Raw genomic sequence first — 1,153,433 nt, 5'->3', positions numbered from 1 at the left:
GTTCCCCATTTTCACACCAGGCAAATGCTGGGGCTGTACCTTAATTAAGGCCATGGCCGCTTCCTTCCAACTCCTAGGCCCTTCCTATCCCATCGTCGCCATAAGACCTATCTGTGTCGGTGCGACGTAAAGCCCCTAGCAAAAAAAAGGAATAAGAATAAAATGCTATAGATTGCTCTGTATTTCAAAATGTTTTGGAGAGCCCAATATAGTTGTGAAAATTGATTCTTTAACAAATTACTAAATCTACTAATACGATATTTTTTTGCAAGTAACCACTATGAAATATCAGTCGATTACGCCGACATTTGATCCCTCAGCCTTTCATATTAAACACCAGATAAAATCAATTATGCCACCCAGTCGAGTTAATAATAATAATAATAATAATAATAATAATAATAATAATAATAATAATAATAATAATAATAATAATAATAATAATAAAGGACTCTGTAGTTCACGCGGTGGGGTGCTGGCCTCCTGAGCTCATATTGGCGGATTCGATTATTGCTTATTTCGGTAGTATTTGAAGGTGCTCAAATACGTCAGCCTGGTATTAGTAAATTCACAGGCACAGAAAAGAACTCTTGGGGGACAAACCTCCGGCATCTGGGCGTCTCCGGAAACCGTAAAAGTGGTTAGTGGGACGTAGAACAAATAATAATAATAATAATAATAATAATAATAATAATAATAATAATAATAGTCCGCCTCTGTGGTGTAGTGGTTAGCGTGATTAGCTGCCACCCCCGGAGGCCCGGGTTCGATTCCCGGCTCTGCCACGAAATTTGAAAAGTGGCACGAGGGCTGGAACGGGGTCCACTCAGCCTCGGGCGGTCAACTAACTAGAGGTGGGTTCGATTCCCACCTCAGCCATCCTGGAAGTGGTTTTCCGTGGTTTCCCACTTCTCCTCCAGGCGAATGCCGGGATGGTACCTACCTTAAGGCCACGGCCGCTTCCTTCCCTCTTCCTTGCCTATCCCTTCCAATCTTCCCATCCCTCCACAAGGCCCCTGTTCAGCATAGCAGTTGAGGCCGCCTGGGCGAGGTACTGGTCATACTCCCCAGTTGTATCCCCCGACCAAGGGTCTGAAGCTCCAGGACACTGCCCTTGAGGCGGTAGAGGTGGGATCCCTCGCTAAGTCCGAGGGAAAAACCGAACCTGGAGGGTAAACAGATGATGATGATAATAATAATAATAATAATAATAATAATAATAATAATAATAATAATAATAATAATAATAATAATAATAGCAAAATCGGTGCTCCCATTCATCAAATATTGTAGAGTAAAACCTTTTCCTTCCTGGTTTCCGAGATACTTATTTGATATTTTTCTTATCGATTAATATTTACTCATTCAGTGCTTGATATTGCTGGGGCATGACCTTGAGCACTCGGTATAGTGGATCCAGGCCTGATGGTTCTTTAGTGTCAAGGTCATGATATCCCCAGATTATGAATGTAACTCAGCTGGTGGATTCCATAGGTGTACCGACATCGTGGTGATCGAAAGAAAACGGAACATTGGTTATGTCATTGATCCAACAATCACATTAGAGGAAAATAATATAGAAGGCAAAGAAGGTGGCTGAAAAGAGAATTTTTCTTCCCATGCATTTTTATGGAATTTGAAAAGAATAGTAACCGTCATTGTGGATAACTCCACAGTATGTGGGGAAGAAAATACGACGGTAAGGGCATAAGTCATGGCAACTACCTTTTTCTTCACGTTTTCTCGGTGCTACCGTGCAATGGTCATGTGTCCTTCAAAGCATAATACTCATAGTACATGAACAGAGCACGAGACACCGGGCGAGTTGGCCGTGCTGTTAGAAGCGCACAACTGTGATCTTGTCTGGGAGATTGGGGGGAGGGGGGTTCGAACCACACTTTCGGCAGCCCTATAAATCAATATTTCCCATAATCTCTCCTCTTGAATTCCAACTTTATCTTCATATTATGATTTTTCCTACTTTTAAAAACTCCACTACCGAGCTCGATAGCTGCAGTCGCTTAATTGCGGCCAGTATCCAGTATTCGGGAGATCGTGGGTTCGAACCCCACTGTCGGCAGCCCTGAAGATGGTTTTTCCGTGATTTACCATTTTCACACCAGGCAAATGCTGGGACTGTACCTTAATTGAGGCCCCGACCACTTCCTTTACCACTCCTAGGCCTTTCCTATCGTCGCCACAAGACCTCCCTGTGTCGGTGTAACGTAAACTCAATTGCATAAATAATAAATAAACACGAAACTGGGTCATTCACACATGGTGAGGCGACTGGAATCTGACGTCTCCCGCATCGTTGGCAACGTGTTGTGGACAATCTAGAGGAGTACACTGAGGATTTACTGTACTCTCTGAGAATAAACTATGCAACACAAGGATTTCATGGTAAATCTACTCAGCATTATTCACACATTCCACAGCACCTCACGCTCATTACTCTCGTCTGTATATTTCTCTGATAGATTCCGCATTCGTGCATAAAAATGTAGCTGCCAAGAGTTATGGCCCAACCCTCGTAGGAGGCTGTGAGCTTATAATTGAAAAATATGTAAACTCACCTGTTCCTGTCGTTGACGGGTTAATTTCAGTAATTTCAGTAATGGCATCTAGCGAAGATAAGTGGCAATGCAAAAGACTCAACTAAATCACTCACTTTTGAACAGGTTTTAGGAGCTAACAAATTTTATTTTCTTCCGTGTCGGCGATATTAGGGCACCATCAATAGTTCGTTGCCACGGTGACTGTATAATACTTCTACGTCAGTGATGCTCTCCAGTGATGGACTTTGCAAATAAAATTTAAATTCGTGAATATTTCCATTTTATAGCAGGAATGGTAGCAATATGTCATTGCATTATTATTATTATTATTATTATTATTATTATTATTATTATTATTATTATTATTATTATTATTATTATTATTATTATTATTATTATGTACACATAGGGTTGCGTCAGTAAGGGCATCCGTCTGTAAAACAGGGACACATTCACATGTGTGACTCTATGGATGGAGGAAAAATGGTAGAAAAAGAAGACTGTTTAGATGGAAGTAATATTTCAAACTCAAGAGATATTTGGGAGTTTGTGAAAAATGTAATGATCACGAAAATCTCCGCTGCTCGTTGTAGACTAAAATCGCATGAAACATAAGAGTTCGGCAATTTTAGTTTGAACAGTTGTATTATGTATAATTTTTGGTACAGCTTTATTTCCTGTTTTGGCCCCATTAATAAGTTATTGCTAAAGCACCATGCGCTCATCAAGCATTACAAAGTGTGAACATGTTCCTGACTTTTTGACTACCTTTACAAACATATTAAACTGGATTTAACTTGAAAAATCTGAATATCTGCATTTAAAATTGAGAATCTGAAAATTAATATTCATTAAATAAAATACACACTCGTCGAACCCTGTACTCACACTTACTTGTTACCTGCTTACTTACACATACGTTATTTGAAGGGCGCCAGCTGTCACTCAGTACAGCAATAATAGAATGAGACTCTTGACTATCTCTAGGGTGTGGGGTAATAAGGTTACTTTTGACAACATACCATACAAGTTCTGGGAAAAGGAGCTTGGCGTTCGGTTTCCCCATTAATTTTGAGGTTAAGATATTTTACTGTCAATGAAATGAAACTATGAATTCGTTTGATAGAACAATATATATTCTTTAAATAATATATCAAAAAATAGTGAGTCTTGTTGCGATAAAACAGATGAGAATATGAAATTATGACATTGCAAATGAAAGAAACTAGGCATGAATTTGAATTCTTCTTGACCGGACATTTAACAATTTATACGAAATATTTCCCTCACTGATTCACTTGACTGTACCTTTAACACTTTGAGTGTAATTACGACGTATTCCTCTGCTCTGGTGTTTACTGTAGATGTGTCACGCCTAACGTGGTGATACATCCTTGCGACTGCTTCTTCTCCATATCATCTGACTTCTTTGTAAGTCAATATGGTATGACCTCTTGGCAGGTCCAGGGTTGCCCTCTCTGACTCCTTGGTAAGCCTTGCGTCCGCGTCTTCCACTAAGTGACGGACCAACCATTTGGTCTCACTCTCTCAATGACCAATAATGGCTCACTGAGTCTTCACCATCTCTCGTTCACTGGCCAACTAAGGCCTCTTGATCTAGTAGACTACTTCACTGTACTGCATCCGTATAAGTAATGACTGACGCTACAATGTGCACCCACCTTATATAGACGTTGGCTGACACAGCTACGTAATCTCCAGAAATAACAATGACATACTCCCACCTACGCGACAGATATTACGCACAGTGGTGAAATAGCCCCGCGGCGATGACACCGTGCGCGCATATTCTAAATAAATACGATGACGTAGCCATGGCCTGGCGATGACTTGGCAGAATCGCCAACAATATTGCACAATGCACCAACGTCACATCCCATCCCTGATATATACAACAATTCTCACTGTACAGGTATTGAATGTTATACTACACATACGTATATATGTATACATCTAAGTGCAATCTTGCAAGCAACAGGCAATTGCAAAATTGAATAAAACGGATAATTACAATAATAGTACAATATCACAGATAAAATAATAATAATACTGACATAATAATAATAATAATAATAATAATAATAATAATAATAATAATAATAATAATAAAATACAGATAAAATCATACAATAATAAAAATACAGATATCATCTTGTAACGGGATTTGAACCGTTACAATTCGCCTCCCTCATAAATAAATCGAAGAACAAAGAATCGATTGATTTATGAACAAAATTATATATATATAACACTGACACAGATAAACACTGTAAATGAGTATACAACAATAATTTTCTTTTTCAACATCCATACATTTTATAAAATACCACAAATATGAGAATTCTTCTCGCACATTGCCATCGTAGATAACTGTCCAGTGTCCCATTCTCTCTTTCTCTCATACAAATCACAAGAGTATAGCACTTGATTTAACACACACAAATAATTTTCAATCAATATACAACATTCTTCTCCTTTTTTTTAACATATCAAAATATTTTGTGAAATATCACTTATATGAGAACTTTTCTCGCATATGGTTATCGTAGATAACTGTCCAATGTCCTGTTCTCCGTTTTTTGTCACACAGTACATGACAATGTAGCACTTATTCTTCCAATACACCAATACGACACTTGGTTCACACGCATATCGCAGATGTTAATTTTATTTTGCCAGTTTCTCACAAAATTAATCATCTTATTCTTACCTTAACAAAACTCACGTGACGTACTTCTTTACATATATAATACTACAAATACCGACAATATCCCCTTCCTGAATTTAAGGAATATGCACACTTCCCAATACGGTTCACAATAGTGAAATACCCCTGATACAAAAGAAAGAATTTAGACATATTTCCCGCCTCTGCAGATGATGAAATGGAACTCTGAGTAGCACTCTGTCACTCAACTGAATCAATTTTGCCCTTATTAACTTACATATCTCAATAGATCACATCCTACTTGGCAACAAAAATTAAAGAATCAACACTATGGCTACAAGATGGTTCAATTATTCCGTAATCCAGCATAATGTTTATTTGTTCTTAGACGTCACTAGCATTTTTAAGTTGAATAGGGTACTTACCTCCCACAAATAATGAATGGTCATTTACTACAAATTTATGTTCATATACGTGTTCTTCCTCACTTACCACTAAATACATCTCGATGCTTACCTAACATCGACCACAATTACTCCTCCTGTAATTCACTCAAATTACCTCACGTCACTGCCTCATACCGACTATCCCTCGGATACTGGTCGTATAGACACGTAACACACCCAACAACACATTTCCTCTCACTAGGAACAACTTCACTTACCTCTCATATATTTCAAAGAACACACGTCACCAACACACTTACCTCAGACCATCATAATTAACACGTACTTCTTTGCTAGTTTCCTCATAGAACAAACACACACTACCTAAATCAAAGTCTACTCTACTTCCATGATTTGCAACCAAGTCAGCTCCTAAAACAACTGAATACACAAGTTCTGGTACAACAAGGCATGGCTGAAACTTACAATTATCTTCAATTATGATTGGTACCGCTATCATTTTATTTACTCACTTTGACTCACCCAACGGCTGTTATAAGATCTGATAGTACCTTCACTTCACAATTTCCATCATTGGAGTTACTACCTCACTACTTACATCACATTCTCGGCATTACAAGTACTTCCATCACTTACCAGAACACTTCTTACATCTACCTTACTTCTACCATTAATTACTGCATGATCTACGAATACGTCATTACTTAAATATATCACTTAACATTACTTAGGTCACACTCACACTACTCTTAAATCTACTTTCACTAGACAACTACTTATACTACATCCCTGTTCAACTTCTACCTTCAGCCTGTCCACTTAACTTACCCGATTCCCTGTGAATCTGAAATACTCTGGCTTGATAACGACACCTTGATAACATTCATATTGAGACTATCATAGTCTCTCTGATAACTCAAACCCGTACGCCTCCCATCTTCCGATTCTCTCTGATTACTCTTCCGACCTTCTCTCTCATAACTCAAATACATACGCCTACCATCTTCCGATTCTCTCTGGTTATTCCTCTGACCCTCTCTCTCACAACTTAATTCCATACGCCTCCCATCTTCCAATTCTCTCTGGTTATTCCTCTGACCCTCTCTCTCACAACTCAAGTACATACGCCTCCCATCTTCCGATTCTCTCTGGTTATTCCTCTGACCCTCTCTCTCACAACTTAATTCCATACGCCTCCCATCTTCCAATTCTCTCTGATTACTCTTCCGACCACTATCACCATCAACACAACTATTAATCCTCTGCGGATCATGATCACCCCCTCTCCTCTGATACACGGCTAACATTTCCCCCCTTCTCTCTAAAATATTACTTTCCCTAGACATCATGCGCTCTCTCTCGCGCGCGCGTAAACATTCTTCCCAAAGCCTGTCAATGAGCACTTTAATCTCTCCTAAATTAGACATATTATTCCAGTATACTCGAAAACATATTTTACTTTCACCGATAAAAACATTCGACAGAATCTCCAACACATATTCCCATTCATTAATATTATTCCTCGACTTACTGAACCCTTGAACTTACCATTCCATCGTTGGTCGGCCACGGCTGCTACAGTAGAACAATTTAGAACTCTAAAATCTTGGGTCGTTGCGGGAATAAATTCGGTCACGATCTTAACCAAACGATGGGGTTCAGAAGAGAGCCTAACTACTTGAAATGAGGAGCAAAAATGTGCTTACTAACTTTTATTAAACTGAAAGAGCACGATAACATCGTTAATTTAATATGCATTCTTGCCACAAAAATATAAAAAAATTTAATTATTGATTTTTGAAAAGTTCCAAACACAGTCACATTACATAACGTCACTTCGTTTCTTCCAATGTCGAAGAGTTGCTTCGGAGAAGCTAATATGTTAGTGGACAGCGAAACCGAAAAAAACTGAAAAAGGGAAGACCTGAAAACCGGGCACCTATTATTCCAAACAAGAACTGAGAGTTAATCCACACGATCCGTGGAAAATCTGACTTTCAACAATTAGAACGCCTGATTTTCTCTTAATTAAGGTTATCCACCAGTCAAATACCCTTCACGGATACGGAACATCCGCCGAATGGACCCTTAATCGAACCAAACTGACTATCAGTTGCTTTGGATAGGTCGCGAAATATTATGGGAAAGCATGGTGTTCACTACAAGTTAATGGCATCATTCACAATTGAAATAAAATTCCACCATGTATTTGTCATTCATGACACCCTTAAGTGATAAGGTAATCCCGATGCTAAACGTGCATCACCCCAAACAGCTGTTCGGAAGGAACCAACAACAACAGGATCCGGGAGGATCTTACGTTAGATCGTTCTAAAGGAACAAAACTGCGAAATGCAGGAAACAATTATTAATCATGCATTTAGAAGAAATGCCAAACACTGAAATTAATCAAAAAAGTGAAAAGTCACTTGAAAATATTATTATTGAACCGATTTTCAGGTTAGAAATGGGTTTGTTATGCTTAATAAATTTACCAGTCCACGCTAAAATTTACTACAATTTTAAGGAATTCTTTCCCTTGACAACAATGCTACCAGTACAGATCTCTCTATTTACTGTCTGTCCCAACACACTACTGGTAGAGTGATTACTTACTTACTCTAACCATGAATAAGAATGAAAATACGACAAGATGAAAATAATATAAATTACTGGCTGACGAATCGAAACCGCATTCGCAACTCAAGTCTCATTCTAAAACACAGAGTGTCAATATGCACACTATCAACGAAAACGGACGTCAAGACGAGGAAACAATAAAGTCCGTAAAAATAAATTAACATCTCGAAGTCATTAACGCTTAGCACGCACGAAGAAACCCAGTAAAAATATTTAATCTAGATCGGGTCGATGTCCCACACTTGGACAGCCCTCAACTCGTCTGATAGCATTCCCGTTATCTCAATGGAGAGCTTCGCATAGACCCTCTACAATAAATCATCTCGTACTGTAACCGCTACCTTCCTCCAGGCCACTTCACAAAAGAAACAAAAGAAACACATCTAAACTGAGACTTGAGTGTGTACAGCTACCATCCCAGACCTATCGTCGGGCTCACTTGAAATCTGTACACCCTAAACCTAATCATTATGTACATGATGCCTTCCAAATTCTATCGTCGGGCGTGACCTAGGACGTCTCATCATCAATGACTCCAAGAATAACATCTGACGTCCTAATCCTATCGTCGGGCGTCAAAGTGGGTCGCACTACGTCTCCCTTAACATATCAGGCGAAATGCAATTCTCAAACAACTCTGATATTTACACAAATTTGGTCAGACAAAATACGCACGACGGAACTACGTCTCTATTATCAAAGGAATGCAAGTCGAAATACAGCAAGTGTCTACCTCTCGAAAAATACAGTAAGTGTCTACCTCATTATAATATGTGAACTCAAAAATAAATAGACGTGACGAACGGTTCTCCACCTCGAACACAATCTCAGCCTGTGCACTGACGTGTTAGGGAAGCAAATGAAAATTCCCAACACACGTGTACCCTTTTAGTGGATGCCTTCAAAATAATAATCATCACCATCGCATTCGAAATTCTCAGATCGCCTATCATCAATTCCAACCATCTTATCCATGACCTCTCCAGTGAACAAATTAAATATAACCCAACCGTGTGTCCAAAGTACTCTTTGATCCTGGAGATCGTTCATTCTCTTATCATCCATGCGAGCTTTACGTAACATAGATCACTGGATGTGTACTACCCAGCCTTTAACATTTTACAAGAGTCGTTTTCACTTGGAATCTTTCTATAAATTTCACAATGCTTCACATCATAGTCATCTCAAATTCGGATTGATTGCGGAAAACAATACAGCCTGCCTCACACAGCCTGTTCCTAAATACTTCCTCTACAAAAATACAGCTTGTCTCAACACTCTTTCTCCTCGCTTTCCAGCGGTATTACTTCCGTCTATCTCGTCTCCACATACATATCAATTCATCGCTCTCAATTCCTTTTCCTTTAAGATCCTTTTTCATACATCGATCCCCTGGTGAAAACGACAACCATTATTAAACACATCTCTTACCTTACTATTATTAAGACTTTCGGACCTCAAGAATCCAAGAGCACACATCGACCTTTCGCAATTCAAGTATACACGATGTCTCAAAAATTTCCTTCCCATTAACGACTGTGACTCTAACAAATTTTATTGACATTATCTAAATATGCTTACGATCCTTGTAAAAATAACTGGTTAAATGTAATTTAACAGAGAGGAATTTCCTTATCCCGCGGTAAACATTATTATTATTATTATTATTATTATTATTATTATTATTATTATTATTATTATTATTATTATTATTATTATTATTATTGACCAACATTTCTGAATGCAACTGACACCTGAAATTACGATATTCGCCACGACAAATTTACACTTATAACGTTCACAAATCCGCACTTTGAATGATATCTCATCTCAACACAAAATTTTAAGCGTCGCATGTTACCGTTCTTGACATGAACTTTACACACTGAAATTTTCACACGCTGACCAAAATTTACAACGCCTTTCGCCTGATAATTACGAATATCACCCGACAATCATCTGGAAATTTTGTTTAGGACAGACAGTAACTAACTAACTAACTACAACATAATATAAAATAGACAGACCTGCACATTGGTGACATTCTCAGCATTCTGATTACATCATCACCAGCAACCTCGTACTTAGCCACTCATTTTCACAGATAACATTTTCATTTTCAAAAACTCACTCATCCAAACACTACCCTTCACACACACGAGATTAAAATTACCATATAAATAACGCACTTTCTCTGTAACTTGCACCACGAACTTCCCTCGTTCTGCAGTCGACTATAACTGTCTGATGCGTTTCCCAGAGTGGTTTCTCTCCCCGTTGTTTCAATAAGAACAGGTGTTCGGCCGATAAGGGAGTAGAACTATTTTGAATCGCTTCCCCCAGACCTTCTTCACTTACAAGAGTACACGAAATGATAAAAATAAAATCTGCTGTGTATTTTTCAACCAGCCTACACCTTCCCAGTTCATCTGCAAACGTTCAGAACTTATCCAATCACTTTTCTTCTTAACTAAGTATATGGACCTTAGCCACGAACATGTATTGAATTATTGTCGGTCAATCTGGCGCGAAATTCTAATGACGACGGGCACAAGCTCCCGCGGCTCCAAGTTCCAGATCGACACTGAAAAATCTACGGTGGGGGGTTTCTTTTATAATTTCCGGAAGGACGCTATCCCCTCTATGAGGCTTGGTTGTGAAATCTGCCAAATTTGTTTCTAATAAACCGATTTTGATAAGACTTGTCCCAGAACTCCGGACAGACTTGCACTTATATTCGATGTTAATTTTATAATTCTTCTACACTCACAACAGGAGAAATAAATTGTTTCTGCCCGTGCGTTTCGCGCGTTTTCTTCCTTCCATGACCTTGGCACGTGTAACTAGCTCGCTGATCTCACGCTAACATGTACTTGGGCTTAACTGCACTTAAAATTTTCCCTGGTGTCTCTACCTTCACAGAGGGTGTATGAATAATTTTGCTTATTAATTTCATTATTTACTATATTATCAAAATCCCTCGTTGTGCAGAATTCCATGGATTAAAAGAATTGTCGGGCACTCGAGCTCCACCGAGGTGTCCCGGCAATTCACGAGCTCGCCGGGAAGGAAGAACCTCCCCACGCAACATCGGGCTCTTGGGAGCGCAAAATGGCTGCCCTCAAACATACAGTAGTTTCTGAATGCCAAATAAATATTTGAGAAAAATAAAAATTTTTCTCACCGTAGAATTATGGGTTCATAATCCACCTACAACGACGAAATGTTTACCCAGAAAGGGGAAATATTTGAACAGACATATTCCTTCAAAATTCTGAATTGTACATGGAAATTTTGATACAAATGAACCATGATTCTACGTAAAATTTCCCAGCCGATCTCACTCTTGACGTAGGGCTCTGTTACTTTCACGTATTTCCCTGTTTTCTTCTTCCAACAATAGGATTGCGTTACAGATGTCATCAACAAAGTCTTCTCTTAAGAATGAACATTGTAAACATTCAGCGTCTTCCTCTTCTTTACTCCCACTGCTTGCCTGTCCTTGGAGTGGTGCCTCGACCTGTCTTTCTCTCGACGTGACGATCATATTTACGGGTTGTACTTCTTCTTCTTCTCCTTCGGTGACCATTTCCCCAGCTGGTAAGGCTGCGTCATCCTGTAATGGGATTCTTTCTTCTGCTCTATGATAGACCTTTAAGTTGGCTGCATTGAATATAGCTTCGCTGCTGCCATCTAGACTCTGAATTCTGTAGGAATTATTCCTGAAACTTTTGACCACCTTGAAAGGCCCAACATATAAGGGAGCAAATTTAGCATAGATGTTTTCCTGCGGTTTTGACATCATGGGTCTCCTAACAAGCACCAATTCGCCTTCCTCTAAGGGACGGTGGAATCTCCGGTTCCTCACCCTGCGCAACCTGCGGTCTGCCTGCCGACGTAGATGTTCTGCCGTACTTTGAATGCATAATTCCTGTGACGGGCGGGGATCGATGGGACACTGGATGACACCATGCCAGGATCCCACAGGATACCTATTGAAGTGCACGATAGATGGAATCCTCCCAATAGATTCGTGTATGGTGTTATTTACACAAGTTACTATCAGGGGTAGCACATCGACCCACTTGAAATGCTCTTGGGCGCAATAAATTCTACAGAATTTTGCAATTACTTGCATTACCCTTTCGCTAGGATTTCCCTCAGGATGTCTCACGCTGCTCAGGATGTGGTGAATTTCCATATTCTGAAGGGCAGTTTTGAACTGTGCAGAGGTGAACTGGGGACCATGATCTGTCAGGAGGAATTTCGGTGTGCCCATTTCCGGAATGATATTTCGGGAAATACACCTCAAGACTAGCTTGGTGTTAGCTTTTTGCATGGGAAATAGAGTCGTATACTTGGAGAAAACATCGATGGTTACCAGCACGAACTTGTTCCCACGCTTTCCTTTCACGAGCGGCCCATAGATATCCATCGCGAATAGCTCTTTAGGTTGTGAAGGTAAGAGAGGAATAGGCGCCTGCCTGATCAGATAAGGGTTTGCCTTAACCCGTTGGCATGTATCACAGGTGATGATGATGTCTCTGACATTTTCCCTCAAATTTACCCAGGTAAACGTTTCTTGGATGGTTGACACAACCTTATCAATCCCTCCATGACCAATAACCCTGTGTACGTGCCAGATTAATCCCTTTCGAAGCTGCGGTGGTACCAAAATTCGGGATTTCACGTGATCGCTGTCCACGAATTTTACCAACATGTTATTCACGTACAAGTAGTTATTTGACAATTTCTGGATGGCAAAGTACCGTGGATCGTCAGCCGGAAGTGTCCCTCGGAGGAAAGAAATCATTTTTCCGCAGAAAGGATCTCTCAATTGCAAGTCTCCCAGTTGTCTCAACTCTGATAGGAAATCGTGGTCTTCCTGGACTAAGTCCAAATGATTCACGGCGTGTTCTTCCTCATTAGGGTTTCGGCTTAACAGGTCTGCCAAGATGTTCGATTTTCCGGAACAGTGCTCAATTTCGAAGTCAAATTGTTGTATGAACAGGGCCCACCTAGCCACTCGTTCACTAGCGACAGCTGTTTTCATTATAAAGGTCAGCGCCTTGTGGTCGGTTTTAATGATTATGTGAAAACCATAAATCATTTTCCACCAATGTTGCAATGCCTGAACAATAGCCAACATTTCCAATTCGGTCACGCTGTATTTGACTTCGTGTGATCTCAACTTTCGGCTATAGAAGGATAAGTAATTCCTATTATGAGGCTGGTCCAAACATTCCTGATATAGGAGTGCCCCGATTCCTACGGTCGATGCATCAGTCTGTACGATAAAGGGTTTCTCGAAATCCGGATACCCTAGCTTAACGCTGTTTAGCAAGAGCTCTTTGGTCTTCCTGAAGGCCTCTTCGTGCTCGGGACTCCATTTCCACCTGTTATTCTTGTGAAGCAAGCTCTGAAGTGGGGCTACAACCTCCGTGTAATTCATGCAATGGTCCGAAAAAAAATTGCACATTCCAAGGAATTGCCTGACATTCTTAATTTTGAGCGGTCTTGGGAACTTGTCTATGGCTTGGAGCTTCACCGGGTTGGGCGAACTCCCTCACCATCAATGACATGGCCGAGAAATAGGACTTCCTTTTGACAAAAATGTGATTTCTTCAAGTTGATTTTGAAACCTGATGCCCTCAAATTCTCCAAGAGTTTCCTCAAATCCCTGATATTTTCCTCAAAACTGGATGAAGCTAGCAAGATGTCATCGACATACCGAGTTGTAGCGGCTTTAACTTCATCAGTTAGACATCGATCTAGGGCGCGTATGAGAGCTGCACCGGCGGTTTTCAACCCGAATGGGAGACGATTGAAGACATACGTCTGTTGGTCAAAAAGGAAGCCAGTAAACAATTTAGACTTGAGTTCCAAACCGATGTGATGATACGAGGATGTCAAATCTACGCTAATAAAACGTGATTTTCCTCTAAAACGTTTAATAACCTCTTTAATAGGAGGGGCATGGTCATGCTCGGGGACTAGGCGTTCGTTGAGGGCACGAGCGTCCAAACACACGCGCAGAGACCCGTCCGGTTTTTGAACCCCAACCAACGGATTCAAATATGGAGTGGGCTGCTTCGAAATTAGCCCGTTCTCCTCCATTTCCTTAATAATTTTTGCAGCTTGAGCATAATACTTGTCCGGTATAGGGTACGGTCTCCTCTTAAACGGTGTCCAATCCGTAACAGCTAGTGCATATGTGAAATTAGGGATTAGACCCGGTTTGGAATCGAACACAGATATATATTCCATTAAGAGAGCTCTAAGTTTTTCCTTCTCTTCTACAGTACCAGGGCATTCCGCGACCTTTAACCCAATTAAGGCCTCGTAATCAGTGTCAACCTCAGCTTCCAAGACGTCATGTAACTCTTCATGATGAATCCCTTCGTCATCTACACTGTCAATTTCACCAGCGACTCCCTCTAATGAATTTACAAAGTCTACACATTGGGCCTCCTCTTCGCCATATTCTAATGTTCTACCTTCTCCCAATTCCTCGTTTAGTGTAATGACTTCTGCTCCCTCTTCTTTCCTGAACTTTATCTGGTTCCTGCTCAAATCAATGACTGCGTTGGTCTCACGGATAAAATCAGCCCCTAAAATTACATTGTAGTGCATTTTGGACATGACTACGAATGCATGAGCGAAAGTGGAATTTCCAATTTGTACGTCCAAATAAGTTTGTACCTTACAAACAGCAATTTTGTCAGGAATGACCCCTCGAATTTTTACATTTGACACCGGAATAATTGGCAATTTATTTCGTTGTCTCAAATCGTCGAAAAGAGCTTGGGAGATGATGCTGATACTGGCCCCGGTATCTACCAAACTTTTGACATGAAAATTACAGATGCGGACATTTATTAAAGGCAGTTTCTTTACTTGATTGCTCTCCTGTTTTAAGTGGTCTTCCACCAAGTCATCAGAGGTAATGATCCACGAATCTATCTGTGCGACCACCCACTCATCTGACGTCTCTCCTTCAGAATCTGGGATGAGAGAGACTGAAAAATCTCCTACTGGGAATTTGAAGTTTTTTTTTCTATCAAGAGTCGACATTGACTCTTGCTCGAAATTCGGCGCAAACGGGTTCAGACCGGAGTTTCGCTGGTCTTGCCTATGTGCCTTCTGGAATTCCAGACTTTCAGCCCCGAAACAATCGGTGTTGACGTCCTGGCGCTGTATAGCCCCCTGCCATTTTTTCCTTTCGTGGTCCTTCCTTAACCCGTCGGTGTACTGAACACGTTCACGGTACCGTTCATCCTCATCACGGTGGAAGTTCTGGGTTCGATTATTTCCCCAGTCCCTGCGGTTATTAAGTCCATTCCTGAAATTCCTCTGGTTTTCTCTGTCCCCATCGTATCGCCTCCAGTAAGGGTTCCTCCTTTGTGGATAATTCCAATTACCCCTACGCCTTTTCCAATCCTCATTTCGTGGATGCGAGGGTTCCCAGTTATTGCGAAACTCACGCCTCCGCTCAGTCGACTGTGGTTTCCCCTGCTCAGGTGCCTCTGGACTTCCCTCTGGAACCTGGCTAACAGTGTTTACATGTTGCTCGTGCGATCGTCCCCCTCTGGGTGCTATTTGATTATGGGTATGATCCAATTGCCTAAGGATCATTTCTGCCTGCATGGGGGTCTCTACCTTTGATGCAATGAGCATCCTTTGTACTTCGGGAGGTAACTGCTTCTGGATGGCCTGTACCAACTCTTGCTCCGAGGGCGGCGCCTCAAATTCTCTGAACTTTACCATTTGTGCAATAAAGTATTCACTGAACTTTGTAGGGCCTATTGCAGTATAGCGACGTGAGTATAGCTCTAATCTAAGACTCTGCTGAATTTCCGTACTCCAAAATTTATTGAGAAACGCCCTCTGGAATTCATCAAAGGTATCAAAGTGGTATCGGAAGCCTTTAAACCATAAAAGTGGTGCCCCCTCTAAATATCTTTCAGCTACCCTCAACTGACGTTCCTCAGGAATCATGGCGTCCCGGATGTACTCCCTGAGATCCTTAAGAAATCCCTTCGGCGTGGTATGTGGACCTCCATTAAATTTCTTAGGCTGGTCCTCATGTAATTTGATCATGTTAATAACGTTGGTGACCCCTGAGCTTTGAAATCGACTGGTATCTACATTCGAGCTCTGACCGTTATTATTCACATGATTAATATTTGGCAATTGACCACTGAGGTCAGAGTTAACAGCTGTCGAGGTTTGACTTAATACTTTGTCCACCTTGGACTGCATATCTACCACGCTGCTAATCCAACTGCTCACTTCGCTCTTAATGAACCCAACTTTCTTGTCTGTCTCTTCCTGGGCTGACGTGATTTCCCTTAAATCCTGTTCTATACTAATTTGCCTGTCATTGAATTCCCTGGTATGTTCATTTTTCATTTCAACTAACTCCTCTTGAATTTCTTTAATTAAAACTTCGGAGTCCTCATTAGCCACTTGGAGTTTACTAATTGCTTCCTCATTAACTTGCAACAGTTTCTTCTCCATGGTTTCGGTTTTTGACAATACCTGACTCTCCAATTCCACACTAATTTTATCTACCTTGTTGTTCAGTGACTGAATGTCCGCAGATAATATTTGACGTTGTTCCTCTATTATGGTTAGCGTTTTTCCCTTTTCCTTATCACTGGAGATCCGCATCTCTACGACCTGTTGTGTAATGTCGTCCTTAAATTCAACCTGGCTGTCGATCAGCTGCTTATGCGCCGCCTGGCTTTCCAGTAAATGCTTGTCAAGTTCCTTTCCCATCTCATCCTGACTATCGCATAACCTACTGTACATGTCGTGGCTTTCGTCAAAACGCTTGTCCATATCGGTTTTTAAACTGTCATGGATTTTGGAAAACTGTTTGTCGAAATCGTTCTTTAAACTGACCTGCACTTCCGCAAATTGTTTGTCAATTTCATCCCTAATTTCCACTCGGCTATCATCAAAACGCTGGTTGAGTTTACCTATCTCGCCCCTAACTTCCTCTTTAAGTTCGGTGCACATAGTGTGTGTCTCCTGAACTACGTTCTTCAATCCAGCCTTCAACTCATCACTAGACTCTTTACACCTAGCCTGGGTATCCTCAATACTACTCTTTAACTCGTCACTAGTGTCTTTCAAACTAGACTGTAACTCCTCCATTTTACTATTTAAATTCTCATTCTGGACTTTCGTGTCCTCCATCTTACTATCCAAACTATCTATCTTACTATTCAAGTTCTCATTTGTCTTACTATTTAAACTCTCATTGTGAACTTTCATGTCCTCCATCATCTGCTTTAGCAGATCCACGGTCACCTGACCTTCCATCTCACAATACCACAAAGAATACAATAATGAGTACGCTGGCTGTTGATGCAACCAGAATACTCCAAACTACTAAGGAAAGAATTCACTATCTACTGCGTTTTCACATACAAACGCTATTATACTTTAATACCGAAACTGACAACATTCCAACAGTTGTCTTATAAAATTTTGTTTACATGGCTGGTATCACAAAATTGTTTAATAAAAAAGTAAATTCTGAAGTTAATAAGTTACTCTGGATAAATATCCCAAATAGTTTCGCTTCCGTAAATTAAGTAAATAACGAACATGTTAACGCATAAACTTTGAATGTAATTCAGCATTACCACTTCCAAAATTTATATTGGCAACATGACATAAGCTTCAATACAGCTTTAAATACTGATTTCCTAAAATGCATTGTGACTGTTATTATTATTATTATTATTATCTACCAAGTAGTTACGCTCCTCGTTAAACGTGTTAATATCTAGCACTCTCATTGGGCATAATTCGTTTAACTGTGGCTCAGCCATAATTTTCACCCGCTTGTATTATTTATAATGTGGCTTAAGCCTCAACATTATTTTATATTTTTCTAACATTTATTTTCAATGGATAATTTCATTATCGTTATCGTGGCATCGTATCGTTATCGTGACTTTGGGCTCCTCATCGTTATCGTGACATTAAGCCCCACAGTTGGTGCGTCACTTCTACTGAACCCTTGAACTTACCATTCCATCGTTGGTCGGCCACGGCTGCTACAGTAGAACAATTTAGAACTCTAAAATCTTGGGTCGTTGCGGGAATAAATTCGGTCACGATCTTAACCAAACGATGGGGTTCAGAAGAGAGCCTAACTACTTGAAATGAGGAGCAAAAATGTGCTTACTAACTTTTATTAAACTGAAAGAGCACGATAACATCGTTAATTTAATATGCATTCTTGCCACAAAAATATAAAAAAATTTAATTATTGATTTTTGAAAAGTTCCAAACACAATCACATTACATAACGTCACTTCGTTTCTTCCAATGTCGAAGAGTTGCTTCGGAGAAGCTAATATGTTAGTGGACAGCGAAACCGAAAAAAACTGAAAAAGGGAAGACCTGAAAACCGGGCACCTATTATTCCAAACAAGAACTGAGAGTTAATCCACACGATCCGTGGAAAATCTGACTTTCAACAATTAGAACGCCTGATTTTCTCTTAATTAAGGTTATCCACCAGTCAAATACCCTTCACGGATACGGAACATCCGCCGAATGGACCCTTAATCGAACCAAACTGACTATCAGTTGCTTTGGAAAGGTCGCGAAATATTATGGGAAAGCATGGTGTTCACTACAAGTTAATGGCATCATTCACAATTGAAATAAAATTCCACCATGTATTTGTCATTCATGACACCCTTAAGTGATAAGGTAATCCCGATGCTAAACGTGCATCACCCCAAACAGCTGTTCGGAAGGAACCAACAACAACAGGATCCGGGAGGATCTTACGTTAGATCGTTCTAAAGGAACAAAACTGCGAAATGCAGGAAACAATTATTAATCATGCATTTAGAAGAAATGCCAAACACTGAAATTAATCAAAAAAGTGAAAAGTCACTTGAAAATATTATTATTGAACCGATTTTCAGGTTAGAAATGGGTTTGTTATGCTTAATAAATTTACCAGTCCACGCTAAAATTTACTACAATTTTAAGGAATTCTTTCCCTTGACAACAATGCTACCAGTACAGATCTCTCTATTTACTGTCTGTCCCAACACACTACTGGTAGAGTGATTACTTACTTACTCTAACCATGAATAAGAATGAAAATACGACAAGATGAAAATAATATAAATTACTGGCTGACGAATCGAAACCGCATTCGCAACTCAAGTCTCATTCTAAAACACAGAGTGTCAATATGCACACTATCAACGAAAACGGACGTCAAGACGAGGAAACAATAAAGTCCGTAAAAATAAATTAACATCTCGAAGTCATTAACGCTTAGCACGCACGAAGAAACCCAGTAAAAATATTTAATCTAGATCGGGTCGATGTCCCACACTTGGACAGCCCTCAACTCGTCTGATAGCATTCCCGTTATCTCAATGGAGAGCTTCGCATAGACCCTCTACAATAAATCATCTCGTACTGTAACTGCTACCTTCCTCCAGGCCACTTCACAAAAGAAACAAAAGAAACACATCTAAACTGAGACTTGAGTGTGTACAGCTACCATCCCAGACCTATCGTCGGGCTCACTTGAAATCTGTACACCCTAAACCTAATCATTATGTACATGATGCCTTCCAAATTCTATCGTCGGGCGTGACCTAGGACGTCTCATCATCAATGACTCCAAGAATAACATCTGACGTCCTAATCCTATCGTCGGGCGTCAAAGTGGGTCGCACTACGTCTCCCTTAACATATCAGGCGAAATGCAATTCTCAAACAACTCTGATATTTACACAAATTTGGTCAGACAAAATACGCACGACGGAACTACGTCTCTATTATCAAAGGAATGCAAGTCGAAATACAGCAAGTGTCTACCTCTCGAAAAATACAGTAAGTGTCTACCTCATTATAATATGTGAACTCAAAAATAAATAGACGTGACGAACGGTTCTCCACCTCGAACACAATCTCAGCCTGTGCACTGACGTGTTAGGGAAGCAAATGAAAATTCCCAACACACGTGTACCCTTTTAGTGGATGCCTTCAAAATAATAATCATCACCATCGCATTCGAAATTCTCAGATCGCCTATCATCAATTCCAACCATCTTATCCATGACCTCTCCAGTGAACAAATTAAATATAACCCAACCGTGTGTCCAAAGTACTCTTTGATCCTGGAGATCGTTCATTCTCTTATCATCCATGCGAGCTTTACGTAACATAGATCACTGGATGTGTACTACCCAGCCTTTAACATTTTACAAGAGTCGTTTTCACTTGGAATCTTTCTATAAATTTCACAATGCTTCACATCATAGTCATCTCAAATTCGGATTGATTGCGGAAAACAATACAGCCTGCCTCACACAGCCTGTTCCTAAATACTTCCTCTACAAAAATACAGCTTGTCTCAACACTCTTTCTCCTCGCTTTCCAGCGGTATTACTTCCGTCTATCTCGTCTCCACATACATATCAATTCATCGCTCTCAATTCCTTTTCCTTTAAGATCCTTTTTCATACATCGATCCCCTGGTGAAAACGACAACCATTATTAAACACATCTCTTACCTTACTATTATTAAGACTTTCGGACCTCAAGAATCCAAGAGCACACATCGACCTTTCGCAATTCAAGTATACACGATGTCTCAAAAATTTCCTTCCCATTAACGACTGCGACTCTAACAAATTTTATTGACATTATCTAAATATGCTTACGATCCTTGTAAAAATAACTGGTTAAATGTAATTTAACAGAGAGGAATTTCCTTATCCCGCGGTAAACATTATTATTATTATTATTATTATTATTATTATTATTATTATTATTATTATTATTATTATTATTATTATTATTGACCAACATTTCTGAATGCAACTGACACCTGAAATTACGATATTCGCCACGACAAATTTACACTTATAACGTTCACAAATCCGCACTTTGAATGATATCTCATCTCAACACAAAATTTTAAGCGTCGCATGTTACCGTTCTTGACATGAACTTTACACACTGAAATTTTCACACGCTGACCAAAATTTACAACGCCTTTCGCCTGATAATTACGAATATCACCCGACAATCATCTGGAAATTTTGTTTAGGACAGACAGTAACTAACTAACTAACTACAACATAATATAAAATAGACAGACCTGCACATTGGTGACATTCTCAGCATTCTGATTACATCATCACCAGCAACCTCGTACTTAGCCACTCATTTTCACAGATAACATTTTCATTTTCAAAAACTCACTCATCCAAACACTACCCTTCACACACACGAGATTAAAATTACCATATAAATAACGCACTTTCTCTGTAACTTGCACCACGAACTTCCCTCGTTCTGCAGTCGACTATAACTGTCTGATGCGTTTCCCAGAGTGGTTTCTCTCCCCGTTGTTTCAATAAGAACAGGTGTTCGGCCGATAAGGGAGTAGAACTATTTTGAATCGCTTCCCCCAGACCTTCTTCACTTACAAGAGTACACGAAATGATAAAAATAAAATCTGCTGTGTATTTTTCAACCAGCCTACACCTTCCCAGTTCATCTGCAAACGTTCAGAACTTCTCCAATCACTTTTCTTCTTAACTAAGTATATGGACCTTAGCCACGAACATGTATTGAATTATTGTCGGTCAATCTGGCGCGAAATTCTAATGACGACGGGCACAAGCTCCCGCGGCTCCAAGTTCCAGATCGACACTGAAAAATCTACGGTGGGGGGTTTCTTTTATAATTTCCGGAAGGACGCTATCCCCTCTATGAGGCTTGGTTGTGAAATCTGCCAAATTTGTTTCTAATAAACCGATTTTGATAAGACTTGTCCCAGAACTCCGGACAGACTTGCACTTATATTCGATGTTAATTTTATAATTCTTCTACACTCACAACAGGAGAAATAAATTGTTTCTGCCCGTGCGTTTCGCGCGTTTTCTTCCTTCCATGACCTTGGCACGTGTAACTAGCTCGCTGATCTCACGCTAACATGTACTTGGGCTTAACTGCACTTAAAATTTTCCCTGGTGTCTCTACCTTCACAGAGGGTGTATGAATAATTTTGCTTATTAATTTCATTATTTACTATATTATCAAAATCCCTCGTTGTGCAGAATTCCATGGATTAAAAGAATTGTCGGGCACTCGAGCTCCACCGAGGTGTCCCGGCAATTCACGAGCTCGCCGGGAAGGAAGAACCTCCCCACGCAACATCGGGCTCTTGGGAGCGCAAAATGGCTGCCCTCAAACATACAGTAGTTTCTGAATGCCAAATAAATATTTGAGAAAAATAAAAATTTTTCTCACCGTAGAATTATGGGTTCATTACTTGTAAATCTTTTCTCAACTACTTTTACAAATTCTGTAGTACTGAACTGTTTTCCAGAAAACTTGGTTAAATCACGATCCCTACTGAACAAACCACTCGCTATTACCACTTCTCTCGCCATCTCACCTGTACCTTCTTGCCGTATTACTTCCTGGCAACTCAAAATTTCTTCTTCTTCTTCTTCTTCTTCTTCTTCTTCTTCCGCTGCTCTCTCAGAATTCTCTTCCACTATTCTCACGTCTTCCTGCAATTCTTCCTCTCTCTCTCTCACCTGCTGTGATAGCATTTCCTGTTCGTTCCGTAGTTCAGTGACCTCCACAAGTTTGCTTTCAATTTGTTCAATTCTACTAATCTGTTCCCCCGTATCTTCCCTAACTGCATTGTAAATTTTGTCCAATCTTTTCTCGACTACCTCATGAATTTCTTCCCGATTACTCGAAATTTTATTACTTAACAGTACGATCTTGTTCGTACATGTTCCTTTGACATGCTCAATTTGAGTATGAAGCTCGCTCCGACTCGACTCCATTTCTTCCCTAAGGTCAACACACTCTTCATTTGACTTACTTTCTAACTTACATGTTGACTTAGATGTTTGATTATTTATCTCTAATATCTTAGAATCTATTTTACTAATGATCGCATTACAATTTTCGTTATTACTGCTAATAAACTGATCCATTTTGCTACACAGAGAGTTACACAGTTTATTAAAATTTTCATTACTACTATCAATTAATTCTTTCATCTCTTTCTTATTATTTTCACTCATCTTTTCCATTCGTTTATTACTATTTTCACTACTACTACTACTACTAAATAATTCTTTCATCTCTATCATCTCTTTCTTATTATTTTCACTACTAGTATCAATCTTTTCTTCCATCTTACTGCAGCTACCAATCACTTCTTCCATTTGTTTCTTATCATTTTCACCAGTACTACTAATAAAAAATTCTTTAATTTCTTTATTATCATTATCAGTCTTTTCCTTACACTTTTCGAAACTACTATTCTTTATTTCTTCTGTCCCTTTCTTACAGTCTTCAATCATCTCGGTTATTTTGGCCATCAGCAAATTAAATTGTTGTAAATTCATTACCCCGGAGAATTTCTTTTGAGTTTCAGTGTGCTTTCCAACTTCTGCACTTTCCTGAATTATCTCAGAAGCTTCCATCGTATTCACCTGTTATCTACTCTGAATTTCAACTTGGATGTCCGCAGAAGCAATGACCTCGTCCTCACATGACTTGTTATTGTCTTCCTTGTCCATCTTTGGTTCACTAGTGATAGTACGCGATCTCAAATTAATTTCCCTCTTCAAATCCCTTGACATATCCCCAAAATACAAATATATATCGCAAAATTATACTCCTGACATTTACCGGTAATAATTTCCGTTGGCTTAAATGCGCACACTCCTCCCAAAATGAACCTATGATATGCTGTCATTCAGAACAAATTCTGAATTTATTCGAGTCCCACGTTGCGTCGACACGTTGTGAACATGTTCCTGACTTTTTGACTACCTTTACAAACATATTAAACTGGATTTAACTTGAAAAATCTGAATATCTGCATTTAAAATTGAGAATCTGAAAATTAATATTCATTAAATATAATACACACTCGTCGAACCCTGTACTCACACTTACTTGTTACCTGCTTACTTACACATACGTTATTTGAAGGGCGCCAGCTGTCACTCAGTACAGCAATAATAGAATGAGACTCTTGACTATCTCTAGGGTGTGGGGTAATAAGCTTACTTTTGACAACATACCATACAAGTTCTGGGAAAAGGAGCTTGGCGTTCGGTTTCCCCATTAATTTTGAGGTTAAGATATTTTACTGTCAATGAAATGAAACTATGAATTCGTTTGATAGAACAATATATATTCTTTAAATAATATATCAAAAAATAGTGAGTCTTGTTGCGATAAAACAGATGAGAATATGAAATTATGACATTGCAAATGAAAGAAACTAGGCATGAATTTGAATTCTTCTTGACCGGACATTTAACAATTTATACGAAATATTTCCCTCACTGATTCACTTGACTGTACCTTTAACACTTTGAGTGTAATTACGACGTATTCCTCTGCTCTGGTGTTTACTGTAGATGTGTCACGCCTAACGTGGTGATACATCCTTGCGACTGCTTCTTCTCCATATCATCTGACTTCTTTGTAAGTCAATATGGTATGACCTCTTGGCAGGTCCAGGGTTGCCCTCTCTGACTCCTTGGTAAGCCTTGCGTCCGCGTCTTCCACTAAGTGACGGACCAACCATTTGGTCTCACTCTCTCAATGACCAATAATGGCTCACTGAGTCTTCACCATCTCTCGTTCACTGGCCAACTAAGGCCTCTTGATCTAGTAGACTACTTCACTGTACTGCATCCGTATAAGTAATGACTGACGCTACAATGTGCACCCACCTTATATAGACGTTGGCTGACACAGCTACGTAATCTCCAGAAATAACAATGACATACTCCCACCTACGCGACAGATATTACGCACAGTGGTGAAATAGCCCCGCGGCGATGACACCGTGCGCGCATATTCTAAATAAATACGATGACGTAGCCATGGCCTGGCGATGACTTGGCAGAATCGCCAACAATATTGCACAATGCACCAACGTCACATCCCATCCCTGATATATACAACAATTCTCACTGTACAGGTATTGAATGTTATACTACACATACGTATATATGTATACATCTAAGTGCAATCTTGCAAGCAACAGGCAATTGCAAAATTGAATAAAACGGATAATTACAATAATAGTACAATATCACAGATAAAATAATAATAATACTGACATAATAATAATAATAATAATAATAATAATAATAATAATAATAATAATAATAATAATAATAATAAAATACAGATAAAATCATACAATAATAAAAATACAGATATCATCTTGTAACGGGATTTGAACCGTTACAAAAGAATAATAATTCATCCGTTAGTTGTGTTTAAACCTTTCATTAAAAGAAAAATAAGGCATTAATAGCTCATATAGTTTTTTTTACAAAAATTGCTTGAATTTATTTTATTTTGAATTATATTTAATGCTTAAGATACCGGATTGGTGGGTGGCACAAATAATATTAAAACAACATAAAAGACCATATTATATAAAAACAAAGTAATATTTCCTTACAGAGATTCTCGATAAACCATAATTAAGTGTCCTTCCATTTGAAATTAAGATGTAGGGCGTAGCCTCCGTGGCTCAGGCGGCAGCGCGCCGGCCTCTCACCGCTGGATACCGTGGTTCAAATCCCGGTCATTCCATGTGAGATTTGAGCTCTACAAAGCGGAGGCAGGACAGGTTTTTCTCCGGGTACTCCGGTTTTCCCTGTCATCTTTCATTCCAGCAACACTCTCCATTATCATTTCATTCCATTAATCATTCATAATCATTGCCCCAGGGGAGTGCGACAGGCTTCGGCAGCCGGCACATTTCCTATCCTCGCCGCTAAATGGAGGTTTCATTCATTCCATTCCTGACCCGGTCGAATGACTGGAAGCAGGCTATGGATTATCATTTTCATGCAGAGCGTATAGAGTGTTTGCATTTCCAGCTCCTGAAAAAGACACGTTCTCTTCACAATGGATGAAGCACCGTTTCCGAAGATCGAGTTATACAGCTTTGAACGATTGTCCTTGAGCCTCATTGATGCACATATTTAAACTCAAACGAACGGGGAGCCGCCTCTGTGGTGTAGTGGTTAGCGTGATTAGCTGCCATCCCCGGAGGCCCGGATTCGATTCCAGGCTCTGCCACGAAATTTGAAAAGTGGCATGAGGGCTGGAACGGGGTCCACTCAGCCTCGGGAGGTCAACTGAGTAGAGGTGGGTTCGATTCCCACCTCAGCCATCCTGGAAGTGGTTTTCCGTGGTTTCCCACTTCTCCTCCAGGCGATTGCCGGGATGGTACCTAACTTAAGGCCACGGCCGTATCCTTCCCTCTTCCTTGCCTATCCCTTCCAGACATCCCATCCCTCCACAAGGCCCCTGTTCAGCATAGCAGGTGAGGCCGCCTGGGCGAGGTACTGGTCATTCTCCCCAGTTGTATCCCCAACCAAGAGTCTGAAGCTCCAGGACACTGCCCTTCAGGCGGTAGAGGTGGGATCCCTCGCTGAGTCCGAGGGAGAAGCCGAACCTGGAGGGTAAACAGATGATGATGATGATGATGATGACGACGACGAACGGGGAACTGCAGAAATCTGTAATGAAACAGCATATCCGAAAGAATGATTTGAATCCGAGGAATGAATACTACGTCACCCATGGCATGTCCAGTCATGATGGATAATAATGTTATTTGTTTTACGTCCCACTAACTAGGCTACCCTTTTACTGTTTTCGGAGACGCCGAGGTGCCAGAATTTAGTCCTGCAGGAGTTCTTTTTACGTGCCAGTAAATCTACCGACAGGAGGCTGACGTATTTGAGCACCTTCAAATACCACCGGACTGAGCCAGGATCGAACCTGCCAAGTTGGGGTCAGAAGGCCAGCGCCTTAACCGTCTGAGCCACTCAGCCCGGCAGTCATGATGGTGGCTTCAATAATATTCGGCATCAGTTTCTTGACTGAGAGTGGTAGTGTTCCATTACAAAGGGAAGGAGGATGTATGTACCTGAGAAGGATAATCGCTGCCACAATAGTCCGCTGCAAGATGTTGTTCAAAAGGGTTGTTTTTTTTTTTTTTTTTTTTTTTTTTTTTTTTGCTACTTGCTTTACGTCGCACCGACACAGATAGGTCTTATGGCAACGATGGGACAGGGAAGGGCCAGGAATGGGTAGGAAGCGGCCGTGGCCTTAATTAAGGTACAGCCCCAGCATTTGCCTGGTGTGAAAATAGGAATCCACGGAAAACCATTTTCAGGGCTGCCGACAGTGGGGTTCGAACCTACTATCTCCCGAATACTGGATACTGACCGCACTTAAGCGACTGCAGCTATCGAGCTCCGAGTTCAAAAGCTTTGTCGTGTAGTTGACAGCCTCACTGTACTACATGTCGTGTCGATAGATATGTAAATTTGTAGAACATCGGGTAATCCTCGTAAAAGTTGCTTCATGATGACGTTCATTTCTTGGAGCAAGAGGTGGTCTTTGATACAGCCATACGTTCGTTCGTTCGTTCGTAATCTGTTTACCCTCCAGGGCCGGTTTTTCCCTCGGACTCAGCGAAGGATCCCACCTCTACCGCCTCAAGGGCAGTGTCCTGAAAATTCAGACTTTGGGTCGGGGATAGTGACCAGTACCCCGCCCAGGCGGCCTCACCTGTTATGCTGAACAGGGGCCTAGTGGAAGGATGGGAAGATTGGATGGGACAGGCAAGGAAGAGGGAAGGAAGCGGCCGTGGCCTTCAGTTACGCACCATCCCGGCATTTGCCTGGAGGAGAATTGGGAAACCACGGAAAACCACTTCCAGAATGGCTGAGGTGGGAATCGAACCCACCTCTACTCAGTTGACCTCCCGAGGCTGAGTGGACCCCGTTCCAGTCCTCATATCACTTTTCAAATTTCGTGGCAGAGCCGGGAATCGAACCCGGACCTTTGGGGGTGGCAGCTAATCACGCTAACCACTACACCACAGAGGCGGACCACAGCCATACGTGATCGGCAAAATGCTGTGCCAACGTATGTTAAACATTTCATATCTCTGTGTGCCGTACATATAGCTGGACATCACTCTCTCTCTCTCTCTCTCTCTCTCTCTCTCTCTCTCTCTCTCTCTCTTCCTTTTAGTACTGAGTTTGATGCGCTCACATCCCGTAATTGTAGACGTGATAATAGGCTTCTGTGCTTTTACGTTTCACATAGAGCTTTGTTTCGTGACTGCAGAAAAAAATTCTCGTGTCTTCACGAGCATATTCAATACCAGGTGTATGCATAAGTTTTTGCCGGTTTTTGTAGCAAAGAAACACATAATTTTCAAGAGAAATTTTATTTCTGTTTATTCAAAATATTGGCCATCGGCTTCTATAAATCTCGCCCATGTTTCATGTAAGTTAATAATACCATACCAGAAAAACTGCTTGTCTTTTGCGAAAAACCATTCATCGAGCCATTTTCGAACTTCCTCCAAATTGCTGAAGTGCTGCTCTGCGAGCGCGTGCCCTTTTGATGTAAAGAGGTGATAGTCAGATGGCGCCAGGTCGGGGTAGTACGGCGGAAGAATGTCCCATCCAAGCGATTTCAAGGTGTCTTTTCACTGGTTTTGTTGTGTGAGACGGCGCATTGTCGTGTAACAAAATCACTTTCCATGTCTTCTGGCCCATTCCGGTCGTCTTTCGATCAAAGCGTGATTTAAATTAATCACTTGTTGGCGACAACGTTGTGCATTAACGATTTCGCAGGGCTTCAAGAGTTAATAATACACAATACCGCTCTGGTCCCACAAGACACAAAGCATGGTTTTCTTAACGAAGCGATTTGGCCTTGATGTTGAAGGATTGGCTATGCCAGATGACAGCCACGATTTTCTCCACTTCGGGTTTCCAAAATAAATCCATTATACTTCAGCCGTCACAATTCGGTACAGAAATAATTTTCTTTCGTGGCGTTGAAGCAGCATTTCACAAGTGACTTCGCGATTTTCCATTTACCGTTGATGCAAATCGTATGGGACACATTTACTAAGTCTACTGATCTTCCCCATTTCTCGTAAAAGTCTGCTGATTGTTTCTTGTGTCACATTTAATGCTTGTATGATAAAAAATTTGAAGTCTACAGACAAAATTATAATGCTATTTATATAAATAGACAACGTTAATTCAATATTGTTAATTAATTTATATATGCTAGGTACACAAGGCCGGTCTAGAAAGCCAAGAATAACGGCCGAGAGGTTTCGTCGTGCTGACCACACGACACCTCGTAATCTGCAGGCCTACGGGCTGAGTAGCACTCGCTTGGTAGGCCAAGGCCCTTCAAGGGCTGTAGTGCCATGGGGTTTGGTTTGGTTTTATGTACATAAGGCTGTAACCGCCCGGTAATCCTTCTTCTTGGTCAACAATTCCGTGCGGTTCTGGAGTTGACGTATATGAATTCTCAACTATATCTGCAGTGCAGGTCTAAATAGTACACGCCATTTATAGGAAGGATGTAAAAATTCTTTAATACTGATGACCTTCCGAAGAATGCTATCCACTACCTTCACCTTGACCACTATGATCACTGACGTCCTCCACGCTCCAGTTGTTCTATACGCTCTGATGGCCGCACTACCGGAACCGTAATGTCACCAAGGTGAAAAAGTGTCACTTCTTGTAGGTGCTCGGGATATGAAGAAACAAGAAAAGAAATTTCATTATCTTTGTATCTGTAGACATGATCACGGTGGAAGCAATTCGAATGTAGGGGCTAAAGGGTGAAGTAAAAGGAGCTTCATCACATATAATTCCACCCACCTGCGGCGTACGATAAAGTCATCATTTCTATCACATTGTATTGCCTCGTGCCTGACGATCGGACATGAAACCAAACAGGAGCAGTGTGTTGTCCTTCACCAGATTTGGCCTCAGTTCTCGCAAATAATGTTTCTCATCGAAGATGGTATTCCTTCTGATTTCACAAATCTTCGATGGGTTACAAGTTAGGTAGGTCAATGAAGTGTCGACGAATGACCTAAATATTATTAGGAAACCCGGTCTGTCTGCAGCCGAGTGTTATCTTTTGGGAAAGTGGCTACTGAGCACTCAGTTAAGGACGATAGTACATTAGGATGCAGGTTTTCTTCAACCTACCACTGAGCGGTCAAGAACCATCTTATTCCTTCTAACAAACGGCGATGATATTTAATAGCTTGCCAGACCACCACGTGTGAAGTAGAAGACACGAATAAATATAGAATGTGGTAGACAAGGTTCACCCGCAGTCCTCCGAACTTTAACATTGTGGTTATCCGCCCCAAAAGCGTAATTCATAACCTGTATATAACCTATTTCATCATTGCAAACGAAGGTGACAATATCGAGGTATTTACAATGGAACGTAAAGATCCATAGCAGTTTGCGCTGTGGTAAGCGTTCGAAAATGATCATCGAAATTAGCAAGGTACCATACGCCTTTGGATGCCGGAGATGTACTCCTCGTGGTGATCTGTTAGGGTCATCTAGAATCGATCATGCATGCGTAAGTCATATCACACGTCCTTTACAGAGGCTTTTTTGTGTTAACCTCATAAATCGTGACGGAAACGCTCTCTTACAATGTATGCACGTGCGTCATCACACGGTACTTTATTTGCATAATATCTTCCATTGTTGTAGTTATTTATAATCAAATAGCAATGGTAGGAATTGGGGAACATAAAGAACAGAAAGGAAGAAACAATCAAACAAACAAACGAATAAACAAACAGACAAGGAAAGGAAGGCCCCAGGAACCCACAAGTATTCAGACATTTGTGATACCCTGATGCCGTACCGAAATCTGGCATAATATACATCTGCCTACAGAAGGTATCTTTTTTTTAACCTTTCCTTTTTTGTCTTCCCTAGATCAACTCCTGTTTTCTTGTTTTGTGTATACTTAAAGTCATGTTATCACAGCAGCCCGTATCGATATGATTACCACCACCATCACTGTTATTATTATTCTGATGAATACTATATTGTTTAGTATGTATATCTTTATATTGTATTTGTTATATTTTCTAAACTTGTATTTCCTTATCTTACTAGAGAAAATCTGTGGATCAGTGGTAGAGTTTCGGTCTCCGGATCCCAAGATAGCGGGTTCAAACCCGGCAGAGGTAGTCGGAGTTTTGAAGGGAAGAAAAAACTCCATTCGACACTCCATGTCGTACGATGACGACATGTAAAAGATCTCTGGTGACACATTTGGTGTTTACCGACGAAATTCATTAAATCTCAGTCATAGACGCCCAAGAGAGTTTCGGTTTACTCGGTCTGCCATCTAGTGGGCCTAGAGTAAAACGGAACGTCGAAATTGACGAGCAGACAGCCAGATGGCGTCAAATTGAAATGTCTCCAAACGGTAGCTGAGACCATACTAGTATTATTTATTATTGATATCTAAACCCTGATTAATTTCTGATAAAGTACAGTTTTTACAGTGCAGTATGACATCTGGTTCGTTCGTTCGTAATCTGTTTTCCCTCTAGAGGCGGTTTTTCCCTCGCACTCAGCGAAGGGTCCCCACCTCTACCGCCTCAAGGGCAGTGTCCTGGAGCTTCAGACTCTGGGTCTGGGGATACAACTGGGGAGGATGACCAGTACCTCGCCCAGGCGGCCTCACCTGCTATGCTGAACAGGGGCCTTGTGGGGGGATGGAAAGTTTGGAAGGGATGGACAAGGAATAGGGAAGGAAGCGGCCGTGGCCTTAAGTTAGGTACCATCTCGACATTTGCCTCGAGGAGAAGTGGGAAACCACGGAAAAACACTTCCAGGATAGCGGAGGAGGGAATCGAACCCCCCTCTACTCAGTTGACCTCCCGAGGCTGAGTGGATCCCGTTCCAGCCCTCGTACCACTTTTCAAATTTCGTGGCAGAGCCGGGAATCGAACCCGGGCCTCTGGGGGTGGCAGCTAATCACACTAACCACTACACCACAGAAGCGGACATGTCATCTGGTACGGGCTACAATAAAAGTAGTTACTTTCATTTTTCTGTCTCTGTGTGATGTTTTATTTTGACATTATGAAATTTACCGAGATATGAGCAATGCTAGTAATGCCATAACTTGCGTAGTCGCTGTCCATTATAATATTATGTAATCTAATTTCTTCTTATCCTTATGTCATTAGGTTTGTGAAGTCTATCGTAAGACGTTTTCAAGCCCAGCAGCATGTTCAAAATTCGTCTATACATCTGTATGTAGTATTTGTAGGCCTATATATTTCCAAAGTACTTTCATTGTAATAATAATAATAATAATAATAATAATAATAATAATAATAATTTTGTGTGGCTATTTCTATCCGAGTGCAGCCCTTGTAAAGCAGACCCTCCGACGAGGGTGGGTGGCATCTGCCATGTGTAGGTAACTGCGTGTTCTTGTGGTGGAGGATAGTGTTATGTGTGGTGTGTGGGTTGCAGGGATGTTCGGAACATCACAAACACCCAGCACCCTAGCCATCGGAATTAACCAATGAAGGTTAAAATCCCAGACCCGGCCGGGAATCGAACCCGGGACCCTCTGAACCGAAAGCCAGTACGCTGATCATTCAGCCTACGAGTCGGACACTTTTATTGTGACTGCGCTTGATAATCTGAAGATGCCAACGTGTTTGGGCTAAACGTATTACAGTGAGCTCAATAACAATTTTCTTTCAATTTTTATTATTTACTTTCTTGTTTATGTTGTAAATTGTGTTCGGCCTACTCGAATTTTAGTAATCTTTTCAATTATTCTGTGTCTGACGTAGCTTTGATTTACACGCACTAGACTAGTCGCTTTTATATTTGATGTCTTTTTCGTCCCCCTTAATCACCCCTTTTTTCTTATTCTATACCCATGGTAGATTTGCATGTCTTTACCACCGTCCCCCTTCATTCATCATCATCATCATCTGTTTACCCTCCAGGGTCGGCTTTTCCCTCGGACACAGCGAGGGATCCCACCTCTACCACCTCAAGGGCAGTGTCCTGGAGCTTCAGACTCGTGGTCGGGGATACAACTGGGGAGAATGACCAGTACCTCGCCCAGGCGGCCTCACCTGCTATGCTGAACAGGGGCCTTGCGGAGGGATGGAAAGATTGGAAGGGATAGTAAGGAACAGGGAAGGAAGCGGCCGTGGCCTTATGTTAGGTACCATCCCGGCATTCGCCTGGAGGAGAAGTGGGAAACCACGGAAAACCACTTCCAGGATGGCTGAGGTGGGAATCGAACCCACCTCTACTCAGTTGACCTCCCGAGGCTGAGTGGACCCCGTACCAGCCCTCATACCACTTTTCAAATTTCGTGGCAGAGCCGGGAATCGAACCCGGGCCTCCGGGGGTGGCAGCTAATCACGCTAACCACTACACCACAGAGGCGGACCCCCCTTCATTACAAGACTAAAATGGCGTCATCAGGGAAGAAACCTAAGACGATTGTATGTCAAGTCGAGAATACACAACTGGAACAGGTGAATCATTTCAAGTACTTCGAACGTGTAGTCTCCCAGGATGGTAGTATAATAAGTGAAATTGTATCACGGTCCAGCAAAGCTGATGCAATGAGCTCGCATTTATGTTGAACGGTATTCTGTTTGAAAGAAGTGAATTCTCGAATGAAGTAATCTCTATACTGCTCTTTTTTCAGACCGCTTTTGCTGTGCAAGAGTGAAAGCAGGGTGGACCTGGATGTGGTATTCATAACCTGGAAGTGATGATGATGATGATGATGATGATGTTTGTTGTTTAAAGGGGCCTGACATCTAAGGTCATCGGCCCTAACCTGGAAGTAACAAATATGAAAGTAACAGGAATGGTTGCTGACACAAACATATGGGAACAATAGTAGGAGCATCCTCAATGAAGATATGAAGGCTAATTTAGGAATGAATTCGATTGATGAAGCTGTGCTTATAAATAGGCGATGGTGGGGGTCATGTGAGACGAATGGAGGAGGAAAGGTTACCTAGGAGTATATTTGAAGTCGGCCATGGGGAGTAAGACAAGGTAACAACAGACTGTGCTGACTGTAGTAACCGAGAGAATAAGACCGAACAGAATTTGCTTTACATCGCACCGACACAGATAGGTGTTATGGCGACGACGGGTTAGGAAAGGCCAAGGAGTGAGAGCATAAGAAAGACAAGAAGAAACCCACAACGATTGTTAAACTTGATATTTAATTGATTAAAGACGAGAGATGTGGAACAAAACGAGGTCACAGAGATAATTTTAACTAGTTCACAGAGGCTTGCAGACTGAACACAAAAAGACATACTTGTGAAGCCTGGAGGATGGTTGGATTCTCAAATAGTACTACCAGATGTTATGCGGTTATTAGAAAGCAGCAAAAACTGATGATGATTCTATAGTGAGGCGTACAATGCATGATGAGGAGCGACGTAATTTGCCATTGCTTTCCTCACTGGGGCCATAAGTGCTTTGCAGCACTACCGACCCTGTGATTAGCAACTTTCACGAAGCTCGGACCCACTAGTCTTGATCCGAATGTTATTACTAGAGCCTGTATTTTCAACCGCTAATAGACTATGTTAGAATACAAACTTATTTAAGGCGACACTCCGGAGATAAAATTATATTTTTAACTAATGCATGGATTTTCACAAAACTTTGCGGGAATGTCATCTATATAAAAGTAGAGATATCACGAACATTTCTTTCATACAGAATTAATAGCTTTCCAAAATATTTTTGACATTTTAAATTCCAATTTTTCATGAAATTTAATTAACATGTTAATGTCAATTCGTAATTAGGTAGATAATTCTTCTTTTAAAAGCACAACGTATCGATTTTTCTGTACATAATTTATATGAGGAGATATATCGTACTAAATTTTGGGCTTAAAAATCCCTACTACTTGAAAAACGTCTGCAATCAAAAATTCCACACGAAGATTTCTTAATATAGCTGTTACATATACCATACAAATTTTGTTACATTTGGCAGAATATTATGGGACAAAAATGGGATTTTAAAATTTAAAATTACAATTGGCAAACGAAGCATTATTGCAGTAATAAATTGTTTGAATTCAGCGGAATAACTTCGTGACAAAAAGAAAACTCAATCGTTTCGATTTCAGTCATAAAAAATGTATCCAAAATGACCAATATATCGATTTTTAACTCCGGAGTGTCGCCTTAAGCGAGTAGCAAGTCTCTTCTATCTCGCACAACGGTTCTGCAGTGGCATTTGCATATCCATTAGGGGTAAGGTCAATTAGAGCCCCTAACATTAATGCAGCTCATCTACATAACTGTAGAGTGGGTTGGACATCACTTGCTACTTGGCAAAAAGGCTACGTGCGCATTCTAAATCCTGGACAGAGAGAGAGAGAGAGAGAGAGAGAGAGAGAGAGAGAGGGAGGGGTAATCTTTAGGTGGCCCACCTCACCCCTTTAGGGTGTATGTATGCATTCTAGTGCTCAAACATCTGGGCTCTACAAGCACCACCGAAAATTCAGCAACTTCTAAACTGTCAGAGCTATCGCCAGTAGAAGCCACATTTCGCTCTGGCCTGCTTCAAGAAACATGTCGGGCCTGAGGATTGCATCCATCAAGGAATAGTAATAGACGGCTGAAAGGCATAGCAATGTAAATAAAGATATTTGGTGTATGAGAGTGTTTAAGTTCCTATTCTTCCACACATTTTTTTTCTGGAAGCCTAGTTTCATCTTGCACTAGTACTGATTCTGAGTAAGCTGGCGGCTAGTGTTAATAGCCAATCTTCTCGTCTGAAGTATACTCTTCTGGAATAAGCTAATCCCTTAGCACATAATGCTATGGTGCTGAAGTGTGTAAATTCGTCGTAAACGCTATATTAAATGGACGGAAATGTTATATAATAGTGTGAAAGAACTGCAGCAAAGAAATCAACAAGGTTCGTTATACCTACCTCTATTGCAAGAAGTTTTCATCGGCTATAAGCTACGTTTCTCTAAAGCATTACCTGTCATTTTTTTAAATCTAAAGAGCATATAATTGCAGCTGCCATGGTCTAAAGGTTAGTACTAGGGTGGTTAGATAGTCAGAAGCATATAAAACACAATTTAGTAGTTCGCGTGTGTGTGTGTGAGAGAGAGAGAGAGAGAGAGAGAGAGAGAGAGAGAGAGAGAGAATGGTTGGTCAAAGGGTATCGTGATAGTTCCGTTCACACGTTGTCCCTAAAGTTCTACTCACCAAAATATCAGCTCATTGAAATATCCGTTCACGCGTTGTCCCGAAAGTTCCACTCAGCAAAATATCAGCTCAGTGAAATATCCGTTCACACGTTGTCCCGAAAGTTCCACTCAGCAAAATATCAGCTCAGTGAAATATCCATTCACACGTTGTCCCGAAAGTTCTACTCAGCAAAATATTAGCTCAGTGAAATATCCATTCACACGTTGTCCCGAAAGTTCCACTCAGCAAAATATCAGCTCAGTGAAATATCCATCCACACGTTGTCCCGAAAGTTCCACTCAGCAAAATATCAGCTCAATAAAATATCCATTCACACGTTGTCCCGAAAGTTCCACTCAGCAAAATATCAGCTCAATAAAATATCCATTCACACGTTGTCCCGAAAGTTCCACTCAGCAAAATATCAGCTCAATGAAATATCCATTCACAAGCTGTCCCGCATACATTCCGGTCGTTTAGCTGACCGTATGAAGGTTATGGAGTTAAGGGCTTATGACCCGGTCGACTGATTGGAAAGTAGGCTGTCGGGTCGGGGGCTGGAGGGAGGGGTGTACATTTTCAGTATTTACTCACAGCAAAATCTTCTAAATATTAACTTTTAGGCACAAGTAAAGATATTCCCTAACACAAACAAATTAATGTAAATGTTGACCGTGGCAGTAACATAAATGGATATGAATATTTTACTCAATCACATATGCAGGGCGGTCAGAAACAACGTGAATCGGGTATATGAGGGTTAGAGAGTTCCTCATACTGATGAATAATTTGAAAAATATAATTCGATATCTCGCTCCATTCTTGATACGAGGTCGGGAATGAGGTGGAATGAATGATACGGCATGTTTTACGGCTGGATGCCCTTCCTTACCCAACCTCAAATGAGGAGCTAATTAAGATGAAATGAATGACGGTGAGTGAAATTGGGTAAGGAGATGGAAAGAATCGTCTGTGACCTGTCCCAGTATTTGCCTGGAAGGAAAAATGGGAGCCACAGAAAATCTCAGGACAGCCGACGGTGGGGTTCGAACCCACGCGTCTCCCGAATGCAGAGGTTGGCTCCATAGCCGTAGCGCGTTAATTCGCGCAACTAGTCCTCTTGGTGGTGTCTAAAAACAGACGAAACTGTTCAACACAGTACATACTTTGTGAATGAGAAACCTTAGCCATGGCTTATTGAGAATCACTTGATTGATTTAAGTGAAGTCTCTGACATCTCCCTTAGTAGCCTCACAAAAAAATTCTCTAAATGAAGAGTACTATAAGGTGACTAAAGTAGAGAACAAAAAGTAGATCTGATTGGTCATTTTTAAGGTAAGAACGAAGCCAGAGGTGGCCTCATTCCTTAGAGAACTTCCATTCTCTTAATTTTCAAAACAGAGCAGCTGGATAAAGTTTGAATGCTCGCCATGGACTGGTTAAAATATTGCTTGAACTAATGAAACCTGATGCAAACTATGTTATGAAAATGTTATGAGTAAAGAACTTTGAATAATGTTGAAAAGCTTCATTTGGTCTTGTCGATTTTCAAAATCTAATTAAATAAAATCTGCTGCGTTCGTTTAATTTCGATGCTTTTATTTTCCCTTTTCATAATTGTCATGAATTTCCATGACATCAGAAATCATAGATGCACTACTTGAGACATTACTAATACTGTCATTGGTTTTTACGTCCTACTAACTTACTTCTACGGTTTTCGAGAAGTCAAGCATCCTTTCTTCTTCTTCCTCTTCTTCTTATTCTTCTTAAGACGCCGTCTCCGAGCGGAGGTTGGCGATCCACGTAACTAGCTCTGATCTTGACAGCGCAGAATGAAATGCCACTTCTGAAGTACAGCAGTGCCATCTTCGAAGGTCTTTCAACCATGATTTTTTTCTTCTTCCAACAGATCTCTTCCCCTGTAGAGGATGGTTGCCTAGTTGTACTTCCTCTTAAAACAATAATCACCACCACCACCATCTTCCCCTGTATCTTTCCTTCGATAATAAGCTTTAATAACTGATACCTCTCACCTCTCGTGATATGTCCATGGTATTGTGTTTTCCTCTGTTTTATGGTGAGCAGTAGTTCTTTTTGCTTTTTCATCCGACAAAGGACCTCAGCAATTGAGATTTTCATTACCCAGGATATCCACAAGAGACGGAGACTCAGGAACATTTCGAAGGCATCAATAGGTTTTTTCTATTGGATCCAGAGTCCAGCTTCCACATTCATATAGGAGAACAGAAAATATATAGCAGCTAATGATAAGAGTTCGTAGTTGGAGACTGAGATCTGACCTCACAAAGAATTTCTTCATGGTAATGAATTGTTTCCTGGCCTGCTCAATTCTAGATGTTATCTCCCGTTTGGAGTTACATTGGTCATCCAAGATGGTACCCAGATATTTGAGAGAAGACACTTGCTCAACTATTTTATATTTTATTGTGAGATTTGTCCGAATTGTCTTCTTAGAGAACACCATCAGTTTCGTCTTTGAGGGGTTAACATATAATCCAATCTATTCACTGTGCTGAACTAAGGAATTTATCATGCACTGAAGGGCAGGCATGTCATCAGCTATGACAACAGTATCATCTGCATATGTGATGTTGATGATTTTCCCGTTAATTTTGATCCCACCATAGTCTGCCAAGATTTCTTTAAAGATTGCCTCTGGGTAAATCTTAAACAACAGAGGTGACAGTACACACCCTTGCGAACGCCTATGCTGATCGAAGAAGTTTCTGAAGTTCTTTGATCAGTTTTGACACTTGCAAACTGATTTCAGTACAGGTTACTGATTATACGTAAGTCACCGGAGTCAACACCTGTTGATCTCAGAATCTCTATCAGCTTATTGTGCCTGGCACAATCAAAAGCTTTCTTATTGTCTATAAAACATGCATAGACATCAACATTCATATCTCTGCACCTCTGTAACAAAACATTTAACGAAAAGATTGCCTCACGTGTACCAACGCCATTTCGGAAACCGAACTGATTCTGATCCATGAGGGATTCACATTTTTTGTATATTCTAGTGTGAATGATTCGCAAGAATATTTTGAGCACGTGAGACATCAAACTTATCATACGATAATCATCGCACTGAGACGAGTTATGCCTCTTCGGTAGTGGTATGAAGGTTGATTTCAGCCAGTCTGATGGTATTTCTCCTGATACATATATTTGCTTGAATAATGATGTTAAGATATTGAGGCCGGTAGATTCCTGTTCTGTTATTACTTTGAGAACTTCAGCGTACACACCGTCAGGTCCAGTTGCTTTAACATTCTTTTGAAGTTTCACGGCATGTACAACTTCTCTTTTTGTTATTTCAGGGCTATTTTCAATTATTCTCTCGCCAGGTGAGGGAGGATCATTACTGTCATTTTTGAAGAAATTTTCTATATGTTCCTTCCATCGTTTGAGTTTCCTTTCCACACCCAAGATGATTTCATCATTGGCATCTCTCAAAATTTCACCGTATCGTCTCCGTTGCAACCACCAAGGTCTTTCACTTTCTTATGCAACTTGAACTATTCGTGCTTCTCTTGAAGGATCTCAATTTCTTTACACCTGTCTGTCATCCAATTCTCGGGCTTCCCTACACTTTCTGCGTACAGATTTGTTTAGAGTTTTGTATTGAGTGTGATCTGTATTTTTGTGTTTTCACCTTTCATCCATTAGTTCTAGAATTTCATCTGTCACCCAGCTCTGTCTTTTGATGCTGTTGCAGTGTCCAATTTCAGTTTCCTGGATTTCAGTCACACTATCTTTAATGGCGTTCTACCTCTGATGATTCAGTGTAACTTATTAATTCCATCTTCTTTTCCAAGTATCCCTGGTGTGGGTCATATACATTGGAACGATACTCTAATTGCGCTCTTATCAGAAACGTATATTCCCTCTCCTTTCCATCCTTATTACAACACCTAAATAACCTCATAGCAATGTAAAGAGGCCTGTAATTTTTCTTTATAACCTCGTTAATGTGATTACCCCAATGCAGATCTCCCCAATAACACCAAAGGGAATGCTCAAGGATTAACGTCCCCATGCGACGGACGAATCAGCTTAAACAGCATCAAATACCCTCAATTTAAATTAACACTGCGGAAATATTTGGGACTGAACCCAAGCATTTGGCACATAATCTAGTGATTTGGAATTGTATACCATCTTCTCTTCTACCCTGTAGGCCAACATCCTGATGGCGACCTCTTGTCCCCATAAACGGGACACGAACATGTTAACCATGGTGTCAGACTTTAAATTCTTGACCCTTAACTTTCGTGGCCACCTACTGGGCTAGCAATAAAACTTAACACGAATTATGCCAATCTTCGTGTAGTACCCCGTGTTAGCAAAGAGTCAACCCTTTGTCACAGATGTGGCAGGGAGACAGAAACCTCTTCTCATGCCATCGGCGGCTGGTTACTGGTGAATTCACGACACCACAAGGTTATAGGCTAAAAGGCTTGATAGCCAAGAAAGGTTCTGACTGCTACGAAGAACTGTTTGCTATTAGTAATGATGATTCAGTGACATCCTGGCATTTAACACGAATGATTCCCAACCATTATTGCTGACTCGACCATCCGGTTTCCAGACAATGATTTCCTTTACTGTCTGTTCTACGAGGGCGAGTCAAAAAGTAAGTTACACTAGCTCGCCGTGAGAGCACGGTGTATGTCGTGACCGTGGCCAATGCGGAGCAAGCTACAGTAACTGCTGACACGTCCGAGAGGAATGGTGGTGTGGTACACCGTCGTGTTGTGTGTGCAAGGCTAGGCGCAATGGCGCGTCAACTGGACGTTCACTCCAAATTGGAGGTGCGTTCAACGATCAGATTTCTATGGGCTAAACGGCTCAATTGTACGGACATTCATCGTGAAATCACTGCTGCATATGGCGAGCGTGCAATTTCTCGCCCAGATATTGTAAAGTGGTGTAAGTAATTTGACGCCGGACGCACGGATGTCAGGACGAATATCCCGAAGGCAAGCCTGCAAAGTCCAGTGCCGTTTCAAATGTTGACCGTGTGGATGGGATCATTAGAGACAATCGGCGCATAACACTGCAAGCATGCTGAACATTTCGTACAGCAGTGTGTTCTCCATTGTTCACCAGCATTTGGATATTATAAACTGTGTCAAAGATGGGTCCCAAGTCTGCCCACCAAATTTCACAAGGGGCAACATTTCCAATCGTTTTTTGCAACGATATTCTGTGGAGTACAACGAGTTTCTGCGGCGAATCATCACAGGGGATGAAACGTGTGTCCACAACCTCAGCCCCGAAACAAAAAGAACATCGATTGAATGGGTGCACACCACACCACCACCACGAAGGTAGGCCAAGGCCAAGGTCCAACGTTCATCAGGAAAGGTAATGGCGACAGTGTTCTTTGACATGGAAGGTGTGGTGCACATGGAATTTATGCCGAAAATCACGACAATCAACTCGGCTTCGTATTGTCAAACGTTGAACCGGTTGAGTAAGGCAATTAAAGAAAAGCGGTGGGGAAAAATGAGCGCCGGTGTGATTTTGTTGCATGCTATTGCAACACCTCACACGGCCCGTGAAACGTCCGAACTGCTGCAGCGATTCAAGTGGGAGGTATGGCAACATACTCCATACAGTCCAGACTTAACGCCATGCGATTATCATGTGTTCGGTAAGCTGAAAAAGGATCTCGGTGGGCGACGATTTTGAGCGATGAGGAGGTAGTAATAATAATAATAATAATAATAATAATAATAATAATAATAATAATAATAATAATAATAATAATAATAATAATAATAATAATAATAATAATAATAATTTCGTGTGGCCATGTCCAGCCGAGTTCAAACATGTAAGGTAGACCCTCCGATGAGGTGGGTGGCATCTGCCATGTGTAGGTAACTGCGTGTTATTGTAGTGGAGGATAATGTTATGTGTGGTGTGTGAGTTGCAGGGATGTTGGGGACAGCACAAGTACAAAGCCCCCGAGCCATTGAAATTAACCAATGAAAGTTAAAATCCCCGACCCGGCCAGGAATCGACAACGCGACCCTCTGAACCGACGATGAGGTCTCCAGATGCTTGCATAGTGCTGGAGATAATTTCTACGCATCCGGAATCGAAAAGTTGGTTGACCGTTCCGAGAAATGTTCACAGTCTCTTTGGGACTATGTGGAAAAGTGAACTTACATTGTATGTTGTCAAAGCCGTGTTGCCTATGTGTAGGTGTTTACATAAATGGCCATAACTTGGAAGTATAACTGACGTTTTGACTCGCCCTCGTATATAACGTTGAAAGAGAGGGGACAAACAGCCGTCTTACATCAATTCTTTCTGTATTGCTGCTTATTCCTCATAGCACTCGATTCTTATCACTGCATATAGTACATTTTTTTATAGATTGTAGAAAAACGTCCTTCTCGGTATCTGGTTCCTATACCTTCATAATCTCAAATAGCTAGTCAACATTATCGAATTATCGAGTGCCTCTGGAGTAGCATCCATAAATCCAGAAAAATTCTGTAGCAGAAAGACAGGGTTTCCACAAACAATATATTTGATGGTTTGTCAGGGAAATCCGCATTTTCATGTTAAACTCAGGACTTTTCTCTACTTCCCAATAGATCTGTCATGATTTGCTCTGAGCCCATTCAGCGCCGACCACGTTCTGTGAGACAAACTTGGATTAACAGGTTTAAAAGAGTAGATGAGAAAATTATGCAGTTGCAGTGGAGAGCTACTAAATTACTCTTATTTCCATACCAGTCTGATGTGGAAGTTATTGTCTGCCAGGTTTTTAGCTTTCGTGATTGGAAGTTCAATCGTCAATCAGCAATCACTACTGATCTGCATTTAGGTCACTCGCCCAGGTGGCAGATTCCCTATAGGTTGTTTTCATGGCCTTTTCTTAAATAATTTCAAAGAAATTGGAAATGTATTAAACATTTCCCTTGGTAAGTTATTCCAATCCCTAACTTCCCTTCCTATAAACTAATATTTGCTCAATTTGTCCTCTTGAATTCCACTTTATCTTCATATTGTGATCTCTCCTACTTTTAAATACACCACTCAAACGTATTCGTCTACTAATGTCATTCCACTCCATATCTCCACTGAAAGCTCGGAACATACCACTTAGTCCAGCAGCTCTTCTTCTTTCTCCCAAGTCTTCCCAGCCGAAACTTTTCAACATTTTTGTAACGCTACTCTTTTGTCGGAACCGAGCGAGTTGGCCGTGCGGTGAGCAGCGCGCAGCTGTGAGCTTGCATCCGGAACATAGTAGGTTCAGTGGGTTCAAACCCCACTGTTGGCAGCCCTGAAGATGGTTTTCCATGTTTTCGCATTTTCACACCAGGCAAGTGCTGGGGCTGTACCTTAAGTAAGGCTACGGCCGCTTCCTTCCAACTCCTAGGCTTTTCCTATCCCATCGTCGCCATAAGACCTATCTGTGTCGGTGCGACGTAAAGTCACTGGCAATAAAATAAACTTTCACGCCATCAACGTAGTAATTAAAACTGAGAGGACTTTTCCTATTTGTGAAACTCTCAACCTGACTTTTAAGCCCGTTTATCATCATACCATTGCCTACTGTCCATCTCACAACATTATCGAGGTCATTTTGCAGTTGCTCACAATCTTGTAACTTATGTATTACCCTATACAGAATAACATCATCTGAAAAAAGCCTTATCTCTGATTCCACTCCTTTACTCACATGATTTATATATAAGAAAACATAAAGGTCCAATAATACTGCCTTGAGGAGTTCCCCGCTTAATTATTACAGGGTCAGGGTCGCCTACTCTAATTCTCTGAAATCTATTTTCTACAAATATAGCAACCCATTCAGTCACTCCTTTGTCTAGTCAAATTGCACTCATTTTTGCCAAAAGTCTCCCATGATCCACCCTATCAAATGCTTTAGACAGTTCAATCGCGATACAGTCCATTTGATCTCCTGAATCCAAGATATCTGCTATATCTTGCTGGAATCCTACAAGTTGAGCTTCAGTGGAATAACTTTTCCTAAACCAGAACTGCTTTCTTTCGAATCAGTTAATAATTTCGCAAACATGTCTAATATAATAAGAAAGAATGCTTTCCCAAAGCTTACATGCAATGCATACCTGGTTGCAAACCATTAAGGATTTACGTAGGTAGTTCCCTTTCTGTGTCCCTTCACTATTGTTATTTTGTTTCGGTGTTTTCCAAATTCATACGTTCCTCATCGTTAGATGTTTCATTCCAGACTTGTGTCAATGTCATACCTTCATATGTGCGTACTGCTGTACTGCAGACTGATTTTGGTGGTTCCGTCGATTTTCTTTTGATGGCGCAGAGCGTAGTTCTCTGCGAAACGTAAAGAATTTCACCTTATTTTCATGACACGGCATAAGCCAAAAAGCTTATATCATGTCTTACTGGCCTGTAATTTGCAGCGTTATGTCTCTCACACTTTTCTTTATACACAGGGGCAAATATAGCAACTGTCCATTCATTTGGTATAGTTCCTTCATGCAAACAACTTTTGTATCTTATTGTAAATGTCATTGTTATCATAGGTAAATTTAATACTTCTTTAGCATTGCTCACCTCGTCTATCTGTACATTATCCTTGTAACCAACTTAAGCAAGAATAAAATAAGATACAAAACATAAATAAATGTACATTTCCCACTGAGTTGCAACAATTGAGTAATTACTGACAGAACAGTCCTATTTTTAAGTTGTTTTTTTTTTTTTTTTGCTAGGGGCTTTACGTCGCTCCGACACAGATAGGTCTTATGGCGACGATGGGACAGGAAAGGCCTAGGAGTTGGAAGGAAGCGGCCGTGGTCTTAATTAAGGTACAGCCCCAGCATTTGCCTGGTGTGAAAATGGGAAACCACGGAACACCATCTTCAGGGCTGCCGATAGTGGGATTCGAACCTACTATCTCCCGGATGCATGCTCACAGCCGCGCGCCTCAACGCGCACGGCTAACTCGCCCGGTATTTTTTAGTTTATATTAGTCTTTACAATTCTCTGTCTGTAACTGTGTGCATATCCTTCCAAAATATTGTTGTTGTTGTTGTTGTTGTTTTTTGGCAAAGTTACCCGGAGTGAAGCGTGTTTATTTCAGTGCCCGCAATGTCCTCATGGATAACCATTTAGGATGGGCAGTTACCTTCTTGTACTCCCTGACTAGAGTTTTTCCTTCACATGGCACCAAGCTACTTTAAGAGGGATACGTTCGTTCTTCCTGCTGTCTCCGGGATGTGGGGAAACAAAAGCTAGCACCACATTTCAAAGGCATCAATTCGTTTTACACCAGATGCCTTCAATGTCCAGGATTCTGCACCGTACAAAAATATAGAGAAACACTAGAGTTTCCACATGCTTCTTCTTTGTGTTTTCTGTTATCTGTCAAACCACATCTGCGTTAGGTTGACGACTGCAATGCGAGCCATTGCTGTGCGCCTTCTGACTTCTTTTCCGCAGGCACCCCGAATATAAGCCAATGAATCGACACAGATAAATTCATTAATCACTTCATTGTGTGGTGGAAAGTCCTGCAGTTGGCGAATGTGACCTTCATAGGCAAGCACTAGTTTTGTTTTTCAAACTGGTCTCCAATCCCAGGGATTGGTGTTCGGCAGTGGTGTACTGCAGCATGTCTAGAAGTTCAGGGATGTCCTAGTCTGGTTCTACGTCCCTCAAAAGTCAAACGGCGGTAATTGCACCAGCGACTGTTCGTTTATAGGAAGGGGAGTTAGGGATTGGAATAATTTACCAAGGGAGATGTTCAAAAAATTACCAATTTCTTAGCAATCATTTAAGAAAAGGCTAGGAAAACAACACGTAGGTAATCTGACACCGGGGTGACTGCCCTAAATGCAGACCAGGATTGATTGATTGATTGATTGATTGATTGATTGATTGATTGATTGATTGATTGATTGATTGATTGATTGATTGATTGATTGATTGATTGATTGATTGATTGATTGATTGATTGATTGATTGATTGATTGATTGATTGATTGATTGATTGATTGATTGATTGATTGATTGATTGATTGATTGATTGATTGATACTATTTTATTCTGCCGGGCTGAGTGGCTCAGACGTTTGAGGCGCTGGCCCTCTCAACCCAACTTGGCAGATTCGATTCTGGCTCAGTCCGGTAGTATTTGAAGGTGCTCAAATACGCCAGCCTTGTGTCGGTAGATTTACTGGCATGTAAAAGAACTCCTGCTGGACTAAATTCCTGCACCTCGGCTTCTCCGAAAACCTTAAAAGTAGTTAATGGAACATAACGCCAATAACATTATTTATTATTTTCTAATTATTATTATTATTATTATTATTATTATTATTATTATTATTATTATTATTATTATTATTATTATTATTATTATTATTACTACTACAGGATAATTACGGTTTTCCACTGGTGAAACATCATGAATTGTCTGGTGGTGCATCAGTGAAAGACTTGGGACTGCTCAAGGCTACCGTCTGAAGGCCGAACTTTCGTTTCATGGGCTGCTTGAGTAATTCATACATAATGAGTTCCATTTAGGGTGAGAGTAGACAGATCACGTATTATCTAATTATACTGGAGAAGAAAGATTAATGAAAATCTCGCTGTGGGCGCTGCATGCGCCTATAGATGGCGAAGTTAAGGCGTGAGTGAGAGTGAATTACACTCTTTTCATATAACGTGGAACACATCAAAATGTAAACAAATATTGCGTGATCTGAAACTTTCAGATCTTACTGTAGATTAAATTACTCCCTAGACTACCGTTGAATTTGCAAATTAAAATATGGGTTACTGTATTTTACTTCTGCTTCTTCTCAGCAATTTTCCCGTAGGGCCTACTACAGCAGGGTCGATTCATCGACTTAATGTCCGACTCGTTGGCTGAATGGTCAGCGTACTGGCCTTCGGTTCAGAGGGTCCCGGGTTCGATTCCCGGCCGGGTCGGGGATCTTAACCTTCATTGGTTAATTCTAATGGCCCGGGGGCTGGGTGTTTGTGCTATCCCCAACATCCCTGCAACTCACACACCACACATAACACTATCCTCCACCACAATAACACGCAGTTACCTACACATGGCAGATGCCGCCCACCTTCATCGGAGGGTCTGCCTTACAAGGGCTGCACTCGGCTAGAAATAGCCACACGAAATTATATTATATCGACTTAATATTCGCAAGGAACATCTTTCTCACTATGGTTCTTCTTCTACCGTCTTTTCTCACAACACCGAGCGAGTTGGCCGTGCTGTTAGTATCGCAGAGCTGTGAGCTTGCATTCGGGAGATAGTGGATTCGAACCCCGCTGTCGGCAGCCCTGAAGATGGTTTTCCGTGGTTCCCCATTTTCACACCAAACTGAATTAAGGCCACGGCCGCTTCCTTCCCACTCCTAGCCATTTCCTATCCCAACGTCGTCATAACACCTATCTGTGTCGCAAAGCAAATTGTAAACAAACAAAAGGACACCTGTGGGGTCGCGTGTGGGAACGGAGATGCACGTGTGGATTTTGCTGTTTTACGTCCAGTTACCCTTCCAGACACAAACCTAATGTAGAAGGATGTAATCACTATTGCATGCATCTGTGGTGATTGGTAGTGTGGTGTGTTGTCTGAATATGAAGAGGGAACAGCCAGTCCCAGGACCAGAATAATTAATCACACGCAATTAAAATTCCATACCCGGCCGGGAATCGAACCCGGGACCCTCTGAACCGAAAGCTGACCATTCGGCCAAAGAGTCGGACCTTTCTAACAATGGTGCTATTCGTCTCTTAATGCAATAATCACCGGCCACTTTTAAGTTCCACCTGTTGCTCTTTATGACGGATAAAGTGGCTAAATGGTTAGCATGCTGGCCTTTAGTCACAGGGGTCTCGGGTTCGATTCCCGGCATTGTCGGGAATTTTAACCATAATTGGTTAATTCCCCTGGCACAGTAACTGGGTGTATGTGTCGTCTTCATCATCATTTCAAGCTCATCACGACGCGCAGGTCGCCGACGAGCGTCAAATCAAAAGACCTGCACCTAGCAAACCGCTGTCCTCGGACACATCCCGGCACAAAAAGCCATACGCCGTTTCATGAAATACGAATAAAGTATTTTTTTCATATGTCTCCTGGCACAGCCCAGAGAAAAATGCAGCTTCCACTGAAGTCTCATTCGTGGCTGTCACAATATGGAAACTGCTGATATATGGGTAGTGCTGGGTGGTGACATTTGGGGCACAACGAATGCGGCTTAATGTTGTGAAAATTGCTGTGCATAGGGTCAGTCGTCCTGCAATACCACTTTCGGCCAGTGAGGAAAGGATGTTTTTTTTTTACGCCCCACCGGCACAGATAGTTCTTACGGCGACGATGGGATAGAAAAGTGCCAGGAGAGGAAAGGAAGTGACCTTGGCCTTAATTAAGGTACAACTCCAGCATTTACCTGGTGTGAAAATAGGAAAACTGGCTTCAGTGCGGCCGACAGTGGGGTTCGAACCTCCTATCTCCCGAATGCAAGTTCATAGCTATGTGACCCTAACAGTACGGCCATCTCTTTCGGTCAGTGAGTAAGTAATGGCAAACTACATAACTCCTAATCTTGCCTAGTACGCCTCATTTTGGCGTTGCTATCGATTTATGCGGGTTCCCTATAAGTGAATAACTTTTGGTGGTGATATTTGAGGATGCAATCTCCTTTCGGGCTAATGACCTAACAGGCAGATAAATAGAAATGTATTGATTCGGCTATTAATATATGTTCCATTTACCACAGTCAGCCGATCGATCTGGGCATGCGGTTAATGTCGCGTAGCTGTGAGTTGCATTCGGGATATAGTGAATTCGAATCCCACCGTCGGCAGACCTGAAAATGGTTTTCCGTGGTTTTCTATCTTCACACGAGGCAAATGCTGGAGACAGCTCCTGTGCCTTAAATAAGGCCACAGTCGCTACCATCCCAATCATTCGGTCCACTCAGCCTACACAAAATATGCAATTCTGTCAGCAAAGGCGGTCAGACATGCCCCACTTAGTGCTGAAGTTATGGATAGTGGAAGCCTGTACATCCCACTCCTCGTAGGACCTTCATTACCTGTACGGATATGGCTGTATTTGCTTCGCTTTACGTATAACATACAGTTGACAATTGTTTTTTGAGTTGCGATTACAAAAATTACCAAACGATGTTTGAAGAAAGTGTTTTTTCTAGAAAGAGAAAATAAGGTCACAGGGGAGATCAGACATCAAGACTGCCCAAGCATCTATAGCAGTTTCCAGTCCACTTGAGTGACATAATGATTCAGTGACAACTGATTTGTCTCCAGATCATGCTATCACTTGAACGTTTCACTTGCCAGTTTGTGGTAGAGACATGTAAAGAGATGAGTTTCTTGGCACCTTTCTGTGCATCTCAATACAAACAGTGCAGCTCTCCCAGGTACAAAACGAAGAAACTGGCTTAATTAGAGAAAACAGAACACCTTGTCACTAGTCATATTAAAACCTTCTAAGGCCTGGTGTCCCTTTAAAAGGGCGCTGTTTAAAAATGGAATATCCCGCAAAAAGTATTTTAAAATTAAATACAAAATTAGGATATGATTGGGTTCCTATTGTTTTTGGAAATTCATTTACAATGGTGTGGTATGCTTCTCACTTCACTGTCTCCCACCAAGATACTGTTGGAGAATTACACACTTTTATTATGAGATTTGACCAAAAGAGAAAAGTTCTGGGCCTCAGGAGGTTAAAGAATTGAAACGTTGTGAAACATACAAAATGTAGGATTTTGACGGGTAACGTGAGTACGTCCAGTAGAGTCCTGATAATCCGAACCCTGATAATGCGTAAACTCGGTTAATCCGAACTATACGGATAGCGTGCTTGCCTCTTACTCGGAGGCCCTGTGTTCGATTCCCGGCCAGGTCAGGGATTTTTGCCTGAATCTGAGAGCTGGTTCGAGGTCCACTCAGCCTACGTGATTATAATTGAGGAGCTATCTGACGGTGAGATATCAGTCCCGGTCTAGAAAGCCAAGAATAACGGCCGAGAGGATTCGTCGTACTGTCCACACGACACCTCGTAATCTGCAGGCCTTCGGGCTTGGTAGGATAAGGCCCTTCAGGGATGTAGTGCCATGGGGTTAGTTGGTTGTAATAAAACGAAACAATGCCTTCCAGAACGAAACATCTTCGGTTTTTTTTTCTTTTTTTTTTTTTTTTTGCTAGTGGCTTTACATCGCTAAGGGACAGATAGGTCTTATGGCGACGATGGGATAGGAAAAGCCTGGGAGTGTGAAGGAAGAGGCCGTGGCCTTAATTAAGGTACAGCCCCAGCATGTGTCTGGTGTGAAAATGGAAAACCACGGAAAACCATCTTCAGGGCTGCCGACAGTGGGATTCGAACCCATTATCTCTCGGATGCAAGCTCCCAGCTGCACGCCCCTAACCGCACGGCCAACTCGACCGGTAAAAAAATCTTTGTATTGTTATTATTCATTGTTATACGGTAGAGCCGTGGCCACCGCTCCTCTGCACGGTTGTTCGGTCTGAGTGCAGAGCTGTCGGACCACGGACCAGCGGTGACGACTTGTGTGCCGAAACGCACTCTGCATACGCCGACTCTACTTTTGAAAATCTGTTTTCTTCTTTAACCAATTATCTTTGAATGCGACATTCAACAAAAAGTAGTTTAGTATTTTGGGGAACATCAGCACTATTTACATATATTGAACTGTTCTTATTTAATTTCGGTAATTTATTGATAAGCTCACATGATAAATTATTGAAAGTGAAAATCCAAAGCCTGTTTTCAGTTATTCGACCGGGTGAGGAATGGAAAGAATGAAGCCCCCATCTAACGGCCAGGATAGGAATTGTGCCAGCTGTAGGAACCTGTATGGTATTGGAGAGTGTTGCTCAAATGAAAGATGACAGGGAAATCCGGAGTACCCGGAGAAAAATTTGTCCAGCCTCCGCTTTGTCCAGCACAAGTCTCACATGAAGTGACCGGAGGTTCCTCTCATGGTAAATTATTCCAATCCCTAATTCCTCTTTCTATGAACTAAAATTTTCCCGAATTTCTGTTCTTGAATTCCAACTTTATCTTCATATTATATTTTCTACTATTAAAAGCTCTATTCAAGCTCATTCGTCTACTAATGTCATTTCACGCCATCTCTCCACTGACGGTGACTGAATTTCCTTTCGTCTTTCATTAGGAGACTGTTAATAAAGACGGCATTTAATCCCTCTTCATTTCTTTATTTGAACATATCATCCCAATTCTATATCAGATAAAACATTTCAGCGTGTACCTCCTGGTTATTCAGGAACATTTGTTACAAACGCATCTTATGCCGCATTTACACCGAATGATACCAGCGAACTTCTCACGAAGCTACAGTATTTTCTCGTACTCTCTGGCCGGCTGTGACTGGTGGGCGTTGAGTGATCGTGTGGTAGGCAGAAGAGAGAGCAGGGGAAATCTTGCTAACATCGAAAATATAAGTCGCACCGGTATTCTGTGAGCAATATTTCTTGGCAACATCTGTTACTAAAACGTGTCGTTAGCAAAAAATATCGTACATATTTTGCCGATGACATTCGATGTAAACACAGCTTAAGGAACGTGCAATCCTTACAGCGGCTGCGATTTGTGTCCTGTAGCGGAATCGTACAACTCTAATCACTTCTTGCGAATTACTGCTTTAAATGGAGGGGAGTCCACCTCTGTGGTGTAGAGGTTAGTGTGATTCGCAACCACCCCCGGAGGTCCGGGGGTTAGATTTTCCCTCGGACTTAGCGAAGAATCCCACCTCTACCGCCTCAAGGGCAGTGTCCTAGAGCGTGAGGATTTGGGTCGGGGAGGATACAACTAGGGAGGAGGCAGAGACGGGAATCGAACCCGTGCCTCCGGGGGTGGCAGGTAATCACACTAACCACTGCACCACAGGGGTGGACATATTATTATTATTATTATTATTATTATTATTATTATTATTATTATTATTATTATTATTATTAAAGTGATACAGCCAGCTATGAGTTACGAGTGCACAGTCTACCAGCCTTTCCTAGACCTTAGGCTAACATATCGTTTTCTTTACATTCCCGCCAGAGGTTTTTTCAACTGACGCTCTTCATCGGATATTTCCCAAGGTTTAGTAGGTTTTTCAGGACTTTTTCTCAAATCAGCAATCTTTTGCCAAAAAAATTCTGTCGTGACTTTCAGCTGCTGTTATGCTTCCTTCCTGTATAACTTTGTGCACCTCTCTCAGCCAACGTTTCCATTTCTCCTGAAGCGGAAGTATTTTTTATGCAAATATTTACGTTTTATTCTGTTAAAATGTTCGGCACCATGGCTAAATTGTTAACATGCTGATATTTCGTAGAAGGTGTCCAGGGTTCGATTACCGGATGGGTTGGGATATTAATTTTCCTTAGTTAATTAATTCCTCTGACTCGGATGCTGGTGTTTGTGCCGTCTTCAGCTTTAGAATTCATCTTAGGCAGGGGCCAGTACTTTCAGACTTGTGGGTCGCCTATACGGTCTCAAATCGAAAGGCCTGTGCTAAGCCACTCCGGAGACCCCACGCACACAATCTTCAGATGTCCTTAAAATGTCACTCACCCCTCTTTCCCACTATGGTGGATATATTTTCTATATTTACATACAGCTCTTTGTTGGACCTCAGATGTAACGCAAACACTTCTGACACTTTCTTGAGCCCTATTATCCTCCCAACGAACCTCCTTTCCTTCGTCTCATTAAGGGGATAAATTTTGGCAAGGTTTTCGACGGCGTATAGGCACTCTGGTCTGACAAAAGTACTGTTTCAATTTTGTTTTCAAAAAGCTGGATCTGGATTTGCAGGTACCGTGGCACAGTTTAAATGTAATTTCCATTTTTCTTGCTCTTCATTATCATATTTCATTGTTATAAGGACCTTACCTCAGTATTTACATTTTTCAGTTCTCGAACAGTTCCATGAAAATGAAAATCCACAGCCTGTTTCCAGTCATTCGACCGGGCCAGTAATGGTATGAATGATGATGCTTGTTATTTTAAGGGGAATGAATGAAGCCCCATCTAGCGGCGAGGCTACGAAATGTGCCGGCTGCCGAAGCCTGTCGCACTCCTCTGGGGCAATGATAAATGGCTGACGGATAAAATGTTAATGGAGAGTGTTCCTGGAATGAAAGATGACAGGGAAAACTGGAGTACCCGGAGAAAAACTGGACAGTTCCATACGTTCTAAAAATCTCGCGGGTTGATTCTTCTAGTCCATATATTTGTCTTTTCAAAGGAGAATTTTGGTCCGGTCTTTGCAGCAAACTGTTTGCGAATTATTATTATTATTATTATTATTATTATTATTATTATTATTATTATAACCGTTCAACTATTGTGTAATACTAATAATAATATTAATAATAATACAGTCGAACCTCCATTACTTGCATTTTCAGTATCTCGAAGTAACTTGAATTTCCCGGCCGTTTGTCCTGTTATTCGCGTGTATTTATTTCTCTATTACTCAAAATTCGGTTACACGAATTTCTCGATTTCTCGAAGCAAATATTTCCTCCCTTGAAGCAAAAAAAAAAAAAAAAAAAAAAAAAAAAAAAAAAAAAAAAAAAAACACCTGTAACTCGAATTCTATGCAAAATTAACTGTGCAATACGGCATTTGTGGTGTGTGAGGAACAGTTAACAAGTAAAGAAAGAGTTAGGCCGACAGTGATGCTGGAGCTAACATGACGGGAACCGAAAAACGAAGACTTCTAATGATTAAAAAAAAACAACGAAGTCAAGCCTCGCTGTTTCTAGGGTGTGAATTAATTACCAGTCACGTACGAATGCAACCCCCCCCCCCCCCCGCCTCCCCCCCCCACCCCACACCACCGAAGTCACGGATGACAAGCTTCATCTACGAATCTCGACTGCGTGGTATTAACGAGAAGTTTCAACGTGAAGGGAGTAAAGGTTAACCGTAACAAACAGAAGAGACTAACGGAGTTTATCCAAAGGTGTTAAATGAGGTATGTTTCTTGTTTCACTATTGTATGTGCTTATCTTGTATTCTAAAAAGTAGTTAAGGGTTATAATTAAAGTGATTCCGTAAAATTGTTTGTATGTTTCTAAATACTGTTAAAAATAATTGGGTATTCAGTACAAACCCATAGATATGATTCAATGATGTGCTATACATGTTCAAAAACGATATTATCTATATCTCGAAAGTTCGATAACTCGAAGTAGAATTTAGCTCCCGGGGTGATTCGAGCTATCGAGGTTCCACTGTATTAATAATCATCATCATCATCATCATCATCATCATCAACTGTTTACCCTCCAGGTTCGGTTTTTCCTTCGGACTTAGCGAGGGATCCCACCTCTACCGCCTCAAGGGCAGTGTCCTGGAGCTTCAGACTCTTGGTCGGGGAATACAACTGGGGAGTATGACCAGTACCTCGCCCAGGCGGCCTCACCTGCTATGCTGAACAGAGGCCTTGTGGAGGGATGGGAAGATTGGAAGGGATAGGCAAGGAAGAGGGAAGGAAGCGGCCGTGGCCTTAAGTTAGGTACCATCCCGGCATTCGCCTGAAGGAGAAGTGGGAAACCACGGAAAACCACTTCCAGGATGGCTGAGGTGGGAATCGAACCCACCTCTACTCAGTTGACCTCCCGAGGCTGAGTGGACCCCGTTCCAGCCCTCGTACCACTTTTCAAATTTCATGGCAGAGCCGGGAATCGAACCCGGGCCTCCGTGGGTGGCAGCTAATCACGCTAACCACTACACCACAGAGGCGGCACAATATTAATAATAATAATAATAATAATAATAATAATAATAATAATAATAATAATAATACAGTGACGAATGAGACCAAATGAGGATTTGTACAGCAAGACAGAACCTCTCACAGCGTCAATTAAGAAGAGACGGCTATTATTTTACGGTCATCTCTTGAGGATGACTGATGGTCGGCTAACAAAAAGAATATGGAATTTTATTCAATCTAAGGCAACAAGGCCGAGATGGTTCCAGGAATGCGAAAAAGATCTGATGCAGATTGGTATTTCAGACCAAGAAATTCATGACAGGAGCACATTCAGAAGATTGGTGAACAACTATCAAGGTTTCCAAATGGCATCAACTTCCAGAAGACGGAAAGGACCTTTGTCTGAAGAGCATAAACAGGCTCTCGTCGCTGGGCTCAGAAGATACTGGCAGGAAGTCAAAGCCGGAACAAGAACAAGACCTAGACACTGAAATGAAGTTGGTTGTTACCACGCAGTCCATAGAGGCTCAACTCGATGTATATTATAATAATAATAATAATAATAATAATAATAATAATAATAATAATAATAATAATAATAATAATAATTCGACCAGTTCCTACCTACCTCATATTTATCAAATTCCAAATTCTTAGAATATATCTCTTCATATGATGATGAGTGTATTCAGTGATTGTAATAAGGCTGTAATAGAGAGGGCGTATAATTCACTGGTAAGACACCTATTAGAGTATGGTTCTAGTGTATGGGACCCTCACTAGGATTACAGTACTTGATTAGACAACTGGAAAATATTGAAAGCGGCACGACTTGCTCCGATGAGAGGATACTGTTACAATAATGGGAAGACTTGGGAGTAAGCTGACGAACAGTTCAACTAAGCGGTACGTTCTGAGCTGTCAGAGGGGAGATAGCTTGAAATGACATTAGTTGGCTAGTAAGCTTGAGTGGAGTTTCTAAAAGTAGGAAAGATCATGCATAACAATACGAAAATAAAATTGGAATTCAAAAGAAGAAACGGAGACAAATACTCATTTATAGGAAGAGGAATGGTCCGCCTCCGTGGTGTAGTAGTTAGTGTGATTAGCTGCCACTCCTGGAAACATGGGTTCGATTCCACGATATGACACGAAATTTCAAAAGTGGTACAAGGGCTGGAACGGAGTACACTAAACCTCAGGAAGTCAACTGAGTAAAGTGGGGTTTGATTCCCACCTCAGCCATTATCGAAGTGGTTTTCCGTGGTTTCCCACTTCTCCTCCTTGTCGATTTTCCCTTCCAATTTTCCCATCCTCCACAAGGCCCCTGTTCAGCATAGCAGGTGAGACCACCTAGGCGAGGTATTAGTCCTCTTCCCCAGTTGTCTTCAGCTGCCCGAAGTCTCACGCTCCAGAGCAGTGCCCTTGAGGCGGTAGAGATGGGATCCCTCTCACGGTCCGTAGTAAAAACCAACCCTGAATGGTAAACGGATTAAGAAAGAAAGAAAGGAAGGAAGGAAGGAAGGAAGGAAGGAAAAGAAATTACGGATTGAAATAATTTACCAAGGGAAATTTTGGACCAATTTCCAGATTTTTTTAATATCATTTAAGGGAAGACTTCCGACACAGATCGGTCTTACAGCGACGATGGGATAGGAAAGGCCTAGGAGTGTGAAGAAATCGGCTGTGGCCTTAATTAAGGTACAGCCCCAGCATTTGCCTTGTGTGAAAATGGAAAACCACGGAAAACCATATTCATGGCTGCTGACAGTGGGGTTCGAACGTACTATCTCGCTGATGAAAGTTCACAATTGCGCGGCCGTAACCGCACGGCCAACTCACCCGGTTGAAGAAAGACTAGGTAATCAACAAATAGGCAATGTGCCACGTGCGACAGTCCTAAATGTAGATTGATTGATTGATTGATTGATTGATTGATTGATTGATTGATTGATTGATTGATTGATTGATTGATTGATTGATTGATTGATTGATTGATTGATTGATTGATTGATTGATTGATTGATTGATTGATTGATTGATTGATTGATTGATTGATTGATTGATTGATTGATTGATTGATTGATTGATTGATTGATTGATTGATTGATTGATTGATTGATTGATTGATTGATTGATTGATTGATTGATTGATTGATTGATTGATTGATTGATTGTGAGAACAAGCTGTTCTATTATAATTATTATGTCATCACTCATCAATAAAGTAGAAGGAATGTTGTTGTGTTTTTGTGTATGGCAAGCCTTTCTAATTACATCATTTTCCCAGAGTGGTCGGCAACCTCATCTCTTCTCTTTAGTGGAGGATGTTCGTCTCGCCCATTATACGATACATGATGTTCTTTGACCAGCTACTTTCTCGCGGGCTATCCGTAGACTGCGAGAGACCTTCTCGCGGAAGTTAACCTGTTGCTTCCTCATCCAAGGCGAGATGAGGCAGGTTACCTTTCATTTCGAGCACTCGTGGTTTACTGCACTGTGACCTGCGGTAGAAAGCAGACTCCAATCTTCACTTTATGACCAATTAGCAGAGAGGTAGGGTGGCATGCAGAATTAGCTCTGGGTTCTCCACCGGGAAGATCTGGCCCGGAGGCCACTTTAAGCACGCAGGATGCTGCTTTCTACTCGATATTGATGCTTCCTTAACGGACGAAAATTAACTTCCATACCCTCCGGGCCATCAGTTGAAAGTATTCAGTATATAAGGAATGTTACCTTAAGTGTGTGCCCGGCATGCCCCCACGGTCTAGACAGGCCTGCGTACGTGAGAAATGAACTGAAGCAGGTGAAAAACGTGTATTCCCATATAAGGAAGTGGGATGAATCGCATTATCACCGGGCAGAAAGAAAGCGATGCGCAATTATACTTTTTCATATTTTCGAGATCATATATGCATCTTCATTATACCGTATTACCTCTCTGTATTCAGTCTGCAAGCCTTTGTGAATTAACTAAGCGCCTCCACAATTCTCTATTTGCAACTAGCCCCGTGGTCTCGTTTATATCAACTCTTATCTATGCTAATATTATAAAGAGGAAACGTTTGTATATTTGTTTGTAACGGATAGATTCAAAAACTACTGAACATATTTTAAAAATTGCATCACCTATAGAAAGCTACAATACCAGTGAGTAACACGGGCTGTATTTTATTTTCAAAACAATTCGAGATGGGGGGCACGAGGGGAGATATAAAAATAATAGTCTAATATAGGAAAAATATCGAATTTGTCGTACAAGGATGAGACAAAGCTCAATTTAAGCCCCTTGACGCAAAGAACAAAACTCGGTATACCCTACGGGCCCGAAAGCCATGTTTTAAGGCCCTAAAACCTACCGTTATGGATATATTGGCAACACACCACCCCTGCTATAGGAATCGGGTATAGAAATGAGCTGCCATAACTATGGCAACGTCAGTTTCTTTTTTCCTTTTTTTTTTTTTTTTGTTAATAAAGAAGCCATATTTTCCAGTGTCGACTTAGTTAAATGCAATAAAAACTTTCCATTCTGTCAAACACACAGCAATTACAATATAAATTATAACACTATAAACATACCTGTAAAATACACACGAATATACAAAGAATGACATGTTTTGTTCTACAAGAACATCCTCAGATTCTATCAAATCACTTAAAACATGCTTATATATGTACAGTATTGTTTACGCCGTGTAAACTATAGTGTTTGGTGACAACGGACTTAGCATCGGCAGTCTAGATAAGTAAGTTTTCCATTATATTAATACTTGTACAATTTTTAATGTCATTACTGGTTCATGTTATCACTAAACTCTCTATCATTAACAAGTTTACACAGTGGGCTTGGCAGATAGATAGGTAATAGCAACTTCTGGCTCGGTGAGGAAAGAAACGGGAAACTACCTCACTCCTCATTTCCCCCAGTACGCCTCTTCAATGATGCCTAGGCCATCTATGACAGCTGATTGCGGAGCTGTTGAGGATCCAACCAGCCTTCGGGCTGATGACTAAACAAACAGCAAAACAATGTCTACACCAAGATCGTGTCCAACTACCTCCTAAATAGAATGCAGCCCTTGGGAGAATCAGTAATCTGTGAATACCAAGGAGGTTTCCGGTAAGGGCGATCGACAGTAGATCACATCTTCGTTCTCCGACAGCTCACTTAAAAACTGAGAGAATACAGCGAAGAATTGCATGTGCTATTTGTAGATTTCAAGAATACTTGCGATTGCATATACCGTGAGAGCCTGTTCAGAGCCTGGGGGAATTCGGGATGGCTAAAAGCTCTTCAGCCTGGTAAGGATCTGTCTGAGCGAAACACGCGCTAAGGTGGAGATGGGAAACACAGAAACAGTGAGCTTTGAAATTGTGATGGGTCTCAAGAGAAGGAGACGGGTTATCTCCTACCTTGTTCAATTTTCCCCTTGAGAAAATGATGCGTGAGTTTCCGAGAGAACTTCGAAAGGATCGTAGTAGAAGGGAAGAACCTGATGCACTTATCCACGCAGACGGTATCTGTTTACACACCAGCTCTGAGGAAGAGTTGATACAAATGGCCAGAGCACTGGAGATGGCCTCCAGCATATTCGGGCTCCTCATAAACGAGGCGCGAGGGTAAGGTCAAGTTGCTCTACAGCTAAAGTCACTGCGGGTGGGAGATCGATCGTACAGGTGAGTCCGCGAATTAAACTACATGGGAGCACTTTTCACTGAGGACTCGTCATGCGAAGCGGAAATCAACGCCAGAATGCAGGCAGGAAACCGATCTTTCTACAGCTTAACAAAACTGTTCCGTTCCAAAAGTCTCGCGAAACAGCTCAAGATTCGGCTGTACAAAACCCTGATCCAGTTGTGAGACATGGAGTATCCAAAAGATCTTCGGTCCGGTGTTGGACGCAAACACGGATAAATGGAGGATGAGACAAAACCGTGAGGTAGTGGAACTGTACCAAGATTCCAACGTAGCAAGGACCGTCAGAAGCAAGCGACTGCAGTGGGCTGGGCATGTGGCTAGGATGGAAGACAACAAATGGCCTCGGAAGCTCCTGAATTTGATCCCTACATGAAAGAGACCCCTGGGTGGGCCAAGGAAGAGATGGGGTGATGGCGTACATAAGGACATGCAATAGTCAGCGATGGCGACTGACCGCGATGGTTTGAACTTGATGGAGGAGACCTGTAGCGGCACGCGGCCCAATGGGCCTGATCGTGTAATATGTATTATTATTATTATTATTATTATTATTATTATTATTATTATTATTATTATTATTATTATTATTATTATTAGGGGCTGCCTGGCCGGGGCGGTAAAGGCGTGCTCGGTTCACCCGGAAGGACGTGGGTTCGATTCCTTCTCAGGAAGTCGTAAAATGTAATAAACAAGATTTCCACTTCCGGAGGTGCACATCGCCCTGAGGTTCACTCAGCCTACACCGAAATTGAGTACCAGGTTAATTCCTGGGGGCAAAGGCGGCCGGGCGTAGAGTTAACCACTCTACCCCACCAAGTGTTGAGGTTATGGATAATGGAAGCCTTTACCTTCCACCCCTCCAGGGGCCTTCATGGTCTGTCTTCTTCTTCTTATTCTTCTTCTTAATCTGTTTACCCACCAGGGTCGGTTTTTCCCTCGGACTCAGTGAGGGATCCCACCTCTACCGCCTCAAGGGCAGTGTTCTGGAGCGTGACACATTGGGTCGGGGATACAACTGGGAGGATGACCAGTACCTCGCCAAGGCGACCTCATCTGCTATGCTGAACAGGGGTCTTGCGGGGGGGAGGAGAGGAATTGGAAGATGGGAAGAGATAGACAAGGAAGAGGGAAGGAAGCGGCCGTGGCCTTAAGTTAGGTACCATCCCGGCATTTGCCTGGAGGAGAAGTGGGAAACCACGGAAAACCACTTCCAGAATGGCTGAGGATGGAATCGCACCCCCCCCCCCCCACACTTCTCTACTCAGTTGACCTCCCGAGGCTGAGTGGACCCCGTTCCAGCCCTCATACCACTTTTCAAATTTCGTGGCGGAGCCGGGAATCGAACCTGGTCCTCCGGGGGTGGAAGCATATCACACTAACCACTACACCACATAGGCGGACTTCATGGCCTATACGGAGATGAACAACAACAAATTATTATTATTATTATTATTATTATTATTATTATTATTATTATTATTATTATTATTATTATTATTATTATTATTGAAAATTTAAATTAAAATCTGCAGCCTGTTTCCAGTCATTCGAGAATGGACCACGAATAAAATGAACGAAGCCCTCATCTAGCGGCTAGGATAGGAATTGTGCCGGCTGCTGAAACCTGTTGCACTCCTCTGGAGCGATGATTAATGACTGACAGATAAAATGAAATGACATTGGAGAGTGTCACCGGAATGAAAGATGACTGGGAAAACCGGAGTACCCGGAGAAAAACATGTCTTCCCTCCGCTTTCTCCAGCACAAATCTCACATGGTGTGAGTGAGATTTGAACCACGGAACCCAGCTGTAACAGGCCTGCACGCTGTCACCTGAGCCATGGTGGTTCACCATGTTTCATATTTTTTTACTATTATTATGATTATTAATCATTATCATCATCATCATCATTTTCATAATGTTCATTAGCCAAACCGTCAGTCTGAACAATTACTCTGGCCATTCATTCCTAACAATGGCACTTTCATTATTTATCTTGCAAGAGAGGTGGAGCAATATTCTATACGTTAAAAACCTTTCACTCTCTAATGGATGTCAAGCAAAACAATACCGGAGCCCCAAGGAACATCCGCTGCTTATTGAAATCGGCTGAAGGCGAGAAATGTTTCCGGGAAGTTCATTGAAACTCTCCTTCACCAATCATCACCACAGGTGGAATTAATCTTTATGTAGAGGAATCACGGATCGGTAACTGCGAAGAGCAGTTGTATATGTCTCAGACAGATTGCTTCCATCTAGCTGTCGAACACATTATACACCATGACGGTATTTCTTAACACATGCAATGGAGATTATAGCAGCTGTGATTATTATTATTATTATTATTATTATTATTATTATTATTATTAATAGCGTATTCTCCCAATAATAGAAGACGTTAAGCAAACAACTCAATCAAGCTTTCTTTGGGTTCTTCTCGTTCTTCCAATAGGCTTTCATTCTCTCTGAGAAGGCTTGTTTACGTTCTTCCGACCATTTCGGTCTGCACTGTTTTTGCTTTGGTTGCTTTGATGTAACTTCCCACTTGTTGACTTTGTGTCTGAAGGTGTCTCTTTCTAAAATGTCTGTTGCACATATGTTTGCGTTCTTGAGGTCCTTTCGAAGTTCGTCCAGCCAAGGTGTTGAATTCTTAAGTGAGCTAACATAATTTAATATTCTTTTTGACAGTCGATTTTCTGGTAATCTTGTGAGGTGTCCAAAGAATTTCATTCGTCTTTTCTTAATGTCAATTTCAATATTTGAAACTTTTTCTGTTGTTTTGATTGATTGTAGCCTGTAACCATCTTGGGTATATCTTGCTCCTAGGATTTTCCTGATGATCTTCCTCTCTTGCTTTTTTATTTCTTCTAATTCTTGTTTACTGTTAAGTGACAATGTTTCACTTGCGTAAAGGACTGTCGGTTTTACGGCTGTGTTGTAATGCAGAATTTTTGTCTGTCTTGACATGCATTTATTATTATCATTATTATTATTATTATTATTATTATTATTATTATTATTATTATTTATTTATTTATTTATTTATTTATTTATTTATTTATTTAATGCCGGTTACCCTCCAAGATTGGTTTTCCCCCGGAATCAGCGAGGGATCCCACCTCTGCCGCCTCAAAGGCAGTGTCCTGGAGCGTGAGACATTTGGTCGGGGATACAACTGGGGTATAGGACCAGTACCTCGCCCAGGTGGCCTCACCTGCTATGCTGAACAGGGGCCTTGTGAGGGATAAGAAAAATTGGAAGGGGTAGGTAAGGAAGCGGCCGTGGCTTTAAGTTAGGTACAATTTGCCTTGAGAAGAAGTGAGAAACCACGAAAAACCACTACGAGGATGGCTTAGGCGGGAATTGAACTCCCTCTACTCAGTTGACCTCCCGGGGCTCAGTGGACCCCGTTCCAGTCTTCTTACAACTTTACAAATTTTGTGGTAGAGCCGGGAATTGAGCCCGGGCCTCCGACTGTGGCAGCTAATCACTAATCACTACACCACAAAGGCGAACTCTTGTTATTTCTGGTGGAAAATCGACAGGTTCATTGGTAGAGTGTCACCTCCAGATTCCAAGAAGATCGTGGGCTGTAATCTGGCAGAAATAGTCGGAAGTTTAAAGGTCAGGTATATTCGGCACTCCATGTCGTACGGCAGGTCAGTCCACCTCTGTGTTTGAGGGCCAGGGAGCCCTAACTCTACGCTGTGTCTGCTCAGGGCTGACTCCCCACTGCTGCAGTTTGGTTTAAGACCTTGCCTTCTTAGTCGACAGCAGAAACCACGTGAGTGATTTAAACGTGGTTAAGATTATAACATGAAGATCAAGTGTGAATTCAAGAGGATAAATTGGAGAAAATATTCATTTATAGAACGAGGTGTAAGGGACTGGAATAAATTATCAAGGGAAAATTCAATAAATTTCCAACTTCGTTGAAAACGTTTAAGAAAAAGCTACGTAAATAATTGATAGTAAATATGACATCTGGGCGACAACACTAAATGCAGATCGTTGATTGATTGATTGATTGATTGATTGATTGATTGATTGATTGATTGATTGATTGATTGATTGATTGATTGATTGATTGATTGATTGATTGATTGATTGATTGATTGATTGATTGATTGATTGATTGATTGATTCTCTTGACTATCCTTGATAATTAATGCTCATTGCCCCTTTGCAAAAAACAAGTTTTTAAAATTTGTCACTTTCACATCACATCATTAAAACTATGTAACTTGTCCCATTGTAATACTGATAGTTAAATCCCTTAAACAATTCGACAATGTCACCAGTATTAAACATTTTTGAGACGCCCTATCCTGTAAATTTTGCTTAGGCTCCAGTCAAATTCCACAGTTAAAACTGACAGTCTGATAGGGCTACAAAGTAATATAATCATAAAAGATAGATATAACAATATTCCACACGCCTCCTTACATTTTTTTTTTTTGCTAGGGGCTTTACGTCGCGCCGACACAGATAGGTCTTATGGCGACGATGGGATAGGAAAGGCCTAGGAGTTGGAAGGAAGCGGTCGTGGCCTTAATTAAGGTACAGCCCCAGCATTTGCCTGGTGTGAAAATGGGAAACCACGGAAAACCATTTTCAGGGCTGCCGATAGTGGGATTCGAACCTACTATCTCCCGGATGCAAGCTCACAGCCGCGCGCCTCTACGCGCACGGCCAACTCGCCCGGTTCCTTACATTTTGACTAGAACTTCAAACAAAACAGTTTCCATGTATCCACGCACTGGCATGCAAATATCAGTCTGTGATTGGCTCTACATACCGTTTCAAAAACATATCGTAGCCGAGCGAGCAAAATGTCGTATCCAACAATGCCCTCCCCATCCATTATTCTCCTTAAGACTGATCACGCCTCCCAGACACATATGGATACGCAGTTCATCAGTAAAAATTTTCGTTGTGTTCATTTCCCTATGCCAATGTGTAAAGGAAAATGAAACTTAAATGCATTATACTGTAGCAGAACGCAAGTAGGTCATGCAAACATACATTCCTACAACACGGTACAGTAAGGTGGGATGAACTAAAGAAAAAAAAAATTAATAATAATAATAATAATAATAATAATAATAATAATAATAATAATAATAATAATAATAATAAGCCTCCGTGGCTCCGACGGCAGCGCGTCGGCCTCTCACCGCTGGATACCGTGGTTCAAATACTGGTCACTCCCTGTGAGATTTGTGCTGGACAAAGCGGAGGCGGGACAGGTTTTTCTCCGGGTACTCCAGTTTTCCCTGTCATCTTTCATTCCAGCAACACTCTCCATTCTCATTTCATAGCATTTATCAGTCATTAATATATCACTTTGGGAGTGGCGACCCCATCGTACTAATAGCCTATATCTGCTTCATTCATCACATCCCTGACCCGGTCAATGACTGGAAAACAGGTGGTAGGTTTTCATTCATTTTCAATAATAATAATAATAATAATAATAATAATAATAATAATAATAAATTGTTTTGAAAATTGGTACGAGGGCTGTCACGGGGTCCACTCAGCTTCGGCGGTCAACAGAGTAGCGGGGGGTGGGGGTTCGATTCCCTTCTCAGCCATCCTCGAAGTGGTTTCCATGGTTTTCCACTTCCTCACCAGGCAAATGGCGGAATGGTACGTAACTTACGGCCACTGCCACTTCCTTCCCTCTTCCTTGCCTGTTCCTTCCAACCTTCCCATCCCCCACAAGGCCCCTGTTCAGCATGGCAGGTGAGGCCACTTGGGCGAGCTACTGGTCCTCCATCCCAGCTGTACCACCGACCAAATTTTTCACGCTCCAGAACACTGCCCTTAAGGCAGTGGAGGTGGGATCCATTGCTGGGTCTGAGGAAAAAAACCAACCCTGGAATGTAAACAGATTAAATAATAATAATAATAATAATAATAATAATAATAATAATAATAATAATAATAATAATAATAATAATAATAATAATAATTGGAATGTGATTAGTTCTTTGTCTTAGCTGTTTCCTTCCCACCCGGAAGGCTGAGGTTCGAATTCAGGTCTATTTTCGGTCAATATTTCCATCTCAAGGATCACGTGGCGTCGGGAAGGGCATCCGATCTTAAATCACGAGGTAAAACCAAAATGACCCTGGGTGGCTCCAGCGACCCCGGAAATAACTGGGATAAGCCTTTGCTGGCAGGACGTAGTGTTTACAGTGCACTATGTCTTCTGGTATGGGCTAGAGCAATATTGTTTCTTTCATTGATCTGTCTCAGCTTTATCCTTGGCTTTGAGAAGATGAAAGTGACTGAGGTATGAGTGATGCTAGTAATGCCATTCCTTATGCAGCCAGCCCCTGCTATGAATGGTGTGAAAATGTTGCTCATAGGGTCAGTTGGTGCATGCATTTCAGTGAGCTTGGCAGACTGATATGTAATAGCAACTTCTGGCTCAGTGAGGAAAGCAACGGGAAACTACCTCACTCCTCATTTCCCTAGTACACCTCTTCAGTGATGCCTAGGCCATTTATGACAGCTGATGGCGGAGCTGTTGAGGATCCAACCAGCCTTCGGGCTGAGGACTAAACATACAAGCTGAAGAAAATAATAATAATAATAATAATAATAATAATAATAATAATAATGTTATCTCAACCGCCGTATGAAGACAGTTTGATTTTCTGTCATTTGGGCTGCATGTGCGTCAATTTCGACGTTTTGTCTCACTCTACATGACAGAGAAACCAGAACCCTGTCAGATGACCTAGGATTGAGATGTTGGGATGTGTCACCAGAGATCTTTGACATGTCGACATTTTACGACATGTGCGGAATGGACTTTTCAAAAATACAATTCCATGTACCGAGGTTTGAAACCTCGATTTTCGTATCCAGTGGCCACTCTACTACCGACCCACAGAGGGAGCTGTTTGGTCGGTCGAAAGCAGTGTTCTTGGTGTGTGAATTTGTTCCTAATTTGTTTTTCAAGATCTTTTAGTTAATGAAGTAATTGTGTTGGCTGTTTTAACACGTTTATCGTGTCACTTCCGCAAGTACATTATGTTGCCACACAGAGGCTAATCGTATGCAAGGTCTAACAAAGGGCCAACAAGAATCCAGTCCTCAGTTTCAACATTCTGGTGTCATCACCAACATGTTAGAACTAACTCTGACGTAAGAGGCTCACGCACCGCTTCACTGAGTGGCAGGTGGACGTGAAGTGCAAGTAACTCTGTAGAGCAGGGGTTTCCAACCTGTAACAGCTTGAGCTTTTTTTTTTTTTTTTTTTTTTTTTTTTTGCTAGGGGCTTTACGTCGCACTGACACAGATAGGTCTTACGGCGACGATGGGATAGGAAAGGCCTAGGTGTTGGAAGGAAGCGGCCGTGGCCTTAATTAAGGTACAGCCCCAGCATCTGCCTGGTGTGAAAATGGGAAACCACGGAAAACCATCTTCAGGGCTGCCGATAGTGGGATTCGAACCTACTATCTCCCGGATGCAAGCTCACAGCCGCGCGCTTCTACGCGCACGGCCAACTCGCCCGGTAACAGCTTGAGGGCCGCATTGGAAACCTTAGGCATGATCGCAGGCTGCACTTTAATATAGGCCTAGTTTAGTAAATGTCTGCAAATAGAACAGAGATCATCATCATCATCATCTGTTTACCCTCCAGGTTCGGCTTCTCCCTCGGACTCAGCGAGGGATCCCACCTCTACCGCCTCAAGGGCAGTGTCCTGGAGTTTCAGACACTTGGTCGGGGATACAACTGGGGAGAATGACCGGTACCTCGCCCAGGCGGCCTCACCTGCTATGCTGAACAGGGGCCTTGTGGAGGGATGGGGTGACTGGAAGGGATAGGCAAGGAAGAGGGAAGGAAGCGGCCGTGGCCTTAAGTTAGGTACCATCCCGGCATTCGCCTGGAGGAGAAGTGGGAAACCACGGAAAACCACTTCGAGGATGGCTGAGGTGGGAATCGAACCCACCTCTACTCAGTTGACCTCCCGAGGCTGAGTGGACCCCGTTCCAGCCCTCGTACCACTTTTCAAATTTTCGTGGCAGAGCCGGGAATCGAACCCGGACCTCCGGGGGTGGCAGCTAATCACGCTAACCACTACACCACAGAGGCGGACCATAGAACAGAGATACCAGTATGAAATAATACGCATAGTTCAACTACATTTTAATTTCTTAAAACACTATTTTAATTTTGCATAAAAGTGTGAAATTAAAAAAAATACCTACGGTATTAGGCCTATACTTGGAACAATTGAATTTTGTACAAGAGCACTCAACAACGTCAATTTAGTTGAATTCATTTGACAAATGGCCAAAAAAACTGAAGAAAACTGAAATTAATAATGTAGTCAAATTAAAGTCCGCCTCCGTGGTGTAGTGATTAGTGTGTAGCTGTCACCCGCAAAGGCCCGGGTTCGATTACCGGATCTGCTACGAAATTTCAAAAGTGGTACGAGTGCTGGAACGGGGTCCACTCAGCCTCGGGAGGTCAACTGAGTAGAGAGGAGTTCGATTCACACCTTAGCCGTACTCGAAGTAATTTTCCGTGGTTTCCCACTTCTCCTCGAGATAAATGCTGGGATGGTGCCTAACTTAAGGCCACATCCTCTTCCTTCCCTCTTCCTTGTCTTTCCCTTCCGATATTCCCATCCCCCCGCAAGGCCCTTGTTTAGCATAGCAGGTGAAGCTGCCTGGACGAGGCACTGGTCTTCTTGCCCAGTTGTATCCCCCCGACCCAAAGTCTCACGCTCCAGGACACTGCCCTTGTGGCGGTAGAGGTTGGATCCCTCGCTGAGTCCGAGGGAAGAACCAACCCTGGGGGGGTAAACGGATTAAGAAAGAAGAGTCAAAACAATACTTCAAAATGGAAAATTTTGCGTGATTCTATGATCAATCAATGAACGAATGACCACCTCTAGCTCTGTTGGTGCTGATCTCATAAGGTGGAGCAAAGAAGAATCTGCAAGTTGACTTCTCTACTGATTTTGAATGTATTTTATGGAAGGAAAAGATGAAACGCGTTCACATTATGTACGCGCTTCCAAACGCTGAGCTCAATTTTAATCCAAATTGGCTTAAGTCTGGGTATTTTTTGCTGGATAGCGGATTTTTAAAAAACTGATACCTTTTCTTGTCTGGCCCGAATCCAAAGACATCCCTTGTGAAGGGAACATTGGCATTCAGTTGTAAGAAACTGAGATCCCAGAACCAAGCTCGATGGCTGCAGTCGGTTAAGTGCGGCCAGTGTCCAGTACTGTATTCGGGAGATAGTGGGTTCGAGCCTCACTGTCGGCAGCCCTGAAAATGGTTTTCCATGGTTTCCCATTTTCACACCAGGCAAATGCTGGGGATGCACCTTAATTAAGGCCACGGTCGATTCTTTCCTACGCCTAGCCCTTTCCTGTCCCATCGTCGCCATAAGCCCTATCTGTGTCGGTGCGACGTAAAGCAATTTGAAAAAAAAATGAGATCCCAGCAATGAATTGCTAAGAGTACTTCCCTGAAAAAGAATTCAAAGTGCAGCGCTGTGTACCAGCTAGTATTACCAACAAGAGAAGAACAGAAACAAACTCCTACATCAATGGAAATGATAGTGCATTTTGGTTTTCATTGTAAGATTGGTTACATCAAATTTCCATGGTTGAAGTTAGCATGGAAAACGGATCCCACAGTGATATTTGTAATGATGATGACATAACACTGACTCTACTGAAATCAAGTGAATAAATAAAAACAGGAAACAATGTTAAATAATGAATTAGTTCTCATTTGGGTCTGTGATGGGTATGAAAATTAATAACTTATTTGAACGAGCTATGAAATATTTTTCGTAAGTATTTTCGTATTTCTTACATTTTAAAAAAGCTTCCGCAGGCCTTTTCCACTTGGAAACCCCTGTTATAAATGCTTTGGACATCTGTCCGTATTTTTTAACATTAATCTCATATTTGGCTTTCATTTATATGCCAAGGAAGACATCAAATCAAATCAAGAGCAGCAATAATGTGAGAAATTATGAAAGTGCAAGGGACCACAGAGAGTAAGGAAGCACACTAATGTGCCTCAAAATCTGGGCAACAATATGAGGGTTGGACAAAAATGTAACCAGTACATGTTAAGTGATTGTGTCCCATCAATGACGGGTACTAGAGCTAGAATGAAGGTAAAGTCGTTTATAGGAAGAGGAGTCAGGGATTGGAATAATTTACCAAAAGATCAATTTCCAGTATCTTTAAAATCATTTAAGAATAGAGTAGATAAACAACTAATAGGCAATCTGCCACTTGGGCGATAGGCCTAAATGAAGATCAGTGGAAATTGATTGAATTATTGATATCAAAGTAGTAAGGATCACAATATGAAGAGTTGGAATTCAAGAGGATAAATCGGAGCAAAACTCATTTATAGGAGGAGAAATTAGAGATTAGAATAATTTATCAACGGAGATGTTTGGTAAATTTTCAAGTTCTTTGAAATCATTTAAAAGATTAAGTAAACAACTGATAGGGAATCTGCCACCTGGGTGACTTCCCTACATGCAGATCAGTGGTTACTGATCGTATGCCGATATGGAGCTCTTTGTGGAAATCGTTCAGCGAATGTCTCGGCAGTAGCACGAGCATCCGAGATAAAGTGGCTTCGATCGCCACTGTCGGCAGCTCTCAAGATGGTTTTCCGTGGTTTCCCATTTTCACACCAGGCGAATGCTGGGGCTGTACTTTAATTGAGGCCACAGCTGTTTCCTTCTTATTCCTGGGCCTTTCCTGTCCCATCGTCGCCACAAGAGAATAACACAAACCAAGTCCTACATTCATGTCGGTGCGACATAAAGCGAGTAGTAAAAAAAATGATGTCCAAATATTCCCTCGATGTGAGCTGTGCCATGGCTGAGTGGTATGTATTCACTTGCTACACACTAGTCGTCCGGATTGTAAACATTACATCACAGGCCACTCCTCAACTCCCAACGAGGTGCCCACCTCATGTTTCGTTCGTTTCATCGCAGCTACGTTGCCGCTTGTCCTTTGCTACCATTCAAGTCACAACTTTTTAATTTTCCACCGCTAAACCCATCGAGATACAGGGCAAATAACCAACAAGCATTTGTTCAGACGCTTATTCCTACGTGTCTGTACAGTCCATTGTCTTTTGTTTAACCCTTTGTATATCACTGATTTCATTGTGATATTATAGCGTAACGGTGCAAACTATAGACCTCGAACTTGTGGTATTGTGATCCTATCCCCAACATCTATTACTTGTATTAATTGGGTGTATCAGTTACCTTCTACCCGGTTGTGTTGTTTTCGCCATCAGTCCTTAGACTAGTTTGATGCAGCCGTCCATGCCATCCTATCCTGTTCTAACCTTTTTACTTCTACGTGACTACTACATTCTACATATGTTCTAATCTGCTTTTCATATTCATAACTTGGTCTACCCCTACCGTTCTTACCACATATACTTCCTCAAAAACCAACTCAAGAGGTCCTGGGCATCTTAAGATTTAATAACATTCTGTTTCTTCTCATCAAATTTAGCCAAATTGTTCTCGTCCCATCAATTCTATTCAGTATCTCTTCATTCGTGATTCAATTTACCCAGAGCATTCTTCTATAACACCACATTTCAAAAGCTTCTATTCTCTAATTTTTATGTTTCACTTGCATACAATGCCACGCTCCAGACGAAAGTCTTCAAAAACATCTTTCTAATTCCTATATCAATGTTCCAATTGAGAAAATGTATTTTCTTAAGAAGGGCCTTCCTTGCTTGTGCTAATCTGTGTTTTATGTCCTCCTTACTTCTACCATCGTTAGCTATTTTACAACCCAAGTAATGATATCCATCTACTTCCTTTAAGACTTCCTTTATTTCCTAAAATAATAATAATAATAATAATAATAATAATAATAATAATAATAATAATTGTTACGGAGTATAGTGGATGTGCAGAGGTGAAAGAAGGTGCGGGGGTGAACAGGTCTCAAAATACGAAATTAAAGTTAAGATAAAATTTAACAAGGTTATATTTTCTTTGCAAAATCAAGAAATAACAAGAATGGCAGGTACAGAGTAGCAAAGCCACTAATTCGAAAGTGTACAGTTACAGTGTTACAAGATTTGGGCTCCGAGAGCCGGACACATAATTCTTGAGCAATGAGCCCAACTTTACTATATACAAGATTCAACAAAGGGGCAGAAGACCCCAATCATGCCCAGGAGCTCTTGCTCCCAATTACACAGTAAAGCCTCCTTGAGGCACCCAGAAACAAATTTCAAGAAAGAGCGACCCGCCCTTAAGTTCAAGCCTATCAAATGCCACACCAAACTCCACGTTCAAGCTGTCCTCCAAGGACATATACACAGGGGTAAAAATAAACAACCTACTGAGGCCTATTAAGAAAATAAACAGGTCAATTACCTGGCCTCTAAAATACCAACTTGAGAGGAGGCGTTCTTGCACGCCTAATACTTTTTATATAAAACCTACTTGGCACTAGGCCGTTACTGCAAGGGCTAATCCCATACTAGAGAGGTGACTTATAGAAAGAGACAATTTACATTACATTAAGGAAGAAGCGGTTGAGAAAATAAGTTCACCTCAGCGCAATATGAGTGGGAGCTCGAGAGGGTTAAGCACTCTCTATCCCAATATGTAGTTTAAAAGATAGAATAGATACTAGGTGTCTTTACATTTTAGGGGAAAAGTTACATGGTAGAAAGGCTTCGGACCTGCCCCGAGAGTTAAACTGCTGAGCTAGCAGGAAAAGAAGTTATTAAACGGCCATTACCTGGTGGCTGAGCTGCTGCCCGAAGAAAGAGGCGCTTCCCGCCCCCTGCTACGTACTTTACACACTGATAGATGTTACTGAAGTGGCGCGGAGACCCGAAAATCAGCAGTTTATATACCCTCGTGGAAAGTTCGAGGCGTTTCAGGAATGAGAACACCCTCCCACAAGAATTTTATTGGCTACCCACGAAAACCCCTACACAAGATGAAGAAGAAACATATTATTGGTGGAAAATTAATCACAGAAAATTATGATTGGCCAGTTTCAAAACTGGCACAAAGAAAGGGTTAATATTGCCAACTTAAACAATAACTGAAAGAAATTTAACAAAGAACAAACTTATGAACACAAAATTTCTCCAAAAACATAGTTCTTTCACTTCGCACTAGGGTGCACAATTGTAGTTCTTCAGTAGTGCCATCTGGAAGAGAATGTCCACACTTCTTACTACAGGCAAAACAAAAATACATCGAAAACGACCCAGGTCAGAAACTTCAAAATTTACTAGTAGGGACATCTTCTGAGAAACCTGAGAATTAACACAGTCGATAAAGTTCAGACTTCCTCCAGTAGAAGAGTTTCAACTGGCGCAAAGTTTGAATTAGCGGCGTGGAGGTGTACCACCCGGTACAGACCTCCGCCCCCAAAAGTCCCTCCAAGGGGTAACACAGAAGAACATAAACTTTTGTTTCAAAATAAGGTCCAAGTTATGATGTTGATATAGAAATTAATTGCAGAAGTATTTATAAAAATTTTCTAAATTTGGTTTGTGTCAGTTTCAGAATTCTTTATAGTAACTTTAGATGTAAAGTCTTTATGCTTGTAGAGGTTGAATTCAGAAGGAAACTTTTAGTTTTTAAGGTTGAGGAAAAATTTTCTAAGTCCGCCAGATGTTGCAGTTGGATTCAAAACTGTCGTAATGTTGATATTACTGTAAATATCCATGTAGCTGATTACATATATCCAAGGTTGATTAAGTTAGACGGCCAGACCGGCCGCTGCTGCTTGTGTCCAGAGGAGGCCGCACGGACCCCTCAAGTACCCTGAGATACCGCTCGCCCGCACTATGAGAGGAGTAGTGGAGTTGAAGCACGCCGCGCCCGCGGCGAACATGCGGGTCGCGGGCCAGTTACAGGTTGTGCGCCGCACATCAGCCTTGGCCGGGAGGAGGACTCCGGCTCGCCGTACACTGGTTGGCCTCACTGGAGAATGGCGGGCCCTTACCCTGCCTCAGTCGCAGTACGGCGCCGCGCTGCTGCGGGAGCACTGAAACATTATAGCTCGGCGGCAGAATTTTGCTTGACCAGAATGATTTTAGGATACATTCATTGTGGTGGAACTGAGGGGCCAGCGGCGTAGAAATATTTATTTCACTTGAAAGCCACTGTGTGTTGTTGGGCAGGAGACGGGAGCATGGTAATAGCCGTGGTAAGGACAGGATGGCAGTTTAACTGGTCGGGGAAGGTTTACAATAAATGGTTACACACAAAGGAAACAGGTTACAAGGGCAGAAGGCCTTAAAAGTGAAAACCCTCAAACAAAAATATAACCTTCATATTTCTTTCAAAATTATATGAAGTAAGTTAGCACAGAAATTACACCGGTTTCACCTGTGACAGGTGAACCCTAAATATCCTCTCGGTGGCTGGATTGTTTAGCAATAAGAATAAGGTAACGGGAGTAAGGAAATCGAGAATAGTACACGGCCCATGAAATCTGAGGGCAAGCTTGCCCGCGGGAACAAAATTCTTGACCATCACCTGGTCGCCTACCTTCAAATTGGTGGGTCTCCGTCCACGATCATATCTTTCCCTAACCTTTTCATGAGACACTTTAAGATTGGCTTTAGCCTTCTTCCAAAGATCTTTAATGTTATCGGGATATATTGTCTCAGGTAGAATGTCACTCAGAGACCAGAGGTTAGAGAGCGGCGTGTTGGGAACAAACTTGAACATCAACGAAGCTGGAGTAAATTTATGTGATTCATGAACAGCCGAGTTCAAAGCAAAAGCTAACCAATGCATGGACGTGTCCCACCTAGAATGATCTTCATGATGATAGGCAATAAGCGCGGACCTGAGATTACGATTAACCCGTTCAGCCAGAGATGGTTGAGGGTAATAAGCAGAAGTAGTTACATGAGAGATAGACAAGTCAAAACAGAATTTACGAAATAGATTAGATGTGAAAGCCTTAGCATTATCAGACACAATATATTGACACGGACCAAAAGAAGCAAAGATTGAATTTAGACAAGTAATGGTGGACTGAGCGGTAGCCAGCTTAGTCGGAAATAACCAGGAAAATCTTGTAAAACCATCTACACATACAAAGATGAACTTGTTGGAATTTCCCTTTGACTGGGGGAAGGGTCCTACATAATCAATATACAAGCGTTCCATTGAGCGCGAAGCCTGATGAGAAGACAAAAGGCCTACCTTGGTGAACATAGTGGGTTTAATAAGCAAGCAGGATTTACAAGCCTTTATTAGTTCACGGATTTCACCGTCCATACCCTTCCAGATGAACCTTTCACGAATCTTTTCACGAGTTTTAAAGATGCCTAGATGCCCCCCCCCCCAATGGGGTCTCATGATAGTACTTAAAGATCATAGGTACAAGAACAGCTGGAACTACAACCTTCATCATCTTATCATGCCTCGAAGGGCAACATAAAACACCATTCCTCAGTACATAAGGGACAAGATGCTCCCCAGAAGAAAGGGTTTCCATTATCGGAGCCAGCATCGGATCTTCACGTTGATATTTCTCAATGTCCCTAAAGAGCATGGGAGCATCTGTTAAGATGGCATTAACCTCAGATAGTACGGACTCGGGAGGTGATGAACTATCTACCGGTTCATGGGTCTCAACGTCGTTGGAAAACATACGGCTGAGTCCGTCTGCGACAACATTTTCGGTACCTCTGATATGCCTAACATCAAATTGGAAGGCAGAAATTCGGATGGCCCAACGGGCTATACGACCAGTACGACACGGCCTACCTAAGACCCAGCTTAAGGCTTGATTATCCGTCTCCAGGTCGAATTTGACATGTTCCAGATAGAGACGGAACATTTCTAAGGCAAATAAGACTGCCAAACCTTCGAGCTCATAAATGGAATACTTGGCTTCTTGAGCCGATAGAGTCCTAGATGCATAGGCGATGGGTCGCCTCCCTAGTTCAGTCTCTTAAAGAAGGACTGCAGCTACCGCCGACGACGACGCGTCGGTTTGGACGATTAATTTCTTCGAGAAATCGGGCATAGCCAGAACAGGGGCATTACACAGAGCTAATTTAAGATCTTCAAAAGCGGCTTGTTGAGAAGGTCCCCACTCAAATTTGATGCCTTTCCTACGAAGAAGGTTCAAGGGCGCCGCTCTATTAGCGAAGTTAGGAATAAACTTCCTGAAGAAATTCACCATACCAATGAATCTGGCGATACCTTTGATGTCCTTGGAGGTTTAAAATCACGGATGGCCTGTGTTCTAGAATGATCGACTGCAACACCATCAGGTGACACAATATGCCCTAGGAATGACATGGAGGGCTTAGCAAAGGCAACCTTGGACAACTTCACAGTTAACCCAGCCTTACGAAGGCGATTGAGAACTTCTCGCAGATGATCTAGATGTTCTTCAAAAGTCTCCGAAAATACGACGACATCATCAAGATAGTGATACAAGTACTCGAATTTGATGTCGGAGAAGACCCTATCTAGCAGTCTAGTGAGTACAGCTGCTCCCGTGGGGAGCCCGAAAGGCACGCGGTTGTATTCGTATAAATTCCAGTCCGTGGCAAACGCTGTAAGGTGTTTAGACTCTTCAGCTAGGGGAATTTGATTATAGGCCTGATTCAAATCCAAGATGGTGAAGAACTTGGCCTTACGAAACCATGAAAAACAAGAATGAAGGTCAGGAAGGGGCACAGATTGCAACACCACCTTCCGATTGAGAGCCATATAATCAATGACAGGCCTGAAGCCACCTTGGGGTTTCGGGACTAGAAAAATAGGCGAAGAATACGCCGACTTAGAGGGCCTAATAATACCATCCTTCAACATTTGATCAATGATTTCTTTCAGAGCCTTCATTTTGGGTGGAGATAGCCTATAAGGTGGAAAACGGACAGGAATCGAATCCGTGACCTCAATTTTGTATTCGATCAGGTCAGTAACACCAAGAGCATCAGAGAACACCTCTGCAAACGACTGACACAACTTACGAATACTATCAGCCTGCTCCTCAGGTAGATGTCTAAGATCTAACAACATCTCATCCTGGGTAGGCGAAATAGATGAACATGATACAGAACTACTCTTTAACAAAGGGATTTTACAATTAGAGGCAAATTTGTGCACGACTTACTATGAAGGTCGAGCACTAGACCGGTGTGAGAAATGAAGTCAGCTCCCAATAGAATGGGGCAAGACAAGTGCTTGGCCACAAATAATTTAACTTTCCAAGTAAATTTAAAAATACGAATTTTGACATATAAGGAGCCTAAAATTTCTAATGGAGAAGAATTAGCCTAAACATATTGAACAGAAGATGAACAATAGTCAGGAAGTTTACAAATAGGTTTCAATTTCGAATACCATTCAGCCGAAATAATTGAACAAACACTGCCTGAATCTAAAAGAGCTGTTACAGGTTCATTATTTAACTCAATTTTGAGAAAAGGTACGGGTGCGGGGGAGTCCGCCGCAATCCTAAGACATTCTTTGGGGCATTCAAAAAATGAATTTGAAGACTGAATTTTCCCTGAATTCTCGACCTGTTTACCAGGGGCTGAGCCTTGGGAAGCTGAATTAGTCGACTCAGCCGAAGCCACTAGTCACTTATTATTAGTGCCATTGGTGGAAGTTGCACCAGAAGTTGAGCAGGAGGGGGTACTATTCGAATTTGGGCAATTCTTGGCGATATGTGAGAAAGCCCCACATTTAAAACAGCCTTGTGATGAGCCAGCTCCATTATTTGCCCTACTAGATTTGACCAATGGATATTTATTGCGAAGATGGTCAGGCGACCCGCAAGCATAACATTTACGGGGTGTGACTGGTCGGCGAGGTGGAGGCCGAGGATTACTAAACGAAGGAGGGGGTTCTTTCGCGACACGCAAGGAATCGGCGTATCTAACTCCTTCCGCTGAGACGGCCAATGCTTCAAGTTCAGAGAAGGTTTGCGGGCACGCCGCGAAACAGAAATATGACCTATAAGATGGTGAAATGCCTTCCACAATAGCCTGTACAATCTGATCTTCAGGGAAGTGAAGAGCAAACACCCTAGTATAGAACTTAATATCTTGGATGAAATCTGCCAAGTTTTCATCCAACCGCTGTACACGATAATAGTACTTCTGAATAAGTGAGGACCTTGCCCTAGCCGGAATGAAGTTAGCTAGCAAGTGGGCGTGGAAGTCTTCAATAGATGATTCTTCGGCAATGGCTCTTATAATTTTGTCTGAGAGAACACCAATTGCATAAGGATAAATTATCTGCAAAATTTGACATGGAGAAAGAGAAAAAACAAGAGCATGGTCCTGAAACTCAACTAAAAACCTTAATAATGAAATTACTTCACTGGTGGTATTAACAGAAAACTTAGAGATACCTCTGAGCAACATTGCTAATGGATGAGGCAAGCTGCTGAAGCCAGGTGACATAGTAGGTAAAGGTTTAAGTGGCAAAGAAGCTAATTCAGAACGTACATAATTCAACGAGGTACGGCGTTCAGACACGTTGTCCAATGGGGCAGAGATTTGTTGAGCTCCAACGGTTTTCCTATTGACTTCTCCCTTAGGTGGTTCTTCCTCGCTACCTACATTCACCGTAGTGGGTTGATCAGTTTTGGGAGGAACTTCCCCAGTTAACAATTGGGTAACCTTACTTGACAATTCAGAAAGATTTTCAAGAACCACACTAGCTTCCTTCCTCTGAACGTCATTCAACTTCAGAGACAACAGATCGTTAACTCTATTAGAAAAATGAAATAACCTAGCTTGCACACGTTTAATTTGATTAGGCGACGGGTCATTTTCTTCAAAAAAGGTAATTACAGATGCCAGCTCAGTAGTATTGTCCGTGATCGTGGAGAGAGAGTCGTCAATTTCAATTCTCTCCCAAAGTGGGGATGGAAATGGGCAAATCAAGGGACTCTCCAAGCTTATTTGTGTCTACCGCAACCGTGCCTCCAGATTGCACGTTTCTAATAGTTAATTCAAAGATCAACTCCTCCTTGCGCAAATAGTTAAGATGGAGAACATCGCGAGGACCGGGCATGATGACAAAGCAATTTTGAAAACAACCGGAAAAATCTAAAAAAATTCCAGCAACTGAGAAAATTGTTAGAGTTCGAAACCAAGGCAATGTTTAGCCGTCAAAAGGGGCTAAATTGAGACCCATTCAACCACGCTTTGCTACAACTTGTTACGGAGTATAGTGGATGTGCAGAGGTGAAAGAAAGTGCGGGGGTGAACAGGTCTCAAAATACGAAATTAAAGTTAAGATAAAATTTAACAAGGGTATATTTTATTTGCAAAATCAAGAAATAACAAGAATGGCAGGTACAGAGTAGCAAAGCCACTAATTCGAAAGTGTACAGTTACAGTGTTACAAGATTTGGGCTCCGAGAGCCGGACACATAATTCTTGAGCAATGAGCCCAACTTTACTATATACAAGATTCAACAAAGGGGCAGAAGACCCCAATCATGCCCAGGAGCTCTTGCTCCCAATTACACAGTAAAGCCTCCTTGAGGCACGCAGAAACAAATTTCAAGAAAGAGCGACCCGCCCTTAAGTTCAAGCCTATCAAATGCCACACCAAACTCCACGTTCAAGCTGTCCTCCAAGGACATATACACAGGGGTAAAAATACCCAACCTACTGAGGCCTATTAAGAAAATAAACAGGTCAATTACCTGGCCTCTAAAATACCAACTTGAGAGGAGGCGTTCTTACACTCCTAATACGTTTTATATAAAACCTACTTGGCACTAGGCCGTTACTGCAAGGGCTAATCCCATACTAGAGAGGTGACTTATAGAAAGAGACAATTTACATTATATTAAGGAAGAAGCGGTTGAGAAAATAAGTTCACCTCAACGCAATATGAGTGGGAGCTCGAGAGGGTTAAGCACTCTCTATCCCAATATGTAGTTTAAAAGATAGAATAGATACTAGGTGTCTTTACATTTTAGGGGAAAAGTTACATGGTAGAAAGGCTTCGGACCTGCCCCGAGAGTTAAACTGCTGAGCTAGCAAGAAAAGAAGTTATTAAACAGCCATTACCTGGTGGCTGAGCTGCTGCCCGAAGAAAGAGGCGCTTCCTGCCCCCTGCTACGTACTTTACACACTGATAGATGTTACTGAAGTGGCGCGGAGACCCGAAAATCATCAGTTTATATAACCTCGTGGAAAGTTCGAGGCGTTTCATGAATGAGAACACCCTCCCACAAGAATTTTATTGGCTACCCACGAAAACCCCTACACAAGATGAAGAAGAAACACATTATGGATGGAATATTAATCACAGAAAATTATGATTGGCCAGTTTCAAAACTGGCAGAAAGAAAGGGTTAATATTGCCAACTTAAACAATAACTGAAAGAAATTTAACAAAGAATAAACTTATGAACACAAAATTTCTCCAAAAACATAGTTCTTTCGCTTCGCACTAGGGTGCACAATTGTAGTTCTTCAGTAGTGCCATCTGGAAGAGAATGTCCACACTTCTTACTACAGGCAAAACAAAAATACATCGAAAACGACCCAGTTCAGAAACTTCAAAAAACTTCTGAGAAACTTGAGAATTAACACAGTCGATAAAGTTCAGACTTCCTCCAGTAGAGGAGTTTCAACTGGCGCAAAGTTTGAATTAGCGGAGTGGAGGTGTACCACCCGGTACAATAATAATAATAATAATAATAATAATAATAATAATAATAATAATAATAATAATAATAATAATAATAATAATAATTGTACCGCGAGTCTATACCCGCCCCGTTCATTTAAATCAAGCACTTTGTGAAATGACATCTTACACTTAAAGCTTGAAACAACTAGAGCAAGAAGTTTGGACTTTGGTCAACAGATGTCACTACTAAAGTGATAAAGTAATTTTGTGTTTTAAAGTTTACTGCACTGAATTGATTGTCTTTCGTTTTTAGTATTTTTTAAGTTGTCAACATTTCGACCTCCTTCCGCCAACTTCAAAAGTGGACAATGAAGAATATCCTGTATTTCATTTTCAACCAATCAGCGTTTTCTTCTACATATTTAATTATCCAATAAAAAACTGAGGGTGTGTCGGTCATTAGCCCATATCTCTCTCGAACCTTCCTCTCGAGTATAAGAGCTGACAACTTTTCCAGCTACCTTGTCTTCTTGAACGTCCAGTGTACTGAGTGTGTGCTTATAGTGGAGGCGGGAGCGTTTCGCCCTTCATCGAGCAGTCAAGCGCAATAAGGTAATGGCAGCCATGTGCTATCTAAGGGATAGACTGAAAACTAACCCGAGAGGAAGGTTTCCTGCCTTTAAGAATGTAACTTTAATTTCCAATCTTCAATAATATAGTCTGGCTCCACGGCTAAATGGTTAGCGTGCTGGCCTTTGGTCACAGGCGTCCTGGGTGTATGTGTCGTCTTCATCATCATTTCATTCTCATCTCGACGCGCAGGTCGCCTACGGGAGTGAAATCAAAAGACCTGCATCTGGAGAGCCGAACTTGTCCTCGGACACTCCCGGCGCTAAAAGCCATACGCCATTTCATTTCAATAATATAAACTGCTTCTTCAAATGTAAATCTCAGACTATCCTAAAAACTTAGCCGAAATTCGGGAATAGAGAGTGCGACACGCTCTCGACTTCCCTATCAACTTGTATTTTGAGGTGACTATGTTTTGTAACCATTTCTTATCTGTAACCTTGTAACTTAAATTTTATCTATCTAGTCACCTCAGTAGAATAGGATTAGCCTCTGTAACTTCGGGCCAGAAGCTCAAATAGGGTTTTAATCTTGTGTGCACATTTCAAGGAGAGCAAATGTCTGCCTCCACATCATTTTGATTTTGGGCCAGCAACTTTAACCTGTGTTTCTTTCTTCCCACCTAGGCCCGGTAGAATGAGTACCGGTATTCGATACTCCTGTAAAACCTAGTTATTTCTGTTAAGTGGTTAAACTGTTGAGTGTTGAAGACAGTGAAATTTGTTTGAACTATTAAATGTAGGTTGTGCCTCGAGAGGCTTGGAAACAGTAAATTTTCAGTGAGCAAAGATACTCGGGTTGTAATGGTATTAGGTTCGGATCTCAGTCTCTTTGACTATTCATAGAGCATAGATGCTCTCCCTATTATTGTAGATATACTCTGTAAATGAAATGGGGAGAACTGTCTCCTTAACCTTTGGGTGTATGGAGCAATGGTGCTCAAATAACACTTGTAAAATTGGAGCTTCAAGCTCAGATGATTAATTGACCTATTTTGTTGAGTTTATGACTTCTCCTACTTGGTATTTAAACTACTGTACCTGAAATTTTGTTCTGTCGCTGAGCGACTTGTTTGTTAATATTTTTTGCAGTTGAAAGAAAAAAGAGGAGAAAAGAAATATAATTTTGATTTTAAAGCTTTTAATTAATCTTTAGATTGTAGTAGATAGACCCATGCATACCCACCTCAGTCCTTCATCTCTGTCCACCACAAAACACCGTAATAATAATAATAATAATAATAATAATAATAATAATAATAATAATAATAATAATAATAATAATAATAATCATAATGTTATTTTCTAACCACTCTACAGTTTTCGGAGACACTGAGGTGCCAGAATTTCCCGCAGGATTTCTTTTACCTCTCAGTAAATCTACCGACTCGAGACTGACGTACTTGAGCACCTTCAAATACCACCAGACTGAGCCAGGATCGAACCTGCCAAGTTGGAGTCAGATGGGCAGCGCCTCAACCGTCTGAGATACTCAGCCCGGCAACCTAATATTTCCTGTATCACCTGACTTCATTCGACTGCACTCCATTACTTTATTTTCATCTTGTACTCCAAGGTTGTGTCCATACCATTCAGCAATTTCTCCAGATCTTCTGCAGACTCTGAAAAAATAACAATATTATCGGAAAATCTCAGGGTTTTGATTTCCCCTCCTTATTTTTCGATTTACTTTCCAAATTCGCCTTTGATTTCCTTTACCGCCTATTATATATAAACATTGAAAAGAAGGAGGGACAAACTGCAGCCTTATCTGACTCCTTTCCAGATAGTTGCTTCTTTTTCATGCATACAAAGGAAAACAACAGGGAGCTATGTAACAGAAACAAGACGCGCCAAAACATACATTTGGTAATCTACCATTTTGAACACAAAATTATTGTCCATTGTTTGGACGATCAGTTCCGCCATCCCGAACCCTCAGGCAAGTTTGAACACGGCGATGAATACTCATCACCAAAGAATCCATTTGTTTTGGGGCAGATTACCCCAATCTTGGGGAGAAGCTTCAGTCAGCTGCTGAATGTAAGCATGAGGATTAGGACGGTGGGCAATTGTTCTCCTCAGTTCCCGCCATGCATGTTGACCACATTTTATGTCCACAGAATATGCAAGCCACATCATTCGCTGTTTGTCATGCACGTCAAGGAACTGAGCCCCTAGCCTGGCTCGATGGGCACGGGCAATATCGTCCACTAATGTACAGCCCTCTCCCTCAGCGGCAGCAAATTTCTTACTAAAGATTGGAGGATGTTGTCTCTGTATACCAGTCTAGTCATATTATCCCGGATAGGAATTAGAGGCGTACGTCGAGCAAACATGATCCCACCCCAAGACTTGCGGGAAACCCTTGCTGCTCAGGACACTGAGGATGAAGAATTCGTTCCGTCTCACCGGCTCGTTAAAGACTCTAATACTCCTGTTGTATGGGTGAAGGTTATGGTGACATCAGAAATGGGCGTACGCTTCCACTGATTCTGATGATAATGTTCACTCCATTGACCTTCCCAAGATCCTGGCGGACCCGAGGCGGCTGTAGTTGTGGGTTTACGTCGTGCTGAAACCAAAAAATACTAATTATCCCCGCGAGTTGCTTTTCACGGACATCCCGTTCGTTGTCGATCAGGAACAGTTTATATCTCCCTGAACTTTTTCCAAACTCTGGAGACATCACTCTGACTCCAACACGAGCGGCAACATCCACTAGTCGCCATCCTTGAAGCGGTGTCATAATTTGGATGCGGTTAGTAGCAAAAATGGCTACTGTACACACATGCACAGAAATGGTGTCCCAACATAAACAATCAACACTTTCCCACTCCAGTACTGAAAAATAGGGGAGGGAGTGGAGGGGTTGTGTTGAAGACCATTCTTTCTTTCTTTCTTTCTTTCTTTCTTTCTTTCTTTCTTTCTTTCTTTCATTCATTCTTTCTTTCCTAATGTATTTATTTATTTACAAGAAGGATTCAGTTCCCGTTTCATCCTCTTCACCTCTTCCTTTAAGTGGATTTTTTAAAAATAAAAACATACGTGATTCTTTATTTTAAAAGGAGATTTCATATACGAATTTTCACGTCTGTAACATCTTTAGTTTTTGAGATATAACTATCGTTATTAAAAGGTTTCAACCCCTTATTCACTTCTTTTTACCCCCTTAATTGGGTTTTCCGAAAACATAAAATGCGTGTTCCTTTATTTTTAAAAGAGACTATATATACCAATTTTCATGCCTGTAAACTGTTTAGTGTTTGAGATATAGACATACTCATTTAAATATTCACCCCCACCCCTTTTCACCCCCTTACCGACGGAATATCCAAGAGCCCTTCCTTAGTGTGCACGTACGCTGTAACATAAATCTATCCCCAAAATTTCATTTCTTTATGTGCAGTAGTTTTGGCTCGGCAATGATGAATCAGTCAGACAATCAGTCAGGAGATGTTATTTTATTTATATATAGATGTATTTCGTTTTTAGTCCATTTGCAATCCAGAGTTGGTTTCTCCTCGTACTCAGCGAGGGATGCCTCAAGGGCAGTGTCCTGGAGCGTTACTTATTTGTTCAGCGATACAACTGGGAAGGAGGCCGAGTAGCTTGCCCAGGTGGCCTCACCTGCTATGGTGAACAGGGGCCTTGTGGGGGATGGGAAGATTGGAAGGGATTTAAAATTTCGTGGCAGAGCCGCGAATCGAACCCAGGCCTCCGGGGGTGGTAGCTGATTACACTAACGTCTGCACCACAGAGGTGATCTGAAGGCCACTCCAGTACCGAAAAGGAGGGGAAAGGAGTGAAGGGGTAGTGCACAGTGTGTGTATTACTATACATCCACCACTGTGCCCATTTCAATCAGCAACAGTCATGTAGCGGGCTATCTACCTGCAGCAATGCGTTAAGCGAGGAGGTGGGGAGACGTCATGCTTTGTTTATGTCGGGACACCATGTCAGTGCATGCGTGTACCATGTTGACTTCAGTCTTACACTTGCTGCTCTTTAACTGATTGACACGACAAATACCTCTGGTCATTAACAATTGACAACTCGCACGAACACAGATAGGTTTTACGGCGATGGTGGGATAGGAAAGTGGGAACGAAAGGAAGCGGCCGTGACCTTAATTATGTTACAGCTCCAGACTTTGTCAGCTGAAAATGGGAAAACACGAATAAACCATCTTCAGAGCTGAACGAAAGTGGGGTTCGAACACACTATATCCCGAATGTAAGTTCACAGCTGTGCGACCCTAACCGTTTGGCCAACTTGCTTGGTGGTCATTAACAATCAAATATATTGAATAATTAGCTTTCATAATCAAATCGCACTTGTAGATCGTACTGTAGATGTCATTAGAGATTTCCAAGAATCTTAGCTTTTAAAGTGGGGTGAAGTGAACCCGGCCTCCCAAAGGACAAAATTCCAAATAGAGTAATAACAGCAGGGAAGAAGCCAAAAGCTGTAGATTTGGCAATGTTTGTACTAGATTACTTAGATAGAACGCCTCTCTATGGGGTTATATCTTAAAGGGATTTCCGATAATATTAAACCTAATTGGCATTTCTGTTGAGAAATTTTTGTTCTTTCTCTGAATAAAAGTTCCCCCTCGTCATCGTGAGTGAATTTCTCTGTAATCTCACGCTTAGTACAAAATAAGTAAATTTCATTTCAAATTGACCTTATCGCTGTAATTTAATACAAAGTTACCATTTTTTAACCAATGAATTCGCTGTGCATCTCAAAATCGGGAGCCTCCGTGGCTCAGGCGGCCTCTCAACGCTTGGTTCCGTGGTTCAAATCACGGTTACTCCATGTGGGATTTGTGTTGGACAATGCGGAGACGGTACAGGTTTTTCTCCGGGTGGTCCGGTTCTTCTTGTCACCTTTCATTCCAACAACACCCTCCGATATCATTTCATCAGTCAGTCATTAATCATTGCTCCAGAGGAGTGCGACAGGCTTTGGCAGCCGGCACAATTCCTATCCTCGCCGCTAGATGGCGCCTTAATTCATTCCATTTCTGACCCGGTTGAAACTGGAAACAGGCTGTGAATTTTAATTTTGAATGATATTGTAAAGAACAGCAAACACTGAGAGTTTTTGCCCAACTAAATACAATTAATTTCGCAATCGAGCACGTCAAAGCAATGTCATCACTTGAAGCTAATACGTTGTGTTGTGTCGTGCCAGCGGTTGCAGAATAGGCTTCGGCCTACAGGTGGCCGCGGCTGCTCCTTGGTCCGACAGCTCTGCACTCCGACCAACCAACCGAGCAGGGGAGGGGTGGCCGCGGCTGCTCCTTGGTCCGACAGAGAGTTAGAGTAGGCGAAGCTTTGTCTGACCCTGTAATAGTTGAGAGGGGAGTTCCTCAGGGCAGTGTTATCGGACCTTTATGTTTTCTTATATATATAAATGATATGAGTAAAGGAGTGGAATCCGAGGTAAGGCTTTTTGCGGATGATGTTATTCTCTATAGAGTGATAAATAAGTTACAAGATTGTGAGCAACTGCAACGTGACCTCGAAAATGTTGTGAGATGGACGGCAGGCAATGGTATGTTGATAAACGGGGCTAAAAGTCAGGTTGTGAGTTTTACAAATAGGAAAAGTCCTCTCAGTTTTAATTACTGCGTTGATGGGGTGAAAGTTCCTTTTGGGGATGATTGTAAGTATCTAGGTGTTAATATAAGGAAAGATCTTCACTGGGGTAATCACATAAATGGGATTGTAAATAAAGGGTACCGATCTCTGCACATGGTTATGAGGGTGTTCAGGGGTTGTAGTAAGGATGTAAAGGAGAGTGCATATAAGTCTCTGGTAAGACCCCAACTAGAGTATGGTTCCAGTGTATGGGACCCTCACCAGGATTACCTGATTCAAGAACTGGAAAAAATCCAAAGAAAAGCAGCTCGATTTGTTCTGGGTGATTTCCGACAAAAGAGTAGCGTTACAAAAATGTTGCAATGTTTGGGTTGGGAAGAACTGAGAGAAAGAAGAAGAGCTGCTCGACTAAGTGGTATGTTCCGAGCTGTCAGCGGAGAGATGGCGTGGAATGACATTAGTAGACGAATAGGTTTGAATGGCGTTTATAAAAGTAGGAAAGATCACAATATGAAGATAAAGTTGGAATTCAAGAGGACAAACTGGGGCAAATATTCATTTATAGGAAGGGGAGTTAGGGATTGGAATAACTTACCAAGGGAGATGTTCAATAAATTTCCAATTTCTTTGAAATCATTTCGGAAAGGGCTAGGAAAGCAACAGATAGGGAATATGCCACCTGGGCGACTGCCCTAAATGCAGATCAGTATTGATTGATTGATTGATTGATTGATTGATTGATTGATTGATTGATTGATTGATTGATTGATTGATTGATTGATTGATTGATTGATTGATTGATTGATTGATTGATTGATTGATTGATTGATTGATTGATTGATTGATTGATTGATTGATTGATTGCACTCCGACCGACCAACCGAGCAGGGGAGGGGTGGGCGCGGCTCTACCATGGCTCTACGCCTCTGCGTTCGGGAGACTGAGAGGGTATGGTCCCCACCTTCGGCTGTCCTGAGAATGGTTTCCCGTAGTTTTGCACTCTCCTGCACCAAGGTGAATGTCGGGAGAGTTCTTAGTATAGGCCACGGCCACCAACCCCTTTCACATTCTCCAAACATCTCCTTCACCGCATCAAATCTCCCTGGCCTGGGAGACGACGTTACCGTCTACTACTACTACTACTAAAATGTTTTCATTCCTCCCCTGAAGGGGGGAGGCGGGCCTCTTAGATGGTGACGTCGTCTCTCAGATCGGGAAATTGGTTACGGTGAAGGAGATGCTCGGAGAAGGTGAGGGGCTTGGCGGCCGTGGCCTATACTAAGAACTGTCCCGCCATTCGCCTTAGTGCAGGAGAATGGAAAACCACGGAAAACCATTCTCAGGACAGCCGACGGTTGGTGCCAGCCGTGAGGTCCAGTCCTGTCCCGTCTCCCGAATGCAGAGGCGTAGAGTCACCCTCCTCTGCTCGGTTGGCCGGTCAGGGTGCAGAGCTGTTGGACCACGGACCAGCTGTGGCCACTTAAGGGCCGAAACCCACTCTGCATCTACCGACGTTACCGCCTAGGATACCCACCGTCCTCTTCAAGGACAGAATGAAAACTATTTTAGTAGTAGTAGTGGTAGCAGTAGTGTGTTGTGTTGTGTTGTGTTGTGTTGTGTTGTGTTGTGTTGTGTTGTGTTGTGTTGTGTTGTGTTGTGTTGTGTTGTGTTGTGTTGACACGTCATAACACGTGTTAAGATGAAACTTCAGCGTAGTCTGTTGTCGCCTTAATACTGCAGCAATCCAGTATTATGTGTTGAGTGAATCTACAGATGAATCTGCGTTTATATATTTCAGGAATAGTGCTTCGCTATTTCAGTGACAAGTAAAATTACACTATCGACATCTCTTGGAATAACTACCTTAGAAAGTGCAATTAATTATAGGAGTACTGCGGCTGTATTAATTTCTCTGATTCAGCACAAAGGAATTAAAGTAGCGACTATGATTGGTATCGGTATAGACAATGCAGCAGCGAAGTGCACCATGAACAATGGCATATCATGATTCATGATTCTAAAAGAGAATTATGCGCTACCATATGCAGTACTTAATAACTAACTGATGTTGGTGTTTATTGTTTTCCTTTAACACCATCCAGTACAGGTTTATGACGTCCTTCGGATAGGACAGGATCCGGACTGGGAAGAAGGCGACCACTGACTTAAAGTATAAAGTAAATTCGTGTTCTCAAACCGAGGTAGTGCGGCTCTTTTCAGGCACACTCTCAATGGAGGTGATAAACATTTTAGTTACATACCAACCAGTGGCGACTCCTGACTTCTGGTTTAGAGGATATAACTGAAAAAAATTGTAAATAGTCCGCCTCTGTTGTGCAGTGGTTTGAGTGATTAGCTGCCACCCCCGGAGGCCCGGGTTCGATTCCCGGCTCTGCCACGAAATTTTAAAAGTGGTACAAGGGCTGGAACGGTGTCCACTTAGCCTCGGAAGGTCAACTGAGTAGAGGTGGGTTCGATTCCCACCACAGCCATCCTGGAAGTGGTTTTCCGTGGTTTCCCACTTCTCCTCCAGGCAAAGGCCGAGATGGTACCTAACTTAAGGCCACGGCCGTTTCCTTCCCTCTTCCTTGTCTATCCCTTCCAATCTTCCCATCCCCCCGCAAGGCCCCTGTTCAGCATAGCAGGTGAGGCCGCCTGGGCGGGGTACTGGTCATTCTCTCCAGATGTATCCCCCGACCCAATGTCTCACGCTCCAGGACACTGCCCTTGAGGTGGTAGAGGTGGGTTCCCTCGCTGAGTCCGAGGGAAAAACCAACCCTGGAGGGTAAAAAAATTTAGAAAGAAAGAAAATTGCAAACATCAACGAAAAGGGACTGCCATTCCAAACACATTTTTCAAGAGTAAACAACAAACAAGACCAAAGAAGAAGTTTATTTAAGACCTCACATCCACTAATCCAATGGCCTGTTTCATAAATATTTCTACTGAAATGACGAACACACGACTTAAATTGTGTAGATACATTCAGAGTTGGACGCGGTTGTCCTTCAATTACAATTCTGCTTTTCTCAGTAAAAAAAAAGTATACTAAATGGTTCTCTTAATAATCGTTCGATTACACAATGGTTAGAATTCAATTCGGATTGCGCAGTAGAAACCTGAGACACTGGCGCTCCTATATCCCTGCCTGCTGAACTACTCTGATCGGTGTGATGTCATTTCAAAATCGCATTATTCCCGCATTTTCTTTGTTTGATATTTACACTACAAGCACACGAAACTGAATCATTTATATTACCACACACATTTGCCATATATAATCATTTATAGCACAAGAAAAGAACACTCACAGGCAAGAAATGCAGTATTTGACGGAATAGCAAGTAAACCGCGGCCACACGCGATAACATACAGGATTCCACCTTGCACCGCCCTCTTGACGGATGTGGCTGCTCGTTCCGCATTCCATCACCATGAAGGAGATCAACAACCAACAAAGGTCTAACGCGCGTTCTGCCATCTGTGGAGTAGTTCGGCAATGAGTAGCTGCCACTATCCAGCCGCGCTCGTTTCATCCATCTCTTAGTATCGATAACTGTGCGTTTGAGTTTTATATAAATAACTTCCATTAAAATATGAACAATGCATGTTTATTTTCTCGTTGAAAATAGAAGGGATATAAAAATTTCCGACAGGGACGTTCTACAAGAACTTCGTGCAGCGGGAATTCCGGTCCGACGTGCTATCCGGATTCGGAACGCCCATGGCCCAACATTTCTGGTTCGGCTCCAACTGTCTACATCTGAGGCCGTCCTCCAGCTCATCACCACCGGTGCTAGTGTCCACGGCCAACATTATCTAGTGGAACCCTCTCATTCCCCACCCTCACCCGGTCGCCAACCCCCTGATCAAACGTCTCGTCGCCCCCAGCCAGTTCCTCTTCCTGTTTACCTATCTCCACCAGTGTGTCCACCCCTTCCTCCAACTGGTTTCATTCCTCCACCCCTCCCAACATTTGAACTCCTTCGTCTTCTCATCGCTTCCCTCAATCATATGACAGCCACCCTCCATCTCCTCACCTTGCACCTTTACCCCGGCACTTCTTTCCAAACTTCATCTCTCCCCCTTGCACAATACCTTTTCCCTCACACCCTTCCGTAAATCATCTATGTGCTTTACTATGTACTTATGAATTAAATAAAGCGTTTGTTCAATCCCTAGGCATAGACATAATTCCTATCACATCTCCTACTTCTTCACATCCTTTACCCACCTCCTTCTTCCATCACATCTCCCCAACCTGCCCGCATCTCTTGGCCAGAGAGAGGGCGTTAACCTCTAGGTGGCCCGCCACACCCCTTCAGGGTGGGGAATGAAAGCATTGTTAGTAGTAGTAGGGATATAACACGGCAAGGACATATATGGGAAATTCGCAACTGGTACCAGCCCTCATGACAATCTTAAATCTCTAACAGTGCCGAGAATCAAAACTGGACCTACCAGGACGACAGCAAATAGCGCTAACCGTTAAGCTACGGAGGCGGAGTTAACCGCAGCATTTGCCTAATATAGGAATGAGAAACCACATAATGCATCTTGAGGGCTGCCAACAGCGCGACCCACCTTTTCTAGAATATGCACGGCGCGCACCAAGAACCGGCTACACACTAGAGATCCATTTCGCTTGAGTCAACTTAGATCAAGTTCATTTGGCAGCGGTCAAAATTAGGTAGACACACACGAATGCTACGCACCACACCCTGCTCCAGATCTTTATCGGTAAGGCAGTGAGCAGTGTAAGTTATTTCCTTAATAATAATAATAATAATAATAATAATAATAATAATAATAATAATAATAATAAAGGCAGGAAGATCTTGAGGAGGATACTAGGACCCATAAAAGAGGAGGATGGCACCTACATGATTAGGCACACCAACGAGCTACCAGCAGACGTCATTTTGAACTTGAGGTGATTGAGAGATATCGCGATCTTCCCCTCCTTTGGTAACTAGTTCCAGACATTTTATGGGAGCTACACGGTTCAAAAATTAGGGGAACATGTTTTTGAACTTATGTCATGCTCACAAAACAATACCTCACACCCAGGTATATTACCAACAAAACATTTGTCCTTTACCGTTGAAGTATACATCGATGGATTCGCGTTCATTTTCAGAACACAAACGGAAATGTCCAAATAGGGGCGAAAACAAAGTGACAACAGTCCTCCAGAGTGGATATTTATCACAGTTGGAGAGCTTCAGTATGGTGTATGTCCTCCACGAGCATTTATCATAGCTTGCCACGTATAAGTCGACAGAGGTCACGTTGCGATATCAGGTCACATTCTTCAATGAGAACCGTTCGAGGTCTTGGAGAGTCTGTGGTGGAACAGGACGCCCACGAACACTTTTGTCAAGCCTATCCCACACATACTCGATGGGATTAAGTTCGGGACCCACCGCTGGCCATTCCACCTCTTGAATGTCCAGTTCTCGAATGACAGCTCTGGAGATGCGCGCTGCATGAGCCCTGGCATTGTCGTGCATGAGTAAGAATTCAGGGCCAACACCGTATGCTGTAACCAACACATGCACTAGCAGTATCTTCTCGATGTACCCCGCAGCGGTAAGATTATCACGCACGACGACAAGATCCGTACGGCCATCAATACTGATGCCATCCCGCACCATCACAGAACCTTGTCCGAATCGGTCGCCTTCCTGGACAATGGTTGGCATGTACTGCTCACTACGGCGACTCCATACATGTTGAAGTGCATCATGCTGTGTCGGGGGGGGAAATCTGGACTCGTCGGTGAACAACACAGGTCTCCATTGGCGAAGCTGCCAGTTGACGTGGGTACGGGCAAACAGAAGGCGAGCTGCGCGATGTTGCTGCGTTAAACGGGTAACTCGAACAAGACGTCTGGGTCGTAAGGACACTTCTCTTAACCTGTTCCTTACTCTCTGGTCAGACACCGTGACTCCAGAGACCCTCCTGTAGTCTTGTAGCAGTTCTCTGGCAGTTGCTGAACGACACCGTAACGCACAAATGGTCAGATATCGATCAACCCTCCTTGTGAACTGGCCTGTCTCACTGTAGCGATTCCACAAGCGGTGAATAACTGACGGAGAGACATTGAGATCCACAGCAACACGACGAAAAGTCCATCCTTCCTGGATCAAAGTGACGGCCCTTGTGACTTGAACATCATGGGATGTGCTGGTTTACGTACAGTATGCTCAAATGACCGCAGTAGTTTGTGTACCTCACAACGACACACGGACGCACCGCTATTCACTCTGTTTTGAGGGGTCATCTGACAGCTTAATGCATCGCTACGCCTACAGATGGAGTCTGTCTGTCTGTTAGGTCATCAGCCCAGAGGCTGGTTGGATCCTCAAATAGCACCACCAAAGGTTATGCGGTTATAAGGAAACCGCAAAAACCAATGGCAGCACCAAAATGAGGCGTACTAGGCAAGGTGAGGAGTGAGGTAGTTTGCCATTGCTTTCCTCACTGGGTCAGAAAGTGCTATTGCAGCACAACCAACCCTATGAGCAACACCTTTCATAACACTCAGATGCACTAGTCGTGCTCTGAATGTCATTACTCAGCACCACCCATTCCCCAGCAACTTCCATATTGTCACAGCCATGGATGAGACTGGGACTTCGGGAGTATAACTTCGATTTGACATACCCTGAGTAGCTATGATCTCAAGGTATGCTGTACGCCCATGGGAACCCATCTACCAAACTAACCTTCACATACCAGACGTTACAAAATATGTTCCCCTAATGTTTTCAACTGTGTATGTTGACGACCGGTGGTGGTGATTGCTCTTGTAGGAGGAAGTACAACTTGATAACCACCCTATCTGAACAAATTCAGTTGAGACAAAAGTGAAAGTGAAAATAAATTTAAAACTACAGTATTTATTAAACAGAAGAATTTCAAAATGAATTTTTACAAATAAAACACAAATTATTTTACTAAGCTGAAAAGGACACTGGAAACCTTTAAATTGAATACGCTCTTGATTAACCTACTCTCACACTTAAAGTGAATGACGAGATCAGCAGGAGCAATCGTCCGCCATTATGAGTTCGAGTGTCTCCTGAAGGCCGCGGTTCCGTCTTAGGTCAGGGAAATTAGCACACTCTATCAAGATGTGGGCCACAGTGGATTCTGCACCATAAGAACACATTGGGAGGGGGGGCCTTCCATATTTAGGAGGTAAGAGTGACTAGATCTTCCTTGACTTGTCCTCTGCGTAAAGGCAGGACGGATGGATCGCTCAGGTGTGACTGGCTCAAATAGAGATCAGAAACAGAGCGAGTACGAGGTTGGCGGATAAAGAGTGGGTCTCGGCTCCAAAGTGGCCACGGCTGATTCGTGGTCCGACAGTTCTGCACTCCGACCGGCCAACGGAGCAGAGGAAAGGTGGCCGTGGGTCTACCGTGGCTCTACGGCTCTGTATTTCGGAGATGGAGAGGGCTGGTCACCACCGTCGACTGTCCTGAGGATGGTTTTCTGTGGTTTTCTATTTTCCAAGTTTTTTACAGGTTATTTTACGTCGCACCGACACAGATAGGTCTTTCGGCAATGATGCGACAGGAACGAGATAGGAGTGGGAAAGAAGCGGCCGTGACCTCAATTAAGGTGCAGTCCCAGCATTTGCCTGGTGTGGAAATGGGAAACCACGGAAAACCATCTTCAGAGCTGCCGACAGTGGGGTTTGAACCCATTATCTCCCGAATACTGGATACCGGCTCGGTTTTCTATTTTCCTGCACAAAGGCAAATGCTGGGACAGTTCCTAGTGTAGGTCACGACCGCCAACCCCGCCATCTTCTCGGCACATCTCCTTCCACAATACCAATCTCTTGTCCTGAGAGACAGCGTCATCGTGTTTTATTGCCGTGCTGAGTGGCAGGTCCGATCCTGGCTCAGCCCGGTGGTATTTGAAGGTGCTCAAATACGTCAGCCTCGTGTCGGCAGATTTACTGGCACGTAACAGAACTCCTGCGGTACAAAATTCCGGAACCTCTGCGTCTCCGGAAACCGTAAAAGTAGTTAGTGGAACGTAAAGCAAATAACATTATTATTATTATTATTATTATTATTATTATTATTATTATTATTATTATTATTATTATTATTATTATTATTATTATTATTATTATACTCCTTCATGCGTTCGCTGGCCTGCTTCCGTTGTTCATCTTTCCAGGCTCTTCCGGTCTTCTTAGTTCTTCCTGCTGCTTGAACACCTTCCAAATTCTTCAGTGTGTTCCTAAACGTATTCCTTTCTAACAGGTGGTCTTCCAAGTTGCTTAACCTTTCCATATCCCTTTCTTTTCCTTAATCCATGTTGTAGTGGACTTTTTTCTCCAGAAGTAATCAAATATCTGTTTGGTAAGTCTGTTTTCATTCATTTTGTACAGATGTCCAAGAAAGGCCAGCCTCCTTTCCTTCATGGTCTCTGAGATTCTTTCCACCTTCTAGTAAATTTCTTTGTTGCCCCGAGGTTTCCGTCTGTTTTCAGTTTGGGCAGCTTCCATAATTTTTCTGAGGATTCTTCTTTCCAGAACCTCTGGCTTCTCCAGCTTGTAGTTCATAGAGGGGCATTCACTGGCATACAGGTATTCTGTTTTGACCACGGTGTTGTAATGTTTTAGTTCGGAATTCCAGGATAAGCACTTCTTATTGTAGATATTTTTCTGTCAAGCCGTATGCTCTCTCCATTTTTGAGATCCGATCTTCCACTGCAGCTTTTCCTAGTCCATTCTCCTGTATCGTCTCACCAAAGGTACTTGAACATCTTGACCCTTTCTATCCGTCCTATCTCTGTTTCCAGGAATTTGGGCCCATCTTTGATGTTCTTCATGAATTTGGTCTTTTCTGCTGAGATCCTCAGTCCTGTTTGCCTGGAGATTCTTTCCAAGCGGTTGATCTGGGTGGTTGCGACCTCTGGACTTTCTGATAGTATAGCAAAGTCGTCAGCAAAAGGCAAGCAGTTGACTTTAATCCCTCCTGATTTTCTCCCTAGACAGATCGTGATTATCCCTTGATGTTCAAGTTCTGAGTTCCATATTCTCACTATATTTTCTAGGACACAGATGAATAAGAGTGGGGATAGTCCATCCCCTTGCCTCACGCCTGTCTTGATTTCAAATGATTGTGAGAGATGCTCTAAGAATTTTACCTTGGAGGGTCTGTGCCTGTTAGGGTCTCTTAAATTATATTTGGCAGTTTGGTTTTGATTCAAATAATAATAATTATTATTATTATTATTATTATTAACCCCACTCTCGACAGCACTGAATATTGTTTTCCGTGGTTTCCCATTTTCAAACCAGACAAAAGCTGGGGCTGTACGTTAATTAAGACCATGGCCGCTTCCTTCTCACTCTTAGACCTTCCCTACCCCATCGTCACCATAGGATCTACCGTAGTTTAAACCACATACCAGTCCTCTTCAATCTTTGGCACTGGCGCAGACGGTTAAGGCGCTGGCCTTCTAGCCCCAACTTGGCAGGTTCGATCCTGGCTCAGTCCGGTGGTATTTGAAGGTGCTCAAATACGACAGCCCCGTGTCGGTAGATTTACTGGCACGTAAAAGAACTCCTGCGGGACTAAATTCCGGCACCTCGGCGTCTCCGAAGACCTTAAAAAGTAGTTAGTGGGACGTAATACAAATAACATTATTATTAATCTTTGGCACTACCAGAAATTGAACTCGGGCCTCCGCGGACTGTAGTTAATACTGCTGTTACGCTACGAAATATAATGTGCCCTATTGACTGAACCACGAACGGCTGCTTTAACAAAACCTCACATTCTAATTTTAAAACCTCGTTGTTGAGTTCATCATCGTTGTTCACAGTTCCGAGACGTGCTGTAACTGTTTCAGTGAATTCTTATCGCACTTTCTTATTACTCCATATGTGTGCCCTTTTGTTTTCAGATTCACTGTTCCATGTAGCCGTAAATGCTGTGTATCAAGGAAGAAGTCTGTTTCTCAAAACAATGGATCCAGTTATAACAAGCAAGGCCGTCTGCGAGTCTCCACTTCCTGACTGGCACACTTCATGGTGTGTGAACTTCACAGTGCCAAGTAGCGTGACTCGCTTGGAGAGTGTCCCACCTCAACCAAGTCTCACTTCGATTACATATACTTCCCAGGAATTACATTCTTGACGGTAATTATTGTTGTTTAATGGCTGAAATGTTTATCGACTTGGTCATATTCGGCTTTTAATTTATTAACAAAACGGCGGACTTCTTTATTTATCAGAAACCCAAATATGTCTTAATTCCATTGTAATTTGTATTTATTTGAAAGTTTAATTTTATCTAGCCCCTCAGGTGAATGGTCAGTTTCGAGGCCTTTGATACAGAGGGTGCCGGGTTGAGTTTCTGTCAGATCGCGGGTTTCAATCTAGCCTGGTAAATTCCTCTGACTCTGAGACTAGGTGTTTGTGCTCATCTCAACACATTACTCTTCATACACACATGAGACAAAACATTACTAACCACCACAGAAGCACGCAATAGCGAATACGTCCATTTATATAGGGTTGTATTCAGGAAGGGCATCCGTCCGTAAAACAGGCCAAATCAACTCAGCTCTCATCCATGTCTCCACCAGTGTGGGGGAAATTGACAGTAAAATAAGAAAATGATTTTTAATATAGACCAAAATATGTTATATTCATTTTTCTTTGTTTCTTTCTTAATCTGTTTACCCTCCAGGGTTGGTTTTTTTCCTCGGACTCAGCGAGGGATCCCACCTCTACTGCCTCAAGGGCAGTGACCTAGAGCGTGAGATTTTAGGTCGGGGATACAACTGGGGAGGAGGACCAATACCTCGCACATGCTGCCTCACCTGCTATGCTGAACAGGGATCTTGCGGAAGAATGGAAAGATTGGAAGGGATAGGCAAGGAAGAGGGAAGGAAGGGGTCATGGTCTTAAGTTGGGTACCATCCAGGCATTTGCCTGGAGGAGAAGTGGGAAACGACTTCGAGTATGGCTGAGGAGGGAATCGAACACCCTTCCTACTCACTTGATCTCCCGAGGCTGAGTGGACCCCGTTCCACCTTTCAAATTTCATGGCAGAGTCTGGAATCGAGCCCCGGCCTCGGAGAGGGGAGGGAGGTGGTGGCAGCTAATCACACTAACCACTACACCACAGAGGCGGAGATTTTCATTTTTAATTTAGATTTGATTTTACTTTTTAATGTTATTTTTAGTTATTTTATGTTTATCTTCTTCTCTTTCTCGAAACGTCTTATGCTGTTAGGCACTGGAGTCCTCCAGCAACCGTGCAGATGCTTTCCTGTCCTGAGCGTGGCGACGCATCTGGAAATATTTTTTTTTATCTAATCGCCAGCGTTTGCTCATCTCTATTATACAGCGTATCGTCCAACTCGTTGGTTGAATGGTCAGCATACTGGCCTTCGGTTCAGATGGTCACGGGTTCGATTCCAGGCCGGGTCGGAGATTTTAACCTTCAATGGTTAATTCCAATGGCCCGGGGGCTGGGTGTTTGTGTTGTTCCCAACATCCTTGCAACTCACACATCACACATAACACTATCCTCCACTACAATAGCACGCAGTTACTCAACCATGGCAGATGCCGCCCACCCTCATCGGAGGGTCTGCCTTACAAGGGCTGCCCTCTGTTAGAAATAGCCACAAGAAATTATTATTATTATTATTATTATTATTATTATTATTATTATTATTATTATTATTATTATTATTATTATTATTATTATTATTATTATTATACAGCGTATCCATAAAGAATTCCGGGGTTTTGAAGTTGAATATTTTTAAGAACTCAAAAATTGAGGATCGGTGGAAAACTGGTTTGAAAGGGATTTTTCTTTTGTTTTGTTGTTTTTTTACAAGTAAGTGCAGTTCAATATGTGCTTGATTTATGGCATGGGTTCCATTCAAATGGTAATCGACCTCATACCACATCTTGCTCAGCATGTCTGGGGGGTAGTGGTTGCTACAGAAGGGGTGATCATAGGGAACAAGTGCCTTAGTTAACTCAGATTGATTATAACAACAACAATTAACAATCATAACAATTAAATCCGTGAGCTCTGCGGAGCGTTGACCATTTGGATGTAGGCCTATGCCGTGCGACAAATAGGGCACACATTGAACTGGACTAAATTACAACAAAAAACTTGGCAATATTACCTTCCAGTCCATGTATAACACAGTATCACTAAGTTTGTTATTTCATCAAAATATTTAAGTTTAAAACACCGGAGTTCTTTTATGGATACTCTATATTATATAACATGGGTGAAATATATTTCTATTCTCAGAAAAGCTCTTCGCCGTTTCTGCAGAATACTGTCTATTTTTGGCTGAATGGTCAGCGTTGAGTTCTTCGGTTCAGAGGGTCCTGGGATCGATTCCTGGCCGGATCGAGGATTTAATCGCATCTGGTTATTTCTTCTGGCTCGGGGACTGGGTATTCGTGTTTGTCCCAACACTTTTATCTTCATATTCATACAACACACTACACTACCAACAACCACAGAAACAAGCAATAGTAATTAAGTTCTCCATATAGGTTTGGCGTCAGGAAGGACATCCAACCGTAAAACAGGGCCCAATCCATATGTGCGACACAGTTCGCACCCGCGACCCCACCGATGTGGGGAAAGCGGTAGAATAATATTACACTGTTACGTTCTCATCATCCTCGCTCTTTTTTGCCTAGTTTTTACTGCCCTTACTCTTTCCTAAAGTTACGTTTTTAATAATCGGACATCTCAGATTTTTTTAGTGAACCCAAGCCCACCCGCTGAAAGTGCTACTGGACTGAAAAATGAAGAGTGGGAGATGTGAATGGTACAGTCCTATAACAACTCAACAAGCGGTCCACAACACTTCCTTTTGTCTGGACTGACGAGTGTGCGTGTACGCACTTCCTGTCGTGGTATCGCATGCCCCGAGCCGAAGTAATAGCCTGTTCTCGATTGTCAGATCAAGAACTGCCTCCCACCGGTCCGCTATATTCCTCACGGACTTTCTCTAGCTCGTGGTACAGGTGTGTACCTCATGTGTTTGCTTACATGCTACCACTGCCGAGTAAAACATAATTATATCGAACAGAAAATGACAGTATTATGTAAGATACCAGATGATCTTCTTCGGAAGCTCCTTTTTTTTTTCCTTTCCTTCTTAGCATTCTAGTCTTTGGTCCTAGAGGTCCCAGGTTCGATTCCCGCCGGAGCCTGGATTTTAAAAATTGGCTAATTTATCTGATCAATCAATCAATACTGATCTGCATTTAGGGCAGTCGCCCAGGTGGCAGATTCCCTATCTGTTGTTTTCCTAGCATTTTCCGAAATGATTTCAAAGAAATTGGAAGTTTATTGAACATCTCCCTTGGTAAGTTATTCCAATCCCTAACTCCCCTTCCGATAAATGAATATTTGCCCCAGTTTGTCCTCTTGAATTCCAACTTTATCTTCATATTGTGATCTTTCCTACTTTTATAAACGCCATTCAAACCTATTCGTCTACTAATGTCATTCCACGCCATCTCTCCGCTGACAGCTCGGAACATACCACTTAGTCGAGCAGCTCTTCTTCTTTCTCTCAATTCTTCCCAACCCAAACATTGCAAAATTTTTGTAACGCTACTCTTTTGTCGGAAATCACCCAGAACAAATCGAGCTGCTTTTCTTTGGATTTTTTCCAGTTCTTGAATCAAGTAATCCTGGTGAGGGTCCCATACACTGGAACCATACTCTAGTTGGGGTCTTACCAGAGACTTATATGCACTCTCCTTTACATCCTTACTACAACCCCTAAACACCCTCATAACCATGTGCAGAGATCGGTACCATTTATTTACAATCCCATTTATGTGATTACTCCAGTGAAGATCTTTCCTTATATTAACACCTAGATACTTACAATCATCCCCAAAAGGAACTTTCACCCCATCAACGCAATAATTAAAACTGAGAGGACTTTTCCTATTTGTGAAACTCACAACCTGACTTTTAGCCCCGTTTATCAACATACCATTGCCTGCTGTCCATCTCACAACATTTTCGAGGTCACGTTGCAGTTGCTCACAATCTTGTAACTTATTTATCACTCTATAGAGAATAACATCATCCGCAAAAAGCCTTACCTCCGATTCCACTCCTTTACTCATATCATTTTTATATATAAAAAACATAAAGGTCCGATAACACTGCCCTGAGGAACTCCCCTCTCAACTATTACAGGGTCAGACAAAGCTTCACCTACTCTAACTCTCTGAGATCTATTTTCTAGAAATATAGCAACCCATTCAGTCACTCTTTTGTCTAGTCCAATTGCACTCATTTTTGCCAGTAGTCTCCCATGATCCACCCTATCAAATGCTTTAGACATGTCAATCACGATACAGTCCATTTGACCTCCAGAATCCAAGATATCTGCTATATCTTGCTGGAATCCTACAAGTTGAGCTTCAGTGGAATAACCTTTTCTAAAACCGAATTGCCTTCTATCGGGGACTTGGTTTTTTCCGTCTTCAACGTTAGCATTCATCATAGCATTCATCCTCACAGACGCGGAGTTTGCCTACAGTATAGGCGTCAGTTTGAAAGACCTGCATCTGGTTTCTCTGGAGGGCATACGTCTTAAACAGTAAATAATTATATTTATATACTACATGGTATGTCTACCCTTAAGTCTCGTTTTTCTGATACGTGATTCGGGATGAGGTGAGATGAATTTATGCGGCAAGTCTTTACAGGCAGATGCCCCTCCTGACGCTAATCTCAGTTGAAGAGCTAATGACGGTGAATGATGGTGAACGAAATTGGGTTAGGAGGTGGAATGGGCTGTGGCCTATGAATAGGAACTGTCCCGGCATTTGCCTGGAAGTGAAAATGGGAAACAACAAATAAAACCATTCTCAGGACAGTCGACGGCAGGATTCGAACCCAGTCATCTCCCGAATTCAGAGCTTGATCCCACAGCCGCAGCGTGATAACGCGCGCGATCACTAATTATTATTATTATTATTATTATTATTATTATTATTATTATTATTATTATTATTATTATCATGTGAAACTGTCGTTGTCCGCCTCTGTGGTGTAGTGGTTAGCGTGATTAGCTGCCACCCCCGGAGGCCCGGGTTCGATTCCCGGCTCTGCCACGAAAATTTGAAAAGTGGTACGAGGGCTGGAACGGGGTCCACTCAGCCTCGGGAGGTCAACTGAGTAGAGGTGGGTTCGATTGCCACCTCAGCCATCCTGGAAGTGGTTTTCCGTGGTTTCCTACTTCTCCTCCAGGCGAATGCCGGGATGGTACCTAACTTAAGGCCACGGCCGCTTCCTTCCCTCTTCCTTGCCTATCCCTTCCAATCTTCCCCTCCCTCCACAAGGCCCCTGTTCAGCATAACAGGTGAGGCCGCCTGGGCGAGGTACTGGTCATACTCCCCAGTTGTATCCCTGACCAATAGTCTGAAGCTCCAGGACACTGCCCTTGAGGCGGTAGAGGTGGGATCCCTCGCTCAGTCCGAGGGAAAAACTGAACCTGGAGGGTAAACAGATGATGATGATGAAACTGTCGTTCATAGAAAATACTATTACAATCTATGAATGGAAAATGAATAGTAAAGAATTTTTGGGTAGTGAATTATACATTTCAGGGATTTAATTCAGGCGATAAAAACTCACAACACAGGAAAAAAGACCATATTATGTAAAATATTATTCTTCTAGTGTAATTGTAATATAATAAGTTTCAAAATAAATAGGTAGGATTACAAAAATAAGTTATATAACATTCTATCGCCAACGGCCGTAGCCGTGCTGAAACACCGGATCCCGTGAGATCTCCGAAGTTAAGCAACATTGGGCGTGGTCAGGAGTTGGATGGGTTGCCACGCGCTGTTGGTGGGGGGTAAGGGAATGGAGGAGCGGAAAGGAACTGGCCACCCTACCGCACGTAAACTCCGGCTCAGGAACACCTCTGCGGAGGTTCGGACCTGCCTTCGGGCAGAATAACCCTTACCTTACCTTAACATTCTATCGTCGTTGCGCCTCCAAATAGTGGAAATGTTGAGGGGAGAAATACTGACCCGCAGCACATGTGGCACTTAGAACGAAAATAATATTCATTGATGCTGCTCATGCAAAACTGAACCTTAGATGACAGAACTTTTCTGGTCAGAGTTCTAAGCTAAAATATAATCACATAGCGGGTTTTCTAGGCGCAACGACAATATAACAACTTCACCGGCAGATCAGGTATAAATGATTGCAAATATTATGTGTAATACCTACAAACCTTTGAAACGTTTTTTAGATAAGTTAATAAATCATATCAATTTATTATTATTCTTTCTTTCTTTCTCCGCTAGGGTCTCCTGGGGATTACCAGACAATTTCCATGCTTCATCGTTTGTTGCTCCTTCTTCCTCCATTACTCCTCCATCTGCTCACTATGTCTCCTTTTCTTTTCTTCTCCTCAGGCCATTTTGAGCCTGTTTTCTTCCCCTCGCGACCTTGGAATCCTTCCATTTTTAACACTTTCTTTCTAAAACATCTTTCTCTCGCTGTTGCCTCTTCTTCCCTTATGTTTTTCCTTACCAAATCTTTCTTGACTTCATGAATCCAGGTTGTTGTTGACTTGTTGTTCAAAAGATATTTGAAAACCTATTTGGTTAACCTGTTGTCATCCAGTCTGTGTATATGTCCAAAAAATATCAATCGCTCTTCCTCATTGTATCGGTCATGTTTTCTACGTTCTGGTATATTTCATAATTACTTCTTGATTTCCAGAGTTCTGTAGTTCTTAGCGGGCCGAGTATTTTCCGTATAATTTTTCTTTCGAGTACTTCTAATTTATTCAGCTTGCAATTAAGTACTAGACATTCACTCGCGTATAGGCATTCCGGTTTGACTAATGTGTTGTAGTGTTGTATTTTGACCTTTTTTTAAATATATAAACACTTTTTTGTTCTAGATGGTCCTAGTTATACCGTACGCTCTTTCCATCTTGTGTATCCTTTCTTCTGTAGCGGATTTTTCCAAACCATTTTCTTAAATTGTTTAATTTTTTACCTTGTTTATTGGACCATTTTCTGTTACTAGAAATTCTGGAGCTTTTTTAAAATATTTGTCATAATTTCTTTTTCTACAGAAGTTCTTAACCCTGTTCTGTTGGCTACTTCTTCCATTTTTCAGGTTGCCCGAAAGACCGAGCTCGATAGCTGCAGTCGCTTAATTGCGGCCAGTACCAGTATTCGGGATATAGTAGGTTCGAACCCCACTGTCGACAGCCCTGAAAATGGTTTTCCGTTATTTTCCATTTTCACACCAGGCAAATTCTGGGGCTGTACCTTAATTAAGGCCATGGCCGCTTCCTTCCCACTCCTAGCCCTTCCCTATCCCATCGTCGCCATAAGACCTATCTGTGTCGGTGCGACGTAAAACAACTAGCAAAAAAAAGTTTTCTGAAAGTATGGCAAAATAATCTGCAAATGCTAGACAGTTCATTCCAACACCTCTGTTCTATATTCACAGTGTTATTCGTGATAGCTTGTGTTCTTTCAGTATTTCGTTCCACATTCTATTATTATTATTATTATTATTATTATTATTATTATTATTATTATTATTATTATTATTATTAAATGGCGTATGGCTTTTAGTGCCGGGAGTATCCGAGGACAAATTCGGCTCGCCAGATGCAGGTCTTTTGATTTGACTCCCGTGGGCGACCTGCTTGTCGTGATGAGGATGAGATGATGATGAAGGCGACACATACACCCAGCCCCCGTGCCAGCGAAATTAACCAATTATGGTTAAAATTCTCGACCCTACCGGGAATCGAATCCGGGACCCTGTGACCAAAGGCCAGCACGCTAACTATTTAGCCATGGAGCCGGACATTATTATTATTATTATTATTATTATTATTATTATTATTATTATTATTATTATTATTATTATTATTATTTATAGCCTCTTAGGTAGGAAATTCCTTTAGGGATTTGCTATCCTTACTTGCACAGAAGAGAATGGCGCTCACAAAAACTACAAGCATAGAATAGCTCTGAAAAAAAAAAAGTGGTAGTGGAATAGAAGGCACAGTAGCTTATTGCAACAGAGAGGCTTCTCTGCCGGGTAGAGCATTCCACACAAAGCCGTGCATTTCTCCATTGTGCTGTAGCATGCGAACAATAATTGTAAGTTTCTATTTCCCACGTAAGAATACAATATTCATAGTGACTTTCATTCCCGGATGTTAAACTGGGGAATAAGGAAACTAAAGCTATTAATGACTGCGCTCGGGAATTAATCGCAGCCCTGAGAACGAGATGCACATCTTCTGCAAGAGGTACAGTAGGAAGAAATGATATTTTATTCACTCAGCGATCTCACGGCGCGAGGCTGATCATTGTCATTCCATACGGAGCGTCCCAAGACAATACATCAGTACTTTCGGCAGTGATACTGCCCGTCATTCTCCAGGAACGTTGTATATACACGTGTTGTTTCGATCCATCCAGATGGACGTGGATTCGATTCCGCATTGGAATGTCGAGAAATTTAGAAAGTTAGTTCTATTTCTGGAGAGACTCGTGGTGCTGGGTCTCACTCAACCTACACCAAAAATGAGTGCCAGGTTAATACCTGGGGGTAAAGCCTGATCAAGGTAACCAGTCTATCCCAATTCACACCGAGGCTACGAATAGTGGAAGCCTTATTGTTCATTCCTATAAGGCTATAAGGGCTTTCTTGAACTGCATAAATGTCTTTACTATGCTTTGCTCTATATGTTAAAAGTATTTATTTATTTATTTATTTATTTATTTATTTATTTATTTATTTATTTATTTATTTATTTATTTATTTATTTATTTATTTATTTATTTATTTATTTATTTATTTATTTATTTATTTATTTATTGCATACGAATTCAGGCAACTATAGACCGCACAGAACCTACGTCTAACTTTTCAATCTCTTCTTCTCCTTCTCCCAGCACCCCTTCATTCTTTTAATTCTCGGATATTATCTGTGGGCCTATATTTTGATGGTTTCTCTGCAAATGTCTTGATGTTGTTTGATGAGGCAATTTGCGGATGATGTTATATTGTATACAGTAGTAAATGAGTTTCAAGATTGTTAGCGACTGCAGGGGCACCTGGAAAATGTTAGAGAATAGCCAGCGGATAATAGTATGATAGTAAATGGGATGAAAAGTCAGGTTGTAAGTTTCAGCAAGGGGAAAAGTCCTCTCACTTTTTAATTACTGTGTTGATGGTGTGATAGTACATCATAGGGAACATTGTAAGTACGTAGGTGTTGATATCAGGAATGAACTTCATTGGGGAAATCATATTAACGAGGTTGCAGATCTCTTCACATGCTTATGGGAGTATTTAGGGCTTGTAGTAAGGATGTAAAGAAGAGGGCGTATAAGTCTCTGGTAAGACCCCAATTAGAATGTGGTTGCAGTGTATGGGATCCACACCAGGACTACGTGATACGAGAACTGGAAAAGATCCAAAGGTAAGCAGCACGATTTGTTCTGGGTGATTTCCGACAAAGGAGTAGTATTACGAAAATGTTTCCAACTTTGGACTGGGAAGACTTGAAAATAAGGAGACGGGATGCTCGACTGTGTAGTATGTTCCAAGCTGTCAATGGAGAGATGGGTGCAATGTCATTAGTAAATGAATAAGCTTGAGCGGAGCTTTTAAAAGTAGAACAGTTCATAATATGAATATAAAGTTGGAATTCAAGAGAACAAATTGGGGAAAATATTCATTTATAGGACGAGGAGTAAGGAACTGGAGTAAATTATGAAGGGAAATGTTCGATAAACTTCCAAGTTCTTTAAGAAAAAGTTAGGTAAACAACTGATAGGGAATCTGCCACCTGCCACAGATTTACCGTGGCTCTATGCCTCTGTATCCGGGAAACGGAGAAGGGCTGTTGGCTGTCCTGAGAATGGATTCATGTGGTTTTCCATTCTCCTGCACTAAGGTGAATGCCGGGACAGTTACGGCCTCCAACCCTCACCTTCTCCACACATCTCCTTCTCCGATACAAATTTCCTGGCCTGAGAGACGGAGTCACCGTCTAGAAGGAATGAAAACATTTAGTAACAGTAGTAGCCACCTGGGCAACAGACCTAAATGTAGATAATTGATGATTGATTAATTGATTCGGCTTCTAAATTCCTTTTTCTTGATGATCACATCTGCTGTAATTCCAATTTCCTCAGTAAACTTCTTGACCTCTTCCACCCACTTCGTTGTAGTCTTCAGTCCCATGTTGTACTTCTTCTTCCTCTTATTCGTCAATTCTCGTCCATTCTCACCAGATGCAAACGCTTGGTGCTGTACCTTAATTAAGGCACGGCCGTTTCCTTCCCACTCCTAAGCCCTCCCTATCCCATCGCCGCCATAAGACCTGTCTGTAAGGCAAATTGTAAAAAAAATGTTTCACTTACCTTTCTCCTTGGTTCCTGTATTCCACATACTTTTTCTTCTCGTGAAAGACGTTACCATCGGCTTTCTCAGCAGTTTAATGAAGACTATCAAGATTTTTTTTTATTTTTGTATCTTCTCGGTTATTGTTCAAGATGGCAAGATCATCAGCAAAAGCTCACCATTTAACTTCCAGATTATATCCTTTCCTCCCAACGTTTATTCCCTCCAATTCCAAAACTATCCACCAGGTTCTCACGATTTTATTTAGAATGATGTTGAAGAGGATCGGTGACAGGCCGTCTCCTTGTCTGACTCCGGTCCTTATTTCAAAAGGACCAGAGATTTCTCAGAAAATACTGACCTTCGAGATGGTGTCGGTCAAGGTTTGGTTTATTATTCCTCTCGTCTACCTGTCAATCCCGAACTCTTCTAGGGTGTTGTATAAAGTAATTCTGTCAACTGCGTTGTTTATTACTTACTATTATTTATTTATCATTTTATTTTTACTTTTAATACGGTCCCTATCAGTGCGAAATTAGAGGAGCGGCAGTTGCGCTGGTACGGACACGTAAAACGTCGAGACGAAGATCATCCCATTAAGAGACCTCCTTCAATCGAGGAACCGAGGAGAGGACCCGGGCGTCAGAGAGCAACACTGCGGCGTGCGGGGCTTGAATAGAAACGGCATTCCAGTGGCGGAGACATCCAGCCGCGGACAGCACTCTCTAAGGACCAGAAGAGCCGACCCTGAGTGATTCTTGGGAGTGTCCATTGTGGGCACACATACGGCCAGGAAAGAAGAAGAATTCATTTTATTTTTACTAGCATTTGTTTTACATCGCACCGACACAAAGAGGTCTTAATGGTGACGAGGTATAGAACAAGGCTAAGACTGAGAACCAAGTGAACTTGGCCTTAATTAGCATACAGCCTCAGCACTTTCATGGCGTGAAAATGGGAAAACCACAGAAAGACATGCTCAGGTATGCCGACAGTGGGGTTCGAATCTACGATCTCCAGAATGTGAGCTCACAGCTACGTCACTCAAACCTCCTAGTCAACTCGCTTGGTAATTTCGAATCTGTTGACAAGAAAGATATAGTGGGTATAACCTGTGTTCAAGAACAAGCATAATGAGCAATGCATTCTAAAAAATGTTCATCGTCAACATCGTTTTCATACTGGCTGAGTGGACAGTAGGTTAGACCTTTGCTGAAGTTTGTGGTTCGAATTCCATATACTAGTTGTCATTTATAAGTCTAAGCGAGAAAGGGTCTCACGTATAGATATAATGGCAAGTAAAAAACTCAAAACTGTCCATCTATACTCCAACGTCGCTATGTAAAGTGATATGTGTATGGAAATGGCCGGAAGATTTCAAAGGAATAATACTGATACATATTAAAAATAATAAAATAGAAAAAATGTGAATAACACATAACATTAAGTTTGATATCCCATTCTGGAAAAATAACACTAAGAACTATCAATAGAAGATTGTACGGGAAACTAAATGATTATATTAGAGAAGAACAATACGGTTATAGAAAAGGAGTAGGCTACTAAGAGCTGTAGGAGAAAGATACATGCAGAAGAAAAGAGAGTGCACGCAGTATTCATAGAAAAAAGGGAAAGGCATTTTTTTGATCGTGGGAAATGGTTTAATTTTCATTTTTAATGTCGCATTGACACATCCGGCGATGTAAGAATAGGAAAGGGCTAAGATTGGGAAGGTAGTGATCGTGGCCTTAATTAGGCTATAGTCCCAGCATTTGCCTTGCGTGAAAATGTAAACCACGGAAAACTATCTTCAGGACTGCCAACGGTAGGATTCGAAGCCACAATCTCCCGAATTAATAATTTTAAACATAAAAAGCACAAGTCAGGTCATAATTAAGAGTTTTTGATGGCCATGGAAAATGGTTTTTAATGCAGGTACCACGTAAGTATTTGTTTCTGCACTTAACAGCCCATACATCGAAGAAGTAGAAAACCTGCTTGAAGTAGTGATCCCAGATTGTTTGTATAATAGACTCTAAGTGTTGGTGGCAAAGATATTACAGAAAAACTCTGACAAAGCGTGAGCATGAGGAAGAGAAGTTCCAGTTCATAATAAGGTAATATGTGCACTTCAGACACTCTGCAAGTAATGACGGTGTAGTTATTATTGATGGCCTACAGTGTCATCTGTCCCATACAAAAACTGTTTGTCAGTTCATTTTTCCTACCTGAAGGGCTTCTTCCAAGAAAAAAAAGAAAGGAGTTGATGACATTCCCAAGCTAATGGAGTATATTCCTCGAGAGGAAGGAGCTACATGAAGAAATATTACACAGCTGGATGGCGTGTAAGTAATTTCATTTTTATACTGTTCCCAGGGACTGGAACAATCAATTTGTAGAGAATAATACGTAAGTTTTGCATGCACATTTAGGGGGTTCTATGTTTAAGTTTATTCCAAAATAAATGGTTTGTATAAATGTTAAGGGATGATTCAGAAATGTGCCTTTTATTTAAACAAGAAGACAAGCCCACCTTAAATATGACATAGAACCCGTAACAAAATGTTTTAAGTTTGTTTATGACAACTAGCATTTATATACTGTATAAATCGCCAATATAAGCATGCAACTATGCTGCAAAGAGAGGTGAAATACGCGCTTAACTATGCTTTTATTTTGATGATTTTAAACACTTTTATGAAACAGAAACGTAATATTTATTTACTAGACTCACGCGCTTCACCCACACCAATACACAAAATCATGATCAAGAACAAACTACTAAGAACCGTATTCACCAAAGTGAGTTGCTTTTACTGTTATCTTAGATTTCCAAAACTCTGACATTATCATTATCTCGGATAACACTCGGTGGTGTATTCACCACAGAATTTATTACCTCGGTTTACGAAAAATAAGTTTTAGTTTCATTCTGAATTTAAACCTTAATTTTTCCATACAAATGAATACGTGCTGCCGCCGCTATCTAAATATAAACAAGTTGTGCTTTGATTCGGGGTTTGCAAATAATTGATAATAAATTATGCCCACTATTAAACGGAAACGAAGGAAGAAGCCTAATGTGACGTTCCAAGTGAAGGAATTGTCACCGGCATTGAATTTGATGACAGAAAGCATTAACATCATCGAGAATAAAAAAGCAAATTGTATCCTACACATTGTACATTTCACTCAAAAATTAAGGCATTATTCCTTAATTCTTCATTATAAGTCGTTACCGTGCAAGATATAAGGTATAATCGAGAATTCATCTTAGGCCTACCTACTGTTTGTGTTGGGGATGTTCTATCATTGATAACACTGATATTGTAGAAGCTTTAGGTAACGTAAAATGTGTAGTCTTCAAAGTGTAGTGCATTCTGTTTATCCACATAGGACGTTTTATTTCATAATCTTGGTTATATTCTTCGTCGTTTTGATTTTCTCTCTCAGTTAAATATTCCAGCAGTCTACGGGTTGCCATCTTGAAAGGCTATTATCTTATATTTCCTGTTTTACCGGCCAACCCTATCTCCCATAAAATTTTAAACCGAGATAATTTTGTGGGTGAATAAAAATGTAACTGTTATCACGATTTTCTTACCTTTAAAGGAAGATAAAAGCTTTTACTCGCACTGGTGAATATGGGTCTAAATGAAAAAACAAAATATCACACTCTTCTTACAGCTGTTGCACTGGAACATAGTACATACAGTAGTTTGTGAGACGTATTAATCTATCAGTGTTCACTTTTAAAACACGTGCACTCGTCCCCTAGATAAGACACTGTGTTATTAAATACACATGATAAATCACAATTGGTAAGAATGTAAGAAAACCGAGTAAAAAGTCAAACGTGAAGAAACACACGTGCATACACATTTCCCTTTCATTTTACACTGCACACCCTAATTTTTCATTCCCACCATTTACTATGCAGTGCAATACAACCATCTTCTCCAAGGTTTCTGGTATAAATCTGTGGCGTTTGTCTGTTAAAATGAGCTTCAATGCAGGGAATGAATGATCTCTCTACATTTACGGAGGTGATAGAACAGTACTTGAATTCGGGAGCAAGAGTAGGAGTTAGTCCGCCTCTGTGGTGTAGTGTGATTAGCTGCCACCCCCCGGAGACCCGGGTTCGATTCCCAGCTCTGCCACGAAATTTGAAAAGTGGTACGAGGGCTGGAACGGGGTCCACTCAGTCTCGGGAGGTCAACTGAGTAGAGGTGGGTTCGATTCCCACCTCAGTCATCCTGGAAGTGGTTTTCCGTGGTTTCCCACTTCTCATCCAGGCAAATGCCGGGAAGGTACCTAACTTAAGGCCACGGCCGCTTCATTCTCTCTTCCTTATCTCTTGTCTATCCCTTCCAATCTTTCCATCCCCCCGCAAGGCCCCTGTTCAGCATAGCATGTGAGGCCGCCTGGGCGAGGTACTGGTCATCCTCCCCAGTTGTATCTTGCTACCCAGAGTCTGAAGCTCCAGGACACTGCCCTTGAGGCGGTAGAGGTGGGATCCCTCGCTGAGTCTGAGAGAAAAACCTACCTTGGCGGGTAAACAGATAAAGAAGAAAAAGAGTAGGAATTTAAAACATTTTGAGAGATCCACGTTATCAGTAACATCCAAATACTTGTTAATAGCTATCAAGATGTCGTAGATGGGATTTCGTTCGAGGGCATCATGATATTTTGTTTGCAGGTTTCCTGGGATACCTCCCAGTTCACTCTTTACTTTCTCCATAATCTCCACCGAATCACCAAGATGCAACTCAAGTGTTTCTAGCTTCTTGATATTTCCTTCAAACCTTACCACAGCTGTAATGTTCATTTAGAACAACACCACTTATTCAGAAAGTGTTCACGGCATTAATTACATTTTCTTGAAGAATGCTTGTAAAACATATTGAAATAGGCATCATAAAAGTCGAAAAGCGCAGTAAATCCTAAATTTGAAATTAATCTAAAATATATGCAAATTTGCGTATATATGCACTATTAAAATAATTCGTCCATTTTCTCCTTCATACACACATTCTTGTCGGTTTAGAGGTCTACATACCGGCAAACTAAATATGCGTTTGCATACAATTCCCATGTCTTATTATAAAAATATCCGAGTATGAAGTTCTTTATAATTACTGAAAATTCACTGTGCACTGTCGTATTTAGTTTTTGAAATAAACTATTCAACTGTGATCTGAGTCCGCCTCTGCGGTGTAGTGGTTAGCGTGATTATCTGCCACCCCCGGAGGTCCGGGTTCGATTCCCGGCTCTGCCACAAAATTCGAAAAGTGGTACCAGGTCTGGAACGGGGTCCACATAGCCTCGGGAGGTCAAGCGAGTAGAGGTGGTTTCGATTCCCACCTCAACCATCCTCGAAGTGGTTTTCCGTGATTTCCCAATTCTCCTCCAGGCAAATGCCGGGATGGTAACTAACTTGCGGCCACGGCCGCTTCCTCCCCTCTTCCTTGTCTATCCCTTCCAATCTTCCCATCCCCCGACAAGGCCTCTGTTCAGCATAGCAGGTGAGGCCACCTGGGCGAGGTACTGGTCCTCCTCCCACGTTGTATCCCGCGACCCGATGTCTGACGCTCCAGGACACTGCCGTTGAGGTGGTAGAGGTGGGATCCCTCGCTGAGTCCGAGGGAAAATCCAACCCTGGAAGGTAAAAATGTTAAGAAATAAACTGAATTGTTCGTCTTACCTTGAAATCATTAAAAACTGAGTCCGTCATCGACATAGTCTTCTAATTCTCTTACCCAGCATAACAGTTACTTTCTGTTTTTGATATCATACACTTCCCCATTCGCTTAACATGTCCCACCACTTACAGCTGTCCGGCTCCATGGCTATATGGTTAGCCTAATGGTTAGCTCCGGCCGGGTCGGAGATTTTAACCTGAAATGATTATTTCCCTTGGCTCGGGGACTGGGTGTTTGTGCTGTCCCCAACATCCCTGCATCTCACACACAACACTATCCTCCACCACAATAACGCGCAGTTACCTACACATGATAGACGCCGCCCAACCTCATGGGAGGGTCTGCCTTACAAGGGCTGCGCCCGGCTAGAAATAGTCACACGAAATTATTATTATTATTATTATTATTATTATTATTATTATTATTATTATTATTATTATTATTATTATTATTATTATTATTATTACCTTCAGCTTATGAATACGATATCCTGCGTTCACACCATCTTGATCCCTGCACAGCAAAGTCGACTTGAAAATAGAGTGACGTTCAGATGCTTCTGAACACTTTATGTTTCTTACAGGACAGCGTTGATTACATCTACGAGCTTACAACACCCGCTTTCTTTCCATTCCGCTGCCACCCTGGAAGAGATAGAATACATGAGTGACACACTTCGTATTTACTCGACAAAATTCTTCAGAACTCAGCCATAGACGCCCAAGAGAATTCCTGTTTACTTTGCCATCTGGTAGAGTAAAACAGAACGTCGATGCCTAGATGGCATCATTAAATGCCTGTTCGATTATTATTACCCCCGAGGAACTAATTCAGGCTCTGCGGCATCTCTCAAATTCCATATCAATTGGAGATACGTTGAACAATTTTTTAATAATATTATGTGGTTCGAAAAGTTGCATCCGTGTTCTCATATGAGCATCACCAGAAAGCTTGTTTTTATTTTAGAATAACCTGGTGTAAAAACGTATTCCTTCCTGACGTCTGTTAAGGCTTCAGCATGGAAGGTGGTTCGACTTTTCTTTTAGAATTTGCTTTACGTCACACCAAAACATAGGTCTTATGGCGAAGATGGGATTTGAAAAGGCTAGGACTGGGAAGGAAGAGACCGTCGCCTTAATAATTAAGGTACAGCCCCAGCATTTTCCTGGTGTGAAATGGGAAAGCACGGAAAACCATCTTCAGGGCTGCCAATAGTGGGGTTCGAACCCACTATCTCCCGAGTGCAAGCTGACAGTTATGTGACCCAAACCGGACAGCCACTCGCTCGGTTCTAACATCTCCCTTGGTAAATTATTCCACCGAGCTCGATAGCTGCAGTCGCTTAAGTGCGGCCAGTATCCAGTATTGGGAGATAGTAGGTTCGAACCCCACTGTCGGCAGCTCTGAAAATGGTTTTCCGTGGTTTCCCATTTTCATACCAGGCAAATGCTGGGGCTGTACCTTAATTAAGGCCACGGCCGCTTCCTTCCCACTCCTAACCCTTTCGTGTCCTATCGTCGCCGTAAGACCTATCTGTGTCGGTGCGACGTAAAACAACTAGCAAAAAAAAAAATTATTCCAGTCCTTAACTCCTCTTCCTATAAACGAATATCTTCCCCAATTTTTCCTCTTTAATTCCAAGTTTACCTTTCCTATAAAACTACATTCAAACTTATTTGAATACTAATGTCATTCCACTTCATCTCTCAGTCGGTCGAACCCATTTCTACTTTCACTTCCCAAACTTCTCAATGTTAAAATTGGGAGTTGACGTCGACCACATTGTCTCCAAGTGACCTGACCTTTACTTTCTTCTGGAAAGTTCGCAGCTGTTCCATTTTATTGAAGACATTCACAATCTTATCTTTTCACTTGTCCTGGTGGAGTGTAGTCCATAATTAGTTATGCCACTGAGAAGCGGTATAGTATTCGTGTTTAAACACCGAGGCTGTTGGCCGTGCATTTAGGGGCGCGCAGCTGTGAGCTTGCATTTGTGAGGTAGTGGGGGTTCAAACCGCACTGCCGGCAGTCCTGAAGATGGTTTTACGTTATTTCTCATGTTCACACCCTTCAAATGCTGGGACTGTACCTTAATTAAGGCCACGGCCGCCACACTTTTTTTTTTTTTTTTTTTTTTTTTAGAATTTGTTTTACGTCGTACCGATACACGCAGATCTTATGGCGAGGACGGGATAGGAAAGGGCTAGGAGTGGGAAGGACGTGGCCGTGGCCTTAATTAAGGTACAGGCCCAAAATTGACATGGGCCTGGTGCGAAAATGGGAAACCACGGAAAACCATCTTCACGGCTGCCGACACTGGGATTCAAACTCATCATCTCCTGAATGCAAGCTGACAGCTGCGTGACCCAAACGACGCGGCCACTCGCTCGATCCTTATTATTATCATGGTTACTTTTATGTTTAATTTATTATTAAAATTAGTGGTAGGCCTAGTATCAACTTCCTAAAATCATTATCATTTAATAGATAAGAATTTTTTAATATTGCCTAGCAAATTGTGTTAGTTTCAAGTATTTGTTAACCTTAGTTTAGTGTAAGAGAAGGCTTCAACTACGCCAAACAAAAGAAGGCAAATAGAAATAAATACATTAGACGCTAATCAGCCTACCAAGGTGGATGGGGAAAAGAAGAGAACACACGAACCGACTATCCAGTTCTATCGTCGAGAATGCATATCTCAAAATATTACTGTCATTGGCCTGCTGATCGGAGCAAGGGGATCAGTTTCCTAGATGTTCGATAAATTCCCTGAAAGGTTCGGTCTGCCCACAATCACTGACAAAGAATGTCGTCTTGTCAGCCTTGGAAGACTCTACTTCTATTATGAGACAACATCTCTGCACCAAAGGATATAATTATCCGAAGTATACTTTGTCATCGTGGGCTGACTTCTTTTAAGCGTTCATTCGTTAAGGAGCTAGGCTGAGTGGCTCAGATCACTGGCGTATGCTAGGATCAAGACGTGGACTACCACTAGACTTAAGTTACCCCTTTTCGATGGTAGGTTTAGTGAACGTCAAGCTTTAAGCCTTTTTGAGCTGCAGCCAATAGCCAACGGAGTAGCCTGCTGTGTTGTTAAGGCTGCTCCACGAGCTACTGCCCTGGCCTCTGCTACTGTCAATATTCAACACCTGACCAGTGGAGATGATAGCCTCAGCTTTACCAAATTAAAGTCCGGCTTTATGGCTAAATGGATAGAATGCTTGCTTTTGGTCCGATGGGCCCGGTTCAATTCTCAGAATCAACCCCTTCATACTGTTAATTCTCTTGGCTTGGGGACTTGGTTTTTATGACGTCTTCGGCATTCATTTTGTTCTCATTGGGTCACCACCAAGCCTATACGCCATGCACCAATAATTATTATCATTATTATTATTATTATTATTATTATTATTATTATTATTATTATTATTATTATTATTATTATTATTAAATAAAAATTGAATTTTACAGCGGTCGTACCCATCGTTCACTGGATTGTTAGCTTCCTAGGGAGATCATTGGTGGTGTCCAACCCATGATCACGAGTTCTATTCCAACCACCAAAAAAGAGGACACTAAACCTGAAAGATTGCATTTCATTTTAGCAGATCTTCTACCTAGATATAAAGAAAACTGTATTACTCCTATAATAGCAGCCCTACAGTGTCTTCCTACAAGTATGTAGAAGTAAACGGGAGTGAAATATCAGCATTCTGTTATCTATATAATTCAGAAGTATGCTATTCTTTTTTTTCTTTTTTTTTCTAGTGGCTTTACATCGAACCGACACAGATAGGTCTAATTGCGACGATGGGATAGGAAAGGGCTAGGAGTTGTAAGGAAGCGGCCGTGGCCTTAATTAAGATAAAGCCCCAGCATTTGCCTGGCGTGAACATGCAAAACTACGGAAAACCATCTTCAGGGCTGCCGACCGTGGGATTCGAACCCACTATCTCCCGGATGCAAGCTCACAGCTGCGCGCCACTAATGAAACGGCCAACTCGCCCGGTAGTCAGAAGTATAAGGTGAGGAAGTAGGTATTTACTATTATCAGTAGTGCACCATTCCCGCGTCCAGGTGAGGATACATGAGTTCCAGACTAGCTCTTGGTAAACGATTCTATTTGTTCAACATTGCTGGGTTGTGGGTTCCGCGTGAGAAAGTACGCCGACGGCCTATGGTAAATCTCAACCTACGCAGAAGGACGTCTCCAACACGCTATCAGTCGGATACCATACTCGCATGTCGCATAAATTTATCGCAAAATCCAGTTTATTACGGCATTTCAAGAAATTCGTGCACGTTGCCACCGAAATCGCAATCAGAAAATTAGTCATTATAGCCTTATATCTAGCTCTTATTCTAAGTAGGCATTAAAAGAATTTTATGGTTTCACTACTTAGCTTTTATTAGCAAATCAGTCTAAGTATCATTTAAGTATTCTGTAAAATTTCGTTAGAAATCTCCTCATATAACGTAGACAGTCTTATAATACAATCTGCATCTGTATGCGTTGTGATTATGTTGTAATGAAAGAAACAGGTTTTGAAAACCTTTTTCAAGTAACTGGAAACCAGGCCTCAATCGTCGACACACTAATTCTGGCCTGTCAAACTAGTAGGTTGTAATTAGGTAATGTCCGTAAAAATTAAATGAAAAGAAAAATTAAAGTATATATAATCAAGTGAAAAATCTCTATATATATAAAAGTCATTGTATGTATGTGGGTGGGTGGGTGGGTGGGTGGGTGGGTGGGTTTGTACCACATCTCCTCCCAAACCATTGGAGCGATTTCAACCAAATTTGATACACTTATGACTTGGTATCAGGAGACAAACCGCGTGGGGGTAAGACATCCCAAACACCCCTGGGGGCGGGGGGGGGCGAGGGGGGTCATATATAAAAATAAATGAAAATAGTGTCGAATCCATACTTTTCGGGGTCGCTGAGATGAATAGTGACACTCCAAATTTTTTTAAAGTCCAAGTTCAGCCCCCCTTTGGGGTGGGGGCGAGGGGGGAGTGATATATACAAATAATCGAAAATAGTGTCAAATACATAGTTTTCGGGGTCGCCAAAGTGAATAGCGACACTCCGGATTTTCAGCATCAGAAGACAAACCACGTGGGGGTAAGACACGCCAGGAACCCTTAGGGGCGGGGGGCGAGGGGGGTCTTAAATAAAAATAAACGAAAATAGTGTCGAATCCACACTTTTCAGGGTCGCTGAGATGAATAGTGACACTCCGATATTTGTAAAAGTCCAAGTTCAGCCCCCTTTGGGGTGGGGGCGAGGGGGGAGTGATATATACAAATAATCGAAAATAGTGTCAAATACATAGTTTTCGGGGTCGCCAAAGTGAATAGCGACACTCCGGATTTTTGGTATCAGGAGACAAACCACGTGGGGGTAAGACACCCCAGGAACCCTTAGCGGCGGGGGGCGAGGGGTGTCATATATAAAAATAAATGAAAATAATGTCGAATCCATACTTTTCGGGGTCGCTGAGATGAATAGTGACACTCCAATTTTTTTTAAAGTCCAAGTTCAGCCCCTTTGGGGTGGGGGCGAGGGGGGAGTGATATATACAAATAATCGAAAATAATGTCGAATACATAGTTTTCGGGGTCGCCAAATTGAATAGCGACACTCCGGATTTTCGGTATCAGGAGACAAACCACGTGGGGGTAAGACATCTCAGGAACCCTTAGGGGTGGGGGCGAGGGGTGTCATATATAAAAATAAATGAAAATACTGTCAAATCCATACTTTTCGGGGTCGCTGAGATGAATAGTGACATTCCAATTTTTTTAAAGTCCAAGTTCAGCCCCCTTTGAGGTGGAGGCGAGGGGGGAGTGATATATACAAATAATCGAAAATAATGTCGAATACATAGTTTTCGGGGTCGCCAAAGTGAATAGCGGCAATCCGGATTTTCAGTATCAGGAGACAAACCACGTGGGGGTAAGACACGCCAGGAACCCTTAGGGGCGGGGGGCGAGGGGGGTCATAAATAAAAATAAAGGAAAATAGTGTCGAATCCACACTTTTCGGGGTCGCTGAGATGAATAGTGACACTCCGATGTTTTTAAAAGTCCAAGTTCAGCCCCCTTTGGGGTGGGGGCGAGGGGGGAGTGATATATACAAATAATCGAAAATAGTGTCAAATACATAGTTTTCGGGGTCGCCAAAGTGAATAGCGACACTCCTCCGGATTTTTGGTATCAGGAGACAAACCACGTAAGGTAAGACACCCCAGGAACCCTTAGGGGCGGGGGGCGAGGGGGTCATATATAAAAATAAACGAAAATAGTGTCGAATCCATACTTTTCGGGGTTGCTGAGATGAATAGTTACACTCCGAATTTTTTAAAAGTCCAAGTTCAGCCCCCTTTGGGGTGGGGGACAAGGGGGGAGTGATGTATAAAAATAATCGAAAAGAATGTCGAGTACTCTTCGGGGTCGATGAGATGAATACCGACACTCCGGATTTTTACTATCAGGAGACAAACCACGTGGGGGTAGGGAACCCCATGAACCCATAGGCGGGGGGGCGAAGGGGTGAGATATAAAAATCATCGAAAGTAGTGTCGAATGCATACTTTTGGGGTCAGTTAGATGAATAGTGACACCCCGGGATTTTTAAAGTCCAAGTTCGTCCCCCTTTGGGGCGGGGAGCAAGGGGGGTGAGATATAAAAGTAATAGTATTTAGTGTCAAATATACAGTTTTCGGGGTCGCCGAGGTGAATAGTAACACTCCGGAATTTTAATATCGGGAGGCAAACCACGTGGGAGTAAGACACCCCAGGAACCATTAGGGGGGGGGGGGCCTTGAGATATGAAAGTCATCAAAGTAGTGTCGAATACATACTTTTTGGGGTTGCTGAGATGAATAGTGACACTCCAATTTTTTTAAGTCCAAGTTCAGACCCTTTGGCGTGGGGGCGAGGGGGAAGTGATATATACATGTAATCGAAAATTGTGTCGAATACGTAGTTTTCGGGGTCGCCAAAGTGAATAGCGACACTCCGGATTTTTAGTATCAGGAGACAAACCACGTGGGGATAAGACACCCCAGGAACCATTAGGGGCGGGGGGCAAGGGGGGTCATATATAAAAATAAACGAAAATTGTGTCGAATCCATACTTTTCGGGGTCGCTTAGATGAACAGTGACATCCCGGGAAATTCTTAATTTCAAGTTCAGCCCCCTTTAGGGTGGGGGGCAAGGGGGAGTGATATATAAAAATAATCGTAATTAGTGTCGAATCCACAGTTTTTAGGGTCGCTGAGGTGAATAGTGGCACTCTGGACTTTTAAAGTCCAAATTAAGGCCCCTTTTGTGGTGAGTGGTTAGGAAGGGAGTTAGATATAAAATAATCGAAAATAATGTCACATCCATGGTTTTAGGTGTCGCTTAAATGAGGAGTGACACTCCGGTTGTCGTTTAAGTCCAAGTTGATCCCCAATTGCCAGGCGGGTGAGAAGGAGTCAAGAACAGAAAATATCCAAATGACCGAGATTAAGGATGTTTTTTGTACGTTCCAGTATAACTGTCAGCAGAACTTAATACAAATATTACCTACTACCTGAAAAAAATACTAAGGGGGAAAGACACCCCTTGAAGCCTTAGATAAGGGTACGAAATGTAATTAAGACTGAAAATGACCGATATTAGTTTTGAATCCATACGTTTCGGGACTACGGGATCAATTTCAAACAAACTTGGTCACTTACGACTTATTATCAGGAGACAAAGTGCGTGGAGGTATGACAACCCTAGCACACCTACGACGGGATGAGATGTAGAAATAATCGAAAATAGTGTCGAATCCATTCTTTTCGGGGTCGCTGAGATGAATAGTAACGCTCCAATTCTTTTAGAAGTCAAATTCCTGCCTCCTTTCGCATAGCGGTGAGAAAAAGTGAAAAACAAAATTTCGAAAATGACCGAGAGAATGGACGCATGTGTGTATACTGGACCTACTGTCTGGAGAAATATACGCTAGGGGTAAGAGACTCCTAGCCTCTAAAGTAGGGGCGAAATGTAAATATTAACCGAACATGACCGAAATTTGTGTCTAATCCATAGTTTTCGGGGTCGCTGAGATGAACTGTAACACTCTGGATGCCGTTTAAGATAAAGCTCAGTCCTACTCGGCAGGCGGATGCAAACTGGCAAAAAATTGCAAACGTCCAAAGGGACAGAGTTTAAGGATGTGTGTATGTTTTAGCATATCTCTCAATGAAACTTGGTATACACATGACTTACTATATAGAAAACATTACTGTGGGGGTCAGATACACTTAGCCTCCGCTGGTGTTGGAGAATGAGAGGGGCTGACTTGCAAAAATAAGGAAAATAACCAACATTAATGTCGAAATCCATTGTTTATGTGTCGCTGATACGAACTGTGACGCTGTGGATAGCGTTTAAGTCCACGTTCAGCCTCCATCGAGGCAGGAGCTGAGAAGGGCTTAAAAGTAAATAGTATAAAATGACCGAGATTAGTGTCTACTCGAAAATTAAATAATCTAAAACTTGAAATCAGATACATCTAAATAACTATAAAACTACGTGATAAGTCGTAAAATCAACATCTCAAAAAGAATTCTATAAGTATTCACTTCACACTCAACTAACTGGCAATACAAATATTAAAGGTAAACATTCAAAAACTATCCGGGCAACGCCGGGTACTACATCTAGTATTAAATATAGTTGAAATAATTAGATGCATCCAATGGGTTTAAGTGAAAACAAAATCATACTCCCTACTATGTACAACATTTCAAATTATGGTTTCAATTAAGAATGTAAAAACGCAGTGAAAATAACCAATAATTAATTAATTAATTAATTAATTAATTAAGATCTAGAATCTTTTCTTAGTGAGCTGGATTGCTCCTCAAAGTCACCAAAAATATATTATTTAATCTTTAATTCACATGTGACTAGTGAAATGAAAATCACTTTGCTGAAAACTTAACATCCGTGTCCATGCACAGTAGAAAATCGCGTGAGAAAGCAATGTTTGTTTTCTTAAGAGTTAAATTAATTCATAAGCTTGAAAATTTCCATATTCGTTTCATATTTCATGATGTCTGATCTCCATATAAGCAAATTCAAGTCCACTTTAAGTCGTAATCAATCTCAAATTAATTCTATCAGAAGGCTTATGTGGCTAACTCACTCAATTATTATTTTAATTCATGGTTGAAATTCAATTTAAGTGCGTATCTGGCTGAATGTAGCATTACCAAGTGTACTTAACTAACTTTCCAACAAATTATACCATAAGTGGAAAAATTGTCATATTAGAAGACTCTACCTTCATCTAAAAGTCCATATATGAATGACTAAGTTACCAGTGATGTGTCAAACTGATCCCATAAATTCATAAATTAAATTACCGTGTGTGAGAGTACTTAAAAATGATCGTAGATAAGTCAGTGAAGGCCTAAATATTAACGTTATTGGCCTCTCGGCTCCTCTGATGATCCTACATACTCAAATGACTCTGTATTGATGGCATTGAGATCGTATCCTAACCTATTTTTGTATATCAGGGAAATAAAAATAGCAATTGAAAACAGTACGTCTCAATATATACCTTAGCATGTGCCATTTACACATACTATCATCTCTCGGAAGAATACTATGACCAACTTTTCAAATAACAATAACTATCACCATCACAACTTAACATCAACTCATATTATTACTTCACTCACCATTCATCACTTCAAATATCACGTACCATTCATATTAGTGCGTCTCAGGCACTAATTTCATCAAATACGCTGCATATGCGCCATAACCTACACATTTAAAAGGATTATCCTTACCGTCATAGTATGAAATAAAAGTGTATCACAATGCTAAACTGTGTTACTATACTTCGTCGTAAACATTCCCTAAATACGATCTCCAAGCTTATTACTCTGTTAAGGCCATCACACATGTATATTAACCTTCATATAATACTCTAACACTTCACTGACAACGACTTAAAAAAAATATCAATTACTTTCTCTAACACCACATTGATAAATTTACGAACGGCATTCACTGGTATTTTACGCCTATATATGAGATTAACGGTAACTTCAGATGAATACCTACTTCCTTGTAACTACACTTGAATATCATTTACGCACGCACAATGTCACAAATCATATCACACATAACCCAAAAAAAAATAAAGGTTTCTACTTACGAAACGACTCATAGGGGACTTAACTTTGCTTATTGGGTAGTGTCTCCCATCTCGCTGTTGTTCATCGGGAATGGTAGGCCTCGCTCCATGGTTCGGCTTAGGTAATCGGGTCCATCTCGTCCTCTCAGCTGATTACCAACCCTCCTGGGTCATCAATCTCGTGAAGCGCCACCATAGTCGGAGTAGTCTCTGCCTCAGTCTCTTAGAACATCATCATAGTGGTCTCTAGTACGTCGGAAACAGAATAATACAATGCATTAGTTGATATTGACATGCTGTAATCCGTTTCGTACTGCCAATGATATAGGAATATATGTGCTCTGGGTCGTCTAATTTAGCTATAACAGCTCTAAATGTGCTATTATTTGTCAATTCTCTTGCTTGTTGGACGAAAGTAATCTTCCGTATTTTTTTTAGGAATTGCACTTTACAGCTGATTGAATTCTGCTCCTTTCGATGTGCAATATCGAATAAAATATAACGCTTCCAAAGTCCAACTGTGACGTAGTAGCTGAATAAGACTTGACGTTTCCTTATCGCTGGTCTTATATTTCGCGTATATATGTCAATCTATACAGTTGACGTCGAGCGGGCTGTCGCGGATTTAAATTTCCTCCAATAATTGATTATAAAATCAGATAACCGGCTTGATTCTTTACTCGATTCCGTCCTTTTTGCTGCAGTGCTGGATTGAGTTTAGTGTTCTAATGGAAGTCTCTTTTTTTTAATAATCAGTTTAAATAATCCACTTCTGTCATTCTTTTCTCACAGCCTTCTAAAAATGGTTCTTTTGGTGACTGCCGGTTTAAAGTATTACCTTTTCGGCTCGTACTGACGTTAATTGCTTTCATATTGATCTTTTAATGGTTGAAACGCCATTTTTGTTCCTAATACTGCAACTATAGAACGGTGAAATGGCACAGTAGCGATCTGACGGAGCGTAGCCTAGCAAACCTATTCCAACCTCCCCCCGGGGTCACCGCCCCTATCGGACATAGAGCAGCAAGCCACGAAAGGGTGATGGTGGGGTCGAGGAGAGTGGGACGCAGAGCCTGGGCTGCAAGAGCAGTCTCCAATGTCTTGCTCTCAGAAATACGAGCGACGTTTTATCTCATTGCTTTCGAGTTTTGTAAATGGAACAATGTGCCAGATCTTACATTATAATGAGCTTTAGATTTCCATCGTTCTCATTTGACGTTTGGTTTTCACCGATAGCCTTGGTAGCCGTCAAAATACGCCACTGGCTAAGACGGTTAAGACGCTGGCTTTCAGAGCCCAAGTTGGTAGGTTCGATCCTGGCCCAGCCCAGTGGTATCTGAAGGTACTCAAATATATGCCCCGTGTCAATAGATTTACCGGCACGTAAAAGAATTCCCGAGAGACAAACTTCTGGCACCCCGGCGTCTCCGCAAAAATTAAAGCGCATTTACGGGCGCGCATAACACTATTATTAGTATTATTATTATTATTATTATTATTATTATTATTATTATTATTTAGACTGATTTTTTTTTGCTAGTTGCTTTACGTCGCACCGACACAGATAGGTCTTATGGCGACGATGGAACAGGGAAGGGCTAGGAGTGGAAAGGAAGCGGCCGTGGCCTTAATTAAGGTACAGCCCCAGCATTTGCCTGGTGTGAAAATGGGAAACCACGGAAAACCATTTTCAGGGCTGCCGACAGTGGGGTTCGAACCTACTCTCTCCCGAATACTGGATACTGGCCGCACTTAAGCGACTGCAGCTATCGACCTCGGTGACTGATGTATTCAAGGCCTGTAATTGTAGACATGAAAAATAAGCTTTTTTGGGCTTTGAAGAGCGGGATTTTCTCTGAAGACGTGGAGCAAAGTTCTCTGCAAAACGTAAAGAATTTCACCTTGTTTTAAGACACGACAGACTTTCAAAAGCTTATTATTATTATTATTATTATTATTATTATTATTATTATTATTATTATTATTATTATTATTATTATTATTATTATTATTCGTTAAGGAACACATTGTTGTTGTTTAATACTCTTCAAGGAAGGGCATTTAATCTTACAACTTACAAAATGTATTATCAGAAACAGTACCATTTCTTTCTTCTTTTTTTTTTCAAAATGATGTCCAAGAAAGAGTGTCAGTTAAAAGCCAAACACTTCTTCAAATGAAAAATTATGTTGACTGACAGTTCAATGCGGTATTTGGCTTCTCCCTGGAAAAAATAATTTTGGTCTTCACCACAATTCTCAGAGCCTATCTCGTCAAACACTCTTTGATAAATAATACCTGTGCCTTGTTTAAACTTTTAACGTACTAAATACTTTTGATGAATTGGGAGGGGCAGTACTCAACTGAGGATACACTCGGCAGCCTCCTAGAACTGATATTTTGAACTTTTCCGCGGAATCAAGGCTAAGAATCCATATAGCAACCAGTGAACATTCGTCGAGATGACAGACCGAAGGAAACATTAGTATAAATAACATAATTGTAAAATATTTACGGAATAATATTAAAACGTTGTTATTTTATAGTCATTTTATGAATATTCGGTAACACTAGAGATGAAATTCTGTACTGGAAGGTTTGATTTACAAATGTCCTCAGCTGTGCACACTATGGCCGTATTCATCAAAACAGTTGATAACAATCTTGAAATTGTCGTATGTTACGTTCTTTCTTGCTATGTTCTCATAATAAAGATTAGTAGGTTAGGCAATTTGGTTAATTTGATTTCACAGACGAAACATAATATGCTCTTAGAAAACTCTTTTAAATGTTGGAGAAAAGGAATAACTGAATTATGTGTTGATCGAAAGAGGCAAGGAACACCTAAGGTGTAATATTTAATTCTCTTTAATTCAGAAATATTCATGCAGAAGAACTGATGTGCCATGCCGAACAATCATCAGAAGAAGAGTAAGGTAATTCCTATGAAGAAGAAGATGATGAACAGATCAGAAATATTAGGAAGCCCCTCTGCGGCGAAGGGAGTTTTCTGGCCTAATGACTGTTCCTGAAAGAGTAGAAGTGTACAAGTCATCATCACATAGAAGGGTGTTCAGAAAAAAGCCGCATCATATGAGTAAAATGTGATATGTTCTTGTTCCTAACAGAGGACAGATATTTTTCTCTTGGTTTAACGCCACACTTCACTTTAATCTTACAACTTACAAAATGTATTATTATCAGAACAGTTTTCTTTAAGAAATGGTGAGGTTTTTGGCTATGAAAGAATAGGAAAGGGCTACGATTTGGAAGGTAGCGGCCGTGGCCTTAATTAAGGCACATCCCCCAAGATTTGCCTGGTGTGAAACTGGGAAAACCACGGACAACAATCTTCGGGGTTGCCGGACAGTAGGGTTTGAACCACTATCTCCCGAATGCAAGCTGATAGCTAAGTGACCCAAACCGCGGAGCCACTTGCTTGGTAGACTCATTGTGCATATATTTTTTCTAGAATATATTTTGCGAGGTGTTTAGAAATAAAATATCAACAATACAATTCAAACTCATAATAACTAGACACTGTATTTCGAAAATATATCCCGTGGTACCTACGGCCGTGACTTCAGCACAAATCGGTGAGATTTTTAAAAACTCAGTACCCATGTTTTTGAAAATTATTCACAATATTATCCCTATTAGAAAAATAATTTTAACAGTTGTAAGTGATGAATATAAGAGTGTACGGTATTCGAATTAAATAGTTTCAGTAGAACATTTTACGTAAGGGAAACAAAATTCTAAATATCAAAGTTGATTCTAGCGGTTGGGCCTCTTCTTTATTTTATTTTTTATTCTTACAAAATTTATCAGAACGTGGTGCAATGTCAGAAACGGACACTCTTAACGTTCTTTTGCAACATTTTAACTTGAATGGATATTTTGATTTAATTTTTGCCTAAGATGAAGAACTTATCTTCCACAAGTACGTTTATGCGAAAGGAATAAATATCTTCAGTGATTTTTGGCTCAATATTAGAAATTACATCCCAGTATGTATCCAGAACTCCAACGAAAACAATCAGTGGCGTAACGTTAGGCCCCGATACTTAAGGGGCCCGCAAACCTGCCAATGAAAAATAAATAAATTCATAAATAACTTTACCTGAATGCCACTCAACATGGAAAAGGTGACATTGTGATTTATTTGTAGAATGGGCCTAAACAGTTTGTTTTTACAGTGCGTATGTAGAGTAATTGTCGAATGGTTGCATATACCTGCAAATTATTCTTCCTGTGTTTACGTAGTCCATGACTCGTAACACGAGCAGCATTCCCTCTCGCAAGTTATTATCAAAGAAATAGTGAAAAACCGGTACCAAAATATCAAATATTAGATCTAATTATTCCTGTTCCGAGATATCTGTGGAACAGCAGAGGTGAAAGAAGGTGCGGGGGTGAACAGGTCTCAGGCTACGAAATTAAAGTTAATTTAAAATTTAACAAGGTTATATTTTCTTTTCAAAATCAAGAAATAACAAGCATGGCAGGTACAGAGTAGCAAGGCAACACAGTACAATTACAGTATTTACAGGATTTGGGCTTCGAGCCCCGAACTCACAATTCTTGAGCAATTAGCCCAACTTTACCCCAAAACACGTTTTAACAGAGGGGCAGAAAACCCCATTCATGCCCAGGAGCACTTGCTCCAAATTACACAGTAAAGCCTCCTTGAGGCGCGCAGAAAACAAAATTTTCAAGAAAGAGCAACTCGCTCTCAAAATTTAAGCCTGTCAAAGGCCACACCAAATGCCACCTTCAAGCTGTCCTCTAAGGACATAAACACAGGGGTAAAATACCCAACCTACTGAGGCCTATTAAGTGAGAAAAGGTTAATTACATGGCCTCTAAAATACCAACTTGAGAGGAGGCGATCCGCACTCCTAATACATTTTGTTTAAAACCTACTTGGCACTAGGCCGTTAATGCAAGGGCTAATCCCATACTAAAGAGGTGACTTATTGAAGGAAACAATTTACATTACGTTAAGGAAGAAAGGTTATGAAAATAAGTTCACCTCAATGCAATATGAGTGGGAGCTCGAGAGGGTTAAGCACTCTCTATCCCAATATGTAGTTAAACAGAAAGAATTGACACCGAGTGTCTTTACATTATTAAAGGAAAGTTACATGGAAAAGGCTTCGGACCTGCCCCGAGAGTTAAACTGCTGAGCTAGCAAGAAAAGAAGTTATTAAAAGGCCATTACCTTATGGATGAACTGCTGCCCGAAGAAAGAGGCGCTTCCCGCCCCCTGCTACATACTTTACACACAGAAAGATGTTACTGAAGTGGCCCGGAAACCCGAAAATCAGCAGTTTATATACTCTCGCGGAAAGTTCGAGGCGTTTCAGGAATGAGAACACCCGCCCACAAAAACTTTATTGGCTAGGGTTAAGTAAGATATTCAAGTTGGAGAAGATACACCTGATTGGTCATAAATTAATTAAAGAAATTCGGGATTGGCTAAATTCAAAACCAGGGGAAAGAAAGGGTTATACAGCCAACTTAAACAATAACAGAAAGGAACAAACTTTTGAAATAAAAAATTCTCCAAAAAAACAGTTCTTTCACTTCGCACTAGGGTGCACCATTGTAGTTCTTCAGTAGTGTCCTCTAGAAGAGAAAGTTCACACTTCTTACTACAGGTAAAACAAAAATACATCGAAAACGACCCAGTTCAGAAACTCCAAAATTTCCAAGTAGTGACATCTTCTGAGAAACTTGAAAATTAACACCTTAGATAAAGTTCAGACTTCCTCCAGTAGGGGAGTTTCAACTGGCGCAAGGTTTGAATTAGCGGCGTGGAGGTGTACCGCCCGGTACAATTCCTGTTGATGTTTCTTCCGCAAAACGATTATTTTTGAACTGAAACTTATAAGGAACTACCTACGGAATATTATGACCCAAGACAGATTCTGTGAACTCAGCCTCTTCAGCAACGAATGTGTCATCCATGGATATTGAAATTGTCAATACTCTTGCATCCCAGAATGTACGCTATTTGGTTCAGTTTATTTAGAATGAAATGTGAGTACAGTCAAGTTTTAAAGATGTAAAAACAAAAGATTCAAGATTCACGTTGTATTTCAATCCCTACAAAATGTTGAACTTACAGGATAAAATCTACTAATAAATTAGTTTTGTAATCTTATAGCAAATCCTTTATATCGGTATATATTAAATTATTATAGATTGCATTAAAGTATCTGCTGTAGTTGAATTCGTGGGTTTTTTCCACAATAATTTTCGGCCGTCTATGGACCACGTAAGAAACTCTTCATGATATCAGTTTTCTTTGGCACCAATATTCCTTCATTCTCTTGCCTACAGATTATTTATTTTCAGCCATCCAATCTCGTTTCTTCTTGGTCGTTGTTTCTGGATATAGGAACGTCTCAAATGTGTGCATCTTGTTTTCAAAAGTGTTTCTGTTGTGAATGTCTTGACCCATGATTTTCATTTCTTGCAGATCATTCTTGGTGTTAACAAATCATTTGTCATACGAGTTGCCCTTCCTATTGGGCTTGTTGAAATGGTTAAAAGAATTCTTAGTGAGTCTATCGTCGCGCATTCTTGAAATATGTCTAAAGAATTTAACCCTTCGATTTCGAATGGTATCTGAAATCCTGCTGCATGTTTTCTATACTTCTCTGTTACTGCATAATCAGAATGTGTCAGCACATATTTTTGGTCCGAAAATTGATCTTAAAATATTTCTTTCCTTCCTCACAATTTCTTCAATTCCTTTTCTGGTTGTTAATCTTAGGCATTCTGAAGCATACAGGCATTTTGGTTGGATTACTGCCTGATAGTGTCGTAGTTTAGTCCTAACAGAAATTGCTTCCTTGTTGTAGGTGTCTTTCGTAAGGTGGAATACAAGCTCCGTTTTTCTGGCTCTCTCGCGGTTTCCTTCTTTATCGAGCCCGTTAGGCTGTATTATTTCACCAAGGTAATTGAATTTAACAACTTTACTTCTCCTCCTTTGTTACCGGGCGAGTTGGCCGTGCGCGTAGAGGCGCGCGGCTGTGAGCTTGCATCCGGGAGATAGTAGGTTCGAATCCCACTATCGGCAGCCCTGAAGATGGTTTTCCGTGGTTTCCCATTTTCACACCAGGCAAATGCTGGGGCTGTACCTTAATTAAGGCCACGGCCGCTTCCTTCCAACTCCTAGGCCTTTCCTATCCCATCGTCGCCATAAGACCTATCTGTGTCGGTGCGACGTAAAGCCCCTAGCAAAAACCCCCTCCTTTGTTGTCATTATGTATCTCGGGACTTCGTTAATGTTGGGCATAAAATGGGTCTTTTCAAAGGATATCTCCAGGCCGGTTTTCACTGCTATCTCTTCCAAAGTGTGAACGTGCATTATAGAAGATTCGATGTTTTCTGACAGCAGCAAAATATCATCAGCGAATGCTTAACAGTTGATAGCGATGTTTCTTTCTTGTACCCTATCGTATACTTTGTCCTCAATGCCTTTTGCTGCGAGTATGTTTTCCCATTCTTTGATGACCTTATACAGAACACAAGTGAACAGAAGTGGGGATAGGCAATCTCCTTCTCTTACGCCCGTCTTGACTTCAAAGGCTTCGGGTATCTCATCCTGTGTTACCTCACCAAGGTACTTGAATTTAATAACTTTACCTGTCTTATTCTCCTTAGCTGCTTATCCAGGACACAATTGAACAGAAGTGGAGATTGGCAATCTCCTTGTCTTACGCCTGTCTTGACTTCAAAGGGTTCAGATATCTCAGTGTATTATCTCACCGAGGTACTTGAATTTAACAACTTTCCTTATCCTCTTTTGTTGACATTATGTATCTCGGAGCTTCTTTAATGTTGGAATTGAAACGGGTCTTTTCAAACGCTACCTGCAGGCCGGTTTTCACTGATATCTCGTTCTCTGAGTATGTGTTGTTTTTTTTTTTACAAGTTGCTTTACGTCGCACCGACACCGACTCCTTGGCGACGATGGGACAGGAAAGGGCTAGGAGTGGGAAGGAAGCGGCCGTGGCCTTAATTAAGGTACAACCCCAGGATTTGCCTGGTGTGACAATGGAAAACCACGGAAAACCACCTTCCGGGCTGCCGACAGTGGAGTTCGAACCCACTATCTCCCGAACACTGGATACTGGCCGCACTTAAGCGACTGCAGCTATCTTACTCGGTATGTGTTTGTTAGGATCTCCTTTATTAATTGTAATGTCTTGTTGTTATCTGTGCCCATTTATTTAAGGACGTCATACAGTGTGCTACTATAGATTGAGTCATATGCTTTCCGAAAGTCGAATTCGTGTTATTGATAGGCTTTACACAACTTCTCTTAGGGGCCCCTTTTTATTTCCTGCAGCCAGGCCCTATCGAATTCGTTACGCCTCTGAAGAAAATCACTGATTATTGTTTTTTAGAGAATCAGACTCCTTGGATGAATAGTTAGTGGCACAGGTGTCGGTTCAGATGGTCGCAGGTCAGGGATTTTCATCGCAAATTCTTAGCCTAATTCCTCTCAATGAGGAACTGGGTTGTTTCAATACACACCTCTTCACGTACAAGTAACAAACAGCATTAACAATATCCAAAGAAACCCGCTATAGTGAATGCATCTCTCGATATAGGGTCGATGTCAAGAAGACCATTCAACCGTGAAAAAGAGATAAGTTGACATCCGCAACACAGTTTTCACTCGCAGTCCCACCGGAGGCAAAAGAAGAAGAAGAAGAAGAAGAAGAAGGATCACTAACAAGGCCCATAAGTTGTTCTGACCCATTTACAATTAGGGATGATGGCTCAAGAGCATTTCAATAATAAATAAAGATAATAATAATAATAATAATAATAATAATAATAATAATAATAATAATAATAATAATATTGAATTATGTCTTTACGTCCCAGTAACTACTTTTAGAGTTTTCGGAGACTCCCAGGAGGCAGAATTTAGTCCCGCAGGAGTTCTTTTACGTGCCAGTAAATCTACCGACACGAGGCTGACGTATTTGAGCACCACCAAATACCACCGGACTGAGCCAGGATCGAACCTGCCAAGTTGGGGTCAGAAGGCCAGCTCCTTAACCGTCTGAGCCACTCAGTCCGATATTTACGTTTAGACATGATGGCCCAGGAGCGTTTAAAAATGGATGTTTAATTCAATTACATTTCTAAGAATAATGTATTGCCATACTGTATATATTTTTTGTTTATTCCTAATTTGTAGAAAAATACGCGGCGCCTCGAATTTTAGCATCCCACGTCTTCCTTGGGGGCTTACGTCCCTTAGTTTAAGAACCGCTCGCCTAGGAGATATTTTTCGCCCGATTGACGTGGATTTGACTCGTAGCTTTGCCAGAAATGTAACTCTGTCTTCATTGACTGGAAGTAGGTGGAACAGTCAAAGGGAATATTTCGGGTGGCGCACCTAAAAACCTGGTGACCCAGCAAAGCAAGCCGTCCCGTATTTGACGTCTACTCAAGAAGTGTTTCAAGTGTTCCAAGAACTCTCTGAGGCCTGTCTGATAAATCCACTTGCGAAATGGGCGAAAGTTTTCTTAATGAAGTGCGGTACACAAAACACATGTCCGCATTTAAACAACAGATTGGAAACCCAGTTTGTTCCGAAAATCAGTTAAATGCTGACAAAATGGATAGCTCATACTTAAGGTTTATCATCTGCTGATACTAGCATTACACGTCTAAGTACCGTACATCGGTCAAGAGAGAAGAACTGTGGTTGCGTCAGGTATACTAACTGTCACCTTGTCGGCCTTAAAATGTTCTAATGAAATTACCGATTCCCTTCACTGACAAGCTCACACTGACCTAATAAAGAGGTGGTTCTCGCAGTAGTTGTACATCATTAGCACTAGCCCATTAGGACGCGGGTTCTAAACACTGAACAACAGTTTCCAACATGGCCAGTAATCACTTGTACAACAAGATGGGTGGTTGCAGAATGTAACTGTTCTGTTAAAGTAAATACTGCTGCACTTTAGCCTAAGTGCATAGTCGAACCTTGGAGAGTACAACTAAGAAGGAATAAAGGAAACCCTTCCATCTGCAAGTCCCCATTCTCATTAAGATTTGGTATAACGACATCGTTAGGAATGCTTTATTCAGTCATATCATAATTAGATGCCCAGTCGTATATTTAGCTCCTGTTTTGGGTGTCAAAGATTACTCATTTAAACACCGCATTGACATGAGTGAACGGCGGAAAGCAGGTAGAGGTAGCTCGGCCGGCCAGTTCATGTGTCATGCTCTATTTCTCTCTCGCACAACCCCTGTGGGCTGGGGTGGTAGAATAACACCCGCGGTATCCCCTGCCTGTCGTAAGAGGCGACTACAAGGGGCTCCAAAGGCTCTCAACTTGGGAGCGTAGGTTGGCGTTCACGGGGCTCTTAGCTGAGACATCTCATTGCTTCCACTTACTTGTGCCAGGCTCCTCACTTTCATCTATTCTATCCGACCTCCCTTGGTGAACTCTTGTTCTTTCCTCCGACCCCGACGGTATTAGGTTTCCGAGGCCTACGGAGTCTTTTCATTTTCACGCCCTTCGTGGCCCTTGCCTTCCTTTGGTCGTTGCCTTCATTTTTCGAAGTGTCGAATCTCTTCCATTTTTCACTCTGATTAGTGTTCTATGGAGGATGGTTGGCTCTTAAAATAATAATCACACCACCGCCACCATCTCTCTCATACACATTACTTCCCCATCTTATGGCTGGGAGTTCATCTGAGCATTTGTGTTACGGAAGTTAGCGTGACTGAAGTGTACCCTAGAAGCCGTGCAGGCTATGTCTTATAGCTGGTGTTCATCTGAACTTAGCAACCGTTGATAGATTGTCATGACTCATGAGTCATGACCAAGAGACAAATTTATGATCATCTGATTTTCGCAAAGGGGTTTTTTTTTTTTTTTAATTTTAAGATTTGCTTTATGTCGCACCGACGCAGATAGGTCGTATGGTGACAATGGGCCAGGAATGATCAAAGAATGGGAAGGAAGTGGCCGTGGCCGTGGCCTTAATTAAGGTGTGAGAAATGGAAACCGCAGAAAACCATCTTCAGGGCTGCCGACAGCAGGGTTCGAAATCACTATCTCCCGAATGCAATCGCACAGCTGCGCACTCCTAACCGTAGGCCAAATCACTCGGTCCAGTGATAATTGCTAGCCTCTAAATAGGAAGTTTCATCACTAGTGAAGAGTCAGATATTGATTATCCAAGTAAAACACTGTAAATGCTATAACCAGAAGATATACAGCATGCCTTCAAATAAATAACCTAACTAATGTTATTCCCGGTAAACGTGAGTGGATTGTTCATGACTGTACCCGATCATTTAAACTCAAACTAATGCATATCCTTCTTAATATGACGGTGAAGATCGCAATTCGTTACAAAGAGTACGAAAATAGTTTGTGTTCCCGGTAAAATCTTTCTTGTATCCGGTCAATATATGCAAACAGAACAGAAATAAATAATTCCTTAGAGCGTAATTTATTTTTAAAATAACCTGAATGTCCACCTCTATGGTGTAGTGGTAAAGCGTGATTAGCTGCCACCCCCGGAGACGCGGGTTCGATTCCCGCCTCTGCCACGAAATTTTGAAAAGTTGTACGAGGGCTGGAACGGTTCCACTCAGTCTCGGGAGGTCAAATGAGTTGAGGTAGGTTCGATTCCCACCTCAGCCATCCTGGAAGTGGTTTTCCGTGGTTTCCCACTTCTCCAGGCGAATATCGGGATGGTACCTCACTTGAGGCCACGGCCGCTTCCTTCCCTCTTCCTTGTCTATCACTTCCATTCTTCCCATCCCTCCACAAGGTCCCTGTTCAGCATAGCAGGCGAGACCACCTGGGCGAGGTACTGATCATTCCCCCCAGTTGTATCCCCAACCCAAAGTCTGAAGCTCCAGGACACTGCCCTTGAGGCGGTAGAGGTGGAATCCCTCGCTGAGTCCGAGGGAAAACCGACCCTGGAGGGTAAACAGATTAAGAAAGAAAGAAAGAAATAACTTGAATTTCTACCCACTGGAAATAAAAAATAACACTATTCCCTTAATCCTAAAATGAACGCACCCCGTTCATTGACCTTCACGGTCTGTGACGTAACCACAACATCGCTGTCGCTGAAGCGTACACACTGATCGCTCGCTCGCCCACTTATGTGCTGTGTGCCTGCTGGACATAAAGTCCAGCGTGAGCACCGCTGGGCTAAATAAGTGAATCACGGTAGCGAATAGGTGTTGGCCAATGGAGGTCGGATTTCGTAGACACCTAGCACAAGCAAGTGGAGGAAATGCTAGAAACTTCTAGGTTCCCCGTGGTTGCCACGCAATGCTTCCAAGTTGAAGATCTGCACTGGTATGGACAGTAAAGAGCCACGGAATTCGTGGTTTTAACGAAAGCTTGGACTTTAACCGAGCAGGGTGCCCGCGCGTGTTAATGTCTACGGCTATGAGGCTAGGCTCTACAAGCGGAAGAAGCGTGGTGGTTTCCAACCCCACCATCCGCTGTCCTGAGAATGGTCTTCTGTGGTTTCCCACTTTTCACTTCCAGGCAAATGCAGGGGCAGTTCCAGTTCATAGGCCACAGCCGATCCCCTCTACGTCTTAAGCCAATTTCACTCACCGTCATTCATTTAATCTCCATTAGCTCCTCAACTAAGGTTGGCGTCAGGAAGGGCATTCGGCCGTAAAACATGCCAAATAAAATCATCTCACCGTATTCATTCCTGACCCCGTATCAAGGAACGGGAACGTAATACTGCTATTTACAGAAAAAGAACAGTTGATGCTCTGTTAACGTTTTTACTTGTATCCGGTACTGGTCCGCTTCTGTGGTTTAGTGGTTAGTGTGATTAGCTGCCACCCCGGAGGCCTGGGTTCGATTCCCGGCTTTGCCACGAAATTTGAAAAGTGGTACGAGGACCTGAACGGGGTTCACTCATCCTCGGGAGATCAACTGAGTACATGGGGTTTCGATTCCCACCTCAGCCATCCTCGAAGTGGTTTTCCATGGTTTTCCCTCTTTTCTCCAGACGAATGTCGGGATGGTACATAATGCACGGCCACTTTCTTCGCTCTTCCTTGTCTATCTCTTCCGATCTTCCCATCCCCCGCAAGGCCCCGGTTCAGCATAGAAGGGGAGGCCACCTGAGAGAGGTACTGGTCACCCTGCCCAGTTGTATCTTTGACCAAAAGTCTCACGCGCCAGGCGGTAGTGGTGGGCTCCCTCCTTGAGTCCAAGAGAAAGCCAACCCTGAAAGGTAAATGAATTAAATTATAATCTAATATTGTCATTAAACCAAGAAAGGAGGAATTGGGACTGCACTGCAAGGCACTGAACACAATATTTTAAAATCGCAAGAAATACTGGAATGCCATGTAGTCAACAAGATATCAGCTGTAATAATTAATATTACATTTGATAACTAAAACTTTTTAACTGATGAAATGCAGAACGTCAAAGATCTCTTGCTACCATTTCTTTTCAGAACTCTTCTTTGATGTAGTAGTTACATACTTGGAAATGATTCTCCAGCACAGATGGAATATTCCTCTGTTCTGAATCTGGAAACGGTCATAGTGGATTATGCAACACCTTAGATCACTTATGTCTCACAGATTTAATGAAAGGAAGAAGACTCCTGTATTCAAGCTCCTCCCATACACTGGCCGAGTGAATGTGTTTGACCATCTGTCCGGTCCGAAGCAGGTCAAGGCAGAAGGGATACGTATTTAAATACTAGCTGTGTTATATCTCCTTGGCTGAATGCTCTGTGTTGTGGCCTTCGATTCGTAGGGGGTTCCGTTCGATTCCCGGCCAGGCTAGGGATTTTATTCGCCTCTAGTTAATATCTCTAGCTCAGGAGCTGGGTGTTTGTGATCGAGTTAACAGCCATTTTCGTCTACACACCCAACACATCCCACTACTAATCAAGATAGAAACATGCAATAGTGAATACAGCCTTTCACAAGGGGTTGGCGCAAGGAAGGGCATCCGGTTCAACACAGCTTACACCAGAGACCCCACTAGCATTTGGGATAAGTGGTAGAAGAATGGTACCACAAAATGTCATACCGAGGCGTAAATTGAAAAAATCATGTTGCATTTTTATTTTATTTTGTTGTTGTTCAAGACTTATGTTTAAAATCTCCTATTACAGAAGGGAACATCGGAAAATCATATTTTTTTTGCTAGGGGCTTTACGTCGCACCGACACAGATAGGTCTTACGGCGACGATGGGATAGGAAAGGCCTAGCAGTTGGAAGGAAGCGGCCGTGGCCTTAATTAAGGTACAGCCCCAGCACTTGCCTGGTGTGAAAATGGGAAACCACGGAAAACCATCTTCAGGGCTGCCGATAGTGGGATTCGAACCTACTATCTCCCGGATGCAAGAAAATCATGTGCATTTTCCATAGCTTGATATTTATACGTAATTGTGTTTTCTTCAAGCTTACGTTTTTATTTTCATGTCTGTATGTACATTGTTCTTTCTTTCTTCTTTCTTTATCTGTTTATCCTCCAGGGTTGGCTTTTCCCTCGGACTCAGCGAGGGATCCCACCTCTACCGCCTCAAAGGCAATGTCCTGGAGCTTCAGACTCTGGGTCGGGAGATACAACTGGGGAGGATGACCAGTACCTCACCCAGGCGGCCTCACCTGCTAGGCTGAACAGGGGTCATGCGGGGGGGGGGATGGGAAGATTGGACGTGATAGACAAGGAAAAGGGAAGGAAGCGGCCGTGGTCTTAAGTTAGGTACCATCCCGTCATTTGCCTGGAGGAGAAGTGGGACACCACGGAAAACCACTTCCAGGATGGCTGAGGTTGGAATCGAACCCACCTCTACTCAATTTATCTCCCGAGGCTGAGTGGACCCCGTTCCAGCCCTCGTACCACTTTTCAAATTTCGTGGCAGAGCCGGGAATCGAACCCGGACCTCCGGGGGGTGGCAGCTAATCGCACTAACCACTACACCACAGAGGCGGACATGTACATTGTTATAAAGTATAATTTCCCTAATTCTCTCAGTAGTTTGAAAGGACACTTTATTTGTTTAGGGCATATTGTGGTCGGTCACGATAAACATAGCAAAAGTCGTCTACACAGCATAATAATCGATGGAATAAAATTTCCTTGGGGATCCAACGTCTCCTCAACGTCATCAAAAAAACCTATTTCGGCACCGTGACTGACTGACATTGCGCGCGCAATGCTACGCACACCTCCTCGCAGTCCAGTCAGATGCTTTGGAGATACTGGTGAAGTTACAAGTGAACTTTGGTAGTGAAACAGTAATACGGGAAACCGCCAACAGAAAGCCATTCAAGGAGTAACATGAGATTCTGGCAGCTCATTGGAATAATAAACAGGTCTCCGTGTTTACTGTATTTGCTTAGTTTAGAAGAGAGGATAAAAATGAAGTCCAGTAAAAGTAATTTGCTCTCGTGTCAGACAAATATCCAGTCAATGGTTTTCTAAGATCATTGTTTTTAAAAGTGTTGGAGATTGTCCCGAACCCTGAAGTAGTAAAATTGTTTTCTGATGGAGCAGCGAGCAATTTTAATCAAAAGTATACCCCGAGCAATTTCACGTTACTTTCTTCCACATTTGAATTTATAATTCAATGGAAATGTTTCGTTTCATACTATGGACAAGGGGCAGTAGATGCAATTGAAGGCTAAGTAAAACCAATGTCGTTGGTGGCTGTGAAATCTGGGAAGAAGGTGCAGAGTGCTGAAGATTTTGTTAACGTTTTGAGCAATAATTCCAAGCAAATTACTGTTCAGGAGGTACCGCAGGTTGAAATAGAAGAGGTGAAACAATATCTTGAAAAACGATTTCAACATTCTTCAGCTAATCCGGCCACATATAAAGTCCATTATATAGGAGTATTGGCCGAATAGGTTATAGAATATGCACATCTTTCCTGTAAATACTCAGTGAGAAGGATACCGGCTCCATGGCTAAATGGTTAGCGTGCTGGCCTTTGGCCACAGGAGTCCCGGGTTGGATTCCCGGCGGGTTCGGGAATTTTAACCATAATTGGTTAATTCCGCTGGCACGGGGGCTGGGTATATGTGTCGACTTCATCATCATTTCATCCTCATCACGACGCGCAGGCCGCCTACGGGAGTCAAATCAAAAGACCTGCATCTGGCGAGTCGAACATGTCTTCGGAGACTCCTGGCACTAAAAGCCATACGCAATTCCATTTTTTTATTTCAGTGATAAGTATTCAGAAGTTTCGCGATTGAAAGAAGAACTGTCGGACAATACGTTGAAGATTGCACTAGGCAGCGTTTCTCGCAGCAGTGTGAGTCACATGTGCCTGGATGTTGCGATATGTGTTCTACCCATACGTACAGATTGTGAAGGTGGTTATGATGTAAATTACTGGGCGAGCTGGCCGTTCGGTTAGGGCCGCGTAGCTGTGAGCTTCCATCTGGGAGATAGTGGGTTCCTTCCCACTCCTAGACCTTTCCTATCCCATCGTCACCAAAAGACCTATCTGTGTCGGAGCGATGTAAAGCCAATTGTAAATATGATGTAAATTACAAACTAGGAATAGAACACAGTATTATGCTCGTCTGACTGTCAATGCCAGATTACCTCTAGTCAGCTACATTATGTGTTGATATTAAAACTATTATTTTATATTACTCATTAGATTTTCGTTTGTTTTAAAGTGAGAAAACTGCATTTATCTTATTGACAGTGTTTTGATAATGTATTGTTTTGCAAAAAGCCGATGCATATAAAATTGTACGGGAGTAAAATAATGTGATTACAGAATTATAATCAGTAAACTAACTCAGTATGAAATGTATCATTTCAGAGATGTCAATAAGTTACATAACGAGGTAAGTCAGTCACATACCACCTTTCTACCTATAACAGCCGTATAAATTGAATGTTAGATATGTTCTTTTTTTTATGAAGGAGCACTTTAAACCCAAAACAACATTCAAAATAAGCTTTCAGATAAATATACGAGGAAACATGTTCACGCGAATAGAGAATTGACATTTATGTCAGTCAGTCACGGAAACTTTGGAAGCAAGTATTTAGTATAATTTTTAAGACATGTTTTATATAGCATTGTAATTCTCCATTGTTCCTTTATCCTATCATGTTATAAGAATTTTCAATTTACACCCACCACAACGTTTATATAGACATTGTATTGTAAATGTCAGTCACATATGGAATTGCTCAAAAGAAGATTTGCCATACTGTAGTAACAACCAGTGGACAATGAAATTCACAAAATGCGCTGCTCTACTTTCCAAAAGTCAATTATTCTTGATTATGTCTAAACCAGATTTTAACCTCTTGAATCAAATTTAGTTTCTAGGAGATACCATGTGACAACATTATCGTTTACTTTGAAGTTCTACTTAAATATCTGATTTGAATCACTGAAGCAGCTCTACAAATGGCTTAATAGGAAACTGTTCGGGTTTAGGAAAGGTTATTCAAGTGAGGCTCAACTTGGGGGATTCTAGCAAGATATTTTTGATTCAGAAATGTTTCGTTTCACTCCACCCATAGGGAGGTAAAGTGTGCCGATAAATCGAAAGAAAAAATAATGTTCTCTTCCTGCCGCAATGTTCAGAATTTTAAAAATTATTTTCCCGTTAAAATTATTCACCATTGCTTTGTGTACATCCTTTCGTTATAGGTCGAATACGTCCAACATCAACATCTTCTAAAAACATGCCTTTCCGTCCACTAAAATGGTGTCGTTCTTCCATCCATATGACGAACACATTTTTTACAGTTGGCTTTACGTCGCACCGACGCGGATAGGTCTTATGGCGGCGATGGGATAGGAAAGACCTGGGAGTGGGAAGGAAACAGCCGTGGCCTTACTTAAGGTACAGCCCCAGCGTGACGTACACCGGTTGCCCGGTTACGGTGTCGGGTTCTTTTTTCGACGCTAAATTGTTTACGCTAATTCGAGATTGAACCTCAGCCCTAAAACATATCGATGTGAAGATAGTATATCTTCCGAACTCAGAAAGTAAAGTAAGTAAGTGTATTTTCTTTATTCATTCTTCGAAGGGGAGTGAACTTCCTCAATTGATTATGAAACGAACTAAAGTGCCGTACTCTTGGTTAAATTAAACTTAGTAACAGTGCTTACTATATTACGAGTACATTATATAATGTCAGGAAGGTTTACTTAATACCACACAACACTACGCAATATCACGCCTGAATCATTCTCACTTACAACTTAATATCTTCTATTAGATCTCTGGGTTAATTAAGTGAACTTCACGCATTTTTTTTTAATTTCATGCTTAAATCAAGTCCAAAGAAACACAATTTGATGCCCCTGACATAAAATACATCAATGTTAAGGACATAAATAAGGAACTCAGTTAACTATCCGTGTCTGATTCCGGAGTCACAGTCATTGAACTGTTTGTTGGTAAGTCAGGTGTTTATTGACAGCACTCCCTGAATGGATTCTCTTCGTACCCGGCCGAGGTACGCAATATCTGAAGGTCGGTAAAAAAAGTTAGCACGACGAGACATTTTTATTGGCATGTCAAAATTATCTAGTGGCGCACTTAGCCTAATCCGACAAAATTAAATTAACTAAGCCATAGGAACCGTTCAGTAGAATCCTACTTTCGTTGCTAAATACCAGCACATTCGGACTGTCGAAACTAATATGCAGGTCACCCAGATTGCACCTCTTCGGAACGTCTGTAACCTTGTAATTGAGACCATACTATTATTATTATTATTATTATTATTATTATTATTATTATTATTATTATTATTATTTATAATCAGAAAAGTACATCCATTGCATTTTACACCTACCCATTTGTACGACCAAGTGCAACAAGAATGTCAATGGCCGCGTAGCTGGGCCGGTCGTGAAGACGAGTCTAGTCCATTAGCACTGAAGTTTCTCCTGCCAGTCAAGCCTGCAGTGTTGCAATATTAACAGTTACCGTGTTTACTTCACAAAGAGCTGCATTATCTGAAAAACGTTTCCTTTACATGAAGAGAAAAACGCTACGTGAAGAAAACCAAGAAAAATAAATGTAATTAATTATATTTACGGCTTTAAAAGGGTAGACATTTAATTTTAGGTTGTAAGCGTATTGTTCCGAAACACTCCTTAACTGAATGGTCAGCGTACTGGTCTTCGGTTTAGATGGACCAAGGCTCGAATCCCGGCTGGACCCAAAATTTTAACTATGTACGGTTAATCCCTCTGGCTCGAGGATTTGGTGTGTGTGTTTATCTTCGTACATTTATCTTCCTCTGCGTACAACACAGCATAAGACCAACCACTTCAAAACACGCAGTAGTGAAAACATCTCCACAGAGGATTGGCTTCAGGAAGGGCATCCGACCGTAAAATTTCTTTCTTTGAATATCGTGATGTCTATTAGCTGAGCATCCAAGTTAACACAAAACACAATCCTAAAATATAGGTCGAGTATAATGAAAGTTTATTTTTAGTTTTAGTTTTCAATTTGCTTTATGTCGCACCGAGACAGAGAGGTCTTACGCAGATGACGGGATAGGAAAGGGCTAGGATTGAAAAGGAAGCAACCGTAGTCTTAAGATACATCCCCAGCATTTGCCTGGTGTGAGAATGAGAATATATGGAAAATCGTATTCAGGGCCATTGACAGTGGGGTTCGAACCCACTATCTCACGAATGCAAACAGACATTTACGTGACCCAAACCGCGCAGTAGCTCGCTCGGTTTTAATAAAAGTATGTCCTGACGTTTTCACATGATACTTGAGCATACCATACTGTATATACATACATACTGTATAGTGAGACAGCCAGAATCTATACTGGTGGTCTCTAGAGTCATTACATGACATGTAAAGGCATTTTAGTTGAAGAAAATGATCTCTTTTTTACAATATACATACAAAACATTCAATATTAGTTCGTTAACATCAAAGTACTCATTATACATTTTTACTTTACTTCTCTTAGGACAAAGATAATCGACTTGCTTTGTACTGTCATAACGACAACATTCCACTAGGGACTGATGACCTCGGTGTTCGGACACCTATAAAACAATGAACAAAAATTGAAAAGACTCATAACACAACAACAATGAATACACTGTGCTGTAAATATCTTCCAGCAAGAATAAAAACCAAATACAACAAAAGTAGTTAAAATTAATTAATTGTAATGTAATTTGATAGGATAGATAAACATTTTAAAATAATAATAATAATAATAATAATAATAATAATAATAATAATAATAATAATAATAGTCCACCTCCGTGGTGTAATGGTTAGTGTGACTAGATGCCACCCTCGGAGGCCCGGGTTCGATTGACGGCTCTGCCACGAAATTTCAAAAGTGGTACGAGGGCTGGAACGGGGTTCACTCAGCCTCAGGAGGTCAACTGACACAAGCGGGGGTTTGATTCCCTCGTCAGCCATCATCGAAGTTTGTTTCCGTGGTTTCCCACCTCTCCTCCAGGCAAATGACGGGATGGCACCTAACTTAAGCCCACGGCCGCTTCTTTGACTATTCCTTGTCTATCCCATCCGATCCTCCCATCCCCCAACAAGGCCCCTGTTCAGCAAAGCAGGTGAGGCCGCCTGGGCGAGGTACTAGTCCTCCTCCCCAGTTTCATCACCACGACCCAAAGTCTCACGCTCCAGGACACTACCCCTGAGACGATAGAGGTGGGATCCCTCTCTGAGTCCGAGGGAAATACCTACCCTGGAGCTTAAACCGATTAATAATAATAATCATAATAATAATAATAATAATAATAATAATAATGCATGCATACATACATACATACATACATTATCATTATAGACTGTTATGCCTTTCAGCGTTCAGTCTGCAAGCCTCTGTGAATTTACTAAACGTCGCCGCAAGCCTCGATTTGCAACTAGTGTTGTGACCTCATTTGGTTCTATACCTCTTATCTTTAAATCGTTAGAAACCGAGTCCAACCATCGTCGTCTTGGTCTACCTCTACTTCTCTTACCCTCCAGAACAGAGTCCATTATTCTCCTAGGTAACCTATCCTCCTCCATTCGCCTCACATGACCCCACCACCGAAGGCGGCTTATGCATACAGCTTCATCCATTGAGTTCATTCCTAAATTAGCCTTTATCTCCTCATTCCGAGTACCATCCTGTCATTGTTCCCACCTGTTTGTACCAGCAATCATTCTCACTACTTTCATGTATGTTACTTCTAACTTATGAATAACATACCATGAGTCCACAAAGCTTTCGCTCTCGTAAAGCAAAGTTGGTCTGAAAACAGACCTATGTAAAGATAGTTTCGCCTGGGAGCTGGCTTCCTTCTTACAGAATACTGTTGATCGCAACTGCGAGCTTACTGCATTAGCTTTACGACACCTTGATTCAATCTCACTTAATATATTACCACCCTGGGAGAACACACAACCTAAATACTTGAAATTATCGACCTGTTCTAGCTTTGTATCACCAATCTGACATTCAATTCTGTTGAATTTCTTACCTACTGACATCAATTTAGTCTTCGAGAGGCTAATTATCATACCATACTCATTGCACTTATTTTCAAGTTCCAAGATATTAGACTGCAGGCTTTCGGCACAATCTCCATTAAGACCAAGTCGTCAGCATAGGCCAGACTGCTTACAACATTTCCACCTAATTGAATCCCTCCCTGCCATTTTATATCTTTCAGCAGATGATCCATGTAAACTACGAACAGCAAAGGTGAAAAATTGCAGCCTTGTGTAACCCCTGTAAGTACCCTGAACCAAGAACTCATTCTACCACCAATTCTCACTGAAGCCCAATTGTCAACAAAAATGCCTTTGACTCAATTTAATAATCTACCTTTAATTCCATAGTCCCCCAGTACAGCGAACATCTTTTCCCTCGGTACCCTGTCATATGCTTTCTCTAGATCTAAGAAACATAAACACAACTGCCTATTCCTCTCGTAGTATTTTTCAATTATCTGGCGCATACTGAAAATATGATCCTGACAGCCTCTGTGTGGTCTGAAACCACACTGGTTATCATCCAACTTCCTCTCAATGACTGATCGCACCCTCCCTTCCAAGATACCAGTGAATACTTTGCCTGGTATACTAATCAATGAGATACCTCGATAGCTGTTGCAATCCTTCCTGTTCCCTTGCTTATAGATAGGTGCAATCACTGCTTTTGTCCAATCTGAAGGTACCTTACCAATATTCCATGCTCATTTTACTACTCTATGAAGCCATTTCATCCCTGTCTTCCCACTATACTTCACCATTTCAGGTCTAATTTCATCTATGCCTGCTGCTTTACGACAATGGAGTTTATTAACCTCCTTTCCACTTCCTCAAGCATAATTTCACCAACCCATAATTTTCCTCCTCCCCATGAGCTTGGCTCTTTGCAACATCACCAGGATGATTTCCTTTTACATTGAGAAGATGTTCAAAATATTCCCTCTACCTCTCCTGTGATTGCCTGGAATCTATTATGAGTTCAGCTGAATTACTCAAAACACTGTTCATTTACGTTTTCCCTCCCTTCCTTCTTCTTCTTCTTTATTGTTGTCCAGAAAGGTTTCCCCGCTGATTTACATAGCCTTTCCAAGTTATTACCAAAATCTTCCCACGACTTATTTTTGGATTCAACAACTATTTGTTTCGCTCTGTTTCTTTCATCTACGTACAAATCCCTGTCTGCCTCGGCCCTTGTTTGGAGCCATTTCTGATAAGCCTTCTTTTTATGTTTACAAGCTGCTGTCACTTCATCATTCCACCAAGATGTCCACTTCTTCCCATCTTTACACACAGTTGTTCCTAGACATTCCCTTGCTGTTTCTACTACAGCATCCCTGTATGCCACCCATTCACTTTCTATATCCTGAACCTGCTTACTGTCCACTGTTTGAAATTTCTCACTAATCATATTGTGACCGTTCGTGGGACGCCTAGTTCGAAGATGATAATAAATTTCATAATACGCTCGACTAGAATTCAGTGGTTTACATGATCCTCCACTCAGGGCATGGCCCTTCGGAAAGAAAGCGGTCACATCCTATCAATAATTAACCTGGTAATGATCCAACATCAGTCTCGAAATAATGAGTTCACATAAATTAGGCATAAATGAAAGTTGCAATGAGAAATTGGAAATATAATAATTTTAATAAAACGAAATTAACTGACTACAATTGAACAACTGAATATGCAACATAAAATAAATTATCCTTGTGCATCTCTTATCGTACCGCATTAAAAGAATCAAGTCCATCTTGAAAAATAATTGTCAGTCATTAAATTAAAATCTCATCATTACACAACACTGATTCACTTAAATAAATGTAAATTAATATAATGGAAAATCAGCAATTTCAGTTTCTATTCATTCATCTTGTTTGTTCATTCGCTGACGCATAGACGAACCTGTCCTCCCTGCTCTACTTTTCCTATTACTTCATTATAACCTTCTAACTAACTGAATAATAACTTGAATTTTCTAACGGCGCATGATAAACACAAGAAAAATCCTTCAAATACATAATAATAGTATCATTGCTCCATAAATAAATAACTGCATGTCTCCATCCAACCAACAGCATCATATGGCTGCTCCTGAAAATAAGTACTAACTACTGTTATAAATAAGTGAACGATCAAATGCCAGACGATCTGCGTTGCATCGGCTCGACTCCATCCTGCTGGAAAATACTTCTACAGCGCCAACTTACTACATCTAGCAATGCTACAAGTTGATCTACAGTACAGGTGACAATACTCCCACAATCTAATTATCGTTCGAGTAGCTTGTCGAAGATCCTACTCGTGTGTTCGTAAAATACATTCCGCTATCCATGTGATACCAAATTAAACTCAAGTCAGCTCGTATGCCTAACCAATCTCTTAGAAAAGCATTCAATCAACGCTACGAAACTCGCTCATCTAGTAAACTCAAACATACGCGGCGGAAATACCTCTCAATAACACTATCCTAACCATTGGCCATCTCAAAGAATTAAATTACTACCGCAATTCACCACTCAATAAATCATTCTCTAATTATACCGTCAACTATACCTTTAGATGACCCTACATATTTTACGCCACACAATGTCCACCACATAACGAAAATACTCATCATTTCCTACATAAATGAGCTAAAATATCTTTGAAGAGCTTCACTATTATTCATACAACCATCACTGAATCGATCCACAAAACATATCACAACACTCCGCAGAATTATTCATATTATAAGATCACCACATCAAATATCTCACACATCGGTATTTCAAACTTACCTGTAACATTCAAGATCACACTCGCTTCACAGTTGTTCCACTAACACGGAAAACAACGCAGGAAAGATCGCCTAACCCTAATATTCACCGACGGAAAACATTATTCTAATATACGCAGTAGCATTATATGACGTTAAACCAACACCGTTAGCACGTTAGAACATTCAAGTTATTTCACTTTATATCACCTGTGTGACATTTAAAAAGATCTACTTCTACTATAAGCATCTACAAGTAAACAAGAAGGGCAAGGTTCGACTACTCATCTGACTTCCTCGCTTCTCCACAGGTATTGGTCGTCAGGTTATTTTTTCAGCCATCTCATTCATCTCGGCAGAGTTGCGGATCCACCAGGATCCTACTGGTTTACTCGAACATCTCCTCTATATGGACTTTCTTATTCACAAATATAGGCAACATCTTGGGTTCAATCTGAAACTCGAACAAAATAATTAGAGCGAATTCATACAGATTTACAAGTCCACTGTTATCGATTAATACTGGCCTGTATAAATTAGTGTCGCTCAATGCTATATTTAGCTTATCAAACGTTATTTAGGCCTCAACTTCTTAAATTTTAAAGACTTTAACTTGTATACAAGAGCCGTGCTCACTATTTGCTTTCCGATCTTTTTTGCTATTCAAGAATTAACATTGAAACAAATTCTAACTTCATTATTTACAATAATAATAAAGAGGCTGCTTTCCATGAACCACATAACTATGATCCTGACTTCTTTACATATGATTTTGACATTTGAGGAAACGTTATCACGGAGATTCACAAAGGAACACACGCTACTATTGTTTATTTTTCTCCACTTGAAGTACGTCACACCACACGCCTGTTAGATGATTAACTGTATGTAATTCCGGCTCAATCCATGGCCTCCTTGACGTCTGTAATACTAGATGTAATGTCTGGACTTTCTTCTTCTCAGCTGTTACTGCAAATATTTATTGATACCCGCTTGCGACTACACTGTTTTCATGCGGTCCGATGTATACCACGGGGTTCTGAGCTTGATCTACCGATTCTCTTCCATAAGATCTACCATCAATTCGCGAGTTGTGTCGGCTCATATATTACGAATATATATAAATTCACCGTGCATCAACAGTTTATCTTACATCTATGCCGTCCATATGCATTTATCATAATTATGACCTTCAATGACTCCCTGACATGTAATTACACGTCATTGGAAGGTCATAATATCCATGTACTTCTGTCTAATTTCCTCGTCTTGGAGATTTTCTACCCTTATTCGTTCGCAGACAGATTTCACTTTCTCTACCCTAGACCTAGAGATACTTAGTTCACTACAGATTAGATAGTGGTCTGTATCATCGAAAAAACCCGGAAACTCGTACATTCCTAACAGATTTCCTGAATTGAAAGTCGGTTAAAATATAGTCTATTATGGATCTGGTACCTCTAGCCTCCCCTGTGTAGCGGTGAATAGCCTTATGCTTGAAGAATGTATTCGTAACAGCTAAACCCATACTAGCACAGAAGTCCAGCAAACGTTTCCCATTGCCATTAGCTTCCATATCTTCCCCACATTTACCAATCACCTTCTCGTATCCTTCAGTTCTATTCCCAACTCTCGCATTGAAATCGCCCATTAGCACTATTCTATCCTTGCTGTTGACCCTGACCACGATGTCACTCAATGCTTCATAAAACTTGTCAGCTTCATCCTCATCTGCACCCTCACATGCTGAACACACGGACACATTTCTAGTCCTAATTCCTCCAACTGACAAATCTACCCACATCATTCGCTCATTTACGTGCCTAACAGAAACTATGTTGCGTGCAATGGTATTCCTGATAAAGAGCCCTATCCCAGACTCTGCCCTTCCCTTTCTAACACCCGTCAAGTACACTTTATAATCTCCTATCTCTTCCTCGTTATCCCCCCTTACCCGAATATCACTTACTCCTAGCACATCCAGATGCATCCTCTTTGCTGACTCAGCCAGTTCTACTTTCTTCCATAAGCCCCATTAATATTGATAGCTCCCCATCGAATTCCACGTCGTTCGCCAAGTTGTTTCCAAGGAGTGGCAGACGACGATAAAAACACAGCTAGAACACAAGCACCGTGGTCCACAGATGGCCTAAATGCAAAGAAAAAAATAAATAATAATAATAATAATAATAATAATAATAATAATAATAATAATAAATGCCTTTGCTGGCAGAACCTAGTGTTTACAGTGCACTATGTCTTCTGGTACAGGCTAGAGCAATTTTGTTACTTTCATAGATCTGTTTCTGTCTCATCCTTGACTTTGACAATATGAAAGTGACTGAGGTATAAGTGATGCCAGTAATGCCAATCCTTATGCAGCTAGTCCCTGCTATGAATGGTGTGAAAATGTTGCTCATAGGGTCGGTTGGTCTATGCATTTCAGTGGGCTTGGCAGACTGATATGTAACAGCAAGTCTGGCTCAGTGAGGAAAGCAACGGGATACTACCTCAATCCTCATTTCCCTAGTACGCCTCTCCAGTGATGCCTACGCCATCTATGACAGCTGATGGCAAAGCTGTTGAGGATATCATCAGCGGTATCACTGATGGACTGTTTACGGGTTTACGGCTCTGTAACTACTTTGACGGCTTCCGGAGTCGCTGAGGTCCCGGAATGTTTTGGCAGGAATTATTTTACGTGTCAGTGAATCTACCGACACGAGGCTGGCGTATTTGAATATCTTCAGGCAATACTGGACTGAGCTGGGATTGAACCCTCCAACTTGCACTCAGAAAGCCAGCCCTTGTACACAGCCCGATAAAGGATTAGTTTCTCATTATCATTACCATCACGATATTACCACTGAAGCTAGTCCCCGCAATTCAGAGTACCCCTGAGTGTGGGGACGGTGGAGTAAAATATGTCTGCCGTAAGAGCGGCTGAAAGATGGCCCAGGAGCTCTTGGCTCATTCAAGGGTCTCCTAGCTGAATCTGGCATTGCTTCCACTTAATTCTACTCTCCTTAATCTTTCCTATCTGACCTCTGTTGGTCAACTCTTGTTCTCTTCCGACCTCTACGGTATTATGTTGTCAAGGTCTAGGGAGTATTTCATTATCACGCCTTTTGTGGCTTTTTCCTTTCTTTTATCCATTCCTCTATTCCTCGAAGTATCGGACCTCTTCCTCTTTCCTTTCTGATTAGCGTTTATACAGTTGCCCAGTTATACTTACTCTTAAAACAATAATCACCACCATCATTCTTTTCTGAAGGGCTCCGGTTCGATTGCCAGCTTGTCGAAGGACTTCAATCCTAGACTGAAGTTCGGAATGAGATTTTCTCAGCCCCTTGAGAGCAACTGAGGAACTCTCTGCTTTTTGAAGTACCGATCACCCCCTGCCGGGCGAGCTGGCCGTGCGGGCAGGAGCGCGCAGCTGTGAGCTTGCATCCGGGAGATAGTGTGTTCAAATCCCACTGTCGGCGGCCCTGAGGATGGTTTTCCGTGGTTTCCCATTTCCACACCAGGCAAATGCTGGGGCTGTACCTTAATTAAGGCCACGGCCGATTTCTTTCCACTCCTAGCCCTTTCCTATCCCATCGTTGCCATAAGACCTAAAGCAACGTAAAGCAACTAGCAAAATAGTAGTGATCCCAGTCAGGAAATCCATGCAAGACGACTGAGGATGACGTAATGCGAACGACGTGGCACTCCAGAATCTCCAGAGCGTCTTGTTCGGCAACAGTCGTCTTGGCAGGTGAATGTTCTTAATTAGCTGAATAGGAATAACGTAAGATTTTGTTTGAACCGAGCGAATGGTTGCGCGGTTTGGTCACATTCCTATCAGCTTGCATTTAAGAGATAGTGGGTTCTAACCTCACTATCGGCAGTCTGAAGATAGTTTTCCGTGGTTTTCCATTTTCACACCAGGCAAATGCAGGGTATGTATGTTTAGTCATCAGCCCGAAGGCTGGTTGGATCATCAACAGTTCCGCCATGAGTTGTCACAGATGGCCTAGGCATCACTGAAGAGGCGTACTAGGGAAATGAGGAGTGAGGTTTCCCGTTGCTTTCCTCACCGAGCCAGAAGTTGCTATTACATATCAGTCTGCCAAGCCCACTGAAATGCATGCACCAACCGACCCTATGAGCAATATTTTCACACCATTCATAGCAAAGACTGGCTGAGTAAGGAATGGCATTACTAGCATCGCTCATACCTCAGTCACTTTCATTTTGTCAAAGCCAAGGATAAGACAGAGACAGATCAATGAAAGTAACAAAATTGCTCTAGCCCATACCAGAAGACAGTGCACTGCAAATACTAGGTCCCGCCAGCAAAGGCATCAAATGCAGGGGCTGTGCCTTAATTAAGGCCATGGTCGCTTCCTTCCCTTTTCCCAGCCTTTTTTTATCCCACCGTGACCATAAGAATGATCTGTGTCGGTGCGACGTAAAGTAAATTGAAACAAAAGGTTTTGTTTGTTGTTCACTATTTGTTTCCCTGTACATGCCCACGGAGGAAAATATACAGGGCATTTCTTTAAGATAAGTGTGTGTTTGTCGTTTAATGTCCGACTAACTCAAATAGGTTTTCGGTGTCGATATTACAGGAAAAGGCTTCGAGTGACAAGGACACACCTTACTCTATTTAAGTTACAGCCCCGGCATTTTTCTGGTGTGAAAATGAGAAACTACAGAAAATATCATCAGGGTTGCCGATGGTGGGGTTCGAACTCACCATCTCCCGTATACAGGCTGACAGCTACGTATCAGACTACTAGCTTGCTATACAAGACAGATAATGCCTAGGCTGAGTAGCTCAGAGTTAAGAGTGCTGGCTTTCTGACTTCAAGTTGGCGGGGTCGATCCTGACTCAGGCCGGTGGTATGTGAAGGTGTTCAAATGCTCAACTCCCCCCCTTCCCCGTCGGTAGATTTACTGGTACGTTAAAGAACTCACGTGGGGAAATATCGGGGTCTCGGTAAAACGTAAAGGTAGTTACATGGACATAAAATATTACTAAGACGAGAAGAATGATGTTCAATTAATAATATGTTGTATGTTGGGCTGGTTTGATCTTCGACAGCTACACTAATAACTGTAATAGATGCCCTTGATGTCACTGAAGAGGCATACTAGGGAAACGAGGAGTAAGTTAGTTTCCCGTTGTTTTCCTCGCCGAGCAAGAAGTTGCTATTACATACCAGTATGCCAAGCCAACTGAAATGTCCGCACCACCCAAATATATGAGGCATTTTCACACCAGTCATAGCAGGGACAAGCTGCATATGGAATGGTATTACTAGCATCACTCATTCCTCAGTCACTTTCATATTAACAAAGACAAGGATGATACTGAGACAGATCAATGAAAGTAACAAATTTGTTCTAGTCCATACTAGAAGACATAGTGTGCTGTAAATACTAGGTCTCGCCAGCAAAGTCATCAATTAATAAAATAAAGTTTAAAGGGAAGTTACTGCTTTTAATAGATGTAACGAAAAATATGTTATATAAAGTTTTTAGAGCCTGTTTCCAAATATTAGAATCTATTTCGTATTTTTAGTGAGCGAATTTTGGGCGTCTGGGTAGATAAAGCCAACGCGATCCACTGGACGGCCAACACAAGCTACTTTGCAGTCTCAATACTGTTACTTCCAGTTATTCTTCTACTTTAATTTCTTCTTCTTCTTCTACTTCTTCTTTTTCGAGGATTCCTACTCCAAGGATAATGGATTGTACTGCAGTGAAATGCTTTCCACCCGTGTTACAACATTCTCCATAGTCAGACCTTTCGCTGTACGTTTGTTGCTTCACTACAGGAAGAAAGTCTTTATATGGAAGTTGAATGTGGAGTCGATAGTCATTTATAGTGGCTTCTTTCATGACCTGCCTCTAAGATCGTGTTCTTCGCTTTATCAGTGTGGCCATTAATGCACAAAGGATGGACTTCCTGGACAGCTCTGGGGCCGAAAGTGTATGTTTCAAGTTCTAAAATATACTTCGTGAATCGGAAAGATTAGGGACCTAATGAAAGCGTACCCTAGCAAATGATTGTACGGATAGCTAAAATGTCTGCTACCGGACGAGTTGGCCGTGCGGCTAGGATCGCGCAGCTGTGAGCTTGCATCTGGGAGATATTGGGTTCGAACCCCACTGTCGGCAGCCCTGAAGATGGTTTTCCGTGGTTTCCCATTTTCACACCAGGCAAATGCTGGGGCTGTACTTTAATTAAGGCCACGGCCGCTTCCTTCCGAGTCCTAGGCCTTTCCTATCCCATCGTCGCCATAAGATCTATCTGTGTCGGTGTGACGTAAAGCCTCTATCAAAAAGCAAAAAAAAAATGCCTGTTGTATTAATAGACTGCTTTTGGGATAAGGAGAACCTTTGTTTGATACCCCAGAAGCAGGACAGAAGAATACGCTACTTACATTTGATGAAGTTTTGGGTCCGTCACTAGGCTACGTGGTAGCGTGTACTACGATGTTGAACGATGACGTCCGGAGTAGGGAGCGCTATCAAAGAACATAGTAAGAACTGGATGAAAGTATATGCCCACAAATAAACAAATGTAAAATCTATATTTGAAAGAAAATTAGAAAAAAAACGTTTGCACAATCCATCTAATCCACACTAGATCTAGATCAAAAAAGTATTCTCACTCAATACACTCAAAGAGCAGAAGACGTGGACTAGGCAACTCATATCATCTTGCTCTGTGAAATGCAGCAACTCCTCGTGGCAGCGATTCAACAAGTGTGTAGAAAGTCTCTGGACTGATACCGGCTACGCCATTTCTATAACTGCCTAGAAATGCTTGGTATTTGTCGGTGGCGGATCATTGGCAAGAACATGCCTCGGTACGTCTCGTAAATGCTCGACCGTGTTCATACTGGGTGACAATGGCGGTCACTTCAGTGTTTGGAACTCTATAAAGTTCAGCAAACCAGTCTCGGGCAAAGACTGCCCTATGTACGAGTGCATTACCCTACTGAAATAGCTCGTCGTTTTGGGAGTACCTGAAAAGATGCGATGTAAATGACCACCAAGCACAGCGTTCAACATTCTATGACCCGTCTACGGAGACAAATGGACCCAGTCCATGGCTCGAGAGAGCATACCACACATGTACAGATGCATCATGGCTGCACTACTTCTTGTTGACAACAGGGATACATTGTCTCAAATGGTTTGAGCTCTACTCGAAGCTGACCATCAGCTCGAAGCAATAATTGATACTGCAATACTCACTTGATCGCGTCACTTGTTTCCATTCATCTGTGTTCCACGTAGCGACGACTCGAACCCAGGAGAGGCGCTGCATTCTGCTCACAACCTCCTTTCTGAAGAGCACGTTCAAATAAATAGAAATGCTGAGATCGGAGGGGTTATGAACGAGGTAACTTCCTGCGCTAAATGTGATACATAAACATAGATGTTATAGTTCGGATGTATGAAGAATTTGGCTAAGAAAACCTTATTTCTCAGCAATACAACGCTTCCACCCATTCGTCTGCCATGTCGAAGCAGTCGATCACACAGAAGCTAACAACACTTCTCAACGAAGTCCAGATGTAAAGTAAATTGAGGAATTATGGGGTATCCTGGCAAGCGGACGGCAATTGCAGATTCTGGATGAGCTGAAAAATGCAATTCAGTAAGTGCATGTGCTGCAATATCAGCGGTAGAGACAACATCCCTTTCCAGAACATACCTAAGCCAATGAATGTTCAACTAAATACTAAACATTTGTTGGGGAATTTTAACTGAATGGTGTTAGTCTATTCTTTGAAAATACCAAGGACTGGGCGAGTTGGCCGTGCGGTTAGGGCCGCGCAGCTGTGAACTTGCATCCGGGAGATAGTGGGTTCGAACCTCACTATCGGCAGCCCTGAAGATGTTTTTCCGTGGATTCCCATTTTCACACCAGGCAAATGCTGGGACTGTACCTTCATTAAGTCCACGGCCGCTTCCTTTCCACTCCGAGACCTTTCCTATCCCATCGTCGCCATAAGACCTATCTGTGTCCGTGCGACGTAAAGCCAATTGTAAAAAAATACAAAAGTGGTTTTACACCAACTTCCATTCCAAGAACAGTGATTTTCACTTTTCATGTAATTGTACTGAAAGTATAATGGCAACTAAAGTATAAATATGCTTCTAAAACAATGATTAAACTTTTTCACAATAAAAAGCAAGTGCCTTCATACCAATTTCCTCCACCGTATGACCCAAGCTGGTAAATTCCTTATAGTTGGCACCATTATATCAAGTATCGTTTGCCATTTTGGGCGACCTTGAGAAGATAATTGGAAGTTCCTGCAAAGAAATCCTGTTTCCTCCGGCTGATATCAAAATTGCACGTGTATCCGAGCGAGTGTTAAAATACTGAACTTATTCGAGTAACTTGGGAGACATTTCTGGAACGCTGCGCTGAGTGTATTTCTTTGATTACTACTAACAATGTGTATATTAATATACTGAGACCTGTGCCAGAGGAACTAAAGTAGTCACATGACAAACTCCACCTTCCGTTGTCTGCAAAGCTGACGACGTTGTGTGACAAACTGCACCTTTCATTGTCCACAAAGCTGACAAAGTCGACAGTGAAGAATGTCTGAGCGAAAAGAGCTTCGTCACAGAGAATTTAATTTAATTTATCGAAAGCTACAGGATTTTCATCCTAACTACAGCAGCAATCTTTGTGATACAAATTAAAATGACAAATAATTATTACTTAATATTGCCTACCCCAAAGTAATTAAATCTAATCTAAACTAATCTAATCAAATTTTTCCTGTTACTATGGGCTTGGGCTTACAAGTCATTGCTTCAAAATAGTTGAATATACTATAAATACACTCGTTTTGCTAGTTGCTTTTTAGGTCGCACCGATGCAGATAGGTCTTATGGCGACCTACATACATACACTTTTGTATCATACTTATTATCGGTCAATGCTAGCCGTGTATCTTTTTAGAATATTGTCATGTTTGTATCGTAATCTAAAGTATAATTTTTCCCAGATGGACTGTTACAGATACTACAGCACAGTCTATAGAGTGGTGAATTTCGACGGGACATATCTGAACACTTTCAAATACCACTGAAATGAGCCAAGATTAAACCACCAACTTCAGCTCAGAAGGCGAGATACTCAAATAACACACTTCTTTCCTTTGATAATAATCACTGAAAAAAAAGCGAGCAAATATTTTGAGTGATGTAGTTTCGAGTGCAAAAGGCATATCTAACAGCCCTCATTTACGTATGTGTCTGTGTGTTTCACCCCTTCCCCTCCTTCTCTTTTGGCTGCTCAAACCAGTGTGTGCGAATGCATATAATTTATAACTGAAAACACCAGTTAAATGCCCAAAGAGTAAAGGCCAAAATTTATGATGCTGTAAATTTCTGCCTTGCGAATGGAAACAATCTGTAAAAATTGCACTAATTTCTAATCACCATTACAGTCCGAATATGTTGCAAAGCAAATTCATCTCCGTACAAGCCACGAATGCCTTTGGATGAGTGGAGGGTAAAAAGCGTTCACTATCCGTAACCTAGGTACTAAATGGAAAAGAGTAGTTAGCTATGTGTCAGGCAACCTTTGACCTCAGAAATTAACCTGGTATTCATTTCTGGTGCATCTCTAGATGTAGAAATCTCGTTTTTTTTTAATTTTTCGACTGCCTCAGCTGGAATTAAACCCATGTCCTTCCGGATGAACCGAGCACCCCTTTACTGCCTCATTTAGGCAGTCCCTTCAAGTATGAAGAACATACTTTAAATGAAATAGTCTGACGCCCGGCAACACAGGCAAACCACCAAACGTTTCTGTGAAGCGGTATTGTTACTATAAACGAGTGTCAAATATGGCCTTCAGGTGCCATCCAAGTTACCATCCAAACTAAAGAAAAGAGTAGTTCAGTTACAAACAGGTAACTTGACTGGTATAGAAGCAAATACGGAACGGTCCGCGTCGATCCGACTTAGAAGAGTGGTTAGGCAAGATGCGCCACTTTCACCAGCTCTATACAACTTAGCTACAGACTTCATATTGGATTAACCTTTGGAGAAGTCGGACTCCTTTGAGTATGGTTATCAGCTTGTTCCAGGACTTCGGAAGCTAACTTGCATGGGGTTTGCAGATGACACCGTTATAATAGGCAATAGCCAAGAACACGCCGCTGTACTAACTGGCATGGCCCGTTCAGAGAAATTGGGCTTCAACTAACTCCAACTAAATCAGCGGCTATAAATATTGTAAAGTAAACGTTTTCGTACTGCCCTTTGATAAGTGAAGAGGGCATTTTTACTATTCGACACCTTGAACCGGACGAAAATATTCGGTATTTGGGAGTCAACGTTCATAAAAAAAATTATTTTCGATCTGCAAAAGATTATAAATGCAATTTCGACAATGTAGCAAAGAGTCCTCTGTTAAAAACAAAGCAGAAGTTCTTGGTTGTAAATCAGTTCATATGGCCTACTCTTACATACCCTCTGCAGAACGCTAATAGCACTGAAGTTCAGCAGTCCTTCTAAATTAATGTCGACAAGATCGTGAGAATCACAATCAAAAAAATTCTACAGTTACCTGCAGGTATTCCAGACAGCTCTCTAAATTCTGCAAGAAAAATGAAGGGGCATGGGCTGTATAAGGCAGAATGGGAGGCACCACTTCAACATCTTAACATCTGTCACTTACTAGAGAAGACTGGTAATTAGTAGGCCTACATAACATCATTACGCAATCTGGTAGAGGAGAGAAAACTGTGTGTTCAGAGGCTTGACCTAAGAAATGCAGATAACACTCAACTGGAAGAACTTAGCGCAAGAAAGTTAAGAGAAATGCTAAGGAAAAAAGAGTATAGTAAATTGTGCGCATTAAGAGCTCACGGTTAAGGAGCCATCCTCTATCAGGAATACACACTGACTAATCGATGAATCGACACCCTAAATGGGCTATCCGTGTCAGAGAGGAAAGACACGCTGAAAATGCAAAATAACGTGGTTCCTATACGGGCCCTCCCTGGACGTAGCCGGGATGGAGTACACTGCAGACTCTGCAGTGAGTCTGAAACCCTAGCTCATGTTCTTGGTTAGTGCCCACAGGGGGATTTGTTTAGGAACGTTAGGCACAACAGAATAAGATCTAGAATTGTAGCAGCATTCTCCCAGAAAGGTTACGAGGTACACGAAGTGGTGCCATGTGTTGCACACAGTGGAAGCAACCGGAGAAATAATCGCAATTGACCGAGAAAAGAACTTTGCATATATTCTGGACCCCACCATAAGATGTGAGATCGACTCTAGTTAGCCAGCAGGGACAGAAGCGGAGAAACGAGCCATCCATGAGCCAACCATAAACTACTTCAAAGAATCGTACATCTCCTGTATAACAGTTGTAGGGCATCCCATCGGAGCAAGAGGAAACATATAAACATTTTTAGTTGTGTTTTTCTAAAATGTTGGCATTCCCCAGAATCTATACCATGATTTAACCATCTTGCCCATTAAAGGCTCCGTCCAAATTGTTAGATTTTTTTTGTTTGTTTTTGCTATGGGCTTTACGTCGCACCGACACAGATAGGTCTTATGGCGACGATGGGATTGGAAAGGCCTAGGAGTTGGAAGGAAGCGGCCGTGGCCTTAATTAAGGTACAGCCCCAGCATTTGCCTGGTGTGAAAATGGGGAACCACGGAAAACCATTTTCAGGGCTGCCGATAGTGGGATTCGAACCTACTATCTCCCGGATGCAAGCTCATAGCCGCGCGCCTCTACGCGCACGGCTAACTCGCCCGGTAATTGTTAGAAATTACCTCTATAGTACTCCATACAAAGAAAATTAAATCCACAAAACTCTTCATGGTTAAACGTACATTCAATACTTAAGTGTTATGGTAAACTTCGTCAGATATAGGCAGTCTGTAGGAAGTACAAACAAATAACCTTTATTTGCTATACAATCGTACAGCCACCATCACCAGCATCAACACAATAGTCATACGGTATGATGTTACTTTCAGTTTTAATTTCTATTATGAGTGAGTAAATAATTGTATATCAATTATTATAACTTGTCACAACCGTATTCGTACCAATTATTTTGATAAGGTACGTGTGTATTGCTACAATTTACTTTATTTTTTATTGGCTTTACGTCGCACCGAGACAGACAGGCCCTATGGCGACGATGGGATAGGAAAGGACTAAAAGGACTAAAACCATCTTCAGGATTGCGGACAGTGGGGTTCGAACCTCCCATCTCCTGAATACATGCTCACAGCTGCGCCACCCTAACCGCACGGCCAACATGCTCGGTATATTATTTATTATACTACTGCTTGGCCGACCCCGCGGTCTAGGGGTAGCATGCCTGTCTCCCACCCGAAGGTCCCGGGTTCGATTCCCGGCTAAATCAGCTATTTAACCTGGACCTAAGGGTTGGTTCGAGGTTTGCACAGCCTACGTCATTACAATTGAAGAGCTATCTGACAGTGAGTTAGCGGCCGCGATTTATAAAACCAAGAATAACGGCCGAGAGGATTCATAGCATTGACCATGCGTCACCTCGCAATCTGCAGGGATTCGGGATTAGCAACGGTCGCTTGGTTGGCCAAGGTCCTTCAGGGCTGTAGTGCCAGGGTATTTGTTTGTTTATACTACTGCCTAGAGGTTGCCTTTCTCTTCGATCCTATTGTTATCTTTCTTCCCATCGGACTCGGCGAGGCATCCGACCTCTACCGCCTCAGGAACAGTGTCCTTGAGCGTGAGACTCTGAGTCGGGGGATACAACATGGGAGGAAGACCACTACCTCACCCAGGTGTACTCACCTGCTATGCTTAACAGGGGCCTTGTGTCGGGAGGGGGGGGGGGTGATTGGAAGGGGTAGACAAGGAACGGGCAAGGAAGTAGCCGTGACCCTAAGTTAGGAACCTTCGCGGCATTTGCCTGGAGAAGAAGTGAAAAACCACGGAAAACCACTTCGACAATGGCTGAGGAGGGAATCCAACCCCCCTCTACTCAGTTGACCTGCGGTTGAACGGAACCCATTCCAATCCTCGTACCAAGTTTCAAATTTCGTGGCAGAGACGGGAATCTAACCCGAGCACCCAGGTTAGCAACTAATCACATTAACCACTACACCTCACAGGAGGACTACTATTGTTATACTAATAATAAATGTAGTGTTTAGAGTCTAAACTTTACACAGATAATAAACGAAATCTATACTATACAGTTCAGTGGCATGCCGCTTGCGAGTGAGCACTCAGATGGTAAAAATAAAATCTAAGGAGCGTAATTGTGCTCATCCAGCCTCTCGCTAAAATTGCCAGGAGCGCGACTGCGTTTTTCTTTAGCTTGCAATTTGGTTGTAAAGCGGGTGGCATTCTTAGTATACCCACTGCAAATAGCACTAAGAAGGTGTTAATGGCGCCGGGCCCGCAGTCCCCGAGTTCGATTCTCGGCCTGGTCAGGAATTTTTACCTGGATCTGATGGCTGGTTCGAGGTCCACTCAGCCCACTTGATTACAATAGGAGGTATCTGCCGGTACGATGGCGAACCCGCTCTAAAACATTAAACGACCGATAGGACTCATAGTACTGATCATGCATCAGCTCGGAAACTGCAAGCCTTCGAGTTGAGCAGCAGTCGCTTGGAAGGCCACGGCCCATCAGGGCTGTAGTGCCATGGAGTTTCATTGTTTTGTCATTAATGAATAACATTTGCTAAACCAAAGAGAGGGGCCAATGACCTAGATGTTAGGCATCAGATCCAGGTAAAAATTCCTGACCAGGCCGAGAATCGAACTCGACAAGCATCATCAAACCAAAGAGAAAACAAAGTGTGCATTATTAAATCATAGAATAGATCCTCCCTGGTTAGAACATTAATTTTACATTTACGATTTGTCAATGGCGAATACCGATTAATACAATCTATATCGTAGGTTAAGAACTAGTATCACGTAAGTACATAACGCAAATTTTATACCAGAAGGAGAACTGCAAAACTGGTCTCTTGAAACGAAATAGCGCAACTAATTTCTAATCAGGAGAAGAATAATCATTTATCTGCGTATTTATCCATGTTAGTTATACAATATCGAACCACCACATTTGATTGTATTCTGGGAGCTACAAGCCTCCATGGCTCGTGCGGCAACGCGCCGGCCTCTTACTGCTAGGTTCCGTAGTTCAAATCCCGGTCACTCTGTGTGATATTTGTGCTGAACAAAGCGGAGGCGAGATAGGTTTTCCTCCGGGTACTCCGGTTTTCCCTGGCATCTTTCATTCCAGCAAAACTTTCCAGTAAAATCTCATTTCGTCTGTCAGTTATTAATCATTGCCCCAGAGGAGTGCGACAGGCTCCGGCAGCCGGCACAATTGCTCTCCTCCTGACCCGATCGAATGACTGGAAACAGGCTGTGGATTTGGATTTTCTGGGAGCTACATGGTGTTGTTCCTTAAGAGATGGTGCGGGCAAGTAGTAAACAATGGGCAAGAACGGTCGGTTCTCTATAAAACGTTTAGCCGAGTCCAATCAGTTTGTTCACTGGCCGACCGAATTCGAAACTAGGCTGAACCAGTTTATGCAGGACTCTAACCGCTGTACCTCCTGTGAAACTGGAGGAGATACGTTATTGCCGTGTGCCCGTTTATTTTGGCCCAGATTCTTGTCGACAACATCGACGCTAAAACTTAGATAACAAAGGAAAAAGAACTACATAATAGGAAAATTTGGGGCAAGTTAGTTTTTTAGGAAGAGATATTAGGGACTGGAATAATTTACCAAAGGAAATTTTCGATAAATTTGCAATTTTTTAAAAATAATTTAATAAAAATCTAGGTATGAAATGAAATGGCGTATGGCTTTTTGTGCCGGGAATGTCCGAGGACAAGTTCGGCTCACCAGATTCAGGTCTTTTGATTTGACATCCGTAGGTGACCTGCGCGTCGTGATGAAGACGAAATGATGACAAAGACGACACACACACCCAGTCCCGTACCAGCGAAATTAACCAATTATGCTTAAAATTCCCGACCCTGCCTGGAATCGAACCCGGGACTCCTGTGACCAAAGGCCAACACGCTAGCCATTTAGCCATGGAGTCGGCAAAAATATAGGTAAACAACTGATAGGGAATATGCTACCTGGTCGATTACATCTGTGATGACTGAGAATAACAATAGTGATGGTGACATGATTGACTATGAATTCTTCTTCTACCTGTGGAGGTCGCGGGTGTGAACTTGTGGATTTTTCCCCGTTTTACGGCCGGATACCCTTCCTGACGCCAACCCTTCATGGAGGGATGCCATCACTATTACGTCCGGCTCCATAGCTAAATGGTTAGCGTGCTGGCCTTTGGTCACAGAGTCCCCGGTTTCGATTCTTGGCAGGGTCGGGAATTTTGACCATCATTGGTTAATTTCCCTGGCGAGGGGGCTTGGTGTATGTGTCGTCTTCATCATCATTTCATCCTCATCACGACGCGCAGGTCGCCTACGGCAGTCAAATCAAAAGACCTGCATCTGGCGAGCCGAACTTGTTCTCGGACACTCCCGGCTCTAAAAGCCATACGCCATTTCGTCACTATTGTGTGTTCCTATGGTGGTTGTCTGGAAAAAACGCAAACGTGCGGTCCTCGAGCCAGAAGAATTAATCAGACGCGATTGAAATCCCCGATCCGGCCGGGAATCGAACCTGGGAACCGCTGAACTGAATGCCTCAGCGCAGACCATTCAGCCAAGCAGTCGGACGCATGGTTTACTAAGACTAACTGACATAATATCACAGAATACGATTTGTTTGGAGGAAATCTCTGATCTAGCGTACTAATTTGCTCATTAGAGATACTTTGGTCCGCCTCTGTGGTGTAGTGGTTAGTGTGATTAGCTGCCACCACCGGAGGCCCGGGTTCGATTCCCGGCTCTGCCACGAAATTTGAAAAGTGGTACGAGGGTTGGGACGGGGTCTACTCAGCCTCGGGAGGTCAACTGAGTAAAGATGGGTTCGATTCCCTCCTCAGCCATCCTCGAAGTGGTTTTCCGTGTTTTCCCACTTCTCCTTCAGGCAAATGCCGGGATGGTACCTAACTTAAGGCCACGGCTGCTTCCTTCCCTCTTCCTTGTCTATCCCTTCCAATCTTCCCATCCCCCACCGAGGCCCCTGTTCAGCATAGCAGGTGAAGACTCCTGGGCGAGGTGCTGTCATTCTCCCCAGTTGTACCGCCCGACCCAATGTCTCACGCTCCAGGACACTGCCTTTGAGGCGGTAGAGGTGGGATCCCTCGCTGAGTCCGAGGGATAAACCGACCCTGAATGGTAAACAGATTAAGAAAGAAAGAAAGAGATACTTTGTCCATGAAAAAAAAAACTTCTCATTCGTTCATTTTCTCCGCTACTCGGAAAAACATAGATTCATGGATATGTTTCTGGTCTTAGAAGACGAGAGGGAGAGAGAATACATATCATTTGGTTGTTCATCTCTTAGAAGCCTCTTACGACATGCAGCGGGTGCGGATAATCCATCCTTTAACTCCGTTCAAAGGGGAGATAAAGAGCTCCGATAAATCGAAAGAAAAATGAGTGTATCCACACAAAGAAATGTTAGGGTTCATTTAGTGTGAGTAAAAGAAAGACTTTCTAGAACTCTTGGTGTAGTGGTTAGTGTGATTAGCTGCCACCCTCGGAGGCCCGGGGTGCGATTGCCGGCTCTGCCACGAAATTTGAAAAGTGGTACGAGAGCTGGAACGGGGTCCACTCAGCCTCGGGAGTTCAACTGAGTAGAGGGGGTTCCTCAGCCATCCTCGAAGTGGTTTTCCGTGGTTTCCCACTTCTCCTCCAGGCAAATGCCGGGATGGTAGCTAACTTAAGGCAACGACCGCTTCCTTCGCTCTTCTTTGTTTAACCCTTCCAATCTTCCCATCCACTCAACAGGTAGCTCTGTGGATCAGAGGTAGAGTGTCCACCTCCGGATCCAAGATAGCGGGTTCAAACCCGGCAGAGGTAGTCGGGTTTTTGAAGGGCGGAAAAAAGTCCATTCGACACTCCATGTCGTACGATGTTGGCATGTAAAAGATCTCTGGTGATACATTTGGTATTTACCCGACAAAATTCAATGAATCTCAGCCATAGACGCCCAAGATAGATCCGGTTTACTCTGTCTGCCATCTAGTGGGCCTAGAGTAAAACAGAACGTCGAAATTGACGAGCAGTCAGACAGATGGCGTCAAATTGAAATTTCTGCACACGGTAGCTGAGGCCATACGATTATTATTATTATTATTAGTAGTAGTAGTAGTAGTAGTAGTAGTATCCCCCAACAAGGCTCCTGTTCTGCATAGCAGGTAAGGCCGCCTGGGCGAGGTACTGGCCCTCCCTCAGTTGTATTCACCGACCCAAAGTCTCACGTTCTACGACACTGCCTTGAGGGGGGTAGAGGTGAGATCCCTCGCTGAGTCCGAGGGAACAACCAACCCTGGAGGTTAAACGGATTAAGAAAGAAAGAAAGAAAGAAAGAAAGAATGTAAATACTAATCTGAAATGAAAATCTACAGCCTGTTTCCAGTCATTTGACCGGGTCAGGAATAGAATGAATGAAGCCCCCTTCTAGCGGCGGGGATGGGGATTGTGCCGGCTGCCGAGGCCTGCCGCACTCCCCTGGGGCAGTGATTAATGAATGATTAATGAAATGAAATGAGATTGGGGAGTGTTGCTGGAATGAAAGATGACAGGGAAAACCGGAATGCCCGGAGAAAAACCTGTACCGCCTTCGCTTTGTCCAGCACAAATCTTACAAGGAGTGACCGGGATTTGAACCACGGAACCCAGCGGTGAGAGGCCGGCGCGCTGCCGCCTGAGCCACGGAGGCTTCAATGTAAATACTAATCTTATTATTATTATTATTATTATTATTATTATTATTATTATTATTATTATTATTATTATTATTATTATTATTATTATTATTATTATTATTATTATTATTAGCCAGCCCTGTGGTGTAGAGGTAAGTGGCTGTCTCTTATTCCAAGGTCCGCAGCTCGTTTTCCGGCAATTTCAATTTTTCAAATCTCGACCACTGAGGGGTAGAACGGGGTTCACTTGATAAGATATTTTCTCAAGTTCTTAGTTACAGGAAGAAAGCGCACATTGAGAAGATGATAATAAATAATAATGTTATTTGCTTTACGTCCCACTAACTGCTTTTACGGTCTTCGGAGACGCCGAGGTGCCGGAATTTAGTCCCGCAGGAGTTCTTTTACGTGCCAGTAAATCTACCGACACGAGGCTGTCGTGTTTGAGCACTTTCAAATACCATCGGAGTGAGCCAGGATCGAACCGGCCAAGTTGGGATTAGAAGGCCAGCGCCTTAACCGTCTGAGCCACTCAGCCCGGCTTGAGAAGATGACGCTACTGGCCTAGTATACGTGTGTTTGACAGACTGAAAAGTTTTTATGTCTGATTTGACAAAGTAGACACTGGAAAGTATGGCTTCCTTCTTAACAAACTAGTATACGTAGAGGAACACTGGGTGCCATATTTACAAAGGTGTCGGAATTTCCTGATAGATCCCGTCCAAAAACATATCCGCGCTAAAATAGAAAAGGTTTCAATTGTACGTGTCAGTTCCCATGGCAAAATGGTTAGCATGCTGGCCTTTGGTCACAGGCATCCCCGGTTTGATTCCCCGGAGGTTTTAACATTATTGGTTAATTCCGCTGGCAGGGTGCTGGGTGTATGTGTCGTCTTCATCATCTCATCCTCATCACGACGCGCGGGTCGCCTACGGGAGTCAAATCAAAAGACTTGCATCTGGCGAGCCGAACTTTGTCCCCGGACACTCCCGGCACTCCCGACCATATGACTTGTTTTTTTGCTATTTTGTTTTACGTCGCACCGGCACAGATAGGTCTTATGGCGACGATGGGATAGGAAAAGCATAGGAATGGGAAGGAAGCGGCCGTGGCCTTAATTAAGGTACAGCCCCAGTATTTGTCTGGTGTGAAAATGGGAAACCACTGAAAAGCATCTTCAAGGCTGCCGATAGTGTTGTTCGAACCCACTATCCCCCGGATGCGAGCTTACAGCTGCGCGCTCCTAACCGCACGGCCAACTCGCCCGGTATTTCATTTTCAAATGTACGTTTGCCGAATAAATAGTTTATGTAAAAATAGCACAAAATATTATTTTGTAAACCATTCTTTGTAGAATTCACCGGAATGAAATCATTTCAAATGTTTCCTTTTTCTTTCTTCAAAACATTCATTTGTTCAGTTCGTTCGTGGTTTCCCATTTTCACACCAGGCAAATGCTGGGCCTGTACCTTAATTAAGCCCACGGCCGCTTCCTTCCAACTCCTAGGCCTTTCCCATCCCATCGTCGCCATAAGACCTATCTGTGTCGGTGCGACGTAAAGCAACTAGCAAAAAAAAAAAATGTTCGTTCGTTCGTTGTCTGCGCAACACCTCATTATGTCGACAACTAGACTGCCAGTGTAGAAGGCTGGCCATTGCTGCTACACGCAGACCATCCGGTTATACAAGAGTGGCTCTTCGCTACACAGAAGAGAGAGGCGGTCGGCAGTTCGAAAGTGAGAGTATTGGTGCCATACTTCCCTGAGTGGCCGGTGAGAGGAACGTAAGAAAAATACAGTATATTGAAATCCATTAGCTCAGGGTTCGTGACACAGGAAGACGGTGAGAGTCGATAAACAGCCAGTCTTTGGAAAAATTGACCTGAGGAAACTAACTTATTGACCATATCTTCTGACAGAGGAGCATAGTTCAAAACTTTCTCGTTGTCACTGTGATGAAAGAAATAATAGGCCTAACCTCTCTTCAGATATCTCGATGGACCGCGTTAGCAATTAGAAACAACGAACTAACATTCGTATGTCAGAGTTCTCAAAGGGAAATCATAACATCGGCCTGTACGGGAGTGAATGCTGAGTGTAGTCAGGATACCTTATTCATAAGTTGGAAGGAATATAAATTTTCATTATATTGGTTTTACATCGCGCTAACTACTTTTGTGGTTTTTGGAGACGCCAAAGTAGAGGAATTTTCTCCCACAGGAGTTATTTTATATGCCAGTAAGTCTACCGGCACGAGCAGTATTTTTTTTTTGCTAGTGGCTTTACGTCGCACCGACACAGATAGGTCTTATGGCTTCGATGGGATAGGAAAGGCCTAGAAGCTGGAAGGAAGCGGCCGTGGCCTTAATTATGGTACAGCCCCAGCATTTGCCTGGTGTGAAAATGGGAAACGGAAAACCATCTTCAGGGCTGCCAACAGTCGGATTCGAATCCACTATCTCCCAGATGCAAGCTCACAGCCACGCGTCTCTAACCGCACGGCCAACTCGCCCGGTACGAGCAGTATTTGAGCCAGGATTAAATCCGCTAAGCTGGTCCCAGAACAACACTGCTCCACCGTCTGAACTACTCAGCACGGCGAAGTTGGAAATAACAGACAAACTAGCGAAAATGACTGTTAGTACAAACGGATGGAAACAATGGCCGAGGGGTACTCGGAATGAGGAGATGAAGTAGGGAATAAACTAAATCGATGAATATATATGTATGTCCGTCTCTGTGGCTGAATGGTCAGCGCTGAGGCCTTCAGTTCAGAGGGTCCCGTGTTCGATTCCCAGCCGGGTCGGGAATTGTAATCGCGTCTGATTAATTATTCTGGCTCAGGGACTGGATGTTTGTTTGTCCCAACATTGTCCTCTTCATATTCAGACAACACATAACACTACCAACCACCACAGAAACATGCAATAGTGATTACATCCCTCCATGTAGGATTGCGTCGGGAAGATCATCCGGCCGTAAAACAGGGTCAAATCCAAATGTGCGACACAGTTCGCACCCGTGACCACACAGGTATGAGAAAAGAGATGTATAAACCGGCTTCGGAGGTGGAATCATATGAGGCGAATAGAGAACGATATGTTACCTAGGAGAATAATAGACTTAGCCATTGAAGGTAAGAGCAGTAGAGGGAGCAACGATGATTAGACTCGGTTTTTAATCATTTAATTTTAAGAGAATTGGAACTAAACGAAATCACAGAGGCAGTGTAGTTCGAAATAGCGGGTTGTGCAGGCAGTTAATCCACAGAGGCTTGTAGACAGAACCCTGGAAAGCATAACAGTGTATAATGAAGCTGTATGCGATCTCTCTGTGTTAGTCTTCACTGATACCGATATGCTGATTTTGGTACAAGGACTTTCGCTGTTTGTCAAATGAATATATTGTTAGGAGTTCATGTGACTGCCAGCCATCTGGAAGCACACGTCGGTATTTCCTGGAAGGGATGAGTGAGTCAGGGTGGAAAGCTCCTGGCCGACCTGAGGGCATTTGACGGCCTCTTTTTTTCTTTTTTTCTTTTTTTTTTCTGGTGTCACCGTGGTAGGTGAAACTAGAACGTTCCTATTCTAGGTGCACCCCGAAGATACTAGAATTCGATCACCGGATATATAAAAGCAGACTCGCTGCCAACAAGAGGAGTTGTTGAAGTGGAGAGTTGGTCAAGAATTTAGTTCAAACCTGCCTGCTTGTAGCTGCTGAGTGAAGTGACTGATACGTGTGAAGCCAAGTGAGGGGTAGGACATGTCAATTATGATTATGGAAGGATCGCCCGTTCCGAGTAAATACCTGCCAGCCGGAGACCTGCTGTGGGGACAAGACACTTTTGTAAACAGCCATAATTAGTGAAGTGTTGTCATTCATTGTGAAGTAGAATTACGTGCGTATGTGTGAACACTGATTGGGTCATCCTAAATTAAATTAGATAAAAACAAGGCAGCGATTTTGATAACAATATGTATCTCACATTATTTATTTATTTATTTATTTATTTATTTATTTATTTATTTATTTATTTATTTATTTATTTATTTATTTATTTATTTATTTATTTATTTATTTATTTATTGCCGGACTGAGACGGTAGAGCGTTGACCTTCTGAGCCCAGCTTGGCAAGTTCGATTCTAGTTTAATCCGGTATTATTTGAAGGTGCTCAAATACGTCAGCCTCTTGTTCATAGATTTACTGACATGTAAAATAACTCTTGCGAGACAACACTTCGGCACCTCGGAATCTCCACAATCCATAAAAGTAGTCAGTAGGACGTAAAACCAATTACATCATTTATTTATTTATTTATTTATTTATTTATTTATTTATTTATTTATTTATTTATTTATTTATTTATTTATTGCGCTTCGCTACACGATAATTCGCAATGGCTTTTAAAAAATATTTTCAATTCAATGGGCCACTTTTCATCATAATACTTTAGACTGTCCCTTCCGACAATAGGCTATTGTGTCAAGAATTCTATTTTAGTCGTGGCACACACATTGCTGCAGATTTCCTGCAGCTTGATATTGGCCGGCGTCCACTAGCTTCTCTTTCTTCTTCCACAAGTTGCATCACTGCCATAAAATTTACTGTCGCAGCACGGGAATACCAATTACGAACACAGTTTGTTGACTGGATGATTCTGAAGGAGGCCAACAGCTTAGTACGTCAGGCTCGTTATCACGTTCACGAAAAGTACTGTAGTAACTAAACTGCTGAAGGAATGCCAACAACGTATCAATGATCTATTTGTATGGATAAACAAACAGGTGAGCCTGTTACTGGAACAGAGGATTAGGCAAGATGAGTGAGGTACACGCATGCACAGAAATGGTGCCCCGACATAAACAATCACTCCAGTACTGAAAAGGAGGGGAGGGATTGAACGGGCAGTGTTGGAGGTCGCTCCAGAACCGAAAAAGAGGGAAGAGAGTGAACGGGTAGTGCTGAAGGCACAGTATATACATTCACCATTGTGCCCATTTCAGTCACAAGTCTTGTAGTGGGCTGCCTACCTGCAGCAGTGCGTTGAGTGAGCAGGTGGGGAAGGGAACACCATGCTTTTTTTCATATCGGAGCACCATTTCTGTGCATTCATGTACATGATGAATGCTGGCACAACACGGCCATCCTCCTCTATTACCACAGTGTATAGAAATTGGATACTCAAACATGTAAGGATGGTATAAGAAAGAAAAAGATGTATTACTTTTTTAAGTAGACATCGCTTGGAAATCAGTAGTTTAAGTATATTTTGAGGTAACTGAGAATAAATATCAGTCAATTTTACAAAAAATGCTGTGTGTCCTTCAGCTTCAACACACGCTTTGCAATGACGTGCCACTGTCTGCCGTACACGTTCACAGACCGCAGGTTTGTGCAATAATGAGTATGCATCTGCAAGCACCGGAACGACGAGCTCTTGGTCGGTTTAAATTGGAGTCTCATACACTTCCCCGCTCCACTCTAAGCGAACGAAAACGGACTACGTCTTGTCCAACATAGGTATTACATCCTGGACCTCATGGCTTGTTTAACAGAATACTGTATGTCATATTGATGGCTTTGAAGAACGAGAATATCTGGAGAAATTACTGAATTGTATGGGCACTGTCTTGAAGAAGGAGTACAAGATGAAGATACCTGTAACACTTCGCCACTTAATCCCAACTTCAGCCTTAGCCAATACTTATTATCTTTTTAACAATATCACCGTGTAGACATACATCACTGTACATCACTCTCAGTCCGCAGTTTGCTGTACAACTGGGTAATCCCGTAATTATTTTAGCAAATTTACTTGTAGTTTCATTAAACTTTTCCTTCAACTCCCCAGATCTCTGCTCTGTACAATACTATCCTTGATTTAAGTAATGCATTAGGTAGAATTGTATACACTCTGTAATCAGTGTTGGACATCCTTTTATCCAAAATATTAATAGCTGATACTGCACTCATAACCATTAGTTTTAGTCTTTCTATTTGTTCTGGCCATTTTCCATTTACACATAATATCAAACCAAAATTATTTTCTTGACAATTTCTAATTTTGTCCCACCCATCCACCATTTATCATTCATTGATAATTATATCCCTTTTACCTTGACTTTCTGTGTAATTATTTTTAAATTCCAATCTTTACAGTAATTTACCACTTCATTCATACCACCCTGCATGCTGTCGGGAGTCAATGTGAGCAGATGGATGCCATCCGTAAAAAACGAGACCCGGAATATCCTGATTCTCAAGACTTGGGTAAACCCCAGACTCGAAGCCTTTCGATTGAAAAATGTTATTTATGAACAGTGAAAACAATATAAGGGACAACTTACAACCCTGCTTCAACCCTATGTTGGAGAATATTCCCCCAATTACGATACCCTCCTTAATTTTAATTGAGCACATAACTTCTGAAAATATGTTTTCAACCGCGTTTTCATCTTATAAGACATCCCTGTTCTTGAAAGCTTTGAAAAACTGGGGTAAATATTCGTTCATAGGAAGAGGATTTAAGGATTGGAATAATTTACCAACGGAGATGTTCAATAAATTTCCGAATTCTTTCCAATTATTTAAGAAAATACTAGGTAAACAACAAGTAGGGAATCTGCCACTTGGGCGACTGCCCTTCATGCAGATCAGTGATGATGACGATTTGCCACGACAGCCCTTCTACTCACAGAATCAAATGCTTTTTTCCAAGTCAATAGCTGTGATGTACAACTTTCCACCTTTATTTTTTATATATTTATCAATTGTTGTTCTTGCCAAAAACATATTGTCAGTTGTTTTCCTCCTTTCTCTGAAGCCGAATGGAATCTCTCCACGATCTATCCCCCGCCCCCTCCGCCTACTTCATAATTCTTTTTGCAAACACACCTTAAATTATCTAATAACGTTATGCCTCTATAAGTATTGGGGTTGACTTCTTACCTTTCTTCTTATAGACTGGGCAAAACGTTCCCTCTACAAAATGAAGATACATAAATCCAAAACAAAAGTCATGAAATGCAGTTGATACAGATGATGAAGTCCTAACGTAAGTAGACACATATGATTACTTGAATAAGTCAATCAATCAATCAATCAATCAATCAATCAATCAATCAATCAATCAATCAATCAATCAATCAATCGATCAATCAATCAATCAATCACCACTGATCTTCATTCAGGACTGTCGCCCAGATGAAAGCGTCCATAAATGATTCTTCTTCTCCTTCTTTTTCATCCATTCCCTTTTCCAGATTCTCTCTGGATAGGATAGTGTACCAAAGCCCTCCACCTTACTCGATCTTTCCACCATTCCTCTTCCAGTACTTTATTGCTATCGACTCCTCTATTTGTAATACAGTCCACAACAGAGCTCCTCCATTTCATTCTAGGCCGTCTCCTAGGCCTCTTTGCGGTCTCTGTATCAATGAATGTTCTCTTTGATATTCTCCCTCCTGTCATTCTCATCATGTGTCCAAATCATTTTAGCTTTGCTATATAAATCTCTTCTTGACGTTTACACACTCCCACGCTTCTCCTTATTTCCTCATTTCGTATTCTACCTCGTCGTGTCTTTCCCTGTATGCTTCTCAAGAACCTCATTTCAGCTGCTTGTACCTTACTTTGGTTCCACTTAGTCAACGTCCAGGCTGCTGAAGCATAGGTCAGTATAAGTTTATAATAGGAAGAGTATAAAAGCATTCTGCACTTCATTGGCACATCTTTGTTCCCTACAATGCTTCTCACACACTGGTAGAAACTTGCAGACTGCTGTATTCTTAAATCAATTTTTCCATCCAGATTTCCATCTTGTGACATCATGCTGCCCAAATATTTAAAACATTTCACTACGTCAAGAGGTTCATTTCCTAATTTTCATCACTCCTCTGGATTTTCCGTTACCTCTCGTCATGATCAAAGTCTTGCTTTTCGCAGTACTAATCTTCATTCCAAAATTTCTTATCTCCTCATTCCATAAATCAACTTATATCTGTACTTCCTTATCATTATCTCCCCAAACTACAATGTCAGCAGCAAAGAGCGTAGACTTTACTTGCTCGCCCATCATCTTCTACTTGAAATTGTGTAAGTTCTATCCATTATGATAATGAAGAGTAAGGGAGACAGTACACTTCCCTGTCTTAAGCCTGTCTCAACTCTGAACCATTCAATTTGACCAACTTTGGTTCCAACACAACTTTCGCAATTTTGATAACAATGCTATTACCATGTGCATTGTTTCGTCCCCAACATGTGCCTCTATCAATGTTTCCCATACCAAATTCCTTGGGACATTGTCATATGCCTTTTCAATACAGTAGAATCTCGATTATACGTTCCCGAAAACTAAGTTTTCCCGTATTATTCGTTAAAATTACGTGGTCCCGCAAACATCCTAATTAAATTACGTTGTAAAAATCCCGCATTATCCGTTCCTCGAAGAAACGATTTCCCGGATCAACCGTCCAGAAATTTCAGTCCCATCAACGCTAAATCCTCGATCACGCGTTTTTCACGAAACTGTATCTTACGAAAGGACGGCTATGGCATACTTAAGGATCTTGGTCTTGACGTCCCGTCATTGCGGTAATTTGAAGAAGTACTGTAGTGGAAAAGCGATCGGCGGTGAACTTGCATAAGGGATCATCTTAGCAATGCATTGTTTAGAGAATCCTCGGAAATCATAAAACAGAGAGTGCCCACGATAATTGAAAGGAGACAGAGCGCATTTCGACAGTTCTATTTGAAGACGGAACGAGTTTCGTCAAATGTTCGTACTTGCAAAACGTCTACATTATGTCCAGGGTTAGATGTCTATTTTTTTAATTTTTTCGAGTCTATCGCCGAACAGGTTTTCGGCATTTCCCTCAGGGCACTGTATAGTCACTGCGCTTTCAGGCAGGAATCGAAACTGCTCCTCCTTAAGTAACACACATTTAATATTTTAATACAGTATTATCGTATACGATTACTTTATTGAGACCAGAACAGATGTTGCACCTTACATATGGTACATAAAACCATGGTAGGTTTTGGGACTACCTATTATTGTTTTCGTCCTAATATAAGACTGGGAATTCATTTTTTGTGTGTGTTAAAATGTTATAAAGGCCGCAGTCGTTTTATCTGCGTTCGTTATATTTACAAATTTTGTATCATTTCGCACTCGTACCGACTTGTACAGCGAGCGCGCTTTCCAGCTGAGCTCAAGGTCGCGAATAATTGTAATGTCGGAAGTGTTAATGATATTTTTTCTCTTTCCAATTTGATTGTGTTTAGTGATGGGCAGAACTAAATATAATGCATTCGAGAACTTGAGGATTGATACTTTTGAAACCATATTCTCGAGTTCAACATAACCTTTAAAAGTCGATGTAGGCCTAATTTACGCGGTAGAAGATTTCCATAAACTGACTAGGAACAGTGTACCGGTGACTAAATTACAATGGAAGATTTTAAAAAAAGAAGATTTTGCCATCATGTTGGATGCTTTTCTATCTAATGTGCTTTATTTTATTAGATTAGAGAATGAAAAACTACTTGTGGTCGATTGTTGTTTGGCTTGGCGGTACGGGTAGCAGATTTTTCGAAGAGTTTGGCTGATCAAAGTTGCTGAACTGAAAGAAGTTTTCAAAGGAATATGACGAAGTTTTCAGAGGAAACTGACCAAGTTTCCCCGGTAAACCTGAATGTAAAGTTTGGAGATTTTTAAGTCACGTACCGGTAATAAACATTTGAAGCAAGCCCCGCGGTCTAACTTGCCTGCTTCTCGCCTGGAGGGCCCGGGTTCGATTACTGGCCAGGTAAGGCATTTTTACCTGAATATGAGAGCTGGTTCCAGATTCAGTCATTCTACGATTACGGTACCTTTAATTGAGGAGCTATTTAATAGTTATATGGCAACCCCGGTCTAGAGAGCCAGGAATAACGGCCGAGAGGATTCGTTACACTGACCTTGCGCACCTCGTAATCTGCAGGCCTTCGGACCGAGGGCGGTCGCTTGGTAGGCGGAAGGCCCATTGGGGCTGTAGTTTTGTTTGGTTTAGGGGCGTTTGTATGATTATAAGTATACATATTTCATTTTTGTGATATTTAGCCAAATTGTTGATGGCACATTCGTTCCCGGATTTTTCGTTTTCCCGTATTGTACGTTTTTTTTTTTCGTGGTCCCTTCAAAAACGGAGAATCGAGGTTCCACTGTATCTAGAAACGTTACTACCATGTCCTTTCCATCTTCCCAAAACCTTTCCATCATTTGATGCAATGTAAATATTGGGTCAATTGTGCACCTGCCTCTTCAGAATCCATTCTGGTGTTCTGCCAACTTTCCCTCTACTCTGTCTCATATTCGTTCATCCAAGATTCTTTCAAGGATCTTAGCTGTATGAGGTATCCTGGCCAATTAAATCTGCTATGGTAATATTGAGTAAACCATACAGCCAGTGTCTCCACACCGAGTGTTGGGCGGCGGTAAATAGTCTGACTATAAGGACCAACGGCTATGGGCGGAGTAGTCATAGAAAGGATATGGGCCCTCAGTGGAGGGAAGGCCACTGAAACCCCATATCAACTGTAGCGTCTGTACTCCAAAGGAGCGGCTACAAAAGGCGTCTCTTCTCCATGTTAGGAGTGGCCTACAAGTTTCGGCCGGCATTAGCTCTAAAATGCCTTTGGGAGTAGCGAACCCATCGTTACAAAAGCCTATATGATGACAAGTATACTGAAGCCTTAAATAATTACAAAGTTCATTTATTTATTTCATCATCATCATCATCATCATCTGTTTACCCTCCACGTTCGGTTTTTCCCTCGGACTTAGCGAGGGATCCCACCTCTACCGCCTCAAGGGCAGTGTCCTGGAGCTTCAGACTCTTGGTCAGGGGATACAACTGGGGAGTATGACCAGTACCTCACCCAGGCGGCCTCACCTGCTATGCTGAACAGGGGCCTTGTGGAAGGATGGGAAGATTGGAAGGGATAGGCAAGGAAGAGGGAAGGAAGCGGCCGTGGCCTTAAGTGAGGTACCATCCCAGCATTCGCCTGGAGGAGAAGTGGGAAACCACGGAAAACCACTTCCAGGATGGCTGAGGTGGGAATCGAACCCACCTCTACTCAGTTGACCTCCCGAGGCTGAGTGGACCCCGTTCCAGCCCTCGTACCAATTTTCAAATTTCGTGGCAGAGCCGGGAATCGAACCCGGGCCTCCGGGGGTGGCAGCTAATCACGCTAACCACTACACCACAGAGGCGGACCATTTATTTATTTATTTATTTATTTATTTATTTATTTATTTATTTATTTATTTATTTATTTATTTATTTATTTATTTACTGTCAACGGCCGTAGACGTGTTGAAACACCGGATCCCGTGAGATCTCCGAAACTAAGCAACATTGGGCGTGGTTAAGATTTGGATGGGTTGCCACGAGCTGTTGGTGGGAGGTAACGGAATGGAGGAGGGGAAAGGAACTGGCCACACTACCGCACGTAAACTCCGGCTCAGGCACACCTCTGCGGAGGTTCGGACCTGCCTTCGGACAGAATAACCCTTACCTTTTACTTTTGTTTATTTATTTATTTATTTATTTATTTATTTATTTATTTATTTATTTATTTATTTATTTATTTATCAGTAGTTAGATACAGGTAAGAAGTACATCATTTTACACTGACTGTATTACAATACAAACTATTAACAGTAAGAAAACAAACAATAAAATTTAACAAAGAAGGGAATTAATGTTATTAAGTTCTTTAGAACTTCTTCTTCTTCTCCTTCTCCTTCTTCTTCTTCTTCGCCTCACCTGTCAACGTTATTGTGACAGCGTACTCCTTCCCTATGTGCGTCTTTTCAGGGCAGCTGTGAGCTAGAATCCGGGAGATGGTGGGTTCGGCTGCCCTGAAGATGGTTTTCCGTAGTTTCCCATTTTAACACCTGCAAATGCTGGGGCTCTTCCTTAATTAAGGCCACGGTTGCTTCCTTCCTACTCCTAGGCCTTTCCAATCCCATCGTCGGCATAAGACCTATATGTGTCGACGTGACGTAGCGAAGTTCTAAAAATAAAAAATCAGCTCTTCCCGCACTCATATCTATGCTGTAGTCTTCCGAATCAAGTTTATTAAAATTAAGGTTGAAACTTTTCAAAAAGCCCACTCACAGCACTCTCCGGATATCCCTGAAATTAAATAATGAGTTTCAAGAAATTCTGCCGAGCCGTTTTCTCGTAATGTTCAGATAAACAGCCTGACAGACAGGCAAAAATTTAACTGAACATATTTTCGACTTTTGTGTATGTACTCCGAGATAAATGCGAAGTATCAGACCAAAATTTAAATGCACAGACAAAATTATAATTGTATTTATAAATTGTATTATCTCTGCTAAAGCAAACTGTTTCAAAAGAGTTGGCACCGAGCAAGGGGCTCCGCGGATTGGCCCACGTAGCTGTGAGATTGCATTCAGGAGATAATGAGTTCAAACCCCACTGTCGGCCGCCCTGAAGATGGTTTTCTGTGGTTTCCCATTTTCACACCAGGCAAATGCAATGGTTGTACCCTAAACATGGACACGGCCGCTTCCTTCCCACTCCTAGCCCTTTCCTGTTCCATCGTCGCCATAAGACCTGTTTGGTCGGCGCGACATAAAGTAAATTGTAAGAAGAGATGGCCCCGCAAATTCGCGCATCTGTAGAAACTCACTACTCTGGTACGGTGCGATCCTATCGTAAAATCATTCATTCGATTAAATTCATTCATTCACTTTCTTCTTCTTTATCTGTTTATCCTCCTGGGTCGGTTTTTCCTGCTGACTCAGCCAGGGATCCCAACTCTAACGCCTCAAGGGAAGTGTCCTGGAGCTTCAGACTCTGGGTTGGGGATACAACCGGGAAGGATGACCAGTACCTCGCCCAGGCGGCCTCACCTGCTATGCTAAACAGAGGCCTTGCGGGGGAATGCGAAGATTGGAAGGGATAGACAAGAAGGAAGGAAGCGGTACCACCCCAGCATTTGCCTGGAGGAGAGGTGGGAAACCACGGAAAACCACATCCAGAATGACTGAGGTGGGAATCGAACCCACCTCTACTCAGATGACCTCCGGTTGCTGAGTCGACCCCGTTCCAGCCCTCGTACCACTTTTCAAATTTCGTGGCAGAGCCGGGAATCGAACCCGGGCCTCCGGGAGTGGTAGCTAATCACACTAACCACCACACCACAGAGGCGGACTCGTTCACTCATTAATTAAATTAAATTCATCCATTCATTCATGAAACTCTCTCCCCAGTTGGTGGCTATCCGTGACTGAGTGAGAAGAGTGTTTATTCATCCATTCATACACAAGCAAATGATTCACTCGCCAATTCATAATAGTCACGCATTCATTCATTCATTCAAAATGTATGTTGTAATTGTAGGATAACTCTATAAAGACTGATGACACAGAAATAAGCAGTAATACAACTTAGGGAGGCTAAGATACTTATTGCCTGCCTCTGTGGTGTAGTGGTTAGTGTGATTAGCTGCCACCTCCGGAAGCACGGGTTCGATTCCCGGCTCTGCCACGAAATTTGCAAAGGTGGTACGAGGACTGGAACGGGGTCCACTCAGCCTCCAGTGGTCAAATGAGTAGAGGTGGGTTCGATTCCCATCTCAGCCATCCTGGAAGTGGTTTTCCGTGGTTTCCCACTTCTCCTCTAGGCAAATGCCGGGGTGGTACCGCTTCCTTCCTTCTTGTCTATCCCTTCTAATCTTCCCTAACTTAAGGCCATGGCCGCTTCCTTCCCTCTTCCTCGTCTATCCCTTCCAATCTTCCCATCCCCCAGCAAGGCCCCTGTTCAGCATAGCAGATGAGGCCGCCTGGGCGAGGTACTGGTCATCCTCCCTAGTTGTATCCCCCAACCCAGAGTCTGAAGCTCTAGGACACTGCCTTTGAGGTGGTAGAGGTGGGATGCCTCGCTAAACCCGAGGGAAAAACCAACCCTGGAGGGTAAACAGATGAAGAAGAAGAAAGATAAGGTAAGGGTTATTCTGCCCGAAGGCAGGTCCGAACCTCCGCAGAGGTGCTCCTGAGCCGGAGTTTACGTGCGGTAGGGTGGCCAGTTCCTTTCCGCTCCTCCATTCTATTCTATTCTATTCTAACAGCGCGTAGCAACCCATCCAACTCCTGACCACGCCCAATGTTGCTTAACTTCGGAGATCTCACGGGATCCGGTGTTTCAACACGGCTACGGCCGTTGGCAGAAGAAGAAAAATACCGGCAAATAAATAAATAAATAAATAAATAAATAAATATAATATTTAAGGTAAAACCACAATTTAGAAACTGGATTGAAATAGTTGATAAATTTAATTCTAATATTTAATGTAATAATAGATAAATAGTAAAGAATCATGCAACAAAACATATTTTGGATTACAAAGCAAAGTCATCTCCGTACAGGCCGTGATGGCCCTTGGAGGGGTGGAAGGTAAGGGCTTCCACTATCCGTAACCTCTGCACCTAATGGGGTAGAGTGGTTAGTTCCACATCCGGCCATCTTTGCCCACAGAGATTAACCTGGTACTCATTTTTGGTGCAGGCTCAGGGCCATGTGCATCTCCGGAAGTGGAAATCTCATTTCTAAAATTTTACGACTTCCTGACAGGGATTCGAACCCACGTCCTTCTTGGTGAACCGAGCATGCTTTTACTGCCTCCTCAGTTTCAGGTGATCCGATTCTGGTGATTCTTATTCTATTCTTCTTCTGTGTCGTGGTGAGAGGGCAGACATTGGAGCTCTGAGCACAAAAAGCTATGCCCACGGGCTTGTGGCAAAACAGGAGCAAAACCACTACAGACCGCTTATGACAACGCTGAGCTACACGCTCAATATGCACCATGTAATCATCTTGCTCTGAGGTGAGGGAAATTCCTATCTGTGGAGTGTGCGTGATCATACTCTTGATGTAACCTGTATAAAACACGAAATTAATAACCCTCTTGTCGTATTGTCGATGTGAAAGTTGCACTGTATGAGACCTTAACCTGACCCTGGCTGATCGTTGTGAAAGTTACTGTTCGGCTCTAATTACATATTGCACCTCATCACTATTTCTGTCATTGTAATGGAAAGTCGCTCACTTAGCACTTTCTTTCCAATATAAATAACTTATCATCCATTTTTCACGATCGTGGCAAGTAGCAAGCCACTGGCATTACCTTGGATGGGAAGACTCAGACCCCTTGGACCCTAGCCTCTCACAATAAACTATAGCGTTGCCTTCACTTGCTTGCGGTCCCGTGGTGTACGGGTAGCGCACCTGCCTCTTACCCGGAGACCCCGGGATCGATTCCCGGCTAGGCCAAGAATTTTTACCTGGACCTGAGGGCTAGTTCGATGTCCACTCAGCCTACATGATTAGAATTGAGGAACTACCTAACGGTCAGGTAGCGGTCCCGGTTTAGAAAGCCAAGAATAACGACCGAGAGGATTCGTCGTGCTGACCACACGTCACCTTGTAATCTGCAGGCCTTCGGGCTGAGCAGCGGTTACATAGTAGGCCCATGACCCTTCAGGGCTGTTAACGCTATGTATTTTCTTTCTAGGGTGGACGGTATTGTAGTCAATGCTAAATTGATGATGAAAACAATCTTCACGCCTGCCGACAGTGGGATCTCCCGGATGCAAGTTTACAACCGCGCGCCTCTAACCGCACGACCAACTCGCCAGGTTGATATTCGGTTTACTCTGCAATCTAGTGGGCCTAGAGTAAATTGAGAACGTCGAAATTGTCGAGCAGACAGGTAGATGGCGTCAAATTAAAGTAATAATAATAATAATAATAATAATAATAATAATAATAATAATAATAATAATAATAATAATAATAATTGTGTTATATCCCACTATCTACTTGTGCGCTATTCCGAGACACCGAGGTGCCGTAAGTTTGTCCCGCAGGAGTTCTTTTACGTCCCGGTAAATCTACCGATACGCAGCTGACGTATTTGAGCACATTCAAATAACACTGAACTGAGCCAGGATGGAACCTGCCAAGTTGAGGTCAGAAAGCCAGTGCCTCAACCGTGTGAGTCGCTGGAAGTAGCCCGACTGGTAGCAGTAAGAGGAATAGTAGGTGTAGTCTAGTTGTAGTTATTATTATTATTATTATTATTATTATTATTATTATTATTATCAACAAATACACTGCAGTTGAGAAATATCCCGGTGGCAATGTGATAATAAAGTGAAGTAAAAATATAATTACCCAACAACAACAACAAAACAACAACAACAAAAGTACAACAAGCTATTCAATGGAAAGAAAGTATTACAAGAAATACTACTAGGGACTTGGGAAAGGCTAGATCAAGCACCAGGGAAACCTTTCTGGACAGTAATAAAGAATCTTAGGAAGGAGGCAAAAGGGAAATTAACAGTATTTTGGGTAATTCAAATGAACTCATACTAGATCCCAGGGAATCACTGGAGAGGTGGAGGGAATATATTGAAAATCTTCTTAATGTGAAAGGAAATCATCGTAGTGGTGTTGTGAACAACCAAGCTCATGGGGAGGAGGAAAATGATGTTTGTGAAATTACGCTTGAGGAAGTGGAAAGGATGGTAAATAAACTCCATTGTCATAAAGTAGCAGGAGTAGATGAAATTAGACCTGAAATGGTGAAGTATAGCGAGAAGGCAGGGATGAAATGGCTTCATGGGGGGGGAGGGGTGGTAAGGTACCTTCAGATTGGTCAAAAGCAGTAATTGCACCTATCTATAAGCAAGGGAACGGGAAGGATTGCAAGAACTATCGAGGTATCTCATTGATTAGTATACCAGGCAAAGTATTCACTGACATCTTGGAAGGGAGGATGCGATCAGTGGTTGACAGGAAGCTGGATGGAAACCAGTGTGGTTTCTGACCACAGGGAGGCTGTCAGGATCAGATTTTCAGTATGCGCCAGATAACTGAAAAATGCTACGAGAGGAATAGGCAGTTGTGTTTATGTTTCGTAGATCTAGAGAAAGCATATGACAGGGTACCGAGGGAAAAGATTTTCGCTATACTGGGGGACTATGGAATTAAACGTAGATTATTAAATTCAATCAAAGGTATGTATGTTGAGAATTGGGCTTCAGTGAGAATTGATGGTAGAATGAGTTCTTGGTTCAGGGTACTTACAGGAGGTAGACAAGGCTGCAATCTTTCACCTTTTCTGTTCGTATTTTACATGGATCATCTGCTGAAAGATATAAAATGGCAGGGAGGGATTCAGTTAGGTGGAAATGTAGTAGGCAATCTGGCCTATGCTGACGACTTGGTCTTAATGGCAGATTGTGCCGAAAACCTGCAGTCTAATATCTTGGAACATGAAAATAGGTGCAATGAGTATGGTATGAAAATTAGCCTCTCGAAGACTAAATTGGTGTCAGTAGGTAAGAAATTCAACAGAATTGAATGTCAGATTGGTGATACATAGCTGGAACAGGTAGACAATTGTAAGTATTTAGGTTGTGTGTTCTCCCAGGATGGTAATATATTAAGTGAGATTGAATCAAGGTGTAGTAAAGCTAATGCAGTGAGCTCGCAGTTGCGATCAACAGTATTCTGTAAGAAGAGAGTCAGCTCCCAGACGAAACTATCTTTACATCGGTCTGTTTTCAGACCAACTTTGCTTTACGGGAGCGAAAGCTGGCTGGACTCAGGATATCTTATTCATAAGTTAGAAGTAACAGACATGAAAGTAGCGAGAATGATTGCTGGTACAAACAGGTGGAAACAATGGCAGGAGGGTACTCGGAATGAGGAGATAAAGGCTAATTTAGGAATGAACTCGATGGATGAAACTGTACGCATAAACCGGCTTCGGTGGTGGGATCATGCGAGGCGGATGGAGGAGGATAGGTTACCTAGAAGAAGAATAATGGACTCTCTAATGGAGGGTAAGAGAAGTAGAGGGAGGCCAAGATGATGACGGTTAGACTCAGTTTCAAACGATTTAAAGATAAGAGATATAGAATTAAATGAGGCCATAGCAGTAGTTGCAAATAGAGGATTGTAGCAACGTTTAGTAAATTCACAGAGGCTTGCAAACTGAACGCTGAAATGCATAACGGTCTATAATGATATTTATGTATGTAACATTCAAAATCGAGCATCATCATATACAATTTCACATACATCTTAAATATTTCCAGTGCTTAACACTACGGCTTACAATACTGTAGGTTGAGCTTACTACTAGTTTAACACTAGAAGTGCTAATAAAATTAAAACATAACTAACCGACAACAACCACAACAACAACTACAACAACAAGAGTACAAAAATCAATTCCATGGAAACAAAATATTACAAGAAATACTAATAGTTTAACATTCCTAATTCAGCCTTATCATACACCATTTACAATATACGTTACAGTAGTCTAGTTGTAGTAGAAGTAGGAAACCAGTAAATTCGGTTTGAATAACAGGTCTTAAAACTGACTATCCTACTTGGCGAAATACTGCGTACACCACTGGGTGAATATTAAGCCCATGAATATATTTTACTGCCGGATGCCCTTCCTGACGCCAGCCCTATGTGAAGGGATGTCTCCACTGTTATGTGTGTCTTTGGATGTCGGTAGTGTGATATGTTGTACCTAAATGAAGACGTGCATTAAGGCGAACACAACCACCCATCCCTGATGCTAAAGGAACTAATGAGATACAATTAAAATATCTGACTCGGCCAGGAATCGATCCCGGGGCTCCCAGAACCGAAGATCACTACGCTGAGGAGCCGAACGGCAATATCACATCCTAACTACAAATATTCCAAAACGAACCTAAAATGAGTGAGGAAGAGAATGGGTATTTAAAGGATTATTCCTTAGTCTAGATATAATTACAGCTACTGTAATTCCAACGTTATTATTGCAACAGCGCTGGGTAATTAGACATGCTTTTACCGTCGTGGGAGTGACATGGAACTCCCATTGCATCGTAATAACACGGTGGCTTATGAGGTAAACATTCAAGCTAAAGAATTCCATTAAAGCAATTTCCGTTTCATAATGCATTGTTGATTAACATTCTTTATTGGGCTTCCAGAATTCGTGAGCAAGTCAGTGATATTTGTCTCTCAACTCATGGAGCTCGATGTGCATCAATCAATATTAATCGGTATTGCGATGGAACAACATCATAAAGGTGGAGTGTATTGCTTGTTGGCTAGCCTCGTCTTGCTGGTCTTAATAAGGAAGTTCGAGTTGTCCGATCTAAAACGAGATATTCCACGTTGGAACCAAAAAAATATAAGACATGAACTCAGGTCCTTTAAAGATTACGAAACTTTTGAAATAGTTATAGAAAAGTATCAACCCATTAGAGGAGAGATCCTCACTTGGACTATGTAAAAGTAGGGTAGCATCCTGCTTCATGAATTTACCGAGCTCAACACTTTTTAAGCAAGCCTCGGACCTATGGGAGTAACGGAGTCCCACTCCCATATGACAGGCGAAGGACTCCTTGGAAACAACTTGGCGAACGAAATGGAATTCGATGGAGAGCTGTTAATATAAATGGGGCTTATTGAAGAAAGAAAGTAGAACTGGCTGAGTCAGCAAAGAGGATGCATCTGGATGTATTAGGAGTAAGTGATATTCGGGTAAGGGAAAACAACGAGGAAGAGATAGGAGATTATAAAGTGTACTTAGCGGGTTTTAAAAAGGAAAGGGCAGAGTATGGGGTAGGACTGTTTATTAGGAATACTATTGCACGCAACATAGTTTATGTTAGACTCGTAAATGGGCGAATGATGTGGATAGAGTAGGACGAGAATTGTCTCAGTGTATTCACTATGTGAGGGTGCAGATCGGGATGAAGTTGACAAGTTTTATGAAGCATTGAGTGACATCGTAGTCAGGGTCAACAGCAAGGATAGAATAGTGCTAATGGGCGATTTCAATGCGAGAGTTGAAAACAGAACTGAAGGATACGAAAGGGTGGTGGTAAATGTGGGGAAGATATGGAAGCTAATGGGAATGGGAAGCGTTTGCTGGACTTCTGTTTTAGTATGGGTTTAGCAGTTACGAATACATTCTTCAAGCATAAGGCTATTCACCGCTACACATGGGAAGCTAGGGGTACCAGATCCATAATAGAACCGACTTCGAATTCAGGAAGTCTGTTAGTAATGAACGGGTTTTTCGGGGATTTTTCGATGATACAGACCACTATCTGATCTGTAGTGAACTAAGTATCTCTAGGCCTAGGATAGAGAAAGTGAAATCTGTCTGCAAACGAATAAGAGTAAAAAATCTCCGGGACGAGGAAATTAGACAGAAATACATGGATATGATTAGTGAGAAGTTTCGAACAGTGGACAGTAAGAAGGATCAGTATATATGAAGAGAATGGGTAGTATAAAGCTATGCTGTAGTAGAAACAGCAAGGGAATACCTAGGAACGACTGTGTGTAAATATAGGGGAAAGCTAACATCTTGGTGGAATGATGAAGTGAGAGCAGCTTGTAAACGTAAAAAAAAGGCTTATCAGAAATGGCTCCAAACAAGGGCCGATGCAGACAGGGTATTGTACGTAGATGAAAGAAACAGAGCGAAACAAATAGTAGTTGAATCCAAAAAGAAGTCGTGGGAAGATTTTGGTAATAACCTGGAAAGGCTAGGTCAAGTAGCAGGGAACCCCTTCTGGACAGTAATAAGTATCATAGGAAGGGAGGGAAAAAGAAAATGAACAGTGTTTTGAGTAATTCAGGTGAACTCGTAATAGATCCCAGGGAATCACTGGATAGGTGAAGGGAATATTTTGAAAATCTTCTCAGCGTGAAAGGAAATCTTCCTACTGGTGTCGCGAACAACCAAGCTCATGGGGAGGAAGAAAATGATGTTGGTGAAATTGCGCTTGAGGAAGTGAAAAGGATGGTAAATAAACTCCATTGTCAGAAAGCAGCAGGAATAGATGAAATTAGACCTGAAACAGTGAAGTATAGTGGGAAGGTGGGGATGAAATGGCATCATAGAGTAGGATGGAGTAGGGATGGGCTTGAGCGCAGCTCGAGCAGCTCGAGCTGATGACGTCACAGCTCGATGCAGGTCGAGCAGTACTCGAGCAGGAGTATGCCCGCCATCTATGAGTGATATCCTTGTACTAAATCAATTGCATGGCAATCCTCTTTGCTGTTTGATGTCAAATACTGCATGCTCGTCGTAACAAAATAAGTTTATATCGAAATATGTTGAATTATTAATGACTAATCCACTGGAATTACAAGAACAAAATACCAGCCCTATGTGTCCAGTGATGCATTTTCGGAACATGCAATATCTACGGAATGTGAGATGTAATTTTAAAAAATCCTGAGTATTCAGTTATATCCCATCGGACTCAGGACTTCAGTTCTGTTCAAATTTTCTTATTATTGTTGTTATTACTATTCTCTCTCCTTTCCATTGTCCTAATTAGCATATGCGGCAGCAAAATTATACATCGAATGGATGCAAATTTAATATCGAAGGTCCCGTCGTACCAATGGTGTATTGTATATAAACGAATCTTTGTGTAGGAGAAATATGTTATTAAAATGATACACCCAATGATCAGAAGAACCGAAAATGGAAGTAGCGACCAAGTAACGACAGGAAAACCACAGAAATATTATCACTATGCAGAGCTCATCTTCATGTCGAGCAGTCAGTTGTGATAGTACATATATCACACCCCCGAATTATATGTAGAAGTTAGAGATATTATTGTCAGTATTCGATTTATTATTATTATTATTATTATTATTATTATTATTATTATTATTATTATTATTATTATTATTATTATTATTATTATTATTATTATTATTACCATTATTATTATCAGTATTTCATTTGTATATTTTGCCATTTATATTGGTAAGCTGGAAGATATCCACATATGTAGGTATGAGTAATTTGTTTTGCACGAGTGGGAAAACATTGCTTTAATAACTCTGGTAATTTGAATGAGTCATCTGGCTACCCCAGTGTGTGTTGTGATGTACTTGTGTCAGGAAATTCCATTAGTTATGTATATATCCCCGCCTGATAAGATGAGCTTGTTGTTGTACCAGGGAAATTCGATGATTCATGTAAAACTCCCCAGAGTTTGTTATTGTCTTGGGAGGAAGAAGTAGTTCAGGGCTTGGGCTTGAGAAGAGGACCACCCATGATTGGCTGGCAAGCACCAATCCAGACGTATCATCTGAGAGGAGGGGGATGTTGATGTCTATAAAGGTGGATCATACGGCGGCAACCAGAGACATTGTAAGGAACATTGTAAGGGTGATTGTAGAGGTGATTGTAAAGGAACGAGAAGGAAGATAACTACAACTACAACTGACGCACTGTACGGGAAGGAAGTGGTGCTGATACACGGTACTGGAGTGACACGGCTGCAATGGACTGGACTTAAAACGTTCGTGGAGCGTAGTCTTGTATGTTCGTGGAAAGTGGCTGATTGTGGAGAGTGTTTGCGCATTAAGTATGGTAGCACTTGTGGCGGCCTAGCATTATATGTTGGTGAAAGCTATCTCAGACTTTCCATAAATTTATGTTGAGGATCGACCGACGTGTGTATATATCTTTACAACAAGTGTTAAAATATGTGAACACAGTAGTACAAGGTACAGTATCTGTGTGATGTGATAACTGCCGATTATGAGAATCGGTAAGTCGAATTGATATAGAGACAGTGAAGGGTATTTATCTTCATACATGTACATTGTTCATCGGACTATTTACAAATGGTAACTTAGTTCTCGCTTTCGTTTTCCCACGATTTTCATTATTATTGTTGTTGTTGTAAATATGGAGTCTTCCAGCAATATTTTATGTGTGTATTATATGTATAATGTTGTATGTTGATGAGGTGCTCATGCACGGAATTTGTTAAGAATATAGTTAGCTATTTTAGAATCAGCGTTATTGATGAACCTACCTAATTAGTCGTTTTCAGGAGGTTAGGTAAGGCCTGCAGCAGATGTACCAGTACGCAGCATTATGTACACGCCCTGGGATATAAAGTCTATCATGCTCTTATCTAAATTCGAGGGATCCATTCTGGTGAACTCTGGCGCCCATACTACGGACATTTCGGTTAATTATGCTTATTAATTTTATTAAGATTTTGAGTAATTTTATTTATATATATTTTTATTCATGATTTTATTTATTATTATCATCAAAAAGTTACACAGTTCAATTTGATAACAAAATGTTATTCTGGGCATACATGGGTTTAATAAACTGATGCGTCCACTATGACTTATGGTACGTCTGTACTTCTTTAGAATGATCACTAATTACTCTGCTACAATGTAGTGCCAGAATGTGAAGACCAAAGTGAATGCGTGAAGACGGAAGTGGTTCGAGTCACAACACACACGCTCTGCTTAGAGCGCATGCAAGCCTACGAGGGAATCCTGTACTGCTCGATCTTGCTCGACCAAGCTCGACACACCAGTTCGTGACGTCAGCACTCGAGCCTGCTCGAGCAAGCGATCGAGTGGCACATCCCTAGCATGGAGTGTTGATACGGTACCTTCAGATTGGACAAAAGCAGTAATTGTACCTATCTATAAGCAAGGGAACAGGAAGGATTGCAACAACTATCGAGGTATCTCATTGATTATTATTAGGGAGCGGATTTTTATGTGCTAAAAATGTGAAAAATATTTATTTTTTATGTGCTGAAAAACTTTAAAGTATGTGATAAAAATTGAAATTATTTTCCTTTAAATATCACATAACTAGTCGCGCTCAAGAAGTAAATAAGTATAATGTTTTGTATTAGAATATGGTGCTACCAAACGTGCTCCTTAAGGCAAAATGATGTCTGTGTATGGAAACGTGCTGTATGGTATATTAATTTTTGATATGCCAGAGTAGATATTATGAATGGTTATTTTTTAAGGTAATGTTTTGTTTAAATATGGCAAAAGGAACCTATCATCTTTGAAAAAATAGTACCAGTTCGTACTCACCCATCACACGCTGGAATATTAGTTGCTAGAAGTAGTCTCAGAATTGCAGTGAACAACAAAGGTCATCTCCAAATTGTCCATCACAAATGCATGCCGATTATCTCTAAAGAACGCCGTATACTGCGAAAACGATCGCTCCACATCACAGGAAGTCAGACGAGCATAGTTAAAGAGAGGAATGTCACCAACAATAACGCCATCAATTTCGCCAACATGAGCAGCCTCTAAAACATTAGAAATTTGGCACATTGTTTGAAATCCTCTGTTTTTCCTGAACAAATTTTGATATTTGACCTTTAACAGTCCCTGTACCTGCGAAGCCGGGAGTGAATCTAATTTATTTTCAACAGCGCGCACTTCCTTCACTGTTTCGGACAACAGGTTAGTGGATTTTTCAAGTATGTCTATAGTTTTACAGTAGAAGCTTAGATTGGCAGATATAAACGCCAAATCGTTTTTCAAAGAGCTGTCTTTTAGTATCTCTTGAAGAATCTCAATTGACGACGCGTCGTTTTTATCTAGCACGTTCACAACGGATGCAAAACTTTCGAAATTGTCTGCGTAGTATACCACAGCGCTAAGCCAGGTACCCCACCGCGTAACAATAGGCAGACGAGGAAGCGCAAGATCCGGGTTTTTCTCTTTAAAGAGATCGATTCTTGAGGGTGCTTTTACGAAGACATTTTTGCCATTAGATACTAATTTATCCACTTGAGGATACTGAGCCCGCACAGTTTCACATAACCTGTGTAGAGCATGAACAACGCAAGTTACGTGTATCATTTTCGGAAAGCTCACAGAAAGGCCTTCGGCTGCCTTTTTCATGTAAGCTGCACTGTCAGTAAGGAAAAGCAATACATGGTCGTATTTTATACCTTTTTGCCAAAGTAAGTGTATGGCTTCATTGAATAACCTAGCTACAGTGACATGGTTTGCGGAAGCATTTCTTTACACGCTAGCAAATAAGAATGTTCGCAAGCAGTTTTGTCATTCTTCAACACACCAATTACAACATTTCCTACTTTTCTGCCACTTGAATCAGTGGTTTCGTCAATGCTCACCCAGTTATTCGCTATCACATACTGCCCGAATTCTCTGTAAAGTTTCTTCGTAACATTTTTGGAGATAGTTTTTCCTTAATGTGGATTCGTCTGGAGGATCAAAATGAATGTACTTTGTTAGGAAATTTCTCAGTCCCGGATCATTTATTTTACCAAGAGGAATGTCGGCGCAAACCAATGCTCTGCACACATCTAAATAATACTGGGAATATTTTAATGGGCCTGCATTTGAAGTAGCTTGTTCAGCTATTAGTAATTGTCGCGAACGCACAGGCGAAGCAGCCGCAGTATGCTTATTTCCAGACAAATGCTGGATTACTTGAGAACGTTGGATCTGCATGTACTGTTTTACCACACGGTTCCATCGGTAGTGAAAATGCTTTTAAATTCCACTACATATTGTTGAAGACGCGACCTTGTACTCTACTTCTCTTTTGGCATTATTTTGCAGGTTACGACACTGTTACAATAAAAAGAATAGCAGCGGACACTGAAGGAAATATTTCTTATAAATCCATACAAAATCACACGACCACGGGAATGATATATGGACCCGAAAAGCTAACCTTACTCTTAGGAGTGATGAAATTCCACTACCTAATGGTGGGCAATATTCTTCCGAGTCTCCCATGTCGTAACGGAATTACGTCACCTTATCTCCCCGTGATTGCCTTTCGCTGATATTCTATAAACAAAACCCGAGAGGGCTGACTCATAAAGAGTTGGAATGACATCATGCAAAGAAACATCTTGTTCAGCAAATCAAATCGCTGTCTAAATGTAACTACGTAGCCAGCGACCAGCAAGTTTCAGAACTTATGGAGGGAAGTCCACAAACAGCCGAAACATTCAAATACATTATGTTAAATACACTGTTAAAAACAATACCTTAATCGTAAAATGAAAATATGAGCATTGTTTTATAACACAGAAGCATTTAAAATTTTATTTATCAACAAATATTGCCGATTTATGTGCTTATTTTAGATTTTCTTAAAATATGTATTTACATTTTAAAAATGTGAAAATATGTGTTTTTATGTGAAATAAGATTCAGTTTTTACACTTGGGGATGCACAATAGGAATAACGAACTTCGTAACTTGCGTTAAAACTTACGCAAAAAAATACGTAATTACATAAAAATCCGCTCTCTAATTATTATACCAGGCAAAGTATTCACTGGCATCTTGGAAGAAAGGTTGCGATCAGTGGTTGAGAGGAAGTCGGATGAAAACCAATGTGGTTTCAGACCACAGAAGGACTGTCAGGATCAGATTTTCATTATGCGCTTGGTAATTGAAAAATGTTACGAGAGGAATAGACAGTTGTGTTTATGTTTCGAAGATCTAGAGAAAGCATATGACAGGGTACAGAGGGAAAAGATGTTCGCCATACTGGGGGATTATGAAATTAAGTGTAGATTATTAAAATCAATCAAAGGTATTTATGTTGACAATTGGGCTGCAGTGAGAGTTGGTGGTAGAATAAGTTCTTGGTTGAGGGCATTTACAGGGGTCAGACAAGGCTGTATTCTTTCACCTTTGCTGTTCGTAGTTTACATGGATCATCTGCTGAAAGGTATAAAGTGGCAGGGAGGGATTAACTTAGATGCAAATGTAGTAAGCAGTTTGGCCTATGCTGACGACTTGGTCTTAATGGCAGATTGTGCTGAAAGTCTAATATCTTGCAACTTTAAAATAGGTGCACTGAGTATGGTATAAAAATTAGCCCCTCGAAGACTAAATTGGTGACAGTAGGTAATAAATTCAACAGAATTGAATGTCCGAATGGTGATACATAGCTGGAACAGGTAGATAATTTTTAGTATTTCGGTTAAATGTTCTCCCAGGATGGTAATATAGTGAGATTGAATCAAGGTGTAGTGAAGCTAATGCAGTGAGCTCGCATTTGTGATCAGCAGTGTTGTGTAAGAAGGAAGTCAGCTCCCGGACGAAACTATCTTTACATCGGTCTGTTTTCAGGCCATCCTTGCTCTACGGGAGCGAAAGCTGGGTGGAATCAGGATGTCTTATTCATAAGTTAGAAGTAACAGACATGGAAGTAGCGAGAACGATTGCTGGTACAAACAGGTAGGACCAATGGCAGGAGGGTACTCGGAACGAGGAAATAAAGGTAAAGTTATGAATGAATCTGATGGATGAAGCTGTACGCATAAACCGGCTTCGGTGGTGGGGACATGTGAAACGAATGGAGGTGGATAGGTTACCTAGGAGAATAATGTACTCTGTTGTGAAGGGAAAGAGGAGGGAGATCAATACGACGATGGTTAGAATCAGTTGCTAATGGTTTAAAGATAAGATGTATATAACTCAATGAGGCCACAGCACTATTTGCAAATAGAGGATTATGGCGATATTTAGTAAATTCACAGAGGCTTGCAGACTGAACGCAATATATTTGTCGTAACATATTTAATTGATTAAAGGTGCAAGACTACAGGTTAATATCCGCGCGAATTTTCCATGCTGGTCCATTAATAACCGGTGTAATCGCCAGACTGTTGAATGCAGTCATGCAGATGTGTATGCATTGTGTCATACAGGTGCCAGATGTCAGCTTGTGGGATGGAGTTCCATGCCTGATACACTTAATCGGTCAATACGGGGACGGTTAATACCTGTTGTAGATGACGCTGGAGTTGTCGTCCAACGATGTCCCATACGTGCTTGATTGGGGATAGATCAGAGGATCGAGCAGGCCAAGGTAACATGTCGACAATCTGCAGAGCATGCTGGATGACAACACCGTCATGCGGGCATGTATTATCCTGTTGTAAAACACACCCGGGAAAGCTGTTCATGAATGGCAGCACAACAGGTCAAATTACGGGACGGGTGTTCACATCTGCAGTCAGGGTACGTGGGATAACCACGAGAGTGTTCCTGCTGTCATAGGAAATTGCGCCCCAGACCAGAACTTCCGGTGTAGGTCCAGTGTGTCGATGTCGCAGACAGGCGGAATGCAGGCGCTTACCAGGCCTCCTTCTAGCCAACATACGGCCATCACTGGCACCCAGGCAGAACTGGCTTTCATCAGAAAATACAACGGGCCTCCACGGCATCCTTCAATGTGCTCTCGCTTGACACCACTGAATTCGCAGACGGTGGTGGTTTGGGGTAATTGGAATGCACGCCGCAAGGCATATATCTCGGAGCTGTCCTTCATATAACCGATTTTGAATAGTTCGTTGTGTCGCTGTGGTGCCAACTGCCACAAGAATTGCTGCTGCAGACGCAGTCCGCTGCGCCACAGCCATACGCAGAATACGGCAGTCCTCCCTCTCGGTGGTGCTACGGAGACGTACGGAGCCCGGTCTTTTGGCGAACGTACCTTCTCGTGACCACTGCTGCGGAATGAAAGCCACCTTCACGTAGCCCTACTATACGGCCTCGTTCAACCGCAGTGAGCTGTTGATACTGGCCTCTTCGTCGTCGTAAAGGCATTCTTGACCCGCTCACAGTCACTCCGTCCAATCCCACAGGTAACTAACGCTCTCGCACAGCACAGCCCGTATTTAAAGCAAACCTGATGTGCAAGGTCATGGGCCGCTACTAGAGCCACGCTAATGCGATTAGCGCGAAATTTGAATCAACGTCATCTTTCCGATTTATAAATACGCCTACCAAAGTTCGTTAATCTAGCACAACCCTTTCTTGGTGTTTGGATACTTGTTCTTCCAGTGTAATAATAATAATAATAATAATAATAATAAAAAAGTTTTTACGTCCCAATAACTACAATTACGGATTTTGGAGACGCTGAAGTGCCGGAATTTTGCCCCGAAGGAGTTCTTTCACGTGCTTTTAAATCTACCGACACGAGAATGACGTAATGGAGACCTTCAAATACCACCGGAATGAGCCGGGATCATACCTGCCAACTTGGAGTGAGAAGACAAGTGCTCTACTGTCTGAACTACTCAGCCCGGTGAATGAACACAATGAATATTTACAAAACGAAGTAAAGTAACAAAGTGAAAGAAAAAACAATATAAAATATAATACAGAAAGGAGAAAAGTACAATAAAATAGAAACGAATCAAAATATTACATAAATTAACGGATGAAATACATGGACTAAACTAAGATGTCTACTTGTTGCAGCCATTGAACAGCTGTTGTTGACGCTGTCAGGAGGTCGTACCGGAGAAGGCTCTATGTGAGTGTCTGAAGGTGTCGTGTCACATAATCTGGAACTCTTCTCAGAAGCCACAGTTTGGGAAAGGTTGCAGGTCCCCAGAATGCATCGCAGAACCACTTCTTTCGTCCCCGGTGCGCACTTTGTTCAGTAGGACCCATACACTCCCCATAAAGTGAAATCAGAGCGGGAGACCAAAGTGACGATGAGATTTATTCATTTATTTATTTATTTATTCTTTTTCTTTCTTAATCTGCTTACCCTCCAGGGTTGGTTTCTCCCTCGGGCACAGCGAGGGATCCCAACTCTACCGCCTCAAGGGCATGTCCTGGAGCGTGAGATTTTGGGTCGGGGGATACAACAGGGGAGAATGACCAGTACTACACCCAGGCGGCCTCACCTGCTATGCTGAACAGGGGCCTCATCGGGGGATGGGAAGATTGAAAGGGATAGACAAAGAAGAAGGAGGAAGCGGCCGTGGCCTTAAGTTAGGTACCATACCGGCATTTTCCTGGAGGAGAAGTGGGAAACCACAGAAAAACCACTTCCAGGATGGCTGAGGTGGGAATCGAACCCACCTCTACTCAGCTGAACACACGAGGCTGAGTGGACCCCGTTCCAGCCCTCGTACCACTTTTCAAACTTCGTGGCAGAGCCAGGAATCGAACCCTGGCCTCCGGGGGTGGCAACTAATCACACTAACCACTACACCACAGAGGTGGACTATTTATTTATTTATTTATTTATTTATTTATTTATTTATTTATTTATTTATTTATTTATTTATTTATTTATTTATTTATTTATTTATTTATTTATTTATTTATTTATTTACATTTGACAGTAAAAGATGTGGAACTAGACAAGACCATAGAACTACCGATTGTTGCAATTAGAGTTTTGTGGAAGATGTTAGGCCGTGACCCAAAGCTCAAATCATAACTTCTTACTAGCAGCTAACAAATCAGCTGACTACTTAACTACACACTACATATTTAGGCTTGCATCACGGCCTTCTGCATGGGCAATTGTTCTAGAAACCATGACATGAAGATGCAGCACTCAATTAAGGAGGCGGTGCCCAAATGCTGGCAACTGCCGAAGAGGTATCCATGTTTGTTTGTGTACTAGTCATCAAACAAGCAAGCAGTTTTGTTGACTAGCACCGAGCGAGATGGCCGTGCGGTTAGAGTCGCGTAGCTGTGAGGTTGCATTCGGGATATGGTGGGTTCGAATCCCACCGCCGGCAGCCCTGAAGATGGTTTTCCGTTCTTTCCGAAATTCACACCAAGCAAATGCTGCGGCTGTACCTTTATTAAGGCCACGGCCACTACCTTCTCAATTCTAGCCCTTTAACCATCCTTCCGTAGCCGAGAACCTTCGATGTATTAATGCGACGTTAAACAAAACACGTAGTAGCTTTGGATTATGACTTCAGACGTCATATTCGGCTGCTTAGTCAACTATTTAGTTCACTTCAGCTGTAAATATAGCTTTCGGACATAGCCTTAATTCATTCGCAGAAAATTACAGGCTAACACTGGTAGTGATCGTAGTAGTAGTATTAGTAGTAGTAGTAGTAATAGTAATATTCCTGATCACACTCTAAATATACTCAGCTAATATCTTTGGTCACAGATAATCTACCTATTCAATCTACCCATTCCGGTGTGTGCCCCTTAAAAACCTGACAAAGAAATTTCTTGGTGAGTTCGATGAAATCATAAGTTCCGTCAAAGAAATTATTGGATTAACTACTGATGCCCCAGATGTAATTATTTACGTACCTCGGAGTCTTAGAGGACTTGGAATTTTTAAAGCTCAATGAGAGGCTTTCATTCAGCATATAGGCTAAATACTGTATTTGCAAGAGAAGCCGATACATCGAAGCCACTAGAGAGCACCGTACTGTATTTCCTTGAACCCTTGCCACTCAGCAAGGAGCAACTTGAACGTCTCGAAAACCCACTTCGCAAGCTCATCCGGAAAGTACCACATGAAGATTCCTTTGGAAGTTAGCGCACATTATCATCCAAGGGTAAGGTAGTATTTTTTCCCATTAGAGGAAAGGAAATACTTAGATCAGTAATAAGAGTGATATGTTATGCGGACAACGGACAGAAGATATTAAAATGAACTCTAATATCATCCCAGTTCGATATCCGTCTAGAAGGAGCCTTAATACGTAGAAACGCAGAGAATGCGATGAGTTCGAAAACTTACCTCACGCATTAGGGTTCTATTGTAAGGGCAAACTGATGAGAATCAATCGGCACAATACAGTTCACACATTGATTGCTGGAACCTCCGTAAACAACACCACTTGGAGGTCTATGAAGAAGTAGGATGTCCTTCCACAAATTGATCCACAGGACGAGTTGTTATTGATGTAAATGATCGGGCAAACGGTATCTGTACGGTGATTTATCCCACTATAAGATTTGAGGAAAATGAACACAGTCTCGATAGGTATGGGGAAGAAAATGCCATATATGGAGCATGCACTGAGAATCCCAGAAAGAAGTATGAGGTTAAAAACTGGGAAGTCATTGAACTTATGATTGGCGCTAGAGAGACAATTCCAATAAAATACGAAAGAGAAAGTCCGCATGATGGTTGAAAATTTTAATTCAGAGTTAATTCAAAGCCTACTTACACACAAACAACAGATTTAAAAAATATTGTTCATATGAAGTGATCAAGAGGTCGATCATTTCGATTTCCCTAATAGGGCTGGCTATCAGGTGGATTATGTCTTATTATTATTATTATTATTATTATTATTATTATTATTATTATTATTATTATTATTATTATTATTATTATTATTATTGAAGCCTCCGCTGCTCAGAGGGCAGCGCACCGGCTTCTCACCCCTGGCTTCAAGTTCCGATCACTCCATGTGAGATTTGCGCTGGACAAAGCGGAGGCGGGACAGGTTTTTCTCCGGGTACTCCGGTTTTCCATGTCATCTTTCATTTCAGGAACACTCTCAAATATAATTTAATTATATCAGTCAGTCTTAATCATTGTTCCAGAGGAGTGTGACAGGCTTCGGCAGCTGGCACAATTCCTATCCTAACCGCTAGATCGAGGCTTCATTCATTCCATTTCTAACCCTGTCGAATAACTAGAAATAGGCTGAGTATTATTATTATTAATAATATTATTGTACAGGGTGGTACACCTCCACGCCGCTAATTCAAACTTTGCGCCAGTTGAAACTCCTCTACTGGAGGAAGCCTGAACTTTAACTACTGGATTAATTCTCAAGTTATCAGAAGAAGTCATTACTATAAATTTGAAGTGTTCTGAACTGTGTCTTTTTCGATTCATATTTGTTTTCTCTGTAGCAAGAAGTGTGAACATTCTCTCCTAGATGGCACCACTTAAGAACTACTATTGTGCACCCTAGTGCAAAGTGTACGAACTTTTCTTTGAAGAAATTTAGTATTTATAAGTTTGTTCTTTATTAAATTTCGTTCTGCCATTGTTTAAGTTGGCAACGTTAACCCTTTCTTTCCGCCAGTTTTGAAATTGGCCAATCATAAATTTCTGTAATTAATTTTCCACCAATCCGGGTTTTCTTCTTCAGTTTTGACATGTAATCTTTTGGCCGTCCAATAAAAAGCTTATGGGCGGGTGTTCTTATTCTTGAAAGGTCTCGAATGTTCCACGAGGGTATATAAACTGCTGTTTTTCTGGTATCGATGCCACTTCATTAACATCTATCATTGTGTAAATTATGTAGCAGGGGGCGGGTGGCGCCTCTTTCTTCGGGCAGCAGTTCATCAATAAGGTACTGGCCTTTTAATAACTTCTTTTCTTGCTAGCTCAGCAGTTTAACTCTCGGGGCAGGTTCGAAACCTTTACCATGTAACTTTCCTCTAAAATGTAAAAGACACTTGGTATAAATTCTATCTCTTTAAACTACATAATGGGATAGAGAGTGCTTAACCCTCTCGAGCTCCCACTCCTATTGCTTTGAGGTGACCTTGTTTTCTCAACCGTTTCGTCCCTTCCTAATGTAATGTAAATCTTTTTTATATAAGTCACCTCTTTAGTATGGGATTAGCCCTTGCATAAGCGGCCTAGTACCAAATAGGTTTTAAAGAAATGTATTAGGAGTGCAGTTTCGCCTCCTCTCAAGTTGGTATTTTGGAGGCCATGTAATTGTCCTGCTTCTTTACTGAATAGGCCTCAGTAGGTCGGGTATTTTTACTCCTGTTTTCATGTGCTTGGAGGTCAGCTTGAAAGTCGAGTTTGGTGTGGCCTATGATAGGCTTGAACTTTAAGAGCGGGTTGCTCTTTCTTAAAATTTTGGTTTCTGTGTGCCTCGAGGAGGCTTTACTGAGTAATAGGGAGCAAGTGCTCCTGGGCATGATTGGGGTTTTCTGCCGCTTGTCAAACCGTGTATTTGGGTAAAGTTGGGCTAATTGCTCAAGCATTGTGTGTCTGGGTCTCGGAGCCCAAATCCTGTAACTACTGTAATTGTACATTCTCGATTTGTTGCTAGGCTACTGTGTACCTGTTATATTTGTTATTTCTTGATTTTGAAAAGAAAATATAACCTTGTTAAATTTTAAATTAACTTTAATTTCGTATATTGAGACCTATTCATCCCAGCACCTTCTTTCACCTCTGCTGATCCACCAAACCACGGTCACAATTATTATTATTATTATTATTATTATTATTATTATTATTATTATTATTATTATTATTATTATTATTATTATTATTATTATTGCTCTGAAATGGAAAACAAATATGTATGAGAAGAAGATACCGAAGTACGATTAGAGTCTTAACGAACTTTTATCGAATCGTCATATTAACATCCATCACTTGCCAAATGCGGTAAAATGTAAACTTCTATGTCTCAATACACATATAAGGTTACATTATACCAGTAAGCTATAGAGATTATCCACCATGAACTTGCACGTAATGCCGAAGATAATTTGATTACAGCATGAAATAGTGTTTCATTGCCTTGGTAGCTAAATATTTATTATATCTACAGTATGTCCGACTCGTTGGCTGAATGGTCAGCGTACTGGCCTTCGGTTCAGAGGGTCCCGGGTTCGATTCCCGGCCGGGTCGGGGATTTTAACCGTAATTTGTTAATTCCAGTGGCCCGGGGGCTGGGTGTTTGTGCTGTCCCCAACATCCCTGCAACTCACACACCACACATAACACTATCCTCCATCACAATAACACGCAGTTACCTACACATGGCAGATGTCGCCCACCCTCATCGGAGGGTCTGCCTTACAAGGGCTGCACTCGGCTAGAAATAGCCACACGAAATTATTATTATTATTATTATTATTATTATTATTATTATTATTATTATTATTATTATCTACAGTATGTCCTTCTATGTCCTTCAACGAATGCAGTAACAACAATATTTCAATTCTCAAATTATTAATTACTACTAACACGCAGTCGAAGTAATTTTTGGATCAATTTTGAGACTTGCGGCAGCCTGGCGAATGCTCTACAGATGTGAGAATTGATTCTTTCGTTCTAATTCTTATCAGTATATTTGTAACTAGCTGTTATGTATGGGTTAGTTCTTGTAATCGCAGCAGTAATACTGGGGAGACGAGTGGTAGCAGAAGAGGCAAAAGACAGCTAATAACAATAGTCAGTAAGTGTTATGTTATTTTTTGATACCTTTTACGGGCTTATGGCAGTGTTGGCCTTAGCTTTTTATTTCTATAAAAAGTATCTTTACGTCGCACCGACACAGATAGGTCTTATGGCGACGATGGGATAGGAAAGAGCTAGAAGTGGGAAGGAAGCGGCTTTGGCCTTAATTCTGGTACACCGAGCTCGATAGCTGAAGTCGCTTAAGTGCGGCCAGTATCCAGTAATCGGGAGATAGTGGGTTCGAAGCCCACTGTCGGCAGCTCTGAAGATGGTTTTCCGTGGTTTCCCATTTTCACACCAGGAAAATGCCGGGACTGTACCTTAATTAAGGCCACAACTGCTTACTTCCCACTCCTAAGTCTTTCCTATCCCATCGTCGCCATAAGACATATCTGTGTCGGTGCGACGTAAAGCAAATAGCAAAAAAAAAATCTGGTACATTTCCCTGGTGTAAAAATGGCAAACCACGAAAAACCATCTTAAGTGCTGCCGACAGTAGGGTTCTAACCCACTATCCCCCGAATGCAAGCTCAGAGCTGCTCGCCCCTAACCGCACAGCCAGCTCACTCGGTACGGTTTGTTTCCTATTGGCTCGGCGATGTTAAAGCATTCAAAACTTAAAAGTAAGGAGAGCTGCCCGACTAAGCGGTATGCTCCGAGCTGTCAGTGGAGAGACGGCGTGGAATGATACTAGTAGACGAATATGCTTGAATGAGTGGAGCTTTTAAAAGTAGGAAAGAACATAATATGAAGATAAAATTGGAAATCAATACATAAAATTACAATTTTGTCTGCCCATCAGATTCTTATCTCATACCTCCTTAAGTATACACAGGAAGCCGCGAAGTAAGGGGCAAACGTTTAATAAGGGATAAAATGCCCAAAAAACGTCACCGGTATATCAAACAAAAAATATCATATTAAATGAAATAATATGTAAACCAGTCCCGTGCCAGTAACAGTGGACCAACATCATTTAACAGCAGTTCCTGGTACATAACATTTGTGGTATTCTACTGGAACAAGAAAGGCCCAATTAATTAATCCCTGCTAAGATAGAATATCGCAGACGCGGGAAACTACGAAAAAATAACTTCTAGGATATCTTCTTATCGTAGCTGTGGTACCGAGTTGTACCGGGTGATTTGGCGGTGTGGTTAAGGCCACGCAGCTCTGAGCTTGCATCCGGGAGATAGTGGGTTCGAACCCCACTGTCGGCAGCCCAGAAGATGCTTTTCCGTGGTTTCCCATTTTCACACCAGGCAAATGCTGGGGCTGTACCTTAATTAAAGCCACAACCGCTTCCTTCCCACTCCTAGGCCTTTCCTATCCCATTGTCGCCAAAAGACCTACAGTATCTGTGTCGGTGCGACGTAAAGCAAATTGCAGCACTGTGGTACCGAACGTTGAGTTTAATGCTTACATCATTCTAGAGATTAGCAGGACAGTTTTTGCCCAGTTGATCTGAATTCGATTCTTCGTTCTGCTTGGAAAGATTATTATTATTATTTATATATAATTCGCTGGGGCCATCTAGGACCACGTTAAGTCTTGTTGCATTTGACACTGAACTTGGCCTCCTTTAGAGCCCAAATTTCCCTCATTCTTTGTGAGTGGGCCTGCTTACGCTCCTCTGTCCAAGGGGCACCGTGTCTTCTCTTCGGTTGCTCGTCTCGGTTTAGCCCGTTCGTCAATATTTTCTTGCGGAAGAGATCTCTGTTAAAGGCGTCTTCAGCTGAGATATGTAGCATTTGCAGGTCTTCTTTGGTATTTCTAAACCAGGGAATTGTGGTTTTGGGGTTTGAATCAAAAAAGTGAAAGATTTCTTTAGTTAACTTTCTTCTGTCCATTCTTTTCAGATGACCGTAAAATCGTGCCCGTCTTTTTCTGATTGTGTCGGTAATTTTCTCTATTTTGCTGTAGACTTCCTTGTTGGATCTCTTTTGATGGATTCCATTTCTGTACTTTGATCCCAAAATTCCTCTCACAATTTTGCGTTCTCTTTTCTCCAGTTCTTCAAGGGGTCCTTTGTTGGCATTTAGAGACAGGGTTTCGGCTGCATATAGAACTACTGGCTTCAGAACTGTTTCAGAGTGACGTATCTTGGTGTTTTGGGAAAGGCATTTTTTGTTGTAGATTGTGCGGGATGTTTGGTAGGCTATTTCCAGTTTGCGTACTCTCTCCTGAAGTGCTTCTTTGTCCAGTCCATTTTTCATGATGATCTCACCCAGGTATTTGAATTTGTCTACTCGGGTGATGTCCCCGTATTTTGTATGGAGTTTTGGTGGAGCCTCTTTGATGTTAGTCATTACTTCTGTTTTCTCAAACGATATCTGCAAACCAGTTTTTTCGGCAATTTCCTTTAAAATTTCAACTTGAGCTCCAGCGGTTTCTATGTCCGTTGAGAGAACGGCAATATCATCGGCAAATGCTAAGCAGTCTGTTGCGATCCCCTTGGATTTGGTTCCTATTCTCAATGGACTGTAGTTGGTTTCCTGTAATCTCACCCGCCAGGTTCTGATGATCTTTTCAAGAACACAGTTGAAGAGTATCGGGGATAGCCCATCACCTTGTCGGACTCCTGTTTTGATGTCAAAGGAATGCGAGAGACATCCGTGGTACTTCACCTTGGATTTTGTATCGGTCAGGGTGGCTCTAATTAATGCCAACAGTTTTAAATCAACTCCAAATTCATTTAAGATGTTTAGCAGGACTTCCTGGTCAATGGAGCCGTACGCTTTCTTAAAGTCCACAAAGACAGACACATACTGCTTGGACCTTAGTGTACAATATCTGATGATCGTTTTCAGATTTTGGATCTGTTCAGCTGTTGAGCGACCTTTTCTGAACCCTCCTTGGTATTCACCTATTTGATGTTCGACTTGTGCTTCCAAACGCTCCAGGATGGCAAGTGATAGAATTTTGTAAGTCACGGGTAGCAAAGATATTCCTCTGTAGTTGTTGACGTTCTTCATGCTGCCTTTTTTGTGTAATGGATGGATCAAAGCTATTTTCCAATCTTCGGGTAGGGTCTCCTTGTTCCAAATTTCTTCTATTTGCTTTTGCAAGATATCAAGTGATCCCTCTGGGGCATATTTCCATAGTTCTGCTACTACTGAGTCTTCCCCCGGCGCTTTGTTATTTTTGAGACGGGCAATGTGGCGCTTGATTTCATCTCTGTCGGGTGGTCTGGAAACTGGGTACCTGAGTAAGGGTTCCTTGGTCTCAATGGCGCTTTGCGGTTTAGAGCAATTAAGTAAATTCTTGAAGTAATCTGCCAGAATGCTGCAATTTTCTCCATTTGACGTCGCCAGTGTGCCGTCCGTTCGGTCAAAGCATAGAGATGGTGGTTTATAGCCAGTGAGTTTGCGTTTGAAGGCTCTGTAGTACTCTCTGCTTTCATTCTTCCTAAGGTTTTGTTCTATTTTTTCAATGAGAGATTTTTCGTATTTACGTTTCTCAGTTCTGAACACCCTAGCTGCTCGGGCACGTTGGGTTTTGTAGGTTTCCCAATCATTTTCTGATTTCGTAGAGTTGTACTGTTTCCACGCATTGAGTCTTTCCTGGAGGACTAATTCGCAGGAACTATTCCACCAGGCATGCTTTTTGCTTCTCTTGATTTCTGCAACTTCTTTGGCGGCCTCAACGAGGAGACTTTTGGCGTTGTTAAAGTCACAGTCATTTGGTCTAGCTTTCTCCTGGAACTCCTCGACCCTTTGCCGAAGTTTATCATTGTCGAAGCGTGTGATCTCTTTGGTTGTCTTCCTTGTGTTTGCGGGAATTGGTTTGAATTTGATAAGAGACATACACAGACTGACAGAGCAAATGCAACACCAAGAAGGAGTGGTTCGAAAGGGATGAAAATTGGGGAAAAAACAGAGACGGCACGGACGAATAATTGATGTTTATTTCAAACCGATATGCAGGTTACACAATGCGCACGGCATCGACTCAGTAGGGTGTAGGACCACCACGAGCGGCGATGCACGCAGAAACACGTCGAGGTACAGAGTCAATAAGAGTGCGGATGGTGTCCTGAGGGATGGTTCTCCATTCTCTGTCAACCATTTGCCACAGTTGGTCGTCCGTACGAGGCTGGGGCAGAGTTTGCAAACGGCGTCCAATGAGATCCCACACGTGTTCGATTGGTGAGAGATCCGGAGAGTACGCTGGCCACGGAAGCATCTGTACACCTCGTAGAGCCTATTGGGAGATGCGAGCAGTGTGTGGGCGGACATTATCCTGCTGAAACAGAGCATTGGGTAGCCCCTGAAGGTACGGGAGTGCCACCGGCCGCAGCACATGCTGCACGTAGCAGTGGGCATTTAACGTGCCTTGAATACGCACTAGAGGTGACGTGGAATCATACGCAATAGCGCCCCAAACCATGATGCCGCGTTGTCTAGCGGTAGGGCGCTCCACAGTTACTGCCGGATTTGACCTTTCTCCACGCCGATGCCACACTCGTCTGCGGTGACTATCACTGACAGAACAGAAGCGTGACTCATCGGAGAACACGACGTTCCGCTATTCCCTCATCCAAGTCGCTCTAGCCCGGCACCATGCCAGGCGTGCACGTCTATGCTGTGGAGTCAATGGTAGTCTTCTGAGCGGAGGCCGGGAGTGAAGGCCTCCTTCAACCAATCGACGGGAAATTGTTCTGGTCGATATTGGAACAGCCAGGGTATCTTGCACATGCTGAAGAATGGCGGTTGACGTGGCGTGCGGGGCTGCCACCGCTTGGCGGCGGATGCGCCGATCCTCGCGTGCTGACGTCACTCGGGCTGCGCCTGGACCCCTCGCACGTGCCACATGTCCCTGCGCCAGCCATCTTCGCCACAGGCGCTGCACCGTGGACACATCCCTATGGGTATCGGCTGCGATTTGACGAAGCGACCAACCTGCCCTTCTCAGCCCGATCACCGTACCCCTCGTAAAGTCGTCTGTCTGCTGGAAATGCCTCCGTTGACGGCGGCCTGGCATTCTTAGCTATACACGTGTCCTGTGGCACACGACAACACGTTCTACAATGACTGTCGGCTGAGAAATCACGGTACGAAGTGGGCCATTCGCCAACGCCGTGTCCCATTTATCGTTCGCTACGTGCGCAGCACAGCGGCGCATTTCACATCATGAGCATACCTCAGTGACGTCAGTCTACCCTGCAATTGGCATAAAGTTCTGACCACTCCTTCTTGGTGTTGCATTTGCTCTGTCAGTCAGTGTATAATGATCTGAGGCCAGATTGATGCCTTTCTTTACCTTCACATTCATAATCTCAGGGCTGTTTCTCCTGGAGATCGCAACATTATCAATTTGGAACTCTCCGAGAGCTTGGACGGGAGAACGCCAAGTCATTTGCTTTCTGGGTAGATGGCGAAAGTGGGTCGACATGACCTGCAGGTTGTGATTTTCGCACATGGTCACCAGTCTTTTTCCGTTGGGAATGGTTCTTTTGTGAGCAGGGTAATTTCCTATAACTTTCTTGTACTTCTGCTCACGACCTAGTTGGGCATTGAAGTCACCCAAAAGAAGCTTGACATGGTGTTTGGGGATTTTGTTTAATTTTTCATCTAGTAGGTCCCAGAAATTATCAACTTCGTCTGGATCAGACTTGTTCATGTCGTTTGTAGGAGCATGTGCGTTAACTAGGGCGTAGGTTTTGTTCGCGCATTTAATTGTGTGTATAGACAATCTGTCATTCACAGGTTCGAAATTTGCAACCGATTTAAGGATCTTGGTTCTAACAGTAAACGCGGTTCCAAGCATCACAGCTCCATTGAGGATTCCTCTTTGCGCTTTGCTCTTGAAAAATCGGTAGCCTTCAGATTCAAAAATCTCTTCATCTGGGTACCTTGTTTCCTGTAGGGCCATTATGGATATCTGATTTTCGTGAAGAGCTTTGGTGAGGGTTTTCAGCTTGCCAGTTTGTGTAAGTGAATTTATGTTGAAAGTTGCTAGAAAGGTTTTAGATTTTGGCCTGAGTTTTTGACTCTTCGGGGTACACCGAGACGCTCCGACTCCTCTCTTGCATGATGTCGAGTCTCCCCCAGAATCCGAACGAGACTCGTGCGCCGTGGCGTTCACGACGAGGGATTTATCCGAAGATTTACCCCTGGGGGATGTTTCTTGAAATGTTGTGCCATCATGCTTTTTGACTTGACTTTGCTTTCGACGGGTACCCATCCTTTTACAACTAGGGTTGTTAGCCCTAGAGGTTGCCTCAAGATGTTTTCTGGCTTCTGGTCATTTACCAGTCTTCGCCGTAACCCTGGCAAGGGACCAGTTTTTTTTCACGGTGGTATTTTATTTCCCTACTACCCTCTGACTCTGCTGGCGGCAGAGCCAGCGAGCTTCCCCAATTCCAATGGGACGCGCCCGATTGAGGTAACCGTTAAATCCCCACACGGGTTATTATTATTATTATTATTATTATTATTATTATTATTATTATTATTATTATTATTATTATTATTATTATTATTATTATTATTATTATTATTATTATTATTATTATTGAAAGTAACATACAAAAGGTAGCGAGGATTGTTGGTACTAATGGGAAGGAACAATGCCTCAATCGACAGTCAATCAATCAATCAATCAATCAATCAATCAATCAATCATCATTGATCACTGTCACCCAGGTGGCAAATTTCCTGTTAATAATAGTTCACTTAGTCTTTTCTCAAATTGCTTCATAGAACATGTAAATTAATTGAACACTTTCCTTTCTAAATTATTCCATTTCCTCATAATTCCTCTTCCTATAAATGAAAAATTGCTGCAATTTATCCTCATAAACTTCAAATTTATCTTCATACTGTGATCTCTCTTACTTTTAAAAGAGACCGGGCGAGTTCGCCGTGCGGTTAGGGTCGCGCAGCTGTGAACTTGCATAAGGGAGATTGTGGGTTCGAACCCCACTGTCGGCAGCCCTGAAGATGGTTTTCCGTGGTTTCCCATTTTCACATCAAGCTGGGGCTGTACCTTAATTAAGACCACGACCGATTCCTTCCCACTCCTAGGCCTTTCCTGTCCCATCGTCGCCATAAGACCTATCTGTGTCGGTGCGATGTTAAGCAAATTTAAAAAAAAACTTTTAAAAGTTCCACTCGAGCGTATTCGCCAACTAATGACATTCCACGCCGTCTCTCCACTAACAGCTCGGAACATCCCGTTTAGTCGAGCAGCTCGTCTCCTTACTCCCAAGTCTTCCCAGCACAAAGACTGCAACATTTTTTGTAACACTACTGTTTTGTCGGGAATCATCCAGAAGAAGTCGTGCTGCTTTGTTTTGGATCTTTTCCAGTTCTCGTATCAAGTAATCTTGGCGGGTAGGTATTCGGAATGAGAAGGTAACGGATAAGTTAAGCCAGGGCCTCTCAAACGCCCAAAATCTCACGCGTGCAGAGCGAGGCGCAAGAGCTCCGTGCACTGTGCTTCGGTGCCGCTCGGTATGGCTCGGATCAACGCTTCGTCTCTGGGCTACTCGGCTAAGCTCGGCTCTACTCGGCTATACTCGGCTCAACTCAGCCCGGATTTGGAGCGCTACGGCGCAAGTGGGGCAGAGGGAGACAGGCGGAGCGAGCGAGAGAGGTGTGAGGAAAGAGAGAGTTAGCGCTATTGCTCCAAATCGAGGAGTGGGGGGTCTGCACTCTGGTCAACCAAGCCAAGTCGTCTTTTGCACCGTGCACAGTGCATGCACCACGCGCATGCACCCTGAGAGGCCCTGAGTTAAGCTGACCGTATAAACCGGCTTCAACGGTAAGGTTATATGATACAAATGGAGGAGGATTGGTTACCTGGGAGAATAATGGACTCGATCCTAAAGGGAGACCCAGACGGACAGCGGCGTTTAAACTGGTGTTCCGTTTCCTTATTTGCTGTTGTAATAGTAACTTTGGCTCACTTCTTGGAAACACTATATTCCTGTCTAAGATGCTCACCATCGATGCCATTTGTCTTCCTTCACCAGGCTTGAAAAGCCAATTTCTTGGGCTTCAGCGCTTCCTCGCCGTTATCTATCCATCAACAAGTCATCTTATCGATTCTCAGTGTTACCCTCGATACATCAGGCAGGTAAAACGTAGCCTAAAATAACAGATCGAGTTAGCTTTGTAGTGTGAGTCACATGGCTATGAGCTTGTTTTCGGAAGGTGTTGGGTTTGAACCCAACTGTCGGCAGACCTGAAGACGGTTTTCCGTTGTTCTCCATGGTTTATTTTTTTGTTGCAATTTGCTCTACGATGCACCGACACAGCTAGGTCTTATGGTGACGATGGGATAGGAAAGGGCTAGGTGTGATAAGGAATCGATCGTAGCCTTAATTAAGGTGACATTTGCCTAATGTGAAAATGGAAAAGAGCTGCGTGACCCAAACCTCGTAGCCGTTCGTTTGGTGTTTCCCATTTCCACACCAGCCAAATGCTGAGGCTGTACCTTAGTTAAGGTTACGGTCACTTCCTTCCAGTCCTAGTCCTGTCCTACCCCGTCGTCGCTATAAGACCTGTCTGTGTCGGTGCGACGTAAAGCAAATAGTAAACAAAACTCAAATATATTAAGGGGCCGGTTTAATTAGCAGATGAAATGAGATAATCTCCTGAAATATGGTTGAAATTTCCATAGCTGTTCCTAATAAGTTAAGTAACGTGTAATAATATATTTTACCGCGCATTATTTCCGCTAATTATATAATTATTTCTTGTTAATAAAACACAAAAATATTCGCTTTCAGCAATTGTGAATGAGCCCGCCTAAGAACATGGATCACTCTGGCTTAAATTTAAATCTGTGCTGAGTTACGCATTTAAACAAAGTATGATACTTAAATGTTTGGTAGAAGTATTTACTTTTCGTTTCCGGATTACACGATGCGCGTCCAGAACATAGCCATGCCGACCGTCCTCTCACTTGTAAGCAGAAGATCTTCCTTTGTGTAGGACTGGGCCGAGATGTACTCAAGTCAGCAATTACTGGGAGTCTTGCAATTATCCACGGGAACACACGATGCTTTTTTATGAAATAATAAAAACTGCTACCAGTCACAAGTTTTATTCAATTATTTACTCCACTATGCGTTTCAGGGACGTTGCTCCATCGTCAGGTATTGAAATGGTGACTTAGTTGTTTCTCCACTTGATACAGTGTTTTCTTCTTTTAAGAGCATCCTCTATCGTTCTATATTAGTTTTCCATTTTAAAAACCCCTGTGCGGAGCCGTTTAAAAGGGAAAGTCAATTCGTGTAGCTCTGTTGTGGAACAATGGGAAACTAGTTCCGGGCTTTCCATTTCGGAAGCCGTGTATCTTCATCACTTCCTTTTACAGCAAGCGTGGCGAAAATATGACTTGCTATGCATTTGTCTTGCTTCCGAAGCGTCCAGTACCCTTCTCTCTCTGGCCGGCAGTCAATCTCGTTTCCATTTATGTTTGACTTGCTACTCGTAGCACAGACTGTTGCTTCACTTCACCTTCCGGATTTCTCTCCGATAGATAGGTGCTATGCATGTTGCCCACCAGGACACATAGTTACAGTAGGTTATAGATATGCTATGTTCTATGCACATTTCATACCTGGGCACACAGTTACAATAGGCTATAGATGTGCTATGTGTTATGCATTTTGCATACTTGGGCACACAGTTACAATAGGCTATAGATGTGCTATGTGCCATGCACTTTGCATACTTGGGCACACAGTTACAATCTTATAAATAAAGTTGTAGGGGGTCCGCTGTCTGTAATTCCTTTTGTTTTGCCAAATTTTCAAATATTTATCCGTTTTAGGTCAACTCAAGACCGAATCCGTGGCTTTTACTTGTCGTGTCTGTTTGTGTGTTTGTCTGTTTGTCCGTTTGTCTGTTCAACCATCACGTCGAAACGGCTGGAGAGATCTCAAAAAAACTTCATATTTAGAGTATACTCATCCCGGGGAAGGTCTCGATATGCATATCATTTTAAAATCCTTGAAAAGACAGGGGTTTTATAGAAAAACCACAACGGTTTTCCTCCATTTTCTCTTATACTATTGATTTTCTGTAAACTCTGGACCGTATGTGAAAGGTCTCTTCATTATAAACAACTTTCGTTATGTTCATAATTTACCTTACTATTCAAATGACGGAGAAATTTACTTTTTTCTGTCGATACCATGCTCTGCATTGAGTGACCGACAGACCGACAACGAATATATGGGATACCATGGCAACGTCTCTGACTGCTTGCCAGCAGGGAAGTAACGTATTGCCATTTTCCTCATCGTTCCTTTAAATTCGTGGTTGTTCCTTGGGTAGAAAGCAAGAGAGTCGTCAATCGGCCATTCTGCGGGATATTGGCGGAATATCATTGGAGGTTATAACCGTCCTCGAATAGCTTAAGTAATAACACAAATATTCATCTTCTTATCTGATTACCTAAGAAACCCTACGCCTAAATTTCTCTCCGATTACCGCTTTCTTATATCCATAACTCACACCGGCATAATTTATTGAGGAGCATTTGATTTTCCAATACATTCACTTGGTATTTACATATTTGTCGTCATCCGGATGTCCTCAGTTATAATCCATTTTACATTAATTTCAACTTATTAAACTGTATTATTTTCTTCCTTAATTACCACGTATGTATGCGAGTGCCAATCCCGAATGCTGGACACACTTTTCTTTGAGGAAATATTCTAAGCTATGCAAATGTATAAATTTGGCCCAGGAAAATTCCGAAATATGGATGAAATTTTAACGACGGTGCAGACCTTCGTTTCGGGGTAATTGGTGACTAATCAGTAAGTCGTATCACCAGTCAGAAAGCAAATGGCGTTTCATTTTGGAGAGATCTATAACTTTTGTCCTATGACTTTTCGTCGTATTTCTATTCCTAATACGTTAAATACAGCTGTATTTCTCGATTTCAAGTTGATTTTGTACTTTTACACGTATATGTTATCATTTGGCACACTTATAGGAAAGGTAGTATCATGACATTCGGTACGCATATTGACATGACCATTGGCCATGTTATAGCCAAATTTTATGATTCTAGCTGTCACATGAGTATCAAAAATATAAAGTAGCATGTGAAAAATGTACAAAATTTCACCCCATTCAATGACTCTAACTCAATCTAACCCATAAATATAGAAGATACGAGAAGATGTCATAGGAGCAACCATGTAGAGCAATGACAGGGGCGTCTGATGGTGAAGTCCGTTTGTAGATACGTCGTACAGTTTCAAAGCAGTAACTATCGAAATAAAGGTCTGCACTTCTAGAGTGTGTCTGTACATTGACAATTTTGGCGAAATGTCCGTACAGTTATCCGTTTCAGGTGTAATAATGACCATCTGCATATATTCAGTTTTGGTGTTTGTTTGTTTGTTTGTTTGTTTGTTTGTTTGTTTGTTTGTTTGTTTGTTTGTTTGTTTGTTTGTTTGTTTGTTTGTTTGTTTGTTTGTTTGTTTGTTTGTTTGTTTGTTTGTTTGTTTGTTTGTTTGTTTGTTTGTTTGTTTGTTTGTTTGTTTGTTTGTTTGTCTATAACTTGGAAACTACCGGATATATTTCCACCAAACTTTATATTTAGAATCCACCTGTCCTTTGGTAGGTTTTAGGGCAAATATTGTTTCTAAATCCCTGAACTGACTGGGGGATTATACGAAACCGAAACTGTGATTTTGCATTCCCACAAAATATACACAACCAAACTTAATGTAAATTTACCTGCCTACATGGAAATTAATTTCTAAACCTTTTTCCTCATGTGCATCATTTCAATACGAGGATTAATAAGGGAGATATCATTAACGGACCGTTTTCCAGTACAAGTCCCACCGGACATAATTCAACAGCGGGTGCGTGTAAAGCGTATTTTTTACAACTTGAAAACTACTGAAGATATTTGAGTCAAACTTTACATTAACAACCACCTGTCCAACGGTAGGTGTTAATCGTCAATAACATTTCATGTTCCCGGAATGGACTGGCGGTTTATAGGGAACCGAAATGCTGATTTTACTCTTACACAATATATACAGTACAAGACCAACCTGACTGGAAATCGACCAAACGTGATGGAATTCCACCTGTAAAACTTTTTTTCATGTGCATTTTTTCGACAGGAGGATTAATAAGGGAGATATCATAAACGGTCCGTTTTTCAGGTTAAGTCCAGCGGATATAGCCCAAAAGGTGTTGTACGTGGAGCAGGTTCCTTATCTATCTATGTAAATAAAATCGTAACGACTGTGTGCCTGTACATTGACTATTTTGGCGGAATTTTCCTACAGCTACACGTTGAAGGGGTAATAATGACCATCTGCATATTTTTTGGTTTAGTTTCTTGGAAGTCCTAATTTTTACACTCCTCACCGAAAACCCAGATTGCGGCATAATCTGCCAGTCGAAGAAGGATATTGAAATTTGGCAAAATTATACGTTTTAGCCTGTAACGGACGGAAAACTTCCAGGATCTTTAAATTTTTCCCTTTTTATCCCGAAGAATATCGAAATATGGAGGCAATTTTAATGATGGTGCAGACCTTCGGGAAGTATTATCACATAACGGATGGCACAATCCCCGTTCAATTTGGAGTGATCTGCAACCTTAGTCTTACGACTTTTTGTCGTATTTCTATCCCTTTTACGTTTGATTTTTCTCTATTTCTCGATGTTAAGTAAATTTGGACTTTTCACATACATAATTCATACCTTTCATCATTTACAGGAAAGATAGAATCATCAAATTCTACACGAAAATTGGTCCACCCAGTAGCCATATGTGAGCCAAATGCTATGTATGTAGCTGTCACTTAATTATCCGAAAAGCAATGCAATGTGAGATAATCTTACACAAATTTTACCCTATTCCACGTTTCTAACTCAATCTGACCTATGAATAGATGAGATAGCACAAGACCAGCAATTTAGGCCGCTAAGTCCGGCGTCTTATGGTACAATCCTTTCTCGATATGATGTATCGTTCAGCAGCAGTTAATCTGTAAATGAAGGTCTGCAATATTGTAAACAAGCACATACTTTCGTATGTTGAACTATATATATTCACTGATGATTTTGTAGCGATCGAGAAAGGGTGTGTATGCTATTGTAATCAGTACTCCCCACACCGACTTTGACTGGCAGTAGGAATGGGGTCCTTCTCCAATTCCTGTGTAGCTGGCATTAATAAGGCAGGCCTACCATTGTAATGAATAATTCACTTCTCTTGCAGATGGCAAGGGAGCATGCAGTTTTGTTCAAAACTCCCCTTACCCGATTGTGTTTGGCTGTAGGCAAGCGTTCCCGCAGTTATAAACAGATGTATACATCTAAAATGTGACTGGCATTAGGCATACTGCTATTTTTTTTTTTGCTAGCTGCTTTACGTCGCACCGACACAGACAGGTCTTATGGCGACGATGGGACAGGAAAGGGCTAGGAGTGGGAAGGAAGCGGCCGTGGCCTTAATTAAGGTACAGCCCCAGCATTTTCCTGGTGTGAAAATGGGAAACCACGGAAAACCATCTTCAGGGCTGCCGACAGTGGGATTCGAACCCACTATCTCCCGATTACTGGATACTGGCCTCACTTAAGCGACTGTAGCTATCGAGCTCGGTTTAGGCATATTGGCCTGCTATTTTGATGGAAACTCACCAACTTGTGTGACTGGCAGTAAGCTGGCTGGCAGTTGGAAAAGGGGCCTGTCATTATAATGATAACTGCACAACTCAATTTTGACTGGTTGTAGGGAAGTTTCCTGCCATTATAATAAAAACTCCTCAATTTGTAATATGTCTGGAAGTAGGAAAGGGGGGCTGCCATTGTAACGGATACTCCCCAAATCAATTGTGACCGCGCAGTAGGCAATGGGGCCTGCAATTATAATGTAAACTTCCCAACTCGATTGTGAATGGCAGTAGGCAAGCGAGCCCGTCGTTATCATCACAAATCCGTAACAAGCACTTTACATTGGAAACAACGTATGGGGACCTCTCCATGCTGTTTCTCGGATAACGCTAAGAGACATGCTATTTTAAAACAATCGTATTTACTGCATGTACAGTATTTACTTCAATATTCGTATACAATGCAGAATACCGTAGCGAAGCACGGGTACATTTGCTAGTAGGCTATAAATGTGCTATGTGCTGTGTACGTTGCATACCTGGGCACACAGTTACAATAGGCCATAGAAGTGCTATGTGCTATGCATGTTGCATACCTGGGCATCAGTTACAGTAGGCTATAGATGTGCTATGTACTATGAACGTTGCATACCTGGGCACACAGTTACAGTAGGCTATAGATGTGCTGTGTGCGTTGCATACCTGGGTACACAGTTACCGTGGAGAAGAGAATTTCCTGCACAGACAAAAAGGAAGAAGCAATAGATCGACACTAGGCGCCCACTATATGGCTATCGGCAGCCAGGCTTCGATCCCGTCATAGATTCCTGGCAAGAATAACATCTATAGCCTACCGTAACTGTGTGCCCAGGTATGAAAAGTGCATACCACATAGCACTTTATAGCCTACGGTGACTGTGTGCCCAGGTATGCAACGTGCATAGCACATCTTTAGGCTACTGTAACTGTGTGCCCAGGTATGCAACGTGCATAGCACATCCCACATCTGTAGCGTACTGTAACTGATGCCCAGGTATGAAACGTTCATAGTACATAGCACATCTATAGCCTACTGTAACTGATGCCCAGGTATGCAACGTGCATAGAACATAGCATATAATAATAATAATAATAATAATAATAATAATAATAATAATAATAATAATAATAATAATATGTCGTCTAGCCCGCTCTAACGTAATGTAGTGGGAGTAATATAAATTCTAGGGGTTCTAATGGGACGAACCCTTAATGTTTATGCAAACCTCATAGCATTACCGTCGTGCGGGTAGACTCTACTTACTCGCTTCCGTAAGTTTGCATTCTATTACTGCATAAACATCCGGGCCCTAGTGATAAATAAACCATACTAATACTAATGCATGTTACTTCTTTCATGTGGAGAGAATACCATAGCGTCCGTATCTCTTGATAAACATTACTTACAATTCTTAATATATTCTGACAATGAGTTATACAATTAAATGGAACATCAATGATGTTCCATTCTTATCGGGGACCTGAACGTCTTAGTATCACGGTGTAAGCATATACAATGTGCAATTACCACAAAGTAGCATTGACCCAACCTTATTCTCTTTGTTACTTATAATACTTGTAATTAACCTACCGTACGTACATAATATCTAGTCTCCAGATCTGGGGTGTCCAATCATCTGCAGTAAGACAAACCATTCACCTGTAAAGCAAGTATTCTAACGCGAGGGAAAACTCCAATGCGATGAATGATTTCTCCTCACAAGAGAAGCTTGACTCAAATCACATAGCAACTTAACTGAGATTTCGCTGATATAATCATCGTACCATGGAATGGTCATTTGCTCAAAATTAGCTGCGAGTTTCAACCGGAAGATTCCGAATTTGACGTCAACATATGTGGAAAAATGCAAGGTAAGAAGTACCTTTTGTAGCAATCGGTTTGGGCAGCCCCAGCAAGGCCTGGGCGGTGTGCAGTAGTTCATGCGCACACGACAAACAAGCCGCTTGAATCACCGTATTCGTCAGCTTTTTGTCCTCTCACCTTTGAAGAAGCAACGGAGAGCGAACAGCAGAACTCAGCTGACTGCCGCACCGTCCAGTCTAGTGGCGGTTTCTCAGGGTGTGTAAGTTGCGTGTCAACGCCAAAATAAAATCGAAACAAAAATAATAATTTTATGTCATTTGTTTAAATGTAATGTTACATTTTAGTGTGTTTCCCTTCACTATTGCTCGTTGCTTCGTTTCTTATATTGTAGTTACTCTCAGCACCTGCCTGCTGTCATTTCCTGATGGATACAGTACTTTTGCATCCATCTCTTGGCACAGGCCAGAGTAAAGTGTAGCTTCCACAGAAGTCCCAGTCAACATCCATGGCTGTGGCAATATGGAAGCTGCTGGGGTGTGGGTAGTGCTGAGTAATTATATTCAGAGCATGACTAGTACATCTGAGTGTTATGAAAGGTGCTGCTCGTAGAGTCAGTCGTGCTGCAATAGTACATTCTAACCCAGTGAGAAAAGCAATGGCAAACTACAGTACCTCACTCCTCATCTTGCCTAGTACGCCTCATTTTGGTGCTGCCATTGGTTTTTGGGGTTTCCTTATAACCGCATAACCTTTGGTGGTGCTATTTGAGGATCCAACCAGCCCCTGGGCTGATGACCTAACGGACAGACAGACTCCCAGCACCGTCTGCCAGTCTGCCACGTCGCCAAGGCGTTGGTTCTGTTTCGAGCGACTCGGCAGTTTCACTCCTTGAAACCGCGCATGCGCGCATAAACTCTCACTCCCTTTGCCTCGTGCTTCATAAACCTGACCAAGGCTTTGCTTCAGTTTCCAACGCTTTGTGATTATTATTATTATTATTATTTTAGAAACAATACGCCCAATGGTTTGATTACAGTAAATATTCAATATGCACCCCCCCCCCCTCCTCCTACTTCGATGCACGTTCACAACGGTATAGTAGCGGCCTTTGGACTCCGTTCAGGATGTGTGGTGTGTCGCGCATTACCTCTGTCTCTCATTACCTACCCTCCCTTCCTTTCCCTCCTCTGAATCGAACACGCGGAAGTAACAAAGTAACCTGTCAACGGCCATACCATGCAGAATACGCCAGTTCTCGTCCGATCACCGCAATTAAGCAACATTGGCCGTGGTCAGTACTTGGATGGGTGACCGCTTGGCAACACCACGTGCCGTTGGCTCAATTCCCCGGACCGGCCAAGCAGTGTAGGGGGGCAACGAGTCCGCCTGTCACCCGGCGGCCCCGGGTTCGATTCTCGGTTGGGTCAGGGGGTTTTTAATTGTAAATGATTAATATCCTTGGCCTGAGAACTGGGTGTTTGTGTCGTCCTTAACGTTCCTTTCCTCACATTCAACACTCTACACTTCCACCATTCCAATTACACGCAGGTTCATATCACATGGTGCAAGTAGGGACAAAAGATCTCTATAGGTCGACGCCATGCCATGCCATGCCATTCCCATGTTCGATGCATTGAGCCGTAGGCTCAATGCGTGAACTTTTGGCCCATCGACCTTATTGGTCTTGAGTGCCATGTCATTGAAATGATCCCATTTCGTTAGTTTGGTTGTGGGATTGGGATACGTGAGATCTTGTGCTCAATCATTGGCCAGAATATGACCGGGCGCACTTACAATCATGTGCGCTGTGAGTGCTTTGAGCAATTAGATGACGGTGCGGAGTAGGCGAAACAAACATACGGGTGGCGGTCACCCATCCAATGAGTGGCCAAGCCCGATGTTGCTTAACTGTCTGTAACAGCTTCTGTTCCAGTGCTTTTGAGGGAGAGAAAGCAGAGGTGTTCTTTGCTTATAGAAGAAGTATTTAGTCAATAGCAAGAGGAGTTGCAAGGCAATTGCCCGGGAGAAAGGAACGTACTGGGATGTGCTGGGTTTAGTACGTGGTTGGCTGGGCTGGCCGATTCTGGGTAGTGAGGAGTAGTAACAATAGCTGGAGTAAGTTGTTGGGATCTTGGGTTAGATTAGGTGGAGGTGGGGGTCGGGGTACTGGGTTTGCCATGGGTGCTTGTCTGAGGTGGCGCTGCTGTCGGTAATGCTTCTTGATGGCCTCCTTTAGATAGGGACAGCCGGGATACGAAGCCGCATGCTTGCCTTGGCAGTTAGCGCATTTAGGCTGTTCTCGTGGCACCTTGCAGACGGAGTGATGATGAAAACCACCACATCTGTTGCAGCGTGTCGATCCTGTGCAGCTAGCTGCAGAATGGTATAGGTGGAGGCAGTTAAAGCATTGGGTGACCAGGGTGGACCGGGGAGGTAACTGGGTGTTTGGTGCTGAGTCGGGTATGTGGGTAGGTGGTGATCGTAACTGAGGCCGCGGAGGATGGTTTCTCCGCCTCCTCCTGGTCTGAGTGAATATGTCTTGCGTAGCTGGAGCCTGGTTTGGTGACGGCGGTAGTTCGGCTTCAATCCTGGCTTCATTCTCTGCTGGGCTGTTTGCCAGTATGAGGGGGGTGGGGGGAGGGGTAGGAGTGACAGAAGAGGGTGGCAGTGGGTTGGATTGATCTGTGGCGGTTGAGATATTAGGGGTGGTTTGAACATTCTGGTTGCGGGTTTTAGGTTTTGAAGTAGGCTTGGTTTGGGTATATTTTGTTGTTCTTGGATCGTTGGTTAGGGGCCTGGTTTGGGTGCCAGTTGCTACGGTTGAGATGGTTGAGGGTGACTGTTCACGTTGATTGGATGAGTTGGTAACAGGGTTGATTTTGATTGGGGAGGGGATGCCGGTATGCAGGAGTTTGTTAAGGATGGTGGGTATGGATTTATTTCCTACTGGAGTGATGATCAGGTGGTGGTTGTGAGTTTCTTCTATAACGGCTATATGTCGGCTGATTATTGGCTGGATTGCTTCGATGACCATTTTGCGAGTGAGCGGGATGGGTCCTGGGTTCGAGAGCGGTATGATTAGGAAGTTGCATTTCTGGGCTATGGGAAATTGGGTGTTTTTCCTGGTGTAGTGGAAGGGATGTTCAAACGAACACTCTTCTTCTTCACGCTGTACTTCATCCACTTCCTTTGGCGTAGCAGGTGAGTGGGATACTTCTTCTTCTACTTCTTCTGCCTCTTTGTTTTCAGGTGTTGTTGGAATGGAACTGAACGGAAGAGTGGAAGGGTAGCTGGGAGAGGTTTGCATGAGAATGTGAGATATTTTATGTTTCTGTAGGATTTTGAGGAGTGATTGGTTGTCAGAAGGGCTATTGGGTATGAGGTAAATGCAATGGTTTGGCGTTTCGACTACACTATGAATTAGGTGGGTTAGCTGGTACAGGGATGAGGCTATTTGTTGTCTGTGGCGCTGTAGTAGAATTTGAACCGACTGTCGCTGACTGTAGCGCAGGCGCAGCCTTAGGGCTTCACGTACTTTGATTGGCGGAGGGATACGGATATAGTTATATTCATTGTAGGGGTCGGTCAGGTTGAAAGTAGCGGTGAGGGGAGAGCTGAAGGTGGTATTAGAGTATGGGCCCCAGCTACTCGGTCCACTGGGGTTGTCCATATTCCTGGGTGGTAGGTCTGTCATGGTTCAGGAGGTGTGGGGTAAGGAGAAAAAACACTGGAACGGTCAAACTCTTTTTGAGGACCGGCTGGTTACTTGGCGCGACTCAGTGAGTTCTGTCGGCTCAGGTATAGATAACGTATCTCAACGTGACAAGAGCCGAGCAGGGGACTACACTGAGCGCTACTGACAAATTGCTATCTTCTCTGTTTGCCCGCACAGTGGCAGGCTGACGGCTGGACTGGACTTCCGGACGGCCGAGCTACTGGTTTGAATATGCGGGACCGCAGAATGGTGGCTCCAGGACGGTATCAAAGAAGTCGGACCGCCCTGGAAACCGCAAGATGGCGGCCGTTGCCGGGCGACTCTGGAGTAGCTGGCGGAGAGCGAGCCGGGGCTCGTACTGGCAGGCAGTCCGGCGAAGCGCTCCTAGCGGCTGGGTGCGATACTGAGGTACCGCAGTTAGGCGAGATGACGGGAGTCGAGGTCGAGCTAGCGGCTGGCTGGGTGCTTGCTCGGTCCGTCTACGCCTCGAACAAATGGCATTTTAAAGAAGTAACCTCATTTTCTCGAAATGTTTCCTCCACCAATACGATTGCAACATAACACGAAGAACATCCCTTATATTTTTGTCGTTATAGTTATGATACACTGTATAATCATCATCATCTGTTTACCCACCAGGTTCGGTTTTTCCCTCGGACTCAGCGAGGGACACCACCTCTACCGCCTCAATTACAGTGTCCTGGAGCTTCAGACTCTTGGTCGGGGATACAACTGGGGAGAATGACCAGTACCTCGCCCAGGTGGCCTCACCTGCTATGCTGAACAGGGGCCTGGTGGAGGGATGGGAAGTCTGGAAGGGATAGACAAGGAAGAGGGAAGGAAGCGACCGTGGACTTTAGTTAGGTACCATCCCGGCATTTGCCTGGAGGAGAAGTGGGAAACCACGGAAAACCACTTCCAGGATGGCTGAGGTGGGAATCGAACCCACCTCTACTCAGTTGACCTCCCGAGGCTGAGTGTACCCCGCTCCAGCCCTCGTACCACTTTTCAAATTTCGTGGCAGAGCCGAGAATCGAACCCGGACCTCCGAGGGTGGCAGCTAATCACGCTAACCACTACACTCTTTTATTTATATGTGCTGGTTCATTAATTCATAATATGAAGGATTCTCAAGATATTCGGTGCTTAGTAAGCCCACCTTGTCCACTAAGCTTGGGCTATTGCCATAGCATCAACCGTCTCGACCCATGGAATGCCTATGGACTATGTCGGACCAGTATAATAATTTGAAATATTGTGAACACTCAGTGTTGTGTCAATTTCTGTAGTTATGGTTCTCACAACAGAAAATGTGTTTATCGAGGAATATTATTTCCGGTCATTCGGAATAGGCCGAGTTTGCACCACGTTAAAGAACAGTACGAGAGAGTGATTTAAGCAGGAGGCACAATGTTAGCTGTTGTTGAGAAGTACCGTCATACGAGATCAGTCTCACTTCAACAAAATAGGACAACAGGGCGCCCAAGAACCGACACCGCAAACGAGAATCATGGATGTCTTCCCCAGAGAGTAGTCTACGGCCCATCGTCCACCGGTGCAACGCAACTGCAAACCGACTCAAAAAATTTCACATGAGAGTTGGATGGGAGTCGTTTCACAATCGTACCCCTGTTAACAGCACAGTTCTCGTCTACTTGCGCGACTGCAACGCACTCTTCGATGAACTCGCAAACGACCAACTCACAAACGATTGGTTTGTCAGATGTGTGGTCCGACTGCAGTCAGGCGCTCCTGCCATTTTTCTTAATTAGCCACTCGTATAATTCAATTGTACTATGCCAGATCGTGATCAGGAGTATTTTGCTATTTGCTTTATTTTACGTCGCACCGACACAGATAGGCCCAGCATTCGCCTGGTGTGAAAATGGGAAACCACGGAAAACCATCTTCAGGGCTGCCGATGGTGTCGTTCGAACCCACTATCTCCTCGAGGCAAGCTCACGGCTGCGCGATCCTAACCGCACGGACATCTCACCCGATATGTGATTAGGAATTGTGTATACAACTCGTAGAAGCAGTGGAAAAGCACCCTTGTTTATTCAACTGTAGTTTGTCAGAATACTCAAACAAGAACGCTCAGGTAAAGACACTGGAACCTGTACCAAAGAAGTTGATACGAGTGGTGAGTACGTTATATTGCAAGTGCAAATGTTTACTATCCTTCTGCTATTGGGTGTTTGAACGTAGAGCGTATCCATATATACAAAAATAAGATATTTTTCTGTACATTGCTGAGAATTCAATAAGACAGGTATTTGTGTATCGGTGAAATGGTAGTTTAGTGGAAGGCCTAAGGTGCGTTTCTCAGATATCTGTGTTATTAGTGGCCCTAGCGATAAATATAACATAACAAAAGTTATAGATAAAAAACACGCCGGAATTTTTCAATTTACGTCTTCTTCTTCTCTTCTTTATGTTTACTCTCCAGGGTCGGTTTTTCCTAGGACTCTGCCGCCTCAAGGGCAGTGTCCTGGAGCTTCAGACTCTGGGTCGGGGATACAACTGGGGAGGATAACCAGTACCTCGCCCAGGCGGCCTCACCTGCTATGCTGAACAGGGGACTTGCGGGGTGATGGGGAGATTGGAAGGGATAGACAAGGAAAAGGGAAGGAAGTGGCCGTGGCCGTAAGTTAGGTACCATCCCGGCATTTGCCTGGAGGAGAAGTGGGAAACCACAGAAAACCACATCCAGGATGGCTGAGGTGGGAATCGAGTCCACCTCTACTCAGTAGACCTCCTGAGGCTGAGTGGACCCCATTCCAGCCCTCGTACCACTTTTCAAATTTCGTGGCTGAGCCGAGAATAGGACCCGGTCCTCCGGAGGTGATAGCTAATCACACTAACCACTACACCACAGAGGCGGACTTCCAATTTACTAGAGTCGTTTATATCAGGAAAAAAGCAGATGTATGACATAGTTCCTAGCTACTTTATTAAATGAGGCGATCAGAGTAATAACGGCAGATTCCAACTGCTACTGAATTTGTGGATAAGAGTAGAACTGGACACTCTTGTAGCAGACTGACAAACTTTTAATTTGACCGTCGGAGGAGAGTTGCGTCAGTAGATAATAATAATTTCGTGTGGCTATTTCTAGCCGAGTGCAGCCCTTGTAAGGCAGACCCTCCGATGAGGGTGGGCGGCATCTGCCATGTGCAGGTAACTGCGTGTTATTGTGGTGGAGGTTAGTGTTATGTGTGGTGTGTGAGTTGCAGGGATGTTGGGAACTGCACAAACACCCACCCCTGGGCCATTGGAATTCGCCAATGAAGGTTAAAATCTCCGACCCAGCCGGGAATCGAACCCGGAACCCTCTGAACCGAAGGCCAGTACACTGACCATTCAGCCAACGAGTCGGGCGCGTCAGTAGATGAAGAACATGCAAGCCAACTCTCGTACAACTGTCCGAAACAAGTTGGGTTGCGTTGCGTTGCACCGGTGGACGAAGGGCCTACGACGAACATCGCTGAAACTCCGTTTAAGAAATAGAGCTGTTTTGCGGATGTTTATAAACAGGTGGGTGGATCTGCATACCCCATTCTGGTTGTTCAGCGTCTAACAGAAAGGGTTGAGCGAACCCGATTACACGAAGTACGAGGATCCAGCTTTCTTCCGCAACATATGGTTTTCAAGTGAAAGCCGTATTCATCTTGATGGCTGCATCAACTGACAAATAACTGATTGTTTAGGCCAGTTTCAGACGAAGCGACTTGTGACGCGCTACACATGTTGCGCTACACCCCCATTCAACAGTCGAAGATGGCGAGATACACACGATGTACAGTAGTGCTACTCGTCAAGTCGCGCGCTATCGTCGATCATGCGCGACTCGTGAGCTTCTCGATATGTCGCACTGCAACAGCCAGTCAACAAAATCCATACTGTCCTGTCACACGTGGAGAGCAGTCACAGCTACTTACCCATGGATCGGTCCGACTCGTTGGCTGAATGGTCAGCGTACTGCCCTACGGTTCAGAGGGTCCAGGGTTCGATTCCCGGCTGGGTCGGGGATTTTAACCTTCATTGGTTAATTCCAATGGCCCGGGGGCTGGGTGTTTGTGCTCTCCCCAACATCCCTGCAACTCACACACCACACATAACACTATCCTCCACCACACTAACACGCAGTTACCTACAAATGGCAAAATGCCGACCACCCTCATCGGAGGGTCTGCCTTACAAGGGCTGCACTCGGCTAGAAATAGCCACACGAAATTATTAAATTATTATTACCCATGGATCGGACTGAAACTGACACAGAGAAGTTTATTATTGAAATAGAAAAACGACCAGCGATATGGGACATGTCTACTGATGAATATGGAGACCGGGAGAAGAATACACAGGACTGGGAAGAGTTAGATACTCTATTCATGGAGAAGGAAAATCCAACATTTACAGTAATAATAATAATAATAATAATAATTAAAGAATTTCACTGCATCTGCTCTGAGACGGGGTTACATTGTATAAAATATCCTCGTTCATGTTCGCTCTTGTATGATAGGGTGAATCCAGAACCTTCTCTTCCCTTTCTGCAAAAAGGACAAACGCACTACTTCTTCCATTTCCTCGACTGTGAAAGACTGTGTCGCTATTGGAAATCGCAAGTCAAGTCGCTGTACAATGAAGTGGTGCGACACCGCTGACGCTTCATACCGTACCCTAGTGTTTGAATGGGCTGATGTCGTACAGAAACCACTACACAGTACGCGATTTACGATTTGGTGTGCGATGTCCGGTCGAGGATGCTGCACAGACTCCAAAAACAGTGGACCAGGTAGTTTACCCCCATTCGTGAGGGATTTGCGCCGTTTTTGTCACGCCAACGACAATGGATACAGCATGATGGAGCTATAGGCCGCATCGCGGCGGAGTCACTCACCCTTCTGCAACGACACTTTGCAGATCGCCCAATTTCTCGCGGAACTCCATCCCTGTACTATACCTGCTCCACGCATCTTACTGCCCCACATTCCTGCATATGGGGCATGTTGAAAAGTCAGTTGTATTCCCAAATTACGCGAGAATGCCATTTGTCTGTCCTGACAGCAACATTTCTTCAACAACATGTTCAATGATCGAAGTTATGAACAATGTGTGGCACGTAATGGTACATATTTTGAGCACACACTCTACTAACGTAATTGTCTGTCTCCTTGGCTAAATCGTTAGCGTGCTGGCGTTTAGTCCAGAGGGTTCCGGGTTCGATTCCCGGCCGGGTCGGGGATTTTAATATTCATTGGTTTAATCCGACGGTTCGGGGGCTGACTTCATCATTAGAAGTCATCATAGGTAGGGCCTCATCCCTATAGACACGCAGGTCGCCTACAGGGCGTCAGCTTGAAAGACCTGCACGAGGCCTCTTCGGTGGCCACACGCCATTATTATAGTATACCATTGCAATTAAATAATCCAGTGTTGTATGTTTTGCGGCGTACGATAGAAGACAAGTTCGAAGGGAAGTGTGGATGTAGGCGGAGAAGTTTATCCTGGATGCGGAACCTATGACAATGGCCCGTCATACGATACGGCAGCTCTCATGTGAGACACGCGAAACAGGGGGGAGGAGGGAAAACTTCCAAAAACCACAAAAAACCAAACCGCATGGCACTAAAGCCCTTGAAGGACCTTGACCTACCAAGCGACCGCTGCTCAGCCCGAAGACCTGCAGATTACGAGGTGTCGTGTGGTCAGCACGACGAATCCCCTCGGCCGTTATTCTTGGCTTTCTAGACCGGGGCCGCTAACTCACCGTCAGATAGCTCCTCAATTCTAATCGCGTAGGCTGAGTGGACCTCAAACATGCCCTCAGGTCCAGGTAATGATTCCTGACCTGGCCGGGAATCGAACCCGGGGCCTTCGGGTAAGAAGCAGGCATGCTACCCCTACACCACGGGGCCGGCGGAAAAACTTCCAGTATGGTCGAACCTTGTGATAGGATACGGCACAAGAAGAAGTTTCTGTGGTTTCCTATTTTCACACTAGGCCAGTGCTGTGGCTGCACCTTAACGACGTAAGGCAACTTGGAAAGCAGTTAACAAAATACGACTTATTAATTTAGAGCACTCTCGAAAGCGCACATTAGTATTATAAGATCAAAATGACGTTCTTCCAACGCCTTCATTCAGTTCAAAGTCTCCTTTAAGTTGCTCTCAACACCACTATCAAGCTATTTCTGTAGATCAGTGGTAGAGCGTCCGCCTCTGGATCCCAAGGTGGTGCGAGTTCAAACCCGGCAGAGGTAATCGAGTTTTCGAAGGGCGGAAAAATGTCCTTTCGACACTCCATGTCGTACGACCTCAGTATGTAAAACATTTCCAGTGACACATTTGGTGTTGACCGACAAAATTAATTGAAACTCAGCCATAGACGCCCAAGAGAGATTTAGTTTACTCTGCTACTTAGAAGGCCTAGGGTAACACGGAACGTCTAAATTGACGAGCAGGCTGCCAGATGGAATCAAATTAAAATAAAAAACATTGAGGTCATATTATTATACCCTATCAACGTATGATTCTCGTAATACGGCCTTGCTTATTTGAAGCGATTGTTACATCATCTGCAACAAATCTGCCCAGGCATTCTAAACACGTCGGATGCCACACATTTATATACTATCCAGTACGCTCATGATTTTTTTAAAAGCGATATGGCATGGACGAAGCTGGAGGTTAAAGCTAGTCAATCGTTTCTTATTCTTCTCTTATTCTTCTTCTACCGCATTTTCCCACACAGTGGTGTCCGATTTTACGGCCGGATGCCCTTCCTGAGAACGACCATGTGTACCCACTATTGCGTGTTTCTGTGATGAGTGGTTGGGAGTGTGAATATACTGTACATACAAATTCGGACACCCAGACTCCAAGCCGTAGGAATTAATTATCCGCATTAAAAATCACTGGCCCAGCCGGTTATCGAACTCTGAGCCCTCTGAAAAGGCTAATACGCTGACCACTCAGCCAGGGAGCTGGAAAAGTTAGTTAATAATACACTAAATAATATTCGTATGGCTTCCGCTATCTGTTTGTAGGCCTTCTGAAGAAGCACACACAGGCGACTTGCCTAGCAATTTCGACGTTCTGATGGTTTGCACAGTTCCTATGGCTGAACGTTAATTTTGTCAAGTAACGCCCAGGAAGATACCAACAACCGTGACATACAGATCCTACTCCGACATTCAAAAATTGACCACCGTGGCCATAAACAACCCACGACCTTGTTATTATGACCTAGACACTACCATTCATCGACTGGCTTCCTTCGTAGATCAGTGGTAGAATGTAGATCTCAGAATCCCAGATCGATTGGTTGAACAATCAATAATTACCATGGGAACCTTAGCTGACTTCTCGCTCTGCTTCACTTCCTTGTGTCAGCTTCCTCACTTTCATTTATGCTATCCGACCTCACTTGGTCAACTCTTGTTCTTTTCCGAACCCGATGGCATTAAGTGTCGAGGCCTAGGGAGTCTTTCATTTTCACCCTCTTTGACGGCTTCATGGCTAACTGGTTAGCGTGCTGGCTTTTGGTCACAGGGGTCCCTGGTTCGATACCCGGCAGGTTCGGGAAGTTTAACCATAATTGGTTAATTCCTCTGGCACGGAGACTGGGTGTATGTGTAGCCTTTACCATCATTTCATCCTCATCAAGACGCGCAGGTCGCCTACGGGTGTCAAATCAAAGAAGACCTTCATCTGATGTGCCTAACTTGTCCTCGGACACTCCCGGACTAAAAGCCATACGCCGTTTCATACCCCCTTTCTCTTTCTCCATTTTTCGAAGTGTCAGACATCTCCCATTCTTCCCCTCTGATTAGAGTTAATAGAGGACGGTTGTTTAGTTGTACTTCCCCTTAAAAAATAATCACCACTACTAAAACAATCTATCAATCAATCAATCAATCTGCATTTAGGACTCTCGCCTTGATGGCAGATTACCTATCAATTGTTTACCTAGTTGGAAATTTATCGAACTTTTCCACTGATAAATTATTCCATTCACTAATTCCTCTTCCTATAAATGAATATTTGCCCCAATTGGTCCTCTTGAATTACAACTTTATCTTCATAGTATGATTTTTCTTACGGTACCTTCAAGAACAGACGGCGTGGTCGATGCTGCGAATTAAAGATAGTCAATCTCCTTCTTCTTCGTCTTCTTCTTTTACCGCATTTTTTCCCACGCTGGCGAGATTATCCAGAATCGTAGTGTACGGATAGCGTGTCTGGCTCTTACGTGACAACCCTAGGTTTCATTCCATGTACGTCCAACGACTTTAGTACTAAACTGAAGGCTGGAACTGGTTTATTCAGCCCCTTGATATCAGCTAAGGGGCTGTCTTATATGTGAAGCCGCGAACGCAGTCAAAGAAGCCATGCCATATGACTAAGAATGCCGTCACCTGCAAGCTAATTGGATGGACGGCAGTTGTTTTGGCACCCCCAAGACCTTCAATATATGGCACAGGATTTTAACTATTATTATGATTATTATGATTATTATTATTATTATTATTATTATTATTATTATTATTATTATTATTATTTACACCTCCCTAGCGTAACGGTTACCGCTATTAGCTGTCGTTCTCGGAGGACCGGGTTCGGTTCCCGGTACAACCGGAGTTTTCGGAATGGAACGAGGACAGGTATGTGGTTAAAATGGTACATGTAACTCACCTCCATTGGGGGTGTGCCTAAAAAGAGCCGCACCACCTCGGAACGAGACACGAGTTCATTATTATTATTATTATTATTATTATTATTATTATTATTATTATTATTATCTTCTTAATCGATTTACCTCCAGGGTCGGTTTTTCCCTCGGACTCAGCGAGGGATCCCACCTCTACCGCCTGAAGGGCAGTGTCCTGGAGCTTCAGACTTTGGGACGGAGGATACAACTGGGGAGAATAACAAGTACCTCGCCCAGGTGGCCTCGCCTGCTATGTTGAACAGGAGCCTTGTGGAGGGATGGGAAGATTGGATGCGACAGACAAGGAAGAGGGAAGGAAGCGGCCGTGGCCTTAAGTTAGGTACCACCCCGGCATTTGCCTGGAAGAGAAGTGGGAAACCACGGAAAACTACTTCCAGGATGGCTGAGGTGGGAATCAAACCCACTTCCGAGGCTGAGTGGACCCCGTTCCAGCCCTCGTACCACTTTTCAAATTTCGTGGCAGAGCCGGGAATCGAACCCGGACCTCCGGGGGTGGCAGCTAATCACACTAACCACTACACCACAGAGGCGGATTATTATTATTATTATTATTATTATTATTATTATTATTATTATTATTATTATTAGTCCAGCTCCTTGACTGAATAGTCACTATGGAGGACATTCGGTTCAGAGGGTTCCGACTTCAATTCCTGGCTGTGTCGGTGGTTTTATTCGCGTTTGATTAACTCCTCTGGGGACTAAGATTTGTGTTTGTCCCAACACTCCTCTTCACACACACTCAAACCTCAACACATAACGCACAACACACAATACACAACATACTAGGCTACCAAGAGCCTCCGTGGCTCAGACGGTAGCGCGTCGGCCTCTCACGCCTGGATACCGCGGTTCAAATCCCGGTCACCATGTGAGATTTGTGCTGGACAAAGCGGAGCCGGGACAGGTCTTTCTCCGGGTAATCCGGTTTTCCCTGTCATCTTTCATTCCAGCAACACTCTCCATTCTCATTTCATAGCATCTATCAGTCATTAAAAAATCACTTTGGGAGTGGCGACCCTATCGTACTAATAGCCTAAATATGATTCGTTCATTACATCCCTAACCCGATCAAAGACTGGAAAACAGGTTGTAGGTTTCCATTTTCACTACGCAACCAACCACCGCAGGAATACGCAACTGTGAATAGAATACATCTCTCCACATTGGGTTGGTTTCAGGAAGTGCATCCGGCCGTAAAACAGGGATAAATCCCCATGTGTGCGACACAGTTTACACCCACGACCCCACTAGGATGTTGGAAAAGAGTTAGAAGATTAGTATTATTGTCATCATCATATGCCTTTGCTGGCGAGATGTCGTGTTTACAGTGCACTATATCTTCTGCTACGGGCTAGAATAAATTTGTTACTTTCATTGACCTGTCTCAGTCTCATTGTTCGCTTTGACAATATGAGAGTGACCGAGGTATGTGCGATGCTAATAATACCATTCCTTATGCAGCCAATCCCTGTTATGAATAATATGAAAATATCGCTCATAGGGTCAGTTGGTGCATGCATTTCAGTGGGCTTGGCAGACTGCTATGTAATAGCAACTTCTGGCTCGGTGAGGAAAGCAACGGGAAACTAACACACTCCTCATTTCCTAGTATGCCTCTTCAGTGAACCGTAGGCTATCTATGACAGCTGTTGGCGGAGATGTGGAAGATCAAACCAGCCTTCGGGCTGAATACCCAACATACATTATTATTATTATTATTATTATTATTATTATTATTATTATTATTATTATTATTATTATTATTATTATTATGAGGAGAGATATTCGTGACACTAAATATTAAAGGCAAAATTTGACTGTGCGGTATCTCTTATGAGCGAAAGTACATCGTTATAGAAGCGTGAAGTAAGTTAAAGTACGAAGACTTACCTTTGACAGATACAAGTATCTACCTTCTCTAACTGCCTTGACGATACAACTAATTATCTAGCACCTGCCAAAAAGTACAGTACATTGGTATTTAAAAACTGCGTTATGGCTCGAAGTTTAGTAAATATATTATCCACGACTTAATTGAAACTGGATGATCCAGGAAGCATCAAGCACTTAGATAAATTTAGATTGCATCTTTTATTGCAGCATTCACTCTATTAAATTTTTTAGAGCTGGGCAGAGTAGCCCAGACAGTAGAACGCTACAATTCTCAGCAAGGACTGGCGGGTCCGATCACAGCTCAAATCGACGGTATTTTAGGATGATTACATACGCCAGCCTCATGTCAGTAGATTTATAGGCACATAAAGGAACTCCCGTGGGAAACATTTCCGGTACCTCGGCGTCGCCGAAAATCGTAAAATTAGTTAGCTGTACATATAATCGATAAAATTAAAATTATTATTATTATTATTATTATTATTATTATTATTATTATTATTATTATTATTATTACCGAGAGATTGGACTGCATGCTATGGGCCACACAGCTGCAATAATAATAATAATAATAATAATAATAATAATAATAATAATAATAATAATAATAATAATAATAATAATAATAATAATAATAATAATAATAATAATAATAATGTTATTTGCTGTACGTCCTACTAACTACGTTTACGGTTTTCGGAGACGCTGAGGTGCCGGAATTTAGTCCCGTAGGAGTTCTTTTACGTGCCAGTAAATCTACCGACACGTGGCTGACTTGTTTGAGCACCGTCCGGCTCCATGGCTAAATGGTTAGCGTGTTGGGCTTTGGTCACAGGCGTCCCGGGTTCGATTCCCAGCAGGGTCTGGAGTTTTAACCATAAACGGTTAATTTTGCTAGCACGGGGACTGGGTGTATGTGTCATCTTCATCATAATTTCATCCTCATCACGACGCGCAAGGTCACGTACAGGTATCAAATCACAAGACCTGCATCTGGCGAGCCGAATTTGTCCTCGGACACTCTTGACACTAAAAGCCATACGACATTTCAATTTCATTTTATTTGAGCACCTTGCCATGTTGGGTCGAATCACACCATCGGCTACCGTGGAGATGGTTTCCCGTGGTTTCCTTTTCCTATTTTTGCACCAGGCGGAGGCTGAGATTGTACCTTAATTAAGGCTATGACTGCTTCCTTCCCTGACCTAGCCCTTTCCTATTCCATCGTCGCATAAATCTCTGAGTTGCGACGTTTAATGCTCTGGCAAATCCCTTTTTATTATTATTATTATTATTATTATTATTATTATTATTATTATTATTATACATACACACATACATTATCATTATAGACTGTTTTGCCTTTCAGCGTTCAGTCTGCAAGCCTCTGTGAATTTACTAAACGTCGCCACATTCCTCTATTTGCAATTAGTACTATGGCCTCATTTAGTTCTTTACCTCATATCTTTAAATCGTTAGAAACTCAGTCTAACCATCGTCGTCTTGGTCTCCCTCTACTTCTCTTACCCTCCATAACAGAATCCATTATTCTCCTAGGTAACCTATCCTCCTCCATTCGCCTCACATGACCCCACCACCGATGCCGGTTTAAGCGTACAGCTTCATCCATCGACTTCTTCCTAAATTAGCCTTTATCTCCTCATTCCGAGTACTCTCCTGCCATTGTTCCCACCTGTTTGTACTAGCAACAATTCTCGCTACTTTCATGTCTTTTACTTCTAAGATATCCTGAGTCCACCCAGCTTTCGCTCCCGTAAAGCAAAGTTGGTCTGAAAACAGACCAATGTAAAGATAGTTTCGTCTGGAAGCTGACTTCCTTCTTACAGAATACTGTTGATCGCAACTGCGAGCTCACTGCATTAGCTTTACTACACTTTGATTCAATCTCATTTATTATATTACCATCCTGGGAGAACATACAACCTAAATACTTGAATTTTACGAACTGTTCTAGCTTTGTATCACCAATCGGACATTCAATTCTGTTGAATTTCTTACCTACTGACATCAACTTAGTCTTCCAAAGGCTAATTTCATATCATACTCATTGCACCTATTTTCATGTTCCAAGATATTAGACTGCAGGCTTTCGGCACAATCTGCCATTAAGACCAAGTCGTCAGCATAGGCCAGACTGCTTACTGCGTTTCCACCTAACTAAATCCCTCCCTGCCATTTTATACCTGTCATCAGATGATCCATGTAAACTACGAACAGCAAAGGTGAAACATTACAGCCTTGTCTAACCCCTGTAAGTACCCTGAAACAAGAACTCATTCTACCATCAATTCTCACTGAAGCCCAATTGTCAACATAAATGCCTGTGATTGATTTTAATAATCTACCTTTAATTCATTAGTCCCCCAGTATGGCGAACATCTTTTACCTCGGTACCCTGTCATATACTTTCTCTAGCTCTACGAAACAAACTGCCTATTCCTCTCGTATCATTTTTCAATTACCTGGCGCATACTGAAAATCTGATCCTGACAGCTTCTCTGTGGTCTGAAACCACACTGGCTTTCATCCATCTTCCTCTCAACGATTGATCGCACCCTCCTTTCCAAGATGCCAGTATTGTTGTTATTATTATTATTATTATTATTATTATTATTATTATTATTGCTGCCTAACAAAGGTGGCAAAGGCGTGCTTTTTCACCCGGAAATACATGGGTTCGATTCCCATCAGAAAGTCGAAAAATGTAATAAACGAGATTTCCAGTTCTAGAGGTGCACATGGCCCAGAGGTTCACTCATCCTACACAAAAAATGAGTACCAGGTTCATTCCTTGGGGGCGGGAGCAAAAGCGGCCGGACTAACTGCTAACCATTCTATCCCACAAAGTAGTGAGGTTAAGGATATTGGAAACGCTTTACCTTCCACCCCTCCAAGGGCCTTCAAGCCTGTATGGAGACAGCCTTTATTATTATTATTATTATTATTATTATTATTATTATTATTATTATTATCCGACTCGTTGGATGAATGATCAGCGTACTGCCCTTCGGTTCAGAGGGTCCCGGGTTCAATTCCTGACCGGGTCAGGGATTTTAACCTTCATTGGTTAATTCGAATGGCCCGGGGACGGGGTGTTTGTGCTGTCCCCAACATCCCTGCAACTCACACACCACACATAACACTAACCTCCACCACAATAACACGCAGTTACCTACACATGGCAGATGCCGCCCACCCTCATCGGAGGGTCTGCCTTACAAGGGCTGCACTCGGCTAGAAATAGCCACACGAAATTAAATTATATTATTATTATTATTATTATTATTATTATTATTATTATTATTATTATTATTATTATTATTATTATTATTATTATTCAACGTCTTACATTGTTCTTACTATTCATAGTGTAAGAAAATCAAATTAATGTTACATTATTAATGACGTAGAACTGTTTGTGCATGTGAATTGCTATGGCACGTTTAAAAGTTTGGTTAACTCCGTATTAATTGTCTTGATCCCATTTAACACACCGCGTGTATCTTGGAAGGTATATGTACGGTACTAGTCTCGTACATACCATAAATACAACCTCAAAATGTCAGAGGTAATTTTATCAAAGATGAAACGTAATTTTTCGGTAAATGCCAACTTCGAAGATATCATCTTTAAGTTATATCATTGCACCATTTGCTCTCCAAAAATTAAAAGTACTGCTACCGGGCGAGTTGGCCGTGCGCGTAGAGGCGCGCGGCTGTGAGCTTGCATCCGGGAGATCGTGGGTTCGAGCCCCAATGCCGGCAGCCCTGAAAATGGTTTTCCGTGGTTTCCCATTTTCACACCAGGCAAATGCTGGGGCTGTACCTTAATTAAGGCCACGGCCGCTTCCTTCCAACTCCTAGGTCTTTCCCATCCCATCGTCGCCATAAGACCTATCTGTGTCGGTGCGACGTAAAGCAAAAAAAAAAGTACTGCTAATGCTTTCCTTAAAATATTCAAAAGTAGGAATGATCTAGTTACAGAAGATCACTTTCTAACCGCCATACCTTACAATACGATAGACCATGGCTGTGTCGTAAGTACTAACTTTGAGGGAGACTGCTCCTTTCCTCAGCTGACCTAACTTCTTTAGCGTATCCACTTTCCGAAAGCATCGCTATACCTAACAATAACTATAGTAGATTTATCACGATGTAATATTTTCTCAATAATTTACGAAAACACTTCGCGTTTCTTCAGGAAGAAAGTCTGAAGAAATAAGTCGTTTAAAGTATACAATCCATCACGCATAGACTCTGCCTACTTAAGCAATTCTTTGGAACCGGGCGAGTTGAGCCTGCGGTTAGGAGCGCGCAGCTGTGAGCTTGCATCTGGGAGATAGTGTATTCGAATCCCACCGTCGCCAGCCCTGAAGATGGTTTTCGCATGTTTCCCATTTTCACACCAGGCTGTACCTTAATTAAGGCCACGGCCACTTCTTTCCCACTCCTAAGCCTTTTCTATCCCATCGTCGCCATAAGACGTATCTGATGGTAATTGCAATGATGATTTAACAATATTTTGCGAAAACATCTCTTGGTTGTTCAGGAAGGAAATCTGAAGTAATCAGTCGTTTGAAGCGAATAATCCACTGCGGCTAGCTCCTGCCTATGTACAGCAACTTCTTCAGCGTACACATTTCTATTTGAAATAATAAATACAACGATACATTAAATTATCATCACGTAACACCTTCTCAAGACTTTACGAAAACACCTCTTGATTGTTCAGAAAAGAGATCTAAAGAAATTAGATGCTTGAAAAGTGTGTAATCTACGGTACCTATCCCCTGTCTACCTAAATTCTTCAGCGTAGATTTTTTTATCTGAAATCATTAAATTCCTATGCCTGATAATAACTACAATTATATATACATTAGAATCTTCTCATGACCACGAAAACATCTCTTGGTTGTTCAGCAACTAAAATCTGAAGAAACCCGTCGTTTGAAATGAATAAATCAGTGCACCTAGCTTCTGCCTACCTAATTTAATCAGCGTAGTTATTTTTTCTGAAATCATTAAAGTCTGTAGTGACTAAAATGACGTATTAATTTATCTTCCTGTAACATTTAACCAGTACTTTATGAAAACACCTCTGAATTGTTCAGGAAAAAAATCTGAAGTTCAGTCGCTTGAAGTGTATAATCCACCGATAGAAACCGCACTGAGAATTAGCAGAAAGAACAGAGATGGCACCTGTCGTATTGGCAGGTGAAGATCGAACACACTACTGTCTGACCACCTGCACAACACTGTGTCCTTGGGCTGCCTTGTGCTGAGTTTCGAGCCGTGACCTTTGTGGCGTGCGAGCCACAAGTTGCGCCGCAGTGCAGCTATCTACTCTCATCGCATATGGAGAGAAGTCTCCTACTTTCCATGCACACGAGTTCCACTTTTTCTTTCAGTCTTTCCCCTTCCCTCCCACCTCGTTTTTTTCCTTTCTACAGCGTCTTTCTCACTCGCTGCTAGTAAGTTCGGAGTAGGAAACGAACACCAACCCCCCACTCTCCGCCATCTCTCCCCTCAATAGTTAACTCTTTTCAAACTCTTAGTGCACACATTTCCCTTAGCCTGACGTCACACAAACAGATTCTGATATAAAAGGCCAGTGAGGAATCCAGAAAGCATCAGTTGGACTCTCAACTTCCCATAGCATCCATCAGGAGCTACCCCCAAGCGTCATGAACACCTTTACACTGGTAAGGATATTAAGTGTGGATTTTCAACGGTGTTGTAACATTTTGACATAAAACAGTGAACAGTGTCAGGCGCTAGATACAGTTCGGTACTGACAGTTTTCGGGGATAAGGAACACGTCCGAAAGATCTGCGTTGGAATCTGAAGAATAGTGCGCGTTCAGATATTATGTAAGATATTACTGGGCACTTTTCGTGAGGATATTTTAGTTTTCTTGTCAGATAACATAGCATGCATATTATTTTCCAGGTGACTAAGTATTTCAGAATTCAAAATGAATTTTCTTTCAAAATATCACTTCGTACACTTTAAAATAATTTATTTTTGAATATTGAAGAAGTATTTTGAAGAAGTCCAAATCTTGTTCAGTTTCTTCTAGGATCGATAATATTTCTCACGCAGTCAACTTGCTAAACAGGACTTAGGTTTTAATAATAATGTTATTGGTATTACATCCAATCTACTGTTCTTTAAGGTTTTACGGAGACGCTGAGGGGGCCGAAATATTGTCCCGCAGGAGTTCTTTTCCGTGTCGATAAATCTACCTACATAAGGCTGACGTATCTAACTGATTCAGATCTCAGAATATCAGCTCTCAACCATTTCTGGAATTATTACAAATATGTGAAATATTTTCTGTTGAATTATTTAAAATCTCGCTCATTTTCTCTAGAAGCAGAGAGATGTTAATTTTACGTTCTCTTTCTTCAACCTGCCTTAATGATCATCGATTTTATTTCTTAACCACGGTGTACATTTATAAACAAAAACTTTACCATTCATTCTGCGATTGTACATTCAATATCGTTCGATCTGGAACAGTCCGGCAGAGAAGATGAGACAAAGATCATAATATTTCCGAAATGAAGTTTCCAGTCATTTGTTAAGGGAGTGTGTTACAGAATACATTGCATGTCCCGAGGAATAGGAGAAACTTACGACAAAGTAGTATGTCTTATCTCAGAGTTTTTTTTTTTGCTAGGGGCTTTACGTCGCACCGACACAGATAGGTCTTATGGCGACGATGGGATAAGAAAGGCCTAGGAGTTGGAAGGAAGCGGCCGTGGCCTTAATTAAGGTGCAGCCCCAGCATTTGCCTGGTGTGAAAATGGGAAACCACGGAAAACCATTTTCAGGGCTGCCGATAGTGGGATTCGAACCTACTATCTCCCGGATGCAAGCTCACAGCCGCGCGCCTCTACGCGCACGGCCAACTCGCCCGGTCTTATCTCAGATTATCTTAAACTTTCTCTATACTCAATAAATGGGAACGTGTAATGATAATTCCGCCTTTCCACCTGGCATAGTCACGATATCAAACTATAACAATAGAAAATATTTACGTGCAGTGGTAAACGAGATATTTATGCTCAGGATCTGGTAAGTAGGAAATCGTGGTTCGCACAAGAACTAGATATTATGTTCTAACTTAAAACGAGGTAATTATATTATTGTACGAAGTCTGAAATCGCTGTTTGTTAAGCTTTCCGATTAGCATACACATAAATGCAGTTTTCAAAGTAAAATCTCACGGTCAATATGATTCTCAAGACAAGTTTCAATTTTAGACTTATACACTGTCATCAGAAGAACAAAAATTAAGTAAAGAAAATAATATTCCTTGCGTGAAATTAGGAGCTACTTACAGGCAATTTCATAAAATTTTCTTATATAAGGGACAATTCAATGGTTCTTAGCAATGAATTCATTTCAATATAATAATAATTGTGAGTTATCAGTAAACTTCAGATTCTCTAGCATTTCTCAGGCATCCAAGGCGTCCGTGGTTCGAAAAACGGTCAATGCATGTTGAATTTTGAGAATGAAAAGTCATCTCGCTGTGATTTGGCATTCTGATAAGAGAGTAGGACCCGTAGCTCAAGATGAGTGTATTTTAACTAGTATAAGAATCCAAGTTTGCTTTTGGCAGTTTCTGAACGCTACAGAAGCAATTTGATATCCACCGGATCAGAGCCACAGTATTCATTCTTGATCATCTACAGCAAAGAAAAACACTGTCCGTTAGCTAAAAATTCCGTCTGACGTAGCCAGGTCTCCCTAGGGAATATATTCACGTCAGGTGGTCGTTCTGGAATTAGATAAATCTTAGATTATTGCAAAGCGTTTATTTAGTTTTAGTCCATAGCAGCAGAAGAGGAAATCTCCGCTGATCAGCTGCTTGCTGTTGGAAAAAATAAATTTCAAATCATTATCATCAGCATCATTATCATGGTTAGGGCCCAGATTATCAGGCTGTAATAGGTTGCAAGGAGCAAGTATCATCTAGCCCTCTCAATGGACATGCAATACGTTTGGCATAAATATAAGGGATACGGTCCATTAGAAGCCGTACAATTTATGCAGCTTTCCGTACTTAACCATAGAATGGGCTAGACTATACTTCCTACTTCAGGAAGTTTACAGCCTAAAAATCCGGACTCTAATTACCATCATCATCATCATCATCATCATCATCTCAGTCGGAAACCCTTCCGTGGAATTCTACTTTGCCATTGCTGAAAGGTGTTTTTCTTGTTACAGTGCCTGGTGGTCGTCCTGGCAGTGTCTGCCTATGCCGAACCCCCCAGTGGATACAGCTATGCCCGTCCCAGCGGAGGCGGTGGAGGAGGATACATTGGAGGAGGTGGTAACTTCCTTGGGGGCGGTGGTGGCGGCGGCGGCGGTGGTTACATCCAGGAAAGCGTCGGCTACTCCACCAGCGAGGGCGCTTCAGTCGACTCCGACCTGCTCAACAAGATCCGCCTGATCCTGCTCCGTGAGGAAGCTAACGCAGCCGCTCGCGGAGGTGGTGGTCATGGAGGTGGAAGCATCTCCTCCAGCTACGGCGTACCTTCCACACAATACGGCGTCCCATCCAGCCAGTACGGTGCACCACAGTACGTGAGCCGCGTAGTGGGTATCGATCTTGAAGGCATCCGACAGGCCATTCAGGTGGCACAGTACAGGCAGACGACTTACGGCGCTGGCGGCTACAACTACCCATCCGGAGGTGGCTCCTACAGCGCCCCCTCCAGCTCGTACGGAGCTCCTTCCTCCTACTAAGCCACAGTAGCCAATGGAGTACGGGAGCTGATCGCTAGGACTGTAGATACCACTTCCTTGTCTCAATCGGACAAGTATCTGGGCGATCAGCTGCCATATTCCCACCAACTGATGATGATGCTCTTCACGTTGAAGAGAAATCCTAGTCTCTGTCTACACAACATCTGAACGGAGACAAAAAGCACAGTCTTTCCTCACTAACATCAAATAAGAGGGAAGAGGAAAAAAAAAAAAAGCATTTTTGGATCAAACGGGTCAGAGAATGTTTATCATTTTTATACATTTATATTATAACGTTCAACAATACTTATTTTTTCTTTGTGTTGTTGTCGCCGTGATTTTTTATACCTGTAAAAAGCTTTTTATAGTAAAACTATAGAAAAAATAAAAAAATACATGAGCCACCGTAGCCACAATCCTATTATTTCAAAAATGTATTCCTGCTTTAGCATAGTTATCCTGTCTCTTCCCTAGTATCGTTACAACCCACAACAGAAATATTTCCCTCCGATACCATAATCACAATCCAAAGAAAAGAAAGTATTCTCTCTAATTACATAAAAAAAGAGTATCATCTCACATCACCGCCCGACGATCCTTGAGCCAGAAAAGAAAGGCAGCAGCAGTTAAAAAAGTGGTACTTGCTATTGCTTAAGAGTTCACGTAAACTACTTTTACTTTCCCATGATGGGTAACGCTCCAACAACCTACATCCTACTCGTCCCCGACATAAAAATGACCAGCCATTCTGCATTTCGAAACTATGTTAGAAAGGAGTTTCTATCCTTTCCCTTTGGCCTGTAGTGACCTGTAGCCAATAAGTACCCGGTCACTGGCATCCACTTAAAGCAAGAAGTGTGTTAGAATAGAAAGGACTCTTGTGACATGTATGTAGGAAACAGCTCATCTCAGAGCCTAAAGCAATCAACTTTCAAATTCATCTTCATTACAAACAAGTAGTGTGATGTGTTAAAGGTTGAGTGGCAGGTAAGTACGCGAAATGCTGAGGTGAAAGTAAAGAAGAAACAGGAAGGTCCACACACATTAAACAGGTTACGCAATATTGCATGTGGCATACTACACAGTGAAGAGTAGGACCGGCTGGTCACTGAATGTGGGTTAATGACAGACAACAACGCAGCCCACAAGTTTTCACTTTTCTCTCCAAGAAGACTTCTTCGTGCCTTGCTCTTTTTCTCCTCATTATTACAATCATGTGAGGGAGAGAGAGTAGATTAGTGGGGAGCAGAGGCGATGGAGGGGACTTGGTTACCAAGGTGATTAACTCATTGACCATTCCTCACCAACACACTAACCTCCTTCACTTCTTGCAAGAATAATAAGAATAAGATGTAAATTGTTGGTGCTGTCAATCAGTGAGCCGTAACTTGTCATTGGCACACTCGCTCACATTCTGTTCCAGACAAGAAACCGTCGTGACCCGTCATTTGCCTCAACTCTTGGCTTCAGGCCACAGTTGGGTTTCTCTTCTACAAGAGGATGCCACTTCCTTCCGCGCTTTTACTTACAGAGTCCAACATAGTCGAAGAACTCGTACTGCGTAGCGGAACACCGATCTGGCAGTCGAATGTTTTTTCAGCAAATAAGCTAAATGGCAAAGAAGACACAATGAATTTCTTTAAAATAAAAATTAATTAAATTGGAATGAGGTGAGATGAATCTGTCGTGTTTGGTTTTCATGACCGGATGCCCTACCTGACGTCAACCTCATCAGAGGAGATAATGAGATGAAATGAATTACATGATATATGATAGTAGGATGGGAGAGGGTGAAACCTGGTGCCAGCACATAATCTACTTCTATCGAAAAGCACCAAGAGGTCTGTTCAAGGCTTAACGTCTCCATCCGACGGACGAATCACCATCAACAGCGTCATATGCCCTCACTCCATATGAGCATTGCGGAGAGGTTTCGCATTTAATCCAGGCTTTTGGCACGCAATCTAGTGATTAGAAAGTGTATACCACCACCTCCCCTACCCTGCCGGCCAACATCCTGATGTGTGGACTTTTTTCGACCAACGGGACTGGAACCGACTAACCACGGTGTCAGACAGTTTATACTTCAACGCCTTAACGATAATGACCACCAGGCGGCCTTGAAAGCTTAACTGCGATACTCACATATATTTTATTTCAACTAAAGTATCAAGAATAGTGTATATCTCAAGAGCCTCCTTAAATAAAATTCCAGGTATACGTCTTTTAAATGCCGACTTTGAATTCTTTCACAGCATTCCTTTAAGTGCTTGGATTGTGACACCGAAGTCCAATGATTATATTCTCTCCGATGTTAATTAACAATTCATTAAAAGTGACAATTTTTTCCCGTGTTAGTTTCCTTTAACTAAAACTTGAGAGAGTCGTGAAAGCAGTGACTGGCTTAGGCTGTTGAAGGTGTTTATCCTTCGATACATTCATTAATAGAGAGTAACCGTATTTTTTCCTAAACAGAAAAAGCACTAGCTTTCCGTCTGTGTGGAAGCTTCTCCCAGCCCACTGTAGGCGTTCTCCATCTGGCATGTACTTTAATTGATGGATATCAGTCATATTGAGATCTCCAGCCGTTTCTCTGGTTTTAGTAAAAAAAAAGGATTTGAGATTAGCTTTTTCTTTCAAAAATTAAGTTCCCCGAAGGAAATCATAATTAAATAATAATAATAATCGTATGGCCTCAGCTACCGTGTGCAGACATTTCAATTTGACGCCATTTGGCTATCTGCTCGTCAATTTCGACGTTCCTACTCTAAGCCCACTAGATGGCAAACCGAGTAAACCGAAACTGTCTTGGGCGTCTATGGCTGAGATTTAATCAGTTTGTCGGGTAAACACCAAATGTGTCCCCAGAGATCTTTTACATGCCGACATCGTACGACATGGAGTGTCGAATGGACTTTTTTCCGCCCTTCAAAAATTTGACTACCTCTGCCGTGTTTGAACCCGCTACCTTGGGATCCGGAGGCCGACACTCTACCACTGATCCACAGAGGCAGCATAATTTAATTTCATCGATAGCAAATGTAGAAAACATTTAAGCTCTTTAAGCTTTTTCAATCGTAAAATTACCAGCGTTTCGCGCCAGTGTAGCAGTGGGCTCATCAGTTGGATTGCTGCACCTTTCCATGACGCTGGCGGCTAGTGCGTCCTTGAGACACCACTGCAAGCCTCTTATGTAGGACATGCAGTCCAGCTTTTACTAATTCATGAAAAATGTGAAATCAACTTTTCTGACATTATTAGGCTATTTTGGCCTCGCTTGACGGATTCTAACAATATGGTGAAAAAGGGCATTGGTAGCCGGCTTCAAATAATGTTCCAAAGTTACATGAATGTTGTCCAAAAACAAATCATCATCATCATCATCATCATCATCTGTTTACCCTCCAGGTTCGGTTTTCCCCTCGGACTTAGCGAGGGATCCCACCTCTACCGCCTCAAGGGCAGTGTCCTGGAGCTTCAGACTCTTGGTCGGGGGATACAACTGGGGAGTATGACCAGTACCTCGCCCAGGCGGCCTCACCTGCTATGCTGAACAGGGGCCTTGTGGAGGGATGGGAAGAGTGGAAGGAATAGGCAAGGAAGAGGGAAGGAAGCGGCCGTGGCCTTAAGTTAGGTACCATCCCGGCATTCACCTGGAGGAGAAGTGGGAAACCACGGAAAAACACTTCCAGGATGGCTGAGGTGGGAATCGAACCCACCTCTACTCAGTTGACCTCCAGAGGCTGAGTAGACCCCGTTCCAGCCCTCGTACCACTTTTCAAATTTCGTGGCAGAGCCGGGAATCGAACCCGGGCCTCCGGGGGTGGCAACTAATCACGCTAACCACTACACCACAGAGGCGGACCCAAAAACAAATCACGTGCTCTTAACTGGAGAAAACATAGTTGACACATGAGAAGTTTTTATTTTTTATTTTTTTATTTTATCAGGTTACTGTCCAGTGTTGATTTCTCCTCCGGACTCAGCGAGAGATCCCACCTCTACCGTCTCAAGTAGGCTACAGTGTCCTGGAGCGTGAGATATTTGGTCGAAGATACAAATGGGGAGGAGTACCTGGCACAGGTGGGCTCACCTACTACGTTGAACAGGATCCTTGTAGGGGAAGGGATGACTGAAGGGATAGACAAGGAAGATGGAAAGAAGCGGACGTGACTTTAAGTTAGTTACCATCCCAGTATTTGCCTGGAGAAGTGGGAAAGCACAGAAAAAACTTCGAGGATCTCAGAGGTGGGAATCGAAGCCCGTCTACTCATTTGACCTCCCGAGGCTAAGTAGACCCGGTTCCAATCTTCGTACCACATTTCAATTTTCGTGGCAGAGCCGGGAATCGAATCCGGGTCTCCGGAGAGATGGCAGCTAATCACACTAAACACTACACCACAAAGGTGGGCAATGTATTTATACTACATGCATTCTCTGGCACATAGGCGCATTTGCTCAGTGATGCATGTGAAGCAGACGTGATATTTTAAATTTATTTTTAACCAATGGTTCATGGTATGAATTCCTGTAGTCACGCCATAGTTCGTGGACCATGCACACTAATAAGTGGTCCTGAGAGCCGGGATATCAGCTGCTATGGAATATGAGATACGAATGGACATCTCGGATACGTTCTGAGTCGTGGTCTTTTTTGTGATCAGGCGGTTAGGATTATACAATCCACTGCTGGTTACTAAACCGTTATAGGAGAGGTCCTCAATAGATCTGCGAGTCAGTAAGGCTTGCATCCTACTTCACAGAAATTTGCGGAGCACGCTGACAATGTTTCAAGAAAGGCTCAGACTTACGGGAGTGATGGAGTCCCATTTCCATTTGACAGGCCTATAACTTGGCGATCGAAAAAGAATTCGATGGGGCGCTATCAATATGGCAAGACTCAGCTTTTAATTATTCAAAGGGTAAGAAGTGTGGAATCAAACGAGGTCACTGACCTAGTTGCAAATAGTGGACTGTGCAGGCACTTAACTAATTCACAGAGGCAAGCAGACTGAACACTTAAAGGAATAAAAGTACAAATTATATGGATGCATGTATGAATGTTTGTTTTTACCACATCTCATTTTCGTCCACGGAAAATCATGAGTTATAAGCAATGGCGAAGTACATTTTTGCTAGGGGCTTTACGTCGCACCGACACAGATAGGTCTTATGGCGACGATGGGATAGGAAAGGCCTAGGAGTTGGAAGGAAGCGGCCGTGGCCTTAATTAAGGTACAGCCCCGGCATTTGCCTGGTGTGAAAATGGGAAACCACGGAAAACCATCTTCAGGGCTGCCGATAGTGGGATTCGAACCTACTATCTCCCGGATGCAAGCTCACAGCCGCGCGCCTCTACGCGCACGGCCAACTCGCCCGGTGGCGAAGTACAAAGGCAACGTCAATATATATATACAATCCCTAGTCAGTCTATTATCCACAGTATTAGTGAGAAAATAAGAGCCTTTAAAGAACTGAAACTGGTCCCAGTTACATATTATGATGTCTTTTTAACAAGAAAAATGCCATGAACCTCTCATGAGCGCGACATTTGTACTTTTTAAAGAAAAATACGTTTCCTTCAGCGAAGTATCAGTCTCACATTCATCATGATGGCAGCCACATCTATCGGCATGAGTTCAAACCACCGGTTCAAACCACCGCCGTCTCCGTTCAAACTATACATCCTGACACGGCCGACTTGATGCGCCGCTCTAGCTAGCTCCAGTGCAGCGAGGGATCCAGTCGGCCGTGATCCTGACTTATATTGCCTTCCACAGAGATAATGATAAAAAGGGAAAGACTGAATCTGGCACCAGATATAGATTACAAGAACAGTGCAATTACGACCACCATATTTGAACTATTAAGTGATAAATATTATTTTCCAGTGAGGCGAATGGATCATTTTCACTATTCTGGCGTGTTCAACCACGTTTTCTCTATCAATAACGAGATAAAAACCCATCTACTGAGTTTAGGAAGTGACTTCTATCACATTTTTATCGTGGTTGCTTCGTTGTAGAAGTTTCCATGGTAGAGATATGATTCGGGTGAGATGGAATTTCGTATGATTGCCTCTCAATAAAAAGTCTTTCATTCAGCGAGGTGAGATTGTCATTTTGCTGCATGTAATGGTATTAACATCATCTATTGGCGTAAAACTTAACCAAATCCTACTGCCTGGGCTCAATCAATCAATCAATCAATCAATCAATCAATCAATCAATCAATCAATCAATCAATCAATCAATCAATCAATCAGTGGCAGATTCTTATCTGTTGTTTGTCCGACTCGTTGGCTGAATGGTCAGCGTAGTGATCTCCGGTTCAGAGGGTCCTGGATTAGCAGCATGGTCGGGGATTTTAACCTTCATTGGTTAATTCCAGTGGCCCGGAGGCTGCGTGCTTGTGCTGTCCCCAATATCCCTGCAACCCACACACCACATATAATACTATCCTCCACCACAATAACACGCAGTTACCTACACATGACAGATGCCGCCCACCCGCATCGGAGGGTCTGCCTTACGAGAGCTACACTCGGCTAGAAACAGCCACATGAAATATTATTATTATTATTATTATTATTATTATTATTATTATTATTATTATTATTATTATTATTATTATCTGTTGTTTACCTAGTCTTTTCTTAAATAATTGTAAAGAATTTAGAAATGTATCGAACATCCCTCTTGGTAAATTATTCCAATCCCTAACTCCTCTTCCTATAAACGAATATTTGGCCCGAATAGTCCTCTTGAATTCCAACTTTATCTTCATATTATGATATTTCCTACCATTAAAAACACCATTCAAACGTATTTACCTAATGATGACACCCCACGCCATCTCTCCACTGACAGCTCGGAACATACCACTTAGTCGAGGAGCTCGTCTCCTTTCTCCCAAGTCTTCCCAGCCCAAACCTCGCAACATTTTCGTAACGCTACTCTTTTGTCTGCAATCACCCAGAACAAAGGGAGCTGCTTTTCTTTGGACTTTTTGCATTTCTCGAATCAAGTAATCCTGGTGAGAGTCCCATACACTGGAACCATAATCTAGTTGGGGTGATACCAGAGACTTACATTCCCTCTCCTTTACATCTTTACTACAACCCCCAAATACCGTCATAACCATGTGCAGAGATCTGTACCTTTTCAATCCCGTTTGTGTGATTACCCCAATAAGCTGTTTTTGCACCAATTGTTCATTATATGACAATTTTAAGAAAGTCTCTTCATTGTTCTTTCCAACCAGGGAAAGATCATCTAAAAAAGCCAGACGTCGTCTGATGTTAGTGTTGTATTTATTATTATTATTATTAGTAGTAGTAGTAGTAGTATACCGGGCGAGTTGACCGTGCGGTTATGGACGCGCAACTGTGAGCTTGCACCCGGGTGATAGTTGGATCGAACCCCACTCTCGGCAACACTGAAAATGGTTTTCCGTGGTTTCCCATTTTCACACCAGGCAAATGTTGGAGCTGTTCCTTAAGTAAGGCCATGGCCGCTTTCTTCCCAATCCTGGGCCTTTCTTATCCCATCGTCGCCATCGTCGGTGCGACGTAAAACAAGTAGCAAAAATGTTATTATTATTATTATTATTATTATTATTATTATTATTATTATTATTATTATTATTATTATTATTGTGATTATTATTTATATATTATCTTAATCCGTTTACTCTCCAGGGTTGGTTTCTCCTCCAGAACCTGCCGCCTCAAGGGCATGAAATATTTGGTTGGGTTACAACTGGGGAGGAGGCCTAGTACCTCGGCCAGATGGCCTCACCTGCTATGCTGAACAAGGGCTTTGTGGGGATGGGAAGATTGGAAGGGATAGGCAAGGATGAAGGAAGGAAGCGCCTGTGGCCTTAAGTTAGATACCATCCTGGCATTTGCCTGGACGTCAAGTGGGAAACCACGGAAAACCACTTCGAAAATGGCTGAGGTGGGAATCGAACAATCCCCTACTCAGTTGACCTCCCGAGGCTGAGTGGACCCCGTTCTAGCCCTCGTACCACCTTTCAAATTTTCGTGGCAGATGTGGGAATCGAACTCGGACTTACGGGGGTGGCAACTAATTATACTAACCACTACACCACAGAGACGGATTTTATATTATTATTATTATTATTATTATTATTATTATTATTATTATTATTATTATTATTATTATTATTATTATTATTATTATTATTATTATTATTATTATTCCAGGTATTCTGTGGAACGCAAAGGTGAAAGAAGGTGCGGGTTGGAATGGGTCTACCTACGATAGTCAAAGATGAATTTAAATCTTTAAAATAAAGTTTATATTTCTTTTCAGATGTTAAATTTTAACAAAACTATTCACTTGGTGAAAGAACAATATTTCCGGTACATAGTTAGTTTGGTACAAAATCAATAAACAGAAAAACCAAGAATTGAGCTTCAAGCTCATAATTTACAAAGGTCCCAACATCACTAATGTTGCGTTTACAGTACCGGTCAAATGTTTAGGACCACATAAAGAAATCACGAAATGTCATCTAGAACCTAAAATTGTGCCACTAAACCTCTGTAATTTTCTTTCTGATATCTCACATCTAATAGGATATATGTCGCCTAATTTCATTGAATTAGTTGAAGTACTGTAGAAGTTATGAATTTTTAACTCTTGGAAGGTCATAACAAAAAATCAATTTTTTTGTAATATAATGTACTGAATTCTCTAATTGGTTGCAAGTATCACCAACAAGATTTTTCTATAGACTTAGGAATTGGTGGGGGCCATTTTAGAATAAATATAAAAATTCCGAAAATATGCGGCACAGGTTTTTTTCGTGTTTTCTTTTCTTTTGAACCAGGGCCAAAATTGTTGATTTTTCTTTGCCTTTTTCATGTATGGCCCAAGGTCTCAGTGTGAGCTATCGGCGTCAAACTTATCTGCCCTGATAGTTTCATTTGCACTCTGTGGATGGCATCCAAGAATACGTTTCTGATGCCTTAGTTCACACTGAGACCTATGACAAGAACAACGAAAAATTGACTATTTTAGCACTGGTTTGAAAAAAAAGTAAACCCACAAAAATGGGTGCCGCTTTTTTTCGGAATTTTCATATTTATACTAAAATGCCCCCTAACTATTGCTAAGTCTCTACAAGAATCTTGGCGGTGATACTTGAAACCAATTAGAGGATACAGTACATAATGTTTCCAAAAGTGTTGCCTTTCTGATGTGACCTTATAACATTTAAAATTGTATAACTTATACAATACTTGGCGTAAATCACTGAAATCAGGCGATGTATATCATATTAGATGCAAAAGCTCAGGAAAAACGATACAGAGGTCTAGTAGCAAAACTGTAGGTTCTAGATGGAACTTCATGATTTTTCAATGTGGTCCTAAACTTTTGACCGGTACTGTAGTTAGGTAGACAAGGAGAGAAATCTTCCAAAATACAATTTTCAAGAACACTTTGCTCCAACGGTTACAAGTTACGGCCTTCCACAGGCACCACTCAGTATTACACAAATATCTAGTACATTACAAGGAAAGAGCTTACATGCTCTGCAAATTCTACCAAGGAGACTGTGCTCCGAAACACTAACGGCCTACTCAAGGCAACTTTTACCTTTTCCCTTTGCACAATAAACTTTACAATTTCTGGCCTCTCTAGGCCCAATCTACATTTGATAAGACTGTATCATTTGGATTTAAGAAACAATACAGGGTTACCGAGTACCCACACTGCCAGGCCTTCGTAAAAAAGAACAGGTTAAATTACTGGCCCAAACTCAAAAATGTATGGAGACGTACACTTGCGCTCCTTGAAATCAAAGGTTAAACCCCTTGGGGCCCGAGGATGCAGAGGCTAATCCCAAACTACTGAGGTGACTAGATGGACAAGTTAATTTACAATTTACAAGTGAAAAACAGTCACAAAATCGTAGTCACCTCAAGATTAATTGAAGGGGAATTCGAGAGGGTAACGCACTCTCTATCCCCGGTTTACAGTTAAGTACTTCTGACTTACTTGAACTATTACATGAGCAGAAAGAAAGGTTTATATTTTGGAAAATTTTCGGTTACATTACTTAAGATAGGGAACCTTCACCTCGGGTCGGCTTGCGGAGATAACTACAAAGATAGAAAAAAGGTAGCCATTACCTTAGCTGATGTTCTGCCTGCCGAAGAAGGAGGCCCCACCTCCTCTCTTAACACACACACTCAATAATGCGACGATCAATAAGACAAGTTAGCTCGAAAAGGCGTCAGCTTTTCTACCCGAGAGGAAGGTTCGAGACGGCTCTGAACTAAATCCGGACACACCCTCTCATTTTTATTGGACAGCCGGAAAAGTTACTAGAAGCCTTTGATTGGCTGAAAAATAAATACACGAATTTTCCCATTGGTTAAAATCCCAAGTTGGCGGGATAAGTAAGAAGCGTTGCAAACCTTGAAGTGTAAAAAATAAGGAAAGTCAATTCATTTCAGAAAACTCATGAACACAAAATTTCATCAAATTTCTAGTTATTCCACTTTGCACCGGAGTACATGGCATCAGTTCTTAAGTAGAGACATCTATGGAGAAAAGTCCACACTTCTTGAAATAGTTATTCCAAACCGTTGCCTACGTTACAATACAAGGCCTGGAAATAAGAGCCCGTAAAACGCTATCGAAGGGGTCACACTGAAGTTCAGTGCCGGGCCGCTAGTGTCGCTTTCTTGCCCCCTGTCTACCAGGTTCGCGCCTTTAAACGTGTTTATTAACTGAGTTGGTTGTGAATGTATTATGCATTCGTCTGATGTTAAGCATTCGCAGTTCCAGTCATGGTTTATTCACGAGAAATTAAAGGTAGTGGAATTTCGTTTCACAAGTTTCCAGTGAATGTTCAATGTTCGAAACATTATACAGAGGAAGTATTACGCATGAGATACGACTTCCACCTGATGAAATTAGGTTCCTAAGTTTTGATCCGAGTTACGTCATAAGAATCGGGCGATCCCAAAATTTGTATTTTATTTCCCTCCCCGGAACAATCTCTTGTTTGAAAAGTATGAAGGTGGTTTGTCCCGAGAGCATTAAATACAGTTTAAAATAAATCATTTGTTTTATGGAGCATTTTATGAAATGATGATGTCTGCAACACCTCACGTGGGACATATTCCAGGAATGAGAACAAACGAGCATCTTTTAGTACTGAAGATGAACGCCTCAGTTGGTTAATTACTGATTTCCTGTCATATATTAAGGAGCCGTCTCCGTGGTGTAGGGGTAGTGTGCCTGCCTCTTACCCGGAGGACCCGGGTTCGATTCCCGGCCAGGTCAGGGATTTTTACTTGGACCTGAGGGCTGGTTCGAGGTCCACTCATCCTATCTGATATGAATTGAGGAGCTATCTGACGGTGAAATGGCGGCCCCCGTCTAGAAAGCCCAGAATAACGGCAGAGAGGATTCGTCGTGTTGACCACGCGCCACCTCGTAATCTGCAGGCCTTCGGGCTGAGCAGCGGTCGCTTGGTAGGCCAAGGCCCTTCAACGGCTGTAGTGCCATGGGGTTTGGTTTTTGGTTTGTCATTATATTAAGAAAATTCAAATGCATTCAGAGAAAATAAAAAAGATTCATGAGGGAAATGTATCAGGCATAGATCTTGACTACCCAATCCACTGTGGCCTGCGTAAAATACCTCATAAGTATACATTTGCATTAAGTATTGACGAGGAACCTAACAAGCGATGACATCGAGCTCTTCTTCAACTACCTAAGACGCCAAGCGGAATACAATGACATTATGGTTCGTGTGGCGAAAGAACAAACAGACTGTAAACGCTGTTTAGAACATATCTCTTCTCCAGCTATTCAAAGTCCATCATTGGGTCTTATTCGTTTTCAAGATCGAGGAGCCCTCAGATACCGAAAATCATCGTCTGTGGCACTTCTGCAGTGGAACGACGGCATTTCTCACCTCCGCTACACAGTACTTGCCCCGAAGAGAGTTACTAAAAAGTGTACGTTTTTTTTTTTTTTCGAAAGACATTTTCAACAGTGAAATTAAGTGCAGAAAGTGTAAACACGACAAACCAGCTGTTTTTCTACAATGAAAATTTCTGAGACCTCTATTAGACAACATTGCTTCGAGCCGCTCAAGTAGAAGAAGGAAAGTTTTGAAACTTCAGTGACATATCCAAGCCAATGCAGCACCGCTCTATAAATAAAGTACTGTCAATACTCGCAAAAACATTCAGCTCTTTTTAAATAGGATATAATTTACTTATTGACATATAAGGCCATGCGAATACAAGGGGGCAAGAACGCGATCCTAGCGGCTGAATGGTGAATTAGGATGCTACCCGTTTCCATGAGTGCATTTCAAGGCCTTGTATTATAGCGTAGGCAACGTTGCAAACTGCGATACACTCCCCCACCCCCACTCCCCACCCCCCTAATAAAAAGAAACCCAGTCAGTTTAGGAAACCTTAAAATAACACATTACTCTATCACTTCAGTAGTGACAGCTGTTGATCAACGCCCCAACTTCCTGCACTAGGTGTTTCAAGTTTTGTATGTTAGATAGCGTTCTTCAAGGCGCTTCATTTAAACGCATGGAGTTGCGGTGTACCTCCCGGTACAATTATTATTATTATCATCATCATCATCATCATCATCTGTTTACCCTCCAGGTTCGGTTTTTCCCTCGGACTTAGCGAGGGATCCCACCTCTACCGCCTCAAGGGCAGTGTCCTGGAGCTTCAGACTCTTGGTCGGGGGATACAACTGGGGGGTATGACCAGTACCTCGCCCAGGCGGCCTCACCTGCTATGCTGAACAGGGGCCTTGTGGAGGGATGGGAAGATTGGAAGGGATAGGCAAGGAAGAGGGAAGGAAGCGGCCGTGGCCTTAAGTTAGGTACCATCCCAGCATTCGCCTGGAGGAGAAGTGGAAAACCACTTCCAGGATGGCTGAGGTGGGAATCGAACCCACCTCTACTCAGTTGACCTCCCGAGGCTGAGTGGACCCCGTTCCAGCCCTCGTACCACTTTTCAAATTTCGTGGCAGAGCCGGGAATCGAACCCGGGCCTCCGGGGGTGGCAGCTAATCACGCTAACCACTACACCACAGAGGCGGTCTATTATTATTATTATTATTATTATTATTATTATTATTATTATTATTATTGTTGTTGTTGTTGTTGTTGTTGTTGTTGTTGTTGTTGTTGTTGTTGTTGTTGTTGTTGTTAGCAAATGTACCCGCGCTTCGCTACGGTATTGTCCATTGTATACGGATACCGAAATAAATTACTGTACATGCTGTGAGTAAATTTTTTTCAAATTGCATGTCTCTTAGCGTTATCCGAGATACAGTATGGCCAGATCCCCATACGTTGTTTCCAATGTAAAGTGGGAGTTGCAAAGTTGTGATGATAAAGGCAGCTCACTTGCCTATTGCCATTCACAATCGATATAATAAAAATCTTCCGGGCTGTTATGCCGTGGTCCACTCCTCTCGCGGAAAATTTTTATTATATTGACACCGGCCGTGAAAGCCTTCATACTTTAATTCACAATCGAGTTGGGAAGTTTACATTATAATGGCAGGCCCCAATGCCTACTGCGTGTTCACCATTGATTTGGGAAGTTTTCGTTACAATGGCGGTTACCCTTTCCTACTTCCAGACAGATTACACATGAGGAGCTTTTATTATAATGGGCGCAACTTCCCTAATGCCAGTCGAAATTGAGTTGTGCTGTTACCATAATGGCAGACCCCTTTTCCTACTTACAGCCAGCTTACTGCCAGTCACACCGAGTTGGTGAGTTTACATTAAAACAGTAGGCCACTATGCCTAATGCCAGTCACATTTTAGATGGATACATTTGTTTATAATAGCAGGCACCCTCGCCTATAACCAAACACAATCAGGTAGGAGAGTTTTGAACAAAAGTGCATGCTCCCTTGCCTCCTGCAAGTCAAATCCAGAAGGGAATTATTCATTACAATGGGCTGAGCTGCGGTCGCTTGGTAGGCCAAGGCCCTTCAAGGGCTGTAGTGCCATGGGGTTTGGTTTGGTTTGGTAGTCTCTCTTTACTAATGTCACTTATACAGGAGTTGGAGAAGGAACACATTCCTACTGTACCGTACCATAGGGGTAAGGACCACCTAGGACGATTCCTCCACTTCCTGTCTAAAACATCCGACTAAGCTCATACGGGTAGAGAGTGGAATAGGTAGTCGTGGGTAGAAATATAGCCGAAATTCAAACTTATCTTTAAGTATTATGACAAGAAGAATGGAGGTTAGTCAAATGAGAAATACGTAGGGGCGTAAGACGGATTTATTACAAAAAATAACACGATCCAAACTAATTATCAAAATCAAAAAAATCAAATAATAGTTTCAAACCGGCTCCAAAATGAAACTGATTCGCACAAAATATCATAATAATATTAATCAAAACAATTACACCGCAAAGTAATGCAAAATGTTAACACAAATTACAAAATTAATCAATTAAAACATCATATCAAATCAATCGTTGTAGATCAAAGTTCTTGTTTACATGGAGTTACGACGCAGAACATACTTAGCTTACGGGGTCATGAGATTGGGAGGACTGCTTCCGTCAAGGGCGAGTACGAGTGGTCTAATACGATTGAATGCACTACATGAATTTATGAAATACTAGTGACGTTCATCTACTATATACATACAACCGCTCTTACGGTCTAATAAACAATTTACTTACAGTGGAGCAGGTTGGTAAAGTACAGCTTACAACTTCACTGACTCTATATGTGAATTCTGGTTCATCACAAAGATCTAGACAGAACTAGAATAACCTCCAATCATCAAATCAGCATACGAGCTGTCTCACAATTTAACAACAAGACATCTAAAATTACAACATGTCACTCAAGTCCACAATCCTGAAAATAAAACAAGTCAAAATATCACAAAATACACTGAGAAAACAACGGGAAACAGTCCCGTTTCATCACGCTGCATTTGAGCGTAGGCCAACGCCCACCGTCGTCTTTCCACTCCATGCTACCTGCTTGGCAAACAGCTGTAAATATTAAGAAACAAAACTACTCTCTAGACTTGGTTACTTTTTGGCAATGATCGGTTTCGCACGGAAGCTACTTTTCACTTCACAACTGGGCCAATATTTCTCTGAGCTGATTACTTGACTTTGATAGCGAACTCGTTTATCAACAACTACTCTCGTGGGCTCACATTGATACACACACTGCAGACAGGCTAACTTCTTTCTCAACACACACAGTAATCTTTTGGCCTGACAATTCATTTGCGGCTTCTTCTGCACCTCAATAATAACTCTCCATTTCAAAATACTGGGCCGATTCTAGCCTCCAATATTCAACATAACATTGTCAGACGTGCACTCTACACGTGCCCTTGATTTCACTTATAATTCAGCATTCATTTAATTCTCATTTAACATGCACTATTATCAGCTATTCAATAACAATTCACGGTTCGATCCCCTGCTTGACCTTTTCCCAAACATTCTCCAATCTATTTCAAAGATCCTACTTAAGTTCAACGATGTACATGCAACTTCATATATCTTTCAGCTCCTGAAAATTCATGCAAACCAAGCAGCCTATCTGAATCTAACTTCTGTGAAACTTAAATAAATTTAAGCTCGACGCTGTGAGTGCATTACTCTTAATATTGATGATTGCGGCTATCTAACCCTTCTCTTAAAGAAAACACAGGAATAACACTAGAATAAAATACACATCATTCACAAATACACACACAAAAACACAAAATGAACCTACAAATCTCCTCAGTTCCCCAACTATCTAGCTATATAACAATAAAAAATCAAGATAACATGCATCCCAATCCTGTCCATATTTACAGTTACAACAATTCACAATGAAATAATGCCATCTGGCTGAAAATTCTACTAAAAATCCCTAACCTAATCCTCACTAGCATTTAATGTATTGCATAAATCATGCCTTTAGAATAACCACATGCCACTTAAATTTGCAGCTCCCATGACGTCTTTAGCGATTCACATGATCGCTCCCACTGTTCCTTAATCCATGGCTAACACATGTTGCACACGTTGGTTAATTCTGCTTTCTTCTCCGGGGGATGCAATCCTCTTGAAACACGTTGTTGTAGAACTGCAAAACATATATGTACAGTTAGTCTTTCTTCACCGCTACACGTGCTCTCTGCACAGCATTGAATATTACAGGCTGTAACTTATGAAGCCTATGTGCATAAATTAATGTAAGCACATTCTTCACTTTATGAGGTAAGTATCTCGGATTCAATGCTTGTCCATAATAGCGGCACAACGGACATGAAACGTACACGAACAGTTTCTTTCGCGTTCGCGACCCAACCGACGGTAATATACGTAAGCGTCCTTCGCTTTATTACCAGTATGCTGCGAAATAGTTAAGTTTGCACAGTTACTGCAAGAAATATTGCCATCCCGCACTTGGTAATTAGAAGTAATTGTTTTAGATAACACACTGTTCACTAATACAAATAAAACTGATATATGTCTGTGTGACGAGATAAAGTAAAACTCTGCCCACGTGGCAGCTGCTCCGCGTGTCGAGTACACTTCTCACAGCACAGACAAGTAGCAAAAGGAGGACGCTCCACCGAGTAGTGAGTTTAAATATGTTTCCAGCCGTCGTTAGCACTAGGGGAGTCCCCGGGCGTTTAAACAATCAACCAATCAGAGTTATTGTCTTGCTTAACGTCTCTATATTTCACTGAAATAATGATTGAACAAACGCATATATACCAAATATTGACTGATTTGAATTTCATAATTTGCTCCCAATTTTAATACTCAGACCTGTGGAATAGCTACAAATAACGGCTTTAACTACAATCTCAGTACAAAGTTGGTCATTCTGGATTCATCACTTCGTGCTTCCCGGTATTCAAATTAGCCACGCCCCTAATTTCTCATTGGCTCAACTCAACTAGTTAGTGTAACACTCCTTACACGTGCGTTCGATGCTGACTTGCTTCAAAATTTGTAACTTCTCACGGTCGGTGGAAAATTACTGCCTAGTATCTCAGGCCAGACTGTCTCCTTTACTTCCGGTCCCAATTCTAGCTCACTACTCATGCACCATAGACTACAGTCAACGTTAATAAAATAATTAAATATGCCAAATGAGCCGTCAGGATACGGCGCACTACTGCCACTCAAAGTCGATATGGGGAGTACTGATTACAAAGCAGACAAACCCTTTCTCGATCGCTACAAATCGACATGAACGAATATACAAAGGATGTAGATCAACATACGAAAGTCTATGCATGTTTACAATATTGCAGCCCTTCACAGATTAACTGCTGCTAAACGGCACTTCTTATCGACAAGCGGATTGTACCATAAGACGCCGTATTTAGCGGTCTAAATTGTTGGAATTACGATGTTTTCTTCTATCTCATTATATTCATAGGCGAGATTGAGTTATAAACGTTGAATAGGGTGAAATTTGGTAAGATTGTCTCACAGTGCATTACTTTTCGGATAATTATGTGACAGCTATAAACAAAGCATTTGGCTCCCATGGCTACTGGGTGGACCAATATCCGCGTAGAATTTGATGATTCTATCTTTCTGATAAGTGACTCAAAGTATGAATTAAGTGTGTAAAATTCGCAAAACGAACCTATAATCGAGAAACAGAGACAAAACTAACGTATAAGGGATAGAGATATGACAAAAAGTCGTAGGGCTAAAGTTGTAGATCACTCCAAACTGAACGAAGACTGTGCCATCCGTTTTGTGATACGACTTACCACTTAGTCACAAAATACCTCGAACGAAGGTCTGCACTGTCATTAAAATTGCTTCCATATTTCGATATTCTTCTGGGATAAGAAGTGAAAAAGTTACATATCTTGGAAACTTCCCGTCGGTTACAGGCTAAAACGTATAATTTTGCCAAATTTAAATTTTCTACCTCGTCTGGTAGATTGCGCCGTAATCTTGATTTTGAAAGAGGAGGTGAAAATTAGGAGTTTCAGGAAACTATAGCTACGAAATAAGCAGATGGTCATTAATACCCCTTAAACGGATAGCTGTACGAAAATTTCGCAAAAAATAGTCAATGTACAGACACACGGATGTTACGATTTTATTTATATAGATAGTTAAGGAATCTGCTCCACATACAACACCTTTTGGGCTAAACCGAAAAACCGACCGTTCATGACATCTCTCTTATTAATCCTCCTGTCGAATAAATACACATGAGAAAAAAATTAGAAATGGATTTCTATCAAGATTGGTCGATTTCCAGTCAGGTTGGTCTTCTATACATTAGGGAAGAGAAAAATCACTGTTTCGATTTCCTATAAACCCCCAGTCCATTCCGGGAATTTGAAATGGTATGGACCTTAAAACCTACCTTTGGACAGGTGGATGCTAAATATTAGGTTTGGTTGAAATATCTCCAGTAGTTTTCAAGTTATAAGAAATACGCTTTACACGCACCGGTTCTTGAGTTAAGTCCGGTAGGACTTTTGCCGAAAAACGGTCCGTTAATGATATCTCCCTTATTAATGCTCGTATCAAAATGATGCACATAAGAAAATAAAGTTTAGAAATTGATTTACATTAAGGCAGGTAGATTTCCATTAAGTTTGGTTGTATATATTTTTGAGAGTGGAAAATCACGGTTTCGGTTTCGTATAAACCCCAGTCACTTCAGGGACTTAGAAACAATATTGGTCGTAAAACCTACCCAAGGACAGGTGGATTCTAAATATGAAGTTTGGTAGAAATATATCCAGTAGTTTTCAAGTTGTAGACAAACAGACAAACAGACACCAAAGCTAAAAAGTATGTAGATGGTCATTATTACACCTGAAACGGATAACTGTACGGAAATTTCGCCAAAATATTCAATTTACAGACACACGGTCGTTACGATTTTATTTATATAGACTATTATAAATATTATTATAGTAAGTATTCAACCTACTTAAGACCACCGTTCCCTTCCCTTCCCTTCCTTTCCCTTCCCTTCGTCTTGCCAGTAAGTATCTTTTACTTGTCTAAGAATGAAGCCATCAGTTTGTCAAACACGAATATAACACTTAGGATAACATGTTGTTGTTTGAGTCATCATTCCATACACTGGTTTGATGCAACTTTGCGTACCACCCTAATCTGCTTGTCATATTCATGCCTTGGTCTAACTCTGCCGTTCTTACCCACTACACTTCCCTCAAAAAACAATTGAACAAGTCCTGGGTGTCTTAAGATGTGTTCTATAATTCTATCTCTTCTTCTCCTCAAATTTAGCCACAAAAATCTCCTCTCACCAATTCGATTCAGTATCTCTTCATTCGTGATTCGATCTGTCCATCTCACCTTCTCGCATTCTTCTGTAACACCACATTTCAAAATTTATATTCTATTTCTTTCGGAGCTAGTAGTTATTGTCCATGTTTCACTTGCATACAATGCCACGCTCCAGACGAAAGTCTTCAAAAATATTCTCCTAATTCCTATATAAATATTCGAAGTGAGCAAATTTATTTTCTTAAGAAAGGCCTTCCTTGCTTTACTAGCCTGCATTTTACGTCCTCCTTACTTCTGCCATCGTTAGTTATTTTACTACCCAAGTAACAATATGCATATACTTCCTTTAAGACTTCGTTTCCTAATCTAATATTACCTGCAACACCTGACTTCGTACGACTGCAATCCATTACTTTTGTTTTGGACTTATATATTTTCATCTTGTACTCCTTACCCAAGACTCCGTCCATACTATTCAGCAACTTCTCCAGATTTTCTGTAGTCTCAGATAAAATAACAATATCATCCACATATCTCAGGGTTTTGATTTCCTCTCCTTTCCAAATCCCTCTTTGATTTCCTTTACTGCTGCTTCTTTCTCTTAGCCCTAGTTTCTTATCACTGGAGGCACATAATTGTGTATAATAGAGTTCTATGTCTGTCTGTTAGGTCATCAGCCCAGAGGCTGGTTGGATCCTCAGATAGCACCACCAGAGGTTATGCGGTTATAAGGAAACCCCAAAAACCAATGGCAGCACCAAAATGAGGCGTACTAGGCAAGATGAGGAGTGAGGTAGTTTGCCATTGCTTTCCTCACTGGGTCAGAAAGTACTATTGCAGCACGACTGACCCTATGAGCAGCACCTTTCATTACACTCAGATGCAAAAGTCATGCTCTGAATGCCATTACTCAGCACTACCCATACCCCAGCAGCTTCCATATTGTCACAGCCATGGATGTTGACTGGGACTTCGGTGGAAGCTACACTTTACTCTGGCCTGTGCCAAGAGATGGATGCAAAAGTACTGTATCCATCAAGAAATGACAGCAGGCAGCAATAGAGTGCTATATGTTATATTTAAGATTGTTCGTGCACTGCCTTATTTGCTGTCTTCGTTCGGCAGACAACTTCTTCTTCTTCTCCTTTATAGTGTTCCGTGTACAGCGAGATTGTTTTAAGGCTTCCCTGATTCTGTCAGTGTATCTGGTGTATGTGGACGGAGTTTCTCGTAGTATATCAAGATCATGCTCGTCAGTCTGGCTCAATCCATACGCGTTGTATGTCCTTTTCCTTATGATATCTGTGAGTGGTTCAGATGTATTGATTACATAATGGGCCAAAAGTCACCTATCGTGAAGGTACCTAACTGAATACAAAACAAATAAGTTTAATTTTGAAACAACTGAGCAGTTTATTGAAGCTACGGGATTATTTATTACATTATTTATCGAATTGTTTTCCATATTTGTTGATACATTTCGTCACACGACCTGGAACGCTTAAACATACTTGTTTACACAGTTGTTTATTAGAATCAAAAGCGTTGTAAATAGCTCCTTTCAAGTCCTCGATTGTATGCGGTTTTGTAACATACACTTTATCTTTAACAAAACCCCAAAAGAAGAAATGCATTGGTGTGAGGTCAGAAAAGCTGGGTGGCGTTCCTATTGCCCCTCGCCGTCCAATAACTTTCCCACCAAATACCTTATTAACGTAGTTTCGCACAGCTCTCGCGTAATGCGGTGGAGCTCCATCATGTTGAACGTAAAGTGAGTTGAAGTTGCCGTAGGTTATTTGAAGCCCCTGAATGGCATAGGTTGTCAACATTTCCAGGTAGTTCTCTTAGTTGCTGTTCCATCAAAGAACCAAGGCAAAATTACCCCACGACATGAGATACTACCCCAAACACCAGGTTGATTTAACTGTCTCTCAAAAACAATTATATAGTTCTCTGTATACCGATAGGTATTGTGTCTGTTAAAATGACCTGGTCATTTGAAAGTTGCCTCAGCACTCCAAATGATCTTAGAAAACAACTCATTGTCACCTTCTCTTAATTCATTTAACATTGCCTCAATGGGTAGCGACTTTTGGCCCACCCTGCATTTCCATATTTTTTTCTGATTCTTCACTATCTTCCGTATTATTATTATTATTATTATTATTATTATTATTATTATTATTATTATTATTATTATTATTATTATTATTATTATTATTATTATTATTATTATTATTATTATTATTGTCTGACTCCTTGGCTGAATGGTCAGCGTCGAGATCTTCGGTTCAGAGGGTCTCGGGTTCGATTCCCGGTTGTGTCAGGCTTGACGACAAAGCGACCACCCAGTATGAAACAAACAATGTATGTGCGAATCATGCTCCGGTATACTCGCTCACAAACACCTGGCAGTTGAACATCCGTCACTGTCATAACTCGCGAAAACAGATCTTTCTCGGACTCTACAGGGGTCTAGTCAATCCGAATCTTGTTGTAAGTTCTAGTAAGTGGACGCAGAAGCATTGTAACAACAACGTAAGTACTCCGCTCCACTCATTGAGCACAGCTAGACACTCGAATTCTGCAACTGTCCCAAAACCGTCCCCTGAACAAACGCACGAATTCGCCAACTTAGAAATCCAACATGGCGCGGCTCATACGACGTCACAGGGCGCTACACGAGGCTGCCAACTTACGAACTTAGGTCCGGCTAGTGACAGGACCACTGTTTGGATGGGTTAGGTCCGGCTAGAAACACGACCATTGGTCTAGATTTGATAGGTCCGGCTTGTAACAAAACCATTGGACTAGGGGCAAGCAAAGGGGGCGTTAGAGTCGCGAAGCTTTCTAGACCCCTGACAGATCGATTAATAATAATAATGTTATTTGCTTTACGTCTCACTAACTACTCTTTCGGTTTTCGGAGACGCCCAGGTGCCGGATTTTAGTCCCGCAGGAGTTCTTTTACGTACCAGTAAATCTACCGACACGAGGCTGACGTATTTGAGCACCTTCAAATACCACCGGACTGAGCCACGATCGAACCCTCCAAGTTGGGGTCAGAAGACCAGCACCTCAACCGTCTGAGCCACTCAGCCCGGCGACAGATCGATTTCTAGACCCAAAAAAAACCTAGTCTGTGATTTCCATCTTAATTGTTAGAGCCGTATTCGAGAAAGCTAGTAAAGAACTGCTCATTTAATAACAGAGGACTAAAGCATGTGTCTGAATGAAGTTGTATATTTAAATAGATTATAATATACATATCAGCAGTTTAATAAGGTGCTATCTGTATTCTGCATTCTCAGCCTACTCATAATCGCTAATGTTGCTTTAAAGTGTGTGTAACAGTACATGTTCCCGCGCCTGTGCAATACATACCAACAAACAACATCTGCGCGCTCGTTCACTAGCGGTAAAGACTGATCAAACAAGTGCCAAGCCTGGTTTACATTAGGCTAGTATCAAGGGTAGTCACTAGACTAAATAGTTAGCTCGTTTACTGTCCTGTCCCACAAAAAAGGACAGAATCTATTTACACATAAAAGACATAGTATCAAGTGAAGTGGCAACAGTGTGACAAATATTAAGTCATTTTGAGTCTTGGTCGCAATCTCTCACAAAAACAAATGTGTATTTCGTGCGTGCATTGCTTTGTGAGCCGAGCTAAACAGTGTGATCGAGGATGAACCGAAAATGGATTGGATAAAAACCAATCTATATATATATAAAACTAGCTGATGTACCCGTGCTTCGCTACGGAATTCTACATTGTATACAGAATTCTAGGCTAAGTAGTGTACACGTTGTGAGCAAGATTGTATTAAATTGCATAGCTCTTAACGTTACCCTAGAAACGCGACGGGGAAGTAACCAAACGTCTTTTCTCATATGAAGACTGGATTAGGGAATTTTCATTGTAATGATAGGCCCGCTTGCCTACCATCAGTCACAATCAGCTTGGGGAGTTTTCATTATAATGGTAGACACTCACTCTCCACCAGCCATTTTACATCCTCAGAAAGACTGTCTTAGTGGTTTTTCCCAACTGAAATAAACATAGAATATTGCAATGACGTCAGTAGGAATGGCGCAATTAAAAGCAATGCTTTCATATGAAATACTCGATCAAATGAAAGACCACACACTTTCTCATTTTTAACGAACAGTACTATGCTGGAATTCCGGAGCTGGAATGACCAAGCCGCAGACAGCTGTGATCCGTGAAAATTCTTCGTTTTTTCCGGCGGTGGGGCGGGGGGGGAGGCGAAAAGTGGAGAGTCCCAGGGCAAAAACTATGCCCTTTTACCAATCTGTTTCCTAGGAGTACCCGATGAGTCGGAAAATCTCAATTCACTACACTGGCAACGGAAAAATCTATCTGACTTGGAGGCAATTTTTTCCTCCAAGCCAGAGGAGAATCCCCCTCTTCACTGTTGATTTGGAATTAAATGAATGTAGAATTTAATAAAAGTGAAGAGGAAGAAGCTTTTCTTAAGAAACGGCTCTTTTCAGGGTTGACTTTTTTCAGTTATTTAGTGAATTGTGGTGCTATAATTTGAAATAGGTTTAAATTGTAATTCTCGACCAGGTCCTACTACTACTACTACTACTACTACTACTACTACTACTAAGTGAGCCTCTGCCGTAAGTGCGCATACAGCTCATTCAAAACAGCGCTTCAGAGAAGGGATCGAGTAGCTGGATTACTATGAAGAACCAGTGTGTTACGTAACTGCAGTATCAGAAAATGTATGAACCAGAGGAATGGCATGCTAAAGAAGAAAATTTTCCAACTCCCCAGCTATTTCCCGCCAATGTTCAGTCAGGCAGTTATACTCGGTATGCAGTAGTAATCCCATCTATCGGAGTTGAGCGGCACCATAAGAAACAAAGAACATCACAACAAACAGTGGTCAGTGTAAAGTTATTGTTGATCAGTGTTATGCGTTTTCGATATTGTAGGCCTTCTGAAATACCACTCTTATCATAGTCAGTACAGTAAAACTGAATGAAACATAAATGATCGGAAATTGTATTGTCTGTAACTTTTGTTATGTAGTACTTTTCGATAGCATAGGTACCGTTATTTAAAAATCAAATTTTAGGCGCCTTCCACTAAACTACCATTTCATCTCGGGCGAATAAAATTATTTATAGCCTAGACTGTAGTTTCTTATTCCCCGATTCTATATAGCGGTTTTCATTCAATTCTGTTAACCCATTTCCTCGTGGCTCGGCGTTGATGTGGACTTAGCAACAAAAATACAAATTAATTAATTAATATCTGTGTTATCAGAGCCGGTACGGTAAAAATGTATAAGACATATTTGATTGGAAATTTAACTCTATATAACTTTATTTATATAGTATTTATCGATTGGACTGCTAATAATATAAATATTCGATAATTACATTTAAGGCCTTCCCCTAAACTACCATTTCACTAAGCGTATATACAATTATTTATAGCCTAGATTGTAGCGGCTCATCCCCCGACGTTATATACCGATTTTCATTAAATTCTCTTCAGCCGTTTTCTCGTGATGCGTGTACATACATACATACATACATACATACATACATACATACAGACAGACAGACAGACAGACAGACAGTCAGCCAGACAGAAATTACGGAAAAGTAAAAAGTACATTTTCTTGTTACTATGGGCATGATCGATACAGAAATACCATTATTTTCAAATCCTGAGCAATGTACAGACAAAACTATTATTTTATATATACACAGTAGATAAGAGTTTTGTCTGTACATTGCTCAGATTTGAAAAGAATGGTATTTCTGTATCGGTCATGTCCATAGTAACAAGGAAATGCAATTTTTACTTTTCCTTAATGTCTGTCTGTCTGTCTGTCTGTCTGTCTGTCTGTCTGTCTGTCTGTCTGTCTGTCTGTCTGTCTGTCTGTCTGTCTGTCTGTCTGTCTGTCTGTCTGTCTGTCTGTCTGTCTGTCTGTCTGTCTGTCTGTCTGTCTGTCTGTCTGTCTGTCTGTCTGTACACGCATCACGAGAAAACGGCTGAAGAGAATTCAATGAAAATCAGTATGTGAAGTCGGGGGATGAGCCACCACGATCTAGGCTATAAATAATTTTGCTCACGCTGAGTGAAATGGTAGTTTGGTGAAGGTCTAAAATGTAATTCTCATATATTTATATTATTAGTGGTCCTATCGATAAATACTATATACAGAATTACATTTCCGATCATTTATGACATACATTGTCACCGTACCGGCTTTGATAACACTGGTATTCATGAATTTTTATTTTTGTTGCCAAGTCCATATCAACGCCGAGCCACAAGAAAATGGGTTAACAGAATTTAGTGAAAGTCGGTATATAGAGTCGGGGAATAAGAAACTACAGTCTAAGTTATAAACAATTTTATTAACCCTGGATAAAATTGTAGTTTAGGGGAGAGCGCCTAAAATTTAATTTTTAAGTACCTGTGTTATTGGTCCTATCGAAAAGTACTACATAACAAAAGTTATAGAGAATACAATTTCCGACTATTTATGTTTTATTCACTTTTACCGTACCGACAATGATAAGAGTGATATTTCAGAGTCGGAAGAAAACTAAATGTGAAGGCCTGCAATATTGAAAGCGCATAACATTGATCAACAATAACATTACACTGACCATTGTTTGTTGTGATGTTCTTTGTCTCTTATGCTGCCGCTCAACTCAGATAGATAGGATTACTGCTGCGTACTGAGTATAACCGCCTGACTGAATTTTGGCGGGAAATAGCTGTCGTAACAGACTGGTTCATCATAGTATTCCAGCTATTCGATCCCTACTCTGACACACTGATTTGAATGAGCAGTGTGCATACTTAAGGCAGAGGCTCACTTAGTAGTAGTAGTAGTAGTAGTAATAGTAGTAGTAGTATGGCCTAGTCTAGAATTACAATTTAGGTCTATTCCAAATTATAACACCACAATTCACTAAATAACTCAAAATTCAAGCCTGAAAAGAGCCGTTTCTTAAGAAAAGCTTCTTCCTATTCATTTTTATTAAATTCTACATTCATTTTATACCAAATTGGCAGTGAAGAGGGACTTTCACCTCTGGCTTCAAGGAAAAATTTACGTCCAAGTCAGATAGATTTTTCCGCTGCCTGTGTAGTAAACTGAGATTTTCCGACTCATCGGGTACTCCTAGGAAACAGATTAGTAAAAGGGAATAGTTTTTGCCCTGGGAGTCTCCACTATTCGACACCCCCACCCAGCCGAAATAAGACGAAGTGTGTTCATGAATCACGGCTGTCTGCGGCTTGGTCATTCCAGCTCTGGAACTTTGGACTGTTAGATCGGTAGCGTAATACCGTTCGTTAAAAGTGAGAAAATGTGTGGTTTTTCATTTCATATGAAAACATTGCTTTTAATCGCGCCATTCCCACTGACGTCATTGTAATGACCTATGTCCATTTCAGTTGTAAAAACTACTAAGACGGTCTTTCTGAGGATGTAAGAAGGCAGGTGGAGAGTGAATGTCTGCCATTATAATGAAAACTCCCCAACCTGATTGTGACTGATGGCAGGCAATGGCCTAACTTCTCTAACCCAGTCTTCATATGAGAAAAGGTGTTTGGTGACTTCCCCGTCGCGTTTATAGGGTAACGTTAAGTGCTATGCAATTTAATACAATCTTGCTCACAACGTGTTCACTACCTAACCTAGAATTTTGTATACAATGTAGAATTCGTAGCGAAGCACGGGTACATCCGCTAGTCAATCAATATAAATCAATCAAAGGGACGCTTTCATTTTTCACCATGAAGGGCAACACCCTTTCTCTAGCCAGAATAAACCAGGGTTGGAAGGAGAGGAAAGCTAGAAGGTGGTGAAGGTGTCCTCGGTTCACCCGCAATTACATGGGTTCGAATTCCTGTCAGGAAGTCAAGAAATAAATAGTAACGAGACCCACTTCTGATGCGGGATATGGTAATGGGGTTCCTTCAACCTACACCAAAAACTAGCACCAGGTTAATTCCTGGGGAAAACAGTAGGAGGCTGGGGGCTGGGTATGACGCTAACCACCCTATCCCACGTATTCAATCAATCAATCAATCAATCAATCAATCAATCAATATTGATCTGCATTTAGGGCAGTCGCCCAGGTGGCAGATTCCCTATCTGTTGCTTTCCTAGCCTTTTCCTAAATAATTTCAAAGAAATGGGAAATTTATTGAACGTCTCCCTTGGTAAGTTATTCCAATCACTAACTCCCCTTCCTATAAATGAATATTTGCCCCAGTTTGTCCTCTTGAATTCCAACTTTATCTTCATATTGTGATCTTTCCTACTTTTATCAACGCCACTCAAACTTATTCGTCTACTAATGTCATTCCACGCCATCTCTCCGCTGACAGCTCGAAACATACCACTTAGTCGAGCAGCTTTTCTTCTTTCTCTCAGTTCTTCCCAACCCAAACTTTGCAACATTTTTGTAACGCTACTCTTTTGTCAGAAATCACCCAGAACAAATCGAGCTGCTTTTCTTTGGATTTTTTCCAGTTCTTGAATCAGGTAATCCTGGTGAGGGTCCCATACACTGGAATCATACTCTAGTCGTGGTCTTACCAGAGACTTATATGCCCTCTCCTTTACATCCTTACTACAATTCCCCGAGTTACGATTAGTGTTTTGCTTCACACTCTAAATTTCGGGAAATTCCTCAAGAGTCAAGACATCTGTTGACCTTACACGACCTCCAGCCGTACACTGTAAGCAGATTGTCAATCGTCGGGACAATGGCCCTAGTCTGAAGACACGTTTGCTTACTCAGACTACCGGGCGAGTTGGCCGTGCGTGTAGAGGCGCGCGGCTGTGAGCTTGCATCCGGGAGATAGTAGGTTCGAATCCCACTATCGGCAGCCCTGAAAATGGTTTTCCGTGGTTTCCCATTTTCACACCAGGCAAATGCTGGGGCTGTACCTTAATTAAGGCCACGGCCGCTTCCTTCCAACTCCTAGGCCTTTCCTATCCCATCGTCGCCATAAGACCTATCTGTGTCGGTGCGACGTAAACCCCTAGCAAAAAAAGCTTACTCAGACTACCACCACAGCAGCAGGATAGGAGAAGCATTATGAAAGATGTAACTAGAAAGCCCCTCCACTCACTCTAGAAACTGGAGCAGCATCGTGCATATTCATACTTACAGTGTACGTAACGTGAGTGATGAAATAGCGTAAATGATCTTGGAGTAATCTAATTTACGGCGGTGCATTCGGGAGCCAGTAAGTTAGAATTTCACTGCCGTCTGCCCTGAATATATTTTCCGTGGTTTCCCATTTTACACCAGACAAATAAGAAGCTTATTTCCAAAAGATACCACATCAAAAATAATCGAATTTGTATTATGGAAAACATATGCTGGTGGAAGCTCCATAACATGAAATATAAAGAAAATGGCAAAGCGGCCCAAATTCATGTCAAACAGGGCGTTGAGAATCACATTTGATGCCGATAAGTATCAAATCCCATGAGGTGAATTGACCAAAACAACGTATCAATACAGGCAATGAGGAGCACGAGACCAGCAACAACAGAACACGCTGTTTAAATGACATTGTTGTGTTCGATGATTTCATTGAATATTATGGTCAACGTACTGGCCGTCGGTTCAGAGAGCCCCTGGTTCGATTCACAGCCGGGCCGACGATTTTAACTGCATGCGGTTAATTCTTCTGACTCTGGAACGGTGTTTTTAATGCACTTCTCTTCATTACATGGCTAAATGGTTAGCGTGCTGGTCTTTGGCTCAGGGGTTCGACTCCTGCCCGAGTCGGTGATTTTAACCTTAATTCGTTAATTCTAACGGCTGAGGGGCTGTGTGTGTGTGTGTGTGTGTGTGTGTGTGTGTGTGTGTGTGTGTGTGTGTGCCGTCTTCAGCATTAGAATGCATCATAGGTAGGGCACCATCCTCACAATCGCGCAGCTCGCCTATACGGCGTAAACTCGAAAGACACGCCATTATTATTAGAGTATTATAATGATTTTAATAATGTTATTGGAACATTAACTACTTTTACGGTTTTCGGAGAAGCCGAGGTGCCGGAATTTAGTCCCATAGGAGTTCTTTTACGTGCCAGACACGGGGCTGACGTATCACCTTCAAATACCACCGAACTGTGCCAGGATCGAACATGCCAAGTTGGGGTCAGAAGGCCAGCTCTTCAACCGTCTGAGCCACTCAACCCGGCTATTATTATTATTATTATTATTATTATTATTATTATTATTATTATTATTATTATTATTATTATTATTATTATTATTATTATTATGTTATTATGTCCGACTCGTTGGCTGAATGGTCAGCGTACTGGCCTTTGGTTCAGAGGGTCCCGGGTTCGATTCCCGGCTGGGTCGGGGATTTTAACCTTAATTGGTTAATTCCAATGGCACGGGGGCTGGGTGTATGTGTTGTCTTCATCATCATTTCATCCTCAGCACGACGCGCGGGTCGCCTACGGGAGTCAAATAGAAAGACCTGCACCTGGCGAGCCGAATCCGTCCTGGGATATCCCGGCACTAAAAGCCTACGCCCTTTCATTTTTCATTATTATTATTATTATTATTATTATTATTATTATTATTATTATTATTATTATTATTATTGTTTCGTTTCGGCCAACTAAGGACCACGTCATTTCCACTGTTTCCCTTGAGCTTTAATGTTGGTCCAGTATTCCTTCATTTGTATACAGTGTTGCTCCTTTCGCTCTTTCGTCCATGCCTTTCCAGTTTTAATCTTTGGTTTTGGTAGGAAACTCTGATGTTCTTGGAGCTTTTTCTTAAGTGGGACATGCTCCTGAATATCTTCAAATGAGATCCCAATCTCCTGCAGATCTTTCTGTACCTCACTGAACCATGCACCCTTTGCCTTTTTCTCTTGGAGGTAAGTGAAAATGCGGTTCGTTAACCGGGTTGAATTCATTCGGGCCATGTGTCCATACAAAGTAATCCTCCTTTTTCGCATCACATCGGTTATTTTCTCCACATGCGAGTACAACTCCTGATTGTGCCGTCTCCTAAACTCGCCGTTGTCTTTGACTGGGCCTAATATTTTTCTCAAAATCTTTCTCTCCTTGGCCTCCAATTTCTCCATCGCCTTTTTTGTTCGTGGCGAGACATTCCGCTGCATATAGAGCCTCTGGCCGGATGACAGTGCAATAGTGTTTGATTTTTGCATTCAGAGATATATATCTTTTGTTATAGACATTTTTAGTCAGATAGTAAGCCATTTCCATTTTATTCATGCATGAAGAAAAGGCTTCTTTTTCGGACATGTTAGGTTCTATCCATTCACCAAGATACTTAAATTTTTCAACTCGCTTGACTTTTTCGTGAGTCCCTTCTAGCTCACTTGGCGCCAGTTTGATGTTTGTAATGAATTTCGTTTTCGCAAAGGAGATTTGGAGGCCCGCCTTTGCAGCTTGTGTTTGAAACTGGTTGATCTGCTTCGTGGCCACATCCAAGGAATTAGCGAAAACCGCGAGATCGTCTGCAAATACTAGACAGTCAATTGAAAGGTTCTTGTTCTTGTGGCCTAATCTGACTGCGCTTTCGACTCCTTCATAACTCATTTCTCTGCGCCATTCACGGATCACTTTCTCAAGAACGCGGTTGAACAACAGAGGTGAGAGACCATCTCCCCGCCAAACTCCTGTCCGTATTTCAAAGGCCTCTGAAATCTCTCCTCTAAACTTCACTTTTGAGATGGTGTTGGTGAGAGTCTGTTGGATGATCACTCTTGTTTTACCGTCCAAGCCAAATTCCTTTAAGATCTGAAGTAGGGTAGTTCTAACAATTGAATCATAGGCCTTCTTAAAGTCGATGAACGTTACTACAAAAGGCTTGCTCCTTAGTTTAAGATATGAAGGGACAGATTTCAGATTCATAATCTGCTCCACACATGACCGTCCTTTCCTGAAACCTCCTTGGTAATCACCCAGCTCTGGATCTAGCTGTTCTTCTGCCCTGATTTGAAGAGCTTTCGAGAGAATTTTGTAGGTTATAAGTAGGAGGGAGATGCCGCGGTAGTTGTTAACATCCGACTTGTCGCCTTTCTTATGAAGTGGGTGGATTAGGGCAGAAGTCTTTCAGTATTCCAGATTTCATGTATGATGTCCGTTAATTTCTCCACTGCATTGTCACTAGCAAACTTCCACGATTCAGCTATTATCAAATCTTCACCCGGCGCTTTATTATTCTTCAAGGATTGGATAATCTGTCTGACTTCATCTTTCGTAGGTGGAGATGAATCTCGGTGGACTGTTGTTTTATCTTCAAATGTGAATCTGGACATTGGGGACTCGCAGTTAAGAAGGGATTCGAAGTATTTTGCAAGGATCCGGCAGTTTTCCTTGTCGTTATGGGCTAGTTTTCCATTGGAATCTCTGAACTGTAGGCTCGGTGGGTCGTATTTCCTCAAGTTACTTTTAAATGTTTTATAAAAGTAGCGTGTATTGTTCTTCTTGAAATCCTGCTCAATTTGAGCCAGCTGGTGTTTATCAAAAGCACATTTAACGCTGCGGATGGTTTTTGCTGCACACTTTCTCTCATTCAAGGAGTTTGTCCAGTTGACTTGGTTCTTTAGCGAGTTCCATTTCTGCCAGGCGAAATGTCTTTGCCTTATCGCTGCATCGTATTCACTATTCCACCAAGCATGCTTCCTGGGCTTAGTAAGCTGAACCGTCTGACCAGGGCCTCGCGCAGTTGTTCCCAGTTCTCTGCACCCACCGATTGTAGTTTCTGAGTGAACTCATGGTTAGATCCTAGTTTTTCTCTATCAAATCTTTCAATCCTTTTGGCTCGAACTCTCCTTGTGTTTCTCGGAAGCAGTTTGATTGTTATCTTGGATAGATAGTGATCTGAGTCCAGTTTTGCTTGTCTTAGAACTTTCACATTCTGAATTTCTCTTTGAGCTTCCGTGCGATCGCGACGTGATCAATCTGGAATTCACCAAGGTGGTGATTTGGGGATTTTCAGGTCTTCTGTTTCTTGGGCAGGTGTTTCATTACGAGGTTAAATGCCTTACACAGCTCTATTAGCCTTTCTCCATTACGATTTGTTCTCTGGTGAGCAGGATAGTTTCCAACGATGTTTCGGAACTTTCTTTGCCTACCTGGGCATTGAAATCTCCAAGCACGATTCTTCCCAGAATCTATCAGTTCCCTCTGGGTCTCTCTTGTTCGCTTGGTTGATCGGCGCATGAACGTTCACAATAGTATACATTTTGTTTGTGCTTCAAAAGGTCAGAGTCGAGACTCTGCTATTCACAGAGGTAAAATTTGTTATTGAGTCCAGAATAATTTTGTTGACTACAAATCCTGTGCCAAGGTGGAGGACAGTTTGTATGACACGTTTACCAGGTTTACCCTTGAAGGTCCTGTAACCTTCAGATTCAAAGGCCTGCTCATCTGTAAATCTAGTTTCCTGAATTGCTGCAATCAAAATTTGCTCTTCCGATAGGATATCTGTGAGCTGTTTCAGTTTTCCTACCTTCTGGAGAGAATTAGCATTAAAGGTAGCAAAGAAATTCTTGGCTCTATGTTTGAACTTTCGTGGAGTCTCCGATACGTCCGAGCATGTCGGTGCAGGCTCCCCAGAATCCGAAGGCCCGCTAACGTCGTACAAGACGACGGTGGATTGGTTACCACCTGGGGTAGTAGCTTTAGCTGAAATTTCCTCCATGCTTTTTTCACAGTTGAAAAACTGTAGACTGGGGTCGGTGATATTTCGCACCGACCAAGGTACTACCAAGGTTGTGAGCCTTGGAGCCCCCAGCACTGATCGGTTCACCGACCCAGTTTACCGCTGGGATTGGTTACCCAACCTTCCACCGGGTTGCTCGGCTTAACAGGGGCACCTCTTGTAGGTTACGTGCTGGAGTTGGAGTGAAAGAGGCTAGTTGGATTCTCTTGCTGAATCCAATAGTTTATTGTTGCAGATGGTCACAACGACGCATTTCACTCCCATTTGCCAGGGCCGTGAAGACCCCTCCTAGGTTGACCCCTAGGACCCATTATTATTATTATTATTATTATTATTATTATTATTATTATTATTATTATTATTATTATTATTATTATCAGTCTACATACAACAGACAGCATTACCAACCACCACAGAAACAAGCAATAGAGAATATATCCCTCCACTTAGGGTTACTGTCGGAAAAAGCATCTGGCCGTAAAAATTGGTCAAATCCACATCAATTGCCGATCCCAAGAAACTGAGAAAAGGCCAAGAGGAATGGCATTGTTTCATTAATATAAATTCCTTGTTCTACGCATGTTTTCTTGAAGATTATTTACTTTTTAATTTTTTTTATTTAAACATAGGAATTTCATTTTGTCCGTATTGAACTGAGAAAGGATGTTAGGAAAAACGTAAAACGGTCCACCTTTTCAATACAAAAATGATATATTTATTTATAACATGTATTTGCACTTGGAACTAGTTTCGACGCTGTGTTTGCGTCATCATCAGCCAAAATGTGGGAAATAGGCAAGATGTAGGCATTTATATTACACAAGGCGTTACATTAAACAATACACATCTTATAAGGAGATAAAAACAGGGACGAATATAGAAACAAATGAATCGTTGAGAAAACAAAAGTTATACATATTAAAAATAACCTTAACCACATATCTTGCAGTGCGAAAGTGTTCTTCTTGAATGATTCCTGAATATAAAAAAATTTAAAAAAATAATAAAAAAAGTTGCCGAGCCATGATGTCCTACTTCTCCCCGGACCACGTTTTCCATTAATTTTCCCTTGGAGTATTACTTGCAGAAGGTGGTATTTACAGTTCCGCATCATATGACCAAAGTATTCTAGCTTCCTTCTCTTGATGGTAGTGAGAATTTCTTTTTTTTATATATATATATATTCAGGAATCATTCAAGAAGAACACTTTCGCACTGCAAGATATGTGGTTAAGGTTATTTTTAATATGTATAACTTTTGTTTTCTCAACGATTCATTTGTTTCTATATTCGTGCCTGTTTTTATCTCCTTATAAGATGTGTATTGTTTAATGTAACGCCTTGTGTAATATAAATGCCTACATCTTGCCTATTTCCCACATTTTGGCTGATGATGACGCAAACACAGCGTCGAAACTAGTTCCAAGTGCAAATACATGTTATAAATAAATATAACATTTTTGTATTGAATTTCCTAATATCCTTTTAATTTTTTATCACTCATTTTCGTTTTGCATGTAAACGTTTTAAGTAGTTTTGACAATAATGTTGATGATGATAGTAATAATGTAAATAATAGTTTGTACCTTCCCCGGCATTTTCTATGTTAGAAAAACTAATGGTTCTTTGTTTCTCCCTCTGCAACCGTGGCTGTGCAATGTCATCCTTTCAGTTCATTTCTTTATGAGGAAGGAAGAACATACGAAGCACTTTCTTGGTCACTCCTTCAGTAAGCTCTTGGTTACAGAGTGCAGCTCTGGCCAATTACGCTACGTGCTTCCAGAACAATAGGGGGGAGCAGCGTCTTACGTCACTGATAGGACGTGCGGCAATGTTAATTTCACAGCATTCGGTGAGGAACGTTCGTTATCTTATGCAACAGATACGTGCGAAAGGAATTGGAAGGGGAGGGGAGAGACAAAGTGTTTACTGATACCTCAAAACAGGTTAAATACAAAGGAAAGCATAATACATATTATCATAATCGACCGACAGGGCAGATCAGATGATTAGGCACTTGCGTTCTGTACTGAAGTTTGCTGTACCGAATCCAGCCATAGTCAGTTGGGATTTATTATCTTCTTCTTCATGTGCCATGTCCTCGCAGAACGTTGGCGATCAGTAGCATGATCTGTTGTTTGTTCATAGCTGTTCTGAACAGAGTAAGCTTTGTCACCCCAAACCACTGGCTCAAGTTGCCGAGCCATGATGTCCTACTTCTCCCTGGACCACGTTTTCCATTAATTTTCCCTTGGAGTATTACTTGCAGAAGGTGGTATTTACAGTTCCGCATCATATGACCAAAGTATTCTAGCTTCCTTCTCTTGATGGTAGTGAGAATTTCTGGTTCTTTGTTCATACGGTGCAAAACGTCTAGCATCCTTCGGTACGTCCACATTTCAAATGCTTGCAACTTCTTGTACATGGTCTCAGTGACCATGCCTCAACGCCGTATAACAGGATGCTGAAAACGTAGCACCGGAGTAGTCGTGTCTGTAGTGAAATGGAAAGGTCACTGCTTGTCAAAAGTTTTCTAAGTCTCTGAAAAGAAGTTCTGGCTTGCTCAATTCTGCATCGGATCTCGTGAGTAAGGTCCTAGTCATCATTGATGTGACATCCCAGGTATTTAAATGTTGCCACTCATTTATTATTAGCAGAGTTGAAAAGTAATTAATTACTTGTAACGATTACTTCGTTGGTAATTATTACTTTTCACAAAACTATATTATTACTCGAAATTTACTTCTGAGTCCATCTCTGTGGTGTAGTAGTTTAGTCTCATTAAAACAACGCGCGTGCTCGGACAGCTCGCAGCATGGTAGTTACAGTTGGCAGTAACTATGGCAACCAGTACACGCTTCCCGTTTAAGCCCATCCCAGGTAGTCACGAACTCTCCCTAACCTCCCTGCCTTAAAGCTCCCTGAGACGGCCGATCCGAGTTCCACGTTGCCAATTCATAGGCCTTGGCTAACAGGCCGCTTTCGAGTGATAACATTACCTGTTTTAGATATTTTTCAAATCAGTGTAAAAGTGTATCGTTATCAAGACTGTGTATACCATTTTGGAGTAGTGCAGTATAGCGTAATATTTAAATTAATTCCTTGTTATTTATTGAACTACAATATGCCGCAAACAGTCCAAAGCGCCGCTAAACGACAAGGGCGTCCAAGAATTCATTCAGCCTGATAAAGAAAAACAAGCATAAAGGAAAGGCATGGCTTTGATATTCGTGGTCAAGCTCGCTATATGATGTGTGCCTTACGGAACTTTTTGAGGCTGAAAGCGAAAACAGAGGCCTACCGATAGATGTTAGTAATGTTGTAGAACGAGCAGCAGCAGCTTTGAAGATAGTCAAGCTACAGTAATTAGAATAGGGGGAGGGGAGGAAAGAAAGAAAGAAAGAAAGAAAGAAAGAAAGAAAAGAAGCCATGAGAAGAGAAGAAGAAGAAGAAGAGGGCAAGAGAGGGAGAGAATGTAACTAGACCATCACATGGCGGGTTATCAACACCAGGGAAAGCTCGTCATATGATTCGGATTTCAGTAGATAACTTATGATTGCGAGATTTAAAAGGCATGTAAAATGACAAGTTGAAGGACGGACTTTTATCGATCACAACTCTCATCTTAAATTGTGCCGACACCTATGGCAGGGTCCGACGATTTCATCTTTTATCCATTAAAAAACATGTTCTTAGATAGGTACTTCTTCCATCCACACCCGGATTTGAACCCGGAATATTGAGCAGGCCAGTCAATTATTGGCGATGATGCCAAACGATTTTTCCACGATAGCATAAGGTAAATATAACAAATATAAAGAGAGGTCGTATTTTTAAATGTGCCTTTCCGCTGCTGAAATATACCTAAAAATGGAAACATATCATCCGGAGATAGGCTGATAAAGACCTGAGGGGAATGAGGGGTATGTCTTATGATATTCTGAGCCGATAAAATTACCGGTGAGCCACCTTGGAATAACGTTAACAATCTATATAAATACAGTTGTAGGGGTTCCGCTGTCTGTAATTTCATTTGTTTTGCCAATTTTTCAGATATTTATCCGTTTTAGGTCAACTCAAGACTGAATCGGTGATTTTTATTTTTCTTGTCTGTCCGTTTGTCTGTTTGTGTGTTCCACCATCAAGACGAAACGGCTGGATAAATCTCGACCAAATCTCATATTTAGTGTTTATTCGTCCCGGGGAAGGTTTTTATATGCATATCATTTTAGAATCTTTGATTGAAAAGAGACGGGAATTTATAGGAAAGCCAGAAGGTTTTCCTCCATTTCTCTTATACTATTGATTTTCTGTAAACTCCGCGGACTGTATGTGAAACGTCTCTTCATTATAAACAACTTTTTGTTATGTTCATAATTTACCTTACTCTTCAAATGACAGAGAAAATTACTATTTCCTGCGGGTATCATGCTCTGCATTAAGTGATCGACAGACCGACAACGAACCTACAGGTTACCATGGCAACGTCTCTGGCTGCTTGTCAGCAGGGAAGTAACGTATTGCCATGTTCGTCATCATTCCTGTAAATTCGTGGTTGTTCCTTGGGTAGAAAGCAAGAGAGGCGTCAATTGGCCATTCTGCGGGATATTGGCGGAATATCGTTGGAGGTTATAATCGTCCTCGAATAGCTTAAGTAATAACACCATTAGTCATCTCCTTATCTGTTTACCTAAGAATCCCTGCGCCTAAATTTCTCCTCTGTTACCACTTTCTTATATCCATAACTCATACCAGCATCATTTATTGAGGGGCATTTGATTTTCCAATACATTCACTTGGTATTTACATATTTCTGCTCATCCCACTGTCCTCAGTTATAATCCTATTTTCTATTAATTTCAACTTTCTTAACTCTATTATTTTCTTCCTTAAATACTCCGTATGTATGCGAGTGCTAATCCCGAAACCAGGACACTCTTTTCTTTGAGGAAATATTCTCAGCTATGCAAATGTATAATTTTGGCCCCCGATAATATCGAAATATGGAGGCAATATGGAGACCTTCGTTTCGGGATAACTGGTGGCTAAACGGTAAGTCGTATCACAAAACAGAAAGCACAATCGTAATTCATTTTGGAGGGAGCTACAACTTAAGTCCTATGACGTTTTGTCGTATTGCTATCTCTTATACGTTACATAGAGCTGTAATTCTCGATTTCAAGTTAATTTTATAATTTTTACACGTATATGTTATCGTTTGGCACACTTATAAAAAAAAGATGCAATCATGACATTGGGCACGCACGCACATTGGCATGACCAGTGGCCATATGTTCGCCAAATTTCATGATTCCAGTGTCACATGAGTATCAGAAAAAAAAAGTAGTATGCGAAAACTGTATCAAATTTCACACCATTCAGTGACTAACTGAATGTATACCATAAATATAGGAGATACGAGAAAATGTCACAGGACCAACCATGGAGAACACTGAACGAGGAGTCTGATGGTGAAGTCCGTTTGTAGGTGCAATGTAATATAATCTTACTCACTGCCTTTACAGTAATATATGGAGAAATCCGTATAAAATGTAGAATACCGTAGCGAAGCACGGGTACATTTGCTAGTATTTAATATTTAGTATTTAATATTAAATTCCAAACCACTCCGTCAGATGAGAACATCACACCTTGAGCAGACCCCGTGGTACTATTCGACAAGCGTTATGTAGACGAAAGGTATCTGCGAAATGTTACTGTAATATTTGTCCCAAATGGAATATAATAATTGATTTTACTTTAATAAACTGTACCGAGCTCGATAGCTGCAGTCGCTTAAGTGCGGCCAGTATCCAGTATTCGGGAGATAGTGGGTTCGAATCCCGCTGTCGGCAGCCCTGAAAATGGTTTTCCGTGGTTTCCCATTTTCACACCAGGCAAATGCTGGGGCTGTACCTTAATTAAAGCCACGGCCGCTTCCTTCCCATTCCTAGCCCCTTCCTGTCCCATCGTCGCCATAAGACCTATCTGTGTTGGTGCAACGTAAAGCAACTTGAAAAAAAAAACTGTAAAATTTGCTGTAAATTAAGAAATAGTACGAAATATTTTACTTGCAGAAATAATATGGATTCATACTTAACTACCTTACATTTTTTATGCTACGTCGCAGCGTTTTCGTATGCGTTTTGTTTGTCTTAGGCCGCGTGCACACCAAGCGCACTTCGCAGTCTGTCGCGTGAAATGCTATGCATAGCGCCAGGCGTGCTTGCTGTTCACACCGAAAACTCTACGCCGTGCTCTTAGCTTAGTTTGGCGCGAGGCGTTTTAGTGTGGTCATAAACTAATGCCATTATCCAAGTACACTAGAAACAGTTTACTGATGAATAACAGTTACCTAAAATTGAAAATGAGAAAGAAGAATCGAAAGTGGGTTCATGAATTTAATGAAGGACGAATAACTTTCGGAGAATTCCATCGTTTGTACAGAGATGCAAGACTTTATCGCGTTAAGAAAGAAAAAAACGTACCTTTGACCTTTCAAGCTCTGCAACTGAAATGCGGCGACAAGTAGCAGAGAAGTAGTGGGAGAAATGCAATTTTCCCAATTGTCTAGAAGCACCGGGCAGCAAACACGTGGAAATTATTTTTATATAATGATTATAAATAGTATTTTGCAATATCGTTACAATTAGCATACAAAATTTATCATCATAACAAAAGTGGAGTAAATGTGTGACAAATATAATTCATAAACAGAAATATTTACTTCCAAGCCCACTACTAGCCTGAAGAGTGAAATTGTTCATGTTATCACCCTCCTTTGGCAAAATTATAAACCGATATGACAGAGTCTGGGAGATTCTATGCACTTTGTCACAAAGTGTCCGGCTACATGGCTAAGTGGTTATCGTACTGGCCTTTGGTCATATGAGTCCCGGGTTCGATTCCCGGCGAGTCGGGAATTGTAATAACAATTAGTAAATTCCATTGGCACGGGGGCTGGGTGTATGTGTGTATTCATAATAATTTCATCCTCATCACGACGCAGGTTACCTACGGGAGTCAATTCAAAAGACCTGCACCTGGCAAGCCGAACTTCTCCTCGGACACTTACGTCACTAAAATCCATACCCAATTTCATCCTGTCACAATGTTAAGCCTAGTAAAGTGCGACCGTAGAAGTAATATTACTGTATATGTTTAGTGTAGGAATGCGATAAAAGTGTTGGAGATACTTAAGTCTACTTATTTTGCAAACCAGTTACATTTTTATAGTTTTTGTCTTGGGTTCCATAGTTCTTCTCTTTGAAACACTGCATGAATGTTTTCTTCTTCCACAGCTTCAGAACCAGTTAGGTAACGCTAAGCAATTAACCAACACTGCGCGTTGTCTGGCGCTTCGCTTAGCTGTAACGTAGGCGTTCAGCGCAGCAGAGCGCGGACGGTGTGAACACCTGACTTGGGAACAAAGCACTGGTTATGCTAGCGTGACCTCACCGGAGTTGTTTGAATTAATTAGGTATCGTTTTATTCATGTTGCTCATTCATTCTGTGCCCCAAACTCATTCATTAAATGATATATTTATTGGTCCAGGGATCATGATATTTTCCTTTCAATAAAAAAAGTAATATATTTATTGCTCCAAGGATCATACTATTTTGCTGTTTGAATTGCCCGCGCTATGTATATGGGCAAAGATAATGAGAATTAACAGACATAGCACTCCCATTCGTCGGTGCTAGCCCTGGACCTCAAGAAAGAAACAAAAGACGGCACGAGCAGCGGAATACAACATAAGGGAGTCCTGTCTACAGCCCGTGAGTGCGTATACATATTTCTCGAGATATTTCTCTAGTGACGACGGTATTTATTAATTTACCGTACATTTTTCACTTTATTTGTGTAAAACTAATTATCATGTTCCATTTGGGATAAATATTAGTGACATTTCGTAGATACCTTTCGTGTACATAACCTTCGACAAGAGTAGACTATAAGCCGGCACCGGATTTCACCCCATGCCTTTCTACTATCAGATATCACACCATTCAATGTTATCTCATTAACTCCTCAGATGTCCGCCTCTATGGTGTAGTGGTTAGTGTGATTAGCTGCCACCCCCTGGAGGCCCAAGTTCGATTCCCGGCTCTGCCACGAAATTTGAAAAGTGATACGAGGGCTGGAACGGGGTCCACTCAGCCTCCGGAGGTCAACTGAGTAGAGGTAGGTCCGATTTCCACTTCAACCATCCTGGAAGTGGTTTTCCGTAGTTTCCTACTTCTCCAGGCAAATGCCGGGATGGTACCTAACTTAAGGACACGGCCACTTCCTTTCCTCTTCCTTGTCTACCCCTTACAACCTTGCCATCCCTCACAAGGCCGCTGTTCAGCATAGCAGGTGAGGCCACCTGAGCGAGGTACTGGTCATCCTCCCCAGTTGTATACCCCGACCCAGAGTCTGAAGCTCCAGGACAATGCCCTTGAGGCGGTAGAGGTGGGATCTCTCGCTGGGTCTGAGGGAAAAACCGACCCTGGAGGACAAACAGATAATGAAGAAGAAGAAGAAGAACTCCTCTGATGAGGTTGACGTCAGGAAGGACAGCCGGTTGTAAAATCTCGCTACGAAGATTCATCTCACTTCATACCCGACCTCATGTAGAAACGGGACACACACTCCGCGATATACAGAGCATAACATTCTTTTTACATATCTGAAGTTTTTGTTATACCCTTAATTTGTTTACATTTAATAAATAACTATAGGCTACTTCTTTCTTTCTTTCTTTCTTTCTTTCTTTCTTTCTTTCTTTCTTAATTTGTTCACCTTCCAGGATCGGTTTCTCCCTCGGACTCGGCGAGGATCCCACCTCTACCTCCTCAAGGGCAGTGCCCAGGAGCGCGAGACTTTTCGATCGGGGATACAACTGGAGAGGAGGACCAGTACCTGGCCCAGACGGCCTCACCTGCTATGCTGAACAGGGGCATTGTGGAGGGATGGGATGATTGGAAGGGACAGACAAGGAAGAGGGAATAAAGCGGGCGTGACCTTATGTTTGGTACCATCCCGGTATTTGCCTGGAGGAGAAGTGGGAAACCACTTCGAGGATGACTGAGGTAGGAATCGAACCCACCTCTACTCAGTTGACCTCCTGAGGTTGAGTGGACCCCATTCCAGCCTTCGTACCACTTTTCGAATTTCGTGGCAGAGCCGGGAATCGAACCCGTGTCTCCGGGGGTGGCAGCTAATCACGCTAACCACTACACCACAGTAACTATACTTCCTGTCAAAATTAGAAAACAATAGACTATGTAAATTATCTAAAGCAACAACGATAGGTTACCGTTGTCCTAAAATACGGAGGTATCTCTCTCATATCATAATCATAAGTCATAATAAAAGAAATACACGAACATTTTTGTAAACTGAATGAATTAAAACTACTACATGTTTCGTGAATATTATCTATTTAATTACATATTTCTGTGAAAGGTACAGTATTACATTCTATGTAGCCTACGTATTCCACAGTTTGATATTACATAAATATCCGGGCCCTACTAATCAGAGAGGGAGAAGACGAAAAAGTCCGGCCAAAGGAACACAGCGGCCACGTAGGGCGTAAAAATGAGACTCCCTTGGCCTCGCAACCTAATACCGTCGCGGTCGGAAAAGAATAAGTGTTTACCAAGAGACGTTGGATGGGATAGATGAAAATTAGGAGCCTGGCACAAGTGGAAGCAATGTCAGGACTCAACTAAGGGACCCATGGTCGCCAATCCACGCTCCCAAGTTGAGAGCTGATGGGGCCACTTTTAGTCTCCTCTTATGACAGACAGGGGATACCATGGGTTTTATTCTACCTTCCCTACCCACAGTGACAGATTGTTTTAATACGCAACAAAACGGCTCTATCATTAGCCGCTATTGATTAGGATTTTTTAATTTCTTGTGGCTATTTCTAGCCGGGTACACCCCATGTAATGCAGACCCTCCAGTGAGAGTGGGCGGCATATGCCATGTGTAGATAACTGCGCGTTGTTGTGGTGGAGGATAGTGTTATGTGTGGTGTGTGAGTTGCAGGGGTGTTGGGGACAGCACAAACACCCAGCCCCCGAGCCACCGGAATTAACCAATGAAGGTTAAAATCCCCGACCCGCCCGGAAATCAAACCCGGGACCCTCTAAACTGAAGGGCAGTGCGCTGACCATTCAGTCAACGAGTCGGACATAGATTAGGATGATAATGAAGATGGCTATCGAAATGAAAAAATAAACGCAATCACTCTAAGAATGAGGGAAAAGGGAATCATAAGGGAGGCGGTTGCTTTTGTATCATCGAGCTCGAAGAAAAAATGTGATGACCTACAATTTCTTACGTACGTAAAACTTATCAATTATAACATTGTAAATTAACTCACTATTGCTAGTCGACGTGTTCTGCCACTTTACTGTCTCAATTATACCCACAGTAACCCGTCAACGACGAGTACGACAACTAGTATACAGAGTGAAGCCGAACTCCAGCCACAAACTTTCGGAGATTGTTCAGGGATATCTTCTAAGTATGTTGGTATACGGGACCCGTGGTCTCCGGTGGCTCGTTACAGAGTAATTGCATTTCATTTGGTTTGTTGCTCAAGTTAGCTTTGTACATGTATTGCAATGAAAATAATAAATGCTAGTTCTTGACAAACACCTGGGTGTCAGAATGTTGTCCTGCAGGAGTTCTTTAACGTGCCGGAAGCCAACAGTGTCGTGATCATGGTGGTCGACATTTTGAACAATACCTTTTAGGGAACAGTTCTACATTTGTTACGTACTGTACTGTACGCTGGCATTGAAAACATTGTGGCAAAAGTGTACGTGTTTCGTCTGAGGGTTGTCGCATTATTCTGTGTTTTGTGTTGTACGTTTTGATTATTTCATATTAAAGGCTTTGCATTACACTATGTTTCAAGTTTTACGATTTGATTATTACATAAAAATGAAATGGCGTATGGCTTTTAGTGCCAGGAGTGTCCGAGGACAAGTTCGGCTGCCCAGGTGCAGGTCTTCTGATTAGATACCCGTAGGCGACCTGCGCGTCGTGATGAGGATAAAATGACGATGAAGACGACACATACACCCAGCCCCCGCCCCAGCGAAATTAACCAATGATGGTTAAAATTTCCGACCCTGCCGGAAATCGAATCCGGGCCCCTGTGACCAAAGGCCAGCACACTAACCATTTAGCCCTGGAGCCGGACGGTTATTGCATATTACAGGCTTTTATCCCTCATATGAATGTTTACTTTTACAGAAACAAGGAAGATTGAGGTAACAAACCGAATAAATCGTAATTACATTATTATATATATCACAAGAATGAAACTGACTGAAAGAAACGGAGAAGTAGCTAATTAAAATGTAATGAGCCGGGCTGAGTGGCTCAGAGGGTTGAGGTTCTGGCCTTCCGACCCCAACTTGGCAGGATCGATCGTAGCTCAGTCCGGTGGTATTCGAAGGTGCTCAAGTATGTCAGCCTCGTGTCGATAGATTTACTGGCACGTGAAAGAAATCCTGCGGGACAAAATTCCGGCACCTCGGCGTCTTCGAAAACCGTCAAAAGTAGTTAGTGGGACGTAAAAACAGCATCATTAAAATGTAAAGATGTTGTAATAAGTGTCTTAGGAATATGATAATCTTCCAGTACATCTCTTCACTCCTCCCAAAATCATTTTTATGAGGGCAAATGTCAATCCTTAGAACAAGTTCATCATAAAAATCCTCAGAATAGTTTATCATAAAACTTTCTATATGAATCACCACGTTGAACTTCTCATCATCATGTTTCTAGTCACATGGTGGACATGAGCCGCAATCCAGAAGTGAATGTGCGGTGTGCTGTGATGACACAATCGGTAAGCCAAAGAGAGAAATTACGCATTTTGTAACCCAGAGAGCACGCAACATCAGACAGACATGTGCGCGTGTTGCTCTTGCTTATACAACTGGAACGTTTCCAGATAACTGGACTAACACTGCTTGCTTTTTCATGAATATTCTAACATTTACCATTCATTAAGCGACGGAATATTCTGTTTAAGCAAGGAAACCTCCAGTTAGGTAGACAGTGATGGGAGGAGTACAAGAAAGAGTTATTTGGGCTGAATTACAGTTGCCTGACAAATATTTTACTCGGTTAAACTTACAAATTACTTCTCCAACAAGTAATCAGTAAAATTACAATTACTTCACAGGACGCTAGCCTTAAGGAAATCACTGACATTTTATCGCATGGGGCAGGAATAACACAGGTTTGCATGGAAAAGATATTACCTCTTCTTCTTTATCTGTTTACCCTCCAGGGTCGGTTTTTTCCTTGGACTCAGCGAGGGGTCCCACCTCTACCGCCTCAAGGGCAGTGTCCTGGAGCTTCAAACTCTACGTCGGGGATACAACTGCGGAGAATGACCAGTACCTCACCCAGACGGCCTCACCTGCTATGCTGAACAGGGGCCTTGTGGAGGGATGGGAAGATTTGATGGGACAGGCAAGGAAGGGGGAAGGAACCGGCCGTGGCCTTAAGTTAGGTACCATCCCGGCATTTGCCTGGAGGAGAAGTGGGAAACCACGGAAAACCACTTCCAGGATGGCTGAGGTGGGAATCGGACCCACCTCTACTCAGTTGACCTCCCGAGGCTGAGTGGACCCCGTTCCAGCCCTCGTACCACTTTTCAAATTTCGTGGCAGAGCCGGGAATCGAACCCGGACCTCCGGGGGTGGCAGCTAATCACGCTAACCACTACACCACAGAGGCGGCCTATCAATAATTCAACTAGTGAATATTTAACAGTCCGCCTCTGTGGTGTAGTGGTTAGCGTGATTAGCTGCCACCCCCGGAGGTCCGGGTTCGTTTCCCGGCTCTGTCACGAAATTTGAAAAGTGGTACGAGGGCTGGAACGGGGTCCACTCAGCCTCGGGAGGTCAACTGAGTAGAGGTGGGTCCGATTCCCACCTCAGCCACCCTGGAAGTGGTTTTCCGTGGTTTCCCACTTCTCCTCCAGGCGAATGCCGGGATGGTACCTAACTTAAGGCCACGGCCGCTTCCTTCCCTCTTCCTTGCCTATCCCTTCCAATCTTCCCATCCCTCCACAAGGCCCCTGTTCAGCATAGCAGGTGAGGCCGCCTGGGCGAGGTACTGGTCATACTCCCCAGTTGTATCCCCCGACCAAGAGTCTGAAGCTCCAGGACACTGCCCTTGAGGCGGTAGAGGTGGGATCCCTCGCTAAGTCCGAGGGAAAAACCGAACCTGGAGATGATGATGATGATGATGATGATGATGATGATGATGAATTATTGATTATCCCTTCTCGAAAAAGACTAACAAGGGGGCATTCCCTACTCGTCACCACCGATTTCGCTCAAATTTTTAGAACTTGCAGGGCTTGGCTAGAAATGAAAGTACCCGAAGTGGGAACTCCAGATGGCCAGGCGTGTAGAAAATAAACAGAAAAAGAAAAATGTTGACGCGGCTCTCGCATCGTATGAGCCGCGTACGTTAGTGCGCACGCCGAGCAGTAGTTGGTGTAGCGGTAAGAGCTAGAACTATTAATTTGGTGGGCGTGGGTTCGACTCCCCGTGTGGAGACCTTTTTCTCAAGTTTTAAATTATTCATTTTCCAACTAAGCAAAGCGGTGAATAATTGATTTATTTATGTACAAATGGCGCATAGTACGTCATTTTTAATGAGCGCATAATTGTAGAAATTGTACAAAGTATTTTAGTAGGCGCTTTAATTACAATCCCTTGTTGAAAAGTCTGACAATGAAATCCCTTTTTTTTTTTTTTTTTTTTTTTTTTTACCTTTTCTATGCCTTTTGCGTACAAATAAATAAATAAATAAAATGAATTATTCACCTCTTTACTTAATTGGAAAACGAATAATATAAAAGTTGAGAGACAAACAAAAAGGCTCCGCACGGAGAGTCTAACCCACGACCATCGAATTACTAGACGGAGCTCTTACCGCTACCCCAGCTATTGCTCGGCGTGCAAGCTAACGTAAGTGGCTTATACGGTCCGAGAGCCGCGTCAACATTTCTATTTTTATTTTTATTTTCTATACGCTTGGCCATCTGGAGTTCCCACTTGGGGTACTTTCATTTCTAGCCAAGCCCTGCATGTTCTATAAATTTGAGCGAAATCGGCGGTGACGAGTAGGGAATGCCCCCTTGTAAGTACACCTCCTGTCACATGCTACGCTGGGAGCTATGGCGTCCCGGCTAACCCGATGAGCGAGGAGCCAGCCAGTCTGGCCTTTTAATTCACAGCACTATGTAAGCACAATGATTTGAGTATTCTTCGTTAAATGTTACATTAATATTGTCCGGCTCCATGGCTAAGATTAGCGTGCTGGCCTTTGGTCAGAGGGGTCCCGGGTTCGATTCCCGGCAGGGTCGGGAATTTTAACCATCATTTGGCTAATTTCGCTGGCACGGGGGCTGGGTGTATGTGTCGTCTTCATCATCATTTCATCCTCATCACGACGCGCAGGTCGCCTACGGGAGTCAAATCAAAAGACCTGCACCTGGCGAGCCGAACATGTGCTCGGACACTCCCGGCACTAAAAGCCATACGCCATTTTATTTCACATTAAAATTCGCTCCGAAAACCGCAAAAGTAGTTAGTGGGACGTAAAGCAAATAACAGCGTTATAATTCGAAAGTTCCCTCCCAAAAATATCGTTGAAAAACTCATACTTTTGCATTAAAATGTAAATTTCATATAAGACACAATATTTCCCATTATTTCATCATCATCATCATCTGTTTACCCTCCAGGTTCGGTTTTTCCCTCGGACTTAGCGAGGGATCCCACCTCTACCGCCTCAAGGGCAGTGTCCTGGAGCCTCAGACTCTTGGTCGGGGGATACAACTGGGGAGTATGACCAGTACCTCGCCCAGGCGGCCTCACCTGCTATGCTGAACAGGGGCCTTGTGGAGGGATGGGACGATTGGAAGGGATAGGCAAGGAAGAGGGAAGGAAGCGGCCGTGGCCGTAAGTTAGGTACCATCCCGGCATTCGCCTGGAGGAGAAGTGGGAAACCACGGAAAACCACTTCCAGGATGGCTGAGGTGGGAATCGAACCCACCTCTACTCAGTTGACCTCCCGAGGCTGAGTGTACCCCGTTCCAGCCCTCGTACCACTTTTCAAATTTCGTGGCAGAGCCGGGAATCGAACCCGGGCCTCTGGGGGTGGCAGCTAATCACGCGAACCACTACACCACAGAGGCGGACTTCCCATTATTTCGTGAGTGTAAAATGATAAAAGTTTTGACCCAGGAATGTCTGAAACAAACTGTATTTGCTTTATGTACATACGATAGACCTATAACCATATTTAACAAATCCGTCATTCGCAAATACTAGATATCGCTATATATTCTTATTACACAGTCATCAACAAAAAATATATTGTACTTCAGAATACGATTAATAATTATTTAATTGTTTTTCTCATTTTCTATAGAATTTAAGTACTGGCGTTACCTAAAAGAACTGGAATTGAAGAGGTCGTAGGGCCTACTTCAGAGAAAGGGTCGTGAAACACTGTTGTATAATTTAAAAAAATATTTTTTATAACAAATATAACCGTGGCTTGGAGTTGATGTTACTGATTGTGAAGTAGACATTGTTGTAGATTATTTATCCTTCTGTGCATTGATCGAATACACTAGACAAAATCAACTTGGCTGGTTATAAATTTACGTTGCTGTACGTTTAGTTAGCATTGAGTGAAAATTACTTATTAATTGAAACAACATGTGATGCAGTCCAGGAAACAATGCTGCATGTCACAAGACTCATGTTTTCTGATTTTTGGTCCTTCCAATAGGGAACTCTGCTCTGAACATTTTTTAAAAATCTTTTACCTCTCTACCTGTAAAATAACACGCCTCAACATAAGTCAAACTTTTACATACAATTTTACTAATTTGTCGAAAAAGCAATCAAAGTTCAAAAGAAGAAGAAGATCTGTTCGATTATATCTTTCGATTTCAGTTTACCTATTTCGGGCTTACCTTGCATAATTATACAAATCGATTTTGGAGCTTACGTTGGGCTGTAGCAATCAGTTAAAGACTTCAGAATATGTAGTGTACGATTCTCCACATCCCGTAGACCAAATTCCAGCACTGGTGCAGCCATCTAGACGGTATAATGTGGAACTACTTCATGTTGAACACGGCCGGCTTGATGCGTCGCTTTAACTAAGGAGCGCTGCGAGGGATCCAGTCGGCCGTGTGTTGAAGAACGCAATGGCTGGTCATCGAACAGCTCGTCAAGGAAGGGTAGAAATATTGTTAATTTTGTAACAAATTAAACCGTGTAGTTTGGAGTTGATACTACTGATTGTGAAGTAAAACTTTATGGTATCTGTTGTGTACATATGTATCACGAAATATAATACCAAAACTTCTCCTGTGCCGGTTATCCCACATCCTCGAGGGCTCGCGGGAGCGAACTGCATTGCACATTGTTATACTGCTGGATGCCCTTCCTGACGCCAATCCTATGTGGAGGGAGAATGTGTTGGGACAAACACAAATACCCAGTCCCCGACTCAGAGGAATAAACCAATCTCGATTAAACTTCCCACCACGACCGGGAACCAATCCGGATAGAAAAGCAGAAGAAGAATTATGAACATCAACATTTTCAATTTTCCATATCATTTATTCAGAAAACCATTAGGCCTATTTTATAACATTCTGAATGAATGAATGAATGAATGAATGAATGAATGAATGAATGAATGAATGGAACACCCATCTTTCTCAGTCGCGGATGGCTACCAACTGCGGAGAAAGTATTCATGTATTATAGTCATAACCACACAATATTAAAGATATCCAAACAAGAGTGTGTCACAAGATTATGTAAGTATAACTTGCTAATATTCCTAAGCAGACGAGTTGGTCCTAATGGCAGATTGTGCTGAAAGCCTGCAGTCTAATATATTGGAACCTGAGAATAGGTGCAATGATACGAAAATTAGACTTTCCAAAACTGAAGTGGTGTCAGTAGGGAAGAAACCTAAGAGAATTGAATGTCAGTTTGGGAATACAAAGCTGGAATAGGCATCTCATTTCAAATATTTAGGTTGTGTATTCCCGCAGTTCGATAGTACAGTATGTGAGATTTAATAAAGGTGCAGCAAAGCTAATGCAATGAGCTCGCAGCTGCGAGTCTGCAAGAAGGAAGTCAGCTCCCGGATGAAGTTATCTTCACACCGGTCTGCTTTCAGACCAATTTTGCTTTACGGGAGTGAAAGATGGGTGGACGCAGGATATCTTATTCATAAGTCAGAAGTAACTGACGTGAAAGTATGGAGAATTATTGTTGATAATATATAGGTAGGAACAATGGCAGGAGGGTACTCGGAATGAGGAGATGAAGTTAGGAATGAACTCGATAGATGAAACTGCACGCATAAACCGATTTCGGTGGTGGGGTCATGTCGGGTGAATGGAAGAAGATAGGTTACCTAGGAGAATACTAGACTCTGTCATAGAGGGTAAGAAAAGTAGTGAGAGACCCAGACGATAATGGTTAGACTCAGTTTCTAATGATTTAAAGATAAGAGGTATAGAACTAAACGAAGCCAGAGAGCTAGTTTACAAATAGAGGATTGTGGCGGCGTTTAGTAAATTCACAGAGACTTGCAGACTGAAACGTGAAAGACATACCAGTATATACTGGAAATGAAAACCTACAACCTGTTTTCCAATCATTGACCGGGTCAGGGATGTAGTGACTGAATCGTATATAGGCTAGTAGTACGATAGGGTCGCCACTCCCGAAGTGATTTATTAATGACTGATAGATGCTATGAAATGAGAATGGAGATCCACAGCCTGTTTTCGGTTATTCGACCGGGTCAGGACTGGAATGAATGAAGCCCCCATCTAGCGGCGAGGATAGGAATTGTGTCGGCTGCCGAAGCCTGTCGCACTCCTCTGGGGCAATGATGAGTGAGAGATGAAATGAAATTATATTGGAGAGTGTTGCTGGAATGAAAGATGACAGGGAAAACCGGAGTACCCGGAGAAAAACCTGTCCCGCCTCCGCTTTGTCCAGCACAAATCTCACATGGAGTGAGCGGGATTTGAACTACGGTATCCAGCGATGGGAGGCCGACGCGCTGCCGTCTGAGCCGCGGAGGGTACCAGTCTGTACTAAGTAAGTAAATTCCTGTTCTCATCCCGAGGTGGTGAAGCTCTTTTCAGGCACATCTCCAGAGGAGGTGAGCTGCATGTACCATTTCAACCACATACCAGCCCTCTTGCCATTCTTCAATTTCTGGCAGTAAAGGGAATCGAACACCGGCCCCAGAGGACAACAGCTAATAACACTAACCGTTACGCTACAGAGGCGGACACCAGTCTATAATGATGTACGGTATGTATTATTAATATGCTGTACATCCCATAAGTACGTCTTGGACTTCTAATTAATTAGCCTTTGAGGCGCTTCTTAGACTTCAACGACGTCATAGAGTCTAGGATACCTCCACACACATATTGTTACTACTAGGTACATGCATCTTCTGGTTTCACCTTCTTTGGATTTATTTTCCCACATTCATGTTATTGTATTTTTTTTCTTTTCTCCCTGTTTTATTCCACTACCTGTTTAATAACTTAACAAGAGTTTAAAGTTCAGGCTCATTTCTTTGATATTTGCCAAAATCATCATCATCATCATCATCATCATCTGTTTACCCTCCAGGTTCGGTTTTTCCCTCGGACTTCGCGAGGGATCCCACCACTACCGCCTCAAGGGCAGTGTCCTGGAGCTTCAGACTCTTGGTCGGGGGTTACAACTGGGGAGTATGACCAGTACCTCGCCCAGGCGGCCTCACCTGCTATGCTGAACAGGGGCCTTGTGGAGGGATGGGAAGATTGGAAGGGATAGGCAAGGAAGAGGGAAGGAAGCGGCCGTGGCCTTAAGTTAGGTACCATCCCGGCATTCGCCTCGAGGAGAAGTGGGAAACCACGGAAAACCACTTCCAGGATGGCTGAGGTGGGAATCGAACCCACCTCTACTCAGTTGACCTCCCGAGGCTGAGTGGACCCCGTTTCAGCCCTCGTACCACTTTTCAAATTTCGTGGCAGAGCCGGGAATCGAACCCGGACCTCCGGGGGTGGCAGCTAATCACGCTAACCACTACACCACAGAGGCGGACATTTGCCAAAATAATGTCCTGAAATGAAACTGCTGAGAGGTGAAGTAGTCCAGATGGCGTTCTGATATCGACTCTGATTGCCAGTTTATCTTGATTTGGGGAATAAAGGAGTATGTTACATTGACTAATACTGTTAAAATGATTAATCCTAAAGGCTACTTTCACTAATATGTGCCAAAATAACGTCGTGAAATGAAACTGCGGAGAGATGGAGTAATCCAACTGACGTTCCTTAACTAAGAGGAATAATAGTAATCGCTTTTATTATCATGGCATTTAGATACATAGCAGAACTTACCACAATACTGATGTTAATCTTGAGATTAAAGGTCATTGTTCAATTAGAGTTTTAAAATTCTTCAAGTGCTGCTCGGTCCGCCTCTGTGGTGTAGTGGTTAGCGTGATTAGCTGCCACCCCCGGAGGCCCGGGTTCGATTCCCGGCTCTGCCACGAAATTTGAAAAGTGGTATGAGGGCTGGAACGGGGTCCACTCAGCCTCGGGAGGTCAACTGAGTAGAGGTGGGTTCGATTCCCACCTCAGCCATCCTGGAAGTGGTTTTCCGTGGTTTCCCACTTCTCCGCCAGGCGAATGCCGGGATGGTACCTAACATAAAGCCACGGCCGCTTCCTTCCCTCTTCCTTGCCTATCCCTTCCAATCTTCCCATCCCTCCATAAGGCCCCTGTTCAGCATAGCAGGTGAGGCCGCCTGGGCGAGGTACTGGTCATTCTCCCCAGTTGTATCCCCGACCAAGAGTCTGAAGCTCCAGGACACTGCCCTTGAGGCGGTAGAGGTTGGATCCCTCGCTGTGTCCGAGGGAAAAAGCCGACCCTGGAGGGTAAACAGATGATGATGATGATGATGAAGTGCTGCTCTCAGAAAGGGAGCTGGAAAAAACATAAAAGTATTTTTTTCTATATCCCTTGTTAGGGATAACATAAATATTTTGACTCAAACATGTTTCAATTTTAATGTCAATATATATAGTTTCAGATTACGCTTCATTCATACCTTGTACTAGAATTTTAAATACCGGTCGAATTGCCCGTGCGGATAGGAGCATGCAACTGTGAGCCTGCATCCGGCAGATAGTGGGTTCGAACCACACTGCCGTCAGCACTGAAGATGGATTTCGGTGGTTTCCCATTTTCACATCAGGCTGTACATTAATTAAGGTCACGGTCGATTCCTCCCCACTCCTAGCCCTTTCTTATCCCACCATCGCCATAAGACCTATCTGTGTCGGTGGGACGTAAAACACAAACATACATACATACATTATCATTATAGACTCTTATGCCTTTCAGCGTTCAGTCTGCAAGCCTCTGTAAATTTACTAAACGTCGCCACAATCCTCGATTTGCAACTAGTGTTGTGGCCTCATTTAGTTCTATACCTCTTATCTTTTAATTGTTAGAAACTGAGTCTAACCATCGTCGTCTTGATCTCTCTCCACTTCTCTTACCCTCTATAACAAAGTAGATTATTCTCCTAGGTAACCTATCCTCCTCCATTTGCCTCACATGACCCCACGATCGAAGCCGGTTTACCCGTACAACTTCATCCATTGAGTTCATTCTTAACTTATCCTGTACTCCTCATTTCTAGTATCCTCCTGCCACTGTACCTACCTGTTTGTACCAGCAATAATTCTCACCACTTTCATGTCTGCAGAGCTGAGTGGCTCAGGCGGTTAAGGCGCTGACCTTCTGACCCCAACTTGGCAGGTTCGATCCTGGCTCAGTCCGGTGGTATTTGAAGGTGCTCAAATACGTCAGCCTCGTGTCGATAGATTTACTGGCACGTAATAGAACTCCTGCGAGACTAAACTCTGGCACCTCGGCGTCTCTGAAAACCGTAAAAGTAAAGTGGGACGTAAAAAATATTATATATATATAATTCGCTGGGGCCATCAAAATCTTGTTGCATTTGACACTGAACCTTGCCTTCTTTAGAGCCCAAATTCCCCTCATTCTTTGTGAGTGGGCCTGCTTATGCTCCTTTGTCAAAGGGGCACCGTGTCTTCTCTTCGGTTGCTCGTCTCAGTTTAGCTCGTTCATCAATATTTTCTTGCGGAAGCGATCTCTGTTAAGGGCGTCTGCAGCTGAGATATGTAGCATTTGCAGGTCTACTTTGGTATGCCTAAACCGGGGAATTGTGGTTTTGGGGTTTGAATAAAAAAGTGAAAGATCTCTTTAGTTAACTTTCTTTCGTCCATTCTTTTCAGACGACCTTAAAATCGTGTTCGTCTCTTTCGGATTGTGTCGGTAATTTTCTCTATTTTGCTGTAGACTTCCTCGTTGGATCTCTTTTGATGGATTCCATTTCTGTACTTTGATCCCAAGATTCCTCTCACAGTTTTCCGCTCTTTCTTCTCCAGTTCTTCAAGGAATCCTTTGTTGGCATTTAGAGCTTAATAGAAACTGTATGCTTAATAGAAAATTGTTAGCGTAAATTGTATAATATTGTGTTCTAAGAAAATTTTCTTCTTCTCTTGTTAATTTAAAATTTAGTGCTTGACAATAATGTACTTCAGTGTACCATTTGCCACCGAGGTAGACCTCATTTTCAAATAAAGAGATTTTGATTTGATTTGATTTGATTTGATTTGATTTGATTTGATTTGATTTGATTTGATTTGATTTGATTTGATTTGATTTGATTTGATTTGATTTGATTTGATTTGATTTGATTTGATTTGATTTGATTTGATTTGATTTGATTTGATTTGATTTGATTTGATTTGATTTGATTTGATTTGATTTGATTTGATTTGATTTGATTTGATTTGATTTGATTTGATTTGATTTGATTTGATTTGATTTGATTTGATTTGATTTGATTTGATTTGATTTGATTTGATTTGATTTGATTTGATTTGATTTGATTTGATTTGATTTGATTTGATTTGATTTGATTTGATTTGATTTGATTTGATTTGATTTGATTTGATTTGATTTGATTTGATTTGATTTGATTTGATTTGATTTGATTTGATTTGATTTGATTTGATTTGATTTGATTTGATTTGATTTGATTTGATTTGATTTGATTTGATTTGATTTGATTTGATTTGATTTGATTTGATTTGATTTGATTTGATTTGATTTGATTTGATTTGATTTGATTTGATTTGATTTGATTTGATTTGATTTGATTTGATTTGATTTGATTTGATTTGATTTGATTTGATTTGATTTGATTTGATTGACAGGGTTTCGGCTGGATTCAGAACTGTTTCATAGTTTTGGGAATGGCAATTTTTTATTTATTTCTTTTTTCTAGATTGTGCGGGATGCTTCTTTGTCCAGTCCATTTTTCATGATGATCTCACCCAGGTATTTAAATTTGTCTACTCGAATGATGTCCCCTATTTTGCGGGGAACTTCATCCTGGAGTTTTGGTGGGGCCTCTTTGATGTTAGTCATTACTTCTGTTTTCTCAAACGATATCTGCAGACCAGTTTGTTCGGCAATTTCCTTTACACTTCAACTCGAGCTCTAGAGGTTTCTACGTCGTTTGAGAGAATGGCAATACCATCGGCAAATGCTAAGCAGTCTGTTCTGATCCCCTTGGATTTGGTTCCTATTCTTAGTGGACTGTAGTTGGTTTCCTGTAATCTCACCCGCCAGGTTCTGATGATCTTTTCAATAACGCAGTTGAAGAGTATCGGGGATAGCCCATTACCTTGTCGGACTCCTATTTTGATGTCAAAGGAATGCGAGAGACAACCGGGGAACTTCATCCTGGTTTTTGCATCGGTCAGGGTGGCTCTAATTAATGTCAACAGTTTCAAACCAACTCCAAATTCATTTAGGATGTTCAGCAGGATTTCCCGGACAATGGAGTCGTACGCTTTTTTGAAGTCCACAAAGACAGACACATACTGCTTGGACCTTAGTGTACAATATCTGATGATCGTTTTGAGATTTTGGATCTGTTCGGCTGTTGAATGACTTTTTCTGAACCCTCCTATTCACCTATTTAATGTTCGACTTGTGCTTCTAAACGCTCCAGGATGGCAAGTGATAGAATTTTGTAAGTCACGGGTAGCAAAGATATTCCTCTGTAGTTTTTGATGTTCTTCATGCTGCCTATTTTGTGTAATGGATGGATCAAAGCTATTTTCCAATTTTTGGGTAGGGTCTCCTTGCTCCAAATCTCTTCTATTTGCTTTTTCAAGATATCAAGTGATTCCTCTGGGGCATATTTCCATAGTTCTGCTACTACTGAGTCTTCCCCCGGAGCTTTGTTATTTTTGAGACGGGCAACGTGGCGCTTGATTTCATCTTTGTCGGATGGTCTGGAATCTGGGTACCTGAGTAAGGGTTCCTAGGTCTCAATGGGGCTTTGCGGTTTAGGGCAATTAAGTAAATTCTTAAAGTAATCTGCCAGAATGCTGCAGTTTTCTTCATTTGACGTCGCCAGTGTGCCGTCCTTTCGCTCAAAGCATAGATATGGTGGTTTAAAGCCAGTGAGTTTGCGTTTGAAGGCTCTGTAGTACTCTCTGCTTTCATTCTTCCTAAAGTTTTGTTCTATCTTTTCAATGAGAGATTTTTCGTATTTACGTTTCTCAGTTCTGAACACCCTAGCTACCGGGCGAGTTGGCCGTGCGCGTAGAGGCGCGCGGCTGTGAGCTTGCATCCGGGAGATAGTAGGTTCGAATCCCACTATCGGCAGCCCTGAAGATGGTTTTCCGTGGTTTCCCATTTTCACGCCAGGCAAATGCTGGGGCTGTACCTTAATTAAGGCCACAGCCGCTTCCTTCCAACTCCTAGGCCTTTCCTATCCCATCGTCGCCATAAGACCTATCTGTGTCGGTGCGACGTAAAGCCCCTAGAAAAAAAACCACCCTAGCTGCTTGGGCACGTTGGGTTTTGTAGGTTTCCCAATCATTTTCTGATTTCGTAGAGTAGTACTGTTTCCACGCATTGAGACTGGTTCGCAGGTACCATTCCACCAGGCATGCTTTTTGCTTCTCTTGATTTCTGCAATGTCTTTGGCGGCCTCAACAAAGAGACTTTTGGTGTTGTTAAAGTCACAGTCATTTGTTCTAACCTTCTCCTGGAACTCCTCGTCGACCCTTTGCCGAAGTTTATCGTTGTCGAAGGGTGTGATCTGTTTGGTTGTCTTCCTTGTGTTTGGAGGAATTGGTTTGAATTTGATCAGAGATATAGTGATCTGAGTCCACATTGATGCCTTTCTTTACTTTGACATCCATAATCTCAGGGCTGTTTCTCCTGGAGATTGCAACATGGTATTTGGAACTCTCCGAGAGTTTGGACGGGAGAATGCCAAGCCATTTGTTTTCTGGGCAGATGGCGAAAGTGTGTCGACATGACCTGCAGGTTGTGATTTTCGCAAATGGACAGTCTTTTTCCGTTGGGATTGGTTCTTTTGTGAGCAGGGTAATATTCTATAACTTAATTGTACTTCTGCTCACGACCTAGTTGGACACTGAAGTCACCCAAATGAAGCTTGACATGGTGTTCGAGAATTTTGTTTAATTTTTCATCCAGTAGGTCCCAGAAATTATCAACTTCGTCTGGATCAGACTTGTCCTTATAGTTTGTAGGAACATGTGCATAAACTAGGCCTAGGTTTTATTCGCGCATTTAATTGTTAGTATAGACAATCTGTCATACACAGGTTCGAAATTTGCAACCGATTTAAGGATCTTTGTTCTAACAGCAAACGCTGTTCCAAGCATCACAGCTCCATTGAGGATTCCTCTCTGAGCCTTGCTCTTGAAAAATCGGTAGCCTACGGATTCAAACCTCTCTTCATCTGGGTACCTTGTTTCTTGCAGGGCCATTATAGATACCTGATTTTCGTGAAGAGCTTTGGTGAGGGTTTTCAGCTTGCCAGTTTGTGTAAGTGAATTTATGTTGAAAGTTGCTAGAAAGGTTTTGGATTTTGGCCTGAGTTTTTGACTCTTCGGGGAACACCGAGACGGTCCAACTCCCCTCTTGCATGATGTCGAGTCTCCCCCAGAATCCGAGCGAGACTCGTACGCCATGGCATTCACGACGAGGGATTTATCCGAAGACTTACCCTCTGGGGTATGTTTCTTGAAACGTTGTGCCATCATGATTCTTGACTTTGTTTTGGACGGGTACCCATCCTTTTAAAACTAGGGTTGTTAGCCCTAGAGGTTGCCTCAAGATGTTTTCTGGCTTCTGGTCATTTACCAGTCTTCGCCGTAACCCTAGCAAGGGACCAGTTTTCTTTTCTTTTCGCGGTGGTATTTTATTTCGCTACTACCCTCTGACTCTGCTGGCGGCAGAGCCAGCTAGCTACCCCAATTCCAATGGGACGCGCCCGATGGAGGTAACTGGTAAATCTCCACACGGGTATTATTATTACTATTATTATTATTATTATTATTATTATTATTAATTTCATGTCTGTTACTTCTAACTTATGAATAATAAATCCTGAGACCACCCAGCTTTCACTCCCGTAAAGCAAAGTTGGTCTGAAAACAGACTGATGTTTTTTTTGCTAGGGGCTTTACGTCGCACCCACACAGATAGGTCTTATGGCGACGATGGGATAGGAAAGGCCTAGGAGTTGGAAGGAAGTGGCCGTGGCCTTAATTAAGGTACAGCCCCAGCATTTGCCTGGTGTGAACATGGGAAACCACGGAAAACCATCTTCAGGGCTGCCGACAGTGGGATTCGAACCTACTATCTCCCGGATGCAAGCTCACAGCCGCGCGCCTCTATGCGCACGGCCAACTCGCCCGGTCCACAGACTGATGTAAAGATAGTTTCGTCCGGGAGCTGACTTCCTTCTTGCAGAATACCGTTGATCGCAATTGCGAGCTCCCTGCATTAGTTTTACTGCACCTTGATTCAATCTCACTTACTACATTACCATACTGGGAGAACACAGATCCCAAATACATACTTGAAATTATCTACCTGTTCCATTTTTGTATCCCCAATCTGACAATCAGTTCTCTTGGGTTTCTTATCTACTGACATCAAGTTAGTCTTGGACAGGCTAATTTTCATACCATATTCATTACCCTATTTTCAAGTTAAAAGAAATTAGATTGCAGGCTTTAGGCATAATCTGCCATTAAGACCAAGTCATCAGCGTAGGCCAGACTGCTTACTACTACAACATTTTCCCCTAAATGAATCCCTCCCTGCCACTTTATAACTTTCAGCAGATGATCCACGAACTACGAACTACGAACTACGAACTACAAAGATGAAAGATAACAGACTTGTCTAACTCCTGTAAGTACTCTGAACCAAGAACTCATTCTACCACCAGTCCTCATTGTAGCCCAATTGTCAACATAAATGCCGTTGATTGATTTTAACATTTTAATAACCTACCCTTGATAACATAGTCCCCCAGTATGGTGAACATCTTTTCCCTCGGTACCCTGTCATGTGCTTTCTCTAGATCTACGGAACATAAACATAACTGTCTATTCCTCTCGTAGCATTTTTCATTTACCTGGCACATAGGGCCTACTGAAAATATGATACTGGAAGCCCCTCTGTGGTGTGAAACCACAGCGGTTTTCATCCAGCTTCCTCTCAAACACTGTTAGCACCCTCCCTTCCAAGCTGCAGTGAACATCTTGCCTGGAATATTGATCAATGAGATACCTTGATAGTTGTTGCATTTTTGTTTACTAGCTATTTTCCCACACTTGTGGGGTCGCGGGTGCAAATTGTGTAGCACATGATGATTTGGCCCCGTTTTACGGTCGGATGCCATTCCTGACGCCAAAGCTATGTGGAGGGATGTGATCACAATTGTTTGTTTCTGTAGTGCGATATCCTACGTTGTCTGAATATGAAGAGGAAAGTGTTGAGACTAATACAAACACCCAATCTCCGAGCCAGAAGAATTCATCAATCGAGATTAAAATTCCCAATCCGACCGGAAATCGAAGGCCTCAACGCTGACCATTCAGCCAAGGAGTCAGACTAAATTAAAGAAACAACTAAATTATACGAGTCCAGATTAAACGAATATAAAACCTAACAAATGTTAATTCTTTCTTTTTCTTGCTATTTCTTTGCTGTGAGCACTGGTGACACACACCGTGTTCTTTGCGGTCTCGCTCACTACGATAGACGAACCTCACCTAACCTTCACCCTGTGTCGAGCGGGTAGTATTCACAATATGCCATTAATTTGTGGCGTTTTGTGACCACTAAATTAGCATGACAGACCCAATAGAATTATTGGAATGAGATACCGTTGTCATTTAATCTGGCACGCACCGGGTCTGCCCGGCATTCAACCCACGTGCCCCAGCGACCGAGCTGCTCACTCGACCGGCAATTCATTCGCCTCCCTGCCAGCGCAATTATTCAAATGAGAAGACAGTGTTTCTAGGGTTCTCACAATGCTGCTGGCACGAAACGGAGCACAAACTCCAGGCTCTAGTCTGCGTGCGATTATTTTATTAAAGTGAACGGCTTTCAGTGCCGGGAGTATCCAAGGATATGTTCTGTTCGCCTGGTTCAGGTTTCCACTATTTGACGCTCATGAGCAACCTGCACATCTGGATGTGACATCATGATGTTGATGGTGATAAGGTAGGGAGAGGGTGAAACTCAGTCACTCTTTTGTCAAGTCCAATTGCACTCATTTTGCCAGTAGTCTCCCATGATCTACCCTATCAAATGCCTTAGATAGGTCAATCGAGATACAGTCCAATTGAGCTCCTGAATCCAAGATTTCTGCTATATCTTGCTGGAATCCTACGAGTTGGGCTTCAGTGGAATAACCTTTCCTAAACCCAAACTGCCTTCTATCAAACCAGTTATTAATTTCGCAAACATATGTTACTGTATATAATCAGAAAGACTGCTTTCCCAAAGCTTACATGCAATGCATGTCAAACTGACATTTTCAGCTATATGTCTATCACCCTTTCCTTTATATACAGGGGCTACTATAGCAACTCTCCATTCATTTGGTAAAGTTCCTTCATGCAAACAATAATCAAGTACTTCAGTTATGGTACTATATCCTAACCCATTGTCTTTAGTATATCCCACAAAACCTTATCAATTCCATCTGCTTTTCTAGTTTTCAACGTTTGTATCTTACTGTAAATGTCATTGCTGTCATAGGTAAATTTTAATACTTCTTTAGTACGGTATTAGTCACCTCCTCTATCTGGACATTATCCTTGTAACCAACAATCTTTACATACGGTACTGCTGACTGAATACTTCTGCCTTTTAAAGATCCTCGCATACACACTCCCCTTGTTCATTAATGCTTCCTGGAATATCCTTCTTCGAACCTGTTTCTGCCTTAAAGTACCTATACATGAGGTGCCTAATATCAAACACGGACATGCACCACCCATATAAAAATTGAGTTAAGAATATAAAATTATAGTATTTTTAAGGCTCTCTCTGAATTAGTGGCCCATGTCTTTCATAAACGAATATTTGTACTTTATTTTTAACAAAGAAATATGCAGTTTCTTTCATAATCGGACACCTCCAAACAGAGTTTCTATCAAAAACGGACATGACCGTTTCAGCCAATCAGATTGCTACAAGTGACATCAAACTGGCATGGCGACCATTTGTTTACATTCTCTTGTCGCTGCGTGCTTGGAAGTTTAGTGCTCATGTTTTTTCAGTGTTTTACTTATAACATAAGTATTTGGGAAAATATTTTCGTTTAATATGGAAGGTAACGTTTCGGAGTGTCCACCATAAGTGGAATTGCAAGTAAAGGGAGCTTACTTTAGGGACATTTTTAATACCAGCTTAAATTTCGGGTGTTCTTCTCCATGCACAGATGAGTGCACTACATGCTTGGAACTAGAGCAATGTTTTAAGTTTGAAAAGTATGAAGAGGAAAGAACAACCTTAATTTTGAAGAGAACTATCCACAAAAAACAAGCAGAGAATTTTTATCGACAACTGAAGAAAAATGAAGAGGGCTGTCTTTTAATGTCCTATGATTGCCAGAAGAACCTTGCTTTGCCAAAATTAACTGATCAGTCGGCTTATTATTCCAGACAACTTTACTGTTACAAACTGTCCATTGTAACATGCACATCTCAAAGCAAGCTGCGCCCTGACAATTTGTCTGTTTATAAGTGGCTGGGGAATGAGGCAAAGAAATGAGAACTGATATTTCCAATTATTGGAAACTCATATTTGCCGTCAGATAGAACTTTTAGACTCATTGAGAAAAATCTGAAGAAGACGACGACCACAATAAGTTCAGATGAATATCATGTTAGTTGTTAACAAAGTATAAGATTAAACTTATTTCTTTCATATTTTCATTACATTTCTTTTAAAACAGAAGTTTACTATCATGCCATCCCGCACCTTTGTTTCAAAATATTGGGATAGTTTGTTTCAAAAGTGGACAATTACATGGATGTTTGTATCAAAATCGGACAAAAGTCAATCTTAGTTTCAAAAATGGACATCGTCATATTTGAACGTATTTTACATTGCCTTAGAATGAAATTCTTAAGTGTCGACAATGGTTTTCTTGTTCATAGGGCTGGCAATATGGCACACAAAAAGTTTCACACTCGTATCAGGAGGTTAACGTAGAGAAACAAAAATGAAATGGCGTATGGCTTTTAGTGCCGGGAGTGTCCGAGGACATGTTCGGCTCGCTAGGTGCAGGTCTTTTGATTTGACTCCCGTAGGCGACCTGCGTGTCGTGATGAGGATGAAATGATGATGAAGACAACACATACACCCAGCCCCTGTGCCAGCGAAATTAACCAATGATGGTTAAAATTCCCGACCCTGCCGGGAATTGAACCCGGGACCCCTGTGGCCAAAGGCCAGCACGCTAAGCATTTAGCCATGGAGCCGGACAGAGAAACAAAAATGTGGCTCTACTGAAAAATTAACAAAATGGCTTTTGTCCATGTTTGATACTAGGCACCTCACATACTCTTCCATTTTTCACTAAAATTTGTATGGGCGCCAATTATGATTGCCATCATGTTATCCTTAGCTGACTTCTTTGCTAGATTCAATTTCCTAGTAAGTTCCTTCAATTTCTCCTTACTTCCACTGCCATTTCTAACTCTGTTTCTTTCCAACCCGCACCTCCTTCTTAGTCTCTGTTCCGAGTTGTCAGCGGAGAGTTGGCGTGGAGTGACATTAGTATTAATAGACGAATAAGTTTGGGTGGCGTCTTTAAAAGTAGGAAGATCATAATATGAAGATAGAATTCAAGAGGAAAAATAGAGGCAAGTATTCATTTACAGGAAGAGAATTTAGGGATTGGAATAACTTACCAAGGGAGATGTTCAATAAATTTCCAATTTCTTTGAAATCATTTAAGAAAAGGCTAGGAACACAACAGATAGGGAATCTGCCACCTCGGCGACTACTCTAAATGCAGATCAGTATTGATTGATTGATTTCCGATTTACGCCACATTTTGCCTTCAGCACTTTAAGGGCAAACTCGCCCATCCTCACAGTGCGCAATAGTCCCGATCTGACTGGACGTAACTTGGCCGGTCCTGCTCTAAAGCGATTTCTAAATTAAGTTCTTGTTCCCTCCTCACATTGCACGCTTGGTGCACACGGCCAACAATATATGATTTTCCTTTAACACTAGAACAGATGCCACACATTGATAATGAACACATAGTAGTTAATTCTCACCTGAAGGTTGTGAAGTTTCCCACATCCAAGTAATAAAGCGCTATGAGTTACTGGAGAAAGCGTGATCTTCATCTTAACGGATCATAAGTGCATGAATATTTAATGCTGCAGGATGTCAGTGCTGCGGTTAACTGAATACAAGTATGACAAAAGCCTCATTACCTGTAACAATGGATACACCGGAGGGGTGTGAAGAAATAACTTCTCTTAGAGCTAGATCCTGTTACAGTGAGGAAATCCGCGCGAAATCGCGAGTTACTGTATGTGATTACCATTATTCAATAAGGATGTCTAAAAGGCGAGCAAGTCGATATGATGGATACAAATTATTTTTGCGATATTCTTTAGCACTTGGCCAGTATTAATTTTAACGGAGGAGGCCTATAGGCCTGCAGATTACGAGGTATCGTGTAAAAGATCACCATCATCAGCCAGAAAAGGCCTAAGGAGAAAAGTTTAGAATATACCAACCCACCATCCCTTACTATCTGGAAAACTATCACCTCGCATCCATTCAGATGATAGGTTTGATGGTGGGGGTGAGAGGAACAATACCTCGCCCTGTCGTAGATTTCTCAAGAATACAGCCAATGATTTTCCTAGAAACTGGCACCTTGCTATGTTCTCCAAAGCTAAACATCTGCGCATCCGAGATTCAGTACGACGGCGAGTTGATGCATGTATATATAAGAAAGAGTTTCATGTGGTATGCTGGTACGTTCTGTCCTTTGCATGTTTCCCATGATTAATGCACTTTGTAGAGTTGTACAGGGTGATCACAAAGTCCCATTACCCCATATGTACTGTATTATGTAGATGGTAATGAATTGTTGTGTCTTTTTGTTGTAGGATCATGGCAGAGGACAACTTTGATGTAGTGTGACTATTCGTTATTATTTATTCCAGGGAGTCTGTGTGTACACCATCGTTTTCATAACAGAGTATGATTTTCCTCCATGTACGATGTGAAATTCTCCTCAACATTGCTGGCGTTTAAAACCTTTAACTTCAAATCCATCTTCATATGTTTTTGTAATGTCGTGTATGGAACTCCCAGCTCCTGTGACCGCTTACGAATGGACATTTTTGGCGAACATTCGATAGACGCTGCAGCCTCCACACACGTGTCCAGTAGTGTTGAAGGTTGTCCTGAGCGAGGCTTATCTTTTATGGAACCAGTTGCTAAGGGCTTTCTCTCCCACCGTAAAAATGTCGGTTTTGGTGGGGAAGGTTTCTGAAACCTTACAGTGAAATCATGCTGAATATCTCTCATTGACTTTCCTGTGTGCGGTCGTTCGTGAGCCCACGTGCTCATTAGATCCATTCCTCCATGGTGTAAGAGGACTCATCCGCCATGATTTAGATGTATATCAACACCTACAACAATAAGAAACAACAATTCATTAACATCAGTGTAATACATAGGAAACACGATCTATGCAATACATAGAGGGTAATGGGACTTTGTTATCACCCTGTAGAAAATGAGCTCTAACATGGAAATAAAGCGTTTTCTGGCCCATGTCCATATAACATGTTTTCTTCATCTACGTGTGAGCAATGTGTATTGAAAGTTTGACCGGTACCTTATTTTTGTATCAGAACTACACCGACAAAAATCAGGGAGGCTCTTCGTGTTATGTTAAGGATGATGGTACAATCGAATTGGTGGAGAAAATGTTTCTTTTCCAGAAAATGAGGTAAGCTCGTTATTTCCTGGCGCGGGATTCAAATTTGACGAACTCGCTGTATTTGCTATGCCAGAGCACAAGCTGCTGCCGTGTCCGAGGGAAGAAAGGGGAAGGGAGGGGAAGTGGGGTGTATGATGGAGGCAGAGATAATGCTCCGAGTGTATGCACAAGTTTCCTCGTTCGATTCGCATAGGAGTGTCTTCGTCACTTACAGGCAATATCCGCAGTTCGTTGCTAAGAACAAGAACACACTGTAATTACGACACAGTTGTTAGTAAAGTAATGCACCAGATCGATTCTCCTCTCGTCTGTTAGTCGCAGTAAGGTTCTTTGTTATTTAGCGTGCTCGAAGATGCAACGCTGCCCCCCCCCCCCACCACTGCATATTCCTTCACTCGCAATATTGAAAATGGAGTGAAATACTGAACGAAAGACACATTACGCCCAATGGTTCGATTACTGTAGATGTTCAATATGCCACCCTTTTACTTCGATGCACAGATCACTACGGTGTAGTAGTGACCTTTGGGCTCTATTCAAGATGTACCTTGTGTCGCGAACGACCTGGAAAGCTGCCTGTATTCGTGGTACAAGTTCATCTTTTCTTTCTACGCGGTTCGCATAGTAGTCAATTTGTGCAGAACAACTGTACACTGCCTACTGTGGCTGCAAAGCGACTATGCGGAACGAACGAGAAACTTGTGCGTTCGCATCGAGCATTACCTCGGTCTCCCACTTCCCATTTCCCCTCCCATTCCTTCCCTCCTCTGGTGCACAACAGGCAGCGGTGGGTTCTCTGGCATAGCAAATACGGCAAGTTCGTCAATTCCAATCGCGCGCCCGGCAGTAACCTCATTCTCTCGTCTGGCTCCATCGCTAATGATTAGCGTGCTGACCTTTGGTCACAAGGGTCGCGGGTTCGATTCCCGACAGGGTCGGGAAATTTAACCATAATTGGTTAATTCCACTGGCATGGGGACTGGGTGTATGTGCCGTCTTCATCATCATTTCATCCTCATCACGACGCGCAGGTCGCCTACGGGTGTCAAATCAAAAGACCTGCACCAGACCTTTCCGGAGGCCACGCCATTATTATTATTATTATTATTATTATTATTATTACCTCATTTTCTCGAAATTATGGTGTGGTTTTTTTTTTTTTTTTTTCGCCAATCCGATTGTACTATCGTTCTTAACACGAAGAGCATCCCTGATTTATTTTGTTGGTATAGTTCTGATACTCTCTGTATATGCATTCTGCTCAACGTTTTCAGAACGGCATGCTGTATTTTCCTCACTGACCTTAAAAGATAAAAGCAGTATATAAGTAATTATCCACGGTCTGTGCTGACCAGTTGGTTGACGGAATGAACTCCACTTAAGGAGGTAATAGATCCACGTCTGTTGAAGAGATGAGCGGCAAAGTGAACCAAATTGTACGGACGTGATACACGGAGAAAGCCATTAGAACAGTATGGGAATCAGGAATCATGGAATTGGTGATACATGTAAATTGTTTATTCAGTCAGCAGAACAAATTCCTCCACCTTTCTACGGGCATCTAAAAGTGGAAAAACATGCTACGACTCGATCTCACAGATCAAGTTTACAGCAAAACAACAGTAGTGATCCCTTCAGAAGTTGCAAATGAAGGAAGTGAATATCCCAGAAGGCTGGAGGCTTAAAGCTAAATTACTCCATCGTCGTGTTATAGACCTACGTGTGGAACCCTGCGAAGGCAGGGCTCACCCATTCTTTATCTATCTATCTATCCATCGTCGTGTTCTTAGTAGCCTCCCGCCAAATTGGCCTCGTTTGATTCCAGACTATCGAAACTGTAATATTAATTTGAGAAGTTGAGATGGTAATCGACAACCGTTCATATTTATTACATACATTCCTTTAAGCGTTCAGTCCCCAAGCCTCCGTGAATTAACTAATTGCCACTAGGTCTGTAGCCTCGTTTCGATTTGACCTTTAAAAGTCTGGCTCTATGGTTAAATGATTAACATACTAGTCTTTGGTCCAAGGGAACCCGAGTTCGATTCCTGGTTGTGTCGGGGAATTTAACCTTAGGGCACTTCTTCTGACTCGGGGACCAGGTGTGCGAGCCATCTTCAGCATTAGAATGTAGGCCTATTATTGATTAGGGTCCCATGTTCATAGACATGCAGGTAGCCTATAAGTGTCAATACGAAAGAAGTTAATTAGGCCTAGGCTTTTCCGGAGGCCATTCGTTATTATTGTTATTAGTAGTAGTATCTACATACATTATCATTATAGACTGTTATGCCTTTCAGCGTTCCGTCTGCAAGCCTCTGAGAATTTACTAAACGTCGCCACAATCCTCGATTTGCAACTAGTGTTGTGGCCTCATTTACTTCTATACCTCTTATCTTTAAATTGCTAGAAACCGAGTCTAACCATCGTCGTCTTGGTCTCCCTCTACTTATCTTACCCTCCATAGCAGAGTCCATTATTCTCCTAGGTAACCTAACCTCGTCCATTCGCCTCACATGACCCCACCACCGAAGCCAGTTTATGCGTACAGCTTCATCCATCGAGTTCATTCCTAAATTAGCCTTTATCTCCTCATTCCGAGTACCCTCCTCCCATTGTTCCCACCTGTTTGTACCAGCAATCATTCTTGCTACTTTCATATCTGTTACTTCTAACTTATGAATAAGATATCCTGAGTCCATGCAGCTTTTGCTCCCGTAAAGCAAAGTTGGTCTGAAAACAGACCGATGTAAAGTTAGTTTCGTCTGGGAGCTGACTTCCTTCTTACAGGATACTGCTGATCGCAACTGCGAGCTCACTGCATTAGCTTTACTACACCTTGATTCAATCCCACCTACTATATTACCATCCTGGTAGAACACACAACCTAAATACTTGAAATTATCGACCTGTTCTAGCTTTGTATCACCAATCTGACATTCAATTCTGTTGAATTTCTTACCTACTGACATCAATTTAGTCTTTGAGAGGCTAATTTTCATACCATACTCATTGCACCTACAGTATTTTCAAGTTCCAAGATATTAGACTGCAGGCTTTCGGCACAGTCTGCCATTAAGACCAAGTCGTCAGCATAGGCCAGACTGTTTACTACATTTCCACCTAATTGAATCCCTCCCTGCCATTTTATACCTTTCAGCAGATGATCCATGTAAACTACAAACAACAAAGGTGAAAGATTACAGCCTTGTCTAACCCCTGTAATTACCCTGAACCAAGAACTCATTCTACCATCAATTTTCACTGAAGCCCAATTGTCAACATAAATGCCTTTGATTGATTTTAATAATCTACGTTTAATTCCATAGTCCCTCAGTATGGCGAACACCTTTTCCCTTGGTACCCTGTCATATGCTTTCTCTAAATCTACGAAACATAAACACAACTGCCTATTCCTCTCGTAGCATTTTTCAATTACCTGGCGCATACTGAAAATCTGATCCTGACAGCCTCTCTGTGGTCTGAAACCACACTGGTTTTCATCCAACTTCCTCTCAACGACTGATCGCACCCTACCTTCCAAGATGCCAGTGAATACTTTGCTTGGTATACTAATCAATGAGATACCTCGATAGTTGTTGCAATCCTTCCTATTCCCTTGCTTATAGATAGGTGCAATCACTGCTTTTGTCCAATCTAAAAGTACTTTACCAACACTCCATGCTAATTTTACTACTCTATGAAGCCATTTCATCCCTGCCTTCCCACTATACACCATTTCAGGTCTAATTTCATCTATTCCTGCTGCCTTTTGACAATGGAGTTTATTTACCATCCTTTCCACTTCCTCAAGCATAATTTCACCAACATCATTTTCCTCCTCCCCATGAGTTTGGCTGTTTGCAACACCACCAGGATGATTTCCTTTTACATTGAGAAGGTGTTCAAAATAATCTCTCCACCTCTCCAGTGTTTCCCTGGGATCTATTATGAGTTCACCTGAATTACTCAAAACACTGTTCATTTCCTTTTTGCCTCCCTTCCTAAGATTCTTTATTACTGTCCAGAAAGGTTTCACTGCTGCTTGACCTAGCCTTTCCAGGTTATTACCAAAATATTCACATTACTTCTTTTTGGATTCAACAACTATTTGTTTCACTCTGTTTCTTTCATTTACGTACAAATCCCTGTCAGCCTTGGCCCTTGTTTGGAGCCATTTCTGATAAGCCTTCTTTTTATGTTTACAGGCTGCTCTCAATTCATAATTCCACCAAGATGTCCGCCTTTTCCCATCTTTACAAACAGTTGTTCCTAGGCATTCCCTTGCTGTTTCTACTACAGCATCCCTGTATCCCACCCATTCACTTTCTATATCCTGAACCTGCTTACTGTCTACTGTTCGAAACTTCTCACTAATCATATCCATGTACTTCTGTCTAATTTCCTCATCCTCATTTCCTCATTTTCTACCCTTATTCGTTTGCAGACAAATTTCATTTTCTCTACCCTAGGCCTAGAGATACTTAGTTCACTACAGATCAGACTGTGGTCTGTATCATCGAAAAATCCCCGGAAAACTCATACATTCCTAACAGATTTTCTGAATTTGAAGTCAGTTAAGAAATAGTCCATTATGGATCTGGTACCCCTAGCCTCCCATGTGTAGCGGTGAATAGCCTTATGCTTGAAGAATGTATTCGTAACAGCTACACCCACACTAGCACTGAAGTCCAGCAAATGCTTCCCATTCCCATTAGCTTCCATATCTTCCCCACATTTATCAATCATCCCTTCGTATTCTTCAGTTCTATTCCCAACTCTCGCATTGAATTCGCCCATTAGCACTATTCTATCCTTGCTGTTGACCCTGACCATGATGTCACTCAATGCTTCATAAAACTTGTCAACTTCATCCTCATCTGCACACCCTCACATGCTGAATACACGGACACAATTCTAGTCCTAATTCCCCCATCTGACAAATCTACCCACATCCTTCGCTCATTTACGTGCCTAACAGAAACTATGTTGCGTGCAATGGTATTCCTGACAAAGAGCCCTACCTCAGACTCTGCCCTTCCCTTTCTAACACCCGTCAAGTACACTTTATAATCTCCTATCTCTTCCTCATTATCTCCCCTTACCCGAATATCACTTACTCCTAGCACATCCAGATGCATCCTCTTTGCTGACTCAGCCAGTTCTACCTTCTTTCTTCCATAAGCCCCATTAATATTGGTAGCTCCCCATCGAATTCCATTTCGTTCGCCAAGTTGTTTCCAAGGAGTCCCTCGCCTGTCAAATGGGAGTGGGACTCCATTACTCCCATAGGTCCGAGGCTTGCTTAAAATGTTCTGAGCTCGGTAAATTCATGAAGCAGGATGCTACCCTACTTGCACATAGTCCAGGTGAGGATCTCTCCTCTAACGGGTTATGGACCACCGGTGAATTTTATAATCCTAGCCGCCTGAGCACAAGGAGGGCCATGACTCAGAATATGTCCAAGATGCGCACTCCCATTCCATAGCAACTGGTATCCCGACTCTCAGGACCACTTACTAGGCCACTCAGCCGTTGCCCATGGTTCACGAACTAGGGCATGACTACAGTAACCCACAAACATGAACCAGAAAATTAAAATCAGCCTGAAAACATTGTCATTTTAGTCTCTCTGCGTTTCTTACCCTCCAGTGGAAGTATCACACCTTTCATGGCAAAATCTACCCTGAAATTCCAATGGTAGTAACAATAGGCCTATACCATAAGATGGCCATAGCAAAGAAATTAACTGCCAGTTTAAACTACATGGACCGAGCTTGATAACTGCAGTTGCCTAAAATAATAATAATAATAATAATAATAATAATAATAATAATAATAATAATAATAATAATAATAATAATAATCGAATGGCCTCAGCTACCGTGTGCAGAGATTTCATTTTGATGCTAGATGGCTATCTGCTCCTCAATTTCGACTTTCTGTTGTACTCTAGGCCTACTAGATGGTAGACAGAGTAATTCGGATCTCTCTTGGGTGTCTGTGGCTGAGATTTTAACGAATTTTGTCGGGTAAATACCAAATGTGTCACCAGAGATCTTTTACTTGCCGACATTGTACGACATGGAGTGTCGATAGGTTTTTTTTCCTGCCCTTCAAAAATCCGACTACCTCTGCCGGGTTTGAACCCGCTATCTTGGGATCCGGAGCTGCCATTCGCTATTAGTAGTAGAAGCAGTAGTAGAAGTAGTAGTACGGCCAGTATTCAGTGTTTGGGAGATAGTGGGTTCGAACCCCACTGTCGGCAGCCCTTACTCATTGGACTGGAGGCCCCTCACTGTTTACCTAAAAGTCGTGAAGAAAATTGAAACAGGGAGAAGAGACTGGACGTGCTGGGAGGAAGGAAGTTGAGTTAGGTGTGTTGACATAGAGATCAGCAGTTTGTTAACATTCAATTTATTGTTTGCAAAATAATTATAATACAGATTGTGAGAGTAACAGATAGGGAATCTGCCACTGGGCGACTGCCCTAAATGCAGATCAGGATTGATTGATTGATTGATTGATTGATTGATTGATTGATTGATTGATTGATTGATTGATTGATTGATTGATTGATTGATTGATTGAACTTGGCTGTTTTTTGATAGAACTGATTGATGATAATTATCTAGGAGATGACCGAACTGAGGGGGCAGCTCTCGAGGTACATGAGGAAGACAACTGAAATGATTCGATACCGACCACGAAGAAAATTCTGTGATCGCAGTTGATATCGTGGGTTCGAGTGACAGATCCAATTATTAATCATCAGTATTGGGTTCGTATTGACTTAATCACAGTAAATAGAGAGAATATAGTGCATGTTACCTATATAGCTGAAGACGAGAATTAACATATTCTAAAGTGTGAAATGTAAATAAATTTTAATACATAATATTGACTAGGCAGATTACCCATCTCTCTATTTACTGTGACATAACCAAGGCAGAGTTGGCATCCCAGGAATCTAGTGATTCATTTTCTACTGGGTCATACAATTATCCTGAAACCGGAGCGGTGGCTAGGAGTGACTAAGCCGACACATGCGTGGGAGGGAGGGGAGCCTGCAGGGACTATCAGTTCTGGCTTTGTCTCGCAACACAGTTTGTTTCGTGTTTCAGTGAGAACAAATGCCTGTGTGTAAAATGAAATGAGAATAAATGGATAATAATAGTAATAATAATAATAATAATAATAATAATAATAATAATTCAGCATGGCAAATGGCCATAATTATCTAAACAGATTAATAGTGCAGCAAAGGAAGGATTTGGATCAGTTAAAACAAAAGAAAGTATGGTGGAATAACATATGTGAGGAAGCATTAATCGAAAGAACGAAAAAGTGAAAAAATTGGAAATGTTCCGGAAAGAATGAACACTATGAGCTATTTAAAGTACAAAGAAAAGAAACAACAAGCATAATAAGGCAGTTTAAAAGATCTTTTGAAAAATCACAGCAAATAGAAATTGAGAATAATTTTGTAAAAATAACTCCCAAAATTTCTATCAGACCTTTAAGAATAACCTGAAAGGTTATCAATCCCCAAGTATTTGCTTCAGGGGGGAGACCTAGCTCAACACAGGAAAAAACAGGCCAATATTCATTCGATTGTTAAATAAGCTACAAACGTTGTTGAAAAATTCTGCACATATCCCAGTATTGGCATGCTTCCTAGCAATCAGAAGCAACTGCAATAATGTCAAAATTCTAATTATAACATTGTAAATTAAATTTCCGGCCTTTTTAACAAAATATCACTGTTTCCCTTATAAGTTCCAAGTTTACAAGAATTTTCGTACTTTTCCTTTTTTAAAGTGTATATCAAACCCCCACCTACAAAATGAACCTCAATCACTAACATAGATTGTGATTTAGATATTTTTGTCGAGTTTTTATTCCGAGCACCTGAAAATACTAAAAATAAATATTTTATATAAAATCTAATATAAATCCCATTGACCTGAATGAGGTACAGATTGTAGTACAACACTATGGGAGGAAACCCTGAAAAAATCGTTATTATCCGTGAAATAGTAAGACAGTTATGAAGGAAACCGTGATATTTTGTTAAAAAAGCGGGAAATTTTATTTTAAAATGTTCTAATTAGAATTTTGACATTATTGCAGTTGCTTCTGATTGCTAGGAAGCATGCCGATACTGGGATATGTGCAGAATTTTTCAACAACGTTTGTAGCATATTTAACAATCGAATGAATATTGGCCTGTTTTTTCCCGTGTTGAGCTAGGTATCCCCCCTTCAGAGATGCAAATGGTAAAATTGGCCTTAACAATGCCTAGAATTATGAGATTCTGGCAAAACATTTCAAACACCTGCTGAACTGCCCTGAGCCAAATCATAAATTAACATTTTCAGAAATTCACAAAAATCTAGAAGTTGATTCACCTCCAACACGGAAGAAATTAAGGAAGCATTAAAATATCTTAAAAATAACAAAGCTAGTGGGGAAGACACCATAACAGCTGAACTTTTAAAATGGGCTGAACCAAAAATTATAGAAGATCTACAAATAATCTTTGAAGAAATTTGGGAAACAGAAAAGATCCCAGAGGATTGGAAAGTGGCTCTAATACACCCATTACAGAAGAAGGGTAACAAGCAAGATGTCAACAACTACAGAGGTATATCTCTCTTGCCAGTTGCTTACAAGATATTCTCAACAATACTACTAAACAGAGTAAAATCAACACTGGACAGTCAATTGGGTGAATATCAAGGTGGATTTAGAGAGGGAAGATCTTGCTCCGAACAGATTTTCAACCTGAAATCTATAATTCGACACAGATTAATAAACTCCAAAGACATGGTTGTAACATTTATTGACCTTAAAAGAGCTTTTGACTCTGTTGAAAGGGAAATCCTAGAAAAAGTAATCCGTGAATTTGGAGTTAAAACTAAATTGGCAAACTTAATTTGTGGAACCTTTACAGACACTATCTCGAAACTAAAATTTATGGTTGAAATATCTCGACCTTTCAAAATAAATACAGGTGTCAGGCAGGGCAATGATTTATCTCCACTCCTTTTCAATTGTGTCATGGAAAAAATTGTAAGACTTTGGAAAAAAAACCCTGAAAGAATCCAAAATATTGCCACTCGTGCTGGGGAAAAAGAACAAAGATGTTGCAATAAATTGCGTAGCATTTGCAGATGACTTTGCCATACTTTCAGAAAGCCTTACAGATGCAGCAATGCAAGACAATCTCCTTGAACAGACAGCTAACATGACAGGCTTGAGAATCTCTGCCAAGAAAACAAAATTTTTGACGAATATAAAAAGTGCCCCGAAGTTTTTAGTAACGGATATTGGTCAAATAGAAAAGGTAAAGAAATTCAAATATTTGGGTGAGACAATTCAAGAAAATTGTTTAGAAAAATCTGCTATAGAGGAGAGGATACAAAAGATGGAAAGAGCTTACGGTATAACTAAGAATACTTACAACAAAAAGTGCTTATCAACAAAACTTAAAATAAAGCACTACAACACAGTAGTGAAACCAGAATGCCTGTATGCCAGCAAATATCTAGCACTGAACTACAAGCTTGATAAATTAGAAATATTAGAAAGAAGAATTATAAGGAAAATATTAGGTCCTCTAAGAATTGCAGAGTTTTGGAAATTAAGAAGTAACAATGAAATTTACCAGAACATAGAAAACATATCAGAAAAGATAAGAAAATAGAAGATTGCTATTTCTTGGACACATTTATAGAATGGATGACAATAGACTAACTAAATGAATCTTCAAGTACCTTTGGGAAAAGAAATCAACCAGCACCTAGATTCAAGAAGTCAAGAAAGACCTGGAAAGGAACAACATACAAGAAGAAGAATTATTGGAAAGAAAGATTTTTAGGAAGAAAGTCCTACAAATGGAAGGATTCCAAGGGAAGAAGGAAAAGAAAACAGGCACAAAGTGGACGAAGACAGGAAAAAGAAGCACAGTGAAACAATGAAAGAATACTGGAAGAAAAGGAAAGAACAACTAATGAGGAAGAATTGAAATTGTAACATGGTCCTTAGAAGGCTGGAATGCAAGAATAATAATAATAATAATAATAATAATAATAATAATAATAATAATAATAATAATAATAATAATAATAATAATAATAATACTGTGCTCTAGAGTTGAAACTGGTGAGTTCTGCTCACTGTGCTTAAATATTAAATGTCTTTCCTTTTTTTTTAATTTTCATACTTATTCTAGCAATGCTTACATCTTAGGAAGATTAATTATTCGTGCTTTTGAAAATGAATTCTGTGGACGTTATTTTCAAGAGCGGGCGTCTTTCTTTTGATAGTAGATTAGAACTGAAAAGGCTGGGACCTCCAAAACCCGATTTAAATATTACACAGGTTCAGAATCCTTGCAAAAGTAAATCGCACATATTACAAGCATGCAGACTGGTTGTGTGGATGTGACAAAAGAAATGCGTTCTTTTGCTATGCGGGTTTGGCTATGAATTCTCATGATCTTGCATGGACATTAACTGGTGTAACGGACCTAAAACTCTTGAACGAGTTTAAAGGTAAAAACATGCATCTAGTGAAAAGCATATAAACAATAGTATTCAGTTTGTGATGCTTGGTAAGGTAGACATTAGGTGCCAGTTAGATAGTGCGTTTAGGTTGAAAATTAAACAGTTCAATGAGATCGAAAAATCATTACATACTCAGAAAACTGATTGACTGCATTAAGTTTTGTGGAAAATCTGAGTTTGCACTGCGAGGACAAAATGAAACCAATTAATCCAATAATCCTGGATTTTTTTAAATTTTTTTTTTTGCTATTGGCTTTACGTCGCACCGACACAGATAGGTCTTATGGCGATGGGACAGGAAAGGGCTAGGACTGGGAAGGAAGTGGCTGTGGCCTTAATTAAGGTACAGCCCCAGCATTTGCCTGGTGTGAAAATGCGAAACCACGGAAAACCATCTTCAGGGCTGCCAACAGTGGGTTTGGTAATTTAATGATCGAGCTAGACTCTACTTTAAAGGGGCACATTTTAAAAAGCTAACAGTCATGTTTTTATGGGAATATCTAAATCTATATAGCAGTGGCGGTGGGCTCTCAGGAGCACAGGAGCACGTGAACACCCAGTTTTATTACAGATTTACGCATTCATTCTTTTCTTTCGACCTGATTTCGACAATCGATCGAAAGCATTCGACAATCGACTTATATCGTAGCTCCGTTACACCGACAGTTGTTCGTTTTGACTGACAGTGCAGCGAGCACACTGGATAATGCGCTATTGTGCTGAAGACTATACGCATGCGCAAAGCATATGACGTCATGGTTTTCTGCACTGATATTCCCATTAGCGAGGAGCACGGTAAGGTACGTGCCTTGTCGTCTAGAGCCACCCTCAACCCAGTGGCAGTATTACAGTTGACCACAAGGGTCCGCCACCTCCCCTTTAGCCACAGCCTCCCAGGAGCTACTATTGCATTACATTACCGGCAGATTTCGCTAGTACCCTAATTCTGAATAGGCATTTTGGTGTCTATTCAGACTCTTTTCCAGAAAGAGAACTGAATGCAGTGGCGCATATGTATCCCTGCCTAAATAAGACACAGCTGAAGACTGAACTAGAAGTATTGTATATGAGAAATGGCTTTCAGAAAGATGATGGGGCCATTTTCATGTTGCAGTTTCTGCTTGACAATGAACTAGATAGGGACACATTTCCACAAGTATGCGAATTACTCCGAATTGTTGTCACAACCCCAATTACGACAGCGGAGCCCGAGAGGTGTTTTTCTACTTTGAATACGAATTAAAACGTTCCTGAGGAACACCATGACTGGAGAACGACTGTCAGCGCTGGCTATGCTTGCTATTGAGAAGAGATTTGTCAACATCATCAGTGACTTCAATCGTAAAGTGATAGAGAAATTTGCGCGATTGAAGGACAGAAGGATTGCTTTCCTGTACAAATAATCAGTATTTACGTGAGTTGCTAATCTAAATCCTATCATTTAAATAAGCATGATCTAGTATTGTCCCCGTGAAAATTGGCAATCTTACGAATATTTTAACAAGTGGAAAGCAAAAATTTTATTGTCTGCTTGAAGCCGCAACACATCACTTGGGAAGTCGTGGCGAGCCGAGAACGAGTTTTTTTTGTCATGCAGAGGGGTGCGATACGTCACCAGCGAGACTGTGCCAAGGTTATAGCAAACCACGTGACTACCTTCGCACGCGCGACCCAGCTTGTTTCTGGAATAGTCTGCGCAAATTAAAGGGGATCATCAGCCAATTACCGTTCTCGCTGAAGAACACACCTCCCCTGGGCTAATTAGATAAAAGGCCTTGCTTCGAGTGAATCGTTCTCTTAAGCTCTTAATGCTTAATGCTCTTTATGCTCTTCTTAATGCTTGTTCGCTGCGGGAGACATCACATTACCGGACCACGAGGAAGGAAAATTTTCAAGTCAAGTCGACGCCCGTTCTACCAGAATTTAGTCTGATAATTAGTGAATTCTGTGGAATAAAACGCCTAGGAGCCAAGTTAAGTGTGACAGTGTAGACGAGCTGTTTATATTCTGCGTGTGCTTGTGCAAAATACTTAATTTTGTCATCTCAGTTACAGCTTGTGACCAGCAATCAACGGAAGACGTCTTGGAATTGAACGTCTCAAGATGAAGAATTCCGCAATCACCAACATCATTTCATCGAGGGACATCCATTGCAGAGCCTCCATGGAGCTGTAAAAATGTAAGGCGTCTCTGGTAATGGGAAGGAGACTGGCCGGAGTATGCTGAAATAACTGACTGTCGACGGGAATCGAACTCTACAAAAACTTGAGTACCTTTTTAATTTAATTTATCTGTCTTATCTTTTGTACAACTAGAGGTCTTTCTTCTTAAGTCGTAGATCTATCAGTTTGCTGTAGTTAGAAATGTTTCATTTTCCTACTTCTTAAGGTGTCGTGGTAGACTAGGTACGTGTGAATGAAATTTTGGAATCTATTAGAGTAGACATGTAGGTTGTCTTTGAGTGACTTCCCATGCTTAAGGAGCTTAAGTTTAATAATCACTGACCACACGATAAATCTGCTTTCTTTGTAATATTGAAAGTTACCGGACGGAAAATTTGCGTGTACATTTTGAGTGAATAGGGTCGAACCTAGTGTCTTTTAAAATCACTTGTTGTTTTTTATGATGAAGTCATCTAATTTTACGACATTCCAGGAGAATCAGTAGATGTAATAATCACTTAAATAATAATAATATTGACTAAAGATCGGGTAAAACAGATGTAAACGCTCGTGAGCCATAAAACTACTGTAGAGTTCCTAAATGTGAGATGGAATGTGCTCTGTTCATGAAGGGTCTGGAATATGGCCTATCCTGAGGGATATTCGTTGCATAATTGAGTAAATGATGAATTAGTGGTGATATTGATTTATTCTTGTGTATTTGGAGCGCAAGATAGATTATAATTAGTGGAGCACGTGTTTGCGAGTATATTTCACAGGTAGGAAGTAAAAATAATGCGAGTAAGGCTCACGCTTGCGGTAAATTCAACCTGTAGCCCACATGATGGTAGTGCTTATGGATTTTACTAGAATCTTCCATTATAATCTCATGAATTAGATGAACTTGCGCTGATATGTGAAATGTGTTTCTACCAAGTGATACTCATGACTTCAATCACTAGCCACCATAAATGTAGGAGAATTTCTGTACACGGATTATTCTGCTAGACATTACGCGTCCCGACCATCGATAAAAATCATAAATAAATTTGCCAAATCAGGATTCGATGTAAATAGTGTACATAAAAACGTGTTTCCCTAAGTGTGAATGTGTGTGTGTAAATGTGTATATTTCTCTTGTGCCATGTTGATTTCATTTAATTTTGATCTGGTCGCGCACTCGCTGTGACGCGGATCACATTCATCGTTGTGTGTTGCCTTAAGAAATAATTTCATGCCCTTAAGGGAAAGTTTAATTAAATTAAGTCAAGGAAGACTAGGAAGGAATTTAATTTTTTTTAATTAGCGAGATTTAAAAGGAAAGATCATCTCGTTACTTTGGGAAGGCACTCGATTTGTAAGAAAATTTATTTAACTAGCTCACACGTTGGTAATGTAAATTTCTAAAAATCTGAAACACTTTAAGATTAATTTGAATAGAAACGAAATGCAAAGATCAAAGGTAGAAATTTGTCAGCCGCATAATTGCTTTGAAACATTGTGAAAATAAGTCATTAATAATTAATTAAAAATCATTACTCTGAAATGCTAATGATGAACATTAGGTAAATGATGCGGAGGAGAATTAATAAGAACACGATCGTGTGACAATGAAACAGGTTAATTGAATGATAAGAAAATAATAATAATAATAATAATAATCAAGATAATAATTAATTAATTTTGAGAATTTTGGAAACAGTTTTTCTTTGCTACTGAAGTTCATGTTAGTGTCATTGATCAACATTAAATACTGTAAATGACTAATTCAGTTGTGTACGTCGTAAGAAAAACCACGTGTTGAGAATACTTTAAATTGGTGAAACTTTGAACACATGTTTATTTAATTCTTTCAGTCAAATGTTTGGTTTAAAAAGGCAAGTGGCCTAATTACTTCTTTGGTTTCATTTACAGCACAGTAGAGCTGGAGATATGAACACGTGTCACTCTAAATCGAGGAAGAAATCCGATATTATGAAAGCTCTGTTATGTAAAAAGGAAAATATCATCAAGAATATTTTGTTATTTATCTGCTTATGTGAATAAATGTCAGAGTGTTGTTTTAATATTTCTTTTTATCCTGCTTGGTCATCAATCCTTAACAACCCTTAAATGCCTCTAGAAAGCGATAGCCAACGATCGAACGGTCCACCTTGGGATCTCTCGCTCGAATGGCTGGGCTTAGCTCGGGAAAAATGGGGGCAGTATTGTTGGTTGTACTGCATGCTAAATTGTTTAGAGTAGTGGCTATAATTTGCAAAATGAGAATAATTACCATGTGAAACAGTAGAACCTGACTAACCGAGATAATGTGGAGACTATTGGGGTCAATTCGGAAATAATTATTTTAAAAAATTTACAGGTAAATGCGGTACACATTCCTTCTATGCTTCTCGTCATATCCAGGTGAACTTCGTGCTGTTTAAAAACCAGGAATAGTGCTCGCATCCTTCAGTGTTCGCAGTGCAGTAAAGCTATTATGAATTTTGCTACTGTTCTACACTAAGACAGCCTGCCCGCGGTGTAGGGGTAGCGTGCCTTCCTCTTACCCGGAGGCCCCGGGTTCGATTCCCGGCCAGACCAGGGATTTTAACCTGGATCTGAGGGCTGGTTCGAGGTCCACTCAGTCTACGTGATTACAATTGAGGAGCTATCTGACGGTGAGATGGCGGTCAAAAAAGCCAAGAATAACGGCCGAGAGGATTCGTCGTGCTAACCACACGACACCTCGTAATCTGCAGACCACCGGGCTGAGCAGCAGTCGCTTGGTAGGCCATGAGGTTTGGTTTGGTTCTACACTAACACCCAGGTGAAATTCGTGCTGTTTGAAAACCAAGAATAGTACTCGCATCCTTCAATAATCTCAGTGTAGTACAGTTATTGTGAATTTTACTTTTGTTCTACACTAACAAATTAGTCTCGTATAAAATTTATCCTCGGTTACAGGGGTTCTACCAAAGTATTTGTGAAGAAGGAACCGTACAAGGAACTGTTAGTGAAATGATTTATGTACCTATGTTACTTTTTTGCTGATTTGAGACATGAACAAAAATGTTGTGAACCCCCTAAAAATTTTGTCACGAGCTGCCACTGCTATACAGAACTTTATAGAACAAGCTTTTAGACTCAATCTATTCCGCGCACTTTCAGTTGTATGTGACGAGATTTCTCTGAGGCAACCAGAATAACCATTACAGTCATCTAAAATCTTTCCTTTTTGGAGACAAAAACAGTTCTTATGCATCCTGCCCTAAAATTCCATCTAGTTGCAGAAAATTTCAGGACTCGTTTCTAAACGATCTCATCTAGTACGGCTGTCCTTTTGGAAGATTTAGAGAAAAACGTGCAAAATCCTTCTAAATTGCTATTTTAAGCACCTTTCACTTGCTTGTTGGATTGCACAATGCTCAATAATCAACTTGAATTCATGGGCGTAACAATGAACAAAGTGCGCATTTTTATACACAGCCTTCTTTCTTGCCTGTACACCTGTGTGTTGCCCGCTTATCACATTCGAACCATCATAGCTCTGAGCTATTACTTTTCCAGAGGACTTATTTACCTCCAGCTAATCTAGTTCGGCAAATAAAGCTTGACTAATTCCATATATAGGTAATTTTTACATCAGATCCTCAGTTATGGTATCATTTAAATGTAATCATCATTGTATATCCAAATGGCAGAAACAGCTGATAAGGGCAGCCTTAAGATCTTGATTTGCTCTTCTCTTTTCTGTCAATGTTGTCAAGAAAGAGGTGTGTGAAAAAGTACTGTGGCTGCCTCCCCGACCTGATGATGATAACAAACACTCGTAATCGAGTAGGTTTGTCTTCCAGACAAGATGCCTCTTCATCTATGCGTTCAGAGGTGACTATTCAGTCCAATGCAGGAGTTACACTATTTGCCACAGTGATGACAGGTAGTCCCAGGTAGAGCAGTCAAGTTGTTTCTATTTCTCCTAAGCACTTCTCTTTTTTTTCTACGTTGCCTCTTCTCATTCGCTGTACGTCGGCGGTTTTCTTCAAAAGATAGTGTGCCATAATGGAATAGTGATCTCCAGGATGAACAGTCAAGGGCTACGTTCTCCCAGTTATCAACATCATTGTTACATCTCTTCAAGTTAGCCTTGATTACATCTTTAAATCGCTTCCTCTGACCGCCTACACAGCGTTTACCTACTGATGGCTCAGAGTAAAACACTTGTTTGGGAATGCGATTATTGGGCATGCGAACTACGTGCCCTGTTCATTGTAGCTGGGGTCTTAAAACCATCAATTCTATACTGGTGGTGTGTGCCTCTTCAAGAACACTGATATTTGTGTGCCTGTCTTGCCAAGTTATTTGCAATATTCCCCTCAAGCAATCTTCCAGCTTCTTAAAATGTTAACTGTAGCATGTCCAGGAATCAGATCCATAGAGTAAGGTTGGAACTACAACAGAATTGTACACAAGAATTTTTGTTGCGATACTGACATCATGATTGTCAGAAACTCGAGATCTTAACTTAGCAAAGGACGCTCCTGCACGGTTAATTCTGTGTTGGATTTCTGAATCTATATTTGAGCTTGATTAGAGGGTGCTGCCAAGGTATGGGAAAGTGTTTACAACTTGAAGGCTCATTCCATCAATTGTGACAATGATACCACTTTGACCTTCTCCAGGCACTGGTTGGTATTGGATCTGTGTTTTGATGGTTTTCAGTTTGAGTCTGATCTTGTTGTATGCAGCGGAAAAAAGAATCAGGATTATCGCAAGCTCTTCTCGTGCCTGAGCTACGACATCATTATCATTGGTGTACTGTAACTCAACTAATGCTGCAGAGAATGTCCGAGTTCCTGCCTGTAAAAGGCTCAAATTAAAAAGTTTACCATCCATCATATAAGTTATGTGTATTCCTGGACGGAGATCATCTCTGACAAGTTCCATGACAGTGGCAACATACAAGGAAAACAAAGTGGGGGCTATCACACAGCCTTGCTTAACACCAGTATTGATATGGAATGGCTCTCCAATAGAACCGTTGCCAATTACAGCTGCCATCATACAAGTGTAGAGCAATTTCAAGATAGCAATACATTTCTGTAGAAAACCATATAGAGCTAGAATTTTCCACAAAGCTTCTTGGTTCAGAGAGTCAAATGCCTTAATAAGATCAATAAAGGCAATATAAAGAGGTCTATTTTATTCTCTACATTTTTCCTGAAGTTGACGAGCTGTGCTTCCTCAAAGGCCTGAAGCCACACTGACTCTCTGGAAGTATTTTCTCCACCAAGGGTACAATACGATATGCCAAGATTCGAGCAATAAGTTTTCCCAGGCAAGACAGTAAGGATATTCCCCGATAGTTATTGCAATTTGTTCGATCCCTTTCTTTTCTTCTTCTTCTTTGCGAGAGTTGGGAATAGAACTGAAGGATACGAAAGGTGATTAGTAAATGTGGGGAAGATATGGAAGCTAATGGGAATGGGAAGCGTTTGCTGGACTTCTGTGCTAGTATGGGTTTAGCTGTTACGAATACATTCTTCAAGCATAAGGCTATTCACCACTACACATGGGAGGCTAGAAGTACCAGATCTATAATAGACTATATCTTAACAGACTTTGAATTCAGGAAATCTGTTAGGAATATACGAGTTTTTCGCGGATTTTTCGATGATACAGACCACTATCTGATCTGTAGTGAACTAAGTATCTCTAGACCTAGGGTAGAGAATGTGAAATCTGTCTGCAAACGAATAAGGGTAGAAAATCTCCAGGATGAGGAAATTAGACAGAAGTACATGGATATGATTAGTGAGAAGTTTCGAACAGTAGACAGTAAGCAGGTTCAGGATATAGAAAGTGAATGGGTGGCATACACGGATGCTGTAGTAGAAACAGCAAGGGAATGCCTAGGAACAACTGTGTGTAAAGATGGGAAAAGGCGAACATCTTGGTGGAATGATGAAGTGAGAGCAGCCTGTAAACGTAAAAAGAAGGCTTATCAGAAATGGCTCCAAACAAGGGCCGAGGCAGACAGGGATTTGTACGTAGATGAAAGAAACAGAGCGAAACAAATAGTTGTTGAATCCAAAAAGAAGTCATGGGAAGATTTTGGTAATAACCTGGAAAGGCTAGGTCAAGCAGCAGGGAAACCTTTCTGGACAGTAATAAAGAATCTTAGGAAGGGAGGGAAAAAGGAAATGAACAGCATTTTGAGTAATTCAGGTGAAGTCATAATAGATCCCAGGGAATCACTGGAGAGCTGGAGGAAATATTTTGAACATCTTCTCAATGTAAAAGGAAATCATCCTGGTGGTGTTGCAAACAGCCAAGCTCATGGGGAGGAGGAAAATGATGTTGGTGAAATTATGCTTGAGGAAGTGGAAAGGATGGTAAATAAACTCCATTGTCATAAGGCAGCAGGAATAGACGAAATTAGACCTGAAATGGTGAAGTATAGTGGGAAGGCAGGAATGAAATGGCTTCATAGAGTAGTAAAATTAGCGTAGAGTGTTGGTAAGGTACCTTCAGATTGGACAAAAGCAGTGATTGCACCTATCTATAAGCAAGGGAATAGGAAGGATTGCAACAATTATCGAGGTATCTCATTGATTAGTATACCAGGCAATGTATTCACTGGCATCTTGGAAGGGAGGGTGCGATCAGTCATTGAGAGGAAGTTGGATGAAAACCAGTGTGGTTTCAGACCACAGAGAGGCTGTCAGGATCAGATTTTCAATATGCGCCAGGTAATTGAAAAATGCTACGAGAGGAATAGGCAGTTGTGTTTATGTTTCGTAGATCTAGAGAAAGCATATGACAGGGTACCAAGGGAAAAGATGTTCACTATACTGGGGGACTATGAAATTAAAGGTAGATTATTAAAATCAATCAAAGGCATTTATGTTGACAATTGGGCTTCAGTGAGAATTGATGGTAGAATAAGCTCTTGGTTCAGGGTAATTACAGGGGTTAGACAAGGCTGTAATCTTTCACCTTTGTTGTTTGTAGTTTACATGGATCATCTGCTGAAAGGTATAAAATGGCAGGGAGGGATTCAGTTAGGTGGAAATGTAGTAAGCAGTTTGGCCTATGCTGATGACTTGGTCTTAATGGCAGACTGTGCTGAAAGCCTGCAGTCTAATATCTTGGAACTTGAAAATACTGTAGGTGCAATGAGTATGGTATGAAAATTAGCCTCTCGAAGACTAAACTGATGTCAGTAGATAAGAAATTCAACAGAATTGAATGTCAGATTTTTGATACAAAGCTAGAACAGGTCAATAATTTCAAGTATTTAGGCTGTGTGTTCTCCCAGGATGGTAATATAGTAAGTGAGATATATCAAGATGTAGTAAAGCTAATGCAGTGAGCTCGCAGTTGCGATCAGTAGTATTCTGTAAGAAGGAAGTCAGCTCCCAAATGAAACTATCTTTACATCGGTCTGTTTTCAGACCAACTTTGCTTTACGGGAGCAAAATCTGGGTGGACTCAGGATATCTTATTCATAAGTTAGAAGTAACAGACATGAAGGTAGCAAGAATGATTGTTGGTACAAACAGGTGGGAACAATGGAAGGAGGGTACTCGGAATGAGGAGATAAAGGCTAATTTAGGAATGAACTCGATGGATGAAGCTGTACACATAAATCGGCTTCGGTGGTGAGGTCATGTGAGGCAAATGGGGGAGGATAGGTTACCTAGGAGAATAATGGAGGGTAAGATAAGTAGAGGGAGACCAAGACGACGATGGTTAGACTCGGTTTCTGACGATTTAAAGTTAAGATGTATAGTACTAAATGAGGCCACAACACTAGTTGCAAATCGAGGATTGTGGCGACGTTTAGTAAATTCTCAGAGGTTTGCAGACTGAACACTGAAAGGCATAACAGTCTATAATGATAATGTATGTATGTATTTATGTATGTATGTATGTATGTATGTATGTTTTTACAATTGGCTTTATGTCGCACCGACACAGATAGGTCTTACGGCGACGATGGGATAGGAAATGGCTAGGAGTGGGAGGGAAGCGGCCATGGCCTTAATTAAGGTACAGTCCCAGCATTTGCCTGGTGTGAAAATGGGAAACCACGGAAAACCATCTTCAGGACTGCCGACAGTGGGGCTCAAACCTACTATCTCCCGAATAGTGGCCGCACTTAAGCGACTGCACCTATCGAGCTCAGTGATCCCCTTTCTTAAATGTGGGAACTACCAAGACCGTCTCTGAAATCAGGAGACATTTCTTCAGTGCTCTAAATTTTGACAATCAGTTCATGTATGTGTCTTATGAGTTCCTCAACTCCTTCTTTGAGAGCTTCCGCTGGTATACCATCAGGACCAGAGGCTTTGTGATGCTTTACTTGATTGACAGCATGCTTAACTTCAAGTTCTTCATTGATGGCAGCTTGTTTTAATATATCATACACCTGTTCATCAATAATTGATTCCTGGTTCAAGAGGTATTCAAAATGCTCTTTCCACCTATTCACGATGGAGTACTACTCATATCACTGGACCAAAGGGGATTCCTCCCAAGGGTGGTGGGACTATAAACTGCTTTTGTCGCTTGGAAGAACTGTCGTAATCTTTATCTGCTAGATATTGCAACACTTTTGCCTTTGCTGTTCACCAAGCATTCTTGAGCTCACTGGTTTTTCTTTGGACATTTGCTTTGACAATACTTACGGCTTGTTTCTTAGAGTGGGAGATCTTGTCCCTTCGCCTTGTTTGCAAGGCTTTTCTCTTCTCTGAGATCAATGCTTCAATTTCTTCATCATTTTCATCAAACGAGTCCTGATGTTTTCTGGTCTTATATCCTACTGTTTCTTTGCAAGCATCTTGAATAGAGGTCTTCAGACTCTCTCAGTGCTGTGTTACATCAGGTTGATATTCCTTCCACAAAGTCCGATGAAGAAGCTCTCTGTATTTTGAAGTAATTTCTGTATTGCCAAACTTCACAGTGTCAAAAGTATGTCTGGAGCTCTTCTGTTGTTTCCTCCTCTGGGTGGACAGTGACAAAAGCATCACTGATCTAATAAGTCAGTGATCTGTCCAACAGTCATCAGCTCCCATCATTGCTTTGGTGATGAGAACATCGCGTTGATCTTGCTTGCAGATGATTACATAGTCAATAAGGTGCCAGTGTTTCGATCTAGGATGCTGCCATGATGATTTGAAGTGATCCCTTTGGCGAAAGATGGTGTTGGTGATTATCAATCCATGTTCAGCACATTTTGAGAAGAGTCTAATACATTGGAGTTTTCACTGCCAACTCCTTCCTTGCCAATGACACCATTCCATACTTTGTGGCCCTTTCCCATTCTGGCATTAAAATCACCAAGCAAGATGATTTTGTCTAGGTAATTGATGTTTGATAGGATGTCATCCAGATCTGAATAGAATGTTTCTTTGATGTCATCATCAGAGTCTAATGTGGGGGCATATGCGCAAATTACTATGGCATGTTAGTCGCCATTTAATCAAAGTCTTAATGTTATGATCGGTTCATTATGTCCAGTTGGAAGCTCCTGCAGGTCTCTGAGAAGCTTATTCTTGATGGCAAAGCCTACTCCATGTATTCGGTGTTCGTTGGTAGGTTTACAGTCCACCGGCCACCACTGCTGCACACAGTGTTCAATCAACAGCAGTAGTTAAGATAAAACTAAATTGCCTCTTTAGAGAGAGCCAGAAATAACAACTATAACATAAAATAGTGCATGATAAGCTTTAAATAAAGATTTTATTGCAGCCAATGGCCATTAAAATATGTTTATATGTCTAATAACATTAAACAGAATTTGGTTAGTCTAATCTGTCTTTTAGTACACATTACAACATGATATAAGTCGCAAGTCTTCTCGCACAATACATAATGTATGCATTCCTCTCTCGGGGTGTGAAAAGTTTTGTTAGTACACACGTGGTGATGAAAACCGTGTGTTGTTAATCTAGTCACTGTGTGCCTAAGTTCATAGTCATGGGAAACATTTTTACACCACAGAGGCTATGATTAGTATAGATTGGATGAAGGCATTATAAGCTTGAAGATTTTGATAATTATGCTGATGAATCCACTCCATTTTTCTTTCGGGGCTAAGCCCCGTAAGCCCCAAAGGACAAGACATCATTGCTATGAAGCCATTTTATTCATGCCATCCCATTATATTTCACCATTTCTGATCAAGCTTTGACTGTTCTTACTGCCTTATGCACTGCAGTTTATTTACCATTGTCTTATTTTTGTTCTCATTCAAATGATTTCTGTTGTTCAAAACTTTATCAGAAAAATTTCCTTTGAATAGAGTGAGTATATTTTGAAATGTTTTTTCTATCTGTTTGGGATTATCTGTGATCTATAAAACACATGATTTACACCAGAATTCAATTAATTCCCTTTTCCTTTTTTTTTTTTTTTTAATTTACTGTACTTTCAGGTTACAGTAGTTCAAAAGTCTTTTATGACTTCTCTGCAATTGTTTGCTTAGTTCTACATCTACATGATTAGAAAAAAACTAGGTAAGTTTTAAAAAGGGAGTTTTACAGGAAAAACTAGTAAAAGTTCAATATTACACCAAAACCCAGGCAATCATTTCCTCTACTAGCTGTCAATATTGCTAAGCTCACCGAATGTCATGCATGGTGCGACATAGTAATATGTTTGATCAACACTACAAATTAATGAACTCCTAAAAATGTATAATTTAGATTATTAAACCATATAAGTGGCACTTTCAGATTATACTAGTACAAATTAGGAATATCTAACGTTTTGGGCTAAAAACAGTAACTTATCTGCTAAAAAACAGCAACTTACCTACTTTTTCCTAAATATTATTTGCATTAATGATGAACTTGCACTTCTTTGAACTTTATTAATTTTAGTATTATTAAGGCAACTTAAACAACAAATTGACTAAACAACTGCTATTATTCAGTTTGTATTGTTAGCTGGTTCAGAAAAGTAATCTTTTTCTCTACTAGCTGTTGGTATTGCTAAGCTCACTAGTAATATGACATTGACATTGTAATATGTTTGATGAACACTATACATTAATGAACTCCTAAAATGTATTATTTCCAAACTACATTATTATGGTTATGAACAGCAGCTTTATTGTCAGAATATCATTGTCACTTTCATGGTCTTAGAATACCATCAAAAGAATACTGATTTAAACAAGTCAGCATATTACAGGTCATGTGTATGTTGTTCTGTGGCATAGACTAGACCAGAGATGCTCACACTGCGTATTCCAACCAGTGTGCACCCAGCACTGCAAGTGGGCGGGCTGGCAGGCAATGAGTGCAACGTACGCTATTCAACTACAGTGACACTGTGGCAGCTATGTCACAGGCCGTAAAGGTTGGGTGAAGTTCTCCCAGTCACTCTCGATCGCTGCGGCGATAACCGAATTTGAAATGGTGGCAGAAAATAATGAAAGAAAGAGGGCGGAAATCCACATAATTTTCAATTTACGTTGTAAGAAATAAGTTATTTACATTCATAACAGTTTATGTATTTTCACTGGATACAATAAAGAGTGAAGCTTGCAACCTCGAATATTTTTATAATGTACGTAATGAATTACAATTTTCACTATTAAATTTTAGAGGTGCTTTAGAAAAATTTCTAATATAATACAGAGTCAAGGTGGATAAGCTGCGGCTTGTGGTTCTTTGGGTTTAAATTATCGGATAAACTCACCAATAATCCAATATTGCTTACTGGGATTAAAATCAGCGAGCCTGTTTATTTGTACTTCTATCTGGTAGATACATTTACATTGTTGTTGCAGTTTAATTTTGGATAGTAAATGTCTATGTCCTCACTCGTGATGAAACTCCCTCTCGGCATTTAGAAGCTAGCTATTATTATTGGACGCCTGTTAATTTTAAATACTATTTTCAGAAATTCATTGAACAGAGAAAGTCATACAACAGTACAACACTGTGCAAAATAAAGCAGTAAACTTGTTGAATTATGTAATTATATTACATTTTGCTTAATGAATAACAGGAATTTTACTTTTTGTTAAAATGGAAATATTGTCATGTCCATCCAAGGAATTGTAAATCGTAGCTTGTACACTTAAACCCTGTACCTTTGAAGATTGAAATTATAATGTGTCACTTTTCTTTGAATGAATACATATAAGAAAATAAACTGACTATTTGTTTTGAGTGCAGTAGCCTATAAATCAATCCAGAATATCTTGAAGAGGTTTTCTTCTTTTTTTTTTTCTTTCTCGATTATAGCACTTTCAAGGTTATAAACTTCTTTATTGGTTCCATATTGAATTAAGATTACATATAATATACAAAGTTTATTCCACCTACTCCATACTGTACAGTAACTGCAATGTTTAAAAATACATTACAATATTTACAATATATTATCGAGGTGCCTAAGACAGAATTACATTGTGGAAATAAGATTTAAAAGAAAGAACTGTGTATGTGATGCGATAATGTACATATAAAATGGTGGATTGATGAACTGTTATAGGTAAAGTTTTACTTAATCAGTGACAAAATTTTAGGATTTACGTCAATTACATTGTAATCTTGCTTCACTGTGACGTGTGTTACGTAAGCTGCCCGCATTTACGTCTTGCCAGCCCGGCCACACTGGGTTAGCATGCACACGCGCCCAGCTGAGCACCTCTGAACTAGACTAAGATAAGTCAGTACTTCCTCACTTTGCCGTACAAAATCAGTCAGTGAATAGAGGAAATAGACTTGCTTGGTTTTTCCCAAGTGCAAACTACAATCATCAGCAGCTGCAAATAATGTAAGTAGTGTTATCATCTTTTACTATCACATAAATTAATGAAATCATGTAATTAAAATTATCTGAAACTGCACAGTTAAAGAGACTTACACCATTATGTCAACGAGTTATAACTCAGCCATTATTAAGTTTCTGGCTTAGAGTACATTCACACAACCAAGAATCCAGATTTGTAAAATCCCACTTTTCAAGCAAAAATGGATTTACCCAGTGTTTCCCTGATCATGTAGATATACAAATTGCTCCTATCAGTTCTTGGTCCTTCAGATGGTAAATACACTGAGGCAATCCTAATTCTAAATCCTTCAACCACCTAATTTACTCATATTATTTGTTCATTTATGGAGCCTCTGTGGCTCAGGCGGCAGCATGTCGGGCATCTCACCGCTGGGTTCCGTGGTTCAAATCCCGATCACTCCATGTGAGATGTGTGCTGAAAAAAAAGCAGAGGTGGGACAGGTTTTTCTCTGGGTACTCCAGTTTTCCCTGTCATCTTCCATTCCAGCAACACTCTCCAATATCATTTCATTTCATCTGTCAGTCATTAATCATTGCCCCAGAGGAGTGCGAGAGGCCTCGGCAGCTGGCACAATTTCCATCGTCGCCAAAAGATGGGAGCTTCATTCATTCTATCCCTGACTGGAAAACAGGTTGTAGGTTTTCATTTTCATTTGTTCATTTATATGCCTAATAAAAACCATGCTGCATGTTATAATATTTGTAATGAACAATCCCACTTCAGACTCTATATTTAATGCCACGCTGACCTGCCATTGTGTTCATTCTATTATACGTGTTCCTTTTTTATTCCCTTTTCTCTTTCTCTCTGACTTTGACCACCGGTTGCAGAGTAGATTTTGGCCCGTAAGTGGCCATGGCTGGTCCATAGACTGACAGCCCTGCACTCTGACTGAACAACCGAGCAGAGGAAGGGTGGCCGCGGCTCTGTTGTGGCTCTACATCTCTGCATTCAGGAGATGGAGAGGATCCAGTCCTTCTCCATCTCCCGAATACAGAGGCGAAGAGCCACGATAAAGCCGGTTGACCGGTCGAAGTTCAGAGATGTTGGACCATGGACCAACCCTGACCACTTGTGGACCGAGATCCACTCTGCATCCACCGACACAATAAACATTTCACGTCATCGCTGTATGTAAAATCCTCACCTGTGGTCTATTGTCGTAAAATATTATAATGGACTTCTGCAAAGATGAATCTAACAAAATACAAACAGGTTACAAAATAAATAGAAATAAGCCAATCAACTTAACTTACCATTGTTTTCACTCGCCTCTGGTTTGATGTTGGCTGCTAGCAGGTAATCCCCAATGTCAGCTGTCATGGGGATGATTTTCCATTCTACTGCAGTACGGTGAATGCTGGGACAGTTCCTAGTACAGGCCACGGCCACCAAGCCCCTCATATTCTCTGAACATCTCTTTCACCTTATCACATCTCCCTGGCATGAAAGACGATGTTACCGTCTTGGAGGCCCTCAATCCCCTTTTAGTAGTAGTCTCTGACTTGATTTGACACTTGTTTGTTCCTTTCCTATACTTTTCTTGTTTTGTATTTGTCCTGTATTTCTATTCCTTTATCACCTGTATTTATCTTTGTGTTATGTTTCTTCCCTTTTCCTGTTCTTATCTGCCTTTCTTCTAATCCTACACTTATCCCACATGAAGACTGAAGACCTGACAAGGTAGCACCTCAATGAGTGTTGATGCCCACCCTCCTGATGAAGCTGGGAAGAGAAACAAGCTTGTCGGGGGCTGAGAAGAGATTGATGTAGAAGAGCCAGGATTCATGAGGACAGAGCCTACCTATTTGAAGACAACAGTGTATGAAGATGGGGAGATTGTTCTTTTGTGTTTCCATATTTGTCCTCGTCTCCTATTCTGTTGTTTCCTCTTCCCACACTGATCGATCGATCGATCAATCAATCAATCAATCAATCAATCAATCAATGGTTAGGGCTGTCACCCAGGTGGCAGATTCCCTATCAATTGTTTACCTAGTTTTTTCTTAAACATTTTCAAATAACTTGGAAATTTATCAAACATTTCCCTTGATAATTTATTCTAATCCCTTACTCCTCATCCTATAAATGTTTGCCTCAATCTGTCTTCTTGAATTCCAACGTTATCTTCACATTTAGATCTTTCCTACTTTTACAGCTGGGCTGAGTAGCTTGGACAGTAGAGCGCTGGCCTTGTGAACCCAACTAGGCAGGTTCCACCCTGGCTCGATCTGGTGGTATTTGAAGGTGCTCAAATACGTCAGCCTTGTGTCAGTAGATTTACTGGCATGTAAAAGAACTCCTGTGGAACAAAATTCCGGCACTTCAGCAACTCCAAAAATGGTAAAAGTAGTTTGTGGAACATTGAAACCGATAATAATATTATTATTTTCTACTTTTAAAAGCTTCACTCAAGCTTATTCGTCTATTAATGTCATTCCACATCAACTCTCCACTGACAGCTCGAAATATACCACATACCATACCATACAGTCGAGCATCTCATCTCCTTACTCCCACGTCTCCACAGCCCAAAGTTTGCAACATTTTCGCAACACTAATAATTTGTCGGAAATCAAATCATACTGCTTTCCTTAGGAATGTTTCCAGTTCTCGTATTAAGTAGTCCTGGTGGGAGTCCCATACACTGGAACCATACTCTAAGTGTGGTCTTACCAGAGACTTATATATCCTCTCCTTTACATCCTATTACAACCCTTAAATACTCTCCTAATCATGTGAAGAGATTCGTGACCTTTTTTAACAACTTTTACAATAATATAAACATTTATATGAACAAAAAGTTTAACCATCAATACGGAAATGTTCATAACCTGTAATAATTTCTTAAGAACCTCATTAATATGATTACCCCGATGAAAATCACTCCTTATATTAACACCTAAGTACTTACAGTGTTCCACATGAGGTACTTTCACCCCATCAACACAATTATTAAAACTGAGAGGACTTTTCCTATTGGTGAAACTTGACTTGACTTTTCATCCCATTTACATTCATACCATTGTCTGCTATCCATCTTACAACACTGTTTAAGGCCCCCTGCAGTTGCTTACAATCCTGCAACTCATTTACTACTCTATACAGTATAAGTAGCCTTATCTGTGAGTCCAGTTCTTTACTCATACCATTTATACATATATGAAAACATAAACGTTCCAATAATGCTGCCTCCAGGACCCCCTCTTAATCATTACAGATAGCGCTTCACCTACTCTAATTCTCTGAGTTCTGTTTTCTAGAAATGTAGCCACCCATTCAACCACAATTTTGTATAGTCCAATAGCCCTCATTTTTGTCAGTATTCTCCCACGACCTACCGTATCTAAAGCCTACAGTAGGTCAATAGTGATACAGTCCATTTGACCTCCTAAATGTGAAATATCCTATATCTTGCTGGAATCCTACAGTTGAGCTTCATTAGAATAACCTTTCCTAAACCTGAACTGCCTTTTATCAAACCAGTTAGTAATTTTGCAAATGTGTCAAACATAATCAGAAAGATTGCTTTCCCACAGCTTACAAACAACACATGTCAAGCTGACTGGCCTGTAATTATCTGGTTTATGTTTGTCATCATTTCCCTTGTACAATGGGGATACTATTGCACTCTCCATTCATTTGGTATCATTCCTTCATGATCAGCCTACTAGGAAAAATGCTTGTCTAGACAACACAATCACAAATATTCATAAAAATAATCTAAAGTATGGGGTCATAGAGCCTCTGTTGTCTGATCATAAAGGTCTCTGACTTAAATTTCCATTTGCAACTAATGAAACATATAATATCAAGCAGATTTAAGTGTTTTAGGTCCTTAAATGGGGGAAATATCACAAGGTTGGGGTACAAATGAATGGTAACAGACCGTCAGAATGAAATTCAATCAATCAATCAATCAATCACTACTGATCTGCATTTAGGGCAGTCGCCCAGGTGGCAGATTCCCTATCTGTTGTTTTCCTAGCCTTTTCTTAAATGATTGCAAAGAAATAGGAAATTTATTGAACATCTCCCTTGGTAAGTTGTTCCAATATCTAACTCCCCTACCTATAAACAAATTTGCCCCAGTTTGTCCTCTTGAATTCCACCTTTATCTTCATATTGTGATCTTTCCTAATTTTAAACACAATACTCAAACTTATTCGTCTGCTGATGTCATTCCACGCCATCTCTCCACTGACAGCTTATTATTATCATTTATCAATAATTGTTATCATTTTATTAAATACCACCTATTCAATACATTTTTAAAAATCATTTTGTTATTTTTACATGTTTTGCTTTTTTTTGTGAGCATCATCAGCCAATTAACATTTACCCAAGGTTTAATAAGATCGTGAACATATTCTATTGAGCTAAAACATGCTTTGTAAGCATGAGTGACTAATCTTATAATATTTTACAGATCACGTTACAATAAAAGTTGTCTTTAAGTTAAAACACATCTGTCTAAAATCTTAGTATTTACATTGCCCTTTAAACTTATGGGCGAAACTCATCTGTTGAACATCTTTTAAACCATTTTAAAAACCATTTGAGATCTGGCTAATTATATTGATTCAGTATTTCTTGACTTGTGTAACTGTCCTTGAACCTTCTTCGTATATATTAACGATTTTATGAAGTTAATGATTGCCTATATTATGAACCATTGTCTTATTCTTGATGTTACTAGAGTAACACTAGTACAATATGTATTGGCATAAATCCAATATTGTCAGTACATCAGTCTTGTTTTGAATGAACTTGTTAATAAAATGCAAACGTTATAATGAGAAGTAGAATTTTAATGAAAAACTTAAGTTTCCAAATTGAGCTTGTTGATATATCTGTAATAAAATAAAAAATATGTTTAAGGCTTCGACTACAATTCTGTATACACTCCTTATTGAAAGAATTATCACTTACCCTTCCTTCTGCTGTGTAATTGTCTAGTGTTACTCACAACCTAGTGACAACTACTTATTGTACCATTTGCACTCCTTGTATTATATGAGTGGGTGTGAATGAGTTTGTGTTTTGGCGGGCAGTGGGAAGGGGAAGTGAAGGGAGGCGGTGCATTGACAGCTACAGTAGATGGTGGAGGGGGCTGCCTAGGAGCAGTAAGGGGAGGAGTTGAGTTTGTGTCAATAAGCTACTAACATTTGTTGGATTAAAATGATTATAGAATTTATTTATATCAGATTTAAGCATTTGTATTAATTTTGGTAATTATACTGAAAGGGGTTCTTTATTTCAATTTCATCATTTAGGTTTTTATTTTGTTATATTCCTGATCTAAATGAATGTATACATTTTCCAATTCTGTCATTACTTTTCTCTTTTTTGCTCTTTTTAAAATTCTTAAATCCTTTTCAATAGTTGTAAAACATTGTCCAGTTTCTTGCAAGTGAGCGCTCATTGTAAAATGTTTCCTATGTTTTGCTGCATTTATATGTTCAAGATATCAGATATCAAGATATCAGCACATCCAAGCCTATAAATTCCTGATCTTTGATATTGATTGCTATTTATATTAACATTATTGTGATTGAAAAGTATATTTCGGTTTGTGTTTTGCGTTTTGAAGGCAATGTTAACATCTCATTTTTTGATGATGTAAGTGACTTGGTGTATGGCTGGGTTAGTAAATGTAAAAGTTGCAAACTTGGATTTCTCATTCTTATCTGGTATGAGATTTGTTGCCGGTTTTATTTTCACTTTGTTAATGATCTTGTTAGCATCTCTATTTTATAACCCTTATTGAGTGCTAGGTCCCTTATAAAATTACGTTCTTTCTTTAAACTCTTCTTAACTAGTGGAAATTTTAGGGCTCTGTAAAAGAAATTTTAAAATGCTGCATGTTTGTGATAATTGGGGTGGAGTGACTCGTTCTTGATCATTACTGGAGTAAACGTCAGTTTAATATAAATTTGGAAGTCAAATTTATTTCATACTCTCTAGAAAATTTAACGAATTGTTGTTTTCTTCCTCTTTAGTGAATTTTATGTTATTGTCTAAATTATCTTAAAAATTAAAATTTATTTATGTATTGAATAGGTGGTATTTAATAAAATTATGATAAGTTGTATCACACATAGATCTTCAATATGGAAAAAAAATGAAATTTGTAACCTGCAACATACCACTCAATCGAGCAGCTCGTCTCCTTTCACCCAAGTCTTTCAGCCCAAACTTTGCAACATTTCTGTAACGCTACTCTTTTGTCGGAAATCACCCAGAATAAATCAAGCTGCTTTTCTTTGGATTTTTCCCAGTTCTTGAATCAAGTAATCCTAGTGAGGGTCCCATACACTGGAACCATACTCTAGTTGAGGTTTTACCAGAGACTTTTATGCCCTCTCCTTTACATCCTTACTACAACCCCTAAATACCCGCATAAACCATGTGCAGAGATCTGTACCTTTTATTTACAATCAAACTTATGTGATTACTCCAAAGAAGATCTTTCCTGATATTGAGACGTAGGTACTTACAACGATCCGATCCCCAAAGGGAACTTTCACCCCATCAACGCAGTAATTAAAACTGAGAGGACTTTCCCTATTTGTGAAACTCAACAACCTGACTTTTAACCCCGTTTATCATCATACCATTGCCTACTGTCCATCTCACAACATTATCAAGGTCATTTTGCAGTTGCTCACAATCTTGTAACTTATTTATTACTCTGTACAGAATAACATCATCTGCAAACAGCCTTATCTCTGATTCCACTTCTTTACACATATCATTGATATATATAAGAAAACATAAAGGTCCAATAATACTGCCTTGAGGAATTCCCCTCTTAATTAATACAGGGTCAGATAAAGCTTCCAAAACCAAACCAAACCAAACCAAACCAAACCCCATGGCACTACAGCCCTTGAAGGGCCTTGGCCTACCAAGCGACCGCTGTTCAGCCCGAAGGCCTGCAGATTACGAGGTGTCGTGTGGTCAGTATGACAAATCCTCTCAGCCGTTATTCTTGGCTTTCTAGACCGGGGCCGCTATCTCACCGTCAGATAGCTCCTCAATTCTAATCACGTAGGCTGAGTGGACCTCGAACCAGCCCTCAGGTCCAGGTAAAAATCCCTGACCTGGCCGGGAATCGAACCCGGGGCCTCCGGGTAAGAGGCAGGTACGCTACCCCTACACCACGGGGCTGGCTTCAGATAAAGCTTCACCTACTCTAATTCTCTGAGTTCTATTTTCTAGAAATATAGCCACCCATTCAGTCACTCTTTTTTCTAATCCAATAGCACTCATTTGTGCCAGTAGTCTTCCATGATATACCCTACCAAATGCCTTAGATAGGTGAATCACAATGCAGTCCATTTGGCCTCCTGAATCCAGGATATCTGCTATATCTTGCTGAAATCCTACAAGCTGAGCTTCAATGGAATAACCTTTCCTAAACCCAAACTGCCTTCTGTCAAACCAGTTATTAATTTCGCAAACATGTCTAATATAATCAGAAAGAATGCTTTCCCAAAGCTTACATGCAATGCATGTCAAACTGACTGGCCTGTAATTTTCAGCTTTATGTCTATCACCCTTTCCTTTATACACAGGGGCTACTATCAGAGTCCTTCAACCAGACCCACCGCGCAGCACTTCAAACCCACGGGCTCCGGCAGCCCAGCCCGTGCAGTGCCGTTCTCTTCTGACGCGGCAGCGTACTGGCCCACAGCACTGAGCTCATACGGCCCGCCGCAGTCCACTGCACTGGGCGGGCTCAGTGGAGTAACCTTGAGTACTCCACAATAACATGTGCGCCGTGCACAACGAAATGTTCACGTCACACCACTATTCGGATCATTCACTCTACGAATTCCCGTGCGCTAATAACATATTTTAAAGTAGGCTAATCGCATTTGGAAATTAAACGATAGAGATTTCTCCTGCACTGTAATAATAATAATAATAATAATAATAATAATAATAATAATAATAATAATAATAATAATTGAAAACACAGAAACTTTATTATGAACTAATAATCGTTTGCAATTGACACCAAGTTAACTGAAAATGAATCTAAATAACACGAAGCATATTCATAGGACTTCATTCGCGTTTACTTCAAAATAAAATACAAACAGAAATGACGTGCAATATGCCAACAATAAAAACAAATCTGAACATAGCTTTTACTTAGTGTGCGTAGTTTATTGGTCATTGTTAATGGTGGTGGAATGGAATTACTGTGAATGAAAAGAAGAGCATCAGCAATTGTCTGGTTGTAGAAGAGAATGAAGCCCGCTGAACTGAAATTTCTCTCTGAAGCTGAACTTGATGCTTGCATACATATTACTTTCTTACTGATCTGGTGAAATTTTGAATAGTTTTGTCTGTTTGTTCTCCAATAGGACACTATATCCATCTTCTTCCATTCCACAATTTTGCTTTAAATATATTTCCAGCACATCTGTTGGAATAGGAGCATCATGAACGTCAAACCACAAAGAAAACTTCATTACTTTGGCAGGTTGTGGCATAGTCATGGAGTCTGATGACATAGAAACATCAGAATGCTCGTCATTCAAGCACACCTTGTTCATCGTAAGTTCTATATCTAATCATAAAAAGACAAAATCAGTCCGACTCCTATAATTTATACTAATATAATAAAGAGAGAGCACGAATTGTGTTAGTTTGTGTATATCTAGAGGGTAATCTCAGAAACTACTGGAACGATTCTAAAAATCCTGTTCCTAATGTAAATATACATTATCCCTGAGAGACATGGGCTGTATTTTATTTTCAAAACAATTCGAGGTGGGGGGAGACGTGGGAGATATAAAAATAGTAGGCTAATATAGGCGAAATATCGAATTTGTCTTGCAAGGACGAGACTAAGCTCGTTTTAAGCCCCTTGACCCAAAGAACAAATCTTGGTAAGAAATAACTCAGTAATAAATAATTTACTGTTATTATTCCAAGCCCTATGGGCCCGAAAACCATGTTTTAAGGCCCTAAAACCGACCGTTATGGAGATATTGGCGCCACACTACCCCTGCTCTCAGAATCGGATAAGGAAATAAACTGCCGTAACCATGGCAACACCAGCTCCAGGATTCTACAGCAACGAGATTATGCGTGTACGTTTGGGCATAGCTGCCAACCAAAATTTGTACACATAATCCCTGACCATATATCTCGAAAACTTAACATGTTACAGACGTGAAGTGGTATTTATAATATCTTTTAAAACTAAAGAGACATGTATTATTTTGTTTTCGGAAAAGACACTTAAGGAGGGGGGGCGGGGGAAGGGACTGAATTGTGGGCTGGCGAGAATTCTTAAGGTGAGCATATCTACAGTATATCTCAAACACTTAACACGTTACAGATGTGAAAATTAATATTTTTAATATTTTAAAAATTAAAAAAACAGGTATTATTTTGTTTTTTGAAAACCACTTAACGTGGGGGGGACTGAAAAGGGGGTTGAATTAATTTTATTAGGGTACTGATATCTCAAAAACTGAAGTTGTTACAGACGTAAAAATTGGTATTTAGAGTTTCCTTTAAGAGGAAAGAAATACGTATTCTTTTGGTTTTGGAAAATCCAGTTTAGGGGGGATGAAAGGACTGAAATATTAGTTGAATTATTTGTATGAAGATACTTATATCTAAAAACCTAAAGATGTTGCAGACGTGAAAATGGGTATTTGAAATCACCTTTAAAAATTAAAAAACACTCATTTTTGGGGGTAAAATTAACTTCGGAGTGCGGTGGGGGAGCGTTGAAATAGGTTTTGAATTCTCTTAATGAGGATACAAATATCTCAATTGGTATTTGGGCAGTTCCTTTATTAAAAACACGTATTTTTTGGGGTTTTCGGAAAAACCACTTAAGGGACTGAAAAGAATTGAAAAAGCAGGTGAATTTTTAAAATGAGTACCGGTATATCTACAGTGTATGTCAAAAGCTTTACATATTACAGACATGGAACTTGGTACATAGAATGTCCTTTAAAAATAAATAAACACGTCACTCGTTTTTGTTTTCGGAAAATCCACGTAGGTGGGGGTGGAGGAAAGGCTGTTGAAGGGGTTGAATTCTTTTTATGCGGATACATATATCTCAAAACCTGAAGATGTTACAGATGTGGAAATATGTATTTGTAATCTCCTTTAAAAATAAAGAAACCCTTTATTTTTTTTTCTTGAGAGAAGACGTTCTCAAGTGTACAGTTCTATGTCACATGGTCATCTCAGCCCCAAAGGGCAATACCACACACTTGGTTTACAACGATTTTCTGGGATAAATGAAACTCAGTTTTTCAGTGAGGTTTTATACTTCAGGGATTTTCAGATAATCAGTTTTTCAGTGAGGTTTTATACTTCAGGGATTTTCAGATAATGTCTTAGTACAGTACCGAGGAACGATTACTTTTATCAAATTACGAAATCCACGTGAGAAGCCGCGGGTAACTGCTAGTGTGTACATAAAGTTCACTGCAGATGGTACAGCACACAAAATTAACGTCCTTCCCATCACCGTCAACTGCAGGCTTGAATACCAACCAAATATGACTTTTAAGTGTAGGATCCGGTTCAGAAGTCTTGTATCGTGCGGTTTTTAGTTTGTTTGTTCCTTCCTTTTTTTTTTTTACTTCACAGGATAGACAGAGAAGTCAAACTGAAAACCACAGCAAATTTGATCGGCTCCACTCGACCATAATGCAACGCACTCCGCTGACACGCAGTACACTGTACACATTGAAGCAGTCAGCCCATAGAACTACCACAGCGCTGTCCTTGGCTCACCATGTACGAATGACAGAGCGCTGGCCCAGACCGGCCCGTGCGATGATGTCACAGGCTTCTTATGTTCTAGCCTTTCAAAGCCCATCACAGCCTACTGCCGAAGCAGCTCATGGGCTGGGCCTGTCTGCAGGACTCTGGCTACTATAGCAACTCTCCATTCATTTGGTATAGCTCCTTTACCCAAACAATAATCAAATAAGTATTTCAGATATGGTACTATATCCCAACCCATTGCCTTTAGTATATCTCCAGAAATCTTAACAATTCCAGCTGCTTTTCTAGTTTTCAAATTTGTATCTTACTGTAAATGTCATTGTTATCATAGGTAAATTTTAATACCTCTTTAGTATTACTCACTTCCCCTATCTGGACATTATCCTAGTAACCAACAATCTTTAGATACTGCTGACTGAATACTGCTGCCTTTTGAAGATCCTCGCGTACACACTCCCTTTGTTCATTAATGATTCCTGGAATATCCTTCTTGGAACCTGTTTCTGCCTTAAAGTACCTATACATACCCTTTCATTTTTCACTAAAATTTGTATGACTGCCAATTATGCTTGCCATCAAGTTATCATTAGCTGACTTCTTTGCTAGATTCAATTTCCTAGTAAGTTCCTTAAATTTCTCCTTACTTCCACAGCCATTTCTAACTCTATTTCTTTCCAATCTGCACCTCCTTCTTAGTCTCTACCATTCCTTACCACTTTTAAAGGTACAAACCTATTTTCACACTCCTCAACAACAGCTTTAAACCCATTCCAGAGTCTGTTTACATTTTTATTTATTGCTTTCCACTGATCATAGTTACTTTATAAAAACTCTCCCTCATGCCTGTTTTATCAGCCATATGGTACTGCCGAATAGTCCTAATTTTAATATCTTCCTTTCTTTCACATTTATATTTAACTATCACAAAAACAGCTTCATGATCACCAATACCATCTATTACTGCCGTTTCTCTATAGAGCTCATCTGGTTTTACCAGCACCACATCCAGAATATTCTTCCCTCTAGTTGGTTCCATCACTTTCTGAATCAGATGCCTTTCCCATATTAACTTATTTGCTATTTGTTGGTCATGCTTCCTGTCATTCGCATTACCTTCCCAATTGACATTTGGTAATTTGAGATCACCCGCTACAATCACGTTCCTTTCCTTATTGTTTCCCACATAGCTGATTATCTTATCAAATAATTCTGAATCAGTGTCTGTGCTACCTTTTCCGGTCTGTACACTCCAAAGACAAGTTGCCTATTATCTTGAGAGATGAGCCTTACACCTAGCATTTCATGTTTGTCATCTTTAACATTTTCGTAGCTTACAAATTCTTATTTCACCAGAATGAATACTCCCCCTCCTACCATTCCTATCCTATCCTATCTCTATGATACACACTCCAGTTCCGTGAGAAAATTTCTGCATCCATTATATTATTTCTCAGCCATGATTGAACTTCCATTACAATACTGTATCTGGTAAGTACTGTATATGTCTATTAAATTAGTTAATACTATTCCTTTCTTTACAATACTTCTACAGTTCAGCGCTAACATTTTTATGTCATTCCTACTTGACTTCCAGTTCCCCATACCCTTAGCACCGCTCCCTAGGCCACCCCGTTTCCCTGAATGTACCTCCCTATAACCTGTCTAAACAAATTTCCTAACTTATATGTACCACTGTCGTTTAAGTGAAGGCGCAGATCCATATCTCCTACCCACCCATTAGGATCTAGAAATCTCACTCCCATTTTTCCACATATCCACTCCATAGTCTCATTTAAATCCCCAATCACCCTCCAGTCAGTATCCCTCCTACAAAGTATTCTACTGATAACAATCTCTGCTTCCTTAAAATTCACCCGTGCTGCATTTACCAGGTCTCACACATCCCCAGCTATAGTGGTACCTATACTTACTTGTTTTACGTTGTTAGTACCAACGTGAAACACTACCACCTTCTCTTTTCCCCCCTCCTCCTCTTCTACTTTCCCCAACATCTGCCTTAACCTAATTTCTGGATCACACTCTACCCAAGTACCCTTTCCTCCACACACTTTCCCAACATGTCTGACAATGGAATCCCCCATGACCAGAGCCTTAACCCTACCCCACCTCATTTGATCCCCTCTCCTGGTCAGTCCTATCTTTCCTCACAGCTGCAGAAGCTACTTCCTCCTCCCTTTTCTCCATCCCATGACCCTGTTCCACCTGTCTTTTCCTATCCATTACTCCAGATTTCCCTTTCCTACATTTTCCCTTTCTCCTACTTCCACACTTCTCAGCAACAGTTCCCTGTTCCTCATCTTTCCTTGGTTGTTCTACCTGCAGTGACTCGTACTGATTTCTCAAATACACCTGTCCTGATTGGAGCCCTTAGCCTGCAATCTCCTTCCCCTTAAATATTAGACCACCTGTTTTCTACAATTCCCCCCTTTCCTTCCCATCCCTCTTTTACATCTACTGTATCCTGTACATTGTTTGAGGGAGGCCTACTTTCCTTCCTGTCCTCCGAGAGAATCCTAATTATCTCCCTCAAACTCTCCAACTCCTCCCTCATACTCCTGCCTGGCCACACCCACAGTTTCTACACTTGCACTCCTCAGTCATTCTTTACTGAATAATGAAAAGATAACTTATTCGTGCAAAATGAAAATGAAAGGAAAGAAATATTGTCTCGGATATTTCACAAAGATCACACAACAATAAGGTATTAGCTACTACTACACTACAATACTACTTAATTTTATGATTTTTTCTACAACACCCTAACAGGATGAAAATTGCTGTTAATTACTGGAAACAGAGAAGAATACACAAGAACTATACAATTTTAGACTCCTGTGTTACTAACAGCAACACAGTACTGGAATTTCTCAACTCCATTGACCCACATATAAAATTCACCATAGAGTCAGAAAACAATAAAGCCCTCAATTACCAGGGCAACTGCAACAGCACTTTATCCTTAAATATATACCAGAAACCCACCCACACCATCAATACCATCCAACAAACTTCTGTGCACCCAGACATACATAAGAAAGCAGCTTACAGTAGCATGATACTCAGAGCATTAACTGTCCCTTTATACCTACCACAAGAATTACAAAAGAGAAATTAATACTATTTACAATACAGTATTGCATAACACAACGGTTTCAGTAGAACCTTCATCAGCAGAATCATCAATAGATATAACAGCAGACCCAAAACTACCCTAGAAAAAGATTCCGCTCCTAATGAAAAGTTTTCCACATTCACTTTCAATAATAGTAGCATTTACCAAATTTTTATTATATTTTTAAAAAACACAACATCAAAATAGTGTTGAAATGAAATGTCGTACGGCTTTTAGTGCCGGGATATCCCAGGACGGGTTCGGTTCGCCAGGTGCAGGTCTTTCTATTTGACACCCGTAGGCAACCTGCGCGTCGTGATGAGGATGAAATGATAATGAAGACAAGACATACACCCAGCCCCCGTGCCATTGGAATTAACCAATTAAGGTTAAAATCCCCGACCCGGCCGGGAATTGAACCCGGGACCCTCTGAATCGAAGGCCAGTACGCTGACCGTTCAGCCAACAAGTCGGACAAAATACTGTTTAGAACCTCATACACCACTCCAAACTCATTTTCAATCCACACACTGCCAACAAAAACATTAATAATAGATATTTGAACTCCAGTGTTTACACATTAGAATACCAATTCTGTAATTCCAGCTATGTACGTCAAACAGGCCGCAATTTTCCTACAAGATATGCCGAATATCGCAACGCTCTCAAATATAATCGTTTTTCAGCTATGAGTGAACATCATAAAGCATCCAGCCACGAATACACATCAACAGATAAATATCTTAAGATCTTACATTATGAGCAAAAAGGCACCTTACTCAACGTTCTCAAGATCATCCACATCGATTTAGATGAGTTTATGAACCCCTCTCACAATTTAAATGAAATCAAAGAAAAAAAGAACATTCTACTTGAAACATTCATTCTATACATTTGTCAGAACTTCTATAATAAAAACAAACCCCGCCTCCATCTCTCCAACTCACCACCCCTCCCCCCTCCCCACCCTTTTCCCACCAGCCCTGTATCCCCCTTCCCCTTCCGCTCCTGCCATCCTCGCAAACACAGCTCAGCCAACAAAAGACTCGATCGTACGAACGGGACCATTAACTTTGAGAGGGCCAGGCCGGTTCGAGAGGACAACCACCTTTTAAGTACCATAAATTTAAAGATTTCTTCACACCCATTTCACATTTTGTACTTATCAGCCCTAGTTTCTCACACAACCTCGTTTTCTCCATTATACATTGGAACTTCATTGATGGTTTCCACTGTGGTCACTTACAGTTTACCATGCACCTGTTACTTCTCTAACACAGCTTCTCAATTTTGTCGCTGCCCTCCCGACCATATAAAATAAGGCAAATACAACTAGCCAACATTGGGAACAACTTTCGAGAATGGGATCGCTAAATTGAGAATGCTGATATTCTAAAATTTTAAATTCATCGGCGTTTTTCCATCACTTATCATGTTAACACATTGTCTCCTCTCAAACTTGGTTTCTCAAGCTTTTTTGATTCCCTCCTAGCCATTCGTGGTGATGGTGTTTTTACAAAGACAGACTGTCAACCTGAATTTTCAACACAGCGATTTTGTCTAGTTTATGAATTGTTATCAAAATAAAATTTTTAGACTAAGAGGTCTGCAACCACACCATTAGCACTTACTGTTTCATTTCCGTCTGTATCATGTATTTTATTTTATTTTTAGTTTTAGCATGCTTTTTGGATTCAATTATGTTTTATATTAACTTTCTCACTGAATTTGTCTCAGCGAGTTATTTATAGCTCCTTCTAGTGATGTAAATATTGTATATTGTTATTGAGCCATGTATTTGATTCCCCCCCCCCCCCCCCTATACAATTTGCTATGTGTATTTTAATGGGTTTTCAACTCATTCGTATGTACTACTGTGTTATTTCGCCCCTTTGAGTTATGCCCTTGGGCAAATTGTAATAAAGCATTCCCAAATTATGGCCCCAGGGTAAAGGAGTTTTCCGCCCTGGGAGCGGCCTGACCTGTACTTGTCTCCCTTTGCTTTCCCCTCCCTTGCCCCTGCGGTTCATCACGTGGCCTTGCGTCATCGCTACTCTTGGCGAGGCCATGCGGGCTCACTGCGAGTAGGCATTCTTTCCTTGCTCTGTCACCTGAGCACTTCACGGCTCCGTCTTCGAACCTAGGACCGCTAGGGGTATGGGGGGTAAGCATCTAAGACTTTATTAAACTTACGGATAATGGGAGGACATTCCTTCGCTTGTAAGCCCCTGGATGGGCGCTAAATGTTGTTTTAAGGCATTATAAATGCCAAGCTTCTTGAAACCTAACATGTTTAAATATGAATTTGTAAAGTTATGAGTGAACCATTGGGTCTGTTTACTGCAGCTTAAAGGAAGTTATTGGGAGTTTGTGCCCTTGGTAGATGTAAATATAGATGTTGAGCAATGTATTCAACTTCTCTAGAAGTCTTAGGCACCTAGAGGTGGTTTTCAATGAAAGTTATACGGTACTTAAAACCATTGTATGTTATGTTAGGGGTATTTTGCGCTCCCCCTTGAGTCGTTTGAAGTGGCGTATTATTGCTAAGCTGTATCTACAATTATCTATTGCATTTTAGTTCTCTGGTGTTAAATTGTGAACAGGGCTGGTCCCCTGTGAATTAGTATAGGGCACGCGTCAACGTAACCTTACTGATGTTGATATTTAAATCTTCTTTACTCCTTTCGGTGTTTATCTATCTTGTTCAATAAACTTTGTTAAGCTGATTTCCTACGGGTATCAGTGTTTTCGCCCTCTGGGTGGTTTCCTATCCTCGTATAGTCCAGATCCTACGAGGGCTGCACCTTCTTATGGTTTCGCCAGTGATAATTTATGGTACAGTTATTATTTCCGTCATGTATCTTTTGTTCCCTCATTATGTTTTTAGCACATTTTTAGCTTGTATTATGTAGATTACTTTAACTCCCCTTATTTCACTGAAGATGGCTCAAATGAATCGAAACAAGTTTGAATTTTATTGCTCCATCTAATGATGGAATTATGTTTTGTATTAAATTAGGAGGATACATTTAATTTTTCCTTTGTAAAGTGAAAACCGTTAATACGGAATGATTCTAATATCTTGTAATGGAAGAGAATTTAATGAAAATCAGTATGTAAAGTCGGGGAATAAGTTGCTACAATCCAGGCTGTAAATGATGTTATTCACACTGAGTGAAATGGAAATTTAGGGGAAGGCCTAAAATTTAATTCTCAAATATTTATGTTATTAGTGGTCCTATCGATAAATACTACATAACCAAAGTTATATAATATTAAATGCCCCACCTGTCACCTGGCGGCCCCAGGTTCGATTTGCGGTCGGGTCAGGGGTTTTTGATTGTACATGATTAATATCCCTGGCCTGGGGACTGGGTGTTTGTGTCGTCCTTAATGTGCCCTTCCTCACATTGAACCCTTTATACTTCCGCAACTTCCAAATACATGCAGGTTCATAACATATGGTGCAAAGTAGGGGCAAAAGATCGTCTTAGGTTGATGCCCCGAATAAATAGCTTTTCTTTTTTTAATGCTATCATTTATGTCTTACATTTTTACCATACCGGCTATGATAACAGAGATATTCATTAATTTGAAATTTTGTTGCTAAGTCCACATCAACACAGAGTCAAAAGAAAATGGGTAAACAGAATATAATGAAAATCTGTATGTAAAATCGGGGAAATAGGAACTACAGCCTACGCTATAAATAATTTTATAAGATGTCCTAATATCACAGAGTCAGAAGAAAACTAAATGTGAAGGCTTACAATAAAGCAAGTTCAGAAAACTGATCAATAATGATATTACATTGACCATTGTTTGTTATGATGTACTTTGTGTTTTCTGCTGCCACTCATCTTCGATAGATGGGATTACTGCTTCGTAACCATTATAACAGCCTACCAGAATACTGATGGGAAGTAGCTGGGGAGTTAGATCTCTCTCTTCTCTAGCATGCCATTTCTCTGGTTCACAAATTTTCTGATACTACTGGAACGTAACACACGTAGCGTTCCAGCTATTCAATCCCTACTTTGAGGCACTGATTGGAATGAGCAGTGCGCATATTTAAAGGAATAATGGCAGAGGAGTGTTTGTGGCTGTCTGCTGTCTGGTCATTGCAGCACTGAAACTTTGGACTGTTAGATCGCCAGTGTAGTACTGTTCGTTAAAAGTGAGAAAATGTGTGGGTTTTTTGTTTGATCGAGTATTTTATATGATAGCATTGCTTTTAATCGCTACATTCCTACTGACTTCATTGTAATGACCTATGTTGGCGTCAATTGGGAAAATCCTTCTGAGAAATCCATAGTGAAGCACGGGTACATCAGCTAGTATACAGTATATCAGCTCAGATACTGTACTACTGAAAAATATTAACAACAGAGCTTTACAACTGGGCCTGATAATAAATGTAAAGTATCTTACTGACTCTAAACGGTGAACCTGTTGAACAAGTAGACAGCTTCAAGTATGTGGGTACTCTAATCTCATCCTCAAGTGATATGACTGCCCAGAATAGCAATCTCCAGACAGCATTTACCAGCTTAAAGTGGTGCTTGTGAAAATAAAAAATCATCTGTCTGAAGACCAAAACTATGGTTTTAGTGGTACTCTTCTTCTGTTTCTTTTGTATGGTTCCGAAACCTGGAACCTGTTTGCTACAGACCTGCATTAACTGGAGGTTTTTCAAACGTGATTTTTCCCTAGAATTACTGGCATCTCGCTTTTAGACTTTTGGTCAAAATCACAGATTAGAAAGGTAAGTTCTAATTAATCCATCATCAAGAATAAAATTAAAGTGTTGTGACTCTGTTGGTTTGGACACATCTGCAGGATGGCAGAAACTAGACTTTAAAAAAGACCTATTGCATTACTATCATCCTCCTGTTGGAAAGTTATATGCTGTGCTTCAGTTGGGAAAAACACAAAGACACTCTTGCTGAGGAATCTGTAGCGAAACAGCCAAGTAGAAGCAAAGGCCAAGTGTTTGAGGTCAATAATGGAACAACTGAAGAAAGTAGCCCAAACTAGGTAATGATTGGAAGAAGACCAGGCGTGGTGTTGGGTGCCTTGACCAGTTTAGATGCTACCTCATCTGGTAGGATGTCATCAATGGTGAAGAAGTCTTTGATCCATGGTTGCCAAAGAAACAGGAGGGGGGGGATTCCCTACCAGCTTAGGTCATGATTTTCTGCTGGTTCTAGAGTGAATGACTGACTTATATAACACCTATAGTTCAGAAAGTACTTACAGTAATCCCCATGAGATACTTACACCCCATCAACACAGTGATTAAAACTGGCCTTTCCTCCTGGTGAAACTTAGACAACCTGTCTTTTCACACCATTTACCAACATATCAATGTCTACTGTCCATCTCGTAACATTGTTGGTTTTTTTTTTTTTTCAGTCACTTACAATCCTCTAACTTTAACATCTAATGATAAGGGCATGTGACCTCTGGAGAGGCTCGCTACAGATTTTTTTTTGTGTTGATCCCATATAGGCGATCTGCATGTCGGTGAAGATGAAGTCCTACCTAAGATGAATTATAATGCTGAAAATGGCATAAACACCCGTAGGTGATCTGCGTGTCTGTGAAAATGAGGCCCTAGCTAAGATGAATTCTAACGCTGAAAACAGCACAAACACCCATGTAGGCGATCTGCGTGTCTGTGAAGATGAGGCCCTAGCTAAGATGAATTCTAATGCTGACAATGACACAAACACCCAGCCCTCAAGCTTGAAGAATTAACTAATGACAGTTAAAATCCCCAACCTAGCCGGGAATCAAATCCAGGACAGCTGAACTGAAGTCCAGCATGCTAAGCATTTAGCCGTGGAGCCAGACATATTACCTGCAAACAGCCTTATTTGTGATTCCAGTTTTTTACTCATATCAGGTCCAGTAATACTGCCTTATAGCATTATCTTCTGTCTACAAGAGCAAAGCCATGTCTTAAGGCTGGTGTCATACACAGATGAGACTGAACAGTAATGTAATCACTGAAATTGGCACACATACAGATAAGCTTGAAATATATGTATCAATTCTCATGTTTTTAAATCACATACTTACATTCAGTAACATTATTTGAACAAACTATTTATTTCAAATTCCAAAATCACTTCTTTACAATTATTCAGTAATAGCAGACTAGCATACTAGACTAGCACAGTATACTAGCAGACCTATAGAATATGACTGAGAATAATGAAACTTGCATCACAATGTCTTGATCTCTAGAAGAAATTGCTTGGTGTTGCAGTACATGGTCACTGCCATGGTTTACAGGGATGAGGCACAAATTAATTTTTGATGAAACTTAAGCAACATAACTGTAGCAGAGGCAATTAAATGCTTTTAGTACAGTTTTCATTTTCTTTCTTACAAACACTCACAGAAAAATATGAAAAATACTCTCTCTTCATTTCTGATATTCAGAGTTCAGTTTAAGGTAACTTCTATTTACAATATCTTCAGTTTTCAATACGATCTCAATACTTATGATATTCTGTCAGCAAGAGGAAAGCCACACCTCAAGGCTGGTGTCATCCCAAGATGAGTTTGAACAGTATTGTCAAAATATTGAAGAATATAAGTGGAACTGGAACAAAAGATGAAAACTAGATTAGAACAGTGAACAACAAATAGAACAAAACATAGACATTTATATGACTGTACCAACAGAAGGTCTAAAAGACTACACTACTGTTCTGAAGTATTGCACACTCTTGATGGCTCATATTACCTACATATATATTTATTTATCATAGGGGATATCTTACGACAGTGCTTAATAACAATGTGAACTTACACGGCATATTATTGCCTCAGAAAGTGATCTGTGTTAACTGAATTGTGATGTGTTCGCTAGTTCTGGTCTGCAAGTATTGCTGGATTTTTAAATTTTCTTCCAACTGTGCATATGTGTAGTTACTGTCATAGTGAAAACTCACAAACTAACCCCTAAAAAGAACAAGTGTGCCAAGGTATTACACAATGAAGGTCTAAACAAAACTGAAATTAGGAAACTGAACTGCTCTAGGTCAGCTATGAGTTGCAATCTACAGAAGCTGATGACCAGAGCAAAAATATGGAAACTTTGCAACAGAGTGAACAGTGATCAATATGAAGTTGTTATCTAGCACCCTCTGATGAACACATTTTTTCAGCCCGGGAGGACAGAATACTTCGTCAACCAAGCTAGAGCAACATGAGTGCTACTTCAACAGAGCTGGCAAAAGCATGGTAAGAGTCAATAGAAGTCTGCGATGGGAATGAAGCCTAGATTTACCAAGAAGCCATTTTTAACTGCTACAATGAGGGAAAAGAAGTTGACAGAGCCAGAGAGCATGCAAATTGGGTGAAAGAGCTGTGGAGAAGAATTTTCAGATGAAAGCAGATTTTCCATGATGACTGATAGATCACAACTCATCATCAGATGTGAACTCAGTGAAAGGATGGATCCTGACTGTCTTTTGTAAAACATGAAACATGCCGCATCGGTTATGGTGTGAAGAGCAATGATGTATCAGGGAACAATGAACAGTGATCAATATGAAGTTGTGATATGGCACCCTCTAACAACAAACAATGATCAATATGAAGTTGTGGTCTGGCACTCTCTGATGAACACTACATACATAATGCTTTCCAAGATGGACAGTAGATTTTCCAACAGACTTTGACTCCATGCCACACATCAAAACAGATGAGTTTTGGTTATTTTATCTCGTACAATTTCTGATGTTACTGTTGCTACACAACATCCAAATTCTCAGTTTCAGATTTGAGACCCGCTCACACCTAGCGGAAGGGAGACGCGGAGAGCAGAAGTTCCGAGAAGAATTTCTCTTGTATGCACTCATATCTACCGGAAGCGAGCCTCGCCATTTGGACAGCTGTTATCATCTGTCACAGTGGTGTGTGAAGCGTGACTCCGTCGAACGCAACTAAAATGGATCACTTGTTAGCTCTTGCTCTGTTGGCTGAAGATGCTGAAAGGGAAGAACAAAGGCAAAATCGAAAATTTTGGGTTCACGACATAAATTTATCCAGGAATTTAAATGGTGAATTTTGTACATTGTTTCAATCGCTGTTGTGCGATGAAGAGAAATTCAAAGTGTATTTTCGAATGAGCATTGTGAAATTTCAACAGCTATTTCAGCTTGTTGAAGAACATTTAAATAAGCATTTTACGAGATTTCGTGAACCTATATCAGCGATCCTACGACTGGTTGTATGTTTAAGGTGAGTTAATTATGTTGAATATTTTAATAGTTCTTAATGTTCCATTTATTACAAAACTCTAGTGGCATACATACAATAAACACAACTAGAACTACATAACAATAGATATTAAATATTAAAATCAGCGATGTACTAGTACTCAAGTGGTTCTGTTAATACAAATAATTTTAAATAATTACGAATAACAATGTAATTTATTACTAAAAGCAGTAACTTGAAGAGAACTAAAGCTATTGCAACTGGACTGAATTTAATTCCAATGATACAGTGGCCTGTGTCATTCCAATTACCTGCATTTCGCAGTCTGTAACAGTATCTAACACTTTTTTTTTACCTCAACTTGAATTTCGGGGGGGGGGGGAGGATTTCACGGTTTCAGCCATGCTTTGAAAGAAACTAGAAATGGGATCTTGCACTGCCGAACTAATATTAGTCTTTTCCAAGTGCTCTTTGAACACTTTAGCTACAGAGAGACTCTGATCTTTCTTCCTCTTACAACTCTCGTAAGTAGGCCTGTTAATTAGGGATGACGATGCTGAAAGAGGACAATCCTCACACACACTAGTAAAGGCTTGTACTTCGGTGGCATCACTTTCCTCTTGTGTTTTTAGTGTCTCAATATTTGGTACCTGACTTTGCTGACATATGAAGGGTTTGAGAAAATATAATTCCTCCTCATATTTCCAGGGTTTTTTCACTTTCCCCTCTTTACTGCCACTCTTTTCTCTTGAAGCCATCGCTTTCTATAGCATTCCCTAATACTTTTCCATTTTTCCTTACATTCGTTTCCTGAAAGAAAGATATACTTGAAATGAATTATAATAAAACAAGACCATGGGCAACAAAACATGCTGCTATGTGTAATTTATAGTCTCAAAAATCAGACAGGTAGACTATTGTACTCTCATTTGTTTTCAGATTTCTTGCTACTGGTGACAGTTTCAAAACAATTGCATTCAGCTTCCGGCTTGGCCATTCAACAGTAGTCACTATTGTTCATGAAACATGCCGGATTTTGTGGGAAGTACTGTCCGCACACTTTATCTTGATGCATTTGTGTACGGGGGTGAGGAGTAAGGAGGGAGCTGTCCCGGTATCGATAGTGCTGCCTGGTGCTGCCAACTGAATGAAAATGAAATCTGAATTGAATCGAAAATATGATTGATCGATATGAAATTTCTAAACCTTTATCATCTTAAGCCAACAACTATGTCACATACACATTATATAACATTATAAAACATATCTCTCGATGCGAATCTTGTTCGTAGCATGAATTCTATACTTTGGCTTTGATGTGTAAACAACAACAGTACCAGCACGTAAAGTTTACGCCAGATGTCGCACAACGATGCTTAAGCGATTCATAGTTTGTGTTTCAATGGTTGCCAGTACGAATCTCGAAGATCGCCGTGGTCGACCGATTCAGCACTAGGATGTAAATGCACCAAGATAAAGTGTGCGGACAGTACTTCAGCCAATAGTAATGCCTCAACCGACATCGGAAGTGTGGGAAAGGATTGAAGCAGGCTTTAGAGACAGATGGCAGTTTCCAAACTGCATTGGTGCAATAGATGGCAAACATGTATCAATTCAAGCACCTGCTGAGAGCGGATCTACATTCTATAATTATAAACGCTTCTTTTCAATTGTTCTCCTTGCATTAGTGGATGCTGGCAACAAATTCATTTGCACGGATGACGGTTCGTATGGCTCTAACAGTGACGGTGGCGTTTCTCGGAATTCTAATCTCGGAAAAGGATTGGAAAACAACAGTCTTAATGTACCAAATGGGAACCCATTGCCAGGGACTGGAGTTGCAATAGCACGTGTTGTGATCGGGGATGAAGCATGTCCTCTCCGAAAGTAGTACTAAGGCCCTACGCAAGAGCCCAGTTAGAAAATAACTATGAGAAAAAGGTTTTCAACTATCGTTTAAGTTGAGCTCGCAACGTCGCAGAAAATACATTTGGTGTAATAACTCAGAAATTTAGGGTGTACCAGCGATGGTTGCAATTAACACAAGCACACGTTACAGACACTGTGTTAGCAACGTGTGTTATCCACAACTTTTTGAAAGATGATATTACTAGCCTTCCGGAGGAGCCAACATCTGCCACGGGACGTATAGCTTTTCAGCCGCTAGAAAATATCGGAGGAAATGCTTCGGTAGAGGCAATGGCAATTAGAGACAATTTTAAAGACTATTTCAATATCATAGGAGCACTTGAATGGCAAAAGAACATTGTGAATCGTGGACGTCAACCAGTTTCTATGGCAATATTAGTAAATATATAATAGTTTACTGTTCTGCACAAATGAAATTACTGAAGAACAAAGCATAACAATGATCTGATTTTATGATAACAACAGAACTATTTAATTTCCACCGTATTCTGAAATACACATAATTATAAATAATATTTATTACCTTCTCTAAAATAGTTACATAAGATACAATATGCTGGATACGCGAGTAACTATATTTAAATATCGTATTCTGTTACCTTAAATGGAGATTGTGATTTTAATTGATGCCTTGTGGATAAACAGCCTTTTCTTGAACATTGTTATGCTAAAATATCAACATTATTATTGAATTTTCAATTTTAAAAGTACCTTACCTGTTGCATTTCCCAGTTCCTTGCTTATCTCATCCCACGCATTATCTCTTGCAATGGTATTGCTATATAACTTACGACATTTATCATATAGAAACATGTACTTTTCAACTAATTGAATAAGTTTCTCGCAATCCATTTTCAGCACAGCCCAGTTTAAGTGTCTCTCAGGTATGTGAATATCCGCAGACGAAGCAGGCACTGTGCTGTGTATGTGTGTATCGCCAGTGTACCGCATGGACTCGACGAAAACACCCGACTACTTTACGAATTGATGGTTATGAATTTCATGTTTTTGGTCCGTATTGAACTGAGAATAATATATAAGTAATAATAATAATAATGTAAATGTTTCCACCTTTTCAATACAATATATTCACAAAATTACAAAATTATACGGTACTAGTTTCGACCCATCTAGGGGTCATCATCAGCCGTATTGGAGCAAAGATCATTTGTGGCGAAATCCTAAGACAATATTATTTTAAAGAATAACAAGTGAAATGAGATGTTATGGTAATAGTTAATAATACAAGGAATATACATACTAAGAGGTTTTTAACAAAGAATAAAGTATAAATGGGGTGTTGTAAAAATTATAATCATGGAAATCAGTAAGTTCTTGTATTGAAATGAAATATGGCTTAGGAAGAGGGCTTAAGGTGGGGCTGAAGGGTGCGGGAGAAAGTGTAATTGTCTTGGAAAAGTACCTTTGATTAAATTTAGGATTGAGTTTAGGTTGGCTGCATTATTGTTTCTGAGGAAAGTGATAAATAGATCGAAGAGTATGTTGGGTTTCTCTGAGATTTCATTGAGATTGTGACTGGCATTAAAGTATTGGTCTAGGTGTATGTAGTAATTTTCCATTATGTTCAGTAAAGGGCCCTTGTTTGCTAATACGAGGATGTCCATGTCTTGTTCAATAAACACAAACATCGCCCAAAAACTACCCTCAAAAAAGAAATAACCAAACCTCTAACATTTTCCACCTTCACGTTCAACAATGATATCTACAAGTTAACCAACATCTTTAAGAAACAAGGCGTTAAAATAGCCTCCAAAACCAACAATAAGAACATGAATGTTTTATACAATACTTCACACATCAACAAGACCAGCAGTTTTTTAAAATCAGGAGTTTATAGGATCAAATGTACCACCTGTAAAAAACCCTACATCGGGCAAACCGGGAGAAACTTCATTATCAGATACCACGAGCACACTAACGCAATAAAATACAACAAGTTTTCAGCCATCGGCCAACACATGCAAGATTATAACCATAATTTCACCAATATTGAACAAGACATGGACATCCTCGTATTAGCAAACAAGGGCCCTTTACTGAACATAATGGAAAATTACTACATACACCTAGACCAATACTTTAATGCCAGTCACAATCTCAATGAAATCTCAGAGAAACCCAACATACTCTTCGATCTATTTATCACTTTCCTCAGAAACAATAATGCAGCCAACCTAAACTCAATCCTAAATTTAATCAAAGGTACTTTTCCAAGACAATTACACTTTCTCCCGCACCCTTCAGCCCCACCTTAAGCCCTCTTCCTAAGCCATATTTCATTTCAATACAAGAACTTACTGATTTCCATGATTATAATTTTTACAACACCCCATTTATACTTTATTCTTTGTTAAAAACCTCTTAGTATGTATATTCCTTGTATTATTAACTATTACCATAACATCTCATTTCACTTGTTATTCTTTAAAATAATATTGTCTTAGGATTTCGCCACAAATGATCTTTGCTCCAATACGGCTGATGATGACCCCTAGATGGGTCGAAACTAGTACCGTATAATTTTGTAATTTTGTGAATATATTGTATTGAAAAGGTGGAAACATTTACGTTATTATTATTATTACTTATATATTACTTTACGAATGTTACCAATGTTATATTCCGGTGGGAGGAGCGGAAGAAATATTCTCGCCAAGCAACTTCCTCCTCTTCGGCACGGCGCGTTTCCCCTCCAGTCTGTGTAAGTGTGAGCCACTGCATCTAATACGCAGTAAAAGGATATTTTCCGGCCTTCGCGCCGCATCTCGCTTCCGCTAAGTGTGAGCGGGCCTTTGTTCTGTCATGTCTAAATTGGGTATCAGAGAGAACTTCCATGGTCAGGAAATTTGCCATACCTTAAGCCAATTGAGAATTTATGACAACTGTTAGGGAAAGGGTTTCAGAAGAAGAGGCCTGCAACAAGACAGGAGCTGTTGGAGGTGATTATGAAAGTGTGGAACCATGAAATTAACATCAATCTAGATAGTTAAAATTGAAATAATTGATAAAGAGATTCAACCTATTCAATACAAAAGAATAAGAAATGTAGTGAATTACATTCCCATTTAATAACTGGTAGAAATGGTACCGGTTTCGACCCTAGTCCAGGTCATCATCAGTCGATTAAGACGAAAAACAATGCATAGGATCAGTAGAAGAGGCGATATAAAAATGAAATGGGGGTAGACACTGTAAAACTTAGAAGAAGTAAAATGCAAATCACTCAAAAGAAAACAGTGCGCAATTCTCTGAGCGGTAGCATAGCACACTATAATTGAATATAATTGAATAGGTAATTGTGCTCCTATAGAATTCTTAGAATAGTTGAATTGTATTATATTTATCTATATACTTACTTTCCCGCGACCGAGGAAAATTACTGGACCGTCAAGCTATTCTCCATTTTACTTTGGGCATTTGAAACCACAGTGCCTGATATTGAATGCATCACGCTGATCACCGGGAGCTGGCAAGTTGCTTCAATGGATCTACTCATCTTCAACTCCTGCACGATTATGGATCTTCGTACGTGTTCGATTGTGATGTGACTTTATGTCTGACAGTATTTAAAAATTGGCTCATTTAACCTTTCTCCGCTATTTGTAAACATTGTGGGACTTTGCCTGGTGCTGCGTGTGCTATGCTACCGCTCAGAATATTGCGCACTGTTTTCTTTTGAGTGATTTGAATTTTACTTCTTCTAAGTTTTACAGTGTCTACCCCCATTTCATTTTTATATCGCATCTTCTACTGATCCTATGCATTGTTTTTTGTCTTAATCAGCTGATGATGACCTGGACTAGGGTCGAAACCGGTACCATTTCTACCAATTATTAAATGGGAATGTACACTACATTTCTTATTCTTTTGTATTGAATAGGTTGAATCTCTTTATCAATTATTTCAATTTTAACTGTGATATTCTTCAATATGGAACAATGAAATTTTTAACTTTAAATCAATCTAGATATTTAAAAAGTTTAGTAAAAACAGCTTTGTCTAGTCCGCCCACCTGTTCTCCTAGACCAATTTGCTTCCTTCATTCTTTATTCTCTCCGGAATTACCTGCTGGTAAAGCATCAGTCAACTCTGAGTAATCCTAAAATCAAATCACTAAAATAACCACTCCAATAATTGCAGGCGAAGGCTTACCCTAGCACGCAACACATTCTGTTCATAGCAGGTTGCTAAGCGACTAACACTTTCTTTAATATTCTGATATACAGTACACGTGATTTTCACTGTTAGTAATGTGACTGCATGTGGCCATGTCTTTTAACACTGAAGGCATAGCATCTTGTAAAGAAGAGTTGCTGAGCCAAGTTTGTAGAGAGCAAAACATTGACGTTGCATGCATCCAAGAATTCCACAGAGATATTAACCAGGTGCGAGCCAGAATTCATGGCATGCAACTTATTGCTGAAATACCTCATAGCAAATATGGAAGTGCCATATTTACAAAACATGAAACCTTGATTCTGTCAATGGCATTTACAATAAAGAATGAGATTGAAATTATACCTGAACATTCCAACAGTACAGTTACATCAATCTACAAGCCTCCAGACTCAAATTTCTCCTTCAAAGAACCAGTGGACTTTAGAAACCAGAAAGTGAATTTTTATGGTGGGATATTTTAATTGCCACAGTACCAAATGGGGATATGAACACAGTAATGACAGTGGTAAGCTACTACAACAATGGGCAGATGCTAAAGAACTCTCTCTTATTCATGATTGTAACCTGTCACAGTGACCGTTGGTGAAGAGGATATAATCCAGATTTGATCATCGTCACTAATAACATAGCATAACAATGCAGCAAGGGTGTACACAACCCAGTCCCCAAGTCTCAACACAGACCAATCGTATGTCAGTTTCACTCCGCTATCTGACCTCAGTATGTTCCCTTTTGTCCCAAAATACAATTTCATAAAAGCAGACTGGTCAAAATTCTCTGCTGTTCTGGATGATATATCCCAAAACATCAAACCAGTTCCTGAAGCATATGAACAGTTCACTGAGGCTGCTAAGAAAAGTTCTCATAAATCTATTCCCCGTGGATGTCACACCAGTTACATTGAAGGCCTTAATCTGGATGCAGTCTCGCAACTAGAGGATTACTATAAGATATTCGAACAGAACCCAATGGGTGAGGAAACTATTAAAGCAGCATATGCCAAGTAACACACATTCTTCTGTTACAGCCAATATTTACATCATGATGTGATTGGAGAATATTACAATAAAAATTAAATCAAATTCCTTATTGGCTAATATCATTAAAATTAATCATTATAAAATTTAGTTTAAAACTGAACATCCTATCAGATGAAACCGAACATAGAACTTGCAGAAGGCTTAGTGTCACTCATAAAATTATTCCACTGTCATCAATTGTCCACCCGTTGCATAAAATAAAATGAAAATCTTAAATGTCTCACTTATTTTTATCATTCATCGATCCAAGATTTCATCTTTTAATACCCTATCATTCTTATCATTCATCTCATAAATTGCCTAAGTGCTTATCAACTTGAGTTTCGTAATAGTGACCTATCCTCAATGTGGTCATCCTTAAATAAGCGATCATAGAGTATTTAAAGGCATTATAACTGGATTTTGTAACAATTCAATCAAATGGAACAGCATCTCCCAGGAACTCACGTCCGTCACCTAAAAAATGCACAATGTCTAGCTAATATCATCATAACCAACAAGATTGATTAACAGCATCTGGTCTCGCCGGAACTGTCCTCCTGAAAGAAAATCGTGAAGATTTACTATCTACAAAGATCCATGCTACAAAGCAACTACACAATGAATACAACTTACACTACGCCAGGTGATAAGAACTTGCTTAATATGACATTTCACTACATTCATGTCAGTGTTATTAATGTCGAAGACCTCCTATCAATGATCATCTGTTCAAAATTATCAGTATGCGTACCGCATTATGCCGCAAAATTAATGTCTTGATGAACGTACATCAATCTACACTCATGACCTTCAGACATGTTAAATGAAAAACATTAATGACAACCTTACTGCTTGACTATCTCCGGATTCTTTAAATTATATGATGAACGCGTATGGCTGCTGCAATTTCATCCGTCCATCATGGGACCTGTTTCCGGCGACGAATATTGGATGAGGAAGGAATTGTTTCCTCCACAGCAGCCAAAATTCCAGTAGTAATGGAAGAAACATGGTCATCAACAGACTCCAGCATATCATCAGCCATCACTGTGCATTTCGAAAATTCTGGCCAATTTTCCCGTCGAATTAACCAGTGTTTGGGTACTTCGGACTGTCTTTGATTCAAGAGAGAGAGAATTATCGGGAAGTGGTCAATATCATTATCACCTCAAAAAGTATATCACAGAGGTTGTTGTGTACTTGCCACAGTAGCAGGTCGTAATCCGATGGAATGTACACATTGCATAATCATCTCATAATCAAAAAGAGGTAAATTATTGGAAGGGAATTACACAGGGTAGTATAATCGGTCCGTTACTTTTCTTAATATACGCAAATGATTTAGGGAACAATATAACATCAAAAATAAGATTGTATGCAGATGACATAATTGTTTATATGGAAATAAATAACACTGAGGATTGTTCAGAATTCCAAAGGGACCTTGAGAGTATCCAACAATGGGTTGAAGAAAATAATATGAAGGTTAATGGAGGCAAATCAACTGTTACAACATTTACAAACAGGAGCTTTAAAACTGAATTTAAATATACTTTGGATGAGGTAGTTATCCCAAAAGATGGCAAGTGCAAATACATAGGTGTGAAATTTGAAAGTAATTTGCACTGGAAGGGTCATGTTGATGACACTGTTGGGAAAGCATACAGATCGTTACATGTCATAATGAGGCTACTTAAAGGATGCAACAAAGAATTAAAAGAGAAAAGTTACTTGAGTATGGTTCGTCCATTATTGGAATATGTAAACAGTGTTCGAGATCCTAACCAAGAATACCTAATAGAAGAAATAGATAAGTGTGCAGAGGAAAGCAGCAAGTTTTGTAACAGGGGATTTCAGGAGAAAAAGTAGTGTATCAGAAATGTTAGAGGAACTTGAGTGGGAAATTTTAAGTAAGAGAAGGGAGAAAACTAGACTTATACGATTATATAGAGCCTATACAGGAGAAGAAGCATGGGGAGAAATCCGTGAGAGGCTTCAGTTGGGAAATAATTATATTGGCAGGACTGATCACAAGTATAAAATTAGAAGGAATTTTAGCAGAAGCGATTGGGGTAATTTTTCATTCATTGGGAAGGGCGTGAAGGAGTGGAACAGTTTACCAGTGGTAGTGTTTGATCCTTTTCCAAAATCTGTACAGATATTCGAGAAGAGAATAAACAGCAACAGAGAAAATAAATGAATTGTTACAGGGCATTCGACCAGTGCAGGTTATTGTAAATAAAAAATGTGTGTGAATAAATTAATTCCACCCCTGGTCTATGGAGATTGGACAGCTGAAGTAGGGGACTGACTGTAGGGGTGAAGTATAGTATGCGCACTTTTTAGTGACAGATTTTTGTACTCGTTGGAGAAGTAAGAAGGGTTCCGTTAATACTGCCAACTGAATGGAAATGAAATCTGAATTGAATCGATAATATGATCGATCGATATGAATTTTATAAACCTTTATTATTTTAAGCAAACAACTGTGTTACACACACAATATATAATACTATATAACATTTCCCATTGCGAAACGTGTTCCTAGCATGAATTCTATAGTTTGGCTTTGCTGTGTAAACAACAGTACGAGTACTTAAAGTGTACGCCAGATGTCGCACAGCGATGATAAGCGATTCCTAGTTTGTGTTTCAAAGGTTGCCAATACGAATCTCGAAGATAACCGAAGTCGACCACTGCAGCACTAGGGTGTAAATCTATCACTAAAAAGTGCGCAGATAGTACAGTGGGGACTTTGAGGGCCCTGGGACCGCTATGGTAGCTGTGAAGGCCCTTCGGGAACTCTGAAAAGCAGTGGCAAAAGGGGCTCTGGCTAAGACGCAGCAGGTTGTTATGCTACTTAGGTTTCAAAATGGGTAAAAAATAAATAAATAAATAAATAAATAAATAAATGCAATGTAAATTTTAATCTTATACCAGTTGTATAATATTATTTGAAGTAATTCCACATACTGTATATGAGTTGACTATGTTTGTACGCACAGGAGATATTATAAGTAGAATTTTGTAAATTAATTAAGGATGAGCTGTGTGTTTAATAGAAAAAAATGTTGGTGTAAATTGTATAATATTGTATTCTAGGGAAATGTCTTCTTCTCGTGTTCATTTAAAATTTAGTGCTTGACAATAATGTATTTTAGTGTACCATTTGCCACCGAGGTAGACACCTCATTTGCAAATAAAGTGGATTTGATTTGATTTTATCTAAGATTTCACAAACAAGTTTATAGAGGAAAGTGGAGAAGCTTGACTCATACGTATCTATTTTCTGAATATTTTCAGATATCAGCAATAGACACTGAGGGAATGAGGGAGACTTTCAATATTACCGGAGTAAGAAATAATTTTAGCAGTAAGTTACTGCATAAATGGTGTTTAGGATGTGTAGGTAGGTGTTATTAGCAAAGCAGACTGTCATGGTACAGTATAACAGACTAAAGATCATTGACCTGTTATGCAAGTGTACTTACTTCTTGTTACCATTCTTATAGATCTCATTAAGGTTAAAATTTGTGATCTGATAGTAGGCTGTTCTCCAAATCCTTGTATATTCTGATTGGCACTCCAACCCACTGAAATTATAAACATGTAAGATAGTGACTCAAAATCCATTGCTATAAAATTACATAAGCACACTGTAAAATACATAATTATGTATTACTACTACTAGAGAAGGGAATGGGGACCTAAGGGTTTGTGGAAGATTAAGAGGTTTCACAAACATGTACAGCAAAACGAAATTTTCAAAAGTCACTTAGAGTAAGTTACAGCAGTTAAAAAACAAAAACTAACCTACCAACAGGGGGGCAAGTGTCTCAATCATAGAAAGATGCTGTTATATCACAGATGCAAGGAGGAGGTAGAATAGCTTAAATGTATACAATTCAGTCAATGACCATTAAGATACAGAAACACTACTATTATTCTACCTACACATGGTGAAAACACCTGTCAAGTTTGAGGTTAGAGAGACAAGTTGTAATGATTCATTATGTGTCACTGACAATCCTAGTATTAAAAAAACCTGAATTATGAAAGAAACTCACTTTTAGCCAAGAATCTTTCCTCATGAAGGATACAAATAGCATTTAAACATAATAGGGTGGCTTCAAATAAATTCCACAATGTTATTGCCATGTTGTCATCGATGTCATATATCGCAAAGAAATTCACAACAAATCGATCTCACTTACAAATGAAGAGAATTGTATATATCGGAATTTATATCGATTACTGCCGCAACTCGCTCTGCTTGTAAGAAGTTGGTTACGCCTCGATAGCTAACCGCGTTTTACAATTTATATATAGGGTTAACTATGATTTAAAATGTATTAGGAATTGTAGGATATTAAATAAGTTTAGTATGCAGAGTTCGACAATTTTATACTTAAATTTGAAATGAATATTGTTTTATTAAGTACTACTTTTTTAAATGAAATTCAGTAAAAAATGCTAATCGACATTTTCTGCTTTGTAAAAGAGCTGGAGGCCGGCAGTTGCGTACCGCTTCCCGTGGACAGCCAGGGAATTAACGGTTTCATATCGATTCTGTGTGTGGCCTGTGCTGGAAGTGTTGTCTAGCGGTGAAGTCGATGTGAATACTTTAGATGGCCATAAACCGTGGCCAAGCGAGGTTGGGTTGTCGTTTGTTCGGTTGCGGCCTGGGCGTGTTGTGCACGTGTTAATTTCTGTCGTGTATAATATATTACGTTTGAGAGGCAAAAATGCCTTCAGATAAAGATAATAAAGGTTCTGATGGAAGTCGACGCAGTTCTTGGGGTGTAGAACTTGGTGAAATGGACAAGAGAACGAGATTTCAAGTAAATCGTGTGGATGCCGGTTCATCAAAGGATGATGGAGAAGAATTCGGCGAGGCAGATCCTTTGCAGGGAGAATCTGGATCTAGAAGAGGTTCAGTGGATGATCTTCGGGGAACATCGCCGACTATGCTTTTATCACATACATCGGATACATCTGGATATGATACCAGATATGCTAAAAGTTTCCGTCATTTCACCCGTGAAGCTCTTCCCCGCCTTGACAACTACCGGAACATCATGTCTATTCAGGCTGCTTACCGGCCAACTTTAGATGAACTCCACAATGCTACGTTACAAGGAAAGGTGAGTAATTTTGATAAAGCAACTTTTAGAACTTAATTGTTCCTGCTTATTTTCTACAAGACTTTTTATGGTGGCAGATACGAAGGAGGTTATAGTATTTCCTAAATTTCTTATCCTTGTTCATTATTGAAGAGAGCAATTTACATTGTATGTACCGTATTATTTTGTTGTTCTTCCAGAAATAACAAGTTTGAAGTACTCACGTATTTAAGAATGTTGTTTAATGTTTAAAGAGAAGAAGATTCCTAACCGGAGTGTAATAAGTCTATTGCTACGGCTTGGCTATTCGTACTGTCGTTGTTTTCTATAGAATGTATCTCCTGGTAAGCGTTAGAGCTGATATCAAGGAGGGATGTCAGCACACTTAGTACGCCTATGCATTTCTGTATCTGGATTGTTAATTTTGATAGTGGTAGCCATTTATGTTACTCCATGCTTTTAATGCTGTCAGTTTTTCATTCGTAGCCTGCTCTTCATGGATTGGGGTCGCGTTTAAGCGTATACGCACCGGCTTTGTTTATAGTGTTCGAGTTACCGTATACACACAACCGTCCTTGATCACGCGCTTTTTGTTATGATAGTAAAACACGTTTGTAGCATATCGAGTCGGAGAAAAAAAATAAAGCTCTTCGTTCAGTCGCGCATATTTTCGCTTTAGTTTTGGAGTTAGGTTGGTGTTACGGCCACTATGATAAAAGAAGCCCGTGGGGTAATATTGGTGAGAGTGCATTGGAAGGAATTTGCAATACGCTTTTCATTTACAAAGTTCGAAACCAGCGTTGGTAGCCAAGTGTTTGTCGCTTATACTATAGCATACAATAGTCAAGGGTTCTCTTCTGGCAGAATCAGTGTATTTTTGAATACGGTTCGGCAAACTTAATGGCACGTTATTCACATAAGATTGTATGGCGATTTAAGATACCGATTGTAAGACGGTGATATTGAGTAGGCTGCTAATTTACTTTTAGGTAACGTATAACTAGGAAAAGGAGGAAGCATTTTAGTCCATTTATCATCTTTTAAACAGCGCAATAAATTGCTTTCTTGCAGACAGGTACTTCGTTTCCAAGAAAACTTAATTTAGAGAGATAAGCCTACACATCCTTTACCAGCTCCGTTTGTGGACCTGACTATTGTGATCGGCTGAAAATGGCAAGTCCCCAAGCATAACTATGACCGAAAGGATGGAGCACGTTATCGTACAGATGTCTTGACTAGTTAACTTACAATACATTGATTTATTTACACTCTACCAAAAACTGGGTGCAGGGTGCTGTTTATACATTTAGAACGAGGGGTAACATTCGCTACAAATTGCCTTGAACGCTACATCTCACTTTACTTTACTTTAACCTAATACATAGAACTACGCAAGTTTGAACAATATTCACCAGATAGTTACGAGGGGCCATCCCCTTGTGGGTGGGGGCGGTAGAATAACATCCACGGTATCCCCTGCCTGTCGTAAGAGGCGACTAAAAGAGGCCCCAGGGGCTCTGAACTTTGGAGTGTGGGTTGGCGACCACGGGGCCCTCAGCTGAGTCCTGGCATTGCTTCCACTTACTTGTGCCAGGCTCCTCACATTAATCTATCCTATCCGACCTCCCTTGGTCAACTCTGGTTCTTTTCCGACCCCGACGCTATTAGGTTTGCGAGGGCTAGGGAGTCTTTCATTTTCACGCCCTTCGTGGCCCTTGTCATCCTTTGGCCGATATCTTCATCTTTCGAAGTGTCGGATCCCTTCCATTTTTTTCTCTCTGATTAGTGTTATAGAGAGGATGGTTGCCCAGTTGTACTTCCTCTTAAAACAATAATCACCACCACCACCACCTTACGAGGGACCACAGCATGAGACGATGAATCTTCCGTTCTAGAGTCCACTCAGTTTTGGGGTCTAGAAGTGTACTTTCTCTTCGTAACTATGTTCTCTATTATTTATTTTTGGTCTCACTCTCAAGAAAATCCCACTGTTTGGGTGGAGGTGGTAGAATGCGTCCAAAACAACCCTTGTCTGTCATAGGAGGTGAGTAAGAGGGGCTCTCACTTGGGAGTGTGGGTTTGTACCACGATGTTCCTAGCTGAGTTTGGCATTGCTTCCATTTACTTGTACTAGGCGGCTCATCACTTTCAACTTTCATATCTGCCCTCTCTTGGTTAACTCTTGTTTTCTTCCGAACCGACGGAGGCCTCAAGTGTTTTCCATGCCCTTCGTAGCTCTTCCCTTTCTTTTGTCGATACCGTTATTGGACCTGTTCTGTTTTTCCACTTATTAGTTTTGGAGGATGTTTGGCCAGTTCCACTTCCTCTTTCAAGCAATCACCCTACCACTACTCAAAAAAATTGCTTCGACAAACACGGCCCACAAGCTGTGTGTGGTCCGCGATATTATTCCTCAGTTTTTTTTGCGAGTTATTTAATTATACAGAACCAAATTGTCAGGCAGCTCTATGATCACGTTCGAACCCTTCAAACCAAACTTAGACTGTGAAAGAATTAGGTTTCTATGTAGTAATAGCTCTGTTCACTTCCCAACTTCACACTATGAGAATATGTCCCGTATCAACTGTTAATGTAGAGATAAAACTATTTCGAGTGCTTGGCATGCAACAGTGTAGTTCAGGAAGCATTTTAAAATGTGCCCTTACCAGAATTGTACTCAAAATGCATAGGTGAAAAGTATCGCACTATAAAAAAGAAAACTGATAAACTGAAATTATAGTTCTCTCAATCTCCTCGTTAACGACCGGCGACTCAAACATTAAACAGTACCACCCCCCGACAGTAACCAGGTTTATGAATGACTGTCGTCGCATCTGCTGTGCTTGTTGGATTATATGGCCTGCACACCGGTATGAATTTAACGCCCTTTGGGAGAGGAAAGGCTACGTTTGGCAAAGAAGTGGCCGTGACCTTAATTGAGTACAGCTCCAGAAATTTCGCGGTGTGAAAATGGGAAACCGCTAAAACACATCTTCAGAACTACCGACGGGAGGGTTCTATCCCACCATCTCCGGAATGCAGTCTTTCAGCTACGCAGCCATGTCGCGAACAGATTTTGCAACACATTCACATGCTCATACAGAATAGGAGTAAACAGTTCGAACCTGGGGTAAAGAATGAAATTGCCCGGGCTGAGAGGCTCAGACGGTTGAGGCGCTGGCCTTCTGACCCCCAATACGTCAGCCTCGTGTCGGTAGATTTACTGGCACGTAAAAGAACTCCAGTCGGACAAAATTTCGGCACCTCGCCGTCTGCAAAAACCGTAAAAGTAGTTAGTGGGACGTAGATTAAATGACATTATTATTATTATTATTATTATTATTATTATTAAAGATTTAATTCGGCATGACAGTCTGAATAACGATTTAAGCATGTGAATATAAGAGTAGTTAATAAATACTCAATAGCAAGTGAATAAAATTCATAATACTGTGTAAAGATGCATAGTGGTGAATGAACTAGTTTCGTAAAGGAGAATCACTGCTATTCCTTAAGGCCCCTTTCACATGCACCGTTTTTAACGGACCGGTTGCAACCGGGTGAAGTTAAGGTAGGTTACACGTGGAGGCAAGTGGAAAACAGTGTATTATGTGTTCAAAATATGGGCAAGTTCGTTGTAGGCTGTGGGCATTCCGTGTTGTCCTATTTTGACTGTTCCTCAATTAAGGCCACGACTGCTATCTTCCAGTGTTCGGCCCTCTTTTCTTAGTGTCGCTGAAAACCTTAAGGAGTTGGATGCAACATTAAACAATTGGTAATAAAAACAGTAAAAAATGAATTCCGAGGTGATCATTTTACATCCCAACCAAGTTAAAACAAAGAAGGCCTATTAGCCGAAAATCGGAAATGTACTGCAGGAAGATAATTCTATCCATATGTCTCCTTGATCTCCCTCTGCTTCTCGTATACATTCTAAGAACCAGTCCACCGTGTTGGCCGTGTGGTTAGGGGCGCGCAGCTGTGAGCTTGCATCAGGGAGATAGCGGATTCTAACTCCACTGTCGGCATACTGAAGATGGTTTTCCGTGGTTTCCCATTTTCACATGAGGCAAATACTGGGGCTGTACATCAATTAAGGCCACGGTCGCTTCCTTCCCACTCCTAGGCTTTTCCTATGCCATCGTCGCCGTAAGACCTATCTGTGTCGGTGCGACGTAAAGCAAAATTGTAAAAATAATAATTAAAAAGTTCATTATTGTCCAAGGTAAAATCTCCATTCGCCTGACAGACCCAACCACCGGAACTGGCGTATATGCACAGCTTCATCCAATAAGTTCGTTTTTAGCTTTTATCTCCTGTGTGCGATTGCGTTTCTGCCATTATTCCAACCTGTTTGCACCAGAAATCATTCTCGCCGCTTCCATATTGTCTGTTACTTTTTTATTTTGTTTTTCTGGTAATGTGGGATCGGCACTAATCTGGGTTAAGATCATTTTTACGGCCGGTTGCCTACTCTACGTGGAGGATGTATTCATTATTGCGTGCTTCTTTATTGATTGGTAGTGTGATGTGAGGCGATCACAGACACCCAGCTCCCGAGCAAGAGGTAATCAAATGCGGTTAAAATCTCTCGACCGGCCGGGATTTACAGAGTGGTAGAGTGATCGTTCAAGATAATCAAGTTGTGCTTCAATTACTTGTAGCAAATCAAATTGTCTGAATGCAAACATCCCCAGGGAGAGCTGTAAGCGGTGAAATGTTCGCATATGAAGTAAGGTGGAGTTAACTTGTTGAAAATGGTGTTCCATACTTCCGGCAGGACATGTATACCAAGCGACCGCTGCTCATCCGGAAGGCCTGTAGATTTTGAGGTGTGTGGTGGCACGACGAATCATCTCGGCCTTTATTCTTAGCTTTCTAGACCGGGATCGCTATCTCACCGTCAGATATCTCTTCAATTGTAATAACTAGAGCCCGGATTATATATAATACTAGCAAGATACCCGTGTTTTGCTACGGTATTATACTGAAACTTATAATTGAATGCTTATCGTTTTATATATAACCCGCCGATATTCGCGATCTGACTCATTTTCTGAGAGATTGCGGCAACGTTCCTCCCATTTTTCAATCTTTTTTCCAGCAATCGATTTCGTACTTCCCGGGCTAGGTCCAGGTATTCCACCCGGTCAATTGGGTCCCTAAATCTTAGCTATGTTTTCCTGTAAGCATTTTTAATGTGGATCAAATCCTTGAGGAGATCCGGCGTGGTGTCCTCTTGGGTGCCTTGGCGGTACTGAACCGGCGGCCGGACTGCAATCGTAGTCATTACCCGTCCAGGACCCGTTTCCAGCACGGTCCGCACATTTTGACGGCGGTCCAGAACATTATTATTATTATTATTATTATTATTATTATTATTGATGTTCTGGACCCCACAGCAAGATGCAAGACCTCTACTTGTCGGTAAATTACATCTGCTGCCATTGTCATTGATGACAGTATGACCAGCACCATTGTCGCCCGTAGGCAAGTGCGCAGGACTTCTGGCGATACGAATGACATACTTCCGTGCATTATTGACCTTATTATAGAAGTGAACAATTGCACGGTCAATCTTATAGCTATCGTTTATTTCAAATGTGTTTAAATGTTTATTTATATGCCAGAAGAATCTACTGTAATCTAAGAAGGTTCTCCAAAGGAAAATATGGCTCTTGAAAACGAACCCAGGAAAGATTTAAAATGATCGGTTTATGATCAGAATAAATACATTGAAAATCCACAGGCTGTTTCCAGTCATTCAACCGGGTCAGGAATGGATTGAATAAGCCCCCAGCTAGCGGTGAGGATAGGAATTGTGCCGGCTGCCGAAGCCTGTCGCACTCCTCTGGGGCAATGATTAATGAATGACAAATGAAATGAAATGATATTGGAGAGTGTTGCTGGAATGAATGATGACGGGGAAAACCGGAGTACCCGGAGAAATACCTGTCTCGCCTCCGCTTTGTCCAGCACAAATCTCACATGGAGTGACCGGGATTTGAACCATGAAACCCAGCGGTGAGAGGCCAGTGCGCTGCCGCCTGAGAGACGGAGGCTCTTTATAAGGTAAGAACATTAGGAACAGTAAAATCAATTGGTCTCGCCTCCGTTTTCCCCCCACTGCGGTTAAGTTGATTTACCACCCCCCCCCCCCCACCCCAAGAAAAAAGAAGGCGTGTTTCTTTCTGTTTAAAGGAGATTCCAAATACCAATGTTCACGTGTGTTACCTTCAGTTTTGAGATATAAGTATTCCCATAAAAATAATTCACTTTTATCACATACTTTCACACTCCCCCCTCCCCTAAGTGAATTTTCAGGCAGAAAATATTTGTTTTTTAATAGTAAAAAATCTTCTAAATAACGATTATCTTCAGTTTTGATGTGTGTCCTCACAAAACGAATTCAACTCCTTTCCACACCCGCCCCCAAAGATTCTCCCCCCCCCCCCCCCAAATGCGTCGTTTTATTTTTAAAGAAGATCTAAATGCCAATTTTCACGTCTGTAAAATAGTTTGTATTAGATGTAAGTATCCTCATACAATTGATTCAATTAATTTTTCAATTTTTCACCCCCCTCCCCCCGGACCATTTATTGGATTTTCCGAGAATACCTGCTTCTTTGCTTTAACAGGAGATTCCAAATACCAGTTTTTACGTCTGTAACATTTTACGTTTCTGAGATATACTGTAGATATAGTCATTCTAAAAATTCACCCCAATTTGTCACTCCTCTTTAACCCCCATTAATTAGATTTTCCAAAAACAACAAAAATAAATGTTTCTGTATTTTTAAAGGAGATTCCATATACTAACTATTTGGTCTGTAATATCTTCAGTTTCTGAGATATACGTATCCTCATTAAAGACATTCAACACCTTATTCACACTTTTCACCCCCCCCCCCCAATTGGGATTTACAGAAAACAAAAAATACGTGTTCTTTTATTTTGAAAAGAGATTCAAAATATCAGTTTTTTTACATCTGCAAACTTTTGATGTTTTGAGATATAGATACACTAATTTTTAAAATACACCCCCCTTTCAGCCCCCCACTACTTGTATTTTCTAAAAACAAAATGCGTGTTTCTTTATTTATAAAGGAGATCCCAAATACCGATCTTCAGGTCTGTAACATCTTCAGTATTCTTATTAAAGGCATTCAACCATTTTTCACCCCTTTTCACCCCCCCCCCCCCACCTATTGGGATTTTCCGAAAACAAAAAATACGTGTTTCTTCATCTTGAAAGTAGATTCTAAGTACAATTTTTACATCTGTAAAGTTTGAAAGTTTTGAGATATAGATACACTCATTTTAATAATTCGCCCCCCCCCCCCTTTCAACCCACCACTATTTGGATTTTCCAAAAACAAAAAGTACATGTTTCTTTATTTTTAAAGGAGATCCCAAATATCTTTTTTCAGGCTGTAATATCTTCAGTTTCTGAGATATAAGTATCCTCATTAAAGGCATTCAACCCACTTTTCACTCCTTTTCACCCCTCCTATTGGGATTTTCCGAAAACAAAAAATACGTGTTTCTTTATGTTGAAGGGAGATTCTAAATACCAATTTCTACGTCTGTAAACTTTTACAGTTTCGAGATATAGATACACTCATTTTTAAAAATCACCCCCCCCCCGTTATTTGGATTTTCCAAAAACAAAAAATTATGTGTTCCTGTATTTTTATAGGAGTTTCCAAATTTAAATTTTCATGACTAACATCTTCAGTTTCTGAGATTTAAGTATCCTCATTAAAGGCATTCAACCCCTGTTTCACCCCTCCTATAGGGATTTTCCGAAAAACATACTCGTTTCTTTATTTTTAAAAAGAGATTCTAAATACCAATTTTTACATCTGTAAACTTTTAAAGTTTTAAGATGTAGATACACTCATTTTAAAAATTCACCCCCCTTTTCACCCCCATTATTTGAATTTTCCAAAAACGAAAAAAATACCTGTTTCTTTATTTTTAAAGCAGATCCAAAATACCAATTTTCAGTTCTGTAATATCTTCAGGTTCTGAGATATAAGAATCCTAATTTAAGGCATTCAACCATTGCTTCACCCCTTTTCACCCCTCCTATTGGGATTTTCCAAAAACAAACAAATACGTGTTTCTTTATTTTTAAAGGAGATTCTAAATACCAATTTTTTACATCTATAAACTTTAACTTTTGAGATATAGATACACTCATTTTAAAAATTCACCCCCCCCCATAATTGGATTTTCCAAAAACAAAAAATACGTGTTTCTTTATTTTTATAGGAGATCCCAGACACCATTTTTCAGGTCTGTAATCTCTTCAGTTTCTGAGATATAAGATTCCTAATTTAAGGCATTCAGCCATTGCTTCACCCCTTTTCACCCCTCCTATTGGGATTTTCCAAAAACAAAAAAATACGTGTTTCCTTATTTTTAAAGAAGATTCTAAAAACCAATTTTTACATCTGTAAACTTTTAAAGTTTTGAGATATAGATACATTCATTTTAAAATTTCACCCCCCCTTTTCACCCCCTTAGCGACGGAATATCCAAAAATCGTCTCTTAGCGAGCACCTACATCTTAATATGAATGTATCCTCAAAATTTCATTTCTTTATGTCCAGTAGTTTTGGCTCGGCGATGATGAATCAGTCAGTCAGTCAGGACAAGTTATTTTATATATATATAGATAAAAATAAGAAATATGTACATAATTATGTAGCTAAAATGATTGATAAAATATGTAGTTAAATAGGTAGACTAATAAATAAAAAATATGTAAACTAATATCTAAGCTTTATTTGATGAGTTATTGTATACAGAAAAAGAAACAAAACCGAAAAAAGTTAAAAGTGAAGATGTTATTCAACCTTTAATTTTAATTTGGAGTTGCAATTAATAACTTTTTTTTCCTTCCAAATTTTCTGCGGGCAACGAATGCCTTCCGTCTGTGGGTTGTTTTACCGTACCGGCTATGGTAAGAGTGGTATTTCATAGTCTGAAGAAAACTATATAAATGTGAAGGGCTACAATATCGAAAGCGCATAACATTGATCAACAATAACATTACATTGACCACTGTTTGTTGTGATGTTCTTTGTCTCCTATGCTGCCGCTCAACTCCGATAAATGGGATTACTGCTGCGTACCGACTATAACAGCTGACTGAATATTGGCGGGAAATATCTGGTAGGTTAGGAAACTTTCTTCTTTAGCACGCCATTCCTCTGGTTCATACATTTCCTGATACTGCTGGTACGCAACACACCGGTTCATCATAGTATTCCAGCTATTCCATCCTTACTCTGAAGCGCTGTTTTGAATGAGCAGTGTGCATACTTACGGCAGAGGCTCACTTAGTAGTAGTAGTAGTAGTAGTAGAAGTAGAAGTGGTAGGCCTATGACCTGGTCAAGAATTACAGTTTAGTCCTATTCCATATTACAGCACCACAATTCACTAAACTCAAAATTCAAACATGAAAAGAGCCGTTTCTTAAGAAAAGCTTCTTCCTCTTCACGTTTATTAAATTCTACATTCATTTTATTCCAAATGAGCAGAGAAGAGGGGGTTTCTCCTCTGACTTGCAGGTAAAAATTACCTCCAAGTCAAATAGTTTCTTTCGCCGCCAGTGTAGTGAATTGAGATTTTTCGACTCATCAGGTACTCCTAGGAAACAGATTGGGATAGTATTTGCCCTGGGACTCTCCACTATTCGACGCCCCCGCCAAAAGAAAACGAGGAATATTCACGGATCACGGCTGTCTGCGAATCGGTCATTCCAGCTCTGGAACTTTGGATTGTTAGATCGGTAGCGTAGTACTGTTCTTTAAAATTGAGAAAATGTGTGGTTTTTCATTTGATCGAGTATTTCATTTAAAAGCATTGCGTTTAATCGCGCCATTCCCACTGCCGTCATTGTAATGACCTATGTTCATTTCAGTTGGGAAAACTATTATAACAGTCTTTCTGAGGTTATAAAACGGCAGCTGGAGAGTTAGTAGGCTATATGCCATTATAATGAAAACTCCTCAACCTGATTGTGACTGATGGTAGGCAAGCGGGCCTACCATTACAATGGCAATTCTCTAAATCTTATGAGAAAAGACGTTTGGTGATTTCCCCGTCGCGTTTCTAGGGTAAAGTTAAGAGCGATGCAATTGAATACAATCTTGCTCACAACATATACACTACCTAACCTACTGTAGAATTCTGTATACAGTGTAGAATTCTGTAGCGGGGTACATCAGTTAGTTATTCATATAGAGACATTTCGTTCTTAGAGTGCATGCTCGAGACTTCCCTTGTTGGCAGTAATCGATCTAGCACCCAAAAGAAAATAGCCTCGGTGGGATATCGAACGTTATATTTAGCAACAATCATTAGCTGATGAAAAGTGTGAACACAAAGTCGGGTATAACAAATGTGCTTTAACGTTGTCTATTCCATAGATACAGATTGTGAACTTAAGAGATTGGTAATAATAATAATAATAATAATAATAATAATAATAATAATAATAATAATAATAATAATAATAATAATATGGCCTCTGCTACCGCGTGCAAGCATTTAGGAGACTGGCGATCATGTGAGGAAATGGATCAGGCTGCAGAGCGTCTGGAGGAGAAGCTCAGAATTCACAGATCATATTAAAAACACGTTCGCTGATTTTCTCAATCATTTGTTTATCAATCAATCAGTCAATACTGATCTGCATTTAGGGCAGTCGCCCAGGTGGCAGATTCCCTATCTGTTGCTTTCCTAGCCTTTTTCTAAATGATTTCAAAGAAATTGGAAATTTATTGAACATCTCCCTTGGTAAATTATTCCAATCCCTAACTCCCCTTCCTGTAAATGAATATTTGCCTCAGTTTGTCCTCTTGAATTCCAACTTTATCTTCATATTGTGATCTTTCCTACTTTTATAAACGCCATTCAAACTTATTCGTCTACTAATGTCATTCCACGCCATCTCTCCGCTGACAGCTCGGAACATACCACTTAGTCGAGCAGCTCTTCTTCTTTCTCTCAATTCTTCCCAACCCAAACATTGCAACATTTTTGTAACGCTACTCTTTTGTCGGAAATCACCCAGAACAAATCGAGCTGCTTTTCTTTGGATTTTTTCCAGTTCTTGAATCAGGTAATCCTGGTGAGGGTCCCATACACTGGAACCATACTCCAGTTGGGGTCTTACCAGAGACTTATATGCCCTCTCCTTTACATCCTTACTACAACCCCTAAACACCCTCATAACCATGTGCAAAGATCTGTACCCTTTATTTACAATCCCATTTATGTGATTAACCCAATGAAGATCTTTCCTTATATTAACACCTAGATACTTACAATGATCCCCAAAAGGAACTTTCACCCCATCAACGCAGTAATTAAAACTGAGACGACTTTTCCTATTTGTGAAACTCACAACCTGTCTTTTAACCCCGTTTATCAAGATACCATTGACTGCTGTCCATCTCACAACATTTTCGAGGTCACGTTGCAGTTGTTCACAATCTTGTAACTTATTTATCACTCTATAGAGAATAACATCATCCGCAAAAAGCCTTACCTCCGATTCCACTCCTTTACTCATATCATTTATATATATAAGAAAACATAAAGGTCCGATAACACTGCCTTGAGGAATTCCCCTCTTAATTATTACAGGGTCAGATAAAGCTTCACCTACTCTAATTTTCTGAGATCTATTTTCTAGAAATATAGCAACCCATTCAGTCACTCTTTTGTCTAGTCCAGTTGCACTCATTTTTGCCAGTAGTCTCCTATGATCCACCCTATCAAATGCTTTAGACAGGTCAATTGCGATACAGTCCATTTGACCTCCAGAATCCAAGATATCTGCTATATCTTGCTGAAATCCTACAAGTTGAGCTTCAGTGGAATAACCTTTTCTAAAACCGAATTGCCTTCTATCGAACCAGTTATTAATTTCACAAACATGTCTAATATAATCAGAAAGAATGCCTTTCCCAAAGCTTACATACAATGCATGTCAAACTTACTGGCCTGTAATTTTCAGCTTTATGTCTATCACCCTTTCCTTTATACACAGGGGCTACTATAGCAACTCTCCATTCATCTGGTATAGTTCCTCCGACCAAACAATTATCAAATAAGTACTTTAGATATGGTACTATATCCCAACCCCTTGTTTTAGTATATCGCCAGAAATCTGATCAATTCCAGCCGCTTTTCTAGTTTTCAACTCTTGTATCTTATTGTAAATGTCATTGTTATCATATGTAAATTTTATTACTTCTTTGGCCTTAGTCTCCTCCTCTATCTCGACATTATCCTTGTAACCAACAATCTTTACATACTGCTGACTGAATACTTCTGCCTTTTGAAGATCCTCACATACACACTCCCCTTGTTCATTAATTATTCCTGGAATGTCCTTCTTGGAACCTGTTTCTGCCTTAAAATACCTATACTTACCCTTCCATTTTTCACTAAAATTTGTATGACTGCCAATTATGCTTGCCATCATGTTATCCTTAGCTGCCTTCTTTGCTAGATTCAATTTTCTAGTAAGTTCCTTCAATTTCTCCTTACTTCCACAGCCATTTCTAACTCTATTTCTTTCCAGTCTCTACCTCCTTCTTAGTCTCTTTATTTCTTTATTATAATAAGGTGGGTCTTTACCATTCCTTACCACCCTTAATGTACAAACCTGTTTTCGCATTCCTCAACAATTTCTTTAAACCCATCCCAGAGTCTGTTTACATTTTTATTTACCGTTTTCCACCGATCATAATTACTTTTTAGAAACTGCCTCATGCCTGCTTTATCAGCCATATGGTACTGTCTAACAGTCCTACTTTTAAGACCTTCCTTTCTATCACATTTATTTTTAACTACCACAAAAACAGCTTCATGATCACTAATACCATCTGTTACTTCAGTTTCCCTATACAGCTCATCTGGTTTTATCAGCACGACATCCAGGATATTTTTACCTCTGGTTGGTTCCTTCACTTTCTGAATCAGCTGTCCTTCCCATATTAACTTATTTGCCATTTGATGGTCATGCTTCCGGTCGTTCGCATTTCCTTCCCAATTGAGATCTGGCAAATTCAGATCTCCCGCTACAATCACATTTCTTTCCATGTCGTTTACCACATAGCTGACTATCCTAACAAATAATTCCGAATCCGCGTCAGTGCTACCCTTTCCCGATCTGTACACTCCAAATATATCAAGTTGCCTATTATCTTTAGAAATGAGCCTTACACCTAGAATTTCATGTGTCTTATTTTTAACTTTTTCGTAGCTTACAAATTCTTCTTTCACCAGAATGAACACTCCCCCTCCGAGACTTCCTATCCTATCTCTGCGATACACACTTCGGTGCCGTGAGAAAATTTCTGCATCCATTATATCATTTCTCAGCCATGATTCAACTCCTATTACAATATATGGTAAATATATATGTATTAAATTACTTAATTCTATTCCTTTCCTTACAATACTTCTACAGTTCAACACTAACAATTTTATGTCATCCCTACTTGATTTCCAGTTCTCTGTTCCCTTATCACCGCTCCCTAGGCCATCCCGTTTCCCTGAATGTACCTCCCTATTACCCTTCTAAACAAATTTCCTAACTTATACGTACCACTGCGGTTTAAATGAAGGCCATCTGAGTGCAGATCCCTATCTCCTACCCACCCATTAGGATCTAGAAATTTCACTCCCAGTTTCCCACATACCCACTCCATAGTCTCATTTAAATCCCCAATCACCCTCCAGTCGGTATCCCTTCTACACAGTATTCCACTAAACAATCTCCGCTTTCTTAAATTTCACCCGTGCTGCATTTACCAGATCCCACACATCTCCAACTATGTTGGTACTTTTATCAGCTTGCCTTACGTTGTTGGTACCAACGTGAAACACTACCACCTTCTCATTCCCCTCCTCCCTCTCTTCTACTTTCCTCAACATCTGCCTCAACCTAATTCCTGGATAACATTCTACCCTGGTACCCTTTCCTCCACACACTTTCCCCCGCGTGTCTAACGATGGAATCCCCCATGACCAGAGCCTCAACCCTACCCACCTCATTTGATCCCCTCCCCTCCTGGTCAGCCCTATCTTTCCTGATAGCTGCAGAAGCTACTTCCTCCTCCCTTTTCTCCTTCCAATGACCCTGTTCCATCTGTCTTTTCCTATCCCCTACTCTACATTTTCCTTTCCTACCTTTTCCCTTCCTCCTACTTCTACACATCTCAGCAACAGTTCCCTGTCCCTCATCTTCCCTCTGTTGTTTTACCTGGAGTGACTCGTACCGATTTCGCACAGACACCTGTCCTGAATTCTGATCCTGAATAGAGCCCTTAGCCTGCAATCTCCTTCCCCTTAGAACAGGGATGACGAACCTTTTCCAACTAGTGTGCCATTTTAAGTCTGGTTTATTATTCTCATCTGTTGACTGTGCCACTTGTTGTTTTCCACTAAGGGATGTCTACAATCTACAAATCCCCCTCCCCGGCGACTTCCTTTATAAATTCCCGATTATGTTTCATAATATGTTATTTATTTATTTATTCATTCATTCATTCACTGATTCATTTATTTATTTATTATACATATATCTTGTAAATTCATTTGATTGCATGTTCCGTGGGTCTGTACCTCAATTATGGCCAAGGCGGTTTCCTTCCCACTCGTAAGCCTGTCCCATCGTCGCCACAAGACGTATCTGTGTCGGTGTGACGTAAAACAATTGTAAAAGAAATATTAGATATAAAAATCAAAATTACTAATATTGCGAATGGACTTCACTTTCTCCATTCCAGGTTGTAGTTTATACGCTCACAATTATACTAATTTCTCCCTCATCACACTTCCATGAGCATACATACATACATACATTCATACATTATCATTATAGACTGTTATGCCTTTCAGCGTTCAGTCTGCAAGCCTCTGTGAATTTACTAAACGTCGCCACAATCCTCAATTTGCAACTAGTGTTGTGGCCTCATTTAGTTGTATACCTCTTATCTTTAAATCGTTAGAAACCGAGTCTAACCATCGTCGTCTTGGTCTACCTCTACTTCTCTTATCCTCCATAGCAGAGTCCATTATTCTCCTAGGTAACCTATCCTCCCCCATTCGCCTCACATGACCCTACCACCGAAGCCGGTTTATGCGTACAGCTTCATCCATCGAGTTCATTCCTAAATTAGCCTTTATCTCCTCATTCCGAGTACCATCCTGCCATTGTTCCCACCTGTTTGTACCAGCAATAATTCTTGCTACTTTCATGTCTGTTACTTCTAACTTATGAATAAGATATCCTGAGTCCACCCAGCTTTCGCTCCCGTAAAGCAAAGTTGGTCTGAAAACAGACCGATGTAACGATAGTTTCGTCTGGGAGCTCACTTCTTTCTTACAGAATACTGTTGATTGCAACTGCGAGCTCACTGCATTAGCTTTACGACACCTTGATTCAATCTCACTTACTATATTACCATCCTGGGAGAACACACAACCTAAATACTTGAAATTATCAACCTGTTCTAGCTTTGTATCACCAATCTGACATTCAATTCTGTTGAGTTTCTTACCTACTGACATCAATTTAGTCTTCGGGAGGCTAATTTTCATACCATACTCATTGCACCTATTTTCAAGTTCCAAGATATTACACTGCAGGCTTTCGGTACAATCTGCCATTAAGACCAAGTCGTCAGCATAGGCCAGACTGCTTATTACATTTCCATCTAACTGAATCCCTCCCTGCCATTTTATACCTTTCAGCAGATGATCCATGTAAACTACGAACAGCAAAGGTGAAAGATTACAGCCTTGTCTAACCCCTGTAAGTACCCTGAACCAAGAACTCATTCTACCATCAATTCTCACTGAAGCCCAATTGTCAACATAAATACCTTTGATTGATTTTAATAATCTACCATTAATTCCATAGTCCCCCAGTATAGCGAACATCTTCTCCCTCGGTACCCTGTCGTATGCTTTCTCTAGATCTACGAAACATAAACACAACTGCCTATTCCTCTCGTAGCATTTTTCAGTTACCTGGCGCATACTGAAAATCTGATCCTGACAGCCTCTCTGTGGTCTGAAACCACACTGGGTTTTTCGTCCAACTTCCTCTCAACTACTGATCGCACCCTACCTTCCAAGATGCCAGTGAATGCTTTACCTGGTATACTAATCAATGAGATACCTCGATAGTTGTTGCATTCCTTCCTGTTCCCTTGCTTATAGATAGGTGTAATTACTGCTTTTGTCCAATCTGAAGGTACCTTACCAACACTCCACGCTAATTTTACTACTCTATGAAGCCATTTCATCCCTGCCTTCCCACTATACTTCACCATTTCAGGTCTAATTTCATCTATTCCTGCTGCTTTATGACAATGGAGTTTATTGACCATCCTTTCCACTTCCTCTATCATAATTTTCCCATCATCATTTTCCACCTCCTCATGAGCTTGGCTGTTCGCAACACCACAAGGATGATTTCCTTTTACATTGAGAAGATGTTCAAAATATACCCTCCACCTCTCCAGTGATTCCCTGGGATCTATTATGAGTTCACTTTATTACTCAAAACACTGTTCATTTCCTTTTTCCCTTCCTTCCTAAGATTCTTTATTACTGTCCAGAAAGGTTTCCCTGCTGCTTGACCTAGCCTTTCCAGGTTGTTACCAAAATCCTCCCATGACTTCTTTTTGATTTCAACAACTATTTCTTTCGCTCTGTTTCTTTCATCTACGTACAAATCCCTGTCTGCCTCGGCCCTTGTTTGGAGCCATTTCTGATAAGCCTTCTTTTTACGTTTACAAGCTGCTCTCACTTCGTCATTCCACCAAGATGTTCGCCTTTTCCCATCTTTACACACAGTTGTTCCTAGGCATTCCCTTGTTGTTTCTACTACAGCATCCCTGTATGCCACCCATTCACTTTCTATATCCTGAACCTGCTTACTGTCTACTGTTCGAAACTTCTCACTAATCATATCCATGTACTTCTGTCTAATTTCCTCGTCCTGGAGATTTTCTACCCTTATTCGTTTGCAGACATATTTCACTTTCTCTACCCTCGGCCTAGAGATACTTAGTTCACTACAGATCAGATAGTGGTCTGTATCATCGAAAAATCCGCGGAAAACTCGTACATTCCTAACAGATTTCCTGAATTCGAAGTCTGTTAAGATATAGTCTATTATGGATCTGGTACCCCTAGCCTCCCATGTGTAGCGGTGAATAGCCTTATGCTTGAAGATTGTATTCGTAACAGCTAAACCCATACTAGCACAGAATTCCAGCAAACGCTTCCCATTCCCATTAGCTTCCATATCTTCCCCACATTTACCAATCACCCTTTCGTATCCTTCAGTTCTATTCCCAACTCTCGCATTGAAATCGCCCATTAGCACTATTCTATCCTTGCTGTTGACCCTGACCACGATGTCACTCAATGCTTCATAAAACTTGTCCACTTCATACTCATCTGCACCCTCACATGGTGAATACACGGACACAATTCTAGTCCTAATTCCTCCAACTGACAAATCTACCCACATCATTCGCTCATTTACGTGCCTAACAGAAACTATGTTGCGTGCAATGGTATTCCTGATAAGGAGCCCTACCCCAGACTCTGCCCTTCCCTTTCTAACACCCGTCAGGTACACTTTATAATCTCCTATCTCTTCCTCATTATCTCCCCTTACCCGAATATCACTTACTCCTAGCACATCCAAATGCATCCTCTTTGCTGACTCAGCCAATTCTACTTTCTTTCTTCCATAAGCCCCATTAATATTGATAGCTCCCCATCGAATTCCATTTCGTTCGCCAAGTTGTTTCCAAGGAGTCCCTAGCCTGTCAAATGGGAGTGGGACTCCGATACTCCCATAGGTCCGAGGCTTGCTTAAAGTGTTCTGAGCTCGGTAAATTCATGAAGCAGGATGCTACCCTACTTGCACATAGTCCAAGTGAGGATCTCTCCTCTAACGGGTTATGGACCACCGGTGAATTGTATAGTCCTAGCCGCCTGAGCACAAGGAGGGCCACGACTCAGAACATGTCCGAGATGCCCACTCCCATTCCATAGCACTTTTATCCCGACTATCAGGACCACTTACTAGGCCACTCAGCCGTTGCCCATGGTTCACGAACTAGGACGTGACTACAGTAATCCACAAACATGAACCACTCCATGAGGATATCTAAAAAAGAAAAAATGCTATCCTTGTTTGTAAGGTCACATTCATTATTTCATCAAAACATACTGCATACCTGTGGGAGTTAACCAAATTACCTTTCAACTGCTCCGAAACTTCTTCACTCATTTTTATTTTTCTATCCTTGACAGCAGTTCAGCTAGCTGGCATTCCTTTATTTCTGTTAATTATTAGTTGTTTGTTAGGGAAGTTTTCAAATAATGTGTCGGACGTCAATAAGAAACTTTCTTTCAACAACTCACCATCAGAAATCGGTTTCCCATGCATGCTGTACTATGCAGTGAGACAGCCGCACTGATATTATTCCTTGGCCGGAAAGATGATACAAAAGAACTAGTTTGTTTTGTATAATGTTCGATATTTTGTGAAACGAACTCTCTTCTTTCTTCATTTGAAATGCAACAAACATTTGAATGACCAGTCTCGAAATTGCGCTTTACATTAAATGTGGGGGATACATATCTCTTTAACCGGCCGAATTCTCTTGGCCAGAGTTCTTGAAATATACGGTCACCACCTTTGTTAAGTTTCTGTTCTTTTCGGCACCGAAAACATGTTTGCGATGTCCGTATACAAAACCACCAGAAAACGACACCACCTCACTTGACTTTCGGACCTATCAGTGTCCGTGTTGCCATATTGCACGTCCGAATGGAGCTAGGATTTAGATTTTCGATATTTATTTCTTACACGTGAAACACTATAAGATATGCATTGTCTGTAGTACAAGACGTATATATAAAATATTATGTTCATGTGGCGTGCCACCGAAATCGTGTTCGCGTGTCACCTAGTGACACGCGTGGCATAGGTTCGCCATCCCTGCCTTAGAACATTAGACCACCTGTCTTCTACAACTCCTCCCTTTCCTTCCCCTCCCTCTTGTACACCTACTGTAACCTGTACATTGTTTGAGGGAGTCCTATCTTCCTTCCTGTCTTCTGTGAGAATCCTAATTATCTCCCTCAAACTTTCCAACTCCTCCCTCATAGCCCTCAATGCCTCGCCACACCCACAGTAAGTACACTCGCGCTCCTTAGCCATTCTTTACGGGGGGGAAAATGAAATTAAAAATAAAATAACTTATTTGCAAAAAATAAATGAACGGAGGGATATATTGTCTGGGATAGTACACAACAATAAGGTAATTAATATACTACTACACTACAATACTACTTAGTCGTGCTCTATTTTTTTATCCTACAACCCCTGATAGGATAAAAACTGCTGTTAATTACTGAATATCGAACTACACAATTGCCTACTATATGTTCCTGAGCCTCGCAGAGCGACTGCTGCCGCTCGAAGCGGTGTATTTTAATGAGATCCCCGACCGCATTGGGTCCTTTATCTCAATTTTAACATGGAGCCCTTTTGGGCGTAGACTGTTCGGTAAGTTTTTGGTAAAAATTCCAGTATTTCGGAGGGTAAGGAGAGACGATAGTGGAGCAATTGAAATATGGTGTTGGCTTAGTATGAGACTTCGGCATGGAGGGTGGGAGGGTGCTAACGATGAGGGATGCTTCAATTGGTGTTGGGCATGCAGTGTTTCTGGGGGGGGGGGGTTAAGTGGTACTGGTTAGTAGTGTGAGAAGGGTTTAGAGCAGTTCAATGGTGGGGATAGTTTGTGAATTTGATTGGTGTACGGAAGGAGGGGTGAGGATGAGCGCTAACAGCGATGGGATTTGTTGTTGTGATTGTCGTGGAGGTCGGAGGTGCTTGCTTGCATTATAGTGGGCTTTGATAGCTTTTTTGATGAATGGACAACCGGGATATGATGCAGCGTGTTGGCCTTTACAGTTGGCGCATTTGGGTTGATCTTTGGGAACAGGGCAGACAGAGTGATGGTGATGATCACCACATCTGTTACATCTGGTTTGATTGGGACAATTTGCTGCTGAATGATTTAGCTGTAGGCAGTTGTAACACACGAATATGAGTGAAGTATGTGGGCGAACTTTGTTTCGTTTGGCACGGGTTCGGTTCTGGGCAGTGGTAGTAGTTTAATTGGGTATGGGAGGAGGTGGTTATAATGGTGCTGTGGATAGTGCTGATAAAGGGGTATTTGTAGGTTCAGGTTGGGAATGTGTTGGGTCAGTTTGTATTTCCTGCTCAGTAGTGTTGGGAGTAGTTTGGGAGCCGCATTCACAGTAGATAGGACCATCCTCGGATGTTTCATCCTCTTCTTCGATGTCTTCTAAGTCTTCCTCTTCTCTTACTGGTAGTTCTTCGGGTTGGCGGTCTTTGTGTGGGTCTGGTGGTATATAGGTTGTTAGTACAGGAATGCTGTCAAGAGTGCGAATTCGGTCTATGAGGTCCTGGGCGTGGTATGGTTGAAGTGTGGTGATCAGTAGAATATTGTTGAAAGTTTCTTCAATTATGGCAACGTGGGTAGGAATGAGATCTTTTATGGCATGGAGAATGCTGTATCGATTTAAGGGTATAGGTCCAGGTACGCAGAGAGGAATGATAAGAACTCTGGATTGCAGAGTGACGGTTTGCGGCGTACAATCTAGGGCGTATGTGTATGGATCTTCAAAATTATATTCATCAATATTATGATTTATGGTTGGCTGGGTATCGGATTTTCTGGTAGGTATGGGTGATGGGGATCGAGAGGGAGGGGATACCTGGGTTGTTTTCTTGAAATTTGCATTACTGCGGGTTTGGTTGTTCCTTGCTGGGGTGGAACAGAGGCCCGGCTACTCGATCCGCCGGTCTTGTTCCTAGTTCTTGACTTTCGTGGCATGTCGGGATTTACTTGGCTGGAGATTAGTTAAGGGGGGTTGGGAAAGGTGGGGATGAAATACTGGAAGGTCAAACGCACTGGCGGACCACAATATTAATTCTCAACTTGTTGCCGGGGTTCGAGTGGATTACGCCACAGGCAAAACACGAGCTCAGGACACCAAGCTGATAGACAAATGCTCTGGTGCTACCCTTGGTGCTAGCTACAGTTTTCTTGATTGGTGGGGCTAGCGTGTGGTAGCGACGACTCTGCGGCGGGCCTGGCAAGGAGCGCCATGCCATCCCCCTGTTCATAGCATGAACGTTTTAGCCCGTCGACCGATACCGGTCTTGAGTGCTATGGCTATGGTAATCTAATCCCATGGCTGTAATTTTGCTGGTGAGTGGGTTAGGGTGAGAATCTAGTTAATCTTTGGCCAGAGTGTGGCCGGCCGCATGAGCGCTATGTGAGATGAATGGTGTATAGTAATGGCGCTAGGCGCTTTGTGAAAGAAAGTAAAATGCGCTAGGTGCGCGGAGAGATTTACATTATGAGTACCCGCGGCCTCTTGTGCTTTAGGCCGTGTGTCTCATAGGAGCCTAGTGTATTAATGAGGGAGTTACCACTCAGTGGGGCCCTCCTGTAAATTGTCTTGGCTAGTTTGACCATTCTCACCCTAACATCGTCTATCTGACACAGATCGTGGAGGTGGGTGATACGTGTGTACCGATCGCAACCCGTTATAAGCCGCAGGGTCCGGTTCTGAACGGACTGCAGCCTACGCAAGTGGCAATCGGCGGCAACGCCCTTTATAGGACAGGCATACTCAAGTAGCGGCCTAACCATCGTCGTGTACAGGAGGAGCCTGTTTTCTTGTGTGAGACTGTTTTCAGCGTAGATCATTGGGAATAATTTTGATACTCTTGCGTGGGCGGAGCCAGAAATAGTGTTTACATGTACATGCTGACGGTAGGTCAGTTCGCGGTCCAGGGTGACCCCCAGGTACTTGGCACTGTCGGACCATCTGATTACTTCACCAAAGAAACTCAGACCGCCCGACAGTCTGCCGCGTCTCTTCGTGAAGAGCGTAGCCTGGCATTTACCTACATTAATTTTGATGCGCGATTTCTCGAGCCAGGGCTCGATAGTGGTCAGTGCGGCCTGGAGGTGTCGTTCTACTCTGGGGGCCTACCACGAGACCGCGGACAGAGCTGTGTCGTCAGCATATATGTAAATATAGTTTGACATTCGCAGGTTTCGGCATGTCGGAGGTATATATTTTGAACAGCACCGGGGAAATTACCCCGCCCTGTGGTACTCCAGCTGTAATGGGGCGTGCTGTCGATAGCTCCTTGTTTACGGAGATTTGGAAGCTACGGTCGCTGAGATAACTTGCGATTATTGCTGTAAGATACCCTGGGAAGCCAAGCGTTCTTAACTTGTATACTAGTCCGTCATGCTAGACCTTGTCGAATGCCCTAGCGACGTCAAGAAAACAGACTCCTGTGTACCTGTTGTCGTTAAAGTTTTTCGTAATGTCCTCAGTCAGTCGTAGTAGTTGGTGAGCTGTGGAGTGGCCTTTCCTAAAGCCGAACTGTTCATTCGGCTCTAAATTGAGGTCGTCAATTACAGTCTGTAGGCGGGAGAGGAGAATAGCCTCAGACAGTTTGGAGATAACTGAGAGCAGGCTAATAGGTCTGTAGTTCTGTGGGAAAGTCGGGTTAGCTGTTACTTTTCGCAGCATTATAACCTTAGCCACCTTCCAGCAGGCTGCGAAGTGAGCAAAGCGAAATATTGCGTTGAAAAGTTTAGTCAGAAAAGTAATGGCCTTAGGGAGATTCTTGAGGAAGGTAGGAGAAATCCCATCCAGGCCGAGCTTTTCCTGTTTTTCAGACGCTGGATGTGACGTACTACCTCTCTAGTTGGAACAAATTTGAAGTCCCTAGGAAGGTCATTATCGTCATGTTCGAGGAGGCTATCCTTGGAGCGCAGGCGGTCCTGGTGGAGTATATATGGGAGGTCGGACTGCGCTGAAAATCCGTTGCAGTTGGCCTACTTGGTAGGCGGCGGCGAGTCGGGACTGATGAAGCTTCACTTGTCGGGCGACGAGCTGGTAGTCTGGGTTACCAATGCAGGCCTTCGGGGTTAGGTCTCCGAGGTGCTCACTTGCTGGGCTGCTGTGCGAATGTGTGCGCACTGTACGTTCCTTGAATGCTGGACAGTTCTTATGTCTCGGATTGCATGGGGCACGTGTTAGCTGCATCTGCGAACGTTAGAAGAACGACATTGCTGAGTTCGATGTGCAAAAAGTAAACCTTTTTCGCAGATTGTGACAGGCTGAGCATATGCATGTACTGCACAATGGGTGTCGAGTATGAGACGGAAAGTGCTGCATTTGCAATGAGATCAAGTGCGCTGGAATTGGTATTTTCCAATCGCGGTTGGTGTGACTCAACTTAGTGAAGCGTTTCACGGAGACGATTGGAAAGTCACTCTGATATTCTGACTGTATTTCTTCTTCAGTTAATGTCGTATCTGCGTTGCGAATGGTGGTGACTTGTCTGTGAATCAGGGAATTGGGGATGTATGCTTCGAGATTCGTGTCCGTAAAAACAGCTGACGTTACCAAAAAATTAGCAGATGCAGCTTAGTTTCCATGTTTAGTCTCTTGCAGCCTATTATTGTAATATTTACAATGCCATTATTATAAACTAGATTAGTGACATAAAGCATTTTTTTTACCTGTTGCCATAGGATGAATTGTACTTTTTTAATCAGTGCTCTCCAGAAATATGTACTAGGGCTTACATCCGTACGACTATATACACACTGACTGACAGAGCAAATGCAACACCAAGAAGGAGTGGTTCGAAAGGGATGAAAGTTGGGGAAAAAACAGACGGCACGGACGAATAATTGATGTTTATTTCAAACCGATATGCAGGTTACACAATGCGGATGGTGTCCTGAGGGATGGTTCTCCATTCTCTGTCAACCATTTGCCACAGTTGGTCGTCCGTACGAGGCTGGGGCAGAGTTTGCAAACGGCGTCCAATGAGATCCCACACGTGTTCGATTGGTGAGAGATCCGGAGAGTACGCAGGCCACGGAAGCATCTGTACACCTCGTAGAGCCTGTTGGGAGATGGGAGCAGTGTGTGGGCGGGCATTATCCTGCTGAAACAGAGCATTGGACAGCCCCTGAAGGTACGGGAGTGCCACCGGCCGCAGCACATGCTGCACATGCTGCACGTAGCGGTGGGCATTTAACGTGCCTTGAATACGCACTAGAGGTGACGTGGAATCATACGCAAAAGCGCCCCAAACCATGATGCCGCGTTGTCTAGCGGTAGGGCGCTCCACAGTTACTGCCGGATTTGACCTTTCTCCACGCCGACGCCACACTCGTCTGCGGTGACTATCACTGACAGAACAGAAGCGTGACTCATCGGAGAACACGACGTTCCGCCATTCCCTCATCCAAGTCGCTCTAGCCCGGCACCATGCCAGGCGTGCACGTCTATGCTGTGGAGTCAATGGTAGTCTTCTGAGCGGACGCCGGGAGTGCAGGCCTCCTTCAACCAATCGACGGGAAATTGTTCTGGTCGATATTGGAACAGCCAGGGTGTCTTGCACATGCTGAAGAACGGCGGTGCGGTTGACGTGGCGTGCGGGGCTGCCACCGCTTGGCGACGGATGCGCCGATCCTCGCGTGCTGACGTCACTCGGGCTGCGCCTGGACCCCTCGCACGTGCCACATGTCCCTGCGCCAACCATCTTCGCCACAGGCGCTGCACCGTGGACACATCCCTATGGGTATCGGCTGCGATTTGACGAAGCGACCAACCTGCCCTTCTCAGCCCGATCACCATACCCCTCGTAAAGTCGTCTGTCTGCTGGAAATGCCTCCGTTGACGGCGGCCTGGCATTCTTAGCTATACACGTGTCCTGTGGCACACGACAACACGTTCTACAATGACTGTCGGCTGAGAAATCACGGTACGAAGTGGGCCATTCGCCAACGCCGTGTCCCATTTATCTTTCGCTACGTGCGCAGCACAGCGGCGCATTTCACATCATGAGCATACCCCAGTGACGTCAGTCTACCCTGCAATTGGCATAAAGTTCTGACCACTCCTTCTTGGTGTTGCATTTGCTCTGTCAGTCAGTGTATGTATTGGAGATTCTAGGAACTCCGGGAAAATGTGTCATACGTTTCTAGAAGCATGGCCAGACAATGTAGCCTACATTGGGAGTTGGAGTTGCGTTGTTAGCGAGAGTTGTTAGTGAAAGTCGTGAACTCATGTTGTGATTTTGTTGTGTTGGTAATCGGTTGACACGCTGATGTAGCAGTCATATGTTTGTCAAGATGGCGGTTCATTAATGTGTGTATATAATTTGTAATTAAAATAGTGTACATAATTGACAGCAGCACGTGTGTGTGTCTTTGTGACTATAATATAATGACTTTTTCAAAAAATGATAATCCATGCCATAACACTGTAGGAAATGACAATACAGGACCTCAGCTTCAATCGTTGCTGATTGTTTCGTCTTTCACAAATTTCCCTGTGTTGCTCCGTGTAGTCAGAGTTATTCCAAATCTGAGGTACCTTCCCTCCCCCCTTCCCCCAGTTACCTCGGATTATCGAGACTACTGTACTCTCATCTTGGTTACCGTATGCTCTCGCACAGTTTGATTACGTGTGCATTATGGTATGAAATCTCCCTATACTCAGATAATAATGTTTCAGATTAGTATGTAATAAATCTGTGTTTTGTGGTTGTGGTGTAGATAATACATTTATTTTATTTATACGTTACTGCTGCACTTGAATCTTGCTGCCTCCCAATTCTTCTGAGAATAAATTATTAGTAAGAGTTTGTTAATCATGACCTTCCGGTATTGACATGAATGACGTATTTATGACGCATATATTGGTTCCTTTGTGTTTGAAAATGGATCGTGACGCAATTTACTAATAACGCTGACGTTTGAACAAATCATATTGGTTGTGATTCAAATTCGTTATAGTACTCAACTTGAAATGTTGTTATGAATATGCTCTGATTCTTACTATTGTGTATTTTTCGTTGCACCCTTATTAGGAATTTTCAGCGAGTGTTTGTTTATTATGCCCGTAAGATTCTAGAGTCATATGAGAAATTGAACCTAAATAGGGTAAATACAAAGGCCAAAACGTCCCTTTGCTAAATTCATTAGGAAAATCTTATTACCACCGAGCAAGTTGGCCGTGCGGTTAGGGGCGCGCAGCTGCCAACTTGCATTCGGCAGATAGTGGTTTCGAACCGCACTGTCGGCAGCTCTCGAGATGGTTTTCCGTGGTTTCCCATTTTCATACCAAGTAAATGCTAGAGCTGCTCCTTCATTAATGCCATGGTCACTTCCTTCCCTATCCCATCGTCGCCATAAGACCTATCTGTGTCGGTGCGACGTAAAGAAAGTTGTAGAAAATAAAAAATCTTATTATCGAGCGAGTTGGCCGTTAAGGGCGCGCAGCTGTGAGCTTGCATTCGAGAGATAGTGGGATCGAACCCCACTGTCGGTAGCCCTGAATATGGTTTTCTGTGATTTCCCATTTTCACATCAGGCAAATTAATTAATTAAGGCCACGGCTTCTTCCTTCCTACACGCAAGCCTTTCCTATCCCATTGTCGCTATAACACCTGTCTGTGTCGGTACGATATAAAGCAAATTGTAGAAAAGATTTTTTCTCGAATCCATGTGGAGCCACTAGTTATTTTTTATTTTTACACAGAGTGCATATCGTCGTTGCCGGGACAAAACCTCCTATGTGATATACGGACCCGCATCACACACATTACGAAGAGCGAGAATGCCGTCCAATGTTCTAAGCTAAAAATATTTCACATAAGAGGTCTTGTCCCGGCAACGACGATATGTTACATGAAAGCTGTAGAATTTTTCACAACTTTCTCCGGAGCTGCTGACAGAATACAAAGAAATGGAATGCAGTATTCCCTGAAAAGAGAATGGGGGTACAGGCCATTGATGTGGCCTCAACCAACAACGTACTGAAAAGCAAATTTCACTTTTGAGGCTTGGCTAGCGTTCCTCGTACCGTCGCATACCCGTCTCTAGTGAGTATTTGGCGAAGTTGCTTTATGAGGTTGTGTGCCGTATTCAGTTCATTTTCTTTCAGGTAGTGCGTGTGGAGTTTATAGTACATTTTCGACATGCCAAAACCGAATCTCTTAGGCAGTGAATTGGAAAAGATGCTAATTTCACTACCGTACTGATGAAAAAACTCTTTTTTCTTTTTCTTTTTTTCAAACAGAAGTAAATCTAAACAGTGTTGGATTTTTGCCCCTATGATCTTATATAATGGACAGCTGCAGCATGATACATTTATTTGATTTGTCTTTCTACATGCAGTTCAAATAAATATAGTAAATTATCTCATGATGCAAATCCTCCCCATTCTTTTGTTTTTATATGTCTCACTTGTAAACTTGTCATAACATTTCTATAAAAGACTAAAATAACGTTTAAAAATATAATCCGTGATAATAAAAGGCTTTTGTACACACCTACATATCCGGGCCTTAGTTGTGATACATTAAAAGTAAGGTTTACCTTAATTTTAATTATTTGTTTTAACTGTGAGAATGGACATCGACTGGAGCAGTCTCCACTTCACTTTTGCACTGAATGGCGAAGTCCTTGCGGAAAACGAAGATTCGAATCCTGGCGGCGACATAGAGTACCTGAGTATGATTCTACCTCCTCCCTCGTGTTTTTTCCACAATTAACTCTAGGGCGATCCAAAAGGAAGTGTTACAAAGGGAGTGAAAATGGAAGGCTCTCTTTACCTAGTAAGCCTTATAGCGACGAGATGAGTGGGCTGTTCGTTTGTCGAGAACAAGTTCAGGCAGAAATGAAAGGGAGGCAATTGCTTGACGAGGGAATTTCCTGAGTGTTGCTGGTTCAAAACTGATAAAGTCCAGGAGAGGATAATTTTTTTCCGAGCGTTCTACTAACGTTTTAGCTTTTAGTTCAAGTACAACATCCAGCGTATTGAGATGTACGAAGAATAATAGAATTATAAGAAAATTAATTACAAATGTGCAATGAATTACCTGAGATTGCCTTTGCTGGCAGGACGTAGTGTTTATAGTGCTAGTGGTATTGGCTAGAATACATTTGTTACTTTCATTGACCTGTCTCATCCTTGGATTTGATAATTAGGTATGAGCGATTCTAGTAATACCGTTCCTTATGCAGCCAGTCCCTGTTATGAATAATATGAAAATATCGCTCATAAGGTCGGTTGATATGTAATAGCAACGTCTGTCTCAGTGAGGAAAGCAACGGGAAACTACCTCACTCATTTCCCTAGGATGTCTCTTCAGTGACACCTAGGCTATCTATGCCAGCTGTTGGTGGAGCTGTAGAGGATCAAACCAGCCTTCGGGCTGAATAACCCAACATACATACATACTGCATTTGAAGATCCACCAGAAGGTTTTTTTTCTGCCTACTTGTACATCAGTTCGTCGAACCCTTCCCACACGTCAGTACAGTGTTGCCAGATATTTACAATTGAAATTCCCATCACATTGGTTTTTTTTACAAGCTGTTTTACGTCGCACCGACACAGATAGGTCTCTTATGGCGACGATGGGATAGAAAAGGGCTAGGAGTGGGAAGGAAGCGTTCATGGCCTTAATTTAGGTACAATCCCAGCATTTTCCTGGTGTAAAAATGGGGAAACCACGGAAAACCATTTTCAGGACTGCCGACAGTGGTTTTCGAACCCTCTAACTTCCGAATACTGGATACTGGCCGCACTTAAGCGACTGCAGCTATCGAGCTCGGTCATCACATTGTTAAAATTTCCCTTATGCACCACCTGATTTTTCTCATATGTCTGATGAAACTAAGATTCTCGCTGCTATTACAAAACTAAATAAACATTAATTGCTACAATATATGCCAGATGTTCTACTCATTTAGTCGATAATTCGTTACGGAAATCTACCTTTTCTTCTAGACGGGTAATGTTATTCACAAATAATAATAATAATAATAATAATAATAATAATAATAATAATAATAATAATAATAATAATAATAAAGAATCACTCTTACTATTTCTGTTGCTACAATGGGCTCTAAAAATTACTAGCTGCCGAACCGGAGGTGCACTCCAGCAGACGTGAGCAGTCCCGACGATATCTACCATAATACCAAAATTTACCAGCAGAGTGCACTATTAAAATGATTAAAATCTGATATATATGAATGTTCGTTTGTATGTATGTCGTCAATGGACTCAAACTACTGGAGCGATCTGGTTGAAATTTTCACAGTTTGTTCTTATTACTCCTGGTAGGGTTTAGGAAGTGGTTTGAACGAAATCTGATGGGTAGTTCAGCACAGGGGGTGAGAAGGTTGAAAAAAAAATTAAAAATTGGGGAAGGTAAGTAAATCGCATGACAAGTCTGATCGGTGGGTTGCCTAACCAACAGTATGTGAAGATTATGATGTGTTTCTTAAAAAAAACTTCCTCTCCTTCTATAAACGGTATATAAAAATGAAAGTCCAAGTTCAGTCCCTATTACACAGGGGGTGAGAGGGAGTGAAGAAAGAAAATGTCGAAAATGACATCATGGGTGAATGTGTGTGTGTATGTTTCAACATAGCTCTCAACCAAACTAGATACACATAAAACTTATGGTATCTGGAAAAATTACTGTAGGGGCAAGGAACCCCTAGCACCCCTAAAGAAAGGGGTAATGTAAAAATCCTAAAAATGACCGATATTAGTGGCGAGGTCATAGTCTTTGGGGTAGCTGACATGAACTGTGACACTCTTGATGCCGTTTGAGCCAAAGTTCTTTCCCAATCGGGATGGGGGTTAGAAGGGGTGAAAGGAATGTCCAAACATGACCGAGATCTTGGATGTACGTGTGCATGTTCCAGCATAGCTCTCAGTATGACTTGCTGTTTGGGAAAGAAAACTGTAGGGTAAGACACCCCTACGGGCGGGGGTGAAATATTAAAATAATAGAAAACGAGCAATATTAAAAGTGAAAACAATGTATGTTAATAAATATAGTTTTTCTTTTGCATTTATTACATGGTTTAAAAACATATAACGCGGGCGAAGCCGCGGGCACATGCTAGTCTGAAATATTTTTGTCATGAAGGATTTATTATCGCTCACATTTAGTGCAGTATCTTTCTACATGCTTCTTTTACACCTTCATTCAAAATACGTAGGTCGATTCATAAGTCATGGCAACTGGTTTTTTTCTCGCGAACAGGAGACAACACGGAAAATCTAAGATATGCATTTGGAAACGTACGGTATGTACTTGCGTATGATACCACTAGATGATGTATGTAAACAACAGTGTGGGTCTAAGCATGCCCCCAATTTCAGTGTGTGAGTGAGAGCGTAACTCAATGGAAGTCAACAACAGTGGGGATGGGAGGTTGTTCCACACCCGCCTTATTCGCCTAATCTGAGCCCATGTGACTATGATCTAATCCCCAAAGTCAAGAAGCCATTACGTGGACAACGATTTGCTAACAAAGAGGACATCGTAACAGCATTTCGGATTGGTATTCAGCGCCTGCCCCACCGCTGGCAACGCACAGTGAAAGCCTTGGGTGATTATTTCGAAGGTCTGTAACCAGTGGAGACCTGTCCTTTGTACGTAGTCTTGTGTATTTGCTGTCTATACCATAATGAAACAGTGTTTAACAATGGCCTGTGTTCTGTCACAAGAATCTCCTGAAGTCAGAATTTGTCTTCATGCACTGTGCATAAGTACATGCCCTATATTTCCAAATGCATATCATAGATTTTCCGTGTTGTCTCCTGATCGCGAGAAAAAAATAGTTGCCATGACTTATGACTTGACCCTCGTATTATTGATAAGTTACATAAAATTCAAAACTTAAACCAGTTAATTATACAACCGATTGCTGAGTGACTAGTACACTATCACGGACAGTTTCGAGGTTTGAGCAATAATACTGTGCATCAGCATATACTATACTAGTCTATATGTAAGGAAAATATTGCTCTCATTTTAAGAGGACAGTTCATTTGTTCAAACATGAAAATTGACAGTAAATATTTTATGTAACTAGGGGAGACGATGATAAAATCCCCACGTTTACTGGACATTCTTAACACCTTTCCCCTTTTCCCACTGTTCCAAAACCACGTCCATTTTTCCCTCGTTCGTGGGAAATTTTCCTCAATCTGGCAACAATGCGTCAATAACAGCGTCTTCAAATGATAGGTGTTTCTGAAGTTCCCGAAGCAGTACTTTTTCCACTGATAGGCGAGAGCAGTTAGCCATTTCTGACCTTGGATATTGTGTCGATTGGTATGAATTCTCCGGAGAGCTGAAAACGAACGTTCTGCTGAAGCGATAGTCGCAGAAATCGTCAAAATCATTTCACTGAGCATTTTCACTTGTGGCAAAGTATCTGCAAGTCCCATCTTATACAACTGTTGAAGAAACTCGTAAATCTGTTTATTTTGAAATGCAGGACACGAATATGCATAACGCAGTTCACTTTTTAAGCGCATTCATTCTCTGTCTCGGATTTGTTTCTCTTGCTGTTCGTCAGATTCGATCTTCGAGCATATTGCCTCATCAAAATGTTCATGCAACGAACTAAGGTGATTTTTGAAGTCATCTTTCTTCTTCTTGCAGAAACCAATATCATAATTTTTTCTGCAAAATATTGAATAAAGAATACGACTGTGGGATCATAGACGTAAATACCAAAAGCAAAAATCTAATATCAAAGCTCATACGAATATGATAATACCCCGTGGCGCATATTCTCGTTTCACCATTCCACATTTCTTTATCTTTTATTTGACTGACAGAGCTAGACAAGTTCAGTTTTGAGATGAAAAATGACATAATTTTGCTTCTATAGTTCCATCTCGTGGCCGATACTGTTGAGAGGCGGTTTTTACTTCACCATCCAGAGCTGTTATTCTTTTTTGATGATTTTGTTTAAAAAATTGAAGACCATCTTGTAATCGTCTGAAAATATATTCTGCATTGTTTAATATGACCGCTTGATTGTTGCAAAGCTGAATTAAGCTTGTGAGCGTAGCAGTGGACAAACATTGCCAGTTTGTATTTTTCCAAACCGTTGTAGTCTACTCACCATCTATCACGGCGGCCCCATCATAAGTTTGTGCCACAAGTTTATCACCACATTTAAAAGCTTCCATGAAATCCAATAAAACCTTGGTCAGACTAACTGCCCTGGGGTCACTACTTACGTCACAAACACCTATAAATCTTTCTTGAACATTTCCATCACTTGTGACAGCGAAAAATTGATAACTGTGTCTTATTGGAGGATTCGAAAGGCCGCTGGAATCTCTTGACTTGCCCGTGCATAACATCTTCATAGGGGAAAACACTGGAAATGGATCCCAACTGTCACGTGCAAATTGGTCCAGACAGGATCAGGACAGGTCATGGAAGGTGCAGAGATTCTCTCTACAACTGGAACTTTGTACCATCTCCAGAATGTGACTGTGGATCCCCTCGCCAGACTATTCCCCACATCCAGGTAGATTGGAAGACTTCCTATCGCTAAAAGCGGAAGCACTACAGTGGATTGAAAAGTTGGACTTTCAGATATAAGAGATAACACTAATGCCTGAAGTGAATAAATGTGTTTTGTTATTGTGTATATATTGTATATTATGTATATAATTTCCTTGCCATACGCTGATAATAATAATAACTTTTTGGACGCGTCTGTCGATTCCATGATAACAACAATAAAAACTCGTTTCACTAATTTCCTTTTTAATTTCGTTAATCTAAACGCGAAAAAGCACATCAGTTGTCATTCTGGTCGTCGTTTGATATTCCACAAAACACAGTTGCAGTCTGAAGATGATGGTCTAATTTGTCATCAGTTTGAGCAAGAAGGAGTAAAAGTTTCACATAATTGCCCCTACTGAGACAGCCATCGAACTCATCCCTTCATCTGAACGGAGTCCGGCTTCATGGCTAAATGGTTAGCGTGCTGGCCTTTGGTCCAGAGAGTTCCGGGTTCGATTCCCAGCCGGGACGGGAATTTTAACCTTAAACGTTTAATTCCGATGGCTCGTGGGCTGGGTGTGTGTGTGTGCCGTCCTCATCATTATAATTAATCATAGGTAAGGCCCCATCCTCAGAGACGCGCAGGTCGCTTATACGGCGTCATCTCGAAAGACCTGCACCAGGCCGCCTCGGAGGCAACACGCCATTATTATCATTATCTGAACGGAAGTTCTTGCTGGGCCAAGTAGCACGCTGCACGTATTAAACAAGACGTTACATATGTGTTTCTTTTTACAGCTTCATTGTATTCTTTTGCCGGTTTTTTTAATGGCACGCTTAATGAGAAGTTTATTCTCGTTTTGCCAAAATACGCAAGAGAAACAATGGATGCAACACGATTTTTAGAACTTTATGCGCGTAGAACATAAAAACTATCCATATTCTTGATAGCATTTTTTTATTTTTTTATTTTTCTATTATTATTATTATTATTATTATTATTATTATTATTATTATTATTATTATTATTATTATTATTATTTCTGCTCGGCCAGCAAAAGAGTCTTGATAATTTTTCACTACCTCACGGCCACTCTTACCATTTGCTGGCTATTTGCAAATTGTTCTTCCTTATGACAAAGCAGGCCGCTAGGCCCGTTGCTATTACCTGGGTACGGCTAATCCTTACTTTCACTTCCCCAAGTCCGGTCACTCATACAGCAGCTGTATGTAGACCACTGGATTTGAGCACAGGGCTACGGGCTACACAACACACGTTGGCTATTGGCTCGACTCCGAAGACTGTCCAGTAATTCACAGAGTTACATGCATTGAATAACTAAACAGCTCAACAGTATTCCAACAACACCACGAAACTCACAACAGCGAATAGTAACACAGGTCCATTTACCCTCACATTCACGATAGCAACTTCCCGCGCTGACTCACTGCGATCGTCAATCCACAGAAATACACAAACACACAGTACTCTACGGCAGTGCACAGTCTTCTGTCACGTCGTCTTCAGCCCGGCTACTCGCTGGACATTCCACACAACCACCACAACAGATCCTCGTTCAGACCTCGGTGGGACAGCCAACCCTTTTGTCGCCCGTAGCCCAGCCACCGATCCCCAACACATTGAGTCTCGCACTGACTCCATCACGGAGTCCTACACTGACCCAGACTCCAGCACCATTACTGACTCCACCACGGAGCCCAACACTGACTGATTGTCCGCGGCTAGCCTCCCTTTTTATAGCTCGGGTGATGTGAACCACAATATTCACGAGGTGGCTAGAGGCGGAACATTCTCCTGGAATCTCCAAGAAACTCACAGGTAAGCCAACCGACGAGAACAACACACGGAAATGCCCTCCAGGCCGGCTATGATCTTTCCGGTCGGTTGATTCACTAGTCCCTTCCAGGAAGTACCGAAAGGGGCTACCACAGGCCTGGCACGTAACAGTATATTAAAATGTCTTTCAAAGCCTCCATGTAATTTTGTCTTCCAGTCTTTTGATTCAGGAACTGATCTGTCTTTCGAAATAACATTACTTTTCTCACTAAAAGTACGCGATGCTAAGGAACGATTTAAAAGGCTCTCTATAAACACAGTCACGTTCATAGTAGAATACTTCATCAGTCATTTTAGAAGCCATGCTCGGGGAGTGTAGATAAAGGAAGAAAAACACAGTTTGACACTTGCCTTTGTGTCTAACCGAAAAATAAAGCGTGACAGCTAGCGCGATACACACTCGTCATAGCACTAAAGAACACTGTCACCCAGTCTGGGCGAGTTTACCGTTGAAACGTTGCAGGCAACACGTTGCATAAATCGGAAACATTGAAGACGTTTCGTGTATCAGAGTCTTATTCTTTGGCTCTAGATGGCTTTTAGACTTTTAATTTAACTGTGCTTTTTATTTGCTAATTAAGGCCACATGTGTTTTCAGCTAATCTCGTGGTCAGTCCACCTGTATAGTGACCTTCGTCTCGTTCTCCTGCCTTCTGTTTTTCCTTGAAAAGATGGTCTTTTCAAAGTTTACTCCTCTCTTGATTATGTGACCAAAGAACTTCATAATTCTTTCTTCGCGCGGGATAACGATGAGTCATTGATGTTCAGCTTTTTTTAAATGTAGGTATTTGTTCTTTCAGTCCGTGGAAAGCGTAGTACTTTTCATCAACCAACTGCATTTGTGCGGTTCTTGTCGGACACTATGCAAGTCCATGTCTCACATTCGTAAAGGAACACTGGAAACAAAAGTGTTTCCACCAGTCGGTCATTTGTGGTTTTCATTCTGTCCTTTAATGTCTTCATTATCCTTTTCATGGCAACTCTTCCAAGGGTAACCCTCCATTTTATATCCTCCTCACAGTTCCCCGTGTTGCTGCTGCTGTTAAGCGAGACTTGTACAAGATATCCAAACTTAGTTATTGTAGAGTGCCTGTGAATTCAAGTTGTTCTGTTCGATCAATTATCATTAGCTCCGGCTTTTTGAGACTTATCTTTAATCTGTACTCCAAACTTACCGTTTTACTCTCTGCTAGTTCTTGTTCATTTGCTAGCAAGAAGAGTAATGTCATCAGTGAAATTCAGGTTGTTAGTTTTCCTTCCTCCAATCGAGTTACCTCCAGTATGACTGCCGAGGGCTTTCCAAAGGCGTATTCACCTTGTTAAGTAACCCCTATCTCCACTCTAAAGATTGTTAGTAAAGTTGTCACCCAGTTTTACCGAACTGCGATTGTGGTGGTTCTAAGCAGATCATCAAACATATTATCACACAGTTTCCAAAAAGAAAGTACAGTGGCGACATCAGTGATTTTGCTCGTGCGTTTCCAGAGACAGCTACATAAACAGTCTGGACATAAAGATATAGTTTGCTTTCCAAAATCATGTGTGTGTGTATGTATGTATTGTATCTGTAAAGCCATACGCTAAATAAACCGATGAATTGTTGTTCTTGTGCAAACCTTCCGTCAAAGAGATGCGATGCGATGGAACAGTAGTCTCTCTCAGAATCTGCTTGCTTCATGAAGCGCGGTCAAAATCTTTTTATAATCCAAAGAGAAAATTAGATCCGGGGTGCACTATTCTTGTGATATTTCAGTTATTTGTCTGAGGATGAGGATCTGCTCCCGTGTCCTTTTTTCTTTTAACAAATCCAGCCTTATCCTCTAATAACTGAGGCTATGTGTAGGATGTTAGACGTTGGTTTTTATATTATACCGTCGGGAGCCGATGACCTAGAAGTTTTGTCCCTTAAAACAGCAATCATCATCGCCATCATTACCACAACTGTCTGATAGTTACGATGGAGCCCTGGGAAGTGGGAACTTCCGTTCTCATCAAAGATAGGTACGCGTTTCTGCCGGCGTCAATGTAGGGGACCAGTCATGATGATACTACAAAGCTCATTTAGAGTTGTGTTAATGATAACTTATGCCCTTGATTGTTGACACTCTTGACACGAAACCCTAAGAACAGAGTGAATTGGCTGTGCAGTTCCGTACGGCTCTTAGCTTGCGTTCAGGAGAACCCCACTGTCAGCAACCCTGAATGTTTTTCCGTGATTTCCCATTTTCAAATCAGAAAAATGCCGGGACTGAACCTTAATTAAGGCCACGGCTGCTTCCCCCCCAGACCTAGCCCAGTCATAAGATCTGTTTGCGTCGGTGTGACGTAAACCGTTAGGAAGACGAGAATCATCATGTTGACAGAATCCGCCTAAACACACGCATCTCAAGTGTCTGGAAAGTTGAGCTACCGTCTTTGCATGCTTGCAAGACCAAGAAATCTGTCAGACGTTGTGTAATTGGAGATTTCGATTGCCATTTACACAAGTCAAGCTTGTGATTTTAGATGGCTGTTGATATCGCGATCATAACCACCTTCAGTTTTACATGAAATTTAATATAAACCACTGGGATATAGCTTTTAATTTCAAAATCCCATATGCATTGGCCGAGATTTGAATCACGGCCGCCTTGATGAGAAGTCAGTGGCAATGCTACTCAGCTATCACGATCCTCAAATACTAGTTATTAACGGCTATGGGCAGATACAAGAACTTGTAAAAGTATCGAGGTCAGAATGTTGACTACGCCGTCTTGAAATGTGTCGCCACTCCCATTTGCAGACACTTGACAGTGAAGTTGTAATAATTTACTTACATTACTATATTACTATTCAGTGTATGACATTTTACTTCATATATATTGTGCGCTCAAGGTGGTTTTTTTTTTTTTTTTTTTTTTTTTTTTGCGTATTCTGTCCGGCATTAGACTTACAAAGCTCCCTACGTTTCATGGGAAAACAGTGCCCATCCTAAGTTGTTACGTTTATTTGTTTGATGAAAAAGTTGACGGCCATCACGTTGTAAATTACAGTTACAGACTTTACTATGCTCTCCCTCTTTGTGAAAAAAAAAGTTTGGAGCGCATTTAGCAACTTCATGAACACTCCCAATAAACAGGCTTTAAGATTCCATGTAGTTTATAGCCAAAATTCTACAAAAATGCATTTTTCCAATCCAATCTAAATTGGCGAGAACTCGTAATATGTTAAAAATAAGCACGCAATTCCGCAGTTTTTATTGTGACTGTCGATATTATTATAGCCACAGTTCTTCCATTTTTACAGCGATGTGACTTTTCATTTCAAAAATCTCACCTGCACTGGCTGGGATTCGAATTACGTCCACCTTGGTGAGAAGCTAGGGACGATTTCATTCGGCGGCTATCACTCTCCAGTTTTGCGAAGACGTTAATCTTCCTGTTATTCTTGGTTCTTATAAGTATTTCTGTAACCAGTGCATTTATTCTTCGTTTCTCTTTCTCTTAAACCGAGCAATTGGCTGTGCGGTGTTGGTCACGTAGCTATCAGCTTGCATTCGGGAGATAGTGGTTCGAACTCCACTGTCGGCAGCCCTGAAGATGGTTTTCCGTGCTTTCCCATTTTCACACCAGTCAGATGCTGGTCTGTACCTTACTTAAGGACACAGTCGCTTCCTTCCCACTCCTAGCCCTTTCCTAGCCAATCGTCGCCATAAGAGCTGTCTGTGTTGGTGCGACGAAAAGCAAATTGTAAAAAGAATCTTTTAAGTAGTGTTAAGAGGTGATTGTAATCCCGTTGTTTTCATCTCGAAACAGTTACTACCACCACCACCACAACAACAACAACAACAGTAGGCAGTAATTCACTAGTCCCTGTTCTATCTTTCGTGGTTGTTAAAAGCAATTGATTTAGTAAATTTTGATGAAGCTAATCGAAGATCCTGTTAGTCCTGGATATAATCCAATACTCATGAGTTTTTTAATTGACCAGAGTAGAGATTTATTATCGGATACAAGCAAAAAAGCGTACATTTTTATTTCACGGTTACGAAAGGACATTGATGTGGTTTGATTTACTGTAATACTTGTTGATTAATCGGATTTATTTTGTTCTACAACGTTACATAATTGATATTGAGTTTCCTTCGATCACGGTAGATAGACAAAGTTCAGAAAAATGGAACGCTGCCTTGTTCAAGCTCATGTAACCCCATATAAAACACTTATACACAAGTGAAACTACAAAGAACCATCAACTTGCTGAATTTACAGGTTGCCACTATGGACAAAGTGAACTATTTAGACTATAATACAATATAGAATACAAGGTCTGCATTGCTGTAAATATCATAGTCTTTGTTTAGTACATTGTATAGTGCTGTGTGTTACTAGGCCTAACTGTAGAGGTGGGATTTTACAATTCCCAATGAATTACAGATTACATTAAGTACAATATCTTCTGTTCCATTCTCTGGCAAGCCAAACTTCTACCAGAAGTTCATGAAGAATGCTGGTACCGTACCGCGTGTTCCAAGCATCAGCTCACTTCAATCTCATACGCATGCATCTGGGTCTGTTGAGCACGATGCCCCAGAAAATAACATTTGACTAGGAAATATTTTCGCAGGAGATACGAAAGTTAAGATAACATTGAACTAGTACCAGTTTTCAAATACCTAGGAAGCATTAGAACAGATGATATGAGAAGTCATAAGGAAGTAAGATCTCTCATTGCTGTTACAGAACATTGTACATGAGGTTAAGGAAGAGGTTGGCGAATTGCTTATAGCTTATAGTGTATGGCGTTGTATCGACCCGAGACCTGAACACTAAGAAATGAAGATGAAAGAAGAGTAGAAGCATTTGAGATGTGGTAACTGAGAAGGATGGGACGGATATCCTGGATAGAAAGGGTAAGGAATGAGCAGATGTTGGAAATAATTTGAGAAAAAGGAAATTAATAAATGCCATAAATATAAGGAAAAGGGGGTGGCTTGGGCATTGGCTGTGAAGAGGTGGTTTGCTGATGGACATTTTAGAAGGATTAGTAAACGGAAGGAATGGAAGAGGATGGAGAAGATACCAGTCAGAGAGCAAGAAACTGTCAACAAACAGCTGAAGACAGGAATGCATGGAGAGATGATGTGTGAAGACCTGCCTAAGGGCAGAACACGTTATATAAAGAAGATTAATTATAATAATATAGACTCGGCTACCGTGTGCAGACGTGCTATGATGCTATTTAGTGTGGCTTCGTGTCGATTTCGATGCTATGAAGGTAAATGCGTATTATGTACTGAAAATTACGTCCTTATTCTAAGATTGTGTTATTTCTTTACTGCTTTACTTCTTTCGGGTATGGTGCAGTCGGTACAATAGTTGGGGGTTCCGATTACGTATGCCATAAGGAGTGTTGGTATTCTGAAAGAAGGCACCGGACTTTGAACTCTGTGATGGAAAGTCAGCGATCCAGCAAGTACGCATCGCGATTACGTCATTAGGCGGCAGTGTACTCTCATTATGGTCTGTCTATTTGGCACTTTTTCTCTTGCCTAGCCCGGTCTTTGAACTCTTGATTGCAGGGATGAGAGGAGAGCTTCCGTCTCACGGACACGTTAGTCTGTGAAATGCTTATCAACAAGCCATCTGTTTGGTACTTGCTACAGACGGCTGATTTATGTGATGATAGTTGACCTGAAATATAATGCCCCTATCTCATGACAAGAAATTCCCAAAGTCAAGAGACGGCTTTCCCTCATGGTCTGCAACTGTAAGACAGGTCTGAACACGGAGTTCCAATCTGGATCTTGTATTCCTTCAATTTGCTTGTACCAAGTTCCTCTTTCATCATTTCGCACCAGCCTCTATAGACCGACTCTTGTTTTCTTCCCATATTTGAAGACTTAGATGCCTTTGATTTTCACATTTAGCTTTCATGATCCTTCGTCCTGTGCACTCTTGACGTTCTCATTCGTGGACGATAAACTCTTCTTAATTCTTCTGCGAGCAGGTTCCCCTTCCTCCATCATGTCGATATTGTGCATCACGAAAGAGAATCTCTGCCAAAGTGGCTGTTGAGTTAGATCAGGGGTTTCCAATTTGTTAGGGCTCGAGGGCCACGTTGGAAACCTTAGGCATGATCGCGTGCCGCACTTCAATAATAGGCCAATTTTCGTAAAACTCCGCGAATAGAACAGAGGTACCAGTATGAGATAATTTGCATAGTTCAATTGAAATGGAAGTTTAATAATTTCAGTTACTTTAAAACATTATTTTACAATTGCATAAAAGAGTGAAATTAAACATAAACACTATTATACCCAGAACAATTACTGAATTGGGAAGAAGAGCACCCAACAATGCCAGTTCATTTGGATATACAGGGTCCTTTTTTTTAGCTTGTTCCGCAGCACCACTCAAGAGCACGGCACGGCTGGCGCAATGACACTCCGTCGCTAGTCGGTATAATGCGTGCTTTTCCTCCCCACTACATCTCGGCAATTCACATTATAGAAAGCCTTTTCTGGTGAAACTGTTAGTCTAAAACCTACGTGTTTGATGTTCAAATGTTGCCTCTCAGCTGTCAAACACGCCTGACATCTCGTAAACAGGTTTGCAGACACTCGGTGAATCTCAGCCCGTGTGATGTCCGACCCGTTGGCTGAATGGTCAGCGTACTGGCCTTCGGTTCAGAAGGGCCCGGGTTCGATGCCCGGCAGGGCCGGAAATTTTAATCTTCATTGGTTAATTCCAGTGGTCCGGGGGCTGGGTGTTTGTTCTGTCCTCAACATCCCTGCAACTCACACACCACACATAACACTATCCTCCACCACAATAACACGCAGTTACCTACACATGGCAGATGCCGCCCACCCTCATCGGAGGGTCTTTCTTACAAGGGCTGCACTCGGCTAGAAATAGCCACACGAAATTAATTATTAGCCCGTGTGATGTTCGAAATAACTTGTGTAATGTTCTCTTGTAGTTCTTCTCTTGTGTGAGGGTTGTTCACATACACTTTTCCCTTCAGCATCCCCCACAGGTAATAACCACAGGAATTTAAATCAGGAGATCTAGGGGGATAGTTAACCACACGATCTTCGAAAACTTCCCGTATTCCCTCCATAGACCGATTAACAGTGTGTGCCGTCGCATTATCTTGCATGAAGTAACCATTACGCCTTTCTTCTTCCGCCAGCTCCTGAAATAATGCCCTGAGAATGAGGTCTATATATCGATCAGCATTTATTGTTTCACCGAAAAATATAGGCCCTATAATTCTGCGAGCATTTATTGCGTACCAAACTTCTATTTTTACATCATGAAGTGGACGGACATGCAGCTGGTGGGGATTTTTTGCACACCAGTAGCGATTGTTTTGACTATTCACATAGCCATTTAAATGTAGCCATGCCTCATCACTACAAAATAAAAGTTCTGGGTCAACATACCCATCGTGAACTGACTGAGGCAACCAGTTACAATACCGAACCCTAACGAAACTGCCAGGTCCTCTTTAAATGTTGGGCAGGGGTGGGTTTGTACGGTTTGGCTTTTAACAGTTTTGTTGCTTTGTGGGCAGAAGGTAATGACACATTAGTTTGTACGGCGAGACGTGACAGGGATTTTGTTGGAGTTCTTTCCAAGAGAGCTCCTAATTCGTCAAGCTTTTCCTCTGTTACAACGGTTCGTCTCCTGCGTGATTTCTTGTTAAGAATGGGCCCGGTGATGCGGAACTTCTTTACTAATTTACGTGCCGTACACCTATGGGAAGGGAGGATGCCAGGAAATCTGCGAATGAATCGAAAGCGGCACTCTTCGCATAGCACAACACAATGAATACACGCTGTTCTACTGTATACATCACTCGACAAACACACGATAACATTTGTATTCCTACAGAACACATTGAATGCGCTCCTAATACCACAGATGTTAAACTAAACTATTGCTGTGAAGCAATGGTTATCGCTACCGTACTGCATTAGATCATCTTAGCCGGTCACGAAGCGATATACTGTATCTCTCGTCAAATGAGTCACCCAGCCGCGCTATAGCCTTCCATGCATGTTCCCCTGACACTCGGAGCGAGCTAAAGAAAAGACTATCTGAAGACAAACTGGAATTAATAATGTAGTCAAAATAAAGGACAATTTAGTGGGACTAGTATGAAGGGAACAATTATACAGGGTTATTCACCTAAATGTATCGGTATTCTGTTTTCATATTCGTAAATGATACCCAGGGGCTTGTAAAACAATGTGCTACTTATTCTCAAGGTGTGATTAATAACCGAGATATTGATTATAACTCCATATTTTAAATGGAACGGCACGAATACATACAGCTGGCCTAAAAGTTCAACTGTGTACGAGTTCAAATATGTATGTTCAAAATCGGACAGTTACTTTTTGAGATATCAATGAAAACCGTATTTGGGCTTTTGCGTGCCGCATTAGACAGCCTGGGGTCGGCCGAGAACGTATTGACGCGCAAGCTGTTTCCTGGCATTGATTCCAGCCACAGAACGGATACGGATGTACCGTAACATACCCTGGGTGTGCAACGTTATTGTATGACTGGCGAACACACAACGGAGAAGGTAGATTAAAGTTGTTGTTTTTTTTTTTTTTGCTTGAAACCTATGTGTAACAGGTCAGCGTTATAACAGTTACACTGACGAGACGTTATGTTTCCATGCCCACGCCCTTAGGATCATTTCCAGTGAAGTCTACCTCGGATATAATTAATTTGCTTTTCTAGAAGGAGCTCTTCAGGTGTCCTGTGTTATGTTTATTTCTCGATTCATACAGTAGCATGTACCATGTACTCAACCAGTGACAATTATAGTTTTCGTTATATTCCTTTGAAGTAAAAGTCCTGCCATGAGTTTGTCTGTCATACACACTTTGCAAACTCATCGTATGAGTACGATATGCTTACATGTCTGGTATCCATTCTGTGGCTGGAATCACACCCAGGAAACTGCTTGCGCGTCAATATGTCCTTGCCCGACTGTACGCTGTCTGGTGCGGCATGCAAAACCGCGTATGCTGTTCTTATTGATATCTCAAAAAGTAACTGTTCGATTTTGAAAATACTTACATATTTGAACTTGTGCTCATTTGAACTTTTAGGCCAGCTGTATGAATTTCTGCCGTTCCATTTAAAATATGGAGTTAAAATCAATATCTAGGTTATTAATTACCCCATGAGAATATGTACCACATCATTTTACAAGGCCTTATGTATCATTTACAAATGTGAAAACAGAATACCGATATCTTTAGTGGTTTGGGCGTTATGTCCGTGTAACATCTTAGGTTAATAACCCTGTATACAGTTGTAAGAGCCTAAAATCCCAGCAGTGAACTTCCCTGAACATTTCTTCGAGTGTGTACCAATGAGAGAAGGACGAATTGAAACAGCTTCTTACACCAATGGCAAAGTATTTCCTGGTATACATTGCATGCTACGTTGCGTAACATGTCCACTGTGAGGTTGACATGGAGTTCAAGAATTGGTATGGATCCCATACCATTTTCATAATGGTTAAGACCCAACACTGGCATTTGTGAGGGCTCATTTTCCACCGAAGTTTAGATTTTAATTTTTTAAATAAAAATCTATCAGACCAAGTGAATACTTAAAAACAGGAAGTAATATTAAGGAATGAATTAGATCTGACTTGCGTCTAAAGGGTATAAAAATTAATAGACTACATTTTTGAACGAGCTATGAAGTATTTTTGTAAATTTTCTTCACATTAAAAAAAATATTTTTAAAGCCCTCGCGGGCCGCAAAATATGGCTTCACGGGCCGGCCCGCCAGTTGGAAACCCCTGAGTTAGATGATTGGTGATCCCGGGGTATGTCGAAGTTGTTTCCGTTTCCACTTCCTGTGATTGTCTGACTCGTCTACCGTTGTGGCATTATTGGTTCAACTTTGCTTCCAGGTCCCGAGATCTTCGTTCGTCGCGAGTAAAGGATATTTCTTCTATTTTCCTTCTTTAAAAAATGTTATTATCCATATTCACCCTCATCATATGTGCCGATGAACACAAGTAAAGATCTGTAAGGCAATTATCATATTGAAAACTACATGTCTCAACAGAAACTATGGAAATAGGAATGAAGATAGGAATTGGATCCGCCTCAGAGCGATAGGGAGAAAACATGGATGGGTATAGACTGCGCGCAAAAATATTTGATTGTCCAACTGCGCGCGAGCGGTGTACCACAAATACAGATGCTTGAGTCTTTTTTCGTGTAACAGTGTGTGGCAGCACTATATAGTAGCAAATAAGGTTAGTCATTTCTTTGCAGAACGGTTGTGGGAGTGGGTATAATAATTGCAGTGCCGTTGACCGCGATGTTAGGCCCCTTTAAACAACAAGCATCAATAATGGTAGCACTGTTAACGACTGTCATTGGTTCCGAGTGTATAATAGTTTGCTGTGTATACGACAACTTAATGGATTCTGACACTATCATATCAGAGAGAACAACCAATGATTTGAGCCATTCGAGAGGGTTTTCTGACTTAACTTTAACAGTGCACATCCAGTACAGTCCTAAGTCTCCAGTAATGAATAGGAAAATTGTGGAACAAGCGTCGCTACTTGCTGTCGGGCGCTTTAAATCGGATTTCAGTTGTATGGTCACGTATGGTATTATGCATCACTTGACTAGGCGCCAAAAATAGATTTCGCGATATTTATACAGACGCAAAGTATTTTGTATTAATTCATCTTTCCTGTGAAATGTAAAGTATCATATACTAAAATGACTGAACTTTCTTGTTAATGAATCAAAATGAGTGGTATTTAACATATCATCGCTTAAGGAACAATACCGCCTCTCTGACAATGCTCTTCTATCCATTATTTTCCTTAAGACTGATCACTTCTCCCAGCCACATATGGATATGCAGTCCATCCATTTCCCTATGCGTGTGTGTAGAGGAAAATAAACCTTACATAGAGTATACTGTAGGAGTGCGTAAATACGACGTGGAAACGTACATTCCAGCAGTACAGTATGGTACGTGTGTAATTCAGACTCAAGAATGGCGGTTAGTTATTTGATGCAAAACTTTAATTTAATGATCGAGGGGTCGGCGTTTAGTCAAAATTAATTTCCAGCGAAACCATATCGAGAACAAAAGTTCTAATAATTACGTATATAAAGTTCCTTTAGCTACCAGATGGATCAATAATTCAGAACATCCATTTTGGCGCTTGGTCAAGTGATGCATAACACCAGCGAGCTAGAATATAATACAGTACCTCAGATGAGTGCCGCTGGGGCCCCTTTTAGACGCCTCTTACATCAGGCAGGGGATACCGTAGATGTTGTTATAACCCCCACCCCCCACCCCCTCACAGGCGGACACCTTTAGACGTTTCTATTGTACTACCATCTAGCAATCAAAGCACAAGAGCGAGTTGGCTGCAGAGTGCGGATCGCGTAGCTGTGAGCTGGCTTCAGGAAATGTCGGGTTTAAATCCCAATGTGGGCAGCCCTGAAGATGGTTTTTCATGGGTTCCCATTTTCACATCAGGCAAATGCTGGAGTTGTACCTTAATGAAGGCCACGGCCGCTTCCTTCTCCGCCCCCGAGCCCTTTCCCATCTTTGCGTCGCCGAAAAACTTCCATGCATTAGTGCGACTTTAAACCGCTAGCAAAAAGAAAAATAAGATGGAGATAGGTGAGGGACTGTCCGGCTGGGGTTTCGTGACAACGTCGCCTGGCGCAAGTACAATTTTATTTACAAGTAGCCGATTATAACTAGAGGATGAGACGGATGGCATTGTAGCGGGCAGTTGTCAAATAAATAATGCCCTTCCTGGCGCCAACCCTATTTGGAGGGATGTAATCACAATTGCGTGTTTCTGTGATGGTTGGTAGTGCAGTATGTTGCCCGAATATTAAGAGGAAAGTGTTGGAACGAACACAAACGTCCAGTCACCGCGCCAGAAGAATGAATCAGACGCGATTTAAGTCTCCGACCCGGCCGGGAATCGAACCCGGGACCATCTGAACCGAAGGCCTCAACGCTGACCATTCAGTCAAGGAGTCAGATATCTTTATTATCTTACAGATAAATAGGAGCTAACGACCGCGTAGAAGAAGAAAATATGTTATATGGACATGGTTTCGGAAACGCTTTATTTCCTGTGAGAACTAATTTTCTACAACGCTACATAGTACATTAATAATGGAAAACACACACAGGAACAGAACGTGCCAACATACCACATGAAACTGTTTCTTACATGGAATATTAAAATTAGGTTCGTACTGGGTTGTTCGTTTTACGTATGTACTAGGTGATGGGTGACGACATAGTTTTTATCACAACCTTACTACATAGTGTGGTAAACAGGCTGTTTTATATCGTACGAAGTGGCACTTGTTTGTACATAAGTAAAGGAGAAACCCAACCATTTGCCGTAATGCAGGAAGTAGGTGCAACCGAGCGTCTCGCAGCACAGGGAAGTGAACGTCTACCTCCAGCAGAGAACGCACGGCTGAAAAACTTCCGTTAAGCTTCACTTCATCAAGGGTCAGTTTGAAGCGGACTGGAAAATAAGAACATACACCATTTTTAATTGATTGACTCGTTAAATACATAATTAGATTTGTGTTACTACTTACTTCTTACAATGGAGATGCCCCTGCCACAACAGACTGTACAAAGGGCACTAGGACAGTTTTGCAATATGAGTGAACGCTTTAGTCTTTTTCAAAATAATTTCCACCACACTCAGTACACTTCTCCATACGTCGAAACCAGTCACTGAACCAACTCTGCCACTTTTCTTCGGTTACATTTTCACACTCTTGATCCCATGCTGCCAGAAGCTTCTCGTCGGATGCAAAACGCCGCCCTTTCACCTTCATCTTCACTTCTGGGAAGAGTGCGAAGTCACATGGGGCAAGATCAGGACTGTATGGAGGGTGATCAAGCACAGTCAACCCTTATCTGGCAAGAAAATCCATTGTTGCATTAGCACGATGTGCTGGAGCATTGTCGTAATGAGAGTACCTTGGACGGAGCTGCTTGAGAGCCTGGCTTACCTGAAGCAGACAAGTCTCACTGTACCACTTCGCAGGAACTGTCTTTTGTGTTTCTAGCACAACCCAAGTCAGGATGCCCCGTTTAGTGAAGAATACTGCAATCATTCTTTTCTTCACTGACATTGACTTTCGCACAGTCACAGGAGTACCCTCATCTTCAAACAGCCACACCTTGTTCTGGGATTTTGTTGGGACATCGTAATAATAAAGCCAGGTTTCGTCACCTGTAACGATGCTATTGACGTTACGCGAAGTTCCATTTTCAAACTATTTTAGCATTTTTCGGCACCATTTCACTCGATGTGCCCTTTGTTCCCCTGAAAGTGAATGGGGCACCCAAAGGGAACAAACCTTTAACATGGGGATGGTTTCCCATTTTCGCACCAGGAAAATGCTGGGGCTGTACCTTAATTAAGGCGACGGCCGCTTCCTTCCCATTTCTAGGCCTTTCCTATCCCGTCGTCGCCATAAGACCTATCTGTGTCGGTGCGACGTTAAGCAAATAGCAAAATCAAAAAAACTGAAAACATGGAGATGGTCGTGTAGAATTGAATGATAGCTGGTGCAGGGATGTGGAGGGTCTCTTCTACCTGCCGATATGTCAACCGCCTCTCTTGCTGCAACGTTTTCCTCACAGCTTCAATGTTTTCCTGTCACTGATTCAGACGGTCGCCCAGAACGAGGATCAACTCCAAAATTTCCCCTCTGGAACTCTTTGTACCCGCGGAAAATTGAAAATTGTTGTCCGATGTAGACAGTCTTTTTCCCAGCGGAGGAGTCATTTTCTCCAGGCACTGGTCAACAGTTAATCCACGAGCAAAATTGTAGCGGATAATTGCGCGATATTCACCTTTAGACCACACTGACATCTCAACTTGCTTTCAATCCCACTGCTTGGTAACAACTGGTGTGAAGGTCGCGCCTTGTTGTCTTCTAGACCGGTTTACACCCCTCTTTTCAGTCCTCACCGTAACAGGGGGGTCCAGCCAACCGTTTTTGCGTATTGCAAAACTTTCCTAGTGCCCTTTGTATGTTGGCCCATTTCATTTAAAAGTTGACACCCTCACCAAGACCCTTTTTAATGATTTCGTACCTATTTTGTTTGTATCACAATGTATGATGGAAAATCTGTCCTTCATATAACATTGTATTCCCTTGTCGCTTAAAATATGTATTGAGTTTATTACCCCCATGAATGGCAGCGTGAAACAGATCGGCTACTCATTGAAACTTTTATCAGATTTAAGACCCCCCAAAACAATGAGTTTGAAGATGGACACAAAAGCCTTTCAGAACTAAAATTAACTATTCACTATGCCAATGCTTGTCTTTTACAGAACTTAAAATATATTTCGCGAAGACTGATATTAAGAGATTATAAAACTTACCTGGAGGAAAAGTTTGACTCGCCTAGTTCCGAAGAAATGTCTGAAACCAGACCTGTCAAGGACTCGGGCCTCTGCAGGAGGGTTGAGGCAAGCATCGCAGTCGTGATAAACGACTGCTGGCGACTACTTGACCCTGGGTCTGTGAGCTGTGCGCGCTATATAAACATATAACCTTGGGATGTTTACGTTCAAATCAACTATGTAAATTCAAAAACAATGTTCGTTAACATTTAAATAGATTTTACGTAATGTGATTACGGATAAACTATGATAATTAACATCCCTACTGCACAAGTTATTTCGCCCCCTAAATAATTACGAATACGTATAAATAATGGATAATTGTCATATTCTTCTAAAAACAGACAATAGAAGGGGACGTTTGTATAAGGATACGTGTTTAATAACTGAAATAATATTGATCAACCAGCAATATCATAAATATACGAGTATTTTCAACGTGTGTTCAGATGAAAATATTTGACATTTCTTGATCTTCCTCTCAGTTCTCATAGAACTTTACGCCCTCCACTAATCATACATACGAGATTTTAATTTTTTTAGTCAGGAAATGGAAAACGTAGGTAAATATTTTTAAAAATACACGAAACTAACTTTTCTCTTCCGCGTATTCGGATTTTACTCATTTTATTTCGACTGTTTTCACTCAGCAGTTCTATGAATATTTGGTTTTATATTGTGTAAACGTGGAGCCACCTCGGCTCAGGCGGAAGCGCGTCGGCCTCTCACCGTTGGATACCGTGGTTCAAATCCCGGTCACTCCATGCGAGATTTGTGCTGGACAAAGTGGAGACAGGACAGGTTTTTCTCCGGGTACTCCGGTCTTCCCTATCATCTTTCATTCCAGCAACACTCTCCATTATCATTTCATAGCATTTATCAGTCGTCAATAAATCACTTTGTTAGTGGCGACCCCATTGTAATAATAGCCTGTATATGGTTCATTCTGAAAATGGTTTTCCGTGGTTTCCCATTTTCACACCAGGCAAACCTTAATTAAGGCCACGGCCGCTTCTTTCCCACTCCTAGCCCTTTCCTCTCCCATCGTCGCCGTAAGACCTATCTGTGTCGGTGCGACGTAAAACAACTAGCAAAAAAAATATGGTTCATTCATTACATCTCTGACCCGGTCAAAGACTGGGAAACAGGTTGTAAGTTTATTGTGTAAACGCAGCCGTCTCAACATGCGCTTTTCTTGTCCTACCTTTTACTGCGTTGTGGGGTCACAGATGTAGTCAATGCCATATATGTATGGTCCAGTTTGCCATGCCTGTTCTAGAAAATTCACTCCGAAGAGTTGAACTCTACCGAACAAAAATCGCTAGTAGGTAGAAGGCCGACAAATTTTCTCTCAACGAATTTTGATTCAACAAAATTTCTTCTAGTTGGGGTCAACTTTCAGTCGTTTGTTATTTTTCACAACAGTTCTGACATTTGTATTTCAACGATAAATACAGGGAAAGATCCTATTTTCTGTAACAGAAAGATCAGTTCTGTTCTTTTGATTGCTTATACCCACATTACGCTAGCAGCTGAATTGTGTAGTGAGGTGAGGAATTGGAGTATTTCTCCTGGTAGGGCCGGGCTGAGTGGCTCAGACTGTAAAGGCGCTGGCCTTCTGACCCCAACTTGGCAGGTTCGATCCTGGCTCAGTCCAGTGGTATTTGAAGGTGCTCATATACGTCAGCCTCGTGTCGGTAGATTTACTGGCACGTAAAAGAACTTCTGCGGGACTAAATTCCGGCACCTTGGCGTCTCTGAATACCGTAAAAGTGTAGTTAGCGGGACGTAAAATAAAGAACATTATTATTATTATTATTATTATTATTATTATTATTATTATTATTATTATTATTATTATTCTGGTAGGATATGCTGTCTCGTAGAATGTTTGTATAGGCCGTACACATGACGGAAATGTGTGGCAGAGTTAAGTTTTATTCCTCTCATTTTTGTTTGGGTTACTTGGGCCAGGTACCTCGTAGAAGAGAGTGGCTTTCAAATCTAAGGCCAGGTACAGTATGTTTCCTTTTTTATTATTTATAAAAATATTTTTTATTTGAAGTCCGATGCCATTCTCTTAAGCCAGTCTGTCATTTCCTCCGAGTAGGCTTTCCTGTGTCAAGATTTTTTATTTCGCGAAGGTGGCCAATACATATAAATATTTAAAAAGTTAATCGCCTTGGTCTCCCTTGCTTCTTATCTTCCATGCCCAAGTCAATTATTATCCTAGTAAGGTTCTCCTCGCCGAGCGAGTTGACCGTGTGGTTAGGGTCGTGTAGCTGGGAGTTTGTATTCGGGAGATGGTGGGATCGAATCTCACCGTCGGTAGCCCTGAAGATGGTTTTCCGTTGTTTCCTTAATTAAGGCCGCGGCCGCTGCCTTCCAAATCCGAGCCCCTTCTCATCCTTGCCTCGTCGAAAACCTTTAATGCGTTAGTGCGACGTTAAACCACTAGCAAATATCTGTATATAGAGGTTTTCCTGAGTCCGTTTTTTTTCCTTCGCGAATGTGGCCTATAAATTTCGAATAAATTATTAATAAGATATCCTTAGTTCACTTAGCTTTCCACTTTTGTGGCTAAGTCGGTGTCTAAAGACAGATCGATAAACAAACAAGCCCCATGTCACTACAGTCCTGATGAACCTTGGCCTACCAAGCGACTGTTGCCGAGCCTGAAAGCCTACAGATTACGAGGTGACACATGGTCAGTACGACGAATCTTGTCGGCCGTCAGTCTTGGTTTTCTAGGCTGGGGTCGCCATCTCACCGTCAGATAATTTCGTCTAGTTGTTCACTGCTTTCTTACAGACTACTGTTGACCGCAACAATGAGATTTGCTACTAAAAGTCTATATCGGTCCCTCAATCCTGAGAATCGTGATCTCTGAAGATATTTCTTTGTACCCGTTTCCATCCTCCACGGTCTTCTGCTATACGGGTAGATTGTATGAACGATGTCTTTGTTGCATGTTTTATGCCATCTGTCCAGCGTATAGGTGCTCGCCCACGCTCCCTCTTTCCAGGCACGTTTCCCAAGATTGTGCTTTTCAAGGCTTCCTTCTCCACGACGCGTAATATGACCAAAGAATTGGAGAATCCTCTGTTGACATTTTGCCGATAACCTGGTACTGATGTTCAGCTCCTTGAAGATGGATTCGTTGGTTCGAAATGCTGTCCAAGGAATGCGAAGCATTCTTCTCCAGCAACACGGCTCAAATGAGTTGATCTTATTCAAATCTGAAGCTCGTAAAGTCCACGTTTCAGCACCATAGAGGAAGATAGAGAGTACCAGTGTCTGTACTAGTCTCATCTTTAGCTTTACAGAAATGGAGCGATCCTTCCAAATATGAGATAAATGAGACTTTATATTCTTGGCCATGGCAATCCTTCTCCTGATCTCTATTTCACAGCTGTTGTTGCTAGTTATAATGGCACCCAGGTACAACATTTCTGAAACCATTTCCATTTCGCTGAAGGCACTGAGTTCGTTCAGCTTGCCAGGCCTATCAACTACCAAAATTTTTGTCTTTTGCATGTTGATCTGCAAACCCAAACTGATGCTCTCAGTTCTGACACGGTCTAAAAGCTCTTGTCATTTCTGCCTCATCCATGGCTACACTTCGTTTCAATTTCGCTTCCTGTACTGGTGTATAAGGGACAGTCAAATGAAAACTGAACACCTTCCATAACACACATTCCGCGCGAAACGTGACAACACCGTTGTTACATATCGATACTGCCATCGCCGTGGTAGAACTGCCTAGTGACAACTCACAGGTGCACGCAGTTGTTGGGTTATGTCTTTGTTGGTGCGGACATCACTGCCCTCATACTTCCAATCCGGCGAAGGCTACACTTCAACTATTTGGTTGGAAAACACTTCATCCTCTGTACATCCCGGATCTTTCACCTTGTGATTTTCACATTTTTGGCGACCTGGAGACAGACTTTCGTGGATGTCGGTTTCATTCGGACTAGGAAGTGCAAGAGTGGGTACGGTTGTGGATCCATCAGCGACCTACCTCGTCTCCTAGTGGGATAAATGTATTAACGCTTTTGGTAATTACTTTTGAATAAGAACATTCCATGGTCACGTTGTAACGGGTGTGCGGATTTCATTTGATTGTCCCTTATATTATTACTAGGAGAATGTTTTATCGATAAAGAGGTGTGGAAGTGAGGCCGCGAGTTACAGTAGTTGCAGAGCTTTCTTGTGCTTTTTTTTTTTTTTTTTTGCTTTTGCTTTCTTTTTTACAATTGGCTTTACGTGACACCGACACAGATAAATCTTATGGCGACGATGGGATAGGAAAGGCCTTGGAATGGAAAAGAAGCGGCCGTGGCCTTAATTGAGGTGCAGCACCAGCATTTGCCTGGTGTGAAAATGGGAAACCATGGAAAACCATATTCAGGGCTGCCGACAGAGGGGTTCGAACCCAACTATTTCCCGGATGCAAGCTCACAACTGCCCGAGTTGCAGAGCTAGGACAGTGGAGGCGCTTAGTTCATTCACAGAGGTAAGCTACGCTGAAAGGCACAACAGTCTATAATGAAGTTTATTATTATTATTATTATTATTATTATTATTTATTGATACGGGGATACCCGTGGAGCAGAAAGAGGTTGAAGAAGGTGCCGGAGTGAATGGGTCCAACTCCAGTATCAAAATTAATTTAAAACTCAAACTTAACACATTTTTTTCATGATAATATTACAGGTACAAGTAGCAGTCATTAAACAAGATTGGGAAAATTCCAAGATTCAGAACCTTAATGCTTTGGACCTTAAGCCACCAGTTTTACAATTCCGGAGATACCGGATTCAGTTTACACAAAAATTGGGAACCCTTAAGTCAAGGGCAGAAATCCCCCAAATCAAGAGCACTTGCTCCCAAAATTACAATATCTAGCCTTCCAAAGGCACTCTTTAATCTTACAAAAACTTTGAAAAAGAGCAAACAGGCTCTCAGTATCTTCTAGCCTATTCAAGGCAATATCAGAAAATTACAATCACTTGCACAACTTACAAATTGAAAGATAATGTTATACAGGGGTATCTAGTACCCAGCCTACAGGGCCTTGACAAAAAAGAACACGTTATATAAACAGCCCGAACACAAACTGAGTGGAGGCGTACACTGCACTCCCAGATAATGAAACATTAAGACCTATAGGGCTCTCGGCCGATGAAGCAGGGGCTATTCCCAAACTACTTGAGGTGGCACGGATGGAAATAACTTTAATACAACACAAAAACGAAAGGTTGTGAAAACGTAGCCACCTCAAACCAAGATGAAAGGGGAGCTCGAGAGGGTACATCACTCTCTATCCCCGGTTTACAGTTAAAGATTTTATGAAGGTTTTTACATTAGCCGGAAGAAAGTTACATTTTAGAAAAGCTTGTTACATCACTAAAGAGTCGGACCTTTCCCTCGGGTTAAACTGCAGAGGTAGCAAGAAAGAAAGGAGTTATGCGGCCATTACCTTGTAATTGTTCTGTTGACCGATGAAAGAGGCCGCCCGCCTCCTGCTTTGACACTTACACTCCGTAAGAAGACGATCAATTGGCCAAGAAACGAGAAAAGCCGCAGTTTATAAACCCTCAGGGAAGGTTCGAGATCATTCAAGAATAAACTAGCCACACCCTCTCAGTTTTATTGGTAGGTTTCTAAAGTAACACTCAGAATCGAACAAGAAGCCGGTGATAGGTTGAAAATTAAATATAGAAATTAGGGATTGGCTAGATTCAAAACTGCAGAAAGGAGGAGGAAATATTTCCAACTCAAAAATAAATGAACATCATTCAGTTACAAAAACCTAGAAATACAAAACTTCTTTAAATTATAAGTTCTTTTCCTTTGCACCAGGGTGCATGATCATAGTTTTTTGTAGTGTCATCTGTGGAAGAATGTCCAAACTTCTTGATGAATGGCAAACAAAACAAGGATAAATTCACTCAGTTTAGGCAACTGCACAATAACAAAATTACATCATAGTTCTGTGGTGACATCTTCTGAGTAAAGATCTAAGTTGGTGTAGTTTCAGTTTCACTGTTTTACCAATAGAGGGGTTCGTTTAGGCGCTGAATTTGAATGCGCGGCGTTCGGGTGTACCTCCCGGTACAATTATTATTATTATTATTATTATTATTATTATTATTATTATTATTATTATTATTATTATTATTACCTCTAATCGGTGTAGCAATACTATTACAAATTACATAGTCTATCACTGATAATTACGAACTCTTAAACACTCACACATACTGTACATAATGTACAGTAGAATCCTTGTTAAGTTCCTGACATTGAATGTTGCAGCAGGCTACAACACACCAATATACATGCGCCGCTACTTGTCCTTAGTGTCCCACCCTCCTCCAATGGTCACCGAGAGTGAAAACCAACGACTCGTTGTCTCACACAGCCTACGGTAGTATTCAAGGTGGAAGTGTTCCACCTTCACTAGGCTCTCAGAGCTCTTGGCAGGCACTTGTCACCAGTGTTCAGAATGATTAGAAAAGAGTAGCCGATAATATACGCGTGTAAATAGCCCCGCTTTTTTAAAGCACATGTAATTTTAGAATTATCGTATTTCTATAAAATGTGCACGGGAGTCATATCATATCCTAAATTTAAATTATTGCACATGTATCGCAGAGGAACTCTGTATTTTGCTTCGGTCCCACTCAAGGTTCTTTAACCCTGGAGTGGTCGCATGCGTTTTGTCATTATTAATGGTCGCACCGGGTCTCTCAGACCCATTTTTTTCGCAGTCATTTACTATTAGATTTTAATACTTTATTTCCAATTACAGAATTATTGGACATTATTTAGTTTATTTTAATGCAGTTTACATGACTATTTAACTATCCTGTTTCTTAACCAAAAAGTGTATTTTTATAATTACACTCAAAAACTGATTGTTTTCTGTTAACTTGTGAAAGGTAAAGTATGGTAAGAGTAAAATGTAATTTAATTTTTTTTTTCACTTTTTCCTGCCTCTACATGCACAAAGCAACAGTTTCATCTATTTTCTACACAGTCTTAATAAAATATATTTTTCAGATTTTCACACTTGAACTATTGGTACAAAAATATGGATTTTTTTAGGTATGTGTGAATTATGTGTCATAATTCATAAAATCAAAATCAAATTAGTTTTAGAAACACATCTAAGTACAGGGAAACATCACTTTAACCAATTTTTATGCACATTCTGTAGCCAAGTTGTCCATGTTCTCCGCAAATGAAATTTTGGCACTTGGGACAGATGAAGGATGTCTTCCTGTCTTTGTTTGTTGTGCAGAAATGACATCTCTTTCTTTTCCTGGGAATTTCTGTGTCTAGTGCTTGCACAGGGTAGTTATACGCAGACTTAGCTTCATCCATTATTACACAGAACAAAAATTGTACTAAAACTAACAATGCAAAGTTTGACAACAAAGACTAACGTTAACAGTCGCACCGGGTCTGTGAGACCCTGAATAGCCTGTACGCTCAAATGTTTCCAAGGCAACTGAGAGAGGGCTACTGTGTTCGGTTGACGGTCGGGAGCCAAGAAGCTACCAGAGAGGCGGAAGCGTTCAGTGCATTCCAACAACAGGAACATCAATAAGTACGGCCGCCCGGGTCTCGTAGACCCATCGCGACCACTCCAGGGTTAACACTACTTCGACCAGTGCGATCTATTGTTATGTGAAGTATCATTGTAGTAGTTCAGAATACGGTATACACAGAAACAATAGAATACGGTTAGTGGTTTAGTTGGACCGGAATGAACAGGATCGTAGTTCCGGAAATTATTTTTTCCTTAGCATATTTTATTACGTGTCTTGCAGTTTGGGAAACAAAAGTTTAAAATTCAATAAGCAATTTTTCAGGAGCCTTGTGAGTAATTTAAATAACAGGCTTGTGGAAAATGTGTTCACATCACCCCATGTAAAGAAGAGTTCCTGTCAGATGCCTGAATGACAAGAAATCATCAGTCATTTAAAGGTGCAGCTGATATTTGGCCTTCCACTTCTACTTTGGATATCCGCTATGGCACCTGTGGTCCACGGACCCCTGGGGGGCCTCGTCGGTAATCCAAGGAGTCCACAATAATAATGTAGGTTTTAAGTATTTGAAGAGTGAAATTTTATTATGCGCACACACACACACACACACACACACACACACACACACACACAATTTATAGACCATTATACTAAATTTAGGAACTATGTCTTCACTGTTGTATAACTTCCATACAGTAGGCTATATGTAACTCGTAACTTGGCTGGTACATGGTACAAGTTAACAACGGATATTGCAAGGCAGTGTAAGTGATACTGATAAGATTGTGAGACACTTCGAATTGCTAGTAGCCACTCTCAGACCATAGTGTCCGCCTCCCAGTGGCGACTCCTGACTTCTGGTTTAGGGGATGTAACCGAAAAAAAAAAAAAAAGGTTGGAAGCATCAACGCAAATAGACCGTCATTCCAAACACATTTTTCAAGAGAAAACAACAAACAGGGCCAACAGAAAAGTTTATTTAAAATCTCACATACACCAGTCCAGTGGTCTGTTTCATAAATATTTCTGTTGAAATGACGAACACACGACTTAAGTTGAGTAGTTACATTCAGAGTTGGACGCGGTTGTCCTTCATTTATAATTCTGCTTTTCTCCTTAAAATAAAGCATACTGAATTTTTCTCTTAATAATCGTTCGATTACACAATGGTTGAAATAATTCAGTTCGGATTGCGTGGTAGAAACGCGTGGCCCTGGTGCTCCTACATCCCTGCCTGCTGAACTACTCTGATCGGTGTGATGTCATTTCAAAATCGCATCATTCCCACATTTTATTTATTTGATATTTACACTACAAGCACACGAAACTAATTTATAATACTACAACACACCTTTGTCATATATCATAATTTATAGCACAAGAAAAGAACCGCTCACAAGCAAGAACTCCAATATTTCATGAAATAACAAATAAATCCCGGCAACGCATGATAACTTACAGGATTCCAGCTTGCACCGCCCTCTTGACGGATGTGGCTTTTCGTTCCGCATTCCAACCCTACAGAAGAGATCAACATCCAACAAGGGTTCAATTCTCGTACTGCCATCTCTGGAGTAGTTTGACAAATAATTAGTAACAGTCACTAACCAGCCACGCTTGTTACTTCCATCTCTTAGTATCGATAACTGTGCGTTTGAATGTTATATAAATAACTTCCTTGAAAAATATGAACAATGCATATTTATTTTTCGTTGAAAATACAAGGGCTATAACACATCAATTGCATGTATGGGAAATTCGCCACTGCCACCTCCGATTGAGAAAATCTCGTGGATGAGAAATTCGTTCTTTGAAAATGAACATGAACTGCCCTTCCTTGAGGAAGATCAACTAGCTAAAGTATCTCGGCAGAGAGAAAGCGAAAAATAAATTGAAGTATGATATGGGTGGAGAATCAGATGGAGTGGCGTGGTTCGCTCCAGGAAGTTCTATGAATGTATCACATCTCCACGTCTCTGCTCGGCGTTGGGGTCCATGACATTCCCTTTACCCTACAATTTCTAGAAAGAAAATACTGCATTGAATGCTTTCATGACAACATACCTCTGTGATTGTACCTTTCCTGCTCTCACACAAATGAAAACGATGTACAGAAACAGAGCTCATGTAGATGATGATCTTCGGTTTGTGAGACGACGCTTTAAAACGTTTGGTCTTTGAAAAACAGCACCATCCGTTCCATTGCCCCAACAACCGCAACAAGCCAATTCTTCCAGTATGTTGTAATAATTAGCCAAGTGTCATATTGTTTTATAATTTATGTGCAATTATAAAGTATCTCTATGTAAATGAAGTTAAACTAAATTTTAAAAGAAAATTAAATATTAATCGAAAATTATACGAATTATCAAACATGGTTTTATTACAAAATTCTGTTTCTGGTGTACTGAATACAGTATTATGTTCTGTGGCTAAAGGGTCCTTCAACATGTATGCGATATGCTCGGGGGCCTCAGAGACAAAAGATTTGGGAAACGCTGCGCTATGGTGATGACGGTGTTGGTAGCTTTTGTAATTGTTTCCACATTTTAGACAATATGGATGTATAAATGCTTTTAGAAAGTATGTAGAGACACAGTCAATTCTGGTGATACCGATGCCTTTAATCAAGACTGTTCAGACAGTTCTCATGTCAACAGCACAGTGACCGAGCGGGTTGGCCGTGCGGTTAGGGTAGCCCAGACGTGAGTTTGCATTCTGGAGATAGTGGGTTTGTGTCCCACCGTCGGAAGCCCTGAAGATAGTTTCTCCGCGGTTTCCCTTTTTCACACCAGGCAAATGCTGGGGCTGTACCTTAATTAAAGCTACGGCCATTACCTTCCCAATCCTAGCACTCTCCTACCCTTCCGTCGCCGAAAACCTTCGATGGGTTAGTGCGACGTTAAAGAAGTTGAAATAAAAGCCAGCGCTGTGAATGAGATACTCACCGAAAAAATACATTGGTGGATGGTCGCAAGAACAAGCGGACATATCTTCATAAGCAGCCTTGGACCTCCAGTGCATATGTTTAACCCGCAACCATAATTATGCGAAGTCATGACTGCAAAAGAGGAGACGTTCAGCTAATGAAACAGCATGTCCGAAACATGAAGACGGTGTTTTTGACACCCAGTACGAGTCCGTTTCGTAACTGCTGAATTAATGAGATGGGTTCCGTTACATTTTTTCAGCTTAATCACTGTATTGGGTAATGGATGAAGTAGAAGTCAATAATTCAATAATAATAATAATAATAATAATAATAATAATAATAATAATAATAATAATAATAATAATAATAATAATAATAATAATAATAATAATAATAATACTGGTTTTTCGTTCCACTAACTACATTTTATGGTTTCCGGACACGCCAAATGCCGGAAGTTTGTCCCGCAGGAGTTCTTTTACGTGCCAGTAAATCTACCTATACCAGGCGGACGTATTTGAGCACCTTTAGATACGATCGGACTGAGCCAGGTTTGAATCTGCGAAGTTGGGCTCAGAAGGCCATCACTCTTACCACCTGAGTTACTCATTCCAGGAGTCAGTAATTCTAAAGATACGCCAATGACTAAAATATTTTCATATAAGACTATGTGAACCTCGCAAGTGCTGTGTATGAGTTGGTCATTTCAAATAATATACAGTGTATCATTGACCTTGATGACGCCGTCGGTTAGTCATTGTCCTTCTGTTCCCAGGATTGCAGGTTGAGTCCAGAGTAAGTTCGTAGGTATTTCAGAGTGTTGCATGTGACATGTCCCGTGTCGTTGCTTCCAGGAGGTCTACGTTAAAGAACTCGTGTAGTTCAACTGAACTTCTATAGCAATAGACGGGACGTTTAACGAATAATATTATTATTGTACAAGGGAATGATCTAGAAATAGAAAGTGCCACTAAGTTACATTATAGCATTACAGCAACAAAGGTAATGAGAGAAAACATAACCAACAGCTTTAACAGAAAGCATAAAAGTCAGCGTTCACTGCCCCCCACCCCCACCCCCCCTCCATGAAAAGCCAATTCTTGAGAAACTAAGAATGGTATTGTGACAGTTCAGACATTGTAAAGTCTGAGCTTTATATAACCATCAGTCATTTCTTGTAGCTGTACCTTTAGATTGGTTTAAAAGGCATAATGAATAAAATCCAACTGGCAATTATGAACATGCCTGGAATAGTAAAGCGCAGGGTGTTTTACACCTTAGAAAGCTTATTGTCGGTAGCGTGAGGAATGGGATGGATAACAGGAAGTAAACGGAAATAGTGAAGATTTTAAATAATCACATTATTTGTGATTCAGAGATTTTATTTCCAGTACTGTCGTTACAAAGAGTGAATAAAGGGCATACACAAGGAATAAATATCCCAAAACAGAATTACATGTTTTGAGTTAAGCTTGTTCCAACCCCACTGTCAGCAGCCCTGAAGTTGGTTTTCCGTGTTTTCCCCTTTTCACACCAGGCAAATGCTGGGGTTATATCTTAATTAAGGCCACGGCCGCTTCTCTCCCTCTCCTAGCCCGTTCCCATCTTATCGTCGCCATGATACCTATCTGTGTCGGTGCGACGTAAAGCAGATTGCAACAACAACAACAACAACAAAGAAATAATTTGCTCCAGCCAACATTTGCTTCCTTGACCAAGGACCTTGTCTTTTATGTTAGATAGCTCACTAAATGTCGTTATGTTTAGCGCAACCCTTTCCCGACTAGTCTTAATTTCGTGATATAACCTGGGATTGATTCTCGAGCCTTTTAATGCGCCGTCTGTTACCGAATATGTGACTTCTGAGATCTTTTTTTTTTTTTTTTATACACCTAACGTCTGAAACTAAGAGACAACTATAACCATCAGTGAATTATGTTGCAGATAAGACTTGACGCGCCTTTCACAAGTGTTCACTTGATAAGATATGAATGCAGTAATTTGGTCTTTTTAACAACATAATACTGTTTTTCGGAAATGTCAACATAAGCATTTCGCTCATTACTATCCGTTTTATTAAAACATTTGAACTTTTCCTATATGTCAGTAAGAAGCATTCTGTGATAAAAGTGCATTAATCTTCCTTATCGTCGTTGAATTTGTCTGGTTCCATGGTTGAGCGGCCAGCGTCTCGGCCTTCGGTCCTCGCGGCCCCGGGCTCTAATTCCCGGCCGTATTGAGGGATTTTAATCGTAAACTGTTAATTCTTATGGCTCGGGGACTTTCTTGTTTGTACTGCCCTCAACATTTCTGCAAATCACACACCTCTTATCTTCCACAATAACACGTTGTTTGCAGTACGTGTCGGACACCAACCACCCTCCTCGGAGGGTCTGCCTTACAAGGACTATACCAGGCTAGCAATGGCCGCTCGAAATGGAAATTATTATTATTATTATTATTATTATTATTATTATTATTATTATTATTATTATTATTATTATTATTTGAATTTTTTGATGACTGCGTGAAAAGCTGAATAATCTGCGTAGTGACCTTCGGTTTATGAGGCTCAGGGTTTGATTCCAAGAAGGACGTGTTTGTTGGGGGCTAGTTGGTAATCTTATTGCACATTCCCATTTATATCCAACACATCCCACTACCAACTACCACAGAAATAGGCAATAGCCCTCTACATAGGCTTAGTGCCCGACCGTAAAATGCTTTTAATCCACATTAGTGCCGTCCCGGATAATTTGGAAAACTGTCAGGAAAGAAGAGAAAACAGAAAAAAGACAATGGAAACAGGCGAAGGTACTGGTGTATCTATCTTATTTAAGGCCCATATTTAGTTGCCGTGTGGTGTCTATATCAAACGGGGTTTATCACTTATCAGTAAACTGGAGGCAGTACAGACAAAGACGGAAAGGTTCGTGCTGCAATTCTAGGCAAGTCGTATCGAGTAAGTGATAGAGAATATCGCCTACTTGGGTGGTAATCGCTGCAGGCTAGAAGGAAGAAAGCCCGCCTGCGTGTTATCTACGATGGTTACAAGAATAAGCCAGCATAAGGAAAGTTGAACAAATGGTGAGAAAAGCATAGGCGTGGTAATTCACTTAAGGTGAATGGAGGGCCAAAGGAAAAGAATACTTGCAGATATTTGTTTGCAAGCCATATGTCTTTCATCATTTTTCCAACCATTACAGGAGATCACCATATAAAACTGCGTGAATAATTGAGTGAATACCTTGAAGTTGTAAGGCAAGAAGCAATCTACGAGGCCTGGGACAGTGGCAACATATGCATGTATACGAAACCACTTATTGTAGAACCATTATACCTCCACAGGCCTTCAATGTAACCTGTGCTACATGTTGCATTCGTTGCCAGTGCAGTGCCAGTAGCAGTGCTGTCTTCGTTGACGTCTGCGTAGGAGCGCCCTATAGCTTAAAATATGGCGTCTCGTGTATGTAAACTTTTCGCCTCGGAGTGGTTCCTTTAGTTTGTGGAACAGATCGAAGTCACAGGGACTCTTGTCCGGAGAATAAATTGGGTGCTCCAGGACCTCCAACCTCCATCCACCATGCCAACAATTCTCTCACAGAAGTAGCATTGTTACAGCGGGCATTAGTATCGTGCAGAACAATCTTCATCCTGCACTACGCAGGAAACGACTCCATTTCCATACGGATCCGAAATATTGTTAATGAGAAACCAAACTACTGTATTCATTACCTTATCAAGTGAATACTTGTGAAAGGCCCGTTGATTCTTATCTGCAACAGAAATCGCTGATGGTTGTGATTGCCTCTTAGTTTCAGAGGTTAGATGTCAAGAAGACCATCACCCAGGTCACATATTCCGTCAGAGATTGCTCATTAGAAGCCCAGAGATTAATCCCGGACTATATCACGAAATTAAGACTAGTCGGGAAAAGGTTTGCACTAAGCATCACGAGATTTAGTGAGCTGTTTAATGTCAAAACACAAGGCCCTTGGTAAAAGAAACAAGTGTTGACGGTAGGATTAATTAATCTGAACTCAAAACATGTAACGCTCCTTTGAGATATTTGTCCCTTGTGTATACACTCATTTCACTCTCTGTAACGGCAGTATTGGAAATGAGAGCATGGAATAAGATCTTTGGATCAAAAGTGAGTTAACATTATTATCTTAACTACGGTATTTCCGTTTACTTCATGTCATCCATCCCATTCCTTACGCTACCGACAGTATGCTTTCTAAAGGGTGTACTGATGCATCATCATTCCAGGCACAGATGATAAATATGATAACTTCTGCAGTGGGATGATGATGATGATGATGATGATGATGATGGGAGAAGGTGAAACACGGTGTCGACACATAACCTGCTCCTAACGATTAACACCAAGGGGTCTGCTCAAGGCTTTTAGGACCCCAATCGACGGACGATTGATTCACAATCAACAGCGGCATATTCCTTTTCTCCATATGAAGACTGCTGAGGGGTTCGGAATTGAATCAAGGAATTTGGCACGCAATCTAGTGAATAGAAATTGTATACGACCACTTTTACAACCTTGCCTTGCCGGCCTATATTCTTATGGCGATTTTTTTTTTCGCCAATGGGACTCGAACCTGTTAACCACAACCACGATGTCAGGCTATACAGACTTGACACCATAACGATCATGGCCGCCAGGTGGGCGTAAAATATTTTAGAGAGAGGGAGTGGACGCATCTCAAAACAGTCTGTAAATGTTTCGGTATCTTCCTTATTATCTTCCTTGATGATAAACGGGGTTAAAAGTCGGGTTGTGAGTTTCACAAATAGGAAAAGTCCTCTCAGTTTTAATTACTGCGTTGATGGGGTGAAAGTTCCTTTGGGGGATCATTGTAAGTATCTAGACCTTCATTGGGGTAATCACATAAATATGATTGATAATAAAGGGTACATATCTCTGCACATGGTTATGGGGGTATTCAGGGGTTGTAGTAAGGATGTAAAGTAGAGGGCATATAAATCTCTGGCAAGACACCAACTAGAGTATGGTTCCAGTGTATGGGACCCTCACCAGGATTACTTGATTCAAGAATTGCCAAAAATCCATAGAAAAGCAACTCGATTTGTTCTGGGTGATTTCCGACAAAAGAGTAGCGTTACAAAAATGTTGCAAAGTTTGGGCCGGGAAGACTTGGGAGAAAGGAGACGAGCTGCTCGATTAAGTGGTATGTTCCGAGCTGTCAGTGGAGAGATGGCGTGCGAGGACATCAGTAGACGAATAAGTTTGAGTGGTGTCTTTAAAAGTAGGAAAGATCACAATATGAAGATAAAGTTGGAATTCAGGAGGACAAATTGGGGCAAATATTCGTTTATAGGAAGGAGAGTTAGGGATTGGAATAGCTTACCAAGGGAAATGTTCAATCATTTTCCAATTTCTTTGCGATCATTTAAGAAAAGGCTAGGAAAACAACTGATAGGGAATCTGCCACCTGGGCGACTGCCCTAAATGCAGATCAGTAGTGATTGATTGATTGATTGATTGATTGATTGATTGATTGATTGATTGATTGATTGATTGATTGATTGATTGATTGATTGATTGATTGATTGATTGATTGATTGTCAGTACTGCGTATAACAGAGCGGGCTCTTTAATAACTTGACTTTGACACGAAGAAGCATAAATCGCAGTTATTTCTGGGGTCGCTGGAGTCGCCCAGGCTCATTTTGGTTTTTGTCCAGCTCCATGGCTAAGTGGTTAGCGTGCTGACCTTTGTTCCACGAGGTCCCGGGCTCGGTTTCCGGCCGGTTCGGGGATTTTTAACCTTCATTTGTTAATTCCGATGGCTCGGGGGCTGGGTGCGTGTGTGTGTGCCGTCGTCATCATTGGAATTTATCATAAACAGGGCCGCATCCTCACAGACGCGCAGGTTGCCTATGAGGTGTCAAATCGAAAGACCTGCGCCAGACCTCTTCCGAGTCCACGCGCCATTATTATTTTTGTTTTGGCCGGGGTTTTAGGCCCGGATACCTTCATTCACTTCGGTGTAATTCAACGTGTTCATTGCTAACGTTAACCTTCATAGCTTCAGTATGAATACCCTCCTGTCATCTTTTCCACTAACTAGCGAGCTAGCAGTCATTCTCACCATTTTCCTGTCTGATAACTGAATCTAATGGAGAAGATAGTTCTATCTTTTGTCCAAGTTTTCACTCCCGTACAGAAAGGTCGGCCTAAAAACAGGATGATATAACGATAATTTGATCCGCAAAACTCACTTATGTTTACGAAATATGCAATTCAGTACATGACCTCTTTATGAATTAAATTATAATTTTGTCTGTACACTTCACAGTTTTGCCTCAAATTCCGTTTTTATCTCGGGTTAGGTATGAAAATCAGAAAGTAGATTTGTTTCATCCCGAGAAAACAGCTTAATATCATTTTTCGAGTTTCGGTATCTCAGTTCAGGGATAGCTGTGTTGTGACTAGGTTACATATTGTTTGATTGGTACCCAGTAACGTAGCAATGTTAAGGGGACCAGGACAGGAAATGTCAAATTTCTCCGTTAATATTAGCTGTATCAAAAACTATATAATAATAATAATAATAATAATAATAATAATAATAATAATAATAATAGACTAGTTGTGCAAAGTAAACATTTTTCCAGTCTTCCAAATTCATTTTTCATCGAACGAGGAAACTTGTCGACTACACAATATTACAATATGTCGACGGCGTGCACTGTCTCTTCTGCTGTCAGTCATCCCCGATAGATGACATTACTGCTGCAATTACAAAAACTAACCCGTCAACGACGGATACAGAGTAGCTAATTGCACATAAATCTCGGGACGATATTATCACATTGCAAGAGTAAACCTTTTGAACGTACCTTGTGTTCTGTAGCCCATCACATAGTATAACTTATCGAAACAGGTCTTTGATATCTAGTCGAGAAAGTTGTTACGCATGTAATAATTGATAATTAATGTTATTTGCTTTACGTCCCACTAACAGCATTCTCGGTTTTCGTAGACGCCGAGGTGCCGGAATTTAGTCCCACAGGAGTTCTTTTACGTGCCCGTAAATCTACCGACATGAGCTGACGTATTTGAGCACCTTCAAATACCACCGGACTGAGCCAGGATCGAACCTGCCAAGTTGGGGTCAGAAGGCCAGCGCCTCAACCGTCTGAGCCACTCAGCCCGGCAGTTACGCATATATATATAAATTGGTATTATATCTGACGAAGCAGTCGACGGCATAATGTGTAGGAATACGGTTGTCTCTTATACGAGTAGTAGGCCTATGTCGTTTTTCTTTGTATTGCTGACTTATCAAACAACGTTACTGGAGGTACGTACGTGAACAAGCCGTATCGTGCTTGAAGACTTGAAAAACAAGCTGCGAGCCGAAGACAGCTGCTATAAACTGACTAACGGTGTCTTCAGGTGGTTATTCTAACCTGCATGTGCCTTGAATTGACGTTTGGTTACTATCGTAATGATTCGCAGCTCTTCTCTAACCATGTTCAAATCTTGTCATGTGAACTCTCAGCATCCTGGCAAATACATTATGTAATGATAATAGTAATTAAATAATAATGATAATCTCCTTCTTTTTCTACCGCTTTTTCCCCACCTGTGGGGTCGCGAGTGCGAACTGCGTTGAACATGTGGATTTGGCTCTGTTTTACGGCCAGATGTCCTTCCTGACGCCAACCCTATATGGAGGGATGTAATCACTATTGCGCGTTTCTGTGGTGTTTGATAGTGTGGTGTGTTGTCTGAATATTAAGAGAAGAGTGTTGGGACATATACAAACACCCAGCCTCCGAGCCAGAAGAATTAATCAGAAGCGATTAAAATCCCCGACCCGGCCTGGAATCGAACCAGGGACCCTCTGAACCGAAGGGCAGTGCGCTGACCATTCAGTCAACGAGTCGGACCAATAACAATGATATGTTCGGCTTCGTAGCTAAGTGGTTAGCATTCTGGTCTTTGGTCCAGTGGGTCCCGGTTTTGGTTCCCGGCCGGGTCGGAGATTTTAATTTTCATCAGTTAATTCCGCTGGTTCGGGGGCTGAGAGTTTGTGCCATCTTCAGCATTAGAATTCATCTTAGGTAGGTCCCCATCTTCACAGGCGCACAGGTTGCCTATACGGTGTCATCTCGAAAGACCTGCACCAGGACTCTTCGGGGGCCACATGACAGTAGATTATCTGGCCTTTTCAGATGACGTAGCACTGATCGCTGAATCTCTGGAAATAGGGGCGATCCAGATCACTTGTCTCTGAAGACAAACGGCCAGATCGGGACTCCCAAGTGTCACCGGAGAAGACCAAGTATCTCAAATCAAAGAGGCTAACGGAGAGATGTTGCTAGAAGAGAGTAAAATCAACCGTGTGGAGAAACGTAAGTACCTCGGCGACTGGATTGAACCCAACTGGCATATCGACTGACTCAAAACTCCTACAACAAGCGATGCCTATCTCGAAATTTGAAGCTGAAACACTACACAACAGTCATCCGCTCGGAAGGCCTGTGTATTATGGAGTGTGTCTCACTAAATAGAAAGCCTTAACAGTTGAACAAGCGTCGTCCCAAGTGGGCCTATTCGAAAATGAAAATAATAATAATAATAATAATAATAATAATAATAATAATAATAATAATAATAATAATAATAATAATAATAATAACGTGGAGGAGGAGAAGAAGAAGATGCTTTTTGACAAGCAGGGTTCTGTAATGTCCCGGGCGTCAATGACATGAAGTTGTCGCACTTAGACAAATAAATGCATGTATTTCGAATATCTGACAAAGCAGTCAGCGGTATAACGTTCAGAATTACCGTTGTCACTTAAGTTATAGTGTGCCGTTAAACACTGTTAAACTTTTTCACTTTCACCACTCGTAGCTATGCTATACAACAACCCTGCAGAAAATGTAATCGTGCGTCGAGTTCTGTGTACCTAGGCAGTAGTACCTATCTAGGGAGGAAGAAACCCGAAGGGGAAGTGAAGCAGCAGTCTGACCACTATTTTACCAGTGAATACCACGTCAAATATAAATGGAAACGAGGTCGACTATCGGTCAGAGAGGGGGATGGGGTTGAAGGGGTTAGGAAGTAAGAGAAATGCATAGCGAGTGTAAGATAGGGCTAAGACTTATAACTGCGCGACTTGTAAAAGCGCAAATACATTAAATGCAATCGCGAGTCACAGTTTCATCGCGGCTGCTATAAGATATTGTCCTTTTTAATTGTTAAGGTCTAGGTAGTACCTCAAGTGCTAAGTTTATATAATGTAATGTAGCAGTACATTATAGTGTAATCATGTGTTGTGGCAGTATTTTGTAAATTTGGAATATTGTATTTTATAACAACTAACAATAATAGTCACATGTGATTGTAATGATTGTGAGGAGCGGATGTTCTCTCCCCCGGTTGGTGGTTATCAGTGACCGGGGGGGGGGGGGGCTGTCTGTTCGTTGTCTTCGTTCGTGCATGTTTGGTATTTTTTAAACTAACAGTAACAGTGATATGTGATTGCGATATTTACAATGGGCGGGTGCTCTCTCCCTTAGTTGGTGGTCATTCGTGACTGGGAGAGAATAGTATTCCATTCATTCATTCATATTGTCATTTTAATGAAAAGCTGTACATGCCTATAACCTCGATGTTTGCATCCTTAAAGGGGACGCGATAGCCGAGTAGCATTTTCACAGGATTCTGACCGAGGTGGTCGTGATTCGAATCCTAGCCGATGAATGTGTAATGTGTGAATTAAAAATGTACGTCCCTGTAGTTCGAAGTCTATGTACAACTGGGGCTTCCATGACTATTGGTTATGATACCAACAGTCTCGAGAAACTACAAGATTGATTGATTGATTGATTGATTGATTGATTGATTGATTGATTGATTGATTGATTGATTGATTGATTGCTTTGGTTCTTTAAAACAGCAAGTAAAGCAAGCTGCTCGACAGGTGTGCGCATTTGTTTGCATTCCATTACATTCAACCAGCTGTCATCACCTATGCATAAATCATTTAGTGTGCATCCTTCAAGAGTGGTTACAGATCTGATTGTCTTGAATGGTTGACCGCACCGATTTTTTTTTCTATTTGCTTTACGTCGCACCGACGCGGATATGTCTTACGGCGATGGTGGGATAGGAAAGGCCTACGAAGTGGAAGGAAGCGGCCGTGGCCTTAATTAAGGTACAGCCCCGGCATTTGCCTGGCGTGAAAATGGGAAACCACGCACCGATTTTGATTGAAGTCTGTGACCCATCCTTCATTCGCTGCTCATGATGCAAATTTGACTCAATAATATGACGTTAAACTGCGTTTTGAGTGACCACCTGGAAGTGGTTGCGCTGTGCGAAGTGCCAACAGCTTCTTCATGGCGTGAATGCCGAGGTAAACGTTTAGGTCACCCTGATGCCTTGAGTGAGAAATCATCCTAAATGCGGGTAAACCAATTCCACGGTCAACGGTATAGGATGCGCAAGGCAAAAGGAAACCAACGTTTTAAAGTTAGTCTGGATTTGCCAAGAACTAGCAGTTCAAAATGATTGTATATAAGACAACTAGTTGAGGACCTGGGCTGCCTATATTACGTTGAGCTGAACGTGACTACTGGAGAAATGCTGTCAACCAATCTTAGGGTTGACAAGTCTGGTGACGGTGACCACTTTGTGGAATGAGACTCTTTTCTGCTATGGATTATCTTCATGTTCAGAAGCAGATGCGTTTTGCACCATGTAAAGGAAAGTAGTATTCCAGTAGCAGGTATAGTTTGCTTATGCGAACTGAACATTCGGTAGGACTTACGACGATGTCAACAATATTTTGTTTTTCAACCTCATATTGTGGTGAGTTGCTCGTTTTAAGATTGTAATCATGGAATATTTCAAGCAGTTTTTTCCTATTTGTTTTACGCCGCACCGACACAGACACACGGCGTCGATGGGATTCGAAAGGGCTAGGATTGGGATGGAGTCAACCGTGACCTTAATTTAAAGTACATTCCCAGCATTTACCTGGTGTAAAATGGGAAACCACGGAATACCATTTTCAGGGCTGCCGACAGTGGGGTTCGAACCCTACAACTCCCGAATGGACTTGGTAGCAGTATTCTTTGAACTGCCGTTGTTAATAATAATAATAATAATAATAATAATAATAATAAGAAGAAGAAGAAGAAGAAGAAGAAGAAGAAGAAGAAGAAAAGCCAGCTTCTGGTTTGCGGTGGTTGTTGATATCGTGATCAAAATGTTTCGCGTGGAATCCAAGCCATTTGAATTTGGTTTCTTGTTTCAAATACCGCACATCCTTTGGCCGGGATTCGAACCGTGGCCGACTTACTGAGAAGCTAATGACTATGTCATACGGATATCACTCCCTCGATGATGATGATGATGATGATGATGATGATGATGAACAGAGGGAGTTGGCTACGTAGTTCGCGTCGCGAAACTGTGAGCTTGCATTCGGGAGATGGTGAGTTCGAACCCTACTGACGACAGCCCGATTATGGTTTTCCGTGGTTTTCTATTTTTACACCAGGCATGTTCTGGGGCTAAGCCACGGTCGCTACCTTCCCCATCCTATTCGTAAACTAAGAATGTGTTAGTGGGACGTTAAACCCCTAGCAAATAATAATAATAATAATAATAATAATAATATGGTCTCAGCTGTAGGTATTTTAATTTGACATTATTTAGGCTGCTTGCGTATCAGTGTCGACATATCGTTTACTAGATGGGAGAGAAATGGGAACTTTATTGTTCGATTTTTAGCTAAATTTGATTAATTTAATCGGCTAAAGACCGGGTGTGTTAGCAAACATCTTTTTGTATGCTGACTTCGTAAAACATGGAGTGCCGAATAGACATTTTCATATCTTTAAAAGTCCAACTATTTCTTCCTTTTTGAACCTGGGATCTTGGGATCAGCAGGCCGACACTCTATAACAGTGATCGACGGATAGAGCTAAACTGATAGTGCAGTGGGAATGCAAGGGCACAAAATCAGGGAAGTAAAGACCAATATTACATCCTTGTAAACATTATTATAAATCCTTGAACTACTAATATTGTAAGGTTCGCATTCATCACGTTCTTCCTGTTGCTTGTACGACGTATTATTGAGAATCAATACCTACTCTGGACGTAAACACACAGCTACGCTCTTAGCTGTGACAAATTATCTTATAAGGTTAAAGCAAGAAGTGTTACTTACAAAATGGTCGAGGTTCCAGTTACTATAGGACTGTTTATATTGATTTTTTGAAGTGCGAAGTTTCATTCAAGATTGTTATTTTTAGTCTGATCCCCTGCTTGTTCCGTATTACTGCATATTCTGTAATTGAGGAATAAATATTCATGTAATATATAATATAATAATTCTTCTAGGATATGGAATAGTGTGTGTCGGTCTACTGGGCGTTGGAGTATATTTTAGTATGAATGAGGTTTCTTCAGCTCGTGCAAAACACACACTTGTTCTTTGAATAGTAAACTAGTGGGCTAAAATTATTACTATGTGTTTCTAAGTAGCCTATGCAAAATATCACGTTCTGTTGTATTGTATGTTAATTTTACGCAGGCATGCCATTCAGTTCGTATACAGCATTATCGTTGACACAGTTAAATCCATTCATTGAAAATGCAACGTTGAAAATTTCACTGGGGGCAGTAATGAGCATGTTTTTACCAATGGAAGTTTTTTGTAATTCCAGTATACTTATTTCCATAAGATGCAAATGTTTTTATTTGGAATAGAGGTGATACATAAACGAAGCTTCTCGAATCTGTGTTAAGAGTCCACGTTGATATTCGTTTGGAGAACCAACCAAGTGCCTTATCCAAATCTGCACGTTGGTGACCTAGTCAGTGCCTTCATCTATGAAGCCAGGTCCAATGATCAGGCATCCTGAGTTGGAGTTCACTTGCAGTAATGTGGGCAGTTCCTCTTCGCTCCTCCTCTAGCCAGTAGGACGTGTCTACTTATTCAGGTGCTGACCACACTCACTGTTGCTTAACTTCGGAGATTTTACAGAATTCGTTGTTTTAACATGGTTACACTGTTGGCTGTGTCGTCTGTGTTTGGAGAAAATATTTCTAAAGGGAAACTCAAATACGGGTACCCCCTGTGGGTGGGGAACGCAGACGAAGAATACACCCACGGTATCCTCTGTCTGTCGTAAGAGGCGACTAAAAGGGGCGACCAAGGGATGATTGAATTAGAACCATGAAACTACTTGTGATTAGTACCACCACGCGGGGAACACAATGGGTCGCTTTTACTTGCGCGTAGTACCGCTATGTTAGGTACCAAATAGGTTTGTGATTAGTAGCAGAAGAGTACGGTGCCGGCTTTTACAGTACGGTACCTGTGATTAGGACCACTATATGAGTGACACCATGGTTCTGGCTTGCCTATGATTAGTACCCACTATATGAGGAACACCACGGGATAACGCGAGTCCCTGTGGTTAGTACATTTATATGAAGAACGCCATAGGTTTGCGTTGCCTGTAAATGGCGCCGCAATGTGCGAAACACCATAGGTCTGTATTACATGTGCGAATGTCATTACCTGTGAGTAGTACCATACTGTGTGGAATACCGCGAGTCTACACTACTTCTGATTAGTACAGCACCATGACAAATACCATGGTTCTACTTTCTTAGCGATAAATACCATTATGAGGGGCCGATGACTTGGATTTTGGACCCCTTTAGACTAAAAGCATCATCGATTCAGTATTTGCTATAGACGCAGTCCCTTGGTCAGTAATACTGTTATTTCACGTAAGTTTCTGTGAATGCGAAACATTGCGGGTCGGATCCACTGATTGTTTAAAATTCATCTTCGTCCTCAAGTTTTGAATTCTGGTCACTGGAGGATTTTGGAACTTTTAATTTGTCATTCCATTTCGTCTCATTTCGTACCATTCAGGGCCGATGACCTAGATGTTAGGCCCCTTTAAACAACAAACATCATCATCGTCATCATCATCATCAAATACTCGCTGTCTTCTATAAGTAAATGAAATTTGGTAACATATGTAGGGTATCCTTTTTCAGCATCCAGGTGTATCACTGGCGGTAGAATCGTAGAGGGGTTGTCAGAGTTAGTTTATCTTTCTGTGTATTGTATTCCTATTGTTAATTCTCCTCTGATTTACTACAGTTTTATGAATTTTCATTACATTTCCCGTATCAAATATGTTTTGAAAGCAAATTAATGTGACTATCAGCCCCTCGAACTTCAATGGGAAAATACGAATCGTACCGATACTTCGAAGATAATAGACTAATATTCTTGATTTTGCATTCCACTGACTACGTTTATAGTTTTCGGAGATGTCGAAGTACCGGAACTTTGTCCTGTAATAGTTATTTTACATGCCGATAAATATATAGACATGAAGCTGAAGTATTTGAGCACCTTCAGGTACCAAAGGATTGAATCAGGATCGAACCCGCCAACTTGAGCTAGGAAGGCTAGCGCTCTACCGTCTGAGCTACTCAGCCCGCTACTCTACGCAGAAGCGTTAGTTGAAACGCTTAAAAGTACCTCAGCCAATTTGGGATTCTGATATAGCCTACCTGTTTTCTCTTGTATTGTTCCGTAATAGGCTGTTTAACTTGCAAACTTCCCTTCAGTAGATAGATTAAGCCTTTAATTATTATCACCGCATTTAATCAATATTGGTCGTGGTCAGTGACCAACACCATGTGCCGTTGGCTCAGTTCCCTTGCACCAGCTTCGTGGTGTAGGCTAACGCGCCTGCCTTTTACCCGAAGACCTGGGTTCGATTACCAGCTAGTCCAGGGATTTTAATTATGGACTGCGTGCTATAACGGGGTTCACTCAGCCTCCTAAGAGGCTGTCGCACTAACCACGTGACTCTCCAAAATTTGAAGGTTATATGTCAGGGCAGCTGCCGTCTTGGCAGGCCACGGCCCATAGGCTTTTGTGCCACTGGTTTTCAGTTGTTTCTTTTTCTTTTCTTTTTCAGCTAATAATTACAAGCTGTGATATTTGAACGTTGGTACGAAAGAAGGGAAAGTTAAGTACTGGTATTTAAAACGTAAAGTGACGTGATTGAAAATCTGTATGCACATGAAATAATAAGTATCTATTAAGTTTTTTGGAATGGCTGAAATGTTCCTATTGTGTAAACATTTGGGAATATCACTTTTAATTACTAACTGAAATAATTGCGAAATGTTTAATCCTCTAAATCCTTGACAATTCAGGAAAAACTAATTGGAGTTTGAGGAGTTAAGGTTACCATGGGAGCATTATTATTGTTCTTTGAGTCATCAGTCAATAGACTGGTTTAATGCAGCTCTCTATGCCACCCTATCCTGTGCTAACCTTTTCATTCCTACTTAACTATTGCATCCTACATCTGCTCTAATCTGGGTGTTATATTCATACCTTGGTCGAACCCTTCTGTTCTTACCGCCTACACCTTCCTCAAAAACCAACTACACAAGTCCTGGGTGTTTTAAGATGTGTCCTGTCATTCTCTCTCTTCTTCTGGTCAGATTTAGCCATATCGATCTCCTCTCACCAACTCGATTCAGTATCTCTTCATTCGTGATTCGATCTGCCCATGTCACCTTCAGCATTCTTCTGTAACATCATATTTCGAAAGCCTCTGTTCTCTTTCTTTCTTTCTTTCTTTCTTTCTTTCTTTATTTCTGAGTTTCACATTCCTCTTTGATTGCCTGTTCTACATAAAAATTGAAAAGTAGTGGGAAGGGGGGGGGGGGACATAAACTGCAACCTTGCTTAACTCCTTTCGTCCATGTTTCACTTCCATACAATGCCACGCTCCAGACGAAAGTCTTCGAAATCATATTTCTAATTCCTATATCAATATTCGAAGTGAGCAAATTTCTTTTCTTTTCTTTGCTTGTGCTAGTCTACATTTTATGTCGTCCTTACTTCTGCTTCTGCCATCGTTAGTTATTTTTACTACCCAAGTAACAGTGTTCGTCTACTCCCTTTAAGACTTCATTTTCTAATTTCCTGCATCACCTCACTTCGCTCGACTGCACTCTATTACTTTCGTTTTGGACTCATTTATTTTCATCTTGTATTCCTTCTCCAAGACTCTGTCCATACCATTCAGCAATTTCTCCAGATCTTCTGCACTCTCATATAAAATAACAGTATCATAAGCAAATCTCAGGTTTCTATTTCCTCTCCTTGGATTATGATTCCCTTCCCACATTCCTCTTTGATTTCCTTTACTGCCTTTTCTACATAAACATTGAAAAGTAGGGGGGACAACTTGCAACCTTGCTTCACTCCTTTCTGGATTGCTGCTTCTTTTTCAATGCCCTCGATTCTTATCACTGCAGACTGATTTTTATACAGATTGTAGATATTTCCTCGTTCTCGGTATCTGATCCAGATTACCTTCAGAATCCCAAATAGCTTGGTCCAATCAACATATCCAAATGCCTTTTCAGGATCTACGAACGCCATGTATGTGGGCTTGTCCTTCTTAATTCGATCCTCTAAGATCAGATGTAAAGTCACGATTGATTCACGTGTTACTACATTTCTTCTGAAGCCAAATTGATCTTCTCCCAAATCAGTTTCAACTTGTCCTTCCATTCGTCTGTAAACAATATGTGTTAAAATTTTACAGGCATGATGTACCAAACTAATGGTGCGGTTTTTTTCACACTTGTGAGCAACAGTTTCTTGGGAATAGGTATAATAACATTTTGCCGAAAATCGGATGGCACTTCTCCTGTCTCATACATCTTACAAACTAATTGGAATAACTTTGCCACGCTGGTTTCTCCTAAGGCAGTCGGTAATTTAGAGGGAGTGTCATCAATTCCAGGTGCCTTGTTCCTGTTTAGGTCTCTCAAAGCTCTGCCAAATTCTGACCTCAAAATTGGACCCCCCATTTCATCAGCATCAACAGCCTCTTCTTGTTCCAGAACCATATCATCTACATCTTTACCTTGATACAACTGTTGGATATGTTCCTGCCATCTTCCTGCCTTGTCTTCTACCGGGCGAGTTGGCTGTGCGGTTAGGAGCGCGCAGCTGTGAGCTTGCATCCGGAAGATAGTGGGTTCGAATCCCACTGTCGGCAGCCCTGAAAATGGTTTTCCGTTGTTTCCCATTTTCACACCAGGCAAATGCTGGGGCTGTACCTTAATTAAAGACACGGCCGCTTCCTTCCCATTCCTAGGCCTTTTCTGTCCCATCGTCTCCGTAAGACCTATCTGTGTCGGTGCGACGTAAAGCAACTAGCAATAGCCTTGTCTTCTTTCCCTAGAAGTGGTTTTCCATCTGATCTCTTAATATTCATACACCTAGTTTTCCTTTCTCCAAAGGTTTCCATGATTTTCCTGTACGCAACATCTACCTTTCCTAGGACCATACAACTTTCAGCATCCTTGCACTTCTCCTACAGCCACTCTTCCTTAGCTGTCCTGCACTTTCTATCTACTTCATTCTTTAATCGCCTGTACTCTTTTCTGCCCTCATCATTTTTTTGCATTCTTATACTTTCGTCGTTCGTCAATCAGGTCTAGTATCTCTTGAGTTATCCATTGTTTCTTAGGTGATCTTTCCTTTCTTCCTATCATTTCTTCAGTAGCCCTAGAGACCTCATTCTTCACGAATGTCCATTCTTCCTCTGTTGTGTTTCCTTCAGCCGTTTCATTTAGTCCTTGTGCAACATGCTCCTTGAAACAGTCCCTCACACTCTTTTCTTTCAACTTGCCTAGATCCCATCTCCTTGCATTCCTTCCTTTCTTTAATTTCTTCAACTTTACGTGGCATTTCATGACTAACAACTTGTGGTCAAGAGTCCACGTCTACTCCTGGGAATGTTTTTCATCCAACACCTGGTTTCTGAATCTCTGCCTTATGATAATGAAGCCTATTTAATATCTTCCAGTGTGTCCAGTTCTCTGTACAGCCGTTGTTTGTGGTGTTTGAACCAATTATTAGCAAGGACTAAATTATGATCGGTGCAGAATTCAACCAGCCGACTTCCTCTTTCTTTCCATTGTCCTTATCCAAATTCTCCTACGGTATTACCTTCTCTTCCTTGGCCTACCACTGCATTTTAGTCTCCCTTCACAATTAGATTCTCGTCACCTTTTACATATTGTATTAAATCTTCTATCTCTTCATATATTCTTTCGATTTCTTCATCTGCTGAACTAGCAGGCATATATACCTGCACTATTGTGGTGGGCATTAGTTTGTTGTCTATCTTGACAACAATAATCCTTATAATATGCTGGTCGTAGTAGCTTACCCGCTGCCCTATTTTCATTATTAGACCAACTCCTGCATTTCCGCTGTTCAATTTTGTGTTGATAATTCTGTACTTGCTTGACCAAAAATCCTGCTCTTCTTGCCAACCTACTTCACTTATACCAATTACATCTAACTTTAGTCTATCCATCTCCCTTTTCAGATTCTCTAACCTACCACAACGATTCAAACTTCTAACATTCCACGCTCCGACTCGCAGAATATCAGTACCCATCTTCCTAATGATTGCCCCCCTCTCGTGTAGTCCCCACTCGGAGATCCGAATGGAGGACTATTCCTTCGGAATATCTTACCCAGGAAGATGCCATCATCAGTACATCATTCATAGAGAGTTGCATGTCCTCGGGAGTTAGTTACGGCTGTAGTTTCCCGTTGCTTTCAGCCGTGTAGCAGCTAAGCCATGTTGAGTAATTACAGTGCATATTAGTCAATCATCTAGACTGCCGCCTTTGCAGCTTCCGAAAAGCTACTACTCCCGTTTCGACGAACCATTCGTTAGTCTGGTTTCTCGATAGATTCCCATCCAATATGGCTGCACCTACGGCTCGGCTTTCTGCTTCATTGGGACTTGCAAGCCTCCCCACCGCAGCAAAGTCACATGGTTCGCAGGGGAGGTGCTCAAATACGTCAGCCTCGTGGCGGTAGATTTAATGCCACATAAAAGAACTCCTGCGGGATTAAATTCCAGCACCTCAGCGTCTCCGAAATCCGTAAAATTAGTGTTGTAAAATCAATAACACTATTATATTATTACCATTGATGCTTGCACAGCCCGTACTTATAGACATGATATAGTCTATATATGCCTTTGCTGGCAAGACCTAGTGTTCTCAGTGCACTATGTCGTCTTGTATGGACTAGAGGAATTTTGTTACTTTCATTAACCTGTCTCAGTCTCATCCTTGGCTTTGAGAACATGAAAGTGACCGAGGCATGGGTGATGCTAGTAATGCCATTCCTTATGCAGCCAGTCCCTGTCAATATTGCTCATGGGGTCAGTTGGTGCGTTCATTTTAGTGGGCTTGGCAGACTGATATGTAATAGCAACTTCTGGCTCAGTAAGGAAAACAACGGGAAAGTACCTCACTTCTCATCTCCCTAGTACGCCTCTTCAGTGACACCTAGGCCACCTATAACAGCTGATGGTGGAACTGTTGAGGATCAAACCAACCTCCGGGCTGAGCACTTAACATACATAGCCTATATCATGTCTTTTATTATATTATTTACTTGGTAAGAAGCTAGCGATGAAATCGCTTAGTTATCACACTCGCGTGTATTTTCACGTGATCTGTGGAGGTAATTTATTTTTCAGTTTAGATAATGATTTGCTTGTAACGTTTCAAACTACCAGCACTTAGTCCGACTCGTTGGCTGAACGGTCAGCGTATTGGCCTTCGGTTCAGAGGGTCCCGGGTTCGATTCCCGGCCGGGTCGGGGATTTTAACCTTAATTGGTTAATTCCAAACCTTAATTGGTTAATTCCAATGGCACGGGGGCTGGGTGTATGTGTTGTCTTCATCATCATTTCATCCTCATCACGACGCGCAGGTCGCCTACGGGTGTCAAATAGAAAGACCTGCACCTTGCGAGCCCAGCTCGTCCTGGGATATCCCGGCACTAAAAGCCAATACGACATTTCATTTCACCAGCACTTAGCAGTGACGCTGGCAAATAATAATTTTATAGTAAAACGTGAAAATAATGATAATAATGCAACTCTGCTATAATAAGCTGTTGCTATTTATTTATGAATGCAATAGTCACACATTCTTTTGGCACAGGCCAGAATAACATTTAGTTTCTACCGAATTCTCAGTCCCATTTATATCTGTGACTGTGGAAACTTCTAAGGTATGGATGGTGCCGAGTAATGACATCTAAAGTGGTTGTAAAAGGTAGCCTATTACCCAGAGTGTCAGTTGTGCTGCAGTAACACTATCTGGGCAATGGGGAAAGCAATGACAAGCTACCTCACTTAACAGAAAGAGGAGAAAAAGTCACACATGAAGTTTGTTCATGCCAAAAATTATAAATAACCGTGATGTTTAGTTGTATTTTAATTTTTTACAGATACATTTTTCAAGCCTCTCTCTTACATTTTAGCCTCTAGGTTTATATTTTGTATCCTGTTTTAGGCTCATGAAGCTTGATTTTTCATGCCTAAAATTCCGAATTTACTAATAGTTGACTATTGTTTAGTGAGTTTAAAGATAATGTTACAATTCTACTCCTGGAATTATTTCTGCAATGTGACGGGGTGAGTTGGCCGTGCGGTTTGGGGCGCGTAGCTGTGAGCTTGCATCCGGGAGATAGTGAGTTCGAGCCCCACTGTCGGCAGCCCTGAAGATGGTTTTCCGTGGTTACCCATTTTCACACCAGGCAAATGCTGGGGCTGTACCTTCATTAAGGCCACGGCCGATTCCCTTCCCACTCCTAGCCCTTTCCTATCCCATCGTCGCAATAAGACCTATCTGTGTCGGTGCGACGTAAAGCAAGTTGTATAAATATATATATATTTCTGCTATGTATGGGGATGGTTTCCGGGACGAATTTACTTATTCTCCACAAACCAGAGTGAATTTGTTTGGTGAAGTCGCCGACACGTGAACCATGTGAACAAGAGCTCTTTCATGGGATGATTCTGTTATTGACCTTCAGACGGGAGTATGACACGGAGCACATTCCGTACCGAGTAGGTCACCCTTCGCGTGCCATCTACTGTGTGTGGCTCACATATCTTATGAGCCATGGATATTCCCATCAAGAAGTGACGACCTATTCTTAGAGCAGGTGGGAGTGGTTGTCCCGAAATAAACCTACTGTCTTCTTCCTCTCCGTCTCTGGATAACCGCCACTGTTCTTTTTATATGTTCTTGTTTAAATATTTACCTGCATTGCACCACGGGTGATTACTGCACTTCAGTGCATTGTAAAGCATTAAAAAAATACCTTTGGAGAAGTTCACGGAAAACTTTCTGCTTGTGAAGTGTTTAATCCATATTGAATGAACGTGCTGTAAGAATATTTAATATGATTAATTAGACGCAAGGGCCGTTGAAGAGATATGTCATGTGATGGACGAACTTTACATAGAAAAATGAATTGACTTCTTTAGTGTTTCGTAGAACACACAACATTGCCACCACAAAATTTCCCGTTTTCACTCTATGAAATTTTGCGAATGTGTGTATGAATTCTCAGTGTCCCAGAAAGTTCATTTGTACACCTTCCGAGAATGCCGAGTTCATCAGAAGCAACGAGAAAATGGTAAGAGACTCGTGAAGGCAGTTAAAGAATCAAAGTCGTCGCGTTTCTTCTTCTGCGAGAGGCATCTACAGAAGTACAACAGGTGATCGGTAAGATGAAGAATGGGAAGGCAATCTGCCTCGACGACATCCCCGCTGAGACCTGGAAAATGTTGGCCGGCATGGTACCGAAGTTCTGACATCCCTGTTCAACAAGATTTTGGAGGAAGGTGCAGTGCCACAATCCTGGACCACCAGCATTTCGGTGCCTATTTGGGAGATCGAGGGTGACGTCATGGAATGTGCCAACTATTGACCCATTCGACCTATAGGTGGTGTTCGTTCTGCCATACAATTAAAAATCTTCCAGCACATCCTCGATAGCCGCCTCAGCAGCATCATCATGATCAATCTTAACCAGTGTCTTCGCGAACGGGAGCGGAACGCCAAATGCTATCCATGCTGTCAGGCTGCTGATGGAGTCACACCAGGAGAACAAGAAGCCAGTCCATGCAGCCTTTTTGGATCTAGAATTCCTCGTGGGCTGTTCCTTCAGTGGCGCGTACGCAAGATAAAATGCGAGAGGCTCGCGTGCGTTGATATGGCCATAGTATACGTAGAAATGTACAGTACAGTCTGTGGCCAGAAGTGTGTTCAAACTCTATCCAGATGTACGCCGACCCAAGAGACACTGGCTTAATCGGCTGAAGGGCGATATGAAACTCTCATTGTCGCCTCCAGCGATGTCCTCGATCTGCACAAGTGACGATTACCTTGAAAAAAGAAAAGGAAAAAGAAGAAAAGCGGACCCTGCATCTAGGTGGGACAGACGTTAGGAAGACAAAAGAATGACAACAGCTCTCATGGACCTTGGCCTACCAAGCGACTGCTGTTCGGCACGAAGACCTGCAGATTACGCGGTCGGCTAATTAGTGTAGATTGAGTAGATGAAGTAGGAGAGTTTTCATAGAAGTTAATCTTTAGTTTGGGGAGGTTTCCATAGTTTCAAACGTGTGAATCGTTTGTTTAGTTACTAATATCATTCAGTTCAAACCCAGTGGACACTCAGGATTCGATATCTAAGTATTTGTGTGTGCTATTGCCTGGATGCTGCATACAGTGGAAGGAACATTAGAAATTACAGTACAACATTTCTTATCCACACCGTTAGCCGTTAAGGTGTACTGTACTAACCGAGCCGGTTGGCTGCACGTCATGAGTCGCGGAGCTATGAGTGTGCGCTCTAGAGAATGTGGGTAGTATTTTTCTAGACCTTTTAGAGTCCTCTGCGAGAAGTCCTTAGTAATTTCAATGTCCGAGTGGCCAGACATGGCATTTAGACGAGAAGAAACATTCCTTCTCTCGTTTTTCATTATTATTAAGCACATACAATTTCTTCGAGTACCGAGCGAGTGATTGAGTGGTTTGGATCACGTAGCTGTCAGCTTGCATTCGGGAGATAGTGGGTTCGAACTCCACTGTCAGCAGCCCTGAATATGTTTTTCCACGCTTTCCCATGTTCACACCAGGCAAATGTCCGGCTCCATGGCTAAATGGTTAGCGTGCTGGCCTTTGGTCACAGGGGGTCCCGGGTTCGATTCCCGGCAGGGTCGGGAATTTTAACCTTAATTGGTTAATTCCCCTGGCACGGGGACTGGGTGTATGTGTTGTCTTCATCATCATTTCATCCTCATCACGACGTGCAGGTCGCCTGCGGGAGTCAAATCAAAAGACCTGCACCTGACGAGCCGAAGTCCTCGGACCCATTCCGGCACTAAAAGCCATACACCATTTCATTTTTACCAGGCCAATGCTGGGGCTGTACCTTAAGTAAAGCAACGGTCGCTTCCTTTCCAGTGACGTAAGATATACTTGTGTTGGTGCGACGTAAAGCAAAATGTTTTAAAAAAGAGAGAGAAATGCCTGAAGAATGTTTAGAACTCTTCATTTTTATATTACGATTAATATTACGAAGGGCCAGTAATCTCGTTTGTCCCTTAAAACTATTTATTATCACCATCGCATGGAGCTACAGCCCCGATGGACCTTGGCCTACCAAGCGACCGCTGCTCAGCCCGAAAGGCTTGTGATTACGATCCTCTTGGCCGTTATCCTTGGCTTTCTAGACCGAGGCCTGTATCTCACCGTCAGATAGCTCCTCAATAATCACTTAGGCTGAGTGGACCTCGATTCAGTCCTCAGGTGCAGGTAAAAATTCCCTGACCTGACCGAGAATCGAGCCCGGGGCCTCCGGTTAAGAAGTAGGGTCGCACCGCTTAGATCGCGGGGCCGGCAGGTGTACCTACCAGCATAAAACACGTGTAATGTATTGACGAACGGTCAAGTTCTATCTTTCTTGTCTTCCTTTGGAAACTTGAAGGACTAGGTACCGTTGTCCATGTCACGGCTTGTCAGAACAGTGTTAGGTTAACAATCTAGCAACTGTATGGGTACTACTGTAATATCCTTGTCGCATGTTCCAGTTGGCGTGTATTGAAGAAGCCTTCACTACCGAAATATATTTATTGTGTGTACAACGAGTAATTATCTGTTAAGGTACAGTTGTTAACACATTACTCCGTTACGTGTTACGCTTGCTACGTAATCTCGAAAGTCCCCTGTAACTGCATGTGCTACTTTCTTTAACAATTTATTTAGTTAGGCGTAATCTTCCCACTTCCGGTTTTTTCACCATTGGTATTGTTTATATACTTCAGTAGCTGATGCACCCGTGCTTCGCTACGGAATTCTGCATTGTATACAGAATTATAGGTTCGGTAGTGTACACGTTGTGAGTAAGATTGCATTAAACTGCATAGCTCTTAACATTACCCATGAAACGCGACGGGGAAGTCACTAAACGGTTCTTCTTATGTGAAGACTGGGTTGGGGAATATTCACTGTAATGGTAGGCCCTCTTGCCTACCTCAGTCACGATCAAGTTGAGGATTTTTCATTATAATGGCAGACACTCTCCACCTGCCTTGTTACATCCTCGGAAAGATTGTCTTAGTGGTTTTCCCAACCGAAATCAACATAGGTCATTACAATGAGGCCAGTAGAAATGTCGCGATTAAAAGCAGTGCTATCGCATAAAATACTCGATTAAATGAGAAACCACACATTTTATCACTTTTAACGAACAGTACTACGTTGCTGATCTAACAATCCAAAATTCCAGAGCTGAAATGACCAGGCCGCAGACAGCTGTGAACCGTGAACACTCCTCTGCTTTTATTCCGTTAAGTGTGGACGCTGCTCATTTCTATCAGCGCCTCGGAGTAGGGATCGAATAACTGGAATATATGATGAACCAGTGTGTTACGTAGGAGCAGTATCAGAAAATGAATGAACCAGAGGAATGACATGCTAGAGAAGAAATTTATCTAACTCCCCAGCTATTTCCCGCCAATATTCAGGCTGTTATACTCGGTACGTAGTAGTAGTTCCATTTATCGGAGTTGCGTGGCAGCATAAGAAACAAAGAACATCACAACAAACAATGGTCAGTGTAATATTATTGTTGATCAATGTTATGCGTTTTCGATATTGTAAGCCTTCACATTTAGTTTCCTTCCGATTCTGAAATACCACTCTTATCATAGTCGGTACTGTAAAACTGAATCGGAAATTGTATTCCCTATAACTTTTGTTATCTAGTACTTTTCGATAGGACCAAAATAATTGGATTTTAAAAATTAAGTTTTAGGCCTCTTCCCCTAAACTACCATTTTATTCAGGGTGAATGAAATTATTTATAGCTTAGACTGTAGTTTCTTATTCCCCGACTCTATATATCGATTTTCATTAAAGTCTGTTTACCCATTTTCTTATGGCTTGGCGTTGGTATGGACATAGCAACAAAAATACAAATTCATAAATATATCTGTTATAGCTGGTACGGTAAAAATGTAGAAGATATACATGATCGGCAATTTAATTCTATATAACTTGTTATGTAGTATTTATCGATAAGACCACTAATAACAAATATTTGAGAACTAAATTTTAGGCCTTCCCCTAGACTATCATTTTACTCAGCGTGATTTTAGTGGCTCATTCCCCGACTTTACATGCCGATTTTCATTAAATTCTCTTCAGCCGTTTTCTCGTGATGCGCAACATACATACATGCATGCATACATACATACATACATACATACATACATACATACATACATACATACATACATACATACATACATACATACATACAGAAATTACGGAAAAGTAAAACGTACATTTCCTTGTTGCTGCGGACATGACCGATACAGAAATAGCAGTGTTTTTAAATCCTGAGCAATGTACAGGTGTTCTTCTGTGATAATATTTTAATCTTACTTGCTTCCTTTGTCACCATTTTCTGGACTGCTGAATTGTGTTACGATACTGCGGACGCCGCTATGATAGAATACAATAGCGAATTATTGCGCGGAACTATGGAACAAGACCTTGTTTTCTGTTTGTTTTCTAAAGCGCTCAGAATCGTGGAAACAACAATGATTCATTACTTTCTCTTACTCTGCTCCGCGTCACACAAATTTTATAGAAAATTGCCCGTTTGAACACAATAACAGTATTTGTTTTTCGTCTCACTACTTGTACGGTTTCTGGAGACACCGATGTGCCGAATTTTGTCTCGGAGTTCTTTTGCGTACAGGTAAATCTACCGGCACGTGGCCGAAGTATTTCAGTACCTTCAAATACAGGCGAACTGAGCTGCTTTCGAACTTGCCCCTGCTTACCGCCCGAGCCTTTCAGCCCGGCATTTGAACACAAAATATGATCGACTATGGCTTTCGAAAGTGGATATAATTTGCTAGGCTTCTCTAGAACATATCTACCGTGTTTAAATTGTTCTTTATTTCTTTGACTTGTTATGAAGAAAGCAATCTTTTTTCAGTGTCAACTCAGTAAAAACAACTTCGAAGGTAATATAATCTATTCAGAAAAGGTCAATATCAGCTGGTTGAAAGAAATTAAACAGGATTTACAAGAAATAAACGCCATAGACGATACCATAAAAATCATAGTCTTTGGAATCCTTCCTTCCTTCCTTCCTTCCTTCCTTCCTTCCTTCCTTCCTTCCTTCCTTCCTTCCTGCCTGCCTTCCTTTTTTTTTGCTTTACGTCGCACTGACACAGATAGGTCTTATGGCGACGATGGGACAGGAAATGCCTAGGAATTGGAAGGAAGCGGCCGTGGCCTCAATTAAGGTACAGCCCCGGCATTTGCCTGGTGTGAAAATGGGAAACACGGAAAACCATCTTCAGGGCTGCCGACAGTGGGACTCGAACCCACTATCTCCCGATTACTGGATACTGGCCGCACTTATGCAGCTATCGAGCTCGGTTTTCTTCCTTTCTTAATCTGTTTACCCTCCAGGGTTGGTTTTCCTTCGGATTCAGTGAGGGAAGTGACCTCTACCGCCTCAAGGGCAGTGTCCTGGAGCGCGAGACTTTGGGTCGGGGATACAACTGGGGAGGAGGACCAGTACAACGCCCAGCCGGTCTGACCTGCTATGCTGAACAGGAGCCTTGTTGGGGATGGGGGGAGATTGAAAGGGATAGACAAGGAAGAGGGAAGGAAGCGGCCGAAGCCTTAAGTTAGGTACCATCCTGGCATTTGCCTAGAGGAGAAGTGGGCAAACAACGGAATACCACTTTTTTTTTCTAGTTGCTTTACGTCTCAGCGACACAGAAAGGTCATATGGGGGAGAGGAAAGGTTTAGGAGTGGGAAGGAAGCGGCCGTGGCCTTAATTAATGTACAGCCCCAGCCAGCATTTGCCCGGTGTGAAAATGGGAAACCACGGAAAACCATTTTCAGTGCTGCCGTCAGTGAGGTTCGGACCCACTATCTCCCGGATGCAAGCTCACAGCTGCGCGCCCCTATCCGCATGGCCAACTCGCCCGATAAAACCACTTCTAGGATGGCTGAGGTGGTAATCGAACCCGCCTCTACTCAGTTGACCTCCAGAGGCTGAGTGGACCTCGTTCCGGCCCTCGTACCACTTTTCAAATTTCGTGCCAGAGCCGGGAATCGAACTCGGGCCTCCGGGGGCGGAAGCTGATCACGCTGACCTATACACTACAGAGGTGGCGACTTTGGAATTCTGGTTGAAAGTCAAAGATTTGTGGAAAAAGCTAAAAAAGATCACTGAAAAACAGTGGTCGGAAGAACGGAAAATACACCACAGCGAATTCATAAAGAGATTTTGGGAGAAGAAGAAGGAGAAGAAGCAGCCCCCAAAGCTAACACGTTTAAACTCGTTCTTTAAATTAGGCATTAGCAAGAAATAATTATAATAATGGTAATAATAATAGTATGGCCGTAGCTACGTTGTGCAGACATGTTGATTTCACGCCATCTAGCTGTCTGCTCGTCAATTCGACGTCCCGTTTTACTCTAAGCCTAATAGATGGCAGAGTAAACCGACTCTCTTGGTGTCTAATTATAACACATAATAAATTAAACATGTCCGCCCCTGTGGTGTAGTGGTTAGTGTGATTTGCTACCACCCCGGAGGCCCGGGTTCGATTTCCGGCTCTGCCACGAAATTTGAAAAGTGGTACGATGGCTGGAACGGGATCCACTCAGCTTCGGGAGGTCAGCTGAGTAGAGCTGGGTTCGATTCCCACCTCAGCCATCCTGGAAGTGGTTTTCCTCCAGGCAAATGCCGGGATGGTACCGAACTTGAGGCCACAGCCGCTTCCTTCCCTCTTCCTTCTCTATCCCTTCTTATCTTTCCATCCTCCCACAAAGCTGTCAGTTCAGCATAGTTGGTGAGGCTGCCTTGGTGAGGTACTGGCACTACTTCCCAGTTGTATATCCCGATCCAAAGTTTTACGCTCCAGGACATTGCTCTTGCGGCAGTAGAGGTGGAATCCCTCGCTGAGTCCGAGGGAGAAACCAACCCTGGAGGATAAACAGATATTTTAAAAGAAAGAAAGAATTAAACTAAACATATCTGTAAAAATAACACACTATTAAACAAAAAATGACATGTTTCGTTCTACAAGAACATTCTCAGATTTTATCAAATTCCTTTTAACCATGTGTAGGTCTATATAGAGTGACTCGCATCATTATTCGGACAGACATGATTTATTACATTTTCCTTTGTATTAGTGATTTCAGTAATAATGAAGCCCTGATATAAATTAAGTACAAATTTTTGTAAGGAGTATACAAACTAAATGTCCATCATTCTTCTAATGGACACTGCCCACGAAAATATAATCATAAAAAACAAAATCAAAACCAATGTTGCACAAAATTATTCGGACACTTGCCCTTCTTACATATGATCCTAAATGTTCAGCGTCTGGTTGGGCTTTCCTTTCATTTTAATTACTTCCCTGAGTCGACTTGGCATGCTCTCCATTAACTTCCGGGTGTAATCGGGAGATATCATCTGCCGCTATTCTTGAAGTGTGTTATTCAGCTGTTCTCTAGATGTGATCGTTGTTTTTCTCATTTCTTTATCAAGTTTGTCCCAAAGATTCTCAATCACATTCAAGTCTGGTGATTAAGTGGGTTGATGGTGCACCTTTGGGAAATTGAACAATAATCACATCCTTACATTTCAGGCCATATGCTTTGGGTCGTTATCTTCGTAAAACTTAAAATGTTCAGCGATCCCCATATTTTCGGCACTCCTTGTCATATTGTCCCTCAGTATTCTAAGGTATTGGAAGTGGTCCATTTTACCATCAATAAAAATAAATTCACCAACTCCATTCGCCAACATGCACCCCCACACTATTATATGTCTACCGCCATCCTTCAGTTGCCTTCAGATTTTTCTCTAGAAGCTCGGTATTAGGACGCCGCCAAACTGTTATCCTCTCATCAGACTGAAATATGTTAAATTTACTCTCATCAACAAATATAACGTCAATCCACCACTCATTGTCTTCTCTAACATGCTCTGTGGCAAACAGCATTCTGTTCAATTTATTTGATTTATGAAGGGCTTCGTTCTTGCAGTACGGCCGTGAAAGTTATCTCTTCTGAGCACTCTCCGTATTGTTGCAGGATGCACTTTCTTTCCGGTGTCTGCGGCAATGTCCGTACGGAGGTTTGGAGCACCTAACTTGGGTTCCTTTTTTGATGATATAACACTCTTCTCTCACAGAAAAGGTTCTTGGACGTCCCGTATGCGGTAGATGTTCAATCCTATCTTTCTCTCGGAATGTTGAGATATCAGAGACTGTACTTTTCTTCATTTGTAACATTTCAGCAATCAGACGGCAACTTGTACCTTCACCATGGTGAAAAATTACTAGCTGCCGCTGTTCGATTGTGTTCTCTCTTCCCCTGCGGCCCATTTTCTCTTAAGTTCTAAACAGTAATCTAACTCACTGAAAATATGCGTTCAAACTGTCCGTGGTTCTTCTACACACGACCTCTCCATGGCAACTGACTTGTGTCCGAATAATTTTGTTGAAGCACTTTAACTGCGTTCTGAGGTTCCTGGGTCACTGGTTCTCCCCCTGTTTTCTAAAAGTACACATTTCAGCGCCATGTTGAATCTGTCAAACTGGGTTCTGTCAGAAACTAGTTTGCATGTACGATATTTTCTCTGAACCATAGGGCCAGTGTGTAGCAAAGGCTATAATTAACGTGTCCGAATAATTATGCGAGTCACTTTTTCATTTCGTGTGGCTATTTCTAGCCGGGTGCAGCCCTTGTAAGACAGACCCTCCGATGAGGGTGGGCGGCATCTGCCGTTTGTACATAACTGCATGTTATTGTGGTGGAGGATAGTGTTATGTGTGGTGTGTGAGTTGCAGGGATGTTGGGGACAGCGCAAGCATCCAGTCCCTGAGCCATTGGAATTAACCAATGAAGGTCAAAATCCCCGATCCGGCCGGGAATCGAACCCGGGACCCTCTAAACCGAAGGCCAGTATGCTTGTCAATGAGTACAATATTGTTTACGTTGTGTAAACTTGTCCATGGTTATGAATTGGTGATGTTATGAACAAGTGAGACAAAATTATGAGTGCAGACATCCTCCAGTGTCACCTTAGCAATTTTGACAAAGTTTTCTGTACTTACCTTAAGCTGCTAACCGCCCGTTACCTCCAGAGACTACGTTTGGACTGAGGCTCGGGTCGAAGTTTGCTATGTAGGGGGTTGAGGAGAAGTCGGTAGTCAATTCTGTTCGGGACGAGTTAAGAGCTTAAGCTATGTACAGAAAACTTTCTCAGAGTGGCTAATAAAGGGACTGTGGAGGAGGACTTATGCATTCTTAATTTTGTTTCGCTTGTTCATAACATCACCAATTCATAATCATTGACAAGTTTACGCAACGTAAACAATATGTTCTTATATACGCTGGGTTAAAAGTGATTTGATAGAATCTGATAATGTTCTTGCAGAACGAAACATGGCATTAACTTCTAATTGGCGTGTTATTTTTTTACAGATATATTTTATGCTAATGTGTTACAATTAATGACTGGGCGAGTTGGCCTTGCAATTAGGGACGCGCAGCTGTGAGCTTGCATCCGGGAGATAGTGGGTTTCTAACGCCATCGGCAGCTCTGAAGATGGTTTTCCGTGGTTTCCCATTTTCACACCAGGCAAATGCTGGAGCTGTACCTTAATTAAGGCCACGGCCGCTTTCTTCCCATTCCTAGCCCTTTCCTATCCCATCGTCACCGTAAGATCTATCTGTGCCGGTGCGACGTAAGTATTATTTATTTATTTATTTATTTATTTATTTATTTATTTATTTATTTATTTATTTATTTATTTATTTATTTATTTATTTATTTATTCCTGACTTACAATTGTGGCGAAGTTAGGGCTCACATCCTTCTCTTGCAAGTAAATAGTTTTTAAAAAAATAATGCCTTGACAAACGGAAAAGCCTCAAAGTTGTATTATTTATTTGGGGCTTCAAATATTTTCGTCGATCACTTGACTTTAGAGGGTGAAAGCAGTTTTTTTTTTTGCAAGTTTCTTTACATCGCACCGTCACAGATACGGTCTTATGGCGACGATGGGACAGGAAAAGGTTAGGAGTGGGAAGGAAGCGGCCATGGCTTTAATTAACGTACAGCCTTATTATTTGCCTGGTGTGAAAATGGGAAGCCACGGAAAGCTACATTCAGGTCTACCGACAGTGGGTTCGAACCCACTATCTCCCGAATACTGGATACTGGACGCACTTAAGCGACTGCAGCTATCGAGCTCGGTAGAAAGAAATAAGAGGAGACCTAGGATATGGTGGTCAGACTCGATTTTTCATTATATCATGATTGAGGCGTAGAAACAAAAAGCCACATGCTACTTACAAATGGAGAACACAGGTCATAGTTCATTCACTAATGCATGCCGACTGAATGCTGAAAGGACCAACATTGTTGTTTAAATATATGTATATATTGTCGCGGATTATCGAGGTCCTTAAAACTAAAATTATTATTCAGAGAGGTCGCAAGTCTTAATGCCGACTAAATTTATTTAATGTATTATTTTTGTCGTATTTTAGATTGTTTTTGAATTTATTGACATTAATTATTTATCCAGAAATGACATCATCATTTACTTTTAACTTAGTTTTTTTTTAGCGTGTTCAAGATTGGGGGTTTATACTGTAATGATTGCAGGGTGATCATCTCATTCAAATCATGTCTTATTAAGGGAATTTCGAGCTGTAGCACTACAATTGTGAAATGAAATGGCGTATGGCTTTTAGTGCCGGGAGTGTCCAAGGACAAGTTCGGCTCGCCAAGTGCAGGTCTTTCGATTTGACTCCCGTAGGCGACCTGCGCGTCGTGATGAGGATGAAATGATGAAGACGACACATACACCCAGCCCCGTGCCAGCGAAATTAACCAATGATGGTTAAAATTCCCGACCCTGCCGGGAATCGAACCCGGGATCCCTGTGACCAAAGGCCAGTACGCTGACCATTTAGCCATGGCGCCGGACACTACAATTGTACTCGAGTGCGAGTTTTCCACTTCTGCAGTTTGTTTGGGAGTGAGATTTTCCTGTTCAGTAAGTGGCACAGTTTTCGTAGACGAGTGTGTGCCGGAATGTAATTCTTGTAATATGAGCATGCCAGATAAGAACGCTTGTCTAGGGCTAACCGGAGGTACATTAGTTTACTGGATTCGCTGAGGATAGTCAGCGTCCGGCCCCTTACGCTCTCGGCCTGCATTGTCACAGAATTAATTAATGTATTTATTTATTTTAGTCATATTACTTTATTAGTGGTGAAGATAGGACTTCATAGTCCCCTATTATACTTAACCACATCACTGTACAGTAAACTAAGGAACTCATTTGTAATGAAAATTCAAAATAAATGTAGCATATGTATGTATGTATGTATGTATGTATGTACTGTACGCGCACTTTTTAGTGATAGATTTTTGTACTCGGCGAGGAGTAAGAAGGGAGCACTGCCGGTTCCGGTAAATACTGCCAACTGAATGGAAATGAAATCTGAATTGAATCGATAATATGATCGATCGATATGAATTTTCTAAACCTTTATTGTCTTAACGCCAACAACTGTGTCACACACACAATATATAATACTATATAATATTTCCCGATGCGAAACGTGTTCCTAGCATAAATTCTATAGTTTGGCTTTGCTGTGTAAAAAACGACAGTTCGAGTACGTAAAGTGTACGCCAGATGTCGCACAGCGATGATAAGCGATTCTTAGTTTGTGTTTCATAGGTTGCCAATACGAATCTCGAAGATAACCGAAGTCGACCGATTCAGCACTAGAGTTTAAATCTATCGCTAAAAAGTGCGCAGATAGTATGCATGTAATGTAATGTAATGTAATGTAATGTAATGTAATGTAATGTAATGTATGTATGTATGTATGTATGTATGTATTTCATTAACAGCTTTAGAAGAGGAGCAAACCGTAATAAAATTACCCTCAAGAAGTTTGGACAGTTTAACATTCGCGTGTTGCATTTAAACATTTCACTAACAAGGGAAAATGTTTGGTTTGGACAAAACCGATTGCAATAAAATTTGGCGGGATGTTCAATTAAGACATAAACTTAACGGTAAAAATCATTCTGGCCCAAAATAATATGTGTGGACTACAGAAAATAATAATTTTTGCTACGGTTTTAAATGAAAATCAGCACATCGTTGCATGCCTGTCGTTACAGAGGCTTTCCACAGCATGACAGCATGAATGATTCTGATCATTTCCTCATTTGTGCTAATAAAAGAATATATATAGCGTGCATGATTATATATAGATGACCAAGATTTCACACTACATAATGTTTATTTTCCGCATAGCGAATACGCTATGGCTTCCGTTATAAACGATACAGAAGTTCTAAAACTATGGTATTTTTTATATATTCCTTTAGTGCACGTCAATAACGTAGCCGGGAATTCAAGAAGAGGTAGGGACATCCGTAACTTACATGCAAGCTTCGGTTGGTAGCATCTAAGAATTCACAAATAACGGGAGAGACGCATAGATTAGGTTCCTGTCGCCGTATTTTCTACTACTGTGTGGCTTTTTGTTTCCTTTTTTAGAAATATTAGACTTTTTTCGTTTTGTTCACTACCAAACTGAACTAAAACCTGTAGTGACTGCGCTCTCAGTAAGCTAGGCATTATTTTTACAGTATAATGGTAGGTGTATAGGCTAGGTGGCGCTGACTACAATATGCTCTTTTAAGAGGCGGCTTTGCTTTAGGATGCCACTTTTTATTAGTAGTACTCGTGTTGCTTTTGACAGCAATAGAATACATTGGCCGAATGGACGTAGGGCAAACGTACTGTAATGTTTATATGCCACCTGAGATATGGATTTAATTTCAGTAAGTTCATTTCCAGAAAGACAACATAGCCACAGGGATCGTTAATAGAGCCTTCAGTGAGGTCATTATCGCTACAACCACCTGACATGGATTGTTTCTTCACGCTTCAAATTTAAACTAACGTATGAAAACATTTCTCTAAGAATGGAGGGGCCACTGCTGTACGTGTTAGTAAAATAATAGGTTTAGAAGTTATGTTTGTGTTGTCAAAATCTAATTTTCGGTATGAAGTGTTTGAAACAGAACTGTCGGTATGTTTCTACAGCGCATACACAAGGTCATTCTAAAATCAGCTAACTACACTGGTGGAAAAACAAATCCTAACATCAAGAAGGGGTTGTGCTATATTAATGAACGTTGGTAGGCTTGTTTATACATCTGAAATACGACGTTAATTCAGATTTCTCGCAAATCGCATTAGGGTGACGCTAGTATCGGCCCCATGACGGTGCACATCAGGTTTGCTTTAAATATGGGCTGTACTGTGCGAGAGCGTTAGTTACCTGTGAGATTGGACGGAGTGACTGTGAATGGGTCAAGAATGTCTTTAGGACGACGAAGAGGCCAGTATCAACAGCTCACTGCTTTCGGTAATGTATATGGTACTGCTACATATGCCCGTAACAGCTTGGAGCAGGTTGAATTCATCTCATCTAGTACAATTTATATTCATACTGTAACAATAAAACTGCAAGATGAAACCATCGTAAATATCTACAAACCTCCAGCCATCTACTGACCAACCCCAGCTCTTCCAGATGCAAGTCATCCAACTATCTATGCTGGCGACTTCAACAGCCACTATGAAACTTGGAAATATGCAAGAAACGATGATTGTGGCATAGCTTTAGTAGAATGGTCAGAAGACCAAAATGCATATCTTATATTTGATGCAAAAGACAAAGGCACGTTTAGATCTGCTGCTTGGAAGCGAGAGTCCAACTCAGACCTGTGTTTCTTCACATGTGACTCTGTAGGCAACCCTCTACCCATGTTGAGAGAAGTTTTGGGGGACTTCCCAAATAGTCAACACCGACCAATCTTCCTTGAGAGGGTCATCTCTGTTTTCTTAATTACATCTTTCCCACGCCAACGCTGGAACTTTAAAAAGGCAAACTGGACGAAATTCTCTGAAGAGCTGGACAAATGCATCAGATGGATTCCTGCAACCAGCGATAATTATCAGAGATTTGTAGGGCTTGTGAAATATGTAGGCAGAAAGCACATCCCAAGAGGTTACAGGAAAGAATACGTTCCTGGATGGAGTGTACAGAGCGATGCCCCATACAAGGATTTTCTTGAAACAGGTGCCCATACGACTGGTGAGGAGCTATTACGGAGTCTGGATGAAAATCGTAGACAGAAATAGACAGAAACAGTTAGTAACTTGGATTTCTCCCATTCCAGTAGAGAAGCCTAGAGCCTACTGAGAAAACTTGGAGGAAGCTCAACAGGAGTTAGAGAGAGGTCAACTATCTCACCAAACAAAATAGCCTCCCATGTTATTTTAACTTCAAGGGTTACTAAAGATTTAAAAAAACATACAAAAACGGTGAAAAAGAACCTAAGGATGCTTAAAGGCCACGGTCACTTCCAGTTTATCCCATGGTCGCTATTAGACTTGTCTTAGTGGGTGCGAAGTAAAACAAATAACAAAATTAATTCACGTCATTATATCAACATATAGCCATAGTTCTTTCCGTTATTTCGTGTTCCGTCTCTTGAGAATTTCTCTCTGTGACGTTTACCATCCCTAGTGTATTTTACATTTGTCGCATACCATTGTTCAGTGCACTAAATCTTAAATAAACTTTTGCTGTCTTTCTCATTTTACACATTGCTTTTGTTGTTGAGAACGCACTTCTTCCATATATGGTTAGTATTATTGAGCAATCCAATTGCTTAAAGCGTACTGCAAACCGTGAGACCGACCGGGCGAGTTGGCCGTGCGCGTAGAGGCGCGTGGCTGTGAGCTTGCATCCGGGAGATAGTAGGTTCGAATCCCATTATCGGCAGCCCTGAAGATGGTTTTCCGTGGTTTCCCATTTTCACACCTGGCAAATGCTGGGGCTGTGCCTTAATTAAGGCCACGGCTGCTTCCTTCCAACTCCTAGGCCTTTCCTATCCCATCGTCGCCATAAGACCTATCTGTGTCGGTGCGACGTAAAGCCCCTAGCAAAAAAAAAAAACAAAAAAACGTGAGACCATAAGTCTCTTTTCAGCTATTTTCGTTTTCGCCATTTTGAGGGATGCACTATGAATCTTAATGCTGCTGAGAAACGGGAGAACGCTTTAGTAGCCTTGTAGGGGTTATTGCTCTGTCGTAACCGAGTTTTCTTCCGTTACGTTAGAGAACGTGTCGAATGTTTTACGTCCCATTTGACATACTTTATCAGTAAGACCTTCGCTTGTCTATCGGTTATTATTGTATGTAGTTTGTAACGAAGTGTTAATAAAGATATCGTTCTATTGTTTTTACATAGATTATGATATTGGTAAGGCGATGATATTAAATATTGATTGGGTAGAAACATGTTTTCTTATGTATTTTTATCAGTAAAATCGGGTACGCCATTTTTTTTACAGATGGAGAACTTCTGAGCCTTTAAAATATAAAAACTTTGTTTGGAACATTACCTCTTGTACAAGATTAGAAGGGCACTAACTGTAAATACCACGAAATCCATCTAAAATAAAAGATCTCTAAAACCAAATGGAATTTTTACCAGCCAACAAGAAACTGGAATTCTGAAATGATTTCTTTACAGACCAGGAAAACACGAAGAATGAGGAGTGCACAATCACAGGAGAAGACCAAAGGGAAGGCCTTGACTCAATGGGAACTTGGGACATTTAAGTGCTAGAAACTGTTAGTTTGTATTAGAAATAAAGTGTGCTACAAATAACACTATACAAACATTATGAACCACGTGAAAGGAGGAAATATCTAAACTTTTACAAACTCTAATATTTTTTTCTATGTGATACAGTTAGTGTCTATATAATCCTATAGCTGCATAAAATTGTGGGTTTTTTCACAAATAATATATTGTTTTAAAAGAAAATAGTACTATAGTTCAACCAAATATATACATGTCCTTCTACGATAGAAATATCAATTTTATAAAAATATTGTGTCACAAAATACATATTTTACATACTTATTTTTGCTTTTCAGAAAAGTTACGAAAATTCACTTAGTACCTTTCTAAAACTCAACCTTTCAATTGATCATAGGTACGGTTTGATCCTCCCAGACAGCCGGGCTGAGTGGCTCAGGTGGTTGAGGCGCTTGCCTTCTGACACCAACTTGGCTGGTTCGATCCTCGCTCAGTCCGGTGTCGTGTCGGTAGATTTACTGGCACGTAAAACAACTCCTGAGGGCCTAACTTCCGGCACCTCAGCGTCTCCGAAAACCGTAAAAGTAGTCAACCAATAACATTATTATCTTTCCCAGACACGAACGCCAAGTCTCTGAAACGCATTGTGAAATAAATCATTTAATAAAACTTGTGGCTGGTAACAGTTTATATTATATCATAAAGAATCAATTCACAGTGTCCGGCTCCATGGCTAAACGGTTAGCGTGCTGGCCTTTGGTCACAGGGGTTCCGGGTTCGATTCCCGGCAAGGCCGGGCATTTTAACCACTATTGGTTCATTTCCCTAGCACGGGGGCTGGGTGTATGTGTTGTCTTCATCATCATTTCATCCTCATCACGACGTGCAGGTCGCCTACGGGTGTCAAATCAAAAGATTCCTAGGATCACCCGGCACTAATAGTCATACGCCATTTCTATTTACAGTCACGAACAAGGCCTTTTTTTTCTATTGGCTTTACGTCGCACTGACACAGATAGGTCTTACGGCGACGATGGGACAGGAAAGGGCTAGGACTGAGAAGGAAGCGGCCGTGGCCTTAATTAAGGTACAGTCCCAGCATTTGCCTGGTGTGAAAATGGGAAACCACGGAAAACCATCTTCAGGGCTGCCAACAGTGGGGTTCGAACCCACTATCTCCCGAATCAATCAATCAATCAATCAATACTGATCTGCATTTAGGGCAGTCGCCCAGGTGGCAGATTCCCTATCTGTTGCTTTCCTAGCCTTTTCCGAAATGATTTCAAAGAAATTGGAAATTTATTGAACATCTCCCTTGGTAAGTTATTCCAATCCCTAACTCCCCTTCCTATAAATGAATATTTGCCCCAGTTTGTCCTCTTGAATTCCAACTTTATCTTCATATTGTGATCTTTCCTACTTTTATAAACGCCATTCAAACCTATTCGTCTACTAATGTCATTCCACGCCATCTCTCCGCTGACAGCTCGGAACATACCACTTAGTCGAGCAGCTCTTCCTCTTTCTCTCAATTCTTCCCAACCCAAACATTGCAACATTTTTGTAACGCTACTCTTTTGTCGGAAATCACCCAGAACAAATCGAGCTGCTTTTCTTTGGATTTTTTCCAGTTCTTGAATTAGGTAATCCTGGTGAGGGTCCCATACACTGGAACCATACTCTAGTTGGGGTCTTACCAGAGACTTATATGCACTCTCCTTTACATCCTTACTACAACCCCTAAACACCCTCATAACCATGTGCAGAGATCGGTACACTTTATTTACAATCCCATTTATGTGATTACCCCAATGAAGATCTTTCCTTATATTAACACCTAGATACTTACAATGATCCCCAAAAGGAACTTTCACCCCATCAACGCAGTAATTAAAACTGAGAGGACTTTTCCTATTTGTAAAACTCACAACCTGACTTTTAGCCCCATTTATCAACATACCATTGCCTGCTGTCCATCTCACAACATTTTCTAGGTCACGTTGCAGTTGCTCACAATCTTGTAACTTATTTATCACTCTATAGAGAATAACATCATCCGCAAAAAGCCTTACCTCCGATTCCACTCCTTTACTCATATCATTTATATATATAAGAAAACATAAAGGTCCGATAATACTGCCTTGAGGAATTCCCCTCTTAATTATTACAGGGTCAGATAAAGCTTCACCTACTCTAATTCTCTGAGATCTATTTTCTAGAAATATAGCAACCCATTCAGTCACTCTTTTGTCTAGTCCAATTGCACTCATTTTTGCCAGTAGTCTCCCATGATCCACCCTATCAAATGCTTTAGACATGTCAATCGCGATACAGTCCATTTGACCTCCAGAATCCAAGATATCTGCTATATCTTGCTGGAATCCTACAAGTTGAGCTTCAGTGGAATAACCTTTCCTAAAACCGAATTGCCTTCTATCGAACCAGTTACTAATTTCACAAACATGTCTAATATAATCAGAAAGAATGCCTTCCAAAGCTTACATACAATGCATGTCAAACTTACTGGCCTGTAATTTTCAGCTTTATGTCTATCACCCTTTCCTTTATACACAGGGGCTACTATAGCAACTCTCCATTCATCTGGTATAGCTCCTTCGGCCAAACAATAATCAAATAAGTACTTCAGATATGGTACTATATCCCAACCCATTGTCTTTAGTATATCCCCAGAAATCTGATCAATTCCAGGCGCTTTTCTAGTTTTCAACTTATGTATCTTATTGTAAATGACATTGTTATCATACGTAAATTTTATTACTTCTTTGGCCTTAGTCTCTTCCTCTATCTCGACATTATCCTTGTAACCAACAATCTTTACATACTGCTGACTGAATACTTCTGCCTTTTGAAGATCCTCACACACACACTCCCCTTGTTCATTAATTATTCCTGGAATGTCCTTCTTGGAACCTGTTTCTGCCTTAAAATACCTATACATACCCTTCCATTTTTCACTAAAATTTGTATGACTGCCAATTATGCTTGCCATCATGTTATCCTTAGCTGCCTTCTTTGCCAGATTCAATTTTCTAGTAAGTTCCTTCAATTTCTCCTTACTTCCACAGCCATTTCTAACTCTATTTCTTTCCAGTCTGCACCTCCTTCTTAGTCTCTTTATTTCTCTATTATAATAAGGTGGGTCTTTACCATTCCTTACCACCCTTAAAGGTACAAACCTGTTTTCGCATTCCTCAACAATTTCTTTAAACCCATCCCAGAGTCTGTTTACATTTTTATTTACCGTTTTCCACCGATCATAGTTACTTTTTAGAAACTGCCTCATACCTGCTTTATCAGCCATATGGTACTGCCTAACAGTCCTACTTTTAAGACCTTCCTTTCTATCACATTTATTTTTAACTACCACAAAAACAGCTTCATGATCACTAATACCATCTATTACTTCAGTTTCCCTATAGAGCTCATCTGGTTTTATCAGCACCACATCCAAAATATTTTTCCCTCTGGTTGGTTCCATCACTTTCTGAATCAGCTGTCCTTCCCATATTAACTTACTTGCCATTTGTTGGTCATGCTTCCTGTCGTTCGCATTTCCTTCCCAATTGACATCTGGCAAATTCAGATCTCCCGCTACAATCACATTTCTTTCCATGTCGTTTCCCACATAGCTGACTATCCTATCAAATAATTCCGAATCCGCATCAGTGCTACCCTTTCCCGATCTGTACACTCCAAATATATCAAGTTGCCTATTATCTTTAGAAATGAGCCTTACACCTAGAATTTCATTTGTCTCATCTTTAACTTTTTCGTAGCTTACAAATTCTTCTTTCACCAGAATGAAAACTCCCCCTCCCACCTTTCCTATCCTATGTCTACGATACACACTCCAGTGCCGTGAGAAAATTTCTGCATCCATTATATCATTTCTCAGCCATGATTCAACTCCTATTACAATATCTGGTAAATATATATCTATTAAATTACTTAATTCCATTCCTTTCTTTACAATACTTCTACAGTTCAACACTAACAATTTTATGTCATCCCTACTTGATTTCCAGTTCCCTGTTCCCTTATCACCGCTCCCTAGGCCATCCCGTTTCCCTGAATGTACCTCCCTATTACCCTTCCAAACAAATTTCCTAACTTATACGTACCACTGCGGTTTAAATGAAGGCCATCCGAGCGCAGATCCCTTTCTCCTACCCACCCATTAGGATCTAGAAATTTCACTCCCAGTTTCCCACATACCCACTCCATAGTCTCATTTAAATCCCCAATCACCCTCCAGTCAGTATCCCTCCTACACAGTATTCCACTAATAACAGCCAGCTATCAAGCTCGGTAAGGCCTTCTTTAAAAACATGGTTTTGTTTTAAGATTTCAGAAATGTTGCTATATATATACTCTTCGTTTTTTTTAATATATGCATTGCATAGGTCTAATATATAATTTGCATATTATTTAATGCAGTTATTATTATAATCTTGTACGGGAAAATTCGTAATTATTACGTCCGGCTCCACGGCTAAATGGTTAGCGTGCTGGCCTTTGGTCACAGGGGTCTCGGGTTCGATTCCCGGCAGGGTCGCGAATGTTAACCTTAATTAGTTAATTTCTCTGGCGCGGGGACTGGGTGTGTGTGTCGTCTTCATCATCATTTCATCCTTATAACGACGCTCAGGTCGCGTACGGTAGTCAAATCAAAATACCTGCACCTGGCAAGCCGAACATGTTCTCGGACACTCCCGGTACTCAAAGCCATACGCCATTTCATTTCATTTCATTTCATTTCATTTCGTAATTATTACATGTTTTCACAAACTTGGAAATATTTCGGAAAAACATTAGTTATGTCGGGTATTCGAAAGCCTGTGCAAAATAAAAGTTGTGTTAAATATAATTTCCAATCTTTTATGTGTTATAAATTTTATAGAACGCGCTCTACGAGTACACTGAAAAGATCACGGACACAATACGTAAACGTAGGCCGAAATTCTACGGACACCTAGTGAGAATGGATGACAAATGAACCTCAGATATATCACCGGATAGAAGGCCACCTCCAGTTGGGTAGAAGAGGTCAAGAGGGATGCAGAAGAAGTTGGAGTTACACTAGAGATTAATTAATGGCGTGTGGCCTCCGAAAAGGCCTGGTGCAGGTCTTTCGAGTTGACGCCGTATAGGCGACCTGCGCGTCTATGAGGATGGGGCCCTATTTGTGATGAATTCTAATGACGTAGACGGCACACACACCCAGCCCGCGAGTCGTCGGAATTAACCAATGAAGGTTACAACCCCCGACCCGCCCGGAATCGAACTCAGGAGCCCTTGGACCAAGGGCCAGCACGCTGACCATTTAGCCATGGAGCCGGGCACACTAGAGATGGTCCACAATAGAAGAGAGTTCAGAAGAAGAGTCGACAGTCTAAAATCATTTGAAGAGAGATCACTAATAAAGAGGCCCAACCTGATCATTTCCGAAGAGGAGAGAAAGATGAGAAGCGAAAGAATGAAGAGGGAAGAAAGGCCAAGAAGCCTTAAGCTCTATGCGGTCCATAGTTGACCAAATTTGGAAATCAGAATAAAATAATAATGTGGTATATAATTGGTGTATTGTGAGGTACGTTGGTGTCCCGAAGAAAACGTATTTCGACCTTTTTAATTGCTAAAATGGCCTGTTGTCAGGTTTGTTTGCTGGTTGAAAATTCTCCTGCTTTGGTCTCTCTTTTCAGTGAATGTGTGGTTATGTTCTTTGTCGCAAATGTCTGAATGGGCGCTTCGTTTCTCGATCGCGTACTTGACCGTCCAGTAGTAAGTGGAGCAATTACGTAACGACCGTGTTTATTTTAATCCGTACCAATCCTTCAGTAGCAGCACGAGGTTGGTATGCACACCGCAATACTACTCCGTGTAGTGGACTCCATACTCCCCACCCCACAGCCTGTAATACCGAGATTCTTCCGAAATAAATGTTTTCGGAAATACGGTGTCCATTATGGAACATTTTAAAAGTACTGTAGCCTCTATCGTCGGATTCAGGTTATCGAATGATGTTTTCTTGTTTGCTGAGAAGACTTGCATTTCCATAGAAGGTTGGGGTTATACACCGTACGCCTTCTTTGAAGCGATTTTCCTCGAGTTTCCCGTTTTATAACAGGTGGGCAGTCAGAAGTCGCGATTCTTTCACAAAACTGATTAAAATTCGAACTCCACTTCCTGCAAGCGTGCAAGTTTTACTGTCTTCTTTCAACCAGAGTGTATATATCATTTTAGCTGAATTCCTCATAAATAGTGACTTTAAAATATAATTTATATTATTGCAACTGTCATTTCTTTCAGGAATCTGTTATATGCGTATATACATGGCTGTAAATGATGAAAGCTTCCTCAAAATAGTTGCTGAATTAACTTGTCATTGTTCTGAGTTCATTGTTAAACCACAATAATCCTTGCGGCAAATAAGTTTAATTGCACAATGAGTACTGTATTTTTTATTTAATGTTATTAATTGCATAAGTTGTATATTAGATATTTCAGTGGTTCTTATTTGAACAATAATGAGTCTCCCTGACACTCAGAAGCTGGATGAGGTAAGACCTACCATCGGAATTGTATTCCCGAATGATCGGGCATGAATGAAGATGATTAACGTCAGTTCTCGATTCCGGGCGTTTTAGGAAAGAAACAGAGACATGGTCCCATTATTTGGACAATAGTTCCACGCAATATTTCTCGATTTTATTCTTCTGTCTTATAGCGTTAGTTGTTAGTTTATATAAGTGTAAGATGTAGCCGATAACAGAGTTCCTTGTCTCACGTCGTCAGACTGTAACTAACCACTAAGTATAATCGATTCATCGGAGAAAATAACAGACATCGTCCACAGTATCGTGACGCGATTCAGTACTTCATAGAATAAGGCAAGCATGATAACGAAGGAAGCATGTAAGGGTAAAACGCATTATACTTAATAATAATAATAATAATAATAATAATAATAATAATAATAATAATAATAATAATAATAATAATAATAATAATAATAATATCATTATTACCGAAAAACTGTCCGCCTCCGTAGCGTAACGGTTAGTGTTATTAGCTGCCGTCCTCGGGGGCCCGGGTTCGATTCCCGGTACTGCCAGAAATTTAAGAATGGCAGGAGGGCTGGTATGTGGTTGAAATGGTACATGCAGCTCACCTCCAATGGGGGTGTGCCTGAAAAGAGCTACACCACCTCGGGATGAGGACACGAGTTTACTATTACTTACCGAAAAACTGTCCTTATGGGAAAATTTTCCCCAGTCCCGTGAATTATAGTTTAATATTAATTCAAGTTTAGTTCTGCCTCCGTAGCTCAGGCGGCAGCGCGTCGGCCTTTCACCGCTGAGTTCCGTAGTTCAAATCCCGGTCACTCCATGTGAGATTTGTGCTGAACAAAACGGAGGCAGGACAGGTTTTTCTCCGGGTACTCCGGTTTTCCTTGTCATCTATCATCCCAGCAACTCTCTCTCCACTATCATTTCATTGCATCTGTCATTCATTGATCATTCCCCAGAGGAGTGCGACAGGCTTCGGCAGCCGGCACAATTCCTATCCTCGCCGCAAGGTGGAGGCTTCATTCTTTCCATCCCTACCGGGCGAGTTGGCCGTGCGCGTAGAGGCGCGCGGCTGTGAGCTTGCATCCGGGAGATAGTAGGTTCGAATCCCACTATCGGCAGCCCTGAAGATGGTTTTTTCCGTGTTTTCCCATTTTCACACCAGGAAAATGCTGGGGCTGTACCTTAATTAAGGCCACGGCCGCTTCCTTCCAACTCCTAGACCTTTCCTATCCCATCGTCGCCATAAGACCTATCTGTGTCGGTGCGACGTAAAGCCCCTAGCAAAAAAAAAAAAAAAAAAAAAAGAAAGAAAAACTTTCCATCCCTGACCCGGTCACTGACTGGACAACAGGTTGCAGCTTTTCATTTTAATTCATTTAAGTTTACCTGTATATAGCGAAACCTCTCTGACGCTGATACAGATGTAAATTTTACTACTATAACGGAAAAAAATAATGTAAATTTCCTTCTTAACCCTTTTCAATACATATGTATTCCAAATGGATCTAAGATGGCCAAGATACTAATTGCTACAACAAATTCTCGAGCCATGTAATTATGGTAATGCCAGTGCAGAAGATTACATAGCCAGTGATAGAAGTTCTGACAAAGGCGGCGGTAGAAAACATCGAATTCGTCACCAATCACATCCTAGAAAAGGAACAAATTGATGGCGATGAAGAAAATGGTTTATGTAACGTGAAGTCCTACCGACATGTCCTATCAGCCGTTTAGAACATTCAGTCTATTTCGTTAACGAAAAATGACGCTGAATTGTTCGACATTATTTGCCGTGCCCGCATTTAAATTGAGAACTGTGATACCAGGGATAGTTGTGTCCAGCGTACAATTCTGGATTACTGGAAGAAGTGAATGACAGTACTGTACAGTATTACTGTGGGTGTTATTTAAAAAAATGTCAATGTATATTAAATAAGTTTATATACTCTACTACTGTGCACTGAGAGGAGGTTGTAAGCAAGAACAGAGCTGATGAACTAGTGTATATAAGTGTGTGGTTAGTCATTATTGTTTCTACTACCGCACAAAATCATATAAATATACTGCTAGACTATCTGACGGAGGTATACACTCATTATTTTTGTTATTTTTAACCACTTTTATGAACCAGAATTCTCTGTATAGCGGAAAAGATTTCCATTCCCTTGGGTTTGTATTATTGTACCGGGCGGTACACCTCCACGCCGCTAGTTTAAAAATGTGCGCCACTTGAAACTCCTCTGCTGGAGGAAGTCTGAACTTTATCTACGGTATTAATTTTCTACTTTATCAGAAGATGTCACTACCTGGAAATTTTGGAGTTTTTGAACTGTCATTTTCGACGTATTTTTGTTTTGCTTGTAGTAAGAAGTGTGAACTTTCTCTTCTAGAGGACACTACTGAAAAACTACAATGGTGCACCCTAGTGCGACGTGAAAGAACTATTTTTTTGGAGAAATTTTTATTTCAAAAGTTTGTTTCTGGTTAAATTTCTTTCTGTTATTGTTTAAGTTGGCTGTATACCCCTCTCTTTCCCCTTGTTTTGTATTTAGCCAATTCCGAATTTCTTTTATTAATTTCTGACCAATCGGATGTATCTTCCCCCAACTTGAATATGTTGCTGTATCCTACCCAATAAAGAGTTTGTGGGAGGGTGTTCTCATTCCCCTAACGCCTCGAACTTTCCGCGAGAGTATATAAACTGCTGATTTTAGGGTCTCCGGGCCACTTCTGTTCCATCTTTTCGTGTGTAAAGTACACAGCAGGGGGCGGGAAGCGCCTCTTTCTTCGGCGGCAGTCAACAACCAGGTAATGGCCGATTAATTACTTCTTTTCTTGCTTGCTCAGCAGTTTAACTCTCGGGGCGGGTCCGAAGTTTTTCCATTATGTAACCTTCCTTAAATGTAAAGGAACTTGTATCTATTCTATCTTTTAAACTACATATTGGGATAGAGAGTGCTTAACCCTCTCGAGCTCCCACTCATATTGTTTTGAGGTGAACTTGTTTTCTCAACCTATTCTTCCTTAACATTATGTAAATTTGTCAATTTCTAAAGTCACCTCTTTAGTATGGGATTAGCCCTTGCATCAGTGGCCTAGAGCCAAATTAGGTTTTGAAACAAATACATTAGGAGTGCAAATCGCCTCCTCTCAAATGGTTGATTTAGAGGTCATGTAATTAACCTTCTTGTCATTTAACAGACCTCAGTAGGTTGGGTATTTTACCCCTGTGTATATGTCCTGAGAGGACAGCTTGAAAGTAGAATTAGGTGTGGCCTTTGACAGGCCTGAATTTTGAGAGCAAGTTGCTCTTTTCCCGAAAATTTTGTTTTCTGCGCGCCTCAAGGAGGCCTTACTGTGTATTTTGGAGCAAGTGCTCCTAGGTATGAATAGGGTTCTCCCCTCTCTGTTGACACTTGTGTTTGGGATAAAACTGAGCTGATTGCTCAAGGATTGTGATCGCGGGGCTCGAAGCCCAAATCCTGTAAATACTGTAATTGTACTGTTGTTGCCTTGCTACTCTGTACCTGCCATATTTGTTATTTCTTGATTTTGAAAAGAAAATATAACCTTGTTAAATTTTAAATTCACTTTAATTTCGTAGCCTGAGACCTATTCACCACCCCGCACCTTCTTTCACCTCTAACTACCACGGAAAACTCCGTAACAATTATTATTATTATTATTATTATTATTATTATTATTATTATTATTATTATTATTATTATTATTATTAGTATTCGTTAGGCCAACTAAGGACCGCGAGATCTCAACTGTTTGTCTTTTTGCGGGACCACCAGGTTTTCATCCTTTCGGAGTGTGCTTTCTTCCATATATCAGAATGGACATGCTTCAGTCTAGTTGATACTTCTGCTTGTTGAACCTGTCTTTGTGTTTGAGTGCTGCTTGAAGTAGAATGTCTGTTTGAAATTCCATACTTCTTTATCGATCACCACCAACCATGGAGGAATCGTTTTGAGACTTCTGAAGTACGATAACAAACGTTTACAGATTCTTTCAGCTGGCAATCTGAAGAGTTGAGCGTAAAATGTTATCTTCTTTTCCGTATTACGCTTGATATCTTTCCAGATTGGGTGTATATTTTTAAGTTGCTCCATCCGAAGTCTGTAAACACCATATTTGAGACTGGGACCAAGAATTTATCGGATAATCCTCCTTTCCTTCATTGTCAGTTTTTAAGCAGGCTGTTTATGTATTGAATTTTATCAGAGAAATTGTATATTTTGTATAAACTATAACCCTAACATACCTTATGGTAAAATAGGGTTCACAGCACTTTGGAGATTAAATAATAATAATAATAATAATAATAATAAGCAGGCTATGTGTGATCAAATATACGATTTCGTTGTCTTCAAGATGAATGATAAGAGCTTCAAAATGAAGAGAGAAGACCATAAAATTAAGTGATTTGAAAAGTGATGTTATGTAAATATCGATACAGTCGTGAAAATTATTATGGCACAACGGACAATTAAGATCTGTTGCTGAGACCCGTGGACTGTTGTTTTCCGAACTCTGCTTTCGATCTTTGTAGCGTGTGTTTCCAGGTTACTTACTCTGTGTATTTGTCGTACTTTTGCAAAAATAATTTTGAAAATACTTCAAGCGATCTAATGCTTAGCAAGGGCCAACGGTTTGCCACTTTTATCAAACGAAGAACTCTGCATAATGGTAGAGACATTTTTACCCTTGATTGTTTCGTCCTCGGGAGAAACGACATGACGCAACTAGTGAGCTGGAATATCGCGCCATTGGTTCGGAAAATGTCGGCACGCATTTTGAAGACGCGCAAGTTAGTCAATGTGACTTCTGCGTTTTAATTAGCCGCTTAGATTATCACCTCTACACATCGCACTGTCGTAAAGCTGTTACCAACGTGCTATATTAGTACGGTAATGGTGAAAAGGAAAACTTCAAATCCACAAATTCACCTGTTTAAAATGAACGCTTCCGTCAAATCATTACCGGTAATCATTCTTAATGCTGTTACTTGATAAATCATCTTTACAGAACGTGTGCACGAACGCGATACAAATTAAAGATATATTTTGTAACTGCAAGTGATGTAATATTCACTTAAAAATTAAAATTGCAATAAACTTCAGTTAACTTTGTAGCTGCTCTGGAATGAAGCTGTATTTTGCTAGTGGCTTTACGTCGCACCGACACAGATAGGTCTTATGGCGACGATGGGATAAGAAAAGCCTAGGAGTTGGAATTAAGCGGCCGTGGCCTTAATTAAGGTACTGCCTCAACATTTGCCTGGTGTGAAAATGGGAAACCACGGAAAACCATCTTCAGGGCTGCCGACAGAGGGATTCGAACCCACTGTCTCCCGGATGCAAGCTCACAGCCGCGCGCCCCTAACCGAACGGCCAACTCGCCCGGTGGAATGAAACAGTACTAAGATTTACGTTTAAGAAGTCCATATAATTTAGGGTATAAAATACAAGTTATAACAATTTATTTTTACATTATCACGACCTGGAATACTATTTATTTATTTGTTTACTTATTTATTTATTTATTTATTTATTTATTTGTAAAGGCTCTTGAAATGAATTAATTAATTCATTCATTCACACACTCTCAGGAAAGATGTATCCGGACACCTAGTACAGTATCTTTCTACCAATGACTGGAAATCTAGAGGAATTGCAGCTCATTCTTCCTGAAGAACTGTAGCCAGAGCAATTATTCACGATGCGGGTCGTTCGGTTCTGGAGCGAAGTCGACGTTCTAATTCATTCATCCTAATTATATTTTATGGCACGGAGCTTTATCATACTGATACAGACAATAGTCATCACCGAGTGGTTTTCTACTGTAGATATATAGTTCGCATGTGGTCAAAAATGTTCTTTTACCGCCGGGCTTAGTGGCTCAGACTGTTGAGGCGCTGGCCTTCTGACCCCAACTTGGCAAGTTCGATCCTGGCTCAGTCCAGTGGTATTGGAAGGTGCTCAAATACGTCAGGCTCGCGTCGGTAGATTTACTGTCACGTAAAAGAACTCCCGCGGGACAAAATTTCGGCACCTCGACGTCTCCGGAAATAGTTAGTGGGACGTTAAAACAATAACATTATTACGTTATTCTACCATACAACATTCAGCACTATTATGGGAGGACCAATCTCAGTCCATGATCGAACTCCCGCACTGTAATGTCACTTCCTCCGAATTTCGTTTCTAGCAGTCCAAATACAGTAACCACCACCATAGCCAGTTAGTTTGCTACTGTGATGGCATAACAATACTTCCTCGTCAGCAATGCTTGGCTGTTGATACACTTCGTAACAAACTCTTGAATATCTCCATTATTACAGCTCGTACGGTAAAAAGGTGTCGGATATAAATGAATGAAAATTATATTTTCTATAATTATTGTTATGTTCTAATAGTCGGGCTGAGTAACAGCTCAGATGATAGAGCGCTGGTCTTCTTAGCACAACTTCGCAGGTTCGATCCTGTCTCAGTCCGGTGGTGTAGGTGTTCAAATACGTAGTTAGTGGGACGTAATACCAATAACATTAACATTATTATGTGCAAACAACTTATATTTCTGAATATATTTTGAAGCTCGTGAAAAATACAGTATCCCTGATCCGATATACAGTAAATACGAAGAGGCAAAAAGGTCGATCGGCCACTTGCTTTCTTGGCTTACGCTGCCTGAACCGTCATAGATAGACCCCAAGCGTACGAATTGTAGAGCACAGAAACTTCTACAAAAAAGTCCGCGATGGTACATACCTATTTCCAACCGGTTGACTCTAGAAGCGATTTTATGTTATAGTCCGCGGTAAAAAAATAACTCCTTAAAATTAAATATTTCGATATTATCCTCGAACTCTTCATCGAAGTAAGTTATTTGACCTCCTCCACTATTTTATAAGGATTACAATAACCTTGTCGGGACATAATTTACATGAATGGTTCAGTTTCAGAAGTTTTTTTTTCACGAGCTTCGAAATATATTCAGAAATATACGTTATTTGCACATAATAATGTTAATGTTATTGGTTTTACGTCCCACTAACTACGTATTTGAGCACCTTCACCACCGGACTGAGACAGGATTGAACCTGCGAAGTTGGGCGAAGGCTAGCGCTCTATCAAATGAGCTGCTACTCAGCCCACTATTAGCACATAACAATAATTATAGAAAATATAATTTTCATTGTCATTTATATCTGACACCTTTTTTTACCGTACGAGCTGTAATAATGGAGATATTCAAGAGTTTGTTACAAAGTGTATCGACAGCCAAGCATTGCTGACGATAAAGTATTGTTATGTCATCACAGTAGCAAACTAACTGGCTATGGTGGTGGTTGTTGTCGTGATTGTCTTTATAATATGCAAAATAATAATAATGATATTTGTGTTACGTCTCACTAACAATATTTACGGTTTTCTGAGACTCGAGGTGCCGTAATTTTGTCCCACGGGTGTCCTTTTACTTGCCGACAATGTTCTAGGCCCATAAAACTTACCAACGGTGACATTTACCTTTCTGAATCCTTAGGAAAACTTACACTAACTATTGTTAATTTAGGTGTGCCATGTCTCTGTTGCTGCCACTCATACCCAGTAGATGACATAACTGCTGGAATTGTACAGGACCTCATCAGGACGGGTTCAGGAGCTTGTGAGCTATATCATATACAATTGTGTTCTGTTTGTTTTGAAGGTGACCAGTTTTTGAACTCTGAGAAGAACTGCTTTGAAACAGATTGGCATACTCATAACCTCGTAACATCATAGATATGGAAGGACTGAAAACATGTTGCCAGTTTCAGAATCAATAGTTTTCTTTATCTAGGACAATATCAGACCGTTTGAAATACACTTATTGCAAATTTAAGCAAACATAATCCAAATGATGTTGACTGCATTTAATCAGTACAACTGTAGTGAACGTACAGCGTTTCCTCTACCTCGCCGCATGGAGCGCTGTAGTCGCTTCGGATGAATTTCATCAGAACTTCGCGACTGGGTTACTAGACTGTGGTAATACCATTCTTTTTAAATTCTGAGCAATGTACAGACAAAACTCTTATTTTATATAGATAGAAGATAGACCAATGCGGGATTTTGGATACAGATTATATAGCTAACTCTCTACTATCTGAGCCACTCAGCGCTGCGAGTAGCAGCGCATCGGTTCTTGACAGGACAACTTACTAAAATAATCCTTAGATTAGCGAGGAGATCGAAGTAATTGTATGGCATTTATAGTCGTTCAAAAATAAGAATGAGCGTGTGGTTATGTATGTTCCTCGCATGTAATATTTTATCAGTCTTAATTTTAATTATTTTCAAAATATAATTCACCTCCCATGAAGATACAATCTCTGTAGTTACTCTCAAAAAACATATCTATAGGTCAGTTATTTTGTTTTAAAAATGTACTTCCAAGGAACTTATACAGTACAATACCATGCACCTATTCTCTTTTGAGCGATTATACATCATTTGACAAATTTCAGCTACACCAAAGCGACTGCACTGAAATAAAATGCGTGTGCGTGATTTATGTCCATCTTTGTGTCCTTGGATAGCAGTGCTTGGTTCCTAAACTTAAGAAATATATATATTTTCTTAAACCGTGCTGCATCCCCCCTCCTGAAAATATTTGCAATGTTGAGTATATAATTATATTGGAATGCAATTTAGATTTCTGACTGCAAGCTACATTTCAGTTTCGTCTAACTTTTAACTAGAAAGAAAAGTGTTTAGTGCAAGTTTGTTGCTGTTCTACCGAGAAAAACAGAGAATAGAAAAAGTAGATTTGATGAGCCTGGGTGAGCAACGAACGTTTCTATTGATGCACATGCAGTCACGGATATAAGTATTGGAACATAAGTGTTGTTGAAGTTCTGATCTTACTGTACATTCACCGCAGATTGAGAGATTTTGGTTCATTTGTTTTGGGAACAGTACCCTACCCTTACTACCCTACAAGTATCAAGAAGCATATTCTAAAACAGAGGTGCTCACGCTTGGCATTTGGTCCCGCGGGTGCCCAGCACTGGATGCAGGCGACAGGTAGCCGATGAGCGTATGCTATTTAGCCACAGTGACGTTGCTTTTACGTCGCAGACCGTGGATGAGCGAAGATCTCCCAGTTAGTCTCGATCACTGCGGCGATATCCGAGTTTGAAATGGAGGCGGGGAAAAAAAAAAGAAAAAAAAAAGAAAGAAATTGGGCAGAAATAGGATGCAGCTTGAAAGGCCATCTACTCTGCACTCTGTATCCAACGCTTATTAAGTTAAAGAGTCGATATAGAAAACTGCTCTCTTGAATTTAGTCTAAAAGCCTTTCGACACATGCTTCAATGACTTGAGTAAAATGACTCTCAGCAAATGTAAAGACAAGGACAGAGAGTTAAATAGTACTTTTATTTCCGTAATATACTATATATTAAGGGTGACAGTATAAAATGAACTAGTCCCATGTACATTGTCACCTAAATCAGCTAAATTTCTGTTGTTAAATCATTGTGAACTAACGAGATTTTGGTCGAGGTGAGGATTTTATTTTTATAGTCAGTATTTAGATTTTAATTTTTTTTTTAGTCATGGCTATGATTGTCCGTTAGCTGCCGTCTTCACCCAGTTAGATGCATAAAGTTTCCTCACGCGCTGGATAGTTTCCTCAACGAGTACCTGACACATCTCCGTTTGGGCAGAAGACTGTGAAGTATGGAGAGTAGTCACCACCTCAACTTTTATGAAACAAAAACGAAAAATATTTGGAAAATTGTCGGACTTGAGGCTTCTATTAATGTGTTGGATTTTGTTTCAGAAATCTTTGCATTCAATATATTCGTAGTTTCAACTGTTCTAAAGTTCACACATTATACATACAAGTCAAGCTTTATTTTTCGTTAAAAGAAACTGCAGTGCAATGCCTCTTTATAACAATAGGAACTACGGGATATTATTCAGATATTAAGGAATCATATATTTTTTATTTTCTTTGTAAATCTCTAAAGATCGGGAAACTTTGATATTGCTTGTCGGAAGCAATTCTGTTATAAAATACTGTATAAGAAATACATTTCGAAATTAGATATCGCTTTTGTTAAAGAAATAACGAACCAGAAGTAATTTCTGTATATTTTGTTTATTAATCTGTATGAAATTACTGGTGACCACAAAGATCCAAATTACTATTTTGAACACAGGAAATTGTATATATACAAAAGTATGTGATTTGCAGCGCATTGAGTGCGTTAAATTGTGGATGAATGCAAATTATATCGCAGCATCCCATGACCATTGTGGGAGCAACGCTATGGATGACATCTTTGCTGATTCCGAGTCTGTTGCAGTAGTCCTGCCTCTGGCTCAGACCGAGTCCCACGGTTTCAAGTTCTTCAGGTGATATCTATTAAGATGGTCATTGTAGTCAAGGCATACAGTACTGTATGTATTGTAATCAAAATATTGTTCCTAAAAGGGAGTGAGGAGAAAGAAGACGACAATACTGTCTTTCCGGTAGTTAAAATGCCTCGTAATTCGACAGTCAACAGAAATGAATAGGAAAAAAAAGAGTAGATCGTCAAGCTTCGAATGGGAGAAGGTTCTTTCTTGAATGCGATTTATTACTTTAGCGTATGGCTTTACAGATACAATAAGTACATGCAAACATGCATACATATATACATGCATGGTTTTGGAAAGCAAACTACATGTTTATGTCCGGGTTGTTTATGTAACTAATTGTCTCTGGGAAACGCACAAGCAAAATCACTGATGTCGCCAATGTACTTTCTTTCTGGACACTCTGTGATAATATGTTTGATGGTCTGCTTAGAGGCACCACAATCGCAGTTAGGTTTAAGAATTCTTTTCCATTTGTAGCGGAAATCTGCGCGGTTTCCATGGTTCGATCGTATCTAGTTAAGAGTAGACCAGGTTTTACGAGGAAGCTCCTCAGGCCTAGTATCTTGTCTTCCCTGCCATTCTTTAGTTGTATTGAAGTTGACATTCTTAAATTCTATTGCAGTTCTTATCGGTGGATTTTGAGACCTTAGATGATTGAAATGGACATCAGCAATATCGCCATGTACTGGTAATTGGGGATTATTCATTCTTGAACTCCCTGAGGAGAGCGTTTTTACGTCGAAGATCTGATGGGGAGATATGGCTGAGGATAGGTAGACAATATGTGGGTGCAGACCTTATTGTGCCGGTGAATGCAATGTTTTTACTTTCTGAAGCCTCAGTGGCTCAGGCGGCAGCGCGCTGACCTCTCACCGCTACATTGTGTAGTTCAAATCCCGGCCACTCCATGTGAGATTTGTGTTGGACAAAACTGAGGCAGGGCAGGTTTTTCTCCGGGTACTCCGGTTTTCCCTGTCATATTTCATTCCATCAACGCTCTTCGATATCATTTCATTTCATCTATCATTCATTGCCCCAGACGAGTGCGACAGGCTTCGGCAGCCGGCACAATTCTTATCCTCGCCTGCAGATGGGGGCTACATTCATTCCATTCCTGACACGGTTGAATGACTGGAAACAGGCTGTGGATTTTAATTTTCATCTCCTTACTTGTTAGAAATATACGTGTTTGATGATGTTTAGGAATATGTATTTCTTCGTCCTGCACCTATGTTAGAGCTGTGCTCATACTTCTGTGAGTTGTTTCCAAGTAGGTGCTCTCATGAATATTTGTGAATTGCTGTCTAGAAGCAGCAGCCCACTGTGGAATGTGACACGGGCTCCTACATTGCTAATGAAAGACCCACCTCTGGCTGTCTTGGTTTTGTAATGAACGTCTTGGAATTAAATTCCTAGGGAGTGCGCCCTCAGAAATATGACCTCACGTCCTTTAAGTGGGCGAAGCTTTTAGCATAGGATAATAGGGAGACTTCGGAAGCAATACGATTGAATGCCATTCACGTTACGTATTTTGGTGATAAGAAACGGTGGGGTCCTTTCAGTTGATGAAACGATTGGAAAGACGATTTTATGCTGCAAGTCAATTTATTATTCTCCACATAGAATATTTAAACCGTTCGCGCGGTTTCAATAAAACAACCATAACTCCTAACCCATACTTGTGAATTACATACAGTAAATGGTACTTGTAACTTATTAACATTATTGAGGTTAATAAACAGCTTATTTTGACAATAATTTCGTGATTAATCTCAGTGTGGTTTTTACTTTAAAGGTTATTGTGATTCTGTAAACTATAACATACAAATGCTACCTTTTACCGATTTGTATATACTGCCGCGAACATGTTTGTGGAGCTTTTTATGTTCAATAGTTCTTCGACATGTACCCTTGCAGTCTGTCGACGGTTTTGGCAGCTTATGTCAAGGAGAGTAGTTTTTACTTTTACTTTGTTCACTAAACACGCCACTGATCGGCTCCCTTTTGTCATGGATTAATCTATATATGTAAAACAAGAGTTTTGTGTGTACATTGCTCAGAATTTGAAAAGATTGGTATTTCTGTATCGGTCATGTCCACAGTAACAAGGAAATGCACGTTTTACTTTTCCGTAATGTCTGTCTGTCTGTCTGTCTGTCTGTCTGTCTGTCTGTCTGTCTGTCTGTCTGTCTGTCTGTCTGTCTGTCTGTCTGTCTGTCTGTCTGTCTGTCTGTCTGTCTGTCTGTCTGTCTGTCTGTCTGTCTGTACACGCATCACTAGCAAACGGCTAAAGAAAATTTAATGAAAATCGGAATGCAAAGTCGGAGAATAAGTCGCTACAATCTAGGACATAACTAATTTTATTTACGCTGATAGAAATGGTAGTTTAGGGGGAGGGGAAGGCCTAAGATGTAATTTTCAAATATTTATGTTATTAGTGGTCCTATCTTATTGAAAATTACCGAGCTCGATAGCTGCAGTCGCTTAAGTGCGGCCAGTATCCAGTATTCGGGAGATAGTGGGTTCGAACCCCGCTGTCGGCAGCCTTGAAAGTGGTTTTCCGTGGATTCCCATTTTCACACCAGGCAAATGCTGGGGCTGTACCTTAATTAAGGCCACGGCCGCTTCCTTCCCACTCCTAACCCTTCCCTGTCCCATCGTCGCCATAAGACCTATCTATGTCGGTGCGACGTAAAGCAACTAGCAAAAAAAAAAAAAAAAAAAAATTGGCATACAGGGTCGGCGAATAAGTCGCTATAATCTAGGCTATAAATAATTTTATTCACCCTGAGTGAAATGGTAGTTTAGGGGAAAGTCAAAAAGTTAATTCTTAAATACCTACGTTTTGAGTGGTCCTATCTCAATGAAAATTGGTATGTATAGTCAGAGAATGAGCCACTATAATCTAGGCGTTGAATAATTTTATTAACGCTGAGTGAAATGCTAGTTTAGGGGAAGGCCTAAAATTTAATTCTCAAATATGTATACTATTAGTGGTCGTATCGATAAATACTACATAACCAAAATTATATACATAAATTTCCGACCATTTATGTCTTATACATTTTTACCGTACCGGCTACCGGCTATGATAACACAGATATTCATGAATTTGTAATTTTGTTGCTAAGTCCATATCAACGCCGAGGCACGAGAAAATGGGTTAACAGAATTTAATGAAAATCGGTATATAGAGACGGGGAATAAGAAACAACAGTCTAAGCTACAAACAAATTTATTCACCCTGGATGAAATTGTAGTTTAGGGGAAGGAGCCTAAAATGGTATTATTAAATACCTATGTTATTGGTCCTATCGAAAACTATTAAATAACAAAAGTTATAGATAATACAATTTCCGATCATTTATGTTTTATTCAGTTTTACCGTACCAACTATGGTAAGAGTGGTATTTCCGAGTCGGAAGAAAACTATATGTGAAGGCCTACAATATCGAAAGCGCATAACATTGATCAACAATAACATTACATTGACCATTGTTTGTTGTGATGTTCTTTGTCTCTTATGCTGCCTCTCGACTCCGATAGATGGGATTATTGCTGCGTACCGAGTATAACAGTCTGACTGAATACTGGCGGGAAATAGCTGGGGAGTTAGAAAACTTTCTTCTTTAGCATGTCATTCCTCTTGTTCATACATTTTCTGATACAGCTGGTACGTAACACACTGGTTCATCATAGTATTCCAGCTATTCGATCCCTACACTGACGCGCTCTTTTGAATGATCAGTGTGCATACCTAAGGCAGAGGTTCACTTAGTAGTAGTAGTAGTAATAGTAGTAGTAGTAGTAGTAGAATAACAATTTAGGCCTATTCCCAATTATAGCACCATAATTCACTAAATAACTCAAACTTAAACCCTGAAAAGAGCCGTTTCTTAAGGGAAGCTTCTTCCTCTTCACTTTTATTAAATTCTACATTCATTTTATTGCAAATTAGCAGTGAAGAGGGGGTTTCTCTTCTGGCTTCGACGAAAAATTCGCCTCAAAGTCAGATAGATTTTTCCGCTGCCAGTGTAGTGAATTAAGATTTTCCGACTCTTCGGGTACTCCTAGGAAACAGATTAGTAAAAGGGCATAGTTTTTGCCCTGGAAGTCTCCACTATTCGATCCCCTCCCTGTCGAAAAAGGATGAAGAATGTTCACGGATCACGGCTGTCTGCGGCTTTGATCATTCCAGCTCTGGAACTTTGGACTGTTAGATCGGCAGCGTAGTCCTGTTCGTTAAAAGTGAGAAAATGTGTGTTTCTTCATTTTATCGAGTATTTCATATGTAGGCATTGCGTTTAGCCTAATCGCGCCATTCCTACTGACGTCATTGTAATGACGCATGTTCATTTCAGTTGGGAAAACCACTAAGACAGTCTTTCTGAGGATTTAAAAATGCAGGTGGAGAGTGAGTGTCTACCATTATAATGAAAACTCCCCAACCTGATTGCCTAACATTACAACGAAAGTTCCCTAACTCGGTCTTCATATGAGAAAATACATTTGGTGACTTCCGCGTCGCATTTCTAGGGTAACTTTAAGAGCTATGCAATTTAATACAATCTTGCTCACTACACGTACACTACCTAACCTAGAATTCTGTCTACAATGTAAAATTCCGTAGTGAAGTACGGGTACATTAGTGTTTTATACACGTAAACCATCGTCGATAACTGTTCTTATACAACGTTAAAAACCGTATCAAACTCCGTTCTCTGATTCTTGAGATGAACCCGCACAGACACACTCATACCGGGGACTTCATTGTATAAAATGTATAGATCAGCTCTATTCGAACTATGGCCGAAGTTTCGTACTAATTTTCTTAAAAAGGTCAACAAATTCATTTATGAAACTGGCACACGTAAAATACATTGAGAACTAATATATAAATAACTTTATCTGCTGGGTTGGGAACCTCCGTGGCTCAGGCGGCAGAGCGCCGGCCTGACACCGCTGGGTTCCGTGGTTCAAATCCCGGTCATTACATATGAGATTTGTGTTGGACAAAGCGGAGGCGGGACAGGTTTTCTCCAGGTACTCCGGATGTCCCTGTCATATTTCATTCCAGCAGCACTCACCCAAATCATTTCATTTCATCTGTCATTCATTAGTCATTGCCCCAGAGGAGTGCGACAGGCTTCGGCAGTCGGCACAGTTCCTATCCTTGCCGCAAGATGGGGACGTAATTCATTCTATTCCTGAGGCGATCGAATAACTGGAAACAGGCTGTGGTTCATTTTTTTTTCATCTGCGGGGTTGAGTGCACAGAGAGTAGATCGCTGGCTTTCTGATCCCACGTTGGCGGATTTGATCCTGGCACAGTCCGATGATATTTGAGGATGCTCAGATACGTCAGCCTCATGCTAAATGATTTACAAGCGCGTAAATTAACGTATGCGGGGGAAAATTCCTACAGCGCAGCATCTCCGAAACCGTTAAAGTAGTTGTAGTTAGACGTAAAACTATTATTATTATTATTATTATTATTATTATTATTATTTTTTTTTAATTCGTTAGGGCCATCTATGGACCACGGTGCTTGTGTTTTAGCTGTTTCTTGAAGTCATCGTCGTTGTTTGCCACAATTGGTGTTCTTAGCGGCTGGTTTGGCAGCTGTTTTCTTGTTGGTACCTCGAGCTTTCCTGATGGCCCAGTAGTCCTTCATTTTCCGGCTAAATTCAATCTTACGTTCCTCAGACCATTTCCTGGTCTCGTCTTTTGGTCTGTGGGTAACTTCTGTGAGGGATGTTACAAAGGATTTAGTTTTAAGAGTTGTATGATAGTTACTCCGATCAGCTATGTCGTTTTGATTTATGTGGAGTTCCGAAAGGTCCTTCTCCACTTGCTTCATCCACACGAACCCAGTAGCTTTGCCCTTGTTAGCAGCCTTGAAGATCCTATGAGATAATCTATTTGAGTCCATTCTGGATAGGTGTCCGTAAAAAGCCAGTCGCCTTCTTCTGATGGCATCTATGAGATTTTCTTGGTGTTTATATAGCTCACGATTTGGTTGATACCATCGGCTTCCATCTGGTAAAATTCTTGGTCCCACTATCCGTCTCAGGAACTTTCTTTCTTGTACCTCGAGGGCTCTTAGTGGGGTCTTCTTAGTTAAATATAGACACTCTGCTGCATAGAGGACTGACGGTCTGATTACTGCATTGTAGTGTCTTAGTTTGACATTCATCGACAGATTTTTTGAAGCATACAGCTTTCTACAGGCATGGTAAGCCTTATCTAGTTTGAGTCTCCTGTGTTCAAGAGCCATTGTTTCGCTGAGGTCCTCTGAGAACCATTCCCCAAGGTACTTTACACTTTTGACTCTCTTGATGTAGATATTATCACTGACTCTCATCTTTCCAGGGGCATCTTTGATGTTAGTAACAAACTCGGTCTTTCCTATGTTGATCAAAAGACCCGTTTTAGCCGCTATTGAGTGCAGTGTTTGGAGCTGAGTAGTAGCCTCCTGTATGTCATTTGCCAATAAAGTCAGATCGTCTGCAAAGGCTAGGCATGGTATCCTCAGGTTGTCTGCTTTAATCCCCATCCGTAATCCAGTGTTCTCTGGAAGGAATCTCATCCACTCTCTAATTATCTTTTCCAGAACGCAGTTAAATAATATACATGAGATGCCATCTCCTTGTCTCACCCCTGTTTTAATGGCGAAACTCTCCGAGAGTTGTCCTCTAAACTTTACTCTGGCTGTGGTATTGTGCAAGGTTGCTTGCACCAGCCTGTTGATCTTGTCGTTAAGTCCTAGTTCTCTTAATGTATTGTAAAGAGTAATTCTATCTACTGAGTCGTATGCTTTCTGGAAGTCGACAAATATAGCTACCCATTGTCGAGCTCTTGATTTGCTGTATTGAAGGATGGTCTTCAGATTTTGTATCTGCTCGGTACAGGACCTCGATGCTCTGAACCCTGCTTGATATTCTCCTAACTCTTTATCCAACTGTCTTGTGACATGGCGTTCCAGAATCTTGGAAAATATCTTATAGGTAACAGCAAGGAGTGATATTCCTCTGTAGTTACTGGGATCTGTTTTGCTTCCCTTCTTGTGGATTGGATGGATAATGGCTGACGTCCAATCATCTGGGAGCCTCTCACTAGTCCATATGTCCAGAATTACTTTATGTATGCTCCTGAAGGTGTGTTCTCCGGCATGTTTTAGCATTTCTGCTACTATCCCGTCTTCTCCAGAAGCTTTATTGTTCTTGAGTAATTTAATTACATCTCTGACTTCTTCATACGTTGGAGGAGGGATAAACTCAGTATTGGGGTTAGTTGGTTCTGTAACTTGGAGACGTTCAATAGGTTCTTCTGCATTTAAGAGTCCTTTGAAGTAGTTAGCTAGGGTCTTGGTACAATCGCTGTCATTAAGACACAGCAATCCATCTGGTCTCTGGAGATGTAAAGCAGGGGAAGCGAATTGGGTTGTTTGTTGCTTGAGGCCCTTGTATAGATCTCTGGAGTTGTTCCTTACAAAATCCTCCTCTGCTTGCTTAATCAGTTCCTGGTTGTGCTTCCTCTTGGCCCCTCTTATGATGCTCGACGTAGTTTTCCTCTGTGCAATGAAGGCTTGTAAATTAGCTTCGTTCTTATGTACATTCCATTTGATCCACGCTAGCCGCCTAGCTTCTATAGCTTTATCACATTCGCTGGACCACCACGGATGCTTGTTCCCTTTAGGTCTATTGGGGATTGTTTCCTGAGCCGCTACTGTTATGGCATCCCTAAGTTGATCCCATTTTGTAGATGTGTTAATCCTGTTGGTATTATGAATCAGCCTCTCTTGGTAACTAGTGCTGTCTTCTTTGAGTTTGGTGATATCAAACCTAGGGATCTTCGTGTTTTTTGCTAACATACCCGTGGTCTTTATTAGTGGTTTCAGGTTCGTTTTAACCAGAGACAGGTAGTGATCAGAGTCAATGTTGGCTCCTCGTATCACTTTGACATTCATAATATCCCTGTGGTGCAGCTTGTCTATTGCTACGTGGTCAATTTGGAATTCACCCATCATGCTATTTGGGCATCGCCATGTCATTGCCTTTCTGGGAAGGTGTTTGAAAGCTGTAGACATCAAAAGTAATCCATACTTGGTGCAGACACTGATTAAGCGTTCCCCATTTTTGTTGGTTCTCTTATGGGCAGGATATCTTCCGACAATCTTCCGGTATTTCTGTTCTCTACCGATCTGGGCATTGAAATCTCCTAACAATATAGTCGTATGATGATTTGGTACTTTATCAAGGGTTTCTTCAAGGGCATCCAAGTACTGGTTTGTCATTTCTGGGTTTTTCCTGTTAGAGTCATTGGTAGGAGCGTGGAAGTTAATCATTGAGTATCCCCTATTCTTGCATCTGAAGGAAAGCACCGATGTTCTATCGTTTGGTGATGAAAAGTCAAGTATGCTTTTAACCAGTAGATGGTGTACTGCGAAACCAGTCCCAAGGAATGGTACATTTTCCATTACTCTATTACCAGGTTTCCCTTTATATATTCTATATCCTTGAGACTCTATGGCTTCTTCGTCCGGAAACCTAGTCTCTTGGAGAGCTGCTATACTGATGTTCTTGTCGTTCAGTACATCAAGTGTATGCTTAAGCTTTCCGGTCTTGATCAAGGAGTTTATATTGATTGTGGCTAGATACGTAATATTTCGTTTCAAGTTTCGTTTAGATCCGACTGGGTCACATGAAGGTGTAGGTCCCCCAGAATCCGATGACCTACTTGTGGATCGTCTACCACCTGAGGTATTATGTTCATTAAGTTTGTACTTCATGTTTGATACAGTCTATCACACAAGTGATTAGGTTAGGTCACCCGAAGGTAACAAGTTTTTAACTATCAGGGTTGTAAGCCCTGAAGCCCCCAGTACTGATCGGTTCACTGACCCAGTTTCCGCTGGGATTGGTTACCCAACCTCCACTGGGTTGCTCAGTTTAGCAGGGACACCTCGTGCAGGTTACGTGCTGGAGTTGGAGTGAAAGAGGCTAGTTGGATTCTCTTGCTGAATCCAATATGTTATGTTGCAGATGGCCGGCAACGACGCATTTCACTCCCTTTTGTCCGGAGTCACATGGACTCCCCCCAGGTTCATTCCCGGAGCCATTATTATTATTATTATTATTATTATTTTGCCCGCTTCCGTAGCGTAACGGTTAGCACTATTAGCTGTGGTCCTCGGAGGCCCGGTTTTGATTCTCTGTTCCGCCAGAAATGTAAGAATGGTAGGAGGGCTTGTATGTAGTTAACGCGATAGATACAACTCACCTCAGTTTAGGGTGTTCCTGAAAAGAGCTGTACCATCTCAGGGCGAGAATACGAGTTTACTTTTCATTTTTATTTTTAGAATTTGCTTTACGTCGTACCGACACAGGTATGTCTTATGGCGACGATGGGAAGGGAAGGACTAGGAGTGGGAAGGAAACAGCCGTAGCCTTAATTAAGGTCCAGCCCCAGGATTTGCCTGGTGTGAAAATGGGAACCCACGGAATACTTTATTATTAATAATGATAATAATAATAAAAATAAAAAATTAACCACAAGACAAAGGATTCCGTTCCGTCTACCAATAATATGTATTGCCGGAAAAGAAATCAGAACATCATATGAGAAGTTTCTCTTTCACTCAGGATTTATTGTAGTACATGAAATAATTATATTTTCAGATCAATAGTTCAAGCGGTTCCAAGATACCAATTATGGACCCATGCTGAAACACCCATACTACAGTAGTACGCGGTATAGACTCCACAGGCGACAATGCAGGCACTGACTCTGGCATGCAGTTGGTCATGCAGGTGCTGAATAATATCTTGGACTACGTTATTCCATGTCAGCTCGACCTGTTGACGTAAGTCTGTAAAAGTTTTGGGTGAACGAGTCGCATGTGTTACTTGTCGTCCAATCATGTCCCCCACGTGCTCGATTGGAAGAAAGTCCGGCGATCGTGCTGGCCAGAAAAGTTGTTGCACGTCTTTCATAGCACGTTGAATTTCATGGGCAGTGTGTGGGCGAGCATTATTATATTGAAACAGCACATCATCTTCCCTTTGCAAGAACGGCAGAAGAATGGGTCGAACAACATTCTGCACGTACCAAGCGCTGGCAAACGTTCCGTCCACAAACACCAAACGTGTTCCCTCTACAAACATCAAACGTGACGGTGAGCCCAGTGTGTCTTGAACGAATGCACTGTGCGAAAAGGCGCTGACTAAATATACCTCGTACGCGCGAACGACCATCACTTTCATGTATACAGAATCTGCTTTCACCGCTGAAGACCACGGCGCAATTCCAATTCCAGAACCAAGTCTACATATGTGTGAATTTTCACTTGTCCGCTGTTACCAGCATCGCTGCACGACAGACGTAGCACGGCCAACTTGTGTGGCAATTCTGCTAAAAGACCATCATGACACTCAAAAGGCCACAATTTAACTCTCTCAAATTCTCTCAGCTGGCTGTAGGAAGCACGAGTGCGTCTTCGTGGCATGGTGCCTCCTTGCTTTACACGTTTACACCACACTGAACCTTATTGCTACCTACCTACTAAACGTTTACATTCCGTACCCTGATGGGCTGCGACGAGCCTCCTGGAGGGTGACGCTCTTATTCAGGCCTGGAGTTGTGTTGCGGTGATTTGAGGTACGAAAAAGGGTGAGGGGGAGCGGCCGTGGCCTATAAAATCAGCTGTCCCGGTATTCGCCCAGTGAGGAGAATGGAAAACCGCGGAAAACCATTCTCGGGGCAGCTGACGGTGGTACTAGCCCACCGCCTCCCGAATGCAGAAATGTAGAGCCGAAGTCACTTTGATCGGTGTCTCAGGCGCAGCGGACATTCTCTTTTAAAGGGTAGGCTCGGACGGTGCTCTGGTAGCTATGACACTACGCCAACTGTTGGCGGACGACGTTGAAACCGTTATCAATATAGGCTAATTAAACTATCCCTTAGATGGCATATGCTGCCATCAGTTCAAATTCGACATCGTCCTTCCAGCTGATTTTTTTTTTTCGGCAGAGTATTTTCGTATGAATTTAATAAGAGCCGGACCCTCAGAAGAAGGATAGTTATGAAATCTTCGGCCATATTACGTTGCCTTGCTGCAGCGAGCTTTTTATGTGCAGATATTGGTATAATTAATTCACACCACCGGGCGAGTTGGCCGTGCGCGTAGAGGCGCGCGGCTGTGAGCTTGCATCCGGGAGATAGTAGGTTCGAATCCCACTATCGGCAGCCCTGAAGATGGTTTTCCGTGGTTTCCCATTTTCACACCAGGCAAATGCTGGGGCTGTACCTTAATTAAGGCCACGGCCGCTTCCTTCCAACTCCTAGGCCTTTCCTATCCTGTCGTCGCCATGAGACCTATCTGTGTCGGTGCGACGTAAAGTCCCTAGCAAAAAAAAAAAAAATTAATTCACACCAGCTAATAGGCTAACATTACTTGTATATGTGTCGATGTACAGTTTTTAGTGATCTTTCTTTCAGGGTCACGTGAATTAATTAATGAATAATATTTCACTTTCTGCGGGGAGAGCGTGTGCGATTTTGTCAACTGAAGGGAACCTCGACATCAAAATTTTGAAATTTTTTAGTAGAGACTGTCATTACCCTCGCTAAGGGTATATATTGGTGAGATGGGGATAATTTGTGTTATTTGCTTTAGCTGGAAACGCCATGGATATTTCGTCAGAAAAATTCAGAAGTGCTTGCATCTATTTAAGTCAATTCAATAATTCAGTCGTAAATCCGAAAGCGGTCCCCGTCAACCAAATATTAATAAAATAGCAGTTAAGTATCGAGCGCTCTGAATACGTATGAACTCTCCTTGCAGCTCCTCTTCCTCAAACTCCAGCAATCTAACAACACTATCCTTAATCGGACGTTCAGGACGCATCCACTCCTCTATCAGTGCTCTCTCTCTCTCTCTCTTTCGATTTATTTATATATATTTATTTAAGGTCCGTTTGTTCTCCACACAGTTCTATAACTTTCCACTGATCACAAGCAAATATTTCATAGCTAAGTTTTAGGACCTTATAAGTATTACCGCTGATCTTACATTTGAAACCTTCACAGATTTCCCTCATTGACGATTTTAGGTTCATGTGTCAAAGTTGTCGGAGAAGCACCGTTCAAGCGTTAGGTTGATTCGGGTTCGTTTAAGGATTCCGAAAACCATGTGTTACGGCCCTCTAATTAAGCTGTTCCCTGCCTCACTCGCGGATTCCCCCCCCCCCCCCGCCGCATTTAAAGCAGTAGTTTTACGTGAAAGTCCAAGAAAAAATGTACTAAAAACAGTTTATGAGCCAGTGAGCATCTGTTTATGACTGCGATATGATAAACAGTGTGGCGTAATGATAATGTGATGAAAGGCTATTTACCATGCTGCATAGTTACCCGTTAAATAGCAGTGTCGACCTACAAAGCACCCACATTTGTTCCGTAGACTGTACAATAAAGCGAATAAGAAGGCGCGTTTGGTTTAGTTGTATTTGTTTGCTTTCTAGTCGGTGTAGGCGGCTTGTCTGTAGCCTCTGTTGAGAGCTCTTTGTATATACTGCATTTCCAGTACTGTGTACCCACAAGGAGGTAATTGGGCGTAGTCGGTATATTTACCGAAGTAACTGATGCGAGAAGGGCGTGTATTGAGTAAAGAAATAATGCTGTGTTTCCGTGGTTCTATGGCCAGCTTTTTAATGTTCAAAACGAGATTAACATTGATATGCTTCATTAAGGGGGACGAGTAAAGTTCAGACTATTCGTAGAATGAAAGTATCGGGTTGATGTGGCGGTAATTCGTTTTGTTGTTGTTGTTGTTGCCGCTGTTATGTTACGGAGTCAAACATCGAGATCATCGATACCATCGCTTTAAGAAAGGGATAAAGGAGAAAAGAGGAAGACCCCCTCCCCCTAAAACCGTGAAAGCTAATAACTGCTGTGGTCGGAAAATAACGAAAATTGTTAAAGAGGAGATCGACTAGGATTTTGGGAGGAGTCTAGGAATCAGTGGAAGTAATGCCGATATCCAACTCCCTACGGTATTATAATGAAATTTATAATTGAATGCTTAACGTTTTATATATAAACCGCCGAAATTCGCGATCTGACTCGTTTTCTGAGGGAATCCGCCAAAATTCGTGATCTGACTCGTATTCTGAGAGATTACGGCAAAGTTCTTCCCATTTTTCAATCTTTTTTCCCAGCAATCAATTTCGTACTTCTCGGGCTAGGTCCATATATTCCACCCGGTCAGTTGGGTCCCTAAATCTTTGCCATCTTTTCCTATAAGTATTTGAATATGGATCAAATCCTTTAGGAGATACGGCGTGGTGTCGTCTTGGGTGCCTTGGTGATACTGAACCCGCGGCCGGACAGCAATCGTAGTCATTACCCGACCAGGACCCGTTTCCAGCGCGGTCCTCACATTTTGACGACGGTCCAGAACATTATTAATATTATTATTATTATTATTATTATTATTATTATTATTATTATTATTATTATTATTATTATTAGTATTATTATTATTATTATTCTTTCGAATGGGCCACCAGAGGACCACGTGCCAATTTCAATTCCTTCTTCTTTGTTCTTTGGTCTGGAACCCACAGCCATCTGCTGCCATTATTGCTGACAATGTGACCAGCACCATCGTCGCACGTAGGCAAGTGCGCGAGATTTCTTGCCACACGAATGATATACTTCCGTGCATTATTGACCTTAAGGTGAACAATTGCACGGTCAATATCATTCCTACCGTTTATTTCAAATGTGTTTAAATGTTTATTTTTATTCCAGGAGAATCTACTGTAATCTAACTTTGTTCTCCAAAGGAAAAGATTGCTCTTGAAAACGAACCCAGGAAATATTTAAAATGATCAGTTTATAATCAGAATATGTACATTATGAACAGTAAAATCAATTGGTCTCAACTCCTTTTTCACCGCACTGCCGTTAAGTTGATTCCCCCCCCCCCCCATAAAAAAGAAGGCATGTTTCTTTACGTTTAAAGGAGATTCCAAATACCAGTGTTCACGTCTGTTGCCTACAGTTCTGACATATAAGTATCCCCACAAAAGGAATTCACTTTTCTCACTTCCTATCACACTCCTTCTCCCTTAAGTGAATTTTCCGGCAAAAAATACTTGTTTCTTTAATAGTAAATTATCTTCTAAACACCAATTATCTCGACTCTTAACATCGTCAGTTTTTGAGATATGTGTCCTCATAAAAGGAATTCAACTCCTTTTCACCTCCGCACCCCAAGCTGATTTCCCCAAAAAAACGCCTTTTTCTTTGTTTTTAAAGGAGATCCAAATACCAATTTTCACGTCTGTAACAACTTTAGTTTTTATTAGATGTAAGTATCATCATACAATTAATTCAATTAATTTTTCAATTCTGTCACCTCCTCCACCTTCATTGGATTTTCCGAGAATACGAGTTTCTTAATTGTAAAGCAGATTCCATATACTAATTTTCACGTCTGAGATAATAGTATCCTCATAGGCCTACAAATAATTCAACTAATTTTTCAATTCCCCCCCCCCCCCTGTAACATCTTCAGATTTTAAGATATCGGTATCCTAATTAAAAGAATTCAACCCCATTTTCAGTCACTTTTACCCCTCCACCCAAGTGTTTTTTCAGAAAATAAAAATGTATGTATCTTTATTTTTAATAGAGATAAAAACACTATTTTTCACTTCGGTAACATGTTAATTTTTTTAGATATATTGTAGAAATGCTCATTTTAAAATTGCACCCCCTTTTCAGTTCTCCTTATGTGGAGTTTCCAAAAACAAATCACCTATGTTTCTTTACATTTACAGGAGATTCCAAATACCAATTTCTACGACTGTAACACTTTACGTTTCTGAGATATACTCTTTCTAAAAATTCACCCCACTTTGTCACTTCTGTTTAACCCCCATTAATTGGTTTTCCAAAACCAAAAAATTGATGTTTCTTTATATTTAAAAGAGATTCCAAATACCAATTTTCAGGTCTGTAATGTTTCTGAAATATAAGTATCCTCATTAAAAGCATTCAACCCGTTTTTCACCCCTTTTCACCCCTCCTATTGGGATTTTCCGAAAACAAAATAATACATGTTTCTTTATTTTTAAAGGATATCCCAAATACCAATTTTCAGGTGTGTAATATCTTCAGTTTCTGGGGATATAAATATCATCATTAACAACATTCAACCCCTTTTTCACCCCTTTTCACCCCTCCTATTGGGATTTTCTGAAAACAAAATAATACGTGTTTCTTTATTCTTAAAGGAGATTCTAAATACTAATTTTTACAAATGTAAACTTTCTAAGTTTTGAGATATAGATACACTCACTTTAAAATTTCACCCCCCTTTTCACCCCGTTAGCGACGGAATATCAAAAAATCCTCCCTTAGCCAGCACCTACGCTGTACTCTTAATGTATCCTCAAAATTTTATTTCATTATGTCCAGTAGTTTTGGCTCAGCGATGATGAATCAGTCAGTCAGTCAGTCAGTCAGTCAGTCAGTCAGTCAGTCAGTCAGTCAGTCAGTCAGTCAGTCAGTCAGTCAGCCAGTCAGGACAAGGTATTTTATATATATAGACTAGCAAAATACCCGTGCTTTTCTACGGTATTATACTGAAATTCATAATTTAATACTTAACGTTTTCTATAAAATCCGCCGAAATTCGCTAGCTGCCTCGTTTTCTGATAGATTACGGCAAAGATCATCCCATTTTTCAAACTTCCTTTCCAGCAATCGATTTCGTACTTCCCGGGCTAGGGCGACGTATTAAATAATACGAATGTTATTGGCTTTGTGTACCACTAACTACTTTTACTCTTTTTGAAGACGCCGAGGTGCCGGAATTTTGTCCCGCAGGAGTTCTTTCACGTGCCAGTAAATCTACCGACACGGGGGTGACGTATTTGAGCGCTTCCAAATACTACCGGACTGAGCCAGGATCGAACCTGCCAGTTGGGGTCAGAAGGCTAGCGCCTCAACCGTCCGAGCCATTCAGCCCGGCAAGGTCCACGTATTCCACCCGGTCTGTTGGGTCCCTAAATCTTTGCCATCTTTTCCTATAAGCCTTTATAATATGGATCAAATCCTTGAGGAGATCCATCGTGGCGTCGTCTTGGGTGTCTTGGCGGTACTGAACCCGAGGCCGAACTGCATTCGTAATCATTACCCGGCCAGGACCCGTTCCAGCGCAGTTCGCACATTTTGACGACGGCCGAGAACATTATTATTATTATTATTATTATTATTATTATTATTATTATTATTATTATTATTATTATTATTATCATTATTGATGTTCTGGGCCCCACAGCAAGATGCAAGACTGCTACTTGGCGGTAAATTACCATTGTCATTGCTGACAATGTGCCCAGCACCATTGTCGCGCGTAGGCATGTGCGCGCTATTTCTGGCGACACGAATGATATTCTTCCGTGCATTATTGACCTTATTATAGAGGTGAACACTTGTACGGTCAATATTATTCCTATCGTTTATTTCAAATGTGTTTAAATTTTCAATTTTATGCCAGGAGAATCTACTGTAATCTAATATTAAGTTCTCCAAAGGAAAAGCTGGTTCTTGAAAACGAACATAGGAAAGATTAAAAATGATCGTTAATCATCAGAATAAGAACATCATGAACAGTAAAATCAATTGGTTTCAACTCCTTTTTCACACCACAGCCGTTAAGATGATTTGCTCGCCCCCCCCCAAAAAAAGGCGTGTTTCTTTATGCTTAAAGGAGGTTCCAAAAACCAATGTTCACGTCTGTTACCTTCAGTTTTGAGATATAAGTATCGCCATAAAAAGAATTAACTTTTTTCAATTCCATTCTCACTTCCCCCCTAAAATGAATTTTCCGGCAAAAAATAATTGTTTTTTTAATAGTAAAGTATTTTCTAAATATATCACGACTCTTAACATCTTCAGTTTTTGAGATGTGTGTCCTCATCAAAGGAATTCAACGTTTTTCATCCTACCCCCCAATATCCTTACCCCCCAAAATCACGTTTTTTGTTTTTAAAGGAGATCCAAATACTAATTTTCACATGTGTGACAACTTTAGCTTTTATTAAATGTAAGTATCCTCTTACAATTAATTAAATTAATTTTTCAAATCATTCACCTCCTCCCCCACCCCTTCATCGATTTTCGGAGAATACGTGTTTCTTTACTTTTAAAGCAGATCCAAATATCAATTTTCACGTCTGCAAAATCTTTCGTTTTTGAGATAATCGTATCTGCATACAAATAATTCAACTCAGTTTTCACCCCTCCCCCCGCCCCTCTAAGTGGATTTCCGAAAACAAAAAACGTATTTCTTTGTTTCTAAAGGAGATCCCAAATACCAATTTTTCAGGTCTGTAATATCTTCAGTATCTGAGATATAATTATCCTCATTAAAGGCATTCAACCCATTTTTCATCCTTTTTCACTCCTACTGAGATTTTCCGAAAACAAAAAAGTACGCGTTTCTTTATTTTTGAGGGAGATTCTAAATACCAATTTCTACATCTGTAAACTTTTAAAGTTTTGAGATATGGATACACTCATTTTAAAAACTCACCCCTCCTTTTCACCCCCATTAATTGGATTTTCTAAAAAAAAGTACGTATTTCTTTATTTTTGAAGGAGTTTCCAAATACCAATTTTCAGGTCTGTAATATCTTTAGTTTCTGAGTTATAAGTATCCTCTTCAAAAGGCATTCAACCCAGTTTCACCCTTTTTCGCCCCCCCCCCCTATTGGGAATTTCCGAAAACAAAAAAACGTGTTTCTTTATTTTTGAAGGAGATTCTAAATACCAATTTTTACATCTGTAAACTGTTAAAGTTTTGCGTTATAGACACTCATTTTAAAATTTCACTCCCCTTTTCACCCCTTTAGCGACGGAATATCCAAATATCCTCCCTTAGCGAGCACCTACATTGTACTATAAATGTATCCTCAAAATTTCATTTCATTATGTCCAGTAGTTTTGGCTCGGCGATGATGAATCAGTCAGTCAGTCAGTCAGTCAGTCAGTCAGAACATGTTCTTTTATATATATAGACTAGCACTTACCCGCGGCTTCGCTCGCGTGGATTTCGTAAAATAATAAATGTAATCGTTCCTCGGTACTGTACTAAGACATTATCTGAAAATCCCTGAAGTATAAACATTCACCTACAAATTGAGTTAATTTACCCAGGAAAGGCTTTGTAAACCACGTTTGTGTTATTGCCTTTTGGGGTTAAAATGACAATGCAATATAGAAATGTACATATGAGAGACAGTCCTCTCTCAAATCGAAAAAAAGAAATGCTTTTTTAAAAAGTAGATTCGAAATATCTATCTCCGCTGCGTAACATTTTCATTTTTTGAGATAGGCTATAAGAATCCCCATGAAAAGGATTTAACTCCTTTATCAGTCCTTCCCATTTTCCGAAAACAAAAAGAAATACATGTTCCTTTACTTTTAAAGAAGATTCCAAATACTAATTTTCGCGTCTGTGACATCATCAGTTTGTGAGATATAAGCATTCTCTTTAAAAATTATTCACTTCTTTTCACCCCCCCCCCCCCCCCGTTAAGTGCCTTTTCCGAAAACAAAAAGTACGTGTTCCTGTATTTTTAAAGGACTTTCCAAATACCAAGTTTCATGTCTGTAACATGTTAAGCTCTTGACATATACTGTAGATATACCAGTACTTATTTTCAAAATCACCCACTTTCTGAATTCTTTTCAACCCCTTAAGTAGATTTTCCGAAAACAAAAAAAGTACGTGTTCCTTTATTTTTGAAGGAGATTCAAAATATAGTACCAAATTTTACGTCTATTACATCTTCAGTTTTTGAGATATAAGTATCCTCATAAAATGAATTCAACTTCTTTGTCTCTTTTTTTTTCCACCCCCTCTTCCTTTAAGTGGACTTTCCGGAAACAAAAAATATGTTTCTTTTTTTAAAGGAGATTCAAAATACCAACTTTCACGTCTGTAAAATCTTCAGTTTCTGAGATATAACTATCCTCTTAAATACAATTCAACTCCTTCTTTACTTATTTTTACCCCTCCCCCGTTTAACGCAGCAACATCACGCAGCTCGCTTCTGTTTGCCCGTACCCACGTCAACTGGCAGCTTCGCCAATGGAGACCTGTGTTGTTCACAGACGAGTCCAGATTTCCCCTGACACAGCGTGATGGACCTCAACGGACGACGTTGTGAGCAGTACATGCCAAATGTCCAGGAAGGCAACCGATTCGGACAAGGTTTTGTGATGTTGTGGGGTGGCATCTGTATTGATGGCCATACGGATCTTGTCGTCGTCCATGGTAATCTTACCGCTGCGGGGTACATTGAGCAGATACTGCTACAGCATGTGTCGGTTGCTGCATACGGTGTTGACCCTGAATTCGTACTCATGCACGACAACGCCAGGGCTCATGTAGCACCCGTCACCAGAGCTGTTTTGCGAGAACTGGACATTCAAGTGATGGAATGGCCAGCAGTGAGTCCCGATCTTAATCTCATCGAGCATGTGTGGGATAGGCTTAACATAAGTGATCGTGGGCGTCCTGTTCCACCACAGACTCTCCAAGACCTCGAACAGGCTCTCATTGAAGAATGGGACCTGATACCGCAACGTGACCTCCGTCAACTTATACGGATGCCACGTACGTGCCAAGGTGTGGTAAATGCTCGTGGAGCACATACACTATACTAAAGCTCTCCAACTGTGATGAAAATCCACCCTGGAGGACTGTTACCACATTGTTTTCGCCCCTATTTGGACATTTCCGTTTGTGTTCTGAAAATGAACGCGAATCTATCGCTGTTCTTTTGTATACTTCAACGGTAATGAATAAAGGTTTAGTTGATAATATACCTGGGTGTGAGGTGTTGTTTTGTGGAGCATGGTATACGTTCAAAAACATGTTCCCCTAATTTTTTTGAACTGTGTAGTATGTTAGTTAAGCATACTTGTGAGATGCGTGTCAGTTGGATTTTTCTAGCAACTTAAAGAACAACTTAATAAGACAAAATTGCGCGGCTCTACGGTATCTCGTGATACCGGTAGTGGCTGGAAGGACATTATTATTATTATTATTATTATTATTATTATTATTATTATTATTATTATTATTATTATTATTATTATTATTACATTGTGGAAGAAAACTTTGTACTTACAAATACTCTATAGAGTCGTGAATGGGGAAGTATTAGGTTTGATTTTGTGTAATTCTCATTGAATAAGTTGTACTTAGAGAGCAGTATAACTCGTGTCCGACTCGTTGGCTGAATGGTCAGCGTACTGGCCTTCGGTTCAGAGGGTCTTGGGTTCGATTCCCGGCCGGGTCGGGGATTTTAACCTTCATTGGTTAATTCCTTGGTTAATTCCATTGGCCCGGGGGCTGGGTGTTTGTGCTGTCCCCAACATCCCTGCAATTCACACATAACACTATCCTCCATTACAATAACACGCAGTTACCTACACATGGCAGGTGCCGCCCACCATCATCGGAGGGTCTGCCTTACAAGGGTTGCACTCAGCTAGAAATAGCCACACGAAATTATTATAGTATAACTCGTTAAGCATGACATAATACAGAACTGTCTGTAACAGTGTAATATCTTCTATTGCGTGGTCTAATCTGCTGCATTAAAGTAATTGATATTGGATTAATAACGAGTTACAGAACTAGAAACATAGATAATTTTTTAATGAGATTCTCCCAACGTTTAATTGAAATCGATAGTTGTGTTTTTCCTTGCGGTGTAACCATTCAAACATTGCAGCGAAAGAAGTAGTTTAGGAGGTTTATATCAGAAATAACCTGCCAGACCCTTTGCAAATTGATTGTTCGCGACATTGGTTTCGTGGAAGACGATTTGAACGTTTCTGGTAGGTGTAATACTCGTAGATTCAGACCAATATTTCCCGCTACACAATCTTAATATTGAGCCCTTTTATTTCCAGAGTACGGTACTTTTTGCCACTTTTGATTCTTTGAAGCTGTAATATATATCTTACTCGTAGAAGTGACTCTTTACGTAAAATGTGTACAGGATCTTGTTAGGTCCGTGGACATGTTTAAAAAGGAATGTATTCCAGCTCTATTGCAGGAGTGTAAAAAAATACACACGGCCTATTATTTTAAGTCTTAAGGTCGTTGGTCCCAAGGGAATGTTGATTACTATATAATTATTTCAGTGGTATTATCCATCACTGTTTGAATGCCTTCTCTTGGGTGTTTTTTAATTTGGAGATTAATAGTGCATTACTTAAAATAAATAGATAAATTACGTAATATTTTTACACTATTTGATACCATGATTCATAATCTAACATTAGTTTTACTAACAAATTAATTCGAAATTTGTCGGTCTTCTTTGAAGGTATCAACATTCAGATAGTGTGAAATTTCTGAATTAGTTACTTACTAGTCCTATACCTACATAGTTAATGTTATGAAATCGTACTTTTTGTAGTAAATGTAAGGAACTGAATTTCGGACAGTGGTTTGACGTAGCACTAGCACACTGGAGGGTTTCGCGACACGAGGATGGGAAAGGACTGGCCTTAATTAAGCTACATTTCCAGCATTTTCCTGATATGAAAATGGCAAACTACGGAAAACCATATTCAGAGCTGCTGACGGTGAGATTCGAATCCATCTCCCGAATGCAAGGTGACAGCTTTGCGACCCGAACCGCGTAGCTAACTCGATCGGTTCGGAAATGAATTAGTTTTCCTTTACTGTATAAATTTTGCAGAAAAGGCCAAGGCAAACTATCGAAAAAATTCAAGATATCGTGTGTGGTTGTAAGATTACCACAAGGTGTGAAGCGATGCCACAGGATAGGCGATATTTACTCTTTTTGTAAGTCGAAACTGTACCATTAAGTACCACTGTTGGCATTGTTGGGTATTACTCAGATTAGTGCTCCATCCGTTTTCATGTTTATTATTGTACGGTTCTCCTTCCGACCTGTGAACCAACAGTGAAAGATCGTCTTAACTCTGTAGACTTTTATAATGTTGCCAGTTCTTTATGAAGTCATAGTTACATTGCTACCAAACGCGTTCAGTACATCATGTAATAGCGTATTAATGGGCTTTCCAAGATATTTGGGTAACCAGCATTCATGGAATATGTCAAAATGGTAATACCAACGCCCCTTTGTAACGGTATCGTATATGTAAGGAATGCATAAACTACGTATAAAAGAGTATTTTGATGACTGGCTCCGTGGCTTGGTGGTCAGTGCCTTGGCTTTCGGACCTCGGGTTCGATTCTCGGCAGTTCGTGGGACTTCAGTAGTGAACGGTTAATTTCCTTTGCGCGGGGATTGGGTTTTTGTGCTTCCCCCAGCATTCCTGTAACACACACACAACACTGCCCTCCACCACACCCAGGACACAGAATACAGAAGGTCGTTCAGTTGATATCCGATCGATTTTCAAGGGTACTCCCCTTACGACGGGCCAGTCCTAGTGGGCAGCCCCGTGCATCGCCCCATGCTCTCAGAGCTCAGAGCGAGAGATACGTGAGTGATAGGGGAGTGAGGTGTATGACCGATATATTGTATGAGATATAGGCAAAAAGAATTCCATTATTACAAAAATCAGCTTTTAAAACATAATATACTACGGGTAATTGTTTGGTTCGCCGTGTCAATACATTATCAGTTTCTAATTTTGTACTCGTACATGTTTCGGGAGCCCCAACTCGCTTCATCAGCGATTTCCACATCATACTCAATATTCCCCATATCTTAAGATCTAACATTATTCAGTTTTACGTGATACATCGTCAGTATATAACACTATTTTTCACACATGCACACAAAATGACCATTTCTTGATAATGTTTGTTGTCATGGAACACTTTAAAACATAATAGAACACTTTAAAAAACTTATAAAATGTGCAACTAGTTATTGTTATGTCGTGTAACACTTTAAAATACCACCAGATGGTTTCCTTAGAAAATCGGCCAAAGATGACATTTTTCTTGCTACTGTTTGTTCTGTTGTAGCCCACTTAAACGTAGGCTTGTTAAAAATCAGCTATTATATTACCAGGGTTAAAATCTTCGCCTTGATATTGTTAGAAACCTTTCTTGGCTGAACTGGCTTGCCATTAAATTATTTCACTCCTTAAGCTCTAAATATGTAATTGATTATATGAGGTCAGGCGAAATCTTACTTTGTTGGTGTTGGGCTTTCGACAGAGCGCATCAAACCTCCAGTCATGTCCTTGAAACAGTATTTGCTCTTCTTATTCTAAAATAAGAGGAAATTATGTTAACGGATTAAAACAAGTATTAAAATGGTGTGTATGTATGAACGCAACTGAACTTGCGTAAAATGTTGAAACGGAGGGAGCCTACTCGCTCATCAGCCAAACACCTATGGTTACAGTAACCTGAGGCTACAAGTGGATAAGGCAGGACTTTGGCACTTAACCTTGACTGCCTGAGAAGAGGGGAGGGGAGGGGTGTGGGCCTAGAGGTTAGAGTTGGTTATCTATCTATCCTTTTCTTTCTTTTTACATATTGTTTGGCCAACTTAAATAACGGATTTTCTTCATTGAAAAGTTCATTTAAATTATTGTCTATATTTTGTTTCTGTGCTAAGTAAATTTCTAATTTCCCCAGGACGTCTATATTTCCCTTTATTTGCCGGATGTATTAATTTCATGTCTTGTTCTATGCTGGTAAATGAATGATTAATTTCGTGCATATGTTCACACATGGCCGAATATTTCCCATACTTTTAGACGTTCATGTGTTCTTTATATCTAATGATATATTTCTTCTTGATTGTCCAATGTATATTTGGTTACAGTTCTGACGTCAGTGCTTATACCCCTGATTTACTGAATTGATTGAGTTAATTTTTACTTGAATTTGCAAAAATATTATTATTATTATTATTATTATTATTATTATTATTATTATTATTATTATTATTTCGGTATGCTGTTTCAATGTTGAATTTCTTGAAAGTGTTACCCAGATCGTACGAATGCCTGTTCCTATATGTGAATTCTACGTATTTTTTTTCTTTTCTTTCTGTTTTGTGAGAAGCGTTTTTGGTTTGTTGTTGATCTTGTTCTTTATTTTATTGACGTAATTTCTTAGCCAAGAAAGGTTTCTAACAATAACAAGGCGAGGATTTTAACTCTGGTTACGTTTAAGTGGCTACAACAGAACAAACAGTAGTAAGACATACTTTATCTTTGGTCGATTTTCTAAGGAAACCATCTGATGTGTTAATACGTATTTTAAAGTGTTATACAACATAACAATAACTAGTTGAACTTTTTATAAGCGTTTTAAAGTGTTCCATTATATTTTAAAGTGTTCCATGACAACAAACATTATCAAGAAATGGTCATTCTGTGTGTATGTGTGAATAACAGTGTTATATATTGACGATGTATCATGTAAAAATAAATAATGTTAGATCTTAGGATATGGGGAATATTGATGTATGATGTACAAATCGCTGATGGAGGGAGTTGGAGCTCCCGAAACATGTACAAGTGAAACATTGTACAAAATTAGAAACTGATAATATACTGACAGGGCGGACCAAACAATCACCAAAAATGGTCAAATTTGTAGAATTTAGATTATAAAACTGTCCTTTTCCTTTATTTAGGACAACGCCTGGCATTTCAATCAATCAATCAATCAATCAGTACTGATCTGCATTTAGGGCAGTCACCCAGGTGGCAGATTCCCTATTTGTTGTTTTCCTAGCCTTTTCCTAAATGATTTCAAAGAAATTGGAAATTTATTGAACATCCCTCTTGGTAAGTTATTCCAATCCCTAACTCCCCTTCCTATAAATGAATATTTGCCCCAGTTTGTCCTCTTGAATTCCAACTTTATCTTCATATTGTGATCTTTCCTACTTTTATAAACGCCATTCAAACTTATTCGTCTACTAATGTCATTCCACGCCATCTCTCCGCTGACAGACCGGAACATACCACTTAGTCGAGCAGCTCTTCTTCTTTCTCTCAATTCTTCCCAACCCAAACATTGCAACATTTTTGTAACGCTACTCTTTTGTCGGAAATCGCCCAGAACAAATCGAGCTGCTTTTCTTTGGATTTTTTCCAGTTCTTGAATTAGGTAATCCTGGTGAGGGTCCCATACACTGGAACCATACTCTAGTTGGGGTCTTACCAGAGACTTATATGCCCTCTCCTTTACATCCTTACTACAACCCCTAAACACCCTCATAACCATGTGCAGAGATCTGTACCCTTTATTTACAATCCCATTTATGTGATTACCCCAATGAAGATCTTTCCTTATATTAACACCTAGATACTTACAATGATCCCCAAAAGGAACTTTCACCCCATCAACGCAGTAATTAAAACTGAGAGGACTTTTCCTACTTGTAAAACTCACAACCTGACTTTTAACCCCGTTTATCAACATACCATTGCCTGCTGTCCATCTCACAACATTTTCGAGGTCACGTTGCAGTTGCTCACAATCTTGTAACTTATTTATCACTCTATAGAGAATAACATCATCCGCAAAAAGCCTTACCTCCGATTCCACTCCTTTACTCATATCATTTATATATATAAGAAAACATAAAGGTCCGATAATACTGCCTTGAGGAATTCCCCTCTTAATTATTACAGGGTCAGATAAAGCTTCACCTACTCTAATTCTCTGAGATCTATTTTCTAGAAATATAGCAACCCATTCAGTCACTCTTTTGTCTAGTCCAATTGCACTCATTTTTGCCAGTAGTCTCCCATGATCCACCCTATCAAATGCTTTAGACATGTCAATCGCGATACAGTCCATTTGACCTCCTGAATCCAAGATATCTGCTATATCTTGCTGGAATCCTACAAGTTGAGCTTCAGTGGAATAACCTTTCCTAAAACCGAATTGCCTTCTATCGAACCAGTTATTAATTTCACAAACATGTCTAATATAATCAGAAAGAATGCCTTCCCAAAGCTTACATACAATGCATGTCAAACTTACTGGCCTGTAATTTTCAGCTTTATGTCTATCACCCTTTCCTTTATACACAGGGGCAACTATAGCAACTCTCCATTCATCTGGTATAGCTCCTCCGACCAAACAATAATCAAATAAGTACTTCAGATATGGTTCTATATCCCAACCCATTGTCTTTAGTATATCCCCAGAAATCTGATCAATTCCAGTCGCTTTTCTAGTTTTTAACTTTTGTATCTTATTGTAAATGTCATTGTTATCATATGTAAATTTTATTTCTTCTTTGGCCTTAGTCTCCTCCTCTGTCTCGACATTATTCTTGTAACCAACAATCTTTACATACTGCTGACTGAATACTTCTGCCTTTTGAAGATCCTCACATACACACTCCCCTTGTTCATTAATTATTCCTGGAATGTCCTTCTTGGAACCTGTTTCTGCCTTAAAATACCTATACATACCCTTCCATTTTTCACTAAAATTCGTATGACTGCCAATTATGCTTGCCATCATATTATCCTTAGCTGCCTTCTTTGCTTGATTCAATTTTCTAGTAAGTTCCTTCAATTTCTCCTTACTTCCACAGCCATTTCTAACTCTATTTCTTTCCAGTCTGCACCTCCTTCTTAGTCTCTTTACTTCTCTATTATAATAAGGTGGGTCTTTACGATTCCTTACCACCCTTAATGGTACAAACCTGTTTTCGCATTCCTCAACAATTTCTTTAAACCCATCCCAGAGTCTGTTTACATTTATATTTACCGTTTTCCACCGATCATAGTTACTTTTTAGAAACTGCCTCATGCCTGCTTTATCAGCCATGTGGTACTGCCTAACAGTCCTACTTTTAAGACCTTCCTTTCTATCACATTTATTTTTAACTACCACAAAAACAGCTTCATGATCACTAATACCATCTATTACTTCAGTTTCCCTATAGAGCTCATCTGGTTTTATCAGCACGACATCCAGGATATTTTTCCCTCTGGTTGGTTCCATCACTTTCTGAATCAGCTGTCCTTCCCATATTAACTTATTTGCCATTTGTTGGTCATGCTTTCTGTCGTTCGCATTTCCTTCCCAATTGACATCTGGCAAATTCAGATCTCCCGCTACAATCACATTTCTTTCCATGTCGTTTCCCACATAGCTGACTATCCTATCAAATAATTCTGAATCCGCGTCAGTGGTACCCTTTCCCGATCTGTACACTCCAAATATATGAAGTTGCCTATTATCTTTAGAAATGAGCCTTACACCTAGAATTTCATGTGTCTCATCTTTAACTTTTTCGTAGCTTACAAATTCTTCTTTCACCAGAATGAACACTCCGCCTCCCACCGTTCCTATCCTATCTCTACGGTACACACTCCAGTGCCGTGGGAAAATTTCTGCATCCATTATATCATTTCTCAGCCATGATTCAACACCTATTACAATATCTGGTGAATATATATCTATTAAATTACTTAATTCTATTCCTTTCCTTACAATACTTCTACAGTTCAACACTAACAATTTTATGTCATCCCTACTTGATTTCCAGTTCCCTGTTCCCTTATCACCGCTCCCTAGGCCATCCCGTTTCCCTGAATGTACCTCCCTATTACCGTACCCTTCCAAACAAATTTCCTAACTTATACGTACCACTGCGGTTTAAATGAAGGCCATCTGAGCGCAGATCCCTATCTCCAACCCACCCATTTGGATCTAGAAATTTCACTCCCAGTTTCCCACATACCCACTCCATAGTCTCATTTAAATCCCCAATCACCCTCCAGTCAGTATCCCTTCTACACAGTATTCCACTAATAACAATCTCCGCTTTCTTAAACTTCACCCGTGCTGCATTTACCAGATCCCACACATCTCCAACTATGTTGGTACTTATATCAGCTTGCCTTACGTTGTTGGTACCAACGTGAAACACTACCACCTTCTCCTTCCCCTCCTCCCTCTCTTCTACTTTCCTCAACATCTGCCTCAACCTAATTCCTGGATAACACTCTACCCTGGTACCCTTTCCTCCACACACTTTCCCCACGTGTCTAACGATGGAATCTCCCATGACCAGAGCCTCAACCCTACCCACCTCGTTTGATCCCCTCCCCTCCTGGTCAGCCCTATCTTTCCTGATAACTGCAGAAGCTATTTCGTCCTCCCTTTTCTCCTTCCCGTGACCCTGTTCCACCTCTTTTCCTATCATCTACTCTACATTTTCCTTTCCTACCTTTTCCCTTCCTCCTACTCCCACACATCTCAGCAACAGTTCCCTGTCCCTCATCTTCCCTCTGTTGTTCTACCTGTAGTGACTCGTACCGATTTCGCACAGACACCTGTCCTGAATTCTGATCCTGAATAGAGCTCTTAGCCTGCAATCTCCTTCCCCTTAGAACATTAGACCACCTGTCTTCTACAACTCCTCCCTTTCCTTCACCTCCCTCTTGTACACCTACTGTAACCTGTACGTTGTTTGAGGGAGTCCTATCTTCCCTCCTGTCTTCTGTGAGAATCCTAATTATCTCCCTCAAACTTTCCAACTCCTCCCTCATACCCCTCAATGCCTCGCCACACCCACAGAAACTACACTCGCGCTCCTTAGCCATTCTTTACGGGGGGGAAATGAAATTAAAAATAAAATAACTTATTTGCAAAAAATAAATGAACGGAGGGATATATTGTCTGGGATAGTACACAACAATAAGGTAATTAATATACGACTACACTACAGTACTACTTAGTCGTGCTCTATTTTTTTTTATCCTACAACCCCTGACAGGATAAAAACTGCTGTTAATTACTGAATATCGAAAGTAATAGCCTACACAAGAACTACACAATTCCAAACTGCAATTAAGCCTATTCTAATTACAACAACAGTATTTTAGTACGAGTTTCTACGGATACCTCTACTACACCAGTACTACACAAATATTTTACAATAATAAAATAATCACACTAAATTCTAATAGGATATTACTCGTATACTACTGTACAGTACACTACAGTACACTCTGATTTCTCTGATTTCACCGACTTAGTGATGTCAGGGAAAATTGTTCGAACATAATGAATGCCTACCCTGCTTCCGATGCAACAACGGGCAAACATGACCTAATGTTTGCATTGATGTTTTCACAGTCCGTACTTGTAGACATGATAGAGGCTTGCGCGATTATGCCGTGTCAAGAAGACAAGTTGAGCAAAGTTCTCTGCGTAAAGAATTTCACCTTGTTTTCTTGACATGGCATAAGCCCAAAACCTATATCATGTCTATATACATGACCTAGTTTTACTCTTATTCATGGCTGACAACATGTGTAGATAGGTAGATAGGTAGAGTCAAACATAGCAACTAATTTGCATGCCAATGCGTGGATACGCGGAAACCCTTTTTGTTCCAAGTTCTTAAAAATGCAAGGAGGCTGCCTCGAATATTGTAATACCTATCTTTCAAAATTGCGTTACGTTGAAGCCTTACCAGCTTTCTTTCTAATTTGACTGAGCCCTCCTCAAAATGTACAGAAAAGGGCGTCATGATACTGTTTTAATTCAGGTGACATTTCCGTGATATTTCTGAACCATTGTTGAATTGTTTAAGGACTTCACAGTTACTATCAGTGTTACAATTCGACAAGTCATGTGGTTTTAAAGACGAGAATTCGTCAAAATCTTTCTTCTATAATTGTTTTTCGAAAAATTAAATTTCCATCTTTAAAGCACGAATTCTGTCTCATATAGCCACAAATCAACACATTTTTGCCTTGCAAAGAAACATTTAAATAACTGAAATGGTTTCTAATGTCAGCTAGGAATGCAAAGTCAGCGCGTGCGTTCTTGCATCACCACAGCCGCAGTGACTGAAAGTAGTGGGGGTTCAGCCCTGGCAGACAGGATACCAGAGTCCTGCAGAGAGGCCCAGCCCATGAGCTGCTTCGGCAATAGGCTGCAATGGGCTTTGAAAGGCTGGAACATGCGAAGCCCGTGACGTCATCGCACGGGCCAGTCTGGGCAGCGGTCCGTCATTCGTACGCGGTGAGCCAAGGACAGCGCTGTGGTAGTTCTATGAGCTGACTATTTCAATGTGTACAGTGTACTGCGTGTCAGCGGAGTGCATTTCATTACGGTCAAGTGGAGTCGATCAAGTTTGCTTTTGGTTTTCAGCCGTTTATCCTGTTATCGGAAACGAATGTGGACTGTAGTTCGAAAAGAACAGAAACCGTGGCAAAAAAATCGCGAAGTAAAAAAAAAGAGAAGGACAAACGAACTAAAAACCGCACAATACAATACTTCTGAATCGGATCCTAAACTTAAAAGTCGTATTTGGTTGGTATTCAAGCCTGCAGTTGACGGTGATCGGAAAGACGTTAATTTTGTGTGCTATACGATCTGCAGTGAACTTTATGTACACACTAGCAGTTACCCGCGGCTTCTCGCGTGGATTTCGTAATTTGATAAAAGTAATCGCTCCTCGGTACTGTACTAAGACATTATCTGATAATATTTTCACCACCAGGATTAAAGTTGCAGACTTGGAAATAGTAAACATTTACAAACCACCATCTCAACCTTGGTGTAATGAAGCCATCAAGAATGTAAATCATCCGGCAGTCATTATGGAAGATTTCAACAGTAGGAGTACTTCCTGGGGGTATGGAGATACTAATTCAGATGGTCTTGGTGTGTTAGAATGGTCTGAAACAGAAGATGTTTTCCTTGTGTACGATGTAAAAGAGAGAGGCTCCTTTCACTCAGAAAGATGGAAGAAGGACACCAACCCAGACCTCTTTTTTGTTTCAAGAGACGAGCACGGAAGACCTTTACAATGCAGCAGGAAAGTACTGAACAATTTTCCCCGAAGTCAGCATAGACCAATTCTTCTAAAAATTGGCATTGAAGTCCCAATAATAAGATCAACACCTGTACCTCGCTGGAATTTTGAAAGAGCAAACTGGGAAGCGTTTACTAAGGAGTAGGATCACAATATCCAGTGGATTCCACCCAAACTGGACAAATATAAGCGATTTGTTGGTTTAACATGCTCCGTAGCAAAGAAACACATTCCCAGAGGATTTAGAAAAGAATATATCCCCGGATGGAATAGAAGATGTGATGATCTGTACAAAGAATACCAAATCAGCAACAGAAAAGAAGTCGCTGATGAACTATTCCAAAGCCTAGATTCTGCCAGAAAAGATAAATGGAACTCAATGACAGCAAGCATGAATTTCCAACACTCAAGCAGAAAAGCATGGACTATTCTTAGAAAACTTGGTAGTTGTACTCCCAAATATATTAATACGAGCTCAGTGGTATCTCCAGTAGATGTAGCTAAAAGAATAATCAAACTGTCCAAAATACCAGAAAATGTCAATAAAGATGAATCAAAAAAAAGAAAGAGCTAAAAACTAGGCTATCCTCGACTGAATCAACCCCCCAGTTCTCAGGGGAATTCACAACTGCAGAAATCTCAACAGCTCTAAAAGAAATAAAACCAGGCAAAGCAGCAGGAGTGGATGGGATATATCCGGAATTCCTGAAACATTGTGGACCTAGAACTCCACACTGGTTACTTATGTTCTTTAATGGCATCTTAAGAAATGGTAGGCTTCCATCTTTGCTTAAGAGAACTAAAATAGTTGCTATTCTAAAGTCCGGAAAAAGTGGAGATAGTCCTGAAGGTTATAGACCAATAGCACTCTTAAGTATTTGCTACAAGTTAATGGAGAGACTGATTTACAACAGAATCTCAACCACAGCCTTCCAACGCATACCAACTGAACAAGCAGGATTCCGACCTAACCGAAGCTGCTGTGACCAGGTCTTGGCACTCACCAACCACATTGAGAACGGATTTCAAGACAAGACGAAGACAATCGCTGTTTTTGTGGACTTGACATCAGTTTATGCACCGTATGGCGACAAGGGATGATTTTGAAATTCTTGAAGATCATTCCCTGTAAGAAGCTTGCAACACTTCTGAACACCATGCTATGCAATAGAGCGTTCGAAATACATTTAAACGGCAATGAGTAAGCCCTATATACTAAATGATTGTTTACCCCAGGGATCAGTTCTTGCTCCTCTACTATTCAGCATCTATACTGCAGATCTTCCAGAAACTACTTCCAGGAAATTCATATATGCAGATGACATAGCTCTGGCTGCCCAATCGAGTGACTTCAAAACAGCAGAAATTACACTCCCAAAGGATCTCCATAACCTGAACAAATATTTCAGTACTTGGCGACTCAAACCTAACTTGAACAAAACTGAAGTAAGCTGCTTCCACCTAGACAACCAAAAAGCCAACTATGTACCTCAAGTCGAATTCAAAGGCCAAAAACTTAAGTATAACCCATATTCAAAGTATCTGGGCGTCACAATGGATCGGACACTTTCATATAAGCAGCATCTCTCTAACACTACAGCCAAGATAAAAACAAGGAACAACATATTACACAAGCTCAGTGGAATAGGATGGGGAGCAAACGCGACAGTACTACGAACATCAACTCTTGCCTTGATCTATCCAGTTGCTGAATACTGCTGCCCTGTGTGGCTTAACAGTGTATGTACTTCAAAAGTTGATACACAACTGAATGATACCATGAGGACAATATCAGGCACCATCAAATCGACACTCCTAAAATGGTTACCCGTTTTATCCAACATCCATCCCCCTCACGTACGAAGAGTACTGGCTCTAGTAAGAGAATGGCAGAAATGTCGCAGTAACCCTCAATTGCCCTTACATCAGGACTGCAACCCTCAGAAACCGAAGAGATTCAAGTCCAGAAACCCATCATGGAAGTTAGGCGAGAAGCTCCTGGAAATACATTTTGATGCTGATGAGATCTGGCACGAAGAATGGACCTTTTCAAATCCTGACCACCTGCGTTTAATCCACCATCCTTGTAGAGCTCCTCCTGGTTTCAACTTACCGAGAAGGGAATGGACATCTCTAAACAGAATCAGAACAAACCATGGAAGGTGTAAATTCTGGCTTCACAAGTGGGGAAATCTGAAGACCCATTCTGTGACTGATAATGTGCCTCAGACCATCCAGCACGTTGTTATGGACTGCCCAAAAAGAAGATTCAATGGATCCATTAAAGAATTACATAGTGCCTCTACAGAAGCAGTGGACTGGCTGTAAAATCTGGACATTAAGTTTTGAATGCTGACTTGTAAATCACATACTTATTTAAGAAATATGTATTTATATGTACTTATAATGTATCCTTGTTTTGCTATACGAAATAATAATAATCTGAAAATCCCTGAAGTATAAAACCTCACTGAAAAATTGAGTTTCATTTACCCCAGAAACTCTTTGTAAACCAAGTGTGTGGTATTACCTTTTGGGGCTGAGATGACCATGCGACATAGAACTGTACACGTGAGAACGTCTTCTCTCAAGTAAAAAAGTCTTTATTTTTAAAGGGGATTATAAATACATATTTCCACATCTGTAACATCTTCAGGTTTTGAGATATAAGTATTCGCATGAAAAGAATTCAACCCCTTTATCACCTCTTCCTCCACCCCCACCTTAAGAGAGTCCCATCTACTCCCGCCGTTTACCCGCCCTCGGGTACTATAAGAGAGTCCAGGCTACTCCCGCCGTTAACCGCTCCTGGCCACATTAAGATAGACTTTGAGCGATTACAGCTGTCGCGTACCTTAAGAGTGTCTACGTAAATTTTCCGAAAACAAAAAAGTGACTTTTTTATTTTTAAAGGACATTCCAGTTACCAAGTTCTATGTCTGCAATATGTAAAGTTTTTGACATACACTGTAGATATACCGGTACTCATTTCAAAAATTCACCTGCTTTTTCAATTCTTTTCATTCCCTTGAGTGGTTTTCCGAAAACAAAACGAAAATACGTGTTTATTGATAGAGGAGCTGCCAAATACCAATTATCACGACTGTAACATCTTCAGTTCTTGAGATATTTGTATCCTCCTGAAAAGAATTCAACACCTATTTCACCTAGTTAATTTTACCCCCCGGAAACGAGTGGGTTCTTTTATTTTTAAAGGTGATTCCAAATACCCATTTTCACGTCTGCAACATCTTTAGGTTTTTTAGATATAAGTATCCTCATACAAATAATTAAACATATTTCAGTCCTTTCCCCTCTTAGGTGGATTTTCCAAAACCAAAAGAATACGTATTTCTTTCTTCTTAAATACCAATTTTTACGTCTGTAACCACTTCAGTTTTTGAGATATCAGTACCCTAATAAAATTAATTCAACCTCCTTTTCAGTCCCTTTTACAATTCTCCCCCCCCCCCCACGTTAAGTGGTTTAAAAAATATAATACCTGCCTTTTATTTTTAAAATATTAAAAATATCAATTTGACATATCTAACGTGTTAAGTGTTTGAGATATACTGTAGATATGCTCATCTTAAGAATTCACGCCTTAAGTGCGGCCAGTATCCAGTAATCGGGAGGTAGTGGGTTCGAGCCCCACTGTCGGCAGCCCTGAAGATGGTTTTCTGTGGTTTCCCATTTTCACATCAGGCAAAAGCCGGGGCTGTACCTTAATTAAGGCCACGGCCGCTTCCTTCCACTTCCTAGGCCTTTCCTGTCCCATCGTCGCCAGAAGACTTACCTGTATAGGGCGACGTAAAACAAATAGCAAAAAAATTCACACCAGCCCACATTTCAGTCCCCCCTCCCTTAAGTGTCTTTTCCGAAAAGAAAATAATACATGTCTCTTTATTTTTAAAAGAGATTATAAATACCACTTCACGTCTGTAACATGTTCAGTTTTCGAGATATATTGTACATATGCTCATGGATTATGTGTGCAAATTTTGTGTGGCAGTTATGCCCAAACGTACACGCATAATCTCGCTGCTTTAGAATCCTGGAGCTGGCGTTGCCAAGGTTACCGCAGTTCATTTCCTTATCCGATTCCGAGAGCAGGGGTAGTGTGACGCCAATATCTCCATAACGGTCGGTTTTATGGTCTTAAAACATAATTTTCAGGCCCGTCGGGCTTACCGAGATTTGTTCTTTGGGTCAAGGGGCTTAAAATGAGCTTAGTCTCGTCCTTGCACTACAAATTCCATAGTTCACCTTTATTAGCCTATTATTTTTATATCTCCTCCGTCGACCTTCACCTCGAATTGTTTTGAAAATAAAATGCAGCCCATGTCCCTCAGGGATAATGTATATTTACATTAGTAAAATTAATTTTAGGATCACTCCAGTATTTTCTGAGATTACCCTCCAGATATACACAAACTAACAAAATTCGCGCTCTCTCTTTATTATATGAGTATAGATTAAAAAAGTCGGACTGATTTTGTCTTTTTATGATTGGATAAAAACTTACGATGGACGAGGTGTGCTTGAATGACGAGCATTCTAATGTTTCCGTGTCATCAGACTCCACGACTATGCCACAACCTGCCAAAGTAATGAAGTTTTCTTCGTGGTCTGACGTTCATGATGCTTCTATTCCAACATATGAGCTGGAAAGATATTTAAAACAAAATTGTGGAATGGAAGAAGGTAGATATAGCGTCCTATTGGAGAACAAATGGACAAAACTATTCAAAATTTCACTAGATCGCTAAGAAAGTAATATGTATGCAAGCATCAAGTTCAGCTTCAGAGAGAAATTTCAGTTCAGCGGGCTTCATTTTCTTCTACAATCAGACAATTGCTGATGCTCTTCTTTTCATTCACAGTAATTCCATTCCACCACATTAACAATGACCAATAAACTACGCACACTAAATAAAAACTATGTTCAGGTTTGTTTTTGTTGTTGGCATATTGCACGTCATTTCAGTTTGTATTTTATTTTGAGGTAAACGCGAATGAATTCCTATGTATATGCTTCGTTTTATTTAGATTCATTTTCAGTTAACTTGATGTCAATTGCAAACGAATATTAGTTTATAATAAAGTTTCTGTTTGTTTACCATTATTATTATTATTATTATTATTATTATTATTATTATTATTATTATTATTATTACAGTTCAGGAGAAATCTCTACCGTTTAATTTCCAAATGCGATTAGCCTATTTTAAAATATATTATTAGCGTATTGGAATTCGTAGAGTGAATGATCCGAATAGTAGTGTGACGTGAATATTTCGTTGTGCACGGCGCACATGTTATTGTGGAGAAATACTCAAGGTTATTCTACTGAGCCCGCCCAGTGCGTTGGACTGCGGTGGGCTGTATGAGCCCAGTGCTGTTGGCCAGTACGCTGCCGGAGCCCGTGGGTTTGAAGTGCTGCGCGGTTGGTCTGACTGCAGGACTCTGCAGGGTAGTAGTAGTAGTAGCAGCAGCAGCCGTCTCATTGGAACAGACAGGGTCTGCTCCGTGACGATTGCAGCCCATCAGCCTGTTGCGGCTTTGAGTGCAGGGTACCGTCAACGCTCGGTAGCACTTAAAGTCTGAAATGGAATGGCCTGCCTTATGAGATACCTTACCGCCACTGGTCGTGTTCTGTTGGACCCCCACGACTCTGGACTATCGCCCGATGTCGAAGTTTGCATTGAAGCATGCTCTGGTGGAGCATAAGCATGGGAATTCTGAGTCATTCCTTTCGCCCTGTGAATGGGGGCGGTAGAATAACATCCACGGTATTACCTGCCTGTCGTACGAGCCGATTAAAAGGGGCTCCAAGGGCTCTTAACTTGGGGGCGTGGATTGGTGACCACGGTACCGCTAGCTGAGTTCTGGCGTTGCTTCCACTTATGTGTGTCAGACTCCTCACTTTCATCTATCCTATCCGATCTCCCTTGGTCACATCTTATTCTTATCCGACGCTCACGGTCTTAGATTTACGAGGCCTATGGAGTCTTTTGTTTCCACGCCCTTCGTGTCCCTTGTCTTCCTTTGGTCGATACCTTCATTTTTAGAAGTGTCGGGTGCCGTCTATTTTTTCCCTCTGATGAGTGTAAATAGAGAATGGTAGTCCAGTTGTACTTCCTCTTAAAACAATAATAATCACTACCACCACCTGTCCCATTTCTCTCTGGAGGCTTTCCATAAACCATCCAAGGTGCACGAACGGCGATGCTGGATTTCAGTAGACCAAATAGACCATTGGGCTGTTCACAGGAATATCTTGAAACGGAATTACATAAACTCCTAATACCCGTTCCATTTCGTGATAAAATCTCAAGAATGTTTTGGCGGTATGACTTATGGCCTTATCCATATGTATCCGCATCTGGTTTGAGTCCCTCCATACAACTGTGGAAGTCTGTCGGTTAACTAGGCGCCACAATGGATTCTTGAAAGTATTTTGCATTCACTTACCACGTTGGGTTGGTGAATTTTCTTGGGATGCTCGAACCCTCTTCCTAGTGCTTTTCGTAGGCGAATGTTTCGGGCCACAAAAGCTTTCGCACTAGTCACTCCCGAGTGTTAACCCATATTTCCGACATTGTTTCACTATGCGTGTGTACGGAAAAAAAAATTACAGAAAAGGACCATAAGATGCTCTTCCCAATAATGGTTGATTTTCGGCGCCATTTCACGACATTTACGAACGACACTCGCACCTTCACACCTACAAAGTCAAACAAAGCTCTGCTCACGACTGCAGGCCTTTAGTTCCAGCGGCCACTCACCAGGTGGCAGTAGCGTTACGCAATCGGGCGGCGGGGGGGGGTTAGTATATAAACTTAACGACCTTCTGTGGAGCTGCCCGCAGTATATAAATAATGCGAACCTTGTAAAAATTGTTTTTGCCACTCCTTATTTCTTTTAGTACATCCTTGGCGTTAACCATGAACAATTCATGATATTTAAATGAGTCTAACAGAAGAACCTCGCTTGATGCTCATAGATGCTCGTATACTTACGTGTGCGGACGGTATTTTTCCCTCGTATGTTTTACAATTTCGTAAATGATTTTTACTGATATATTTGCTTACTCTTAAATAGGCCTAACTTCTTGACCGCTATGTTAGTGTAGAAGGAAACTGCATATTTCAAGTGATTCTTGGAATCGGAACATTTCGAGGGTCCAAGATTTGAGTTCTTGTACTGACCATGGACATCTTGGATAGCTTAATAACGTAATAATAATAATAATAATAATAATAATAATAATAATAATAATAATAATAATAATAATAATAATAATAATAATAATAATGTTATTTGCTTTACGTCCCACTAACTACTTTTACGGTCTTCGGAGACGCCGAGGTGCCGGAATTTAGTCCCGCAGGAGTTCTTTTACGTGCCAGTAAATCTACCGACACGAAGCTGCCGTATTTGAGCACCTTCAAATACCACCGGACTGAGCCAGGATCGAACCTGCCAAGTTTGGGTTAGAAGGCCAGCGCCTTAACCGCCTGAGTCACTCACCCCGGCAAGCTTAATAACGTAAGAGTTCCTTACTTTAAAAACCTGGACAACTGTCCTAACTCCAGAATATTTACAATTCCATGATAACTGTAAAAAAAAAAAAAAAAAAACAAGTGTACCTCTTTGTCTCTAATCGTCAAAATGATCAGTATCTAATTGATGAAATGTTTACTTTTGTGAATTCATCGTATTAACAATATATTTTTCTCTTTTTTAGGTGAGTGTTGGTGCTACATGACTAGAGATCAACGATGGCTGTTGCCCTTTGTGAGTTATTCAAGTATCTTGAAATATTGGCTTTGCTTAGGAAATCAATGAATTAATATGTGTAGATATTTTGAAGTTACTGTTTCCTAATTAATTCTGCTGCTCAACATCGTCATCGCTCCAAATAAAGTAATACTGGACTGGTGGTTCCTCACACTTTTTCATGAAGCATCATACCATTTCTTTGGCTCCCCTTTACTCTTCCTCCTTAAGGACTAGAAATTCACTTACAAGAACTGGCTCACGAAATGATTGTATGTGTTCATTATGAAACAACTTTTCTTATAAACAAATAAAGTTAAGCTACTCCATGCAGGTGATGCAGTAATTACTAGAGCTAGGAATTTTTGGTGCAAAACTTTGGCTCAAAAGGTGAAAAAAGCTGCTTTACATACATTATCATTGTGTTGGGTATTCAGCCCGAAGGGTGGTTTGATCCTCCACAGTTCCACCAACAGCGGTCATAGATAGCCTAGGCGTCACTGAAGAGGCATACTAGGGAAATGAGGAGTGAAGTAGTTTCCCGTTGCTTTCCTCACCGAGCCAGAAGTTGCTATTACATATCAGTCTCCCAAGCCCACTGAAATGCATGCACCAACTGACCCTATGAGCGATATTTTCGCACCATTCATAACAGGGACTGGCTGCATAAGGAATGGTATTACTAGCATCGCTCATACCTCGGTCACTTTCATTTTGTCAAAGCCAAGGATGAGACTGAGACAGGTCAATGAAAGTAACAAATTTATTCTAGCCCGTACCAGAAGACATAGTGCACTGTAAACACTACATCTCGCCAGCAAAGGCATACATTATCATTATAGATCGTTATGCTTTTCAAGCGTTCAGCCTGCAAGCTTCTGTGAATTTACTAAACGTCGCCACAATCCTCTGTTTGCAGCTAGTGCTGTGGCCTCATTTTGTTCTGTACCTCTTATCTTTAAATCGTTAGACCGAGCTCGATAGCTGCAGTCGCTTAAGTGCGGCCAGTATCCAGTATTCGGGAGATGGTGGGTTCGAATCCCCCTGTCGGCAGACCTGAAGATGGTTTTCCGTGGTTTCGTATTTTCACACCAGGCAAATGCTGGGGCTGTTACCTTAATCAAGGCCACGGCCGCTTCCTTCTCACTCCTAGGCCTTTCTTTCTTATCCCCATCGCCCATCGTCGCCATAAGACCTATCTGTGTCAGTGCGACGTAAAGCCACTAGCAAAAATTAGCTTCCTTCTCATTCGTAGGCCTTTCCTATCCGTTCGTCGCCATAAGACCTATCCATGTCTGTGCGACGGAAAACAAATAGCGAAAAAAACAGTGTCCATTGTTCTCCTATGTAACCTATCCTCCTCCATTCGCTTCACATGCCCCCCCACCACCACCACCGAAGCCGGTTTATGCGTAAAGCTTCATCCATCGTGTTCATTCCTAACTTAGCCTTTATCTCCTCATTCCGACTACCCTCCTGCCATTGCTCCCACCTGTTTGTACCAGCAGTCATTCACGCTACTTTCATGTCCGTTACTTCTAACTTGTGAATAAGATATCCTGAGTCCACCCAGCTTTCGCTCCCGTAAAGCAAAATAGGTCTGAAAACAGACCGATGTAAAGATAGTTTCGTCCGGGAGCTGACTTTCGTTTTACAGAACACTGTTGATCGCAACTGCGGACTGACTGCATTAGCTTTACTACACCTTGATTCCATCTCACGTAACTGTATTACCATCGTGTATCACCAATCTGACATTCATTTCTGTTGAATTTCTTATCTCTTGACATCAGTTTAGTCTTCGAAAGGCTAATTTTCATTCATTTCACTAACTGCACCTATTTTCAAGTTACAAGATATTAGACTGCAGGCTTTCGGAACAATCTACCATTAAGACCAAATCGTCAGCTTAGACGAGACTGCTTACTACATTTCCACCTACTTGAATCCTTCCCTGCCACCTTATACCTTTCAGCAGATGATCCATGTAAACTACGAACAGCAATGGTGAAAGATTACAGCCTTGTCTAACCGTCTAATCCCTCTAAGTACCCTGAACCAAGAACTCATTATACCATCAATTCTCACTGCAGTCCCATTGTCAACATAAATGCCTTTGATTTTAATAATCTACTCGTGATCCCATAGTCCCTCAGTATGATGAACATCTTTTCCCTCGGTACCCTGTCATATACTTTCTCTAGATCTACGAAACCTAAACATAACTGTCTATTCCTCTCGTAACATTTTTCAATTACCTGGCACATACTGAAAATCTGATCCTGACAATCCCTCTGTGATCTGAAACCACACTGGTTTTCATCCAACTTCCTCTCAACCACTGATCGCACCCTCCCTTCCAAAATGCCAGTGAATACTTTGCCTGGTATACTAATCAATGAGATACCTCGATAGTTGTTGAAATCCTTCCTGTTCCCTTGCTTATCGATAGGTGCAATTACTGCTTTTGTCAAATCTGAAGATGCCTTACCAACACTCCATACTAATCTTACTACTCTATGAATCCATTTCATCCCCGTCTCCTAACTATACTTCACCATTTCAGGTCTAATTTCATCTATTCCTGCTGCTTTATGACAATGGAGTTTATTTACCATCCTTTCCACTTGCTCAAGCGTAATTTCACAAAAATCATTTTTCTCCTCCCCATGAGCTATTTGTTCGCGACACCACCAGGAAGACTTCCTTTTACGTTGAGAAGATTTTCAAAATATTTGCCTATCCTCCACCTCTCCAGTGGTTCCCTGGGATTTATTATGAGTTCACCTGAAATACCCAAAACATTGTTCATATCATGTACATTAGTCGAAAAACAGGTGCAGGAAAGTGTAAATTTTAAATGTAAGTGTACCGGGCGGTACACCTCTACACCGTTTATTTAAAAGTTGCGCCAGTTGAAACTCCTCTTCTGGAGGAAGGTTGAACTTTATCTATTCTATTAATTCTCTACTTTCTCAGAAGATGTCACCACGTGGAAAATTTTGAGTTTTTGAACTGTGTCACTTTTGATGTGTTTTTGTTTCGCTTGAAGTAAGAAGTGTGAACTTTCTCTTCTAGAGGACACTACTGAAGAATTACAATAGTGCAACCTAGTGCGAAGTCAAAGAACTATTTTGTTGGAGAAATTTTTATTTCAAGAGTTTGTTCTTTGTTAAATTTCCTTCTGTCATTGTTTAAGTTGGCTGTATACCCCTCTTTTTCCCCCTAGTTTGGATCTAGCCAATCCCGAATTTCTTTAATTAATTTTCCACCAATAATGTGTTTCTTTTTCCTCTATGTAGGGGTTTCTTTTCCCGAACCAATAAAGATTTTGTGGGAGGGTGTTTTCTTTCCCCTAACGCCTAGAATCTTCCGCGAGAGGATATAAACTGCTGATTTTGGGGTCTCCGGGCCACTTCTGTTCCATCTTTCAGTGTATTAAGTACATAGCAGGAGGCGGGAAGCGCCTCTTTCTTCTTCAGCCGTTCAACACCAGGTAATGGCCTATTAATAACTTCTTTTCTTGCTAGGTTGGCAGTTTAACACTCGCGGCGGGTTCGAAGCATTTCCATCATGTAACCTTTTCCTAAAATGTAATTACTCTTTTCATCTTTTTCTTGTAAAGCTACATATTGGGATAGAGAGTGCTAACCCTCTCGAGCTCCCACTCACATTTGTTTTGAGGTGAACTTATTTTCCCAAACTATTCTTCGTTTATGTAATGTAAAGCGTTCTTCTCTAAGTCACCTCTGTAGTATGGGATTAGCCCTTGCGTTAGCGGCCCAGAGCCAGATTAGGTTTTAAAAACAAAGTGTATTAGGAGTGCAAGATCGCCTCCTCTCAAATTGTTATTTTAGAGGTCATGTAATCAACCTTCTTTTCATGTAATAGACCTCTGTAGGTTGGGTATTTTACCCCTGTGAATACGTCCTTAGAGGACAGCTTGAAGGTAGAGTTTGGTGTGGCCTTTGAGAGGCTTAAATTTTAAGAGCGGATCGCTCTTTTGATAATGGAGTGTCATATGCCTCGTGGAGGCTTTTCTGTGTAATTCGGAGCCAGGGGCTCCTAGGGATGAATGGGGTTTTCTGCCCCTCTGTTAAAACTTGTGTTTGTGGTAAAACTGAGCTGATCGCTGAAGTCAGGGCGTGAAGCCCAAAACCTGTAAATATTGTAACTCCCCTTGTTTTGCTACATTGTACCTGCCATGTCTGTTATTGCTTTGTTTTTGAAAAGAAAATATAACCTTGTTAAATTTTAAATTAATTTTACATGCACTATAATTTCGTAGCTTGAAACCCATTCACACCCGCACCTTCTTTTACGCATAACTACCGCTAAAACACGGTAACAAGTGGTAGCAGAGCGTGGTTGAATGGGTCTCAATTTAGCCCCTTTTGACGGCTAAACATTGCTTTGATTCGAACTCTAACAATTGTCTCAGTTGCTGGAATTTTTTTGAGTTTTTCAAAATTGTTCTGTCATCATGCCCGGCCCTCGCGATGTTCTCCTCCTTAACTATTTGCGCAAAGAGGAGTTGATATACGAGTTAACTATCAGAAATGTGCAATCTGGAGGCACGGTTGCAATCGACACCAACAAGCTTAGAGAGTCCCTTGATTTGCCCATTTCCATCCCCAATTTGGGAGAGAAAGAAATTGATGACTCTCTTTCCACGATTGTCGAGAATATTACTGGGCTTGCATCGGTAGTCAGCTTTTTTGATGAAAACGATCCATCTCCTAATCAAATTAAGCGTGTGCAAGGCAGGCTATATCACTTTTCAAATAGAGTTAATGATCTGTTGTCTCTGAAGGTGAATGACGTTCAGAGGAAGCAAGCTAATACGCTCCTTGAAACTATCTCTGAATTGTCTAGTAAAGTCACTCAATTGTTAACTGGGGAAGTTCCTCCCAAATCTGATCAGCCCACCGTTGTGAATGTAAGTAGTGAGGAAGAACCTGCTAAGGGAGAAGGCAATAGGATAACCGTTGCTGCTCAAACTATCTCTGCCCCATTGGACAACGAGTCTGAACGCCGCACATCGTTGAACAATGTACGTGCTGAATTAACTTCCTTGCCATTGAAACCTTTACCTACTATGTCGCCCGGGTTTAGCAGCTTGCCTCATCCATTGGCAATGTTGCTCAGAGGTATATCCAAGTTTTCCGTTAATACCACCAGTGACGTAATTTCATTTTTAAGATTTCTAGTGGAATTTCAGGATCATGCCCTTGTGTTTTCTCTTTCCCCATGTCAAATTTTGCAAATTATCTATCCTTATGCTATTGGTGTTCTATCTGACAAAATAGTTAGAGCCATTGCCGAGCAATCATCTATTGAGGATTTCCATGCCCATTTGCTAGCTAACTTCATCCCGGCTAGGGCCAGGTCCTCCCTTATTCAGAAATACTATTATCGGGTACAGCGCTTGGATGAAAACCTGGCAGACTTCATCCAAGATATTAAGTTTTATACTAGGGTGTTTGCTCTTCACTTCCCTGAGGATCAAATTGTACAAGCTATTGTGGAAGGTATTTCACCATCCTATAGGTCATATTTGTGTTTCGCGGCGTGCCCGCAAACGTTCTCGGAACTTGAAGCATTGGCAGTCTCAGCGGAAGGAGTTAGATACGCCGATTCTTTGCGTGTCGCGAAAGAACCCCCGCCTTCCTTTAGTAACACTCGGCCTCCACCTCGCCGACCAGTCAATCCCCGTAAATGTTATGCTTGCGGGTCGCCTGACCATCTGCGGAATAAGTGTCCTCTGATCAAGTCAAGTGGGACAAGGAATGGAGCAGGGTCATCACAAGGCTGTTTTAAGTGTGGGGCCTTCTCACATATCGCCAAGAATTGCCCAAACTCAAATAGCACCCCCTCCAGCTCAACTTCTGGTGCAAATTCCAGCTATGCCAATAATAAAAAGTGACTAGTGGCGTCGGCTGAGCCGACTTATCCATCTTCCCGAGACTCAGCCCCTAGTAAACAGGTTGTAAATGCAGAGAACGACCAGCCTTCAAATTCTTCTTTTGAATGCCCTAAAGAATGTCTTAGGATTGCGGCGGATACCCCCGCACCTGTTCCTTTTCTTAAGATTGAGTTAAATAACGAGCCTATAACAGCTCTCTTAGATTCAGGCAGTGTTTGTTCCATTATTTCGGCTGATTGGTATTCTAAATTGATATCTGTTTGTAAACTCCCTGACTATGTCTCTTCTCCTGTTCAATACGTTTCGGCTAATTCATCTCCATTAGAAATTCTAGGTTCCTTACTGGTCAAAATTCGTGTTTTTAAGTTTACATGGAAAGTTAAATTGTTTGTGGCCAAGCAATTGTCTTGCCCCATTATATTGGGAGCTGACTTTATTTCTCACACTGGTCTTGTGCTCGATCTCCAGTCTAGGTCGTGCACATTCAAATTTGCTTCTAGTTGTAAAATACCACTATTAAAGTGTAATTCTGTGTCATGTTCTTCTATTTCGCCTACCCAGGATGAGATGTTGTTAGACCTTAGACATCTACCTGAGGAGCAGGCTAATAGTATTCGTAAATTATGTCAGTCATTTCCAGAGGTATTCACTGATACTCTTGGTGTTACTGATCTTATTGAATACAAAATTGAGGTTACGGATTCGATTCCTGTCCGTTTTCCACCGTATAGGCTATCTCCACCTAAAATGAAGGCTCTGAAAGAAATCATCGATCAGATGTTGAAGGATGGTATTATTAGGCCCTCTAAGTCAGCGTATTCTTCGCCTATTTTTCTAGTCCCGAAACCCCAAGGAGGCTTCAGGCCTGTCATTGATTACAGGGCTCTCAATCGGAAGGTGGTGTTGCAATCTGTGCCCCTTCCCGACCTTCATTCTTGTTTTTCATGGTTTCGTAAGGCCAAGTTCTTCACGATCTTGGATTTGAATCAGGCCTACAACCAAATTCCTCTAGCCGAAGAGTCTAAACATCTTACAGCGTTTGCCACGGACTGGAATTTATACGAATACAACCGCGTGCCTTTCGGGCTCCCCACGGGGGCAGCTGTGCTCACTAGGCTACTAGATAGGGTCTTCTCCGACATCAAATTTGAGTACTTATATCACTACTTGGATGATGTCGTCGTATTTTCCGAAACCTTTGAAGAACATCTAGATCATCTGCGAGAAGTTCTGAATCGCCTTCGTAAGGCTCGGTTAACTGTCAAGTTGTCCAAGGTTGCCTTTGCTAAGCCCTCTATGTCATTCCTAGGGCATATTGTGTCACCCGATGGAGTAGCAGTCGATCATTCTAGAACACAGGCCATCCGTGATTTTAAACCTCCTAAGGACATCAAAGGTATCGCTAGATTCATTGGTATGGTGAATTTCTTCAGGAAGTTCATTCCTAACTTTGCTAATAGAGCGGCGCCCTTAAACCTTCTTCGTAGGAAAGGCATCAAATTCGAGTGGGGACCTTCTCAACAAGCCGCTTTCGAAGATCTTAAATTAGCTCTCTGTAATGCCCCTGTACTTGCTATGCCGGATTTCTCGAAGAAATTCATCGTCCAAACCGACGCATCGTCGTCAGCAGTAGCTGCAGTTCTTCTTCAAGAGACTGAACTAGGGAGGCGTCCCATCGCCTATGCATCTAGGACTCTATCGGCTCAAGAAGCCAAGTACTCCATATATGAGCTTGAAGGTTTGGCAGTCTTATTCGCCTTAGAAAAGTTCCGTCTCTATCTGGAACACGTCAAATTCGATCTGGAGACAGATAATCAAGCCTTAAGCTGGGTCTTAGGTAGGCCGCGTCGTACAGGTCGTATAGCCCGTTGGGCCATCCGTATTTCTGCCTTCCAATTCGATGTACGGCATATCAGAGGTACTGAAAATGTTGTTGCCGATGGACTCAGCCGTATGTTTCATAACGACGTAGAGACCCACGAACCGGTCGACAGTTCATCACCTTCTGAGTCCATACTATCTGGTGTTAATGCCATCTTAACAGATGCTCCCATGCTTTTTAGGGATATTGAGAAATACCAACGTGAAGATCCGACGCTGGCTCCGATAATGGAAACCCTTTCTTCTGGGGAACATGCTGTCCCTTATGTTCTAAGGAATGGTGTTCTATGTTGCCCTTCGAGGCATGATAAGTTGATGAAAGTTGTTGTTCCAGCGGTTCTTGTACCTATGATCTTCAAATACTATCATGAGACCCCATTGGGGGGGCACCTGGGTATCTTTAAAACTCGTGAAAAGATTCGTGAAATGTTCATATGGAAAGGTATGGACGGTGAAATTCGGGAACTGGTAAAAGCTTGTAAATCTTGTTTGATCAGTAAACCCACCATGTCCACTAAAGTAGGCCTTTTGTCTTCTCATCAAGCGTCGCGCCCCATGGAACGCCTGTATATTGATTATGTGGGACCCTTCCCCCAGTCAAAGGGCAATGCCAACAAGTTCATCTTTGTGTGTGTAGATGGTTTTACAAGATTTTCCTGGTTATTTCCGACTAAGCTGGCTACCGCTCAGTCCACCATTACTTGCCTAAATTCTATTTTTGCTTCTTTTGGTCCGTGCCAATATATTGTATCTGATAATGCTAAGGCGTTCACATCAAATTTATTTCGTAAATTCTGCTTTGACTTGTCCATCTCTCATGTAACTACTTCTGCTTATTACCCTCAACCATCTCTGGCTGAACGGGTTAACCGTAATCTCAGGTCCGCACTCATTGCCTATCATCATGAAGATCCTTCCAGGTGGGACACGTCCCTGCATTGGATTGCTTTTGCTTTGAATTCGGCGGTTCATGAATCTCACAAGTTTACTCCAACTTCTTTGATGTTCAAGTTTGTTCCCAACTCGCCGCTCTCTAACCTCTGGTCTTTGAATGACATTCTCCCCGAGACAATAGATCCGGATAACATTAAAGATCTTTGGAAGAAGGCTAAAGCTAATCTTAAAGTATCTCATGAAAAGGTTAGGGAAAGGTATGATCGTGGACGGAGACCCACCACTTTGAAGGTAGGTGACCAGGTTATGGTCAAAAATTTTGTTCCCGCGGGCAAGCTTGCCCCCAGATTTCATGGGCCTTGTATCATTCTCGATTTTCTTACGCCGGTTACCTTATTGCTAAGTAATCCAGCCACCGAGAGGATATTTAGAGTTCACCTGTCCCAGGTGAAACCGGTGTAATTTCTGTGTTAACTTGCTTCATATTATTTTGAAAGGATATGAAGGTTATATTTTTTTTTTGAGTTTCACTTTTAAGGCATTCTGCCCCTTCTGTAATATTTTGGTTTTAGATGTAAGCCTTGTGTAAAACCTGCCCCGACCCGTTAAACTGCCATCCTGTTCTTGCCACGGCCATTACCACGCTCCCGTCTCCTGCTCCACCTTACACTGTGGCTTCATAATAGTAAATGCCATGGATATCTACACGCCGCTGGCCCCTCAACCTCTCCACAAGCCTGTACCCTCAAAGGAAATGATTGTCCAACACAATTCTGCCGCCTAGCTTTAATGTTTCAGCGCCCCCGCAGCCGCGCAGCGCCGTGCAGCGACTGGGGAGGGGGATGGGCCCCCTCCTCTCCAGCGAGGACGACATGTGCACGGCGAGCCGGAGCTCACCTCCCGGCCAAGGCTGATGTGCGGCGCACGACCTGCTACATGCCCGCAGCCTGTATCTGTTCACCGCGGGCGCGGCGTACTTCAACACCTCTGCTCCCCTCATAGTGCGGGCGAGCGGTATCTCAGGGTACTTGAGGGGTCCGCGCGGCCTCCGTTGGACGCAAGCTGCAACAGCCGGTCCGGCCATTCGACTCCATCTACATCAACTACATGGACAGTCACCATAAGCAATAACTACACTTGGGAATTCAACTACAATATTTGGTGGACATTGCAAAATTTTTCTTCACCTTTAAGTATTAAAAGTTTATCTTCAGAAATTCAAATTCTACAAACATAAAGACTTTCATTCACCTGCAACAACAACATTTTGAAACTGAATTAAGAAATCTTGTAAATGCTTCTGCTATCTATCTTCGTATCAACATCATTACTTGGACTTTGTTTCAAACTGATTTCATGTGTCACCCCTGGAGGAACTTTTGGGGGGGGAGGTCTGTACCGGGCGGTACACCTCTACACCGTTTATTTAAAAGTTGCGCCAGTTGAAACTCCTCTTCTGGAGGAAGGTTGAACTTTATCTATTCTATTAATTCTCTACTTTCTCAGAAGATGTCACCACGTGGAAAATTTTGAGTTTTTGAACTGTGTCACTTTTGATGTGTTTTTGTTTCGCTTGAAGTAAGAAGTGTGAACTTTCTCTTCTAGAGGACACTACTGAAGAATTACAATAGTGCAACCTAGTGCGAAGTCAAAGAACTATTTTGTTGGAGAAATTTTTATTTCAAGAGTTTGTTCTTTGTTAAATTTCCTTCTGTCATTGTTTAAGTTGGCTGTATACCCCTCTTTTTCCCCCTAGTTTGGATCTAGCCAATCCCGAATTTCTTTAATTAATTTTCCACCAATAATGTGTTTCTTTTTCCTCTATGTAGGGGTTTCTTTTCCCGAACCAATAAAGATTTTGTGGGAGGGTGTTTTCTTTCCCCTAACGCCTAGAATCTTCCGCGAGAGGATATAAACTGCTGATTTTGGGGTCTCCGGCCACTTCTGTTCCATCTTTCAGTGTATTAAGTACATAGCAGGAGGCGGGAAGCGCCTCTTTCTTCTTCAGCCGTTCAACACCAGGTAATGGCCTATTAATAACTTCTTTTCTTGCTAGGTTGGCAGTTTAACACTCGCGGCGGGTTCGAAGCATTTCCATCATGTAACCTTTTCCTAAAATGTAATTACTCTTTTCATCTTTTTCTTGTAAAGCTACATATTGGGATAGAGAGTGCTAACCCTCTCGAGCTCCCACTCACATTTGTTTTGAGGTGAACTTATTTTCCCAAACTATTCTTCGTTTATGTAATGTAAAGCGTTCTTCTCTAAGTCACCTCTGTAGTATGGGATTAGCCCTTGCGTTAGCGGCCCAGAGCCAGATTAGGTTTTAAAAACAAAGTGTATTAGGAGTGCAAGATCGCCTCCTCTCAAATTGTTATTTTAGAGGTCATGTAATCAACCTTCTTTTCATGTAATAGACCTCTGTAGGTTGGGTATTTTACCCCTGTGAATACGTCCTTAGAGGACAGCTTGAAGGTAGAGTTTGGTGTGGCCTTTGAGAGGCTTAAATTTTAAGAGCGGATCGCTCTTTTGATAATGGAGTGTCATATGCCTCGTGGAGGCTTTTCTGTGTAATTCGGAGCCAGGGGCTCCTAGGGATGAATGGGGTTTTCTGCCCCTCTGTTAAAACTTGTGTTTGTGGTAAAACTGAGCTGATCGCTGAAGTCAGGGCGTGAAGCCCAAAACCTGTAAATATTGTAACTCCCCTTGTTTTGCTACATTGTACCTGCCATGTCTGTTATTGCTTTGTTTTTGAAAAGAAAATATAACCTTGTTAAATTTTAAATTAATTTTACATGCACTATAATTTCGTAGCTTGAAACCCATTCACACCCGCACCTTCTTTTACGCATAACTACCGCTAAAACACGGTAACAGTAAGTATTCATGAAAACATCATCAAAAACTATTTTACATCATATAAAAGGACACACAATTCACTCATGCTATCATGTGTTAAAAATCTGCTTAAAGCAAGTCCCAGAACACAATGTTATTTAAGGTACATGTCCAGAAAACTGTCAAAACAGATAACATTTCAATGTTACTTTCAGTGAGATTGCATCTCCGGTCACGAAGTAAATACTTGTACATAGAAAAGGAATGTATTACGTCAACAGAAACAAGTGGTGGATAATTTTTTTGTAGTCGATATTAAATGCCTGTTTGTTGCAACATACTTAACATCAGGGCTTTACCGGGCGAGTTGGCCGTGCGGCCAGGGGCGCGCAGCTATGAGCTTGCATCCGGGAGATAGTGGGTTCGAGCCCCACTGTCAGCAGCCCTGAAGATGGTTTTCTGTGGTTTGCCATTTTCACACCAAGCAAATGCTGTTGCTGTACCTTAATTAAGGGTACGGCTGCTTCCTTCCCACTCCTAGCATTTTCCTATCCCATCGTCGCCATATGACCTATATATGTCGGTGCGACGTAAAGCAAATTGTAAAAACCATCAGCGTTTTTGGCTTGCTCTGTTTTATTGTCTGCTCTGCAGTACCGTCCAGTGCTTCCTCCACATTCATCACAATAGCCCCTTTAAGAAATTTCGTATAGCTTCCTTATTCTTCACGTGTTTTGCCCTAGCTATATACTGGATAACATGATTACGTTGGTGGTTTTTTAAATCAATTGTTATAGATATATCACAAACATTGCGCCCCAGACCTGACCCGTCGCTCTGAATACCATCAGCAGTAAACTGTTTAGTAGACTAATATCACGCACTTTCTCGTCGTTCATATTCTGAGAAAAGGTGCAAAAAGGTGCAACTAAACCACAATTAGGGCTGGCTATTTTATGTTTTGTTTGCAAGACAAGCTAATTTGGGTATTTTAATAGCGAAAAAGAATGATGGTGCAGCGCCGAAAATTCCTAGCTCTAGTAATTACACAGCGAACTGATTGGTTATAAAAAAAATTACAATACCGACGTTTTCACATTAAATTTAGCTCTAGGGGTAACAGAGCATTTTTGTTGCACAACATACTTCAGTGCCCATAAATGTGGTGATAGTTGATCTTTAATTAATCCGTCACTGTATCTACAAATCAATTCTCACTCTTTCAGCCGAAATTTCTTGAAAAACTTAAGGCCAGTATCTGAAACTGATCCTCTCGATCTATATTATTCTTATTCTACCGTTTTCCCCACATTGTGGAATGTCACATGTGGATTTGGCCCTGTTTTACAGCCGAATGCCCTTCCTGACGCCAACCCTATATGGAGGGGTGTAATCACGTGTCTGTGGTGGTTGGTAGTGTGGTGTGTTGTCTGTATATGAAGAGAGAGTATTGGGACAAACACAAACACCTAGTTCACGAGCCAGAAGGACTGATCACAAGCTATTAAAATCCCCGACCTGGCATGGAATCAAACCCGGGACCTACTGAACCGAATGCCTCAACGCTGACCATTCAGCCAAGGAGTCGGACCCTCTCCATCTATATGTAAGATCGTATATTTCGATCTTCTTCCGGGACCCATACTGTTCGGAGAATTTGGTGTTATATTATTCTTCACACTTGATTTTTCCTTTGAACTGAAGTAGACTGGTCCGAATCATTGTTTTCAGACCGGATGGTAGGGTCAATTCTTGTTAAATGCCTCAATGTCACTGAACCGGTGGGATCCATCATTACCAATAGCAAACACCTCTTCGCAGCAGTCAACATCTTTCTGTGGTGTCGTGTGTTTATCAGTAATCCGTTATATGGGCATCTGCCGATTACATGAAAAGGGATTTCTGTCTCTTCCACATCTGCGACAAAGGGTTGACTCGCTGCGAACACCGGGTACCCAACATAAGGAATGTATACTTTAGCCCGATGATGCATAATAAAACTATGTACTCGTCAGAGTGGGTGGTAGATTCGGAAGGTCGTGAGGCTGAAATACGTCTTTACTTTATTCCAATCAGTGATACTCTCGGACTAAGACTCTTTATTCTTTTTTTTTGCTAAGGGCTTTACGTCGCACCGACACAGATAGGTCTTATGGCGACGATGGGATAGGAAAGGCCTAGGAGTTGGAAGGAAGCGGCCGTGGCCTTAATTAAGGTACAGCCCCAGCATTTGCCTGGTGTGAAAATGGGAAACCACGGAAAACCATTTTCAGGGCTGCCGATAGTGGGATTCGAACCTACTATCTCCCGGATGCAAGCTCACAGCCGCGCCTCTTTATTCTTGAGCCAAGCCAATTTTTATGGGATTATCTGTGAAGTGTATCATTCTTCCACATGGTATCCATGGACCAAGTCAACTTTTATGGGGATATCTAGGATGTTTGTTATTTTCTTTTTTATATCCGTGGGTATTGTGTTTGTTTTCAGTAGTCTAAATGAATATATTCCATAAAGCGGCTTTTGTTTTTAAAGGTAGGTTAGTAGTTGTCTATATGTATCGTTATTTGTCGCTGAATTGTGTTGAATGGACTTACCATAACGCCGTTGTTTATATATACGCATGTGTACTTTTAAAATAGGAGCATCCGGGAGGTAGTGGGTTCGAACCCCACTGTCAGCAGCCCTGAAGGTGGTTTTCCGTAGTTTCCCATTTTCACACCAGGCAAATGCTGGGGGCTGTACCTTAATTAAGGCCACTGCCCCTTCCTTCCCACTCCTTGCCCTTTCCTATTCCATCGTTGCCATACAATCTATCTGTGTCCGTACGACGTAAAAAAAAAAAAAACAAGGAAATCTTCCTCATGCTTCATGCTGATAAAAGCGCCTGCCGGTTAGTTGACCAGTCGGGCTGTCCTGCACGCCTCTTTCGGTAAGCAACTGTAGCTGTTAGACATGACTCGGGGACAACACGATCAGTTACTCTGCCTAGTACATACCTTCTATAGTCCTGAGAAGTTTTAATAAAATGTAAATGATAAAGATATTTTTTTAATTGATGATACCGAAGTATAATAGTAAATATTATTAGAAAGGTAAACTAAAAAAGAAGTTAATGGGTTCGTACCTCCACTTGCTCGATTGGTGCTACAGATCTGTTGGGTCTTGGCCTTACCACGCAGTGGCTACTCAGCCCGTAGGTCAGCAGATTACAAGATGTCGTGTGGTCAGCGCGGCAAATCCTCTCGGCTGTTATGTTTGGCTTTTTAGACGGGGGCTGCATTCTCATCGTCAGAATTACGTAGGCTTAGTTAGACCTCGAACCAGCTCTCATAACCAGATAGAATTCCTGACCTGGCCGGGAATCGATCTCGGGACCTCCAGGTAAAGAGGCTGGCTTGCTACCCTACATCTCACGGCGGGCTTCATGTGAATCCTTGTAAGCTTTTACTGCCATTAACTGTAATTTTAGGTTCGTTTGTATCTTGGCCAAGTTCAGCACGAATTCATCATTTATACCTTATCAAGATCCAACATTAAAATGTAGACTATTTGAGACAGTCATTGATTGTTGCAGTAGAATGAAGTTGCAGGCAATAAACTGTAAATATGTGCAGGAGTTGTATGCCTTCCACCACGTGATTTAATCCTTCATTAATATATTTCTCGCTGTTTTTCCGTCCGTTGCTGTTCATCTCCATGGCTGAGTGGTCACTGTCGTGGTCTTCGGTCTTCGGGACCCCGGGTTCAATTCCCTAATGGTTCGAGGACATTTAATCTTAAGCTGTTAATTCCGCCGGTTGGGTGACTGGGTGTTTGTGCTCTCCCCGACATTTCTACAGCTCATACAGGACGCGCAACAATATATCCTCCACCAAAATAATACGCAGTTTCCTATACACAGTAAAATGCCCCCTGTGGGTTGTGGCGGTGGAATACATACATGTTATCCCCTGTGTGTCGTAAAAGGTGACACAGGGACTTTCATCTTTTGGAGCGTGAGTTGGCGACCGTGGATCCCTTAGCTGAGCCTGACATCGCTTCTGTGCAACAGTAATCTCATATTTATTGCACAGTGCAGATCGAAATGGTCTCGCCCCTTGGCTGAGTGCTCAGCCTAGTGGCCTTCGGTTCAGTGGTCCCAAGTTCGATTCCCGGCCGGGTCAGAGGTTTTAACCGGGACTGTGTGTGTTAGTGCTCTTCTTAATACATATTATATTTTACATCCAACACAACCGAGCTAGTTCGCCATGATGTTAGGTTCGCGGAGCCTGGGAGCTTGCACTCGGAAGATAGTGGGTTTGAACCCCACTGTCGGCAGCCCTGAAGATGGTTTTCCGTTTTTTCCCATTTTCACACCAGGAAAATGTATGGACCGTACCTTAATTAAGGCGCGCCCGCTTCCTGTCCACTCCTAGCGTACTTTCCTATCCCATCGTTGCCATAAGACCTATCTGTGTCGGTGCGACGTGAAGTAAATACAAAATCCCACACACATCCAACACTACACACTACAAACCACCACAGAAACACGTAATGTTGAATACCTCCCTTCCCGTAGGGTTGGTGTCAGGTAAGGTATCCGGCCGTAAAACTGAGGTAAATCGATACAAAATGCTGACCCCAGGTAATTTAGATAAGAAGAAAAAACGTAATTACAGCTCGTGAGCAATATGCCATCCGTCAAACAGAGCGGGAAACATTAAAAAATGTGCAGTACTTCGTGTATTATACGTCTGTGGCGATGAGAAATTCTTTACCATACTTCATGCCTCTGGCCGTTTTGAGAAGTAGACCCTCAATTACCCGTGGCGGAAAAAGAAATGAGGACATGATATAAAACTATTGCCACATGCGTGATGTCAGAGTGGTGAGTCACAGGGACCCAGGCCAATTGGTCGTACTGCTGGTATCTTTCATTAAAGAAAAAAATCTCATTGTGGCCCAAACGAGTTTATCAGGCTTTATAAGGAACTAGAGTTCACTAACGTAACGTCGGTTACGATACTCATGGTCGACCCTGTCAGCTGGCAGAGACTTGATGGTTGCTGGTTGGCTTTTTGTCAACCCGGCCACCTGGTTCTGCGCCAGTAACTTGATCTTATCTTAAATTATACGGTCCCGGTTTGTTTACTGGAGGTCACTGAACTTTCGACAACCTTACACATTAATCGTAGCACGATAATGCAATAGTGCTTGTGTACGTAACACTGTCTGCGCGGCGTCGGACTGAATGAGGAGAAAGTCCCTCCAAGGCCAACACGGGTATTGAGAATGAATGAGTCGATTTCTCGCCTTTGTACTGTCACTCTGAATGTTCTTAAAATAGGTCTGACAGTTGACGATGTTTTCTTTACAGTTCATATGTCAATTAAACTTCTTCTTCGTCTGCTTCCTGGCCTTTTCCCAATTATTTGGGGTCGGCAGTTGGCATGGATTTGGCCTAGTTTTACGGCCGGTTGCCTTTCCTGACGCCAAATCTATGTGGAGGAATGTACTCACTATTGAGCGTTTCTATAGTTGTTTGTAGTGTGCTGTGTTGTATGTGAATGAACATGTGTATTAAGAACACAAACACTCATCCCCAAAGCTAGAAGATTAACTATACACAGTTAAAATAACCGACCTGTCCAGGAATCGAACCGGCGTCCTTTGAACCGAGGGCGACTACGCTGACCATTCAGCCAAAGAACCAGACACTCAATCTCTAAAGCCATAAAATATTCTGTACTTTCATCTGAAGCGTGGCATTGTATGGACGTGGAACATGGACGATAACTAGCTCAGAAAGAAAGAGAATAGAAGCTTTTGAAAGGTGTGTTATAGAATAATGCATCGAGCTCGATAGCTGCAGTCGCTTAAGTGCGGCCAGTATCCAGTATTCGGGAGATAGTGGGTTCGAACCCCACTGTCGGCAGCCCTGAAGATGGTTTTCCGTAGTTTCCCATTTTCACATCAGGTAAATGGTGGGGCTGTGCCTTAATTAAGGCTACGGTCGCTTCCTTCCCACTCCTATCCCTTTCCTGTCTCATCGTCGCCATAAAACCTATTTGTGTCGGTGCGATGTAAAGCAACTTGTAAAAAAAAAAAAAAAATTAAAAAAAATCTGAAGGTGAAATGGGTAGATAGAATCACGAATGAAGTGATACTGAATCGGATTAGTGAGAGGAGATCGATTTGGCTAAATTTGACGAGGAGAGATAGAATAGACACATTTTAAGACACCCAGGACTCATTCAATTGAGTTTTGAGGGAAGTGTAGGCGATAGGAACGGTAGGGATAGACCAACGTATGAATATAACAAGCAGATTAGAGCAGGTGTTGGATGTAGTAGTTAAATAGAAATGAAAAGGTTAGCACACGATAGGGTAGCATGGAGCGCTGCATCAAGCCAGTCTGTCGACTGATGTCTCAAACAGCAACATTCTATACTAAGGCAGGTCTTCCCGTAGTAGCTCTCCATGCAGTCCTGTATTCTGCCATCATCTTCATTTGCTGGGTAACTTCTTGTTATCCTGACATCAGTGGCGTATGCAGAATTTCGTCAGAGAACGGGGGAAGTGTCATATCTGAGGATGGTTATTCAAATACATTTTTTTACGTCGCACCGACACAGATAGGTCTTCCGGCTACAGTGGGATAGGAGCGGACTAGGAGTGGGAGGGAAGTGACCGTGGCCTTAATGGGAAATCACGGAAAACCATCTTCAGCACTGTCGATAATGGGATTCGAACCCATTATATCCCGAATGCAAACTGATAGCTATGTGACCATACCGCGCAGCCACCTGCTCGGACAAACGCATTTTAATTATGTACACTGACTGACAGAGCAAATGCAACACAAGGAGGAGTGGTTCGAAAGGGATGAAAGTTGGGGAAAAAAACAGAGACGGCACGGACGAATAATTGATGTTTATTTCAAACCGATATGCAGGTTACACAATGCGCACGGCATCGACTCAGTAGGATGTAGGACCACCGCGAGCGGCGATGCACGCAGAAACACGTCGAGGTACAGAGTCAATAAGAGTGCGGATGGTGTCCTGAGGGATGGTTCTCCATTCTCTGTCAACCATTTGCCACAGTTGGTCGTCCGTACGAGGCTGGGGCAGAGTTTGCAAACGGCGTCCAATGAGATCCCACACGTGTTCGATTGGTGAGAGATCCGGAGAGTACGCTGGCCACGGAAGCATCTGTACACCTCGTAGAGCCTGTTGGGAGATGCGAGCAGTGTGTGGGCGGGCATTATCCTGCTGAAACAGAGCATTGGGCAGCCCCTGAAGGTACGGGAGTGCCACCGGCCGCAGCACATGCTGCACGTAGCGGTGGGCATTTAACGTGCCTTGAATACGCACTAGAGGTGACGTGGAATCATACGCAATAGCGCCCCAAACCATGATGCCGCGTTGTCTAGCGGTAGGGCGCTCCACAGTTACGGCCGGATTTGACCTTTCTCCACGCCGACGCCACACGCGTCTGCGGTGACTATCACTGACAGAACAGAAGCGTGACTCATCGGAGTCGCTCTAGCCCGGCACCATGCCAGGCGTGCACGTCTATGCTGTGGAGTCAATGGTAGTCTTCTGAGCGGACGCCGGGAGTGCAGGCCTCCTTCAACCAATCGACGGGAAATTGTTCTGGTCGATATTGGAACAGCCAGGGTGTCTTGCACATGCTGAAGAATGGCGGTTGACGTGGCGTGCGGGGCTGCCACCGCTTGGCGGCGGATGCGCCGATCCTCGGGTGCTGACGTCACTCGGGCTGCGCCTGGACCCCTCGCACGTGCCACATGTCCCTGCGCCAACCATCTTCGCCACAGGCGCTGCACCGTGGACACATCCCTATGGGTATCGGCTGCGATTTGACGAAGCGACCAACCTACCCTTCTCAGCCCGATCACCATACCCCTCGTAAAGTCGTCTGTCTGCTGGAAATGCCTCCGTTGACGGCGGCCTGGCATTCTTAGCTATACACGTGTCCTGTGGCACACGACAACACGTTCTACAATGACTGTCGGCTGAGAAATCACGGTACGAAGTGGGCCATTCGCCAACGCCGTGTCCCATTTATCGTTCGCTACGTGCGCAGCACAGCGGCGCATTTCACATCATGAGCATACCTCAGTGACGTCAGTCTACCCTGCAATTGGCATAAAGTTCTGACCACTCCTTCTTGGTGTTGCATTTGCTCTGTCAGTCAGTGTATGTTACTACTACTACTACTACTACTACTACTACTACTACTACTACTACTACTACTACTACTATGTCCGATACATTAATTAAAATAGGAAATTCACTCGAGATGAGGACAACATGGTATTGAATTCACACTCTATAAAGATTTCTTACATATTGCTCAGTTTCACATAAGTCTATTACTGTGTTGAATATAGCTGTTTACAAGTTCCGGTACCTAATTATGTCAACATAGTTATGTATACTGTACGGGTACACACTTTTATTACTAAATATGAGGAATTTTAGTGCGATGTCTAAATAGCGACTTTTCTTCATTCAGCACATCTTCTGAATCTGTATATTCAGGAGTGCCAATCCATTTAACCTTGTTTTTCCAGTGGAATTATACAAATACATTCATTTAAAAATGCGCGCCATGAAGCAGCCATCGTAGGGGCACGTAAGTAGGTGCAACCACAGTACTTTGTAGTATAAAGGAAACATCAAAACCGAGCGAGTTAGCCATCCGTGAGCTTGCATTCGGGAGATGGTGGGTTCGAAGCCCACCATCAGCAGCTCTAAAGATGGTTTTCTTTGGTTTCCCCATTTTCACACCAGGCAAATGCTGGGACTGTGCCTTAAGGCCACGGTCGCTACCTTCCCAATCCTAGCCATTTGCCATCTTTGCGTCGCCGAAAACCTTCGATAGGTGAGTGCAGCGTTAAACCACTAACAAAAGAATTTACAAACCAAGCATCTACCACTGGGTAACAAATCTTGAAAGTTGCACTTAGTATGGTGCTTGACTACCTGTAGTATGGAGACAAGCGGCGATGCTGTTGGGCGTGGAAGTGTACAAACGTTGGATGTTTCCCTGAAGAAGATTCTGCCACCACTGGCGCAACTGACTCTCCAAATCTGCCGTACTTGCCGCTGGTCGAAGTTGTCGTCCAATCTAGTCCCAAACGTTCTCGATGGGCGAGAGATCTGAAAGAATTTGCTGGCCAAGGAAGCAGTCGACATCACGAAGTTAGACCAGTGATAACCGTGATATGTGGCATTATCCTGCTGGGAAATAGGATTGTCGATCTGCACGGGGAAGGGAAACACATACATGGTCACAGAATTTCCTTGATATATCACCGCGCCGTTAGAGTTCCTTCAATCACTACCAGCCGGAACGAATGGCACACCACATCTTCACACCTCTCGTTGGGGGCAGTGTGCCGCTTCATAGTAAAGCGTGGATCACTGCGCTGGCCAGGACGTCCCCTGCTCCCGTCATATATCTCTGGATGGTGCGCAACGACGGTGGTGAAATACATAGAGCCTGTCACACGATGAAACGATCCTCCCTGTTGATAATCCATCGCTCTTGGAGGAGGCGGGGGTGGGGTCGGTGCGCATGTGTACTATCAGTTGCTGCGTTCAGTTTGGAAGACATTGAGTTGGGGTGCCTTCCATTTTTTCTCTCTGATAATAACCACCACCACATTAACACATGGCATCTTTCCTCTAATGGTTGGCGTCAAGAAAAACATCCAGCCGTAAAAGTCTGCCAAATCTGCTACAAACCTTGACCCGCAGTAAAAAACCGGATAAAGTGGGGAGTAATAGAAACGAGCCCAGTGGTAAACTGTTCGCTTCCCACCAAGGCAGTCCGGATTTGATTCCCTGCCAATAAGTGTGGGATTTACGAAATGAAATGCCACGTCCTATGGGTCGGATTCTACATAAAAATGAAGGTCCTGTGGCTTATGATCACAAAAGTAAAAGTCACGTAAAACTCTAAACGTATTTACTTTTTAATAGAAAAACATTACAACGACAAAGCGTTTATGTACCTTTTAGAGAATACCACACTTGACCAGATTGGCCGTGGGATAATATTTTTTCATTGTTACAGCAGTGTTCGAAAACACCATTGGCGGTAATATATGCTCGGCACCTTCGGAGAAAATTCTGTTGAACCCGCCTCAGTACCTCATTGTTTTGACTGATGTCCTGAGCAGCTTCCAAGACACATTCCCAGAACTCTTGCAGAGTTTCCACTTCTCTGCGATAAACCCTGGATTTCATGCACCCCCAAAAGAAGTAATCTAGGAGTTTTGATCGGGACTTCTTGTCGGCCGATCCATCGCTGCGGATAGGCGGCGTCCAGGTGGACGGCACACTGCGTTGGTAAAGTGCGGGGGTGCTCCATCATGTTGCAGCCACAGATGCCGTCGCGTATGGAGTGGAACATACTCTAGTAGTAGTAGTAGTTTTTTTTGCTAGGGGCTTTACGTCGCACCGACAAGTAGTAGTAGTAGTAGTAGTAGTAGTAGTAAAGTGCCTTCTAGAAACTGTAGATAAGATACGTTAGCCATTCTATGAGGTAATATCACAAATCCTCTGATAATGCTCCCGAAAATCCCTGTCCAAATATTAATGGGAAAACTGAACCTTGTGGTGGGAACGTCTCATAGCATGGGGCTTGTTCTCCGACTACACATGCGTGTTGTCAAAACTAAGGCTGCCATTCCCCATAGACGAGACCTCATTTGTGAACAAAATATGAATCATGAAGTCTTTGTGTTGAGGATGGACCTATTCACAGAAGGCTATCTGCGGTGCATAATTTCTTTCCAATAGTGCTGAACACTGCAAATGATACTGATGTTGCCGGTCTTCCAGTTATGTTCATAGGACGGTCTACTCCTACCACTGCCGCAATTTGGCGAGTATTACTGCTGGGGGCCCTCTGCAGTAAATTCTAATATGCGGTCCTCTGTACGAAAATCAGGCCTAGACCCACCAGCTTCACGCTTGGACATAGCGTTTCCAATGTCAGCTATTGTCTGTAGGGCCTATACCTGCTACAACACTCCTCACTAGAAGACACAACAAATCATTGATTGATTAACATTTTATTTTGTAGCATCTGGCTTTTAGTGCCAGGAGTGTCCGAGGATGTATGTTGTGTGAGGGTGTTGCCTGTGAGTGCAATTGCACGGGCTAGAAATTGGAGGAAGGTGCCATCAAGGCATTTTCCTGAAGATGAAAATGGGAAACCACGAGAAGTCATTTTCGAGGATGGTCAACGGGGTATTCGAACCCAGCAGCCTACCGAAGTAGCTGTAACTAGTCGTGCTGCAACGCACTGACCTAACCTTCTTGGTACCTTCTCTCAGACATGGAAACGCAGCCCCATATTTGGACATATTTTAGGAAAAAACATAAACGCATCAGCATATTTCGTGTTATAAGACGAGTTTCCCCCAGAAGTAGGGGCAGCTTTATAGGAGTTGTTGAAATGACATTGGACTATGTAGTGGTACTTTACAGGAAAGTTCTTGAAAAGCAACTGAAGATGCTGCTCTGTCATATCTGTTTCCCGAAAATCCAGGGACTGGTCTTGATGATTCCCAAGAGTTGTACTTACAGATCAGTTAACTGTAAAACAAATAATCCTTCTTAAAATGTAACCGAACTTGTGTTATTCTAGTATTCAGCAGAAGATTACCTGGTTGTACATTTCCCCCAAATTTTTAGGAATTTGTCCTTGAAATATATCTTGCGTTATGCCTATTTGTGGCCCATCTATGTTCTCTTTGGTGAAAGAATACATCGGTTTATGGCATTCCAAATTATACATTACACTGACATATTTCAACGAGTTCTTGAATTGGGTTTAGACGAAGTAATGCATGTTTTATTTAAACTTTCGTAAGAAATGTACTCATTCATTATTATTTGTGAGCCTTTCATGCAATCGTTCGAATTGTTCTCCGTAAAGAGCTGTATAGGTTGTGTTTCCCTATGACTAATTCAGTGTACATTAATGTTGTGCACAGTTTGCGGTTTAGTAGTTGAACAGAACAAAGACAATTTCATTCCCTACCCCGTAAGCAGTGTTCTCAATTTTTGTCCATTTTTCTACCTTGTTCTGGTTCTGATTTAGCTTACCTTATCTTGGGTGATGACAATTTGCTTGTCAACGCCGGTCGCATCCAGCACGGTTACAGATTATGCGGTCGCTAGTGGCACAGGTCGCATCTGGCACGCCACCACGGTGTATTTACTTTTGATCACTCAGGTTGTCAGGTTGTTTTCCGCTTGGGCAGGACTTCGCTGTCACAGTAGGACGAGTGCAGCGCAACGTGCGCGTCACCAGCTGTTTACTTTTCCGCACGGCTCAAGATCCGGCAGCTTACACTAGCTTCACATTTCCTCTGCATCCATCGGCGCACATTGAAGTCAGGAACGTTCAATCTACCTCTCGTAGCCCGACGATGCGGCCTCACTCAATCTCATCTAGCTGGCCAAAGGCGTGTCGAATGTACCGTCGGGACAAACTGCGTGTTAACTCAATTTAGCTCTGTGCCTCACACTACTCACAAGGCCTTATTCGGCGAGTTTGCATTATGTATGAGGGACGGACATGTACGCCTCCTAGAGGCACTTTCGCGCCAACAATCAGCATATTTGAAAGTTGACACTTGCTCGATGAATTCCTCGACTATCTTGATGTTTGTCCTATTCCCCCTTGCTCTGATCACCATTCCCTTTGTTTTATTCGAGACGAAGGAAGGAAGGAAGGAAGGAAGGAAGGAAGGAAGGAAGGAAGGAAGGTGTTATGAGAAGTAGCAGACCCGGTCACGAAAACTGAGTACAAGGACTGAATGTGCCTTCACGCTGTTGCTAATATAATAATAATAATAATAATAATAATAATAATAATAATAATAATAATAATAATAATAATAATAATAATAATAATAATAATAATAATGGCCTCAGCTACCGTTTGCTGACATTTTAACTTGACAACATTTCGGCTGCCTTCGGGTCAGTTTCGACGTTCCGTTTTACTCTACCAGATGACAGAGTAAACCGGATCTCTGTTGGGCGATGTAGGTATAGCTGAATTTTAATTATTATTTCGGGTAAACAAATGTGTCACCAGAGATCTTTTACATGCCGACATGGGAATGGACCTCTTCCCTCTTTCAAAAATGTGACTACCTCTGCCGGATTTGAACCGGCGATGTTGGAAAATAATATTGATTTCGTGTGGCTGTTGCTAACATGGTGCAGTCCGTTTAAGACATACTCTCCGACGAGGGTGGGTGGATCCTGCAATGTATAAAAAACTGCGTGTTATTGTGGTGGAGAATAGTGTTGTGTGAGTTGCAAGGATGTCGGGGACAGTACAAATACCCACTCTCCAGGCCAAGGGAATAAATAATTTAAGATTAAAATACCCGACCGGGAATAGAACCTGTAACCCTCCGGACCGAAGACCTCTACACTAACCATTCAGCCGGAAGCGAACACTCTATCGCTAATCCACAGAGTATGCCTTCACACTAACTACGTGGCACTCAAAAAACTGCTAAAACTGCTGACCATCTGACTGGGCAACAGTCGACTTCGCAAGCCAAGGCCCAAAGTGGACTGTATATGTCAGGTAGATGGGTCGGGGTGCTGAAAATCTACGGTGGCGGAACGAAGATTATGTCGAAAGGGAACGTAATAATTAGTCTGGATTGTTAAGCACTGTTGTGTCAGGATGTAAACTTATTTTAGGATGCAAACTTATTTTAACGAGTAGCGTATTTCTTTCAGCCAGCAAGATTGTTCTGCGATGATATTTGGATAAATATTAGTGTTTAAAAATCCGCGTACTACTACTATTAAACTGGGGGGCGTAATTAGCTCAGTGGCTTAGCTGCTGGTTTCTCACTCAGAAGGCGGAGGTTTGAATCCCAGTCGATCCTGGGTTGATATTTTCACCTCGAAATTCGCATGGTGTCAGGAAGGGCATGCGGCCTTACCCCTCTCTCCCACCCCCCAGGCAAGACCAAAATGAGCCTGAGTGGCTCCAGTGACCCCAGAAATAACTGGGATAAGCTGAAGAAAGTTTTAATAATAATTGTACCGGGCGGTACACCTCTACTCCGGTCATTTAAAAGTTGCGCCAGTTGAAATTCCTCTTCTGGTGGAAATCTGAACTTTATCTACTCTATTGATTTTCTCGTTTCTCAGAAGATGTCACCACTTGGAAATTTTTGAGTTTGTGAACTGTGTCATTTTTGATGTGTCTTTGTTTCGCTTGAAGTAAGAAGTGTGAACTTTCTCTTCTAGAGGACACTACTGAAGAATTACGATAGTGCAACCTAGTGCGAAATCAAAGAACTATTTTGTTGGAGAAATTTTTATTTCAAGAGTTTGTTCTTTGTTAAATTTCTTTCTGTCATGGTTTAAGTTGGCTGTATACCCCTCTTTTTCCCCTTATTTTGGATCTAGCCAATCCCGAATTTCTTTAATTAATTTTCCACCAATAATGTGTTTCTTCTTCCTCTATGTAGGGGTTTCTTTTCCCTAGCCAATAAAAACTTTGAGGGAGGGTGTTTTATTTCCCCTAACGCCTAGAATCTTCCGCGAGAGGATATAAACTGCTGATTTTAGGGTCTCCAGGCCACTTCTGTTCCATCTTTCAGTGTATTAAGTACATAGCAGGAGGCGGGAAGCGCCTCTTTCTTCTTCAGCCGTTCAACACCAGGTAATGGCCTATTAATAACTTCTTTTCTTGCTAGGTCGGCAGTTTAACACTCGCGGCGGGTTCGAAGCATTTCCATCATGTAACCTTTTCCTAAAATGTAATTACTCTTTTCATCTTTTTCTTGTAAAGCTACATATTGGGATAGAGAGTGCTAACCCTCTCGAGCTCCCACTCACATTTGTTTTGAGGTGAACGTATTTTCTCAAACTATTCTTCGTTTATGTAATGTAAAGTGTTCTTCTCTAAGTCACCTCTGTAGTATGGGATTAGCCCTTGCGTTAGCGGCCCAGAGCCAGATTAGGTTTTAAAAACAAAGTGTATTAGGAGTGCAAGATCGCCTCCTCTCAAATTGTTATTTTAGAGGTCATGTAATCAACCTTCCTTTCATGTAATAGACCTCAGTAGGTTGGGTATTTTACCCCTGTGAATACGTCCTTAGAGGACAGCTTGAAGGTAGAGTTTGGTGTGGCCTTGTGATAGGCTTACAATTTTGAGAGCGGATCGCTCTTTGAAATTTGTTTCTGTATGCCTCGTGCAGGCTTTATGTGTAATGTTTGGAGCCAGTGTTCCTGGGCATGAATGGGGTTTTCTGCCCCTTGGCTAAAATTTTTTTTGGAGTAAGGCGGGGCTGATTGCCCGAGAGTTATGAAGTAAGGGCACTGAGCCCGAATCCAGTAATATTGTACCTACATTTTTGCTACTCTGTACCTGTTATGATGGTTATCTCTTGTTTTTGAAAAGAAAATATAACCTAGTTAAATTTTAAATTAATTTTACATTGCACGTTAATTTCGTAGCTTGAAACCCATTCACACCCGCACCTTCTTTCACCTCTACCTACCACGGATATCTCCGTTACAATAATAATAATAATAATAATAATAATAATAATAATAATAATAATAATAATAATAATAAACTCTATGTAAACTAACGCCTTGAGACAAGCATGGGTGTCGGCATTAGCCCGACAGGAGTTCTTTCGTGCGTATGAAGTCACACTTGAACAACATCAATACTTATATGTCAGCGGGTATCGAACCCGCTATTTTTTTTTCTTTTATTGGAATTTGGTCACAAGGGAGAATGCGAGCAGTAACAAAATTACAAACAGCAGCCACCAAGTAGCTATTTATAATACGCTATTAAAATTTTAGTTGAAATTTGAATATTACTTCTTCTTGTTTCTTGCCTGTTTCAATCCACTGCTGGATGTAGGCCTCTTCCATATGCTTCCATCGTCTTCGGTCTTTGAACCACTTGGAACCAGCGTTTTCCAGCCAACAGCTTTATGTCATCGGGGGTCTTTCAATGACTCTCTTGTGTTCCCATGGTCTCCTTTGAACAGTCCTAGAGGTCCACCTGTTGTAGTCTTGTCGAGCTACGTGTCCTACCCATTGCCATTTTAGTCTTGCTACTCTCTCTAGGATGTCTGTTTCATTCTTCTCCTGATGTCCTCTGAACGGATCTTATCCCTAAGGCTGATCCCTAGCATCTGTTGCTCAATGGCTCGTTGTGTTCGCTGAAGCTTGCGAGCACCTTCCTCCGTCAGTCATCGTTTCCAGACCGTAAGTAGTAACTGGCACCGCGCACTTATTATAAACCTTGATTGATCTTCAGGTTAATTGGAACATCCTTGTTGACCGAGCTCGATAGCTGCAGTCGCTTAAGTGCGGCCAGTATCCAGTATTCTGGAGATAGTAGGTTCGAACCCCACTGTCGGCAGCCCTGAAGATGGTTTTCCGTGGTTTCCCATTTTCACACCAGGCAAATGCTGGGACTGTACCTTAATTAAGGCCACGGCCGCTTCCTTCCACTCCTAGTCCTTCCCTGTCCCATCGTCGCCATAAGACATATCTGTGCCAGTGCGACGTAAGCAACTAGCAAAAAAAAAAACATCCTTGTTGGTCAGGATGAATAGTAGTTTTCGGAATGCTATCCAACTCGTGCTTATTCTGCGAAGAATTTCTGCACGTTGGTTGTCTTCTCCAAGTTTTATCTTTTGTCTAAGATAAATGTACTCATCGACAGCTTCTATATATTGGTTATATAGAGGATGGTTGCCCAGTTGTACTTCCTCATAAAACAATAATCACCACCACCACCACCACCGGTGACCTTCGGTACGGCAGAGTTGTTGGAAGAGGCAGCCCTGTACTTGGGGATTAATACGACTACAACACACAAAGGGTAGGACGGTTCCACATGTCAGTGGCGGTACCCCGACAGCGTCTGCTCCCCATGTTAGGGGCAGCTGAATCACAACTCACCAACACGTCTGGCGAGCGTGGTGTTTTATTGCCGAAACACCTTCCATAAACTTCTATGACTTCGAATATTACTACATGTCCACCAAACTGATTTCCTCCCGGAAATTGTATACCTTCCAGTGAATGATCCTTGTAAACGATCTTCTTCTTTTCCTGCCGCTTTTCCCACACCTGTGGGGTCGCGAGTGCGAACTGTGTCGCACATGTGGATTTGGTCCTGTTTTACGGCCGGATGCCCTTCCTGACGCCAACCCTCTATGGAGGGATGTAAGCACTATTGGGTGTCTCTGTGGTGGTTGGTAGTGTAGTATGTTGTCTGAATATGATGAGGAGAGTGTTGGGACGGACATATACACCCAGTCCCCGAGCCAGAAGAATTAATCAGAAGCGATTAAAATCCCCGACCCGGCCGGGAATCGAACCCGGGACCCTCTGAACCGAAGGTCAGTACGTTGACCATTCAGCCAACGAGTCGGACGATCCTTGTAAACGATGAACCCCTATAATTACTTTGAACCAAGATCTCATTCTAGCATCAGTTTTCACCATGACCCTATTGTCAACATAAATGCCTCTTGTAACAAACATCCAGTCAAGAAGTAATTTCAATTTCGTTCAGTAATATGTCCAACGTATTTACCCTTGATACTCTTATCATGTATACCTCCTCTAGATCTACAAAACATGTACACAGCTGTCTATTCCTCTCGTCGAATTTATCAACTACTTGACAAACAAAAAATACCCACGGAACTTAACGCCCTTGAAAGGGCTTTGGCCTGCCCAGCGACCGCTGTTCAACCCGAAGGCCTGCAGATTACGAGGGGCCGTGTGGTCAGCACGACACATCCTCTCGGCCGTTATTCTGGGCTTTCGAGACCGGGGCCGCCATCTTACCGTCAGATAGCTCCTCAATTCTAATCACGTAGGTTGAGTGGACCTCCAACCAGCCCTCAGGTCGAGAGAAAAATCCCTGACCTGGCCGGGAATCGAACCCGGGGCCTCCGGGCGAGAGGCAGGCACGCTACCCCTACACCACGGGGCCGGCACCAAGTACTTGACACTCGCTGAAAATCTGATTTTGACATCCCCGCTTGTTTGAAACTGCACTGGTTTTCATCCGAATTACTCTCCACCATTGATAATACCCTATTTTCTAAAATGCCTGTGGATACCTTGTCTGGTATACTGATCTCAAAGAAATACCTCGACGTAGTTGTTGCAATCCCTCCTGTTCACTTGCTTATAGATATATAGAATTACTGGTTAGTATACTGTTTTATGCGGTCCATGTTGCTGTGGTGGTGGCATTGACTGTAAAAACTGCCTTCATTGAATTGTTCTATCGAACGGCTCTGTTGAGTTTTAGAAAATCGAGCATTGGAACCTTGGAAATGAAGGCTTGGTGCAAGATGAAGGCAACTTCACTTTACCATATATTTTAGGAGAAGCAAAAAACTGATTTAAAAATCTTGTTAGGCTTGAAGATGTTTTAAAAGCGTAGTTTCGAATTTCCAGCTTTCAACCGGCCTTCTTTAGATATATTTAGAATTTTATCCCTGTTTACGTACGTTATTGATACAAAAACATAAAATGGAGTTACTTTACCCCTTTCTTGCACCAAATCATGAAAGAGATATTTAATCTTATAATTTCATTTATTTTTTATTATTATTATTGAAATTACTTCTTGCAAGGTGAGAAAATGATATTTCTCCTCAAATGTAAGTATCGATAGGCGGTTAGTTTCTCTTACTTTGCTCTGTTTAGCAAGTATCTTGCCTGGTACAACTGTCGCAGTAACTCCTGTGTTATTTTCACTATTTACACGTTTCATCTTCATTTTTCACAACATCGGAATTTATTTACTCCATGAATCCACAAAAGGTTCACTGCCCTCTTGGCCCAAACACAAGAGCTATGCAAGTTTCAGCTGGATTCATGACCATAAGTTTACAGTGGATTTACTCCTTTCTTGCCCCAATGAATTGGCAACATTTTCCCTTTAGGCTATATAACTTGCATTGAATAAGGGAATTTTTATGAGTTTTGGTCCTCTTTCACCAAATTCTTCATTTATACGAGTACACCCCGTTGTTGACGAGTGGACGAGCGGTTCTGTTAGTTCACAAAGTTTGTAAAAACTTCCACCCTTGTGATAGTACATAAATCACACCCATGCATTATTTCCATTATTAGACTATTCTGTGTTAATTTATTCAGTTCATAGTTGTCCATAGTTTTAGCAGATATCGTTTATATTATATTTGCTCGTTTCTCGTCCCGTTTTCTGTTCTGATTTCGTGATGTGTTCCCTCGCGCAGTTTGTGAAAGAACACGAGTTATTTTAAGATAGCCCGCGACATAGATTACTCAACTTTCGCGTGCTTTCTTAATGAACCATTGAAATGAGTAACTGTTGTCGCAGCTAAGATAATCACCATGTCAAATTGAAATTTTATCTGTTGCACAGCATATAATAGATGTGTTACATGCAGCGTGAAGATGAGTCGCCAGACTTCAGAGATTCAGATCGTCCTTCATGGCTAGAGGCAAGAATATTCGCGAAGTTATTGAGCGTATGATTTCCTGGCTTCGTTGTATCTCATCGGGGGTTGTGAAATGTCCGGTATGAAATGGAATTTCATGTTGTTTTCTTGTTGTTATTTTGCTATTTTCTTTACGCCGCACCGACACAGATAGGTCTTATGGCGACGATGGGATAGAAAAGGGTTAGGACTGGAAATGAACCGGCCGTGGCCTTAATTAAGGTACAGCCCCAACATTTGCATGCTATAAAAATTGGAAACCGTGGAAAACCATCTTCAGGCCTGCCGACAGTGGGGCTCGAAACCACTATCTGCCGGATGCAAGCGCACAGTTGTGCGCCCCTAATCGCACGGCCAACTCGCCCTGTTGTTTTTCTTGTTACCTCTTTAGGTAAGCGCGGTAGCACACTCGGTATATTCTGCCTCCCGCAAGATGTTACTAAAAGGGGTACCCCCAAAGGCTCTCAACATCGGAGCATGGGTTGCCGTCACGGATCCCCTCGTTGAATCTGGCATTGCTTCCATTTGTGCCAGGGTCCGCACTTTCAACTTTCCTACCAGCCTTCCCTTAGGCAAGTCTTGTTCTCTTCCAACTCCGATGATACAAGGTTTGCGAGACCGTGGCAGTCCTTCAGTTTTACGCCCTTCGTAACCCTTCGTATTCTTTTGCCAGTACCTTCATCCTTCGAAGGATCGGATCTCTTCCATTTCTTTCCTATGCCGAGTCTGGCACTTGTGCTACGCTCCTCGCCTTCAGCTTCTCTGTCCGGCCTCCCTTTGCCAAGTCTTGTTTCCTTCCAACCCCAACGGTATTAAATTTGCGACATCGAGTCTTTCACTTTCACGCCCTTCGTTACTTTCCAATTTACAGGTACCCTCATTCTTCGAAAGATCAGATTTCTTACATTTTCTCCTTCGATTAATGAAGAGAGGATGGTTGCCTAGTTGTACTTTCTCTTAAAACAATAACCACCACCATTTGTTTTTGTCTGTTTTTTTCTTGTTTTGGATCAGATTTTTGTTGTCCGATTTGGTTTTGAAGATACATGACGAGGTGATAATGGCCTCTATTTGAAGATATTTTAGTGTCATTTGACATCCTGAGGTGAATCCGGTTGCCGAAATTGTAATTCTTTTGCAATCGACCGGAGAAATACAGTAATACATTCAAGCCGACATCGTTCTTAAACTACAGTTATACATGGGTGCGACTAAGATTATACAGTATCTTCATTTCTTCGAAAATCCTTGGTTGGCGAGACTCCAGTGGTAAAACAAAAACATCCTACTTTGCCTTACGAATGGTGCTGCCCTACGCATATTAATTACGTTAGTTTTGAATCTGTGGCTCTTAATTTTTTTTTTTTTTTTTTGGCAAGCTGCTTTACGTCGCACCGACACAGATAGGTCTTATGGCGACGAAGGGATAGGAAAGAGCTAGGAGTGGGAAGGAAGCGTCCGTGGCCTTAATTAAGATACAGCCCCAGCACTTGCCTGGTGTAAAAATGGGAAACCACGGAAAACCATCTTCAGGGTTGCCGACAGTGGGGTTCGAACCCACTATCTCCCGAATACTGGATACTGGCCGCACTTAAGCGACTGCAGCTATCGAGCTCGGTCTTAATTTTCTTCTGATTCATCTTGATTATTTCACTTTTCGAACTTTCCCTTTCATCTAATAAGATTTGAAATGGTTTTCATTCCTAGAGATAGTTCTCAACTTTTTTTGCTAGTTGGTTTACGTCGCACCGACACAGATAGGTCTTATAGCGACGATGGGATAGGAAAGAGCTAGGAGTGAGAAGAAAGCGGCCGTGGCCTTAATTAAGCTCGTAACAAGGTCATCGTGAGCATCAGAAAAACACAAGAAAAATACCTGATTCAGACAGAGAATAAGTAAAGGCACACATTATCAGTTTCGCTGCATTATCCAGCCACTACAACAGAGCTAAAAGTCCACACAGGAAATACCTACTTAGCCTCTGATTTAAATATATCCAAAATGTATGAGGCTTGTTGTGACTGGATTGTTGGAATCATTCCAAAATACATTGAAGCTGTTCTGTCTCCTTTATAAATCCATAATTTCCTCTTGTAAAATTGGATTCCAGAATTTATTTTTGGTGTGGAAAGCGCCTGTTGCATGTCTATGGCAACAGCAGCAAATGTGGGATCCTTGTTATGAGGCATTTGTTTTAACATTTTAAAGGCAGAAGATGCCCTTAAAAAAGGGCGAAACATGTCGCTATAATTTACTTAATAAGTTTTAATTCTGAATTAAAATTACTCTTTGCGTATTGAATAGGTGAAATTTAATAAACATTAATATTTCTTTGACTTGAACCATCCTGAAGGTTTTCCAGTTTCTGCCTCATTTTACCGTCAAATCTTTAACACGGAATTAATCTTGGATTTACTCCTCATGTCTGACACCTACAACTACAAAACAAAGCGACTAGAGACAATGAGACAAGACATAGATTCCAAACAAATAAAAGAATTAAAACAAGAAATGAGTTTGCATGAACGCAGAGGTAAGATGGTGAAAACATTGTTAAAACAAATGGCTCATAACAAGGATCCAACATTTGCTGCTGTTGCCATAGACATGCAACAGGCTCTTCCCACACCAAAAATAAATTCTGGAATCCAATTTTACAAGAGGAAATTATGGATTTATAATTTTGGTATCCACAATATAAAGGACGGAACAGCTTCAATGTATCTTCGGAATGAAGGTACTGGAAAACGAGGCTCTGCTGAAATTTCAGGTTGCCTCATGCACTATATTGAAAGTAAAATACCACCAGAAGTGAAGACATTATATTATATTTTCAGTGATAATTGTAGTGGGCAGAATAAAAACATGAACATGGATTTGACCTGTCTTAGATACAGCTATGCAGACCGTTTCTCAAATTTTGAACACGTCTTCATGATTCCCGGCCACTCTCATCTTCCTTGTGATCGTGATTTTGGGAATATATAATTGTACTTTAGGAGAAGAGAAGTGTTTAATGGGATTCAATATAGCCAACAAATAAGGATTTGCAGAAGGAGGAACCGTTTTGATATGCTGGTAGCAAGGGACCAGTTTAAAGCTGTAGGAATTTTGCAATAGCACATAACGAAACGGCAAGTTCCGGGTGCCACGTTTTCAGAGGGAAGAGTTTTTGCTTTCTCCAAGCAACTACAAAATGAGATTTGACATTAAACCTACTTACAGCGCAGAACCTTATCAAGTGCATCGGCCAAAAGGACGTGTGAAGGGCTACGATCATCATTTCAATCTTTCGACGGTCAGTCTACCGAATAAGTTCACTAAACCTGTAGTCATTTCACCAGATAAACTTGCAGATCTTCCCTCACTTCTTCCGTACATTCCGTACACACGCATGGTTTCTCACATCACAACCCAATCTGGAGCAGCCCTTAGGCATCTTCGGTGCACTACACTTTATACCTAACGAGCTCGATAGCTGCAGTCGCTTAAGTGCGGTCAGTATCCAGTAATCGGGAGATAGTGGGTTCGAGTCCCACTGTCGGCAGCATTGAAGATGGTTTTCCGTGGTTTCCCATTTTCACACCAGGCAAATGGCGGGGCTGTACCATAATTAAGGCCACGGCCGCTTTCTTTCAACTCCTAGGCCTTTCCTATCCCATCGTCGCCATAAGACCTATCTGTGTCAGTGCGACGTAAAGCAAATAGCAAACAAAAAAACCACTTTATACTTTATGGTTACATATTTCTTTATATTAATTAGTTTGTCCATTATGTTTTATTCTGTATTTTTTATTATCTGTATTAATGATTAATATTAGAACAATTCTTGCAACATGTTGACGTTACAGGAAAACAGTTTCAGCTAACACACGCATGAATGCATACATTATTTAAATGAAATTAGCGTTCAGAAACCTTGAATATCTATCATATAGCATTTTACAATCATACTTTACACTATTAATATGTTATGTTTACATCGGAACACTTCTTAATATCTTTATCGATTCTTTTAATAAAGCGCAGTAAACCTTTAAACGCATTGTTCTCCAAACTAACTTTTGGCGCATACGCCTTTGCTATTCTGTGGGCATCATATTAGTCCACTGGAAGGTTAAATGCTATTCATTTTCTAAAGTTTTGCAAATTTTAGGATAGTATGAAATTATACTACCGAGCAAGTGGCCGCGCGGCTTGAGTCACGTAGCTATCAGCTTGCATTCGGGGGATAGTGGGTTCGAACACCACTGTCGGCAGCCCTGAAGATAGTTTTCCGTGGTTTCTCATTTTAACACCTGGCAAATGCTGGGGATGTGTCTTAAGGCCACGGCCGCTTCCTTCCCACTCCTGGTCCTTTCCTATCCCATCGTCGCCATAAGACCTATCTGTGTCGGTGCGACGTGAAGCAAATTGTAAAAAACGAAATTATATTGCTCTACTATCTTCGTCTCAACGCTTACCCGTCCATCCCAAATTCAAGATACGGTCATTTGTAACGCTGCATCATGCACTATATTCAAGTATACGTTCGAAGTATTAATTTAAATCATATTGGAAACGGCAATAATTTTGTCGCGTAAAAGCTTCTGTTAAATGTTTTAGAAGGTTCCTGCGGCCCTTCGGTTGTTTGTAGTAGATTTCTTGGAAATGTTCTTTATTTAAATTTGGAGCATGTAAACCATTTCAATTTCTGAGGATGTGTATTTTATCAGCATAGCAATGTAGTGAGAGAAATCGAATCGAAGTGTTGTAAAAGTAATGTTTCTTGTATACGGATGCGATTTCTGTAAGATGAAGCGAGCCAAATTATCCTTCATTCCCTTTATCTTAAGGTTACTTCAAATAATAATAATAATAATAATAATAATAATAATAATAATAATAATAATAATAATAATAATGTGATGAAGCAGCTATGTCATAAGGTCAACTTTGTTGCACTTGAGTAAAGATTGGATTCATTCTAGATGTCTTATAAATAAGCTGGACGGAATGGCCAAGCAAGACCATGCTCTTACTCTCAGGAGGGTGGTCGCCATGAAGGGACTGAGGGAAGTTAGCAGTGTGTATGAACCTGCCTTGGTGATGAAGGGATGTGAAATGAATGAAGGATAGTAGAATGCCTGAGAAATTGTTGAATTTATCCTTGTAGTATGTATAGTCTATACAGGGTGGTCGGAAACAATGTCAACCGGGTATATGAGCGTTAGAAGGTTCGTCATACTGATAAATAACTTTAAAATAATTCAATATCTCGCGCCGTTGTCATTTTGTCAGGTGCTGAAGTTAGTCAATCCGTTGTTACTAGAGTGCGCCGAACCACCTCTTGCTGTACGTCGACAGTATTTAGCAGACAAATTTGTATTAGTCAGGATGTACAACAATGAACCACCAATCTGCAGCAGTCTGGCTGATTTAGAAACAGTTATGAGAGAGCACGGACACGGAAAATGGTTGAAAAATATATATCCTTCTGAACAGTCTTCAGTTTCTACGCCCCATACTTCCATCGTCAACACCCCACAAGTCTTGCCCTGCTTTTCAGATTCCGTACTCCTACTTATTGTTTTCTGTTCCAATACATCTTTTTACAACAGACTTACTTCCTCTAACCAGAGTTCAGTCTTACTTTGTAGAATATACTCAAAGACAGTGGCCCAATGCTCTTCAGATCTTCACTGATGGCTCAAAAATACCCTCACCGCCTGCAGTGGGATGCGCTTTTCACTGTCCCGCAACTGAAGAATCTCGTTTATTCACTTTACCAAATGACTGGACTATTTTTACTGCAGAAGCTGTCGCTATTTCCGAAGCTCTAGCATACAGTTTAAGAGTTAAACCCTCTGCAGTTCTTATAATTGCTGACTCTCTCAGTGTCTTGAAGACTTTACAGTCACCTATTACATACAAACTAACGGTTCATTAAATTCAGATCATTCAGAGAATTCGACAACTTACACGTCTCAATATTGCTGTGCACTTTCTTTGGATACCTGGCCATAAAGGTATCAAACACAACGAGTATGTTGACCGGCTCGCTAGAGCAGCAACGCATTTGGGCGAACGACTAGATTCACTAGTGTCTATTCGACACTATGTGCCACGTATCAAGCAGCGTTCCTGGACGCAAATTGAAGAAGAATGGTATGTTACAAAAGGTCAACGGGGAAAACAATACGCTGCAGTCCAACCATACCCTCCTCACTCACTTTGGTTCTCCAAATGGAATGCTTGTCGCCGATACATCACTTCTCTTATTCGCATGAGGCGCAATCACGGCAGTTTTGCAAATCATCTCTACCGGATAGGAGTCATAAACTCGCCTTACTGTTCCTGTGACCGCCAAGCAATCACTGACCTCAACCACATCTTCTTCTCGTGCCATCTTTATAATGTACAGCGGGAAAAATTCATAACAACTTTACTTTCATTGGACTTCCAACTACCAGTCAACATCCAGTGCATTGTATCATCCCAACAACCAGAGGTGTATAATGCAATCGCCATATTCTTAAAAGACACCGATTTAAGATTATAAAGTTTGACGTGATACTACTTCAGAAAAACTACGTAAACATACTACAGTTGCAGTATCCCAATTTGTTCTTTTTTCTCTTTGTATGTGTGCGTGCGCATTCTGTACGGACTCAGAACGGCATCCCAGTATAATATTATGGAAGATTCATATGTGTATATGTATTCTCAGTGTATATGTTTTGTATTCTAATGTATTTCTAGCTGGCTGTTTGATCTGGCACCTAAAGCCAATAAAATAATAATAAAAAAAGTTAGCCAGTCGGAACGCTTCGCGGCCGTATGCGAATGGGCTTAAGTGTCTAACAGCCAAGTACCCAACCATCTGACTGCATTTAAAAATGCCACCATGAATGAAGCCTTCTGAATAAGTACAAGAAGACGTGCCTTGTTAATATGTATATACATGGGTATTGGCCAATTCGCCATCATGTGATTATGGAATAACTTAACTGACCATTCAGCATATCCTTGAGTGTCCTATTAGTTCCTTCCCATGAGGATTCGAGCTTCGTCTTACAACTTTAGAAGCTAAAGAATACCTCAAAAATCTGTATAATATACTTCAGTAAAGTATCTGTATCTTAGAATATTCATGTTTTTATGTCATGAAATAAATACGTGAAAAAAAAAGAAATAATTAAATAAGGAACCAAGTTTCAAACTTGCTGTACTCGTCAAAACTGGAAGACATATGAGCAGTACCTGAACGTGAAGTTCAAGAGATCGGTAACCGTAGATTGTACAGTCACATCAAGGGAACATTTTCTGTATATATGTCACTTCACTGCTCACGTAGCCAATGTGAACACGTGTCTTATCCCTGTTCTTGGCACTGGTTCAGTCACTTTCTTCTTTTGATCGCAGTTGGAATATTTAAATACAAGAATTTGCTTGTAGTAGAATATATTATTTGGCTGTATTCTTTGATGAGTATATGCAAGTATAAGCGTTAAATCAGTTGGAAGCCAGGAAAAATACGAAATGTTTCTACTTTCATAGTCTGAACCTGCTGTTGCGCCGGTGACCCAGATGTTAGGTCGCTTTAAACAACAAGCACCATCAAGCAGCATCAAGCGAACCTGCTTGTATCTCATCTGTTTCTATGACATGTTATCTTTAGATTCACTGCTAAAGGTGAAGTTCAAAAGTAGGTTATCGGTGCTACATAATAGTTTCCGTCATTATGCCATAATTGTAATGTAGTGGGAACCTTCGTTTCTCCGGCGACAGCGCGCCAGCCTCTTCTTAATTCATTCCATTACTGACCCAGTCGCATGCCGGGTAATAGGCTGCGGATATGTATGTAATGCTAGTAACTTAGGTTTTAATGAATTGCGTGTTTGCATTAAACATTCTTACTGCAGATCATCTGCATAACCTGTTTAAATAATATCATTGTATAAATTAGTGACTGTATATTTTATTTCCGAGAAGTAAAAAGGCTGCCAAACTGCGTTATATCCAGCAGATAATCCATGACAAAAGATTTAACGTATATTCTGAATTGCAGGGTCAGAGGTCGATGGAAAGGGAAGCTGGTGCCGACCATTCTCATTAAAGAATTTAAAAGTGTGATGCTTGATTATAATGAGATTCACCAAAACTAAAAATGAATTTTAAGTACATAATCTGGTGCGTAGAGAAACTGTTTTGGATTACTCGTAGGCACTTAAATATTTACTATTACAAATATCTCGGAAGTAATTATAATAGTTTTAAAAAATGTTCATTTCAGAAACTTGGTCGCATGCTTGCTGCTGTGCCTCTAGTTTCTCCTTAAGAAGGAATGAAAAAAAAAATGGAGTACTATCACAGATATTTTCATGTATTTAAGAAATTTCGCGTTACGAGAAACTTCTATTACGCTCTCTCACAAGACTCTCCACTCTGCACTGTAATGCATCACGTAGTATTAAACTTGTAAACGCGTAGAGAGGGAGGGAGAGAGAGTGGTGTGGGTGTAATTTTGTAATCGTGCCTTATAACTACAGGTCTAGGTTGTGCTGCGGTGTAACTACATGGCAGTTGAGAAATATATTTCTTCTCATGCACGGTATTGTTTGAATTTATTTACAAAAAAATTCGGAGATTATGTAAAGGCAACTTTAGAGGGTTCGGTAGATTCATCATTATTGCGGTTTACTTCTCTTTGAAAATGATGTATATTTTGTTGGTCATGCGGGATGGTGAAGTATTCTAATATCCTACGTCTGCTCTTTTTGGCTTGTACACTGACTGGCCAATGGTCACGGGAAGTGGTGTCCCATTAGAAAATGTGCAGTGACCCCTGAGCGTTGCGGCTAGCTGCGGCGTAGCTGAGCAGTCTACAGAAATCAGTGTCGTGAAGATGGCAACACGTCGCGAGTTAACTGACTTTGAATTTACTTAGAAATATTTTCGGAGATTATGTAGGTCTAATGCTAACTTCAGAGGGTTCGGTAGATTGATTTTTGCGGTTTACTTCTCTTTGAAGGTAATGTATATTTTACTGGTCGTGCGATATGGTGAAGTATTCTTATCTTCTCTACCTACTCTCGAGGTCTCCTCTAGGCTTGTATATAGGCCTAACTGCAAGTGGATTGCAGCTAGGTCTCAAAACATCTGTGGTATTTATTGGCTTAAAATTATTATTATTATTATTATTATTATTATTATTATTATTATTATTATTATTATTATTATTATTGACCTAAAAGCTGCTTACAATACTGTGTGGAGAGAGGCTTTTATATAAACTGCTACGTGCGATACCTTGCAAAATGATTAGCTCCCCCTGAAATGGAAAGATAAAAAATCTCAAGGTAAACGTTTCAGAAATGGTCAGTGATGGATATGAACCTACTGACTTCCCATGCTGATGGCATTATGTTCGGGAGACTTACGAGGGATTTTTATGTTCTTTCCCTTCATTGTGGCTTTCTTCGTTTTATCGATCATCCTACTGTCATTCTTGGAGTATTTCGAGCGTTTCTTATACCTTCTACGATTATTTATCGTTATAGGAGACACCACCTTCTACTATTATTGTTAAGGGGAGACCCAGGATTTGATTCCCGACCAGTTCAGGGATTTTAATTCTGCAACGAAGGCCTCATGATACCATTCAAATCAATCAATCAATCAATCAATACTGATCTGCATATAGGACAGTCGCCCAGGTGGCAGATTTCCTATTTGTTGTTTTCCTAGCCTTTTCTTAAATGATTTCAAAGAAATTGGACATTTATTGGACATCTCCCTTGGTAAATTGTTCCAATCCCTTACTCCCCTTCTTATAAACGAAGATTTGCCCCAATTTGTCCTCTTGAATTCCAACTTTATCTTCATATTTTAATCTTTTCTACTTTTAAAGACACCGTACAAGCTTATTAGTCTACTAATGACATTCCACGCCATCTTTCCACTGACAGCTCGGAACATTCCACCTGGACGAGCAGCTGGTCTTCTTTCTCCTAAGTCTTCCCGCCCAAACTTTGCAACTTTTTTGTAACGCTACTATTTTGTCGGAAATCATCCAGAACAAATGGAGCTGTTTTTCTTTGGATTTTTTCCAGTTCTTCAATCAAGTAATCTTGGTTTATTTATTTAATCGTGTCAGAAACGTACATTATACTTACAATTATACAGGACAATAACAAATATGGTACTATAATTAATCATTTCTGATGAAAGCAAGTAGCGATGTGATTTAAGTTCTACATAAATACAAAATTAATTAAATGTGGTGTGACCAAGAAGCGGCTAATTTACATGCTTCCTTGGTAGCGTCGATCGCATGAGCGTCTTCCATATTGACCAGGTTTCCTCGCGGCCTGGAAGAAGTTTGTCGGAAGGCGTCATCCATCCTGCAAGGTGGCTGGATCTGGAACGCCATGAATTCACTCTGAAGTTCGATGGTGATTCAGTGAGGCTTTCAGTTGTATGGAGAAAGCTTTTCCTTGATTTGAGCTGTTGGTTTGCTGGATGGTACCCATATAAAGTATGGTTCGTCAGGTTCAGTGCTTTAGATTTCTCCAGTGTGGATGCACACTCACGACGAATATCTGGAGGTGGGATACTTGCTAGAAAATAAACTTTATCAAGTGGTGTAGATCTCAGACATCCTGTAATGAGTCTGCAGGTTACATTTAAGGCGACATTCACTTGATTAGCATGACTAGATCTACACCAGGCAGGGCAGGTGTATTCTACTTCTGAATAACAGAGGGCTATTGCTGGTGTTCTTAAAAGGAGAGGATGCTCCCCCCCCCCCCCAGGTTGAACCCGATAATTTCCGGATAATGTTGTTCCTTGCAAATACCTTCCTTTACCGAGCTCGAAAGCTGCAGTCGCTTAAGTGCGGCCAGTATCCGGTATTCGGGAGATATAGGTTCAAACTGTCGGCAGCCCTGAAAATGGTTTTCCGTGGTTTCCCATTTTCACACCAGGCAAATGCTGGGGCTGTACCTTAATTAAGGCCACGGCCGCTTCTTTCCTACTCCTAGCCGTTTCCTGTCCCATCGTCGCCATATGACCTATCCGTGTCGGTGCGACGAAAAAAGAAACTAGCAACTAGCAATACCTTCCTTTTGGTATTCAGACGGTGTGTTCTATAGCTTAGTGCTCGGTCAAGAGTTACTCCTAGGTATTTGGGAGTGAAGCAGTGTTCTAATATTTTACCTTCCCAAATCACTTGCAATTTTCTCGCTGTCTGTCGATTTTGTAGGTGGAAGGCACAGACTTGTGTTTTTGATAGGTTTGGCTTTAGTTGGTTCTCTTGGTAATAACCACTTAGAATTTGTAGAGCATGGGAGAGCTTCTCTTCAGCTAGTTCAAACGTTTCCTCTTGAGCTGCCAGAGCGACATCGTCTGCATAAATAAAGCTCTTTGTCCCTTGTGGGCGAGAAACAATACAATTCATATAAGATGAGTAATCTTGGTGAGGGTCCCATACACTGGAACCATACTCTAGTTGGGGTTTACCAGAGACTTATATGCCCTCTCCTTTACATCTTTACTACAACCTCTAAACACCCTCATAACCATGTGCAAAGATCTGTACCCTTTATTTACAATTCCATTTATGTGATTAGACCAGTGAAGATCTTTCCTTATATTCACACCTAGTTACAGTTATCCGCAAAAGGAACTTTCACCTCATCAACGCTGTAATTAAAACTGTCCATCTCACAACATTATCGAGTTCATTTTGCAGTTGCTCACATTCTTGTAACTTATTTATTACTATACAGAATAACATCATCTGCAAAAAGCCTTATCTCTGATTCCATTTCTTTACTCATATCATTTATATAGGTCTATATATAAGAAAAAACTGAGGAACCGTCTGATTCGAGAGGCAGTGCACCCGGCACGAAAGCCAAGCAATAAGCTGAAAATGTCGTCACGCTGTGTGACACTCCAACATCTACTGACCATCAGTCGTCGTGGCAAGCCAAATCCCTAACTGGACTGTATGTGTCACGGGTGTATTTGTATCTATAAATGAACTGGCGTCTTTCTTTCTTCCTTTCTTCCGAAACATCACATCTAAGTGCTGGGCGGCATTTAATGAAGTTTTGCGAACTTTATCATAGGGAACAGTCTCGTTAATAACTGTTTTATTTTATTATTACCGAGCAAGTGGCCGCGCGGTTTGGGTCACGAAGCTATCAGTTTGCATTCGGGAGATAGTGGGTTCGAACCCCACTCTCAGCAGCCCTGAAGATGGTTTCCCGTGGTTTCCCATTTTTACACCAGGCTTTACCTTAATTAAGGCCACGGTCGCTTCCTTCCCACTCCTAGCCATTTCCTATGCCATAGTCGCCATAAGACCTATCTGTGTCGGTGCGACGTAAAGCAAATTTTAAAAAAAAATGTTTTATTTCAATATATTGACATGAACATATCATTTGCGAAATTATTTTTTAAGGGTGTAATAGCTTAATTTGAGATGAAATTCGTTTTTCTAAACTACACGACCAATTGACCTGAAATTTGGTATGGATGTATCTCATCTCTTCACTTCAACAGAGTTCGGTTTAGATTTTCCGATAAATAACTACCGTATTTCAAACTGGCTGCCATTAATGCTTAGGTACATACGGAATTTGGACATGTTCTATCCACTAAAATCCAAAATGTTATCAAGTAAATCCCACTGGGGCGTGATTAGCTCATTGGCTTAGCTGCTAGCTTCCCACACAGAAGGCTGAGGTTCGAATTCCGGTCGATTCTGGATTGAGATTTTCATCTCGAAAATCACGTGAGTGTGGGCATCTGGTCTTAAACCCCTGCTGAAAACTAGAATGAGCCTAGGTGGCTCCGGCAACCCCAGAAATAACAGGAATAAGCTGAAGGAAATTAATCCTACCGCATAGAGAAAGGGGACAAGGATTGGCCCAGTATGCGTACTTTTCCTGCCAAAAAGGTTATATGCATTTTCTTTGTAACCAATAGTTCTCCAGGAACGCTTTTACATGTTGAAGCACCCTTTCCCCATCAGTTGCCTTGAGGCTGGGTGGATTAGGGCGAATAGCGCCAAAAATTACTGAACAAATTGAGCCAAATGTTGGTGTAGGTTTATCTGAGATGCTCAATTCACACATAGGCCTATTCTACAATATTACAATGACAACTTACACGTCAGTGATGGGTTCAAACGGAAGTCATTGACATCGTTGACTATAAATTGCTGTTTATAATAGAGGCTTAGTCTTTTGAAACAACATAGTGAGTACCACGGCCTACGAGATGCGTGTCTCATCACGGTACACAAGGAAAGTGACTTTATTAAGAAAGATGCATGCTTTTTTAACATTGACTCGTTCAATTTATCATGCTATTTTTAAATGCCACGACGACGACGACTAGAAGAGTTATAGCTGGAAGAGTGTCAAGACCTTTCAGAGCATAGCTTCAACCTAGCTAATCATTACACTCCATTTGTTTGGATAGTGGCAGGAGCTGAAATACACAACTACCTGTATGCAAATAATTTACTCTACAAGGTTCACGCTACAATGAACTCTGAACTGTATCGCTTCAAAAGTTATGTAACCCAACAGTTGGTCAGATAATGTCTCGACTCATTAATAACATTACCGGATCTATCACGTATTTAAAACTGATATGACCGAGCGAGTTGGCCACTCGGTTCGGGTCGCGAAGTAGTGAGCTTGCATTCTGGAGATGGTGGGTTCGAATCCCACCATTGGCAGCCTGGAAAATGGTTTTCCGTGGTTTCTTCCTTCACACCCACCAAATGCTGGGGCTGTGCCTTAACTAAGGCCACACCCAGTTCTAATATTTCCCAACCATGCGTCGCCGAACACCGTCGATGTGCTTGTGCGACGTTAAACTTCTAAAAAAGGAAAACTGGTATGAGAAATCGGAATGTGGTGGAAAATGAGGAGAGGAATTAATTAAAATCCCAGTCTCGCCCATCGAAATGGTTTTCCGTGGTTTTCTTGGTGATTGCTAAGTTGGTACCAGACATACAGGCCCTAACCACTTATTTCGTAATACTAGCCCCAGTTTATATATCATTGCAGGCACCATAATCGCACAAGTTATCATATTGACTTCACACACAGTAAATACAAGGGGCTGTCGCTCGAGCAACAACAACAACAACAACAAACTTCAGGATTGAATACCGTCGTCTCGCAAGACTATTGTCATTAACGAAACATGTTATTTGAATGAAATTGTATCTATTTAGACCTCTTGATGAATATCTTCCTTATTTCTAGCTACTACTCTCATATAGTCTGGTCCGTAGTATCTAAATTCCCTTATTCTGGTCATCAATTATTCTTTACAGGAGTCCTCATCGCCATGCTCTCAGCATGCGGTGGTTAAAGCTCCTTCCTCTCACCTTTTCTCATACTGTCTCCAAGCTGTGTCTCCTCCATTTGTCTTCTAGCTTATCTGCAACATTCTTCTATTATCTTGAAGTTGTTTTATTGTTGGCTCGCGCTGTCCACGTCGTTCTTCTCACGCCTGATATATTGCGTTAACATTTTCTCTTTTTAAGTTAAGCGTGCATTTTTTAGAAGCTTCACAGTACTCGTAGATTAGAGCTGGCGAAGTTGAAATAATCCATTTGCATAGCCCACACAAGCGACGGCGTACTAGACATGGCGTGATGGTCATGTTTTACTAAAATGCTACGAAACATGGTAGTTTTATTGAGTCACTTGACACATCGCGATTATCAGTCTTTTGCGTGTATTTTTCTATAATCGTTTAAGTAATTTAGACATGCGAAGCTGAGGAGCTTAGACGGTGGAGGCTGACATTCTGAACTCAAATTGGCGGTGTCGAACCCGGCTTAGTCTGGTGGTGTTGAAGGTGCTCAGAGCAGCCTCGTGCTGGTACTTTGCCAAGTAAAATAACTCCTGTAGGACAAAATTCCGGTACCTCGAAGTCTCCAAATCCATAAAAGGGACGTTAAACCATTATTATTATTATTATTATTATTATTATTATTATTATTATTATTATTATTATTATTATTATTATTATTATTATTATTATTATTCACAATATTCAAAATCGTGTTGAAAACCTCTTCGGTACTGTATGCAAGGAAGAAGCACTGTAAATAATTATTTTTAATACCTGGCCGTGCAGTTAGGGACGCGCAGCTGTGAGCTTGCATTTGGAAAATAGTGAATTCGAACCCCACAGTCGGCAGCCCTGAAGATGGTTTTCCGTGGTTTCCCATATTCACACCAGGCAAATGCTGAGGCTGTACCTTAATTAAGGCAACGGCCGCTTTCTCCCCACTCCTAGGCCTTTCCTATCCCATCATCGCTATAAGACGTAAAACAAAGAACATATTTACATACTAACTATTTACAAACCACTGATCATTCATGTGATGGAGTCATGCAATGGGTGTTCCATCTCCAGAAATTTCCGGACGATATGACAGGTGGCTAGTATGACTGCTTTTTGAAGTTCCATTTAGCTGAGGGCGTGCAGAGTGAGAAAGTTGAGGGCGTTACGCAATGTCTTTGGAATAAGACCATTGCAGGCTATGATTATTGGCACTGCGGTTACCTTCTTGGCTCTCCACATTGCTTTAATTTTCCATCGAGTAAACATCTATTTTGATGTTTTATTACCACATAACTCCATATACACGCACTTCTCATAATTTTCACAGCAACACACGCACACAAGAAAACGAAAACGTCACTACAAGAATCATACATGGATGATTTGCGTCGTGACATGTCAAAATTATTTATAATTAAATATTTAATTTAAAATAAGTAAATTCACCATAGTATGAAATAAAATATTGTACGCAACAGCCACTAAAGTCATAAGTTTACGTTACTCTTTTTATTTTACCGAGTGAGTTGACCATGCGGTTAGGGGCGCGCAGTTGTGAGCTTGCATTCGGGAGATAGTGGGTTCGAATCGCACTGCCGGCAGCTCTGACGATTGCTTTCCGTGGTTGCCCATTTTCGTACCAGGCAAATTCTCGGCCTGTACCTTAATTAAGGCCACGGTCGCTACCTTACCAATCCTAGCCCGTTCCCATCCTTCCGTCGCATAAACCTTCGATGTGTTAGTGCAACGTTAAGGATATAGCAATAAATAATAATCATAAATAATTTTGACACATCGCCGCCCAGATATGGCGCGAAGTTCAGAAAATCATTACTGGAGAAGAAATTAGAACCAATCATAGAAGCTATTGGTAAGCGAACTGGAGTTCAGAGACGCTTTTTAAATAAAAGTGCGCGAAAAGTAGCTACTGAAGCGTAAAGTGTCCTTTTCGGTACACTTTTGAGTGTGGAAAGAAATCAAATTCATCATAGTCATCATTTATTGATCTTTACAGGTCTTTAAAACCAACAGCAGAAGAAAAAGATAAAACATATATTTAACACATATTACAAAAATATTGTCAATCACACGGGTGGTAACCAAGTCGCAAATACAGAGTGCAGATGTTAGCCCATTGCTGTCTGTATCTCGCATCTTCTTCCGTTGCCGTCGGTTCCATCTGTTGCAAAGCTGCCATCACGTGATATATTCTGATAGTTCTCGAATATTCCAAAGTCAAGTTTGGCACTACCTGACTACAATGGCAGCGCGTCATCAATGCATTTTCTTAATAAAGGGACTGAAGGATAAGTAACGGGAATGATTATTGAAATGCTGATAACTGCATGGCGTCAGTGCTTTCTCTCGAAAACGTCCCATGCGCATTAGCTGTGATGAATTACCATAGTATTCCAAAACGAAAGTTCTGTGAATGACCAGTTTGCAACGAGTTTGTAATTGTGCCTTCAAAGTTCAGTCATCTCCGTACATACTGTGAAGGCCTTGAGAGAGTTAAATGTCAGCTTCTATAGTTAGACTGCCTCCGCACGATATAGTAGTTAGCTGTCTGTCCGGCCAGCTGTGTTCACTATCAGTCAGTCAATCAATCGATCAATCAATCAATCAATCAATCAATCAGTCAGTCAGTCAATACTGATCTGCATTTAGGGCAGTCGTCCAGGTGGCAGATTCTCTATGTGTTGTTTTTCTAGCCTTTTCTTAAATGATTTCAAAGAAATTGGAAATTTATTGAACATCTCCCTTGGTAAGTTATTCCAATCCCTAATTCCACTTCCTATAAACGATTATTTGCCCCAATTTGTACCCTTGAATTTCACTTTATCTTCTTATTGTAATATTTCCTACTTTTAAAGACACCACGCAAATTTATTCGTCTTCTTTCTTCCTAAGTCTTTCCAGCCCGACTTTGCAACATTTTTGTAACGGTACTCTTTTGTCGGAAATTACCCAGAACAAATCGAGCTGCTTTTCTTCGGATGTTTTTTTCCAGTTCTTGAATCAAGTAATCTTGGTGAGGGTTCCATACACTGGAACCATACTCTAGTAGGGGTCTTATCAGAGACTTAAGGCCCTCTCCTTTACATCCTTACTACAACTCCTAAACACCCTCATAACCATGTGCAGAGATATGTATCCTTTATTTACAATCATATTTATGTGATTACCCCAATGAAGATCTTTCATTACATTATTACCTAGGTATTTATAATCATCCCCAAAGGGAACTTTCACTCCACAAACGCAGTAATTAAAACTGAGAGGACTTTGTGAAACTCACAACCTGACTTTTAACCCCGTTTATCATACCATTGCCTACTGTACATCTCACAACATTATCGAGGTCATTTTGCAGGTGCTCACAATCTTGTAACTTATTTATTACTCTGTACAGAATAACATCATCTGGAAAAAGCCGTATCCCTGATTATTCCACTTCTTTACATACACCATTGATATATAGTATAAGAAAACATAAAGGTCCAATAATACTGCCTTGAGGAATTCCCCTCTTAATTATTACAGGGCCAGACAAAGCTTCGCCGACTCTAATTCTCTGAGATATATTTTCCAGAAATATAGCAGCCCATTCAGTCACTCTTTTGTCTAGGCCAGGTTGCACTCATTTTTGCCAGTAGTCTCCCATGATCCACCCTATCAGGTGCTTTAGACATGTCAGTCGCGATACAATCCATTTGAGGTCCTGAATCCAAGATATCTGCCATATCTTGCTGGAATCCTACAAGTTGAGCTTCAGTGGAATCACCTTTCCTAAACACGAAATGCCTTCTATCGAACCATTTATTCATTTCGCAAACATGTCTAAATAATCAGAAAGAATGCTTTCCCAAGGCTTACATGCAATGCATTTCAAACTTACTGGCCTAGAATTTTCAGCTTTATGTCTATACACCCTTTCCTTTATACACAGGAGCCTACTATAACAATTCCCGATTCATTCTACGTAGCTCATTCATGCAGACTGGTAGCAAATAAGTACTTCAGATATGGTATTATATCCCAACCCACTGTCTTTACTATATCCCCAGAATTCTTATCAATTCCAGCCACTTTTCTAGTTTTCTACTTTTGTATCTTACTGTAAATGTCATTGTTATCATACGTAAATTTTAATACTTCTTTAGCCTTAGTCACCTCCTCTTCTTCTTTACCTACCGCTTTTCCCACACCTGTGGGGTCGCGGGTGCGAATTGCGTCGCACATGTGGATTTGGTCCTGTTTTAGGGCCGGATGCCCTTCCTGTTGCGTGTTTCTGTGGTGGTTTGTAGTGTAGTGTAGTGTAGTGTGTTGTGTTGTATAAATATGAAGAGGAGGGTGTTAGGACGGACACTAACACCCAGTCCCCGAGACACAATAATTAATCAGAAGCGATTAAAATCTCCGACCCGGGCGGGAATCGAACCCTGGACCCTCCGAACCCAAGGCGAATACCCTGACCAATCAGCCAACGAGTCGGACTTTGGTCACTCCTCTATCTGGACATTATCCTTGTAACCAACAATGTTTACATACTGCTGGCTGAGTACTTCTGCCTTTTGATGATCCTCATATATGCACTCCCCTTGTTCATTAATGATTCCTGGAGTGTCCTTGGAACTTGTTTCTGTCTTGAAGTACCTATACATACCCTTCCATTTTTCACTAAAATTTGTATGACTGCCAATTATGCTTGCCATCACGTTATCCTTAGCTGATTTCTTTGCTAGATTTAATTTCCTGGTAAGTTCTTTCAATTTCTACTTACTTCCACAGCCATTTCTAACTTTGTTTCTTTCCAGTCTGCACCTCCTTCAAGTCTCTCTATTTCGCTATTATAGTAAGGTGGGTCTTTACCATTCCTTACCACTTTTAAAGGTACAAAGCTGTTTTCATGTTCCTCAACAATTCCTTTAAACCCATCCCAGGGTCTTTTTACTTTTTTATTTACCGTTTTCCACCGATCATAGTAACTTTTTTTTAACATCCTTATGCCTGCTTTATCAGCCATATGGTACTGCCTAATAGTCCTACATTTAAGACCTTCCTTTCTATCACATTTATTTGAACTACGACAAAAATAGCTTCATGATCGCTAATGCCATCTATTTCTTCGGTTTCTCTATCGAGCTAATCTGGTTTTACCAGCACCACGTCCAGGATATTCTTCCCTCTAGTTGGTTCCACCACTTTCTGAATAAGCCTGTCCTTCCCATATTAACGTATTTGCCATTTGGTAGTCATGCTTTCTGTCGTTCGCATTACCATCCCAATTGACATTTGGTAAATTGAGATCACCTGCTACTATCACATTCCTTTCCATTTCGTTTCCCACAAAGCTGATTATCTGATCAAATAATTCTGAATCAGCGTCAGCGCTACCCTTCCCCGGTCTGTACACTCCAAAGACATCAAGTTGTCTATTATCTTTAGAAATGAGCCTTAGACTTAGAATTTCATGTTTGTCATCTTTAACCTTTTGGTAGCTTACAACTTCTTCTTTCGCCAGAATGAATACTCCCCCTCCCACCATTCCTGCCCTATCTCTAAGATACGCACTCCAGTTCCATGAGAACATTTCTGCACCCATTATATCCTTTCTCAGCTATGATTCAACTCCTATTACAATATCTGGTATGTATCTATTACATTACTTAATTCCATTCCTTTCTTTACAATACTTCTACAATTCATCACTAACATTTATATGTCATCCCTACTTGACTTCCAGATCCCTGTACCCATATCACCGCTCCCTATACCACCCCGTTTCCCTGAATGTACCTCCCTATAACCCGTCCAAACAAATTTCATAACATACATACCACTGCGGTTTAAGTGAAGGCCATCTATGCGCAGATCCGTATCTCCGAACCACTCATTAAGATCTAGAAAGAGCCGATAACCTTAGATGTTAGGCCCCTTTAAACAACAAGCAAGCAAGGATCTAGAAATCTTACTCCCAGTTTCCCTCATAACCACTCCATAGTCTCATTTAAATCCCCAATCACCCTCCAGTCAATATCCCTCCTACACAATATTCCACTAATCACAATCTCCGCTTCCTTAAACTGCACCCGTGCTGCATTTACCAGATCCGACACATCCCCAACTACGTTGGTACTTATACCTGCTTGCCTTACGTTGTTGGAACCAACGTAAAACACTACCACTTTCTCCTTCCCCTCCTCCTTTTCTAAACATCTGCCTCAGCCTAATTCCTGGATAACACTCTACCCTGATTCCCTTTCCTTCACACACTACTGGGCGAGTTGGCCGTGCGGTTAGGGTCGCGCAGCTGTGAGCTTGCAGCCGGGATATAGTGGGTTCGAATCCCATTGTCGGCAGCCCTGAAGATGGTTTTCCGTGGTTTCCCATTTTCACTCCAGGCAAATGCTGGGGCTGTACCTCAATTAAGGCCACAGCCTTTCTTCCAACTCCTAGGTCTTTTCCTGTCCCATCGTCGCCATAAGACCTATCTGTGTCTGTGCGACCTAAAGCAAATAATAACCTTCACACACTTCCCGACATGTCTAACAATGTTATCCCGCATAACCAGAGCCTCAGCTATACCCACCTCATTTGATCCCCTCCCCTTCTGGTCAGCCCTATCTTTCCTTACATCTGCAGAAGCTACTTCCTCCTCCTTTTTCTCCCTACCATGACCTGTTCCACCTGTCTTTTCCTATCCTCTTCTCTTCATTTCCCTTTCCTACCTTTTCCTTTCCTCCTACTTCCACACTTCTCAGCAACAGTTCCCTGTTCCTCATCTTACCTCTGTTGTTCTATCTGCAGTGAATCGTACCGATTTCTTGCAGACACGTGTCCTGCATTCTGATCCTGAATACAGCCCTTAGCGTGCAATCTCCTTCCCCTTAGAACATTAGACCACGTGTCTTCTACAGTTCCCCGCCCCCCTTTTCCTTCCCATCCCTCTTTTACACCTACTGCATCCTGTACATTGTTTGAGGGAGGCCTACTTTCGTTCCTGTCTTTTGAGAGAATCCTAGTTATCTCCTTCAAACTCATACTCCTTAATACCTGGCCACGCCCACAGTTCCTATCCTTGCACACTTTAGCCATTCTTTACGGAGAAATGAAAAAAAATGTATTATGTGCAAATAGAAATGAAAGGAAAGAAATATTGTCTAGGGCAGTACTCAAATGTCACACGACAATTAGGTAATTAATATACTACTACACTACTACAATATACTACTTAGTCGTACTCTATTTTTATCTTACAACACCCAAACAGGATAAAAACTGCCGTTAATTACTAAATACCGAAAGGAATACACAAGAATTTCACAATTCTAAACTGCAGTTAAGCCTATCCTAATTACAACTACAGAATTCTAGTAAGAAAGTTTTTAAAGATACCTCTACTATACTACACAAATATTTTTCAATAATAGAATAAGCACGCTAATTTCTTATAAGATATTACTCGCATACTACAGTACACTACAACAATTTCAAACGACGTTCAGACGTATCGCAATTACGATATGTTACTACTAAGCACAAAAAGTAATGAAAATATCAAGTTTGAAATTTTCAAGAACTACTCAAAGATTACCAACAAAGCTAAATGCGTAGACAGATTATTATTGGTACTATTTTATCCTACTATCCTACCCACGAAAGATACGCACACAAAGAAACACTCGAATATAACAGGCAATATACTATGTAAATATACCGTATCTACACTACAATTCTCGACTGAAATGTGGTTATATGATTTTTACAGCTGTTGGATTACTATAATTTTCCCTACTACGCGTGACGGAGAATAAGTGTCCTTAAATGCTGAAAAATAAGAGGTTGTCTACAATAATTTCTGTCAAAACTACGCCGGGGTCTTGAACTGCAATATTATTGCGATATAGGAATTTGATTATTAACTTTTGGCCATCTTCTCCTAAGGGATTTAGCGTAGTTATCATTTCTGGTAGAAAACTGTGTGCGCCTTTCTGAAAATAGAAGTATGGTATCTAAAAGTTTTGACTTCCTGATTGGAAATTTAATTCGCGTTCTTTCGGGTTGACCAGTCATACTAGACTCCGTGGGTGTGCATTCTTCAGTTCCCGGGCACTCCCTTGTCATCCCAGTTAGCACTGGGAAAGTGCTGTGTTCCGAGATTCGTGAATTAGCGATGACGTCATGAAAAAAAGTTGTGTAGGAATGATCAGTCAGTGAATATTTTTATGTTGAGTTATATAACAGCGATATGCATGAATGCAGAGTGCATTTCAAAGAATTACAGTAGTTTGTTTTCTTTTCGTTAATTTCCTCCTGTACTTTACAGTTAAGATAGCGGCTGTTAAGACATAACTGCCCCCTGTCTGTTATTTAATTCTTTAAAATATCTCACAACTCTTTGGATATTTGGTATTATTTCTTCCGTTACAGTAAAATGAATCACATTTTTGTTTTATTTTAGAGGCTTTTGATTCTTGAGGTCAACAATATGTTGTGTGTGCAAGTACCATCAGATAATCCGTGTTAATGTAGTGTCTGGCTCCTTGGCTAAATGGTCAGCGTTGAGGTGTTCGGTTGAGAGGGTCCCAGTTTCAATTCCCAATGGGATTGGGAATTTTAACCACGTCTAGTTAATTCCTGTGACTTGGAGACTGAGTGTTCGTGTTTATCCCAACATATTACTCTTCATATACATACTACGCGCTACACTATCAGCCATCACAGAAACACGTGATAAATATATTCCTCCACTTAAGATTGGCGTCAGGAAGTGCATCCTGTCGTAACATAGGTTGAAGTCCATATGCACGACACGATTCGCACCTACGACTCCACCAGTATGTGAGAAAAGAGGCACAGGAAGAATAATTCCTGTTAGGGTAGTATCTGAATTTGTTGGCTGAGCCTTTCGGGCCTTGTAGCTATATGCTTGCATTCGGGAGATGGTGGGTTTGAACCCCATTCTCAGCAGCTCTGAAGATGGTTTTCTGTGGTTTCTCTTTTTCACATCTTTATTAAGGTCATGGTCGCTTTCTTTCCAGTTTTTACCCTCTCCTATCCCATCTTTGCAATAAGTCTGAGATGATGATGATGATGATGATGATGATGATGATGATGATGTTTGTTGTTTAAAGGGACCTAACATCTAATGTTATCGGCCCCAAGTAATAAGACTTATGTTCTTGAAGTAAAAATGGAAAACAGAGAGGAAACTATTTCGAGGACGGTCGAAGTGCGCAAAGTAAATGAAAGATACCTTTTCATATTGAAAATTACATTAAATATTACCGTCTAACATCTATCATAGATATCCAAGAATTCGCGATTTCTAAATGTTTCAGTTAAATTAAGAGAGAGTATAAAATGGCGAAACAATGTTGTACTTTAAAGCTTGAAGTGTCTGCACATATCTAGTCCTCTCAGTGACTTTTCGCCGACTGCCTACAGCGACAAACAAGGACTGACATGCAATTACATTTCTATGATTTTACGGAACAGCGAAGCGAAGAGGGGGTTTTCACCTCTGACGTGGCGAACTTGTTTCGTCACGACAGATTGTTTTCTCCCCCGCTACTGTACGTCGTGCTGGTGCTGCGAGTTTTTCGCAGTCTCCGCTGGAACAGATGAGTAGAGAGGCCTTCTGTTCGCCTCGGGGCTCCCAGCTACTAGATATCAACAAAGAAAAGAAAAAAGCACAGTAGTCGAACGCTCTCCAGATATTCACCGATGGATCCAAGCTCCCACCCAAGCTGTCGGCTGCGCATATCGCTGTCCATAAACTTCTGAAACTCAGCAATTCAAGTTGTCTTCTCACTCCTCGATATTTACAGCAGAAGCAGCTACAATATACCAAACACTGTCATATACTGAAAATCTTCAACGTCCAGATGTGTTTTAATAATTTTAGATTCACTCACTGTCCTCACAATGTTACAGACTCCTTGTAGATGTAAGACTCAGTGGCGTATACTGAGGGCTACCAAGGCTATCAGTGAAGCCCAAACCTCAAATGCGGGCGACGGAAATCTAAAGCACATTATATTGTAAGCATCTGGCACATTGTTCCGTTTGCAAACCTTGAAAGCAATGAGAAAAAAACGTCGCACGTATTTCTGAGAACAAGGCTTCGGAGACTGATATTGCAGCCCAGACTCCCGTGCCACTCCATTCGACATGCTTCACGCGGCTTGCTGCCGTTAGCCTACAGGCGCGGGGACCGGCGGAGGATAGGTGTGCTAGTGTTCGGTCCGTCAGATCGCCACTGCTATCAACCATGCGTTACTCATCGTATATACTTTCTCACCTCATCCGTCTGACTTAAATACAGTATATAGATAACGGAGTGCTGGTATTTCACTCCCGTTTACTTCTACATCCTTGTAGGAAGACACTGCAGGCCTGCTGGTATAGGCGTAATATAGTTTTATTTTTATAGGCAGATCTGCTAAAATGAAATGCTTTCAGGTTTAGTGTTCTCTTTTGTTAGTTGGGTCGTACACTACCACTGATCATCCGAGGAAGATAATTAACCAGTGAACGATGGGTACGACCGCTGTAAAATTCAACATTGTTATTTAACGATTATGATGATGTGTTTCATAATAATAATAATAATAATGATGATGATGATGATGATGATGATGATGGTGCATGGCATCTGTATAGGCTTTTTGGTGACCTAATAAGGATAAAATAAATGGCGAAGACGTCATAAACACCCAGTTCCCAAGCCAGGGGAATTAACAGTATGAGGGGGTTCATTCTGAAAATTGAACCGGGGCCGTCGAACCAAAGGCAAGCATTTTATCCATTTAGCCTCAAAGCTGGAATTCAATTTGCTAAACCTTAGGCTACCAACTCGATTGATCAGGTGTTGAGTATTGGCAGTGGCAGAGGCCAGGGCAGTAGCTTGTGAAGCAGCCTTGACAACATAGCAGGCTTCTCCGTTGGCTATTTGGCTGCAGCTCAAAACGCTTAAGGCTTAACTTTCCCTAAACCAACAATCGAAAAGGGGTAACCTAAGTCTAGTGGTAGCCCACGTCTTGATACCAGCATACGCCACTGGTAAGACTCCAAGTAATCACTAGATCAGCATCACCAGAAAACTTATGGATCTCAAACGACATGGAATTACCGTTAACTTTCTGTACATCACATCGCATACGGGAATCAAAAATAATAATGAACATATTGATCAGTTAGCCAAAGAAGCCGCCCGAAATGGATTACGTTTGGATATTCCCATACTCCTTACTGATTATATTCAACTGATTAAACTACGGTTAATACTTGGAACGAGATCTGGATCAGCACAAACCAACACCGAGGACATCAGTATGCTATCATCCAGACACACCTCCTGTAACGCCATGATTCTTCAAGTGGGGCACGGACAGAAGATTTATCGCCTCACTCATACGCATGCGATTCGGTCACGGATCTTTCACTAGTCATTTATTTAGAATTGGTGTCATGAACTCTCCATATTGCTCCTGCGACGGCGAGTCATTTAGCGACCTACATCATTTGTTCTTCGTTTGCTCATTCCATCGAGTCTATCAAACTCATTACTGAAGAGACCAGCAATTACACCAACAACTTCCGATAAATATTCAGCACCTTTTCACTTTAAGACAGAAAAAGCTGTACGAAGCCATAATAAAAATTTTAGCTGATATTAACTTTCAAATATGATATTAAGTGTACTAAATTACTAACCGCACATCTTAATACGGTGTGTGAATAAAATAAACAACCCCCATTATTAAATATTCAGCTCTACAAGAAAACACAAGTTAGTGTTACCCATTCTTTCATCTGTTCATTCAGTCATTCGCTGTTTGTAAAGGGAACTAACTTAACATAACCGTGTTTTTTTTAAAGAAGGCCTTGCCGATTAATAAAACTTGTGACTGGTAACAGTTTTTATTATTTCATAAGGAATAATGAACTAATGATTTAACGTACCTTGTACCGTATAACCTAGTATATAGGTAACTGTATGGTCAATAGTGCCTAAGGGCATTGAATTAACTTAAAAAAAGCTTTATGCCCGGGTTCTTGTGTGCTGAAATCATGCTCCTATAAATTAAAATAGTGCTCTCATATTAACAGTCTGTACGCGTACCACATGTAGTAGATCAAGCTTTCAAAATTAGTAGGAAACATTACACAGTCAAACGTCATGGAATTGTCAGTTTGTACGATTTTATGGAGAACGAGGAATTAAATTCATGGTATGTGATCGTGATTGTGTTAGTGAGCCATTTTATCTTCACTTACAGTGGAAAATATCTCCACTTGCTCTCCGTTGTCAACCACTTGTGATAGTACATATATCACACCCCAGAATTATATGTAGAAGTTAGAGATATTATTGTCAGTATTCGATTTATTATTATTATTATTATTATTATTATTATTATTATTATTATTATTATTATTATTAGTAGTAGTAGTAGTAGTAGTAGTAGTATTTCATTTATATACTTTGCCATTTATATTGGTAAGCTGGAAGATATCCACATATGTAGGTATGAGTAATTTGTTTTGCACGAGTGGGAAAACATTGCTGTAATAACTCTGGTAATTTGAATGAGTCATATGGCTACCCCAGTGTCTGTTGTGATGTACTTGTGTCAGGAAATTCCATTAGTCATGTATATATCCCAGCCTGATGAGATGAGCTTGTTGTTATACCAGGGAAATTTGATGATTCATGTAAAACTCCCGAGTGTTTGTTTATAACTTGGGAGAAAGAAGAGGACCACCCATGATTGGCTGGCAAGCACCAATCCAGACGTATCATCTGAGAGGAGGGGGATGTTGATGTCTATAAAGGTTGATCATACGGCGGCAACCAGGACATTGTAAGGAACATTGTAAGGGTGATTGTAGAGGTGATTGTAAAGGAACGAGAAGGAAGATAACTACAACTACAACTGACGCACTGTACGGGAAGGAAGTGGTGCTGATACACGGTACTGGAGTGACACGGCTGCAATGGACTGGACTTCAAACGTTCGTGGAGCGTAGCCTTGTTATGTTCGTGGAAAGTGGCTGATTGTGGAGAGTGCTTGCGCATTAAGTATTGTAGCACTTGTGGCGGCCTAGCATTATATGTTGGTGAAAGCTATCTTAGACTTTCCATAAATTTATATGTTGAGGATCGACAGACGTGTGTATATATCTTTACAACAAGTGTTAAAATATGTGAACACAGTAGTACAAGGTACAGTATCTGTGTGATGTGATAACTGCCGATTATGAGAATCGGTAAGTCGAATTGATATAGAGACAGTGAAGGGTATTTATCTTCATACATGTACATTGTTCATCGGACCATCTACAAATGGTAGCTTAGTTCTCGCTTTCGTTTTCCCACGATTTTCATTATTGTTGTTGTTGTAAATATGGAGTCTTCCAGCAATATTTTATGTGTGTATTATATGTATAATGTTGTATGTTGATGTGGTGCCCATGCACGGAATTTGTTAAGAATATAGTTAGCTATTTTAGAATCAGTGTTATTGATGAACCTAGGTGCAGTTCCTACCTAATTAGTCGTTTTCAGGAGGTTAGGTAAGGCCTGCAGCAGATGTACCAGTACGCAGCATTATGTACACGCCCTGGGATATAAAGTTTATCATGCTCTTATCTAAATTCGAGGGATCCATTCTGGTGAACTCTGGCGCCCATACTACGGACATTTCGGTTAATTATGCATATTAATTTTATTACGTTTTTGAGTAATTTTATTTATATATTTTTATTCATGATTTTATTAGTATTATAATCATCAAAAAGTTACACACTGGGTAAGTACGAGTGTTGGTAATTTTCATCCAAGAATTGGTGATTCGTATTTCATATCTAAATCCCTGCATTCACCTGCACGTCCATTACATTACACGGAATTTTCCTTAAACGCCGTTGTCATAGCTTAGAGGTTAGCATTGTACTTTTCCCTCAGGTTTGCCCGGGTTCAAGTCTTGCTTTTGGCTCGGATGTATGATGGTTTGAAAGTCTGGAATAGTGACTTAATGCGACTTTCCATGGCTTCCTTATCACATCTCATGGCGTATACCAGGATGATGTCTGTCTGTCTGTTAGGTCATCAGCCCAGAGGCTGGTTGGATCCTCAAATAGCACCACCAAAGGCTATGCAGGTATAGGGAAACCGCAAAAACCAAATGAGCCCAAATGAGGCGTACTAGGCAAGATGAGGAGTGAGGTAGTTTGCCATTGCTTTCCTCACTGGGCCAGCCGGTGCTACTGCAGCACGACTGATCCTATGAGCAACACCTTTCATAATACTCAGACACTAGTTGTGTTCCAAATGTCATTACTCAGCACCACCCATACCCCAGGAGCTTCCATATTGTCACAGCCATGGATGAGACTGGGACTTCGGTGGAAGCTACACTTTGCTCTGGCTTGTGCCAACAGACGGATACAAAAATACTGTGTCCATCAAGAAATGGCAACAGGCGGAACCAGGATGATGCATTGGTGTTTTTTTCCTGCTCTTGGCAGAAGCCGAAATGTTACTGGTAATGTATCGTACTTCCCCTTTTCAACCCTTGGTGAATGCCAGAATGGTACAAATAGCTTTTCCTAGCTTTCCACTATTTTTTGACTGTTATCAAAATGGTACAGGTTGTTTTCCTCTTCAACTCTTGACGAATGCTGGGATGGTACATATGGTTTTCCGTATCTTTCTCCGTCTTCTCTTGACAAATATTGAAATGCTACGTAACATAAAACTTACGGCTGCTGTCCAGCTCCTTGGCTGAATGTTCTGCATAGTGGCCTTCGGTTAAGAAAATCCCAGGTTTGATACTTGGTCGGGCGGGCATTTTAACTGCCTGGTTATTTCCTATGGCTCGCGGACTGAGTGTTTGTGTTCGTCAGAATACACACATCTTTATATGCATATCCCACAGCCAACCACTACAGAAACACGCAGTAGTAAATACGTCCCTCCAAATAGGGTTGGCGGCAAATTTTGGCCAAATCCATATCAAGTGCCCAAGTCTAATTATTGGATTACTTTGTCATACCCTGTTCATATTCATTCAAAGTAATGGCATGGTACGCTTGACTTCTCACGCTATGACTTGATGAGACTGTTGTCCGCGCTTTCTTAAACCGCTATAACGAAGACGGGTCTATAACTAAAATAAGAATCAGGAATTTGTGAGTAGCCATTCGTTCTTTTGAATGGCATAACCTGTTTCTCAACAGTTGTAATCCGTTTGTAATTCTAGCAAGACGATTATGAAATTAGCTTAATTGCGTAGATTGTAAATACTGGTTAGGCTCATTTATTATCTCAGATCTTGAGCTCTCTTAATATATTAAGAAGTTAGAACTTGTTCCTAAGATGGAGGAGAGATCGTTGGATTGCTTTTGCACAAAACGGCAAGGACTTGACCACAAATCTTCTTTTTTTTTCTCCACAATTGAAAATTAGTACAGCTCTCTACCGCTAAACATGACAACTCAGTACCGCAAACAAAACATGTGCAGCAGCTTACCTCTAAAACTGGTAACATAGCACACTGTCCTCCAGTACAGGTCCCGATGAGCCCCCTTGTCCTGGAGAGGGATAGGCAGGCTTAGTTTAGGTTAGGTTACGTTACGATAGGTATCCATTACTGCCTTTGCCTTCAGCCATCTTCCTGTAGTTGGAAACTAAAGATTGCGGAAATGAAAATGTATCTTTTTGCGGCAGTGAAAACGTATTTTTACAGAATGGAACTGAATTATGTTGGCCTGGAGCTTTTGCTTGGTCATTATCCAGCCGAGAAGGTACTGTTGTAACTTTTTTAGTTAGTCTGAACGTTTGCCGTATATTGTGGGTGGGATATTTTGCGTCTATACCAGCATGGTTACGATGAAGCTATAGTCAAATAGTAAGACCGAAATCTAAGAAAGTAAAACTTAATGCACTTTTATGTGTAACTACAGTAGTGTTTCCACACGGCTTCGCACTTGTGAAATTCTCTCCAATTTGAAATGAATTTCAAGCAGTACTAGTCCTTTCCCTTGAAACAATGATAGTTCCTCAAAGTTCCATGCGAACAGTAGGTGAAGTTTGTCAGCTCGAGCTTAGTTGGCGGAATGGATACATTTGATAGTCCCTCAGCCAGACTCACATCGTCAGAGTAATTCGATGAAGTTCAGGCTTTGTGACAGCGGATTACCTTTCCTCAGCCTTAACGTTCTTCGTCTCGCCCACCTTACCTGCACGCAAGCGAGCTGAATCGGCTTGTAGAAGAAGTACGTGTGATATCTTGCACACTTCCTAAGGCGATACTGTTGTTGTTAGGTCATCAGCCCAGAGGCTGGTTGGATCCTCAAATAGCACCACCCAAGGTTATGCGGTTATAAGGAAACCCCAAAAACCAATGGCAGCACCAAAATGAGGCGTACTAGGCAAGATGAGGAGTGAGGTAGTTTGCCATTGCTTTCCTCACTGGGTCAGAAAGCACTACTGCAGCACGACTGACCCTCTGAGCAGCACCTTTCATAACACTCAGATGCACTAGTCATGCTCTGAATGTCATTACTCAGCACTACCCACACCCCAACAACTTCCATATTGTCACAGCCATGGATGTTGACTGGGACTTCGGTGGAAGCTACACTTTACTCTGGCCTGTGCCAAGAGATGGATGCAAAAGTACTGTATCCATCAGGAAATAACAGCAGGCAGACCAACTGATCAAAAATGAATATTATAGCGTATATTATTGATCGTTTTTATATTCCTTACTGTATAGTTAATTTTCAGAAAATCTTGGAGGATCTGTTTATAAAACTACCAATTTACTCGTTATTTTGGTTATCACCGAGCGAGTGGCGCGTGGTTTGGGGCACGTAGCTGTCAGCTTGCATTCCAGAGATAGTGGGTTCAAATCCCACTGTCGGCAGCCTTGAATGTGGTTGTCCGTGGTTTCCCATTTTCACACCAGGCTGTACGTAAACTAAGGCCACGTCCGCTTCCTTCCCACTCTTAGCCCTTTCCTATCCCATTGTCGCCGTAAGACCTCTCAGTGTCGGTGTGACGTAAAGCAAATTCTATTTTGGTTATCATCCGATAAAGCGTGCGCCAAAGCCTAGAAAAGCATTTTTCCTGGAAAAGTGCTAGTGCTAGGAAAAGCATGCATATATTTTTTTCTTGGAGAGTTCTGAGTACACGTGGTATGACTAACCTTTTCTGTCCACTTCCGTCAACTTGCCGGCCACTTCTCGTCCCCACCACATATTTTGCGTCTCGGTTTGAATCTGATCCATGGACGCGAACGTTATCCTTGGGATTTATATTCTTACGAAAAGAAGGTAGAGGTGAAAAAAGAGTACTAAGGTTCGTTGAGTCCATCCATTGAATCCATATCACCTAGAATGAGGAGCTCATCGTTCTTCTAGATGAACGTACCAGTGATCCAGAAATGTTCTTTAATTCCTTTCGTATGAGTGGGAATTTGTATGAATTGTTGTCAATCCTTGAAGCAATTTTACAGCGTCAGGACACCAACATGAGAAAATGTATTCTGCCGATATTTTCAAGCAAAACTTCGAACTTGTGACGCACACAATGTTGACCGTTTGAACAACTGATTTAGTGAGCTACCAGTATGGCTTTGCTACCTTCGGCTAACTTCTGTAAATAAAACACTGGTAGTTCTCACGAATAAGATTGTTTTTTTTACAAGTTGCTGTACGTTGCACCGACACAGATAGGTCTTATTGCGACGATGGGACAGAAAAGGGCTAGGAGTGGGAAGGAAGCGGCCGTGGCCTTAATTAAGGTACAGTCCCAGCATTTGCCTGGTGTGAAAATGGGAAACCAAGGAAAACTATCTTCAGGGCTGCCGACAGTTGGGTTCGAACCCACTATCTCCCGAATACTGGATAATGGCCGCACTTAAGCGACTGCAGCTATCGTGCTCGGTACGAATAAGGAAATGTTATTATGTAAGTTAATTGGAAGCAGTTCTTATGAAATAAAGACTGCTAAAAATCCTTGATTAATTATTTTTCAATGACCTATGTTATTGTAATATCGAATAAATAGTTAACGTATAACACATATAGCCTATTACTGTAGTTACCAACTTCTCTCTCTTTGGAGTACCGGGCGAGTCGGCCGTGCGGTTAGTAGCGCGTATCTGTGAGCTTGCATCCGGGAGATAGTGGATTCGAAGCCCACTGCCGGCAGCCCTGAAGATGGTTTTCCGTGGTTTCCGGTTTTCACACCAGGCAAATGCTGGGGCTGTACCTTAAATAAGGCCACGGCCGCTTCCTCCCTATTCCTAAACCTTTCCTATCCCATCGTCACCATAAGACCTATCTGTGTCGGTGCGACGTAAGCAACTAGCAAATAAATAAATAAATAAATAAATAAATAGTCTGTCGTTCGTTAATCCCACAGGCAAGGGCGATTTTGTATTTCTATTATTAACTTTTCAGTATCTATGAATGGACCGACATTTTGAAACGAAATCTTCGAACTTGTGGCGCATAATAATATGTTGACCGTCTGAACGAGCTAATCTGGTTTAGTGAGCTTCCGGTCGCCCAGAGTACACTTCAGGCCGCTTGAGAGCAGCCTGCTGTTGACAGAGTGGACGCAGTTTGCGCCACACGAAGTGTTTCGTGTGAGTGCTACCGGCCTTTTTCTACGCCTCTGGTGGAGTGGGGTGGAGTGGAAAGCAGTGGATCGTGTGAAAGGGCCCTTAACGTATCTCCTCATTCGGAATACCCTTCTAGCATTGTTCCCACAATCTTCCTTGCTACTTTAATTTCTCTTACGTCCAAATAAAATAACAATAACAGCCGAGCTGAGTGGCTCAGACGGTTGAGGCGCTGGCCTTCTGACCCCACTTGGCAGGTTCGATCCTGACTCAGTCCGGTGGTATTTTAGGTGCTCAAATACGTCAGCCTCGTGTTGGTAGATTTACTGGCACGTAAAATAACTATTGCGGGACTAAATTCCGGCACCTTAGCGTCTCCGAAAACCGTAAAAGTAGTAGTTAGTGGGACGTAAAGCCAATAACATTTAAAAATGTTAATAAGATAACAAGAATCAACCCAGCCTTAACTTCCGTACAGCTAAGTCGGCCTGAAAACAGATCTATCAGTTTCACTTAATATACCACCATCCTGGGAGAATACACATCGTAAATACTTGAAATGATCCACCTGTTCCAGTTTCTTTCTTCCGACCTGACATTCTTAATTCTCATAGTTTTCTTCCCCACTGACAGTCTTATAAATGCTAATTTTGATATCATACTTTCTCTGGCTCTTGTCAATTCCCAATATATTATAAATTCAGGCTTTCAGCACAATTTGCCATTAACAGCAAGACGTCGCAAAGGCCAAACTGCTTACTACATTTTCACCCAACTGAATCCCTATCTGCCATTTTTTTTCCCTAGTAGTTTAATGTCGCACTAACTCTTTAACCACCAGGATATTATTATTATAAAGTTTTTTATTGTTGTGTAGTCATTCATTTAATTCTTCCGTTTCACTCTTCTCTGTGACAGTAATGACGTGTAGCGTACGGAGAGGCCCTGGTACAAGTCCTTCGAGTTGACGCCTTATAGGCGACCTGCGTGTCTGTGAGGATGCGACCCCATCTGTGATAAATTCTAATGCTGAAGACGGCACACTCGCCCAGCCACCGAAATTAAACCAATGAAGGTTAAAATCTGCGACCCGACCGGGAATTGAAACCGGGACCCCCTTGGATCAAAGACCAGCACGCTAACCATTTAGCTATGGAGCCGGATTCCTCTGTGATTAAACTGCGTAACCGAGCTCATTTTCTCATACTTAACGTGAATACGCTGAAAATGTTCTGTTCTGAGATCTGGGGTTGTAAGTTATCATATGGTTTTTTACAGTCAGAAGTTCACGGCTTTTGTTTGTTTTTTAATTCATATTAGAGTTTTTACAAATGTTTGATCATCTGTCCCGCGATCTTTACCACTACGGATACCCGGTAGCCGCCGCGCGTTTCTCCTTGGTTGAAGTCATTGACTGGATGGTTTGTCGCATTTCCTGCCTACCTGGAAAGTTAACGTGGGCAGGTTTCGTTGTTACAGTGACATCTTCATTCAGCGATAACACGATTACGTCATTGTCTGTGTGCAAACAAAGCACTACTCATATGTCGTGGCTCACTGACCTCAAGCAAGTGCGAACTGATTCTACGTTGGTGTCCATGGAAAAGCTTAATTATTTTTTAATACTTGAGTATATTTTCATATCGGTGATGATTTTAGGATATTTATAGACTGAGGATGCTCAAGTATAGAACGAGCTGCATGTATAATCTAGTTAATCGTGAAGTCAGTTCTTACAAGTGCTCCACTTTTTCGATGTATAACAAACCAAGAAAAAATTAAAATGTCTTGTAACTATCGTTAAAAATTACCTCACGGCCATAATAATACGCTCTAGTCTCGCTCAACAATTGTCTGTAAGCTCTAGTCTCAACTCTTTAGTTTTGAACTCAGGGTCGATTTATCTTTCGACGTATTGTTCAAATCTCTCTTTATACGATGCGATATACATTTATAATTTTTGTCTATACACTTCATATTGTTATGCCGGATGAGGTACACTAATGTCGCAAGTTGTTCAGTGTTGTTTGTTTTTGTTACATCACGGGAAAACACCTAAACAGAAGGTTAGTGCCGTGCAGCAGCACTCGTACATTCTACATAAGACGCTCCACCGGCCCGCGAGTCCTATGTGCATAAATATTACGAGGATCTAGTCCCTGACATCTTCTACTACTATGAAGAATAACTTTAAGACATCATTTCAATCCCGTATTGACTAAATACAAGATAACGTCAGTATTACATCAAGATCGTATTTCTGAAACAAAAAGATTTCGGTGGATGGAAGCAACAATTTTTATAAGATGTTCATGTAATTTAATCATATTTTATCATTACTGTCTATAACACATGTTGTACATTAAGTTATTTCACAAGAGACGTAATAGATTTGAAGTATACCAAATCATATTGTCATAAGATATTTTATTCAATAAGTAATGCCCATATTTTATGTCTTTCCAGTGCTGATGATGGCTCATTTGAGCCGAAACATGTACACCAGTCAATATAATGTCAATTAAATAATCTATAATATTCTAATGCGCAGTATTGAATAGTTGGAAATCTTATATTTTACTTATGTTATACTACAATCAATACGGAACTTGAAATATGAATTTTATTTCTTGCAAAATCTAAAGAGAATGTTGTGCAATACTCCTATTTGATTAGTGCAGAGTGGTTTAGCGATATTAAGAGGGCCATAATAGGAAATGTCAGATTCATTCATATTAACTGTATGAAAAAATTACATAATACCAATTGTAGCAAATTCAATTTCTGAGCTTTTATGTCTGATACATTTTTACTCGGGGAGCAGTGAAGAGAACAAGAATTGACCATAGTTGTTGGGAATCTTCTTATATCTCTTCACAGAAATTTGGCGACCATAATTTAATATATTCATATTTCGTTTCTCCCCTCTCAGAGTTGCCATGTCATGGATGCCGAACCACTGTTGTCGGAGGATGCAAAGTAAGTAAATCCGCCATCGCGAGGCTGGCGTATTTGAATACCTGGGCTGAGCCGGGATCCAACTTGTCACCTTGAACTCAAAAAGCCAGCGTTCACTGTCTTAGCGGATCTTCCTAATGAATATACTGCTATAAGAGGAGTCAAGTGAAAACCAAAAAGTATAGTAAAATATTTCGTACCTCAAATGTAATTACTAAAATTGTTGTAAGACATTTGTCCCACTGGGCGAATCCCATCCCTGGAGAGCTGGTGATCTGTCGATGGGAACCACATCCGTACTCAGTCACACACGTGGTGTTCTAATTCAAGCCAACGTCCACGAATACATTTCTTCAGCTCTCCAGAGATGTGAAAATTGCATTGGGGGTGAGGGATCTGGGCTGGAGGGAGTTTGCTACAGAGTTCGCTACCCAAATCTCTGAACCGTATTCCTTGCAGAGTACGCAGTGTGGGGGCGGGCGTTATCATGAGGAAGGATAATGCCGTTCGATAGCATGCCCGGGCGTTTTGACGTCATGGTGCGCCTCATATTTTTTTCAACGTCTCTTCATAGCTCTGTGCATTGTTTGTGGCTCCATGCTCGAGCTAAAGACATTTGTGGCCATTAGTTTGCATCGAACGACGATGTGTGTGGCTGGGTACAGATGTGGTTCCGTCGACAGCCCGCCAACTTCAAGAAAAGGATTGACCGTCTCATACCCAATGAAATATATGTCTTTACAGTTATGGTGATTACTTTTGAGGTTACGAAATGTTCTACTATATCTTTTGGCAGTTGATCGGTTTTCATTTGATTGACCATTGTAGTAGTAGTAGTAGTAGTAGTAGTAGTAGTAGTAGTCTTATGCGTTAGAGGAGGAATCCCAGATATATCATGCCTAACGCATGGAAACAACTTTTTGTTTCTTGAAACCCACTTATCAGTCTAGGGCAGGGTTTCCCAAACTCGATGTCTGAGGCCCCTCAGCATATCGCATGCACGACCATGGGCCCCAGCCACAGAAAATAATACTGGATTCAGTAAACAGAAATATAATTTTGTAATGTTACCGTATTTGATTTTATTCGTATAATATAAGACTATAAATTACTTTCCTTTAATATTTAATGTAAGTTAATTTACGTAAACATACTTTCTAAATTCATAAAAGTGATAAAACAGTGTGACACGTGGCTACGGGTACTAAAAGTCTCGATCTGTAAACTTGAAAAAACTCGCTTGGTGCAGTTCTTGGATTAATGGAACGGATGGTGTTGGTTTCCAAAGACCAAGCGTTTTACAAACGTAGTCAATCGAACCAAATATCAGCTCCTGCATTTGCTCTGTTTCTGTACTTCAATTTCATTTGTGTCAGAGCAGAAAATGTACACTCACGCGGTTATGCTGTCATGAAAGGCAATAAACACAGTATTTCCTTTCTAGAAATTGCGGGATTTAAGGGACGTCATGGATCCAAAAATCAATCAGAGACGTGGAATTGCGATACAGGGTCTTCAAAGGAGAGCCACAAGGTACTTCGGTTAGTTGTTCTTCCTCAAGCGAGGGCAGTTCATGTTCATTTTCCAAGAAGGAATTTCTGAACCACGAGATTTTCTGAACCAGTGGCGGATAAAATTGTCAATGTGGATCCTATCAATTCCAAGTGTTTAACTATTATGTCACTTGCACTGTGTTGTAGTATCTCCATTTTCAGACATAAAATCGTGTGAAGTGTTGGGAGAGACTCGAATTCGCTTTTGCTGATTTGGCGTGCTTATACAGTACACACTATTTTTTTACTTGGTCTGTTTATTTTGTTTAGAACTGTGAAGAGAGTGACTTGCCTTCCTTGCAGACTTAATTTTCATTCAAGTGACTGAATATATCTGCTAAATAAGTATCGCAAGCCACGAAAAATCATTGAAGAAGTCATTGAAGTTGCATATCCCATCGAGAAGAAACAGTCTAACTTCAAATCTCAGTTCAAACAAGCGTGTCAAAAGTTTACCTCTCGACAACCCCTTAACCTCTATCAAATCTCTTTGCATAGCTACAAATGAAATGAATGAATGAATGAATGAATGAATGAATCAATCAATCAATCAATCAGTCACTACTGATCTGCATTTTGGGCAGTCGCCCAGGTGGCAGATTCCCCATCTGTCGTTCTCCTAGCATTCTCCTAAATGATTGCAAAGAAATTGGAAAATTACTGAACATCTCCCTTGGTAAGTTATTCCAATCCCTACATCCCCTTACTATAAAAGAATATTTGCCCCAATTTGTCCTCTTGAATTCTGATCTCTCCTACTTTTAAAGACACCACTCAAACGTATTCGTCTACTGATGTCATTCCCCGCCATCTCTCCACTGAGAGCTTGAAACATACCACTTAGTCGAGCAGCTCGTCTCCTTTCTTCCAAGTCTTCCCAGCCCAAACTTTGCAGCATTTGTGTACGCTACTCTTTTGTCGGAAATCACCCAGAACAAATCGAGCTGCTTTTCTTTCGATTTTTTCCAGTTCTTGAATCAAGTAATCCTGGTGATGCTCCCATACACTGGAACCATACTCTGGTTGGGGTCTTACCAGAGACTTAATGCCCTCTCCTTTACATCCTTACTACAACACCTAAATACCCTCATAACAATGTGCAGAGATCTGTACCCTTTATTTACAATCCCATTTATGTGATTACCCCAATGATCTTTCCTTATATTAACACCTAGACTCTTACAGTGATGCCCATAAGGAACTTTCGCCCCATCAACGCAGTAATTAAAACAAACTTTTCCTATTTGTGAAACTCACAACCTGACGTTTAACACCGTTTATCATCATACCGTTGCCTACTGTCCATCTCACAACATTATCGAGGTCATTTTGCAGTTGCTCACAATCTTGTAAATTTTATTACTCTATACGGAATAACATCATCCTCAAAAAACCTTATCTGTCATTCCGCTTCTTTACTCATATTATATAAGAAAACATAAAGGTCCAGTAATACTGCCTTCAGGAATTGCCCTCTTAATTATTACAGGGTCAGATAAAGCTTCGCCTACTCTAATTCTCTGAGTTATATTTTCTAGAAATATATCCTCCCATTCAGTCACTCTGTTGTCCAGTCCAATCGTACTAATTTTTGCCAGTAGTCTCCCGTGATCCACCCTATCAAATGCCTTAGACAAATAATAACCTACCGAGCGAGTTGGCCTTGCGGTTCGGGACGCGCAGCTGTGAGCTAGCATTTGGGATATGGTGAGTTCGAATCCCACTGTCGGCAGCCCTGAAAATGGTTTTCCGTAGTTTCTCATTTTCACACCAGGCAAATGCTGGGGCTGTACCGTAATTAAGGCCACTGCCGCTTCCTTCGCACTCCTAGCCCTTTCCTATCCCATTGTCGCCATAAGACCTATCTGTGTCGGTGCGACGTAAAGCAAATTGAAAAAAGAACTAGAATTTAGAGGCCTGGCTTTGATGAAATTAATAACTTTCAGAGCCTCCTTCAGCACATCATCCAGTTCTTCAGGCAAGTTACAAGTTGTTAGTGCTTCACAGTGGATGCAACAATGCGTCCACGTTACACGAGGGGCGACAGTCCTCACGTATGCATTTACGCCTTTATATTATCCAAATAAGGCCCTAGCGCCGTCGGTAGTTAATCCAACGTATTACTCCCAGTCTATTTTCAGTCATGAATATGCTGAGAACCGCACAGATACTTTCGACATTCACGTGCGTGGGCAAGATTGGTCAAAACAGCAAATCCTCGTGGATTGTGTTTTTCAAATTCCTATCGAATTTAAATTAATAACTTTTGCATTTTGGAGATACCAGTGCTTTCGTCGAGCTGCAACGCGTAGCATTTACCAGTTTTCGCTCGTTCCAACAATGTATCTCACACATTTGCTGCCATTTCTTCTACTCTTCGCTTGACGGTGTTATCAGACAAGGATAATAGCAACCCAATTGTTTTTTAGTAAGTTACTTTTAACTAACTACAGCATTTACCATCAGTTTTGTTGGAGGTAGCACTAGGTTCTCCCCAATGGTATGTGATTGGCCATGTATTGCAATGTATAGGGAAACTTGATATGATGCTAAGACTGTATTTTTCTCGTCTCCAGTAACACAGTACATGATTACTTTCTTCATTTTGTGAAGTTCAGCGAGTTTATTGTGAAGGTAGTCGATTCGTCTCTCAGCTACACAGCCATACCTGGCTTGGAGATGCTTTAATTTCGATGATTTCATACATCCACACAACACACGCTGAGGCTTCTGATCATATCCAGTATTTATCACATTAAATCCCTGTAGAGGTATTTATCGTCATATTTACGACGTTTTTGCACCTGTTGAACATTTCTCCGGCTGGCGAATCAGGTTTCCAGAACACACTCAGTTGCAGCATTATTCAAAACGAACACTAACTACTCAAATTTTCATTCCGATGGGTCTCTTTCAATGAACCTCTCTTCTGCGAGTACTGTAACACTTACACTTTATTATGTTCGCTTCTCGATTCCTGAAGTTTGAGTACAAGGAAGAGTGAAGACAAAGTCTTTATATTGATATAAAATGATGGCATCAGGCGGTACACTTGACTACGCTGGCGCAACTGGCTGTGTACCAAACCAAACTACCAATGAAGACAATCCATAACCTCTGTCCGCCGCTTTAAGAGTTGTACCGTCTATCGGCCATATTAAGAGCTACATATACCTCTGGTAAGTTATACAACAAAGACATCGCATGTAACGAGCTTTAACAGCTTTATTTTAGATACAAACCCGTACTGACTATAAAATCAAGTAGCGAATATTTAAGAATAAGTTAAATATTATATTTAAGTGGTCCGTCTATTCAGTACATATATAATTTATTACATCTAGTAACTTACATGTTTCTTCCCCTTAGAGACATCATCAGCTAGAATAAATTACAATAATATATCAGAATACAAAAAATACATTATTAGATTGGAAAGACAAATTAAAAACACTTATATGCAAGGACATTTAAAATAAATTGTTAGCAAACTGTGTTAAAGTTGCAAGTCATATTATAGTCAGTAAAATTGGTTGAATTGTACATTAACCTCTTGATGAAAAAGTGCGTGGGAACTAACAGTTGTATTCATAAAATCATAAAATGATCGTTGTTATTTTAAATGTCCTTGCATATAAAAGTGTTTTTAATTTGTCTTTCCAATCTAATAATGTATTTTTTGTATTCTGATACATTATTGTAATTTATTCTAGCTGATGATGTCCCTTAGGGGAAGAAACATGTACTAGATGTAATCAATTATATATGAATTGAATAGGCGGACCACTTAAGTATAATATTTAAGTTATTCTTAAACATTCGCTACTTGAACAAAGACATCGGTCAAAATTTAAAATAATGTTCGATGAATTGTGTGCACATAAAAAATCGCTCTTTAAGTACTTAAAGCTTATTGTGGACCCCTTGGATTATCGTCTATCTAGGGCACTCTTATGGCATACCAAATACCACCTCTGCACCGCGACAGTATGTCGTGAAGCCCTTACATGTCGCCGACCGCCAGGCGTTAACTCACCACATTTAGGCAGAGAGGATCCAAATCAAATAGAAGAAAATTCCACGAAAGATTCCCGGCCCACGTCAACATTCTGAAGTGAATATCGCCGAAGTCAAATGCAGAACTGTATTGTGAATTTGGAAACATCTCACTTTCCGTGAGGAAATATCCTCTAATGTTTCGTGGTCATCTGTCCCGAAAGCCTGACACCAGAATTGTACCACTCCTTGGGCCCTGCAGTGATGGAGAGACTGACCGGTATCTCTGAGGCACTGGTTCAAGAAAAAGAGTACGTTCAGGACGTGGGTACTCGGGTTGAAGGATCTTTTGGAAATGGTGAGAAGAAGAGCTGGCCCAAAGTGATCTGAACCGAAAAAAATAAAAAATAAAGTAGATAGGGGTACTGGAAATCCACAAAGGTTGTAAATGTAATGGCTCATGTCTATCGAGTTGATGCCTGCACGTTTGTAATGATGGCGCACTGCCTAAGAAGAATTCTAATGTTGAAGACGGTCCCTAGCTAGAACCAATGAAGGTTAAACACTCTGACCTGGCCGGGAATCGAACTCGTGACCCCATGGGCCAAAGGCCAGCATGCTACTAACCATTCTGCCTTGGGGCCGTCTTCCTAAGTGGCCGATATAATAATAATAATAATAATAATAATAATAATAATAATAATAATAATAATAATAATAATAATAATAATACCAACATAAAATTATGCACTTCACAAAGAAAGAATAGGGTGCGTATTTATAGTTTTCTTTTGGTCCCCTTAGCTCTAATTGTAATGACTTTAGCTGAGAGTTAAGGCGGATTTCTGTATGTTCGGGGATATAACAACCTAACAAATTCCTGGAGTGACTGTGGGAGAACACGTATTCATGATTGTCGCTGTGGTCCGAAAGCTCTTCATTCAATTTTGGCTTCGGAATCGTATTACGGAACATGCTGTGTTGGGTAGAGAGTTCTTTACGTCACGCTGGTAGTGTGTGTGTGTTTTCAGCTGTAATCGAGCATTGTTATGATACATGTTGTGTTTCAAGGTTATTCGGTCAAGGAAGAACGTGTTATCTATAAACGTTGTAGAGTATCAAGTGCATGTCTGAATTATAGCCTACTTTCTGAACGAGGCAAGCAATTATTTTCTTCCGTAACTTTGAACTCTTGACCGGGAACTGATCATTTGGAAGTATTCCAAGCGTCTGGCATATGTCAGTTGTCATTATTTGTGGAAGACTTAGCAAATTGTGATCAGTGGAAAAATACTTCAGTCGTTCTAAGACAAGTTTGCTTCTTTTCTGTATCACAGGCTAGATTATATTCATGATGTAGATTAAAAAAATGAAAGTTTAACTGTTTTATCTACTAATTCCCAGCTCATGCATATTTTATGTTCCGCCGATTATCCACAACTTTATCTGTGTAGCTCTTCTTCTTCTTCTTCTTCCTCTTCTTCTTTAGCTGTTCACCCTCCACGGTCGGTTTTTCCCTCGGACTCAGCGAGAGATCCCACCTCTACCTCCTCAAGGACAGTGCCCTGAAGCTTCAGGCTCTAGGTCGGGGGATACAACTGGGGAGGACGACCAGTACCTCGCTCAGGCGGCCTCACCTGCTATGCTGAACAGGGGCCTTGCAGGGGGATGGGAATATTGGAAGGGATAGACAAGGAAGAGGGAAAGAAGCCTTAAGTTAGGTACCATCCCCGCATTTGCCTGGAGGAGAAGTGGGAAACCACGGAAAACTACTTCCAGGATGGCTGAGGTGGGAATCGAACCCACCTCTATTCAGTTGACCTCCCGAGGCCGAGTGGACCCCGTTCCAGCCCTCGTACCACTTTTCAAATTTCGTGCCTGAACCGGGAATCGAACCCGGGCCTCCGGGGGTGGCAGCTAATCACACTAACCACTACACCGCAGAGGCGGACATCTGTGTAGCTCGAGTGTGTTTATTTCGCTCTGATGAAGACGTGGGTAAGGAAGACGTTGGTGTGTAACGGAAATCCTTATCTCGTCTTTTACTGTTTGCAGTAGAATGGTGGTGGTGATTGTTCTAAGGTACAAAACAATGCGATTATCGGCCGCTCGGAGCAGAAACACATCTAATCAATGCCTAAAAATACAGACCAACGTAGAACTGAGTGAAATGAACGAGCAGTTGAATATTCCCAAATCCACGGTTTTAGAGTTTCTTGTCCTCAAGTCTCGTAAGTCAAACGCCAGAAACCATATCCGTTTAGGCCATGAAGGCTTTTAGAAGAGTGGAAGGTAATGGCTTCCACTATTATAACCTCGGCACTAAGTGGGATAGAATGGTTACCCCTGTCCCCAGCCAAGGCCGCACTAGATAGACTAGTTGGCCTTGCCCCAGCCCCTTTACTCCCGGGAACCGAGCGAACACCCCCTTGTAGGTGGGGGTGGTTGAATAACACCCTGCCTATCGTAAGAGGCGACTAAAAGAGGCTCTCAACTTGGGAGCGTGGGTTGGCGACCACGGGGCCCTTAGCTGAGTCATTCCATTTCTTCTGCTTACATGTGTCAGGCTTCTCACTTTCAACTATCCTATCCGACCTCCCTAGGTCAACTCTTGTTCCTTTTTCCGACCCCGACGGTATTAGAGCAGTCGAGGCCTAGGGAGTCTTTTCATTTTCACGCCCTTCGTGGCCCTTGACTTTCTTTGACCGATATCTTCCTTCCATTTTCCCCCTGTGGGTGGAGGCGGTAGAATAACACCCACGGTATCCCCTGCCTGTCGTAAGAAGTGACTGAAAGGGGCCTCAAGGGCTCTGAACTTTGGAGCGTGGGTTGGCGACCACTGCTGCCATCTTGACGGGGCTAAACTTCATTGCTGCCACCTTACGCACGTAGTGGCGCGGAATTTAAAATCCACGTTCTTTTTTGACAGCTGTCATCTTGACAGACCCTTACCTTACCTTTATGGACAACAGAGCATCGCTAACCTCAGTGCTGCTATCATAACAGGGCGAAACCTCATTGATGCCACCTTATGCATGTAGAGGCGCGGAATTTAAAATCCACGTGCTTTTGACAGCTGTCAGGTCCTAACCACGTGGGCATGGATTTTAAACAAGTAAACGCGGCTAACCTCATTGCTGCCATCTTGACGGAACTAAACCTCACTATTGCCATCTTATGCACATAGGGGCGCGGAATTTGAAATCCACATGCTTTTTTGACAGCTGACAAGATGACAGCTGCCATCATTAACCACGTGGGCGCGGAATATAAATAAACTTACTGGTGCCATCTTAACAGCGCCAAACCTCACTGCTACCATCGTAACCATGTAGGGAGCGTGGAATTTAAATTTACCTTGACGGGACTTAGCCACGCCGCGGTACTTTTTGAACGATCCTAAAGCCAAGAGGCCTAACTACAGACAAGCTGCCCTTCTCGGCATGTTCTTTCCTGATCTAGCTTTCATGCAAGCTGCCCTTCTCAACAAGACCCTTCCCGGCATAGTTTTAAAGCAAGCTGCCCTTCTCGACAAGACCCTTCCCCGACATAGTTTTATGCAAGCTGTCCTTCTCGACATCTTCCTTCCCGATATAGTTTTAAAGCAAGCTGCCCTTCTCGACGTGATCCCCTCCAGACACTGTTTTGGAGAGAGGATCAAGCAACCTGCCCTTGACGACATAGATCCTTCCCGACAATCCGTATGGCAAAAGGGCACCACCTCCTCATCCATTTAGCAAAAGGGCAAAAGGGCTCCTCCTCCTCATCCGTATGGCAAAAGGGCTTCCCCTCATTTGCCTGGCAAAAGGGCACCTGCTCCTCATCCGTATAACAAAAGGGCAGAAGGGCTCCTCCTCATAGGAAACCATCTTCAAGGATGTGATTTAAAAATGTAGTCCCCGAGCTAAACTTTCGAACCCGAGAGCCCACACCAAAGCAATGAATAAAACTAATCTCTTTAGGTTTAATCGTATTACAGAAGACGTGGAACATACTGTTGTTATCTTTTAGTAAAGATTTTAGTCGACTCTTACATCAGGTGTTTAGAACACTAAATGTCTGATTGTATCATTTGAAGTTTATATTATTAATTGCCTACTGTAATGTTTACATCGAACTGTAAACGTTAAATGAATGGATGCTCTTCCTCAATATTGCGTGTACGAAGAGAGGTGCAAACACCTAGTCTCCGAGCTAAACCTAGAACCCGTAGCCCTCAGACCAAAGTCGCTTCTATACTTATCCCTAGCATTTTGCCAGTGTGCAGATATACTTACGTTATTAAACTGGTGTTGCGTTGTCCTCTTGTTCTCGTTTTTTTTACTTACCCTTTTCGATTGAGGAGGGAGCAGTAGGAGGAGGAGGATGTCGTAAGGAGAAGGTAATACCTTTTTTAGATTGCAATCAGCACAAAAATATATATAATTGATTGTAGAACAAGTTAATGCTGTATGTCTTCATCCGACAAGACAAAACATGTTGACTATTAGTGTTCAGAACAGAAAAACTTATAACGCAAACACAATAGTTACTGTGCTGTATGTCTCCATTCGACAAGACCGAACATGATGACAAGTTCAATCCTGTTACAGTTAGCACACACTGGAATTGATTGTAGATCAGAGAAATGCTGTATGTCTTCATCCGACAAGACAAAATATGTTGAATATCAGTGTTCAGAAAAGAAATACTTATACGCAAAACATAACAGAATAAAAGCATTATGAGATTCGAACTCTCTTCCCTTTTTCTAATGCGTGCATTATGCGATTTAAACATTGATCTCTCTGTTGATACATGATAACAAACGCACTTCTATTCAATCAACACACACACACACACACTTACACAATTTGGAATTGATTGTAGAACATGCAAATGTTGTATGTCTCCATCCGACGTACAGTTGTACTTCCTCTTAAATCGATACCAGTGTGCAGATAAAATGATTTTACTACTCAGTAGGGGATACCAATGAAAAATCTTTATCCTACATCATATTGTGTTAAGGAGAAACATCATGGATTCAAACCGTGTTCTAACACCATAGTTAGAATAAAAAATCATGGGATTCAAACTTTGTTCACTAGGAGAGGAATAGAAGTGTGATTCCTCTTAAATCAATAATCACTACCACCATGCAGATAAAATGTGCTGTGAGAGGGATCGGAAAAGTATATTGGTAACTTACCTTGTTTTTTGGGACGGCTACTCAGGCGACACCCTTTTTAGTCGACACATACAACAGGTGTTTAGAACACTGAATTTTTGATTGTAACATTTTAATCTTATAGAAGTAAAAACTGCCTGCTGTCATTTCTTGATGGATACAGTACTTTTGCATCCATCTCTTGGCACAGGCCAAAGTAAAGTGTAGCTTCCACCGTGGTCCCAATCTCATCCATGGCTGTGGCAATATGGAAGTTGCTGGGGTATGGGTCGTGCTGAGTAATGACATTCAGAGCATGACTAGTGCATCTGAGTGTTATGAAAGGTGCTGCTCATAGGGCCAGTTGTGCTGCAACAGTACTTTCTGACCCAGTGAGGAAAGCAATGGCAAACTACCTCACTCCTCATCTTGCCTAGTACGCCTCATTTTGGTGCTGCCATTGGTTTTGGGGTTTTCTTATAACCGCATAACCTTTGGTGGTGCTATTTGAGGATCCAACCAGCCTCTGGGCTGATGACCTAACAGACAGAAGTAAAAACTAAGACATTTCATTGTCTACTTTCATGTTGACATTACCTGGTAAAACATAGGAAACCACGTAAATCTATCTGACGAACCACATAAATCTACTGATGACATAGGTTCTTCCCCCTCTCTCTTACTTCCAACGCATGCCCTAACCATGTAGCCAATTCGCTTGGTGCTGCAATGGCAATGCAATGGCGTCACCTTCAATCCCGTATCGGTCAGTTCATCAGAATCTTTTATTTTACTTGATAATGAAGCAATGCAGTAGTTTATGAATATCCACAATAATACAGTAGTAACATTATCCATCCTTACGCTCGTCATACACATCGAGCTAGAAATCGTTGCATATTTCTATTGTATTGTTTTGTTTTAGGATTTATACTTAAAAAATCGACTTTCTTATGATAATATTTTCGTAAACATAAGTGATAAGTGTAGTTTAGGCCAGTTATTAGAAATGGTCAGCGTACTGGCTTTCAGTTCAAAAAGCGGGCGATTTTAGTCGCGTCTGGTTAATTCCTCTAGCTTGGGGCTGGATGTTCATGTTCGTCTTAATACACATCTTAAAATACAAACAACACATCACAGCAAACTCGCAGTAATGAATACACCCTTCCACTTAGGGTTAGCGTCAAAAAAGCCATCGATCCAACCGTGAAATTGGGTTTTATCCATTTTAAGGGCCGTCTTGAGGTGACTGGGGGATGAAGAAGAAGAAGAAGAGTTTGAGCGATTTAACTAACATTGGTCACCGAGATTTGAACTAAGCACCCATTGTTTCCGTAGGCAAAGATCAGCTGGCATAAATCTACCTTGTAGTAGTGGACACACTGTGCGATACGTGCACTTTGAAGATCCGTAGAAGGTTCGATAAGAGAGAGACGGATACCTGCAGTAAAACTGGGCTTAATCCACACACACTCTCTCTCTCTCTCTCTCTCTCTCTCTCTCTCTCTCTCTCTCTCTCTTTCGAACAATTTGCTTTACGTCGCACCGACACAAATAAGTCTTACGGCGACGATGGGGTAGGAAAGGGCTAGGAGTGAGAAGGAAGCAACCTAGCCTTAATTAAGGTACAGCCCCAGTATTTTCCTGGTGTGAAAATGGGAAACCATCGATAAACCATCTACAGGGCTGCCAACAATAGGGTTAGAACCCGCTATCTCCCGAATGCAAGCTGATAGCTACGTGACTCAGACCACGCGGCCACTTGCTCGGTGTTTCCCATTTTCACAAAAGGCCAATGCTGGGGCTGTACCTTAATTAAGACCACAGTCGCTTTCTTCCCACTTTCAGCCCTTTCCTGTCTTATCATTGCCGAAAACGTTTGATGCGTTAGTACAACGTTAAATCACTAGCATTAATTCTTCATGGAGACTTCACTAGATCTTTTCGCAGTGAGCACACGTTGTTGGGTTTGCTGCTGCATCCGCCTCCTGTCCATTCTACCACTTCAGGTTTTGTCTGAGTCTGCTGTATGTCCTGAAGCACAGGTTCAGTTTTGTTCGTGAATTTCTTTTATTGCCTTTTGACCTGGCCCCGTGGTGTAGGTGTAGCGTCCATGCCTATTACTCGGAGACCCCGGATACATTCCCAATCCAGGTCAGGGGTTTTTACCTGGAACTGAGAGCTGGTTTGATCCTAGATGAAATGGCGTATGGGGGAGTGTCCGAGGACATGTTCGGCTCCCAGCTGCAGTTCTTTTGATTTGACTCTTGTTTGCGACCTGCGTCTCGTGATGAGGATGAAATGATGATGAAGACGACAATGCACCCATCCCCCGTGCCGGCGAAATTAACCAATAATGGTTAAAATTCCCATCCCTACCGGGAATCGAACCCGGGGCCCCTGTGACCAAAGGCCAGTACGCTAACAATTTAGCCAAGTTAACTAACTTGGGTGAAATTAATTTAGTCATGTAAGGTATGTGTTTAAACTCTTATACCGAACAAGTGGCTGCGCGGTTTGGGTCACGTAGCTGTCAGCTTGCATTCGGGAGAACCGGGCGAGTTGGCCGTGCGCGTAGAGGCGCGCGGCTGTGAGCTTGCATCCGGGAGATAGTAGGTTCGAATCCCACTATCGGCAGCCCTGAAGATGGTTTTCCGTGGTTTCCCATTTTCACACCAGGCAAATGCTGGGGCTGTACCTTAATTAAGGCCACGGCCGCTTCCTTCCAACTCCTAGGCCTTTCATATCCCATCGTCGCCATAAGACCTATCTGTGTCGGTGCGACGTAAAGCCCTTAGCATTCGGGAGATAATGAGTTCAAAACCCATAGTCGGCAGCCCTGAAGATGGTTTTCCGTCCTTTACCATTTTTCACACCAGTTAAATGCTTGGACTGTATCTTAATTAAGGCCACGGTCGCTTCATTACCACTCCAAGCCGTTTCCTGTCCCATCGCCACCATAAGACCTGCCTGTGTCGGCGTGTCGTAAAGCAAAAAATTGTAAATAAAATAAAAAAAGAACTTGTTTAGGCCACACTTTGGATTTGAAGCAGCAGCTTAATATTGACGCTTGTTCTTGTTTTTTGTTAATGTGGGTTGCTTTACTTCTGTGAATTTTGAAATCATCTCATTTCTTCTACGTTATTTTCAAGTATAAGTGTTCTTGAGCGGGGAAAATAATAGTGGTATGGGTTGAATGTACAGAAAGCTTTGGGGGCGGGAGTGGGGGCCAGCTGGAAAAGACTGGGAACAGTAGACCAATAAATTCCATGCTAGGTTGGATCGATGCATTGAGGAAAGACCTCCCAAGATTGATGAAAAGTTTGTTTGTGATTGATAGTTTTATCTTCCAAGGTAACTGTTGATTGATAACATATTTCCTTGACCTTTCTGCAAACAGTACATTGACTACAAAAGCTGATGCAGCTGCAGTCTCTCCTCTGTGGGTGAGTGCGGTAGAATATTCCCTCCCTATGTTTAGGCTAGTAAGCAGTGACTAAAAGGGGGATCAGGAGAGCGTGCGTTGGCGACTACGGTTCTCCTATCTAAATGTGGCATTGCTTCCACTTGTCCTAGTCTCTTCGAAAGTCTCTTCATTTACTCCTTTCCTATCCGACCTTCCTTGGTCAACCCTTGCTCTTTTCCGAACCCTACGGTAGTAGGTTTGTGAAGTATATGTAGTCTTTCATTTTTCACGCCCTTCGTGGCCCGTCCCGTTCTTTTGCCGACGCCTTCTCTCTTCGAAGTGTCGGACCTCTTCCATTTTCCCTATGGTTGGCGTCAATAGAGGATGGTTGCCCAGTTGTATTTCCTCTTGAAACAATCACCACCACAACGACAAAGTCTCCTACAAATCATATCATGCATTTTGTTGGTTTTGATGTTGAGTTTTACGACCTGGTGCCCTTCTTGGCGCCAATCCTTTGTGGAGCGATGTATTCACTATTGCGGGTCTCTGCAGTGATTGGCTGTGTGGTGTGTTGTTTTTAATAAGACGAACACTAAACCCATTCCCCTAGCCAGAGGAATTGACCGGACGCAGCTAAAATTCACGGCCCTACTGAGAATTGAACACGGTACCCTCTGAACCGATGGACACTACGCTGCCTATTCAAACCAAGTAGCCGGTTATAGAAAAAAAACATGAATATTTCACTTGACACCCGGAAGGTAGGTCTCTGAACCTATTATTTTGGATTTCTTGCAATATAGCACCAGGAATTGCTTCGTATGTCAAAAGAGTTGCGTTTAGTAACTCAGACGATAGAACGCCGACCTCCTGAGTTCAAGTCGGCGGTTTCGCTTTCGACTGTATTCAGAGATATTTGAAGATGTCCAGATACGACATCCTCATGTCGGTAGATCTACCGGCACTTGAAAGAACTACTGTGGGACAAAATTCCGAGTATCTGAAAACCGCAAGCCGCAGTAGTTAGTGAGACTCAAGTCTGGCTCCTTGACTGAACGTACTGACCTTTGGTTCAGATTAGATTCCCGGCTGGGCCGAATACATCCGTCCACATAGGGTTGGCGTCAGGAAGAGCATCCGACCGTAAAATTGGGCCAGATCCACATCAGGTGCTGATCGCAATATGAAACAAGAAAAAGTAGAAGTTTGTGGAACATAAAACCTATATTATTGAAGTGCCGTGTCCGTAACCGGAAGTTATCACAAATGTTGGCTACTTCATAGCTTATCTGAAGAGAGAAGGCCGAACCATCGGGCGAAGGATTTGCAGCCACGTAATCCTTCTTCTGCCCGGGCCATATCTTCCACATATCTTTCCATGAAAGATAAGATAGAACAGTTTTTTAGTTAATCTGCCTGAAATGACATGACCACAACTGTCCAGAATACTGCAGCAAAAAGTCACACTGCACACTATTAGTTTGTGTAGACGAATCAAACCACGAATCACAAACATCAGCCTAGGCGAAATACCACCAACCGCTAACAACGCTGCAGTTCATACTAACACAGTTAAGCAACATTGGGCGTGGTAATTCACTGGGAGGGTGGCCAACGTCCGCACTTTTATTACTCGAAGACTTAGCTAATTACTCGATGCTTCAATTAATAACACCCGCCATTACTTATTTAGTTTCAATATCAAATAAGTGGTTCAAATTTCACGGTGCAAGCCGTTGCAACTACAAGCAACAAGGGGAGTAGGCAGTTACTAGATAAGCCACTATACAGTACTCACACAAATTCGCCGTGTCAGCCGTACAATAACAAGCACCGCTGACTCTGGTTCACCACATACAAGACAACATGCACACATACATTTTTACGCATTATATTTTTCAAACACATTATAATTAATAAATTCTTAAATGCAACAGACCAATACATGACCGACAGAAGAGAGCCAGGAGCGCACCGGCATCGGTACCCCTCACACCGCCTATCTCTCCGGAGATAGGTGACACATACGGATAACCAGGGTTGGTTCGGCATATTTAACTACTGTAAACGATACCTAAGTGAAAACATAGTTTACTGTGTTGTACACAGTTGCAAACAGTTCGAAAACATCGAAGGAACATGGTGTAGATTTTCACAGATTCCCGAATCGGGAGAAATCTCTAGAAAGATATCGCGCTTAGCTATTAAAAAAGTTAGTCGCGCTAATTTCTCACCAAACCCGACATAGTTTCGTATGCTCTACACATTTCAGAGAGCAGGACTATGAACTATCGATTATTATTAAATATCAAGCCGAGCTCCGGAGACAGAAAAAGTGTGTTAAAAAGAAAGGTCCTTTGCCGTGCTAAATATTAGGGGAATGAAATCTGTTCCTGTTTGAAAGCATGCATCTACATGTATTACGAAGTAATTTGAAATATACTTTTAAATGTGTTATTAATAAAAGTATTCCGGTTCTTGCTCCTCAGCTGCCTGGAATCCTACTAAGGATATTATTCTCGAATTGCCTTCACTCTCCTCTTTTCTCTTCCTAAAGGAGTCCGTCTCCGGCACCATAGCTAAATGGTTAGCGTGTTGGCCATTAGTAACCGGGGTCCCGGGTTCGATTCCCGGCAGGTCGGCAATTTTAACCATAATTGGTTAATTTCTCTGTCACGGGGGCTGGGTGTATGTGTCGTATGTGTGTGTATCCTCATCGTGACGCGCAGGTCGCCTACGGGAGTCAAATCAAAAGACCTGCATCTGGTGAGCCGAACCTGTCCTCGGACACTCCCGGCATTAAAAGCCATACGCCATTTCATTTCAAGGAGTCCATGAATTGACCCCATACACAAACTGGCGAAAGGCTACTGACCGCCAGTTAGCATTAGTTTTTATAGCCAATCTTTCCCTCACGTAGGAGATATTCGTTTTATCCTTATGAAGACAACATCTGTTGCTTAACACATTGTAATTTAACATGCATATTAGAAACGTCCTCGTGCCAAACAATATACGTCCCACTTTCGTGCATCTCATTATTTTATTGTTTAATTTTTCTGGACATGATTATTCATTCCAAACAACGTGCTAACACAGAGAAACACTCGTAGACAGACGGAAGTGACGCTTGATATCCTGTCGTAAGACAATAGTGACGTCACGCTGCTCCTACAGGATCTTCATATCTCTCAAGCTAAAAATGGAGGTTTTAAAGCTCCGATTTCGGCATTCCACTCTTCTACGCGGAATCTAACTGGATTAATTAAAAACAAAAAGTCAATTTTAATGAGTTGACTGGACTTTGAACATGAGGAGCATGTAGATAATGACTCAGTATCCTGATTGATCTCTTTAATACTATGAGGGCAACTGTGTGGTTGATATATGTTTGATGATTGTGAGTCTGTTGCAGAAATCGACGAAAAATGACGTAATCGTTCCCCTGCTCCGGCCATAAGTCCCACAACTTCAATGTTTACCATACTTCTCAGGATGTTGCATCACATGACCGAAGTAGGCGAGTTTCGGGGTCTTGATGGTGTTTATAATCCCAAGCTACTTTCTCATAAGTGTCAAAACGTCTTCGTTTCGTAATGAAATCAATAACATTACACTAAAAGAAGTAAACTAACCCGTGACACACGGAGGTCATTTAGAGCCTTGGTCTGTAAAGACGATTGCTGTCCAGCTAGATGGTGGTGGTGATTATTGTTTTAAGAGGAAGTACAACTAGGCAACCATCCTCTATATAACACTAATCAGAGGGAAATATAGAAGGGATCCGACACTTCGAAAAATGAAGGTATCGACCAAAGAAAGACAAGGGCCACGAAGGGCGTGAAATTGAAAGACTCCCTAGCCCTCGCAAACGTAATAGCGTCGGGGTCGGAAAAGAACAAGAGTTGACCAAGAGAGGTCGGATAGGATAGATGAAAGTGAGGAGCCAGGCACAAGTAAGTGGAAGTAATGCCGGGACTCAGCTAAGGGCCCCGTGGTCGCCAACCCACGCTCCAGCTAGATAGCCTACAATATTGCAATGACACGTGGTCAGCGTGTCTCATCCGTATTGTACATATGTGAGTATACAGTGTTCTCATTTTACAAGGAAACTCCTTACTCCGCTGAGCAACTACCGGCTCTTTCAACTGCACCGCGGGAAGACAGACGACAAAACATCCCATCAGTTGGTGGCTTCTGAGAATTGTACCGGAACGTGTATGCGACTTTGCCTTGTGTATTATGTATACTGTATATTGCTTGTGTGTAAGTAAATCAATTGGAAAATGAAGTATTCGGTTAAATAGCGATTTTATGTAGTGGAATGTTACGTAAAAATAACTATAGAATGTGCGTTCGGAGAATTACTCCTAAATATTCGGACTCCAGCATTCATACAAAACCTTACGTTTCGAAGTTGATGAAAGAGTGACGTACAACAGGTTCAGTTTGTGAAGTTCAAGGGAGGCGAAAAAGACGCATTTTAATACTTCGGGATAATCATGTGTGGCCGGAAGTAAATCCGAGAAAATTCCTTCTAGTGCAGGAAACGAAATATTCATGAGGTCGGCCTTCAAAACGACCAAACTGATGAAATTAATTTCTATCATATAAAAATAATATTTGCGCAGAAACTTCACCAGACAGATTTCGTCGCAAGTATAAGGTTCTGTAAGGGGTTTCGTGAAAGTGTTTATGATGGAAATTTGGATCCACATTTTATGTTTATGTCTGACGATGGATGGTTCAATCTTTCCGGCCATGTGCATTCTCAAAATGTGCTATTGTGGAGTACTGTGAACCCGTATATTGCACAGGAAGTGCCATTGCATCCCATTAAAATAAGGATATACTGTAATTGGATAATTGCAAAGCAAAGCAAAGTCATCTCCATACAGGTCATGAAGGCCCTGGGAGGGGTTTCCATTGTCCGTAGAGTGGTTAGTTCTATGCCCGGCCGCCTATGCCCCCAGGAATAAACCTGGTACTCATTTTTGGACTAGGCTGAGTGAACCTCAGGGCCATGTGCACCTCCGGGAGTGGAAATCTCGTTTCTTAAAATTTTCGACTTCCTGGCGGGGAATCAAACTTACGTCCTTCCGGGTAAACCGAGCACGCCTTTACGCCTACGTTTGTCGGTGACCGCGTGAATTCAGATGTGTATGTGAGAACAATTTTGCGTTCCTTTTTTAATGAACTGCCACAGGAAGAAAAGGATTATGGATATTTTCAACGACGGTGCCACAGCTCATACAGCTTTTAATAATCCTATAGACAATTTGCGTCCATTGTTTTATGATTGGATAATTAGTAAAGTTTTTATGACCCCTAGATCAGCCGACCTATTTTACTTACCTATTATATTTGGAGAACCCTAAAAGGCAAAGTTTACCGAAATAATCCCCATACTATAGAATGTTTTTTTTTTTTTTTTTTTTACAGTTTGTTTTACGTCGCACCGACACAGACAGGTCTTATGGCGTCGATGGGATAGGAGTGGGAAGGAAGCGGTCTTGACCTTAATTAAGGTACAGCCCCAGCATTTACCTGGTGTGAAAATGGGAAATCACGGAGAACCATCTTCAGGGCTGCCGGCACTGGGGCTCGAATCCACTATCTCCCGGATGCAAACTCACAGCTGCGCGCCCCTAACCGCACGGCCAACTCGCCCGGTACTATAGAAGAACTGAAGGGCAAAATAACACGTGTAATACAATCTTATGGAATTACTCAATGTGGCAAATCATTTGTTTAAATGATGTGAGGCATGTCTTACTGCGGAAGGAAGTCATTTTCAACAGTTTCTTAAATAAACAAACCTGTATTCATCTGTAGTATTTTTATAATACTGTTTAAATTCGTGGGGTTATTTGATTCTTATCTTATTATGTATTTGCTAAATGTATTGATTTGATCGTAGTAACAGGAACCGCTCCTCACGGGAAAGCGTGGGCTGGGTTCCGTTGTAATCTAGTTTCCTCGTTTTGTCATCTGTCTTCCCGCCACACACTTGAGAAAGTTGGTAGTTGGCCATTGCAGAATAATCCGAAGTTTCCTTGTAAATTGAGAGGACTGTATAAACAGAGAGTAACACATCATCTAGTAGTGAAGAGATGGCGAATTTTGAAAAACGAAATGGAGACAAGGAAGGACAAATCTTTTCTGGCTGTTAATAAGATATTGCATAACTGTTTGCCAATAACTCTGGTGAAATTATTGGAATATTTGCGTATTTCCACTGCTTGCCAAATGATCCTAGACTTACTGTATTACGCTTTATACGGGTAAGAGCTCGAACATCTTGGAGCACGTTCTCATGACTCTTGGCCAATATATCTTGCTACGAATACGGAGAATTTCGCACACTCCAGGATGTGCAGCGGTAATGGGGACAATTTATCCTTGTTTATGCCTAAACTATTCTCAGTTTTTGAGACATTGCCGTAAAGCGTTTTTATAGTGCACATTTGACTTTCACTTTTCTCGGTTACCAGTAATTTCTGTGTTATCAAAAGTTGCTGGATGACTTCTACAGCGATAAGTTCACCCATTCTACGTGAACAGAATGTAATTTACCGAGCGAGTTAGTTGCGCGGTACAGGACGCATAGCTGTAAGCTTGGATTCGACAGTTGTTGGGTTCGAATCCAATCATCAGCAGTCCTGTAGATGGTTTTCTGTGGTCTTCCATTTCCAGACCAGGCAAATTAAAGCCACAACTTTTTTCTTAATTTGTTCCTAGTGGTTTAACGTCGCACTAACACATTGAAGGTTTTCAGTGATGCAATGATGGGAAAGGGCTAAAATTGGGAAGGAAGCGGCCATAGTCTTAATTAAGGAGCAGCCCCAGCATTGGCCTGGTATGAAAATGGGAGGTCGGACAGGAAAGGTTAAAGAGAGGAGACTGGCACAAGTGGAAGCAATGCCAAACTCAGCTAGGGGAACGTGGTCGCCAACTCCTTAGTTGAGACCACTGTTCCTCCTTTAGTTGTCTCTTACGACAGGCAGGGGACACCGTCGATGTATTCTACCGCCCCCACCCACAATGGGGGTTAGGCGTATACAGCTAATGAAGTTAAAATGATTACCGAGCAATGAACTGATGATAGTTTTCTAGCTGGTAGATTAGAAGTGACATCGCAAATATTGAAGTTATTAGTATGCAGATGTTCCAGTTAATGATCGTTTCATTTCGTACACCGAAGTGCCTCATCCTTCTGACCGGCAATTTGGGAATAGTTCACTTCACTGCAAACTTCGTCCGCACCACACGATTTTAGTTATTGGCTCCCCTAGCGGCGACTTACATGCTCTTTCTGTAGGTTGTGGTAATGGCTTGTGCTCAGTAAAGTGCACTAGTACAAGCACGGGAAAGAATTGAATGTTAAAGTGTCGTCTCTAGATATTTGTGTAGGTGTTCGAGATGTTTAGTGAGATGCATCGTATTTCAGAGTTTCTGCTTTAAAGAAAGGTGCAAAACTATGTGACAGTCGTCAGTCATCACATACTACAGGCAAGAGAAGTTTAATGAGAAAAAATAACCTGCTTGTGTTTGAGAGAAACAAACATTCTTCAGCCGCCTTATGCTGTTAAGATTAAGTAAGAAATCATATTTTTCCTTCCTGTATAATAACATGGCTTCATATTTGTATCAATTGCAGTTTTAAATTTTTTTGCAGTTAATTTACACTAAATTAATCTTTTTACAGATCGATTGGAGTAGTATGTTAAATCAGCTAAGTACGAATGCAAAGCCAGACTTTCACAATGCTGTAAACATATTGCTGGGTTTTATATTTATAATAATACTAGCAAATGTAGCCGTGCTTCGCTACGGTATTCTACCTTGTATACGGATTTCTATTTAACTTACAGTACATGCAGTGAGTAAGATTATATTAAATTGCCTATCTCTCAGCGCAATCCGAGAACAAAACGGGGAAGACCCAATACGTTGTTTCCGATGTAAGGTGCGTGTTGGATAGTTTTGATGATAATGGCAGGCCACGTTTCCTACTGTCATTCAAAGTCATGTTCGGGAGTTTCCACTATTACGGCAGGCTCACTAGCCAACTGACATTCACAGTAGAGATGGAGAGTTTTCATTATAAAGACAGGCCCCATTTCCTAATGCCAGTCACAATCGAGTTGTAGATTTGATGATAAACGAGCAGTGCAGCTCTATCTAACGTATAAGGAATCGAGATACATCCAAAATTTAAGATCTCCCCAAAATTGAACGGCGATTGTATGATCTGTTTTGTGATATGACCTACCATTTAGCCAGAAGCTACTCCGAAACGAAGGTCTGCACCGTCATAACAATTGCCACCATATTTCAATGTTTTCCGGGACCAAAAAGTTATACATTTGAACAGCCTGGAAATTTTCCTCAAAGGAAAGAGGGTCCAGGTTTCGGAATTAGCATTGGCATACATACGGAGAAATTACGGAAGAAAATAAAATAACAGAGTTAAGAAAGTCGACATTAATTGAAAATAGGATAATAACTGAGGACAGCCGGATAGGACAAATATGTAAATACCAAGTGGATGTATTGGAAAATGAAATGTGCCTCACTAAATTGTGATGATATGTGTTACGGATTTAATAAAGCGGTAACAGAGGAGAAATTTAGGCGCGGGGATTCTTAGGTAAATAGATAAGAAGATGACTTATGGTGTTATTACTTAAGCCTAAGGAGGCAAGGCAGAGGCAAGGAAATAAAGCAGAAAACATAAGTAGAAGAGAAATACAGTAAATATTATAGCAAATGCCCGGAAAACACATTACGGTGTGAAATAATGGGCTACACTCCGCGGTACTGTTCAAATATTAACAGGCCCCCTTAGTGGTATTGGAAGACGATTTTTACCTCCAACGGTATTCCGCAGATATCCCGCAGAATGGCAGCTTGACATCTCTCTCGCCTTCTACCCAACGAACAATCACGTGTTTACAGGAATGATGACGAAAATGCTATAATGTTACTTCCCTGCTGGTAAGCAGCCACAGACGTTGCCATGGTAAACGGTAGGTTCGTTGTCGGTCTGTCGGTCACTCAGTGGAGAGCATGAAACCCGCAGAAAATAGTAATTTTCTCCGTCATTTGAAGAGTAAGCGAAATTACGTACTTAACAATGCTTAAAATGAAGGTACGTTTCTCATATAGTCCATGGATTTTATAGAAAATCCGTAGTATAAGAGAAAATTGAAGACAACTGTTCTGGTTTTCCTATAACCCCCTGTCTATTCAGAGATTTTAAAATCATATGCATATTAAATCTTCCCCTGGATGAGTATACTCCAAGTTTGAAGTTAGGTCGAGATCTATCGAGCCGTTTCGCTGTGATGGAACAGACGGACAAACAGGCAAACAAACACGAAGGCTAAAAACCACTGACACGGTCTTGAGTTGACCTAAAACGATTAAATATCTGAAAAATTGGCAAAACAAACGAAATTACAGACAGCGGACCCCCCTACAACTTTATTCATGTAGATGACTAGCTGATGTACCCGTGCTTCGCTACGGAATTCTACATTTTGTACAGAATTCTGGGTTAGCTAGTGTACACGTTGTGGACAATTGTATTCAATTGTATAGCTCTTAACGTTACCTTACAAATGCGACGAGGAAGTCACCAAACATCTTTTCTCATATGAAGGCTGGGTTAGGGAATTTTCATTGTAATGGCAGGCCCGCTTGCCTACCATCAGTCTCAGTAAGGTTGGAGAGTTTTCATTATAATGTCGGGCACTCATTCTCCACTTGGCTGAACGGTCAGCGTACTGGCCTTCGGTTCAGAGGGTCCCGGGTTCGATTCCCGGCCGGGTCGGTGATTTTTAACCTTAATTGGTTAATTCCAATGGCACGGGTCTGGGTGTATGTGCTGTCATCATCATCATTTCATCCTCATCACGACGCGCAGGTCGCCTACGGGAGTCAAATAGAAAGACCTGCACCTGGCGAGCCGAACCCGTCCTGGGATATCCCGGCACTAAAAGCCATACGACATTTCATTTCATATCATTCTCCACTTGCCTTTTTACATCCTCAGAAAGGCTCTCTTAGTGGTTTTCCCAACTGAAATGGACATAGGTCATTACAATGACGTCAGTAGGAATGGCGCGATTAAAAGTAATGCTTTCATATGAAATACTCGATCAAGTGAAAAACGAAACATTTTCTCACTTTTAACGGACAGTACTACGCTGCCGATCTAACAGTCCAAAGTTCCAGAGCTGGAATGACCAGGCCGCAGACAGCCGTGATTCGTGAACACTCTTCTTTTTTTCTCGGTGGGGGGTAGGGGGAGGTTCGATTAGTGGAGAGTTCCAGAGCAAAAACTATGCTCTTTTACTGATCTGTTTCCTAGGAGTACCAGATGAATCGGAAAATCTCAATTCACTATATTGGCGGGGGAAGAAACTAAGTATCTGACTTGGGAGGCAAGTTTTTCCTCCAAGCCAGAGGAGAAACCCCTTCCTCACTGCTAATTTGGAATAAAATGAATGCAGAATTTAATAAAATTTAATAAGAGGAATAAACTCTTTTTAAGAAACTGCTCTTTTCAGGGTTGAATTTTGAGTTATTTAGTGACTTGTGGTGATATAATTTGTAATAGGCCTAAATTGTAATTCGAGGCCAGGTCATACTACTACTACTACTACTACTACTACTACTACTACTAAGTGAGTCTCTGCCTTAAGTGTGCACACTGTTCATTCAAAACAGGCCGTCAGAGTAGGGATCGAATACCTGGAAAACTATGATGAACCAGTGTGTTACGTACCAGGGTATCAGAAAATGTATGAACCAGAGGAATGGCATGCTAAAGAAGAAAGTTATCTAACTCCCCAGCTATTTCCCACCAGTATTCCGTCAGGCTGTTATACTTGGTACGTAGCATTAATCCCATATATCGGAGATGAGTGGCAGCATAAGAGACAAAGAACATCACAACAAATAATGGTAATGTAATGTTATTGTTGATCAATGTTATGCGCTTTCGATATTGTAGGCCTTCACATTTAGTTTTCTTACAACTCTGAAATACCACTCTTATCATAGTCGATACGGTAAAACTGAATAAAACATAAATGATCGGAAATTGTATTCTCTATAACTTTCGTTATGTAGTACTTTTCGATAGGACCAATAACATACGTATTTAAAAATTAAATTTTAAGCGCCTTCCTCTAAACTACCATTTCATCCAGGATGTATAAATTGTGTATAGCTTAGACTGTAGCTTCTTATTCCCCGACTCTATGCACCGATTTTCATTAAATTCTGTTTACCGATGTTCTCATGGTTCGCCGTTGATATGGACTTAGCAACAAGAATACAAATTCATGAATATGTGTGTTGCCATAGCCGGTACGGTAAAAATGTATAAGACATAAATGATCGGAAATTTAATTCTATAAAACTTTCGTTATGTAGTATTTATCCATAGGATCACTAATGTAAATATTTGAGAATTAAATTTTAGGCTTTCCCCTAAACTACAGTTTCACTCAGCGTGGATAAAATGATTTATAGCCTAGATTGTAGAGGCTCACCCCCCGACTTTACATACCGATTTTAATGAAAATCTCTTCAGCCCTTTTCTCGTGATGCGCGTACATACATACAGATAGACAAAAATTACGGATAAGTTAAAAGTGCATTTCCTTGTTACTGTAGACATGACCGATACAGAAATACCATTCTTTTCAAATTATGTGCAATGTACAGACAAAACTCTCATTTTATATATATATATATATATATATATAGATTGAGATGGACTCTTCCCAGACTTCCTTCCTGCAACAATGGGAAAACCTATTAACATAATTGTAGAGTATTGTAAAGGAGGAAGTGTACAAGAAATATTAAATCATCGATCTATAAACGACTAGTTTATTGAGCGTCAGAAAGTAAAAATGTCGAATCATTCTGTAAAATACGACTGTGTGACAAATTAAGTGCATAGACTCTGCTTTCTCAAAAATGCAGAGTGTGAAGGTGAATCTTTCCTTATTTCCACTTTCATTGTTCAGAACAACTCTTTAAATGCTATGTTATGAATTTTTATCTGGTGGTAAGATAACTCTAGGTTACATAAATTATGAGTGCATGTTACCAAATGATGTACTGAAATTTTATTGTGAAAATGCTACTCATAAATTTACAGAAGCATGCAATTGCAGTTCCAGCAAAGGAAGTTTGCGCACTTCAGCCTGCCTGAGTGTACAGAAGATCAAAACCCTTGGATGGAGATACGAAAAGCTGACATCAATGTTTCTTTTATCTAAGAATATAAACGCTCCTGCAATAAGATATGGCAGAGCTAATGAAAGAAATGTACTTGAGGGTACTGTTTATTAAACGAATGCCGTGTGGTTCAGTTCGGGTTGTTTATAAAAGAACAACTACTATGGCTAAATTGCTGTCCAGATGGGATAGTGGTATATCAGGATTGTCTTAACTCTTCTCGAGATTGAGTGCCCTTATTCCTTTCGAGAAAACCCCATAATTGATGACAAGATGTACAATGTCCCGCATTTATATATAACCTGTGATGGGAACGTAGTAAAGTTGAAGGAAACTCGCGTTTGTTATACTCAGGTACAGGTATCGATGTACATTTTGAACCTTGACTCTTGTGACGTGTTTATATATTCTCCAAAGGAAAGTGTTAAAGTGAACAAATCCAGAAATTATGACTTCCTTTAAAGTACCATTCCTTCAGTAGAGGCATTTTTTAACAACACGCCCCCTGTGGGTGGGGGAATGCAGATAAAGAATACACCCACGATATCCCCTGCCTGCCGTAAGAGGCGACTAAAAGGGGCGATAAGGGGTGATGGATCTTGAACCATATGATTACGCGAGGAACACATCGGGTTGACTTTACTTGTGACTAAGTACCACTATGTGAGGAACACCATGGGCCTGTGATTAGTATTATCGGAGGTGGGTCACTATGGGTTTATATTACCCGTGATTAGTACCACTATACGCGGAACACCATGGGTTAATGTCGCCTGTGATTAGTACCACTATGTGGGGAACACCACGGTCTGCGTTACCTGTGGTTAGTACCATTTTGTGAGAAACACCACGGATCTGGGTTTTGCCTCTCATTAGTACTACTTTGTGAGGAATATCACGGTTTCCCCCTGTGGGTGGGGTTGGTAGAATAACACCCACGGTGTACCCTGCCTGTCGTAAGAGGCGACTGAAAGGGGCACCAGGGGCTCTCAACTTAGGAGCGTGTGCTGGTGACTACGAGGCCCTCAGCTGAGTCCTGGCATTGCTTCCGTTTACTTGTGCCAGGCTCCTCACTTTCATCCATCCTATTCGACCTCCTTTGGTCAAATCTTGTACTTTTCCGACCACGACGGTATTCGGTTTACGAATCCTAGGGAGTAGCTTTCATTTTCACGCTTTTCGTGGCCCTTGTCTTTCTTTGGCCGATATCTTAATTTTTCGATGTGTCGGATCCCTTCCATTTTTTTTCTCTCTGATTAGTATTATCTAGAAGATGGTTGCCTAGTTGTACTTTCTCTTAAAGCAATAATCGCCACCACCACCGCCACACTCAGTCATTGTCCACACAGTGTCAACCTCCACTCACTGCCTGCGTGGTGAGAGGACTGACTTTCGTGCTCGGGTCACGAAGACTTGTGGGTACAGGCTTGTGACAGAACGAGGGTGGATGCAACCAGTGGCCAATTTCGGCTACGCTGTTTTACGGTGTACACTTAGAGTCGCCCTTGTCATGGATCTTATTTTGCTTACGTGATCTGCATAGCTTCGGAATTGTGTGAATTCAGGAATACTTTTTTTTTTATTCAATGCCTCGGGTTTGTCTCTAGGCTTAATTTATGAAGAACACCCCAAGTAATTTTATTGTCATAGTCCATACGAGTGATTCCTAACTGAAGCTCTGCTTTGATTCTAATTGACATTCCCCATTTTTCTAACATATGTATACGCTGAGTTGCAGCTGTTCGACATCTGTGTTTCTTTTCCTTGTTGACTTGATACATCCTTATGACGCTGGTAGTTGCTACTCTATAAGTCAGTATGTTGATCAGAATTGCATAATATGTTTTTCTTGACGTTTTTCGAGAGAAGTGTTTTGAAAACGTACTTATTTACGACCGTGTTGTATAGCGATTATGCACATCGATCCCATAACATACCTATTCATTGTAGACTGCTATACCTTTCAGCGGTATGTGTGCAATCCTTTGTGAATGAGACAAGAGTCTCTACAATTCTCTATTTGCAGCTAGCGATGTAACGTAGAATATAATTTTTTTCACTTCAAAATCAATTTGTAAACATGATATTGGTATTTTGAAATGTTATAGTATTGTTTGCAGTCGTAGGCCTACGTGCAGAAATCAGAGCCATAATCGCCATTGCAAGTAGTGTGTTTCTGAGATTAAAACATCTTATGTGCTACCGTGATCCCTGATTCGAAGTACATTGGCGTGTCGGGAAGTGTTAGGTGTTACAGGAGCTGATTTGCGGTGCAGAATGCTCAAGATTCCGTGGTTAGACTGCGTCGTGAATGTGGAAGTTCTCCGCTGTGCTGGTAAATCTTATGGAGTCATAACCCTCACAAAACGTAGGAAAACAACCTGTTTCGGTCACATCTTCCGAAATCAGCCTGATGCTACTAATTATAGAAAGGTCACTTAACATCTGCAACAGACAAGAATCATTCAGATTCTTGCCGCGGAAGCTAGCGGTCATTCCCATGATGCAATTTTATTAATGCAACATTGGCGTGGTCAGCTCCTGGATGGATGATGACCCAGGTCTGCGACATATCACGTGACTTACACAATCGAATACCGCGTTAGCCATCACCTAGTACGCTGTTTACAGAGAGGTAATTTGAGCCATGAGTTGCAAACTACTTCACTCCTCATTTCCCTAGCACGTCTCTTCTGTGTTGCCTAGGCCATCTATGACAGCTAATGGTGGAGGTGTTGAGGATCCAACCAGCCTTCGGGCTGAGGACTGAACATAAATACAGTTGTAGGGGGTCTGCTGTCTGTAATTTCGTTTGTTTTTCCCATTTTTCAGATATTTATCCGTTTTAGGTCAACTCAAGACGAATCGGTACTTTATATTTTTCGTAGTCCGACTCGTTGGCTGAATGGTCAGCGTACTGGCCTTCAGTTCAGAGGGTCCCGGGTTCGATTCTCGGCCGGGTCGGGGATTTTAACCTTCATTGGTTAATTCTAATGGCCCGGGGGCTGGGTGTTTTTGCTGTCCCAACATCCCTGCAACTCACACACCACACATAACACTATCCTCCACCACAATAACACGCAGTGACCTACACATGGCAGATGCCGCCCACCCTCATCGAAGGGTCTGCCTTACAAGGGCTGCACTCGGCTAGAAATACCCACACGAAATTATTTATTATTTTTCGTAGGCGTGATGAGGATGAAATGATGATGAAGACGACACATACACCCAGCCCCGTGTCAGCGGAATTAACCAATGATGGTAAAAATTCCCGACCCTGCCGGGAATCGAACCCGGGACCCCTGTGACCAAAGGCCAGCACGCTAACCATTTAGCCAGGAAGTCGGACGGCGGATATAAGAATTTGGCTTTGTGCTCATCGCATTGTTGCCAGTGTTGCTTGTTCTCCCCCTCTCCTCCCGGACGAGAGATTCAGTGTGGTTTTATGTACTTTGAAGAATGTGGACGATTTGGTTTTCATTTCTTATATGTACTTTTCGCTGACAATTTGTATTTCTGTATATGTGCTGTGAGTGTTCTTAGTACATGGAGGATGACCAAATGTTATTCCAACAAGGGTCAGTTAAATAAAAATTTAAAAAAGCCAAATGTAGGCAAGTGGAGATAAACATCTCCCCCAGTCCACCATCACTGCATTGTCCTTCGAAGGAGGCTTGCAGTGCTGTATCAAAGGCGTACGTACGTTAGAGTACATTTAGGAAGTTATAGGGTATATCATTAAGTTGTATTACCAGCATTTACGTAAAGCTGAAATGGGAAAAAGTGGAAAATCGACTGCAGGAATCAAAGAATATTGTCCATGCAATCCTTGGATCGTGGGCTGCGTGATCAGATGGAAGAGTACTGAGCTCGCATAGTTTATTATTTCTAGTTAGCGTTGCAAATGAAGAGTAAGACGATCGTCGCTGATCAATGGTTGTGTTGATTAGTTCGTTTCGTTATCAGACCGAATTCTGCGCCGACTCCTACATGATACAGGCAGTGTGAGATGTGTATGACAATGGCGGGGCTTCAGTTAAAGTGTGACATTGCTTCTACTTACTGGTCCGGCGCCTCCTTGGCTGAATGAAATACTGTTCAACGCGTTGTACAGATTCCGACCCCGTGCCTAGCAACGGGACTAACGGGTATGCAACAGACAACAATAACGCGTTGTACAGTATTTGGCTGTATGGTCAGAGTAACTACCTTCGGTTCAGAGACCCCCGGGTTCGATTCCCGGTTGAGTAAGGTATAACCGTGTCTTGTTAAGTCCTTTAACTCGTGGACTGCGAATTTGTGTTAGTCTTAATACACACCTCTTCATCCATTCTACCATTCACACTTAATTCACAGAAACACTTAATAGTGAATGTTATATAGGTTGGCGTCAGAAGGGCATCCAGTCGTAAAACTAGGTCAACTCCACCTGTTCTACACAGTTAGGACTCCGCCAGGGTGTGGGCAAAAACGTTAAGAGACCGAGCTTGGTAGTTGCAGTCGCTTAAGTGCGGCCAGTATCCAATATTTGGGAGATAGTGGGTTCGAACCCCACTGTCGGCAGCCATGCAGATGTTTTTTCGTGGTTTGCCATTTTCACACCAGGCAAATGCTGGGGCTGTATCCTAATTAAGGCCACGGCTCCTTCCTTTCCACTCCTAGCCCTTTTCCATCCCATCGTCGCAATAAGACCTATTTGTGTCGGTGCGACGCAAAGTCACTTGTAAAAAAAAAAGAAAAAAAAAGAGAGCGTTAGAAGAAGAAGAAGAAGAAGAAGAAGAAGAAGAAGAAGAAGAATGCTCTCTTACCTGTGTTCTTGTTGACACTTTTCCTGTTCGACTTCCTCGCTTAATTCATGTTCGTTCCCGATCCTGAAGGTGAAAGATTGTGGGACTTTAGAGAGTCACGCTTTCCTGCCTTTCACGACCTTCTCTTTCTTAACCGATGCTTCGAGGTGGTCAGGCTCTTCCTCTTCGTTCTTCTGTTATAACGAGGGGCTAATATACTTGCTTTGCCTCAAGTGCAACAATCATCACCGTCACCACAAACATTTGCTGTGTTTCGTAATAGTTTTTACAGTCGAACGAGCCGCGGGCTACCATGATTTGGATGTCAGCATCCAGGCCCCGATCCCTGTGCCCGCCACGCATAGATCACGCTTGATACAGCTGGATCCTGGCTGAAGTCCACTCGCATATTAGTCAAAACGAGGTCCACGTTGTATGTTATAAGAGGATTCGCGTCTAGCATAATGTCACTCCGATGACCTCGGCCTGCTTCCAGGTCATTTTTAGACCAGACACCTCTGTTGAGTTACGACCTCTTAAATATATTTCTTTATTAACATTACTTAAGTTTCTGATATTGTTCACAAGAAGTATTAGCTTTATTATCCCCAAAAGCAGTCATAACTCCCCCTTTGTTTACTGCAACTTCATATGAATTTGATTCTAGACAAAAATATGAAACGTAAAATTAACTTCTGCCAGACTCCTTACTTTCACTTCTTCTATCCGACCTCCCTTGTTCAACACTTGTTCTCCTCTGTGACTTTCCTAACTGTCTGACTAAATTTACAAACATGTAAATCTGCATTTTAACTTGATAATCTGAATATCTTCATTTAAAATGGGAAATCTGAAAATTAACATTCATTAAATAAAATACACACTCGTCGAACCCTGTACTCACACTTACTTGTTACCTGCTTACTTACACATACGTTATTTGAAGGGCGCCAGCTGTCACTCAGTACAGCAATAATAGAATGAGACTCTTGACCATCTCTAGGGTGTGGGGTAATAAGCTTACTTTTGACAACATACCATATAAGTTCTGGGAAAAGGAGATTGGCGTTCGGTTTCCCCATTAATTTTGAGGTTAAGATATTTTACTGTCAATGAAATGAAACTATGAATTCGTTTGATAGAACAATATATATTCTTTAAAAAATATATCAAAAATAGTGAGTCTTGTTGCGATAAAACAGATGAGAATATGAAATTATGACATTGCAACTGAAAGAAACTAGGCATGAATTTGAATTCTTCTTGACCGGACATTTAACAATTTATACGAAATATTTCCCTCACTGATTCACTTGACTGTACCTTTAACACTTTGAGTGTAATTACGACGTAATCCATTGTTCTGGTGTTTACTGTAGATGTGTCACGCCTAACGTGGTGATACATCCTTGAGACTGCTTCTTCTCCATATCATCTGACTTCTTTGTAAGTCAATATGGTATGACCTCTTGGCAGGTCCAGGGTTGCCCTCTCTGACTCCTTGGTAAGCCTTGCGTCCGCGTCTTCCACTAAGTGACGGACCAACCATTTGGTCTCACTCTCTCAATGACCAATAATGGCTCACTGAGTCTTCACCATCTCTCGTTCACACTGGTTGACGGACCAACTAAGGCCTCTTGATCTAGTAGACTACTTCACTGTACTGCATCCGTATAAGTAATGACTGACGCTACAATATGGAGCTACCTTATATAGACGTTGGTTGACACAACTACGTAATCCCCAGAAATAACAATGACATACTCCCACCTACGCGACAGATATTACATACAGTGGTGAAATAGCCCCGCGGCGACTAACTCCGTGCGCGCATTGCTAAATAAATACGATGACCTAGCCATGGCGCGGCGATGACTTGGCAGAATCGCCACTAATATTGCACAATGCCCCAACGTCACATCTAATCTCTGATATATACAACAATTCTCACTGTACAGGTATTGAGTGTTATACTACACATACGTATATGTGTATACATCTAAGTGCAATCTTGCAAGCAACAGGCAATTGCAAAATTGAATAAAACGGATAATTACAATAATAGTAACAATATCACAGATAAAATAATAATAATACTAACATAATAATAATAATAATAATAATAATAATAATACAGATAAAATCATACAATAATAAAAATACAGATATCATCTTGTAACGGGATTTGAACCGTTACACCTCTGACCCCGACGGACCTAGGTTTGCAACGCCGAGGAAACCTTTCATTGTCACGCCTTTCATAGCCGTTCCGTATATTTTGCCGATACCTTCGTTCTTCGAAGGGACCTTTTCCCTTTTCCTTTCTGATTAGTGTTGAGTGGTCGCGCATCTAGTGTTAGGAAATACAAACGTGATTGCACAGTTAGTGTACTTAGTTTATTTATTAAAAATGAAATAAACCAAGTAGGCCTACACCAACCGTGCGATCACGTTTGTATTACCTAATATATTCAAATCACATCATGAACTCGTAAGTTACTGTCTTACATGGGACCGCCCTAGAGATGATGATGATGATGATGATGATGGGCTCGGTAGCTCAGGCGGTAGAGCGCTGGCCCTCTGAGCCCAAGTTGGCTGGCTCGATCCCTGCTCAGTCCGGTGACATTTGAATGTGCTCAAATACGTCGGCCTCGCGTCGGTAAATTTACCGTTACGTTACATAACTCCTGCAGTACAAAATTCCATCACCTCAACGTCTCCGAAAACCTAAAAAGTAGTTAGTAGGACGTAAAGCTATTATTATTATTATTATTATTATTATTATTATTATTATTATTATTATTATTATTATTATTATTATTACTATTATTATTATTATTATTATTATTATTATTATACATCATTATAGACCGTTATGCCTTTCAGCGTTCAGTCTGCAAACTTCTGTGAATTTACTAAACGTCGCCACAATCCTCTATTTGCAACTAGTGCTGTGGCATCATTTATTTCTATATCTTTAAATCGTTAGAACGTGAGTTTAACCATCGTCGTCCTGGTCTTCTCTACTTCTCTTACCCTCCACAAGAGTCCATTATTCTCCTAGGTATCCTATCCCGCTCCATTCGCCTCACATGGCCCCACCACCGAAGCCGGCATATGAGTACAGCTTCATCCATCGAGTTCATTCCTAACTTAGCCTTTATGTCATCATTCCGACTACCCTCCTGCCATTGTTCCCACCTGTTTGTACAAGCAATCATTCTTGCTACTTTCATGTCCGTTACTTCTAACTTATGAACAAGATATCCTGAGTCCACCCACCTTCCGCTCCCGTAAAGCAAAATTGGTCTGAAAACAGACCGATGTAAAGTTAGTTTCGTCCGGGAGCTGACTTCCTTCTTACAGAATAATGCTGATCGCAACTGCGAGCTCACTGCATTAGCTTTACTGCACCTTGATTCAATCTCACTTATTGTATTACCACCCTGGGAGAACACATATCCTAAATACCTGAAATTATCTACCTGCTCCAGCTTTGTATCATCAGTCTGACTTTAAATTCTCTTGGATTTCTCACCTACTGACATCAATTTAGTCTTCGAGAGGCTAATTTTCATACCATACTCATACTTATTGCACATATTTTCAACTTCCAAGATATTAGACTGCAGGCTTTCGGCACAATCTGCCATTAAGACCAAATCATCAGCGTAGGCCAGACTGCTTACTACATTTCCACCTACCTGAAAATCTCTCTGCCACTTTATATCTTTCAGCATATGACCCATGTAAACTACGAACAGCAAAGGTGAAAGATTACAGCCTTGTCTAACCCTTGTAATTACCCTGAACCAAGAACTCATTCTACCATCAATTCTCACTGCAGCCCTATTTTCAACATAAATGCATTTGATTCAGTTTAATAATCTACCCTTAATCCCATAGTCTCCTAGAACGGCGAACATCTTTTCCCTCGGTACCCTGTCATATGCTTTCTCTAGATCTACGAAACATAAACATAATTGTCTATTCCTCTCGTAGTATTTTTCAATTACGAGGCCAGATCAGAAAATAAGTTGCACTTCCCAGTTATGGCCATTCATTACACCACCTATACAACAGCAATAAGACTATAACGACATACACTGTAACGTCACTTTTCCACATAGTTTCCAAGAGACTCCAAATATTTCTGCGAACGCACAACCAAATTGTCGATGCCGGATGCATAGAAATTTCCTCCAGCGTTCTGCAACCACTCGGAGAGAGTGGCCTTCACCTCCTCATCGGTTTGGAAACGTCGACCACCGAGCTCCGTTTTGAGCTTACCGAACAGATGAAAGTCACATGGCTCTAGGTCGGGACTGTAGGGTGGGTGTTGCCAGACCTCCCACTTGAAACGCTGCAGCAGTTCTCTCTTTCGGCGGGCCTTGTGAGGTGTTGCGTTATCGTGCAACAAAATCACACCGGCGCTCAATTTCCCCCGCCGCGTCTCTTTAATCGCTTTACGCAACCGGTGCAACGTTTGACAATACGACGCCGCGTTGATCGTCGTTCCTTTCGGCATGAATTCCACGTGCAGCAAACCCTCCATGTCAACACTGTCGCCATAACCTTACCGGCTGAAGGTTGAACCTTGGCCTTCTTTCGTTGTGGTGATGAGGGGTGCACCCATTCCATTGATGTTCGCTTCGTTTCGGGGGTGAAGTGGTGGACCCACGTTTCGTCGCCTGTGACGATTCGCCGCAGAAACCCGTTGCCGTCTGCAGCATAGCGTCGCAAAAAAGCCAGGGAGGATTGGAAACGTTGTCCCTTGTGTTCATCGGTGAGAAGACGTGGGACCCATCTTTGACACAGCTTACGATATCCAAGGTCCTAGTGAACAATGGCGAACACACTGCCATACGACATGCTCAGCTGCGTCGCGATTTATCTCAGTTTAATGCGCCGGTTCTGCCTAATGATCGCATTCACACTGTTGACCTTTGCACGGGTCCTGGACGATGCGGGCCTGCCTTCACGATGGTTGTCCACGATATCCGTGCGTCCCGCTTCGAATTGCTGACACCACTTTACGATACCTTGCCGGGAAATGGCCCGCTCCCCATACACAGCGCTAATTTAACGATGAATGTCCATGCAATTCTTCCTTTTGGCCCATAGGAATCGGATTGTCGCACGCACCTCATATTTCGAGTGAACGTCCAGTTGACGCGCCATTGCATTTGGCTGCTATTCACACAATACTAGACGAGACACCACAGCGACCTGCCTAACAGACGTGTGGGCCGTGTCTGTCCCTTACTCCGCTATGCCCACGTTTGCGACACACACCGCGCTGCTGCGGCGCGTTAGTGCATCTAACCTTTTGATCCACCTACGTATCTGACGCATACTGAAAATCTGATCCTGACAGCCCCTCTGAGGTCTGAAACCACACTGGTTTTCATCCAACTTCTTCTCAACCACTGATCGCACCCTCCCTTCCAAGATGCCAGTGAATGCTTTGCCTAATTATCTCCCTCAAACTTTCGAACTCCTCCCTCATACCCCTCAATGCCTCGCCACATCCACAGTAAGTACACTCGCGCTCTTTAGCCATTCTTTACGGAAAAAATGAATCCTCTTTGCTGACTCAGCCAGTTCTACTTTCTTTCTTCCATAAGCCCCATTAATATTGATAGCTCCCCATCGAATTCCATTTCGTTCCCCAAGTTGTTTCCGAGGAGTCTCTCGCCCGTCAAAAGGAAGTGGGACTCCGTTACTCCCATAGGTCCGAGGCTTGCTTAAAATTTTCTGAGCTCGGTAAATTCATGAAGCAGGATGCTACCCTACTTAAACGTAGTCCAAGTGAGGATCTCTCCTCTAGCGGGTTAGAGACCACCGTTGGATTTATAGTCCTAGCCGCCTGAGCACAAGGAGGGCCGTGACTCGGAATATGTCCGAGATGCCCATTCCCATTCCGTATCAACTGGTATCCCGACACTCAGGACCACTTACTAGGCTGCTCATCTGTTGCCCATGGGTCATGAACTAGGATGTGACTACAGCAACCCACACCATGAACCATGTCCGGCTCCATGGCTAAATGGTTAAGGTGCTGGCCTTTGGTCCAGAGGGTCCCGGGTTCGATTCCTGGCCAGATCGGGGATTTTTAACCTTAATTGGTTAATTCCATTGGCTCGGGGGCTGGGTTTGTGTGCGTCTTAAGCATTAGAATTCATCATATGTAGGGCTCCATCCTCATAGACGCGCAGGTCGCCTATACGGCGTCAAATTGAAAGACCTGCATCAGGCCTCTTCGGAGGCCATACGCCATTATTTACCACGAACCATGATTATTAACATTATTTTTTAAGGGACCCTTCATCTAGGTAATCGGTCCCAGATGGTATGAAATGAATGAATTTAAAATTTACCCCCTGACTAATAATAATAATAATAATATCGTGTGGTCTCAGAAGAGGCCGGATGCAGGTCTTTCACGTAAACTCGTGCCTCCATCCCGATGTGGTGCAGCTCTTTTTAGGCGCACCCCCATTGGAGGTGATATGCATGTACCATTTCACCCACATACCAGCCCTCCTGCCATTCTTAAATTTCTGGCAGTACCGAGAATCGAACCCGGGCCCCCGAGGACGGCAGCTAATAACACTAACCGTTACGCTACGGAGGCGGACACCCCCTGACTGATATGAGTTTGGACATGAATGTTTACAGTGGATCTGTTTGGCAGTGACTTAGTTTCTATAAAATGATTAAAGTGTGTGTAAAACGTAATAAAGTTCAGTGATTGGTGTTGTCCTGATGTACTTCCTCGGAAAATCACCACCACCATATGTGTTAAGAGGAGATGTTTGCCTAGTTGTACTCTCCTTAAAGCAATAAATACTACCATCACCAGTTATGATACTGATGACCTAGATGTTATAACTTCGTAGACTGGGACATCGGTATCAATCATCTCTGCTTTCTCTGTGGCGTGCGCTGGCATCAGATGCTTGTAGGTGACCTGAATTCTGTTTTACGTACGCTCCCATTCATATCCTTGATAGTAATTCAGCGCTCTTGGATGGTATTAGTTATTGTTATTAAATTGTGTGGTTAATGAAACGATTTTATTATATGTACTGTATATACTAGACTTCGTAAATTTCATGCCCTACATCTACAAGCCATGTAGGAACTCCTCATCCGCAAGGAATGCACGAGAAAAGATGATGCCGCTCCGCTCGAAGCTATCATTATTTTTCTTTTGTCAAGCAGCCAGTTTAAACCGGACTCTCGGTTACTTTCGAGACTCTGAAGAAAGGTACCATACCTTCAATAGCGTGTAGTTTGCGGCTGTGCTATAGTGGGCGCGAACTTCAAGAAGGGAATGCACTCTCAGACAATGGACGAGGCCCACATTGGGTGAGAGACTTCCAGTTTGAGAAACAGTTACCCACGTTCTCCATGAAAGCTACATACTCGTGAAGTTCCTTCTTATTAACTCTCGCAGTCTTTTATATGAGAAACGCTCACGTTAAATGCGAAATATTTTGCGTGTTCCGTTCTTTTTCCTCTGTATTGGGAAATGTGAAATCTCTTTCAGTCTGGTTGGCAATCAGAACTGAATTTCAGCCCACATTTCGTAAAGAAAACCTTTAGAATTTGTCTGCAATTTCATATCCAGGGACGTAATAGTTGACTGCAGTTTGAATTCTGATCAACACATCTGGGATTTTTTAAACGAGATGTCACGTCTCTGTGGCTCACAATTCACGTAAAACTATTTTTATTTATTTATTTTATTTCTTTATCGTATGACCTTTACTGCCAGTAATGTCCGAGCAGATGTTCGGTTCGCCTGGCGCAGATCTTTTTTTTTTTGAATCTCATAGGGCGACCTACGCGTCTCGGTGTAAGATGATGATGATGATGATGATGATGATGATGAGAGTGATAACCGATATCGGCACATAGCCGACTCCTGTTCAATAACACCAAGCAGCCCGTTCAAGGCTTAACGTCGCCATCTGACGGACGAATCACCATCAGCGTCATATATCCTCACTCCATATGAACTTTGCGGAGAGGTTTAAAATTCAACCGAGGCTTTTGGCTTGCCATATAGCGATTAGAAATTGTATGCCACAACCTCTTCTTCCCTGCTGGCCAACATTTTGATGGCGATTTTTTTTTCCACCAACGGAGATCGAACTAGCAAACCACGGCGTCAGATCATATAGACTTGACACCTAACTACTTGAAGTTAGTCGCTTGATCAGATGTGCAATTTTACACGGAAATGAACCCTAGAGGCGTTTTCCCCCCAAAATATTTGAGCTTTCCTACCAGTTCTGTGCTGTTTGGAGCGTTCGAACACAAAATTAGTACTTCCCCCGTCATAGGATGGGCTTGCAAGGTTGGAGGGTAGGTATGGACTTGTTTTAAAAACCTCTTTTACACTTATGCTAACTGGGGATCCGTTGGATATGCCAAACCAACTTTAAATGACTTGCACACTGGATTACCTATATGGAGGAACTGACAAGGCTATCCTATCTGCTGAGTTCTGGGCTTCGCGATACATTTAATTTTGCATGTGCTTGTGTCTGCCCTGGTCATTCTCTTTTATGTATTTTATTTACCATTATTATCGTAAGTATTGTCCGCCTCCGTAGTAGCTGCCTTCCTTGGAGGCCCGGGTTCGATTCACGTTACAGTCAGAAATTTAGGAATGACAGGATGGCTGGTGTGTAATTAAAATGTCGCGTGCAGCTCACTTTCATTGTGATGTGCCTGAAAAGAGCTGCACCACCTCGGGATGAGGACATATTTTTTATCGCAACTGTTTAAATTTTAATACATATACTATATATAACTTAATAATTTATTTTCGTGGACCCGTAGAATAAATAAATTAAAATTAATTAATTAATTCATTAAGTGTTACAATATTAATGAATTTCAAGATGTAGGGTATATGAAAACCATAATTTTCAGTGTTGTCTAGCTAGAGTCAAAGGTATAAATTTGATTTTTCTGTCGCTCGTCATGTGATAATTAGATAGATGATTAATGTAGACAATAAAAGAGCAATGAGGATGATAAAATAAAATATAGACGTTTGTTTCAAAACTGACGAGAAACTAAAATGAAGGGCGCAGAAGACTGAGGAAAATACAAACATTATGAATTACCTACAAAAGAAAGACATAATTTTGCCTTACGTCGCACCAACACAAACAGGTCTTATGGCGGCGTTGCGATAGGAAAGGGCCTAGGAGTGGGAAGGAAGCGACTGTGGTCTTAATTAAGGTAGAGCCCCAGCATTTTCCTGGTGTAAAATGGGGAACCATGGAAAAACATGTCCAGGGCTGTCGACAGCAGGGTTCGAACCCACTTTCTCCCAAATGCAAGTTCATAGCTACGCTACCCTAACCGCACGGCCAACTCGCTTGGTGAGAAAGACACATATTGAGGATATGCAACAGCATGTTAACTTACGGATGGTATGTGGATATATTACAGAATGTTTCAAGATCCCATGGATAGACCACATCACAAACGAAATGGTACCCCGCCGTGCCGGGAAATCATGCTATGTCTGAACCCTTGCAAAACGCAGGAAAGCAGCCTATTTCGGTCACATCTTCAGAAATGACAGATTCAACCTGATACGGCTGATGATAGAAGAGGTAAGTTGGAATGGAAACATGGATGTGGGTGGGGGGAAATATCCTACGCGCGGTACCTACGGTAGTGGTTCGATAAGGCAACTCTGAATCGAGATATGTAATATGAAAAATTACTCCATGTTGGTCGCCAACCTTTTGTAAAGAGACGGAAGAAGGAGGTTACTTGGGTTGGTGTTGGAAGGTACGTTTTCATGTTTCGATTGTCAATACTGACCTATTGCACATAAATTTAAGCTTTTTTGTCGTCTGCAAAACCTACACCGTGCACGTTATCACCATAGTAAGGTTAAACGTAGTAATGATTTTTCAGTATTCCACCGTGAGTTGCATCAGTTTTTCATCTTCACTCCACGTAAGACTGAAACTGTAACTGTGTGTCACAAGAAAAAATGCTTGGTTATGTTCAGCCCTGAGCCGAGAGTTCAATCACCGGGCGGCATGCGGCCACGATTGGCAGATGAACGTGCCGTGGAGCTAGTTTTCTGATGGGTGCTTTGATTTCCATTGTCAATATGTGTGTTCACAATGAGAACACTGGAAGAGTTGTATTCGTCTATACTAAGCGTCTTGCAAGATACATATTGGACTTTATCTCGTCTTAAATGAGAATGACCTTAGATGTTTAACGGAGACCGGTTCTGTTCCCCAGAAACAAAGTAGTAACATAGCCTAGAAAAAAAATAAAACACACCAGAGTTCATGGTGTACAAATCAAAGCCTCGTGACGAAATTAGCCACTTTTTGGAAATACAGAACTCTGCATGAAGTACTGTGAATATTAACTTAAATATACCTGCAACGCATCATCGTCCGGCTCCTTGCTGAATGGTCAGCGTTTTGGCCTTTGGTTCATACGGCCCCGGGATTCTGATTCGGGGACTGGTGTTTGTGATCGTCTGAATACACATAATACATACCACACTACTAACCACCACAAAAACGCACAATAGCCACGAAAGGTTGGCGTTGGGAAGGGCATCCGGTCTTAAACCTGGGCTTATCTACATTAGTGCCGAACCCAGATTGGAAAAAAGAGGAAGGAACTCTTCAACATATCTCCTGTACACGAGGAGGTTGTTATTAGAACATCACAAAAAGAAAAAAAAAAGTGAACACCCGGTATGAAATGTGAGCCCAAAGTGCAGTGAGTGGCATTGTGATCAATTGAATTCTTTCTTATTTTTTATTTATTTTTTATTTTATTTATTTATTTATTTCTTTATTTTATTTATTTATTTATTTATTTATTTTATTTTTTATTTATTTATTTATTTTTTAATTTTTTAAATTTTTTAAATTTTATTTGTTTATTTATTTATTTATTTATTTATTTATTTATTTATTTATTTATTTATTTATTTATTTATTTATTTATGTATACGTCCCGTAATCGTTGATTGTCTCTTGTGACAAAATATACAAATTCGTATTTGTCTAGTACAAGATTAAGAAACAGTTCTAATACATCTTTGCATATGGTTCAGACTTATACACGTGAAAATTGATTCAAAATTTAATTCGAAAAGTGGCGTTCATCTAAAAGGGGGGGGGGGGGGATTTAATAATTACCATACGAATGGTCCCTAAGTATTTGAACAGATCCATTAATAGCCAAAATAGCTAAATCTAAACTAATAAATTTTTGTACTTCTACTGACTTTCAGAAATTAGAAAGTGTTGTCAGAGCGCCTGTTAACAGATCTATTACGTTGATATTATTGATGTGGTAAAGATCTTTGAAATATTGTGCTGTAGGCTTATAAATTAATTGATCACTTTTCTAAATCAACCTCTGCTGGACTGAAGGATACCTCAAATCTTACGATAGGGTCTAGTTTGTAACTTTTTTTTATTTTTTTACACACAAACAATGGCTATGATGACAATCCGCCGGTTACTACAACCGTCTCACACATGCGACTTCCTCGTGAACCTCAAAACCCCTTAGTAAAAAAGCGACTGTGACTTTTGATCTAATTTTGTGGTGCCTAGTGTTCCTAAGTGGCCGGCCCCGTGGTGTAGGGGTAGCGTGCCTGCCTGTCACCCGGAGGCCCCGGGTTCGATTCCCGGCCAGGTCAGGGATTTTTACCTGGACCTGAGGGCTGGTTCGAGGTCCACTCAGCCTACGTGATTAGACTTGAGGAGCTATCTGACGGTGAGATAGCGGCCCCGGTCTAGAAAGCCATGAATAACGACCGAGAGGATTCGTCGTGCTGACCACACGACACCTCGTAATCTGCAGGCCTTCGGGCTGAGCAGCGGTCGCTTGGTAGGCCAAGGCCCTTCAAGGGCTGTAGTGCCATGTTTTTTTTTTTTTTTTTTTTTTTTGTGTTCCTGAGTAAGCTCTCTGTTATGAGGCGAGAACATGGGCAAGAGTTTCATGCTCACTGCATTGTCTGCAGCGAACTCCGTCCCGACTACGTCCAGGAAGGGCTCGAACAGGAACAACATTACACTGTGACTGCAGATCGTCTTTCCACTCGGAACTCAATAATCTACTTTGAATTACCAGCCATCTGTTAGCTGACTTGCATTCTTGAAATAGCTCTACTCCTTTACCGTGGGCACCTAATCGACACAATTTGTCATATTCCTGTTTGCTTAGGAAACTCTGTAATTGCTATACGTCAAAATCATGAGGAGCAGTGGAGTCAGTGCGATTTATGTTCAGTCTCAAAATACTCAAATGTTGTAATGGACCTTCCCATTCCGCTTTCCATATGACTAGCTCTGTCATTTTTTTTTTTTCGGTAAGTACATCAGGAACTCCGATGTGTCAGCTGGTAAATGGCATTTATGGCACTTCTTACGATCTGATCAACATTTATCCAAACCTACTGTGGTATTTTGGTTGAATTAATATTCTGCAGTGGGTATATGAGAGATGGCCAAATAAACTGATTAACAACCAGTAATTTTTGTTCAGCTTTCAATAACGGACTGTTTACCGGTAAATTAAGATTAGTTTTTAGATCGTTTGTATCTTTTTGTTGGTAAAAAAGTAACTTTCCATGTACAGTGGAACGTTGGATTGCGAGCATAATTCGTTCCGGCAAGATGCTTGTAATCCAAAGCGCTCGTATATCAAAGCAAGTTTTCCCATAAGAAACAATTGAAACGCGGATGATTCGTCCACAACACAAAACTATTTATTCGCGTACCATTTCTAAAACAAAATATAAAGTAAAACAAATTAAAGTGCACTTTTACTTACAATAGAATCATTGTTGATGTGAGGGAGACGAGAGATGACATGAGAAGAGTTAATGTGTAGCACGAATTTCACTAACGGAATCATTGCTCTCTGTTGGCTCACTGCAATTGTTTTCTTTTCGTGCAACGTTAACGAGGAACCTGTCCAATGACTGTTGCGTTTGCCTCTTGTTGAGGATTTCACGAAAATGTGACATTGCTTTGTCATTGAAATGATTCATCGCTCGCACTGCTATAGCCTTATTCGGGTGGCGTTTTTCTACAAAATTTTTCACCGTTTCCCACATTTTTCACTTCTTCCGAATCTCAGTTGAAGTGAGAGATTCCAATGATTTTTCCTCCTCCTCTTCGCCGGACGAGATCTCCATATCATCCTCCTGTTGTTCGCGATGCTGGTCCATCAGTTCGTTGGTGGTCAATTCCTGGCTATGTTCTTTAACCAGCTCTTGAATGTCCACGTCATTCACCTCCAGCACCAGAGTCTTTTCTAAAGACACAATTTTACCGACAGTCGGTGGCTCATTGTCACCAACAATCTCCTCAAAGTCACGTCCATGAACACAGTCAGGCCACAGCTTTCCTCAAGCGGAAGTGAGAGTTCTCTTGGTGACTCTATCCCAGGCTTCATCGAAGACCTTCAGGCAGTACACGATGGGAAAATGATTTCTCCCAAATTCTCGGAGGGTAAGGTTTGTTTCTTCGGTTACTTCGAATCATCGCTGAAATAGCTTCTTGAAGTTCGAAATGACTTGCTGATCTATAGGCTGGAGTAGTGGAGTAGTGTTGGAAGGAAGCAACTTAACCTTAACGAAATTGAATTCCTCCAGTAAGTCGTCCTCAAGGCCTGGAGGACGAGCAGGAGCATTGTCCATAACCAGCAAGACTTTGAGCGGTAGATTATTTTCTGAAAAGTATTTCTTCACTACAGAACCAAAGACCTCGTTCATCCATTCAACAAACGAAGAGGGGAGGGAAAAAGGTAGTCACGCGTGACGCTCGTATTGCGGAACCTCACTCGCTTATCAAGTTACAATTTATTTAAAATGTTCGCTCGTCTTGAAAAACACTCGTAGACCAAGTTACTCGCATTCCGAGGTTTCACTCCAAGTGTATCTCCTTGTAACGATTTCCTCCCTCTTTTTCCACATGCCTTATATTTTTTTGTTGATCAAAATCAACGTGTCATGGAAGTCTACCCCCAGGTAACGATTCTTTTTCCTCCTTTTCCAAATGCCGTATGATAAAATCGTCTTCAATGCACAGAGGGGAACAACGGATTTTTCCTTTAATAATGCCTAGTGGCACAGATTTCATAGAATTTAATTGTAGTCCAATTTCCTTAAATGGCCGATTAGCGATGCTAGTGAGCAGTGCAGCATGCTCTTCACTGTTTGTGACAATACCTGTATCATCTGCGAATCGCATGCATGTGATCTCCATTATTCTGGAGGAAACTGCTTCCTCAAAATGTTATTCCAGTACGAATTCTGTTGCTAGATTATAGATGGCCGGAGAAAGTGGTGCACTCTGCATTACTCAAAAAACTCAAGATCAAACAGATATGTGCAGAAAACCTTCGTACGCTTGTCAAAAATAATGACGTAATCTGGCCTGTTGGTCCTTCTCCTTCTGGGATTCGGAGGGTAAGATTTTATCATATTATAACCTTCCATTCTGGAGATGACAGCAATTCGTCCGTGCTGCACCTCTTCCAATCTGTACCTGCTGAGGAAATCGATCGACTAGTAGTCTTGTGCTTATCCGGATAGCTGGCTGCGTTGACAAGCAGGCGCTTGGAAGGTGACGGATCGTTCGACCACGGTTCAAACGTCTCCTCTTTCAATTTCCAAACGAACGCCTTAACCATTAAATAATCACTGCTTTCCAAATATACATAGATCTGCTTATTATTTTCCCATTCTTCAATTTCAGATATTTCTAAATTAATATGTTTGTATTTTTAAAAAACAGGTTCCTGTGTCATGATATTCCGTTAACCATACAAATAAATAAATGTCGTTATTTTCGTCTGACAGGGATCAGTCAGTGACATATCTCAGAGCTGTTCAGATTCAGTCAGTGGTTCAAAGTTTGGAACATGCCCCTGATTTAACTTCTGATGATAATGTTTTTCCTTGCTCCTCTAAAATTGTCTTCGACCCACCACACTGAAGGAAATGGAAATACATTATTTCAAACGCCACTAAGTCGTACACCGAGCTCGATAGCTGTAGTCGCTTAAGTGCGGCCAGTATCCAGTATTCGGGAGATAGTAGGTTCGAATCCCACTGTCGGCAGCCCTGAAAATGGTTTTCCGTGGTTTCCCATTTTCACACCAGGCAAATGCTGGGGCTGTACCTTAACTAAGGCCACGGCCGCTTCCTTCCCACTCCTAGCCCTTTCCTGTCCCATCGTCGCCATAAGACCTATCTGTGTCGGTGCGACGTAAAGCAACTAGCAAAAAAAAAACTAAGTCGTACCTCAGACGACATCCGTACACTGTAACGAGAAACCCATCCCATTTCGAAATCGGCGAAGCACAGTGTTGTTGATATCGTTGCAAAACCACACAACGTCTAGTTTGCACGTGCAATGCTCATAATGGAAAGCCTTGTCAACGGGAGAACGATCGGGAACTTACCTTTGGGTAGTGCGAGAACAACTGCCTCTCAACATGAACTTGATCTTTAGGAGCCGGGAGTTACGTTTTACGAAATGGTCAACGTACAGGTAGCGAATGAAGAACCTCATCATCAACAAAGCTTTCATTCCCCACCCTCAGGGGGTGGGACAGGCCACTTACAAAGTAACGCCTTCTCTCTGGCCAGGTAAGAATTTGTCACTGCATTGATCACAAACGCTCACTCCCTCTAAATAAGGACTAAACTTCCTCGGTGTGGTAAAACATTCAAAATGTCATGTTTGTGTACCGCAGTGATTCAGTATGTAATTTTCAGTAGTAGTTTGACATTAGAATGGTTGAATTTTGTAGATGAAGTTAACGTTTTGTCATCACTGCAATGACTCGTTCTTTATTCACTGCCCATGGTGGAAGCTAAAATATATCTGGCTTTATCTTTTTTTGAACTCTGGCGGTCACGACTTTGTAAAATGTAATGTCTATCTCCTGTAAATCATCTTCCTATTTAGAGGCACTCTCTCTTATCGTTCCCGCAATTCTGAGAATCGTTATCTCCGAGCAGGCTATTGGTCATTTGTCTCCATCTCTTGTGGTCCTCAGCCAGACGTGCTGCACCAAAGATGTTCAACCCAGTTATACTCTGGATAATATTGGACGGCGGATGCAGAGTGGGCTTCGGCCTACAGGTTAGGGTTGGGCAGACCGGAACATTCACTTGTTCCGCAACATTAGGAACTTGAGGCGGAGTGCTTCGGTACAGAGTGCCGAGACACGGGACACAGGGCACAGGACTGTAACTGCGCCCTAGAGAGAACTTCGAGAGGCAACAGGACATGCTCCGCTTCAGCTGGAATGTGCCTGAACCGAACGTGCTGTGCCAAGGCCGCACCAGATAGATTAGTTGGCCTTGGCTGTGTCTGCCTGTCGATACCGGCTGTGTGTCGCCCTGTGTTGGAGTGTCAACATTTTTTCATCCAGTTATATCTTTAATTGCAAAGCGATGACCCGTATTTTTCTTGGGCTTAAAAGTTTCCTTAAAGTCCAAATTAATTTTTAACATCAATCCCCGAGAAAGTGTTGAGGGAAATTTTCGAGATATTGAAGAAAGTAAATGGAAGTTGAGAGGGAAGGAATTCGAAGTGCAGAGAGCATAAGGCGGGGCGCACATTGGGACGCAGGCGAAGCAGCTAAAGCAGTGCAGCGCAGAGCAGATTTTTGTAATCCACACAAATCATTGCACCATCGCAAGTTGACAGACATGGCAGGACAGAGCAGAGCAGGCCGGTTCTGCACGTACTTCCGCCTACCACGCGATGTCTTCGAAACACAGTTTCCTGCGCACGTGTCACGCAGTTAAGAAATGGAGGAGAAAATTACCACAGCCATTCAGTCTCGCCATGTTTTGTAGGTACTATGTGAATCATGTGGACTGCAATGCAGTATGTATGTATGTATGTATGTATGTATGTATGTATGTATGTATGTATGTTCGTGAGAAAATGGCTGAACAGAATTTAATTAAAATCGGTATGTAAATTCGGGGAATAAGGCACTACAGTCCAGGCTATAAATCATTTTATTCACGCTGCGTAACAAGGTAGTTTAGAGAAAGGCCTAAAATGTAATCCACCGAGCAAGTGGCCGTGCGGTTAGGGTCGCGCATCTGTGAGCTTGCATTCGGGAGATAGTGGGTTCGAACCCCACTGTCGGCAGCCCTGAAGATGGTTTTCCGTGGTTTCCTATTTTCACACTAGGCAAATGCTGGGGCTGTACCTTAATTAAGGCCACGCCCGCTACCTTCCCAATCTTCCACCCTTCTTCCGTCGCCGAAAACCTTCGATATGTTAGTGGGACGTTAAACAAAAGCATGTAATCCTCATATATCTATGAAACAATCCGTGACCCAAGTTCTCGCAACATATAGAATTTAAGACAAAGATCTAATGCTGATTATGGAGAGCATCATCGCCGACTCCGTCGCCGTCATCCATCATCACATTTATGTGAAGAGATAAATACGGAAAATCATTTATCATGTCTTGTCAAATATAAATGCAAACGCGTTCACAACAGATTGTCAATGTTGATTGATTTTAGTATCTTGTGTCTTGTGACAACTAGATGAAAATCTAGCAGTACATTTGTAAATACATATTTTTCCCTCTCCCCCACTGTGATCCTATTAATGAATTTACCATGCAAGTTGGTCGTGCGGTTAGGATCGCCTTGCTATGAGCTTGCATTCGGGAGATAGGGGGTTCGAACCCCTCTGTCGGCAACCGTGAAGATAGTTTTCCGTGGTTTCCCATTTTCACACCAGGCTAATCCTGGGGGGGGGGGCTGTACCTACCTTAATTAAGGCCTCGGTCGCTTCTTTCCCATTCCTAGCCCTTTCCTATTCCATCGTTGCCATAAGACCTATCTGTGTCGGTGCGACGTAAAAAATATAAAAAATAATCATGAATTAAATTCTTTGCTTAGTCCATATGAACGCCGAATATCGGTAACATAGAAATATTGTTCAGTCTTGTAAACTGGCGAAGGTGGTTGTTTTTATTGCGATTGTCTTAAGCTGAATAACCGCGTTGCCATCAGCACAAGGGAAATTGTGAAGATGACTAACAAAATGAGAAAAATCGCGAATGCTTGAAGAAAAAGAAAAAAGAGCCTCTTTATACTGGATGCCCCAGTATCACAGAGTCTAAAGAAAACATGTTATTTCTGAAAACCGACGAGACCCTGCGTGGCAATGTGCGCTCACGTCCACTTCGCAATTTCGTAAGCTTCGCGGTGTTCTGCTCTGCTCTTCCCTGCTCTGCGGCCAACTGCTTCTCAATGTGCGCCCGGCCTAACAGCAGGAAAGTACAACAATGTATTCATCCAGTTATATTTTTAATTCCAAAGCGACGACCCATATTTTTCTTGGGCTTAAAAGTTTCCTTAAAGTCCAAATTAATGTTTAACGTCAATCCCCGAGAAAGTGTTGAGGGAAATTTTCGAGATATTAATTACTCACTAATTACTCACAATACAGGCCAATACATTCAACTGGTGAAAATATTCTTGAATTGGTTACTTTTAAACACCTGCACTGCCATTGTAACCGTGTTATGAGTATTTTATATTGACCGGAAAAATCTTAACCTAATAGCAGCCTTTAACGTGATTATTGGGCGCGAATTTCAGTGTTCCGACTGTTCGTTCACGTTCCCTGCAGCTTTATGCTGGACCATGGCCATAACTACACACAGGCACACACCACACAGCACGTTCCGTACAGGCACACTCCCAGTTCCCACTGGCGCGGAGCATGTAATGTTGCCTCTCGAAGTTCTCTCTACACTGCGCAGTTGCAGTCCCGCGTCCCGTGCGCCCGCTGCACAGTTCAGCTAGTAGGCGAAGGGCAGTGCATAGCGGCGCTTCTGATGGGACAGCGAGTCAGTATCTCCGGCTCGCTTGAGAATGTTTCGGAACAATTGACACTCGGTGTTCTGGAACAGCGGAACGTAACTGTGCACCGGCACCTTGTGCCGAAACAGGGACATAGTGCCCAACCCTACTACAGGTAGCTATGGCTGGTCTTTAGCCCGACAGCTCTGTACTCCGATCGACCAACCGAGCAGAGGAGGGGTGGCCGCTGCTCTGCCGTGGCTCTACGCCTCTGCATTCGGGAGACATATAGGGGCTGGTCCAAGGCCGCACTAGATAGAATGCCGCGACAGTTCCTAGTATAGGCCACGGCCGCCAACCCTCCTTACCTTCTCCGCCCATCTTCTTCTCCGATACAAATCTCCTGGCCTGAGAGACGCCGTCGCCGTCTAAGAGGCTCGCCTTGCTCTTCAGGGGAGGAAGGAAAACATTTCAGTAGTAGTAGTAGTAGTAGTAGTAGTAGTGGTGGTGGTTCGACCATCGAGAGGAAACTCCTCCACGAGCTCTCTTTCCAGGAACATTTCCAAGTATGGTCAGTTTTGCTATGCTGTCATTCCCACGTAGCAAAGTGTGTCAAAAGAATTGTAAAACTCTTTGAATATTGAATTTTCACGACCGCGTTGTAATCCGGGTGGCTATTTTTGTTCTGTACTTAACATCTCTTCAACGCGTACTACATGTAAGTAACACGACCTAATAGGTTGAAAATCGATTTCGAGTAAAACTCTTTGTTTATATATTGATCATAATCTGATTCTGAGATTGAACCGGTTTATAATGGAATCTCAGCCATGAGTTAAGCCTCCCCGTGTTTAAAACTGCCGCCGATCTTCTTCTGTAATGTTATCTATGCTGTACTGATTGGACTATCATATAGTAGAAGTTTTAATCTGTAGGGACCAGATCTTCCTAGCATCGATTTTCTAGTGCCTCATAATTTTCAGAAACTCTACCATTGGCAATGTTTTTGTTTTGATGTTGGATACTACGTAATCTGCCTTCAGTTGTTTTGCAGTTGTCATCCACGTGATTAAATTGATCCGCCAGTGATAGGGCTTGATATCAAAATCCTATCAGCGTATCAAAATTGAGTTTATTTAATATGATCTAGAACTCTCCCAGTGCCCCCTGTAAAAGGAGTAAGTTTTCTTGAGACTAATGTCTTGCGGCAGTGGATCATTGATTGTGCCACGTGAAGGAGAGATCTCCTAGGAGATGCTGGGGGCGGGGGGACTGGCGGTTCGACATGTGAAGGTTACTTTAATAAGGCATGGCAGAACGTGAATGGTATTCCTTGCCAGAAAGTCGCAAAACTTAGAAGGGATCTTTCCTCTTCCGGAGATCCATATGGCCCTGAGGCTCACTCAGCCTAGGGTCTACACCAAAAATTAGTGCCTGATGAATTCCTGTCGGCAAAGGCGGCCGGGCGTAGAGTTAATTAAGCTAATTAAGCATTCTCTCTCACTTAGTGCCAAGGTCAGGGATAGTGAAATTTACGCATGTTTTGAGGTGGCCTATTGTGCCCTGATCTTCCAAGATGGCAATTCGTATTCACCCTGTATAGGTCTATGTTTTATCTATCGAATTCTTTTGTCGCGAAACATTTCACTCGAAAGATCATAATATGAAGATAAAGTTGGAATTCAAGGGGACAAATTGGAGCAAATATTCATTTTTAAGACAAGGAATAAGGGATTTAAATAATTTATTAAGAAAAATGTTGGATAAATTTCCAAGTACTTTGGAAACATTTAGGAAAATGCTAGGTAAGCAATTGGTAGGGAATCTGCCACCTACCGGGCGAGTTGGCCGTGCGCGTAGAGGCGCGCGGCTGTGAGCTTGCATCCGGGAGATAGTAGGTTCGAATCCCACTATCGGCAGCCCTGAAAATGGTTTTCCGTGGTTTCCCATTTTCACACCAGGCAAATGCTGGGGCTGTACCTTAATTAAGGCCACGGCCGCTTCCTTCCAACTCCTAGACCTTTCCTATCCCATCGTCGCCATAAGACCTATCTGTGTCGGTGCGACGTAAAGCCCCTAGCAAAAAAAAAAAAAAAAATCTGCCACCTGGGCGGCAGCCAATAAATGCACATCATTGATGACTGATTTATTGATTTATCCTAACCGTTTCTTAGCGGAGTTGGTTGGGGCCCTTCTCTTCTGTGCTCGAAGTTACAGGTTCAAATTCCATCACAGTCAATTGTCTGTAAGTGTTTAATTGGGAGAGACTCAAGTCATTAAAGAAGTCGTTTTCAGGACGAAATTCTGGCAGTGCAGAATGTATAGCAATTGAAGGTTGTTAAGAGAAATGACATTGTAATGTGTGTCCACTTACATTTATGTATACTAACAGCCGTTTCATGGAAGGTTTTAAAACTACGTTAATCATTAGTTGTCTAGCTAGTTGCAAATGAAGTGAGAATTTTGAGTCTTTCAAAATGTTACAAGGACCTCGAGGTCCACTGAAAATGTTATTTTAGGATGAATGTGCAATACTAAACAGTAGATGGAGGGACTGTATTAACCGACAAAATGACACACGTTATGTACTGCGTATTATAAACCACTAATATGCGCCGATGACCTAGACGTTAAGTCGCTTTGAACAACAATCACCATCACCACTAATTGATAGTGTTACGAATATTTTAGTCTGAGACGGACGAAAATTTTCAATGACTTGGAGAAATCTACACTGTCTGTATGCATGAGTTGTCAATTTCTGTGAAAAGGAAACCTGATAAATCATCTGATCGTACCCTATCGAACAGTTGGTTTTTGGGATTAATGTGCAGTAAAACGTCCGCATTAATCGTATTTTCGGAGACAAGCTAGGTGATGGAAGTTGTGATTGCACGCCTCTTCATACATCTTTAAATGAGTCTGAGAATTTTCACACTGTTTCTCTCTAAATTATTATTTTCAAAGAAATTGAAGCAACATTCTGTAGAATTGAATCCAGACATGTTCTGTGCTTGAATCTCTAGTATTCACTTACCAATCGTGTACGTGGCCTGCGACTTCCATTCCGGGAACTTCTGGCGACTTAGTCTTACGTGGAAACAGGTAAGCCGTTATTGGTTAATGTCTGATTTAAACAGATTCCAGCAGCGCGGTAAAGGAGTGGTCGCCAAATAAAGAAGCGCCTGAACGTGCGCGGAATTTTATATGAAGAATAATAAAGTAACTTTCATGATTATATAATGAAATTAACACCAACGTTTTAGGTGTACATTGATGCGAAAATGGCATGCGTTTATTGGATTAAGTATAACTGACAACAGAACAGTCAGAATGTACTACGCGTTGGAAATAGTAACTTCCAAACTGTAGATGGATTTACCTGCCTTGGTGTAGTGATATCCAGTAAGAAAAAAAAAAAAAACAATAGAAGAGGAAAAACACAGCTGCCCTGCATGGCTGCACATAATACCACCACAAAACATCAAGGAACCACCACCTTGCTGCACGTGCTGGACAGTGTGTCTGAGACGTGAATCCGACCAGATTGCTTCCAAACACGTTGCCGTCAATCGTCGGGAACAAGGCTTATGCGACACTTACCGGTGAAATGGACTTTGTGCCAATTCTGAAGAGACCATTGAGCACAAAGTTGGGCCCATCTGTACAGCGCACCATGATATCTAGTTTTGTGAGCTGGGCCTCGCCATTGACGCCGAGAGTGAAGTTGTACCTCGTGCAACCTGTTTCTCATAGAGTTGAAAACCGGTGACCTGTGGCATGGTGGAATTGCGTTCAAGGTTCCATCCAGCTGAAATTCGAAGGTAACGGTCGCCGACTGCAGTCGTAGCCCTTGGAGGCGATAATTCTGTTTGACAGGCCACACTTCACTCCACACGCTCAGCCGCTTCACACAGCAACTGCACGCAGACCAGTTCGAGCACACAGTCTGTTAGCAGTCACGGTGCACGACAACTGCTCCTTGGCTCGGCTCGAGAGTAGTCCGTTACTCGCACTCATTTCGCGTGGCCGCTCCACACAGTGAATTACTCAACATTGGCAACTAAATAGCGGTCACATAACAGCAACAACTCAGTAGTGCTAACCAGCACTACAATACTCCTCACTATAACGATAATTTGCACCAACTCTATTCACACCATCGGTTCCACACACTGTTTCCACGTCGGTACACACACAATATTCCACCCCGTCCTCCAACAACACTCCAGCACGACGATTCTCTGATTCTGGTGGGACACCTACCGCATCAACTCTTAACTCGAATGACAGCCAACATTACTGCTTACCAACAACTACTCATCTTATTCGCAGCTAGCCTCTTTCATATCCCCGGCGATGACATTCCGAACTTTCGGGGTGCGGTCGGAATGAGAACTTCCTGGTTACCGCCTTTCAGAAGGTGCACGGGAACCCAGACGAAGAGAGCAATAGAGAGGAGAGGCTCTCGCTATCCTCAGGATGGGAACTCCCAGCTGACTCCCCAGTTCTGTCCAGGACATACCGAAAGGGGCTACGGACAGAGGGCTGGGAGTCTTTCTAATGTAGACCCTCCGATGAGGGTGGTTGGCGTCTGCTGTGTACCTATTATTGTGATGGTGAATAGTGTTGTGTGAGTTGCAGGAATGTTGGGGACTATGCAAACACCGAGCCAAGGGAATTATCAGTATGTTTACAATTAAAATCCCACGACCCAGACAAGAAGTGAAACTAGGGCCCTGCGGCTCGAAGGCAAAGACATTGACCACTTAGGCATGGAGCCGGACGATAAACCACTAATTGATTATGTTAGGAAGTTGGATAAACTGTTGGAAAAACTAGATGGCCAAACATTTTCTACGTCTTGCTACTGTCCAATACAGGCAGTGTGTTATTTGTAAATTTCAGTGGTAAAGCAAATTGAAAACTTAATTGATCCTATCTGACTATTTCGCATTTTATGTCCGGAATATCTTAAGACCATCGCCAGCGATATTTTCACCAGATTTTATCCATGCAGTTACCGGTAGCTCAGTCACCACTGATCTGTATTTATGGCTGTCGTCCACGTGGCAAATTCCCTGTCAGTTGTTAATAACATAGTATTTTCTTAAATATTTCAAAGTTGTTCATTTACTGAAAATCTCACTTATTAAGGTATTCCAATACCTAGTGCCTCTACCTATAAACGAATATCTGCCCCAATTCGCCCTCTTAAATTCAACTTTATCTTTCCTACTTTTAAAACTCCACTCATCGTCTATCAAGTTATTCCACGCCATCTCTCTACTAACAGCTCGGAACATACCACATAGTCTAGCTTTTCGTCTCCTTACTCCCAAATCGTCCTAGACCAAAGTTTGCAACATTTTGGTAACACTACTCTTTTCTCTGAAATACCCAGAACAAATTGTGCTGCTTTCCTTTGTATCTTTTCCAGTTCTTGAATGAATAATTTATTTTACAATTTGGTTTTACGTCGCACAGGTCTTATGGGGACGATGGGATAGGAAAGGTGTAGGAGTGGGAAGGAAGCGGCCGTGACCTTAATGAAGGTACAGCCTCAGCATTTGCCTGCTGAAAAATGGGAAACCACGGGAAACCAACTTCAGGGCTGCCGACAGTGAGGTTCGATATCCACTACAAAGTATTTCTCGAATGCAAGCTCATAGCTGCTCGACCCTAACCGCACGGCCAACTCGCTCGGTCGAATCAAGTAATCCTGGTTGAGGGTTCCAGGCACTTATACGCACTCTCCTTGAGAATTGAAAGCACAGTTTGAATCAGGAAGAGGTTTTCATACTTTGATACGATGTTTCGTCCGTAATACGAGTGATAAACAGCAGTTATACAGCATAATAATCTTGGGCAATAAGTTAGTTATTGAGGCTTTACAAATGTGACCATGATGGCTAAATGATTTTCTCCCTCCTATCGCATTGGCTTATCCAGTATTCTCTCGTGAAGTGACGTTCAAGCTGCAAGTACAGGGCATTGTTCTTCCAGACACGCATTCTGCGACTCCCCCTATTGTAGACCTACCGCAACGACCAGACGGAGAAGGCGGACATGCAGCTCTTTTTGTGTGCGATCAATGAACGTGGGGACAAGTTCTCTCATACCCTCGTACAAGCTTCCCCTGCCTAGGGATTCCTCTCGTTTCAGTCTCTATACGGTTCTTTAGAGCTTGCGGGGTTAATTTTCCACATGTCCACGAGAGAGCAAAGTAGCTTTGAATGCTATATCAAAACATGGAACATTCCTCATTTTCTCCTCGAATAATATTCTGTTAAAACTTCCAATTCATTTCACAATTCAACGAGAACATTAATTTCCTGATGATAGTCCGGCTCCATGGCTAAATGGTTAGCGTGCTGGTCGTTGGTCACAGGGGTCTCGGGTTCGATTCCCGGCAGGGTCGGGAATTTTAACCACCACTGGTTAATTTCGCTGGCGCGGGGGGCTGGGTGTATGTGTCGTCTTCATCATCATTTCATCCTCATCACGGCGCGCAGGTCGCCTACGGGAGTCAAATCAAAAGACTTGCATCTGGCGAGCCGAACTTGCCCTTGGACACTCCCGGCACTAAAAGCCATACGACATTTCATTTCATTTTCCTATTGATTATTAATTTGTTGTTAAGTTCATGGTATATGAACGTTCAGCTCGTTCGTTGGCCTCTTGGCTTACAGTGTATATTTTAAAAACGTGAATTTCATCGGAATGGTTCAAAACTGGCGTAAAAATGTGTAGGAATGTACATGTCATCATATAGAATGCATTAACTTTGGATTATGAATGGTATGATGTCCTGGACTTGAAACGTTCACTTATTTTCTTGTCTACTTCCGTAGTGCAACAGTTCGCTGCTGTCCTCGGAGGCCCGGGCTCGATTCTCGTTTTAAGATTGGGTATGTGGTTAAAAACGTAAATGCAGTTCACCGCCATTTGGTGAGTGTCTGAAAAGAACTGCACCACCTCGAGAACAAGAGTTTCGTTTATTGTTTCTTTGACATCTTTTAAACACTTATTCTCATAATTTCTTCGTTACTAACCGAGCAAGTGTGTCTGCGGTTTGGCTCACAAAGCTGTCAGCTTGCATTCGGGAGATAATGGGTTCGAACCCCACTGTCGGCAGCCCTGAAGATGGCTTTCCGTGGTCTACCATATTCACACCAGGCAAATGCTGGGGCGTATCTTAAGGTCACGGTGCCTTCATTCCCACTCCTAGCCCTTCCCTATCCCATCGTCGCCATAAGACTCATCTGTGTCGGTGCGACGTAAACAGATTGTCTTCACTACTGTTATTTGAAAGTGAATGAATCGGATGTTTAATTGCATTTCTCAGTGTCTAATGAACTTATACGATGCTTGACTATGTATTATTCTTTTGACTGTAGTTCTTGATCCGCAGGTGTCGTACTTGCAATTTTCGTTTTGTTTCATCGGTCTGCATATTGGTGTTCAGTAACAAAAACGTTTCACGGTATTCTGTTTTGAACTGGTGCTCAATATATTCGTGACGACAAGTATGTATATAGTTCAAATAAGATCCCACAGCAGCGGACTTCAGCTGATAATGTGATTGAGTAAAAGCCTGCAAAGTGCTCCTGCTCGTTCTTCCCTCCTTCAGTTTTTATCACGAAGAATGTTATTCCTAGCTTCCACCTTCAGCCTTGCATTCTGGCAATGCTGCTTATAAGCCAGAGTACGATCGAGCGTGAATACCAGCTGTTTTGGATGAGGCCCGATTGTGCTTAAACCGGGCGAGTTGGCCGTGCGGTTAGGGGCGCGCGGCTAGAGCTCGCATCCGGGAGATAGTGGGTTCGAATCCCACTGTCGGCAGCCCTGAAGATGGTTTTCCGTGGTTCCCTATTTTCACACCAGGCAAATGCTGGGGCTGTACCTTAATTAACGCCACGACCGCTTCCTTCCCATTCATAGGCCTTTCCTGTCCCATCGTCGCCATAAGACCTATCTGTGTTGGTGCGACGTAAAGCAAATAGATTGTGCTTAAGATGGAATGCACACACTTGTGTTCTTGCTGGATTTGAACGAAGTTAATTGTTAAAGTAATAGGCATCCATTTTTTTATTTTATATTTTACAAGTTGCTTTACGAGGCACCGACAGGGATAGGTGTTATGGTGACGATGGGGCGGGAAAGGACTAGGAGTGGGAAGAAAGCGGCCGTGGCCTTAATTGAGGTACAATCCCCCACATTTGTCTGGTGTGAAAATGGGGAAACCACGGAAAACCATTTTCAAGGCTACCGGCAGTGGGGTTCGAACCCACTATCTCCCGAATTCAAGCTCACAGCTGCGCTCCCCTAACGGCACGGCCAACTCGCTCCGTCCCTGACTTTTAATATTCACTTGTAACACTTTTCGAAACGAAAAGAGAGCAAATGAACAGGTAAGTGTGGAATACAACATGTGCATTTAGATACCTGTCCATTATTGCCCTGCTACTAATAAGATCCGCTTTCAGCAGATTGAGATTATGGAGGATTATGGAGAACTTTGACATGAATGTGTGTTATCTCAGGTATGAATAAGCATCTTGTTTATAATTACATTTTCCTTGTATCATAAATTATTCATAATTTGTGCTGTAAATAGCCTTTACCAACCTACCCGACATTGTAGAAAAGGAGGGCATTGTCTTGTTGAGGTGTGTTGTCTTTTATTTGGTGTTTTGGAGCTGTAGTAGATTATAAATCCAGTAGTATAAATCATTGTAAGGCTCTTGACTAAGATGCATTTATGTCTTTTCAGGTATGTATGCAGCAGTTTCCGTACGTGTAATGTGGTTTCTTTCGGTTTTGGAAAACCGTCTTCAGCAGTGTAAGTGAACTATGTTTTTTGTGAGCTTACAGTATATTATTTTAATGGGTCGAATGCCGGAGTATGCATGGCTCCTTCTGCCGTATCGCTTAGTGTTGTTGCACTAGAGTAGTACAGTGGTAGTGCATTTTAAGGGGTTTGGAACGTAATTGTGTAGTATGTTTGACGTTAGCCTTCTGTGAAGTTCGTGCGAAATAATCCCGACACTGTCGGTTACCATTTAAAAGTGCACAAATACGAAAGAACAGCGTTGGTAAGTTTACTGTCATGTCAAGGGACATCTTTGGCGGCAAAATTCTGGCAGTCCAATGTCTTATATAATCCGTGGTAATGGAAGGGCTTCGAAATTATTATTATTATTATTATTATTATTATTATTATTATTATTATTATTATTATTATTATTATTATTCCCCTCCGTGGTGTAATAGTTAGCGCTATTAAACTGCCGTCCTAGGTGGCCCGAGTTCGATTCCTGTGCTACCAAGGATTTAAGATTAGCAGGTGAGTTGGTATGTGGTTAAAACGTACATGGAACCTGAAAGGGGCGTGCCTGAAACGAGCTGCAACACCTCGAGAAATGAGAATTGACGTTATTATTATTATTATTATTATTATTATTATTATTATTATTATTATTATTATTATTATTATTATTCTCATGGCGCAGGCCAGAGCAATGTGTAGCTTTCACCCAAGTCCTAGTTTCATCCATGGCTGTGACAATATGAAAGCTGCTGAGATATGGTTGGGGAAAAATGAAATGGCGTATGGCCCTTAGTGCCGGGAGTGTCCGAGGACAATACGAGTGGTGCTGAGTAATGACATTCAGAACACAACCGGTACATCTGAATGTTATTAAAGGTGTTGCCCATAGGGTTAGTCGTGCTGCATTTGCACTTTCTGGCCCATTGAGGAAAGCAATGGCAAACTACCTCACTCCTTATCTTGCCTAGTACCTCATTTTGGTGCTGCCATTGGTTTTTGTGGTTTTCGTATAACTGCATAGCCTTTAGTGGTGCTCTTTGAGGATACAACCAGCCTCTGGGCTGATGACATAACAGGCAGACATTATTATTATTATTATTATTATTATTATTATTATTATTATTATTATTATTATTATTATTATTATTATCATTATTATTATTCGTCTAGAAAGCCGTGAGGATTTCGTCGAGCCGACCACACGCACCTCGTAATCTTCAGGCCTTCTGGCTGAGCCACGATCGCTTGGTAGGCCATGGCCCTTCGGGGCTGTTACGGCATGGGGTTCTTCTTATTACTACTACTACTACTACTACTACTACGTCGCTTTTCCCACACCCTGGTCGTTTCGCGGGTGCGAACTGTTATCGCACATGTGGAATTGGCCCTGTTTTATGGCCAGGTGTCCTTTCTGACGCCAACCCTATATGGAGGGATGTATTCACTGTTTATTATTATTATTATTATTATTATTATTATTATTATTATTATTATTATTATTAGTGATTGCGTGGTGTGTTGTGTGTGTATGAAGATGAATGTATGGGGACAAACACAGACATCCAGTCCCCGAGTCAGAGAAATTAACCTGACGTAGTTTAAATCGGTGGCTCGACCGCGAATCGAACTCAGGGTCCTCTGAACCGAAGCCCTCGACGCTGACTATTTAGCTAAGGATCCGGATTATTATTACTATTATTATTGACAAAATGGGTGCACATACCGTTATTAGCCCTCTTCATTCACGGGTAGAAACATTTATTAACCGCCCTTTTGTGGGTTCTGTAGTAGATCTAATGAACGTAACTGATTATTTGGATATGAGTGAGATGTGTATACATTCCCAAAGACCAAAATTGCTAATATCTCAGCGTGAACCTGGAGTGATTATTGGGAGCCGCTGTGGTTCGAATTTTGACGTTCTACCGCGAGGGGAAAGAGAAGAAGGAAAGAAGAGAAAAAAGAAGACGTTTTCTGACCTCTGGGATATTGGCGCGGCAAAGAAATATACGACCCATATCTAACCTTCCCTTGAGGGAAGAATGCCATCATTATCATGCTGGTGTCTCCTTATCCCGAGTTACGTAATGCTCTGCACTTTGGAGTCACTTCCTTTTCTTCGTCCTACTGTAATTGTTTAGAACTGTAATCTTTTGTACCCCCGTGTGGGTGGGGGGACGCAGACGAAGAATACACCCACGGTATCCCCTGCCTGTTGTAAGAGGCGACTAAAAGAGGTGACAGGGTTGATTGAATTAGAATCATGAAACTACTTGTTATTAGTACCATCCCGCGGGAACACCATGGGTCGCCTTTACTTGCGAGTAGCACCACTATGTTAGGTACGCAATAGGTTTGTGATTAGTAGCAGCTGAGAGTGGTTCACTGTGGGTTTCCAGTACCTGTGATCAGTACCACTGCGGAACATCACGGGCTTACGTTGCCTTGGGTCTGCGTTGCCTGTAATTTGTACCCACTATGTGAGGAACACCACGGGATAGTACGAGTCCTTGTGATCAGTACACCTATGTGAGGTGCACCATGGGTTTGCGTTGCCTACGAATGACGCCATTATGTGAGAAACACCATAGGTCTGCGTTACCTGTGCGATGTACATTACTTGTGAGTAGTACCATACTGTTTGCAACACCGTGAGTTTACGCTACTTTTGATTAGTACCGCAACTTGAGAAATACCATGGTTCTACTTTACTAGCGAGAAGTACCATTATGAAGGGCTGTTGACGTGGATTTTGGACCGCTTTATACAACAAGCATAATCGATTCAGGATTGTGCTTCGGAAGCAGTCCCTTGGTCAGTAATATAGTTTCTGGGAAGGTGAGCCATTGCGGGTCGGATCCACTGATTGTTTTAAATTCGTTTTAAATTCATATTCATCGTCACGTTTTGAATTCTGGTCAGTGGATGAATTTTGGACTTTTAAGTTGTCATTGCATTTCGTCTCATTTCGTACCATTGGGGGTCGATGGCCTAGATGTTAGACCCCTTTAAACAAGCAAAATCATCTGTCTTTTGTTCTTTATTTATGACTTTTCTGTTCTAGTGTTAAATAAGAAACCCCATTTATTTATTTTGAATCGATGTAGTGGCTCGTTTCGGAATAAAATTTAGGTACGTTCCTGGATGAAATATCATCTTCTTCTAAATCAGTGATGGCTAGCAGGTTATAAGGTAACCGGATCCTACGTAAATGTTAACTCACTTGATGAGTATAAAACCTTTTCAATACGCCTTTCGTATACCAATTTTCCAACTCATCAATATATTTTAATAATGGTATAATCAAAACATAGATAATACAATATTAATAAAATATGTTCATAGTTAGTGCATAATTGACTGAGCAAGTTGGCCTGCGGTTAAGGGCGCGCAGCTCTGAGTTTGCATTAGGGAAATAGTGGGTTCAAACCCCACTGTCGGCAGCCCAGAAGAGGGTTTTCCGTGGTTTCCCATTTTCATGCCAAGCAAATGCTGGGGCTGTACTCGAAATAAGGCCACCCCCGCATCCTTGCCACTCCTAACCCTTTCCTATCTCATCGTCTCCATAAGACCTATCTGTGTCTCTGCGACGTAAAGCAGATTGTAATTTTTTTAAAAACGCTACCACTGCCCCAAGGACTGCCCAACCAGGTAGATTTAATCACATAATAACCTATAATTGTGTTTTTCAGTCTGTCGAAACTAATGCACGATGAATAAAATTAGAAAATAAACAAAGGGCACAAACTTTCTTCAGCTTATCCTAGCTATTTCTGGGGTCGATGGAGCTATCCAGGTTCATTTTGGTTTTGGCCGGGAATTTAAGGCCGGATGCCCTTCCTGACGCCATATAAATTTTTAGATGAAAAGCTCAACCCAAGATCGACCAGGATTCATACCGCTGCCTTCCGGGTGGGAAGTCAGCAGCTAAGCCACTGAGGTAAGCACACTCTCCTCAACGTTTTCAAAATATAACATTAAAATATTCTATTACAAGTAGTGTAGGAAAATAATTACGATGTAATCGCGCAGGAATGAATCCATACTCTAATTTAAATGATTCCAGCATCTTAACAATGCGATCTATATCAGACTGACTTACTACTAGTTGAGCACTTTATTAATCAACACAATAATGTAAACAATTACACAAAATTTTCAGGATCTTTTTCTTTTTACCAAGCTCGATAGCTGCAGTCGCTTAAGTGCGGCCAGTATCCAGTATTCGGGAGATATTAGGTTCGAACCCCACTGTCGGCAGCCCTGAAGATGGTTTTCCGTGGTTCCCCATTTTACACCAAGCAAATGTTGGGGCTGTACCTTAATTAAGGCGACGGACGCTTCCTCCCCACTCCTAGCCTTTTCCTGTCCCATCGTCGCCGTAAGACATATCTGTGTCGGTGCGACGTAAAGCAACTTGCAAAAAAAATCTTCTTTTTCGAAAAAAGGCTCCAAGATTGCTGCCGATGTGCACATGAATATTTACCAAACTTTGTTTTCTGCTGCCTTCCTTTTACTTTTACATGAATGATCCGCCCTGCTTACAGGGCTTTACTGGTTGACAGTTCAGCTGTCTCGTAGTGGTGGTCCAGGTGGTCCAAATTTCTTGTCACCATACATAACTATGTAATAGCACAATATAATCCAACTCATCATAAATTATTCCAATAATCCGATATCTGATGGGTTCACTGTCAGGGGAATGCATATTGACTCAACCAGAAGGTCAGTATGAGCACCATTATTTTCGTGGCACGAAATGCTGCGGTACCATGTCCTGTATTGTATTTTACGAATCATACCTCTGTCTATTGCTGTAAAGGCAGCCGTAAGAGGGGCCTTCATTTTTCGTTCGTTTGGTATCGTTGTTGTGATACTCACTCCTTAAAAATACACCATAGAGCGTTATCAAAAGACGAGAGATCAGGACTTCCGGGAGCCCAATCTAGAGGCTCCGAAAAATGTGCCGATCCTCGTACTACATACTTATCACGTTACACTTCATTTAAGTATTCCCTGACAGTGATGGCACATGTGTCCTGTCGTGAGGGTGGTTGTGCTGTCCTCTGTGTGTCTTTGATCCCATCAGGAACAGCTTGTGTTCCCAACGCAGCACTGTCCTTTTAGTAGGGGCTTCTGAGTAGAATGTTCTCATCGCACATCTTATATGCTCTTGCCAGTATTTGGACGTTCGTGTGCCCAAATACTCGCGACAAGTCACTCTACTACATTGTAGGAGCTCGTGTCGGTCATCTGAAAGCAGATGCAATCAATACACTACTTTACTGAAAATTGCGGGGTTATTTTATTTCATCGTATGACTTTTAGTGGTGGGAGGGTCGGAGGATATGTTCGGCTTGCCTGGTGCAGTCTTTCTAGTTGACGCCATAGGCGACCTGCGCGTCTGGATGTGGTATGATGAAGTAGGGAGAGGATGAAACCCAGTGTCGGCACATAACCTACTCATGTCGAATAACACCAACGTCGCCATCCGACGGACGAATCACAATCTACTGCGTCATATGCCCTCACTCCATAAGAACTCTGCGAAGAGGTTTGGAATTGTATCCTGGCTTTTGGCGCCCAATCTAGTGATTAGAAGTTGTGTACCACGACGCCTCTTACCCTGGCGGGCAAGATTCTGATGGTGAACTTTTTTTTCCACCAACGGGACTCGAATTGGCTAACCACAGTGTCAGATCATCAGGTAGAGATTGCGGGGGTGACATAGACATTGGGACCAACCTATACAAGGCACATAATCGTGTTGCTTTCCTTCTTGCCTCCAGCGTCTTTCGCTTGAGTTTCTCTATCATACACCTATACATCTTAAAAACGTTCCCTGTTTGTTATATTCATGAATGTAAATATACTGGCGGGAAGAATATCCAAACACCAAGAAGGGGTTGTGCTAGATTAACGAACGTTGGTAAGCATGTTTATACATATGAAAGATGACGTTGATTCAAATTTCCCGCAAATCGCATTAGCGTGGCGCTAGTAGCGGCCCCATGACATTGCACATCAGGTTTGCTTTAAATATGGGCTGTAGACCTACTGTGCGAGAGCGTTAGTTACCTGTGAGATTGGACGGAATGACTGTGAGTGGGCCAAGAATGCCTCTACGACGACAAAGAGGCCAGTATCACCACCTCACTCCGGTTAAACGAGGCCGTATAATACGGCTACGTGAAGGTGAATTTTCCTTCCGCGCTGTTGCAGAACGACTTGGCAGGAATGTTTTCACTGTTCATGCGTGCTGGCAGCAGTGGTCACGAGAAGGTACGCTCGCAAGAAGACCGGGCTCCGGACGTCCCCGTGGCACCACTGAGAGGGAGGACCGCCGTATTCGGCGTATGGCTGTGGCGCAGCGGACTATGCCTGCAGCAGCAATTCGAGCGGCAGTTGGCACCACAGTGATGCAACGAACTGTTCGAAGTCGGTTACTTGAAGGACAGCTCCGATCCAGACGCCCTGCGGCATGCATTCCGCTTACCTCAAACCACCGCCGTCGGCGACAAGTGGTGTCAAGCGAGAGCTCATTGGAGGATGGAGTGGAGGTCCGTTGTGTTTTCCGATGAAAGCCGGTTCTGCCTTGGTGTCCTTGATGGCCGTGTGTTGGTGAGGACGAGGCCAGGGGAGCACCTGCAGTCCACCTGTCTGCGGCGTGGATACACTGGACCTACATCGGGAGTTCTGGTCTGGGCAGCAATTTCCTATGGCAGCAGGAGCACTCTCGTGGTTATCCCACGCGTCCTGACTGCAGATGCGTACGTCCGTTTGGTTATTGGACCTGTTGTGCTGCCATTCATGAGCAGCATTCCTGGGGGTGTTTTCCAACAGGATGATGATCGAACCCATGCCGCTGTTGTAACCCAGCGTGCTCTACAGAGTGTCGACATGTTGCCTTTGCCTGCTCGATCTCCCGCTCTGTTCCCAATCGAGCACGTATGGGACATCATTGGACGACAACTCCAGCGTAATTCACAACCGGCATTAACCGTCCCTGTATTGACCTACCAAGTGCAACAGGCATGGAAGCCCATCCCACAAGCTGACATCCGGCACCTGTTCACGCGTGCACAGAAATGGTGTCCCGATATAAACAAAACATGGTATGCCTCCACCTCCTCACTTAACACATTGCTGCAGGTAGAACGTCCGCTACAAGACGTGTGACTGTACCACAGTGGTGGTTGTATTGTATAACAATACACACACACTATGCCTTCAGCACTACCTGTTCACTTCCTCACCTTCTTTTCGGTACTAGAGTGGGGCAGTGTTCATTGTTTATGTCGGGACAACATTTCTTTGCATGCGTGTACGACACAATGCATGCACGTTTGCATGCCTGCATTCAACAGTCAGGCGATTACAGCGGACGAGCATGGTACATTTGCGATGGCTTTTCTTGCGCGGATATTAACCAGTAGTCTTGTACCTTTAATCAATTAAATATGTTGCCTTGACAAATATATGCCAAGATTTCCGTATTCTACATGTTGTTTGGATATTTTTTCTGCCAGTGTATTAATGTCGAAAGTAGCATAGTACAACTTCTCCGCGGTCTTACAGTGGCTAGGCATGCAGCGTCTGATGATATCCTTATTTGTAGAGGGAGCCTGCTAGTGCTGATGGAATAGTGTGCGCGCCACATGATGCAGGATATCTCTTTCACAGCTGCGCTTACGCAGTATCTCCTGGAGTGTGCTATGGGATTGTGCCATTTACTTGTAGGACGCGACCCTCAGTAGTTGGAACAGCGCAGAGCGTTCCACTTTCTTCCACAAATGTCAAACTGCCAGGATGTAGAACTATTCTAATACTCGAAAATTATTTTACAGTAGAATGATAGCTCCTTTTCATATTCCAACACTAGCTCTAGCATCTGTCGTTGACAGGACAATCATATAGCATGTGCAAAGTTATCTAACTCTCCAGCTACTTTGCGCCAATATTCAGGCAGGCTGCTTTACTCGGGACGCAGCAGTAATCCCATCTATCGGAGATGAGTGGCAGCAGAAGAGACGAATCATATCACAACAAACAATGGTCAATATAATGTTATTTATCAGTTTTATGAGCTTTCGATATTGTAGGTTTTCATATTTAGTTTTCTTCCGATTCCGTGATATTAGGGCATCTAATATGCGATTCTTTCATTTTTTTAATGACTCCTTCTTGTCTTATCCTTCAAGCGATCGTTCTTTTACGATTTTTTCTGAATATCTATCATGTTCACAGTCCGGCCCCATGGCTAAATCGTTAGCGTACTGGCCTTTGGTCACAAGCATCCCGGTTTACGATTCCCGGCAGGGTCAGGAATTTTAACCATCATTGGTTAATTTCGCTGGCACGGGGGCTAGGTGTATGTGTTGTCTTCATCATTTCATACTCATCACGACGCGCAGGTCGCCTATGGGTGTCAAATCATAAGACCTGCACCTGGCGAGCCGAGCATGTCCTCGGATACTCCCGACACTAAAAGCCATACAACATTTCATTTCATCTTCACAATTTTCCTTTTAGATATGCACCGACGACCATGCGGTTTTACATCTTTAGGCAATCATGACAAAAACCACCGCTGATTAACACGATTGAACAATATTTCCATGTTAGCAATGTTCAGCATTGATATGAACTAAGCAACAAAAATCTAAATTCATCATAATTATCTATTATTACATTCGGTACGCTAAAACTGTATAAGACATAAATGATTGAATATTGTATTCTCTATAACTTAGGACCAATAACGTAGATATTTAACAGTTAAATTGTAGGTGCCTTCCCCTAAACTACCATTTTATCCAGCGTGAATGAAATTATTTGTAGCCTAGGTTGTAATGCCTTATTCCTTGACTTTACATACCGATTTTCATTAAATTCTATTCACCCATTTTCTCTTGGTTCTGTGTTGATGTGGACGTAGCAACAAAAATCGAAATTCATGAAAATCTCGCCTATCATAGCCGGTACGGTGAAAATGTATAAGATATAAATGATGGAAAATTTAATTTTATATAACTTCAGTTATGTAATAATTATCGATAGGGCCACTAGTAACATAGATATTTGAGAATTGAATTTTTGGCCTTCCCCTAAACTACCATTTCACTCAGCGTGAATAAAATTATTTATAGCCTAGATTGTAGTGCCTCATTTTCCTACTTTATATACCGATTTTCATTAAATTCTCTGCTGCCATTTTCTCGTGTTGTGCGTACATACATACAGACAGACAGACAGACAGATGCTTGCATCCGGGAGATAGTGGGTTCGAACCCCACTGCCGGCAGCCCTGAAGATGGTTTGTGTGGTTTCCCAGTTTCACACTAAGCAAATGTTGGGGTTGCACCTTAATTAAGGCCATGGCCTATTCATTCTTACTCGTAGACCTTTCCTATCACGTCTTCATAAGACCTATCTGCGTCGGAGCGACGTAAAGCAAATTGTAAAACAAAATTAAAAACAACAGACAGATGATAAGAGCTGGGAATCAAGTCGGGAATCATGGATGAAAAATCGCCAGACCATCTGATATGCTCGAAAACGAAAGGGCCATGATATGCTGGAATCGTAAGATCAAACAGGCTGGATAGTGTCTTTATTGACAAACATCTCAGGAAGACCGAGTTGCTGGATGTGACGGTCTGTTCAGTTCACATTGTCCGCCAGGCCTTTGTCCAGAAGACTGAAAAGTACACGGACCTCGCAACAGAATTTCGAAAACTTTGGGAAATGGACCTGGCCTTTAGTCATGTCCCCCACGGGACTTTTGCACAGTAAGCTGCAACAATACCTGTAGGATCTGGACATCGCCTATACACTTCCGCAAATGGAGAAGACTATCATTCTGAACACCCAGCGTATAAGGGACGACAGACTTCCTCGAAAAACTTAGTGAACTTAGTTCAGGTAGGAGATCTCGTGGTGCACCTCTGAAGCGCTGTAAGGATTACCTTAAGAAGACGTCGAGGAGCACAAACATTGATCAGTGTACTTGATATGCTATTGCAGTAGATCGTACTCGCTGGCGCACAACCAGTTCAGCTGGCAGCTTTTGCACAGTTTGAACATGGACGTCGAAGACGGGAAGGAGAGAAACATCAGAGGCGTAGACTACGCTAGGCCTAGTCATGTCCTCCACCTCCCATTAAGTGCAATCAGTGTAGCCGCATGTTTCAAGCCAGGATTAGTCTGCTAAGCCATAAGAGATCAGCATAGAGCATGCTGAACATGAAAGAATTGCAGGAGAGAAATGAATACTCTGATACGAGTATTATTATTATTATTATTATTATTATTATTATTATTATTATTATTATTATTATTATTATTCTTGTTACCGTGTTTTTGCGGTAGGTAGAGGTGAAAGAAGGTGCGGGCTTGAACGGGTCTCAAACTACGGAATCAAAGTTAATGTAAAATTTAACAAGGTTATATTTTCTTTTCAAAATTAAGAAATAACAAGTACGGCCGGTACAGAGTAGCAAGGCAACAAAAGATGCAATTACAGTATTTACAGTATTTGGGCTTCGAGCCCCGAATTCACACTTCTAGGGCAATTAGCCCAACTTTACTCCAAAATAAGTTTTACCAGAGGGGCAGAAAACCCCATTCATGTTCAAGAGCACTTGCTCCAAATTACACAGAAAAGCCTCCTCGAGGCATACAACACTTAATTTTCAAGAAAGAGCCCCACGCTCTCAAACTTTAAGCCTCTCAAAGGCCACACCAAACTCCACCTTCAAGTTGTCCTCTCAGGACATAGACACAGGGGTAACATACCCAACCTACTGAGGTCTATTAAATGAAAAAGTGTAATTACATGACCTCTAAAATAACAATTTGAGAGGAGGCGATCTGCACTCCTAATGTATTTGTTTTAAAACCTAATTTGGCTCTAGGCCACTGATGCAAGGGCTAATCCCATACTACAGAGGTGACTTTAGAAAAGAACAATTTACATTACATTAAGGAAGAATCGGTTGTGAGAAATAAGTTCACCTCAAAGCAATATGAGTGGGAGCTCGAGAGGGTTAAGCACTCTCTATCCCGAAATGCAGTTTACATTTTTTACATTTTAAGGAAGGTTACATTATGGAAAAACTTCGGACCCGCCCCGAGAGTTACACTGCTGAGCTAGCAAAGAAAGAAGTTATTAATCGGCCATTACCTTGTTGTTGACCGCTGCCGAAGAAAGAGGCGCTTCCCGCCCCCTGCTATGTACTTTACACACTGAAAGATGGAACAGAAGTGGCGCAGAGACCCAAAAATCAGCAGTTTATATCCTCTCGCGGAAAGTTCGAGGCGTTTTAGGGAAGAAAACACCCGCCCACAATCACTTTATTGGTTAGGGATAAGCAGCATATTCAAGTTGGGGGAAAATACATCAGATTGGTCAGAAATTAATTAAAGAAATTCGGGATTGACTAAATACAAAACAAGGGGAAAGAGAGGGGTATACAGCCAACAGAAAGAAATTTAAAAAGAAACGAACTTTTGAAATAAAAATTTCTCCAAAAAACAGTTCTTTCACATCGCACTAGGGTGCACCATTGTGGTTTTTCAGTAGTGTCCTCTAGAAGAGAAGGTTCACACTTCTTACTACCGGTAAAACAAAAATACATCAAAAGTGGCACAGTTCAAAAACTTCAAACTTTCCACGTAGTGACATCTTCTGAGAAACTTGAAAATTAATACCGTGAATAAAGTTCAGACTTCCTCCAGCAGAGGAGTTTCAACTGGCGCACATTTTAAATTAGCGGCGTGGAGGTGTACCGCCCGGTACAGACCTCCCCCCCCCCCCCAAAAGTTCCTCCAAGGGGTAACACAGAAGAACATAAACTTTTGTTTGAAAATAAGGTTCAAGTTTTGATGTTGATATGGAGATTAATTGCAGAAGTATTTATAAGATTTTCTTAATTTGGTTTGATTCAGTTTCAAAATTTTTGTTGTAACTGGTGAAGTAAAGTCTTTATGTTAGTAGAAGTTGAATTCAGAAGGAAAACTTTAGTTTTTAAAGTTGAGGAAAATTTTCAAAGTCCACCAAATATTGCTGTTGAATTCCCAAGAAAAGGTAGTCAAGTTGAACTTGAATGTCCATATAGCTGGATATGTACTCCAAACGTTGATGATTTTAACGGCCAGACCAGCCGCCACTGCTTGCATTCAGAGGAGGCCGCCCGGGCCCCTCAAGTACCCTGAGATACCGCTCGCCCGCACTATGAGGGGAGCAGAGGTGTAGAAGGACGCCGCGCCCGCGGTGAACATATACAGGCTGCGGGCCAGTAGCAGGTCGTGCGCCGCACATCAGCCTTGGCCGGGAGGAGAGCTCCGGCTCGCCGTGCACATGTCGTCCTCGCTGGGGTCGAGGGGGCCCTTCCTCTATCCCAGACGCGGCGCAGTGCCGCGCGGCTGCGGGGGCACTGAAACATTAAAGTTAGACGGCAGAATTTTTGTTGGACAAGAATGATTTCAGGGTACATTCATTGTGGAGAGGTCGAGGGGCCAGCGGCGTGCAGCAATTCATTTCAGATGCGAGCCACTGTGTGTAGTGGAGCAGGAGGCGGAAGCGTGGTAATGGCCGTGGTAAGGACAGAATGGCCGTTTAACGGTTCGGGGAAGGTTTGACAAAAATGCTTACATATGAAACAAGATATTATAGAAGGGGCAGAATGCCTTAAAAGTGAAAACTCAAAAAAAAAATATAACCTTCATAATCCTTTCAAATTATATAAAGCAAGTTGACACAAAATTTACACTGGTTTCACCTGCGACTTGTGAACCCTAAATATCCTTTCGGTGGCTGGGTTGCTTAATAACAACGTAACCGGTGTAAGGAAATCGAGAATTATGCACGGCCCATGAAATCTGGGGGCAAGCTTGCCCGCGGGAACAAAATTCTTGACCATCACTTGGTCGCCTACCTTCAAATTGGTGGGTCTCCGTCCACGATCATATCTTTCCCTAACCTTTTCATGAGATACTTTAAGATTGGCTTTAGCCATCTTCCAAAGATCTTTAATGTTGTCCGGATCTATTGTCTCAGGTAGAATGTCACTCAGAGACCAGAGGTTAGAGAGCGGCGTGTTGGGAACAAACTTGAACATTAAAGAAGCTGGAGTAAATGTATGTGATTCATGAACCGCCGAATTCAAGGCAAAAGCTAACCAATGCAGGGACGTGTCCCACCTAGAATGATCTTCATGATGATAGGCAATAAGCGCGGACCTGAGATTACGATTAACCCGTTCAGCCAGAGATGGTTGAGGATAATAAGCAGAAGTAGTTACATGAGAGATGGACAAGTCAAAACAGAATTTACGAAAAAGATTTGATGTAAACGCCTTAGCATTATCAGACACAATGAATTGGCACGGACCAAAAGAAGCAAAAATAGAATTTAGGCAAGTAATGGTGGACTGAGCGGTAGCCAGCTTAGTCGGAAATAACCAGGAAAATCTTGTAAAACCATCTACGCATACGAAGATGAACTTGTTGGCATTTCCCTTTGACTGGGGGAAGGGTCCTACATAATCAATATACAGGCGTTCCATGGGGCGCGACGCTTGATGAGAAGACAAAAGGCCTACCTTGGTGGACATGGTTGGTTTACTAAGCAAACAGGATTTACAAGCCTTTACTAGTTCACGGATGTCACCGTCCATACACTTCCAGATGAACATTTCACGAATCTTCTCACGAGTTTTAAAGATTCCAAGATGCCCCCCTAATGGGGTCTCATGATAGTTCTTGAAGATCATAGGTACAAGAACCGCTGGAACGACGACCTTCATCATCTTATCATGCCTTGATGGGCAACATAAAACACCATTCCTCAGAACATAAGGGACGACATGATCCCCAGAAGAAAGGGTTTCCATTATCGGAGCCAGCGTCGGATCTTCACGTTGGTATTTCTCGATATCCCTAAAGAGCATGGGAGCATCAGTTAAGATGGCATTAACATCAGATAGTATGGACTCGGGAGGTGATGAACTGTCGACCGGTTCATGGGTCTCGATGTCGTTGGAAAACATACGGCTGAGTCCATCAGCAACAACATTTTCGGTACCTCGGATATGCCTGACATCGAATTGGAAGGCAGAAATACGGATGGCCCAACGGGCTATACGACCAGTACGACGCGGCCTACCTAAGACCCAGCTTAAGGCTTGATTATCTGTCTCCAGGTCGAATTTGACATGTTCCAGATAGAGACGGAACTTTTCTAAGGCAAATAAGACTGCCAAACCTTCGAGCTCATAGATGGAATACTTGGCTTCTTGAGCCGACAAGGTCCTAGATGCATAGGCGATGGGTCGCCTCCCTAGTTCAGTCTCTTGAAGAAGGACTGCAGCTACTGCTGACGACGACGCGTCGGTTTGGACGATGAATTTCTTTGAGAAATCAGGCATAGCAAGTACAGGGGCATTACAGAGAGCTAATTTAACATCTTCAAAAGCGGCTTGTTGAGAAGGTCCCCACTCGAATTTGATGCCTTTCCTACGAAGAAATTTCAAGGGCGCCGCTCTATTAGCGAAGTTAGGAATGAACTTCCTGAAGAAATTCACCATACCAATAAACCTGGCGATACCTTTAATGTCCTTGGGAGGTTTAAAATCACGGATGGCCTGTGTTCTAGAATGATCGACGGCAACACCATCAGGTGACACAATATGCCCTAGGAAGGACATAGAGGGCTTAGCAAAGGCCACCTTGGACAACTTAACAGTTAACCCAGCCTTACGAAGGCGATTGAGCACTTCTCGCAGATGATCTAGATGTTCTTCAAAGGTCTCCGAAAATACGACGACATCATCCAAGTAGTGATACAAGTACTCAAATTTGATGTCGGAGAAGACCCTATCTAGCAGCCTAGTGAGTACAGCTGCTCCCGTGGGGAGCCCGAAAGGCACGCGGTTGTATTCGTATAAATTCCAGTCCGTGGCAAACGCTGTAAGATTTTTAGACTCTTCCGCTAGGGGAATTTGATTATAGGCCTGATTCAAGTCCAAGATAGTAAAGAACTTGGCGTTACGAAATCATGAAAAACAAGAATGAAGGTCAGGAAGGGGCACAGATTGTAACACCACCTTCCGATTGAGAGCCCTGTAATCAATGACAGGCCTGAAGCGCCCTTTGGGTTTCGGGACTAGAAAAATAGGTGACGAATACGCCGACTTAGAGGGCCTAATAATACCATCCTTCAACATCTGATCGATGATTTCTTTCAGAGCCTTCATTTTAGGTGGAGATAGCCTATAAGGTGGAAAACGGACAGGAATTGAATCCGTGACCTCAATTTTGTATTCAATAAGGTCAGTAACACCAAGAGTATCAGAGAACACCTCTGGAAATGACTGACATAATTTACGAATACTATCAGCCTGCTCCTCAGGTAGATGTCTAAGGTCTAACAACATCTCATCCTGGGTAGGCGAAATAGATGAACATGATACAGAATTACACTTTAACAAGGGAATTTTACAATTGGACGCAAATTTGAATGTGCACGACTTACTCTGAAGATCGAGCACAAGACCAGTGTGAGAAATGAAGTCCGCTCCCAGTATGATGGGGCAAGACAAGTGCTTAGCCACAAACAGTTTGGTTTTCCATGTAAATTTAAAAATACGAATTTTGACCTGTACAGAACCTAGAATTTCTAATGGAGATGAATTAGCCGAAACATATTGAACAGTTGATGAGCCATAGTCAGGTAATTTACAAACAGACTTCAATTTTGAATACCATTGGTCCGAAATAATTGAACAAACACTGCCTGAATCTAATAGAGCGGTTATAGGCTCGTTATTTAACTCAATCTTAAGAAAAGGAACAGGTGCGGGAGTATCTGCCGCAATCCTAAGACACTCTTTGGGGCATTCAAAAGATGGATTTGCAAATTGAACGTTCCCTGAATTTACGACCTTTTTGCCAGGGGCTGAGCCTTGGGAAGCAGAATTAGTCGACTCAGCCGAAGCCGCTAGTCGCATTTTATTATTGGCATTGGTGGAATTTGCACCAGAAGTGGAGCAGGAGGGGGTGCTATTTGAGTTTGGGCAATTCTTGGCCATATGTGAGAAAGCCCCACATTTAAAACAGCCTTGTGATGAACCAGCTCCATTATTTGCCCTACTAGACTTGATCAGTGGACACTTATTGCGAAGATGGTCAGGCGACCCGCAAGCATAACATTTACGAGGTGTGACTGATCGGCGAGGTGGAGGCCGAGTATTACTAAAAGAAGGCTGGGGTTCTTTCGCGACACGCAAGGAATCGGCGTATCTCACTCCTTCCGCTGAGACGGCCAACGCCTCAAGTTCAGAGAAAGTTTGCGGGCACGCCGCGAAACACAAATATGACCTATAGGGTGGTGAAATTCCTTCTACAATAGCCTGTACAATCTGATCTTCAGAAAAATGAAGAGCGAACACCCTAGTATAAAACTTAATGTCTTGTATGAAATCAGCCAGATTTTCATCCAATCTCTGTACTCGATAATAGTACTTCTGAATCAGAGATGACCTCGCGCGGGCGGGAATAAAATTTGCAAGTAAGTGTGCATGAAAATCTTCAATAGATGACTGTTCGGCTATGGCTCTTACTATTTTGTCAGAGAGAATACCAATTGCATAAGGATAGATGATTTGCAAAATTTGACACGGAGAAAGAGAAAAAACAAGGGCATGATCCTGAAATTCAACTAAAAACCTTAAGAAGGAAATAACTTCACTGGTGGTGTTGACAGAAAACTTCGAGATACCTCTGAGCAACATTGCCAATGGATGAGGCAAACTGCTGAACCCAGGTGACATAGTCGGTAAAGGTTTAAGTGGCAAAGAAGTTAATTCAGAACGTACATTATTCAATGAGTTACGGCGTTCAGACTCGTTATCCAATGGGGCAGAGATAGTTTGAGCAGCAACGGTTATCCTATTGACTTCTCCCTTAGGAGGCTCTTCCTCGTTACCTGCATTCAGCGGGGTTGGTTGATCGATTTTGGGAGGAACTTCCCCCGTTAACAATTGGGTAACCTTACTGGATAATTCAGAAATATTTTCAAGCAACATACTAGCTTCCTTCCTCTGAACGTCATTCAATTTCAGAGACAACAGATCGTTAACTCTATTTGAAAAATGATATAGCCTGGCTTGCACACGCTTAATTTGATTAGGAGAAGGATCATTTTCATCAAAAAAACTAACTACCGATGCTAGCCCAGTAGTATTCTCGGTGATCGTGGAAAGAGAGTCGTCAATTTCTTTCTCTCCCAAATTGGGGATGGAAATGGGCAAATCAAGGGACTCTCTAAGCTTGTTGGTGTCTATCGTAACCGTGCCTCCAGATTGCACATTTCTGATAGTTAACTCATAGATCAACTCCTCCTTGCGCAAATAGTTAAGATGGAGAACATCGCGAGGGCCGGGCATGATGACAGAACAATTTTGAAACAGGAAAGATCAAAAATTCCAGCAACTGAGAAAATTGTTAGGGTTTGAATCAAAGCAATGTTTGGCCGTCAAAAGGGGCTAAATTGAGACCCATTCAACCACGCTCTGCTACCACTTGTTACCGTGTTTTTGCGGTAGGTAGAGGTGAAAGAAGGTGCGGGCTTGAACGGGTCTCAAACTACGGAATCAAAGTTAATGTAAAATTTAACAAGGTTATATTTTCTTTTCAAAATTAAGAAATAACAAGTACGGCCGGTACAGAGTAGCAAGGCAACAAAAGGTGCAATTACAGTATTTACAGTATTTGGGCTTCGAGCCCCGAATTCACACTTCTAGGGCAATTAGCCCAACTTTACTCCAAAATAAGTTTTACCAGAGGGGCAGAAAACCCCATTCATGTTCAAGAGCACTTGCTCCAAATTACACAGAAAAGCCTCCTCGAGGCATACAACACTTAATTTTCAAGAAAGAGCCCCACGCTCTCAAACTTTAAGCCTCTCAAAGGCCACACCAAACTCCACCTTCAAGTTGTCCTCTCAGGACATAGACACAGGGGTAACATACCCAACCTACTGAGGTCTATTAAATGAAAAAGTGTAATTACATGACCTCTAAAATAACAATTTGAGAGGAGGCGATCTGCACTCCTAATGTATTTGTTTTAAAACCTAATTTGGCTCTAGGCCACTGATGCAAGGGCTAATCCCATACTACAGAGGTGACTTTAGAAAAGAACAATTTACATTACATTAAGGAAGAATCGGTTGTGAGAAATAAGTTCACCTCAAAGCAATATGAGTGGGAGCTCGATCGGGTTAACCACTCTCTATCCCGAAATGCAGTTTAAAGATAGAATAGATACCAAGGGTCTTTACATTTTAAGGAAGGTTACATTATGGAAAAACTTCGGACCCGCCCCGAGAGTTAAACTGCTGAGCTAGCAAAGAAAGAAGTTATTAATCGGCCATTACCTTGTTGTTGACCGCTGCCGAAGAAAGAGGCGCTTCCCGCCCCCTGCTATGTGCTTTACACACTGAAAGATGGAACAGAAGTGGCGCAGAGACCCAAAAATCAGGTGTTTATATCCTCTCGCGGAAAGTTCGAGGCGTTTTAGGGAAGAAAACACCCGCCCATAATCACTTTATTGGTTAGGGATAAGCAGCATATTCAAGTTGGGGGAAAATACATCAGATTGGTCAGAAATTAATTAAAGAAATTCGGGATTGGCTAAATACAAAACAAGGGGAAAGAGAGGGGTATACAGCCAACTTAAACAATAACAGAAAGAAATTTAACAAGAAACAAACTTTTGAAATAAAAATTTCTCCAAAAAACAGTTCTTTCACATCGCACTAGGGTGCACCATTGTGGTTTTTCAGTAGTGTCCTCTAGAAGAGAAGGTTCACACTTCTTACTACCGGTAAAACAAAAATACATCAAAAGTGGCACAGTTCAAAAACTCCAAAATTTCCACGTAGTGACATCTTCTGAGAAACTTGAAAATTAATACCGTCAATAAAGTTCAGACTTCCTCCAGCAGAGGAGTTTCAACTGGCGCACATTTTAAATTAGCGGCGTGGAGGTGTACCGCCCGGTACAATTATTATTATTATTATTATTATTATTATTATTATTAGTAGTAGTAGTAGTAGTAGTAGTAGTAGTAGTAGTAGTAGTAGTAGTAGTAGTAGTACGCCTGGCCACCCGTGCTCTCAGGAATTAACCTGGTATTCATTGCTGGTGTAGCATGAGTGAACCGCAGGGCCATGTGCACCTCCGAAAGTGTAAATCTCGTTTCTTAAATTTTACGACTTCCTGACGAGGATTTGAACCTATATCCTTCCGGGCGAACCGAGCACGTCTTTACCGCCTCGGCGAGGCAGCCCCTTATTATTATACACTGACTGACAGAGCAAATGCAACACCAAGAAGGAGTGGTCAGAACTTTATGCCAATTGCAGGGTAGACTGACGTCACTGAGGTATGCTCATGATGTGAAATGCGCCGCTGTGCTGCGCACGTAGCGAACGATAAATGGGACACGGCGTTGGCGAATGGCCCACTTCGTACCGTGATTTCTCAGCCGACAGTCATTGTAGAACGTGTTGTTGTGTGCCACAGGACACGTGTATAGCTAAGAATGCCAGGCCGCCGTCAACGGAGGCATTTCCAGCAGACAGACGACTTTACGAGGGGTATGGTGATCGGGCTGAGAAGGGGAGGTTGGTCGCTTCGTCAAATCGCAGCCGATACCCATAGGGATGTGTCCACGGTGCAGCGCCTGTAGCGAAGATGGTTGGCGCAGGGACATGTGGCACGTGCGAGGGGTCCAGGCGCAGCCCGAGTGACGTCAGCACGCGAGGATCGGCGCATCCGCCGCCAAGCGGTGGCAGCCCCGCACGCCACGTCAACCGCCATTCTTCAGCATGTGCAAGACACCCTGGCTGTTCCAATATCGACCAGAACAATTTCCCGTCGATTGGTTGAAGGAGGCCTGCACTCCCGGCGTCCGCTCAGAAGACTACCATTGACTCCACAGCATAGACGTGCACGCCTGGCATGGTGCCGGGCTAGACCGACTTGGATGAGGGAATGGCGGAACGTCGTGTTCTCCGATGAGTCACGCTTCTGTTCTGTCAGTGATAGTCACCGCAGACGAGTGTGGCGTCGGCGTGGAGAAAGGTCAAATCCGGCAGTAACTGTGGAGCGCCCTACCGCTAGACAACGCGGCATCATGGTTTGGGGCACTATTGCGTATGATTCCACGTCACCTCTAGTGCGTATTCAAGGCACGTTAAATGCCCACCGCTACGTGCAGCATGTGCTGCGGCCGGTGAAACTCCCGTACCTTCAGGGGCTGCCCAATGCTCTGTTTCAGCAGGATAATGCCCGCCCACACACTGCTCGCATCTCCCAACAGGCTCTACGAGGTGTACAGATGCTTCCGTGGCCAGCGTACTCTCCGGATCTCTCACCAATCGAACACGTGTGGGATCTCATTGGACGCCGTTTGCAAACTCTGGCCCAGCCTCGTACGGACGAGCAACTGTGGCAAATGGTTGACAGAGAATGGAGAACCATCCCTCAGGACACCATCCGCACTCTTATTGACTCTGTACCTCGACGTGTTTCTGCGTGCATCGCCGCTCGCGGTGGTCCTACATCCTACTGAGTCGATGCCGTGCGCATTGTGTAACCTGCATATCGGTTTAAAATAAACATCAATTATTCGTCCGTGCCGTCTCTGTTTTATCCCCAACTTTCATCCCTTTCGAACCACTCCTTCTTGGTGTTGCATTTGCTCTGTCAGTCAGTGTATTATTAGGTGGCGCACGCTCCAATTTGAACCTTACAACTGTGCTGCCATCTGACAGTCGGGTGGAGCACAGTTGTAAAGTTCCTTGAAAATCCACAACCTGTTTCCAGTCATTTGATCGGGTCAGGAATGGAATGAATGAAGCCCCCTTCTAGTGGCGAGGATGGGAATTGTGCCGACTGCCGAGGCCTATCGCACTCCTCTGAGGCAATGATTAATGAATGATTAATGAAATGAAATGAGATTGGAGAGTGTTGCTGGAATGAAAGATGACAGTGAAAACAGAAGTGCCCGGCGAAAAATCTGTCCCGCCTCCGCTTTGTTCAGCACAAATCTCACATGGAGTGACCGGGATTTGAACCATGGAACCCAGCGGCGAGGGAGAGGCCGGCGCGCTGCCACCTAAGCTACGGAAGCTTCAGTTGTAAGGATCCTTATGTTGAGTTAATTTTGTCGTGTAGGTATACTGTAGAACGCGCCACGCAACAAATATAACGTGGAGTGCTAGGGTTGTATCTGAAACTCTTAACTACCAACTTCTTGTTAGCGTTTGCTCAATATGTTGTTGTGGTTTCTTTATATTGTTTTGGGATAGAGGAATGTCCTTTGTCGTTATGACAGCATTGCGACCTAATTTAATTCATCCCAATTGCCTTGTGACTTCCACTGGAGTCAGAACTCGTGACATCCGCCCGAGCTATGACTAACACTTTCTAGTTCAGCTACCGAAACTGTTGTATGTCCGGCGCTCCCTTTCTCTCTCCGCCAGCCAGCTGCACGCGCGCCTGTGTATCATTCTGCTAGCTTCGACGCGCAGCCCTCAGTGCGCGTGCCTGACCATCGAGTGTACTATAAATAGGAGCTCCCTGCCTGCTTAATTGCCCACTTGCCCCGGTGTCCAGCTCCAGAATACACCCTACGTCGAGCACGGAGGCTACTCCTCTTGAAAATGTGCTTCGACCAGGTGGACTGAATTTCTGGCAGTACGAGGTTTCACCTCTGGTCACCGCTCCCTTACCTGTTTCCGCTGCCTATGTTCCGTAATTCTTTTACAAGCCATTTTCATTCCCTAATTTATGCAAGCTCCCTTAGTTTCGCTAGGTGGAATTTCTTCAATCAATTGAACTTGCTTTTTAGGAATTCAGGCACTTCAACAAACAAGGACTCTCATGAACATTTATGTTAGTGTGCCAGATAGTTCTCGACTATCAACGTGTCAATTCACGAAGACTATCTTTTCAAGATAGAAGTGTATATAAAGACTGCAAACCTGTACATATTGTATAAAGACAGACTTTTCTCAAGATTCAATATTCCTTTTTGCTTCAAAATAAATTTCAGTTATTTGTGTAAATATCATAAAGTGAAGCAATAAAAGTTGCGTTCTGTAGACTTCAACCTTGGTTACAACACAACTCTATGGCGACGAGGTAAAAAAGCGACACTCCAATTCATCGGCCCCAGTCGCCAACTCTATGGCGACGAGGTAAAAAAGCAACAAACTACAATTCTTCGGTCCCAGTTGCCAACTCTATAGCGCCGAGGTACACACGAAACCAACACTACAATTCAACGGGCCCAGTTGTCAACTCTACGGCGACGTGTTAAACAACAACGACACTCCAACCAGTTCTGACACACAGCTTACCTTACTCTTTCTTGCACGCATCTCGCAATGGCTACTGCGGAACAACTCGCTACGATCTTCCAAGCCTTACAGCAGCAACAACAACAGTTTATGCAACAACAACAGGCAGCATTAATTCAGGCTATTCAAGCTATTTCTGTCTCTACACAGCCATCAGCTATTCCTCCGTTCTCTGCTTTTGACCCGGCTAAGGAAGAATGGTCAGTTTATTTAGCCCGCTTGCAACAGCATTTCATCTGCCCTTCTGTCACAGATGATCAACGCCGCCGCGCACTATTTCTTAGTTCGGTTGGCAATGCTACGTGTGAATTACTCCGTAAATTAAGTCCAGAAGAACACTTATCTGAGGTACCCTTCACGCAGCTCTTAGCCCGTCTCACAGAACACTATGCCAAAGCTCCTCACATAGTGGCTGCTCGCTATAAATTTTTTCAGAGCAGAAAGCAACCCCATCAGACACATACTGAATGGATAACTGAATTGCGTGGTCTAGCTAAACCCTGCCAGTTCATCTGCTCCAAGGACGATTGTGGTTCATCCTACACTGATTCTCTCATTCGGGACATGATAATTTTACATACTCCTGAAGACAAAATACGTTTTGACGCTGTCACGCAGAGTAACCCTTCTTTAGAAGACGTCCAGCGTATTGCTACGATTTATGAGCTTACTACCAAGACTGCAGCAGCCATAGCTTCTCCACCCGAAGTTGCACAAGTCTCGCCTCAGGCCCGCAAGTCCTCTGCTACAGTGAACCGTACGGATAAGGCGCTCTCCACCAAGCATTCTCGCCAGGTTCCCTCTCGTAATGCTACACGGAAGCCCAATTCTAAAAGCACCTCGAAACTCCTGCCTTCCTGCCGAGGTTGTTTCAAGTATCATGAACGTCGTGACTGTCGTTTTTTCAAAGCTACTTGTGAACGATGTAATAAACTTGGACACATTCAGACTGTCTGTCAAAGTTCGCTCCGCCCTGCTAAGACTACTGCAGCGCGCCGGAAGCATATACAGCCCCGCCAAGACATGGAAGTTGATCAGATCAATCTTATTCTTCCCACAAAGGATTCTCACAAAATCATCCTTCCTCTCTCATTCTCTGATCGATCTGTCGATTTTCAATTAGACACTGGATCACCTGTCTCTATTATTAACCTGACTACCTACCACGACTTAGGTTCACCTTCATGCTCTCCAGCTGACATCCAGCTCGTGACATTTAACAAGAAGAAAATTGACATCAAAGGTCAAATTAAGCTTCAGGCTAGTTATAAAGGAATTCAGAAGGCCATTCCTCTTCTCGTAGTTAACAACTACACTGCATCAAACATTATGGGCATGGATCTATTTAACTTATTTGGTTTCCAGATACATGACAACATTAACGTCGTATCTACACTGCATCCTACTTCTGACGTTACCGCTCTCCTAGCGCAGTTTCCTGAAGTCTTCGACTCTCAACTCGGAACAGCAAAAGACTATACAGCTCACATACAGTTGAAATCCGGAGCTAAGCCTCGCTTCCTCAAAGCACGTCCAGTACCCCTAGCACTTCAAGACCAGGTCACGAAAGAATTAGAAAGATGGATACAAACTGGAATTGTAGTACCAGTTACTTCTAGTCAATGGGCTACTCCACTCGTGGTAATCAAGAAACCTGATGGTAATGTTCGACTTTGTGGCGATTTTCGATCTACAGTCAACGCACAACTCGACACAGATATCTTTCCTATTCCACGTCCAGAAGACTTATTCCGTCGTCTCTCTGGTGGACAATTCTTCTCTCGAGTTGATCTTAAAGAAGCATATCTCCAGCTACTTTTAGACGAAGAATCTAAGAAATTTCTCACACTCAACACTCCTCTCGGACTGCTCCAGCTCCAGCGGCTCCCATTCGGTGTTTCATCCTCAGCGGCTATTTTTCAGCGCTATTTGGCTCAACTCACCGCCTCCATTCCCGGTTGTGCTAACTACCTGGATGATATTATTGTTACTGGAAAAGATCATCAAGAACATCTAACCAATCTCCGCCTTCTTCTCCAGACATTGAAAGACAATGGCCTACGAGCAAATCTCGCTAAATGTACCTTCTTTCAGCCTCAAGTTCACTACCTTGGACATATACTTGATAAGAATGGAATTCGTCCTAGTATACAGAATGTCTCCGCGATAGTAAACATGCCAGCACCTCAGAACCTCAAGCAGCTTCAGTCCTTCATAGGCAAAGCGAACTATTATAATAAGTTCATTCCACGCTTCGCTACAGTGGCAGCTCCATTAAACGCTCTACGTAAAAAAGGTGTTAAATTTCAGTGGACTCCGCAATGCCAACAGGCATGGAAAACAATCAACAACGCCTTAATTCAAGCTATACAACTCACTCATTTTCAGCCCGACAAGATCATCACGCTAGCTACTGACGCTTCAGACTACGGTGTCGGTGCCGTTCTCTCCCAGAAGGATCATCATGGACAAGAACGCCCCATCGCCTTCGCTTCGAAAACACTCAATGACCATCAACGTCGATACTCACAGATAGAGAAAGAAGCTTTAGCCATCATCTTTGGTATTCGCCGTTTCAATGAATATCTTTATGGCAACCATTTCCTGATCATTACCGATCATAAGCCTCTCGTACACTTATTCCATCCTGGTACTAAGATCCCAGAGAATTCCCTCAGAAAGCTTCAAAGATGGTCCATGTTCCTTTCTGATTATTCCTATCAGATTGTATATCGCGCCACATCCCAGCATTGTAATGCTGATGCCCTTTCCCGCTTACCCGTTGGTCCTGATACTGCCTTCGATTCTCAAGAATCTGAATGTCTTCAGTTGGACATAGAACTTGAAGATACTGTATCCAGTTTTCCTATTGATGCTACCTGCATAGCTAAAGTTACGGATAAGGACAGTACACTTGCTACTGTACGTACTTACATCCGCAACGGTTGGCCTCTTCTGAGCACACTTCCTGCCCACCTGGCACCTTATCATCGTATGCAGCATCGTCTCACGACTCGTGCCGGAGTTGTATTACTAGAAGCAGGCACCATCTTCCGAGTGGTTATCCCACTTAGCCTACAGAAACAAGTTCTCGGATTATTACACCAAAGCCATTGGGGTATCTCCAGAACAAAGCAACTCGCCCGTCAACACTGCTACTGGCCCGGTATTGATGCCGCCATCGAAAAGCTAATACGTCATTGTGAGCAATGTCAAACGAATCAGAACGCCCCGTCTTCTGATCTTGCTTCATGGCCTCCTGCTACTACTCCATGGGAACGAGTTCACATCGATTTCGCAGGTCCTTTCCTCAATTCCATGTGGTTAATAGTCATCGATTCACTGTCAAACTTTCCATATGTCGTGGATATGCATTCGACTACTACAACCGAAGCTACCATTCGTGCTCTCCAGAAAATCTTTACTACAGAAGGTTTACCGCAAGTACTCATTTCAGACAACGGACCTCAATTTACAGCTACTGCTTTTCAGAACTTTTGTACACATAATGGCATTCGTCATATCCTAGCACCACCTTTTCACCCTCAATCTAATGGTGAAGCTGAACGCTTCGTACAAACATTTAAAAGAAGTATGAAGAAAGCTGTCTCTTCAGGCTTAACTAAAGACCAAGCCTTGCTCCAACTCTTAAACAACTACAGAACTCTACCCGGCGCTGATAATATCACTCCTGCACAGAAGCTCCATGGACGACCTCACAGAACTTTACTTTCTCTGTTACAGCCTCTCCCGGCCCAGCATAAGACCTCACCAACGAAGTTCTCCCTCAACGACAAGGTCTACACCAGGACATTCAAATCCAACCCACTCTGGATACCTGGAGTCATCTGCAGATCTTTGGGTCATCGTCTATACGAGATACAGACTACGGAGAAACGTATCTGCCGCCATCAAGATCAGATACGTCTGCGCTACCGCCCCTGTCCAGCTATTGATGCTATTGCTAAACCTGCTAAATCTATTGCTGAACGCGCTTTAGATCATTTAATAACAATGGGTTCCTTTCAGGACGAGACAGCGCCACTCCGCCCAGTTCCAGCTCCGGACAATACAACAGAGTCATCAGCAGCTCCGCCCCAGCATCGCAGTCGCCGCCAGCGCCGCCGCCGTTTCACGCCGTACCGGCGTATTTAGGAGGGGAGGGTGTTGTATGTCCGGCGCTCCCTTTCTCTCTCCGCCAGCCAGCTGCACGCGCGCCTGTGTATCATTCTGCTAGCTTCGACGCGCAGCCCTCAGTGCGCGTGCCTGACCATCGAGTGTACTATAAATAGGAGCTCCCTGCCTGCTTAATTGCCCACTTGCCCCGGTGTCCAGCTCCAGAATACACCCTACGTCGAGCACGGAGGCTACTCCTCTTGAAAATGTGCTTCGACCAGGTGGACTGAATTTCTGGCAGTACGAGGTTTCACCTCTGGTCACCGCTCCCTTACCTGTTTCCGCTGCCTATGTTCCGTAATTCTTTTACAAGCCATTTTCATTCCCTAATTTATGCAAGCTCCCTTAGTTTCGCTAGGTGGAATTTCTTCAATCAATTGAACTTGCTTTTTAGGAATTCAGGCACTTCAACAAACAAGGACTCTCATGAACATTTATGTTAGTGTGCCAGATAGTTCTCGACTATCAACGTGTCAATTCACGAAGACTATCTTTTCAAGATAGAAGTGTATATAAAGACTGCAAACCTGTACATATTGTATAAAGACAGACTTTTCTCAAGATTCAATATTCCTTTTTGCTTCAAAATAAATTTCAGTTATTTGTGTAAATATCATAAAGTGAAGCAATAAAAGTTGTGTTCTGTAGACTTCAACCTTGGTTACAACAGAAACGACCCCTTGGATTGTCGACCTTTCCAGTTCCTTGTTTGTAATTCCACACTTGTTTCGAATGACATACTTAAACCTGCCAGACTTTGAACGGAAATATATTACATTTTACATGGAGGATGCAATACTGATGTTGACTCTCAGAGACGTTATATTTTTGATAGTCACGCACTGACGAAGCGATACGCTGGAGAGACCAAACTGACTTCTTATGCCACTGGAATCTCAGTCTTGACATATTGGACTGTTCTAATGTTTTTCTACTCTCGTTTCAAGAAATCGCTGATTACCGAGCGAGTGGCTGCGCGCTTGAGTCACGTAGCTGTCATCCTGCATTTAGGAGATAGTGGTTTTCGAATTCCACTGTCGGCAGCCCTGAAGATGGATTCCTGTGATTTCCCATAATTAAGGCCGACCGCTTCCTTCCCACTCCTAGCACATTCCTATCCCATCGTCGCCATAAGGTCTATCTGTGTAGGTGCGACGTAAAGCAAGTTGAAAAAGGCCCGAAACAAATATTTTCACTCCTAGTCCCAATAATTAGTTATAATTTCCTTTTTCATTCACGACTCTTTTAATGTAACTAGTAAGCTTTTCAGCCTGTCGAACATGAATGTAACACTTAAAACACTATAAAATGCCTATAATAATTGCAATTGTTCATTTTTTACAGGTGATCTACAATATAGTGTTACTACACTTTGATCTAAACATTGATCTTTCGAAGTGTTATGTTCCGTATTCGACAGACTGACAATCTTACAACATTAACATTAACATTTAACATTACAATTACTCAGGTTGCCTTTTGACGAGCTGTGAATCGAACCCGGTAACCGGGTTTCGTTGGGGTCGCTACTCACAAACCGAAGAGCTGGCTCGAGAGCAATTAACATTCTTGCTTCTTGTCAATGTGATAAAATAGCCTAGAGAATAATTTTACGCAAGGGAGCAAAATATTATACTCAAACTGGTTATGATTTGGGCAACATACTTATCTGGTAACCATCTTCATAGTTGTGTTGAATTATATAAAATATAAAGTGATCTTGGATTAACCTGTGTAAAGTAAACCAATACTACACTCGACTGGTTGATTATTTGTATAGAACAATATGTTTATTCGCAAATATATTTTAAATACAGTATTGTGAAGCTATAAAGTATAGACAGCCATATAGACCACTTTCTTAGTTAAATATACTTTTCTCGACGCGAAGGAATGTAATGATGATGATTAATAATAACTTCGTTTGGCTATTGGTAGCCTGGTGCAGCCCTTTATGGGAGACCCTAAGGCGAGGGTGGGCGGCATCGTCTTTGGGGAAATGCGTGATGGTATGGTGGAAGATAGTATTGCTTTTGGTGCATGAGTTTCATGAATATTGGAGACAGCACACACACCCATCCCGCGAGCCAAGGGAATTACCTGTTTAAGATTAAAATACCTCGACCCAATTGGGACTCGAACCTGGGACTTCAACGACCGAAGGCCAGGACACTGACCACTCAGCCATGGAGCCAGACAGAGTGCACGCTAAGTGGTGCTCACAGGTGGTCTGTGTGCCCTCTAGATTGTTCGAGCGAAAGGCAATGTGAATGTCCAACAGTGACGCACACTCCATTACTAGTTCTCTAATATGCCCACTAGTATTGCAAGTAAAATTATTCCTCTTAAAGCATACCTGACAACTTTCCCGATTTAGGCGGGAGACTCCCGATTTTCAACAGTTTTTTCTGCCTCCCGATTATTCTATTATGTCTCTCAATTTTAGCTTTTTTTTTGTGTGTGTGTGTGTGTGAAATTCAAACATTTATTTTCACATCCCACCATTTCGGTATTGTACGCCAGTGGCCGGAAGTCCTTCGCTCATTGGCCGCTTTCAAATGAAATATCGACGTTTATTAACACGAGAAATGCGTGCGAATGTGCGATGTTTATTGAAACTCTATATATCGCGACGCATATATCGATTGTAAATCTCTCGTTCTCACGTGCTATGTTCGTGTTCGTTCACATCAGTCTAGTCGATTCTAGAGACTAGTCGCTAGATTTGGAGCCTGTTCTAGTAATTTAGTGACAGAGTTTCAGAGATAGCGACTAGCGAATTTTGTACAGATTTTAGGAGCCATTTGGAGACGGTTGTGGCGAATTTTAATTTATTACTTGATTTAATAAAATTGCCCTTGGCATAATCGCGTTGGCGCGTGATGCAATATGCTAATCTATGCATTTGCTAAGTAATAGCATCTAAGTGAATGACTGATTCACACATGTGGAGCACGAGTTCATACTATTTTCGGAAGGCTTATCAGAGACCGATCATCTCACTCACATACTTCCTGTGAGGGGAATAGAGATAGAGATATAGCAACAGTCGGGTTTTGAGACAATACGTGTTATAATATATGCCATAGTACTCCTGTACTGCGCAAGACATAGAATAAGCAGTTTTGACCAATTGTATCTCCTTTTTATCCTGATTTTCATATCGAAATCTCCCGATTTTTTGTTTTGTAAAGTTAGCGGGTATGCTCTTATTCCTGCACAGCAGGTTGATGATGATGATGAATAATGCAAGTCAAGTTCAGTCTCATTGCAAGAGTAAGAATAAATCAGGAGGCCGATGAGGCAAGAAAGTGTGTGGATAGTTTAGGCGGTCTGTTGGAGTGTTGGAATGTTTCCCGTGTCTGGTTAAGCATTGATGAATCACTGATTGGAGTGTTCAGCCTCTTTTCCGAACGCAGCGTCAGATGACATTTCTACATGTCAGTTTCATGGTCTGATGATTGTGGAAAATATTTCTCTTATTTGTTACTTCTTAATTCACCTGTTTGACTTTGTAGTTTTATGCTGCTATAATAACTCATGGTGTGACTTTGACATCTGATTACATAGTTTGTCTCGCTGCCCGCTAAGCGTTTAACTGGCAGTTAACGCTGTACAGTAGAAAGCAATCAGCATGCCCAAAATCGGAAGCAGGAAGCATACTGTCACTTTTATGAAAAAAGAAACGTATAAAGGGACAAATGCCCTCAAACATGAGTTTAAAAATAATAAAAACAAAATTACCAAAATTATGAAGGAAAATGTTTATTTACTCAAAGAATTAAATATATTTTGTCCACATTACCTTTATTTCGTAATGAACTGAATACAATGTATAAATATCGCCAAATAATAATAATAATAATAATACGTGAGAGGAGACTGAAGTTTTATGGGCACCTCACAAGAATGAACGAGAGTTGACTAACAAATAAAAACTTATACTTAATCATCAAATTAAAAGCAACTACTAAGTGGGTTGAAGAAAAGATATGAAGGAAGTTGGCATCAATCCAAAATAAATCTTTAATAGAATGTTTCGAGCTAAAATTGATAAATTCAAGGGGTTGCAGGAAAACCAAAATGAGAAGTCCAAGAACTTGTGGTCAGAGGAAAGGAAGAGGAACCACAGCGAAACGACGAAGTTCTGGGAGAAGGAAAAAGGACTAACCATTAAGTCAATTGTTTGCCGTGGTCCAAAAGTAGGCTAAAATTGAAGTAATAATAATAGTAATAATCCCATGGCACTTTCTTGATGGGCCTTAGGCTTGTTACCAAGTTACCAGTGCCCAAAGGCCTGTAGATTACGACGCGACGCGTCGTGTCAGCGCGTCAAATCCCCTCAGTCGTTTTTCTTGGCTTTCTAGACCGGAAATAATAATAATAATAATAATAATAATAATAATAATAATAATATATACAAAAATATTTAAGTCAGTGTTATTTCAAGCCCTTTTTTACATGCAGATGTTATTACGAGCAGAACAAATGAGTATTTGTATGTCGTCCTTATTAGGACATCATGCAGTTCCTATGGAAAATATGTGGAAAGAATAACAACTTCGCCTTAACTAACCAAATGTGTTTCTGAAAGAGTCTATATCAAAGATAATCTGCATCTGTATGGATTTCAAAAGTAACTTATTCTCTCTTGCAGTAGATGGCGGTGATCTCATGCAGGTTTCCGAATCCAAAACATTAATTGTGTGCCAGCGCGTGTTATTCCATTGCAAAACTCCGAAATGAATATTGAAACTTCTGACGTTTATCCAAAATTCTGATGATATTCAGATGTGTTAACTATTGAACGTAAATGCACGAAAATGGCTACATAATAACGGAGAACAAATAAAAGTGATTTTTAAATAAGAATTAAATGCAATAAACTGCTGAAAATGACAAAATAATAGGTCAATACTGAAAAATTGATCTAATGTATCATGCTACAGGTTAATTGTATTTTCATATAGAGAAAAAGCTCTACTGTTCCTGTTTAAGATACTGTTATGTGTCATTAGTATTCCACGCATTGTAGTGTTTTGATTTAAGCTTTCATGGCCGGCAGACGGGACATGATAGTTTGAAGAGGGGCCAAACGCTATAAAACTTGACGATTCGTGAAGAAATTACTTCACTTCCTCCGCAGAAATAACGGTTGTTCTAATTGTTTGTGCCGTTCCACATAGTATACATTTTGAAGATTATCACATCTATCATTTATTTGCTTTGTTATTCTTGTTTGATGTGGAAGTCTCAGAACATCGTATTTAACAACATGTACTTAAATTGTATGATGTCCTCTTTGGACGCAGTGTTTGTTCTATCTAGCATTATATATTGATAATAATTATATGCGGCTGGAATCAGAAAAGAAGCGGCTGTGACTTTTATATACACTGACTGACAGAGCAAATGCAACACCAAGAAGGAGTGGTCAGAACTTTATGCCAATTGCAGGGTAGACTGACGTCACTGAGGTATGCTCATGATGTGAAATGCGCCGCTGTGCTGCGCACGTAGCGAACGATAAATGGGACACGGCGTTGGCGAATGGCCCACTTCGTACCGTGATTTCTCAGCCGACAGTCATTGTAGAACGTGTTGTCGTGTGCCACAGGACACGTGTATAGCTAAGAATGGCAGGCCGCCGTCAACGGAGGCATTTCCAGCAGACAGACGACTTTACGAGGGGTATGGTGATCGGGCTGAGAAGGGCAGGTTGGTCGCTTCGTCAAATCGCAGCCGATACCCATAGGGATGTGTCCACGGTGCAGCGCCTGTGGCGAAGATGGTTGGCGCAGGGACATGTGGCACGTGCGAGGGATCCAGGCGCAGCCCGAGTGACGTCAGAACGCGAGGATCGGCGCATCCGCCGCCAAGCGGTGGCAGCCCCGCACGCCACGTCAACCGCCATTCTTCAGCATGTGCAAGACACCCTGGCTGTTCCAATATCGACCAGAACAATTTCCCGTCGATTGGTTGAAGGAGGCCTGCACTCCCGGCGTCCGCTCAGAAGACTACCATTGACTCCACAGCATAGACGTGCACGCCTGGCATGGTGCCGGGCTAGAGCGACTTGGATGAGGGAATGGCGGAACGTCGTGTTCTCCGATGAGTCACGCTTCTGTTCTGTCAGTGATAGTCACCGCAGACGAGTGTGGCGTCGGCGTGGAGAAAGGTGAAATCCGGCAGTAACTGTGGAGCGCCCTACCGCTAGACAACGCGGCATCATGGTTTGGGGCGCTATTGCGTATGATTCCACGTCACCTCTAGTGCGTATTCAAGGCACGTTAAATGCCCACCGCTACGTGCAGCATGTGCTGCGGCCGGTGGCACTCCCGTACCTTCAGGGGCTGCCCAATGCTCTGTTTCAGCAGGATAATGCCCGCCCACACACTGCTCGCATCTCCCAACAGGCTCTACGAGGTGTACAGATGTTTCCGTGGCCAGCGTACTCTCCGGATCTCTCACCAATCAAACACGTGTGGGATCTCATTGGACGCCGTTTGCAAACTCTGCCCCAGCCTCGTACGGACGACCAACTGTGGCAAATGGTTGACAGAGAATGGAGAACCATCCCTCAGGACACCATCCGCACTCTTATTGACTCTGTACCTCGACGTGTTTCTGCGTGCATCGCCGCTCGCGGTGGTCCTACATCCTACTGAGTCGATGCCGTGCGCATTGTGTAACCTGCATATCGGTTTGAAATAAACATCAATTATTCGTCCGTGCCGTCTCTGTTTTTTCCCCAACTTTCATCCCTTTCGAACCACTCCTTCTTGGTGTTGCATTTGCTCTGTCAGTCAGTGTATGATACTATCCCGACAGTCAAGACTGTAAGAAACATTTTTAATACACTTGAGAGTAAGGTTCTAAATCTCTCTTGCATCTCGGTTTTATTTTCGAGGGTGAGTGCGTCTCGTTCCAGTCACTTAAGCAGCGTTACAGTTGATGTAACGAGAAATAGACCTATAATAATCCCTACACCATGCTGGTAAACATTTGCCTGTGTACCGTTTGGAAAACCTGACTTGATACTGTGAAATTAATAGACTTATCAGATCAGAGTAAATCACTTTTTACTTTAAATTACGTAACAACGAAATGCCAGAGAGAGAGAGAGAGAGAGAGAGAGGGAGAGAGAGAGAGAATTTAGAATGGAAAGCCGCCCTAGAACAAGGAGTAGTGTACTGTGACATCATCAAAGTGATAATAATGTGCTGTAATGCCATTCAAATTTTCATACAATATTTATTGAATAAAATTAGCTTATATTAGGTATATATTTTAATTCTGAAATTCCCCTGGTGTACAGCTATCCCTGACGAGGAATACTATATTTTTCTTTGCTTATGCCGTGTAAATGGTGATTTACTATTGACATTGAATTACGTAACGGAAGTGATTTTTTCAATTCTTAGGAATCGCTTCCTCTGGAACAATAAGAGCAGTGAAACTCAGCACACTTACTTAAGTACCTACAATACAGCAAACTACACGAAAACAAAATATCGCAAGAAATGGTACTGATATCAAAAGAATACATTTTCTGATAATGAAAGACTAAGAGAGATATACAACAAAGCAAGAAATAAGACATGCATGATTTTTTTTTTTTTTAATGTTTACTAGTAGCGTAACATAATAAACGAAAGCAATCGCAATGAAATTCATACGAATTTTACAGAAAAGTAAACGCAAAATATCCCATTACATATAGCGTAATAATTTCAACGTAGTCTCTCAGAAATGTACTCAAAATTGTCCAGATATTACTTAAAATATTCCATTACAAGTAGTCTAGAATAATAATGACCATACTATTAAATATACAGATACTTATTTTCAATACTTCCAGCACCACGTCTGACAGATTAAGCAGTTCAATGACTTACTGCTTGCTTAATGTTGTAAATACAACACCATCTCTTAGAAATCTATATAAAATGTACAGGATATTGGATTTTATTTAGGCAACTTATATTTTTTTGGGAAAAGGTTCTAACACTGCTGCAGGTACTGCGTTCCAATTATCACTATCAGTTGATAAGTTACACTCTAAAATATCTTGTTTTTCAGGTGGGGTGAGGGAGGACGTGATGATGATGATGATGATGATGATAATAATAATATTTCGTGTAGTTATTGCTAGCCTGGTACAGTTGTTGTCTGTAGTACTGTATATATATATATATATATATATATATATATATATATATATATAAAATAAACGACAGAGTGTTAAAACGCTGCTCGTGCCTGATGAAAGATTCATAACTTCACGTATTGTGAATGTATGAGTTCCATTTCAGTACGAGACAGGCGTGATTGTGAATGTATGTGTCACGTGTCAGCACGCGGCCACTGCCTGTCAGATGCGTATTCTTTATTTACTGACTCGAAAACTTTTGCATTAATCCCTCTGTTGCCACAGAGCAAGTCATTCGCCTTCATAACGTGTTGTAATTGTAACTTTCAAACTGAAATGGTGACATCTTCAAGGTTTCTTTCATCCATACATTTTTTGACATGAGGAAATCATATATTTACGAAATAGATTGAATTAAAAGAACCCCATCTATAACTAGCAATTTGCAGGATTTTAAATATTTATTCATTCAGTGGTCGCCTGAGCTTAAGCTCGTTATGGTGCAGTACATACATTCTGTTACATAGCAGATGTAATCTAAATTACATAGTGTCCGACATGAGGTAATTAACTAGTTTTACGCTTAAAAGTAAACAATGTGCATGCCTCTCATATGTCCAGTATGTGCAGAGTAATTCCACAATGAATTTCTACCAAACTTACAATTATATATTACTATTTGTATAAAATGAATTTTTGAACTTCTGGTGTAGTACGTATGGATAGCTGAATGAACCTTACAAGAGAAGTATTGGAGGTTGTCATGGTTAGCAAGAACATGCTAAGAATAAATATACAATTTAGATGTCATGCTTTGTTTCAAGTCCGTCCATGGTTTCATCTATTTTCTTGCGTGAACTCAAGATTTCATGGGATGTAGTGTTTCAGCCAAAGAGCTGTGCAGCAAAATACTACGAAACGTTGATATTTTGTGTATATATTTTTACGTCACATCAACGCAGGAGATCTTACGGCGAAGGAATCGACCGTGGCCTTGACTGAGGTGCAGCCCTGGCTTATTCTTGTTCTTGTTCTTGTTCTTGTTCTTGTTCTTGTTCTTTTCGTATTTTGTGTTTCTGGTATCGGAGTTGTCGTATTCTGGCTGTTGAGCAACTGTCGGAGGTTCTGCCCGCAGGATAATCTCCGTCTACGTCCACGTTTCCCACCAAGAAAATACCAGCCTTCTAGCCTTGTACCAACCCCACAAACAGATCTAAACCACAACAACCTGCTCAAAAACCACAACGCTCAAAAACCACAATTACATTCCGCTAAACCCACAAAACAATAAATCAAAATCACCATAACCGAAGTACTGGAAACCAACAGGACACCGAGGCGGGACGCCCACAAAGCTGCAAATTACATGCTGTACGTTTTTTCAGAATGTATAATGCCAATAACAGCCGGCGCACGAGAACTAATAATGTTCTCGTGTAAAAACAGCGGCAGGGCTCACTGATGCCGATACCGCTATTCCTGCGGTTAAGCAACATTGGGCATGGTCAGTACACGGATGGGTGACCACCCAGGTCTACCATCTGCCGCTGAAACAAAGCCCATTAAAAAACGAACACACCGTCACGGTGCAACACACAGAGAGTTCAATCATGCCGAATTAATATTTATCAACAAACTACTCATACGAATGCCACATTTCAATTAATATTTATTATTCTTATACCTATTTTCCAAACAGCCCAGGTGAGGATCGCTAAAGCGAAACCGGTATTGGGACTCAATAAAAATTACTGCTCAATTTGGCCTTCTATCTTGTCACTGTGATCTTTGGTATTAGGCTTTTTTTATAATTTCAGATCTAGCCGAAATGAACTGCTTTCCTGCATTTTCCAAGGGTTAATACTTAACATTATTTGTCGGCATAGCGAAGTACGAGGTCTACTCTTGGGATCATCCACATTTTGGAAGTTCATAGACGGACGATTGATGTTTGCCGTATTTCCTCCCTTAGCCGTTACAATAGGTAATCATAAAAACAATGGAACACCTTTGAGTACTCATTACTGCGTATTGGGAAACTCGCTTAGCGCTTCTAGCTACATTTAGAAACGTGAGGACTCGCCTCAGTAGCGTAGGTTACAACGAAATTTGAAGGTGGGATGAGCCATTCGATGATCGTGCTGTGCTTTTTCCCTTATATTTTAGCACTGTAAACAAATGGAACTATCGCATTTCTTGTGGTAGCCAACCAAGCACCTTCTTATCTGAGCGTAATATTAAGTCAGATTCTACGACAGGGCTAGAAAACTGTACCGTTCAGACCGTCTTCATTCTAACTCCAGCGCTGGGAATATGGTTTTCAAATTAATTCCGAAAAATACTGAGATGATATTGCGAATCTTGGGACACCTAACCCAGTTATAGGACCAATTTATATTCAGCTGGATAGTCGACCCGACCCACGGTTATTACAAAACAGTGATTTTAGTCGAAATGCTCTCTTGAATAGAGTAGAGTGGTGTAATTAAATTTTTAGACTAGGTTCTTCTTTGGCCGTCAACTAAGGATGTATGAAGGATGTATAGTCGCTCAAAAAAATGTGCACATGGTGTTGTATGTTCCTCGCATTTAATATTTTATTAGGCTTAATTTTATTTATTATCAAAATAGAATTCACTTTCCATGTAGTTACAAACCCCCTTCAACACCCACAAACATATTTATAGGTTCATTTGTTTCTGCAAGAAACTTATACAATAACATGAGCTCATTCTTATTTTAAGTGACTGTACATTCTCATCAGCCCCTGAAATAGGATAAGGAGAAACTTTGCCCATTCGATCCTGTAGTGACAATGCTGGATGGAAGAGAATATTCTAGCACGGTCATACGAGATAGCAGAGAATGACATTTACAAGGCATACTTGAAAAGAATTATTTATTTTTCGTACATATAGTACTCTATATACTGTGATGGCACATTGTAAAACAAAATGCTTTTATGTAAGGTAATACAATAGGTAATAACACGCGCCTCAGTACAGTGACTTGCTTTTGTATGCTGTGAGTCACTCCCGTCGCAAGGGCAAGCGACTTGTGACAAACACAGCGCACTTGGATGAAGGTCAGAGTGGTAGACGGAGTCGCAACAAGCACTGTAATCGGTTATGTAACTTGATGTTTACAAACACTCGCTGTATATCATAGACACAGATGTTAGTGCCATGGTTGTTTTGTTTTGTGTGACGATCACCCATGTGCAGTGAATACGTATGTGTTTATAAACACTCGCCACAAGTGCGACGTAAAGCAAAACGGAAAATATTGACTTTTGCCCTAGACAGTAATAGGACGTTGACAGCTGTCTTGTAGCAAATACACTTCCTATACTATCTGCGTCTCACGAGAAGTTGCGGCAGCTTGTAGGTACGGCACGAGTAACAGATACTACACTAAGCTACAAACATTAGCCGTGATAAACAGTGCGAGCTCTCTGAAAGAGATGCGTGTTCATTATGCAGTGCTTACAGTAAATGGGTAACTAAAGCGCCATTGCACTACCAATTTGAAACGTCACAGCAGCACCTTAGTTCACAAGAATCAGCGCGGACGGAAGCGATGTTTCTTGTCAGGCCTTGAGACCTGAGATTGGCGCATGCGCAGCAGCCATGCTTACCCTCCGCACCCCTTACCCCGTATGCACGCAACTTCTCGTCAGACGACCATAGTACACTCTGTATATATCCAGGTTGTTGTAAAGCTAATTCTACAAATTGATAAAGGAGATAAAGAGCACATCAAGATGCGTATTTTAGACAGACACCAGGGATCTTTGTGAGAGTGCGGCAGAACTTCATGCGCCGTTGTCATGCATGCATTGATACTGGCGGTCGTCACTTTCAACAATTACTATGAGCTACGTTGTTGTTATGCGCTGTACGCTGTGTGTGCCCATTCCCAATAAATATGCATTTCCGACCATTGGTTTCCTATATCAGTTTAATCTGTTTATTCCAATATAATCGGTTGTGGACTCACTATTGCCTGTTTCAATTTGACCCAAAAAGTTTGAGACATCTTGTATACAGCTTGTAACAGTAAGGTAGGACACATTTCTCACTCGTAGAAGAAGAAAATATGCAGTCGCTTAAGTGCGGCCAGTATCCAGTATTCGGGAGGTAGTAGGTTCGAACCTCACTGTCGGCAGCACTGAAGATGGTTTTCCGTGGTTTCCCATTTTCACACGAGGCAGATGCTGGGGCTGTACCTTAACTAAGGTCACGAACGCTTCCTTCCCATTCCTAGGGCTTTCCTTTCCCATCGTCGCCATAAGACATATCTGTGTCGGTGCGACGTAAAACAAATAGAAAAAAAAAAAGAGGAAGAAAATATGTTATATGGGCATAGATCCGGCGTTTCCAAGTTAGAACTCATTTTCTACAACTCTACACAATACATTAATCATGGAAGAAAACACAGGAACAGGACATACCAGCATATCACATGAAACTCTTCCTTATATGAAATGTTCGAAATACACTCCGTTAGCTTTGATACATACATCAGTGCACCGTGGCAATGAATCCCGGATGTGCTGATGTCCTTTTCACAGGTTCATTTGTCGCTGCAGGAAGCAGGTTCGAATTGGCAAAGTTTCATCACATCCTAGTTAAATGGGTCTAATGACATATACGGGTAATAAAAAAATATTCGAACACGTAACTGTAATAAATTTCAGTCAATATTATGAAACGAATTTCTGTAAAAATGCGACATTAAGCCTTAAATCACATTAATATTGAAGGAATCTATCTATATTTTACATAAAACTTCCTTGTTAATTTAAATATGGTGTGTAAATATAGGTCAAATTTTGTTAAATGACTCAATTTCTTAACGCAGCATAATTATTCGGACACCGTTTCTCTACCGGCTTTGTTCAGCTTTGGAGGATAGTTCCTTGAAGGTGCAGATTCCAGCAACATGTCATTAAGTTTGGTATTGACTGTGCTCTCACTGAAACAGCGGTATGGGGTGGAAGGGAAAGGAGACGACATTTAATCAGTCAAAGAGAGTTTGGCAGTGTGGCATCACGAGACAAGCAAAATATTTAGAAACTTTGCCGAAATACTGCAAATGAAGAGAAGTACAGTGGCCGATATCATCCATAGATATAAGAATGAAGACATGATAGAGCTGAAACAACACACTGAACGTCCCAGACAGAGAAGAATCAATGATTGTGAGACAAATAAAAAATAATTCTAGGATAAATGCTCCTAAGTTGGCTATTGAAGTTCAGTCAGCCACTGCTGGGAGAATTCATGCTCAAACAATTCTGTGGCTTGGTTCTAAAACGGCCAGTGTCAAAAAAAAAAAAAAAAAAAAAAAAAAAAAAAAAAAAAAAAAAAAAAAAAAAAAACACGGGGTTTCGAACTATGAGCATTTGAATTTTTATTTAAATATTTTTTTTGCTAGTTTTACGTCGCACCGACACAGATAGGTCTTACGGCGACGATGGGACAGGAAAGGGCTAGGAGAGGGAAGGAAGTGGCCGTGGCCTTAATTAAGGTACAGCCCCAGCATTTGCCTGGTGCGAAAATGGGAAACCACGGAAAACCATTTTCAGGGCTGCCAACAGTGGGGTTCGAACCTACTATCTCCCGAATACTGGATACTGGCCGCACTTAAGCGACTGCAGCTATCGAGCTCGGTATTTATAATTTTCCAACTATATTTTTCAACATGTAATTTTAAATAAGTTAACAGTTTTTTTGTGGAAATCAAATTAATTACTGCATTTTTATCATATTCTTTAAAACTTCCTAGGTCTGTAATCCTTGTCAGTAATTTAACATTATTGGCAACGGCTTATTTAATTAAACGATAACTGTTCGTTTTATATTTATCAGAGATATTGGCCCTTAAGCATGTTGTGGGCCAGCATAAACCGTTTTTGTGTATGTTACTATCCTAATTTCGATTAAAAAATAACATTCTACCGTAGAACCAAGCCACAGAATTAGGACACTGAAATAAGCCGGCTATGACGGTAGGGTCGTACGATAGAAGCCCTATATTTGCGTGAGAAACAGGCGTGAACGACTGGTGTTCGCAAAAGAGTATGAAGAAATTTGGTGGATGTGTCTGGAGAAAACCTAACTAAGAGCAAGGAACCAGGCATTTCATCTGGGCTGTGAAACACTGTGGTGGTCATGTGATGGTATAGAGCTGTATGTCAGATTCGGGTGTGGATGGGGTGGTGTTTATTGAATAATTCTTGTGAAAGCAAAGTTACCTAAACATTCTTCGCCAACATTTACGAAAAAGAAAAGTGCAGGACAACTTGTAATTGCTGGGAAGTTCATGTTCTATCAAGACAACGACCTCAAGCATAACTCCCATATTGTTCAGATGTACCTGTTCTACAGTTGCCCAGAATTGTTCCATCCTTCAACACAAATTCCATAGATGAATCCTATTGAACACCTGTGTACTGAACTTAACGAACAACAAGGTTCAATCTAGACCATCAACATCAAAAGCACCGAAAAGGAGACCTTGACGAATCGGAAGAGGAGCTCCTCAGAGAAAACAAAACATTTGGTGCACAGTATACCACGACGTTTAAAAGAAGTTATAAAGTGGAAGGGTGACCCAACCAGTTATTAATTAAGAAGTTTACTTTAAAACATTTTCATTCATATCTGTCCGACTAATTTTGTTGTCAGGAAATTATTGGTGTAGGGGGTAGCATGCCTCCCTCTTTCTCAGAGGCCCTGGGTTCGATTCCCGGCCAGGTCAGGAATTTTTACCTGGATCTGAAGGTTGGTTTGAGGTCCACTCGGCCTACGAGATTACAATTGAGGAACTATTTGAAAGCGAGATGGCGGCCCCGGTCTAGAAAGCCAAGAATAACGGCCGAGTGGTTTTGTCGTGCCGACCACACCTGCAGGCCTTCGAGCTGAGCAGCGGTCGCTTGGGGTATAGGGTTCGTTTGTTTTTTATTTTCAGATTTCGATTATTACAGGAAATGTAATTTCTTTTTAGCATGACTGTTAGCCTATAGATGCACAACTATTCGTGAAATAGATTAAATGTTTAGTTAGTTTACAAAATGTATTTGAATATTATGACAATGACATTTATTATAAAATCAAGTGTCCGAGTAATTTTGCTATTACCTGTACATCCAGGTCTCTGTTCTAAAACGAATACCCTAGGCGCTACAGGCCTGCCTTTTGTGAATCCATGGGGGAAGACTTGTCATTTGATCGGAAGAGATTGTTCCTCTGAAATTCATACAAATTTCCGTGACCAGGGTTGCATGCCTCTTCAGATGATACTGCTTTTGTGTTGCTACCGTCACGTGACAACAGAGTGAAGCCCTGTCCAGCCTCTCAGGTGAGACTTAGCTGCTGAGTCAGAGATTGAAGCCGCGACCCACGATTATTCTGTTCGCAGCTTGTAATGCTAGCCACTTGTGGTCTTTCTCTTCACAAAAGGTTGGTTACGATCTCTTTGCACTATTTTGCGCTTCCCGTACCAAGGTTGTTAACCCCCTGGATGTTAACCCACTGTCGAAGATTCCGTGCCCAGAATAATCTCGACCCACATCGCAACCATTCAATGTCCAAAAATCTTTATCTCAGGTATTGCTGGGGTCGCCAGAATCAACCTGGCTCATTTCGGGTTTTGGCAAGAGAAAATTCAAATCTGTAATACTCTGGGAGCCGAAAATCAGCCTTTCCTATTCCGTTATAATAATAATAATAATAATAATAATAATAATAATAATAATAATAATAATAATAATAATAATAATAATAATAATAATGCGACCATCATTGAGCTATTTTCCTACTTCTTAACCACTATCGGAAGCTCCATGTCCAGGATGATCTTCTCCGCCTGCGTTCACGTTTCTCTTCTATCTTGACTTCTGTAATTCCTCGTATCAGGTTGTGTTTGTCATTTCGGAAGGTGCGATTGAAATAGCTGTTTTCACGCGTTTTGCGAGGGGTTAAGATTTCAGATACAGGTACGACAGAGTACCTGCTCGTAGGTGACGTGATGTATCCTTGGGATCTTCAATATTCTGTGGTACATCCACATTTCGAAAGCTTACAGTGGGTTCAGTGAGAAAATCTTAAGTATCCGGCTTTGGACATTAAAAAAAACAGCATCGATAACATATAACAAGAAATTCGAATCCGAGGTTACGGTTGCACACAAGATGTTTTATTTTCAGAAACACGCTTCTTACAATGCCTGTTCTGGTTGTCCTAGACAATTACAAATATCAGTAAATCCACTGCATTTATATAGATTGCTACACAGGACTCCTTCTAACGCTAAGAATTCGGAACTTATGACCGAACTACCGGCATATATTTCGTGAGACTATAGAACTTTATAGACTAATGTTCCGATAAACTCTCAAATATTTGTGGAAGTTCCATGTGTATTGTTCTCGTTCCTTTCAACAATTTTTCCTTGAATAAACTGATTTTCCAAAAATATACTGCGATTTATGTGGACTTCTTGACAAACGAGAGGCCATTTAATATTCTACTTTCGTTTTAGTCGTCAGCTGCCATACATATTTCATTTGGTTCTAAATATTGTTTTCTTCTTCAGTAAAGCTTGAGATAGCTCACCTATAAATTAGATGCTCGTCCTTCTGTCATGAAGATTTAATGTTTATGGTGTCAGTAATCATCCCTTCGCTTAAGGAATGCTAAGGCTAAACTGCATATAACCTTCGACTAGGGGGTAACGTAGTTAATTTATTTGTTAGGGGGTTGTGTGTGTCTTATTGTTTGTTTATCTGGCTTGGTCAGTTTGGTTTCATGAATTCGGGAGACAGGAAGTTCAGAATACCATTGTCGAAATACTCGAACCCAGCGCACCTCTATCGTCTCAGCGAGGCAGATCTCGACTGCTTCCTTGTATTGGTAATTACTAGGACTTGGAAGTTGAAGACCCTTAAATTCCCTAAAAAATATATAAAAAGAGCTAAAATATCCAAAACAAGAACCTAAGAACTGGCAAAAAGGACGTAAAAATGCTATCCAAACTCATTCATAATTTTAGTCTTTTATACATATTTAATGAAAGAATACAGTGTTTGAAAGTGCAACATTCTGGTGGTATGAAACATATAGTGCAAAAATATATAGGCCCTATGAGTGAAATACTTCTTTCAGAGAGTATATATTTTTAGATTAACATAATTTAAAAAGTAATTCCGTGTTTGTTAAAATAAAGTATTTGCAGAATTTATAATAAAATATTTGTTCCACCTAGAATAAATTCAGCAAACCCTCAATGAACATCCTGGAGAGATAAATTGAAATTAGTATAACTGGAATCATATTTGGCTTAACCACAGTAGGGTTACCGAAATTGGAATTCGGAAATCTTACCTCATTTGGCTTTGCAGTATATCACAATAGTCATCTGCAGGTTCTTAGGTGTAAAGGATCGTCAGTTTTCTGATAGCACGTTGCGAAACATCGAAAAACCTCTCCGCGCCAACGAATGTTGAAGGTTCGAGATCTTCCTCTTCAAAAACACTCACATCAAAATTGTCTCCTTTCAATATTTCACTCAATACCCCTGGTTTTCTTAAAGCACTAGTTTTATTTTTCATTTCATGTTCTCTCTTTTCAGGTATGGTTCGAATATTATGTATTTAATATGAAATTAAATGTCGTATGGCTTTTAATGCCGGGATATCCCAGGACGGGTTCGGCTCGCCAGGTGCAGGTCTTTCTATTTGACGCCTGTAGGCGACCTGCGCGTCGTGATGAGGATGAAATGATGCTGAAGACAACACATACACCCAGCCCCGAGCTATTGAAATTAACCAATTAAGGTTAAAATCCCCGACCCGGCCGTTCAGCCAACGAGTCGGACGTGTATTTGCTATAGAAAAGATGGATGAACTAATGATGATTCGGATTGAGAATGGGCAGTAAAAATGTAGTTGAAAAAAAAAAAGCCGTTATGACCTTAAAAGGCTAAAACGGGCCAATAAGTCAAGAAACGCCGAAAAAGGCAAAAAAGAACAAATGAAATCCACTATTTTCTGGGCTACAATGACCCAGAATGAATATACAGTATATGATGTTGGGCCTCGTTTTCGGACACTCCAGATAAAAAGGATTTTTCCTCTACTTCCGAGGCGTAGTAATTACAGACACTCATGTACGAATAGGTCAATGACGCACGTAATTAGCGAATGCACACAAGAGACTGGTGACAAGCGTATGCTAAGCTCATAAACCAATCAACAAGCAAGGCAAGATATTTCAAATGCAGTAAGACTGAGAGTAAATATACCACCATCTTGTGCGTATGTTGAGGTCAGCCTGATGCCTTCCTTCCGTTCTGAAATTATATCACTCAATAAAATGTTGACTTCATCCGGTTTAACTTTAGAACGTCGGTTTGATGTGAACTTCGCGAACGTAGGTGAGAAATATTACATTCGGAAGGTCTCTTCCTTATCTTACATAAACAGGAGATAACGAGCTTAGGGTTCTTTAAATTCAGGTTGGGCTGAGATTACAGGCAGTGTAAAATTTTCGTTGTGAAAACTAGACTATGTACACATTAAACAGGGATTTAACTGTAAATGCAAATTATAGGTATAGAATAGCTGTCTTATCACCACTATTTTATCGTTCTCTGTTACCACTTTAATTGTATCTCACCCGCTTGCACTTGTTTCTATGTAAATCCGTTTTTGTTTCTATGTAAATTCGTTATAACAGCGTACTGAAACAAGTTGATCACAGACCGCACAATCAGTTGGACGTAACTGTGTTATTCTGATGATGAAGCCGACGTATTAGGAGACTGCGGCCCATGGAGTTTAAATACAAATGTACAACAGTATATTTCCGTGCTGTAAGTGTTGTTCTGTGTATAAATTATGAACAGCCATCTATTTGATTTGTTTTACAATCCACTTTAATTTAATTGTGCAGTTATTCACTTAATAGTCAAACTAAATGTGGGTTTTTTTTTTTTTTTTTTTGCTAGTTTTACGTCGCACCGACACAGATAGGTCTAACGGCGACGATGGGACAGGAAAGTGCTAGGAGTGGGAAGGAAGCGGCCGTGACCTTAATTAAGGTACAGCCCGCATTTGCCAGGTGTGAAAATGGGAAACCACGGAAAACCCTTTTCAGGGCTGCCGACAGTGGGGTTCGAACCTACTATCTCCCGAATACTGGATACTGGCCGCACTTAAGCGACTGCAGCTATCGAGCTCGGTCAAAATAAATGTAACTCAAGCTCCAGATTCTCTCTAGGTAAAAATTATTCTGGAGCTCTTGTTATATTGGTACAGGTAATTCTTTGGGTGTATTTACCAGTGGCGTATGCTTGGCTCAAGACGTGGGCTACCACTAGACTTACCCTTTTCGATAGTTGGCTTAGTGAATGTCAAGCCCTAAGCGTTCTGAGCTGCAGCCAGTAGCCGACAGAGTAGCCTGCTGTGTTGTCAGTGCTGTTTCACAAGCTACACCCTTGGCCTCTGCTACTGTCAATAATCAACAGTGGAGATGGTAGCCTAAGGTTTAGCAAATTAAAGTCCGGCTTTGTGGCGAAATGGATAGAATGCTTGCCTTTGGTCCGATGGGTCCGTTTCAATTCTCAGAATCAAACCCCTCGTAAATTTCCGTGGCTTGGGGACTGGGTGTTTATCGCAGATTTACTCTGAATGCTGCAAATCTTCGTTAAGACTAATAATTTAGATCACCTAAGTCATTAAGCAACTGCTTTTCAATAACTTTATAGCACGTCTTTTAGAGCCTTTTGTCTCGCTTTGCACAGTGAACTACTAAATATTTTGAGCTCATGAGCTATAATCTAGTAGGCTTTCTGGAAACCTGCTCGCTGGAGTCGCCGTGATGTTTTAGGTTAGGTGCGGTGCTGTTAATACAGCTGCGTTTGGTAGGTGGGTTTCGAATCCCACTTGAGCCTGTACATTTTTTTCGCATTTTGTACTTCGAGACTCATTTACAGAGCCAATGAATCCGAATGCCCTCACGTCGTGAGTTATTTAATTAATTTATTGATTGATTTATTTAGTTATTTTGGCACTGTTCTAGGCCATTAGGGCTGCTTATGTGGATGTTTTATAAGCAGGGCTGGACGAGGATAGAATGGTTGGGGGTTTGAATCCGCTTGACTGAGCAACAGCCTGTTAGCGCAGTAAGTGTTGGAATAGATGGCCTTCTGCAGTAATGCACGTTTCAGCACGCCGTTGAACTGCCATTTGGGCTCTTTGTAGCATTGTAGGTGTTACGGATACACAGGCTTCTGTAATAAGGTTTCGAAGGCTTTCAGGATTTTCCGGCTACTGGGCGTACACTGCATCCTTCAAATAGCCCCATAGGAAGAAGTCCAGTGGCGTCAAATCGGGCGATCTATCAAGCCAGGTGACAGGTCCTTCCTTTCCTATCCATCGACCGGGATGTGTAACATTGAGGTAGTTGCGAACGTCTGCTGACATGTAAGGGGGAGTTCCGTCGTGTTGATACCACATGGTTACACCCTCACCCAGGGGCACATCCTCTAGCAGTAATGGTACTGTAGTTGGTCTTGAAGAAACTGTAGGTACCGAGCTCCTGTCAAATGGTCCTCAAAGAAATATGATCCAATTAGGTGATCACCCAGTTTACCACACCAGACATTTACTCCCCATCGTGCCTGAAATGCTACCTGCCTTACTCAGTGGGGATTTTCAACACTCCAGTAGTGCATATTATGACGATTCACAGAGCCATTATTATGAAATCGTGCCTTGTCCGAAAAAAAATGTGAGATAGAAACGTTGGATTATTTGCCACTTTCGTCAGTATCCACGCACAGAAATCAACACGAGTTTCGAAATCCCGTCCGTGGAGTTCTTGATGTAGTTGCAGGTGATACGGACGAAAAAAACTGGAATGCAATATCCTTACAACAGACAACTGGTTGATGTTGGCCTGTTGTGCTTCTGCCCGGGTATTCGTGTGAGGATTCTCCCGGGAAGTGTCCAAAACCATCCCAGCAGCTTCACCGGGCGTAACTGGTGCTTCTCTAACAGGACCTGTTCGGGAAAGTGACGAAGTTGTACGCAAACGTCGCTCCACCCTCCTAAGCGTATTTGTGTTTGATTGTTGTCTGTGTGGGAATCTCTTCTGGTACAGGCGCTGTGCTGCCTGTGCGTTCTGTCTTGCTTCACCATAGATGAGGAGCATGTCAACATACTCATCTGTTGAATACATCGCGAAGAAATGGCCGGGACTGCTAGGCTACACCAAGTGTCAGGCCATTACACATTCAGCATGCATGCTATTGGTCGAATGTGGCACGAATGGCCTATTATTTGATGCTCAAAGTTTAAGATGTGAATAAAAATACTTATCGCTCGTGGGATTCGAACCCACCTACCAACGCAACATGCGTTAACACGTCTGTAGTTAGTCCACTACACCTCGGTGACTGTTGCCTCCAGTTTATCAGAAAGCTTACTTGGTGTCAAACTACGTCCCGCTTCACAAACTCACACACGTTTTCTATCAGTATGCAATCGCTTTTAGCGATAATTTTATAACTGATCGAAAGCTCATAATTGGCACGTACATTTTACATAACCGTATGACAGTTTGATGTATTGTGTAACTAGCTGTCGCATACATGTTTTTGCAAAACCATCACCCCACTGACGTTCGTTGGGATGCCTAAAAGTGGTAGTTCTTTTATATCTAGGGGAGGTTGTACCTTGTATACCCACAATGTTAAATTGGTCAGTTTAGATACATTTTTTTCGTGAACTGTTCATGATAATGTTATAACATTTTAATAGCTGGTAGAGGAAAGGTTTCTCTCCCTTGACCTATTTTTGTAGGTAAGTACCTTGTATAATGTAATTTTTAGAGAATTTATTGCAAGTTGTTAAAAAATTCCAAAATATCCAAATATTTCAGATTTTTTAATTTATAATTTCTAAAATATTAAACTTTAACTCCTTACTAAATGCATCAATAATGTTCATCCCAGTATCTGTATGATATTTAAGTTATACTGTTCTGTGATGTTTAGTTCCTGAGAAAAATGAACTTAAAAATTATAAAAATATAAAACCTCAGAAAACAGGTTGCATAGTTGAACATAGTTTGTTACTCACTTTAGAACATCCCTGCACCATATCCTGGATCATCTGCATTTTCTTTATCCTCCCTGGCCCTTTTAGCATTCCTTGAGTGCATTCTTGCCTTCCTAGCTATCATAGTCACTTCATAATCTCTTTCTTGACACGGACAGCATCCAACTCGGAACATGTCTTCGCCATATTTTCCCCAGGTTTTATGCCTAACGTTTGAAGCAGTCTAACTCTACCAACATTGCCATCATTAGATGAAAGGACTGCATAATAAACACCCAAATTCAATATATCCTTAACTACAAATACTGTTTTAGGCATTCTAGACCCTATTACACTATTAAATGATTCATTTGGGTTCTGTGTTTTACCATGCAAACATTTACGCAACAGGTTTTGTTCAGTCAAACTTCTCAAAACTGGCTTTATTACATTGCACACTTCAACAGGCAATGAGTGCCTATGACTGTATTGTTCACCAGCTGCTAGAGCACGGTTGTATTTGCACCATGAGGTTGCTCTTTTTGGGCACAAGACATGACAAGAGTCATTGTCAGTTGATAGTTTATGAAAATAAATTGCCCAGATATCCTGCTTCATTTTAATCTCACTGTCACAGTTCCTTGTAATTGCCATACCATAACAGTTCTGCAAACTGTCTATCTCCTTGTCTGTGAGTCTACCTTTCTCAGGTAGTGGTTTTCCATCTGGTAATTTTATGCCTTTCATATCTTTCCTCAACTTGCGAAGGCTGGTTCCCATTCTTTTCTGGACATGTCCAATACATTCCAGCTTTTCCACACTGACATCTCCATATGGCTTTGCTTCTACCACACTCTTAAAGCTCTTACTGTCTCCATCCTTTAAATATTTTACATACCTTACCCCTAACATATCAAGTGACCTGGAAAAATGTTTACTGCACCTGCAGCTTCCATATTCCCATAGGACCCTTCAAAATTTACACTACATTCAGAACTTTCCTTATGCAATTTAAGTTTTTCATTATCTTTTATAAATCTATACTTATGACAGTACTTGCTCAGTACCTCTACATCTAGCACTTTGTCATTATCCATGCTTGTTACAGTTACTACACCATTCAGACTAGTATGCCCTCTACGCTGCCACGTCTCATCAACAGTCACAGCAAGATATGTAGAAATATCATTAATTTCAATTGCATCACTGACAGCAGCCTTCATAGAGGCAATAGCACAATGCTTAGCAGCTTCACATGATGTACCTGTATACTTCTGGAAGCTTGTTGGGCCACTTGGGAGATTCATGACTGCACATAGTGTCTTACCAGCTAATTCACCTTTACCTATAGTACGCAATCCATACACAAACCTAATATTAGTTTCATACCCACTGTCAGCCTTCCTACTGGTACGAAATGAATACTGATCTTTACAGTTTCTGCATTTCAGAAATAGTTTACTAGCAAGTCCATAACTGTCACTAACGTGGCATACTTTACAAACTGCAAATGAACATATGGCAGATGACAACAATTCAATATCTATGACAACATTGCCACTTGTCTGTTCTTCATTATTAGATTGAGTACTTACAAAGGATCCTATACATGAATCAGTATTCAGCTTTCTTCTGGAAGCACTGGCATTAATATTTTCACTGCTAGAATTATCACTCACAATCACTGATTTTTTTAGTGTGGCTATTTCTAGCCAAGTGCAGTCCTTGTAAGGCAGACCCTCCGATGAGGGTGGGCGGCATCTGCCATGTGTAGGTAACTGCGTGTTTTTGTGGAGGAGGATAGTGTTATGTGTGGTGTGTGAGTTGCAGGGATGTTGGGGACAGCACAAACACCCAGCCCCCGGGCCATTGGTATTAACCAATGAAGGTTAAAATCCCCGACCCGGCCGGGAATCGAACCCGGGACCCTCTGAACCGAAGGCCAGTACGCTGACCATTCAGCCAACGAGTCGGACTAAAATCACTGATGAAGTTGAAGCACATGTTGAATCTAACCTAGAACAGCCTGCAGCACTCCCACGGACAAAATCCCTATTATTTGCACTATTATTATCAATCAATACTGATCTGCATTTAGGGCAGTCGCCCAGGTGGCAGATTCCCTATCTGTTGCTTTCCTAGCCTTTTCCGAAATGATTTCAAAGAAATTGGAAATTTTATTGAACATCTCCCTTGGTAAGTTATTCCAATCCTTAACTCCCCTTCCTATAAATGAATATTTGCCCCAGTTTGTCCTCTTGAATTCCAACTTTATCTTCATATCGTGATCTTTCCTACTTTTATAAACGCCATTCAAACCTATTCGTCTACTAATGCCATTCCACGCCATCTCTCCGCTGACAGCTCGGAACATACCACTTAGTCGAGCAGCTCTTCTTCTTTCTCTCAATTCTTCCCAACCCAAACATTGCAACATTTTTGTAACGCTACTCTTTTGTCGGAAATCACCCAGAACAAATCGAGCTGCTTTTCTTTGGATTTTTTCCAGTTCTTGAATCAGGTAATCCTGGTGAGGGTCCCATACACTGGAACCATACTCTAGTTGGGGTCTTGGCTTGCTTTCGGCTTTCTTCCAGGCCCTCCTTTACATTTCTTGTATACTGTTCCAATTTGAGGCATGTTGTCAAAAAAAAAAAAAAATCTTTCAGATGTAAACATGTGCAGAAGACGCGCCGGAAACACAAGGAACAAATGAAAGTTGTTCCGCGCGAACAGAGGAGCCAACCCTGAGTACGAAATATCTTCATAAATCAACATATCACTAAAATTAAATATTTTAAGTACCGGTACAAAAAGTTGACAGATGGCGAAAGGTGGGCGTGGCAGGTTGTGCTGCCCTTAAAGTAAATTAAAGGCTAGAATGCCATTCGAAAACATATTTATCTAGTAAAGTCCACGCCAAGGAATGTTTATGAGCAAAAAAAGTAATTTTGATATTTTGCCCCTTAATGCAGTTTGCATTAAAGATTTATAACTGGATATTGAAATGGATTGAACTTGCCTGTTATAACCTATAACGAGGTATATATATATTATATGTTCATATTTATGAACATCACTTCCGAATTTGATTTTATCGAATTCCTCCATATAACTTAAGGATTGCATTATAGACATATTTGTTTACAACAATCATGATAGACTTTGTAACAAAGAGATCTGAAGTGGGCAGTCATGGGGAAATTTGTTATAGGCCTAATGCGCAATTCCTTTTTCTGGAGAAGCAGAACTTCAGAAACCCGCTGCAGTTTCCCGTAGAACAGAATTCCATACTGAAGAAATCTGTGAAGGAATACAAAGTAGGCATTTAAAAGGTGAAGCCAAACTCCACTGACAAACTTTCAGAGAGGAGTTCAAGGATGCCTTCTGAGTATATTGGTGTAAGGGGCCTATGGTTTCCGGTGGCTCGTTACAGAGTAATAATGTAATTACGATTTATTCGGTTTGTTATCCCAGTCATCCTTGTTTCTGTGAAAATAATATCATATCAGTGGAAAAGCTGTTCAATAACCAAAAGGTACAGCACAAAACGCAGAATAATGCAACAACCCTCAGACGAAACACGTACACTTTTGTCACAGTGTGTTCAATCTGTTCTGGCAATCTACTTTACAGTACAGTACGTAACAAATGCAGAACTGTTCCCTTACAGGTATTGCTGAAAATGTCCACCACCATGATCACGGCATTGTTGGCTTCCGGCACGTTCAAGAACTGCTGCGGGACAAAATTCCGACACCCCGGCGTTTGCCAAGAACTAGCATTTATTATTTTCAATGCAATACAGTTACAAAACTAACTAACTAAACTCTATAACGAGCCACCGGAGACCACGGGTCCCTTATACCAATATACTCAGATCTCCTTGAACAACCTCCGAAAATTTGTTGGTGGAGATTGGCTTCGCCCTCTATATTTACTGTTTATCTCCGATGGCTTTAAAATGATACTCAATTCGTTGTAATTTTCTTCAAATTAAATCTATGCGAGCATCTCATTTCATTTTCTGTTTCCCATGTGATAGTTATCATTCTAATAATAATAATAATAATAATAATAATAATAATAATAATAATAATAATACGTTGTAATAACGTTATTGGTGTTACATTCCATTAACTACTTTTGCGGTTTTTGGAGACGCCGAGTTGTCGGAATTTTGTCCAGCGGGAGGTCTTTTAACTTACCACTAAATTTACGCGGATGCCGTATTTGAGTACCTTCCAATACCCCCAGACTGAGCCAGGTTGGAATCCATCAACTTGAGGAGGTTAGAAGGCCAGCGCTCTACCGCCTGAGCTGCTGAGCCCGACAGTTAGTGTTCTATCCAGGTAGTGGAATTAAGTTAGTAAGTAATTCGTCTTTATTCATGGCGAACACAACGCGACACTTGAACACAACATTTAAAAAAATTATTTGACAGAAATGTAATAAAAAATACAACAAATCATATTTATAAAAGGCAAATATGGAGATAGTAATAATAGAAATAATCATAGAATGTACAACATGAGAATATAAATGATGATAATATTTATTAAACTTACAATAGTAATAATAAAAGAAGGAAATACATTACAAGCCTATAACTAGCAAATGCATACCTAATTTTTGTGGAAGTATGCTCATACACTCACTAATTCACACTTCACTCATCGTACAAGTCAGTTATTCAGCAAGTGACTTTGGCAATCCATCTTAAATTTCCTAGGAACGCAAATCTCTAATGTTAGCAGCTAGGGTTTTCCACAGCCTAGCGGGAGTGGCTACAAAGCCCTGGAGTGACTGAGAGATGTAGTTAAGGCTGAGACAGATCGTGTATCGTGGTTATGATAGGAGGAGACGTAATTAAAGTTTGATGAAACGTAATTCGGTACACGTGTGTTTAGAACTCCATGCAAAAGGGATAACACGTGGAGACTGCGAACTCATGGACACGAAGCCATGACAATTCCTTATAACAGGGTGAAATGTGAGAATCATATCTCAGCTTAAATATAAATCTGATACAGGTGTTTTTAAACTCCGTTCGAACATCTTATTACTGTCTTGATATATGTCCGTAAGTAAAGTGTCGCAGTAGTCTGGAACAGGAAATATAAGGGTTTTTACCAGTTGTTTTAAGATATTTTGAAAATATAGTAAAGTAGCGTTTGAGAAGGAAAAGGGATTTCTGAACTTGGTCCAATTTAGTGTCTCAGTCATTACAACACCTACGTTTCTTACTGACGCACACTAGGGCACGACAGTATTATTTAACATAATGGGGGAGATGGTACATGTGTACTTTTTAACAAGGTTTCTTATGGTACCAAATATTATAGTCTGTGTTTTGTTAGGATTTATTAACCAGCTGTTATTTTTGGCATAATCATTGAGTCATCGTAAGTCAATGGCTACATGTACGTCTTGTTGATACCAGTGATAATAAATTTGAAGATTATGTGAATAGATGTGGTACTTGCTATATTTCAGTGAGTCCCCTATATCATTCACACTAACAACAAATAAAAGTGGTCCCAAAACTGATTACATGGACTTTGAAACTTGTGCATTATTGGTACTCATGCTAGTTGCATTTGAAAATCTTCCCTGTCTCTATATACCGTTTATTGTTCATCGTGTTCGTGGTATAGAAGTCTAGTATTAGCTCAGATAGTTGTAATGTTCGAAGTATTGACTAGATTTATAACCCGTTTACAACTCTGAGAAGTTTTCATTATTTGAAAATGAATTTGCAGTAGAATAATCTTTTTTCACGATGCCCGAGGAATGCCCTCAAAATAGTTCTGGATTGCAGAACAACACAATCAAAGTCCGCCTACAGCTGGTAATTATATGGTGTCGTGAGTTCGCGTGCAGACGTTCTGATTGCATTAAGTCACGCACGTACGTTTAAGAACGATCACACACAACAGTACAGTTCCTCAAGAGAAAATTAACATGTCCTGTAATGATATTTTTCTATTACGTTGAACTGCTGATATTATACTTCGTTGTATAGCTGAGGGATGTGATGTTAGGAAATAGGTAGAAATAACAATGACGAAGATGCTAAATCAGACAAACTGAGGATCAATATAAATTACGGTACACAGATATGATGTTCATATACCGAGAAATCACTAGAATTTGAAGTTGAATTTGATTAGGAAAAGTCGGAAATGTTCAAATTGAACACGGAAAGTCAAGGAACCTCTTAATAATCGGAAAAGGTTCAAGCCGTTTCCCCAGTTATGCTAATTTAACGTGTATAAGTGCCTAAGATAATTCCTGTTTAGGATGTTGATCATATTTTAAAACGTGATTCATAACATCTGAATTTATTAGGAAAGTTTCTAACTTTTAAGTAGGGTCTCCGATTTAGGCATACGGCTAGTCATAAATACAGGGTGTACCTAAACTCGACGGCAAAAATTTAGGAGTGGATTCCTCACATAGAGAGAAGAAAGAAAAAAAATATGACATCATGGGTCCGCAGACGTATACTTACAGATTTATTCAAACTTTTGTACATTTGCACCGTATGTCTGTAACGGCAGCTGAGACACTTTGAGCATGTATCAGAGGAAATGTTCAAAGTGACGACCTTCAGCTTGAATACAAGCCTCCGTTCGTCGTCGCATGGAGTTACACACGCGATCAAAACTGCCTGGTTTAGTGCGTACCGCCCGAGAGGTTGTCACAATGCGCTGACATAAAGTTGCTTCATCCGGAACAGGAGTCGCATACACGAGAGACTTAATGTGTCCCCACAGGTAGAAGTCCAAGGGATTCAAGTCAGGAGAGCGTGGTGGTGGCCAACCAATCAGTCCTCCTCAACCTATCCAGCGCTCAGGAAAATTGGTATTCAGGTACCTGCGGGCAGCAGACTGAAATGTGCGGGAGCATTATCTTTCATAAAAAAACATTTGTCGACGGGATGCAAGTGGCATGTCTTCCAAGTAATCAGGCAATGCAGTACGCAAGAAATTCGTGTAGTTCTGTCCAATAAGCCTATTGGGAAGAACGTAGGGTCCCAACAAGAAATCGCCAACAATGCCTGCCCAGATGTTAATGACGAACCTCTGTTGATGAGACGATTGGATGATTGCATGAGGACATGTAAATTATTACTATAATTTGTGTCATCAAGTTTGAATAAATATGTAAATATACGTTTCCGGACCCATGTTGTCATAACCACTTTTTCTTCTCTGTATGTGAGGAATCCATTCCTAAATTTTTGCCGTCGAGTTATGGTACACCTTGTATATTGGAATGCTGATGGTAGAATTAGTCTTTTCTTTGTCTTGACGATTTTATTTGAATATCGAAAAGTGTTCCTTTCATCATTGAACATGCTATTAAACAGATCCAAGAGGATTTTCTTTTAATATTAGGAGAGTGCAATGAACACTTCGTTGTGGACGGTGTATTAAACTCGTTGATTAAATTGTCACGAAATTCGAAAAACGAAGCAAACAAAAAGAACACAAAAGCCAATATAATGTACAAGTTCCGTCTTTGATAGAATGATGTATTGAGAGAAATGTTTTGTTGGAAGGGATATTGCATAAATAGAAACGATAAGATATTTCAATACAATTTCATTATTAGAAGGCTGCAGGAGTACCAATTTACTACATTAGAAATCGTACAATACAAGCAAATGTTGCTAAATAAGGCCGGAAATACCGATATTTATGTTCCAGAAATGTAACAGCGGGAAGATATGGTGTAAGGGAGAAAAATTTCTGCTCGTACGCGATAACATGAATCTTTCAGATTGTTTACAAAACATAAATGCACAATCTGTTTAGTAATTAATGTCAGTTTTAGATGTTCTTGTATTCTTGTTTCTCATTGGCATGTTCAAGGGTCCACCACTGAGGGAACGTTATGATCACGAAATCTACATCTAATTGGTTGGATAATGATAGAAACCTAAATTTGTTGTTGACAACGGCGGCCGGTCCAATGAGAATGGGAGGGCTACACACATATATTACGATGCTACACTGCTGAGAATATAAATAGGACTACTCTTTATCAGAAAATGACATTATCAAATCTCAGACGCAGGCCCCGATTTACAAATGGGCGGACTGGGCATTTGCCCAGGGCGCCAGTTTTTGAGGGGCGGCGGCCGGCGGATCGAGTAATTATGGCCTGCGTGAATTACGTCTTAAATTCGTTACACTCAAATTACTTTTACTTTCCACAAATTATTTCAATTCTTTTATTAGCCTATATAAATCAAATTAAACTATTCTAACTTTAAAACCGGAATTTAATCTATATATTTAAATTTTATGAAGAAAAATTAATAACTGCAAACAATAAGAAAGGTATTATTTAACTCGTGCGGGTGCTGGGTGGGCAGTTGTAATTGGTAGCTTCGCAACCCTGTTAGTCTGTCATTGGCTCGTGACGGTTCGTGTGCCTATTATTGTTTACATCCGCTCACCATCAACCTGATAACCTCACCTAACCAACTCATTGTCTCGTGTAATTCTTACATTTTTTCAGTATTTATCCAAGAGTAAAAAGTTAAGAGGTGCTGAATACATAAAAAAACAAAAATAAAACAAACGCGCTGCTAAAAAGCAGAGTGACGAACTTGTACTTAAAGTGCCTAATTCATCTTCTATCGATGATCCTGCTACTTGGAATGTCAAGTTAAATTCATTAGTTGAGAATATTATTAAACATCGTCCAAAACGAAAACGTAATGGTGGACTTTTCGAAATCTCTGCGAACTTACGATGATGGTAAAAGAACAGTGTCTCAAAACATTTTTAAGAGTACTCTTCCGAATTGAGACGTTGTTTTAAGAGATTCGTTATTGTATTCACAGTCAACTGGGAAAGTATTATGTATGGAATTTTTTTTCAAAAACTTTTATGTAAATTAACTGATTAATGTTTATAGCTAAGAACAATGTATTTAAAATAAGTGTGCAAAGTTTCATTATTCTAACTCAAGTAGTGTTAGTTACATAGCGTTTCCTTTGATATTGTTGTAAAACTCATAATCTTGAAAACTTTATTTTTTAAACAATTATTTTTTCATAGGGACAGAAAAACGAGCAGATTGGTGGGGGAGGGGGGGAGGCGTCTAAAGGTTGTTTGCCCAGGGCGCTAACTACTTGAAATCGGGGCCTGCTCAGACGATGTATTTATTCCAACACTCTTCTCTGTTAACTGCAGCCTTCCAGTCTGATAGCGAGCACCCGCCTCTGCCAGAAGATCACCACTGTGCTTTCTTACGTAAGAAAACTTGAGCATATGGAAATCACGATAAACAAATGCTTGCGTTCCAAAAATGTAAACATTTTGCTGAGCAAACCGCAACTAATCAACGTTATCAGTATCACTTTACCGCCAGTCTAGTGCATTGTTAGCAGGTATCGTGCAGCACTGGTTGCGAGGGTTTTTAAAGAACTCGTGCAGCGTAAATGTTTCTGCTTCCTAGATAATGCGTCCTTCTTGCTTAGAACTACTACAGTTGGCAGTTTAAACATCGTACGTTATAAATTGTTATAAATTAAATAACGATTGTAGACTTTTGAAGGACTGCTACACAATGTATAGATTTGGTGAATTTTCGAATAATATTGTTTAATGTAATCAGTAAGATATGGGAGTGTCCTTTAGGAGGCTAGATAGTGAAGAGGTTCTGTTAATTATTCGAAGTGTTCTCAGTTAATTTTCTCTGTCGAAGCACTCTTTGTGGGTATCGCTTTGACCAGAAAGTGTGTTGTAATACATAAATGCGAAGTTTGAAAAGCAAATACAGGACACGGTCTTCCCCCTCGTAGACCACCAAGCGTCAAGAGGCGGTGCCCTGTGGATGCTTTCAGTGAACACCACATGTTCTTCTAGCCTGTGCGAAGGAACAGATGCAAAAAGTACTACATCCATCAAGAATTCATAGTGTTCAATTCATTGTTGAAATGTTATTTACGTTTGTTATTTACACGAGATTTTCACGGAGTTCGATCTGAAAAATAGCGTTCAGAGCCTGCCTAGCACTCCAGTGCCCACGCTGATGACTATTGACATCCAGTGGTACAATTTTCTTCGTATTGTATACATTTTTAAGCAGTTCATTTGAACATCTTGTGTAATCCTCAGAAAATAATTCCTAATGATATCTCTGATGTTTAAGGTTAATTTCTCCAGATACTTCATTATTATGGCATTTCAAATGCAAGTGGATGACAGTAGTCATCCATGCGAGCACTGACGTTACAAGTTCTCGTTTAAGATACCTATAATTTTATCACCTTCAAGAAGTTTTCAGACTGATTATAGTATTCCTGACATGGAACATTACCTACACAGAGGGAGTTCAGCACTCTTCTTGGTATTATTTATTGTACTTCGGTCTCGTTCTACATTCAGCCAGCCACAAGTAAGCACTCGATCCTTCTTCTCTGTGAAACGTGAGCTTACCGCCCAATTCCGCCAACAAAGAGGTTACGCGGTGCATAAGTGTACAAAGCAATAATTTTGCGTTCCAAACTGAAAGTCAGGAAAAACGTATACAGTAGTTGTTGTCTATAACTAACTGACGGTGCTGTCTTGTGATTTGCTTGTGCTTCCTTTCTGTGCAACAAATATTCACTAAACGTACGGTATGTCTTGATCTTTTCTATTTTATCTGAGTTAGTGTTGCAATGGTACACGAGTTATTTGTACAAGTCTAAATGTAGTTTCTTCTGTCGAGTTTACTGCATCGGCATGAAACTGTAAAATTCATTCATTCCTTCGTTCGTTTCCTTTCAGACCATAATTAGTAGAAGTGATATGGCTTCCATATCACCGATAAATATCGACCAAATTCAGCAATGGCTGGATGAGGAAACTTCGGACTGTGATCCAGTCGACGGTTCAGATTTTGAGGGAGAAGAAGATAATGTCGAACTGAGTGAACATGATACGGGCAGAGAGCAAGAAACCGATAGTGAACCAGAACTTCTGTGTAGTGAAGAAGAGCAAACAAACCCAGATAAGAAATATAAGAGAATTTTCTATAGTACAAAAGATGATTTTTAAGTGGTATAAGGAGCCACTTTTAGCTAATTCCCATACGGCGGGCCACAATATTATTCCTCCCCTGCAGTTATCTCATCAAACCCATATATTAAAGTGGATACAACAATAAATGATTCCCAAAGAACTGAAGAGGCGCTGTAAGTTATTTATTGAAATTGAAGATGATGAGAGACCTCCTAACCGTCCGCAAGTAGGAGCGTGAGGACGCTGCTACATGTGCGGAAGAAGTCGCAACAAAACCATCCAGAAATCCCGCAGTACGTGTTCCAAATGGATTTGCCTTGATCACGCAGATACAGTCTGCCTTCGCTGTTCGTGTGAAACAAGAGAGGAGGCATCAGACAATGAAAGTGGTTGAGGACACAGAGAGATGTAAACAGTCATTTCTGGGAAGTTCTGTCATACTCTTCAAAAAAAAAAAAAAAAAAAAAATGTTTGTAGCACGTGATAGTTTCAAAAATAAAAGGTATAATTTTTCGAATGGATAATGCCTTTATTGAATAGATAAAATGACCTGTGAAATACGTATATAAATACTTAAGGTAGAATAAAGGAATTAAGATGGATGACAATTGTCAACCGCTCGAGCACTCGCGTCAGAATTTACAGCGCGAGCAGCGCAGTGCTAGTGTCCCTGGGTGTTGTGACAGACGCCACTTAGTCAGTCGTGCCTGACTCAGTGAGAAAAGTAATGGTATATGTACATTTCTCCTCATCTTGCCTATTATGCCTCATTATGGCAACGCCATCGATTTTTACAGTTTCCTTATAACTGAATAACCGTCGCTGGTACTATTTGAGGATCCAATCTGCCTCCGAGATGATGACTTGACAGACATATCTAAACAAGTTTTTGGTTTTACAGCCTAAACTAATAAATAAAACGTCAGACGGCACGCAATATAAATACTGACGTATTTGTCATATTTATTCGTGGGTTCTTCGATTCGGCACGTCTGGCATAGTTTTTGTTGGACTATAAAATTTTATCTGAGGGCGATATATAGATGAGTTTTCCTGAAACTGTGCGTCGTTGTCCATGTCTTTATTGCAGCTTTTTTTCCGTCCTAGTGGTGTCGTGAATACAGTTCAAATTGTTCCCTTTTTTTCGCAGCTGTCAGCATACTTGATTTCTAAAAATGGGATGAATAGTTCTTCCCCCCCCCCCCCCACTGTCTCGCATCTGTTGTCAACGATCTGTTTTACAGTTTTGGAACATGTTTGATTTTAAGTTTTCGGGGCTGAGTGGCTCAGACGGTTGAGGCACTGGCCTTCTGACCCCATCTTGGCAGGTTCGATCCTGGCTCAGTCCGGTGGTATTTAAAGGTGCTCAAATACGTCAGCCTCGTGTCGGTAGATTTACTGGCACGTAAAAGAACTCCTGCGGGACTAAATTCCGGCACCTCGGCGTCTCCGAAAACCGTAAAAGAGTAGTTAGTGGGACGTAAAGCAAATAGTATTATTATTATTTTAAGTTCCATGCTATTGCAGAGTATGGCAGGGTGTATTAACTGCAAGTATTTGTTCGTAGAATTTATTATTGTGCCTGAAATAAAACTTGCAGACTGAACGCTGAAAGGCATAACGGTCCATAATGATGTATGTATGTATGTATGTATGTATGTAAACAAAACAAACAAAAAAGAACTATTGGGGAAACAAGGGACACCAATATGCAACTGCTGCTGGGAGAAGAAAGGATAGGGTGTGTTTCACATGACAGATATATTGTACGCTACCTAAATGAAACAGTGGGAATGTAGATAAGAAATCGAAATTAGAGATGAACAAGCACAGGGCATATTCGTCAAATTGAAAAAGCTGCTGAGCAACAAGCAACTCATTCGTAATACACAGTTCATAAATTTAGGGGAACATGTTTTTGAACGTATGCCATGCTCCACAAAACAATACCTCACACCCAGATATACTTCCAACTAGACCTTTTTACTTTACCTTTGAAGTATATAAAAGAACATCGATGGATTCGCGTTCATTTTCAGAACACAAACGAAATGCCCGCATAGGGGCGAAAACAATGTGATACCAGTCCTCCAGGGTGGATTTTTATCACAGTTGGAGAGCCTCAGTATGGTGTATGTCCTCCACGAGTATTTATCACAGCTTGGCACTTACGGGGCATGCTCCGTATAAGTCTACGGAGGTCACGTTGCGGTATCAGGTCCCTTTCTTCAGTGAGAGCCTGTTCGTGGTCTTGGAGAGTCTGTGGTGGAACAGGACGCCCACGATCCAAACCAAACCAAACCAAACCAAACCCCATGGCACTACAGCCCTTGAAGGGCCTTGGCCTACCAAGCGACCGCTGCTCAGCCCGAAGGCCTGCAGATTACGAGGTGTCGTGTGGTCAGCACGACGAATCCTCTCGGCCGTTATTCTTGGCTTTCTAGACCGGGGCCGCCATCTCACCGTCAGATAGCTCCTCAATTCTAATCACGTAGGCTGAGTGGACCTCGAACCAGCCCTCAGGTCCAGGTAAAAATCCCTGACCTGGCCGGGAATCGAACCCGGGGCCTCCGGGTAAGAGGCAGGCACGCTACCCCTACACCACGGGGCCGGCTAGGACGCCCACGATCACTTATGTTAAGCCTATCCCACACATGCTCGATGGGATTAAGATCGGGACTCACTGCTGGCCATTCCATCACTTGAATGTCCAGTTCTCGCAAAACAGCTCTGGTGACGGGCGCTACATGAGCCCTGGCGTTGTCGTGCATGAGTACGAATTCAGGGTCAACACCGTATGCAGCAACCGACACATGCTGTAACAGCATCTGCTCGATGTACCCTCGCAGCGGTAAGATTACCACGGACGACGACAAGATCCGTACGGCTATCAATACTGATGCCACCCCACAGCATCACAAAACCTTGTCCGAATCGGTCGCCTTCCTGGACAACATTTGGCATGTACTGCTCACCACGGCGTCTCCATACATGTTGACGTCCATCACGCCGTGTCAGGAGAAATCTGGAGTCTGTGAACAACACAGGTCTCCATTGGAGAAGTTGTCAGTTGACACAGTAGAAATACAGGCAAACAGAAAGCGAGCTGCACGATATTGCTGCGTTAAACAGGGCACTCGAACAGGACGTCTGGGTCGTAAGGACACTTCTCTTAACCTATTCCTTACTGTCTGATCAGACACCGTGACTCCAGTGACCCTCCTGAGGTCTTGTTGCAGTTCTCTGGCAGTTGCTGAACGACGCCGCAACGCACAGATGGTCAGATATCGGTCATTCTGTGGGATTGTCATGCGTCCACGACCTTGTCCAACCCTCCTTGTGAACTGGCTTGTCTCATTGTAGCGATTCCACAAGCGTTCACTAACTGACGGAGAGACATTGAGATCCTCAAACACGACGAAACGTCCATCCTTCCTGGATCAAAGTGACTGCCCTTGCGACTTGAATCTCGTTAAGATGTCTCATGGGGTGTGCTGGTTGACGTCCAACGTGCTCAAATGACCGCAGTAGTCTGTGTACCGCAGGACGACACACGGACGCACCGCTATTCACTTTGTTTTGAGGGGTCACCTGACAGTTAAATGCATGGCTACGCCTACAGATGGAGTATAACTTCGATTTGACGTAATCTGAGTAGCTAAGGTCTCCAGATATGCTGTAGGCTACGACCATTGGAATCCCATCTACAAAATTAACGTTCACATACCAGACGTTACAAAACATGTTCTCCTAATTTTTTTTGAACTGTGTATTAAAGTTTGCTTTATCAAATCGTATATATACTTACAGCATTGCTATACGGAACGGAAGAATGACTGCAAGAAAGAAAAATAATTTTGGTATTACAGTCTTTGCTTTGCATTTTGTGGACTGGAAAGAAGTCAGGAATGTTGTGGTGATGAAAATGTTGAATAAAACAACTGAGGTTTTTCTTTCCCTTCAAGGCTCGTAAACTGGTATATCTCGGTCATATAATTGATATATATACATACTCCATAGTCCCTTTTCCTGATACGGGGTCGGGGATGAGGTAAAATGAAATTATTTATGGTATATTGTACGGCCGGATGCTCTTCCTGACGCCAACCTCAGTTGAGGAGCTGATGAGAATGAAATGAATGAAGGTGAAGGAAATTGGGTAAGGAGGTGGAAAAAATCGGCTGTGGCCTATAAATTGGAACTGTCCCGGCATTTGCATGGAAATGAAAATGGGAAACCACAGAAAAACATTTTCAGGACAGCCGACGGTGGGGATCGAACCCACTCGTCTCCCAAATGCTGAGCTTGGTTCCATAGCCGCAGCGCGTTAACACGCGTGGCCACTCCGCTCGGTATCACGATCATATAATGAGGGGGAGAAAATAAACTCTTGCAGATGATAGGCTACTCCATGATAAGCTTGTATATAAACATGTGGACCTGAGAGCGTGCGCTTGGAAATCTGGTACAGTAGAAATATGAATTCACTCCTGACAGGTGCTAAATCGAACGTTCAAATTTATAAACACCGGTTGCGGATTTCACCGGTGACGAACGTTCTTCAACCACTATGATCTGATTTTAAGTGATCTACCTATTCAATACAAACACATGCGAATACAACTAACTACGAGTATATGTTAGTATCAGTTAAATCCTCATTTTTATTTTGGTACTAGCTTCGATTCGTTTGGTCATCATCGGCCGTCGGACTGTATATAAAAACATTAGACCGAGGAAAAAATGAGGATATAACTGATACTAAGTTGTAGTTGTATTCACATGTGTTTGTATTGAATAGATGGACCACTTAAAACCAAATCACACGTAATTGGTGTCAATATGGATCAAAAATGAAACTTATAGCATATGAGGTTCTTCAACTACGCTACACTGCGGGTCAATTCATAAATATTACAATCAAACCACATTACTATTTCTTTCTCCAGATAGGCTGCTTTTCATTAAAAAAAGAGCACTGAATCACCATTATGTTAGCATGTTTTCCTGTTCTTCCTGTTTCCTCATCTTCCGTCTTCTGCTGGAACAGTAACAACAAAAAGCACTCTACTACAAGAATACAACAGTGACCATAGTTGGCCGTTCTCACTGCATCATGAAAATCCACAGCCTGTTTCCAGTTATTGGACCGGGTCAGGATTGGAATGAATAAAAAGCCCATCTAGCGGCGAGGGTAGAAATTGTGCCGGAACCTATGGCATTCCCCTGGAGCAATGCTTAATGACTGACAGATGAAATGAAATGATATTGGAGAGTGTTGCTGGAATGAAATATGACAGGGAAAACCGGAGTACCCGGAGAAAAACCTATCCCATCTCCGCTTTGTCCAGCACAAATCTCACATGGAGGGACCGGGATTTGAACCACGGAACCCAGCGGTGAGAGGCCGGCGCGCTGCCGCCTGAGGCACGTAGGCTCTCTCACTGCATCATATTCTGTCTGATTTGGCAATGTCCCCCCATCAGCTCTTGTTTCTAACAGATTTCTTTGAAGATATTCACTCAACAGCCAGGTGGAATGTGCATGTTGATTAATGAATACTATGCTAACTGACAGGAAATGTCAAGCGCGATAAGGTTGTTACATAATACCTGATGCATAAATTCACCTCAGTTCACGGAAGCCAGGGAAAGTTCACGGTCTCACGCATGGAAGTCTCTACGGTAATAAGGACACGTCTTCTTTACTTAGTAAAGCACCTTAATTCCATAATAGGATTGGAATGCCGTTCGTTCAGACATTCATAGTTAGAATTCAGACAGCATTAATCATGAATAAGTTTTCCCCAGGTATATGAGTGTTGTCCCATCCTTGGTTATGATGATATGGCTTGAGGTATGGGCGATACTAGTAAAACCATTCCTTATGTAGCCAGTCCCTGTTACGAATGGTGTGAAAATATCGCTCATAGGGTCGGTTGTTGCGTGACTTTCAGTGGGATAGGCAGACTGATACGTAACAGCAACGTCAGGCTCCATGAGGAAAACAATGGGAAACTACCTCATTTCTGTAGTATGTCTCTTCAGTGACGCCTAGGCCATCTATGGCAGCTGACGGCGGAGTTGCTGAGGATCAAACCATCCTTCGGGACGAATACCTAACAAACATTTACTGTGAATGATAAGTCACTGATCCCGTTTAAAGCAGTTGCATGTTGCATATATAAATTCATATGTCGGCCATTTATATTGTTTTGGTCATATTTTGCTTATTTTAGTGATATAAGGTCATAATTGGTAAAATTTTGAGCATTTTTGTTTAAATTGAGACGTCGCTTATAGCATGGTACATGTTATCTGCGTCGAATTTCAAACACAAGAGTTCCATGTACTACAGTAGCGCCGCAATACGAGGTTCAGTGACCATACTCCGCAATCATCTATATAACATCTGACGAACCGTATTGCAAATCTATTCCTGAGCTTTTGGGGAATCTTCTACCTGGCACACTAGCAAAGTCAACAGTAACTTAGAAGACAAAATACTGTGTAGTCGACATACTTTGTCCTTGTGGCAGCCTCCGCATGGGGGAAGTTGTAATAATAATAATAATAAATATCTTCCTTTCTTTCCCCTAATCAGATAGGCGGCATGTCCACAAGACACGATTCCGAGAAACATTGTGTACGAGAGTACGCCGACAGTTACCAGAGTGCTTTTTTTTTTTTTTTTTTTTTAATAGGTAAACAGAATAAGAACTCCGCCTCAGGGCTACGATACTGAATGAATTTATAAGTTCTAATGTACCTAATGTAGCTCTGTCAGTTCGCATATACATGTGTCTGCTGTGGGTATTATCGCTAATCACTTTCTGGCACGTTTAATGAAAGTAATAATCTAATATTTGATACCCATCCAAAAACGCATAAGTCATAGTTTACCTTTTCTTAGGTTTTATTTTTAAGGTATAATTGCTTACATATTTTGTAGTTATATATATATATATATATATATATATATATATATAGTTATATATATATATATATATATGCATTTTTTAGCTACGGAAGTTTTGCCTCTTGTTTTACAATTTTTGTACATTTTTCATTGATTTGGCAGTTTTATAATGCAATTTTGTAGGGGCTGCCTGGCCGAGGCAGTAAAGGCTTGCTCGGCTCACCCGAAAGGACGTGGGTTCGAATCCCCGTCAGGAAGTCGTAAAATTTAAGAAACGAGATTTCCACTTCCGGAGGTGCATATGGCCCTGAGGTTCACTCAGTCTACACCACAAATGAGTACCAGGTTAATTCCAGGGGGCAAAGGCGGCCGGGCGTAAAGCTAACCACTCTACCCCATCACGTGCCGAGGTTAACAATGCTGGAAGCCTTTACCTTCCACTCCTCCAAGGGCCTTCATGGCCTGTACGGAGATGACTTTGGATGTAATTTTGTAATTGAAAACAGTTTTCAGTGTTTTGGGTTTATGTGACTACTGACCAAGGCTGTAAAATATAGCCTAACCACATTTATTTTAATGGGGCATATAAATGTAAGGTACACTCAACCGCACAAAAAATGGCCGTCGCAGAAGATGACATTCTTTCGAAATCCTCTTGTTCGAAATCATCATCATCATCATCATCATCATGTCTGTTTACTCATTGCTGAGCGTCGTGACCTCATTTCTTCACTTCATTAGTAACGGCATCCTTAACGAGATTCTTCCATCCTGGGCGGTCTTCAGCTCTTCTTAAGATATTGTGAAGAGGTAGACCGGTGGTCTTTTTTGCTTGGTCTAACCATCTACTTGTTGTTCTGCCGTTGTTCTGCCGTTGTTCTGCCGTTTGGTCTGGTGCCTTCAGTTTTGCCTTGCAGAATGGTCTTTTCTAAATTGTCTCCTTCTTTCCACAAAATGTGTCCCAGGAACTGGAGGTAACTTTCACTAACGTGGGAAGATAAACGTTTTGTGATGCTCAGTTCCTCCATAATGGAGGCATTTGTTCTTCTTTCTGTCCATGGTATACGGAGCATTCTCCGCCAAAACCACATCTCGAAGGCGTCTATTCGGTTCTTGTCACTAGCCTTCACAGTCCAGGTCTCACAGCCGTACAAGAAAGCAGAAAACACCAGTGATTCCACCAATCGTATTTTCACTGTTTTGGATAATGCCCGACTCTGCCAGATCTGTGTAAGTTTAAGCATTGCGGTACGGCCTAGGACAATCCATCGTTTTATTTCTTTATCACAATGTCCCGTGTTGCTGATTATGGAGCCCAGATATACACAATTATTCACCAACTCCAGGTCTTCAGGCATCCTGTCATTTGGATTGGGATTTGACTTTGTCGGTTGATAACCATTAGTTATGATTTTCACTCTAGAGAGCAATTCATCAAGTTCTTGTCCACTTCCTGCATTGAGTGTAGTATCATCTTCGAAGCTTAAATCGTTGATTTTCTTATCCCTGATTGCAATTCCACTATCCCAGCCATCCAGTGCTCTTCTCATTACATACTCTGCGTAGACGTTGAGTTGGGGTGACAGTATGCAACCTTGCCTGGCTCAATATGCAACCTTGCCTGGATCCATTTGTCACATTGAAAAATTCTGAGCATTCACCATTCACCCTTACGGCTGCATTATGACTATTATAAAGACCTCTCAACGATGACGTTACGTGTTTTGGGACTCCACATTCATTGTGCACTTCCCACAACTTGTCCCACTTGACACAGTCGAAGGCCTTTTTATAATCAAGGAAACAAATATAGGCAGGGACACAGAACTCGCGGAGCCTCCGTGGCTCAGGTGGCAGCGCGCCGGCTCCTCACCGCTGGATACCGTGGTTCAAATCCCGATAACTCCATGTGAGATTTGAGCTGGACAAAGCGGAGGAGGGGCAGGTTTTTCTCCGGGTACTCCGGTTTTCCCTGTCATCTTTCATTCCAGCAACACTCTCCGCTATCATTTCATTTCATCTGTCAGTCATTAATCATTGCCCCAGAGGAGTGCGACAGGCCTCGGTAGCCGGCACAATTAATATCCTCGCCGCAAGTTGGGGGCTTCATTCATCCCATCCCTGACCCGGTCATTGACTGGAAAGCAGGTTGTAGGTTTTCATTTTCATTTTTCAGTTATCTGCCTCATGTTTGTTATTGACTCCCATGTACCTTTACCTGCCACAAAACCTGCTTGTTCAGCAGAAATCTGAGACTGCAAGAAAGTTTTTAGTCGAAATAGGACGAACATATTGTGCAGCGGATGGGATTCCAAGTTCACAGTTTACGAATATCCTCACGTTTCGGAAATGTATGTAAAATTAAACGTTTCCTTGCCGCAACTTTTGTGCTGTTCAGTGCACTTTGATTTCTCGTCGAAAAGCTCCCCTTCGGAGAAAATTAAGTCGTCCCTTCTGTGGTAGGCCTTTGACCTTCTTCAAGTCCCTTCTCTTCTACTCTACTTCAAATTGAAGTATTCTCACTTTAAGCAAAATGTCTTCTCTTTAAACTGACATTAAAATCAGCATAGCTTGATATTTGAGATGCAAGTCCCTGATTACCCAATGCTCATTCTGTTGCTTCAAAATTTTAGCAACTGTAAATTTGCATTAATAAGTGGTAATAAGCAACACCAGACGTAATATATCGAGTCGAAAGAGATTCGATTCGTAATTTCTGTAATCGAGTGTTTATTGCCGACGATGTAAGGTTTTTGGCTATGGTTCGTAATAAAGAGAAGGAAAGGAACGGAACTGTACACGACAAACCTTAAGCTTTGTTACCGTGTTCTTTGATGTGGACATCATATTGTTGCAATAAAAGAGCATGAAGAAAATTTGACCTGGCATTATCTGTGGTTTTAAAGTTCAAATAAATCGGGTTGGAAATTATCCACAGAACAAGTGGAAGGTGCATTTTGAATACCCTCGAAATAAAAAACATCTTCAAGTGGATGATTATAAAATGAAAAGATTTTTGAGTTCTACGTTATACGAAATGAAGCTAATCCAATTCCTGGGCATTTTTTGTGTGCAAAGTATGAACAAAACTGCTTCAACGTAGATGACAGACTTAGTAGATTATTGATTGACTCAGCGATTATTGATTAAGAGACAGCAACATTCACGAAATTCTTGATCAGGAGCTGAGTGTGTTTTTGATATCCGCTTTGAGAGGTACCTTATTTGATGGTCTGCACATATATTTCAGGAGGGTGTTCCATCAAAGAGTACCTAAAAATATTATATGATGTTATCCTGCCAACCTTCAATACAGTCCTGCTTTATGCAACGTAACACTTTTCTGCCTTCGAGAAAGTTGTTTCCCGTGACTTAAGAATTGACATAATAATAAGAATAAGAATAATCTGACATAAAATACAGGTTTGCGGTATCGGCACACAAAATAGCGCACAATCAGTTCTACAAAAAAAAATAATATATACCCTTAAGCTCAAAAACGTTTAAACCTGATCGGTAAGGTTAGATAGATCACGTACTGTGCACCCCATATAGATGCTATCTAAAGTTGCTTTACGTCGCACCGCAGATATTACGGTGACGATGAGACAGAAATGGACTAGAAGCAGGAAGGAAGCAGCCGTGGCCTTAATTAAGGTACAGCCCCAGCATTTGTCTGGTGTGAAAATGGGATACCACGGAAATACCATCTTCAGGGCTGCCGATAGTGGGGTTTGAACCCACTATCTCCCGAATACTGGATACTGGCCGCACTTAAGCGACTGCAGCCGTCGAGCTCGGTAAGGTATCTTAAGTATAGCTACAGAATACTTAATAATGCAGGTGACGATTGTCTTGCAGTTCGTTTTCCAGTTTGTTTTCATCCTGTGTGTTACAAACGTCTTCGGAAAGGTTCTCCTCGCGCCCAGGAAGAGACCTTCAACACAATCTTTTCAGATGGTATGACTGCAGGGGAAAAGAATGAAGGGAAAGTTGGCTCGTATATCCTCTTCTTCTCCAGGTCAACGTATGCTGGCTGAGATACTGAAGATACCATTTATATTACGAGATCTCGGTCTGCACTAGTTTCATAGGCAAGAACCATACAATCAGTTGAGCCTACAATGTTAGATACAAACAGATAATTTTGGAGGAGCTGAGTTGGTTCATGTAGGCTTACAATTAAACGCTGTAAGTCATGACTAGAGCCCGGATTTCCATGCAAATGCATGTTTTTAAATAAGCTGGTTACAGTTCTGAAACTGCACAAATATTCGTTTTGTGGCTTAACAATTCCATATAACCGTTCTTTTTCCGTGCATGTTTGCATGTTTTGGCCTTTTTTAGGAGAAAATTAATGCATAATGCATATTTTGAAGATTTTTTTTTAATAGCGAATATTTGGACTCATATTGCATAATGACTTTTCTTCTGTTTTTGGCGCATTTATAATGTTAGTTTGCATGATGGTGCCTTTTATGAATGTTGGTTTCCAGAATTCGAGACCATTTTTTCACGTTATACAGTATGCCTATTACTGAGAGACACACAAAGAATGTATTCCTGGCATCCTTTGAAACAACCAAAGTTTACTAGGTACATACGGTAGATGTTCTGTAATCCAATTAACCAAGCATTTTCTTATCTGTTGCTTGAGTAAACATTGACGTAGCCGGAAATCCCCACGTCGATCTCTGTAATTCTTAGGAATAAGGTGTTCCAGTTATACATTTCTGTAAATCGAACCGTATATTGCGCATTACTCATTGACGCCTCATTTTTTCGCCTATGTTAGAGGAACAAAACAAAACTTGTATAGCACTTCTGGAACACCACGTTAATGAGATAGCGACTTACAAACCTGAACACTCTTCCCTTGTTGTCCTGGAATTTCCTGCCCGGAACCCTCACTCGTCACACGTCTTTGATATCGCAGCAGGCAATCGTTATTTTTTTTTTTTAACAGTGATTGAGGAAATTCATATGTGTCTGCAGTCATCGCATGCAGAAGTAACTGTGGCAGCTAGGGATACGTCGAACAAAGTGATCCTTTGAAATACTTATTTTGAATTCGTCAACCTTATAAAAGACACACTGTGGTGAAAATGCAAGAGACGTACAATTTGACCTCACTTTGTCCCAAATGTCTTCATTTAAGTATGCACCTCTCACTTCTAGTGGCGTAGAAGGATCATTTTCTGTGCTTAAGAATGTGCTGACAGATAAACGAATGAGCTTAAATCAAGATAATTTGGAGAAATTACGGTAGTTGTACAAAGTTTCAAAAATATCTGAATTTTGATAGTGCATCTTTTTCAGTTTATTGTGCATGTTTTGCCATATTATAGTGCATGAATGCATGCATATTTTGAGATTTGATAGTGCATGGAAATCCGGGCTCTAGTCATGACAATCTATAACTATGTATGTATGATATTTTTTTATTAATTTTTGGGAAGAGGGGAAGGAGGGTAATTAATAAAGGGCCAAGTAGCTTCGAGAACGTGTGTAAAAAATTATGCAAGGCGAGCACCGAAAAATATGCAATTGAATCAGCGATGAACAATATTTGAAGAAAACTTCTGCGTTTTAATTTTATTCATAAGTAGTTGTTATACCCGTTGTTGACGGGAAAGTCATTTTGCATGTGTATAACGTTTTTCTCGTCGTTTATGTTTCCTATTGCATTGAATTGGGTACAAGATTACGTCAAGCTTCCAGCTCCATTAACCCTCAAGCACACGCGCCAAATCTTAGGACGCAGACACACGCGTCGGGGTGCTTTCCACCCCACATATCATTGTATTGTAAAATACGAATTACTGTATTAATTGGAGATTTTAAGATAGATTATGTACGAATGGCTCCTTCTGCAGGGATCCAGCCAGAAATGTACAACAGCGGGGAGAGCACAGAAAAGGTATTTGTTCACCTCACCAAGAAATAAAATGACTTGGGGTGGAGTCCACCCCATACGCGTGTGTTTGAGGGTTAAGCAAACTGCGTAAAAGTACAGTTGTTAAAGAGTAGTACTAGCCAGTACGGGACAATTCAATAAGTAGTAACACAACAGTACTTTTGCATCCATCTCTTGGCACTGGCCAGAGTAAAGTGTAGCTTCCACCCAAGTCCCAGTCAACATCCATGGCTGTGACAATATGGAAGCTGCTGGGGTATGGGTAATGCTGAGTAATGACATTCGGAGCATGACTAGTGCATCTGGGTGTTATGACAGGTGCTGCTCATAGGGTCAGTCGTGCTGCAATAGTACTTTCTGACCCAGTGAGGAAAGCAATGGCAAACTATCTCACTCCTCATCTTGCCTAGTACGCCTCATTTTGGTGCTGCCATTGTTTTTTGAGGTTTCCTTATAACCGCATAACCTTTGGTGGTGCTATTTGAGGATCCAACCAGCCTCTGGGCTGATGACCTAACAGACAGACCCCAAAAATCTCCAGCGGGCTTGCTCAGTTGGAAGTGACCGTAGGCGACGAATTCGATAGTCGGAATGCCTGAGACAGAAAGTCGGACCGGCAGGAAGGAGCATCTTCTGATCCCCACTCCTCCCTTCCCTTCCGATACGATTCGCCCTGTATTAAAGCACTTCATATTGTTATTTTTATATTTCCTATTAAAAGAAAACAATGTGTGGGAGATAAAGCTAAATGCCTTATCTTGGCCTATGCGTTAGCGATCTGCTAGCCATTACCCCCAGATAAGCCTGATTGGACTGATCGGACATCCTGAGCCGGAGTTTACTTGTGGAATGGTGGCCATTTCCTTTCCGCTCCTCTAGCCATGGGCACCAGGCGAGCGTTTTATCAAATACTCTCTTTCTTCGAAAGGTTGGAATTATCACCTCCACTCAAGATGCTAAGAAACTCGTTGTTAATACCCCTGAAACCGAATCATCAATCGTATTGGGACTAAGAGCATTTCGGTCATTATCCTTGGCGACGTTTTCATAATAAACAGTTTGAAATAGAAACAGCTGCGGTTTTGGCAAAATGGCGCTGTGGTCGGCCTGGCGAATGAAATAGTTCGGCTTGGTACATGACTGAGATGTCGTCAGACCTCGTATTGGCCGTGTGAGAGACATGTGAGTATGGGTAAGACGCGAGATCACAGCGCTTTTGATCGCGGCCAAACGCATGGGCTACTCCATCTTCAAAGTCGTGCACCGTGTCCAGAGTATACCATAAGTACGTAGATTCGGGCAAAACCACCATCGCCAAGGTCAACTGCCGGGAATACAACGTGTCGTTGACAAAGTTCACCGTCGACTGACATGCACGGTAAGAGCGGATAGACGGGTTACAGTGCAACAGATTACTCGTGAATTCAGTGTTGAATAACAACGAAATGTGAACAGCCATACCATCCAGGACCATCTCCACGTAATGAGGTACAGAAGCCACCGTCCCACTTTGGTGCTTCTGTTCACCGCACATCGCAAGGCACAGAGAGTAAGTAACATTGGCACAGCAATACTACCATTGGACTCTCAAGGCTTTGAGAAAGATGCTCGGACAAATGAGTCGTGAGTTCGTACACTCCGAAGGCAGGGTACGGGTGCGTCTCCAAGCACTCGAGGCAATGGATTCTTTTGTCAACAGGGTACAGTTCAGGCCGGAGGTCGTTTTTATCATCGTATGGGGACTGTTCACCTGTGATGAAATGGGACCCCTGTTATTTGACAACGTTCCTCACATACGAACGATACAGAAACCTGCTTTTAGTTCATGTCCACCGATTTGTTCACTCCCAGCATTCATGTGATTTGTACTTACAATAAGACAGTGCACTGTTCTTAGATGATGCGGATCTGAATCATGTAGCCTTTTCTTGTTCCAGGTATGAACAACAACGAACAAAGTCATTTGCACAGCTTCGGTCATTACATATCCCATTCCTCACAAAGGTTAACATTCTTCTACAGGACCACGATAGCAAAATCTACAGAGCACTGATCCAGTTTCTACAAGACACCAATCTAACTCTATAAACCCTGATGCAGAAGCCACCAACTGAAATAATTAATAAAGGTAATCTCCTAACTGTTAAACCCCCTTAACTACTACCTTTCTACCATGGCCTTCTCACCCTGTAGCAATGCCATGACTGGCCTCATGGTGAGAAGATATAGCACCATCCTTATCCTTATCACTACCAGCTGGCCAAATGGTGTCTAACCAAAGGCCATTCTTGTAAATAAAAAAATGCACTGTTCAGTTTGTCCAGAATTGTGATTGATTGGTTCGATAAACACTCCATAAACACGAGGATACTTACCTGGTTCCTGAGGTCACCCGACCTTAATCCTATTGAGCACCTGTACAGTAGGATGCTGTCGGGAGAGATATGCGCGCCGCTGATCTTGCACCAAACAATCTCTGTGCACTACGGGGTGCTCTGCAGTGGTCATAGAACAGTATGACTTTCCACACTTCTTTCGGTGTCCTGTGGAGTCCCTGTCACGCCGCATTGCTATACGCAGCTAGCCAGGTATCTCTAATTCAGTTCCTTATAGGCCTACATGTCCATACATACGTACACACACACATCTTCATTATAGACTACCGGCGAGTTGGCCCTGCGGTTAGGGGCGCGCAGCTGTGAGCTTGCATCCTGGAGATAGTGGGTTCGAATCCCACTGTCGGCGGCCTTGAAGTTGGTTTTCCGTGGTTTCCTATTTTCACACCAGGTAAATGCTAGGGCTGTTTCGTAATTAAGGCCACGCCCGTTTCCTTCCCACTGCTAGCCTTTTCCTATCCCATCGTCGCTATAAGACCTATCTGTGTCGGTGCGACGTAAAGCAAATTGTAAAAACGAACAAAAGAAAACAAATCATTACATACTGTTATGCCTTTCAGCGTTCAGTCCACAATCCTCTATTTGCAGTTAGCTCTGTGGCCACGTTTATTTCCACACCTGTTATCTGTGAATCATTAAAAACAGAAACCATCGTTGGCTTGGTCTGCCATTAACACAAAGTCATCAGTAAAGGCCTAACTACTTACTACATTTCCACCCAACGGAATCCCTCCTTGCCGTTTTACGCCTTTCACCGAATGTCCCATGCATACTATGAATAACAGATGCATCTTATTCTATAATACTAATGTTGTTAATAATAATACAATAATAATAATAATAATAATAATAATAATAATAATAATAATAATAATAATCTGTCTTTCCTTGCGTTATTCCTGCACAATCATCAAATTTTCAATTTCGTCGCCATTTATTGCGGTAAATTGCATCTTCAGACGTGGCATTGGCCTTTTTCAAGTCTTCCATATCTCTGTCTAATCAGCGCTTCGTGCGATCTTCCACGTGGCCTTCTTCAAAAACAGTGTAATAAACTGACCGGCAAAATGAATGGATCACTTGAATTTTTAACGGAAAAGTTTGCTAAATTGTGCAACATTTGTTTTGTTATTTACATTGATTATTTTATGAAATAGTTATCTAAGTAAATTTTCTGTCTGTTATTGCTACTCTTAGTTACTTAGATATTTTTTAATGAAGATATAAATCAAAATAAATATTAGAACAAATGTTCCACAATTTAACATGCTTTTTCCTTTTAAATTTCAAGTTTGTTTGTCCAACCCTTGTCCCGTTTCTCTACGGGGTCGGGTATGAGGCGAGATGAATTTGTCTTGGCGGGTTTTTATGACCGGATGCCCTTCCTGACGTCAACCTCATCAGAGGATATAAATATACTGAGGATCAAAAGTGGTTAAATTTGTGGAATCATCAGAGGAGTTGATATGATTAAATGTGTTACGTGATGTATGATGCTGGGAAAGGAGAGGGTGAAACCCGGTGCCGACACATAGCTTACTCCTGTCGAATAGCAGCAAGGGGTCTGCTCGAGGCTTAACGTCTCCATCCGACGGACGAATCACCATCAATAGCGTCATATGCTCTCACTCTATATGAGCACTGCGGAGAGGTTCGGAACTTAATTCGGGTTTTTGCCACGCTAACTAGTGATTAGGAATTGTGTACCAACACCTCCCATACCCTGCCGGCCAACATTCTGATGGTGAGATATTTTTCGACCAACGGAACTCGAACCGGCTAACCACGGTGTCAGACCGTTTAGACTTCAACGCCGTAACGATCATGGCCACCAGGCAGGCTTCCTTTGAAATTTCAAGTGATCCATTAATTTTGCTGGTCAATGTATTTCATATGGTTATTACAGTCGGGTGAGACCGTTTTAAGGTAGACCCTCCGATTAGGGTTGGCGGCGCCTGCTGTATTGTAGGGTTGGGCAGACCGGAACATTCACTTGTTCCGCAACATTAGGAGCTTGAGGCGGAGTGTTTCGGTGCAGAGTGCCGGGACACGGGACACAAGGCACAGGACTGTAACTGCGTCCTAGAGAGAACTTCGAGAGGCAACAGGACATGCTCCGCTTCAGCTGGAATGTGCCTGAATCGAACGTGTTGTGCCAAGGCCGCACTAGATAGATTAGTTGGCCTTGGCTGTGTCTGCCTGTCGATACCGGCTGTGTACCGCCCTATGCTGGAGTGTCAACATTTTCATCCAGTTTTATCTTTAATTCCAAAGGGATGACCCATATTTTTCTTGGGCTTAAAAGTTTCCTTGAAGACCAAATTAATTTTTAACGTCAATCCCCGAGAAAGTGTTGAGGGAAATTTTCGAGATATTGAAGAAAGTAAATGGAAGTTGAGAGGGAAGGAATTCGAAGTGCAGAGAGCATAACAGCACGAAAGTACATCAATGTTTTCATCCAGTTATATTTTTAATTCCAAAGCGACGACCCATATTTTTCTTGGGCTTAAAAGTTTCCTTAAAGTCCAAATTAATTTTAGCGTCAATCCCCGAGAAAGTGTTGAGGGAAATTTTCGAGATATTGAAGAGTATAAATGGAAGTTGAGAGGGAAGGAATTCGAAGTGCAGGGAGCATAACAGCACGAAAGTAATCAATGTTTTCATCCAGTTATATTTTTAATTCCAAAGCGACGACCCATATTTTTCTTGGGCTTAAAAGTTTCCTTAAAGTCTAAATTAATTTTTAACGTCAATCCCCGAGATAGTGTTGAGGGAAATTTTCGAGATATTAATTACTCACTAATTACTCACAATACATTCAACTGGTGAAAATATTCTTGAATTGGTTACTTTGAAACACCTGCACTGCCATTGTAACCGTGTTATGTGTATTTTATATTGACCGGAAAATTCTTTACCTAAAAGCAGCCTTTAAACGTGATTATTGGGCGCGAATTTCAGTGTTCCGACTGTTCGTTCACATTTCCTGCAGCTTTATGCTGGACCATGGCATAACTACACACAGACACACACCACACAGCACGTTCCGTACAGGCACATTCCCAGTTCCCACTGACGCGGAGCATGTAATGTTGCCTCTCGAAGTTCTCTACACTGCGCAGTTACAGTCCCACGTCCCGTGCGCCCGCTGCACAGTTCAGCTAGTATGCGAAGGGCAGTCAGTGCATAGTGGCGCTTCTGACGGGACAGCGAGTCAGTGTCTCCGGCTTGCTTGAGAATGTTTCGGAACAATTGACACTCGGTGTTCTGGAACAGCGGAACATAACTGTGCACCGGCACAGTGTGCCGAAACAGGGACATAGTGTCCAACCCTACTGTATTGGAACTGCGTGTTAATGCTGTAGAGGATAGTCCCCGAGTCAAGAGTTTTAACCGTTTATGGTTAAAATCCCCTGACCCAACCGGGTATCGTGCCCGGGGCCTCGAGATCCATTGACCATTCAGCCATGAGGTCCTGTGACCTGTACTGTTGTGTTGTCTTCAATACTGTAGGCGTGACGGTAATTATTTGGATGTACTGTAGGAATAGGTGCTTCGTGTCTGAATAATACACTGATCCTCACGTAAAGTATTATACTGTATTATCTGAAGACTGCCTAGCCAAAGGGGGGAAGGCGTACTCGGTTCACGAAGAATGACGTACAAATGTGCTTTGTACTCGTAAGTGTGATGATGAATGCTATTTCTGGACCAGGTTATTGGGTTCGGTTTCTTGTAACTATAATTCAAGTAAGAAGAAAAGGTTGTCGGCTCGGCTAAAAAAAGAAAGAACGACACAATGGAAATCAGGCCGAAAAAACAGGAAGTGATCAAGGAAGGGAATAGACACGCATTACGCAGAAGTAATGCTTAACCCAACTGTAGCTCCGTGGTTGTCACACAAGATGAGAGCCCCTGAGGGGGTGATTAACGTTTTGCCTTCGTAATGTTCTGCTCTTGAATACAAATGACTTAAGCTGTAATTATATAATTAATCGTGGAAATAACATATTACACAAACGTGTACATTACAACATTGAGGAACAAGTAAAAGTAGAGTACAGGCTTGGAATAATGCAGAATTAAACTGGTTTTCCCTGCCGTTTAAAGAGAAGGAACTGGTTCTTGCGAGACGATAGAAGATAAGCTCCATCCTTAAGTTACTCCCATGGCACGTCCTTGGATCACTTCCTCCTAACAATACCTCGTATCTCGTGTCATGACATGCTAATGCACACCGCCGGTTTGTCGTTTTCACCTACAACAACAACAACAAAATTCAGAGGCTCTTTATCCTCGTGTGGTGATTGTTACTGTGTTAGGAGGCAATACAGCAACTAATTTATTGCGGGAAGATTTCGAGTGTCCAAATAAAACTGTTGTTTTAGGAGGCTATATAACAGCAGGAATATTTGGAGTGTCCATGTGGAAATACGAACTTAAAAAATTATTTCGCTCGTATAATTTTATCGGGTAACCATGTCTGATTACAGTAATTTCAAACAAGTACAGTAGTTGCGAACTCGTTGCTTAGGTGAAAGCTCATTTGATTACATTTGGCTGCTGGTGGCATGTTATCGCGCCTTTGTCGATTCCTTAGTTGCTCGACATCTACAGTACAACTCTGATACGGGAACAAAACATAGGAAAACTTACTCCATTATGATCGCCAGCCTTCTGTAATAATGTGACACAATAATAATAATAATAATAATAATAATAATAATAATAATAATATATTATATTATATTATTATATTATATATATATATTATATATATTATTATATATTATTATATTATATTATTATATTATAATATAATAATAATAATAATAATAATAATAATAATAATAATTATTATTATTATTATTATTATTATTATTATTATTATTATTATTATTATTATTATTATTGTTGTTGTACCGCGAGGGTACACCCGCCCCGTGCATTCAAATCAAGCGCCTTGTGAACTGACGTCTTACTCCTAAAACTTGAAACAACTAGTGCAAGAAGTTTGGACGTTGGTCAACAGATGTCATTATTAAAGTGATAAAGTAATGTGTTATTTTAAGGTTTCCTAAACTGAGTTGATTTGTTTTTCGTGTATCGCAGTTGTCAACACTTCAGTCTTTTTCCGCTAAGTTGAAAATTAACCAATCAGAAATTTTGGGTATTTAATTTTCATGTACATATTTAATTAGCCAATAAAAATTGGGGGTGTCGGGCATTAGTCCAGATCTCTCTCGAACCTTTCTTTCGGGTATAAAAGCTGGCATTTTTTCGAGCTACCTTGTCTTCTGGATCGTCGAGTGTACTGAGTGTGTGCAAATAGTGGAGGCGGGGGCGTTTCGCCCTTCATCGAGCAGTCCAGCGCAATAAGGTAATGGCAGCCATGTTCTAACTAGGTGATAGCCTCTGAAAGCTAACCCTGTTTTTAAGAATGTAACTTAAATTTCCCATCTTCAGTAATGTAAACTTCATCTTCAAATGTAAAATTTCAAAACTAGCCTAGAAACTCAGCCGAAATTCGGGAATAGAGTGTGACATCCTCTCGAAGTCCCTATCAACTTGCATTTGAGGTGACTATGTTTTTGTAACCGTTTTCTTTGTGGTCTTGTAACTTAAATTTTCTCCATCTAGTCACTTCAGTAGAATGGGATTAGCCCCAGTAACTTCGGGCCAGGAGCCCAAATAGAGTTCTTATCTTGTGTGCAAATTTCAAGGAGTGCAGACGTCTGCCTCCGCAGCATTTTGATTTTGGGCCAGTAACTTTAACCTGTGTTTTCTCCCAACAAGGCCCGGTAGAATGAGTAGAATGAGTATTCGATACTCGTGTAAACATTCTTTAGTTAAGTGGTTAAACTGTTAAGGGTTTAAGACAGTGAATTCTGTTTGTATTGTAAAATGTAGGTTGCGCCGCGAGAGGCCTGGAAAATGTAAATTTCAGTGAGCAAAGATGCTCTGATTGTTGAAGGTTGCCTCGATTAGGCAGTAATGGTATTTGGTTCAGAGCCCTTTCTGTTCTTGTAGATATACTGTGTGACTGAAATTGGGATATCTGTCTCCTTGACTCGTGAATGTACATTATATTTGTAAAATTTGGTGCTCAGGTGATTAATTAACTAAGTTTATGGATTTTCTGATTTCTCCACCTTTGTATCTAAACTACTGTACCTGAAATTTTGTTCCGTCGCCGAGTGACTTGTTTGTTAATTGTTTGCAGTTGAAAAAGGAAAAACAAATATAGGAGAAAAATATAACTTCGAGTTTTAAAGCTTTTAATTAATCTTTTGATGGTAATAGATAGACCCATTCATGCCCACACCTTCTTTCACCTCTGTGATCCACGAAAACTCCGTAATAATAATAATAATAATAATAATAATAATAATAATAATAATAATAATAATAATAATAACAATAATAATTTCGTCTGGCTATTTCTAGCCGGGTGCAGCCCTTGTAAGGCAGACCCTCCGATGAGGGTGGGCGGCATCCGCCACGTGTAGGTAACTGCGTGTTAGTGTGGTGGAGGATAGTGCTATGTGTGGTGTGTGAGTTGCAGGGATGTTGGGGACAGCACAAACACCCAGCCCCCGAGCCATTGGAATTAACCAATTAAGGTTAAAATCCCCGACCCGGCCGGGAATCGAACCCGGGACCCTCTGAACCGAAGGCCAGTACGCTGACCATTCAGCCAGCGAGTTGGATAATAATAATAATAATAATAATAATAATAATAATAATAATAATAATAATAATAATAATAGTTACGAGGATACCCTGGTTTACAGAGGTGAAAGAAGGTGCGGGCATGACTGCGTGGATATAGAAAAGTCAGAAGATTAATTTAAAATTTTAAAATTGGAGCTATATTTCTTTATCTTTTTTTTTTCTATCTTAAACTTTACACTTTGCTAAGCAAATAACAAATCAGGTACAGAACTAGCTCGTTAGCTGGGGTAACAATGTTAGAAAAATCGGAATAATGAACTAACAATTAACAACCTGAGCTTGAAGCTCCCTAATTACAAATTTTACAAGACCACTATTGCTCCCTTCAAGTAGCAGTCAAGGAGACAGACCTCCCAATTTTTTACATAAGTAGGAAGAGCATGATTGCTCTACAAATTTACACTTTCCTGTCCTATCGAAAGCACAACCTACATTTCACAAAATTAGACAGTATTCATTGTCTTATCGGCCCAACAGTCTAACTTGCCGTACACTGAAATGAATCAAGTTGACTTTAACAAGGGCAACAAGTACCCATTATACGTGGCCTTATTTAAAAACAAATGCGTAAAGTTACCGACCGGAAAGAAAAATGGTAGGAGGCGTACTCTTGTGCTCCTTGAAATTTATACGAAATACTTAAAACCCTATTTGGGCTCATGGCCCGACGTTGCAGAGGCTAAGCCTATGTTACGGAGGTGACTAGATGAAAAAAAAAAAAAATACAGAAATAACTAGATAGATTTTAAAGGTTACAAAATTATAAGTCATCTCAATATCAAGTAGAGAGGGAATACAAGAGGGTTTCTCACTCTTTATTCCCTAAGTTAGAGTAAGTTCTTTGGGCTTGTTTGCGAATATGCATTACGAAATAAAAGTTACATTGCGAAAGAAATGTGAAACCTTCCCCTCGAGCTAGCTTTCAAAGACTGTTACGTTGTTAAGCAGAATCTGCCATTACCTTGAGCTGGTGGACCTCCCGAAAATGGACGAGGGAGCCCTTTCCCCCTGCCACCGCTACGAACACACTCTAGATTGGAGCGATCACAAAGACAACATGGACCTGAACTGAACTGAACTGAACTGAACGAAGTTATTTCATTCCTGTCCGTGTTACGACAGCTAAACCGTCAGCTAAACTGGTAGCTCTTAGGCCTTTGATTTGAATTTGTTGATTTGATAGGTGGGTTTGTATGTTTGTACATACGTTGTTTGTATATTATTTAGCTTTTGGCGCAGAGGTTACCGGATTCCCAGGGGACACCCCAAGAGACCCCCCCCCCCCGTCGATAGTTTTCCCAGCTATCCCCCGTTTATTGAAATCTTTTATATACATAGTATTTACAAATTTTACATAGTATTATATACATTGTATGTATGTATTTTTCGTTTCTTTTGCATGCCTCTTGTTTGGCGTTAGTCTTTGAGCCCGAAATGTGCCAGCTTTTATAACGGAGAGGAAGGTTCCAGATTTCTCTAGGTCGAAACCCTGACACACCCACTATTTTCATGGGACAATCAAATAAATATCAAAGACCGTGATTGTCCACTTAAATAAATTTACAATTTTTCTAATTGGCCAACATATTAAGTTGGCGGGAAGAGATAGAAGTGTTGATAACTTTTGAACACCAAAAACAAACTGTAAACAATTCAGTTTAGGAAACCTTGATACACAAAATAAATTCAAAATGTAATTGTTCATTGTCGCACCAGAGGGCGCATCTAAGTAGATAGTAGAGACATCTGTCGAGAAATGTTCAAACTATTTCCAAAATGAGTTTCAGATTTCCTGATCTAGGTGGCCTTCTACAAGGCGCTAGTTTTAAATGCACAATAATAATAAGCTAAAGTACCCATTCTTCAGTCGGATTTATGAGCAACGATTAAAGTGGTTAAAGACGCAAAATTAAATGTGAATCACAAACTCTCTAAATATAAATCCTAAACCTATGTACAGTACGTAATATTAAAAAGGTAGAAACACAGATTATAAATTTAATACGATGAATGTGGGAATGAAAATGGGTGAATAAAATTACATCCCACAGCGGTTCTCAAATGTGCATAAAGGTCTTAGCACTCTGAACAATACAACTGTAGCCTCCGAAAGCTTTCTCCAGAATGGCCCGCTCATCCTTCAGCTGGCCTCTTACCTAAGGAACACCGACTTATAACTAGTGTTGGCTACTGAATGAATGATTCGAAGCGTGCATCGATTCATTCAAGTGTCCGAGTGAATCGATTCACAGGAACGGCGAGCTCACGGCACACGATTCAGCTTACTCCCAGCGGACAGTGCTGAGTGGCGCACTCACTGGACGTTGACGGGGAGCCGAGCTTCCGCTGCAGCGAGACAGTGAATCATGGCACATCGAAAGAATCGTGAACGAACGCGGCTCAGTGAGACACAAGATACACATGGCTCCTTATCGGCTCACTGGACACTGGCGGGTGGCGGAGAGCCGAGCTTCCGCTGCTGTAGCAAGACATACAGTGAGCCATGGTACACTGAAAGAATCGTATGCTATAATGGACTCTCAAGCTCAGCTCATTTGAAAATAATACCCATTTGCATTCACTGTCCTCTTCTTACAGAGAGGTTTAAATAATAGATGGATTTATTTGCAGTGTTAAAAAGGTAGTCAAAACATAATTCTGAAGTAGCTAGTAAGTAGGTAGGCTATTAGGTTATACTATTTATTAGTTTAATGAATCTTAGTATTACAACTTAGTTGACATTTGACCATTAAACTCGACTCTAGCCTGCCCATGACCACTCAGAAGTACCTGTTTTATATTGGGAAGAACTGCTCATTTTGATATGACGCCATTTTGGCTACCTCCGTCACTGTTTCGATGTTCTGACCTCCGTGCCGAGTGGACATTTCCCAAAATCCGCTTCAAAAATCCGCCACTTCTGCCGGGTTTGAAACTCCGATCTCTTCACTGACTGGTAAGACAGCTTTTACCTTCAGGAAGTACGTAATCTGATTCCCACGTAATCTGGCCTGGCAGCGATAACAGTGTTACAGTTCAAGGCGAAAGGATAAGTCAAAAGTTAATCAGTACATAACAGTCACAGATCTTCTTCCTGGCCTCTTTTCCAACTTATTGCGGACGGCAACTGATGTGGATTTGGCCCACTTTCACTGCCGGTATGTTCTTCCTTCCGCCAACCCTATGTGAAGGGTTGTTTTCACTATTCCGAGTTTCTCTTTAAAAAAATATAGATATAATTGGGGCTTTACGTTGCACCGACACAGATTAGTCTTATGGCAGCGATGAGATAGGAAGGCTAGGAGTGCGAGGAAAGCAGCCGTGGCCTTAATTAAGGTACAGCATTTTTTTTGTTTTTTTGTTTTTGCTATTTGTTTTACGTCGCACCGACACAGATAGGTCTTATGGCGACGATGGGACGGGAGAGGGCTGGAAGTGGGAAGGAAGCGGCCGTGGCCTTAATTAAGGTACAGTCCCAGCGGTACAGCATTTGCCTTGTGTGAAAATGAGAAGCTACGGAAAACCATCTTCAGGACTGCCGACTGTGGGATTGGAACCCACTGTCTGCCGAATGCAAGTTCATAGCTTTGCGCCCCTAACCGCACGGCCAACTCGCTCGGTACCGGTTTCTGTAGTGGTTGTTAGTGTAGTGTGTTGTGTGTAGGTGACAATAAATGTATTATGACGAACGCAAACACCCAGTCAGAGGAATTTAACAGACGCGGTTAAAATCCCTAACCACCAAGCTCGATAGCTGCAGTCGCTTAAGTGCGGCCAGTATCCAGTATTCGGGAGATAGTGGGTTCAAACCCCACTGTCAGCAGCCCTGAAGATGGTTTTCCGTGGTTTCCCATTTTCATACCAGGCAAATGCTGGGGCTGTACCTTAATTAAGGTCACGGCTGCGTCCTTCCCACTCCCAGCCCTCTCCTGTCCCATCGTCGCCATAAGACGTATCTGTGTCGGTGCGACGTAAAGACAACAGCAAAAAAAATCCCTAACCGGTTGGGAATTGGACCCAGATCCTCGTGAACCGAAGGCCATGACGCTGATCATTCAGAGAAGAAGCTTCACTCTGAAACTGCAAGCTACCCATCGATTAGACTTCTTCATTTACAAGCCTGATGCCTTCGAGACCATTTTGTCTGGCAGCGATAATATCTGCTTTGGAGATGAAGACGAAAAAATGATTAGTTAATCAGTACTTAACAGTCACAGGTCGTGAAGCGCCTGCTTCTTACCTGAAATCGGCCTTGCCCTTAGGCCACCTCTATAGTAGTATCCTCATACGTCATAGTTCTTACAATGTCCCACGCATCTGGGTTTCGTAGGAGCAGACTGACTTCATTAGCATCAAAATAGTAAATAATATGGGTAACTGTTGACGTAACTGGAAGATATCACGACAAATAGCATAGCGGGCGCCGGCAGTTCAGTAATAAAACTGGAATTACCTGGTGCTTTCTCAATTCTGGGAAATGCCTCATGAAGAGTAAACGAAGAGAAAGAAACATCTTATAAACTTTACCTTAATTGCTTCGCTGTAATGGTTACCTGTTCAAGTCACACTTGAAGTGACTTGAACTTTCTTCCGCGAAATTATATCCGATAATGACAAGTCTGGTAAGTTCAGATAAGCTGGAAATCTCAAATATTAGCCTATTTTTCTAAGAATGATGTTAAGTTGAGGAATAGTTTGCTGTTGCTGTCCTCTGCACTGTCTGACCAGCTTCGACTTTCTGCTCTACCACGAATCCTTCTCTTGGACATCATAAGAGTGTATTTACCCATGGCGATGGAAGGATAGGGAAGGGCTAGGATTGGAAAGGTGATGGCCGTGGCTTTCATTAAGGTACAGCCCCAGCATTTACTGGTGTGAAAGTGGAAAACAACGGAAAAACATCTTTAGGGCTACCGACTGTGGGATTCGAACCCACTATCTCCAGAATGCAAGCTCGCAGCTGCACGACCGTAACCGCACGGTATATGTAATATATTAGTTTGTCAGTTCGGCAACGCGTTTATGCGTGAAGTTGTTGGCATAGCCAATTAATTAGGTTTGATTTGTACTTGTATTTTGTTTATGTTTTGAAGTAGTTAACATGTTCTTATTAACAGTTTTTACGACCTTTGTACGGGTGCATAAATACACAGGTATTTACCGCTAGAAAATGGAGGGCACACCTGGCAACCTTTCACTGTTGCACAGAATAGCTCTGGAATATTTTTATTTCGCACTGTGGATGAATCACGCAGAGTTATATTGATGAAATGCCGAATAGTCGCGTCACCGATTTAGTATGATCGACATTCGGGGCAAACTTATCCCACACGGGCTGAGTTTATAAGAAAAAGAAAAGAAAAGTGTTCAAAATTAAATTTTAAGTAAATTTTGTTGATTTAAAAAATGAAGTCAACAGTTTTAAAATTATGAGGACAATACCATTTCCTAAGTTATTCGCTATTATGTCAAGGTTTTCAATCAGAAGAGCTATCGTGACATACAATGGTCAGCATTAAGTTTTGTTTGAAACCTTTCTAAATAAAGATTATCGTTTTAGATATACCAGCAACTAAGTAAACACAGTTGTAAAATATATACAGAGTTTCATTTTTTAAATGCCCTTCTCTTTTCATGTTACATACCTACATACATTAGGGTTGCCAGACGTCCGGATTTGGCGGGACTTTTCCCGATTTCCAATAAAATTCCCACGTCCCTCTTTGAATCCAGATCGGACGCAAAAAGTCCCGCATTTGGAAAATTAACACACCGTTGTCATCCTCTGTAGCGTAACTTTACTGTGAATTATGTAGTTGAAGTTTGACTGTAATAGACCCGGCAATTAATTACTTTTATGTGTGAGAGACTCTTATGTTATCTAGGGTTGATCTCTCACAAATTGTGCCTGATTTCCAAATTCCTGAGTTGTTTTTGTTTGTCGTCTATGTCTTTAAGTGCCTGGAGTGTCCAGCGAATGTTCGGCTCGACTGGTGCAGGTCTTTTCTGTTTTGATGCCCGTGGACGACCTGGTCGTCTGGATATTAGATGATGATGATGATGATGATGATGGTGATTATGATGAAGTTAGGAAGGTGTGAAACCCCGTGTCCGTACATAGCCTACATCTGTCGAATAACACCAAGGGGCCTCAACAGCGTCATGTGCACTCACTTCACATAAACACTGCGGAGAGGTTTGGAATTGAATCCAGGCTTTTGGCACTCAATATAGTTATTAGAAATGTGTATACCACCACCTCTCCTGCCCCGCCGCCCAACATTTTGACGGTGAAAGTTTTCACCAACGGGACTGGAACCAGCTAATCGCGGAGTTAGACCTTAAAGACTTGCTTCCTTAATGACACGACCAACAGGCGGGCTAATCCCTGGAGTAAAAAAAATAACTTATTTGCAGAATACATAACTTTGAAGTTGAAGATTTTTGTGAGCAGAAAACTGACCAAAAATGGGTGTATTTCTTTTTCTTCAAAAATGAAGCCTTTCGGTCGGAGAAAATGTTTTCTTTTATGCTTTGCATATCTCATAGTGGTGATAATTTTTGAGATTCATGTATTTTTAAATAATGTAAAGGCTTTATTCAGCTGTCAATCTTGCATATGCCTACATCCCTATCTCTTAAGAGTAAACTTAATTAAGCTACCACTATCTTAGAAAATGTGCCCCTCTTCGGCATTTCTAAAATGTGCCAACCGATACGTTCAGACAGACAGACAGACAGACAGACAGACAGACATAAATTAATTGAACCGGTCTTTTCGAAGGTCATTATATGACATGGAATGTTCTTTAACTAAAAAAAAATAACCATCTTCATACTGTACAGACAAAGGATAATTTTATTATTGACTTTATATACAGATACAGAAACTTAACTGTGGTTGATAAGAAACATGTTTCCTCAAAAAAATATACAGCAATTTCTGATGAGAAAGTAGGTTTATTGCATCGCCTGCCGTCGTTAGTATACACTCATAGCTAATTAAGTTTTCTTTCAGACGCTGAGTTGTGCCATAATTCCTAGCTATTAATGAAGCTATGACTGAGTTCGCCTCATTATTAGCCTCTGCTGACTGTGCTTTATTGTTATGATTGCACTCGCTAACTTAGCTGCCTTGCATGGTTACTGTGTGGGCGGCTGTTTCTCGGTATCCACACGCTGGCGTATTTGAGCTCAGCCTCTACAGACACAAGCTTGTGTTGCTTCATGCTGTTGAGTCATTGGCAACTGACAGTAAACCGAAGGATGGCATTGGCTTGTTGAAAGTAGTTTGCTCATAATAATACGTCAACTCACGATGCACAGTCGATGCCAATGTATAGAGCATCAACGCGGAATAAGAAGATGGTACTGACCCCAAAAAATGAGAACGAAGTAGTGAAAAGGAGAAACAAAATCGTTTGAGTTCACTTGAAACCTCTGAAGAAGAGAGGTGTGAGTCAGTTTAGGAATATCTTAACTCATAACGGCAATATCGAGAATAGTTGTGACTGTTGTTCTAAGGGCGAACGCTACAAGATATTGATCCCTTTTTAACGAGAATGAAATAAGGGAGAAAAACAATGTTATCTCCGTATAGGTCATGAAGGCCCTTGAAGATTTAAGGTAAAGGCTTCCACTGTCCGCAACCTCGGAACTGCTGTAAGTGGGACAGAATCGTTAGCCCATTGCCTGGTTGCCTTTGCTTTCAGGAATTAACTTGGTAGTCATTTTTTGTGTTGGCTGAGTGTTGTTGGCAGTCCTGTGCAAAAGTAGAAATCTCGTATCTTCATTTATTAACTTCTTGACGGGGAATTGAACCCACGTCCTGCCAAGTGAAACAAGTACGCCTAATAAAGAAGGGAGACATCTGGCTCGACGAAGGCAAAGGCGACGGGCATACGCTACTACTACGCTACTGATTGATTGGCGGAAAGAAACATCAGCATTGAGGAAAATTTTCTTTGTACTTAAAAAAAGATAGAATATATAATAAAATACCTTTATGTCGTTTTCTCCTAAGGAAGTGAGCACAATGATTTACTAATATGAAAACCTAATTATGTGAATATGCATTGTCACACACGTCTCATCACTAATCTTCTTTAGAAGACGGTACACGGAAATCTACTCATCTTTAATTAGTTTAAAGAGTATTATATTGTGTTATCTCAGAGAAATGTATAACTTATGTGTATAAATAAATATGTTTTTCCTTTAATAAAATGGAGATGCTCGACCACTGTCAGCTGAAATAACAGTGACAAAAACATCGAATGATCACTTAAGTGAAGATATGTTGTCTAAATGAAGGCATCCGCTCAAACCAATGTAGAAACGTTACGATAGTGGGCAATTACATATGCTACTAATCATACAGGGGCTTCCTGGGAGGCGGTGGGTTCGAATCCCCGTCAGGAAGTCGTAAAATTTAAGAAACGAGATTTCCACTTCCGGAGGTGCATATGACCCTGAGGTTCACTCAGCCTACACCAAAAATGAGTACCAGGTTAATTCCTGGGGGCAAAGGCGGCCGGGCGTAGAGCTAACCACTCTACCCCATCACGTACCGGGGTTAACAATGGTGGAAGCCTTTACCTTCAACTCCTCCAAGGGCCTTCATGGCCTGTACGGAGGTGACCTTGCTTTGCTTCCTAATCGTATAAATGAAATTATAGTTTTGTCTGCTTTTCACATTTTTGCTATCTCATACTTCGTTGTTATCTCTGAATAGGAATACAAAACTCGAAAGTAGTTTTAAGATACCAAAACCTAACCATATAGCGCAACAGCTTAGAAAGGCCTTAGCCTACCAAGTGACCGCTGCTCAACCCAAGCCAAGCATAACAACCGAGAATATTCGTAGTGCGGGTCACACGGCACCTCATAATCCCCTTTCAGGTAATACCGAAGGGACCACGACAAGGCTGACGCTTGAGCACGTATCATCGCCCTCCTTCGAGAGCTGATCGTCCCGATCAATTACCTTCCTCAGCCGCTCCCCGGTAAGGCGCCAATCGGTCCAGATGCACCACCTTCATCTTGCTTCTCGGGCTCCGGTATATGCGATAGATGACGTCATTTATTCGCTTGACAACACAGTTAGGGCCTTCCCACGCCGACTGGAGTTTGAGGAACAAACTCTTCTTCCTTATAGGGTTATACACCCATACAAGGTCTTCTTCCTGATAACCGGTAGCCTCCGCTCGTTGGTCGTATAGTGCCTCCATTCGGTCCCTCTGTATTCTCAATCTCTTCCGGACAGCGGCGTGTGCAGCCTCTGGTTTCCTTGCTAGTTCGTGACAGTACTGGTTGGTAGGGGCAGGATGATCGTCAGGTCGATCGAACGCTAAATCCACCGGGAGGCGCAGTTCTCTCCCAAACGACGTCCTTGCTGGTGTGCATCCAGTGGCCCCGTGAACTGCAGACCGGTACGCTAAGAGGAACAGGGGAAGATGACGATCGCAGTATTTCTGATGTTCGCTGACGACTATTCGCAGGTGATTCTCAATGGTCCTATTTAATCGTTCCACCATTCCGTCCGATTGGGGATGTAGAGGCGTGGTCCTGGTCTTCCGGATACCCAACAAGCGGCTCAGATTTTGGGAGACTCGAAGTTCCGTCCCTGATCGGAATGCAGCTCCAATGGTAAGCCGTATCTACTGACGAACTCGTTCGCGAGGATTTCCGCCACCGTAGTTGCCCCCTCGTTCGGAAGTGCATACGCCTTCGGCCACTTCGTGAAGTTGTCAGTGACTACGAGTATATAACGATTTCCCGCGTCACTGGTAGGGAATGGTCCAGCCACATCAATTGCGACTCTCTCGAGGGGTGCGCCCACGTTGTAAGTCTTCATTCGGCCTTTACGTCTCCGTCTTAGTCCCCTAGCTGATAGTACACTCGTTGCATCTAGTGCAGAAGTCTTCCACGCCCGATCGGCACCCTACCTTGTAGAACCTCTCTCAGACCTTTTCTAAGGTCTTCTAGATTCCAAGGTGCCCTCCAGAAGCTCAGTCATGAACTTTCTTCAGGACTTCCGCTGTACCATACTGCGTGGGACAACCACCTGCTCCCGGAAAGCCTTCCCCTCGCTGCTTTCCCAGACGCGCTTTAGCAATCCATCCCTGGTTACCAGCGAGTCCCATTGCGAGCAGTACGACTTAGTTTTGGAGCTGAGGTCACTGAAGTTTATCCATCCCGGCCTCTGTACGCGGGCGATCTTCCATTCGGCCAGCAGTCCGATTTCCTCGTCATCGCTTTGGGCATTAATCCACGCTTCGCGACTCCAGCTTCCCTCGAACTCTATGGTAGTCCTTCGGAAGAGAACGTTGTATTCACCTTCCCTCTTGGAGCAGAACTTGCAGTCTTCGGGACAAGGCCCTCGGGACAGAGCGTCGGCGTTGAAATGTAGGTGACTGTTGCGGTGTTCGATCATATAGTTGTACTGCTGCAGTTCCTCCCGTCATTGTGCCAGCTGTCCTTCCGGGTTCTCGAAATTTAGAAGCCACCTGAGTGGTGCTTGGACAGTTCTGATTAATAATTCTTGGCCATACAGGTACTTATGGAAATGCTCGATGGTCTTCACAATGGCCAGCAACTCTTTCCGTGTGACGCAGTAATGTCTTTCCGTTTTGGAGAGGGCCTTGCTGAAGTATGCCACTACCCGCTCTTCGTTGTCCACGGCCTGAGAGAGGACGCCCCCAATACCAAATTCGCTGGCGTCCGTACTGAGCACAAATTTCACCCCAGCTCTGGGATATACCAGTACCGGTGCTATAAATAGTGCATGCTTTTTGTGGTCAAAAGATTTTTGACATTCCTCTGTCCAGGTGAACCGTTGGTCATTCTCCGTAAGACGATGCATGGGCATGGTAATGGTGGCAAATCCCTTGACGAATTGACGGTAGTAGGTACAGAGGCCCAGGAAGCTTTGAAGCTGAGACTTGTCCTTAGGTAATGGGCACTCCCTCACCGTGAGGATCCGTTCGGACTCCTTCCTCCGAGACGATATGGCCGAGGTACTGTACTTCCTTCCTGGAGAGCTATCTTTTCTTCGGGCTCAACTTTAGCTAGGCTGCTCTCAATTTTCCAAGAATCTCCCTCAAATTCTTCAGGTGCTTATCGAAGGTGCTTCCATGAACGATGACGTCATCCAGGTAAATCAGGCACGTCTTCCCCTGCAGCCCTCTTAGCACAGTCTCCATCAGCGTCTCAGACGTTGCCGGGGCGTTGCACAACCCGAACGGCATTACCTTGAGTTGCCAGAGACCATGTCCAACTGAAAATGCAGTCTTCTCTCTGTCTTCAGGATGAATCACTACTTGCCAGTAGTCACTCTTCAGATCCATTGTAGAGAACCACTTCGACCCTGGTATCGTATCCAGAGTGTCATCAGTCCGGCGTAGCGGGTAGCTGTCTTTCTTCGTGACGCCATTTGCTCTTCTGTAGTTGACACAGAATCGAGTAGAGCCGGCCTTCTTCGCCAGTACTACCGGGTATCTCCAAGGGCTTTCTGAGGGTTCTGTTACTTTATGTTCTTTCATTTCTTCGATCATCTGATCTACTTCGGGTTGCTCCGTGAGCGGAACTCGTCGAAACGAAGCCTTGATTGTCTCCACTCGACCGTAATGCAACACACTCCGCTGACACGCACTACACTGCACACAGTGAAGCAGTCAGCCCATAGAACCACTACAGCGCTGTCCTTGGCTCACCGCGTACGAAGGACATAGCGCTGCCCAGCCCGACCCGTCAATGACGTTACGAGCTTCTTATGTTCAAGTCTTCTAAATCCCATTGCCGTCTATTGCCCAAGCAGCTCATGGGCTGAGCCGCTGTGCAGGACTCTGATCCGTCTACTATTAGGCTGCTACCATCTGATCACAGTCTCGTTACGCGGGCGTGGGCTGCGGGGGCTTGACTTTCCTGAGCCAACCTTCGTCCCTGAGCCAACCTTCGTCCCCTAAGGCTGGCTAATAGTCGTTTCCATTATTGGTGTATTTCTCGGCCGTCGGGACGTCCGATGGAGACTTTCGTCTTCGGCGGTCTTCGCAATTCCGGTTTAGATGGCCCTTGGTGCCACAATTCCAACAGGTGACAGGTCTTCGCAGAACCCGGTGGCTCAAGCGTTGTTCCGTTGCGTCGTCGCTGGGTTCCGCTTGGCTTCATAGAACCTTCCCACGGCTTCGAGGAAATCGGTCAGGGACTTTTCGTGCAGCGACCGCAGAATTTCGTCCACATCCAGGCGACGGACCCTAGTTTGTAGTCCCGACGCCGGTCTCGATCTTCAACGCGTGGCCGAGAGCGTCTCCTAGGGTTTTGTGGCGGGCGAGGCGAAGGGCCTGTTGAGTATCCAGGCCTCGTAATCCATCTATGAAGGTCTGCCTACCCAGCTGTTCGAGGAACTCTTCCGGTGCTGATGGTTAGGCTAGGCGAACGAGACGGGTGACATCTGTCTCGAATTCCTGGAGTGTCTCCGTACTCTTCTTATTTCTGGTTCGAAGCTGGGCCTCGCACGTCTGTTGTAGGTGGCGATCTCCGTAACGGGCGTCCATGTGGGCTACTAGCGTGGTATTAGTTGTTCTGAACGCCTTCTGGTAACGCCTGTAGTACATTGTGGGCTTCTCCTCTCGGAGCCACAACGAGGGCTGTAGCTTTGTCCCCTTCACTCCAGTGGTTAGCAGAAGAGGCCGCCTCGAACTGCCGCAGGTACGTACTCCATGGTACCTTGCCGTCGAACGTCGGTGGCGTCACCTTGGTAGAGCTTGGTACTGCAGACGATGGCCCCTCCACATAGGTCCCCTCTCGTACGTTATCGCGTGGCTGGGCGACTTCTCGCTTCAGGTCCTGGCAAATAGCGTTGAATTTTTGATCGACTGTAGCTATTTTATCGTCAACCGTCCCTATCTTTTTTTCATGTTCGTCCTTCCCTTTAGTTATTTCTGTCTGAATAATATTCTTTATCTCGTGGTGACCCTGCTCGATCTGTCTCTGTACGTATTCTACCTTTTTCTGGCCTTCGTTCATCTTCTCCATTGTCATTTTCTGGCCTTCTTCTGTCCGTCTTCATCCCTTTTCGATTGTTTTCCATCTTCTCCTCCATCTCCTTTTGATTTTCTTTCATTTTCTTCTCCATCTTCTTCATCATATCGAAGAGCGCATTTAACTGTGCCTCCATTTTCGTGTGGCCTCTGGTCTCAGCTGGCATGCAGTAATTAAGAAAAGATGAAAAGATTTATATGAGCGTGCATTCACTATACACTGACCTTCTGGAATGTTCCCAGTGGCTGTCGAAAGCATGCAGTATCTGGTCCGCTGATTAGCGCTGATTACAATTATATTTCAAGCATGGGGTCTATTCTAACTTCTGACACCATTTTGTTACGAATAAAACTCCTTCTACTTCATTACTCTGATTTATTTTAGGATGACCTAATAAATACACACACACACACACACACACACACACACACACACACACACACACACACATTTACACACAATTCTAACCAGTTATGAATGGCCCTCACTCACTAATTACTGTCTATTTACAAATTGCTCTTCCTCATGGCGCAGCACGCGGTCCAGCCCGTTACTCTACCTGGGGACTGGGGACACTTAATCCTTACTTTCACTTCCCCAAGTCCAATCACCTCATACAGCAGCTGTGTGTAGACCGCTGGATCCGAACACCGGGCTATGGGCCATTCGGCACACGACGACCGTTCGTTGGTTCGACTCTACAGACAGTCCAGTAATTCACACACTCACATGCATCGAACAACTGAACAGCTCACCAGTATTCAACAGCAGGACGATACTCACCACAGCGAACATTAACACAGGTCCATTTACCTTCTCACTCGCGATAGTGGCTTCCCTCGCTGAGTCTCAGTCCACAGAAATACACGAACACACAGTACAATCTTCCGTTCTGTCGTCTCCAGCCCATCTACTCACTGGTCTCTCCGACACCACAACAACTCGCTCGCAGGGACGTTGCATTTATACCTCGATGTTGGGCCACTAGAACATGCACGGTTCGGCTGGAGATCGAACTTTCCCGTCGTATCTTCCAAATATCGCATGGAGAAACTGGATGAAGGGAACAATAGAGGAAGTGCCTTGGCATGACCTCGCGCGGGCTGGGTAGTTACCCGAGCTGGCTGAGTCATCCCCTTGCAGTTAATACCGAAGAGGCTGCGACAAGGCTGACGGTCGCTTGAGCTCGAAACAATTTTATTAGTGTACAGTGACCAAGCAATAACGTGCGATATTTTATGTTTAATTCGTTTTCACTTTATATGGAATAATAAATGAGATATTCCCGGTTGTTACATTTTTCTCGAACTTCCGAATATCTAAGGAAATCGAGTTGTAACATGCAATTCACAATGCTTTATGTCGCATACATTTTTACCCTACAAGCTATACTAATAGAGATATTGAAGATTTAGGTTTTTGTTACACGGGGTGCACTCACCATCTGCCGGCACATTGCAGTACCCACTATTCATACTTACACTTGAATTACGCATGTTGCGAATGTTGTTAAGGACTGACAGTTGCTCTGGCGTGATTAGATACAGATCTGGATACAGCTGCAGTTATAAATCTATATACATAAAATTGGATGTTGGTATATTTGTAATTAAAAAGACTCAAAAACTACTGGACCGATTTCGCTGAAATTTTCACAGTTTGTTCTTATGACATCTGAAAGGGATTATGAAGTGGTTTGAACGAAATCAGATAGTTTTATTATTATGAGTAATTTTATGTAATTTTATTAAATTGCAAAGCCGCACCAAGAATGAATCGACTTGATGGACAAATTGTTGCTAGGCGACAGCAGCTTACACTATAATATTCCGATAGTCCGTTAAGAAATGCTGTCTATAGGAGGATGGAAACACGTCATCATGATTTATCAAGTACCATCCCTTGCTAGGAACATCATGAATAACCGTAGTTGTTATTTGAAAATAGCAATCCAACATGCCGTGATCGAGACGAACTTTCAATGTATATAGGACCAACTTTGATAGGTTTGCCCAGTTTGAAAAATGTAGCTCTCTATTAGATGTGTACAATATTTAAGAAACTATGAAACATATAGACTATCAAGAGTGGAATGACACGAGTCTCAACGAATCTTGGTACACATATGACTTACCATCTGGAAGAATAATACTGTGGAGATAAAATATACCAACCCCCGCTGGGGGTGGGGAATGGGAGGAGATGGCATTTGAAAATAATAGAAAATAACCGATATTAAAGTCTAATCCAATGTTTATGTGTCGCTGAGATTAATTGTGACGCTCTGAATACCGTATAAGTCCACTTCTAACGAAGAGCAACTGGGGGTTACCAACGAGCAAAGACGAGTCTATGTAATCTATATATAGATCTATACACGTACATCAGTGTCATTGTATGTGGATATGTATGTATTTTTTTTTTTTGCTAGGGGCTTTACGTCGCACCGACACAGATAGGTCTTATGGCGACGATGGGATAGGAAAGGCCTAGGAGTTGGAAGGAAGCGGCCGTTGCCTTAATTAAGGTACAGCCCCAGCATTTGCCTGGTGTGAAAATGGGAAACCACGGAAAACCATCTTCAGGGCTGCCGATAGTGGGATTCGAACCTACTATCTCCCGGATGCAAGCTCACAGCCGCGCGCCTCTACGCGCACGGCCAACTCGCCCGGTGATATGTATGTATTGCATCACCTAAACCACTGGAGCGATTTCAACCAAACTTAGTACACTTGTAAAAAATAAAAATGGGCTACATATCTTGGTTTTATTATCTCCTCATCAACTCTCGAAATCATCTCGTTTCTTTTTGTCGTAGAGAAGAGACTAATCCTGTATAAACAAATGAATACTTTTCACATGAGCGTGCACTTTTCAGCACTCAATTTTTTAAAGTAACATACTGTATTATAAAAATCACTATAATCGCAGTTTAAATAAATGCAACACTATTTTATTAGGTCTACTGTAGGTATGTTTTTCATCCCTCCATTTAATATTCGTAATAGAGAAAGCTCTATGAATGCATTTGACGAAAGTATGTTTCAAGCAAACAGTGAGATGAGAGTATATGGCATGTTTTTACTGCCGGGTGGTCTTCCTGTCACCAACCTCGGTTGAGGTGCTAGTGAAGAGGAAATGAATGACGGTGAATTAAATTAGCTAAGGAGGTGGCGGGAATGGGCTGTGGCCTATGAATAGGAACTGTCCTGGCATTTGCCTGGAAGTGAAAATGGGAAACCATGGAAAACCATTCTCAGGATAGCCGACGGTGGGGTTCGAACTCGTCTCTTGAATGCAGAGCTTGGCTCTGTAGGCGTAGCTTATCAACACGCGCGGTTACTCCGCGGACAGCGGGGTGACGCTGAAAGTGGTGTGTGTTGATCCCAGTTGATAACAGCACATACAGAAACTACATCGTCAACGCAATAGGTAATTTGCCGCTAGTTTCAAAAAATACAAGTCGTCGTGCAAGTCATTTTGAAAATCGGAACATTAGGCGTACCGTTTACGATTTGCACCTTACACGGAACAAAAAGAGAAAATTCCCCACTGTTTCGGCTAAAACCATACGTCTGGCAAGCCTACTTGCGTATCTTAGCATTTTAGACACTTCAGGTTTTGAATCTTTTTTGAACCTTATGAAGCGACAGCTCTTGACTTCACTCGTAACTCTTGGATGTGTATTATTCCTTCCTCGGACATATTGCCCTCCTACGTCATTGTTTTGTTTCTTTCGCTTGAGTAGTGTTATTTTTAACTTCTTTTCAAACTTCGTCTCTTTTGATTGTCCATTTTAAAATCTAAAGAAGTACAGGACATCCGGTACGTTCGTGTTTAATGGGCCATCATGTTGCGTAGATCTGTGAGTCATTGGTATGGAGTTGCAAAGCCTTGTTAGTCACTGAAGGACTTGGTTCTTCCCTTGCATCTTATAGCCTGTGAGTTATAGCCTGTGAGCCGCAAGATGTCCCACGATTTAATGTACGGGCCAATACCAGCGATGTTATACAAGCCTCTTCCCGCACATGTTGTCTTACATCGGAATCGTGTGTCCGAACAAAGTGTCAAAAATATATTAAAACTGCTGTACCCATCGTTAACAGGAAAATTACTTAGCAGGTGCTCGATTCCATTTATGTGGACTAATTGAGCATTAACATCTTCCAATTCTTCGGAGATAATACACCCAAAATAATGTATAAAAACGGAGGTATTAAGTGCGTTGCTTCTCTTTGTGTTGAGGGCTTCCTCTCTGCCGTCCTTGCCTTTTACACGCATTGCATAATCCCGGTATGAAAACCAAGTATAAAATTATTAATATTCAAAAAGTACAGATATTTGTACAAAGCCTATAAACCGTTGCCGGGATGATCTCCATAGAGTTAGTTTTCGTCTCCACGACGTTCACCACTGACATTTCCGTTATATTCCGTTATATTTAACATTATAAATACATGGATAGAGCTTTAGCCTAAGTTTTGGAACAGCATATACAGTAGCTAGGATCCGATTCAACCTTTTCCTATACATATATACCAAGTTTTATGCGATTTAATCTATCCTTTTTCCGGTTATCCTTTGTGTGGTTTGAACTGAACAGTTGTACATCTAATCCGAGAAAAATACGAAGTATGAGGCAAAAATTTGGAGTGTACAGACAGCACTGAGAATTGATGGTAGAATGGGTTCTTGGTTCAAGGCCCTTACAGGGGTTACAAGGCTGTAATCTTTGTTTTGTTGTTCATAGTTTACATGTACCATCTACTGAAAGGTATAAGATGGCAGGGCGGGACTCAGTTAAGTGGAAATGTAGTAAGCAGTTTGGCGTATGCCGACTACTTGGTCTTATGGCATACTGTGCTGATGACCTGCAATCCAAGATCTTGGATCTTGAAAATGTTGTAAGTGCAGTGAGTTATGATATGAAAATTAGCATTTCTAAGACCAAAGTGATGCCAGTAGGGAAGAAACCTGAGAGAATTGAATATCAGGTTGGGAATACAAAACTGGAACATGCAGATCGTTAGAAATATATACAATGAGAATTCTCCCACTTGCCAATGCAGTGAGCTCGCAGTTGCGATCTGCAGAATTCTGTTAGAAAGAAGTCAGCTTCCAAACGAAACCATCTACACCGGTTGTTTTCAGACTTTGATATACGGGAGTAAAACCTGGGTGGATGTCGTCCATCTCGTTCCATTAGGGGCCAATGACGTTAGATGTTAGGCCCCTTCAAACAACAAGCATTATCATCAAACCTGGATTCAGGATATCTTATTCATACCTTAAGTTATGAGTAACAGGCATGAAATTAGCGAAAATGATCGCTGGTACAAACCCGTGAGAATAGTGACAGGAGGGTATTCGGAATGAGGAGATAAAGACTAACTTACGAATGAACTTATGAACTGGATGGATGAAGTGGTACACATAAACTGACTTCGGTGGTGGGGACATGTGAGGCGAATGGAGGAGGATGGGTTACCTTTGAGAATGATGGACTTGGTCATGGAGGGTAAGAGAAGTAGACGTGGACCAAGACGACTATGATTAAACTCAGTTTGTAATGATGTAAACATACAGTAGGCCTAAAGGTATAGAACTAAACGAGGCTTCAGAACTAGTTACAAATAGAGGATTGTGGAAGCGTTTCGTAAATCCAGAGAGACTTGCAAACTGAAAGTTGGAAGTCATAACACTCTATATTGAAGATGTAAAAAAGTAAAGCAAAGTCATCTCCGTACACGCCATGAAGGCCCCTGGAGGGGTGGAAGTTAAAGGCTTCCACTATCCGTAACCTCGGCAACTTGGTGGGGTAGAGTGGTTGGCTCTACGCTCGGACGCCTTTGCTCCCATGAATTAACCTAGTACTCATTTTTTATGTACGCTCGGACGCCTTTGCTCCCATGAATTAACCTAGTACTCATTTTTGGTATAGGCTGAGTGAACCTCAGGGTCATATGCACCTCCGAAAGTGGAAATCTCGTTTCTAAAATTTTACGACTTCCTGATGGGGAAGCGAACCCATGTCCTTCCGGGTGGACCGAGCACGCCTTTACCGCCTCGGCCATGCAGCCCCTATATTGAAGATGTACGTATATTTAATACAAAAGTCGGAAGCCCTGGTTCTGTTCAGTTTTCGTGCTGACATCACGGGACATCTTGGAAGTCGGTATTTACGGTAAGTTACGGGGTAGCCGGGTTGTGCAATGGGCTATTTTGTTTAGTACAAAATGGTGTAGCAATATTAAGGGGACCAAGACAGGAAATGTCAAATTTCTCCGTTAATGTTACCTGTATCGAGTAACTGTACAGAATTAATTTTTATGCATGATTATTTTTACTGTACGAGATATTCATGAATTTAGATTTGTATTGTCAAGTCCAATGGCGAGCATCGCTGATGTGGAGATATTTTTCAGTCGTCATGGTTACGAAATGGTGATGGTTATTGTGATTGTTTTATAACCTAGAAAACCGCGTGGTTATTAGCTCCCATTGATCAGGAAGATATCTATAGAAATGAGAAGAAAAACGTGAAGGAGCGACCATTCGAATTAATAAGGATGAAAGTAATCTTACAAAGGATGAGGGGTAGCGAAAGCGTAGGCTTCGAATGCGCGAATATCGCTGCGCAGGTAGAAAAAGTTTTTTGCTAGTTGCTTTACGTCGCACCGACACAGATATGTCTTATAGCGACGATGGGACAGGGAAGGGCTAGGAGTGGGAAGGAAGCGGCCATGGCCTTAATTAAGGTACAGCCCCAGCATTTGCCTGGTGTGAAAATGGGAAACCACGGAAAACCATCTTGAGGGCTGCCGACAGTGGTGTTCGAACCTACTATCTCCCGAATTCTGGATACTGGCCGCATTTAAGCGACTGCAGCTATCAAGCTCGGTCAGGTAGAAAACAAGCGTGTGATTGTCTGCTTTGTTCAAAACTCCAATCACGACCGGCTTTTGTTAGTTTTGTTTATTCTGCATATGGGTATTTGTGCGGGGAGTGTCCGAGGACATGTTGGTTCGCCTGGTGCAGGTCTTCCTGTTTGATAATTATGGGCGACTTTCGCGTCGGGGTAGGAGATGATGATGATGATGATGATGATGATGATGATGATGATGATGATAGTGATGTAGGGAGAGGATGAAGCGCGGTGTCGGCACGTAGCCTACTCCTGTCGAATAATATGAAGGGGTCTGCTCAAGGCTTAATGTCTCCATCCGGCGGACGAATCACTATCAACAGCGTCATATGCCTTCATTCCATATGAACATTGTGCTGAGGTTCGAAATTGAAACCAGGCGTTTTATTAGTAACTGTATACCACTACCTCTCCTATCCTGCCGGCTAAGATTCTGATGGTGAACCTTTTTCTGTGAAAGGGTCTCGAACCTGATAACCACGGTGACAAGACTATAGAGACTTGAAGCCATTGTTAGTCGATGTGTGCTCTCTCTTCCGCTGCCACTCTATTCCACTAGATAGCAAGCATTACAGCTGATGTTTCATTACATTACTTAGTTACTTGTGCCTTTTCATTACTTAAACTACTTAAATGGTATATCTTACGATCACTTTACGGCGACTGAAATCGGATTTCAGCCGCTCGGGTTTGTAACACTAGTTTTATAATAATGTTGTTGGGCTCAGAAGGCCAGCGCTCTACCGCTTGAGATACACAACTCTGCGGACCATTAAATACGTTGTCCTCTTCACATTGCGCGAGTCAGTAGCTAAACTACTAAGGGCCCCAGTGACTGACCTTGCAGTAGCTTACTCCTGCCACTCCGGCTACCAGAATACGAGACAGATTCCGCAACCCCGACTGGCGACTGTTGTTTGCTCTGTTGTTTGTTGGGCTCTTCACATTAGGCTACTCCGTACGTAGCTCAGCTGATTGCCTTCAGTTACATTCCAGCAGGGGCGTTCCTCAAATATCATTGCGTATTTCCAGTTTCTTTTGTGCTGTCACTTTTTTTTTATATTGATACACTGGTTTAAATTAAACTATCCAGTATGAACGATGTGTACACTGGTTTAAATTAAACTATCCAGTATGAACGATGTGTCCAGAGAAGTAGATCAATTTAAACTCATACGATTTAATTAATAAAATGTTCAGCCATCTGGAACTTAAATTCTGAAAATATAGCAATACAATTGAGGAGAAAATGCGTGGTCTAAAGTAATTCCCGTAAAAACTTCTTTCACATTTTCGCCGGGTCGGCGATCAAGTAGCGCGGCTGGTTACCGCTCGGCGACACGGCATTCACATGGGTTGTTACCGATTTCGCTCGCCGCTATTAGTCGCCAAATGTGAAGCGGCCGTTAAGAACTTGACGTGATTTAGTCGCGGCTTCTCAGCAGGACAATGGTCACTGAACCCATGTCTCTAAGAAGCCGCTGATTTTCCTGATTATTATTTTCCTAAGGGTAAAATCAGGAAGTATATTGCTATTCCGCCGGGCGGTTCATTCTGCCCTGGGTACAAGTGTTACGAGGTCTAGGGAAAATGTGTGTAAAGAAAAAGTTGAAATCGCCAGAGAATACAGCGCATATACCTCCTTCTCTGCCACAACGTCCGACTCCATGGCTAAATGGTTAGCGTGCTGGCCTTTGGGCAGAGGGGTCCCGGGTTTGATTCCCGGCAGGGTCGGGAATTTTAATCGTCATTGGTTAATTTCTCTGGCATGGGGGCTGGGTGTATATGTCGTCTTCCTCATCATTTCATCCTCATCACGATGTGCAGGTCGCCTACGGGGTCAAATCGAAAGACCTGCATCTGGCGAGCCGAACATGTCTTCGGACACTCCCGGCACTAAAAGCCATATGCCATTTCATATCATTTCATTTCATTTCTCCCACAGCACTACCCTTTCTCTCACACTATCCTTTTCGTACACTCAACCTATCGTCCTATCTTCAATCGTGCGTGGAACAAGCAGAACAAAATCAGGTTTCGTCTCTGGTTTGACAGGGTAAGGTAGGGCGGGTTAGGATTGGCCGATAGATTTCTAAGAAAATTGATCTCACGAGTAGTTACAAGTTTAGTGTAGTTAGTGTAATTTCCTGCGGTGCGTATTTCTATTCTCTCGTGAAAACCGGTGTTAGTGCGAATATGTATTAAGTATTTTTGTAACAGTAACAGCCTATAATGTGTTTGTTATAATGGCGGAAAACAGTGTTAGGATTCCCCTGGAAACTAATTTTTCAAGACTTCCATTAGGGGAAAAAACAAAAAAAATCTTTAAATAAAGGCTTCGGGAGGCCACTTCCGGTTCTGAACACTTCTCAGGACCGACTTTGTGAAAGGTAAATAGTTTTGTAGTGCATTCAAGCCTCAAATCTAGCTTCGCACCGACATTCAGCAGGAACACCATCGACTTGCCCGCTTTTTGACTTAGGCGAGTGTTCATTTTATCTTTATGGTCTGATGTTATATTTATTTTATCTCGGAACGAGTTAATATCCATAGACAAAATGTTATACTAATGTTCTAATTTTTAAAATCGAATATGTGAACTCCATCACTAAACACGAGTCGCCATTGAGGAGGCTGTAAGGTTTTCATTTCCGTAAGCAGGGATGACTTTGATAACTAGTATGGTATATCATTCATCAAACGATTGTGCATCGCTGATTGATGGGTGGCATTAAATTCCTTTCCAAATACCTTGTGATGTAATCTGCCAATGAAATGTACGATAGTAACTTTTATTGCAAGCAATTTGTAACGCTTCAAGCTTGGTGTACTGTACTGTAACGCTTAATTGAAAGATTTTCAGGCGGCTGACCTTCGACTTGGGTGGTGCTTTAAATCAGAACTTTGTTGACACTTGTAATAAAACTAAATGATGATAATGATGCTGATAACGTTATTGGTGTTACGTCCCACTGATTATTTTTACAGTTTTTGGCTTTATTTTACGTGCCTGGAAACCTGCCGTCGCAAGGCTGATAAATTCGAGCAACTTCCAATGGCACGGAATTAAACTGCAATCGAACCCTCCAGCTTTGACTCAGAAGGCTAGCACTATACTGCCTGAGCCTCTCAGTCCGACTATTTTGAGAGAGAGGAGAGAGAGGAAATACGTCTCGGGAGTTCATACAAAGCACAATAAAATTACATCGAGTGAGTTCAAGGGTGTGCTGCGGAGATCTAGAATTGCCATTGTAGCTTCCCGCCTGGTTGTCCGGCTTCGATTTCTGGCCATGAGTCTAAAACTGGACTGAGGGACTGGAACAGTGTTTTGTCAGCTTTAGATAGATTGAAATCCCTTTTTGGGGTTATTTCTTTTTCCTGCCGCCAGTGGCCGACACATATTTGTGGGTGAGAATAGTGTTAGAGATAATTCATTTTAGTTGCCACTCTATTTTGATATACGGTTGAGACACTGGCTTTTTGACCCCAAATGACAGGTTCGATCCTGGCTCAGTCCGTCGGTATTTTAAGGTGCTTAAATACGTCAGCCTCGTGTCGTTCGATTTACTGGCACTTAAAAGAATTCTTGCGTGACCAAATTCCGACACTTCGGCGTCTCCGTAATAGTAGTTAGTGGGACGTGAAGCCAATAACATTATTATTATTATTATTATTATTATTATTATTATTATTATTATTATTATTATTATTATTATTATTATTATTATTATTATTATTATATTGATACATGAAAGAGGCAAGAGAGGAGACACGTGGGCATGGGAGGAGATGATGATTATCCTGGGTGCGGAACCTCTGACAGTGGTTCAACGTCCTCAGTACGGCTAAACTGTGATACGAGAAGTCCAGAGTACAGCATGATGATCGTGTACCTTACGTGAAGAGAATAAACCCCAAGAAGAAGAAGAAGAAGAAGATGAAGAAGTGCCGCCGTCCTCGTCTGTTGACTGCAGTGTCGATTGTACAGGTGGTTCTGGATTCGATTCCTGGCTCTGCCTCTGATTTTTTCTTCGCCTGTAGATCTGGAACTGGGGTCGTGAAGATAATCGAAGGTATATTCTATCATATAGGTAGTAAGCCTGGTCTCAAAACCAGCATTAAAAGCTGGTAATTCACTAACCGTGAGGCATTCAGTCCTGCCATTATAGACAGCTACCGGGCTAGTTGGCCGTGCGGTTAGAGGCGCGCAGCTGTGAGTTTGCATCCGGGTTCCAACCCCAATGTCGGCAGCCCTGAAAATGGTTTTCCGTGGTTTCCCATTTTCACTCCAGGCAAATGCTAAGACTCTACCTTAATTAAGGCCACGGCCGCTTCCTTCCCACTCCTAGGCCTTCTGTATCCCATCGTCGCCATAAAACCCATCTGTGTCGGTGCGACGTAAAGCAAATTTAAATAAAAAATAAAGACAACTATTGGTCGATCGGCTAGCCGCGGTCCCAAAAAAGCTATTATGTCTCGTTCAATTGGATTTTACTTAAGGAGGTGGTGATGATTGTTCAGACAGTTACAACTAGGCAGCCGTCCCTTCTTTACTCAGAAAAATAGAGGAGAGGGAAGAGGCCCTGTCCTTCGAATAATGAAGGTATTAGCAAAATAAAGGGAAGGGCTGAGAAGGGTGTGAAATTGGAAGACTCTAGGCCTCTCAAACCTTTTACCATTGAGGACTGAAGTGAACATGTGTTTAGCTAGGAAGATCAAAGAGGACAGATGAAAGTGAGGACCTATCCACAAGTAATTGGAAATAATAATAGACTCAGCTAGAGGCTTCGTGGTTGCCAGTTCTTGTTCCCTAGTTGAAAGCCCCTGGCTGTAGATGCCAATGTTTGCAGGCAGGTGATTCTGTAGATAGGTCGTATACCTCCATCAACAGGAGGGTCGGATTTAAGAATCAGTACACTTAAGAAAATGGAAATTGCAGCACCATGAAGGCATTGGTCCTTTGTGTTGATTTTCAAGATATGGCACGATGCCTTATAGGTATGTAAACGATAAAAGTTTCAGACCCATTGGATTGTTGCTACAGGTCTCCCCACGTGATTGGTCGCGGAGGAATCAACTCCAGCATACGGACTCTGGTGTAGCGTAGTTGACTTGTAGTAGTCTGTGCAGTGAAGTGTTCACCGTCAAACATGCCTCGACGACAGAGAAGTGCACGCTATCAACAACTGTCGCCGTTTGAGAGGGCTCGGATAATTGGGCTGTGTGAGGCTGGATTATCGCTAAGGACTGTCGCTGCACGTGTTGGCCGACAGGCATCTACGGTACAACTTGTATGGCAGCAGTGGTCAAATGAAGGTATCCACACTCGTAGACCTGGCACAGGCCCAGCGCGACTGACAACTGTGAGAGAGGATCGCCGCATCTTTCGGATGGTCCGGATGGAACCCCATGCAACAGCAGCGCAAATTCGAGCAGCTGTGGCACCCCACGTTACACAACAAACAGTTGGTAATTGCCTGCGTGCAGCTGTCTTACGAGCCCGTGTCCCTGCAGAAGGTGTTCCATTGACCCCACAACAGCGACGTGTAAGGCTGGCCTGGTGTCGAGAAAGATCGACGAATGGCATAGGGTCGTCTTTAGTGATGAATCGCGCTTCTGCCTTGCCCGCAGTGATCGCCGGAATCGTGTGCGCCGACGTACCGTGGAGAGGGGCCGCCAAGATCTTATTGTCGAGAAGCACACGGTGCCAACACCAAGCATTATGGTCTGGGGAGCTATTGGCTTTAATGTGAAATCACAATTAGTGCTTGTTGAGGGCACTATGACTGCTCGACAGTACGTTGCTATGGTACTCAATCCAGTGGTTGTCCCTATGATGGCGAACATTGCTAATGGGATGTTTCAGCAGGACAGTGCCCGGGTTCACACTGCACGCATCTCCAGAGAAGCTCTCCACGACATCACAACCTTAGAATGGCCCGTCAGATCCCCGGACCTCAGTCCTATTGAGCATGTGTGGGACATGATGGGTCGACAACTGGCCAACCGTCCTCAGCCACCCACAACTCTAGAACTGACACATGCAGTGCAGCAAGCATGGGCCACAATTCCTCAGGAAGCGATCCAGGGCCGTATTGACTCCATGCCTCGACGAATTCATCAATGTATTGCAGCTCGTGTTGGGCACATCCAGTATTGATTGTTGTCCAAACTTGCGTTCAGAGGGACCTGAAAGTGTAATCATCGAAGCACAACCGAACACTCGTTCTGCACGTTCAGTTGCAGCAATGTAGCACCACTCCTTCTAAGTGTTGCAGTTTCCATTTTCTTCAGCGTATTTCGATGTATTCAATGATTTTAATTTGTTACAGTGGCTGTGATTTATCTACGGGACGAAGACATGAAACAGTTAGCCCAGCTCGTCGGCTGAAAAGTCAGATGCTACAAGTCATAGGGTCCCAGATTCAGTTCCCTATTGGGCCAGAGATTTTAGTCGATTCTGGTTAATTCCTCAGGCTCGGGGACTGGGTGTTGGTGTCTGTCTTAAATTTACACATAACACATCACATCACACTGCCATTGACCACAGAAACACATAATAGTCGAATACGTCCCTCATCGTAGAGTGGGCGTTGGGAAGGGCATCCGGTCAAAAAACTTAGTAAAAGCCACACAGATCTCACCCCACCATTAGCGGCGTAGAAAGAAAGAAATTATCGAACTATGTCGGTCTTTGAAAGTCCGACTGCTTGGTTTAATGATCAGCATACAGACCTTCGGTTCACAGAGCCCCAGGTTCGATTCCCGACCGGGCCGGCGATTTTCGCTGCGTGTGATTAATTTCTCTAGTTCAAGGGCTGTGTGTTTTTGATTATCGTAATACACATCTTGATTTACATACAGTACATAACACTACAAACCACCACAGAAACACGAAATAGTAAATACATATGGTTAGCGCCAGAAAATACATCTAGACATGAAACTGAGCTTAATCCGACCCCAATAATTGAGAAATGCCAGGAAAAGTAAGAGAATTATGTTGGTATTGCAAAAATTACTTTATACTCTCGTCGCACTATGTTGGTAGACTTAAGTAACAAAAGTGGTGGATGCGCATAATGGAATTCATATTTTATGCCCTCACAGTGTACTTGTTGTACTCCGTCTGGTGGCCATGATCGTTAAGGCGTCAAGTCAAGTGGTTAACTGCTTCGTGTCCCGTTCGTTGAAAATAATTCCACCATCAGAATGTTGGCCAGCAGGGTAGAAGAGATAGTGGTATACAATTTCGAATCATTAAATTGCGCCTGGGTCCAATTCCAAACTTCTCTGCGGTGTTCAGATTGAGTGAGGGCATTTGACGCTGTTGATAAGGATTCATCCAACGGAGAGAGACGTTAAGCCTTGACAGGAGTTATTCGACAGGGGTAGGCTATGTGCCGTCACCGGGTTTCATCCTCTTCTTACCCTATCATCACTACCAAAGCCCAGACGCGTAGGCAATTCATGAACGTCAAATAGAAATATGACCTGCACTAGACCTTTCTGGAGGCCACAATCAATCAATTAATCAGTCAGTCAACCAATCAGTAAATCAGTAGGTAATCAGTGTGTTTATATCATTCATTTTCCTTTCGTGCATGGCCGTTCTCATTCGATTGCTTTCTTTGAAGAGACTTCTCCTTTCTGATAAGGTATGGCGAGAAGAGCTGATGCTTCCCTTGTTTTCTCATTGAAACGATCACCACCATCAAACTTGGTCGAACTTCTGAGCAGACTACTGTGTATCTTATCTTGGTGCCTCTAATTAAGATTGCTTAAGTACCTTGACGCGACGGAATAGTTCGAGGTTGTGGCGGCGGTGGTTGTAGTGTGGAAGGACGGGATGCGTTATAGAAGACGATGGATTGAGCTTAAAATCTGTTCGAGCGGTACACAGTGCTAATGTTGACTTTGAGCCTCGTATTTATTACTTCCGGAAGGAAATTAGATTAGATAACAGGGAGTGTGATAACGCGAAGTTAAACTTTTGTCTGTGCGCGGAGGCTGCTAAAATGTAGTGTTGTTTATCCATATGTCACTGTCTTGACATGCAGACATTTTGTCGGCAAACCGCACTCGACTCATGACGATAGGGTACTAAGCTTCATAAGAGTTATCGGTTGATACAAGACTGTGTGGCCAAGTACTGCGCGGTACAACTAAAATCTGTTTCCATTCTCCAGGAGCTCCCGGTTTGTTAGATGTGAATGCAAGCCATTAGGCCGTTGCTGAGTCTTGCATTGCTTCTCTTGCTTGTAAAAGTATCCATTCTCTGAAATTCCTGACCGACGAACTCTTTTTATTTCTTCTTCTTCTTCTTCTTATTCTGTTTACCCTCCAGGGTTGGTTTTCCCCCACGGACTCAGCGAGGGATCCTACCTCTACCGCCTCAAGGGTAGTGTCCTGGAGCGTGGGATACTACTGGGGAGAATGACCAGTACCTCGCCCAGGCGGCCTCACCTGCTATGCTGAACAGGTGCCTTGTGGGGGATGGGAGGATTGGAAAGGATAGACAAGGAAGAGGGAAGGAAGCGGCCGCGGCCTTAAGTTAGGTACCATCCCGGCATTTGCCTGGAGGAGAAGTGGGAAACTACGGAAAACCACTTCTAGGATGGCTGAGGTGGGAATCGAACCCACCTCTACTCATGTTATCTCCCGAGGCTGATTGGACCCTGTTCCAGCCGTTGTACCACTTTTCAAATTTCGTGGCAGATCCGGGAATCGAACCCGGGCCTCCGGGGGTGGCAGCTAATCACACTACATCACAGAGGCGGACTTGTATTTATTTATTTATTTATTTATTTATTTATTTATTTATTTATTTATTTATTCAGTAATTCATTCGATGCTCTTCCTTCCCAAACCTTCTAAGCCTTAATTAACCAATCGGTTTTATGGATAAAGCAAATGGCTTCACCTACCCTGTTGCAGATATTTTGATTTGATGATCGAGGTTCCTGCGTCTCGGTTTCGATGTTGTGTTTTACTGTACTAGATGGCAAAGAACCCGAGGCCCACTTGGGTGATCCATGGCTGTTTACATTTGTCGGGCAAATACCAGCAATGTCTTTTACATAAAAGAAAGCAAAGTCATCTCTATCCAAGCCATGAAGTCCCTTTTGAGGCGTGAAAGGTAAACGCTTTCACTCTCCGTGACCTCGGCACTATGTGGGGTGGAGTGTGTAGCTCTTTGTCCGTCCGCATTCTTCTTCTTCTTCTACCGTTTTTCCCACGCTTGTGGGATCGCGGGGACGAACTGCGTCGCACATGTGGATTTGGCCCTGTTTTAAGGCTGGAGGCCCTTCTTGACGCCAACCCTATGCGGAGGGATGTAATCACTATTGCGTGTTTCTTTGGGGGTTAGTAGTGTACAGTGTAGTCCGAATATTAAGAGGAGAGTGTTGGGACAAACACGTAACACCCAGTCCCCGAGCCAGAAAAATAATCAGAAGCGATTAAAAGCCCCGACCTGGCCAAAATCGAACCCGAGGCCCTCTGATCCGAAGGCCAGTACGCTGACCATTCAGCCGAGTTCTAATACTACTAAAATGTTTTCATTCCTCCCCTGAAGGGAAAGGCAGGCCTCTTAGACGGTGACGCCGTCGCTCAGCCCGGGAGATTTGTTACGGTGAAGGAGATGCTCGGAGAAGGTGAGGGGGTTGGCGGCCGTGGTCTATACTAGGAACTGTCCCGGCATTCGTTTTATTGCAGGAGAATAGAAAACCACGGAAAACCAGGATAGCCGACGGTTGGGGCCAGCCAGGAGGTCCAGCCCTGTCCCGTCTCCCGAATGCAGAGGCGTAGAGCCACGGTAGAGCCGTGGCCACCCCTCCATTTCAGCCGAGTAGCCGGACACATATGCAATTAGTACAGTGAACGCGAATGTGAGGGAAGTGATTGGAAATTCTCGTGGGAGTTTTACGTTATGACTGTTGTTCACTGTTGTGTGCTGTCTTGTTTATTTGCCAGCATGTATCCCTGCGCCTTCTGTTTGTAAACAAAAAGATCCCCATCCTCCCAAGAAGCTAAATAGCGCACGGTAGTATTCTATCCCAAACCGGAAGAGGACGGCCGTGTAAATATAGTGCTCATTGTAACTGCCTCCTATATTCTGGGAAACTTTGTGATTGTAAAACAACATTCAGATCTTGCAGTTAATTGCCTGCTCATGTTGTCTGCCAACGTCCATGCGTCCTTCACACGGGAACTGACTGTACGTTCTACCGATAGCAGTGTTGCCAACCCAGGAATCTTTTCTCAACCAAGTTTTTGTTCAAAATCAGCTAAATTCCGAATTGGAGCAACTTAGCATGTAGCAGCTTTTATATATATAGAGGAAATTAATTCACCACTCGCCAATTTTAGAACAGGTCGTCATCGTTTTCTCCTTCGTGCACTCCTCTGAAGATCACTGCAACTCGTTTTACTCGTTTCAATCCTGCCCTTATGGTAACCAATGCGTTTATCATAGTGGTAGACAGTCTGTCATGCAGATATTTTTTTACCAAATTTAATTGGCTGAAAGTTCTTTCAACATCAGCATCGGACCAAGGTAACACAAAAAGGGCTAATTTAGGAACTTCCTCCAAGGGATTAAAAGTATGTCCGCCTCTGCTGTGTAGTGGTTAGCGTGATTAGCTGCCAACCCCCGCAGGCCCGAGTTCGATTCCCGACTTTGCCACGAAATTTGAAAAGTGGTACGAGGGCTGGAACGGGGTCTACTCAGCCTCGGGAGGTCAACTGAGTGAGGGGGCTTCGATTTCTACCTCAGCCATCCGTAGTTTCCCACTTCTCCTCCAGGAAAATGCAGAGATGGTACCTAACTTAAGGCCACGGCCACTTCCTTCCCTCTTCCTTTTCTATCCCATCCAATTTTCCCATCCCTCAGCGAGGCCCCTGTTCAGCATAACAGGTGAGGCTGCCTGGGTGAGGTACTGGTTCTCCTTTCCAGTTGTATTCCCAACCCAAAGTCTCCCGCTCCAGAACACTGCCCTTGAGGCGGTAGAGCTTGGATCTCTTGCTGAGTTCTAGGGAAAACCCAACCCTGAAGGGTAAAACAGTTAAAAAAAATAAAGAAGGATTAAAACTATTTGCATCTTTATACACTTATATACATAAAAAGCAGAACACGTTGAAAGACTAGAGATATGAAGTTCATATTCACAGGACATGTGCATTAGTACTGTATGTTCTAAAGAAATGATTACCATTTGAACAATGTCGGCTCTTAGGTCCAAGGTCCGCATCGACATCTCAGCGCACACTCACCGACTGCTAAAATGTGCCTGCGGCTCTCGTTGTCGCTATAAACCGGAGATAATGGATCGATGTGACTTGAGCAGACATGCAGGATGCCTCGCAGACGTATGCGAGAACCGTACCGTCAAATGAGTGAGTTTGTAAGAGGGCGCATTATTGGTATGAGAGAACGTGGTGCATCCATCCGGGAAATTGCTGCTCGTGTGGGACGAAGTGTGTCGGCAGTGCAACGGGTGTGTACACATGCTTTATAACTGGTCCCTTGGTCAGTAATAGTATTATTCATGATCTTCTTTTGCGTCGGATCCACTGTTTTTTGTTTGTTTTTTGATTTTTGTTTTTTGGGTTCATGTCCATCCGTTCATTCTTCATGACATTTTCTTATTTTGGTCAGTGGATGATTTTGAATTTTTTGTTGCCATTTCATTTCGTACCATTAGGGACCGATGACCTTGATGTTAGGCCCCTTTAAACTACAAGCATCATCATCATCATCATCATCATCATCATCAACGGGGTCATTTAAAAACTGAAACTGGTCTGCAAAGTTCGAATGGAATGATTTATTTAGTTTACAACATTCTTCCTAATAGGGTGTCAGAAAACAAGATAAAACTTTGTTAGTGATATCACTAAACATACTGTACAGAATGTTAGCTGAGAAACACTTTCATTTGAGCTTGTTACTTGAAAATGGGTCATTAACTCACGCCATTGGGAAAAGACACGATGTTTTGCGACTTGAAGAAACAACCATCTTGAGTTACTTTGCTGCACGATTTTCAGGAATTCACCACCATCGTTGATTGTATGGAATAACTGTTTCTATAATATTTGTCGCAAAGACTACTTCGAGAACCAGAAAAAAGTCCCCAACAGCAAATCTTCGCCATTTCTGAAGAAGCAGAAGATACTGTTAAAATGACACTCTCACAGGGAATATAAGGGTAAAAAGTTATTTTAATTGCTTGCACACTCCGTTGTGTATGCCAACCATAACTGGAGTAAATATTGTTATTGTTGCTTCTTTGGAGCACATTATTTAGAATCCGTAACGACAGAGAGATGGGAAAGGACTAGGATTACGAACGTAGCAGCCATGGCCTTAATTAATATACAGCCTGGTGTGAAAATGCGAAACCACGGAAAACCATCTTCAGGGCTGCCGACGTTGAGATTCGAACCCACTATCTCCCGAGTGCAAGCTCACAGCTGCGCGGCCATAGCCGCACGGCGAACTTGCTCGGTATTTTCTTTCTATTTTTTGACTAAGTGTCTGTTAGACTTTCCATGATTAAGAATGTCAAACAGTTTCGAATTTATATTGCACTGAAAATATCTGCACCGTCTGTGTTCGGGATCACTGGCAAGCTCAACCAACTAGTCTTTTTAAAGTTTCATTATATAGCCACTAGTGAGAATAGTTGAAGCATGTCTACAGAGGAACATAATCCGAATAAACAACAACGTAGAAATTTCTGAAGACATAATACAGACGAACGGAGTTATGCATGGGGATCCCATGAGTCCCACACTTTTGAACATTTATACAGCAGATGTGAACCGCATAGTAGAGGAAGGATCAAAAGTAGAGCTGATCCTATACGCAGATGACATGCTGATCGGAGCAAAAGAAAAGGAGGACGTGCAAAGGGTAGTCCACAGACTAGAGACCTTGGCGGAGGAAAACAGCCTACAGATAAATGAAGAAAAGACAGTACAAATGACCTTCAGAAAAGGTGGGAAATCAACGCCCAAAGACAACATAACATTACACCAAAAGCCACTACAAAAGGTACGAAATTACAAATATTTGGTAATAACACTACAGACAACGGCGGCGTCCTTTGGTATACATATTCAAGAAAGAACGGCAGCAGCAATCAGAGCCTCATACAGCATCCAAAACATTTCAAACCTATCAATCAGCACGGCGATGAGACTTTTCAAGACGACAGTAGCGCCAGTGGTAACATATGGAATTGAGATAGTGTGGGAAAAGCTAAAGATCGGAGACCTGATGAGAAAAGAAAGAATAAAAGCAATGTTCATGAAGAGGATTACCCGAGTTGGAAAGACAGCGCCATCCCGGATGGTATATGAAATGATGCGGGAGACGTATTTCATAGAAGACATACGATCACAATTCTACTTACAATCAACGGAAGCAAGCAGGGCACTAGTAAACATCAGGGAAAGGAAGAAAAGTGAAATTGACTTCTACACCTCACCAGCGATGACGGACGATAGATGGACTAGAGAGTGCAATACACGGCGCCACGTGATAACACGACTCTCCATACATGGGTTTCCCACAAGATATGCGTAAACCAGAAGTTCCATGAGCCAGACGAAGACTGTAAGTGCACTTTATGTGGGCAGAAGTATAGTAGATACCACAACATAACTTGCACGAAAAGAACCAGGACAATTACAGACTATAGCAAAGACTGAAATGTGAAATGTATTTAATGCTCAAACTTGAGTGTACATTTCTCTACTAAATTAAATATATAGCCACTCTTTCATAAATATATGCCTGTTCCTTTTAACTGTTTCTTTCGACATAATGATGTACAGATCCTAATTTAAAAAAGAAACACGACATTACCAACAAACACTACCCACCTCATCAAGATTACAGTAAAGATTACAACACCAAACAAATGCGGACTTAGGCTGAGGCTGCGGGCTGGAACTGGTGCAGAAAATGATGTGCATCACTAGCCTCACGAGATGAATAATGGAGCAAAGACAAATTGCTGGGTCATCATGTTTTGTTTAGTACAGTATGTGGCATAAGTTGAATTAATAACAGGATTAGTACGTTGCATATTATTTTTTCTCGTTGCAGAATCAGTCTACTGAAAACCATTAACAGAAGATTGAATATCCGCCAAAAATCCGTTGTCCGCTAAATAGAAAATGTATCCAGTGTCCCATTTAAAAATTCACCAAATTTAGCGGAAAATCCGCTGAGTTGCCAACACTAGTTAGTAGCAGTCCTCTTCCCAGCGGATGTTAACCTGACTCACCTCAGATGAGTGAGATAAGGACGTCTGTCGTTGCACATCCCCACCCAGTAAGTCGTCGTATTACGTCAGACACCAGTATGAATGTGATGCGCAGTTCTATTTCTATCCTTTTTTCCGCGGATGTGATATCTGAGCAACGTCAAGACTACTGTTACGGTCTACCTGACTCCCGGTAACTGTAGGATTACTTACCATGTCAGAATTTTCAAATGCGGGGCATTCGTTCAGAAAACACTATGTTTTGATTTTAACAAAGGAGGACAAATTGTTTACCAGGAGGCTAGAATTTAAACATTATTAAAACAGCTTACCTTAAAATTGTGTAGAGCATGTGTGCACAATCCGCGGCCCGGTATTGTGAAGCTTACAATTAAACATTATTTGAACACACTATGCTAATCTCAAAGATGAGTTCAGTAACAGTTTCCAAGATGTTCGAAAATTCCGAAACATCGTTTGAATCATTTGTATTGTCCTTTCATGTTGATGTTGAGACGGTGCTTGGAAATTGATAGATGAAATTAATATTCGTATTCAAAGCAACCCTGAGCTAGAAGCGAAATTTGATTTGTCACTCCTTGATTTTTACAGGCTGTGTTTACCAAAAGAAATGGACCATATCAGTGGTCACACAGTGAAAATGACAATTTAATTTGTTAGCACTTGTGTGCGTGAGCAACCATTTTCTGATGAGAAATTTGAAATTTAAGGGATGATTCCGACTTACTGACACATTTGGAAGGAAGTATTCGAACTGCAATATCGAACATTGAACCTGGCATTGAAAAGTGTTAAAACATAACAAAAGTAGTCCAAGTTTGTAATTGATGGTGATACCTTTAAGATTTATGTTATTGTCAATTAATTAATTATTAATTAATAAGACATTAAAATTCCATGTTGATAGTAAGTAATGTTAACAAATCCTTTATTAGTAAGATGTATATTGCGAGTGGGTGGATAACACTGTAATGAAACCTTTTATATATAACACATTTTGGCCCCTCGGACTTCGTAAAATTGAGTGAGCAACCCTGGTGGAGAGGATGTTGAAGCTGTGTTGGTTACAGGATTATACTAATTCACAGCGCTTACTTTCGAATGAAGAGGTGCATTTTATTCATACGATGGGAATTTGTAAAATTCTTTACAGGTCCTGTGTTTAAAGTCGTATTTTACCACAGTTTTGTCATCAAGTGACTTTTTTCTTTTGTCTGCTGAGCGTTGTTTAGAGAGAACACATTAAGAAATACATTAAAAGATTGTTGATAGTTTTCAACATCCCAACGACTGTTTAATTTTGATATAGCCCAGTAATGCTAATAGGCCTATTCTTTTGAGCACTGAAGAACTGATCAAAAAGTTTAAGCCCTTTATGGTCACATCTTTGCTTTGCAGATACAGTATTCTAGACAACGGAGGGTTTCATTAGAATGTATATCTGTAATGTTTGTAAGTTTAAACCGCAAACACAAATGAATCATGAACCAAGAGATCGAGATGACGATTAGGACCGTTTCGCATTGCAAAAAAGGAAAAAAATAAAAAGGTTCTTTGGTACCACCATAATACCGCATTTTCCTCGACATCCATTTCATCTGGTGTTTTGCATATAACTGAACTGAATACCACATTAGGTGGCCAGACTGGCCATACATCACCCACGTAGCATATCGGCCACGCTGCCACGAGCACGCCGTGTAAAACAGCCCTTTTTAATCCCCGAGCGGGAACCTCTGCTATGCCGCGTAGTTGCCAGTTGGGCGAAGAGTCACAAGTCCGTTTAATAAGTTTTTTTTGCTAGTTTTTTACGTCGCACCGACACAGATAGGTCTTACGGCGACGATGGGACAGGAAAGGGCTAGGAGTGGGAAGGAAGCAGCCGTGGCCTTAATTAAGGTACAGCCCCAGCATTCGCCTGGTGTGAAAATGGGAAACCACGGAAAACCATTTTCAGGGCTGCCGACAGTGGGGTTCGAACCTACTATCTCCCGAATACTGTATACTGGCCGCACTTAAGCGACTGCAGCTATCGAGCTCGGTTTTAATAATTTTTACACTTAATATTTTCATTTTTAACTTTAAAACGTACAGTAAACATACATATTACTATTTAAAGCCGGGCAATTAAAAATACATTTAAATTCTTGTCCGACGTACGGATAAAGAAAAAAAGCAGATGTCCAGAAAACGCCGGACCGATGGCAACCCGAGGTTGGTACAGAAGTGATTTTAGATTGAATCTTATTGTGCTTTCAGAATTAATCTTCTTGTCTCTCTGGTTTAGATACACATTAAACTCTCGGTCTCGTGGCCTATAAGATTAAAGCCCAAATTATTTTCATTTTTGTTAAAACTCGTTGGTATAGCTAAAAAATACGAAAATAAAACAATTTTGTAAAATCATATGCTAATCTTTGGCTGAATGGTTAGCGTTGGAGCCCTCGGTTCAGAGTCCCCCGGGTTCGATTTCGGGCTGGGTTGGGATTTTTAATCGCATCTGATTAATTTTCTAGCTCGGAAACTGAGTGTTTGTGATTGTCCCAACTCTATCCTCTTCATATTCACACAACACACCACCTACCAGGCACCACAGAAACACAGAAATAGTCATTACATCTTTTCACATAGGAATGGTATCAAGAAGGGCATTCGACCGTAAAACAGGGCCCAATGCACATGTCCGACACAGTTCGCACCCTCGACCTCACAGATGTGGGAAATGTGGTAGATGATGATATGTTGAGTTTTGGTGATATAGACCGTTCTTGATATGAGACGCCAGACCTTAAGAGTAGCAATATGGAATATTACTTCATAATTTCTATTAAATAATATTATTGATTTTACTTCTCACTAACTACTTTTACGATTTTTGGAGACGCCGCGGTTTGGGAATTGTGTTCCGCTGGAGTTCTTTAGCGTGCCAGTAAATCCACTGAGCACCTTCAAATACCACCGTACTGAGCCACGATGAACCAGTCAAGTTGGGTTCAGAAGGCTAGCGCTCTACCGTCCGAGCAACTCAACCCGGCAGTTTCTAATAACGACAAACAGTATACTCTCGATTATCCGAGCTAATGGCCAGGGATAATCGGAAAACACGGATAATACAAAAGCTTGTGTTTATTGCAAGAAACATGCCTTCTATCATATTTTTAAATACAGTACCATATAAATGCCTTTGCTGGCAGGACGTAGTGTTTACAGTGCACTATGTCTTCTGGAATGGGCTAGAGCAATATTGTTACTCTTATTGATCTGTCTCAGCTTTATCCTTGGCTTTGGCAAAATGAAAGTGACTGAGGTATGAGTGATACTACTAATGCCATTTCTTATGCAGCCAGTCCCTGCTATGAATGGTGTGAAAATGTTGCTCATAGGGTCAGTTGGTGGATGCATTTCAGTGGGCTTGGCAGACTGATATATAATGGCAACTTCTGGCTCAGTGAGGAAAGCAACGGTGTGAACATGTTCCTGACTGTCTGACTAACTTTTACAAACATATTATAAAACTGCATTTAACTTGAAAAATCTGAATATCTGCATTTAAAATGGAAATTATGAAAATTAACATTCATTAAATAAAATACACACTCGTCGAACCTTGTACTCACACTTACTTGTTACCTGCTTACTTACACATACGTTATTTGAAGGGCGCCAGCTGTCACTCAGTACAGCAATAATAGAATGAGACTCTTGACTATCTCTAGGGTGTGGGGTAATAAGCTTACTTTTGACAACATACCATATAAGTTCTGGGAAAAGGAGATTGGCGTTCGGTTTCCCCATTAATTTTGAGGTTAAAATATATTACTGTTAATGAAATAAAACTATGAATTCGTTAGATAGAACAATATATATTCTTTAAATAATATATCAAAAAATAGTGAGTCTTGTTGCGATAAAACAGATGACAATATGAAATTATGACATTGCAATTGACAGAAACTAGGCATGAATTTGAATTCTTCTTGACCGGACATTTAACAATTTATACGAAATATTTCCCTCACTGATTCACTTGACTGTACCTTCAACACTTTGAGTGTAATTACGACGTAATCCATTGCTCTGGTGTTTACTGTAGATGTGTCACGCCTAACGTGGTGATACATCCTTGCGACTACTTCTTCTCCATATCATCTGACTTCTTTGTAAGTCAATATGGTATGACCTCTTGGCAGGTCCAGGGTTGCCCTCTCTGACTCCTTGGTAAGCCTTGCGTCCGCGTCTTCCACTAAGTGACGGACCAACCATTTGGTCTCACTCTCTCAATGACCAATAATGGCTCACTGAGTCTTCACCATCTCTCGTTCACTGGCCAACTAAGGCCTCTTGATCTAGTAGACTACTTCACTGTACTGCATCCGTATAAGTAATGACTGACGCTACAATGTGCATCCACCTTTTATAGACGTTGGCTGACACAGCTACGTAATCTCCAGAAATAACAATGACATACTCCCACCTACGCGACAGATATTACACGCAGTGGTGAAATAGCCCCGCGGCGATGACACCGTGCGCGCATATTCTAAATAAAAACGATGACATAGCCAAGGCGCGGCGATGACTTGGCAGAATCGCCAACAATATTGCACAATGCACCAACGTCACTTCTAATCTCTGATATATACAACAATTCTCACTGTACAGGTATTGAGTGTTATACTACACATACGTATATATGTATACATCTAAGTGCAATCTTGCAAGCAACAGGCAATTGCAAAATTGAATAAAACGGATAATTACAATAATAGTACAATATCACAGATAACATAATAATAATACTGACATAATAATAATAATAATAATAATAATAATAATAATAATAAAATACAGATAAAATCATACAATAATAAAAATACAGATATCATCTTGTAACGGGATTTGAACCGTTACAATTCGCCTCCCTCATAAATAAATCGAAGAACAAAGAATCGATTGATTTATGAACGAAATTATATATATAACACTGACACAGATAAACACTTTAAATGAGTATACAACAATAATTTTCTTTTTCAACATCCATACATTTTATAAAATATCACAAATATGAGAATTCTTCTCGCACATTGCCATCGTAGATAACTGTCCAGTGTCCCATTCTCTCTCTTTCTCTCACACAAATCACAAGAGTATAGCACTTGATTTAACACACACAAATAATTTTCAATCAATATACAACATTCTTCTCCTTTTTTTTTTTTAACATATCAAAATATTTTGTGAAATATCACTTATATGAGAACTTTTCTCGCATATGGTTATCGCAGATAACTGTCCAATGTCCTGTTCTCAGTTTTGTCACACAGAACATGACAATGTAGCACTTATTCTTCCAATGCACCAATACGACACTTGGTTCACACGCTAATTCATGTATGTTAATTTTATTTTGCCAGTTTCTCACAAAATTTAATCATGTTACTCTTATTTCAACAAATCTCACGTGAAATACTTCTTTACATATATGTATAATACTATAAATACCGACAATATCCCCTTCCTGATCTTTATAAGAAATATGCACACTTCCCGATACGGTTCACAATAGTGAAATACCCCTGATACAAAATAATAACTTCAACATATTTCCCGCCTCTGCAGATGATGAAATGGAACTCTGAGTAGCACTCTGTCACTCAAACTGAATCAATTTTGCCCTTATTAACTTACATATCTCAACAAATCCATCCTTCCTGGCAACAATAATTAAAGAATCAATACTATGGCTACAAAATGGTTCAATTATTCCGTAATCCAGCATAATGTTTATTTGTTCTTAGACTTCACTAGCATTTTTTTAAGTTGAATGGGGTACTTACCTCCCACAAAAGATCAATGGTCATTTACTACAAATTTATGTTCATATACGTGTTCTTCCTCACTTACCACTAAATACATCTCGATGCTTACCTAACATCGAACAAAATTACTCCTCCTGTAATTCACTCAAATTACCTCACGTCACTGCCTCATACCGACGATCCCTCAGATCCTGGTCGTTATAGACACCTGACACACTTCAACCCATTTCCTCTCACTAGGAACAACTTCACTTACCTCTCATATATTTCAAAGAACACACGTCACCAACACACTTACCTCAGACCATCATAATTAACACGTACTTCTTTGCTAGTTTTATCCCAGAACAAACACACACTACCTAAATCAAAGTCTACTCTACTTCCATGATTTGCAACCAAGTCAGCCCCTAAAATAACTGAATACACAAGTTTTGGTACAAGGCATGGTTGAAACTTACAATTATCTTTTATCGTGATTACTACCGCTATCATTTTATTTACTCACTTTGACTTACCCAACGGCTGTTATAATATCTAATAGTGCCTTCACTTACCCTCTTCATATCACAATTTCCATCATCGACTACCTCACTGCTTACAGTATATTCTCAGCATTACAAGTACTTACATCACTTGACAGGACACTTCTTAGGTCTAACTTACTGCTACCATTAATTACTGCCTGATCTACGACTACGTCATTACTTAAATATCTCACTTAACATTACTTAGGTCACAATCACACTATTCTTAAATTTACTTTCACTACATAACTACTTATACTAAATACCAGTTCATCTACTACCTTCAGCCTGTCTACTTAACTTACCCGATTCCCTGTGAATCTGAAATACTCTGGCTCCATAAAGAAACTTCGATAACATTCATATCAAGACTATCATAGTCTCTCTGATAACTCAAACCTGTACGCCTCCCATCTTCCGATTCTCTCTGATTACTCCTCTGACCTTCTCTCTCATAACTCAAATACATACGCCTCCCATCTTCAGATTCTCTCTCGTTACTCTTCTGACCACTATCACCATCAACACAACTATTAATCCTCTGCGGATCATGATCACCCCCTCTCCTCTGATACACGGCTAACATTTTTCCCCTTCTCTCTGCTATACTACTTTCCCCAGACATCATGCGTTCTCTCTCACGCGCGCGCCCTTGCACACATTCTTTCCAAAGCCTATCAATGAATTTGCCTTTAATCTCTCCTAAATTAGACATATTATCCCAGTACACTCGAAACCATATTTTACTTTCACCGATAAAAACATTCGACAAAATCTCCAACACGTATTCCCATTCAATAACATTATTCCTCAACTTACTTGCAAATCTCTTCTCAACTACTTTTACAAATTCTACCGAATTAAACTGTTTTCCAGAAAACTTGTTTAAATCACGATCCCTATTGAACAAACCACTCGCTATTACCACTTCTCTCCCCGTCTCACCTGTACCTTTCTGCCGTATCACTCCCTGGCAACTCAAAATTTCTTCTTCCGCTCCTCTCTCAGCATTTTCCTCCACTATTCTCACTTCTTCCTGCAATTCTTCCTCTCTCTCTCTCACCTGCTGTGATAGCGTTTCCTGTTCGTTCCGTAGTTCACTGACTTCCACAAGTTTGCTTTCAATTTGTTCAATTCTACTAATCTGTTCCCTCGTATCTTCCCTAACTGCATTGTAAATTTTGTCCAATCTTTTCTCGACTACCTCATGAATTTCTTCCCGATTACTCGAAATTTTATTTCTTAATTCTTTGATATTCTCTGTACATATTTCTTTGACTTGCTCGGTCTGAATATGAAGACTGCTCCGATTCAACTTCATTTCATCTTCAATTTCTACGCACTCTTCATTTGACTTACTTTCTAACTTACATGTTGACTTAGATGTTTGATTATTTATCTCTAATATCTTAGAATCTATTTTACTAATGGTCACATTAAAATTTTCTTTATAACTGGAAATTAATTCTTCCATCTGTCTATTCCTATTTTCGATACTTCTATTAATCATTTCTTCCATTTTGCTACAGCTACCAATCAGTTCTTCCATTTGTTTATTATTATTTTCATTACTAGTATCAATCTTTTCTTCCATTTTGCTACAGCTACCAATCACTTCTTCAATTTGTTTCTTATTCTTTTCATTACTAGTATCAATCTTTTCCTCCTTCCGTTTATGACTGCTTTCAGTGCTATTAATTATTTGTTCCATTTCTTTATTATTATTATTTTCACTACTAGTATCAATCTGTTCTTCCATTTTGCTACAGCTACCAATCACTTCTTCCATCTGTTTATTATTATTTTCATTACTAGTATCAATCTTTTTTTCCATCTTACTACAGCTACCAATCACTTCTTCCATTTGTTTATGACTATTTTCAATACTACTAAAAATAATTTCCTTGAACTCGTCCATTTTGGCCATCAGCAAATTAAAAAGATCCTGGCTCATCCCCCCCGCGATTTCCTTTTGAGTTTCAGTGTGCTTCTCAATTTCTGCACTTTTCTGAATTACCTCAGAAGTTTCCATTGTATTCACCTGTTCCCTACTCTGAATATCACCTTGGAAGTCCGCAGAAGCAATGACCTCGTCGTCACATGACTTGTTATTGTCTTCCTTGTCCATCTTTGGTTCACTAGTGATAGTACGCGATCTCAAATTAATTTCCCTCTTCAAATCCCTTGACATATCCCCAAAATACAACTATATATCACAAAATTACACTCCTGAAATTTACCGGTAATACTTTCCGTTGGCTTAAATTGTGCATAATCCTCCCAGAATGAACCTATGATATGCTGTCATTCAGAACAAATTCTGAATTTATTCGAGTCCCACGTTGCGTCGACACTTTGTGAACATGTTCCTGACTGTCTGACTAACTTTTACAAACATATTATAAAACTGCATTTAACTTGAAAAATCTGAATATCTGCATTTAAAATGGAAATTATGAAAATTAACATTCATTAAATAAAATACACACTCGTCGAACCTTGTACTCACACTTACTTGTTACCTGCTTACTTACACATACGTTATTTGAAGGGCGCCAGCTGTCACTCAGTACAGCAATAATAGAATGAGACTCTTGACTATCTCTAGGGTGTGGGGTAATAAGCTTACTTTTGACAACATACCATATAAGTTCTGGGAAAAGGAGATTGGCGTTCGGTTTCCCCATTAATTTTGAGGTTAAAATATATTACTGTTAATGAAATAAAACTATGAATTCGTTTGATAGAACAATATATATTCTTTAAATAATATATCAAAAAATAGTGAGTCTTGTTGCGATAAAACAGATGACAATATGAAATTATGACATTGCAATTGACAGAAACTAGGCATGAATTTGAATTCTTCTTGACCGGACATTTAACAATTTATACGAAATATTTCCCTCACTGATTCACTTGACTGTACCTTCAACACTTTGAGTGTAATTACGACGTAATCCATTGCTCTGGTGTTTACTGTAGATGTGTCACGCCTAACGTGGTGATACATCCTTGCGACTACTTCTTCTCCATATCATCTGACTTCTTTGTAAGTCAATATGGTATGACCTCTTGGCAGGTCCAGGGTTGCCCTCTCTGACTCCTTGGTAAGCCTTGCGTCCGCGTCTTCCACTAAGTGACGGACCAACCATTTGGTCTCACTCTCTCAATGACCAATAATGGCTCACTGAGTCTTCACCATCTCTCGTTCACTGGCCAACTAAGGCCTCTTGATCTAGTAGACTACTTCACTGTACTGCATCCGTATAAGTAATGACTGACGCTACAATGTGCATCCACCTTTTATAGACGTTGGCTGACACAGCTACGTAATCTCCAGAAATAACAATGACATGCTCCCACCTACGCGACAGATATTACACGCAGTGGTGAAATAGCCCCGCGGCGATGACACCGTGCGCGCATATTCTAAATAAAAACGATGACATAGCCAAGGCGCGGCGATGACTTGGCAGAATCGCCAACAATATTGCACAATGCACCAACGTCACTTCTAATCTCTGATATATACAACAATTCTCACTGTACAGGTATTGAGTGTTATACTACACATACGTATATATGTATACATCTAAGTGCAATCTTGCAAGCAACAGGCAATTGCAAAATTGAATAAAACGGATAATTACAATAATAGTACAATATCACAGATAACATAATAATAATACTGACATAATAATAATAATAATAATAATAATAATAATAATAATAATAAAATACAGATAAAATCATACAATAATAAAAATACAGATATCATCTTGTAACGGGATTTGAACCGTTACAACGGGAAACTACCTCACTCCTCATTTCCGTAGTACGCCTCTTCTGTGATGCCTAGGCCATCTATGACAGCTGATGACGAAGCTGTTGAGGATCCATCCAGCCTTCGGGCTGAGGACTAAACATAGTACCATATAAAGTAAGCTATAAAACATTTATAGAGATAACTCACATTATTGTGCTTTGAAGAAATCTGTAATGCTTCTCTGCTTTTGGTTGTTCATCTGCTTCCTTACCTCGAGACGTATTTTGCCTGCGGCAGTAATGTCACCATATTCAAATCGCCCCTTCTCCGATATAATCCAACAGGGTATCTATACACTGTGGAGCCACAGAATGAGAAACACTTTCTTTTTCTTCAACCTCAATTAAACTGTCAAATTCAAATATATTCGATTTCAGTTACAGTATTTTTAATAAGGCGAAAACGTGCACGGTTAATCCGCAAACCGTATAATCTGCGCCCGGATAATCGAGAGTATACTGTAATATCTATAGCAAGGACACTAATATTTATTGTAGAAGGCACAAATCATTTCGTTTATTAAACTACCGTGAAATTAATTTCAAAGGGAAAAATACAACGTGTGCCCGGATTTTTTAAAATCAATCTGCCTGAAATTACAGTACGCCACAAGAATCCGGAATATTAAGTGGCTTACGGCTGAACTATGGACGATTTTGTAGGATAGGCTAGTATGAAGGCAGTAACCTGTTAATGAGTTGACGAAGGATAAATTACGAATAGCAAAGCAAGGTCATCTCTATACAGACCATTAAGATCCTTGGAGGAGTGGAAGAGAAAGGTTTCCTCACTATTCTTAACCTCAGCAGTGGTTATCTCTTTACCAGTTCCTTGAACTCATCTTTGGTATAGGTTGAGTGAACCTCAGGATAGTGCGTCTTTCTGGAAGTGGACATCTCGGTTCTAATATTTATTTCATCTTCCTGACGGGGTATCGAACCTAAGTTCTTCCGGGCGAACCGAGCACATCTTTACCGACTCCGCTAGGCAGCTCCTACCCTTCTTATTAGTGACAAACGAACAAATTTCGTGCAAAAGCATCTCAGATTACAAGACTTAGTATTGAATTCAGTAATTGACTAACATTAAAACACTTGCCTGAATATGGAACGCTGGGCTTTTAGGGGTTAATACCGAGCGAGTTGGCCGTGGGGTTAGAGGCGCGCAGCTGTGATCTTGCATTCGAGAGATAGTGGGTTAAACAAGTAGGGGGAAAAATTATTGGTTAATAAGACCAAAGCCATTTCCGTATAGTCCGCGAAGGTCCCAGGAGAAGTGGAAAATGAAGGCTTAGTAACCTGGACATTAAATAAAACAGAATAATGAACTCTGTGTCGTAGCGCCTTTATCCCCAGGTATTAATTGGTAGACAATTCATTTCAGTAGTAGGATGAGCAACTGTTAAGGCTGTGTGCCTCTTCAGAAGTGGAAATCCCTTTTCTAAATCTGTCGACTTCGTGGCATTCAAAATGTATGATTAATAGAATTCAATAATTATGGACTAATTAGTTATTGCCATGCCCGCACCAGTGTTTTTACATTCCGTGGATTGGAACGTAACTGAGAGTTCATTTGTAAATCATATTAATACAAATACTGGCGAGCAAGTAACTGTGCGGTTTGTGTCACGTAGCTATCGGCTTGCATTCGGGAGATCATGGGTTCGAACCCCACTGACGGCAACTCTGAAGATGGTTTTCTCTGGTTTCACATTTCTACACCAGGAAAATGCTGGTGTTGTACTTTAATTAAGGCCACGATAGCTTCCGTTCCACTCCCATCCCATCGTCGCCATAAGACCTATCTGTCTCGATGCGATGTAAAGCAGACTGTAAAAAAATATATACCAATACTCGTATGCAATGGTACGTTGCTTTCAGAGTAAAGAATGAGCCATTAATGTACGTGACTAGTGTGAGATGTCAAGATATCGAAGAACATTTGTATTATTTGCTTAAGAGAAAATGCAGCGACTAGGTTTAACAATAATATTACCACCTGATAGTATTGTGTGCAATTTCGTTACGGTAATAATAATAATAATAATAATAATAATAATAATAATAATAATAATAATAATAATAGCGCCACATTGCCCGTCTCAAAAATAACAAAGCGCCGGGGGAAGACTCAGTAGCAGCAGAACTATGGAAATATGCCCCAGAGGAATCACTTGATATCTTGCAAAAGCAAACAGAAGAAATTTGGAACAAGGAGACCCTACCCGAAGATTGGAAAATAGCTTTGATCCATCCATTACACAAAAAAGGCAGCATGAACATCAACAACTACAGAGGAATATCTTTGCTACCCGTGACTTACAAAATTCTATCACTTGCCATCCTGGAGCGTTTGGAAGCACAAGTCGAACATCAAATAGGTGAATACCAAGGAGGGTTCAGAAAAGGTCGCTCAACAGCTGAACAGATCCAAAATCTCAAAACGATCATCAGATATTGTACACTAAGGTCCAAGCAGTATGTGTCCGTCTTAGTGGACTTTAAGAAAGCGTACGACTCCATTGACCGGGAAGTCCTGCTAAACATCTTAAATGAATTTGGAGTTGATTTGAAACTGCTGGCATTAATTAGAGCCACCCTGACCGATACAAAATCCAAGGTGAAGTTCCACGGATGTCTCTCGCATTCCTTTGACATCAAAACAGGAGTCAATCAATCAATCAATCAATCAATCAATCAATCAATCAATCAATACTGATCTGCATTTAGGACAGTCGCCCAGGTGGCATATTCCCTATCTGTTGCTTTCCTAGCCTTTTCCGAAATGATTTCAAAGAAATTGGAAATTTATTGAACATCTCCCTTGGTAAGTTATTCCAATCTCTAACTCCCCTTCCTATAAATGAATATTTGCCCCAGTTTGTCCTCTTGAATTCCAACTTTATCTTCATATTGTGATCTTTCCTACTTTTATAGACGCCATTCAAACCTATTCGTCTACTAATGTCATTCCACGCCATCTCTCCGCTGACAGCTCGGAACATACCACTTAGTCGAGCAGCTCTTCTTCTTTCTCTCAATTCTTCCCAACCCAAACATTGCAACATTTTTGTAACGCTACTCTTTTGTCGGAAATCACCCAGAACAAATCGAGCTGCTTTTCTTTGGATTTTTTCCAGTTCTTGAATCAAGTAATCCTGGTGAGGGTCCCATACACTGGAACCATACTCTAGTTGGGGTCTTACCAGAGACTTATATGCACTCTCCTTTACATCCTTACTACAACCCCTAAACACCCTCATAACCATGTGCAGAGATCGGTACCCTTTATTTACAATCCCATTTATGTGATTACCCCAGTGAAGATCTTTCCTTATATTAACACATAGATACTTACAATGATCCCCAAAAGGAAAAGGTGATGGGCTATCCCCGATACTATTCAACTGTGTTCTTGAAAAGATCATCAGAACCTGGCGGGTGAGATTACAGGAAACCAACTACAGTCCATTGAGAATAGGAACCAAATCCAAGGGGATGGCAACAGACTGCTTAGTATTTGCCGATGATATTGCTGTTCTCTCAAACGACATAGAAACCGCTAGAGCTCAAGTTGAAATTTTAAAGAAAATTGCCGAACAAACTGGTTTGCAGATATCGTTTGAGAAAACAGAAGTAATGACTAACATCAAAGAGGCTCCACCAAAACTCCATACAAAATACGGGGACATCACCCGAGTAGACAAATTCAAATACCTGGGTGAGATCATCATGAAAAATGGACTGGACAAAGAAGCACTTCAGGAGCGAGTACGCAAACTGGAAATAGCCTACCAAACATCCCACACAATCTACAACAAAAAATGCCTTTCCCAAAACACCAAGATACGTCACTATGAAACAGTTCTGAAGCCAGTAGTTCTATATGCAGCCGAAGCCCTGTCTCTAAATGCCAACAAAGGACTCCTTGAAGAACTGCAGAAAAGAGAACGCAAAATTGTGAGAGGAATTTTGGGATCAAAGTACAGAAATGGAATCCATCAGAAGAGATCCAACACGGAAGTCTACAGCAAAATAGAGAAAATTACCGACACAATCAGAAAAAGACGGGCACGATTTTACGGTCATCTGAAAAGAATGGACGGAAGAAAGTTAACTAAAGAAATCTTTGACTTTTTTCATTCAAACCCCAAAACCACAATTCCCTGGTTTAGAAATACCAAAGAAGACCTGCAAATGCTACATATCTCAGGTGAAGACGCCCTTAACAGAGATCTCTTCCGCAAGAAAATATTGACGAACGGGCTAAACCGAGACGAGCAACCGAAGAGAAGACACGGTGCCCCTTGGACAGAGGAGCGTAAGCAGGCCCACTCACAAAGAATAAGGGAAATTTGGGCTCTGAAGAAGGCCAAGTTCAGTGTCAAATGCAACAAGACTTAACGTGGTCCTTGATGGCCCCAGCGAATTATATAGTAATAATAATAATAATAATAATAATAATAATAATAATAATAATAATCGTGCAACAACCTCTAATCTAACTCAGGGCCGGGCTGAGTGGCTCAGACGGTTAAGGCGCTGGCCTTCTAACCCCAACTTGGCAGGTTCGATCCTGGCTCAGTCCGGTGGTATTTGAAGGTGCTCAAATACGACAGCCTCGTGTCGTTAGATTTACTGGCACGTAAAAGAACTCCTGCGGGACTAAATTCCGGCACCTCGGCGTCTCCGAAGACCGTAAAAGTAGTTAGTGGGACGTAAAACAAAATAACATTATTATTATTATTATTATTATTATTATTATTATTATTATTAATCTAACTCACAGTCGAATCAATCCTTAATGGGACCGACTAACTCTGTCGATTAAGCGCTCATTTTCCCTTCTCAAGGTTGCTATTTACGAATTTTTAAAGGTGACAGATCTGTGTTGGTAGATTTAATTGCCCTTTCCAGGGCAAAACCTGGCGCCTTTTTAGGAACAGTAGTTTGAACAGTATTATTAATCATTGAATGCGAAGTTATTATTATTATTATTATTATTATTATTATTGTGCCTTTGCTGGCAGGACCTAGTGTTTACAGTGCACTATGTCTTCTGGTATGGGCTAGAGCAATTTTGTTACTTCCATTGACCTGTCTCAGCTTTATCCTTAGCTTTGACAAAATGAAAGTGACTGAGGTATGAGTAATGCTAGTAATGCCATTCCTTCTGCAGCCAGTCCCTGCTATGAATGGTGTGAAAATATTGCTCATAGGGTCAGTTGGTGCATGCATTTCAGTGGGCTTGGCAGACTGATGTGTAATAGCAACTTGTGGCTCGGTGAGGAAAGCAACGGGAAACTACCTCACTCCTCATTTCCCTAGTACGCCTCTTCAGTGATGCCTAGGCCATCTATGACAGCTGATGGCGGAACTGTTGAGGATCCAACCAGCCTTCGGGCTGAGGACTAAACATACATACTGTACCAGGAAAAGTTGTGGGCAAAGGGCATGAGTAGGACCTCAGGGAGTGGAACTGGGTTTTGGAGCCGATACAGAGAAGGATAGTCTCGCAGAGCGAATAATAGATGGTAAATAATTTTTTTTTTTCAAAACAATTTATTAATTTCTCACCCTGCGGTATGATTGTTGACTCAAAATTTATATTGAAATTAAATGTTGAAATTAATCTTCTTGAGAAAAAAATGGCATAAATATCATTGGTTTCAAAGTCTTTCATATGTGTGAATTTCCACCTAAAGTCTTTTTAAACCTAAGCACACTTTTATAATGGTAAATGGATATGAGAAATTATTAAAAGTTTTCAGTTCTCAGTTCGTCAATCTCGTTATACAGCACACTTGAAATCCTACAGTCTTTCTACGAGAAACGAAATTGAAATTAAATTTATCACTTTTGAGAAATTATGGAAATTGTTCACACGCGACACTGAAGTTTCACTGTTCAAAATAAATGAAAAAGTTTAGTCAGTTTGTTACTCACTTATGACAAGAACTGTTGTTACCAAATGTCGAAAGATGGACATCTGGAATGTTCCATGTAGAATCAGGATCGGCGATGTTGACGTTCCCGATGAGGTGATGACAGCTGGAACTGTTGAGTTTCGCACACGAAAATTCATTTAGTGCGACTGGTTATCACTTACACTGTTGAACACTATTTATGGCGTATGAAGAATCACAGTCCTTTCTGTACTAAATACTATTTACAGTCGTTATTGAAACGTTCTTAATCACACAGTTCACACTTGAAGAAAAAAAAAAGAAAGAAAGCAAGTCGATAAGCACAGTCTGTGAACACAGTCATTAAGTTAGATTTTCTGCTAATCCTGTTATATTAACTCAGAAAAGTTCTTACTTTTTCATTCAAAATATAATGCAATACTCGAGAAGAAAAAAAATAAGTTCTGGTGATTCTTAAGTATTAGGCTCTGTAGAAGTTTAATGTTACTTGACGTTGCCTAAGTCCACACGTAATGAAATAGTTAATATTTGTACTCCAATAAGTTCACTCGTGTTACAGTCTTAAATGTCTTTTTAGGATTATATTGTAATCGCGACGCGACATACTAACTGCAGTGCGACGTCCTTTATCGGCGATAGAATTTCGCGTTCTGGAGATACGACGAAAGTACTTCTACTGTGACTGCGCGAACATACTGTACGCGGGCCGGTCTCTTCACTATCTCACTCACACAGTTGTCTGCTTGTCCTTGTACGGTACTGTACTGTACTGCACTGGTTTGCGGGCTATCTGGCCTTGACATATATAGATACCAGCGCAGGGAGGGGTGGCAGCTCTCTCTCGGCCATGTGACCGTAATTACGTAACTTCGTTGAGACTTTAAATTGTTATAACTCAACAACCGTTTGATGAATTAATTTGAAATTTACAGGGATTAACTTTTATGATGTTTGCTATAATTCAGCGTTTGTCCCGTTGAAATTGGTTAAGGTGTTAAAAAGCTGTTAAAAGAAAAATTCTTTCGAGAAATCTCTAGGGGAGGTGAGCTTCGAGCGACAGGTGACGTCACTTGACTCCGCCTAGCGTACTCGTAGGGTCTGGCACATACTGGAACATTCTTTACATGGATGTTCGTACGTCGGTCGGATCTTTAATGCTGGAAATAACATTTCTTTCAATTAATATGGACCAGGACCTAGGCCTTCCTGGTACATCTTCCCCTTGGTTGGACGAAAAGAAAATACGCAGGATTTTCTTTTCCAGGCTTTACTCTTCCTGTGGTACATATTGTTTTAAATTGGCTGAGTTATAAATACCCTCGAAAGTGCCGTCTGATTCTAATACTGCCGTTAGGCTTACGTACTATGGCCAATGGATTCAAGTACTTAGTTACGCAAGGCGAAATTATCCCATCATCTGTCATTTTATGAATTAAGTTACGAACTTCTTCTCGATATTTCTCGGGTACGGGATATGGTTTCTTCTGATAAGGAGACAAGTCATTTACATCAAGATGATATTCATAGTCAGCTATCTCTCCAGGCTTATCATCGAATACACATGCAAATTTCTGTAGAACGTCATTTTTAGCCTCCTCCAATTTTAATTTAATTTCCGGGTCTTCAACCACACTGGCTATTGACATTATATAATCCGGACCTATAATGGAGTTCTCATTGAATATGGACTCTGCATCGTCCTCACTTTGGTCACCCTTTCTACTTTCTGCTACGGCTGGCGCAACCTCGCTCACAGCGGGCTTAATAATGTCACCACCGGCTGCTTCAAAACGGGCTCCCTTCTCTTGAACTTCCAGGTCACCTCGTCCTACCAGCTGTAGTTCTACGGAATTATTCTGTAATCTTACGAGGTTGGCATCATAGTCAATGGTTCCTTTGTATTTGATCATAAAATCTGATCCAAGTATTAAGTTGAAGTTAAGACGTGATACTACCAAAAATATGTGTTCGAACATCTGACTGTTAATTTCAAACTCTAAAAATGCCTGGGATTTACATTTAACAATCTTATCAGGAACTATCCCTCTTACTTTAATTTGAGCTGCAGGTAATAACAAAACATTGTTCTGATCTTTAAGCGAGTCTACAAGCTTATCAGAAATTAAAGAAGCTTGCGCTCCAGAATCGATGAGCGTAATCACCTGTAGGTTGCCTGTGCGTACTGTTATGACAGGTAATGAACGTGTAATAATTGGCCTTAGTGTTTGTGCGTCTTCGAATAGTAATTCGGAATCGTCAATATGCCAGTAATTGATAACAGCAGTACAATAATTTGACGTTTCGACCTCATCGTGTTCTGTAGTCAATCTCCCTATTGCGAGATCGGCGTTTTTTTTTTATAGCGCCTGTTGGGTCAGGATCAGGTGATCTTTGTTTTCTTGGTCCGAATTGACGTTGATATTCCAGGGATGTAGCTCCAGGCTCATCAGGATTACGGTTTCTCTCCCTGATGTATTCCCGTGTGTCCTTCCATCTACTTTCGAGTTCTCGTCGTCTGGCCTCACGGTTTCCTTCAGGAGTGCTTTCGCGCTGTCTCCATGTAGTCCTAGGTTGGTAAGGGTGTCTATCCTGATTCCTCTGACGTCTAAAATTCCGGAATCTGGTTGGGTTAGTAGGGCTTAATCTGCCTTCTTCACGTGTCCTGGGTTCCTCTCTCTCCGGCGGTTTTATTTCCGCAGAATTCGTATTTACTTCTCGACTCCTGTTAGTTTTCGGACTAGATTGGGTATTAGCCGTATCTAACCTACGCAAAGTAGCGTCAAAATGCTCCAATGTTTTAATGTTGGCAGCGACTAGTATTTCTTGCACATGAGGCGGATATTGAAGTGTCAGGATCTGAATAAGTTCAATATCTGGCAAAGGTGGATCTAAAAACTGGAGCTTCTTTAATTGCATTAGGCAGTAATCTGAATATCGGGAAGTATTGACTGAAGTATTGTACTTGCTAGAGTATAGTTGCATTTTTACAAGGTGCTGTCTTTCTGAATCCCAAAAGCGTTTAAGAAGTGCCTGTTTAAAGTCGTCATAGTTTTTAAAGTTGCTCTTAAAAGCTATGAACCATGATAAGGCTCGTCCTTCTAGAAGTTTGGATACTACTCGAAGTTTGCTATCGTCCTCTACCCTATTTTCCTCCAGGTAATCGTCGACATTTAACAAAAATTCTCGAGCAGTGTATTCATCACGTCCTGAAAATTTGACTGGTTTGTCATCTGGTACTTTAATAAGGGTTGTTGTATTGTGTATTTCCCTCGACGAACCAGGAATTGTGACGTCAGTTGTATGTTCTTTAAGTTTAATTTGATTCATTTCTTCGGACAAATTTTTAATTTTAGAATTAATTGAGGTGTCTAACCTTTTTATTTCATTTCTCAAGTCAGTTTTAATGACTTGTACGTCTTTACAGAAAGCAGCTATCTGGGTATGCGTGCTATCTAGCTGTCCTGTAATACGCTTGTCGAGTTCTCCTTGCGTGCTCTTAATTAATCCTATCTCGCTTCGTAATTTACCCACGTCGCTCTTTAATGCATCTCGCAAGGTTTCCTGCACCTGAGCTAACTTTGCTTGAGTTTGTGAGATGTTACCATGGGATTCTTGAAATTCAGTTCGTAAATCTTTGAGTTCAGTAGAAAATGCTTGAACGGAAGGAAGAACATTTCTAAGATCTTTGTCTAAAGACTTGACGACCTCTGTCTTTATTTCTTCCTTAATAGACTCTTAAGTTTTCAACAAACTGATCCCGCATGTTTTTCAATGTAGCTTCGACTTGTGCACTAGAATCAGTAAGTTTCTTTTCGAGGCGAGTTCCAGCTTCACGGAATCGTTGCTCGATAAGGGCACTAGATTCAGTGAGTCTTTTGTTAATGACTTTATCCGCTTCAGCAAACTTAGTATCCAAGGTCTTGTCAACCTTACTATTTGACTCAGTTAACTGCGCCTGTAGTTGAGTATTTTGTGCCTGTATTTGTTGTTGAAGTTGAGCCTGTAGTTGGGAATTAGATTCGATCATTTGAGTCTGCAATTGGTTATTAGACTCTACCATTTGCGTATTAATTCGATCAATCTTGGCATTCTGATCGTTAATGCTAAGCCTAAGAGCTTCGATTGCTGCAAGTAAGTTATCCATGTTTCCGGAATCTTCGAATAAGTCAAATACAACAAATTCTTTGCAGTCAAATCCTGTGCTCAAGATATAATGACTTGAATCGAACCCTGAATGTTGCGATTATTGCAAGTGCATCATTTATTATTATAGCACGGCTTCAAAATCGAGTCTTTGAAATTGCGATGTCATCTATTATTATAGTATGGCTCCAAAATCGTGCCCTTGAAGTTGCGGCGCCATCTATTATTATACTATCCTCTCTGTACCAGGAAAAGTTGTGGGCAAAGGGCATGAGTAGGACCTCAGGGAGTGGAACTGGGTTTTGGAGCCGATACAGAGAAGGATAGTCTCGCAGAGCGAATAATAGATGGTAAATAATTTTTTTTTCAAAACAATTTATTAATTTCTCACCCTGCGGTATGATTGTTGACTCAAAATTTATATTGAAATTAAATGTTGAAATTAATCTTCTTGAGAAAAAAATGGCATAAATATCATTGGTTTCAAAGTCTTTCATATGTGTGAATTTCCACCTAAAGTCTTTTTAAACCTAAGCACACTTTTATAATGGTAAATGGATATGAGAAATTATTAAAAGTTTTCAGTTCTCAGTTCGTCAATCTCGTTATACAGCACACTTGAAATCCTACAGTCTTTCTACGAGAAACGAAATTGAAATTAAATTTATCACTTTTGAGAAATTATGGAAATTGTTCACACGCGACACTGAAGTTTCACTGTTCAAAATAAATGAAAAAGTTTAGTCAGTTTGTTACTCACTTATGACAAGAACTGTTGTTACCAAATGTCGAAAGATGGACATCTGGAATGTTCCATGTAGAATCAGGATCGGCGATGTTGACGTTCCCGATGAGGTGATGACAGCTGGAACTGTTGAGTTTCGCACACGAAAATTCATTTAGTGCGACTGGTTATCACTTACACTGTTGAACACTATTTATGGCGTATGAAGAATCACAGTCCTTTCTGTACTAAATACTATTTACAGTCGTTATTGAAACGTTCTTAATCACACAGTTCACACTTGAAGAAAAAAAAAGAAAGAAAGCAAGTCGATAAGCACAGTCTGTGAACACAGTCATTAAGTTAGATTTTCTGCTAATCCTGTTATATTAACTCAGAAAAGTTCTTACTTTTTCATTCAAAATATAATGCAATACTCGAGAAGAAAAAAAATAAGTTCTGGTGATTCTTAAGTATTAGGCTCTGTAGAAGTTTAATGTTACTTGACGTTGCCTAAGTCCACACGTAATGAAATAGTTAATATTTGTACTCCAATAAGTTCACTCGTGTTACAGTCTTAAATGTCTTTTTAGGATTATATTGTAATCGCGACGCGACATACTAACTGCAGTGCGACGTCCTTTATCGGCGATAGAATTTCGCGTTCTGGAGATACGACGAAAGTACTTCTACTGTGACTGCGCGAACATACTGTACGCGGGCCGGTCTCTTCACTATCTCACTCACACAGTTGTCTGCTTGTCCTTGTACGGTACTGTACTGTACTGCACTGGTTTGCGGGCTATCTGGCCTTGACATATATAGATACCAGCGCAGGGAGGGGTGGCAGCTCTCTCTCGGCCATGTGACCGTAATTACGTAACTTCGTTGAGACTTTAAATTGTTATAACTCAACAACCGTTTGATGAATTAATTTGAAATTTACAGGGATTAACTTTTATGATGTTTGCTATAATTCAGCGTTTGTCCCGTTGAAATTGGTTAAGGTGTTAAAAAGCTGTTAAAAGAAAAATTCTTTCGAGAAATCTCTAGGGGAGGTGAGCTTCGAGCGACAGGTGACGTCACTTGACTCCGCCTAGCGTACTCGTAGGGTCTGGCACATACTGGAACATTCTTTACATGGATGTTCGTACGTCGGTCGGATCTTTAATGCTGGAAATAACATTTCTTTCAATTAATATGGACCAGGACCTAGGCCTTCCTGGTACAATACATTATTATTATTATTATTATTATTATTATTATTATTATTATTATTATTATTATTACATGGATATGATTAGTGAGAAGTTTCAAACAGTAGACAGTAAGCAGGTTCAGGATATAGAAAGTGAATGGGTGGCATACAGGGATGCTGTAGTAGAAACAGCAAGGGAATGTCTAGGAACAACTGTGTGTAAAGATGGGAAACGGCGAACATCTTGGTGGAATGACGAAGTGAGAGCAGCTTGTAAACGTAAAAAGAAGGCTTATCAGAAATGGCTCCAAACAAGGGCCGAGGCAGACAGGGATTTGTACGTGGATGAAAGAAACAGAGCGAAACAAATAGTTGTTGAATCCAAAAAGAAGTCATGGGAAGATTTTGGTAACTACCTGGAAAGGCTAGGTCAAGCAGCAGGGAAACCTTTCTGGACAGTAATAAAGAATCTTAGGAAGGGAGGGAAAAAGGAAATCAACAATGTTTTGAGTAATTCAGGTGAACTCATAATAGATCCCAGGGAATCACTGGAGAGGTGGAGGGAATATTTTGAACACCTTGTGAACATAAAAGGAAATCATCCTTGTGGTGTTGCGAACAGCCAAGCTCATGAGGAGGAGGAAAATGATGTTGGTGAAATTATGCTAGAGGAAGTGGAAAGGATGGTCAATAAACTCCATTGTCATAAAGCAGCAGGAATAGATGAAATTAGACCTGAAATGGTGAAGTGTAGTGGGAAGGCAGGGATGAAATGGCTTCATAGAGTAGTAAAATTAGCATGGGGTGTTGGTAAGGTACCTTCAGATTGGACAAAAGCAGTAATTGCACCTATCTATAAGCAAGGGAACAGGAAGGATTGCAACAACTATCGAGGTATCTCATTGATTAGTATACCAGGCAAAGTATTCACTGGCATCTTGCAAGGGAGGGTGCGATCAGTCGTTGAGAGGAAATTGGATGAAACCCAGTATGGTTTCAGACCACAGAGAGGCTGCCAGGATCAGATTTTCAGTATGCGCCAGGTAATTGAGAAATGGTACGAGAGGAATAGGCAGTTATGTTTATATTTCGTAGATCTAGAGAAAGCGTATGACAAGGTACCGAGGGAAAAGATGTTCGCCATACTGGGAGACTATGGAATTAAAGGTAGATTATTAAAATCAATCAAATGCATTTATATTGACAATTGGGCTTCAGTGAGAATTGATGGTAGAATGAGTTCTTGGTTCAGGGTACTTACAGGGGTTAGACAAGGCTGTAATCTTTCACTTTTGCTGTTCGTAGTTTACATGGATCATCTGCTGAAAGGTATAAAATGGCAGGGAGGGATTCAGTTAAGTGGAAAAGTAATAAGCAGTCTGGCCTATGCTGACGACTTGGTCTTAATGGCAGATTGTGCTGAAAGCCTGCAGTCTAATATCTTGGAACTAGAAAATAGGTGCAATGAGTATGCTATGAAAATTAGCCTCTCGAAAACTAAATTGATGTCAGTAGGTAAGAAATTCAACAGAATTGAATGTCAGATTGGTGATACAAAGCTAGAACAGGCCGATAATTTCAAGTATTTAGGTTGTGTGTTCTCCCAGGATGGTAATATAGTAAGTGAGATTGAATCAAGGTGTCGTAAAGCTACTCGCAGTTGCGATCAACAGTATTCAGTAAGAAGGAAGTCAGCTCCCAGACGAAACTATCTTTACATCGGTCTGTTTTCAGACCAACTTTGCTTTACGGGAGCGAAAGCTGGATGGACTCAGGATATCTTATTCATAAGTTAGAAGTAACAGACATGAAAGTAGCAAGAATGATTGCTGGTACAAACAGGTGGGAACAATGACAGGATGGTACTCGGAATGAGGAGATAAAGGCTACTTTAGGAATGAACTCGACGGATGAAGCTGTACGCATAAACCGGCTTCGGTGGTGGGGTCATGTGAGGCGAATGGAGGAGGATAGGTTACCTAGGAGAATAATGGACTCTGCTATGGAGGGTAAGAGAAGTAGAGGTAGACCAAGACGATGATGGTTAGACTCGGTTTCCAACGATTTATAGATGAGAGGTATAGAACTGAATGAGGCCACAACACTAGTTGCAAATCGAGGATTGTGGCGACGTTTAGTAAATTCACAGAGGCTTGCAGACTGAACGCTGAAAGGCATAACAGTCTATTATGATGATGTATGTATGTTATTATTATTATTATTATTATTATTATTATTATTATTATTATTGTTGTTGTACAATTTTGCTTTACGTCGCACCGACACATATAGGTCTTATGGCGACGATGGAATAGGAAGCGACCGTGGCCTTAAATTAAAGTATAGCCCCAGCATTTGTCTGGTATGAAAATGGGAAACACCTCTTAATTTACACACAACACACCGCACTGCCAACCAATGCGGAGATAGGCCTACATAATATTCCAATACCGGTACATTCTTCCACATAGAGTTGGTGTCAGGAAGGGCATTCGACGAAAAACTGGGACAAGTCCACATTTATTACTACAGAAATCGCAACCGTGAGCCCAGTAGGTGGTGGTGGTGGTGGTAGGGGGATAGTGGTGGAGGAAAGAGAACAACTCAGGTGCTTTCGGTACCATTTTGGGACCGATCATTTCAATTGTTCGGCTTGTAGAGATCGTTTACCTTAGCTTGGTTTAAGCTCTTTCAGTCATGTTGTAGGTCTCGAGTCATGGACAACGGCGACATGATCCAATAAAGAGTCACGAGTTACAGTTTTATGGGTGGCAGGGGAATCTGCCATATTTCTGGTTACGACCTCTATATCCCAACGGTTGGATACACAAGTCACTGGAAGCCAGCGTAAGTAAGGCTGTTCATAGGTTTCTCAAACCCGCTAACAACACTCAAACGTAACATATCATGGGAGTGACTTGAGTGCTTTCTGTTTGGTAGGCGAATGATTCCCCGGAAAGGAATCAGAAGTAAAATAGACTTTTAATTCGAGGTTATTAATTTAGTGTGGACTGTCCTATGAAGATAGGAACAGTTGACTTAGCAAAGAAGATTAAGTTGTATGTGTTAGGCATCACTGATATTGTGATTATACGTGAAACATGAAGAGACGTTTTCTAATTTACCCCTGTGGGTGGTGACAGTAGAATGCACCCACGGTATCCCCTGTCTGTCGTAAGATGGGCTCCAGAAACTCCCAACTTGGGCCACATATAGCCTATTTTAGGGTTTGGCTTGGCAAGACGACTGCTGCCCAGCCATATGACCTGCAGATATTGAAGTGCAATTGGTCAGCAACACGCCATCTTAAACCCCATTGCTTAGTTTTCGTGACCAGGTCCGCTACCTCTCATATCCTGAGTTGGTCTCATGAGGCTGAGTGGACCCCGTTCCAACCCTTCGTGTAGCATTAGAGGATTGGCCGGGAATCGAAACGGGGCGTCTGGACACGTTACTTCTCACCACGATGCTGGTACATGAGAAATAGGCTACATGATTAAATCATGATTTTCAGTTTTTAACATAGAGGTAAGTGGGACGTCCAGGACATTCAAATGGGCTGGTTTAGACATAAAGATCCTGAGCCAGGTTGACTGTGGTCGACGGTATACGAAATTCGCGCGAAATAAGACATATTTTGGATTGTGAACGCAGAGGAGCAAATACTATAATTACTACCTGATTCAAGAACTGGAAAAAATCCAAAGAAAAGCAGTTCGATTTGTTCTGGGTGATTTCCGACAAAAGAGTAGCGTTACAAAAATGTTGCAAAGTTTGGGTTGGGAGGAATTGAGAGAAAGAAGAAGAGCTGCTCGACTAAGTGGTATGTTCCGAGCTGTGAGCGGAGAGATGGCGTGGAATGACATTAGTGGACGAATACGTTTGAGTGGCGTTTATAAAAGTAGGAAAGATCACAATATGAAGATGAAGTTGAAATTCAAGAGGACAAGTTGGGCAAATATTCATTTATAGGAAGGAGAGTTAGGGATTGGAATAACGAAGGGAGACGTTCAATAAATCTCCAATTTCTTTGAAATCATTTAGGAAAAGGCTAGGAAAACAACAGATAGGGAATCTGCCACCTGGGCGACTGCCCTAAATGCAGATCAGTATTGATTGATTGATAAAACAAGAGTTTAAATTGAACTATGTAGGAAGTGGTGTAAAGGAAGATAGTGATAAATATTCATGGGGGTTTGAGCGTATAATTTTTTCTCATTTCAGACAGATATTTCTTGGTCCGCGCGTGTTACAAATACACCTTCTGGTGGCATCTGTGTAAAGGCGTCACAGCATTTATAGGCCATCGTGCTCTCAAACCGAGAATCGAACTACGGTGTGAAAATTTGGTTACATTTAAGATAAACTTATATTTTTTGAAACTTATATTCTCTTGTGTCCCTTAATGAGAGCCATATATATCTGAAATTGAATATCCAGAGTGGACAGTTAATGAGAAAAACGCGTTGTGAACTTGTGAATTGATTTCATTGGTGTGTGGCCGAGTTATTGTGGCCCACGTGCTTCCTGGTGGACACGTGTTGTATTTCGTGCCTGCCCCAATCGATAGTGCTTCTTGCCTCTCTTCGTGACACTACGGTTAGCGCCTGTCTGTGAAGCAGCATATTGGATTTGGAACAGATTAGGATGAAAGCGGAACCAAAGATATGTTCTATCGATGCAAAAATAGAAATACTAGTAATAGTAAGCCATTAGTGATAGTTTAATTTTAGAACCTAAACAGTACCTGATAATCAGTTGTGTTTGTGTATTATCTGTGTCTTTGAGTCAGAACCACAGAAATGTATTTCCGTTTTCAAGTTTTCAAGACAGGCAAAAAAAAAAAAAAAAAGATGAAAACATTTATTTTCTTGGTGCAGTGAAGAGATGTATTCTGATGCCAATTTATTTGTTATGATGTTATGGTCGTTATATATTTCTGTATCTATATTTCTGAATATTTCGGAGACTCGTCCATCAAACGGCATGTCTACCCCTTAGTTTCGTTTCTTGATACGGGGTAGGGGATTAGGTGAGATGAAGTTATATGGTATGTTTTTCGGCCGGATGCCCTTCCTGACGCCTACCTAGTCAAGGAGCTAATAAAGACGAATGGTGGTGAACGACAATGAGCAGGCACAGGAATTCACACCTTTTTTTGGTGCTTCCTTCTAACGGAAACATACATAAATCATCTTCAACTTTGACTGTTATTCCTTTCAGCATTCAGTCTGCAAGCCTCTGTGAATTAACTAAGCGCCTCCGCAGTCCTCAATTTGCAGCTAGTTTTTTTGGCTTCGTCTAGTTCTACACCTCTTATTAAATCATTGAAAACTGAATATAACCATCATCGCCTTCGTCTCTTTCTACTTCTCTTACTCTCCATGGTCGAGCCTAATGGACGCATGCAACATTAAATTCCTGAATAGGCTAATCACAGTACATTTCGTATAAAAAGTACTCAAAATATTTACAGCATTTTCATTAAAGTAACAGTGTGTTCTCACCAAAGAGGTACAACACTTACAATCATCGTCTCGGCTCTTGTCTGTGCCTTTTCTTCCTTCTCCCAAATTCTTGTAGTAGTTATGGTGCCGCTCCTTCACCATACCCATAAGATACAACTCTAGTAAATTTGCCACTTTCGCTTTTATGTTTAAAGATCCAGGATATGCTGATTATAGTTGGAGCAAGTCGGAAGAGCGTCGACTTTTTTTGAACTCCTCATTATGATCATAAGAACAAAAATGACTTGTATCAAATTTGTATGTGCTGTTACGTTGATATGGGTTTCGCGGCCATACCTATAAAATTTGTTCGTTGATATGGGCTTCGCGATCATACGTTTGGTTGGAGACAGAGGAGCGGGTTTGAGGATACGTTTCTACAGCCATGAAAAGAGATGGTTTTTTTTATTTTTTTAAGAACGGAACATTAAAGAGTTCGCTTAGAGATACTTAAATAAACCGAAATTTACAATTTCTGAGTTGCGTCTGTCTAGTTTCTACCCCTCAATATGTTGATGCCTAGTACACGCATGTTGATCAGTCCATTGACTAGGTTTAATGGTTAGTAGCTTCATCCTCGTGGGCCCATATTCGATTGTCAGCTCTGCCATGAAATTCTGACTCGAGGTTCACGAAGTCTAAGGTAAGAATTGAGTATGGAAGGAGTTTAAGATGCCACTTATGACCAGCCTTGAAGTGGGTTAAAGTGGTTTCTCACTTCAGCTCCAGCCGGATGTTGGAGTGGTACACTGCGTGACACAAAATATATCGGCTGAGAATAAACAAGTCCCCCGAGTACAAGCACAATATCAAACATATTTCGTAGCTAGTCGGATCCGATGATCTCGATATTTGGTGGCTTAAAACATTATTTTCATTTTACCGGGTTAATGCAAGGATATTTATCTGGAAATTGGCCAACAGTTAGTGTCTTCAGAGCGAGTTTCATTGATAACATTCGCTACATATCTCCCTAAACGCTTCTTGTTACTTCCTAATGCAATAAAACTACGCAAGTTTATTGGCGATCCGTGTATTGGATAAACAAATAAAAAACATAATTCAGTCTAGTTGAAAACTATATGAAGTGTGCAGTTTTACGTCGAAATTGTCCACGAATTCCTTCTTCGCCGTCGGTAGACGATTTGTTTTTGTTTAGAGACCGAATCATAACTTCAACAACCAAGGAGATTTATCGGTAGTTATTGAGAAATACAATTTATTGTTTAACTCGATCTACATTACTCTAAATGCCCGGCTCCATGGCTAAATGTTTGGTTTGCTGGCCTTTGATTCAGTGGGTCCCGGATTCTGTTCCCGGCTGGGTCGAAGAATTTAGCCTTTATTGGTTAATTCCTCTGGTTCGGGGTTTGGATGTTTGTGCTGTCGTAGACATTAGAAATTATCTGAGGTTGGAGTTCATCTTCACAGCCACGTAGGTCGCCTATGGGGCGTCTACTCGAAAGACTTGCACCAGGCTTTTCCTGAGGCTGTAAAAATACGTATTGACATATCTTTTAATCCATGCTATGAAAGCGAAAATTCAAGTATGTGAATTGTAAGCTGATAAATTTCCCCCGATAGGCACCAAAACTTAAATCACCGTACCGCAAACATTCATATTATTATTATTATTATTGTTATTATTATTATTATTATTATTATTTGCCTTTGCTGGTGGGACCTAGTGTTTACAGTGCACTATGTCTTCTGGTATGGGCTAGAGCAATCTTGTTACTTTCATTGATCTGTCTCAGCTTTATCCTTGGCTTCGACAAAATGAAAGTGACTGAGGTATGAGTGATGCTAGTAATGCCATTCCTTCTGCAGCCAGTCCCTGCTATGAATGGTGTGAAAATATTGCTCATAGGGTCGGTTGGTGCATGCATTTCAGTGGGCTTGGCAGACTGATATGTAATAGCAACTTCTGGCTTGGTGAGGCAAGCAACGGGAAACTACCTCACTCCTCATTTCCCTAGTATGCCTCTTCAGTGATGCCTAGGCCATCTATGACAGCTGATGGCGGAGCTGTTGAGGATCCAACCAGCCTTCGGGGTGAGGACTAAACATACATTATTATTATTATTATTATTATTATTATTATTATTATTATATTCCATTTAGATATAGCCAATATTGAGCTTTGGTTAGGACAGCTTTTTCTAATGCTCAAGTAAAGTGTAGTGCATGTCATTCACGAACCGTGAAACGAATAGACCTATTTCTTCATACTGACAACCAGAAAATATATCTAGAATAGGATAATTGATTGTTTCATTGGTCACATTGAGATGAGACTACGGATTATTTCATATCAGTTCCACTGTTGTCCATCCTGGAATTGTTTTCTTTAATTTCCAGTGATCCATGCTATTTATTACTGTATTTATACTAAGCAGCACAATTTCGAACTTGACAGTAAGTCATACAAGGGAAACCTGCCATTCTCAAACAATACATTTTACAATACCTACGTCCGAATAACTATGTCCAAATTTAAAAAAAATATCATTTTTATATAGTTTTAAATACTTCTGACCACTGCGAACCAGAATACCAACAATGTTTTGCAAAAAATATAAACTACATATAAGAGCGTAGTTTAAACTACAACTTTACTCATTTAAAAGGGAAACTAATTCAAAGAAAAAACTGACATGATCTAAAAATGGGTATTGTGAGTGATGGAAGGTAGTCATTTTTCACATTGAACACCTGCTACGGAAGGCAGTAGAGGAAATCTCTTTTACGCAGTTGATGAAGTCAAGCATGAAGGGCAAGCGGACGGAGAAAAGTAAAGACACGTAGCTTTTTTTCGTTAGTTTTCTTCTTTTGTGTAGAATTGTTGCGACATTTGATACTGTAGTATACATTTTAGGTAAGGCAGTTTTTCTTGTATCAGTTACTTTGTCATGCCACATTGTGCTGTAGACTACATGTAGTAACATAAGCAATACATATAATTTGCTTTTGCACCTTGACACGTCGAGAGCTCAATTAACAGTCGTGCCATTTATTTTCCGATCTACATTTCTGTCTTACCTTGTCTGGAAAGTTGCCATCTGAATACATCTAGTCAGCTGACTGGCAGGGTTTTTTAATATGTATATTTTTGTTTGGGTGGGGAATAGTGCCAATTCATTTGGTACGTCACTGCTTCCTACATGCTGTTAACTCCAAAGGAGTTTAAGAAATATCTAAGAGGAATTTGAATATGTACTCTGCGAAATGTGTTGCCAGTCCCCATGGAGGATGTGACACATACAACCCATTAACGGCCTTGGTACCGAGCTCGATAGCTGCAGTCGCTTAAGTACGGCCAGTATCCAGTATTCGGGAGATAGTGGGCTCGAACCCCACTGTCGGCAGCCCTGAAGATGGTTTTCCGTGGTTTCCCATTTTCACACCAGGCAAATGCTTGGGTTGTACCTTAATTAAGGCCATGTCCGCTTCCTTCCCACTCCTAGCCCTTTCCTGTCCCATTGTCGCTATAAGACCCATCTGTGTCGGTGCGTCGTTAAGCAACTTGCAAAAAAAAAAAAAAAAAAAAAAAAAAAAAAAAAAAAAAAATCTGGGTCAATGAGACGATTTTCTCAGTCATATTATTTGGCTTTTTTGATCAGGTCACTGTAGCTCATTTCTCAGTTGAACTCGTGGCGGTGATTGAACACCTTTCCAGCACTCGCTCCAGAATTTGGATAAGGCGGAAATCTAACGTGGAGCCTCAGGAAAAAGGCCTATAGGCCTGGCTGCAAGGCATCATAGCGGATGTTAATGGATGTGACAGGAAGAAAAGATTCAGTATACGGAAAGTAAAGCTCGTAAAGGTTGCATATAGCTGAATCATTGAACATATGGTAGTGATGATTATTGTTTTAATACGAAGTCCGACCATGCAACCTATCGCTCTAACACTTATCAGAACAAACAAGTTCTGGGCATTCGAATAATGAAATTATCGGAAAAATAAATTGTAGGGCCAAGAAGGGCATGGCAATGAAAGGTTCCCTAGGTCAGGAAACATAATAGAGAGCCTGGCACAAGGAAGCGGTAGCAATTTCAGATTCAACTAGGGTCTCTGAAGTTCCCCTTTCAGTCGCCTCGGCTTCAAGGGCTCTTAACTTTGGAACGTGTATTAGCGACTAAGGGGCCCTTAGCCGAGTCCTGGAATTGCTTCCACTTACTTCTACCAGGCTCCTTACTTTCAAAGATCCCATCCGACCACCCTTGGTCAGCTCCTATTCTTTTTCGACAAGGTCCAGGGTGTCTTTCATTTTCACGCCATTCGTGGCCTTTGTCTTTCTTTGGCCGATACTTTCATTTTTCGAACTGTCGGACCCCTTCCATTTCTTCCCTCTGATCCCCTTATGGAACCCCTGTGGGTGGGGGCGGTAGAATAACACACACGATATTCCCTGCCTGTCGTAAGATGCGCTTAAAAGGGGCCCCAGGGGCTTCTGACTTGGGAGCTTCGGTTGGCGACCACGGGGTCCTTAGCTGAATCTTGGCATTCCTTCAAGTCCAGAGGCAGAGTACGTAATATGCAGGTCTTTACGCCATATGTTTCTGACTGTGGTCATATGTATTCGCGAAATTTAACGAGTGGAAATCCGTCCGTCAAGATCATCATTGTCGTTAAAAGTCCGAGGAACTGCAATAAAATCTTCGCCTAACCTGAAAGTCGGGTTGTGATCGAGGGTCGGTTGCGTATTACAATGCAGTAAACATGCCGAGGCAGATCGATCTCTTAGGCTAAGCGATATCATTTTCTAACATTGTTACCCCCACCTTTTTTTTTTTTTTTTTTTTTTTTTTTACATACCTGAGTTATGCCCGCCAATAATTTGACTCTCCTTCTCATTATTAAGTATACGTATCAACAACATTCGTAGGGATCTACTTATCGTATCTGTCATCGACAGATCGACCCTATTGGTAGTTCACATATAGGGTGGGTGGAAAGTCAATTTACACTATATACACTTGGTGCAGGCAAATCGTTTTTATGAATCTACAACGTCCGTGGGCAACGTCCATGTTCGATGCAAAGGTTTACGACAGCCACGTTCTTTTGTGCATCCCCTGCAGCGTAACAGTGGTGATCATTTGAAATGTTACGCGAGCTCCATCTTTCAGTGCGTATTGTCTTTCGCACTCCCCCCCACTTAAAAGCACATTACGTATAACGGTGCGAGTGTTTGGTCTCCTACTACGTAGCGCATTACGAATACTTCTCGTACCAGTAACGTTTGCTGCAATAACGACGGTTTCCCAAAACTCACGGCGAGTCCCTCATAACGTCTTTCATCGTTTTACGTATCACTGGACGTCGGGGAGCCCACACGCAGGTCACTAAACGCTCCTGAACACTGAATTAACTTGTATCCGCCACCGTGTTACCCTCCCCATTAAACCGAGCGGGAATAATGAAATGTTTGTTTTATTTGTTTGTCCAACCCTTGTCTCGTTTTCTAGGGGGACAGGTATGAGGTGAGATGACTCTGTCGTGGCGGGTTTTTATGACAGGATGCCCTTCCTGACGTCACTCTCATTATAGGAGTTAATGAGATGAAATGACGCAATATACAATAGTAGGGAGGGGGTGAAACCCGGTGCCGGCACATAGCCTACTCCTGTCGAATAGCACAAAGGGATCTGCTCAAGGCTCAACGTCTCTATCTGACGGACGAATCACCATCAACAGCGTCATGTGCCCTTATTCCATATGAGCACTGCAGAGAGGGTTGGAATTTAATCCAGGCTTTTCACACGCAATCTAGTGATTATAAATTGTATACCACCACCTCCCCTACGCTGCCGGCCAACATTCTGATGATGACGTTCTTTTTTCTCTCAGCGGGACTCGAACCGGTTAACCACGGTGTCAGACAGTTTAGACTTCAACGCCTTAACGATCATGGCCACCAGGCGGAGAGCGGGAGTAATGAAATAATGGGTAATAAAATATTGAACGCTGCTTTCGACTTAAGCGCATTGTTGTAAGTTACTGTGTTGAGGCACTGTCTAGAAAATAAATATTTTTAAACTGTCTACACATTACTTTCCATTATGGGCTGGTGTAAAGGATCTTTTCGCCCATCCTGTACCCTAAATGGTGAAAAGGATTCTGATTCGCGACTGGAGTGGCTGCATGATGGAATGTTGTGGTTAAAAGCAATGCTATCATATGAAATGCTCGGTGAAATGTAAACCGACACAGATTCTCAATTTTCAATCTTGTTTTGAACATGGCCGACTCACAAATTCCAATGTTTCGTTTTTTTTTTTTTTTTTTTTTTTTTTTTTTTTTTTTTTTTTCTATTTGCTTTACGTCGCACCGACACAGATAGGTCTTATGATGACGATGAGACAGGAGGGGCCTAGGATCCGGAAGGAAGCGTCCGTTGCCTGTTGTAAAAATGGGAAACCACGGAAAACCATCTTCAGGGTTGCCGACAGTGGGATACGAACCCACTATCTCCCGGATGCAAGCTCACAGCTGCGGGCCCCTAATTTCAAAATCTAGCCTAAGTACAGACAAAACTCTTAATTTATTTGTATAGGTATATGCCAACTTCGTAGAGTCCTTTTTAGTAATTCTGCGGAGTCCCTGATCTGCTCACAGTTTGTTACGTTTGTTGGTTGTCACTCTGTATTTTCCATATTTCTCTTAGGGCCATATTCTCCAAATCGAGTTAAACCTGACCGGGCGAGTTGGCCGTGCGCGTAGAGGCGCGCGGCTGTGAGCTTGCATCCGGGAGATAGTAGGTTCGAATCCCACTATCGGCAGCCTTGAAAATGGTTTTCCGTGGTTTTCCATTTTCACACAAGGCAAATGCTGGGGCTGTACCTTAATTAAGGCCACGGCCGCTTCCTTCCAACTCCTAGGCCTTTCCTATCCCATCGTCGCCATAAGACCTATCTGTGTCGGTGCGACGTAAAGCACGTAGAGTTAAACCTGGTATAAATTAAACCCGTTTAACTTTAGTACCTAGTTTAAACCTGCGTCCATTTTCTCCACCAATTTCTGACACTCGTTTAGTTTAAACGGTAGCTCGCCCGTTTAAACTAATGATGTCAAGTCAGCGCTAGCATTGGCTGCACTAAAAGAATAGTCGAAGGCATGGTCGATTGGAATTGGCCAATCAGAGCCAAGTAATTCAATGACCGACATTTTTGTATTAATATCAGCTGTTTGTGGCGAATTATTGCCATAGTACGTAGTGAATAAAGTAGAAAATCAGCGGGATATTAGGTCTACTGATAAATAAATAGTTTACGTGTGTCCGAAGTGTTGTGTCGTATAATTTTACCCATTGCTGTCTACTTTTTCTTGGGGAAGCAAGTACCGTGGGCCTAATACGTCCTTTTTAATGTCTGTATTGTATTACGGAGCACGTGGGAACGCTGAAATATTGAAATCCTGGTCTTTTAGCAATATTCCTTTCCTCAGAAAATCAACATTTATGTCAATTTCAAGTAAACAAATTCCAAGCATGCTCGAGATTTATCTCTTTTTAAAATCCATCGCCCTCGGCCGGGATCAATCTCGCAAACCTCGGATCAAGCAGACAGACCACTGATGATGTGTTATTTGGAGATGTATTACTTGATGCTATGCTCGTTTATAACATAACCTAGTACCGGCATGTAGTACTGTATGAGTACCAAGGGTTTAGCGTCGCCATCCGACGGACGAATCACCATCAACAGCGTCAATGCCCCCCCCCCACTCCATATAAACACGGCAGAGAGGTTCGGGATTGAATCCAGGCACGCAGTCTAGCCGTTAGAAATCGTATACCACCACCTCTTCTACCATGCCGGCCAGCATTCTGATGGTAAATGTATTCTCGACCAGCTGGATTCGAACCATCTAATTACGGTTTTGGACGATGCTGATCTAACGCTTTAACGACCACAGCCATTAGACACCACACGTCGAATGGACGTATTACACCACTTTTGTAGGAATATTTTTATGCTTCACATTACAGTATTCATGCCACGAACAGTATTTTATATAATATTATAAGGAGACTGCAATTTAAGGTCTGTAGTCCCCGTTGTTAATGAGAAAAATGCCTGCTGCATTGTATCTTAAAGCAACCAGAATTTTTGCTTCTAGCGACGTAGGATTATTTCTTGCAGTTGACGTTTTAAATGAATCCTCCTTTGATACAAGACAATCCTTGCTGTTCGCTTATAAATTATAAATCTGTCAAAAAACTCTCTTTCATCCGATTTTCCACTTTTGTAAACTTTTGTTGTAATGCGGCTTCTTAATCTCGGTTGCACATCAGAATTATTTCCTATTTAATCAAAGACTTCAATAAATTCTTCCATTTTTCTAATGCTAATAATACGTTCTAATTTTAATACGTTTTCTATTTAAGTACTGCAATACTGGTAGTCAAAACTAACCATTCTACTAGGAAAATCACAGATACGTTAATAAAATGTCAAGAAGGCTGAATATAAACAGCAGTTTAAACCTACAATATAGAAGGTTTAACTTTGAACCAAGTATAAACTTGGTACAAGGTTTAAAACAATGTGGGGAAAATGAATGTTAGTTTAAACTCAGACTTAAACCAGATTAAAATAAACTTAGTTCAAACTCATTTGGAGAACACGGCCCTTAGCCTGCTTACTTTACCGATCGCAAGCTTCGTTCACTGAGAAACTTTATTGGCTGAATCAACATTGGCTCTCTCAAAATTCTTTGTCTGCGACCATCGTCGAAAAAAAGAAAGAAAGAAAGAAATAAAGGCGCATGGCGGCATTATACAACATGTATTCAATACCACTCATGTTAATCCAGACCTTTCAGACTGCGTGAGAAAGGACTAATCATTACTTATTCCTAACATAATCAGAAAGCTCCAAGGTTAAAGTACACAAGTTTCTGTTTCTTTTTCATGTTTGTCACATTGACATATATTGTACCATATGGTATGTGGCTGGCTGCGTGGTGGCCTTCGATTCAGACCGTCTTGGGTTCGATTCTCAGCTGGGTTGGAGATTTTAGTTGCATCTGGTTAATTCCTCTGGCTCGGCGACTGGGTGTTTGTTTGCTTTGTTTTTCTTAACATGCACCATTAATATTCAGAGACAAACTGAGCGAGTTTCCTGCACAGTTTGAGTCGCATAGCTGTCAGCTTGCATTCGGGAGATAGTGGGTTCAGACTCCACTGCTGGCAGGCCTGACGATTGTTTTCCATTTTCACACCAGGCAAATGGTGAGGCTGTACATTAAATTAGTCAAAGAGGCTTTATTTCCAGTCCTGGGCCTGTCCTATCGACCTATCCCATCGTCGCCTGTCTGATTCGGTGCGACGTAAAACCGACATCAAATAAAAGTTACAGACAACACACCACGCTGCCAACCATTACATAAACTTGTGACAATAGACTATATCCCTCCACAAAAGGTTGACGTTATGAAGGGCTAAGGCATAATGTGTGACGCCACCAGGGCGCGGGAAAAGCGGCAACGAAAGAAAGCAAATTTAGTCAACCGAGCGAGTTGGCCGTTCGATTAGGGGCGCACAGCTGTGAGCTTGCATTCGGGAAATAATGGGTTCGAACTCCACTGTGGGCAGCCCTGAAGATTTTTTCCATAGTTTCCCATTTTCACACCACGCACATGTTGGGGCTGGCCGTTTCCTTCCCACTCCTAGCCCTTTCCTATCCCATCGTCGTCATAAGACCTGTCTGTGTCGGTGCGACGTAAAGCTACTTAAAAAGAGAATCAAACACGCCTAAAGCCATGGAATCACTTGCAAAGAAGAGAATAAAAATCAGATTATGTAATATACTTTGGCATTAAGATCTCTTTCCAGTAGTGAAAAAGCAAGCGGCTAAGGAGTGAAAAAGTAACCCCACACACATCAGTGAAACGAACGGTATCCTGTCTGTTTCGGACTATCTGATTGATCGCGGTAAATGTTATATTTTTGTATGTTGGTTACTTTCCTGAATTCAACGTAAATTATCCAGTTATTACTTAAAAGCGGAAGTAATACATCATAAAGGAATTACTTCAAAGTAAAATATTTAAAAACTAAGTGAACTTCGTAATAATCCGCAAAGGTAAGTCACACGCCTCAGCAGTAAAGGATGTTTTCCCCAACATCACTCGTTCATAGGAACCGATCTTTTGGGAGACTTTTTGTTACAAATTACTGGATGGATACTTTTATTGCTATTGCTTTTCGCCGATTATTCATTATTATCTATTCACTGAACTGACAACGTCACTTGAATAAACGTACGGAAAATCTGTTCCCAAAGTTAAATTGCCCTTCGGCTTATTGAGGAAAGTAGTGCGATTAATGTTTTTTAATAATGCATAATTTAGATGTTACTAATGCATTTGTTATACAATATAATATATGAAGATTATTAAATTTGTCGGTTGAAAACTACCTATTGTGAGTACAGTATATGTATTGATTGGTTTCTAGTAGTTTTGGAAATAACTTTTGTTACAAAATAATGCAGGTCACTCTGAACAAAAGATATTTTCTGCTTTCATCCGTGAATAATGCGAAGAAAAGACACGGGGATTGGTTCACACCCGTTTTGAACAATCTTCACTGTTGCAATATTAGTATTTTTTAAGCCTGAAATTTTGTTAAATTATGTTTCTCGTGGTGTGGAATCGTAAATTCATCGACGGAGTCTTTTCTAACTTTCCTTAACACTGTAATGCCTCTTTATGGGTGAGAATAATGTTCCGTTAAGATAGCCGTGTGGTTTGTCTGTATACCAGGTAGAGAACCATGCGAAGACCTTGATATGTTCATTACGTTTGTTTATTAAATTTAAGAACAGCGGTAAGGAATGCTGGATTTAAAACTGCAGATTTTACCTTATGCTTATTAACTACAGGGAAATACATGATAAGAGTTAAGATTTAATTGGTTTTACATAATTAAAGTTCTTGTACTGTATTTGCATTCCTAATATCATTTAAAAATGTGACGAATTACTCTGTGTTGATTGTGCGGCGCGTTGTGTAACGCTACGGAAGGTGTAGTGTGACTTGCTAGTCTTCTTCCTCTTCTACCGCTTTTCTCACACCTGTGGGGTCGTGGGTGCGAGTAGTACCGCACATGTTGATTTGGCCTTTTTACGACCGGATGCCCTTCCTGACGCCAACCCTAGTGAAGGTAAGTAATCGCTATTGCAGGTTTTTGTAGTGTGTTGTGGGACAAACACAAACAGCCAGTCCCCGAGCCAGAAGAATTAATCGGACGGGATTCTCTGAACCGACGGCCTCAACGTTGACCATTCAGCCAAGGAGATCGAAGGAAAAGAAATAGTTTTCTGTGAACTCATGGGAATCCATCCAGCAAACTCAGATTTAACCGCTCAAGGTTTATTTATTGTTTTAATTTGTAAACACGGTAAATATGCTGTTCTTTCGATAAATTTATGTTTGAATAATTAATGGTATTGGATACAATGTGTCGGAGAAGGGTTCTGAGAGACTGGGGGTCGAATTCGTTTCTTCCCTAGAATCTACACTTGCTTCTGAAACCGAATTCATGTTACACCCTTTATTGTTCTGGTATTCCGATCTGACGTAAGGCTACTCGAGGCAACAAGCCACCTCCCCACTGAAATGAAATGAAATGAAATGAAATGAAATGGCGTATGGCTTTTAGTGCCGGGAGTGTCCAAGGACAAGTTCGGCTCGCCAGATGCAGGTCTTTTGATTTGACACCCGTAGGTGACCTGCGCGTCGTGATGAGGATGAAATGACGATGAAGACGACACATACACCCAGCCACCGGACCAGCGAAATTAACCAATTATGGTTAAAATTCCCGACCCTGCCGGGAATCGAACCCGGGACCCCTGTGGCCGAAGGCCAGCACGCTAACCATTTAGCCATGGAGGCGGACACCTCCCCACTGATGAGTTTGTATCCTTGTCCTCTGTAGATGGGCATGCGGCCGTAAAACTAGGCCAAATCCAGATCTATAGTTGACCCCAAGTAATTGGAAATTAGGCCAAGAAGAAGAAAAAGAAGTCACTGGTCTATATAGAGCATGGAATTTATTTACTTTTTTCGCGCACGCGATGCACGAGCAAGATAGCAATTAAAAGATCGTTTGCCTCAACTAAACCGTGTGTACTGGTGGGTGTTTTTGATTACAGTCCATTACCTGGGTTGTAAGAGTATTTACTGATAACGAATCCCATCCAAATTTGGAGCTAATTACGGAGCGTGGTTTGCATCGACTAATCTGAATCTCAGGTGGTGTAAAACATCGTGCATGATAGTTCGCTCTGAATCCTGTGCTCTAGTTGCTTACTTTGCATTGCATGCGTTCTCTCGTAGCAATAATACAGGACCTCACATTGGTGTTGGTGGTGGGATTTTTGTGCTTTTGCTGGTGTGTAGCGTCACACTAACACAGCGAATGTTTTCGGCGACGCAAAGATGGGAAAGGACTACGACTAGGAAGGCAGCGACCGTGGCCTTAAGGTACAGCCACACCATTTGCCTGGCGTGAAAATGGGAAACCACGGAAAAAAAATCCTCAGGGTGGCCGACGGTGGGATTCGAACCCACTATCTCCCGAATACAAGCTCACGTAGCCGGTTCATTCGGTGATTATTTTAATGGGATGTACAACATGGCAATCATCCCCTCTTAGTACATAATATAAGGAAAGGGAAGAGGTCTCAGCCTTCGAAGAATAAATGTATTGGCAAAAGAAAAGAAAGGGACCCACAAAGGACGTAAAGTGAATGACTCCCTGGAATACGCAAACCCAATGCCGTCGGGATCAGAAGAGAACAAGAGTTGACCAAGGGAGATCGGGTAGGGAAATGAAACCGAGGAGACAGGCTCAAGTAAATGGAAGCAATGCCACACTCAGCTAGGAAACATGGTTTCTAGCCCACGCTCTCTTTGAGAGCTCCCGAAGGTCCCGTTTTAGTCGCCGTTGATGACAGGCTCTATGACCAAGACACATAAATTGAGTCCGATTTGACTTCCTATCACTTCAGACTCCTTTTAAAAAAATCATATATCACCGGGCGAGTTGGCCGTGCGGTTATAGGCGCGCGACTGTGAGCTTGTATCCGGGAGATAGTGGGTTCGAATCCCACTGTTGGCAGCCCTGAAGATGATTTTCCGTAGTTTCCCATTTTCACACCAGACAAATGCTGGGGCTGTACCTTAATTCAGACCACGGCCGCTTCCTTCCAACTCCTAGGCCTTTCCTATCCCATCGTCGCCATAAGACCTATCTGTGTCGGTGAGACGTAAAGCCACTAGCAAAAGAAAAATAATGTCTTATCCGACCATCTTGGGCAACTCTTTTTCTTCTGAACTTGGCAGTATTCAGTTTGTTAGGCGTTTGGAAACGCTTGGAAGCCTTTGAAATGTGGATCCACCGTAGGATGCTCAGGATTTCGTGGGTTGCACGACTAACGAACCAAGAAGTACTCAGAAGGGCAAGAGCAAGTCGGGAACTCGTTCAAACAATAAAACTCCGGAAGATCTCTTACCTTGCCCACATCCTTAGAACTGACCGTTACCTCATCTTACAGCGGATTGTACAAGGCAAAATACAGGGTCGAAGAGGTGTCGGGAGGAGGCGAACATCATGGCTTAGAAACATCAAAGAATGGACTGGAATTCACAGTGTTGAAAGACTTTTCCACCTAGCAAGAGATCGTACTGCATTCGCCACAGTGATCGCCAACGCCAGGGGGACCTGATACGGTACTGCGAAGAAGAAGAAGGCGTAGAGTATCTTCCATTTTCATTCGTTTCGTGGTCCTCTCGTACCCGTAACCTTTACTTTCATTTTTCAGAGAGTCAGATCTCCTTTCTCCTGCGATTAACTTTAAGGGTTACTGATAGTCATCACAATTACTTTCGTAAACCCTTTTTTCCCAATTTGTTGCGTTCGTCGTGCAGATGGTCAGTTGCATTCGCGTTTCTGTCATTACTACAACCGTCAAGTTTGACTAGATCGCATTGACACAGGAAAGTGATGAAGCTGGTTGTTGTGGGTGTGACTTACGATGTGCCTTGGAAAGTATAAATACGCAAGTAATAATAATAATAATAATAATAATAATAATAATAATAATAATAATAATAATAATAATAATAATAATAATAATAATACATTTAATTGTATGGCCTCAGCTACCGTGTGCAGGTATTTTGATTTGATGCCATTCAAACTGCCTACCTGTCAATTTCTACGCTCCGGTTTGCTCTACTAGTTGGCAGAGAAACTGGATCTCTCTTGGGTGACCCATAGCTGAATTCTGACTTATTTTGTCGGGAAAACACCTAATGTGTCACCAGAGATCCTTTACATGCTGAAATTGCTTGGCATTGAGTGCTGAATGGACTTTTGACCACCCTTCAAAAATCCCACTGCTTTTTGCCAGGTTTGAACCCGCTGTGTGAAGGCTGATCTCTATCCCTCGCCCCCAACGCCCCACTCCTCCCTTCTCGATTTAAAATACCCTATTGAAACATTTCAGGATTCCTCACGTCCAAACCGTTAACTTTCATAATTTGACCTTGTTTTAAATAAGCAGTGTTAATGGTTTTACACAAATACTTTAATATGACAATACCGGTCAGCTTGCGATTTTCAGCGAGAAAGTCGATTGGTACTTCTACCTACATGCCTTGGTGTGACCAGCTCTTCAATAACATATTGCCATGTGTGTGATTCTTGGTGCACTGGCGTGTTGTTTTTATGTATCAGTGTGTGTCACTAAAAAATCTTAGATTGCAGTTATATTCCAAAAAAGTTTTATGTGCTGAACAAATTACCCAGCAAGATAATGGCAGGGGAACTGATAAGGACCATAAGTATTAAAAAAGTAATGACCTCGCACCTGTGTTCAAGTTACATTCTATGCCCCTTATTACCGAGCTCGACAGCTGCAGTCGCTTAAGTGCGGCCAGTATCCAGTAATCGGGAGATAGTGGGTTCGAGCCCCACTGTCGGCAGCCCTGAAGATGGTTTTCCGTGGTTTCCCATTTTCACACCAGGCAAATGCCGGGGCTGTACCTTAATTAAGGCCACGGCTGCTTCCTTCCACTTCCGAGCCCTTTCCTATCCCATCGTCGCCATAAGACCTGTCTGTGTCTGTGCAACGTAAAGCAAATATAGCAAAGCAAAGCTATGCCCCTTATATTAAGAAAATCAATCAAATACTCTACTGGAATGTTAGTGGGACATAAAACCAATAATATTAACAAACATGGAACTCTAGTATACTCAACCTTGAGGGTCCACATTGTTAAACAGTACCATAAATGTCACAATCGAAAACTTGTGGGCCTGTAGCGTAATGGTTTTCACGGTAGTCTTGAAATAGAAAATTGAAGGCCTTGAGTTTCGAATCCAGTCAGCTTTTTTACTGTAAGATAATAATAATAATAATAATAATAATAATAATAATAATAATAATAATAATAATTTTCTTTACGTCCCACTAAGTACTTTTACGGTTTTCGGAGACGTCGAGGTGCTGGAATATAGTCCTGCAGGAATTCTTTTACGTGCCGATAAATCTACCAACACGAGGCTGACTTTTTCATCACCTTCAAATACCACCGGATTGAGCCAGGATCAAACCTGCCAAGTTTGGATCAGAAGGCCAGCGCATCAACCGTCTGAGCCACTCAGCCCGGCGTAAGAAAATTTCAGTGTATTATTGGCATAGGCTTGAGCACTTGTCCAACTAATTTAATACGTGTGTAGGGTAATTCTTCATGCATAAATTTGTGAAAGATACTTTCGGAAATTCTGAACACTTCCTTCTTGTTGGGAAAATCGTAGTTCACTCACGTAACCCCAATATGTGTTATATATATATTATGTATTTATGTCCTTCAGAGGTAAAAGAGAAAATTCAAAGTACAGCAAAAGCGAGATAGCAGCGTGAGGTGAGTTCCCCTGTGGAGTTCGGGAAGATCGGCCGTACCGAAGAACCAGAAGGAGAAGTCAGAATAATGGGCCAAAACTCCTGTTCCTTAATTACAGGTTCTCTTTCCCAAAATCTTAATAAATCATGGATGTTGTTAAGTTATCTTCCAGTATTCGGGAGATAGTAGGTTCGAGCCTCATTGTCGGCAGCCCTGAAGATGGGTTTCCGTGGTTTCCCATTTTCACACCAGGCAAATGCTGGGGCTATACCTTAATTAAGGCCGCTCCTAACCCTTTTCTGTCCCATCGTCGCCATAAGACTTATCTGTCGGTACGACGTAAAGCAACTAGCAAAAAAAAGTTATCTTCCCCCTCTGGCGCTTTGGCTGAATGGTTAGCGCTTCGTGCCCACCCCTCTCTTTTATGATACCTTCATTCTTCGGAGTGTTGGACCTCTTCCATTTCCCTTCTAATTAGTGTTGATAGAGCATGGTTGGCCAGTTGTACTTTCTCATAAAACAATAATCACTACCACGTAATGGTCAGCGTACTGGCCTTCGGTTCAGAGGGCCCTGGTACGATTCCCGGCTGAGTCGAAGATTTTAATCGCGTCTGTTAATTTCTGTAGATCGGGGACTACGGGTTTGTGTTCGTATTCATACGTGTCTTCAAGTATATACAACATATCATACGAAAAACAACGACAGAAACACGCAATAGTGAGTACGATATATATCCCTCCACATATGATTGCTGTTAGGAAAGGTATCCGGCCGAAAAACTAGGCAAAGTCCGTACGAAGTGCTGCGCTCGGTAATTGAGAAAAGGCTAGAAAGAAGAGGAGAGAGTAGTTGTTAAATATTCCTCCCAGAGGCAGGGTGGATCCTCAAACAAATTCTGCTTTATAATTTTTAAGACATAGCGAAAGGCATGGCTAACATATTGCTCGTTTGGAGGTTTATGAAGGAGGCATTTCATATTTTAAAATTTCATTCTTAATTACTATGATTATTCAATTATTTTAACAAACATATTTCCAGTAAGTGTAGTGCATTCCTCTCAACTGTAGCATAAACAAGTATGCAGTTCACACCAACACGCTAGATGTCACCACCGTCGCTGTTCGCACTCAACTCAATGCTGTTGAGATAGAGCTGTCCGGTATTGAAGTATTAAAGTATTTGTTTTACATCCCAATACGTATTTTTAAGGGTTTTGGAGACGTAGAGATGCCGGAACTGCGTACCGCAGGAGTTCTGTTATGTGCCGGTAAATGTACCGACATGAGGCCGGCGTACTGGAGTACCTTCAAACGGGGCCGGATTTAGTAATTAGGTCTAGCGAATACTTCTTTTTTTCGTTGTTCATCGCCCTTTCCCTTTTAAGCTGACACCTTCATTCTTCGAATTATTGGACCCCTTCCTCTTTCGGCTGTTATTAGAGTTATTACAGGATCCTTTTTTTAGATCGCTCCGCAGCACCACTCAGAGCACGGCACGGCTGGCGCAATGACACTCCACCGCAGCCGGTATAAAATGCGTGCTTTTTCTCCCCACTACATGGCGGTAATTCACACTTATAGAAAGCCATTTCTGGTGAAACTGTTAGTCTAAAACGTACCTGGCATTACATTTGATGTTTAAAATGTTGTTCTTCAGCTGTCAAACACGCCTGACACCTCGTAAACAGGTTTGCAGACAATCGATGAATCTCAGCCCGTGTGATGTTCGAAATAACTTGTGTAATGTTCTCTTGTAGTTCTTCTCTTGTGTGAGGATTGTTCACATACATTTTTCCCTTCCGCATCCCCCACAGGTAATAATCACAGGGATTTAAATCAGGAGATCTAGGGGGATAATTAACCACACGATCTTCGAAAACTTCTCGTATTACCTCCATAGACCGATTAGCAGTGTGTGTCGTCGCATTATCTTGCATGAAGTAACCATTACTCCTTTCTTCTTCCGTCAGCTCTTGAAAGAATGGTCTGAGAATAAGGTCTATATATCGATCAGCATTTATTGTTTCACGGAAAAATATAGGCCCTATAACTCTGCGAGCATTTATTGCGTACCAAACTTATATTTTTACATCATGAAGTGGACGGACATGCAGATGGTGAGGATTTTCTGCACACCAGTAGCGATTGTTTTGTCTATTTACATAGCCACTTAAGTGCAGCCATGCCTCCTCACTATAAAATAAAAGTTCTGAGTCAACATAACCATCGTGAATCGACTGAAGCAACTAGTTACAATACCGAACCGTAGCGAAACCGTCAGATCCTCTTAAATGTTGGGCAGGGGTGGGTTTGTACGGTTTGGATTTTAACAGTTTTGTTGCTTTGTGGGCAGAAGGTAATTTCACATTAGCTTGTACGGCAAGACGCGACAGGGATTTTGTTGGAATTCTTTTCAAGAGAGCTCGTATTTCGTCAAACTTTTCCTCTGTTAAAACGGTTCATTTCCCGCGTGATTTCTTGTTTAGAATGGACCCGGTGGTGCGGAACTTCTTCACTAATTTACGTACCATACTCCTATGGGGAGGGAGGATGCCAGGAAATTTGCGAATGAATCGAAAGTGGCACTCTGTGTACGAAGAATGTTTCACATAGCACAACGCAATGAATACGCCTGTTCTACTGTATTCATCACTCGTTAAACACACGATAACTATTGTGCTCCTACGCAAACTACTGTATTTTAAAGCGATCACATTGAACACGCTACCAATACCACAGATGTTAAACTAAACTGTTGCTGTTATCGCTACCGTACTGCATTAGATCATCTTAGGGCCGATATTATAAACTGTTGGTTCAGTTTAAACTTCGGTTTATCTGTTAGTCGTGTATTATAAAACTTAAGATTAAACTAGAGATTAATTTTACTGCCACTCATCTACCGTTTAAACTGAAGTTTAAGAATACATAACCTTACAACAACATGGCAGAACGAATGGATCTCGAAGATATTTGTGAGGTGTTTGAAGAAATACTAAGCGATGAAGAAAAAGTGGTTCAAGTTACTGAACGACCACGGGCACTACGAGCTTTCCGAGCAAAGGGACGTCACTTTCATAAATGGAATTAAAAATAGTTTTTAAAGTAGGTTTAGGCTTACAAAACAGACTGTTATAACCCCATTTCAGCAAATTGGTGCTAGAATAAAACATGCAACGAAAACGTAAGAATGTACAAATGACTTTTTGAACTGTTTGAATATCAAAAGTGTAAATTTTAGAAAATAAAGTAACTTCCTTCTATTTCAGAAATCATGCTGTAGAACCCTTCAGTCAGCTACTAATAGCATTGCGGTTTTATGCCTCCGGTAGTACTATGTTTATTACAATGGGAGATTTCGGAGGAATTCATAAGGCCACTGTTTCACGGGCTATATAAATATTTCTGTACTAATTATTGCACAAACAATTCTATTTCATTACAAGTAAAATTAGGAAAACTATTTTTTCTTTTTTGCTTTTAACCGCCATTTTACCTAAAAGAAGCAATCAAAACTTTATCGATATTCATCTTTTCTTGCAAGTCACTGCAAAACATTATCGACAGTCATCTTTTCTCGCAAGTCACTGCTACCAAGATCGTATATTTCCTTCTTCACCTCAGTTTAACTTAGGCCGGCCATTATAAGACTCAACATAGGTTTAAACTCAAGTTACAGTTTAACTCAAGCTTCAGTTTAAACCCTCATTATAATACCGGCCCTTAGCCGGTCATGAAGCAATATATCTCTCGGCAAATGAGTCACCCGGCCGCGCTATCGCCTTCGGTGCATGTTTCCCTGACATTCGGAGCGAGCTAAAAGAAAGACATTGTATTTACAATTGGCTTTTTCGTCGCACCGACACAGATAAGTCTTACGGCGACAATGAGGTAGGACAGGCCTAGGAGTGTGAAGGAAGCGGCCATGGCCCTAATGAAGGTACAACCCCAGCATTTGCCTGTTGTGAAAATGGAAAACCATGGAAAACCATTTTCAGGGCTGCCGACAGTAGGGATAGAACTCACTATCTCCCGCATGCAAGCTGACAGCTGCGGGCCCCTAAACCCACGGCCTCCTCGTTCGGTGATGATGATTAGAGTTAAGGGGGCTGATAATCCCATGATTTTCCCTTTAAAATAACCACCGCCATCTCGAGTCCAGCGGTCTCTGTTCATCTTTTCTGCCCGTCAGTCCATTCTAACGTTCAGGTCACTTTTCTGTGCTTCTCATATTATTTTCAAAAAATATACTAACACCCAAGGTTAAAAAAGCTAACATATCTGTAAGAAAACTACACTTTTAGAATCTTTTCATTTGAAGTATATGCGGGGTTGATGTTTGGTGGTCCTTAAATGTAAATATTACAGCATAAATCTGCCCGTATCCGATTTTATGTACTGCACATGAAGAAATTAGAATATTTTTTACGGTAACTGAAATCACATCAAACTCTTGTTACATGCATTATTATCGTTGGATGAATATTTTGAAGACATTTCCCTATGTCCCACCCTAGGTGATGAACGTTGCAGAATAAACTAGAACAATGTACCAGAAGTTACAAGGTATTCAATTCCGAGCACTAAAATAATTATGTAATTCATTTTTGGTCGTAAGGGTGCATGCAGTACAGTACTAGGATAGAAAAATGTTACTGCGTTTATTTTTCCGTATTGAAAATCCACAGCCTGTTTCCAGTCATTCGACCGGGTCAGGAATGAAATAAATGAAGCGCCCATCTAGCGACGAGAATAGGGATTGTGCCGGCTGCCGAAGCCTGTCGCACTCCTCTGGGGCAATGATTAATGAATGCCAGATTAAATGAATTGATATTGGAGAGTGTTGCTGGAATGAAAGATGACAGGGAAAACCGGGGTACCCGGAGAAAAACCTTTCCCGCCTCTGCTTTGTCCAGCACAAATTCACGTTGAGTGACCGGAATTTGAACCACGGAACCCAGCGGTGAGGGGCCGGTGCGCTGCCACCTGAGCCACAGAGGCTCTTACTTTTCCGTATTTTAAGTCTAAATACAATTTTTTTTCATAAATGATTTTAATTTTTGAAGAGACTTAATGTATATTGATGTCACGAACTTTCCTTGAGTCTAGGTCTTACATAAGCGCGAGAAATTATTCAGATACCTCAATCCTGCAATAATCTAAGCAGCCTTAAATATTAAAACTAGTGAAGAAAGAATGGTGATTTAATATCACTCGGTTGTACTTGATGGCCTGTTGTGTTACTCGTCGTGTGTGTGACCTTCACGTCGCCACGTGGAAGTACAGTATGTTATTTCAGAGTTGAACTGTTCGCTCCGTATGAAAGACGCACTTGTCTTATGAAATGCACATCTGTTTGATGTAGATATGCTGTGTCTTGTTCATTGCTGCTATCTTTCGCCCGGTATTTTAACCGATAATAATAATAATAATAATAATAATAATAATAATAATAATAATAATAATAATAATAATAATAATTTTTTGCTAGTTGCTTTACGTCGCACCGACACAGATAGGTCTTATGGCGACGGTGGGGCAGGAGAGGGCTAGGAGTGTGAAGGAAGCGGCCGTGGCCTTAATTAAGGTACAGCCCCAGCATTTGCCTGGTGTGAAAATGGGAAACCACGGAAAACCATCTTCAGGGCTGCCGACAGTGGGGTTCGAACCCACTATCTCCCGAATACTGGATACTGGCCGCACTTAAAAGCGACCGAGCTCAGTAATAATAATAATAATAATAATAATAATAATAATAATAATTGTTATGGAGATACCCGTGGTAGTTAGAGGTGAAAGAAGGTGCGGGCTGGAATAGGTCTCAACTACAAAAGTTCGAAAGATGAATTAAAATTTCAACAAGGTTATATTTTCAAAACTTAACAATGGTAACAGAATTTTGAGCGTACAACAAATAACAACAGTTAAATCAGGTACACAGCAACTTTACAAATTCTGGGCTACAAGCCCCAAAGTCTGAGCTCTCAGCTCACACCCACAATTTAACAAAGGGCAGAAAACCCCTTCATTACATGGAGCTCTTGCTCCCGCTTAATAATGTCAGGCCTCCTAGAGGCACCTTCCAAAATACCAGAAAGAGCTGACATGCTCTCGATTTTTACAAGCCTATCAAAGGCCACAACAACCCTTACTACTAACTGCCCTCAAGGCACACAAGGAAGTAGGGGCATTTAATACCCAACCTACAGGGCCTTCACATGAAGAAAACAAATCATCGGGTTAATTAAATGGCCCAAAGTATGAATGGAGGCGAATACATGCACGCCTACACAAAAGTTATTAAAACCTAAGAGGCACTAGGCCGATAATACAGGGGCTAATCCCAATCTATGGAGGTGACTCGTATGAGGAAACTTAACACATTAAGGAAGCGTAGATACGGTTATGAAAACGTAGTCACCTCAATTTCAAGATGAAGGGGAGCTCGAGAGGGTAAAGCACTCTCTATCCCCGCTTTACAGCAAAAGAGATTTGTAGTTTTTACATAGACTGAAAAGGAATTTACATTTTAAAGTGGTAGGTTTGCATATTAAAGGTTTCGAAACTTCCCCTAGAGTTAAACTGCTGAGCTAGCAAGAGATAAAGATGTTAAGAGGCCATTACTTTGATGAAGAACTGGTGCCTGAAGAACGGGGCGCTTCCCGCTCCCTGCTACATATTCACACACTGGGTTAAATATTATACTAGTGGCCCGGAGACAAGAAAATCACCAGTTTTTATACCCTCGTGGAAAATTCGAGACCTTTCAAGAATGAGTAGACACACCCCCTCAACTTTATTGGATAGCTTAGAGCTACACATACATATCGAAGAAGACATACATGATTGGCTGAGAATTAATTAAAGAAATTCGGGATTGGCTAAGTTCAAACCTGGAGGAAGGAAGGATTAATATTGCCAACCCAAAAATAAAAGAACAAAAATTTAGTAAAGACAACTTTTGAATACAAAATTTCTTCAAGAAGGTTCATTCCTTTGCACCAGAGTGCATGATCATAGTTTTCTTTGTAGAGACATCTGGTAGAGAACGTCCACACTTCTTGATCAATGACAAACAAAAACACATCAGAATTCACACAGCCATCTTCGGAGAAAATGTTGAGTTAATACAGTTTTTTAAAGTTCAGGCTTTCTCCTGTAGAGGAGTTTCAATTGGCGCAATATTTGAACTAACGGCGTGGAGGTGTACCGCCCGGTATAATAATAATAATAATAATAATAATAATAATAATAATAATAATAATAATAATAATAATAATAATAATAATAATAATAATAATAATAATAATCCTGTCGGGCTGAGTGGATCAGACGTCGAAGCGCTAGCCTTCTGAGCCCAGGTTGGAGAGTCCAGCTCAGTCTAGTGATATTTTAAGGTGTTCGAATACGCCAGCCTCATGTCGGTATATTTATCGGCACGTAAAACAACTCCTGCAGGACAAAATTCCGGCTCCTCTTTGTCTCTGAAAATCGTAAAAGTAGTAGTTAGTGAGACGTATAACAAATAAGGTTACTGTTTCATAATAAACCTATAAATTTAACAAAACATTTTAACTCAGACTTCTCATGTTTAGACACCCTTTAGATACCGACCCAATCGATATTATTTACAGCAATTTGCTGCAATAGTCGTCCGTCTGGTCATTTTGCTCTACATTAGCTTGGCAGTTATTTTTATTTTGTTGTAAGAAATAATCACATCAGGTTATTAGAGTTCATTTACAAGTAAATAAATTCATTACTGCAGAAATTTTTTTTCAGCTGCATTAGAAAATTACTACAATTTTTGTATTGAATGCTGCTGATAATTGTTAAAAAATTAATTCCATAAATGTTGCTGAAAATCTTATTCTCCTATTACTGAATTTTCATTATCCATTGTTTTGTACTCGCTGCATTTGGAACAGATGGATGAATGGATTGTATGATGATGATGATGATGATGATGATGATGATGATGATGATGATGACAATGGGTCTAACAGCTAGGTTATTGGCCAACCAGGACTGAAAGAACGATAGAATTTTAAGCAACAGGCAGGGACGTAACATATGACCGCCGTTGAGGTTGACACTATCTCATCTCTTTCGATTGAGTTGGAGGAAAGGAGAGGTTAAGAGCAGACGATCGCTCAGATAGTTACAGTTTCATCTTAGAATAAATAAATAAATAAATAAATAAATACATACATACATACATACCATCTTCATTATACTCTGCTCAAGAAAAGAAGTTTGGTCACTTTGTTATACGTTCATACCTCCATGCTACGGATACATATTGAAATGAAAACAGACGCGCAATGAAAACAAACCTCTTTATGTCAGCAATTAAGAATTGAAATGATAAGCGTTCTTTGGACACTTAATATATGATGTCATTGCACAACATGTCATAAACAAAGTGATCCCTAGCCATACACCAAAATGGTTATCTGGTAATTAAGCGTCTTAATAAGGAGTATTGCCACTCCTCGCATGGATACCAGCTTCACGATGCCTTATCGTGCTTCTGACAAGGCGCCGCACGTTCAGTTCAGGCAGACGTCTCGACTCTATCAAAAGAACGTCCTCAAGGGCGTGTGGTGTTTGAGGGGGTGGATTTCTCGCTCGGATGCATTGCTCCAGTTGGTCCCAAACTTGTTCCATCGGATTGAAGTCAGGACTTCTGTATAGCCACTCTATTTGCTGCACGTGGTGCCATCTCCGAACGATGTTGACATCATGCGCTCTATCACTGTCATGCAAGAATACTGCGTTTTCTTTAAGTTGCCCCAAGTGAGGAATCGCATGTGGCACTAAGATCTCGTCAATGTACCGTCGAGCAGTTAAGTATTCATTGCTAATGATCAGGAGATCTGTTTTCGTGCCAAGACTTGTGTCTTCTCGCACCATGACGGATCCACCTCCATAAGCAACAGTAGATTGTGCAGCTGTCGGATGAAATCGCTCCCCGTGTCTTCTCCAGACTCGCAGACGACCATTTGAACGACATAACGCTGAACGAGATTCATCCGAGAGCAGCACAGGACACCAGTGTCTTTGCTGTCAGTTCAGATGACATCTAGCAAACTTTAGTCTCCTGCCACGATGTCGTCTGTCCAGTGCAGGTACTTTAGCGGGCCGTCGGGATCTTAAATTGGCCTCTCGAGGCCTGTTTCTGACTGTGTGGTCAGTAAAGTCGTTCTCCAGAAGCCTGCTGCGGGTCCCCTGTAGTGCTCGTGCTGTAATTTGGTGGTTTGGGAAACCTTATAGACGTACAAAAATGAACCTGCTTTGGGGTTGTTATCCTCTGACGGCCCGTGCCAAGGCGCCTGGAAGAACTTCCAATCCCTGGAAGCGTTTCCATAGATACCAAATCGAATTTGGAGCGACCCCTAGAATTCTTGCAGCGTACCTCTGCGAGTAGACTTACTGAAGCAGTGTAAGTGTCGGAGTGGCTTCATTCTAAAACGACTACTTCTCCTGTTGCCTTCCTCGGTCCGCACGATCAACCATGACGTGTAAACACTACATTCCACACAGATGGTGGTGGTGGTGATTATTGTTTTAAGAGGAAGTATAACTAGGCAACCATCCCCTAAAGATTCCACACAGACCAACCTTCGAACACACTGTGAATTGAGGCTCTCGTATCTTTCAACTGACTCTGACACCTCCCAAACAGGTGAATGACAGTGGAGCCCTTTGCTATGTAAACAAGACATGTTACTGCCATCCAATCCCCATCCCACTATGCATTCATACAATTTAGTTAGGAACATCTAAAAATATGACCCGACTTCTTTTTTGAGCAAGATTGAGTGTAGATTGTTATGTCATTCAGCGTTCAGTCTGCAAGCCTCTACGAATCAGCTAAGCACCTCCACAATCCTCTATTTTCAACAAACTCTGTGACCTCGTTGACTTCTACAATTGCAAACCCATTCTAGTCATCGTAGCCTTGCTCTCCATCTGCCCCTCTTGCCCTCCTTGGTAGAGTACCTAGGTACAGTAACTTATCCTCTTCCATTCGTCTCACATGATCAGCTGTACTTGAAGTAAGGCTATGCCTGCTTTCCTTCCCAGTCCCCGGTCTTTTCCATCCCACCGTCGTCGAAAACCTATCAGACTTGGTGCGACGTTAAAACCGCTTTATATTTTTTGTAAATCTGTCGTTCTTGAAAGACCTTATGGTGTTTGCTGTAATTAAAATTGACCTATGATTGGGGAAGGACCTCGAATCTCCATTGAGGCTCCGTTCAAGTATCTGTTGTTCGGCTCCATGGCTAAATGGTTAGCGTGCTGGCCTGTGGTTCAGGGGGTCCTGAGTTCCATTCCCGTCCGGGCCGAGGAGTTTAACCTTAATTGGTAAATTCCGATAGCTCTGGGGCTGGATATGTGTGCCGTTTTCATCATTAGAATTCATCATAGGTAGGGCCCCATCCTCATGGACGCGCAGGTCGCCTATACCGTGTCAACTCGAAAGACCTGCATCAGGCCGCTTCGAAGGCCACACGCCATTAAAAAAAAAAAAAAAAAAAAAAAAAAGTGTCTGGAGCGTGCAGGAAACTTACCATGGTCTGGATTAGGACCATTCATGTTTGACTCCCTTATCTGTATTCTTCTGTCTGTGGTGGTCACTAACCTAGCTGCATACCGTACACTGACCTACTAGTTACTAAGCTAAACAATTATTTCTCTGTTACAAGATGGCACAAGTTACTGTTATTTCAAAGAGAACGTGAATGAAAGAGTTGGCGCGCCAGGCTCTCAGAAGAGATGTAGCAGGCTAGGTAGCAGCATTCCATTCCCACACGCAGCGGCAGAGTACTGGAGTCTGGAAGTTTCATTGAGTAACCGGCAACAAAGCATAATGTGACTCACTCTATAGTAACCTTTCGTGCAGGTCAGACAATGGCACACCGAGCAAGTTGACGTTGTGGAATCGGGGCGCGTAGCTGTGAACTTGCATTTGGGAGATGACTGGTTCGAATTCCACCAACAACACAAATTTGTAGGCCTACATCAGACAAATGATGGGGTACTTTAATTAAGGTCATTGCGGCTTCCTTCCCATTCCTAACCCTTTCCCATCCTTCCGTCCCCGAAAACTTTTGATGTGTTAGTGTGACTCTAAAAATATGAAGAATAAAATCAATGACACTGGTATTTAGTAAATACTAGAAATACGAGAACATCGCTACATTTATATTATTATTATTATTATTATTATTATTATTATTATTATTATTATTATTATTATTATTATTATTATTATTATATCTTTGAATGCCTATGATGAACGGTTTTAAATGTTGTAGTTTGAGAACGGAGATGTATTCATCAAATATTGTTATTTATTAATATACATTTTGCACTTTTTCATTATGAAAATATTCTTTAGAGTTCTGTCTGTAAGCAAGAACTTCTATTTAGACCCCTTCTGTGGCACCTGGCGCTTCCACTCCCCCTACCTTAAAAATCCATTATTTGCAATCTAACCATCGCATCTTATGTCTCTATACCTGGTTCTTTTACCCTCGAAAGCTAAACCCATTATTCTCTTATGTGTTTCTGTTCGCCCCACAAAACCGGATACTGAAACCAAGTTAAACTTCTTCATTCGTATTAGTCCTTATCTTGGGCTTTATATCTTAATTATCTCATATTATTCTTCCCACCTTGCCACTAGCCATTTTCGTTATTGTTATGCCTGTTGGTTTTAGTTCATGAATAACTACTCGGGCCGACGCAGCTATCGCTAGTACATCAATGTTGGTCTACAGTTGAGAGGTCATTTTGTCGAGGAACTTGCTGCTTTCTTACAAACTACCGTAGATACCTGCAAGCTCCTAGCTTTAGATTTCCTAACAGTTTTGTTTGATTTGGTTGTAGACGACCAACGCTTGTGTTGTTACTGTGTGAACTCTCTCCTCGCCTTGTCTCGGCAGTTAGTCTCGTAACTTTCTAAGAAGTTTATGTAAATTGCCTCCAAGAGGGCTGTTTACCTTCTTATAAGTGCGTAAATTGCCTCCTGTTCATTGTAGATGCTGAGCGTAAATTGCATCCCATTTGTTTAGGACGTCGAACCTTCAAATTCTCCACGGTACTACTTGTTCATCCGCCGAAATGACGTCTTGCCAGATGACGGTTCATTATTCATGCGAAGGTGAATTTATCAGTTCGAAGTTTTTAAACAAATACAGAATGACACCGATGTGTCGTTTAGAAACCTGCATAAAAGGAATAACTCTGCTTTGCGCAAAGAATTGCATGTCCAACCATGGCCCGTTCTTCTACGCGGTCGGGTATGAAGTGAGGTGAATCTTCGTAGCGAGATATTACGACCGGATGCCCTCTCTGATGTGAGACGAGACGAATGATGTGACATATGAAGTAGGAAGTGAGACGGTGAAGTCCGGTGCCGGCACATAGCTTACTCCTTTCGAATAGCACCAAGGGGCCTGCTCAAGGCTTAACATCTCCATTCGACGGACGAATCACCATTAATCCGTAACTTACATGGTTGGGTCCCTGGGACCCACGAGTGTTTTCTTTTGTAAGTAATTTTTCACATGTTGGCCGCACTGTGCTTACCCTCCCTGTACTCTATTTTCCGTTCGTCCTCTACATGACCTTGGCAGATGCGGACGCGCTGAGGTTTCCTTTTGTCTGTAATTACAGCATTCGGGTCTCTGACACCCATTTATGTAAGGAAAGGAACTTATTTGCGTGTACCCTAAAACGTTATTTTTGGTATAATATGTCTAGATAGTGATGATGTGAGAGCTTTGTTTAAGTTCTATATCGGACGCAGAAAGTGAGTTTGAAATTAGCGAACATAATTCAAGTACTAGTGAAAGTGAGGAGGAGAAGTGGGAGGAAGAGGAGGTTAAGGTGGAAACTGACGGAACAACCTCTTCAAGTGCATTTTACGGGAAAAGTCAACCACACCGGCAGTGCGAGGAAGAACCCCACAACATAACCTTATATTGAGTCGTTTTCATTTACCTTGTGTTATGGGACCTGCTTTGCGCCTGACATCAGCATCATCAACAGCTGAATGCTGGGATCTTCTGTTTTCAGATGCCAAGGTACCTATCTCAAATAGTTCATCACACAAATGAAAAAAAATTAGGGCACTCTCCGCCAGTCTGAAAACTCAATCGTACCATGGTGAAACAAATGTGGCTGAGATGCGGGCATTCCTTGGACTAATGCTATTTATAAGGAGTTTTCAAATCACACAATGCAGATTTGGCATCTCTCTAGGCCAATGGTGGAACGGGGCGGGATATATTTCGTGCAACCATGACATTGCTGCGACTTTGATTCTTACTTAGATGTCTCAGGTTCGATGATTTTGCAACAAGAAAGGAGCGCAAAAAACTGATTTGGCATATATTTCGAGTCTATTCAACCAATTCATAACCAATTGTCAAGCCAACTACTCTGTTGGCGAGAATACAACAATAGATGAAATGCTAGTGGGATTTAGAGGCAAATGCGGATTTAGGATGTTCATTCCCTCAAAGCCTAGGAAATAGTGCATCAAAATGTTCATTTTAGCCGATGCCAAAGTGCACTATTGCCTAAACGCTGAAATATACTGTGGAGAAAATACAGAACAAAGTTCTCAAACATCTACGCTCTTGCAACCAACGAAGGTCGTCAAAAGACTTGTTCAGCCCATTGTTGGTTTGAATAGAAATGTTACCGGAGACAACTGGTTCACATCTATTGAATTACTGGATGAACTTCTGAAAATTAATTTGACCTATGTCGGAACCATACAAAAAAACAAGCGTGAATTGCCACCAGCCTTTGTTCAAGGTTGGGGAAGATCAGTATCTTCAAACCTGTTCGGTTTCGCTGGGAAAATGACTCTTATGTCTTCAATGCCTAAAAAAGGAATTTAATGTCAATCATGCACCATCAGCCTTTTGTGTGTCCAGAAACCAACAAAGCAGAAATTAATCTTTTTTTATAATGGTACGAAGGGTGGAGTGGATGCATTGGACGCGAAATGTCATAACTACACCTGTGGTTGCCGCACTCAAATATGGCCAATGGCATTTTTTTTCATTCTTTATATTTCGGGTGTAAATGCACATGTGATCTACAATGCCATTGTGCCAAGAGATAAAAACGCATATCGCAGAACTTTCTTGCTACATTTGGGTAGGCAGCTAATTTCTCCACTCTTGGAAGAGGGGGCAGTGAACCTAAGAATTCCAAGAGACCTTCGCGCACTGGTGTACCACTGTCTGGGCAAAGAACAGCCTCAGAAGACGTCTGGGTTACCATCAAAGCAGGGGAGGTCCAAAAGGAAAAGGTGTTCCCAGTGTCCAATGAAGAAAGACAGTAAGGCTTGTCGTGCATGTGCTAGATGTCAATTTCCACTGTGCGCGTCTTGTGGAACTGTGATTTGCTTGAAGTGTGCTGAATTATAAAGGCTTAAAGCTCCCTCTCGGTGATTAAAAAGGTAATTTTTTCATTCTCTGAATGATTTTTTTTTTCAATTTGCTTTACGTCGCACCGACACGGATAGGTCTTATGGCGACGTTGGGACAGGAAGTGGCTAGGAGTGGGAAGGAAGCGGCCGTGGCCTTAATTAAGGTACAACCCCAGCATTTGCTTGGTGTGAAAATGGGAAACCACGGAAAACCATCTTCGGGGCTGCCGACAGTGGGGTTCGAACCCACTATCTCCCGAATACTGGATACTGGCCGCACTCAAGCGACTGCAGCCATCGAGCTCGGTCTTTGAAGGTTTGATCCCACAACTGTTTGATTGAACTTTATTAGAACAGACTGATGCAGAGATATTTTCCCCATTGCAAATCTGTGCAAATGTGACAATTTTGAGAAAAAACTTTATGTAAATATGTAAATCGCATTCTTTATGACAGAACCTACTATTAATAATATAAAGCACAATTTGAGTATGGTCATAGGATATTAAAAATAAGTGATTTTGGAATTCTGTTTTTTTAAATAGTTTTGAAGAATATGGTAGAAGAGGAACTGACAATTAAATGGATATTTTCATTGACAATAATCAATTAAAGCTCGTGCAGTTTCAGAAAATGTTCAAAACCTGATACAATATGTGGTAGAAAAACGTATTTACACTTGGGTTCCTTGGACCCATGGGTGTAAGCAACGTAATTTTTTTTTCACCATGCAAGCTACGGGTTAACAGCGGAATATGTCCTCACTCCATATGAACACTGGGGAGAGGTTTGAAGTTAAATCCAGACTTCTGGCAGGCAATCTAGTGATTAGACATTGTTTACCACCACCTTTCCTACCCTGCCGGCCAACGTTCTGATGGTGAAAACTCAAACCGGCTAAGATCGGTGTCCGACGGTACAGACTTGACGCTTAAACGATCATGGCCACCAGGCAAGCTTGCGCAAAAAAAAAAACTTGCACTTCAGCAAGAACAGATGTACAGGCTGTTTGTTTCAAATTCCTGCCTATTAAGAAGTCAGTATTTTATGCTTCAAACACATGTTCGATTTTATAACAATTCTTTCTAACAGAAGGACCGATATTTTAACCACATTTTCAAACATACCCGTAATTTGTGGGTTTTTTTTTCTCGTAAGCCTATGTTATTGACAGCCGTAAGTATGCAATTGGGAAGAGAAATGTGGTTACAGTGACGTATATATAAACATGAAGGGCGTTCGCTCTGAGGTGAGGAGGCGGAGACAGTTTAAATCTTTTTTGAGTTGGAGAGGCAGTTTACTGTCTCCGTTCATGAGAATTTGAGAAACGTTAGAAATGTTCGCATACCTTGAATATGGTATATAGTACCTTTAGCTCCCATTCATCCGAGCTTATTACTGCGAGTTTGTTACAGGATTTGCCTTACTTTTTCGTGCATCATCCATCATAATTTTCCTTTTCTCTTTGTCTTCTGCTTTTCAGATTTTCCCCATCATCGTTACACACGACTCGCCAGTATAAAGCTCTTAGGAACCTTACTTGAGGGTTTAGTGCAAGGCCTCTCCAACGCCCAAAATATCACGCGTGCACATCGAGGCGCAAGAGCTCCGTTCACTGTGCATCGGTTCCACTCGGCTCGGCTCGCACCAACGCTTCGTCTCTGGGCTATTAGGCGAAGCTCAGCTCAAATTGACTCGAATTTGTAGCGCTACGGAGCAAGTAAGGAAGAGGGAGATAGGGGGAGCGAGCGAGACAGGCGTGGGGAAAGAGAGAGAGAGAGAGAGCGCTATTGCTCCAAATTGAGGAGTGGGGGTCTGCACTCTGGGCAACCAAGCGAAGTCGTCTTTTACACCGTGCACAGTGCATGCACCAGGCGCATGCACCCTGAGAGGCCCTGGTTTAGTGGTTTCTCTCTTAATGATCAACTTTAGGCTTTCGGTCTTGTTTGACTGTACAGCCAAATCCAGTTTATGATTGGGTTTGTTTACCAGTCATTAACGGGTTACTTTTTTCTTAGTTGCAGAAAACGAGTGTTACTATCATCCCTTCAGCAGTAATGCCATCCACTAGAAGCAAGTTGCAGTGGAAGAGAGAGAGAGAATATCTCAACTAAACAAATCATTGTCATTGTAATGCTGTTTTTGTTTACCATCGTAGTTAACTCGAAAGTTTGTGAAAAATTAGTAATATATAAGTCCGTCAGTATTCCCCCCACGATAAAAGCACGTGAAACATTAAGGATAGGACATATTTTGCGCAACTGTTATTGGGTATACAGTCTTTCGAAAGAGCTAATATAAATGGTCATGCACATCAAAAAGAAGAAACTTGAGTACTTTTGCCATATCATTCGAAATTATAAATATAGACTACTTCAGCTTATAAGGTAAAATTGAAGGAAGGAGAAGTAGGGGAAGAAGGAGAAGATCTTGGCTATGGAATCTAGGAGAATGATATGGGCTCATTACCCCCACTCTTTTCCGAGTTGCTGAGAACAAGAACCTGATCGCCCTGATGACATCCAATAAGGATATGGTACAAGAAGAAGAAGAAGAAGAAGAAGAAGAAGAAGAAGAAGAAGAAAATCTGATACCCTCTTCATATTGGTACGCTACTGTGTACTAATCGTCACTGGGCGAGTTGGCTGTGCGGTTAGGGCGTGCACCTCTGAGCTTGCATCCGGGAAATAGTGGGTTCGAGCCCCACTGTCGGCAGCTCTGAAAATGGTTTTTCGTCGTTTCCCATTTTCACACCAGGCAAATGCTGGGACTAATAATAATAATTTCGTATGGCTATTTCTAGCCGGGTGCAGCCCTTGTAAGGCAGACCCTCCGATGACGGTGGGAGGCATCTGCCATGTGTAGGTAACTGCGTGTTATTGTGGTGGAGGATAGTGTTATGTGTGGTGTGTGAGTTGCAGGGATGTTGTGGACAGCACAAAGACTCAGTCCCCGAGCCAATGGAATTAATCATTTAAGGTTAAAATCTCTGACTCGGCCGGGGATCGAACCCGGGACCCTCTGGATCAAACACAATCACGCTAACCATTTAGCCATGGAGTCGGACAATGCTGGGGCTGTACCTTAATTAAGGCACGACTGCTTCCTTCCCTCTCCTAGGCCTTTCCTATCCCATCGTCCTCATACGACCTATCTGTGTCGGCACGTCGTAAAACAAATAGTAAAAAAACGTTACTAATCAAATAGTACATAAAATAATTATAGCCTAACGAACAACCAAGCTATTTCTGAACAAAAAAAAACAGTCTGTTAAAAATTAAACGGAACTTACTTTCTACTTTTGTATACTTAATCCGAGATAGAAACGAAACTATTAAGTGTATTGACAAAAGTTGAATTTTATTTATTTAGATAGAGAAGAAATTTCCGGCTTCTTGGCTGAATGGTTAACGTACTGGGCTTCGCTGGAGCCCCGGGTTCGATTCCCGGCCGGGCCAAGCATTTAAACTACGTAAAATTAATGCCTCCGATGTGGGGACTGGGTGTTTGTTCCTCTTAATGCACTTCTGTTCTTTTTTGCTAGTTGTTTTTACGTCGCACCGACACAGATGGGTCTTACGGCGACGATGGGACAGAAAAGGGCTAGGAGTGGGAAGGAAGCGGCCGTGCCTTAATTAAGGTACAGCCCCAGCATTTGCCTGGTGTGAAAATGGGAAACCACGGAAAACCATTTTCAGGGCTGCCGACAGTGGGGTTCGATCCTACTATCTCCCGAATACTGGCCGCACGCACGTCTGTTTATCTACACACAACACACTACACTACCAACCATCTCAGTAACATCTAATGGTGATTACATCCCTCCACATAGGGTTGGCATCAAGAAAAGCACCCAGCCGTAAAACTGCTAATTCCACATCAAGTGCTGACCAAGGTGACCATATTTCTGATGGTTCAAAACGGGCTATCCTGTTCTCAAAATTTCTGTGCGGTATCATTTATTTTGATTTTTAATATTGCAATTAGGAATACAAATACAAACTACTAAAAGTTTCATTTAGTTATGAATTACAAGATATGTCAACATTATAATCAATTTTCTGCGAAAGCTGGGTGGACTCATAAATTAGAAGTAACAGACATGAAAGTAGCAAGAATGATTGCTGGTACAAACAGGTGGTGGTGGGCACCGGGCGAGTTGGCCGTGCGCGTAGAGGCGCGCGGCTGTGAGCTTGCATCCGGGAGATAGTAGGTTCGAATCCCACTATCGGCAGCCCTGAAGATGGTTTTCCGTGGTTTCCCATTTTCACACCAGGCAAATGCTGGGGCTGTACCTTAATTAAGGCCACGGCCGCTTCCTTCCAACTCCTAGGCCTTTCCTATCCCATCGTCGCCATAAGACCTATCTGTGTCGGTGCGAAGTAAAGCCCCTAGCAAAAAAAAACAAACAAACAGGTGGGAACAATGGCAGGATGGTACTCGGAATGAGGAGATAAAGGCTAATTTAGGAATGAACTCGATGGATGAAGCTGTACGCATAAACCGGCTTCGGTGGTGGGGTCATGTGAGGCGAATGGAGGAGGTTATCTAGGAGAATAACGGACTCTGCTATGGCGGGTAAGAGAGGTAGAGGTAGACCAAGACGATGATGGTTAGACTCGGTTTCTAACGATTTATAGATAAGAGGTATAGAACTGAATGAGGCCACAACACTAGTTGCAAATCGAGGATTGTGGCGACGTTTAGTAAATTCACAGAGGCTTGCAGACTGAACGCTGAAAGGCATAACAGTCTATAATGATAATGTATGTATGTTCTGCAGTCTTCAGCTGCAGAAACGTTTACACCACATGTTTTACAGACAGTTCCTGAGTCCGGCTTCTGGGCTGAATGGTCAGCTTACTGGCCTTCGGTTCAGAGGGCTCCGGGTTCGATTTCCGGCCGGATCGGGGATTTTAACTTTAATTCGTCTAGCTCGGGAGCTGGGTGTTTCTGTTCGTCTTAATACCCATTTTCATGTACATGTATTACATCACACTACAAACCACCGCAGAAACACGCAACAGTGGCTACATCCCTCCACTTAGGGTTGGCGTCAGAATAGGCATCCCGCCAGAAACCCGGGCTGAAGTCCATTCAAAAAAGTCCCGGCCTGCAGGAAATTGGGTTAGCCCAGGAAGAAATGAAGAGTTTTTACAGACAACTCGTGATTTATCCTGAGTACTGGGATCACATTTTGCAAGTTTTAATTCACGTTGAACGTCTTCATTGAACATGCCAGTGTGTTCTAAAATAGCTTACTAATGATAAACAATCACTATTCCACAGCACACTGGCCGACACCTAGAGCGAGAACGACGCGGCTGGTACGGGAAGCGATAACAGTGTATTTTACAAAGAAAGCTGTCCTCGGACACTCCCGTCTCTAAAAGCCATACGCCATTTCATTTACAAAGAAAGCGCGCAACATACAACTTTTACAATTTGCTTTACGTCACACCGATGGGATAGGAAAGGGCTAGGAGTGGGAAGAAAGTAGATGTGGTCTTAATTAAGGTACGGCCTGGTGTGAATATGTTGAAACCATATGAAGGGCTGCCGACAGTGGGGTTCGAACCTACTATCTTCCGAGTGCAAACTGATACCTAAGTGACCCAAACTGTGCGGCCACTTGCTCGGTCAACATACAACTTTCTTCGTTCTTCACACCCAGTTTAGGTATGTACAAGACCATTAAACTAACATTGTTTCTTTGTCATATAAATGCTGTAAAATAATGTATATTTGTAAAAACGTTAGTAAAGACAGTGCAAAATGGAAAGGCGATAGGACGGGTGGAATAACATATAATAACGGGCCGTTAAACTGGGAAAAATGCCAAGAACAGATAGATGAAGAAATTCATTTTACCTGATGTTATTCAGTATGACTTGAAACAGAGAAACAAAAACATGGACTTATAACTAAAAGCAACACTCTCTACAAAATCGTAAACAGTGGTCTAAATAATCCGTATTTGTGTCATTGCTGAACCTTTGCGTACCTCGCCCGAACTCAAGACATGGACTGTATTCAGAACTACAAGTTCATAACAATTCACTATTGTGCAGAATATTTAATAGTTTCAATAAAGCTGTTCTACAAGATAAGAATCTTGACTTCACATTTCCGATTAATCAATTTGTAAATAATTTTGCTGCTAGAAGGATGGTGAAAAGTGGATATAGCCGTTGGTGTTGGAATAAATCAGAGTGATGTCTTCAGAGTCTGGAATGAAGTTCATGGAGAGGCAAACAGTTGCTGAGCGTCAGCGGACGGGACGACCACACAAAACAACTCGCATGGAGTATCGGTATTTGTTGGTTTCATCATGTTGTCAAGGCCCACTGTTGCTGCCACCTCGTTCCGCCATGATCAGAGGACCATCGAAGTGAATGTGTCAGACAGTGCGAAATTGGCTGCACGACGGAGAACTGATATTAAGGAAGCCTAACGCTCATATCAAAGCTCACCATAGGGCACCTTGTGTGAGGCGGCCATGTAGTCAGGAACAGTGGAAGTGCACCCTCTTTTCTGATAAGGTCTGGGAACTTGCACCCTTACAATAGAAGCATTAAGTCTGGTGAGAGATCCTGGAGTGCCGTATTGTTTTGGGGTGGGATTATGTTTGATCGACGTATGCCTCTGAATTCCTATCCGGGGTAACATGGCTGCTCTGGTATACAGATACAACATCCTCCAATCTGTAGTTACAAATTTGCTACCACTGTGGGCGAAGGCTTTATACTAGTGGATGATAATGCTCGTGTCCATCGAGCTAGAGTGGTCGGTCAGTTCCTTGAAACGCATGGCATCCAGCGAATGATGTGGCTGGCATTTTCTGCAGACGTGAACTGTGGTCGACGTGCATTGCGTGAACTCGAGAGAGCAATAAATGTCCGCCGTTCTAATCCTCCTGCTAACGTTCAGCAGCTGAATGAAGCTGCTATCCAAGAGTGGGATAATCTGTCCCAAAACAACTTGTATTCTTTGGTGCCGAGTATACGGTACGTCGTCGTGTTCAAGCATGCTTCAGGGCCCGAGGTGGCGGCACTGATCTTCCACACAATGGGCGATATTTTTTGTGTTTGAATCCAATATTACTAACTTGGTGCGTTTCTGTTGCTGCATGCTGTTTTTCTTTGTATACAGACATGGACAAAAGTATTCATACCCCTACCCATACAATACAAAATGCTCTATTGCTGGACCAATACGGAGTACAGGTCAAAATTACAAAACCAAATGTATACCTTGTACCGTAGTGTACATTAAAAAGCACAAAATAAACTGGAAGTAAATAACGGTACATAACGAAGCAACAAATTCGTACTCCATGACACTACTTGTCTGGACATAAGTATTCATACCGTATCCCAGAAGAGTTCACAACTCAATGAAGATACAGATATTACCAACTCGATCAGTAGCGCGTTTGTTTGCCTTTCCTTTATATTATTTCTTTTAACCTGCTGGGCATTGAGAACACCAGTTTCCATGTTAGTTCAGATGAAATGTTCCCCCATTCTTATTGTAGTAACTGTTTCAAGTGTGCTCTACTTGTTATGTGGCATTTTCTTAGTCTGGACTCCAATTCTCTCCATAGATGTTCGATAGGGTTATAATCCGGCATTTGGGGAGGTGTTTTTAGTGTGTGCGGCGTGTTGTAGAGTACCCACAAATGAACAATTTCGGCCGTATGTTTGGGGTCATTGTCGTGTTGGAAGTAAAACTCATTGCAAATCCCAAGCTTTTCGACGCTTTTGAGAAAGTTTTCTTTCAGGATACTCAGGATACTAAGTCTGTCCATCGTCTCGTCGAAAAATACCAACTCCCCAACACCTGAAACGACCATTGAGCCTCACACCATAACCCCACCCCCGCCGTGCTTCACAGTGGTAACGAGGTTCTGCTCATTTAGCTCTCTTTTGGGGCGTCTACACACTAAAATGCGTCCATCACTTCGGGAAATATTAAATGTTTTTTTTCCTCATCTGTAAACATCGCTGTCGACCAAAACGCATTATCTTTCGCCACATGTTCCTTTGCAAATTGTAGTCTCTTCCGTCGATTCACTTTCGTTATGCGCGGTTTCTTTCTTGGGACCCTAGATCGATACCCAGAGAGTGAAGGACCCTCCTTACTGTTTTGTGTGACACTGCATGATGGAAATATTCTGCCAGCTACGATACTATTGCCGAAGATGTAGTGTGTGGTTGTTTTTTTAATTGTGGTTACTATGAACCTTTCTTATCGTGCGGTCAGTTTCTACGGACGTCCATTTCTTTTCTTGCTTATAAGAACATACTGTTCTTTTAACCTTTGTATGATTCTTTGCACAGTTGGTTTACTTCTTCCTATGATGTTTCCGATCTCAGAATACGATTTTCTTTGGTGGTGAAGGCGTAGAATAAATAAGTCGTCTCTCTTCAACAGACATTTCCCTAGTTTTCCTCGCTTTGGGACTAGTACCGTCTCTGACTAGCTAATCAGTCCATCTCTGTCTGTATCTACTACACAACTAATGCCACGGAACAACACAGGTTTCTGTTTGCTCTTTCAAACCCCACTTTTACACTAACGTATGAATACTTATGTCCAGACAAGTAGTGCCATAGAGTACGCATTTGTTACTTTGTTATGTACTGTTATTTATTTCCAGTTTATTTTGTGTTTTGTAATGATCACTGTTGTACAAGGTATACGTTTGGGTTTGCAATTTTGATCTGTACTCCGTATTGGTCCAGCAATAAAGCATTTTTTACTGGATGGGTATACCCTTCACAGTGTATAATGCACGTACATACACATAGCAAAATGTTGTTTTTCTTTGTATACCGTACTGCCATAAGTTCTCAGTAAAATCTAAACGCGCTGTAGTATGGTAATTGTGATTTAAGAAGCATGGCAACGCTGTCTGTCGTCGTCCACAAGGTCACCTTCTCGACTCCGCCAGTAACCGGCTTGCAGCGTACCAATAGCAGGCAGCAGTGAAAGATGGAGTGGGGGTTGTATGGGAATAGTATCGCTATATTGGTATTATTTCCTTGCGGGAAGAGAGCTAAAAGGATTTTTTTTTCTGTGCTGAAACCTCTCGGTATCAGTGAACGATTTGTGTTTCGGACAATAGCATGGTTTATACAAACGGGTGCAACTGTTGATCGTGTCAGATCAGGCCATCCTAGGTGTGTATACTGAAAAGAAGTTGTGAATGCCGTTCCTGCAAGGATTCAACGCAATCCTTTGCGTAAACAAACAATTTTGTCTCGTGAAAGGAATATATCTCTGCGAACTACATCACATATTTTGAGGATGACTTACGTGTTGGTGCATATAAAGGATACACACGGCATTTACTAACTGAAAAAATAAAGGAGATACGCCGGGTTCGATCCCAGGCTTTGTTAACGACGTGTGGGGAGAGCCAGTATCGGTTCATCACTGCTGCTGACTGGCCAGTGGAAGTCCGGATCTCAATCAATCCACGGATTATTCTCTGCGGCAGAAACTCGAGGTGATAGCATATCAAAAATGTCACTGCAATATTGAGATGTTAAAAAAATCACGTCGTCTGTCTAAATCATTCCACTGGACACGATTCGTGCAGCTATTCGCCGCTGTGTTGCCGCACATGGTGATCATTTCGAATAAGAGTATGTTCATTCTGTAGCTTTTTTTGTGGTTTTCAGAATACATGTATATTAATGGGTTTGCGTAGTTTCATGTAGTAGTTGTATGAATTGAAAGTATTGACAGAACTTATGGCAGTATTGTGTATATACCCTTCGCAATGTATAATGCACGTACATACACATAGCAGAATAAAATATTCACTAACCCGGAATATGCAAAACTTTCCTTGAGCACTGTGTCCTAAGATATCTATTATGTTACAAGAAATCATTGTAGGTTTACTGTTATTGGGGGTGTGCTACCATTTTGTAAATCAGAAATATATACATTAAATAAATAAATAAATAAACAAAGTAAATCGCACATACGTGGGGCCAGAACCAAACCAGCGGCGGACACAGCTCAGTTTTACAACCTTACACATTGCCTCTAAACTTCATCTGTCAGTTACATGAGGTTTGAACGTTAGGGAAAGAAAGGCGATGACGTCGAAATGGATGCAACACAGTCTGAAAGGGCGTCCTATGAGTAGGGAGGGGTTCTTTTTTTTTTTTTTTTTAACAATTTGTTTTACGTCACACCTACACAGATAGGTCTTATGGTGACGATGGGATGAGAAAGGCCTAGGGGTGGGAAGGAAGCGGCCGTGGCCTTAATTAAGGAACTGCCCCAGCATTTTCCTGGTGGGAAAATGAGAAACCACGGAAAACTATCTTCAGGGCTGCCGACAGCGGGGCTCGAACTCCCTATCTCCCGGATGCAAGCTCACAGCTGCGCGCCCCTAACCGCACGGCCAACTCGCCCGGTAAGTGTGGAGTAAGTTTCTGCATCACGTAAGTCAGTATAACGACACGAACTGCGTTATTGTTTCCATGGAATGAATGGTGTGGTTCTGACCTTCGCGAACTAACTTCGAGGTCACACAGTTCTTGGTAGTTGTTTTAACTGAAGAGGTAGAGGGGAGAATGCGTCTTTCTTGAAACAATGCGTCGTCATCTGTGTCTTCTCGTGCCCTTATCGTAGAGAATATAATATATTTATTGAAGCTGGCGCACGAACAGCGGATACATTTATAAACTTTTATAGCTTTTATAACTTTTTAATCGCTGGTCGAATGTCATTCAACACTCATACACGGATCGACTGTTTCCTGGAAATACCTGGAGAGGTCAGTGTAGTGTATCCGATTGTCGACTCTAATTTGTTTCAGTTGCGTTTTCACCATAGGACACTAAAGGAACCTCTTTGTTAAAGAGCGTGCTAAAACTTTGTCGCGGTAACGTAAACAAAATTCGAGCCATATTTCAGGTTCGGTGGGCCCCTGCACAGAGCACCATCCTTCGTTTGAGTTCAAATTCTTTCTGGCTTTTTTTTTTTCGTTTGCATTGCTCCAACTTAGATCTTATGACGACATTGGGATTGGACAGGGCTAGAATTGGGAAGGAAGTGACCAAGACCTTAATTAAGGTGTAATGTGTGGCCTGGTGAAAAAAAAGGGAAATCACGGAAAACCCAAGGCAGCCGACAGTGGGGTTCAAATCAGCGGCGTGATTAGTGGTGAGGGGTTAGGAGGGTGATTTCGTTCCCCTCCTCTCAACTTTGTGGAGAAAACATTACATTTTTATTCTATTTTAGCCACCTGAAACTAGGAATTATTAAAAAAGGTACAAACCCTGTTGTCTTATCTAATTCGTTACTTTATTGTCTTTAATTATTAAAAAACTCTGTTACTTTTCCTTGTCTGCAAGTTTTTACCTCTCCCCCCACACTTCTAATTCCCAATCACCAATACTGGTTCGAATCCACCATCTCCCGAGTGCAATTTCATGACTACGTTACCCGAACCACGCAGACAACTCGCTCGGTGATTATGTCGGCTTTCTTGAAAGAGGAAGCATTTTCTTTGAGACCCAATAATGCAATCGAAACGGGTGCGTGTACTGTTGAGATATATAGTGGAATTTCTGAATACTTGTGTTAAGGTGAAATGTATTTCCAAAAAAGTTATTTGTGTGAAATTTCTTTATTATACATTGAAAATTAGCGTTGTAATTTTAAATATAAATACGTAAGCTGTCCATGCGCTACCCTGTACATCAAGCTGTAGATCTAATGCATTGAGTTTACAGGTACAATATACACTAGTGTCCAAAAGTTAAACATAATCACTAAACGAGGCCATGCCGCCTGATAGGAATGACAGACGGATTGCTGAACAAACGGAAGCTGAGTCACACACCATATGTCACACAACTTGTCCAAAAAAAAAAAAAAAACAGTCAGTGTCAGAAAGGTTCTGATAGCTAAGATACACCTTTGACAACAACTAACAAAACTTGGCAATGTTTCCACCACAAAATATGCTGTTAACAGGGTGTATGGTTACCCCTAACGGCCACACATGCTTCGCAGCGACGTGACATGCTCTCTATCAGATGGTCCAAGAGCTCTTGTGGCAGTCGATCCCATTCCTAGGAAAGAACAATGCGAAGGTCATGGAGGGTCCTTGGTGGAGGCTGGCGGGATGTAATTCGTCTCCCCATGTATCCCAGGCATTTTCTATAGGATTCAGACCCGCAGACCTCGCTGGCCAGTCCATGCGATGAATGTCTTCCCCAGCCAGAAATTCATCCACCAGAGCAGCGCGGTGTGGTCGGGCATTATCGTCCATTAAGTGGAAGTCTGGACCAACCGCACCTCTGAAGAATCGAACATGTGGTCTCAGTACCTCATCCCTGTATCTCCGAGCGTTAAGAGTGTTCCTCGGACCACCCATGAAGATGTGCAGGTCCGTACGGCCGTTCCACATGATGCCGCCCCACAGCATGACGCCACCACCACCATACTGGTCCCGTTCCACGATGTACCTGTGGTGGTATCGGCTACCCGGCTCACTCCAGAGTAATCTGCGACGGGAATCATTCTACAAACTGAAGCGGGATTCATCTGTGAAGAGCACATGCCTCCATTCATTCATGGTTCAGTTTCGATGTTGACGGCTCCACAGTAAACGGGCCCGTCTCTGTGCTGGAGTGAGCGGTACACACGCCGCTGGACGTCGGGCAAACAGCCCTGCTGTTTTGAGCCTCCGATACACAGCTTGCCGGGAAACGGCAACCCCTGAGACGGCTGCAAGCTCCGCCGACAATATATTGTCTTGCAGATGCACTCCGATTTCGTCGGGCGGTTAAGGCCAGACATCGGTCCTGCTGTGGGATGGTTACCCTTGACGACCTGATACTGACATCTCATGTGTCTCGAAATCGTCTCCAAAGCCTGGAAATGACACTTTTTGGCACATTCAAAGATACGGCGACTTCGGTCTGTGTCTGGCCTGCTCCCAGGCGACCGAGTATTCTGAACTGCAAAACGGGGTCCAGATGGCGTCGTTGTGCCAGTATGTTGTCACGTTCACCGCGAGGCTATACTCCGCACACTATAACAGGGCAAACACGACTGAGGGAATATGGGGCGTAGGCACTGGCTGTGTTTACCTTGGGGTTACGCCGCTAGTCAAATCAGGGAACACTCCTTTCCTATACAGAGCGAACACGTAAGGTTGGTAGGTGCATATGCCGTGCGATTTGCGGTCTATTTCCTGTTGCCCTGCTTACTCGTAACTTCTGCTTAATTTTGGACACTAGTGTACTACTGTATTTTGTAATAAGGAAAATAATTTAAGGGTATGCTGTACAGAATGAAAGCTTGTCTATTTGGAGTTTATTATATACTGAAGGTAAGGGACATAAGGGGCGAAAATGATTACTTTAGAAACAAATGAGAAGGGATTATTCGTACCGAAGAGAGAATGACTTATAATAACGTTATTGGTGTTACTTCCAGCTAACTTATTTTACGGTTTTCGAAGACGCCGGAATTTCGTCCCATATGAGTTCTTTTACGTGCCAGTAAATCTACCGACTCAAGGTTGGCGTATTTCAGCACCTTCAAATACCACCGGACTGATCCGGGATCAAACCACGCAACTTAGGCTCGGAGGCCAGCACTCTGCCGTCTGAACAACTCAGCCCGGCCTTCTACCAACTAATCCTAGACAAATATGTTTTTTTCAAAATTGCTATAGTAATGTTCAAGGCTCCTTTATGAAAATACATTCCTCGCCTGGATCGGATGGTTCCGTATTTTTATGTTATTGTTTTCGTAATCTGGTGGGACGTTTACAGCTCTTCCTTCGATTTTTTTCACTTCGTTTAGCGCAAAAGTCGTGAGATTTTTTTGCCTGAAAACCTGATATTTTCCATTATATGTTTTTTCATTCGAGAAATATAATTAGTTTCAGATACTAACAAGAACTGATGTGCTCTCCGAGAGAATACCCAAGAACGAATCATGCAACATTGTGGGCAGGTTAGGTACATTCTTCTACATCTGAAACACGGACACTGACCTCTCTCTCTCTCTCTCTCTCACTCTCTCGTATATTGTCACTTTCTCTCTTTTTCTATGAAATAAGCATTAAATGTTTTGGTATATGCTTTTTTGTCGGCAGTAGATCCATAAAACACATTTAGTCATCGTGCTGTCTCGAGAGTGGGTAGAGAATGATTTGATGCAAGGTGGACAGAGATGATTTATTGCTCTCGTTGGAGAGTTTAAACAAAAACGTGGTATGTGGTGGCGGTGTGGGGGGTGTGGAGAACAGAGCAAGTGTATGCCATAATATGATGATCACGATAGAGTTCACTCCTTTTATCTCCGAAATTGGAGGCTCGAATTTGCGTGTTCTTTGTTCGAGGGTGGTTCGAAAGTAAACACAACATTTTTGATGAAATATTTAAAGAGTAGGAAAAAAACCGCCTGTTGCCTTTTCTTAATGGTGCAGTACTTTTGCCAGAGCAAAATGTAGCTTCCACCGAAGTCCCAGTCTCGTCCATGGCTGTGACATGATCTGGTTGTTCGTGTAAAAATTGAGAAGTATGGCTGTGAGTTACTCAAATCATACAGCATACAGTCCGGACCGTAGACAGTATTTCACTTCTTCGGACCAGTGAAGAAATTTCTAGGCACTCGAAGTATCTTTAATAATATTATTTTTTGGACAAGATATGTGGATGGCACGCTTGTGATCGTGAACGAAAGTGAAACTGACGCCATCACCACTCTGTCCAATCTTAATCACATTGACCCACATATCAAGTTTACACTAGAATCAGAGAACGATAAAAAATTCTATTATTTAGATCTAACGATCATCAGACAACCTGGTTCATTGAGCGCAAGATTTTTAGAATACTAACGCAAACCGCTAACACAATCCATCAAGATTCTATACACCCACATGCCCATAAATGAGCAGCATACTATAGTATGTTACACCGCGCTTTTACCATCCCGCTGTCTAAAAAAGAACTAAAAACGAATTAAACACCATTTGCAGTATGGCTAAATTTAATGGCTACAAGAGCTCCTTTATAGAGAAAATAATTAATAAACATAAACACCAACCTTCAACCACCTTAACAAAAGAAAAATCTCACAACAATTTGTTATCTACTTTTACGTTTAATAACAAACAAGTCTACCAAATCACAAATATATTTAAAAAGCATGACGTCAAAATAGCCTTCAAAACTTGTAGCAGAAACACAAATATTTTACACAATACTAGTTCTGTTAATCATAGCAATAAGTTCACCAAGTCAGGTGTTTATAGACTCAATTGTAATAATTGTAATGCATCCATCTGGAACAGGTTTTCAATCCTAACTTCAGTCTAAATGAAATTTCAGAGAAATCAAACATTTTATTTGACTTTTTAATTCCTATCTTTAGTAATCATGTCTCAGATAAAAATAATTCTTTCTTTTATAATCTCTTTTAATTCCCCTCTCAGCAGCAGTCTTTCTTTCCGCATCCTTCAGCCCCACCTTAGACACCCGATTTCTTCTTCTCCCCTCATGCCCCTTCGCCACCCCTTTCCTTATCTACTCCTTTGTTTACATTGCCTGCTTCCTACAACAAGTCAGTGCTTGTTCCCTATCCAATCCTTTGTTTACATGGCTTGCCTGCTTTCTCCAACAAGTCAGTGCTTGTTCTACATCAGACATTAGAGGCGAGTCTCATAAATAATTTTTCTCCTTTTTAATTTCTTTTCTGTATATTTATTCATTCCTAATCCTGGCTATCATTTCCAGATTTACTTATTTGCCTGAGGTCCTAAGTCAACTTAGACATACCGGGCTGGATAGCTGCAGTCGCTTAAATGCGGCCAGTATCCAGTAATCGGGAGATAGTGGGTTCGAGCCCCACTGTCGGCAGCCCTGAAGATGGTTTTCCGTGGTATCCCATTTTCACACCAGGCAAATGCCGGGGCTGTACCTTAATTAAGGCCACGACCGTTTCCTTCCACTTCCTAGGCATTTCGTATCCCATCGTCTTCATAAGACATATCTGTGTCGGTGCGACGTAAAGCAAATAGCAACTTAGACATCATATTATGACAAGAAGATCATAACCATAATTTTTGTTATTATATATATTTTAAAGGGGCTGCCTGGCCAAGGCGGTAAAGGTGTGCTCGGTTCGTCCGGAAAGACGTGGGTTCGAATCCCCGTCAGGAAGTCTCAAAATTTAAGAAACGAGATTTCCACTTCCGGAGGTGCATATGGCCCTGAGGTTCACTCAGCCTACACCAAAAGTGAGTACCAGGTTAATTCGTGGGGCCAAAGGCGGCCGGGCGTAGAGCTAACCACTATACACCATCACGTGCCGAGGTTAACAATGGTGGAAGCCTTTACCTTTCACTCCTCCAAGGGCCTTCATGGCCTGTAGGGAGGTGACTTTGCTTTATTATATATTTTAATGTTATGATTATTCCTGCAACATTGTCTTTGCTATACATATCTTTTAGTTACCACATAATTTGTTTGATTTTATTTGGCTGAAGATTGCCACTAAGTGGCTGAATCTAGTCCCAAGATTGATGTAGTAATATTATTTACTTGATATATTGTACCGGTATTGAAAATGTGGACCCTCTTGTCAACTTATTTCTTATACTCGAAGCTTCAATTCAGATAAAGAAGTGAAATCGATCGTGCACAGGAGGCAATAAGGAAGGGTAGCGGGGGAACGAATTTCTATGAACGAGGCATATTCAACCAGTAGCGGCGATTGGGAATTAGAAGTGGGAGAGGGGCACAGAAATTTGTTGACAACAGAAAGTACCGGAGGTCTGGGGTAATATAGTTGGTGTTACACAACACAATTGATAAAAAGTAGCTACAGTATGTATTTTATGCTCTCTCATCGAATTTAGACAGAAGAGTAAATGCTGACAGTTTACAAACTTAACTGCGGTAATAATATTTTTTTATAGATAAAACCTTTGAGATAAAACTTTCAGCAAAGGAACAATTACACAAGTATTACAATGAAAGAGAAGTACGGCGTGATTGTATAGTAAAAGGAAAAAGTAATTTAATATTTGACTACACACTAATAGACACGACACTATATAGAACTACACAGACACATTAACTGACCGAGACTGCCAGGCTGACGAATGCACGCGCACGTGGCAAAAAATGTGCTTCTAGTTATCCTTCCTTACAGCACATGCTACACGCTGCTGCGTGTGTCTCCACTATTTGCTGCGGCGCTGTACGAATCGGTTAGCTGCGACGCATGGCATTTTTTTCGTATTTCCTCTACGAAATTTTTTAATGATTAATTAAAGAAGCTAAAGGAAAGAATTAGGTAATAAGACAACAAGGTTTGTATATTTTTTATAATTCGTAGTTTTAGGCGGCTAAAACGGAACAGTAAATTAATTTTCCCCCCACAAAGTGGAAGGGTGAGTGCCCCCTCCCTCCAATCGCCGCCACTTTATTAAACTTTTTGTGGTAATGGGAATGTTCAAACGACTTGGTTGATATGTTGAAAAATAGATAAAACCTGTAGGTTTGTTTTTATTTTACCGTATCATCAAATATTTCTTAAACATGTGTTACTTTTCAATCGGATCCCGTAGTTCATATCTACGTGCATTGTATCGCTGTTGTAGTTTTACGTTGCAGATGGCTGACAAGCGTCCTGAGCCGCTTGAGATTGGCCTACTAGAAAATTTGAGTTTCATAACAATATGATTTCTGAGTAGTTCGAGTTCTCTTTTCGTACAGAATTGTTCTTCTTCCAACTAGATCAGGGATAGCGAGAAATTTTAAACTTTTAATTTTGTTTTACTTGTCCGTAATTTATTGTTTCATTATAATATGCTGTATAATATTGTGCGTTGTTATTGTGGACGTTGACTCTGGCTGACCAGTCTAGTGTTCTGGAACCGACATAACTGTTGTTTGCGTAGAGGAAAACCCAGAATTATAGAAGCACTTGTCACCGATACAATGCCGATAACTTCAAATAGGAAAATATTCTGTCAATTTCGCAAATTATCTTTACGGTCGACGACGATACCTCTTCTCCCAGCGGAGACTAACGCTAATTTCTACTTCCACTCTGGTTACTTGCATATGAAAAAGAACTACGTCGGTTCGACTTCCACAGATTGATACAAAAGTATTAATTGTAAGCAGCACGTTCTTTTCCGTACGTCATAAAGGATATTAATAAGAAAATGTAACTAAAAAGTAATTTCAGCTTAGATTTTGTCGTCAAGAGACATAATAGTTGAGTGGTGTAGAAACTGGCTTCTCACCATGGCGACCGTGGTTCGAATCTCGGCCAATGCACGTGAGATTTTTGAAATTAAAAGTCACGTCCGTATGGTTAAAAGAGGAAAGCGTAGAGCATGGGCAAAGGGAATAAGTAAAATGTACGGAAAATTACGCTAGGTGTCGCTGAGTTGCTTCTGCAATCTGCTGGAGACATAAGAATCAGTGGCACAAAGACTGCAGTGGTGAACAGAGTGAGACTGGAAGTGTTAGAGGATTTTTCAGTAGGGAACAAGAATTCGAACTGATCGACTATTTGAGAGAAATGGACATTTTTTCTACGGACTTACAAGAAGGGAATTTATGAAATTGGCATGTGAAGTTGCCAATAGAAATAAAAGAATAATCCCTTGTCCTTCAAAATGGAAAAAAAAAATAAAAATATTAGTGCTGGAGCTGACGACATCGCGATATTGTATTGCAGACACCAGACCAACATACTGTAATTTGCAAGGGCTGGATGGTTTAATCATCATCAAGTAGATCGATTCTACAGTACGAACAAATAAACAAAATCAATATAACGGAAAGTACACTGTTCAGTATGGACATTGTGATATAAAGTTTGGATTTTACATAAAGGAATGGAATAAGAATTATTCATTTTCAGTGTATTGAATGTGTGATTATTTTATCTCTTTTTTATCCTTAAATTAGTTATAACAGGTTAACTGTGAACGCTATAAAAACTATTGAAAACAAATTTCTGAATTCCATTTGTATGCAAATATCAAATATATCTTAGTAATAATATTCCCACTTTTAAGCAATTCATTTCGTTATCCACTTTGCCCGCATGTGAATATTCACTTTGCCCGGCTATGTGGGCAAAGTGAATAATTTGATAGAATTACTTAATACCGAATTTTAACTATGAATAGTTTAACAATTGATTCCGTTTTTTATATCAATTAAATGTAAAGATAACAAGGAACAATTACAGTAAAGTTCATGTCATTTCGTTCGTAATTACAGAAATAAACCGATACAAAATTAGTTTATTCACTTTGCCCGGTCTTCTTCTACTATTTTACGATATGATAATCGTGTTGCTATGCTCCTTAAAACAACAGTCATTGCCACTTTAGAAAAAGGGCATGGGTTACGTGAATGAATCTTATCCATGAAATTTCATTATAATTTTTTTGTCAGAAATAGAGGATAGTAATTACTTTAATGCACATCAACAGTAAAATTAGCGGTAAATTAATAAATACCATTATTACTGGAGAAATATAGATACGTAACTACGGCGACTATTTCGCTGTAGACACGACTCTTGTTTGTGGCATTACGCTTCATCGTGCCGTCTTTTGTTTCCTACCTGAAGTCCAGGGCTAGCACCGACGACTGGAAATGCTATGACTGTTAATTCGAAATATTTTTGTCCATCATGATTAGTGCGGGCAGTTCAGAGGGGAAAATGGAGGTGAAAAGTATATCGTAAATAACACAAAAATGATGTTTGTTGAAAGAAAAATAGCGTGATCCTTTTACCAATAATTATATTAATTAATGAGTTATGGGCACAAGTCTACAACTCGCCCCACCAAGCAACATTAAGCAAAGCAAAGAAGTTAAGTGAGCAAATACTTCACACACAAAGTGTCACATGAACAAAAGACACACCGGTACTGAAGCGCTGTGACGTAGTCGTAATGTCGTAATGTAGCAAAGTATATATGTAGGCCTATGTATGTATATATTTCTCTTAGTAATAATGGTATTTATTAATTTACCGCTAATTTTACTCTTAATTTGTGTAAAATCAATTATTATCCTCAATTTAGGACAAAAATTATAATGAAATTTCATGGATACAATTCATTCACGAAGCCAGAACAGGATTTGACGAAGGGAAGTCGGACAAGAAAGCAAGCAAGCAGGATAGCATAGTAATGTCTGTCTGTCTGTCGGTCTGTCGGTCTCCGTCTGTCGAGTCATCAGCCTGGAGGCTGGTTAGGTCCTCAAATAGCATCACCAAATGTTATGTCGTTATAATAATAATAATAATAATAATAATAATAATAATAATAATAATAATAATAATAATAATAATAATAATAATAATGTTTACGTCCACTTACCTACAGTTTTTATGGTTTTCGGAGACGACAAGGAAGCCGGCCCCGTGGTGTAGGGGTAGCGTGCCTGCCTCTTACCCGGAGGCGCCGGGTTCGATTCACGGCCAGGACAGGGATTTTTACCTGGGCCTGAGGGCTGGTTCGAGGTCCACTCAGCCTACATGATTAGAATTGAGGAGCTATCTGACGGTGAGATAGTGGCCCTGGTCTCGAAAGCCAAGAATAACGGCCGAGAGGATTCGTCGTGCTGACCACACGACACCTCGCAATCTGCAGGCCTTCGGGCTGAGCAGCGGTCACTTGGCAGGCCAAGGCCCTTCAAGGGCTGTAGTGCTATGGGGTTTGGTTTGGTTTGGAGACGACAAGGTGCGGGAATTTTGTCCCGCAGGTGTTCTTTTACGTGCCAGTAAATCTTTCAACGAGGCTGACGTGTTTGAGCACCTGAGCCGGGATCGAACCTGTCATATTTGGCCGAGAAGGCCAGCGCTCTACCGCCCGAGCTACTCAGTCCGGCTATGCAGTTATAGAGAAACCAAGGGCAGCACTGTATCGAGGCGTACTGGGCGTGATGAGGAGTGAGGTAGTTTGACATTGCTTTCCTCGCTGAGTAAGAAAGTGCTATTGCAGCACGACTGACCCTGTGAGCAGCACCTCTCACAGCACCCAGACGGACTAATGTGCTCTGAATGCCATTACTCGACGCCACCCATACCTCGGCAGCTTCCATTCTGTTACAACCATAAGCGAGACTTCTGTAGAAGCTACATTTTTCTCTGGTCTGTGTCCAGAGACAGACGCAAAAGTATTCCCATCTGCCAAGGAATAGGAACAGGCGGAAGCGTAGGAGACCTACTGTTGAACAGCAACAGTGTCACCCTCACCTAAAAATACCCTCAATCACCACACAACTTTCAAAAGCTGAAAATCCCTGGAAGGGAACCACAACGACTTTCAGCTGAAATATTGTGTGGCTGTGCGAGAATACACTTGGCTCTATTTTGTTAGTTCTTTATACCGACACAGGCCAAAGACTTTGCTCTGTTCCTGCTGAAGTTGTCCCTTCTCAAGAAGCCTGTAATCTTCAACCGGATACTTCGTTCTGCGAAGGATAGTGACCTGCAGGATAACGATACACGAATATCTACGTGGTCTCTGTGCTGATATGTTAGTGGTCTGCTCGCACCAGCTGTGGCAACATTGTTGTGATGTGTATTAAAGGAAGCAAGCTTGTAGTTTTACGAGACTGCTGTTATCGTGATCATAGCCGCGAGAACTCCAGTTTTACATGGAATCCAAACTACAGGCACGTGACTTCCAATTACAAAAATTGTCACATGCCCCTGCGGTTCTAATCCTACCCAGTACATTATTTATTTATTTAGCGCACGAAAAATACATGCGGAATTGAAGAAATCTGCATAGAAATCGGACTCCACCGACAAACTATCGTATGTTGTTCACGGATACCTTCTGAGTATATTGGTATCAGGGACCCATGGTGTCCGATGGCTCATTACTGAGTAACTGCATTTCGTTTGGTTTGTTGCCCCAGTTTTGTATCTGTATTGCACTGAAAATAATAAACGCTAGTTCTTGACAAACGTCGGGATGTCGATATTTTGTCCCTCAGGAGTTCTTTAACGTGCCGCAAGCCAACGATGCCTTGATGAAAATGAAATGGCGTGTGGCTTTTAGTGCCGGAATATCCCAGGACGGGTTCGGCTCGCCAGGTGCAGGTATTTTGATTTTACGCCGTAGGCGACCTGCGCGTCGTGATGAGAATGAAATGTTGATGAAGACAACACATACACCCAGCCCCCCTGCCAGGGAAATTAACCAATGATGGGTTGAAATTCTCGACCCTGCCGGGAATCGAACCCGGGACCCCTGTGACCAAAGGCCAGCACGCTAACCATTTAGCCATGGAGCCGGACGATACCGTCATCATGATGGTCAACATTTTGAACGATACCTGTAAGGAAACAGTTCTGCATTTGTTACGTACTGCAGTGTACCCTGACAGAGCAGATTGAACACACTGTGACAGAAGTGCACGTGTTTCGTCTGAGGGTTGTTGCATTGCTCTGTGTTTTGTGTTGTACATTTGTTATTGCATATTACGGGCTTTCTCACTGATAAGAAGGTATTTTGACAGAAACAAGAATGATTGGGGCAACAAACAAAATACATAGTAATTGCATTATTACTCTATAACGAGCCACCGAAGACCACGGGTCCCGTATACCAGTATACTCAGAAGACATCCCTGAACAACCTCCGAAAGTTTGTTGGTGGAGTTCGGCTTCACCCTGTATACATAACAATTATCGTGAAGGAACTGTTATAGAGTCAAGGCGATGGGCGCATCATAGCCAGTCACAACTGGATATCCGAATCATTAAGCTACTGAATTAAGTTAATCGTGACATTTATTAAGTCTGGTTGTGGTCCTTGGTATGTACGAGGAGAGCAGTAATAATCATGGCGTGTGGCTTCCGGAGAGGCCTGTGAGTTGACGCCGTGTAGGCGACCTGCATGTCTGTGAGGATGGGGCCCTACCTAAGATGAATTCTAATGCTGGAGACGGCACAAATACCCAGCCCCTGAACCGTAGGAATTAACTAATAGATTAAAATCCTCAACCCGGCCGGAAATCGAACCTGGGACCTCTTGGACCTAAGACCAGCATGCTAACCATTTAGCCATGGAGGGCAGTCAAACATAACGTGCTCTTGCTTGCTATCTCGCTCGGCAGTCACAGGTAGCTGAACTATGGAGGCCCTCTCGGGATATGATTTGGATCAGAGAGTTGATACTTTATACCGTTCTGAAGCTAAGCATTTCCACTGACGTTTCCTTTCTTCAGAAAGCTTAAAAGTTTTAGTTCTTCAACTATTCTTAATAGTGGGTGACGTGATTTCAGCCTTTCTCTGCGGTCATCCTCTATATCCTGATGGATTGGTAGAAGAGTGTTGATAGAGATCTCTCGAAGTAAAGCTTTCGAATTTCGAAATTCAGGTGGAGCAATATATAAAAGGAATCGTAACCAGTATGTTGTAGTGGATCGAGTTGTGTCAGATATAATTCTCCTTGAGTTAATAAAGTGGGCTACAACCTTCCTTGTATGACAACAATTCAATGAAACTGGACAGGAGAATTCTGCTGCTGAAAATACAGAAGCTTCGTAAATAGCTGCCGAAGCACCCTCTGAGGCACCGCACAATTTGTTGATGATGTCGCCTTTGTGAGAGGCCAGTAACTCTGTCTCTCAACTGCCACGCCTTGAGAGGCGTACTGAATACAAAGAATGTTATATTTTGATAATACCAGAGATGATCAGTGCCTTGAAGTAGGCCAATACAACGGGTATTGAGGAAATGATTGCCAAACAACCACTATGATGGGCCGACCACGTAGCATTTCCAAACACATGATGTATTCTCAGTTGAAGAATGGGTGGCGTAATTTGGAAAGACCGCAAAAGCGATACAAGGCCGTTCTATCGAATGTGAAGAAGTGCCATATTGACATCTGAAACCAGGAGGCTGTAGCGACTGATCGGGCCGATGTGATAGCGAACTGTCCACGTGAGCACACAACATAACAGCAGAGACGAAGGTAGGAGTACGATAAAAGAGAGTAGAAAAGAACGAACAAAAATTACCACCAGATACTACAACAAGGACCTGATGTGCCAGTTATTTGGCAGATCTTGTGATTCTAGAATTAGTCTCTTTAGCCATCTTAGAACTCGTAATCGGTAAAACCGATGCCCTCGAAACACATCATCATACTCGCCAGCATATGAGTAAATCCGTGCCCTCGTATTCTTCAAACTGAGCAAGTGGTCATGCGGTTAGGATCGCGCAGCTGTGAGCTTGCATTCGAGAGATAGTGGGTTCGAACCCCCCACTTTCGGCAGCCCTGAAGATGGTTTTTCCTTGGTTTCTCTATTTTTACACCAGGTAAATGCCGGAGCTGTACCTTAATTAAGGCCACGGCTCCTTATTCCGACTCCTAGCCCTTTCCTGTCCCATCGTCAGCAAAAGTCCTATCTGTTTCGGTGTGATGTAAAGAAAAAAGGAAAGTATTCCTCAATATGATACAATTGCTTTCAAGCACGCCCCCAATGTTGGTGAGCTCCATTTACCTTTCTGCCAGTCTTAAAATCTCTGGGAGTACCAGGAACCGAACACAGGCTTCCGAGAATGATAACAGCTGATAGCGCTAACCACGTGACCCACAGTGTAACGCTACCTCTACACCACTATAATAATCCCCCCTTAATAAAATATGTCGTAGAATCCATTAACTTTAGCTCCCTCTGTGGATCGGTAATTGAGTGTCGACCTCTGTATTCCCAGATCGGTGGTTCAAATCCGCAGAGGTAAAGGATGGAAGAAAGATGATGCATTTGGTTTTCCTGGCACTATAGACTTCATGATCCTTGGTCTACCAAGTGACCACTGCTCAGCCCACAGGTTTGCAGTTTGCGAAGTGACGCGTGGTCAACACGACGAATATTCTCTTGGCCGTTATGCTTTTTTCTTTAGATCGGAGCCGCTGTCTCACTGTCATCTACCCCCTCACTTGTTCCCACGTAGGCTGAGTGGAACTCTAACCAGCCCTTAGACCCAGGTAAAAGTAGCTGACGTAGCCGGGGATCGAACCCAGGGCCTCCGGGTAAGAGGAATGCTTGCTACCTCTGTAGACTGCGGGACCAGCCATTTGGCGTTTACCCGACAAAATTAATTAAAACTCAGCCATAGCCCTACAGAGACCTACCTGATACGCCGCCGAATAAAACACACAGGCAGCTTAAATGGCGTCGGATCAAAATGCCTAGGCCGTACGATTATTATTATTATTATTATTATTATTATTATTATTATTATTATTATTATTATTATTATTATTATTATTATTATTAATGGTTCATGTTGTGAGTTACTGTAGTCACGTTCTAGTTTGTGAACCATGGTCATCCGCTGAGTGGCCTAATAAGTGGTCCTGAGATTCGGGCTACCAGTTGCTATGGAATGGGAGCGGGCATCTCGGACATATTCTGAGTCATGGTCCTCCTTGTGCCCAGGCGGCTAGGACTATACTGTACCGTACCCAGGGGTAAGAACCCTCTAGGATGATGCCTCCATTCCTGACTAAACATCCGACTAACTCAGGGTTGGGCAGAGAAGTGGGTTGATTGTTGAGGGTAAATCTAAATGTCGAAATTTATCACTTAACTATAAGTATATGACAGGAATAATGGAGGTTTATCCCGAATGAGAAACACAGATATGGGGTAAGATGAGTTTATTCTCTAAAATATCCCCGAATAATACTATCTCAAATGAAATTCAAATCATAAAACGATGAATGAAATTATCAAGGAAATAAAATTGAAATAAATATAGACAACAATCATAGATCGCGCAAAACAAGTAAATAATAAATTGAAAATTCAAAATCATAACATCTGAAATATTTGTGAGCTTCAAATATCTTCACATTATTGTCCAATGTTCATGTTCATATTCGTATTCGTATGGAGTAGCACGATTATAAGTATCACCATAATACGGATTTAAATTCAGGGAAGTTGCCGCAAAAATTATCACGAAAATTAAGACGCAATGGGACATGATATGAACTACGAAAAATACTTGTGGCATATTCCTTCGCTATATTTACAATCATCACAACATAATTAAAATATCTCAAATATTTACATTGGATTAGGTAGGGGAAAACTTATATACTACACTGACTCGACATGAAACGTGGTTCACCAAAGGATCTAGTAAGAACTAGATTGATCACAAACATACACTCAGCACTCGGGCTGTTCCTCATTAAACAACAAGACAACATATCAAACAACTTGAAATTATTCAAAACACCATCCTGTGAGAGAAAACAAATAATATACTTTAATGAACACGTGGATAGCAATGGGCAACATTGCTTTCCTCTGCTGCATTTGTGCACTGGAAAGTGCCTTCCATCTGTCAGATATTTCCTGCTTTGCTGTGGGCTGAAAAAAATCCTAAAACTCAATACTGCACTGAGGACTTGGTCACTGTTCCGACAAGATTGTAGTACGGAAGCAACATCTCATTTCGTACTCTCTATATAAACACGACTGATACGTTAACTTGTAAGGCGAGCTCGTATTTCCACAACTGCTCGGAGATTCACATACACAATCGTACTTCTTGCCAGCATGCTATTAAATTCAACACACACATCATATTTACTGGCCTGACATTACTTTCCTGTCAATTCTGTTTCTCAATAATCTCTCAGAATACAATCGCAGGCCTATTCTCGCTGCACACAATTCTGTAACATCATCAGGCATGCAATCGCCCTGCATAATCAACATATTTCAGCATGCATTAAGTTCTCTTGTATATCTTACAATCTCATCAGCCTTTCTCATTATCAATCAGGGTTCGGTTCCCTCTCAAATCATTGTACGAAACAGTTTCCAACCCACATTAGAAGAATCTTTCCTAGTCAACGTTGCATATACAGCTCCACACGTGTCACAGCTCCTGAAATAACATGCGTCATGCATCCTATCTATCACTATTCTTTCTAAGTGGAAAATAGAATTTACTCTCAACGCCGCAAGTGTTTAACTCGGAAAGTGGATGATCTTGGCAATCTAATTCCTCTATCTCTAACATACAAAAATATAGGAATAACCATAAGCTAAGTAACATGCAAAATTACACAATAAAATCAAAATAAATCCTAACCTCTCGCTCAGTATCCCATCTAACTAATCGTTAAGTAAAAGAAAAATAGATATATCATGCGATCCACTCCTATCCATATTTACAGCATCACAGATGTAAAATGAACACATGCCGTCAAGTAAAAATTACATTTAAAAATCCCTACACTAAGCCTCACTAGTATTAATCATAATTCATATAACATGCCATTTAATTTAAAAACATGCGTCTTATCTTTGGCAACTCCATGGACATCGGTAGCAGTTCACATCCCCGCTCCGATAGTGCTTTACTCCATCTTCAACACGTTTTCAACACATGGAAACAATCTTCTTTCTTCTAGAGGCGGTGCCATCTACTTGATGAAAGTTCCTGTACACTGCAACACACAAGACTTCTAGTAAATACCTCTTCACCGCTACGTGCACGTGCCGAATAAACCGTTGTCAGCTGTGAATTAAGCCAACATTAATATAACAGCATAAACACTCGTAAGATTCACAACACAAATGTTTAGGGTTTAATACAGTTATAAAGAGCGGCCCGCGGTTCGATACGAAAGTCCTTCGCGATACACGACCGACCCGAAAGTACAATGCTGATGAGCGTCTCTCCATCAATCACCAGTATACGGCTGACATTACCGTCTATTACTTTAGAATTTGCGACATAATGTAATTGGCAATTTATCACTGCACCAGTATACTTAGCACTCTTCAAAAATAAATGCACTATTTTTGGTCGAAAAGACCTTCCACTGTTAGATGTCTATCCACGTGGCAACATTTGCGCACAGATATACGAGTAGTATAGAATGATGTTCACTTCACGGCAACTCACACAATAAGAAGGACGCTCCCGATGATTGGGACGCTTAAGTAACTTAGCCAACGCCGTTGTAGCTAGGGGATTCCCATATGTTCAAAGAATCAACCCACAATGACTTTTATATTTATTAAAATTAACATTAAACACACTCTTGATGACTTAATAATAACTCAGATAATTGCTATAACGTATTCCTTATTATTTCTCACTCTCACCTGTGGAAATCCATCAACCAACAGAACTGAATCCTCTATATCGATGTATTCTTCACACGGAAATCCATATTGGTCAACCTGGGATTTTAATTCCGCGCGGTCCAGAATTCATATTAGCCACACCCTCGCTTCCTAATTGGCTGAACACTACTCATGGCCAACGAATTGTACACTTGCCGAGATGTGCTAACTCCTGGTAACGCTAAACATTTCCCACGGTCACAAGCAAGCATCGCGCAACATACAGCGACTTTGTCTCCTTGGACTTCCGGTGTCATCTGTTCTGTAATCTGCTACTTTTCCAATGCCTGACTGAAATCCACCTTGAAGTAATTCTTTAATATGGCAAATATATATCTGATTGTCTCTTATGGGCCGTCAGGATACGGTGGTCCCTAGCCCGTTAGAGGAGAGATCCTTACTTGGACTGTGTGTAAGTAGGGTAGCATCCTGCTTCACAGAATTTACTGAGCTCAGAACAGTTTAAGCAAGCCTCCGACCTATGGGAGTAATGAAGTCCCACTCCCATTTGACAGGCGAGGGACTCCTTGGAAACAACTTGGCGAACGAAATGGAATTCGATTGGGAGCTATCAGTATTAGTGGGGCTTATGGAAGAAAGAAAGTAGAACTGGCTGAGTCAGCAAAGATGATGCTTCTGGATGTGGTATGAGTAAATGATATTCGGGTAAGGGGAGATAACGAGGAAGATATAGAAAATTATAAAGTGAACTTGACAGGTGTTAAAAAGGGAAGGGCAGAGTGTGGTGTAGGGCTGTTCATCAGTAATACTCTTGCACGCAATATAGTTTGTTACGCACGTAAATGAGTGAATGATGTGGGTAGATTTGGCAGTTGGAGGAATTAGGACGAGAATTGTCTCACTGTATTCACCGTGTGAGGGTGCAGATGAGGATGAAGTTGACAAGTTTGATGAAGCATTGAGTGACATCGTAGTCAGGGTCAACAGCAAGGATTGGATAGTGCTAATGGGCGATTTCAATGCGAGAGTTGGAAATAGAACTGAACGAGACGAATGGGTGATTGGTAAATGTGGGGAAGATATGGTAGCTAAATGGAATTGGAAGCGTTTACTGGACTTATGTGCTAGTATGGGTTTAGCAGTTACGAATACATTCTTAAAGTTCAAGGCTATTCACCGCTACACATGGGAGGGTAGGTGTACCAGATCCATAATAGACTTCGAATTCAGGACATCTGTTAGGAATCTACGAGTTTTCCTGGGATTTTTCGATGATACGGGCCACCATCTGATATGTAGTAAACTCCGTTTTCTAGGCCTAGGATAGAGAAAGTGAAATCTATCTGCAAACGAATAAGGGTAGAAACTCTCCAGGACGAGGAAATTAGACAGAAGTACATGGATATGATTAGTGAGAAATTCCGAACAGTGAACAATAAGCAGGTCAGGATATAGAAAGAGAATGTGTGGCATACAGGGACACTGTAGTAGAAACATCAAGGGAATGCCTCGGAACGACTGTGTTTAAAAGTAGGAAAAGGTGAACGCCGTGGTGGAATGATGAAGTGAGAGCAGCTTGTAAACGTAAAAGGAAGGCGTCTAAGAAATGGTTCCAAACAAGGGCTGATGCAGACAGGGACTTGTGCGTAGATGAAAGAAACAGAGCGAAACAAGTAGTTGTTGAATCCAAAAAGAAGTCATGGGAAGATTTTGGTAATAACGTGGAAAGGCTAGGTCAAGTAGCAGGGAAACTTTTTTGGACAGTAATAATGAGTCTTAGGAAGGGAAGGGAAAAAAAGGAAATGAATAGTGTTTAGGGTAATTCAGATGAATTCATAATAGATGCCAGGGAATCACTGGAGAGGTGCAAGTATTATTTAGAAAATCTTCTCAATGGTAAAATGACCGGGCGAGTTGGCCGTGCGCGTAGAGGCGCGCGGCTGTGAGCTTGCATCCGGGAGATAGTAGGTTCGAATCCCACTATCGGCAGCCCTGAAGATGGTTTTCCGTGGTTTCCCATTTTCACACCAGGCAAATGCTGGGGCTGTACCTTAATTAAGGCCACGGCCGCTTCCTTCCAACTCCTAGGCCTTTCCTATCCCATCGTCGCCATAAGACCTATCTGTGTCGGTGCGACGTAAAGCCCCTAGGAAAAAAAATTGTAAAATGTAATCTTCCTGGTGACGTCGTGAGCAACCGCGCTCATGGGGAGGACGACTATGATTTTGGTGAAATTATGCTTGATGAAGTTGAGAGGATGGTAAATAAACTCTGTTGTCATAAAGCAGCCTCTGTGGTAGAGTGTTGGCCACCGGATCCCAAGATGGCGTGTTCAAACCTAGCAGAGGTAGGCGGATTTTTGAAGGGCGGAAAGAAGTCCATTCGACACTCCATGTCGTACGATGTCGGCATGTAAAATATCTCTGTTGACATATTTGGTGTTTACCCGATAAAATTCATTAAATCGCAGCCATAGACACCCAAGAGAGTTTCGGTGTACTCGGTCTGCCATCTAGTAGGCCTAGAGTAAAACGGAACGTCGAAATTGACAAGCAGGCAGCCAGATGGCGTCAAATTGAAATGTTTGCACACGGTAGCTGAGGCCATACGATTATTATTATTATTATTATTATTATTATTATTATTATTATTATTATTTAGCAGGAATAGATTAAATTAGACCTGAAATGGTGGAGTATAGTGGGAAGAAACGGATCAGATGGCTTCATAGAGTAATAAAATTAGCATGGTGTGTTGGTAAGGTACCTTCAGATTTGACATTTTTTTTTTTTTGCTATACTGCTTTACGTCGCACCGATACAGATAGGTCTTATGGCGACAATGGAGCGGGAAAGGCCTAGGAATGGGAAAGAAGCGGCCGTGGCCTTAATTAAGGTACAGCCCCAGCATTTGCCTGGTGTGAAAATGGGAAACCACGGGAAACCATCTTCAGGGCTGCCGACAGTGAGATTCGAACTCATTATCTACCGGATGCGAGCTCACAGCTGCGCGCTCCTAACCACACGGCCAACTCGCCCGGTAACTGCACCTATCTATAAGCAAGGGAACAGGAAAGATTGCAACAGCTACAGTATTGAGGTATCTCATGATTAGTATACCAGGCAAAGCATTCTCTGGCATCTTGGAAGGGAGGGCGCGATCAGTGGCTGAGAGGAAGTTGGATGAAAACCAGTGTGGTTTCAGACCACAGAGGGGCTGTCAGGATCAGATTTTCAGTATGCACCAGGTAATTGAAAAATTCTACGAAAGGGTTAGACAGTTGTGTTATTTTTGTAGATCTCGAGAAAGCATATGACAGGGTACCGAGGGAAAATATGTTCGCCCTACTAGGAGGCTATGGGATTAAGGGTAGATAATTAGAATCAATCAAAGGCATTTATGTTGACAATTGGGCTGCAGTGAGAGTTGATGGTAGAATGAGTTTTTGGTTCATGGTACTTACAGGGTTGGACAAGGCTGTACTCTTTTACCTTTGTTGTTCGTAGTTTACATGGGTCATCTGCTGAAAGGTATAAAGTGGCAGGGAGGGATTGAGTTAAGTGGAAATGTAGCAAGCAGTCTGGCCTATGCTGACGACTTGGTCTTAAATGCAGATCGTGCCGAAAACCTGCAGTCTAATATCCTGGAACTTGAAAACAGGTGCAATGTGTACGGTATAAAAATTAACCTTTCGAAGACTAAATTGATGTCAGTAGGTAAGAAATCCAAGAGAATTGAATGTCAAATTGGTGACGCAAAGCTGGAACAGGTACAAAATTTCAAGTATTTAGGATGCGTATTTTCCCAGACCAACTTCGCTTTATGGGAGTAGGTTGTCTCAAGATATCTTATTCATAAGTTACAAGTAACAGACATGAAATTAGCGAGAATGATTGCTGGTACAGACATGTGGGAAAATTGGCAGGAGGGTACTCGGAATGAGGAGATAAAGGCTAAGGAATTAACTCGATGGATGAAACGGTACGCATAAACCGGCTTCGGTGGTGGGGTCGTGTGAGGCGAATGGAGGAGGATAGGTTACCTATGAGAATAATGAACTCTTATGGAGGGTAAGAGGAGTAGAGGGAGATCAATACGACGATGGTTAGACTCAGTTTCTAATGATTTAAAGATAAGAGGTATAGAACTAAATGAGGCCACAGCACTAGTTGCAAATAGAGGATTGTGGCGACGTTTAGTGAATTCGCAGAGGCTTGCAGACTGAACGCTGAAAGGCTTAACGGTCTATAATGTATGTATGTATGTATGTATGTATGTATGCATGTATGTATGTTATTATTAAGCCTCCGCAGCTCAGGCGGCAGCGCGCTGACCTCTCACCGCTGGGTTTCGTGGTTCGAGTCCCGGTCACTCTATTGGAGATTTGTGCTGTACAAAGCGGAGGCGGGCCAGGTGTCTCTCCGGGTACTCCGGTTTTCCCTGTCAACTTTCATTCCAGCGATACTCTCCAATATAATTTCTATCATCTGTCAGTCATTAATCATCGGCCCAGGGGAGAGTGACAGGCGTCGGCAACCGGCACAATTCCTATCCCCGCCGATAAATTGGGGCTTCATTCATTCATTCCATTCCATTCCTGACCCGGTCGAACGACTGGAAACAGGCTAAGGATTTTCATTTTGGATTACATATCGTTTTAATATTATACATTACTCACGTTGAGATTATTAGCGATATCATGATGGACAGCACAGTTTCATTTAACATGGAATGACCCAACTGCATCCCTTCAGATCACTGCGATCACTTAGAACTTACTTTAATAGGTTGGTTTTTTTTTTACGTCGCACCGACACAGATAGGTCTTTATGACGACGATGGGATAGGAACGGCCTAGGAATTGAAAGAAGTGGCCGTGGCCTTAATTAAGGTACAGCCCCAGCATTTGCCTGGTGTGAAAATGGGAAACCACGGAAAACCATTTTCAGGGCTGCCGACAGTGGGGTTCGAACCTACTATCTCCCGGATGCAAGCTCACAGCTGCGCGCTCCTAACCGCACGGCCAACTCGCCCGGTCTTTATCCCTTTACTGCATACTGTTGCTATAAATGGATACAGATTGTGGACAGAGGTAGTTTTACGGCACACCTTCAACTGTACAGTGAATTAAAGAAATATACCAGTGACGCCTTGTTTTTTAAAAATTATATATAATATATATGTATATAACATAAGACAAAACAGCCCTACAACCAAAGGTACTCCTTCCACTCCGTCAACATCCACGTTTACCAACCACCGTTTATTTTACGTGGGCCCTCCCCATCACATTACCACAGACTTCAGTAGTACCTCTGGCTCAACCTCAAAGACATAACCGACCTATGGTCGTGCAAGTTGTACTTGCGCCTTGCAGTACGTACCCATGGCCAGTAGGCAGTAATGTTCGGTCTTTGAATGTTAAAAGCTTAGCGTGAAATCGTAAAAAATTGTATATATACCCCGTTACGGCAATCCACATCACATCCACATGTTAAGCTATTAGCCCCAGTTAAGAATTGTTGGTAGATCTAAAACACTGAACGTAAGTTGAACATTGAAGCTTGAAATTTTCTTCACCAAACGAAAATGAAAAATAATTCATGCAGTAAAGGGTTAATAGTTTCAGTGACTCCAGGACACGATGCTACACATTTTTGCACCTAATTCAAAACTAGTTATTATTATGCAATTAACTCTGGAATGTTATTTATAGTATCCGTAATTGCCTTGGCCACCGTCATGTTTCTGGATAATGTGGGTTTACCCTGACGTTAGCAACTTTGTTACCCGCGGTATAACAAAGAATGGTCTTGTTGTTCGACCATGCAAGCGCTAGAGTGACTGAGACAGCAAAAAATAAATAACAATACAGCTAACCTTTTGTGAACAGCAAAGTAGCACCTTAGAATGGGAGTGTGCGAGACCTTGGAAACTACCAATTTGCAGAGCTTCACTTTGTTCATTCGGAAATTAATGTAGTGAGTTGCTCATAGGCATGGCACTAGGGTTGTGTTATAAATCGCTATCTACTGCTGCTGATAGCTATAATTAAACAAATAACGATAATATATTTCAATATAGTGGAAGAATAAGATTTAGAATCCAAACCTCTTGTAATCGTGAAAAGACAAATCAGACATTAAATCCAAAGTTAAATTTATGGGAAAATGCTCAGAACCCTACAAAATCGAAACAGGTGTAAGGAAAGGAGGCTGACTCTCGCCATTACTCTTCAACTATATTCTTGAAAAAGTAATGAAGAATGGTGCAAACAAAAATGAGCCCTCAAACAATCAACCAATCACATTAGTAAGTATGTTCAGTCCTAAGCCCGAAGGGTGGTTGGATCCTCAACAGCTCCGCCATTTGCTGTCATAGATGGCCTAGGCAGCACTAATGAGGCGTACTAAGAAATGAGGAGTGAGGTAGTTTACCGTTGCTTTCCTCACTGATCCAGAAGTTGCTAAAACACCTTAGTCTACCCAGCCCACTAAAATTCATTCACCGAGCGACCTTATGAGCAACATTTTCACACCATTCATAGCAGAGACTGGCTGCATATGAAATGGCATTACTAGCATCGCTCATACCTCAGTCACTTTCATATTGTCAAAGCCAAGGATAAGAATGGGACAAATCAGTGAAAGTAACAAAATTAGGCAGAAGAAAATCAGAGTTACTGTAGATTGTCTAGTATTTGCAGACACGTAGCAACATCCCAACTGTCCGAAAATAGAAAGTCTTAAAAGATACAGCAAAATGCATGGAGACAAAATCAGAACAGTCCCACAATTTCAATACCTGGGTGGAACAATTAGGGAAAACGGATCGAAACAAAACCCAACGAAATTAGATGCGAAAAAGTGTAAACAGTTTATCGACTTACCCGACATATCTACAAGAAATAACTCATTTCGAAACACACACAAAACTCTGATACGGTCATTAGACTAGAACATATCTGTGGTAATACTAAATTTTAAAAAGAAAGCAGACATCGAGAACGCGAGGAAGGAATGTAGTAATTATCATTAGGAATATCCTAGATCTGAAACTCACAGGTGAACAGTACAGACTCACAAACGAACAAACAAACAAACAAACAAACAAACAAACAAACAAACAAACAAACAGGGAATCAAGCTATACCCATACACTGAGAGTGACATTAGAAAACATCAAAAGAATTGACCCCAATATACTCACAAAACAAATATAATTCTATGAAAAAAGGACTATAGCTAAAACAGACATGAAATGGATAGGCGAAATAAAAAAGACCTTGAATTGGCAGGAATCATATGTGAAGACATCCAAAAGAGGGAGATCTTTAATCCAAAATCCTCAAATGGCAACTTGACCACGAAGATAAACAGAAGAAAACAATCCGAATAACTTGTACCACAGGAAGAAAATAAGCCTACAGCAAAATGATGAAATAAATTTATAGGCACAAAGGAAGGCAAACAAACGCCTCTAAGTACTTTTTGTAGTTCTAAATGGGCTTATGCGCAATATTAATAAAATAATAATAAAATAATAATAATAATAATAATTGCGTACTTTCAGTGATTCCTTGCAATAACGGGTAGTGCACATTCTTTTGGACCAGTTAGTACATTACTTCAGTTGTACGAAGAAAGTATTTAATAGTACAAATGTGACAAAGGATCTTCTGATGATGAAAATCTAGCACCAGCTTACAGAATGCAGCATAGTTATTCTGAGCCAGCGATGGGCGCGATTCTTCTGGCGCCGTTTAGACGTTTAGTATGCAACCCGTAAGGCAAATCAAACGGAAAGGGGACAATGGAGTGGGGGACGGTTATCACTTACGAGGAACGGTACGATGTCGGACGGCGAAATTCAATTTGATTTTTACATATTCGGGAAGGTCTTTTTAAGCTGAAACATGTAGTGGAGGTCTATTTTTTCGCTGATCCTTTTCAAGGGGGCATTTGGGAACACGAAGTTGGGGGTACGCGCCTTGAATTGTCCAGTACATGCCGGCACACGTCAGCGCTCCCCCCGCCCCTCACATACGGCTGCCAACAGTTGTGTATATGGGATGGCGAGTCCTATTTTAACTCTTTGAATGTCATGATGATGCAGATGATATTTGATAATGTATGATTTGTATGTCAAATAGTGATTTGTAAACCATTTTTATTGTTTATTTATTCCATGATGTATTCATCTTTGTAAATAAAATATCCCAGCTAACGTCAGTCTTAACCCGCCATCCCATGTTCACAACTGTAGGCAGCCGTATGTAGTGGGGATAGTAGAGAACCGGAAGAGTGAAGAGGGAAGGCGAGGCAAGACAGCCGCTGGCTGTGAGCGCTGACGTATGCCGGCATGTACTGTACAATTCAGGGCGTGCACCGCCAACTTGGAGCTCCCAATTTCCACCTTAAAAAGGACCAGAGAAAAATTAGACTTCTACTACGTGTTTCAGCCTAAAAAGACCTTCACGAATATGTGAAAATCAAATCGAAATTCGCCGTCCGACTTCGTACCGTTCCCTCCTTGCAATAACGGGTAGTGCATTTTCTTTTGTACCAGTTAGTACATTACGTTAGTTGTACGAAGAAAGTATTTAATCGTATAAATGTGACAAAAGATCTTCTGTTAATGAAAATATAGCACCAGCTTCCAGAATTCAACATAATTCTGAGCCAGCGGTGGGCACGATTCTTATGGCGCCGTTTAGACGTTTAGTATGCAACCCGCAAGGTAAATCAAAGGTTATCACGTAGCTGGTATTGTACACGAGGGAGGCAATTTGCTATTAACGTTCGAATATATAAACACTAATTTCCCTCATATTTACAGAATTTTAGTGCAGGAATAATTAATAGGGGAGTGCAGAGTAAACCGGATCTCTGTTAGGCGATCTATGCTCTCGGGCTAACACCAGCTTTGTCACCAGAGATCTTTCACATGCCGACATCGTACGACATTTGAGTGTCGACTGTCCGCCCTTCAAAAATGCGACTGCCTCTACTCGATTTGAATCATGATGTTGGGATCCGGGGGCCGACACACTACCACTGATCTACAGAGGAAGCTGTTTTACAGCAATTCTTTGGTATGTTGATCCCATGCTATCCTTTCTTTCTTTCTTTCTTTCTTTCTTTCTTTCTTTCTTTCTTTCTTTCTTTCTTTCTTTCTTTCCTTCTTTTCATAATTAATTCATTGATTAATGTTATTGGCTTTACGCCGCACTAACTACTTGTACGGTTTTTGGAGACGCCGAGGTGCCGGAATTTAGTCCCGCAGGAGTTCTTTTACGTGCCAGGTAAATCTACCGACTCGAGGATGGCGTATTTGAGCACTTTCAAATACCACCGTACTGAGCCAGGATCGAACCTGCCAAGTTGGGGTCAGAAGGCCAGCGCCTCAATCGTCTAAGCCACTCAGGCCGGCTTCTTTTCTTCAATATCGATGTTTCGTATGGTATCTTGGTATGACGAATATTCTCTTTTTTGGCCAGCATTGCAGTTGTAGCCTTTAATTCTTTGAGCCTTTATATCGATCGGGGTTTTTACTCTCCTGTGCCTTCCGTGGAGCTCCCTTCTGAAACCAGCTACAGAAGCGTGCGTCGTAGTTTGCAATTCTCCCGACGTGCTTATTGTGTCATAGTTTGCAGTTTTCCTGATTGTTAAAAGTCATTAAGACATTAGTAATGACTGTGGTGACTGACCATTTTCGCACCTCATGGTGTGCACTTTTCCTAAAAAAGAAAAGATCACTTCTGGTAGTAGTTTGCAGCGTAACTTATGTGACGAATCTGATGATCATAGATGAATTAACTAACATCTGTTATTCCGGGACTAGCATTTGGTAAATTTAGTGATATTCTTTCGCCGGCCCCGCGATGTAGGTGTACTGTGCCTGCCTCTTATCCGGTGGTCCCTAGTTCGATTTCCGGCCAGGTCAGGGATTTTTACCTGGATCTGAGGGCTGGTTCGAGGTCCACTCAATCTATGTTATTACAGTTGAAGAGCTATATGACGGTGAGATGGCAGCCCCGGTCTAGAAAGCCAAGAATAACGGCCGAGAGGATTCGCCGTGCTGACCACACGTCACCTCGGGCTGAGCAGCGGTTGCTTTGTAAGCCATGGCCCTTCGGGGCTGTTGTGCCATGGGGGTTTGATTTTGGTTTTTTAGTAATATTCTTTCTTCGTCATATTTACTGTGTGACCACGTTCAGAAATAACGTATTCCTTTATTACTTTTTGTGAATGATGTCTGAGTAACGAGAAATACGAGGAACTGTATATATAGCCTTTGCTGACTTTCCTGAAGCTTTCGATACAGTCGAACATTCATGTCTTTTGAGTGCTTTATCCGAGCAAGAAGTTCCAAAGTACTACTCACACATCCTTCAACATGTCTGCCATCAAAGCAAGAGTCAAACTTGAGTCAGCTAGAAGGACCTTTAAAATGGCAGAGCTAAGCTGTTCACCGTCTACTCTCCGACTCCTAAGTTAAATAGCGTGCTGGATTTTGGTCTGGGGTTCGATTCCAGGCCGGGTCGGGGATTTGAACCTTAATTGGTTAATTCCTCTGGCTTGGGGACTGGGTGTGTGTGAGTGCCGTCTTCAACATTAAAAGCTATCATAGGTAGGTTCACATTCTCACAGACACGTAGGTCGTCTATAGGTGTCAGTTTAAGAAAACCTGCATTAGGGCTCTCCGGAGGTCGTACACTGTTGTTATTATTGTTACCTGTCTGCTAGTTGTTTCGAGACTTACGTTAGGAGAAGAAATTCGGCATTAACACCAATGGAAAAACACGTTCAAACTGGAGATTTGCAGATGATAATGTCCTATTTTCAGTGAATCGCTTAGAGCTTCTGTTTGTACTGAGTGACCTGTATGAACGCAGTTAGCGAATGGGGCTCCTGGTGAATGAACCCACGACTATACTAATGACATAATGGCAAACAGCCTTGAGGAACCGATAAATGTGAACGGAGAGACAATAACATCTGCTTAACATAGAGTAAGAAGTAATGGACACTTGTGTTCTGCCCCCTCTCACATACGGTGACTTTTAAGCAGGTCGGCCTACTTCTAGTCTGTTAGTCAAGGATCGAAAAGGAGCTTACTGGGTGTTTTTATGAGGGACCATCTCCGTAACACTGTCATTAGGCATCAAACTTACTCCAGGCAAATGCTGGGGCTGTACCTTAATTAAGGCCACGGACGCTTCCTTCTCAAACGTTCCTTCCTAAACCACTACATAGAAAGAACAAAGGCATAAACCTGGACTAAATGACGTACAAAAAAGGAATAGTCTAAAAAGTGAAGTTGGACTGGGTATATAGTAAGATCTGATCCCCAGAAATAGACAAAGGCATTAATGGAATGGTAGCCTGTCTTAGAGACGGACAGCAGAGAAGAGGGCACCCATCGTCTAGGGTCAGTGGTCCGCCAATTTTTTGTGTCGCTGTCCCCTTCTGGAATATCAAATTTCTTGCGTCTCTTTCCTTCCTTCCCTCTACTTTGCACTAATAATAATAATAATAATAATAATAATAATAATAATAATAATAATAATAATGTTGATGGTACCGAGCTCGATAGCTGCAGTCGCTTAAGTGGGGCCAGTATCCAGTATTCGGGAGATAGTAGGTTCGAACAACCCCACTATCGGCAGCCCTGAAGATGGTTTTCCGTGGTTTCCCACTTTTTCACCAGGCAAATGCTGGGGCTGTACCTTAATTAAGGCCACGGCCGCTTCCTTCCAACTCCTAGGCCTTTCCTATCCCATCGTCGACATAAGACCTATCTGTGTCGGTGCGACGTAAAACCCGTAGCAAAAGAAATGTTGATGGTTTCCATCATGAACATCAAATGGAATGACTACATAAGCAATGCAGCAGTTCTTGACAATGCGCATATGAACAGCATAGAAGCCATCATCATCCCTCATCGGCTTAGTTGAGTTGGTCACATCCAGCGTATGAATGATAGCAGACTGTCTAAACAACTTCTCTACGGTGAGATTGGTCATGGCAAAAGGCCTCAAAGTGCTCCTTTGAAACGCTATAAAGATCAGCTTAAGAAGACTATTAATTGCACCAACATAAATGCTAACACCTGGGCAACAACTGCACAAAACCGTGTTGTCTGGCTGAAAGCTACTATAAAAGGTGTCTCACTGTTTGAGCAGGCATGTCGCAGACAAGAAATTGAAACGCATGAAAACTACGTCAGATCCAACCATGTCCTCCACCCACCTTATAGATGTGACATGTGTAGCCGCATGTTTCATGCAAAGATTGGCTTGATCAGTCATCAGCGACATCTCCACAGAGCCAACAGACTTTAAGGGTACGTCTGTGCTGCACCCTGGCTGCTGGCACATCGCCAAGCCTCGCTGCTCGATGTTAAGCGATGATGAAACAAACCTATGGATCTTAATCGGTGCTTTTTACTCTGGAGCCCGGCTCATAACTGCGCTGCTGGCTGCTATCCTCGCCTCATCCATGGTCTCAAACACGTTTGACTTTCGAGCCTGGCACATCGCCGGCTATCCTGTAACTTGGACTGTGATTGGTTCTTTCAAGGTCACCCGCTCTCCCACTCTTTCTCCCTTCGCACTCGATACACACGTTCAGTGATCACTTGCCCACTTGCTATCTGAATCTGTCTTCGAACGCAATGCGATTTGGAACCAGCGGCATGCGGATCATCATAAGAGGCTCATATGGGATAAAAGGAGTGACGAGATGACGAGCGGCCAGTAGATCTCTTTCTACGTTTTATGAGGGAGAGTGGCTTGTTTTATCGTGTTTAAAAGTGAAGTTTTTATTTGTGTTTCAATTGTTTTATTGTTAACTACTATTTTACTCTACCGGGCGAGTTGGCCGTGCGATTAGGTGCGTGCAGCTGTGAGCTTGCATCCTGGAGACAGTGGGTTCGAACCCTACTGTCGGCGGCCCTGAAGATGGTTATCCGTGGTTTCCCATTTTCACACCAGGAAAATGTTGGGGCTGTACCTTAATTAAGATCACGGCCGATTCCTTCCTATTTCTAGGCCTCTCCTATCCCATCGTCGCCATTAGACCTATCTGTGTCGATGCGACGTAAAACAAATAGCAAAAAGACCTATTTTTTCTATTGACTATGTGTTTATCTTTGTGTATTTTTAATTTCAATTAAATATATTATTTTATTTCTATGTCAGTGCCTTATTCAATTTTATTACGTTTTACTCTTTTTAATTTTATAGGAAAATAAGGCATTGCGAAATAGAGCCACTACTTATTTTAAATTCATAATAATTTTTCTCATCATCCTTTTTCTAATCCTAGTCAGTGGGTTAATTATAACCTTTAATCCATTTCGTCTCATCTCGTACCATCAGGAGACGATGACGTAGATGTTAGCCCACTTTAAACAACAAGCATCATCATCATCAAACTATTTATTATTGCCACTTAGGGGACCCCTATCATTACAAGCAGATGATTTATATTAAGTACCTCGTTTTACATGGAAAGTTCGACAGTCATTTTTTCAAACTGTAAACACATTTTGTTTAGGAGACCTAACAAAAGTCAAAATGAGATACTCCATAACCCCTTATTTTACATTATTCAAAAGTACACTATTAAATTACGAAATGAACCATTTGTAGCTTCATTCTTCAATCAACTCCCACAGTAGAAATGCACTGAAAAATCCAGGTGAAGCATTTTACACTTTTTATTTCACATTCACTACACCAAATTATTGTCAGATACACTCGCCAACAGAACTGCGACTCACTCGTTTAAAAAATCTCTGAATTTATTCCGCACTTCAAAAGCTTCAGCTGGAGCTGTGTTGTTTCTCCTCGACGGGGTAGCTCTTGGAAGTACGTCTTCGTAGTCTAAGTGTTCATGCCCTCTATATCTATAATCAAATTATGCAAAATACAAAGCGCCTTAACTATCAGTTCCTCTGTTTTGAGTTTTCGACTACAGCTGAGAGCTATCAGCAGCCTGCGCGCGGGGCTGCTGCAGGGTAAAAGCTCCATGACGAGCAGCCTGGCTATAGTCAGCAGCGAGATGTTAGGGCGAGCATCCATGTGTGCCAGCAGCGAAGCTGCAGCATGAACGTACCCTAAGAGAAACTGCAGAAGAAAAACGTATTCTCGGAAACGAGTAGCGGCCGACGACTACCTTGGTTTACCCCTATCGTTCTTACCGCCTACACCTTCCTTAAAAACTAACTGAACAAGTCCGGGGTGTCTCAAGACGTGTCGTATGATTCTGTTCTTCTGGTAAAATTTCGCCAAATCGTTCTCCTCTCACCAATTCGATTCACTATCTCTTTATTTGTGATTCGATGTACCCATGTCACGTTCAGCATTCTTCTGTAACACCACATTTCAAAAGATTCTATTCTCTTTCTTTGGGAGCTAGTTATGTCCATGTGCCACTTCCAGGCCACTAGTCTGCTTCTTATGTTCTCCTCCCATCGTTAGTTATTGTACTATCCAAGCAACAACATTCATTTACTTCCTTTAAGACTTCATTTTTAAATCATATTTCCTGCATCACCTGACTTATGTTCGACTGTGCTCCCTTACTTTTGTTTTGTATTTATTTTTTAACTTCTACTCCTTTCCCAAGAGAGTGGCCATACCATTCAGCAATTTCTCCATATCTTCTGCAGACTCAGATAAAATAACAATATCATCGGCTCTCCTTGGATTGTGATTCCATTTTCAAATTCTTCGTTGATTTCCTTTACATTGAAAACTGCAGCCTTGTCTTACTCCTTGCTGGATTGCTTCTTCTTCTTCTTCTTCTTCTTCTTCTTATTCTTAATAGACCTCGACTCTTATCACTCCAGGCTGACTTTGATCTTCTTTCTCGGCATCTCATCCTGATCACATTTAGAATATCAAATAGCTTGGTTCCATCAACGTTATCGAATGTCTTTTGTAGATCTACGAATGCCATATGTGATCTTGTCCTTCTTAATTCTATCCTTTTAAGATCAGACTAAAGTCAAGATTGCTTCACGTGTTCTTGCTTTCTTCTGAAGACAACCTGATCTTCGACTCAGCTTCTTTCCGTTCTTCTTTGAATAATACGTGTTAAATTTTGCAGGCCAGAAATAGTGTTGTACATTTTGCACTTGTCAGCACCTGCTTCTTGGAAATAGGTATAACAACATCCTGCCTAAAATCGATATTTATTATTATTATTATTATTAATATTATTATTATTATTATTATTATTATTATTATTTAACGAATGCGTATTTATACATAATTATGAAACAAGGTGATGCTGGGCAAAGAGCAAATTCAAAACTTTCACCCACTCTTCTTCTTCTTTTACTACTAATACTACTACTACTACTACTACTACTACTTCTACTACTACTACCACCACCACCGATTTTCCCACCACATCTTGTGGGGTAGCAGGTGCGAACTGTGTCGCTCATGTGGATTTGGTCCTGTTCTACGGCTGGATGCCCTTCCTGACGCAACTCCATGTGGAGGGATGTAATCACTACTGCGTGTTTCTGTTGTGGTTGGTAGTGTGGTGTGTTCTCTGAATATTAAGAGAAGAGTGTTGGGATATGCACAAACAACCAGACCACGACCCGAAGCCCTCAACGCTAACCATTCAGCCAAGGAGTTGGACAAAACTTTCACTTTAATAATTTTTTAAATCATAGAAATTCAAGTCTTATTGCAAAATAATACTGTGTTTGTATTACTCAATGGTACCGAATATTTAATTTTACGATTGTGAAATTATGATTGCACTGCTCGTACACTGCTCGTAAATTAAGCTGTCGTTGGCTAAAACCTCAAGTCATCCCTTGTTGTTCTCAAGAATGTTGATAAGCCCTAATTTCATATAATCGTCTTGATATTTACGTACTTTGGTTTTTGTTTTACACTGAACATTGCAGACGAGAGCAGAAGCAGATGTGAATGGTGATCCTAAAGCAAAGCAAAGCAAAGTCTTCTCCATACAGGCCATGGAGGCCCGTGGAGGGGTGGAAGGTAAAGGCTTCCGCTATCCGTAACCTCGGCACTTGATGGGATAGAGTGGTTAGCTCTGCGCCCGGCCACCTTTGCCCCCCAGGAATTAACCTGGTATTCATTTTTGGTGTAGGCTGAGCGAACCTCAGGGCCATATGTACCTCCGGAAGTGGAAGAATGGTGATCCTACTTCGACTAAATTCGCATCTTGTTCTTTATTTATTCTGTATTTCCAAGGAATAATAGGCACTCAACGATTCCCTTTCATCAGATAGCTTTTGACTTAGAATACGTGTAGGCTATAGTTTCGGAACCGTACTTGGTCCGATGAGCATTACCAAACCATGAAAGTTTTCCGGTCGAAATAATTTATAGATAGATTCGCTCCGAAAAGAGATCTTTTCGTTGCAAGAAGAACTGCAGGGGGTGGTACTTTCACTCCTTTTGCGTTGTATGGCCTAGATACTGCAGTTTCTTCCTCTGAACGGTAAACGTGAGTTCTGGCTGACAGAGGAAGGATTTTTTCGCTGGACACATGTTGGACCCACGTAATCTTGAGCAGGCGCCTGTAGATACACATTTCGAAGGCTTGAATTTTCATCTCCATATTATCGATTAGTGTAAAAGCTTCGCCACCGTAAAGAAGTGTGGAATTAGACGTAGTACGTCACTCTTCGCCTCTTCAGGTTTAGGCTGAGATCATGACTGCGTAGCACTTTTCCGTTTCAATGAAGATGTTTTTCTGATTTATAAAGAAGGCTCCCAGTATTCACTCAGGCAACCCCCAAGTAGGTGCTTCTTTTTTACATTAATATCAAGGCCGTATTGAAAGTAGGTACGCCACACCTTGTCTTAAGAGATTTTGCAGTCCCTCAATACTGACGGCAAAGAATACAATGTCGCCAGCAAACAAGCAAAATTATAATTTTATGTATATGATTTTCAAATAACGAATTTCATGACAAAGGGTGTATAAACGTAATTACTGAAGCAGAACGTTTCGTTCCCCTCTTCTGTTGTAAGTTACTAATCGATTTGTTCACCGTAGATTCTTCCCCCTTCTCTAACTTCATTAATCTTAACGTTCGTACCCTCAGCACACGAAGGTGTGGTGTAAACAGCTGAAGTATACATAGGAACATAGTTGCTCTGGAGATGTTGACTAGTGTGCTCGTGGAGGTGAATAAATAAGTGAACAAATAATTAAATAATAATAATAATAATAATAATAATAATAATAATAATAATAATAATAATAATAATAATAATAATAATAATAATAATAATGGCTTTATGTCCCACTAACTTCGCTTACGGTTTTTAGAAACGCTGAGGTACCGAAACTTATTCCCGCAGGAGTTTATTTACGTGGTAGTAAATCTACTGACAGGAGGTGACATATTTGAGCACCTTCAGATACCACCGGACTGAGCCAGAATCGAACCTGCCAAGTTGGGGTCAGAAGGCCAGCGCCTCAACAGTCTGAACCACTCAGCCCGGCTAGGTGAATATCTGTAACGTACATTTAGAAATTACTCTGTGCTTGCGTCTTCGCTCTCGCAAACGGTAGGTATGATAAGTCACGTTTAACGTGCAGTGACGCAGCAGATGTTAGAATTCATGCGCACTAAATAATATATATGAGTTCTTAAATCATAATATCTCAAGTCTCATAATTTGTAACAACAGCATTTCTCGTCTCGAGCATAGCAAGTGATTGAATTTTCTAATCAAGCTAAATTATGTTCTTGTGAATTCATTTTAGGAGCTAGATACAGAACAGGCTGATAAAACCTGCCTGTAAGTTTCTTTATGGTAGACTTAGAGAAGATAAGTGAAACTGTATAGCTGAGGCAGCCAAGATGTTCTTAATTCACCCAGAAGGACGACTGGTTCGAATTCCCGTAGGGAAGTCAAGAAATACTGTACATAAACGAGACTTTCAGTTCTGCCCTTTTGGTTCGTGTAGTCCATTGTTTTAAATATATACTAGCAGCAAAGGCAGTTAGGCGAAGAGCTAACCAGTCTATTCAGTTTACCTAGTACTTTTCACCCCTCTCCCTTGTTGCTGTATATGGTAAATGCGTCCACAGTATCCCCTGCCTGTTTCGTGAGGCGACTGAAAGGGTTGGTAACGCGGGAACCGTAGCCGAGTTTAGCATTGCTTCCATTTACTTGTACCGCCTCCTTTCTTCCTTATTTCCTCTCCGACCTCCCTTGGTCAATTATTGTTCTCTTCCGACTCCGACGGTAGTAGAGTTAAAAGGCCAAACTAAGGGCGTCTATGATTTCTCGCTCTTCCTGGCTTTTTTCTTAAATTGATACTTCATGCTTCAAAGGGTAGCAACTCTGCCATTTTTTTCTTCTGAATACTGTTAGGAGAGAATGGTTGCCCAGATTTGCTTTCTCTTGAAACAGTAATGACTACCACTTTGCTCTCCTTCGGGGCCTCCGCGACCTTCGTGGCTTGTACGGAAATGACTGTACTTTAAGACTTTATGACAGTAGTGTACAACATGTATGAGTTATTTAAATTGTATTGCGTTCACAGGACCATAATCAAATCAATTTATTAATGTAGGGTACATTTCGTAGTATCTCATAATTGTATTTTTATTGTTATTATTAATATTATTAATATTAATCATAATGTTATTGGTTTCACATTTTACTAAATACGGTTTTGCACACACCGCGAAGGAGTTGTTTTAACGTGCTGGTAAATCTGCAGACACAAGGGTCGCGTATTTGAGCGCACCTTCAATTATAACCCGACTGAGCCGGGATCGAACCCGCCAACTTGGGCTCGGAAAGCCATTGCCGTTCTGTCTGAGCAACTCAGCCCGACAGTAGATTGAAACTTAATTTGAGAAAACGCACGTAGGGTTCTAAACACTAAACTAGATAGAAGGGTTAAGATGAAACTATGGACGTCTCGATATGAATCTTTGAAGGTATTATAAGAGAGTACTTCACAGTCTTAAAGGTAAATAACCCTTTCGTCACCGTTGTAGATGTGGTAATTGCTGTAACGGATCTTGTTAGCTGTGCATCACCAAACGCTGACCGTACCTCTCTGTTACTAGTAGGACATTTTTAACTATGTTCTAAAGGAATTTTTGTTTCATCTGTGTCATAGATTGGGCTAATAATCCCGCAAAGCACCGGTCGCAAGAGATAGCGTTTTTTCATGTTTCTCCATTTTATATTCTTATGAGATCTAACATTCTCTGTTGTATGTTCAGGATATATGAATAGTTGTGTTTATATCGGTCCATAGCTTTAATTTAATTTTAATCTATTCTTTCATTCATATTTGCATGTAGTGTTTTTCTTCTATTTTGTACGAATATGTTACTGGTTTCTATACTATGAAAATTAATTACTTTTTGTTCTCTTCTAGGTGAGTTGCTGCAACGCAAGTGGAGATACAGGGAAAGTATCCACTGTTTGTGAGTTCTCAATTAATAGTTTAAGTGCATGACTCCTAAATGCGTAAATGGTAATTTTCATTCATGATACTCTTGTCATTGAACTTCTTTTTAAGTTCCTTCGTTATACATGGAGAGGCTAAATGGGTAGCTTTAATAAAAACATGTAATTGAGAACCACTGTTGGAATACCTAGTTAACCTGCATTTATTACCATTTTCTAAAAGAATGATTTTTTTCAAAAATCCGCTCACTCATAGCAATCGTCCGGTAGAGTTCAATTTTCTGTGCTAGATGGCAAAGTGATCAGATCGTCCAAATTAGCATTCAGGCCACCTAAATGGTAAATGTGCAAAGATTTGTGAACGAGTGTGGCAAGGCTGCTTTCTCTTACCAGGACTGTTCAACGCCCATGGCAAGTTGGTCTTCATTCCCTCCATAAGAAACACCAGTGTGAGTGTGAAAGTTGGAGGAAGAATTATTAAATTAATATTACATTTGGCGACTATCCGGCTCCTTGGCTGAATGGTCAGCATTGAGAGGTTGGGTTTAAAAGGTCCCCAGTTCGATTCTCAGTCGAATCGGGAGTTTTAACCGCGTCTAGTTAATTCTTCTGCCTCGGGGATTGGGTGTTTACATTTGCATCAATGCACTCTTCGTACACAACACAACATATCACACTGACAACCACCACAGAAACATGCAATAGGGAATATATTCCTCCGTATAAGGTAGACATGAGGACGGACATCCGGCCGTAAAACAGGGCCGAGTCCACGAATGCGACAGTTTGCACCCGCAACAGTACTAAGGTGAGGGAAAAGCGGCGGGAGAAGAAGAATGTTAAGTTTGCCGATGATCTCGCTTTACTGGCAGGAAATTCAAACTTTCTTAACAAAGTTGTTACAGTGGCTGAAGGATAAATCTACATAGTACGATATGAACAATTTCAAAGAGACGAAACTTTTGATGATAAGAAAACATTCGCAGGTACTCCATGTTACCATAAATAGAGAAGAAATCCAGCAAGTGAAACAGTTGAGATACCTCGGACAAATATTATCAGAAGATCGTCAGTGTGAATATGAAATCAGGAGCCGTGCAGCTATGGGTAAACAGGCGTATCGTGTCCTTCAGCTTAAGAAAACATACATATACATATGGTTAATTACGATATGCCGTGGTGGGACCTGGATTCTGAACAAAGGTGACATCAGTAAATTAGAAGCCTTTGAGATGTGGTACTGGCTGCGAGGAAGTAGTCTGTTTACCGAAGATGACCAATACAGATGTGGTAGGTTGAATTAGCGAAGAACGAGACAGCCGATCAACTAAATCCAGAGGAGGAGATAGTCGTGGCTGGGGCATAGACTGCGACATGGTGGACTGTTGATCGATATCCTAAAAGGTGAAATACCTGGAAATGCCCTCGTGAAACGTCAGAAACACGCGTATGAAGATGTTCTTCACTAGTGCAAGCGTGAAGAACCATGAAAAGGTTAAAGGACAGCTCAGGATATATTCAATTGGAGGAGACCTATCGTAGGGACAAACCACTCGCAGGACTGAATAGACATGAATAATAATAATAATAATAATAATAATAATAATAATAATAATAATAATAATAATAATAATAATGGACTGCTTTTGTGAGTAGGTAAATACTTCGTTCATATGAAAGGACGATATTCAATACTTTTGGAATGTTTCTCCATTTTTCCCGTTATCTTACATAGAGCGCACTATTATGAAACTAGGTGTTTGAATGGCTTAGACCGTGAGGCGCTGGCCTTCTGGCCCCAACTTGGCAGGTTCGATCCTGAGTCAGTCCGGTGGTATTTGAAGGTGCTCAAATACGTCAGCCTCGTGTCGGTAGATTTACTGGCACGCAAAAGAACTCCGGGACAAAATTCTGGCACATCGGCGTCTTCGAAAACCGAAAAAGGAGTTAAGGGGATGTAAAATCAATAACATTATTAGATATGAGTTAACAGGAAATCAATAACCAGACGTATACAGTACATTGTCATAGCCTCATACCGCAACAATAGTTCATTCCATTCGCTGTCAAAATAAACTTTCCTCATACTCTTAAAAATAAGTACAGTACATAACCTGGGATACTGTTGGATCAAACTTGAAAACGATCTACTTTCTTCTGTAAAATATTACGTACTATATGTTGCGTTGTTAAAATTAAGGAATGACTGTACTTAAAGAGCGAAAGAGACGTTGCACTGAAGTTTCCTTCCCCTCATATCACACGCCCTCCTTTCTGTTAGTTACTTCCTGTTTGTTATTAGTTTAAATATCAACACTGTCAGAATATCGTTCTTCCCTTGGCGCCGCCATTCTTTTTTCTCTTTGTCTGACAAGAACTGTCGTGTTACGAGCGCCGTCAAATGCTAAAGCGGCGGCAACTTATCGTACAGATCTGTCTGGTTGGTTGCATAACTTAAATCCTCCCCGGTGTAGAAAAAGTACATTCTACCTCCGATTTGTTAGCAAAGGTTCAGTTCTCAGCTTCACGTTATGAAATAATAATAATAATAATAATAATAATAATAATAATAATAATAATAATAATAATAATAAAATAATGCTTGTTCCAAGACAAATCTACATTAAAAGCCAAACCGATTATTTCGGAAGACAAGAGGAAACGAAGATCAGAAAGAATGAAGAAATACTTGGCACTAAGAAAAGAACACCACACAGAGAAGTGATTGATTCAACGTACCGCAAAGAGGGTTAAAAGAAAGAAGAAAAAAGAATGCTGGTATTATAGATAAATTAATGCAAGCAATCAAAGACATGTTACAATTAGGTTCCAATGTTGAGAGTTGATGATGGAATGAGTTTTTGGTTCATCGTAGTTACAAACTTAGGTAAGGCTGTAGAGTCTATCATCCCTACTGTTCACATTTTACATAGGTAATATGCCGAAGTGTAAGAAATGGTAGGATGGAATTCACTTGCGTAGAAATGTAACAGTTTGGCCTATGTCTTTGACTTGTTTGTAGACTTGTTTGTAATGCCACGCCATTCATCACTGGCAATAATGATTAGGGAAGACTTTACTAGCATCGCTTATACCGCAGTCAAAGAATAGCCTGAGTCAGGTCGATGGAAGTATGGAATTAGGTCTATCCCATACCAGAAGACATTTTAGACCTGGGGTTGTACTGCATGTAATGGTATGAACATTAGTAATCATTTCATGTGGCTGTAAGTAGTCTGGTTCAGTTCTTGCAAGGGACCACCGACGAGGGTGGGCGGCATCTGGTATATGTATAAAACGATGTGTTAGTATGTGGAAGAAATCCTTGACGCAGCCGGGAATCGATCCCGGGGCTCGAAGGCTAGGATGCTGGCTAGTCAGCCATGGAGTCGGAATATGAAAATCAGTATTTTTAATACAAAATGGCGTCGAGTAGGAAGCAATCTAAGAAAACTGAAATCCTGAAAGAAAGCATGAAATTGGAGTCGGTAGACCGTACTTAGTACGTACTGTGAATATTTTCCCTAGGTGGCAATAAAGGGGGAGAACGTATGCGAAATTTGACCCGTGCTAGTAGCCTAAAGGCCATACATGGTACTAAAGCAGAGTGGAGAAGGGACAACCTTTAATAAGAAAAGTACACAAATTGTAACCTTTTCATTAGTACTGTTTAGTTGCGTTAGATATTGGAAGAAAAACATTTGAGTTTAAAAGTCCTCATTTTCAGGTTGTGTGTCTGTGATAAAATAAAAAAATGTAAATTGATTATTGAATGGCATTCTTTATACTCAAAACTTTTCTTACTTTGTGTATTTTCCTGTCATCTTCTTTAGTTTCGTTCCAGTTCACTCTAGTTGGATTTATGCTGAAGAAAAAACGACGTGTTTTAACCTGTCCGGAGTGCCCTACTTTTCTTAAAAATTGTACTTTTGGAATAACTTATATGTAGAAAACCAGCATTTTTAAAGGTTTTGCCTTCTTTCTGGAAGTGTTATTGTACTAGTCGGTGGTGGTGGTGGCGGCGGTGATAATGTTTTAAGAGAAAGTACGACTGTGCAACCATCCTACAACGCCAATCAGAAGAGAAAATTGTTAAAGGTCCATTCCTTCGAAGAAAGACGGTATCGGCAAATGAATGGTAAGGGCTACGAAGGGTGTGAAAATTAAAGACTATTAGGTCTCACAGACGTGCTGTGTGGGTTGGCAGACAACAAACGGTGACCAAGGGAGGACAGCTAGGAAAAATGAAAGGGAGGAACTTGACACAAGTGGAAACAGTGCCAGTTTCGGCTAGGGGTCACGTGGTGGCCAACCAACGCTCCCAACTTGCGAGCCTTTGGGTTTACCCCCTTTTAGTCGCTTCTTATGACAGACAGGGGATGTATTTTACCGACTTCATGCACAAGGTTTATTGTAGTCGTTAGGAAATACCTTCAAACTGCAATTCCGAACATGAATTGATGGACGTTATGGTTAATGGAAGGCTCATCATCATCTTCTGATGCTGTAATGCGTATTTGGCAACATGTCCGTACGAGAATTCTTGGATGGTGGAGTTAAGTGCCCTTGAATGCATTAATCACATTGAAGAGACGTCTGCCGTGTCTGGTAGTGCTCCATTTAAGTGTGGCCTGGAGATTCCCCCTCTCGCTTTACTCTTATCTTCTCTCTGTCGTCCTGTTGAATCTTCCTGCCAATACAAGTGAAGTGGTGTTTCCCGGTTTTATTCGCTGTTTATTGTTAGCTTGTTCGCCTTTTCTTCTTTAAACGTTAGGACTCACGCATTTTGTTGCTGGCTCGGGGAGTAGGTGTTCCTCTTCGTCTTAATACACACTTCTTCATATACACACAACACATCGCACTGTCAAAACACCATAGAAACGTGCATTGGTGATAACTAGGGCTCGAATTTCTACGACCTAAAAATTCTGGAAATATGCATACACTTTTACTGTAAATGGATACCAAATTACGACACACAAAAATGGAAAACATGACGCAGAAGAAATTACTAAAATTTGCTGAGATGATCAGCAGCAAACTGGCCACATCTTTGACATCAGCGGCAAACGTCGCTGATGGGGAAATATTGTTTAGTCGTTATAATTAACGGGTGCAGGCCCCGCGATGTAGGGGTAGCGTGCCTGCCTCTTTCCCGGAGGCCCCGGGTTCCATTCCCGGCCAGGTCGAGGATATTTACCTGGATCTAAGGGCTGGTTCGAGGTTCACTCAGCCTACGTGATTACAATTGAGGAGCCATCTGACGGTGAGATAGCGTCCCCGGTCTAAAAAGCCAAGAATAACGGCGGAGAGGATTCGTCGTATTGATCACACGACTCCTCGTAATCTGCAGGCCTTCAGACTGAGCAGCGGTCGCTTTGCAGTTCATGGCTTTTCGGGGCTGTTGCGCCATGAGTTTTTGTTTTGTAATAATATTGCAATAATAATGCCGGCGATGATGGTAGTGGTTTTGATGGCTTTTTATAAGCAGAAAAACCACTTGGTTTTATCCCTTATTGATCAGGAGGATAATAAAGAGTGTCGAAAGGAGAAGCAAACATGAAGGTACGATCACTCGAAGAATGAGTGGGGGAAATGGAATCATAAAAGAGGGTTTGGAAGCATGGAACTAGCGTGCTTTAATGTCACTGAGCTAGAAGAAAATAAAATGTAATGGTCTACATTGTCGTACGTACCTACAATTTATCAACGGTCACATTACATTGACTGACCGTTGTTAGTTGAGGTGTACTTTGTCTACTGCTACCACTCATCTCTGATAGCTGCCGCAGTAAAAAAAAAGAAAGAAAAAAAGTAACCACCACCAAAGTCAACGAGTCCCAACTGCTAGTAGGCCAACATAGTAAAAATGACGTAGGCTTACGCTATGAAGGATTAAGGTGCTGTATGTATCGAACACGGGACTCGAGCTGAGATTAGCATTGCCTTCACTTGCTTGAATCGTAGTTATCTTATAATTTACCTTGTCTGACCTCTTCATCAATTCTTGTTTTCTACCTACCGCAGTATTGTTAGTTTTGAACGGCTTTTCGATAATCTTTCTTATTCTCGCCTACATTTCTGTACTACCGGGTGAGTTGGCCGTGCGGTGAGGGTCGTGTAGCTGTGAGCTTGCATTCGAAAGATGCTGGGTTCGAATCCCACCGTCGACGGCTGCTACCTTTCCAATTCTAGCTCCTTCCAATCCTTGTTTCGCCGAAAACCTTCGATGTGTTAATGAAAAACAAACACTTCCACACTCGATATCCTTGCCTTTCGAGGGAAAAAATCTAGTCTCTTCTGTCTTCATTGTTACCCGTATTGGTAATCTCGTGTTGTTCTAATTCCTACCGGCTCGTTCAACATCACAAATGTCGTATTTATCTGGTAGAATTGTAACTTCCGCGTAAATTGTATTCTATGAAGGATGAAAGCTCAGACCCAGCTCTGAAAAAGAGCTGATGCCTTCATCTCCAATTCGAAGTATGCCCTGGTCAATCTTGTCACCTCAGAAAACAACCACGATGATGAGCGAGTAAAAGAATACCAACGTTGTCAGTTGGTGCGGGCATTTCAGTGGGCTTGGCAGACTGATATGTAATAGCAACTTCTGGCTCTGCGAGGAAAGCAACGGGAAACTACCTCACTCTTTATTTGCCTACTACGCCTCTTCAGTGACTACTGAGCCACTTATGACGGCTGATGGTGGAGCTGTTGAGGTCCAAGCCAGCCTCCGGGCTGAACACTCAACACACAACGTTGTTGTCACCCGAGGTGGAACCGACATTGAAAGGGTGTCACATTTCACTCATCTCTGATGCTGGCTTACACAAGAATGTGATACGGTACGGATGTAGAAATCAAAACCAGGAATGATATTGCAAGAAGTATGTTTCTGAAATTTTTTTTTTTTTTTGCGCAACCGTGATTTCGGATTCGAAACTGGTTGGCGTGCCGTGAAGTGTTACGTCTTAGCGATGCTGCTTTACGAAGTGTCAGAGGGGCCACTAAAAAGGGTTCGTCAGTGAACTGACTTACGGCTTTCAAAATGTGGATGTATTGCAGAATTTTGAAGATCTCATGGGTAGACCACTTCACTAACGGGAAGGTATTCCGCCGTGCCGGGAAATCCTATGAAGTAGCCCTCGCAAAACGCAAGAAAGAAGTTACATCTACCCTAATTACAAATATAGCCTGATACAACCGATCATAGAAGGCAAGATTCAAGAGAAGCGTGGACAGTGGTTCAACAACCACGATATGGCAACTCTGATACGGTAAAAGTAAAACAGACAGGGAAAAAAAAAATTCAGTGATGTTCGACATTCTTCTGTGAGGAGATAGTACACGCCTGCACAGAATTGATGTCCCGACGTAAGCAATCAACACTGTCCCATTCCAGTACTGAAAAGCAAGTGAGGGAGTGACGGGGTTGTGTTGAAGGCCACTCCAGTACCGAAAAGGAGGGGAAGAGATTGAATGAGTATAATAGTGCTGAAAGCACAGTGGCGGATGAATAGCATTTTTTAAATCACAGCAGTCTTGTAGCGGGCTGTCTATGCGTTAAGCGAGGAGGCGGGGCGAACCTCATGCTTTGTTTATATCGGGACACAATTTCCGTGCATGCGTATACAAGAAGAAGAACCCATTAACCATCGAAAATTATTTTATACCGAACGAAGTGTTGTTGAACAAAACTTATCAAGCTAGCATATACATGTATACAGTAGGCTCAGTGGATTTATATTCTTCATCTCTTCTCACAATTTGATTGTCACATCTTTCGTGTTGCACACAACTTTAGTGCCAGAGGGTTTGGTTCGTTGCAGCTAGCGAGTTCGTGCGCTCTCCATCAACAGAAAGTGCACGATTTATCTCATGCTCTTACCTCACAGTTTGCCAAGCTTGCTTTTTTTCCCGGTTGTATTAGCGTTGATTGAGATACTAATTGCCTAATTTTTAACATTCTTTTCCGCGGGTTAATTTCACAGTCTTCAGTTGATCACGTTTTCACACTTTCTCACTGTGTGACGAAATAAAGTTAGTGCACGCGAGATGTCTTTATCTTCAACGAAATACTCTCATTTCTACTGGTTGTGAACACAATTGTTGGAGAGATTGCGCAGAATTCGTGCATTTATGTTAATGAAGGTTTCTAGATGTCTCCGTTTCTTAGAAAATATTCCCTCCCGATTAATCATTCCAAAATGACTTTTTTTCCCGTTTTTTGTTCCCGTTAGTATTTCTTATCCGATCTCTTATTCTCCCTAATGGAGCTGTTCACCGGGAAGGACGTCGGTTTGATTCCCCGCCAGGAAGAGAAATTTTGTAATGAGATTTCGACTTCTAGAGAAGCATGTGGCCCTAGTGTGTACTCAGCCTACAGCAAAAATTAGTTTAAGGATGGTTCCTGGTGACAGAGACGACCTTTACCCTCCAGTCTTCATGGCCCGATGATTGTTCTTTGCTTATTCTCCTGTTTATAACAAAAAACCCATGGAACAACGACCTTGGCCTCCCGAGACGACTGCTGCACAGCCAGATGGCCTGCAGATGTTGGGGTACAAGTGATCACCGTGACTATATCTTCAGTCAGTATTGCCTCTCATTTGGTCTCACGAGGTTGAGTGAACCCCATTACAGTCTTCAGTCCAGAGTTGAAGTCCTTGGACTAGCCTGGAAACAAAAATAGCCCTCTTGTTAAGAGTTAGACGCGCAATCCCTACTTTGTGTGGCTTATATTCCACAAGATTCTAAGTTGAGGCATATGTTAACATTTAAAACGCGTGGTAAATACGTGGCTATGAACCCAAGTTACGTTGTGGACTGTCCATGGCTTTTCTTCTCCAGTCCTCTTCTCAGTTTCGTCAACACATCTTTCAGTTTGTATTGTCGACGGTTGTATCTGTGGCGTTGAGCAGGCTAGTGTCATGCAATAATAATTATAATAAGCAGGCTAGTAATTTGATGTGTTTGTATATATCATGATCGTAACCACGGGATCTGTGAAAATTCCATATGTATTGGGCAGGATTTGAATCGCGCCCGACTTAGTGAGAAGCCGTTCGGCTATCACACCCGTCACATCCAGGGTGCTTATCAAACTTTTATTATGTACGTAATTATTACACTGAATATGGGCAATGGTGCAAATTTCACCCAAAATGGTCAGCGTATTTAGATATGCCGTTTGTGCTTGCGGATGAGTGTGCAAGTACAGCTTTCTTTCCATGGAACTGCAAATGTGGATTTTAAAAGAGAAGTTACGATGTTCTATAAGCATTTATTCCACAACATTGTTAAATCGATCACTTAACACTAAACGTCTTCCGTTATCAATGTTTATGATCATTTTTGGTGCCTCATTTCAGCCAACTTAGTCATTACAGGCAAGGCAAGACCCTTGGAGCGGTGGAAGGTAAAGGCTTCCACTGTCCGTAACCCCGGCACTATGTGGGGTAGAGTGGTTAGCTCTACGCCCCGCCGCCTTTTCCCCCAAGAATTAACCTGGTACTCATTTTTTGTGTAGGCTGAGTGAATCTCAGGACCATATGCACCTCGGAAGTGGAAATCTCGTTTCTTAAATCTGTCGACTTCCCGACGGGGAATCGAATTCACGTCCTTCCGGTTGAACCGAGCACGCCTTTACCGCCTCGGCCAGGCAGCCCCTTCAACCATCTAAGGACTACAATCACACAAGTCCCATGACTTTCAATTCTTTTCTCTTTTCTTCAGTTTTGGCCAGTTCTTCTTCAATCTCTCGCTCGCCCATTCTCGTATTATTATTATTATTATTATTATTATTATTATTATTATTATTATTATTATTATTATTATTATTACTATCGGTCAGAGATCTTCCTTATGAACTTCATCCTTTTCTTTTTAAATTCCAGCAGTCCCTTTCTAGATATTATTTCTGTTACCCATAATCATTCTGTTTTGACCACTGTACTGTAGTGCTTCAGTTTGGGCTGATAAGATCAGTATTGTGAATATTGTAAGTCTCCTTATGCAGTATAGACTGAACGCCAGCTCCATCTTTCTCTCCCGTTCTGCAGTTGCTGCTTTTCCATAATGATCGAGGTGTCGATATTATTATTATTATTGTTATTAACAATAACGATATCAATATTTCCTATGGCTGGCTCATCTGAAAATTTGCGTCATGAAATAAGTAATACAAAATGTGTAACACGGTGTTACCTAGCAACCGTGTAGGTATTGATGGATGACCATGACTGAGAGACATGTTATCAACGAGTAACGTTTAAGTACAGATGGTCGATGTGATCTTGCAGCCTGCAATGTTAAGTATTGGAAAACATATTTTTGATCATTTGATTGATTATTATTATTATGTTTGTGCATTAGTTCCTTTCATGTACGTTCCTTCTGCAGGCGCGCTCTGTCTTAACTGCCAGGAGGATGAAAACATGCCTGTGTTTAAAACAGACTTTAGGGAACACCTGTTAAAACAAAGGATAAGCAGTGAGTGATCGCAGCTGTTAAGTGGTAAAGGACTAAGGTTGTTATTATTATACCCTCATTTTGTTTGTACATCACATTTTGTGTTTATTGTTTCAAAATGTGTGATCTGCGTTCTCTTTGGCACAGCCGATTAATGCAGTAGTTGTGTTTCGGTTCTCAAGATGGCAAATTCGATCCTCCTCTAACCAACTCTTCTTGTCGTTGGCTGGGAGACTCTCGAAATCGACTGTTACGTACCTAACTGAATGTCTGTTCGTTCATTCATCATCATCAGTTCCAGTTTTCCAGCTATGGTTGGATAGGGGCAAATACGGTTCCTCTCCATTTTCTTCTATACTCCCCATCTAACACTTTGTTCCGTTCCAGGTTCCGTGTTATGCTGTTTTGGACTAAGTCCATCCATATCATTTTCGGTCGCCTCGGCCACTCTTCCCTTGCATTTGCCTTGCCGTAGTCTGTTTAGGCATACTTCCATCACTCATCCGTTCAACATCTCCAAACCATGTCTATTTTATCAGGTAACTTTTCACCTTTAGTTTCTTTTCGTATTAGTCTCTTCACTTTGTCTCTTCTTGTTTTCTGCACCGTACTTCTCAAGAATTCCATTTCTACCGTATGTATTCCGTCTCATATCTTTTTGTCATTGACCAGGTTTTTGCTCCATATGGGTGTGCGTGGTTTCAACTTCATTGGCACTTCTTTATCCCATAATAGGTTTCGTACATTGTGACTGAAACGCCCTCCATCTAATCTCAGCATTTAGTCTTGTATTCTTATTAGTTCACTTCCCAAGTTCTTGAAAGTCCCCACCAATTCCAGATCTTTGCCTCCAAGTTTAATATGAACTTTCTTTCCTCATGCAATCACCACTTTTCCTCACTGATCTTCAGTCCACATTCTTCGACCTTTCCATACACTATATCTAGCTGTTCTTGCCTTTAATATGAACTTTCTTTCCTCATCATCATATAACTTTATGCTCATTTGTCTTCCTCTGTACGCTGCTTTTTCTGCTCTCATGATGATTTTCATTACTGTAATGGAACAGAAAGGTTGACAGAACACTCCCTTGCCTCAGTCAACATTTAATATTAAATCATCCTGTTCTTCCCGCGTGTGTTTTCGCATAACTGTAGTATTCATTATACCCTAACTTTAATTTTTTTTGTCCCTGCCCAGTTCCTATCTGTATCTTATTCTTCCAAACTTTTACGCTAGGGACACCGTCGTGTTATTTGACAGGAGTAGGCTATGTGCCGACAGCGGGTTTTACGCCTCTTCCTACATCATCATCATCATCATCATCATCATCATCATCATCATCATCATCATCATCATCATCATCAACAACAACAACAACAACAGGTGTACAGGTCGCCCCTGTGCGTCAAACAGAAAGAAGACCTGCACCAGGCGAGCCGAACATACCCTTGGACATTCCTGACACTAAAAGCTTTCTCACATTACCAGTGTTTTTCCATGTTCTGTCCTATAAGGGAAATGTGCTCCCCTTCTGAATCCGATCTGCTTTTCATTTCTTTCCTCCCTTACCGTCTCTAATATTATTTACATTATCTTAGTCACCTTGAACATCAAAGTGATTCCTTTGTAGTTCCTCATCACATTACTTTAAAATTGATATACAGTAATTATTCCAAAATGTTTTCCGGTATGTCTGTAAAATCCATCAAGTTCTTACGAAGTGCTTTTTCCAGTATTATTTTCTATCAAAGTTTTCAATCTTCTGTTCCCCATCCATATCTGGTTATCGTATTACTATTTTTTCTTCCTAAGCCGTGTGTACAACTATGAGTTGGTTCCTCCTACAAAAATTAGTCAGTACTTCTCCTTGATGTACATTTCCATATTCATAAAGTTCTAAAATGTCTTCATTTCCTTGCCTTTCTCTTCCCACGAGTGCATTCAAAAGCTACTCTGGTCTCTTCGTTGGCAATATCCGAACGGTAAAGTCTTATAATTGAGGAGTACCGCATTAATTTTGAAATGACTAAAATTAAAATATTTGAAGTATAGTACTTTTACTTCATTTTACCCGGAAGCCTCGGGTTCTTTCTCGGCCAGGTCAGGGATTTTTACTTGGATCTGAGGGGTAGTTCGAGGCCTACGTGATTGCAATTTGTAATTGAGGAACTATCTGACGGCAAAATAGCGGCCCTAGTCTAGAAGGCCAAGAATAACGGCCGAGAGGATTCGTCGTGCTGACCGCACGTCACCTCGTAATCTGTAGGCCTTAGGACTGAGCAGCGGTCACTTGGTAGGCCTTGGCCTTACGGCGCTGTTATTATTATTATTATTATTATTATTATTATTATTATTATTATACTTCAATCGAGTCACTTGTTCTTCTTTTCGTTCCCTCTTTCCAGGCACCTGATACTGATGTTCAACTCCTTCAGAATGGACTCATTGGTACGAAGTGTTGTCCAGCAAAAGCGAAGCATTCTTCTCCAGCACCATATCTCAAATGAGTCGATCCTCTTTATGTCTGATGCTCGCAGGGTCCACGTTTCGGCACCGCAGAGGAAAACAGAATATCTTTAGTTCGATTGAAATGGAACGATCCTTCCAAATTTGATGTAGTTGAGTCATGATGATCTCGGCCATGACAATCCTTCATCCTTCTCCTTATCTCTACTTCAGAGATGTTATGCTAGTTATTATAGCACCAAAGTATACCGTTTCTGAAACTGTTTTCATTTCCTCGGAGGCGTTGATTTCAGTCATTTTGCCGGCCCTATCAACAACCAACAGCAGAACTAAAATTCCAGCGATTGTGTTTCGAATTCAATTACGATTTGTTGTTTAAATGATTGGCTTCTGCCTTTCCAGTGTGTGTATTTTTTCTTTTCTTCTCTAAATTGGTATTATTTGGGCGCTCTCTAGGAGGTGAAATCGGATGAAAAACTGAAACACACCTTTTCTAGGAAGGGGAAAGTTGGATGAAACTCGGCGGCGGGATTCAACCTGTGGAGCTTACTGTTCTGTCCTACTATAGTGTGCACACACTTGAAGCCTCTTCATTATTAATGTATCTTAGCCTTGGCATATGCTCAAGGCAGCTTTACTCTCAGGCTGGCCTTTATTTAGAGATGTAAGTGCCGTTAGCCACAGCGTTCCAAGCATCATATGTAGCCCTTGACTTGAACTTACGCTATGAGACCATATCTGCATTTCATGCGGATGTTGCCGAGTCAAGATGGCTCCTACACCAACATACCTCCCAACATCAGATATCGAGTTTTCTAAAATTTAGAGCAGAACAATATAGTTATGTTGGTAAAATGTTAGGGCTTGAAACATCGATAAACCATTATCCCCGGTTATTTGTATGTTTCTTATTCTTATTCATCTGGTGCCATCTCTTCACAAAAGTTTTGCGACCGTCATGGAGTAATTTTTCTTATTTTGTACTTTCCCCTGCTAGGGTTACTGTATCGTGGATGTCGCACCATTCTCGGAGGTTTTACTGTACGTCTCCGCCCTCGTCCTTGTGTTTCTATGTTGTCTGTATGGTCAGTTGTATCAGGCTGTATTTATAATTTCTGAAATGTGACTGAAATAGCCTGCTTTCCTCTATTTTGTGAGATTTAAGACTTCTCATAATTTCCCGGCATGACGAAGAACCTTCTTATTGGTGACCGGGTCCATCCAAGGGATCTTAAGTATTCTGGCTAATTATTGGTGGTGGTGGGGCATGATTAACATGAACAGAAGCATGTGAAATGAGGGACAACTATTGCAAACATTCCTATATAATAGCAATATTCACAAACAAACAGAAAAGGCAGAACAATGATAGAGCTTGTTTCTCAAATAAATTTTGAAGGAAGTTTTCAATAATATTCACAAGTAAACAGAAAAACACAACTTGATTCATGAATATTTTGAAGGAATGTTTTCTGTAGAAAGCCAGCAAAAAACAATCACAATTCAAAATTAGAACTTGCTTCATAAACACATTTTCTTAATAAATGTCTTCTTACTGTATATTATGCCAACAACCGTAGCCCTGCTGAAACACCGGATTCCGTGAGATCTCCGAAGTTAAGCAACATTGGGCGTGGTCAGGAGTTGGATGGGTTGCCACGCGCTGTTGGTGGTGGGGGGGGGGGTAAGGGAATGGAGGAGTGGAAAGGAACTGGCCACCCTACCGCACGTAAACTCCGGCTCAGGAACACCTCTGCGGAGGTTCGGACCTGCCTTCGGGCAGAATAACCCTTACCTTACTGTATATTATGCATTTCGTGAAACGAAATATGAAAAGCTCTACCACCAGATGTACCGCTGAACAGTCTTCATTGGGAAATGTAGTTGTCTGAAGGAATGTCCGCTTTCTAAACTCATTTCTTGGTAGGCCTATAAAACATCTACCACCTTCTCCAGATTTAACGCCTTAACAGCGTTCGAAGACTACCAAACTCCACATTTTAAGGGGACTTAACATCTAGGAGGAAAATTTCTGGGGGCCAAAATGGCACTCTGCCCCCCTAAGATCACTTTCGGGGGGCAGAAAACGCCTTGCCCCCGAAAGTCGGCACTGGTGTTACATCTACATACCCAAAGACTGCTCTCGGTTTATTGACGAAGTCTTGAGTGTCCATTCTTTACCAGTACCGGTAACACGTCACACTTCACGATATAATAATTTTTATTGCGCACAAGTGCAAAATTTGCATATTACATCAAGTAAATTACAGTTCACTCAAGGAGAACTTGGTTCAGAGCAAAATTGATTCAGAGAGACTGTTCTCTTTTTGCACTTCATTACGTCATATATATCACACTGTTCATTGCACAATACACATACACACTCCTGGCTGGCCCGGTGGTAGGATTTCTTGGTACAGATACGGTGGTGAAAGCCGTGTATTGCGAAGCGTGTCACCAAATGTCTCAACTCATAATCCTCTTTCATCCAATCCTTATTTATCAGTGCGTCTATACTGTAAAAGCTTTCCTCGATCGAGTCCCTTTTCTCTCGTAGTTCTCGTAATCAGTTCCTCGTATGCCGGAGTTTGCTGTAGAGGCATTTGCAGTCTTAAATCCTCTATCAAGAAGGTTTCCTGGGCTGAAACTTATACATACCGGGATCGAGTGAATTTAGATACCCCTAGGACCCTTTTAAGGTATCTCGGTTTCATGCTTTCCAGTTCTCGTAGCTGTTACGCGATAGGTACTCCCATATTACTTCTAATCCGTATGTGAGCGTTGGTAGGACTTTGACTTGGAAACGTTTCATGGCCGTCTCCAGTGACATTCTTTGCAGATGTTTGATTTCACTTATGCTTCTAAGTGCAGCAGCTAGTCTCTTCTTTATGTGTACTGAGAAGGTCGTCCCGGAGAGTTGTAGTGTGATCCCTAGATATGTGTCCGGCTCCACGGCTAAATGGTTAGCGTGCTGGACTTTGGTCACAGGGGTTCCGGGTTCGATTCCCGGCAGGGTCGGGGATTTTAACCATTATTGGTTAATTTCGCTGGCACGGGGGCTGTGTCATCTTCAACATCATTTCATCCTCATCACGACGCGCAGGTTGCCCACCGGCGTCAAATCAAAGACCTGCACCTGGCGAGCCGAACATGTCCTCGACACTCCCAGCACTAAACGCCATACGCCATTTCATTTTTCCCTAGATATGTGAACTGTTTTTTCGGTGTTATATACGTCCCCCACATACAATGTAATCCCCTTTCGATAAGCGTCCTCCTTTCCTGAATACCGTTAATTCTGTCTTCTTTAGATTCATCCTTAGCTCATTGTCATCCGCTCATTGTGTGATAAGCTCCATTCCGGTTTGCAAATATTTTATGTTATCAGCGGCTAGTGCCATATCATGCGTATATATTTATATGCTTACATTTTGTGGTCCTTCTTTGATTTCTGTAGGGAGATCCTTGGTCAGCGCATTGAACAATAAAGAGCTCAATGGGTCCCCTTGTAGCACTCCGATGGTTTGATCTATCCAGTCTGATTGGGATACCCCGTCACTAATTTGCACTTAGTTTGCCGCTAGTGTGTTAGCTATTAAATTCGTCATATCAGAGCGTCCCCTTGTAGCACTCCGATAGTTTGATCTATCCAGTCTGATTGGGATACCCCGTCACTAATTTTCACTTAGTTTGCCGCTAGTATGTTAGCTATTAAATTCGTCATATCCGAGCGTCCGACGAGGCTTTCCAGTTTCTCGATTAATTTCCTTCTATTGGCAGTGTCAAAGGCTTTGGTGTAGTCAGTGAAGATTACATACTTATTCCCGTGGGCTTGTGTTCTTTCTTGTATGTCCTTTAGCAGACAGCTCGCCGCTATCAGGGTGGATCTCACTTTTCGGAATATGCTGGGGCTGTACCTTAATTAAGGCCACGGCCGCTTCCTTCCAACTCCTAGGTCTTTCCTATCCCATCGTCGCCATAAGACCTATCTGTGTCGGTGCGACGTAAAAAAAAAAAAAAAAAAAAAAAAAACCTTCTGCCGCTGCTTTTCGGAATCCAAGTTGTTCATCAAGTAACAGTGGTTCCATCGGATTACTTATTTTCTGTGCTAATAGTTTGGTGATATACTTCACGATATACAACGAGTTTCGAATTGGAGGTCACAGTTACACCCAAGTTGTTTAAATTTCAGAAATACAGTTCTTACAGTGATGTTTCTGATACTGTACTGATATCTTCACCCAGATCCCATCCTAGGTACTTGAAATGTGACACCCTTCAGTGACGTTTCCGTCCAGGGTGATAACAGCGTTGTTGATTTTCTGCTTCTTATGTCAATGGTTTTTGTTTTCTGAATGTGTTCTGTAAGATCAAACTCTGCTTACTTCATTCATGCTGTTCAAAAGGAATTGAAGGTCTTTTAAATTGCCATACATATAATTATGTGTACTGTAAACATGTTCCTTAATTGCTGACTAACTTTACAAACATATAAAACTGCATTTAACTTGAAAACCTGAATATCTTCATTTAAAATGGAAAATCTGAAAATTAACATTCATTATATAAAATACACACTCGTCGAACCTTGTACTCACATTTACTTGTTACCTGCTTACTTACACATACGTCATTTGAAGGGCGCCAGCTGTCACTCAGTACAGCAATAATAGAATGAGACTCTTGACTATCTCTAGGGTGTGGGGTAATAGGCTTACTTTTGACAACATACCATATAAGTTCTGGGAAAAGGAGATTGGCGTTCGGTTTCCCCATTAATTTTGAGGTTAAGATATTTTACTGTCAATGAAATGAAACTCTGAATTCGTTTGATAGAACAATATATATTCTTTAAATAATATATCAAAAAATAGTGAGTCTTGTTGCGATAAAACAGATGAGAATATGAAATTATGACATTGCAACTGAAAGAAACTAGGCATGAATTTGAATTCTTCTTGACCGGACATTTAACAATTTATACGAAATATTTCCCTCACTGATTCACTTGACTGTACCTTTAACACTTTGAGTGTAATTACGACGTAATCCATTGCCCTGGTGTTTACTGTAGATATGTCACGCCTAACGTGGTGATACATCCTTGAGACTGCTTCTTCTCCATATCATCTGACTTCTTTGTAAGTCAATATGGTATGACCTCTTGGCAGGTCCAGGGTTGCCCTCTCTGACTCCTTGGTAAGCCTTGCGTCCGCGTCTTCCACTAAGTGACGGACCAACCATTTGGTCTCACTCTCTCAATGACCAATAATGGCTCACTGAGTCTTCAACATCTCTCGTTCACACTGGTTGGCTGACCAACTAAGGCCTCTTGATCTAGTAGACTACTTCACTGTACTGCATCCGTATAAGTAATGACTGACGCTACAATATGGAGCTACCTTATATAGACGTTGGTTGACACAACTACGTAACCTCCAGAAATAACAATGACATACTCCCACCTACGCGACAAATATTACATACAGTGGTGAAATAGCCCCGCGGCGACTAACTCCGTGCGCGCATTGCTAAATAAATACGATGACGTAGCCATGGAGTAGCGATGACTTGGCAGAATCTCCACTGGTATAGCAATATAACAACGTCACTTCCAATCTCTGATATATACAACAATTCTCACTGTACAGGTGTTTAATGATAATCTACACATACGTATATATGCATACATCTAAGTGCAATCTTGCAAGCAACAGGCAATTGCAAAATTGAATAAAACGGATAATTACAATAATAGTAACAATATCACAGATAAAATAATAATAATACTGACATAATAATAATAATAATAATAATAATAATAATAATAATAATAATAATAATAATAATAATAATAATAATAATAATAATAATAATAATAATAATACAGATAAAATCATACAATAATAAAAATACAGATATCATCTTGTAACGGGATTTGAACCGTTACAGTACAGCTTATCTAATAATGTGTACCAGTGTGGTATTTGTGCATCCGTCATTATTTGAATTTATGACTGTCTTGGTACTTAAAATTAGTTACTATCCTTGGAGTTTCTTGTAGTATGCGGAATTGTCACGCTCAGGATAACTGAGGATTGTTCGAAATGGGATCACCTAACCTTGGCTTCTCTGAGCACAACATAATCCACCTGCTCACAAAAGACATAGTGGAAAAAGCTGTAAGATAGAGTTGCCCGAATTTCCTGTTTGTAAAGTTGCAGTTGCAAACCCTAGCGGATGTCGTCCACTTAGTTTTACTCACAGTGGTAGAGCGTACGACTCCCAGATTCGCGGGTTCGATTCCGACTGACCCTTGGACGCTCTACCACTCATCTAGTCGATTTCTGAAGAGAGATCAAAAATTTTGGCACTCTATATCATTGTTGTTGGGATATTTAAAATCTCTGGTGGAGGAGTCATTGTTACCCGACAAAATTAAATTAACTCACTCATAGAATCCGTTGAGTAGAATTATGATTTCGTTGCTAGATAGGTGCACAATCGGAATGTCGAAATTGGTAGGTAGGCCGCCTAGATGGAACCACTTCAGAAGGTATTATTATTATTATTATTATTATTATTATTATTATTATGATGCAGTTGAAGTCTGTGCGACTATTCAAAGAATTTCGAAATAGTTCCCCGCGCTCCCACTTTGATATCAGCGATACCGGTATTTAACTTTTTCTTGAATTATCGTATAGTTGGATTATAAATTATCTTCTTTTCACTGTCTATATCAGAAGGTTGATCACCACTTAATTTGGAGCGAATTGTTGGATCGATAACAAACCCCTGTCTAGTCTTGGTATTGCAAGCCAGAATGTCAACACGTCGTATTGATCCATACTCAAGGCACAGGAGCCTTCCTGAACAACTTCCTAACCTTTACTCTTAGAGCTGCATGTATGTTAGATCGTACAACATGATGGCGGCAATTCGCAGGAGCATTCCGCGAGCACATTGTCCCAAGATATGTCCAAGGGTTTCTCCCTCCGGCAGCCATATGTACACCAGGTACCATCTTGAGACCATCCTGTGGGAACAGTCGCATTCATTTTCAAACATGTGATCCACTCTGATGTAGATAATCTACTCTTGTTGGATCTCCATTTGTTGCCTTCCGTTACTTCCCTGAACAACTCAAATCCCTTCCCCCTTCCAGGTTAAGACTTTCAGATTTCAAACTCACGTCTGCACAGTTCTTTTCGGAAGTTCTTCGCCGTAGATTTGTTAATACAGTCAGAAGTAAGAGGGTTAAGGCGAGTACACGTAGATTTAAATCACAGTCTTAATAGTCTAGCTGCATTGATATGAACATTTTCAGATCTCGTCGACATTACAGTGCCGTAACCAACGTCGATGAATGAAGGCCGATACAGGAGTTGGAGCAGGTATAGCCGTAAGATTTTGACCAACTCCAAATCTCTGAACATTTTGCTTAAGGCATGCTCTTTGGAATGTCTGCTGGCGGGGAGAGTATTTCCTTGAGACAACTGTGAATGATTTTATCGATATCTTCTAGGTAATTTGATGGTAGCTGATGTCGGGGGACATTTACAAGGGATAAATAAGTTTGGGCCAAATTGATTTACTATGTTGAGTTTTTGGTCTGGGCGAGACACTGGAATTGATGTTAAAATGGCAGTTCGTAAGGAGGTTATAATGCTTTCAAAGTCGAATCTGATGCTGTCAGTGAATGTGACTCCTAGATATCTGATAATTTCCTCTGGTCCAGTCTTCTTGATAAAGGAACAGGTCTTTCGCTACAAGGTGTCTAGATATTAATCGATGCTGATTTTGCTACGTTTAATTCAAGGCCTACACTCCCATGTTGACTTCTGACCATCAGTAATTCCTGCGCTGCCGCCATTGACTTACTAAGTATTACTAGGTTATCTGAAAACATACCACGGTAAGATTTTCTAATCAGGAGTAATCTAAAAAAAAAAAAAAGTATAAATATATTTTTCAGTTACTTTTGTAAGAAGGAAATCAATGGATAAAGTTAAAAGAATGGAGACAGAGGAAACCTCTGAATACTTTCCTTGTGCAATAAGTCCAAGCATCAATCTACCAGAGAGATATTAATGTAGGTTCCTGGCTGATAGGCAAATCCATTCTGATTAGGATTAAGGTGAACACATGTCTTCTATTTTACATCCCGAGTTTTCTCAATGAGGCGACTAATATGGGCCACCAGTTCGATGGGTTACTTCTATCCCCGTTGCCTTTATAAACCAAAATGGTCCTTGCTTCTCATTTCATCAGGGACAATATTCCATTTCAACATCACGTTGATCACAGCAGGAATTACATGGGGACATTCTGATACATTCAGTGTTCTTATTAAAATTTTGTCCGGCGTAATATAATAAAGAAGTGGTGATTATTAATTTAATATTAGGACGGTATAAGTGCTATTGGGGAACTAACTCTTGATGTTTGCAATTTGATTTACGTAGCACCGAAACTGATAGGTCTTATGTTGAGATGATAAGAAAGGGCTAGGAGTAGGAGAGGAGCGTCCATGGCTTTGATTAAAGTACAGCCCCAACATTTGCCTGCTATGGAAATGGAACGCCACGGAAAATAGTCTTCAGGGTTGTGCACGTGGGGTTCGAACCCATTATCTCCCGAATGCAAGCTGGCAGCTACGTGACGCAAACCGCGCAGCCACTCGTTAGGTACTTTGCTTTTTAAAATTTTCCATTGTGATGACTCTCCTATTCTGACATTACCTCTAATATCTGATTACATGAAGGGATTACCGGCCAAGTTGGCCTATTTGTGTCGATGCGACGTAAGGCAAATTGTAAAATTAACAACGAAAATGTTTGTAATATAACTTTAACGAATATGAATGCATAGTCGTTTTCTAGTCATTCTACTGGGTCAGGAATGGAATGAATGAAGCCCCATCTAGTGGCGAGGGTAGGAAATGTGCCGACAGCCGAAGCCTGTCGCACTCATCTGGGGCAATGTTAAATGACTGACAGATGAAATGAAATGGTAATGGAGAGTGTTGCTGGAATGAGAGAGGCAGGGAAAACCGGAGTACCCGGAGAAAAACCTGTCCCGCCTCCGCTTTGTCCAGCATAAATCTCGCATGGAGTGACAGGGATTTGAACTACGGTATTCAGCGGTGAGAAGCCGGCGAGTTTAACGAATACGTATGAAGGGGGTAAATAAGGAAATATTTCATGTTAGTAGCTAAAGAAAGAAGTTTGTAGGTTGTATTCATGCTACGTCATGTTTAAACATACAATTATCAAAACATTTCTGCATACCTTACCCAGACCATATGAGTTTAACATTTCTTCGTATAAATTAGCTTTTAATAATTTAAATCAAATTCTAAACTTGGACTCAGTTGAATAATGGCGCATCCTCTTGTCTTGACGCTCATCAGCAGATGCTACTGAATCCATTAAATCCACAGTACAGCCAGCTACAGGGAGCGAATGTCTGCAAACATACTGAAACATGTGTACGTGGACTGTAGTGTTTTATAGAAGTGATATAAATGGCGATAACTGTTGCTCTGACATATAGAAACTTATGGGATACCAGTATGTTATAGAAGAGTGTGGGTTACAGATGGAGGTCAATTTGATACGATTGGAACAGTTTTGCGAAATATGGTATAAAGTAGAGACAGGCAGATGGACACAGAAACATTCTAAATTTGTCACGAATGCTGAGATGAGACCAAGAGAAGAAGATAGAGAAGAGTTTAGATAGATATGCGCGGTAATAATTGAATTTTACTAATTCGTTCTTAACCCTTGCTAATTACACCTAATTTGGCCCCAACCTATTAACTGATTCGGTAACGTGAAAATTACTAACTGAGCTCCTTTAGCCAACAAAGCAGAGTAGACTTCGGCCTACAAGTGGCACCCACTGGTCCGTGATCCGAGAGCTCTGCACTTTTACATTCTTCTGCAGTAAGGCGAATGCCGGAACAGTTCCTAGTATAGGCCATGGCCCCCTTCTCTACACATCTCTATCACCACCACATGGCTTCGCCGTATTAGAGGCCCAATTATTATTATTATTCCCATTTTGTACAGACTTTTGACCGTGTTGTACATCAGTTGAACTGTTGTGCCAGAGCAGCTTATCAGCTGTGCCGGAATGTTATAATAAGAAAGCAAACAGTCGAGTACGCTGTTCCATCGGTCCCTCAGACTACATCCCCGTGAAACTCAGTGTCCACCAGGCCTCAGCACTGTCACCACAGCTCATCATCATCGTCATGATCACCATCAGTCGAGACTTGCAACGGAGTGTTCCTTGGACCCACATATACGCCGATGATGTCGCGCTGGGTGACATTACTCATGCTCACTTCATTACAGTCCCAAGTTGAACAGGGGAATAAACGCCTCTCCCTATATTGTTCTCTACCTGAACATCAGGAAGGCGAAATATCTGGAAACTAATCCAAGTAATGGCACCATCCAAGTCAGGAAAGAGAGCATGGTAAAGATAATTTGAGATACCTTGGGTCTCACGTGCAGAAAGACTGTGGAATTAGCAATGACGTTCGAACTCGGATAAGTGCGACTTGAATGCGGTACAGGGAAGTCACTGGCGTACTTTGTGACAAACGAATGCCGACCGTTCAGCAAAAACACTGAACGCCAACTTCATGCCATGGAGATGCGAATGCTTCGCTGGACGATGGGCATCTACTTAATCCACCACATCAGGAATGACACAACTCGGCAGCAAATAGGAATCGTTCCAACTGCGGAGAAAATATGGGAAAGGTGCCTCCGATTGTATGTTGTATGGCGATGTTCTGGGAGAGTTACCAACCTCGCCTTCCAGTTTGACGTCAACGGTGACCGCCCGCCTGAAAAAAAAAAAAAAAAAAAAAAAAAAAAAAAAAAAAAAAAAGCGTTGGCAAGACAGTTAAAAGCGTATATGAGGGACATTGGGTTGAGGCCAAACGACGTTAACGATGGTGCCAAAAGGCGTTTAAGTACTCGAAGATCGGACCCTGTACCGGCGGGACAACGCGAAATAGAAGAAGAAGAATTGTATACAGACGTAGGACTGTCAGCATTGCTCTGTTGAATTCTTATTGTTAAGTGATGAGATATTTTTTACGGCACATTTCGAACGTACTCATATCGGTTGATGGTGCCGTTTTGCAGTTCTAACATTTTTTTTTTCATGAACATGTTTGCTTTCTTGAGTTTTCTTCCTTTTGAGTGCTTGCATTTCTCAGCCTCATATACATCGCCTTTTATACAGCATGTCTCACAATGAACACTTTTAAAAATATCAGTAATCTTAAGTAAAACATCCCGTTGAGTTTGGAATGAAAGGATTCGCAGTTGTTTGTAGTAGACACAATGTTTGCATAGATTTTTTTTTGTGTGTTTAACGTCGCGCCGACACAGATAGGTCTTATGGTGGCGATGGGATAGGATAAGGAAATGCTATGATTGGAAAGGAAGTGATGTGGACTATATTAAGGTACAGCCCCACAATTTGTCTGGTGTGAATACGGGAAGACAACGGAAAACCATCTTCAGGATTGCCGATAGTGGAGTTCGAATGCAAGCGCTCTGTTAGGTGACCTAAACCACTTGGCCAACTTGTTCGGTGAATTAAAATCTGCCCACATCATTGGAGGAGGGGTATCGCGGCCAGCTATCTCATAGGCAAATGCATAACTTACACTGTTCACTCGTCTTTCGGGTTGTATACTGCAATACAAATTACTGCAAACATTCAACTTAGGGATGTTGAGCTTTTAACTTGGCAGCGTGGGTTGGCCACCAGGGGGGCCATAGCTGAGTCCTGGCATTGCTTCCACTTGTCCTAGGCTCCTCACTTTCATCTATCCCATCCGAACCCCTTGATCAGCTATTTTTCTCTTCCTAACCCCGATGGTATTAAGTTTTGCGAATCCTAAGGAGTCGTTCATTTTCACGCCCTTCATAGGCCTTGTCGTTTTTTGAACGATACCTTCATTTTTCGAAGTGTCTGACTGTCCATTTCTCCTTCTCATTAGTGTTAATAGAGAATGGTTGCGCAGTTGTCTTCGTCTTAAAACAGTAATTACCACCACCACCACCACCACCACCACCACCACCACCGTCTGTCTGTCTGTCTGTCTGTCTGTCTGTCTGTCTGTCTGTCTGTCTGTCTGTCTGTCTGTCTGTCTGTCTGTCTGTCTGTCTGTCTGTCTGTCTGTTGAGTCATCAGGCTGTGTTGATCTTCGAATATCACTACCAAAGGTTACTCGACTACAAAGACCTATCTAAAATGAGGCGTGTTAGGCAAGATGGGTGAGATAGTTTGCCATTGTTTGCCTCACTGGGCCAGAAGGTGTTATCGCAGCACGGCCACCCTATGAGTAACACATTTTATTACATCTAGACGCAATCCGTCGTGCTCAGAATGTTATTACTCAGCACCAGCCATACCTCAGAAGCTTCCACACTGTCACAGCCGTAAATAAGAATTAGAATTCGGAGGAAGCTACGTTTTACTCTGGCCTGGGCCAAGGAACAGATGCAAAAATACTGCATTCGTCAAGAAATGACACTATTTGCGTTGTGTGTATATGTACAGCATAAGGAAATCTCAAATAGTATGTCAGCATAGCCAGGGTCCAGTTAGTAAAGGCATTGTGTCGAATTAGGATAACCTTAATTCCCAACCAGTCTTACTTGGGCTGAATTCGTTTGTAGTCGGAACAGTCACGTAGCACTACAGAGTAGCGCCAATCTAGTATGGTTATGGCCCTCTCAGCATCAAAAACTACTACAACCTTTGGAAAAATTAACCAGTTACTTCCAAGCAATATAATGAACTTCATCATTAGTCACGTTCCTTATTCCTTCAAAATTTGCTTATATTTATTCTTCAGCCTGAAATTACAGATGACCATACGGATCGGGAATACTACTACAAACTTAATATAGCCTACAGCAGTTGGAGGAGACTGACTTCGTGTTGTTGCAAAATTTGCCAATTAGTTACGGTGCAGTATTCACCGACATGTTAAGTTGTTAAAGCATAAATCTAGAAATGGCTTGACTAAACAGACGCGTTAACAGGTGCTTGGCAGGCAACGCTTCGAAACCCATAAAATAGTGCTGTGAGGTTCACTACATTCGTATATCGTAGTTACAAAATCACTGTTACATTAAGCAAAATGTTAATTTCTGCCCATCACATCATGACTCCTATGATGTGATGATTTCTCCTTTCCCTCTCTGACCCTGTTTAATTTATGCAAACAAGATTATATTGGATTCTTCTCAGCACACAAGATAGTGATTGTTGTTTAAAGGTGAAAGATAACAGGATTGTCAGCCTCATCCACATATCTACAAATACACTTTATAACTTACGACCGGATATCTCATGACATCTCTTACATCATATGTCATCCTTCCGCTTCTTTGTATCCTATCGAGGTTATTTTAGGGCTTTCCTTCCTTCTTCCTTGTCTTTAAATCAGACGATGTGTTCAGAACATTGGTTCTCCTGTTTCTTGCGAATTCACTCCGCATTCGGCGTTTATTGCACTTTTCAGACTGTTTGAAGACCATTGCGCTAAACATATTTTCGTCCGTCTGTTTGCACACTGGTAACTGAAAACTATTGAAGGCATTACTACCAAACATTATATTTAGAATGTACCAACTTAAAGATACTTTTTTATGTTCTATATAGTATATAAAGCCTGAATGATCTTGGGGTTTGCAGGAACCATGAAACAAAAGGTTCCCAATATTTTCGTTGATGTTGGGTTTACGAAGAAATGAAATAAAATAAAAATGGTTTAATTGTAATTCTGAGCAACGTTTGTTCAGTGTAAGATTTCGGTAGGATGATATTTTTAGAATTCTAGAATTGCCCTGGGGCGACCAAAGCGCGCTTTTAGGTTATCATACCTTCAGTGATGTTACTGCCAAAGTGTGCCCTGAACACATGGTATCGCACACCTTTCTCAACCAGATTAGGAATTCAACTCCCTTCCGAAGTTTAATATATGCAAAGCGAATATTATGCTGACTGCTTTGTCTGTGAGTAGCTTGTCTACTCATACTTTTTCATCGAGACATTTCATGGCTACTAAGCCTTGGCAGTTGGCGGTGTTCTGCGTTTATTCTAGCCTAGTGTTAAATGTGATCCGTGGACTCCCAATGTTCATGAACACGACTCGTGTGGTGCTACGATATATTTAGCCTTTAGGGAGGGGAGGCGACCCGATATAGATGAGATTAATATTCCGCCTGAGTGCATACGTCCCTCTTATCGGGTTAGTTGTACAAGTTGCCTAACCTCAGGCCGTTGTCCTGATTTTCGCCTGTCTTCTTAGAACTGTTTTATACAAACACTAGCACGCATATTGTTCGTACAAGGCAATTCTTTTCGGACACTGGGAGTTGATTGAAATTATTCTGGTGTTACGTAAATATAATTGAAATAACGAGCTTAATTTTAAATTACTGGTTATGGACTCAGATCAATTGCCTCGCGTGTCCAATTTTTATAAAACCACACACGTTTTCGTAGGTGGGAATATCTTTATTCTATTTCTCTTCATGGGGCTCTTGTAGCTGAGATATAGAAATGCAAACTGCTTGTTGTAGGCAATCAGAGGTCAGTGATCTCAATGTATCTTCCTTCGTCTTGTAGTCACTAGTGCCTTCTCCATTACTGAAGATTGGCCACAATCACAGCGAAGTTTGCGCGATGTCGGCTGTCCTCATCAGTCTACTCGAATCTAGTCCTATCCTCTAGTTCCTCAGCCAAGAGTATTTCATTCGACCGCGACCCATACATCCATCAATTTTACCCCGCATGATCAATTTTAAAGCAGGCTATACTTTTCCTTCCTCATAATATGCCCAAGTTTGGCTGTCTTTCTTTTTTTGATTGTACACGCCAACTTTCGTTCCCTCCTCATGCGTTTGAGTACAACAGCATTGGAGACGTGGTCAGTCCACGAGATCCGTAACGTCCTTCGGACCACTGTGTTCTTTTTTTATTGATTATCGATGGATAGTTCAAACTTTGATGTTCTTTATAGCTTTTGTATTTTTTTGATGTGTTCTATCCGGAGATTATGGTAATTTGGCATTTACTCTCTTAATGGTGTCACATTTCAGAGTCCATGTTTCAGCGCCATACAGAATCACTTAATATACATAGCACCTGACGAAGTTGTGACGTGTCTCCAAGCTGAGGCTTCTGTCACACAGTAGATTTCTCATTTTCAGAAAGCTAGTACGAGCCCTTTCCATTCGTACACGGATATCTAAATCCGGGTCCAAGTCCTCAGTAATCCAGCTGCCAAGGTACTTAACCTTCCGTACTTGTTCAACTTGTTCCCCGTAAATGTTCATAAGAATGTGCGTGTTACAAGTTCTGGTCTCTTTGTCTTGTCGGTGTTTCTTGAGTCGAAGTTTATCTCCTTTTACGATTCTGTCTCCCAGACGCTGAAGACCTTTAATACTGTCAGCCAAGTTGACAGTGTCATCTGCGTACCTCAGATTGTTGATCAGCCTACCTACTTTTACTCCACCTTCCATTTCTTGAATAGCAGCTTGGAAGATCTGCTCGGAATACAAATTAAACAGCAGGGGAGATAATACACATCCTTGCCGAATTCCCTGCTTGATCGCTTGGAGATTCCAGTTCTCACGGAAGCTTCTTGATGCTCATTCAGCGTTTTGACAAATGTAAGATCTTCACTATCTATTCCTATTGGGTTCAAAATTCGCAGGTGTTCGGAATGTTTGACACAATCGAATGCTCGGGCATAATGAATGAAGTACAGTATATACATCTTTAGACTGGTCCCTACAATTTCGCAAACAGCCCCACCATTTGCCTGGTGTGAATATGGGGAAACCACGGTAAACCATCTTCAGGATTGCCGGTAGTACAGTATAGGCAGAACAAGGCCTCACGTGTCCCAAAGCCCGTACATAATATAGCTTCCAGAAATGTTTATTTCTGAGTCTTCAACATCGCACTGAAAGCAATTGAATGACAATTGGTAAAACCAAGTAACTCAGTCTTCTTCTACTTCTTTAGCATTTGTCGCATCTACAAGTGTTTTAATTTTTTAGCCGTTTTACACGATTTTATGCCATTTCAGAAGTAACCAAGTAACTCAGTTGTTGTGCACGTTTTAGGACAGAGGAAACAGTTATTGATATTTACTTTATTACTATCAAAGTGAATTTGAGTTGAAAAATAACTTGTTTTTACGTTTATGAAAACAAAAAATAATTAGGGTATTTAATATTTGACAAATTTGGTTTTTACAAGTGACGAATTTCATACTTCGTTCCCTATTGAGTTAACAATTTTTCAAATACAATTCTTAGAAGAAAGTATTTATATTGGTCCACCTGTTCAATACAGTTATAACGTAATCCACCAAAACTAAATGGTTTGTACACTCATAAAACAGCTGAGACCAGGAAATGTTTCGACCCCATATCGGTCATCTTTGTGTACTATACATGGAAACACCGGGCGAGTTGGCCGTGCGCGTAGAGGCGCGCGGCTGTGAGCTTGCATCCGGGAGATAATAGGTTCGAATCCCACTATCGGCAGCCCTGAAGATGGTTTTCCGTGGTTTCCCATTTTCACACCAGGCAAATGCTGGGGCTGTACCTTAATTAAGGCCACGGCCGCTTCCTTCCAACTCCTAGGCCTTTCCCATCCCATCGTCGCCATAAGACCTATCTGTGTCGGTGCGACGTAAAGCCCCTAGCAAAAAAATATACATGGAAACAAGACAACTTAAAATATCCAAAGTGAGAAATATGGGTGAAAAATGACAGATAGAAAAATTTAGTGTGACACATTAATCGATTTTTAAAACACCATGCATTGTTTTACAGTCTTGATGAAATTCTAACATGAGAACAAAGAGGAAGTGATGACCATTATGGTCTGTCTAGATGGCTATAGTTCAGTATTGATTAAAATAATAATTAAAATACGCCCAGCTGGAGGAGTTTCTGGTGGTGTGGACCTTTTTTTTTTCAATCTGAGTGTATGGTAAAAAAACTCACTCCGAGCGAGCTGGTCGTGCGGTTAGAGGTGCGAGCTCCGAGCTTGCATTCATGAGATAGTGGGTTCGAACCCCACTGGCGGCAGCCATGAAGATGGTTTTTCTTGGTTTCCAATTTTCACCAGGCAAATGCTGAGGCTGTACCTTAATTAAGGCCACAGCCACTTCCTTCCCACTCCCAGCCCTTTCCTATCCCATCTTTGCCATAATACCCATCTGTATCGGTGCGACGTAAAGCAACTTGTATTTTTTTTAAAGAAAAATAAATTACATTTTACTTTTCGTAGAAGAGGGGTTCGGTGTGCACAAACTTCATACTAAGTTTCCATATTTATGGCCACATTTTACCATGGAAATAAAGCTTTTCCCGGCCTTTGTTCATATAACACATTTTCTTTTTCTACGTGTGAAGAATGTGTTCTGAAAGTCTGGACTATCGTATTGTTACATTCTGTATACAAAGTTTGACGCTTATTCTTCCGTACAAAGGTCCATTCATTTTCTATATTAGGAAGTGTACCATAAAGGTATTACCGGGCGATTTGGCCGTACGGTTAGGGGCGTGCGGCTTTGAGCTTGCATCCGGGAGATAGTGGGTTCGAACCCCATTGTCGGCAGCTCTGAAGATGGTTTTCCGTCGTTTCCCATTATCACACCAGCCAAATGCTGGGACTGTACCTTAATGAAGGCCACGGCCGCTTCCTTCCCACTCCTAGGCCTTTCGTGCCCAATCGTCGCCTGAAGACCTATCTGTGTCGGTGCGACGTAAAGTAAAATATAAACAAACAAAAATATCTATATATTTATAGCGAGCTGAGATGAAAGACAACGAAAAATTATATTTTGAAAGTTGGAGAGTGCGTTTACACATTGCTTCATTATGTCACTTGTCACCCTCACAGACGCGCAGGTTGCCTGTACGACGTCAAATCGAGACGTACACCAGGCCTCTCCGGAGGCCATACGCCATTAATTAATAATATCGCTAATCGGCCAACTAGGGACCACGATAAGTTTCATTATACATTCTGGCGTTTACTCAGTTTTCGATTAATCCAATAGATCATTAGCTCACTGTGTCCAGTACGGCGTTCATCCGACCACTTTTCACCGGTTGTTCACCATGACCACAACAATAGTTTCTCCACATGCAAGCGTACGGGGTTGCTGAATCGAGCACGCTTTTACCACCTCAGCTAGGTTGTCCCTTTTGAACGATACAGATATCGATAAAAGAAAGTCAAAGGCCACGAGGGCATGAAACTGAAAGACTTCCTAGACCTCGCTAACCTAATGTCGTCTGGGCATTGTTTGTGGGATATCGGATGGATAGGAAAGATAAAAGCGAGACGGATAGCACAATACGAGGAAGCATTACTAGGCTCAGCTGGTGTCTGTGTAGTCATCATCCCACGCTCCTATGAGAGTCCCAAAGGAGTTTCGCTTTTTAGTCATCCCTTACGATAGGCATGGCATACTGTGGATGTATTCTACTTGGTATGGCAGGAATTCTCTAGTTTGAAAGCTGTTTTGAGCCAATAAATATTGCGTCCTAATTTATAGAGTTATACTAGGTTAAGTTGATCGAGTGCAGAATCTGGATGTCGTGTTCTCCGAATGTGCCTTTGTGTAGATTTTGTTACTTTAAGAATAGTCATTCAAAAACTAAAAGAAGTAAGAGGAAAACATTGCCTCTCAAAGGGTGGACTTAGTGTGGATTTGCATTATTCAAATGGAGAAATATGTCCTTGACTCATTCAGCTACATCTTTACATGCTTTATAGTCTCGTTTAGTTTCAAGCCTCTTATCATTAAATCATTTAAACCGAGTAACCATCGCAGCATTATTCTCCTAGATGAAATAAATAAATTAGGAATTCGTTATGAATAAATTCCACTTACCGTGTGTATTACATACGTTCATCTGATAGGAATGTGTATAATAATAATAATAATAATAATAATAATAATAATAATAATAATAATAATAATAATAATAATAATAATGCATATATCAAGAATGTAAGTGTTCCATCTGAAAATATATGATATATGCGATGATCATCATATAACCTTAATATAAACATTGATAGGTTTTTTTTTTTTTTTTTTAGTTTTGGGTCTAGCAGCTTACGAATAGTATTCACAGTGAAGTCTGCACATGTATGTGAATTATGATGTGTTGTTTTAGTTGCATATGTTGATATCATTATTTATGACCAGGCTTAAGACAAATTCTCCTGATAAAAACAAGGTTCTATTCCAGTATTTCCTTCGATCGAGTTGAGGACCAAACTAATGTTGAACTACACCCTTAACTACCACCAAACGCTGATGATGTCAGCATGGGTTATACATTGAGAACGGTAGATGGGACTTCAGTTTCTTATTACGTGCTTTGTTTTGAAACTTACGATGGTGGTCTATGGTTCCAGTTTGTCATTGCTGAGACGATAGTTACATGCAGTAACAAAGCTTCAAATCCGAAAGTTAGATTTTTGAATCACAGTGTCAACGATGGTCATTGTAGTGTGTTTTTCTTTCCTGTCTTTACCACACTGATTCGCATGAGGTATTTTACAGGTATAGCCCCTAATGATTGGAAGTACTAACACTTGCACAAATACTGTTAATAATAAATTTTAATGTCATTTAGCTTTACGTCCCACTAACTACTTTTACTCTTTTCGGGGACGTCGAAGTGCCGAAATTTAGTCCCGCAGGAGTTCTTTTACGTGCCAGTAAATCTACGGACACGAAGCTGACGTATTTCAGCACCTGAGCCAGGATTGAGCCTGCCAAATTGGGGTCAGAAGGCCAGCGCTTTAACCGTCTGAGCCACTCAGTAGATTACAGACACTCGGTGTAGGTGATCACGGTAATTCTTGAATATTGTAGACATTCTCTAAGCAAATGGGGGCACACTCCTTGGACAACTTTTCTTCTGGTGCCATCTTCTCACAGAAGGTTGCTCATCAATAATGGAATCATCGATGATATGCATTTAGGGCTGTCGCCCAGGTGGCAGACTATCTATCAATTGTTTATCTAGCCTTTTCTTAAATGTTTTCAAAGAACTGGGATATTTATCGAACATTTCCCTTAATAAATTTTTCCAGTTCCTTACTCCTCGTTCTTCTTCTTATTCTCCTTCTTCTTCTACTACTACTACCGCTTTTCCCACACCTGTGGGGTCGCGGGTGTGAACTGTGGCGCAAATGGGGATTTGACCCTGTTTTACGACAGGATGCTCTTCCTGACGCCAACCGTATATGAAAGGATGTAATCACTATTGCGTGTTTCTGTGGTGGTTGGTCGTGCCGTGTGTTGTCTGAATATGAAGAGGAAAGTGTTGGAACAAACACAAACACCCAGTCCCCGAGCCAGAAGAATTAATCAAACATGATTAAAATCCCCGACCTGGCCGGGAATCGAACCCGGGACCCTCTAAACCGAAGGCCTCAACGCTGACCATTCAGCCAATGAGTCGGACTCCATTACTCCTTGTACTATAGATAAAATATATGCCCCATTTTGCCTTCATGAATTACAACTTCTTATTATGATCTTTCCTACTTTGTAAAGTTCCTCTCAAGCTTATTTGTGTACGGATAACATTTCACGCCATCTCTCCACTGATAGCTTGGAACATAGACGTACCACTTAGTCGAGCAACTCGTCTCCTTACTTCCAAGTTTGCAATATTTTGTAACACTACTCTTTTGTCAGAAATCAGCAACAACAAATCATGCTGCTTTCCCTTGGATTTTTCCCCGTTCTCGTATTAAGTAGTCCTGGTGTGAGTCCTATACACTGGAACTATACTCTAATTTGGGGTCCTACCCAGAGACTTTTACGCCCTCTCTTTTACATCTTTACTAAACCTAACCAAGACCCTTTGCGCAACAGCTCCGAAGGGCCACGGCTTACCAAGCGACCGCTACTCAGCCCGAAGACCTGCAGTTTACGAGGTGTCATGTGGTTGGCATGACGAATCCTCTCGGCCGTCATTCTTGGTTTTCTAGACCGGGCACGCCATCTCACCGTCAATTGTAATTACGTAGGCTGATTGGACCTCGCACCAGCCCAAGTCGCATCAGATCCAGGTAAAAAATCCTTGACAACCGGGAATCGAGCTCGGGGCCACCGGGTAAAAGGCAGGCACGCTACCCCCATACACCGCGGAACCGCCATTTACATTCTTACTACAGTCCCTAAATACCCTCATAAGGGTAACCATGTGAAAAATTCTGTAACCATTCTTTACAACCTTGCTAATGTGATTACCCAATGAAGATCATTCCTTATATAAATAACTGGGTACCTTTGACCCCATGAGGTAGTCATTCCATCAACACAGTAATTGAAACTGAGAGGACTTTTTCTCTTGATGAAAGTTACAAGCCGACTTTTCATCCCGTTTATCATCATACCATTGTCTACTGTCCACCTCACAACATTATCTAGGGCTTTTTGTAGTCTCTCACAATCCTGTAACTTATTTACTATTCCATACAGTATAACGTCATCTTCAAATAGCCTTATCTGTGATTCCAGTTCTTTGCTCACCATTCATATATATATATGAAATGTATGGATCAATAGCGATACAGTCCATTTTATCTCCTGAATCAAAAATATCTGCTATATCTTTTTTGAATCCTACAAGTTGAGCCTCATTGGAATAACCTTTCCTAAACACGAACTGCCTTGTTTAAAACCAGTCTGCAAACGTGTCGGATATAATTAAAAAGAATGCTTTCCCAGAGCTTAAACAACACATGTCAAGCTGATTGGCCTGTAATTATCCGCTTTATGTTTGTCACCTTTTCCCTTGTTGACGACCGTGACTGGCCATTATGGAATATATATTTTTTTTCTATTCTGCGTTTCCTGTATCATAGTTGCCGTTTCGTGAACGTCAAGTAGCTGTCGGAGGTCCTGCGCCCAGATAATCTTCTTCGGCCGCGTCTACGTTTACCTTCAGTCTGGCCTTCTGTGATTGGTTATATCAGGCTGTGGTTGTTATTTTGGAAGATGTGAGCGAAATAAGCTACTTTCCTGTGTTTTCCGAGGGTTAAAACGTCGCAATATTTTCCGGCACTACGAACTACCTCCTCGTTAGTGACGTGTTCTGCCCATGAGAACGTCAACTTTCTGCGATACAAGCACATTCCAAAGGCCTGCATTTGGATCATTGACGAAACCTTCTTCAACGCCGTAAAGCAGCGCCGCAACACATCAACGAATTTCTAATCTAGGGTCGCGGTTGCACACAAGATGTTTCAATTTCAGAAACACACTTATTGCACTGCCGATTCTGGTTTTGATTTCTAAATTCGGATCCCATTCTTGTTTTAGTCTATATTCTAGGTACTTGAAATGCGACACCTTGTAAATTATGTTTTCATCCAGGGTGATAACAGCGGTCATAATTTTCTACTTGCTGATTACCATGAATTTTGTATTCGGAATGTTTATTTTAAGATCGAACTTCTTGTTTACTTCTTTGGACAACTAGGTTTAATAAGTTGAAAGGACTGTCATAAAATTCAACGTGACATTCGATCTCGGCTTCTAGTGAATAGCGTTGGTTCATAGTCTACTCAAGTTTTTTTATTTTTATTTAAGAAATATTCGTCTTGTAACGCTATCAAGATTTTAGCATATTTATTTTGTTTATTTGTGAATGTACATGACAGATTACTCTCGAACTGTGTTGAGTCTTTATATTTTCTTGAATTAATACTGTTTGTACTGTTGTAGGTCTCTACAGCAGGACGCAATAATCCAAATAATTCAGCTGTGAGTATTTCTTGGGTTTTATTTCAGCACGCCTGGCAGCATGACCTCACGATGCCTGCTGGACGTTCTGCATGGTCCAGCGTGAATTCTCTGGGCTGCATGTTATTTAAGGGAAAATAAAATGATGATCATGCAGCTCATGCATTTCTTAGCATTTGAAGATTTCAGTGCACATTTTTCTCTTGAGGAAAGATGAAATTATCGCGAGATGGTAGCAGTTTAAATTTTCCTCCACCTTTCTCGTCATCATCGTCACTTGTACATTCTCTAATAATTACTGCATGTTTAGTGGTTACCCTCAAGAAATATACGATTTCGGCACATAAATTATAAGCAAGTAACAACATTTGCGACTGGTAAGTTAATAGTAAATACTGTACTTTTGCCTTGCGGTATTGGGATTATCTAGGGATGGAGCACCGAACATAGGAGACCTTGTTTGATGTGTCACTTATTATAAGATTCTAAAGCATATGCATTTTCTTTTAATTCATTGTGTCCTTTAGGACTATGTCAACGCACATACACTTTCTCTCTAACGAAATGTTATGTCAAAGTTCACGATTTGCTTGGTTCTTTGAATACTACGTAGTAAATGGTTGTGTAGTGTTTTTCAAACCTCAGGGTTAAAATAAGTCGAATTTCTGGATTTACTGTAACTTAGTGCTTGTTTATTAAAGCCACATACAACATACTTTTAGCGTAGTGGATATGTCAAAGATACGATCAGTATTAATACCGGAGAAAGGAGAATAGATAAAGATCATACTGATGCAAGTAAATGTTGAATAATTGACACTTTTCCCGTTAATTATGGTATTATAAAGTGTTAGGCTCTAATAATTCATCTTTGGGACCACTGTAGACTACATTTTTCAAATATACCTGTTACTTGTTTATAAGTACCGGTACGTTTATATTTTTGTCTTGAATTGCTTACGTTGTAATTCTAAATCATGCAGTGGTTTATACACTTCACTAGACTACATCAATAATTATTCCTCTATCTCTGGCAATTTCTTTGTTGGCAGACGAACTCGATAGTGATGTATGATTGTACGAAAAATGAGTGATGCATTTTATGCGACATTTAACCATTCCTGCCTTTACATTATCCATATTCATTAGGTACTCGAATTATTATTCGTATCTGATAATATGGTTTGTGATATACTTGCATATTGGAACAAATAACTTTAATAGTGTAGCATCACCTTTTTCCACCCGCGTCTTATATTTCGGAATTCAAAACCTCTGAAGACACTAGATGAGTAGCAAATTTCTCAAAAATACGCACATGAACTTCATAATTCCATTATAATGATAATTCACTTTCTTTCCTCCACGTGCTTAAAAGTTAATTCATTCCCCCGTTTCGGTATATCGTTAGAAAGTGACCTATTAACTTTTGCTTACGCTTCTCTTTCGTTTAAACTTGCTATTTTACCAGAAGCGTTGAGACGTGCTGAAATATAGCCATACAAATAGTGTCTGGAGCCGAAGTAACGTGTTCTGGTAGTTAATTTAATGGTGAAACTTGAGACTCAATATTCTTGCAATAGTGTACTGTATTAAGGCAGAAGGTATTTTTCGAAAATTAAATCCATCGAATACTTAACTCCTTGTCCACCCAGTGCCTATTCAAAGCATGCCTTCAAAAATAGTTTGTTAAACTTTGTTATGCTCCCCTCATTTTATTCTCTGAAAGCATGTTTTGCTTTTGCATTTCTTTTAAGTTTATACGTTGCATTATCTGCTTAAGGAATGACAATTATAATTCTGAATTTCATGTACTTAATATACTTCTCGTAATTGAAGTATAGTCCTGTATAAAGCTTAAATACCTATCGCAAAAGATAAAGAATGAGATCTGCTTAATTAAATGATAAAAGTGGACGTTGCAGTTTAAATATCTCTCCTCTCGCTCTCCTCTGCATGCTGTTCTTTTCTGTGACGTTCTTCACTTATGCACCATCTCTAGTATGGAATTCTGGGGATTTTTAGAAAATAAAATCGAGCTGTTGTACGACTCAATAACATACCGGCATTTTTGGCAATGAAATGTTTTATTAAGTCATATTGGAAACATTCAACATGCGAATCATAAGTTTTAATTACTGCTTGTGTTAAATTATTTGATTTATGCATGTTCTTGATGATCATGACGGCTGCCCCTTTGATTTACTGGATCTCTTCTGTTTAATAAAGCAGTGGTGATTGATTTATGACTATGTTGTAGTTTTAATTTCTGATGTATGACCTGAGTACCTACTTCTTGATGCGTTTAACAAGAGTTTATACTCCAAATTCGACACTTCCCCACAATAGACTTAACAATTTGTTAGGAGAATAAGAAAAGGTGACAGCATATCATTTCGATCCCAGCAAACCCGATATAATTGAAGAAGGCACACTGCTGACCATTGCAACGCCAAGAATGACGTGAGTTAACATACCAGATGTATTATACAGAATACCCCTCATACACAGCAGACAAGATCACTATTGGAGCTTGTAACGATGTACAGAATATAGGGAATCAGTACTGTGTGGCTCCACCACGGGCTACAATAACAGCTGCTACACGACGCGGCATTGTGAGGAAGAGACTTGGGATGTCCGTCAAGGGTATATCAGCCCATGCTGTTTCCATGTGTTGTAGCCGTGGGGGTCCTGTGGCTGGCCATCCGTCGTTCGACCCTGGACCACGCATTTTCAGTGGGCGAGAGAACCGTTAAACACGCAGACCAAGGAAGCAGTGTGACCTGGTGGTCATCCAGGAACAGTCGGACGATGTGTGCCACATGCAGTCGCGCATTGTCCTATTGGTACAGGGCCCCAGGTTGGCCGTAAAAATATAAGGAAACAGTAGGCTCCAATATCTCGGCGATGTAACTGTTGCTGATCATTGTACCAACGATGCGAATTAGGCGCGAGCAGGACTGAAATCTGATGGCACCCTGTACCACAACTCCAAGAACCAGGATGGCAGGACGGTGCATAATGTAGGACGCGGCCAGGTGTGTGCCACAGTGGCGCCAGACACAGACACGACCATCGTGATGCTGTAAGCAAAAGAAGGACTCATCGGAGAAAACGATAGAATTTCATTCTTCCCTCCAGGTCTGACATTCCACGTACCATTGCTGCCGCAAGCACCTATGATTAGCAGTCATTGGCAGCTGCAGTAATGGGAGTCTGGATAAGATGCCCGCTGCTGCAGACGGCGACGAATCGTGCGCCCGAACACAGAGTGATATCCTACATGCCTGAAATCCTGAGTGAGGGAGTGTGATGTGGTTCGAAGATGCCTGTCTGATCCTATATCCTATATCCGCTTCACCGTGGTAGCATTCTTTTCAATGCATGAATCAGTTTTGCTAGAGGATAATGCACAATCCCGGTAGGTCACGATTCACCTGCGGTAAACAGATGCGGAGTGTTTAAAGGAGTTCTGGCGACCTCTACTTACTATCTGCGTCTAACGAGAAGTTGCGGCAGTTTGTAGGTACAACATGAGTAATATATACTATACTCATTACAAACATTAGTCGTGATAGAAGAAACAGATCCATGTTCATTATTAAACTGTTCGTTATGCAGTACTTACAATTATACTAGAACTGTAACTAAAGCACTATTGCCCTACCACTTTGAAGCTTCAACGCGGACGGAACAGATGTTTATAGTCAGGGCTTCAGACTTGAGATTGGCGCATGCGTGACAGCCATGCTTACACCTCGAACCCTTTACCCCGCATCCGAACTACTACTCGTCAGACGACCATAGTGCATAGTTAAAAAAATAGGGGAACATGTTTTTGAACGTATGCCATGCTCCACAAAACAATACCTCACACCCAGGTATATTACCAACTAAAATTCATTCTTTACCGTTGAAGTATACAAAATAACATCGATGGATTCGGGTTCATTTTCAGAACACAAACGGAAATGTCCAAATAAGGGCGAAAACAAAGTGATAACAGTCCTCCAGGGTGGATTGTTATCACAGCTGGAGAGCTTTAGTGTGGTGTACGGATACTCCTATAAATATTCGGTCACTCTGATTTTTGATACACTTTTATTGGGTAGTTATTCTTACATTATAATGATAATGTATAATGCAACGAAACATGTAGGAAAACATAATAACACGTTCTACAAATATTGTGATGTAAGTCAAACTATTCTGACAGTAATTAGTACGCCATCTGTCGTACATTAATTAAAAATAATAATCTCAGTGCCGCCTCAAAAATATTCGGTCACTATGCAAAAATAAACATAAACTCGCATAATTCACAACACTGTTACACATTCAGTACTTTGTAGGTTCACCTTGATGTTTTATGACCTCTTTCAGTCGATTCGGCATTCTGGCAATAACTTTCTTGACATAATCAGGGCTTAATGCCCCCCCCCCCATTCTTGTAGCAGTCTCCTCTTCAAGACTATGATAGAACTTGGCAGCCGCAATTGTAGAGCTACCTACATATGATTCCATACATTCTCGGTGGGGTTCAGGTCGGGTAACTGTGGTGGAGTCTCCAAAACCTTCGGGCAGTTGTACAGCAGCCACTCCCTGACGAGTTATGACTTGTGCTTGGGGTCGTTATCTTGGTAGAACGTGAAAGTACGCTGTATGCTACGTTGTTCCGCAGATTGTCGCAAATTGTTTTTTTTCTTTTTTCAGGATAGCAAAATAGCCCTCTTTTGTCAAAATATGTTAACTGAAACTCAGTGTACCAACCCCGTTCGATGCAACACATCCCCACACCATTGCACTTCCTTCACGATGGTGCTTGTAAATTGCTTTTTTTTCAGTTCCTCGTGATATTCCCGCCACACCAATTGCTTTCCATCGGACCCGAAGACGTTGTACTCCGACTCATCAACAAATAACACATCCTCCCACCCACCAAGCACTGGGTTCGCTTACGTAGGTTTTCGCGAACTCTAGCCGCTTCTACTTATTTACCGCGCTGATGTATGGTTTCCTACTAGTTCTTCTTCCAAAGAACTCATTCCTTCGCAGTGTTCTTCGCACGGTTTCAGTACCCATTTTCTTTCCACACTCCTCTAAAACAGCTGCTGCCAGTTTCGGAGCACTAATTTTCGATTTCGTTTCACATTCCGAAGCACAAACCACTCCTCTCGTTCTGTCAGCCTTCTTGGTCTGCCTGTTTGCTGAATCAATTCCGTCTTCATTTTTGAATCGCCTGTTTATATCTCCAACTATTATTCTGCTAAGTATCTGCGATAACTTTCGATGCGATTTATCTCGGGCATGATGGAATATCACGAGCTGGCGTTCTTCAAACGTGGCATTATGTTGTCTTTTGCTCCCAATGTGATACCGGTCCGCAACACTGCAGCAAATTACTTCGGCACGACGTGTCTTGCGGTATCGCTTTACTGAACTGAACGACAACGCTGTCTGCTCTGTCTCTGTCAATGAACACAACGGCAATCCCGGCCTTTCCGGGTGACCGAATGTATTTGAGGCGTGTCATTTCACCCATGTGCGCAATGTCCTTTCTTTTACAGCATACTGTACATCAGTGCTCCGTGATTCCTCTTCGGCATAAGCAACCACACGTAGTTCCATTACTTAGACACATTTGGTTTCGCATTCTGCTCATGGTGGCGTTGCTGTCGTCATTTTTTTTTTTTTTTTTGCGGGTTTTATTAGTGGCCGAATATTTATGGGAGTGACTGTATGTCCTCCACGAGCATTTATCACAGCTTGGCACATACGTGGCATGCTCCGTATAAGTCGACGGAGGTCACGTTGCGGTATTTTTTATTTATCTTATTTGTTTATTTGGAAAACCAAAACAGCGAGAAGCCGAATTACAGAGTTCCGCAATGAAAAAAAAAAATTTACAATAGAGTAGCACAAGGCAAACATAAACAAAATAAGTGTAAGAAAAATAGAGAAAAATTAAAAACTAACAAACTATCAGGTCCCATTCTTCAATGAGAGCCTGTTCGAGGTCTTGGAGAGTCTGTGGTGGAACTGGACGCTCACGAACACTTCTGTGAAGCCTATCCCACACATGCTGGATGGGATCAAGGTCGGTATTCACTGCTGGCTATTCCATCCCTTGAATGTCCAGTTCTCGCAAGACAGCTCTGGAGATGAGCGCTACATGAGCCCTGGCATTGTCGTGCATGAGTACGAATTCAGGGCCAACACCGTATGCAGCAATCAACACATGTAAGTAGGGGGTCTTAATGACACTCACTTTTAATCAATGCTAATTTTGGCACTAATTTTATTGTTTTTGCGTTTCTATTTAATCCCTCTGGCCATCTGTAATAAGGATACTGTAAACTCTCTATTCTGTGGCAAATGGGAAGCTTAAACATAAATATGTTTTTGTGTAGTCTTTGTCCGTGACTAAGATTTAATTCTTTATGAATGATCAAAACTGTTACCAGTCACAATTTTTATAAATGTTGTACTCCACAACGTACTTCAGAGACTTCTGTTTCATATTTGGAATAACTTAGGCTATGTATAATTCCCCTGAGACTAAGGGAGCTGAATAGTAAACGAAATTCGCCTCTTATCTCTAATGGCATATAGTGTTTCACTCGGATACCAAAAGCACGAACTACCTACTTCTCTACCGCACTCTTGACTCCGTTTCAAGTTCTTTACTCGTGACATGTATATATTATAAAAATCATGAAGATCCAATTATATTGCCCTGATGAACTCTCCTCTTAATCATTACAGGATCAGATAAAGCTTCACATGCTCTAATACTCTTAAGTTCTGTTTTCTAGAAATATAACTACCCATTCAGTTACTTTTTTGTCTAGTCTAATTGCCCTTATTTTTGTCACTAGTCTCCCATGATCTACCCTATCAAAATTCTTGGATGGGTCAATAGCGATACTAGATGTAAGGAGTCGTTTAGAGTGCAAAGAGCTGTGGAATTTAAATTATGATGGTTTTTTGTGTGTGTGTGTTGAATATATAGTTAAATGTCTTATCCCTGGTTGTATTTGCTCCACAGACTTGCCATTTCAGTTTTAACTTCAGCTAGCTGTAAAAGTTTTTTCATATTCGCAGTCAATAAATCGCTTCTATAAATTACAGCACATTTAAAATTTCATCAGAGTAAACTTGCAGGCAAGAACTATTTGCGTATAAGGCTGACTTTAGCGCGGGCGAAGCCGCGGACACAGCTTGTCTATTTTTAAGCTAGTGACTTATTTCACCTGTGAGAGGTGCATCTATACATTGATATCCATATTTTCCTTCACGTTATATGGAGAGCAGTGGCTTTGAAGATACAGAGGTTCTTAAGAGTTGATTCTGGTGGGGACGTAGAGAGATACCAATACTATCCTTACAAACGTGTAGGCACAGTTTAATGGAATTACCCAAGCATTCGAGCGTTCCAAGGTCTTGTGGTCAGTGCTGTACGTGAGAGTGCAGGTCGGAAATGCACACGTGACCGCTCTGGAGCCCATTCCGGTGATTGATGATGGTATGCATGAATTAGGTGGTCGTCGCCGTTACTAAATAATGGTATGCATGAATTGGGTGGTTATGAGGTGATGTCATTTCGTCTACGAGTGGGGTACAGGCCACTTCTATCATATTTCACGCTAATTGTTAGACTAGGGTGAGAACGTGGGTTTTCTGAATTAAGGAAAATTTAGTTGAACATAACTCATACTACCTCCATCTTCATCTTCTCAGTTTCTTTGGTGGAATCTTCTTTGAGCACACCTTTGTGCTGTAGTGTAAGCCACGGTTCTTCGCCAGTTAACTGGAAAGGTACATCTTTTGCCGAGTCAACAGTTTTGCGTATAGGATCGAACATGATAGAGAAATTCGAGATCCATCAATGAGATGGTTGTAAGTGGAACGTTTTTTGAAAAGTCTGAGGAAGGAGGGAGCATACTGCTGTTTCTAGTTAGATAATATTGCCCAAGTCACTTACAAAAGAAACATAGTACAAACAAACAAATACTCAGTCAATCACTACTGATCTGCATTTAGGGCAGTCGCCCAGGTGGCAGATTCCCTATCTGTTGTTTTCCTAGCTTTTTCTTAAATGATTTCAAAGAAATTGCAAATTTATTGAACATCTCCCTTGGTAAATTATTCCAATCCCTAACTCCCCTTCCTATAAACGAATATTTGCCCCAATTTGTCCTCTTGAATTCCAACTTTATCTTCATATTGTAATCTTTCCTGCTTTTAAAGACACCACTCGAACTTATTCGTCTACTAATGTCATTCCACGCCATCGCTCCACTGACAGCTCGGAACATACCATTTAGTCGAGCAACTCGTCTTTTTTCTCCCAGGTCTTCCCAGCCCAAACTTTGCAACATTTTTGTAACGCTACTCTTTTGTCGGAAATCACCCAGAGCAAATCGAGCTGCTTTTGTTTGGATTTTTCCAGTTCTTGAATCAAGTAATCCTTGTGAGGGTCCCAAACACTGGAACCATACTCTAGTAGGGGTCTTAACGGAGACGTGTATGTCCTCCCCTTTATATCCTTACTACCACCCCTAAACACCCTCATAAGCATGTGCAGAGAGAGATCTGTACCCTTTATTTACAATCCCACTTATGCGATTACCCCAATGAAGATACCGTATTTCCTTATATTAACACCTAGATACTTACAGTGATCAAGTTACTAATAGTAATTTCAATAAAAAATTACGGATTATATATACCTCAGATTGGTTTTATAACCGAACACTATAATATTTTTCTCATTGTCAATAACTAAGACAAATTCTTTGCCTTGTTGCCTTAGTTATCGATTGATTCAATACAGCGTCATCACCTTTCTCTCATGGTTTTGTTAGTGGAGGAAGGAAGCGCCTTTTTGTCCTGTATGCTATTTCTCGTAAACGATTTTTGTCAGAAAATTGTAATATTTCTGCATACGACTTCATTGAGCGCTTGATGTATTAATTGGAAGGCTGTTCATGTAAATCGCTCTCCGCTCTACGTTTTACGTTACCGGAGACACGGACTTTTTGGCATCATACTTCTTGCACCGCTTTCATGTTTGTATAGCCCATCTTCAGTTTCTAATGTAAAATCATGATTCCTAACTATTTTTGGCATCACATGATTTGTCTGTGCCATCATATTTTGTGAATTTCTAGCTGTCTTTAATAATTAGATCGTTTACGCGATTAGAAATCGCTCGTAAAACCTCCGTGTTTTGATTGCCAATCAGTAATGTGAACTGCGCCTACGAATCGCGTATCGTGTTATTTTTGTCGTAATGGACATATTGCCATTACTTACTATTGCGAGGGAAAATGCAGGTTCTGCTAGAAAAAAAAAATGGTACAAAAATACTTCTTATCTTCTGCTCTAAAACAGTTGTGGTGCAAATTGGCCTTGGTATCCCGAGGTGCCGAAAAGAGATGATAAAAATCCTAAAACTTTCCTAGAGGATGAGGTGGGAAGAGAGGATTTTGAAATGGGGATTCTGTAACAGAGCCGCATTATAAGCATTTTTCACCCAGTGGGATACTCTTTTTCCGAAACGGTGACGTTAAAGCGATGGGCGTAGAAGTTTCCTGAAAGTTCAAATTAATGTTTAACATAAAACCCCAAGAACGTATTGAGGAACATTGAGACATTAATAATAATACTAATAAATTGAAGTTAAAGTGTTGATATATATAACGGTAGTCATAAAAGTGGAATAATTTCGAATTAATGAGGCACTTCTAGGCACCCTAGAAACTCGAAACTTGGTACTAGAGAACCTAATATTAGCAAGACCCCTTGAAAATGAAAATCCACAGCCTGTTTCGAGTGTCGCGCACCTCTGGGGCAGTGATTAATGACTGATGAAATTAAATTATATTGGAGAGAGTTGCTGGAATGAAGGATAACATGGAAAACTGGAGTACCTGGAGAAAAACCTGTCCGGCACAGCACAAATCTCACATATAGTGACCGGGATTTGAACCACGGAAACCAGCGATGAGAGGTCGGCGCTCTACCACCTGAGCCACGGAAGCACGCGCAAGATCTTTTTTTGCTAGGGGCTTTACGTCGCACCGACACGGATAGGTCTTATGGCGACGATGGGATAGGAAAGGCCTAGGAGTTGGAAGGAAGCGGCCGTGGCCTATATTAAGGTACAGCCCCAGCATTTGCCTGGTGTGAAAATGGGAAACCACGGAAAACCATCTTCAGGGCTGCCGATAGTGGGATTCGAACCTACTATCTCCCGGATGCAAGCTCACAGCCGCGCGCCTCTACGCGCACGGCCAACTCGCCCGGTAAGATCCCTTGGAGAATCAAAAATTTCCAGACAATTCCCGATGGAGCTTAGCTGACAGAGTTCCAAATTGGAGCTCAGAAGTAAAACAGCTTACGTACACAAGCGTACGCATTTTTTTCACCCACTGAGAATTTTTCTTTCTAAAAGTCAGTATCCAGTATTCGGGAGATAGTAGGTTCGAACCCCACTGTCGACAGCCCTGAAGATGGTTTTCCGTGGTTTCCCATTTTCACACCAGGCAAATGCTGGGGCTGTACCTTAATTAAGGCCACGGCCGCTTCCTTCCCATTCCTATGCCTTTCCTATCCCATCGTCGCTATAAGACCTATCTGTGTCGGTGCGACGTAAAACAAATAGCAAAAAAAAAAGTTTAAGGTTCATTCATGATTGGCAAAATTAACACATGTATTTTCATTAAAAGTAATACAGATGTCGAATAAATCTGTAAGAAAGAAATAATTTGTAGTCTTATAGCTATAGTTTGAACCCTTCAATTTGAAGAAAGCAATGGATCCGGTTATTAATGGTGCTATATAACACGGTCCATTCTTTTGGTAATGTGCATTTATCCTTGGAATTTTTTCTTAAAACTCATTTCGTGCTCCGTACCGCGTTACCACTATAATAATAATAATAATAATAATAATAATAATAATAATAATAATAATAATAATAATAATAATAATAATAATAATAGAAGCAGATTTTTACCTATATTAAATATAAGAAGACCCAGCCAACTTCGCCCAAGGAGGTGGAAAGAGACCTACAGGGGGTAGAATATCTACAAGAAAGCAACCCACTCAGGAGGAAACTAAAAGGCCGCCAGAGTTTTCAAAAAAGGCCAAAGTTGAAGCCGGGAAAGTCGTGAACGGAGGAGAGAAAAAAGCAACACCGGCAACGAATAAAGGAGCACTGGACATAATTATAGCAAAGCTCAGAGAAGACAGCTAAAATAACGTGGTCCTTAGTAGGCCGATACGAACCAAGAAAGTTGTTTGTCTACCCCGTAGCCTTGTTTCTTTATACGGGGTCCGGGAAGAGGTGAAAGTAATATATATGGCATATTTTACGGCCGGATGCCCTTCCTGACGCCAACTTCAGTTGTGGAGTTAATGAATGATGGTGAGTGAAACTGGGTAAGGAGATGGAAGGAACCGGCTGTGACCTATGATGGAACTGCACCGGCATTTGCCTGGAAATGGAAATGGGAAATCACAGAAAACCATTTTCAGAACAGCAGAAGGTTGGGTTCGAACCCACGCGTCTCCCGAATGCAGACCTGGGCTCCAAACACGCGTAGCCACTCCATTCGGTAATAATAATATGGTTTTGCGTCCTACGAACTACCCTTACGATTTTCGGAGACTCTAAGGTGTTAAGTATGTACAATTTAAGAAATTTGTACTGTATTCGTAACTCTGCTTTTTTTAGTCTTTGAAACTGATTATTTCAGTTTCTTCCACTGATTACTACTCTTTTGTTTTGTGCTTTCCTCTTTGCAAGAACAAAGCAGGAACCTTGCAGTCATAACCTGCGTCTTTGGTTCTTCAACTAGGCCCATCCAGCCAGAAGGAGAGAGAAATGTTTACCACGCATAACTCGTATAGTCAATGAGGAGGTATGAAAGTTACGCAACTGAAAATAATAGACGTCATTTGGCACAATCGCATGATTGGTCACTCTCCTGACATCCTGTGGGTACCACTGATTGCTTGAACAAGGCCATAACGTCCGAGGTGTCTGCAATTGAGCGTGGGGCTTCCAGTGGGCCGTATCCCAGGGACCAACTCGTGCTATTCAATGAGACCTGTTCTCATTGTTGAAGGTGCCAAACCTATCAATACTCCTTTTCTCCTAGTAAATGCAATGAGATAACGCTTTGCGATGCCGTTTGTCGCACGCAGTGCAGGACTGAAGACATCACGTTATACCCTTGTGCTCAGATTATTAGTTATTCTCGCGGCATTATCATAGTAGTGGTAGTGCAAAGATTTGACAACAGATGTACGTAAACAATTTCTACACGGAATATAAAAGTATTTAAATGGTATCCTGGAAACAGAAAGTATTTTTGGTATTGGTGAAGTTAAATGGTCAGTGAAAGGTCCGACTCGTTGGCTGAATGGTCACCGTACTGGCCTTCGGTTCAGAGGGTCCCGGGTTCGATTCCCGGCCGGGTCGGGGATTTTAATAGCTTCTGATTAATTCTTATGGCTCGGGGACTGGGTGTTTGTGTCCGTTCCAACACACACTACTCTTCATATTCACACAACACACTACACTACCAACCACCACAGAAACACGCAATAGTGATTACATCCCTCCATATAGGGTTGACGGCAGGAAGGGCATCCGGCCGTAAAACAGGGCCAAATCCACATATGCGACGCAGTTCGCACCCGCGACCCCACACGTGTGGGAAAAGCGGTAGGAAAAGAAGAAGAAAAAATGGTCAGTGAAGTATTGTGTGAACAGTTTTAAATTTAAAATACAGTAAAAAGGTAGTATCGTATCTTATATTAAAATTTAAATGCCAAAGTCCCGTATTATTAATAAAGCTTTACAATTCTACCTTAAAAACATACTTCTGTATGTACAAATAATGTTTACTTCAATACTGTATTTAACTTGGGCCGATTATCAATTGATTTTACGAACTCCAGATTCCTTTGATTAATAATATTAAATAACTTAGTATAAACACAAATGTCCTTTAAATGGCCTTGCATTCGCAAAAAGTTACATGTAAAATATACAACGAAAAACAAAAACCCGAACATTTAAGCAATAATTTTTTGAAACTGAACACCGAATCTTAACTGTTTTACGCTGGAACAGGCCTCATGATTGGAGGGAGCACTTTGGACTATTCCACGGTTCTAGTTGGTTTTTGGAAATCTTTCGGCTTGTGTAAAGATACATTGAATGAGATCACAATTAAGCTCTCAAAATCTCTATATCCATTTTCAGGCACCATGCAGATGGACCCTAAGTATTGACTTATTGATCAATGACTAATGAATATAATTATATATATATTCATCAGTGCGGTCCCGTGGTGTAGGGATGGCGTGCCTGCCTCTTACCCGGAGGCCCCGGGTTCGTTTCTCGGTCAGGTCGGTGATTTTTCCCTGGATCTGATGGCTGGTCTGAGGTCCACTCAGCCTACGTGATTGCAGTTGAGGAGCTATCTGTCAGAGGGATAGCGCCCTCGTTTCAGAAAGCCAAGAATAACGGCCAAGAGGATTCGTCGTGCCGACTGGACGACACCTCGTAAAAAAAGGGGAAGTTCTTTTCTATAATATCGTAATTCATAGAATCCCTTTTAAAAAGGCTTATCTGGATAATTTGGTATCAAGAAATCATTATATAGGCGCGGGGGGAGGGGCGGGGTGAGAAAATATTTTTTCAAAAAACTACTGATAATAATGTTATTGGTTTTACGTCCCACTAACTGCTTTTACGGTTTTCGGAGGCGCCGAAATTTTGCATAGGCTAAAGCTTTGTTATTTTTGAGATCCTGACCAGTCCACGCCCTAGGTATTTGAACGGGCCAATGACATTAGATGTTAGGCCCCTTAATAAACAACAAGCGTCATCATCATGATATATTTGAATTCTTTAAACTTTTGTATCATAATGATTGGTAAAAGGTATTCTGGAGCTAATCTATCGTTGGTCATGAAGACTGTTTTTTCGAAAGATATCTGAAGGACCGTGTTGGTGGCTGTGGGTTGAAGGGTTTTGATTTGGACTATTGCTGTTTCCGCGGAGTCATTTAGAGTGACTAAATTATCCACAAATGCCAAGCAGTCCACTTACATATTTATTTAAAATGCTTTATTTAATTATTATATCAGTCTTACTGATAATACTGCCATCTTCCGACCGTTCTCGTAATCACTGATGTTGCGATATACTATATACGCCCCTGGTGGGGCTAATGGTAAAAGGGGCTTCAATATATTCATAGGCTTGAAGAATAGTAAATTTAATTCAGTATTTAATAGTAGTTTTTATATTATTATATTAACTGTTAATTGAATATAATATTTTAAGGGATAAGCTTTAGAATAGAGGTTATAACAATTGAACTTCTATTCAAATTTAATACTTCTCACTCAATAAAAATTACTAAATCGTACATAACAAAATAGAATCGTATAATTACCAAAATTATTGCTACAATAAATTGCTTATTCTTCGGTTGTTGCTAAATCAACAGAAGCGCCAGCGTGAGCAATTCCTGAGGAGAGAGGGGGGGTAAACTGTTCAACCAGTGCCTGCACCGCTTTCCACTAAACTACTTCTAAGTAATAGGGTAAGTGACGGAGGAATTATTTTCTAAAGAGGGAACATACCCTGTAGCATCAAATTATTTAATATATTATTTTTCTCCTGTTTTTAGATTATTTTTGGCTTTAATGACTTGAATAATTTATCCTTTTTTAACAACTTTATTTACTTTTAATTTGGGGATTGACATTAATAGCTTGACATTAATAATTGACTCTGTCTGCCATGATTGTGCTGTATGCCAAGCGTCACAGTTCCACGGTCATTCGTTCTGGGTGCACTAGGCATAGGGCCTATATATATTTGGCAATGGCTGTATATTAGGAATCATATTAAAAGTTTGAGGTTAAAATATCATTAATTCTGGGGAACTAACCTGTATCCCGTAGTTGCTTTGATTTTATAGTGAAATTGAAGGGGCGTGAAAACTCACTTCTCATAAAGGCGGCCATTGTTAAGAGTCCTGGCCAATGCATGTGGGATTTTTGAAATGAAAAGTGACGTTCCCGTTGTAGAGATTCCATGGTCATAATAAGCCATCACATTTTGTTCTCTTCCGGTTCGTCGATATAATGGCAGTTAACGGTTCCTTTTGCCCTCATTCTTGGAGTGTTCATTTCTTCACATTTTTCTTCTTATTTCGATAGTCATCCTCAGTATCTTCCTAATCAATAGGGGCTACGATATCTTGATTGACTTGTCACTAAGAATCTAAATTCGTGAATATTTGTACTATTATACAGTAACTCGTAAGGTAAAAATGTATCGGATATACAATATTGGAAATTGTATTTTTTATAAATTTTGTTAGGTGCACTTCTTAGATGGAACTCATATTTCCGAAAATGTTGGGATATTTGTGAAAATGTAACAATCGCGAATATCTCCGATATTATTCCTCGTTCGGTATAAGCGAATGAAACTTATCGGAAATTATACTTTCCACTGCTTTTATTGTTTACATTCTTTAATACAGCTAATAATATTGACGGAGAAATTGTATATTTCCAGTTTTGTACTCCTAAATATAGGTACATCACTGTATAGTAATCAAATATTATAGAGCCTAGTGCATAATACGGCTGTCCCTGAACTTAAATATCGAGTTTCGATTCTGTTAAGCCATTTTCCCATGATATTGAACTTACATTCGACTGTTTTTATACCTAATCCGAGATAAAATTGAAGAATGAGGCAAAAATTTAAAAATGTATAGACAAAATTATAAAAAGAGTTTGGAATATAAAGTATTATAAAGTTAAAGAAATATCAAAGTTTATTTATTCCACCTATTCAATACATAAAAAGTGATTTTAATTAAGAATTAAAATCTGTGAATAAAATTATAGGGACATGTGTCGCCCTTTATTTAAGGGCGTCTTCAGCCTTAATCTCAATCTGAAAGATAAAAAATCAGGATCCTGATTGTTCTTAACTGTGGTTGATTTTTTACAAATGAATATGAGGATGACGTAGGAAATATGAGCGAGATTGTTAACAGTAGTTAAGATATTCTTAAAAATAAAGTCTTACAAACAAATAGTCGTAATTTATATACTTTCTTAATTAAAATCACTTTTTATGTATTGAATAGGTGGAATAAATAAACTTTAATATTTCTTTAACTTTATAGTACAATTCAATACGGACCAAAATATTAGAATTATAACATGTAATATAAAGTATTGCCATCCATAACATTTTTAAATCCCAAAGTAAGATTCTTATTTGTGATAAGAGTTCTGAAGTCACGTCACTGACAGTTTAAAAGGTCGCTCGTGATCGATGAATATTGCACGACCTGCTCTGTAAGAAGGCGTGTGTTTGATGCTCTTCTATGTCACGGTTGCTCTCATTGAAAGTTTCGTGTTTGCTCTCAGGTCACACTCTTGCTATAGTGACGAGATCGTCGCCTGTATGCATCCCTTGATCTATCATACAATGTGTCGTAAGCTGAACTGTGTATAGCAGCCAAGTACAGGGTGAACTGAACTCCACCGACAAACTGCTGACAGCAGACATTTAGGGTATTGAGTAATAAAACTGCGGTGTTATCAGTAGAAATTTTACCTACGTTGTTGCCAGTCGGCCATGGAGAACAGAATGGAGAAAAGTGGACAATAAACCACATAATAAAACTAAAATTGAAATGGCTGGAGTTTTGAAACGTATACCGCAATTTGCACAGTCATTTGTAAAAGAAACTCCATTTTAGACGAATTCTTAAAACTGGATGCAAAATCAACAATGTTGATTTATAATGTTGCAAACCTGGTAATATACTGTATTAACAGAATAATCGGAACAAATTACGTTGTTATAAGGAATCCCTCTTTAATCTTATTCCCGAAAATAGATAAAATTATTTAAATAATTATACAGCGTAATAGCTAAATCTTATTTGTAATTCTTAGTCGTACGTAAATTCTGCTCTTTACTCAGGTTCAGTTGTATTTAATTATATTGTAAATATTGTGTTTCAAAACATTTGCTATAACTTTAGGGTATAATACCTTTTAATGAAATCCTATCTTCCATTATTTATTGTTCTAAATAAGTGAAAGTGGTAGAGGGAAATTGTGTATATATGATTGTTTAAATAAACTGTAAAATTTTGTACTGCTTCATGAATTACTTAGTGAAAAATATGTAGCTAATAATGGTTCCGTAATCTAACATTTTTAAAAAGTACATTGTTATCTCTTGATTTGGAAAATGCATTGGTTACTGTGTATCAAGTGATGTTTAGCACAATGGTTGTAGGCAGATTTTGTAACATATGTATCATATTTTGTGATAATCAAGTGAAGATTAAGAGAACATCCATTTCAAAATAAAATTTCTCATGCCTCAGGTCCCCTTAACCGCAGATCTGCATTTCCACTCTCAGATGAAGTTCCCTTTTGTGTGTTAGGATGGCAACCTGCAACACTTGAAGCTTGTAGGTCCTTGCTTGGCGTGGGTCCAAATTTGCAACTTGTACACGTGTTGGAATCCAACTACGAAAGCTTTAAAAAGCTTCTGGCCTCTAAAGATAATAGTACTTATTATGCTATAACACGAGATAGTGGCCTAATTGTATTAATATGTTTGGTAAAGTGAATTACCGGCTGATTACACTGCGCTTGTTATCTCCAGATTGTTTGATAGAGTTGTGATTGCTTGAAGACACCACTGATTGTAGCGTTGCTCGACTCGCGTCGTATGTGGTGAACCGAGGAATTCCATTGGGATTCATTCGTCTTGCTGAAGTGAAAATTAGGATACATACGATTAGGTACACTGCCTTTTAGCCAGAAGATTTTCCTACCTATTATTTGAATCGTTGTCTATATTACAGTCTTCCGAAGTCACAGCAAATTATGTTTAAAAACTACCTTCACTTCACTTACATGTTACTTCAGCTATGCTGGGCGACTTAATTGGCCCATATACGTATTTTCGAATTTACCTTATTAAAGCAATGGTATGCCTTTGCTGGCGAGATGTAGTGTTTACAGTGCACTATGTCTTCTGGTATGAGCTATATCAAATTTGTTACTTTCATTGAACTGTCTCAGTCTCATCCTTGGCTTTGACAATATGAAAGTGACTGAGGTATGAGTGATGCTAGTAATACCATTCCTTATGCAGCCAGTCCCTGTTACGAATGGTGTGAAACTATCGCTCATAGGGTCGGTTGGTGCATGCATTTCAGTGGGCTTGGCAGACTGATATGCAATAGCAACTTCTGGCTCGGTGTGGAAAGCAACGGGAAACTACCTCACTCCTCATTTCCCTAGTACACCTCTTCAGTGACGCCTAGGCTATTTATGACAGCTGTTGGCGGAGCTCCAGAGGATCAAACCAGCCTTCGGGCTGAATACCCAACATACAACAACATACAAAGCAATGGTTATCATGCACCACTACAGGACTGCGAAGATATAACGTTCGAAAATCCTAAGTTAGAATTCTGGCATAGGTAGATAGACAACTGGCGAATCTTACACTTAACCAATGAATAAATGGGTAACTTAAAACTGAAACAAATTACTATACTACTATGCTATCTTACTGTACATAAGATATCTAATAGATAACACAATATAAAATAAATTGACAGTTTGCTTCCTAAGTACAATAATATAATAATTCCTACGAAGAAATTAAAATACAATATTTTCCAATAATAATAGACGAATAATCGAGATTTTTTTTTGCTAGGGGCTTTACGTCGCACCGACACAGATACGTCTTATGGCGACGATGGGATAGGAAAGGCCTAGAAGTTGGAAGGAAGCGGCCGTGGCCTTAATTAAGGTACAGCCCCAGCATTTTCCTGGTATGAAAATGGGAAACCACGGAAAACCATTTTCAGGGCTGCCGATAGTGGGATTCGAACCTACTATCTCCCGGATGCAAACTCGCAGCCGCGCGAATAATCGAGATAACAGTACTATTATTATTTTACGATTTATTGTTGAATACCAGAAATTTTTCACATTGAGTAAAGTTTTAGTAACTATGTTACAGCTGTGGGCGAAAAAATATTGCTAAATAGGATTCGGGATAAGAATGACTTAAACTGGGAACCACAGCTGAGTACTACTTCTGCTCTATTGCTTACTTTAATAACAGTAATGATTATTATACTATAATTATCTTAATAATAATAGCAAGTGAAGCCGGCTTGACGAGGTACTGGTCCTCCTTCCCAGTTGTATCCAGGCCAAATGTCTCACGCTCTAGGACACTGTCCTTGAGACGGTAGAGATGGAATCCCTCGTTGAGTCAGGGGTAAAACCAACCCTGGAGGGTAAACGGATTAAATAAAATAAAATAAATAAATAAATAAATAATAATTACTGTCGTTATACGAACCGCTCCCGTGGAGATATTGTTAGCACAGTCATTTAAAGCTTCCGTGGTTTGAGGCTGGTTTAAGGGAGTTCCTCGAAGCCTTTCTATCCTAAATGATGACTGCTGTAGGATTATAAAATTGTAGAATCCAAGTCATCAGGCTCAGAGAGGCCGCTGAATAATAATAATAATAATAATAATAATAATAATACAGCGTACTCTATGACAAATGCAGACGATGCTCCGTTCATCTCGAGACCATCGACCATATCACTGCAGGCTGACCAGTACTTGTCTCCTTAGAATACACGAGACGGCACAATCATGTCTCGGGAAGTATGCACCAGGCACTTGCTCAGGAAAACCAATTAACTCAGGAGCGTATCCCTTATTACAAGTACCGTCCAGCACCACTCCTGGAGAATGAGTCGATTAGGCTTTATTGGGACACTGCTGTAGTGACAGACAAAACAGTCAACCTTAACAGACCAGACATCATACTGGTAAACAAGAAAACTGGGATAACTTTCATTATTGACATCACAATCCGAAATGACACCACATCGACAGGAAATACCATGAAAAAATCTATAAGTACCAAGAACCTGCAGAAGAGATCAAGAGGATCTGGAAAATGAAACTGGTACGGATAGTCCCTGTGATTCTGTCAATCAACGGCCTCATTCCACACACACACACACACACACACACACACACACACACACACACACACACACACACACACTCTCTCTCTCTCTCTCTCTCTCTCTCTATCTATCTATCTATCTATCTATCTATCTCTCCACAAGTCTGTAAGAACTGGATCTTCCACCGAACATCTACAAAATTATGCAACATTCTGTCCTCCTGTCAACATGCAACATTGTGCGATCGTTCCTCTCGCAAGAATGAAGATTATTATTATTATTATTATTATTATTATTATTATTATTATTATTATTATTATTATTATTATTAAGGAGTTATCCGTGGAAGGCAGAGGTGAAAGAAGGTGCGGGCTGGGATGGGTCTAACTACAAGTCTTAAAGATGAATTTAAAATTTAAATAAAGGTTATATTTTCAACAGATAACAACATTTAACAATTTTCACTAGGTGAAATAACAAAGAAAATCAAGTGCAATGCAACTTTACAAAAGAAAGCACAAGGGGTCTTTACAAATTCTGGGCTACGAGCCCAAATTCGTCAATCCTTGAGCTCTCAGCTCACAACCACAAAATACCAAAGGGCAGAACGCCCCTAATTACATGGAGCACTAGCTCCCAGCAATCAAAATGTCACGCCTCCCCGAGGCACCTTTCAAAATACCAGAAAGAGCTGATCCGCTCTCAATCTTCCAAGCCTATTAAGAGGCCATAAACGGAATTTACTACAAACTGCCCTCAAGGCACACTTATAAATAAACAGGGGTAATTTGTACCCACTCTACTGGGCCTAAAATGGAAAAATAATAGGTTACATTAAATGGCCCTAAATGCAAAAGGAATGGAGGCGTGAGTTAACTCTCCTAAATCCACATTTTAAAACCTAAGAGGCACTAGGCCGATTACACAGTGGCTAATCCCAATCTATGGAGGTGACTAGTATACAGAATAAATTTAACAAATGAAGAAAGAAGAGAAAAACGGTTACGAGAACATAGTCACCTCAAATTCAAAAATGAAGGGGAGCTCGAGAGGGTAAAGCACTCTCTATCCCCGATTTATAGTTGAAGAAATTTGTAGTTTTTACATAGACTGAAAAGGGATTTACATTTTAAGAGATGGGTTACATATTAAAGGTTTCGAACCTTCCCCGCGAGTTCAACTGCTGAGCTAGCAAGAAAAGATGTTAAATGGCTATTACCTTGTTGAAAATCTGTTGCCCGAAGAAAGAGGCGCTTCCCGCCCCCTGCTACATATCCACACGCTAAGCTAGATGTTATTGAAGTGGCCCGGAGACAAGAAAATCAGCAGTTTTTATACCCTCGCGGAAAATTCGAGACCTTTCATGAATGATTAAGACCCGCCCACAAACGTTTATTGGCTAACAGCAAAAGTTACACACAAATCGATGAAGAAACACCTTATTGGTGGGAAATTAATTACAGAAATTTAGGATTGGTTAAATTCAAAACAGGCGGAAAGAAAGCTTAATATTGCCAAGCCCCAAATGAAAGAACAAAATTTAGTAAAGACAAAACTGATGAATACAAAATTTCTCCAAGAAAGTTAATTCCTTCACACCAGAGTGCATTATCATAGTTTTTTAGTTGAGACATCTGTAAGAGAATGTCCACACTTCTTGATCAACAAAAGCAAATCAAAAACACTCAGTGACATCATCTGATAAACCAACCGGTATTATTATTATTATTATTATTATTATTATTATTATTATTATTATTATTATTATTATTCAGCGGCCTCTCTGGAGCCTGATGACTTGGATTCTACAATTTTATAATCCTACAGCAGTCATCATTTAGGATAGCCTACCTGTATATCAATGTTTGTATTATAATGTGTAAATACTTTAATTATTGTAAGGCACTTGGTTGCATCTCGTGCCCCGTTACTACCCACATTTCCTGTGGAGAAGTGTACGTACTAATAATAATAATAATAATAATAATAATAATAATAATAATGTAATACCATTTTGGCATATATGTGTAAAATTCCTTCTGTTATATTGTTACTAAATTGTAATGTAAAACCAAATCAAAAAAGTTCTATTGTATGCTTCTGACTCGAGTAAATAAATAGCGGTTAGCTCTATGTTTGACTGCCTTTTCCCTCAAGGAATTAACCTGGTTCTCATTTCTGGGGGTTAACATTTCGTTGCTGGCTAACATAACAATGTGATCCGGTATAGAAAAAAAAACATGCAAATGCTGGGGCTGTACCTACATTAAGGCCACGGTCGCTTCTTTCCGGCGCCTAATCCTTTCCTATCCTATCGTCGCCATAAGACCTGTGTCGGTGTGACGTAAAGCAAATTGAAAAATCAAAACCAGCATCGTCATTAAGACGTGTATTTCTGAAATTAAAACTCTTGTGCAGCTGTGACTTCCTATTCAAAACTCGTTGGCCTGTCTTTAATAACAAAATGTGTTACCAGTGTTGCTTTTCGATGTCGAAAGATGGGTACTAAAGGCTTCGTCACTAAACCGACTGGAGGCCTTTGAAATGTGGGTGCATCCCTTAAAGTTCAAGATCCCATGAATGGGTTACACGTCACCGACGAAGATTTAGGCCTATTCGTTCGTGCCGAAAAATCATGTTAAGTCTTAACTCTCGCAAAACACAGGAAAACAGCCTATTTTGAAATGCAGCCTGATACAGCTGATCATAGAAGGCAAAGATAGAAGGGAAACGTGGAGGTAGGTGGATAAAATTATCCTTGACACGGAGATTCGACGTCCACTATACGACAACTCTGATATGGGAAAAATAGGAAAAATGACTCCATGATGCTCGCCAGCTTTCTGTGAGGAGGAGGAGGAGGAGGAGGAGGAGGAGGAAAATCGTTTGTGGTGTAGCTAAGTGTACCCCAGGACCTTACTATGTGAGGAGGACCAAGTGTTACTCGAGAAGTAAGAAGTTTCGTTTCTAAATTTTTGACTTCCTGATGGGGAATAGAACTCATGTCCTTTCGGGTGAACCGAGCACGCATTTACCGCCTCGGCTAATCAGACACAATAATAATAATAATAGTAATAATAATAATAATAATAGCTTAATTTCTCTTCAAGTACTTCAGGTCTCAAGAGACAGTGAATGCACTGACCCGGACCTCTCACATCTGAGCACTCTGAAATATTAATCGACTGTACCTGGGTTCGAACTCTAAAACTTTGAACATGGCGACTGCTTTGCCAACCAACCTACGAAGCCAGTCTATCAAGGCTAGAGTTACTTATGAAGGATACTCTTCTTCCTTCTCCCAAAATTACTCCAGTCAGATAGTACTTGACATTCCGGGGCACTTACAGCTTCAGGCACGCTAGTAATATGGTAAAATATATCACACAGATTTTGTTGGACAAGATTATTCATGGGTTGATATATCATTTTTATTTTGACATTTAAAATTATTTTTGATTCTCTGTAAAGTTTATAGCAAGGAGAAGTTATTAAAACTCCATGCCGGTAGTTTTTGTTTTGTTTTGCTATTGGCTTTACGTCGCACCGACACATATAGGTTTTATGGCGACGATGGGACAGGGAAGGGCTAGGACTGAGCTGGAAGCGGCCGTGGCCTTAATTAAGGTACAGCCCCAGCATTTCCCTGGTATGAAAATGGGAAACCACGGAAAGCCATCTTCAGGGCTGCCGACAGTGGGGTTCGAACCCACTATCTCCCGAATACTGGGTACTGGCCGCACTTAAGCGACTGCAGCTATCGAGCTCGGTACCGGTAGTTTTAACAGCTAAGAGATTGCTTGTTGTAGCCTATATATGCTACGTCATGGATTAATATTCATTGCACAAGTAGGCATTTACTGTTTACAATATAACATAAACAAGTATGTGTTCTTCCTTCTTGTTTGCTGAAGATTATTTGCGTACATGGTGGGTGTTCATTCGCTGAGAAAACTGTAGATGAACCCATTATTCAGCCTACATTCTTGGTTTCATTTTCTTTCAGTGTTTCATTTTAGGGGAAAAAATGCCAGTGTAATCGCTGCAGACTGCTGGTGGAAACCTGTGTTAGGAAACACTTCACATTTTTCCGAGAAACAAATGAGAATGCTCTGCATCCAGGAAACTGTATCGGTTTCGTGGAAAGTTGAGTTTTGACTCTTCAAATAATTACTTTTAGTAACCCAAAACGAATTCCAAACTTCAGCTCAATGCAGCAGACAATCATTGAGCAACCAGGAATGTCATTATTAACATAATGAAAATTTTAATATTTTTAAAATGTGGAACTTCGCATCTTCCTGCTGAGAAGTATCTAGTAATTATCGGAACTGTTCGTCCGGTTCCATAGCTAAATGGTTAGCGTGCTGATCTTTGGTCCAAGGGGTCCCGGATTCGCTTCCCGACCGGGCCGGAGATTTTAACCTCCATTGGTTAACGCGGTGTGTGTGCCGTCTTCAGCATTATAATTATCAAAGGTAGGGTCCCACTCTTACAGACACGCAGGTCGCTTATCAGGCTTCAACTCGAAAGACCTGCACCAGGCCTCTTCGGAGGCCATGCGCCATTAAAAATCGTAACGGTTAGGAAGAAAAAAAAAGGCAGTCACCTACATACTGCGAACGCCAACTTGCACAGTTGATAATTTAACTTCCTCCTTCAAAACCTTCCTAGTACCAATGCCATATATTTTCGCATCATAAATTACGAACCTTTTTGAGGAAGTTTGAAAGAAATTGAGTTTTATCACTAAACAAGCAAGTAGCCATATGCCTTATTGCTACACCATCTCATTTAAGTTGAGCATAGGCTGTTCTTACAACGAAGAGACCCTTGAGAAAGGCCTGTTACAATAAAAAAAATGTCATTTTACAGCTGTATAAATGATCTTAATAGCTATATCTACCCACGCCCGGCAGTAGGTAACCCTAATGCGCACAAGGCCAGTGTGACCAATGTAGTGTTCATCAACACTTCTAGCGGAAATGCAATGTAAGAAAATATCTAAGGGGGCATAAAATTACTATTTTTTTTTGTTAACGAGCAATGTATTTCAATATTAATTTTAGGAAACCATTTGTACAGTCAATAGCATCGTATACGTAGGCTACTTTTTGCTAATTCCGTTTTGTACTGTGTGTGAGACATTTCATATTCCATTCTCATATGATTTATTACTTTGTATTTCGTTTTATAACCTGTTAAACAGTGATAGTAGGTTTTATTTTGAAAAATGAAGTACACTTGTCCTAGTGGCAACCCTATAATTAGGGCAGTTATAACATAAAACACTGACTTGCCTAGAGTAATATCTAGGGATATTGGAGAAACTTAATATTAGATTGATTGTTACGCGATTTATCACATCTGTTATAGCTGAAGCGATCATTGTTGTTGTGAATAATAATACTTTTTTAAAAATTACAATTTGAGTTACGTCGCAATGACAAAGGTAGGTCATATGGCGACGATGGGATAGGGAAGAACTAAGTAGTAGGAAGGAAGCGACCATAGCCTTAGTTTATATCCCTAGCATTTGCCTAGCGCGAAAATGGGAAACCACGGAAAACAATCTTCAGGGCTGCCGACAGTGGGGTTCGAACCCACTATCTCCCGAATACGGGCTGATAACTACATGACCCGGGTATTGTAGGCGCGGAGGACACACACAACACAAATCTGCACAGAATATAAAAAAAACAAACGAACAAAATTCAAAATGATAAACCACACTAAACTCTCAATTTACCGTAATCGGATCAACCGCGTTGCGGATTAACCGCGATATCAAAAAAACTAAAAATGCTCGAGTGTTAGGAGTTAATACAGACTTACCAAGGGTCGGGATAATATTGCCGAGTCGTAATAGTAGCAGGGGTGAGGCGACCTTGAAGTTAGGTAGTCTGAATATGTTTCTTTGCCTTATTAGTTTCAACGAAAAGTGCTGTTTACTTTTGCATTTGTTAATTGTGCTAAGTGCTACTTTTACTGCAACAAATCAGTAGTATCATTTTAACTGCACTTTCAGTACGCCTGTTCTATTTTTAACTTTTTGCTGGTTAACCGCGATTTTACTTATCCGGGAAGTCATAACCCTACATTATCTCGGTTAATCGAGAGTTGAGTATATTTATTTTGTGCGGTATTTTACCTTATTCGTGGCAGTTGTGGTATATAAGGAAATTTGCCCGGAATAGTACTGTTCGAATTTGCGACACCTCATGGGATTTCCCTAGTTTAGCTCCTGATCTTAACTGCGTAGTTATTTCAGAACAATCATTGATAATTTCTCTGTTACACAGACACAAGTTTTTAAATGCCTTTTTTATTTTATACCCAGGCGATTGCAGAGATTTTATTACTTAATGCTTATACCATGAAGGGAACAAGTAATAATTTAATAACATAGTTACGAGTGTATTTTGCATTTAAAATGTGAAATATGCAGTTCCCCCTTGGAATATGCATTTATACGCACCATCATACACCGGTCAAATAGTATGTGAATGTCTTACAAAGTATATCTTTATCACATACAAGTATACATTGGATATTTTAAAAAAATGGAACATGCATTTCGCATACATATTCGGGCTCCAAACAGTAGACTGCATTTTCGCTAGATATTTTGCGTTGACCTGTCAGAGAGAGGTTTCGGGCGGAAAGAGCTTGGACTCGGAAGGTAGCGGCCTTGGTCTTAAAGTATTTAGTGTGGAGGTGTAAACCATCTTCATAACTGCCGATGGTTGAGTTCGAACACCTCATCTCTCGAATGTAAGCTTACTCAGCACGTACCGCGTATGCAACCGCACTCCTATAATATTTCTTCTTCTTTTTCTTCTTCTTCTGCTGCCGCTTTTTACCGCAAATTGGTCTGGTCGCAGGTGCAAACTGTGTCGCACATTTGGATTTCGCTCTCTTCTACGGCCAAATACCCTTGCTAGCCCTATGCAGATGGACGTATTCACGATTATCAGAAAAGGGATCCGTAGGAAGTTAACATGGTTATTTCCTCCGATTCCTTTTCCGTATCATCAGTGGACGAGATGCCACATGAAGCGTGCAATGTCGACGTTGTCTCTCCCCTTTAAAAAAAATCTGAAACGTGCTGCAATGTGGGTGTCTTCTGTTAGCATATTGCTGTGCATAGACCACAAGTGCTTGTCGTTCGTTGCGATGACACACTGCAAATACTTGTATAAGTATGTACCCTAAGCAGAGGACATAGAACTCGTGACGTTACAGCAAATTTGGGTTCTCGGCTAGTTTGCAGCTCCTACAACATTCAGTAGCTTCTGCGTGTAGTCGTTCAACAGCAGATCAGGTAGACCACCCATTCTACTGCGGAGTATCTGAAGCACGCGGTGCAACAAACGGAAATCATTACCATAAGAAAATAAGACATCTTTGATACTAAGAAAAGTATACAGTGCTCCGAAATATGCAGTGTAAATGGTGCCATCATCTTCTAAAAGTGAAAAAAGATATTATTTTTAAGGAATACTGCCAAGTTAATAAGTGCGTTCTAAACCACCTATGATTCGCTTGCAGTGAATGACGTGATGGCCGGCAATGTTGCAGCGGTACACATTATTCCAGGCAGGACCCTATCAGTAACTGTTGTCTACATCGTTACTAGATCGAAATCCTCCCTCTCATCTTAGGTCACTGCACGCTAAATGAAACTATAATTTTTACACCAGACACATGCTGGGGCTGTACCTTAATTAAGGCCACGGTCGCTTAGTTCCCTTTTCTACCCCATCGTCTCCATAAGACCTATCTGTGTCGGTGTGACGTAAAGCAAACTGTGCACATAAAAATAAAATACCTAATCAATGCCTGGCATCCAGCATTCATTCCATCTTGGCCAAGAGCTTGAGAGATTCCGATGAAGTAGTTCGTGGCATCTCCGCTAACCGGTAGCACTCGTCGAATAGACGCAGTAGCCTTTGAGTGAAAGAGGGCATATAATCGATCCAAGATCCAACCGTCAGATTCGAGACTGATAACGACACAATCAATGGAAGTCGATAAAGAGGAAAATAATTGGTACATTCGTGTATCCCGTATAATATTCTTAATTTAATAAATATAACCTCAGGGACCTTGAAGTCGTTGGATATGATTGGACCCAGAGGCATGATTACGTCTTTCTTTTTGGTCAACTTCTAGAATAGACGTAGAATCAGCAAAGATGTCATCTGAGCCGTTGCCCTCACAGCATTGAAGGAATCTGTCAGGATATTGAAACACCATTCGTGTTAACGTACTCAGTGCACTGCAAACAAACTTTTCTCTTTGGCATTTATGTTCAATCAATCAATCAATCAATCAATCAATCAATCAATCAATCAATCAATCAATCAATCAATCAATCAATCAATCAATCGGTCAATCAATCATCATTGGTCTGCATTTACGACTGCCGCCCAAGTGGCAGATTCCCTATCAATTGTTTACTTAGTCATTTCTTAAACGATTTAAAAGACCTTGGAAATTTATCGAACATTTCCCGTGATAAATTATTCCATTCCCTAATTCCTCTTCCTATAAATGAATATTTGGCTCAATTTGTCCTCTTGAATTCCATCTTTATCTTCACATTACGGTCTTTCTTACCTTTAAAAGCTCCACTCAACCTTATTCCTGAACAAATGTCATTTTACACCATGTCTTCACTGACAGTTCGGAACATCCCTATTAGTCGAGTAGCTCGACTCCTTCCCGAGTCTTCCCAGTCCCAAGTTTGCAAGATTTTCGTAACCCTACTTTGTCGGAAATTATCCAGAACAAATCGTGCTGCTTTCCTTTGTATCTTTTTTCAGTTCCTGTATCCACGGGGCCCCGGGTTCGATTACTGGCCGCGTTGGGGATGTTAACCTTCACTGTTTAATTCCGATGGCTCGGGGTTTAGATGTGTGTTCAAGTCTTCAGCATTAGAATTCATCATAGATAGGACCCCGTCCTCACAGACTCGCACGTCGCCTATATGGCGTCAAACTCGAAAGACCTGCACCAGGCCTTTCGGGAGTCTACACGCCAAAAGAAAGAAAGAAGGAAAGAGGCTTACACGCACTCTCTTTTACATCCTTACCACAACCCCTAAATACTCTGATAACCATATGGAAGAGATTTGTAACCTTTGTTTACAATCTCGTTAATGTGATTATTCCGATGAAGATCTTTCCTTTATTAACACTTAAGTACTTACAAGTGGTCCTCGTGATGTACTGTCACCCCGTCAACCCAATAATTAAAACAGAGGACGTTTCCACTTGGTGAAACATCCAACCTCACTTTTCATCCTGTTTACCATCATGTCATTGTCTGCTGTCCATCTCATGACATTTTCGAGGTCTTTTGTTTTTTTACAGTCGCACACCGTTCTAATTTATTGCTCTGTACAATATAACATAATCTGCAAGAAACCTTATCTCTGATTCCAGTCCTTTATTCATACCATATATATATAAGAAAACAAAGGTCCAATAATACTGCCTTTCGGAACCCCCTCTTATCATTAGAATCAGATAATGCTTCACCTACTCTAATTCTCTGAGTTCTGTTTTCTAGAAATTCAGCCACCCATTCACTCTTTTTGTCTAGTCCATTGGCCCTCATTTTCATCTGCAGTCTCCCATGAATTATCCTATCAAAAGCCTTGGGTAGGTCAAGAGCATTACAGCCCATTTTTCGTGCGGAATCTATATCATATGCTATACTTTGGTGGAATCCTACAAGTTGGGTCTCACTGGAATAACCTTTCCAAAACCCGAACTGTTATCTATCAAACATTTTAGTGTTCATAACTGATGTAAATTATTAATTTATTGTATTCTGGATCCTTGCGGTCACATGAAATTTCAGGCCGATTAATAAGAAAAACTGTTAAATAGAAGCTATGTCAGATTCATTTGGTATCATACACTTAAGAAAATGGAAATTGCAACACCATGAAGGCACTGGTCGTTTGTGTTGATTTTCAAGATATGGAACGATGCCATCTAGGTATGTAAACGATCAAAGTTTCAGACTCATTGGATTGTTGCTACAGGTCTCCCCACGTGATTGGTCGCGGAGGAATCAACTCCAGTATACGGACTCTGGTGTAGCGTAGTTGACTTGCAGTCTGTGCAGTGAAGTGTTCCCTGTCAAACATACCTCGACGACAGAGAAGAGCACGCTATCAACAACTGTCGCCGTTTGAGAGGCTCGGATAATTGGGCTGTGTGAGGCTGGATTATCGCTAAGGACTGTCGCTGCACGTGTTGGCCGACAGGCATCTACGGTACAACGTGTATGGCAGCAGTGGTCAAATGAAGGTACCCACACTCGTAGACCTGGTACAGGCCCAGCGCGACAGACAACTGTGAGAGAGGATCGCCGCATCATTCGGATTGCCCGAATGGAACCCCATGCAATAGTAGCACAAATTCGAGCAGCTGTGGCACCCCACGTAATACAACAAACAATTGGTAATCGCCTGCGTGCAGCTGGCTTACAAGCCCGTGTCCCTGCAGAAGGTGTTCCATTGACCCCACAACAGCGACGTGTAAGGCTGGCCTGGTGTCGAGAAAGATCGACGAATAGCATAGGGTCGTCTTTAGTGATGAATCGCGCTTCTGTCTTGCCCGCAGTGATCGCCGGAATCGTGTGCGCCGACGTACCGGGGAGAGGGGCCGCCCAGATCTTATTATCGAGAAACATACAGGGCCAATACCAAGCATTATGGTCTGGGGAGCTATTGGCTTTAATGTGAAATCACAATTAGTGCTTGTTGAGGGCACTATGACTGCTCGACAGTACGTTGATAGGGTACTCAATCCAGTGGTCGTCCCTATGATGAACATTGCTAATGGGATGTTTCAGCGGGACAATGCCCGAGTTCACACTGCACGCATCTCCAGAGAAGCTCTCCACGACATCACAACCTTAGAATGGCCCGCCAGATCCCCGGACCTCAGTCCTATTGAGCATGTGTGGGACATGATGGGTCGACAACTGGCCAACCGTCCTCAGCCACCCACAACTCTGGAACAACTGACCCGTGCAGTGCAGCAAGCATGGGCCACAATTCCTCAGGAAGCGATCCAGGGCCTTATTGACTCCATGGCTCGACGAATTCATCAATGTATTGCAGCTCGTGGTGGGCACATCCAATATTGATTGTTGTCCAAACTTGCAGTCAGAGGGACCTGAAAGTGTAATAATCGAATCACAACCGAACACTCTTCCTGCATGTTCAGTTGCTGCAATGTAGCACCACTCCTTCTGGGTGTTGCAATTTCCATTTTCTTCAGTGTATGTTGGGAAGCCGGCGAAAAAAGGAATTCCACTACTTCTTAGTTTGATTTTTCAACATTTTTCATAATGTTGTTTATGTCTTTAAATCTCCATCGTGTGCGCTAGCATGTAGAGAATGGGCCGGGCGTTATTTTAACGTGATCATTGGAAGAGGGACATGTAGCGAATTACGGTTGCAATGATGTGAAGGCATGCTGTGGTACATGCATCTCATCCTGAAGAGCACCACTCTGGCTCAAGTAGTAGCATATCTTCCCGGTTGGGACGGTGGAAGGTCAGTCCGTAGTAGTGGTAGGGATTTAAACTGCCCGTCCCCTCTTTCAGCGGCTCGTCGTCGGCACAGCCTATTTTCCACATGAATTACTTCTTAATCGACGGTTTCCGTGTGGGGTTAATAGGCAATCGAATGGAAGGGCTGGACAGTCTGCCCTCTTCACTTAATGTGGAGATCAAGACAGTTTGGAGCCACACATACCCACTTGTCGGTAATCAGATTAGTTCTAAGCGTATTGTCGGTTAGAGATGAAACAAATTTGATGTATTTGAGAAAAATAAAGCCCTGTTCATTTAGGTACCCTCAGATACTTGTACACAACAAATATCCAATTTATGGTGGTAGGTAGGGTGTCAGCCTCTGAATCCTAAGATCGGGGGTTCAAATCCAACGGATTTAGTCGCATTTTTGAAGGGCAGAATAAGTCCTCGTACAACTTTCTTTATGTCGCACCGACACAGATAGGTCTTATGGTGACGATGGGACAGGAAAGGGCTAGGAATAGGAAGGAATCGGCCGTAGCCTTAATTAAGGTACAGTCCCAGCATTTGTCGGGTGTAAAAATGGTAAACCACGGAAAACCATCTTCATGGCTGCTGACAGTGGGGTTCGAACCCACTATCTCCCGGATGCAAGCTCACAGCTGCGCCGCCCTAACCACACGGCCAACTCGCCCGGTGCATTTAATGTTGTACGATGTACGATATCGGCATGTAAACGATCTCTGGTCACATTTGGTGTTTACCCGACAAAATAGTTACAACTCAGCAGATTAATAATAATAATAATAATAATAATAATAATAATAATAATAATAATAATAATGCTATTGCCTTTACGTCCTACTGACTACGTTTACAGTTTTCGGAAACGCCGAGGTGGCAGATTATTATTATTATTATTATTATTATTATTATTATTATTATTATTATTATTATTATTATTACGGTTTTTTACAAGTTGCTTTACGTCGCTCCGACACAGATAGATCTTTTGGCGACGTTGTGATAGGAAAGAGGTAGGAGTGGGAGGGAAGCGGCCGTGTCCTTAATTGAGGTACAGCCCCAGCATTTGCCTGGAGTGAAAATGGGAAACCACGGAAAGCTATCTTCAGGTCTGCCGACAGTGGGGTTCGAACCCACTATCTCCCAAATACTGGATACTGGCCACACTTGAGCGACTGCAGCTATCGAGATCGGTTATTATTACAGTGAACTGGATATCACAAATATTATTGGTTACACAAAATTATAATTTATGTATACCTTACAGATATTCTCTATAAAGTAGAACCCCAGAGACCAGCGGTGATATTTTCGTATTTTCTTTTGCTGTATACCTTCTTCGTCCTGGTCTCACTTTGTTGGGGTAGGCACTTGATGTGAATTTGGCCCAGTTTTACAGCTGGATGTGTCTCCTGATGTGTATTAGGAACATAAAGTGCCTAGTCCCAGAGCCAGAAGTATTAACTATATGCTGTTAATATCCTCGGCCCAGCTGGGATCGAACCAAGGGCCCTCTGAAGCGATGGTCAGTACGCTGACCATGTGAATAATGTTTCAGTGGTGCCTTGGCACTCTTGTATTTAAACATTTGGTAACAAACCTTCCTAAGGTAGAACATCGTTGATATGGTAACGACCGTAGGTGTTCTCAACATGCTTGATGTTATTTCACTGTTCCTCCGTCCTGGGCGCGTGACTGTACGTACCGTGACCTCTGGGGTCACGTAATGACTGCGCCTTGTTGACCTCTCGGAGTTGGGAGCTCCTGTTTCACGTACCGACTGCTCTTCCCTCGAAACTGGTTCAAACTGCATGGCTCTTTGAAGGGCCATTAAAATTCTTTGTTCCAGCAAGCTGTTAGACTACTTCTTAAAACTTCACAGGAAAGAAGCGCATTCGCCCTTTTTTGTTGTGTGTAGGAACTCAGTCATCACTTAAAAAGCGGATATGGCCTTATATATTTTGAAATTGAGTTAATTGTAATAAAAGCGTTCCTTCCAGTTTTTACTGCCGGTGCTTCGTTGGTGGATATAACGACAAAGTATGCAGTCACTCAACTACTACTACTACTACTACTACTACTACTACTACTACTACTACTACTACTACCAGTAGTAGTAGTAGTAGTAGTAGTAGTAGTCTAATGATAGAGTATGGCCTCCGGAAAGGACTGGCGCAGGTCTTCTAGTAGATGGCCTATAGGAGACCTGAATGTCTGAGATGATTTCTCATGACGAAGACGGCACACACATCCAGCCCCCGAGCCAGAAGAATTAACCAATTAAGGTTAAAATCTCCGACAAGGCAGAGAATCGAACCGGGGACACCATAGACCAAAGGCCAGAAAGCCAACTATTTTGCCTACTTCTTCACATATTTGTGCCACTTTAGACAAACGAACAAAAGCATTTTTATCCTGACTCCACGTAATTTTTGAGATGAAAATCACAACCCAGGATTTACCGGGATTCGTACCTCAGTCCTCCGGGTGGGAGGCCAGCAGCTGAACCACTGAGCTAATCACGTCCTCCCCTTCCTCCTCCCCCATTATTAAGGAGGTCAAGTGGAGTGTATCGCGATTGACCTATCTAAGGCATTTAATAGGGTAGATCATGGGCGATCACTGGCAAAAATTAGTGAAATAGGACTAGGCAAAAGTGTGATTGAATGGGTGGCTATATTTCTAGAAATTAGAACTCAGAGAATTAGAGTGGTGAAGCATTTTCTGAACCTGTAATCATTTAAGAAGGGAATTCCTCAAGGCAGTTATTATTAGACCTTTATGTTTTCTTGTATATAAATGATATGAGTAAAGAACTGGAATCAGAGATAAGGCTTTTTTTTTTTTGCGGATGATGTTATTCTGTATAGAGTAATAAATAAGTTACAAGATAGTGGGCAACTGCAAAAATAATTCGACACTGTTGTGAGATGGTATGATGATAAACGGGGTTAAAAGTCAGGTTGTTTCACTAATAGGAAAAGTCCTCTCAGTTTTAATTACTGCGTTGATGGGGTGAAAGGTCTTTGTGGGAATCACTGCAAGTTCCTAGATGTTAATATACCGGAAAGATCATCATTTGGGTAATCACATACATGGGATTGTAAATAAAGGGTACAGATCTCTGTACATAGTTATGAGGGCATTTAGAGGTTGTAGTAAGAATGTAAAGGAGAGGGCATATAAGTCTCTGGTAAGACCCCATCTAGAGTATGGCTTCAGTTTACGGGACCCTCACCAGGATCACTTCATTCGAGAACGGGAAAAAATCCAAAGAAAAGCAGCTCGATCTGCTCTGGATGATTTCCGACAAAAGAGTAGTGTTAGGGAAATGTTGCAAAATTTGGGCTGGGAAGACTTGGGAGAAAGGAGACGAGCTGCTCGACCGAGTGATATGTTCCGAGTTGTCATTGGAGAGATGACGTGGAATTACATTACTAGACGAATACGTTTCAGTGGTGTTTTTAAAAGTAGGAAAGATCACAATATGAAGATAAAGTTGGAATTCAAGAGGGAAAATTGGGGCAAATATTATTTTATAGGAAGAGGGGTTAGGGATTGGAATAATTTACCAAGGGTTCTTCAATTGCTATAGTGCCATTCTGTCATCTGGTAGGTCCGTATTCAAATCCCTCCCTTGGCGGAGGTTTATTTTTTCGACTGCTACTCTCAGGTCGGTCTTAAATCACATACAGGTTTAGCAACACCGCCTCGCAGTCTGTTTGAATTCGCTCGCGAGGTGATCTGAGTGGCTAACTTCAGCAGTTGATGATAATATGACAACGGCATGAGATATCGATTTTTTCAAATTATTTATCTGTATGACCAACTCTCTAATGCTCATCTTTAAAAACATCAACTGCTGTATTTTTTTAAAACTGACTGTGCTCGCTAAAAATGTTTAATGAAACCGGACCATGCGGCGTGCTTCCTGGGATGGAGAAGTATTGCTGATTAACTGCCCTTTCACATTCAATGTTGAGGAGGCTGATTTGAATGAGTCTGTATGGTTCATATCATTTCATAGTTGGTTCTTTATAAGTGCTAGTTCGAAAATAGTCGTTTGATGGAAGAAACAGTAACAGGAAAAGTTAGAAATTGGTAAAACGCCGTGCACAAGTCTGGGACACTTGGAGCTTTGATTGAGTTATCTACTATTAATAGCTTTATTAAGTTAGTAAAAAAAGGTTGTCATGGTGATTTCTTGTTTAGTGCTTTTTGTGAGAGAGCGTGCCTCTCATGTTACGAGAGACCGCTGTTCTAGATCCACTGCAGTATTAATAAATTGCAGCTATACAGGGTGTATCAGATCTGTACTGCAAAAAACGAAAGAAAAAAATCAGGGATGCTCTTCGTGTTATGTTAAGAACGATGGTGCAATCGGATTGGCGGAGCAAATTTTTCTTTTCGAGAAAATGAGGTTACTTAGCTACTTACGGGCGCGCGGTTCAAATTGACGAACTTCATTATTATTATTATTATTACTATTATTATTAATTTTTTTTTGGCTAGCTGCTTTACGTCGCACCGACACAGATAGGTCTTATGGCGACGATGGGATGGGAAAGGCCTAGGAGTTGGAAGGAAGCGGCCGTGGCCTTAATTAAGGCACAGCCCCAGCATTTGCCTGGTGTGAAAATGGGAAACCACGGAAAACCATCTTCAGGGCTGCCGACAGTGGGGCTCGAACCCACGATCTCCCGGATGCAAGCTCACAGCATTATTATTATTGTTGTTATTATTATTATTATTATTATTATTATTATTATTATTATTATTATTATTATTATTATTATTGTCTTTAACTTTCAGTTTTACTCCATCAGATTGCAGGGTTAATCGGATCTCTGTTGGGCGATCTACGGCTGAGTTTTACTTCATATTAGCAGGTAAATACTAAATGTGTCACCAGATATCTTCTACATGCCAACATCATAGGACATGGAGTGCCGAATGGACATTTTTCTGCCCTTCAAGGATCTCACCGACTACCTCTGTGGATTGAACCTGTGATCTTCCACTCTTCCGCTGATCCATAGAGGCAGCTTTTCTGGGGGTATTATGGCAGGTTAAATAGTTCTTATCTGGTATGTTTTGGTCTGCATGCTTCCTCTCCTTGCTTAGTGGAGTAATTCTTGATGAGACACCTGCAATACTCATTGAAACGGTGGCATGTGCTTGTACCTGAAAACTCAGTATCACTGAACTGTATGACGGGGGTGGCACAACGACTCATAGGCTCTCTCTCTCTCATATGCACTCAATTTTAATGTAAAACGGATTACTGCTATTTGCTGCTGTGTTGCTTGGCTTTGAGGGAAATGTATTTCACTATTTTAATGAGCATGTTTTATTGAAATATGCTTTTTTGTACATCATAACATAACATAATGATCAAATTCGTCATTGGTTTTGCTGATCATATTCCATACTGGTCAGTGAGAATTGTATGATTAACTGTTTAAATTTGTCGACTTTGATGGTGATATCGGTCTGATCGTACACATTGATTCTTGCTTTTATAAGTAAAACGTTTAAAGAACAACTAAGCCTTCAGGTTTTTGTAAAGGTTGTGTAACTTAGTTCATGCTCTTATGTCTTTTATTTTATTTTCCAGCCCACGAGTCGTCCTGTTGGGCCTCAGACAGACAACGAAGGTCTGGTCAAGTTCGGATGGATTCAAGGAGTACTCGTCAGGAATCTGCTCAATATATGGGGGGTTATGCTCTTCCTGCGGTTGTCATGGTGCGTCGCCCAGGCAGGAATAGGTGAGTGGATCGTGTGAATATTGCTACTCAGCCGGTTTCTATACTCAGAATGGTTTCATTTCAGCTTAAATGCGTGGTGACTACTTTGAAATGTCTTCTAATATATTTGTATATCAATGTGTTGTGCACAAAGCTGAATAGATGCCGATACATAGAAGCCATTAACATAGTTGATTAGTTTGTGTTATGGATATGAGAGGTAATCAGAAATGGGAAAGGAACAAGGAAAAAAATAATTGGGCTGGATTGCAGTTACCTGAGAAGTGTTTTACTCGGTTACAATTACAGATTACATTCTCGTCCACAATTTTACAGTAATCAGTAAAATTACAATTACTTCACAAAATGCGAGTCTTAAGGAAATCACTGACATTTCTTTTCTTTTGCATTGGGAAAGATACCAAAGTTTCCAAGGGAAAAGACCTTGCTTCATTGTATTTTGTGTAGCAGAGAGACATTAAGTGACTGTTATCACTGTATGTATAAATGAGAGACCCGAAAGGAGAACAGCCCTTGTGGGTAGAGAGTTACAAAGATACAATATCAACATAGCAGCACTCCAGGAGACCTGTCTTGCTGAAGAAGGTCAGTTGAATGAAAACGGAGCTGGATACACTCTCTTCTGGAAGGGTAAACCTACCAATGAATACCGAACACATGGAGTAGGCTTTGCTATCAAGAATAAGCTTCTCAGAGACCTGCTAGAGCTTCCAACTGGATGTAATGAACGCATCATGACATTAAGATTTCGATTAAATGGTGACCAGCATGCCACAGTAATTTGCGCATATGCCCCCCCACATTAGACTCGCATGATGACATCAAAGAAACATTCTATTCAGATCTGGATGACATCCTATCAAACATTAATCGCCTAGATAAAATCATCTTGCTTGGTGATTTTAATGCCAGAGTGGGAAAGGACTATAAAGTGGAATGGTGTCATTGGCAAGGAAGGAGTTGGCAGTGAAAACTCCAGTGGTATTAGACTCCTCTCAAAATGTGCTGAGCATGGGTTGATAATCACCAACACCATATTTCGCCAAAGGGATCACTTCAAAACATCACGGCAGCATCCTAGATCGAAACACTGGCACCTCATTGACTATGTAATCGTCCACAAGCAAGATCTACGCGATGTTCTCATCACCAAAGCAATGACGGGAGCTGATGACTGTTGGACAGATCACCGACTTATTAGATCAGATGCATTTGTCACTGTCCACCCAGAGGAGGAAACAACAGAAGAGCTTCAGACATAATTTTGACACCGAGAAGTTTGTTAAGAATGAAGCCATGTTTTCCAGTGTTGACTTAGTTAAATGTAACAAAGGCTTTTCAGTCTGTCAAACACACAGCAAATACAATGTAAATTAAAACACTATAAACATACCTGTAAAAAACACACTAACATACAAAGAACGACATGTTTCGTTCTACAAGAACATCCTCAGATTCTATCAAATCACTTTAAAAACAATCTTATATATGTATAATATTGTTTACGTAGCGTAAACTTGTCAATGATAGAGAGTTTAATGATAACATGAAACAGTAATGACAAAAATAAAAATATATACAAGTATTAATATAATGAAAACTTACGTACTTATCTAGACTATCGATGTTAAGTCCTTTGTCACCAAACACTATTTCAGGACAGTCCTTGGCAGTGAAAACTCCAATGGTATTAGACTCCTCTCAAAATGTGCTGAGCATGGGTTGATAATCACCAAACCGGGTGAGTTGGCCGTGCGCGTAGAGGCGCGCGGCTGTGAGCTTGCATCCGGGAGATAGTAGGTTCGAATCCCACTATCGGCAGCCCTGAAGGTGGTTTTCTGTGGTTTCCCATTTTCACACCAGGTAAATGCTGGGGCTGTACCTTAATTAAGGCCACGGCCGCTTCCTTCCAACTCCTAGGCCTTTCCTATCCCATCGTCGCCATAAGACCTATCTTTGTCGGTGCGACGTAAAGCCCCTAGCAAAAGATAATCACCAACACCATATTTCGCCAAAGGGATCACTTCAAAACATCACGGCAGCATCCTAGATCGAAACACTGGCACCTCATTGACTATGTAATCATCCACAAGCAAGAAATAGTGTTTGGTGACAACGGACTTAACATCGGCAGTCTAGATAAGTACGTAAGTTTTCATTATATTAATACTTGTATATATTTTTATTTTTGTCATTACTGTTTCATGTTATCACTAAACTCTTTATCATTGACAAGTTTACGCTACGTAAACAATACTGTACATATATAAGATTGTTTTTGAAGTGATTTGATAGAATCTGAGGATGTTCTTGTAGAACGAAACATGTCATTCTTTGTATGTTTGTGTGTTTTTTACAGGTATGTTTATAGTGTTATAATTGACATTGTATTTGCTGTGTGTTTGAGAGACTGAAAAGCCTTTGTTACATTTAACCGAGAAGTTTGGCAATACAGAAATTACTTCAAAATACAGAGAGCTCCTTCATCGGACTTTGTCGAAGGAATATCAACCTGATGTAACGCAACACTGGGAGAGTCTGAAGACCACTATTCAAGATGTTTGCAAAGAAACAGTAGGATATAAAACCAGAAAACATCAGGACTGGTTTGATGAAAATGTTGAAGAAATTGAAGCATTGATCTCGGAGAAGAGAAAAGCCTTGTAAGGATGGCAAAGGGATATGAACTCCCACTCTAAGAAACAAAGAAAAACCCATGAATTCAAGAATGCATGGTGGACAGCAAAGGCAAAGGAGTTGCAATATCTAGCAGATAAAGATTCACGACATTTCTTCCAAGCGACAAAAGCAGTTTATGGTCCCACCCCCTTTGGGATGAATCCTCTTTGGTCCAGCGATAAGAACACACTTTTAAAAGATCAGTACTCCATCATGAATAAGTGGAAAGAGCATTTTGAAGACCACTTGAACCAGGATTCGATTATTGATGAACAGGTGTATGATATATTAAAACAAGCTCCCATCAATGAAGAATTTGGCTCCCCACCAACACTAGATGAAGTTAAGCATGCTGTCAATCAAGCAAAGCGTCACAAAGCCTCTAGTCCTGATGGTATACCAGTCGAAGCTCTCAAAGAAGGAGGTGAGGAACTATAAGACACATACATGAACTGATTGTCAAAATTTGGAGCACAGAAGAAATGCCTCCTGATTTCAGAGACAATCTGGTAGTTCCCATGTTTAAGAAAGGGGATCGAACAAACTGCAATAACTATTGGGGAATATCCTTACTGTCGTGCCTGATACAGCTTATTGCTCAAATCTTGGCAAATCATATTTGTACCCCTGGTGAAGAAAATACTTCCAGTGAGTCAGTGTGGCTTCAGGCCTTCTAGAGGAACCACAGATATGATATTCACAGCTTGTCAACTTCAGGAAAAATGTAGAGAACAAAATAGACCTCTTTATATTGCCTTTATTGATCTTACTAAGGCATTTGACTCTGTGAACCGAGAAGCTTTGTGGAAAATTTTAGCTGTGTATGGCTTTCCACAGAAATGTATTGCCATCTTGAAATTGCTCTACACTGATATAATGGCATCTGTCATTGGCAACGGTTCTATTGGAGAGCCATTCCATATCAACACTGGTGTTAAGCAAGGCTGTGTGATAGCCCTCCCACTTTGTTTTCCTTGTATGTTGCCGCTGTCATGGAACTTGTCAGAGATGATCTCCCTCCAGGAATTCATATAACTTACAGGATGGATGGTAAACTTTTCAATTTGAGCCGTTTAAAGGCAGGAACTCGGACATCATCTGCAGCATTAGTTGAGTTACAGAACGCTGATGATAATGCTGTCATAGCTCAGACACAAGAAGAGCTTATGATAATCCTGAATGCTTTTTCTGCTGCGTACAACAAGATCGGACTCAAACTGAATACCAGAAAAACACAGATCCTATACCAACCAGCCCCTGGGGAAGGTCAAAGAAATATCAATGTCACAATTGATGGAGTGAGCCTTCAAGTTGTAAACACCTTCCCATACCTTGGCAGCACCCTCTCATCAAGCGCAAATATAGATTCAGAGATCCAACACAGAATTAACCGTGCAGGAGCATCCTTTGCTAAGATCTCGATTTTTTGACAATCATGATGTCAATATCACAACAAAGATTCTTGTGTACAATTCTGTTGTAGTTCCAACCTTACTCTACGGATCTGAATCCTGGACATGCTACAGTCGACACCTTAAGAAGCTGGAACAGTATCATAAACGTTGCTTGAGGAGAATACTGCAAATAACTTGGCAAGAAAGGCGCACAAATATCAGCGTTCTTGAAGAGGCACACACCACCAGTATAGAATTGATGGGTTTAAGACGCCAGCTACGATAGACAGGGCACGTAGTTCGCATGCCCAATAATTGCATTCCCAAACAAGTGTTTTACTCTGAGCCATCAGTGTAGGTAAACGCTGTGTAGACGGTCAGAGGAAGCGATTTAAAGATGTAATCAAGGCTAACTTGAAGAGATGTAACATTGATGTTGATAACTGGGAGAACTTAGCCCTTGACCGTTCATCCTGGAGATCACGAGTCCATTACGGCACACTGTCTTTTGAAGAAAACCACCAATGTACAGCGAACGACAAGAGGCAACGTAGGAAAGAAAAAGAAGTGCTTAGGAGACATAGAAAACATGACTGCTCCACCTGGGACTACCTGTCATCACTGTGGCAAATAGTGTAACTCCTGCATTGGACTGTATAGTCACCTCCGAACGCATAGATGAAGAGGCATCCTGCCTGGAAGACAAACCTACTTGATTACAAGTATTTGCTATCATTCATCGTATGTGTGTGTGTATGTATGTATGTATCCATGCATGTCCAACCCTTGTCCCCTTGCCCTACGGGTATGAAGTAAAATGAGTCTTCATAGTGAGTTTTTATGACCAGATGCCCTTCCTGAATTCAACTTTATCAGAGGAGTTAATGAGGTGAAACAAATAACCTGATATATGATGGTAGGAAGGGCGAGGGTGAAAGCCGGTGCCTGCACATAGTCTATTCCTGTCTAATAACACTAAGGGGTCTCCTCAAGTCTTAAGGTCTCCATCAGAGGGACAAATCACAATCAGCACTGTCATATGCCCTCATTCCATCTGAACACCACAGAGAGTTTTATTTGAATCAAGGCTTTTGGCACTCAATTTAGTGATTATAAATTATATGCCACCACCTCTCCTACACTGCCGGCCAACATTCTGATGGTGATTTTTTATTTCAACCAAACTTAGTTCATGCTCTTATGTCTTTTTATTTTATTTTTCAGCCCACGAGTTGCCCTGTTGGACCTCAGACAGACAACAAAGGTCTGGTCAAGTGTAAGACCATATAGACTAGATGCCTTAACAATCGTGACCACCAGGAGGGGAGTCCCCCAGAAGGGACCTGCACTGCACCCACCTAAGTCAACCCCTGTTATCCCTGTTTAATATCAGAAATAACATGATAACATAGTACATGACATAAGACTAAACATGATACCTTGGAGAACTTCTAAGATTCTCATCACTAAGCCTTGATGTAGTGGGGGAAAGTACATCTTTGTATTTGCTAAATGACTCTTTTTACAGTGGTACTTGAGGGAATACTTGTGTTCAGTTTTTAAAAACATTCTGAACAGTGATTGATATTGTGGAATAAGCTTGATGTCTTTGGAAATATTGGAGAGGTAAGAAAGTGAAGCTACTGGTACTGATGTTGTAGAATTGAAAAAGATATCTTCTTCGACACTTCACTTCAACTTATATTGTTTAATACATATTATATACGCTCCCTGATCAAAAGTATCCAGGTACCTGTTCAAAGCTGTCCTACAAGTGTTCCTTGACTATATTTCTCAGTGATGGACATCAGTATGGGGTAGGACCTCCCTTGGCCTTTATTACAGCTCAAGTTCTGTGGGGAAGACTGTCTGCCTGGTGTCGGAATGTTCTGGGGGAATGGCAGACCATTGTTCTTGCATCACTGTAACAAGTGTAGTTAGTGATGTTGTTCACTAGGACCTGGAACGAAGTTGTCATACTAGTCCATCCCAGAGGTGTTCAATATGATTGAGATTGCTGGTCGGTCCATTGCTGGAACCTTATTGTCTGCAAGTCACTCACGAACAGACCTCTCTTTATTGCAGGAAGCATTATCATTGCTGAAACAAATGTTGATTATTTCCGAACTGGTCTTCTACTGAGACAACATGCAGCTGGTCAAAATGTCCTTATAGTATTCTGTCTTTAATGTGCTCTGTAGTATTATGAGCGACCCAAGTCTATTCCATGTTAAACACCCCCATACTGTCACCTCCATCTCTGCCAAATTTCACTGTGGGCACTCAATCATTCACCTGATATTCATCACACTCAGACTCTCCCATCTGACTATGACATGATATAACATGATTTGTCACTCCAAATCTCACGTCTCCCATGGACCAGTAGCAGCATTCTTTACACTACTAAATGGCCCACATAGCTTTGATCAGCAAATATGCTGTTTGTGGATGGGTCCTTGAACCCCAGTCTTATATCTCCTGGTGGCACAGCCATGGTGCTAGCTCCACAGTTAGTGGAACTGCTGAATTCTAGGTGATCACATGTGATTTTCTCGTACCACCTTCTTCAGTGTTGAAGTTCACTGTTGATTAACACACATGGCCTACTTGGCTGTAGTTTTTGTTGTGGTTGTGTCTTCCCGTTTCCACTTCAGTATCATGTCCCCAACAGTCAACTTGACCAACTTAAGAAGGGATTACTGATGTGGCAAACAATATCCATTCCACGTTCAAAGACTCTAAGCTCCCTTGTTCAACCTATTCTGTTAATGTCTCATAGCAGTGGACAACATCGAGCCCAGCCACCTTTTATATCAGCAGTGGTCGTCCTCAATACATCTAGGCTTTAGTTACCATGTATGGGGATGAGTGGGGAAGATGTCCATATACTTTTGTATACTTGAAAAGTATGCATTAGGTTCACTGTTGTCTCACATAAAAAGAATAAAACTATGTTTTTTTTTTTTTTAAAGAAAACTGTAATTAGCCTGCCTTATGTAATTTATTTGTGATATGCTCTCTTTCAGGTGAAGCTATTTTATTGATTCTGTGTGCTAGTGTGGTGACAACAATAACTGCCTTGTCCATGTCAGCAATCAGCACAAATGGTGTCATCAAAGGGGGTACGTGATTATGTATTTAATTAATTGATTTATTTATGTATATATTTATATATTTATTTATTTATTGATTTATTTATTGTGATAGAATCTCATTATTGTATACACCTCGATCTTCTGTACTCACAATGATTTTACTGAATTATATTTATATGCATCATTATACAGTTCATTTGGCATTAATTATAAGTATAGACAATCAGAGAAACCTTTCAGAAGTGGAGTTTGGCTTTCCCATAAAATTAACTAACATGTGCAAACTGTGTATGGATGGTAATGTTAGCTGTGTTTTGCTCAAGGGCAGAAAATCAAGTTCCTTCCAGAATAAAACTTGTCTGAGAGAAGTGGATGCACTATTCCTCTTTTATTCAACATTGCACTGGAGAAGATTATCAGGAAATCAGCTCATCTGCCTGCTGGCATCATATTGCGGAGACAACACAAAGTCCTTGCATATGCGGATGATGTTGTTCTTATTGGCTGCAATGAATTAGAAATTAGGCAGTTATTTGTGGAACTAAAGGAAATGGTAGCAAAAACTGGCTTACGGATAAATGATAAAAAGATTACATGGTTATACAGAGACCAAATCATGAGGAGGTTGACAGATTGCCTTTGAAGATTGAGAAATACACTGAAGAAAATGTAAATTGCAATACCCAAAAGGAGTGGTGCTACATTACTGCAATTGAACATGCAGGACGAGTGTTCGGTTGTGATTCGATGATTACACTTTCAGGTCCCTCTGACCGCAAGTTTGGACAACAATCAATACAGGATGTGCCCACCACGAGCTGCAATGCATTGATGAATTCGTCGAGACATGGGGTCAATAAGGCCCTGGATCGCTTCCTGTGGAATTGTGGCCCATGCTTGCTGCACTGTATGGGTCAGTTGTTCCAGAGTTGTGGGTGGCTGAGGACGGTTGACCAGTTGTCGACCCATCATGTCCCACACATGCTCAATAGGACTGAGGTCCGGGGATCTGGCGGGCCATTCTAAGGTTGTGATGTCGTGGAGAGCTTCTCTGGAGATGCGTGCAGTGTGAACCCGGGCATTGTCCTGCTGAAACATCCCATTAGCAATGTTCGCCATCATAGGGACAACCACTGGTTTGAGTACCCTATCAACGTACTGTCAAGCAGTCATAGTGCCCTCAACAAGCACTAATTGTGATTTCACATTAAAGCCAATAGCTCCCCAGACCATAATGCTTGGTGTTGGCCTTGTGTGCCTCTCGACAATAAGATCCTGGCAGCCCCTCTCCCCGGTACGTCAGCGCACACGATTCCGGCGATCACTGCGGGCAAGACAGAAGCGCGATTTATCACTAAAGACGACCCTATGCCATTCGTCAACCCACGTCGATCTTTCTCGACAACAGGCCAGCCTTACACGTCGTCGTTGTGGGGTCAATGGAACGAACACCTTCTGCAGGGACACGGACTCGTAAGCCAGCTGCACACAGGTGATTACCAACTGTTTGTTGTGTAACGTGGGGTGCCACAGCTGCTCGAATTTGCGCTGATGTTGCATGGGATTCCATCTGGGCCATCCGAATGATGCGGCGATCCTCTCTCACAGTTCTCTGTCGCGCTGGGCCTGTGCCAGGTCTACGAGTGTGGGTACCTTCATTTGACCACTGCTGCCGTACACATTGTACCGTAGATGCCTGTCGGCCAACACGTGCAGCGACAATCCTTAACGATAATCCAGCCTCACACAATCCAAGCCTTCTCAAACGGCGACAGTTATTGATAGCGTGCTCTTCTCTGTCGTTGAGGCATGTTTGATGGGAAACATTTCACTGCACAGACTGCAAGTTAACTACGCTACACCAGAGTATGTATACTGGAGTTGATTCCTCCGCGACCAATCACGTGGGGAGATCTGTAGCAACAATTCAATCGGTCTGAAACTTTGATCGTTTACATACCTACATGGCATCGTTCCATATCTTGAAAATCAACACAAACGACCAGTGCCTTCATGGTGTTGCAATTTCCATTTTCTTAAGTGTATATATTTAAAAGAGTAGACAAGTTTAAATTCCTTGGTGTATTAATCGATAAGCCAAAGGAAACAGGAATACAAAGCTAGAATTAAGAATGCAAATAAGGCATTTTACTCTATGAGCCCTATATTAGGCTCCAAGTTTTTAACAAGGAATGCAAAAGTGATTATCTACAGTAGAATCATTCAACCAGTACTTCTGTATGGTTCTGAGACATGAAGTATAACCAAGAAAGAGAGCAGCAGCAGTTGCAAGTCTTTGAGAATAAAGTTTATAGAAAAACATTTGGCCCATGGTTCTATCCTATCTCCCAAAGCTGTCAGAAAAGATCTAATCATGAGATTTACACCCTCTCTCAACAACACACTATAATGGGTGTGATAGAATCCAACAGACTGCGCTGGGCTGGACATGTACTGAGGATGCAGGATAACAGAGCACCGTTAGAACGTTACAAGGGATCTCTTAATGGGGAAAGACCTTCAGGAAGACCCCTGAAGCACCTGGAAGAAGGAAATCAACAAGGTATGCTGAACCCTCCAAATCGATAACTGGGAAGAGCAGGCTCAAGATCAAAAAGGATGGAAGAAGATTGTTGAGATCAGCACGGGAATTTCACGTCCTTCAGAAGCCTATACAGAGTGAGTGAGTGTAGTATAGGAACAAATAAACCAGTAAGAGTTGTAAAGCTCAGTTTATTCCATTAAAAAAACAAAAACTATATTAGAGTAGTAGTATGGCTTTGCTTGGGATTATACCACCAAAAGTGAAAGGAAATTGCCAAATGTCAAGAAAGTACATAAAAATAATTTTGTGCACCAGAATTTCTCCACCGCTGTGAATTAAAATAGTTTTATATTCTACAAAGTACTCTTTGTAAATGTATTACAAAATAATAATAATAATAATAATAATAATAATAATAATAATAATAATAATAATAATAATAATCATCATCATCATCATCATCATCATCATATGACTTCCACTGCATGCAGGTATTTTCATTTGATGCTATTTAAATTGCGCGAGTGTCAATTTTGACATTCCCTTTTAGTGTATCAGATGGCAGAGAAATGGATCTCTTTTGGGCGATATATGGCTAGTTCATTCACAGTAAATATAATAAGAAGTATTTCTTGTTCACTGCACAGACTGCAAGTCAACTACGCTACACCAGAGTATGTATACCTTTATTGGTGTTTACATTTTCATACAATTAATTCTTCTAAGGGACATGTTTCGCTCTTATAAAGAGCATCTTCAGCCTTATTTTTTTTTTAAATCTTAAAATGATGTTCTTGTACAATCGTAAACATCTTAAAAAGGCGATAGTCAAGGTTAAAATTACAGTAGTCTAAAAACTAAATTACATTACATCTAAAAAACAACATTAAAGTACTTCTAAAAATGTGATAATGTGAATAATTAAAATGATCACGATGTCTGTTCAAATCTTTGTGTCTGAAACCTTTATCGAATCTTCGTCTTTTGTGTGTTCATAAATCTGCCGACATGACACTGGCTTATTTGAGCACTTTTTAATACCGCTGGACTGAGCCAGCATTGAACTTGCCAACTTGGGCTCATAGGGTGTCCTACCATCCTACCATGGGGGAATAGTTTGCTTTTCTATTTAAGTTTTGAGTTGAACATGCCATTGTGGACATTACATTTCCTCACCAGAATGTGAAACAAGGTTGGAAGATAGTTTTTCTGTGTTTTCCCATTTTCACATCAGGCAAATACTGGGGGATTGTACCTTAATTAAGGCCACATCCACTTCCTTCCCAGTCCCAGCTTTTCCTGTCCTTGCATCGCCAGAAACCTTCATGGCCGGTTTCACCAAGCTTTGTTTATGAATTGACAACTTTTTAACTTTGACAATTTGTTTATTGTCCATTTTTTTCATTTCTTCAATGTCCGAACAATTTTGATTGTCATTTTTGACGTTGTGATAGTACATATATCACACCCCTGAATTATATGTAGAAGTTAGAGATATTATTGTCAGTATTCGATTTATTATTATTATTATTATTATTATTAGTATTTCATTTGTATATTTTGACATTTATATTGGTAAGCTGGAAGATATCCACATATGTAGGTATGAGTAATTTGTTTTGCACGAGTGGGAAAACCTTGCTTTAATAACTCTGGTAATTTGAATGAGTCATCTGGCTACCCCAGTGTCTGTTGTGATGTACTTGTGTCAGGAAATTCCATTTACTCATGTATATATCCCAGCCTGATGAGATAAGCTTGTTGTTGTACCAGGAAAGTTTGGTGATTCATGAAAACTCCCCAGAGTTTGTTATTGTCTTGGGAGGAAGAAGTAGTTTAGGGCTTGGGCTTGAGAAGAGGACCACCCATGATTGGTGGGCAAGCACCAATCCAGACGTCTCATCTGAAAGGAGGGGGATGTTGATGTCTATAAAGGTTGGTCATACGGCGGCAACCAGAGAGGATTGTATAGGAGATTGTATGAGAAACATTGTAAGGGTGATTGTGAAGGTGATTGTATAGGAACGAGAAGGAAGATAACTACAACTACAACTGACGGACTGTACGGGAAGGAAGTGGTGCTGAGACACGGTACTGGATTGACATGGCTGCAATGGACTGGACTTCAAACGTTCGTGGAGCGTAGTCGTGTTATGTTTGTGGAAAGTGGTTGATTGTGGAGAGTGCTTGCGCATTAAGTATTGTAGCACTTGTGGCGGCCTAGCATTATATGTTGGTGAAAGCTATCTCAGACTTTCCATAAATTTATATGTTGAGGATCGACAGACGTGTGTATCTATCTTTACAACAAGTGTTAAAATATGTGAACACAGTAGTACAAGGTACAGTATTTGTGTGATGTGATAACTGCCGATTATGAGAATCGGTAAATCGAATTGATATAGAGACAGTGAAGGGTATTTATCGTCATACATGTACAGTGTTCATCGGACTATCTACAAATGGTAGCTTAGTTCTCGCTTTCGTTTTCCCACGATTTTCATTATTATTGTTGTTGTTGTTGTTGTAAATATGGAGTCTTCCAGCAATATTTTATGTGTGTATTATATGTATAATGTTGTATGTTGATGAGGTGCTCATGCACGGAATTTGTTCAGAATATAGTTAGCTAATTTAGAATCAGTGTTATTGATAAACCTAGGTGCAGTTCCTACCGAATTAGTCGTTTTCAGGAGGTTAGGTAAGGCCTGCAGCAGATGTACCAGTACGCAGCATTATGTACACGCCCTGGGATATAAAGTCTATCATGCTCTTATCTAAATTCGAGGGATCCATTCTGGTGAACTCTGGCGCCCATACTACGGACATTTCGGTTAATTATGCTTATTAATTTTATTAAGTTTTTGTGTAATTTTATTTATATATTTTTATTCATGATTTTATTTGTTATTATTATCAACTAGTTACAATTGGCTTCCCAACGTGTGGCTGAATGATTGGTACATCTGTTAGGCTGATAAGCGTAGGTGCACTTGTCAGGTGTGGATGGAATTCTACAAACTATATCAGTGAAGTGTTTTATATGTTTCATGTGTATTTTGGAGTATGAAGAAATGTTGTAGCGAGTCTAGTATTATAAAATTGAGAAGTAGAGAGGTTGTTAAAGTTGTTGATACCATGAATCAGGATAGGAGAAGTCAAAAGAATTCCACCACATTGAGTTTATCTAATTTAAGTGAGAGTAGCGAAATGGCTGATAGTAGGAAAGATCCATCGGCAACGATATGTGAGGAATCTAGTACCCCGTCTCAAACTCAGAATGTAGGGAATCAGGGGGAGGCTTCAATGCTCAGTATGCTTAAATCGCTACTTGATAGTCAGAGTAAAGAGTTGAAGAGTGAATTGAATTCGATTAACAGTAAAATCGATAATCAGAGTGTTGAATTAAATTCAGTGAGTGTTGAATTGTCCAGTAAGATTGATAGTCAAAGTAAGGAGTTAAATTCAGTGAGTGTTGAATTGTCCAGTAAGATTGATGGTCAGAGTAAAGAGTTAAATTCAGTGAGTGTTGAATTGTCCAGTAAGATTGATGGGCAGAGTAAAGAGTTGAAGAGTGAATTGAGTTTTTTAAGCAATGAAATATACAGTATTAATAGTGAATTAAATTCAGTTAGTACGGAGCTGTCCAGTAAGATTGAGAAGCAGAGTGCAGAGTTAAATTTAGCTAGTGTTGAATTGTCTAGTAAAATTGATAGTTTAAGTATTGCTGTGAATGGTAGGATAGACAAATTAAACCAGAAGTTTGACCATCAAAGCAGGGAAATTCAGGAAGTCAACAATAAGGTAGAAGCTCAACGCTTGGAATTGACTGAGAAAATTGAATGCCGATTTAATGTAGTTAGGAAAGAATTTGTTGAAAACAGCAAGGAATGTGATAAAAGAATAAAAATAGTGGAAGATAAAGTCGAAGAAATAGACAGAATGAAAACCAGTCAGAATGTTTTAGTGAAGCGAATAGATGAGAAGAATGAGAAATTGGAGAAAGACCTTAAGTCGGTAAAAGATGACCCCAAGTCAGTAGAAGGAAATGCCAGAATGGTAGTGGAAGAAGGAATTAAATCATGTCATGTGAAATTAAGGCAGGAGATCAGTCAAATCCAAGTAGGTAGCAGCATATGTAATAGGTACGTATCTTGTACGAAGGACTCTGAATTGCCCAAGTTTAATGGTCGGCAGTTTAATCCGATGGAATTCTTGAAAACGGTGGAGAAACGGTTTTCCAAGAATCTTGACGATGGTTTGATTGATTGGAGTATGGTTGATGAGCTGTTGGATGTTGCATTTGTTGGAGAAGCGAGATCTTGGTTTCAAGTTTACAGACAGGGTATTTCGAGTTTGGAGGAATTTAGGGAGAAATTTAGTTCTAAATTTTGGAGTGAAGCTATTCAGGGAAGGGAAAGAGATCGCGTGCTATTTGGCAAATATAGACCTCAGGAAGGTGTGTCTATGACGGAATATTTCTTAGCGCATGTTCTGATCAGCCAGAATATTGAAGGTCTAGCATCGGAGAGAGATACAGTCCGCCAGATGTTGAGGCATTTTCCTGAGAAGGTCGGATTAGCTGCATGTATGCAGAATATTGTTACGATTAAGGAATTAGAGCAGCTGTTAGAGAGGTTTGATGCTTTAGAAGGGCAGGGGAGGACTAGGCAAAGTGAAGGTAGAAATTACGGGGATAATGGGAGACAAGGTAATCAGGTAGCGGGAGATAGGAATAATCAGAATTTCAGTCATTCTAGGCAAGGGAATCAGGGTGGTAATTCCGGAAGGGGAAACAGACACTCTAATCAAGGAGGTAATCACCAGGAATATTATGGCAGAAGACCTAATCAAGGGGAATCAGAAAGTAGGGGGCGAACGGATCAAAGACCTTCAGATCAAGTGCCGAGACATGATAATAGTGAACAGTCCACGTCAAGTAATTTAAACCGGAATCGGACTTCTTAGTTGGGTCAGATAGGCAGTCCGATACCGAAATTCCTATTCACGTGATGAAACAGGTAAGTTATGATTTAGACGTGAAAGAGGAATTATTGAATGACCAAGTGTTTTGTGATCAGGAGGAATCTGAAGCTATTATGATTACGCCTGTGATTGAAGTTGAGATTTGGGAGAATAAGGTCAAGGCGGTATTAGATTCAGGTAGTGAGAAGTCTTGTATTAATCTTAAGTTTTATGATGATGCTAAGAGGAAAGGACATGTCATAGAGGAAATTCCTGTTAGTAACACTTTCATCTTGTCTGCGGTAGGCAGCAAATCACATAGAATTAAGAGTCAAGTGGCTATTCCAGTTAAGATAGGCAATGAGACTGTTTTTCAGGTATGTTTATTAGTGCCTAATTTAGTATATCCGGTGATTTTTGGGGCTGATTGGTTGGGTAGTCAAGGTGTTAAGTTGGATTATGATAGTGCGACAGTTCGTTTCTTTTGGGGTAGTTCTCGTGATTTGATGAAATTGGAGTACAAGATCGATGAGGGAATTTTTGTTCATGAGTTGAGTTGTATCCAGGTGGCTTACGATGTTGAAGTAAATGAAGTTTGTGATAGAGAGTCACAGGTAAATCTGTGTCACATGTCTGTGGAGACTGGTCAGGAAGACCAGTTCCTCGAGGCTGTGGACAGAACGAATTTAGTACAGGAGCAGAAGGATTGCTTATTTTCTTTGTTAGTAGAGTATAGCGACGTTTTTAGTGGTAAGCCTGGAAAAACTCACCTTTATGAACATAAGTTTGACATCACTGATCGCTCGAGTTTTGTGGGACCGCGGTACCCTATTCCACATGTTCATGCCAGAGCTGTAGATGAGGTTATATCGAAAATGTTGGAGGATGGGATCATTGAACCTTCAAGTAGTCAATATGTGAACCCTTTAGTGGTTGTAGCCAAGAAGGATGGGAGTGTTCGTGTGTGCTTGGATGCCAGACAGATGAACAGACGCATTGCACCCGATCAACAACGACCTGAGACTACAGAAGACCTAATCCAACGTTTCGATGGTAGGAAATGGCTCACGGCGGTAGATTTAAGCTCTAGTTTCTGGCAAGTTCCCTTAAGGAAGGAAGATCGGCAGTTCACCGCATTTCTTTATAAGAATAAGTTATTTCAGTTCACACGCGTCCCTTTTGGCACAAAAACATCATCTGCCGCACTTATCAGGGCTTTAGACATTGTGTTGGGACATGAAACGGAGGATTTCACCACCAGTTATATTGATGATCTGGTCGTTGCGTCACATACATTCGAGGAACACATGAGACACTTAGGGATTGTTTTTCGTAAGTTGAGGGATGGAGGTTTCACCTTGAAATTGAATAAATCTACATTTTGTGCACAACACATAACATTTCTAGGTCACACTATCACGCAGCAGGGTGTAACTCCAGAACAGATGAAATTAGAACACATTTTCAACACCAGGACACCACGTAACGTCAAACAACTTCGGTCCTTTTTGGGAGTTTGCAATTATTTTAGGAGGTTTGTAATTAGATATTCATTTCTTGTAGAGCCATTTAGGGAACTCCTTAAGAGTAATGCTAGGTGGAACTGGGGTCCGGAGCATGATACAGCTTTCACACAACTTAAGTTAGGTTTTCGAGAAGCTGTCATGCTAAAATATCCTAGATCAGACCGTGCATACTTAGTTATGACTGATGCTAGCGATAAGGGGATTGCGGGGGTGTTATTTCAAGAGGATGATGAGGGTAACCTTGGGATTGTGTCTCTAGCTAGTAGGGGACTTAGTTTAGCTGAGAAGAGGTATACCGTTACCGAATTAGAGTTGCTTGCCATTGTGTACTCCTTGGGTAAATTTAGAACGTATGTGTTAGGAACTAAATTTAAGATTATGACGGATCACAATGCTCTGATTTTTATGCAGACGTGTAAGTTAACGTCTAATCGTATGTCTCGTTGGATTCTGGCCTTACAAGAGTACGACTTTGACATATCTCATGTTAAAGGGGCAGACAATGTCTTAGCAGATTTCTTGAGTAGAAACCCTCAGGTATCTCGTGAAGACTTTGTCGCCGAACAGTCAGGAGGCATTTTAGTATGTACTGTAAAATTTTATGATCATAAGGAGGAGAAGTTACGTTTGCGTAAGATTAATCTGGAACAGAGGAAGGATGTCGACCTCATTCAGATAATTGATGAATTGGAGGCTAGTGAGCCTGATACACAGATTCAGAAAGGTAACACGTGGTACCGATTACAAGGTGATTTACTGGCTAAGAAGTGTTATAACGATGTGTGGTGTGTGATAGTCCCCAAGTCTTTGACAGAAGACATTGTTTGGTTTTATCACAAGGAGTTGGGCCATTTCGGTCCGGACAAGGTTTTATGTGCTCTTCAGTACAATTTCATTTGGAAGAACATGGGAAGGGACGTTAGGAAAATTCTAGCGACTTGTGACTTGTGTCAGCGCTGCAAGCACCCCAACAGGCATTTAGAGGGTCCTAGACAGGTAGTTTTGACGCAGGCGCCTGGAGAGCTTGTATGCGTGGATCTGTATGGACCGTTAGTGTCTTCTCGGTATGGATACCAGTTTATATTTGTCGTATTAGATGCCTTCAGCAAATACGTCAAGTTGTATCCCCTGAGGAAAGCCACAGGGAGAGGGTGTGTCAATCAGATCATTGACAAGTATGTGCCTGAGTTTGGTAAGCCACTCAGGATACTATCAGACCATGGATCACAATTTTCCTCAAAAATCTGGAGAACCAAATTGGCGGAAATTGGGATCCAGCATATTTATTCGTCGATACGATATCCGCAAGGGAATATGTCTGAAAGAGTCATGAGAGAACTCGGCAGGATGTTCAGGTCGTATGTGAGCGAGAAACACAGCTCATGGTTTAATCGCCTGGACGATATTGAGCGGTGGTTTAACGTCACTAAGCACGACAGTACTGGACATTCTCCGATTGAGGTTCAATTAGGTAGGAAGCCTACCAACGAACTCGCTAGAATATTAGGTTTAGCTACAGGAGAGGCGGTACCCAGGGATATCTGTATCCAGCTGGCTAAGGATAATTTAATTAAGGCAGGTAATAGGAGAATTCGCCAGCAAAAGGGGAAAGTACAGGACGAGTTTGAGGTGGGAGACGAGGTGCTTCTCAGAGTTCCTCATTTGTCGAATGCCGATCAGAAAACTATGCATAAGTTTTTTCAATTGTATCAGGGTCCGTATACTGTGGACAGTAGAATAGGCAAGTGTGCTTATAGGCTCCTAACCGCTGAAAATAAGGTCCTTGGGACATTTAATATCTATAGCCTTCGCAGATATAAGAGATAGGATCTGCACCTTGGAGGTATATATTATCAATTTTAATGTACAGGTACAGTAGCAAGAAGGGATTGTGTTCGATGGTATATGAAACAATCAGAGTTGTGTGTATATAGCCATATTATTATTATTATTGTTTGGACAAATTGTATTTCGTGTGTGCGAATACAATGCAGTAGACGCAATGTATATATCATTATTACTGTAAATTATGTGTTCAGTTATGTCATTATAAGGTTATGTAAGAAGTTCTGTTTGATGGTGAATCATAATATGTGATATCATCGATTCACCAAGGGGGCGTTATGTGATAGTACATATATCACACCCCTGAATTATATGTAGAAGTTAGAGATATTATTGTCAGTATTCGATTTATTATTATTATTATTATTATTAGTATTTCATTTGTATATTTTGACATTTATATTGGTAAGCTGGAAGATATCCACATATGTAGGTATGAGTAATTTGTTTTGCACGAGTGGGAAAACCTTGCTTTAATAACTCTGGTAATTTGAATGAGTCATCTGGCTACCCCAGTGTCTGTTGTGATGTACTTGTGTCAGGAAATTCCATTTACTCATGTATATATCCCAGCCTGATGAGATAAGCTTGTTGTTGTACCAGGAAAGTTTGGTGATTCATGAAAACTCCCCAGAGTTTGTTATTGTCTTGGGAGGAAGAAGTAGTTTAGGGCTTGGGCTTGAGAAGAGGACCACCCATGATTGGTGGGCAAGCACCAATCCAGACGTCTCATCTGAAAGGAGGGGGATGTTGATGTCTATAAAGGTTGGTCATACGGCGGCAACCAGAGAGGATTGTATAGGAGATTGTATGAGAAACATTGTAAGGGTGATTGTGAAGGTGATTGTATAGGAACGAGAAGGAAGATAACTACAACTACAACTGACGGACTGTACGGGAAGGAAGTGGTGCTGAGACACGGTACTGGATTGACATGGCTGCAATGGACTGGACTTCAAACGTTCGTGGAGCGTAGTCGTGTTATGTTTGTGGAAAGTGGTTGATTGTGGAGAGTGCTTGCGCATTAAGTATTGTAGCACTTGTGGCGGCCTAGCATTATATGTTGGTGAAAGCTATCTCAGACTTTCCATAAATTTATATGTTGAGGATCGACAGACGTGTGTATCTATCTTTACAACAAGTGTTAAAATATGTGAACACAGTAGTACAAGGTACAGTATTTGTGTGATGTGATAACTGCCGATTATGAGAATCGGTAAATCGAATTGATATAGAGACAGTGAAGGGTATTTATCGTCATACATGTACAGTGTTCATCGGACTATCTACAAATGGTAGCTTAGTTCTCGCTTTCGTTTTCCCACGATTTTCATTATTATTGTTGTTGTTGTTGTTGTAAATATGGAGTCTTCCAGCAATATTTTATGTGTGTATTATATGTATAATGTTGTATGTTGATGAGGTGCTCATGCACGGAATTTGTTCAGAATATAGTTAGCTAATTTAGAATCAGTGTTATTGATAAACCTAGGTGCAGTTCCTACCGAATTAGTCGTTTTCAGGAGGTTAGGTAAGGCCTGCAGCAGATGTACCAGTACGCAGCATTATGTACACGCCCTGGGATATAAAGTCTATCATGCTCTTATCTAAATTCGAGGGATCCATTCTGGTGAACTCTGGCGCCCATACTACGGACATTTCGGTTAATTATGCTTATTAATTTTATTAAGTTTTTGTGTAATTTTATTTATATATTTTTATTCATGATTTTATTTGTTATTATTATCAACTAGTTACAACGTGCCAATTTTTGACCTTCAAACATGACGATTTGCTTAAAATGGCGTCTCTTTGTTATAAACACTGCAGTGTTCAGTACTAGTTGGAAGATACAGAACATTTTTAAGTGTTTTGGCATTTTACGGGAAGTGTTCATGCATTTCACCAAAGTTATTTAGAAGACCATGAATGTGGGAAACAGTTTTGATGCTGAATTACTGTATATAGAATTACTGGAAAATCTGGGACCTGGACTTGCAATTCCTGACCGTAATAGTCATTTCTTCTCAATGGATGACTTCAATTTTGTAACTAGGTACAGACTTTCCGGGAGGGTAGTATTGAAACTTTTAGAGCAAATTGAAAATAGACTGCAATATCTTACTAATAGAAACCATCCGTTAGCACCCATACAACAACTTCTTTTAACTTTGTTTTATGCTTCTGGTTTTTTTCAGTTGTTTCTAGCAGATGTGGATAGTGTATCTAAATCAACCATCTGTCACTATATTAAGAGAGTTTCTGAAGCAGTTGGTTCCTTGAGACCCCTGTACGAGAGTTTTTCTGAAGGTGATGAAGCTCATTTAGTTATTCACGATTTGTATGTGTTAAGCAACTTCCCTGGAGTAATAGGCATCATCGACTGTACACACATACCTGTACTGTCTCCTGGTGGTCATAACGCAGAAGTTTTCCGCAGCAGAAAGACCTATTTCTCATTGTACATATTATTTATGATGCTAATTTACTAATAAGGAATATTATTGCTAGATGGCCTGGATCGGTTCATGACAGTTTTATTTTTGATAATTCTGAAATAAGAATTAAATTTGAGACGGGAAGTATCCAAGAAGGACGTCTCCTAGGGGATAACGTGTATCGACTTACACTTTTTCTTCTTATGCCATTCTTAAATCCACAAAATCAAGGTGAGGAAAACTACAACAGAGCCCATATTAAGACAAGAAACACTGTTGAACGACAATATCTAGTATGGAAAAGGAGCTTTCTGGCCTCATTGCTGGGTTTAAAAACATCAGTAACAACATCTTTAACTGTCATAGTGGCTACCACTGTTCTATATAATATTGCTTATGCAAACAAAGGAAGATGACCCCTCAAAAGATTGACTCCATCACTACCTGGAAGAGAAAAGATGACTTAACAGGAATTATTTAGTCTTGAGGAAATTACTGTACCTGTCTTAGCAGATCAAGATGGTCCTCCAGTTGTTAATCGGAACAGAATCTTTGAAAACCACTACCATTAAGACTCTGTTTTAAAAGTGAAAAACATTTAAAACACATGAGTTCTTTATCATTACACAAGCAAACACACACTTTATTGTTTTATATAGTATACAAGGTGTGAAAAATTATTAATGTGACTGTATGTTTGTTACTAATAGGTTACAGGTTAATGTTATTTAGGTTTATAGGTTAATCAATCTATAGAAGTGTTAAATATTAATAAAAAATTGTTACAGATATGTTTTCACTATATTTCAAAAGGAACCTTGGGACAGCATAAAATTTAGTCTTATTGTTTCTTCAAATAAAAGGAAAGTTTTCCTCTATCACTGCACTTCTCAGTTTTCAGTTTCCTGCTTAATTTTTCAGTTTCTTTCTTCATTTGTATTAAGGCTAGTTCTTCTTTAAGCCTTAATTGCAACATGTCTAATTCTTGCCTGTAGAGATCCCTTCTTGCTTCTGACAGTTCAATAATTTTTTTGTGGGCTTTCAATGCTTCTGTTTTATTTGTCTTCTTAAAAGAAGGCAGATTACTTGATGTCCACAATATCTTGCTACCGTTAATTGATGGTGGAAGTCATTGATTATATTTGGGACCAATTCTTCACTTATAGGAATATGGATCTCTGCGCTTGGTTCTTCTTCAAACAACACCAGTATATTGCATGTTTCATTAGTATTGCTACTGGATGCAGTTAGGCCTATATATGCAGAATCGCTATCCAGGTTGTTGGAAAGAGGCTCTTCTTGGTCCCTGATCATTTCTAGCAGCTGTGATGTTACAGCAACTCCACCTCCAGTTTTAAACAAATTCACCTTATTCTTGAACCCTTGAACTTACCATTCCATCGTCGGTCGGCCACAGCTGCTACAGTAGAGCAATATAGAACTCTTAAATCATGGGTCGTTGCGGGAAGAAATTCGGTCACGATCTTAACCAAACGATGGGGTTCAGAAGAGAGCCTAACTACTTGAAATAGGGAGCAAATATGTGCTTACTAATTTTTATTAAATTCGAAATGGCACGACAACATTATTATTTTATATAAATCCTTGAAATAAAAAATTATAAATCATTTATTACCGAAAGTTTCTAACGCAGTCACATTGCATAGCGTTGATTTATTTCTCACAATATCGAAGAATTGCTTCGGGGAAAGTAATAAATTAGTGGACAGCGAAACTGAAAAACAGAAAAAGGAAAGACCTGAAAAACGGGCACCTATTACTCCAAACGGGAACTGAGAATTAATCCACACGATCCGTGGAAAATCTGACTTTCAACAAGTAGAACGCCTGATTTCCTCTCAATTAAGGTTATCCACCAGTCGAATACCCTTGCGGATACGGAACACCCGCGGAATGGACCCTTAATCGAACCAAATTGACTATCAGTTGCTGTGGATAGGTTGCGAAATATTATGGGAAAGCATGGTGTTCACTACGAGTTAACAGCATCATTCACAATTGAAATAAAATTCCACCATGTATTTGTCATTTCATGACACCCTTAAGTGATAAAATAATCCCGATGCTGAATGTGCATCACCCAAACAACTGTTCGGAAGGAACCAACAACAACATGATCTTACGTTACGTCGTTCTGAAGGAACAAAACTGCGAAATGCAGAAAACACTTATTCATCACGCATTTAAAAGAAATGCCAAACACTAAAGTTAATTAAGAAGTGGTAAATCACTTGAAAAGTATTATTATCAAACCGATTTTCAGGTTAGAAATGGTTATGTTACGCATAATAAAATTACCAGTCCACATTGAAAAAATACAACAAACTTAAGGAATTCTTTCCTTTTTAAACAATGACTACCATTACAGATCCATCTACTTATTGTTTGTCCCAACACACTACCTATAAAATTAGCACGTAATCGAACTCAACTACGTATAAAAATGAAAGAACGACGAAGATTGAAAAATAAAATATATTACTGGCTGACGAATCGAAACCACATTCGCAACTCAAGTCTCACACTAATACATTGAGTGTCAATATGCACACTATCAAAACAAAACGGACGTCAGAACGACAAAACAATTAAGTCCGTAAAATAAAAATAAAATATCGAAGTTATTTAAAATCAACACGCATGGAGAATTACAGTAAACTGTTCCATCATCATTTAGAAGAATCCAATGTTGGGCAACCCTCATTCGCCGATAACGGTCCCATATCTTAGGGAGCACCTTCCAGCTGTTGGAGCTGCGCACAAGTTGGCCTCATTATTACCGATCTAACCCTCTTCATATTTCGTATTTTACTGTAGATGCTACCTTCGCCCAAGTCACTTCGCAAAAAAAAAAAAAAATCTAATCTGAGACTTGAGTATGTACAGCTGATATCCCAGACCTATCGTCGGGCTCACTTAAAATCTGTACATCCTAACACTAATCTCTATGTACACGATACCTTCCTAATTCTATCGTCGAGCGTGAACTAGGGCGTCTCATCATCAGTATACTCCTAGGATAACATGTGACGTCCTAAATCTATTGTCATGCGGAAAATGGGTCGTATTATGCTTCCACTGGCTTATCAGGCGAACTAGTAATTTCAAACACACTCTGACATTTCAGTAATAATCTGGTCAGACTAATAACACACATGGAACAACGTCTCTTACTATTAAACGAATGAAAGTCCGAAAATGCAGTAAGTCTCTATCTCGTTACAAAACGTGAGCTCGAAAATATACATGACGAACAATCCCCCAACTCAAACACGATCTCAGCATGTGCAATGAATTTTTAGGGAAGACATAATCATTCCCAACACACGTCTACCATTTAGTGGATGTTGTCCAAAAAATAATAATCACCACTGCCGCATTGGAAACCCTCAAATCGCCTACCGTCATTTCCAGATATTTATATCTATGACTATTCAGTGAAGCGAAATTCAATACAACACCAACCGTGTATTCTAAATGCTCTTTTATCCTTGAGGTCACATTATCTTAATATTCATACTGACTTTACGTAACTAGTCACTTGACTTTTACTACCAAGGCTTTTAATCTTTACTAGAATCGTTTTCACTTGGGATCTTACTAGAAATCTACGGTGCCTCACACAGTAGTCGTCTCAATTTTCGGATTGTTAGCGGAAAACACTACAGTCTGCCACAATACAGCCTGTCTCACAAATCCTTCCTCGGCAAACATAGCCTGTCTCAAATATCATTCTCCTCGCCTTATCCCAGCGGTATTACTTAAAATCCAGGCTCCCTTTCACCTTCAGTATTCCTATCACTCTCATCTCCACATATATAAATTCTTCGCTCTCAATCCATCTTTCTTATATTTCCAAGACCCTTTTCATATTTCAATCCTCTTGTGAAAACACAATAACCATTATAAAATACACCTCTTTATTTTAATGTTACTACAACTTTCGAACCTCGAGAATACAAGAACACCGCGATTTTCCGTGTCATCGACATACACGATGTCACAAAATTTTACTTCCCATGAATAAAACATAACTCTATCGAATTTCACTGGAATTTTCGAAATGCCTGCGATCCTTGTAAAACATACTTGTTAAATGCACTTTTAACATAGGAAAATTTTTATCCCGCGGTAGACATTATTATTATTATTATTATTATTATTATTATTATTATTATTATTATTATTATTATTATTATTATTATTATTATTATTATTATTATCATCATTAATTTCGACACAACCGGGCGAGTTGGCCGTGCGCGTAGAGGCGTGTGGCTGTGAGCTTGCATCCGGTAGATAGTAGGTTCGAATCCCACTATTGGCAGCCTTGAAGATGGTTTTCCGTGGTTTCCCATTTTCACACCAGGCAAATGCTGGGGCTGTACCTTAATTAAGGCCACGGCCGCTTCCTTCCAACTCCTAGGCCTTTCCTATCCCATCGTCGCCATAAGACCTACCTGTGTCGCTGCGACGTAAAGCCGCTAGCAAAAAAAATTCGACACACATTTCTGAATTCAAATTATATTTGAAATTAAGACATTCGCCACGACTACTTTACCATTATCGCTTGTGGATACTCCAACCACTACTCTTATACCTTCATATCTTCCACACAATATAAATAACATTTGTTTGAGCGCCAGTTGCTTTTTAAGAAAAACAACAAAATTCGGTAGAGCATACCTCTTATATCAATTATCTCAAGGCGTGAGGTGATAAACTGGCAATATCTGGCAATATACAGGGATATGGATCAGGAAAATATTAAATTACTGTTGCATTTCCACAATTGAGGATTGTACATGGAACTGGAATCACTTATTATAATTAAAATAAAACTGAGTTTATGACTATAATGTACGTCACAATGAACAATCATTGACGTCTTTTAATTTAACAAAAGAAATATATCGTGAGATTTGCGGTACTAATAAAAGGAAAATTTAATCTAAACAAAAAAAGCTATTGGCATGAACTTGAAGTGAGATGTGATATCGCCGCTGATTACATTCTTCTTCATGTTATGAATGCATAACATGTCTGATGCTTTAATTACCTGATGTCGGCATACACCGCTGTTGAACTTGAAATTCTTGGGAAAACCTCTAAGCTGAAGTCGGGAGCCGTCTGCTGTTATCTTCTTATATAACAAGGAGTTGGCCTACATACCATGTACGCGTGTAGGGAGCTCCAATGTAATTACGTCCACTCAATATATTATAAGAAATTGGAAAATATTATTGAAACATCTTGTGAAGTCCATCCTCACAAGAAGATGATGTTTCTTTATCAGCATAGTACCCGTCTCTGCTCGGATACAACCACCACTTGTAGACCTCCTCGATTATTACCAGACTTCTTGAAAACACAACTCTTAGCTCTGATCATCACACTAAGACCACTTCTTCCATTTGATACATCTGACTGTTACCTATGATCTGAACGATATGAACTGAACGATATGATCTGAATACCTCTCCTCACCGTTGCATCAACTTATATCACCTCGCGATGACGACTCATTTCCCTACTCACTGTTCATCCCTTCCACTTCCACATACAGTAGCTGGCGAATACTGACACTAGGTCGCAATCACGTGCCCACGCACTGATGTCATCAGTCATGTGTTGTCTAAGCGTACCGAAGCGGATTGAGAATGACTAGGCTGAATGTGTCACCGGGAAATCTACTTGCACAGTTAAACATAGCCTCGATTGCAAAATACTATGCCAGCTCATCTAGCCAGAGTTACAAGCCACAGCATGACAGTATGAAACCAACAAATCTCACTTACTACAATACAGAATAATTACAAACAAATTTCACTTAACCTATGATTAAATACAATAATATACGTGATACCTAATTATTACAGTCTAAATGATGAGAAACAGAATATATAAAATCTAATGAATCGGGTTAATAATAATAATAATAATAATAATAATAATAATAATAATAATAATAATAATAATAATAATACTAATAATAAATACTGAATGGAATCTGTAACCCTGTTGTACGGTTACACGCTTTCCTAATTTTCCTCACTTTGGACAATATCTCATAGAACATTAACACCAGATTTAAACGTCGCATTTTACAGTTTCTTGACGTGAAATTTTACAAAACTAAAATTTTCACACGCTGACCAAAATTATAACACTTTTCGCCTGATAATTACAAATATCAACCCGACACTCGTCTTGAAAAATTGGTTGGGACAAACAATTATCTAACTACAACATAATACAAAAAATAGACAGACCTGCATTGACGTCACCTGCAGTATTCTGGCTACATTTTCGCCAGCTGACGTCGTGCTTAGCCACACATTGGTACAAAGAACATCATCTTCTCCAACATATCAATCTTACAAACACTGCCGTTTCACACGTTATTAAATGACAACACAAATCACGCACTTTCTTCGTTATAATTTGTACAGCAAACCTCCTTCGTTCTGCAGTCGACTGCGACTGTCTACCTTCTCCCCAGAGTCGGCTCTGTCACCCTAATACAACAGGTGTTCAACAGATAACGAAATCAGAACTACTCTGGCTACCTTCCCAACTCCCGTAACACTTTCCAACACACACGAGGTGATACAATAAAATCTGCTATGTACTTTAACAGACGCTTATGCTTTCAGTTTGTCGGCAAAAGTTCAGAAATTTTCTATTACCTTCCCTTTCTAACCGAATATGTGGACCACAGCCACGAGCATGTACTAAGTTATTTGTAGATCAATCTTATACAAATTTTCTGCTGACGACGGGCGTAAGGTTCCGCTGCATCAGAACCCAGACCGACACTGAGAAATATACAGAGGGGGGTTTCTTTTATAGTCTTAGGAGTGACGCTACTCACACCACTAAGATTGATTACGTAATCTGCTAATTTCGCGTCCAATAGACCGATTTAATGAAACTTGTTCCAGAATTCCGGACAGACTTGCGATTTATTTAGATGTTAATCTCATAATTTTACCACACTCGCAACAGGTGAAATAAATTATTTCTGCCCGGGCGTTTCGCGGGTTATCTTCATCCATTGACCTTGGCACGTGGAGCTAGTCCTCGAATCTGACGCTGATTTGCACTTAGGCTTAACTGCATTAATATTTAACCTGGGGGTTCTGTCTTCACGTAGGGTTTAAGAATAATTTAGATTATTTATTTCTGTATTTACTGTGTTGCCAAAATCTCTCGTTACGCAGAATTCCGTGAATTTGAAGAATTATTGTGTACTCGAAGTCCACCTAGGTGTCACGGTATTTCACGAGCTTACCGCGGACGAGTTCGTTCCCACGCGACAGTGAGGCTGTGGAAGCGCAACATGGCTGCTCTCAAAAATAAAAGTAGCTTGTTATTTGAAATAAATATTGAGAAATATAAAAAATATTTTTCTCATCATAGAATTATGGGTTCATCCTGGCATCTTTTTATTTTTTGCTTAACCTCCTTTTGAAGTTGACATAAAGCATTTTCAATTGTTTCACGGACCTTTTACAAACAAATTCATAAAAATTAAAACAATTTGCAAGTTCTATCCATGCTTTCTCTTTATCACGCAACGCTATGCCATCGGTTTTCGATTGTCTCTCTCCTTTCAGCAACAAGACTCACGAACAAACTCTTCTCGTCTTCAGAAAATTTGGATCCTCTCTTCTTTGATGAAATATTGTTATCTTCCATTTTTGAGACCACTCTTATAACAGAAAATTAAATTACAAATCACATCTATTTTCAACCACGGTCCAGTACTTGTGATCTCCAATTATTAATCGAGAAATGGCAATAAGAACGATAAAACTCGACATATCGCCTCGGTAGGGATCATGATAATTCCATAGTCTTCTAACCTCCTGTACCCCCTGTGGGTGGGGGACGCATATGAAGAATACACCCACGATGTCCCCTGAAGAGGCGACTAATATAGTCCTACGGGCTCTTAACTTGAGAGAGCATGGGTTGGTGACCACGGGGCCCTTAGCTGAGTCATGACATTGCTTCCACTTACTTGTGCCAAGCTCCTCACTTTCATCTATCGGTCCGATCTCCCTTGGTCAGCCCTTGTACTTTTCCGACCTCGACGGTATTAGAGCATTCGAGGCGTAGTGAGTCTTTCATTTTCACGCCCTTCGTGGCCCTTGCCTTTCTTCATCCATTACTTCATTTTTTGAAGTGAGGATCCCCGATTTTTTCATCTTTTTTCTCTTTGTCTACTCCCTGTGGGTGGGGGACACAGACGAAGAATACACCCATGGTATCCCTCGCCTGTCGTAAGAGGAGACTAAAAGGGGCGACCCAGGGATGATTGCATCAGAACCTTGAAACTACTTGCGATTAGTACCATCATGCAGTGAACATCATGGGTCGCCTTTACTTGCGAGTAGTACCACTCTGTTAGCTACTCAATAGTTTTGTGATTTGTAGCAGTAGATCGGGGTTCACTGTGGGTTTCCAGTACCTGTGATTAGTATCACTAAATGCGGAACACCACGGTCTTGCGTTGCCCGTGATTAGTACCATTAAGTGAGAAACACCATGGGTCTGGGCGTTGCTTGTGGAGTGACACCATGGGTCTTTGTTGCCTATGATTTGTACTCACTATATGCGGAAACACCATGGGAATACTTGCGCTCATAATTAGTACACCTAGTTGAGGAACACTATGGGCTTGCATTGCCTATGAGATTCGCCATTATGTGAAAAACTCCAGAGGTCTGCGTTACCCCGTACAACATACAATACATGTGAGTAGTACCATAATGTTTGGAACACCGTGAGTTTACGCTACCTTTGATTAGTACCGCAACCTGAGAAATACCATGGTTCTCCTTTACTAGCGATAAGTGCCATTATGAGGGACCGTTGACATGGATATTGAACTCCTTTAGACAACAAGCATCATCGATTCAGGATTGTGCTTTGGAAACAGTCCCTTGGTCCGTAATATTGTTTCTGGTCAGGTGGGGCATTGTGGGTCGGATCCACTGATTATTTTAAAATCATATTAATTCCTTCATTCTTCATCATCATGTTTTGAATTCTGGTCAGTGGATGAATTTTGTACTTTCAAATTGTCATTGCATTTCTTCTCATTTCGTATCATTAGGAGCCGATGACTTCAGTGTTACCTCCTGTAAAATGTTGGTTTGAAATGTGAGAACATGTCAAAATAAACGGAGCATCTATTCCACCTAACTAGTGATAATGAACTGTAAAAGATATTGACGGAGCGTCAAAAAGAAACGGGTCGTCGTATGTGACATCAGTCAAGTATATTAGGACTAAGCTTGGTGAAACTGGCCATCATTGAGTTAGTGCAATGTTAAACCACTAGGAAAGAAGAAAAGAAGAAAAGAAACAAACGAAGTGTCCATCGAATACGTGCAATGCCCGTAGTGTTCGAATATGTGTGATAATGACCAGGCGAGCTGGCCATGTGGTAAGGGGAGCGCAGCTGTGAGCTTGCATCCAGGAGATAGTGGGTTCAAATCCCACTGTCGGCAGCCCTGAAGATGGTTTTTCCATGGTTTCTCATTTTCACACCAGGCAAATGCTGGGGCTGTACCGTTCTTAAGGCCATGGCTGCTTCCATCCCACTCCTAGACCTATCCCGCCGTTGCCATAAGACCTATCTGTATCGGTGTAATGTGAAGCAAATTGAAAAGAAAAGGAGAGAATGATTATCAATGAGGTGGTGCATTCAGGCGCATGGTGGACATTTTGAGGTCTTTTTATATTAGAATACAGTATTGCTGCTGGTACACCAGCATGGTGACAGGTACTAGAGATGGGATGTGCCAGGCAATTCTGTTACCAAAACTTCCCGTACAAAGCTGAAAAGTCTGTAATTCATAAACAGTCGACTGCAAGGCATATGTTCTATGTGATATAGATGTGGATTCCCATAGGGAATCTGAAATATTTCTGTCCAATAACGGACCATTTATATTGGTATTATAAATTTACTCATTCGGGAGAAATATTTCAGATTCCCTATGGGAATCCACATCTATATCATCTGGTGGCCAAGCAGGCATCAATTTTTAATAATGGGACAAAGTCTCTCAGAGTGCATTGGCACTGCCGGTGGCTACAATTAGCCTACGCAGTGGCTTCCACAGTATGCACTAGCCAGCGTCTTGGTAGGTGTGCTAGGTACCAACTGAAGAGCCCAGCCTAGCACACGGGGGCGACCAGGAATGAGTTATCTGGAAAATTTATAATGTCCAATAACGGACCATTTATATTGGTATTATATGTTTTATGTCCCTGTATTTCTGTATGTGACTGAAATTACATTATTATTTACTCATACTCTCCTCGAAAGCATATCTATTTGTATGAAATTAATTTTTATCTTCTGTTAGTGATATCACTGTTTTTATTTTCAGGCGGGACGTATTATATGATATCTCGCTCGCTGGGTCCTGAGTTTGGAGGCTCCATTGGTCTCATCTTCTCTCTGGCTAATGCTGTAGCTTGTGCAATGTACGTGGTGGGTTTCTGCGAATCCCTTGCTTCCCTTCTGACTACTCATGAGTTGTCTATTGTAGACAGTGGAGTGAACGACATGCGGATCATGGGAGTCATAACCATCATGGTGCTCTTGTGTATCGTAGTTATAGGAATGGAATGGGAAGCGAAGGTATGTGTGAACATTCTCACATGTGTAAAATTGTCATCTCATGATCATCATCTTCATCTTCATCAGTGTTCAATGCTCTTCTGGAGCATTGGCCTCCTCCATTGCCTGCCAGATTTTTCTGTCTTGGACAGTTGTCATCCACCTCTTTTTTTAAATTTACATGGATTTTCTTGAAAATGATAAAATCAGCAACAAAAGAATTATATGCTGGTTGAGATACATAGACGACACATTTACAATAATTGATCACAGCATTACTAATGAAGAGGAGGTATTAGAACAATAAAAATATGGATTCACAGATTTCTTTCAAAAGTGAAAATAATAAAGCGCTAAATTTTCTTGACATTACAATTATTCACGACTCTAATAAACTTAGGTATAAAATATTCAGGATACCCACTCAAACGGTGAACATAATTAGACAAAATTCCATACACCTGGCGGCACATAAGAGGGCTTCCTCTTATAGTATGATTTACAAAGCTTATACTATACCCATGTCAGAAGTAGATCGTAAAAATGAATTGAATACTATTTATTTTATAGCTAAAAGTAGCGGGTTCAACAGCCAATTTGTGGACAAAATTATTGGCAAAATCGAGAAGAAATAAGAAATTTCTTGTCCATCAGCAAAGGTTCGAAAGATAGGTGTTTGACTGAAGGATCATCTTGGTAACACTAACATAAGGCATAAAATTAGACTATATATATGTGTTTAAAAAAATAAATTGTGTATAAATCTAGACATCTTGTATATAGGGCTATCTTTGAAAATTGTTTGTATTTGGTTCAGAACCATGTCTCAGCATCATATGTGAAAAGCTCAGAATGCAAGTATCCTTTCTTTCCCACTTGATTTTAAATTGATAATTATTCTTCAGAAACTGGAGCTTCTAGATAATCACTTTTCTTCTCCTGGTTATCCACCCTGCTCTGAAAGGATGCTGTCTGCCATAAATGGACATATTTTTCAATGTATTCTGTTGACTCTCTGTGCACTTTGTTTGTTCCTTGAGGCTGTTTGTTATTAACATGGTCTTAATGTGCACATTTGAGTCACTCAGTGTAAACTGAAGCTTTAAGTGATTCTTGGAAAACTGGATTATAACATCTGTGAATCTCCTGATACACTATATGTATACATTCAAGTGTATTACACTCATTTTCCCCATAAGTAGTAACATAGTTTTGTATATTTAAAATTACTAGCAACAAATGTTTACCGGCTAAGAAATATGTTAAGTAAATTGAAATAATATTCAAGGCTTGAAGGGTATGCATTCACCAAAATCCACTTTATTACTGCTTTATTTTTAATACACATTAGATGTATTAAGGGCAGACCTTACCAATTTGCTAACCCAGAAATGGCCCAAAAACTGAAAGTGAGAATTTGGTTCTAATGGGGCATGTAGCAACATTATTTATTTTGTTTTTTCCATGTGCAGTCATTTTTAAAGGTCTCAAGATCACAATAAGAGTATGAGTCTAGCAAATGGCACTCTCACCAGGTTACTTTATTTGAAAACTGGAAAGAATTCCAAAGAAAGTAGCTCGATTTGTCCTGGGTGATTTCTAATGAAAGAGTAGCATTACGAAAATATTGTAAAGTTTGGGCTGGGAGGACGTGGGAGAATGGAAACGAGTAAGCGGTATGTTCTGAGCTGTCAGTAGAGAGACGGAGTGGAGTGACAATAGATGAGTTTGAGTGGTATTTGTAAAAGTAAGATTACAATATGAAGATAAAATTGGAATTGAAGAGGACAAATTGGTACAAATATTCATTTATAGGAAGAGGAGTTAGGGATTGGAATAATTTACCAAGGGTGATGTTCAATAAATGTCTAAATTCTTTGAAATTATTTAAGAAAAGACTAACTAACAACTGATAGGAATCTTTGCACATTATAAATTTCATATTAGAGCCCATATTGTCAAAGTATCAACTTGTGAAAATTTAAATTTATAATTCCACCCTTACAATACTGTAATTGTCTTTATTGGGAAGACTACATTATACTATATTCATGATACATGTTTCGTCCTCTTATGGGACATCTGCAGTCACACATACAAACATTGAAAATAAGGTGAGGACATGCTGAAATACTAAACGAAAAGTCTTTAAATCTTGTGACGTGGCGTGTTGGCATCTTGTCGAATCTTGAATGTTAAAATGATGCAGCATGAACATAATATCAAGCATGAAGTTCAGTTAAAACACAGATTAAAATGTTGTTATATGCATAGAATTGCCCAGTTATAAAACAACATGAGTGACTATGCGAATAAAATTATATGCGTATTGTACATAAAATAGTGTGATGATGATGCCACATTAAAATAGCTTCTTTGATTAGATGAAGAAGGTGGAGTTATGTTGATGACGCAAGTTGAACTTGATTATGTATTGACAGTATGGGCCTAAAAAAGATGAGTGAACTAAAGAAAAAAATTCATTGAAATGTAAACTTAGTGCCCATCTGGTCACTCACCTCCTTGCCCGTCCTGCGTCGACCACTCCACCTCAAGTGTTAAAGCTAACTGAGTGACGTCCTCGAAGGTCGTTGAGGACTGACTACGAGGGGACGTTGAGGGGAGAGGTGTAAGGTAAAACATTACTCATGCGCCTTAGTGTAAAGAATTTAATGATTATCTCCTTGAAAAGCGTATTGATTTTCTCTGATATTTCTTTCAGATTATAAATTGGGTTGCATTTTTTATCAATATTTATAAAAATGTTTTCCAAAATATTCAATAGATTTCCTTTCCTTAATTGGAGAATTTGGAGGTCTTGTTTCATGTCCATGAATGTATGATTGGTATCGACCATATGAGAACCGAATGCCGAGAATCTGCTGTATTTTGGCGCATTAACATGTTCGTTATACCTTATGTTAAAATTGCGGCCTGTCTGTCCATTATAACTGGCGGAACATTGCTGGCACTTTAATTTGTAAACTCCTGATTTCTGAAATTTGCTATTGCAGTTATTGATAGTGTGCTGATTATAGAAAAGATGAGCATTATTGTTGGTTGTCTTGAAAGAAACTTTCATATTAAGTTTTTGAAAACATTCATGATTTTGTATATTTTACTATGACTTTAGGTGAAAAGGGCGTAACTATCTTCTTTCTTTTTAGTATCCTTAGTTAATGTCGAAAATGATTTCTTCTCAATTTTGCTAATAATTTTGTCCACAAATTGCCTGTTGAACCAGTTACTTTTAGCTATAAAATAAATAGTATCCAATTCATTTTTACGATCTACTTCTGACATGGGTATATTATAAGCTTGTATAATTGTATTTAGGTAAGTTTCATACTATCACATTCACGCTATTTGATCTACTGTATTATGATTTCTTATTTAAGTTAATAATAACAACAGCGCTTTTCAAATTTCCAAGTGACCCACGAGGTAAACAGTCAAGTGAAATAGAATATACTCTCTCACTTGGGTCTAGAGTATGACAAGACCAACATAGGAAAAACTGAAATATACTTATATAAATTGCACTCTCATAAGAGATTCTGTGGCTATTAAACTGATTACCGGTATCTAATTCTAAAAGAGTAACAGGTGTTTGCATTCATGCTACTGGCCATTGTGAGTGCTGCTGGCTGCACCTCACAGAAATGCTTGGTGGGACGGGCTAAATGCCGAGATTACCCGAGCAGTTCCGAGTACAGCTGATTATGGCTGCACTTCATCATTCCCTAGACACAAGTGCACTATGGTGGATATATTTTACATTGCCATTGATGCTTTCATGCCCATACTTATAGACATGATATAGGCTTTTGGGCTTATGCCGTGTCAAGAAAATAAGGTGAAATTCTTTAGGTTTCGCAGAGAACTGTGTAAGAAGCCTTTACATGTAACAAAATTTAACAGCTTCATTTCTAATAAAAATAATCCCATAATGACTATATATCAAATAGAGAATATTTAAGATAAACTTAAATATTATAAAACAAGTGGTCCGCTTATTCAATACAATTTATAATTTATTATATTAGTACATGAACAAAGGGATGTTAACGCTCTGTTCTTTGCTTCGCGAGGCACGGGTGACTCGTGGACTTCAATAATTATTGCCGCTAAGCCGAGAGCTGGTGGATCCTCCTGCTGAGGAATGTGAGAACTTTACGTAACTTACAGCTGCCAATCTAATTATTTCTAAGTAATATACTTTCGCCATCCACCGGCAGCCCGCAGAACTACTTCCGTAGGACGAGTCACGCGTGCCTCGTGACGCACACCAGCAAAGTACGGTATGAGACATCGGTGACTCGTGACACACTCGCACTTATTGTCAACACTGTAACAATAGCAGTGAATGTGTTAATTCGTGTGGCTCGGGTGCTATGTATTTGTGCCGTCTTCAGCATTAGATTTCATCTTAGGAAGGGCATCATCCTCGTAACAGATGCGCAGATTGCCTATATGATATCTCGAAAAATCTACACCCTGGCCTCTCCGGAGGCCACACATCATTATTGTTATTATTATTATTATTATTATTATTATTATTATTATTATTATTATTATTATTATTATTATTATTATTATTACCGTGTTTTGGTGGATCAGCAGAGGTGAAAGAAGGTGCGGGCTGGAATGGGTCTAACTACAAGTCCGAAAGATAAATTTAAAATTTAAATAAAGGTTACATTTTCAATAGATAACAAGATTTAACAATTTTCACTAGGTGAAATAACAAAGAAAAATCAGGTACAATAATAATTTTACAAGCAAAAACACAAGTTAAGGTAACACAAGTTAAGGTGTCTTTACAAATCCTGGGCTTCGGGCCCCACAATCCTTGAGCTCTCGGCTCACAACCACAAATTACCAAAGGGCAGAAAACCCTTAATTACATGGAGCACTTGCTCCCACCTCGTAATGTCAAGCCTCCTAGAGGCACCTTTCAAAAATACCAGAAAGAGCTGACCCGCTCTCAATCGTCCAAGCCTATTAAAGGCAATAACAGACTATTACACTTAACTGCCATCAAGGCACAACTTATAATGGAACAGGGGTATCTCGTACCCAGCCTACCGGGCCTTAAAAGAAAAAATAATAGGTTAATGAAATGGCCCAAAATACCAATATGAATGGAGGCGTTGCTTGCACTCCTACATGCAACTTGTTAAAACCTAAGGGGCACTAGGCCGATTACACAGGGGCTATTCCCACACTAGGGAGGTGATTCGTATAAGAAAAATAATTTAACACATTAATGAAGAGAAGAAAATTGGTTATGAAAACATAGTCACTCTCTATCCCCGATTTACAATTAAAGTAATAAGAAAATGTTTACATAAACCGGCACTAAGTTACATTTTTAAACAGGTAGGATACTTTGAAAAGGTTTCAAACCTTCCCCGGGGGTTAAACTGCTGAGCAAGAAAGAAATAAAGATGTTAAAAGGCCATTACCTTTGCTGAAGAGCTGCTGCTCGAAGGAAGAGGCGCAACCCGCCCCCTGTTATACTTCCATACACTAAGCTAGATGTTGTTGAAGTGGCGGAGAGCCCGGAAAATCAGCAGTTTTTATACTCTCGGGGAAGATTCGAGGCCTTTCATGAATAATTAAGACACTCCCACATGCTTTTATTGGTCGGCTAAAGTTTACACATCAAATATGAAGAAGAAGGACACGATTGATCCAAAATTAATTAAAGAAATTCAGGATTGGCTAAGTTCAAAACTGGCGGAAAGAAAGATTTATATTGCCAACCTACAAATGAAGGAACGAAATTTAGTTATAGGAAAACTTACGAGTATAAAATATTTTCAAGAAAAGTTCCATCACTTCGCACCAGAGTGCATGATCATAGTTTTTGGTAGAGACATCTGTGAGAGAATGTCCACGCTTCTTGATAATTAGTAAACAAAAACAATTCGACATCTTCAGATAAAAGGTTGAATTAATTCAGTTTTAAAGTTCAGAGTTTCAGCTGTAGAGGAGTACTTTAAGGCGGAAAATTCAAATGTGCGGCATATAGGTGTACCAACTGGTACAGTTATTATTATTATTATTATTATTATTATTATTATTATTATTATTATTATTATTATTATTGAAGATTAGGAAATGTGATAGTTCCCTGAAAATCTATCATCATCATCATCATCATCATTTCTTTGCTCCAGCAAGCTGGGTGAGGTAGTGACTGTATAATAAGATTTTCTACATTGGTCAGTTAACTATTTCAGTTTACACCAAATAACTGTTAAGTTATTTCTTTGTTATTGATGTATTTATTTAATTTTATTTGCTTACAGGCTCAGTTGGTTCTTCTAGTGATTCTTCTTGTGGCAATTTTTGACTTTTTAATTGGATCATTTATTGGACCTCTGAGTGATGAAGCCAGAGCAAAAGGTTTTTCGGGCTTTAATAGTAAGTATGTACATGTATTTAAAACTTAACAGGCATTATGTAGAAAAAACATTGAAGTAAAAATAATGGAAATGATTTCTGTTGTTACAGTGAGGCTTATCCGAGAAAACCTATACCCAGATTATCGGAAGGATAACGAAATGGAGCACTCTTTCTTTTCTGTGTTCTCAATCTTCTTTCCAGCAGCTACTGGAATCCTTGCTGGAGCTAATATTTCTGGGGACTTGAAGGTACTTATTATAGTGTTAAGAAAGCAATAAGAAATTAAGTAAAAAATTAATTAAATTGCATCAAAGAAAAGTCAGATATAGGTAAAAGCTAGAGATAATCTTCATATTCAGGCAACACACTATGCTGCCAATTGCCACAGAAACACGCAATAGGGATTACATCCTTCCATATAGGATTGGCGTGAGGAAAGGCATCTGGCCGTAAAACAGATCTAAATCCACACAGTTCACACCCGCGACCCCACAGATGTGTCAAATGCAGTGGTAGAAGAAGAAGAAGATAAATCCAGGGATATTTAGCATATACCCTTGAAATACACTGACTGACAGAGCAAATGCAACACCAAGAAGGAGTGGTCAGAACTTTATGCCAATTGCAGGGTAGACTGACGTCACTGAGGTATGCTCATGATGTGAAATGCGCCGCTGTGCTGCGCACGTAGCGAACGATAAATGGGACACGGCGTTGGTGAATGGCCCACTTCGTACCGTGATTTCTCAGCCGACAGTCATTGTAGAACGTGTTGTCGTGTGCCACAGGACACGTGTATAGCTAAGAATGCCAGGCCGCCGTCAACGGAGGCATTTCCAGCAGACAGACGACTTTACGAGGGGTATGGTGATCAGGCTGAGAAGGGCAGGTTGGTCGCTTCGTCAAATCGCAGCCGATACCCATAGGGATGTGTCCACGGTGCAGCGCCTGTGGCGAAGATGGTTGGCGCAGGGACATGTGGCATGTGCGAGGGGTCCAGGCGCAGCCTGAGTGACGTCAGCACGCGAGGATCGGTGCATCCGCCGCCAAGCGGTGGCAGCCCCACACGCCACGTCAACCGCCATTCTTCAGCATGTGCAAGACACCCTGGCTGTTCCAATATCGACCAGAACAATTTCCCGTTCGTCGATTGGTTGAAGGAGGCCTGCACTCCCGGCGTCCGCTCAGAAGACTACCATTGACTCCACAGCATAGACGTGCACGGCTGGCATGGTGCCGGGCTAGAGCGACTTGGATGAGGGAATGGCGGAACGTCGTGTTCTCCGATGAGTCACGCTTCTGTTCTGTCAGTGATAGTCACCGCAGACGCGTGTGGCGTCGGCGTGGAGAAAGGTCAAATCCGGCCGTAACTGTGGAGCGCCCTACCGCTAGACAACGCGGCATCATGGTTTGGGGCGCTATTGCGTATGATTCCACGTCACCTCTAGTGCGTATTCAAGGCACGTTAAATGCCCACCGCTACGTGCAGCATGTGCTGCGGCCGGTGGCACTCCCGTACCTTCAGGGGCTGCCCAATGCTCTGTTTCAGCGGGATAATGCCCGCCCACACACTGCTCGCATCTCCCAACAGGCTCTACGAGGTGTACAGATGCTTCCGTGGCCAGCGTACTCTCCGGATCTCTCACCAATCGAACACGTGTGGGATCTCATTGGACGCCGTTTGCAAACTCTGCCCCAGCCTCGTACGGACGACCAACTGTGGCAAATGGTTGACAGAGAATGGAGAACCATCCCTCAGGACACCATCCGCACTCTTATTGACTCTGTACCTCGACGTGTTTCTGCGTGCATCGCCGCTCGCGGTGGTCCTACATCCTACTGAGTCGATGCCGTGCGCATTGTGTAACCTGCATATCGGTTTGAAATAAACATCAATTATTCGTCCGTGCCGTCTCTGTTTTTTCCCCAACTTTCATCCCTTCCGAACCACTCCTCCTTGGTGTTGCATTTGCTCTGTCAGTCAGTGTATAATGAAAGACTTCCGTCACCTGTGTTAATCTTTATCTTTTTATCTCTTCCCTTGTCCTATGTTTATCTAGCTTTCTTCGTATCCCACACTTTCCACATCAAGACTGAAGATCCATCTAGATGACCCCTATATGAGTATTAAAGTGAATATTGAGATTGATGAGGAGAAAGCCCATTTATTTGAAGGTGATAGTTTATGAAGATGTACAGCTTGTCCTGTTACTCCCTCTTCTAATGCTGACCTGTCATTGCATTTTTTTTGTCGTATGTCGTGATCCAATCATAACGTATTTTAACTTGATATATACATACTTTTTTATTATAGACTTGTGTGCCTTGCAGAATTTATTTTGGAAGCATATGTCCCAGAATTAAACTCTTCCATAATCTTTTGTTTTCAACTATCACAGAGGCTCATTTTTTATTCTTATGAATTTGACCATAAAATTATTAAATTATCCTCTGTGTCTTCTGGCTTACTCCCTGTTTTATATTGCCTTCATCCAAATGCATTAGTCTGTTACATATCACTGTACCAGACCCTACCATCAAAATTGGTTCATATGCACAGCTCCGTCCAACATGCCTTTTAACTTAACCTTTATCCATTCATTTAACTTTATAATAAACATACATCTTTATTATAGAAGTTATTAATTATGATGATTGTTACTTTAAGGTAAAGTGGAACCTCGATTATCCGTTCCCGGAAACTACATTTTCCCAGATTATTCATTCAGATTACGTGGTACCGCGGACATCCTAATTAAATCACGTTGTAAATATCCCGCATTATCTGTTCCTTGAAGAAATAATTTCCTGTATCAACCATCCAGAAATTTCAGTCCCATCAATGATAAATCCTTGATGAAAGCGTTTTTCAAGAAACTGCATCTTATGAAAAGACCTATGGATCTTGGCGTTAACGTTCTGTCATTCCAATAATTAGACCAAGTACTGTGCTGGAAAAGCGATCGCAGTGAACTTGCATAAGAAACCATCTTAGCATCGCATTCCGGTGGTATTGTTTAGAGACTCCTCGGAAAACAGAACGACCACAACAATTGGAAGACACAGAGTGAATTTCAACAGCTCTACCTGAAGATGGAATGAGTTTTGTCCAATGTTCATACTTGTAAAACATCTACATTATATCCACGGTTAGATGTTTATTTTTATTTTTTTCAATTGTATCGCCGAACAGGTTTTCGGCACTTCCCTCAGGGCATTGTATTGTATTGGTTGTAGCGTCCGCCATGCCAACTGGGTATAGGCGTGCTCGTCACCGTATCCCCCCCCCCCCTTACGCTCGACTGCGCCAATTACGAGCAACACTTAAGTGCTGGGCGGGCCCTTCTCTCTTCTGTCCGTGGTCGCACCGCATGGGAAGACGGAAATTACGAACTGACTACGAACAGTATACTGGTGACCAAATTACAATGGAAAATTAGAAAAAAGAAGGAATTTTGCCATCATGTTGGGTGCTTCTGTATCTAATGTGCTTTATTTTATTAGATTCTAGAGAATTGAAAACTACTTATGGTCGATTGTTGTTTGGCTTGGTGTAATTAGATTTTTTAAAGAGTTTGGCTGATCAAAGTTGCTGAACTGAAAAAAGTTTTCATGGGAAACTGACGAAGTTTCCGCGGTAAAACTGAATGTAAAGTATAGAGATTTTAAACTCATGTACTGGTAATTAAAGTTTGAAGCCGGCCCCACAGTCTAACTTGCCTGCCTGTCACCCATAGGGTCGAGGTTTGATTCCCGGCCATGTCAGGCATTTTTACCTGGATATAAGGGCTGGTTCCAGGTCCACTCAGCCTACGTGATTACCTTTAATTGAGGAGCTACTATATCTAATGGTGAGATGGCGACCATGGTCAAGAGAGCCAGGAATTACGGCCGATTGGATTCGTCACACTGACTAGGTATGCATCACCTCGTAATCTGCAGGCCTTCGGCCTGAGCAGCGGTAGCTTGGCAGGCGAAGGCCCATTGGGGCTGTAGTTTGGTTTGGTTTAGGAGTGTTTGTAACATTAATATTATACATATTTCTTTTTTGTGACATTTAGCCAAATTGTTGATGGTTTCCATGTGTTCTCAGATTTTCCGTTTTCCCATGTTGTACGTTTCTTTCCATGGTCCCTTCAAAAACGGAGAATCGAGGTTCCACTGTAATCAACCTGTGATTCTTAGTGATTTTGTATATTATATCATTTTACCTCACTTTTGACTATAAAATCCTGCATTTTATTTAGGTAACTCACTATTCAGTAATCTGTTGTATTACCTTTCTTCCTCTCTTTGTACCTTATGACTCTTGATGAAATGAAATGAAATGAAATGAAATGAAATGAAATGAAATGAAATGAAATGAAATGTCATATGGCTTTTAGTGCTGGGATATCCCAGGACGGGTTCGGCTCGCCAGGTGCAGGTCTTTCTATTTGACGCCTGTAGGCGACCTGCGTGTCATGATGAGGATGAAATGATGATGAATACAGCACATACACCCAGCCCCCATGCCGGAAGAATGAACCAATTAAGGTTAAAATCCCTGACCCGGCCGGGAATCAAACCCAGGACCCTCTGAACCGAAGGCCAGTATGCTGACCGTTCAGCCAACGAGTCGGACATCAATAAAATTATTTGCTTTAACATTTTCACTGCTGAATCTTTGAATGCTCTGTGATATCAGCATAAATAAATATTGCATATTTATAATAAGGCACTGGGCGAGTTGGCTGTGCGGTTTGGGGCGTGCTGCTGTGATCTTGCATCCGGAAGATAGTAGGTTTGAATCCCACTGTTGGCAGCCCTGAAGATGGTTTACAATGATTTCCCATTTTCACACCAGGCAAATGCTGGGGCTGTATCTTAATTAAGGGCATGTTCGCTTCCTTCCAACTCCTAGGCCTTTCCTATCCCATTTTTTCCATAAGAGCTGTCTGTGTTAGTGCGACGTAAAGCCACTAGCAAATATATATATATATATAAATAATAGGACATATACCACAGTAGTAATATTATGAGTGCAACAGAGTAGTGGTCATTCTCTGTGCTTGCAATATTGTGAGTGTAGCAATGTGAACATTGAAAGGAAAAAGGAAAAGGATCAATTTGTAGTAAAATATTATTTTCTAATCAGCAGAACTATGAAACAGTTCGATCAGTCATCGTAGTTATTTGTTTAATTTTATTGTGATGTTTTTATTCAAATAATAGCCCGCCTGGTGGCCACAAACATTAAAGCATCAAGTCTGACACTGTGGATAGCTGGTTCGAGTCCAATTGTTTGAAAAAAAAAAATTCATCATCAGAATGTAGGCTGGCACGGTAGGAGAGATGGTGGTATACAATTTCTAATCATTAGATAAGTTACAAAAACTTGGTTATTCAAGATCAACCTAAACAATATTTGTTTTACTCGTGATGAGTTACATTTGATCAGTGTATGTTTCGACTTGTTTGAACCCGTCATCAGCTGACAAATAAAAGCCATCATCAGCGGACAAATAATTAATGGTAAAGAATAATGATTCTCTTATAAACTAAAATACATACGTTAAAAACATACATAAAGCCTGTATATACATGAAACATATGCACAAATGAGTCAGGTCAGAAGTTTTCTGCTACCATATGTGACAGTAGACGGTACTACCTGTGACTGTCTGGCCGAGGGTTGGCCGGCCAGTACCAAACCTGACACCCCATGAGAGAACCAACGGCTTCGGGCGGAGGATTTCTCTCCAGGGAGGCTTAATGGAGCCTTTGTGGAGGAAATGCCTCATGAATTCATTAAAAAGACCTCAACGGCAGCAAAGGCAGAGAAGATGTACTTTGGTACGGTGGAGCTGGCGAAGAAGGCAATCTGCTGTCTATGGTTATAATGGGCAGAGGGCACGACGTTTTGACATGTCAGTGGTGGTACCCCAGCAGCGTCTGTTCCACATGTTAGTGGCGGCTGATAAAATATACCTCAGAACAAACAACCTTGGGAGTTAACAACCATCACCCATTAGGGTGACCCCACATATGTACTCGTTGGACTCAACATGAAGAGAAATATCAACAAAACTATTACCCCAGGTGGTAACCAATCCACCCCTAGTCATGATGGGGCAAGCAGTTCATCAGATTCTGGGGAGCCTGCACATTCATGTACTCCACCACTACTGCCCTCTCATAAACAGCAACAGAAAAAGAAAAGGAACGTTACTTACCTAGCTACAGCAGTGTTCTCTCTAGGAACTTTTTAATGGGCCCTGCCGTTTTTAGAGACCGCCCAGCTAACATAATCTAGATATGTATTAGTTACATAACTTTAATACATATTTGAGTCATTGGATGCTCCAAATTAAAATATAAATACTGTAAGTATGTTTATTTAAATGATAAATAATTTGTGACAGCATAATTGCATCAGTTACATATGAATTTAAAAAAATTAGCTTGACTATCACATAGTGTCATGTGCAAGCAGTGTCTGTACTGTATTAGAGTGGAATCACATGCAAGCACTTGATTCCGTGGGACGTCACAACCCCTTATGGCACTGCACAGAATTCGAGTGGTAAGACTTGTTGTTACGTGATTGACCGAGCAGTAGAGCACTAGAAGTTCAAAATAATCTATTATGTCTTGCTCATGACAACACTAAAATAGTTCAGTTTTGAATTTAATGTTTACCTTTCTGATATTTATGTTAATGCCCTGAGGGGAATAAATTGAAATTTTATAATATTCATTTTTACATAATATTCCCCGCCCAGCTACTCTTTCCTACAACCCGACTGGCGAAAATTCCTCGGGAGAACACTGTACAGTGAACATAAACTCCCTGTTAAAGGTGATTAAACTCAAACACACACTTAACTTGAGTTACCAGTTGACTCGTTGGTACCTCAGTGCTGAGTTATTTCATTCGTATGATAAAATTTTTTGTAGGAGCCTCAATTTTTAACTTATCAGTGAGGTGATCACCTGAAAATGCTTATATACCTTGGTTATTTATAAATCTAACTGCAAATGGAAAATCCTACACTTATGTTCAATCTTATTTTGAGAGAAAACAAAAGTACACTCTTTGTGCCCACGTGTACATCACCTTTAAAGAGCTCAAAATGAAATTATTTCCAAAAATCTGTAGACAACTAATACACATAACTCCTTACAAGTACATAACTTGATATTTTAATTTATTTTCTAAATCTGGAATGTGATGACAGCTCAATGTTTTTCACCAGTTGCTTGTAATACCGATTTGTTTCATCATCAACCAGCTGCACCAACACCACTGGCAGGATAGTTTTAGAAAACCAATGATTTTTGCATTGGCATCAAACACTACTTGGTTCCCAGAGTTTGTAACACTTACTTGAAAGTCTGGTAGAGAAAAGTTGTCCACCACGAAAATAGTGATGAAATAGCTTTTGAACTCACTGTGTTTTTCTTCCGTCGTTTGGAAGGAGGTTCTGTTTCTTTCTCATTTACAATATTTTCGGCACTCTCTGTATCATTTCACTTTCAAAATCGGTTAACAATTCATTATAATCATAATCTTTATCATCACTTTCCGTTGTGGTTAATAACTGAAAGATTCTTTGAACCAAAATAACATGGCTGCGAGAGCAACTAGCTTGTTGTTGCACTGTGCTTGTTTTACATCACAGATGAGCTCCACAGACATCTACAAAAAGCTCTGTAAGTTACTTCCCAAAGCTATAAACCATGATCAGTTAATTGTATATAATGCCCAACAGATGGCAGAACATGTCAGAGATTGAATCGGCACTCGAGATCAAACCGAGAAAAATAAATAAATAAATAAATAAATAAATAAATAAATAAATAAATAAATAAATAAATAAATGAATAAATAAATAAATAAATAAATAAATAAATAAATCGTGCACTGTCTATAGACGGGCGTAGCACTCATCGGGTTAAAGTGTTGGACAAGTATAACATCAAGATAGCTGCATTAGAAAAGACTCAGTTCACAGATGAAGACGCAATGGAAACCCAAGGACATTGGATCTGTAAAGATAAACTGGGTAAGAGGGTGAAGAAGACAGTTCTACACCTGGTACTGGCTTTGCTGTATACCATAGATGATTGACCATATATTAGAATTCATCTCGCCCAATGGGAGAACCTCCTCACTATCCTTCAGATCCCACAACAGAGCGTACACCCTAGTGAACTTCCATGCACCTACAAAGGACACCAATAGGAAAGATCTGGGAGCAGTAGAGCACTACTGGAACACCCTTGAAGAGACCCTAGACAAGATCCCAAACCACCACACTACCATATTCATGGGCGACTTCAATGCACAATTCAGCAAGGAGAAGAAATATTGTAGGATAGTAGGCTTTACAAAGGAAAAAAATTAAATGTATCTTCCTATTCAATACATAACAATATCTTATAAAGGATAGTAGGCAGTTACCCAGCCCACAAATGGACCAACACAAATGGTAAGCGATTCAGAGACCTTGACAAATATGACCTGGACCTAAAATTAACTGTGTTCAAGTGATTGCCTAGGAAGGCCATGACCTGGAAGAGTCCAAATCACATGCTGGGTGAATTTCAGTTAGACCATGTGGCTGTTGACAGGAGATGCCACAGGGAAATACAGAAAGTCCAGGTCCTGAGAGGAGCCAACCTCGACTCTGACCACTATCTCTCCCTAGTAAAGACCAACCTACAACCCTTGAAGAGAATACCCAAAACCCCAAAGGTCTCGAAGATACCTAGATTCAACACCCATCGACTGAGCGATGAGGATTGTGACTCCCGGACCACCCTTGAGAAGAATGTACATAAACAAGGGTGGCGTACTCTGCAGAAGGCTCTACTGGGTGCTGCTCAAGAAACCATCTCTGCTTCATTCAATAAAGGCGAGCACTCCCTAGTGGACCTCAGAGTGGGATCAGGCTATAGAGGAAAGGTGCAGAGACTGGATCAAGTGGAACCAGTGCAAGGATGAGCCCAGCCGTCAGGCTTTCATTGCGCAAAGAAAAACAACAGCGAGCATCATCCGTAAAACTAAGAGGAACTACAACCGGTCTCAAATATAACAGGCAGAAGAAAACTTCAAGAGAAACAATTCAAGAGATCTCTATGAGGGACTCAAGAAACAGTCTACCTCATACACGGCCCCCACCTTACATCTCCGAAGGCTGACGCAAGTGCGATAACAGGAATAACTTGAAAACAATATTCTCTCACCCTTGGGTAACTAATGTAAATATTGAGCTCGAATAATAATAATAATAATGATTATTATTATTTTACTTGTATGTATGGTTGTGAAGTGTACATCCATTCAGTATTAGTATTATTTACGTGGTCGAGTGATCGTATTGTATGTGAGGTTATGTGTTGTACATATGCATTTATATCAGTTCACTTAATGTAAATACCTGTAAAATAATATTATTTATTCTTACCTGTATATATAAATTGTAATCCATAATTGTAAAACACACTGTAACTTCCAGAATGGTAATACAGCACTAGAACATTTTAGAACATTCTGTATATTGTACTCTCTGTATTGGACAGTCTGGAATATTCAAGAAGGTAGCTTTTATTGTAATGTAACTTTCTAGAAGGTTGGCCAGCATATACGTAGGTGGATCAAAAGGTTAGTTGCACTAATGCGCTGCAGCAGCGCACTGTGTATCGCAAATGTGGGCACAGCGGAAAAAGGGACAGACACTGCCCACACGTCTGTTAGGCAGGTCGCTGTGGTGTCTCGTCTAGTATTGTGTGAATAGCGGCCAAATGCAATGGCGCGTCAACTGGACGTTCACTCTAAATATGAGGTGCGTGCGACAATCTGATTCCTATGGGCCAAAAGGAAGAATTGCATGGACATTCATCGTGAAATTAGTGCTGTGTATGGGGAGTGGGCCATTTCCCGGTAAGGTATCATAAAGTGGTGTCAGCAATTTGAAGCTGGACGCATGGATATCACGGACAACCATCGTGAAGGCAGGCCCGCAACGTCCAGGACCCATGCAAAGGTCAACAGTGTGAATGTGATCATTAGACAGAACCGGTGCATTACACTGAGAGAAATTGCGATGCAGCTGAACATAACACCAATATAAATGGTCCGTTATTGGACATTATAAATTTTCCAGCTAACTCATTCCTGGTTGCCAGCGTTTTAAATTTTCCAGCTAACTCATTCCTGGTTGCCAGCATTTCGCCTCCGTGTGCTAGGTTGGGCTTCTTGGTAGGTGTGCTAGGTACCAACTGACGAGCCCACCAGGAATTAGCTGGAAAATTTATAATGTCCAATAACGGACCATTTCTATTGGTATTATAAATTTACTCATTCGGGACAAAAATTTCAGATTCCCTATGGGAATCAACATCTATATCAGCAGCTGAACATGTCGTATGGCAGTGTGTTCGCCATTGTTCACGAGGACCTTGGATATCGTAAGTTGTGTCAAAGATGGGTCCAACGTCTTCTCACCGATGAGCACAAGGGACAACGTTTCCAATCCTCCCTGGCATTTTTGCAACGCTATGCCGCAGACGGCAACCGGTTTCTGCGGTGAATCGTCACAGGCGACGAAACATGTGACAATCACTTCACCCCCGAAACGAAGAGAACATCAGTGGAATGGGTGCACCCCTCATCACCACAACGGAAGAAGGCCAAGGTTCAACCTTCAGCCAGTAAGGTTATAGAGACAGTGTTCTCTGACATGGAGGGTTTGCTGCACGTGGAATTCATGCCGAAAGGAACGACGATCAACGCGGTGTGGTATTGTCAAACGTTGCACCGGTTGCATAAAGCGATGAAAGTGAAGCGCCGGGGGAAATTGAGCGCCGGTGTGATTTTGTTGCACGATAACGCAACACCTCACAAGGCCTGCCAGATGAGAGAAATGCTGCAGTGTTTCAAGTGGGAGGTCTGGCAACATCCACCCTACAGTTCTGACCTAGCACCATGTGACTTTCATCTGTTTATTAAGCTCAAAACGGAGCTGATGGTCGACGTTTCCAGAATGATGAGGAGGTGAAGGCCGCTGTCTCCGAGTGGTTGCAGAACGCTGGAGGAAATTTCTATGCATCCGGCATCGACAAGTTGGTTGTGCGTTCGTAGAAATATTTGGAGTCTCTTGGAAACTGTGGAAAAGTGATGTTACAGTGTATGTCATTATAGTCGTGTTGCTGTTGTATAGGTGGTGTAATAAATGGCCATAACTGGGAAGTGTAACTTATTTTTTGATCTGCCCTCGTATATAAAGGGACGATCTTGACGGTGAAGTGAGTTATTGAGAGTTACTGTGAGTTGTGATTTGGGAGATATTGGAGTTATGATGTAGCAAGGTTATGCTTGTAACCATGTGTGCAACATGCTTTTAAGCAGTCAACTGTTTTATTTGTGTTTCATTGTTGTCATCTCTATATGCAGCGATTGGCAGTTGTCTTTAAATGGTGGTTTGTGATGGGAATGTTTGGTTTTTGACAACAGTGATTAAGGTTATGTGTGTGATTTGTAAACACGTGTAAATAAAATAATTGTACCAGCTGACAGCATCTCGTGTTCGTCTTTGTGGATACGTTAAAGAAGTGAAGTGTTTTATTGTGATACGGTGATTAAGGTTATGGGAGTGTGTAATTTGTGTATATATGTGAATAAAATTAATTGTACCAACTGACAGCATCTTGTGTGCATCTGTGTGGATACGTTAAGGCCAGATGAGAAGCTCCGAATGAACTACAGAGACTGCACCAACACCTTTGCAGAGTGCTTCCAGAAACTCTTCAGCGCAGAAGAACCTAAGAGAGACTTACCTTTACTGAGCCTACTGTCAGGAACCAGGACTCTGTACCACCCAACAGGGAAGAAATAAAGGAGATAATCAAAGGCCTCAAGAACAACAAGGCACCAGGTGAAGATGGTATAGTTGCAGAGATGTCGAAGCATGTAGATGAATTGTCCCTGCAGAGTATCATCCAGATCATCCAAAACATATGGAGAACAGAGGTCTTGCCAGAGGGATGGACCTCAGCCGTGATTCATCCACTACACAAGAAGGGAAGTAAGACTGACCTCAACAACTACAGAGGCATCTCCCTGTTGCTTGTAACCTACAAGATCTTCTCTACACCCCTGCTAACTAGAGTCACCGAACAGCTGGACCCCAAACTAGGTGAATACCAGGCTGGTTTCCGCATCAGTAGGTCCTGCACAGAGCAGATACAAAACCTCAAGACCATCCTCACATATAGGAGTGGAGTGGGGACACCCCTGGTTAGCTATTATGGTGGATTTACAAAAGGCATATGATTCAATAAACAGACCCTCTTTTGTACCCTGTGGGAACTAGGCCTAGATGAGAAGACCACTATACTGGTCCAAGCTACCTTGACAAACACCACCTCCAAAGTCAAGTTTAGGGGTGAGTTCTCTGAGAGCTTTCCCATCCATACGGGAGTCAAGCAGGAAGATCTTGCTTCCTCTTCAACTGTGTACTAGAGAAGATCATCAGAAAATGGACTGCCACATTGTCATCAGAAGCAGGACTGAAGCTTGGGTACAAGAAAGACAACCTCAGTGTACCCTGTCTAGCCTTTGCTGATGACCTCATCCTACTGGCCAACAGCATGGAGGAGGCTAATCACGAACTACAGAGCCTCTACAGTATTGCAGCAAAAACCAGCTTGAGGGTTAACCTGCAGAAGGCGGAGTTTGTCACTCCTTCTACAATCCCATTATGAAAGTACATCATAATAAGTCAAATTTTCTGCAGTCAAATACTCAGGAGAATGGATCTCAGCAAGCGCGAGCAAAACTTTGGTCATAGACACCAGGTTCACCAAGTTACAGATGGCCTTTCATTCCTGTAAAAGCATGTACACCTCCAATTACCTTTCCAACAACCTAAAGCTGAAGCGCTGCAACTCATTAGTAAGACCTTCTGTACTCTACGCCTCTGAGAGCCTCTTGATGAATTGAAAGGGCGCACTCAGGAAACTAGAATTTAACGGGAGGAAGATCTTGAGAATACTAGGACCCATAAGAGAGGAGGATGGCACCTACAGGATCAGGCACAACAACAAGCTCTACAAACATCAGGAAGACATAGTCACATGTATGAGGAAAAGGCGACTTGACTTTTTACAGACACATAAACTGCCTGAAACCTTGCAGACTCACCAACAGAAACCTCACAGTGACAAGTAGGGGAAAGACTTCCAAGACCAGGTGGATCACCTCAGTAAAATTAGACCTAGAGGAACTACAGATCCCATTAGAGACCATAAAGAACCGATCTCTGTACCGACAGGCCATCCCACAGGTAATCTTCCCACTGTTCCTCACAACCAAAAAGAGTATGGGGACCACCAGACCTAAGTGGGTGGATGGAAGGAAGCAGGTACATAGGCAGAAAATGAAAGTGTACTGAGCCAAGAAAAAGCAGAAGACCTTAGCTAAGAGTTAAGACGAGCCCCATAATCCCTAGTAGGCCAGAATGAACCAAAAAATATGCGCAGCTCCACCCAACATGCCTTTAAACTTAACCTTTATCCCTTCATTTAACTTTTTAATAAACATATATCTTCATTATAGTATGAATTATGGTGATTGTTACTTTAAATCATAACTGCATATTTTTATAGTCCACATTGGAATTATTATCTCTGAGAAGTTTTCACTTAGTCTCTGACATATATTATAATAATAAGATTCAAGCTTTTCAGGCATCTGGTCAATAAAATCAGGGCAAACTCACGAGATGCTTTACACCTTATTTTTTATATGGTTTATTTTTGTGAACAATCTAATTACTTCATCAGGCTCATAGACTTTCCATTAACCTCTGACAGCCAAGGTTTACCCAAAGTTTGTTCAAATACATTTCTCTGGAACACCTTTGTGTTCTATTTAGTGACTTTTTATGGAACTCAAAGAAGACAGTTGTTTCAGATTACAAAACCTGGTCGACACGGGCAGTAAAATCTAGTAAACTAATAATCACCTCTACTACCTTGTTGAATCTGTGTTTCCAACCAGTAGCGGCGATTGGGAATTAAAAGTGGGGGGCGAAACAAAATTACGGACAACAAAAAGTACCCGGGTTAGTGGGATATATCGGGGGGGATTATATGAATGTAAACTGGAAGAAAAGCTACAAAGTGGTACTTTTCTTTTAATGTTCTCTGGTCGAATTTCCTCAGAGAGGTAAAGGTTTTACTAATTTAAGTGTGGAAATAACAGTTTTTGAGATGTAGATTCAATACTAGACTACAGAATAAAACTTTCATCAAAGGAACAATATACATATGTATTACAATTAAATAGAAGTACGGCGTGATTATACAATTAAAAATCATTATTTGACTACACACGTAGAAACTAACAGACAATAAAGAGACTGCCGGACGGATGAATGCACGCAACAATCGGTGAATCATACCTCAGTGTCCTTGATCTCGGCAAAAAGGCATACCTCTGCTACCCTTTTTCTCAGCACATGCAACGTCTCCACTACTTAATGAGGCGCTATGCAAATCGGTTAGCCGCGACGAACGACATTTTGTACGTATTTCTGCTAATAATTAAAGAAAAAAACTAAAGAGCTAGATGATAAGATAACGGGGCTTGTACAATTTGTTTGAAATAATTCCAACAATTGCTAGTTTCAGCCGGCTAAAATGGAATAAAAATGTAATGTTTTCTCCACAAAGTGGGGGAGCGACTGCCCCCCCTCGCCCCCTTAGTTGCTGCTACTGTTTCCAACTACTGTGCTCTTGTACTTCCTTCTTACAGTTTCTCTATAACATCAAACTTTCGACAACCAGTCATTCTTGTCATACTCTCATGATCTTCCCATAACTGTAATGGTTAACCAGCAATGTGTTTTATTCCAGGATCCACAAGGTGCTATCCCAAAGGGTACTCTGGTTTCCATTGCTATTACCACAGTATCATATGTGCTTATGGCATTTGTATCTGGAGCAGTGATGGAACGGGATGCTAGTGGTAATGTAACTGAAATGTTGTATAATGGAACCCACACCGATTGCGAAGGTCGGGAGGAGAAATGTGTCTGGGGTCTCCACAACAGCTTCCAGGTAAAAAAATAATTTTTGTTCATAGGCCAAATTACTAGATTGGTAGGTGAGGCAGTCATACAAGTTACACTGTTTTAAAATGTTTTGGTATTCACTTTCGAAATCCATTCATAAAGAAGTTATATTGAGTAATGGCTAATCATAGCTAAAGTTCTAAACAAATGCCTTACATTTAACCTTGTATAAAGGTGTTGTTATTAATTGAAGAATGTGTATTTTAGGGATCAGGAGAATTAACGTATATGCTGTACATGAATAATCCATGCCATTGAATAATCCGCACACCCTAATTTTAGAAGAGAAAAAAATGGCTTTCATTTGTGTTTTATTTACAAGAAATTAATCCTAGGTAATGATCTCCTCCAGAACTGAAAATATAAATTTGTTTTAAGAAATGCATCATAATCTTCACATGCTTTTGGGTAATCAACCTGCTAAGAAAGAATTCTCATGCAGTTTGCTTACCTTCCCCTGATATTTGAGGTCTGCTAGTTTTTCCTAATGTGTTGTCTGGTATTAGCTGTATAGGAAGGTGTTGTTCAAAATGCCTGGTGACGAATATTTTTTTAAAAATCGTGTTTTGCTTTATCGCCAGTCGCGAGTATAATTTTCTCGGACATCATAGGCTTACTTTCCTTTTGCTGCACGGTTTTGAATGTACTCTGCATCTTAATCATTGTCAGCTGATACTCGTATCTGAGTGTAAGCTTCTCACATGCAGTTCCGTAATTCATTGGTCCACTTGATGGAGGTGGCACTGATGGCTTATCAGACTAATTCTTGCATAAAACTTGCGGCCATACATGTTGCATCTGATGGAAGGTGTGCGGGGGCATGATAGTGTTTGATGAAGTTTCTTTCTCTGGCAAGTTTCCTCTCTTCCTTTCTTTGACTTTCCTGCTCAAACTGTACAACTGCAGCCGAGATGGTAGCATGCCAACGAGTGCAATCCACTGCAAGAGTATGCCCAGTATTAGGGTTTTATCTACTCTTCTCATGGTTTGTTTAAGTTTATCTTTATATTGCTTCAGAGGAGCACCACGAGTCCTCTTGCCAGTGCTGAATGTGTGTTGATGATAATAATAATGTTATTGATTTTACTTCCCTCTAATTACTTTTATGGTTTTGGGACTCGCCGTGGTGCCAGAATTTTGTCCTGTAGGAGTTCTTTAACATGCCAGTAAATCTACTGACACGAGGCTGACGTACTTGAGCACCTTCAAATACCATCAGACTGAGGCTGGATAGAACCCTCAGCTTTACTTTTGTCATGAGTGAGTGATTACGAGAACTTATAGCCGTACTTAACACATGGTTCACACTTCACTTCTGATGTGCAACTGACACCACACAGGCCAAGGCTGGACAACTCTCTAGTATAATGGGCTCCATTGTTCCCGGTGAAGCAGTACCAGTCTTATTTCAGTGAATGAGTGCACCCAAGTTTTTGTTCACTAATTTCCAGAAAAAGTATGCACAGAGTATTTGCGTATGTACGGTATATCGTTGATGTTCAATCCTCCTACCTTATGCCATAGATGACTAGGTGAATAAACTTCCCTCTTTGGTTTAATTATTTGTTTGTCAAAGTAAGGTACCCTGTTGATTAAAGAAATTTGTGATAGGTATGAGAAGATAAACTTCGTGCAATCTATGTAGTTAATGGAAAGGAACAAGCAAGTCCAATTCAAGTCATACATAGAAAGATAAGGACAATGAACAGAACACATTGATAGGTCAGTGTGGGACGAAGGAGAAATAGAAAGAAAACGCAAAAGGACAAAGACAGTCTCCACGTCCAATCCCAGTTCTTGTACATCCATTTCATCTCAACTCCTGATGAGGTGGTTTCTACTTCCCAGCTTCATGAGAAGCGCAGGCTTCCTGTTGCACGTTCCTTTCACGTGTCTTTAAGCATCTTTATCAAAGTATCTACCGAACGTAACTAAGACTAAGGTCAAGGTCAAGTTGTATAAAGATAGCGTGACAATGTCCGCCATTTTAACATACGGCCAGCTCCAGCTGCGTGTGACATCACCGAGATAGACCCCACCCTCTCATCCCTCACAGGCATCCATATTGTATTGAAAAGGTGGACCCTCTTGTCAATTTATTTCTTATAATTGCACTTCAATACAGAACAAAAATGAAATTTATAGCTTATACACACTTCACAGCACTGTCTCGCTGACTGAATCACTCTCAGAACTAAGCTAAACCTGAACCGTCTCAAGCTCATTTGGCCTCCACTATATAAGGAGACCAGCCCTTCCAGATACTTTGTGAGAGTAGAAACCTCTGAAATTCACTGCAATCAGAAAGACCAGGGTACCTCTCATACTATCAGCCAGAATTAGTAATGAATAAACATACAGAAAATAAATTGAAAAGGAGAAAAATTTTGTGAGACACCTCTAATGTCTGATGTAGAATAATCACTGATTTGCTGGAGGAAGCAGGCAGGCCATGTAAACAAAGAAGTGGATAAGGAACAAACACTGACTTGTTGTAGGAAACAGGCAATGTAAACAAATTCTGGCTATCATTTCCAGATGTACTTCTTTGCCTGAGGTTCCAAGTCAACTTAAAGACATCATATTATGACAAGATGATCATAACCATAATTTTTGTCATTATATGTATTTTAATGTTATAATTATTTCTGCAACATTATCTGGTATACACATGTTTTAGTTATCACTTAATCTGTTTAATTTCTCTCTCTCTCTCAAAAGTATTACAGTAAGAGGTACCATTTGTGTATTTGCCTGCTGCCAGCCTATACGTTACCTGTCTTGGATTGATCACTGACTTACAGGGAACATCTCAGTAGAACATCTGCCAAGATCATAACCCATTACTCTATTAAATCCTGCACAAACTGTAAGAGATGGGCCGATGAACAACTGCAGCAACTCTCACGACATCAGCTGTTGTCGTAGTATACCCGGCTGCTGGATATTGTAGCCTGATGTGGTTAACAGTATCCACATGAAGAAGATTGATACTCAACTAAATTAGATATGAAAATGAAAATCCACAGTCTGTTTCCGGTTCTAACTGGGTCGGAAATGGAATTAATGCAGCCCCATTTAGCAGCAAGGATAGGAACTGTGCTGGCTGCTGAAGCCTGTGATTATATCAGGAACCATTAAGTCCACACCCCTGCACAGATTTCCAGTTCTATCAGACGTACCACCTCCTCTACTCCAAGGAAAGACAACTCTAAAAAAACAATACCACACTCAAAGCCCAATGCCGTGAGAATCCTCTTCTTCCAGTACATCAGGACTACTCACTCCAGAATCTCTTGATAAAGTCAAGAAAACCCTTCTGGTTACTAGACAAGAGGCTGATTGGGGAGCAATTTATTTTAATAAGCTATGGCTCAACAAATGTTTCATATAACTTTTCTAGTCCTGACAATCTTGGTTTGATCTTGGATCCAGTTAAATGTCCATCTTGTTTTAATCTACTTAGGAGAATGAGGTAACCATTATATTCAATAAGAACACAACATGGTAGATGCCAGTACTGGATATGTTAGTGGAAGGTCTGAGAATCCTTACTGTGATTGTGGTAATGTACCTCAGACAATTCTCCATATTGCCATGGCTTGCCCACTTTGAAAATTGAATGGAGAGTGTTGGATGTCGATGAGTAAATAACCTTCCTAATTTTGCTGCTTTCGAGAGTGGTGAATACTGTATTTAATAAGACAGGTGATATGAGTAACATTGTTTTTCATGGACCTTTTATCCTTTTTCTCTATTAATTTTATTGTATACTTGTTTACATATGATTATGTCTTGTGTAGGTAATGGAGCTGGTAGCTGCATTTGGACCCTTGATTTACGCAGGATGTTTTGCAGCTACTTTGTCGTCGGCCCTTGCAAGTCTTGTATCTGCTCCGAAGGTCTTCCAGGCTCTCTGTAAGGATAAGCTGTACCCTTGCATTGGATGGTTTGCAAAAGGCTATGGGAAGAACAATGAACCTGTCCGAGGATATGTCCTTACATTTTTTATTGCTGTTAGTTTCATTCTAATCGGTAAGTAAAACTCAATGCAGTTCTAAGAATTTTCCAATCATAATGGATATTTTATCATACAGGATTATTCAGCTCAAACAAATTGTGAACCATTAAAGATACAAAAAATATTCCCCGCCCCACCACTTTTAGGATCGTTACCATGAGGCTCATATTGAACATGCAGTACTCTTTTTTAAAGGAACTGTACTGTTTGTGCACATAGCCCTAAACTTACGGACATTATAAATTCAGCATTGTTTGTGGTTATTTAAAAAATCAGACAAGTACTTATCGAGGAAATGGAATGTATTCAAATTTACTTCATTTGAAAGCCACAGGCTGCCCTCTTGGATTGAATCAGAAACCAGATGGCCAAAAGACTTGCTATTTATGTCCAGCAACAAAGAATAGGCTTCATTGGAAGAACATATAGAGTTTTCCAATCTGATTCCAGTTAAGGCAGTGTTTCTGCAAATTGTCAAGGAAAGACATTTTCTAAAAGATTTGTTATTGATGAAATGACACAGATTTGTGGGCATGAAGTACTCAGCTTACCTCCATACCATTTGATTTTGAATCATGTTGAGTTAATATGGGCAAGCTTGAAAATGAGCTCTTAGGGAATAAAAAAATAAATAAAAAAGTTAGCTTACCTGTCTTGTTGTGACAGTTTGTGTAAACTTCTGCGGGAGTATGGTGGAAGTGTACTGCAGGTTTAATGAGAAGATAAAAGGAAAGAGGCCTAAAGGTAGGCCCTAAAAATGATGGAAAACCTCATTTGCAGAGAGTATAGCAGAGCATTACAGAGATGCAGGAAGTCTTCAGAGAAGAATACTCCATGGTGGTCCCTACAATTATCTGTAATGGGGTAGCACCAAAAAGGTAAAAATGACATATGGCTTTTAGTGCCAGGAGATCCCAGGACAGGTTTGGCTTGCCAGGTGCAGGTCTTTTGATTCGACTCCCGTAGGCGACCTGCGCGTCGTGATGAGGATGAATTGATGATGAAGACAACACATACATCCAGCCCCCGTGCCAGGGAAATTAACCAATGATGGCTAAAATTCCCGACCCTGCCAAAAATCAAACCCGGGGCCCCTGTGACCAAAGGCCAGCACGCTAACCATTTAGCCAAGGTTTAGAAATCAACCCGTTGGCTGGGTTTGTAATAGCTGCCTTAGAACTGGGAAGGCTATGATTTAGAATATGCCTGTGATTTACACTCTTATTGTACTGTAATTTGTATCCCAACTCAAAGGAACTCTCTTTAGACCTTTGTAAATTAAGGCAGAGCTACAGCAATATACACCATAAACTAGGCCTACATCATTCTAATAATATTTATACCTGTAACTTACTACCAAACAGAATGTAAACACAGGTCATTCGGACTGCACAGAAATTTTACTTCTCTGTGTAGGAGGATGAGATTTCTTCAGACCATGCAATTGCTACAGAAACAGTCTTTTGTAATTTTCTATATCTTTAATACGAACTTAGTTCTACTTCATCTTGCTGTCTTGTATTGTGAATGAAGTCCCTGTCTCGAGAGCATTTTGACATTACATGTTACAAATCTCATGTTATGGTCCGTATTGAAATGTACTTAAAGTCAAAAATATATATATATCATATGGCTTTACAAGTACACAAAAAAAATATATCAAATGGAAATGTCCAAATTTGACAACCAGTCCAGAGCACTCGGAGTCACTTGATGTAGAAGTCTCAGATCACAGTTAAATGCTCGAAGTGGGCACTCCTTAACGATGTGTTCCATTGTCTGCTCCTCCGCTCCACAGTCGCAGTCAGCAGATGAACGGAAACCCCATTTCTTCAACATGTAGCCACACCTCCCTTGACCCGTCCTAATTCGGTTCAGCTTCGACCAGGTTTGACGCCTCAGTTGGAATCCTTCAACCTTCTTTGTTGGATCTTGAACCAAGTGAACGTTGTTGGGTGGATGTTCGTGCCAACGCTGTCGCCACTCAGAGGTCATGTCGAAAGAACTGATAATTTTAAAATCAGTCCAGGGTGGTTTGCGTGATTTCAGACGAGTTGTTGGTGGCTGTTCTAGGGCATCGTACAAGGGAGAGTTCTTATGAGAAGAGATCTTCTTGAGCAAGTTTACCCTAGCTGCTTTCCTCCTTAGATCTGGCGGGGCAATATTAGCTAAGACAGGTAACCACTGAATGGGAGTAGATCTGACAGTACCAGTGATCACTCTCATGGCTTCATTAAGCTGGACATCAATCTTTGTTGTGTGAATGCTGTTTTGCCATACAGGAGCACTGTATTCACCAGCAGAATACACAAGAGCGAGTGCAGCAGTGCGTAGGGTATTGGCGTCCGCACCCCAGCTACTTCCGGCAATCTTGCGGAGTAGGTTCACTCTGGAGCCAAGTTTCTTAGGTAACGTGATGCACTGTTGTTTGAATGTCAAGGACCGATCCAGAGTGATTCCTAGATATTTGGGATTGTAGTTATGCGGTACTTCGGTTCTGTCGAAAGTCACATAATAATACTAGATTATAAATTCAGTAAATAAACCTTTTATATTATTATTTTACAATTTGCTCTACGTTGCATGGACACAGTTAGGTCTTATGGCAACGGTGGGATAGGAAAGGCCTAGGAGAGAGAAGGAAGCAGTCGTGGTCTTAATTAAGGTAGAGCCCTAGCATTTGCCTGGTGTGAAAATGGGAAACCGTGGAAAACCATCTTCAGGGCTGCTGGCATAGGGGTTCGAACCCACTATCTCCCGGATGTAAGCTCACAGCTGTGCGCCCCTAACTGCATGGCCAATTCGGCCGGTAATAAACCTTTTCTGTGTGAGATTCTTTTTGCCATTTGTGAACATGAAAGAAAAATACTTGAGATCCACCTTGTTTCTGAGTTGAAAAATATTGTACAATTATTGAACTGGAAGATATAAAGCTGGATGTAGGGATTCATTTGGGTGCAAACTTCATAAGCAGTTTGACCTATGTTGGGCCGATGACTTGGTTTTAATGGCAGACTGTGCTGAAAGGAAACTAATATCATAGAGCTTGAAACTAGGTGCAATGAGTATGATATGAAAATTAACCTTTCCATATCTAAAGTGATTCAGTAGGGAAGAAACCTAAGGGGATTGAATGCCAGGTAGGGAATTCAAAACCAGAACTTGTGGATCATTTCAAGTGCTTAAGATGTGTAATCTCCTACGATGGTAGAATACTAAGATAAATTGAATCAAGGTGCAACAATGTTAATGCAGTCAGCTTGTGGTTGTAGGCTGTATGTACCATCATCATTATCATCATCATCATCGTTGTTTTTCCAGTTTCCTGGGTTTGGTGTGTATGTATCAATGAAGGCTAAAGATGTAATGTACAAGAGATATTAACCTATAATGACATTTGCAGCAGAAACCTGGGCAGTGACTCAGAGAAAAGGGTAGAGTACAGGCAGCTGAAATGAAATTCTTGAGGAGTATGGTACAGAAGACAAGGAGTGATAGAATGAGAAGTGAGGACTCGTGAAAAGAGCTAAATGTGCAAAAACTAAATGACAAATTTGAACAGAACAGATTGAGGTTGTTTGGACATGTCAAGTGGATGAAAGAAGAAAAGACTGCGAAGACAGGTACTAGAAAGACAAATGATCGGGAATAGAGGACAAGGGAGACTAAGATTACGATAGATGGACTCGTGAAGAACAGCATAGGACAACGGAGCCTGGACTGGAAGACATTGTAGGATGAGGAATGATGGAGAGGCAGGATGAAGTGGAGAGGAACTGTGTCGGCCCCATCTGGTGTCGGCTGGGAAAGGGGAATTGATGATGATGATGATGTACATGCTGGGTGGACTCGGGATATCTTATACGTTAGAAGTAATAGACATGAAAGTGGTGAGAATGATGCTGGGATGGCAAGAGGGTATTCAAAATGAGATAAAGACTAAATTTGATGGATGAACCAGGATAAACCAGCTTTGGTGGTGTGGTCATGTGAGGCAAGTGGAGGAGGATAGATTATGTAGGAGAATAATGGACTTGACCATAAAGGTTAAGAAAAGTAGAGGAAGACCAAGGCAATGCTGGTTAAACTCAGTTCGTAATGATTTTATGATAAGAGGTGTGGAACTAAACGAGGCCACAGAGCGAGATGCAAACATAGGATTGTGGAGGCACTTGGTTAATTCACAGAAGCTTGCAAACTGAATGCTGAAAGGCCTTACAGTTTATAATGACGGTGGACAGACAAATGGTGCTGTGCTGGAATATGGAGATAGACGTACTGCTCAAAACATAATGAAACCCAGAGTTTAATGTTATCACTTTGACAGTTATTGAACTGGCTGCAAGTTATGAAATGTGTTAGTATTAATACAAGAATGCTGGTTTGTTTCAGGTGAACTGAATGCCATTGCTCCATTGATCTCAAACTTTTTCTTAGCTGCATATGCTCTCATCAACTTCAGTACATTCCATGCTTCCCTCGCAAAACCTATTGGATGGAGACCAAAGTTCAGAGTAAGTATCTTTCTCTCAAAATTTTTATTTTTATTCACTTCCATACAAATTTGTGCACCTAGCTGAACTTGATGAAAAAATGTTCAGACCTGGAATTATTTATAATTTTTCAAAACCAAACTATTTGGTCCCTATTTGTGGAGTGATGAAGAGGTAAAATTACTTTCTCAAATTGGAAACAAATGCTACCTTAGCTAAAAATGATAGTAAAATAAAACTACAGGTATATTATTTTCATCATCATCATTATCATCATATTATTATTATTATTATTATTATTATTATTATTATTATTATTATTATTATTATTATTATTATTATTGTCCGCCTCTGTGGTGTAGTAGTTAGCATGATTAGCTGCCACCCCCGGAGGCCCGGGTTCGATTCCCGGCTCTGCCACGAAATTTGAAAAGTGGTACGAGGGCTGGAACGGGGTCCACTCAGCCTCGGGAGGTCAACTGAGTAGAGGTGGGTTCAATTCCCACCTCAGCCATCCTGGAAGTGGTTTTCCGTGGTTTCCCACTTCTCCTCCAGGCGAATGCCGGGATGGTACCTAACTTAAGGCCACGGCCGCTTCCTTCCCTCTTCCTTGCCTATCCCTTCCAATCTTCCCATCCCTCCACAAGGCCCCTGTTCAGCATAGCAGGTGAGGCCGCCTGGGCGAGGTACTGGTCATACTCCCCAGCTGTATCCCCCGACCAAGAGTCTGAAGCTCCAGGACACTGCCCTTGAGGCGGTAGAGGTGGGATCCCTCGCTAAGTCCGAGGGAAAAACCGAACCTGGAGGGTAAACAGATGATGATGATGATGATGATGATGATGATTATTATTATTATTATTATTATTATTATTATTATTATTATTATTATTATTATTCACTTTACTAGCCACATTGGACCACTCGAGTCCTTTCATGTTCACTTTCTCTTGGGAGATTATACTGTTTGCTTCTTGGGATCTGCCCAGTACTTTTTCATTTGTTCTGATCATAATTGTCTCAGTTTGTCTGAAATCACTATAGCCCTTCTATGTGTTATTTCTGCTGAAAATTCACAAGTCTCCAGTAGGGTGCTAATTTTATTCTGTGCATCTGCTCTCTCGAATTCAGTTGCTTTTAAAATCTTGCTGAATTTTGCTGACCCATTGTCTCCTGAAAGATTTTTTACCACTAGTTATCGTAAAATCTGATTTCCTGCCAGTTGCAAGATGTAAAAGAAATACAAGATTCTTTTCTTTTTCATTGTGCTGGTGATTGGGTCTGTCTCTCGATAGACAGTGCTCTGGGACTCATATAGATAGGGGCATCGCTCCTTGGGTAGGGGTGCCTCTGAAGAGGGTCCCTACCTGTTACCATTTCAGTATCGTGCTCTCTAAGTCTCAGCTTGACAGAGAAACTAATAGGAAGAATATAATGGGGAAGTTCCAGAAAAAGGTGTATTGATAAGGAGAAGAAGAAAAGAACATTTCAGTCCTGATTTACTATATAAATGACAATCTTTACATCTTCAAATGCTGCCATCTTCAAATAGATGGGCTCTCTCCTCATCAGTTCCACTTCTTCTGCAACCATTTCTTCTCAGTCCCCCCATCATGAGCTTGTTTTTGCTTCCCACCTTCATCAGGAGGGCAGGCATTGAGGGGCTATCTTGGCAGACCTTCTCTCTCAATTCAGGAAGTGGAGGATACTTAGAAAGTTGGGTAAAGACAGGAAAAGGGAAGAGACATAAGATAAAGATGAATGGAGGTGGTATAAATACTGGACAAACACAGAAGGAGAAAAGGATCCCAACAGGATAAGGTAAGTATTGGAAAGAAACAAAACAAATGTCAAATCAAGTTATTAGGGTAATCCCAAAAATGTCTACTATTTTTTTTATAAATACAAAGAAATTTTGATTTCTATAAAGCTTGCTGCCATGCCACTGAGGAAGTGTTGAACCTCATCTTTCACTTCGTCATCAGTGTTTGTTTGAATTTTTACGACTTGGGCGAAGAGGGATGCCGCCAATCGCATGGTTGTTGGTTAGTCTTTGCTGCTATGCAATTGTAAAGGACAACTTGTTGCACTTGATTGTTATAGGTTATGAAACCTGGCCATTCCACTTCACACCTTAGACCAAATAGCAGTCATGCAAGGTGGTGGCATCCCTCTGTATCCAAGCTGCAAAAATTCAAACAAACACAGATGACTAGGTGAAAGATGAGGTTCAACCTTTCTCAGAGGCATCGAATAGAGGTCATGCCTCTATTCTCACAAGGCTTCACCAGACTTGCCCTATGACAATGATGATTGGGGACCTGATGAAGCCTAGTTTTAATTTGAACTATAAATTCACAGTGGTGATACCCACAAGGGAGGAGTGGGCCGCGGATGCTGGGGCCCGTCTTAGGTCTGGGGGCTGTACATGGTACACAGATGGCTCGCGGACAGAGACGGGCACATGCGCCGGGGTCTGGGGGCCTAAGACAAGGCTCTCCCTACCTATGGGTAAATACGCTACTGTTTTCCAGGCCGAAGTATATGCAATACTGGCCTGTGCTGTATATATATGGAAAATGCCTGGACACAGAAGATGTATCACTATTTGCAGCGATAGCCAGGCAGCGTTAAAAGCACTCTGTGCAGTTAAAACAACATCAAAAATGGTATGGGAATGCCAAAGGATGTTAGATCAGCTGTGTGAATTTAGCTCAGTTACCCTATTATGGGTCCCTGGGCACACAGGTATCAGCGGAAATGAAGAAGCTGACAAACTAGCGAAACAAGGCTCAAAAGGTCCTTTTATAGGACCAGAGCCCTTCCTGGGAGTGTCACTCCGAAGCGTGAAACTGGTAATATCCCAGTGGACAAACCAGTCTCACTTAGACATTTGGAAGAGGTTAACTATAGCAAGGCAGGCACATGAACTTATCAAAGGGCCTAGCCAAAGTTATAAAAAGGTCCTGATAAATTTGAATAGAACCAGAATGCGAATGGTAGTTGGACTGTTGACAGGCCACAATACCTTACAGAGACACCTACACATCATGAAAATCAGTCAGGATCCGATGTGTAGAAGATGCGGTAGGGAGGAGGAGACCTCCGCGCATGTGTTATGTCAGTGTGAGGCTCTTGCAAGCACTAGACATCGATACCTTGGCTCACATTTCGTGAGCCTGGAAGACGTCAGGAATGCCAACATCCGGACACTGGTATCCTTTATAGGAGCACTAGGTCTGGACTAGGCAAACCCGTTTAAGGGACACAAAGGGTCTTCACAGACCTACGTGTGGAGCCCTGCGAAGGCAGGGTTCACCCATTCTTTATCTATCTATCTATCTATCTATCTATCTATCTTCTCAGAGGCATGGCGGCAAGCTGGTAGGACATAGGTGATTATGTAGAAAAATAGATGTATATTCAACCATAATGGTGTAAATATTATGGAAATAAGTAGTTCTTTGTCTTTATAAATACTAGCTGATGTACCCGTGCTTTGCTACAGAATTCTCCGAAAGACTGTCTTTGTGGTTTTCCCAACAGAAGTCCACATAGGTCATTACAGTGACGTCAGTAGGAATGTAACAATTAAAAGCAATGTCATCATACAAAATACTCAATCAAATGAAAAACCGCACATGTTCTTGCTTTTAACAAACAGTACTACGCTGCAAGTGATAAATATCATTGTGGTTCCATATTGAAGATTACTATACTTATTATATTGCTAATTAATTTATTGCTGGGGCTGTACCTTAATTAAGGCCACGGCCGCTTCCTTCCTGCTCCTAGCCCTTCCCTGTCCCATCGTCGCCATAAGACCTATCTGTGTCGGTGCGACGTAAAGCCAAAAAAAAAAAAAAAAAAAAATTATTATTTAACCACCTATTCAATACATTACAGTCTTATACAATTAGGATTTGATCCTTTTTACATTATAAAATATGGGACATGTTTTGCCTTTCATAGAGGGCATCTTCGCTCATTGTACCTTCTCAAGGTGAAATCAGGCACCTGATTTAAAATTAAAATATAATTATTCACATTGAATATTAACATACTTAAAATAGGAGCAGTCTAAAAGAAAGATTGAATGACAGACATTAGCTGTTGATTAATAGTTGTCAAAGGTACAAAATAGAGTGCTTATTTATTTATAAAGTTATTTACATAAACAAAATAACAGTCTATCGTTTCATCGCAGTTTGTGTTGGACCCTGTATAAAATTTAATTGAATTATTAAAATATTGTCCACTGAATATACCAGAAATACATCTGAGATTTTGATAATTACAAAAAGTTGAATTTTTTTTCAATTGACTTGTTTATAAAACTATTTACAAACGCTACAATTTGCAATTTGTCAGAATGTTAGGAAATAAATTCCAGCGACATGAGAATAGCTAAGTGAGATCTTAATCGGAAATAATGTCGTAAAAATTGAAAAACCACCTTGTTGAAGTCTTTGGTTCGAGATTTTTGACTTGCAATAGGTAATTGATGATTTAACATTTGGCGTAAACCAACAACTTGATTTGAATATCTTGACTTATTTACATACTTAAAATAGGAGCATTTTAAAAGAATTGAATAACAATTTTTGGTATTATTGTGAACAACAGCATTATCAGCTATTGGCTGTTGATTAATAGTTGCATCAAGGGTACATAGTACATTGTTCAGTAACTGTGGTCTATTTTGAACAGTCCAAAGTCACAGCGCTGGAATGACCAGGCTGCAGACGGCTGGAAACACTCCTCTGCCATTATTCCATTAAATATGCACACTGCTCATTCTAATCAGTGCTTCAGAGTAGCGTTTTAATAGCTGGAATGCTATGATGAACCAGTGTGTTATGTACCAGTAGTATCATAACACTTATGAACTAGTGGAATGGCATTCTAAAGAAGAGAGAGATCTAACTCCTCAACTACTTCCTGTGAATATTCAGGCAGGCTGTTATACTCAGAGATGAGTGACAGTAGAAGACACAAAGCACATCACAACAAACCACGGTCAATGTATTGTTATTGTTGATCAATTTTATGAGCTTTCTATATTGTAGGCCTTCACATTTTGTTTTCTTCCAAATCTGTGATATTAGGGCATCTTATATAATTATGTATAGCATAGACTGAAGGTCATTATTCCCCAACTTTACATACCGATTTTCATTAAAATCTGTTTACCCATTTTCTCGTGACTTCGCGCTGATATGGACTTCCAAATTCATGAATATCTCTTATCATAGCCAGTACGGTAAAAATGTATAAGACATAAATGATCGGAAATTTAATACTATATAACTTTACTTTACTGGCCTGTATGGATAAAGCAGATATGGTACCTCAGAAAAGGTTAGGGCGTCTCCTGCTAAAAGGGACGCGCAGCTCTTTGGTTCTGGGAGAGCTGTGAGAAGTGGCCAACCAGCACCAAACTACATCAAGATTTGCAACATCAAATGTCCTGACACTGATGGGAAAGACAGAAGAACTGGTTGACTTCATGAAAGAAAAAGATACAGCCATGCCTGAAGAAGCCTTTGGTGGAGATCATAGAGTTGTGACAGGAAAACTGAAAGTGGGAAAGATTGAAAAAACCCATTATGAAGAGAGAAAAGAATTAAAGTATGGAAGTTGAAGGAGAAAAGCATACAAGAAGAGTTTCAAAGGGAAATAATACCCTTGGTACTCAGGATGGAGACAGGGAATGTTGAAGATGAATGGAAAAGATTTAAGGAAGCACTGGTTGGATGTGCAGAAAAGGTATGTGGTAGAACATCAGGAAATGTGAAAGACAACGAGATGCACTGGTGGAATTATAGGGTAAAGAGTAAAGTGAAGGAAACAAAAATGTTGTGGAAAACATGGAAAACATCTAAGACTGAAGAAAGTAGAAGAAAATATGTGGAGGCAAAGAATTTGGCCAAGAAAGTAGTGGAGGAAGGAAAGAGGAAAAGCTGGGCCTTATTCATACAGAAATTGAGAGATGATATGCAGGGCAGCAAGAAATTATTGTATGGTATCTTAAGAAACAAAAAGAGAGATCAGGTAAACACCAGATTTGTGAAGGATGAAGATGGCATAATATTAACAAAGCCAGAAGAAATAAGGAATAGATGGAGAGAGTATTTTCGGAAGTTGCAGAACATGAGAAATAATGACAGTCATTCAATGGACCACCAGGAAGGGCAATTAGTTGATGAAGAAATGGATAAAGAAATTACAATGAATGAAATTGAAATGGCAGTAAGAAAGATGAAGAATGGAAAAACTGCTGGAATAGAGGAAATTTCAGTGGAGATAATAAAGGCAGCTGGAGCTGTAGGCCTGCAGTGGACATACCAAGTTCTCAGAATTGTCTGGGAGAATAAGGAGGTCCCTGAGGATTGGTAAAAAAGAATAATCATCCAAATTTTCAAGAAAGGTGATAAGAATATTGAAGAGCTGCATGGGAATTACTCTATATCTCGTGTTGCTAAGATAATGGGGAGCCGTTTCCAAGGGTTTAGTCCAATATTTCAGGGCTTCTTTCTCTGATGCATTAAAGAATACTTAAGCTGAATCCAGCATTTAATATATCCATATTTGGTATTGAAATAGGCAGTGGTATTACTCCAAATTTTTCAAAGGAAATCTGGAGACCTACTGCTTCAGCTACGTCTTGTGGTTTTAACATGGAGGCAATGTTGAGGTCATCTGCCATTAGGATTACATTCATCTGCAAAAGCAAGCCAGCCGGGCTGAGTAGCTCGGACAGTAGAGCACTGGCCTGAGCCCCACTTGGCAGGTTCGATCCTGGCTCAGTCCGGTGGTATTTGAAGGTGCTGAAATACATCAGCCTTATGTTGGTAGATTTACTGGCGTGTAAAGGAACTCCTATGGGATAAAATTCCAGCACTGTGGCATCTCTGAAAACCACAAAAACAGTTAGTAGGATGTAAAACCAATAACATTACTTATTTAAAAGCAAGGCAGTCAGTGTTTGCTGCTTTGGATCTAGTTCCCAGCCTACAAAAGGCAATACAAGTGGTTTGGTGTGAAGAGATGTTAATTTTACGTATTCTTTAGTGGAAAGATCTGTTTGCTCTGAGAGTGGGTTTTGCAAGAAGCCTGCTTGATATTCCCATGTGTGGATCAAAAATAGGTTCAATGCAACTTTGAAGTGCTTTTGACAGGATTGTATAGGCAACTGAATGAAGTGATATATCTCTGTAGTTATTCACATATGTTTTGTTGCCTTTGTTTATGGAAAAATGTATAAGAGCCAATATTGACTCATTAGGAATAGTTTCAGATTCCCATATATCCTGAAAGAGTTATTCTATTTTGGAAATAAAATTGAAACCAGCCATTTTCAGAAGTTTACCAACTATGAATCCTTGCCTGGTGTCTTGTTGTTGCAGAGAGATGCAATGATTCGGGTGATTTCTGCTCAATCCAGGGGAAGGGAATGTTTGAAGGATGTATTGAAATTGTAATATTTGATGGTGGAGGAGGGCAGTTGCGTGAGGACTCAAAATATTGAGCAAATCGTTCACAGTGTTCATGATTATTCCGAATAAGATTGCTGTTCTCGCCCTAGAAATATTATGAAGGGCCATGATAGCTGGTTAGCCCAGATTTGAATGTATGGTAAAAGTCACAAGTGTTGTTTCTTCTAAAGGTTTGTTGATTGGTCTCAAGCTGAGCCTTTTCTTGGGTTTCCCTTGTGGTTTATTTCTAACACCACTGTCTTCTGCAGTGCATAATAGATGTTCTTCTGAAGTCATCATGATCATAATTGTCATTATTTACTCAGCAAAGAATGAAGATGTTGGGTATAAATGGAAGACCCATGAAAGATAGGAATTGAAAACCCCCTTTACTCCTCATTATGACTTACTTTTACAAAATAATTATTGATGCAAAAATAAAAAGTATTTTTTATTCAAAATAAAATAGAATCTATCATAAGTACATAATTTTACTTACCAGGACTTAGTAGCATTGTTTACAATGTGATGTGTATATGTTTCTTATTTTGAACAAGTGCAAAAACCATTTTATGTTAAAATTCTGTGTTGTCAAATAAATCTGTTTTACAGTGTATTTCTTAATCAGTAACATGCATTATAAAAGTAACTGAAAATATACATGCACGATAAAAGTGATAGATGGAATGTGATGGTGTTTGTTTAGGAATAAAATAGGTCATTCCGTTATTTTCAGGTATTTTCTTTTATTTATCTTAATTTAGTTTTGACAGTCTGTAAACCTTAAAGGTTATATATTAACCCAGTTGAAACTGAAAAGAGAATGGCTTCCGCTTTAATAAAATATTACCGGGCGAGTTGGCCGTGCAGTTAGGAGCGTGCAGCTGTGAGCTTGCATCCGCTCGAACCCCACTGTTGGCAGCCCTGAAGATGGTTTTCTATGGTTTCCCATTTTCACACCAGGCACATGCAGGGGCTATACCTTAATTAAGGCCATAGCCGCTTCCTTCCCATTCCTAGGCCTTTCCTGTCCCATCGTCGCCATAAGACCTATCTGTGTCGGTGTGATATAAAGCAACTAGCAAAAAAGAAAAATTGTGTGATTAATATATCCCGTACTTCTTCTAGTACTACAATATGTGGCTGAGTCTTGGAGGAGCTATCCTTTGTGTGGCCGTCATGTTTCTTATCAGCTGGTGGACTGCTTTGATAACTCTAGCTGTAGTGCTGGCTCTCTACTTGATAGTGGCTTACCGTAAACCAGGTATGATTATCTCTAACATCTGTTTGAAAATGTATAATGATTATTGTATAATTATACAAAAGATTCATGTTAGAATTGGTTGATGTTCTGTTGTTTGATTTGTAATGCTGATGTTATTGCTATTTCTCTCAATATTTTGAAGTAAATTAAACTTTATTGATCAGTAAAGTATTTTCATAAAAAGTAACAATGTAAAATATTTCTGTTTTCAATGTACAGTATCAACAGTATATTATTGAAGGATTATACTAAGGGGACCAGGAATTCCTTCAAACAGAAAAAGACACATCTTGATACGGTACTATTGTACCTTCAATTTCTTTTTAAATTCTCAAATGGATTTTGTTCAAATTTTATCCATTAACTTATCAAAGCTCATTCTTCTGATCCCCACAGTTTCATTACCCTTGCTCAAAATACTTTTAAGTACAAAATATAAAAAACTTACCAAAAGTCCAAAAATCTTTGAAAGCTATTGTACAATTTCCAAGAATGTGATTAAAAAAATAGGCTTGAAACGTTTACAACTTTTATTGATGCAAAAATAAAAAGTATGTTTATTTTTTCAAAATAACAATTAATGTCTTAGAATCTATCATAAGTACATAATTTCACTCACCAGGACTTAGTAGTAGTACTCAAATACATGGTCCAAATTTTAGCTCTCTATGTATATCAGTAGTTGAAAAATGTACCTACATTTACAATGGTATTAAGAAAAGGTGATTTAAAGATATAGTTTGCATCGACTTGAAAGAGACATGCATCCCTTTATATTTTAGAACTAAATATGTATGTAACATAATTCAAGTATATATGACTTTGTTCAGAATACTTGGGATAATTTATTGCAGTAAAAAATAAACAAAATGCATTGTTTGATCCTTTCACACTTCCTGCTTCCCTTATATGCATAATAAATATATATGATGTATTATAATTTAATGGGTCTGCAGATCCATTTCTGAGCTAATGACATCAATCTTCTCATCGGAATACACTTGAGCCTATTCCAAGTAAAATAAAACATGACATCAGTTTTCTTGTCGGCATGTAATTAATCAAGTTGAATGTTACACTTAAAAGCAATGCTGTCATATGGAATAATTCATCGAATGAAAAGACGTACAATTTCTTACTTTCCACCTGCTCACGGCCCATACAACAATACATTCCAGTATTGGAATGAAAAAAAAGTGTGAGGCACAGAAGATCAGAATTTAATATTCTATTTGTTACAAAGGATTTTTCAAGAAGATTAGCATTAACAATGGTTGGATGCATGGAATAGATAAAAGAAAGAACAAATATTAGTATTTCCTTTATTATTTATCGTAGGTTCAATTTTTACTGTACGTAAAACTGGAAATTTTATTTTCTACAGCTTTTTAATGTAGTTTTTATCAGTAGGACCAGTGTTAAAGGAGAAATTTGAGAATTAATTTTCGACCTACCCTCACTCTTTAACCCAGCGTGAAAAACATGATTTATCCTGAATTTTAGTGCCTTCTTCCCTGACCTTAAACTCTGTTTTCAGCCATTTCCTTGTGATGTGCGTACATACTGCAACCGTTAGGGCTTTTAATTGTCGCACCAAATTGAGTATATACAGTATGTATTGTTTTCTGGTAAGGCAATTATTTTAAAAATGACCATATAGCTGTTGTAGGTTTCTTTTATAAAAGTGTAAGTTTACAAGCTTACAAGTGGTAATAGAAAGAGTATAGTTACCTAAGTAATTAATTTGGAAATAGATAACTATCTTAGCGAGCAGTTTCATAATCTTCAGTGTCCAAGACATTTTACAGAAGAAAGAAAGGAGGTTTGTGAGTAATAGGAGACCCATTCTTATACTCAGAAACTTTCTACATTTGAGGAGTTAAGTTTCAAATATTTACAATTTTCAACTATAGCTAAGGAGGAGCTGATAAACAAAAACAGTCAAGATAAATTAAAGAATTTTGCTTTTGTTATGTTGGTAGATACCCTGCAGTCACATTGGTAATGCGTACTAGGATATATTTTAAAATATTGAGAAGCTATGTATGATGTACTTGAAACTATGCCACAGTCCAACCCCGACGAAGAATGTATGATGCAAGTACCTACTCATTTGCACACATTATTCCTATATATCTTTTTCAGATGATTGATCAAATGTTTGTGGACTGATTATCTAACTATTTGTATCCTTAAAGACCAAAAAAAAAAACACCTCTATCACCTGAGTACAGAACATGCATAATCAGACAAGTTTGACACACTCTTGTGTACTTAAAGCTTATGACCACAATGTTTTCAGTCCCTCAGTGAAGCATCAACAACAACAACAACAGTAACAACATTTGTAACACACCCTGAATTTTCTTCCATTTTCTCTGCTTTCTACTTCTTCATTCCCTTGCTATCAGCAGTGGCAAGTCATCCTGTGAACACTTTTTGCCAGCATAGAAAGGAACATTTCATACTGCATTTCAGATGTGAACTGGGGCTCCACAACTCAGGCACAGACGTACAAGAATGCTCTCATGTCAGTACAGCAGCTTAATAATGTTGAAGACCATGTCAAGAACTATCGACCACAAATCCTGGTGTTGACGGGCATGCCCAGTCATCGACCACCATTGATAGACTTCGCATATCTTATGACCAAAAATCTTTCTCTAATGATTTGTGGACATATAGTTAAGGTAATTTTTAAAATAAATTTATAAATCCATACATATTTTGATGTTATTGTAAACTATAACTTAGTTAATAACTGATCAGAACTTAAAATGCTAATATTTTACATACATCATAGTGCAGGATTTTTTTTTTTTTAATTTTGAAGAACTTGAGTTATTTGTTTTATATGTTGTCAAGATCATTTGACTAGTTCCAAGGTGCTGGTAGGATTTAATTTTAGAAGTTGTTTGAAATACTTTTCAGAGTGATGTTCCTATCAAAAGAGTGATGCATGTGTTTTATTTTGGGATTTCTTTACTTCCAGGACCCAATGTCACAGCGTGTGAGAAATATTTTCAACTACAAAGCTCAAAATTGGCTGTGTAGTCACAAAATCAAAGCCTTCTACTCTCATGTAGATGAAGTGAATTTTGAAGAAGGTGCAAAGGCATTGCTTCAGGCTTCAGGGATTGGAAAACTGAAGCCTAACATTCTTTTAATGGGTTTTAAGAATGACTGGAGGGAATGTGAGAGACAAAGCCTTGCCATGTATTTTGACGTAATGCAGTAAGTATAAACTATAGTCAGAATTCAGCTTTCTTCTTCTTCTTCTTCTTCTTCTTCTTCTTCTTCTTCTTCTTCTTCTTCTTCTTCTTTCACTTTTTTGACCACATAGGATAATTTTAGTTGGTCCATTATCCAAGTATTTTCGAAGGGGCTGTTTGGGCCTTGCAATCCTCCCACTACTTTTTCATATGTTCTTATCTTCATGCCCTTTCTGGTGAAATTCTCATTAGATAAATAGTAGAAAGTGATATTGCAGTAAAAGGAAATATGTACTGTATGTAACTGTGAAATGCAAGAAGGTGATATCTGTCAAATGTACATAGTGTGTAAACTAGGAGTCACTGACAATCTTATTCCACCTGGTGGCCATGATTGCTAAGGCATTGAAGTCTATATGGTCTGACACTGTGGTTAGATGGTTCGAGTCCCGTTGGTCGAAAAAAATTTCACCATCAAAATGTTGGCTAGCAGGGTAGGGGAGGTAGTGGTATACAATTTCTAATCACTAGGTTGCATGCCAAATGCCTGGATTAAATTCCAAAACCTCTCCCAAGTGCTCATATGGAATGAGGGCATATGACGTTGTTGATGGTGATTCATCTGTCGAATGGTGGTGTAAAGCTTTGAGCAGACCCCATGATGTTATTCGACAGGAGTAGGCTATTTGCCGACATTGGGTTTCTTCCTCTCTCTACCTCATTATCAGCATCATCCTACATCCAGACATGCAGGTCGCCTATGGGCGTCGAATAGAAAGATGAATAAAGAACTGTCAATCTTGTGAAGAGAGCAGAAATTTTAACTTGTACCTTTGCCTGCATCCGAAGAATTGATGCTTTGCTCAAATTTTTGAATGAGGAAAATAAGTTTTCTCAAAAATTTCCAAGTGTTCAACTGTAACCGAGCAGATTTATTTAGATCATTAAGTTATAGCTACAACTTAGACTTAAATCATTCCTCTCTCTTTTACTTTAAATGTCACTTATTTAACGTTGCACTAACACATCAAAGGTTTTTGGTGACGGAAGGATGGGAAAGGGTTAGATTGGGAAGGAAGTAGCCTTGGCATTAATTAAGGTACAGGTCCAGCATTTATCTCCCGAATGCAACCTCACAGCTGTGCAACGCTAACTGCATAGCTGAGCGTCGTGACACCATGAACTAAGCATTGCCGTATCAAACAGTTATCAGCTTGTCTTAAAGCCTGCTGAAGAAGTAAACCAGTTATCTTCTTGTCTTTGTCTATCCACCTGCTCACTGTTCTCCCACTTGTGCCCACAGCCTTCCCATCTGTGATTAATAATTCTTGATTTTCTCCATTTCTTCCTACAATATGTCCAAAGAACTGGAGGAATGTTTGGCTAACACATGAAGAAAGGCACTTGGAAATGTTAACTTCCTTGATAATGGACACATTAGTTCTTTTTTTTCAGTCCATTTTTTGAGCAGCACCAAAACTGGATGCATCAATAGACAGCTTGTTTAGAGTTAGCAGTATATAAATAAAAGTTTATTTGAACATTTAGTTACTGGCAGACAGTTTTTAACATTTTTCCTCAAAACATTCCTTTTGCAGTTAGTTTACTTTGCTGTGCCACTCTTCAATAATAGTGAAGTTAGATATTTACAGAGTGCATCCCAGTTTAAAATATTAGTTGTCATTAGCCATTAAAATGAGTGAAAAAGCTTTCCCATAGTATTTATTAAGAATTGATTATTTGCGATTCTTTTGCATTCTGTACAATGTTTATAACTTTTTATCCTTTGAAGGTGTTTCTACCCCCCCCTTCCTAGCATCCTATAATGATCTGTTCATAAGTTTGGATGTTCTTTTTTTCATATTTGAATTTCATTTATGTAAAAATTTTGCCTCTTTATTAAAGAATGACTTTTGTTTTTTAATAGCAAAGCTTTAGATATGTATATGGCTGTAGCCATTCTAAGGCTTCAGGAAGGTCTCGACTATTCTAAAGTAGTAGCTGATGAGGAGCAGATAGCTAACGGCATTCACACTCCAGGAGAGAAGAGCTTTATACGCACGAGGCAGAACTCTCAGGAGAGTCTTCCAAGGAACCAATCCTTCTCTCAGATGTCGCAAGGTAAGTCTTCAACAGAAATAGGAAATGACTGAAAGGTAACAAGCTAATCAGGAATGCAAAGGATATATTACAGCACGTAGCATGTTTCAGTGAATATACTTATGCACTAGACTCTCACTAATCTGACCATGCCCTACAGAGTGGGGTGCCGGATTATTGAGAGTGTCTGGGAAATATAATTTAATATGTTCATTACTGAATCCACTGTTACAATGTAGAAAAGTTTAGCCCCTTAGTTTTCCACACGAAGTATCACCCACTATGAAAATTTTATTTGCCGCAATGAAGATGCTTGCCAGTGGCAGGCTTTATCATATAACTACTTTACAAGCATTACATCAGTACTGCATGTATTTTTTTTTTTCACTAAGATACACTCCAGGAATATATCTGCAGCTTCGGCACCAGAAATGTGAGAAATGCTCTCAACTTCTGCAATATCCTCTTCTTCATCACTTTCATCTTTACTTTCCTGCACATTTTTTATTGTTATGGGTTAAAATTGGTATAGTTTACACTTTTCCTTGCTTAGCCACTTAGTAAAGTCTTCTTATCAATTTTGCTTCCTCCTGCAATCTTGAGGAATGTGCCAATTTACTGATAAATGAATGTCAACAATTGATTCCAAATTATACTGACTGGCTCATCATAACTCCATCTTGTCTAAAATTTTCCCTTTCTGCTTCAGATCTAAGGTAACATGCTTTCTATTTGGAGACATGATATTGTACTGCAACTGAAGCCACAGTTTTGAAATTCGTTGAGTCAGTTTTGATGTCCAGTTAATAGCTGTAGCTCAGCTGTTGATAACGGTTCGTAACAGCACAGAAGCTCATCTCTGCAATAGGCCAAATTACTGAGAAGATGGTATTGAATTTTAATGACCACACTAAGCTCTTATTAGGTTTAACAGATTTTCCAAATGTCAAATTTTGTATGGGGTTTACATGTCTTAAAACAAAATGTGACATATAAGTAGAGTACTTATCTTGATAACACTTAAAATATGGGAAAATACCACAGGATTCCAGTAAGCTATAGCAGGTATTTTAGATTCAGGAGATGAAATGGATTTTATTGCTATTGATCTATCCAAAGCTTTTGATAAGGTAGATCATAGGAGACTACAAATGAAAATGAGGGCTATTGGACTAGATAAAAAGAGTGACTGAATGGGTGGCTACATTTCTAGAAAATATAACTAATAGAATTAGAGTGGGTGAAGCATTCATTATCTTATCCTGTAATGATTAAGAGGGATGTTCCACAAGACAGTATTATTGGATCTTATGTTTCTTTATATATAAATGATTTAAGTAAATAACTGGAATCAGAGAAAAGGCTTTTTGCAGATATGTTATACTTCGAGTTCGTAGTTCATAGCATTTAAAAATCAGAGATTTAGCATTTTGATTTTCAAATTTAGAGTTTTGTAGCATATATACTTCTCAAGTTTTAGCATTATGTAGCAAATTGGTGAAAAATTGGCATAATTTGCAGAATTGCACACACGACAGGGGAGTAAAATCATACTGTTTAATCAAACATTGCTCGTCATACAGTTTTGAATACACTATGGAAAATAAGACAAACATCAATATAAGACTGCAAGAAGTATTAACACACACACAAATATGCATATTTACAAATTTACAAACACAATTTCAAAGTGAAAAATACTATTCTGAACGTATTCGTTTATCACAGTACAATAGACCTTCAAGGAAGAGGAATTTCAATGATGATTGAAGTACTTTTCTTTTTTTACAAGTTGTTTTACATCGCACCAACACAGATAGCAATGATGGGACAGGAAAGGGTTAGGAGTGGGGAGGAAGCGGCTGTGGCCTTAATTAAGGTACAGCCTCAGCATTTGCCTGGTGTGAAAATGGGAAACCACGGAAAACCATCTTCAGGGCTGCCGACAGTGGGGTTTGAACCCACTATCTTCCGAATACTAGAAGTTGGCTGCACTTAAGTGACTGCAGCTACCGAACTCGATGATTGAAGTACAACATGCCAATTGTTTGAATAGTGTTCTCCTTCATTCGAGACCACTTGACCACTTGACGCCACGCTGTTTACGTGCTGGTTGGGAAAAAATCATTCCTTGAGTAGCACATGGTTTCTGCTCTTGCAGTGTTTATCCAAAACATCTTTCTTCTTCCATTTAAGTCTTTGATTGTAAATTCGACACATCAATATATCTGTATCACTTACATAAAAATGATCCATATTGTAGCTCTCCCCACGCTGTTTGATCGTCACTTCACTTCTATCTGTCGCTACCAGACATTAAATTGCTACCGTACTTTAAAACAGAACTACTACTCAACACTTAGGCTATGTCAAGAAGAACTGACTATGATCAAGGGTCGACACAAAGTGAATGAACGCGTTTGAAAGTGTATTATGCTGTTTGATTGGTTGTTCTTTGCACTGCTCTTTGGCTGTTGAAAGATATTCCATGCATTGAAAGATTTACAGCGCCATAATGATTCTTTCCATTTAATTAAATAACAACATATATCTTATTTTTAAGAAAAATGCACTGTTTTTAAAAAGATATATGTTTATTTTGCATTAAACAAAGAATTTTGCATAAATTATATAATTTCACATAAATAGTATAGTTTCCCATTTTGAACCAATTTTGCATTTTATTGCTAATTTGAAATCACTAAAAGCCACTCATAGGGGTCATATTTGAAGGCACATACACTGACAAAGTTTCAACGTATTTTGCATTTATTACAAGTACTAAAATCCACAAACTCTAGTTATACTGTATAGAGTAAGAAATATGTTCCAGGATTATTAGCAACTGCAAAAGAACCTTGACAGTGTTGTGAGATGGACAGCAGGTATTGGTATGATGATAAACGGTCTGAAAAGGTTCCGAGTTTCGCCAAGTGGAAATATCCTTCAGTTTTAATTATTATATTGATGGGGTGAAAGTACCTCACGGGGATCACTGTAGTATCTAGATGTTAATATAAGGAAATATTTTCATTGGGGTAATCACATAAATAGGGTTGTAAATATAGGTTGCAGATCTCTTTATTTAGGAGTTGTAAAGATGTAACTGAGAGGGTATGTAAGTCACTGGTAAGACTCCAATTAGAGAAGGATACCAGTGTATGGAACCCTCACCAGGATTATTTGATTTGAGAACTGGAAAAGATGGCCCCGTGGTGTAGGGGTAGCGTGCCTGCCTCTCACCCGGAGGCCTCGGGTTCGATTACCGGCCAGGTCAGGGATTTTTTCTCTCCACCTGAGGGCTGGTTCGAGGTCCACTCAGCCTACGTGATTAGAATTGAAGAGCTATCTGACAGTGAGATGGCGGCCCTGGTCTCAAAAGCCCAGAATAACGGCTGAGACTATGCATCGTGCTGACCACACGGCCCCTCTTAATCTACAGGCCTTCGGGCTGAACAGCGGTCGCTGGGCAGGCCCAAGGCCCTTTCAAGGGTGTTAAGTGCCGTGGGGTTTGGGGTTTGGAAAAGATCGAAAAGAAAGTATCACAATTAGTTGTGGGTGATTTCCGACAAAAGAGTAGTGTTACAAAAGTGTTGCAAACTTTGGACTGGGAAGACTTGGGGATAAGGAGACGAACATCTTGTCTAAACACTATGTTGTAAACTGTCAGATGACCGGGCGAGTTGGCCGTGCGGTTAGGGGCGCGCAGCTGTGAGCTTGCATCCGGGAGATAGTGGGTTCGAATCCCAATGTCGGCAGCCCTGAAGATGGTTTTCCGTGATATCCCATTTTCACACCAGGCAAATGCTGAGGCTGTACCTTAATTAAGGCCATGGCCATTTCCATCCCATTCCTAGCCCTTTCCTATACCGTCGTCGCCATAAGACCTGTCTGTGTTGGTGTGACGTAAAGTCACTAGCAAAAAAAAAACCTGTCAGATGGCGTGGAATGATGTTTGTAGATGAATAAGCTTGTATAAAGTTAATATAAGCAAGTACACAACAAATTTAATTTTAATATCTTTAAAATTAAATTCAGCAGAAGTAAAAGTTTCTTGCATTTAGACTTATCAAGGCCCAGTACATGTTGTCATTTTAAGCCTATTACCCCCTTAATCAATAATAACAACTATACTTTTTGTCTGGTGACTCGTTTTCTGCTGACATTCCTCCTATAATTCCAGTACCTTAACACTATGATTTACAGTGGATTGAGCAGTACAATGACTTATTAGTAACTTACTTAACATTGTGATACATCTTCATCACTTCTTCTTTCAAAAGGCCAAGCCAGGCCGAGTGGCTCAGACGGTTGAGGCGCTGGCCTTCTGACCCCAACTTGGTGGGTTCGATCCTGGCTCAGTCCGGTGGTATTTGAAGGTGCTCAAATACGTCAGCCTCGTGTCGGTAGATTTACTGGCACATAAAAGAACTCCTGCGAGGCACCTCGGCGTCTCCAAAAACCGTGAAAGTAGTTAATGGGACGTAAAGCAAATAACATTACATTATTATCTAAAGGCTAAGCCATAGTTTTTTGTTCCTGAGCAGTCAGTCCTTTTCATCTCCAAGTGGGAAGAACAATCCATCTCATAATCGTATTTTTAAGGATAAGATGTTCTTGGTCACACCATTGTTTTCTTCTGTAAGACCTTGCCTCCAAAATTGTTTTAGAAAAGAGACATTTATACCAGCTTATCAGGATATGTAGATATTTTCTTGAAGTGTCTTAACATTTTTGGGAAAAGGTTCTAGACTGCTACAGGCAATACATTCCAATCAATGTTCACTCTTCTTCTTCTTCTTCTTCTTCTTCTTCTTCTTCTTCTTCTTCTTCTTCTTCTTCTTCTTCTTCTTCGGTTGGTGGACAACATGCATGCCTTCCAAGTGTTTCCTTTCTTTGGCCAACAGCTTCAAGTGGCAGTAGGTGTGCTTGTCTTTAATGCTGTCTAATTGTACACTAGGTCTTCCTTTGCTCCTTCTGCCTTTCAGTTTCTCTTCAAACAGTGTGGTGCACCAGTCAGAATGATGAAGCAAGTGGCAAATGAAGCTATTTCTTCTCTTGTTTAAGGTTTCAACCAAGGTGAATGTTTCCTGTGCTCTTTTGAGAATGTTCTCATTTGTGACTCTTATCAGTCCAGGGTATGGTATTCTTAGGCGTCGACACCAGCAACACATCTCAAATGCCTTTAGTTTCAATACTTCCTCTTTTTGCAGGGTCTATATTTTTGACTCATAGCTTACAACACTCCATACAAAAACTTTTCACAAAATGCTTTAGTAACTCCATGCTGATGGTGTTAGATGTTAGTAGGTACTCCTTTTGTGAGAAAGTTTCCTTCACCTGTGCAATCTGGGCATTCACCTTTCTCGTACATTATCTTTCAGATATGATCCAACTTCCTACATATCTGAATTTCTTTACTTGATCTAGTTTTTCCTCCATCCATCAACACATTGGCAATTTGGTCATCATCCATTGTACACGCCATTATCTTCGTCGTCTTATTCTCATACCGCACCTCTCTTTTAGTACGTGATTTAGTGCCTTTTTCATATCTTTTTTCATTCTCATTTATCAGTGATATCATCAGCAAATCATATGGATTACTTCTTCTTCTTCTTTCTCTTTTCCCTTTTATGCCCTCGCAGGTGTTGGGTCCATCATGAAGTCCAGTCCAGTGCTAATCTTCTCAATTCTGCTGGAGTCTTTCCCCTCTTTTATGCTAGGTCAAAGACTTAGGTGTCCCACTCCAGCATCGGTCGTCCCCTCCCTCTTTTTCCCTCTGGTCTTGCATGGAATATTTATTTAGGCTTCCTTTCCTTTTCCCTCCTCACCAGGTGCCCCAACCATCCAAGTTCCTTCTTTTCAATTAAACTAATCAGTGGCTCTTAGTTAAGACACTCTTCCCTTATCCTAGTATTTCTAACCATATACCTCCTTGTCCTTCCAACTGTTTTATGCAAACCATTTCTGTGGCAGTGAGTCTGCTCTCTAAATTACTCATCCCTCTGTCCTGGAGTGCACACCCCCATTCCATTACTGCCCTTTGTAATTTATCTCTATCTGTTGCCAAAAGTGTGATATCACCTGTGTATACTAGTGCCTGTATCCACACTGGTCTCATCTTGAAATTACCAACTTTGCATTTACTTGTTCGCCTCTTACATTGTTTAATAACTTGATCCATGAATATTAGAGTAGAGGACTAAGCCTGTCACCTTGCATGACACCTCTTTCCATAGTAAATTCCTTTGAGGTTTGACCATTTATCCGCACTATACCAATAATGCTTCTGTATATACTTTTAATCACCTCAGTCAGTTTGGGAGTAATATGTGCCTTCTTTAAAGCCATCCATAGCTCTTCTCTCGGTACTCTGTCAAACACCGACTTCAAATCGATAAATGCTGTAAATAGTTCTCCTTCCCGATTTAGGATCTTTCCTGCTGCATTTCTCAAACAGAAGATCCAATCTTGTGTTTGCCGATGGAGTCTAAATCCAGCCTGTTCTTCTTCCACTTCTCTAAGACTCTTCTCTGTTATAGTTGATATAACTTCTGGAGAACTGATGCTAAGCATGTCACTCTGTAATTATGACAGTCAGTTGAGCTTCCCTTCTTGTGAATGGGAACTATGATGTTCCGCTGCCAATCTTCTGGTATTTTCTCAGAGTCTCAAACTAACTTGAAGAGTTCCCAGATCCCTTTCTCTAGCTCTCTTCCTCTGAATTTCACAAACTCCAGGTGAATATTATCCCAGTCTGCTGCTTTACCAGTCTTGATTGCCTTAATTGCCTCATGCACTTCCTTCACTCTAATACCTTCTTCCTTTTCCCTCTCTCCTCTGTTATCCTCTTCCATTGGTGTCATGCCCACCATTCTATTGCTTTCCTTGAAGGTTTCTGAGTAATATTCGCTCCACACTTCCAGGATGTCCTTTACGTTGGTTTCAGCCTGTTATTTTTATCTTAATATTTCTGATTTTCTTTCCCCTTTTTCCCTTCAAGCTTTTCACCACATGCCAGAACTTTCTTTGGTTTTCCTTATAACTTTCTTCTATTTCCTTTCCAAATTGTTCCCAGGATTCCTTTTTAGCTTCCTTGACTGCTCTCCCTGCTGCGTTTCTTAGCTGTATATATGTTCCTCTGTCTTCCTCACTTTTGAATTTCATATATCTTTTCCATGCTTTCTTCTTGGCTGCAACCGGTTCCTTTACTGGTTTGCTCCACCATCTTGTGTGTCTCCTATTTCGTTTGACTCTGCTGATCCCGCACACCTCTGTAGCTACCTGGTTAATCGTCTCTTTCATCACCTTCCATTTGTCTTCCACATTCCACATACCTCTGTGATTTTGCTCCTTCTGTATGAGTTTTTCACTCAACTTATTCTCATACCCCCGTCGCTTGGAGATGTCCTCTAAGGCAGATACTTTCACTTTGACATAATTCATTTTTGTTGATTCTAATATATATATCTGAACCGGGTTTCCATTGCCAATAAACGATGTTTAGTGTTGAGTTCCGCACTGCGGAATACTCTCACATCCATTACATCATAGTGGGTACTCTTTGTGTACACATTACACTTCGTACATTTCTGCTTATTGCCTCGAAGGTAATTTGGTGGATCTGTGTATGAGGGAAGAAAGAATTCCCTATTCACATTTCATTATCTATGCAGAACTCAAGCATTCTCTTCCCATTGCTGTTTAGACTTCTCTCTGCCCCATTCCTACCCAAGCTTCCATGGACAGAACACATTTTATTCCCAACTCTAGTATTCCAGTCCCCCGTTATTATCACCGATTCTATGGTATCTCCAGCTTTGTCCGATGTCCTCTGGAGGGCAGAGTGAAATATCTCCTTTTCTATCTCATCACTATCTTCAGTAGGAGCATTTATTACCAGGCGAGTTGGCGGTGTGCGTAGATGCGCGCGGCTGTGAGCTTGCATCCGGGAGATAGTAGGTTCGAATCCCACTATCGGCAGCCCTGAAAATGGTTTTCCGTGGTTTCCCATTTTCACACCAGGCAAATGCTGGGGCTGTACCTTAATTAAGGCCACGGCCGCTTCCTTCCAACTCCTAGGCCTTTCCTATCCCATCGTCGCCATAAGACCTATCTGTGTCGGTGCGACGTAAAGCCCCTAGCAAAAAAAAAAAAAAAAAAAAAAAAAAAAGGAGCATTTATTTGTATGAGAGCAATATTTCAGTTATTTTCCAGATCCAGATCTAGTCTCATTATCCTTGAGCTTCCTGCCTTCCAATCCACCACTTTATTACTTAATTGTTAACTTGTAATAATTCTGTCTCCTTCTTTAGCTCTACTTCTCATATCTACTCCTGAATATCTCAGAACAACATATCCCTGGTCCATTTCCATCTCCCCTGTTCCCTTTTTCTTCACTTCACCGATCCCGAGAATTTCGACTTTGTACTGCTTCAGTTTCTCTACCAGTTCCACTTCCTTGCCTGTCAGAGAGGTAATATTCCAGGTTACGATTCTCATATTCCGTTTCTCGCCAATTCGTCATCATATGATCCGTCCGGCTTCAAATCTGATATTTCTCTGAATTGTTTTGAAATTCACTCCATATGGGTAATTAACCCTGTGATGGAGCTAGGACAGTGAGAGGCTGCTCCCTTAAAGCCTCTTTCCTTGCTTGATTTTCTTTCTGGGTTTACTCCTATAGCCTTTGGCTCAAAACCCTATCCACAAGGCAGTGGCTTTTCTCAGTTGATCCGCAGCTGCTTATTTGGTATAACCTTATTCTCACCTGCCCTGCATATCTACAGGAACTTCCTCTATCAGCAGTTGGGATGCGCCGTGCTGGGATTGAGGGCCCCCCCTCCATCCCAGTCTGTTCCCTGAAGAGTACTGACTGGCTCCTACTCAATTTAGAACCAGGGACTAGACCAGGCACAGAATGATATGGATTTAGAAATGTTTATTTACCAAGTTTGTTTTCTGTGGTCTTTCTTTTACTTTATGTGAATGTTCGGCTTGCCTATGCTATCTATCTACCAAAGGTTTTTTAATCGACTGCTGATTTCTCCGCAAGCCCACTTATTTGTACAGCCATTGTATGTGGAAAATAATCGTGCTTTTTTCCTTTTAGCCTCCAGCATCTCCCAACCAAGTTTCTCTTAAACATTACACTACAATTTATAGTGAATTGAGCGGTACATTGATTTATTACTACAATTTAACAGTGTATTGAGCAGTACAGTGATGAGCCCTGTTTGGTATGGGTCCCATATGGCTGCTCCATATTCTAGTATTGATCTCACGAGTGGTATATAGCCCAGTGCCTTCCCCTGGGTACTGCTGCCCTTTAGTACCCTCATGATGAAATGTAATGTAGTTGTTGTTGTTCTGTAATGTGTAGATAGGTTTCGGAAAGATGTACTGTAGATACTTGCATGTGTAGTTTACTGGTATTTGTATATTCATTGCATGGTCCTTGATGAATTGATACTTGTGCTAGTTTGAATGGACTGATCTGATTAGAGGCATCATTGATGTTGTAAGAAATTGTATTTAGCATAAATTGAATGCCTTGAATTGCAGTATAAAGTGAGAAGTAAAATTATAACAATGGTAACAAGTAGTCCACTTGGTGGCCATGATTGTTAAGGCATCAAGTCATCATGGTCTGACACTTTGGTTAGCTGGTTTGAGTCCCATTGGTGGGAAAAAAATTTTACTATCAGAATGTTGGCTGGTTGGGTAGGAGAGGTGGTGGATCACAATTTCTAACTGCTAGATTATGTGTGAAGAAAATGGGTTCAATTCCACATCTCTCTGTAGTGTTCATGTGAAATGTGATTCATCTGTTGGATGGATATGTTAAGCCTTGAGCAGATCACTTGGAGTTATGTGACAGGAATAGGCTAAGTGCCAACACTAGGTTTCACTCTCTCCATACCTCATTATCGCCATTATTATTTTTGAAAAAAACACGCACACAATGACTGACAGGATAGGACAGGTGGTGGTTCACAAATTCTAATCACCCTTTATAATTCCACTAACTTAACACTGCAATTTATAGTGAATTGAGTGGTACATTGATTTATTACTACAATTTACAGTGTATTGAGCAGTACAGTGACCTACTATTAACTCAACATTGTGTCTACAACTCTTGTCATTTCACAGTCGCCTTCACTGAAACTAGCTGATTCATGTATTAACCACAAAGCGACAGTGGTATTGATCAGGAAGTGAATACAAGAGTGAGTGCAGCATTCCTTGGATGGAAAGAAGTCACAGGAATACTAATATTGAAAAACTAAAGTAGATGAGCAAGTTCCCGTAATGTAGATAACGTAATGGATTGACATTATGAGACACGACTCGGTCTTTTCGGCATTGTACGTCTAGAGTCGGTGTTTTATGATCAGTTTTCTTGGAACCATAAAAATAAATTTTAAGAGTATCAGATAGGGTAATCACTAGTCAAACATGGAGTTGAAAATCAATTAGTGATTAGATATTTTTATCATCAGATGGCATTATTTCAGCTACTTCTAATCAAATCATTTGCTTATCCAGCTCTGTACAAAAAGTTTATTTTCCAGTAGATGCTGGCATTATTGGCTTTTTCAAGTTACTAATATTAGTTTGCCAATTTTTCCATGTAACCGTAAGGACTCTCCTCAGACAGCACTGATGATATTTCTCCAGGCATTTTGTTTTTCTCCTGTAGGTGATCTAAGTTCCACACCCATAGAGGAGTGTTGCTATTATAATAGCCTGGTACACTCAAAGCTTAGTCCGCGTACTTGTGTTATGATGATCAAAGACCGTTTGTTGTAGTCGGCTGTAGGGAGTATGACTGGCTGGCTCTCTATGGTTTTCGTAGTTATAATAAAATATATAGAAAGTTATATATGTATTATCCTAGAGATTTCAGGTTACAGTATGCGTTATAAACAACTGTACAAGTCCTGAAACAACTTAGCAATTGCTTGAAATTGTATATAAGTGATTATTATAGGTGGGTGGGTCATCCTAAGAAATACAAATGATGGTGAAGTATTCTCAGGGAATTTGTAATAATATGTATAACAATATCATTTAAACAATTGAAAGAGATCTTAACAAAATGTATTACATTTTTCCTTTGCATTCCTGATGCAGCACCGTGACGTATACTCCATAATATAAATATTCATTTGAAAGTTTGCCTGTTGCATATTTATAAAAATGTAGATTTTAGTGATCAGACTCAAAAGTGTATTGGAAGTGACTGACAGAAATCTGATTGATATTGAATCAGCTAGGGTAATGAACTTAATGTTAATTTTTTAAGATATAAAGTTGTGAAGCTTAACTTTATTGCAGCACTTCATGTGCAATTTCTTTGTATAGTCATGTAAAATTTGTGGAAGTTCTCCCCATTAACATTATTTCTTATATCCAAATTCTTTTGATCTGCAATATTAAATGCTATAGCCATATGCAGTCACTTCTATTATAATGCTTACCAACTTTGTATTTGAATTAATCACATCTGAGGAATAATTATCAATCAGAAACTAGGATTTTCTTGTAATGTATGTTGAGTATTCAGCCTGAAGGCTGGTTGGATCCTTAACCACTCTGCCAGCAGCTGTCATAGATGGCCTAGATGTCGTTGAAGAAGCTTACAAGGGAAATGAGGAGTGTGGTAGTTTGTCATTGCTTTCTTTACTGAGCTGGAAGTTACTATTACATATCACTGCCAAGCCTACTGAAATGATGCAGGTATTGAAATGCTCTGCGGAATGTCTCTTTGAGCAACATTTTCACACACAATTCAAAGCAATGACTGCGTACATAAAGTGTTAGTTACATCATTCTTATCTCAGTCACTTCCATATTGTCAAAGTCAAGGTTGAGACAGATAGGTCAATGAAAGTAACAGATTTACTCTATCCCATGCTAGAAGACATAGTGCAGTGTAAACACTAGGTCTTGCCAGCAAAGGCAGTTTTCTTATAATAGAGACTATTATCATTGAGAGAAATACAACTTCGATCCCAAAATGCAATAAGCAGATTCAAGTGACATTCAAAGATACATACACCCTTCACCTGCAGAATAAGCTACTTCCACTTGCTAAAGATAAATGATCATAAAAGGTTGCATATTAACTGATTTTTATCTTAATCATTGATGATAATTCAATAGAGGTGCTCAGTAGGTTTATACTTTTTGGAAAACTTCGGTAGACAGTGTTTGAAAGAAAATTTTGAGTGAATTCTTTTGAATAATTGAATGTTGGAATCAGTTTTTCATACAGTAAGCTTGTAACTGAATATACATTGAATATTCTGAATTACAGTTATCTAGGAATCATAAAAATAAATTTTAATAGTATCAGGTAGGGTAATCACTGCTGGTCATACATGAATTTGAAAGCCAGTTGCTGATTAGATAGTTCGTTATCAGATAGCATTATTTATGCTGCTTATAATCAGATCACTTGCTTATCCAGTTCCATAAAGAAAGTTTATTTCCAAATAGATGATGTCTTCAATTCAAATGCATTCTGATGTGCGTTTTTGTACAGTAGAACCTCGATAATTCAAAATTGGTTAATTCAAAATCCCACCTAATTTGAAGAAGCTCTCGTTCCTGGAAACATGAGATACGGTTTTGTATGTTATTTAAATTATTTTGTTCGAAATATGGATAATTTGTAATTCAAAGAACAATGTCAGTCCCATTACCGAATTTCAGACTTTTAATTCAAAATTGCCTTTACATTTTAAAAAAGTAGTACTTTACAGAGTAATTTAAGTTCAAAATTTCTCCACATCATGATGAAACGTATCTTCTGGAACGTGCAGGGGTAGCTTTCCACACTTTCCACTCACTTCAGTGTGTCTATAGTGTGCTCATTTGCTAAATTTGAATGAAATCTTAATTCTTTTGTATTCAGCGCTTTAAGTAACGCCACAGTATCACGTGTCAAAAATTACATTTTTAGGTTCCGTATTGAATCGAGATTTACATTCAAAATTGTTAGGTATGGGGATCCACCTATTCAATACAAGAAATAGTGATAATAAAACCAAACCGGTCCCAAATAAAATGAATATGTGATGACTTTATAATTATCACTATTTCTTGTATTGAATAGGTGGATCCCCATACCTAACAATTTTGAATGTACAGTATCACGTAGCGGGCAGTGTGCAGAGGAGAAGAAGAATCCGCAAAACATGGCGATGCCGACAGATGGCGAAAAAGCGTGGCTCATATAATCGCCGATGTAACTGCATTGTTTTTTATTTTTGTTTAATGCCGACCCCAAACGGACTTATGGTTTTAAAGGAGAGAAGTGCCAGCCTGGAAGATCATACAAGGGTGGGGTCACTGTTTTGTGTTCTGTGTTGCAATGCGGGCGGAAGCAAGAGACTTCCTCCCCTTGTCATATGAAAGTTTGAAAAACCATGATGTATTAAGGGCACTGGGCACTTTCTGTTCAAGGCATCAAAAAATGCAAACAGTAGAGTAATCCAAATAATAAAGCACTTGCACAGGAGACCCAGCATAATTTATCCTCGTTTTTGAATCGTGCTTTTTTTCGTTGCGTGAGGTCATGTTTGCCAGTGATTTGTCCAAGTGCATTTGAATAATGTAAATGCACCTTGTTGGATACATTTCGGAAATAGTTTTTTCTCCATGGCATTTGAAAGGTTTAAACTGTGTTCAAGGTGACTGCATGCGTCTTAGAATACTTTATAACGCAGGAATGGTTAGCATTTCTGAATTACAAGAGAAGTGCCATAGCAGGAAGTCATACTACAAAGATAGCGAGAGACTCCCCTCATCATAGGGAAGTTTGATAAGCCAAGATGTTTTAAGGGCATTGGGTACTTTCCATGCAAGTACAAGGAACCTAAAATGCATACAGTACAGTAATCCAATAAATAAAGCACTTGCACAGGGGACCCAGCATAGATTTCTCCTCATCTTTGAATCATGCTTTTTTTCTTTAATTGCTTGAGGTTATGTTTGCCAGTGAGTTATCGAAGTGCATTATTTGAATACTGTAAATGCACTTTGTTGAATACATTTTGGAAATAGATTTTTCCATGGCATTTGAAAGGTTTAAACTGTGAATCAAGGTTAATTGCCCGCAGTAACGGGTCTTATAATATTTTGTGACTTGTCAAGGGCGGCATTTCTGAATTACGAGTTGGCGGTTAATTCAAAATCACGTAATTCAAAGTCCGATTTTTGCGTCTCAGTCACTTTGAATTAACGAGGTTTTACTGTACTGGTATTTTTAAAGTATGCACCTTTTCATTATACTTTATTGGTTTGTTTTATTTGCTGATTGCACTGTATTTCAAAAGCCACAGAACCGAGTGGAGACAAACCAATGTTTGTGAGTAAACGTTTAGAATCGTGGCTTACATACAAAGGATTCCTTTCTAATTGAAACAAGCCATTCACTCCAAGAAGTGGGATATTCAAGACTCTAAACAAGAACAGTCTGTAAGCACATGGAAATGGTGCAGAAGACTACAATACTTTATCATGATTGAAGCAAAGAGAAATAGAGTATTGCATGAGGACTGGGAAGGGAATACACGGATTATGATGAACATTTAACTTCTGCACGTATATCTAATTCCGGATAGGTACTGCATTTGAGAAATAATTTTTGCTTACCAACAGTGAGCTCCATGTGTTGGTGAAACACTGTTAAGATTGTAAATAATAATCATTACAGCGGTAAATATCACCATAAAGTAGTTTTCAACAAATCAAAAGATTTTATATCCAGAATGTTGAACATACATGGTTGTGTTTCATTGGAGAAACTGAAGTTCCGGTTCCTAAACAGTTACTAATTAACTAGAAAAGTAAGGAATACATACAAAATACAAATTTGGAGGATTCTATTTATTTTGTACTGGGTGACTCAAAAGAACTGGAAATTTTCAAACATAGATCAGTGAAAAGGAATGTATGAATCTATGCTTTGTAAAAATTTTTTTATACCTGTTAATACTACAAAGTATACCATCGCTGGATTTCATACCAGTAGTCTATTAAAGAAAACAACAGATAGATGACCACAGACATTCTGATGATGATGTTGCTTGGTGTTTTAAGGGGCCTAACATCGACGGTCATCGGCCCCCACAGACATTCTCACAGTCTCCTTGGGACATTCTGTACGACTTAATGATGTAACCTTTCAACAGGAATGCTAGTGAATTCCTCTCTCCTTCATAGCAAATACAATAAACCTCACTCTTGAGGTAAAGTAAACTCATGTCCTCATCCCGAGGTGGTGCAGCTCTTTTCAGGGACACTCCCAATGGAGGTGAGCTGCATGTATCATTTTAACCACATACCAGCCCTCCTGCCATTCTTAACCCATTTTAGGCCAGGGTTAGAAATAATTACAAAATATGGTTTTTTTGTTACTATCCATTCATTTAAGTGGAATTTATTACAAATGAAGGGGAATTTCAAAAATTACCCTAAACTGGGTTAAATCTCTGGCAGTACTGGGAATCAAACCTGGGCTGCCGAGGATGATAGCTAATAGCGCTGACTGTTACACTACAGTGATGGACACTCTTGAGGTGACTCCACGGGAGGAAATGACCTGATGTTAGTTCAGGCAATCTTGAAAGTAAGGCATTGTCACTGTTCCTTTTAAATTTCTGCTAGTGGTTTTATGGCACACTAACACATCAAAGATTTTTGGTGGCACAAGGATGGGGAAAGGGCTAGGATTAGGAAGGTAGCAGCCATGGCCTTAATTAAAGTGCAACTCCAACATTTGCCTGTTGTGAAAATGAGGAATAATGGAAAACCATCTTCAGGGTTGCTGACAGTGGGATTCGAACTCCAATCTTCTAAATATAAGCCACAGCTAAGTGAGCCTAACCATGTGACCATCTCACTCAGTCACCGTTCCTTGAAATGCCATGGCTGCCAAACAGTCATCATTATTCATGCTGTATGTGCCATTGGTTTATCTTGTTAAAACCAGGTATTGTGAATCTGTTCTTGAAAATTAGGAATGTGTTAATTGTGTAGGTTGGTGAAACATGATCATGTCACCCGATATTTAAGTGACGTGAAAATTTTTTACGCTCGGCCTTCGCACTGCCATTTGTGTAATATGCTTTGACTGCTCCAGAACTGGCAAGATATTGTAAGCAGCAGTTTATATGCCATTCAATCTCCCAGGATTGTAGTAAACAAAAATTTCCTTTCTTTTGAGTCACACTGTGCTAAGGATGAATTTTTATTGAACATAAATGATCGTCATCCTTTTTGGTTCTCAGCATAAATGGGAAACATCTCAAAATATGTATATTTATTATCTATTTATTAACAGTAAACTTAACTTCATATTAGTTAAATAAGATTTCATTTGTTTTTAACTTATTATAACTTAATGGATTTTAATTTAAGGAATGTTTGAAAGAAATTGGGCGAATAATTTTGATGACCCTGGATTTGCATAATTTCTATACCGATTGTAGGCCTCCTGTCAGTGGTTTATTCATGAAAGTTTTATCCTGCTCAGTATCAAGTACTGTGCAGTAAATTCTGCAAGTGTTTGATACTGATGTATTTGTTACAATTTTGCTCTGCCTGATTGCAGGTCAAGATTTGGTCAAGAGTTACATAGTTCCCACATGTTCACTTTGTGTTACTACTATTATTTGTGCTATCTTCTAACATTATTTTCAGTTTTATGTGAGAACAGATTGCTGTACATGGTTAGATTGCATTACAGCTCTGTTCATTATTTAGGTGAAACATCCTAAAACTTCCACATCCTAAAACTTCAGCCGAAGTCATTAGCTTTCCCCCATTATATCCTGAAATTAATTTCCCTGGGGTCAGTGGTATTTGTAGTGGGCATAATAATAGAGGGTGATTCTCTTGTTACCTCCTGTCCTTTTTTTTCTGTGACAATATTTTTATTTTATACCATTTTATCATCTCTGAAAATTTGGCATTTGTATGAAATGAAGTTTCGTAGTAATTTAGTTTTATATGCATTACAGCCATTCACATTTTTTTTTTTCTGACATAGAAGATGGTCATGATTACTCATACAGTTTGATTTATATCTTCATTCTCACAGAATCATATAGTCGTTTAGTTAAAATGTTAGCCTTTTAAATTGTGAGGTCAAGAAGTGAATGCTCTCAGATTTCATATTTACAAGAGATATGATGCAAATTGGCATTTTACACTTTCTAGAAGGGGATGACATTATTATGTAGAAATTGCAGAGTCTCTAGTTATTGAGAAATCAAGAAAATATAGCTGCACAAAGAAATATACACTGCAAAAGAAATCTGTTTTAAATTACATTTTTTAAAGCATTAAAATTTGTATTTTAATGCCATTTTTAGGCAAAGTAATTTTAAAATTATGATTTTCCTCCCAGAACATTCAACTGATGATGAAAGATGATACAGCGCAGAAAGTTTAACAGATTTTATGCTTCTTTTAAAAAGTTGTTCTTCTCCTCACCACTTACAGATTCCCTTAAATATTCAGATTATTTAACATTCTTGGAACAGACGCGTAGCATGGTTTACTTTCTCTCAAACTTAGATAAATATTACCGTACATATCATGATATTTCATCCCAAACATGTCGTCCTGCGACAAATCATCTCGCATCGTGTTACTAATCAAACTATTACACAGACATTTTCGACTGATAGAATGTTTAAAATGTAAGCTTATGGTTACATATTTATTTATTGCCGTTGCTTTCATCCCTTATAGCAATAATGGAGCAGCGATGGTAGAAGTTTTTGACCAGCCTCAAGCATCCTCAAATGTATTACTTGACTTTGTATTCATACATGTCAATGAAAATAACATAAGAGACTGGTGAGTAGGCTGGGACTATAGAACACTTCAATTCCCAGCAAATGCTTGGAATTGTTTTGATCCTGTAGTGACTGGGCTTCCACAACCACAAACCCAGACGGAGGGATTTGGCATTTAAGGGGACACAATAGTGAAATTTCTAACTTCTATATTTTTCAATGAATTTTTACCATTTTTTTTTCTGTGGTGTAACTCCTCAGGTATAGTAATGCAACCAACTTTCAATATTGTACCTATACAAGTTTTTGAGTAGGAATATTTTTACTTTCCTTTTACCAGCATCGTTAAAAAATGTCCCTTGCATCACAATATATTTCCATTTGGCACCAAATTTTTCACAAATATGCCAACAAACATCAGCATCAGAGTTTGTTATTTGAGAAATATATTGGCCTGTAGAATTTTTTTAAAATTTTAATGTTTAATTTTTTTATAAAAATATGTGTACACATGACATTTTGTAGGACAAAAAACAAATTGAATCACCTTAAACAGCAAAATGCACACTAAGATTTATGCATCAACTATCTAACTACTACTGTGTAAACTTTCACCTACATCAGACAAAAATTGCATGATAAGGGATTATTTTTCTGAAAGAAATCATGAAGATTTTGCTAAGCCATAAAATGCAAAATAAAAGTCTGTGCAACTTCACTCACTTTAGAACTGTCCTGCACAATAAGTATGCCTTTCAGACTTCTTTCTTCTCTCCTCCAGTGCTATTTTCATCACCTTATTCTTTTTCCTTAGCTCTTTGCTTTCACCTGAGCTCCTTTTCCTGCTTTGCTGTATGCACCTTTGGTCTCGCTGGTGACTGATGTCCACAGCAGAAGTTGGTACTGGCTTCCCTCTGATGGACTGAAGGACTTCAAGTGTTCTAACACAGCCCATATTGAACTCACTTACAGCACTCACAATACCAAACTGAAGTTCTTTTGGACAATTGTTCCAAAGAACACTGTGAAGGCTCTCATTTGGATTTTGTGTCATCCCTTTTGTGCACCTTTGTAGCAGTGCATCTGATGCATTATTTTTAAAACTACATCATACAGAATACCACATATGCTACTCAATTCTTAGATTACATTTTAAATCCAAATAAGAGAGACGTAAGAAAGGGATAATTTATTAGCAGAAACTGGAGGGGCGTGTCCAGTAGAGCATGGGACAGTTAATGCTAGCACAGCGCCATTTGAAGGAGGCGCTGTGGGCTTTAAAAATGGTAGCATTTAAAAAATAAAAGCATTTTTCGAAAGAACACACATTACATTACATTACATTACATTACATTATCATTATAGACTGTTATGCCTTTCAGCGTTCAGTCTGCAAGCCTCTGTGAATTTACTAAACGTCGCCACAATCCTCGATTTGCAACTAGTATTGTGGCCTCATTTAGTTCTATACCTCTTATCTTTAAATCGTTAGAAACCGAGTCTAACCATCGTCGTCTTGGTCTACCTCTACTTCTCTTACCCTCCATAGCAGAGTCCATTATTCTTCTAGGTAACCTATCCTCCTCCATTCGCCTCACATGACCCCACCACCGAAGCCGATTTATGCGTACAGCTTCATCCATCGAGTTCATTCCTAAATTAGCCTTTATATCCTCATTCCGAGTACCCTCCTGCCATGGTTCCCACCTGTTTGTACCAGCAATCATTCTTGCTACTTTCATGTCTGTTACTTCTAACTTATGAATAAGATATCCTGAATCCACCCAGCTTTCGCTCCCGTAAAGCAAAGTTGGTCTGAAAACAGACCGATGTAAAGATAGTTTCGTCTGGGAGCTGACTTCCTTCTTACAGAATACTGCTGATCGCAGCTGCGAGCTCACTGCATTAGCTTTACGACACCTTGATTCAATCTCACTTACCATATTTATTTAATTTATTTTTCGGGTTGAACCGTGTTGTACTTTTACGCATATCACGTACAGTTTGCCGACGTTTCGAATACATTGCAGTATTCTTTACCATCCTGGGAGAACACACAACCTAAATACTTGAAATACCTGTTCTAGCTTTGTATCACCAATCTGACATTCAATTCTGTTGAATTTCTTACCTACTGACATCAATTTAGAATTATAACATGTAATCAATTTAGTCTTCGAGAGGCTAATTTTCATACCATACTCATTGCACCTATTTTCAAGTTCCACAATATTAGACTGTAGGCTTTCGGCACAATCTGCCATTAAGACCAAGTCATCAGCATAGGCCACACAACTTACTACATTTCCACCTAACTGAATCTCTCCCTGCCATTTTATACCTTTCAGCAGATGATCCATGTAAAATAGGAACAGCAAAGGTGAAAGATTACAGCCTTGTCTAACCCCTGTAAGTACCCTGAACCAAGAACTCATTCTACCATCAATTCTCACTGAAGCCCAATTGTCAACATAAATACCTTTGATTGATTTTAATAATCTACCATTAATTCCATAGTCCCCCAGTATAGCGAACATCTTCTCCCTCGGTACCCTGTCGTATGCTTTCTCTAGATCTACGAAACATAAACACAACTGCCTATTCCTCTCGTAGCATTTTTCAATTACCTGGCGCATACTGAAAATCTGATCCTGACAGCCTCTCTGTGGTCTGAAACCACACTGGGTTTTTCGTCCAACTTCCTCTCAACTACTGATCGCACCCTACCTTCCAAGATGCCAGTGAATGCTTTACCTGGTATACTAATCAATGAGATACCTCGATAGTTGTTGCATTCCTTCCTGTTCCCTTGCTTATAGATAGGTGTAATTACTGCTTTTGTCCAATCTGAAGGTACCTTACCAACACTCCACGCTAATTTTACTACTCTATGAAGCCATTTCATCCCTGCCTTCCCACTATACTTCACCATTTCAGGTCTAATTTCATCTATTCCTGCTGCTTTATGACAATGGAGTTTATTGACCATCCTTTCCACTTCCTCTATCATAATTTTCCCATCATCATTTTCCACCTCCTCATGAGCTTGGCTGTTCGCAACACCACAAGGATGATTTCCTTTTACATTGAGAAGATGTTCAAAATATACCCTCCACCTCTCCAGTGATTCCCTGGGATCTATTATGAGTTCACTTTATTACTCAAAACACTGTTCATTTCCTTTTTCCCTTCCTTCCTAAGATTCTTTATTACTGTCCAGAAAGGTTTCCCTGCTGCTTGACCTAGCCTTTCCAGGTTGTTACCAAAATCCTCCCATGACTTCTTTTTGATTTCAACAACTATTTGTTTCGCTCTGTTTCTTTCATCTACATACAACTCCCTGTCTACCTCGGCCCTTGTTTGGAGCCATTTCTGATAAGCCTTCTTTTTACGTTTACAAGCTGCTCTCACTTCGTCATTCCACCAAGATGTTCGCCTTTTCCCATCTTTACACACAGTTGTTCCTAGGCATTCCCTTGCTGTTTCTACTACAGCATCCCTGTATGCCACCCATTCACTTTCTATATCCTGAACCTGCTTACTGTCTACTGTTCGAAACTTCTCACTAATCATATCCATGTACTTCCGTTTAATTTCCTCGTCCTGGAGATTTTCTACCCTTATTCGTTTGCAGACAGATTTCACTTTCTCTACCTTAGGCCTAGAGATACTTAGTTCACTACAGATCAGATAGTGGTCTGTATCATCGAAAAATCCCCAGAAAACTCGTACATTCCTAACAGATTTCCTGAATTCGAAGTCTGTTAAGATATAGTCTATTATGGATCTGGTACCCCTAGCCTCCCATGTGTAGCGGTGAATAGCGTTATGCTTGAAGAATGTATTCGTAACAGCTAAACCCATACTAGCACAGAAGTCCAGCAAACGCTTCCCATTCCCATTAGCTTCCATATCTTCCCCACATTTACCAATCACCCTTTCGTATCCTTCAGTTCTATTCCCAACTCTCGCATTGAAATCGCCCATTAGCACTATTCTGTCCTTGCTGTTGACCCTGACCACGATGTCACTCAATGCTTCATAAAACTTGTCAACTTCATCCACATCTGCACCCTCACATGGTGAATACACGGACACAATTCTAGTCCTAATTCCTCCAACTGACAAATCTACCCACATCATTTGCTCCTTTACGTGCCTAACAGAAACTATGTTCCGTGCAATGGTATTCCTAATAAAGAGCCCTACCCCAGACTCTGCCCTTCCCTTTCTAACACCCGTCAAGTACACTTTATAATCTCCTATCTCTTCCTCATTATCTCCCCTTACCCGAATATCACTTACTCCTAGCACATCCAGATGCATCCTCTTTGCTGACTCAGCCAGTTCTACCTTCTTTCTTCCATAAGCCCCATTAATATTGATAGCTCCCCATCGAATTCCATTTCGTTCGCCAGTTGTTTCCAAGGAGTCCCTCGCCTGTCAAATGGGAGTGGGACTCCGTTACTCCCATAGGTCCGAGGCTTGCTTAAAATGTTCTGAGCTCGGTCGATTCATGAAGCAGGATGCTGCCCTACTTGCACATAGTCCAAGTGAGGATCTCTCCTCTAACGGGTTATGGACCACCGGTGGATTGTATAGTCTTAGCCGCCTGAGCACAAGGAGGGCCAGGACTCAGAATATGTCCGAGGTGCCCACTCCCATTCCATAGCAACTGGTATCCCGACTCTCAGGACCACTTACTAGGCCACTCAGCCGTTGCCCATGGTTCACGAACTAGGACGTGACTACAGTAACCCACAAACATGAACCATCGCACACAACAGGGTATTCTTTTTGGAGTTCTACACCCAATGTTGATATTTTCCTTGAAATTCATGAACTTTCACTATAGTGTCCCCTTAAGCTTTTAATCATCTTGTAGGAAAATCTTATCTATCCATATCCACATTCCACAAAGAATTATGAAATGAAGTGGCTGTCTTAGAAACTGACGGTTCTCCTAGGAAGGAAAAGCAGTGTAAGTACCAAAATGTGTGTTATGCAGAATTCAAGGTACACTCAAAATCTTTAGTATCTCATGGCCAGAAATATTCATTTCAGGCAAGAAATCAGTACAGCCCTCAGAACCCCCCAGTACCTGCTTACACCCATCTTTAATTAGTCACGTCCATCAGATGCGTTAACACATGCACACGTCTGAAGAGTGAGGGGAGGTGGAGAAAAAGGAAGCACAAGGATATCTAGCATGAACGAAACACACGCGGAGGGGTAGGTACTTGATTAAGAAAAGCTAGTACAGCCAGAATGTTTAACCATAGAAACACCTTAATCAGTTCGCCCCCAAAAATGGAGTTGGGAGTGGCCTCTGAGTGCGCAAAGTCGCAAGCCACATCTGCTGGAAGATGAACACATGTGATGTTGTCTTGGTTACTTCTCCTTCATCCTAAGGTTTGGCCAAAATCTTCACCCAAATGTTACCTGTTTCCTTTTCCACCTGGAATTCTTGTGATCGCGATTGTACATGGTGAAGAGCTGGATTACCTTCATGCCCTGGAATGTGCTATTGCTGGAAAAGTGTTTTTAAAACTCTGGTTAGATAACAAATAAATTTATAACATAAATACATTTATACAATAACCCAGTCATTGATTGGGATGAGATGTTCAGTTGTATCCCTTGAAACTAAAATATACTATGACGACTTTTTCTTGGGATAATATCTATGAAGAGAGTAGTCTTGGGACTTATTTTCTGGGACGAACTATTGCGACTTCTTGCAGTATGATAAAGAATTTATTGTAAGATGTGAAGAGAGTTCTAAACTTTATTCTGGATTTTCTTGTCCTTAATGACTGTATCATTTTAAAAAGCTGGGCGAACTACTAAATCATCAAAATATAATTAGGCATCAAATAAACAGTTTTAAATTCATGCATTAAATTCACCTCACAATTTAAGGGTTAAATCAATGTTATCTATTGATAGGAAAATTTTTTGTTGATCTATTTTTAGATATTGTGATAAAATTTTAATTACTGTCATTATTTCTGTTTATTTGCCTGAAACATGAAGAGCTATACAAATTTCTCAGTGTAGGGATACGTCAGATAACAAGGTCAAGGGGTAAGTGATAAAGAAGCGTTCCTTTGTTGTTTCTCACTGCACATTGTGGAAAGTGAACCCATGCAGCTGCTTTCTGACTGCTTCCACAGCCATGTGTGCACTTCCCAGACTCACCAAGTATGGTTTATAAGATGCAGCCTAGCCCAAGTTGCATGTTTTAAGCCATCTTGTATAAGCGTGGTTAAAAAGTAAGTTTCCATAGTCACACACTTACTTGTTTCAAGAGGTGTCTTAACATACACATTGCTCATGATTGTGAGCATTTCCTGAATCCACACACTGTACTGTCTCACTGGACACAATCACTCTGCATCATGGTGCACATCTTAATTATTAAAAGAGACACATTTTTCTCTGTTGGTCTAGAAATTCTTCTGGTTATTTGGGATGTATAATAGGGGTTGTTCAATTGAAACATACACTAGACTGGTGTCTAGAAACGTACACTATGTCAAGACAACACCATACTGATAATAGTTTGAAAGAGGTTACAGATAATCACCCTTGCCGTTCAGACACCTGCTCCAAAGCCAAACAAGTTTCTCTACACCCTCCACATCGAAGGATGCTGGTTGCTGGTTGAACCACTGCTCCACAGCATCAGGAACCACTTGAGCAGTAGTGAAATAATTATTCTTCAGGTCTTTCTTCAGCAGACCAAAGACGTCACCATCACAAAGAGAGAGATCTTGACTGTAGGGTAAGTGATCCATAAGACCCCAGCACAAACAGCAGGGACCGTCCATTGTTGAGATGCTTTACTGTGGAGCACACGCACACTTCCTTTAAGTTTACCCAGTTAACCCTTCTGTGCACAAGAATTGAATCGTGCCACGTTGCATTTGTTTGAACATAACCATCAACTCTTTTTTATACTTAGTGCACAAGTGCCTCAAAATGACAACATTTTCAGTTGTTGTTACAAAGACCAAACCTTGCAGTGCTGCCACCTATTGACTGTCCCATCAGTTATTTGCTGTGTTGCCAGTTCTTGCTATGTTTCAGTTGAACAACCTTTTATATATGGTAAGATTTGTATAACTAATAGAGAGAAATGTCCTTGTTGCACAGCTCTTGACAGTATCTCACGTACATTAATGGTTTGTCTAGAAGGGATGGAAGAATGGATTGCTCTTAAGTTTTAAAGAGGTTAGCACTGATCTTACACTTACATTTACCTGTGAAACAGTTTTGTATTTTATACTCTGTTTGAATTGATCTCTCAGTAGTGAGGCAGATGTAAAAGAAGGGGTTTGCATGAGTTTTTGTCATTAAACAAGTTTACTTTTACAGAATTTGCACGAATTTACTTCATGAAGTAGCATAGCAGTTTTTGCAAGGGGCTATATTGTTAATTTTTTTATTTTTATTAATGTAGCTGGGCTGAGTAGCTCAGTCAGTAGAGCACTGGCCTTCTGAGCCCAATTTAGGTTTGAACCTGGCTCAGTCCAGTGGGATTTGAAGGTGCTCAAATACCATATGTAAACTTCGTGTCAGTAGATGTACTTTACTGACACATAAAAATAACTGCTGCAGGATAAAATTCCAGCACCTTGGCATGTGCAAAAACCATAAAACTGCAGTTTGTAAGAACCTGGTATAAAACATTTCTGCATCCCCATGCATTGGCATGCAAATGATTTATTTTGTTCAGCTCTGCACGTCATTGCGAACATGATAAAACTGAATAAAATTAAAATCAAGTCATGTTTATCAAATGTTCCATTGGAAACAGGGTCACACATTCATTCTTTGCTTTATTATTTCTTTAAAGGCTGATTTTGGTAATTCTTGAATTTTTTCTGACAATGCTGTCCATAATACGCCTCACTCCTCCCTGTCTCTTTTATACTCACTCACTTACTCACTATGTCTCTCACTCTGTAGCTCACTCCCTGTGCTGCAAGCTCACAGCTGCTTGCTTGGAATGGCCTGTTGTACATCCCAGGGATTAGCTGCATTACTTGCTTTGCTCATACCTTGATCATTTTCATATTGTCATTGCCAAGGATGAAAGTGAGACAGGTCAGTGAATGTAACAGCCCATATCAGAAGATATAGTGCACTGGGAACACAAAAATTTGAACCTGGGTTATATCAAAATCACAAAAAATAATTTTGATATTATAATTTAATTTTGTATGTTATGTTGAAGGCCATATCACTTGCTGTAAAAAAAAAAAAGTACATACAGTGTATTTTTCAAACATATCTTCTTCATAAAGAAATAAATTAACTGGATTAAAGCCACTATATATATTTATTTAATAATAAAGCCGAGCTTTCAGCCAAATTGCATTGCCCTTCATCAGGGCATGTGAAGTTCTGCCTCCGACAGTGAGCAAAGAAGTTCTTCAAAGGAACGTGGAAGTCGTGCCCATACTATCCACGGCCTACCCCACTAACTGGACTCAAGGATCGTGGCGCTGTGCTGTGGTGGTTGGGAGGGAAGTTACTGATTCAATGTCCTCTGTCGACAGTTACTTGAGTGTGTCCCGCTGTGCCATGGTGGTGTTATGCATCTATTTCTGTAGTACAGGTCTCCATGTATTTGATAACTTGAAGCCGTCTTCCCTGTTGATGTTATTTGGTTGCAGTTCTATCTCTATGGATTCCCTCACAAGTTGAGCATAGAAGTCTTTTACAGACACAATGACCTTCGCTTGATCAAAGAGGATTTCAATGGTCTGTACTGTAGAAATGTTCGGCATTCTCCGTGGCAGATGAAAGAGTGACATTCTTTATCGAGCTGATGTGTTCTTTCACCCTGGTGCCAACAAGCCTTTCTGTCATGCCAATATATGAGCAACCACATGGAATTTCATACAACCCGGTGTTTCAAGATGTGGTTTTTCTTTGACTGCTCGAAACAGGGGTTTGAGCTTCCGGTCTGTGGTGAAAACGGGAATTATATTGTACCTCTTAAGAATGCGCCCTATTCTGTCAGTTTATACCAGCCACGTAAGGAAGGAATACTTTTCTCTTTTTACTGTAGTTCTGGTTGGTACTATCCCTGTTAGGTTCCTTGATCTTCACAGCTCGTGCTGTCTCCTGACGTATAGCAGTTTTTCTTCATGAATGTTGTCAGTTCTCTGAATGCACCCGAGTGGTTATCATTGTCTGCAACATTATTCACCCTAGTAAATAAGTTCAAAGGAGAGCTGCTTTTTGGCAGGGGAGGTGGTGTGAGGACTTATGAAGGTATCTTTCAGAATGTGTAGGTTTCTTTATGAAGGTATCTTCCAGAATGTGTAGGTTTCTTGTACATTGCATGGCCTAGTGTACCATTGTTCTTCTTGTATACTCACACATCAAGAAAAGGTAATTTACCTTCATTTTCTACTTCCATTGTGGACTTGATCTTACTGTTAACGGAATTTAGCTGCTCCAAAAATTAATTTAATGTATCCCTTCCATGTGGCCAGACCAAAAATGTGTCATCCATGTAACGATAGAAGCACTTAGGTTTCAATGGCACTGTTGTTAATGCAGTAGACTCAAAGTGTTCCATAAAAATATTAGCAGCCACTGTCGGGGGCAGAACTTCACATCCCCTGATGAAGGCCAATGCACTTTGGCCAAAAGCTTGGCTTTATTATTAAGTAAATAAATATGTATATAGTGGCTTTAATCCAGTTCATTTATTTCTTTATGTTGATACAATGAGCCACGAAAACCTACGTTCATTAATTATAGCTTCTTCATTTTGATTTTGGTCACTATGGACCATTGACTAACAACTTCAGCATATTGGGTACATATTCATCTTCTCCCTCCATTGGCTTTGATGTTGTGCCAGTATTCCTTCATTCAGTTGCTTATTTCTTTACTTCGTTCTCCCGAAAAATCCACCTTTAGAGGTTTCCTTCCAACTTCCTCTTGGAAACTGCTGAAATATTACATCATTCTTCTTAACATCTTCTTGTCTGATGCCCATTTTGTCAATATCCTTACAGATTTTGGAGAGCCTTAGAGGAAGTTGTAGAGTATAGAATGTGTCTTCAGATGACTCCATGAAATTTGAAGAACTTATATATACGGTAAAGTTAAGGGTGTATTCTGCCCGAAGGCAGGTCCGAACCTCCGCAGAGGTGTGCCTGAGCCGGAGTTTACGTGCGGTAGGGTGGCCAGTTCCTTTTCGCTCCTCCATTCCCTTACCCCCCACCAACAGTGCGTGGCAACCCATCCAAATCTTGATCACGCCCAATGTTGCTTAACTTCGGAGATCTCACGGGATCCGGTGTTTCAACACAGCTATGGCCGTTGGCATATATATGGTAAATGGCAAATTAAAATTACAAGGTACATTGATAACAGAGCCTCCGTGGCTCAGACCGCAGCGCGTCGGCCTCTCACCGCTGGATACCGTGGTTCAAGTCCCGGTCACTCCATGTGAGATTTGTGCTGGACAAAGCGGAGGCGGGACAGGTTTTCCTCCGGGTACTCCGGTTTTCCCTGTCATCTTTCAATCCAGCAACACTCTCCATTCTCATTTCATAGCATCTATCATTCATTAATAAATCACTTTGGGAGTGGCGACCCCATCGTACCAATAGCCTATATCTGCTTCATTCATCACATCCCTGACCCGGTCAATGACTGGAAAACAGGTTGTAGGTTTTCATTTTCATTGATAACAAGATGCTAAACCACCAAGATTGAAGCTCGAGATTATATTTTCTAGCAACAGGTAATACCTACAAGAGCCTTTCTAATTTTTTTTTGATTTCACGCGTCATATAAAGGATCCTTCAAGGAGAATTTAGAAGAATAGAAAATTCTAACTTACTACAGAAACTTTAGTTTTCTAATTTCCTTTGGCAGTTTTAACTAATGCATCCATAGTTACAAACCACTTCACACTGGGAATGTGTACATCAACTAGATCTGAACCAGATTTATTAGACTTTTGAATTTTTATACACTCCTGAATATAAGCACACCTTAGGCTTTTATTTCTTGCTTTAATTCATCCATTTGAAAGCCCACTTTTCCTAATTTTTCTATGATTTCTGCCTTCATGGCTTGTCTCTTATTTCTGTTTCTATAGTTACTGGTACTCAGATTCCATAAATAGTCATATTTGTCATATAGCTCCACAAGCCACAATGTTTCCTCTTGTGTAAAGCTTATTTTTAAAGTTCTGAAAAGAAAATAAATCACCACTTGACACAGTGTCATCAGCCAGAATATAAACAGTGTTCTACTCTACTCTGCTAAACAAACAGGTAACGAGTGTGTTAACACAGGTAGAGTTCATAAGCGAGTAAGAATTTTGACATGGGTGATGGGTGGGGGTAGTAGAGTAGAGCTACTTTGCCACATGTTGTTAGTGACTCGACTCGACCAGGTACTATCCGCTCTACTCAGCACTACTGGGCATTTTTTCAGGTTTATACTGATATAGTTACTCTACTTCAGGTAGCAGATAGGGACCCTCTTTGGGGGGCAGCCCTCCCCAGGGAGTGCCACCCCTGCCTATGTGAATCCCAGAGCACACTGACCCGGTGTGTAACATCTGGTAAGGATCCGAGCTTAGGGTTACGAGTGAAAAACTTAACGGTATCTGCGGCGGAGAAGATGGACTCCAGTGCGGTGGAGATGGCAGAAGAGGCAGCCCTGGACTCAGGGATAAATAAGAGTACAATCTAAAGAGGCCAATGGCTTTGGGCAGATAAGGTTCTTTAGGAGGGCCGATGGTCCCTCAGTAGAAGAAGAAATGCTACTGAAACACCATTACTCAATGGTTTACTCAGCGGAGAAGATGGGCTTCAGTACGGCAAGTGAAGTGGAAGAGAAAATGCCGGGCAGACTGGCTATGAAGGCACCACTCAGTTGTTCTCGAGTCAGCGGCAGTCCGCTGCAGTTTCGATGTTTGACACCACGTCTCATGCATATGTGCTGTGGTGAAGGATTCCGAAATCATAGTGTGTTGATCACTTCCTGGCAAGCTGTAATCCACCTTATACAAATCCATGCCAGTGGCACTTATTTCAGCTGTCACTTTTCACTCCAAGTCCAACAGCAGCTGCCATTCGGAAACCCCTGTTAAAAGTAAAACCATCTCCATACAAGATATGAAAGTCTCTGGAGGAGTGAAAGGTAAAGGCTTCCACCTTGACACTAGATGGAATAGAATGGTTAGTTCTATGCCTGGCTGCCGTTGCCCCCCATATATTAACATGTTACTCATTTTTGGTGGAGACTGTGTGAACCTCAGGACCTACACCTCTCCAGAAGTGGAAATCAAATTTCTATAACTTTTCAGCTTTCTGACAGGGAATCAAACTCATGTCCTTCCAGGTGAACCCAGTACACCTTTACCACCTCGGGTAGGCAGCCCCTATCTTTTCATGATATTACTTCCATGTAACCTAGATTGTGTAAAATTTGTCGTCAAAGGGAATTTTTCAGAAGGTAGTGCCACTTGAATTATTGCAGTTAAAACTTGGTGAGGCTATTGTTGACACATTTCAGATTTGCACGACTAACGAACCAAGAAGTACTCAGAAGGGCAAGAGCAAGTTGGGAACTCGTTCAAACAATAAAACTCCGGAATATCTCTTACCATGGCCACATCCTTAGAAATGACCGTTACCTCATCTTACAGTGGATTGTACAAGGTAAAATACAGGGTCGAAGAGGTGTTGGGAGGAGGCGAACATCATGGCTTGGAAACATCAAAGAATGGACTGAAATTCAGTGTTGAAAGACTTTTCCACCTAGCTAGAGATCGTTCTGCATTCGCCACAGTGATCGCCAACGTCAGGGGGACCTGATACGGTACTATGAAGAAGAAGAAGAATCCTTATTTTATCCCATTCGAGCAGGATCTATGTTTTTGTCAAGACATACTTGAGTCTGTCCTATACATCATCTTTTGCTTCTCCCTCAAATTATTGCAAACACACACTTCCTCCTTGATCCGATCCACTACGCTCCTTACTACATTGAAAATCCACGACCTTTTTCCAGTTTCAACCGAGTCAGGAATGGAATGAATGAAGCCACATCTAGCGGCGAGGATAGGGACTGTGCCGGCTGCTGAAGCAATGATTAATGGCTGACAAATGAAATGCTACTGGAGAGTGTTTCTGGAATGAAAGATGACAGGGAAAACCGGAGTACTCGGAGAAAAAACCTGTCCCGCCTCTGCTTTGTTCAGCACAAATCTCACAATTGATTGTTTGTCTCATGAATACTTCCTTATGTTTCTCTGTCAAAAGAATACTTCCCGGAATAACTCGCCAGACTTTTGAGGAGTCTGAGTATTAGAATTGAGAAATAAGATTATAACAGAAAGCTGATTTGAGTAGATATATTTTATTTGTATTTTGATGTTTGCAGAAGTTGTTGTGCCTTTATGTTTAGGTTGCAAATTTAACATTCCTTTATAAGTATGTGCAGAATTTTGAACTTTGTTCTTAACATACTCAATTCACATTGTTTTTCCTGTATTTCAACACATAATGTTCAAAAGAAAAGAAATGATTAGTTAATCATTGTGTAGAGATAATCGTTAATGGCATGTAGCCTCCAAAGAAGCCTGATGCAGGTCGTTTGAGTTGATGCCGGACGACCTGCATGTCTATGAGGATGGGCTCTTCGTTTGATGAATTCTAATGATAAAGACTACGCACACACCCAGCCCCCGAGCCATTGGAATTAGCCAATGAAGGTTAAAATCCCCAACCTGGCTGGGAATCGAATCCGGGAGCCACTGGATCAAAGGCCAGCATGCTAAACATTTAGCAATGGAGCCGGACATTGTACAGAGATGGTACAATGTATCACGGCAATTGATATTCTTACTGAAAATGTATTCTTCTTCCACTTCCAATGTTGTGTCCTCACAGAAGGTTGTCAACCATCATTGAATAATTTTTCTTATTTTATGTTTTCCGTATCAGACTTGCCATATCATGGAGTGGAACCACTGTCAGAGGTTCTTCACCTAGGGTAATCTTCTCCTCACAAGTCCTTCTATCTTGCCTTCCATGATCAGTTGTATTAGGCTGCATTTATAATTTCCATTGAGTGAGTTGGCTGCACAATTTGCACCTCGTAGCGTTGAGTTTGCATTCGGAAGATAGGATTCCAACCCCACTGTCAGCAGCCCTGAAGTTGGTTTTCCATGGTGTCCTATTTTCACTTCAGGCAAATGTTGGAAGTGTACCTTAATAAAGGACACAGTCATTTCCTTTCCAGCCGTACCGTATCCCATCATCGCCATTAAGGCATATCTGTCTCAGTGCGACATAAAACCAATAACAAAAGAAAAAAATATTTGAAAAACCAAAATCATGAAAAACAACAAGCACCCACATAAATACCTCAAAGTCCAGGAACAAAAGATTGAAATAATAAAAGAACTCAAATATCTTGGAGAATGGATTAGTTAGAATGAAGTGGAATGCAAAGCAATGGAATGGAGGAAAAATAAACTTGAACTGGCTTCCCAGCTAACAAAAGATACATATAACAAGAAATCACTTTCATGGAGCTCCAAAATTAAACATTATAAAACAGTGATTAGACCAGAAGCACTATACACGGCAGAAATACCAAATGTGAATTTCAAAGGCCAGATGGAGAAACTGGAGCTAAAAGAAAGGACAATTTTAAGAAAGATTATAAGACCAAATTTCAGGATAATAAGATAATATACATCAAGAATGAAACACACTACTAGAAAACTAAAAAACTCTCAGATACTATGTGAAAAACAAGTACGCTATACATGTTTATGGTCATCTTCTCGGAATGAACTCTAATAGACTAACCAAACAAATCTTTGACTTCTTCTGTAACTGCAAAACAAAACCCAACTGATTTTAAAAAACTGAAAAAGACCTAGTAGAATTAAAAATTACAGAAATTTCACTATTCAATCAAACAGCTAAAGTAATAACTAAAGATGAAAATATAAGGTTCCCAGACAAATCTGCATTAAAAGCCAAACCTATTATCTTAGAAGATGAGAGGAAATTAAAATTTGAAAGAATGAAGAAATACTGGGCAATAAGAAAAGACCAATACACAGGAAAATGATTGATATAACGTACTCCACACTGTTCATATGGAGTAGGCTATCTGCCAGTACTGGGTTTTACCCTCTCTCTTCGTACTATCACCAAAGGGTCTACTCAAGGCTTAATGTCTCCATCCAATGGACAAATCACCATCATCAGCGTCATATGCCCTCAGTCTATATGAACAGCGTGGAGAGTTTTAAAACTGACGTCAGAAAGGGCATCCAGTCATAAAAACTCTCTTTGAAGATTCATCCCGCTTCATATCTGACCCTGTAGAGAAACAGGATAAAGGTTGGACATGCATGTATGTATGCAGTGCCATCTGGTAGTTAAAATAGAATATATTAAACACCTTATATCGAAATGAAATCAAATGATGACTTGTAAAGTTGTCTTTTGTTTTTGAACTTTGATTCCCATTTTCTGGAAATGTGTAAAAATGTACATTTAAGTTTGATATACAATAAAATATGTAATTTTACAGCTAAGGAGGTAAACTTAAAGAAAAATAGTTAGAATTGAGTTTCCTATTGGTAGAAACATAAACCATAAAGGTGATTTTGGTGACATGTGGCTTGGCCTTTAATGATCTCAATAACCAAGAAATGTTTTCCATTCAGTACTTCTGATTTTTGGAAGTATCGGAGTTTGGTGGAACCAAATCAGGACAAAATGGTGAACATGCCTTTTTGTTTTTTTATTCTGATTTGGACAAGGTGCCAAACAGTGTGACGAGCTACTGCACAGCAAATACTGTACCTACTGATACTAACTATATGAAGTATTAATATACCCCTGATATTGCCAGTTATGGAATTGTCAGGTTATGCAGCACAAAGATTAGGAGTTGAGCTCAGGCTTATTTGCCAGAATTTGTTTAATATTCTCATATTTGGAAACACTGGGCATATATTTATATACATGAAGTTACACTAAATGGAATCTTACTTTTTACTGATGCTTATATCATGCTTATTTACTGTATGTAGCTAGCTGCGAGTGCCACCACCTGTTAAAGGGAGTAATTCAAAGATTTTTTTTGACCCTGTGATTAATAAACTAATGAGTTTGAAAACAATGAGTGTATGTGCGTTTTGAAGATTTAATGTAGTACGGTGCAGGCATTACTGGGTGTTTAAACTAACTGCGTGCCTTTATGTAGTTTAGAATATAATACTACCACCTCCATTCTCATTTGTACTGTACATACTTGTATTCTTTTATGTCTAGAATGGTATTTGTACAGTGTTGAAAATTAGTTCCCTCTCACAGAGACATTAGTAAAATTATAATAGCTTTGGGAAATTAATGCATTAGAATTTATATAACCTTCTTTTAATTGTATTTTCCAGGCTTGATGTAGTTTGTTCTGTCTTTCTCACAAAAGTTTGAGTTGACTTATTACAGTAGTTTTAAGTACAGTTAGTAGATTTATATAGTTAGTTTCCTGTTGAACTATCCTTTCTACTTACTGTGTAAGTTTTGAACTGCTGGGTTTTCACAGTTTTGTCATACGGCAAAAAGGAGAAAAGGTGGCACTAATTAACCTACAAAATTTTTCAGTCACTGTTATATTCTTTGAAGATATTCTCATATTCAGTGATTTTATTCTTTAAAAAATGATTTTAACTTACCCTAGCTGCCTCCTTTTATCTTGTGAAAAGTTTCTCCAATGTACTTTTGCATTTAATACATGTCTTTGGAGGGCAGATAACTTGATCTGAGGATGTAGTGTATTTGTCTTCTTCCATTCTAGAAGAGATAAAGAGGTTCTTCAGTTTTTGGAGCATTGGATTCAGTTTCTGGTATCTGCTTTAGTTGGATCAATTTCATAGTGCCCTCCCATTTCATTTCAGGAAGTTCAGAAGAGTTGTGTTGTTCTCTATTTGATCTTGTCACAGGTATGTTATGTAGCGTCACCCGTGGCATGTTGAGCTGCGTAAGCAGCCAACTCTCCAGCTAGAAAAGATGCTGTGGTGTATTTATTAATTTTTCTTTTGGATTTTCTTATTTATGCAACTTCTCTGATAACTGATACTATTGTTGTATCTATAACGATACATTTCTTTGTTGTATATGACATCAGATTAGGAAAGGGTGCTTCGAGACTTTTGGTAAGGTTTTTATCCCAGCATTTATTTAGAGGTTTGTAGAAAAATCTATTCTCTGAATAAATGCCAGAATGTTGTGGTAACTCAAGGTTAAACCACTTAATAGCATAATTGGTAGTTGAAGGTATCCATATCTTTCTTGAGTATAAATAATCCCTAGTGTTTTGGTAAGAACAGTGTTAGAAAAATCAGGGATTTCACGTTATAGAATGATTGTCAAATTCCGAAAGCTTGAACATCCTAGTACTGAATAGCTAAACATAGTAGTTAAATATCTTGTTATAAATATTTGTGTTTCTTTAGGAAATGATTGAAAGTCATGGAACTGAATATATGGGAAATTTGAGATTTTATGTTAAAATATAGCATTGAGTTTAATATCCTAGAAACATTGTTACATTGGCAGTACAGGTGTTTAAAAGTAACTAATTCAAGGATATTTTCACCAGTTGAATGTATCGGCCTGTATTGTGAGTAATTAGGGCCAGGATAAAAATTAACAGCATGTGAAAAAAGCAGTCAGAACTCTGAATGAAATACGCACCCAAAAATGTCATGTCTGAATGTTGTTTTTAAGATAAGAATTCTGAAATACACCTGTCACAATTACACTGGCAATACATGAGTTTACAAATGTCACAATGTTATTTTCATCAATTAAAAATATACTCGCCCAGTTGAAGAAATATTCGTCAGTACTCTTATTTATGTACACAATATAGGCCTAAAAGCGGAACACGAAAATAAAAATAACCCATACAAGCAAAACACAAAGTGAAAAATTAAACTCTATATACAAGCGGGACAGGAGATTAAAAATAAAATTATACAAGCAGAACTTGAAAATAAAAATTAAACACAATATACATGCAGAACATGAAAATAAGCTGTGGAATCTTTAAGTTTGAAATGTCTTGTCACTGTGCCGGTTGAAGATCCCTTTGCAAACAAAATAGAAGAAAATAAATTGCATTTCACTCTGTCCAGTTTTATTCTAGTAGAAGTCCTGAACAGGACTCCGATGTGACATTATGCAAAATTTACCGTCTTAAATAAAAACACTCTTACAAAACAGATGAAGACAAATAGAACATATTACATTATTCGCATGCACCGAAGGCCAGTTGCCGGTGCAACGGAACTCACAGAACAAAGAGGATGTGACAGAACACGGAACACTCCAGCACAGAGCCGGTATCGACAGTCAGCTAGTACTAAGAAAATTGTACAGTCAGCTAGTAGGCGAAGGGCAGTGCATTGTGGCGCTTCTGATGGGACAGCAAGTCACTATCTTGGTCTTGCTTGAGAATGTTTCAGAACAATTGACACTCAATGTTCCGGAACAGCAGAACATAACTGTGCATCGGCACAGTGTGCCAAAACGGGGACATAGTGTCCAACACTAATGAAAACACCAAAGGACATCTCTACTTCTTCCATATCCCCTTCTACTCACCTCCTGATGAGCTTGTTTGTGCTTGCCAGCTTCATCAGGAGTGCAGGCTTCAACACTATCCTAACAGCTCGTAAGTCTTGAAGCATAGGATAATAAGAAAGTCAGGTAAAGACAAGAAAAAGATAAAGGTGAATACATGTGGTAAAGGACTAGGAATTCAGGACAAACACAGAGGGGAAGAAAGCAGCCCAATGGGTCGGTGTAAGTTATTGAAAAGAACAAGTGCTATATCACATCATATATAGAAAGAATTAAGTATGAGAAGGAATATATAATAGGCTATATACCATGACATGTCATTGTGGAAAGAGATAGCAACAGGAAAAGAAGAATTTATATATATGAGTTGATACATTATTTGTTTGTTCCTATCCATTACTTATAACTCTCAGCAAGGACAAACGTGTGGCAGTTTGTTGCAATTGGTTGCAAAGGAGATCAGTTGAAAAGAAATCTTGCAGCTACCGGAGTGATAGCCATTCCTACATGCTCCAGCAACCATTGCCAAAATGATGAAAAATGTCAGAATTTCACCACAGCTTTCACCAGTGATGAGGGGGAATGTTACATTTAATTAATTTTCCTTGCATTTGCTCACTTATTGAGTTGATGCTTTTTCCTCATCTAAATAGAGACAGCTTTATTTTTTTTTTTGACAATTATTGAAAGTTAGCTTCTTGCAGCTTTATTTTGACATTTACAAGTTGGTTGAAAATGCATTATATATGTTACGGTAAACTTGATCAATCTGGGCATTATACAGTACATAATAGCTAAATATTGTTTAGACTGATGCTTTCACGGCCCATAATTTTTGACATTATATAAGCTTTTGGGGTTTTACTGCGTCAAGAAAACAAGATGAATTTCTTAACACTTTGCAGACTTCCTCATGGTTTTCTTGGAGATGTGGAGGAAAGTTATCTGTGTAATGTAAAGAAATTCACCTCATTTTCTTGAATCGACAAAAGCTATATTATGTCTACCAGCTGGATATTATTCATAATTACCAGTGGAATTGGCTAATGTGATAAATGTGTTTCAGTGTATCGTATTTTATGATATTTACTGGATGTTGTGAATAATTGCCCTCTCTTGATTGTAAAAATGATAGTTATCCCCAGTGTAACCGTAATCGGGACAATTACACCTACACATACTAATAATAATACAAAAATAATAATGATAAACATTGACATAAAATGTGAATAAAGAAATAGTTAAATGACGCAGTGGCGGTGATTTCACATCAGAGCGTGGAAACGTGACGAATAACTTTCAGTACGCAAAATCAAATCATATACAAGGGAACACTTACAGGCCTAAAAATGACAACTAAAAAAGGCCAGTGGAAGGTACAGGAACCCTATGAGGTCCATGGGAAGGTATGGCATTATGGGGGAGGAAAGACTTACAAGAATCACCCTCTAGCACAACTCTATTAAAAATAACAAATGAAAAATTACAAGAAACAAGTTAAATTACAGAGCAGCTGATACTTGATGCAACGACATATACAGGTTGGCTAACCAAAGCGAAAACATAATCAGGATGCTTAAATCCTTTAGTAAAACACAAGTTAAATGTATGTAGAATTACACAAGGCTTGTCAATTAAAATGCAGGTATAAGACTTGAAGTACGAGAATTTAGGGCAAACTCAGATACGTTAAAACAAAACTTTTAAAATTATATTAAGCAAGAAAATACTGAAATACCAAAGGAGTTAAATTAAATCAAAAAAAAATAATCAGAAAACATTGAGAATAACGTAAAATAGCAATGGCACTTACCAATAAGGAGGTAGGGTCCCCGGAGGGAAACCCTTGAGCACATCTGCACTCGGGGACGGTCAGATGGAATTGACGCCAAGCACACGCATCATTTTCCCAAAGCCGGCAAGAGGCCAGAAATGGCCCGATCACAATTAACCAATAAGAAATAATTTCCACTAGATTCTCGTTTGCCAATACAATTGCATGACTATATATGGTCATTTCCTGGCCTACTGATGTGAGAGGAATTACATCACCTGTTTCAACATCGGTAACCACGCGTGCAGTATAGGATGCTTCAAAATAAAGCACCTTACAAAATTTTACATCAGATTACAATTTTGACATACAGAATTACATAAAATTTACATTTAAAAAAATCACTTCAAAACACTTTTGCATCTTGCAGTGTTCATATTGTTCAATATATCTTGCTGTTTCCTTATTTAAAAAAGATTATTACAAACATGTTCCAATTACATAAAAAATATTCCAGCAGATTCCAGAGTTGTTATGAGTTCTTATTTCTTCATTTCTCAAAATACAAAATATTACCAACAAAAATGAAATCCTCGAGACACGTTTCCAGTTCTCTGTCTCACATATTACACCCAGATGTTGACAAATGACACGTGCTGATATCAAAAATACATCAGTGTAATACGCAGCAAATTTTCTTAATCAGCAAGAGGAATATATTTTTAGCCAGGAAGTTAGTGCCTCTTAGCAGTTGAGCTGTTCTGTAATTTAAAAAAAAAACCTCTTAATTCATTGTGGTGTGATTTAATTCTTACTAGTGAATTAGTAAATGAATGCACAAGGTAGAGACATATTGATGCAATGCTTTAACAGTAGATTGGCTGACATTGTTCAGAAATAAAGCCACTTTGATAAAGGAAATGTTCAGTGCATTAATTGATGAAGTTTAAATAAGGCAAGTTCAAATCAATTGGTAAATCTCCAGAAGAATATCAAAGGCTGGAACATTATGGTATTGTGATATGCAGAGCCTGAATTTTTATGTACAGTAATATAGGGAAATATGCATACATGGAATATGTAAATGAATATGCAGTGTAATATGCAAAACAAATGAACAAAATTCATATAAAGTATTTGTTTTATGGGAAATCTTACATTATTTATGGCTGTTACAGTATATAAGGACAGTTGCCCTGCCTAGTACTGTAAACTAGGGTGAATCCAATAAAAAATCGAGAAGATCTTAAAAACATTCCATTCACTGCCATTAGATTGCAATGCAAGTTTGAAATTATTACTACAGTGTTTCGATAATGGTAGATTCATGAATTAATTTTTATTTCATTCATTCTTCATTGGTTTCAGGTCACAAAATGGGGTGAATCCAATCACTAATTTATTTTGCATGTAAAAACTGAAAATTTCATAACATAACCATTTTTTAAATGAGGTACTTGGTGGTTAGCAGATTGATGTACGATGAGTTTAGCACATGTGAGGAACATGTGGACACAATGGCAGTTATTGTTTGCTACAACTAAGCATTATTGTAGATCAATTAGTCGAGAATTCAAAATGATCAGTTACGGGATTTTTTTGTTATGGTGCCAAACACACGTTTTCTATTATTGAAAAATACTAAATGGTCAGATTCATACCACCTGATCAGAATAACCTCACTTTACAGTACTGATTCCATTGCATGAATTTCTACAGCACCATATATATTTACCTAAGACATATCCTAATGCATCACCTTGAAATGTAAACATAATCATCATTATTGTATACAGATATGACAACAATATAAATAGGAGACATGAAACAGCTCCTCCTTCTCCTGCTGCTTCTGTCACTTTTGAGCCTGGGAGATTACTGGTGTGATCTGTGTTGCATGTACGGATTTGGCCCTGTTCCCTTCCCTTTGTGGAGGGATGTATTCACTATCGCATGTTTTTGTAGTGTGGTGTGTTGTGTGTATAGGAAGAAGCATGTTTTGAACAAATACAAAAGACCCAGTCCTCAAATCAGGGAATTGATCAGATGTGGCTGAATTCCCCAATCCTGTCAGGTAATGAACCAGAGATCCTCGGAACTGAAGAAATATTTTCTGAAATAAATAAGTGCAAGTAGACTTCAGTAGTTCACTTTTTTGTCATGAAATAACACCATTCAAACTTGTATAATCCTCCAAACATTCACTATCACTTAAAGACAGTTTTGAATCACTGCAGTCAACTTATTATACAAACAAACAATCTAAGAGAATCTTTGTTTCTGGGTAAGTTACTGTTTGCTTATAAGAACATGACCTGTTGTAAATAGCTGAAACTTAACATGCAATAAATCCAAAGAGAGTCAGTAAATTGGGTTGATCTTTGACCAAATGAAAGCCTGGTTTTTTTCTATTGACTATGTGACTTTCATTCAAATGTATCAGTATAGGCCAAGTGATGACTCCACAAATCACAAAGTTCTGTCTGTGTGGGACACTTCAATCTGATATAGTGGAGCTAGGAAAGCTATTTCCCTTGGAATATGCATTTATATGCACTGTCAAACATAAGTTAAAATGTCAGTGAAGGTGGGACTTACTAAGTACGGTATATAATTATTGCATACCTTTTTATATATATATATTCTATTTTTTATATAATATATATACATGCCTTTTGCATACAGATCTGGGCTATTGCTATAGCTATATCTAGTGAATACTTCATTTGGTTTGGAAGTTAAATTTCTTTAATAGGCTCCTTTAATTCTGTCAATTTTATGCATATTTTTTGCATGTTTAAAATGCAAATGTTTACTTATTTTAAAGTTTAGATGTTTGTTATATGTGTAATTATACTTCCATTGCCTGTATTGATTATTGTCAAAAGCATTAATTAAACAAATCAACCCACTTTGAAAATTATGTAAAATGACTGGTAGAAATTAATAATTCATCTGTTTGATAAAAACTTACTACTATTATTGGTGTTAATACTCAATAACCACCTATTATGTATATCTGGCAATTGATTATTTTTACCATAGCATATATTACATTTTCATGTTATATTTTCTCGTGTTAAATTATATATTTGTTTATTGTGATATATGGCAATTTCTTTCTTGTAGCCAGTAGTGCTAGTGACCTCTCAGCTCCTGCTACTCCTAACATAAACAAAGCAAGGGTGAGTGCGAGTCCTAATGCAGAAGATGCTGAGCCAACTTCAGTGACCGTCACTGAACCTGAGCAGGACAAAGGCAAACTTACACTTAGCAAAAGAGAGAAGAAGAAGAGAGAGTCTAAGACAGACCTCTACAGGTATATTTGATTAAACAATGAGAATAGAGCTGTTCGTAAAGTAGTCTTCTCTCAGTGTGTTGAAAATCTAACTTTTGTTTACCGATGTCTTAGGGGTCCTGGAGGCAGTCCTCTTCCAAAAGAAGTCCTCAATGCTCTTACCCAGTTCCAGAAGAAACAGAAGAAGGGCACAATTGATGTTTGGTGGCTGTATGATGATGGAGGTATGTGTTACACTTTCACCTTCTGTTCATTTTATAAGAACTGTATCTTATGATCATATAATGATTTTTATTCGTATTTCTAGGTCTAACATTGTTGTTACCCTATATCATCAGCACAAGGCGGAATTGGTCTGGCTGCAAACTGCGAGTATTTGCATTAGCAAACAAAAAAGATGAGCTTGAATTTGAGCAAAGAAGGTTTGTTATATTATTTTTATCTCAGTTGACTTATACTGTCTCACTTTGAATTTTGCAAAATCATATTTCTTCATTGTTACTCCGACAGTTATGTGTTCCAAATTAATGTTATGCTGGTTGATCATGGTCTCAGTGGTGTTTTGTCAAAATTCTGCCTGTTTTGTATTTGACATGGCATGCAGTAAATTAATGCAGTAAATTAATATGACATCTTACCTTCTTCTTCTGTCACCCTTATCCAGGGAGCTCCTGGGTCAGGAGTGGATCATTTTCCTTTATTCACTTCTCACACCTCCGTGGAGACAGAAACGATGCACATCGCTTCTGTGGTGTTCCTTTGATCTCTGTTCTGATACACTTTGATGCTTCACGTAGGCTATTATTATGGTGGACTCGCCACACCCAAAGGCATTTTGATAGCATAAGTGTCAGATTTCAATGAGGCTGTTTCTAACCTGGAGACTGGACGCTGCTTGCTATATTTTAGTGGCATTTCCTCCGCTGGAGAATGAGCACATAACGAAAGGGATTTCTTCACCCAAAGGCGTTGGCTCCTTTAGAGAGTTGGGTTATTCACCACCACCCAAAACTCTCTATCAGTCAATACTGATCTGCATTTAGGGCAGTCGCCCAGGTGGCAGATTCCCTATCTGTTGTTTTCCTAGCATTTTCTTAAATGATTTCAATGACATTGGAAATTTATTGAACATCTCCCTTGGTAAGTTATTCCAATAGAGTAAAATAATATATGTAATTTTCATTTTGTATTGAAAAGGTGGACCAATAATAATATATTATTTTACTCTATTGTAATCACAGTTCAATACGGATCTATCATTATGAAACTTATTTCTTTTAATAAGTTATTCCAATCCCTAACTCCCTTTCCTATAAATGAATATTTTCCCCAATTTGTCCTCTTGAATTCCAACTTCACCTTTATATTGTGATCTTTCCTACTTTTAAAGACGCCACTCAAACTTATTCGTCTACAAATGTCATTCCACGCCATTTCTCCGCTGACATCTCGGAATATACCACTCAAATGGAATAATATCAATAAGTTAATTTATTGAATTTACCACCTAATCAATACAAAATATCTTATTTTAGTTGGTTTACTTTGGCATGTTGACTAAAATGGTACATGTTTTGCCATGAATTCAGGCATCATCAGCCATTATCTTAACTTTAAAATAGAAACAGGCACCTGATTTATATATACATGAAATAAAACATTTTTTTTTTAAACCTTGGAGAGGCTAGAACTACAATTAACATATGGTCAAAGTTAAGTTGGTTATAAAGATAGTACAATGAGTAAGTAAAATTACAATTGGTGAAAGTGATGGTGATATGACATTAGAAGGCTTCTATTATAATTAAAATGAACAAAGCAACAGTCTGTCAAAAACGAGTGATAGGATTGCTAAAAATTATGTTGGCCGACCAGCGGTTACAACGAAAATGACAATGATAATCGTATTTAATAAAAATGTAGAATAATAGTGAAATGTGGTCATGTGACCATCAAAATTTGTTTACAAGACATAAATCGAAAATTAATGGCATATGGTGATGTGGTTCAGTTTGATAAAAAATACGAAGTTGAAGTTGAAGAACGATGTTTAAATAAGGCCTTTATGGACCATCTCAATTTGTTGCAATGCTGCAATGTTGTTAAGAATGTGTGGTAGATTGACATTCAAGTTGAAATAGAAGTGTTACAGTTGAATCATTGGACGAAGAGAGGGTAGTTTGTTTCGTTATTAACTGAATGTTATTGTCGACTGTCTGCTTCTTACTCCGAGTGTTATAGCTGTATGTTTCTCACATTTATTACATGTAACATACCACTCAATCGAGCAGCTCGTCTTCTTTCTCCCAGTTCTTCCCAGCCCAAACTTTTCAACATTTTTGTAACACTACTCTTTTATCAGAAATCACCCAGAACAAATTGAGCTGCTTTTCTTTGGATTTTTTCCAGTTCTTGAATCAAGTAATCCTGGTGAGGGTCCCATACACTGGAATCATACTCTAATTGGGGTCTTACCAGAGACGTATATGCCCTCTCCTTTACATCCTTACTAAACACCCTCATAACCATGTGCAGAGATCTGTATCCTTTATTTACAATCCCATTTATGTGATTATCCCAATGAAGATCTTTCCTTATATTAACACCCAGATACTTACAATGATCCCCAAAAGGAACTTTCACCCCATCAACGCAGTAATTAAAACTGAGAGGACTTTTCCTATTTGTGAAACTCACGATCTGACTTTTAACCCCGTTTATCATCCTACCATTGCCTACTGTCTATCTCACAACATTATTGAGGTCATTTTGCAGTTGCTCACAATCTTGTAATTTATTTATTACTCTATACAGAATAACATCATCTGCAAAAAGCCTTACCTCGCATTCCAGCCCTTTACTCATATCATTTATATATATAAGAAAACATAAAGGTCTAATAATACTGCCTTGAGGAATTCTCCTCTTAATTATTACAGGGTCAGATAGAGCTTCACCTACTCTAATTCTCTGAGATCTATTTTCTAGAAATATAGCAACCCATTCAGTCACTCTTTTGTCTGTTCCAATTGCACTCATTTTTGCCAGTAGTCTCCCATGTTCCACCTTATCAAATGCTTTAGACAGGTTAATCGCGATACAGTCCATTTGACCTCCTAAATCCAAGATATCTGCTATATCTTGCTGGAATCCTACAAGTTGAGCTTCAGTGGAAAAACCTTTCCTAAACCCGAACTTCTTTCTATAGAACCAGTTATTAATTTTGCAAACATGTCTAATATAATCAGAAAGAATGCCTTCCCAAAGCTTACATGCAACGCATGTTAAACTTACTAGCCTGTAATTTTCAGCTTTATGTCTGTCACCCTTTCCTTTATACATAGGGGCTACTATAGCAAATCTCCATTCATTTGGTATAGCTCCTTCAACCAAACAATAATCAAATAAGTATTTCAGATATGGTATTATATCCCAACCAACTCTCTTTAGTATATTCCCAGAAATCTTATCAAATCCAGCTGCTTTTCTAGTTTTCAACTTTTGTATCTTATTGTAAATGTCATTATTATCATATGTAAATTTTAATACTTCTTTAGCCTTAGTCTCCTCCTCTGTCTGGACATTATCCTTGTAACCAACAATCTTTACATACTGCTGACTGTATACTTCTGCCTTTTGAAGATCCTCACATACACACTCTCCTTGTTCATTAATTATTCCTGGAATGTCGTTCTTGGAACCTGTTTCTGCCTTATAGTACATACCCTTCCATTTTTCACTAAAATTTGTATGACTGCCAATTATGCTTGCCATCATGTTATCCTTAGCTGCCTTCTTTGCTAGATTCAATTTCCTAAGTTCCTTCAATGTCTCCTTACTTCCACAGCCATTTCTAACTCTATTTCTTTCCAATCTGCACCTCCTTCTTAGTCTCTTTATTTCTCTATTATGATAAGGTGGGTCTTTACCATTCCTTACCACCTTTAAAGGTACAAACCTGTTTTCACAATCCTCAACAATTTCTTTAAACCCATCCCAGAGTGTGTTTACATTCTTATTTACAGTTTCCCACCGATCATAATCACTCTTTAAAAACTGCCTCATGCCTGCTTTATCAGCCATATGGTACTGTCTAATAGTCCTAGTTTTAAAACCTTCCTTTCTATCACATTTATTTCTAAATGCGACAAAAACAGCTTCGTGATTACTAATACCATCTATTACTTCGGTTTCTCTACAGAGCTCATCTGATTTTATCAGCACCACGTCCAGGATATTTTTCCCTCTAGTTGGTTCCGTCACTTTCTGAATCAGCTGTCCTTCCCATATTAGCTTATTTGCCATTTGTTGTTCATGCTTCATGTCGTTTGTATTTCCTTCCCAATTGACATTTAGTAAATTCAGATCTATACAGACTTATAACAATACAAATCTTCAACCTTTTTGATACTTATATTTGCATTTTAGCAAATTAATTAATTACACACAGTACATGTTTTGTTCTTTTTTTAGAACATCTTCAGCTGTTTACATAGCTTAGGTGATTCACTAAGTGTTTATCTTTTTAAGTACATTATAATCAGGTACCTTGTTCTTCAAAAAATACTACGTGAATATAAATTGAATTAAAATGAATTAAAAACATGTCGTGGTTAAATGGGTTAGTGAAATGAGATGGAATGGATATGCTTATAGTTAGCCTATTTTAAAAACTATTTCTATTCATTTGAACAGTTGTTGTTAGAAAGTTTCCAGCACTTTTTCACTAAAATATTTTGTTTGTCTTCCAGTAAAATTTTTTTGAAAAAAATGTATGACTTTTCCTTTGACACTGTTCTGAATATTGTTAAGTGGTCACTTCATTCACTCCCTCCAAGGTGGCTGCTATTTGTTTTTGAACTTACATAATATATCTTGAATTGGGTTAGTTACGGAACCTTGAAGCTGATTGCCGTTTGCTAATAATAGAGGAGCTTCCCCATATTCTGAAATGAAATGAAATAAAATAAAATAAAATGGAGGATTTGCTTTTTGATAAAAAATGTGTCTGTATAAGGAATCTTAGTATATAAAAAATGGTTTCATACCTTGCTGTTGTCTAAATCCATTCCTACTCTGACCTTGCAGGAGCTATGTTTGAAGCAGCCTTCCGTTTTGTGTAATTTTTTTTTTTGCTATTTGCTTTACGTCGCACCGACACTGATAGGTCTTATGGCGACGATGGGACAGGAAAGAGCTAGGAGTGGGAAGGAAGCGGCCGTGGCCTTAATTAAGGTACAGCCCTGGTGTGAAAATGGGAAACCACGGAAAACCATTTTCAGGGCTGCCGACAGTGGGGTTCGAACCTACTATCTCCCGAATACTGGATACTGGCTGCACTTAAGCGACTGCAGCTATCGAGCTCAGTCGTTTTGTGTAATAATGTGTGTGTTCTAATGCTTGCTCCACCTTCGGGGGAGGCAAGGCTGTGGAGAGGGGAGGAGGCGTGTCGCTTACAGTCACGGTTTCGGCTTAAGAAGGGTAGGGGAAGTGTATATACGAGATGGCGGAAGCTCATTCGTTTTCTTTCTTTCATTGTCTGTGTTGCTTATTTTGCCTAATGTTTCAAGATTTGATAATAAAGGGTTCCTATTGTCAATTATATCATTCAGGTTATTATCCCAATTACTTTGTTTTTCTAAATAAATATATAAATTTTCTGGAAGACTGGAAGACAAGCGAAATATTTTAGTGAAACAATGCCGGAAACTTTCTAATAACAACTGTTCAAATGAATAGAAATAGTTTTTAAAATAGGCTAACTATAAGCATATCCATTCCATCTCATTTCACTAACCCATTTAACCACGACATGTTTTTAATTCATTTTAATTCAATTTATATTTATGTAGTATTTTTTGAAGAACAAGGTACCTGATTATAATGTACTTAAAAAGATAAACACTTAGTGAATCACCTAAGCTATGTAAACAGCTGAAGATGTTCTAAAAAAAAGAACAAAACATGTACTGTGTGTAATTAATTAATTTGCTAAAATGCAAATACAGTATAAGTATCAAAAAAGGTTGAAGATTTTTATTGTTATAAGTCTTTGTAAAAAGGATTTGATACAGAAAATGAAGCTGATTTCTTGCAAAATTCAGATCTCCCACTACAATCACGTTCCTTTCCATGTCGTTTCCCACATAGCTGATTATCTTATCAAATAATTCTGAATCCGTGTCAGCGCTACCCTTTCGCAGTCTGTACACTCCAAATATATCAAGTTTCCTATTATCTTTATAAATGAGCCTCACACCTAGAATTTCATATGTGTCATCTTTAACTTTTTCGTAGCTTACAAATTCTTCTTTCACCAGGATGAATACTCCCCCTCCCACCATTCCTATCATATCTCTACGATACACACTCCAGTTCCGTGAGAAAATTTCTGCATCCATTATATCATTTCTCAGCCATGATTCAACTCCTATTACAATATCTGGTAAATATATATCTATTAAATTACTTAATTCTATTCTTTTCTTTACAATACTTTTACAGTTCAACACTAACATTTTTATGTCATCCCTACTTGACTTCCAGATCTCTGTACCCTTATCACCGCTCCCTAGACAACCCCGTTTCCCTGAATGTACCTCCCTATTACTCCGTGTAGAGTTGCTGACTGTACAATCCACTCTACCCCGTAGCAGGTAACTCTCCACATGCAGTTAATGACATTTGCACATCAAATGTGACTCTGGCAAACAAATGAATAAACCTTTCTATACAAAAGACAAGAAATTGAATGAGAAATTAAAACGTATTAAAAGAAATAAAACCTGGCAAGTTGGCCATGCAGTTAGGGGCGCGCTGCTGTGAGCTTGTATCCGGGAGATAATGTGTTTGAATCCCACTGTCAGCAGCCCTGAAGATGGTTTTCAGTGGTTTCCCATTTTCACATGAGGCAAATGCTGGGGCTGTACTTTAATTAAGGCCACAGCCGCTTCCTTCCAACTCCTAGGTCTTTTCTATTCTATCATCATCATCATAAGACCTATCTGTGTCGGTGTGACATAAAGCCACTAGCAGAAAAAAAGAAAGAAATAAAATATAATATTAAAAAGGAATAAATGATAGAATGATCAAAGAATTCAATTTTATTTATTTACCAATTAGCAACTGGCAAATCAGTGCATTGATACACTGCCAGCCAAAAAAAAAAAAGAAAAAAACGCATAATACTTAGGACAAAGCAACTTTCTGAAATGTATTTTACAATTAAGGCGCTTAGAATAATATTCACATATGCAGCAATACATCATTTTTGTATTATCTTGCTATGGATTTATTGAAACCTCCTCCATTTCCATACCAAATATAAATGGATCATACCTCCTCTAAGTGGTTTTATTTACTCTTGTCAGAAGCATAATCATACAGTTAAGAGAGAATCAGCCGTCTAAGAAGTGCCCTAGTCCGTTGCCCAGGGAACGCCCGGATGAATTTAATTAATATTCTTAACATATCCTGCAGGAAGGCTTCTCTCTTTTTTTGCTAGTTGTTTTACGTCGCACTGACACAGATAGGTCTTATGGCGACGATGGGATAGGAAAGGGCTAGGAGTGGGAAGGAAGCGGCCGTGCCCTTAATTAAGGTACAGCCCCAGCATTTGCCTGGTGTGAAAATGGGAAACCACGGAAAACCATCTTCAGGGCTGCCGACAGTGGGGTTCGAACCTACTATCTCCCGAATACTGGATACTGGCTGCACTTACGCGACTGCAGCTATCGAGCTCGGTGGCTTCTCTTTTGTTCCCCCTCTAAATGGTGAAAATCCCATTCAAATATGTGACTTCTCAGGTTTAAGACATAACAGAATTTTGTTTTGAACTTTTAGATTAGCAATGACGTATGCGCCAACTCAAAACACATGTGCTTCTATGTATTAACATGGTGTATGTAATTCGTCATTTCAGCTCCAAAGCTGTTTATAATAAATATTGATAATATTATTAATACATCAATTGTTTAGGAAATTGGTGATTTTCTTTTCATCAGCTAAACCTTAACCTACACCCATTTTAGATCATATTTCATTGAACAAACCTAATAACTGCTATGATAATGAAAATATGTTGTTCGAGGAGGGCTAAATATTTACTCTTTCAGCCTATCTCTTTATTATCAACCTACAAGGTGACTGTGTCTTTCTGTGCCCATTTTAAGTAAATTCAAGAAGATGCTATTGATGCTGATGAAATGGGAGATCCAATTTTGAGGTCAGAATTCGACAGAGCTTTGGGAGCCATAGATAGGAACAAGGCACTTGGAATTGATGACATTCCCTCTGAATTACTGACTGCCTTAGGAGAAACCAGCATGGCGAGGTTATTCCATTTAGTGTGTAAGGTGTATGAGACAGGAGAAGTGCCATCTTATTTTAAACAGAATGTTATTAAACTCATTCCCAATAAAGCCGATGCTGACAATTGTGATAACTACCATACCATTAGTTTAGTATCTCACACCTGCAAAAATTTTAACACATATTATTTACAGATGAATGGAAAGACAAGTTGAAACTGAGTTAGGAGAAGGTCAGTTTGGCTTCAGAGGAAATGTAGGAACAAGTGAAGCAATCCTGACTTTGTCTAATCAGAAGATTGAATTAAAAAGGATACGCACACGTACATGGTGTTCGTAGATCTAGAAAGAGCATTCGATAATGTTGATTGGACCTAGCTATTTGAGATTCTGAAGGTGATTGGGATCAGGTACCGAGAACGAAGAATTATCTGCAATCTGTATGAAAATCAGTCTGCAGTGATAAGAATCAAGGGCTTTGAAAAAGAAGCAGCAACTCCCTCCTTTTCAGTGTTTATATGGAAAAGGCAGTAAAGGAAATCAAAGAGGAATTTGGAAAGGGAATTTCAATCCAACGAGAGGAAATCAAAACCCTGTGATGTGCCGATGATATTGTTATGTTATCTGGGGCTGCAGAAGATTTGGAGAAATTGCTGATGGTATGGACAGAGTCTTGGGTAAGGAGGACAAGTCCAAAACAAAAGAGATGGAGTGCAGTCGAATGGTCAGGTGATGCAGGTAATATTAGATTAGGAAATGAAGTCTTATGTTTTGCTACTGGTTTTACGTTGCACCGACACAGATAGGTCTTATGGAGACGATGGGATAGGAAAGGTCTAGGAGTTGGAAGGAAGCAGCCGTGGCCTTAATTAAGATACCATTTGCCTGGTATGAAAATGGGAAACCACGGAAAACCATCTTCAGGGCTGCCGACAGTGGGATTCAAACCCACTATCTCCCAGATGCAATGAAGTCTTAAAGGAAGTAGATGAATATTGTTACTTGGGTAGTAAAACAATTAACGATGGCACAAGTATGGAAGGCATAAAATGCAGACTAGCACAAGCAAGGAAGGCCTTTCTTCAGAAAAGGAATTTGCTCTCTTCGAACATTGATATAGGAATTAGAAAGATGTTTTTGAAGACTTTTTTGCCTAGAGTGTGGCATTGTATGAAAGTGAAACCATGATGATAACTAGCTCAGAAAGAAAGAGAATAGAAGATTTTGAAATATGGTGTTACAGAAGAATGCTGAAGGTAAGATGGATGGATCGAATCACGAGTGAAGAGATACTGAATCGAATTGGTGCAAGATCGATTTGGCTAAATTTGAAAAGAAGAGAGAGTAAGGATGATAATAAGACACACCTTATGACATGCAGGACTTGTTCAGTTGGTTTTTGATTGAAGTGTAGGTGGTAAGAACAGAAGGGTTAGACCAAGGTGACAAGCAGATTTGAGCAGATGTAGGATCAGATAAAAAATTAGATGTATGGCTTTCAGGCGTTTGCTCTATTAACTAGCGTTTCATCTTAGGTCTGTCACTAAACTCGACCATTGTGGAGTTTTATCTCCCATATGCAGTTATCAGACTGTGCCTCTTAAATAGGCTTCTGATAAGTTCTCCTGCATACACCCCAGCGTCAGTGGGTAGGGTCTGACACATCCCACTCTGATGAGTCTAGTGTCAGACCTAAGACAAACAAACACAATGGCTTCTTTGATAATGAAAGTAACATATTTAAGGAATATTTATTTTTTGACCCATCTCTCTATTCTTTGTTCGTATCGGCCTACTAAGGACCACGTTATTTGAGCTGTCTTCTCTGGGCTTTTATCTTTGCCCAGTGCTTCTTCATTCGTTGCCGGTGTAGCTCTTTTCTTTCCTCTGTCCACGTCTTTCCCGTCTTCAACTTTGGCTTTTCTTGAAAACCCTGGTGGTCTTTTAGTTTCCTCCTGAGTTGGTTGCATTCTTGTATATCTTCATAAGTTATCCCCATCTCCTGTAGGTCTATTTCCAGTTCCTTGAACCAAGTTGGCTGGGTCTTCTTATGTTTAAAATAGATAAAGATCTGGTTCGATAATTGTGTGGGTTTCAATCTTAGCAAGTGGCCATAAAATGTAATTCTCCTTCTCCGCAAGACATCAGAGATCTTCTGGACATGAGTATACAGCTCATAACTATGCCGACGTCTATATTCATCATTGTCTTTAATTGGGCCAAGAATTTTTCTTAAGATCTTTCTCTTTTTAATTTCTAATTTTTCTGTCAGGCCTTTCTTGTTCATAGCAAGGCATTTTACTGCATAGAAAGCCTCTGGTCTTATGATAGTGCAGTAATGTCTGAGTTTTGCATTCAAGGATATGGACTTTTTGTTGTAAATGTCTTTGGTCAGTTGATAAGCCATTTCAATTTTATTCATGCGTGATGCGAAAGCTTCTTTCTCAGAGATGTTTGGTTCTATCCACTCACCAAGATATTTAAACTTATCTGTCAGTTTGATTGTCCCCTGGTTTACTTTTAGCTCTCTTGGTGCTGGCTTGATGTTAGTTATGAAGTGCGTTTTCTCCAAAGATATCTGGAGGCCTGCTTTTTCCACCTGTGTCTTGAGGTGATTATTTTGCTTTGTAGCCATGTCTAAAGCACCAGAGAAAATTGCTAGATCATCTGCTAAAGCTAAGCAATCAATTGAAATGTTCATGTTCTTGTAACTCAATCTCACACCATTTTGGAGCCCATCATTGTTAACTTCTTTGCGCCACTTACGGATGACTTTTTCAAGCACGCAATTCAAGAGCAGGGGCGAGAGCCCATCTTCCTGCCTAACTCCTGTCTTTATCTTGAAACAGTCTGAAATTTCTCCCCTGAACTTAACTCTGGAGGTTGTGTTCGTTAAGGTCTGTTCGATGATTGCCCTGGTTTTGTTATCTAAGCCAAATTCCTTTAGGACTTGAATAAGAGTGATTCTATCAACAGAGTCATAGGCCTTCTTGAAGTCAACGAAGGTCACAACAAATTTCTTGTTCCTTAGTTTCAGTATGAGAGGATAGATTCCAAATTCATAATTTGCTCGGTACATGAGCGCTCTTTCCTGAACTCTGCTTGGTACTCCCCCAGTTATGGATCAAGTTGTTGTTCTGCCCTCATCTGCAGAGCTTTTGAGAGAATTTTGAAAGGTACCAATAGGAGGTAAATACCACAGTGATTGTTAACATCTATTTTGTCCCCTTTCCTATGCAGTGGGTGAATCAAGGAGAAGTCCAGTCACGTGGAAGTTTCTCAGTTTCCCAAATCTTTTTGATGATGTCAGTCAATTTATCAATCATTTATATTACCAGCATACTTCCACAATTCAGCAGTTATCAAGTCCTCTCCTGGTGCCTTGTTATTCTTAAAGGACTGGATAATCTGTTTGATTTCTTCTTTCATGGAGGGGATGAATCTGGGTGGATGTGTATGTTATCTCCAAATGAGAAAGTGAATACTAAAATTTCACAACTGAGAAGAGATTCAAAGTACAGTAGAAGTCCGTTATAGCGAGAATTCTTAACAGCGAAAAATTCACTCGCTATAACAGATTGTCGTTATATCTGATTTTTGGTAAAAGTCGGCGAAACCCCCATACACATTAAAATAAGTATGAAACGACAGTCAGAGCTTGCACAAAACTTGCATTTTTGCGGATAATATTCACTCTACGGCTTATTTGTTTGTTATTTTTCGAAATCTGATATTACATGAAAATTCAATGAATATTCAAAATATTTATATCAGTCTTAAAAAGTGCTTTGTAAAATCATATGAATGCCTTTCTTATGCAGTACACTTTTTAGACGTTGAACATTGGCTTTAGTTATGGCGTATTATTTTTTGGGTGCACAATTATTCTCTATTTCAGCGGGTTTAATAACCAATAACTTATAATTGGCATCATAATATCGAAGAGAACCCATTGAAAATTTGCCAGAAATACCTATTTCATGCGTCTCTACAATACGACGATCCATCAGGAAAATATTCTTGCTTACTATAAAACTGTTGCTTTCACTGAGCATCAAATATAACTGGCTGCCGCTACACGCACGTCTCACTTGCCGGCTTTGGCCAACTTCAGCGACTAGCGATGTATAGGCCTAATCGCGGACATTAAAGGTCAACGAACGAGTTTATTGCGCTGCGGTATCGCAATTCCGCCCTTGCGTTTTTTGTGCACATACCTCAGAATTTCATCTGTGACGTCTTTGAAGTGTCTATGTTATGGACTACTGAATGCTTTTTTTGTGCAGTACGCATTTTTAAGCTATCCTTGTATTCACGCTAACGCCGAATATTGGCTTTAGTTAAGTCTATGCGGTATTTTCTTCTGGCTGCATGATTATTCTACATTAAAATTCTACATTAAAATTGTTATCATAATATCGACGAGCACCCGTTGAAAATTTGCCGGCAATACCTGTTCCACATGTCTTTACAGTACCTACGATGAACCATCACGAAAATATTCCTGCTATCTATAAAACTTAATTTTACTAAGCGTCAGGTACAGAGGACACGCTATAACTCTGCTGCTGAGTAGCCATGGCCTTTCTAAGAATTCGAAGGCTCGCTTTTTTTTTTATGCCATTCTGCAGATTTGAGAAACGGTTTTGTAGAGAGGCTAATATTATGCCATTCTCTCTTCACTATTTCCCTAAATCCAGCGACGTCACACATAGGCACTGCACAACTGGACGCCGCGGGCTAGCGATGTATAATAAAGAGACAGTCGTTTATTATCAACAAGTTTTGTGTGCACACCGGGGGGGGGGGGGGGGGGGTAAAAGTAGCGCCGTGGCAAATACTTTAATACACCAATACTGGACAGCTTTATCTCAACAGCATTGAGTGGAGTGCGAACAGCGATGGTGGTGACATCTAGCATGTTGGTGTGAACTGCACACCAGTCTATGCTACAGTTGGAAATATTTTTGTTAAAATAATTGAATAATCATAATAATTAAGAATGAAATTTTAAAATATGAAATGCCTCCTTCATAAACCTCCAAACGAGCATTATGTTAGCCGTGCCTTTCGTTATGTCTTAAACATTATAAAGCAAAATCTGTTTGACTATCCACCCAGCCTCCGGGGAAAATATTTAACACTACACTCTCCTCTTCTTTCTAGCCTTTTCTCAATTACCTAGCACAGGGTCTTGTATGGACTTAGCTTAGTTTTCCGGCCGGATGCCTTTCATAACAGCAATCATATGTGGAGGGATATATACCGTACTTGCTATTGCGTGTTTCTGTGGTTGTTTTTCGTATGATGTGTTGTATACACTTGAAGGTGCATATGAATATGAACACAAACCCGTAGCCCTCAATCTGCAGGAATAACAGACGCTATTAAAATCTCCGACTCTGCCGGGAATCATACCAGGGCCCTCTAAGCTGAAGGCCAGTACGCTGACCATTCTGCGGTGGTGATTGTTTTAAGAGGAAGTGTAACTGGCCAGCCATCCTCTATTAACACTAATCAGAAGGAAAATTGAAGAGGTCCAACACTCCGAAGGTATCATAAAAAGGGGAGGGGGGCACGAAGCACTAACCATTCAGCCAAAGCGCCAGAGGAGGCAGATAACTTAACATCATCCATGATTTATTAAGATTTTGGGAAAGAGAAACTATAATTAAGGAACAGGAGTTTTGATCCACTATTTTGACTTCTTCTTCCCAAACTCTACAGGGGAACTCACGTCACGCTGCTATCTCGCTTTTGCTGTAGTTTGAATTTTCTGTTTTACCTCTGAAGACAGAAATACATAATATATATAACACATATTGGGATTTTGTGAGTGAACTACAATGTTCCTGACCAGGAAGAAGTGTTCAGAATTTCCTAAAGTCTCTTTCACAAATGTATGCATGAAGAATTACCATACAAACATATTAAATTAGTTGGACTGGTGCTGAAGCCTATGCCATTAATATACTGAAATAATTTTCTTACGCCGGGCTGAGTGGCTCAGACGTTTGATGCGATGGCCTTCTGATCCAAATTTGGCAGGTTCGATCCTGGCTCAGTCCGGTGGTATTTGAAGGTGCTCAAATGCCTGCGGGACTGTATTCCGGCATCTTGGTATCTCTGAAAACCGTAAAAGTACTTAGTGAGATATAAAGGAAATTTATTATTATTATTATTATTATTATTATTATTATTATTATTATTATTATTATTATTATTATTATCTTACAGTGAAAGAAAAGGTGACTGGATTCGAAACTCATGGCCTTCAATTTTCAATTTCAAGACTACCGCGATAACCATTAGGCCTATGCTACAGGCCCACAAGTTCTCGATTGTGAAATTTATGGCACTGTTTAACAATGTGGACCCTCAAGTTTGAGTATACTAGAGTTCCATATTTGTTAATATTATTGGTTTTACGTCACACTAACATTTCAGTAGAGTATTTGATTGATTTTCTTAAAACAAGGGGCATAGAATCTAACCTCAACACAGATGCGAGGTCATCACTTTTTTTAATACTTGCGATCCTTATCAGTTCCCATGCCCATTATCTTGCTGGGTAATTGTTCAGGGTTCTTGGAATATAACTGCAATGTAAGATTATTTCGTGACAAACACTGATACATTATAAACAACACGGCAGTGCGTCAAGAATCATACAGATGGCCATATGTTATTGAAGAGTTGGTCACACCAAGCCATGTAGGTATTGTCATATTAAAGTACTAGCAATTACCTGCGGCTTCACTCGCGTGGATTTCGTAATTTGATCAGAGTAATCGTTCCTCGGCATTGTACTAAGAGACTATCTGAAAATTCCTAAAATATAAAAACTCACCCAAAAATTGAGTTTCATTTACCTCAGAAATTCTTTGTAAACCATGTTTGTGGTATTACCTTTTGGGGCTAAGATGACCACGCGACATAGAACTGTGCATGCGAGAAACAGTCTTCTCTCAAGTCAAAAAATAAATACATGTTTCTATATTTTTAAAGGAGATTCCAAATACCTATTTCCACATCTGCAACATATTCAGTTTTTGAGGTATGCCTAAGTATCCCTGTAAATAGAATTAAACCCCTTGATCAGTCCTTCCCCTACCTCCATCTAAGTGTATTTTCCAAAAACAAAAGTACATGTTTCCTTATTTTTAAAGGAGATTCCAAATATCAATTTTTATGTCTGTAACATTTTCAGATTTTAAGATATGAGTATCCTCATAAAAAATAATTCAACAATTTTTCACTACCTTTCACCCCCTGCTAAGTGCCCTCCCCGAAAACAAAAAGGTACAGGTTCCTGTATTTTTAAAAGACTTTCCAAATACCAAGTTTCTTGTCTCTAGCATGTTAAGTTTTTGACATATAATGTAAAATTAAATGGCGTATGACTTATAGTGCCGGGAGATTCCAGGATGGGTTTGACTCGCCAGGTGCAGATCTTTTGATTTGGCGCCTGTAGGCGACCTGCGCGTCATGATGAAGATGAAATGATGATGAAGACAACACATACATCCAGCCCCCGTGCCAGGGAAATTAACCAGTGATGGTTAAAATTCCCAACCCTGCTGGGAATCGAACCCGGGACCCCTGTGACCAAAGGCCAGCACACTAACCATTTAGCCATGGCCGGACGATGTATAATGTAGATATACCAGTACTCATTTTAAAAATTCATCCGCTTTTCCAATTCTTTCCAGCCCCTCAATTGGATGTTCCGAATGCAAAAAATATACGTGTTTCATTATTTTTAAAGGATATTCATATACCAGTTTTCATGCCTGTACGTCTGTAACACCTTCACTTTTTGAGATAAATGTATACTCATAAGAATTATTCAACTTCTTCTTCCTCACTTCTTTCCACCCCTCCCCCGCCTTAAGTGGACTTTCCGAAAACAAAAAATACTTATTTCTTTATTTTCAAAGGAAATTCAAAATACCAACCTTCACATCTGTAACAGCTTCAGTTTTTGAGATATAATTATACTCATGAAAGTAATTCAACTCCTTTATCACCCCCCTTCCTACCCGTTAAGTTGATTCCCCCTCCCAAAAGCGCGTGTTTCTTTATTTTTAAATGAGATACCAAATACCAGTGTTCACGTCTTTAACATTTTTAGTTGAAATGAAATGGCGTTTCGCTTTTAGTGCCGGGAGATCTCAGGACGGGTTCGGCTCGCCAGGCGCAGGTCTTTTGATTTGACACCCGTAGGCAACCTGGGCGTCGTGATGAGGATGAAATGATGATGAAGACAACACATACACCCAGCCCCCGTGCCAGGGAAATTAACCAATGATGATTAAATTTCCGACCCTGCCAGGAATCGAAGACCCCTGTGATCAAAGGCCAGTACGCAATCCATTTAGCCAGGGAGCCGGACAACATTTAAAATTTTTTGAGATATAAGTATCCTCACACAAAGAACTCAACTAATTTTTCAATTCATTCACTCCTATTAAGTGGATTTTCCAAAGACAAAAGATTATGTGTTTCTTTAGTTTGAAAGAAAATTCTAAAAGCAAATTTTCATGTCTGTAACATCTTCAGTTTTTGACATATAAGTATCATCATGAAAAAAATTCAACTCCTTTATCACTCCACCCCCGCCCATTAAGTTGGTTTCCCCCACCCAAAAAATGCGTGTTTCTTTATTTTTAAAGTAGATTCCAAATACCTATTTCCACGTCTGTGACCTTCAGTTTTGAGATATAAGTTTATCCAGAAAAAGTATTCAACTTTTTTTACTTCCTTTCACACTCCCCACTCAGGTGAATTTTCCAAAAACAAACGGTACTTGTTTCTTTAAAGAGCTTCCAAATACCAATTATCACTTCTGTAACATCTTCAGTTTTTGAGAGACTTATATCATCCATCTCCATTCTCATCCCCTCCCTCTACCAAGTTGATTCCCCCCCCCCGCAAATGCGTGTTTCCTTATTTTTAAAGCAGATTCCAAGTACCAGTTTTCACATTTTTAACATCTTTATATTTTTGGTATGTATATATACATTCTCATATAAATAATTCAACTAATCTTTCAATCCTTTCACCTCCCCCCCTCCTCCCCCGTTAAGGGTCTTTTCCAAAAACCAAAGAATACGTGTGTTTCCTTATTTTTAAAGAGGATTCCAAATACCAATTTTCAGATATACTGTAGAAGTGCTAATTTTAAATATTCACCCTCTTTTTCAGTTCCCCTTAAGTGGATTTTCCAAAAAAATATTTATGTTACTTTACTTTTACTGGAAATTCCAAATACCAGTTTTCAAATCTGTAATATGTTACGTGTCTGAGATAATTTGCAGATATGGTCTTTTTAAAAATTTACCCCATTTGTCACTCCTGTTCACCCCCTATTCATCGGATTATCCAAAAATACAAAAATACGTGTTTCTTTAATTTCAAAGGAGATTCCAAATTTTAATTTTCATATCTGTAACATCTTCAGTTTTTGAGATATAAGTCTCCTCATAAAAGGTGTGCAACCCCTTTTCCCCCATTTTTCACCTTCCTTAATGGGATTTTCCGAAAATAAACAAGGAAGTGTTTCTTTATTTGTAAAGGAGATTCCAAATACCAATTTTTACATTTGTATACTTTTTTTTCGAGATATAGATATCATCATTTTGAATATTCACCCCCCTTTTCACCCCCTTAGCGATGGAATATCCAAAAATCCTCCCTTAGCAAGCTCTTACATATTAATATGAATGTATCCCCAAAATTTCATTTCTTTATGTCCAGTAGTTTTGGCTCGGCGATGATGAATCAGTCAGTCAGTCAGTCAGTCAGTCAGGACAAGTTATTTTATATATATAGATTTGACCGTGGTCACTACGGTAGTTGCCAAGGCCACGGATGCAAGATGACTCTTGATATTTCATATGATATTCTGAGGAAAAAAATTGTCGTCTTGGATTTGGATGAATATGGTATCACTCCAGAGGCTTCTGTGGCAAGCATTTCTGTTTTCTTCTTCAAACGGCGTCACCTTGCCTAACCGTACATGTATCATGAAAACATTTCAAACGCATGTAAATGATAACCTCCTCGCTAAAGTTTACATGGGAAGAGCCATATCTAGAGGTGTGTCACATTCTTACTTAATTTCAGTATATAACATTAAAATTAAGAAACCGTTTACTTCAGCCTTTATTTTTAACGAGTTAACAACTGCAATCGGCCACATTATTTACGCATTTATTACGAAAACAAGTTATCCTCTGTCATTTCGAATTTCCTTTAGAAAACAGCAGTCGACGGGTGTTACTAATCAATTTCAACATCGGCTTAGAATGTCGACAAGAGAGCTCGCAAATGCACATAGCGAGAAAACTATACCGTACCGAAGATGGTTGATCGCATTTTGTGGCAAACATTTCAGTTTTCTTATTCAGACAGCGTGACCTAACTTAACCGTACTATATCTATCGTGAATACTTACTTATTTCTAGTGCCATTAGAAAATACCCTTCTCGCTATAAATTTATATGATAATAGCCTTTCTGAAATTAAACAGACGCGAGAAAATTGAAACTAACCTCTGAAATCAGTGATGCACGCTGCCATATATTGAGGTGTATTCCATCCTTATTGCAGTATTTAGCATTAAAATTAAGCGATCACGTCCTCAGACTTTATTTTTAACGAGTTAACAACTGTTATCGGACACGTTATTTATGCATTTATTACGCAAAAAGTTCTCTTTCATTTTGAATTTTCTTTACGGAGCAGCTGTTGAGGGGTATTACTAATCGACTCCGACATCGCCTTCGAATGTCGATGAGAGAACTCGCTAGTGGACATAGTGAGGAAACGATTCCGAAGGAGATCGATCGCATGCAACATATTCGCTGGGGTGCATAAATCTCGGGAACGGAAAAAATCGCTCGTAATAACGGATGCGTCAGTGATAGGGCTCTCGCTGTAACCGAATGATAATACACAGTTTAATATATTAATGTTGAAGGACCAACAAAAAGCGACATTATATCGTGGTTCTCGTTATATGCCGTACTCGCTATAGCGGACTTCTACTGTACTTTGCTAGAATCTGGCAATTATCTTTGTCGTAAGCTAGTTTCTCATCCGAGTTTTTGAACTGTAAGCTTGTTGGATTATACTTCTTTAGATTGCATTTGAAGATTCTATTTAAGTCCCGTGTGTTGTTCCTCTGGAAATCTTGTTCAATCTGTGTTAGTTGGTTCTTGTTGTAGGCACGTTTTACATTGCGAATAGTTTTTGCCGCACATTGTCTCTCGTTCATGAAGTTTTCCCAGTTGTCTTGGTTCTTTTCCGAATTCCATTTTTGCCCGGCAAGTTGTCTTTGTTTTACCACTGTGTCACATTCATCATTCCACCAGGCATGTTTCTTTGACTTCATCAGTGGGACTGTTCCCTTTGCTGTTGTAACCAAGGTCTGCTGTAGCTCTTCCCAGTTCTGGGGATTCAAGGATTCTAATTTCTTCGAAAATTCAGGTCATGAGCGTAGTTTTTCAGTATCAAATCGGTTGATCTTCTTGAAGTGGATCTTTCTAGTGTTTCTTGGAATCAATTTAACTTTGATTTTGGATAAATAGTGATCCGAATCTAGATTGGCATTCCTTAGAACCTTCACATTCTGCATCTCTCTTTGAGCTTTACGGGAGACTGCGACGTGGTTAATTTGGAACTCCCCAATATTGGAGTTCGGAGATGTCCAAGTATTCTGCTTCCTGGGCAGGTGTTTGAAAGCTGTAGATTTCATAACCAACTTGAAGGCCTTACCTAGCTCCACCAACCTCTCTCCATTGCGGTTTGTTCTCTGGTGTGCCGGATAGTTTCCAATAATGTTTTGGAACTTTCTCTTCAAGAAGTATAATCGTGTGTTTGTCTGGGATCTTACAAAGAACGTCCTCAAGATCTTCCCAGAATTTATCTGTTCCTTATGGGTCTCTCTTATTCGCTTGATTGATTGGCACATGAACATTCACAATAGTGTAAACTTTGTTTGTGCTCCGGAAGGAGAGTGTTGAAACACGGCTACTAGGTGAAGTGAAGTTAATGACTAATCCAGAATCTTCGTACTGCCTATGAAACCTGTGCTAAGGTAGGGAACCATTTTTAGACCACATTTACCAGTTTTACCTTTAAAGATTCTGTAACCCTCTGACTCAAAGACTTCTTCATCAGTGAATCTTGTTTCTTGAATCACTGCAATCAATATTTGATGGTGGGATAAAGTATCGGTTAGTTGTTTCAATTTGCCAATCTTCTGAAGGGAATTCGTGATAAAGGTAGCAAAGAAATTCTGGTGTTTGTGTTGGATCTATACTATCTCTCTATTTCTTCTTCTTCTTCTTCTTCTTCTTCTTCTTCTTCTTCTTCTTCTTCTTCTTCTTCTTCTTCTTCTTCTTCTTCTTAGTAGTAGTAGTAGTAGTAGTAGTAGTAGTAGTAGTAGTAGTAGTAAAGATATTAGTAGTAGTAAATTCTCCCAGTATTGGAAGACATTAAACATATAACTCAATCATTTTTTCTGTGGGTTCTTCTTGTTTTTCCAGTAGGTTTTCATTCTTTCTGAGAAGGCTTGTTTATGTTCTGACGACCACTTTGGTCTGTTCTGTTTCTGTTGTGGTTGCTCTGATGTAACTTCCCAATTGATTACTTTGTGACTAAAGATGTTTCTTTCTAGGATGTCTGTTGAACTTATGTTTGCATTTTTGAGGTCCTTTCGAAGTTCGTTAAGCCAGGGTGTTGAGTTCTTAAGTGAGGTTATATAATCTATTATCATTTTTGTCAGTCGATTTTCTGGTAATCTAGTCAGATGGCTGAAGAATTTCATTTGTCTTTTCCTGATGTCAATTTCGATGTTTGAGAACTTTTCTGTTGTTTTGATTGATTGTAATCTGTAACCTTCTTTGGTGTATCTTGCTCCTAAGATTTTCCTAATGATCTTCCTCTCTTCTTTTTTGATTTCTTCAAGTTCTTGCTTTCTTTTGAGTGCCAGTGTTTCACTTGCGTAAAGGACTGTTGGTTTCTTGACTGTGTTGTAATGCCAAATTTTTATATATCTTGACATGGATTTTTTGTTTAGATGTTTTTGGACTAACCCTAATGCTCTTTTAATTTTTTGGAGATGAGTTTGTTGTGAGATCATTTCAATGCCTGTCGGTTCGATAAATTCTCGAAGGTATTTAAAGTAAGGGACTCTGTCAATTGTGCCATTATTATTATTATTATTATTATTATTATTATTATTATTATTATTATTATTATTATTATTATTATTATTATTATTATTATTATTATTATTATTATTATTAATGTGTTTGTGTAGACCAGAGAGGTGTAAGGAGGTGTGGGAGTGAGTGGGCGGACAGAGAAAAGATCAAATCTTAATTTAAAAACTCTAAAATTTGAAATTTTGTTTCTTTCCTGGTATTTTTTTCTCTTTTCGGATTTTAAACTTTTTGAAACAATAACAAATAACATTTGGATAAACAGAAGGGGAGCCCTTCAGCTCTTATAACAATAGTTATTTGAAAACCTGAGAAAGATCAGGTACAATAGACATAATGATTTTTAAGAGATGAGTTAGGTAGCTCAAACATTACACTATTACCAACAGCACTACTGCTCCAATCAATTACAGGTAAGGAGACCGGGCTTCAAAAAATTGACAACTGTTGTCCAAAACATATTCCAATCTAGCCTCTCCAAGGCACAATTTCAGTTTTACATTAGGTCAGATACAAGCAGTTTCCACTGTCTTACTTGCTCGACAGTCTAAGTTACATTTAAATAAGAAGTTGAATAAGAATAGTTAAAGTTTAACAGAGGCAGTAAGTTCATAAAAACAACTCAACTCTACTCCCAAGACTGCCTCTTTATATACGTTGCCTGGCCAGGCTTCTAGAAGAATATGACACAGCATGTTTTCTCGTAAATTCGAGTGTCTCCAATAACCTATTTACAGTATGTGCACCTTTTCTTGATACCAGGTTTTACGGGGTGAGGAGTAAGGAGGGAGCTCTCCCAGTTCTGGTTATACTGCCAACTGAATGGAAATGAAATCTGAATTGAATCGATAGTATGATCGATCGATAGGAATTTTCTAAACCTTTATTATCTTAAGCCAACAACTGTGTCACACACACATTATATAACATTATACAACATTTCTCAATGCAAATCTTGTTCCTGGCATGAATTCTATAGTTTGGCTTTGCTGTGTAAACAACAATGGTACTAGTACGTAAAGTCCGTGTGTCAAAGGTTGCCAATACGAATCTCGAAGATAACCGAGGTCTACCGATGCAGCACGAGGGAGGTCGGGTGTCATGAAAAGGTTTGCGTACTTCAGAATGAATGGATTTTTCTAACTTTCTAGTCGCACATAGCGTTGTTCTGGACTTACTGCAGTGTGTTGCACAATATTATAGTGGAATCTATACATCATGTACACAGGTAATAATAATTTATATGCTATTAATTACGTGTACTTACATTAAATAAATTCATATTAATACTGTATATATACAGTAGATATTTCATGACATAACCTCACAAATAATACAATCGTGATTTATACCAAATAAAGTCTGGACATAACTACATACATAATAATAATACTAATAAATGTAAACAACTTAATAGCCACACCTCACATGTAATAATAATAATAATAATAATAATAATAATAATAATAATAATAATAATAATAATAATAATAATAATAATAATAATCGATGTTTCTATTATTTACCCATGGGTTAAAGAATATTGTTTCCAAATTATATTAGTCTATTACGCTTGCATCAGTATGTCTAGTACTAAAGATTAATAGACAGTTCTAAATAAATTTGCAGTTGATAAGATTTAAATAAGTTGCATTACTCCTCACATATATACTTTAAAATGTTATCTTGTTTTACTGCATACTTTGTCCTCGGGTGATCTCCAGTTGGGGAAAGTCAACATTAAAAAAAAAAAAAAAGTAAACTGTAATACCTTCTGGAGTGGTGCAATGTAGGCAGACAGCCTGCCTACTAGTATTGAAATTCCAGTTATTTTATGTTGCTATCTACCAATGAAATCTGAATTCTACTGGATGGTTCCTATAGCTGAGTTAATTTAATTTCATTGGGTGGTACTGAGTATGCTACCAGAGATCTTTAAACATGCCAATGACAACATGGCAAGATTTTTGATCGCCCTTCAGCCAGGATAGACCTTGAGATCATGAGTTGGGTACTCCACCACTGATTCACCAAGGCAGCTACATCAACTCGGACTCAAAAGACTTGTGTCTGCTGTTCTGGGCTCTTAAAGCATTGATCAAAACACAGGAAGGAATTTGTTTTGGGGAGCTCTACAGTTTGCATTAATAAAAAGTAAACTCGTGTCCTCGTCCTGAGGTGGTGCAGCTCTTTTCAGACACACTTCCAATGGAGGTGAGCTGCATGTACCATTTGAACCACCCTTGTAATTCTTTTTATTTTTTAAAATTTACTTTTCTGTGAGTTCAGCAATATCACTTGCTACACATTTCTTAATTATTTTAATACATCGGAGTCCCGTTAATCCAAACCCTGGTATTCTGAAAATCCGGTTAATCTGAATGAAATATTCCATTTTATCAAACTTTTCTCCTTATTGAAATGAAAGAACATCATATAGACTGAAGATTTACTTGCATTTTATTAGTTATAATTTACTAAAATAATTTAATAAAAACATAATTACACATAAACCATCAATCACTGGTCGATTATCTTTACAAAGTCTGTTAGTTTCTTTTCAGTGATTGGAACCTACTCAAAGATGCAGTGTTAAACACATCAGTGGGCGTAGCAGCGGAGTGTTGCTCGACGTAGTGTATGGAAAAGTTCTAAGGTGGCCGTGGCATATGAATGCGACACTAGTTGTTCATTGTTGTCCTCTTCGCCGTAATTTTGTTCCTCATCAACTCCAGATTCTTTCTCCGCCATAGCTACAATTTCTTGGTCTGTTTGGAATTGATGACAGTCGGCTTCCATCCACTCACTAACGTCATTTTCATTGGATTCCTCACAACTACGAATTTCTTGAACGATCAAGGAGATTGAGGGGATGCAGACGCTTCCGCTAGACTCTCGATGAATGCAAGACTCAGCTGCAATTTCTTCCACGCTTTCCTCATGAACTGCTCACTGACACCCTCCCATGCCTCTGCTGCCCAGTAAACCACGTTTCTAATATCCATGTTCTTCAGTTTTTGAAGAATAGTAAGTGAGCTGTCATTCTCAATCACGTATCTGAGAAGTTTCTGTTTATACATAGGTTTTACATTTTGCAGGCCGCCCTGGTCCATTGGCTGCAGTATCAACATAACATTAGGGGGAAGAAAATTTATCTTATTTCACCACAAGTTAATTCACTCATTGCTGGGTGAGATGGAGCATTGTTGATTAAGAGCAATGCCCGAGAAGGCAAACCACTTTTTTCACTAAAACTTGTTACTGAGGGAATAAACTGTTCTTCAAACCATTCCTTGAAAAAGTTGTGCATCCATCCATGCCTTTCTTTGATTCCTGTAGTAAACTGGAAGAATGTCCATTTTACAGTTTTTGAATGCCCTTGACTTTGCTCATTTGCTGATAACCATTAGGGGCAATTTATTTGTTCCTGTAGCATTACTACACACTAATATAGTAATACATTCCTTACTCATCTTAAACCCAGGTGCACATGATTCTTCCACAGACGCAAGGCTTTTATTAGGAAGGGCCTTGAAATTTAAACCCGTTTCATCGACGTTATACACTTCTTGAAAGAAATAATAACAATAAGTTAATTTATTCATTTTTAAAACCAACATTGTACTAGTCTTTTACCATGTGTCAATTTTCCTTCAAGTCTCTTCAAGGCTTTTTATAAATTAGTTTTATTTTATTTTTATGTACATCAGGTGCCTGATTTTATTTCAAGGTTAAACCCATGGCTGATGATGCCTATATGTACCATTTTAATTAACATGTCAATGTAATTCAACAAAGACAAGATTTATTTTATTGATCAGGTGGACAAAGTAATAAATTGACTTATTGTTATTATTTCAATCAATTATCATCAATACAGATCAAAAATGATATTTATTACTTGTAATGTTATACACTTCTTGCGGTGAATAATTTCCCGATGCTCCCAAGTCATTAAATTCACTGATGTAATTTTCTGCAGCTGCATGATTACCTAATAACTGTTCTTCCGTCTCCTGTTATTGTTAACTGTCGTTTTCCATGCCTTTTCTTCCATCGATCGAACCATCTGGTACTGGCAGTGAATGAAACGTCTCCATTCAATAATTTATTTAATTGAAACGCCTTTTCTTGAACAAGAGATCCACTTAACAGAGTACCTTTTTGCCTCTCCTGTGAAAACATAAATAAAACACTTCATAAAGTTTATCGAATTTGGACCTTTTGATGTTTGGTGGGTTTTAAGGATGTCTGCCAACGATGATGTACAAAACTGTTTGATTTTAGAACAGTTTTCCTTCCAGTTGGAAATCGTAGCTTCTTGAACACCAAACTGTCACCCTTATCCAACTGTTTCAGCTCTTCAAGTTTTTCTTGAAGAGTGCAAGACTTGTGCTGTCATTTACATGCCATTTTCAAGCCTTACCTTAGTCAAATTTATCACAGTATAGCGCTGCAAACTGAGACAAAGCCAGCAGCTAACTGAGGATGGCAGAATCGCCCAGAGACCTTCACAGCTGTGGCATGCTCTGGTGAGAGTCATGTGTTCATATTCTGCAACGCTACTACCGAGAGAGCTGTAGAACTTTTTAAACATAAACGAAAACAAAAGTGTAACCCGTTACCGTACTTTAGCAGTTTCAAGAGACAAGTTTTAGTCATTTTTCCCTATATGGGTTCTTAAATACTGTAATTTTATACAGTATTTTATTAATGCAAATGCTAAAGGATGGACATTTCAAATTATTTACTGTACTGTATTGTAGGAACTATTCTCCGGCTAATCCAAAAATTGGATTAACGGTACTCCACTATATTAACTTTCTCTACTTTATTAACAGATTAGCAAATTAAAAAAAAAATTACAACCTTTCTGTTGAACTGACAATTCTTTTCCAGAAAATTACATAGCCGCCTATTGTCATCATCATCATCATCATCATCATCATCATCATCATCATGATCATTTCCCTTTATCCCAGTCCAGGTTTCTTTCTATAATGCTGCGTTGGATGGTATCCTTCCATCTCAATCGTGGTCGTCCACGGCCTCTCCTTCCTTGGATTTGCATTTCCATCACCTTTTTTGGCATTCTTTCGTCGCTCATTCGCTTTATGTGCCCAAACCATCTTAGTCGGCTCTTCTCTATTCTATCAGTCATTTTTTCCGCTCCAATTTCTTCCTGGATTTTCTCATTCCTTATTTTGTCTCTTCTACTCTTCTGTATCATACTCCTCAAGAATTTCATTTCGGCTGCCTGTATTCGACTCTCATCCTTCTATGTCATTGTCCAAGTTTCTGCTCCGTAAGTTGTTATGGGTACGTAATACATCTTGTACATAGTATCCTTTGCTTCCATTGGCACATCTTTGTCCCATAACATATTTCTTACACTATGATAAAAACAACTTCCAGCTTGAATCCTTTTACTAATCTCAGCATCCAGTCGAGCATTCTCCATTAATTCACTCCCCAGGTATTTAAACGTTTCCACTACTTCCAGGGGCTATTGTATCTTCATTTAATAAAGGAGAGAATTTTGTGATGCCTATTGTGTAATGTACTTAAATCTTTCTTTTTCAGCATGGCAAGTTTACTTGCTAAATTCAGAATTGATTACTCTGATCTGAAGGTCATTCCTGACATAACGAAGAAACCACAAGAATGTACCATGGACTTCTTCGAAACTTTAATTGAGGATTTCAAGATTCCAGATACTGCATCTGATTCTAGTGGAGATGGCAGTAAGTAATACAGTCTTAGACTACAGAGAAAATGCAATCCACCTTTTGGTTGTGTTTAATTCTGATATTGATGTTCCCATCTGTTTGAGAAAGGCAGTGCATGACAGTGTGCAGATTGTTTAGATCCTGTTGTGTTTTTGTGCTTTTCCTTGTCTCCTCTTCCTCTGGCTCCCTCTTCCGATACTGACCTGTCATTAGGCAGATTGCAGAAACTGTATTTAGACGATGTGTATGATTAAACAAGGCCTAAGTATGGCTGGTGCATTGCAAAGACATTGCTTATCACTTAGACACTGTCTAAACCCAATGTTTAACAGGCGATGTTCAAATACTGCTGAGGACACTACTTAACATACTACATACATATATATCCCACGTCATTCCATCTTAAGCAGTGGGTTGGCTAACGAGGCTTCTCCACCAGTTGTGGTCTCTGAATTTCTCTCCTTCTTCGATGCTTTCCAAAGTATGTCCTCGCTGTTCAATGTCAATCTTCACCATGTCCTTGTACCTGAGTCTTGGTCGCCCTCTTGGTCTTTTGTCTTCAAGTTTTAGATCATACATTTGTTTTGGTAATCTGTTATCTCCCATGCGTCGCATATGTCCATACCATCTCAGTTGCTGCGCTCTTATTCTGTCCTCCAGTCTTACAACTTGAGCCTGCTTGCATATTTCCTCATAACGGACTCTGTCCCTCCGTGTTTTACCAATCATGCTACGGACAAATCTCATTTTTGCTGCCTGGATTCTACTATCATCTTTATTTCTCATGGTCCATGTTTTGCAACCATAGGTCAGGATTGGTACGTAATGGGTTTCATATATGACTCTCTTACATTTTGTTGGTATTTTCTTGTTCCATATTATGTCCTTAACTCTTTTGTAAAAGTTGCTACCTGCCTGAATTCTATGGGAAATTTCCTTGTCTATAGAACCAGTATCAGAGAACACTTCCAAGATATTTGAATTGATGGTTCATCTGTAGCTCTTTCCCCTCCGTTTCAATGTGTCCCATTGGTTGTCCGTATCTTTTCATGACCATAACCTCACTTTTCTCTTAGCTGAAGATGAGTCCATATCCTTTAGCAGCTTCTGTCCAGGAGTTTATTTGTTCTTGAAGGTCTTCTTTAGAGTCTCCCTACAAGTATATATCATCCGCAAACAAGATAACTTTAATTTTCTTACCTCCAATGGTTTGGTGAACTTTTCTTTGCATCTCGTTCATTACAGTGGTGAAAAGAAGAGGAGACAGAACACCACCATGTCTTAACCCAGATTTTATATCAAAAGTTTAAGTCATTCCTACAGGTGTTTTGACTTTACTTCGGGTAACTTCACACAGATTCTTGATCCTGTGTATCATGTCATCCTGTATTCCAATTTTCTTCAGTATTTCCCACACCTTCTCTCTGTTCACAGCATCACATGCTTTCTCGATATCCAGAAAGGCTAACCACAAATCTTGGTTGTGTTCGTAGTATTTTTCCATTAACTGACGTACTGTAAAGGTCAGTTGTTGATCTCCCCTCCCTGAATCCATACTGTTCTTTGAAGAAGTTCTCTTCAACAAGGGGTCTGATTTTATGCTCTATAATCTATATATATAAAATAACTTGTCCTGACTGACTGACTGACTGATTCATCATCGCCGAGCCAAAACTACTGGACATAAAGAAATGAAATTTTGTAGATACTTTCATATTAAGATGTAGGTGCTCGCTAAGAGAGGATTTTTGGATATTCCGTCGCAAAGGGGGTTGAAATTTTAAAGTGAGTGTATCTGTATCTCAAAACTTTAAAAGTGTACAGATGTAAAAATTGGTATTTAGGATCTTTAAAAATAAGGAAACACGTATTTTTTTGTTTTCGGAAAATCCCAATAGGAGGGGTGAAAAACGGTGAAAAAGGGGTTGAATGCCTTTAATCAGGATACCAGTACTTATATCTCAGAAACTGAAGATATTACAGACCTGAAAATTGGTACACTTGATCTTTTTAAAAAATAAAGAAACGTATTTTTTTGTTTTTGGAAAATCTAATTAATGGGAGGGGGGAAAGGGGGGTAAATTATTAAAATGAGTGTATCAATATCTCAAAACTTTGAAAGTTTACAGATGTAAAAATTGGTATTTAGAATTTTCATTATAAATAAAGAAACACGTATTTTTTTGTTTTCGGAAAATCCCAATAGAAGGGGTGAAAAGGGGTGAAAAATCGGTTGAATGCCTTTAATGAGGCTACTTATATCCCAGAAACTAAAAATATTACAGACCTGAAAATTGGTGTTTGGGATCTCCTTTAAAAATAAAAAAAACGCGTATTCTTTTGTTTTTAGAAAATCCAATTAATGGGGGGTGTGAAAAGGGGGTGAATTTTGAAAATGAGTGTATCTATATCTCAAAACTTTTAAAGTTTATAGATGTAAAAATTAGTATTTAGAATCTCCTTTAAAAATAAAGAAACACGTATTTTTTTGTTTTCGGAAAATCCCAATAGGAAGGGTGGAAAAGGGTGAAAGTGGGTTGAATGCCTTTAATGAGGCTACTTATATTTCAGAACCTGAAGATATTACAGACCTAAAAATTGGTATTTGGGATCTACTTTAAAAGTAAAGAATCAGGTATTTTTTCGTTTTTGGAAAATCCAAATAATGGGGGGTGAAAAGGGGGGTGAATTTTTAAAATGAGTGTGTCTACATCTTAAAACTTTAAAAGTTTACAGATGTAAAAATTGGTATTTAGAATCTTCTTTAAAAATAAATAAACATGTATTTTTTTTTGTTTTCGGAAAATCCTAATACGAGGGGTGAAAAGGGGTTGAATGCCTTCAATGAGGATACTTATGTCTCAGAAACTGAAGATATTTCAGACCTGAAAAAAGGTATTTGGGATCTCCTTTCAAAATAAAGAAACGTGTACTTTTTGTTTTTAGAAAATCCAAATAGTGGAGGGTTGAAAGGGGAGTGAATTTATAAAATGAGTGTATCTATATCTCAAAACTTTCGAAGTTTACAGATGTAAAAATTGGTACTTAGAATCTACTTTCAAAATAAAGAAACACGTATTTTTTGTTTTCGGAAAATCCCAATAGGAGGGGTGAAAAGAGGTGAACAATAGTTTAATGCCTTTAATAAGGATCCTTATTTCTCAGAAACTGAAAATGTTACAGACCTGAAAATCGGTATTTGGGATCTCCTTCATAAATAAAGAAACGTGTATTTTTTTAGAAAATCCAAATAGTGGGGGCGGGGGTGAAGGGGGGTGTATTTTAAAAATGAGTGTATCCATATCTCAAAATTTCAAAAGTTTGCAGATGTAAAAATTGATATTTAGAATCTCCTTTAAAAATAAAAGAACACGTATTTTTTTGTTTTCAGAAAATCCCAGTAGGAGGGGTAAAAAGTGTGAATAAGGGGTTGAATGTCTTTAATTAGGATACTTCTATCTCAGAAACTGAAGATATTACAGACCAGAGAGTTCGTATATGGAACCTCCTTTAAAAATACAGAAACATTTATTTTTTTTGTTTTTGGAAAATCTAATTAATGGGGGTTAAACAGGAGTGACAAATTGGGGTGAATTTTTAGAAAAACTATATCTACAGTATATCTCAGAAACGTAAAATGTTGCAGACGTAAACATTGATATTTGGAATCTCCTGTTAAAGTAAAGAAACAGGTATTCTCGGAAAATCCACAGAAGGTTGGGGGGGGGGGTGGCGGTGAAAATTTGAAATATTTATTGAATTAATTGTATGAGGATACTTACATCTAATAAAAACTAAAGTTGTTACAGACGTGAAAAGTGGTATTTAGATCTTCTTTAAAAATAAAACGACGCGTTTGGGGGGGGGGAATCATTTTTGGGGGCGAGTGTGAAAAGGAGTTGAATTCGTTTCATGAGGACACATATCTTAAAAAACTGAAGATAATCGGTATTTAGAAGATCCTTTACTATTAAAGAAACAAGTATTTTTGCCCGAAAATTCACTTAAGGGGGACGGGGAGTGTGAAAGTAAGTGAAAAAAGTGAATTATTTTCATGGGAATACTTATATCTCAAAACTGAAGGTAACACACGTGAACATTGGTATTTGAAATCTCCTTTAAAGATAAAGGAACACGTTTTCTTTTTTGGGGGGAGGTAAATCAACTTAACCGCGGTGGGGTGAAAACGGAGGTGAGACCAATTGATTTTACTGTTTCTAATGTACTTATAAGGAGCCTCCGTGGCTCAGGCGGCAGCGCGCTGGCTTCTCACCGCTGGGTTTCGTGGTTCAAATCCTGGTCACTCCATGTGAGATTTGTGCTGGACAAAGCGGAGGTGGGACAGGTTTTTCTCCGGGTACTCCGGTTTTCCCCGTCAACATTCATTCCAGCAACACTCTCCAATATCATTTCATTTCATTTGTCATTCATTTAATCATTGCCCCAGTGGAGTGCGACAGGCTTCGGGAGGGCTCATTCATTCCATTCCTGACCCGGTTGAATGACTGGAAACAGGCTGTGGATTTTCCATGTACTTATTCTGATCATAAACCGATCATTTTTAATCTCTCCTGGGTTCGTTTTCAAGAGCCATCTTTACCTTTGGAGAACCTTCTTAGATTACAGTAGATTCTTCTGGCATATAAACAAAAATTTAAACATATTTGAAATAAACGATAGATATATGATTGACCGTGCAATTGTTCACCTCTGTAATAAGGTCAATAATGCACGGACGTATGTCATTCGTATCGCCAGAAGTCCTGCGCACCTGCCTACGGGCGACAATGGTGCTGGTCATACTGACGTCAATGACAACGGCAGCAGATGTAATTTACCGCAAAGTAGAGGTTCAATACCTCCAAGGCACCCAAGACGACACCACGCCGGATCTCCTCAAGGATTTGATCCACATTAAAAATGCTTAGAGGAAAAGATGGCAAAGATTTAGGGACCCAACTGACCGGGTGGAATACCTGGACCTATCCCGGGAAGTACGAAATCGATTGCTGGAAAAAAAAAAAGAATGATGGGAGGAACATTGCCGTAATCTCTCAGAAAACGAGTCAGATCGCGAATTTTGGCGGAATCTCTCAGAAAACGAGTCAGATCGCGAATATCGGTGGGTTATATGTAAAATGATAAGCATTCAATTATAAATTTCAGTATAATACCGTAGCGAAGCACGGGTATCTTGCTAGTTCTTTCATAAAGTTTACCAACTTGAGATGTTAAAGTGATGCCTCTATAGTTGAAATATTTCTTTCTCCTTTCTTGAAAATTGGAATTATGATGCCTGTTTTCCAATCGACTGGTATATAAGAGATTCACTTTTTCCATCCCATCCATATCTTGTGACCTTATGGCTTTTTTGTTTTTGATACCATTAGTTCCCTATTAGAAGGTTGTTCCTCAGACAGAGATCAAGGAGTCTAGTTCCTTCTGAGTTTCGTGGACCCCATCCATGTGCTCCTGGAATACTTTCATATCCATCTCTCGCAGTTCCTACTTGAGCATTCATATCCCCTATGATAATCGTTCCATCTCCTCTTATTCTTTCCTCTATGTCTTTCTTCTTCATAATGTTCTTATTCTTCATCTTCACAACCAGTCTGTGGTGCATAGCACTGAATGATGTTGATATTCTGGGTAGAATACAATTTTAGCATTATGTGAAGAATCCAATCAGAAACATATTTTTCTTCTACTGCATGATCTTTCATTTGATGATGCATAACAACACCAACTCTGTTTTTTGTTTGATCTCCACCTGACCAGAATAGATGATATATCTCTCTGAGTTTCTTTGATCCCTTTCCCTTCCACTTAGTTTCACTGAGACCCAGTATGTTTATGTTCCTTATTTTCATTAAGTCTACACATTCCTCAATTTTGCTAGTTAGTGTCAGAATGTTTAGCGTGGCAATTTTGATTACAGTCTCATATCGAGTTTTGTGTGTTCTCCTCTTTGGTTGTGAGGGAGCATCGGGTATTGAACCATCATTAATATCATTACCAAGGAGGGAACTAGAGTCATTATTCTGGTGATTACAATATTTCCATCCGATGCCTCGTTTAGTTTTGAAAGCAGTTCCAAATTATTCAGAAGCTGACTTGCTGGGCCTATCACTTCCGAAGATTTTTCTGTCAGGGTTATCTTCCTTAGCCTTTAATAGTCCCCTATCAACCTGCAAGGCAGCAGGCCCCGAGTCAGTTCTCAGGAATCAGATATTGCCTCTTCCGCCAGATCCACTGTACCAGCCTTCACTGCACTGAGGTCTTCACCCGTATCCCTGGGCATGGGTTCCATGTTATACCCCACGGGACTGGGTCCCCGACTGAACTCAGCCATCCTAACACTCCGGCCTACTGAAGTGTAGGGTGCCCACCCCCACGACGTGGACGCGCCAGATAGGAATTACTTAAGTGGAGGAATAGGGAAGGTGACCCTATCTCCCTTGAGCTGAGTTAATGGTTGTGTATGGTGCCACAACCAAAGGCTGCTTAACATACTATGAAACATAAATTTGTACTGTACGATTCCGGAAAGAAAGGTTAGTTCGATGGCCTCCTATAGGTTGTCTGATGCAAATTCACTGCAATTCACTTGAAATGTATGGGGAGGTACAGTTTAAAATGCGATTTTGCAGTTCAAGAGAAAATATAAGGGACCTGACACAAATAAGTATACATAATAATGACACTACAAAGGTAGGTTTTGTGTGTGTGTTTTTTAATTTTTTTAAATTCTCCTCATGCTAATTCAGGTAAGTTTTTGGCAATCATAAGATAGGAAAAAGCAAGGACTGGGAAGGAAGGGCTGTTGCCTTAATAACAGTCCCAGCATTTGCCTGATATAAAGATGGGGAAACTATGGAAAACAATCTTCAGGACTGCCAAAGGTGGGCTTCAAACCTATGATCTCCAGAACGTAAGCCAACATCTGTTTGGGCCATACAACTCATTCGGTTACAGATTACTATAGTTTCATCTTCCCTGTGCCAATGCTACTTAGATTACACTCACCATAACGACAACACTATAATACTTCTTTGTATGGTGACATATTGCTTTACTCTCATTGATATTATTTCCACCAAAAGCATTGTTCTTATCTGTGGGCAAGTTGTGCTCATGTTTAGCCATGTTTGTGTAATGTGTCAAACATACAACAGCTGACTAACGCTGGGCACACACACCGATGAATTTCATTGGTTGGGACAAGCAAAGAGTTGTATGGAAAGTACTTCTATTTAATTTTTCAAACCAATATTGAAATTTAAACGACGTCTAGCTAAGCACCACCTGAATATTGGTTATGCAATGGAACATCTTGCATAACTTAGACATTGTTTGGGTAGATGTTGTCTAAGAGTTAAAACTAGTCATCATTACTGCAACTGGCCCATTGTGTTTATCCTATTTATTGTACGTTCCTGTCTTTCTGCATATGACTTTATCTGTCACTTGTTTGTTCCTTTCCATTACTTATACTTCATTAAGAAGTTCAAAAATATTCAAGACAATTTACCTTACTCTTCCCTCATAGCCATCTTTAGTGCACTAGAAGAAGAATAGGTCACAAACACAAATAATTGATATCTTCACACCTAAACACTGAATTACAATACTTATGCAAAATCACGTACCGAGCGGAATGGCCAGGCGTGTTAATGCACTATGGCTATGGAGCCAAGCTCTGCATTTGGAAAACACATGAGTTCGAACCCCATATCGGCTGTCCTGTGATTTTCCATTTTCACTTGCAGGCAAGTGACAGGACAGTTCCTATTCATAAGCCACAGCCAATTCCTTTCACCTCCTTAACCCTTCAGCTGAGATGGGCATCAGGAAGGGCATCCAGCCATAAGAAATATGCCATATAAATTTATCTCACCTCATCCCTCACTTCATATATACATACTTATACAAAATCATGTATTTTTGGGGGTATAACCAACATTCGTACTGCTAAGACAACAAGATACATGAAAGGTGAACTGCAAAAGAATATGTGACATCACAGAGTGTGCACTGCACTGGTCTCCTTCCTGCATTTAAAGAAATGGCAAGTATTTGAGGCAGTGCATTGGGTTTCAGAAACTGATTTAAACAGGAGAGGTAATGGGAGGTACATATGAGCCCTGCCTGTCTCATACCTTGGTCATACTTAGTCAGTACCTTAGTCAGTATCACTTTAGTTAGATTGACATCATTAGCAATGAATCATCCTATTATTTTTAAAAATGGGAAGTTCAGAGGTAGCATAACTATGTTTCTGATTGAACTAGGTCTTCCTGTCAACTACCTTAACAACATGATCTTAAATGTGATAAAGGACTCTTTAAGTATTCTTTATCACCACCTCTACTTCTAGCTCTCACTCAGTCCATCAACTGCGTTTGGATTCAGAATAGTTATTAGAACTTCAAAATTATTTGAAATAGCAACCATTATACCTTGTATTATACCTTGTACATGATATGGTATTTGGATCCTTGTAGTCACCTACAATTCCAGGCAGACGAAAATGAAATTTCTCTCTAGCAGTCTAAAACAGTGACTCTGTACAACAAATGGTTTCGGAGCATTTCTAATGCTGGATTTATCTTCTTCTTCCTGGCCTTTCCCAATATTATGTTATAGATTATTTGTTTGTTTCTAAATTATTGTTAAAATCGTCATCATCATCAAGTTACATACAAAATGTTATCAATATGTTATCTTATGCTCTCTTTTTCACTCCAGATTGTTTGTTAAAAGCTCCTCTCCCCCCTTACCATCATCATTGCCGGGCTGAGTGGCTCAGACGGTTGAGGCGCTGGCCTTGTGACCCCAACTTGGCAGGTTCAATGCTGTCTCTGTCCGGTGGTATTTGAAGGTGCTCAAATACTCGGCCTTGTGTTGGTAGATTTATTGGCATGTAAAAGAACTCCTGCGGAACTAAATCCGGGCACCTCGGCATCTCCGAAAACCGGAAAAACCAATAACATTATTATTTACCATTATCATCGTCATAATCATCATCTTATTACCTTTTAAGAATACACAGTTTATCCTTTAGTATAGAATGTGGTTAAATGTAAGAGAGGACCAAGAGCCTGAACTTCACCACTTGCAAAGGCATAAATAGATAAATAAATACGTAAATCACTTGGATTAAGTTCAGTTTTATGCCCAGAGGCCATTCTTGATGCCAACCCTTTATGAACAGATGTATTCACTATTGTATGTTTTTGTAATGGTTAGTAGTGTGATGTGTTGTATGGAAATGAAGACCAGACGTAGCTATAATGTCCCCAGCTGGGAATAAGATCCAGAATTGAAGGTCACTATACTGCCAGCTTTGAGCTGGAGAAGATGTATCGACTGCAAAACTCTAGATAAACTCTGAAAATCACCCGGCAGTGATTATCATCCATTCTGCGAGCTGTAGAAACCTATTTTGCATCATGCAATGTCATTAATACCATTGTGGGGTGACTTAACTAAAGCAAGTTTCCTTCCTTGGCAATTTTTTAAGATGTATCTCTCTAATACTTCATCATCGGTTGATTTTTTTAGAATGATGGCTTGCTTTTGAGACACGGGCAGGCTCAGAATGACATAGGTAGCAATGAATTATGCTATTATTTAACCTCAAAAGACCACTATGTTATGGTTTGGTGAAGAATTAAGTTATAATCAACTGCTAAAAAAAATGATATATGGTGTATTTGCTCGCATATAACTCGCCGCCACATATATCTCGCACCCCATTTTTAACAGTTGAAATTGCAGGAAAAAATCCCCGCACATAACTCGCATTAATTTCTGACGTCATAAAGACATACGGTACATACATGAAATAAAGTTTGGGTATTCCATGGACATGCCTGCATTAAATATCGGGACTGTACCAATGGCTATTACAGTACTTTTTACGTGACAGTACAAGAAAAACCTGAATTTCTTTCTTCCTGCAGAACGGTTGAGGCTAGCAGTTGTATTTTAAAAAGAAAAAGTACCTAACTCGCAAACCCCCTGCCCTAAGACCACATTCCTAGCTAGTCAGTCACACTCACCATCTCTCTCACTCGTCCGTCTTTGTCAATATGCTTATTGCTACCCGTCCGGCAGAGCTGATCACGTGAACCGGGAGTGTTTCCTTGTCCAGGCAGTCAAGTTTTCTCATGTAGGTCGATCTTTAAGTTACAGAGAAACATGGAAGTTATTCGGCTGGGTTTAAACTCGGTGATAAAATGTGCTGAAGTACATGGTAACAGAGCTGCCGATCGAGAATTCAGTGTGACCGAGTTTAATGTTCGCTACTGGCGTAAACAGAAAGCTACGCTACAGAACCCCCCAGCCGAACATGTAAGGCATTCAGAGGGCTGAAAACTGGTAAATTTCCTGAGCTGGAAGACGAGTTGCTTCATTACGTTACAGAGTTGTGAAATGAGGGCTTTAGTATCTCGCACGAGATGCCACATTTCAAAGCACGCGAACTAGCGATTAACCTGAATCCGCCCAGCGTGCCATATATGGCACGGCAAACTACACAGTCTTCTTGGACTCTTATTATTGAAACCGCGCGCACTGTATCCAACGCTAAAAGTTACAACTTTATTCTCAAAAAATTCAATCTTGGGCGGATCCAGGTTAAAGGAGGAATCAGCTGTTTGAATCTGACAGTGAGCCGGGGTTGAATCCGTAGATTCATGACATGAAAGGGATTGTGTCTGTGAAGGCGAACATCTCTTTGTTAGAGATTGTCAAGTGATTTCAGCCTCAATAATAACAGTAGCAGTCGGAGATCTCCGCCAAGAAGACAACCTAGGTCATACAAACCAAGATCAATGTTGTGACCTTTCTTTGTTTTATTCAGTTCTTTAATGAAGTTGTAGATCAGATATAGACTGCTAGAAAATATAAATGTAGAACAGAGTGAACTCAGTACATTTCATTGGAACATAATTTTATTACACCTAGAAGGTCGCTTGCTTTGGAAATTTCTACATTTGTGGATCTCTTCAGTACCAAATATAAACCTCAGCCTGATAACAATGATGCATACTTACGCATCCCATGTCGTCCCATGTACTCAATCCCCCCATGTGTCGTCTTCTTCTTCTTCTTCTTCCAATCCCTTTTCCAGATTCTTTCTAGGTAGGGTAGTGTACCAAAGCCCTCCATCTTACTCAATCTTTCCACCACTCCTCTTCTAGTACTTTATTGCTATCAACTCCTCTATTTGTAATACAGTCCACAACAGAGCTCCTCCATCTGATTCTAGGCTGTCCCCTAGGCCTCTTTGCAGTCTCTATATCCATGAATGTTCTCTTTGGTATTCTCTCTCCTGGCATTCTCATCATGTGTCCAAACCATTTCAGCTTTGCTATATTAGTCTCTTCTTGAAGTTTACACACTCCCACACTTCTCCTTATTTCCTCATTTTGTATTCTATCTCATCTTGTCTTTCCCTGTATGCTCCTCAAGAACTTTATTTCATCTGCTTGTATCTTACTTTGGTTCCGCTTAGTCAACGTCCAAACTGCTGAAGCATAGGTCAGTGTAGGTTTATAATAGGATGGGTATGAAACCTTCTTGCACTTCATTGGCACATCTTTGTTCCATACATGTGTCTCACACACACTGGTAGAAACTTGCAGACTGGTGTCTTCTTAAATCAATTTCTCCGTCCAAATTTCCATCTTGTGACATCATGCTGCCCAAATATTTAAAATTTTTCACTACTTCAAGAGGTTCATTTCCTATTTTTATCACTCCCCTGGATTTTTCGCTACCTCTCGTCATGATCAAAGTCTTGCTTTTTGCAGTTCTAATCTTCATTCCAAAATTTCTTATCTCCTCAATCCATAAATCAACCTGTATCTGTACTTCCTCTTCGCTATATCCCCAAACTACAATGTTATCAGCAAAGAGCATAGACTTTACTTGCTCGCCCATCATCGTTTCCTTGACATGACGTAGAATTCTATCCATGATGATAATGAAGAGTAAGGGAGACAGTACACTTCCCTGTCTTAAGCCTGTCTCAACTCTGAACTATTCAGTTTGACCCACTTTGGTTCTAACACAGCTTTTGCAATGTTGATACAATGCTATTACCATCTGCCTTGTTTCATTCCCAATCTGTGCATGTGTCAATGTTTTCCATACCAAATTCATTGGGACACTGACATATTATGCCATTTCAATATCTAGAAACGTTGCTACCATGTCCTTTCCATATTTCCAATACCTTTCCATAATTTGATGCAATGTAAATATTGGGTCAAATGTGGACCTGCCTCTTCTGCCAAATTTTCCTCTATTCTGTCTCTTATTCGTTTATCCAAGATTCTTTCAAGAATTTTAGGTGTATGAAGTATCAGTATTACTCCTCTGTAATATCAAATTGCTTTCTGTCACCTTTCTTGAAAATTAGTAGAATGGCCCCTTTTATCCACTCTTTTGGAACAGTCTTTTCTCTCCATATCATTCTGAAGAGATAGACCAATTGCCCCTGCTGCTATTATTATTTCTATGGTGACCTCGTCAAGTCCAGCTGCCTTGCCTCGTTTCATCCTGTTAGTGGCCCACTCAATATCTGCCATGGACACCTCGTTTTGCTTATCTTCCATCTGCAGTAAATCTGGTTCTTCAATTTCTCCTTGTATTGAGGTATTTTGCACATTGTAAAGCTGTTTAAAGTATTTTCCCCACCTCTGCAATATATCCTGCTTCTGTGTCATCACTTCCTCCTATTCATTTTTAATGAAGTTAGCACGTTCACTTGAGTTTTTCTTCTTTTTTACCCACTGGAATAAGATCTTTTTACTTCTGGTTGTATCTTCTTGCAGTGATTCAGTGAATTTTTGCCAGCATTTCTTTTTCTGTTCATGAACCTCCTTGGAGCCCTCCTTTTTGCAGTGCCTGTATTCTGTTTTTCATTCTGTTGTTCTATTTCTCAGCCATTTTTTCCGAACTTGTTTCTTCCGTTTAACTATATCTTTTACCCTGTCATTCCACTAGGGCGTTTCTTGATCTTTCTTCCTTCTTGGTACTCTTCCACAGGTCTTTTCTGCAGACTCCACCATGACTGTTTTAAAGTACGCCCATACTTCTTCGACCCTTCTGATGTCTTCCTTAGGTATGCTTGTTTTAATGTGTGTCTGGAACTCTTCATTTATTTCCTTCTCCTGCAATTTCCACACTCTTAGCTTTCTCTGCCTAATCTGAGTCATCTTTTGTATCTTTCTCATCTTTAACTTTGCTATCACAACTCTGTGATCTCCTTCAAAATATTCACTTGGGAGAGCTGTTACATCTATCAACATTTCCCTGGTACCTTTCTCAACCAAAAAGTAAACTATCAGAGTTTTGATTTTGTTATCCCAGCTATATCTGTTCTCTTCTGACTGTTTTTCTTTCAAAACCATGTGTTACCAATGATCAGCTCATTTCTTATACAAAAGTCTAACAAAATATCTCCAGCCTTGTTTCTCTTCCCATAGCCAAATGGGCCTGTAATCTCTTTATCTCCTTTTCTTTCCTGACCTACTATATCCGCATATATCACGCACCAAAAATGTTCACACTTATTTTTGGCACTTGATGGAAGGGGAATTTTTTAGCAACACGGTGCCCACTAAGATTCCATTTTTCAAATGTGTCTGGTCTGTCTTTGTCCTGCGAAAAGTCTTCCTTGGCCAACCATGCCCAAGACCTGTTGGTTGCCGAATATGAATGTTGTCAGCTGGGACAGCAATTTTTGCCATAATGGAATCTAGGGTTCTAGAACAAAAGCCAAAAATGCTTTGACTAGGTTGCCGCCGCCACCACCGCCACCACCGCCACCACCGCCACCACCCTCTATAACTCTATGCCATTTGATCTGCATGTTATGCTAGTGACAAGATTCTAAAACAAATTTTGTAGTTAAGCCATTTGGCTATAAAGTAGTCCTGTTCTGATATTGTTCATAATTACATCATCATTTTCAGTGTGTTACCCCCCCAACCAAGTGTATATGTAAAGATATTATGTGACCATATGATTAATTGCAGTTAAGTAAGTTTAATATTAATTTAAAATTTAAATTTCAGTCTCCATTACACAAGCTGAGCTACTTGCGATGAATGAAAAGACAAATCGCCATCTGCGTTTGAGGGAGCTTGTTCTGGATTACTCCATGGATGCTAATCTGATAGTGATGTAAGTATCAGTAAGACAGAGATTAATGTATTGATTTAATAAGTTGTTTGAAAGTATTAGATTTGTACTTCGTAATATTGACACCAGATGGCAGGAGTACTCCAATCTGGATGTGATCACACTTCTAATGTCAGTCATTTGGTCAAAGCAGTGTGTAATATATGTCAAAATAATCATTCTTCCCATCGTCAATCATATTAAGCTTAGTGAAGTATTGGGCAATGTTGTTTTACCCTATTGTACCATTGTGAGGATGATATAGATATAAGCTTTGGGAAGGCATTCTTTCTGATTATATTAGACATGTTTGTGAAATTAATAACTGGTTCGATAGAAGGCAGTTCGGTTTTAGGAAAGGTTATTCCACTGAAGCTCAACTTGTAGGATTCCAGCTAGATATAGCAGATATCTTGGGATTCAGGAGGTCAAATGGACTGTATCGCGATTGACCTGTCTAAAGCATTTGATAGGGTGGATCATGGGAGACCACTGGCAAAAATAAGTGCAATTGGACTAGACAAAAGAGTGACTGAATGGGTTGCTATATTTCTAGAAAATAGATCTCAGAGAATTAGAGTAGGTGAAGCTCTATCTGACCCTGTAATAATTAAGAGGAGAATTCCTCAAGGCAGTATTATTAGACCTTTATGTTTTCTTATATATATAAATGATATGAGTAAAGGGCTGGAATGCGAGGTAAGGCTTTTTGCAGATGATGTTATTCTGTATAGAGTAATAAATAAATTACAAGATTGTGAGCAACTGCAACGTGACCTCAAATGTTGTGAGATGGACAGTAGGCAATGGTATGTTGATAAACGGGGTTAAAAGTCAGGTTGTGAGTTTCACAAATAGGAAAAGTCCTCTCAGTTTTAATTACTGCGTTGATGGGGTGAAAGTTCCTTTTGGGGATCATTGTAAGTATCTAGGTGTTAATATAAGGAAAGATCTTCATTGGGGTAATCACATAAATGGGATTGTAAATAACGGGTACAGATCTCTGCACATGGTTATGAGGGTGTTTAGGGGTTGTAGTAAGGATGTAAAGGAGAGGGCATATAAGTCTCTGGTAAGACCCCAACTGGAGTATGGTTCCAGTGTATGGGACCCTCACCAGGATTACCTGATTCAAGAACTGGAAAAAATCCAAAGAAAAGCAGCTCAATTTGTTCTGGGTGATTTCCGACAAAAGAGTAGCGTTACAAAAATGTTGCAAAGTTTGGGCTGGGTAGAATTGAGAGAGAGAAGGAGAGCTGCTCGACTAAGTGGTATGTAATACCAATATAAATGGTCTGTCATTGGACATTATAAATTTTCCAGCTAACTCATTCCTGGCTGCCAGCGTTTTGCCCTCATGTGCTATGCTGGGCTCATCAGTTGATACCTAGCACACCTACCAAGACGCTGGCTAGTGCATACCATGGAGACCACTGCATAGGCTAATTGTAGCCACCAGCAGTGCCAATGCACTATGCGAGACTTCGTCTCATTATCAAAAATTGATGCCTGCTTAGCCATCAGATGATATAGATGTTGATTCCCATAGTGAATCTGAAATATTTGTTCCGAATGAGCAAATTTATAATACCAATATAAATGGTCCGTCATTGGACATTATAAATTTTCCAGCTAACTCATTCCTGGCTGCCAGCGTTTCGCCCTCATGTGCTAGGCTGGGCTCATCAGTTGCTACCTAGCACACCTACCAAGACGCTGGCTAGTGCATACCATGGAGACCACTGCATAGGCTAATTGTAGCCACCAGCAGTGCCAATACACTATGAGAGACTGTCTCATTATCAAAAATTGATGCCTGCTTAGCCATCAGATGATATAGATGTTGATTCCCATAGTGAATCTGAAATCAGTGGTCTCCATGGTATGCACTAGCCAGCGTCTTGGTAGGTGTGCTAGGTACCAACTGATGAGCCCAGCCTAGCACATGAGGGCGAAACGCTGGCAGCCAGGAATGAGTTAGGTGGAAAATTTATAATGTCCAATGACGGACCATTTATATTGGTATTATAAATTTTCTCATTCGGAACAAATATTTCAGATTCACTATGGGAATCAACATCTATATCATTAAGTGGTATGTTCCGAGCTATCAGCGGAGAGATAACGTGGAATGACATTAGTAGACGAATAAGTTTGAGTGGCGTTTATAAAAGTAGGAAAGATCACAATATGAAGATAAAGTTGGAATTCAAGAGGGCAAACTGGGGCAAATATTAATTTGTAGGGAGAGGAGTTAGGGATAGGAATAACTTACCAAGGGAGATGTTTAATAAATTTCCAATTTCTTTGAAATCATTTAGGAAAAGGCTAATAGATAGGGAATCTGCCACCTGGGCGACTGCCCTAAATGCAGATCAGTATTGATTGATTTCAGTATTGATTGATTCAAACAGGGAAGAAACTAGATATTTGCAGGTGGGTAGAGAGCATCAGACTGAGAAGAGAGTCACTGTCGACCATCCTTTAGACATTCACAGGTAGATGGGAGAGGCATTCCAAATGGTGAAGAGACAAGTAATGAACTTTATAATTGTTCCATATTGACTGACAAATTGTTATACAAAATTTAACTTTTACAAAATATATACAGTGAAACCTCATTAGTGCGTTCCTCATTAACACATTTCCCCGCTTAGCACGTCGTAAATTTGAAGTCCCTATTTTCATCGTATTCAAGCTATATAAAAATACAGTAGAAGTCCGTTATAGCGAGTATGGCATATAACGAGAACTCCATTATAGCGATGACTTTTTTCTGTCCCTTCAAAATTCCTATATTAAACTGTGTATCGTCCTTTGGTTACAGCGAGAACCCTATCACTGACACATCCGTTATTATGAGCGTTTAAGAGTGTGCGATTTTTTCCGTTACCGATATTTATGCACCGCAGCAATGATATTGCATGCGATCGATTACCTTCGGCATCGTTTCCTCGCTATGTGCACTAGCGATTTCTCTCGTCGACATTTGAAGGCGATGTCAGAGTTGATTAGTAATACCCATCGACAGCTGTTCCGTAAAGAAAATTCGAAATGTAAGAGAACATATTTTCGTAATCAATGCGTAAATAACGTGTCCGATAACTGTTGTTAACTGGTTAAAAATTAAGGCTGACTAAACGACCGCTTAATTTTGAGGCTAAATACTGCAATTAAGTAAGAATGGGATACACGTAGAGATATGGCAGAGTGCTTAATTGATTTCAGAGGTTAGTTTATATTTTGTCGCGTCTGGTTAAATTACGGAAAGGCTATTATGAAAATTTATAGCGAGAAGGTTATCATTTCTCTACTGGCACTTGAAGTGTGTTTTCATCATACGTATAGTATGGTTAAGTTAGGATATGTGACGCTGTTTGAATAATACTGAAACGTTTGCAACACAATGCGATCGATCATCTTTGGTACGGTATATTTTTCTCACTTTGTGCATGTGCGAGCTCTCTCGTTGACATTCAAAGGCGCTGTTGTAGTTGATTAGTAATACCCGTCGACTGCTGTTCTCTAAAAAAAAAATTCGAATTGGAAGAGGATAACACGTTTTCGTAATAAATGCATAAATAACGTGGCCGATAGCAGTTGTTAACTCTTTAAAAATAAAGACTGAAGTAAACGATATCTTAATTTTAATGTTATATATGGAAATTAAGTAAGAATGTGATACACCTCAAGATATTTCAGAGGATACTTCAGGCTATTTACATGTAAATTTTTCGCGAGGAGGTTATTTCTCTACATGCATTTCAACTATGTTTTCATGATACATATACAGTTAAGTTAAGTGACGCTGTTTGAAGAAGAAAGCCGAGGTGTTTGCCGCAGAAATCTCTGGAGTGATACCATATTTCTCTGAATCCAAGACTTTTTTTCTCAGAATCTAATTCCAAAAATCAAGGGTTGTTGCAATCGTGGCCTAACAGTAAGTTAATGGATACCACTGGCAACTACCACGGTAACCATGCTGCTTCTTTTCACACGTGCGCAGAACTTGTTGACAATAAACGACCACCGGTTGTACAGTGCTTGTGTGTTTCTCAAATCTGCAGAATGGCATCAAAACACGAATTCTTAGAAAAGCCATGGCTACTCAGTGGCAGAGTTATAATGCATTTATTGTACTTGACGCTTAGTAAAATTAAGTTTTATAGACAGCAGGAATATTTTCGTGATGGATAGTCGTATTGTAAAGATACGTGGAAAAGGTATTGCCGGCAAATTTTCAATGGGTTCTAGTCGATATTATGATGCCAATTTTAAGTTAATGGTTATTAAACACTTGGAAATGTAGAATAATTGTGCAGCTGCAAGAAAATACAGCATAGGCCTAACTAAAGCCAATATTTGGCATTAGCATGAAGACAAAGAGCTAAAAAATTGCATACTGTACAAAAAATGCATTCAGTGGTCCACAACAAGGACGCTTTAAAGAAGTCGAAGATGAAATTGTGAGGTATGTGCATGAAAAATGCAAGGGTGGAATGGCCATATCATGGTGCAATAACTTGTTCGTTGACTTTCAACGTCCGCGATTAGGCCTATACATCGCTAGCCGCTGAATTTGGTCGAACCCGGCAAGCAAGACGTGCGTTTAGCGGTAGCTGGTTACATCTGACGCTGCGTAAAAGTAACAGTTTTATAGACAGCAAGAATAATTTCCTGATGGATCGTTGTATTGTACAGACGCATGGAATAGGTATTGCCGGAAAATTTTCAATGGGTTCTCTTCGGTATTATGATGCCAATGTTAAGTTAATGGTCCTTAAACCCACGGAAATAAAGAATAATTGTGCAGCCGCAAAAAAAAAAAAAAAAAAAAAAAAAAAGTGGCATGACGAAAGCCGATGTTCGGCGTCTAAAAATAGTCTAAAAATGCGTAGGCCTTCTGTACAACAAAGCATTCATATGATTTTACAAAGTTCTTTTTGAGCCTGATTAAAATTTTTTGAAGGAAAAAGTGGGGTTCATCTTGGATTCGGAGAAATACGGTACTATATTTTTTCAGAATGAAATTAAACATACACTTTCATGTAGTATCGGATTACGAAAAATAACAAACAAGTAAGCCATAATGTGGATATCATCTGCGGAAACGCAAGTTTTGAACAAACTGACTGCCGTTTCATACCGATTTTAATGTGCATAGGGGGTTTTCCGACTTTTATATAAAAATCTGATATAATGACAATCCGTTATAGCGAGTAAATTTTTTGCTGTTATGAATTCTCACTATAACTGACTTCTACTGTACATCGCTTATCACGTCACAAATTTTTGCTATTACCGCTTAGTATGATCACATTTTTCCTAGCCCTGAAATTGTTGTTTGTCATCCTTTGTGGAAGGAACATGATTTCCAACTCGGGTAAAAGCCCCCGCCGCAGTTGCGTGATAGCAGGAAATTGCACCTTCAGGAAGTAAGCCATTAGCCTCATAAATGCTCAGTTTTGCTTGCCAGTTAGCAGTGAAACTACAGAATAACACAATAAGTCTGTTTGTGCTTGTATTTCACATTCCATTCAGAAGTTAGAAAAAGTATTTCGAGTTTAGTTGTATAGTGAAGGGTAGCAAATATTTGTTGCACGATAGCCTACCTCTGGAACATACTGTAATCGTGTGAAGTTGACCAGCATGGTGCATATTTATCTTGTGATAACCTAATTATGGATACGGATAAGGTTGTGAAATTCCTTATTAATGAAGACAAAATTAAATTCTGTCAGAAAGTCGACTGGCAAGCGCGCAGAGTTGGTGTGAATGTTGAAATTCGCACCTTCCAGTTTCCACTCGAATCAGTCTTGGTCGGTTGAAGTTTTGTTCGATTGAAAATGGCGGCCAAAGTCATTCTGTTGCAGTTGCACATGGTCATGTATAACCTCCAATTCATTGTCTAAGTGTGTGTGACCATTTAATAACCAACTAGTCCAAAATAAAAGGCTTCTACTAACATTTGTTTTAGAAAGAGTGTGATCTGTAATAACAGTTTGATATTTTTATGGGACCCATTCAAATATTTTCAAATTTGGTGTTTGGTGTTTTTAACACTTTTCAGTGCACTATTATTTCATAAGCCCCAGCGGAATAAGTTTTCATATTTGTTCTCTCGTGTTTTTCATACCTTTTAATACTGTATTTTACCGGGCAAGTTGGCCGTGTGCGTAGAGGCGCGCGGCTGTGAGCTTGCATCCGGGAGATAGTAGGTTCGAATCCCACTATCGGCAGCCCTGAAAATGGTTTTCCGTGGTTTCCCATTTTCACACCAGGCAAATGCTGGGGCTGTACCTTAATTAAGGCCACGGCCGCTTCCTTCCAACTCCTAGGCCTTTCCTATCCCATCGTCGCCATAAGACCTATCTGTGTCGGTGCGACGTAAAGCCCCTAGCAAAAAAAAAATACTCTATTTTCATAGAGTTTTGACTGTACCCATGAATATATGACGTAAAATTTCATTATTCACAACTATTTTTTATTTTCCCCCTTGTCGATACATTAATTGCTTAAGGCAACTTATTGGTTAAAAGTGGTACATGTTTCGTATATTATTAACATCTTCAGCCACATAACTCTGTTTAGATGAAAAATTCATATATTGACAAAGTATCAATGCTTGAGAGGAAGTGTCCTTAAAATTTATTTAATATAAATTTCATTATGTCGGAAAAAAGACGTATCTAGTGTTTCCAGAGCCCTGTTGAATAGTTTGTATTTGTGTATTCATTAGTACGTTTTCTCGCTTAACACGTTCTTTCTCCCTGTCCCCTGCAGAAATGTCTTAACGAGGTTTTGCTGTATACATTTCTACCTTTTCAGTACTATTAACATTTCAATTTTATAATCTAGAAATTGAAAACCTTAGTCATGATGAAAAATCAAAACTACATCATGTTTCAGCTCTTTTCAGCTGTCTCCCTGTAAAATATAAACAATTATGTAATCTACTTACAGTCGCAATTCATCCAACAATTGTTATTAAGAAAAAAATCTTAATTCACTTAAAAAAGAATGGCAGTAGGTAAGCAGGTCTGCCATTAGAATGAAAATTCCCTAACCTGCTATTCACATGGGAAACTATGTATGGCAAGCATTTGTATCATTAAAAGTTTGTAATTAAAATCTTTTTGATGGTGAGCGGAGAGGCTGTTGCGGAAGTGAATAGAATGTGGCAGATGTTATGAATGAAGAGTGGATATTGTTAAAAATGTCAATCACTGTTTGAATTAAAATATATAAAATGGCAGCCGTGCTGGTTTTGTCAGTACAGAACAGATTGATGTTGTGAAGTTAATTGAATCAAATTCTATTATTCCTAGCCTCATAATTGGTATTCCTTGTTGATAGTGTTGGTGTGTGAAGTCTGGCAGAGCTGTAAACAGTACATGTTTCGGCTCTTTTGAGCCTTTTTCAGCTGTAAAACATTAAAAATGATGTAAACAGCTGTGCCAACCTTCACACACCAACATCTTTAACAAGGAACCTGAGTAACGTTCATCCCCCCAATGGGTCAATATAAATAATGGAAAGTAACAAACAAGTGTCTGATAAAGTTGTATACAGTAAAACCTCGATAAGACAATTCTGCAGGGGACAAGGAAAAATAATGCGTTAAGTGAGAAAACTTACTACTGAATATATGAATAAAAACTATGCAACAGGGATATAGAAACATGAGATATGATTTTCTCTGACATGATGGCATTTTACATTGTGTATCTGTGGGTACAGTGAAAACTGTAGATGTGAGGAAAGTATTAAAAGGTGTGAAAAATACGAGAGAACAAATATTGCAGATTATTGCAGACCACACTCTTTCTAAAACAAATGTTAGTACAAGCTTTTTATTTTGGACCAGTGGGTTGTTGTTGTTTGAGTCATCAGTCCATAGACTGGTTTGATGCAGCTCTCCATGCCACCCTATCCTGTGCTAACCTTTTCATTTCTACGTAACTATTTCATCCTACATCTGCTCTAATCTGCTTGTCATATTCATACCTTGGTCTACCCCTACCGTTCTTACCACCTACCCTTCCTTCAAAAACCAACTGAACAAGTCCTGGGTGTCTTAAGATGTGTCCTATCATTCTATCTCTTCTTCTCGTCAAATTTAGCCAAATTGATCTCCTCTCACCAATTCGATTCAGTATCTCTTCATTCGTAATTCGATCTATCCATCTCACCTTCAGCATTCTTCTGTAACACCACATTTCAAAAGCTTCTATTCTCTTTCTTTCTGAGCTAGTTATCGTCCATGTTTCACTTCCATACAATGCTACGCTCCACACGAAAGTCTTCAAAAACATCTTTCTAATTCCGATATCAATGTTTGAAGTGAGCAAATTTCTTTTCTTAAGAAAGCTCTTCCTTGCTTGTGCTAGTCTGCATTTTATGTCCTCCTTACTTCTGCCATCGTTAGTTATTTTACTACCCAAGTAACAATATTCATCTACTTCCTTTAAGACTTCATTTCCTAATCTAATATTTCCTACATCACCTGCCTTCGTTCGACTGCACTTCATTACTTTTGTTTTGGACTTATTTATTTTCATCTTGTACTCCTTACCCAAGACTTCATCGATACCATTCAGCAACTTCTCGAGATCTTCTGCAGTCTCAGATAAAATAACAATATCATCGGCAAATCTCAAGGTTTTGATTTCCTCTCCTTGGACTGTGATTCCCTTTCCAAATTTCTCTTTGATTTCCTTTACTGCCTGTTCTATGTAAACATTGAAAAGGAGAGGGGACAAACTGCAGCCTTGCCTCACTCCTTTCTGGATTGCTGCTTCTTTTTCAAAGCCCTCGATTCTTATCACTGCAGACTGATTTTTATACAGATTGTAGATAATTCTTCGTTCTCGGTATCTGATCCCTATCATCTTCAGAATCATAAATAGCTTGGTCCAATCAACATTATCGAATGCCTTTTCTAGATCTACGAATGCCATGTGTGTGGGCTTGTCCTTCTTGATTCGATCCTCTAAGACCAGACGTAAAGTCAGGATTGCTTCACGTGTTCCTACATTTCTTCTGAAGCCAAACTGATCTTCTCCCAACTCAGCTTCAACTTGTTTTTCCATTCTTCTGCAAATAATACGTGTTAAAATTTTGCAGGCATGAGATACTAAACTAATGGTGCGGTAGTTTTCACACCTGTCAGCACCGGCTTTCTTGGGAATAGGTATAACAACATTCTGCCGAAAATCGGATGGGACTTCCCCTGTCTCATACATCTTGCACACTAAATGAAAAAACCTTGCCATGCTGGTTTCTCCTAAGGCAGTCAGTAATTCAGAGGGAATATCATCAATTCCAGGTGCCTTGTTCCTATTTAGGTCACTCACAGCTCTGTCAAACTCTGACCTCAAAATTGGGTCTCCCATTTCATCAGCATCAACAGCCTCTTCATGTTCCAGAACCAAATTATCTACATCTTTACCTTGATACAACTGTTGGATATGCTCCTGCCATCTTTCTGCTTTGTCTTCTTTACCTAGAAGTGGCTTTTCATCTGAGCTCTTAATATTCATACACCTAGATTTCCTTTCTCCAAAGGTTTCCTTGATTTTTCTGTATGCAGCGTCTACCTTTCCCAGGACCATACAGCCTTCGACATCCTTGCACTTATCCTTCAGCCATTCTTCCTTAGCTATCTTGCACTTTCTACCCACTTGATTCTTTAATCGCCTGTATTCTTTTCTGCCCTCTTCATTTCTAGCATTCTTGTATTTTTGTCGTTCATCAATCAGGTCTAGTATCTCCTGAGTTATCCACTGATTCTTAGTTGATCTTTTCTTCCTTCCTAACATTTCTTCAGCAGCCCTACTGACTTCATTTTTCATGACTCTCCACTCTTCCTCTATAGTGTTTCCTTCAGCCTTTTCATTTAGTCCTTGTGCAACATGTTCCTTGAAACAATCCCTCACATTCTTTTCTATTTTCTGGTCACAATCTTTGACAGTGAGTTTGAGGTTACACTCGAAGGTGCAAGTTCAACATTTATGCCACCTCTGCACTCTTAAAGATGCGGATGCCAGTCCACTTTCTGACAGATTTATATTTGTCTTCATTAGTAAGGAATTTCAAGTTTTTTTCCCCGTATCTACAGTATAACTAGGCTGCCACAAGACAAATATGCACCACGTAAGTAAACTTCACACGATTATGTTCCTAATACAGATATAGGGTATCACGCGACAAATATTCGCTACCCTTCAGTGTACCATTCAGCACAAAATACATTTCCAACTTCTGAATGGATTGCAAAATACAAGCACAACTGTGTTATTCAGCAATCTCACTGCTAACCAGCAAGCAAACCTGAACATTCATGAGGATAACAGCTTGCTCCCAGAAGGTGCAGATTATCCTATGAAGTTAAGGAATTCAAGGCCTTTTCCCATAATCGCGCAATTGTGGCGACAGTTCTTACCCGAGTTGGAAATCAAGTTTCTTTCACAAGGGATGACAGATAACATTTTCAGGACTAGGAAAAATATGATCGTACTATGCAATAATAGTGAAAATTCGAGACCTGACAAGTGAGGTATTTTTTTATATAGATTTAATACAATGAGAATCGGGACTTCGAAGTTACGATGTGCAAAGCTGGAAAATGCGTTAATAAGGAACGCACTAATGAAATTTCACTGTATTGGCTACAAAGTCTCTAAAAGATGTTGTGACAGAACTTGTTTCAAAAAACTGTTTTTTAATTGCAACAGATGCCAGCAATAAAGGTAATCGTAAAATGTTTCCTCTCTGTGTAAGATACTTCACAGCTCCAAGTGGTGTATAGAACAAGTTGCTGGACTTTTATGAAAGTGCCAATGAAACCACAAGTTCAGTTCATGAGTGTGTCATTAAGGTAGGTAATGAAAATTGCCTGCCTTTAGACAAGATAAGATTACCTCACTTATCATGTCTCGAATTTTCACTATTGTCGCATAGTACGATCAAATTTTTCCTAGTCCTGAAAATGTTATTTGTCATCCCTTGTGAAAGAAACGTGATTTCCAACTCAGGTAAGAACTGTCACCACAGTTGCATGATTACGGGACAACACTAATGTCAATTATGGTAAGCACAATTCTGTTTTTAAGCTGTTTCATGATGCACATGGCAGAATTTTGAAGTCAAATTGTTCAGCTCATACTGTCCACAGTACAGTGAGGCATGCAACTGATTGCTTTGATATAGACATAGAAAATGTTATTCTGAAAATACATTGTCATTTTTCCATGTCTATGAAGACTTGAAGAAATAGTTTGAGTTTGTAGATGTTGAATGGATAGAGATATTGAAACACGTTACAGCTTGCTGGCTTTCTTTAGAATGTGCAGTAGAAAGATGAACCCACAACTGGCCTGCCATCAAAAGCTACTTCATATTACTGGGAGAGGGCTGTTCCAAAGTTCTGAAGAAATATTTTGATCCAGAAGATAAACTTAAGGATATATGGCTAGAAATCCTTTTACTATTCCTCAGCAATGAGCTAAGATTTTTGTTCAAAGCATCAAGATCTTAGAAAGAGACACTATTTATATATTTGAAGCTTATAATGCAATATGCTTACTGAAGAGGAAACTGGAAGAAAGGATTAAGAAGATATGTTCTTTGGAATTGTAGTTAAGAAGGCCATGGAAAGAAAGAACTGAACTGGAGAGAAGTTTTATGCAGTTCTATCAAGAAGCCTTAAACTACCTTCAAAAATCATATGATTTCTTGGAGGAGAATTTTGCAGTGAAGGTACAAGTTTTTACTTTGAACAGATATATAGATTTTTCTTCTCTGGAAGCTGCAGTGATATCCTCCATATCAATTATTTCAGTTAATTGGAGGGAACTGTATGAAGAGTTTCGTCTTGTTGGGAACATTCCTGCCAGTATTTTGGAGAGTACAGAAGGTGCCTCAAACAAGTGGTTATCACTGTTTACTAGTCATAAAGGACAACAGAAACTAATAGAATTAGAAAAACTTGTGTCTTTTTTGTAATCAGTGTTCCTGGGTGAAATGCATTTGTTGAACACATTTTCTCCTTAATGTCCAACAAGTGGTCAGACAGTAGAATCAGGTGCTCAGTAGATCTGTTTAAAAGTAAGCTACTAATTACTGTAAACATGAACATGTCTTGTAGAGAGTTCTATGACATGATACAGTTAAACAGCACAACTTTAAAGTCAGCTAAGTCAAATGTGAAGTACAGATGGAGAAAATAAGGTAGTTCTAAATAAGGTTCCTTCTGCATGTTTTGTCTTACCTAAGGCATTGTACTGCATGTACTGTTAAGAGGGTGTAAGTTAGTTTCTTTCGCGAATTTCAATAATTACGAAGGGCGTACTATATTGTTTTACACTTTATTTTTTGTATGTCCGGGTATGGTTCACATTTCACTTTTGAAGGTGGTGACGTGTAACTAGTGTCTTGTTCCACCGTTTGGTAGCAACACACGCACAGGGGCCAACAAATACATTCGTCATAGCCATTCCATAACAACACTGTCAGCGTAGGAGCAGACAACGTGGAAAGCAACCGTCACGGACAGCACTATACGATTTGGTTCCTATGGAAAGAAGACATGACCACTGCAGAAATTCATCAGCGCTCAGTGGCAGTCTGTGGAAAACATGCGCCATCATGGAAAGCAGTTTACAACTGGGTGGAAGGTTGGAAAACAGGGCACACATCGGTGGACAAGGGAACCCGTTCTGGAAGGAATGTGACAGTGTCAACACCAGCCAACATTGCCTGGGTCGAATAGGCCATCCAAGGAAACAAATGCATCACATTTACAGAAATGGAGGCAGCCACGGGAATTAGCCGAAACACCCTGCAGCGGATCATGCATGGCCACTTACAGTTGGGGAAAGTGTCATCCATGTGGGTGCCTAGACTCTTGTCTGCAGACGAAAAGCAGAGGGTGTGGACGTGTGCAGAGAACTTTTGCAACAACATGATCAAGATCCAGCCAACTTCATGGCTAGGCTTGTGACTGGCGATGAAACATGGCTCCATTACCTTGAGCCACAAATGAAACAATAGTCGATGCAATTGAAGTATAGGGGCAGTCCACTGCCAAAGAAATGTCGAACAGTGCCATCAGTTGGCAAGTGAATGGTGACGGTGCTTGAGGATGCAAAGGTCATCGTCCTCATTGACTGGCTGGAATTTGGGACCACGATTAACAGTGCAGCATATGTGGCAACCCTTAAGCACTTACTTCATGCCATTCAAACTAAGCGGCCAGGAAAATGGGCTAAAGATGTGCTTCTGCAACGTGATAATGCCCGGCCCCACACTAGCGCAGAGGCCACCGCTTCAATTGATCAAATGGGATTCACGGTGCTGCCACACCCACCATACTCTCCGGACTTGGCACCAAGTGATTATCACCTGTTCGGCTACATGAATAAACCTCTGCATGGTCGCCGTTTTGTGGATTTTGCAGAACTGGACACAGCTGTCAAGGCATGGGTACGCAGCACTCCGAAAGAATGGGTTTAGGAAGGTCTGGCAAGACTGACACATTGATGGCAAAAGTGCACACAGTTACAAGGAGAAGGTGGATGTAATAACTGATGTGTAATGCACTTCATTTGTTCAGAAAAAAATAATGTAAAACAATATAGTACGCCCTTCTTATCTTATTCTGTTAATGAAACTAATTATAATCTAATTGAAATTGGTATATAATGTTTGATTTTCAAGTATTTATGAACTGTCCCTTAATTTGTGAAAAATCCTGGTTTTTTTTTAAGGTACAGTACCGGTCAAAAGTTTAAGACCACCCTATAAAATAATACAAATTTTATTTTCACCATACATAACATCATAATTTCATTACAAGACAACTTCAGTATATAAGAAAGTGCTTTTTGCTCGGTACCTAGTAATGAGTAGGACCTCCAGCCTGTTTGAGACACTCACGAACACGGTCTGGTATGGTGTTGACTAATTTCCGGCGTTCCTCACTCGTTATCTCGTTCCAGAGCATGGAGATTCTCTGGCGGAGCTCGGTCAGATTTTTTTTTTTTTTTTTTGCTACTTGCTTTACATCGCACCGACACAGGTAGGTCTTGTGGCGACGATGGGACAGGGAAGGGCTAGGAGTGGGAAGGAAGCGGCCGTGGCCTTAATTAAGGTACAGCCCCAGCATTTGCCTGGTGTGAAAATGGTAAACCACGGAAAACCATTTTCAGGGCTGCCGACAGTGGGGTTCGAACCTACTATCTCCCGAATACTGGATACTGGCCGCACTTAAGCGACTGCAGCTATCGAGCTTGGGGTCAGATTTTTAGGTTGGAAGGCAGCAAGTCGAAGTCCAATAATGTTCCATAAGTTTTCAATTGGACTGAGGTCCGGGCTTCAAGGTGGCCAAGGCAGAATGGGAATTTCTTTTTTCCTCGAACCACGAAAGTGTTAGGCGCGATTTATGGCATGGTGCATTGTCCTGCTGATACACGTAATAATCGCCATGGAGCTTTTTAGCAGAGGGCAGCATATTATCTTGGAGTGTAGAAATATACTCCGTGGAATCCATAGTCCCATCAACGAAACGGAGAATACCGGTATCCACAGCTGACATGCAGCCCCAAACCATGACAGCTCCCCCTCCTCCTTGCACTGCTGGGGCTAAACATTCCGGTAGGAATTTTTCAGTTCGTATACGACAAACCCTGATTTTGCGTGATGAAAATAGCTGAAAGCGCAATTCATCGCTGAACAGCACTTTACCCCAGCGATTCATGTCCCAGTTTTTCTTTGAACGACACCAGTTTCTTCTAGTCCGTCTCGATATTGCAGTTAGGAGAGGTTTCTTCAATGGAGAATATGAATCTAGTCCTTATTCTTGTAGACGTCTTGATACAGTTCGACGGGACACACGATGGTCAGAAATGTCCGTGAAACCCCTCTAAATAGCAGGAACACTAGCACGGCGATTTGCCTTAGAAATCATGCTAATGGTTCGATCTTGGTGCGGAGTTGTTGCTCTCGGCCGTCCGCTGCGCGGCAAGTCATTCACAGCGCCTAGCTGTTGGTATTTCCTTACTGTGTTCGTAACACATGTCTTACTAATATTTAAGTCTTCTGCTGTCTCTCTGTGAGACTTCCTGCATTTCAACATGCCTACAATTTGCCACTTGACACTGTCTGACACACTTTTTTCCCCATTGTACACAGAGCAAAAGTTACAAATTCCTGTCACTATGCACTGCTGACAACAAAATAATCTCACGGCAAAATCCCACGAGCCAGAAATCTGTGCTTGGATGCCATCTGTTGAGTGAAAGTGGAACTACTAGACGCAACAGGTTAGACGCGGGTAGGTAGCAAGCAAGCTGTACACCAAACATGACAAGAACAAGGGAAAATCGACCATTTTAGCGCTGGCTTGAAGATGTATAAACCTGCGGGGGAAGAAAAAAAAAAAAAAAGGAAAAAGGAAAAAGGTTCTGCATTCTTTTGAATTTGTATATTTATACCAATATTATCCCCAATTATTGCTAAGTCTACAAAAGAAAATTGGTGGCAATACCTGCAACCAGTTGGAATATGCAGTACATTATACCTCAGAAAATGGTGATTTCTTGGTGTGACCTTCCAACAGTTAAAAAAATCATAACTTCTGCAGTACTTGATCCAATTGAACAAAATCAGGAAGTATATATTCTATCAGATGTAAGAGCTCAGTAAAAAAATGGCAGAGCTCTAGTGCCACAAGTTTAGGTCTTAGGTGACATATCATGATTTCTTTATGTGGTCCTAAACTTTTGACCGGTACTGTAAATGTCCCTTATTTCTTATATCAAAAAGTGGCAGCCCTAGTAATAGGATAAATAGGACTAGCCACTATTGAAACACGTAGCACTAGAAAAAGGAGACAAGGGCAAACATGAACTTCTTATTACATATAAATTTGCGTTATACTTGTCGTGTTATTTTTCCACTTTTTTGTTAAAATGATTGAAAACGCTGTGTTAACCAAAGAATATGTTACCAGTTATTATATTTATTTACAGGACACTACCTATGCCGAGGAAAAATGTTGTATCTGCAGCTCTGTACATGGCTTGGTTGGAAACGTTAACAAAAGACATGCCACCATTTTTGCTTGTCCGGGGTAACCAGACATCAGTACTCACCTTCTACTCATAAAACACTCCAATTGAAACAGAATTTTGTAATTATTTACGAAATTCACTGATTCATTCATTGATGCACAAGATTTAAAGGACTTCTTTTTCATATCTTTACTTGGAAAGCAAGTAGTATTTGTTGATTCTGGATTCTTTCTTTTGGTGTGAAGTTACATTATTGAAAGTGGGTCACACCATTGTTTCCTATACATTCCTAGAAGTGGATGCTGTATAAAGTTTCCCACATGGATCAGCCTAAGAAATGAGAAAAATGTAACATATGTTGATTTCTAGGAGAATGTTGTATATAAATGACAAAATGCCACTTAGTGATTATGTAATTTGTGTATGTATTTAGAATTTAAATATTGTGGATGGGAGCAGGGCGGTAAGGGTTTGTTGATTAATTTTTCTTTATAATACAGCTTTAAAGAATTAGATATATACATTTATCTGTTTAAAAAGAGTGATGATGATTCATGTCAGAGTGGTGTTTGTTGTTTCTTTATTGCAACCAAACCCAGATCTTGTTGCTTGCTCTCTGACTGATGTTATTTATACCTAACTTAATTTTTTGTTGTTAATATTATATTCTATTGCATTTATAGAAGAAATCTCTGTAATGCGTTAATACCAGTGTGTTTTTATATTGTGTAACTCCATAGAAATGTATGGTAAATGTTTCTATCCAACTTCCTGGTGGATAATTTGTAAGCAGTGTTATTTCTCGAGTTTTAAGAAGAGAGCCATTCCATTGTCCAAGTCCGAGACATTTTTAAAAGAGGAAGATAAAGGCTGATATTAACTATTACAGTTATAAATGCTTGTAAATACTATATCTACAAATTATTAAGAAATTATAAATTAACTGAGCTTCCACAGAAATTTTGTCTCTTACTTATACATGTATATTGATACATAAAGCTGAGACAATGTGTTCATTTCCTTAATAACTTTTGAACTGTGTCAAAATTTTTTAAATAATTTCTCTTTTATTAGTATATCATCTACAAGTTGATATCAGGGTAACAAAAGTAATTCATAATACAATTATCAAAGTATGATTGAATGGTATTTGTTTCAAGAAGAGTGAGGTTTTCAAAAATTGTTGTGTTGTCATTCAAACATATTGTCATATATAAGCGAATAATCCATGCACTCTAATTTTAGGAGGGTTACATTTTAAAATATTCATAAGGTTTTATTTACAAGAAAATAGGGAAACTGCATAAAGTATGAGTTTATTTTAAAATAACGCACCAAAATCTTCACCCTGATCATGTGTAACTGTGTATCAGTATTGCCTCTTTTCATTCACATAATCACGTAGCCTATTTTCGATGTTTGGATGTGTCGCTTTTTGTATACGAAATGCCCAGTGATTACTATTTTTTTTCTTGCAGTCCGAGTTTTAATTTATCGCCAGTTGCAAATACACCTTACGCTGATATCATACTTTCTCCCTTTTGCACAATTTCTAATTTTCTTCATCTTTAACAGTGCAAAGCCTGTCTTTATCTGCGAATGAGCGATAATGAAAACTTGTAGCACTTGCAGCCGTGCTTAAAACGTGGTTCGTACCTTTCCTCTAAGTAGGTTAGTGATGCCATGTACAACAACAAAATATAACAATATTCAGGTATTTCAGGGGCAATGGCAACCTTATCTCAAATAATGCAATTTTTGTTGCCAACTTTTACAAATGCATGGAGTATTCGCATATATACGGTACATACACGGGTGGAAACTTAAGTTACTGAGATCAGTAGATTTCAGATGAAGGGGAATTCATTTATTGTGTTTTGTCTTGTGCACCAAAAATTACTTCTTTTACTGTGCATTTAAATTCAGAACTGTTATATGCCACTTCATTCTACATAAATTTATTGTTTTAAAATTTTACATTTCATCTAAAGGGAAATCATATGCAGCTTGACTAAAGGAAGAGTTTGGGAAGTTCTCAAGCCTCACAGTTTTAGTTTTTGGTCTCTGAGAAATCATCTGGTATACAGTGCTCAATAATGGTAACACTGGAATGTAAGAAACCAAGTGATTACAGTATTTCTATTGAAGAGTATTCACATCATTTATGCTCTGTTAAATTACTCTGAAAGTAATCTGCTGGCTAGTTTTATCAGTTATGTTTCTGCTTCTACATACAGGCTTCTAAATTCATGCTCAGATTGACTTTAAAATACTTTTGTCTTGCCAGATTATTTCACAATTTATTTATCAGTGAATATAAAAATGACGGAGCTGTCGAGGATCATGTAAATGAATAGAAGATAAAAATTGAAATGAGTGAAGCCCTACTTTCTCCCTTGAATACTTCAGAATCCTCATTAAATTGTGAAAATTGAACATTGAGCATCATAAATAAGAACACTATCTAGTAGAAGGTAAATGGCCAAATTATGAAAATAGTATTTCATTTGTAGGAAATAGAATGGCTGTATTTTGCATGATTTGTTAAAAACTATAAACCTTGGTTTTCTCCCAGCTAAATGCAGATACACCCAGATTCTCTTGATTGATTTTCTTCACTTGGTTTCTTCCCTTCTGTGATTATGTGCTATTGAGTCGGTGAACTACTCTGTATTCTTGTGGGAGCATGTAAGTTGTAAGATAATTATAATTAATCCTCATTTCAGTACCATCTTTCATTAATCGGAAATAAATGTCAGTGTACACTAAATAAGAACTAATAGGTGTAGGTTTCACCATAGTGGGTGGTTTAAAATGATTCTTGTTGATAATATTATTACTTGTAGACATCTGGTGGAGGATCTGTGAAGCATGTGCCTCGTATGGCTGTGATGGTAAGAGGGACAGGCACCATCGACAGTTAAAAATACAAAGTGTAGAATGTCATGTAAGTCATTTTCCTAAGTTTCAACTTTACACTTTGTATTATCTACAGTATATGTACTCTATGATATAAACTCAGGAGCAAGTAAGTATTCTTTTGTCATTTGTAATTTGGAGTCATTTTACAACCCTGTGTGACAGTATTCTCTGTTTTTATGGCTGTAAGAAGAAACGTGTTAAAACATACACATGATTGGTTGGTAAGCTGAGCTTGCATTCCCATATTTAACAATCAGTACAGTAAGTTGCTGTGAATTTCTTGCCATTGTTTTATATTAAAAAATTATACTTCAGCAGTGACCTTTATTTCTACTTCATATGTGTACCCACCCTTTTCAATGTACATGAAATCTATTTCATTTTTATTTGCCATTTTATTCATTGTATATAATGCATACATTAGTGCTTTAAGTAATTGCTTTAAAATAACATTTTTTTCTACAGGTATAATTTAAAGTGTAATTTCGTTAATAAGATGACAAGAATCTGATCCGGTGATCAGTAGTTAGTACAATGCTGAAAGTAGACGATTACTTTTTAGCTTAAAATGGTGTATAAGTGTTTTGGTTCTTAGTTTTAGAGCTGAAATAATAATACAAATCTAGACCGCAGTATTATGTATGTAAACTATTTGCAAACTGGTATGTATGTGTATGTATGGAAGTTGTAAGGTACTTATATACTGTTGTCTAAAATTATTCCCTCCATTTTATAATAGAACGTAGAGGTCTTGAGTGTGTGGCAGATCAGGTTTCATGAAGAGAGTTAGAGCTTGACTATAGTGCTGTGATCATCAAGGGTACGATTTACCATGAATCACTTTGAGTCCTGGTTATTTTGCTGACCTACAGTGTATTAGTTTTTGCGATCACTCTCTCACAATAACCCTGTTTGTCCAAACTGTAATGGTAGAGTTCTTTATCCTACAAGTTGTTTATTTGGGTTCCCCACCAACTTCTAAGAAATATGAAGCTTGTAATAAAACTTGTGTTAAATATTCTGCTTCTGATAAACTTATTCCTGGTACACCATCTATTGGAGGTATTGTTGGAACAATTTATATTGCATTGCTGTTAAGAATATTTAAAAGTGACTATTAATTAATTCTTTCTAATAGTGAACATTGTCAAATAATGCTAAAATTTAACTATGTCTTGTAAAGGAAAATTTATCTCATAATTTGAAGAGTATCATGTTATTTTTAAATCTACAAAATCAAGGGGAAATTATGTCAGGCTCCAACTGTTGTGATTATAGCTGCAGTATTGAATTGATCATTAGTGCAAATTTAATTCCCAATAATTATGATTATTGTTTATATAAGTTATACTACAGAAAGCATCTGTGAGAACAAATACCCTATTTTCTACTAGACTGTAAATTATATGAATCGTACCATTTTCTGATGAGATGTGTTCACTTTTGAACTATATGTTACTTCATAGTCTTCATAAATGCAATGACTTGAGCATTTTTGGCCATGAATGAGAGACCAGCATGGTGTGTTAAGTAGTTTACTTATCATAGTGAAACGTACATTTAGCATTTGACTTGATCTGTTTTATCTTAAATTTTAGAAACACTAAATGGGAAGTGATATTATGCTATTGCTATAGTGAGAAACACAGTATAATGTGAAAAAAACAAACAAAAAGGAATCGAGAAATAGAAAAGAACATCATTCCATTTGATGCCAGCTGAAACTGGTTAAGGAATTAGATTGCTTGTTCGTTTGGTGTCGTTGGATATGGTATTTGGTTGTTTAGCATTCGATACTGAAGCTCGAAATAATATCTTAGATAACTTAAATCTTGGAATTTCTAAGATAATGTTTGTGGGTTATTCCCTACCTCAGAAATATTATCATGCTAATCAGATAGTCTTCTGAATGTTTTCTGCACAAAATGTAACTTAGTGAAGATTGCCAAAAAAGGTGATGGAAATGCAAATCCAAGGAAGGAGAGGCCGTGGACGACCACGATTGAGTTGGACGGATACCATCCAACGCAGCATTATAGAAAGAAACCTGGACTGGGACACAGTGTTGGAGGAGGAGGAGTGGTGGAAAGACCGAAGAAAGTGGAGAGGAACCATATTTGCCCCTATCCTGCTACAGCTGGATAAAGGGAAATGATGATGATGATGATTATTTCATGTTTTTCCTTGTCCTGTCATGATACAAAGTTTTAATTCTTTTGAAAAAGAAAATTTATTTAAAAGCGATTTTGTTCCATTTTCAATCTTTTTTTATAGTAGTTTTATGTTGGAACATTTACTGTACTATTCATTCAGTTGAGGTTAAAGGATTATTAATTTCTTTAATATACCTCCTGATGTGATGATAACTTTTGACTTGCTTCAACCATGGGAATGTTGGCGTATTTTCAGAAAAATTATTCTGGTCAGTAATAAAGTACAGAACATTATTTCTGTATTCGTATTGTATCTGCTGTATACTGAAAGCTATGAATATTAGCTAAAACTTTACTTTTTATTTATTAAAAGGAACTATACAGAACTTGTCTCACATAAAGAAACCTCAAATTTACACTTACATTGAAACAATAACAAAAAAGAACAAATCTCTATTTATATTTGAACCTTAATTTTGAGTTCTACACATTCTGAAGTTGTCCTTAGATATATTGGATTCTAAATAGCTCTGGGGAATATCCAGTTCTTTTTCTCAGTATCAACTTTTACATACTGTTTAAGTTGTTTACATTTCTAAGGCAAATGACAAAAGACAATCATTGTTTGCCCATATGTGAAATTAGCATACAGTGAAACCTCATTAGTGCATTCCTCATTATGACTTTGCTCGCTTAGTACGTCTTAAATTCGAAGTCCTGTTTCACGTCGTATTAAATCTATGTAAAAATACCTTACCACATCACAAATTTTTGCTATTACTGCTTAGTACGATCAAAATTTTTGTATCTATGAAAATTTTCTTTTTTTATCCCTTGTAAAATGAACGTGATTTCCAGAACAGATAAAGCCCTCGCCACAGGAGGTCAGCAAAAGTTGTGCGAAAACAGGAAAATGACTTGAATTCGTGAACTTTACAGGGTGAATTACACCTTCAGGGAGCAAGCCGTTAGCCTCAGGGAAATTCAATTTTGCTTGCTGGTTTTCAGTGATATTGCTGTATAATATAGTAAGCCTGTTTGTGCTTGTATTTTATATTCAACTCAGAAGAAAAAATTAATTCTGTGTTGAGTGATACAGCAAAGGATACAGTAGTGAATATTTGTCACGTGATAGCCTACCTACGGATGAGGAACATAATCGAGCGAAGTTGACTAGCGTGGTGCATAATGAAGACAACATTAAAATTTAAGAAGTGGACGGGCCTCTACATCTTTCAGTCGTTGCACGTATATTGAAACTCGCACTTTTGAGTTTCGACTCAAGTTGATCGAAGTGTTATCGCATTCAAGATGGCAGTCAAAATAATTCTCTCACACATGGCCTAAGTTAACCTCCAAATAAGAATGTGACCAGAAAACAATGTTTAATAACCCATTCATTCAAAATATAAGGCTTTTCAGCTGCCGATGCAAATGTTGTTCTCATATTTGTCTGGTAGTTTACACATCTTTTAATACACTTGTTATTTAATAAACTCCAGTGGAAAAGGTTTTCATATTTGTTCCTTCATCTTTTTTTTGCATTTGAATACTCTCATCCCAGAAACAATAGATAGCCTGTAACATCTCACTGTATGCATACATAAACGATGTAAAATGCAAGCTTGTTGGAAAAATCACATAGAATGTTTACATATCCCTGCTGGTAGTTTTTATTTGTGTATTCAGTACTGTAGTACGTTTTCTTGCTTAACACGTTCTCTTTCCCTGTCCCCTGCAGAAACGTCTTAATGAGATTTTACTGTATTAATATTTCAAGCCATTTTTATTAGTTTTGGTTCCTTTTTTTCTTTTCTATAATACAGACAAAAATATCAGCCTCCTTTGTTCCTTTACTCTCTTAATAGTGTGGTTGAGAAAAGAATGCTCAAGTCAGGACATTAAATTAAACAGAACCAGTAAATCTGAAGACATTTTTTAATAAATGTAAAACGTATGTCTTAAAGTTGTTTATAATAAAGATAAAATCCCAGTGAAGCACCAACTTTTTGAAAGCTGATATTTGAATGTAAAATGTGTATGACAATTGAGTAATTTATATAATGAAATAAATACATATTGGGATGTGTTATTCATTAATAGTGCCTCTTGACAGAGCAGTGCATCGTATTTGAAAAAGCGTTTTATGATGTACTGTAGTGTGCATTTGGAAGGTGATGTGTTTTGTGCAGCTTGTACCATTTTATATAATTAAGCTTACTTCTCTTTATGTTGCCAGAGTATTGAGTAAATTTTTATTCGTAGCTATTTAGAATGGGTTGCTGCGGACTGCAAGATACTTCAGTCAGAGTACTCAGAATCTCTCTTTTATTCATGTTGATTACATTTAATATATTTTCAAGTAAATCTTTATTTGGTTAGTTGATGAACATTCACCAATTTCTGCATAAAATATAAGACTTGGAAAGAAATATTAAATTTGTCCATTCAAATATTTGAAATGCTGATAACACTTGGCTATGTCAAGTGGTTTAGTAGTTGCTATATTTCATACTATATATCTGTATCATTTGATATTCATCAAGTAATGTATGCAGTAATGTTGATCCAACAAAATCAATTGATCAAATATCATTTTGAAAGTCAACAACTAGAAATCTACATTTACTATGATAAATCTTGACAAGGATTAATGTTGGTAAAACTGTGTATATTCAAATTTGGTGATGTTTCTTTGTATGGAGCAGAGTCTAGACAGAAGCCAACATAATAGAACAGTCAGATACCTCCTGTATTTTTAAACTACCTTTGATGTTATCTTGAAAAGCATTGTTTGTAATGTATGATGTTTCTATTTATATCTCTGTATTTATATAATATTTGTATATCATATTATTAAAAGATTACCTATCTATTCTAATATAATACTTAAAAGTTCTGGATCTTCTCATTCAAATTGTAATAACATGTCAATATTTTGAAATATTTAATCATTTACTCATCTCTTACATGAAAACAAAAAAGCTTTGATTAATAATTCTGAATCTTATTTATTTTTGTATCAGGATTTCATTTTTTGTAAAAAATAAAACAAAAATAAGCAACATTTTGTATGTCATCGTAGGATTCTCTTTGTACAGAAACTTAAGACAAAGCAACATTAAATATATTTTCAGAAATGAATTGTCTCATTTACTACTGCAATCAGTTGTGAACATCTCCGACATATAAAATAACTGAGCTCGATAGCTGCAGTCGCTTAAGTGCGACCAGTATCCAGTATTACATGTGATAAATATAATTTTTGATCCGTATTGATGATATTTGATTGGAATAATAACAATAAGTTAATTTATTAATTTGACCACCTAATCAATACAATAAGTCTTGTCTTTGTTGATTTACATTGACATGTTAACTAAAATGGTACATGTTTCGCCTTGTATATAGGCATCATCAGCCATTGCCTTAACCCTGAAATAAAATCAGGCACCTGATTTACATATAAATAAAATAAAACTAATTTTTAAAAAGCCTTGGAGAGACTTGAATTAAAATTAACATATAGTAAAGGACTTGTACAATGTTGGTTTTAAAGATATTGCAATGAGTGAGGAGTTTACAATTGGTGAAAGTATTTGCAGTATTGATGTTAGAAGGCTACTATTATAATTAAAATGAACAAAGCAACAGTCTGTTACAAATAAGTGGTAAGATTGCTATAAAATTATGTTGACCGAACAGCGGTTACAATTAGACAAAGATGAAAATGACAATTAAAATTGTATTATTAAAAAAATAATGTTGAATAAAATAATGTCGAAGGATAGTCAAGTGACCTGTAATTATTTGTTTACATGAGATAAAAGTCGAAAGTCAATGGCATATGGTGAAGTTGTGGTTCACTTTGATGAAAAAAATACAAAGTTATAGTTGAAGGTTGATGAATGATGTTTAAATTGGACCTCTATGGACCATCTCATTTTGATGCGATGCTAAAACATTGTTAAGAATATGGGTTTATTGGCATTCTAGTCAAAAGGCTATGTGAGAGTTGAATCTGTAAAAGGAAACCAGAAGCATGGTGTTAATTGTGTGAAAAAATCGTAATAAAATGTTTAAGTGGAAATAGTGTACACCTACCATTTGACAATGGTCAGGGTAACTTGTTACGTTTGAGCTAAAAGTTATTGACGACTGTTGACTTCTTACTACGAGTGTTATAGCTGTAGGTTTGTGTTGGAGGGGGATCTGTTTGTGTAGGCGTGACTATGGGCTTGTTTGTAGTACTTGGAGGGGAGCTGCTATTGGTGGGAGAGAAAGAGGAAAGTGTATTGCTGCGCGTATTGTAACGGTGAGATGCTGTTGGAGGGAGCGATATTAGAGTGGGTGTGGCTATGGGTCTGTTGGTTGCATTTGAATTAGAGGTACTGGCGGTGAAGGGAAGGGAGGGGAGTGTATTAGTTGTAGAGGAGGTGAGAGTACTTATTGATTTGAGGTTGAAATTTTTTAAGAATATGTTGGTGAGGGGAATTGATTCTTGTAATAGAAATAAAATCTGTTCGTACAAGGGGCTTTTTTTCATCAATAATGTCGTTTAAGTTCTTATCTTTGTTAAAATGCTGGTCGAGAAAAATGAATAAATTTCTGTATTCTGTCATAAGTTTACTTTTTTCGACTCTTTTGAGGATACAAAGGTCTTGTTCTATTGTAGTGAATTTATGTCCTGTATCCCTCATGTGGTTGGCCATTGCAGAGAATTTATTGCGTCTTTGTGCATTGTAATGCTCGGCATATCTGGTGAAGAAGCTGCGGCCAGTTTGGCCAACATAAGAAAAATTACACGTAGAGCATTTTAATCTGTATATCCCTGATCCGGAGTAACTATTGTCTCTGATGTTAATAAGAGTTATGATTAAAGAATAAATTACGATTAGTGTTTTTTGTTGTATAGGCTATTTTTACAATGTGCTTCATTAATGAATTGGTTATCGGATAAATACTATGGTTAGTGAACGTGAATTTAGCGTATTTTGGTTTGGCAGGTTTCAATGGAGTTGAATTTGTAGCTAGTCTTAATTTGGTTTTATTGATGATTTTATCAATTATATCTGTATTAAATCCATTGAATTTAGCTATTTCTTTAATAAATTGTAATACTTTCATTTTTAATGCCCTATATATCAGACTGTGATAATTGGCTTTTTTTTATGTGAGTTGGGATCTAATGAATCATTTTTTATGGTTGTTGGAGAAAAGGTAGGTTTTCTGTATATTTGGAAGTCGAACTTGTTTGATACTCGTGTGATTTTGATGTCTAGGAAATTTAAAGAGCTATTGATCTCATCTTCTTTAGTGAATTTAATGTTATTATCTAAATTGTTAAGGAATGATAATATGTTATCACTGTTGTTGATTTTTTTAATCTATGATTGCTATGGTATCATCGACATAACGATGCCAAAGATAGAGTCCGTTGATGTTATTAATAATCTTACTGCGTTCTAGATTATCTAAGTATATATCAGCTAATATTCCAGATAACGGGTCTTCCATCACAAACCTTCCTGTTTGTAAATTTTCTTATTGAAGGTGAAGTAATTGTTGTTTAAAACGAAACTAAGTAATTTTAACCATTCATCAATATTGATTTTACTTAATTTGCTATGTTTCGACAGATTGTTCTTTATGATGTTAATAGTATTATTGATAGGGATATTTGTATACATGTTGGTGATGTCGAAAGAACATAAAATGTGGTTTGGTTGCAGACTGAATTTATTTAGGGAATTGAAAAGTTCGATCAAGTTTTTTATCGGGTTGGAGTTGTGGAATTTGAAATGTTTTTTTAGGAATTTATGTAGGAATTGAGAAGTTTTATAGATAGGACTATTCATACAATTAATTATAGGTCGAATGGGGACCTTCTTTTTATGAATTTTGGGTAATGATCTTACTGTAGATAATTTTGGGTTCATTATAGTTAAATTCTGATAATCTTGATCATTTAAAATGAAAGTAGAATTTTTAAGAAGGTTCTTTAAGTTGCGCTGTATTTTGTTTGTTGGATCTTTATTAATTATGGTATAGGTTTTGTTTGAAAAAAAAAGTTTCTGTTTTATCTATGTAATCTTGTTTGTTCAATATTACTATAGTGTTGCCCTTATCTGCTTGTGTTATTACTACGTTGCTATTATAGATTTTGGATTTCAGGTTTAGAATTTGTTTCGAGATGTTGTGGTTGTTGTTAGATGTTATCTCATTAATCAATGTTGGGAGTTTCTTTTTTACTTCATAACGTATGCCATTTTGTTTGTCAATCAGAATTTGTTTATCGATATTAGTTTCGGTTTCAGCGATGGTAGTGATTATGTCTTCTGCTTTTTTGTGATTAGGCCAATTATGTTTAATACCTTTATCCAATAGACTCATCTCTTGGTTAGAGAAGGCTGTCTTGGATAGGTTAATTGTACTCAATCAATCAATACTGATCTGCATTTAGGGCAGTCGCCCAGGTGGCAGATTCCTTATCTGTTGCTTTCCTAGCCTTTTCCGAAATGATTTCAAAGAAATTGGAAATTTATTGAACATCTCCCTTGGTAAGTTATTCCAATCCCTAACTCCCCTTCCTATAAATGAATATTTGCCCCAGTTTGTCCTCTTGAATTCCAACTTTATCTTCATATTGTGATCTTTCCTACTTTTATAGACGCCATTCAAACCTATTCGTCTACTAATGTCATTCCACGCCATCTCTCCGCTGACAGCTCGGAACATACCACTTACATGTAATAAATATCATTTTTGGTCCGTATTGATGATATTTGATTGAAATAATAACATTAAGTTATTTATTAGACCACCTAATCAATACAAAATCGATTTTGTATTGATTAGGTGGTCTAATAAATAACTTAATGTTATTATTTCAACATACCACTTAGTCGAGCAGCTCTTCTTCTTTCTCTCAATTCTTCCCAACCCAAACATTGCAACATTTTTGTAACGCTACTCTTTTGTCGGAAATCACCCAGAACAAATCGAGCTGCTTTTCTTTGGATTTTTTCCAGTTCTTGAATCAGGTAATCCTGGTGAGGGTCCCATACACTGGAACCATACTCCAGTTGGGGTCTTACCAGAGACTTATATGCACTCTCCTTTACATCCTTACTACAACCCCTAAACACCCTCATAACCATGTGCAGAGATCGGTACCCTTTATTTACAATCCCATTTATGTGATTACCCCAGTGAAGATCTTTCCTTATATTAACACCTAGATACTTACAATGATCCCCAAAAGGAACTTTCACCCCATCAACGCAGTAATTAAAACTGAGAGGACTTTTCCTATTTGTAAAACTCACAACCTTACTTTTAGCCCCGTTTATCAACATACCATTGCCTGCTGTCCATCTCACAATATTTTCGAGGTCACGTTGCAGTTGCTCACAATCTTGTAACTTATTTATCACTCTATAGAGAATAACATCATCCGCAAAAAGCCTTACCTCCGATTCCACTCCTTTACTCATATCATTTATATATATAAGAAAACATAAAGGTCCGATAACACTGCCCTGAGGAACTCCCCTCTCAACTATTACAGGGTCAGACAAAGCTTCACCTACTCTAACTCTCTGAGATCTATTTTCTAGAAATATAGCAACCCATTCAGTCACTCTTTTGTCTAGTCCAATTGCACTCATTTTTGCCAGTAGTCTCCCATGATCCACCCTATCAAATGCTTTAGACATGTCAATCGCGATACAGTCCATTTGACCTCCAGAATCCAAGATATCTGCTATATCTTGCTGGAATCCTACAAGTTGAGCTTCAGTGGAATAACCTTTCCTAAAACCGAATTGCCTTCTATCGAACCAGTTATTAATTTCACAAACATGTCTAATATAATCAGAAAGAATGCCTTCCCAAAGCTTACATACAATGCATGTCAAACTTACTGGCCTGTAATTTTCAGCTTTATGTCTATCACCCTTTCCTTTATACACAGGGGCTACTATAGCATCTCTCCATTCATCTGGTATAGCTCCTTCGGCCAAACAATAATCAAATAAGTACTTCAGATATGGTACTATATCCCAACCCATTGCCTTTAGTATATCCCCAGAAATCTGATCAATTCCAGCCGCTTTTCTAGTTTTCAACTTTTGTATCTTATTGTAAATGTCATTGTTATCATACGTAAATTTTATTACTTCTTTGGCCTTAGTCTCTTCCTCTATCTCGACATTATCCTTGTAACCAACAATCTTTACATACTGCTGACTGAATACTTCTGCCTTTTGAAGATCCTCACATACACACTCCCCTTGTTCATTAATTATTCCTGGAATGTCGTTCTTGGAACCTGTTTCTGCCTTAAAGTACATACCCTTCCATTTTTCACTAAAATTTGTATGACTGCCAATTATGCTTGCCATCATGTTATCCTTAGCTGCCTTCTTTGCTAGATTCAATTTTCTAGTAAGTTCCTTCAATTTCTCCTTACTTCCACAGCCATTTCTAACTCTATTTCTTTCCAGTCTGCACCTCCTTCTTAGTCTCTTTATTTCTCTATTATAATAAGGTGGGTCTTTACCATTCCTTACCACCCTTAAAGGTACAAACCTGTTTTTGCATTCCTCAACAATTTCTTTAAACCCATCCCAGAGTCTGTTTACATTTTTATTTACCGTTTTCCACCGATCATAGTTACTTTTTAGAAACTGCCTCATACCTGCTTTATCAGCCATATGGTACTGCCTAACAGTCCTACTTTTAAGACCTTCCTTTCTATCACATTTATTTTTAACTACCACAAAAACAGCTTCATGATCACTAATACCATCTATTACTTCAGTTTCCCTATAGAGCTCATCTGGTTTTATCAGCACCACATCCAAAATATTTTTCCCTCTGGTTGGTTCCATCACTTTCTGAATCAGCTGTCCTTCCCATATTAACTTATTTGCCATTTGTTGGTCATGCTTCCTGTCGTTCGCATTTCCTTCCCAATTGACATCTGGCAAATTCAGATCTCCCGCTACAATCACATTTCTTTCCATGTCGTTTCCCACATAGCTGACTGTCCTATCAAATAATTCCGAATCCGCATCAGTGCTACCCTTTCCCGATCTGTACACTCCAAATATATCAAGTTGCCTATTATCTTTAGAAATGAGCCTTACACCTAGAATTTCATGTGTCTCATCTTTAACTTTTTCGTAGCTTACAAATTCTTCTTTCACCAGAATGAAAACTCCCCCTCCCACCTTTCCTATCCTATCTCTACGATACACACTCCAGTGCCGTGAGAAAATTTCTGCATCCATTATATCATTTCTCAGCCATGATTCAACTCCTATTACAATATCTGGTAAATATATATCTATTAAATTACTTAATTCTATTCCTTTCTTTACAATACTTCTACAGTTCAACACTAACAATTTTATGTCATCCCTACTTGATTTCCAGTTCCCTGTTCCCTTATCACCGCTCCCTAGACCATCCCGTTTCCCTGAATGTACCTCCCTATTACCTTTCCAAACAAATTTCCTAACTTATACGTACCACTGCGGTTTAAATGAAGGCCATCCGAGCGCAGATCCCTTTCTCCTACCCACCCATTAGGATCTAGAAATTTCACTCCCAGTTTCCCACATACCCACTCCATAGTCTCATTTAAATCCCCAATCACCCTCCAGTCAGTATCCCTCCTACACAGTATTCCACTAATAACAATCTCCGCTTTCTTAAACTTCACCCGTGCTGCATTTACCAGATCCCACACATCTCCAACTATGTTGGTACTTATATCAGCTTGCCTTACGTTGTTGGTACCAACGTGAAACACTACCACCTTCTCCTTCCCCTCCTCCCTCTCTTCTACTTTCCTCAACATCTGCCTCAACCTAATTCCTGGATAACATTCTACCCTGGTTCCCTTTCCTCCACACACTTTCCCCACGTGTCTAACGATGGAATCCCCCATGACCAGAGCCTCAACCCTACCCACCTCATTTGATCCCCTCCCCTCCTGGTCAGCCCTATCTTTCCTGATAGCTGCAGAAGCTACTTCCTCCTCCTTTTTCTCCTTCCCATGACCCCGTTCCACCTGTCTTTTCCTATCCTCTACTCTACATTTCCCTTTCCTACCTTTTCCCTTCCTCCTACTTCCACGCATCTCAGCAACAGTTCCCTGTTCCTCATCTTCCCTCTGTTGTTCTACCTGGAGTGACTCGTACCGATTTCGCACAGACACCTGTCCTGAATTCTGATCCTGAATAGAGCCCTTGGCCTGCAATCTCCTTCCCCTTAGAACATTAGACCACCTGTCTTCTACAACTCCTCCCTTTCCTTCCCCTCCCTCTTGTACGCCTACTGTGTGGAAATGTTAGTCAAATGGGAAGGGGACACTTTGTTGGTTGTATTTTGGTCAGATGTTTTGCGTTTATTTTCTTGTAAACAAATTAATTTATGGTTTAGGGTCACTTGACTATCCTTCGACATTATTTTATTCAACATTATTTTTTTGAATAATACGTGAGACAGGCTCTCTCCTCTACGCCACATGGTTTGCAATGTTGCCATGTGAACGCTCTCTCTCTCCCTGCTCACATAGATGAAATACGTACAATTGTTAACGACAATGACGTACATGTTTTTTGTATTAGTGAAACTTGGCTAAGGCCTACTATCCCTTCCGCTATGGTAAATATTAATAATTACGAACTCGTCCGCTGGGATAGAACGGATGGTAGGAAAGGTGGCGGTGTAGCCCTATATTTCAGAAATGACTTGAGAGGTAGAGTAATATGCACATCACAAAATGCCACTCAACCGGGACCAGAGTTCATGGTCGTGGAGATCACCGTTAAAGGGACGAAAGTCCTCTTCGCCGTAGTTTATAAACCTCCAGATATAGTGAACATGACGGAGTTGGAAGCTTGTTTATTCAACCTAGTACCAACTTACGAACATATCGTACTATTAGGAGACTTAAATATAAACTTACTGAAAGAATCAGCTCAGAAGGACAAACTACTTGATATACTATTTTCCTGTAACCTTACGATTCTCCCATTAAATCCTACCAACCATATATATAGCAATAATCACACTTCACACTCACTAATCGATCTAATCATAACAAACAATCCCCAGAAAGCCTTAAATCACGGCCAAATTCCTGTTCCATCGATCTCAACACACGACCTAGTTTATTTATCCTATTCTCTTCGCATACCCAAATACAAACCTAAGTTCACCACTTGTAGGAATATAAGAGATATTAATTTAGATCAACTTAAGTATGACGCCTACAACCTACCATGGAACGATATTCTACTACTAGACGATATTGACGCAAAAATAGACAAACTAAATTCCCTCATTACTAGTCTATACGACAAACACGCTCCCAAACGACAAGTGAAAGTGAGTCGCCCCCCCTGCCCATGGCTAAATGACGAAATTAAGAATTTGATGGCTCGCCGTGATTCATGGTTCCGACGGTACAAACGTACCCGTAACGAATCCTATTTTGAAAACTATCGGGTACTTAGGAACAGAATTAAGCAAGAAATCAGAAATCAGAAATTTAAGTACTTAAACTGTCTTTCAGGTAAACTGAATGCCAGGAATTCCTGGAAAGAACTACGCGCTCTTGGTATTGTAAAGGGCCAACAACAGCAACGTGAACCAACTGTTCCCCTAGATGAGCTTATTACATATTTCTCTGAAGAACGAATCACGTTTAAACCAATCAATCAGGCAGAATTAAATACGAATCAACCAGCCGTCCCTCCACTTAACCGTCCTCAATTTTCGTTCCAAGAGGTCACTAGCAACCAAATTAAAAAAGTACTGTACTCTATTAAATCTAAAGCAGTAGGAGTAGATGACATCCCTATACATTTCATACATAATATAATAGGCGCTATCCTCCCGATTATCACACATATATTCAATTACTGTCTCAGAAATGGAACTTTCCCTGCACTCTGGAAACAAGCTAATGTCATCCCAGTGCCCAAGATAAACAATCCTAAACTGACCTCTGACTATCGCCCAGTTTCTATTCTTCCAGCGCTTTCTAAGGCTTTGGAAAGACTGGTGTACGAGCAAGTATTGACATATTTAAATAACTATTCTCTCCTTGACCCATTACAATCGGGCTTTAAGAAAGGGTACAGCACTGCCACGGCTCTCCTTAAAGTGACAGAAGACATCAGACTAGCTATGGAACAACGACAACTTACAGTACTAACGCTACTGGATTTCAGTGGTGCATTTGATACAATAGACGTACAGCTACTAATTAAGAAAATGGAATCTTACTTGTTTGACCCTTTAGTACTGAAGTTTTTTACGTCATATTTGAAAGATCGGAGGCAGCGGGTGATAACTCGCGAAAGAAATTCAGAATGGCGTACAAGGAAAGTTGGCACGCCACAAGGTAGTATTTTAGGACCGCTGCTTTTTACATTGTATATCAATGACATTTCATCTTCTCTAAAAACGTGTAATTATCACCTATATGCTGATGATCTCCAAATTTACTACCATTGCAGCTTAAGCGAATTACCAAACGCAGTAAAATGCATAAATGATGACATGAAAAAACTCAGTGAATATGCTCTCGCAAACAGACTTCTCATAAATCCATCAAAATCGCAAGCTATCATTGTCGGTTCCCAGAAGCTCCTACACAAGATCAATGATTCGATCATTCCTCCTTTACAAATAAATAATATCACAATTCCGTACAGTAAAACAGTGAGAAATCTTGGGGTGACTATGACTGAAACTCTAAATTGGACAGAACATATCAAAAACATAAGTCATAAGGTGTTTGCTACTCTACACCCACTGAAATTAAACAAAGATATTATACCACTAAACATGCGGCAAAGATTAACACAGACCCTAATTCTTCCTATCCTTGACTACTGTGATGTTATCTTGGTAGACGCTACTAAAGAACAAACTAGGAAACTGCAGCGTATTATGAATTGTTGCCTTAGATTCATTTTTAACCTAAGGTATGATGTGCATATTACTCCTTATTATCAGGCACTGCACTGGTTAAAACCTGATAAGAGACGTGAATATCATATACTTGTCTTAATACACAAACTCCTGCATAGTAACTCCCCCCGGTATATTTCATCTAAACTTCACTTCCTCTCTTCCTTCCATAATCGTAACACTCGCTCGGGCTCCACTTTAGCTATTCCTCTTCACCACTCTTCTGTGTATAATAAATCTTTCATTGTAACCGGATCCAGGCTTTGGAATTCCCTGCCAGTAAGTGTCAGGAGCATTGACTCCTTCCTCAAATTTAAAATATCTTGCCGAGACTTCCTGTTGAGAGATACCGATTGAAGTGTGTATTGGTGTGTATTGTGTGCGTGTGATTGGTAATTGTAAAAATAAAAATTGTTTCTGTTAGTTTTATATAATATAAACGTAAGGGTAGTTGATAAGTGTGTACATTGTAAGTGTATGTGCAAGTGTCTGTGTGAGATAGAGAAGAGGACTGAAGTAACGAGCTAATAAGATAATAAGCTGCATATTGTGTGGATGTGTAACTTAAGCTTAATTTAGGAAATAGTATAAGTAGTGTAATTAGTATAATCAGTAATAGGTAACCTTAATATTATTTATTGTATTGTGGTTAAGTGTAAGAGAGGGCCGTGTGCCCTAACTTCGCCACATGAAAGAAGCCATAATAAATAAATAAATAAATAAATAAAAATTGTAATCGTCATTTTTCGTCTTTGTCTAATTGTAACCGCTGGTCGGTCAACATCGTTTTATACCAATCTTACCACTTGTTTGTAACAGACTGTTGCTTTATTCATTTTGATTATAATAGTAGCCTTCTAATGTCAATACTGCAAATATTTTCACCAATTGTAAACTCCTCACTCATTGCAATATCTTTAAAACCAACATTGTGCAAGTCCTTTACTATATGTTAATTTTAGTTCAAGTCTCTCCAAGGCTTTTTAAAAATTAGTTTTATTTTATTTATATGTAAATCAGGTGCCTGATTTTATTTCAAGGTTAAGGCAATGGCTGATGATGCCTATATACAAGGCGAAACATGTACCATTTTAGTTAACAAAGACAAGACTTATTGTATTGATTAGGTGGTCAAATTAATAAATTAACTTATTGTTATTATTCCAGTCAGTATCCAGTAGTCGGGAGATAGTGGGTTCGAATCCCACTGTCGGCAGCCCTGAAGATGGTTTTCCATGGTTTCCCATTTTCACTCCAGGCAAATGCAGGGGCTGTACCTTAATTAAGGCCACGGCCGCTTCCTTCCCACTCCTAGCCCTTTCCTGTCCCATTGTCACCACAAGACCTATCTGTGTCGGTGCGATGTAAAGCAACTTGTAAAAGAAAAATAACATAAAATAAGGAAGCTAAGTGAGACAATGTGCAATGAAGTTTTGCCTACTCCACATAAAATTACTTGCTTTCTGAAAGCATTGCCTGCACTCCTCCCTGGAAACACAAGAGATGCACACATTGCTTCTGAGGTACCCCTTAGATCTTTGTTCTAATACACTTTGATGCTCCATACAGGCTGTTATTACAATGGGCTATGGTGATATTTTAGAAAAAATATAGGTCAAATTTGGATATCTAGAATTGTTATGGGATATCAAAATAAATCCAGCATTGAGTTTTGTCTGTACATTGCTCAGAATAGTTTTCTGTGGTTTCCCGTTTTCACATCAGGCAAATGCTAGGACTTTACCTCAATGAAGGCCACAGTATCTTCCTTCCCAGTCCTAGCCGTATCCTGTCCCATCGTTGCCATTAGACCTGCCTGTGTTTGCGTGATGTAAAAGCTAGGAATTGTACATAGAGGAAAGAAATATATCAAAACAAGTCGTAGAGTCCAAGAAGAAATAATGGGAAGATTTCAGTAATAACTTGTAAAGGCTTGGTCAAGTGAATGGGGAAACTTTCTGGACTTCTTATTCCTACATTTTCCTTATCCAAGGAGCTCCTTGGTCAGGCTGTGGATCATCGACCTCCATCCAGTTTTCACACCTCCCTGGAAACACAAGAGATGCATGCATTGCTTCTGAGGTACCCCTTATATCTTTGTTCTGATCCACTTTGATGCTCCATACAGGCCGTTATTACAATTACACCCAAAGGCATTTTATACCTAACTGCCAGGTTTCATCGAGGTTGCTCCTAACCTGGAGAACAGATGCTGTCTGCTCGGCTTCAGTGGTATTTCCTCCACTGGAAGACCAGCATCCAACTAAAGGAGCCTTTCCACCCAAAGCCAATGGCACCTTTAGAGAGTTGCATAATTTACTGCTGCCAAGCAGTAAGCGTTGAGTTGCTAACTGTGATAAAGAAGGGAAGGAAAAGAGAAGTGAATAGTGTTTCGGGTAAGTCAGGTGAATTAATTGTAAATCCCAGGAAATTGTTGATCTGATGGAAGGAATACTTTGAAAATCTTCTTAGTGTAAAATGAAACCTTTCTGTTGAAGCTCTAAACAGTAGAGTTAATGGGGATGTGAACAATGATGGCAGTGAAATTATGCTCAAGAAAGTGGAAGGGACAATAAATAAACTACATTGTCATTAAGCAGCAGGAATAGACTAAATTAGACCTGAAATGGTGAAATATAGTGGGAAGGCAAGGATGAAATGGCTTCATAGAGCATGGATTAGCATGGAATATATACCTTCTGATCGCACAAATGCAATGATATGGATGCATCACGCAAATTTTGTCCTCTAGGCAGCATAATAGATGGTTTGCGCTTTCTGCTTATCTGTTTCACACGAGACTTATATGGAGTATTTCTAAATTTATGGTAATCGAAACTAAATTTTTACTTTAAATGCACTAAAATTGCATTACCATATTCTGCTGATGTTTAAAAAAAAATGGGAAATAATATAGGTGCAAAGATGATTGCGAATTTGAAAGTGGAATTAAAGGAAAAGAGCAGAAAAATATCCAGAAAGAAACAAGAGTTGATTGAAAGGTAAGGACTAAATGTAGCAACCTTTTCTTTTAGTGTTATTGTTAAGATTGAATTCTTTAAGTGCAAATAGCTTTTAGGATATATGCCTTATATATATTACGTTAGAGGTGTACGTTTAAAGCATGACATTGGTTTGACTGCTGTACCAGTGGCTACATCCATTACGATTGAATTGAATTTCCCTTCGGTGCACAAGTTTCAAGACTTTGTTTCAGGTGCTAATACAGATATAAATATTTCAAATTTGGAACTGATGAATTATTTTATATTTAGGAAATCTGAAATTGATGGTACTTCAGTATCAAATTATAGTTCACTATGATTCTGGGTACACCACCACACACAGTGCTTTGGCTGCTTCCTTACTTCTAAATCTTCTTGCTCTCTTGAGTTATTTCCAAGATACCAGTGCCATTCCATGAAAATATTGAAGGTACAGCGTTCTCCTTAAGTCTTTCGCCTTTCACCCAAAGTTACTGAAATAGGTCATATTAACTACTCAGAATGTTGCTTATTATAAAATTATTTCTTACCTAATTAAAACTAATTAGCTTACTTACCCGTTTTAGTAATGACAAAATCTTCAGCTGTAAAATGTTTCAAGCAGACATGATATTTTGAGTCACACTTTTATTTCCTAAGTCCTGCCTACACAGCTCATGCAAACCACTTTTTACCGAAAACAATTAATCTTGATTTTGGAAAAACAATAGTCAGGCATCACAGTTTTCTTTACTGTCATTATGATATATTAAAACTTTAACTTCATCAGTTAACTAGGCAACTTCCATTAAAAATATAGAAGAACAAATGACAATTGAGAAGCACATACTGTCTATACTACTTGTGAGACATCTATTGGTAGTGTTTCAGTACATCCGTATTGTACCTATCAATAAGCAAGGGAACAGAAAGGAGTGCTCCAACTATGGAGATACTACATTGTTCGGTATACCAGGCAAGGTGTTCACAGGGTGTAATCAGTAGTGGGGAGTAAAGTGGGTGAAAACCAGTTTGGTTTCAGACCATGGAGTGGTTATCAGGATCAGATTTTCAGTATGTGTGAAGCAATTGCAGAAATGCTACAAAAGGAAAAGATTGTCATGTTTATGGTTTGTAGATCTAGAAAAGGCATATCACAGAGTATCAAGGGAAAAGATGTTAGCTGCAGTGAGGGATTATGGGTAAGTTTTATGGGCAATCAGAGGCATTTATATCGACAATTAAGCCACAGCAGGAACTGACAGTAGACTGAATTCTTGGTTAAAAGTAGTTATAGCGACAAGGCTTTGTAATCTCACCTTTGTTGTTCATAATATACATTGATAATTTACTGAAAGGTATAAAAAGTCAGGAAAGCCGGCCGTGTGGTATAGAGGTAGAATGCCTGCCTCTTACCTGGAGGCGCCAGGTTCGGGTTCGATTCCTGGCCAGGTCAGGGACATTTCCCTGTATCTGAGGACTGGTTTGAGGTCCACTCAGTCTATGTGATTACAGTTGAGAAGCTATCTGACATTATAGTGGCCCCCATCTAGAAAGCCAAGAATGGCTGAGAGGATCTGTCATGCTTACTACATGACACCTTGTAATCTGGAGGGCTCCGGGCTGAGCAATTGGTTGCTTGGTAGGCCGTGGCTATTCGGGGCTGTTGCATCATGGGGTTTGTTTTTTATGAAATGGCGGGGAGAGGATCAACTATCAAGACTTGCAGAAAACCATGCATTTTAAATACCTGGGGTCAGTTGTCACTTCGAACTGTGATGCCACTTTGGATACCCGAGCGTGGGTAAATGCAGATTGGCTCAAGTGGAGGCAAGTCACTGGAGTCCTTTGCGATAAAAAGATGCCTCACCATCTAAGGTAAAAAATTTGGAAGACCGTGGTACGCCCAGCAGCTATTTACAGGACAGAATGTCGTCCAATGTAAAAAAGCATGAGCGGACTCTTCATAAAATGGAAATGAAGATGCTTCGATGGATTCTTGGACTGACTCGATGTGATCACACAAGAAATGCAGATGTTTGACAAAGGCTTGGCGTCACTCCAGTTATGAGAAGGCAGGACGGCTCAGTTGCTAAAACAGCTCCCCAAGTTGATCTGGGAGGAATATGACCACGTGGAAGGCCTTTAAAAGTGATGGACTGACACTATCAAGGCCGACATGCACGATGTTGGTTTAAAACCTGAAGATGTCAGCAATAGGATGAAATGGAGAAGATGTAGCAAAACAGCAGACTTCATACTTTGGAATAAATGCTAGGAAAGAGAGAGAGCGGGAGAGTTTCAGTCAGGCGGAAATGTAGTAAGCAGCTTTGCCTATGCCGATGGCTTAGTACCAATGGCAGACTGTGCTGAAAGCCTGCAGTTTGATAACTCGGTGCTTGAAAACAGATGCAGCAAGTATGATATGAAATGTAGCATTTCCAAGACGAAAGTGATATTTATTCATTTGTTACCGTTGATGCTTTCATGGCCTGTACTATTAGACATGGGCTTATGTCGTGTCAAGAAAATAAGGTGAAATTCTTTATGTATCGCAGAGAACTTCACTCTGCGTCTTCAGAAGAAAATCTCGACTGTTCATGAGGAAGAATTCTCCAAGAATGAAGTTTAAATTTAGACAACAATGATAGAAGTAGAAGTGGTATGTTCATTCGTCACCAGATAGGTCACCGTACATGGTACAACGCTAGCATTCAAAGCGGAAGCTGACTGCACCATTAGAATCAATCTGAGAGGGAGTCACATAACAGGTGTACACTCATTATGGAAGTATGACATTGGCACAAACCTGGAATAAAACATCTGGGGATGATGAACGTACGAATTTGGAAAACACTGAAACAAAATACCAATAGTGAAGGGAGAGGGAAGGGAACTACCTACGTATATCCTTAATGGCTGGCAACCACGTATTAATTAATAGCCAGTGTCTTTGTTGAAATTGTTAGGATTTCTACGTACTTCCACAGCTTCCTGTATGCTCCTAGACCTGTAGTGTCTAGTGTGAGTAAGAACTCGAGCATCTTGGAAGACGACTTTGTGACCCGATGATAGGGCATGTTCAACTATTGCTGATTTGTCTGGCTGGTTGAGATGAATATTTCGTTTATGTTCCTTGTTTTGGGTACCAATGGACTGGCATGTTTGGCCAATGTATACCTTGCCGCAAGTACAGGAAATTTTGTATACCCCAGGATGTTAAAGTGAGGACATTTTGTCCTTGATTTTACCTAGACTGTGAGTAATTTTTAGTGACTGTGCCAAACACTGTTTTTATATTATGTTTGCAGTGGACCTTGGCAATTTAATCTGTTGTGTTGTGAATGTAAGGCAGGGAGACAGTTCCCTTCACTTCTTTCTTCTGTGAGCTTTGCTTGGTCGTTTCTCTGGGATGCAGGGCTCTATGAATCTGCACATCGCTGTAACCATTACCCTTGAACATGATTTTGAATGTGCCCATCTCCTCCTGGATATTTGATGTCTCACAAATTCGCACCGCCCTCTTGGTGAGTGTCATGAGTAGAGATGGGAATTATAAGCACGAATTGGTTAGAATGCAAATATATTTGAACAAGGCGCAAGTGAAGACTAGCTGCTCTACAGATATGTCGGGGAGTTGCATAAATTTTAGGGGTTCTGATAATTCAGATCGATAATATTTATGCAAATCTTACCGCAGAACCGTCATGCGGGTAACATACACTTGCGCCTTGTTCAAATACATTTGCATTCTAACCTATTCGTGCCTATAATTCCCATCTCTAGTCATGAGAATGCCTTGATTGCCTTAAGAGCTTCACCATAGCATTGGAGATATGAGTGGTAGGATCACGTGAGCTCAGTCTGTAAACAGGCTCTGACAATATAGCCGAGATCTTTCTCTTGTACCCCCCAGCATCTATAACCGCCGTCGCATTACCTTTATCAGCTGAGAGAATGGTCAGTTCAGAATCGTCTTGAAGTTCCTTCAGAGCTCTCCTTTCACCTCTTGTTAAATTAGACATGGGTACAACAGCAGACCTTATGAGCCTCACACATTTCTGTCTTAACTCTTCAGCAGCCTCATCCGTAGGTAGTTTATGGATGGCTGCCTCAACAGAAATAATTAACTCCTCAGTGGGAATTTTCGAGGGAGCGATAGCAAAATTAAGACCCCTAGATAGAACTGCCATTTGATTCTTGTCCAAGGATTTCTTGGAAAGATTGACAACAGTTTCACTAGCATCCAGGTTCGTACGAGAGACTGCCTGTGTCTGAGCCAATTGGAGAAACTTAAATTTCCTTCTGAATGACACCAGGTTGAATTTGCGTTCAGCCTGTATAGCAGTAATGCGATCAAAAGACAACCACAATTCCTGAGAGAGAGTGCTGCCTAGTAGCAGGTGTAAGTGAAACAACTCTCGTGAGACTCATTCCAGTTCCTTACGAGTGTAATGCACTCTCGATCACAAGAGCCTTGCTGAAAATTGCCTAAGAGCTCTGAAAGAACTTAGAGATGATTCTGAACTGACCATTCCCTCAGCTGATAAAGGTAATGCAACGGTGGTTATGGATACTGGCGAGTATAAGAAAAATATCTCGGCTATATTGTCAGAGCCTATTTACAGACTGAGCTCATATGACCCTACCACTCATTCATTCAATGCCACTGTGAATCTCTTATGGCAATCCTCATTTCCAAAAGAGGAGGCTAAACATCTGTTCCCAGGAGATGCAGTGCCACCTAGATAATATGAACTTCCTAAGATCCATAAAGAAGACGTTCCCCTGAGGCCTATTGTTAGTGCGATAGGTTCTCCTATGTATGCTTGGTATGTTGATGATACATTTGTGGTCTGGACAGAAGGTCCTGAGAAACTTCATCTATTTCTAAACCATCTAAATCAGTAACATCCTGCAATTAAATTCACTATGGAGATGGAGTCAGACGGATGCCTTCCTTTCTTCGATGTTCTAGTAAGACAGAAATCAGATGGCTCCTTAGGACATACTGTCTATTGTAAGCCTACCCACACAAATCGCTATCTTCATGCAGTTTCTCACCACCATACAGCAAAAAAACACTGCATTTTCATGACACTCACCAAGAGGGCGATGCGAATTTGTGAGATATCAAATATCCAGGAGGAAATGGACACACTCAAAGTCACGTTCAAGGATAACGGTTACAACGATGTACAGATTCATAGAGCCCTGCATCCCAGAGGGACGACTAAGCAAAGCTCACAGAAGGAAGAAGTGAAGGGAACTGCCTACCTGCCTTACATTCACAACACAACAGATCAAACTGCCAAGGTCCTCCGCAAACACAATATAAAAACCATGTTTGGCACAGTCACTAAAAATTACTCACAGTCTAGGTAAAACCAAGGATAAACTGTCTCCACTTTTACATCCTGGGGTATGCAAAATTCCCTGTACTTGCGGCAAGGTATACATTGGCCAAACATTGCCAGTCCATTGGTACTCATAACAAGGAACATGAACGAAATATTCGTCTCAACCAGCCAGACAAATCGGCAATAGCTGAACATGCCCTATCATCGGATCATGATGCCGTATTCCAAGATGCTCGAGTTCTTACTCACACTAGACACTACAAGTCCAGAAGTATATGGGAAGCTGTGGAAATACGTAGAAATCCTAACGGTTTCAACAGGGGCACTGGCTATCAATTAAGTAATACGTGGTTGCCAGCCATTAATGATTTACATAGGTAGTTCCCTTCCTTGTCCCTTCACTATTATTTCGTTTCATTGTTTTCCAAATTCGTACGTTCATCATCACCAAATATTTTATTCCAGATTTGTGTCAGTGTCATACTTTCATAACGTGTGTATGCCTGTTATGTGACTCCCTCTCAGACTGATTCTAATGGTGCCATCAGCTTCCACTTTGAATGTTAGCACTGTACCATGTACGGTGACCAATCTGGTGACGAATGAACATACCATTTCTACTTCTATCATTAAAGCCAAAATTCAGACTTCATTCTTGGAGAAGTCTTCCTTGTGAACAGCAGAGATTTTCTTCTGAAGACGCAGAGCAAAGTTCTCTGTGAAACGTAAAGAATTTCACCTTATTTCTTGACACAGCATAAGCCCAAAGTAAGTTTATTTATTTATTCATTCATTCATTCATTCATTCATTCATTCATTCATTCATTCATTCATTTATTTATTTATTTATTTATTTCAGAAACATATACATACTATAAGGCAAAGTTCAAACATTATATTCTTTGTGACTGGGAGTTAGCTATTTCCAGTGTATTTACTGTGGAGTAATGAGGGTCTTGAGTACAGGAGGCTGAACACAGTTGGCATTGCAGCAAATGTTGTACAGTCTGGACTTCTTCACATTCACATTAAATATCATTCTTATCAGAGTTAGCCCCATCTTGCCAAATTAACTCCTGATCTGCCCACTCCAAATCTCGATCTAATCAGGGACCGCTTCCTTCCCAGTCCTAGCCCCTTCCTGTCCTATTGTCGCTGTAAGACCTATCTGTGTTGGTGCAACGTAAAGCAAAAAAAAAAGTTGTAGCATACAATTAGACAATTACACGTTGCACTGTAATATATCAAAGTACCTAATTATGATGCGAATGCTTTATAAAACTGTAAGGAATTACTTCCTTCGTCACCAAAATATTGGTAAACACAAGCACTGGTCATATGGGTATTGAATGTGGGGTCTGATAACTATGTACACCTACAGTAGTTGTCAGTTTCTGTACTTAGCCTGCTCATTCATGTACTTACTGTGGCATACAATGCCAATGTTATACTGCGTCAAAATAGACCTCGGTAGAAATGAAAGGAATGAATGCCCTAGTCACTTGTTGACACGTATTTACGGAATGGAGAAGGTTCATGGTTGGTTATTTGCATACTCGGCACAAACAACATTTATCTCCGTTTACCTGTAGGCCTACAACATGCTGCTTGTCACACAGTACAGGAACAATGCTCTCAAGATATCTTGTAATTTCTCGCAAAACACAGTGCCTGTGCTGGTCTTGAGAAACCTTCAGAAATCTCAAGACCCCATCTCAGTCTGCCCATCACTAATATTTGAAGTTATTAATATATATATATCTTCATTTTGCACTCGCAGGTGGACTGCTTCAGGATTTTAACTTATCACCAAACTAACTGCTTTAATTTGGCTGATAATCATGCCCATTCTTTCAAATTCTTGTTGCCCAAGATCTAGTTTAGCTTGTACTTCTGCTTCTGTATCACTCATAGCATAACATCATCAAATACAAGTGCATTTATTGTCTGATCCTCCCTTTTCACTGCTTTCAATCAATCAATCAATCAATCTACATTTAGGGCAGTTGCCCTGGTGATAGATTTTCTATCAGTGTTTACCCAGTCTTTTCTTAAATGGTTTTGAAGAATTTGGAAATTTATCGAACATTTCCCTAGGAAAATTATTTCAATCCCTAACGCCTCTTCCTATAAACAAATATTTGACCCAATTTGTCCTCTTGAATTCCAAATTAATGTTCACATTGATCTACTAATATCATTCCATGCCATCTCTCTACCGATAGCTCGAAAGCTTAGTCAAGCTGCTCGTCTCCTTTCTCCCAAGTTCTCTCAGTCCAAACTTTGTAACAATTTTGTAACGCTACTCTTTTATCAGAAAACGCCCAGAAAATTGAGCTGCTTTTCGTTGTATTTTTTCCAGTTCTTGAATCAAGTAATCCTGGTGAGGTTCCAATACACTGCAACCATACCCTAATTGTGGTCTTACCAGAGATATGACCTCTTCTTTACATCCTTACTACAACCCCTAAATCCCTGCATAACCATACGAAGGGATCTGTAACCTTTATTTACAATCCTGTTTATGTGATTTCCTCAATCTGTCCTTATATTAACACCTACGTACTTAAGGTGATTCCCAAGACAAACTTTTTTACCCTATCAATACAGTTATTAAAACCGAGAGGACTTTTCATCTTTGTGAAACTCACAACCTGATTTTTCACCCCATTTGTCATTATACCAGTGTCTGCTGTCCATCTCACAACATTGTCAAGGTCTTTTTGCATTTGCTTACAATTTTGTAACTTATTTATTAATCTATACACTATAACATCATCTGTAAAAGAGACTTACCTCTTATTCCAGCTCTTTACTCATATCATTTATATATACAGTATAAGAAAACAGAAAAGTCCAATAGTACTGCCTTGAGGAATTCCCCTCTGAATGATTACAGGATCAGATAATGCTTCACATATTATAATTCTCTGATTTCTGTTTCCTAGAAATATAGACACCCATTCAGTTACTCTTCTATCTAGTCCAATTGCACTCATTTTTGTCAGTAGTCTCCCATAAACTCATCCATTATAATAATGAGGATAAGTGGTAATAGAAATCTTCCTTGCTGGGCTCCACTCTTGATTTCAAAGCAACATGGCCTGCCTCCTTGAATTCGTCTATACACTATACACAGCACTTTGTTCTCAATACACAGTAACTCAAGCTATAATCTCATGCGTCCCTTCTTTGCATCTCAGACATTCCCATATGCGCTTACATGGTATGTGATCAGATGGCTTCTCAATATCCAAGAAAACAACTATAGCTGTTTTATTCTTATCTCAATGTGTTTCAAAGAGCATTCTTGTCTAAAACAAAAAAAAACAAAGAAAGCTCTACAGTTGATCTATCCGGTCTTAATCCATGTTGTTCTTTGTCAAGTTTAGGTTCAACAAATTTTCTAATTTTTCTTTCCAGGCTGGACTTGTATATTTTTAACCCATGAGCTTGCTTGTTTTTTAAAGGTGCCCAACATCTAGGTCATCGGCCCTTGACCCGTGAGATAGAAGGGTTATACCTCTCTATAGTAATCAATTACACTTCTTTCAGTCACCATTCTTAAATAGTGGAATGATTACACCTTGTCTCCAGTCACTGGGGATTTCATTTTTTCCCAAATTTTATTTAGTACTCTGTCCAGCCATTGTATTTCAAGTGCTTTGATACTGCCCACATGTTGAGATAGTATTTTATAAAAGACATGCACATTTTGGGATTGCAGAAATTTGTTTTGAGTTGGATGTTGCACTGCAGATACATCAGTATCACACTATGTGTGGACTCGGCACACAAGGAAGGAGTGCGGCCTAAGGAGCTTTTTTGGCAAGGATTTTTATAAAGTATTAACAGTAACAAACTATCATACTGTAAGATAACAAACCTTTAGATGCATCTCATATATAGAAGGTTGTTCGGTTTATATCTGACCAATTTTGAAGGGTACTCATATTACGGAGATAGCTCGCTACCACCACAGATAAAGCAGACTGTCATAGAGGAAACAAGACAAGCTCTATCACAGTCAGAATGAGAATTAATGACAAAAGATACGAGGCCTTCCATACCCGCCCTAAGAAATGAGAAAGCTCGAGAGATAGAAGGAAAGAAAAGAACGGCACCTGACCTGTCCAGAAAACCAACAAGAGCCCAAACAACCAGTACAATTGTGTCTTTATCTGAAGAGATGAGAAAACAGCAAAGAGATTCCCAAGAAATCAGGGATGCCATACCTGATACCTCGAGAGTGGTTAACGGCGTGTCGGAAGAAAATAAAGAAGTAACCTGGATGGAGGCCGTTCAGCGTAAACGTTCTCGCAGGCCGACTGCCGGTGTCAGGGGATCAAAACATACTGTCGATAGCAGCCTTAAGGCTGCCTCAAGGACCGCCTGGTTATATGTCGGTAGTGTCCATCAAACGAATGAAACAGACGATCTAATAAAATACTTGAAAGATAATTGGAATTACTGGAGACATCTTGTGCAAACAACTCCCTACCAAGGGAAAAAAAAGAAAAGGCATTTAAGGTAGGAATAAATTTTGACCACCTTCACACGGTGAATTGCCCAGAGTTCTGGCCTCAAGATGTTTTTGTAAGGCGATATGCCTTTCGTCCCCAACAACAAAGAGGAAACTCCCTTCCACCCAATGTTCAAAATTGAACAAGTGTGATTGTAAAGGAAGACTTAATCTCGCAGGAAATTAAACTGCTATCTTGGAACGTAACTTAGAAGGACTCTTTGAGTATAGCAACAACAGTTCAGAATATGTTACAAGTCTGCAATATCGCAATTATAGTAGAAACTTTCTTAATTTCAGAGTGGAACATCAATAGCCATTATTCAATTCATGTCTTGGTGGATAAAGGTCCAACTGGTAGACCAAAAGGGGGGATCGCATGCTTTTCCAAAGGGAATTTCGCACGCACCATTCGCTATAAAACATAAGTCAAAGAACACGTTAGTAATACAAACAAGGCAGTGTTTATTTTCAACCAGAGTTTACATCCACAGATATTATAGAAGAAATAAGTAACTGCTTGAATATTGTAACTAAGGATGATCCCATCATCCTAGCGGGTCATCTCAATTGTCGTGTAGATACAGAATTACAGAAATCGAAAGAAGTTTTGAGCTATCTAGAAGAAGAAGGGCTAATACTAATCAACAAGAAGGAACAGCCAACATTTATTTGCTATAATGGCATGAGTACAATTGATCTTGTCTTCATAACCACTAAATGTCAAAGTGTTATCATGGAAGCTGAGAAGAAGCATCTGCCCTTGAAAACAATGCTGCAAATAAATGGTATGAATCACAGTAGGAAGTTACAGTATTTAAAGTTGAGAAGAACATTGGACTTAACCATACTAGAGGAATCAGACAACAAAGCAGTATGAACATTAAAATAAGAATAATAGTTAACACCACCTTTCCAATACTTATCTTTCCTTATATTTAGGAAATAAACATTACAACAGGAGTTGTAAGATGGGACATGTTTCGCTTAACAGTCATAAGCGTCATCAGCCGAAAATAAATCTTAGCCTAAAGTTAGGTCAGGGCCCTGAACCTAGTGTCCTTAACATATATGGCATCCTAAGAATCAACATTTATATTTAGAAAATGAAAATAGGCTTAAAACTAGTGTGAAAAAAACATAGAATGTTACAACATGGCTAAGAGAAAAAACACAATCGAGTTGAGACAGAGGATAAGAACAGAAAGTACAATACAGAGCTGGTAGTGAAATAATTAAAATCATTAGGATATCATTGTTACCAGTCAGTCAATCAGAATGTTCAAACATAAAAACAAGAGTGAAAATATATAAGAGTGTTCATCATGGCTGAGTTAGAAAAAACACGTAATCGTGTTGCCAGAGGTTAAAAACGTAAGGTACAACACAGAGCTGGCAGTGTAATAATCAAACTCATGGCTGCCAGTCAGTTAATAAGAATGTTCATACATAACAAAACATGATGGTTATATTCTTTTAAGTGAAGAAATAATTAAATCCCACTCTTGTATAGATATGTTAGAACGGGCGAGAGAAATCATATATTGTAGCAGACATGGAGTAGTAACACTTCAAACAGGATTGATCACGCCTGAAGCCGCTTCATTTTTGCTGGGAGTTCAAGACCAAAACGGAAAAAAAATAAGATGCCAAGTGCGTGAACTGAAATCTGAAAATGGAAAGAGGAAAAAGATGTACTCGGGCCTTGAAAATAGGGTGTTCAAAATAGGAGACTAAGATCGCTTACCTCTTATCCCCTTACTGCATGACTTTTTATCTTCCAGAAAAAATTCCTACTGCTTAAACATAGTGTCCTGACTTACGGAAAAATAGTTTTAAAAAATTAACTTCATTTGGCAGATTTTTGTTGTTGGTTTATGGTTTGTGCCATATATGGGACAGCATGCAATAATGGTTATCATTCGATGGAAACAGTGGTAACTTGGAAACAGAAAATAGCATACCGGTACATTCAGAGAGGGTTATACATACCCAGATGAAAGTACTACACTTAGAAGTTTAGTTTTAATCTATGAAAATGACAAAAGGTTTCAGAAATTACACTAATTTAACAAGTTCTCACAAACCATGATGCAATAATAGTGAGTTCTTATGACACTTGTATACAAATACAGCTAGTTCTTACAACATGAACTAACCTAGCTAGTCCTCATGAAACTTCATGAAGCAATTTCTGTCCTTTTTAAGCACAATTCTGCATTGCACTTCTGACAAGCTACAATAGATTTTCCTGTGCAGTCTGGGTACTTGCAACGACCACATTTTTCCAGCCAGATTGGTATGCGATTTACTCCGTCCTGTCATACAACGCGCTGTAGGAGTTCTGTTGCAGGCCCCCTCTTCTTTTTAATATCCAGTTGTTTTTGGACTTCGTTGCTTGGCCTGCCTCATTTTTTATATCGCCTTCCCTGCTCTACAGAGGGCATTCGCAACAGCTACCTTGAAATCAACCAGGGGCATGTAGAATGAGTTATTTCTTCTCCATAGCAACAAGCCATTTTCACAAACTAAGTCTATGAGGTGAAAGAATATCTTCAGATACCACTTCGTTGAACTGATTTGAATCCTCTAATATGTCATATCTCTTTCCTTCTATATGTAATGCACTACCATCATCTGATAGATGAGGGTCGTCACTAATATTCCCGTCGGGTATAATTAGTATGCGAGTTGAAGAGGCACAAAACTTTCCTACATCCATTGCAGTAAACCAACTGAAAGGAGAGAGATTGGACTGTTATACTTCCAGTAGCAAGAAATAGGTTATGTCACAACTGCATGTTGTGCCATATCTGTTACAAACCTAATTTGAAAGATTATTATTACTCCAGTAGACAAATGTTCAAACTTACCTCTTTACAGATGTTCTGACATATCAATGCTTCCACAGTAATTTTATAAAAACACATATCGAACTATTACAGTATGAATTACAACTATCTTGTGGTCAGATGTATAGTCCAACTGCTTACAACACAAACAAGGGATGAATGTCAAATAGTTCCTTACTCCCTCAGCAGATGGCACATGCTGCTCGCATCCAGTTATTGTTGATAGTGTACCATATCTGTCACTCTATGCAGTAATGAAATAAACACTTCAATATAGGCTGTATAAAAATAAAACCGGTGTGTGCCATATCTGTCACAGTATGCGGTAAGGGGTTAAGTTGGATGAGCGTTGACCGGAGACATTAGCCGTTCAAGGGGGTCTGTTAAATTTATGCCCGTTGCTGCGTGTGTTGTATCTGTGTGCTTGCCTAGGCGGAGAGTAAGTTGGGACGGAAGGGGTAGGCGCAACAATGAGAGTGCTGGAAGCTGGTGGCGGAGTTGTATTATGGGGAGGGGGTAAGGTGGAATCTGTTATGACGACTGGAGGGGTATTTAAAGGTTTATAATTGAAGATTTTTGTGAAATTGTTATGATTTATATTAAGATTAGTGAGTAAATTGGGGACTTGTTCAATTAATGGGCTGTTGTTCTCAGGGATATCATTCAAATTATTATTATTATTAAAATGTTGATCCAAGAAAATGTATGTATTTTCCAATTCAGTCATTAAGCTGCTTCTATTTACATATTTTATAATGTGGAGGTCCTGATCAATTGTAGAATAATTGTGGCCGGAATCCCTCATGTGGTTGCTCATGGCAGAGTACTTTTTATGCTTTAAGGCATTATAATGTTCCAAGTATCTAGTTCTAAAACTGCGGCCAGTTTGTCCGATATAAGAAAATTCACACTGGGGGCATTTGAGTCTGTAAATACCAGAGTTTGAAAATTTGTCTTGAGAAGTATTTACCAAGTTGGAATTAAAGAATATATTCCGATTAGTGTTGCGAGTTCAGTAGGCGATTCTGATGTTATGCTTCTTAAATGGGTTAGTAATGCTGTGTATGGCGGGGTTAGTGAAGGTGAAGGTGGCAGTGTTTATTCTTTTGGGCTTATCTGTAGTTAAATTTGTAGTATTTTTTGATTTTATTTTACCAATAATCTTATCGATCAGGTTAGGTTTATAGCCGTTAAGTTTTGCAAGTTCTTTTATATATTCAAACTCTTTTTTTCGGTTAGAAGGGGATAGTGGAATATTTAATGCTCGATGAACTAAACTGTAGAAAGTTGCTTGTTTATGAGATTGAGGGTGTAACGACTCATTCTTTATTGTCAAAGGAGCAGCGGAGGGCTTTCTGTAAATTAGGAAAATAAAATTATCACTGGCTCTGGTCAAGGTTAAGTCCAGGAAGTTTAAAGACCTGTTGATTTCGTCTTCCTTAGTGAACCTGATATTGTGGTCAAGGACATTAATGGTCTTTAAAATGTTATCATTATTATTGCGATGTGTGTCAATGATGGCAAATGTGTCATCGATGTATCTTAGCCAAAGCTGTAGACCGTTGATTTTATTGATTATCTTGTTAGTCTCGAGGTGATCCATAAAAATGTTAGCAAGGATTCCAGATATCGGGTCGCCCATCGCTAGTCCGTCCTGTTGGTAAATTTTGTTATTGAATGTAAAGAAGTTATTGTTTACTACAAATTTTAGCAAGTTGATCAGTTCATCTATTTCACATTTTTTGTAGTGTTATGTTTCAAAAGGTTAGTTTCTATTAAACTAATGGTTTCATTTACTGGTATACTAGTATACATATTGGTAACATCATACGAAACCATGACGTGATTGTCATGTAACTTGAATTTAGAAAGTTTATTACAAAAATCAACTGGATTTTTGACATAGGCTTCATTATTGAACTTATAATGGCTATTTAAAAAATGGTGTAAAATTTAGAAACCTTGTAGGTGGGACTATTTCGACAGTTTATAATAGGGCTCATTGGCACATCTTTTTTGTGTATTTTTGGTAAGGCTTTAGCAGTAGGTAACCTGGGATTCATAATGGTGAGTTTTTGTTGTTCATGCTCTTGAAAGAGAAAAGATGAATTTTTCAGCAAGTTCTTTAAACCACGCTGGATCTTTAAAGTGGGATCCTTGTCAATTAGTTTGTAGTTATTGGCGGAAAAGAAATCTTCAGTTTTACTAATATATTCATTTTTGTTCAATAATACAGTAGTAGAGCCTTTGTCGGCTTTTGTGACTATTACATTATTGTTCCTGATTTTGTTCTTTACTTCAATTATTTGCTTATTAAGATTTAAAGAAGGCTTGGAATTTATTTCACTGGTTAGTAATGTGAGCTTCTTTTCAATTTTGTATTTAACATCATTACAGTGTTCTATAGGAAGTTTTGAAATATTTGATTCAATTTTGGCAATGTTGGTCACCAGATTGTCAATTTTGTTGGGCTTGGGCCAGTTGAATTTGAAACCCTTGTTCAAAAGATACATTTCACTGTTTGAAAAGTTAGTGTTGGATAAATTTACAGTGTTTGGAACAACTTCGATTTGAGGAGAGGGTGTTCCTGTGGTTTTGAAGGATTTGATGGATTTAGTTTTTGATTCTTTAAGAAAGGTCAATTTTTTGTCTAAAACTTCTTGTTTTTTATTTGCCGCGATTGACACCTTGTCGTTAGCAAATTTAGAAAAGGAGTCCCATTCTAAAGGCGACATGTTGGACGAAGTTTTTAGATGAACTTTGTAAAGCTGCAAGTTCAGGAATGATTTTTTCCTGTAGAGTGTTTTGATTTCATTTTTCAGCCAAATAGAATTAATTTTTTTTTTCTTGGGTGGGTTGTATATTTGGGGATGAAATGTTCTTTCGTTGTAAATGTTGCAAGAATCTGGGAACCAATCCATATCTTAAGCACTCCTTTAAAAACTTGTAACAAAGCAGTAATCGATACATTACACAAAGGGTCTCTGAACCAGGCTGCTTTAAAACTGGAGGAAATTCTTAAGAGGGCAATACAGTAATTAACAATAGAAAAGCAAAACCATGGTTTACAGATGCCTGCTACAAAGCAAGAAAAACAGCTTTGTCAGCCTTGCATGCAGCAAAATTGCAGCACACAAAAGAATGGCTGGAGTACTATGCTAATTTAAGAATATAAAGCCATAGCTAAACAAGCCCGTCGGACGTTTTTGGAAAAGAAAGAAAAATGTTTAATTGAAGAGGCTACTCAGGACCCTTACAAAGCTTTGCATCCTAAACAGCCAAAGTTTTCTCATAACATACCAATTTACGCTTGAAGAAATAGAAGAAACTGTCAAAAGACTAAAAAATGGGAAAGCATGTGGTCCAGATAACATTTATAATGAACATTTGAAAGGGATATTCCCAGTGTTAAAAGAATCGTTTTGCCAGTTATTGAATGGATGTTTACAACAGGGCAGGATACCAGACTGTTGGGCTAAATCCACAATAAAAATGATGTATAAGGGCAAAGGTGATACAGCAGACCCTAATTTGTACAGAGGAATTGCTCTGGAATGCACACTCTTAAAGACACTGACACAGCTAGTATGTAAGCGCCTCACAATATTAATAGACGACAAGCTCCCAGACTCCCAGTATGGCTTCAGAAGAAGAAAATCAACTATTCAAGCAATCTATTGTCTACAACAGTATATTAATGAAGCTCTCGCAAATCCAAAGGGATGATCTTTATTGATTATTCTAAGGCTTTTGATATGATCAATAAAGTTATCCTATTAGAGATGTTGCAAAAGATCATCAGGCATAGTTGTTATCTACTTCCAATCATTAAGAATCTCCTTACAGACAACTGGGTAGAGATTAGTGATGGCATCACCAAGTCATATTTGATACTTCAAACCATCGGCGTCCTTCAAGGTGACCCCCTAAGCCCATTGCTTTTCATTGCTGCCACAGCTGACATTGTACAAAGAGTAGATTCAGAAAAAGTCAATATTCTCATGTATGCAGACGACATGGTTCTGACGTCAACTTCTCAATTGGATTTACAGACTGCTTTTAATAATGTTATGAAATGGACAGAAGAGAACCAGCTGAGGTTAAATGAAAATAAGACTGGCTCTTTGACCTTCAGAAAAGGAGGAAAACAGGGAACGTTCTTAATCAATGACCAGTAACTGAAATCAGTCATAAATTTTAAGTACCTAGGAGTCACTTTTCAAACACTGGGGAACGTGTTCTCTTTACATGTAAAAGAACAACTAAATGCTGCCATAAAATCCATTAATGACATCAGATCTTTGAGCCATCTGTCACTTTCATGTGCCATTGAGTTATTTCATCTTAAGGTTAGTCCTGTAGTCACCTATGGATTGGAAAATATATGGATATATCTTGGAAAGAGGCAGTTACATAGTATAGAGAAGGTGAAAGCATTCTATTTAAGGAAAGTGCTTTGCCTATCAAAATACACTTAATCATGCCTCGTATACCAACTGTCGAGGGAATTATTCTTTGTGGAAGAGTTGCATTTGAAACTACAGTTCCTGGCCACCCCAGCGTATGAGAAACTCCTACAAGAGGTTCAACAAAAAAGGGATAGCATATGGTGGGACTTTTACCAATGTGATGTGATGATCAACTGCAACCAGACTCAGGGAGGCTATGAGTTGAGACACGTTGTGACCAGACTCTCAGTCCATGGGTTTCACCAACGTCTGTGTATTAAAGTGAGTTTCCATGAGCCAAGTCCAGGCTGCAGGTGCAAAAGATGCGGCGAACTTTGTGAGTGCTATCATGTACTTAAGTGTAAACTGAGAATAGAATCCTTAAAAAAAAAATTCTGTACAGACGATTGTTCATAAGAATTTTGTTCATGCACATTTGTGTGCAATAAAACATTTATTATGGTTTTCTATTGTAACTTCAGCACTGTGGATTGTCGCCTGATATCAAAGCTTCCCTAGAAGCAAACTCTGATGAAGCACAGGCATGGCAAATCTGTCCCCCATAGACCATCCAAGGTGTACAAAGGTGATTTTGGAGACTTCTTTTCAGTAGTCGAAATGTGCCCATTGAACTGGTATCACAGCTCTTCAAGGAAATGTCTTGAAATATAATTACATGAATCCCCATTACTTTCAGATAAAAAACACAGAGTTTTTCTGGCAATATGACTCGAGGCTTAATCCACATGGATCTGCCTGCTCCTGGTTTCAGTGCATCTCCTACAACTATGCGATGTTCATCTGATAGATACGTGTCATAATGGATTCCTGGAAGTATCTTGGATTTGATGTCATATTTTTTCAACCTTGTATATCCTCAACTTACCTGCATAACTAAATGTTGTGACAACTATAAAACCCTCATGGGAAACTGCCCCGGTAGTATCAAACAAAGTTGCTGTGCCCCTTGGCGTTGATGTCATGGTATGAAATCACATGATTGTGACCAATACCAGTGAAGATGGACATATGCTTCATCCATTGTGATGACAGTCTTCCATTTTGTCTCTGCCAGGCGGATTTTGCTACGTCCTTGTACAAAACCAGAGCATGGAAAAGGGCCATAATCAATAATGGTTGATTTTTAACACTATTTCATAACAGTTGTTGACCTATGAGGTGAGACAACATTGCACATGACAGCAGATCCATAGTTCCAAAGGTCACTCACCATGTGGCAGTAGAAATATGCAATCAGTTGGATATAAACTGAAAGATGATCTATATAAAATAAAATTTAGGAGGGAAAGACAAAGTAAAGAATGAATTACTCTCTGGGAAGTTGAGACATTTATGTATTAAAACTTTTGGAGCAATCACATATTAAGTGCTCTGGGCATGCTCCTAGGATGGGGAGAATGAAGAAAAACTATGGGAAATAATCAGTTGGATGGTCTTGAATGAACTGATCTGGAAGTGGCTGAATGGAAGATGATCTCAGGAGAAAGTGGATGTCAGAAAGTTCCGAGAGCTTGTACGGTATGTGGCAAAACAAATGACACTGAAATTATTGTTCATCTGCTGTCCATGTTTCCCTAGCAACAAAGCATTTATTTATTGAATATAATAGTTTGAAATATTGTGAAATTCATGTTGTGTTCATATCTGGAATTATGGTTCTCGCAGCAGAGGAAAAGGTGTTTATCGTGGAACATTATTTCTGATCATAAGAAGTGTGGCATTAGGATGGGCCGAGTGTGCTTCACTTTAAAGCACAGTACAAGGAGAGATTTAATAAAGACGCACCACATAACAGAACAATGTTAGCTGTCGTTGACAAGTTCTGTCATATGGGATCAGCCTTATGTCAATGAAAGGGAAACCATCACTACAGACAAGTATCATAGACAACTTGTCCAACATGTTGGGTCATGGAATATTGGGCTGTTATTTTGTCGAGGATGCTGCACAGAATCCCAAAACAGTGGATCAGGTAGTCTACCTAGATCTCTCTATTATCTGACTTGTACTGGATTTGCGCCCGAAACTTGCCCCTCCAATGACAATGGATGAAGCAAGATGGAGCTACAGCCCACACCGTGGGAGAGTAACTCGCCCTCCTGTAAAGTCACTCAGGAAATTGCCTAATTTCTTGAGGAACTTCATTCCCTTATCCTTCTGCTCCCCCTGGATCTCATGGCCCCAGATACCTGCATTTGGGGCATGTTGAAAGAATCAATTTTCAAGAAAGATGACCCACCTACAAAATTCCTGAATTAAGTGAGAAGGTAATGCCTTTTTTTTAAAGCAATATTTGTCCATCAACATGTTCAATACCGTAACATTACTCTACAATGATTTGTCAATTTCGGTGAAAATAGGTGATTCATATAGAAAACAATGTGTAGATTTTGAAAACATCAACCGTTTTGCTGTAACATGTACAGATTTTATGTAATTAAATATTTTATATATATATATATCAATATCAATGTTTGAGATTTAATGTAAATTTAAGGAAATTTGAATTCATTTCATCATGTTTCAAATTTTTTTTTTACCAGGCATCAAAATACATGAACAATGCTAATATTAGTGTGTTGAATTCAGTGGGAAAAAACAGAAATGCTTTATCAGGTACCATTTACAAGATATCAATTTTTAAAAATCCTAAAATTCTTATATTATGCAAATTTACAGAAATATGAAAATCATTTTATCACAAATAAAAATAAAAATTGCGAGTCATAACAATTGGAGGAATACATAATATTATGACTTATTATCTGAAAAAGAGAAACTACAGAAAACTTTGGGAGAGTAAGACACCGTAGGTGAAAATTAAATACAACCTCAATGTTATATTGTATTGGATGCTTTGTATACTGTAACAAAACTGGACTCCGGTACTGAATTCAGTCTGTTAAAATTATTTACCATCACCTATAACATCTCAGACATCAGAAAAAAGTTTATTTTGCTGGCAAGTCATTTACAGTCACCTATAAAATCATTTTCTTGCAGATCTTTAAGAGGTGCCAACATTTAGTGAAAT

At 40.8% G+C, this 1,153,433-nt stretch overlaps 2 protein-coding genes and 1 pseudogene across 2 annotated transcripts; all 3 read left to right on the top strand.

Moving 5' to 3' along the window:
• Positions 1 to 217,024: 217,024 nt before the first annotated feature.
• LOC137497199 (5S ribosomal RNA) lies at positions 217,025 to 217,143 on the top strand (annotated as a pseudogene).
• Positions 217,144 to 235,808: 18,665 nt separating this feature from the next.
• On the top strand, positions 235,809 to 239,345 carry LOC136881441 (pro-resilin). Its single transcript, XM_067154153.2, has 2 exons — positions 235,809 to 235,875; positions 238,415 to 239,345. The coding sequence occupies exons 1-2, from the start codon at positions 235,858 to 235,860 to the stop codon at positions 238,934 to 238,936; spliced, it is 540 nt and encodes a 179-aa protein (XP_067010254.2). The 5' UTR covers positions 235,809 to 235,857; the 3' UTR covers positions 238,937 to 239,345.
• Positions 239,346 to 364,014: 124,669 nt separating this feature from the next.
• Positions 364,015 to 1,120,326, top strand: LOC136863365 (bumetanide-sensitive sodium-(potassium)-chloride cotransporter). Its single transcript, XM_068225649.1, has 20 exons — positions 364,015 to 364,513; positions 900,312 to 900,350; positions 937,636 to 937,786; positions 944,889 to 944,984; positions 968,707 to 968,960; positions 975,257 to 975,371; positions 975,462 to 975,601; positions 990,258 to 990,461; positions 994,279 to 994,510; positions 998,889 to 999,010; positions 1,007,593 to 1,007,728; positions 1,010,207 to 1,010,418; positions 1,010,721 to 1,010,962; positions 1,012,868 to 1,013,061; positions 1,054,434 to 1,054,623; positions 1,054,717 to 1,054,826; positions 1,054,910 to 1,055,024; positions 1,081,727 to 1,081,887; positions 1,095,963 to 1,096,071; positions 1,112,100 to 1,120,326. The coding sequence occupies exons 1-20, from the start codon at positions 364,115 to 364,117 to the stop codon at positions 1,112,233 to 1,112,235; spliced, it is 3,357 nt and encodes a 1,118-aa protein (XP_068081750.1). The 5' UTR covers positions 364,015 to 364,114; the 3' UTR covers positions 1,112,236 to 1,120,326.
• The last annotated feature ends 33,107 nt before the right edge of the window (positions 1,120,327 to 1,153,433 follow it).

This window comes from Anabrus simplex, chromosome 1 (assembly GCF_040414725.1).
Source record: "Anabrus simplex isolate iqAnaSimp1 chromosome 1, ASM4041472v1, whole genome shotgun sequence".
In the NCBI taxonomy this organism is placed as follows: Eukaryota; Metazoa; Arthropoda; class Insecta; order Orthoptera; family Tettigoniidae; genus Anabrus; species Anabrus simplex.
This window is presented reverse-complemented; position numbering and strand designations above follow the sequence as displayed.

Bases quoted from the DNA above. Each gene is read 5' to 3' on its own strand.
- LOC136863365 (XM_068225649.1), top strand. From the start codon at position 364,115: ATGCCTTCAGATAAAGATAATAAAGGTTCTGATGGAAGTCGACGCAGT. The intron at 364,514-900,311 runs GTGAGTAATTTT...GTACTGTTGTAG, and splicing joins ATGCTACGTTACAAGGAAAG to GTCTCTACAGCAGGACGCAA. The intron at 1,054,827-1,054,909 runs GTATGTGTTACA...TCGTATTTCTAG, and splicing joins GTGGCTGTATGATGATGGAG to GTCTAACATTGTTGTTACCC.